The 1,015,841-nt window shown below is 42.5% G+C and overlaps 23 protein-coding genes and 3 long non-coding RNA genes across 49 annotated transcripts in view; 12 read left to right on the plus strand and 14 right to left on the minus strand.

Moving 5' to 3' along the window:
- Positions 1-21,345: 21,345 nt before the first annotated feature.
- On the minus strand, positions 21,346-123,062 carry LOC143148878 (uncharacterized). The gene is made up of 14 exons (XM_076315667.1): positions 122,854-123,062; positions 118,126-118,965; positions 113,786-114,028; positions 44,681-44,830; positions 41,752-41,946; positions 40,155-40,240; positions 39,208-39,404; positions 38,580-38,697; positions 38,089-38,328; positions 34,893-35,050; positions 28,810-28,925; positions 27,907-28,117; positions 25,977-26,474; positions 21,346-24,860 (listed from the first exon to the last, which is right to left on the minus strand). The coding sequence occupies exons 2-14, from the start codon at positions 118,358-118,360 to the stop codon at positions 22,790-22,792; spliced, it is 4,518 nt and encodes a 1,505-aa protein (XP_076171782.1). The 5' UTR covers positions 118,361-118,965; positions 122,854-123,062; the 3' UTR covers positions 21,346-22,789.
- A 24,765-nt stretch (positions 123,063-147,827) lies between these two features.
- On the plus strand, positions 147,828-586,007 carry Nlg3 (Neuroligin 3). The gene is made up of 11 exons (XM_076316451.1): positions 147,828-149,567; positions 521,659-521,817; positions 535,458-535,655; positions 553,533-553,648; positions 559,552-559,784; positions 563,350-563,562; positions 564,147-564,285; positions 579,961-580,112; positions 580,198-580,310; positions 583,135-583,265; positions 583,570-586,007. Exons 1-11 carry the CDS (start codon positions 149,180-149,182, stop codon positions 584,143-584,145), a joined length of 2,418 nt encoding a protein of 805 aa, XP_076172566.1. The 5' UTR covers positions 147,828-149,179; the 3' UTR covers positions 584,146-586,007.
- On the minus strand, positions 558,033-559,539 carry LOC143149249 (uncharacterized). The gene is made up of 2 exons (XR_012992731.1): positions 559,386-559,539; positions 558,033-558,263 (listed from the first exon to the last, which is right to left on the minus strand). It is a non-coding gene; the product is annotated as an uncharacterized LOC143149249 (long non-coding RNA).
- A 1,371-nt stretch (positions 586,008-587,378) lies between the features above and the next one.
- On the minus strand, positions 587,379-598,853 carry Rab6 (RAS oncogene family member Rab6). Of its 2 annotated transcripts, none has more exons than XM_076316001.1 (6): positions 598,645-598,853; positions 597,940-597,998; positions 596,562-596,721; positions 596,278-596,483; positions 596,131-596,197; positions 587,379-593,144 (listed from the first exon to the last, which is right to left on the minus strand). In XM_076316001.1, exons 1-6 carry the CDS (start codon positions 598,712-598,714, stop codon positions 593,071-593,073), a joined length of 636 nt encoding a protein of 211 aa, XP_076172116.1. In that variant the 5' UTR covers positions 598,715-598,853; the 3' UTR covers positions 587,379-593,070. The 2 variants fall into 2 exon arrangements, with proteins under 2 accessions (XP_076172116.1, XP_076172117.1); XM_076316002.1 differs by lacking the exon at positions 587,379-593,144 and adding an exon at positions 593,889-595,164.
- Positions 598,854-599,184: 331 nt separating this feature from the next.
- On the minus strand, positions 599,185-601,447 carry LOC143149529 (protein FAM8A1). Of its 2 annotated transcripts, none has more exons than XM_076316989.1 (6): positions 601,291-601,447; positions 600,711-600,916; positions 600,450-600,596; positions 600,072-600,192; positions 599,881-599,995; positions 599,185-599,822 (listed from the first exon to the last, which is right to left on the minus strand). In XM_076316989.1, the coding sequence occupies exons 2-6, from the start codon at positions 600,910-600,912 to the stop codon at positions 599,484-599,486; spliced, it is 924 nt and encodes a 307-aa protein (XP_076173104.1). In that variant the 5' UTR covers positions 600,913-600,916; positions 601,291-601,447; the 3' UTR covers positions 599,185-599,483. The 2 variants fall into 2 exon arrangements, with proteins under 2 accessions (XP_076173104.1, XP_076173105.1); XM_076316990.1 differs by having other exon boundaries at positions 601,173-601,311.
- Positions 601,448-601,521: 74 nt separating this feature from the next.
- On the plus strand, positions 601,522-661,848 carry Krz (beta-arrestin protein kurtz). 7 transcript variants are annotated; one of them, XM_076316984.1, is made up of 9 exons: positions 601,522-601,750; positions 637,427-637,640; positions 638,901-639,273; positions 640,720-641,013; positions 643,468-643,605; positions 646,202-646,345; positions 653,441-653,527; positions 655,170-655,316; positions 656,164-661,848. In XM_076316984.1, exons 2-9 carry the CDS (start codon positions 637,508-637,510, stop codon positions 656,237-656,239), a joined length of 1,392 nt encoding a protein of 463 aa, XP_076173099.1. In that variant the 5' UTR covers positions 601,522-601,750; positions 637,427-637,507; the 3' UTR covers positions 656,240-661,848. The 7 variants fall into 7 exon arrangements, with proteins under 7 accessions (XP_076173099.1, XP_076173098.1, XP_076173100.1 ...); XM_076316983.1 differs by lacking the exon at positions 601,522-601,750 and adding an exon at positions 632,744-633,772; XM_076316985.1 differs by lacking the exon at positions 601,522-601,750 and adding an exon at positions 636,828-636,969.
- Positions 617,963-623,253, plus strand: LOC143149045 (uncharacterized). Of its 2 annotated transcripts, none has more exons than XM_076316048.1 (2): positions 617,963-620,568; positions 620,878-623,253. In XM_076316048.1, the coding sequence occupies exon 1, from the start codon at positions 619,277-619,279 to the stop codon at positions 619,670-619,672; it is 396 nt and encodes a 131-aa protein (XP_076172163.1). In that variant the 5' UTR covers positions 617,963-619,276; the 3' UTR covers positions 619,673-620,568; positions 620,878-623,253. The 2 variants fall into 2 exon arrangements, with proteins under 2 accessions (XP_076172163.1, XP_076172162.1); XM_076316047.1 differs by having other exon boundaries at positions 617,963-622,703; positions 622,789-622,827.
- An 8,948-nt stretch (positions 661,849-670,796) lies between the features above and the next one.
- On the plus strand, positions 670,797-737,232 carry 5-ht2a (5-hydroxytryptamine receptor 2A). 2 transcript variants are annotated; one of them, XM_076316526.1, is made up of 10 exons: positions 670,797-670,945; positions 672,211-672,638; positions 690,808-691,122; positions 691,535-692,120; positions 693,941-694,235; positions 727,351-727,575; positions 730,638-730,959; positions 733,046-733,261; positions 734,884-735,180; positions 736,056-737,232. In XM_076316526.1, exons 4-10 carry the CDS (start codon positions 691,824-691,826, stop codon positions 736,300-736,302), a joined length of 1,899 nt encoding a protein of 632 aa, XP_076172641.1. In that variant the 5' UTR covers positions 670,797-670,945; positions 672,211-672,638; positions 690,808-691,122; positions 691,535-691,823; the 3' UTR covers positions 736,303-737,232. The 2 variants fall into 2 exon arrangements, with proteins under 2 accessions (XP_076172641.1, XP_076172642.1); XM_076316527.1 differs by having other exon boundaries at positions 670,806-670,945; positions 672,406-672,638.
- LOC143149300 (uncharacterized) lies at positions 730,430-733,014 on the minus strand. The gene is made up of 2 exons (XR_012992746.1): positions 732,734-733,014; positions 730,430-730,989 (listed from the first exon to the last, which is right to left on the minus strand). It is a non-coding gene; the product is annotated as an uncharacterized LOC143149300 (long non-coding RNA).
- A 259-nt stretch (positions 737,233-737,491) lies between the features above and the next one.
- Hnrnp-k (Heterogeneous nuclear ribonucleoprotein K) lies at positions 737,492-934,364 on the minus strand. Its single transcript, XM_076316405.1, has 14 exons — positions 934,266-934,364; positions 869,745-869,800; positions 851,902-851,951; positions 814,138-814,253; positions 809,227-809,283; positions 804,637-804,680; positions 794,566-794,638; positions 793,202-793,312; positions 747,078-747,206; positions 745,662-745,911; positions 745,458-745,619; positions 743,767-743,981; positions 743,411-743,580; positions 737,492-741,412 (listed from the first exon to the last, which is right to left on the minus strand). Exons 4-14 carry the CDS (start codon positions 814,246-814,248, stop codon positions 741,385-741,387), a joined length of 1,350 nt encoding a protein of 449 aa, XP_076172520.1. The 5' UTR covers positions 814,249-814,253; positions 851,902-851,951; positions 869,745-869,800; positions 934,266-934,364; the 3' UTR covers positions 737,492-741,384.
- On the plus strand, positions 751,000-755,155 carry LOC143149216 (cytochrome b5). 4 transcript variants are annotated; one of them, XM_076316400.1, is made up of 4 exons: positions 751,000-751,144; positions 753,290-753,356; positions 753,730-754,001; positions 754,928-755,155. In XM_076316400.1, exons 3-4 carry the CDS (start codon positions 753,734-753,736, stop codon positions 755,059-755,061), a joined length of 402 nt encoding a protein of 133 aa, XP_076172515.1. In that variant the 5' UTR covers positions 751,000-751,144; positions 753,290-753,356; positions 753,730-753,733; the 3' UTR covers positions 755,062-755,155. The 4 variants fall into 4 exon arrangements, with proteins under 4 accessions (XP_076172515.1, XP_076172517.1, XP_076172516.1 ...); XM_076316401.1 differs by lacking the exon at positions 751,000-751,144 and adding an exon at positions 752,592-752,878; XM_076316402.1 differs by lacking the exon at positions 753,290-753,356 and having other exon boundaries at positions 751,017-751,144.
- Positions 759,963-766,241, plus strand: LOC143149217 (cytochrome b5). The gene is made up of 2 exons (XM_076316404.1): positions 759,963-760,203; positions 765,127-766,241. The coding sequence occupies exon 2, from the start codon at positions 765,165-765,167 to the stop codon at positions 765,549-765,551; it is 387 nt and encodes a 128-aa protein (XP_076172519.1). The 5' UTR covers positions 759,963-760,203; positions 765,127-765,164; the 3' UTR covers positions 765,552-766,241.
- LOC143149659 (uncharacterized) lies at positions 865,529-866,535 on the minus strand. Its single transcript, XM_076317229.1, has 4 exons — positions 866,519-866,535; positions 866,428-866,457; positions 866,076-866,379; positions 865,529-866,034 (listed from the first exon to the last, which is right to left on the minus strand). The coding sequence occupies exons 1-4, from the start codon at positions 866,533-866,535 to the stop codon at positions 865,546-865,548; spliced, it is 840 nt and encodes a 279-aa protein (XP_076173344.1). The 3' UTR covers positions 865,529-865,545.
- Positions 934,269-935,325, plus strand: LOC143149661 (uncharacterized). Its single transcript, XM_076317231.1, has 4 exons — positions 934,269-934,424; positions 934,494-934,605; positions 934,708-935,111; positions 935,182-935,325. The coding sequence occupies exons 1-4, from the start codon at positions 934,269-934,271 to the stop codon at positions 935,323-935,325; spliced, it is 816 nt and encodes a 271-aa protein (XP_076173346.1).
- Positions 935,123-940,612, minus strand: LOC143149215 (uncharacterized). 2 transcript variants are annotated; one of them, XM_076316397.1, is made up of 3 exons: positions 940,443-940,612; positions 935,881-936,084; positions 935,123-935,813 (listed from the first exon to the last, which is right to left on the minus strand). In XM_076316397.1, the coding sequence occupies exons 1-3, from the start codon at positions 940,559-940,561 to the stop codon at positions 935,546-935,548; spliced, it is 591 nt and encodes a 196-aa protein (XP_076172512.1). In that variant the 5' UTR covers positions 940,562-940,612; the 3' UTR covers positions 935,123-935,545. The 2 variants fall into 2 exon arrangements, with proteins under 2 accessions (XP_076172512.1, XP_076172513.1); XM_076316398.1 differs by lacking the exon at positions 940,443-940,612 and adding an exon at positions 938,650-938,912 and having other exon boundaries at positions 935,129-935,813.
- Positions 940,613-949,524: 8,912 nt separating this feature from the next.
- LOC143149552 (uncharacterized) lies at positions 949,525-955,584 on the plus strand. The gene is made up of 5 exons (XM_076317062.1): positions 949,525-949,588; positions 951,191-951,500; positions 953,277-953,435; positions 954,691-954,954; positions 955,364-955,584. Exons 1-5 carry the CDS (start codon positions 949,580-949,582, stop codon positions 955,474-955,476), a joined length of 855 nt encoding a protein of 284 aa, XP_076173177.1. The 5' UTR covers positions 949,525-949,579; the 3' UTR covers positions 955,477-955,584.
- A 69-nt stretch (positions 955,585-955,653) lies between these two features.
- LOC143149548 (ATP-binding cassette sub-family A member 17) lies at positions 955,654-963,719 on the minus strand. 3 transcript variants are annotated; one of them, XM_076317055.1, is made up of 25 exons: positions 963,436-963,719; positions 962,613-963,242; positions 962,222-962,520; positions 961,997-962,155; positions 961,677-961,917; positions 961,438-961,605; positions 961,164-961,351; positions 960,925-961,089; positions 960,733-960,841; positions 960,510-960,664; positions 960,287-960,448; positions 960,123-960,194; positions 959,901-960,039; positions 959,559-959,796; positions 959,316-959,475; positions 959,036-959,252; positions 958,440-958,958; positions 958,191-958,316; positions 957,887-958,105; positions 957,515-957,787; positions 957,142-957,428; positions 956,923-957,070; positions 956,642-956,852; positions 956,348-956,561; positions 955,654-956,264 (listed from the first exon to the last, which is right to left on the minus strand). In XM_076317055.1, the coding sequence occupies exons 2-25, from the start codon at positions 962,911-962,913 to the stop codon at positions 956,049-956,051; spliced, it is 4,986 nt and encodes a 1,661-aa protein (XP_076173170.1). In that variant the 5' UTR covers positions 962,914-963,242; positions 963,436-963,719; the 3' UTR covers positions 955,654-956,048. The 3 variants fall into 3 exon arrangements, with proteins under 3 accessions (XP_076173170.1, XP_076173169.1, XP_076173171.1); XM_076317054.1 differs by having other exon boundaries at positions 955,658-956,264; positions 957,142-957,434; positions 963,436-963,717; XM_076317056.1 differs by having other exon boundaries at positions 955,659-956,264; positions 957,142-957,434; positions 962,084-962,155; positions 963,436-963,717.
- A 340-nt stretch (positions 963,720-964,059) lies between these two features.
- Mi (cyclin E-interacting protein minus) lies at positions 964,060-967,266 on the plus strand. Its single transcript, XM_076317061.1, has 5 exons — positions 964,060-964,220; positions 964,928-965,714; positions 965,795-966,070; positions 966,164-966,662; positions 966,747-967,266. Exons 2-5 carry the CDS (start codon positions 964,936-964,938, stop codon positions 966,969-966,971), a joined length of 1,779 nt encoding a protein of 592 aa, XP_076173176.1. The 5' UTR covers positions 964,060-964,220; positions 964,928-964,935; the 3' UTR covers positions 966,972-967,266.
- A 211-nt stretch (positions 967,267-967,477) lies between these two features.
- Positions 967,478-980,122, minus strand: LOC143149550 (uncharacterized). 3 transcript variants are annotated; one of them, XM_076317058.1, is made up of 6 exons: positions 979,711-980,122; positions 968,866-970,606; positions 968,481-968,782; positions 968,178-968,401; positions 967,789-968,100; positions 967,478-967,713 (listed from the first exon to the last, which is right to left on the minus strand). In XM_076317058.1, the coding sequence occupies exons 1-6, from the start codon at positions 980,035-980,037 to the stop codon at positions 967,518-967,520; spliced, it is 3,102 nt and encodes a 1,033-aa protein (XP_076173173.1). In that variant the 5' UTR covers positions 980,038-980,122; the 3' UTR covers positions 967,478-967,517. The 3 variants fall into 3 exon arrangements, with proteins under 3 accessions (XP_076173173.1, XP_076173172.1, XP_076173175.1); XM_076317057.1 differs by having other exon boundaries at positions 968,178-968,407; positions 979,711-980,119; XM_076317060.1 differs by lacking the exon at positions 979,711-980,122 and adding an exon at positions 972,268-972,715 and having other exon boundaries at positions 968,178-968,407.
- On the plus strand, positions 970,773-971,783 carry LOC143149553 (uncharacterized). Its single transcript, XR_012992821.1, has 3 exons — positions 970,773-970,839; positions 970,978-971,181; positions 971,263-971,783. It is a non-coding gene; the product is annotated as an uncharacterized LOC143149553 (long non-coding RNA).
- Positions 980,123-980,552: 430 nt separating the features above from the next.
- Cyce (cyclin E) lies at positions 980,553-984,265 on the minus strand. The gene is made up of 3 exons (XM_076315819.1): positions 983,292-984,265; positions 982,216-982,828; positions 980,553-982,132 (listed from the first exon to the last, which is right to left on the minus strand). The coding sequence occupies exons 1-3, from the start codon at positions 983,303-983,305 to the stop codon at positions 981,386-981,388; spliced, it is 1,374 nt and encodes a 457-aa protein (XP_076171934.1). The 5' UTR covers positions 983,306-984,265; the 3' UTR covers positions 980,553-981,385.
- A 1,999-nt stretch (positions 984,266-986,264) lies between these two features.
- Positions 986,265-989,389, plus strand: Lft (Limb expression 1 family member lowfat). Of its 2 annotated transcripts, none has more exons than XM_076316521.1 (4): positions 986,265-986,568; positions 986,768-986,991; positions 987,059-987,405; positions 987,479-989,389. In XM_076316521.1, the coding sequence occupies exons 2-4, from the start codon at positions 986,835-986,837 to the stop codon at positions 987,881-987,883; spliced, it is 909 nt and encodes a 302-aa protein (XP_076172636.1). In that variant the 5' UTR covers positions 986,265-986,568; positions 986,768-986,834; the 3' UTR covers positions 987,884-989,389. The 2 variants fall into 2 exon arrangements, with proteins under 2 accessions (XP_076172636.1, XP_076172635.1); XM_076316520.1 differs by having other exon boundaries at positions 986,267-986,568; positions 986,804-986,991; positions 987,479-989,386.
- On the minus strand, positions 988,449-990,079 carry Clpp (Caseinolytic protease proteolytic subunit). Its single transcript, XM_076316522.1, has 4 exons — positions 989,582-990,079; positions 989,323-989,457; positions 988,764-989,154; positions 988,449-988,703 (listed from the first exon to the last, which is right to left on the minus strand). Exons 1-4 carry the CDS (start codon positions 989,618-989,620, stop codon positions 988,549-988,551), a joined length of 720 nt encoding a protein of 239 aa, XP_076172637.1. The 5' UTR covers positions 989,621-990,079; the 3' UTR covers positions 988,449-988,548.
- Mrpl36 (mitochondrial ribosomal protein L36) lies at positions 989,974-991,080 on the plus strand. The gene is made up of 2 exons (XM_076316523.1): positions 989,974-990,354; positions 990,613-991,080. Exon 2 carries the CDS (start codon positions 990,618-990,620, stop codon positions 991,011-991,013), a length of 396 nt encoding a protein of 131 aa, XP_076172638.1. The 5' UTR covers positions 989,974-990,354; positions 990,613-990,617; the 3' UTR covers positions 991,014-991,080.
- Positions 991,081-992,186: 1,106 nt separating this feature from the next.
- Positions 992,187-1,002,046, minus strand: LOC143149662 (adenylate cyclase type 10). The gene is made up of 31 exons (XM_076317232.1): positions 1,001,955-1,002,046; positions 1,001,720-1,001,881; positions 1,001,320-1,001,487; positions 1,000,765-1,001,040; positions 1,000,526-1,000,649; positions 1,000,098-1,000,300; positions 999,852-999,983; positions 999,372-999,591; positions 998,947-999,250; positions 998,728-998,855; positions 998,195-998,347; positions 998,016-998,121; positions 997,457-997,984; positions 997,272-997,363; positions 997,040-997,192; positions 996,845-996,926; positions 996,358-996,508; positions 996,135-996,275; positions 995,871-996,020; positions 995,693-995,774; positions 995,395-995,615; positions 995,182-995,334; positions 994,894-995,009; positions 994,437-994,760; positions 994,190-994,326; positions 993,740-994,029; positions 993,467-993,665; positions 993,160-993,299; positions 992,931-993,042; positions 992,722-992,860; positions 992,187-992,619 (listed from the first exon to the last, which is right to left on the minus strand). Exons 2-31 carry the CDS (start codon positions 1,001,790-1,001,792, stop codon positions 992,473-992,475), a joined length of 5,244 nt encoding a protein of 1,747 aa, XP_076173347.1. The 5' UTR covers positions 1,001,793-1,001,881; positions 1,001,955-1,002,046; the 3' UTR covers positions 992,187-992,472.
- A 4,270-nt stretch (positions 1,002,047-1,006,316) lies between these two features.
- Positions 1,006,317-1,015,841, minus strand: part of LOC143149532 (uncharacterized) — a 122,607-nt gene continuing 113,082 nt past the window's right edge. For 4 of the 5 annotated variants that reach the window (XM_076316993.1, XM_076316994.1, XM_076316995.1 and 1 more), the window contains 4 exons: positions 1,015,809-1,015,841; positions 1,015,539-1,015,686; positions 1,015,149-1,015,336; positions 1,006,317-1,015,077 (listed from right to left, as the gene is read on the minus strand). The exon at positions 1,015,809-1,015,841 is cut by the window's right edge and continues 128 nt beyond it. In XM_076316993.1, the coding sequence (XP_076173108.1) occupies positions 1,014,999-1,015,077; positions 1,015,149-1,015,336; positions 1,015,539-1,015,686; positions 1,015,809-1,015,841 (448 nt within the window). In that variant the 3' untranslated portion in view covers positions 1,006,317-1,014,998. The remainder of the gene's footprint in view (positions 1,015,078-1,015,148; positions 1,015,337-1,015,538; positions 1,015,687-1,015,808) is intronic. The other variant, XR_012992813.1, reaches the window with a different exon arrangement.

Below are 1,015,841 nucleotides of genomic sequence, written 5' to 3' on the forward strand. Positions count from 1 at the left end.
GGATAAATAAATAATTTGAAATTTCATAATTAGGGAATCACGTCGATGGGAATAGATCGATTGTCCAGTTGCCCAAAATTTGAATATCAGAACGTTTCCATTTGCGCGGGTCCGGTTCCACGGTTGGTAATCCACTTATAGATTATTTACGACGTACCAGAATTATTATATTTATCTTTGGGAGTGTACTGGGAGCTGCTATATCAAACGAGAGAAGCAAAACTCGTCCTAGAACACTGAAACACCGGCAAAGCTGGCCGAATCTCGGCGCGCAGACTCCAATGGAGGAGGACACCCGCTATCGATTCAGTTTTGCCAACGGAAGGACACTTTTTAGTAACTTCACCGCTACCTAGGGACACGACGGAGCACTAACGCGTCTCCTTGACGTTCACGTTCTCGAGTAAAAAACGAATCGTGTATCATTTCGATGTTTCGCTCGAACAGAGGTCGATTCGATCCCCGTGTTCGATACACCTCGAGGAAACGTTCGTTCTCGTGAAAGAACACACGAAGAGGAAGATCGCGAACCGCTCAAAGTTTGAATGTTCACGGCCGGGTGTACACCGAGACTGCTAATTGGCTCCGATCAGACGGGGAGGGATGTTTCAGCGGGCTTTTAGACACCGTATTGTGGTTAATTGGACCACGAAACGAGTGGTTACCCTATTTCGGAGGTCACTCCTTTGAATCCGAAGGAGCCCAAGGGCCCTTTCGTCGCGTTTGTCTCCCGATTGCCGCCCTTAGAACCCGATGTCCCGTTCCTCCCGCGCGATTTCTTCGACGAATTTCAAGCGTTAAGTGTTCCTCGATGCAAAGAATTATCAGCCCGGGTCCCCGGCTGAAATTAAAGACGGAAACTTTTATTAGTCGAGAACTTCAATGAATGAAACTTACTTGGGAAGTTCGCGTGGAAGTTCCGTTAAATGCGGTCCCTTATCAGGAATTCCTGCGTCGCTCCAAGTTTCGGCTTCAATAAACCCGGACGCCGTCACAATGGACGATTACTTTTTCCACGGGACGATGTGTAACGACCTTTATACGTGTATTTACAAAATCTTGGAGAACGACAAAGGCAGCCAGAAACAGCACAGTAGAAAGTCCCCTTTCCCGCGCGACTCCATTTTCATTAGCTTTCCCGTCTTTGTGTTAAATTGAAATTCCTGAGAATGGAATATTTTATAATATTCCGGAGTGCCCCCACTACCGTCCCTCCGCAACCCTCTCGCGTTTGCATAAAGTTTATATTAGGTTTACAAACGCAGTGCCGGTTAAAATTAAACACCGTCCTTTTTGCAACGGTTCATCGGTCGTTTCGTCGATGTTTCGCGATTTTTCTCTGACTCTGTTTATTTTTCGGAGGGGACCATTTCCAAAATTATTTTCGATGGTGGTCCAGACGATCGGGAAGTTCCCTCGTTAGAATTTAATGATTCTCGCGATAATACGTGTTCCCGGTTGACGATGAAACATCACGGTGCATTTCGATTCGAGACTTCGGATACCGTACGGTCGTCCGTTAATTTATGAAAATAAATTTCCTTGTCATTGAAATGCGCGAGGACGCGTAACGTTTCCAGGTTCGAGGTTTTAACGAGGATTTCGCGGCGAACAGGAAACTTCCGAGCAGCCCGAAGACGTCTTCATGATTTCTCTCAATAGCGCAATAAGGAGCGGAGAGGAAATTTGTTTCCTCGGGGTATCATTATTTTACTATATCTCGAACTGCATCGATTGCAAAACAAAGGACATTTTCATTTTATTCTCAAAGTGAAAGAATTCTCCGGCGAACCGAATTTAACGCAAAAAAGAAAGAAAAAAAGAAAATACCGTTTTAAACTCTTCTTTGACCGGTAACCGGGATCGATACTAGGAACGAAAATACAATAATTATATTCCCACATATATTAACGCAACCTTTACTCGGACCAAAACACATGAAAATCTAAAATTAACAATCGTTTTCGCGCAAGTGGACACACGGGGTACACGTTTTTCGTATTCGTTCGTTTCGTGAATGCAGAAAATCAATCCACGGTCCGTTAATCAGAGCCGACTTCTCCCGCTTCGAAACGATACGCGCGCGATAAACAATCGGAGAATCGAAACGCGTAGTTAAAAATCCAATGCACGGAGCAAACCGTGGTTGCTCCGTATGAAAAATGTTCACCCCGGTTGATACCCGTATGGTGTCCTCCGATCCATGGTGACGGAGAAGCTAAAGATCGGCATCATCCGGATAATATGCTCATCTGCAGCAAACGCGGTCGTCTCCTGTTCGCGGTTCGCTACGTTTGCGGTACTTCGGAAAACCTTTCGATGCGACCTATTTCCTCCTTGCACCGTCTCGGAGAACCCGGTGTGGGGAGGGTGAGGGGTAGAGACGCGGGGCTTCGAAGACGACGACGCTGTACGCCTCTCCGAAGTCAAAGAATCCCTCTAATATACCGAGGCTGGATGGCGCGGCGTGCGTCTCGAACGAAGATACAATACCGCGAAGGAAACACGGACGAGCGCACACCAGTGCGCATCCACCACCTCGGTTAAAGTTATAACGGCTGCGCCGGCATTTGGGGCGCATATCCTATCCGCTTTCAGCGAGTTTCTGTTTCGCCTCGCGCCCTGCCCCGTGGAAGAGGGATTTCTTAATCAGAGTGTCCAGAAAGGAGAGATTGGAGTATCCGATTTTGATCCGCGGACGCGTTTCCCGGGTTTCCCGAGATCCCCGTTTCCTACAGTTGGAACTGAATGAGATCGCGCACGTTGGCGCGCGATTCGATACGAAATTTCCAGACCCGTGAAAAACACTGTAACGTGGTCGAGTTGCGAACCTATCGAGAAACTGAGCAAACGTAGCTCGACTCGATTCTATCGCTGTATTCGAAACACCGGTCGAGCGAATTCTCGGAATCGAGGACCAGGTGTGGCGCCACGCTAATTGTGGTGATACTTTTTGTTGACATCGGAGTTTCGGGGTACGTCGCGACTGTTGACGTTTCCGTCCTTGTATTCGAAACAGTTCGAGCGAGAGTTCCGAGAATCTTCGCGGAATCGAACACCAGCTGCGGCGCGATACTAATTGCGAAACATATTTTTCGTTGCCCTTAGATGTTCGGAGACCGTCGAGAGCCTTCGAGCGACACTGACTTCTGTTATTATTCACCATGGACTGGCACACTGTGTTTCTTGGCCTGTCGCGCGTCACGGCTAGGATCTTTCAGGTTTAGTATAATTTTTGAATATTTAACGCGTGTTTGATCATTTTAAATGTATATAAAATTCTGGTAACGTTCACCGAAGTACTTTCAAGTTAATTTTAAATGAAAATTGAAATTAGTCAGATCTCGATTGTACCTCTTGAATAATAACATCAAAATTTATAGTAATAACACGAATTTTGGAAAACGTATAATACTGTAATTTTAGACGATAATTTTCAATGGTTACTATAATTTTACCGATGAATATACAATTGTTATCTATCGTGCTGAAACTTGAAACGATAATGTATACAATGATCATAAAAAGGTGATCCGTAAATTTAATTTATCCTAAGGTGAGTAATTGATCGAACTGATCTCTTGACGAGAGATCTAGACCGATTTCGACAATTGGAATAGTTTCTCGTTGCAAGGCAATTATTAAACAATAATGCGCTTGGATGGATTTTATCAGGGAACGTTTCGACCCACTTTATATTAATCCGTAACGATATATAGTATAATACCTGAACTAGAACCAGTGGATGCAAGTAGAGGAGTCTACCGCAAGGTGAACACACCGTAATAGCCGAGCGTAAAATACATTTATCGCCTAACTAACCGTGTTACCCACACGTGGATCGATTTTCAAAGTTAACCAATTATAATTTTCACACGGAATTGCCTTCGATTCGTCCATGGTCTAATACGAATGTACGAACACCGAGATAAAGGTGAGCGTGAACCTGACATAATGACGCTACGGAGTTCCAGAAACGCAGCTAACTGTCAGAAACATCTGTGACGCCCTGGCGTGGGATCATTTTGCCTGGCAAAACTACCAAACAGGTCACGTGTCTATGTCAGTTTCTTAAACTCCCCCCTACCCCTTCCCCTCGTTTGATTCTCATCTCCGAATTGCCGGAACATCGGAGACCGGCTTCAACTTCCGATCGGCATCTACGCCATCGTTCTCCCTGGGGATACCTCGAACTTACTAGTTAGTTCTTGGCCATCTGTGAACACCTGTACCCGTCGTATCGTAATTAAACGTGTCATCTATATCTCCGTCCAATCGATAAGCGGCAATTACTCCCTCAGGGGAGAAAGTAACAAGTCCCTTCAACCGTTACCCTATTCTTTTTACCGTGTCGTGTGAACCCACCATTCGCAGGATAAATCTAGTGTGTCGTTGCGAAAGTACAGAGAAACGAGATTGTAAATAATTTTGTCACGACTGGTACTTCGATCAGGTACGAATACACTGTCTGGAAATAGATTTTCCGATGTCGTTGTCGCTGAGAACAAACAAAGCTTTCAATTGAACGATACGATACAACCAAGGTCGATTGTTTATTTTTGACCTTAAGTCACCTTGCGTCGTAAGGGTAGGATCATAGATTTGTATTACGAAAAACATAAGATTTTATTGTACATCCGCGGACATCGAAGGAAATTCAATTGGACGTTTCGTACGAATCGATCTCTGCACGTCCTTTGTAAAAGTTTATTAAATTCATCGTACAGTTTTATTTATCGACCCCTCGCCTCTTCTCGCAATATTCTGTTGGTTTGGTGTCAACAGAACCTTTATTCCAAACATTTGCGCATCGAATGCACGGTGTATCGAATATAACGGAGTCGGATGTAACTGTTTTAACCGGCAATAAATTGTCCGGGAAATATTTGAAAGTCGTTCGAAACCCTTTGCTGTCAAGGCGCCGACACCTATAACGAATCGTGACTTTTATGACGAACTTTAACTTCTTCGTTCTTTAATTCTCCGCGAATCTCGCAAAGTGAACCTTGGTGCAGCGGAATCATCCATCTGTAACTTTCACCGTATTCTTTTCATCAGATATACATACAAGTTTACTCGAAACTTCGTAGAAAATATAGAAACATATTTCTTTTACGTATTACATATTTATATATAAATGTAATTTACCCTGGATTGTTCTCACGCGTCTGTGTCGTACAAATCGTTTCAAAGATTTCACGAGTAATTTACCAAACGTAAAACACCTCGATCCGGTACGATTTACCTATAATTTCAAAAATCGTGTTCGCGTGATCCGCAACACCTCGTTGAGCGAAGAAAATCTCAAGAAGGGCTGCATTTGTCGATAAAGGGCGTCGTGACATTCGTTTGGACGAAACGGACGGAGGAGCTGTTTACCGATTTCGAGGACGTACAACACCCGTCGAATTAACGAGCGCGCGCGGCCATGGGAACAGGTGTTCACGGTTGTTCAGGAATTAACTGACGGCCATGAGTTGCCCGCGGAAGGAATCTCTGTGCCTGGAAGTCGAGGTTCAACCGTCGAACCGGCTCTGGTTTAACGAGAGGAAACCCCGGGAAAGGGTTTGGGATGTGTTCCGACGAGACACGGCCATCGAGCCGCTGGCACGGGATCAGCTGAACGAAGGAGGCTGCGGGGGCGAAGAAAAAGAGGAAGAAGAAGTGCGAAAAGCTGACACGAAAGGAAGACGAGTCACGAGGAGCTTTCGCGCACAGCCAGCCCACAATAATCCCCTCCCGGAAGATGAATCACCCTGTCGACCGTCTCTCAAGACACGCTGATGGCGAGATAGAGGCGGCTGAAAGAAGGTGACCGGCTTCACCAGCAGCTGCTGGCACCAGCCACTGGACTCTCTCTCTCTCTTTCTCTCTCTCACTCGTTGCTTCTTCTCCCTGTTCCGTTCTCTCTCTGCTCTGTTTCTTTCTTCCTCTCTCTATCTCTCTCTCTGTCCGTCCCTCGGCTGAGCTCTCTCCGCTCCGCTCTCTTTGCCGCGCTGTTCTCCTCTGGTCCGCTCTGGTCCGTTCTTTGTGGATCTCTCCGCGTTCGCGCGGATAGAGGGCGTTGCTGGCAATCCTCAAAGCGAACGAAGAAAATGAATGAAAACGCGGCGTGAAATTCAATTTAGAACGGCGAAACAAAACGAAGGACCGCGACGACCGCAGCAGGTGCAACGAGACGAAAGGTAAGGTCGAGAGAATGGTTAACCGAATGCCACCGGTTCCCTGCGACCTGGCGCATTGAAAGCTCGCCGCGAGTGTTCGTGAAATATAATCAAATGGAATACACCCGGGTCCCTGTAAAATTGTTCCTTGGCCCGCGTCGGACCTACCCCCCTCCCTCCTCATGGTCCACGAAAGCTGTCGCGGGATTTTGGCAAGCGACGTGTGGCGAGACACTAAATTCGTGGATCCTCGGGATTCTTAATATAATCGCCAGGATTGCGCGGATCCGAGAGTTCTCAGAATTTTGGACATCGCGGTTCTTCCGTATTTAATTCGACGATCCCTTTTCTTCGATGATGTTGGGAGTCCAGGTTAGATTAAACGATAGCAAAGAAACTGATTTAGATCGCGAGGTATGTGTATATTTAATAGAAACGCGGTTCTTCCGTATTTAATTCGACGATCCTTTTCTTCGACGGTGTTGGGAGTCCAGGTTAGATTAAACGATAGGAAAGAAACCGATTTAGATCGCGAGGTGTGTGTATATTTAATAAAAATGGTTAAGAGTTAATCGAACGTGGGATCCAGATTATCGAAAGTAATTAATTGAAAAAGAATTCTTTATCGCGAAATTTTATATGTCGGGGATAGGGGCAAATATCTGAAAGGAGTTGATCACGACTTTTCAATATCTTAGGTTCGAGTATGTAATTACAGAAGAAGTAATTTCTCTGCTTTTCGTAGATCAATTTCGAATGCAATGTGTTCGAAGAGCACAGTGGCGTTGTAAACGTACCGTATCGATACTCGAAGTTCACGTGTTACGCATTCGTGTAAAAGGAACGATAAATAACAGCAATAATGGCAATGCTCGCAACAAGGAATCTTTTAAGTAACCGTTCGCCTCGCTTTAATTGAAATCACAATTTCTCTTCCAGAGGCACGTTTAATTAGCGATAGACTCTATAACGATACGGTTTGTGATTAATTGTTTCCTCAGGCTTTGTCTTAATATCGTGTAAAAGAGTCCCTGATGGGAAATTTCACGATTATTAATTATTCCTTACCATAATGGGACGAGGTCTGTGGAAAGAGGTCAGACCTCTTCTCACAAGGAAAAATTTCCACCCTGTTGGAGTGGAAAGAACATTGTCGAAAGAAATGGAAACGTGAAAAATGAAGTAGGTCTGAAGATTGTCAAGAATATTGCTACGGTATCTTCGAACGGAATTCAATGTTTTATGAATCGGGAAGCTTCTTTCCAGTGCATTATATTGCACAAGTTCGAGAACTTTTCGAATCGTATTCCTCTGCAATTAATACACCGGTAATTAACTTTCTTCCGACGAGTATTGATAATTCTACCTTTATGTAACAAAAAATGGAAGATACCTTCAGTCCTCTCGTTTAATTGTACATGGAAACTACTCGTGACGAAACAACGAAGAATAATAATACTCACGATGGGAATAAAAATCCAATTCGTCGAGCGTTGCATCCTCGCGATAACAACGCTTTCTCGAAATATTCGTTTCCTCTCTGAATCACTTCTCGTCTGTATCGTACGAAATCTGACCAATAGTTCGCAATAACCATTGCCAAGAATTCTCTGAATCTGGATTCCATTGTCTCGTCTGCGCGTCGGTTCGAAAGTCTTAATAATTTTAGCGAAAAAGCTAACGCGGCTCGATGGGGAACAATGGAACCCGTGGATGTACGTAGATACGCGCGGCAACAAGCTGTAAGGGAGACGGTAACTGTGGTGGTGAATCGTGTTCTCAGTGCATCCGGTTCTCCTATCCGTTGCCAAAGTGGAAATAAAATGAAACGCAGGGTCGGGGTTTCGATTCGGGTCGTACGACGAAATAGAAATCTGTAACGAGCGGGCAGGGTTCGACGCAGCGAACGGGACGAAACGGAAGCGAAAGCGGGCTCGCTGATGATTCAGATACGTAAGCTAGTTTCGGTAACGAGCGACGGAAAAACGTGGCTCGCCCTCTAACAAGCACACCTTTCTCTCTGTCAGCGTTCACCCTGGTATCGGTTTCCTTCGAACCATCTACGTGTTACGTGCTAAATGTACGACGATACGTCTAACTGGAAACGCGTAGCAATCTCTTTATTTATTCGTTCGTGAGAATTTAGTGGCGCTCCGAGTCTGGCGAAGATGCTCGGATTCGCACTCGGAGCAGCTTCAAGAGATAGATCGAACGCTCGCAGCTAGCGAATTTCGGCAATCTGTAACAAGATTTAGGCAAACCTCGCGCAACCTGCAACTACACGGATTTTAAAAGACTATCGAACACAGAGGAGTATTCTTTTTTTTTACGAAACTTTGCGTAACGTGAAACTAAACGGGGTTTTTAAAGTCTATTGAATACAGAGAAGTATTCTTTTTCTACGAAATCACATCGAAATGTGTACGTTTTGAAATTATGGTAAAAAATGACATAATCGTTTAATCAATGATTGAAAGAAAAAATATTTTCCTTTCGTAAATTTCACACGATTGTAAGTAGAGTTCGTTGATTAATCGTCGAGGACCATATTACGTGCATTTAGTCTATCAATCTGTGCTACATTATACGGTTGGCGATCGTAAAAAATGAATTCTTCCATTGTAAATTACACATTTTCGAGGTACGATTATTCATTCTTCTGGAAATGCATAATCTTGCACGGGATTTGAATCGCAAAATACTACCGTGGTGGGTGGTCGCGTTGCAAAATTAACATTAAGTCACCTCCGCGACCGAACCTTATTTTATTAACACTGGAGATCATAAATTCTCCAGTTTGGAATCCATTTAGCGACCTCGTATACGTTACAATGATACGCAATGATCTCGGACTTATTTCTTTTCTTGTGTGAGTTTCACGACTGTAAATCCATTAACAATTATCCGAATGTATAAAATTTTTTAAAACACAATTACTTCCTCAGAGAAGTTTACAATACTTTTTATAGGATCTTCTGTTAAGGTCGTATCCGGATTTGTTACATTTTTCTTTAAGTTGTATCGCTATATATTTAAACCAAGGATTATATCCCGGTTAAACTCCAGCACCAAAGTGATCCAACAATGAACATTCGTCCAACAGTTAGAATCCTCGATAATTGGAATATGGTGATTAGTTACTCCAAGTCGAACCCTCTGCCAGCTCCTAGGGGCTAGATAATTCCACAGTTGGTGATCTCCGATTAATGTGGTCATAAGCGAAAACTTCGGTACCCATGGGGGTAGCTCGCACTCGAGTGGTGTATTCGGGCTCGTTTGTACGATACAGCGTTTAAAAAGTTCGCCAACTAGGGGCGTGTAACACGACCGAATGAACCGCGGAATTTGAACGACGGAGGGTGGACAACCGGGTCAAGAGCACAAAGAATTTTTCCGAACACCGAACCAGCGAATGAACTCGATTATTCCGCGCTGGGTTCTCGTCGGAGTTTCCGGGCTGCTAAGCTGCCGACGAGACAGTGGTGGAAGCTCGCGAAATTCAATTCCTATCGACGCCAAAGAGTATCCAACGACGGGCGAAACTAAACGGAAAGGAAGGAATTTTCCCAGCCGAGTTCGCATCACGGAATGGTAGACGTCACGGTGCAATCAGAAGTTTAGAAAGTGGCTGGATTAGAACCTGGTGGGAACATTAGCTCGATTCACAGTATTCGGACGGTTTTCAGCAACGCCCCGCGGTCCTATGCGAGTCGCCGCGACGAAAATATCGCTGGAGATTTCATTATAGATAGACGACGACCGTGTCCCCGGAATTGCCGCGCTGCGTTCTTTTGCCTCTTTCTTTCTTCCCGACCTCACCCCCCCCCCCCCCACTCCCCCCACTCTCGACACTTTTTGCCCTCGCTCCGCCCCTCGATCTTCGTATGGGGGATTTCCTGCATTCTGTATTAATTACCAACGAAAGAAGCGCTGGAATTCCGTCGCTCTCCGGAAGAAACGACCTCACCCTTACATCACGTGGTATTCTCCCTTACGATAAACCGGACTTTGTTGCACGATTTCGTCTGATTTATGTTTTGCGAGATCGCGACGTTTTATTGCGCCACGGAGGATGGAATATTTTTGCCGGCCAGTTTCGGGACCAGTTGAACAATCGTAATCGTCGGGGTGAAGTGGTAAATAATTGGATGTAACGATCGAATATCGAGCCTTTTACGGTTAATTACAATTCGGTGAATTTGTTTGCGAAAAATCAAACTTGGACTTGGGTTCGAATTGTAGTGGTCGCGTATATGGTGGAAGAAATTGTTTCGATACGTGGATCGTTTCATAGGGATATTCGGGAATGTAGAAGAGAAAATGGAGGCATAGTAACTACAGCTACCGTATTATTCGAAAGTACGCTTTAATTGAATTAACGTCAATCGAATAACTCGACATTCTCCATAGAAGCGTTATTCGGCGAGGGAAATAAATGTTTCGATTTATGTTCCTCTTGATTCTGTGCCGAGTGTACGAAAAATACATCGAGGGTCGTTCTCGATAATCGTTTTACTTTGAAGCATTGTGAAAGAGCATAATTAATATTTTTAATTACATTCCGAAGGTATGCATAGTTCGCGTACCTGCGCGCCGTACATGGTTCGATAGCGCGCGGAAACTCCATCGAACGATGGATAATGAAAAATAAATTACACGGTGGATCGCGTATGCCGATTGATACAATTTTCGTTTCGCGTGGATTCGATAATTAAATTCCGCCAACCGTTTCTACGACGAGCATCTTTGAACACCTAGACTACGGGCGGGGAGGTTCGACGGATCGATTGTCAGCGACAAACGAGATAACATCGTTTCGTAAATTAGCGGTCGTCAAAATTTTATTCGACGCCTGACCTTAGAACACCATTTCCAGATACGATCTCGTATAACTTGGCAGTCAAACGGTACTTACCCTTGGCGAGATAAGACATACTTTTACGAGACGCACCCCCACCCCCCACCGTGCAATGAAATGTAAAGGCACAAAGCCGAGGAAGTGTCCGTTTCCATTTCTCTGGGAAATTTAATTCGAGAATGAAATACATTTTACGCTCAAACATACGAATCGGATGATGGATCATTCGACCGTAAGAGGGGACAAAAATTAGGCGATAAAGTTACGACGAGATGTTCGCTCGAAGGTGTATTCCATTTAATCGCAACGGTCAATATTATGTCACATGGTAACATTCGATTAAATTAGAGAGAAGTGCGATGAACTCAACGCTCTCGGTTATTCCACGATAGAACTATTAAAGCAGAGAGTTTCAGCCGCTGGAAGTCACCTATTCGGTTTCGTTGCCTCTCCACATTCGATTCCAGCAGTTGGGCGGAGCGAGGAGACGAGGGGCGGAGCGTTGAGGTGTCCCCAACCGTAGTGGGGGTAACCGCACGGTGACCTCCGTCGGCCAAAATATTCTACCTGGACTTTAATCCGTGTTTTCGTTCTCTTAGCAGCCGCGTGACTATTTAAACCGTCTCGGTGGCACTAGAATAGGCACACGGTCTTGAATAACCACCCTGCGCGTGTTAGCTGCAGTTAATTGCAGTGCCAAAAGGGTTGATTGGCGTGTACACGCTTCGCAACGTTTGCCCGCTATGTTTCGATCTTCCTGCCCTACGGAGCAAACATCAAGGCGCGAAAGCCCGATCGATCGACCGTGCCACGATTTCGGATTCGCTCGAAGCGACCGACGCCTAATCGGCACCGTCTAATTAAAACCGGGAAAATTACGCGTTCATCGGTATTTTATTGTCCACGGTGGGATAGAAAAAAAAAGAGTGAGAGAGAGAGAGAGAGAGACTCGCTTGAAACGCGGCATTCCATGATTTACGAGTAGACCGGATCGTTTAACATCGAGGCTACGGCCGAAACGTTACGCCCCGCAGATGCATTTAATCACTCGAACATCCGATAATCGATATCGTCTGTGGATATGTCGCTGGAAACACCAGGGCCTCGGTTGGAATGCGATTACGAAAGCGAGCTTTGTTGGTAATCGAGCTGTCGTGTCGCCGCGAACCGCGCGCGTTTCCTTCGTTTACTTCTTCTTGTCGTCCGAGTTTCCCGCGCGAAAATAATGAACTGTGAAAAGACAGCGACGTTGCTCCGCGCGGTAAACCGACGAAAAAAACTCGTCGCGCGGAAACACGGTTGCGTAAAAGTAACGTCGATTATGTTTCGTTTCCGTCTGCTTTGTTCCAAGCGTCCGGTACACGTCCAATTCGTTCACCGCGATTCGAAAACGTAACTACGGTGAACGGGAATTGGGAATTAACTCTAAAGTTTAACGCGTTACGAAGTTTAATACGTTCGGTTGAAAATTCAACGAAATGTCGTTCGACTGTTACAAAAATGAAAATACCAAGGAAAGTAACTTCGTAGGAACCTGAGCAATTGTGATACATTTCCAAAATGTACGAAACGGTAATTGTTAACATCGATAATGGTATCGGTGAAACATATATCGAAATCGGTTGCACTTACCTTGGATATTTTCTCTCACGTGTCACCGGTGCTCCAAACGATTCGAAAGCCAGCTGCGAACGCGTCGAGATCCATACGTATCTTCTGGAAACAATTCGTTCGCTCGAACGCTGAGAAAAATGCTGAAGCGCGACCGAGCCGGCGGAGCTCATCAGCGTTCGGCCGAACGTTCTCAAAGGAGCGTCCTCAAAACAATTCTACGCCTCGTTGCGCACCCGCCTCGCTACCCCCAACTCACCCCTCGCCGCGTCTACCATTTCGCCACGAGCCATCCCTCCCGAATCCATTACACTTTCCTCTTCCTTCCACGAAATTCCGTCTCGGGGAAACACAATCGAGACACGAATGATTAACGACGGAAACGGTAGCCCGGGCGAGCTATCTTGGTTATCTCGTCGATTCACGGAGAAATTGATCGGAAAGCGGGACCGCGGCGTCGTTAATCGATGGACGCGTTCGTCGAAAAGGAATTACGAAATTCTGTCGATAAAAGCTGGCCACCCAATAGGGACAGGGACAGAGAAGAAGAAGGTCCGCGTTTCCTTTTTCCTCGAGTATTTTTCGATTAGTGTCGTGTCCCCGACGTCTCCACCCGCCCGCGGGAGGATTCATGGCTGATTAAGCATGCTGAAACCCGTTGGACGCGTTCGCTTTGAAATCTAATTAATCTGACATCGCGTACGGTCGTTACTGCGGACAGTTAGGTAGTCGAACTGGCAAGTAGCCGGCATTGTCTCGACAACAATGGATACCTCTTGAAGCAGCGACGGAGAGGCGGCCTGTTCTGTGGCCAGCCGAGCGGTACAAATTTATTAATTGGCTCAGCCCGAAGGCAGGGAATTAGGCTGCTGCTAGCAGTTCCCTCCTCCTCTTCCTCTCTCTCCACTGCCAACACTGAACACGATAACAAGAGACGAATGTACGCGCGGTGTTTAGAGGTTGATTAGCACTTCGAGAGCGCTAATTATGCAGCAACGGTGCAATGGGTGCCGACGAAGGAAACTCTCGTGGATCTCTGTTGCGGTGAGAAACAGGCCTCGTGATAGTTCGTTCCGATGTAAGATACTTCGTGCCTGATCCATTTGCCAGCTGAAATCGATCTCTGAAACGAATACGGTACAAATACGGCTAGGGAGTAACCGATGAAGTTTCTCACGGATTTCGAGAGAACTCTACGCGTTTTTAAGGTACGCGAAGAATCCTGAGAAGGTCAAAATCGTATCTGTGCACTCTTTGTTAGTGTACGTCGCGTGACGTAAACATTCACGGTCGATGGTAATTTCGAAGAAGTGGAAATTATCATATATATGGGGGAAATAATGTATGATGTATATTAACATATATATGGGGAATGTACCATACGAGGAGGAAATAGTAGTGTCTTGAGAGTAAATAATCCGTGACGTAGATTATTCTTAATTTTCCTCTTATTTCGAACCGTACCCTCTAATTCTATCTGCACCGTGATTTGGGGACCATCTCGTATTTACTTTGGTGCAACGAAGGGGGAATACGAAACAAGCATTTCGCGTATCAACAAGATCCCTTGTATTTACAACTGCCTGTCAATCCTCTTGTCTCTCGATCGAGACTAGTAGACAAAGAAATATGAAACCCGTGTATTCGCAACTTTGTCATTCCGCTAATGCATCTCTTCCTGCTCCTTATCCTGGTGCATCTAAATTTCAGGCTTCCTTTTCCCTACGTATCCTTTTATTACGACAATTCCCTTCGTCGAGAAATACACGTTGCACCGAAACCACCCGCGAACCTATTTGTAAGTAGAATTCCCGAGAACCGAGTTCAAAACACGGAAGACAGGAATCTGGAACGCGGGGCTTACCCGTTCAAATTAAAACGAGATTTTCGATACTCGCAGGAAGGGGACAAAACACGACCGAGCAGATTTATAGTTTCTTTCCAACGGTGACTCGAGTCGACTACACTGGCCAGCATTTGTTTTCTTATGAATAATTCGCGGAACACCGGGAATAATTCATGATGCGTGCATTCGCGTCAGCCTACGGTCTTCTTGGATTTATAGGAAGATCCTGAAACTTGTTCGTCTAGCGACGGCCGACTTGCGATGTTACTTCTCGCGCGACATGTGCGCTGACCTTTACGGGGTCTAGACAAATTCCTTCAAAATAGAGTCTTGGGAATTAACTCCAAAAGAGACGAGAGTTGTTCCTTTTGCACAATGTTTACTCGTATCGTAACATCGCGACGCAAACGACACTTTTATTTGGGAAAGTTTAGTCGTAAAAAGTGGGGGTGTTTCTTTGTTTGGAAAAAAATTTTGTTCTGCTCATTTTCCATAAATGTACAATATGTAGAGAAAGTAAATCTGTCTTTGAAGAACACACTAGTAGAGTTTCTCTCTAATAATTCTTTCGTTGAAAGAACAATTGTGTACATTTAAAATCTAACTTTCGTCGAGACTGGTTTATTTGATAAAATTGCCCGTACCTTCGATTATCTGAAAAACGCACCACTTAACGAAATGGTTAATTTCGATGCATATACAGTACGCGTTCCATCGTATTTTCCCCACGAAATAAAATCGAGGAAAGGTTCGAAGGACCGTTGGTTCGATGGAAACCGCGTAAAAACGACCGATGGTCTAATGGGCATGCATTACAAGCCCACCGCCGCGTTCGTAGAATTGCGGCTGATATTTCAGAACTAGACGTGAATTGACGCGAACGAAGAGGGTTGAGGTTACGTGTACTAGCCGGAGGGTCAAGTCCTTTCCTCCTAAAAGGATCACAATAATATTCTCTCGTTCTCCAACGTATATATTAAAAGTATCTCATGGGAAAATGGAACGACCTTCCTATCGACGTGTCCACTCGACCTACAAATCGAAGGCTCATCCCCTCGAATTCCTCGGGGTCCCTATACGAGGAGCTGGACGATAGGCTGGCGAGTATCAGGGATAGCCCTTTCGCAAATAACGCCCCGAAATGGCCACTTTCTTCTGCTACCCTCGCACTCTCGGCTTTCAGTTCCATCCCCCGGGTTCAAATTTGATGCCATCGATCCTTTTATGCAGATCGGGCGCCGCCGCTGCTGGTGATCCTCGCATAATTCTATTACTGGAGGACAAAAGATCTACCCATTTTTACGGTAGAAAGCATTCGATGTTCGGTAGAATCGTCTCGCCGAATGACAAATGCATTCGAAAACTTTATGGAACTGTAAATTTCTTTGGAAGAGATAGCCATCTTATCGAAAACTAACAGCTAACCATTTACGCTTACCGACACGGTCAGCGGAACATTGGCACGTAATAAAACATTCTAACAGGTACAACAATGTGCATGAATTCAAATATGTAAATACACTCGTGAATATATAAAATACGCGAGTAAAAACTTGCAGCTCGATTTAACACCAGGTTGAATGCAACGCGTCGGTAGAGTCTCTTATTTTAGAAACAACTTTATCTCTTTCATACGCGATAGATGGTTCTAACTCCTTCGTCGTGACATCGAATGGCCCTGCAATTTTTCTAACGACCCCGCTGTCGAGCCAGGAACGAAAACACGACGCTTCGCGATTCTTCCTTCTTCGTCTTCTTCTTCTTCTTCTTCCTTCCTCGTCTCTGCGAAGCAACGACACTATCGTCCGTTCTCCTCGCTTAATTGTATATCATCCTGGTAACGGATCGCGCGTTCGTCGAGCTGACTGAACTCATGGTGGACGACAGTCTCGCGATGTTGCGTAAGCACTCGTTGCCGCTAATCCGCCTCCATCAACCATAGAACGAGGGGTTGTCTTGCAATTACAGCTTTCCAAACTGCTGCACCCAGAAACTGCGTTTACGCTCAGCCCGTAACTAATGCTTGGTAATCGCTCGGTTCAGTTCTCGCCGTTTCCTGTTCCTCTGTTTCCAGATTCTCCGTCTGGTTTCCGCTCTCTACACCGCCCAGGACTGCCATTTATCTCGATTCCATTGTCGATCAACCGCCAAACACGATCTTGAACTTTATCATTTTAGGGGACTCTTCTCGCGCGGAGTTCTGAATATTCCCGTCGTTATCCAGCCGGTTGTTCGTTCGAACCGTTACAGAGACGACAGCGAGGAAGACGAACGGTTTCTACGGACGAGAATATTACGTTTAATACTCTTTTCAATTTCAAACACGTGCCAAAGGATTCAACGACCATTAGTCTCCTCGTATTTCTATTTCGAGACACTGCTGGTTGAACAACCACTCGTTCCGGATAAATCGCGCAAGTTTGTACAGGGGTTTCCGATAAGTGCGATAGAACTTTAAATCTGACGATAAATTGTCAGCGTCGCGCGAGATATTTGTACTCGATAATACTTTACAAATTATCGAGGATCTACGGACGGTTGCTCGACGCGTTGGAACGATTAAAATTAAATATCGTAATTCCTGTCCGATTCGAACAATCGAGGAACGGAACTTGGAATTCGAATACAGATGGAAAAATTTGATGACAATTTTATGATTGCGTAGTCGACAAATTAACAAGAAGCGAAGAAAATATTTATCGATTTTACAACATTCTCAAGAATTGGGCATTCCTTGGACTTCTTTGGTGTATTTGCTCCATCAGATCCAACCACGGTGGATATTTCAATGATATTGCACTTCGCGTGCAACGTCATCGAATGCACTTCGAAATGAAACACGGAGCACCGCGAAATTATCTTTCATAGTTTTTCTTTCATTTCGGTTGAAAGTTGTACGACACTTATCGGAAAACCATTTACAAATCGATCGTGGTGTATCCACGCGAGTCAACGTTCGTGGATAATTTCGCGGGACACCGATGGAAGTTCCAAAGACGTTTAAAACATTTCCCTTTAAAACTTGCCAACTTCACGCAGGTCCCGAGCCACATGCATATCAGCGAGTGCAAACATTGAAACCGAAGGAGGCAGGAGCGAATCGAATGTGAAACGACGTTTAGCAATGCAAATTGGCTCGACTCTGCCTCTAGATATATTTTCCCGTTTTGCGTTCGCACGTGCGCAACTATCGTAGGGAAGTACCGTAGTGCACGTGTGTGCACATTCACCACGGAGTCGCGCAGACAGATGCACCGTTTCCATTGATTTCGCGTTTTCTTTGACGTTTCCCGAGGACGCGAATATAATTTGAATTAATTTCGAAACGACCAGGACTCGCGGCCACTCTCCAATCGACTCGTTTGATCCCCGAAATAATTAATCGAGTTCCTCCACGGTCGAGGAACAAGTCCGGAGAAGCGAGCGTTTAATTAAACTTCTATATTTTTGCGGTAATTAAGTGCAACGGTTGTATTCGTTGAATAATTCCCCCGTAAGGCCGTGATCTCGTCCTTGGGGCGAAGCGAAACTGTCGTAACCGCGCTATCAGCGGATGGAAACTTGCCTCGTGGATACCACGTGTCCCGTTCCATTAAACGTCGAACAAATTTATCAAATCCGCACCATTACGCCAGCTGGCAAATCGAGAGTTCATCCGACACTCGACAGACGAGACTTCGATTTGGTATTCCGTCGCGGCCACGAACTTTCATCGTTCTACGCTCTGTCTCGCTTGCGAAACGTAACGCGTAAACAATGGATCGCGACGAATCACGGCACCTACTATATTACGCAGGAGGAAAATTCTACTCAATTTAAAAACAATCGAAAGGATTCTTCTATATCCTTTCGGATCGCATCGTGCCTTTATTTACGTTATAGACAACGATGTAGAATTAAAATAACGCGATACCTGACGATCCACCAATCGAATCGAAAAATTCATCTCGAGGTATTGCAACTTTTTCTATTACCTCGAAGTGTTGCAGAACCGTGGAAGTTTGGTGCGTAATAATTTTAAACTCGACTGGAAATTGCGTTCCAAAGTGCCCCGAAGATGTAAAGGAAAATAGAGAAAACGAGCCTGTCCCTTCACCCTTGAGATATTACAGTGTAGCGAGAACGTTGGAACCATGGGGCGAAAATTTTCCGGGACGTCGCTGTTACCGTGTATGATAAATAATAAGAGCTGAGGATTTCCTTCTAGGACAACCGCGTTTCTCGCCAGAATTCTACATATTGGAGCATAAATTGTTGCGGCGTAAGTGAAACCTTACGTTCTTTGTTCAAGTCTTGGGTACGGGCCTTTTTTGAGTCAGGATGTATTGCACGGACGCCAGACACTTGCTATTTTCGAGGAACTTGGCAACGTTTGTATTCTAGTCAGTAAATTGAACGAGGAATTAGAGTCATAGAAATTGTTTTTTCGTTGTAAATTTTTTTTTCCATACACTTCTATCGTCTCACTGTCCTGGACAGAGACACCATAAACGCGGTGCTTAGAGTACTCCTACGTGGGAGTATTCCTTCAAAACATTGCAATTTACCTTGCATCGAAAACTTAGATATACTTAGAAAAAACGATGGATTACAATATTTTTTACAGTGTGTCGAAACACTCGAAACTCCAGACTCGTTCAGTTTCTGGAATTTCTAAATTTCATAAGCTGACGATTGACCTCCCATCCTCGACGATATTATACCATTAAGGATTTTTCTTAATTTCGTACATAAAGTTAAAAAATTGAGCTGTAGCTTTTTCACCGAATTCTTGTTCACTGTACACTTGTAATGAACCATAGTATCACAGTTTGGAGTATTTTACGCGAGTGTTCCTCGCTTTCGGCGTGGCTCTATTGGCTTAATTTATAGCATAGATAATATATGTCGTGTCGACATCACGGTACATTATAATATCCTTCGGCCGTAGTATCTGTTAACCGAAACGAAGCTCAACAGTTTAAGTAACGCTGATTTGTATATTAGATTACTGCTCATCGCCGCGATGTATACATTATCGGGCACAGAACACGAGCTGAGATAAAGTGAGACACTCGACGCGAGCAAGAAACGAGGCTCGAAACGCGACTCTAACGACCGTATCGTTTGATTCGTGAAAATAATCCGTGCGTATTAAATAATAGTGCGAATTCGCATATTGGAATATCGGAGCTGGAAAAAGCGAATCAAGCGAACCAAATAAAAGAGATCACCGTTGATCCAGCTTCGAACATGGCTACAAACCCTCTAAGAAGAAACTAATGTCGCGGTGAGAGACAAAATGGAGCAACACTGTACCTCTTTACATTGAAAACCTCACGAACAGCGCTCTCCAAACAACCAAAGGTCTCTATAAGCTATCGAGGATTCAACAAGTAGGAATATCCAGAGTCAGGATCGGTTATGCGAAAATCACCCACTTGTGTACAATATCTGATTTCGATTGAATGGAATATTTAACGAAGGTGTCAAAAATATTCTCTAAAACAAATTTTTAAGCAGGACATTATACGGTGTACGTAATTCTTTTAAGTTTGTATCGGATAACATTCGCGAGAATATTCGTACGATACTATTGTTTGTTCGCGAGATATTCCGCTGTATCGAGACACACCAAATATACAATATCCGAATCATCTATTTGCACGGTGTGTAACACGACGTTGCAGTAGAACGTTTGCTGCTACACTGCTCGATATTCAAATCCCAGAGCGACCACTTCGAGATCAACGCACCGCTACGAGACAAATTCAACGGAGACAAGATTAAAAAGCTCGTTGCGTTTTTAAAGGATACTACCGACAGAAAATAGTGCAAAGCAATAATCGATGGTCGCTAATAACCGAAGCATTCGATACGAATACAAAGGAAACGAATTTCGTGCATAATTCCCACATTTGAAAATCGGTATCGCGGCTGCATCGGGTTGGAACATTCTCCTTCCCTTTATCGAAGCCTGTATCACCTTCGCGCAAAGCAGATAAATAGGATATAAAGCCGGCATTGTTCATACGGTGTATAAAATCGATCGTAGAGAAATGTCCACGATTTTTACTAAAAACTCGAACGCGTTCTCCGGGTAAATATGACGAAGGGCCGATATTTGCACGCCTCGAGCGATAAAGGACCTTGTAAACGTCACCGATTCACTTGTACCCTATTGTTTCGGCTGCAGTACACGTTTTATGGGAAAATATTCTCGCGTGCGCAACCATGACGATATATCAATCGAGTATCGTTGCTAGTTTGCTCGATCGATTCACAGGCGATAAAAAACTTCCAATGAGAGGGAAAATATTCGTAGAATACGTAAATACGAAACAACGAACGGGGAGGCAATATCGAAACGACCATTATCGGGTTTGATCCCCGTTCGATCGGTAATCGATCCTATCGAACCGTTGGAGATAAATTTTTCTCCCGTTGGATCCATTTAAAGTCCATTCTGTCGTACAATTGGACGGACAAATCGACTCCGTGGGTAATCAAGGAAAGGGCAGGACAAGGTGCCGAGAGAACGAAGTTTTCTTTATCGGCCGGCAGGGAAATCGCATTACTCGACCGGAACTTCGAGAATCAATTCGATTCGCGAGGCGAACGCCGTTAGAACAGGGAGTGGCAAAGTCTACTGGCCGTTTTCACGTCCTACCCTCCTCTCTAGACACCGCCGGCGTTCACACAGCCACCAACGTGACTTATAGACTTTGTTTTACTTAATAATAAAGTTCACCTCGGATAAAGGTAAAGTTGCAAGATAAATGGTACGCCAGCCGCGTACTGAAAAATGATAACCGAAGGCTCGCCGCGACACTTCGCTCGGTTAGCACTCAGCCGTTGGTTATCTACTGGGAAAAGAGTACGAAAAACGTTTATTACAACCTCGTACAAGCTAACAAACGTACAAAACGATCGTCGCCGCGTTAAGTAGCGCCTCGTAATGGAACGAATACAATTCAAATACGCGGCCCATTTAACGACGATTTCAACGATTCTCACGGCTTACAATTAATTTACATCGAGAGCGATACAAGAGTTGAGTAAAAAATGCGCGATACGGGTTAGCCACTAATTCTTAACGCATACTTGAGTACAGTCTTGACGGATCGCGGACGACTAATTGGAAGATTTTTATCCGATATCGGTGGAGAAATCAGTTGAGAGAATTCCTCGAACGTTTCTCCAACTTCTCAAAGTACGAAACGATGGTACTCGAAGGAAATTTCAAGGTCAGCTGCTATCTCGGTATCTGGACAATGTAAAATTTGCATCCGATTCGTTGGTATCCTTCTCTTCTCGAGCACCGATACGTTTGCAATAATCATAGGGTCCGTGAAATTTTCTTCTCGTTCCATCCATGAGTAAATTATTTACACGAGCCGGAACAACGCTTCGTTTATACAAACTATCGCACACCATTGTAAAAACTTTAATATTCTCAATAATTATCTACACGACTGAAAATCGAAATATTTGAAATTGTAGTAACAGGTTTCGAACGAACCTTTCCGACCCGGAATCTCGCGGATACGCGTACCGCGATAGAAATGCGAATGACGAATAGAAGTTTGACAATTAACTTTATTGGACATTTTATCAACGATGTAAATAAATATTAATCGAATATCGAAGGAAAAGCTATCGTTGTAATTGAAAATGAAGTAGCCCGGCCAATTCGTACAAAACCACCCCCTCCTCGGACGTAATGTATACACGTGGTAGGTATATGACGTCCCTGGGATGATTTCCCGAGGAAATTGGATCCATTTTGTTTCTACAAAATGTATTTCCTCGTCACGGGGATACCCGTTACGTTCTCTCAACGATCGGGTACAGCCTAACCGAGAACTTGATATTCACCGTGTCGCGTGCGCCGCGGGAATTAATTGAATAAAAAGCTGATGGTGTTTCATTATTTCGGCCGCGTCCTTCTATCCGACGCATGGAAGTTCATATTACTTAGCCTCTTCATAATTCAAAGGATTCGGACGTCGGGTAATATCGGCCCGCGCCACCGGTGAGCCAATTTTCAGCGTCCTAGAACCTAAATGATCTTCGCCAGATCCCCGCTAAACTCATTTCTCTCGCTCGTCGACTTCGGTCGCCGACACTTGCACGAACCAGGTTCCTTCGTAGCAATCAAACCGAAGGAAAAAAGAAGAGAAGAGTAGAGAGAAAAAAAGAAAAAAAAAAAGAAAAGAGAACCACCATCTCGGCCACTCTCTCCGTTCACTTTCATCGAGCAACCTCTCGGTTCACCTTCGGTCTATAACGTTTCTGAGCTACCAACGAAACGGGCCACTTCGACGGTGTCTACTTCCTGTTGATCGGTTTCTTCTTGATGGTACCGGTATTGGAGTTGCTCGAGTCCGTGCTCGACTTCTCAGCCTCCTTTCTCAGCAACGTCGGGATGCTCGACTTCCCGTCACCGGTCACGGCCATGTTCGTTGCTTTACCGGTCACCGCGTCCACCCTCTGCACGATTTCCGCTTTCTCCGCGTACACTTGGCCCGGAGGCCTCTCGATTCCGCTCGAGGAATCCTCCACGCGCCTGGAAAACGACGGAATCCTCGTGACCTTCGGTTTATCTCTCAGCGGAGGCTTCTCCCTCGGGTCGAGGATTCTGTCCTTCTCGGTACCCTGACAACAGGCCTCTGGTGAAGGAATGGCCGACACTTTCGGTATGTTTCTGTGATCCCTCGTCCTCTGGAGACTGGACGTGGGTTTAATGATGATCTTGGGCTGTTTGAGGTTCGACGAACCTTTAGGCTCCCTGGGCGTGATTATGATCCGTAGTTCCTTCCTTTCTGGGTTCACATTCGGTATCCTGGAGTCCGGAGAAGAGCACACGGTTAAGGATTCGGGCTCCAACTGCTCGGCCGAGCCGGGATTGGATCTACTGGCTCCTCGTGGACCGATGATCGGCGTCGAGTCGGACAGACCACCTGTTCTAGGCTCACGTTCGACTCTGTCATCGGACGATCCACCTGTCAGGTTCATCACGGTTTGACTCAGGTTCTGAACCTGTCCCAGGAGATTCCCTACTCTCGGTGTGATCACTATCCTGGGTTCCATCGTGGGTACCCTGGTGTCCCAGTTGGAGCCACCGAATTGAAGGTGATTGTTATCCCTGCCTATGATCCGTGGCTCCGATAGGGCAGTTGTCATGGACGCCTCGTTACCAGAGGATACCGACTTGTACCAATTTGGATTCCCTATACCTGCTTCCAGCAGAGCTGTTGGATGTCCAACGTTCTTGTCCATGCTCTGAGAGATCGGTTGGCATATACCGTGAACTGGACACATCGGATTCGAGTAGATTGTATCGACACTACCGCCAGCCTGTGCTCTGCTCCTGTCTATCCTCTCGTCGAGAGAGTCGATGATACTAGGATCGGAGTTATTCTTCAGTGAACCGTCCTGTCTTCTTAGCAATGGACCAACGTAGAGATTGGTGGTGACCGGTTCGGTTTCGTCGTGATTCTCGTTTTCCTCCGCGAACTCTAGACTCTTCGAGGGACCGAACATCCTCGGGGGTGGTTGGGGCGGTTGGTGAGCCGACGAGGATGATTGCAACCCGGCTCTGTACTCTCTCAGTGAGTTGGCATGCTGTTTGGGCGCGAATAGACTGCTAGGTGCTGGAAGGGATCGCCTTTTTTCGATGTCTGGGAGAACCTTTGGGTAGTTTCTGCGTTTGATCGTTCGCAGTGCCTCCTCCGGGCTGATGCAGCCCCTCTCCAGGATCGGTTCTCTGCAGGTTACGTTTATGTCGCACGGTGGCTGGTTGCTCGCACCGAACGTGGTCAATTTCGGTCCCGTTTTTATGTAAATGTCCTCTGCCTCGTCTGCAACGGATGCCTCGGGATTTACGCCCAGTTCCGGTCGCGGTAGCCGGGATTTCAATTTCGGGTTAATTTTCGCGTACAGGCTGCTCGCGCTACCGGAATCCGACTCGTAAATCCTTGGCGTGGAGAAGTTAGGTTTCACGTTTCTCAGAACGTTCTCCATTGGTAGCGGGTCGCTCTTGGAGTGATGGTGCTCAATGACGACCACCTGAGGAGCGGTCTGAAAGTCGAAAACTCTATCGTACGGCTCGTCCGACATCTCGATGTCTTTCGCCAGCTCGATCGGCACCTGGTTCAGAATCGATTCGGTTCTGGTCGCGGGTGTGGCGTCGACGGCCACCGAAACCTTCGGGAGCTTTGACTTCTTGCCAGGACGCACGACCATAGCTGGATTCTCGTCGTAAATCGGGTCCTCCCTCTTCTCCTTCAGTATCTCCTCCTCCAGCCGCTTCTTCTCGTCCTCTTCCTGCTTCGTCAGTTTATCCTGGTGCTCCTTCTGCAGGGTTTCTCGCGTCTTGCGGAGAAACCTAGGCGAACACCTTCATTGGACATACGTACAAGTTATCATGGTAAAAAAATTTTTGTCAAGTTAGTTTCAAAATTTCTTTGGACCGTTAAGGTACTATTGGCTACTCCGAATGCTAACAACGACATCTAAATTTTAATTATCTTTAGAACTATTAGAACATTTCTAACTATTAGAAAGATTAGAACTATTTAACAGTTGGAACTAAATACGATTCTTTCTCGCGTAATTAGACAGTTGATAGTGGATCGGGTGTATTCTAAATATTGATAACTAATCAACCCTTCGAGAAACATATTCCATTTCGTGATCGTCGATAACTCGTTTATTACTTCGAACAAGACCCCATCCCAACGTTTAAAAATGTATAATTGGAATTTTAAAGCGCGCGCTCTCTTCGCGGGACCTAATGTGTACAGTTCATCGAACCCAAATCCTCGATTTTCCATCGCGGATTCCGTCTTTGCGTACAGATCGGCCGAAAACTCTCGGTTAAGTAAATTTCCCCGGTTAGGAGAATTCGAAAGACGAGAACGAGCGGAACGCGGAGAACGCTTGGCTTGCGATGAATCAGCTCGCGTCTCAAAGCGCGACGAGTCTTTAAGCGAAACCGCTAATTGGATCAGCAGACTGCGCGACGGCCGAGTTCGTCTACGATCGACGAATTCGTCGGGACTTTGCCCACGAATACGCGCATTTAGGGTGGAAAGACGTCGCGAGGTGGGGGTAATTCAACGCTATCGACTAGGGATGACGGTTCTCGTTCAACGAATCGATTTTTCGAGCGAACACGGAAGGAAAGTTGGAAAATTAATTCACTGTAAAATTGACTGCAAAGAACTCGATCTATCGGGGTGAAAAGATCGAGTCGAGATCTACATCCCTACTGTCGAAAGTTGGAAAATTAATTTGCTAGCGAATCGGCTATAAAAACTCGACCTATCGGTGTAAAGAAAAATCGACTCGAGATCTACATTCCTACTGTCGAAAGAAATTAATTTGCTGGCAAGTCGATTGTAAAAATGTCGCTGTATCGCTGTAAAAAAATCGACCTTTTGAAAAATCGATCCAAGATCGATGTCCCTACCATCGACTCCCGTTTCGATCAGTCGGGAGGACATTTACCGACCTGTGCACAATCTCCTGTTGTATCCATTCCCTGACCTTGATGTGAGTGTCGATGGTGGAGCCAGAGTTCTGTCTGGACAGTTTCGAGCGTCGACCGAAGTTCGAGTTGTTGTCGTACGCCTTGTCGTTTTTTATCACGTCGTTCAGATCCGGCTTGCTATCGCTTTTGTAGCCCAGCTCACCGTAGTGGTTGTCGTGTTTCTCCGATTTCGCGCGCTTCGAGTCGTCCTTTTGGCTCGCCCGTCTCTTCAGCCCGACCTCTTTGTTCTTCGGGTCCTGCTTTCTGCAGTAGAGATAGAGGAATGCGGTGAAGTTTATGAGGAAGAATACCAAACCGAAACCGGTCAGCATGGTGATCACTGAAGAGCTTTTCGGCGTGCTCGGTTGGGGGACACTTTCTTCGTCCGGTTGAGAAGTCGTGGAATCTGGTGTCGTTGCTTTCTCCTCGCTGATCTCCGTTGTGTCAGGAACAAACGGAAGATGATCCTTTCCTGGGTACCTAGAACACGAAAAAGATCGATGTTACGTTAACGATAGATTGCGATTAAAGAAAGGAAGGATTTTGAACGTTGAACAGTTATTATCCCAGCGTCCTCAACTACAGTTTCGACCGTGAATACCGTATCGAACTTGACCAATTACATTTAATATTAAATCGTACAGACGGGACAATGACGATACAAATTTACCATATCCCTCTCCCTCGTGATTAAAATTCCACAGATTTTCGTCGAAGAAGAATAGGAAATTTTTTGGGTAATTTACCTTTTTTTAACGCGAATATATTGCCACGCTTGCACGCATAATGGAAGCCCTAAATTGCTAATCTGTTAACTGATTGTGCGGACGTTTAAATAAATTCCCTTCAACTGCTGCGTGCAGACAGTTAAGCATTCGCGACAGGAAGGGGTTGGATGCAATGGGGTGCAAGTGACATTTCATTAAATATTCTGTCCACGGTGAAAAACAATACCAGCGTGCCTGAATAAAAGCACGCGCAAATGAGTGTATTTAATTTTTCAATTAACGCATCCGTACAGCCTTTTATAATTGAAAATTAAATTGAATGCGTCGAAGACCCGGGCGCCCGGTGAAGCAGTCGGGCGAAATGCAGGATTGGTATTCGTAATAAAGAGGCACTCTTTCCGGGACATTCGTTGTTTAATTAATTATAAGGTACGTCGTCGATTGATGTCCTTCGGCAGGGGGAGTGATATATTTGTTGCGTAAGTAACAGGCTCGAGTCAATTTACTTCGAACAAATAATTATGCGGAAAGCGATTCCGTGTTACGTAGGGCGCGTCGACGATCCAGGGTTGGTTCACCCTTTTGTGAACAATGTCCCTGAAGGAATACGTAATGTCTTCCGAAATATTTTCAATGTTTCTCGGCACAGTTTCCACGAAAGCTAATCTTTGAAAAAGTTATTCGAAAATATACAAAAAACGAACAGACGATTTCTACTTACAGTTGAAACTAAAACTTGTACCTAGGGTTCCCCAAAGTTCCCGACCATCATTTTACCATCTCGAAAGATTCTTTAATCGATTCTATTCAATTTAGAGGGTTACTTATCTTCGACACAGTTCAAAAATACATTAAAGAAATGAAAAGTCATTGTTACCCGTAATTAAAATTAAAACTGGTGTCCAGATGTTCTCGAAGTCTTCAATGATCTTCTCGTCACGATCGCGAAGGATTCTCCGATCGATTTTATTCAATTTCGATTGATAGTTACTTGTCTTTGAACGAATTCGAAAATAGATAAGAAACGATAGTCAACTATTCGTAGTTAAAATTAAAACTCGCAACGTCACCAAAGTTCCTAACGATCATTTTCTCGCGATCTCGAAAGATCCTCGGATCGATTCTAAATCCGTGCACCGTCAAGGAGCCAGAAACGGAAACTGTTCGTCGAACTCGTTACCAACCTGGTGCCGTAGGTCTCGTAGACCCTGTTGGTGCTCGCGTTCGCGTACTTTCCAATCCCGTCCGCTATGTCGAGAATGTTCGGTCGCGGCCCCTTCGGTCGAATCGGCAGCGGAATGTCTTTGTTCGGATGACGGAGCATGTTGGGCAGGTCCTCGTTCCAAAACTGCATCTCCGCCGAGCGATAGTGCGAGCCTGTCGTCGGCGGTATCGCTGCGCCAATAGGAACACCGTGTTTCATTTAAACGTCACCGTCTCGAATGGCTAAGTGATGGCCAAGAAAGTTGGCCGCTCGAGGCCGAACCCTCGAGTTCTCAAGTTACGTAGCAATCGGGCTTCACGCTCGTCTACATCGACAGTACATACTTCAACCACCCTGGTACCTTACCCAGACACCCTGAATCTTTTAAATCGAGCCTACATCTCGCATGCAGAATATTAGAGCGCATTGAATTTTTCACGATCTTAAAATTCGATTTTACTCGCGGAGAGTTTTCGATTTTGAGACTTTTGGAAATACAAATTGTGAGAAAGTGAACCATTCCTGAGAAGATCCAGTGTGTCTGTGAAAGATTTTTAACGACCCGAATCCTTTGATTTTTTCCCCTTTTTAGAAATAAATAATTCATAATGTACAATCAGAAACCTCCCATAATAAATAACAAATAATTACAAATACGTGACGAAACGTGTAATCTATTTTTTGTTCACGAGTATCTTAATAATTGAGAGTTTTCTAAAGTTGATTAGCTTCAAAGGGGACTCAAGTTAGGATTTCAAAAGCACTGTTAAAATATCTACTGTCCAACTGTGTATCGAGTGTTAACGTTTTCAGATTGGGATCCTCGAGCGGCCAATTAATTTGGCGCGCACTTAAGACGCAACGCGGTACACGAGGGACTTACTCAAGTTCAGGTACGTCTGATTATGCTGCTCGTATTCCGGCCATTCGATCTCGTACTGAACCCATTCCTTCGGGCCGTCCGTCAGGTATGGAAACCGCTTCGCGATGTTAGGGTTCCTGGGCTCACGAAGAACACACGCTTGTTGAGACTTCACGAGGATCGAGATTCTGTGAGGGAAGGAGGGAGGAGCGCCGGAGAAGGAAACGTGAAGTTCCTTTGGAATCTGGGTTCGTGTTCCGGAAGTTCGAAGCGACCTGAAGCTTCGAAACTGTGAACTTCGGAGAAATCTTTCTCGTGGTATATCGAAGTGTCCCGTGGCGTGGATGAATTCGAGACTCCTGGATGAATCTTACGAGCCGATCGAGGGAGTTGTATAATTCCGGTAAGTTTTCGAATACTCGAAAATTATAATCGATTGTGCACAGATACAAAATTATTGTAGAATAATTTACAAGAGTGATCGTCTTCATTTTTTCTTTTTTTCATGCGATCGTAATCTAGTCGGATAATCGAAAGCGTTATTATTAACATTCCCCTGATCGTGTCGAGTCACCTGGCTGTATTCTAATTGCAATTACAGCTGTCTTTCTTCATCAACTGCGGGAAATATTGACGGTTGAAAACGCAAAGTGCTGCGCGTAATGAAATCGGTCCGAAATTCACGGTGGAATTTAATTCGCGTTGCGGGTTCGGCGGGCATTTTAATTATTTTAATTAGCGATACTAGAATATTACAGATATCAATGCTCATTTAATTAAATCGCGGACATCGCTTGAAAATAATATATCGCGTTTACTTTCCGCAATTAAAGATCGTCGCTTAACACGAAATAGAATCTTCAAATAGTTGTGTATTTTTCCTTTTTTTTTTCTTTTCGATGTGTTCTCTCTCTCTCGAGAGAGAGATAGATTTTTCAAAGATCGATATATACGGTTCGCTCGTGCTATTGTACATTAACATTTTCAATGCCCTCCTGTACGATCGAACGTTAGAACGTTCCCAATATTGGAAATTCTAACATTCCGTGTATTGTCAATAATATTGGTCTTCCGGACAGGACGATATCCATGGAATTGGCAAACCGAGTTATCGATCGAATCTGTATTAGATAACTTCTCGAGTAAACTGCGGGCTTATAAATAACATTGACTCTCTAATGTCATCGTTCATGATCCAACCAATCCATACCCTTATTGACAATTTTCAACAGGCACGAGTCGCACAATTTACGAAAAATGTAATTGAGGTAAGTACACTGTTTTCGATCGAACAATTACACTTTCGTGACCACGAATGGTCCATAGAAAATGAACCCGATATGGAAATTTTTCATAAAGGGGGTTAACTGTACCTTTCTTCGGTTGCATAGTACACTCGAGATCCGAGAAACTTTCCCGTGCAACGAGTTTCTTAAAGGAAAGGCCATTTTCCCCTGTCGAACGATTCCAACTCTCGAAAATTCATTCGTTCGTGACTCGTTTCGCGATCGAAAAATCGAGTTGGAACACGAGGTAGGCTTTTAAAGGTGGTCGGTGTTAATGGTCGTCTGCCCGGTCGTTTCCGGTTGCTTAGTCGCACCGAGACGCGCCACGCCCTTCGTTTATGCATCGCGCGAGTGCATCGCTGCAACCCCTGGGAGACGTATTCTTACGAGGAGAACACAGTGTCACGCGCAATATCGATCAGACAGCGTCACGGAGCGCGTGGTGCACACGCGGTGTCTGCATTAAACAGCTTTGTTTCGCTTAATTGGATCGACCTAGATCTTTGCGATCCGCCGCGATGCATATGCATTCGTTGCAACGGAAAATCCACGGGAGCTAAGAAGATCGTTGGACCGGCGAAAAGAGTGTAAGATGCTTCGATTGCGCGACACTGCGGGAACGAAAGGTTTATTTAAACAAGAGGATAGTGTCACGCGCGGGCTTGAAACTATTTTCAAACTCAATTCTCTCGAAAACCGAGCTTCGAACTCTAACGTAACCAATCCCGATGAATTAATTCTTGGTAATTGAAGCACTCGAACCGTGATACGTAGTCTCTCGACACGATTCTCACCGTACTGGACGTCGTTGAGAGATCGATCGTGGCGAAAAAGTGATTTTTAATTTATACAGTATACTCAAGAATCTCAGAAGCCCCAAGGTTCGTGATTTTACAATCTCCGTCGAGTTTTATTCGCGGAAGTTCGATTAAATTTGTCAGACGACCAGAAATTTTTATTTCGAAATATCTGGAGCGTTAAAAATATTTCTCAATCCGTCTCGATCTCGTAATGGAGCCGAATCTTAAATCTCAATCACATTTACCGAGACTCCGACGCAGACTTGAATATTAATCCATCCTCGAAGCCAGGATGGATTATCAATCCATCGCTGGTTGGTATATATTTTCATTTTTTTTTAAATGAAATTCCAAATGGAAAGGGCGCGGAGCATCGAATGATAAATCAAACGGGAAAAAGAGGGAGAAATACGATCGTTTTGATACACCGAGGAAATGATTAAATTTGGCTACGTGAAAATGCAACTGCGGACGTCGCGGCGAGATTTACCGCGAATAATCCACAATGTCTAAAGCGCGCGTTATCTCGTCGTTCGATTATTGACACATTTTGAAGTCCGATGTCTGTGCGGCGCATCATCGATTCGATAAAAATTGTAAACGCAGCGTGAATCGACGAGACAAACGAAAACGGGCGAGATTGACAAGCGCAATTGCCGGCGTAGTTTGCTTTCCGAAATTATCTCGTGGCTCGCACACGATGAAAAACCAGAGAATTTTCGTGCTTCCGAAGATAAAACGGGCAAATCGATCGGTACCGATGGTCGGGGGGCGGTCCCCCTTGCGCCCTCGCCATCGAAATGAAATGCGCGAGTAATTCCTGTATATATAGGTAATTTCGCTTGTATCGAGAAAATTAAAATGGCCGACGCATCGGGTCGTTAATTCACCAATACCCTGCGTCAGAATAACAAGCGTCAAATTGCTGGTGGCCTGCTCGATAGCGAAACAGGACCGCTCGTGTTTCGTCCAGCACGAAAAGCTCTCCGGTTTAAAGTAACTTCCTCCAGGGGTTATTCACGGGAGGTGGTGGGCGAAGGCTCCGCCTTTCGACCAGGATTTTTATTTATTTCTTTTTAATTCGACGCGGGAACTGATTCGCGAACGTTGTTTCCAATCGTCTCCTTAACGAACATAAAAATAAACTTCCGCATACGGTATTACGAACCCCTCTTTATCGCCGAATGCGAAAACTTTCGAACACAATCGTTTGGCGGTTCAACGAGCACACTTCGAGTGCGACTCGAGAGTCTGTAAGTTTTTACGAGACAATTTTTTTACATCGAGAACAGCGGATCTAGTTCGAGCAAATTTTAAACGTGTTACACACTCGCTCTTCGTTTATCCGTGGGTCTTTTCGATAGGTTCTTAATTAATTTTTTCCAATTACCAACTACGAACCTACCATTATGCAATATCGTATTATTTCTTTTTTTTTTGGACATGTTAACAAACATCGAGTGCTGCATTTTTTGAACTTATCCAAATTCTAGTATTTGAAGCATAAATAGAGAGTTTGGTTATTATTCTCGAGCGAGTGTTTAATATGCACTTTCGTGCTCTTTCTCTCTCTCATTAATCCTAGACGAAGTTCACTTTTTTCTCCGTTCTTTTTGCGCGCGCAGTTTCAATATCTCTTCAAAAGGTACCGACTCGAAGCGTTTAAAATACGTAAACATTTAACTCGAAGCTCGTTTCGATTCATTCCTCGATCTCGATTTACTCTCTAGAAACATTTATCATAGAATTCTCGATGTTTGACCGTTCTCGGTAAACAACACCGATCGTTACCAATACGAACAATTTATCTCCAACAAAAATTCCGTCCCTCCGTTTGATGTTACGATTCTTTCCTCTAAAAACAAAAAAATCGATTTTCTCAACTTTTCTCAACTTTTCTCAACGGTAGAACGAAACAGCAATTTCCCTGGCGGTTTTCTTTTTTCGAAGTACAATAACCGAGGGTCACAAGTGACGGCGAGGAAAGAGAAAAGAAAAAAAAACATAAATATTCAAAGACGCGGATAATCGAAAATCGCGTTCGAAAACGCGTCGATCTATATTTTCCATTGCCTCGTTGCTAACCCCCCTCCCCCCATCTGCATCCTCGCGAGCCCTCTCTCTCTCGTCAAGTTGATAATGAATTTTCAGCGCCGGTGAAAATTTCCCGGCGGGGCTCGCAACACCGCGAAATTGTTTCTCCGTTGGCACCGGTTGTCACGTGTTCGACCTATTATTCCGGAATTTCTATATAAAACTCCGCGGGATTTATTGTAAACGCGGGAACGTATCGTGGAAAACAAAATGTTACTCGGCGTCGTTCGACGCTCGTTGTTGCAACGCCCCCGTCCCTCCCGCTGGCCGCGCACGCGTTCTCAAATTTATTATTTAATAAGCGAGACAAGCTCCGATTTCGCGAAACCCGATTGGATTTACTAATTTCACGTGGCGCTGGTGTAAACAATGCGTCGACGTGAGTAATAATACACGCGGGCGATATTTCCGCTACATTGTATCGGGCCGTGCGCGTTTTCGTGCGCGTTTCGAAACGCGTCGCTGATGATTGGAGAGTTTTCGAAGCACGAGGTTTTTTAACGTCGTTGGGTGACGTCGGTGACCAAGAATCGCGCGTTAACGTTTCTCTATTGTGCACGACGAGTGTCTTGTTTTTTTTTTTTGTTCAATGTGGTCGTGGGCGATGCTTAATGTCGAAAATGGCAGAGCGAGTGTCGAGAAACGAGCGTTTCCTTTACCAGCGCGGGAAAAATCTTCGAACGGTTGGAGAAACGAACGACCAATTACGGAGAGTAATTTTTGGTCTCCGTGAGAGAACGAGAACTCGATTTCCGAATCGTAAATCCCCTCGACTGAAATGCGTGCATGTTAAATGGCGAGCAATAATTAAAACGTAAGTTAAATTGGGCGGTCGCGAGCCCGGTGCAGTTTGTTCGGTTATTTATTACGGATACGTGTTGTTCTATAAGTTACGGAACGCTATTAAACGGTATCGAACGATAATCGGGGAACATTTCGATCGTGCACGCTGATTCGTTGAATCGTTTAAAGACTTTTTCAGAGTGGGGGGAGTATTCGGGGTAAAAGGGGCGATAGCGAGCGATTTGTTGTTCTCTGTTTTATTTGTCGCAGCATCTTGTCACGTGTGTCGAAAATATTTTATTACAGACGAAGCGAAAGCTTTTAGATAGAATTGGGCGACTGTAACCTTTTTACATTCGGACACTCGTTGCCCTTTGCGACAGTATTGTGTTATTCGACTATATCTTATCTCGCGCGGACTGTGGCGAGAGAATTTATTCGATACTTAAAAAAGTATAGGAGAAATTGAATACTTCCAAACGAAAATGGACGGCTGTAACCTTCTTCTTACGGAACGCGATAAATTTTATTATACATTTCGCCCAATGGAGCGGTTCTACCGTTCTATTTAGAATTTTTCGGGAAATTCGCTTTCCGAATTCGAAGAAATGTATTCCAGAATTTCTTTCCTATCGCAGAGCCCTAAGTTTCCCATATCGAGTAACTCCGCGATTTCCTACAGTATGTTTCCCTTGCTAGAATTTTAGATTTGTACTCTCCGTTATGGCAACGCTTGATCTTAAAGAATTGTATGTATTTCTACTTCTAGGACCTTTCGACGATTTCGTCCAAACTCGTCGTTCATCTCTCTCTCTAAAAGCAGGAAAAGGAACGGGAGGTAAGGGGTGTTACCAACACCGAAGAATCCCTTCAATTCTGTAGAATCCATCTCTGGTTCCTACAATTTTTAAGCAGCTTGAGATTCCCAGGTTACTTTCCCCCTAATCCGAGCGAGTCGAATCGGTTTCAATGTTTATTTTAGTATCGGTTCGAAATGTTCTATTCTCGGAACGTAACGAGTGCAAAGGGACCGTTGTTTCGAATACAATACTCGGCAGTATCGGCAAAGGGACGACAGGTGCTTCTTGCAGTCCTTAGGCAAGGAGTAACGCAAACAGTTGCGCGACAAAGCAGAACTCACCCCACGTAGGCGAAGCTGCTCCACCAGTTCATCATGGCCTCCGAAAAGAGAGTTTCACCAATGTTGAATCGACGACGTAGGTCGTATTTATTCCCGTCGAGTGGCACCCCCAGTACATAGGGAAGCTCTTCGCCGTGCACCGTGCGCTGCCGTTGTTGCTGCAACGATAACGAGGCCACTCGATATACTTTCCCAACGAAACAAAGTTTCGCGCAGCTAGTTTGCCGAAATTTCGCGGTCCATAAGAAGGGCCAAGAGTACTCCTCCGGTTCTCGAAAACCCCCGACCATTGTTATTAACTTTCGGCCTACACTCTGCCCTGATCTTTCGATGCGATCGTAACTTATCGGAAAGGTTCCTACCAACTCGGACCAATCGATACGTTCGATGGGTTTACGTTTCTCCCGTATCACGGTGGAAGGCTTCGGTAATTTCGGTGATACTTGGAGCTCGAGTCTCGGTCCCTTTTGTTTATCTACGTCGATACACGTTGTTTTGGGACAATAACCAGACTTTTGTCGGTATACGGATAACCGGTGTCTGTGGATCTTCTAGCCTCGCGGTGTCGATTCTAGGCAGACGTACAATTCGGTGTCCTAATATTGTCTGTTTACAATAGACTAAGTGTGTACGATCGTAACTAAAAGATAACATTAACTCGGTAGGATGGTTCCGGTGACTAGTCTACTTGGAACCTCGGTCGAGTATTATTCGTAACTCTCTCCTGCTTTCAATTCGGCCTCCTCGCAGATTTACCAATATACCAAGTGCGTACGAAAGTAATTATTAGACAACGTTAATTACGTGACCGTTTCGGTGACCAGTCTCCTTCGAAGCTTAATCGTGCACCATTCGCGAGTCTCTTTTATTTCTAGGGGAAGAACAACTATTTCCGAGTTGTTTCACAGGGCAGAAATAGTAGCTAATGTTTGTAAAATTTACAAAATTACATTTGTCAATTTACTTTCCACGCGAGCTTTTCGGGTACACGAATGGATTTCACAATTCTACCAAAGTATGTACACTTGCTTGAGTACCTTGTACCGTTTACGGTGAACTGGTCGAGAGGAAGAATAATAGATTAGGTGAACCGTTCCAGAGGAAAGAGTCTTTAGTTCGAACGATAGGAACCGTAGATTTGCATCGACGTTCCTCCAGGGTGTTGGATTTTCAACGGTAGTTTCCGCGAGTATACGCACACCGTATCGTATCTCTGTCCCGTTGCTCCCATTATTTTCGCATCCTGAATTCCTCACGAGACATCCGCGGTATTATACTCGTTGAAACAACTTTCCCAATTTGTCGGGGGGTCTTTCGACCTAACCCAGACATCGGCGTGTGCAAGTATCGCCGGTGATCTCGGTTAAACGATACCGAGCCGCAAACTCGACGAACGTCTACGACTCCATCGTTCGTAAATTTCATATCTAATGGTACCGGGAGCCCTCTAACCCCGAGTTGAAAACCAGAAACGTTGTTACATTCGGTTTAACGACACCGCCGGTCACTGTACTCTCCGAGCGTAACAGGCCGGCACGCAGCGACGATAAAAATAGTTGGCATGGGTCCAAATGGGTTCGTAGCTGGGATTTTTCTCCCTCCCTCCCTCCCTCCCTCCCTTGCTCTCCTCGGCCCATCCGCCTCGCCCCGCCTCGCCTCTCTCCCTCTTCCTCTTCCGCGTCGCGCACGAACACAATGAATAGCCAGTAGGTCGCGCTCCCTGTTCCCCCGGCTAAGGAATCCGGCGCGGGGAGAAAATGAATAAAATGCAAAGTACACCGTCTAATCGTACGTGCTCCAGTTTCCTCGCCGAACGGGAAGACCCGCCGCGATTTATGCGCTCCCTTAATATTTTCTGCCGGCTTCCGGGATCCTTGACCCGAATGAATTTGTCAGACCGGGCTAGTAGACTGCAGCGTGCACGAGACACCGGGTGCAGTGTCGTGAAGTTTCTTCGGTGGACCGGGACCGTACCGAGGGAAACCAGTGCGCTGTACCAGAGACGCGAAAAGAAACCGCAGCCTTGGTTCGGTTCCTCTCTTTCGCGTGAACCGTCGAGCGTGGCTTTCTCCAGAGAAAGAGAAAGAGAAACAGAAAGAGGAAGAGAGAGAGAGAGAGAGAGAGCCACTTTCGAAACGAACCGGATGGAACCAAGCTATCCGAATTGGGTACCAACCGAGGCTACGTTAGGTCTAGACCAGGATGTAGTTCTTAAGGTTTTGAATTTAGGACTGCAATGGCTACGTTAAGTCTAGACCAGGATGTAGTTCTTAAGGTTTTGAATTTAGGGCTGCAATGGCTACGTTAAGTCTAGACCAGGGTACGGTTCTCAAGGTTTTCAATTTGAGGCTACAGCGGCTAGGTTAAGTCTAGACCAGGATACGGTTCTCAAGGTTTTCAATTCGAGGCTAGAGCGGGGCTGGGTTAAATCTAGACGTGGTGTCTAAATGGAGTCTCGATTGAACTAGGATATGGTTCTTAAGCTTTTTAATTTGGAGCTACGGTGAGGCTACGTTGGGTCTGGACAGGATTCTTAAGGTTTCTACTTTTGGTTTTGCACACGGATTGCGTTTCGTTGAAGTGCAATTATCGACCGATTGTACGTTGGGAAGATACGGTTCTTAGGCTGAGATGGGTCGCGTTTAGGTTAAATCGTAGAGTGGGTTTACATGAAATACAAACAGGACGTAGACTGTTGTCGAGTTACGTGGAAACAAACTTCAGACCGGAGTCTACTTCAGGTCTGTGTAAGTTGACCGTTCGTGAAGTTCGATTATCGAGGGATCTACGTTGAGTCTGTACGCAATATAAACAGAACATTGATGTTCCTAGGTCGTATCGAAATGAAACTCGAATTCTCATTTATTTAGGTCTCCGGAAATTCGATCTGGTTGAAATTAAATCATCGAACGAGTCTACATTCGGTCTAGCAAGGATACAGTTCCAAGGTTGCGTCGAAAGAAAGCTCCGATAGGAGTGTACCTTCGTCTCGAACAGGTTGGGCTTAGACAAGATTAAATTAGTTCTCGTCCGAGTTGGATCAAGCTTGATATATATTCGTGTCTGTCTAAGGCCGTGGCTTTTGTTTGAAAGTCGCGGTAATCCTTCTTTCGAGATAAAGTTGACTGTCTTCCGCGCGCGATAAATTTTCGAGAGAATAACGGATGGTGCTACGTGTGAACAGAAACGTACTTACGCCAGAGTAGTCCTGCATCGCCTTCGGATGCGAGAAAACGTACATGTAGCTCTGCGGGTTCGCCCTTGAATGTAAATTCGCGGTCATTATTAATGGCGCTACGGTCCCGCTGTCGGATAGCGCTTCCAGGACCAGATCCCGATTCTTCGTCGCGAATTCGTTCGTAAATCCAGCCGAGAAGTCGCCGTATTGTTCCAGAATCTTCGATAGAACGAGTTCTGGTTCCAGTTCGTGCGTTGCCTGGCGACGAAGAAATATCCCATCACTTTCCCGACCGGAATGTCTAGCAAGTTTCGGTGGATTCGATATCGATGCACCAAACTTTATCCGTCGGAATTTATCTCCACGAGCTGTTCGACCGTTCTCCCGAGCAATTCTTAAATTGTTCCATCGTGAAAAAGTGCTACACCACTTCCACGCAGTTTGTAACGTCAGCGTATATACTCTAGTCTCGCGGAAACGGTCCACGAATTACTCTAGTCGACGCGTACCTTAGCATGATCTCTCAGGACCTCATCCTTCTGGCTGTCCGGCATTCCATGCAACAAAGCAACCGGTGGCAGAATATGAAACTTCTCCGACTCCGTGACACCGTACATCAAGTCGAACCTGAACGAACAAAGGACCTCGGTGACACGTCTCGCGAATGTTGGATGGTAATCGACTTCCAAAGTTAAGTTAGCTGATAAAGAAATCACTTTGATGTACGAGTACATCGTGCAGGATACTTGGAAGTATTACCGATCGTATGGTAGTCTAATTTTCAAGTAATTCAACAGTACTCCAATTGTAGTCAAATAGTCGAGTATTTCGATACCATTCAAATTGTACTTGAATAGTCTTCAAATTGCACTCCAACACTCTTTCAACGATACCTAGAATTACACTAGAATAATCTCTTAATGCTACTCAAATTCCCAAATAGTCGATTATTTGACTAACATTCGAATAGCCTCGTATTCAAATAGTATTTCACTTCCCCTCGAACGATATTCGCATACTATATAAATCACCCGAAGATTCGACTATTCGAGGACAGAAATGTTTTACCAGCGATCCAAAGTCTAGTTTCGTGATTAGCCTCTCTACGCTTGTTCTCGTCGCTATTAGCAATCGTACCTGCCGAATAGTTGCGGATTTTTCATTAAATTCAGAGGCTTGTCCGGGATGACGGCGTTGTCGATCAGTGGAGCGAAGGCCGGCACGTATTTCGGCTTGTGAATCTTCACGTCCAGTAGCATGTTCACGTCCTGGCCTCGCAAACAATGCGCCAACTCGCTGTCGGTGGTGGTGGGACAGTTTAAAGCGTGCGCCACCTGAAAAATGATTCGGGCCATTTCTCAGCGGGCCAATGAACGTTCCTACGATCGTAGCTGCTCCTCGACGTGACGAGAACCGATATTTCTTCACGGTGGGCTTGAATCGCGACCGCCTCGTTTCTTCTCCGGCTATTTTTTGCGCCCCGACCGCGAATACAAAGACGATCGAGGGAACGAACTCTGAGGTTCGATGGGAGCTTCTCTTCGTCCGAGTTTCGACGGAGGGACACGGGGCGATTCTTAATTACGCATCGACACTTCGAACAATGAATCCCGATCCCGAAGACCCTAGAGTAACGCGGAACACGTACATCTCTAGCTACTCTGGTCCCTACTCACCGAAACCTACAATAAAATCTCCCAACTTGAACTCGTTGAATACTTAATTCGGAGAGAATAAACAATCTTCCGTTACCCTCTTGAAATATTAGTAAAAAAACGAGGAAAGGGACGGGAAGATATCTTAAACAAAGATCAAAGGATGATTATCTTACGAGGGAAAATAAAGTGGAAAGATGTCCTTTGTGACTCTCTTTCGTCGATCTCTTGAAACATTTTCAAAGAAGGAAGTAAGAAATGAAAAAAAGACTCTAAACAAAGATTAAAGGATGATTATCTCGCAAGGAGAGATTAAGTAAAGAGATATTCCTTGTTTCGTGCGTGCTTCTTATACGATGGAATAAAATTTGTATTCCGTGAAAGGAAATTCGGGAATTTATTCGAATAATCGTTCTGAGAATGATATACCTGTTTGGTGATCTGTAAAGGCGCCTTCCCAATGGCATCTGCGCTCAACGCCGACCCGGACATCAGAATAGCCCGATTAAACAGACCTGCACAGACGGGTAGCGGTGGAACGATTAATAATCCGTGTCCCACGGAATCGGACAGCCGGCTGCCCTAGCGCGTAAAAATATTAAGTCTGGTTATTTTTCATTGCACGATATAATTATTGACCGGACACGGCGGCATCGTGGCCCCAGTCGGATGAGAAAAGATTCCAGCCACGAGCTCCAACGCAGGTGAAAAATGACCGTGGTCCTCCTCCTTCCTTTCTTCCTTATTCCCATCACAATGGTTATTCTTTTCCTTTTCGATCTCTCGGGGGAGCGTGCGAGTCCTCGAAGAAGGTATGTCATCGTCCATGACGCTTCCCGCGGTTACCGTTCTTACGTTCTCTCCCGCGATTATCGAACACCGACGGATAATCGAGTTAGACACGGTGATAAAGACGATTCGAACGTGGAACGCGAAAAATTCTTATTCGAATATAAATTTCGGTCAACGGATAAAAATTGAACGAATCTGACTCGTTTTTCGTCGAATGAAAATTACAATTTCAAATACGAAATACAATTACGTTTCACGCGGGTTCGAAGTTCGATAGATATTAACGAATAAACGTTGAAAATAAATCTTTCCGCGACGTTTTTATTCGAGCGGAAATTGATGCGGTGCTATACGTCTTTAATAAAGAATGTTACTAACAGTGTACACCTACAATAGAAAAATATTAGAATCGATGGTGTGAATTCCGAAGCAAGGATATTTTAGCTATAACTGTCGTTGAAGAATTATTTTCATTATTGTTCAAAATAAATGATTGCCGGTAGCCACCTGCGATCGTTATTAATATCGGTTAGCAAATTCGCGGCTGCTCAGGTGCAGAAGCATCTATTATTTCAAAGCGACGAGGAATTATCGATCGGTAGCGATTTCGTATAATGATTATTCGGTGTAAATTAAATGACGCGAAGTTTCTTGCTCCACCGAGTTACACAGATCGAGAACCGTATCTTAAGATTAATATCCATGCTATGTTTGTAAAACACGTTTGTAAATATCCCTGATACAATTCCACGATTGATCACCGGGTATTACACCTCGCGATATTATTATTATTATATATTATATAATATAACCGTACAATGTAGCCAGAATCCGTACAAGAAGGTCGATGCAGCAGTTTATTGAACATTTCGCGTTGAAAATTGCTCGATTCGGTAATCAATTCGTAGCAGGCAATAGTAAACAGAAACCAGCTCAATTGGGCGGCGTTAAAATCGTTAACCGAAATCTAATTAGGATTCGTTCGCACGAGAGGTTTTCGGATTCGGAGCGATATTCAACGTAAAGTTTGCTTCGAGCCCTTTAACCGGTGGTCGGAATCACCGGTTCCATCCACGCGAGTCGTATTTAAATTTTCCGTTTCTGAAATCGAAGTGTGCGCGCCGCGGTCTTATCAATTTTGCGAAAACGGTGGTTACGTGTTCCCCTGAAAGCGTCCTCTTAATATTCAGGTATCGCAGAAGTCGCAAACACGCGACACAGCAGTAACCGTTACCTTTCTTATTAGCCACGGGGCTGATAAGCAGCAGATTAGCAAAAATGGCGCCGGTACCGTGGCCGACCAAGGTAACGCTGTTCGGATCACCACCAAATTCAGCGATGTTCTCCCTGATCCACAATAGGGCAGCAATTTGATCGAGTAGCCCGAAATTGCTGGCCGTGTCGTCCCTGATACCGGGTCTCAAAAAACCTGCAACGAGATTTACGTTAATTGAACCATAGCTCCGCTCGTTGTGCTTTCTACCACTGTTTCGGGGCAAAATTTAGGGCTGCGAGTGCAAGAAAGGGCGAACAACTTCGTTCGAAGGTTATCGTCTACATTAGGGCCGAGTCGGTTTGTATCGAGGTCTGTGTTGTACGTGGATGAGATCGATAGAGGAAGATTGCAGAAAAAAAAAATTTTTTTTGGTCAATTTATAGGCCTCTAGAAACGGTACAATTATTAATGGAAATGTTAGAAAAGAATTGTATCGACATGTATAAAGTAGAACGTTGCAAAGAGTGGTTTCCCTCTTAAACTCGAAAGCCTAGCAATCTTCCCCTCGAGAATTCGGTTGAATCCGTATTATAATTGGACGATACTCGATTAAGTGTGTATTAGATCCGTGTTGCACGGCTCGACGTGACACGTACGGATTGTGTTTGAGTTAAATTTGAATTACGCTGTCTCAGGGCCGAGTTAGCTTGTATTATGTTGCTGTTAAAATTAAATGGCTATTGGCTCGGCACACGGGAAAATGAAGTCTGGATCAGAGTCGGGTTAAATTCGAGTTAACCTGTATCACGTTGGGTTAGATTTTAATTGGTCCGCGTTATGTCAGGGTCCGTATCGCATCAGGTGCTGTTTACTTGCATTAAATCAGGATACGTTGTGCTCCATTCGCGCGTGTAATTATACCGGACCGTCGTTAGGTCTAAATTCGAGTCGAAACGAAGCAATTGAACCACTCGCGAGCCATACGGAATTTAATATTCTTCCCTGTTTGTTGTTCAACCGTTGAAACGGTCCACACCGAGCTCTCGAGGTTACAATGCAACGGCCTATCCCGCGTACCGAGAAATCAGCCCCGAAACGTGAACCACCCTCGTGCAATTCGAGCGTTTCTTTTTGCTCGAGCCCCTCGCTGGCAGCCATATTTTTCCACCCTTGTTTTGCCAAGGGTTGAAGTTATCCGTGGACTTCTCGCGAGCTAACTGTACCCGACCGCTGCTGGAAACGGGAGGACCGAGTTAACTAAGCGCCTTCCCAGCACTTTAACCTAATTTATGATTATGGTTCCGCGGCGGCCTGGACTTCCTTTTTTTTTTCTCTCTTTCTTCCTCGCCCCACCCTCTCGCGAAAGCCCTCCCCTTCCCTCTTAAAGCAGCCCGGTTGTCGGATGTAGCGCGCCCGGCGACGTCCGTCCATTTGCATTGCGCGCGGCGGTCGCGTTATCATTTTAGGGGAAAGGATAGGCGGAAGTTGGTCGTTAACAGGGGGTCGTGGAACGAGCAACGGGCTGCAGAGAGGTTGGAAAAAATAGAACGGTTCGCGGTGGAAAAAGCGGGCGCGGGGATCGATGGGAAGTTTTCGAGGGCAAAAAGGAAGCCTTTGTCTCGGCCGCGAGCCTCCTTTACCGACGAGAAGTTTCCTTTCGAGCGATATGCGGCTACCCGTGGTTGCATGAAATTTTACGGTCATCCCCCTGCAGTCTCCGTGGTCCCCGTGACTTTTTACCCTTGAGTAATGAATAGGAGTTTTTCTTCCGACGATAAATGTTCAAGCGTGTAATTGGACGGGGGTAAAAATTCCGCGGAGCAGCTTGTGTGTCGCGTGACTTTGAGCGGTTGGTGTTTTGCGAGAGGAATGTGGAATAATAAAGGAGCAAGGGAAACGGTGTTTGCGCTGCAACGACGTTATTTGGAAACCGTCGCCAATCGGGGATTCTTAAGAACGGTGTCGAAATTCGTTGAATTTCGAACATCGGCTCGTTGCGCGCTAACGAACTAAATGATACTCGTTTGGCAACAATTTAAAGCACGGGGCGAAGTATGGACGTTCTGTTCATTGTTTCGAAAGAGAATAACAGACTACGAGGAGGAAAATGAAATTCGAGTAGGGTTTCCTTTGCGAGGTTAAAGGAGATTCGAAAGTTAAGTATTCGCCCAGTTCATCGTACGTTACAAATTTAATTTTCCCGTAAATTTCGAGCTCTTCTGTTAGAAATTGTATTCTCTCTCCAAGGTTCGCTCTTATGTCAGAAATCGATCTTTTTTTAATATTCCGTGTATACGAACATCGGTGCAATTATCATCGGAAAATGTTCAAGGAAGAATGCAAAATTTATCGGTGTAGTTCTCGGAATATTAAGAAAATTACCGGTATTTCTATTCCGTTACAAATTGATGCAAATGTCGACCGAGACCGAAGCACCGGGACGGTAAAAATTTCTTGAAAGTTCTTGGAATTCAGTTTCAAGAAGGAAGGGCTCGAACCCAGTTATTTATACGAGCAGACTGTAAAAGATATGGGGAAAGGCGGTGCTTCTCTTTCTGAACGACGACGGATCGATAGACAGTTCGAGGAGAGAAATAAAAAGAAGCTCGTCGAAGATCAAAAACCGATGGTGCAGCCAAGCACGAACGTTAATGAAGCAGAATTCCTGATTTCATGCAAGGCTGCCGCTGACGGCGTTCGGCAAGATTTCATAAATTCCCATCGAGACTTCGGCGAGGCTTGTTCCACATTTCCCGTTAAAATTTCAAATCCAGAACGATTATCATCGATTTTATTCCCGTTCCGTCGTTAACGTCCCCTGGATTGCTCCGTGATATTTTTTCATCGCGTGTTTCAATACACGAGGCGCACAAATGGTTTACTCGTACCACTAGACATCGAGGTGTACTACTGGAGCGTGTCTGACCGTGACGCTTAATCTACTTACCGAGGATACCCAAGCGAAAGTTGATGGTGACGAAGATGACGTTGCCATAAGCTGCCAATATAGTGCCGTCGTAGGGATTGCCACTGTTCCATTCGAAGCTCTCCCCGTGTATGAACACCATCACGGGGTACTTGCGTAGAATTTTCTGACCTGCGAGCGAAAATACACGAATCGTTAACGGGGAATCTGCTCAACGAGACGGTGAACTTAAAAAACAAAAATAATAATTCCTCGTAAACTTGGCAATATTTCTCTCGGCCCGGACGATCGGGTCTGCCGCGAATTCAAATTATTCGCGATATTCCGTTAATGTAACGTTCGCAATTATTTGCACAAAAGAAAATGATGATTAAATTCGTACTTTGAAGTGCCCGGAATATCTGCTCGTATTATCGATCGGTCAACGGGAACGAATGCAGCACTTAATGTTAATTGAAATTAACCTCGTTCGATTAAATCGTTGAAAATTTTACGTCGCTTATGAGCGATTGGTAAATAGTGAAATAAATTCTTACTCGTTAATTATACGCGGAACGTTCATGGAAATAATTACATACATTTTACCGGGAATCTGGTCGTATAAACGTTCAAATGTATCGGGGAGTAATTATTCGTCTATACTTCGTTGCTCCGTGTTCGTTCAATTTCTATCTAAACGGTAAATCCGTCGATCGGTAAAAATTAACGGGTGAAGGTGTTTCGGTCGATACGAGGAAGTGGTCGAGATCGACTAACCTTCGAAAAATGAAGGAAAAGGTAGCCGCGATATTTCAACGAGGCTCGCCGAAAATGAAACGACGAGCCGACTTTGGTAAACGACAAACAGAATATTTCGAGCAAACTTTCCCCCCTTCGAGTAACAGTTACCGTGTCGGGGGAAGCGTCCCCTTCGCTTATTAGCAACAGTAATACCCCGTTTGAATTATGATTTTCACGAGGGCGTCCTCTCTCCGGCAGGGCTTTTTCACGAGGGCTTTTGATTTACGTCGCTCGAAAAATTATCGGCCGAGTTTGCCTATGGGAGCCGTCGCACGCGTGAAGTCAGGTCAGTCCCAAAATTTATCACTCTCGTTCCCTCGTGCAGCCACCATCGACCGCGCCACTGTTCACCAACTATTCACTGTGAGTTTTCAGCATTAGGGGTATCTATAAATTCTTCTCTCCCATCCTGTAGACGACGTAGTTTCCTTTTAGCGAACGATCCACAAATTAGACTAGAGAGAACCGCCCAGTCACCCCTACGTTTACAACCCTCGAGATTTATCGCGGGATCTGTTTTACACGATTCCGGTTTCCCTAGAGCAACCAACTTCGCGCTGACATTTGAATATCGCGCCGATCGAGCTCGAATTAAACCATACGCTTATTCTTACACACCCCCCGAGCACACTATGCAACCCCTTCTCGAGTATCTCGAGTATCGAGCGAACGGGGTAGTTTTCGATCGAAGGTTTCGTCACGGTGTATCCAATATCGAATTTTTCAACGTACCTTGCCACCTCCAGGAAAAGTAACATATGTTATACCACTTTCTATACATTCTTCCCAAAGAAGAAATACACAAACATCGGTCACCCGTGTACCTTTCATTTGATCGTCCGAAGTGTGACCGAGGATCAATTTTATTTCCGTACTCGGTTCCAGGAACGCTTCGCATTTATTTCAATACTTGCTCGAAAATTCCATCTTTGTAAAGTACACTTTCCAGAACAGCCCGTGAAGTTCACCCCCCTAGGAAAGCAACAAAGAGATCCCGGTATGCATCTCCGTAAACTGTAAACTACTCGGACCGTTACCGAAGAAACGGAACGTCGGAATGTTTCTTTAAAACCGGAGAAGTCCGTTGGTCGGGTAATTTCCGACGGAAATTTCGGTGGTAGTCGTTCCGTTGGGTACTCTGCGCCTTCCTCTTCCCATTTTGTATTTTTTTCTTTTTTTTTCGAAACAGTGGTAATAATGGCGGCGGTGCGCGCGTGCCCAATCTCGAAAACCACCGTACGGCGTTATCGCGTTCATCTGGGAGTCGTGGTGGGGAAAAAGAGGGTGCTTTATTAGCCGCTACCCCTCGCGGCAGATATCAGTAATCCCTCGCTTAATATTTTGCGCGGAGAGTCGAATTTGTTATGCTAATGCGTGACCGTAGATCTTCCCCGGCGGCTGTCCGGGACGTCTGCCGGGGTTGCGAGGAAATATTACAAGTAAACAGGGAAGAAATAAAGGTCGTGACGACGAACAGGGGGAACGATCGGTGTCGTTCACGACGTGTTAACACGTTTATGGACTGTCAGAGAAATATCGCGCCCTCCTAGGGATCAAATTGAATCATTCGACGCCGAGGGGGCGTAACCGTGCGTCGCTTTTACGGGCTTCTTTTTTTTTACACACGGATACGGTCCTTCCTTTATCGCGCGATCTTCCATAATAACTTTTTATCGCGGTAATCGACCACCAGCGGCAGATTCTCGTAGGTTTTATTCGTTGAAATTGCTGTTGGAAAAGGTAGTCGAGAATACTCGGTGTATTCGTATTCAGTCGCACGGGGTAACGATGTCTCGTTTAACGTTCGTAAACCGGAACCACGAATTATCGTCGAAGAAGGTGTACTGTGGAAACTGTAGTCGCTCCGATCGAAGAAAGTTTCGTACTCGTTTGTTCAAAAGGATCTTCGATACGTCTTTTTAAGATATGTATCTATTTATTCACATAGTCGAACCCTTTACCATCTTCCAGTATAAATATTGTTGTAAAGTGCAGATTATAATATCTGGTTTATTATAATATGCAGGGATCTCGCGTATCTATTAGTATAGTTATTGTACATATAAGAATATAAAGTTCGAAGAAATGCGTATACAGTGATACGTCTCGATGCGAACGACAGCAGTGTCGCGTGGTCTTTTTGACTCTGGATTTGGAACTCGACTAAAAAGAAAAACCAAAAGGAAAACGGCCAAACCGTGACAAGTTCTTAAAACTGACATCGACATCTGGCACCCTTGAGATCGTTGTTGCGTTCGTTCCAACAAATATCTTTCAATATTTCGTATAACGAAACTTCTTTATATTCGATCCAAGTAAACGCAAATTGCATACAACCGAATGCAGTTAAAGGTAAATTGGTTTACGTTGGAAAGAATTTGTAAAAATTATTTCACTGCAGAAACGAGACTTCGAAGTGTAGAAGGGAGGATTCTTGATCGTGAATCCGTGCAACGATTTCGATCGATAATCGAGACGATGTAATTCGATTCGGGGACCGTTTCGTCGATAATTTTTATTCGCGATAACGCGATAACGTTGGTCGATCGAGCGAACGATGTCCGGTTAGCGCGACACAACCGAAATGAAATTTTCATTGGACGCAGTCGGTGCCGAGTGCGAGTTAGTTTACCAAGTATCGAACGATTTCGGCCCAGTTGGGTGGATTTTCAAGGCAACCATTTCGCCGAGCAGAGACGTAACGAGAAATAGGTCGATGCGATCATACGAAAGGCACTCCTGCAATAATAAATGCGCCGCGCGGCCGCTTCCATGAGATCGTATCGACCTATTTTCTCTTGCGTTTCCCCGCAAATGGCCGCGTTAAAAAGGGCCTCGTGCGATCCCTCCCCTATTCACGGGATGGTTCATCTTCGTGGTTAATGACGGGGATTCATCACCGCCGAAATGTCAGAAGGATGCTCGGAACGTGCAACGAGCGCGTTAACTCGAGAACCGGCCGGCTTGGACATTTTAATTAACTTTTGTTTTTGGGTCAGGGAAATTGATTTTTCCGCGCGCGTACGATACCGCGCGGGGCGAGGGAATCAGCTGTGACGACGATACTGTCAAGACGATGTGAATTCTTGTTTTTTTTTAATTGAACAACGAATCGGTATCGCGACGGGGATACAAATTTAAACCGAAACGCGGCGATCTCCTTGCTCGTAATTTCGCAGATTAAATGTCGAAAATTTTGCCAATCAGTGGCTAAGAATTGTTTCGAAATTTAGTGGAGACGAAGTATGGAAATTGATCGAGGTATCGGAAACTTTTTCTTGTCAATTACTGTGAATTACGATGCGAAATTCCTGGTATTATTTTTCATTAGTTGACAATATAAGACGGTACGATATTTTATACACAATTTTTTACACGGTTGATCGTACTCAATTTTGTACTTCTGGGAAGTGAACCATCGATGTATAAGTAGTCGACTGTAAGTGTCCCACTGGAGAAACAATTATTTATATAATTGTAACTTATCTCCTTTCGAAAACTCGATTTTAGTGACAATATCCATTTCACCTTCAAAGTATACTATGTGTCACGAAGTACAGTAGTTTCTTCGTCGAAAGATACAATTACTCAAAAAAATGCTATTAAAAATTAAAAAAAAATAAGATGAATTCATCTCGCTCGAAAGGTATCGCTCCAGTTTAAGATAATATTTAAGATAAATTAAAGTATAAGATAAATTCACGAGCAAGTATCGTTCGAGATTAGAAACACGATTCAAATTCCCTCCAGAGAATCCTCGAACAGTTCTCGATCGCTCTGAATTCACCAACGGGTATTTTATAAACGTGCTATCTCCCTCGAAAAATACGAATTATATAATCGCTTGGAGGTAGACTGACCATCGGGTATTTCGATGCTAACGAGGAAAAAAAGGGGGGCCGGAAAAAGCGTGAACTGTATCGCGGAGATAAAAGTAGGAGTATCGCGGTTTTAAGCTCCGGCCGTGAAATTTCCATGAAAATTAAAAGTCGGATCGATAGAGTCCGCTTGGAAAATTGACGCGCGAGTATACACGGTACGTAGATATCCTCGTCTCGGTGGATCGGTCGTGGGCGTGGATCGAAGTTGTAAATCAATCAACGTGGATCTATATCGTAATAAAAAGAAGCGACGTCGCCGGTCGTGTAGCTGTAAAATGATATCGCGCGGTAAACTTTTGCCCGCGACGATATCGAGCTTACCAGACCGTGTACGGGAACATATTTTACGTTTAAACCTCGTATACCGCGGACTACGGCCGCGTTTCGTAATATTACAACACTCGAGCTTCACGAGGCAACGATATCGCTGGCTCGCGTCTAGAAAACGCGAGAACGGGGGAGAACGAAAATCTGCCGAACCGTTGTACATATTTTCGCTATTGCATTCCGCGAGGAGACGGTATTTCGAAGAGTACTCGCGACACGGAGTACCACTACTCCTCGAACGATCGTCTTAAAAACGGATGAATCTCTGTATCCGCGCCGATCGCGGTAGCGTGGTTTCTTCGTGGATGCTTCTGCTCTGAAATTAATTTCACGCGGTGGTTTAGACACCTTTGGAATCCACTGAAGTTGATTTCGTAGTTAGTAGATCGTACATAGTAAACTCGTACGAGTTTCGTTGAAAAAGAAACTCTTGAGAAGATTCACACTTTCGAGGAAGCGCGACTTTTACTTGTCATTGAACTTGAAATCGAAGGAATGAAGGTTCTTGGTATTCCACGACAATGGGTGAAATGAATTCTGAACCACCTTGGAATCTATCGTAGTTTCGTTGAAAGGATCAGCTTCTTGACAAGATTCGTTCACTTTAAGAAGCTTTGGCTCGAGTTCTGTTTTAAACGTAAAACTAACAGTCTATATAGTAGTCGATTATATTGTGTAAATATATAATTTCTCTGTAGATTCCCCATCATTCGTAACATAAGGTGAAATTAATTTCACACAGTCCCCTTGTTAGAATGTACGACAGCTGAAGAAACCTCCGTGAAAGTATTCCTGTCTTCGAATAAGCTCGCACCATACAAGCTTACACTCGAGTTGTATTTACGTTCGACCCTAAAAACGGACAAAAGTCAATATCGTAGCTTATGTCGCGTGCGACAGCATAGTTTCACCGTCCACTCCCACGTCACCACAGCTGAAATTAATTTCAAAGCGTCGTTTCGACCCCTTCTGGAACCTGTAACAGTTTCGTTGAAAAGGGCCGATAAAACGCGTAAAAAGATTCATTTTGTCTCGAAGCTCAAGCTTGCGCTCGAGTTCGACTTATCTTCGGATCTGAAAGCGAACGAAAGACCGCATCGCGCTATGAGCAATGGTATAGTTTCTCCGTACGTATCTCCGTGACAAAATTAATTTCGCACCGTCGTTTCGACCCTCCCTCGGAATCTATAACGTCCCCGGTGAAAACAAACCCCGTGAAAAGATTCATACGCGATTGGTCGAGTGGCTCGGTACCGTTCGGCTGTACTCGGATGGTAAATCAACTTGGACGTCGACCTTAAATTTCCACGCGTAATCGAACGTCCTCCCCCTCCCCATTTCGCGTGGATTCGAAACAATAACGGGGAGAGCGCGAAAACAATAACTCGACATCGACGATACCGAAAAGGTTGGGGGCCGATAAGTAACGGTTCTCGGTGCTCGTAAAATTACAAGTTCCATTCCTCTTATCACACGTGGGCCAGGTTTCGTTACATTGCTCCTAACAGCTCGCGTAACTTACGCTCCCGCGGAATAATTCGCGATACGAATCGACGTAGTCGCCGGCCGTTGCGTTTCTGCATAAAACAAATCAACGTTCGATTTACGAGGCCCCGACCCTTCTGGTCGCTCGACGAGAGGGTAGGGGGGTCAGGTGGCACAGGAGGGAGGCGTTTTTACCGCGGCGTAATCATTTTTATCGGCATCTCCCTCCGCCTCTCGCCCCACCGGGCGCGCCACCCCCGTTTCTGACCGGCGTCGGATAAATATTTATGGCCGGCGTATATACGGCGCTCGGACGTCGATGGCCTCGTAACTCAGTCTCTCGTACGGCCGATTTTCTTTTATGGACGCCGCGAGCGACGCCCTTCGCTCCGGAAATTTACTATCGAACATCGAAGCGACCGGTCTCGAAATCCTGCGATTTTTGAGCATCTCCCGGGTCACCGGGACCGTCGAAAACGCATCAACGTCGTCAACGCGCGGAACGATGCAATCGGGGTTGGGTGGCACTCCCATTGGGTGGCAAACAAGTCAACTAACGCCATCTGGCGGCCGAACGAGCAAACTGGGGCCGACCGGGGTTCCCACGAACGCGGACAGATGTCACCACGTGTCGCGTTTCCGTGTATTCCAAGACTTCCGCTATCGATACCGGCAACTTCGTCCGCGTTGCAAAACGATGATACCTCTACACGCGCAGAACTCGAAACCAATCCATCGAAACGCGAGAAGGTAGCGTTTTGTTTTTTTATTTACGATTTTACTTATCGAGAAATCGTTGGCAAGGAATCTTACACGGAACTCGTTCGAATTTTCCTCGGTTTTCGTAAATATACCATTAGAAATAATTATTAAACTCTATTGTATTTCAACGATGCGATTATTCCGAGTTTGACTCGTTGGTAGCATAAACGAACTTCGATGCTTCGACGTGTGCAACGTGTCGTTGAAAGGGGATCAAGATCGCTCTTCTTCGCGGTGAGAATTCCAAGGGAGAACGAAGCAAAATCGATTCGAAGAGTCGGGGAACTCTGAGATCGAAGAATCGACCACGATTGGACGAATCCGCGCGAGTCTGTCCCTCGAGATTGTCGTCTAATGGATTCGAAAGATGGTGGACGCAGTCTCGCGCGACGATGATTAGGAACTGCTTTGGATTCGGTTCACCGGGAACGGAAATGTTCGGGAACTTTGAACCGACTCTCGATGAAGTTCGACACTGGCTAGGAGCTAGATTTCCTCGAATTCAGGGAACCGGAAACGGTTGGAATCGAGAGAAAGTGATTTTTGCCGAGCAACGAAATCCTACGGTTAGCTTCTCTGGAGGATCGAACACTCGACTCGCGATACGGTCTTTGTTGGGGTCAAATTTCGGAAGCATTTAGGCCACGAGGTGAAACAATTGTTCCCTGTATAGAGAAACTTCTAACGAAAGTGGAGAAGTTTTTTAAAATTATCTTGGTAGATTCTTTTCGCGAGTTATCGATCGGAAATTCGTGGATTTAGAAATCTTGCAATAGTTATCACTGCTCGTGAAATCGAATTCGAAGTATCTTCCAGATGATTTACATCCTCGATGTGAGGCTCTTTCGAATGATTTTTATTGAAATTCCTTCGCAATGGGGTGTATGGAAAATCGTAATTTTACATCGTTCCGCAGCCGAGTGAGTTGAACGAAGCACGGTGGCCGTTATATTATTCTCTCCATCAACGCAAACTGATACCTATTGCACATACGCGTTCATTGTATACCGGCCATTTAACCAGCCGTGTACACCCTTCGGTTAAAGCTAATGAAACGCAAATGGACCTCCTTTCCTATCCGTGGACCGCGTTTCTCTGGAAAATCGGGTAAAGGTTACGGTAATAAGCGGGAAGGGTGGTAGTAAAAGCTCGAGGGTTGTTTTCGACGCGCTGCAGCATCGGAACTGAACTTCATTTGGCTCCGGGCAAAGGTCGTAACGCGACTTGGCACTCCGCGAGGGAACATTTCCTCGAGTTGCGCCCGTCGTCGCGTTTATGAAACCACTTTTTCACTCGGAGAACCAACTTCGAACGGGTCGAAGGTTAAACGATGTTTTCGCGTCGAAATCGTTACTCGAACGATTAACAATCGTCGTTTTGTTCTCTGTATCGAAAGGACGCACTCGTTTCCATCCTCGAGAAACTATTTACAACTTGCCAGTTTCTTCTCCATTCGTACGACCATCCGAAAGTGGACTTTGGTGAACTTTTCAGTGTCCCAGAAACCGTGTCCTTTCGTATCCGAAAGGTATTCTACAATTATTCTACAAAAGTACGAAATCACTTTCGATTCGATACAGAACGGAAGCTTCTACGCTCCTAATTACCACCGCTATTAATTGCTACGTTAAAAGCGTCCAATCTGTATTTGCATTCGTTGAACTCGCTTTACATCCGCTCCTGAATCACCGAGGTACGCGAACGAGCAAACTACCTAATTGAATTGGAACGATGGAACCCAGGTGTGCCCAAGGTTCCACGAACGGTAATTGTAACGCACGGATTATCGTTGCCTCGTACTTGGTGAAGAACTTTGTTCCGCTGTTTAAATGGACTGTGTGCTTTTTCGGTCGTGCTTTTTCGTATCGGATTCGGTCGGTTCGTTTGAAAATGGATTTAAACGCCGGAATTTTTGCCGGTGTAAGGATCGTCCGTGTGGCCGGGTTCTAACCTTAAATTACCCGAGTATGGTCGAGTTGTTCTACCGTGGAAATAATGGAAATTAATCGTACTCCTTGGACGTTCTCTACGGGGCACTTTTACGTCTGGATTTCGTGCTGGAAACTTGTCGTGACATTCATCATATCCCCTCAACCACCCCTCTTGTCACGGTACTAGCGATAACGGAAGATCGAGCCGAGGAACCCGGCTCGTTTAATACACCGACGTCGAAGCGGGCGAGTTTCGATATGAATTTATCGGCGCCACATTTTGCCAGACAACAACCACTTTCGAGAGCTTCCCTCGACCCGGCACCGTTTCGCGCAGGCAAAGTGCGAAGTCGTGTCGTCCGCTTTTTACGAGGTGGCCGTGCCGCGAGAATCCTGAGGAACAGAGACTGCCGAACGCCTGTTGGAAAAATGGCGTAACACCCGGCTGCGAGGAAAAGCCGCGGCGTTTTCCATAGCCGTGGTAGTCAGCCGCGGCGCCGGAAACTCTCGCGGTTCGTTGCCTGTTACTCCGCGAGCTCAGGGCCGTGACACCGAAACGTTAATCGAGCAGATGCTTTCGCGACTGAACCAACTGAATATCAAAACCGTGTTAGTGTAATGTAAATTAACTCCATTGTAGTTCTACTAATACACTACGCTTGCGCAATATCGTACGACCGTTGCGGTAATATTGTGGTGTAGTATTTTACTACAGGTGGTATAAATAATACTACCCCGTTAGTGCGTCACGTAATATTATAGAATTGCGACGTAGTTTTTGTTACTAGTATGTATAGTAATTATATAACATACGCTACTGTAGGATAATACTAACGTAGATAGCAGATAGTAAGTATAAATAGTAGATAGCACTACTACTACACTACCAATAATACTATTAAATTTATACCCTTTACTATACTAAATTCGTTAGTATATTATCTAACTACTTTCTAATACGAGGGATACATACCAGTAACACTAAATATTGCACTACAATTACTTTGTTAATTAACTACTTTTCGCTATATAGTAGAGGACTGACTATTATTATTATTATTATTATTAACAGACTATAATCGTTGGTATATATATAAGTGTAGAGTTAGCACTACTATTCCAACACTAATATGGTAATCAGCCATTAAAGTTTAACCTCGAGTGAGTAAAGAATTCTCGGGAAAAATAATTCTCGACTCGCGAAGGTTTCGAACCAGAGACCTACGCGGTGGCAAGCAAGCACGCTACCGACTACACCAAGAACGCTCGAAGAAACAGTCTCTTCCGGCTCCCACTTGACTATGGCTAACGCTCCTCTCAAAATACAGCTGTCTCATTTTGAATTGCAAAGAACGGTCCAGGCGTATAATAATGTTACATTTTTCTCGACTACGGGAGGGGAGGGTGAGAGGTCGGGAGGGCACAGCGGCGTCAGGGGTAAAAAGAATTTCGTCGTAGCCGTCTACTTTTCCTTCTGCAAGGTTGCACAGACGGCTCCTGTACGGACGCAGCGTCATATTACATTCGTCTCCGCATTTTCATCTCAAAGAATTATGGCTCCTTTGAATGCTCCTCGACCATTCACTTTGGAGGCCCTGGAAATCCGTCGTTATTCGCCTCCCGCGTGCGAGTCGAGCGGATGGTATGCATCTTTTATGCAGAAACGTGTGCACCTACGAGTAACTACCGATTCCGTGGCCTGTCCGATCCTCTACCGGAGAAAGATGCATCCTCGTTTTCGAGCCGAGCTCCTCTCCTCCCTACCCCAATCTCCACTCGGTTGTTCAACGTATTCATTTCGTCGCGAATGCGTATCGGATGAACAACGATTCGACAGAGGACTCGACGAGTGTCTGCATCCTTCCCATTCACCGATTTGCTCATCCGATACTTCCACTTGTCTCTGCAATTATGGGGATCCGTTGGTAATTCGAACATCGAGATACTCCAAAATCTAGTAATGCCAGGAATCGTCACAAGTGCATTTTGTTACGCGAGCAAAGAAACACTACGCAAGTATTTACGATTACCAATCGTTGAGAACGAAACTACGAAATTTAGTACAAACTACGAGAACGAACTAGAAAATCATCCGAATCCTCGAGCTGTTAGCCTTCCGGACTATAAATAACAGAAGAAGCTCAAGAGCATCTCTAATGGCTTAAACACACACTACAAAGTGTAACGCATAGAAGTGCTGCGTATAGAGTTTCCACTTATAGTACATTTGCTCGTAATCTCTCCGAAGTGGATCAGTCGCAAATATTCTCGTCCCTCTGAAAGAAGATCTCTCTCTTCCGTGTAAAGTCTCCACTTATGATACATTTACTGGTAGTCTGTCAACAGTAGATCAGTCGCAAATATTCTCGTTACGCCTAAAGAAAATCACTCTTTCGTATGAACACTCTCCGGTTACGATACATTTGCTCGTAATCTCTCAGGAGTGGATCAGTCGCGACCGTTCTCGTTCGAAAAGGAAATTGTCTCTGTTCCGTCTAGAAACATTTACGAAAATTCGACTCATCCCTCCGGGGTTACGGATTAAAGAGTCGATCGGCCACTGAGCAACCTTCGAGATTCGCTTAGCGTTCCTCTCTTCGCGGATCGTCGTTTCCCTCTAACAGCTGTCCAAACAGAGAAACCGAGCTGCGTCGCGACAAAAGACACCAACGAAAACGAGGCAAGGCGGATGAAAGACAAGCGAGTAAACAACGGGACTCGCTGAAGGACGAATAAATGGCTTCCAGGCTGCATCGACCTGGTTGAATGGAACCGTTGGCTACGGTCGTGGATTCCTATCGTTAAACAAACACGATAGATTCGCCATGTAGATCCCCGGGAAGGGAATTTTCGTCTCGTAAGGACAGAGATGGAAAGGTTTCCTCGAGGCCAGTCGGCTTTCTTCTACGTTTCTTCGATTCTATCCTCCGCCCTCCGTATCCTCCTGGCTCTTTCGTCATCTTCTCTTTATTCTTCTATACCTTTCGCTTCGCCAACGGGGAAACAGAACCGTGAGAGATCCGAATGCTCGATACGAACAGACTGCGGTGTAGATACATGGTCCGGTAAAGCCTTCCATTATCCTGGACGACGCTATTCAATCCAAGCTACACGTATTCCGATGTATTACGCGGAGCGTCTCGAGTAGATAGGGCGTCGCAACGATCGCACCCTCTCACGTGCGCCGTTCTCCATAAACGGATCCGTTTATCAGTGCCCCCGTCCACCCCCGTCGTGATAAACTCGCAACCCGGACACGAGGATACGTCAGCGCCGCGCGAACCTTTCCAGAACTTCTTTCTCCCGCTTTCGGAGATACTCGATCCTACGCTCGTGTTTCTCGCCGGTTTTTGGTAGCAAACGGCCGGAGATCGTTGTTGAAAGACGACACGATCGACTTTGACACGAGATTTTCGAACACCTATCGCGAAGATCCAGGACCTCTTTGGGATGTCTGTGAAGTTTCTTTCAGTTCACAAACTGTGAAGTTTGTTTGGGGATTTTGATTAGGTTCTTCGTTATTGGACGATCCATGAGTTTTGGCTCGTTTATTGGAAATTGGAGTAAACGGTAACGCGAGATTGTACGAGTTGGTATCGTACGGTAGGTAATATTGTCGAAAGAGTATTTTGTAGACTTTGAGGTCCCAGGATCTCGAAAAAGTCCTTCTGAAATTTCTTTAAGATAGAGAATTCTTTTTTTAAGAGATTCTTAGAAATTTTAGTCCCGACTTTTGCACCATCTTTGGACAGTGGGGAAAAATAGTAATCCAGGAACGTAAGAATTAGATTCACACGTTCGATCGAATTATTGCAACTTTCTCCAGAACTTTCACAGAATTCGTAATAGGGACATTGATCGGTTCAGAATGTTCAAGTCTACGTTCCTTAATCTCAATACCAAAGACCAGAATTAATCTCCAACGATCCGAGTATGTTCAAATGTTCTAGTAACTGTCCTAATCACCCTCAACCCTTTTAAAGATATTCCACTTAGCTTCCACTATTTCTTTAATAGATCATAGAAAGAAAAAATAAAATATGTAACTTTCGTCCTTCAGTATTTCCATTCTTTCGTACCACTATGTCGTTCAATATACAATACAAACGCAAAAATAATAACGACACCTCGAATTTAGCTTCGTCCCTGGCTTCCTATTTTTCTTCGTTTCTAGAATAACAACCTTCAAAATTTGCACGCGATCTGTCCAATATGTTCCAATTTCTTCACCTCGAAGCAAAAACACGGTAGTTGCTCGCTTGTTGGAGGTAAACTGCACCAAAGACTATGTCATACCCTTTCCACCTACTTTCGACCTTATTCCTACTCCCACGGTTTTCAATTTCGCGGGTTGGAGTAACGTTTCCAGACATCTTGGCGAGAAAATGAAGGTAACGAGCGAACACAGTCGCCATTTTCTTCGCGTGATCGTCGCCGCGAGCTGAAAAATCGCGCGACGCGTTCCAAGACGAATTTACGCGTAGATGGACGGAGAAAGAAAAAAGAAAAACGACCGGCGGACCTCTAACGATGCGGACGATTAACGTTTATTCCACGGATAATGAGAATCGCATGCATAATGAAGTGACGTATGAAAGAAACCGGGGCTCGCAGCCGTCGTTTTTCTATCGATATTCCGGAACAATGCGAACCGTGGCTTGGAGTATTCGTCGAACGCTGCACCCGCGTAGAAAACTTTTCCGACATTTTATTCCCACTTGTCGATTTCAGGGTCTCCTTCCTCTTCCATCGAACGACAAACTTTTCCCGAACATTTCCACTATGAAAATGTTAATTCAATTTAATTTAATAATAAATTCCTACGTAGGCAGAAATTTTCGACAGGACACGCGAGGTTGCGAGGAAACTTTCAGCAACCAAATATTAAATCGAATCGTTCGTTATCCGATGGGGATAATTGAGGACGGATACCATTGTTCTTCTATTTAATCGAAAATTGAAAAGAGATGACTTCGAACAGCATCGTTATTGAAATTCCAGAATTCCATTGTGGGTCGCTAGGATCGAAAATATGTCTCCGGATGATGAATTGTACAATATTCGTTCTGGAGAATACTGAAATACGAAGGATATTTCGTCAAATTTAAATTGACCCGTAGCTTGACGGTACATTCAAGTATTTTTCAAATATACTTGTGTTTGACGGTTGAGTCAATCTTTCGGTGCTTCAATTTCTGTAGCTGTGTGCAGCGTCTTCGCTCTTGCCTCGACAATATTGTAATTACGACGGTTAAGTGTCAACGAACAATGAATCTAACGAATATTAAATATTATTCTTCATCTCTCCGGAACAGTCGTTCTTTACACACAAATAAAACGTTGGAGAAACCGAGTCTCAGCAGCTGAGATTGTCTCTGCTGAAGCCTGGGAGCCTTTTGTGGAGAGAAATTTGTTCGAGGAACGAGTAAACGTTCTAAATTCTATACGTCGGGGAAAAAAGTATTCAAGGGATCAGCAAACATCCCTTTGAATTCTATTTCTGAGGGTGTTCGCGTACATCTTGGGAAACAAAACAAATCACGATTTGACGTTCTCGCCGGAAACTGTAATGGCGTGTTTGCTCGAAAAAAGGTCGACGAAATCCGATTCTAACGAGTAAACGAATCCGTGAGTTATCCTTCACCCCTATTTATCCCTTGTCACGTCACCAATGCTAAGTTATCGTTCTGTAAACCAACGAATTTTTATTCAAATTGGATGCGGCGTGCTTCTTCGTCTATCGCCCAAGGTGGCTCCAGCACCGATAAATATTACAAAATAAACAATTCTCAGGATGGTGCAAGAGGCGCTGTAGGATATACCGAACGAATGCCTGGAATAACAATTTTTCAATGGCCTACACTCCGAGTTCGTGTATCTTACGTTTTAAATAGAATGGGATTAATAATACGCGTTTCGTTTAGACGAACTTTTCTAAGGTGAATCTTTGGGATAATTTCGTGCAACTTCTAAAATGTAAACAAAATATGATAATTGAAAGTCTTCAAGTTACAATATTTATCGTACATTGATTCCTTTCAATCGAGGAAAGTAAAGTTTCATGATATTTTCTCTTTGAGAAATTTGCTTTCCGCGTTTGATAAAATTACCGACGATTAAATGTCCGTGTTTGAACTTTCGCGTCAATTTTCTCAGTAACGAAGCTTCGCGCGACAATAAAAAAGAAGAAAAAATGTTATTCCGTGTATTTCGTTCGATTCTGCGCGTGGAAAAATTCCACGAATTATTTTTCGCGGCAGCAAGAAAATGTGGAAGAAAATGTTGCGCGCAGAATATTAAAGGGCGCTAACGATCGAGGAGGCGGCAGCTGTAAATATCGCAACGTTCCGTGTAGCGCGAATTTAATTGCACGCGATAAATTATTAGCAATTATGTTCACCGCGGTGACATCAGCTCTCGCGGAGATATAATTTCACAGAGGCCCGGATTTATGTATTCCCTGCAATTTCAGTGTATTTACGTTCCGTCGAGAGTGAACAATAAACGAGGAAAAAACGCTGAACGAAGTTGCAAGCCAGAAGAGAGATCACGGTGCGCGCGATTCGTTTGCGTTTGCGTTTGACGTTAAATAATTTCACCCCGACCGTTCACGGTTCAAACTGCCGCGCGAATCGTTGTTAATGATTTGCGAAAACGAATACGGGAGACCGATGCATCATCGGTGACGTCAATATTTTATTCAATACCGCGATTAGGAAAACGTACAACGAACGAATTGTTCCCGGCTGGGGAATGTTTGTATATTTAATCACGAGACGAGTCTAGAACTGTATCGAATCTTTCGTTCGTTCTTTTTGTTTTCTTTGTATTATTATCGCGAAACGAAAGCATCGAATAAGAGAATGAAAAAGGATCCTCGAAACGATGGACATTGTAGATTTTAGAGAGAAACAAAAGTGGAGTTGGAGTCACGTGAACGGGTTAATTAAATACTCCGTGGAGAATAAAAACAAAAATTTTTGAAGTAATGGATATTGTAAAATTGAGAGTTAATATGGTCGGTCAAGTAATGGGAATAAGTGAATTAAATACTTTGTAGAAATCACTCGATTTACCTTCACATCGAGAGTCTCTTTTTTAATTTCACTCGAGAAAATAATTTCTAATTCGATTTCACAGTGGCTTCGAGTTATAAAAAAATAACCGAGACTACTTGTTGATTATGGTATACTACCTGGTTCGCATCGAAGGTCCACGGACCAGCTTGGTGATATAATTGCAACCGATTTAGAAACGTAAGTAATTGCACTGTACTTGACACTTCAATTTGCTAGATTTTGTATTCATTATTTTTCCCGCGTAAACATTTCCATTCGAATACATAAGACGAACAACGCTCCAGAGGTATCCTCGCTTACAAGTGTAATCAGTTTAAGAGTGCTCGTGTTCGAGCATCCATGATGTTTTGTAAGCGGGAAGCTTTCTTGCTTACCATACATGAATTGTTTATTGCGTTGCTCGAACTAACCGGAGAATTGCTCGCGTGTTTCGCTGCGCAGAATTGCTAAACATCGGGGATTGGAATGCTTCGCGTTAAACGTATTAATCTTTCGCGAAGAAAACCGTGCAACATTTCAAAAACAATACGAAAATCCAAACATCCTTGGAAAATCGCGTTCCACAAATTTTTCTCTCGAATCTCGATATAATTTTCCCGCGATAATTGCGCTAAAAATATTACAGAAACGTGTCTACGTTGATTCGATAAATGCTTGCAATAAATGCACTCATCGTCGTCTAAGTCGTTATTTACAGAAAAACAATTTCTCGAGACCTCTCACTGATCCCATTTCTTCCGCTACGTTTCTAAACTCTAGATTCGATATTTTTCTGTAATTAACCAACGAGTCGTTAAAATCCGACCAGCTGGTAAGAATCTATCGAGAAGCTCATTCGTTACTTCGATCGTACAATAGATGTTTGTATTACCATTGAGAGAAAATTCTATTCTCGAAAAGGACCGAAAAGGTCGAAAGTAATAAACGTGTACCGTTTCTCTCGTTACGCAAGAAAATGAAGGAACATTGCTCGTATAATTTATATCGGGGTTGCTCGGAGCCATCGATCCAAGATTTAATTACAACGGGAGGGCACGGCCTCGGCGCGATAATATAACAACGACGTCGTATCGAACCAATCGTCCCTCGAGCGAACCTAATAATGAGCAGCATTATTAAGCGTAATAACGTTTTTAGGTTGCCCGTTTAAATGCATGACGCGGTGCTCGCAGCCGCGGCCGAGTTATCCGATATTGCGGCGGCAGGAAGCGGCAAGGTTTTGCTCCGCGTCTAGATATATTTACGCGAGCCACGATAACCGGACTGTCCTTTTTAAAGCGGAGCTTAAAAGCTTTTCTGCCGCGTCCGGGAAAAAGCCCGTCGTAAACGCGATGGTGACCACGACTTTCGAGGAATACTAATATCCACGAGAAAATTCTTGCCAGTTCCGTGCCATACTGAATCCCTCCCGCCCCAGACATGACGTATAACGCGTCGATCCTCGGATCTCTTTCTTTGAACGTGATTTCGTGGAACAATGCCGCACAATTCTTATCGAGGGACACGGTTCGACGAACAACGTCAATATTGCGCGGCGTAGAGAAATTAGCGTTCGTGAGAGCACGCGAGCAATAACTTCTCGATTCGATTCAACGATAAAGTCTCGGTCCATGAACGACCTATGACAAGTAATTACAAGTTGCTCGTGTAAACGAGAATCGAGGTTTCGGATGGTACGGGGTTCGAACAGGGATTCGAATTATTGGAATTGGCTCAGCGAGAGTATCGATCATTCTTGGAGTAGATCCACTGGTAGATTTTACACGGTTCGAAGAATAATGTGAACGTTTAGAATTAAGTTTTGGGAAAGTCGGTAACCGTTGAATCTTATGGGTAATCACGGTTTACTCTTATGGGTAATCACGGTTTGGTCGCGTAAACGAGAATTAGGGTTTAAAATTGTCTATTTTGACTCGACTTCGACAAGCGATTACAATTTGGTCGTGCGACAACGTCGATATTGCACCGTACAGATGATGTAGAATTCATGGAAACCTTTGAGCGGTAACGTCTCGAGTGGACTGTACAGGAAGTCCTCGATAAGTAATAACGGCTACTTATGTAAACGAGAATCAAGGTTCGAGACAGTTACACGGTTCGACGAACAACGTCAATATTACGGGGTACAGAGGAATTAGTTTTAGCGGGAGCCAGTGAGCACGAACTTCTGTCTTGGATTGTACAGGGAAGTCTTAGTCCTCGGACGCACTTCGATAAGTAATCACAATCTAGTCGTGTAAACGAGAATTAAGGTTCGAGATAGTTAGAAACACCTGGAACTTCTTGGTATCGAAACACCGGGGCTCCTAACTGTAGATTACAGAACAAAGTTGTATACTCGCAATATTGAAACAGACATCGGTGAGTAATAGAACTGTTGTACAGTGTACGGTACGTTCGATCTAAGGGACCCTTCGTTTGCTTATTCTTTATCAAAACACAAAGAGAATTCTTAATTAGGATATACTTTTGTGCGCCAAGAGTACAAAAGTACATTCAGTGCTTTTGTACAAAAGTATATTCGGTTCTTTTGTACAAAAGAAGAGAAAGAAATCGATGATTAGAAAAATAGCAACACCCTGAAGTTTCAATATCAATCTTTTCGGTTACTTTTAACAGACGAAGAGAAAATAGAAAAATTCATGATTTTCACTTGGTTACGGCACGACCTATAGCGACACGAGTACTCGATACTGCGGGTAGTATAATTGGGTACATAATTCGGGGGTGGAATAATTTTAATCGAGATGAGGTGCATCGAGGAGCAGAAGGGTCCCGTCAGCGTCGATCGTCGCTGAGTGGTTTTTCGTCACCGGATACACGGAGGGTAGGAAGCGGGACGCAATGTCCGACCGTGGCAAATAGTCCGGCAAATTACAGCGGCGATGACTGGCGAGCAACGAGCAACAAAGTGTGACTACGCTGGTAGCTTGTAGTTTACAGGGTAGGTCGACTCCATAATCTGGTACAGAGGAGCCGGCGAATTCGCGCGGCGCGTAGAACACGAAGCCAACGGGGGACGAGGGACACGGGGGTGAGAGAGAAAGGGTGGCGATGCGCTTTTGAACGACAGAAGGAGCCGAGAGAACGACGGAGCGAACAGGTCGGAACAAGGACGAAGGAAGCCACGTTCCTCGAGCGAACAGTGCGAGCGAGAGACTCGAGCGGATTTCGGGTGAGTCGACGATTGAAAAAGTTCACGAGTGGGAGAGAGAAATTGTAACGAGAAGAAGAGAGAGAGAGAGAGAAGAACACGAGAGGAGCGGAAAGAAAAAACGAGGGAATACGAGAGAAAGAGAGAGACAGATCGAGAGAAGATTGGGAGAGTTTTGAGAGAAGGAGAGAAAAGCTCGCGAGAGAAACAAAGAAAAATCGAGAGAGTACGAGAGAAAGAGAGAGAGAGATCGGGAGAAGAACACGAGAGGAGCAGAAAGAAAAAACGAGCGAATACGAGAGAAAGAGAGAGACAGATCGAGAGAAGATTGGGAGAGCTTTGAGAGAAGGAGAGAAAAGCTCGCGAGAGAAACGGAAAGAAAAATCGAGAAAGTGCGGGAGAAAGAGAGAGAGAGTTGTGAGATAGAGAGAGAAGGAGAGAAAGGAACACGAGAGAAAGAGAGAGACAGGTCGAGAGAAGATCGTGAGAGAGTTGCAAGAGAGAGATAAGAAGAGAGTCGTGAGAGAGAGAGAGAGAGTACGAGAGCGTGTCAGCGAGAACGACAAAAGGAAAGTTATGAAAATCGAAGTCGTTATTTACCGGAGGTTAACCGATGAATTTCTTCCCGTTTTTATTTCCCGGTGTCTCTGGAATTTTACGCACGTCCGTTCCGTACGAAATTGCAGCAAGGAATAGCTATTTCACGTCGAACTGTTTCCCGCTTTGCGATTGTCTTCTCCAGCCGTGGGCCAACGTGTCTCGAATTTTCTCCCGGGCGGGTAATTCGTCACAGCTAACACGTGTATACACGCGAACGTGCGGAGAACCGTGAGCGTATGAACGTGTGCGCTTCAACGTTGCCCCGGACAGGACGCAAAGAAGTAAATAAATGTATCGGAGAACGCGTTAACTTCGTGCGTCGATCGTACGAGAGATAGAAACGAACGAACTGTGAGCGTGGAGGGAGCTTTGCAGCAACCACCTATAGAAACGACGAGCTATAAACGTGTAAAAAAAAGAACACGGGGGATCCACGGTGGCTCGTACAAAGAGAAGAAATTAAAATTTCGAACGCAGCGAGGTACGTAATAGAAAACCTTAATCATTTTACCGGACTCTTTACTCACTCTACAATGGAACGTAGACACGCAATTTATGGATCTCGAGGTTACATTTTTGTATGCGTGAGAAAAATTTATTTGATAACTTAAACACATTTACGTGGAGAAAGTAAGAAATCCGAAACGACGTATTGTATTTACTTCTTCAATCGCGCCGTGTAATCTCTCAAGTATGCTTGTACGCTTATCGACACCCTGTACAGGCTAGGGACGATTTTTTTGCGTACAATTATCACCGAAAGATAACCGATCGAAGGCAATTTACCAAAAAAAAAAAAAAATAAAAACAAGTAACAAACCGTGTAATTTTTCAAATACGTTTAAATGCTTATCGACACTCCGCAGACCATTTACCAAAAAAGAAAGTAACAAATCCGAAAAGACGTATTCACTTATACTCATTTAATCGCACCGTGTAATTTCTCAAGTATACTTGTACGCTTATCGACACCCCGTAGAGATACTAGCCTAGGGACGATTTTTTGCGTACAATTATCACCGAAAGATACCCGATCGAGGGCAATTTACCAAAAAAAAAAAAAAATAAAAACAAGTAACAAATCCTGAGAGACGTATAATCGTACCGTGTTTTTCAAACACGTTTAAATGCTTATCGACATCCCGTAGAAAGAGAGAGAAAGAGAGAGAGAGAGAGGTTACGCGTCCAGAACCAGAGGAGGAACGACGATCGTTTTATAGGGACGGAACGAGACGAAGGTCGAAGGGGGCGGGTGGTAGCAGGAAACAGGGGCGAGAGACAGGGAGGGTGGGTTGGCAATTTCGAGCGGCCAAGCATGTACTCGTGTCCCGGTTGTTTGTATTCGCAGCGGCGGCATTGCCTCGAGCGTCGTTTTCCGAAATTACGAGCCGATACCGTTACAATCGGTTGAGCGATGCACCGCCGCGGCACGTCAATCGCTATATATTTTCTGCTAATCGATCGCCGCCACTTCCGGCCGAAATAGATCACCCAGCCTAGACGCCACGGGCGCGTCGCTCGGCGTGGAAATAACGGCAATGAATTTACCGCGGTTTTTGATAGCCCGGATTCAACCAAACCCGTCGCTCGTCACCCTGTCGATCGAATATTGGTCACACTCGAGTCACGAGTCACCCCCTTTCAACGACGGGAGCCGACAAAAGCTCGCGCCGCGTCTTCGAGGGACGTACTAACGCCTAATCGATCATTCCGCCTGGAGGATCGATCCGATCGATTGCAACGAGTTTACGTTACTCGAGGCAACGCGTCGCAATTACCTTTCTTTTTCGGTTTAATCACCGTCGTTTATTAAGCGAAACGCACGCCCGTGGAACGCATCGTGCATCATGTAGCCCTTAATTTGTCAACTGTTTGAAACATTAAATTATGAAAACAGTGGGTACATAAAGATACATTATTCCCGGTCCAATTTCCATTTATACCACCATATAAGGATTACGCGGAGATTTGTCCGCGCGTGAATTTACAATTTGAATTTAATTTCTTCGGCGGGAAGTGCGTTACGTTTAATATATGTATATGTGTATATATATATATATATATATATATATATATATATATATATATATATATATATATATATACGGACATTCGAATAAAATCATGAGTTCCGGCGACGAAATTTCACCGATATACAGCCCACTCGATGGATAATTTTCCACGTTGAACGAGGGGGGAAACGTTCGTGGATTTAAGTACAATTAGACGTACGATGGTGCTTCGTTATATCGAGTAATTAATTTCAGAACGGATGGGAATGTATTTTCTAGTTAGATCGACAGTTTCTAGAGTAGAGAGTGCTGTTCGAATTCAATCTACTTGGTAAGTAATTGTAACTCGTGGATATGAATAATTTATTTCCGATATTCTCACTTCTTTTTGTGTCTGTAGTCGAATCAGTTCGAACGCTTCAGCGATTCGAGTACTCGGGGAGTTTAATTCGAGTACTCGACTATTTAATTATTCGAATAATTCGGCGATTCGAACATTTCGGGAATGTAATTCGAATACTTCGGCGATAGAAATATTCGGGGAATATAAATCGAATACTTGACTACTCAAATATTCAAATACTCTGGTGATTCAAATATTCGAATACTCTGATGATTCAAATATTCAAATACTCTTGTGATTCAAATATTCGAATATCCTTGATTCAAATATTCGAATTCTCAGATGATTCAAATATTCGAATACTCTGGTGATTCAAATATTTGAACACTCTGACGATTCAAATATTCTAATACTCTTGTGATTCAAATATTCGAATACTCTGGTGATTCAAATATTCGAACACTCCGGTGATTCAAATACTCGAAATACCAAGAAATATAATTTGAACCCCTCTCGAGAAATGAACTTCCAGTACTTGGCTATTCAAGAATTCAAATACTTTCGACTCCGACGAACCCAAATTGACCTCTCAGTGCCACCGTGCGTGCCCCACCGCACCGTTCACTTGCCCCACCGATCGCTCTCTTGTCTCTTCGCTCCTCCCACTACAGATTTTCTGCTTCCCGGTGAGGTACACTCGTGAAACGTAACGGTAGAGATTCTAATTGATATGATTCCTGGACAAACGAGTGAACGTGAGCGGGTCCATGATTCGTCTAACCGTGGTACACATAGATTTCCATAGCGGCCCTTCCAAAAATTCACATTACTTACGGAACCCATCCATTTGAGTGACGTTTATAGAGGTCGCCCACGGAGCTACGAATTCCATGCAGCTTCGCAACGCTGAGCAATTCGAGCGTCGTCTCGGTACTTGGTCGAGCACCGCGTCCGGCCTTTCACGCGTCGCTAACCTCTCCGCCCGGTTATTGCGCATCGAGTCGAGTCCCCGCGAACGAATTAACGGAGCAATTAATCAAACGCTTCGGACAATCAACGGCCAGGGTTACAGCGGCTGGCGAGCGGTTCCAGCAATCGTTGCGCGCTGATACCAGCAAGAGTAAGCCCGAAACGGTCCCCGACGCGCATAATGACGTTTCGATGGATCAACGCGTTAATGAGCCTCGACGTTATTTACTTCACCACACCCTACCTTTTTCCAGCTCGTTCCGCGTCTCTTTCAATCGTTTCGCTGAAATTCGTGCGGGTGAAACACGACGAGGAACTCTTAAGTAGAATCGGAAGGCACCGGTCAGACACGAGTTATAATTCTAAACGCTTCCTTGCGAAGAAGAGATCTCTACAATCGATTTACAAAGCACTCGAATATCGTAGCTGGGTTTTTAAATATTTAACAACGATCGCGTGATATTAAAAAAGAAATACCTGCTCTAAAATTTGTAGCGCTTCGTTTATTTTACATTTTGGTAACCGTATTATTCTAGACGCTCGGGTAAAACACTGTGTATTCAAATTCGTTTAATTTGCGTGTATACGTGTGTGTATATATATTTAATATTATTATTCGCGAATAAATCGTAAAATTAATCTGGCAAGAAATAAAATGGAAATCGCAACGGTGTTACGGGAAATTGAAAATTTCCACTCTGGTCGGTTTCAATGTTTCGGCGAAGACTTTTTCTACGACAACGAGTGGCAAGTACCGCACGCGATGCGCAGAAGACAGAATCTTTTCCGTCTGGGAACGGATGGAACCTTTCTCGTTTCGTTTCCCCGAGAAATAAATGCAACTGTTAATACCGTCCGCGCGGGATCCCGCGGAAATGGTGGAAAACGAGCACGACCAAAGGCAGAGCCAAAAAGAAATTACTTCTCGTCCTGATCGTTATCGCGTGCCGCAACAATCGTCCGGGTAAAATTCGCGTCCGTGTCGCCGCGCAATGGTCGCAACGAGATTCGAAATCGATTAGCGAATCGCTGGACAATTTTAGCCCACTCTCCGTCACACATCGCGGCGACTTTCCTCCATTGATCCACGCCTGGTAATATTTCACGAATCTGGATCGCCTATTCGCTCGCGATCATAATTGTTCGAACTCGCACGCACGAGCACCGTTAAAAATTTCTAATGCGATCATTGCCCGCTAATGCCCAATAATTTTCAAGCTTCGACCGTTCTCCCACGGGAATCCCCCGCGTTGCGTATCGACTGGCAATATCGTATTATCGCCGGGATTAGTCGAACCAAGCGTTTACAAGCGAATGGAATATTTTGAACACGAACTGTGGAATTTCTTAACGAACGGAGCAATTCGATTTTGTTGAATTTTTACCCACGAAAATCCTTGAACGGTGTCTTTCGTCTTGGTATTTTCTTTTTTTTTCTTTTTTTTTGCCCTGAAAGATTCACGCGAGGGGACAAAGAACGCAGTGATGGAAGTAAACGCTCGTAAACTTGTTGCAAGTAGAATAATTCGTCGAACTGGATTCCATTGAATTTTTATACCGAGAGTTCCTCTTAAAGAGAAACTTTCTTACTGTTTGTTGCTGCGGATGGTTTACACGAGTGGAGAAGGATCATCGTTGCACAATACACCAGTGCTTTCGTATTCGAAGGAAAGTGATTCTCATTGAACAATGAACGATCGGATCGATTCAATACTTTGTACAAAAAGATGTTAACTGGAGTGGAATTTTTTTCCACAAGGGGAAAGTGTTCCATTCTGTTTCTATATAGAAGAAATTCTTGGAAAGTAACTCTCACCTTGTTATTTTTTTTGGCGAAGAGAATCAAGTGATGGGGGTTACTAAACGATAGGGTGGGGGATGATCTCTGAGAGCCTTGAGCGGCCAAATATTCCTGCCGATACATCATCACTTTTCCTGCCTAAATAGAAATGATTTCCATCGAATCGTATCAATCAATTCGTCGGATAAATACAAAAATTCCGTTTAAAAGAAATCGCTCAGTTTCTCAGCAGAACGTGAAACTTCCTGCCGTAAATCTCCAAATTTTCATCCCCGGCCAATGATTCCAGCCACAATATCTCCACACCCCTTACAGACACACTCTCCCCAGGTGTTTCGCGAATCAAAGTACGGATCGTTCGAAATAAAATCCTCGAAATTCCCTCACCGACCAAAGGCTCCTATCTTCGCGTTTTACTATTCTTCGATAAACCCGGTGCAATTGAAACCCCCGGGTGCGTCCTGATTGAAACCGAAATGTAAACGCAAACGATCGTTGGCGTAAAATAAAGAAGAAAAGAAAAAAAAAATAGAAACTTGGCGTTTCGAGGTACTCCCATTCGAGGAGCGGGTTTTCTCGTAGCCGAGAACGAGCCGACCGATCCTAAACCTCGGCCCTAACCGCGAAAACTTTACAACGTATCGAAATAAAGAACGCGTGGCCGCGAAACGGGGGCGAAAAAAAAGAAAAAAAAAAAAAAAAAGGAAACGTACCCGTGATACCGGACGCGTTCTAGGAACCGTATCTCTCGGTGGATTTCGGTATCCTCGTGTGTATTCTTTAAGTCCCGGTCGCGAAATGAAAAATTGGGTCGCCGAGCCCCGACCCAGCGCCCTAGCTGTTCGCTGACGTCACGGTTCCTCGTAGCCCGATACCGAGGTTTTCCGTGCGAGCACGCCACGCCGCATCCGGATGCAGCTGCGCGCGCCCGTGAGAATTAAACGCATCGTCGGTGACGATGATCATTTCGAAATTATTCGGCAACGAAAATTCCCGCACTCCTCCGCACGGAGTTACTCCGCCGCCAGTTTTCTCGCCACCCGTCTTCGTTCCATTTCTTTCCTCCTTTCGTCCGTTCTATCGATTTTTCCCGGCGTCTGCTCTCGTCGCGCGACGAAGGGGAGGATTTGGGTATTAACCCTCGAACTGGGTCACTGGATACAGGGAATATTTGTTGTCGTCGATTTAAATAATTTCGTCACGCCCAACGACACCCGACGATCGAGACACGAGATCGAACGGGATCGAACCAACGTACAATGGCCGCGGATCGTTCGCGATACAAACGACAGAGATGTTCGCGGAATTGTTTTCTTCTTTTTTTCTTCTTTTTTTTTGGTTTTCTATCGGACGATACGTGTGATCGATTACCGCGTTGCGCGCGAAAAGAATACACGGTGTCTCGTGTACCTGGACAACTCGAATCACCGTGGAGAGGAACAAAGAAAATTTATGGCGCGTAAAGTGGTATGCGATTTCGAATCGCAACGAAACAATGGTGGAACCTAGCGCGTTCGTAAGAAGTAGTGGTTCGCGCGGCTTGAACTTCTCGCGAATTTGTACACGTCTGACGAGAAACGTACGCGGAATTATACACGTGTAACGAGATGTGTACTCCACGCGAATTGCCGGGAAAAGGAGCGGAGAGAATTTACGGTGCGGGACGCGGCGCGATTTTAAATTGTAATCGAATATTGGAAAAATTATACGCGCGACGCGAGAAATGCTCGTACGGTTTGAACTTGTCACGAGACACGTGTAACGAGATGTAGTATACTTTTCATGAAATTTCAACCGGCGCGTGTTCAATTTACGCAAGTTGAACTTGGATACACATAGATCGAAAACTATTCAAACTGTAACGATTGAAACTATACGCAACTATACCGATCCAAGTGTTCCCGTTTCGTCTTCGAACACAGTTGTACATCTTTGCGTGAATAATTCTCCGTTTCCATGAATGTTTGACACGCGACTATTAACTGGAAACGCAACGTTTCTATCAAAATATGCTTGGAAACAGTTCCAAACTGTCGATACGCGACTGCGTCGATTATTTTGAAAAACTAATTGACAATTCGACAGGGAAGTGACCCAATTGTTTGCAATTTTCTAGAGATAGATATGCGCGTTCTAATCCGCGGCGTTTAAATTTCGGTTAATCTCGCCGCGTGTTATGAAAAAGGAACGACGGAAATGTCGCGCGAGAGTCACCGATATCCGCAGCGTGACGGTATTAATGGCTGCGAGTTCGTCACCTAAATTTAATTCCGCGTTAATACGTATCGGATATAAATAAAGCATCGCGCTCGAAATAACACGTTACCAACGAATGCTCGGTGAGTTTGGCCGATCGAAGGAAACCGTGGAAAGCTGCGTGTATATATTTCGCTAGGCTCGGCCAAGTGGAAAACGATTGACGTCACCAGAAGTTGACGCTATCGTCGGAGCCGGGGCGAATCGTTATTCGGGCCGTTACACTGACGAGAAGAGAAAAATGTTTTCTCCGAGAGGGTAGGGACTGAATTCGACGAAAATGATCATCGATTCAACGAGCACCCGCCGCGAACCTCGCGAGAACCACCGACAATTCGTTCATTCACCAACAGGACGATAAGGAAAGATAACGTTCCACCCTTCGAAACGATGACTTTGTCGATTAGTTCGCTCGTGAACTCGCAACAGCCTTCGACGAAAGTAATTAGACCTTCTTTCGGTACAGTTTGCCGCGATAACTTTAGTCAGAATTCGACCATAAACTTTCAGAGTCTCGAACGCGGTGGTCGAGCTCCGTTCGAGCTGAAGAATATTTACATTTACGGGAATTTTTTCCAACGATACGGGATACTTGATACAAATGTTTCGTATCTGTATAAAGAGTAGACACTTCGAACAATATACCCGCCGATTTTCATCAAAAAATACTAACGAACATAGACGATACACACAAGTGTCCTCTTAGCGTGCTACTCGAACATTCAACTCGGATCTCTCCGTTCCTAATGATCAGGTTCGACGAAATTACAATCTTCGGTTGCCGAGTTACGATAGAAAGAATACTACCATGGAAAACTTGTGTATCCCCTTCGGAAAGACAATTAATAATTCTATTCGTCCAAGAGGACACGTACAATGGACGATTCTACGCTAATGGATAAATGAAAAATGCGAAGGAATACTTTCCAGAACGAAGGGAGAATCAATTTACGAAATAGCGACTTTGATGTCCAACCTGGCGGTTAATTTATTTGCAACTCGTCGCGCGAATTGCTCTCGAGGGAAAAAGTTGAATTCCACCATTCGTGGAGAACGGAGGGTGACGTACATCGGCAAACTCTTTTCAATTTCAAACCCGGATGTCGCTTCAATTTAATTCGCCGTGTTGCTATATTGCCGCTAAACAGAAGAAATTTCACAAATCTTTTGTCTCGGCGTGAAACGGGTTCGTTGTTCGAGTCAGTCGCCCGCTAGCTCGCTCCGGCGGATATCTCTAGCTCTATGGACCGTGCCCCTCTCCTCTTCGACCGCTGTCTTGTTCTCAAAGCTTCGCTCGAGAGCGGAACGGGTAACTTAATTTACCGAGGGATTCAACGAACGGTGAGATATCGGGGTAAGAGAGAATAATTAAATGGAAAGCAGCCACTCAGCGAATGGAAATACCATTGAAGAAATGGGTATCGCCGGTCGGGAGGGGATGGACGCGTCTGTCGGATTCTCCGGGTCCACCGTGGTCCTGATTACTCTTCGTTATCTTTGCACACGGATCTCGATCGTGCCTTGACCCAACCCCTTCGAACCCCCCTTCGACCGTAGAAGCCTCTGAAACTCGACGGATGAACCGCGAATATTTGTCGAGCGTCTCGCGTAATGCGGTGCTCTCGTAATACGGGGAGATCCCAGTGTTTAGCTCCGCGTTTCCCTCGGTCTTTAAACGTGCAGCGAATCCTGGAGATTTCATGCACAATTGCATCAACCTATTATGCATTTTTGGTAACAAGTATCGTTGTCGACCCGGTAATCGAATTCTCTTGCTCTGCTTTAGCCTCGTTCGAGCGCATCGCTTTATTGGTTCTCGAGACACGACTTGCGCGTGCAACTTGCACATCACGAGTAATTTTCCTTTTTCCACTTTTTTCTTGCTTATTTTTCTTTACCATTTGCTTGCATCCATCGTATCTGTGTAACCTCTCTTTAGTTTTATTTGATTATTCGTATATACGTGTGCACATACGTACAAATATACTTTTGGAGTATTTGTTGCTTTTTAACGAAAATAGTTTCGTACGAAATGGAGTGCATCGAAAAGGATGCACTGAACGAATGCATTTTTAGTTCGTGTCTCGTGTTTTTCGGGGATAATAGGGTGAGTTTTAATAACATCGTGTATTTTCTTAAGATCGAATCAAGGTCACCTTGTTTCGGTCATTGAATTCGGTTTTTTATCAACTGCAATGCAGTTCTATTGATATATCTGAAAGTGTAGACGTAACAAATTAAAAAGACATTTGTTCGAGGATCCCCTCGAATACAATGTACACGTACGAAACTTTTTTTATCGAATCGATAAATAACGAGATACGTCAGTTCTTATTGACTCGCTCTGTATTATCTCTTTCCGTTTGATCTTGCATCGAACGGAGGTTTACTCTCGCCAGGTAAATAAATAAATTTCTGATTCAATATGGTACTTCGAAGATGGAACTTTCGAGAAATGTTCGAAAGGCGAAGAATTAACTTTTTCTATGTGGTACGTTGTTTTTATCGAAAGAATAAGAAATAAATATTGCAGATACTGACATAGTTGCGATTCTATTTTTCAGGTCGTTTTGCCATTCGTAAAAGTCGGAAGTCTACGTTGGTGGTGACTTCGTTTCCCGAGCGACGGAATAATGTACATTAAACGACGATCCTAACGAGTGACTTTCACGAAACCATAACTCACTGCGCAAGAGCGAAGTACTTGCATTGCGGTAACTGTGCAGCGAGATTAGGAAGGTAAGTGCAGGCCTTTGTACATTAAATTATGCTCCCGTGCGAGACTCTCAGACCGTATTCCGAACTATAACTTCGAATAACGAATATTCGGTTAAAAAATGCTTCAACAAGTTACAATTTCGTTGCTCCATTCTTAATAATTACGGATACAGTATAGTTGATTGCGTTAAGCTTCCCGATTACTGTACCTCTTTCGTATGCCATCGTATTAATGTCGCAGAGACGTTATTTGCAACTGTGAGTAACACACTTTACAGACAAGATCGTAATTAGGACTTCTGAAGGATCTCTGAACGTGTCACGTTGGAAATCGTACTCAAACTTTGCACAAAAACTAGACAATATTCAAAAATAAGTGTCAAAAAAGTCGATAAATTATCTACTACGTGAAATATACCTACGATTAATTCTCTTCGATTTGATACAAAGTGTATCCTTAGAGTTTCCAGAATTTCCACTACCAAAAAATATTTCCAAGCAAACTTAACCAGTTTCCAGACAACTGCATACACACGCATAAAAAAATTTCCAAAATACCTTTCACCTCCATTTCCTTGAACAGCCCCACGCTCTTTACAAAAAATATAAATACATACACGTAAATATAATTCACTCAAACGTACACCTACATTCACCGCGCTTCTACTCTCCGCGATAATACCATTCCCTCGTAAAAGTTAAACAAATTATTCCGCAACGTGCGTCGCATCTCGATTCGTCATTGTTGCGTCAGAGCGATGGAACACGCGAGTGCATCACTTCGGACGACAGTTGTGGATCTCTGTCCGACCGAAACGCGTTTGTTCCACTTGCATCTCCCTGCAGCGTCTTCGTTGTTACGGTACCGGTCTCGCCATTCAATTCTCCCAGAAATATTCTCCGCGGAGGACACAGAGTCGCTTACGCGTCTCGAAACACGCGGAAAGCGTAGACACAGCCGAGGCAGGGGACTGCCACGGGGGAACGTGGAAACTGGTCTCGGAGATTCAAACGCTCGCAGCTACGACTAATTGCCGTACTTGCGGTAGGCTTCGGAACGCGCAATGCGGCCCCGTAACTTCTCTTAACGTTGCACTCTATGGCATCGCGACGCCGTGTACTTCCGTGGAAACCGTGGGCACACTGCTAGCGAAATGAACGTTACACGTACGCTCGTACACGACGCTCGCCAGATTGCGTCCAACTAAAGTCCACCGTGGTCTCTCAAGTGGCGTGTCGCTCTTGAATGGCGTCGATGATGCTGACGATCGCCACGTGGAAAATTCGAGCTAACCCGCCGAACGATCAGGACCACTTGGAACAATGCCTCGCTTGATGAGTCCTTAATTATTGCGTCGACCCGCGGTGTCTCATCGCCCGACGTTTATCAACTTCGATCGACCGGACTTAATCGACGGTTTAGACTTCCGCTCGTTAGGAACGTGGGATCGTATCGACCGGGAGTGTCGAGTCTTGTACTCGTAAGGTATTTGCTGGTTTGACAAATTTTATAGAGAGATACGACAGGGTGTATCTTTTGAAACGGGCTAGCATTTTGTAATCATTTTGAGCCTTTTACACGTAGGGTATTTACTGGTTTGAAAAATTTTATACAGAGATACGACAGGGTGTATCTTTTGAAATGGACCATCATTTTGTAAGCACTTTGAGCCTTTTACACATAGGGTATTTGTAGGTTTGAAAAAATTTGATGCAGAGATACGAGAGGGTATATCTTTTGAAATTGACCACCATGTTTCACATGTTTCCTAGAATTCATCGTGAGTGAATTTTTTGAGGACAAATTTTCTTTCGATCGGTTGCACAATTAGATATCAAGAATACTGGAAAGTATTCTTTTTTTTTCAATAAAGAGTCAAGGTTACTCTGGTATAGTAGGTCGTTGAATTCGTCTTGGCATGGACCACAATTCTGTGAAATCGAAAATATTTGATACCATTTGGAAAACATTTTTGGAAAATTGTAATACTCCAAGCTGTAGCTAAAGCTGTTGAATATTCATCGAAAATGTTTTTTTGACAAATTAGTGGACACGCCTGAAAAATGGTGGTCTAATTTACAAAAGTATTGCGTTCCATGTGATCTACTCTATCTGAAATAATCTAACTCTTATTACAATATACATGGGCTAAGTTTCATCGCGAAATAACAAGCAGAATACTCCGACAATTACAAAATGCAACTTGTATTTTACAGTATTTCGCACTATTTCGCAGTATTTTACAGGTTGCATCCACTCGATAGTGCGGCACGAATCGCGGCCGGCGAACATGGCGCAGAATTTTAATCTACGTCGGAGAACATAAACGTGTAACGTACAATATTTTACGCCACGTCCAACTGCGCGGTGAAATTCCTTCGAACCGCGGTGTTCGAAGCGAAGAATTAAAAGAAAAATGATCCGCGGGCCCCGTGTGACACGGCCACGCGGAAAGAAACACCTGCGCGGCCATTCACAGGTGTGAAAAAGTGACGCGGAACAAACGATAAATAGCTTCATTCGCGCGCAAGTCGCTACGCGTAGCGGGGCTGTTGGCTTCGAGAGCTTTGTTGCGAGGCTTCGCGTCGAGTACGCGCGGGCCGGGATCTTTGTCGTGCTATCGTTGTCAAAGCGATCGGGAAACGGAAACGGCACGAAGCGGTGCTCCGCGATGACTCGAGGTTTTCATCTGGAAACGAGGTAGCTAGGTAGCGAGGTAGCGAGCAAGTTTCGCGGGCGCAATAACTAAGCTGGACTGGAGGTATAGACGCCGCGTTACACGTTCCAACGAATCCGTCGTTTTCCGTTATAAGCGGAGAATTTTCCCGGCCGGTTGCCAGAATGAAATAACGCGGGGGAAGCAGCTGCGGCGGTCACGGATTCGGAAATAGCCGTGAAAACGCTCGAGCGATACCGGCGATCAAATATCGGCGAATTCAAACGATCGACGGTGTAACGCCGCTGCCGATCATTCGCGTTCGAGTGAACACCGAGCGAACGGCTCGTTTATGCCGGCATAGCTGCGTGCGGAAACATGTGCGTCGATCTCGCCGGAAACGTCTACAGTGCCGCGCATACGCAGTGCCCTCGAATATTTCGCGACGCCTCGAACCGAAAAATTCCAGACGAACGTACCTCGAGGTATCCGACTCGAATCTAATTTATATAGATACATTGTACAGATACGTCTAATATATTCGCGTAATCTCGTGCAATTTTAATTCGCGTTTAACTTTTATCGAATTGGATTCAAAGTAAAAGTACACGCGAGAAGAGAGAAAGGAAATGTGAAATCGTCCGATATTTTTTTACAATAAATTATATTTGCAACTGAAAATGACCGTTACGCGACACACGAACCACCAAGTTTCGTTCATAATGGAAATCTACCTCGCGAACGTGTATCGATCGATGTAAGTAGAATAGGTAACAATGGCCAGACACGCTACAGAGAGGAATTTTCGAAGTCGATTTTTTCCCAATGGAAGCCTCGCAGGAGAAAAGTTTACTCTATATTTTTTATACATTTCTACACGCAGAATCGTTCCATCGGGCCATTCCAACCCCCCACTCCGAGCACCTTGTATTTTTACGTTATTTTAAAACTACGACCCACTTCGCTCGGTGGTCCGCGTTACGTTCGATTTTAAATTAGGGCATTGCCATCGAGTAAGTACTTGCAGGAATTGGGGGCTGAAAGAAAGTCCCTAGAATTCGATGCAAGCGGGTAAATAGCCGGTGAAATTTGGTGGTGGGGCGGAGTCTGCGCGACGTTCGTGGAACGCAAAGAAAGGACACGAGCGGCATCCCCCAGCGCCGTAATCCCTCGTGTTTATGGAAGCGAAGGTAGCTGATGTAACCTCGATATTGGCGCAGCGATTGCACCGTTTCGTAGCGCGGAATAGGGACGAATATAACGCCGACAGACTCGCGAACACCGGAGCAATACGGTTGCATGGGAAATAATAAGTTCTTTGGCGATAAAACGCTACCGGAGACTCGTACCCGCGCCACTCGCATTTTAAACCGACATAAATTATTTAACAGCCTCGTTCTTCGCGGTGTCGTCGACTGCAATTCCCCCGATGTATTTGTATCTCTTTTATCACCGTGTTACTGTTTTCTCGCCACTCTTCTTCGCGCCATGCTTCTTCAGTTTTTCTTTTTTTTTTTTTTCTTCTCTCTCTGTCTCTCTTCTTCGTTCGTGCGTTCGCGAAGCCTTTCGCTTCCCGCGCGCCTCTTTCTCGCGCCACAATGTGTTTCAACGAATCGTACGAGAGATATGGACTTTTCTTTCGCGGAGGAATCAATTGTCCGGAAACAATGGTGTTTAGATACAGCGACGTAATCCGAGAACACCGTAAATCAGGGATTCTCAATTGGAGTTACCCGGTTGCAATCTCGTGCATCTATGGGCGGCCATTAATGAAAGATTATCGTACCTCATTGACATATTGTGTATCAATTTACTTTCTTACGTCGTGTTACGTGACATGAATATGAAATTGGTATAGTTTCATTTTTACCCAAAAAATTGCTACGGTAATAAAAGACGATCGTAGAAAGGGAACTACGATTGAAAAATTGATAAAAATTGGGAGTCGCTTCTGAGTGATTGGTGAAAAATAATTGCATATGGTAAATGTAGAATTTGAATAATATTATTTTTACCAAACAAGTGCAATCACCGAGAAGGAGATTAAAGGGCGAATAAAATTCAAAAGAGGGTCACCAGCCACAAATGGTTGAGAAACACTGAGGTGAGCCGGTGTGTATGCCCAGCAACCCCCATAAACACATTTCAGTGCGAAACAGCGCGGCACCCGCAACGAATCACGCGTGTCCGAAATTACGAGCACCACATCCGGCTGGTCGCATCGAAACCTCAACGTAAAATTGCCTGGCCGAGGAAATCGGAATGCCGGGAACCCGTGTCTTCCAGGACCGTTCAACAATTACGCGATTTTTAATCCGAGTCCGTAACTCACGCGAACGCGTATTTCGAAGCTATTTTTACAAAAATTCGGAACGAAAAATGAAACATCCTACGGCAGAGAAATATCGGCTCCGTTAATACCGGCTAATAACCGCGCACTGCACGAGAAACAATACAACTCTTTTATTGTAAAAATATTATACGAACATTTATTTTTGTTCGAAAATACGGAAAGCTTTCACATTTCAGTCGAAAATATCGACAAGTATTAATATCGATACAGTGTTTGATCAGTACCGAGAAACTGTAATAAAGGTTCATCGTGGTACGATTCTAGTCATCGTCCGATCGATGATGATCGATATATAAATCTATCATGAGTTCAAAGAATGTAGATATTTTTATTTATCAAAATATATAATTATACGTATTTACACCACTCGCGTAACAAATGCCTCTCTTATCCTTTGGTAACTGACCTTCGGTCAACACAGTCTGACGTATTACCTCGTTGACGATAAAGCTTCTTTGCGGAGGGATTTTCGAGCACCACTGACGGAAACAACGCATTTTTGAAAAAAAAAAAAAAAATAAATAAACCTACACCACTTTCGTAACGAGCGCACGATATATTCGTATCCGCCTCCGGCGATCGTACTCTATTCAACGTTTCGATTCGTATTACACGCGTCTCTGATTACCGGTATTATTATTTCTGTCTCGAATTAATGGACATCTCCATGAGGCACGTCAGATCGATCTATCGTTCATTAATAAATCAATTATCCCGCACCCAGGCGCGTGTAACGACGAACTTGCGAGCGAGACGTTAGCAAAAATCCCGCCGCGGGATAATTAATTGCAAATTATAAACGGCCAATTAATTGTAGCCAGGGCCCCTGGCGCAATAAACGCGCGCAGATGGATTTGGTGGATCGAATGGAGTCGTTAATCACGACAAATCCAATGGTCGAACGGAAAGAGAACCAACGCGGGACCGGCTGACCAATGACGGTTTGTTCTACTGTCTGTCGCGATATAATTTCGTTCGCCGGTTGATAGGAAAATGAGTGGGAGCCTAGACTGTTAAATTTGTACAAACGCGCCTACTAACGAGATCTTATTGTTCTTTGTTTATCGCTCGCCTTTACCGCGCAAAGATCGTAGAATTATGCAGAAGTAAATATTCATTTTCTGCGAACGCTCTCGAGGAAGTGAACCGCGCAGAGGAGAATTGCAACTGAAATGTTTCTAAACCTAAACCACGTATATAAAACGAACATAGGAATGCATATAATATATAAGAATGATGATATGTCCAAGATAAATAATAGAATCAATTACAAAAATAGAATAGATGAGAAATGTAACAAGTATGAAGTAAATTTGGAGACGATGGTTTAGAATCCAAAAATCGAGTAACTCGAAAAGAGTATTGATTTGAGACTTTGTTGCATCGAAGGGAAGAAGAATGTAGCGATTACACTGAAGAAATAGATTCGAAAATTGAAAGTACGATGAACCGAATAAATATAATAAGAATCGAGTGGAACTATACGAGGGAAGTTTTCTATGTAAATACAGTAGTAAACAAACCAGAGTTGAATATAAAAAAAAACATCAAAGACCGAAAATTCACCCCCGGTGGTTCAAAATGGTTCGATAAACAAGAAAGAAATCGTAGTGGGAACGAAGAGAAACGTTTCGAGCATACGGAAATCGAGACGCGAGGACCGGAGTGCAACGTCGCTGCAATAATCGATCGCGTATGCAACGAGGGATCGAGAGAGATAGGTAGTCCCTAATTAGATCGAAGAAGATACGAGGAACGGTGGATACGCGGCCGTGCACGTGGAACGTAAATTCGGAGAAACGATTAATCGAGCTACGAATCGTGAGACGGGGACCCGTTCGGTGGATAAAGAATTAATGTACAGACGGTTGATAAATCGTGATCGTCGAGTCAACAAACGAGGAGGTCCGTAAAAAGTGCGACGACAAGTAGGAATTCGAGGCTCAAAGGTCGCGAGTCGGTTCTTCCCGGTCGATTTATCGGATGTTTTTCACTCTGGCCCCCTTCTCACCTTCCCCGGCACACCGGCCCTGTTTTTATCCGCTTCGGTTTGCGGAACGTCGATCGTCCGTGAAATCTGTGGAACGTGGTGCATCGTTGCACCGACTCGAACAGTACACGCGTGGCATTTTTCATCGGTCGATCGGTAAATCATCGGCGCAACGCGGTTGCTTGGCTTCTTGCGGGGCTTAATGGGTCGCCGTATATTTCACGGCAATAAGTGGCGAGCCCTTATCTGCGCTTGGTGTACGGCCAAAAGGGGCCTCGTGTTCCACGGTACGGATGGTTTACGCTTTCCGAATAAGGAGCAACGTAAGGCGTCTTGGCACGCGATTGCTTTATTCCTGCGTCTTCGTTCGCCAGCAGCTTTTATTACGCGATACCGGTATTTATTTCTACGAAACCGTGAGTGCTTCGCATTGTACACAAATGTTACTATAAGTGGAGTCCAAGGAGCACAGTTCTGTGAATGGAAAATTTCGATCGTTAATTAGGGAAGATACAGTTATCTGTATGTATAAAAATATATGAACGATTAAATTGGGTTCGATTAATTATTTTACTACGGAAGATTCAAGTATTTATTTATTATTTGGATAAATATTACGATAAGTCCAAAGGAGCAAAGTTTATCGAAAGAAGGATTTTTTCCACGGAAAATTTGCCCATACGTAGGAACATACGAGTAATTAAATCGACAGGGATTAAACGATAACGAACAAACCGATCCGGCTTTTAAAAAATATGTATATTTAATAAAGAAGATACACGTTAATTGGACGTGCGTACAATCTAGACTATCTTCGCACAATATGAATTAATAATACATAAATTAATACGAAATTCTGGCTCCCGACGATCCGTACAGATTAATATTAATTTTTGCATATTGAATAGAACACGAATTAAGAATCACCGGTATATTTTAATTTATATAAAATAAACCAGGCGCGTTCGGGCCACGTTTTTCATAATATTTTATCAGGATACGTAACGGGGAATGTAACGTAAAAACAACGCGATACAACGAAGAACTAATTGCGGACGGTAGAGAACGAACGAATGTACACAATTACCGGGAATACTCAACGTTGACGAATTAACAAATCCAAATGATTGAGTCAACGAAGTTACCGTCTTGTTCTGATTAATACAAAGTCGTTGAAGCTACCTGTTAAATGGTTAATATCTTTGTAAACGTTTCCTGTAACAACCGAACGTCCTTTCCATAGAAGCGTTGCATTCCTGCACAATTGCAGTTTCGCCAAGATGCACTCCGGTGTTCCTCGCACGGTTGAAGATTCGTTATTGGAAAATGATGATTTTCCACGTTCGTACGCGTTACGTTTCCCATTCGTTTCCAAGCTAGTGTCCACTTATTCGCGAGCAACGTGTGTATAAAAGCGATGGTCCGACGACAGCGATGAAAGCCGACGCGCGTCGCAACGCGTCTCGCTCGGGTTAATTTGCAAATGGTTCCGGGATTAATCACGACGCCCATTAAAAATTCCAGCAACGAAATTCTCAGACACGGAGGGGATGACACGCGCGCGGAATACGTAATACAGGGGTGATTTTCTCGTCACACGCTAAAGTCAACTACAAGACTAATTAATTCGTCGATTTAAATTACCGAGGGACTCGCAGGAACACGATCACCATTGGTATCGATTCATCGAGAATCGTTTCGCGCGATACTTGCGGCGAGTGTTCGATCCGCGCAATGGAATTCCATTCTTCGTTTCGATTTCGCGTTAACTTTTATTTCTCGTCGAGAAACATCCCTTTCCGTGTACGGGATATCTGTTTTATCACGATCAGGTGGAATATCTCACGAGCAATCGATTGATATTGAAAAAATGTTCTATCGAATGTTATTTAATGCGGAAGGTAGCGGAAAAATTTATTTATACTGTACAATGTCCCTCTTAGTACGAAATAATTTTTTTAAGAACATTTTTCATATCTTGACTTCTGTGTAAAATATTCCACAGAGGTGTAAGCTATTAAAGATAAAGTTTCCACAAATATTGCTTAACATGGTGATGGATGAAAAACTTACGAGCACCCTTATGAACAACTGTTAATATACAAAGTCTTTTCGTACGATTGTTGTTTAGTACGAAAAGGATAGAATATTATTTATACCATATGGTGTTCTTCTCGATAATTTTTGTTCATAGCTACGATTCTTCGTGAGATATTCTAGAACATTTCAATTATAGGGCACAAGAGATATCTTCGATTAATTCGAAGAATAGCTCGTCGTATCCAACATCGTCGTATCGGATTTATAAGTCGATCGGTCCGAAAGAATCGCGATGTCACGGTACAGTGGGAACGAATTCGATGGAAAGTTTCTTTCAGCGTTACTTTTAATCCTGTCTCTCCGATGATTATGCCAGTTACTCGTGATTCTATCGGTTTGGCCAGGAGATGGCTTTCAGTCGGAGTAAACGCCATTCACCGAGCTCAACTAACCCGCGTCACAGTGGTTCTCGCGTTGCAGATTCCATCGCTTCGAGCTTCCAGATTTCCCACAGAATCATTTCTTCGAAATACTTACCTCGAGATTACTTAAAACCGTGCGACAAACATCAACTCGTAAAATTCCAAATAAAAATATTCCTTTATTAAAAGAAAGCTGAGTCACGATTCAACTTTTAATTTATAATACTCCTGTTCCGCAAAAATAAAAAAAAGTATACCATGACAAAGAACAAGATTCGAAGATGGTAAAGAATACAATACTTTAAAAGTTGTTTCAAATCGCTTAAACTGTACCAAACTACCCCGAAATATTCCAAAAGTGTCTAAACTCTCGATCATCGTTTGATTAACGATTAAAGTATTCCATAACGAAAAATAAGATTCCAAGATAACTTTCGCGACGATTCAAAGTTTGCGCGCAAATTTTTCAATCGGCGTTCTTTCGATATTTCAGCTCGTCTTACGCGAGAGTCGTTGCTTCAGCTCGGTGAGCATTCAAAGGAGCCGGTTAGTCGACGACGATTGGGAACCAGGTCCGCCTAACTCGCATTAAATTAACTATTCTGATGCTGGTTATCCACGGTCTAGCATTCCTAATCGACCGCGGCCGTTTCATGACGATTTACGGAAATTACGCGTTCCTGGAAATTACGGCGACGTGTGTCGGGAAGGGTTCAATTGCGAAAATTACGTCCGTCGACTGGCTTGACTGTTTAATGCAGGTTTGAACGCGAACACGCCCGAACGAGAAGCACATCCCGCAGGATGAACACTTTTCGGACAAACTGACCGTATTCGCTCGATGGGGAATAATATTAATAATTGCTTCTGATAAATTTCGTGGTCGAGGTTGGGTAATCTCCAATGGGTTCCACCGATCTCCAATGTAAATTTAGCAGCCCTAATTGCGCACGGTAAGGAAAATCGCTCTCATCGACGCTTCGAGTCCTCCGGCGCTGTGAAATAGAAGCGTGAAATCTAAAAGGGACAAGGGAGGGTGCCCCTTTTTCCCTTTTTTCTTTTTTCTTTTTTTTTTACCTTCATTAGCTTCCAATTGATTCGACGCGTGGACCAACCCCGAAAAAAGGGACGAAAATCCTCCTGTCTCGAGTCCCACCGAATGAAATTTATCGATTGAAACGGATTCCCCCTGGCTAACGTGGAAAATTACCAGTTACGTTGTCTTCCCGATGCCGGAAGTTATCGAGTAGAAATTGAATTAAACGCTACTTGCACGAACCGATATACCCTGTTCGAACGTCTTGGGATACTTGTCAAGTATTACACACACGCGCAGACACACACGGAGAAAAGATATAGAATTTTTAATTCAAAATTTCAAAGAATCTCACTCGATGTCTTAAATATTTAATGAAGGCTGCGATCTACTGGTAAGAGTTTGATGCAACAGAGCGCTTGAAAGCAACAAATATTTGAATCTTTCCATCGTCTGTATCAATTTTGACAATTTTGAAATTACTCTTTCTACTTTCTACTCTTTTCACTTCCTTTTGTAATATTCCACTCTCGTTTGGAACATTTTTAATCGTCTCGAACGTAATGCTAAACTAATCACTCTCGCGCCAAATAACTGACAACCTACCCGAATGCGCGCAATTTTTTATCGTATCGTGACTCGCGTTTGTGAAACGGATTTTCATGCGTCCAAAATATAACATTTACGCTGCGTAGCTCCATGAAATTCACGTTTAATATTCTTTCGGGATTACAAGGGAATGGGAAATTGCAGAAACTAATTTGAAAGCGTGTATTTCTTAAAATATCTCTCCAAACGGTTTCCAATCGTTTCGACGTAAAACTCCGTTCCATGGACAATTGAAATTTGTTACAATCTGGACGAATTGAAGAAGAAGAAACAAAAAAAGAAATAAAGTAGCGAATCATAAAAATAAGAACCAATCGATTTTAAATTTTCGAACACGACGAACTTGACGTAGCGATTGCAAGCCACGAGGCTAGGAAAATTAAGTCGTTTATGTAAATTGGACTATAAAGTTCAATATACGCGATCGAAGCGAAGTGCCGCGGCTTTGTTAAAAACAGCAGGTGTCTTGAGACTTTTAAGTGGCGGTGTACATACTATGCATGGCTGTACCAACGACGATTTCTTTCGTTGGCGCATAAAAGAAGCCTGACACGGTAATATGACTTTAAATGAAATTTTCCGACTCCCTTCCTTCACTCTGCTCGGCCACTAATCCGCGTCATAAAAATTCATGGCTAACAAAGCGCCAGTGTCGTTACACTCGCGCGGCACGTGCATTAACGATCCCGGTCGGTTTCGATCGATAAATTCTCCTCGTAACGATCTCGAGGGGCGCGTGTTGCGCATTCGGGGGATGACATTTCTTGGATTACTTGACATTCCATTGCCGACGAACGAAAGGATCTCGTAAAGCTTCGAGCTCCGAGAACGTCATCGTGTGCATCATTTCATCGAAAGAAACAAATTTACTCGCGTTACTCGAACCTTGATATGAATTTTGCGTACTCCCCGGTCAAACGCATTGGAACATGTTTGTATTTTTTGTAAAAAAGATGGGAATCGTTTTGAGAAAAATACTATACGCACTATAGGTGTTATATTTCTGTCAATTCGAGCTTTTCAATATTATTTTGAAATTGGCGTTTTACGTGAAAAAAAATTAGTATTCTTATGGAAGTCTTATGGAATTTTTGAGACACCTTCTATTATCGAAATAACGACTGAAAATCAATCGATTATCCTATGTCAGAATTCTGGTCGACGAAGCTCAAAGGAACATTCGATTTCAATTCGTGACTCGGAAAAGGGATTGTGATATTTTCGTGTATCGTTCGATCGTGATTTATTAAAAAATATCTCGAGAAAGGGACGACATTGACGGGTAATACGAAACTCCCTGTCGCGCTGAATAATCCTTCACGATCGACACGTCGAAATATCGTGCCTATTAAACTGCCACTTCCATTAACTTCGATTGAAGTTTCAGACATCTCGATGCGTGCAGATATTCGGCGAAAATTCTACCATCGGGGTGTCTCTAAAATCGTTAATCAATCGGAGAAGTGTTTCGCGTAGAAGTTAGGCTGCCTCGAGATTCGTGATCCAGGACTTTAATTTAATCGATGCGAGTAATTGCTGGCTGTGTAGAACCGTCGTCGCTTCGCGCGAAGTCCAGATTCGAATTTCAATCCGCGACTGCAGTTCCTCCCTAATTACAAGAGAAACAATCGTTCCGCGTCGCGATCGATCTCCGTGAATAAACAGATCTCACGAGGATGGTAAACAACCGTCGCGGAACGCGACATTTTCGATCGAAGCGACAACTATGGAATGTGAAATGTCGCCGAAGATAGACAGGCGTTCCATTTATGATTCAGAACTCCATTTGCAATATCGTTCTCGACTCGAAATCACCTTGACTCTTGGATTTATTCACGGTCGTATTCATTCGCATTCGAGCGGGGTAAATGTCCCGATTCTCGTCACATCTTTTGGTAATCGGCGTTTCGAACGATAATAAAGATTCGAAGATATCTCGTCCGCGTTATAAAGAAAACGTATCATTTTATGGAGCATCAAGAATATTTTATACCTCTTCTGTAAAAATTCTATTCAAATTCTTAAGGATCGAGTATCCACAAGTGTATCGAAAAATATAGTAACTGGTTCAAAATAATTTTCAAAATAATGATTACAATGATAACACCCACGAACTCGAAGTATACAATTTACCAAAAATAAAATCACGATACCTTCATCAAACAGTTAAAATTGCAGTAATAATATTACAGATAACGTACATAAAATATACAATTTACCAAAAATAAGATTATCGTGCTTTCATACATACGCAAAATCCATACGTTAAAAAAGAAAAAACAAAAAACACCGTAACACTTTCCAAGACATTCGCGAATTGTTCGAAATTGATCGCGAAGGAAAAATTGAATTTCCCGGCGACAAATCACGCTCCAGCGTCCATTGAACGCGAAGGGCTCGTTCCGGCGATCCAACGCGTCGAAGACGAATATTTCGTGAACGGTTTGGTTGAATTTCCCTCGGAAGTTTCGCAAGATTTTATCGAGCAAACGCGGGCACAAGGGAGAAAGAAAGGGAGAAAGGGAGTCGAACGATTTTCTCTGGATTTCTGGACCAGTTCATGGAACGGAGGGCGAAACGGTGGGAGAAGGACCGAGAGAACGTAGCCGGAGGTTGGGTGGGACAGAGAACGGCTGCGCTGTTAGTAAAATAATAGGAACTTTATCTGGAAGTCCGCGAGTTCGCTCGGAAACAATTATATGGGGGTTCAGGGCAGAAGTAAGGTTACCCAGAAGGGGAGCGGAAGTGAAATAGGAGGGAAACAAGCGGAACGAAGACGGAGAACGGGACAAAGAGGCGAAAAGAGAGACGGTGAAAGAAAGGGGTTGGATATTTATATTCATTAGAAAGTAAGAAGCCAGGCCAGAGCTAGAGCGCAGTTACAGCTTGGAAATGCTTAATGGGGGTTTGCACCCGCGGCGTTTCGCCCCGGGTGGCTATCTGCGCGAGCAGGGAAGTGTCTGGCCTCGTTTTGGATCAGTTTCGAGGGTTTCTATAAATTCACCGTATTGCATCCTCGCGTTTCAACGAGATCCGCTCGTCGAAACTGGCCGCGTGGCCCCGCCGAGTGGCGAACCTTTTCGTTCTGCCATTTAAAACTTTCACGTGGCTTTCCGGCTGTGTTAATTTTGCTTTTTACTTGTTTCACAATGCTGCGAACAGCGTACGATCGTGCTCCACGGCTAGGCGAACTCGACTCGCCGACCGTGAATGGAACGGGTTTTTAGTACGAGGAGTCTTTGACCCTGAGGTTAACCAACTTAGGGGTGCGTGTAACTGGGTGTAAAGGGACCGAAGAATATTGTTCCGTGAACGATGCGAAACTTCTTTCCCGCGACAGTTCGCTTTACGCAGAGACCCCTTTATGCTACCTACTCGTTGCGAATTATTTCTAAAATGGTTCAAACACTCGCTACTCCATTTCGAGAATTACACATCGGAACAGGGTAGTATTGCAAATTGTACACTGGTCGTAATTAATAGTATCAATTTTCAAATTAGTTCATAAACAGTTTCTTTTACGTTTACAAAATTATCAACGAATACCAGAATGCACACTTAACGTTCCCATCGAATAATTTCCAAAATACCAGCTAGACCACCGAATATCCAAATTTATTTCTACCATACCGATGATCGAACCTACAAATCCGTTTCAACGATCGACGATGGATAAATTATCCGTATCGCTGGTTCGTTTCAACGAAAATTTGTATCCTCTTGCCGCGTGTAAATCACAATGGACGGTTATTAGTCAAACACACGGCTGTATCGTTTTCCACGGAAACGAATGCATCTTCGATCGTTTTCGGCAGAAGGACTGCCAAAATTTCTTTCCGTTCATAAATCATCCCCGTGTTGCTTCGGCCCGTGGACCGTACGCACCCCGGAGGCAGAGGGATGAACGAAGGGTAGGAAGTTTCGAAGTCTCCTCCGCGTCCCGGGAAGAAGTTTCTAGACATCGATTAGCGAGATTGAAAACTTCCGTCTTCTCGTCGTGCATTACGATTCCCCCGCGGAGGAGGAGGGAGGAGGGTGGTGGTGGCTGAAAACGCGGAGAGCTAATGGTTTCCGTTCCAACGCAAAGAGACATCGATTAACATTCTCCGTTTTTCTGTCCATGCACCCATCCTCCCCCTCGTCGCTTTTTACGGCTGTTTCGTTTCGCGAGTTTTTCTACTCGCTTGAACTTCGATTCGACGTTGCACGAGGAATCCCGAGTAACGAAACGGTGGAAGACTTTCGTCGGTAGGAGAGCCTGCATTGATTTTAAGCCGCGTGCTCGAGGACTGTCATCGATAGTCGCGACGCGAGACGTTCGTTAAATCGATACTGTTCGTAAAATTCCGAGGGGGTCGTTACGGTTGATATTCTTTGATAGATCCGTCGATATGTCCGGGATTGTGCGACGCTTTCAGCGAACACGTACCAATGAAAAATTGATGGTATTGTTGCCACGATCCCTTGTCTCCGTGATACACCGGGGCCTCCATTATTCGATCTAACGGCAAGTTGGCCGAAGAATGTTGTCTGATAACTTTAAATAAAAAAAAAAACAATTATTCTTCCAGCTTCGAAGATTCTCGAAAACATTATTTTTGAAAGATTCTAACACTTCCGTTCCGCGGTCGTCCTGTACGAATAGATTCTTAACTTCATTTTCTGTACCAACACGTCGCGTTGAACTTTCTATTTATTTCGTACAATTCTACCGTGCAATTACCAACAGTTTAATATCTACTTCTTCATTTGTCACGTACCGTACAACTATCAATATCGTTTAAGGTAAGTTTATTTATAACCGTCCACACCTAATGGATCATAAATGAATCCCACTATACCAAACGCGTGATCAGAACATCACCGTACAAAAGTACATCGATGTTTGGTTACCAAGACTCCTGGAAATACTCCAAAATTGCAAAGTATCAAAATCGAGGACTCCGAAGAAATAAAATTCCGTTTCCGGTTGCTCGAGGTGATTTCGACAAATTGTGTACGTTCGTCAGGGTAGAATCGAGCGATTCCGGTTGACTCCATCTATCCAAGTGAGACGTCGAATTACAGTGGGGTCTATGGAGGTTTAAACGTTTCGCGAAGCAACGAGAACTCGTTCCTATCGGTACGTTCATTGGTATTCACCGATTCTTGCGTTCACTCTGTCCCGCGCCATTAGGCAACAATACAAGATCGACAACCGTGCCCGTGGTGGAGCACTTCGATGGAAAGAATGGTTCGCGATCCCAATTTAACTCCCTCCCTAATTTCAATTTCAAAATAGGAGAGCCCCCCGTAACCGTAGGAGCTTCCACGGGAAACAGCATTGTTTCGCGCGTCATTTATCGCGACGAACGACCCGCGTCGCGAAGGAACGCCGATCCATAGATCCAACCGCGGTTGGTGATCCGATCTAGCCATCCACCCGGCTCCATCTATCGCCCAAAGCCGCGTCGTTCGTTCTAAATCGATGCTACGTGAATTCACGAGGATCTCACTCCACGAGCGACTCGCGAAACGTCGCGTTACAACCGATCCTCCGCGAATTGCTACGATTTGTAGACGACTCGGGGGACGTGAGGGGCGGCTACGTCCATCCACGTACGTTCTCCGAGGTCCTCTGGACGAAGACGTTCCTCCTAGAATGCCTTTCGTCCTTGCACGCCGTACGACGCGTCTCGATCGATGGACCTCGTGTCTCGAAAAACAGGCAATATTCGGGATTTATTTTCAAAAAATCCGCATCGCCTATCGAGTCGAAATTCTACCCGATGGTCAACGAGCTTACGAAGGTGTTCAATGAATTTTTTTGCGCAATTCCTACCAACGGTGCACGAATTATTAACAACAACCCGGCTCCTCCGCCGAAATGTCAACGACATTGTCGAGTGCGATCGTACTACCCGAATTTGCGTTTCGGTTGGAAGGAATTGAGAAACTTCGGGAACGTTGACGAAATAACGGCACAACGGAGGGACAGTTTGTCACTGTTTCGTTGGAAAAAGAATTTTAATTCCGCGACCGCGACGCAACTCGTTAGGAAATATGCAACGTTCGGTTCGAAAATTGGGGAAAGTCCTGTTTAACGATACTCGGGTATTTTTTCTCTCGTTTTCACGAACTTCCTTAATATCCGTGCAACCGGAAACGTACCGCGTAATTGATATTTTACAACGGAGGATCGAAAACGGGTCCGCGCGACTCCCGCCGGCGATATTAATTTGCACTTTTAGCGACGGAATTAATCCGCGGGAGATCGATGCGTAGAAACTCTAGAGAGGGGGTACAGGGGGTGCACAGGGGGGTGGAATGCTGGAATTGGTAATCGTGTCGGCACGAAAATGTCGAATCCGCCGAATCCGCGCGGCAGCTCGATTTAATTCCCAGAATTTATCCAGCAGAGACCGCGAACGGTTCCATTATTAACGCGTCCATCACGTGCAATTGCTTGTCCGATTTCCGGTGGAGATAGGCGAGCAGAACATTTCAGATCGAATCTTCAAGGAATCGATATCCGACCGCGAGGCGATAGACGAAACACGAGTGAATCGGGGGGCACGGTTCCGAGTCGGTGAAACGACGAAAAAGCTTAAAAACGTTCGATCGACTTGAAATTATTCCAGCGTGAACGATGGCCCCTCGCGACGAGACGAATGCTCGCGTAACGGGGGAACGCCGTCGCGACGCTGCCGCGTCCCTGATTTATCTGTCCATCGAGTGGTGGCAACCTGTGAACACCGAGTGCAATGAAAAAACGCGGTGAATGTACCCTGCTCGGGGAATTTTTCTTAGAATTCGCTGAAAGACGGATGCAAACAAGGTATAGGTTTATATAGAAGGAAAGACTGAAGATGAAATTTTGAAAACTTTGGAGAAGAAGAGCCAAGAGTGAAAGAACGCGGTGAATGTATACTGTTTACTGAATTTTTCGTGGAATCTACCGAAAGATAAATGCATACTACTTATAGGTTTGTGTGGAAGAAATGACCGTAGATGAGATTTTGAAAACTTTGAAAAAAGAGAGTGAACTGGGAGTGAATGCTTGCTGAATTCGTCTCGGAATGTGCTAACAGATTGGTGTAAATATATTGCAGGTTTATTTGGAAATAAAGACTGGAAATGAGATTTCGTAGAGTCCGTGGAATGAAGAATCGACGAAAAAATAGTTACAATCGTTGTACGATTATTGTACGAAGAATGTTTGATTTCGTGGGAGTAGAATAATTTAGGTTGATCACGTTTTTCGATCCATTTTGTAGATAAATTTTTGTACGAGGTTCTTTTTCGTTGTCACAGTCGAGCATTGTTTCGGATAACGAGTTGCAACGACACTCTGTAATGTACCATGCGATGACACGAATACATTATCTCTGTTACAAATTAATGTAAAAGAGCGACGTTGAAAATTCAGGTACACTCACGGGGAAAACTCGTTACTCTGTTCTGGAATTACACCAGACTTTGTAGAATTAGTAGAATAAACAGGTAATGCGCGCTCTATTTTCAAGCGTACGTAACCGCGTAACGATAAACACACAATTATTTTTCCGTTTATTTTAAACATCGAAACGAATTCATTACATTCGGAAATCGATCCGGTTTGCGATATCTAAAATCGTAATTACCAAAACACGATGCTCTCGCTAAGCTGTTAATAATCGTATCGATGGAATAAATTGAAAATATCGATGACTGGATTAGTGTCGTAATTTGGTGTACTCGATCAATATTAACTTCCAATCTCGATGCTAAACGATACACGAGAGCCATTATTTGAGAAACAATACACCGTAATAATTTCTACGACGAAACGTCTATCGAAGAATTTATTTACTCCAAAACTCATTGAACTCGAGAGTAAATTCTTCGAGAAACAATGTAACATTTTCTCTCAGGAAAACTCAATCGAAGGATTTGTTCGTTTTAAAAATCGTTAAACTTGAAGGTCCATTCGTTGATGTTGAACAACAGCGCAACATTTTCTGTAACGAAAAGTCTCTCGAAGAGTTCTTGCTCCAAGAATCGCTAAACACGAAAGACAACGCGATATTTTCAAGGCTCGTGTTCTTCGATGAAGTGGACGTTTATCCGAGAACATCCTCTTCATCGATTCGTCGATCTAGCACGTCAAATACCAAAACTACGCGTAAGGTGGTCCAGGATCGATGAAGTGAAGCCTATTGAAAGGGCTCACGGATAATCAAGAACTGGCTGCATCTAACCGTAGAATTAATTCACAGCGGGTCACGGAGGACAATTATTACAGCGCTCACGTTCCACTTCCTTACGTGGTCTCCGAGCAACGTCTAACCACGGGTAAACACGACCAGCTGAATAGACGGATATTCATACGAGCCAGCGATATCGGAAGGGGTTCTTCGACACGGTACGGTTCGAGACTTCCATAATGATGAACCGAAGTCCGTAGCATGCACGGCCGATATGTTACTGTCCGCCATGACGGCGTCTGGTCGGCTGCAGATAGGCCAGGAGCAGCAGTCGCACGAACCGCCCGTTCCCCTCCATATTAAGTGGCCAAACCATGCTGGAACGCGACTGTTGCTTCGCTAAGAACGTCTTCGCCTCGACTACTATATACCCGCTTGACAATTCTGCTTTTCCACCAGCGAATCGTCCGCATGGGATACCCTCATGAATTAGGGAACTGGATTTAAAGTCACTTTCCGCCTAAAAGAGTCGAGGATCGAGTTGTTGATCCCGAGAGTATGCGCACGAGATGTATACTCGTACAAGTGGCTGCTGGAGCACGGTGGAAAATATACGAAAGTGTGGGGATCATCGAAGAGAACGATAAGAAATTTTTGTATCGAGTATTCGAAGCGTTGCGCGTTATGAAGAGTACTCGTGGGTCACGTGACTGTTCGCTGAGGAGCTGAATAGATTTGTTTAAAGTTACGTTAAGCGGAAAAATTTCCTTGGGATTTGCACGAGAATATGTACCGTGTGAAATCTTGAGGTCGATCGTAAGGTGGTTGAGTGGACGATAAATAAATTAGAGTAAGGTTATGTTAAGGAGAATAACTTCTAATGGGATTTGTACAGGATCAAGTACTACGAGAAATCTTAGTCTTGAATAGATTTGTTTAGAGCTATGTGAAGCAGAAAAATTTCGTTGGAATATCTACAAGAATATGTACCGTGTGAAATCTTGAGGTCGATCGTAAGGTGCTCGAGTATACGATAAATAAATTAAGGTAAAGCTATGTTAAGGAGAATAACTTCTAATAGGATTTGTACGAGAATAAATACTGCAGGAAATCTTAGTCTCGGGGTGTCGAGTGTGCGCTGATGTGTACTCGCACAGGTGTCTGCCATAGAACGGAGAAAAAGTGGGGATAATCGACCAGGTGTTCGCTACGTTGCCTTCTACATCATACACACGTGGTTGACGCGACTGTTCACCAAGGAGTTAGATAGATTAATCTTAAGCTGTGTTGAAGAGAATTAACTTTGATAGGATTTATACAAAAGTATAAGACGGCCTGCATAACTATGTAATTTAGAATCTCTATATATGTAAAGTATTTAAAAATAATACGAAGAAGTTAAGGAAGATGAAAGGGCGAACAAGTGTCAATCGCGGTCTCTTTAAAAATACTTGACCAAACAATACTAAATAATAACAAAAATACTCGATTACAAGTACAATAAATTCGTACATTCTCCATTAACCACCACACGAATATACGACACTTCGATAATCGAGTATTACATCGTTCGTCGATACAGCTTGCGCAAACTCGTTCTCGACGTTTAATCTTCGTTGATAATTTCGTCGCTCGATAAATCACGCTAAAAGTGCCCGAAACGGTAACAATGTCACGTGGAGGGAGTACGATAATTGTGGTAACGAAGAAGTTTTCGCGATTCTGTGTCAGCAGAGCTGTACGTAACACCTCGCCGCTCGCGTTCTTTCGGCGCGATGGTAACTCGGCTCGTTAAGTCGGATTTCAATTAGTCACGGTTAATGGCCGTTCGACGGTGTACGTGTTCGAGGTTAATACGATTTTTAATTTTCCGGGCTGTCTGTAATCCTTTAACGTAATTACGCGTTCCATTGGAAAAACCATTTGAGGTAATTACGCGAAGGCGCGGGCGCGGACGAGCGGACGAGCGAGCGAGCGAGCAAGCACTTGGATACCCTGATGCATTGCCGGCCCGATGCTTTTAATCGAATATTTAATAATTCCCGCGTTTCGTGATTTCGAGGGCCGATGACGGCGCACGTTTTTAATACAAGGGCCCCGCGGATGAATTACGTCGCGCACCAACGCGGCCGACGCTACAATTCAATGAACGCGATTTCTGTTCCGTGTCTGCGACGCTGTCCCAATTTTAATCAACGTGAAAACCTCTGATTAATGCGCCCGATGCTGCGGGGGGTTTATGACCTGTTTAGATGAACCCGGTCGCCGAGCTTTATTATAACGTCTAGCGAAAAGGAGGTCGAAAGATGGCGCACGATGTCTTTCGAGCTTACCAAAACAGTCGACGAGTCTCGAAGGTACTTACCCCTACCTCTAATTAGCTTTATCGAAGATCTTTCCTTCCACTCGCAATCTCTTTGCGCAATTAGACACACGGTGTCTTTCAAATTGTTAAGCAAGCCGTGACAACGTAAAAGTGGATGCTCGCTACGATTCCGGACACGAGCAAATTCGATTCGGTAACGAGAACAGGAGAGGTTCGGAAACAATAATTTCGATCTTTTATCTTCCGTTGCGTTATTCGAAGACGAGATCGATTTATTTAAAATTGTAGGTGTTCTTAGCGAAGAATTCTTGACGAGTGTTTTAAATAACAAAAGTGTTTCGTTATTTGAAAGTGTTATTCAAAATACAGTATTTCGAAACTTTGATCAAAGAACAAGATTAATTCTAAGAGTATCCAACGATTGATTCCTCGAACGTACTTTCGACAGTTCTTCGAATAGGATAAGATAATTGTAAAATGAAATCTTCGCCAAGTAATTTCGGAACGTTTCGAAGCACCGATAGTACTCGAAGAAACGTTGTTTCGAAAACGTTGAAGGGTCAATTCGGTTGAATGCGATCGTAACAGTTGAAACACTCACCGGCCCCGTGTCCACCGGATGGTATCTTCTCGATCGTAGAATCCCCGTGATCGTACGAATCCGAACCTCGAGATGCTGAAAAACTCTATTGTAAACAATTTGGGTTCCACGGAACAGCGTCGCTGATTACATAGCGGTGCGGTGGGGTTAAAGCGGACCACCCTGTATGCGGGCGTTAATCCCGATGGACTGCGCCAGCCAGAACACGGACAGTTGTTTACCGAGTAACGATTAACTACGGAGATAGGGAATGCAAATAGCCGCGAGTCCCGGGAGGCGTTTGGTTTCACCGTGGACGTCGTCCTCGGATATCGTCGTGTGTGCAGCGTCTGAATCCCACCGAAGACATCCGCCTGGTAGCCGTCCGATCTTCGAGGAAATTACTATTAACGGTTAATGAGCTACACGGTAAAGTGCTATTTAGTTAAGAAACGTTTTAAGAAAACCGGCTGTCGGGAGATTGGCTGTTTGCTCTGGCTTCGGTTACATTATCCAGTCTGCGTTCGGAGAGCGGGGCAGAATTGGGACGCGGCATTCTGGAGCACGAACAGACTGTATCCTTAATTACAACGCCAGACAGGGGATTCTGGGACGCCGTGAAGTTACCAGCGAGTCGAAAAATTTCGCTGCCCCGACCGTGCGATGTTTCTCGCGCGAGGGATTTACTCGTTATCGCGACAGGTTAATAACGAACGGTGAATATTTAAGGGGAGCAGAGAGGGAACGGGAGCAGTTTAGAATCGTTGCAGTTGCGTTTAGACGATCGTGATTGCTTCGAGTGGCTCCTGTGGGTTTATCGGTCATTCGTTTACAGTTCTTGGGGAGTTTGAGCAGTTTTGGTACGGTGAGTCCAGCGTAAAGAGACGCGAATGTAAAGGAATTTTCACGCAACGGAATTCTACAGTCGTGTAGTTCAAACGTGAAAGAGTTCTACGGTAATGAAGTTTTAACGCAATGAAATTCTATGGTGAAAGAAATTTTACGATAATAAAAAAAATTGTACAGGAGTTCTATCGAATAGATTCTGTAACGATGAATTTAACAGGTTTATTTTTACTCGAGTGATCCAGTGTGTGTCATGGTCTCGACGTCTTTGCGGTAAACGCTTGGAATTATCTTCCAAACTACCGATCTGCTCACCGTTACGGTTAAAAGAAAAAAAAGTTATTTTTCTGGAAACATTTCGGTTATTGGATCAAGTAATATTAAAATTTGCATATACGCAATACAGTCGAAGTACATTTCGACTATGTAACGCGTACTCTTCGAACAAAAAAAAACGGTAAGAAAGTCTATCGTATAAATTTTCACATAACCTTGTACATTTATCGCGAACTGTAACTTCTTCTGTACGATTCCATCGTAACGTAAAGCTCGTGTTTTCCGCGAGTTGAAATCCTTCGAGGAGGTTCTCGATCGTGCCATAAACTCAGTCGATGGCCAACGCACTCAAACTATCCATCTTAACTCACGACAAAAGCTCCGTTTCGAAGGAGCTCGTCCTTTCGATTGGAACATTTGCCAGGCCATCGGGTTCATCGGGCGCAATAAGGGCCCGCGGAGGAGCGTGGAACGATCGATTATAACGAAAGACGGGGACCAATGGTCGGTAACGATGTGCAGCAAAAACGAATGAGCTTTCGGTCGCTATATATAAAATTTGTCTAATGGTTCGTAGAGCGCGCCGTCACCTGCCCCCACCCCCACGTTCCCCTTCCGTTTCTTTTTTTTATTCTATTTCCAGGACGATACCACCGGTCTCTCGCCCAGCAGCTGACCTTTCTTTCCTTTTCCCCGTCTCTTCCTTTGTACCGCGTTCCTCCTGCCCATCCTTTTCCTCCAAACTCGCCATCCCTCCGCTACTTCGCCACTGACGCCTTCTTCCTTTCTCGTGGAGTGCGCCGCGGAGTTTGAAAGAACTTAAAATAAACGGCGCGCTCCGGCTACCGTTTCTCTCGCCGCTCGACAATACTTTCCGCCCTACCCCTCCGCCACGACTCCACCGTCATTGTTGCTTCTGGAGAACCGAAACTTTTGTCCCCGTCCACGCAACCCGTCTCGAATCGTCGCCAACGCGCGTGCACGCGTACACGCCCCCTAGAGTTAACGGGGTTGCCTTATATCTCGCCTCGAAAAGTAGGAAATACTTGGGAACTTTTTTTTTTTTTTTTGCGAAAAGTACGCGACACATCGAACCGAAACTTTTTTCGTTAGTTGGTACACTTACGGAGATGGTATGTGAATTTTTTTGCGTAGTTTACTTCGATAACAAACGAGCGATAAATAATTTCCCTGATGCACTGCACGTGTCATCGTAATTGGGGTTGCATCGTGGCTTGTCTCGAAAAGTAGACAATACTTGGGAATTTCTTTTGCGAAAAGTACGTGACACATCGAACCAAAACTTTTTTTATTAATTGGTACACTTACGAAGATGGTATTTGAATTTTTTTGCGTAGTTTACTTCGGTAACAAACGAGCAATAAATAATTTCCCTGATGCACTGCACGTGTCATTGTAATTGGGGTTGCATCGTACCTCGTCTCGAAAAGTAGACAATACTCGGGAGTTTCTTTTGTGAAATTTTTTGAATTTTATACACAGATTTCCGTTTAACGAGAAACAATGGAGAAAATCCAGAATTTTTACAAAATGGTGTATCTTCCGAGGAAACGTGTTTCGTTCAAAGTTCTGCACCACGTTCCAGCATTGATAAATTTTTAATATACCCGGACGAGTCTAGTTCGGTACTCGTGTTGCGGATGATGGATATCCGAAGCCTTAAGACCGGTTCTCCGGCGAGAAGGAGTAACTCTTTTCCATTACTTTCGTCAAGACGTATAGTCGAAGCATCTCCTTCCGGTGTTTCGTAAGTATATACGTCACCGAGGACCAATATGTCTCGAGGTACCTCGGTAAACGGGGTAAACAGTTTGCGAGGGAAACAAGTTCTCGCGACACGAACCATTAGACGTTTCTTTTAAGAGGCGCGTGCAGGTATTTCGCGAAGCTCGTCGACGCGAGGAAACGCACCGTTTCGTGTCTTAACAAAGCCAATTTCCCGACTCGATCCCATAACGCCACTAACGGGACCAACTTCTCGACTACCCGACATTTCTCGCGAACATCCACTGTCGCGTAATTCTTTCCCTATTTCCTCTCCTCGTGGAACGCGCGACACTCTAACTCGAGCAGTAGATGATACACGTCCGTGATCAGACACGCTGGTTCACGACTCGCAACTTTTCGGGTTTGCAATTAATTTCTCCCGAGATAATTAATTTTGCACAGTACCGGGACTATCTACCAACAATGTTCAGAATGTTACTCGTTGTTCGATCGATCACTATTCTTCGATACGATCGAAAGAACAGGTGAATGGATTAAAAACGCGTAAGAATATTTTTCAATCAGCTACGACTGACTTTTAACACGGTCGAAATAACACGTTTCGTATCTCTCGAGATAATTAATTTTGCACGATATTAGGATTGTTTACGAACAATGTTTAGAATATTACTCGTTCGATCGATCACTATTTTTTGACACGGTTTAGATAGCAAGTGGAACGATTGTTTTGTTAAGATTGTGGCTCTTGGATCGAATTGTTATTTACATCGTGGGTGATCGATAGTGTCCAAAGGACCGTTAGTAAATAAATATTCCAGATTTCGTAAATTGAAGTATTGCTGGGATCCATTTCTCCCTGGAAAGTGACGGATGACTGTATTATAGGAGTACGAGGATATTATTGAGCGTACTGAAAAATACCGCCTCTCCGGAAAGTGTTTTATCTTCCGGAACGATTTTCATTGCTTCTCCATCGACGTGATATACGACAGTCTGACTAGATTTTCAATTCCCGTTTGAGAAACTCAGGTGGTTCCGATTTTGATCTATTCCAACACGACATTCCCTATCGGAGCTATTTTCGTCGTGCCGAAACGTTGCTCGGGGAACTGTCGCTGAAATTTCCGAGAATCGGGGAACGACGTCGAGATTTTCGCAAATATTTCCCGTCCTTTCGCCGAATTTCGTAAAACTTGATACGTCGAACGCGTATCTCATTACTCCCGCGAATGAAATTAAATTCTCGGTGAGATGCGATACGGGCGAGAATCCCGGCACTACTTCGACGGTGGCATTGTATTCGGTGAAATTTGTTTGAATTTCTCGAAACTCGTTCCCCGAAATAAAAGACGCGATTCGTAAAAGTTTCAATTTAACTCGTTCGGTCGAAAAATAATTCCCCCTGAAACGCTACCCGAAATTCAACGATTCGAATGTTCCACACCACCGTTATTTAATCGCGAACAGCGAAATAATGATTCGATCGAATACCGTGAAACTTTCGAAACGTGTTCTCACAAATTTTGTACAATTCCATCGTTACCGGCGTATCCCCGTCGTAATTCGATGCGATCGCTAAATAAATTTTTCGACCGCCCCCGCGCGAAATATTCGAACGACGAAGCGCGAATTAAACACATCCCCTTCGGAACGTTTTCGAAAGCACACGTCGCCTCGAATTTTCCGATTAAAGAGACGAGAAACTCCGATCGGAGTTCCGCCCGGCGTGGAAATGCAAACGGTGCGCGGTGGTGCACCGTACGTGGAAGAAAAACTCCCCCTGTATTTACGAAACCGTGTAAAGCACGTAGCGCGTGTAAATTTATTTTAGCGACCGTTTCGACCGAAGTAAAAACAGAAGGCGATCGCGAGCGTGAACGGGGGACGACGGGTATCTCGTTGGAAAGTTTTTCAACGGGGTAAGGGAACGGAGGGTGGCCTCTTGTCCCTTCTAAATTTAATATTGACGTTTCAGGCGCGCGCCGAGAATCGCGGCGGAAATCTGAAACGCCTGGCTGTAAAGGATGCGGGTAGGTGGGGTTGGACGTGGGGTTGGGGGGATGCTCGAACGGCCACTATACTCCACTTTCAACGTTCGACCCTCTTCCGAACCTGACCCCCGCCCCCGACATCGCGACTGCGGATATGACAAACGCACGTGGGCCCTGAAACCCGTATGCGCTGATAACGACGTTATCGGGCCGACGTGGAGCACGCCTGTTATTTGCGTGATACGCGCGCTGATGCAACCTGGTAAAACGTCACCCGTTACCCGGCCAGACTGATTTACTATTAATTAGTAGTATCGACGCGGAAAGACAGCCGCGAAATTTCATTCGTTACGCGGCCGGTTACGCGGCAGGGTTTGGGGCAGGGACTCCGTGCGGTGAGAGGGTGGCATCCCCTTTCGACGCGGTTGCACGGTAAATGAATCGGCAAATGATCGTGAAACGTGTCGGCTCGGGTCGGGGTGGTTGGAAACGTGGAGAGGGGACGCTCAATTAGCCGAAGTGCGAAACGAAATTAATATTCCGCCGTGGAGGAATTTCCTACGCGATACGAGACGCGTCGGATGGAAGAAACCGAAATATAAGTGAAATTTGGGCCAGGGGCTATGGGTGGAACGATTCGTTCGGTATGCGAGGAAATTTCGGAATTTATCCGATTCGTTGTTTACCGACGAGAAGACTTCGGAGAAGTTGATCTTGCGAAAGAAGATCTTTCGAGTTTCTTTCCTACGGTGGATATTTTCTATCTTCTTCGTTTTACGATCTGTTCCTTTTTTTTTATTGTTCGTTACCCAAGGTGGCTCGAATTGTACAGGATCGAAGTGTTGAAAACATGCGTACGTTTAAATTTATGCCACACTCGTGTCTGTTATCGAATTCGCGAAATAGCATTCCGATCCTAGTCCGGAACCACGGTAGAATCGATTTAGATTGCACACGCATTTCAATCTATGCACGTGTTGCACTGCATTACTGCATTAGTTAGAACTCTTCGAATAATTCAATTTTCGATTCTATTTTGATCTCAACGGCCAGTCAATGCATTTAGATCACATATGTATTTAAATATACATATGTACTATGCTACGTTACTCCTTGACTTGAATTTACACTTTGCGTTCATCATTAATAAAATCTTGGAATAATTAAACTGACTCTGTTTTGGGCCGAGTCATTGCATCTGGACGATGCACATATTGAAATCTGTGCACGTATCGAGCATGGTTCCCAAATTTAGAATTACGCTTCACCAAAGGTTCTTATCAAACATTCGAAATACTCTGCTCAAACCCTTCGACACTGATTCGAAGCCACGACACAGTATTTAAAATCGTTTAAATACACCCTCGATCTTCGACAATCGTCCTTTTACAAACCGTGTCAATTCTCAATATTTGTACGAACATCGGTTAATAATTACCACTAGTAAGTAAGAACCACTCGAATCCCGGCGAGACGCAAAAAAAAACCGAAAGATCCTCGGATCGACGTGTACCCTCTAACCGAACGTGAAATGCCTCGTTACGAATACCGTGGTATCAAACTTCTGGCGAGAGCTCGGTCAAAGCAGCTGGTTGCCCTTGCGCCTTAGTTCGTAATAACCGGAACGCAAGAAAAAGAAGAACGGAAAGGAATCGACGAGAGAGGAACGCGTTTCGCCGGGTAGCTCTGGCGTCGGATAAAGCGCGGCACAAAAGAAATTGAACCTGCTGGAAGCTCGCGAGGACAAGTCCCGTGCACAAAGGCACCGAGTCGGCCGAGTGCCACTCGAGCGCGCGTTTCCCTCTCGGATCATCCTCAACCTCAAAACCCGAGTTCACCTGCCAGACAGACGATCGTCGTTCGCCTTTGATTAATAATTCGCCGCTCGTGGCGAAACCGGGCGTTGCGTCGCGAGATGCTCGGATCTGTTTTCGATCGATGGGAAAATGAAGCACGAAGCACCAGAGAGAGAGAGAGAGAGAGAAGGAGAGAGACGAATCCGGGTCGAACTCGAGGAATCAACAGAACGTTTCGACGTTCCGTTTCGAGGATCTCCTTTGACCCATTCGGTCCGGTGAAGTGGCCAGGTCCGACTCGAGGCATCCCGTTGATCAGTGATTATAAAGTCTTCTTAACGCGGTCTTGTGTATCGGTTTGTCTTTGATTCTCGAAGCGTTCGCCACCAGAACTTAACTCCCGAAGGGTCCCCGATACGCCGGGGCGAACACTGTTGCGGAGAGGAGCACTCAACTCGCGATCCATAAACTTCCTGCTCGCTGGGCGTTGCTCCTTTTCCCTGTTCCCACTTCCCGACGTGTTTCTTTCTACTTCTGGCTGACGGAACAACCCCTGGGAACCGTAGAGAGGCGAATTTAACGCCGGAGAGCTATCTGCTCGGGCGGAACGCGAGTCGAAAGTTAGCGGGAGAATTCGGCGTCGTTTTGATTTGGGGCAACGACGATCGGGGCTCGGTCGAGCGAATGAACGTCGCTGGTTGGACACCGAAGTTGGCGGGAAGTCACTGAAGATCAGTTGACGGTAGAAAGGGTGGTGAGCATCCGGTGGACGTTGAAGAGCTTCTAGTGGATGTAACTTCTCGCTTCTCGGTCGCGACTCAGGGTTTCTTTGGTACGTCGATATCGTGATCAACCGGAGGTATTAACGGGGAAATATGGATCGGTGGATGTTGAAGTGTTTTTGGTGGATGGAACTTCTCGCTTCTTGGCGGTGCGTGTATTTGCTTGGGTTGAGATATATGGAAATTGTGGTCAGGCGAAGGTACGGAGGGTGTAATTACGATTGGTAGATACAGAGATTCTTTTTTTTAATTAATTTGTCGTGAAGTCGAAATCGTGGTACGAGGAGGATAATAAGGATCTAGAGATGTTGAACGAAGATGGTTTTAGTTGAAGTGAAGTACCGAACTGATGTACAGATCTTTGATGCGAATAATTCTTTTTATTCCTTGGTAACAAGTTCTTTTCCAAATAATACTCTTCTGTGTTAAAACGAAGGTTAGCCGGAGGTAAAATAAAGGTGGTAAAGAGCGAAAAGTACTATAAATATTTCTGTCGCAAGTAACTTCTTATTCCTCGTGAACAAGTGATTTCTCGTTCGGGTAAAGGGTTCGAATAGAAGTTGAAAATAAATTTATGTGTGCACTTGGTGTTACATTTCAAACGAAGCACATTCAGAGCCAGTAGCAACTTCGTGCCCAGGAAATGACTTTATCGCATTTAAGTCGTGACTGGAATTTTGGTAAGCCGCGTGGTAGGTGTGCCTGACCTCTATCAGTGAAGGATTTCTTCTTTTCTATGACTCTGTCAATTGCACTACACGTCTCTCACCTCGTTTCTAAAATGGACCAATAATACTTGTACTCGCATCGAAAATAAAATTACCCTGGAATACATGCACGTGTAGAAAAAAAAAGCAAACGAAATTTATAACCCATTTATCTACATCGATTGTTACACGTCTCAATAATCGCTACAAACTTCTCACATCCTTCAACGCTTAAATACTTTTACCAACAATATCCGTTATAGATCTCTGTAAACTTCTCAACCCAGATTCACATTCATCAACCTGTAAATATCCATTGTAGATATATATAAAAAAAAACGAATTATCATCTACTTTTTCTATAAAATATCTATTTTTGCAAGACCAGGGTACGTTTCGAGCTCGTTCGAAAGCACGAAATCCATAAAATTAAACGCGGTGATGAAAATCTATTTCCGTCTCGGAATACTATATTACCAATCCCTTCGTTCGCTCCTCGTCCCTCGCGTCCTCTGAATTACGATGTTGAATCCCTCTGGTCCATCGAATCCCCGTGTTCGCGATTACCGCGATCTGTTTTTTCAATTTTACGGGAGAAGAAATATCCTCGGCGGGCCGCGAGACCGGAAACAAGACGACAACGCTTCCGTTCACCGGTTAAAAGACCGGCGGAGGGTGCAGAGGGTGCAGAAGGGGGAGTCGTGGGGGAACGGTGAGGCAATAGGCACGATTTCCACGGTAGCTCGGGGATCAAAGTGCACGAAGCGAGGAGGAAACGAATTTACCGAAGCGTCCCGGCCGTCTTAAATTTGTCTCCGGCGGGGGATTACGGGACTCCGATACTCCGATGCCGGACAAAGGGGATCAACGAGCATCCTACGAGGGGCAAGGATTAAGGCCGACGAAGAAATTGAATTCTCTGGAAATCCGTAAACGCGAGCGGACGTGAACGGAGCCAACCGGGCCGACGTGTTTCCGCTCGCGCACCTGACACCGCTTCCTCGCAACTCCTTCGCCACCGTCCCGGTTATTCTTCTCGCAGAGAGGATCTCGCGCGGTAGTTCCACGTCCCTTATCCTTGGCTGGACACCGGCCACTCCACCGTGTGAACCACCACGTCGACAAAGTCCCGGTTTACCAGAACCACTCGGTTCCTCGGTGCTCGAACAATTTTTCGAGCACCCGTTCGAGTTTGAATTAACAGGATGTGTCGTACGTCTCGCTGGATTACGTGCTGGAGCCAACTGTACGGGGTGTCTCGGGCATAGTGGGTACACAGAGGTTGCTTCGATTTTGCGAAAAATCGGCCCGCCGAAGTATCGAATCCGGTTTAGGTCTGTAATTATGGGGATAGGTTGTTCTATTTGGATCTTGCTTTTATCGAGTGTTTTTTCTTTTAATTGCTGAGTGTTGAATCTTGTCGAGTTTGGTACTACTCAGTTGTTCGGTGAGAATTATTTGCTCGGGAATTGTGTTGTTTGGAAGGGGAGAAGTAACTTGGAAAAGTGTAGTCTAGAAGTCTAGTTGGAATTTATTTGCAGAGTAGTTGACTTTTCTAAAGAAAGATAGAATCGACCGAATGTGAGAATAAAAAAAAAAAAGAATGCGTATCGAATTGTTTAACGTTTCACTCGCGGACGTTTTCAGTTCCGAAGAACGGGTACACGTGTTAAATCAAAATTGCGTCTATCGTTCAGACGCCGAGCAATTCGTTATTATTCCGCGTGCGTCGTTCTCCCGTACGCTCGTATAATGCATTTTCATATGCAAAAGAACCCGGGCGCTGTTTCTGCTCCGCGTGATTCGCCCGCCGAGAACGAAGTTACTCGTAAAAATTAGTGCCTTTCGATGCCCGGCGAAATGAAAGCGCGCCAAAAGAACGATAGCCTTTCGAGATTCGAACCGAATTCGGGTACGAGGAAAAAGAGAGGGGGGAGCAAAAAAAAAAGGCGAACCAACGTCGCTGTAAACCGTGTGCAGTTGAAAATTGGTCGTATCGCGATGCGGGCGAAAGCTTGCGCGAAAAATTGAGGAAAAAGGGAATCGGTTTCGCGAAACGCGTTACAAGGAGACAATAATCGTGGAAAAGTTCACGGTTCGATTGTATTTGTACATAGAATGTCATCGTCCATGGTTTTTCGTTATTTGCGCCGACAGGAGGCAACAATTACAGTACTGAATCGTTATGGGTTCGTTTGGGGAACAGGCACGATTTACAACGAATCGATCCTCTATTTTGCAATTCTTCTGTTAAAACAGTGGAGGGGATAGAGTAACTATTTACGAGAAAACACCAACGACGAACTATAAAGAGACACGAGACGGTACTGTAATTTTATCGGTAACGAATATAGGGAGAATCTATCGCAACTCACACCAGGGGTTTGTATTTCGTATTAATTATTCGAGCGCCCGTGGTTTTTCCCGCAAAATTGCTAATTTAACGCGTGCACGCTTTTTAATTTGTTTAATTTGTTACGCTACTAACGTAATATTTCCATGCCGGGGATTGGGGGATTTTCGAATTGAAAATTGTGTACAGAAGGAGGAACAGAATTAATATCGATACGATAACGATTCCTCGGGCTCGATACTTATCGAATCGGAAGATTCTCGACGTCGAGAGACGTTTCGAGATTGCACACGTTCCCTTAAATGATTCTGGATTCAGCGATCGCCTTGGCACGAACGATACACCGCTCTTGCAACGAGGGCAAGAAGCGTATTACGCGTCGAGATTCACGAGCCGGTGTATTTTCGTTGTTTTTATTCAAATTTATCGTGATTTAAGTTACTCGTATTTTTCTACCTTGAAAATTACCTCTCGAGATTGCAGGGCACCCTCCTAGGGGTTCTACTCTGGAAAATACTGCCCTACAGGGCGCCTTGGCCAAAGAAGTATCAACCATGTTTTTAACGACACGTTAAAAACTATTATTAATAGTCTCGATATCCCTCGAAAAAAAGGAAACGTGGAGAAAAATTCTTCTCCACGTAAAAGCATTATTAATAGTTTCGACATCGCTGAAAAAAATAACGAAGAAAACTATTCCTCTCCACGTGAAAATACCGAGCCTCGATACCACTCGAAAATAACATTCGGAAAAATACTTTTCCCATCCGACTTCAAATATTCTTATAATCTTAGCTAAAAACAAAAATTTCTTCTCCACGAAACATCACACGCTCAAACACCAAAGTAAAAATTTCAATCGAACGAAAGTCAACGAAGAAAATCAACGATCGATTACATTCTTACTCCCTCGTCGCGAAACAACTCGCTCCGTAATTTCAATTTTCATTCGACGCATTCAGAGTTGTTCGTTGTTCCGATCTATCGTTAAGACACAATTTTTGCTCCCCTCCGAGCGAAGCAACGACAAAATCGTCGAAGAGCAACGCGCGATCGGCACCGTTGTCCGGTTTCATTTTAGCGCGTCGTTGCGCCGCCGCTGTAAATTTCATCCCAGGGGGAAATTTATTTGACCGGGCCCCACAGATCGACCGTTAATGAATTTCCCGATATTTTACAAGCCCGTGGGGGGCACGCGCCCTATCGCGGCCACGAGCCTGCTGAAAGCAGCTTTCTCCGCGTCTGCCACCCCGAAACCCACCCCCTTACCTCATCCCCACGCGTCCAGCGCGGCTCCAGTATTTAAGAGGGCGCATATATCTTCCGGAGAACAGCCCCTCTAACCCGCGGCCGGACGGTTCCAATTTATTTGCAACGCAGCCGCATCTTTCATCGCTCTTTCGTATTTTCTCCAACGCATCTTACAAACGTATCCGCGCGGACTGGACTCCGGTTTGGAAAAATTGTTACTGGAAGCCACGATCGGAACGAGGCGCGCTAACAAATCTACCTGGACGTAAATCGATGAAATTCAATCAATAGCGCAATTTTTTGCACGGTGTACGTTGTACGCAGGCGTGTTATCGTTTAGTCGATTCGAACAACTACACGTTCGTCGCACCACTGGTTCAATTTCGACGAGTGATTTTATCGAACTGTTAAGTATTCTTTGCGGTGTATTATTGTTTCTTTTTTTTTTAGTCGTGTCGTTATTGTTTTCAATGGAATACGAGGATTTAGATTTTCACCCCTTTTGGGTGAAAGTTGAACGGTTTCTCGAGGAGGATATTTTTGGACGTTGTTAATTTTTAAAGAATTGAATTGTACGTAGGAGAGCGTACAGGTTGAAATATCGTTACGGTGTTTCGTTAAGGATTTTGGTACAGCGTGGAAAATTGCAACTTACTTCGGGAGGAAGTCGATGAACAGATTTGTCTTCTTGCACGATTTGGGGTGTATTCCCAAACCATGGATTATTAGGGTAGATAATGGGACCTTAATTCGGAGGGAGATTAATTTAGGAAATTCGCGAAGCCACGGTACGTGAGCAGCGACTCTTATCATTAACCTACATTGACGGTACATAATTTTCCAATATTGTACGGGTAAATACCTTTTGGTAACGGTACACAGAAGATACATGACAGAAAATCGGTATACAAATAAATGTATCAAATCCAGAAACAAATCGCGACGTGTTCCATCGATCAGGACACACGATCTACACGGTTGTTACCGCCAATCGTGGGATGTGTGACGTCGAATAAACAAGAGGAAACTCCTAAGTGTCATAAATAGAGTGCGAAGTTCAAAAGTTGCACAATTACAGGGGAGACCGTGTAGGTGTTGAAAACTTTCGATACAAATCTCGAGTTAACCGTACTTTAATATAACTAACTAACCACTCGTAAACAGAGCTCTTCGAATGGATAGATTTAATTCGAGTGCTATATTAACTCAATCTATTGCATAATACTTCTAACGAGGAACTCTACCAACAATCTAAACATTGTTAGCACTCTGTTCCAAGATTTCTTTGCAAAAAGAATTAAAATTCCTCCTATACGAATAGAGTCCTCAAAATAGTCATATTTAATTTACACACGATGTTAATTCAATCTGCAGAGTACAACTACAAACGAACCTTACTAACATTCTAAACGCTGTTAACACTCTGCCCAAAGATTTCTTTGCAAAAAGAATTAAAATTCCTCCTGTAAGAACAAAGCCCTCAGAATAGGTATATTTAATTTACACGCGATGTTAATTCAATCCACTGCACAGTACCACTACCAACTTTACCAACATTCTAAACGCTGTTAACACTTCGTTCAAAGATTTCCTTGGAGGAAGAATTCAAGTTCCACGAGGAACGTCGTCGCGTTATTCCCACGCCGTGTTAGCCACTGTGGAACTTCGCTGCGAGCCGACAATAATGTTTACCCCCTCGCCGCAAAACACACCGTCTCTCGGTTAATTTTTATCCTTATCTGCGAAACGGACAAAAAGGAACATCGGTCGCGTCGCGAACGAGGGCGACAGAAGGAGACGGAAGTTACCAGCGGAGTCGGGAAGAAATAAAAGGAGGAAAATCTCTAGTAATCCCCGAGGGGATAATCGACGCGGCGTTCCACAATTTTTTCCCCTTAATTAACGGCTCGTCGCAAAAGCGAGAGATTACGTTTAATTAGCTTCTCGGTAGGGACGGAGAAGAAGAAGAAGAAGGGAAAAAAAGGAAGAGGGAACGGATGAGTTTGTCAAACGCGTTGGTTGAATCAGCCATACGATTCTCACGTGCCGGGGATCGTTTTCCACCGATGAGAAAAAGTTAGACGTCGAGTTTCCACATTTCTAGTTGGAACCCGACTACGTTCACGCATATTTCACGAGTCGAGATACCGGGTCGTCGATATTATTACGCACCGATACCTAATGTACTCGAGCGTCCGGTTATCGAAGTTCTCGAAGACACGATGTATTCGAACTTCGAGACTCCGGAAACGGTCTCTCGGGGTATTTTAGAGTCTCAAGATTACCAGGCCTTCCACGAAACTCCTCTTCGAATCTCGAGAGAGTCCCCCGTTCTCGCGGGTCTACGGAGAATCGAGATTTTTTTAAATAAAATTTCACCGTGCACCGAGATCTTGGAGTCTGTAGATCTTCCGAGCGGGTACGCTAAATTTTTCGATCGTTTCATCGGGATATTCTGACGCGTTCGGGGCACGTGATATTGTTTTTCAAGCCAGTGAATACGCGTCGAACGTCAAATCGCGATCCTTTTGACGCGAGCTACGGGCGATGTTGCATGAAAATTCATCCAGTTCTTCCGCACACGAGGAAAGTGTCCTTCCGCTTGTGTACCTTAACACTTGGACGGATTCAAAGAATCCCGGAGACTTCAAAGACGGATATTCAACTTCGAAGAATTGGAAGTTTTAACGGAAAATTCAACGTAAAGGGATTGCTCCGTTCGCTACTACGCCATTTCGCTATTGAGATTTTATTACTTGTTCCGGTACGTCTGTTGCGTTTGATAACAAACGATACGGAATGCCTCTTTTCGAAAGAATTCCACTGTTTCGTGCGTTCGAGTCATTTCAGGGAAAGCTGCGCGTGCATTTCGTGCATCTGCTGCGTCGCATGCGCTCTCCGCATCCACGAAAGTTCATAACAAAAGGTCTCGTCTGAATGCGTGTTTTCCCTGGAGCCAGACGCGTCCGTTGTGCGGGGAAAATTTAGAAAATTGTCATCTCGCGGGTCGTGGTTCAGACGTTGCTTTCGTATTAGGGACAATCTATACTATTTTTAACGAAACGTATTAAAAATACGAACGTACACCCGCCGCGAGCACGGGAAACGAACTCTCGTCGCGATATTAAGCTCGCCTATAAAGAAGGACCGCCACTCCGCTCCGTGTTCTCGAAACGTAGAAATTTTTGGGAGAATTTATTCATAAAACTGTGGACCGCGGTATTCGAAAAACGCTGAGGCGCCTCGTCGTTGAGACGTGCCATTTTTATGGCAGTGCGAGATTGCTTTTATAACGCGACAAAGGTTACCCGAGAAACGTGCTCTTTGAATATTTAAACGCGATCGAAAACATTTGTCTCTCGGACCGGAATAAATAACCGATACTGAGCGAATAAATAATAGATATTAAGCGTAGGATTTCGTTTCGTACGAAATACATTTCCACTGGGTGTTTCGAAAACCAACCCCATATTTTGTTCACTTATGATCTTTAAAAGGAATAAAAAATGATCGATTTTTTACGAATTTTCTATTTTAATTGCTATATTTTGTCTTTGAATAATCTCGAAAGGAAATAAAAATAAACTATCGATTATTGGTGTATTTTCTATTTCGATTTCTCTACAGTTGTGTGTCTATTAGCGTAGATCTTTCTCTTCGAAGGAACCTCTGAAAAATAATTAAGAGCCGTCGAATCGATCCGTGGAACTGACTTTTCGAACACCCTGTGGATACCTAGCATCTTTGAACGCTGAAATCTTTTCAATTCGAAGAATTGCTCGACCGAGCGCACTAACGAAAGTAAATTAAACGTAGAATCATCCCGGAGTTAATTTAGAATTAAACTCGAGTAAATGAAACGCGAGCAAAGTAATCGTAAAAGCAGATTGAACATGGCTGAAATTGCAGCGGTCTAATTTTCTTTTCGCGGAGCTTTCGGCCTATAAAACTCGCGCCCTTATCTCCCTGACAATGTGTCAAGGATAAAAGGCCACGAATGATTATTTACAGCCAGAAATTCCCTCCGTCGTGCTTTTACAACCCCGAACGTCTACGCGGCCACCACTGCGATATTATTGGTCACGAATCTCCTTTAAGCCGCGATACTGTGTTATCTAACAGCCATAACCGGGACGATCGTAAACAGCAGTAAAGCGAGAAATATATTTCCCAAGATCGTAAGTCGTAAGCCGATCCGGGAAATCGGCGTCTCGGCCTCGATTAATCGTCGGTGACGGGGGTAAATTTTTATGGAAATTCTTTATTCCTGATCATTCGTCGCACCTTAAATTTGACATCCTTTAACTCCTTACACTCGTTTTCTAATAATTTTCTTTCGTTAACGATCTTCTTGGAACATATACTCCTCGAGTCTTCTTAACAGGATTTAAGATTCGAAAAAAAATAATATTCCGGAATTTTTTCTACCGACACGAAATATCTAATACAAACGTTTTGTATATTTATTGAAAATACACACCTTGGAAAATATTTCTGAAAGTTTTCGTAAAGAAATATTAATATTTATAGAAAATATAAGCGTCTTTGTAACATACTACTCGAATCTTCTAGTGGGTGAGTTTCTCCGGTCTTAATGGTCAGAATTGAACAAAATTAGAATTTTTAGAAATTAAATATTCCAGCTAAGAATGTTTAAAAATACCAATTTGTCTGAAAATGTCCACTTTTTCAAAAACAAGTATACGTAAATTTCCCACGAAAAACGTCACCATTACTATTTCGGATATATCTGGAGAGTACTCTTAAAATATAGACTTAAAGAAAATGTGTCATTCCCCTCAAATAAATCTTTAAAATACTCTTTACATTTCAACCGATCGTGAAATATCATTTGATCCTCGTATTGGTTCGAAAGTCGACCGGTTGGGTGTTATTTTATTTTACTTGGTCCATTAGCGAAAAGGGTTCACCGATGGGGTAGAGTATTAACAGTCTGACCGATGGAGCGAACTCTCCTTCCGGACGGTACTCACTGGAAGTACCAAATTGGTCCTCGACCGAGCTGGAACTCGATTTCGAACTGCCATCGAGCTCGAGTATCTTAGAAACAATTAATCTCCATTCGCGAGGTCACTCACCTTCTGGTTGATGGGGCGCGTAGATGTTCAGGTAGAGGCAGTCCTCGCTCTGGTTCTTGAGGTATGGTAACAGCTTCTCCAGGTACTCGTACCGGACCGGTTTCACCTCGTCCCGCAACTTTGGCATCACTTGTGGACACACGGGGGCAAATCCTAGCGATTGTCGCACACCTCGCCATGGTTCCGGTGATCTCGGTGGAGAAAATCTCAAGGATCCAACGGGAGGCTCCGCGTAGGGTACTCCTGGAACATCGAGTGGCAAGGTACAGTGATTGTCCATTGATAATTACTTTCCACGAAACGAACTGTTCGATCGGTGCAACTGCGTTCGATTCGAGCAATCCTCGATCAGAATCGCAACGAGTGTTTCGAATTCGCAACCATTCGATTCGTGATTCTGAACTGTGTGAAATGTAAAACTGCAGCCTGAGGAAACTCGATCGAATCGAGTCAGTATCTCTTGCATCGGGAATAGTGGTTAACAATCGTGTTGATCACCATTTTTTAAGAGCAATAACTCGCAAACCCTTGGGTAGGGATCTAGCAGACCTTCGAATACAATAGTATACTTTTAATCAAATCTGAAAAGACTTATGTTACTTAAATGGCAAGAAACACAATTATTTCTATATTGAAGGAAAGAAACTTTTGGCATTTTATAATGAGATTTGTTGATACATTGGAGAAAGAAAACAAATTGGAAGTCTCGGGACCTTTACGAGCCTCTGATTAAAGATCAAACATTTTCCAGACTCGATGAAAGAAACAACACCCTGATCATTTATTTGAGATTCAAGTCTGGAAAAGTATATTCGAGCAACGTTTAAGTTCCCTTGAACTTTATTAGATTGAGAGATCGCGAGCCGGTGGAAAATCCGTAGATTTTAATTATTTCCTAGATTGTAATTGGAGAGGAGCCAAATTTAATGGGTGACGGTACCGCGAGGGTCCAATACGGGGTCCACGGGATACTCTCTTCGTATTCGCGACGCATTCGCGGTCAATAATCAATATATCAACGCGAGCCCTCACGGGGAACGGAAAGTCCTTATTGTTAGCCAGAGACCAGGTCTCGAGATGATCTCGTGCGAATCCTCGCAGAGGCAATCACCGTAAAGTTTTACTGGACCGCGACCGGATCGATTAAATTGATCGCGTTCGTCCGGTATCCGCGTTAACACGTTCCACGTTGGCGGTAAGGATCACAGCGATCCATTTTATCCGATTCCCGGGTAAATTGGATTCCCGGGCCACCGGTTTCTACGTAAAATATTAAATCGCGGGTAGTCTGAGTGGGCGCTACAAATCGAGAAGCTTGCTTGTGAACGGTTCGGATTAAAAACGTATGGATCGTTCGCGTCGAAATTGGAACGACCTTGAACCTTTGATTGCTCTTCGAGGGACTCGAATACCGTGGTACTCCGTTTCCATCGCGATCCGTTCTCGTTGGATCCGAGAGACCAGCGATAATTGTACACTTCCGCGAACAAGAAGAGTTGGGGACAATTTATCGAAAGGATGTCATTATAACGTAACATTGTTAATTGTTGCGTCGAGGTACTGGTTAAATAATCTACTGAAAAATTGCACATATTGCGTAGAATCGTCGGTTACCGAATCTGGGCGTAGCCGAGTGATTTAGTATTCGAATATTTCGTAGGTACTCGAGTGGTACGAGTAAGCTTTGAACATCCGAGAAACAATCGAGTATCATCGAATATTTACGTACTCGAATATCATTACTCGGATGTTTGAGTAATCGAGTACCATTAATCGAATATTCGGAATATCGTAATTGGACTATTTGAGATTTAAATACAATACGAATATTCGAGTACTCGAGTATTATTATTCGACTTCTGAAGTATTTGACTGCAATTAATCGATCAATGGGAAAAAAGTGTATTCGTTGTTCAAACATGCGAAGATTTGAATATCATTCTTCGTGTACTCGAGTATTCGAATATTTGCAGAACGAAACATCAGCATTCGATCGTCACTATTCAAGTATTAATATCAAAAACTATTACCTACTCTTGAAATATTTAAAAAGAGGTGTATTCTTGCTCGAACGTTTAACCAAAGGAACATCCTTAATCGAATCTTCGAATACCGATTGGATTACCGTTACCGAACTATTCATCCACCTAAACACCCAAGAATTCCCATTAAATTTCCCGAGTGCCCGATACGTGGAAGCGTGTCGAATTTTCCCGAGTATAGAAAAATTCAGTGGGAGTTCCCAAGGCAAACTCGGAACTACTCCGAGCACAGTTGGACATTATTCTCGGTTTCCACCGGAACCGTGTTCCACGCGTGGTGAGCGTACGCGCGTTCGGACGACGGATCGGTGCCAAAGAATGTCACGGGCTCCCGGAGAACTCGAGAAAGTGCATGGCCGCTACGACGAATCCAGCGTGCACGCGCGACAGATGGCGGCCAGCGGGGAAGGGGAAACGTGTACTCCCGAAATAACCTCCTCGGTCCTCGTTCCCGAAGCCTTTTGACGTATCGGGATTCTCGAAGCGCGGATACATCGCAAGCGAGGAAACTTTCGCCCGCTGACCAAAGTTCAGGGTATCGCTGGCCGGAAACTGGAAATCGCGGTGCGTTGTATCGTCGACCCCCACCTCAGCCGAGATTGCGGGCTTCGATTGAGAAAGGGTGGAAGGGGGAGCTCCGATTGGGCCCCGAAGTTCCGAACTCGCCGGAACGTTAACCGATGATTGTAAACGGGCTTCAATAGCCATGATGGACTCTTACGAATGGCAGTGGGGGGAGATCTGAGAATATATTTCCGACTGTCTCTTCGTGTCCACTGATTTGCATTCTCTGGGATAACATTTTCGAATACACGTCTCGCTTTTACGTAAGGTTACTTCACCTGCTTTCGACGTTACCCGGTGAACGACACAGTTTCGTTGAAAGCAACGGGCTACTTTATTTATAGTAATCTATATAATTTGAATTTATCGGTGTTGGCAAGACTGTAATCATTATTTCGGACACGACGCGCGGCTATAAAATCGCTGATAAATAACGCTACCGTACGCGACGAAAGTTTGGAAATTAACTCGCCGATTCTCGAGATTTATACGGTAAACAAATTTTATGAGTAACCGTTATTCGCAATTTCATTTCGAGTTCGTTCGCAACGTCGATTGTTCGGGTATTGGACCGAGTCACCTTTTTATGCGGTTGGATTGTTGAATATCGGTGACCGGTTTTGCGAGAATTTTAATAGGATTGATCATCGTTGGAAGGAAAGTAACAGAGACTTTCGTGTTGTAGCTCGAGAAAAAGAATTGCATTCAGAATTTTCTGTCGTCATTCGGAACGACGATTCTTTATAAATGTACTCGTTGTGTTCGGGAAAATTGTACACTCTCGTTTCGAAGCTAGCACGAAGGTATATCGGAATTTCTGTCAAAATGTAAATATTGTTCATTCAAACGCAATCTATGTTTATTCGTATTGCAACATTCATTGAGAGAACCGTCTAAACGTACAAATTCTTGGTCGACCAGGACGATACAGCATGCGTACGAGCAACGGTGCCAAGTCGTCTCTGATTTGGCCAGGAAAGTACAATGTAATTCGTTGCAGTTTTTCAACCATAATACTGTGCACACGTAAACACAGAGTGTACCATAATCCGTGAAACTCGTTTCGGGATAAATTTCAGCTCTCGATGGCGCTAAATTGAATTCATATTGGACAAAATTCAACGACTCTAAATTCCCCCGACAAAAATGCAATTCGATGCAGTTTTCCAACCATAACATTGTGCACGTATACACAGAGTGCAACATAATCCGTGAAATTCGTTTTAGAGTCAATTTCACGGCACTCGATGGCGCGAAAATACTCCAACTAATAGAAAAGTACAAATCAAGGACATCCAATCGTTCAAACCCGCTAGATCTACTAAAGAGGAAATTTAGCAATTTGTACTGCACTCTCTGATGTCAGAATCGAAGATACCAAAAATATATCCTCACAAAAAAGTGAATAATTCTTCCACCTTCCTCCATAAAGAAAAAACATTCGTAAGAAGATTTCTTTGACACCATCTTCCATATAATATTCCAACGTATACGTAACTAAATACAAAAGTGTGCCACCTGAAGATGTTACATCTCTCTCGTACTACACACCCTACTTAATATCCACCAAAAAAATTCATTAATATATACTACGTAAAGATCTTACTAATCTCTCGTACCATCCACTCTGCTAAATATCCACCCAAAAAATTGCAAGTACAAATTTTCGTACAATAATTTCCCAGAAAGACACCGATCGCTCGACCAAACCGGACTCAACGTCTGGAAACTCACCGAGGAAAACGTCGATCTGTTGTAAATCGTGATTGGTCCTCGGTTGCACCACCATGCCGCGCAGCCGTCCCTGTTTCACTCGCACCTCTCTGGTGACGCGATCCGGGAACTCGTGGTACCTCGAGTGGTAGCCATGTTGGGTCCTGGGCTCGTAGAAGTCACGATGCTCGGTGAGTATCTGGGTGCAGGCCAGCAGCACGAGACCCACCAGTTCCAATCGCAGCATCCTCGACATTTGTTTGGTCGTTCGACGGCTGGAAAACGTGGCAATGAATTCTCCCTGGAACACCTTGGAGCCGCGACTGGGCCGGCGTCACGCGCGTCCAAAATCGTTCGTCGAGTCCGAGGTAAAAATAATTTTTCAACGTTTCAGCTTCCTCCGTTCTCCTGCAGCCGGATGCGAGGGGCACCCGCCCCCACCGATCCCGTGTTATCGTACGGTGTGCCACGAAAGCTTTCACGGGCGACACTATTTCGACTATGGTCGTCGTAGAGGCTCACGATCCTCCTCGAGCCGTGCCAAGATCGTTCGTAGTCAGTTTTTGGCACCACGTGCGCGCGTGGCTCACATTTTCGACGACCGCTTCCTGGTCGCCTTCCCACTGACAGCGATCGATGCACCGTGACTTCGCGATATCACATTGTTGTTCCAACGGAATAACCGATTTTCCACTACGGGGACTACGGTGTTCAGGGAATACCGTAAATCGGAGTTCGACCTTCGAGCGTTTTATTTATTTTTTTTTTTATTTCGATCGTACGGTAGTTTCCGGGGCAAAAATGTCTGGATTGTGCGCGGAATTCGGGTTTCTAATTTTGCAACGCGATGGGATCGACGACCTAGTCGGATGTGTTACGATAGCTTTAATTGTAGAAAGATAATGGAGGGACGAGATGGGTCGAGGAAGACCCGAGATCCGCAGTACGGAATCTGTGGAACTGAGGTTTATAGGTTTATAGGATGTCGAGAGGATGATCTAAATGGATCTGTCGCGGTAGCTTTAATTATGGAAATGTATAATTGCGATGGTGACGGGTCGAGAAAGACCCGAGATCCGCACAAACGGAATGCGTGGAACTCGGGTTCGTAACTTTATAAAACGACGAGGCAACGATCCAGTCGGGTGTCTTGCAATAGCTTTTATGGCGGAAAAGTAATGCGAAGAAACGATGGGTCGGGGAAGACCCGAGATCCGCGGTACGGAATCTGTGGAACTGGGGTTTATAGGTTTGTAGGATGTCGAGAGGATGATCTAAATGGATCTGTCGCGGTAGCTTTAATTATGGAAATGTATAATTGCGATGGTGACGGGTCGAGAAAGACCCGAGATCCGCACAAACGGAATGCGTGGAACTCGGGTTCGTAACTTTATAAAACGACGAGGTAACGATCCAGTCGGGTGTATTGCAATAGCTTTTACGGCGGAAAAATAATGCGAAGAAACGATGGGTCGAGGAAGACCCGAGATCCGCTTTACGGAGTCTGTGGAACTCAGGTTTGTAACTTAGTAACGCGATAAGACGATGCTCTGTACGAACCTATTCCAGGAGCTTTAATTATAGAAAAATAATGTAACGATGATGGGTCGAGAATGACCCGAGATCCTCGCTACGGTATATCGAAGAGCGGAGAAAATAATCCGGTTCGTTCGATTGTCGATTATTTACACACCAGCCCTCGATTCTTAATCGCATCAAGCATCGATCGAAAACGGTCTTGGCACAAACGATACTTCTTATTATAGTACCTATTCTTTTTATACCCTCTATGTATCTATGCTTTCGTTCTAAATTATTTTTGATCTCTCTTTTTCCACACACTTCTGTTTGTTTCTCTTCGCGTCACATTATCCCTTACCTCTCCTCTCTCGTTGCGTCTACTTTTCCTCCGTTATATTCTCCCAGTTTCTATGCACTCCTCTCGTACATTATTTTCATACCTTCGGGCGCGTTCCTCTACACGATTATCACTCTTTACGTTACATTACCCCTCGTTTCCTCTCATTCACCGTATCTGTAAATTCCGTATTCACCGCGCATCCACGCGTTTCTCTCCAGTATTACATTTACTCTCTATTCCACCCGCTTCTGTTCGTTTCTCTCTGTATTATAACGTCTCTTACCGCCTCGAATAGCAAACGTTAATTAAACATTAATAACAATCAACACCTGGTCACCTGGTATACGTTTCTCAACCGTTTGTAAAATTACTCGTATTCACCGTTAATTCTAACCGATACCTTCCGAACCTACGGAAAATTAATTCTCCTCGTCGAGTATCAAACCATATCCGATCCCGAATTGTCTCGAAACACTCGAAAATCATTCGCGAAGATTCTCGTTACCTTCTGAAACCCATCGCGCGACTCTGTCGTTCGTTTCTCGACGATTGGAACGTTCACTCGGTGTCTATACGAGGAGTCTACAATCGAAGTTGAAAAGCGAAACGTAGACACGTAACACCGGGAGGTGCGCGAACTCTTCCACGGGTTGTATCTTGACAGTTCTTCTACGACACTGCACAAGCTTCGACGATGAAACGAGTTCTAGGAGCTCCGTTGTGCGAGTTTCCCCGTTTCGAGCGCGCGCGCTTTAAATATAGTTGACAGGCTTCGAAACCGCGGCGGTTTCGGTTTCGCGCTACGTTGACCGGGCTGATGGCGATTAAGAGGCGAGGGGACCCTCTCTCCGCTGTCCTCCAGCGGGGATATTCTTGGTCCGAACAAGGGTGAACGCACGTAAGCGGAGGGGCGAGAGGGGACGGTGCGTGCACTCTATTTCCGACCCAAATAGAACGGTGCTCCTGTTGGTAAACTTTCGCGCACGTTCGTGCCCAGAACGCGCAGTTCCTCCATCATCGTTGCAAGATTTTCTCCGCCCGGATTTATAGTGTTTTTACGATCTTTGAACGTTTAACCCGCCCGACTTTGCTACGTTGTACCGAGGTTACGTTTTCTTTATCTCCGCCCACCTGGAGGGGTGGCATTATCGCGAGGGAATATTACGAAATTTTTTTTTTTCAGAGTCAGGTTCATCTGGTTAAGTTTCGGAAAAGGTACAGTGTGTTTTCGTTATTTCGTACCGATTTTTTAACGTAGGAATGATAACAAGGAAACAAAGTCAAGAGAAAGTCGAATATATCGGAGCGAACGCGAGGAAACGAGAGTATTCCAAGGTTAAGTTTCTTTTTTAAAAAGGATTGAAGTGAAGAAAATTTTTTTTACAGATCACGCTTCTCTAAATTGAAGAGAAGGTCTACCGGATAATATCTACCGATTTTTTGATTACACGATGAAATTTGTATTATTACGAACGGTTCAAAATATTGCTGAAAATGAATATTAGACAAGAGATCCGTGAAATGAAAAACGGCGATAATTGGAGAAGAAAGTCGTTGTTTCGACACGGGAGTTCTCGTAATTTCTCAGCGCGTTGGATTTTCGACCGCGTAACCGATAGCAATTACTCGGGGCTAATCGCAGAGTCGATTACCCGAACGAAACAAATTTCGAAGTACAAAAGAGATCGCGGCAGGTGGACGCGGTACCTGGGAAGTGTATCTCTCGCGAGGGTAAACACGAAACCGACCCTCGGGGGCCGGGAAATGTTTCCCAAACGGATGTAATTAATTCGAGGAATTAATTGGAAGAAAAAAATCACGCGCCGACTTCGAAAACGAAGCGCGCCGGTTGCACGAACCGAACCGGGAAAGTTTCAATTTACCCCATTCACGCCACTCACAAAGCAGCCATCAAAAGAGCTTCCGTTTCACCGTGAAAATCATTCAACGAAATTTACGAAAAAACCTCTGGCAACGCGCGCGAAACGGCAAACCGGATTACCAGGCGCGAAATAAAACCGGGGGCGGCTTTAACGCGCGTTTAAAAGCGGTCAATAGCGTTAAATTATGAATACCCGTGATTTGCATCGCGACTAATTGTCGCCGACCGGTGGATAAATTCGCCCTTCCGCGTCCTCGCTGCGCGCGAGGTGTGTGCATTTCCCGTTGGTAAATCACGAGAAAGAAAAGAACAGGGACGAAGTCACACGTCAAGACGACGTCTCGCGTTACACGTGACGGGTTTAGCGATATTCGTAACGCGATTCTGCACGAGGGCCACGCGTTAGGTTCGCGCGAACACCACCAGGATTATTCTCCTCCCGAATAATTCCCGTTACCGAATCCCGACGCGAAAGTTTTCGTCCCTGACCGAAGCTAGGCTAACACCATTAACCGTGGTTCGCGGTTTATCGAAAATTTCAGCTATCTTGCACGACGAACGATTCGCTCCGAAGCAACTAGTGGTTCGGATGCGTCTCGTGCCTCTTGAATTTCCAACGATATCGAAAATGTATTTCTTTTTTTTTTTTTTTTTTCTTCTTCTTCTTTTTGTTACACGGTAGAACCTGGACAGAGAGAAGAGTAAACGGTTGCTGTCGTCGAGGATGTTGAACTTTCTCGTGCCCTTGCGAGCTTCGTGCGACGCGGATATTCTTGGAGCACGTTCTACCGGTTCTGTTTCGTCGTCGATCTTTCGATATTTCTCGAGGAATCGGGACCGATGAGAAAGTCCAGGTAGGTAGACGGATTGGATTTATTCGTGGACGCGATTAGTATTCCGAACCGGATCGTAGCCATTTGTGTGTGTTTCGAGAAACGTCGAAGTTTCTAGATCGCGAGGTACATAAGGTATTTTAAGCGGCTGCGAGTTTGTATGTTCGCGTTACCTCGAGTTTCAACGCAGAGATCGCGAACGAGTTGTTTCAAGTATTGGGAACACTTGTACACCGGATGTTTCTTTTTCCCACCGTTGGTCGTTGGTACATCGAGAATGATTCTTTCTTTTTGTTTTTTTTTTTGGAAGAGAGGATTTTGGATTACTCGAAATCGACGCTCGAAAACGTTGAACACCGTACTGCGAGTTATCGCGCACCGCGGGCTCAGTTTCGCCTCGATGGAACTCGCGAGTGAACTGAGTCCGTAAGTGCTAAAATTAAATCGGGAACGTGTCGAGGAGGAAGCGCCGCCGGGCGGCCGCGTCACAAGCTGAAACTTTTATTTTCGGAGAAACATATCGCCATCGTAGAGCAAGTTTTGGCGCACGTGCTCGTGGACCGCGTCTCGCTGAGAAATGGGTCCCGCGGCGGCACTCGCGCCGATGAGTACGTTCACGCGCTCGAAAACGTTGTTGCGCGAACGGTACGACGAGCTCGTAACTTGGAAGCTCCAGGCGTGGAGACACCGACCTCGAGAGTTCAATGTCAGTGCGCGTTCTGCTCGCGACGCTTCCAAGTGCAGATTTCGAAAGCTCGGCGAATACGAGTTCCGGTTCTGAGAACTCAAAGGCAGGGTACTTTGACGGTGGAAGCTCGAGGTCGAGAATTAGATGGAAAAGCACCGATCTCGAAACTTCGATATCGGAACTTTCCGCTCGCGGTACTTTCGAGCACGGACTTGGAAAGCTCGGGGAAAAAGAGTTCGGGATCTGAGAACTCAAAGACGAAATACTTTGACAGTGAAAGCTCGAGGTCGAGAATACTACGAAAAAGTATCGACCTCGATGGTTCAATGTCGAAGCGTTCCAAGGTGTGCTTTACAAGCTAGAGGTCGAAAATTCTGACTTTGACAACTCAAGGTCGGTGGTTCTGGACTTGAAAGCTCGAGGTCGAAAGTTTTGATCTTGGCAACTAAAAGTAAGGTAGAATACTTTGACAGTGGAAGCTCGAGGTCGATACTACGATAACAAAGCACCGACCTCGATACTTCAATGTCAAAACATTCCAATGTGTGCTTTACAAGCTAGAGGTCAAAAATTCTGACTTTGACAACTCAAGGTCGGTGGTTCCGGACTTGCAAGCTCGAGGTCGAAAGTTCTGACTTCGACAATTGAAAATAAGCTAGAATTCTTTGACAGTGGAAGCTCGAGGACGATATTACGATAACAAAGCACCGACCTCGAAAGTTCAATGTCAAAGCTTTCCAATGTGTGCTTCACAAGCTAGTTTTACGAGCTAGAGGTCGAAAATTCGGACTTTGACAACTTAAGGTCGGTGGTTCCGGACTTGCAAGCTCGAGGTCAAAAGTTCTGACTTTGACAGTTGAAAGTAAGCCAGAATACTTTGACAGTGGAAGCTCGAGGACGATATTACGATAACAAAGCACCGACCTCGATAGTTCAATGTCAAAGCGTTCCAATGTGTCCTTCGCAAGCTAGCTTTGCAAGCTAGAGGTCGAAAATTCTGACTTTGACAACTCAAGGTCGAAAGTTCTGACTTTGACAATTGAAAATAAGCTAGAATACTTTGACAGTGGAAGCTCGAGGTCGATACCAGGATGAAAAAGCATCGACCTCGAAAGTTCAATGTCAGAACGTTCTGATCGCGGAACTTCGAGGTGTAGGCTCTGCAAGCTCGAGGTCGAGTACTGCCGGCTTTGACAGCTGAAAATCAAGGAGATCCGACTCTGATAGATTACGTAGAAGTTTCTCGTACGAGGAAAGTTTCTCTACAATTTTCGCGCGTTCCTGAGGAGCGAGCTTCTTCCCTCTGATCAAGCGCAATTTAATTTTCCTTAATCTGCGCAGACCCAGCATACTCCCTTCTTTCGAGTCCCGACGCCCGGACAAAGTTAAACATTTTATCTCTAATGGAATTAGTATAGTCCAGGAGGGTGGGGAAGAGGGGGCGGTGGAAGTGTTTGGATTAAATGAAACACCAGTTACCAGCAACTCTGTTTATTGAGATTAAGGTAATGAGAGTGAGCGGGGAAATTGTGCGAGGGGGAATGTTTAAAAGAGAGTGGTCGTATTAACTCATTGGGTATCAAATTACTGTTTCTCCGATATTCATATTTATTTCCTGTGAATAATATTACCCCGTAAAAGAATCTCTCCTCAAATCTACAGCCTATCTTACGAATAACACAAATCGCTTAAATTATTCCGGAATATAATATTTGTATACTTCCAAATATTAAAAAAGGTTTCGAAACATCGGAGTGCACTTTCGTTCTATCTCGCAAAAAAAAAAAAAAATTGTAAACTTTCGATACCTATAAAGACAATTTGAAGCTTAATCGGAAACGTTGTAATTTAATTCTACTTTAAGGGATTCGTCAAACATTGTTCTCTGTCGAGGTGAGCCGCGGGTAAGCGGAGTTCAAAAAATTTGCGTTAAGGCAAAGACCAAGTCGTCCCAGTTCGTTGGAACGTCGTCTGCTCGATAAAAATCGTCCTCGTGTCCCGCGAGGGCAAGAGGAAGTAGATTAGAAAAGTTCCGTCGCGAATTAGTTTGCACGCCCGCACAGACCTGGGCCATTGTTCGTTGCAGGGAACGACGTGTTAAAGCAACGATAAGAAGGCTTTGAGAGGTCCTCGAGGCACGAGGCGTTCCCCGATGAGTGGCTCCTCTTCAGGAACATCTCATTTACGTTAATGAACTTACTTGTGCCCGGGGGGTGGGCGCGAGACCGACGGAAGCGCATGGCCTCTCCGTGAAAACAAAAGTCTGGATAAATTTCACGAAACGCTTCTCCAAGTGCCGACTCTCTGCCCGTGCAACAACCAGTTGTTATTCTTAACGAATAGTTACTCAACTAGCATCACTCGCGATCGTCCTATTATAAAAATCGATTTCGAGCTGTGATTGTTTCACGTCGTCTGATCGATCACGGAGACAGTGATTCGACATGGAAGTCGATTATATTTTTGAGAATTGATTCACCGTTAATTTAATCGCACGAAATGTATCTTTATTAATATTGACTCTCCGATGAGTAAAAAATACAAACACGAACGATACAAAGAATTACTTTTCGTTCGTACGTGGAAAGGAGAGAAAGTGTAACGGAAAGGATTTGTTTCTCAAAGGAACGGGTGATTTCATTAATTCGTATGAAATTTTAAGTTAATTAACTTTTTAATTAATTTCAGTGCCCGATGTTTTGATGCGGGACATCGCCAAGGTACGCGAAGTGTGCAAACATGTACACACGGTACCGAGGAGGTTCGCGCAACAAAATTTAAGTTCGCGTTGAGAAAAAAAGCACATTAATTTCCATCCGTGAATATTAAAAATGCGATCTCGGCCACGTCTCGATTCTTCTCTTCCGTCCTTTGGCCATCCTGTGCTCGTTTCCTAGGATTCCCATCGCGGCAGCGTGCGTCAATATTTAACAGCGATGTTTATCGTACCGTGAACAACGGGAAACGGATCTGAATATCTGAAACACTTTAGAAATCGAGCTTCGTATCGAATATTTCGAAGAGAGGCTCTCGTTTAACGGTTGCGAGGAACGTTACGGGCTGAGGAGCAAAAGCCAACAATTAATTCGAACTCGGCGTCTCTTCGTCTTAACGATTTTCACCACGGTAGTAGTTCTTCGATATTTTTCCAACCGAGTCTCCGAACCGAAGTATCATCGATACACAGAGACGCGGGATATTGTTCTCCGGGTTATCGATAACAAAACAGACCACTACGAGATGAAGATAAATAACTTGGGGCGTGTAAATAGTCCGCTCGTGATACATGCCAATCCCCCGGGAATTTATCCGTCTTCGAAGCTAGATGGGTCGCTCCTGCTGGAATTCATCCGTCGCGTCTTCTTTCCAGGACAAATATTTTCCTTCCGAGTATGAGATCGGTTCATCGAGAAACATAATTACATTGGCCAGTTATCGGTCGGTCCAGGCTCTCTGGAAATTTAGAAGCTGTCCACCACTCTGCCCGGATCGATTCTCAAGGACGTTGTAATATTACATTTCGTTTGCGTTTACCTTCCATCGAGCACCAAGGATTATAAATAATTCGCGATATCTTCTGGAAATTGGTCACTCGATCGAAATAAAATCTGTACCTTCTATTTTCAATCGAGGATAAGGTGCGACGACACTCTTCCGAAAAATTTCTCACGATTTTTGAAATTCGAATTACAGATCTTGGGGGAAGATTTACAACTGTTCAGAAGGCGACGAATAATGTAAATTTAAGTTTCAATAGTCGTTTCACCACGATATTCTTGCTTCATAGATAACTGAATGTAAATATAATATTAAAAACTTACGGTTGTTCTCGAAGGGAAATATTTTATCAAGTATCCAGTAATTTCATTTCAAATTCGTCGTTTTGAAACGTCTAGGCAACGTACTACATTTTCTACGGGAGAACTTGTACAATTTTAATCCTAAACTCGACTCCATCGTCCAATGGTTTCGACTCTCGGAGAGTCCTTGACATTAGAAAACCGTTTATCCGGTTGGAACACTCTCCGAAGATCTCGGTTCAGCCGCCAACGCGAACGATAAAAAAAATCTTCAAAAATTCTCCCGATGAAATCCAACGACGTCTTTGGAACACCTCGTAGAGCAAAGTAGGATTAGAGAAAAATGCCAGGAAAGGAGTTCACGAGGGATTTTTCATGGATTAGCCCATGCTTCCCTCTCGCGATGTTGAGAGTACGTTTTTCCGCGCAGCTATCGTTTCAACATGCTGGATATACATGTACGTTCTTCGGGGTACGCGATGGTCGGTTGTTCTTCTACGGATAATCCCGGGGGCGTTTTACAGGTGTTACATTATTTCCTGTCACCTGGTGGCACTAGCTTTTTCCCCAACCCCAGTCGCTGTTCGCGCCTTACTCTCGTTTATTTCACTTCCGACGTTGTTTCGCGACTACAGTTTTTGGAAACACTTTACAGACACGTAGGAGCCACTTTTTCCCAATTTTCCACGGTTTAATTGGCTCCTTGAAATCTTACCACACTCCGGAACCTCGTCGAGGTTTCCCACGAATGTTCAACGTGACAGTTTCAGGTAACCAGTGAAGCGAAACTGCACACATAAGTCGCGAGTTGTAGTCGCATCGAGACATTTATTATTTCCGTTCAATGTTTTCGAACGACCGTTTGTGGACACTCTCATGAATTACCGGGAAAATATAATCTGAAGATAAATTTAAATTATAGCGAGAAGGAGTGTCGAAACGAGAAATAAATGTCCAGATAAATTCAAATGTAAGATAAACAGTAAGGCATATAATATACTAAAGTATGGGAGGACGATGTGTGAACACAAAGTTCATATATAATTACACATAATATAATATAACGCGTCATTGATAGATGAATCTAGAAAAGAAAATTATGTAGAAACTTGTAAGAGACACGAGAGATTTCAGAATATTTTGTGCCAAAAATAATCACTGAACTGTTTACCGCCTTCCTGTGTGTAATACGTCAAAGGAAGATCAATCTTTGATCGAAGATGCTGTCACGTCACCTGCGAGTAGAACACAGACAATCGTCCAGATACTTTTTCTCGATCGCAACGTGGTCTGACCAGAACGTCTGACCCAATACGATCCGTAACCCCTTCCTCGCAATAAGATTTATTACTCTGTAGAACAAAGTAAAACAAATCGTAAATCAAAAGGTCGAGCAGCAATAATAAATGGCTCGTCACGGCTACGTCGAGCAACGTTATCGATTTTCACGGAAGCATTGTTTCTAAAAATAAATAATTTTCAAGAAACGACGTACCTCGAACCTCGTATCGTTCGAAAAGTATCTGTATTAAAATTCGTTTCGCTCCAGACCGAAAATATCTATTTAAACGTACATCCAGCGACAATTAATCTCCGTGGGAGTTACGGTAACTAGCATTTGCGATAATTGAACGACCACGAGTCTCGCGATATCATCGTTTAAAGATTCGTCAATCAGACGAACGCGGATCACGTACACGCGCACGCTCGAAGACTTATCGACGCTCGAATTGCGCATAGACTGATCGCGGCTGAACTTCAATCAGCCTCAAAATTCAACTATTCCGATCCTATCGTTCCGTTGGTTCACCGTCGATTGGCTAAATCAAACACGATTACCCATCGCACGCCTCTGTTGCGCTTCCAATCGCGCGAACCTTGAAATTTCATCGGGCGAGTGTTTTTCCACCGATTCGGTCTTTAATTCGATCTTACGGATCGGATCTTCCTTGAACGTGATCGAAAACGTTCCTTTCTTCTTCGTTGGTTTTTATCGCAACTGGACGTCACCTCGTACACGAATTTTATCAAACGGATAATAAAATATTAAATCAAAATGTATTTCATATTTGAAACTCGGAAAATCAATCCCGAGAGATTTATTTTTTCTCTCCTTTCTCCCTCTCCTTCTCTCCTTGTGGAAAAGTTTTCACGTTGTTCGGAATAAAAAATTTTCACGGAGGCCACCATGACGTATCACCGTTTCGTATACTTATTTATGACGATGTTCCATTGTTCTTCGTATCGTTTGTTATTCATTTATAGAATAGGAAACAGGGGTCTGCGCAGCCACCGTGAAATATTCACGGTTTAATTCTGTATGAATTTGTATCGATCGTTGTCTAAATTCTAATACGAGTTCTCAATTGTGTATTATCGGAGCGACTCGCGAAAGCGATTTCTCTCGAGGAGAAAAGTAACCTCGCGAATATCAACGAACGATTTTGCTTTGGGTAATACTTTTAATTCATAAAACAACGATAAACAGACGAATCGACGAATTAACGAGTTTAGACGATCCGGTGGTTGCCCGTGAATTTAATTCGATTCGATCGACTCTAACCGCGAGAAGAAAAGTTTCGTAGTTTATCGACGGGCCGACCGGCCACGTGACGTGCAATTTTCACCGCGAATAACTAGTTAAACGGACAAAATAATTTCCCAACTCGGTGGTTGACGAGCCGTCACGTGTAGTGGGGGAGGGTGCGCAAAATTTCACGAGGAACCCGGGAGACACAGGACCGCAACACGGAAATCTGTGTAATCCACTTTCTCGGTGGATATTAACGTCAAGAGGACCCGTGTAACTTTTGGTATTACGAGTAGATTACATTCTTTATCTCGAACGCGAAACCAGGGATTTAAATGAAATTTAAATGAAATTTCCCGGCAGCCAGAATACACACGCTGGTACCTCTGATAAAATTCCGTATCATCCGCGTCGCTTTAAAATCGCTTAAGGAACGTCAAGCGGCACACTATGCTCGAGGATTTATTAAATCGACAACCGGAGATTTGCCGCGGAAAAATTGTGACACCGTTGTGAAATAATTCCGGAGAGGGCGCGTGACACGCGACACGAAACAGTCACGTAAGCAACAATTCCCTGCACGTCGTGCAACAATTCCCTGCGCGCGAGCGTTTGCATCGTTGATCGTTTACAATGTTATCCATCGCGTGGTAGACACTTCGAGGACCATTGTTCTTAATTTTCGTAGGTGCACTTAAACAGAAAAAAAAGGTGCACTCCACTCTTCCACTCTTCCAAAAATATCGCGATTACTTTCCCCGCGCAACGATAAACAATACAGACATTTAATTGATCATCCACAGCTTCGCATATTCGCTCAACAATGGCACTACTACCGATAATAATAACATTCTTGAACAACACTGTAGCAGAACCCTCGTAATTCCGAATTCCCCAAGTTGTTCGAAGTCCAATTTCGAAAAGCGTCGTTCGGAGGGAAATTTTCCCGGATTAAACGCGAAATATAACCTAACCGTGGTCAGAGTGGAGGGGAGAAAAGGAAGTTCAGCGGCTTTCAGAGAGGACCGAGAAAACCGCGAGCGTGGAAGTAAAGCACGTTCGATCTCGATTTTGTCACGAAGGGGTGCCGTGGCCTCGACCAGCGAGGTAACCGGGGGCGGGGGACGTTGGGGCGGTGGTTATCGGGGCGCCGAATCTTGTAAAGTAGGTAAAGTATAACACTGAAGTCACCACGGGGATCTCCCCTCCTCCCAAACCTCGTCCCAGCTCGGTCGAAGAATCCTGGGCTTTCTTGTCAAGATCTTCCATCGATTCCTCGGATTTGAATGTTCGACAGTCCGGGCACGAACTCCCCGCGTCACACTCCGTCGGCTTTCTTCTCTCGGGGTTGAATCTCTTCCATCCCCTACCACCGACTCTCGTTCGCTATACTCTGCCCCTGACCGAATGTTTCCCGTGTTTCTCCCATCGGGAGGAAATCTCGACCGTATCCGCGGTGTATCAAAATGCTGGGAGTGTCCCGATGAACCCCATCGGCCTTTCATCTGAGATTAATTCGTCCCTTGGTATCGATTAGAAACGAGGCGAGGAAACGACCTCGCGTAGGGTGAGTCCAGTCGGGATCTGTACGTCGCGGTCGGGGAGTTTTCGGTGAATTTTGAGAGGGACGTAGCAGGGGACGTTGATTGGATAGTTGCGTGGAACAGGGGGATGATTCTGGGTAAATAATTATTCGTATAGTTTTGATTAATTTTTTTTCACTCGGAACCTTCTACGCGTCACCGAGATCGACACGCGAAAGGGTGCATCGAAGTGTGGTTTTTGCAATTTTTATTTTACACTTATTAATATTGTATTTGCTATAATAGGACAACGATCGTGAAAATTGACCGGATTATTGTACGAAGTGGTGTCGAATATTGGAGTATACTATGAAAAATATTATTCCTTTTTTTTATTTATTTTCAAACGTAGAATAATCCCTCTATCCGCAGATGCTGTAATTTGGTAACACTCTGGGTAATAGAGGTGGCTCGAAATTTCGACGAATTATCAAATCGCGATTCGGTGTCGAAAAGAATGCGCGTGGAAAACATTCCAGCTGGAACGAGAAAATTACTTCGTTAAAGTCTGACTACAAGTGTGACGAATTAATCGATTGTCCTCGATAAAGTCTCGCGTAAAACGCAGCCAAAATACTCCGAAACGTTATGTCAAGCGTTAACAGGTTAACGTGTCGGCCAACACTGGAGTGTACCGTGTGACGACGTGAATACACCACGCTACGAATTAACGTAATTGAGCGACGTTGAGATCGAGGTTCATTCAAGAGGAATACTCGATACTGTGCCACTATGATTTATTGGAAGAGTATAATGAACAAGAATTTGGTAATGTGTGCAGTAAATTCGTACGTATCTATTGACAGTTAATATTCTATCGAAGACTGACTTTTTAATTTTGTGGACGGAACAAGGAAAAGTCAGAGAGATTAATTGTCAGGATTTCACGTTTAAAAATAAACATAAAAGTTTGAAATTTATGCATCGTATTCGAGATATAAAAATTTCACGAGATATTTATCATTGAATCTTTAAGGTTGCTTCAATCTCGAAGAGTCAGTAGCAATCACAGTTGCCGTGTACGTTTACGTAACCTGTAAAATTATTAAAGAAAATTTGGTAGGTCGGTGTGTTTCTTTTTGTTAATTTTATTCGTATTTCTAACGATTCGGTTTAATAGTCCCGATAGAGTCGAAACTTACTTCGAATCCCCAATAGTTACCGAGATAGCTTCAGAGGCTTAACGCAGAAACGTAGACTCGCGAAGTCATCCACCGCCATCTCGCCGGGAATCCTCCATGCGAACCTAATTTAGATCAGCGCCCGTTTCCTCGGAGACAACGTTCTCTTTGGAGAAAATCAGTCCGAAGGAGAAACCGAAATTCCTCCTACCTAGCCTTGGAAATTGAAAAAAAAAGGAGACGGCAATTAGAGCGTTTTCTTGCCAGACAAACACGACACGTGTCGTTGAACGAGGAACTTAATTGAGATTAGAAATTGCGAAGGAGAGATATATTTTCATTTCGAAGAAATTAAGAATTTCCTCACGAATTAAAGTTTTTAAGGCGCGAGAATGTTTGCAACGAAGTCTTTCAAAGTTACACTGGGCACTAAATTGAAGAGTTTTATTCAGTAATCGATAAAACCACGTGCAGAAGTTAAGGAAACTGCGAGTTATACTTTAGAAGAATTCTCGAAGATCGAGAAGTCGAAGACATTCTTCGAAGCGCTAAAACTAGTGTACACACATTCGTCATCGTGGAAAGGAAGCTTTCAAGAATTTTATTACAAGAAGATCTATCTTACATTTCCAAGGGTGTACCGAATGCTCCTTTATTACACAAAGAACAAGATTATTGCCACTTATCGTACACGATCTTACAATTTCATAACTTCGTCAATTTTCAAGATTTTCTCGTCAAACTTCCACAAAGTATTCTCCATACCGCGTACAGCTGAATCATCGAATAAAAAAGGAGCCTCTAAAAACGCCCTTCAAATACACCCCGCAAGAAACCTAAACGAGTAACTGTAACTTCGTGAATTTTCAAGATTCTCTCATCAAACTTTCGCCAAACATTTTCCATATCGCGCACAATTAAATTATCAAATAAAAGACCCTCAAGATTGCCCGACGAGTACACCCCGAGAAGAAAAGTGAACCGCAAGCCGTAACTACGTAAATTTTCAAGACTTTCGCGTGAAACTTTTCCAAAACATTTTCCATATCACGTACAATTAAGTAAGCCAATAAAACTCCCCTCGGGCAGAGTCCCTGGGAAACATAAACCAGAGACACACAAGTGACGACTTCTGAACCAGTGATTCCCCCTCGAGTTGTAACGCAACCCCAACGACATCAACGCGATCCTCGCCGAGCGAACTTCCCTCGGTTCGAACCTCGCCCGGACACTCGACCTTGTTCACACTCGGGGGGCGTGGGGGCAGCTTTCCTCTCCATGGTCCGTGTAACAGGGCGTCGTAAATAAATAAGTTTCGTGGAATATCTGGTCGGGAGGGTCGTCTGGTCTCCCACCTCCTCGTGTCGAACCAGTGGCGTGGAACTCTCGAAACTAAGATTCGCGAACTTGGCTCGCGTACACGGCCAATAAAGTCAGAAGGAATAAATGGAACAGTGGGTGCAACCCTGATCGACCTCTTGTGCATCCAACGGTGAGCTCCTCCCAGCTCGTGCTCGGCCCAATTTGCGCTTTCGAACTTCCCTACCAACCTTTCTCCATCCTTTGAACTCATCCCCTCCTTTCGACACGAGTCTTTCTCTCTCTCTCTCTCTCTCTCTCTCTCTCTCTCTCTCTCTCTCTCTCTCTCTCTCTTGCGACTTTTCAGTCAGCCATTTTTTTTCTCCACACTTTCGCACGGTCAAACTCGAGAGCTTCGACGATGCAAACGAGTCTCCTTTAATTCCGTTCCCTCGTGTCTGACCCTTTCCCTGACCCCCGCCCCGAGCTCGAATGGTAAACAAGCTTAAAGATTGCGTTCGACGACCGTCAAAGGGGCGTGACGTCCGCAACGAAGATCCAGCGATGGTAATGCCGATGGTAATTTCGCTTTGAGGGGGTGTGAAATGTTTATTCGCGCCATCCCTTACCCCCCGCGTCATCCCGGACCAGCGAGTGCTGTTTGGATACTCGAAAGCAACAGAGGGGGTGGATCCGCGAAGAAGTAGTATGCCACCCTTTCCTGAAAGGTGACGGTTCATCCACGAGCGGTTGAATAAACATTTACTCGCGAATTTGTTAAGCTGATTGCGTCGAGTACGCGTAAACGTAGCGAATTGAGTTTTGAGAAGCGGTTCGTGTCTCAGAACCGGTGGAACTCTTTCGCGAGGGAACGTTTCGCGTTAAGCGAGAAACAATTCGAGGAGTGCACGCTGAGGATACCGCCTCGATTGTTGTGCATTTAATGAGATTACACAACTCTCCATTTAATGGAGAGAACTTTGGCGGAATTTAGTAAAATTAACGAAAGTGGAGGAGAAAGTAAAAGTTCGCGCGTGGTGTGTCGACCGATCGAAAGATCTGACTGTAAATATAAGTATCTTTGTTTAGAATTGAACACTTGGATTTACATCGTGGTACGGGTATCGAAAATTTATACCGTTACTAGTGTGATATTCGACGGTTACTTTCGAGTTCCACGTTTTCGACTATATGTTTCGAGTTTCGAGTTCTTTGACTATAACTTTCAAATTCCACCGGGTTCGACTACATCCTTAAAGTTTCACACTGTTTGACTATAACTTTAGAGTTCTTCACTGTTCGACTATACCTTTAAAGTTTCACAGGGTTTGACCGTACCTTCCAAGTTCCACGGTGTTCGACTATATCCTCCGTGTTCCACGCTGATCATATCTTTCAAGCTCTATACTGTTCGACTATACCTTTCAAGTTTCACAGTGTTTAACCACATCCTTTCAATTTCTACCTTCTCTTCGCACGTTTCTCGTTCAAACGAACGACGACACGATCACCAAATCGATCCCGACTTGCCCAATTCGAGCGCGACCCCTCGAGAAGCATCCCCCGATCGCGATTCCTAAATTTCTACGTGTAATCGCCGTTAAAAATCCCCCGTAGTCCCGCCACCGTGATATTCAAGACGCGAGAAACGAAAATTGGAATATTTTTAAATCGCGGGAAACGAAGCGAGACTTCAATTTTCTGTGAAATTCACGCCGGCCGTGGTACGAAGTTGGCCCCGCGAATAAGATAGTGTGATTTACGAGGGCCTGCGCGAAGCAAGAGCAACGAAAAGAGCGAGCAGTTTCTAATAACCCGACTCGGCGAGTTAAAAGTTCGCGAACCGCTGCGGCGCGTCGTCTTAAAAATGGAGGTTAATTATCCGCCACCCATCGTCCACGGTTCCCCCGTCGCTTTCGCGTGGTCGTATTTTATGCAGGCAGAAACTTGCTGCGACCGGACCACGGGCTTCGCAGTAAGCTCCGAGAGTGTATTATTCAGGGGTAGACGGCGTTCCGCAATTAGACGCACTTAGTACTTCGCTGAGCTGAGTTGGAGAGCCTTTGGTGACACGATTTCTTCCGTGCTTTTGGAATTCCTCCAGTTCTTGTTATTTTCCTTTGACAGTGCCGTGCTCGGTTTTAGGAGCGTGCACCGTTGAACGCGAACATAATAAATTGCTCCGAGTTGAAACAATTAGCATTAATATTAACGGTAACGTAACGTACATACAGAAGTAAGCGCACGGCATACACGTGGAACACGCGAATACAGTTCACGGAGCAACGAATCGTTTTATTCACCGGTCCCCGACGCTACGCGCTCCACCTTTTATTCGGAAATATAAACTTTTTCACCTTCGCCGCGTTAATTTTACGTTTAAAATCGTAAAAAGTTTTATTCGCGCGAGACTATCGTCCCTCTGCTGCGTTACGAGCGCGCAATTTTCTGCGATTTCGGCTTTACGCGATGGTTTCTCATCTTCTCGGTCGCTCTCCTGTTTCTTTCTTTTTTTCTTTTTAAACGTACATCGGCGTTTCTTCGACTCAATGCCAGCGATCGGGACTATGGTTACTCGTAACCGATATTTCGTATTTACAGAGTTTCCGCGAGAGCTCGTATTTAATAAATCCCAAGATCGTTGAGAATACTGTGAGATGATAAATACACTATCCAACCGTTTAGGATATTTTTATATTTCTAGCTACAGATGAAACATCACCTTCAAATTGCCGATAGAAATATTCCATTCGTTTGCAACGAAATGATAACTACTACTACATGGAATATTTCTATGCTACGATTCAACGAAACATCAGAAACATATTTAACAAGGTCGAAATTCGCGTTCGAACTCCCTCGACACGATAACTCGAACGGAACAGCGAGAGGCGTATACGTAACAGGTTGTATTAAACGGTGGATGAAAGGAGGAAGGAAAGCTTTCATTCACGGCGGATTTTTCCAGGATTAGCTGGATCTCCGCGTATTATTCGCCGTAGAACTATCCGCCGGTCCGTTCTCGCGATAATGGTCTCGATATCGACTGTTCTCCGGCTGGAGTTCGAGCTCGCGTGTGCGTCCACTCGCTCCATTTATATTTCTATCGCGATAGGGATCGTCGTCGATACTGAAACAAGCGGAACAAGCATCGATGAATCGTCTGGTGGAGGTACTTCTGGTCAACGGTGGTTTCCTCGATCCACGAGCGTAATTCCAACACGGAACGAACGCTCGAACGCAAACATCGTGAACGGAAGGATACTCGTTCGAGATTGTTCCTTCGGCGAAACTGTCGCCGCTGGGAAATGCACGAAGGGCCCACCGCGAGTGTTTTCATAACTAAAGCGAGCTGTGTAGAAATCGTACGTAGCGTACGGCGTCGCGGGGAACGAGAATATCGTTTTTCTCCGCGATGTAGCGGTTATTGGGGCCGATCGCGCGAACCTCTTCGCGAGACTCTTCCAACGTATCCACGCAAGGGAACGAATATCTTTCTCGAACGTAGTTTCGGTACTTTATGCTATAGATAGCTTCCCTCTCTTCGGTTTTAGCGTAGCATATTCGGGGAAGTGTTCCCGTTCTCCGTTCCGCGGGGTAAGAAAAAAAAAAAGAAAAGAAATCCCGTGCGCGAGCGTCTCGTGTCTGACTCGGCGCTGTCCTCGTTCTACTTGCGCGGAGTACCTCGTTCCCCTTAAATCGAGACTGCTCCTTCTCTCTTCCTACGATCGTGCACCGAGACGTTCGAGAACGCAATTTCAACGATCGGGAAGCTTACGAATTTATTCAATTTTGCAAAGATCCATGGTTTCGATTCCACGAAAAATAAAAGGTATCGTTGCAACGTTCTCGCACCTTTTGGTATGATAGTTTTCTACTTGCAGATTTATCCACCGTTTCGATTTAATGAATAGCAGGAGGTGTTATTACGGTGTAATTTTCTTACAGTTTCCATCGTGATATTATTCTATGTTTTTCGAGATACGAGTTTTCGCATGATCAACGAATCGAAAGAATCGAGCATCGAAATCTACCGTTGCTGTTAATAGAGCGACCGTATCGAACGTGTTCAACGCTTATTGGAGTATCGAAATTACGAAACTTTATCATTCTGCCGCCAAGTAACCAACATTCGCCACATTTACCTGTAATTATATCAGATACCAAAAGTAGGTGCGAATTAGGTCGAACAAATTTTCAACTCGCCGAAGTAACTAAATTATGAAACTAATCGTTCTCCCGCCGAATAACTAACATTGCCTTCGTATCTGTAATTAAATTATCCAACAGAGGTGGATCAGAATTCACGATCCAAGCCGAACGGAAGTTTGATTAAAAACAGCAGGTGTCGAAAGAGTTTCGCGGTGCGGTAGAACGTGCAACGTTCTTTGTATCGCGTAATCTCCAAGGGACGAAAATGATTCCTTCCATAGGAATATTAAATTACGTTATTTCGGTCTCGAGAAAATCATTTAGCCGCTCAAAGCCACGGAACCCGTCTCCCCGGCGTATCGTCGGGCTATCTCGCTATTCTGTCTCCAGGAGAGTATCCACTGGCGCACGTTCACCCATACAAGAAAGTTTAATTAGCTCCTAAACCTTCCAGGCCACCCTTGTAACGCGTAGATTACGCGAAGGGCTACGGGCCAGCTTCGTTCGCGCGTAAATTCGTCAAAGTCGTTAAAGTTGCGAAACGATCGGTACAGAGTTTCGCGTTCTCAGCGATCCCGACCGTTCGAGGTCCGAAAATGAAATTTTCTTTCAAACGAATCGTCTTTGGGCGAGATTTAATCCACCAGCGGAGAGTTTGCGATGTTTCTCGTGCGTAACGGCCCTCAACCGTGACGAATCCTTCTGAATTCATTTCGAAACTCAGCAAAACGCGAAATAGGTCCTCGTGGACGATTCGAGCGTCCCTTCTCCCGCGTTTAATCCCACGGAGGGTGCAGTGGGTGGATGCTTAGAAACGGATTAAGATTTTCGATCGGTGCACCAAATCGAAATGGAAAATGGCCGACCGAGTGACGGTGTACGTTGAGAAAAATCGTGCGTCAAGTGGCAGGGAAATTCGCTTTTGTTCGACGTTTCCATTTTCGTTTCGCGGGCAACGGGACGGCGGTGGACGCCCGGCGTCGCGACGATAAACTACCTTCGGAAGGAGCGACCTGGTCCCTCCGCGGACGCGTTTCCTCCGCGTCCCGCGTTGAATTTCGACGAATTTATGCGACAGCCGAGAGACGTCGTCCGATTGAGCGCACGCGATGAAATTAATTTATGCGCGCGGCATAAAGGACGTCCATCGCGCGGAGAAAAATCGTTGATGGACGAGGTAAGGCCACTCGACGGAGAATAATCGCGAGACGAAACCTCCAGAGACAATGGCGGATGCCGCGAGTTCCGGGAATAAAGAATCGAGGATTCTTCCGCGCTAAAGTCAGGGTCGGTTAATTGTATTCGTTTCTTCTTCTTCTTTTTTTTTTCTTTGTTAAGTTGTTTCGTTGTTCGACCGAAACACAATACCACGGTTTACTCCGATGTTCAGAGATGTTGCGGACACTCCTCGAAAGTTTTTACATTGTCCTGAAAAAATTCTGTTGCACTCCATGGTGTGGAATACTCCACAGCGATATTGTCGACGATATCACGTTACTTTCCGCAATGTTCTTTGATGTTTGATCATTGCTGCGGACACTCCCGGAGAATTTCACGATTTCGGTCCGAGAATTTTTTCATCGAAAGGTATTCATTTTCTACACGTACTTCGCGTAACATTTTTTACAAAAAAATACAGCATCCACTCTCTTGGGTATAGAATTAAACTAATTCGATTAAAATAATTTCCACTTGGATAACTCGCGCAACCGTAACACCTGAAAATTTAAATATCGGTATTCTACATTGCTGAGAAGAATTCTAAACAGTATCGCGCAACGATCTGCAATTCACCACAGCGTTTCGCAAGGTTGAATCGATATTGGAGATGTTTCTGCCGTGTTCCATGGTGTTCCATGAGGTCCAACGACGTTCCATCGGTGACAGTGTAAGACAGATTTGACGAAGCTTTAAATTGTTATCGATCGAAGCCGTCTGCCGCGAAATACGAGACGCCAGGACCAAGAAGGCCTCGTAAAGAACCGTCCGTTTCCAAGACAGGTCCTTTATCCTTATGGAAGGATCCTGGCAGTCTGGAATGAACCTCGTTCGGATAAATTCCACCGTTCCCTCTTTCCTTCTTTTCCTGTGCGACATCCACTGGGCAAGGTACTTTAACGGGAATGAATAAGTCATAACGATTTGAATTCACCGGCGAAACTCACTTCTGACTGCGCGTGCGCCGTGAATCATAATCGCGTCCTCGACGCAGACCTGTCTGTCCAGCTCGTTGGTCCAGCGACCTTTGTCATGCAAAGGAGCGGTTTTAATTTTACCCGAGAATCGTTCCTTCGTTCCCGAGAAACCATGGTGGACGGTGAACCGTGTAATTTATAAATTACTAATAGATCACGTGCTCCGCGACCTCGTTCGAGCTGCAGGATTCTTATCGCGCGTAAACGTGGCTGTCGGAATGATTAATAGAACTCGAAGATCGGAGGAATTGCATCCAAGGTAAAACATTCCATTTCAACGTTACGCTTCGAAGCATCTGCGAACTGCAAAGGAAATATTTTATTTACAAATCAATAACGTCGATTTGGTACCACCCACTGATCGATTTCAACGATAGAAATACATGCAAAAAGAGATACACGCTATACGAAATTCGCGAGTGTGATTAATTCCATAGACATATTAATATCACTTGTCACACAACCTAATTTTTCACGTGTAAAACGTACCCTGTATTACCACCCGTTAATCGATTCCTGCGATATAAATTTATTCAGAATATACTACAATTTTACATTTCATACCCACAGGGTGGACACTCACTGATCGATCCCTGCAATATAAAATCATTCGAAAGCACATCGAGTAATACGTTATAAAATAAACTACTTCCTTACACTTTTATCTATAAAATAAACACTTCAATCAAATTTACCGATCTATCCCTAGGATATAAAATCACTCAAAAACACATCGCTAATACGAAACAAACTACTCTTCTGCATTTCGCAGCTACAACAATAGACACTTTGGTACCTCTCGCTGATCCATTCTTACGATATAAACGCAAGAGCACATCTTAGACAAGATATTCGCACCCACGACCGATTTCAAAATTGTTTCACCCACGAGCCGAGCCAACATAGCTCATCGATCGACGACCGCGAAATTCGTCGCAAAATACGCAGCATCGCGAACTTGCCCATAATCAGCTAAAAGATCGTCCGCGGGTAGCTTGACCCAGGCCCTAAAGGCCATTCGTTGCGATCCCGGTTGAGCCAGGTCGGCGTTGTCGATCGCAATCTCGGAAATGGCGCGCGTCCGCCTCGACGCCGCTGCCTTTATGCGACATTCATTCGCGCCGTATCCATAAAAACCGCGTTCCGGGCTTTGAGTAGTCCCGATGACGGGCCGTTGCCACGCTAATCGGCGTGAAAGGGCCACCCGTTAGACGCACACGCCGGCTTCTGGATTTATTAAAGCGCGACGAACCGAGAGGGGTGGGGAGAGGATTCTCGTCCAAGAGCGGTCAGATTTATCATCCGGCGAGCAGATTCGACGCGACTGGCAAGCTTGCGGACGTTATAAATCGAAGAACCCTTCCAAGGGCGGTGCACGTGTCCCAGGAAACGCGCCACGGGTGGGTTTCGCTTTCCAACGGGACTGTACCGAAGCGTACCGCTACCGGGGGTCGGTTTTATGGAGGACTATGATTTTTACTGGCGCGAAAACTATACGCGCCGCTCCCACGGACGTCGAATGTACGGTATAAAATTTATAGCGGGGCCGGGTGAACGCGTTGGGATCAAGTATTTCTCGGTGACGGTGTTTGGAGAGACGTTTCTCCCACGGCTTCCGGACCCAAGCTTCTTTAACGATTATACGTCTCGAGACTGCAATTAGAGACTTCGTCGGAGCGAGAGAGAAAAAAGGATCTTTGGTCGGGAACGAAACGTGGTATTACCTTGTAAGTGGAACCGGTTCGAATCATTTCCAGTTTCCAGCGTTGAGTGCGATGCTCGATTGCGTGGTCTTCGCACGGTGAGGTAATATTGTAAATTTACCGATTTATGGCACTCGAGGATTCTTTTGCTGCCAATGAATAGGGGTACGAATGAAATCCTTCGAATCGGTACAATTAATTTCCGACCGTAATATTTTCATTTTATGTATACGCGTTTACGTCTTACGAGAGGGTGATATTTAAATTCCAAATTGGAATTTTTCCAAATTGGAAAAGCACGCTGAATTAGGTGGCGACCGAGGGTCTGTATTCGAGTCCAAAGGGTTAAGAGATTGAATAACTTTTTCCTCGGGTTCACGCGAAGTCCCGGTTCCGGTTGAGAACGCGATGTATGTGAAAATAAGCGAAGGCATTTGTAAGCTTCTCGATTGTGCGAAATAGAATTGCACTTTCGAACGCTTCGATGTATCGCGAGAGGGGAAAGAAAGACTTAAGGGGAATGTATTACCGCGCGTAAGTAGAACGAGGACCGTGCCGAGTCAGACTCAGGACGTTCGCACGGAATTACTGTTTCGCTTCGCGGAATATCTACTTGGATTAGGACTGGCAAACACCTAACGTAATAGATTCATGGCATCGGGTCACGGAAGATCAAAGTTAGCTAGAATTGTCCCAGGTCTGAAAGGTGGAGAATTTCGTACATTGATCGGGCGGTGATCGAATCGGGCACGAATTCATTTCGTAAATCTAACGATGGAAAGAAATTATCCGATAACCGGGCAAACGGTGACGAAAGAAGTTTCTAATTATAAGAAGGAAAACTATAGAAGCCTTGAGAATCTCCAATAACTCGCTTATATTAAATTTCTTGGGTACGAGCTCCCCATCTACTCGACCTTCTTAAAATATTTGCCAACACCGAGACTTTTAATCTATTTTGATGTCTCGTATGGTTGCACCGTCTTATTAAAAAGAAACGAAACTTATTTGAAAAAGTAAATTTACTCGTGACGTTCAACTTGAAAATACAATTTAACCCGAAACGTGTTTCGGAATATTTCTCTCCCTTATTGTCTTTGTGCTCGAGAAGAAACTTATCATCGGGATCGGGTTTAATTGGTTTTTCAATTCGGTGTTATTTATTCTCGGTTGAGTGTCACGAGTAAATGTTGATAGTAAATAACACCCGATTGAAAAAACAATTTAACCGGATCCTTGTTTCGCACTATTTCTTCTTTTATTGAATTCATTCTGGAGTAGCAACCTATTATCGAGTTCTCGTTTCGGTTAAATTGTTTTTTCCAATCCGGTGTTGTTTACCATCAATTCTGTAATTTTAAAATAGTATCATTCATTCGTGATACTCAATTACTTTTCCCTTTAAAGGAGTACATTTACTCACAATACTCGATTACTTTTCCCTTCAAAAGTGTACATTCAATCACAACACCCGATCACTTTTCCCTTTAAAAGAATACATTCACTCACATTATTCAATTACTTTTCCCTTCAAAAGAGGGGAATTCGCTCACAATACTCAATTACTATTCCCTTCAAAGGAATACATTCGCTCACAACACTCGATTACTTTTCCCTTCAAAACAGTACATTAACTCTCAACACTCAATTACTTTTCCCTTTAAAAAAATACATTCACTCACAACACTCGATCACTTTTCCCTTCAAAAGAGCAATTCGCTCATAAAGCTCAATATTACCCTCTGAAAGAGTACATTTACTCATAACATTCGATCCATAGTAAATAACCCTCGATTGAAAAAACAATTTAACCGAATCCTCGTTTGGTGCTATTTCCACCCTTATTGGATTCATTCTCGAGGAGCAAGCTATCATCGAGTTCTTATTTCGAAAACGTAGGAAGCCCTTCGCAGCCTTTGTTCCGACAACGACGACGCTATCGCATTTCGTTCGATCCGTTATCACGGATCCCTTCCAGCCGAGGGCGAGTTCTCGCGAGAGGGGGTGCGATTGAATTACGCACTGCTTTCGACGAACGACAACACAGAGGCTTCGGTAGCCCTCGCGATTAGGGGGTGCGCGAAGGGCCTCGCGTTCGCCTTAGGACACCGTTTAATAGCATTGGGAAAGTTGACGCACCGGTACGCCACACCCGGTACGGTGGTTAAACGCGTTGCACCTTCGTGCCCGGAAGAATTAAGTCAGTAATTCATGAAGGGTCGTCCAACAGGCACTCTCGGTCTCGTTATCTCGACGTTAAGTAAACTTCATCGTACAGTACCGGCTATGCTCGACAGCTTTCGCGATAACACCTTTGAGCAACGAGACGATAGAGCGTCTGAATTATACTCCACGATACCCTATTCTCGAGATTACCACGCCTATCGTTCTTGATACAGGTTGCACCGATTTCCGCTTCGTTTCTGCGATCACTTCCCCTCGAAAATCCTGGTCACCCGTTCTTCGTCCACTATGCGTGGAAATTTCGAATTCTTCACATTATGTGTCGCTATGTATAATCATCGACCACTGCTCCCTTCGTTCGTGGTGTCATACGAGCGAGTAGAACAGCGAGATAATTTCAAATAGTGCTTTGTTGCGAATTGTGCTTATTTCATCGTATATTCTCATTTAGGAAAGAAACTTGGGGAAATATCCAACCAGAAAATTTCGTTCAATTTCACTTATCGAAATCATCGCTCATTTTACCTCGGTAGAAATTCTATACCCCTTAAAATCTAAAATACTGAACATCTTCCCTCGGCTTTCGAGCACAACTTAAAAATTCACCGAGCACGTAATCCCGCGTTACACCACATCGGAGGATTCGTTTTCAGCGTCAGCTTTTCATTCGGAAGAAAATCACTCGAAAGCGATGAATAAACGTAGGTTATTCGTAGGGCCATCGTATCCACCGAATTTGCATTCAATTTTTTCTCCCGCTGTACTAATTCAAGTATGGTTCTCCGTGGCGGTCGGTTTCCGTCATGAATAATGATGCGTCGCCGCGAGTAGCTGCGTTCCGCGTCCGCTCGTGCTTAATTCGTCGCTCGCGCCGGTGCAAAAACCGGGCGAAACCCTCTGTTTTTAAAAGGAAGCTTAGCGAGCATCGAAGTTTGTTAACGAGGACAACTACGCGGTAAACTATGGGGACGGGGGCCGAGTACATCGCGAAACTTTGCCCGAAGAAACCTAGACCGCGCTTGTAGTCATTCTTCCCTGAAAATTCTCGTTATAAAGTTTCGCTCGTCGTACGTAGCTGATATTCCAATTTTCCTCCGCGAGTCTCTGTCTATTTTTTTTTTCTTCTTGTTTTTTTTTTCTTTCGTTTTTCTTTTTTTTCCCTCGCATCGTGATCGTCCACGTAACAGCGTGATTGAGAACGATGAATGGGGACGACGGGGACCGGGGCCGTGTACACGTGCGCGAGCATCGAATCTCTTTAATAATGCAGGATGTTCTCAAATCCGGGCACCGAAGTTTCGAAAGCACGGAAGGATGATAGATCGCGCGAAACACACGTTCGACTTATCCATCGCGGAACCCGCGATCTTCAAAAACGATTTATACGAATTTACGAACCCCGTATCACGGGCGTCGATTTCATTTTTACGCGAACGCGAATAAATGACCGTACCCGCGCAGTACGCGCAACGATCGTTCTTTTTTTTTTGTCTCGTGTAGCAAAAATTTAGATCCGAAGCGTCTCGGTGAATTTTATAAAAAATCGTTTCGTACGGAGTACAATAGCTTGCATTCGTGGCGATGAAAGGAAGGTCTTTTAAATCGAATTAAATCCGAGAAATCTTTCGAACGAACAAATTGAATCGGTAAAAATATCGTTGTCGCGGCTCTAAATACTGATTTTCGTTATTTACGAATGAATCTATTCTCGTGTAATTTCGATACGTGCAATTTCATCGGGAGAACGTTCTCCCGTGACCGTGGAAGGAAGGGTCGTTAAAAGAGTTGTTTATTGTATTATTTCGATCGCTCGATATTACAATTACCGGTACAGGGAACATTTTGGAGACGAACCGAGATATTAACGAGAGGAAGGGCAAATTGGCATCGAGATACAATCAATTTGATCCCGTTTCGATATATCTGCTTATCCATCTGTTGCAACGAGTGACCACTTGAATGTCCTTTCGTATCGATATCAAACGACCATCGATACTGTTACTTTTCCCTAGCAACACGGAGTTTAATTCGATATGCGTGCCAGCCATTATCACTTCCAACGGAAAGTATCGCGATATTGCAACAACAAGCTTTAACACGTAACGCTCTTACCGCAGGAGTGAGCCGAAATGGCTCACGGCTCGTAGGATGCAATGAGACAGTGTTTACAAAATAATTAGCGAGAGCATACACGGAATATCAGGCTCTATTTGCAAACAGTTAAATGGATCTAGTTGTGCTAGTCCAGTTCGTTAAAAGGATCGCGGCAATGCAAACACGGTTGTAATTTCGCAACAAGACAAAACCGGACGTGTAAGCTTCTGATCCTGGAGTACTGGCTCTTTTGTTGGTCTTTTGTATTTTCAAACGTTTAAAAAGCTTTCGATTTCGCGCCACGAGTAATCGTCGGCGGACTATAAGGAATAGTTACGTTAACTATTACCTGGAATGGGATCAAGAGAAATATACGATTCGAAATTTATATTCATTGGGTACTTTGCTACACGTAATAGTCTCGAGTGTAAATATGTTTAAATTAGTGAGAAGCTAGACGTAAATTACGAGATTAAATATCTCTTGAATGGATCATTTTGATCATACCCTGTTCATCCATTCGTATTACCTTGGATAAATCTTACGAACTCGATCTCATTTTACTGTGTATAAAACGCGCAAAGTTCTTAATATCTCGGCGGGAAGTTTGTTAACGAATTAATTCGGAAAAGTTGCTCAATTGCTCGGGCAGGAATAACGTCGTTTATTATTCGAATAGGCAAATATTCCAATTAAGCGATATTCGTGTAAATGCGTATATTTGTAACGAGACCTTGGAATGAAATGTAACCAGAGTTCGAAACTGTGAAGTTACGAATAGCCTACCGCGGGAGTTACATTTCAAAGTGTCACGCCATTACACATACGCTCCCGTGCATTTGAATAATCGTAAGTTAATTTGACAACTTTCTCCGTTACACCGTGTCTCTTCCCAACTGCGAGTCGTGTATAATAATTTCTGATATTTCCATTCGATCGACTCAAAAATTCAACCGTAGCACATCTCGATATTATCCCAAACATTCGACCGATTTATTTTCCTTTGACTTTATCGACACCCCTGTGTTACGTCCTCTTTCTTCGTTCGAGGCTTCTCTTTCGAGAAAATCGAGCACGAAGTTACATCAAGCACACCCATACTTGAAAGATCGCACTCGACTACTGTACTAATTATTACCCAATTAACAAATTCTAAACACCGTCAACTATTCAGCACTCCTGTAACTATCATAAATCACTCCTGGATACTTATTACTAAATACCAGAAATGAACTACTATTAAACCCCAGTAACTACCAATCACCGAGAACACAACGATCGAGCTCAAAGAAATCCGTTCTTTCCCAATTCCTTCGTTCCCAATTTCCTCGAAGAGGAACTCTCCAACGGAGAAACTTCGTTCTTGTTTTATTTATAGACGTGGAAGACTTCGGGTGTACCCATCGCGGAAAAATTCGTGTTTCATTATCGACGAGAAGATTCTCTCGCGACCGAATCGGCTCGTATGTCCCGGCGAGTAGATACGGAGGGTGGTGTAGAGACGCGAGCGACGCTGTCCGTCCCTGGACACGAACCATAGTCTCGCGCGGTGGTGGTTGATCGATCCCCCACTGCCGTATCGACGCGTCGCTGGACTTACGCCCATGCCCCGTGCGGAGGTGGGCAGCGTTTGCGCGGAGCATGCGCATCTAGGTGCGAGCGGTGTCGCTTGACGCCAGTCTGCCCGAGGTCGAACTGACGGCAAGATCGGCTCCCCTGGTTTCCAGCGCGTACCCTCGCGGTCGCGTCAACTCGTCCGTTCGTCGATCGTCGAGGTTTCCTCCGTGAGTAATCGCGCATTCCCGTGGACTCAGCTCGACGATAATGCCGGGTCCACGTGACGGTTCACGGCGGACGAGCCGGTAGTGCAGTGCGCGAGAGCATCGGTAAAGTGTATCGGGTTCCAGTGTCCGCGTGTGCCGCCGAGACTGCTCTCTCGCGTTCGGCATCCTCGCGACGAGGGACTACGGTCACGGGTCGAACGTGATCCAGAAACCGGACGAGTAGAACGAAACCAAACGGAAAAGAAAAGTAAAATCGAGTGCGCCCTCCTCACCGAGATGACGGTTCTCCCGTGACGATGATCGCGACACGCAGTGTGACAGTGATTCGGTCTCGACTCGCGACTCTGTGATCGTAGTGTCCTTGGATCCTGTTTCGTCGCGACTGGATTTACCCTCGCTGGTCCTCCCATCGGTGATCTCTCGATCGAAGACTCCGAGAGCGGTGTACTCTTCGCGAAGGGACAAAGGAAACGTCCAACGGAAGCGTCCCACCGATAGGGACGCAAGGGTGCTCGGTGTGTTTTCACAGCCCCGGTGGGCTCGCTGGGCTGACTCGCAAGGATGAAGCGGACCGTTAAGCATCCGAGGGGTGGATTTATCCTGTGCGTGATCCGAGCAGGCGCGTTTTATCTCTACCGACACGTGAAACATGCAATTAGAAATGAGATCGTCTTCCTGTAACTCGGGCCGTAAGTTTCGAGCGATACGATCGTGCGGGGAAGTGGGCCGAAGAAATTGGCGCTAAATATTCCTTTGGTCGTTCGTGAACCGCGAGGACAGAGCAACCCCGATACCCCCACCGTTTCACCGAGAGGGATCGGTATCCCGTTTCCAGGATACGTCCCAACGAACGTGGTAGAATCGCGTATCGGAAGTTGGAGAATCTCGAGGCAGTCTGACGGTGCCAACTTCCCGACTATTTACCTTTCAGAACGCTGACTCGAGGATGTCTACCGCCGCGTGTTGACTCCCCAGTCGAGGTACCGTCAGCACGTTTCCCGTGCCAACGTAGATAGCCAAACACACAGCCTCCGCTCGAAAGGAGACTCGATTCGGGTCGGAGTGCACGACCCCTTTTAGAATACCGTCGGACGTTAACCACGGTCTGGATGAGGATAGGACGACGCGAGAACTGGTCCCGGAACGATCGAAGATCCATCGGTTGAATCGAGCAACTCGAAATCCCACGACGCGTACCGCGATCACTGATGCATCCTGGACGTTCACCGGGTCCTCGCGGCAACGAGGCGGTCGTGTACGGTGGTGTTCCGGGCTACGTGGCCGGCTAGAACCGTGGGATGATAGCCTCGATCCTGATCGATTGATCGCCAGGCGTGGGGACGGGGTTTCAAGGGCGCGAACCAAGATGACGTCGTCGATCCTGGCGCTGCTCGGTCTCGTCCTGGCGTCCGCCAGCGCCGAGCTCAGCTCGAGGATCGTCAGGACCAAGTATGGCGAACTGTCGGGCATTATCGTGACCCTCGATCGTCACCTCGAGAGCGTCGAGGTGTTCCGCGGTGTTCCTTACGCGTCACCGCCCACCGGGTCCCTGCGGTTCATGCCTCCGGTCAGCGGTGCCCTGTGGCACGGCGTCAAGGTTGCGGACAGGTTCGGGCCCGTATGCCCGCAGAAACTGCCCGAGCTCAGCGACAAGATGCCCCGCGGTAGGGTCGAGTACCTGCGGAGGATGCTACCCTACCTGAGGAACCAGAGCGAGGACTGCCTCTACCTGAACATCTACGCGCCGGTTCAAGGTAAGACGTTTGATATTTATTCGGTCTCGATGATTCCACGAGCTTCACAGGCTCCTCGGATTCTGGAATTCCGCCACTGTTCTACCCTTTGTTTAGCGGAGACGCGCGCGCGGAATTCCACGCAGAATTCGTACGGGGATCATCGTGGCGCTCGAGCTACGAATTCTGTGTCGAGTTTCAACCGAAGTGGATATTTTCGTCCACTTATGCGGGGAATGCGCGATCCTTGCCGGGAGATTCGAAACGAATGTGATAAGGAAACGTTCCCAGGGTTACCGGGAAAGTATCGTTAACGGTGGAAATCTTGGACGATGATGGAACCCTGAGCGAAGTAACTTCGATGAGAATTATTAGAAATTATTCTGTGTAAACCATCGAGAACTCGATGGGGGCCCTGCGGGTAATAAAGTTCGAACTATAAACATTACGAATAGGGCGGAGTGAGAAGGTATTGGTATCGGTGGGAAACTTGGGCGATGATAGAATAATGTGTGGAGTAATGTTGAATGGAATTGTCAAGAAAATTTTACGCTAAAGGATGGTCGAGAATTTTGGTTACGTGTATTACATACGCACAGTATATAATTAATGTTAAAGCTATAAACATTCCGAATAGGGCGGAGTGAGAAGGTATTGGTATCGGTGGGAACCTTGGACGATGATAGAATAATGTGTGGAGTAACGTTGAATGGAATTGTCAAGAAAATTTTACGTTAAAGGATGGTCGAGAATTTTGGTCCAGCGTGTATTACATACGCAGAGTATATAATTAATGTTGGAGCTATAAACATTCCGAATAGGGCGGAGTGAGAAGGTATTGGTATCGGTGTGAACCTTGAACGATGATAGAATAATGTGTGGAGTAACGACGAATAGAATTGTCAAGAAAATTTTACGTAAAAGAATGGTCGAGAATTCTGGTCCTGCGTATAATAAAATTGAAACTATAAACATTCCGAATAGAGAGTAATGATAAAGTATTGGTATTAGTAGAAATCGTGAACGATGATAGAATGGTGTGTGAAATAATTGGTAATGAATTGCACAGCGCGAGGTCTTGTATCTTCCATTTGTTTTATTAGTACGAAATCACTCGTCACGTCGGTTGGATGACCGTTGTTTATACACGGTGGTTCAGAAACACAAGTCCATACTTCAGAGAGTACATCTACGTAGTAAAACGAGTAGAAAATGTCCCACGTATAACTTGTACAATTTTGTTTTCGAGTTTTGGATAACAGGTGTATTTCCAAATTACTCTGTATCAAAAGCTACACGTATTAACAACGTAACGTTCGATTTTCTACAAACTATACGAATGAAAGATTCTCGTTTATCTCCCGTTGCGTAACCCATGACCATCTGGTACTCCACAGATCGTTCTGTCGTCATCAAAAGTTTCCAATAATAACACTTCCTCGGACGTATCCTTCTGAGCCCTCTTCTTCGTCGAAATAAATCGTTCTTTCCCCGTGACACGCTTACTTATTTCATCCACACAAGATTAGTATCGCCAACGAGAACCAAAAACTCGAGAAACAATACGCGTGTGCTCGCGAGGTGAACGCTATCCAGCTCAGGTTAAAATTCCATGACTCTCGTGATCAGTTTTAAGGATTGTACTTATTGCACATATATCGCTTTGTACAGATCGACGAGAAACGGTGTATAATCAAGGTCCACGTGAATCAGTCTTAAGAAATGAATCCAGAAACGAATTATTATCGGCACGGTTCGCAAGAAGTAGGTCCAAAGGTCGCGTAGGTGTCGTACGCCCCCTGTTCGACTTTCCGCGTCTCTTTTCGCGTGCTTTTCGCGTTATCATTTCCAATGACACGGCCCTTTGTGTTGAATAGGCGCGCCCGAGTCCTTTCGAACGACAGAAAATGTATGCCGATTCTTCAACAGCTTTTCATCGATGCTCCACCGTTGTCAAAGAAGTCCACGGTGCATTTCCGTCGCGCTCGGATCGTGACGTGGATTAATTTCGATATAAAAAAAATAGGGAGGGGCGTGGTAGGGGGTTAGATAAAGCCGGAGAAGGTTTTTTTTTCGCTCTCGCGTGCACGCCGACGAATGAATACGTCGGAACAGCCGCTCGATGGAGGTAAACGAACGTTATTGCGATCTGCTTGTACGCAGTATCAGCGATCTGTGGCGTTGATCAGTGATTCTCAACCGAGCAACGAACAAACTCGAACCCGTGGCTGTCTTGGTATACCTACCGGACGTATTTCCGCTGGAAATCTTCGACGTGTCCACGATAAAACCCGTATCTTCGCTTCGTGAATATTGCAGCCACCGAGACGTCTGTGCCGCGAGTTACGGGGGAAAAAATCCTATCGATCGATACCTCGGGGAAAATGGAGGGTAAATCGACGGGGTTGAACCTGGAGAGTAGTAGCGTTTGAAATTTTTGGTACTTGGTAGATCAAAGTGGAGACTATCGATGGTAGAATTACGTTCGAAGAAGGTATTTAGGTGATTTTTGTGATTGTAAAGTTCAGTGGTGTGTGAAATTGGTAATAAGTGACACACAGGATTTCGAAGTATGCGAAACTGGTAAAGTAAGTCCATGGGAAAATAGGATCAGATTTAAAGCGATGACATTAATTTCAATAATTGTGAATTTAAGCGATGTACAAAATTACACGCAATGTTAGAACAGTGTTACAAAGTGCTCAAACGTAGAGACTCGCCGTGTTTAATTTTTGCGCAATCTTTGAGGGATGAATGTATAAACCTAGGATTAGATTTAAAGCGACGCCACTAATTTCCGTAATTGCGAATCGAAGCGATAGCCACGCAGCGTAACGAACGACACCGTTACGAAGAGCTCGAGTCTAAAGACTGTTCAACCGTGTTCGACTCTTCGTCCGAACCTTGTACGAATAAATACAAATAATAAACGTACGCTCGGGGTAGGCGTACCGCTAATTTCCATAATTGCGCGTTGAAGCGACGACCGTCTAAACGCGCCGAAGGTTGCACAATGCCCCGAGAAACTAAACGTTGAAATCCTACGAACACCGACCGAACGCTCCAGAATTCGAGCATTGGCAAGTAGGGGTTTAATGCAGCAACACTGGCCCCGATTAGTATAAAATGAAACGCGTCTAGGACGAAATCCCCTCTTTGTAACTCCGGCTTCAGAGTCCCCCGTGGAAAAAAGCACGGGTTGAAAGCTCGACTGCGGATACGTTCCGCGGATTCTGCTCGAACTGGCTCGCCTCTTGGTCGTACTCTCTCTCTCTCTCTCGGAATAATAACCCAGCGGCGAGCTATTGTCGACCGTTGCAAACAAAGAATCCATGAAAACGACCATTAATTTGGCGATTTGAATGGGAAGTGTTATTTTATAGCCGCGTGTTCGCTTCTCATAAATCGCGCCTCGGCCGTGGAATTCACCTGATCGCCCATCCACCCTCTCGCCGTACCGACCCTTACCCCCCTGGTCCCTCGTCGTTCTGGCACGAGCTTCTGTCCCCTTGATGTTAGCGCGTGCGCACGTTCTGTCAATTTGTCCGTATTACACATGGATCCCTCGTGTAATCGAAATCGGAGACAGATTTGTTTAACCGAGAATCGTCATTGAGACGCAACGGAACGATCGATATCACGTCGATTCGATGACTCTGTCAACGTTCGGTGAACATTCGACGTTGACGGTGTACTTCGACGACTGTTTTCTGGACTCTCGAGTCGAAGATCTCGAGAGTCTTCGTTGTGTGTGTTTTTTTGTTTTTTTTTTTTAAGATTCCTAGAGACGGGTACTTGGTTTTCGGTACTCCGCTCATTTAGTTCGCAGCTCGACCCTCGTAACGATTCCGTAACGAGCAACGGTTCAATTGGCCCTTCGTGTACTATTTTTAGGTACCATTGTGATACTGAATGCAACTCCTCGAGAACAGACGAAAGCCGGAACAATCGCGAAGAATGTTCCCGTTGATTTAACGCTACGAGAATTTAACAAATTTTGCGTTTAGATTTTTACCTGGAACATGTGTTTCGTCGTAGGTGAAAATCTATGAACACTTCGAACACCGAACTCGAACGAAATGTTTCTTTTCGTTTGTTATTCAGTCGGGACATTATTTCTCTTCATTTTATATTCTGGTAATTATTTCTCAAAAGAGAGTTCATTGAGCTGGTTGTCCATGGTAGATGTTTATTTATAATCTGTACGAAATACAATGAGCTGGTCCATGAAAGTGTTTTTCGTCGGTTGAGTTCTACTTTTCACTGTGAGTTCCGAGCTCTACTATTCGCTGTGAGTTCCCTTTGAGTTCTACTGTTCCTTGTGAATCAGTGACACATTTTGGTCGTAATATTTAACGAAGTGGAAGCTTTGGTAACCTTTATCTTTAGAAATTAAGCGGTCTGTGGAATTACACATAATTTCGAAGACTCGTCTACTTATCTCGTAAAAGATTAGCCTAATGCATTTTTGTAATAATATTAAACGAAACGTTGGTAACTTCTGTCTTTGGAAATTAGGCGATCTCCAAAATTAGACATAATTTTGGAAACTGATCTATCTCGTAAAAGATCAGTGTAATGCATTTTCGTAATAATATTAAACGAAATATTGGTAACTTCTATCTTTGGAAATTAGCGATCTGCAAAAGTAGACATAGTTAGACGTATTTTCGTGATAATATTAAACGAAACATTGGTAACTTCTATCTTTGGAAATTAGGAAATCTTTGGAATTAGATCTGCAAAATTAGATATAATTTTGTAAACTGATCTATCTAGAAAAAGATTACCGCCACGTATTCTCGTAATAATATTAAACGAAACATTGGTAACTTCTATCTTTGGAAATTAGGAAATCTTTGGAATTAGATCTGTAAAGTAAGATATAATTTTGGAAACTGATCTATCTCGTAAAAAGATTAGTGTAATGCATTTTCGTAATAATATTAAACGAAATATTAGTAACTTCTATCTTTGGAAATTAGCGATCTGCAAAAGTAGACATAGTTAGACGTATTTTCGTGATAATATTAAACGAAACATTGGTAACTTCTATCTTTGGAAATTAGGAAATCTTTGGAATTAGATCTGTAAAGTAAGATATAATTTTGGAAACTGATCTATCTCGTAAAAAGATTAGTGTAATGCATTTTCGTAATAATATTAAACGAAAGATTGGTAACTTCTATCTTTGTAAATTAGGTGGCCTGTGAAATTACGCGAGCCCTCAGACACTCGTCTCTACGGGAATCTGTCGTCCGAAAACAAACGAGCGAGCGTATTCGCATGGAGGCGGTGGACCGATAATCTCGGCGATGTGTCAGTCAGCGAACGAGCACTCTGGCAGACGTTTCCCCGGTCCCATCGAGTTCACGACGCGCTTTGCCGATGGCGTCGAGTTCAATTCCGCCCTAACCGCTTATTCGTACGCCGAGCGATACTCGTACGCAATCCTGGCCGCGATACGTGTTTGCAGATCACTTTAGCCGGCCGAAAATCCATCTATACGTACCTAGGTGGTAACACGTTTCGAGCATTTGTTTCGAAGGATCCAGCAGTCGGTTTCTATCTTCCGTGGTACTCCTCGTCGGCTTCGCTTATCGCTTACCGACTCGAGAGTGAAAAACGACGCGAACCTCTCTCAGGGAAGAAGCTTCCTGACTGCTTCCCGGCCGAGGGACTCCGCGAGCTGTCGGTTTACTTTTTCGAGGTCAACGTCGGACAAACCGGTGGTGAAATTTCCGTCCATGGGACTTTTTGTAAGTTGGTGATCGAGAATCTACCGAGAAACATGAAACGCTATCTCTTTGAACACGTTTCTTGTTGCGACGAATTATATTTTGGGGCCTACTCGTGTTACTTTGTGGATAGTTTTCGAAAAACGAAAGGCATACATTTGTCACCAGAGTGTATTTTAGTCTCTGGAAAGGAATAGAAACGAATATGCATCACAGCTGAAAAGTTAGAGGACACTTCGGAGATCGTTATCGATCTTTGAACTGCTGTAACTTGGAGAGAGATAGTCTCGCGATAATCTTCCTGGAGTGATTTCGAAGATCGATATCTCCACTTTTGTGTCCATAGATTGAATTCTCCTTGAGGATTCCTTTGCACCGGGAAGAGATTAAAAATGTCAAGTTTTCTGAAGCGGAATTGAACAATTTCAAACAGCTCCCAATTGTTCGACCAATTTTTCACGCGGCTCGTAGTACCGTGACATTGAAGGTCGAAGTTGTTTCTTTGCAACAATACCCTAAAAGTTGGTGCATGATTTTTTTCCCATTGTGTTATTTCAATTTGAACGAAAAACTTTCCGTTGACGTTTCGATCCAATTTGATATTGATAATGTAACCGTCCAGCCAGTTGTGAAACGTCTAATAAAAATTGTATCGTAACGATAAGCTTCCAAATTAACAATTGTTAACTTCAAATATTGCCCAAGTCGTGAGAAAATTACAAAGCTTGATTTCACTTAGTATTTCGAATGTTTAATTAACATTTACGCGCCGTTATCGCACAAGTGTGAAAACTGAGCGAACCGTGAAAGAAATTTGAAGAAAAAAAAAAAATAGTTTCGAAAGTGCAGCGATTGTCCATACCGAAGTGCTCCTTTTTTCCAAGGAAATCGCCGGAGTTTCTGGCTAGGGATGTCTGGCTCGGGCGTTCCGTTTCTACTTCTGGGTAAATGCGCGCTTTGGAAACGGTGTACTTAATTCGGAGCAAGCGTTTGTGTTAGAAAGTATTGAAATTGCGCGCCTTCAACTTTTACCGTGCAGTTGTTATCTACGAGAGTTTCTGGATCCGAGCGTCTGACTTTGGTATTCCGGTTCTACTCGCGCGATGTCGCTAACTTTGGTAACGCGAGCACTCGAATCGAGGGGAACGCGTTCGGTATAAAATACCGGGAACGTGGTGGAACGTAGATTTTTAACTTTCCCCGATGCAGGTACTTTACAGAATTTCCAGCTTTGTGTGACCGACACTGACGATCCGTTTCCACTGTCAGGTCGCAGCAAGCCACGGGACGGGTATATTTAAACAAGCATTTACTTCGCAAAATACCGCGAGCACAGATTTTTCACTGTCATTTTATAACCCCCGGGACTCGACGATGTCCCACGACACGAATGTCCGACATAGTCTGTCCGTTTCTACCGCGAACACTCGCTACCGAAACAGTGACAGGTTTGCACGATTCCATAGACGTTCGATTAAATACTCGACCGGGAAAAATCCTGGAAATAAATCGTGCATTCCCATCGTGACTTTTTCACGTGTGCGAGCATCGCAGTCGCAATTTCCATGCGAGTTATTTCTACGGAGACTTAAAGTTACGGTGGGAAGCTTTAATAGATCGGCCACGGTGAACTCGCGCTAATTGCCCGCTGTGGTTCAGCAAATACCCCTCGAAGAATGCAGGCAATAATAAAGTATCGCGAACAGCTTGGAACGATATACACGGGGGAGAGTTACCTTTCTCTTACCGGGGGTTGAAAACCAAACAGAAAAAAGAACGAGGCTTACAGACCGGCCGACCAAAGTTGGAACACGCTCGGTGAACAGACGCTCCGGGCGACGTGAATGGCAGACCGCGATTAATGTACAAACAGAATTAATTAGCAGCGCAAGGGTAAAGCGGAAAGAACGGTAGGGTAGCGTGGCGTTTTTCTTCGAAGGGGCGGCTTTAATGCGAGCCCCTTTAATCCGCCCTCGGTCGAGCCAACACGCGGGAACGCCGAGTCGCGCGGATTGCGTATTCACGTAATTTCTTGATCGAGGTAAAAGAAATTGTATTTAAATGGTCCATGCAAATCCGCACGGAGGGGTGGGGAGGGGGGCAGCGTTGCTGCATTACGTGCACCAGGGAATCTTGTTATGCTAATTCCTGGCAACATTTTGCGTTCTACCGCAGCTACGTGGATCCTTACGAAGGATCCTCGACCCGATCGATCGATCGTATCAGTTTCGTGTTTTCGAAATTTCAAGTCTCTTCTTCCCCGTCAAAGATACTTTCGATGTTTATCTTTTTCCACTGGTAATCGTCCTGGGAAAATTTGCTGCATCAGTGTCGGAATTACGTATTGGGAAGATAGGTGCAGACATTTTTTTTTTATTCCTGGGAGATTCGTTTACGGAGAAATTTATTGTGTATGATTTGTATTCGTTTTTATAGTTCCAGGAAATATTTGCTGTTAGAGATCAGTGTGTTTCGTAGATCTGGATTTTGTTGCGGATTAATATGTTTCTTGGAACGTGTTGTTGATAGATTTTCTTTCATTGGAAACGAGTCACAGCGAGAAAGGTAAATATCGTGTACATTACGAGAGGTGTGTAAATATTAATGGATTCACGAGAGACGTCGGTGTGATTCTTTCTCGCGGAACGAACGGTGACGATTTAATTTTGCGTGGTCGAGCAACGAGTATAAACGTGCCATAATTTACACCGATACAGGCACGATAATACGATAGAGCACGAAAAAATATCGGAAGCCGGGAGCGAGTGCGAGTGACGAGTTAACTAGACTTTCCCCGATCAACAGGTTACAGTTCACAGTGAGTAGAACACGACGGCACGTAGTCAGACACAGCCCCGCGCGTTTTAATGCCCGAGACGAGTAGTATACGACTCTACGTAGTCGGACACAGTTACCTCGTTTTTAAGGTCAAATTTCTGACCATACAACCGCATGTCTACTTGTCTGACCATAGAAGCATAATTGTATATGCACTCGGATTTCCACTTGGCTGACCATAGACGGATGTAATACCACTTGTCGGGCCAAACTGACGAGTAGGGGTCCTACTACTTGTCGGACCATATACGACGACGATACTGATCCCGCCTATGGTCAGACAAGTAGTATTACCCCATCCATGGTCGTACAAGTAGTATAATCCCATCTGTGGACATGCAAGTAGTATAACCTGCCTGTGACTAGACGAGTAGCATTACCCCGCCTGTGGACAGACAAGTAGTATACCCCTGCCTATGGCCACATAAGTAGTATACCCCCTGCCTATGGTCAGACAAGTAGTATACCCCCGTCTATGATCAGGCAAGTGGTATACCCCCTGCCTATGGTCAGACAAGTAGTATACCCCCTGTCTATGACCAGGCAAATCGTATTTCTCCGTCTGTGGTCAGACAAGTAGTATGACTCTGTCAATGGTCAGACGAGTAGTCTCTGCCACTGTAATGGCTACAACATCGTTAAAAAGCATCGCGTTTTAATGCTCTCGCGCTCGTTTGAAAGGCAAATGACTGCGCTATCCGACAATCTGACCAATAATTTACTAACTCTTTTTTTAATGTTCGCGATGAGTAGTATACGACGTTACATATTCAGACACGACCAGCATTGTGTAACCAGCAGCTTGCATAATTTCTCGATCGCGAAGGGCTTTGTTTAAAAACGAATAAAAATGATTTAGACCATCGTGGCTGGTAACGAACACATCATTTATAAAAACACAGACGTTACAATACAGTCAATCCTACATCTACCAGTCAAAATGACTTCCAAATTGCTTACAAGGAAATTTCTGAAAAATTTCATAACACGTTCTTTGTAAACACGACTTTCTCCATTCCACACATGCGATTAATTTTATAAATTCCTCTTTTACCTCTTACGTCAATTTTACCGAGATAAGCATCAAGTACACTTCAACACCGTTAATTCTACTTGCAATTCAACAAAGATCATTGTCAATAATCACCGATGATTCAAACTTACCGTTCTCGATAAATCGACCCCAATTTTGGTCAACTTTGAACAAGAAATCGTATCACATTTTCTAGAAAATCTTCCGACCGTGGAAACTCGACGTCGAGGTGTTAATGACCGAAATTTTCAAGTCGGTGATTCCAAGTAACACGGAAACAGATTCATCAGCTGTAAGTGACTCGCGAGAAAACAAACAATAACGATCTTGTCTGTCGTTCCGTAATCGGTCGTCAAAGTCGTCGAACCTTCGTTCGGTTTGCTGGTCTGATTTACAGACACAATCATCGGGGCGAATGACGGTTGATGAGTGGCGAGATTAAGGAGCGGCCAACCTCGTAAAGGGCCCCGTACACCGCGACTAATTATGAAATTTAATTAAACCGCCACCACGCGTACGTGTGCGGCTTTGAAGGTGCGCGAACCGACGCTGCCGTTTAGCGGTGCACTAATTCAGCGTTCATTTATCCGGCGTGAGGAACGACGAGGGTAGAACGGGGAGGATCGTGTCGTCGTTTCAGCTCGCGTCGTCGAGCTTTGCAGTTTTCCCACGCTCGACATCCGCGCGTTCCTGTCGCGCGTTACACGAGACGAACGGAAACAATCCTCCCGATCCTTCGGCAACACAAGAAGATCGAGAAAACACCAACGCGTCCTGTGGTTTTCCTGCGCGAAGTATCGAGTGGACGACAGCTGCATTCGATGCACCGACTTTCGAGTTGCAACGATAGGTGAAAACGAAATTTTCGCGTCCAGGTTCCCGAGTGACGCGATACTTTCATCTCGGTCCATTCAGTGGAGAATACGTAGCAATAATTTTGAAGGAGTTTCCTTTTTTTTTTTTTAATAATTCTTCATTAAGAAGATCGCACGTAGATTTTTTAGTCACTCGATATTCAGATCTTTGTAGGTTTGTAGTTTGTGGGGAGGACGTGGTAACAATTTTCGAGGATATTTCTTTTTTTTAATAATTCTTCATTAAGAAGACCGCACGTAGATTTTTTAGTTACTCGATATTCAGATCTTTGTAGGTTTGTAGTTTGTGGGGAGGACGTGGTAACAATTTTCGAGGATATTTCTCTTTTTTAATAATTCTTCATTAAGAAGATCGCACGTAGATTTTTTAGTTACTCGATATTCAGATCTTTGTAGGTTTGTAGTTTGTGGGGAGGACGTGGTAACAATTTTCGAGGATATTTCTTTTTTTTAATAATTCTTCATTAAGAAGACCGCGCGTAGATTTTTTAGTCACTCGATATTCAGATCTTTGTAGGTTTGTAGTTTGTGGGGAGGACGTGGTAACAATTTTCGAGGATATTTCTTTTTTTTAATAATTTTTGATTAAGAAGACCACGCGTAGATTTTTTAGTTACTCGATATTCAGATCTTTGTAGGTTTGCAGTTTGTGGGGAGCACGTGGTAACAATTTTCGAGGATATTCCTTCTCTCAAATAATACCAGTTTAAGTTCATTTCGTGCAAGTGGCTCCCACTTCTTACATCTTAACGTTCAAGAATGTTCTACTTCTTTTCACACTTTCACACTGTTTATTATTGCACGTTAATTTATTTCTCACAGAGTCGTGTTATTATACCATCGGTGATTTACCATTACTTTTCACTCAAATACCATAAATGTACTGTACGAAGCTGGAAAGAATGCACTCGATCTTCCCTCCCCCAAAAAAGTCCATCTTTTCTCAATAAATTCCATTACCGTAAAATTTCCATCAACCATGAAACAATCTTTTCAAAAAATACTACCAGCTTGAAACTTTATCTAAATCTAATTTCCATTAGCCAATCTTCGTCCATCGTGCAAAAAAAAAAAACATACAACGAGAAGCTTTCGTCGGTGGACAAAACCGAATACAATTTCTCAATGAATACGCAAACACTATGGTATCGTTGTCGATCGAAATTTTCGATCCGTTTCGTCAAAAGCTGAGGCGTTCCCCATCGCGATCGAATTTTTCGTCGTGAAAATTGGAGTCGTCAACGGTATCAGAATTTCGCGCGAAATTAGCGCGAAGTAATTCGCACGCGGCGTGCCGACAATGGAAGCTGGTTCCTTTGTCACCGTTTCGCGCCACAGGAGGGCAATGTTTCTAGGATATCGCGACACGTCCGTCCATTCGTGTGTTCAAGGGACCGCAGTGGTATTTCAGGGATCACGATCGGATGGAATTCGTGGAATAACATCGAGACAGCGGCGAACGAAAACATGCGCGCGTGGTGAGCCGGCAGGACTTTTCAATTTCGCGAGAGGAACTCGTTCCGAAGGAATAACGTTGCTTCTTTTGACGTCGCCGGGCAAAGTGTTGGGTTACGCCGAGGATCCTGTTGCGCGCGAGTATATATCGGATCATCCGGATAATAGATTTGCCGGTGGTAAACTCGCTTGGAATTTTTGCGCTTCGTTTTACCAAGCCACCGCGAAGAAAATTTAAAGAAAGCAGCCCTCCTTGCCCCTGACCTGCCGCGGGGACGCGTTTCGGCGCAACTTGAACGCGATAACGACAGATCTGTCGGTAAACGGACACCGTGCCAACGAGGAAATAAATTTACAACGTTACGGGGAAACATATCCGGGGTTTCCGCAATACACTGTATATTTTTTCTTTTTTTTTCGAGGAGGATTAAAATATCTCCAAGATTCGTATTTCACCGTGGTTCGTGACACGCAACGCGCGCGAAATTTACTTTCGATCGGTTAATGAATATGGAGAACCGATGCTTCGAAAGCTGAAGGTTAATTTGCGCAAAGACCGTACCTAGTTTGCATTTTTAGAGCGATCGTTGAAACTATATTCCCAAGAAAATTGAAAGATTATTTTTCTTTCTTTTTCGCGCGGTTAGATTTGCGTGCAGTGTACAGAAGCATGAACGAAGCCATTGTAATTCGAAAGGAAACGATATATACCAGATACAGAGGTACATGTAAAATCGGTTGGTTGAAATTCCACGGCATCACGACGTTGAGCGATGCGAGTAGAATAGAGACGTCCCGGGTCAGACCGGTCCCGCTCTCGACACTGCGCGACCGGTTTAGAAAAATTCAAGACTCGGGAATGTTTTAATTCTTCGTTGAATCCGTCGACAGGTTCGCAGTTTTCTTCCCCGGTGTAATCCTGGCGCGAAAAGAGAAGGCGAAAAAAATTAGGCCGCCCCGTGGGCCGGAGTTCAACGTCCACGTCACTTTACACTCTTCGTTAACGAATAGATAAATCCTTCGCAACTCGGATGAAAATTTTTACACACGGCATAAATCGTGCAGCTGAGAGTGGAACGAATTCAAATATTCCTCGTTTCTCGACGAGAGGAAATATTATATATACATATACCATATATATAGTATATATAGTATATATAAAACCCGTCTCGCTTCGCCGTGCGAATGTAAACTCAGTTAACCGTTTCGCGAAATAAGAGATGGCCCTCCGTTTAGAATAAAATCGTGCACGCGAGGAACGAAACGTTCCCCGATCCGCACCGTGGTGCGAAATGGTGACGAAGGGGGATCGATGATCAATTTTCCCGGATACCTTTTCATTCTTTCGGTCGTGAAGGAAGGAAAGGGTTTTCTGTTTACCAAAAGCCAGTAAATTTTATTTCGTCTCTCAATTTTCGTCTTTCGTGGGTTTCGTCGCGCGCGAGGAAACCCGAGAACTGTCCGCGATAGCTTCTCGATAACGAAGTCCCCGATACGAACAATACAGGGTTCGGATGTGAATCGATAGCGTCGTAGGAATGACCGTGTGGCCAGGTGACCCCCAGAAACAATTGAAAAACATGCATTAAACATGGCAAAAAGATGATTTACCGATACCGGGGCGCGGAGAACCTCTCGTCCCTAGCCACCGTCGTTCGGCATTATATTCTATCCAGATATCGAATGGCGAGCGGGTCGCGCGAACACCGTCCCTCGAAATATCGCGTGACACTCGCCCATTGAAACGTTAACCTTAACGCCCCGTCGGGCTACAATTTTCATGGCTTCACGAGGAATGGAAAAGGGATGTCGAAAATTTACCACGAGGGGTGTCCAGACCGTTCGAGACTTTGCTCGTGCCAGACGCCTCTTCGATGGTCGATGAATTTTCATCACGATCGACAACAAGCATCGTTACGAGGTAATTTATCCATGAAGTATCGATCGATAGTTGTACAGAGAGTTGGAGAGTGTACGAGGACGTGTACAGGAAACAAAGAATTATTCACTTTTGTTTCGTGTAAGTTATTCACGAAGTAATCAAAGAAGAGATACGGTTCACCTTTTGTTTAGAGCGTTGATCGTCAGTGATTTTTGTTCAAGTGGTTGAAGAGATAAAGAATATATAATTACTTCTCACTAATTGAGTGCGAATATCTCTTTGGAAAAGAAATGGTAACTTTAACCGAGATATTAAAATAATTCCAGACTGGTTCGAGGGAGTTTGCGCTCAATTACCAAGAGGTGGTGATCATTTGTTCTCGATATGTTTTTTAACGTTTAAAATTTTGCGTAGAGCGATATAATGAATCCATGCAACTCGTCCATCCTAATCAACAGGTTTCGCTGGAAGTAGCATCCGATGGTACGTAGTCAGACACAGTCGGCCTCGTTTGTAACGCTCGCGAGAAGTAGTATACGACGTTACGTAGTCAGACGCAGCCAGTCGTGGCCCTTAAACGACGGACTGTATAATTCGTCGATGATGGGCGTACGTGTGGTCGCTCGTTTAAAAAACAGTTTCGACTTATCGCGGTCTCGCGAACCGGACAAATTTACGCCAACCGCGTAACAATTACGATACGATCGAGGAACTCGGGTTCCCGTTTGTTCGAATTTCATAAAATTAATCGTACGCGTGATAAAATAATTCCCGATGGTATCGTCCGCGCGACAACAGCGTCGTCTGGAAACGGAACGATAACGAAAATTATGCCGCACGAAGTATCATAAATCGTTGTCACTCTGTTAACGAATGTTTGCGATTGTAGGAAATTGAGAGGAGAGAAGTTTATCGCAAAATGTCGTTGAACCGCCTCGCAGTCAGCGGTGGAAGCATTTAGACGACAAGCCAGAGGGGTGGGGGCAGCTCGGGTAGACAATAATAATAACTTCCTTAATTTTCCGCCCATTGTCGGGAAACGTTGCTACTTGTTCGATAACTATTCCGGGGTTTGCATTATCTAACGTTGTCCCAGCCTCTGATGCAGCGGGAGTCTCGAGTTCGGTCTTGTTTCTCCAGGGTTGGGGCTGGCTGGAGTGGGAGGTGTTTCACTCTTCGTGCTGGAACGTTCCTTCCAGCATTCTCGGTTCTCGACGACGTTTTGCCTGCTGAATTGTCTGAGACGTTCGCGAAACGAAGTAGGCGTAATTGGATCGATCGGGTCGAACGAAGTCACGTTGAACTCGAGCGTTTCACGATTTTCAGAACCTTGTCGAAATATTCCTCCTCCAACGAAAATATTTGTGTCTCGATTGGGTACATTTATTCGAAAGCGAAAACACACGAGGAATTTTAATATTTTCATTACACGAAATTATAATCTTCTCGATTTCGACATTTAGATTCCATTTCTAGTTCTTCTGGAGAAATATGGAAAGTGTACTTTATATTTAACGATCTGAAGGAACCATAAATAGAACAACGATTAAAATTAATTATAACGTAAAATTTTATCTACGATTGCATTTGATGCACAAGTAGTATTTAAAAAACAAACATACAGTAACGTAAACTGAATTATTCTATAATTTTCAATTCTGCTCCACTCTTAAGAACTTCAAATTTTTAAATACAAAAATGTTTCGGTTTATTCGAAATTCTGAATTTTAACTCGCAATAAATTTGACTCTTAATTTCAATTTCTTCGTTTTCCTTAGACTTGAATGCTCGAAGCATTTCAAAACGATCGCATAAAATTCTAATCGCGATTAAAAATACAATTACCACTGTCACAACTAATTTCAATTTCTTCGTTTTCCTTAGACTTGCATACTCGAAGCATTTCAAAACGATCGCATAAAATTCTAATCGCGATTAAAAATACCATTACCACTGTCACAACTAATTTCAATTTCTTCGTTTTCCTTAGACTTGCATACTCGAAGCATTTCAAAACGATCGCATAAAATTCTAATCGAGATTAACAGTACGATTACCACTGTCACAACTAATTTCAATTTCTTCATTTTCCTTAGACTTGAATACTCGAAGCATTTCAAAACGATCGCATAAAATTCTAATCGCGATTAAAAATACAATTACCACTGTCACAACTAATTTCAATTTCTTCATTTTCCTTAGACTTGAATACTCGAAGCATTTCAAAACGATCGCATAAAATTCTAATCGCGATTAAAAATACAATTACCACTGTCACAACTAATTTCAATTTCTTCGTTTTCCTTAGACTTGCATACTCGAAGCATTTCAAAACGATCGCACAAAATTCTAATCGCGATTAACAGTACTATTACCACTGTCACAACTAATTTCAATTTCTTCGTTTTCCTTAGACTTGAATACTCGAAGCATTTCAAAACGATCGCATAAAATTCTAATCGCGATTAACAGTACAATCACCACTCTTACTAACGAAACGACGTTGGAAACATTAACCTAACCGAAATTGGTACTCGGGGGACGATCGATCGCGTCTACGAACGAAGGAAATCGATGAAACCGGTGCCATCGATGAAAATGAAATCACCGATCGCGGCCGCGTCTCTGTCGACGCGAGGAATGAATTCGAAGGTATTGTGAACCCCGGTGAATTCCATGTCGAGAAGCTTCTCTTACCAAGCAAGACTCTCCACGGTCCAATCATGCGGCGCGAGCTGATGGAGCTGTCAGCTGCAGAATCGGAGGCGAATGGCCCGTAATGGATTCCTCTGTAAAAGCGGACGCGGCTAAAAGCGTGAAAGGAGTATCGGACAGATAAATATTTAAATTGGCCGAACACCTAGCGAAGGAGCCACCGAGTAGATATCGTATTTTCCGAGAGCGTCCGCGTTTACGGGTTATTTAAAGAAGTCCTCCCTCGCCGAAAGTCAACGTGAATCGATAGAGGCGACACAGAACTGCTCGAAAGACAATATCGGCCCGCAGCGAACTTTCGAGCTGTCGGTCCAACTTGTAGCAAGTCCCTGCTCGTGCTGTACACAATAGCCTCGATCCTTATACTCCTTCACCTGTGTTAATATTCTCCACTCGACACCCACTGACCCCTATTTATACCTTTCGTTCTGCACGTGGCTTTAAATGGTATTATTTTCGTCGAAAGAAAACTTGTTTGCACGGAAAACGATTCGGTCCTACCCTCCTGTATCTGTGCATCTATGCGGATCGGTATTTTATATATTCTGGAGGTAACAGATAGTTTCTGTGTGTCAAAATTGTAAACAAAAATTCCCCTAGTGCACTCTCGATGAAATTTCGTTCACACCGAGGATAATTTTGTATTAGATAGAAGAATCGACTTTTATCGTATTATCGTTGACTGAAGATTGGTAGGAAGATTACTTCTCGTCGTATTAATATTATTAACTCAAGGTGGAGAGAATTTTTACTTTAGTTTCTTTTTAATACAATTACCATTAATTCAAGATAGATGTTAAATTAATTTTCGGGGTATTGATGTTATTCTTATCCCCTCAAGACGAATACAGAAATTAATTCCCACAGTGTCGCTATCGTGAATATTATTATCAGACGAGCATCGAATTGACGCGCGAAAGTTGAAAAATTGAAGGAGCACGGTATTTCGGGAAACAGGAATCGCCATCGATCCCGTACATAGGATATGCAAAACACGCGAGACTACCGGTTGACTAATCGGGTTTAATAGTCGGGATTTTGAAGCCATACCCTTTGAAGGGACGAGTTCGATGGAGCCGTGAGCCCCGGCGTGTAAGCTGACTTCCAAAGCACTTTGAGACGGTAGGGGCTGAAAGACAACAATGGCGCTGTCGGGGTATACCCTAATCTGTCGATAATTTCACGTCGCACTCAATATCGTCTACTAACGAAGTTTGTCTAGCAACGACACGTGCACTCTCTGCCCGGGGATTTACGGGCCGATGAAGAGTCCTCGAGGCACATTATTCCTCGGAGCTTTTTGCACCGCGGGTGATTAATGATCGACCGAATTCTTCGAGAGAGGCTTCCTTATGCAACGAGGGAGAAACATTGACGCGACGACAACGGTTAAGAGCTCTCGATTTCGCGCGAAACGTCGATCCGATAGCCATCGGGTCGTTCCATAAGCGATGTTGTTTTGCATCTTGCATCAATTTCCTTCCCCGAGTTTCTCCGTATTTTTTCACCGATGGAAATATATACGGACATGTTGCAAATATTGATTTTGCATTCCCCTATTTCTGTATACAATTATCGATATTCCTTTCGTTCAAGTCGCTCTATTTTTAAACAGACTCGTTCCATGTCGATTTCAATATTTCTGAATCGTTAACGTACTCGATTGGGATAAAGTCTCTATTTTCGAATAAATACCACCGTACATTTTTTTTGTGTATTTATAGACAGTGTTTTCTTCTCTGTTGAGTGCGAAGAACAATGGAGGAAAGATATCGAGTTTATTGCTGAAATTTATTCGAACGAGTGTTAGAAGACTGAGTATGGAACAGTGATGAACTTTACATAGTTGGATCATGGTTGTGTAAGCTTGTCTTCGGTCAAAAGTTCATTCATATTAAACTACAAAGAAACAGTCACGACGAATCTCGAAAACGTTGAAAAATACGTTTGATGGACAGAAATTTTATCCCGATGAAAGCGCCGAATAATGAATAAAAAGAATGAAACAGTCTTTCGTACGTTACTCGTTGAATAAAAATTAGAGTTCGACGTATACAATGAGCGAACAAAAATTTAACCGACCAATGGAAAAACCACGCGAATAATTCTCTATACGTTGATTTTACTCGTACGAAGAAAATTTCATCCATCGCTGATTCGAAACGATTAACGCTCGAATGACTCGCACGTACGAAACGACTCAATATTTTCAAAACAATTTTCTTTCTTACGTTTTCATTGCACTCTTGGAAAATGCACTTACAAAATATCCTAATATTTTCGAAACAATATTCTTCCTTACATTTCCACTGCACTTTCACAAGTGCACTTACAAAAAGTCTTCACATTATCAAACCAACGTTCTCTCTTGCAATTTCTTTTATACTCCCATTCGATGCACTTTCAAAACGCTCAAAAATTATCAAACTAACATTCTCTCTTACAATTTCTTTTACACTCCCATTCGATGCACTTTCAAAACGTCTCAAAATTATCAAACCAACAATGCACTCGTACACTCCCATTCGATGCACTTTCAAAACGTCTCAAAATTATCAAACCAACGATGCACTGCTGCACTCCCATTCGATGCACTTTCAAAACGTCTTAAAATTATCAAACCAACGATGCACTGCTGCACTCCCATTCGATGCACTTTCAAAACGTCTCAAAATTATCAAACCAACAATGCACTCGTACACTCCCATTCGATGCACTTTCAAAACGTCTCAAAATTATCAAATCAACGATGCACTCCTACACTCCCATTCGATGCACTTTCAAAACTCCTAAAAATCATCAAACCAACGTTCTCTTTTCCAATTCTCCCCTTACACTCTCGTTCGATGCACTTACAAAGCACCTAAAAATGATCGAAACAATCTCGTTCCTTAGGTTTCCATTACCTCTCACGGAAGCAGGGGCACTCGGGGCACTGAAAAACCCGGTTTGTACTTCGCGCGGAATTAAAGGATTACACCTAAGGCGTTGCTATCGTTTCCCGAGAACGCAACACGAGTCGGGCCGGGAAATAATAAACGCAGCCGGAGGAGCACGAAGCGTCGCCGAGAATCGATCGTAACTCGGCGACGATTTGTCACGGGGAGGGTGAAAGATTAACCGGTCCGCTCGCGCGGATTACTCTCGTTACGCGGTTCGAGAACTGATTTGTCGGCAGTTCGATCGGCGAGGAACTCGTCCCGCCGCGTTTTCTGCCCGCTCGCTATTTAATTAAAGCACCCACGGAAGCGGACCGGTTACAGCCAGAAGGACGCACGCAACGAGTAATAAATTATTCGCGATAACGACGCTCGCTTCGCTAAAATTCCAACGAAGAGACTGTCGCGCGCGAGATTTCGCGAGCAGTAAACGAGAGAAAAAAGAAAAGAAAAAAAGAAAAAAAAGAAGAAGAATCCCACCGGGGACTGTGGTTCAAGGTTTCTTGTTTCGCCGCTGGCGGAAGCGTTTTCGTTGCTTCTGTTCGCGTTTCAGGGAACAAGGCGATTCTTTCGCTTAACCGTGAAACAACGGAACATGATCTGAAAAAAGAAATTTTTCTTTTTTTTTTATTCTTTTTCGCTGGTTAATTTCATTCCCAGAGAACTAATTAGAAAAAGATTCGCTCTCGTTTGGGAGCAGCGTTTTTCCATCGGTCCGGTGAAATTTCACAAGAAGTAAACATTGTCGTTACGGTAGGATGAATTTCGGGAAAATATTTTCGTCAAAACGCCCGCGTTACAGAGACGGAACGACCGATCGATAATATCCCTCCCCTTCGATTCTTAGTTTTCGCGCGCGTTTCAGATTCCTTTAACGTCCCCGATATTTTCCACGCTCGGGGTTCGAATTTTTGCGACCACCTTTTTTATCAGCGTCGCGCGAATCCGAGACGGTTCACTTTTTTTCTTTTTTTTTTTTTTTTTTTTCTTCACGAACGTACCGTGAATATTTCCTCGGACAAACGACGCAACGAAAGTCTGCATTTCCCCGCCACGATCCCAAGGAGCCGGTTATTCCTGGGAATTAATACCGCATCGTAATTTACGAGCGGTATCCTTGGCGCAGAAACTATACATTCTCAAGTTCCCGCGGAATTGCTCGGTCTCTCGATCTCCATTACTAATACCAGTTAATTTCCGCTATTAACCACGGCCGATCGAACACGGTGCTCCCGAACTTTTCCTCGTCCGCGCCACCGAACGAAATCCTTCCATTTTCTTTTCAAATCGTCGACGAGCGTTCGCGAATCAACGATCATTTTTCGAATCTCCAACCTTCCCGAATTTCGCAAATCTCGTCCCTCGCGAGTTCGCGATCGATCCACTAGCATCGTGTTTATTATTTAAACGCGTCGGATTCGAATCGCACGAAGTCGAAAGTGCGGGACTGATTTGTGAAAAATTTAACAAATGATTCACGTTGCAGTTTTACATGCGTGTTCACAAAGACCGGTGTAACATCGCGAGTTGCGATCGTTGTACGATTTTATAAATAATTTCACGCATTAGCATACATTATTTATCAATGTACAACAATTATGTACAGATACGGGTCTAATTTGTGTCTCGATACATAAATTTATACACTGACGTACGATTCGTATATTGATTTACAATTACACACATCGATGTACAATTTTATACATTGACATACGATTTTGTACGACGACCTACCGTTTGTATATTAGTATATAATTTTATACGTTGATTTTACCTATTATGTTCACCGGTTCGGCTCTTCGAAACACGCGAACGAGTTAACAGTACAAAATCCGTGCAAGAGCGATCAACAACGAAATTTACATTAAACGTCGTACAATTGGTTTCCCGAACAAACACAATAATCGGTGGCAGCGCTCACGGCGATGTTTATTTGCCCGTTGACATCCTTTGCCGCACATAATCGCGATACCTCGAGCAAACTTTTTAAAGTCCCCCCCTCCGGTCTTATTAAGAAAGTATTTGAATGCTTTCGCAGGTACAAAGGCTTTGAGAATTCTCTATAGCTCCTCGATTCCACGATCGGTGCTGGAGGTATTGTTCCACGGTCCGGGTCCACCATATTTTAATAATCGCAGATTTTTAATTAAGGAAACGGGACGCCTCGTTGGAAATTCTCGTCAATTTAATCTCTCTAACGTTTCGTATCCCAACGAAACATTTCTCGCGACGCGTTCCGCTCGACGATGAATGTAACAGTCTTCGCGACGTTTGAAGCGTCGCCCGCGGCCACCATCGACGAGTTTTACGATTACACGAAACTCACCGCGATATCTACGAGCTTGAAAACCACGATCACCACGCTCCAGGCGATCCAGCCTCGATCCTGGAAGAACCTCCTCGGGATTTATCGCGAACAACGACGCAGAAGCTCGTGATACGTTCTCGTCGTTGCTGGAATCTCGATGATCCGAAAAATGGCGCGTTTCTGATTGCATCTGCATCCTCCGATGCACGCTATAGGTGTAGGTCGTTTCAAGTCTTCGTCGTGTTCGTCGGTTATGTCTTTTGGGATAGTTGTTATCGGTGGAAGCGACTGTGACGAATTGTGAAGTTTTCCTACACGAAAAGTATGATCATTTTATACACTAAAGCTTTCTATTGTTCGTGAGAATTGAAATTATTTTTTGGAGCTCAATATAGTTTCTTTGTTGTAGATATTTGTAACGATGCAACACAGAAAAGTCGGAGACACGACGAATCAGAATTTTGAGATACTTATCATCGAGAAAAGTTCCTCGACTTTTTAATTATGAGTAAAATTTGTTCTTTATCTTCGTATTCTAACTGGTATGTTTAATTCGTTTCAAATTTGATTAAAACGTAGCCAATTTTTATCAAGTAACTTTACATAATGTAGCCCAGTAGGGGTTTAGAAATCTTCTAAAAAGATTTTCTCTGGAAATTTGTTGAAAATACAATTTCCTATTTTCTGTCTAACAAGATGCTATTATATATAATTTGGGACACTACTTCGCGCGGAGATCGATCAGTGTCACTTACTCGTTCCCAACAATGGCGAGTTGGAAGTCTCGACGACGACTTAACAGTGAAAATTAAGGGAAAAAGTACTTCTGCCCTCGAGTGGAGCGTCGCGACGCTCCGAATTTCACCCGACACGGTTCGTCCGCAAACAATAACCCAGATCCAACTTTAAACTTAACTCCGTACAACCCAGAATACCGCGATCCTCTGTTCCGGTAACCCCGAAAAATCTCGATGAGCCGAGAATACTCGGTTTCCAATCGTATCCACCTGGATAGGTTGGTTTTCGTTTCCCTAATTAAATTATTCTTTTTACCATTACCCCAAGAACAACTCCTCTCATCGTTCACCATATCCCATGCGCGCAAATGGAGCTGACTGTCGCGAAAAAATTCCCCGACTCGAGTGTCGGTAAAGCAGCTGACGAAGGGTCTTGCAACGCAGAGAGGGGGGAGGTACGTGGGGGTAGCTCTGTACAAAAGACAGGCAGAAGAACGAAGAAGACAATGACTCAGGGGGGCGAATGCGAACGACCCCTCCACCATGGCGACGGGTCCGGTCACATTTTTAATCCGACAAAACTTTTTGAATTACGGACGGTGGGAACGGAAGAGAAATACGGTGGAGTGAAAGAGAGAGAGAGAGAGAGAGAGAGAGAGAGAGAGAGAGAATATTAGAGACGAGTTTGAGAAAGAAAGGGCATAAGTCGTGGACCGCGAAGGACGGGACACAGAGCGCGCAAAAAAGATTATATTCCTCTCTAATGGTCCCCACTCGCTTTAAGCGAACAAGTCTTATAGCCTGTTCCCTCCCGCCCCTCTCTCTTTCCTCTCTTCGTACCTCTCTCGGCCCTCTGTCCTCACTTGGACCGGGAACAGTCATTAAAAAAGACTTTCCACGGCCAGTGGACCAGCGAATGAAAATGCCGCGGGACAAGGCAGGAAACGGGTGGAAAAAGAACGAGGAGAAGTTCTTTGCCACGCCACGGGCCGCCTTTCTCACCCCACGGTACTTGCTCCAGCCACCCACCCCCCGACACCCCCGCGCAACCCTTCCTGTTCCCGTCTCGTTCGGTCGGGCTTCTTTTTTCTCCGTCTTCTCTGTTTCGACCCTGATCCTTCGCTGGAGGTGACGTTTTATACGAGGCCGGGGTTCATCGCTTAGAACCGCGGTGAAAATAATTCCTGGGACGTTAACCCCTTGCTCTACGATTTAAATTACGATAACTCCTGCCACAATCGATAGCAAGGTCGGCCGCGACTCTCACTGCCCTTGCGAGCGCTAAATTTTCTTTTCGAAGAAACTACGGGGTTTCTTTTCCAATGTTTTTCGTCGAACAATTGAAATTAAATTTGAGAAAAATTCTTTGAAGATAATATTCGAAGAACACCCTTGTAGAGAAATATTAGAAGAAACACTTGGAGCTTCTTCTTTTGTAATATTCTTTTACAAGGGTTTGTATCTTTCTATAAGTGATTTTTTATGAGGTTTGAAAAAATACATTCGAACCTGCGAATATAGTCGACACTCACCTGTGATTCTTACGGATCGATTTTCTTATCAGGAGTCTCACACGATACAGGCGAAGGGGTGATAGCTTCGATAGATAAGAAACAGGTGTGCGTATATAGCAAGATAGTACATAGTATTACTTGCTCCGGTGATCTACGAAATGTATTTATTATCAACGTAAGTCTATTAATATTGGAGGTGTCCAGTATTAAAGGTCAAGCCTGACAGTATAATTAATAAACGTACGACAACTTACCGAGCCTTACCCGAGTTCTTCGCTCGTCTCGACCCTCCCGAGTAATGAATCATCCTCAGAAAATAAATAATAGAACAACCTGCGTATAAAAAAATCGAATTACAATACAATTTTTCGAAGAAAAATGGAAGCAAAGCCCGGTAAGTCGATATAATAGAACGATTATAAATCGAACGAAGCGAAAAAGTAAAGTTTTCTATTTTCACATCCTTCTATTATTTCTATTTCCTATTTGAGAAGCTCAATAGAATCATTATAAATCGAATTAAATAAAGACAGAGTTACACAAACCGAAAGAAACACCTCAGAAGGTAGAGCTTCTCGTCGTTACGTTTTCCTGTTGCCATTATGTCTATTTCTCGAAATAAGTCCCAAAATTGTAAGTCGAAAGGTTATATCTTCCTGTTGCCATTATGTTTGTTTCTCGAAATAAGTTCCAAATCTCTAAGTCTTGCCATTATTTCCGATTTCCGAAATAAGTCCCAAATCTCTAAGTATTACCATTATTTCTCCCGAAATAAGTCCCAAAACTGTAATTCGAAAGGTACCGTCTTCCTGTTGCCACTACTTCTCTAAGTCTTACCATTATTTCTGTTTTCCGAAATAAGTCCCAAAGCTCTAAGTCTTACCATTATTTCTCCCGAAATAAGTCCCAAAACTGTAATTCGAAAGGTTACATCCTCCTGTTGCCACTACTTCTCCCGAAAAAAGTCCCAAAACTGTAAGTCGGAAGGTACCATCTTCCCGTTGCCACTATTTCTCCCGAAATAAGTCCCAAAACTGTAAGTCGAAAGGTTACCATTATTTCTCGAAAGTCTTGCCATTATTTCTCCCGCAATAAGTCCCAAAACTAGAGAGGTCGAAACGTTGCGAAAAAAATCTCGTCCATTCCTAAATCGTGGTACGATTATTAGTGTCACCAGGGACGCAATTCCCAAGACGGTAATTCCCTCGTCTTGATAGCGGTCCGAGCGTGTAAAATTTCCAAGCGGTGTCGAAAGATCAACGTGGAAGTAAATAATGGAGTAACGAAACTTGTCGTTGGATTTCAAGAAGCGGCGATTTCGCGGCAGGTGCCTTGTAATCACCGACGTCGCGAAATTACGGTCGAACGTAGTCCGTGACGGTTGGCGTCATTGCGCGACAAACGAGCAGAGGACAAGGGAACTTCGAAATGATAACAAAGGGCTTAACGATGCAATAATTGCCAGTACGCGCGAGGGCGTAGCCGTCCTCTCGGCTAAGGGCTGCGGCGTGATTCAACAATAGCTCGGTTACCGCCTGGGCTGACGCTCTTTCCCGTTAATCCCGCAAAACGTGCCGCGGCTTAAAAGAAAAGCAATGAAAACCCCCAACCATCCACCCACGGCCTCGGTGCTTCCCCTCTGATGAAATAACAATGACTATTATCGTTTCTTATTACCCGTCCGTTACCTCGACCTGGTTCCTCGCTCGACGATCGAACGAATTCGATCGATAATGATTTTTTCGCGAAGAAACTTCCTCCGCGCTTCGTTTCATCGCGAGAATAATTATCGACTCTCCGCGAGTTTACCAACCCCATAAATTGGTGATTCTCCGAGCGAGCATTCTAATAAAACGCTTTCGACACCACCAACATTATTTGTCCGGTGTTGAACGTATTCTTTTAATCTGAAAAAATATTTCGTTACTGATAGATGTAGCGAACGGGAGTAGTGTGTAGTGAATTTTATAGTAGAATTTCGGAAACGCGTCGAAATTGAAATTCTGTGCGAAATCCTCACCAATATTGCGTTGCATTTATCGAATAAAGAATCATCGAATCGCTGTAATTCTTTGTCAGTTTTAAAGGATATTTAATGTACCCCCGAATGGGTAAATATAGACGTTTCCGCGTCTGTACTTACAACGTATTGCAATTTCTGAACAATGGATCTAGAAAATTTGGCAAAATTGTTCGAGGTGAGAGTAAAAGTAAACGATACATAAAATTTCGAATGCAATTGTTTCATTTTTGTCTACTTTTACACTTCGCGAGTCATAATACTTGAATCTCGAGTAATTTCCCCCACAGAAAATTAAGTGATCCACGGTAAATGGTTGAATTAGCTCCTCTTGGTTTCAACGACAGCGATCCGCGACCAGGATCCGAAGAGTCGCGTCGCGGATCATCGGTGACGCGGAAACGTAAATAGTTGGAGGGGAAGGGCGAGTGAAATCGAGGAAATCCTCGCTGAAAAATTCATTAGAGCGCCTCGCGGAGCAGATCAAACGTCCGCCGATTAATGTTGCATGGAGCCGTCGGAGGAACGAGAAAACAAGGCGGCACCGTTCGGTCACGGCCGTGCTCGACTTCTTGCTTAATGCCTCCACCCTTCCGACCCCTCACCACCCCCGAAGGGACGTCGCCGCATCCACGGCACAGCACTCGGACTTGTCCTTTATCTCACGAATCCCCGAAGGGACGTGACCGCCCACTCTGACAGCGGATTCTTCGGCCAGCTACTTTATCACCGGTCCTTTGTTTACCTGTTTCGTAATCTCCCTTAATTGCCGGTCGAAAGCTCGCAACGGAATGACGATTCGTTATTGCCGAGCCAAACAAATAACGACGACTCTCGGTCGAACCGTTGAACCAACCGCGAGAAACTAGACGCAGTGGGACGAGTTTGTACATTGTTAACCGAAAGCTCCGTTTTGATCGACGTTGAGAGGAGAGTAACAGGAAATTTGCATCGCGGGCGCCGTGTTCTTTTTCGTCCGAACCACGATTGCGTCGACGTTTCCGCGGGGAATTGGACCGTTTACTTTTCATATTTTCCGACCGAGAGCACCGAGCGAGCATCGGCGAAATTAGTTGGCCGCTCGAGGCGGCTCGAGGTCACTTCCCCCACTCTGGCCGCGCGAGGCTCCGCCCACCGTTTGCGCCATCGCTATTCGACTTTCTAATTGAGCGCGCGGAGGGTCTGCAAGCTTCACGGTGACCGAGAAGCGGTGAGGATGGTCTCTAGATGTCTCTGTTTCTTTTAAAATTGTTGAAATCTTCCCGAGAGCCTCCTGATATTTTGAGAGGAGGGGGGTGTAAGATTCTTCGCTCCCTGAAGTATACCAGGTCCCCCTCTTTTTTTTTGAATATTTTCTTTTAAATTATTTGAAACGAACTGAATCTTAGTTATTAGAGGACTTGTTTGAAAATTATTTAAATTATTTGAAACAAACTTAACCCAGAACTTAGTTGAGAATTATTGAAATTATTTCAGACGAACTTGGTCGAGAATTCGTTTGAAAATTATTTAAATTACTCGAGACAAAATTGATCAAAACCTGGCGGAGAAAAATGAAAGTAACTTACAGTGGAGACCTTGGAAAAATTCGAAGAGGTTGTAAGTAGGATCTAAGATTTATAAGATCCACCGAGACGACCGATTCGTCATTGCGTCAGCCTCGACCGGTTGATGATGTATCGACGATGCATTAAAGGACCGGCCGCGAGGGTGACCGGGCAGCACAAACGAATAACGTAGTTCCATTAGAATATTTAGCCGAAATTAGCGAAGCAACCCCCATGGGCATGCGTCGTGTGTTTGATGTTCGGCGGAGCGTGCAACGATGATCGTTCCAGGAAGCCTGAATGTATCCCAGGGTTGCCGGGAGTACCGCTACAACTCTCGCAAGGAAACTTTGCAAAAAGCTATTTTGCTTTAAGCACAATGGCAGTAGCTGAACGGAGCTCTGACGTTAAGTAGCTGCTGGGGCTTTCGTAACTAGCTCACGGTGACGCCATGGCCTGTTCGAATTGTTTCCTCGGAGTTTTACTTCGCCTCTTCCCTTCAGCTGTTTCTCTTTCGTTGTTTGTTGTTTCGCTCTAGAGAAACCGTATATTTTTCTGTCAATTATGTAGCGCGACTGGCGGAATTATTCCGCTGAAAGTCTTTCGGAGATTCCGTGGAAATTTTAAGCAGAAATTAAAAGCGTCTCCGAATCGAGAAGTTGTTTCTAGTTCTCAGCCTCGAATCTACGAAAGTTGTTTAATTCGCGAACCGAGAAACAACGGCGCGACGATTCTCCAATTTGCGAGGCACGTCGAGAATTCTTTTTTTTTCTCAGTGAAAATCGATAGAACGGCTATCCGTAGAATTGTGAAAATTTTCGTGTCCGAGGCTCTACAGTGAAAAGTATTGTCTCTCTCGTCTCGTTCCGCGACTTTTCTCCTTTCGTCTATATAGCAACGCCCGAGGCGCTGATTTCCACTTAATCCATTGATCGAGATTCCATCTCTATACTTTGAAAGACGATTAGAGAGTCTGAGCTCCCACTTTCACGATGCCTCCGGCAGGTTCAGACGCCCGAAGTCTTGTCTTTGTTGTTGTTCTCCCGTCTTAACCGTCTCGCGTCGAGGAGCATCAATTTAAATAATCGCTCTTTTCTATCGGACGAAACCGCGGGGGCTGAATCCTCTTTGTGTCATTGAGAAGAAAATCGCGCCGGTATCGGGGCCGGAGCGTTAAATTGGAGCGGAATTATTTATCGCGGCTACCTGCGACGATCGCGGAGATTATTTACATTTGTTTCGTTCCCGTTGATATTGTTATCTAACACAAGGAACCGTCATTTACCGAGCTCGTGTAAAAATTAATTACCATTCGACGTACTCTCGGGTACTCGTAGTTACGTTGATTAAGTTACATAATTAATTGAAATTAAACACACTACCGGTTACTTTACAGTGTTAACAATGGTGGGATAAAACGTTGCAACGATATTTAGACGGGTACCGGTTCATTTTGAATAAATTAGATACAAATAGCTTGTTTAATCGAGGTTGTATTAATTTTTTCTGGATTAAAATAAGCGAAACGAATGTTTACACTAGGTAAATTAATTTTTCCATTCGAGAATACCCAAGTCGCGAATAATTGTCGTTACTTAATATACGACCATTTCGTAATGTGAACATTCGTTAAAAAAATATTCCTGACATTTGTGAAAGAAGAAAAAGAATTAAACGGTATTAATTCTACTCTCCTGAAAGTATTCGAATCGACACTAAATTGTCATTATTTCATATTTTCTAATTTCAAAAATTTTTTATACGAGAAAACGTATTAATTCTCCTCCCTGGAGAACATAAATGATCTCGATAGATTCGTTAACACTCGCGAACAGATTAATGATAAAGAATCATTGCTCCTCGTACTGAGAACGTTACGTGCAACGTGAACAAAATTAGTTTCCAAACCTACCAGGAGCTCCCAAACTGCCAAATAATCGGAAACTCCTCTCGATCTCGGCGAACACGCCCAATTACCCCCAATTCGTTGACGTCTCGTTTCCCGCGATTGTTAATACCGCGTCCATTAATTACAGCCAGGAGCAGGGTTCCGCGAACGACAAGGGTACCGATCGGTTATTTCCCGCTACACCTAAGAACCCCAGAGTCCCGTTGCAAGCTCTCGGGTTCGTTCTCAGGCGCACTGGGAGACCCGTAGTTTCGCCCAATTTCTCATTCGTTGGCCAGACAACTCGATATTGCAGCGAACGATGCACAACCGCGAACGTTAACCCATTGACGACCGTTATCGCTACGCGTCGACTTGTTCCGATGATTGCGAACACTGCACGTTTAATTGCTCGAGAGACTATAGCTACACGTTGACTTGTTCTGGAGACTGTAAACACTACGTTAACTTACTCTAGAGTCAACAATTACACATTGACGTGTTCGAGAGACTGTAAACACTACGCGTTGAGTTACTCTAGAGACTACAGCTACACATTATCGTGTGCCAGAGACTGTAAACACTACGTTGACTTACTCTAGAGACTACAACTACACATTGACGTGTTCTAGAGACTGTAAACACTACGCGTTGACTTACTCTAGAGACTACAGCTACACATTGACGTGTCTCAGAGACTCTAAACACTACGTTGACTTACTCTAGAGACTACAACTACACATTAACGTGTTCTAGAGTCTGTAAACACTACGTTGACTTACTCTAGAGACTACAGCTACACATTGACGTGTTCTAGAGACTGTAAACACTACGCGTTGACTTACTTTAGAGACTACAACTACACATTGACGTCTTCCAAAGACTGTAAACACTGCGCGTTGACATCCCACTCACTCGCCAGTGTATCGATACACTTAATTCATCGCTACCAACAAACGAGAAAGCCTACCGGTACGCAAGCGGTCGTCAATGGGTCAACCAGCGCGCACCGAACGAACTCGCGACGATCCACGATCTTTGTCCCAGTTTTCCAACGCTACCGGTGCCGGCCCGCGGCACTTTTTTCTCCCCCTTTCGAATTCCACCCCCTTCCGTGTACACCCTCCTATCTCCCGTGGGAGCTTTATCCGAGGAGCAATTATTCAGCGACAAACGCGTAATTGAATAAATTTCTACGCCCGAGCGGCATTCAGCCAGGATACAGGGGGACAATAAACGGTTGTTAATTCCCTCGTAAATCGAATCCTCTGTTTCAGGGGAGGCCAGGCCCGCATAATGGAAAAACAAACGCAGGAATTACAAAGTACCGAGCCCCCGTTCGTTCCCCCTCTTCACCCTCTGTGATACATTATAGCCGGGAGGGTTTCGCTCCAGAGAGGAGGGTTCGCTGGTCGCGATCGCTACGCGAATTAACGCTGCTCGAGGGTCCTTTTCGCTCGAGGAGAGGGCCACCCCCTAGCCACCTCTTCGCTAGGAGGGCAAACACGAAATCATTCGCGCGGGTGCGGCAATCGGTTGATTTTTCGATCAACCCCTTCTCCTCCTTCTCCACCCTTCACCGTACGACCCGATAATTCCCGGGAATAAAAGATGGTCGTAGACCGGCCAGCTCGAACCCAATGACGGACTACTGCTCGCCCCGGGGCTGTCGCTCTCGATATCGCTAATTTCAACCTCGATCGCTTTCGATACCACCCTGACTCTTTGTTTCGTGCCAGTCGTACGTGTCGCTCGTTCGGTATTGGTCGTACGCGGCTACGAAACCCGTGCTCGATGAATTTATAACGTTCAATCGCGACTACCTTATCGATCGACCGGTTCCTGGCTCGATGGATCCCACCGTTTTCAATAGTTTCGCCAAGTCGTATCATTTTCTTCGTTACTAACCGGTACTGCGATCGTCGATCCTCCGAGTTCGGGTATTATCAGGGTAGCTGTCTATGTACGCTTTGAAATATACACGTCTCTTGAACGTTTGGAGCATACTTCGATTTTTGTGGAAACAGAGCCTCGAAGTGAGGGGAGAGTGGGTGGTCGATTTTAATTTGTAGATACGAACGAACGAGAGAATTTATCATTTCCGAAATTCTGCCAGCAAAGAACACGCGAAACGTTGAATAGGTACTGTTTTTCCGATCGCTCTTTGTTATCGCGCAGGAGAGATTACTGTCAGTTTGGAAAATGTGGACGAAGACAGGTGTGTCGATACCACATTGTAATACCGAGATCGAAATATGAAAATGTACAAGTTTGTGAATTATACGCGTAAAAATTGTACACGGTTCGTATTACGAACCCTTCGTTCCCGTTGCAATAAGCGAACGATTGTCACGTGAGGGATTGAACAATAAACTGAACTCTATTATTGCATTCTTCGCGAGAAGAATACCCTCGTCCCTCGAGAAACTATTCGTATTCAAATAACGGTCGTTAGAATTAATTATTCTTTTAGGTGGCCGGTAATTCACAAAAATACGAAATAACAAACTTTCACGTACCTCCACTCGTTCACATTACAATGTAAAATGCATGAAAATGTTACGCGAAAGCAGCGAAATGTATCTCTCTTGACGTTCTCTTTCCATGACAAACAACATGGATGCAATCTAGAAAGGGCGGTAAATTTGAATACGCGCTCGGCTCCGTACCCAATCTCGAACAGTACACCGCACTTTCCCTTTAAGATAATTAGAAAATGGGTTTGCGTACTCTCCTTTGAGGATTATAGAAGGGATTTGTGCACTTTCTCGCCAAGTAGATTATAAAAAGGATTTCTACACTTTCTCTCCAAGATGATTATAAAAAGGGTTTACGTACTTTCGTTTCAAGATGATCGTAAAAAGGATTTACGTACTTCCGTTTCGAGATAATTATAAAAGGGGTTTGCGCACTTGCCCTTCAAGACGATTACAGAAACGGTTCGCGCACTTGCCCTTCAAGATGAAAAAAAAAAAGAAAACGGTTCGCTCATTTTCCCTACAAGATAGTAAAAAGAGTTTGGTAAAATTTCGTCGCGAGTCTCGCGAATCCGAGGTAAAATTCCCGCCCCGCTCGTAAAGAAATACGAGTACTTACGTGCACCCTCCGCGAAACGCTCGAGGTTTATCCTCCCGGTCGAATCTCCCGTGTGGATTTTTCGAGCTCGCGAAGGGCGGGAAAAAAACTGCACGAAACCGTAGCGGAGAGTACGGGGAGCGGGGCGTGGAAGTGGCGCATTATACACAATAAAGGAGAAACAAGAGAGTAACGTCAGACACACTTAACGTCGGAACTTTTTGCCGACGACTCGGCCCGTCCTTCTTCCTGTTGGAGAGACGGGAAGAATGAAAGGGCACGGAGAGGGAAAACTAGTGGGGAAGGGAGACGGTAAATCCAGTGGGAGGATTTAAAACGTAACCGGGGCCCAGCCTGTGAAACGGCCGCGACAACGACGCTCGACGCGTCGCGACGCGAGTGAACCGGTTGGAAATTATTTCTACGCCGAGAAACTTATTCACGCGTATCTTTCGTCCCTGAATGGAAATCCCTCGTCCTCTCGACTTCCTCTCGTACACGTTGTTTGCGTTGTCGGTGCTCGACCAATTGCCCGCCGGTTCGTATCGTTCCGTTGTCCGTTGTCGATAATCCGTGTTCCACGTTTCTCGAGTCCCGCGCCTCGGAAAATTGATTCTGACGTTTCGTTGGATTTGCAGCTGGTGCCGAGTCCGCGTACAACCGAACTTTCCACGGTTTAAACGACTTCGGGGGAGCGCAAGTGACAGCGGACCGTACGTAGTCAGACACGGCCGTATACGCGATGTAATCGCGTGGACGTTTCCTACCCTAACTTCTGACCCTGGAACGATGCACACGCTCGAGTATTCTCATCGACGTCCTTCGACTTTCTTCGAGTCTCTGCAATACGTTCTCACGTGTCCAAGTACTTGTCTGGTTGTGTATTTTGGAAATACAGTTTCCTTAATACCAGATTGTGTAGTGTTTCGAAAGAGGAATATTTTTTGGTCTTTATTTCGTACACATGGCTCGAGTGTATTTGGGGAAAGATATTTTTCAGTGTCGTTAAAACGTTTATCGTACCTTCGAGGTTCGATATACGACGTGCAATTATATTTGTTTAAGTATACTTTCTGATATTTTGGAGAAGAAGTGCCTAGTTTGCTTATAAAAGAACACTTGATTATTCATCAATAAGAATTTTGGTATATTAGTGACACTAATCACGGTACTTGAACACACTAATCTATTTACTATTTCTGCGCAAATTAATCGCGAACGATGTTACCGTTCCAAGTAGAAAATCCTACGCAGAGTACTTTCGTGGTAAGTAGAATGTGCACGTACATGGTCAGACATCTCGGCCCTGCCTGGTTACGAGTAAACCACCGGAGCTCTCGACCTAGAAATTTACCCAATGTTGTGAATCTTCTACGAGTTCTCCAACGTGTCTTAGAATGACCAACGAAGCCTGCAGAAGATATCGATTGTTCTTTTCTTTTTTTTCTTTTAATTTTCATATCCCTGGCGACGCGAAACACGAAACGGAAAGGCTCGGTGACGATACACGGACGAAAACATTCATCGGAGAGCTATCGTTCCGTATTATCGGAGATTCGGAGCTCAAAGTTGAAAATGCCGGTTGGTTGGCAAACTCCGCTGAACAAACAGGCATCGAGTCACCCGATCCCTAGCTCCGGCTCGACCATTAAAATTCACGCGTATCTGCATTCACGATGAGCGTCGCGCTCGTATTGACGGGCAGCATCTCGCGCGTTTCCTCGTTCCCGTCGTCTTTCAGGCTCGCATTAGAGCGTCATTGTGAGGATATCGCGTGACACACGGCCCCACGTTGAATCCTAGGAGAGAACGAACAAACGATTGCCCCGGAACGGCGTGTAACGGTTGCGCGGCTCGTTGAAAATCGTGGTAACGAGTCACATATTCTCCCTGCTTCCCGTCCGACCTCGTTTCTTGCTGGAACGTTGCAGTCGACCCTTTTGGCTTAGATAGCCGCTGGAAACGCGCGGGACAGTGTTTCCGACCCGTCTGAGTACCGAACCAAAAAAGATTGCGCATTGATACATCGTCAACGTAAGAAAGGGTTTATCTTCCCTTCCCTGCTGGCGGAGAGTTGCCACGGGTATTCGAAACAATGTACTTCCTGCGTGCACTTAAACGGTAGATCGTGTTCTTTTATGCTGGAATTTTCATTACGGTGGATTTTTGCAAAATTTGATTCGTTGTGGGTAATTTTATTTCTTAGTTGGAACTGTAGGGTAATATTTTTAATGGATAATTTCCTCTGATTTTTAGTTTCCTGTGAACGAGATTTATCTTCCATTGAGGATGTGGATACTTTTATTTTCAGTTTAAAAGTGTTTGGTTATTATTAGAAATAATTCTATTTACTCGACTTTATATTGTTCTTGTTCGAGGACTTATTTTGTGTTTCCCTTTTGAAGAATTTCCCTAAAGAGGATTCAGAGAGGAAATGAATAATCTGGGTTAGAATAGAGTTAGATTAGAGAAATATATCGTTGGAAAATGTGTAGTTTATTTTGTAATTAAAGGAGGGCAATTCCTTCAACAAGTGTCTTAAAACTGTCGATACCAAAAAAGTAATAAGTGCAACCTTTCGTCGACAAATTACAATTTTTTTTTTTAATTCTATCGCGGTGAACTATTAAATCAGCCACCGTCTACAACTTCTGCAATTCATCGACAAAATAAACTCGTCGCATTCCTTACTTTACAATGATTTCCAGTTTTGAACACAAGGCACGCCGAATATTCGGGAATTCTTCCACGCAAATTTTCTATTTTCCCAAAAGAATAATACCGGAGAATTAATACTCGATCTCAGTCCAGAATTGCTAATTGTTGAATCTGGACGATAGAAATATTCCAACGTCGCGAGAATCGGACGAGGTTGAATTTAAATTACCACCGAACAAAATCGTCTCCTGGCGGTGAAAGCTCCGAGAAACAACTAGAAGCGCTTTCAAACGCAATTAAATCTGCGGGTGAAATTTCAGAAACCTCGTCGGTGTATCGACTAAACTTTCGCGTAATGGTTCGACCGAAATTTCGACCGAGAATGGTCTACGGGTCGTTGTTCGAATACTTCTTGGTCGTTTTCGGTGATTGTTTGTTTCTTGTTATCGAGATTGATCGATCGGTGGCGACTGCTCGATCGAGCCTCGCTCACGAGTCTGGCAACCTTCTCGAGATTGGATTTACCATCTATCGAGGCGCGTTATACGTCGTTCATGTCTTGGCGCGAGTTAACGCGCCAGCAGGCGCGGATCCGCGCCGGCTAAGTGTTTCAACGACCAAAGTTTCGGTCGTTCGCCGCGAAGTGGCTTTTGTTCGTCATCGTGGTCGAATCGATAATCTATAAATGGTCAGCCAACCGGCGTGGACCCTCGAGGCTGGTCGCTTTTCGCGACATCGGCTCACCCATCGTTTGTCGTGACGCAGATCGGACACGATGATCGATTATCTTCCTGCGTAAACCGTCTCCTCCTCCTGCGTTCTTAATCGAATGCTTCCTCGCAAAGTATTATATCCAGTTTGCTTTTTAAGTAAAATTTTTTCCATACTCCTCGACACGTCTCGCGAGGAAAAAATTCGATCTATCTGCCGATTTCTATATTCTTTTGCAGGATAATAGGAAACAGGTGAAAAGTATTAAGTGTATGTAACGAATAATCGTGAAGATAAAAATAATAAAATTTGCGCACGGTGTTACTCGTGTTGTAAACTCAATGCGCGTTAAATATTAATTGCTCGTATCTTTAAAATTATCGAGTATCTATATCTAATATTCCACGTACTCCGATACAGTACTCTATCCCTCAGTAGGATCAAATAAGAAATAAAATATTAATCTTTCTGAAGTACTGAACAGTATTGTAATCTAAAGAATTGATGATACGTCTCTGCAGAATTACAAATATTTTACTAAACTTTCCCCGATACTATATGAAACGATCTCCAAGGTATAGTCACATAGTACCTTTCGTCAAGCATCGTTCATTCGCCGTGGCGTAATAATAATTCTTTCCCATACTCTGCATTTACTTATTAAACTTAAACAAAAGTGAATAAATAAACGTAGAGAGAGTGAAAGTAAATAAGTAAACGTGCAGAGAACGAAGGTAAATAAATGAAGAGAAGAAGAATCGATCGAGTACCGGGCGAGTGCAAGGAGAATGAGGCGCAAGTGAAAACGGACGGTATGTAGTCAGACGGGCCGTATACGCGGCCATGTACATATACGTTTCCCTATATCGTCTCGTACTTTTATTTCGTCGGAAAGTGTATCAAGTGAGAATTATTGGAGTCGATAAGGGCTTCGTATGCAGCCATGTACGGGGAACCATTTAAAATTCTGAGCGGGTGAAATTTGCAATGTTACCGATGAAATTCCGAGCGAGCGCCTCGTTGATACAGATTCGTGTTTACGTAAGAGTAACGGGAGATATTAAACGAAATTCAAGTCGATGGCGCGCGAAGCTTTGTTACGAGCACGGTTAAAGCTCTTGGACGATATACGTTATCCTGGCCGGCCGCTCGCTACGGAAGCCTTATCGCGTCCTGTAAATGCAGTCCTAAAACGGGCTTAAGAGCTCCTACAGACAGTTCGTTAATGTTTAATAATGGCGGAAGGTGTGAATATAATTCCGGGTTATAAAGTCGATACCACGGTAGAAAGAACGATAACGCAGAGGTAATTAACTTCCCAGAACCTGATAATGTTATACCTCCTCGGATGGAAGATTTGCAGTCGTCCCTCGCGGGCTGGAAATTTTATACGCTATTGCGTAAAAAATTGTTCATTTATTCACCGGGCGTCCTGGAAGAATTTAGTATCGCTTAAATTATTCCTTAACGAGCAACAGGATTCCGAGTTCGTTGTTTTCTCTTTCGCGATAGAGTGTTGAAACAACGAAAGTATAGATCGTTTTTCATCCGCGACTCGTTCAAGGAAAAGATAAGAGTTTGGAAATTATATTTCACGCCACGGGAATGAAAACTTATTCGAGTAACGATTCGATCGAATAAACGTCGAGTACAAATGGTCGTGCGTTGCTTTTAGTCTTTTATTCGACGTCTATTGTTCGAATCAAATTGTGCCCATCTCCGATACAAGCATCGGTGTGCAGGACTTGCTACGTGTGGAGAACAGAAGATCGTAGAAGAAAGACAGGCAATAATTTATTTATTTATTTATTTTTTTTTTTATTTATACGTGTATTTCCAAGAACAGTGGTGTCCACGTTTATTCCTTTTACCGCGGTTTCGCGGTTAATTGACGGAGGAGGAAGTTGAGTGGTTCGAGGAGATCGGAATACGAAGGTTGAGAAAAGTTAAAAGACTTCTTAGTATCCTCTCTCGACGCGTAACGAAAGAAGTTTCTTTTACGCGTCTTAGAACTTTGAAGTTGCACTGGTATCTATGTAAATACGATTTATCCTTTAGAGGGTGTCGCATCTCGAAAGGACCCATATCTTCTTTCTTTGTAATAACATGAAAATTTATTATGGAACAATTTGAACGGTGTTGAAGGAGAAATACCGTCCAAGAAGAAACTTCAAACTCTCCTTTTACATCCTGTTCGCACTTTTTTTCGATGTTTCTTCAAGGTTCTTAATATTTTCCACCAGATAGTAGATATATACTTTTTACAGAAGACCTTCTTCGGTTAAGTGACAGTTTACAGAAGTATACAATCGAAAAAATTATTTAGAAACTAAACGAGAGAGTCTAGCCACATGTAAGATAATCGAATAATTTTTTACAAGAGTGGAAAACAATTTTTTTCAAAGGTTCTTGATGTTATTCACTCGAGAAACATATAAATTTAACGTGATTCCGTATATTAACCTATTTACAATTTTAAAAATTTCTCAAGTACTTTCCCAAAGATTGGCCATAGTCGTTAGTAAAAAATTCAAAGGAAGGTTACTCGGGGAGGAGATGAAATCGGACCGGAGCGAGACTGCCGCGCCATTGTATTATTTAAACAAATACACACCGGTTACCGACGCGAGGCGCGGGCACGCGCCGCGTTTGCATTAATCGCTTGTCAGATGGCACAGACGCGAGCCGCTGGATAAACTTTATGGGAGGAATAAAGCTGGGATACGGCCGACAAGGCTGCCCGATAAACAACGTTATAAACAATCTGCGCTCGTTACACGGCCGAGTCTCCCGCGATCGATCCACCGCGCCGGGCGAATTTCGAATGTGTCCGCCCGTATCTGTATTAATACGCGAGCGCGTAATCCGCGAGATATTAAACGCGAGCTTTTAAGCCGAATTTACGAGACTTTCGCGCGCGATCTGCGCCGCGGACCGATTACGAGCACAAGATCGAAACTGCTCCGTGAAACGCGGACCATTCCTCGGAATCCTTTTTATCGTGCACGCGCGCCCTTTCCGAGTAAACTGTGCAGAGTGAATCTCACAAAATCTGGAGAATTCCTTGGAATCTTCTTTTATTAACGAGTAACAGTCTGTGGAACAATTTGAAATTGAGAGTGTACGGAAATTTGTTATGTTCGAGCGCAGAATATGATTAAACATCAACGTTGATCGACCCTTGGCCAGGTCGGGTGAACTCCAATTGAAATTAATTAAAATTCATATTCCACTCAGATTTTTGGAAAGTTGCACGCACTTCAATTCCTACGATAATTTTCTAACCTTGTTTTTTCAATTACTATTAATTTATCGCGACGAGTCGAGCGTTCTCGAATTTTGTTCAGTATCACATTTTTTGTATTCGAAGAGAATACAAAATCTTCCGTCGATGTGTATACTAAAAAGAAATACTTATCGTTACAGGAGATGAATGTTGTTCAAAAATTCATTAATACGCGTTCGGGAGCTTGTTTACCCCGGTCTGTGGGCGGAGGAAAGTTCTCGCGTCCTCGAAACTCGCGCCTCGAGATCGTCCCCCATTTTTCCAGGAAAATTTCGCGAGAGCTTCGGCGATTGTTCGCACGCAGTCGGCAAAAGGAATTGGAAACGTGCCAGTTACACGCGAAATTGAAAATATTTACTCGAAGGACCGTTTTCGGGCGGCGATGTTCTCCGCGAATAATAAGCGTGGATTTGTACGGGGGAGGTTGCTGCGATAACATTTAAATTTCGAGTCGGGTTGTTCGTCGGCGGAGAACAGTTTCCATGGAATAACATCAAAGGTGCGGAGAACAAGACGTAGCGGCCCGACAAATCTGCAAGCTTAACATTCTCGATTGTTTATCGCATTTCTCTCGACCCGTGCCAGCCACGAACCTGCTTGCTTCGCTACTCTAGGAGAATATCCAAGCTTTCGGTGCTCTCGTTTCGAGAGACGTTTGCAAAAATGGAAAACGTCCAATTCATCGCGATCCTCGATTCGAAAGTTACAAACAATTCGATTTAATGTTATTGTCGATCACAATACAAACATATCTTCGTTTACTTAGTAGATTTCTTTGTCTTCTTTACTGCAAGTTAAAATCTATCGAGGAACGATCAAAGTTTCTTAAATTATATATTTCACTCGATATTAATAATATCTTTCATACGAGAGACCAATCATTATGTCCCTTTATTCTATACACAAGAGAAACCTAATGAATTCACATGAAATGAAATCTTTTATCACAGGCCCTTTACTCTCAAAAAATATATAAAAGATATCCTTACATTTTCATATTTATATTTAATAAATTTAAAAGCGAATACTTGCATCCAAGATAACCAAAATATGACAAACGAAAGCTACGATATTGACCATAGTGGTACGTCTAATTATTTCTAGGAAGAAAGCAACTTATATAAAAATCATTTCGAATTCCGTATTAAATTCTATACACTCTGCAATATAGTGTGTCGGTGTCTCGAGGGATATGGTTTCCCAATAAAAAGGCAGTGTGCTGCTCCACTGACGGTTCGTGTCCCATGCGATTGCGATTTTATTGTTGGCGTAGAGTACGCTCCCATCGGACGATGAATTATCAATTTACCTGTCGCTGTCATCGATTACGATCGAGCAACGTTGTTCCGGCTATTTTTTTCCAGGAACATTTATTAATCAGAACCCTGAGGATCGGTGAGTAACGATTTTCTGGATATCTTAAGACAGGAGGATTACTTTCGGTCTGGGACCTTCGTGAAATCTGATTACAGTCTGTTAAATTTAACATATACACTACTTACGTTATATAGTCTACCTTCTCGTACAAAAATTACAATTAAATCACAATTTAATACAGTATTAACAAAACGAGTTCGAAAGAGGTATATAATTTCAAATATCCAACGCAAAAATTCACATCAAACGTGAACAAAATTTAAAAAAAAGTTCAAGGTGCGTTGAAAATTAAATTTTCACTTTGAGAAATAAAAATTCACTGGACCGTGGGTTGTTACGTTTAATCGATCGATCGAATTCAACGAGGATGTCTCGTAGAGCATTTTTCGAGGGTGTGCATCGAACTCTGTGCACAAACGGAGCGTGGGGGCACTTTGAAAGAAGCCTTAAAATTTGGTAATTTCGGTGCCCGGTGATAGGAGTATCGTGAGAGTTTTGCACGATGAAAATCAATCGTTCGTTGCGACGCGAGTGATCGAGTGTTTCTCACGCTCCGTTTGGAAATTGGTTCTCCCCCACCGATAAAGATAATTCCGAATCGATACGAAGCGGACAAATTCGTCGACGTTAATATTCTTCGGTTTTCGTTGGTTTCGTTCCGCAAACGGGGGACCCTTATCCAGGGAGATTTTTACGTTGCGCGATTACGCGATGCTACAAATTCTGCTGGCACAGTAATAACCGTAATAACTCTGCAAATAATCTTCTTCTCGAACCGTTAGAACGGGGAGGCTACGGGAGATATACGAAGCGATTCTGGGATCTGGGACGAGAAACGGTACGCATGGCCCTATAACGTCACGAATAACTCGAGAAATCGTGTCGAAATACTGCTTACATTGTAAATACAATATATCTCCGCGTTTGTTGCAACGAAATAGAGTTTCGATCGATATCGTTAAATATCTCGAATGCATTTCCCCTCGAGTGCAGATGCAACGAACGCGTTTCTCTTTTAACGCGCGAGTATAAGGAGGTTGCGAAACAGAAAATTAAGAAAGGAAAAATTCTGATGCAAATTCTATTAAAAAATTGCACCGAACACGAGTACCGTTTCAATGAAAGGAACCGAAATAACAATAGAAATTATTCTAAACCGGTATTATCATCGAGTGCAACCACAGTGTGCACGTAATCCTACTATATAAGAAATTTTAACTGCCCACTGCAGTTGCATCGTTGCACTCGATACGAAATCCGTGTGCGTTTAATTGCATTCTCTGTACTCTCTTTTTTTATTGAACGACGATATTACTGGAACTCGGATCTCTTTAAAATTATTCAAATTTTTCCCAATGACAATAATCTGCATTTTAGTTAAAGAAAGGATTTGCAAATTATGCTCAATTTTAGAATTCGCCTGTATGGCGACGTGTTGTGTACCAACGTGTTATAATTCACCCGTAGATCATCGAGATGCTCGCCAACGGAATAAATTGTTTTGATATTTTTAATTCGCGGAAAGTAATGGCCGGTGAGATTAGGGCTGAAATACGACGGTCACGGTCGTTGTTTCCGTAATGAGAAAGCGTTCGTTCGCGGACGCAGTTTTACAAAACGCACGTAGCCACGTTGCGATATCCCCTTAAATTTCACGGTGGCTACATAAATTCCACAATCGTCGCGATAGCTTCGCCGAATCTCTAATTTCGACGAGGTTGAATTTCAATTCATTTTGCTCGTAGTTTGTTTGCTTATCGGTCTCCACGGAACGCTATCTCAGCATTTAGAAAGAATAGCGGCGTTAACAAGAAACGTGGCTTATTAATACCGGTGATAACGTGCTAATATACACGGCTCGTTTCACTATTTTTCAAGTATGTAAGTTCAACGAGACTGGAGGATACTTTCAAGGCAGAGAATTTAACGGAAAAAAAAAAAAAACGTAACTAAAGGGACAATCGTGTGCACTGTGTATCTTTGACACGATCTAAAGTGGACGTTGAAAACGTCCACTGACACACGACATTGTATTACATTCATACGTTTACATTATTACGTCGGAGTACGTAAGATTAACGAAGCTCGACGATTTTTCAAAGGGTGGAACACCTTTAACGAAAGTGAGCGCATTTAGCGGAATAATCGATTGTAAAGTGAGCCGGGTATCTTTATTATAATGTAAAGTGGATATCGAAAATGTTCATCGCTGATATTAATACAGTAATTAATATCTCAGTGAGCTGTTAAGGTACGTTACAGCTGTTATGTACCGCTCTCGCGTTATATCGCTTCTTCTTTTTCTTTTCTTCTTTAAGGCAATCTCTCGTATCGGTATCGGCGTTAAAAAAATTTCTTTCGTACTCTCGACACTTTCCACCGATAACGTAGGCTCAATTTACATTTACCCTTAAGCTTAATTCAAGTTTCAATCTTTTCGCTTTTTTCTCGTCCGGCGTGATCACTCGTGTTCGTAATTTATTTCCCAGGGAGAAACGCCACACCAACGCAAAGGACGAACTTAACTTCGTTGTTCATTCCGAAGACACCGACAACGTAGATTGAATCCATATTTATTCTCAGACCTAATTCAGCTTTCGCCCCTTCTCTTGACACAATTTATTTCGTACGTTTACCCTTAGGTCTAAATCAGATTCCATCCCTTCTTTCTTTCCTCTGATATAATCCACATCAGCCCGAAACAATTTATTTCATACGTTATAACGACCCGATGGATAAATTCAACTTCGTTGTTCATTCCGAAGACACCGACAACGTACATTGAATTCATACTCACTCCCAGATCTAATTCGAGATTCACCCTTTCTTATTTCACTCTGACGTAATCTCTAGTATCCATATCATGCTAGAATAATTTATTTCGTACGAAAAATGTTACGTTCACCCAAAGGATCGTCTACTTTGTTGTTCATTTTAAAAACACTTACAAAGTAAATTGAATCACTCTTAGTTCTAATTCACCCTTAGTTCTAATTCGAAATTCACCCCTTCTTATTTCTCTAACATAATCTCTAGTATCCATATCACCCCAAAATAATTAATTTCACACGAAAAATGTTATGTTCACCCAAAGGATTCTCTACTTATTTATTCATCTTAAAAACACCTACAACGTAAATTTAATCAACACTCACTCTTAGCTCTCATTAAATTCATCCCTTTTTATTTTTTTTTAAACATAATTTCTAGTATCCATATCACCCCAAAATAATTTATTTCATAGGAAAACTGTGTTATGTGTTTATACATGTATTTATGTTCACCCAAAGGATGATCTACCTATTTATTAATTTCAAAAACACCTGCAACATAAATTTAACCAACACTCACTCTCACTTCTAATTCAAAATTCACCCCTTCTTATTTCTCTCCCATAGTCCCTAGTATCCACATCGCCCGAAAATAATTCATTTCCCACGAGAAACGTTATACAGACCCAAAGGATGAACTCTCCAGGCGATCGTTGGTCCCGAAGACAGCTGTCCCTTAAGATTTTCCAGCATCCGCGAAGATCGCGCGAGAGTGAAGCGTCGTTCGGCGGTGAGACAATGAAACGTAGCGAGACTCGCCCGGAATCTTGGAACAAAGTTCCCTGTCCCTCGCAATCCATTGTCGATTCCCAGTCGAATACTGGGCTTAGAGTTCCGAGGGTCGCGTGGACGCGGTACACCGCGGCCCGGCTCGGTTGGATTTCGTCGCGTCGATTCGCGGCGAGCGTCGAGTATAAGCCGCGACACAATGCGGAACCACTTTGAATCCCGTCGTTCGAGGAAGTTGGAAGGGTGGCGAGCACCCTTCAGACCTCTTCGACGCGAGCAAAACGGTCCGTCGACGTTTGACGGCCGCCGAGAATGAATTCCTGAAACTCGACGATAAACCGTATTACGATACTGAACCGTCGAACCACTTTTCCGGCCAACTTTCCAAGTATACCGGATACAAGGCCGGTGTAGACGCGAACAATAACACTTATGACGATTCATGCGAGCGAGGAAATAGCAACTTGGTGCACCGAGTGCCACCGGTGCCACACATTTTTCAAACGAGTTTCTCCCCCGGCTCTCGTGCTTTGTCGTCGCGTATGGTTCTCGATTGCTTCGCGATGTTGATTTTCCAAGGTGTCTCGATGATTTTCCAACGATTTCAACGCCACCGTGCGTTCCAGAACGATTTCCCATTTTTTTCTTCTTTAACGTCGTTCGAGGGATCGTTTCGCGATCGGACGAAATTTTTAGCGATGGTCAAACGATGCCACCGAAATTTCCACCGACACACTCGCTGTAAAACCCGCTAATTAATTCTCGAAATTAATTAACCGCCCTTTGACAGAGCCTCGACGAAACACCAATTCGCTCTGGTAATCTCGATGGAAAGTTTAAACTCCGGGCACGAATAATTCTGACGAACCTTCTCGTTCGTGATTCATCGATTTGTCAGAAAAAGAAAGGAAGAGGTTTCCATTCGATCGTTATTTATCAAAGAATGGTAACATTCGTCGATGATCTTCGATTCGTCCGCGTTGTACAATAATTATTTCCAATACTCGTCTAAATTGAATTTCCACGGGCGTCACGTGACGTTCAAAATCGATTCGGTTCGATTCGATCCAGCATCGACGAGGACGACACGAGGATTTTCCCGAACGCTAACCGCGGTTGAAGTTCCGAGTGTACGCCGAACGAAATTTAAGGCGCAAACATTGGACGCATGCGGTTCCATGGGGGCTGGTAGTACCGTAGCCGCGATAAAGGTCAGCCGGTTGCTCCGATCGCCTGTGGCTGGTTTAAGTTTTGAATTTATAGAGTTGCCCGCCCGGTTAAATGTTCCCGGGGTGTTGTTTACTTTGAGGACCACTGCCGTCGCCTCGAGAACACGAGAGTTCCAGGCGTTACCTGTGTCTTAGAGGACCCACGGCTCTTTCGCGGATCACGTTGTTTGTTCGCGTGTTTGACTTGCCGTCAGCTACGCTCTGCGCCGACTCGAGCCATCGAGCAGACGTTCAAACAACGCGTAACGGGATTTCGACTAATTCCAATGTACTCCGAGCGGCGCGTCCCGCGAATAATACACCGCGCCGGAAGCTTTAAGTCCTGATTTTACGACGGTACGTTTTACGAGTGAAAATCAGTTCACGCGGGGAAATTTCACGGCGGCACGTTCAACGGGTAAGAAATTGATCAATTGTAGCGGATGGAGCGAACTTTGGAATCTCAGCGAGCCGGAGAGCTATTTTAACAATTATTTTTACGTTTTATACTTTACTTCGCGCTGAAATTAATACAAAGAATTTGTATATATTTTTGAAGTTATAGTAGAATTCTCTGGATTGTCGAGAAGAAGCGACTGAAGACTGAAAGAACTTGAATAGGAATTGTTTGAAATGTAAAGGGGAATAGGAAGATAGAATTTTTCTCCAGGTGTTAGTAGAGAAGGGATCGTATGTGGTCAGACACATTTTGCACAGAACGTAAGAAAATGATCTTGAACGAAAGAATTTTATTCATGTTTCGAATCGTCTTTGGAGTACGGATATTGTATTGTAATATCGAAATGGAGACGAAAGCAGGAAACACAGTAATAATAAAAATAAGAGAAATAATAAAATATGTACAGCGACTGATAATCGTTCTCTGTTCATTTATTATACACAAAAGCACACTCTTTGGTGAAACAGAGTAGCAGATTGTAAGCAATTAGGAAGATTCATATTGGGCGTACTTTGTGTCTGACTACAGGTGGTCTGTTTTCACTTGTACCTCTCGTCCCATTCCCTCGCTCGTTCTCCTCAAACTCTCCGTACCGTGTTTTATTATATTTCTAATATTACTTAGAAAAGAGTTTCTCGACCCAGTGATATCTCGATCCCTGAAAATTTCTAATCACTTTCCGCACGAGACTCGGCGAGAATGAAATTCACCGTTTCCCGACGTACGATTGCGTGTATTTCGAAGAGCGTGAAAAAGAAAAAATCCGGCGGAGCATAAGCGCGTTTAATGCGACGTTTACACGAACGTGTAGTGTCGTTGATCCAAAATGGGAAAAAAAAGAGGAAGGGAAAAAAACATCACGTCCGTGAATCCGATGCTCGCTGCTGCTCTCAAAATAATGAAACCGCCTCAGCTTTGACGAAATTCGCGCGAAAGCGTTGCAAAGCACGCAGTCCCTGAGGCTCCGTTTGTGTTTCTTCTGACCTTAAGTTCAAACATTTCTCCGGGGTTCTTTGTTCCGTGTTTGGAGTGTGTGTGCAACAGCTTCGGTACGCGCACTCTTTTACGCGCGAAACACGAAACTCGACGCGGACGATTATTTATTTTTTTTTTTCTTTCTGTGTGTTTTTTTTTTTTTTTTTGCTTTTCTTTTCATTTTTCGCCGCGGTTCATAATAATTTCAATGTAATCAGAAACGTTGACCTAAAACGGAGCGGCGCGCCGAGGGGACGCTGGTTTGACTCGCGGCGAAGTGGCACGCTGCTATTTCAAACATAAAGGTCGAGAAAATTAGTGCAGACACGGAACCGTTGATATTCAGGCGCTGTGAGAAACAGCCGCCGCGAGTTTCAGATTCGCGTGATATTCACGGAACATTGAATCGTCTGTAAATATTAGGGGTACGCGAAACTTTCCATCGTTTACACGTAGCTGCCATTATGTCCTATTTCTGACCGATTGTGCGACATATTTTCTTTCCTTGTGCTTTCGTTTCTCAATCTAGTAAACTTTCGTTTCTTAATTAAGGAACGTTTGTGTTTTTAGCTGATGAACTTTTGTTTCTTAACTTATGTGATAAACAACATATATCGAAGTAAAGTAAGCCTCCAATGAAGTAAACGAGTTTTGTAAGTCACGAATTTATCTGTTTCTCTTTCTATGAATATTCAATTATAATTGTTAAAATTGGAAGATTTATTTTACGAAACACTGTTTAAATTCGTCGACCATTTTATTACCTCTGAGATTTTCAATTTTTTGAATCTCTGTATCTATATTTTATCGAAAAGGATGGAAACAAATAGTGGACAATTACGGATAGTATTTCAACCGAAAAATATTATACGGTTTAAATACCGTTAATAAAGGGAACCGGTCCGGAAACGATGGAAACTTTTGCCCCCTAATGGCCCCAAATTTAGCTTTACTTGTCGTAAAGTAACAGCGATGTGAAAAGTGTTTGCGTGAAACGGTAACAACGTTACGAGACACGCGCCATTGTAAAGCAGCTATAAAATCGAACGATAAAGCGTCGTTATAATACGACACGTTAAAACGGAAGAAAATCGAGGCGAAATGTCGCAGATTACCGATACCACGTAACTTTCATACGTTGCACAACAACCACAACAGGCAACAATTGTCAACGCAACAATGTGTGGTTAACTATTAGCGATCAGAGTTGTCGCCCACGGGCTTGTATCGAAAATTGCCTCGTCCGGTTAGTTCCACTCTGTGCAACTTTGGTTCGTACAATAATAATCGCGCTACAGATTTAAACAAATATACATATTTATACGTGTCATATCGTTGATGAGAGAATTTTCGTTTTTCGAAATTTGTGTCTCCCTTTTCACGAACAATTTTTGAAAAAAGTTTCAAATTTCCAGGGACTGAGTTCTCTTGTGATATACAAACGACTTTGTTCCATAAATGTAACGATAACCGCGCTACAGATTTTCGAAACGATATATACGTTTTACGAAAAAAAAAAAAACTCCACCGTCCCTAAAGGTTTGAATTTTCTTCAGAAATTGTTCACAAGGAAAGTGTACGCCAATTTGAAGAAAGATGAATTCTCTCGTTAGCGAGACGAATTTATTCCGAGTCTGGTTAGGTAGATCGAAAGCACTCGTCGCACGGAACTCGGGGAGTGTCTCGTCGATTAGAGTGGTTCGCGGAAGCACGGAAACGGGGATGGAGATAAGGAAAAGGCATATAAAACGAGTTTATGGATTACGGGGACCGATTAACCACAATTAGATACGTAATCGCGGGCGAAAAGTTCGCGAACGACCATCTCGTTGCACCGGCCAATCGACATGCTTTATCTCGTTCCCGTGGCCCGGCTGCCAGATAAGAAAGTTCCTTGAAAAACTGCGAAACTTACTTTTTCCAGCGAGAGAGCCTGTAGCAAGTCGAACGAGGCAGGACGCTCGACGGAACTTTCCCCTTACAAATGGCCAACGCTCCCTACGTCGAATCGTTCCATCGCTGGCTGGAGGTGGGTAAAAGTTTTTATATTTAAATACGGAACGTGGAAATGCAAACGAGACGAGGCACCTTTGAATTAACCGAGAGAGAAAGAGAGAGAGCGAGAGAGAAATTTTTTTTCACGGAGGTGAGAACTCACTGGAGCGTGGAGCAGTTGACGATAGCGTGTTTATTTCTCAAGGAAATCGAAAAGAAACCGAAGCCAGAAACGAGGAGCACGTTGTGCAAGGTGTTACGTCACTTATAGCAGGGAAAGGGGGAACCGTGGAAATAAATATACGGGAAGTTACCTGAAATAACACTCCTGATAAATATTCCTGGATATTTATAGAAGCTTCGCGAACGTTTGCAAGTTATTTATTTTTAAATTTCTTCCATCGGAGACGAACTGTCCACCCTTTGGAGGACAGGTCGAGAATATCCAACTGCGATCAAATTGTACGTAATGTGTGTTTATATTTTCCACGAAACCGTGGTACTCTTATTCGAAACATTGTTCGAAATAATAGAAACGGCGGAAGAATATTGCGGAACGATTGATTCTGCAACTGAAGGGTGAAAATGGGGCAGGAGAGGGTAAGGGGAAGCGAACGGAAATGACTGCATGTTGTCAGACACACGCAATAATCTATATCTTGCGTAAATGTTGTGCTCCACTTGTAACTTCTGTTCCAAATAATGTTAAAAATAACACGATAGAGAAAGAATAAAAATAGTAAGGGAATATTCTCCTCTAATGGATTCTCGATTAAAACTCTCGAGAGGGAAATATTGTTCCACATCTCGGAGAGGATGGAAATACTTCTCCACTGAAACTTCGATTTAATCTTACAATAATATAACAATAATACTCTTTACTGCACAATACTACATACAGTACAAAGATTAGACACAACGATGGACTTCCATCTAAAAAAAACCCCGCACAAAAATTCATTTAATCTCCCAACAATAATAACCTTTATTCCACACTACTATCCATAACATAAAAGCTAGATACACTTTTGTTGAATCTACCCCTGAACGAAGAAAAAAAAACACACAGAAACATTCCCCTCTCCCCAAAAAAAAAAAAAAAAAAATTAACTTCTGCGAATAGTGCACTTGAAAAGCTCAGTAATCAACGGTCCATCGTTTAGGAAAATTGATCTCGAATCGATCGAGGGAATGGAGTCCATTAAGTGCCGGCTGAATTAGGTATACGCGACAGAGCCTGGAATCGTGGAACTGTAACGAAGACACGGAGCATAAATCTGGCCCGCGTGGAGGAAAACTCGACCGAAAAATCGGGTACCGGTGTTCCGCGATTCTGGTGACAGCGGAGACAGGGATTTATTTCGCTTCAAAATGTTCCTTTCGGCGTACGGGTCGATGAAGTAACGGCAGAAACGGCAAAACCCAAGTTCCCTGTTTCCGGCAGGCAAAAGGGGTGAAGAGGAGGGGTGGTGGAGAACGAACGTAACAGAAATTGCTCGTATCCACTCCCTCTTTAAATCACTTTCGGTGGATTGCTTATAATTCCGTCGGTGATAAATTCCACGGCGCTGACGGTTCGGTTAACGAGAAAACGAAGCCGCGCGCAACGCGCAACGCGCCGCAGAATTAATAACAGATTGCAGCTTTTCACTTTGTTTCTCGTTCTCGTCTTCGTGCCTGTTCCTTTTTGCACTTTGACTACTAAAATGAACACCGTCGCTCGACCGATGCTTATCCCGATGCTCTATCGGTTCACGTTCGCGAGAGCGCATTTCGCGATGTTTCCGCTCTCGGGGCGATTCGTTACTTTCCGATCGATTCTCAACAAAATTGCGCTTCCTTTGTCCGAAAGGAAGGTATCTAAGCACTATCGTTCCGCGAATTCTATTTTATCGATATCTTTCTTCTTTTTTTCCGCGTTAAGGATATTTGTTGTATTCGTAGAGAGTTATCGCGTACAAAGGAACCTGATCGCGCGCAAATTGAAATTCATTTCGACGTTCGGAATGGAAATTGTTCCTTCGTTATTTATCCGTCATTGAATCGATTAATGTTCCCGCGCTCGATACCGCGGTATTGTTAAATGTCTTCGTAAAAACGATCGCGCGCAAATTGAATTTTATTTTATCTTTCGAAAAGGAAATCATTCCTTCGTTATTTGCGCGTCGTTAAATTAATTAATAATCAAGCCCAATAGTGAACACGCGGTGGTGTTGTTTTATCGTTCGAAAGGGAAATTATTCATTCATTGCTTACACGTCATTGAATTAATTAAAAGTCAAGCTCGATACCGCCGGCCGTTAAACGTCTCCGTAAGAAACGTTCGCGCAGAGATTGAATTTTATTTTATCTTTCGAGGAGGGAATTGTATCTTCGTTGTTTACGTGTCCGCGAATTAATTAATATCGAAACCCGTGGTCCTGAAACCGAAGCGGTATCGGATGTCTTCGGTTAGGAATCGATGATACGATCCGTGAAATTTTCCCACCGAATTTCCCGTGGATTTCTTTTATCGGATTTTCGATCGATTCGCGTTACGCATTGCGGAGTTAACTAACTGTCCGAAAAAGGTGGATGAAATAATCCTGGTTCGTGCATTGAAGTCCGAAGCACTCGAATACTTTCGAAAACGAGATTCTGCGGGTGATGTTGAGCAGACAGAGACAAATCCTGCGCCAGGCAGATTGCGGGCCGCGATACCCGCGTCTACCAGGAGTTTTCTCCCCGTGCTCGCGGGGTTAATATATTTCCCAGCACGCCACCGGCCAACTTTTTCTTTACACGTGGCAGCCCAGTTTCAGGGCTGAGACGAGCTGCGTTTCGCGTCGCTACGAGTCTGTCGGGATCTTGACGGGTTCCAGGTCCAGAAACATTTTACGACGGCCCTTAAATACAGCGAATAACGAACCCGTTTCTCGTCGGAGTTTTCCGATCGTCGAACGTATTTTCGCGTTTCTATCGGTATCGATAAACGCGTTGTCGAAAGCGTAGAGAAGTATTGTGCTCCTTTGTTGTTTCGAGTGGACCGAACGATTGTTGGATACCGTCGAGATCCTCCTATCGTTACGTACCATTGACAGTCCTTTTTACAATTCTCAAATCTCTCTATTGTGATGTCTGAACATTTTCTAAATTATTTTCTGGTCGAATATGAATCATTTTGAAGGCGATTAGGTTGGAGAGTATCGAAACTTTGGTACTTTGAACTTTCGAAATAAGGTATTTTGAATCTTCAAATCTGCGTTTCGATGTAAGGAATTCTTTGAGACGATTTGTCGATAGATTTCAATTCTTTCGGGACGAATAGTTTCGAGAATAAAGAAAGTTTAGCATTTTGGAGATTCAGTATTTTTCGACGAGTTGTTCATTGATATTCAGGCACCGGTTTGAAATTTATCGATTCGCGTTCACTGATTTGCTCGAGACTTCTCTGCAATTGAATTTCCACGTACGAGTGTGGACTGACTGTAGGATTCTAAAAATACTCGTATCTGTTAATTTCACAGTACTCAGGCTCCGACACTTCGAAGCACTAAGAGTTCTCAGACTTCCAAGTTGACTAATTCCGTCGGCGGTGCTTCCCATTTCCCGAGTTTCCAGATTCTGGCATTCTAGAGTTTTGGAATTTCCAAGGGAATTAATTTTCCAAACACCGCTCCCACTTTCCAGTATTTTGAGAAATCTGTGATTTAGGGCCTGAGAATCTCTAGCTTAATTAATTTTCCGAATAGTATCTCCGGCTCTCGGAAATTTCAGACTCGACTCGGTGGCCCCGGATCTTCATCAAGATTAATTTTCTAAGGAATATTAACCGTCTTGGAAGTTTTCATGTCTCAGGATTTCACTTCAATCGTACCTGCTCCAAAAGAGAGCTCCGAAAGTTCCCTAGCGTTTCCTCCTTTTGCAGCCACGTTCGCTCGACGTGCAAGATATTGAAAAAAGTTGCTGGGAAACTTTCGGCACATACACTACTCATTGAAACAAACAACGCACGAACCCCGAGTCCGAAATATCATTTTCTACGAATTCCATATCAAACTTTCCCGACCGGAATCCCGTGTTCCGGTTCGTCCGAAATCCGTGTCACGAGTGCCAATAAATTATTTATCAGTCGTTCAAAGTGAGAATACTAAATCCATATACAGGGTGGACCACCGTCTAACTCGATTATATTTCGCGACTAGTGAACGAATCGATATTCTTTTATCGTGGATTTAAATACTTGTTTTTTATATCCTCAGATTCGTTTCGATACCTGACAGCTAATAGATCAATGAAACGAACAGTAACATTATTCCCAAAGTCATCGCCGTTAAGCTCCTTCGAAAAGGTATCCACGATAAACAAATTTCGATCCCTCCGTATTTCATGAATGCTAAATTTCTGAAAACCTCTCGGTTAACACTTACTCGCACACTTACGACCTAAAAAAAAATTTCCAAACTATACAATCTTCTCGAATACCACCTACAAACATACTCCTACAAATAACACCGCCGTGTGTAATTAAAAAAATCACCAATTGTTTCTCCATTTGGATAAACACTCTGTGAGAAATTTCAACCCCTAGTTCCTCAGCACCCTGTACACTCTCGTCTCTTACGAGCGCGCGTTCGCTTTTATTTATTCTCATAATTTTAGTCGCCTAAGCCCCCGATATACGACACAGAGGGTGATGGAAACGACCGAGAGAAATCCATATTTTTTTTTCTTTACTCGACGAACGAAATCGCTAATGTCCCCCAACGTTTTCGAGGGGCGTCGTTACCGTATCTGGTCGTAAAATTCCGTCGCATTATTCTTCAGCCACCGGCGTCGATAAATCATCCTTAGCCACGGTCGTCACCTGTGCGTCACTCGTCCAGGTGGGTAGCACTGAATTTCAGGATTCCTCGCCGCTGGGAGACCTCACCCTTCTCCCCTTTTGTCCTTGGATTTCGCGCGATTGTTTTCCCTCCGCTGTCTATGTAAAACACGGTTATCGAGAATCGTGAAATATACGGGGACTCGGCGTCTCTCGTAAAACTCGCAGAATTTTTTCGGCTCCCGGTTTCCTCTTGCAAAAAACGCTTTGATAAAGCGACATACGGATTTGAGTCGCGCGGAAAATTAACTGCTTCCCAGACAGCGTAGACGGTGAAAAAAAAAGAAGAAAAGAAATATTTTCGAGCTGCCTCAACCGTTAATGTATTCTGTTTCGAATCGGTGAAACAACGATGGTGGTCTCTCGGTGTGTGTGTATGTGTGTGTGTACCGAAGATTATACCCAAACCCGTTCAAAAGCGGACGCTTTTAATTTACTGAATTCTTAACGACGCCGAGGGCGTTTCCCATTTGGATGGAAAGTAATTATAGGAATATTCCGAGAGTAATCTGCGCATCGATCAACAACTTGGAGGCAGTGCTTATGACACAGCCGCCAGTATCCATAATTAATTTCGCTGGTAATCGATAAGCACGTAATTAAAATATATAGGTTGAACCGTCGGCGTTTCATTACACGCGGCTCTGTATATTCTTGGGACGTTTGATCGATTCGAAAGTAATGGGACGAGGGGTGTTGTTGGTCGTTGGTTTTCCGTTTTTTGAGCAAATGCAGCGCGAGATACCGGAGTTATCGGGGAAATAGCTATTTTCTTTTTCAGGTTTTTTTGTAATTCGACGAATGTTCGCAAAGCCAAGGGAGGACGACGCGTTCGAAAAAGTTCCGAGGTAAAAAATTACTCGCACGGAATCACGGACGTTCGATTCCGTCCCGGGTTTCCGTTATCCTTAAATAATTTTTGAAAAATTCACGAACGAGAGTCGCGGATTAACTGCAAGTGGAAGCGTAGAGAAAATCGGGGGGATTATAATTACAGAAAGTTTATTTTGTGTTTCGGCTAATGGACGTGTTCCGCGAATATTACGAAGAGTTCCAAGCGGTTCTTACTCGGTGGTATTAGAGCGTTAATTAATTTTTCGTTCGGAAATTGGAAGTGGAGACTCGTTTCGAGTCGCGGAATGTCCGACTTGCGACGGTAATTGCATTTTGTTCTAATATTTATCACGTTCCCATCGGATGCAGTACTTTTACTACGTTCAATTTGTCGTACAATTTTATTTCTATTTTCCTCCTTTCTTCCTTTCTATACTCTCCTTACCGAAACAGAAACCAAACAAATTCATCGAGTGGATCTTCCCTAAAAATTGACTAAAAATAACCGAGAAGATCTCGACTAAATTCTCGAAAAAGATTCCTCTTCTTTCTAAACAATTTTTCTCAACGATCCACAATGTATAATATCTTCTTCTCAAACAAAACTCGAACAAATTAATCGAGTAAATCTTCCCTAAAAATCGAAAGAAACGAATCGAGTAGATCTTCCCTGAAAATCGTCTTAAAATAATCGAGTGAACGATCTCGGTGATACTCTAAAAAAAAAAAAAAGGTTCCAGTTCTCAGGGGGTGAGGACGGTTGGGTTCCCCTGGTCGAGTTAACAGTCGGGTCTAAATTCGTAGTCTGGGAGCGGACGGGTTGTCGGGCATCTCTCGGCACAGTCGGTCGTCAGGTTCCTCGTCCCAGTGGCTCCCAGAAATTCCTCACGAGCACCGGTACCCACGGCGAAGCTAACACTTCCTTTATAGTCGTCCCAGTATCCCGGCACGTTCGCTGGCCGGGTGAGCCGCGTTCGAGACGAGCGCCGGGAATTGTCAGCTTTACGTTTTACCCGGGTATATTCAGCATCGCGCGTTCCGTGCTCGTGGGATCCACGGGTGACGGAAGTCGAGGGTGCCTCGGATGGAGTCGTAAAACCCTCAACCCGTCCCCGTCACGGTGGAGAATTCCCGCGGCATGCTCGTCCGCTCGCATCGCGACGCAGCGCGCCCGAAACCCTACCCTCTCGAGCGTCTAGCTATCCACGTATTCGAGGACTTCGTTTTGAAATTCCACGTGCGACGCGAGCCACGGAAAACCTCCCGATACCGATCATTTCCACGGTATCGGGAGGTATCCGTACGGCCGATGGCCAACGTGCGTGAAATCGTTGCGCGTAATTACGGCGGGAATTCGAGAAGGCTGAGACGCGATCTGGATCGAAGACTGGCTACGTGGCGCGGATTTCTCGAATTATTCGACGTTACGGAACGGGAGCGTTGCCTTTTACGAATAACTCGCGCGGGCCTCGAACTTCCGAGCCCGAGGATCCCTTCGCGCGCGTTCGAACACCGGGGAACGTGAGGAATTTTTTTTTACACGGGAACTCGCGCCCGATGTTTCGAAACGGGAATTACTTGGAGCGATTCGGATAGTTGCGGAGAAGCTGGGGGAATTTTTAGAGAGTGGGGATCATTCGAGGAGAAACCCTCGCGGTTCTTTATCGTAGAGCGATACGGTATGGAAAATTGTAATTGTAATCGACAATGTTGCGATTCACGATCCTGGTTCTCGATCGCGTGTTTTCGTTCAATAACGAACTCTTTCGTCCCGTTCGATAATCCGAAATCAATTTCACGCAGTCTTCGCAAACAGTGAATAGCGCAGCGTAAGCGAAAGACGCTTGAACTTTTTCTGCCTGGACATCGTAACCTACAATTCCATCGACGTCGCGCAATATTCCAACGCCAGACGCACATATACCATTCCGAATGACTAAATAACCACCACCGTTTGTTACCGTTGGCAGCAGATACCGAGGTACGTGATCCATATTCGTTTCTTTTTACCTACACGCTCTACAATAACCTTAAGTATCGAATTCGTTCTCGTTACAAACGAGAACGACGTAATTTACGCGAGGAATAATTTCACGCGAATTATTATCGAATAAACGTCACCGAGACTCGTGACGTTTCTCTTTCTAAAGAATGAAAATTCGGAATAGCGAAACAGTGGAATTCTTCTTTCGATCGGAGAAATATCGTCGATCGTGCGAGCGAATGATTAAATGTTGCGCGAATTTGGTGCATTTCTCGTATAAATCCGCAACAAGTTACAATTTACGCGTCGGTGAATACAACACGCTCGTCCCTGTGTTAGGTCTACGTCACCGAACCGCGGGATTCTGGCAATTTAGTTCGTATTGTCCAAGATGCTTTGCATATTCAGCCAAAGGAAACTCCATATGACTTACATAATTTCAAACACAGAGGGACCCGCTGCGCACGGAGAAGTATTCTTACGCGTGTTCTGACTTCGCAATTTACTGCCGGAGGCGCTCGTGGAATTTGGACGCTGGCGTAGCTAGTAGTGTAGGTCAGGCTTTGAGACGACCTCCGTTAGTTTCCTAACGGTTCAGAAATATCTCTGCCAATAATGTTTCTGTATTTTCGATCATTTTTCACGCAGATCTATAGCATCCTTTGGAATAATTTTTAAACGAATACCGGTCGCGTAACTCTCGGTGAATCTTGCTACTTGCACCGAACATTTTCGATCGTATACTTCTCGTTAATTTTGTGTATATTTTCGACAGCTTTACGTTATGTTTCATTTCAGATTTATTTTAAATTTTCGATGCAAGAAAATGTTAACTTTGTGTACAATTTTCGACAGCTGTACGTTATTCTTCGTTTCAGATTTATTTTAAATTTTCGATGCAAGAAAATGTTAACTTTGTGTACAATTTTCGACAGCTATACGTTATTCTTCGTTTCAGATTTATTTTAAATTTTCGATGCAAGAAAATGTTAACTTTGTGTACAATTTTCGACAGCTGTACGTTATTCTTCGTTTCAGATTTATTTTAAATTTTCGATGCAAGAAAATGTTAACTTTGTGTACAATTTTCGACAGCTGTACGTTATTCTTCGTTTCAGATTTATTTTAAATTTTCGATTAGAGAAAATGTTAACTTTGTGTACAATTTTCGACAGCTGTACGTTATTCTTCGTTTCAGATTTATTTTAAATTTTCGATGCAAGAAAATGTTAACTTTGTGTACAATTTTCGACAGCTGTACGTTATTCTTCGTTTCAGATTTATTTTAAATTTTCGATGCAAGAAAATGTTAACTTTGTGTACAATTTTCGACAGCTGTACGTTATTCTTCGTTTCAGATTTATTTTAAATTTTCGATGCAAGAAAATGTTAATTTTGTGTACAATTTTCGACAGCTGTACGTTATGTTTCATTTCAGATTTATTTTAAATTTTCGATGCGAGAAAATGTTAACTTTGTGTACAATTTTCGACAGCTGTACGTTATTCTTCGTTTCAGATTTATTTTAAATTTTCGATGCAAGAAAATGTTAACTTTGTGTACAATTTTCGACAGCTGTACGTTATTCTTCGTTTCAGATTTATTTTAAATTTTCGATGCAAGATAATGTTAATTTTGTGTACAATTTTCGAGAGCTGTACGTTATTTTTCATTTCAGATTTATTTAAAATTTTCTATGCAAGAAAATGATCGATACAGTGGTATACAAGGGACTATGAGATTACGAGAGAATTGGGTCCGAGAATCGAAGAAATTCACCGCGATCGTTCGAAAACTTCTCGTTTCGCTCGAAGAGAATTCTTTATCTCGTGCTATCCAAACTGTTCTCCGTCTCTAATTTATTTTAAATTCCAAACGGAAGAAAATGGTCGGTGCATTGGTATTCGAGGAACTACCGGACCAAAAATTGAACCAAGAATCTTAAAAATTCACCGTGCGTCGTATTCGTAACTTTGTACGTTCCTCCGGCATATTTGACTTCAAATTCCATCCCGAAACCCGTAAACAGTACACGCTTTACACAAGCGAACTTTATCGTGAAATAAGTCGATCACAGATTGGCGCGTTTGGCGGGTAATATTTTACACGGAACATTATCCTGGAGTAAAACGAACCCGATAATAGGATTTCGATTGTCTATTTTCAACCGGAGGAACAATCGATAGATGGACGCAACTGTCTATTTATACGAGTGAAAATTTTTTCGCGCGTTCCTCCATTTTTCCAGCGACAATAAAAGGATGTCCGATACAGCTAAGCCGAAGAAAAACTCCCAGCTATATTTCACGGCACTTAAAAGCCGTATAAATCATTGAAAGGTATCGATACGGGCCACATTTGTCACGGTTCGACCTCGCGAAATCCTCCCATTGAAATCGCCAGGAATGTTATTAATAACCTTATTATTTCACGCACCGTGCGAGCAATTGGCGTCGATGAATAATTAAAATCCGCGTGTACTCGTATACGATATTATTATCAGAAAGCGATTATCGGCGCGTTCAATCGCAGGAATCGACGTTTCGAGGCACAGCCACGTATATCGGGTCCGGATTACCGAGAACCTCGATCCATTTTGTTCAAACATCCTCGTTGCTCGCGCGGGAGCCAGAAGCAAATATTACGTAGCAGTTTACGTAATACTCGAATCACTTAGTAATGTGCACAAGACGCGGTGAACCTCTTTGAATGTACGATGCGAGTCTCGAATACTATTTGAAAACGGGGAGCTGGAAATCTTGAAAGCGGATACGAAGCTTTCTCGAGTTTTAATCGAGACTTTTAAGACTCTCTTGGTTCGAGATTTCCCGGACGGTCAAAGAGAGACGAATAAGGTTGAAAGAGGGTACAATTTTTCGAGAATTTTCAAGCCGAATATTCGAACTCGGTCGACTATACCATATTTTGAAATTTAAAATTACATTGGTTCTTAACTCAAGATTCAGAAATTTCGTACAATTTCAAATTTTAATTCTATGTTAGAAAGTTTCAACTTTCTCTAGAAAACAGTAATAGTATAGTCCGTGACGAGGACACTGTTCTATAATATTTTTGTTTCTTTTCCATTTTTTTATCCCTTTTTATTCCAATTGTATTAATCTTCGTCGATCTAAGTCTACTCTCCCTCTTCGAACTACTCTGCACACATATTTCCTTATTACGCGGCGTAAGCAAGACCTTGTTCTCGTTCTTTTTGTTACTATCGTTGCCATTGCTATAAATCTGTGTCCACGGTGTGCACTCGGATGCACGAAAACCGCTCCCGAACGCGGAGAAAAATTAAAATCGAACGGTGGGAAATAAGTAAGCGGGAGAACCGCCGCGGAAGCGATACGTTATCATCGAACGAAAATTCCCAGACAGGCGGGAAATGAATTTCCCTCGTACGGTGGAACGAACATAAACAGTTAACAAACGGGCGCCTCGCCGCATCCGGGTTGTTGAAAATTTCACGTAACAGACGCGCGCTGCCTTATTTCCCTCGCGTCCTGCCACGGCCCGAAATCTTTCATTTATAATATCCTTATTCTTTTACGCCCCGTCGTAAATGCGTAAAGGTGCACCCGTCTTCCCTTGGAAATTTATGCGGTCGATCCCTTTCCGTGTCGACTGTGTATTTGTGCCCGGCGATATTGCCTCACTTTCGAGATATAGTTGTATCCCCTGTACCCTGATCCCTGCCCCCACCGATCCACATTCTCCGTACGACGCGTAAGTATCCAGGAAAGATCGTTTCTCTCGAAGAAAGAACACGCCAGCCTCTAACTTATTCACCAATCTAATTACAATCCGCGACTGCTCTACCTCCCCTCCTTCACCCTCCTTGTAACCCCCTCTGTTACCTTCCCTCCACCAACCCAGCACGAATTTCTTCCGTCCAACCGACCGTTCCCGATTCGAACAGACCGGAATCGTGCACCCCTCCAACCGTCCCCGTGTCGGTTAGATTGAACCTGTGACCTCATTTTTCCCGATTACTTGTTGCACGAACAATCGACTGCGACTCTGTGCAACGGTTTTGCAACTGTTCCGGCCTATTTCGAGTAAAATTTCCTCGCGCCGCCGGGAGAGCTTTTATTTTAAGTATTGCGCCCGCGTGTCGTAGACACTCGAATTAAATCGGCCCCGAACTTCTCGTCCCGATACGTTGTTTAATCCGCGAAAGTTGGTCCACGAATTTCGTTCACCGTTCATTCCTACGGGGAAGTACAGCGGTGAGATTAGTTTCGTTTGTTGCAAGGTTGTTCGGTACGGTATTGTAGAAATACTGATCGCTCGAGCGTATGGAAATTTCATTATTCGTAAATAAGCGACGTTTCAATCGTTTCACAGAGAGAAAGAGAGAGTAGGATGTAAAAAGAATATTGTCTTTTTTCTAGCGTCGAAGAATTTACATCGCTGGAATATCGTCTGGATTTTGAAAATTTATACACACTCGAACGATAGAAATGTTTGCATACTTTCTAAAAATTCCAATTCCATTCAATTCTGACCATTAGTACCATAGTTACTCACCCTCGACGCGTTGCTGGGAAATTCTGGTAGCGCGGTACTAGGATACTCGTATTTCCCGTATCCGTTAACGTAGCTCCGTGAAAATTGGTAGAGATATTCTTCAAAGTGTGCACTTTTAACGCATCCGTGTAACATTTATACAGACCGTTCCGCATCGCCGGAAAAAATTCGCAGATATCGGTTCGTTTCGGGCTTCGGTAGGTGGTGTTGCCGTTAATAGAATTTCCCGGATAATTCTATCTTACGGGAGATGGGGGGGGGGGAGAACTATTTTATCGTTGGAGTTCGAAAGAGAACGACTCTCCTTGCTCCAGTAATTCTCCAGCGTTCCACCCATCATTTTCCTGAAACTTCTCGGTGTAACGTTACGGTCCGAGGAATCGTAAAAGTAAACCGTTCGAAACGTTCGATCGTGCCGATAATAGCAACAATTTAATGCCCGTAACAAGCCCATATTCGTCGCGTTTCCCGTCTCTGGTCACTCTTTACGATCACGATTATTGTTTCCGCGTTTCACGTGGTACGCAATCGCTCCGAAATTATCGCCGCCAGGTTGTTTCGTACGCTAGTGGAGCGATCCCGCGATATTCTATTTCCAGGCGACGAATCGTATCCAACGAACCGAACAGAGGGAAGATCTCCCCTCGTGAGCGCGAATTTCTTTCGCGCGTTAATCGACACTTTATTATCGTCGTCGGCGCGATTCTTTTCGTAACTCCATTATCGACGCCCTCGGTCCCGGCCGCGAGCGGAAGACTCGCCGCGTTGAAAGGAACGCCGCGATAAAAACGAACCCGTGGACTTCCTTTTAACCCCGCGAAAATTACATCGGCGCCACCCGGGCTAATCTGAAACGTCTTCGGGTGTGACTTCACTCCGGAGGATTTCGATCCTCGATCGTGGAGCGTCACTCGACGTGGAAAGATTTTTCAACCGGCTTCGGGCCCAAATTACTTACCAGAATACGAATCTCGAGCAACGAACGTGCACACTCGGTCGATAGAATTCGCAATCTTGAGCGTAACGCTGGTTCCAGTTCGTAGAGACAATTGTTCGGTGGAATGATCGCTGAATTTTTATATTTGGAGTGTTCTATGGATTTATTTTTTGCGACGAAATTGAGGAGAGTAGACGACTGTTGATTATTTCGAATGGAATGCTCTTGATTCGGTACGAGAGTTTTTCATTTCATTTATTTCGTAGATATATATATATATATATATATATATATATATATATATATATTTTCTTTTTTTACTAATCTCCTTTATTCATATTTTGGTTATACTCTCTACAGATATTTTAAACGATTTTTGTATTTTTTACCGTTCGTGCATTCCATTCGTTCAATGGATAAATACGTACTTGGCACTACACGCAATATAAATTTAACAATCGAACAATCTTTTCACGTGGAATTGTCCCAGAACGAATCGAGTGCCCTCGAAATTTAGTTCAATAATCGATAGAACCCGTTGAAAGTTTTTCTCGCGATTATGAACGATTTTCGGCTCACGTTTTCGAAGTAACTTACTTGCCAATAAAAGGAACGGTAGGAAGCAAGCGTTTCTCGCGCGATACGCACGCCACGTGCAACTTTTTCTCTTCGAATCCCTCGGAGATTACCTCGCAAACAGTTTCCAAGAAAATCCGCGAATCTCTCGAGGAGTTCGCCGGGCAAATCGCGCGCGCGGCGTGTCAACCGGCGATCACGCGAGCTAGGAACCGCCTGCGTTTTCCGCGTTGTCTTCGTTATCGCGCTACGTGACGACAATGCAAAACCCAGCGAATCTCGGAAGAGTTTGCTGAAACAAAAAATTCGGGGAAGTTGCTGAGTCCACAGCTGCGGGAGAAAATTCAAGGTAACCGAGCATAGAGAATAATTTAATTACGATCCAACGATAATAAAACTGTTAGGATCTTAACGTGTCGAACGTTACATGCGGGATATTTACACTTTATCGCAATAGTGTATCGTATATTTATCGAAATGTTATTATCGGTTTGTAGATTTCAGCGAAAGGAACGAAAAAGTGTAGTAGAAGTTTTGTGTAAAATGAATGTATTTGGAAGAATGTGAAATTCTTTTTTGATATTTAGGAATGACGAGAATTGAGTGACGAGAAAGAGTGACAAAAGTATTTCTGTTCACTTTAATTTGTAATCCATAAAAGAATGTGTAACTTTTAATTCAGGTAGTGATTTATGGGAATGACGAGGATTGAATTTTTTGTTATAAATATTTTCGACAAAAATATCGAAAGATTTCATACTTGTTTTAATCGAGGTTTGTAAGTTCGTTTGCAATCTGTAATTTGATACAACTCGTTCGGATAGCGTCTCCACTCCTGGTCACCTGTAGTGCTTTCTAAGTAGAATGAGTCGCGAGCCGTACTGGGTCAGACATCTCGAACGATTCAACTGCCCGCGATTCTGTCTCAATTCTATTCCACGATAACACCGTATAACCTAACTTTTGCGTAAACCGACTCACTGGAAACCCAATAAAACCCCTCTGAAGTTTGCTAAGAAACTTTCTCAAAATTTAAGAACGTTTACAGAAACTTCTACTCGAATTCTACACTAGGAATATCGATTAACCGAACGTCGTGCGAACGCCCTGAAAATAATTTCTTCCCTCGAAAGTAGCCTCAAAGTTACCAAACAGAAGCTGTACTTCATTCTTTCTTCCTGTAATTCCAAGACTTCGTCTCTGGCCCTGTTTACCCGACTCTTTCCCGACTCTCGCAAAGAAATAACGCGAATCGGTTAATCGGGTGATTCGTACGAGAAAAAAACGCGGACTAAGGAGAGCAATTCTTCGCAGTTGGGGGAACAGATCACGCACGTGGGTGGAAAACAGGGTCCTAATGTCTAGTTAGGCGATGCCCGAGTTCGTCACGCGTGACGCGTAAACTGCTCGTCACGTTGCCCTCTCGGGCCGTTTTTTACGAGCGTCGAAAGGAGCTCGGGTGTTGGAGGGTTCCACGTGGGGTTGTTCCTCGTCGTTCACGGACCAATCGCGCGAACTCGTAAAACTGGAAAGGCCACCTCTTACGATTCGCGGTCGTCTGCACGCCGCCGAAGTTCATCTTTTCAGGCCGGCTGCCGAAGCGACCGTAATTCGAGTTAATGGCCGTCGTCGAAGAAAGCCAACGGCACGAATGATCTCCGCCTGAAATATCGCCCCACACACCCACCCCATGCACCCCGTTGGTCACGGTTCCCCCTCCACCTCCCGTGAAACCGGAGACCGGCCTGATTAATCGTCTTCTCTGCGAAACTTAGACGAAATCAATGGGCCACGCGCGAATCCACCGAACCTGACGATCGTTTACCGGGGAATAAAAGAAAGAAAAGGGGGGGGGGGTGTCTGCACGCGGGGGGAATATTAAGGGCTGCGATAGGGTTTCGCACGTGACTGCCACCCTCTCCACGAAGGGTGGTTTTAATTTACTCGTTCGAGAACGCGGCGGTTCGACGTTCTAATTAGAATACCACGTTTTGGATTAACACACTCGTGAAAATCTATGTGTAATTTTTAGTACGCTCGACAATTTCGAAAGATGGAAAGTTACCCTCTTTGAAGACGAAAGAATAACTTTTGGGTATGTTTCCGGGTGTATAAATTGAAATTGTAAGTGCGACTTGTTTATTGTTTGAATCTATCCTTCGTTTGGATCGTCTCGATAATATGTTCTAATTCTATTTCACCTACTCGGCTTAAACCAGGAGCCAGATTCGTAGTTGCCGATCACAGACAGTTTCTCGAACATGGTTTCTATTTATACGTATAAACTGGAAAATACTACGATTGTAACTGTAATATTATTCTCAGCCAACCCTGTAATATATCGTAAAAAATGTAAAAGAATCGAGTCGGTGGAAAGCGTTGATAACTAACGACAGAACGGTTCGAATAACGAAAGAATAAAATCCCATCTAACGGAAAAGAAAGAAAAAGAAAAACCGAAACGGAGGGTGGAAGCGTTTAATAATGAATTCAGGCTACACTCGCGGAATTGGCGCAACCGTTCGATTTTATTTTTCAATTACAGCAAGAATTACTTATTATTCTCGATACATGTTCGTCGCGGTTATTTCCCCGTAAGACTCCCCAGGTGCCCACGGCCCCTAGGAATTCATTAATCTTCGATGCAATCCACGATCCATCATCCGTAGCTCCGGCATTTTCTCTCCCGGTCGAAACTCCACCCTACCCGCCGATCGTAATTTCACAATCCAAGTACCATCGATTGTTTAACTTCTGCTCGATCGTTGACGTCACGTACGTTCACCGCGGGACGAGATCCCGTAGGTCTGACGATAATTCCGTTTTATCTGTTCCTTATCGGGCAAGATAAGCCGTTCAACCGACCACGTGAATTACTCAAGAACGGAAATAGAAGAATTCGCGCGGAACACGCCGGTGCTTCGTTCGAGGGGTCTTCTTAATGACGCCGCCCTTTGAATTTAAATTACTCTCGAGCACCAACCGGAGAATCACGAGCGGAACTGTTCTCGGAAGAGCAGTAACCCCTTCCCACGCCACCCTTCCACGGTCGCGTTATCGTTACACGTTATTTCACAATAATTCATGCCGGTCTAACACAAAAGTTATCGATCCGTCCGGGAAGTTATCTCGACAACGTACGACGTCGTTCTTCCTGCCGTTTCCTTTAGAATTCCATTCGGACGAGTTCAGTTGGGAGGGAGGACAACAGCGAGAGGGGGGGTGTAGGTGCTCCCCGAAATACGTTTTCGTTCGCTATGAGACGGAAACGGAAACGTGGAATCGTCTGTTCGATGAAATACTAGGTCTAATCTTTGTCCGGGCTGAAAATAATCGGACAGTGTAAGTAGAATAAGTCCAATGGAAGCTAAGTAGTACGAGTCGGTAATGTCTGCGACGGTTCTCCAAGAAGGTTTGTTTCTTTCTCATGGACTTTGAACCCTCCCTGGGAAATATTTCACGTTACACATATTAATTTCAGTATTCTTAAGCGATTGTACGATTTGTTATGGATAAAAAATTTCCATTTTTGAACTTCTTCGTGTAACGGTGCTCGAGATATTACATCACGTTTTCCAATCTCCATTTCGAGAAAACTTCTCTCACGACTTCGGTGTCAATATTTCCCAACACAAATACACTCAATCTTTCGTTTCATTTTTGTTATTTTACGCACATCCGCGAGATTGTAAAAATTATATTCTCGTTCGTAGATTCGCGTTCGAGTTACCTTCGTTCGTAGGCTCTCCTTTGAGATCGATTAACGTGTCCCCGGTGGTATAAAAGTTTCGTACATCGCGCAAGTATTATCGTTGAACATTGTCGGGTGGACAGATTTTTCAAGCATCCACCCTTTCTTTTCTCCAATTCGCCTCGGCAGCAACTTTTGCGCGGCACGCACCTCTCGACACTCCCCGACGCGCAAGAACGCCGATTTGAATAGCAAGCGGGTAGTCCGAAGGTTTCGGTACGAGGACCCTCACCGGTCCAAGTGAAATTGCGTGCTCGAGGAACAAAAGGGGCGAAGGATCGCGTTGCCGTAAAAATCTCGGCTCCCGGCGGTAATCGTCGCGGCGGAAGCCGGTCTAAACAGCGCCTAAAACCGGCCACGGAAGTGCCGTCGCGACGATAATTAGTCCAGCCAACGAGGGGGAAATGTCGCAATTACGCGAGACGAAGGAACGCGAGGCCAACGGTCTACGGGGTCGCGAACGATCATTTTCGACGCTCCGTAACCAACGGAGACTTTCGTCGCGACGCCACCCTCGGACAGAATTCTACGAAAAATTATCGACGTTTCAACAATCGTTGTACCAACGTCGATGGTATTATTTATTATGGAGTTACGATGGGTATTCGAGTGGATATTTTCAAGGAAAGATCAAAATTCCAAAAATCGATTTGTCATAGTAGTAATAGGAATAGTATTATTTATTATGGAGTAACGATGAGTATTCGAGTGGATACTTCCAAGGAAAGATCAAAATTCCAAAAATTGTTCTATCATAGTAGTAATATTGATAGTGTTATTTATTATGGAGTAACGATGGGTATTCGAGTGGATACTTTCAAGAAAAGATTAAAATTCAAAAATCGATCTGTCATAGTAGTAATATGGATAGTGTTATTTATTATGGAGTAACGATGGGTATTCGAGTGGATACTTCCAAGGAAAGATCATAATTCCAAAAATCGATCTGTCATTGTACTAATATGGAAACTATTATTTATTATGAAGTAACGAATATTAACTCGAATGGGTATTCGAGTAGATATTTCCAAAGAAAGATCAAAATTCCAAAAATCGATCTGTCATAGTGCTAATATCGATAGTATTATTTATTTCTGTTGTTCACTTAGATCTCAATAATCATTGTCATAATTAGTTCCAACTCCTTTGGGACATTCTACCAGGGTAATGAAATTTGTTTCTTCTTCGATAATTGTTTTCCTTATTTCTTCTAGTCAATTGAAGAGGTACCTTTGGTTCTTTGAGTGACACTTGGGCTTCGAGCAAAAACTATAATAATAATAATAACTTATTAATAAATTGCCAGAGACTCTTTGCTAATAATATATAGAAAATAGTGAATATAAGCTGTGACGAAATCGGGAGAAATCGACACGTCGATATTAATGAATATTTGTTGCCGAAGATCGTCGCGTGAATATGCTTCACGCGACAGAGATCGTGAAAGAATGTTTTCGTCTTGGGAATTGTTATTTCATAGGAGTTCTTCGTGCGATATTAGGTCTGATAAAACGGAGAATTGTTTTCTCTGTTGGCTAGGTCGTGGCCCAGATAACGACAGGTTGAATGGGGTCTGGACACGAACTGCATACTGATCGATCGATATGAAGAAAATTCCACAGCATATTAGGGGTCTGCGGTGTTGTGTAAAACTCACCCTCGTAAATAATTTCCCGAAGAAATTCTACCGATAGTGCAAATATTTTTCCACGGTGTTCCGTCACCGTACCCTTCCGCCCCACGAACGTTCCGCAACTATTGTTAACTCTCTCCCGTGCAATATATTAAGCTACTTATGACTTTTCCTTATACGTTCGAACACCGTCAGACTGCGACGAAACTTTCCACCGGCTTTATTCTCATTTGCAATTAAACATCGACCCGATTCACTTGCTTCGATTGAAACAACCCTTTCGTTGAAACTTTGCAGGTAACTGTCAACCGGGAGAATGTAAAGTTAAAACAAGAGTTAACGGAATACTTATCGTTCTCAAAAAATCATTTTCAATGTACATCTACCATCGTACCAAAGTTAACAATAAAATTTCGAAGCGATCATTTTCAATGTACATCTACCATCGTACCAAAGTTAACAATAAAATTTCGAAGCGATCATTTTCAATGTACATTTAGCATCGTACCAAAGTTAACAATAAAATTTCGAAGCGATCATTTTCAATGTACATTTAGCATCGTACCAAAGTTAACAATAAAATTTCGAAGCGATCATTTTCAATGTACATCTACCATTGTACCAAAGTTAAGAATAAAATTTCGAAGCGACGAATTCCGAAACGAATTTCCTTCTTTGCTTTCGCAGAGAAGAATCTTCTTTTTTACCGCGCGTAAAGAACGAGCAGTCTTCTCTTTCTGAACGAATGGAGATGGCGAACACGAACTGCGAGTTTAACTTTTATCTGCGTGGGAAACCATTATCCCGTATTATCTGGTTCACGGGGTGTCCGTGACGCGAAAAAGAGCAGAGAGCGCATGTATAAATGAGTCGATTTATCGAGAAACCGTCTCGAATCTCCGTGTTACTGTTTCACGTGCACTTAACGTCTCCGTGTTCGAACAGTGGCCCAAACAACGGTACCTCGAATCTCCATTGAAACGTTAAATTACCGTAATTGCGCTCCAAAAATCTCTCGCTGTAGGCCAGAGAGGAAATTCGAGTCGCGAGACACGTTTGTAAGCCTGTTTCGGCGAAAACGAGCTGCATCTCCTAGACGATCGATCTCTGATTCGAACTTTGAGCATCTGAAATTTCCAAATAATTGATAAATTGCAGAATGAATCGTTGATGTCGGGCTTGGTGATTTATTATGGAACTTTTGTATTTATATTTAGAGACTTTAATGTAGGTTACCTTTCGGTTACATCGTTTTTTCTAGCTAGGAAAATTCAGCCGAGAATAGATGAAAAGTACAACAGTTCTTTTTTCGATGCACTCGAAATGGTCTCGTTTAAAATGCAAAATTTATCGTGGCAACGAGACACAGTCGGTCCATTGTTGGCAGATCGAGTGCATTTACGTCAGGACTGATTGTCATATCTGAACACCGATAGTAATTCAATCGAACTGTGACTCCAAACAGTCTGACCTACTGCGAGGCTGACAACAAAGACAACTCACACTTTGTATCCGTGTGTGGCTAAACCCTTGCAACCTATTGTTATTATTCCCGTAATGTTACGTTCTCAGAATGATCTACGAATATTGCTGCAATTTCTGCAGACTTGTTCCGGTATCTTAAAGCGTTCCATTAAATATTGCACCACTTGGATCAGTCGTTCGTAGTAGATACATATTAGACAATTTTCTCGTCTGACCTGAGCGGGGACATTCTACTTACAAACTTTGAATCGAAATAAAACGAAAACTACGAAAGATAATTCAGTGCTTATTGTTTTATTTGAAAGTATACTCGATGACATTACACAGGAAATACACAATTTCGTTAACTTATTGGAATACGATAATTTCACAAGCGTCTCAATAATTATCGACGTGCACTCCAATGTCTGTGAGACGCTTCTCGTTCAAAGTAGAATAACTCGGTGAAAAAAAATCCATACCAATGTTTAAATCGTCATTCTAAAGAGTAGACTTTGGTCTTCAACCACACTACAATTTTATACAGATAAAAAATTCTTTAAACAATTGGTAGCTGTTTGAAATTTTCAAATTCTTAGGGGTAGAAACCTTCTCTTTTTCAAATCGCTTTCCATTGTAAAAGGATTCTCAAGTAGAGTTCGACCCACGAAAATAAAAGTAGAAGATTCGAGCTTTAAAATGACCCCAAGAAGAGTATCTCGCGATCATTTCACCCGAAGATACACAGCTTCGAAGATTGTCAAGTCTCGAGCGGCGGTGTGCCATCCTCGTTAATAATTTAAATGCGTTGGTATTCGAGGTCGAATGCGCGACGGTGCCAAGGCAACATTCGAGGCTTGGTGCGCGTAAAGTTGCATTCGATTCGGAGCCCACGGTCCGTCCTTTCGCTCGAATGGTCCAGGAACGGTTAAGAACTGGAAGCCACAAAGCTTTCGCGTACCGAGCGAGCCAACGACGCCGATGGAGGGCCACCGTGGCCCCACGGCCATTAACGGGATTCATTTTTATCGAATTGGACGAGGCCCAGAAAGTCGAATCGACGAGTCGCCGGGCGTATAATAAACACGATCGCGAGGAACGATCCTTCCCGTGGAGAAGCTACGCGCGAAAACATAGCGCTCGGTGCTAAGCTCGGTCCACTGTACACGAGAGCGTAGCCATCCTTGATAATTATGCAGCTTGATAACGTTTTATCACTAATTACCAACTGGTGCCCGAGAAATTCGCGATAATTACGCGCTCAAACAATTCCAAGTATGCGCGCGCTTGCTCGCGCGCTAGCCTAGCTCGCTCGCGCTAATTAGATGACGCAGGACGTCAATTTATTCCCTAATACACAGGCCCGTTATGCAATTACACGAAATTGATGATAATACCTGGTCTAGCGAGAGCGCGGCGTGTAACTTCGATCGTTAATTATGGATGCACGTTCCCCGACTAGAAAAGTTTCTATCGCCTCGTTCTTGAATCGGGGACCCCGGCGGCCGACACGGACCGGTTCCGTGGGTTCGACCAGCAACGAAGAAGATCGAATCGATGGACAGCGAGTTATCGAATCGACCGTTCGTTGCCTCATCCCCCTTTGTTACACGATTGATGGACACTGTTTACACCACGATCGGTACACGCCAACGCGGAATAGTACGTCCGAATGATTTAGTTCTACTTGGCCACACCGAGCGGATGATTAGAAACTTAACAAAGCGAAGAAGGACGAGGTTAAATAATAGGAATGTTCGATCGGGGAGGCATAGGTTTGTATAATTTCTTTGTGAAATTAAAAACGATAATTTTGAACGCGGTTTTGTTCGAATTTGTAACCTAGTTATCGTTCTTTCTTTCGTTGCAATGTTTGAGAGTACTTTAGAAGGAATGGAAAAGAAAGACTCAGGGAAAATAAATGTGATCTCAATATACAATGAATAATCGTTCCAATTTTCCACGAATGTTTTATCATTTACGAATTCGAAGAGAGCGAGTTCAATCTTTGTAAAATTGGAATTGAAACATAATAAACTATTCCAAACATTCTTTTTTTCCATAAATTAGTGGAACAAGTGCATTCCAAATGAAATAAGAAAACCTTCGAATACCCATAACACCTGTTCCTGTACCTCGTTGGTCGATCACTTTACCCTTGACTGCGAAACACATCGGTCGTGTTCGTCGCGTGCTTCGAAATGTTTTCCAATGGAAATGTTTCGTCCTGGTTCGCGTCTCCTCGTTCCCTCGAAAACACGATTGAAACGAACGAATCGAGCGATCAATCGGCCCACTCGAAGTGCAACATCTAAGTCGAAAATACACGAACGAGCAGATCCAGCTCGTCCACGGGCTTATGCGTCCAAGAACGAACTCCTATTATTCGGCCGGCTATTCGTCGTGCGTGTGGTTCGTGGTTTGTGTTCAAGCTCCATTGGCTGGTAGCCAAAAGATTTTTGATATTTTTTGGCAACAGCTCATACTGCATATAACCGGCTAAAATGTTTCTCTGGCTCCTTCTCCCTCGGTTCGTGTCCCCCTCTTCGTTCTTCCGGTTCGCTCGTCCAGTTCCTTTTGCCCTGTCCTTTCTATTTCGTTCCTTCCTTCTCCACGGCTACGTATTTTTCTTTGTTCTTTTTGTTGGCCAGTCCTCGTAGAGTTTCCAAACCCTACCACCTCTCACCCCATCATCCCCCCGAGCATTTCTTTCCACGGCCGCCGGGGCAACAGCGTGTCCCTTGTTTGCGGTTTACGGGCACGTATAAATCTCGCGGAACATACGTGTTCGCCCGGGCAATTAATTGCATCGCATTAGGATTTAACTAATGCGACGCTCTGTAGCGTCGTTTGACTCGTTGGCGACTTTCTAACGGCGAATTTTCGCGAGCAGAGCTCGATGCGTGTCGCGAACTCGACACCGGTGCACTTTCCTGGCTTCCATAGGGACGTTTCAGACTTTGCTCGGTGGATTTTAGTACGATCATATTCCTGGGTAAATTTTGAACATTTTTTCCATTTGTTGTATATTATTTTCGTTCGTATTTCAATTTCAATATTTCTCCAGTTCTCGTTTCACACGTACAGGTACAAATATTTGTAAATTTTCTTATCGTGTTTTTTGTCGACGTTAAAATTTGTCGATTTTTCTACTGTTCTTATTCCTATAAAAATTTGTGAACTTTCCTGCTATTATTCGTTTATAACTTTGCGAATTTTCTTGCTACTATTCGTACACAAATTTGAAAATTTTCCTACTGAATTTATTCCTACACAAATTTCAAAATTTTTCTATCTGTATTCTCATACCTAAAAATTTGTAAATTGTCCTAATATTCCTACTCGTGCGTACAATTGGTAAATTTTCCGATCGTTACAATATTTGAAATCAGTGTAAAACAAAACGTGCATTCTTCTCTCAGCTCTCGCGATCAAAGGTGATAGAAGAACGTTGAACTTTTCTCCTCGACCGTAAATTTTCCTCTAATTACGCAGCCGGCCCTTTATTTGTTTCTCGAAGTGGTTCGTTCGGTTGTACGTCGAACGATTAGGAGCATTGCAAACCGAATTTCGTTGTTCTCGAAAGGCAGAAAAAAAAAAAATTCTATTTTATTTACTTGTTGTCCAAAGCTTTAGCTTCCGGTCAAATTAATTATCGGATCGCTCGCTCGTCGAGAAGAATTTTCGTGGAACGGTGAACAAAGGAACGGAAAATTCGGTAGGAAATAAAGCAGGAAGCTTTCCACCCCGGAGCACTTTTCCAACAACGTGCGAGGGTACAGAGCTGGTGGTGGATGGTACAGGGGTGGAAAGAACGAAAAGGAACAAGGGTTTGTCTATTTCTCGCTCCTGCGTGGTTCCCGCGTATTCTTGACACGTGTCACACGACCTCTCGCCGCCTTTCAGATTCGCAATACCCTCGACACCGAAGGATTTCCAATCTCTCCTTTTCATAGCGCGCGAGAGGGCACCGGGAATATAGAAAACGCCGCGAAACAGAGGAATTCCGATGTAATCCGGCCACGGAGACGCGGGGCGTCTACGTGCTCGAGAAACTTTTCACCGTGATGCGTCGCTGCCGCTAGACAGACATGTTCGAGAGTCGGTAATCTTGACGTCGAATCGACCACCGAAACCTAGTCGATGCTGAAGAAAATTCATCCGGACACCGGGTACCGTTAATACGGCCGATTTAAAATTAGCAAGTCGAGACCCTCGAAAAGTTTCTTACGGATTGCATCGATTTTCAATCGGTACGTTTCGGGTCACTTTGCGATGCGATTGTAATTTGAAAACGTGCAACGAAAGTTACTTTTGAAATTCGACATGGAGAAATTTCTCATGGATCGCATCGAATTTCGATTAGAACATTTCGGGTTATTTTTTAACGCGATTGTAATTTAAAATTGTGTAATCGAAGTAACGTGGAAAATTGTAAGTAAAGAAATTTCTGATTGTTGTTCAATGTAATTGTAATTTAAAATCGTGTAACCGAAGTAACGTGGAAAATTGAAAGTCGAGAAACTGCTCATCGATTGCATCGATTTTTAATTCGAACGTTGCAGGTTGTTTTACAAGTGTAATTTTACTGTAAAAATCGTACGAATAATATATCGAAGTCGATAAAGTTTCATCCAACGCGATGTCGAAATACAATTCTTTCGAATTTTGTATCTATCGGTCGACAATAACCGAAAAACGAAATTTCAATTTCACCGTTAAACAACACGATCGTAGGTTCGAGTTAATTAAGCGCGGTGATAATTTTGTTAAAAAATATCGCTTTTACGATACTTTCGCTTCGATTTTCAGTTATCTCGTAGGCCATTCGGTGTTTCATTAATCGCGGGGATTAAAATTTATTTTATACGTCGTGCCGGTGAACACGAACGCGCAGGAGCGATCTTTAATTTAATAACAGTTTGATATACCACGTACGGAGGACTTAATTTTAGACGAACAACGTGCTACTATATCGCGGGTCCGCTTTTACGTCTTTCCATCAAAGGTTAGTTTTATTACTAAATCTGATTAGGTCCGCAGACTCATCAACACACCTCTCCCGGTGGAATTCACCGCGAATAGGGAGGCTTGTATACACAGAACGAGAGCCAAAGTAGTTATTCAGACGGTTTTGACGATGTAGTCAACATCTAACTAGTAGCTGCCTTCGTAGTTCATTATAATGGTCATTAAAAATCCCCACTGAGGTGACTAAGAAGATTGTCCGCTCGACGAAAGGAGGTTATGAAAGTTGAAACGCGTAATACCCGAGAGACTCTACGATATACAGCAGATAGGATACTTTCATCACTGAACTTACACATATATCGATTCTAGATGAGTCTCGATCGATCCGTCCATTTATACACGGTATTATCGATCGAATCGTTGATTGTATTCGTTTGTTCGCCGACTGGTAGCTCCATCGATTCGAGTCGCGTTTCTATTAATTTCTGCATCGGCTTTAACTTCCGGTGACCCGATTGACACGTATCGACTTGACTTCCCATTCTATTGGTTTCGTTAGTACCTCTATTAACTTGTGCATTTCCTCGTTCACATTCGCACGATTAGAGGCTCGATCCATGGTCGATTTGATTTGCAATTCTATTATCTACGCCATTGTCTACTTGCTCGACTGCCCCTTCTCTCTCTAGATTCACTCTAATTGACCAGCATGTACATCGATGTGTACCATTGACCCACAATACCATCGATAAACAATACTCGTCGTATTTAATTCGGTAGCCTCGCGAGGAGTAGCAATTTTCCCTAAATTTCCTCATCTTCCATTCCATTGGTAGCTCTATTAATTTATCCACTCACATTTGCACGACTAGAGGCTCTATCCACAGTTGACTCGCAATTCACCAAGAGCTACATCGACACACACCATTGATCTACAATTTTCTTTCGTATTTAATTTATTAGCTCCACAATGAATGGCAATTTTTGACAGAATCTTGTTCACTTCGTATTTCATCGATAGCTCTATCAACTTCGATCCACAGTGTACTCGCAATTGATTCAAACCCAATCTTCAAATCGGTAACCCAGCGACAAGCGACGATTGGTCTCGCGAACGACGAATCCGTTCACTTTTGACCTTAGAGATAATTTCAATCGTACACTGTCGCAGCTACATTTCACCCGTGATATTATCAACCACAATTTCACGGTTTTGACACAGGAGCGAAGTTTCCGCTCTCAAGGAAAATCAGCATCCCGGAAATCGTTGTTGGATAATTAACGGTCGTGACGAGTGTCGGGGTTTAAAGTAATTCCGAAGATCCGTGGGATTTCGTCGCCAACGAGACCGAAACCGTTTTCGAGGATGAAGAGCGTACAGTTCGGCCAGGAAACATCGGAATTATTCCGTAAAATGAATATATTCCGAGCGGTGTTCGCCTTCCAAAGGGTCACGAACGCGGCATACATTCCCCTTTATTCGATAACATTTACCCGATGGTATATTCACGCGACGGGTACTGAAAAATTGACATTTATGCCTGTGTATTTATCGTCGCGGATTCCAGCGGCGCGATATCTCGCGGAGTTCACGTCCGATATATCCGCGATGGTACGTGGATCATACGAAGCAACGTCAAGACGTTTCGAATAACTCCTCCCCTGCCGCATAATACGATCCGTCTCATGAATACAATTCTCTTCTCTACCCCCTGGTCCTTGTCTCTCTCGTCGCGAGCTCGCCGCCAACCGATTTCCACCCTGAGAGGAATCGACGCGACGCTTTCCAAATCGATTCTTCCAGGGTTCTGCGTGCAAATAAATGCATCCCCCCGGCCGTGATTTTCATTTTTTAATCGTCCCGTCGGCAACCCACACTTCGAAATTGATTCACGCTCGTTCGCGTACGATGGGGTGGATTTTTAAAGTGTCGCGTCGCGATTCTTCACCGAAATAAATTCAAATAAATTACGCTTCTCCGTCGAAGAGAATTCAGCGAAGTACCGAGGTGGAGAACAACGCGGTTCAGTTTCTTTAGAATCGTTTCGATAATTCAACGATCGATTTCCAAGCCGGAGAGAAATCGACGTGACCTGAAATCGGTCCTCGGATCGATTCTGCCAAGTTTTATGCACGTGTGCGAAATAAAATCCATTCCGCGCCATTGATTTTTATCACGTGTAAGCTTTACGATTGTTTTACACTCCACTCGCGTAAACTTCGAAATTGATTTTCAACGTTTGTGTACGGGGGATTTTGAAAGTGTCTCGTTGCGATTGTTCGTTGAAATAAATTATGAGAATCCATAACACACCGAGCGGAGAACACTGTCTCTGAATTTCTTTGGAATCGATTTGACAATTTGGTTGATTTTAACCCTTTGCGCGCTGTCGTCCGAGTTTTCCTTATCGATTTTCACAAGGATCTCGAGAACTCGATCGGAAATCTCGAAATAGAAGACTGGAGTTTGCAAAACTTGTGAAAAAATTTAATATTCTTTTAGTCGACGATACAAGCTGATTCTACATAGAAGAGTCGGTGGGTCTGATTAACGTAACAAATTACAGTGTAATTTTACGACCAGCAATCTATTTGCTCGTATTCTGGTCCTCGGGTAATACTACTGCCGTTTCTTTGAAGAATTTCTCTCGATACAAGCCAATGTTTATTTATCGCTATCTCTCACTGTGCGAAGTTTTTACCAATGGTGATTTTTTACAGGAATCGTTGCTACTTTCTCGTAATTATGTCTTCGCTGCGTATCCTCGAAAATATTTTTAATAGGATTTCGTTGTGTTGTACTTTTTGCGTTAACCTACAATCACGAGATTCGAGAAACGGAATAATTTCTAGAGTAAAAATCACAGCTATAGCAGAACAGTGTGATACATTAAAAAAAAAATCTCGATCTTTGTGCAATAGATAACTGTACAGCAATTCAACAAATAAAATACAATTCCAGCTGTACCTTTTGATGGATAATCTGCGATGCGTGATAATTAACGAAAAATGTTTCAATTTTTATTTCACACGCGTGTCGTAATTACTTTAAAAGTCACCTCGAATGTGTATCGTTTCGCACCAGAGGTGAGTGTTACGTAACATTATCTCTGAAAACAGTGCTTCCACTTGAAAAGAAAAACATCCTGCCGTTCTTCCACGAACGAGAACAGAATTATGGTACAAATCCTCGGGACACTGAAACCCAGCTGTTCGATCCATAACAAAGAGAAACGAATTAACCTTAACATTTACGATTCACCCTGGCTTTTATACCGGCAATTCTTACTTCCGTGGTGGTAATTAACTCGGACATCGAGCGCACTGGCTTCGTTTGCTACTTCGGTTATCTCTCGCTAATAAAAGCAACCAAACCGTGGAAGAACAACAAAAGCAACCTGATGTTAGATTTAAAGAAAATGGGATTACGAGGTGTCGTAACCGGAGTGGTTCTGTTGCCAGATTGTTCCTTATTTCTGATTCTATGGAGACGTTATTAAACATCGGTACGGTAAATTTATCGATACCTGAACATTATTGGTTACAAGAGAATAAAAATAATCGACGAAAGTTTCCGAATAGTTCAGTGCACGAGTCGTTCAATTTATACAATCTACTCGATTCGATTTGGTAAAATTTTTAAGAAAAGAACCATCTTCGAAGAAAATTGAAGCGTCGCAGTATATTAATCGAAAAAATGATCGAACTTCGAACCACTATCATGTTATGAAAAAAATGTCGCGTTATAAAATACTCGGGCCATTTTTAAGGACGAAGTTTCTTCTTTCACTTCGGTAAGTTAGTGTAAAAGCACCATGGAAGGGAATCCACTTACCGAGATGAAAGCAGATACTTCGCTTTTAAAAACGATCTCGGATGTATTCTCGTACGATATTTTTCACCAAGTTGAAACCATTCAAATACGGACAATTATTCGTCAAAAATTTTGCAATCCTCTCTCAAACCTTTATTCCTACGAATCGATAGTGAACGATCCTCCGAGTTCCCATAGTGTCTCGAAAATCTCTCATCGCAATTGTTCGTGTAAAGTCGCCTCTCGATATTAGCAACTCCAACGACGAATTTATTCGGACTCGAAGATCGAGGAATTTTCTTTGAAAATCGAAGAAAAGAAAAATGAATTTCGAGAATTTCGCAATTTCTTAACCCTCTGCTTACAAACTAACAACAAACGCCTCTTCCACTCGCGACGATATTTCCGAAATACATTATCGCGTTCGTTGACGTAAATGAATCGCGTTCCTCGATATCGGAGTCCAGAGAAGCCGGTCGAAAGATACTGTCGTTGAATTTCTTCGGAATCGCTTCGTCAAAGCAACATTAATCAAAATTCCAAGCTTCCACCGTGGTAGGTCCCCGTGGTGGCAATTTATTACCGTTCTTCGTGGCCACTTAATTACTCGCGACACGCGGTTCTCAGCTCGGCGCGTTTTCTTGTTCCACGGGGCGAAGACGCGACGATCCCTTCCACGAAATCGACGATTTTGCACGGTTCGATTTCACCCCGTGGGGGTTGCCAGGGGGGTGGTGTCGATGATCGAGCCCTCGTTCGAGGATAAATCAAATTCCCCGCAAATAAACTGCGCCGCGTCGCGGGATAAACGACTCCGAACGCTCACAATTAGAACACGCCCGGTGAAATATGTATCGATCGGGCAACGAAACGGGCCAGCGAATATTTTTAACCGTGCCCTCGGGCGTAAATCATTCCCGAATAATTTTGAGGGAATATTGTTGTCAGGGGTGTTCGGGAGATTTCCGCGGATCGGTTCGTTTTACGGGTCAGAGACAATTGGCCGCGCGGATTTTTCGTTTCTGCTTGCGCGCTCGATTGCAGCCCGGCTTTACGGACCGTGCGACCCTGGAAATCGCAACAATGTGATAAAGAGGCTTTTTTCAACGAACACTTGGAAACACGGGGCTCGTTCGAGCGAGCCCTAGTCGCGGTGCGAGCCACCCGACAATCGTGGAACGCGTTTAATTAACAATAATAGCGCGAGACTGCGACGAGTGTTGGGGAGATTGCGGTGGAAATTTTGGGGACGATCCTTGATCTTAAAATCGACAGGAGGGACGTACGCGAATGTTTTTTTATAAATATTATTGCAGAGATTATTGTAGAGTTCGATGATAAAGAGGATGTTGCGTAAGAGATTTCTCGATATTGCTGTTCAAAAGTAATCTATCTCCGTACAATGGAATTTAATTTTTGTCAAGTGATACTGTAAACATTAATCTTTATCAACGGTGAAAATTGATTTTTATTCGAACATCGATAATCGTACAAATTAAACTATTATTAAATTTCCAATAAAAATTCTCCGTCACCTTCTCAGAATTATTTCCGAATAAAATTCAGAAAATTTCCCAGTCTGTTACATCAGAATCGAATAAAAGAAAAATTAATTCCCTGCTGCAAAAATTAACACCGCGGCACAGATTCGAAATCAGTGTACCCTGAACGCGTCGTACCTCTCGAGCAATCTTCTACGAATGGTCACAGATTCCCCGAAGAAAATTCATAGAAATTCCACAACGCGAGTCGTCGCGATGAAAATCGGTGGGAAAAGAACTTCACCGGATCCTCGAACTTCAGAATACGGTTTCCAATCGTTGGTCGACTCGGAACGGTCACCGGTACATCTGAAAGAGGGCCGCGGGAGCTCGAAGTTCGAAGGATCGAATGTTTTCCTGTCATCGATCGCGGAGTAGTTGGCGAACTCGGTGGCTCGAGCAGCGACAGAGATATTAACTGTTTAGAATTCCGCGGCCAGACTGCGCGCCAGTTCGGTGTACTTAACCAAGTATTTCCCGAAGATGGGGTCGGGGGTTAGCGTGGCGCAGTCAGCGCGAAGTAAGCCGCAGAAGCTCCGGGCAGCTGCGGACCATCCTCGTCGTCGTTCGTCTTCGCCGGCCCCATCCCATACTTTCTCGAATCTTCGTCCAGGGGCCTTTCGTAGCGTCGATGCTAGCCTCCGAGCGCAATCCCCGGAGGCGGAAATTTCCGCCTCCGGGGGATCCTCCATCCGTGTTCCCTCCGCCGGTGTCTTCGCGCGGGAATTTATTAAGCTCGAGCCGTTTAACGCGCGAGAATAATTCCGCTTTCGGCGATCCGTTAATGCGAAAATCGATCATCGATCCAGCCCGAGATTCGTCTCGAGGAAAAAATCCAACGTCTCGTTACAGCGTTCTCGCTCGATTCTTGCGAATCCTCGCGAAGAATGGAGTACTTAGGCGAGACCAACGACGTATTTAACGCTCGGGATTAGGTCGACCGCGAAGGAAACCCGTTAACCACTCCCGTGGGCCAATTTTTTATTCTTAATCGGCCGGGCTTTCCGCAAACTCGTCCCTCGATTTAAGAGGGAACGCCCTTTTTTCATGGGCAGGCGAACCACTCGACGATTATCGCGGTTCCATCGTGTTATTTACTTGTTGCTCGCGGTTAGATACTTTGGATCGAATCTTTCGAGAAAGGCACGTTGGATGTGTGGGTATTGGGCGTTTGGTTGGATTAAATAACGCGCATTTTATGGCTGTAGATACCTTTAGAGTAGTAGGTGAACGTTTGATAGAATTGTATTCTTCGAAAAAGAAACATTCCAAATATTAGAAAAAACTGAATTTCGGTTCTAAAGATAAGTCTAAGGTTTCCTATAGTTTTATTATACGTACATCACACGCAAACAATTCACACAAATACATTCTTATAGAAAATCTCAAACTATCCTTTAAACAAATAAAATGAACGTCCTACTCGAGAGTTTGTCGTAAATTTCAGGACACCGTTTCGATTAAATTTCCAAGGAAGAATTTTCCTTTAACTTTAACACGAATAACCGTAATCGATAGAAGTGCCGTTACACTGTCACTCGGCAAACCCTGATATATTTTCTTCGAATTATCCCTGCAAAATTAATCCCCGTACGTCGTTGTTCCCTCGCAGAAGATGTTGAGCTTTTGGTCGACCGATGGTAAGACAGACACTCCGTGGCGCAGTCGTGTTATTCCATTTCGAATACGCTATCTCTGTTTGCAAATTAATGCAGAGAAGCCGCATTGAAAATGAATTACGCGTGGCGAATGAATATGGGACTTTAGCCCGGGCTGAGCTGTTTATTCTAACTACAGAGGCTCCGGAGCTGGAGAGTTGTGTATATTCGAGGTGGTTTAAGCGTAACCGATTAATTCACGAAAGCGTCGGTTGGACCGAGTTGGTCTTACGATTAACAGAGAGGTTGTATATTTCTTCGAATTTATCGCGTTGCGAAATATCTTCAACGAGGGTGGTACGCGATAAGTGACCTACTTGTTACGATCATCGATTCGTCCTATCGCGAAAGGAACGAGGAAAACAAGTTCTCTTATACGGTGAACAAGACCCTCGTATTCTATAATAACCACACTTTGCAGTGTTACAGTCCAGATAAATATCTATGCAAAATTTCAACCTTAAGACACGTATTACTGAATTTTGTACAATTTTTAAGAGTCTCAGATTTTTGACTCTCTATAAATCCAATTACTAGACGTTTAACCCTTATTAGTAAATTGATACAAGTAATTCGCACCAGATATTTTCTTCAAAATGTCTACAAATCCTTCAACAATTATACAGAGTACAGACCTTACTATATCCCTATAATACAGACCCTAATTATACAAACTCTATTATATCGCGTGGCAAAATAACCACCGATAAGAATTAAGAATTATTAAAATGCAATTGATTGTTAAAATCTATCCACGATTATTCCTGTTCCTCGTAGAAGACGTTCGTTCGATACCGATGACGGTTTCACGAGTATTAGAGGATCTCAAGTTCCCGAGCAGCGACGAAAACCGAAAACACGTAATGCAGCCGACAAACGATTGCATTTTCAGGGGGCTGGGGCTGCAGGGTGGTAGGTGGTAGAGATACAACGTAGGTCTGAAAGCTCGACTGGCTGGTAGAGACTTAAGACACGTGCACCTGCAGCCAGACGACGAGCGAAATGCACGCGACTCGTATTCCCGGAAGAGGCAGCAGCGCGCGTTGGGATTTCGTCGACGAGAGACGGATGCAGTTCTCATCGCGCCTCGAATCGAGGCGAGGGCTCGCGGGAGCACCAGGTGCATTCGGGTTCTCGGGGGCCTTTTATATTGGAATTCTCGAGATTTTTCTCGCCGAATTCTCGCGCCGAGATTCCACGTCAACCGGCGTCCTTTCCAGCCTTGTTCTCCGCGAATCGAAATCAAGGGAGTGGTCTACCATTCACTGTCCTCCGTGTCGCGAAATTTCAAAACCAGAACCGTTCAACGTCTTTATTCTGCACAGGTGTCGGGGATTAATTTACACTTTAACGAAGTACAAACACCGGCTGTTTACTCGAGAATCGATGAACCCGGGATACAACGATGCTACGGTGTCTATATCGAGAATTTTATTACACAAATAGGAGAAAAATGAATTACATAGCTAAAGACGAAAGAAAATAGAACGAGAAATCGAACTGCACCTGGAAGAGGATATATCGTTGGCTTTAAACTTAATCTTACTCGAGAGTCGATGAACCGATGGTACGGTACTCCTTCGAGGTCTATAATGGGAATTTTATTCTATAAATAAGAGAACAAAGTATATAAATAAAGATAAAAGAAAGTGGAGAAACGAATTAAACTGAGATAGAAATCTAAAGAGGAGGAATTATCGAATGTCTTCGACAGTCTTTGAAATATTTACGAGAAACGTGCATTGTTGCAAAAAATAATTTTTAAGGATCTTTTAAAGTTAGTTTCGAGGCATATCTATGATACCCTATTACAAAAAAAAGGTGTTTATATCTCGAAAAGGAAGAGGTTCCGAATGCACGTATCCTACGATTTGTTTTTATTCTTAGAGAGAGTAGAATGCAATGTTAAAGTTCGACCACTTATTTTTCAAGCACCCTGTATAGGAGGACCGGTGAATTAGTATGCCGGTGACTTTGTAATTTTTGCCGATCATCCCCCGATCGGCGAGCACGACACCCACGGTTCCCCGATAAATAAACTAATAAAATCACCGGATGCAACGTGGCATCGTTTACGTAGCGGTGCCGCGTTGCTGTAATTACGCGAGGCTGAAGATCATTTTAATAAATTTGAAGTTCATGCAATATTCAAGCACCTAATTACGCTTGCGAGCCACTTCAGCATCGGATAGATGGAAATAAGGACGTTCGCAAAAAACGATTCCCTCCCACCCTCCTTAATATGAAAACGCATCCCGCGAAGAGTTGCACGCCTGATGAAAAATTAATTCGCCGCGTTGTACGCGGGTTGCAGATTTTTTTTCGACACGGTCACGTTCGACGCATTTGCATCCCCGATTAGGGCACTTTTGCGCGTTCTCGTAGCGATCGTTCGGTTTATTAACATTTGTCCAACTCGGATAACAGGATCGGTGCTTTATCAACGCGATTCGAGTGGTTGTAAAAAAAAAGTGTTATTCTTTCGAATGAAATAATTCCTAAAATTGAATAGATGGTTTTGTGACGATCATTTCGTTCATTGATATCGTTGACAGTTATTTTTTATCATTGGATAAAAATCACAATGGTATATTTACATATTCAATCCCCAAGAGTGCTTCGTTCTCTTTAATTTCTCCCTGTGAATTTTTTCAAAATTAAAACTGACCCACGTTATCTACACGGTACAGTCCAAGCGCACGTTAAACCGTCTTCGAGCGATAATAGTTGAAAAAAGGAAGAAAAATATATGTGGCATACACGGTACGCCACGCGGTAAGTGGTTAATCGTTCGGCTAATTCGCGGTTGCAAACGAGATGGTCGTGCGACAAAGTTAACGAGAATCACGAGAGAGAGAGAGAGAGAGAGAGAGAGAAAGGAGAAAAGCAAAAGCACGACGAAAGCTCGCGACATCGTGTCGATCCAAATCACAAATCGCAAGTTGTTTTCCATCGTATCGGTCGAATAATCGCTCGCTCCCCTTTAGCCTGGATTAAGATGAAATTAGCTTTCTAATTTTTTTTTTTCTTTCGTCAAGGTATCTCCGTATCCGACGTTAATTGCATCGCGCGTTTCCGGTCTGGTTATTTATTCCTGGATTCGTCGTCGCAAATTATTCAACGTCGCGATGCAGCCAGTGCGAAGGGGCGGGGAGACGCGGCGCGTTAGTATTTTTAAATTTGCGTCGCAGAGAGGGACGCGCTTGTTATTAGAAAAAATAAGGGTGGCTCGAAATTGTGGCGAACCGACGCAGTGACGAATAAAAATTGCACGGGACCGTGATGGACTGCTTTATCCGTTTTGCTTTTGGCCAAATTGGCAGACGCCGCTGGCGCGCCCTTCCTCGGGAGTTATTTCATTTTTATCGGGAATATTGTTTCGCCTAACTTTTAATATTCTCCCATAGGAAGCTCCGAAATTTATCGTATCGAACCCCAGGATACCAAGTTTCACTCTTTGATCGTCGTTCCGCGATATCTTGACTGGAACTTCTCCATAGGGTGACCATACACGTATAACTGATCAGTCGTTTAAGTAGATTCGGTTGGTAGTGGGTCAGACACGTCGGTTGGTTTTTTTCATCATAGTCTGGCATTAATTTTGTATTTTACAAACATGTTTTCCGAAGAGAAATCATCTACCAAGACCAGAAAAATAATTGAGAGAAACGAACAGTCGGAAATATTGAAGATACGAAGGAATTTTCATAACGAAGTGTCGCGTTAAGGTCTGAGATCCAGAATATATTACTCGACATTGTCCACGTTCTACTTACTCGTTGTTCCTCGTTCCCCTTGATCAAGGTAGACCTTTCGTTCTGTCTGTAATACATGTCTGCGTCTCGCCCAAAATTCGAGACAAGTTCACTGAACTCCCGACTCACTGAACTGTCGCTCTCCTTATTCGTCTTTGTAAGCAGTCGCTTAATTTGCTCTGCACTCCCTCCTACTGCAAACACTTCAAATTGGCACTCGCAGTACCATTCTGTCTGTTACATCGCAAACACTTGCCTGGATGGGTGCATTTGTTAATGCTCGAAAGGTTGTTTTTTAAGAACGGAATGGAACTGCGCGGTGCACTTGAAATTCGACAATTTCCTTGCGCCAATCGATGGCCCACTGCTATCATAAATTAAGGGGCCTGCGCTCGACCACGACCATAAATTAGGAGGCATCGCTCGACCACCCTGAAACCTTGCTTGAATTCCTGCAAATACCTTCCGTCCCATTCCGTGACTTCTCGCTTGCATTTCCCTTTGCTTGACCTACCTCGGATGCAATACTGTTTTCACGACCCCTTGTCGCGGTTTCTCCGAGTAAACACACCTAATTTTTCTTCTTCGACCACTGTTCTCCCACTCGTCGAAATGTCAGTTTTGGTATTATCAATGAACCATCGTCAGATATTCATCTTCTACCAAACACGTTAAATATATTCCCTTGTAATCGTTTAAAGTTTTCGTTAAGACTCTCTTTCATTTTTTTTCTTCCAAGTAAATTGATCAATACTTTATCTCGTCGTGTAATATTTATCGTTATCCATTTTTGAACCGGTAACACGCGATTAAATGAAAAATATCTGGCGATCGGAGATGAAAACAAAATAAGAGACGATTTTTGGCACAGTGGCTCAATTCGGAATAGATCGTTGTAAAACTTCGAAGACAGCTGCTTGATCTGTGTTCGTTGCAGGGAGAAGCTTTTAGTGCTCCGAGACCTCAAGAATCGCGAGTCTTTCTCAACTACGTCGTAATCCATGACTCCTTTGAAGCTCAGAGGAAACGGAGTCAAACGGAGAGAAAAAAGAAAAAAAGAAAAAAAAACAAGACTAGGTTCCTTATCATCTGTCCCGACGGAGCTTGTCCTTCGTTGGGGGCGATTCCTTTCCATGGAACCACTTCGCAGCTTAACGTTTTCATCTCCGATCGTGAGGTACTTTTAACCTTGTCACGTTTAAGTTACTCGTGGAACGACGTTGTTCGGTGCAAAAATTTCATTTCTTACGGCCATTTAATCGCGCGTTACTGCTTCAACGATGAACAATGCTAAATATTGCACGACTAGGTACAGTACAGGTCGATTTATTTAAAAAGAAATGGAACATAACTAAATGGATGAATACTATCACACCACAATATATACTATAGATCGATCTACTTAAAAGAAAAAAATGAAAGAAAGTTTCAACGACAAATTTAAACAACTGCAAAGAAATACATCTATGGTCCATTGATAAAATTAAAACTGGAATTTCAACGAGTGGAAGTAAGCCCCCCTTGCCGGAAACGGTCTCTCCTGCAATTCCTCTGTGTTCTAATTTCCTCAAGACGTGGAAGGAAGCAACTTCACGCGTTGCCTAACCATCTCCATGGCCACAATTCGTCCCATCGACCCTCCTCATTCGCCAAACCGACGAACAGTTGACTCGATTCACCGGCCGGCCAATTAACCGCGGATAATACCGAAACGAACTAATTGGCAACCTTCTATTCGCAACAGCTAATAGGGGGCAATTTCCACGACAATAAGGACCATATTTGGAAGCAATTACCCTCAGGGGGTGGAAGCGACGAGTTAAAGGGTCGACAGTCGTTTCCTTCCTCCCTAAGGAAGGTAGGCACGATTGTAACGTTTTCCGTAGGGAGCTCTGGGATAGGCTGGGGGCGGAGAGGCGGTCGGTCGGAGTTTGCCCGCATTATGAAACCCGAACAGACGTAATCCGTTCTAACGAGCCCTTATTGCGAGGGTAAAAGAGCAACGACTGTCCCATTGCAGCGCACTTTATACGACGGTCGTTTCAATCGAGGCTCACCTTCGGGGCTACACCGGAAACCCGAAGCGGTATTTGTCGCACAGGACGTACAATCCGGGCCACGTTCGTGAAAAGTGCGCCAAGCCTGTCTGTGTGCATCTCCTCGCGGCTGCCGCCATTGATAAGGCCTGGCCGGGGTTCGGTGCCTATTCAGCCGAGCTTACGTCTGGATCGCTCATAAGTATTCCCAACCCGTGTTCACACATAGACTTACGCGATCTACCTTGATAATTTCGCGTCCCTCGGACGATAGGGTGCACCCCGAACCTAAACGTGGAGGTTGTACAAATTTTCGGTACTCGATGGATCGTACACTTTGGCTCGATTTTAATACTCGACGAATATTATTGGCTGGATATTGAGAGGTTCGAATGTAGGATTAGGGTATTTTTTAAATCGATCAGGTAACTAGGGTTGGTAATGAGTACTCGGACGCTATTTAACGTACAATTTTGTATCTCTTTGATAACAGAATGCATTTTAAATATAGACGAATATTGTTGGGTGGATATTGCGAGGTTCGAATGCAGGGTTAGGGTGTTTTTTCAACCGATGAGATAATTAGGGTTAGTAATGAGTACTCGGACGCTATTTACCGTACAATTTCGTATCTTTTTGATAACAGGATGCATTTTAAATATGGACGAATATTGTGAGGTTCGAATGTAGGATTAGGATAAGATAATTAGAGTCAGTAACGAGTATTTTAACGTTATTTTTCGTACGCAACAATTTCGCGTCTCGTTGATGGCATAGTGTACTTTAAACGTAGGCAAGGGGGTTGTGTAAATATTCTATATACAAGAAATATAATTGAAATATCGTGGGAACAGATATTGCGAGGTCGGATGAACAATAAGGTTACCAATGAATATTCTGACTTGAAATATTCATGATTATTTCGTAATCTTGCACGTTAATTTTCATAATTAACGTTCCTTGTAAAATATTCTAGCAGTCTTAGCCCTGGACGTCGTGTTTCTGTACGAACGTTCGATAATTGGAACGATTTAACGAACGATCGAAATTGTCGACATCGACGACGATGGTGTCGAATTGCCAGTGATTACAGAACTGTCGGTTAACAAATAACATCTAAATTATCGAAATACGTTGTACCCGAGGAGCGATAGATATCCTAGATCCAATCAGCGTCTCTTGACCTAACCTACACTGTACATCCAACGAGAAGGATAAAATCCTTTGCTCGTCGAGCCGATACCAGCGGGAGAATCGGTTTAATGGTGATTGTGTCGCGCGAGCGAGAAGATCCAGCGAGATGATTCGATGAACTATCGATTCGATGACGACGAACCTGGAAAGTGACGTTGAATGAGCCGAAACAGGTCGAACGTGACGAGGTGGATGCGGCTTACAGTTTCCTCTCGCGGGTGTCGCATCTAAATTCACAGGCGGATTTGACAGAGTGCAAGGAACTTCTCAGGGACCCGTATCCTCCAGGATTAAGTCAGGAGAGCGTCTCTATATCACGGAATTTTCTGTGGAACGAAATTTCCTCCTCCGAGAGTCACGGGATCACGTTGCTCGAATTACGACGACGAACACCAACGTTTCTGTATTTTTTCACCGGGCTGGAAAATGTAACCAGGGGCCATTCGAAGTTCCATTTATTTTCCTCACGGTTAATCGTTTTTCGAGGTTGTAATTAACGGTATAATTTTCGTCACTTTTTAACGGCTGGCGACGCATACAACGATAATTGCCCGCCGGTGTACCCATTTTGTTTTTATATCGCGAGAGAGAGAAAGAAAAGGAGATCCCTTGAATAAAAACGAAAGAGTAGACCGAATTTACAATCCCAAAAGTGAACAAAATATCGCGCATATTTTGATGGCTTTTGCGGTTAATTTTCGATATTCGAAATTTTCCGCTTACTTTAAAATAATATTCATTTTTAACGTCAACGTCCGGATAAACTGCGCAGCTTTTACGAAGCTTTGTGTTAAACCGATTTTATTTAAATTACATTTACACATTAACCGTTCCGCGTCCGTAGACATTCGAAAATAAACGAGATTTTCTCGCCGAACGAAATATGGAAAATGATGAATCCGTTAATACTGTCAGTCGATCAATCGTATTATAGAATTTAACGATATTCCCAGCTTGATTGATCGCTTAATTAAGATGCATGTTTTCTCTGGAACACTGCGCGTGCACGCGTCACTGGCTAAACGAACCAAAACGTGCACTACGAGCGTAATAAACACAGGATACAATAATTGCATCGCAACCTGGAATTTCGCTAGAGGTTGGCTTTCGTAAGATGATTTACAGACTCGTAAATCTTATCGTAACAAAATACTTAGGCACGCAATAATAGAAACTTGTTACTAAATCCTGAGGGTGAGACTTTCTTCGAAACGATTTAAATATACATAATATTTTGCAAAACTGTACTCAATCGGGGTTAACGATATTATTCTGAACGCTAAAATTAAAGGAAAAAGAACCAAAACCAAGTATATAATTTCCAGGTACATTTTTCAGGCAATTCTGTAATATTTGTTACCCTCTTCGTATAATTTTTGTACATTTATTAGACAATTAAGCGACGAGAAGTTTAATTCTTCGACTGTTATCGACTTTTACGCGAAATATACGTTATGTACAAAAGATCTTCTAGCCTACTCAGGGCACATACATTTTGAACGCCTATAGTCGTTATAAAAAATCCAATGGCGACAATTTCTGTTTGAAAAATTCAAATAAAAGATTCCCGAATGATGGATCGTACATATTTTCAACACGTGGGACAACCATAGCGAATTGGGACTCGTGTCGGCGAATCGCTGGGCTTAACGAGAGACTTCCTGGCTTTGGGGCGTTAATCGGTTAAAAACCACGGAATCGAGAACGATACAGAGTAAAAAAAAAAAAAAAAAAAAAAAAAAGGGGGGCGAGCCACAATTGTTTTAATTGCACGACCAACGACGACTAATTGCCATCACCAGAACCGACCTCCTTCCGGCTGGTATTACAGTTTCCTTTGGCTCACGGAAGGCATCGGTGAGGGAGAATTAAATAATTAACCGTGAATCCTACGGATTGCCCCAAGGAAATTAATTGAAACCCTTACGAAACAAGCCGCGCGATAATTAAAAGGAGAACGTTCGAATCGAAAGTTTCGTTCCCCCCCTGCTCTTAGATTCCTGTGGAAATCACGTGGAAAATCGAGGGCCCTTCGCCAGCAAGTGAAACTGCAAAGAATTAATCCATCTCCGTGAGAAAGGGAAACACTCCGTAGGAAAGTGAACAAGGAGATCGGATCGAGCGGTTCATTAAGCACCGTGAATGGATTGGCCGGTGCGTTCGGAATTTTACGAAATTTACGAGTAGACGATTCTTGCGTTCGATCGACACGAACTTATTTTTTTTTTACGATCTTGCAACTTTGCGGGGATCGATGTCGATAGCGAGGTTCGAGAGTGAAACAACTTGGTAGAAGTGGAATTGAGAATTTGAATCTATTCAAACTGGTCTTTGAAAGCAGTGAAATATATTCATTTTGGAGCGTGAATTTTATATTCGAGGAAACTGGCTTTGGCAAGACGATTCGATAATAAACAAATTTCGGTAAGAGTTCCAGGGGAAATTTTCTATTTGGTAATTATGGCGAAAATGTTCAAGTTCCGAATCATTTCTTCTAACGAAAATAAAACGTATCGTATATCTCGAGATATGTTGTAATTAATAATGGATGACGTAGAACTCTTCAAAGATTGTAAAATAATTGGCAATCGGCACTTATCGACACACACGCCCGCACACGTTAGCGTAAATTAACTTTGAATTACCATACATTTGCAATACAGCGATTGCGTCGTAACCGTATGATATTTATAGCAGTGTACATAACACCATTGGTATACCTTTATTATCATTAATAGTGATGGAACTAATACCGTATCGATACTATCGATAAATTACAACCAATACGCCGGAATGAAATTGGCAGTGACCGCGCGTGGAACCACCGACGAGATATAGCTTAGACCAGATATTCAATGGGAGTTTGTGTCTCGTGGACCGGTGTACCGACCTCGTGAAAAATCAGTGCTTTTTTAACTCGTTCTACGTTCGAGGACGTAGACTCTGACCACCGAACCACCAAAGTTACCGCAGTAAACATAGAATACTCGTCCTTGTAATTCGTTCGCGGTTCCATCAAACCTGTCGCTCTCGGAACATGTTCCAACAATAGGTTGCATCCACTCAGAACGATGCAAGAACAGCTGCAACTCGGAATATTTTAGCAAAGTGCCCGAGCACTTTGAACAAAGAATATTTTTCAAGTTACAGCGACCCTGGAAGCTCGTTAAAATTTTCCAAGTCCCATCGATTCTCAGACTTCGGACCTAAAATATCTCACACTCTGAGGAAGGAACGCTCAAAGAACACTTGGAAGTGTTCTTTCGAATAATTTAGAAAGAATATCTCTTTTTGATAATTTAGTGTAGCGTGAATGGGATCGAGAAGGGAAAGAAAATAAGCTGGTCACTACGAACGAACGTATCGAAATACGTCAGAGTTACTTAGGTATACTAACGTTTCGTTAAAAAAATCGAATATTTTCTAATACTAATAAGGTAAATTTAACGTAGTATATTTTTTAATACATGTAAAGAAGATTCAACATAGAATTTTGATAATAGTGAGATTGACTCGAGGCAAAATATTTTCTAACATCGATAGGGTAGATTCAACCTAAGATACCTTTTGGTACTGGTAAGGTAGATTCAATGTGAATTATTTTTAAATTCTCCACTTTCAAAAAATGTTGTACACATATTACGTAGATTTAATGTACGTAGAACAGTTTCTTCTATCGATTGGTTAAACTCAATGTATCGGTTCCTCACACCGACAGGGTAAATCCAACGTAGAACATTTTCCCGTTTAATTTAAATCTCGCCGCTGAGAGCACTTCGATCTTATTCGATTTCGATCGAGAGCACCGACTGCGACACGAAAATTGTAAATGGGCTCTAGTCCTCTCGAATCATGGGACAGTGAGTTCCATTGAATATCCGATCTATCTTACACCATTGCCGTGATGGGACGTTCGACGAAGAGACCCTCGTAACGAGGATATAAGGGCGACTAGAAACGAGAGAACAAGGAGCGAACGTGCCACGTCATCCGCCCACTATGGCTGTTTAATATATTGAGACGGTCACGGGCGTTCCCATCCAAGTAGGTTCTTTCTCGGCTTAAATGAAATTAAGACGTTGTAGCGGTTCGTCGTTAAATTTTTCACCAATTCTCGGTTAAGTGCAGCGCGACGTCTCGTCGACGTTCACGTTCGATCGTTTCAATCTCGAGTGTCTCTTCACCGTTAAAACAGTACAGGCTGATCCACAAATGCATTTCCATATCTCAGAGGGTAAATCTACGCATTAAGAAATAACTAAAAATATGTCAAATGTCAAATTTCATCCAATTGCTTTGAAAGCTACTTAAGAAGCTACTCGAACTTAAAAATCGATCCAAACTCGAACGCGACATTGCTCAACATCTTTTTAATCGGTGAAACGTTTTTTTAGACGTTCAAATTTACAATTTGAAACGAATTCCAGTATCTTTACCATTGTCGTTCGAATGAAAACGATTCTTACGTATCAGCGATTCAATTTGCGTAAGAGATATAAGATGCACAGGATTTACACTCATTCATGAATCACTCTGTATCTGTTCGAAGATCCAAGTGACGAAACGTTACATCGTACGCGAAATTAATTATCGAATCGGAAAATACGTACTCGTTCTCCATTGATCGTCGATTATCGCCGATCGACGCTTGTCCGTTCCCTGTTTACCGATCGCCACTTCAATGGCGATTAATTGCCAACCGAGTGTCGAGTGATAGCCCGGTTGATTGCTAACTAATATTCCATTTCGCTATTGGCAGACTGCCAACTGTCCGTTAGCCGTACAACTAACCCGTGAACGACTTCGAAATCAATTTCTGACGCGATTCTAGGCGTCTGGAAGATAATCCTTTCGTACCTTGCCTCGACGAGGAAAATCACTCTGGTGTGTATCGATTATTAAACGTTCCCTTGCGTTGTTCTCTTCGCGTAGAACGAGACAGAAATTATTTAAACTAATACCGATTATCGTCGAGAAACTCTACGCGATTTCTTCCCTCGCCCCTCGCATCCCCGTTTGTTACAGAAGCGTCGAAGTTCGAACTTTTAGCGGGTTCTGGGTGCGAGCTGAGAGGAGTTCATTCAGTTAGGGTGGGGGGCGGTGGAAGGGATGGTTAAACTGCAACTTTGTTCGGCTGCCGTGCAGCCACGATGGGGCGTTCATTATAATGCGTCGTAACTTCGCGCGAGAAACGAGTTCTCGGATGTTTCTTCATTAGATTCTTCCGCGTTGTTGATCGCACAGTTTTCGTAAACAATCCGGGCGGCGGTCCCGTGAACAGGGGCACGTGTTTCGAACGCGAAAAACGATTACGTCGCGCTGTCCCGGGGTTGTCGACCGAATGGAGTGTCATTCTCGCGTCGTCGAGGGGACGTCTGATAAATGGAGCGGCTATTCTACTTGCGCGCGTGACCGACGCATTTATAAGTCATGATTTTCGCGTATTCCACGACAGGGCTCCTCCGAGAGCGAATCTTCCCTTTCGCGAGGAAAAGGACAATGTTTCGGATTTTATTTTCAACGACTCGGAATATTCGATGACAATATCTCGGATATATTTCGACGCGATAGAGGTATTAGATATTTCGAAGATGTGTCGAAATTTTTAAAACAAATATATAGATACGGATTATTTTAGAATATTTCAAAATTGAAGCTTTTCTTTTACCGATTTGGTGTGTTCGATATGAATATTTTTTATATATATTTCGATGCGTTAGGTCTTGATCAAATATTGCCAACTTGTATATATAGAAATTATAAGCATTCAATGGAACACGTTAATACGGATTAAATTACAATTTTTCGAAATTAGAGTATCCAAAGTAATTCTGTATCAAGACAATTACACAAGTTACGAATTCATCCAAGTAGCTCTAATTTGAAGAAAATTTAAATAAAATAAATTCATCAAAATCGTCACGCATAAGTCGTATATCGACGATCGAGATTGTTTCGAAAGCATTTTGTGCGACATTCTTCCGCTTCTCCCTGGGGTGCATTCTCGCGCTTCTAATTACGCCTTCGGCGTCTACTGTGCAACAATGGCCGAGATTAATACCGATCGTTCCTGACGGTCGACGTTACACGACAATGGTATCGCCGTTGTTAAATATTATCGCGTAGGTGTCGTGGTTTATGCCAGCGGGGTCCGGCGTCGTCGAGGAAACAACGTCCGCGACGTAAGTGGCTTTCACGATACGGTCCACGGAAATTTTACGATTCTCGAGTGGCCAGTGGCGTTACGGTCCAGTTCGAGCCAACGTACCGATAAATCGTTGTATTCGACACGCGGATTCTCATCGAGGCGAGCATCGTGCCGCTGCCAAAAAAGAATTTCAATGCACCGGCGAGCGGCTGTTGTAAAAAGAAAACACGCGACGCGATCCACGTCCGATAACCGTTGTTACGACGATCCGAGCCACCTTTTGTATCTCGCGACGCAATAAAAGGAAGAAAAGAATGGTAACGTCTCGAGTTGCAGCCGGGTCGTAATGGAGCACACCCTTTTGTTAATCCAGTCTACTTGGGCGATTGTTCTAATTCTACTTCCCGCACCGGCATATAATACAGGGTGTATCGTACCGCGTGGGAGAGGGGTGGTCCACTTCAACGGTGTGGGATTGGGGACGCAAAAACAATGAGAAAAGGTCGTACTGACACGTGCCCCATTTCACTTCGTTCACGAGTTATAGTCGTTAATCCAGGAATGCATAATCGTGGCACGGCGCGACTGATTGTAATAAAGTATTCGCCTACAATACGCCCCGACTTGTTTCTCACGATGGGGGGATTCACAGAGGTGATTTTTCTTTCTCGATACGATGCATCGTGTTAGTGCAACGCGATCACACCTTACACGGGAAGCTTCGTAAAGTGGGTCCTGATATATTCACCAGAAACGAAGTAATTTAATTTTCAAGGGCGAAAGGTTGATCGTCGAGTCTTATCAGAGATCTTTCTTTCTCCTTACGATACCTCGTAAATTCGTAATTTGATTTACATGAAAATACTTGGACACATCCTAAGGAATTGATCTCCCGAATCAAGAACACGCACTCTGTACTCACCAGACACGAAACAATCTCGTTTCGTCTTATCCGGGTAATCCTTCTTTCTCTCTGCAACGCAGTTACAGAACTCGATACGACTTGGAAACCCCGATAACGAGTTCCACCCTTGAATGAAATTCTCTCAGCGTTCGCGAGAATCGAAACGATCGCATCGCGTCGCAGTTACGAAATACCCGTATCGCGTTACGCAACTGTTTATTCGCGGCCAGAGCACGAAATTTCCGTCTAGACGTTCCCGCGGCCAAAGTATACGTACACTTTTCCACGGTTGCAACTATGCGTTTACCGTCCACTCTGTACAAATTAATGCAACGGGCGCGTAACAGGGTGCACGCACAAAATGGCCGGCTAATTTCCCAAAGTGGACTCGCGAGTGTAAGTTATAACGAGGGTCGAAATGGATTTGTGAAATGCTATCGTTAACGGTCGGGCATCGCCGCCCCGGACAAGGAGGAACGCGTTAATAAACGCCCCGTTGACGCGACGCTGTTTGCGAACCGGCGTATTCGTTAACGTCCAATATAATTACTTGGAAAATACGTCGCCGCAAACACGCGCGCGGTCGCGATTTCCGCTTGGTCGCCGAATGAATATTTAATATCGCGTACACGTTATTCGCCGTGGGGTGGCCGCTAATTAAGATGGATTTATTTCGACGAACGATTTAACGACACCGGTATCGACGACCGCAGCGACCCTGCTCTTTGTTACACCGCGACATTATACACAGGACGACACCGACATCGAAATTACTTCCACGGTAACACGTATAAGCGATCAATTCGTATTCCTTGTCTCTCGATCGAGAAATATTAATTCATCACTAAGAAGACGACCATTCGAGTCTTTCCAAGTATCGTTCCACGGGCAAACACGGCTACGGTTGATAGGCGACCGGTTCGTCGCCGAATTTAGAATATTCGGCTCGGTTTCGGGTCGAAATCGATAATCGCACACGCGGCTGAATTCATACCTCGTGAAATTTAAATTGGTCGGTATCTCGCCGATCGTCGAGAGTGTTTAGAACGGAGGATTGTGTTCAGGATTTTGGGTGTACGTGGATTTCGAGATAACGTGCGCGCCGAGTTACGAGGAACGTAGTTCTCGCGACGATCAGGGAGTGGATACGGGCGCCATTTCGAATAGGAGAAGAATGTAAGAGGAACGGGACTCTGAATAACTTGAGATTTTATTTCGTAGTCTGTAGAGACGTAATACACTCGTTGACGTAAATTTTGTGGAAGATCGTGAGAGTTAACGCGACGATGATCACTGGAAAATAGTCGATTGAAAATGTAACGAAGGAGTGAAAAATATCGAGGTTACGTATCCAAGATTAACAGGAAGTGTATCTACGTCGTATAGAACGTTCAGTCGAGAGGATGGGTGGGGATGCGAAATGGTAAGTGAACTGTTACAATATTTACGAACCGATAAACTATTTCGTCGAAGAAATGTGACTTTCCTGTACACGCGTTACATATTGCCTCGAACACGCGCGCCGTATACGACGTATATTGCGATGAAATATTGCAGCCTTGTATAGCAGTCAACGGTAATTGACACGAATCCTCTTTTCATCCCCGTGTAGCTCCGGTTTATGGCGTGAAACTACTATCGAAACTTTCACCCCGTTCCGATAACATCTTGAAAGTTCTTAAAAGTAAAAGAACGTTCTACAGACAACTGTTTCACGGTCTTGGACTGAAAACGGCACGAGGTGGCCGGTAAAAAAAAAAAAAAAAAATAGGAAAGGGATGGGGAACGGAAATCGAAGAAATTGATGAAATGATTTTCGAAGCTTTTTATTTCCAAAGTTTCGTGCAAGATCAATTACGACGATCTATTTCCACACCTGTTCGACTCTTCGATGCTTGGGAATTGATTCCCATCGCTGAACCGGGGCTGTTCGCGATGTCCGCCCAGGGACGGTACTATTCCACTTGTCTGGCTAACACCACTCCGGTACCCTCGTTCTCCTCTCGGACGTGCATAATTTCATTCCTACGATCGTCAACTGCTTTTACACTCGCAAAGCATTTTGCAACACCGTGACAACAAATACATCAATGCGCTGGTCACTTTTTTCACGATCCATCTCCCCTCCACAATTCATTCTATTCGGTATATCGAGTTCGAACTCTACCTGGTGGAAAAAGTAATATATTTATATTCGAGTATAGACTCCTTTTAGTCAAAAGAATCTGAAATTCATTCACACTCAGAAAGATGACACGAAAACTGCAGAAAGTAAAATGTTGTATATTGTATAATAATGTTTATATCGCAATTACATTATACATGTATCTTGCTGTCTCCTATTACAATCATTCTCTTCAAGCAGTATTCCAGTTAAGTTTCCCAAAAAATCTCCTAAACTCCTGAATCTCAATTGCATTGCTGGATTCTCGGAGAATAATCCCTCGAGTTACGAAATAACGCACAACGTGAAAATGAAAAAGACATCTTCCCGTTGGCACACCTCGCGAAACCATTCAATACACGCATACCAACCGTACAATTCCCCTGAATCCTCCGCGCTTAGGCGTACCCGTGAACTCGAAGCCAACGCGCACAGTACAATTCGCAGCACTCGTGACGCAATAGCGGCTCGAATATTTCAATGAGCCGGCTGGAACATCAATTTCTACCCCGTGGAACGCTTGCAGGAGGGAGGGAGGGAGGGATGGTCGTCCCCTGAATCTGTCGTTTTCGAAACGGGGCCGACGAAGTCGAAGCAATCTTCGCCGAAACACGCGAGCACCGCGTCATTATCGTTCGCCCGGAGCGCGAACGTCAGACGTGACACACTCGTCAGACCTCACCGGATGTCTCTCGTTCTCTCTCTCTCTCTGCACCAAGAGAGGGAGAGAGAGAGAGAGGGAGGGGACTACACGGTGGCTACGTTTCAGCGAACCGGGTCGTTTCGCTCGACGACGCGTAATTTTACAATACACGCGAGTCGACGAGACCGAAGGAAGCCCAAAGTGCACAAAGCTCCACGGCGGTAAATGTTTACGCACCTGGAGTTCCTGCGTTACGCCTGTTGGAATTACACGACGTAAGTACGAAGAGGGACACGTCGCCGGTATACGTCGACACACGATGTATCAGGAGAATTAAATTTAACGAATCCCCTCGTAACGCCGCTCGCTCGCATTATCCGTGCACGCTTCCTGGCGCACTTTGTCCGGCAAGGCGAGAGCCTCGTGTAATTCGATTCGCCAAATGCACCGGGAACTCTGTTACGGCCTTTGGGATAATTTCTATTTTTCTTTTTTTTTTTTTTTGCTACTGGCGCGCTCGGGCCGCGCTCAAGGGAGGTCAGTTGCACCGGCAATTTGCCGGGTACGGTGGTACGATGTAAGGGAACACCCGTTATTCTTCCCCACTTCGTCGTAAAGCCGAGAATTGAGAGAGAGAAAGAGATGGTAGAATCAAGATTGGTAGAAGGCGAGGAGAAGGGGAAACGTAAAGATTTCATCTGACCATTTTGGTCTTGACGCGTGGAAAAGAGGTATTGGAGGATTGGTGTTCTACCGTAGATCTTTGGTAAGGGTCAATTCTGTATTATATTGAATTCTTTTTAAATTATACGAGGGGATTTTCTACTGTGGGTCTTTAGGAAGTGTGGATTTTGTTTTCTGGTGAATTATTTTCAAATTTTTGGTATGGAGAATATTTCTCTATAGTTCCCGAGCCAAAGAATACATCTGGAGGTTAATCGTATTTAAAATTCCCTTTCTGCCTTTATATTTGCTCCTCTTCGTTCCTAATTATCTTTGATGAATTTTAAAAAATCGACCAATTCTAAGTCACCAGAATTCGTTTCATTCTCCATGAACGTTAAATTACGGTGTAAGAAGTTCTCGCGAAAATTAAGGGGATTCGATACACGAAAATTGTTACAAGATTACTTCGCTACATGCCACGCAATTGCCCCGCGTATTTAGGTTGCAGCGAATGAATAGTTTGGATTGTTCAGAGTTCCTCGAGAGAGTAATTACCATCCATATTGTACATGATATCTGTATCTGAATTTCCATCCTCGATCAGACAAGAGATAACTCGCCTCAATTGGAATTAAACCAAACCCTACCCCTGTATTTCCAACGATTTTGGTCACGTAGCTGTTAAATAGGATAGATACGGATACAGCCGTTCGACGTATACCCGAATCGGTCACAAGTTTTTTCCTCGTGTACTCGAAGCTGGTCCTGGTAAACACAGACGTTGTCGAACGGTGATCCAGGATACAACCGGACAAACAACACGGGGACATCCGAATAACAGACTTTTGCAGTTCGTTACCTGCGAACCTCCAGCGAAAATTATCGCTCTCGCAATTCCACTCTCGGCCACTCCCACGGTACTAATTTACACCGCGAAATAACGAAGGTGATTACGAAAATAACTGTGAAAAATTCGCAACCCCTTCCTCTCCGTATCGGATATTATAAAAATATAATAATGGATATTATTCCAATTATTTTGGAAAATTTATTTTCCAAAATGTCCTCGCAGACGTCCGTAAAAATTCGCGAAAAATAAATAAAACTTTTCCCAGGTAACGTCTATAAATAAATTCTTTCCACGTCTCGTTCGGAGTATCCAGTAATTAATGATCGTTTCCTTTCGATGTTTCAACGATCTTCGAGGACGACGATTCGTGAATTACGGTTGTGTATTTTGAAGTCTTGGTTCCAAGGAGAAGTTAACGCGGTGATTCAACGAATCCGCCCCAGTTTGAGAACCACACCGAGAGGATGGACCCGACCGAAGTAAACAGTGACGTTATCAAAGTTATCGGTCCGCCGCGTCGAGGGAAACTTCATTTTTGGCTCGTAGCGTTTGCGCACTCGATCGAACTTTCTTGTTCCGGGATCCAATATCTCGTGCCTGCTGGGAGTAAATTGCGTAACAACGAACTTCCGTGTAAGTACAACGCTACCACTCGATGATATTCCGTTGATATTCGAGCCGAGCTGGATCTCCGTGACCGCGATCTGTTAAGAACGGTCCCGAGGACGAGACTACTTCGCTCGTTTCCAAGTTTATTCGTTCATAGCCAGAAGGATCGTAGAATCTTTACTTTAACCAGAAAACTTTAAGCAGAACTCGCGAAGATTTAGGAGAACTCTCTCTCTCTCTCTCTCTCTCTCTCTCTTTCTCCTTCTCTCTTTCTCCTTCTCTCTGTCTGTCTTTTTGCAGAGTAACGATTGACCCATTGTAAACAGAAGCGAGCAAACTTGGACGACGTTCTACTCAAGAAATAAACCATCTGATCTTGCTGTGAGATCAACGGCGCGAGAAATGAGTCTCTATTGAATAACCGCCTGTATTATACAACGTGATGTTCACCGAGAGTGATCTCGAAGATCTTGGCGATGTCGAACCGTGTCTTCCACGACGTACGTCTCTCAATGTTCGAGAACACTGTTGGATGTTGTCTGTATACATCCTCGAGGATGTTTGGCTCTGTAGTACACGACTCGCGCTTAAGGATGTGCCACTGTGCCAAGATTTGATCCCCGCGATGTCCGTGTACCGTTGGGTGTGTGATTAAACGTATCGATGCCCCCCCTCGGTGCTCGCGATGTAGATCGTATGATGTCCAATTGGGTTCTCCGTGATGTGTGTGCCGCGATGTCCACTCTGTTCCCCGCAGGGCGGTTAATTCGATACAAACAATTGGAAAACACGACGGTGGGAGTGAACACTTCTGCGGTGGGTACGTTATTAGATTCGTTGGATAAAATTTTCATTACAATCTCCATCGTACAATGAATTTACTTCGATAACTGTGACATACGGAGGATCGAATATCGATCGTTTGAAATGATTAAAACACGTAAATACGGAGACACGGTTTATTACGTCTTTCAAGAAATCAAGGGACAGAGGTGAAACACCGTGATTAAAATTGTAATAAAAAATTACAGTATCATATTCCATCGTTGAGCAAGGAAAAACAGTCATCCGTATTTTCTTTGCACAATCGACTGTACGCATAGTGTGCAGTACTATGTCTACTCAATACGCGAGATATTAGGCAACGTAAATTTCCCATCGAAGTCGTACTTAATCAAAGCTTCTAATTTCTTTACGTTTCTTATTGGAATAAAAAATCGTCCGTCGATAAATTCCACGTTCGAGTATACACGACACGAGTCGTCGCGCGACGCGATTCGCGCGTGAGTACCAGGTTCGCGAACTCGATTAAATCGTTGTCAGCTCGATGACGATGACTCCGTGAACACGCAACGCGAACTCTCGTCGTCGATGCGATCGAAAACAATGGACCGTGTACAGGCCAAGGAGCATCGCGAGAAGGTGAGGTGCGGAGGGCACAGCATACGGGGAATTGGAACGATAGAAAAGGGGGCGAGTCCGCGAATGGAGGAGCAGACTCGAGGTGTGGTAAGCGCCAGGATACAAAGGACATTCCCCTGCGTCTCGCTCTCGATTCCGTTCCTTCGGCGAGCCGACTGTATTCTCCTGGATGCCGCGATGAAGTGATTGCAATGGGAACCACTAGGAATTTCAGCCTGGGAGCCTGCGTATTGCGACCTGGAGCGCATTCGAGCTGAGAAAAGTATTTTGTAGTCTAGGAACGCTCAGATCGGGGAGCTACCGAGATCTTTGGTGTCCTAGAATTTCATCTGAGCTATTCACAACCAATTTCTTCATTTATATATCTTTGTTCGTTAGTAGGTTTCTGTAACAGTTGGATAAAGAGATGTTGAGTACTCTTGGGTGATCAAGAACTTGAACGTATTGCAACGTGGAGTGTGTTTGAGCTGAGAAAAGTATTTTGTAGTCCAAGAATGCTCAGATCGAAGAGCTACCAAGGTCTCTATTATCCTAGAATTTCATCAGATTCTGGTCCATTCCAATTGTTTCATTTATCTGTCTCTGTTCAATATTACCTCTTTGTAACTGTTGCACCGAGAGGTGTTGGATACTCTTGGTTACTTCTTGGATCTCCTTCTTGGTGAATTCTGAGATTTATTTCTCTTTGTCGTAAATAACGAACGGGTCTCTTTTCTTTGTACGTCCATTGTTGCTAATGTTCGTGTTCGTAACTTTTCAACGTTAATGGTATAATAAGATACGCGAATCCGGAACGGGATGGTGCACCACACGAGCTATTCGTTGCAATAGAGGAGGAAGGTATTCGTATCGAATAACATGGGGCATAACGAGGTTGCACGGGGTTGATCAGAGGTCTCATTGTTACGATGAATATGGACGCTGTAATACCGAACTAATGAGCAGTCAAAATGCTACGGGACGCAAAGAAATCCCTCGCTGCCCCCCTTTCTACCACGTTACGATGAAAACGTTTCCGCTCTGCGCACTCCTATCGAATTTTGATTGCAATCGGCCACAGAGTGATATAAACAAGATCCAGCTGTACAAACGACTCTTCAGTTCGGGTGTTCGGGTTGGAACGCAGTTTGGGTACTAGAATCGGTACGATAGGTTCGAGTGGGGATTTTCAAAGCAGGTTTAAACGTTACGCTTTCCAGCGGAACATCGATTTCCGAAATGGTAGTAGTGGAAATCATCGAACGAAAGACGCAAAACGAATATTCCAAAGTGGAAGTAGATTACCAAAGTTGATTCGCATCGGTAACTTAACGTTACGTCATTCTCGCAACAGCGTGTCAGTCGTTTCGACGAGAAAAATTGAAAGATGGGATTGGATTACCGAATTCGATTTACATCGATAACCCAGCGTTACGTAGTCAACGAGAGAAGTGTATCGATCGTTCGACAAAGAGAAGTTAAAACACGGAAGTAGTAGATTTCTGAGCCAGATTTATATCGACAATCTACGATTACATCGTCCTCGAAGGAATTGTGTTTTCCAGAGAGAATGATCTCTCGAAGATCGAAGTGGATTACTAAAGTCGATTTACATCCATAACGTAGCGTTACACATTCCCCGAGAGAAGCGTATCGATCTTTTAAGAAAGAAAAATTCCAAAATAAGGTGGATTTCTGAACTCGATTTACATCGATAAGCGTTACGTTATCCTCGAGAAAAGTGTTTACAAGAGGAAGAAAAAGATTGAAAATTACCAAACTCGATTCACGTCGATGAACGAACGTTGCACGTTCCACGAGGAAAACGTGTCGATTTTTCTAACAAAGAAAGCTCAAAAAATGTGAGTGGATTACCGAACTCGATTTACATCGATAACCTAGCGTTACATTGTCCTCGAGGAAAGCGTGTCGATCGTCTCCGAAAGGAATTGAGTTCGCGAGCCGGTGCAGCTTCGATTCATTCGCAAGTTTTCCACGATTTTTGTCACGATTCCCATTAAGGGGACTTTTCTCCCTTTTTCGATTCGATTGCCTTTGTTTACCTCGACGAGCTCCCGTTAAATGGACGACACGAGTTGGTCTACCAATCGTGTAGATGAACGTCGGATAACGAGCACGGAGACGTTCCCTGTAACTGCGCGATAATAATTCGATGCTGTCTGTAATTGGAACGGTTTTTGTGTCCGGTAACGAGGGGATAGCCGACGTCCAAGCCTCCCCGGATGCTCGTCGGTTTCTCGCAACAACGTCGGGAAAACTTCGGAAAAGTGCTAGATCTCTGGAGATTAATCGAGGTCGGACGTAAGGAGGAAAAATCCAGTGATACAATTAGAAACTGGTCGGACAGCGTAGAGCTCGACGCAACAATCTCGATACCAGCAGTCGCTTGATTGCACGACATCGAGTCTCCGAGGGAGATTCGGTTTCAACTGGATCGCGAGTGAATGTTTCCAGTAAAAGGGTTGAGCTGCTTTTAATTGACAAGCTTTGCTGGATACCGGTAAAAATTAATCCGGACAACCTAGGATTCCATTCTTCGGTTTAGTTTCGTTTTAACTTTTATTTCCCACGAAGGATTTCAAGCTTCGAACCGAACCGAAACTACGTAATTTTTTATTTTATTCGTTTTATTCGTTGCGGAATGTTCCATTTTTCCGTTCAATTTTTCGTACGATCCCTTTATTTTGTCTTTGAGGGTTTAACGCTTTCGAGCGAAAACTATTCTTTTATTTTATTCAGTCTCGAGTGACACTTTCAAAGACACAAACGAAAAGCACTTGTAAAAGTCCAGTTTGGTCAAAATAGAAAGAAAATCGAAAGAAATCAATGGAATTTTATTCCGTGCTCGATGGAACCGAGCATCGTGTCGTATCGTTAATTGAACGTTCAGATTTATATTTTCTTTGTGTAAAAATTTATTAATCAGCGCGTAAAATTAACGAAACTTTTCACAAGTATTTTTCCCGAAGCGAAGAAGCGATATTCTCGTCTCGCGCGTTGGAAGGTGTAAAGTACCGGTTCTCCCGTTAAACAATCGCCGTCTCTGCAATAACAACACGCTATAAACGTCCAACGTGAAAAACTGTTTGCCTCTCTATCACACATACGCGTAAATGTGACGCGTATACCGGATGCTTCGCTGGAATGAGGCCACCTTTATATCTTCGTTATACTAAACAATACGAATGAACGTTCTTTGGAGAAGTTGTATGATTCGCGGAAAGTCCCAATACGGTGACAGTGATTTTCTTGTGAATTTAGAGGTAGAAAATATACAACTTCGACTTGTATTCCATTGTTTCGTGATCCACTCGAAGAATAAAAATTTAACAAATACTAAATACTTCACCATCGAGAAATAAAATCAGATTTGTAATCTGCACAAATTTCGTTCTCTTGTGTAAAATAGCGAGGATATTTAAATTTAAAAAATTCGACAAATTTTATTCGGAATAAAAGACGAGTAACATTTTTGTTCGTCGTTTGTGAAATATTTCGCTCTATAACTCAAATTGTACATTTTATTCTACGATTAACCGGATAAAACGTTCTTTATGTATCGTTCGTTGTTCGAAATTCTTGTCCGGATGAAAATCTCCCCTCTCTCCGATCAAGGTGGACTGCATTTCACCAGTATGAAAATTCGACTACCAGCGAGCTCCAACCTCCGAAATGAGTCCCGACAGAGCGCTCCCATCAAATATGGATTTGATAAATACCGGAAGCGCCCGGAGTAAGTAAACAACGCGCGTGTCCCGGAAAATTGCGAGTAGGATTAAGCGTGGAGAGCTCGGTACGAAAAAAAAAAAAAAAAAAAAAAAAAAAAAAACAGAATTTCGAGCAAGGTGACGATTAATCATCCCGATAACTGCGAGAACGTAACGACTCGCCAATTTTTTTCGCGCCCGCTTCGCTCGAGCGTACGCAGAAACAGAGACAAAATAGAAGTGAAGGAAAGCAACGAGAATTTGATCGTCGTTGCAGAGTTTTCCTTCTGTCTGAAACTCGCAAGCTTCTGCTTGCCATTACGTGGTTTATTTATATTCCTCGTCTCTTATCGTATTCTTCAGCGTAGATAATATATTCCAATCGCAGGATTTTTCTTACGTCTACACTTTATCGGAGAGTAATTATTTTTAATGATTTTTAACACACATTTGACAATAATATATCACATTTTCTCGATCGATCTTCGATGTTCAGCTATTGTTTCTTTCTTACACTTTACTCCAATTTCAACCGACTCTATCATCGACTCCACCTCCCATCAAAGTGTCCATCTAAACCAAACTCTTCTCGTCTTTCTTACACAATAATTTGTTTCAATCGAGTTTAAACACACTCAACTTTAATAACAATATATCTTCCACACTTCGATAATTTTAAAAAAAGAAAATACACCAACGACTCTTGATTCTCGTTCGACTTATACTTTCTCCATTCTTCGCTATTGTCTCTCCCCACACTTTGCTCAAATTTCAACCAACTCCATTATCGTCTCCAACTCTGGACAAAGTCTCCATCCAAACTGAACCCTCCTTGGACCTGCATTCGAGCTTTTGTACGGGAAACAGTGACTAGGGGGTGGTCGTAGACATGGTGAAAACACCGAGACCGAAAACTGAATAAACAAAAATACTGTCGGCAATGAATGTCGGGTAGACAAGGACGTTTGAAGTGTGGCCGACATAATTTAACGCCGACAGGGGAAATTTTCGACTTCTAGCCCCTTTATTTTTTCACACACCGGTCGCGGCTGTTTCCCGGCGCGGCCACTGAATGTAGACGCGAATATTTCCGGAGCGGCAGGCGTAGTTTATTACGAAGAACGGACATCCGGCGTTCTCCACCACCCCCCATTTTTCTCCAAATTTATTCCCGCGAGAAGAGAAGGGGGCGGTTCGTGAAAAAAAGGAAAAAAATTGTCGCCTCGTGACAGTAGTCGCGGGATGACGAGGAGGCCGACACTTTAAAACGTTCCAATGGCTGCTGGCTGTGTCCCTCGTGCCCGAATCTTCCCCACGGCGTTCAAAGAATCGTGTCCGACGGAAACCTGGTTCTCGTTTTACCTCCGAGGAGGGATTCGGGAGTTATCTGAAATCTAAATACCACTCTGCGAATATTTACGCGCGATCTGCGCACACGAGAGTGGTTCGACTGGTCGAACTTTTACGTTACAACCTTTTTCATCCACACCCTGTACACTCGGAGTATATTTTTCCAGTCGTGTGCGAGCATTCGACGAAGAAGAGTTCTCGCGTGAAATTCGATCGGTATCGAGTTTACGATATACGAAGATACAAATTTTCAGAATAGTTTGTTTCTGTAGGGAAATCAAGATCGTCTTAAGTTTTCCAAACAGGAGAAGGTATTATTTTCTGCGTTCTAGGGGATATTGAGTCAAATTCAAATATCACACCACCAAGGTGTACTTGCACTTTGATTGTATATTAATATTTCAATCAATCGAAATAGAGTGTATAAAGTTACGTACGGGTTACTGTCGTGTCGAGTGATTAATAATTAATATTCTCTCGCGATTAATTTCTCGACGCGAACTGCTCCAAAGCAAGTATTATTTTACCCCACCGCGAAACGACAACACAAGTACAAATAGACCCACGAAGTGTACAGTGATCATCACCGTGGAGCCGTGCATCTCGTCCGTAACATTACGGTTTAACTTTCGTTAACATGGCACATTAGCTGGCCGGATTTTTTCGCAGCTCGTTACAGCTGGAAAGAAATACTCGCCGCGCCGCTCGTCCGTCAGCACGAAACCGAAATGTTTTTCGCGGCGGTAACCCTGTACGGGAGGAAAATAAGGGTAGACGTGCGAAACCGACTGCCCGAGGATCAGAAGAAACCCTCGTGGAAGCACTCGGCTGCTTTAGGAACTTGCCAGACAGTTGTGCCACCGGTTTTGCCGCCACGGTGGAATAAAATCCCTTGTAAGAAGCGAAGTGTGCGTTCCCGCGGAGAACGCTCCCGCGTTTTAGTTTCTTGCGCGGGTGCTGAACGAGAAAACGGGGATGTAACTATCCCGGCAAGGATACAGAAGGTAACAGAAGTTTCGCCCTTGGCTGCGAGGGAGCCTTGGAAAATTATTGAAAATCTTCTCGTCCAGGAATCGATTTTTTCGCCCTACCTGAGAATCTTCCGAGAGAAATTCTTTTCTTCTGTTCTACACACCTTGGCAATCTTATAGGGGTCTGTACGTGTTTATACGAGCCGGAACGACTTGTCGTACGATCGGTCGTAATTGTCGTGTAGAACTTTGCGCGAGTTGCAATTGTCTTGTGAACTTTTACAGTGAGTTGCAATTGTCTTGTGAACTTTTACAGCGAGTTGCAATTATCGCGGGGACTTGCATAGCGAGTTGCATTCGTTGCATCGACATGTACCACAGTTTTGTCCACGCTCGTTATTGTTCTAACTGTTAATCATACCAACTACTATTAATTTATTTACATTCAAATGAAATTTAGTAACGGAGATACTTTGATAATTGTCTCCGTAAATTTTCAGTTCAGTTTCCAAGAAGTGTCCCTGACTCGGTAAACAGTTACAAACGTGCGTGTATTCGAATATTGAATCGCGCGAATGACTTGCGAATTAATTTTCCTCGAAGGACGTATAATAACGTAAACATCGACGGGATCGAAGTGGTGGAATTTTTCAGTATAACCGGTTTTCACGAGCAGCCTCGGGGAAGCAACTCATTTCGAGAGTAGCAACATCTGCAGCAGTTTGCTCTCTGCATGAAGCCGTTATCGGAGTTTTCTATGATCTTTCAGTACCCCCCCGTAATAGCGGAACGTTGCAACTAACGGTGGCATTTTTCTTTGTTCCAGGTAAGTGCGAGCGGGGATCGAATTGAATTCGTTCGGGGAAACAACGGTCTCCCGTTCACCGAATGCAAGAGTGCAGGATATTTCAGGTATTTTCTATGGTTATTCCCAGCCAATTTAGGGGCCCCTTCTCTCGAAAACGTGTTCCTTTATTACGAAATATTCCCTCCTTTCAATTCCCGGGAACATTCCCGCGACTTTTACGCGTGGAATGCATCGACAGAATATTTGTTTATGCTTAACGGAGAATTTCGAAAACCCGCAGGTCGATGGAAATCCCGAATACGATCCCAAGCTCCGATGATACAACAATTTCCCGACTTTTACGCGAGGAATGCATTACCAGAAATTCTTCTCGCGCGTAAAATTCAAAAGTCTCGGACCGATGATAATTTTCAACGAAATTTCAGTTACTCGGGAATAGACTTTCGTGACGTTTGCACGTCAAGTGCATCCGCGGGAGATTATTTTATACGTAACCGAGAATTACAAAGCGATGCAGGATGATGAAAATCTCTGACAAAAGATACCTTTTTACACATATTCGAGAATTTTAACGTTTCGCAAGGAGATAAAGATCTCGAACACGAATTCAATTTTTGGAAATACTTTCTCGATTTTTACTAGTCGAATGCATTGATCTTTCGTTTAAATAGTCGAGAATTTCGAGGCAATTTCGACCGATAAAAATTTCGAATCGCTTCGAGCGCTCTAAAAAACGAATTTACAATTTTTCCCCTCGATCTCCTTCATCGTGCAACGACAAAGTGCCGGCAGAAGTATCTCGAACAATAATTATTCCTGACCGAGTGATCCCCAATTTCCGAATGGAAGATCGTGTAATCGAAGTGTCATCCTCCCGTGGTCGAGCCCTCAATTACCCCCCTTGAACATCCACGGTACCAGAGCGTCAGCATCAATTTTTCAACGTTGACAATCGCGCCGATAGCTGGAGCAGCAAATCATGACCGGGCCACGGTTCAATAGCGAGCCGCAGGAAACAGCGATCATGAATATTTTAGTATACTGCATAATGCATCGATGGCGCGTTATTCGTCATTCCGCGTTATTATTGCGGCTCGCGAGCGTATACATGCCGCGATTCGCACGCGTCGACGCACGTCCCGTGCGTGTCGATGCGATGAAACCGAACCGCGAAAGAAACACTCTTGATACAACAACAACCAGCATAATTTTCTTTTTCCTTCCATACAATCCTAATACAGCATCTCTCGATGCTGTTCGAACGAGAACAATGTTTCAAAATGGACATTTTCGATACCCTTGACCAGGGAGAAATACGTGCACGAGTAGCTCGAAGATTTCTCTCGAAAAAACATTTTTAATATATTTCTTTCTTATACCAATGGAAAGAGAAAATTTTGCACAAGTCTCGAAAAATTCTCCTGGCAGACATGTTACGTCAGGGTGTAAATTCAAGATGTATTTTAAAAATAAAAGTCGAGCTTTCGAGAATAGGAATAGAATATGTGTATTTTCAGAAGGAACTAATTTTAATTTTCTACAGTAGAATTTTGTATGTATAATCGAAGGGAATGGAAGAAGGTTAGGAATTGGTGGTACGAATTTTTATATTTCGAGTTTGATAATGGTCGTGGTCATATTTTTTGGAGATATTGAAGCGTTACTTTCCGTTTCGGCGTAGGTCACGTCTACGAGCGTTGTTCCGCGATGCTTTCACCCTTATTGAAATTCCATACGGTTAAAGAGAGCCGTGGTTAGACTAAATCGCGGTATTGCGTGCCCCAGGACGCAAAGCGGGACCGTCGTCTCCCAAGAATTGTTTGTCGGCTGTTTCGCGCGTTCTCGACGCGAATGCACCAGTCTCGTTGGAAAGCTGATGCATAATATATTTATAGAGTCCCCATGATGCGAGAAACATGCATTATTTACCTTGCTCGCGCGCATTATGCGCCCGGTTGTATCTGGCCGCCTGTGCATTATACAGCGTCTCGAAACCGAACCCTGGGACGGGCTGAAAGATATCCAGGAATCCTGGATGTCTGTGCCTCTTTATCAAGGGGGTCGACAACCGCCCAGACTGACAGGAATCCTGCGTTTGGAATTTTAATTCAAGAACCACGACAAACGGAAACCACACCGAAGCTCGCGATACCATCTGTTCAGGGGAAATACACTCGTCGAAAGTTCTTTGGGAATCGTGATAAACATTTTCATGTTTTACAAATAAATTGGATACAATGCATCGCTTAATGCTTTGTAATCTCGATGGAGTGATCTTTGAAAGAAATTGGAGCAGATTCTTGGTACGCGAGACAGATTAGTGTGTTGGGTTTCGAGAATTGTCGAAGAATTCGGTACAATTTGATTGAGGTAAAAATAATTTAGAAAGCGAATCGTTTGTAATTGTAAACTGATCGACTTTGTTGTAGATTTGATTTGGTACGTTTGATGGAATAGGAGGTAATTTCTAGGCAGTGTAGCCGGAGAAGTAAGGTGAATTCTATGTGTAAGGAGTGGGAGAAGTGAAGGGAGTACCTATTGTATTACTATGCTAGATGTAAGGTGTAGCGGTTCAACTAATTACAATATTGGTGTACCAGATGTAAGGTATAACGGTACACCTAAGTACAATATTGGTACACCAGATATAAAGTAGAACGATATGCCTAACTACAATATTGGTACACCAGATATAAAGTAGAACGATATACCTAACTACAATATTGTTACACCAGGTAAGGTATAACGATACAGCTAATTACAATATTGGAGTATCAGATACTAAAAGGTGTAACGATATACCTAACTACGATATAATAGAAACACCCATTACTTCTCCCACTCCGTTCGTACAGCCTTCCCTCATGGTATTTTTCTTACAATGGAGTAAACGACAAAACTTATCGAACGACCCAGTACATTCTCTCGAATTTAACAATTTAATTAAACGTACAAGGACGCGTGACACTTTGCTAAATTTTCCAAGCTCGAAATCGCGTCGTAACGAACCGTGATTACGGAATAATTCTAAAAGACAGAGAAAGAACAACTTACCCGACAGACCGTGAAGGTTTCCCCTAACGACGAATCGTCCGCGAGCGAGTTAAAAAAAAAAAGAAAAGAAAAAAAAAACAACGTCAAAATCGAGACGCAGACACTCGAGACGCCGCCCTTAAATTCTCACGGTTGAACGGGGGTGAGGAGAAGGGGTTGTCAGCCCCTGGTCCAGGCGAGAATCGACTCGCGCGAGCGAACAAAGCACGCGGAGGCTGCTACGAGAGCGTAGGGAAGCACAGGCTTGTCGTTGCTCGCGATAGATGCTCGTGGACCGTCGTTTTCCCAGCGGCCAGATGAGCGGAGCGTCGACCCAGAGGGGTGGAAAAACGAGGCGGCGGCGTCGGTGGCGGCGTCGGTGGCGTCGGCGGCGTGCGACGCAACAAATGCACGCCAGACCCAAAGAGCCCTCTCCTCGGTTTCTTGTTCCCGCGGCGTCGATGAGATATTGTCCCAGCCCGCGAAATAGATACGCTCGCCTCGTCTCGCTTCGTCTCGTCTCGCCTCGCCTCGCCTCGCCTCGCCTCGTCGCGGTATCTCCGCTTCGAGCGTGAATACAGCGTGCGATCGCGCGGCTGTGTACACCGCTGTCTTCCGCCCGTGCCTCACGGGAAATAATAATGAGAGAGTCTACCCTGTGTACCACTCGCCTCTACGCTCTCTGATCGTGCAACTCCGCCTCTACCACTGGATCTTCCGATTTTCTTTCACACTGGTCAATTAATTCTTCGCGTGGGTACTCGATTTCAATTTCGATGGTTCTGGATCTCTCCTGGTAGCATTCGAGAGGGAGAAATTGCTAATATTTTCGGACTGTTTCTTCCTTCGATTGGGTGTTCAGTGTACATTGTTGTTAATTCGGTGTATGGACTTTTGGCGGCTCTATATTTGAAATGTATACGAGGAAGGAAATAGGAAAATGGAGAGCGTTTCATCCCGGGCCTGCTAGTGGACTCGTCGGTAAGGCATCCTAGCAGGCCCTGCCTGATTGGAAGATCGGTAAGGGATCGTATATATACCGATCGGAGCAGGTACGGGAACTTGCGGGAAACGATTGGTGGTGAGTTTCCCTCTGGTGGCAAGCGTGGGTAGCGCCGCCACAGACTTTCCGATCTTTGCGGGGATTATGGTGTTTGTAAGTGTAACGGACCTCTCCGGAGAGTTTCGGCGAAGTATAGCTATGCGTCGAAAACGTAATTTGTCATTTGACACGGCGCCGTGTAACATAAACAGGCGAACTAGCTTATCGTTGCCGGCGGAGGCTTGCACTTGACTAGATGAGTTACCGTTGTCCGAAAGAAGCCGATCGTGAGAATCGGCTTCGAGGACAGCAGAGCGGCGGTCGAAGGACAGTAAGCAGAGGTCGTCCGTAAAATAAAGAACTCAGGCAGATCCTTTCCGTCCGCCGAACTATTCACACAATTTTAACTCGCTTTGCGTCAGTTATTTAATACCTACCTACCGTACAGTCCCCAAATAAGGAACGAGTATATGTTAGGAGCAGATCGATGTAAGTCGAGGTTTAATCGATCTTTTCTTCTGTATCTATTACTCAAATCTTAGAATTTGTTTCTCAATTCTCTTAGAATTCATTTTCGTATTCATTGTTGTGATAAAAGATTCTCGTATCTCCATTGGTGTAGAAAGAAATGCATTTGAAGTCAAAGCGACTCCAGAGGTCGAGAACAATCTACCAATTACGTAACTCCTCGAATCCTACACGTTGAACGATGTACAGAATTCCGTTGAGCATCGTGACGTGTACGCTTCGAACGGTCGTTCCCCAAGAATCGTTTTAACAGTCTGAAAATTTTTTCATTACCAGCAAGCACTGGATGGGAAAGGAACGGGGAAGTAAGACGAACATTTTGTTGGAATAAAAGTCCCTTTCAAACACGCCCGGAGTCTCGTCCCTCCGCAATCTCACGCGACTCCCGTATGAAATACTTTCGCATTCTTCCAGACGTACATTCCCCGAGCCGTGACCCTCGTTTTTGAATCCGTAGTCGAGTCTGCCATTCACGGGGCGGAGGTTTGAAATTACGAATATTCGTATGGGAAGAATGTCACACGGTTGAAACAGGGGTTGATCCCCCTCCGAGGGGTGAGCAACCATCGACTCTATTCGCGGAAATGGTCCCTCCAGTCCCCATTTAAACAAACCGAACCGGAACGAGAAAATTGTTATCGTCTGAATTCGATGTTTGTATCTTTTGGTAATTAGTTTTTGCACCCGGTGGCCCCTGGACGGAAACGGACAAATTATATTCCCGATACTTTTCAATTTGTAAACTCGCTTCACTTGCGGCTTTCGTCGACGGACCGCCATCGGGGACAGTTCCATTAAAATCCATATAATTTAAGTCGTTTAATTACACACTCGGCCAATTCTCGAGTCCAGTGAAAATATTTCATCGACAAAGTTGTCCGTTGGTCCCAGGGTGGACCATTTGCGTGGATTGGCGAGCTCGCGAGTCGGATAAATAAAGAAACATTACGTTGAAGGGCCATCGATCACTTTCCAAGTACCCAACAGGTCTTCGTTTAAGACTGCCTTTCTCTCGCGAAAACTCACTTGGGTGTGTCTCTCTGCGCGCGTGTGTGTGTATTTCTCGAAATTCGAGGACGTTCATCACCTTCCACGAGTACGTCGTAGACAGAATTTCTCCGACGTGCTCGAGGTGCACGCTAAGCAGTATAGCTATCGAACGTTCCGTTGGCGAGACGATGAAAATTATCGAAGTGGCGAGAAAAGAAGGAAACTCATGGTTTTCGATTCGGTTTTTTATGGAACGGATAATGCTGAGTGTTTTGGAATATTTTTCAATTATTAAAAAAAGTCTCAGATCGATGGGTTAAGTGAAAACGAAACACGTGGGTTGATTCAAGTTTTTTTTGAGCAGGTAATGTTGAATCTAAAATAATTTTCAATTATTAAAAAAATCTCTGATCGATAGGTTAGCATTTATTACATCCAATGGTGCTGAATCGGATCGTCGTAGCTTTGAAATTTTAAATTATAACTGAAAGTATTATATTGGAAAAACAAATATTACAAGTAGTATGAGTCGTCACTGGTCAGACATTCATATACTGTATCCATACCAGAGTTGAATGGTAATCGATCGCTTTGCGATTGCTTCTGCAATTAATAAATGAAAATGATCGTTGTCACTGGGATTAATCCGTAATCGTAGAGTGCAAATTGTAATAAAAACTATAATTGTTTTCCGATTAATGATTAACGAGTGAATTATCTCCGATGCTCAATGGTTAATGGGATAAATACACCGATCTTGTTTATTTATGATATTCATTAATCACGATTATCGATCGGCGGGCAATCGGAATTATTAATCACTGGTTTGATTACACGTTAATCATAATTGTCAATCATTAGTCCGAGTACATTTTGCCTAACAATGTTTCGTGCTAGAAGCTACAAAGTTTGGAGGCGGTTATATATTAGTGTCAATTGGTGATTAGTCAGCCGACGCTCGAGATTCGAAATCCTACTCTCAATTAATGAATTCCAGGTGGAATCAGACACCAGCTTGTCAGACCGTGGTATTACAGAATCACAAATTATCATCCAGGAACAGTTTAGTTTGAAGCGAGTGCACGAAGTACTGCCAGTCTGTAATTGGTCAGACCTCGAAGGACCAGGCTACCCTCGCACAAGGAGAAGCGTATTAACGCTACCATAAAGACAATTTTATTACATTTTCGCGTAACTCGAGTGTCTGGAAAACTCTCAAATATCTCACAAAAATTTTAATATCCCACAGAAGAAAAGCATTCCTCTAAGAACTAAACTATGACCCCAAAATTTCAAATACATTTCAACAAACTTAATCTAAATAGACCTACAACCAGAATATTTCTCGTCAAAATAATACAATTCCTCAACTTTGTCTCTATAATTGTCTCAAAAATGTTCTCCCTTTAAAGAAACAAGAGTAAAATTTTCACATCCCATAGAAAAACAGCATTACTCGTTCCAAAGTTTCCAACACCCTTCGACCAACACTGGAATACTTCTCGTCAAAGTAAATCACTTCCACAATTCATCTCTGTAGCGATACGTAATTATCTCCATAAAAAAAAAGCAAAAAACAAAAGATTCTTTCCAAGAAATTACATACACCTCTACGAACGATATTGCCCAGTGTTCGCGCAAGTTTCATCCCACGGTTCAATTATCCCTTCGTGTAAAATTGAAGTGTCCTCGATTTTCGGCCCGAAACGTCTGACTGGCCTCTTATCTTCGAGACAGCTTCCCGAGGCACAATTACAGGACGAGGGTAGGGCTCGACCGCGAACCGGGTCGTGAATAAGCCTGGAAACTTGGTAAGGAAGCGGCTCACGTGCGGTTAATCGCGGCCATGGCTCTCAGCAATTGTCACCTCGAAACGAGCCATCAACGTCGTTGGGTCACCGTTGCCTGTCCGCGATCCACGGGACTTAATGAATTTTTCTCGCTCGAAGGACGGAAAGTTTTCCTATTCCGGGGGCTGGCACGGCGTCGTTAGCCGACAGTTGGCGTCCGCGTCGCTCGTGCAACATTCCACGACCGGCCGACGGCAGCAGTCGCGACGCAAGAAAGGAAAAAGAAAGTTCGGCAAGTAATATAACGTAGCTGGCCGCGTTTCGAAGCGGAACGTCCGAGCGGGCCGATTTATCTCGAAACTTGGAGCCCGGATGCCAGCGGGGTCGAAGCTACGGGGCAGGGGGCAGGTACCATCCGTACAGGGGGTTGACGTTAACCCCTGAGAGCGGGGTGCCGGTCGGTTCGACGGACGACGGTACAACTACAGGGTGTTGAAGAAAAAAATAATAATATGTAACTTACAACTCGTAGGGATGCAAGTTTTGTTGAGTTCACTAACGTTGTCCACATCTGAGAATTTGTAACGTAGGCTCGTTGTTCGTGGAACGTTTCGTGGGTAAAGAAAATTTAATTGTGATCGGTAGAAAGTTTCCATCGATTGTGTTTCGGTCCACTTCGGTGTGCAAGTGAGAATAAAGGGTGAGAATAAAGAATAATCGAGGGTCGCGGGGAATTGGAGAACACAGAGGAATTTAGAAAGAATAATTTCAATTTTTTATATTATCGTACGTTTTACTTTTAGGTGATTGGTAGAATTTTGAATCGTGCCTACAGGAGATACTTCAAACGAATATGTAAGTGTTCTTAATATTCAAGAAAGAGATCCAGTCACGCTTAATTTTCTTTTCATATTTTTTCTTCAATTCTTTTCTATCGATTCTCGCACTTTTTACCGTTTTACAGGTACGTTCCTCCAGCCCTCTCCACACTCAGGAATCGTGCGTGAGATCTCCAGGAAACAAAGTCTCGAACGAAAACACGTTACTCTTTGTTCTCGATTTATTTCCTCCTGTACAATTACCACCCCTTCGACTGTACCATCGAGGCTGGATCACCGTAAATATATACATAGTACACGTACGAATTGTTCGCACAAGTTTGAACATTTTTTCGAAGCACCCTGTATCTCCAAGTCGTCGATGCAATTTTCAGTGCGACGACGCTGGAAACGGAAGGCGTACCGAGTTTCAGAACGAATCGTCCTCGAGGAATTCGGCGAAGTTCGCGGTCCAGGAAGCGAGAGGTCGCCTTCTGCGTTGGTTCTTGGTCATTCTGGACCCTTTTCCACGGATGGTTCGATCGATCTGCTCCGGATTCTGGCTGGTGGGTCATTCGGTCACGGTGAACTTTTCAATTCGAGGGTATGAATTTCAGCTCGTCCCTCTCGGTCCCATTTTCGTCTTCCCTTGGGCTCAACGGTCGAAAATTAATATTCCTCGTTGCGGAACAAAGGGACACCAGCGCAGAAGACGTTCAATTCCCTCTGTTGGCACCGGATGCAAATTTGTTCGGTAATAATATTTAGTAATAATATCGTCGATTTATTCAGGAATAGTATACCCAATTCTCTCGTAATGAATTCCTCTGCTATTTCTGCGTCTCGTCGATTCAGTGAGGACCCTCTTCGGGAAACTGTGCAAAGAACAGAAGTATTATTAACGGTGAAGTCGTTTTATCGCCTCGAGAGGGAAATCGTCGTCTTACGCTCGAATATCATAAATTAAGAATCGTTAACCGTGAGGTAATCACCTGTCTTGGATGCACAACGAATCCCCGAAGTCGTCCGATTCGAATCTGGCTGATCATGCACGGTCTAAACTACTGATCCAATTTCTCTACGGTCCTTCGATGTAGGAATTCTTCGTAAAATCTATATCTTCCTTCGAATACAACAAACGTGAATTTCTTTTTTGAAAAGTAATTTCTTTATCGATAAAGGACACGTTACGAGTGTTTCGATCACGTGAGGAATTTTTTTACGAAGCAAGAATCATCGCGAACTCTGATCGATGACTTTCGAAAGTAATTAGCAGATTCTAGTTGCGTGAAATCGATGCCAGTAGCGATCCGATGAAACCTCTAGACAGGTGTGCTCTAACCGCAACTTTACGATGCATTAATATAGAGTCAAAGAGCGAGAAGTGAACTCTAGGAACTGGGGAATTGAACACGTGTTCGGCAAACTTAGAGCTCGGAGTAATAATCGTAACTGTTCCAGAACATCGAGTCCGTAGTTAACGACACGGGTGAATCTACCGTAGAACGATACCCTGTAAAATAAAAGCTCGCGTTGCGATTCGGTTGGTTAAGAGTTTCTCGTTCGAAAAAAAAGAAAAAGAAAAAAAATGGCAAAGGAGTCCACCTGTGTGTACAAAGAACCCGGAGTATCGATTTTAAATATTCGTGGCGTTTACAGGATTTGAAACGATCGGTCGAAAGCGTGGTTCAACGTTGAGCTTTTCATTTGGAAAAGAGGAGGATCGCCGAGGGCAGAGTACCTTTGTTCCTAGGTACGTCGCGGAAGAAGAGACATGTGACGTCAAACGAGCGTGAAAACGGACGCACATTGTTCTAATAACATAATTTACCGCGAACGTGGTTACTGGAGAAATCACGTTGGAACGGTTTTCAAAGGAATTTAATTAAACTGAACGTCCTCGCGAACTCGCGCCGAAGAAACGAGAGAGCAAAGGCAATTTTCATACACGTAATGACATTCGCTTCTTAACACACTATTCAGAATAATTGGAAAATCATTTACCCAAATGACTTTATCGCTGAGTAGGTTGTTAGACACTCTGGAACCTCCCACGTGAAACGTACGTTCGTAATTTCGCTCGAAAATATTGTCGCGAATGTTATCTTCGAGCAACTCGAATTTTTTCACCGAGATTGCAACGCCCGCCGAGAGAAAATGGTTTCCATTTGTAATAACGAGAAATAACCGCAGATTTGTTTATTCCTCGGTATCAACGGATAAGTGGAATGTTGTTCATTTTTCGCCAATCGTACCAGTAGGGATTCCATTCCAGGAATAGAATATTCTCCGCAATAAAAATACAGATTTCGTAACAGGATACGAGCGAAAGGTAAACAATATATATATAAAATATACTTCCACAGTTGGGAAAAGAAATAGAGGAAAGAGGATTAACGCGAAGAAATTTAATGGATAGAAAGTTATCTGGTTTCGGTTAACGTATAAATTGACAATGATCAATCTTCGTAATTGACAACACTAAAGATTCGATATTATCACGAAAGAAACTCGAATCAATGAGCTTCTTGTTTAAAGAATTTTTTAACATTCAATTCCTTCGAATGGTATCCAATATTGTACAATACGAGATTTTTGTGTCTATATTTCGTTAGCCAGAAAGTAGATAACTTTTTCCCCTGTTGGGAAGTTGTAAGTTCTAGGTAAGTGTCCAGCGTGAAAACACTGTTTCCATGCAAATACAATTGTTTCGCTTACACGCGCCTTGTAATTCCGTTTATTTTATGTGCCGAACGTGCAAATAGACTTCCTGTCGGGGCAGACTTTCGCTCATGTACTGCCCGCGCCTCAGGAACCATATTAAACTTACCGCTCGCTGGATTTCATTTCGACGACGTCATTTTGGAACAGCCCTTGGACGAATATGAAATTAATGAATCGCAGAGTAGCGAAATCTGGATGGCTGGGCAAGTGATTCACACTAATTCAGAATAATTCACAAATCACTGATTTTACCAAACGTTCCTCCATACAAAAGTTACACTACATTCTACTATTCGTCAAAAAAAAAAAAACAAAGATGGATATCTTTCTAGTTCCTTAAGATCACTCAAGATAGTTTCCAAACTATATTCCAAACACATATTCTAATTTTCTACCCTTTTCTATTCCTCCTCTTCCCTTTGCCCCAATTCGATTTCATTCAATTTTTTAAATATTCTTCTCTCAATATATTCTCTTCTGGGTTAAGTAACTAACCAAATATAACCAAGCTTCGTAGGAATCTATAACTCATCTACTAGGAATCTATACTTATTCTCACTTCCGTGCGTTAATCCTCCATATAAAACCTATCCCCCGATGATCTCGCCTACAACAAACGCGCATTATCCACGATCCGTCACCGAAAATTGATCGAATTACGCGACACGTCCACTCGTACGAAAGCGTGAATTTAGTTTGAACGGGATCGATCTCGAAGGAAGTTTCCCTGGCTGGTGAGCGAAACGAGCTCGAAAATTGATCGAGTACGCGGCCACTCGAGGCTCCCGTTGGGAAGTTACCTTTCGTTAATTGGCCGGCTCGCGCGTACCAATTCCGACGGTCAAGGATAAGAATTCCACGAATTCGGTCGTGGATTTTCCCAGCGTGGAACGGTGGGGTACGGGAGTCGTTTGTCGGTCGATCTGGCCGTTACTCGAGCTTAACGAGCGCCTCGTCCTCGAGATTTTAATTTCCGTCCGACATCCGGCTCCATTTGTCTTGACCTTAATCGAAGTAGCGTGGAAACGTGTACTCGTTCTAAGCCGCGCTCCCACCGCGCGAATAATAACAGCACGGTGAAAACGTTTGGTAAAAAGGAGCGAACGGTGCGTCGGTTTCCGGGTCGTTCCTTCGCACGGGCCACGGTGTTCTCGGGTCGCGCGTGACTCCGCGGAACGGAAACCGGACGGAAGTGCATTTCATCGTCGGGTGAAAATTGAATCCGGCGAACGACGCCGGTTTGCTCGACAAATGGAAATAAAGTTCGACGAAGCGCACGGCAATTAGTTTCCACGGGGTTTCCCTACCCCGGAGATGAGTCTGCAATTGGTGCGCGGTACCATATTTTATAACTCGCCCCTCGAAGACTTCTGGCTGCCATTCCACGAGGGTACACGCCGCTGAGAAACGCTCAATTTTCACGGGCTTTTGCACACCGATGGCTTTTCAAATACCGAGGCTAACGACGCGCATGATTTTAAACGGGCCGATCGATTTTTCGGGGGATGTTTCATTAGAATTATTCGGGACTAGGGAAGACTATGTGGACAGGGGTTTGCGACTCTGATGACAGGGACGGCTGCTTTCTTTGTGAAATTTTTTTATTCGCTGATTGTATAAATGTGTAGGTTCGAGTATCTCGGTGATATCGACGTAAATATTTTTAAGTGGACGGAATTGTCGATATCCGTGGATGGAGGAAGGTAATTATTCAAGTTGAAGAAAATGTCAAATGTTTGTATCTGGACGCGATATGATCTTTCGGAGATATTTCGTTTCGATTGTTTAAGGGACTCGTCGGAGCTTAATCGACAGGAGTTTGACGGTCCTGTGATTGGTAATAAATATTGAAATCGATGCGATGGAAGTATTTTTATGGACACCGTCCGAGGTGGATGAACCGTTAACGAAACGCGAAAGAAACGAATACAAATTGGAAAAAGTGTCGAGTGTTTATATTTGAAAACGTTCGTACGGAATACCCAGTCTCGAGCGTTCGACATGAATTTTCGTAACGCGCGGAGAATCGAACCGCAGGTAAAAATAATATTCGGACGGCAATAATTAATCGTCCATGATTCCTGTTTGCGCGTTCAATTATCAACGGAACATCCGGTGGGCACTCGATATGCTTGTCGACGCGCGCCAAAATTCAACTGGGTCGTTGCAATTTCGCGGCGTTTACACGAAACGAGTGGTCCTCGTGTAACGCTCGCGCCAATGTCGGTAGGGACGGGGGGAGGATGGGGAGGATGGGGAGGAGTGAAGGGGGAGGGGGTTAAATGTTCAATTGACGTTTCACCAAGAGTCGAATAAACGACAGTTGTTGACATTTCGTTACGCGGGACAGCCGCGCGAAAGAAAACGCGATCCGTGGATCACAACTGGAAAATTGAATGCAAACAGCAACGTCAACGAGCGCTGTGGTACTTAAACGCAACGCACAGCCGATCGCCCCGTGGCTAACATATTTATTTATATAACGTCTTTATTATGAAACAAATGGGAGAGCAAACACGCGATAACCCGACACGAATGAACGCAACGAATGTACAAATGCACGTAAAAGACAAGGACGCGGCCGAAACGTTGTTATTCGACGTAACACCGCGGGCCGACTTCGTCGTCGAACAATCGTAACGGTGAACAGTCGAAACACTGAATTATTATTCCTGCTTGGAAGCAACTGGGAAATAACATTCGAATTTCGTTGTTGTTTCAGTGTTACTCGATGCGAATCCCCCATTCGAAATTTCGTTCGATAGAAAATATACATCGAGTCCATTCTTAACGATCTCGTAGTCTGTTTCTCCACGTTTCTCTCACTCTCGTGAGAAAATACATTCCAGAGACTCTTGGAAATAGGTAAATTTACGTATAAATTAATGCGTAAGTTTACACATCAATTGATACGTAAGTTTGTATATGAATTAATACGCAAACTAGGGAAATAGGTAAATTTGTATATAAATTTATGTAACATTGTATACGTTAATGCGACATAAATTAATAAATAAATTACAGAAATAGGGAAATTTATATACAAGGAACGAAAGTGTACAATTCAGAAATGAATAATAGCTGGACGAAAATGTTGTGCACGCATTAGTAACGGGTGCATTGGTAGCTTTTCCTACGGTGTGCGGTGCTGGACAATCGAGGAAACTTTGGGAATTATTTCCTCGCAATTAGCAGTCGCGAGAACGTTAATGACGCATTTTGTTCCGAAGGAACGACGGAATCGGAGGAGTGATTACGTCTGGTAATATCGTTACCCTTTGCATACGGGAAATTTTGACGAAGGCCCAAGTTACGGGGGTTGTTCCCGTCACTCCGCTCGACGCCGAGCCAAGACCGATCGCTTTTTAATCAATTTTAAAAAGCAATTACACGCTCGTTAAGGGCAGGGAGAAATGGATCGAGGACGGGTCCGCGAAATGTCGCGCCTGGGACCGACCGTTCCTCGCGGTTATTATTTTTCCTCCCCCTGACGTGTTCTTGCATGACAGCGTTACATGATTAATGCGCTGCCCTAACTGACGCGCCGCTTCGATCTATATCTCCAAGTACAATGTAGAGGCAGCCCGTTCGGAAAATTGTGTACCCTCGTGCTTCGATACCGAATCACCCTCGATTTCATTTTCGAGTCGACGTCATTTTTATGCAAGTTCATGGACTCGTTGAGTAGCCAAAATTTTAATTCTCCAGCTTCGAGGATAATATACCTTCAGACGATAAAGTTACTTGGAAAATTCTCCGGTTTTTTTCTATTCAACAATAAATTACAATACAAAGAAGATTCGATAAAAAATTCATCGTATTATTTTTATCTCGATTTTCAACGCATTTAATGTTCTCCTAATATACTGCGAAAGAAGGATCAAGGCACAGATTTATTCTACTCGTCTGATCCAGTCATATACCTATTCTACTGCTTTTTACCCGAATTGCGGCATATTTTCAATGTTTTTAACCTTCTCGTAAAATACTTTCAAAAAAAAGGAACAAGGCACGGGTCTATTCTACTCGTCTGACCCAGTCGTATACCTATTCTACTTTTCTGACCCGAATTGCGGCATATTCTACTTGTCTGGCCATGGACGGGTCAGATTCCACTTGTTTGCACGTACGCGTCCTGCTCCGCGCGTCTATCCACTAACGATCATATTCTCCTTCCATGGCTGGGATAAAATGCTATTTTGGTCTTCTAACCCAGGATGAAAAATATATATAAAAAGAAACCTACAGAAATACAAATTGGAACGATCCCTCGATTATTGAATATTCGTTCAGTAATCGTTTCATTATAATTTCGACAATGGAGCACATTTTATATTATCCAAGATTACCAAAAAATACGGTCAGACCTAATTTGAATAAATATTCAACGCTCAATGGATTATTCGAATCCACTGGAATTAACTTTAAAATTTTATTTCTTCCACGATAATACCATCGAAAAAAAAACTATTTATTCGACGACACTATGCGATTTTTAATCATGAAATTAGCATTCGAGAAGATCGTTATGGTTACGTTCCAAGAACAGAAAGGATATCTAACTCTCGGAGGATGTATTATTGTCGTTGAAAATCATTATAGTAGCGAGTGGTGGTGAAATGATTCACGAATGTCCTGGATAAGGAGAAGAAGACAGAAGGAGCGAGGAGGATCGTGATAAATCGCAACTAAACGATATTCCATACAAGTTGGTAGATGGCCGAAGACATATTTAAGTGTCGGCTAAGCTCCGTTTCTCGGTTCCTTCTCAGCCTCTCTATCCACTTAATTCCCGTCCCATATCTCTTCCAGGTTCCCTTCGTTTCGTCCCTGCCCCCCTCCTTTCCACGTTTCCCCCTCCAAGTTCCACGGTGTCATCAGTCTTCGTCTGACCACAATCTCGACAGTCGGAGCAGTTTTTACGTTCGATCGACCATCGGGAACAACGTTCGTTCTTCGGATGTTCCTACGGGAGAACGACAGATTTCCTGTGCGACAGGCTTTCCACCCTGGTACAAACGTTTTTCCGCCGTTTTGCGCTGTTCCTTTTTTTTATCCTTTCCTCCCCGGTCGAAATACGTTACGGTTTTATTCGAACCGGTTGAAAAGTATTTTACTTCCGCGAAGAGGGACGAAACGATAGCTCATCGAACGTAGCAATTTTATTTTTATCTATCCGTCGACTGTAACTCACAGCAGAACCGATCTCAATTACAATTATTCGACGGATAACTCTATTCGAGGAATAACTCTTGGATAAATAACCGAGAAAATCTTTCCCTCGTCCACATCGATTCTAAAATACATCTCTTCGAAAACTCTGTAGGAAGTTTAATAAATATTATTTAGTAAATATAATACTTAATGCATCCGAGACAACGATCCATTCTTATTAGTCAACGACAGAGAAATATTTATACATCACGGTATCTACATTTTATCTCTGTGTAAATAAAAATCGTGTACGTTCCAAGTTCTCGCCAGCATTTCGTTTGTATCTCAATTACAAAATTATTCAAGTCCGTCCACTGTTGGTCGCAATACACTTCCACTTTATTACGTTTCGTCCCTCTTTCTCTACCAGACTGACAGTAACTTTATTCACCTAGCCGCGATCAAGTGTCGAGGCCAGGAATATTCCTCGGCTCATATTTCTTCGAAGAATTCCCCGACCGGCGCATTTAGAGGGCGCGAACCCGTATTCAACCCCTCGGGCCCACCCCTTAACGCACGTTCCCCCTGTCAACCCTCACGTGGACGCACATTCTTCATTCCTCCTGCCATATCCGCGGCCCGATTCTTCCCTTTCAACGAGTTGGCCCATCCATTTCCGAACCGGGGGTACACCATTGGGCTAGCAGGGGTTGAAAACGCGACGGCGGGGTTAAGGATTCAAAGCAGTCGTTCACTTTCAATCTGTTCGCGCGATTATATTCGACTCTGCCTTCCTAAATAGCGCTCGAAGTCGCTCGAACGTCTTCCGTCGGATATTTCGCTGTCAATCTTTCGATTTTATCGTCAAGGGGACGGGAATGATGGTCGTTCTCCAATTTACGACTTAATTCGAGGGTACAACGAGGAATTTCTTTTCTTTTTTTTTCTTTTTTTTTCATCTTTGATTACTTCACCAAGTAACATTCATTGAGGTGACTTATGTGATAACTATATATGGTAATACCAGAAACGGTATTAAGAGCAATGGTGTAGTTTGATGTATGCCTTAATTCGATTAATCAAAGTTTCTTTGTTTTTGATTATTTCAGAAAGTAACTTTTATTGGGACAACTCGATGTTAAGAGCGATGCTGTAGCTTTAGTCTTTGCGTACGGCCTAATTTTATGGATAAATGAGGAATTCTTTTCTTTTTTGTCTTTGATTATTTCAGAAAGGAACATCTATCCGGGGTTACTCGCTCTTACAGCAGATGTAGTTTTAACTTTGTTGTAGGCCACATTCAGGGAATTATAAATAATTTTACAAGTAGATAAGATAGGTGGAAAGTATATATATATTTTACTTTATATAACTTCCTGAAAAGGGAATCGACATTGCACCGTTGCAAGTCCAGCTGCATTCGTCGTTGCTTTTAATATCAACCATGCGATACATACATGGATTATTTATTGCTGTAGGAATTCTTTCACGGTTTCCATGGCACACAGAGGCCGCTGTAGGATGAATTGTTCTCTCAATATTTTTCATCAACAAAATTATCCTCGTAACGGAACAATCTCTACGGGTCGACATTCGGATTTGCTTATAATCCAGAGATTGTTTTTTGTCGCAAATCCGGGCTACGAACGCGTTTCTTGAAAAATAGAAAATCATAACAGAGAGCGCAGTTACGCCACGACCGGTTATTTGACCCAAATCGGAATATTGTTCCCCGTTCCTGGTATTTGTTATAAAGGGTGCAACAAAGAAAGGGTTGACCCCGAGGTGATTCGTGAAATATTTTTCCATAATAGTGGCATATTTTATTTCACAATTACTCGCATACACTGGGAAAAACAGTTTTTTACCGTGAAAAGCAATCATTTCGGAATACCATTAACGCGTCAGCAATGTACAGCGATAAAAATGAAAAGCTTTCGTCCCGAGTTCTGTTCAATTCTACTGCCGCTTCGCTTTAGCCGGTAACCAGAATGAATAAAATCCAAACACTCGGGCGAGCAAATTCCCAATGCATTATGAGAAAGCGGAACGGGCCCGCGTCGCTGTAAGGACTACATTAATATTACATCGCCATAATTGCGTGGCACCGTCAAGAAATTAACTTCCATTGTGCGACAAATTGAATGAATTGTAAGGTGTGCTTGCAGAACGAGGGGAATTTAATTGCGGGACGCTCGTTGACACCCTATTGGGAATAACGCCTAAGGAGAATTTAAATGAAAATCATATTAAATACATCCACCGGGGGAAAAAAAAAAACGAAAAAAAAAAAAGAAAAAGAAAAAGAAATTTCAATTTATTCCCTCCCCTTCTCTTATTTCCAGGCGCGAAGTTTGCATAAAAGTTTCCACGGATTTTGACACTGCCCGTGATACTTGATTCCAACCTGAATAACACCCATGCTTTTTCCCTCGTCTTTTACCAAAATAATTTGTTTTCCGCCTGAAACGAAAGCACGTCGATTCGATTACGTCCGTAGGGGAAGAATATACCGGTGCAAACAGTGCATGAATATTTTCAGGAATCACCGGACGGTTATTTCGTTTGTTAGGAGGGAGGGGGAGGGATACGTGTCCTAAACCACCCCACCGAAATCGTGTTAACACGCTCGAAATTTGAACGGTGAGGCGAGACAGAACGTGGACAGCATTTTTTTCAACGCATATTACCAAACGAACGCGATGTTCTGGTGGAAACACACTTCTTTTTTTTTTTTTTTTGTAAAAAAAATCCTATCGGAATTCCTGTTATTTTCCTTTATTTTTTTTTTATATAAATATTATCGAGAAGTCGAGGTTTCACAGATCTTTGATCAAGCGTAGAGGAATGTAAGACAGGGTGTTGCGAAAGAAGAATTGCCGTGTTTAAATTACTTTTAAACGAAACAATATAAATGGAGGACACTGAGAATCGAAAGAATTTTCTTTTCGTAAACATCGTTCCTTGTATCAATCGCGAGTTAAATATCCATTGCTTGTAATTTTTAATATTTTTATCAAAAGATACATTTTAAAGAGCGAAAGAAATATTACCGGTGAAAAACTGAATATTATTCGTGTTTGTTCGTCTGTGTAAATTACAATATTAAACGCATTTGATTTTTTCTTTAAAATCGTACAGGTGCTTGGGATACGAACGAACAGCGAATACGATTTCAATTACACCTTTTGTTTACAAATCGGAAAATTCACGTTTCAAAAATGTCTTAAAATTTACACAGTACATCCGTGTAGTACGCACGTTATAAAAGTGCAATTTTTAATATTGAAATACCCGTAAATTACATTCCTACCGATTCTAACTCTTTTAATCGCGATCTGGCTAAAATTCAGTTTGATTGTAAATAATTTCAGAACGTCAACTTCGCGACATAATTGTACAAATTTATCCAACATTATCCAACATCTTATTAACATTGTCCAATGTTATCTAATATTATCCAATACTCTCTCAATATTCTCTGACGTGACCCTATACTCTAAATATTGCAACGCTAAGTAGCTACCTCATCGAACGTAACAAAATTTAAAAATACAACCAAACACTTACTCTACGGAAAAAACAACACGTTGACATATCCCAAGAATATTTGACACTCGAAATACTAAAGTATTTCTAATACTTTAGTATCCTTCCATCGAACGAAAAGAAAATTTTACGATCTCGTTAAATGTTCACCTGGAAATTCGTCCTAAAAGAAGACTCGCAGATCTCTCGTACCGTATCGAAACGGTACGCGACGTCACTCTGGAAGAAGTCGACTTCACTGTTGAAAGAATGAACCGGAAGTCGCTTCCTGACGGCCGTTAAAAGCACAAGCGGCGAGCAAGCTGCTCGATAATTGACGGTGCTTCTGGGTCATTCGCAGCTAGGGATTCTTTTCCATAAGCGTGCACGTGCTCGACCGGGCCAGGCACAATGAATCTTTTCGCTTCATCGATCTCCACGGGAGAAGATTAACCATTCACAGGGACGATAATATCCGAGGGAATGGCTCCTTCGATTCGTGGAACGTCCTCGCGCGAGGCCTCGACCTCGCTTCAATGGCGAGGGAGGAAGATGACTTCGTGCGAGCGGAAATTTGATGAAAGAACGCGCGAACGGGGAACCTAAGGGGTAGAAACTGGTAAAAGTGACGATTCGAGAAGGGTAGCGGGTCCAGGGGTAGACGAACGAGAATCACCTGGGGAGAAGGGATACTCGATGGCCACACCGAGTGTTTCCATCTTCATTCAACGACTAACAAGTCCCCGCTAGTCAGCGGTTCTTATAATTGGCCGGAAGTAGTTCAATTACGGAAGCGTGACTGCTGCGGACCACCTCGAGAACACCCTCTTACCCCGATCCCTCTCCCCTAACCATCTCCACGTGGCCTTTTAGTCGCCACCCTTTCTACTTTTCCAGTTTTTGCTCACCCCTTCCGCTATCGACGTTGATCGCCTCGATCTCGCGTTTCCGGAGCTACGCGAACTGTAAACAGCTCCTGCTCGAGTAACGTAGCTTGTTTCTTCTTTATGGATAATTGTTCGAAGTAAATTATTACGCGTTTATCAAACTTTTCGATACGGTTTGCTTCGGTGGACAAAGGTCGATTAATTCAAGTAAGTTTTGTGTTATTAAAAATTTATTTTTAGGAAGTTGTATCAAGTCCCTTTGGGTCTTTGATGTTTCTATTGGGGTAAACTATATTCGAGGAAAGTATTTACACATAACATAAATGGTAATCTACGTAGCATAAGTCTTAAATGGAGGAGTGCAATTTGCGTTGAATAAAAGATTTCTCTTCGCGTAATCCTCTTAAACGTATATGTTGTTAATCTCTCTTTCTTTGAATGCATATTATTTTATCGCTTTTACGGATAAATAGATAAAAGAAGACACTTTCTTGACGGTTTTATTTCGCTGTAAAAATGTACAAAATATTTTTACCTCTATTGAATCTCGGTACAATGAAGTCATGTGATTATTATTATTCGCAGAATGGCAAGAATCTTGTTTGATTTATTTCCATTGATAAATTTATGTATCGATTTATTCATTAAAAAAAAAAAAAACAGTTGCTGTATCTTCAGAAGCCGGCTGAATGTTGGATTCAATGTGTCGAAATCGATATTTTCGTGTCTGAAAAAGTTGTTTCGGCATCCAAATGAATGCTACCATTCATTTCGTTGATATTCGCAGCAGCTTGCATCCTCTTTCATCAAATTCGACAAACAGATTGCACACGATACGAATTTATTTACATTTGTAGCTGAAATATCTCGATTGAACAGACTTGAACGCCTTTGTTAAAGGATAACTCATTGTAACGAAGGTAATGACTGCACATTGCTTTTTCTCGTGAATAAGTCACGTTTTCTCGATAATTTAAAATCAAAAGAGACGTTCATTGTGTTAGTTGTCAATGATGCGTCTATACTTACAATATGTACAAAGGTAGAGTAGGTTAATTTATAAAAGAATTCTTCGTTGGCTGAGTTCTACTGTTCCTTATAAGTTCTCTGCAAGTTCTACTATTCGTTTTGAGTTCTTATATTCACTGTCAGTTCTCCATGAGTTTTACTATTCGCTGTAAGCTCTTTGCGAGTTCTACTATTCGTTATAAGTTCTATACAAGTTCTACTATTCATTTTGAGTTCATCTATTCACTGTCAGTTCTCCATGAATTTCACTATTCGCTGTAAGCTCTTTGCGAGTTCTACTATTCGTTATAAGTTCTATACAAGTTCTACTATTCGTTTTGAGTTCATCTATTCACTATGAGTTCTCCATGAATTTCACTATTCGCTGTAAGCTCTTTGCGAGTTCTACTATTCGTTATAAGTTCTATACGAGTTCTACTATTCGCTATGAGTTCTGTACGAGTTCTACTATTCCCTATGACTTCTATACAAGCTCTACAGTTCGATTCGAACTCTACCATTCGCTGTGAGTTCCTTACACTGAACTACGAAGGAAACTCTTATTTCGCTCGACACGGTGAATTCCTAACGGTAGTTCCCCTTGATAATCGCCCTCGGAGTATGAAAATCCGATACCCGGTTTACACACAAGCGAAATGATACAACGTGGCTAGGGAGAGCAATAAGTGACGCCAACTTCCAACGAACTTCTGCAGCGAATTTACGGACAGTATCAACTTGGAGTGTATCTGGATGAAAGACCCTTCTGTTCGTTCAACGACGAAGTAAGCGAAACTTCGTTCACGAATTACATCGAGAGGCATCAGAATCTTTCGCAGAATAAACTCGTCGAGCAACCGACGCCAATGGTCGACGATTCTCGCGCGGACATAAAGAACACGGGGTTGTACATCGGGGCTTGTTCCTTTTATCGGATGAAAATAATCTCGCGGTTCTCTCCTCCTCCTCCTCCTCCTCTTCTCCCTCCTCGGCGTTCTATTTGCTCGGTAACTCCGGGGAACGATGCGCGTTCATGAAATTTTCTTTTCAGTGCTCTTTAGGGAAACCGCGAGAGTCTTGCACGCGGATAAGTGTTTCCTTGGCGGTAATCGGCGTTACGTCGGGTTTCATCCCGAAACGAAGCGCAATTTCCACGCTTTCGGTGAACCGAGCCGGGACACCTTGTTCCGGTACAAATTTTAACACGACCGTGTACTTCGTGGAATATTCACTCGCTCGATTTTCTTTAACAATTTCCTTCGACCAATTTTTGGACGCTCCCTTGCGGTTTCTTTTCTCGATTTTTCTTTCAGCGAGAGACAAGGTAAAAAGTACGTGACGACGCAGATATTCGATAAGGGTAGATTAGGTGTTTCTAAATTAGGGAATTTGAAGAGTTATTTTGTAATCTTTTCGATCCATGTGTCCTCGTCATATATTGTCTCTTTATTTATAATTGTAGCTGTTATAATAGATCCTCTTGTACATTATATCATCGTATTATACAGTTAACATAAGAACCTTAGATTCGGGAGATTTTTACTCAAGGACCTCGAGTGTCTAATGGAAAGAAAGAAGTCTCCAAAATTTTCTTAAAAAATTTCTCTCCAGATATAATATATAGATTGAACCTAAAATTTAGGTTTCTAAATTTCTCTACACCCTAACATTACAAGTAATAAAACGATTTCTACTGGACCATGTTCGTCGACATCTCCATTCCAAAATTCACCACTTCGAGCTGTCACGAGTACAATTTCTCGCTACAAATACTCAATCACCTAGCCGAATCTACTCGACCGTGTGAAAACACACAACGGTTTCTCAGACTCTCGATTAGTTCGCATGGTCGTGAATCGCCATCGAAGCAAAAAACCAGAAAGCAAAACATCTCGAATAGCCATCTCTCCTCTAACCGTGACAGAAAATACGATCTCGCGGGTGAATCCTCGCAATATCAACCCCCCTGAATGCGATCCCTAATGTAGGATTCGAGTAAATCTAATATCACCGTCTGGTCCATCTCCGATACGCCCCAAGAGAGCAAATCTAATATCATCATCTGGTGGTTTCGACGTCACGCAATTATAATTACCCCGGAGGAGTCTCTCGCGGTTTGCATCTGCCTGGATCGGTCTTCCGGAGTGTTTGGAAAGCTCCACGAATTTCACCCCCCCCTGCACCCCTTCAACAAGCGCCACAAAAATCGCGGTTGAAAGGGCGCGTCGTAAATATTCGAGGCGACGAGGACGCCGCGCCTGGTCCGGCAAAAAACCGGCGAAAGATTCATTCTCTCAGGTGGCCGCGCGGAAATAACCGTGAAAAGGGAAATAGCAAAACGAGAGGAAAGAACAGGCGAACGGACCGTCGTCGTTCCTGCGTCCTTTCAGGCGGCGTCGCGCGTGCACCACCCGGCGGATGAGTTATGTGCGGCGTGCATACCGTAAATTTAATATGCCGAGTAGAAAGGCTATCTGAATTGAACCGGGAACGACGCCTCGACGTTGGAACGGGGACTGAATTCTATTCGCTCACGACTTACGAGGGATCGTGTGTGTACGTATACAAGGTGTCTGGAAAGATCGGGACTCGTGCAACGTGTTATCGATGCCGAGAGAAAGGTTCGTGTAAACGTATAATGGAAATCTATAGTGGCGAGAAGTACGGTACGCTTTAAGGAACATTTTCTAATCTGTGTGGTTGATCTTCAACGAAAGTGGGCACGTGTAATTGTGTATATATATATATGGAGCATGTATGAAAAATAGGAACATTTTCTAATCTATATTAGTTTGATCTTGAACGAAAGTGTGCACGTATAATTGTGTATATATATATGGAGCATGTATGAAAAAAAGGAAAATTTTCTAATCTATATGATTAGTTTGATCTTGAACAAAAGTGTGCACGTGTAACGGTATATATTATATATGGAGCATATATGAAAAAATTGTATCGAAATATTATGAAAAAATATTACATTTTCAGGGGCTTGATTTCATCTCCAAATTGTCTCATAGGCAGGCCAATATGCTTTACGTGTACGCTAACTTTGATTAAAATCAGATTTAGGGTAAGTTCCTTAGAATGTAATAGTTATGAGAGCCACTGTACGTTTGTACGAACTTTTTTCATGTACTGGCTTCGGTAAGTGGTTCTGTAAGTACTGACCTCTTTGAACACCCTGTACATGGGGGCCACGTTCCTCCGCGGTTTCGACGCTGCGAATTACCTCCGTAGACGAGGACGTTATGCGTTTCTGCTCGTTGCGTGTAACCCTTTCGTTAATGCATCCCTCCTATGTGACCGGGTTTCACGTAACGGAGCCACACTCGCGGTCCGACGATCATACCGATTGCGAACGTGAGTTTCTGGCATAGCGAGGGCGTCGAGCGTATCGCGAGCACCCCGATGCTGCTTGATCTCGAACCGATAAACAGGTATTAGTGTTTAAGCGTGCTCGTTGAAAGCGTACGCGTAACGTCGACCAGCTTAAAAGTTCGAGAACGCTTGACCGAAATATCAATTTTCGAACACCCGTGATTTCGTGAAAAATCATCGAGCGATAATGTTCATGGGGTTGTTTCGAAGGTAGAATTCTCTACTTTCGTATCTCTATGTTAAATTTCTCTTTACATTTTCTTATAGCGAAAGGGGATTGAAAAAGTGAAGCTTTCTAATTGAAAAAATTGTAAACTTTCAGAGTGTTCTCAATTGTTTAAAAAATTTTCTACGTATCTAGGATTAAGGTACGATTAAAGATCGAAGTCTCCTCTTTACAACGACTGCTTGAAAGTCGGTGTACGATTTTTTCCCACCGAGTTATTCTTCTTTGAACGAAGAGCATTCCGTCGATAGAATATAAATTGGTGTCGATAGGGTAGCTATCCGGATACTTGTGAAATCTCATAAATATTAATTAAACGTCTAAAATAGTAATGAAAATCCGTATTTATAGTGTTTCTACAGTTTAGGGGGCACTTTAGGTAAAAAATTGTTAATTTCTCCCTTCGAATCTAAAAGTTGCATAAAATTCGACCCTGCTAGGCATTCTTTCCTTATTGCTTAAAAGTCAGCATCCAAATTTCTTTGATCGCAAAATTATTTGTTCAATTACACGTTTAACTTATTGTTGGTCCATCACGGCGAATACTGTCCCCTGTCGAAAGTATCTAGTTTCCAATCCGAGTGAGAAATTTACCTAAAACCGACTACGCCGCCTAACGAACTTACACCGCGCCACGGTCACCGCAAAGGGTTAACAAGAATTCCGCATCCACGCGACCATAAATTTCGCGGTCGTTCGCTAGCCGTGACCATAGCCACCGAAACGACGCGACGAGCCTCGCGGCGCGCGAGGATCATCCGTCCCGAGCCAAATTCCACCAGTATGCACGTGCTGGTAACAACGTGCACTTTGGAAAGACGAGCACCTTTAACGAAACAACAGCCATCGACCCTTTTTCACCCTTCTTCGTTGACGCGAAGACAATGACAAAGAGCGACAACGAGAATTCACCGCGAAATTGAAAATATCCTTCAGGACCATTTACGAATACTTACGTATACATAAATAATTTACTATACTTACAAGTAATTATATATTTATTTTCAAAACAGTAGGTAATTTTTGAATTACTATCTGTATTTACAGATTTAGATGTATTGAAAAATTACTATCTGTATTTACAGATTTAGATGTATTTACAAACGACTATATCTATTTACAAAGTAAAAATTAAACCCATTTATAAATAACTATATATTCTTTACAAGACTTGGTCTGATTCGAATATCGTCGTCTCCGCTATCAGTGTGCCTCGTTTCTATCCGATCTCTGTTTTGAATTCTCTTCGGATGCTGCACTCGCACGAGTGCGCTCGTCTGCCTGGCTGGCGAGGACTCGTGGACCGTTCGAGACGAGGCTGATGTAGAATCGAGAGGGTACTGGTGTGAAACGTAACACGAGCTGCTGGTACCTTCAGGGAACGACTGCACTCGATGATTGCCGTAGAACGCGAGACGACGATCGTTCGATTCGATAGCCCTCTTGTCCTATCTTTCCCTTTCACGGTGTGAAAATAAAAATACGAGTAAGGTTCCTCGAGCTCTTTGAACCTCGAGGAGAAAATTATTATCTGGCAACCGGGTATCGCGTACTAATTTCAAATCTTCACATTCGAGATCCTTGGTACCGAAAAAGAGAATCATTATTCTAAACAGAGTATCGTACATTAATTTACAATATTTATATCGAAAATATCGAACAATATTTAAGAAATAATAAGAACCAAGTACCTACTATATTTTCTCCCTGTCAGCCATATATTAACAAAACTACAATAAATTTTCTAGCACACACTCACCTTGCAAATACACAAGCATATATTTTCCCGTTTCTAATTCATAGAAAGCTTCAGCTTGCCACATTCTCTTATAAGATAGTTATCTCATAACATTACGTCAATTTTAGAAGCGTTTGAAACGTTAATATATTTACGCATTTTATGTTATCTCAACATAATTCCCCACCGTATTTCTCTCCCATCTAAAATACTACACCCACTCGGTACATTAATCCCAATCTGTTAATTTTCAATTCCATTCGAAGCTTCGATTCCAAACTCTGATTTCGTCCGGTTCATCGTCACATTCGACCACTACCGCGATCTTGCCGTGTACCATCCCCTGTTTACGTTATTAATGTCCCGTGTTCCAACCTCGTACGAGCCGGTCCTTTTCCACGTTATCGAGCGAGTGCTTCGGTCACGGATCGTGACTGCTCTCGCGGTTCGAAGTTCGCGATGTCTTCGGAACTACGGTATCACAAGGACGGTTCTCCTTCGGTTCTCCTTCGGTTCTCCTCGTCTTGCTCCTTAATTCCTTCGGCCGGGACACCCTCTTTCTCGCCCCCTCCGCACGCGAATCCTAGCCGAACAAGAGCGGCCGTTGCGACGGTTAAAGTGCGGAACCTTGTTGCTCGTCAAACGCTAATGCTTGCACACTCCCGTGACGATTTAATACCCCACCGATACGTGTTCTCGATGCGCAAGAACCGCCGCATCGGATGCACCCGTTTTCCAGAGAATGCTTGTTAGAGGAAACCGAGATCCGGGTGTGCTACCGGTTACGGGGCACTGGTTCAACCGTTTTTCTTTGACGACGGTTGAATCGCTTTCGCGCGAGCAGAGTGCCGTTTTAATGACGATATTCGAAGCGGTGGAACTTAACCGCGACGTGAACGAGTACACGCGCGTTGCGGTGATCGCACGTGAGCGTGAAAACACCGCCAGTGAATACGAGCATTCGAACGTGTAAACGTAGAATAAGCTTGCACGGAAAGTACGATTCCATTGAATAAGTCACTGCGAGCTATTGACGTAGGCACGAGTTGAAATTAATCTGGCCTAATTTATCTAGGTAACTGACGATTCTTAGGGATAAAGACGACCCTCGATTCGTCCAATTCTTCTTCCAATGCGATTTATCAACGAAGATATTTCAGTTATCGACACACGTCGAGTGTTTGTTACCGAAACCAATATTTTGTCTTCTCATGAAATCAGAAGATTTACCATATGAGAATATCTTCGTCGATACTCGTCAAATTAATAAAACAATATATTTACGCATTTAAATAGCGATTCTTGAATTGAGATTTACTTTCTGGAAACACTGGTCGAATTTTTGCTACTGGAAGTGATCGAAAATCTAGTCATCGCTTCCAGACCTTTGTATATTTTTTCCAGATTTATTGTGAGGGGATCGATCCGATATCCAGACGTATTTTCCAACACTTCCGGTCGTATAATACCATTCGAGTTCCACGCAACTCACTGCTGGTCGCTCGAAACTCCTATTCCGAGACGAGACTCCCGGAGTTTCGTCGACGGAGTCGCTTAAAAGTCGAAATTCCTTGTTCAGCGTTTCAAAGGAGACGTCCAGGAATCTTCTTAACGACATCGTTAGCCCAGGGATCCGCTCGTGAGTGCTCTCGATCCTCGTGCTTTCAATTATCGATGCCTTTGATCTTTGGCCCGTGACATCAGACTGCGTTATCCTGTCCGAGCTCGAGTATTTTGTTTGGTCGAACGATTCACGTGGATGAAAAATCGTGAAAGCTTGGATAACCGACGACTGCGAATTCGTGTCTACGTAGATGGATTGTACGATTGTACATTATTGTACGAAGCAAGTCAGAAGAACTTTAAGTTGTCTCTGTTTCAAAGCGATCGAATCAACGCGAAACGCGAAAAATGGCTTCGTTTGCTCGAACGATTCGAATCGCTCTCCCGTTAAAAATCTAATTCGAATAAACTGTTTAAGCATCGTCCGGTCACGCTACGACTCTAGACAGCTGGAATAACACCGATTACGTGCGATTTAAATAGCGGAAACTAGCGCAAAATTCGATAAAAAGCATATGCACGTTATCGCGACGAGTTGAAACGACTTTTTCAATATTTTACTTTATAATGTCCAAAGTAACCCTTCTAACGCTCTCTGAAAATATTATTAAATTAAATACGTAGAATTCTGTCCGTTCCGGTAATTCTCACTTTCGAAGTGTTGGAAAAAGTTGAATCATTATTTTCAGTAGCTTCCAGAAATGTTTCCTAATCGCCTCGACGAAACTGTTTCGATGTTTCGCATTCTATGGGTAATTAATATTCCGCGGAAGCTTAACGTCACGTTAAGCTTTGTTAATGGAAGAGCAGATACATCGGTGATTATAAACGTTGAAAACTAACTCGTGGCAATGGAGAGGCTAGTTTCAAAGAGTACTTTCGGAACTGTCGTTGATGGCCGGCTATTGTCCGTTGTAGAATCGCAACTAGGCATTATCATAACAGTATGACATCATTATTTGTCGATTATGAACCCTTACACGTTAGCTTATTGCCCGATGGGGGCAAGTAACCCTATTGGTGCTCGAATTGCTGGGTAATGCGGATATTAATCGATTGCGTTTAGTACGTGTTCACGATCGCGTTAATAGCCACGAATAATACCGCTGCCTCGTGTGACATCTGTTGTGATCGTTGCACGACGTTCCTCCTTCTCGAGACTGTGATTTCTAATTATCAATTGATCAACAAAGACACTCGGGTCGTCGTGAATCGACGTGAACGGGAACACGACTGAAACTCGTCGAATTGTGTAACAACTTTGCGCCAACAGTCTCGAATCGAGTATTTCTTTTCAATTCTACGCAAGAGACCAAAGAATTATTATTCTCTTTCTTTGCTTGAAAACCTTCTCTTCAATTTCGAGTCGAAGTACATCGGTTGAAAATATGGGATAAATATTCATCGATTCTTCCAGACTTCCTCTACAAAATATCTAATTTCTAAACCGGATGCTCTGTAATCAATACTATATGTCACCGAATTGTTGTGACGCGTCAGGATTCCAGAAATTCGAACCACGAGCTCGGTCGATCAGTTTTGCGTTACGTTATCGAAGCAAGGTCTGCGACGAAATTGAAATCAGCAGGTGTCCCGTGTTAATAAACAAAGTCTCGAGCTGTCGATTCAGAGAACACTCCGTTCCTGGAATTTTCGACGCAGGTGTTCGAGGCCCGACAAAAACTATTATTATCCAAGTTACGATACCCTTGTACGGACGTCCGTGTTGTCAAGCGTCGCGAAAGGTTCTTCAGTCTTCGGGCGACTTTCGAACGGTGTGAGTCTGATTTCTGTAACTCAGTGAATGGATCGAGATCATGAATCACAAGCGTAGCAATCCCTTCGTTCGAGGTTCGCCATTGGTACCGTACAACGAGCGAGTCCACTCCATTGTCCACACCACTACTATATACCAACTGTGCCTCGAGAACGCTCGTGAGTCATGAATTATTATCATTTATACAAGAGCCTCTGGTTAACCAAAATGTTACCGTTGCGATAACGAACAATGGAAAAAGTAAATTGTGTCCGAATTGTACCGAAAAGAAGCTCAGAGGATCTTAATCCTGTACAAAATTAATGTACTTTAATTTCATCGACTGGTATATTTTAATTATAATTTTATTTAGCTATTCGTGGAACGGTCCAAGTAATTTTCTACATTTACTATTTCATTGTTATATATGTTTCTTTCTACTTCGATTTTAATCGTCTTCGAAGATTTTCTTTAAGTTAGTATTTTTTTCAGATAGAATTTATCACGGTATTGTATATTTTCCAACGTTGCGTATTCCGTCCACCGAAATTCTAATCTTTCGTTTAATGCTCCTCTGATGACATTTTCCCATCAAATTATTCGCGGACGGGCTGAATTTCGCGGAAATTCGAAACACAGAACCCCTGAGCAGCTCTCCATTGTTTGCGCTGCGAAATCACACCGACGACGTCAAATGAAATTTAAACGTTATCTCACAATGCTCGTATTATCATCCGTGCCGTGCAAGTTTCTTGGAACAATTTGTCCCCGAGTGTTACACAGCATCGAATTACGTAAATAATGCGCTCCGCGTTTAACATCATCGGATACTCTGCATCCGCGTGCCTCGTTTCCTTCCTTTAACCTGTTCGAGCACTATCGCTAATTAAAGCAACCATGGATCTCCTTGAAACTCGCGTTTCCAATGGATCGGCCCCGCATAGCTATCGAATGATCTCGGTCGAGCTGACTGCTCTCGAAGTTGAACGAAATCAACGATACTACGATGAAAAGTATCGAGTCCAACTCGTCGTCTTTTCTTTTCTTCTCGTGTTCGTTCATTAGACGGGATCGTTCGTTTTAATTCGCGAACCAACGACGCGGATTTCAGCATCGACGTAACGTTAGGAAAATAATGGAAAATAATTTTGTCGCGAGAAAGATATTTCGCTGAGACGGATCTGGACTTTCTGTAATAAATGATTGACGATGCAGGAAAGTGATTTTGTCACGAGAAACAAATTCAACCGAGACAGATCCGGACTTCCTGTAATAAATGATCGACGATATAGGAAAGTAATTTTGTTACGAGAAATAAATTTAACCAAGATGGATTATAGATTTTTTTATAAACTATAGTACACGAAAATTATTTTGTCACCGGGAACAAATTTAACCGAGGTAGATGTGAATCTCTCGTAGTAAATGATCGACGAGATAGGCAAATAACGAAATAAATGCAGGATAGTTGAGATAAATCTAGACCAAGAGTAAATTTTACTTATTGTTGGATAATCTACTCGGGTGTACGAAATATTTGAATTATTCGGAACGAATGTGTCCGATTTCTGTAATAAACGATAAACGGTATAGGAAAATAATGAAAAATGATGTCACCGTGGGATATAAATTCAACCGAATTGGATCCAGGCTAGGAATAGATTTTACTTAGGTGTAGGAGATTTTTGAATTACTTGGAATAAATCTGTCCCATTAGAACTACCTGTAATAAATGATAACTCGCTCGAGAGAAATTCGGTTTCACGTCGCGTTTAAACCCCACGAGGTGTAAGCGGAATTAAATTCGAAAGCTCGAAAAGGTGTGAATACCGGTGGAATTCATTTTACGTTGAATAATAAAACGTGACGTGCGTACGCGTGTAAATGTAATTGCAAATAATACGTGCGTGGATGTTTCCCAGTTGTCGATTTTAAATTAATAGTCGGCCCAGGATTTTTATATTATTTACCCGGTTAGCGGTTTGTACGTCGGTCACGACTCGGCGGAATACAATTTACAAATTGTCCAGCTGTTTGAACATCAATTTTGAAAGTGAACAGCAGAAATTTTTAACGAGCTTCACGGAGAAAATTTCAAAGAGTTTCGTATATACTATCCATTACCAAGGGCAATCGATACCTAAGAATATTAATTAAAAAGGAATACAATAATTTAGAGACAGCATCATAGTGTTTCTTAGAAATACTATATATCAGAAACAACTTTACCAATTCAAATTCTGCTCCACTTTCTCACACTCGAAACACACAAACGCAAAAACTAATTACATTGTCAAAACCTCCAAAAATACACACTCCTCGCGAATGATTCCAATATTATACATTTTGAACGCTCTATTTTCCACACGATATTTATATTTAAAAATTTTTTCATTCGAACAGTGCGCTATAATTATCGGCTAAATATCTGGTTGTACGCGAACACGATTTCGTTTGCTAAATAACTAGGTTCGAGAACTCTCTGTGCGAGAGAAATGGTGGAAGGATGTTTCGATGCAAATTTTCTCGAAATCGAACGAACCGCGTTTCTGGAAGCATTGTTCTCGAGCCGCCTTCTGTCCGTGAACGGGTCGTCGGGTTCTAACAAAATTAAGAAAGTTTCGTAACGCGGTCGTAATCAGCCGTACACGTAATTGCTTAATTTTTGTGCGGCGTCGTTCGCATTGGTAATGCCCGGGTCACCGGTGGCTGTTCCTTTCGCGGTCGGATCGTTAGGTATTCCCACCCCTGCAAATCTCGAGGCTCGCCCATAACCGTGATAATAACAATAATAGTTGACTCGGCCATTAGGAGCGGCGTATTAACCGGATGCTCGCTCCGGCGCGTGTAATCCGAAGCGCGACCGTTTGCGTACTTGTACGTCAGGAATTGTTACACAAAATTGGGCTACTCCCCGTTGCCTGGGAATCGAACGCAAAACTACGATACCCAGCTCTCGTTTCAGAGAAAAGAGTAGTCGAAAGTTATCGCTGTGGAACGACCAACGTTCGTTTTGTCCTTTGGGATACCTCGAGAAGTGGAAAACAATTTATTAGGGTCGATTTTAAATAGAGGGTAATCATAACCGAGTCAAGTAGTCTTCTTAGATCACTGATTATTTGTAGCTCTCGTTTTAGGAAAAGGAATAGTCGAAAGTTATCACTGTGGAACGACCAAGGTTTGTTTTGTCCTTTGGAATACCTCGAGAAGTCGAAAAGAATTTATTAGTAAAAGTAATAGTCGAAAGTTATCACTGTGGAACAACCAAGGTTCGTTTTGTCCTTTGGAATACCTCGAGAAATGAAAAACAATTTATTAGGGTCGATTTTAAATGAAGAGTAATTACAAACGAGTTGAGTAGTCTCCTTAGACCACTGGGGGACGATTCTCCAATTCTTGAAGCAGTATAATGAAATTCAAGTAATCGACATTTTTGGTAAGGAGTTTGGTAAGGAGACAGAGTTTGTATAGAAATTATATATAGGGTATAGCGAAAGAGTTAATGTTTAATTTTTTAAAAAAAGTAATCAGTAGAGATTTGTCAGTGAGTTAATGTCTGATCGTATGTTTCAAAAAGACTCTTGTTGGGTAAGTTGTCGAGACCTATTTATCGATTAAACCATTCGTGAAACTATTACAATACGAAGGCAATTTTCAGAGAGGAAAGCATTCAAAAGTTATCACTGTCGAAAGGCCGAGGTTCATTTTACCCTTTGAGATTCCTTGGGAAGTTAAATCCTCTCGTTCAGGTCGATATTAAGCGAGGGTTAATTACCATCGAGTCGAGTATTGTCCTTGGACCACTATGGGACAATTTTCCAGTTCCTGAAGCAGTCTTGGTTTCACGCTTTGTGTGCTCTAGCGGCGTGTAGAGTACAGCGAATAAATGGATATTTGCGCGTTTCGAAAAATTCCTTTTGGGAAAATTCGCGAGCGCAGAATTATCGATCGAACCGTAGACGATGCGAAATATGAATATCCATTTGTTAACCGAGCCGTGAAATAAAATTAATGGAAATTCGTACAATGATCCGGTTCGATAAAAAGGTATCGATTTAACCGGAACATTGCGTTTACATCGGTTTGTAAATATTGCTAAATTACTAACATGGACGTTCGAATGTTCTCTGGAAAATTACTATAGATTCTGTATAGTTTAATTAATCGCTTTAAAGCGCGCGAAGTTTATTTACAAGCGGCGACAGGGAGATTTCATGGAAGGGTAATTTACCTCGGACTATTTCTAATTAACAATTAATGCTGATTATAGAGATTTATAGCAAGTGCTTCGGCGTTCGTTTACGCGTTATCGCATACCCCCACTATGCGTATACAATAACATTATGGTAGAATCGGATGTAATGGCGGCAGGATTCGTGCCGCTGCATCCACCCCTGCGCTGATGCAATTCTGTGGGTATGCTTTGGCGGCGCCAAATTGATACAGAAATGTAAGTAATTACGGGACGCAGTATATGCCGTTTCGGTTCCAGGCGCGATCATCGAAATTACACGAATTAGCGGTGCAATCAAATTAATATTGAAGACCAGCCATTCAGACAAAATTGAAATATCGCATAATATCGGACACTTGACTAAATTGTTCATTTTCTGCGATCGTCCCCGTGTCGCGTCGAATATTAATTTATTTCTACCCGACGATTGACTCGATCGTCCATATAAACATGACAGAAATCGGTGTTCCATATTATTATTCGGTAAATATTTATACGTTTCCACCTACTTCGTTATATCCGGACAATTTATAGTCATCGGCATGCACTTTCGTCGTTCAATGATGTCGAATAATTAAATATCGATAAAATTGTCCCCCTACGTCTGTTCATTCAAAATAATGTCAATAACTCTCGTGCTCTGAGAGCTTCCCTAACACGAGATGCAAAAAAAGAAAATAGAGACAGCGAGGGTTCTCATTATCGCATGTAACTGTACACAATGTCCCCTAAATCGCGATACAACCGAACATTGGTCGATTCTTCGTACAGAAGTGCATCGAAAAACGTAAAATACAATTTTCTACGAAGCTTCCTTCTCGAGAGAATTAATTTCAAAAATATTTCAGGCTCACGAAAATGAAGCCTCGTTCTTTATTTACTTTTAAACAAGACACAATTCTTACAACAATAACAAACGATTGCACGATTTCTCGGTTCGGTGTTCTTCCGGAACGAAGAATTAATTAAATCGCCCGATTATTCGGTACGGATCTGAACGGAAACATTCGCCCATTGAAAAACCATCATTCCCGAAGAAGGTGTGGGAATACGAAGAAAGGGATCAGGAGATACTCCTCCATTACCTTCTTACGTTTATCGGAATCCGGCGATTCGGAACCCAGCATAATTTCACGAGTGAAATTTCATCGTCCGTATAAAATCAGCAAGCGATGGCGTTATTTCTGAGGGGCGCCGCCCGAAGACACCGTCCCTACACGTACACGTGCACACGCGTCGCGGTTGATTCCATTATGCAAAGATATGATAATTCCTCGGGACCCGGTAGCCGACCAGATAAATGTCCTGCCAAGCCCGTCTGATCAATCCGCTCGAAGCCTGGAAACTCTCTCGCCACCCTCCTCCCCTCTTCTCCTGGCCGCAATCGTGCGGGGTGTAATATATTTCTTACGCTGCTGGACTAAGTACGTCTTCGGACTGAGGCTGCATCTCCTTTGTAACTGTCCTCTCGGACGCTCTATCCTCGAACATTAACGTTCCGAATTTATCGCGTGACAAGCAACCGACCGCTGACGCGTGGTCGGTTAAGTGTCGTCGATATTTTCTCGCGCCAATTCGATTTTACTCGCTCGAGAATCGAACTCTCTTTTTTTCCGAAAATAAACTTCTACCGATCGATTCTTGGAGAGAAGAAAGAAATTGGGTATATTTTTTTTTTTTAATTTTTCAACGATTCTAATTCGAGACGGTTAATAGTAAAGTGGAGGATTTTGAATCGAAGATTCCGGGTTCTCCTTTCTCCCTACAAAATTGGGTATATTTTTTTAAATTTTTCAACGATTGTCACGCTTTTAATTCGAGACAGTAGAAGTGGAGCCTTTGAATCGAAGATTCCGGGTTCTTTCCCCCTACGAAGCTGGGTATATTTTTTTTAATTTTTCGACGATTGTCACGCTTTTAATTCGAGACAGTAGAAGTGGAGGATTTTGAATCAAAGATTCCGGGCTCTCCTTTCCCCCTATAAAATTGGGTATATTTTTTTAAATTTTTCAACGATTATCACGCTTTTAATTCGAGACAGTAGAAATGGACAATTTTGAATCGAAGATTATCGAATCCTGGAAAAGGAGTAAAAATCATTCGGTCGGAATGTTGTATAATTATTTTGTACGATAAGAAACGAAATACTGGTTATTTAAAGTATAAGAATTCTAAGAAAATTACCGTCTTCGATATTATCGAATCGAGTTGATCTCATTCTGTTTCGTTCGAAGCAAGTTTACTCGAACTTCGTTTCGGATTCCCCTTTATCTACGTTCGAAATATTTTATATATGTATATATCCTTTGGTATCCCGATCTTCAGAATTAGACACATTCTTGAAAAGCTTTTGATACGGAATTCCGGGAGCAAAGCAACCACTCTACGCTCCGGCGCGTCAATATTAAACCGAACTGCTTTAGAAAGAGGAGGAACGAACAGAGGAAATTCCACAGAATTTTCATACTCGAGATTTTCTGGTTTCATATTGAAATGCAAGGTATCAGGTATGAACTCCTTTATAAGAGTATTCCGTCGAACAGATGCTCGTGTATTAAGAGGCTGCTGCATCGCGGAAAACGGTACGGTCCGATCAATGATTGGTTACGTTACTGGAACACGATTCGATACGTGTTGCGTAAGTGATTTTGCAATAACGAAACGAATACCAAAAATGAAGACCAAAGCTTTTGTTCTCACGGTGAAATACGGCCATAGAAAGAACTCTGAAATATTTGGTTTGCACGTTTCGGTTCGAATTTTAAATTTCTTACGATGGAACGACTCGAGGTATCGTTACGAATAATTTTATACCATAATTACATTTATCAACACACCGTTCAGTGTATACGACAAGAATCTCTCCACTGTTTCCGAATCTTTCGTACTTTATTTCAGCGAGCATTAAAACCTCGAGTTATGCAATTACGTCCCCAATTATACCCTCGTATAAGTTTTTCATGTATTCTCGCACTCAGTAAAATTTTCTTCAATCCCCCCTACGGAGAAATACATATATTTAACATCGATCAACTTTTCGAACTGAAACCGCGTACCAAAATTATTCGTATTTGTACGATTTAATGGTTCCCATTGTGTGCCGTTGAAATCGGTTAAACACGCGATAACAATGTCCCCGTTGATCATCGATGACCTGGAGAGTCTATGGTTGGGTTTCCAGAATCATCCACGGAAGATCGTTTGGTTGTTTGAGTAGCTCGTCCCGCGTGTTTAGTTGTTTTCTATTCGCGGGAACGTCGCGCACACGAGGACGCATCTCGACACGACCAAAATATCTCGCGGCGGTGCATATTAACGCGAGCACACGCGCGTCCTAGCGAGCAAACGAGCCCGCAAACAAGACAAATGAGCCAGCCGGTGCGTAAGTATGTACGAGTTGCACGGTGCGCCGCTTTGACACTGATTTTCGGTTGAATTAGGAGCAACCGTTTTCCCCGTGTATACATTGTCCCGTTTCGCTCGCGATAACGTTGCACAGAATGCACCCGAGGGCCACCGTTCGGATAAGAAATTGAAACTGTACAACTTGAGCCGCTTCCTTGATTATCTCCGGGTAAAACTGATTGCGATATTTCCTCCAAAGAGTTCGCGCGACGTAAATAATGCGCGTGTATTCACGACGAAATGTATGTAAAATGCTGGTTCATGAACAGAGAAAGAGAGAGAGAGAGAGAATGGTCGACTGATTGTTGCTCGTTACGGAGTTGCTGCTTCGATGATGTAAAATACACGAGAGACGGGAGAAATTATTCTCAGCGTTCTGTTATTTCGTCTGGCGTTAGTTTTGTAAACGAGTGAATTGGGAGAAACTATTTTGTTAAGACTCTCGATGGTTGGTTCAGCCGGCAGAGTTTTAACTTGAAATTAGTTGGTTTAGAAAGCAGAGTTTTCTTTCGGTTTGAAATTAGTTACATTGGGGATTAGAGTTTTCTTTCGGTTCCTTAAATAGTTCCAAGTAGCATTGAGAATTTATCGATACCCATGAATATAGATTTCTCTAATCTCGGATGGAAGATAAGGGTAAGTGTAACGAGCCACCGCGAAACCGTAGTTTTCAAACACGAAGCTGAACCGTAAGCGCTACTCGTTTGAACAAAATCTCAAGTGGGTGTAGTTACTGGATCAAGTTGAACGCAACAGAATATATGAAGGTCCTGAAGTTACTTTCCCTTTGAAGAGCTGAAGCAATACCGGAGCCGACAGACCTAGTTTTGCGCGAAACGGGGCTACGTTTTGAGTAGGCCTGGGATTACTTGTCGAATTTTACTGTATTGGAATGTTCGAGCGCTCGTGTGATTCAAATATTCGACGAGTGTAATTGGAATTCTTGGCTCCTTGAATAGTGCGATAATCGAATACTACTCGAATGTTTGAGCGTCATTCAAATAGTCCGATGTGAACTATAAATAAAAAAAGAAACTTTGAATCGTCGATTTGATCGGATAATCTCCTGATAACAACATGTAATATTAAATAATAGCCTTCGTAGCAGATTCACAGTCCACGTCCATAAGCATGAAAGTTTCTCGATTTTCCTCCTAATATCCTAGTAATTTCCTACTAATTTCTTGTCAATACCCCAAGTAATTCCTCGGTAATTTCTACGTAATATCCCCGCAATTTCTCAGTAATATTCAAGTAATTTCTTAGAAATTTCCTTGCAATTTCCCAGTAATAAATATTCCACTTTCATTTCCGTAACCGACATTATCGTTCCTGGGTTCCACCTACGTTTTCCAGCCGAGTCGAAGTGTACGTCGCTGGGTAGTTTCGTCCCCTGATTGTCCCGGAACAGTCACCGAAAAAAATGGCCAAAGTGTGACAATCGGGTACGATTTGCCTCGGATCGTTCGTCGACTCGGTGCTCCGTAGAAAAGAGTTCAAGTATCCTACATTCTTTTCAGTCTAACGAACCGACCGCTTTCAAACCGCCCCTGCCGTCGACCCAAATGCAGTCGCGGAGACAAACAAAAATGTCGCCCGGGTAGAACGAGCAGACGCCAACCGGTGGGGTCCTCGTTCGAAATGGCAAACAATAAGTGCTGAAAGTGAGCGAGCAGCAACGCCGACAATAACGTCTTAATAGAGATCGAGGGTGGGATCGCAATTAAATCCATTGAAATAACAGGATCGCTCGTCGCGCCTCCGTCTCGTTACCCGGGATAGGCGCGCGAATTAAGGACTCACGGTACGAGTAAGACCCGTTGTCCTCCTCTCGTCAAGGTTCTACATTATTATCCACCGGAATTCCTAGAATTTCGTTGGAACAGTCAAGGAAGTGGATCTTGACGGTAGTCGGTAATTGCTTCCTACGTGCTAGACGCGCTGATTAAACTAGTTGCCAAAAAGTGTGGCTCGACGGGACTCAGTTTACCCCCAGTGTACGGGGTGGTTAGACGCGGAGGTGTTGTAGAGACCCGGTCGGTCCCGAGGATTGTCAAAACAAGTCGTTTCGTGGAAATCCATCTTCCATTCGTTACTCCTCCGCTTGGAAACTCGAAACGGTAGAGTATCCTCTTCGTCGTAATATTTAACTATTGGTCGGTAGTACTCGTATAGTTGACTATTCGAGTATCGTTACTCGAGCATTCGAGTATTGTAATATTGTAATATTGTTCCTCGAGTATCTGAGTATTCTAATATTATTACTCGAGTATCCGAGTAACCTAATATCGTTACTCGAGTATCCGAGTTCTCGAATTTTTCTTTACTCGAATTTTTCATTACTCGAATATCTGAGTATTCGAATTTTTCTTTACTCGAATATCTGAATATTCGAATTTTTCTTTACTCGAATATCTGAGTATTCGAATCTTTCCGTACTCGAATATCTGAACATTCAAATTTTTCTCTACTCGAATTCTGAGTATTCGAATACCTTTACTCGACTATTCGACCATTCGAATATCATTCTACGAATTCTTGAGCGTTCCAATACCACTGTTCGAGCACGTTAACACAATCGACAATGTTCGCGTATTTCTAATATTCGAGTAGTGCAAATACCGACGATCGACTTTCTCGAAGCGGATACAATAATTTTCTAACACTCTCCACAAACTCGAATTTATTCTAGATCGAAGGTGCTCTTAGCCAAGAAGTCCAAACTCCCGTTTTCCCATTGAGTTCCACGGATGGTTTGTACTATGGATTAAAAGCGTACGGAGCATCCCCTTTCGGGACTCCAATGTTTAAACGGTAATTCGCTATCCTTAGTTGCACATCCTTCTTCCAATTACCCGCTGGTCCAACAATCGTCATTCCTCGACCGAAGTTATGTTTGTCGATCGCTCCGTCGACTCCTTTGATCCAACCGCGTTTCACTTCGTCGTTCGTTTTCCTCCGCTTCGACAGTCTTTTCATCCCAGAAAGGGGCTAGGGGGTAGGGATAGGATGTACGAAAACAAACAATTTTCACTGGTCGTCAAAGGATGACTCCCCTACTCCTATCCCGGTCAGCAAACGTTGCGCCGCGGCCCCTTCAACAGTCGGTCGAATTTATTCCGCGAGCAGGGCCGCCTCTTAAAATTCCACCCTCGCCCGGTCTAATAAAGCAGAATCCGCGTTGCTGCCTCCCCGATTGATCTGGCCAAGGTAACCACCGAGGCCGATAAGTTTCCGCCAAAACCGATAAATTCTGTCCGCGTCGCCCTTTTGCCTGGTAATTTCGAAAATTGAATTCTGCGAGTCAGCGTTCCGCGACGAAAAGGTTCCACGTGGATAAGAGCGGGTACGGGGCGCGAGGGTGATCGTATTCGTGACTCGAACGACCCCTGTTTATTTCGCCTTTTTCCACGCGGTGGCTATAAACAGAGGTGATACGATAGAGCCTCCGGTAAATACGACATCCTTCCTCGAGAATACGCAAATCCACCCCTTGTTCCACGTAGATTTAACCGTCCTTCTCGCTCGAGAATTTGACGCCCCTTTTGCGGCTGATTTAACCCTACTCTGGAAGACGGAATAGCGGAAGGATTGGTATTAACAGTTTCGAGAAAATTTATCTCTCTTTCGTGGGCCCCGATCTGAGAGAAGTTCGTTAATCCAGTCTGAAAGTATTTTATTTGTTGTATTTTTTCTTCTTAGTTTGTTTTTCTTTCTCGTGACAAGGATAGAGAAATATGAATTCGAATAAACGAAAGTATAATACGAGGCGATAGGGAAACAAAGGTGAAAGAATGTCGAGGAATTACTCTTTGGTAACCTGAATCCAATTGTACGCAAAATACGGAGTGTATTTATAAGTAGTTTCATATTTTGATTAAGTGAAGCAGTTGTCTGTTATTTTACAGTGCGAAGTGGACACACGGGAGATTTATTTATTACTGATTTATAAATTCTATGATTTATAAATTATATACAGAATATTCACGAATATCGTGCAAAATGCGCTCCACAGTGTTGGAGATTTTTTAACTCTCAGGCTTCGATACACAATACACTCGCACGCATCGGCAGGCTGTAACACTTTTTAGAAATGATTTCAAATAAAAAATACGAGATGTTTAAGACATTTCGTATGGAACGACACGGTCTACTTCTAAGTTAACAATTTATGCCAGATTTTCGTGGGAATAAATCGAACGGAACAGCGAGCGCGCGCGATAAATCTGTTGTTTCCCCAAATTACTTTCGGAGCGTGAAGTTGCTGTCGAATTTTGTTCAGCGACAGAAATGGGACTTTTGTGTTTCCGTAGCGCACTGGGTAGTTTATGAAGCACCCTTCAGAGAATTTACCGGCTAGACACGATCGAAAGCGGCTTCGTTGTTGCGCGCATTCGCTAACTGGCGTGGGAGAACAGCAATTTCAGTTTTGGTTGATTCGATTGTTTTTTTGTTTTTCTTTTTTTTTGCCACGGTAATTGGGGATTCTGTTTCGTCGATTGGTGAAAAAGAGAGACGCCTGTCGGGTGAACACGGACCAGGTTTCCATCGGTACCGATCTGGAGGGAAAATCTGAGAAGCGAATTTATCGGTGAATTTTAAATGTAAAAAAAAATTTCGTTTCGAACAATCACAGTTCCCCGAGTAACGGAGGGTACTTCGAGGAGGATCGAAGTTTCCTTTATCTCAATGGTTCACGGGGGGAGGGGGTTGAAAATGACGATAACTCTCACGGCTAACCCCCATTTTTCTATTATACCTTTGCAAAACTCCGCGAACGTGTGACACGAACGAATAATGTTCCTCGCGTCGCGTGCTTAAAAATCGCATGACAGATGCCTGCATTTTCTTCCCGAACAGATTTCTCTTTCTCAAAATTTATTTTCGCACACGGTGCGGTAAATCACGGTAGCTCTCCGAGTTCCATTCCGCGGACAAATATTTCAAACTTTTGGCGAAGATCTTACCGATCCCACTCAGCCGCGTTTACCATCGAAGGTTTCGCAAAAATGGTATTTGTTTATTGCTATCCACGGGCACGGGGATCTGTCTTGTTATCGAAGTGAGTGTTTCTCGATCCAGTGACAAGCGTTTCTCTCCTTTCGAGCCCGCGTTAAAGTGGATTTTCTCATCCTTCGCGGTGCTCGTGAATTTCGCGAGATAACAGAAGCGTTCGTGATGGATTAGAGGGCGTTACCTCGAATGTGTTTCAAATTTCAGTCCTCGAAGATTTAATCGAGGTACCGAGTCCGCTTTTCCCATAATTTAACGCGAGAGAAACGTGAAATGGTTCCCGATTCGTTAGCTGGTCGTTAACAATTTTATTAAAACACTTCGAGGACGAAGATTATCGAATCTCGGTACCCTTTGAGGTAATCGTTTACAAATCCATCGATAGAACCTGGACGAGAAGAAAATTTTATTTTCCTAGACTTCTCAAAAAATTGTTACTAATCTTTTCCTAAAGATCATGCATCGATACGCCACTCTTTCAACTGTGTCTCGCCACAAACCTTACAAATATACCAAAAATGACAGAATACAAAATCGAAACCTTTATACACCAAACAAAATAAAATTCTAAACTCCACTTACTCGTGAAAAAAATCTTTTATTTAAACTTCCGAGCTTAGGACGAATTGTACACCTCCTCCAATCATTTACTCCTACAATTCCATAAAAGTTCTTCGAAAATATACTCGTCATCGTTCAAGAAACTCTTCAGAACCGCTCCCTCTCAATTTTTTATTACGAGCAAACTCGAAAGAGCACAAAGTCACTATACACACCGGAGTATTCTACCCGACTATTGAATCATCGGATCGATCAAATTATTCTTCAGAAACGAGAAACGTTCTTGGTTGACGAATACGTTAATATTTCGCGGTATCCTAGAACCGAAGGATTCAATCGCGAAAGTGCAAGCTCGGTGCGTTAGGAGTGCACTGTTCGTTGAAAGTGCAACGACGGGCAAATTTCACGGGGCGTTTGTAATTGAAACGTGAGGATGTTATTGACTGTTCCAGGCAGATTGACGTGCCTCCGGGAAATAGTCCGGCGACGTTTAATTATTTCCAGTGGCCCTCGACGATTCCGGGGTGGAGTAATTTTAGCGACGGCCGGTGTATCCCCGGAGTTGGAATTCCAGATGCGAAACTAAAGTTCGCGTTTAAAGCTAGTTAGCGAAGTAATAAAGTCGAGGTGCAGGAAGAGTGGCTAAGTGGCGGAGTCAGTGAGCAATCGTTGGAATAAATGAGCGAGAGGGAACGAGCGAAATGGCAGAAATGGAGTTATAATTATCAACTAAAAGTATAGGTACAAGAATTTTCCGGAATTACTCGGCACTTTTTTCTACCATTGCAACGTGCTCGACGGAATATCGTTTCAAACTGCACTCCAACTCAATTTCATGCCACTTTCCGATAGTAATATTTTTGTTTGTGCCGATCGGGGTTCCGGTGTCTCCGTGAAAGCGTTTCCATTTTTTCGGACTCGAGTCGTTACGCGATAGCGCGCTTACTTTCGTACGTCGATAACTGATCATTTTGACATTTATTTCTTTATTGGACTGTACAAGTGGACAAGTAGAAAAGGATAAGTAGATGTGTGCGGCTGGCTATGAAAATATCCACCGGTAACTAGTCTGAAGTATTAACACGTTCATAGTTCTTGTAAAGCTTGATATCTGTCTAATGTGCAGGAAATCTTATCGATTTTCCATGAGAAGAAATACTCTACTTTGTGTAATATCCATTGTGGATTTTGTAAGTTTTACATTTTCTTCTTTTAATCTCTTCCTCAAAATTCTTTCCACACTGAACCACTTATTTAAAAAAAAAAAAAACACACAAAGTGGATATTATCACTAGTAAAATGACCAATCTTCAAATCTCACGTACATAATTTTTGGAGCAGAACAAATTATAAATCCACAGCCCACAGTATTCTAAAAAAAAATACCTTCATACTTTCACAAATATGCATCAATGCAGAAAATACATATTCGAATAAATACCACACTCTCGTGAAACGATCGATTTGAAGGTATCGGTTCGAAGAAAGGTTAATTCGTCGCTTTGGAATGAAATTCCGACTTGGCCGTAGTATCACGATGCCAAGAAATGTTCTCGCCGCGACCAAGAAAACCTAGAATTTCACCTAGGTCGTTGCACCGCGATACGATGCAAGTTCTTCCCTCGACTCCGTTATTTTCGTCGGTGGTTCGCGCGTCGCGCGACAGAGAACGTGAGAGGAAATGTACCTTCGCGGTTTGTATTTCTTTCGAAAAGGGTTATCGGCCGTTTTATCCACGCCTCGCGTTCCCTTCAACGCTGGTTACTATCGGAGCGGACCGGAAGTCGCGTGTCGGGAAACGCAGGTAATGCGACGCGTACCGAAACACCCCCTCGTCCGCCCTGGTACAATGGAAACTCGCCCCCAGCTCGGAAGTTTTATTACGCTCGGCCTTCGACTCGGGGTTCGTTCCACCGCGGACTATCACGGCCGTTAACCAACGTCGATTTTTCTCAATTATTCGATATAAAGATATAAAAGCTTCCTTCCTCCGTTGGCGTGGTAATTTGATAAACGAATATATATCGAGGCCCGGGTATCATCAGGTTCGGTTAGAGCCCGAGTTAATTGAGACGCGTTGCGGATCCAGGAAGAAGGGAATTAATATGGAAATATCGTTGGGAGCGTTCAGCAGCTGTTGTTCGTTCGTTCGATACACTCTCTTTGAACTTTCGAAGGCGGTTCGCTCGATCGATTTTCATCTGCATTCTGAAAGAGATCGGGGATCTCGTCGGAGACAAGCTGCAGACCCTTTTCGTTTCGAGACAAGATTTTCCAGGTGGTAGTAACAACAGCGTAGATTTTAAAATTAAGGAAGTCGGTCTTTGAGTTTGTAACGTTAAGGAAATTATTGTGATTCTGTGGCGTTAGAGAAGTCACGTTGTGATTCTGTAGCGTTAGAAAAGCCACTGTGTGACTTCGTAACGCTGAAGGTGTCACCCTGTGACTTCGTGACGCTAGAGGTGTCACCCTGTGACTTTGCGACGTCAGAGAAGTCACCTTATGACTTCGTGACGCTACAGAATTCACCCTGCGACTTTGTGACGTTAGAGAAGTCACGTTATGACTTCGTGACGCTACAGAAGCCACGCCTTCACTTTGTGACATCAAAATGTCACCCTTTCGGATGTCTTATTTGGACAATTCCCCGTTTGCAAACGAGACTCGATACCCGATGCAGAACCTTGTACTCCAATCACGCGAACACTTATCCTTAGCATCTCACGTATGCGTAATCGGAGCACTGGGTGTCGGATTATCGCAATCCGTTGTGTCCGAGTTAATTTCGAACAGCTCCGACAAAGGTAAGCAGACACGCCACGTTCGAGAAGACCAAACGAGACATACCTACGCGACACGTCCGAACTTTTCTCTAACTATAATTTCCACGCGCAGAATCCGGTAAACGACTTCCGCTCGCTACGGAACATCCTATCCCGTGTGCAAAAAATTGCACAGGTGATTCCTCGGGAAACAAGTTTCTCCCAATTTATCTCTCACGTGTTCGTGAAATATCCTCGGGGCGGTCGTGTCAACCCGCGATAAAAGTCATCATCCCGGTGACAATGGTGTAACGATTCGCGTCATCGGGAAATTACTCACGTAGCGTGCGAAGCTATCGAAAAGTGTTGGAAAGATTCTCCACAGAATGGACGAGCGTCGACGGAACCATAATACGTCGAATGGGCTGTCGATCGTCGCAGAAAAGGAATAGACTTATCTACGGGGGAGGAAACATGGCCACGATGGGTGGTCGGTGTGGTACGGGTGGTGGGTATCGCGTCACAATGTTATCAGAGAGGCGGGCTTACGCTCGACCGGTGAATAAAACAGGCCTGCGATGCGAATAAAGAACGGGGTTGACGTGAGCGATAAGGGGCCGTCTCCTTGCGGGGCCGGCCATTGGATAAACAGATTTATTCGTGGTACACGCGAGCGAGCTATCGAGCACGAAATTCGGTTGTACACTTGCACGGCCTATCGTGGGACCGAGTTCGTCGAGCACGCGCGCACTTAATCGCGGCTTAACCTCGTACCACGGTCTCAAAAGTCTCGACGGATGAACCGTTGTCTGAGAGCCGAAGACCGAGATCCGAGCTTCCCAGTCGAACCTAATTGCTCGAAACTGCTCGCGGAAATAGCCCCGGGACAAAATGTCGCGGTAATTACTCGGGAACGAGGGCGTGAAATTAATGGAGCTTGATATGGTAAACGAGCCGAGTTTCGACGATGATATGGAAATGAGGAGTCGTACCGCTGCCGGGAAGAATAGTTTTCGAACGGTCCAGCGATATTGAGGAAAATTTCAACGGGATTGGAAGTACACCGATTGGAGCCACGATGGTTGGGAAACTCTCGATATAGGAAATTACGGCTGGAGAACAGTGTTTAGGGTAACCGAAAGAGCTTCTCAGAGATGAGAGAAGTATAATTTTGAATCATTGAGGGATTTTGAGACAATTTTCACCGGATTGTACAAATTGACGTCTTGTTCGCAGTGACGTTTGTTCGTTAAAATACACTCGTTATGATGTAACGACTCGGGAGTTGAATCTTGAAGATTGAAAATTGTATTTCAAGTGCCTTCGATCGAGAACTTAGAATCGCGGTTAAATAAATAATTGGAAATGAAAAAATCGGTCGTGTTTGGAACCATGTTAATACAGTCGCAAATATTCTCGAGAATCAGGTTCATTTCAAGTCTGACTCCAAGTGGCATTTTCTTGTTCACTGAGCGTTCCTATTGCCCCGCAAAAACCTCGTTCAGTTCGAATATCGATTCCACCGTAATTTCACGCTTCGAACGATTATGGTGCGACAGCTGTGGAACGTCACACAGGACGACGATACCGCGTCGACCTCGATATGTGATTCGACACGCTACGAAATTTTTCAGCTCGCCCGTTTCTCATCGTGCTTATCACTTTTTCGAAACGAACCCGGTGTCTCGGTCAAGAAATTATTTTCTTCGAAAACCCGTTTTAATTGCAACGATTTCGATCCCGTGCAACCGATACCAATATCTGCAACAAATTAAACACACGTGTACAAATTATACGTTAAAATTAATATTTAATAAAATTAATAGACCAATTAGTGAATTCGCTCGATGCAACGTTCAAGAACAATTTAATCCGCAACGAATAAATAACTCTGTAATTATTCTCAAAAATACACCTTCGTAGAAAATAAAAGAAAAGGAAACGGTGCGCATAAAACGATAGAAAAATATATAAATATTACCAGGCAGTCTTACTAAATGTCGAGTATTCGGAAACATAATATCCCACCGTGCATTTTACCCGAGCCAGAAACGGAGGGACATTTTCAACCATAAGTCTCCACGTACTTCTTTGCTGTTACCGTGTGCAGAATAGTAGCCGCAAAAAAATTGTCCTCGATTTTTATTAACACGTCGTACGTATCGCGCACGAGTCACGGACCGGCATTTATAACGTCCCAGTGCCCGTTCTTACGTCGTTGAACCACGAACATCTCGCCCGGCGGAATTTTATTATACACTTTCGGCAAAATGTGAATACCGCCGTATGAATACCAATGCGTTTAGACAGGCGACTTCGCGCCCGGTAATATTTATGACCTCGCTCCACGGTTTCCATGACCAGTTTCTTGCCATTCCGCGGTTGTTCTCCTACGAATTGCGATCACGGTTCTGCAGGTACATCGACATATAGGGCTGCAAATAAAAGGAAACGGGAGCGTTGAAACGTGCGAACGAATACCGAGAGAACGACTTTGTTTTCTGGTCGGTTAAGTTATCATAGAAACGCAAGCTTTTGTTATTTTTCTCTTTTTTTCTTTCAGAACGATGGATTAATTTTAGCAGCTGCCATTTTTCAATTACGAGAAGAATAGATTCCGCTTAAGATCCCGATAACTCGATCTAGGTCGTAGTTTATCGTCGAAACTCGATTAGTGGATATTTTTTATCGGTTTCAGGAATTCTGGGTAGGGGCAGATAGCAATCTCGAGAAGGATAAAAAGTCGATGTATCATTGGTATCGTTTTGTCAATTTTGTAGGCAGACGTGCGTAGAATAATAATTTCTATTTTTGTGCTTAGATTTAAAGTAGAATTAATTCGATCTCTAGCGGAGCTTCTACGATTATCTGCCAAGTATAAAATATAAAAGAAGTATTCAAGAGAATATTTTATATTTAGATAATTACTCAAAACAATCTTTTATATTTAGATAATTACCAAAAAACAATATTTCATATTCGGAGAATATTCATTGGAATATTTGATATTCCGTAGACAATTTCGGAAGCCTTAATGGCCGTCGAATGAATTTTCTTCCAAAGACAAGAAACTCGTGCAGAGATTGCTCGGATAACGAGTGGTTCCGACCAAGGCACAGATGTTGCACTATCTGGAAGGATGCGCTTTCGTCGTGAATTTCGCGAGGCTGTCCTCAGCTAGGACAAATTTCATCGCGCTTCATCTTCGAATCGTCTTTCGCGCTTCAATTTCTCCGGCAACACGAAGACGTTGCTCACTCGCGAAAATGTTAACGCTCCGTTTTCCAGGCACCTCCTCCGCCTGTTATTTTCAATTTCCCTCGGGTCTGGCCCGAAATTCCCAGGTCGTATCGCGGTACACGTCGCCTCTTCTAAAAATCACCTGGAGCCAACGTTGCGCACGAGCGCGGCTGGTGTACGGGGGTCGCGGGAAACTTTTCACCGGTACGTGTCGACGCTTTTCCTAAAATTTTCCGCGGCCCGTCGGCGGTTCCTGGATACACGCATATATGTGTTCCGCGAGCGGTCGGAACTTTCACGAACGTGTCGACGAAACATCGCGCGTCACCGCGAGGCGGAAAACGAGCAAGAATCGAGGCCCGTGGCGAACCTCGCTCCGAACGAGCTCGCGAATTTCTGCATTCGTTGCACTTTTAAGTAACCGTTGGAACGAATGCAACAACGATCTCAAGGGTGCCAGATGTCGATGTCAGTTTTAAGAACTTGTCACAGTTTGGCCGTTTTCCTTTTGGTTTTTCTTTTTAGTCGAGTTCCAAGTCCAGAGTCGGAAAGACCACGCGACACTGTCGTCGTACACATCGAGACGTATCACTGTATACGCATTTCTTCGAACTTTATATTCTTATATGTACAATAACTATACTACTAGACACGCGAGATCCCTGCATATTATAATAAACTAGATATTATAATCTGAACTTTACAACACTTTTAAATAACATCTGCCCGTCTGATTACAAACGGATGATCTTTCGGTACGAGAACCTTCTCGAACACTCGTTAAGCGACTCGTGGCTTCTGGTGGAAGAAAACTCGAGTATCGACTGAAAGTTAACCGTTTGAAAAATGAATTTTTACAAAGTGAGTTACTTCGAATCTCGAGCCATGGTATTTTCTTCGACTGGAGCAATTTTAGTGTATTAACTGGGAATCTTCTCTCGCGTGCAAAGGTTAACTCTTTCGATAAGCTTTGATCGTGAATACACTGTCACTGCAAGTATGCAATTTTATATTTGTACATCGATCCAAAGGTGCACACAGTGAACTACGATTCGTTTAAAAGTCACTCGAGCGATCGAAGCTATTCATCGACCAATCGATCTCGAATACAGAAACTAAGGAAAGCAGTTTAAGAAAAGAATCATTCGAAACAATTATTCCCAGAATATTCGTATCGCTTCGTAACCAAACTCTTCCCCCTCTACTCCCCCATTGTTTCAATCGCGACCGGGGAAATTTTTCAAGGAAACAATACTTCGAATAATCTTACTTTCAATTATCGTTCCAGGGTACCGGAATACCGCGCCCTAAAGCCTCCGAGCTTCGAGCTTGTACCGGCCAACGAAGAGTTTAATTTCATTTCTGGAACTATCTTGCGAGAGTAGCGTTTCCGTTATCGTTGTCTCTCGAAGTCCCGAGCTCACTCGGTTGCAGATTCTACGAATTCCCAAAGTCCCAAATGCACGCATTTGTTTCAATATTTCCACTCGCGGAGAATATTCAACGTGGATTTTGGCGGAGAATTCGGGACGCGAGATCTTCCCTAACATGGCCGGCCTATTGTCAACGAAGCCCCATCGGGCTCGCAGCTTTTATTCGTAGATTTGTGACAACGAAACGCTCCAATTCGTGCGACGGTTGTGCACGTTGTCAAAGGGTTCGTCCTACGAGCGCGAGGTTCCCGTGTAGCGACTCTCAGGATTCGGTGGATGCCGAGGGTAGTAGGTGACAAGGGGTGGGTTGCAACACGGGGGTGGGGGACAGGCGTCGGGTGGTAGAATCAGGGCAGAATCGGATGGAGCGTTTCTTGGAGTAAACTTAATTACTGGGTGGCGCTCGGCGCCCTGACATTTGGCAACGAGCCTCTAAATCTCGAAGAGGAACGGCAAACGGGAATGTGCACTGTTCCAGATTGCATTCTCGCTGAAGCAATCATGCGTCGACTGCAACGTTTGTAGCTGGAGTGTGCTTCCATCGTTTCGCGAGGCTTCGTTCGCAATATGCGTTTCCTCGTGGTTTTACGCGACCGACAATCAACCCCCCTTTCCGCGATTTATTTCCAACGATAACGTAAACGGCCGAGTGGATCGCGAACGAAGCTCTCGGAGTCTCGAACGATCGTTAGGTATCGTAAGCTCAGGTTCGCGAACAAGAGGACGACCTTAGAGTTCCCTAGGGAGCTCTTTTTGGAAAACGTTTCCACGAATTGTGGCACGATTCTTACCAGTGGGAATAGATCTCTTTGATTTCTATCAAATATTATGTGTAGTTGATACACAGTTATCTACGTTAAGTGTTATTTTTATTAGATAAACAGTTGTCTAGGTTTAACCAAATCTATTTTAATTCTTTAGAGATCACGAAGTGGTTGCCAAGAAGTTTGGGACAATTCTTACGAAAGGGAATAGATCTTTCTGACTTGTATGAAATATTATTTGTAGTAGATACACAGTTATCTAGGCGTGAAATGTTATTTTTATAAGAGAAACAGTTACCTAAGTTCAACCAAATCTATGTTAATTCTTCAGAAACTATGAAGTGGTTTACAAGAACATCTCATCCGTCGTAAAATATCGTTTTGGTTACCCGGTATCGGGTCCAGGTTTAATCGAATCTCTTCGAATGTTTTAAACACCGTGAACTGGTTAACGAGAACCGTGGAAAAATTCTTACGAACGAAAATAGAACACTGAAATCTCAGCGAAGTATCACGGTCGTTAGTAAGATTTAATAACACAGTAACGAAGAAAACTTTCTCCTTTGTTTGAAAATCTCGTTGAAGTATACATTCCGCGACGTCGATTGGAATAAAAAAAAAAATCTCTACCACTAGCGTAGCGAATATTTTGAAGAAATTTGTCTCACCGGTTGAAAATCTTTCCCGGGTTGCCAACGTCCCACTCGTTTTCGTTTTCATTAAGCTTCTCGCGTATTTTCAGCTCGAAACTGTTTGTTTTCTCGCGCCACGCTGGACGTACGCGCATGGAGCTACTTTAATTAGTACAAGTTCCGGCACCCTGCTTGGAAGGACAATTGGACACTTGTTCCTTGTTACCAGTTGCATAGTGGAAGGTTGCTGTAGAACTCGACATCAGTTTGTAAGTATTAACGCTCACTGTAATCTCGCTGCTCGCAACGATACGAGAAGCTGGAACTCGGAATCGCAGCCTCGCAACTTTTAATTAAATTTTACAGTTGCTGGTCAACTTCCTGTTAAAGCAGGCCACTGTATTTGTGTTTTATAAGCTCTTGGTCGGAAGTTGTAAACATTATTCCATGACGAATGAAAATCGTGCACGGGGAAAATTCTACACTCGATACGACAATAATTAATTATCATTTAACCAACGACCGGAGTCGCGCCTTTGAAATTGCGTATATTTTACTTGAAACTTTTGAAAAATAATAATCGAACTTACGTGAATTAATCGAAAGCGTGATACAACGTTTCTTACTTCTCTTCTTTTTTTTTATTTAACTGTGCAAAAGAGACGAAGGAACTTCTGCACGGTTCAGGCATTGTTTAGGAAAAAATACTTTCCTTCGATCTGGTTTAAAAAGTAAAGCTCGATAAACTTCTCGCTAAGAGTATAAATTCTATAAAAAGGAAAAGAACCTATACCTCGTGATCTGAACCTCAAATAATTACAATTATTCTCTCTACTTGATCAACGACTCGACAATTTTTCATTGCACTCTTATCGTACAGGGTATCTCGTATAAATCTCTCCAAAGGTAAATTCTACACACGACAATAAAAAAAAGACGATTCAAACACTTCCACGATTATTATTCTCCCACTCTTCAATCACCCGACGATTTTTCACCCCATTCTAATCGTACAGCTTATCCCTTACCAAAATCACTTCAAAGAAAAATTCCACGCGCAATAACGCAAACTTCGCATAAAAATATATCCTATTCGAAAAACTCCACAATTATTCTCCCGTTCTTCGTCTCGATGATTCCTGCTGGTAATAATGCTATCTAACAGTGATTTCCAAGAGCCAGAACCCAAGCCTCCTGTTCATTGAACCGTCCACTCTCGTCGCGCAGCCTTAATCCCAGCTCAATTCGTCAACCGGAAGTGGGTCTGGTCTCGTTATCCTCGCACCGGCCGTGGAACCCCATAACACAAGACCGCGTTAATCCGCGCCAGGTTTGCCGAAATCTCTTCTAAGCCGGGAGGGGGCCAGGGAAACGAGGCTGGTCAAAATTTACCAGCCGCTGTCCCAACATTCGGCGACACATTTTTTTTTTTTCCCCCGCCTCCGCCATCCTGGTCCAGGAGAGGAGTAATACCTTTGGACAGCTTTTGCGTTTCCCCGCGAGTGTTCGCTCGGTGATAAGGAAAATCGTTTCGGTCGACAACCCGGCCGTCACTTGTTTCTCTTTTTACGCCACCGCGCCGAAACGAGTTCCCGCGCTGGGATCAAACGATGCTTGTCGGTAGTTTGCGAGACGCCCGGCACCGCAGCGCCTCGAGTTTTACGACGCTCCGCGCCCGATGGGAGGAATATTCGGGCAAGTGTCAGCGAGGAAGTTTGACGTGTTTCCAATGCGCCGCGACGATAAAACGGAAAATTGTCCACCGGACAGTCGAGGCCAGCAGTTTCCGTTATTCGACAGACGGACAGCCTGGAAGACGATCGTTAAGTTTGTCGAAGGCATCGCCAAGGTGGCGATATATAGACGAGAGATGGGCGTCGGTTATCGGTGCACAGTTGTCCGTTGTTTCGTTCGTAAATCATGGACGTCGAGAATTCTCGTCATCGGGGGGAATTTTTCAAAAGGTTTCGAAAACACTGACACGGAGTAACAACGTTTCGCTCGTGAATAATGGACGTTGAAAATTCTTGTCAACTATTTCGATAAGTTTGAGAACCGCTGGTTCGGTGCTACTCTTCGTAAATCACGAACGATCGAAATTCTTTCGTCATTGTGGCGAGTTTTTCGAAGAGTTTGAAGATTTTTTTTATTGCACCGTCACGCACCCTTATTACTCGATTATTTAATTTAATTAATTTCCATCGATAACGCAGCTTCGAGTTGCACGAAAATTGGAATTTTCCCCTCGCTAGTGACGAGTTTCGTGTCTTCCGCGTTCTCGAAGTTTCTCGCAACTCGAATCCTTTCGTCCCCCTCCTAGTCTGCGTTTCTCAACCGTTGGGGAACAGAGTTCGCGAGGAAACTCGTAGAACCGTGTGAAAAGCATTTTACTGCGTGAAGGTGTCGGAAGCGTTGAAACCGCCTCTGGACATCTGGTATTCTGGGTCGTCTCGAGTTACCATAAACTGACCGGTGATTCCTTTCCAGCCCAGGAGGCCAAGGTGAATTTGTTTCACGGATGCAATTGTGCGTTCGTGGGGCAGATCCAACGGATAAAAACTCGTAGGTAACGTAGAATCGACGACCGTAGGGAAGTTTCCAAGGAGAGCACCGTTCCTCGCCACCCCTCCGTTCAAGTTACGTCGTCCGAACGGACAACGAGGAAACAATGACGTGGATGCAAATCGAGGGCACGAGGAACGATATTTCACTCTTTAAAGCACGGAGTCGCGAAGCACCTGCAACTCCAACTGGAACCGTCCCCGCGAAGCTTTTACAATTGTCTCGCGCGGCGAATGTCGTTAAAGTGACACTCCCCGCGGACTATTAATGTTGCCCATTATGGGAACCGTCCCGTACTCCGTGGAGACTTTAATGCCCTTCTCTCGTAACGGAGCCACCTACGTGGGCGTTCTCTACGCGCCGATTTTGTCGTTCGCGCGACAATCGTCGGTTAATTTGTCGCTCTTTCCGTCCACGTATCCTTTCGAACTTCGTTATCCAACTCGCGCGAGAAACCGCGGTTTTACGCGGACACCAACCCCTGTAACGTGGTATATCGATCGACGCACACGCGGGGATATGAAGCAGCCTTAACGAAGGGATTAACGAGACCGGTCCGCAACGCGAGCCCGCATTAACTCGGCGTATCGCTCGCTTCACCATCGGTACACCGAATTTTATAATTCGGATCGATCGAACGATACGCGTTTCCATTTTTACAAAATATCTCGGAATATTTAGGAAATTTTGGAAACCTCTGGGACCCGACCAGAACTAACTCGAATCGAATTAATAATTCGGCCCGAGAGAACGATGTGCGGATTTGTATTTTTCGAAAATTTTTCTTGAAGACTTACTATTGAGTCTCCGTGTCATGGTACCAAAGATATAATTTTTAATGAAAAATACTTTATTTCGAAAGACGTATTCGAAGAACGTGTCCTCGAGAAAGTTCCTACTCCTTGAGAACTGTCGTAAATGTCGCAGAAACTGACTGTCCGATTTATTATCGATCGATACTACTCTTCCTCTGCGCATAGAGTGTTACAAGTTTCGTACGACTCTTTTATCGATGCTACTTCGTATACTTTATTTAAGACTGTATTTGGTCGGGACGGAATTTCACGTTTCGATCGATCGATGTCTGATCCAGAGTCTACCAATACTATTTTTAAGCTTCTTCACGGATTCGCGATGGAAATTTATGTTGGAGGATTGAGTGTCTGATTACGTACTGTCTAGCACTACTTCGAGTCGCGTCCAATTCTTCCGCGTCAAGACACGGCTGAATATAGATACTATCTGCATGTCTGATTGGGTACTGTCGTATTCTACTTGCCAACGATTTTAACCTCGTCAGAAACGAACTATTCTTGTTCGAAGTAAACATTCAAATCCAATAGTGACCCGCGACGTCTACTATTTTAGAAGAATATCGTGAATTATATTTCGTTAAGGAAAACGAATAATCAATTTAACACCGAACGATACACTGTTGAAAGTAATTGGAAAATTGAACTTACGTCTCTCTCGTGATAATTTCTCAACGAATTAGAGCCAGGAAGTAGATAGAGAATAATTAAAAATTATTGAAGTTCCCATAAATTTGTTTCATGAAATTTTCCACATCAAAGATGCTTTCTTCCTCGATTTTTTTCTCCTTTGATTTATTTTCGGTTACAACGCTTCTATAAATATTAAAAGGATCAACGTTGAACTCTGTTTTCCGCATTCATACATTTTTAATAATTTCAACGTGAATTCTAGAAAGTTCTCGCATACTCCGCTTTAAGATCACCTTGTTCTCAAGCCTTTGATTAAACGCGCATCGGATTTTCAAGGAACGCAACCTTCCAATCCTCCCGCAAACCCAAGCATAATTTTATTAAGATATTCGACATACCAACTCGAGCGCAACTTCCCCCGTTAAAAGTAAATAGAATTAAGGAAAAGTTCCGCAACACCCCGCTTCATTGTTATCTCTCGGTATCGCGAGACTTCTGAAATTCATAGCCCACTGCAAAATGAATGACGTCGTCTCTCTGAAACCGAGGTGGGGAATTCTCGGTGAAATATCTACTTTTTGCTTTCTAACCACTGTTCTGTACATCTGTCTTTCACCTTTCGAGACTATTTTTAATATAATTTCAACGAATTACGAGAACTTCATTTTACGAAGAGCGCCGTTGAAATTGGCCGAACAGGTTAAATAAATACAGTACGAGTCACTTGATCGTTCTGACAATGTTTCGTTCGTATAAATATCATTCTCATCGTCATTGTGGCCACTAAAATTTTACTTATACGCAAAATTTCTAAGGAAAAATATAACAATGCGCCATAGAGCACCGCGAATGAAATTGCAGCTCGTATAAAAAAAAAAATGACTCTACACCGTGTTGGCCAACAATTTCGTTCAATAATGGAAATTGTCCATTTTGGTTGGTGAATTCTTGGCGATTCCACGACAGTGAAGGATGGAAATACAGGCGGAGTGTATACAAAACATTTTAATCTCGCGTCGCGAATCATTTCGTTCGTTTAACTGGCGTTTACCGAGTCTCCATTCTCGTCACGTACGAAACGCTGTTGGTTACGGCCGGGCGTGGAAAAAAACGCGCAACAAAGTGTAACAAAATTGCGGGGGACACTATCCGGGAATCGTTGCACGGAATCACAATTGTCCGACAATCTCCGCGCGATCACGCTCGGAGAACGTACGCCGCCTGTCAAGAATCGCTCGGGGACGGTCGGGGTGGGAAACTTCCGTTCGCTGTTCAAAGAGGAAATTTAACAACGACGTAGTGAATTCCAGCCGCTCCCGGTGCTCCCTTCCACCTCGGTGGCATTCATCTCGCGGAGGAACGCGAAAGTGTCGAGGAAGTACTTCGCGAAACTTTAATTGTACCGCGCGAGCTGTACAAGTGGAGACACTTGCCGATAAGAAAAGTCAGATTGCGCCAGGTGTTTGTCCGCTTTGTGTCGCGAACGTTCGTGTAATTGTTGACTGGATCTGAAAATTCTCCGCAGTTCTCCAGCGCGTCCGGAAGGGAGCTCGATGCTCCGCTGGTATGCGCGTCCGATCATCCGTTACCGGACGATACTGATACTTCCAGCGGTTTAAACCGGCCTCTCAAAGGATGTGTCACGCTTGGCTAGTTACACGGGGAGCGTCAGTTCATCTTATTTCGAGCTTCATCGCTTCGCGGAGAGAATTAGAATTTTTTAGTGGAGTTCCGTGTCCGAATAACCGGGCACACCGACCTGTACCACTTAAGAAATTCGTTGGTGAGTTATTCGTTCGAAGTTTCACACCCCGACGATGGACGGGACCGTACTACTTGTCTGACCACGGACGGGGGTCATACTACTTGCCTTACCACGAGCGAGATCATACTACTTGTCTGGCCATGGGCGGGGATTATACTACTTATCTGAGCATAGACAGGGTTATGCTACTTATCTGGCCATAGACGGGGCTATACTACTTGACTGACCACGGACAGGGCCCATAGTACTCGTATTGTCACGAACGGGAGCATACTACCAGTCTGACCACTGGCGGGGGTTATACTACTTATTTGATCATAGGCGGGGCTATTTTACTTGTCTGGTCATGAACAGAGGTCATACTACTTGTCTGGTCATGAACGGAGATCATACTACTTGTCTGGCCATGGACTGATTTTACAGTCGGTCCTTCCAGCGACTCTTGCCCCTGTAATTTTACCGTAAGGCTTTGTTTCACACACCATCGATCTTTTCCCAAGTTTTGGGTGTCCCAATCATCACCGGTCGATTTAATTTTTTACAACATTCAAACGGTTTTAGAGATCTGGACACTTGTTTTTTTTTCCAATTTAAAATTAGAAACTTTCTCTTTACCTTGTAAACACGTGATCGTGAAAGATGGGGAAGAATCAAGCATTGGAAGCGGACTCCAACCAACCCAAAAGAAGTTTCCCGGGTTGTCGCGTCTGGTAGCGACCAGGGACAAGGTAGATTACAACTTCCGGCGGAAACACGTCCGTGCAAGGACACTTTCCAGAAGATTACACGGACGATGAACGGTGATGAGCAACGGGGCGTAGGGGAGGGGGGCGGTGTACAGCAGCGGCCGGGAAGTGTGTTTGAAGTAGGGTCCACGGGCGCGAGGTTGACTTTTCAACTTAAATTAAGTTGGTTCGCGGCAAAAGAGCGTTGGCTGCCGTGGCGAAAGGCAAATTTTATACAAATTAGACGGCAGGGATACTAGCCGGGGACGTCCTTGCCCTCTTTTCGGCCTCTCAGACCGAACCGTTGCCGGGGCAAGATTTACTTAGGATACTTTGCAAATTAAGTCCTTATTAAGACGTACACCGGCTCCACGACCGTGTGGAGAGGTCTCGAGGTTCCTCGGGAAGCTTCTTCTGGCTCCCCCATTCGGTTATCGAAGGTACCTTCTAGTTGGTTGATCGTGTTTCGTCGGTCCCTGGACCCCTAAACGGATTTCGGATACCTCACTGTGCGTATTATAACGGTAAGCGGCGCAAAATATCGGTAAATAATTCCTGGAAAATTTCCAATTAACACCTGGTATTCCAATGCCCTTACACGGAATAAATATTAAAATATCGACCCATTCGGTTATCGAAGGTTCCTTCGTGTTGGTTAATCACGTTTCCTCGGTCCCTGAACCCCTAAACGGATCTCTAATACCTCAGAGTGCGGATTATAGTGCAAACATCGCAAAATATTGATAAACAATTCCCCGAGAATTTCCAATTAACATCTCATATTCCAATGGCCTTACATCGAACAAATATCCGAACATCGATAGCTACACAATAAAATGTATCCGGATGAAATTATTTCCTGGCTCTAGTAAGTACTTTCAATGTACTCGCAAAATTATTCTCTAGCGGTAACAAGTATTTGTAACATATTCGCAACATTATTCCCTGGTGGTAACAAGTAGTTGTAATCTATTCCTAAAATGATTCCCCGGTGGTGAGAAAACATTTGTAATACATTCCTAAATTATTCTCCGGTGCTATTTTCTGTTACATTCAAATGTAATTACAGTAGTTAAAAATAGAAATGGAGTTATTAATGAAGTGATCGAAACGAACGCAAAAATTCACCCTGTATTTTTTTTTCAAGAAATAAAAACCGAGCTCCATGAACAAGTAGTTCAAAGATGATTCGAGGTGACTTGGGGGGTCTTCAAACGTTAACGATCGATTCAATCCATTACGTAGAAGAAGATGCTGAACGTCGATAATCTTGGAAGACAATTCCCAATGCGAAATAACCGGGTGCTCGCGCGAATGGACTTCGTGGCCACCACGAGGACAGAGGATAATGAAACCGCGGTTTACGTGCAGGGATCGTTTCCAAGTTCATCGCCGTTTAAGGTATTTACCGCAACCGGAGTATAAACGTTTCTGGAAGCGCACCGAGCCGGAAGATCTTGAAGCCGGTCTTGAGCAGGCAACGAGCCACGCCTGGAATTAGGTCGGATCCCTTAATTGAGACGTAATTATCGAACGTCTGCTCGGATAAGCCATTACAATATTGATTTGCAATAATTCTTGAACACGGAGGATACATCTCGAAGATATCATTGCTTCGTAAAGCTTTCACCGAATTTCGTGGGCCAATATCGCGTCCCCGATTCAACGACAAAGAATCTTCGACCGACCCTTAAAATTCCTTCTCGGTGGTACCTCGTCGTTTCCCTTTCAGACGGCTCTCTGAAATACTATCGAGGTGTCCCAATTCTTTCGTTGCTGGTAATTTTTTAACGACCTATTCACCGAAGAATGAAATTAAAATCAACCGTCGCGAATCGGGAAACCAAACGAGGCACTGGAAAATGGTACAAGTATATTGTTACTTGTGACGATACACTGTATCGAGGTTGGGTTGGGTTTTCTTTTTAGGGGAAAAATTGATGCTAATTTTGAAACGAATTATTGGAAAGATCGATGAGAATCGTTAACGAAATCTACATTGAAAGGGTTTGGGTTAAAGTATTGGTGTGTAGAATGATTCTATGTATTCTGTATCAGTCTGGTTTAAAAGTCCGAGTAAAATGTATATAGATATCGTGGGGGTTTTGGTTAAATAAAATTATTTTCCTCTCTTGCTTGTCGAATAAATAATATAATAACGTTAAACGAGCTCGTAAAGGTAGAGATGAAAGATTTATTATTACAAATAACAATATTCTCGAGTTAAATATTTTCATTATCCCGGTAAATTAATTACTGGCTTTCTCGTTCCAAGTATTTGATTAATACTTCACCAAATTGTGTTCGAATATCATTCATTTGGCTCGTTTTACAAAATTCCTTTTACCTGCTGAAATTATTTCCCCTGTATTTCCATCTCTAGTGTACAATGTAATCTATTTTACATACCGAATTTAAGGTTACACTTTGTTCCAGCGTGTAATACGAACGAAACGACGAACAGATATTTCGACAAATATTTCTCGTCCGAGCTGGCGTTTAGATTTTCAAAGATTTACACGATAAAGGGAATCGGAAGTTCGTCAAAGTTTTCAAATATTGACAACCAACGAAGTCAAAGCATCTACTCTATTTGACCGTGGATTAATACTCGCTGTTTAGAGTAGGTACACACGTTGATAACGCTTATTGATCAACAAAACAGTCGACCTACTTTCGCTGTCTACCTGCAATACCCTTCCTTTTTCCTTTTTTTTCCCTCCCGCTTTATTTACTGCCCCGTTTCCTCCGTTGCACCCCCGCGACCCCTCTCCCAGCATCTTCCGTCACGAGAGCATTCTTTTCTTCCCATTCCTTTTGCTGTTCCACACGATTAGGTACTATCATTTCCAGTTAGGGTGACGGGTCAATATGCCGCCGGTTCGTCCCTAACAAGCGTTCGTTCTTCCCTTCAACAATTTCTCGTTTCACGAACTCGTAGCCAACCGCTCATGGCAATATTTGTAGAGCAATTCCATCGTCCAGCGTTATCAGAGTCGAGTGTTCGTGAATTTTCGATCGTTGAAACGTGCGCCCGTGTTGTGAAATACCGGGAAATTCATTCTATCGGGTCGTTTCGTAAGTTGTTGCGTGTTTCCTTGCGCGAACTTTTAACACAATACGGTGTATCGATTCGATAGTACGGGCCACCGTTTGAAAAAATGCACAACCTCTTCGTGATATTCCACGAAGGAGAGTACCATACTGTTACGAATATCGACAAAATGTAATACTCGGTACGACGCTGAAGCAAATGACAAATTTTTGAAAACCGAACGCTTCAATTACTTGGACGTATCGAAGTACTCGAGTTTTGTGAAAATAAATCGACCCATTTTGTTAGAAATTAATGTAATGGTAAAATAGGCGAGAAGTAGATTATTCTGTGGTAGATGAACATTTTACGTGAACTTGAATAAAATTTTAATACAATTAACAAAAAAAATGGAAAGATCGATGAACAGAAAATTTTGATTTCGTTTTAACAATTCCAAAGAATTGAATTTGGTCGAAAGAATGCAAATTTTTGCGAATTAAGAGAGGCTTGGTTCTTCGAGTTGAATTTCGAAGAACCAATGACGTCGAAGCACGAGGAATCCTGCACGCGATTACGTGTTTCTTTAATGACTTTAGGGAAGGACAACGAAGGGCTCTAGTGACCGTAAAAGATGTCTGAAATTTTAAACGACGTGCCCGGGGTGCTTTTTCGCATCCAACGGGATCGAGTATCGAACGTCGAACCTTTCGAGTTAGGCAAGTTCTTGTTTCGAGGACGAGGCGGGAAAAGTAACCAGCGTCGCTTGAAATTCGAGACCAGACGCCATTGTAAACGAACAGGGACACCTTGTTGCAGAGAGATTTTGTTAAACTTGACCAAAGAAACTTACACCGAACGTGAAACAAAATTCAAAGAGAAACGTAACGTTGGTCCGACCATGCCTGACCGAATCCACTTGAAAGTATTGAATTTTAAATCCAGGTACAATGAGCAGCTTGAAATTTTTAAAAAAACATTCCTCTACGTGAAATAAAATAATATTTCTCTATCCATTAATCGTCCCACTATTTTTTGAAAAAAAAAAAGGAAAAACAAACTTAAGTAAACACCAATTCAAATAAAACACTTGCCATATTTCCATCCTACGGTATACCAATATTGCTAATATTCAAACATTTTACCATACCGTAACTCTGGATTTTTGTTCGAAGCAAATATTCATTTCATTTTTCATGTTTTCCTTCCATTTCCATTGATTTGAAACCACAATTTTTCTATTTATTTCGTACTATGCTTTCAACGCAGAAACCGAACGATGAAATATTTGAAATAAATCTATTATTAAATCGATATCGATTTTAAATCGTGTAATTCAATTTATGAAGAGCAATCAAAATTTCGTAAATTCAAGTATTCGGGACTGGCGTTTCCGTTTATTGGATACGTTCAAAGAGAAATTTGTTATCGAATTCCTCAAACGTTAGAACGAACGAGAACCGTGCGCGAGAGCAAGCGATACTTCATTGAACGCGAAGTTGTTCTAACCGTGAAACCAACGGAACAAATTCTCCAGTGAAAGTCGTTCTCAAAGTACACGCTTGGATTTCAGTATCCATAATCCAGAGAATAACAGGACGACCAAGTTGTAAGCGATACAGAAAAGTTTGGAAGACATCTACGAACGCCCTCGTTCTCGAAAGTCTCGTAGCAGTAAAAGTGGCGGATCCTCCCAACCTGAACGCTCCGAGTTGGATAATTTGGTAATTCAAAGGATCAAGGGGAAATATATTTTCGTCCTGCCAGCGAAACACCCACAAATCTCCCTGTAAATGAAGCACAAACTGCTTCTTTCACCCTTGCGTTTAAAAAGAGGGTGGTTATATTTCACAAAAATTTATAAACTCTACTAGACAATGTGCACTGCGTTGAGAATTTACACTTGCAATACGTAACGCAGACTGCAAGAGACAGCTGTTACCACGAGGTAACAAACTACGCTCTTAATTGTTTGATTTAAAACACCTTGACACGATCGAGCATTTTGTTTCCTATTTCTCGAATAATTGTATCTTCTTTTCATAATTGGTCAACGAAATACAATTGTCGATTTTTCAATTTTGTGAAAGATTAAGGAGTCTTTGACAAAGATTGCGAAACAAAAGTGAACGACGAGAGGTTTCAAGTATTTTTTTTTTTAATTTCTTTAGAAACTGGAAGGGACATAGGGATTTTTTCTAGATACACAAGTATTTATTTCTTTCATCGAAAAAACTATTTTAACAAACTTGAAGCGAACAAGCTGGTATAAAATATACCAGATAGAGGGACAGAGATTTGTGTTCTGATATTTTCAAACGGTCACTTTTCTCTAGATTGGATGTAATTCAATTTATGAAGAGCCATCAACATTTGGTAAATTCATTTTTAATTAAGATAGAATAAGTGTTCACGGTGCGTGGAGCGGTTTGGAACAATTTGCCGCTGATTATTTACAATTCCATTGATAATGGCCAATCGCGATCTCATTAACGGCGGCGGTTTGTTAGCGCGTGTTATCGCCACCGATCTGTTATCGGTTGTTATTGCGTGCCATCGACGTGGGAATATTTCCCGCTGTAATTGGCTGAATATTAAAACGAAGTTTTAATTATTACCGCGGCTATACGTTCAGTTTCCTAAGAGGCGTCTAATTACGTTAATTTTCTCGCTAGGGGAAATCGAAAGAATCTTTCGAGAGGAAGGTCTATCCGGCTTCTGTAATTAGCGTGCTTTTGTTTCGAAGTTCGAAACTGTCGGTAACACAAGATCCTGCAAAAATAATTGTCTGGCATCTTCGCGTGTTCCCTCGTTTCGCAAACACCGAACGAAACGTCCGTGAAGGTAAAAGCCCGCGTAAGTTCTTTGTACATGGAGTTTCATCGAGTTGGTAGAAATAAACTTCACGGTCGGGGAAGTTCCGCCATTCAGCAGGGATAAATCAAAGTTAAACGATATCGTCGAGAATAACTTTGTCCGTAATCGAGAGGAAAGAGACAGAGAAGGAAACTTCGCTCTTCTGGTAATTATCGATGAAAACATCCATTCAGTTTTTTTTCATGCTCGTACAAACAACCAGACACGTTGAACAACGCTGTAAACGTTGACGTGGAACGGACACTGGCGCGAGAAAATATATATCTATAAAAGAATCTGAGCCAGGACCGATTCAACGTGGACTCCAATAATCTGGTGTTAGAAACTTGTCAGAGTTTCGAAGAAACTTCTCCAACTTGGTGACTCGGAAAATTTTATAAAAATCCCAAAGTATCCTCATAGAATCCAAGGTGTCGCATAAACCTTCGACTGTGGATATTAAGAAAAAATCGAAGAAAAATATCCACTCGACTTATTCGAAGAAATGAAGAGACTACCAAGTTCGTTGAAAAGATACTTTAGATACAACGTGTAGAACATATCTCTGAGTCCCACAAATCTGAGATTAGAAGTCTCAACTAGGTCCTATCCAATATATATTCGAATAGACAAGATTTGAAGACCCACTGAGGAGCTTCTTCCACGTGTACACTTAAAAACACTTATCTCAGGTATCCTGGCACTCTATAATCCAAAATCGTACATAAATCTTCAACTCCAGACTCGATACACAGAGTCCCTGACCGAACTCCACGAACTGAATCAATCCAACTCGAAATTTCAAAGTCTGGACATCCTGTAGAGAAATCCAATGATCATTTCACAGTCATCCTTATCAACGAACCTACCTCTCGAATCCTTCCACTTGAGAGTCCCTCTGTTTCGTCCTGGTCACCGAAATTTTCTTCGCGGTGATAAAAAAAAAAACTAACCTTCGATCGATTAGAGAACAGAGGCACGTCGAGCACTCGTACGATTTACGAATCAAACAACCGGTACCAACGCACGGTACTCGGACCACGAGTGTCCTTCAGTTGGAGCGCACTTTAAGAGATCCCTGGCCTATATTTCATTTGCGCGAACGTTAGAACCGACACCGATACTCCGGGGCTCCGTCCAGCCCGCGTAATGGATCGCCCACGGACGAGGTTTTCAATTTCTTAGTCGTGGAAAGACAGAAACGACGACGGGGCTGGCACTCGAATGCTTTCAGGGAAGCCCGGCCCGTGCATTACGAGATTCCGCGCGACGCAGAGACACGCAAGACGACCTTAACAAATGGACGCTCCATTGTGATGCGACAACGCGACATTACTTCGCGCCCCCGTGGAAGCTTTCTTGCGCCTGTCGCTGGACAACGAGCTCGTTGAATTCGAAATTACTCTCGCACCTGGCGAGGACTGGGAACACCCTCTCGACGTGACCTTGAAATTACCGGCTCCATAATTTTTCAACGAGCGAGTGATCGAAATATAATTTATCCTGAGAAATGGACGAATGGTTTTTTAATTTGTAATAAATACGGAGCGCGCGATATTTGGTGGTTCGAACGGTAGTGTGATTTATCTGTGGGAGAAAATACATCGAAAATGTGGAGTAACTTTTTTTTGTAGGAGGCTTTGTTTTCGAGGAAATCGATTTTGAAAGTTTGAAGGGGAAGTGTGCTTGATCGAGGTGACTGATCATGGCTGAGTTATTCTACTTGCGGTGGGGTTCTTTGAAATTGATTATGGTGTTGTATTCTTATTCTTTTTCGTCGATATTGATGTCTTCTTATTATGTAGATATAGTTGAAATGGATGTTAAGGTACCGTTGTTGAAAATACCAACGTAAGTAGAAACAGCGAGCGGTGGTCAGACAAGTGACATTTAATTGCGCGCGTATCCGTTGAATCTTGAATGGTATTTTTCTCGAGAACCAGGGATCTAATTAAGAAAATTCTATTCTGTAATTTCGATTCATTTTCTCGTGTAGAAAATACCACATTGCTGCTCGTTCTGTCTGTTACCAGACACTCTGTACGTTCAAGCGAAAAGAAACTTAGCGGTGAACAAATTAATTACACGAACCTGATGTATTTATCTCGCGATGTAATAACAATTTTTTTCAGTCTCCTCTTTAATTCCTGGTTAGAAAACAGTTTCGTAGCGTCGAGTCACTATTATTACGAAATTTTTACCGTATCTATTATTATTAATATCTCTTGGTTTCGCGTTGCGAGCGATAAGGGAGTTAAGAATATTTATTTTAAATTTAAATTCACGGTTTTAATTTTTCCGCAAGGTTATCTATGCAATTTGAATTAAAATCGTATTTTTCTTGTAATCTACATAATTTAGTACGCTACTTTGATTTTTTCCCTACAACGATGTGTAAATTTCTTTTCGGTGGAGTTTCTTGTAATTTAAGCCGCGAATTAAAATAAATTTTCGTTTTTACATAATCAGTAATATACAAAAAACGTAGGGACTGTTCGATAAATTCGAAACTCTAGATTTATTCAAAAATAACAATTCTCGATCGATTCTTCTAGATTAGTTCCTTCTTGGTACGAATTGTCCCTTTAGGAGTTACTTCGAAGTTTCCAACGCTTCTTATTGATATTAACAAGTCCCCAAACACCAAGATATATCACGTAAAGTGTGTCTTCTCCTGTTTCAGGTAAGAGCAACAGGATCAACTCGAAGTCGTTGTCGGGTCCGGCCACCGTTTCAGGATTGCGGTCTTTGATCAACGTGGCTCGTGAGTGAGAAACTAAATATTTAATCGACGACAGACCAAGCGTCGGATTCGATAAACCTTTCACAGGGTCGGGTTCATTATTGAGAAACCATTAAACCTAACCGATATACCCAGTCGCCCTGAACGACTGGTTAATTAAAGTAAATTGGACATTAGGAGTGACATCACACGGTGCACATAAGTGTACACCCCTTCCTAGGGTCGTGTTATTTTCAAAACACTTCTCGAACAATCGTTCACGATCTGCTCGGAAGATTACTGAGATGTAGAAATATTGATAAATTAATAATCTTGCAAATTGAATTCTTTTTTACATTTCTCGAACGATCTTCCACGATCTGCTCGAGTCGTAAACATTTCTGGGATGTAGAAGTAGCACTGAATCGATAATCTTGCAAATTGAATTCTTTTTTAAATTTCTCGAACGATCGTCCACGATCTACTTGAATCGTAAACCTTCTTGGGATGTAGAAATAGCACTGAATCGATAATCTTGCAAATTTAATTCCTAGTTTCGCGATAAACGTCAGGAGATTACCGGAACAACATTACAGTATAAAATATGCCCCTGCTGCTTGTTAATACTCGGATACGTTCCTCCATTTCGCAGATAAATCAGAACGGACAGCTTTGTACGATATCATTGTGCATTCGAGTAATCCTTACGTTCATAGAATTCATAGAGGCAGAGCTTATCACCTAATACTACCGTGTTTCGAATATAGAGTACGTTCCCCGTATAACGTTCCCATAATTTTATTTTCGCAGTACTTCCAACGAATCCCATTTAATAAAAAAAAATTCCTCGAAACAATATCATGGAGAAAGCGAACCGATGCAAGGAAATATTTCTTAAATTTCTTTTTTAATTCACTACAGCGTATCGATGCTCTCGAGATTCGAACGTTTGGTTAAAATTTCGTCTAAATTGCCACTCTCGCTCGCTAAATTCAAACAAAATTTTCTCCGTTGCTCTGCTATATAACGTATCGTTGATTCATCAATTTCGTACGATTCTTTGCGAATCGACCGATGAATTTTTTCGAAATTTTTCCATCGTTTCCACTCTGACTTATTACTCGTTCCATCGCGGTCAATCTCGATCCACGCACAATGTAAATTGTAATTAACGAACCGATGGAACCGCGTTAATTCTTTCCATTTATTCACGGGAAATTACCACCGTCTGTGAAATTTGAAAATGAATCCGTTCTTCGAAAAGGGTGTTTTAATATCTGCGAATGAAATTCCGCGAAGAACTACCGCGGTTTAATCGTACAATTCGCTCGACGATGGATCCAAAACGAAAGTGAACGATCGAGCACGTGCGTGTACCCTCGCAACGTTCGCGCGCGATTTTTTTCATTACGTTCCGGTTCGTAAATCACTGGCAAATACGCTCACAAAAGGCAGATCATAACTCTGCGCGATACGTCCACGGTCTTTATCGTCGAACAAACAGCCGGATCATTCGTCATTATCTCGTGGATCGATCGATTACGCGCCGCAACAGAGCGGGTGTGCGGGAGCTGCGAACGAGTCGAATAAATTTCCGTAAGGATTATATACGTTCGAGCCGGAACCGGTGCTATTCATTTCCGGCAGCTGTGACGTTTCATCCGATGCCACCGTGGGAAATCTAGCTGTTTACCTGTCTTGTTCGTTAACCTTAGTAGCGCGGAGCTCTCCAACGGGGAACAAGAAACGTTTCGTTTCTTCGAAGCGTTCAATTTTGAAAAAAATGGAGCGAAGAGTCACAGGACTGGGTAAACAATTTTAAATCGAGTGTCTGGTCGGGCACTGTCCGAATCTACTCGCCCTGTGAGTCAATGAGTGGAAATTTTTCGGCGATGAATTTTTTAATCGAAAATCGACGCGTTTCTGTTTGTTTTGTAAACACGTGATCGCGAGGGACGAGGAAATCAATCATTGAAAGCTGGCTCTAACAAATACGAAAGAAATTCAAAAACACCGGGTAAAATGTTTTTAATATGTATTCTGTCGGGCGCGTAAAAAGTGCGTGAAATATTAAAGAGAAGATTAAAGAAGAATGGAGTCTCGCACACTCTTGATGTACAGGTGTGATGTAAAAGAAAATTGTTCGTTAAAAGTAGACCGTTACACTTGCTGTTTAATTTCTAATTTTGTTCTCTAGTTGCTACGTAACTCTCGTTTAGAGTTTCTTCGACCTAAATGAAAAGGTAGAGAGAACTTTGGTGAAAATAAGAAAGTAGATGGAGTACCAGGTTGAACATTTTAAATATATGCCGTTTGAGGGGAGAGAAGTATGTGAAAAATGAAGAGGAACGGTCGAAATTAACTTTTACGGACACGTACTTTACAGGCGGAATATTAAAAAGTTACTCGGTGTCTGGCTCTTTCGTCCGGTCCGTGTTTATACACACATCTTATGATAATACGTCTTTATCGAACCAAGATTATATACATTCCAAAAAAAAAAAAATAGAAAAACTATACAGTTCATCGTCGAGTAAAGAAGAGAAGACAAAAGTAAAAAGTTAACACAAGTAAAATTAACCCAACCTTGAATAGCCAAGCCCCTGTAACTGTACAAGCTGCAAGAAAAGAAGTATTCCTTTCTGGACGTGCTCCAAAAATTATGAAAATTCATTCTTAATCTTCGCAAGAACGAAAAAGGTGGTTCCACGGTTTATCTCTTCATTGACTCTCCTTTTAACGATTCCATTGAAACCCGAGCCCACTTCCCTCCCTCTGAATTAATAACACGCGATTCCGTGACAGTCATCGCGCGAATCTGCGAGAGATCGAGAGCGCGGTCCGTGACGTCGTTGTCGACACGTAGAAATAACTTTTATCGAGAACGACGATTCGGGGGTTCTCATTTATAGCGGGCCGTCTAAAATATCGAGGGTATGTAAGAACACCGTCTCAATGACCCTACCTCGTCTCGAGACCCACCCCCGGGGACCTGACAGCGGCAAATAACGAGGACAGATCGGGAGGGGTGGGGTTTGGGGGGGGGGGACCACGAGGGCCATAAACGAACAGCAAACCGCGACGATGTTCCCTCTATCGAGAAACGCTTCGTCACCGATTGGCTCCCCTTAATGTTCGGCGCCGAAAATATGTCGCGCGCTCGCCTCGCGGCGACAAAAACCGCGGTTCTGTCTCGAGGATTGATGCGTATGCTAATCAGGCGGCGCCAGAGGATCGCGAAGACAAACCCTCGAGTCTCGCGGAGCCCTGGAAAAAGGTACAAACGGAATGGATGAAGAACGCGAATGGGGAAACTCTCTCGGCGAACAGCTCGTGATGAATGGGCGGGAAAGGAGAAGTGCTGCTGGTGGTGGGGGGAAATGCTCGAGCAACGCTTTGGATACGGGAGGACCGCGTTTAAAGGTTTCCAGCTATCGAATTTCGCCGATAGTCTCGGTCGAACCGTTAACGAGATCCGTGAATCGAAAGCTCGGAATAATTGCTACGAGCTACTTCGCGAAAGTTTCTTTTTTTTCGACTTCAGGATGGAACATTTCTGCGCGCGATTACTTTTTCTCTTCTACGGAGGAGATAGATCGGCCGAGAATAAACGGATCTCGCGCAGAGATGTTTTCCGTACGATCGTTCGTTTATTTTTTACGCGCTCTTAACCGACGCGCGGCCCTGTTTACCGGCAACGCGCTCCAGACTCGATCTTCAACGGTGAATAACTCCGGAACGGAGCGTTTTTTCGGGAAATGTTACTGCGCGAAATTTCTTCGTTTTTTCGCGAATGTTCACCCGGAGTGGCTCAACGTTTCAATCCTTCGAGTGTGAAACTGTCCGGACGATTATGGAAAACATTTGCGCGATCTTTGGGGAATTCTTCGGCAGGAAATTTATAATGAGAATCGATGCTTTCGGTTTCGATGGAATCGGGAAAAAAATTGACAGCTCTATCAGACGATGGGTAACAGGTAATCGATACTTGGCGGTAGATTTTTTAAAAAATTATCTCGCGCGAGATTTGTTCCTTTTTCGACGAATCATCCAATGAAGCGACTGAATTCTTTAATCCTTCGAGTGTGACATTGTCGGGTGGTTATAGAAAATATTTGCACGATTTTGGGGGAATTCTCTGGCAGGAAATTTATAATGAGATCGGTGCGTTGGGTTTGTATGGAATCGGGAAAAAATTGGTAACTCGACGAGGGGTTACAGGTAATCGATACTTGGTCGGGAAAGCCATTCGAGAATTCGTAGCGAATCCATGTTGACGCGCTCGTCTAATAAGTTCGTCCCCGGTGGTGTTTGCACGAAGAACTAAGTAAATTAACGCGGCAGTAAACCAGGGAAAGTAATAACGGGAGACAGAGAGAGAGAGAGAGAGAGAAAGAAAGAGAGAGCGAGTACCAGCGGGGAAGGGAGACCAAGAACGATGATACGACGAAATTTATTCATAAGCAAACTTCGGCAGCGATTATGCGAAAAGGGAATGCTCCCTTAGGGAGCTGGAAAGTTTCAACTGGAAGATCGAAGTTTTATTCAAACCTTCTCAGTTGCCAGTTCCACGATATTACTAGAGGACCACAGTTACTCAACAACCTCCGTTATTAGTCGCGACACGCAAGATTGATGTGTTTATTTAACACGAGAGAACGAACCCACCGATGAAAGCAATTTCGTCAGACTGCGCAATTGGAAGTTACCAACCGTGCATTTCCAAACTACCCTGTTTCCCGTTTACACACGCAGCACACGTTATACAGGGTGGCTCCGAAACATCGACCCTCTCCGTGAACATACAAAGAATAATATTCCGCGTCGTTTCATATTTAATATACAAAAAAATTTAGAAAGAACACGGAGTAGAATTTCTCCACTTCCTTGACCAAAATTCAGATTGGAAAAACCTTGACTTGAGAATTTAACGAAATTCCATACCCGTACTCTGTAAATTCATGATTGTTCGGTCAGTTTAATTCGGTTCTTGTAAATACCGTATGGTTTCTTTCTGGAATTTAATATCCAACTCGGGCCGCGTTTTTCCCGTGAAATCGAACACGCCTATCGAGTTACGAGAAACAAAAATTTAATTAAACTTAACCGGGAGTACGATTAGTAAAAACAGCCAGGAACTCTTTCGAGCAGGTAACACTTTCGTGGAAAACAGCACTCTCGTTATTTACCAAATAATTATTCCGAGCAGAAACGAGGCACAAATTTCTCCGATACGCTTAACGATTTCGAGACAATCTCTCTTGCAAATTACGAGAGAGAGAAATAGAATGAGAGAGAGAGAGAGTGGAAGTTGAGAAAAAGTTTCCCAATGCTGTCGATTTCCACTCCTGGGTAATTGCAACGATCCGGTAGTTCGTACACGACTCGGTTTGGGGTTCAATTAGATGAAATTACTCGTCCCTGAGTACTGTTCGATAATCGCGTCACCGACGTGGACAATGATGAATATTAAGATCGTTGGGAATAAATTTTTCTTGGGACGGAGTGTACGACGATTTTAATAATCGAGAACACATCGCGGAGAAAATGTTCGATAACGTTCCCCGCATGTTTTTCCATTCCCCTGCGGTAATAATTCTCGACAGAATGTAATAAAATACAAGGTAATTTCTTTATTAAGATTCTTCGAGAATTGTTGAATTAAACGATAACAAGAAACGTCGTAATAAAGATTTCAATTAACCTTGCTATCTCGCTCGGTGCAATCAAAGGAGAACCGTAACCTCGGCTAATTAAGAAAATCTAAATGCCCCCGGGATAGAATCTCGGAGAGTTCGAGAAACAAATACTCGTATAAACAAGTTTACGAATGCACCGTGTGTACACCGTTCCAGGCTCCATGGTAGTTATTAAATACCCAGAGTTGTTGCAATTACGCGCGCGATACACCGTCATTCGCGACCCTAATTCATCCCGGCCTCGAACATATTAATTTACACCGAGTAGCAGCGACAGAATCGTGTAAACGTAATTTCGGAGATGTATCGTGCTCGTGATTGGTCCAAATGTCTTTCGAGCTTCGATTAAAAATTTTAATGGTCGAAAGACGAATGGAATCTATAAACTAACTTGAGTGGAATCGAATCGAACACGCCAACTGATATAAATCGAATCGAATATGCCAACTAGTCAGACTCGAATCGAATCGTATCTACCAATTATTGAATGAAGAGTGGAGGACAACGAGTAAATAACAAATCACGTCGAGATACCAGTGTTGACCAAAGGTCCTTTACGATTTGGTCCTAGGATGTCTCACACTGACAAAATGCCCAAAATGCACAGACCTGGTCCAAAAATTCCCAACATCTGGAAAATTCCACAGCAATATCACGTCAGAAATCTCACGTATCTAACCGTGACAAGAATTCACCATGAAGCTAAAGGTCAAGTATTTTATAGCAAGACAATGACAAGTACCTACCATGTGCCCCAAGCTGAACAATATAAAATTTCCTAATTATCCATAACGAGCCCACTCCGTAGCCATTCTAGATTCCCTTGCAGACCCAAAGCACACAGATACACCGGAAAACAACCGATGGAAAGCCTCTACGAGGTAGCTCGAGTGTCGATGATCGAAATTAGAATTACCACGGTTGGCGAAGGTCGGTGGGTTCGAGCCGAAGGGTTAATTACATTAAGATGTAAACAAGGAAGAGAAACCGACGATAAGGGAACGATTACTCCGGATATTCGCGAATGTGTCCACGAAGGGACGTTCGAGGACGAGTTAACGAGGGGATCGGGGCTAATTTCATTTGTAAGCTCTTTCGAGGGGCGTCGAAACTTGGCCGGGTCGCGATATTAAAGCCGAAAACTCGGGGTGCAATTAATTTCGAAGGTCTTGATTACCGGGCAAGGAACGCACGCAATAAAGGATGATTGAAGTTCCGAGTGGAAGCCGTTTAGGCTTTACCGGTGCATGTGGTAGATCGCACTTCGTCGCACCCTAACCAGATATTAAGTAGTATTAGGCACTCAATGTTAACCAAAGTGTTTCTAAGCTGCAGAGTGCCACTTCAAACGTCCGGGACCGCCCCCGGGCATTCAGTGACTAACTCCAGAGGTTACCCCTATTACACGATACCTATTATGACAGCCAATATGCGGCCAGCCTGATGCAACGAGCTGAAAGGCTCGATGTAACAATGCCAACCTTGAGAGGAGGTGGGTGGACGAAGAGTTGCATTATGAAAGTAGCGTCCGTCGAGCGTTTACATTCTCTTGTAATATTCAGTGACAGTGGAAGACTTAAGGCGAACGTAACTTGCGACCTCAAGCTGGACCGGTAACATGGATGTTTTCTATTAAAGGAAATCATTAGAAACATGGTGGGTGCGTTGTTGTATATTTTACGTCTGCGTCTTCAATTTGAGAGACAGAGAGAAGAAGTGGGAAAAATTATGAATCGAGTTTCTTTCGAAGTAGGAATTGCATAATTAAATCTACTTGAGGTTCTTTTGTGAAAGAACTGGGACCGATGTAGATATACCTAAGTGCATTTTCTTAAGTAAAAGTAAAAGGAGAGGTGCTATCGACAACTCTGTGGAGAATATGGGTAGTATGAATTTCAATCGTAATTTTACTAGTACTCTTTATCTTATATTTACTAGTACCTTATATTTCCATGTAATTTATAAGACGAGTGACAATTTTCAACAATGCCTAAATTGATTTTACGAAACAAACACGGATAAACAATGTTTTCCATTTTGCAGTCAACATCGGTTAAAACACCATTTTTACATTTATTTTACCTACCACGATCGACTGAACTTTTTCAAATTCTGCCCTCCGCTTGATATTTCATTGGTCGAAAAAAAAATAAGAATTCAACTGCACCCGATACAGTATACATACGCGCGGTGCGTTCAATGTTGCTCAACGACACAGCAACAATAAAACAAAATAACGCACCGTTCATCCGCTTGCGCAGCATCGTAGATGGTTACGATAGACACGTAAACGGGCAGGAAAAAATCCTCCGATCGCGATATTCAAAGCGCTTGAACAATAGTCCCTGTATTACCCGGAATTCCCTCATCCAATAATGGTCGAACTCGCAATTATTTGCAGCCGTTTGAATGTCTAGTAAATTGCGCGAAAACTGATTTCAGTTCAGAACGTGAGTCGCGGACAAGGCGGCGCGGTGGATCCGGACAGTTTTCACCGCAACAGAATCCCACGCGTAACCAACGAACAATGCTCGACAACGAACGTGACAGTCGAAACTCTATCATCGATAGAGCATGAGAGAAAAAAAGAAGGAACAAAACCAAAGTGACATTCGAGGCCCGAAAAATAATGAACAAAAGAAAAATAACGACGGCATTTTCCAGCAAGGTTGCGGTCCCAGAGATACGTGATTGTCGCGGTGCAATATTTAAACCGGCCACGACTCGAATAAACAAACAAATGGATCGTTCAAATATCGATGCACCGGAAAACTCGCGCTTCCTCTCCCTAGATACGCGGTTTTCGATTCACCTTTTTTTTTTTTGTTTCCCTGTGACGCGTGTCAGGAACAAAAAAAAAAAAAAAAAATCACGGCTCATGCATAAAGCATTCGGATCGTAACTTCGTTTTCGCGGGCCACGACCACAGAGAATATTTTCAGCCACCGCCCCGCCGACTTATATGAACATCTCGCGGAAAAACCGGAAAATTCGCCCGCGCGCCAAACCTTTCGATAATGGGAGAGTATTTTCCATTGTCCATGCAGTGGTGGTTGGGCAACGTTCGTCGCGCCTGGTCGTCCCGACGGGTATGGAGCGGACTCTGGACCGGCACAATAGCGGCGACAATCACGGGGGAAAACGCTCGCGACTGGAAAAATTTCAATACGAATGTCCGACCGTGAAAACCCGACGTCTGGGCTATCGAGCGCGCCGAATTTTCGACGAAACCGTTCGTGGCTAATTCGACGCGAGAGCGAGTCGAGAGGGGCGCGGGTGAGAGCGTTATTCACAATTAAACACGGCTTGCAAACAAGTTACGTCTCACCACGGAGGCTCCCCTTCTGATAAATGAAAGCCAAGTCACGCGAGACGCGACGAGTGAAACGCGTCGTTTATTTCGCCCAATTTATCGCGCGAGCCGCTTATTAAGCCGCGTTCACGAGTGCGAAACACGCTGCGCGGGAGATCGACTACGAGGCTCTGGTTTTCAACGATAACGCGCATCGAGGGGGCGTGGCCAACGGGGCTGCGAGTCTGGCTTTAGGTTATTTGTTTTTCAATTTTTGGAGCATTGTAAGGTAAAAAATATATTTTTGTTTAATACCTTGCATGGATGTTTTCCAACCAACTATGAAAAAGTAGAATTATAAAATAGCTTGAACGGTTAATATCTCGTCTTGTTATCGAATGTCTAATTGTAAGCTATTTTTTAGTTTTGGTCACTTTGTGTCGATTTTTACATCGGTTGGATAAAATAGAGTTTCTTTGATCGGTGATAACGTAAATTGCAAATGTTCGAATGGAAGAGAAAATGAATACAGATAATTTATATCTTTATTTTTAGAATTTGAAACGTCAAAGGACAAACCGGTAGGAATTCTATGTTTTAATCATTCTAATTAAAACTTATTTAGATTTCCTTTTTGACGAATAATTTCTTGTAACCTAGTGTACTTACAGAGCATACTAAATTCGCAGCCAAATAGTGTGGTACGTTGTGCCATTTTCCCTCCAAAATCTGTTTGAGATGTTCTTTTGATGTTATACGGTGCTTTCGCATTCGTTTTTCGAGCTTTCACCATACGTGTTCAATCGGATTTAGGTCCGGTGAACGTGGTAGAGTGTATAATGTACGAGAAGTATTATACAGGAGCCAGTGACGCGTTTTCAAAGCTGTATGCTCTGTACCATGGTCTTTTCGAAAATAAAATGCTGTTTCTATTCATAATTTCTCAGCATTGGTTTGCGATTTTTTTTTTTTTAATATTTAAACATTTACTTTCTCCATAATCCATTTCTTTATAATTTTCAATTTTCTAATACACCTCCATAGCATCGTGCTTCCATATTCTTCCACACTTTTTAGATTCATCCAACTAAAAAACACTAGATTTAAATTCGTTTAAAAGCGTAACAGAATTCCAAAAGTTTATCCAGATTTGAAAAGGTTCTTCGTTCAATTATTCGTCGAGTTGCACAATTTTCCAGGGTACTTCCGAGTTGCCATAACGCGCATCGACGAAAACACTATTTATGTAGACGCCTCCGTGAATGGACTAGCAGCTACGTTCCTTTTTATGTAATGTAAGCGCATTAGTAGGGTTTAAAAGGATTGATCATATAACGAGGTTATGCAAGAACCAGACTCCCGTCTTACATGGCTCGTCCGTTTAAATAATAAGCTTAAGATTTATACGGTCTAGTTGCATGTCCATTAGTCCATTAGAACGATTATGTAGCCTATGGTACAAGATATAATAATTAGCACGGGAAATACGTCTTCTTCTTCTGGGTCAGGTTCAACATGAACTTCGTGTATTTCGGTTCCAACGCGCTTATCGTGCGATTATTTTTGTAGCGGCATACCTTGAGTGTATTATTTGCTTTGTGTAGTGGAGCGAATGGAATATGTGGTTAGTTCCGCGAGACTTGGAGGCACGTAGTCAGAGGGAGGAATTGAATCGTACACACTTTCACGGTGCTTACTCGTCTAGAAGAACCTGTTGTTCTCAAAGCATCGAGAATGCCCTGAAAGTTCCGGTTAACAATTAATTCGCATCGGAAATTCGGATCTTTGATAATCCTAAACACAAAGTGAATACTGCCGAGGAAATTTCATTGGAGTTCAAACAATTCGAATACCTTGTGTTAATACATTTTCAATTAGGAAATATACCAGAAAGGGACTTTGAATCCTCAATACTTTAACATTCCCGGAAAACTTAATATTAAAAAACTTTAAGAAATTAATTATTTTCCCGGTTGGATAATATATTCAGGGTCTTTTTCGTGACTGAAAAATTCAGAAAATTCTGTTGGTATTATTCGGAAAATTAGTTACATCGTAGAAATAGGTATTCGGAGTGTCGCTACTTTCAAAGTATTCAAGAAAATCCAAAGAAAAATGGAATTGGTTACGAGGGGGATTCGAACCCAGGATAATTTTGTGGCAGTTGACGACAGTACGCACTGAGCTATTCATGAGTTGTCGGTATCGTTTCACTTTTACCAGAGAAAAGTCATCTCGTATACGCTTCTAGCGTCGTAGCATATTCTCGATTAGTCTTGAACGAATTATTCATGTCGAGGATGATCCAGGGATCTTTCGTATCAGAAATTCGACCGAGATATCGCTCGAAGGAAATAGACTTCGTGAGCGGCCTTTTATGCGGGAACTCTTCTCGGAAAACTGGAGGATTTGTTGCATCCTGTACTTGGAGAACCTTCTCGAGAATACACTTGTGATTTCAAGTATTTTCAAAATTAATACCGATTTATTTTATATTGGAACTAATTGACCCGTTTCGAGCAAATTCATCTCGTATATTATTTTTTTTTTTTTTACGTAAAAATGTGGGCTACTGGTACGATAGATTTTCAAGAAAATCTAGGTTTTCGTTCACAAATTTTATTTCGCGACACACTCCTGATTATAACGGAACGTTACTTTAAAAGATGCCACGTGATTGGGGTATTCTTCCGGGATCGAAGAAGTTGCCTCGTTGGGAAATTTCGAGTCCCTGACATCTCGTACCGTCGATAAAATTGTCGTCCTATCGATGGGGAGGGCACGTTTCGCGACTATAAAATTCTTCGTCGTTCGACTTATCGATGATCTCGTTGTCCGCCGGTGCTTCGCACGTAGCGCACATGACACCCCCCTATGACCGGGGAAATTGCGCATCAACCTTCGCTAAATCGCGTCGAGAGTAAAGTGCTTCCCACTTTTTGAATTTTCGAAAGGACCTCTCTTCGACCACGCCGATATAAAGGTGCCTCTATGGCACTCGAAAGGGCCACCTTTTAAATAAATTTTTCGAACAGACGCCCTGGAAATTTGCAACTAAAAGAAAGACACTTGGAACGATTTATAGACTCGTGTTTAAGAAAGAGTACTGGACAAGGGATTCTTTCCTTTTTTTTTATGGTTTTATTTTACGTTACATCGATGTGTATTTCTTTTACATTATCCCGGTTAATTATTAAAACTGTAGAAACTTTGATTTATGATACAATTGCCTGACCAATGTTTAAAAATCAGTCGAACCTACTCGATCCTCGGCTCAAGTCCCAGCATTCTTGCACAACGTTATTTTACCCGAGGAAACGAGTCGAAAATATGGATTAAAATTATTTCATTGGAGTCCTGATTTACGAGAAAAAATAACATTCAATGTTCAGCAGGTATATCTGCGATTGGAAACGACTTATCCGACGTGTCTGTCCATTACTCGCTTTTTCTACTTGCGTCGGTATTTCCCAACACCGACGATTCTACGGTATTATATCCGTTTCAATTACCTTCACTTGGTTACAAAACGACGAGTTAACGTAAAGTGGATAATACCGTATTACGATCAATGTCTAAGTACACCGACGCAAGTAGAAATGTCCAGTATTGGTCAGACGTACCGGACAAGTCGTGTAACAAAATCGATCTCGGTGCAAAAAAGTTTCATTTGAACAACTTTTATTCCACATAAAGGAAGTTTTGTTACAAATACAGTCATCTTCGTGATCTTCGAATCAACGGGCAACACGAAACCCATACTCACGTTCGAAAACAGTTTGAAATTCAAAACCTATAGTCGAACATCGTAGAAACAGTAGAGTTTTCAATAACCGTGCTACGACATAGATCGAAGCGTCGAATTTAAACAAAGAGATTTATGGTTTAAACGTAGTAAACGTTCCCCCATTAGTTCACTCGGCGAGGGTGGTTTTTCGATGTACTTTTCGACCTTTTTCCGATTAGTCGGCACACCGCGTGCAAACAACCATTTTCCACGATAAATGGAATTAACATTAGTTGTAGAGATTCGCGTCTGTTCTTGTGCGAGTAATGACTCAGCTAACAATTTATTGTATTTAAACAACGTTCGAACTCTGCTGACCGGTACACACGAGCCGTTAAAAAAATAGAGTATCGAGTAATCGGTTTAAAAAAAGAGCAATTCGATCCCCTTTTCCCCCTTCTCCCCCGAATGATGGATATCGATCCACCTGGGGATCTCAGGGAGTCGAAGGTCGTTCGTTTTCACGGGTGAAATGAGTGTCATTAACGAAGACGGGAATTACATTCTTCGTTACCGCAATGCAGGCGACCAAGGGCCGTGAAAGTGGCGCAAAAAACCGGTTTGAAATAAAACAGGAAAGGACACTGAAGCAGATAATCTCCAAGCGGGACGCGCCGCGGAGTTGCAACCCCGCGGAGGGAGTAGCATCGAGGTTTAGAATGATGGGATTTTAATGGGATTAAAAGCGCTAGGCGAATAACAGTCGCGCAGGTCGCGCCTGTGCCCGCTAACCAGTAGTAATAGTATGGCAAAATCGCCCTTTAATCTGTCGTGAAATCCCTGTTGCAGTCTTCATCGTTTTACGGTAAATAACTGGGAATTGAGCTCTGCTCGTTAATTGATCTACGAATCGCAACACTCCGCTTCAAACCGAACCGATACCCGACAGGGGGAAATAAACGTTCTTCTATTTTATAGAAAAAATTTCTGTGTCGTCCGTGGAGTTACGTTTCGCGAATTTCACAAACTTCGATCAGTTTCGTCGATCTATTATGCATTAAAACTTGTCGAAATTAGTGGTTATTTCTAGTAGATAAATATTCTGTTCGTCGCAGTCGCGTAGAATTTGGGTTTTTTTAAAATTCTCCAACCTTCGAACGGCCCCGATGATATTTTACTATAGATTAGAATTTGTTGAAAACGGCAGTTATTTTTCATTGGTAAATACTCCACTCGTTTCAATCGTTTATAATTTCTTTTCAGAATTCGGCAATTTTCGATAGGATTCACCGATATTAAATTCTAGATTGGAACTGGTCGAAAGTATGTCAATTTTGATCTATAAATATTCCATTCGCCCCTACGTTAACGATTCGTGGTGTTGGGGATCGAACTTGTTAGGAACTGCTCCAAGTATCAACAAAAATTATTAAAATTGTTTCAAACCGTTCTCGATGAATTTTTTCCACCGAACTTGATACGATCAAAGGAAAATTTGTTTCCCAGTTCTTCGAGATCGCGCGAAAGTTACTTTCTGTTGCCGAAATGGAATTACCGCGGGTCGTTTTATTCCGTGGGTCGTCGGTCAGCGGGACCGAGAATCAAGGAACAATTCCGTAAAGTCTTTGAATGGTTTCTGCCAGGTGAAACATTGCAGAGTTCGTTTCGGTCCGCTCCGCGTTTCGGTATTCAAATTTGCCAGAACGAGGAACACGCATTTGCATGCAGTCGCACAGGGACTGCCCAAACTTACGCGAAAAGCTTCGCAAAGGTCCATAATACCTCTTTGTCGTCTATTTAATCGACAATCCCCTCGTACGTTGTTGACTTGACTCTCGATTAAGACGAAGACCGTGATACTCTTTCTAAAAAATTCCACATTCAAAATCGTGGAAGAAATAAAAAAATTTATTCGAATATTTACAAACATTGACTCCAATTCTTCGTCCATCTATATTTCATCGTTTTCACATCCCCAACGATACGACCGAGTCACCCTCGACGACACTCAATTTGTACAATGTATCGAGGAAACTCAATGTTCGTAATTTTTATTTCGAAGAATCAGAAAATTGTTTCACGAGAGGTGAACACTGGAAAATTTCTCGTCGCTTTCACACCCCAAATGACACAACTATTCCGCGAAAAATTTGTTTCGTTTTTTTTTTCTTTTTTTCTCCATTTTCGGGAACGATCAATCCTAGGAACGTGAGGGAAGAGCGCGATTTTTTCAATATCGAAACACACCCACCCCCCGTATCGAATTGTGGTGTAAACTGGTTTCGAAATTTCGGGGGTGTGACGAGTCGAGTTAGTTTCGGGGACGCGCGACTCGCGACGGGACACAGCCAAATTGAAACTGTAACGGGACGCTCGCGTGACTCGCGACGACTCCAGCGTCGAAACGACGATAAAACCAACGAAAACAATACCGGGGACACTTTACAAGTGGACGTGGTATTTTATAACCGGCTCGGGTCGCGTTCCAATATTTTTTAATCGAGCACGTTCTGATTTCGCGTAATACGATCCGCGGTGGGCGAATTTGTTGGCCCAGTCGAGCTATCACTTTCTTCGCGAGGATTGTTCAATTTTATCGATCGATACTATTAACCCCACTGTCTTGTAAATTCAGATACAACAACCGTGTCGCGACAGATTTTAATTCCTTAATTTTTATATGAACGGGTTGCATTCTAGAAACTTTCGTTAGAAACCATTTATGGAATCTTTAAATAATTGTAGTTTTCCCTGGTCTTTTATAATTTATAAAACTATTTATTTCATCGTTCACTTTCTTCGTGTACCGTAATTACTTTGCTTTACTTCTTTGTAAAAATTACATACTTTGTGATCTCGCGAAGAACCGAAGGTATTAAGAATACGTTCTTGGAAAAATTATTTTGTACAGAAAAGAAGATTATACACGGTATAAATAATTTTTCTACTCACTATATACCAAACGTTCCTAAGATTCTTTTAATACCATCAGTTGTTAATATATTTGCATTAAAATTTCTATCGACGTACCACCAACGAAACTACAATTATTCGAAACTTCTCTGAAGAATCGACAGTGAAAGGAAGAAATTTCCACAGGATGGAAAGAGGAGAATTTTTATTTACAAATTGTTTTACTCGAAATAATTCGTACACCTGGTAACTCGTCGGGCAGGTGGAATGGAGGATGGAACGACTAGAATGCACAAGTGGGGGATGGTACGAGGAGTAAGAAGGGGTACGTGGGTGTCGGTGCACTATCGCTAGAAAACACAGCTCCCTCGAAATCTGGAAGGAGGATTTCGAACGAGAGTGCCAGATGGCGAGGAGCTTGTTAAATAATGGATCGATAGACTAATAAGTCTCGAGTTCCCGCCACTTGATACGAAATAATTGCCACTAACGATTCAACCGATGTTCCATCGTTACGCGACCCGATTATTATTCGGAAAAGTGCCCTATACTCGAGCCCACAGCATTGTCGTTCGTTCGGGTTCTGAACGACCCGGGACTGGGTCAAAAGGTACACGTAAGACAACGGGATAAATAGAAGAGGTGGGTTGAATATCTCGAGGGCTCTCGAGTTTTCCATTTTGTTACCAAAATTCTCTGAAATCGATGGAGTTTTATCCGCGGTAGCCGAATACGATTGTTCGAGGGTGGTGTGCAAGATTTTCACATTTTTCGATTGTTCGAAATTCCATTCGTATTTAATCCGTATCTTGTGGACGGTGATAACTCGACTCGATGATCGAGAGAATTAAAACGGGAAACGTGATTCAATTTTTAAACGATCGGACAACTCTCCAATTGATATCAGCATTCCCATTCGGGACTTATAATACGATATATCGCGTACGAACGTTTCCGGAATAATGCAATTAACGTACTCGTTTCTGGCTGAAAAATTTCCAAATGGCAGATTATTTGCCCGTGTTAAGTAGATCCGGAGCACCTCTGTTATTTAAAATCCGAGGGAAGTGCAGCTTGTTTCGCGCGGTCACGGCTCAAAGGGACCGTAATTCGCGTATTTGCAATTTCGCTTCTTCGCCTTTTTTTTTTTTCTTTTTCCAGCGTCGAAGTTTCGCGACGACAGAAGCGGGGCATCGACAAAAGCGAGAAGCGTGGCTTAATGCAATTCCGGTTGGTAACCGGCTTCACTTTGCACGAATCTTTTCTTCTTTCCGGATCAATTTATTTTGCCACGCGTTCCGGCCAAATAAAATTCACCGAAGAATCCGTTGATTGCCTTTTTCGTTCCCCTTTCGAAAAGCGAGCCCGGGACTTTCAATAAATATTTCGATACTCGCGTTGCATTCGTTGCATTCGTTGCATTCCTCATTCCGATATATTTAGACACTTATCTACAGTATTTTACGATATACGAAACCTCGAAAGATGAACGCGTTTGGGTAAAATTTTTCTGATCGAATCTCCTGAAATAGAAATAACATTCATATTTACATTTTACGAAGATTGACTCGAACTCGATTTAATTTATTTATACGGTATTCTATACTGTTCCCTCGATACCCGATATGATCGTCCAAAATTAAAAATCGAGAGGTCTTAATTATTAAAAGTAGATCTTGGATATTATCATGTACCTATTCATTATTTTTTACCTAATAAAATATTCCCAAAAAGTAAATAATCCCGTTTCAAAAATCAGGTCCATCTGTAAATAATCTTCGAAAACCACGTTCTTATTTTAATTTCGCAAAGGTTATTTCGAAATCGACTAAAAGTGATTTTTTTATTTTTCATTTCCCAGTATGTTTTTGTTTGGAGTCATTGTCTTCGAGTTCCACAAGTGTGCGCCCCCGTGCATCCAAATCTCTTTAGAGGAGGGTTCTGTGTCGCTTGTGGGAAAATTATACGCGATTCGGTGTCCAGAATTCCCCGTGAAAGTGCATTCCACGTAACACGGAAGGGGCGCGGAATATTGAGTTCCAGGCTTTCCGTATTATACATTATTTATCTCGACTGGAGCAATTTGTGCCGGGCTGCGGGACGTGATATCGATATTACTAAAAACGAGAACCTTCTTTCTTCCTCTTACCGCGACTTACCATCTCTCCCCCCAGTCCCCCGTTCTTTAATATTTCATCGTCCAATTTCACTCGCGAGAAGTCGATCCGCTTTCGGGCCTTCTTGCCCACGTTTTCCCGCCCGACCGTGTTCCAAATACTTTTTGGCGCGACCCCACCGTTTGACGACCTTAATAACATTCGAAAGGCTGCATTCTTATCGAGCGCATCAAACTTTCGAGCATTCTCCCGCGACAAAATATAAGCTCGTGCGACGATTCTCGATATTATTTTTCCTATTGAGTGAAGTTCAAGGGGAAAAAATTCGAAAGTTCAAGGTAATGTGTTAACGAGTTTCTGCACTCATCGATAATATTACATGGAGATCGTGAACCAAGTACTTTGAGTTCCTTGTACATTTTAAAAATTTATATAACTATATTTATAGCATTCGAATTATGTAAAACATTCAAATAGTGAACCGAGTCTTGTGTCACGAGTATGCAGGTAATCTATTATTTTCAATTCTGTTCAGTTTCCTCTTTTTTTTTTATTCTTGCTCTCTCGATGCCGTAATCTCGCAAATAACGCAACGAAGAAACGCGAAGGCGATCGAAAAATGCGATATTTCATTCGTGGAAGGAGAACGGTGGTTTTGGGTGATTATCGGAAGTATCGAACAGTTGACCATCGATTTAGCGAGATCGCTGCGCATTACGCGTATAGTCTATCCCCGATTCGAGGCCCCCCTTCCAACCATGTGTTTGCAAATTCCATCGAGACGACGCGATTCCGACGATGGAGTGGACTCGAACAGTCGTTAGCCTACGCTGTAACCGGCTCTGTTGTGTCACGTTCCGATAAAACAAAGGCGACTGACCGATCTGGAGAGTGACCAATGGTTTGCGTGTGTAATCAGGCGCCGTCAAGTATCGGGGGTAAATGTCGATCGTAGAACGCGTAGAGGTTCGGTGAAGCGAACGGGGTGTATACGTTACCCCCCAGTTTCGATTCACCGTCGATCGTGTCCCATGGTCTTGAATTTTCGAGAGCGTTAACGGGAGAGACACGCGGTAATTGATAGACCGACCAATCGTTACTTCGAATGATTACTTTCGGTGAAGAAATCGTTGAAAATAGATTTTGCGCGCAGAGACATTTAGAAAATTTTAGAATCGGTACTTTTTCGAAGAAATTCCTTCAAAGGATTCTTGATGAAATAGTTATCGTCGATGGAACGACGAATCTTTGGTGTAAATGGTTCCTTTTGATTAAAAGTAATTTTTGTGGGCAGAGAAATTTAGAAAATTTAAGAGTCGTTACTTTTTCGAAGAAATGCCTTCAAATGATTCTTGATGAAATAGTTATCGTCGATAGAACGACGAATCTTTGGTGTAAATGGTTCCTTTTGATTAAAAGTAATTTTTGTGGGCAGAGAAATTTAGAAAATTTTAGAGACACGTACTCTTTCGAAGAAATGCCTTCGAAGGATTTTTTTACACAATACTCGTTCGAAAAAATTTGCATAAAATATTTCGTGCAAACTAACGCGAGTTATTCCATTTTATACAACCGTCTCCGTTGCTCAATGTTGGCGGTGTTGTACGCACAGTACGAAGATTGATTTACCACGAGGGAGGAGGTGCAACCGAAGTGCCGTTTCTAATCTCGGCCACAAAAGTACCCGCGAAAGAAGATAGAAACGCAAGTATGCAACATCAATAACAGACACGGGCGTAAAACTAGGTCCTACGTCGTTTCACCTACGAGAAACTTCCCTTTTATATTCTCGAAATGTTCCTCGAAATTCATAAATTAAGCTGCATCCGAGATTCCCATTAACCGTCGTGGCCAGCCCCCTCGATTTCCATCATTCACAAAGAGCACCTAATATTCGACGACGAAACGGCGCAATAACAACGTATAAATCTCAGCCAGTAATTTCCATTCTCGTTCCCAGAATTTAATCGCAATAGGACCTCTAGAATTTTCAACATCGACCTCGTAATTCACCCTCTGCGTAAAATTTCTTCCAATGGAATATATACTAACCCCCAAAGGGAATTGAATCGCGATGGAAACTCTGGTATTTCGAACGTCGAGCTCGTAATTCATCTTGTACGTAAAATTTCTTGGACACACTGGACGGAAGAGTGGAATCGAAGTAATGTCCAGCAACAACTATCGGCAAGGGTGTCGTTAAACGAACGGATAGGGCAAAAGGAAACACACCGCTTACTCAGAAACCCCGCAACGAGGAGAGGTTGGCGCGGATATCTCGAAACACAGCAGGTATATCGTCTCGGCTACGGCTGGCCCGTAATTGGGTCAGCCACGATGTTACTTAAGTGAGCATGTACAGCCATTCGGTTACGATTGTCGTTCCTGTGTAGTCCCTGCGGATTGGACAGCGATTCTGGCGCGCGTTAGCGTGCGAACCCTCTGAATACGAACCGTATTACGAGGTGCATCGGTCCCAGAAAACACGACGCACCTCGTTGAATATCGTATTAATTTGTCGAATAATTAGCCGGCGTTCGGGTACCATTAGTTTTGCCCAGCTACAAATTTGTCGACCGTTCAGCTCTTCGGGGAATTTTAACACCTTCCACGGGGGATGCGTCTTCCTTTGTGATAATTAATATCGTCGATCCCAGCGACTGTACGTTTATTGTTTCGATCGACGATTTGCAATCGTCGGAAGCAAGGAATATTGATAATAATAATTCGCGAACGAAGTGAACGAAATAGAGGAACGGGGAACCTTTCTTGTAGTTTTGTACCTTTTAGATTATTTCACTCTGAAACTTTTTTTTTATTTTTTACTTACAGATATATAGTCGAGTACTGTCTACGATCGGTGGTTCCTATGGGGTAATTTATTTCTTTCATTTTTTCAAAATTCAAATTCTACCTCGATACTTTCCTAGATGACTATACAGTTTTTAAGCAATCAATCGTGAAACATTCGTATCTTCGAGGTAACTTCTGATTAGCCTGACATAAGTGTTTCAATTTTTCACAAAGATAGTAAATAGTTCACTATTGCCAACTAATTATTCTAAATATCTACTTACAATTCTACGTAAATATTTAAACATTTCTCTCATGGAATGCAGCAAAAAGCAATTAATCTCCGTGACATTCCCACTATCCTTTAACCAATTTCTACACCAAGGAGTTTAGAAATAACCAATAACCATAGACTCCAAAATTTTGCGAATTTTCCATTCTGAAGAATTAAACACCTCGAACTATAGCTCGTTCGCTTCAATGGGTGTCTACCACCTCTTCCGTGTCGAAGACAGGAGTAAGTGGATCGTGGTTCCCCGGTTCGAGCGACTCGATCGTAAACGGGGTAAAAATCATCCACGATGGTAAAATAGGGGGTTGCTCTAATTGCCAAGTGGTCCGGGAGTCATCCACGACGACACGCAGGCAGTGCCGGATATCGAAAGCATTTCCTGCGAGTTGCTTTATCGAGCAGAACTAATTGCAGGCAAAATACGATTCTTCTGTTCTTCGTCGTAAATGATTCTCTTGGGGTGGAAGAAGGGGGGTGTCGGTGTATCGGGGGGTGTTCGTCCAACGGTGGCTATTCGATATCACTTGACGTCCTTTGAATCTCCGTTCGTTTCGTTCGTTCAGTTTAATTTACGAGGGAAGTCGTACTCTCGACGAAAGCCGAGACCAAAAGAGGAAGGAAGTGTCACTGGATGAGGTCCTTTTCTTCCGTAGCACCACTGTCTCCCTTTGAATGTTGCAGGGGTTCATTTACGGTGCAGATGTTTACCGTTCACTCGCGAGAAAATACGATATTTCGTATTCAGCGAGAGAATAATAATGGGGTAAAAAAAAAAAGAAAAGAAACAGAAAGGTATCGAGGATATAATGTAACAGAGAGAGACTTTCTACAAATGTCGAATTACTCGAGCACTTTGATTACAATGTAACTTAAAGAATTCGATTACTATGTGTCTCAAGAACCTTCATTACTATATATCTATGTTTTCTCGTAAATTTACGATACTGTGAAACATCGCGAGTAACGACGAGGAAGAAACGTCGCCGCGCCATTTTTCCACGCGCGATATCCAATTTTAGCAAACAAACCCCGACGAGGGAAGTTACCATGCTCGAAACTCGCCGAGAACTTCAACGCGAGACGTCAGTTACATAATTCAATGGAACAGGGGTGAGAGAGGGGGTTGAAACAATCCAGAGGTTGACGCGAGTGTTTACCTCGAAGCGCGATCTAGCAGTCGTAGTCGTTCGTTCGTTCGTTCGAATTTCATTAATTAAACCATAAATATCGGAGAAACGGAAACTACGAATCGAGAGACAACGAGGGAAAGGTGACGTCGGAGGGGCAGGGGAACGATTATAGGTAAAATTTCGAACGAACACCGATCGAAGCCACGAGACTTCGGTTAATTTGCAAACAGGACACAACGGTTTATTTAGCCTACCACAGGACATCGATTACACGCCGATTACGCGCGATGGTGAATCTCTCTCTGTCGGTGTCCCTTATTTTTTTTATTTTTCTCTTTTTTCTTTTATTTTTTCTTTTTTTTTTTTTTTGTTTTACTCTTTTATTTCATTTTATTCGGGACGCCCGCGTATTTCACGCGCGCTGGATCGTTCGTTAAACAACGGTTGTAAAATATTCGAGGGACGAGGCGAGCGATCGGCCTGTAATTTCCGTCGAGCGGAACGACCGTCCCGGCGCTGATTAATTGACTGATTTTTCCTCGGTAATGAATTGTATTTTTGAGCCGGACTGGCGGCGGTTGAGAATTTACGCGCGCGTTTCGATAAATGAATCCGCTGGGACACGGTGACCTTGCTCGTGGATCGATAGGAATGTTTCCCTTGGTGGCGGCTGGTTGTGCGTGTATCTGTTTTTTTTTTTTTTTTTTTTTTGTTTTATTTTATTTTATTTTTTTTTTCACCGCGAATGGTTTTCGAAACTGTCCCGGAACACGGAAAAACTTCGTAATTCGGGAAACGTGGGAACATTTTCCGGCAACGGGATTACAATTTTTATTTTTGCTCTTCTCGATTGTAAGTACCCTTTGAGAGCCGACTCACAATATTGTAAAGTAATGTGAAAAAATTCATAGAAAAAACGAATTTTTATCTCCTGGAACGAAAGCGTTACAGTCAACGGAACTATATATTTGTACGTGTATTGCGTACAACGAATTGAACTGTAAATTTTTTTTTCTTTTTTCTTTTTTTGGCGATGGCAGCAGAATTTTTGGTTTTATTCGTTTTATTTTAAAAGTCCCCTTTAAGAGCTGGCTTACAATATTGTAGCGCGATATAAAAAAAATTCATAAAAAGAAGCACATTTTATAGCCTCGAATGAAAACGTTACAGTCGGTGGAACTATAATATATTTTCGTTATACGTAGATTGTGCATAACGTCCCGAACTCTAAATTTTTTTCGGTAATAAGAGAACAATGGTTTCGAGGCGATCAATTTTTATTTTCTACCTAAGGTCCTCTTCAGAAGAGAAGGAGGAAGAATGATAATATAACGAAATTTGTTTAAAAGTGAAAAACATTTTCTACGTGAAAGTATGTAATACCCGTACACGTATATTGTGTAAAGCGACTTGAATTGAAATGCAAACGCATTTCGTTAATACCGAGTAACTACACGATTCTGTTTTTAATTTTATTCAGCGATGATGTATACACTACCGAATTACGGACATTTCCATTTGAACTAATGAGCCGACATACATTGAGTGTATTCAATGTTACCGAAACCCTGTAATTTTGATCCACAAAATTACGTCGTATATATCGCTCGTTTCAACTTGACGCGTGGATATCCTCGAACGTTACGTATTGAATAAAAAAAAATACGTTTCTGGCTCGATTTCAACGGAAATTTTTATTTGTTCGTATCAATTGAGCATCGCTCGCGATTTTACAAACGCTCTTTCATCCATATATTAAACAAATTGATCCGGGTCGAATTAAATGTCAATTGTGCATTTTAATTTCTTCCATCGATCTGTTTCGTTTTGTGTCCATTTTCTAGTTGCACAAAATCGTATTATTTAACACGTTTGAGTGAAATTATCGTATTGTGAAATATCTACACCGTATTCGAGTACGTTTTGTGAATATAGAACACGGTCTTCCTCGTCACGTTCGTACGTTTTATGAATCTAAGAGTTGCAAAGTTTCTCTTTTCGCCAGGCCAGCTAAGCAAGTTCAATTTCGACGAGTTATTTCTGTAATATCATTACGGACGAGCTGGCGCGCAAAATTGAACACTGTGACGATCGATAGGGGATAAAATCGGAACGACGACGATTGTAACGACTCGATTTTCAATAGCTGCATCGTGTCATCTGTTCTCGAGGAATAACGAAACCGGTGCCGGTTCACTTGATTCGCTAACGACTCGAATCGCTTCCGCTCTATGAGTTTTATTTCACGAGACCAGCAATAAAGGCGTGTACGTGAACCGACGTTTCGTCTATATACGTTGCGACGACGTACGAATAATACATCGACCGACACCAAAATGGCGGACGTTTCGAATAATAGAGCAGTACCTCGATGTTTAATCATTCTCGATAGTGCACAATTTTTGGCGCGTGAAAAAAGTGGTTCCCAACTCGTTACGGAAACTATCATGCGTGTGTCGACTATTTACGCAAGAATTAATTAATAATTCTTCGATTCTGGGAAATAATAGTAAAATAATTGATTTTGCGAGAACAACTCGCGTTGGTTCACCGAGTCGAATAATAATCTTTGTACGCGAATATTTCGATTTCGATCGAACGAATCCGCGAATCTCTCCGCGTCCCAGTTACTTCGACCTATCGTTCACCGAATTATTCACTAATCCGCGACTCAGCGAGAGGAACGCACGCGCAACCGAGACTTACAACGGAAACACTCAACGTGCCCCCTCTCTGATTTCAACCTACTTTCCCAGAACGGCAGATTACAGATTCCTGTTGCTACGTGTAAACTCTTGGGTGCAGGAACTCTGTAAACGTAGACACGATTCATTAATTATACCCTCGTAATAAACGTATGGTGTCTCTACGTCTAATAGTTCACACGTGGTAACAGGAGTTAATCGTTCTGTAAAATTCAGTTAGAATCGGAGAGGGACAGGTTGGGTTGTAAACATCAATTATTATGCAATTATGTCTCCAGAATTGGTAAATATCTGCACCTAATATTTTATACGTGACAATAAGAGTCTACGATCTATCATCCTGCAAAGTTAAGTTAAAATCGGAGAGGTACAGATCGAGTAATATCAATATTTGTATCCCTAGAATGATCAAGTATCTACGCTTAATATTTAACACGCGGCAACAATCACCTCTAATTTACCACCGTGCAAAAGTAGATTACAAACGGAGGACAGACGCTTCTCGATTGTATTGTCACTCCTCGAGTGACAGATTCACAGGGCAACAGGAAGGGCGAATCACTGCGAAGAATCAAGTTGATTTCGCGCGACTGGATTAAATTAGTACGAGCTGGTGGGCCGTTTCATTTATCACCTGACTATCCGTCCGCCATATTTAACACCGGTCTCTCTATTTTTCTCTTTCTCTCTCTCTTATACGCACACGTACACACACACGCACGGATCGAAGAAGAACAGAGTCAGAGGTAGTCGCACCCGTTGTACCTGGTCGTCGTGCTAGTTACACGAACGATGAACTTGAATGGGCTCGGCCTATTCTACCGGGAATAGTCGTCGCGTGATAACCGAATAATTAATTAGACGGCGAGGATTAATTTGCGCCGGGAAACGGGTTCGTTTGGATACGACGTAATACGACCGAAGCAGTCGGTTTCGCGGCACCGTATAACACTTAACAAGATTTATCGTCGACTTGATGACTTTATTACGAACGATTTACGAGCGTTAACGACGAAACGTCTTCCAACCTATACCCCTACCTCCACCCCGCCCCCACTCCTTCGATCCACCCACTTTCAGAGGGATGGGATTACCAACGGTGACGAACGAGTCTCAGCTCCCTTTGTTACCTGTTAATCGATCCATCCGACCGATGGATTCGCGATGAAAAATTTCGCGATGGGATTGGACGAGTTCCAGGCTCCGCTGTAATTGAACGAGTCCGGAAATTCGATTTGCCGCTTTATGCTGATGTGAACTATCATCGAGGCGGCCATTCCGTTGGAAGGCGGGATCGTCTTTCTCCTTTTCGGTGTCGGGAAGTGGAATTTTTGGAAAAGATGCAACTCGATGCGATATTCCAGCACGTGGAGGAATTTTTCAAGGGACGATACGTATTAGTATAATACGGAACGATGACTGGGGAGATTTTATCGCTTCGAAACAATGTTTCCTGTTCGATTGTCCCACGAAACAGTAACCCGAAAAAGTGTTACCGAGGGTCTAGGTTTCAGTAAAGAAAAAATGAGAAAGAATTGAACATGGCTGTCACATTTCGACATAGACTAATGTCTCGGTTATTGATCACTTTGTCGTTCGGATTCGTGAGCAGGAGACATCTCTGGTAATTTTACGGGTGTTTCAAGACTATATACCGTATAAAGATACATTTTAGGCACCCATGCCTCGAGTGTCGATAATCGAGTACTCGAGTATTCTCGAGGAGCAATTTCCACGACCACTTTTACAATTTACAATTGCCAACACCCATAATACTTCCTTCTCCGCGACACCAACCCTCTCCAATCACATTCTAATGATTTTCCATCGATGTGAAAATAAACCTCCCTCGTCTGAACACTCCGAGTACCTCCGTTGCTACCAAATACGATTTAATCCCCACCATACCTAACCAGCCGCTTCCGATACGGAGAAAATGATCCCTCGTGAAGGAAAGTATCGGGGAAAATGTGAAAATGGCAAGTGGCTCTCAATACTGGAGAGTCGAACGCACTTACATGCCACGGAATATTCCTGGAGTCGAATCTCAATTTCCAAGTATCCAGAAAGTTCTCTCTCTCTGTGTCTCTTTCGTAGCCTTTTTCTCTCTCGTCTTCCACATGGCGGAACTAGATGCCGCGGTGAAAATCCTAGCAACTTTTGGACGTGGAACTAAATATCGAAATGGTGTACTCGTATCTGAGAGACACACGAGACTAGAATATCGATCGAGTGTTTCAAAGGCTTCCAAAACGCAGAATCGAGTATCGAACCTTACTCCTAGCACCTGAACCGAACAATCCGTGTGCAAGGTCAGCGTAAGGGAGCATCGATGAATTTCAATTTCACGAGAAGGTGTTGGGCATGAAATCAATCACGACCATCCACGGTGAATGCAAACGTTCACGTAGCGAAGTTACCTCCCCTAAAATGAGACAGGGTCGCGTGACGCGATAATACGAAAGTTTGGGGCACCCCTTAGCTCCGTTTTGGGCAAAGGGGGCGACAGAACCGGTACCCTCGATTACCCTCCGCTCGGTCCTCGAGCCATTTGTGTCTCGTCTGTTCGCCTTTCCGAAGTTCTTCCATTGCTCGGTAATTTAATGGCTTATTTCACCCCGAACCGGCGCAATTAGCGGCAGGCAGTGCCAATTAGATCCTGACGAGAGGACCGCGTGACTTAACGAGCGATAATAGTTTCGACCGCGAGGATCAACCCTTGCGGTGGGGGATGCAAGAGCAGGGAGCAACTTGAGCGAACGTTTCGATCGATGGATCGATACTTGTCGATGATTCATCGATAACGTGTATACTAAAATGTCGATTCAATTGAACGAGAAGTTCACACGGATGAAAATACGAACGGACTAACGAAAGTGTAATTACGTGAATAATGAACGAAGTGTGAGTGATTTTAATCAGGTGGAACGTTGAAGATGTCTTTCATTCGCGCGAGTTAACAACGCTATTTTCTGCGTGTGTTTACGTTTGTATATTAAAGATTATATTAGTGGTACTGTGTTGAGAAACAGAGAAATATTGATTCAAAGTCTGAAGACAAAATGGAGAAGAAGAAAGGGAACGAGTGAAAGAAAGCATTCAGAAGCAGTGAAAATTTTGTTAATTTGTTAGTAGGCAGTGCGATATATGTGGTACAAAGTAGAAATGTCTTAAGACTAGAAGTAAATATAATACTACATTCTTTTCTTAATAATAATTCACGTCGATCTTCACACTTACTAATTACAATTGTGCACCAAAACTAACTGCAACCGATCACGAATATTTAATTCGAGGATACAATCATCGAACGCTATTTTCGTTTCACAAACAGGGTTCTCAACCTTCCAACGAACCACACGTCCCTTCTATTCATCACTCGTACCAAAAGTCTCCATACCCTCGGTCCCCTGTAACTCGACCCGACCATTACGCGAAAAAGAAATACATTCATACGTACAAATCGCTCCGAAAAAAAATAACACGTATTCGCAAACGTTGAAAAACCATATTTTTCTTGATCAATTTACAACAAAAAACAAACGAAGGAGCACAGAACCCCCGCGGAACGAGGTCGAGGATGTCGAAACGAGAAATAATAAATCCTCTAACGGTTGGGAGCACGGCTCGCGTTAAAAATAATAATAACAATACCGCGTACCGGTTTTTCGACCCCTATTCCATACAGCCGCGAACCGATTCGAAACCGCGGTGGCAGCGAAATGAAAAAGGAGAAACAAAGAAGAAACGTGGAAAAAGTCGATTCGAGCGGGTCTTCGATACTCGCTTCGGGGGCCAAGAGCGACGACGGAAACACAAGGACGGAAAAAGAACGCGGGACAAAATGTTATCGCGCCCTTGCGGAGAAGCACACGGACGCCCCAACCCCGTTCACCCACCCCCGGAGCGCAAACACGCGCGCGCGGTCCCGCGCGGGTCACAGACAGAGGGAGCGGTACATTTCCATTTTATCTCGAGCCTGGGGCTCTCGTAGCTGCCGCAGGGGCTTTTGTTTCTTGCCGGTGACAGTGGCTAAAACAGGACCGTGTCGCTTGGCCCGTGGTACCCTCCTCCGTGTCCCCCCTCCCCCCTCAAAAACCCCGAAACCCGTGGTCCCTCTGCCAAATCGGCGATCCCTCTCCGAACCGCGCCACTTACGCTTGTTTCGTTGGCTAACGACAGCAGTTGTTACCCCGCTGGTACTTTCGACCGACATTTAAGGCGGCAAGAAACCCCCCACCCTTCCCATTCCCAACCCCCCTGACACGGTGTCCCGAACACAGTGCCATACGTACGAAACGTCTGGCCAGCTTTTTCCCGCTTTATCTCTACGAAATGGCATCCACGTTTTGGCAGTTGCGCCCGGTTAAGGTCGTCCGGACAACCCCACCAGAAGAGGGCGGAAGGGAGATCGCTCGAGGAGTTTTTCTTCCCTCGTGGGACTTGTTCGTTCCCTGTCCTCGCGGAGAGGGACGATCTTCACTCGAAGACCACGGAAACTGGATATCCCTGGGTTTTGTCGGACGTAACATCGATGAGGCGATGTACATCTGTCTGTGTTTGTCGCGGTGTGAGGATTTTACGATTTCAAACTGTGCGTGCAACAACTTTTGACGTTACTTTTGATTATGATTTTCACGAAACACGGTACGTCCTTCTGGGCTGATTTGAATTCGAGGTTAAGAAGGATTCAATGGTTTGACGAAGAAAAGGGTAAATGCTTGGGTGAATTGATCGTTCAGAGTTTTTTTTTTATCTGCGTTTAGAATTTCTCAAACACATACAAATCTTATCGTTGGGAGTGTTTACTGTAACTTTGACTTTGTGTGTGGAAGTTGGGTACATTGAGTATAATCGTGCGAGTGTTGTGATCTAGGGAATTGGGTGCTTTTAATATTGGAGTGAATATTGAGTCTTGTGATTTCTAAGGTTGAGTGCATTTTTCTCTTCATTTGAGTACGAACGTACGATGTAAAATTTATTGGCGATTGATCTTGTAGGAAATTAACGAGGTAAGATTTGGTTCGATGATTGCAACGATCGACGAACAGAGAAAGTACAAGTATTTCGTTTAATCGATAATAGGATTTAATGTAGCGAGTAGTATCGTACAAGAGTTGTAATGCGAAGAATTGGGTGCTTTTAGTATTCGAGTGAATATTGTATTTTACGATTCGAATGTTGGATGAATTTTTTCTCCATTTAAAGTACTGGACCAGGTGTGAAATATTCTCGAAGGTCTCACGAGTTCCCTACCACTGTGCCTCGAGTACATTCTCTCGACGAGGGGTTGTGATTCTTCTTCGAGAAGGGGTGGAAGGTCACCCTCAGGAATTTTTCACACCTGCACTTTCAATCTTGTCTGACCCCTCCTTCCCAACGAACGAAACCGTCCAGCACTAGATTCGTTAAGTAGAAAATTTAATTAAATATTAGACACGCTTCGCTGTACTGTACGTTACGTTATATTGCTCGTTACATCGCGTCATTAATTGTGGGTAGGACAAAATTATCGATACTTGAAAACGAATCAGAAATAAAATCGAACGATAACGGAAGACCAGGTTTCCGTTAATTTTTCACCGTTGAAGAATCGAAATACGTTCACGGAAAGTTTCGCGAGCCCTTCGACGGATATTGCCGGATGAAATTTTAACATCGTAGCGCAAATCGTAAAACACGGAACTTCCGTAATTCGCAGGAGCTGTCGTTAAATTTTTACATCGCCGTTGTAATTAGAGTAATTTTTGCCGGTAACGGCGACCGTGAGCGGCCGGTTCGTTTAACGACGTCTAAATAATGTTTATTACGTTCCGCATCGTTAAAAGAGTATTCAAAAATGTACTCATTGTCGAAACTTTGAATACCCAAAACGATACGCGTGTCCATAAACGATTTACATCAGTGACGCACAATATCGATACAAAGAATTAACAATAATTAACTACGTATGAATGGAAAAAATTTCAAAGTTTCAAAATTCGCCTTTGTCCTTTACTGTCAACTTTCGATCGAAAACAATTCGAAGATATTTAATCCTCCCCGATTAAAATATTCGTTAATCTTCGTTCTGCGTTTCTAACCTTCCGAAAACACCGAAACTTGAAAGATATTCAATCGCTCGCTCTGAACAAAATATTCATTATTATTCTATCCGCGTTTCAAACGTTTCAAAATACTGCCAATCAAACTTGTTCCGCTTGCAACAGAATCGTCCGCGTGTCCAGTGTACCTGTTTCAAACTTCCAAGCTGTGTTTCGCTAATCACGAGTCAACTTTTTGTCCCATAGAAATTCGAACATAGCCGATACGTTATCCCTGTGTGGCAGTGTAGGTATTATTCGCCACACCGTTGGACTTAATTTCGCGCGATCGCTTTCCACGAGCACGACATCGGGATTTCGATGTTGCCCGACATCGTTCGTGCTTCGAGGTCTCACCACCGTTCACCGTGCGTTTCCACGGCTTTCCACGTTCTCTGTTTTCCCGGCCATTTCATCTCTAACCAAGCAGAATACGCGTTTTGGCAGGTGCAGCGGTTTCAGACCCGTTTCCGCGACCCTCTTCTTGTCGATCCACGCTCGCGAGAACGCTTCGAGGTGTCGTCTTTGCGAGATGAATCCCATCGGGGAATGATCGCGAGAGCTTCCGGTGGCTTTTTGCGGGAAACGAGTCGAGAGTCCCGAAATACGTTCCTCTATCTGTGCGAAATCACGTCGAAGATGGAACAATTATAATTCCCGCGTTTCTCGGTGATTCGTAAGTGAAATAACGTTCATCGGAGAGGATCGAATACTTGGAGAGTAATAAAGGAATTTAGGGTGTTAAAGGATATTTGTATATTACATTTTACACGTAAAATACATTCGAAGAGACATATGTATAGTTGGAAAGATAAGTCCTGGATGAAGGGGAGTAAAGTGTGTAAGGGGAATGTGGACAGTGGAACATTTCTTGATCAGACACGGCTGACTAGGACGCCTGATCGAATATTATTCTTTGTAAGTCTCGTAAACCACAACTAACTTTCTTTAGTGTTACATTTACTTAACGTAAATCATTTGTATACATTCTCTGACATGGAGCAATTTATATAATATCTAAAAAAAGAAATATAATTGCAAGTATCTTACTTTCCATAGATCTCGAAGTCTATATCCAACTTTCTCTAACATTATACTTCTATTGTACTAATCTCTATTATACTAATTTACTAAAAAAAATAGTATCCCGTTCTATTCTAAACCGTTCGAAGACCACGTACGATTCACCAGTATCGATGAATTCCTCTCTCGGAAAACCGAGTTCCGCATTTTTCGAAATTGTCAGGATTGGTCTCGGTAAAATTGTCGCGAAGGGCCGGGATCTAATACGCAAACGTGTTTCCAATAGCGAAACGCGATAAATTACCTAGCATCGGGGAGCTACGGCACCGAACTCCGAGGATCGATGAAGCCGCGGTCACCCTCGTCAACTCGACACCATAAAATTACGTATTCCACGCGAGGATCTCCCCATCGTGTCGCATTCTTCGTTCCTCCCTTTCCTCGTCGTGGCGATGATAAAGGGGTTGTTTCGTTGCGGGCGAACAGCCATCTTGTTCGCGTTATCCGACAATTTCGGTTCGAGTTCCTTCGGCTCGAACGATTTCACGGCAGCCATCGATCTCGTTAGCACGTCACCGATTGTGTCGGTCGTGGCACAAAAGTCCTTTCATAAATGTTTCATTATCCGGCACTCGAGCGAACGCGAGCGAAAGAGCAAGCGAGAGAATCGTGGCTCGATAATCTCGACGCTATCCATCATCGCTGAACTCGCGCCCGGCCCGACAATGGCTTATAGTTCGGCCCTCATTAATTATTTTTGCCCGGCCGGTTCCCTCTGTTTCGCGGGCGAGTCCGCGGCGCGCGTTACCGGGCGTTTAACACGCGCGAAAAGGGGAACACGCGTCGTTGTCCACGCCCTCGTCGTCTACGTTCGACGTTTTAATTGGTTTTCCGAGGCAGAGGCCCCGTTGGAAAGAACGTCGATTGCGAATCGATCACGCCACTTGCTACGAGCATCGTCGATCCGCCCGCACAATGCGCCGATATCGGCTGAATATAATGAAACCGATGCCTTTGTCTACTCCCGAATAGCGATCAATCCGATACCTTTGACGCTCGAGTCTTTCATTAGGGTGTCGCGAAGCGTCCCGGTGTTCGCGTTTTTATGTGTCATCGAGGTTTCAATTTCTGGTCGAGAGGAACCCTCTCTCGCGATACACGATCCGATGACCCCGAGTGCCGGTAATATTCTTTCGCCGAGAGAAATTCCAAGTGATTCCCGAAGTGAGAATATTTTCTCTTTTATTCATTTTATTCGCGATACGCGAATCGATCGGTAACTACAAGTGCCGGTTGTATTCTCGCGGAGAGTATCGTTCGATAGTATTCTCGTTGAGAAAATGTCACTCGATGGTATTTTCTCGGAGAGAATATCGTTCGATAGTATTCTCATAGAGAGAATGTCACTTGATAGTATTCTCATAGAGAGAATGTCACTTGATAGTATTCTCATAGAGAGAATGTCACTTGATAGTATTCTCATAGAGAGAATGTCACTTGATAGTATTCTCATAGAGAGAATGTCACTTGATAGTATTCGCATTGAGAGAATGCCACTTGATAGTATTCTCTTAGAGAGAATATCATTCGATAGTATTCTCTTGGAGAATACTCCCCGAATAAGTACATCTTTTTCTATTTATTCTACTCGTCTCTCGAATGAGCTAATTTTTCTTGTTTTTCATTTTATTCTATTCACCACCATCGTACAAATCAAACGAAGAACGTAACAAATTTTCCATTGCATCGGTGTTAACACACCGATACGTGTTCGTCGTCGCTTTGAAGTTACAGTCGAGCTGGGTCGAGTTTCCCATCTCGCTCGTTCTGAATGTTATCCCACTCACTGGCCTCTTCGAGTTCGAGTTGGACTAAGCGCCTCGGTTAAAGAGGTCCTGGGTTAAAGATATCCCATGATCCCGATTCTCGAACTTTAACCCTCGCGTGTGCACTTATTCTCGAACGTTGCCCACAAAATTGAAAAAAGGAAAGATTTACTCGTGACAATCGGTAGACATTAGATACTCGAAATAAATTTAAATTGACAAAGACGTATCGTACAAATGTAACAATAGATGACAGACGCATCGTTGGTATCTAATAACGTTTACGTAAACCAAAGAAAAATACGTTGCAGTTGTGCAACCAAGTGCACTCGAAACTTAAACGAAGCGTCACCGTATCGTGATAACGGACGACGTGAACGAGCGTTTGTCTCCGAAGAGTCGATTTTGTAGCTCGAAAGTGTCGTTTCGAACCTCGAACACTGCGAAACACCAAGAAAACGTCCTTTACGAGACGCTGGACCATTAACTTCTTCGAAAGTTTCGCCTCGAAACATTTCCCGCCAATGTTTGCATTAGATGTGACATATTGGATCAGAGGCGGTGCGCAGAGGCCTAGGACACACCGAGATTGCGAAAACTGGAAATTGCATCACTCGAAAAGAGTTTGTTCCAGCGGAGTCTGAGTGTTTTCAACACGGTATTCTTGAAATTTACATTTTGATGTCCTCGTGTTCGCAAGTTGGCGGCCTGTTCCGGGAAATAGATTTGGAAAAACACCACTCGGGTAACGTCAATTTTCCAACAGCCGTCGCGCAACGGTGGTAACCGAATTATTTTAATGGCATTCATCGACGCGAGAATACTCGGCGTTTAATTTCGCCGCGTGCTCGTGAGAGATGCAAATTCGTTTCTCCTTTATTTCCTTTTTTCGCTTTTTTCATTCGCGAGAGAGAGAGAGAGAGAGAAAGAAAGAAAGAGAGAAGGTGCAGAAGAAATTCTTTTTCGCGTTCACCGTTTCTGTCTCGAGTTTCGCGAAATGTTCACTTAACGAGGGAGTTTACCGGACACGCGTCATTTATCTCGGTTTCTGCGGAAGTTTCTCGGCGATAAAGCATTCGATCGATCCCGGGGGGCAAACAAATGTAGCTTGATTCGCTTTTTCGTCCCGACAGCGGAAAGTTTCTATCGCCTTTCCCGTATCTTCCGTCCCGATACCGAAACGGTATTTTTAAGTTTCAGACGGAATCGTACGGATAAATCCGAGCGACGATAAAAGTCGATCGCTGATTGAAGGAAGCATATTCTCCGGATGGTACCCACCCCCTGTCACCCCCCTCCTTTCCAACCGCCATAGATTTCAAGCTGCCGTCAAATCCAAAGCCGATACGAGCGACGATGCTTTCCTCCATCGTTCAAACACAATTTAATCGGCGTTGCTCGAACGGTTTGCGATTAAATAAACATTTTCAACGTTCGTTATCTATCAGCGTGTTGTCGATAATTCCTCTAAAAACGTGTCCCCGATATCGGTGTAACGTTCGAATATTTACATTGCGCGTATTACCCCCTCCGGGCTACACAAGATATTAATTATGATTCGTTACTAATGGACCGGAGTTACCGGTACTGCGATTAATTACGCGTTCGATGTACCAGTCTTTCGGCTATTAGAACGCAACAAGCGCTCAGTTTAAAGGTATACACTGATTTAATTATAGACAGTCCGGTAGCGGTTCAACAGAAGGGACATTTCGAAACTAACTCGAACTTGGTCTACACCTCGCTCGAGTTTACGAGTCTGGGTTTAATTCGAACGTACGATGCGTTACGATTGAACAATTCGATTGTTTCAAAGCCCGAGTTAAGACTATGTGTCTCCGGATAGCGACATCTCGACAAAAAATATTCTTTTTCATTTCTAATCTAAGAGTTGTACAATTGACCACGATACCAAAAACGGTTTCTCCCTTGAACATGTGGCGGCACTACCCACGCTTGCCACCAGAGGGAAACTCACCACCAACCGTTTCCCGCAAGTTCCCGTACCTGCTCCGATCGCTATATATACGACCTCTTACCGATCTTCCAATGTCCCGGCGTATAAGGTAGGGCCTGCTAGGATGCCTTACTGACGAGTCCACTAGCAGGCCCGGGATGAAACGCTTATCCCCACTCCTTTTCCTATTTCCGTTCTCTCCTACCTTAAACATCTTCAAACCGCCGCCAAAAACACGTTAATGGAAACGACGAGTAAGTCCTTCTTGAGGTTTCAAGTGTTTCGTTAAAGCGTTTGGAAACGGTTCTGTAATTTCGTGAATCGAGAAAGAAACTAGTTTCCACACTCCCGTAACTAAATTTACTTACCGGATGAGTGAACGTAAGGTTCGAGTCGGAGCGCGCACGGAAATAGTGTTCCCAGGTCGCACCGATGAACGTTCGTGCGAAGTTTCATCGAAATCGGGGTCCGACACATCCCAGTGTTCCCTTGTCGGATCAAGGGTCGCAATAATTTAGCCAAAGAGCCGCGGGTTGCCGACCCCTGTTCCAGAGACACGCGAGTTTCCCTCGGAAGGGGCGTTGGTGCACACTCTCCGTGAAACGGAGTTCACAGACCTGAGGAGGACAAAAGAAGAACACCTGGCAGCAGGCAGACACAGCCGTAGCCCCACTGAACGAGCAGCAAGTTTACGGATTACAAATAATGGAGGTTGAGAGCTCTCCACTCGACAGTTCGCGCTGTCTTTATTTCCAGCGCGCCCAACCCTCTCCACCTTCTACCCTTCACACTTTTTCTCATCCCTGTCGGTTGAATCGGTGAGCGTTCTCTCTCGTCGGTGATCGCATCGATCAACGTTCGAGATAAATAATCTCGATCGAGAGTTACGCAATGTACAACCACACCCTCCGACTCGTATCAACTCGTTCGAACGGTCACGTGACTGACACCAGTCGTATCTTCGCGACTGTTGCGAGAACGACGAGTAATTCATTCGATATCGTTGCGTACGTTCAATTGGATTCACTAGGGGTTGAGGGTTGGTGTACTGGGGGTGAAAAATTATCGAAATTTCTTGAGAAACGTGTACCAAAGAATTGGAAGAGAACGTATTGAACGGTGCATTCTCTTCAGCTTGCTCCAGTACTGTGCCTAATTGAGAAACTGACCTTTGGAAGTGATCACGGATAGTACTGGGTTTCGATCGAAAGGCTAACAATTTCTCTACGTGCACTACATTTTTTCAAGAACACCGCACTAGATTTTCCAATGTATGGTAGTTGGTACGATACAGTACCAATGTCAGAATTACGAAAAAATTTCTCCTCTTTCCCCTCACACACGGTATTATATTTCCCTTAATTCTGGTGACATATTTCCAGATCCTCGTATTACGTATAGGTAGTATACAGGAAGATCACTTGTACAAGTAGTCGTGGATCGTTCCAGGTCAGACAGTCACGTGTCTGACTCGACACGGTCCTCATTCCCCTTACGAATTGTACCACGTACTCGCCATGCATAAATATCAAAGTATCCTTGAGTTTCTTAAACAACACCGTATACTACCCTTCACTGCTGCATCACAGTAAAAAACAGACTATTTCGGTGACCAATAAGATAACCTTGAGTCGACCTTACAAAATATACAGTATCGTTAAAAAAACTGAAACTCAATATCTTCAAAAATACAAACGATACAAAATTAAACAATACATAATATATATTCCATACGCAATACTTTTTCATCGAATCGGTAACTTATTAACTCACGCGAGGAAACCTCCGATACGAAACTAACCGCGTAAATAACAAAGAACCCTTCCTGCCAATCTCGACGAAAGTTGTCCCATTCTAACGAACCCTTTCTCGACGCGAACAAACCTCATCGATTCGCCGAAATATCGTCGAAAACAAGTCGTCGCGTACGAAGAGGGACGGTTGATTCGCGCGAGGAAGCGTAGGCCGGTGAATAAAGCGCGCCGCGATTACCAAAATTAAGTCCCATTGTTCACCGATCGAGTAGCAATCCACCGGCTCCGTTCCGCGTACATGTACGCGTGTGTGCGCTGAGAAAACAGCGCCCGCAACGATCCGATTTCGGCGAATAGATTTCAGCCATCGATCGAGAACGTTCTCGGTTGGGTTAGGCGTGGGGTAAAGTAAACGCGAAGAACACTCACGGGCCAGCGTGCGAACCGACTATTACCGCGAATGAAAGTTCGAGCAAGAGGAACGGGGAACCGTGGCGCTGGAGAGGAGGGAATCAATAGGACGGAAGGAATGAAAGAAAATGGAAAGGTTATAAAATCAGAACGACGGTGGTGGAGAGGTGGTGGGGGGTGGTGTACGATCGAGGGGGGATAGTAGGTTTCCGCAACGCGGTTTCAAGACCGATAGAAAGGGAGCACTTAACCCCCCGTTATCTGTAAACCATAAACTTCACACTTGGTGGGCCGTGACTGTTCTACGTTTCCTTTGTACACGTTTCTCTTCCGCGCGTTGCACACGCGGGAACGAGAATCCGATTTGTCGTTGCCACGCCATCGAAATCCTGTTTATCGTGAACCGCGGTCGAGCGAAACTTTACCCGCGAAGGGGAACCTCTCGTTGAATTTTTCCAGTAGCTTCGTATCCCCACCACCACCACCGCTACCACATTGGGGGAAAAAGTTTTATCGGAGGATTACCAAATCTGACAAGAAATAACGCACAACCGACGCAAACGCCCGGAACCAAACGTGTTATTGCTAATATTTTCGAAACACGGATTCATCGAACCGTTTCAGAGGGCGTCTTTCTCGAAATTCTAAACGGTGAGGGTTCTCTTTGTTCTGTGGAAATATACCGAGTGACCTGTTTTAAAGTGTATGCAAATACCTTCCATTCTGATGCTCGAAATGTTTTTCGAATTAAGTTTTACTACTTCGAGGGGGAAGTAATTTAATCAGTTTCGAAGGTCACCGATGGTTTCTCGTGTGAAATTGTATACTTTTTAGCTTATTAATCGATACATGGTGAAAAATTGTTAGTGTATTTTCAATTTCGATAACGGTAGTACCGGTGCACGTGAGTACAGTGTTGAGTAGACGTATCTTGTATCAGCGGTTATCAAATGTGTGTTTTTTATTGTACGTGTGGGTGTTTGGTATTTTTTTTTATACAGAGTGACGAGCTGTATCGATCAGTGAACTCTGTAATATATAATTCCGTTTAACGAGGTTAGGTGATCTCCGTATGTATGTATGAATAAACTGATCACGTTAAATGATTTCCTTCTCGAAATGGAACAGGTTTGTAGCACTTTCAGGTAACGAACAATATAAGGGACTATTACATCGCAGATTAAAACACGTCACCTGTGTATATTTTTCAGCTTTAAACACTTTCAGAAGTACACTCGTACAGAGAATTTACAAACAGCGGCATAACGCCAGTGTATCATCCTTCCCGCGTTAAAATGCGTTATCTACAGCGAAAGATACTGTTTTTCAAATGTAATTTTTAACGCGCCTTCAGAGGGAAATTTCCTTGTCGGAAACGCAACGAGAAATATTTTACCATTTCCGTTTCGTCTGCCAGCGTAACACATTCTGTAGAGCGATATTACCCTATTTTGTATGCAGCTTTCCCGTCGAAATCCTTTCAAAGGGAGTTTTCTCGTCAAAAATGACGTAATGAGCGAAATATCTTCCTCGTGCTCTTTTTTTTGGGAAGGGGATATGCCCGTGAAACGTAGCAACGTGCAGATTTCGTCTACATGTATTAACGTAAACGATCACGGATTAACGTTTCAAAAATTAAATTTACTTTTTGTTTCCGTTTAATCGTCAGGGTGAGTGAAACTTATCCGGTCGAAGAGGAATATTATTTCAGCGAAATGTTTCACAAGGTAGCGGTGAGAATCTTTTGAAAACCAATGACGTCTGAGGGTGTACTATCCGTTACCACTTAAGAGGCATTCGCGAACCCCGAAGGTTTAAAACACCCCCCCGGTTCGATTATAAAGAAACCCCGTCTTATTTCTCCGCCCTTTAACAGCGCACAAATCAGCCACTCGAAATACAAAACACGTTTCTTCGAACTCTCCAGTGGTTCAAAGCGAACGATAGAAAACCAATAAATCGGGCGAACGGGAGGCTTCGAGACTCGACAAACAACGGATTAAATAAACTACCCTCCCGTTTGACTAACTTTTAACTTCCACTCTTTCGAAGAACTTCTTACATCGATTGCTTTATTTAATACTTATCCGCGACTTAAAAAAAAGGAAAGAAACACCCATAAATAACGGCTAGTTTTCAAAAATTAGGAATCACGCGAACACGGAATTTCAAATTAAAAGTTTATCGAGGGATAGGTATCTTCGATGCAAAAGAGGTAAAGAACAGCCATGAACGATGGATGGTTTTCGAAAATCGAGGAATCACGCGGACACGTTGACACGGAATTTAACTTTTCGAGGCTCGGATATCTTCGATGGGGATACATTCGAAGAGAAACAGTCAATGTATCGAAGTTAAACCTTTCGAAAACTATTGTATATCGTCAGCTGCTATTTTTAGGTTCCCGGTCCGCATAGAAAGGAATCTACGACGCAATAAAGAAGAATACGACTGGCCAATATCAGCGACAGTGCGTCGTTGTCCCGTAATCCCGCAATCTTTTTCCGACTCGATCGCCACCCCTCTCTTTGCCCTGTCGCGCCCTCGTACCATCCTTGATAGTCCCTTCGATCTACCGATAAGTCGACGAAACGGCAGAATAAACAAGGTCTTCGTTGCCCCCACCCTGTGATACCACGTATATACGAATTATATTCTGTCGTCTTTCCGAGGGGATGGTTCTCGGGGATGTTACGTGTTTCTGTGCGTCAAGTTCTTTGGTAATACTCGAGAAGATCGAGGGTTACTAATGGCAAATAACTGGCCCTTCGAAGATAGAATCGAGACTATAATTGGAAATAGTATTGGATTTTATATTGAAATATATTCTCCGATACCGTCTTCTACCCTATGTCCGAAAACTGGGTAAAATTTTCAGTCTTGCTGCACTTTCAGATTATTCTTCGATATCGAATAATTAATCTCATCGAGCAACGAATCTCACGCACATACAATGGATCTCCATTGAGAACAAATTATAAATAGTTTAGCTCAGTTTCAGACGAAAACCTTGTATCGACATCCAATACGATTGACTCCAATAGTGTCTCGTTCGATGTTGATTCCGACCGAGACAAAAACGAAGGGAATTGAGAACCCCTGCAACGAGCACTGCGAGTGATTCCAAATAATGAAAACCCATACCTCGAACGTATTTTCGATATTTCCATTGGTACAGAATTTCATTTTACTTTCGTTCGATTTTATGCGCGCTCTGCATCGAATCTCATCTGCGTGAAAGCAATTAACGTTGGTTATTTAAAATGTATTCGGCGATGTATTCGAGTTTCCCGCAGCCCCTGAAAAATTTGTGGCCCTTCCGAATAACCTGTTCGATTAATTGTTCCGCCGATTGAACGCGACCGCCGCCCACCCTGCCCGCTTCTTTCGCTTGTAAACGCCGGTAGGTGGCCGAATTCGAACGAAATCCCCGGCAGTAGCTGGGCTTGGTCGATAAATCATAGGACAGGATTAATCAAATCAGTCGAGGGAACGTTGAACCGAACACCGGGACCGGTTCATCGCATTCCCGCTCGCAGAACATTATTACGCGTCGCTGAAATAAAGTTGGACGGTGTAACGCCGGTGGCGCGAAGCTTCATAATGCTGCAACTTGTTATATTGGCCGCTACAGTTCAATCGAAACCGTTCGATCGTGCGTGGCCACTTCCCCCACTCCGGATAGCTCGGCGCCACGCCTTTCCCGAGAGAAGGGGAGAGTGGGCGGGGCCAAGACGCGAGGCGATACGTGGCGTATGGTGGGGGAGATTGACCTCGAACGACCCACTGATGTTGCTGCGCTTCAATTTTTACAAATTGCCCTTAGAATAACGTTTCTTAACCCTTGTGCCTTAGGTAAGTAGAATTATTTTATATTTTAATCGGTAATTAATCAGTAAATAACTTTCTTTAACTATACTCGGCTATGTTATATCTGATACATTTATTTCGTGATAAGTAGAAATATACACGAAAGTGAATATTTCACAAGGCCATTCGAGAAACACTGTTTTAAAGTGTACAGGAGGATTCTAGAAATTGTGGTAAAAAACGAAATCTTTACATTCGAGGAACAAGTGCTGATTATATTTTTGCGAGTCTCGTACTATAAAAAGAAATCTATGCGATTCCATCGACGATCGAATAGTCTTGCTGGTAGAATACGTGCATGGAATAACGAGGCAGAGAGAATGGCATAAAGAGTTACTCGACTCCACGAACGAGATCAACCCTTTGAAACACGTGACACCCGTTAATCGCGAAGCCATCGTCGACGTTGTATTCAAGATGACGCGAGTGTGTCGCGAGAGGGTGCAGCTTCTCGTTGGAATGAAATTTCACGCGCATTTATGTTCCGACTCCCGACGAAAGTTACAGCTACGTTACTTCGAGCCAATAAGTCGAGACTTCGTCGAACGATCGCGAGCCGTGCACCGATGTTGCGAACAAAACCGAACGATGCACAGCGAAGCAGATGATATATTTGCAGCCTCGTGACGCCCGGTAATTGCGCGCGCGAAATTGACGTGCGAGCGTGTAGGTTTTACTACCCCCTGTAAAAATGGGATCGTATGTCCGAGCGATCGTTTTGATTGTTGGCCGTTTTCACAAAGAACGAAGAGCCCTGTAACGTGTTCCGTTATGACGCGCAGCTTCCACGCTGTCCAGAGATTCCAGCGATAAAGTAAACCGGGCAAAAAACCATAAAATTTTAGAAGCTGCTAACGATTCCTTCCGCGAGGCTCTTTGAACGACCGTGGGATTAATTGCGAAAAGCAACGTCGGGTAATATTGCGCTAATCGTTCGTAAATACTTATCGGATCAAGATCCACTCCCCCTTTGGAAATCTCGAGTTTGTATGAAAATTTAGGAGCTTTGTTCGTTTCGTTGCTGATTCTTTATCGAAAATATAAAGATTAGGTTGCGACCCTTTACAGAACCTCGTGAGATGACCCAGTAGATATTCTTTTCCCTTCGCGTATCATTTTACGAGGAAAGATACGAAAGTCGTTGTAAAAAATGAATAGTATATGAATAAAAAAGTGCACGAAAGTTCAAATGTATAAAAGATACGGTAGCTCGTATCTATGTAAATTGTACTCGAAGTTAAAGCGATGATTGAGTGATAGATTTAATACAAATTAAAAGAAAGGCGACGTAAAGTAGAAAAAATGTTAGTTTCTAACATTCTGGTGGAAAGTTACTGTGGCACAATAATATAATCAATTTCTCGATGATTCTATGTATGTCCATATACGAACTATTTGTCGCGAATAATCGACCGTCTCAGAATTGACTTCTACTCTGAAAAATATTCTCCACCAAATGACTTTTCGTCGAACTTCGAGAATACAAAAAATGTTCGATGAATAACTTCCTCGCGCACAATCGACCTTAAATGTCCGCCAATAATTTTACACGTTCGGTGAAAGGCGATGAAAAAAAGTTTTTTTTTTTTTTTTAAATATGAGAGTCCATCAAAACGTAAAAAGTATTAACCGGTAGCACCGTTCCCGCCAACATCGTTTCACCGCACGCTGACGGCAAAAACGACGATTGATTTGCGTGAAACCATCATCGGTTGCCTGGAGTACGCACGAAACTTCGGCCCTCGTATCCGACAAAAAATCTACGCAGTCGCTAGAATCGACGTCGCGCGATTATTATCGACGAACCGATGAATATCACCAGCTCCGTCGAAATAAGAGAGAGAGAGAGAGAGAAAAATAAAAGAAAAAAAAGGAAAAGCGCAGAACAAGTGAAAAATAAAACGGAAAGACAGACACTGCGAAATAAGGGGAGTTGAATTCGAAACGAAAAGCGACACGCGCGCCAGCAACCCGCTTTCGACACGGGCGCAGTGTCTACGGTGCATCGTTAATCGGTGAGAATTATTCGTAATTAGCTCGGGGCTTCGTTAAAGCATCGCTTGTTCCGGTAAACGATTTAACGGATTCGACGACGAGCAATTATATTTTACAATTTTCCCGGAGAGCCGGATAATGGAATTCTATTGTATTTTCGAGCGATCGTCGCGTGTTCCTGTTGAAAAGCGAACGAAAAAGACGCACCCGCCGATGGAATTGTTTCCCTTACCGTGTCAGAGCTGGGAATTAACCGTGACGTGTTAACGTTTAATCGCCGTTCGACCATCGGTCGATACATGATGTAAAAGTGCACCTGGCGTCGAAAGATAAATTACCTTTTTTACGTACAATCGGATGGGGATGAAAGCTGTTTGTTTGTTTTATTGTTTTTTCTTTTTTTTTCAACTAAAGTCGTTTCGAGAACTGCTTAATTTCGTTCGTTACAGGGTGGCTGCATTATCGATGCATTTCTCGACGATCTGGATTTAATGGGTATTGTTTTGTAGTAATTTTATATTTAAATTGTCGAGGAACGTATGTATACGTGTAATGAGTACTTCAGTTGTGTATGTTTCTGAAATTATTATAGCAGGAAATTGTTCGTATGTTTTCGAAATCACTTTTAACCTTCTGAAAATAAGGGAAACGTAATGCTTCTAGCAAAGTGTTAACAGTTGTACTAATATAATTTGGTGCATTTCCATATCATTCTCTCGAATGAAAAAAGCTCATCTCGTTCGGTGAAAAATGGTTCTTTCGGAATTTTTTTAAAGAAACATATTAAATATATGTCTTTGAAGTTTTCGTTGTGTACAAGTACAAAGTCCGAGGACGGTTTGCAGAAACTTTTGATGAAAAATATTAAAAAATGGCCGCGGAACGTTCATCGTCGCGAGAGTTTGTAATCCTTTACCGTGACAATTGCATCGTGTACAAGAGTTGTCCAAAACAGAGGAAAAGAAAGTTCACTTGAAATACGATAAATTATACAATCATCGTACTTGAGAAATATTGATTCTTTAACAAAATAGCCGACATTTGAACCCAAGAATTATAAATAAATACCACCGATGCGATCGAACGCGTCGAAGCAACGTTGAAAACTCGTCTGGAATATTTTTATCCATTGCGTTACCATCCGCAAGTGTCAATTTTAATTATAGTCGAAACCGTGGATCACGCGCGAAAAGAAAACACGGAAGGCAACATCGACGTTTCACAATATCATGGTGACCCATTCGTGCCGAACAGGGCGCCCCCGTTAACGTGCGCCGATCGATCATTTATGACCGACTTAATGGCCGTGCTGTGGCACAGCGTTAAACAAAATAGCGCGCGATCCTCTCACCGACGCTAAAATATAAAACGCGAGCACTTTAGCGGGCGTTCGACCGATCAAACAGGCAATTTGACGGGAAATTTTCTTCGCGAGGCTGGTTTTAACGCCAGGTGCCCCTCTCCTCTCGCCGCCCATTGATTCGCGCAATTAAATCCCCTCTACAGGTCGTTGCGACCTGGTCGACATATTTGCAGGGAAAACGTGTACAGAGATAGACACTACGAGACCGGAATATACAGAGGTGACAGTATATTTCGAACGAATCAAACAAAGAGGATTAATAATAAATATTCTAACGTTATTTATCGCACTCTGCGCTACAATTATCCCACGATCGCTTTTCGATTGTCTTCTCTCTCTATCTCTCTCTCTTTCTCTCTGCATTCGTATTAAATCCTACATGTACACACAAATACTCTCATCGTTCTTTGAAAAAGGCCACATTCCTTGGAAATAAATATGGGTTCTTCTAGAGACGTAACCATGCGAGAAACTGCGTCTAGATTCTATTATTTTATTACACTTTTCGTAATTTCCACGGAACATTCCACTACTGGCTTCACTCACTCGACTCACTTCTTCGCTGCACTCTACTCGTTCTACTAACCCTACTCACTCCACGCCACTCACCTTATTCGCTCTATTCACTCTACTCAGACTACCAACTCTACCCACTCCACACCACTCACCTTATTCGCTCTATTCACTCTACTCAGACTACTCATTCTACTCACTCCGCACCACTCACCTTATTCGTTCCATTCACTTTACTCAGACTACTAACTCTACTCGCTCTGCTCGCTAACCTCGCTCTACTCTCACATAATACAACATATACGATACAAGCCTCTCTGGGCCCGAAAAAAAGGCATGGAACAACAAGTATTAAATACACACTAGGTGTTTCCCTTCGCATTCGATTTCTCGTCGTTCAGAATAATTTAAACGCACACAGGAGCGGGCAATTCGTTAATCGTTCAATTCAGGAGGACAAGAACGGATCAAACGGTCGACATCGTTGCAAAGTCCCTCGATAGAGCTCGTCGTCGCAAATAACGTCCAGAGATGTGCCATCGATTACGACTTACAAACCTAACCCTACCCCCGTCGATCGGCCGCTTATCTTTCGCAATTTTCCTCGATGAATAGATCGAAAGAGGGGGATGGGGCCGGACCCCTGGAAATAGATGTTTGCACGGTGCTTCTGCCAATTAACGGGAAATTCGATTCGACCTTTTGACGCGACCCCGTGGAACGCGGGCTGGCTCGATTTACAGTCGATCGGCTCTCCCACGGTATACAAAAGTATCGAAGCGGGCGATTCGATACGGTCGCCAGAGTTCCGTGCCACTTCGCGGAACGATTTATGTTACTTTTCTCAACTAGTTATTGGGGCTTTCGTTGAAAATAGGACCGGTGGCCGGCCCCGGGAACCCGATTAACTCCCTTTAAATGGGTTGCTCGATGGACTGATTATTTCGCGAAATTGCACCGGGACGCTTTTTTTCACCCCACTCATCGGCGCCTCATTATCCGATGTTCCCCCGTTGGAAGTTACGTAAGAACGATCGGTCGCGTTTTGGCGTCGATCGCGGAATCTCGCGGCTACTCGAACTTCGAGGCCACTTGGAAAGTTCAACGTTCGGCCGAACGCGAATTTATCGTTGCATCTTCCGTTCTCGAGATTCGTTCGTTAATTTACACGACTAATACGAACCCGAACTGACGACGGTGGAAAAAGTATGGTTTATTTAAGAACAGGTTCGGTGTGTTTCTTTTTGCGGCTTTGTGGGCGAAACGAACAAGGTGGATCGAGAGAGGGAGACGAAATAAGTAGAGTACGCATAAGTGAATAGAAATTGTGAATATTGTTTGTGAACGAAAATAGAATTTATTCGAAATGTGATACGTTGGGTAGGTTTTTAAAAGTATGTGACACGAAAATCGTTTTTGGTAACTGTATATATACGTAGTACATTCGGTATGGAGTATGTGTCTTGTCACATCTGTATACGCATTGAAAGAAAGAAACGAAGTAACAAGTAAAAATATTATCCACGGAAGACATCTTTGTGACCTGGCTGCAGACATCGAAAACGTCTCTATTAATACAGAAGATCGATATTTAACGCTTAAAGCAATACGTGCAACGACATGACCTGACATCATCATATCGCACTTGTCTCGTGTTATCGATTGCTTCCCGCAGCAACTGTCGGCTGCCTCTCATTGGACCTCTTCTACCTCGGCTGGTTGAAAAATATCTCAGCAAAGTAACGACCGTCTTCGTTCTCTTTAAAACGTCATCGAGCTTCCAGGCAGAGATTTTTAATTATTACAACCTGAATGCGATGATCTAACGAGGTCGTGGCAGTCATTCCATGTTGGAGCCTTCTCGAAGAAAAATACTTTTGTCCGGAGGTACGGAATTCTTCCAACGAAGAAAGGAGAACGTACGATGTTTATTCCAATTTCGGTGAGATTTTCCACGTCCGAATAATAATAACGGTAATGTCTTCGGTAGAGCGTACAAAGAGTATCTTAGCCGATATTAATCCAAATTTAGAACAGTATAGAAATTCGAAGACGAAAATGAATAATTTAATTTATAACAAACCTGTGATCTTCGAGCGAGGTCTCTTTCGTTACAAACGGGTTACGTACCTAAGAAGAAAAGATACACAATCGAGATCAAACTCGTTTAAATAATTACACGATTGAATTAATTTCTTCCTCATAGTAGCATCGAGAAACGGAAGACAAGAAAAATGAGTACAGTTATAACAACAAGAAAAGACAAAGGAGAGAAAAGATTGTGGAAATAAGAAAAAAGAAGATTTCAGAATTTTACGAAACGAATTGTCATTTTTTTACGCTATCGCGTATAAATAACTTTGAAAAGTGTTACGTAAAATGAAGTATCGGTGTCTCTTGGACGTCCGAAGACTCTCTCACTGTTTTCACTTTTCTCGTGACGCGGAACGAAGTCGTATTCTTCAACGAATCGATATTCACCTCGTTAGTAAGCGTGTCTGACCATGACGACTTATTCCACTGCGACGAGCGAACACCGCTAAAATCCAAACGAAACCTTCGCCTCGATTTCACACCTCCTGGGCCTACAAAATGGATCGCACCGAACATTATTAACTCTCGAACAGCCCCACGCAATGACCGAACACCCTCTTCAAGTTGTTTCCCCTTAAATTAACACAAAACCTCGGTGCTGAAATTCTCTCGTCAACAGCGAACCGTTCCAAATTCGATAACGCCGCAAACTCAAGTGAACGTTGCCTGGCCAGTTATCGGTCACACACCTACATTACGATCCAACCAGTGTAATGAACACCGGTTCGCGTAAAAAGCCCTCTGTTCGGTAACGAACGACGAGCTGGCTCGTGAAACCGAATACAATGTCGCGGTCCGCGTGGCTAATTTCGAACGTGACGAAAAATCGTTGGGATCGATTAACGACTCCGATGGATTATGATTCGCGTTCGGAGTTTCGACATGCACCGTATAGAACACGACAGAAACAATATTGGCGAAATATGGACAGCGCTTCAGCGATAAATCCATTTAATGATTTTCTACGAACGGGTGTGATATTTCTGCTTCTTGAAAAATTACACGATAGCTTACTCGTAATTTCTACTTTTTATTTCTACCCTTCTATCGTTTCTTCCTTATCGTTGGTGTCTAAATTAGAATTTGATATGTCTGTATCTTTTTGCAATGCTCGTCGTATCATTTGTTCATTCTGTTCTAACAATACGTTAAATGTTCCATAAAGATGTTCGTTAGTTCCGTTTCGAAAATTGTCAGACAAGGTTCTTCAGTTCGGAGAAGCAGCAAAATAGAAATAGAAATTATTCTGTAATCTCGAACAGAAAAATTTCGGTGAAAAAAGAATTATTAACGAGGATCGTGTAATCTCGTGGTACACAGCGTTGATAAATAGTTAACCATCTTCTTTCCGTCCGTTGGAACTGGAACTATTTTACTTCTTACCGATAAGTCTGAACGTAATAACTACCGTGAAAACGGACCCGGTGGACACACGCAGACATTTTGGAACGCGATCGTAACGCGAGAGACTGGCGCAATAGGTCTTCCACGAGTGGAACTTAATTATATTCCAGTGTTTGCGCTCAAGAAGAGCGAGCTCACTGCGGGAAAGAATCACCCGACAGGATTTATTGCGCGTGGCGCGTCCCTGATGCAGAGTTTGCCTCGGAAAAACCAACGGGGGGAGAGAGACGTTGGAAAGAACCGGAGGAGGAAAACGTTTCCCCGAACGCTCGACGGAATCCGAGTAATAATTCTGTCAAGGAGCAATTTTCAACGCAGAACGCAGTTTCGTGTTTCTTCGGCGACGCGTCGAGCGATTATACGACCTGTTCCAAAAATTAGTTCCGTCTTTCGTTCTTAAACTACAGAAAGATTAAAAGACCTCTGATTTCCGTGAATAATATTATGAAATTTATTCTCGAGAGTCGAACGTGTAAATTCGAATTCTTTGGAGTGCATTTTACATAGAAAATGTATCTAATTTTCTAATATTTGTCTACGAATCTAGATTTATAAAACATAGACTACTTTAAAAAATCTCAGGGAACAAACTTGAAGCTGTTCTGTCGAAACTATTCGTTTACCGAATCATACTCGATTATTTTGCGCGATGGAAAATTTTTCAACGTGCCCGGATAACGTACACCAGTAACCGAGTCGATGAATTTTTATTTTCGAAAAAAAAAAGAAAAAAACAGGCCAATGACACCGTCTGTCAAATTTTCTCGCTAAAATTGTCACTTTAAGCGGATACAATGATCGTTGGTGAACTATACACGAATTTGCAACATTTAGGTAACGACTGTTCTACTTGTTGATAAAATCACCGAGACCGACACGATCCCCGTCGCTCGTTACGACTTTTTCACAAAATTCAGGGTCACAGTTAACGACGTTTATTTATCATCGCTTCGTTACACTCTCCTCTGGGTCACTGATAAATTTCCCACGTGTCTGTTTCGCAACTGCGAAATAACAAACGACTGCATCGTATCGCAATGATGGCCAATCAAAGTACGGGACTGATTCTCGTCGTACACTGCACGCGTAAATTATTCATGCATAAAAACACCGACGCAAATTCGTCTAGAACGTGGTCAAAATTCAAACTACCTCTCGATATTCCCAATGCAAATAGAATTAATTATCGAGAGGAAAGTACTGTACTAGATTATGCCGCGTGTATCGCTCTCTGTTCTTTACCGGTTGCAATCTGTTTTCCAATTAAACAGCGGGGAAACACTGGAACTATAAAATTCTGCGATGCAAACTGATTAAAATTTGATGGAAATCTGTTCGTGAAATAACGGGCTTGAAGCGAAACAATATTCAAAAATTGCCTGGACAACGCTCGAAAAGGGTGGCTGCCGTGGTTGTTGTAGAATTCGATACAATTGGAGGCTATTATAATCGAGGGTAAAAAGCAAAAATAGTTTCTGTGTACAGTATCCAAGAATACATAGTGCCGAATAACGAAATAAACGCTATCAAAACATGACTCCAATTTCTTGGCAAGGTTTCCTGGAATCTGGAGCGTGTATTTCTTCCAGGGAGGGAATTTCCACGGGTTTCACCGAATTCGTGGAAACACGTCGATTCGTCGTCGCAAAGAAAACCACGGAACAGTGTTCCACAGCTGCTCTAAATAATCGAACGCTCGAACGAGGACTGTATCGTGGCTGTTTTAGGATTTGATGCAATTAGAGACAATTACAGCCGAGCCTCTCGAACGTCTGGTTTCCGTGTATACACAGAAATGCATGTTCATATTTCAAGGAGTGAATCTATATAGCGAAATAGGCAATAAAGGCCTTAGGAACATCTACTCCATATTCCTTAGTTACGAAGAATTTAAGAATTGGACTAAAGTTACGGTGAATTAAAGAAATGGAGCAAAGTTACGGGGAATTAAAGAAATAAACTAAAGTTACGAAACTATGAAATGAACTGAAGTTATGAAACTACGAAATGAACTAAAGTTATGAAACTATAAAATGAACGAAAGTTATGAAACTATAAAATGAAATAAAGTTACGAACACGATGTGCTCCGGAACACCAAGAAAAAAATTCTAGTTTATACACGATAGTGCTCTCTTCGTAATGCGAGAACATTCTTAAACAACAGCTTCGCAAATCGATGATTAAGGGTGAAATCTGTCGTGTACAGAACGCGAGTGAACAATGTGGAAGGTTCGCGAGAAAGGATACAACGTAAGTTTGAGACTATTGATATTTTTGAACTGATAAATGCAGTAACTCGAAAAATAATGTGCACAGGGTGTAAGTTTGTACGAATATTTTTCATTCATTTTAGCATCTACATTCTCTCCTCGAAGTATAGACATGCGTTTGCGAATCACCCTGTAGATCGTTACCAAGAAGATGGTAACCCAAGTAAATAGGATTCGGTGTAATTAGAAACGATTATAGTCGAGAGTGGAGAAACATCGTCTCTCGATGGTGCAGGTACTGCGTACAAATTGAACAATAAATAGTAACGAAATAAATGCTACACAAATGTGACTGCAATCCCTTGGCACAGTTTCCTGGAATCTGGAGCGCGTAATTCTTCCAGGGAGAGGATTCCCCGCGTTTCGTCGAATTCGTGGAAACACATCGAGCAACTCCTCGTCATCTCGAAGAGAACCGCGGAATGTCTGTCGTTTACGCGTTCACATTTACATACACCGGTCGGCTCGAGAACGACAGTCGCGAGTGCTCGAGCGTCGAGGGAGAAAAAAGGAGGAAGACGAATAAAAAAAAAAGAAGAAAAAAAAAGAAACAGGAAAAAAGGAAGGGTGGAAAAGTAGAAACGAGATGCGCCCTTGACTCTGACGCTGTAGCCCCGGATTCGAACGATGGCCCAGATTCGCCACGGGAGTGTCCCCGTTTTTCGGAAATCCACGTTAACTAAATATAATCGTAGCATTTGCATAACGTCGAGTCTCCAATCTACAACGTTTCCCGGTGTACGAAGAAACTTTGAAGTGCATTCGCGTGCTCGAAATTTTCAGGCAGAATCAACAAACAGCCAGAGGCGCGCGAAAACCTGGATGCGTACGTGCGATTCGCGAGGAAACCTAAATACGAGATACGAACGCGACTTCTCGAGTTTCCAAAGATTAATCGACCAGACGTTTCAATTTATTCGTACAACTGCGTCGGCACGAACGCAGCACCGAGGGAAGTTTTTATTTTTCGGTTGAAATACGAGTCGGAACATTCAATGAAATAGTTGATCATCAGTGTCTAAAAATCGCAATAAATTTCATCCATTAATATATCTTGCGTTATGTATAAATAGAGTTCAATATCATTAAATTCTGGATATTCGTATCTACGGTATTATCAATGGCCAATTGATTTAATTCGAATAAAAATAGCATTTCATAATTGGACGATAAAATATACGGTTTTTAGTATTTTTATTCGCAACTTTAAATCTTATCGTTGTTATATGCACTTCGTTCTAATTTGCATGCAACGAGTCACAGACAAGATGTTTCTCTTTTATTCGAAACTCTTATCTCGGTACAAATTTTGCCCATCTCTGTTATATCGGGCATTAAAGGTTCGATTTACATTTTAATGTACTATGAGGATCTGGAAAGATGTCATCTGGCAGGAGTCGTGGGTCGTATTGGGTCAGACATTCGAAATATTTCTCGAACGAGCTGTCCACATTCTCCTGACTCCAGGTGACATCTCTCCAGCTCCCTACAGTACCTACCACACTGGTAATATACCTACCTGTTGTACAAATAGTCATTCTTTACAAAATGTCAACGTCCACTATAGTCTCACCTATTGCGATTCAAATGACATCTTTCCAGTTTTCCACAGTACCTATCACACTGTTCTACAAATCGTATTTTTACAAAAGTTAGACAATTTCTACTTCCAGTGTTCACGTTCCACCTAATGACAAACTCGTCACCCTGTATTGTGGATTCTCGTCCATAACCACTCCCACCCTCACTCCAAAAACCTCCACCTGTTCCACAAATCGTATCTTTACAAAAATTAAACAATTTCAACCTCCACTGTCCACGTTTCACCAAATAAGAAAATCGTCACCCTGTGTTGTGGATTCTCGTCCATAACCACCCCCACCCTCACTCCAAAAACCTCCACCCGTTCCACAAATTCTATCTTTACAAAAGTTACACAATTTCTACCTCCGTTATCCACCTAATAGCAAAATTGTCGCTCCGTATCGTGAATTTCCATCCACGAACCCCCTCCCCCCTTTGAAATCCTCGTTGGTACCCCCGTCGATGAAACACCGCGAAACCTTCGAAGTGGCCTCGTTAAGGAGGACCCGCTGGCGCACAGGAGATGTATTGCGCGCAACCAGTTCCTGGCACTGCAGCAAAAGCGAACGAAACGAGTGACTCGGTGAGAAAAAAAGGAAGGAACCGACAAGGGAACGAAGTAGGAGGGTACACGCTGGGGATTCCTCCGAGGCACGAATTTCCTTGGCAAAACTCCGCTCACGGGATAGTACTTAGCGCGCGGATACCTCGACGACCCAGTTTCCATCGAGACGCAGGACACCGAGGACGAATGGACCAGGGGAGGAGTTTGGGGGGGACGAAGGGAAGGTCGAGACGGTGGTCCATAGGGAGTACTGCCAGGTCGGCGCGTTAACTTGCCGAATAAATTATCCAAGGAGGTCGTCGTGGTATTTATCGCGTGCGTTCCGGCCGCGTGTCGCAAAATCACGTCAGGCCCGCGCAGACGCTTGCAACCCCTCGTAGTAATTAATTGCCAACCGCTTGACGATCTCCCGAACGTCTCCGAGCTGGAGACGAAGAAGGGAGGAGGTTTCAGACGCCCAACGTTGGCGTTTGGTCGAGCACGGTGTTTCCTAGTACTGGATTATCTACTTAGTAGCGATCGAATTACTCGGCCAGACGATGCAGATGGTTCCTGGAATCCACGATCTCCGAGTATATTCCATTAAAGGGTGGCATATCTGCGTCGATTTAAACCCTGGAGCGTTTTAATTATTTGGGGGTATTGGATGACGAATGATCGATTTATTGGAGAACAATTGGGCGGTCTGGATCTGGGATTGTATTCTCTTCTTCAGGGTAGCCCAATTGTGTTTTGTACATTGTGTGCCTTAACCTTTGCATTGTGGAATTATGTGAAACCCACGGAGAAGAATATTCGAACGCAGTGACGTTTGTAACCACCGATATGGTTATTAGAGAACTCTCGTTATTTGTGGTATAGAGCACAGTAGAAGTATCATCTAATAGAATAGTATTTATGGTAGCACTGCCTTACGTAGTAATATTACCTAGTACAATATTTATACTGGTATTATCTAGTATAATATCATCTCTATTAGTATTATTTAGTTTAATATTACCGATAGTAAGATTATCTGGTATAGTATTACCGATAGTAATATTATCTGGTATAATATTTCCTATAGTAATATCATCTAGTATAATATTTCCTATAGTTCTACCTTACGCAGTAATATCACCTATAACGACACCAGCTCGCGTAATATTATTTTCTTCGATTATTCCATCGACCTGGATCACAGTGGAAAAAGAATTAACGAAAATGCACCGGTTACTTTCGAACCTAGTTTTTTTCTTTTGGCTTCACTCTTTGTTATCCCCTTTTTCGACGAAACAAGCGGATTCTCGTTCGTCTGGCATCCAGGCAATTAATCAGACATCTCGAACGTTCGTTGCACTTTGCTTGGTCGACTGTTGAAATCTCTGAGAAACAGACTTCGTGCAAACCGGCATAGTTATCGGTGCAATGCAGATGTAGCTTCAAGTACCGAGAGTTTAGCTCCCGTTGGGCTGGCGAAACGTTGGAATCGGTCTGCCATCCGTTTTCCATCGTGGAACGCGATCAGTTCCGGGAAGAGCTCATGCGCGATCGCGCTTAAACGTATTCAATAAGGTAAACATCTATCGATTCGAAACGTTCGCGATACGTACGCGGGGAAACGATGGAAAGTCGCAGGAACACCGAGGAGTCGAGTTAATCAAGGGAAATAAGGCCAACTGAATACGCGAACTCGCTTTTTGATCCCGTACAGAGTTACACTCGGGAATTCTCCTCGAAGCGGGAACTACCTGGTGAATTTGCATCGAGCCAGAACGTCGTGCATTTCGTCCACTGTCTTTCGACGCAACGAGTTTCCGAGTTCGTTCGAAAATAAATTTAATCCTGGTACAGTCTCGATAAAAAAAATTGAAACGTAAATGATTCGATGGTGCACGACCCCAGAAATAAATTTTTTGCGGATACAAGGGATGTCTGTACGTTTCTTGTACGGTAGAGTTTTTTTAATGTTGTGTATATTTCGTAAATGGTTTACGAAAGCGAAAAAAATACATCGTGTATTTACCAGTCTTTTTCCATCTCTTTTTATAATAGAATATGGTGTACATTGACGTTGCATTTTTGGATATTTGTTTAGCTTTTCATTGGTACGTAATATCTGTCGTCTTGATATTAAGAAGTGCAAAATAATTAGTGGAAATTATATAGAAATTGATTAGAAACGTGAAGGCACACCAGGGTTAATTAAACAAGGCAGAATATGGAATATGGGGAAACTAGTGGTGGGGATACGAAGGTTAGACTAGCAGGTGTCACCTCATAGCTTTCAGAAGGAGTCAACAGGACGACAAGACCAGACGTAGAGCCGAGGTGTATTGTTTAACTGTGCAACAAATTATGCCGACTCGAAGTTGCAGTGGGAGAAAAAATTTTCATTCAAAGTCCTCAGAAGACAGGTAACCAAAGCAATTTAACACTTTTTCGCACGTAACACACCCCTTTCTGATCCACAAAGAAACGAATCACTTATCGGCCATAACTAACTACAAATTCGGTTCGAAATGGTAAAAATTTCTCCTATACTCACTGAAAAAGCAGAACTTAGTAATAAATAGAATTCCGTGCGTAATCGTAAATAGAATTTCATGTAACTCAAACGCTGTTGCACATTGTAAACCATTTGTATCGTACGATACTCGTAAGGTGTACATTTTTGCTCGATTTTCCCCAACCGTTCTCCTTTCCATTATTATTGCGTTGCTTTACAACCTTGTGCAGCACGAACGGAAACTTTTCATTTTTCTTCGCACAAATATCGAAGCAGAAAATTTCAGTTGCGACGAAACGAGGAAACGAAGAACGTCGAGTTTCGAGAATTGTCGAGATTCGAGTCGTTCGAGTTCACAGCGCGGTCGAGTGCCGTAGGAACGCTCGCGCGCTGGTCAATTAATCGATAATTAAGAACACGGAAATTTATTTCGAGCGTGGGAACACCGAACGCTGAGAGAGGTATTTTCATCCCCCCGAAACTGCCTGATATTTATGAGCTTCATATTTCTTCGCGGCGTATCCGAAACGTAAGCGATTGCGCTAAAACAATTCTTCATCGCGGAGCTATTTTGTTCTATGATAAAGGAGATGCGGAATTTACGAGCGGCGAAAGGTTGCGTGTTGCGAGACAACGTTAACCTCTTCAACGCCGGGTCTCTTCTTTCGAGAATAACCAAAGGGAAACGTTCCTCTCCTCGGGCGTGAATTTACCCAACTTGATTCCTTGAAAATAATATTTTCTCCAAGAATTTCTTCGTAACACCAAAGTTACCACGAGCAAACCGTAGAATACAGTAATATTCAATGTTCACTGTTCGTCGAAGGTCCTTCAAGTTGTTCATTCCTTAAAAATACTTTATCGAGTAGCATCTCCACGACACCATAATTACAACGAACATACCGGGGGTAAAGATATGCCATATTCACAGCTCAGGGACATCGTGGGACATCCAAGTGATTAATTCTTCAAAAATACTTTTCCAAAGAGTAGGTTCATGACATTACAGTCGCCGCGAGAAAACTGAGGATATTCAATATTCACTTCACAGGGCCACGGAACGACCCCCACTGTGACACTTGACGTACCCCCTCCATCTTCCGTCTCTACGCTCCGCCCACTGGCAATCTCCCTCCCTCGTTAAAAATACACAAGGTGGTGGGAGAGGTGGCCCCGAGTAATTTCGTTTCTACCGCAGAACTCATTGCACCGATTGAATTTTAAACTTGTTCCAACTCTGACGAGAGTGTATCGTATTTTTGCAGAAATTCCTTTGTTCGAAATTTCGTGTCTTTCGTAACTTTGACGACCGTGAGAAATTTCGTGACCGGAATCGTTCCGTGGTAGGCTCTGTGTGTCCTTGGAGGTTTAAGAAATAATTAATTCTAAAGTCCGGTTAAAAACGTTTCCAACTTGCGTTATCGCCGTTGAAAAGTGGAGGATGCTCGGCACCATAATAACGCATAAAATTGTGTCGATGCATCAGGTAGGTTCACGGTGCAATAACAAGTGCACACGCGGTTTCGTTTCGAGGTCGCTAATTCCCCGCGGATAAACGAGGCCACGAATCGCCATTGTGCCGGCGATGATCCCGCGCAAACGAATTCCACGGATTAATTAAACGGTAATCCGTCGATGATTGACCACGATAGGATGCTTTTACGCGGGCTTATCTTCGCGTAAACGCTACCGCTTCCCGTCGATTTCGAAACAATCGGAATTTGGATCGTAAAGGAGTAATCCCTGGTCGAACAACCGATCGCCACCGGTGAAAATTCGGGGCTGGTGACTTTTAGAACGACAATAACAATAACATGTTTATCGCTCGCTTTTTACTTTTTCTTCGACCGTTGGATAAAAATTATTAGCCAGGAAGTGACATAAATTCGAGGAAGAATTCTTGAAATATTATTTCCGAGGATAAACGACTCGCACGAAGAGCTAAAGTAAAAATTCTTTAAAATTGGTACATAGAACGATTCCAGAAACTAGGACAAAGTTTTTTGCCAAGGAAAAAGTAAAAGATTGGCGGAAGGAAAAGTTGCAACTTGCAGTTGCACTTATTTTCCAAAGAGGAACTTTAAGATATCGTTAATGAATATTTCAAAGTGATCAGTACTGACACAGTTAATGAATAAAATTTGGAATCAACGCTTTTCTACACAGAGTATTTGGATAACTCGAGTAACGTATAAGAAAGTATATTTTAATTTAAGAAAAGAAAAATCTACATCTTTGGGAGATAGTTCTCCCATTGCAAGATTCAATATTCCCTACCCTCCCTTAGAAAATATCTACACCTCATCTCGAACCTAAAATCATCCATTCTAACATAATTTTAATAATCTGGAATTAATACTTTCGTGTGCAGAATGTTAAGAAAACTCGATTCACGTGAAAAGATACATACTTCCGTTTAAAGAAAAGGAAACGATATCATCGGAACAAGTTCCACCCATTGCAGAAATAAATTCCCCGTACCCACCCTTACGAACTTTCCGCACCCTGTCTCAATCTCTACCCTTTCTTAGAAAATATCTACAACCTGTCCCACTTTCTACCCTTCCCCGGAACATATCCACGTCGTATCTCGGTTTCTACAATCACCCCTAGAAAGTATCCACACCTTCTCTCGGTTTCTACGATCGTCCCCTACGCCATCCACCGAACCATACCCCAGGAAAACCGCGACCATTACGTTTCTTTACACCCGGTGTGTAACCTCATCGCCCGGCCGCACTCGATCGACGTCACAGTGTCCGATTAACTCTGGCTATTTAACCGGTACCTCTGGGATTTTTCATCGGCGGGACGAAAATCTCGCGCGGGAAACGCTGATTGAAACATCAACCCGCCGGCCCCGGCAGCTGGAACTGTAAATAAAAAACACTGAACAGCAAATGAGAAGCGATAAAGCCGGAAGGAACGCGACGGGGGAGGGAAGTTCAATTTTCTAACCGCCCCGCCACCAACCCCCTTGTTCACGATCGGTTACCAGGTCGACGTGTGAAACTCGAAATCGTCCCCGTTGTTTTACGACCGAGCTGATTGAACTTAAAAGCGACTTCGCGTTTGATTGGCTCCGCGGAACACTGTCGCGCGAGATTGAATTTGAATTAAATTGCCCTCCGCTCGAAATACCCTGTGATTATTCCAGGACGGGAAATTTCTTTCTCGCGTTCCGTTTTTTTCTTGTTTTTTCTTTTTTCTTTTTTCTCCTGATTTCAACGCTTATTAAAGAAGACAACGTCGCGAAGCGAGCGCCTCGCGCGACGTAACGACGCGATTCCCGTGGTCGCGTTACGACGACGACGATCACGCGTTATGAAATTTCGTCGCGCGTCCCTCGCTTTTCAGAAATTCATCCGAATCGACCATCTCCACCGGAGAAGGCGATTACCAAGCGGCTTGATCCAAGTGAATCCTGGTCGTGGTTTTGTATCTTTTGTTACAATGTGTCAAATTTTGCTCCAAAAACGATACTCGAGTTTTTAGGTATATATTGGTAGATGAGGCATTTGTCGATGTATTGGTATTCTTCTTAGGGACGAATGATGGAATTAATTAGATGAATTTAGTTTAGTGTTACTGTGACGATTACTGATAGCTTGATCAATTTTTTCTCGATCAATTTTTTCTCGATCAATTTTTTCAAACTATGACCCATTGAGTAGAAAGTAAGAGATTCGATTAACCTAAACACATCTAAATAAGAAAAATAGTATATTCGTAACGGAAGAAGTAGTGTAGCAAAATGATTATAATACATTGCCTGTACTCTCTCGTTACTTTATCAAAAACCACGGATAGAGGTTGCAAAGATAAGACAAATTTGATAATAATCATAAGGTGGTCAATTACTTCTTTGCAATTCGGGTGCACACGGCAGACATCGTCGAGACCCATTAATCCGTTAGGAGGCCGCGCTTCGGGTCGTAAAGTCGATACAAGTAAATTAGAAATTTATCTGGCATGAGATTCGCTCGCGTACTTTGTGACAAGATCGCGAATACCGCGAGATGTCCGCTGTATGCAGTGGTAGATAGCTGGAATTACTGGAGGGAGATGGATCAGCGCGTTCACCGGGATTACCCTCTCCATGTTAGAGCTCGTGTTTCGTTTACGGGGATAAAACAGCGAATTCTCGGACCCCGTCGTTTGAACTCATTTCGTCAACGGGAGTGTCTTTTCGTTTCGAGGCGCTTTATACTGCAAGTGGATGAGAAAATTGTTTAACCTTCAAATGGTAGAAGAGCACTTCACTCGAGATTGGACAAAGTTGCAGTGCAAGCGGAATTAACTGGCCGCTCAAGGTCACCGACTAGCTACCCCCACTACTGTATTTATCGACTCTTGGCACCGCCCACTTGCGCTTTCCACGGTTGAAATTTATTTCATTGCTTCCACCGGGCACTTTTTGAAACTTTCAACAAATTGCAAATATTCCTCTTTCGTTTCATCGATTTCTCTAACATAAATAGATTCTTTTTGCACAATTTACTCGCTCAAACTTCTTCCAGATATTAACATTCGTTTCTCGTGGATCGAAGTAGACCCGAATCAGTAATCGAAAAGTGTTTCGATCGAATAAAAACGAAAAAAATATTTGTTTCTATCGTGCGGTAATTTCTTTCGTAGCTCCCACAATATAGATACGTATACACGGTTATAATATTTCTTGCGAAAAATTAGCTTCACGGTCCACTGAAAAAAATGTGCACGCGTTGCCTTCCCGGGATTCGTTCTCTGAATTCCTTCCTCGCGTCCTCAAGCCCCCATTTCCGCGTCCCGAGCATCATTTCCATCGTAAAAATATTCCGAACTCCCACACGGAAATATTCCACCGGCAGCGACGCAACAAATACACGGGAAATTATTATTCCGATTTTTGAACGTAAAAAGAAGATGCCCACACCGCAGCCGGAATTAAATGGACGAACTATAAAAAAGTCTACCGGTTTACGAGTCCGCCGCCCGCTGAAAACAGCACCGCGGCTCACCCCTATTTTGCTCGCGTAAATTCAACCCCGCTGACGCTTTTATTTTCTTCGTTCTCTCTCTCTCTCTCTGTATCTCTCTCTCTCTTGCTCATTCTCTCGCTCATTCTCTCTCTCCTCGACGCATCTCGACGCTTTCAACCCTCCCCTTCCCCACCCCCACCCTTCTCCGGCAGCCGTTCCGTTTTCATTTCTGCTGGAATTAATTCCCACGCGCCCTTTGACCGTCTACGCACAAATTGGCGTCGCTATTCGCTTGTTTTCTACACGCGTCGAGCGACCCGAAGTGGCCACTCCGCGAGCTTTTTTTTCTTCTCTCCTCCGCGGGTACGCTTTCACCCGAGCTTTCGGTCGATTCACCGCAGGGGGTTGTTTTGGTTCTTGGATCCCACGACCCAGAATGTTCTCCTTCGTTGCCTTCGTCGCGGTTGTTGATTCTTCGCCGCGTTAACAGAGTGGTGGTGGAAATAGTGGTGGGGGACACGCGAGGGAGAATAGTTGGGAACGCTCAACGGTTGAATAGGGGGGTAAAAATTTTTTTTTTTTTTACAGTGAAAACGCGTCGTTGGATAAGTTTCCCCAGCAAGGGTAGCTTGTCCTCGGGTTAGTTCTTCTTTAGCGAAAGAACCTCGATCGCTAATTATTTCGAGGGTTAATTAGACGGTGTTTTTCACCCTCTGATCGTTGGTTGATTACCCAACCGGTTGGCTAGATTCGAAAATTTTCACCTGGCGTCGCGCGAAGCTTTCTGGGTTAGGTGTTTGAATTTTAATTGAAAAATAACGAACAGACGATTCCGAGAGATCACTCCACGGGGGTCACGGGAACACCCTTCTGGCTGTGTCAAGAGTACAGATCCGTTGACACACTCCTTCATGCGTAATAATTCTCGAGCACTGTGTCGAGCTATCGAACGAGCTTCGAAATTAGTTTCCATTGACGTTAATACAATGTGCTTAATATTTCTCGTTCAGTGCGATTCATCGAGTATCGTCGAACGTAATTAAAAGTGTATTACATTCTATCCAATGGATATCTTCGAAAGTCCCAAATCGTTTGAAGACTTCCTCGGGAAGGTTTCGTGGAGGATCGATTTCAAAACGTATCTCAATGTCGTTTAAAAATAAATTACTTCGACAATCGTCGTCTTGAAAAGACGAGGATCTCGAAGACAAGCAACAGCTGGAATTATACAGAGAGGAGGGGACGAAAATAAAATTGTCGGAGATTCTTTCGTCGAAAGTATTCAGCCCCTCCCCCAAATACATCGCGCCCCGAAACTGCCAATTAACGTTCGGCGATAAAAGTTTACTTCCGCAAGGGAGATTAATTCCCGCCCTCCAATTGAAGAAGGGGGAAGGGAGGGTTGATCTTGTCGACCCGTCCCGAGGGAATCCCTCTGAACTGCGGTCTCTGGATGAATAGTACACTCGAAGGCTCACTTTAATCCGTCGTTAATACGCGCGGAGGATCTCCTTGCCGCGCGCTCGGGATGGCCCCGATAAATCGATCAGTGTGCCCCCTGAGTGAAACTCAGCCAGCCTCGCGATAAATTTCCTCGGAAATCGATCTCTGGCAGAGTTACAGTACCGTGCAAAAATCTTCGACTTATTCGTGAAATCTCCCTTAAAAAATACGATAGCGTTTCGACACGAGAGATTCTTCTCTACGACGTTTCATCCTCGTTAGGAAGAGTGTATTTCCCCTAAATCGTGACGTAATTAAGTGTACTTGAGGCGATCCGAGACTCTCGTTGGGTAAACTGGACTACGTCGAATGTACAGCTCCGCGACTTAGAAATAGTCCCCTGGGGGAGTGGCCTCGACACGGCGAAACGAGTGGGCGGGGCTTGGGACGCGGTAGGTGTCGATGCTTGAATGAAATTAGACTGTGGAAGGTTGACAAGGGTCGTTGTATCATCGAAGAACAATTTTTGAGATGAAAACAAGAGTGTATGATTCAGGGTAGGGATTTCTCTTAGTGTAGAGATTTTTTTCAAGTTGTCAAACTGTACATATCGCACGACAGATGATAAAAGAACTCGCCTTCTTCGGATGCAGGAATTTTTTCAGTTGTCAGACTGCATACACGTGATATATGTAACACGTATACACTATGCACAACGCGATACATATTCAATTGCACGCAAGGAATATTTTTCTAAGTCGTTAATCTGTACACACATGCATGAAACCTCGGAAGAGGTTTCTCCCACTGCAAGAACTTTTTCCAAATTCTCAAACTGCGCGTACATATTCAACGGAAATTTTCCTAGCCGAAAAGGAACAATTTGATCTCGCGAATACGCGGCTCTTTCGTGACGGGGGTTGACTTCAAAGCGTCCCGAGACTTTTGCACGTCACTGTACGCCTCGGAGGTTGTACACGCGTGAACCTCGTGAAAATTTCACGAGCTCCCAGGGCTTGCAAATATTATCAGCCGAGTGATCGACGACCGGCGAGAGTTTTTCCACTTAAACGGAATTGCAACTCGGCCCGATGGACGGCACCGGGAAAACTCGGGACCTCCGAGCGCTATAACGATGGCCCCTTTTTTTCTCCACGTTTTCGCACACCGTGCCGTGGAGCGAGTGTCTCCTCTTTTTGCCGATTCGTCTGTCCCGCAGCTCGTCGGTGCATCGTGAAAAATTATTCGTTCGTTAACGTCTCGCGGAGCGCGAGCGCAGGTGCTCTGATTTAATGACAGTTCGATCGACGAATAAATTGCGAACCCGCCTTTCAGCGCACCGCCTCGGGGGAATCGGACTGGTTTTCTGCCAGGGGAGAGGGGAATGGCAGAAATTGATATTCGAGACTTCTTTTCATTCCTGGCGGTCAGTTCCAGACTCGAACACTTCTCATCTCGAACCGAGTCGACAATTCGATAAGGGATTTTGAACGCGATTGATGCGAATACGTGGTTAAAATGTAATTGTATAATATTCATACGCGAAGAGCAGAGTTTTTTTGTTTTTAAATTGTTCCACGATTATCCGTATTGCAGTCGACGACCAGATCGATCACCTCGTACGTGAATTTAACCCGAATTGAAATTGTACGATTTTCATAGCCCGATTGAACTCGCGACGTTATAAAGGAAATGTTAAAATGTATATCGAAGAAGCGATGCCAAATTTGTCGAAATAATATTCATTTTATCGGTATTTACCGTATTAAATCCATTAAAAGGTCCGTTTATTAACCGGTTTGACAAATATTGTGATAATTATTGCTGTTCATTAAATGTTCGCGTACCGCTGCTCGTTGTTTCCGCAATAAAGTTGATTATAAAGTTCGATAAATTCGCCCTATGTCGCGAAGCTAGAAAATTATAACGTTCGTCCGATTCAAAGTTCCTAACACCTTTGAATCTCTGCATCAAATGGCTGCAGCTCGTAACGAGATAAACCGTTAATGCATTGCTCGGACCTCTCGTACGCTAAATATATTATTTAATATGGCAGGGGTATCGTCGTAAAGGACTTTCAAGTTATCTTCGTCCATACTGGGAATTTGCATCGTAAATCCCCTTGTTTTATCAATCCTGAACCCTTACGTTCGGGATTAATATTTTTTACCGATTCTGAACCGAATTAAACTCTACCATAACAGTAGAGAACAATACAAAATTTTTTCTCGACAACTTTACACGACAAAAATAAATATTTTACCAATCCCCGTTCTACCCTAAATTTGAAACTCATCCCTCATTTTTTAAACCACCAATTCTAAGTCAAACCATACCATTGTAAAATCAGAGGATACTTCTAGAATTTCCTTCTGACTAGAATTTCACATCGCAAATCCTAGATGTTTCACTGACCTCTATCATCCCCTAAAGTTGCAACTAATCCCTCATTTTTTAAACCACCAATCCTAACTCAAACTATACCATTGTAAAGTCAGAGAATACTTCCAAAATTCCTCCTGACTGGAATTTCACATCACAAATCCTAGATGTTTCACTAACCTCTATCATCCCCTAAAGTTGCAACTAATCCCTCATTTTTTAAACCACCAATTCTAACTCAAACTATACCGTTGTAAAGTCAGAGGATACTTCCAAAATTTCCTCCCGACTATAATTTCACATCACAAATCCCAAATGTTTCACCAACCTCTATCATCCCCTAAATTTGAACCTTCAGCTCCAATTTTCTAACTCACTCACTCCTAAGAACGAATCGCACCAAGGAAGGATACTTCGAAATTTCCTACAAAATTCATAGAACAGCCTCACGATCTCCCAGCATCTTATGGTCGGTAGGTATGGTATGTGGGTGGGTTATCCGTAGGAAAAAGCTGGTGGTTGGTTCGGAGAACGCGTCCAGCCAGACATTTGGCAAGGAGAAGCGAGCATCCTTGCCGGAGAGGCTCGCAGTGCATCATTGCCGAATAGCCCCGGCACCGGGATATTTATGTAGCGCGGCCAGGGGGGTGGGTGGTGTAGGGGGGCAGTCGATCGTGGGCACAATGTATTGTTTTCGGATATTCTCCGGTTCATTCTCTTTTGTTTCGCGTTCCAGCGGCAGCTATCCACTTGCGAGCGTGGATACACGGGGCGAACAAATAAAGGCGAATTCGGGAGAGCAGAACCGACCGGCATCCCCTGCCCCCCGTACCACCCCCGCGCGACCACGGCCGGCAGAGGCGTATTTACATTTTCCGATATCGGCCCCCCTCTCTACCACCAATCTAACCCCCTCCTCCTCTGGGGATTTTAAAAGCTGTTTTAAGCTGTAGAAAATCACTGCGAGCCAGGTGACTTTATCAGGCACGACGTCGCGAATCGACCCCCTACTCGTGAATGCTAGTAGGGGGGGGAGTTTGTGTCTCTCGCGCGCGATACGACTGGCTAGTTGCTATAGAACCAGGGTGTCCAAGGGGGAAGGGGGTTTTAACGCGAATTCGAGGCTTTCTCTCGAACGATACGCTGGACGGAAAAAAAAGGGGTTGGAGATGTTTGGAAAAATTCGAACCGTATCGCTGAATCGTTGTATTCCTTCCGATCTACCGGAAACGGGATTACTTCGATCGTGAAAAAATTTGAAAACATTTCTCCCGGGGGAAATTATACCGATGGATGATCCGTGAACGTTCGATTGTCGAAAAGAGAAATTCCTTTCTCGATTCTTCACAAGGGGCTACCATTTTTCGAAAATACTAATCAGTGGGTACGCTTGAAGTAGACGTTAAAGTACACGTGGGAAAGTTTTGAACAGATGGAAGATTGTTGAGTGTAGGGTTTCCATGGTTGCAAATTTGGAAAATATTCTCGTGTTTGGACAGTTATCAGTGTCAAGGTATCCGAAGGTAATCGTCTCAGGTGGTTTCTGTTGTATTTCTTCCAAATAAAATAAAATAAGTTGATGTTAAAATTGTAGGAGAATTGAAATTTTAGGAGTCAATTTCATCGTTTGAAATCGTAGAATGGTTCACATTCGAAGAATATAATACACAAGGTATTGTAAGACAGAATGTACGACGAACATCGAAGGAGAACAGCGTACTTTATTTACCGTTAACAATTCATTGTTTCATCGAACACGCTATATTTCTTTCTTTCTTCCCGGGACAGACTCGTTTTCATTAAATACATTGCAGTAGTATCTTATACGCTACAGACACATTATATTGCTTCTTGTCTCCTTCCACGGATACACTTCTGCTCTTCAGTTTTTCCCGCTTTCCTCGTTTTTCTTTCAATACGATCCGCCACTCTCAACCCTCGCGTTCATCCCTCCCCTCCCTCCAACGGCTCGCCTCGTCTCTCTTTTCCATGTTTCCGTATTTCGAAGTTGCGATAATATTTCCAAGCGTATTTTTATGGAAAATCGATTCGAAGCAGCGAGTTGCCGTAATTGTTGTTTCTATCGTATTTATAGCGCACGATTGTGCTTGGTATTTCAATTTCCGGGTAATTTCTGGGGTGGTCGACGTAGTCATTTTGAATTTGTTTATACCGTACGTGAATGCGTCGACGACGTGGTGTAAAACACAGGTGAAAACGAGTGCCTTCTCTGCAGCTGTCTCGTGAATAACGTCCACATTTTCCCAGTTACTTGGTAGCGAGACGAATTTACGCTAAATTAACTTTTTTCTAAACGTATCACCGTGCGCCGGTTTACTTTCTCGAATAAACAGTTTTGTAATTTTGGACGCGCCGTGGAAAATTACCGGTGACGTCGTTGTACAGGGATTCGAGCTTTAATCGAAACAGAACTCGATACTAATGGAAATTTCAGTTGGAATAAATTCGATCAACGTTGTCGGTTGATCTTATCCAAATTTCCAATTAACGTTTCGTATATTTCTGCGTCGATGCTGTTCCTGATTGAACCGTTTCTAGGATCAAAGGAACTCGCGAAATCGTCGTAACGCGATCGCAGAAAACGGCCAATTAGTAACGCGATAACGTATAAATATAAGGAAGATACGTTCTCAGTCGGAATATTCCACGGCATCGAGTATATATATAGCTCAAGTCGAGGCTTTCAAAACTTTATTAATTAAGAAAGTAAGTACTCCATTAGCGTCCAATATTGTGTTAAATTACCTTCATACACGTCGCGTAATAAGCACTTCAACGAAATCCTGTAACATTGTACGTCCGTCGAATGTGTCTAACTAATAGAATTCGATGCCGATCTTCCCTGCAAAGCCAAGTTTCGCATTATCAAAAACATTTACGTCGCGATTCTCGACCTCAGATCTATACGAATGTAATATATAGTATGCGTTGCCTGTCGTACTTGAAAAAAAGAAAAACACTGCAGATGTATGGTTATCGAGCACAGTTTAAACACGTATCAATTTTAACCTGCAGTTTGAAGTCCTGTTCGGTGTAAATCGAAAGCGGAAAATCATCGCGACTGAAAATTAAAAAACAAAATGAAACGTACAGGGAAGGAAAACGAAGTAATTGTAAAAATGTTTCGCGTATTCTCTCTTCTGAATACCGGTAGCGAAACTGAAAAGTAAATTTCATAAAAAAACGTATTTCCCCAATTCCCTCTCCCGAACACGGTAGCAAACCGAAAAAATATTTCATAAAAAAAGGTTTCGCCCATTCCTCCTCCTCAACACGGTAGCAAGCCCGCAAGAATATTTCAGAAAAAAGAGTGTTTCGTCCATTTGTTCTCTTCAACGCGGTAGCAAAACGAGAAATATATATTTCGCGAAAAAGAAAAAGAAGAAAAACATTTCAGCCATCCCTCTCCTCGGCGCGGTAGCAAACCTGAAAGAATATTTCATAAAAAAAAATATTTCACCCGTTCCCACTCCTCGGCGCGGCAACAAAACGAAAAGAATATTTATTTCCTCCCGTTAACATCGAGCAAGTTTCATCGTCGACGATATTTTCCACTTTGTTCGCGAAATCGACAGGAATGATCGTTTCAAGGTTCCTCGGGGCCCGCGGCGTTCTATAAATCAAATTAGAAAACCCGGGCGTTATTGTATCGCGTGTAACGCGCGCAATTCCAACGCGGGACAATTTACGAGTGAGAGCGAGCGAGCGAGCGTGTGCGTGTCGCGCTAGAAAATCTCGGACAATGTGGCTCGGCCGCGAAGCGGAATGAAAGCTCGCGTCAACCGAACGGGGCAACGTCGCGAACCCAGAGCTATTTATCACCGCGGCCAGGGCCTGGGAAAAGTTGCAAAACGTTCCCACGGCCTGAAAGGAAAGTTCCCGCCGCTGGAAGACTGCCGCGAAGCTGTTTAGCCGCTTCGGTTTATTTAAGGCGGGGAGGCTTCAACTTCCGGCCGGAGTTTCAACCCCGGGGATCCGATAACAAGAGATGAAAAGTGTGTAAACAGATGCGAGGTAAGCGGATACAGCATTGACGATAATATTTATCGGGCGTTGTCGGGCGGAAAGTGGAGGGACACAGAAATGATCGTACCACGGCCCGGAGAGATTGATGCAAGCTGCGTTCGAAACTTCGGGCTAGGAGAGGAAATTGGTTATTTAGGGAGCTTCCTACGGGGGAATCTCCGCGACAATTTTGCGCGCGGGGAACGTTTCTGTTCCACGGAGATAAGTTCGAACGCGAAACTCGCTGGACCGATGAACGGATAAACGAGAGGAACGAACCTGATGAAATATTTCTCGTCCTTGGGAATTCTTCAACGATATAGAATCATTTCTCGCGGTTCTATCGAAGGACTTGGTCCGAATCGAGAATTTAGAAATTAGGATATTTCAAGGACTTGTAAAAGGAATAAGAAAAATAGGAGATTTCTCGTCAGTGGGAATTGTTCAACGATATAGAATAATTTCTCACGGTTCTATCGAAGGACTTGGTCCGAATAGAGAATTACGAAATTGGACAACGAGGGTAGATTATTACTTGCTGTTAGTAATTATTTAACTATATAATTTTTCACACGATTGTTGCATCGAGAGAACCTAGTTTGAACCGAGAATTAAAATGTTAAGATACTTTGAAATTAGATTTAAAAAAGTACGGTGCAGAAATAAACGATACACGAAAAAAATAAAGAAATACTTCTCGTCACTGGAAATTGTTTAACATATAATTGTTCACGGTTATCGTACACGGGGAACGTGGTCTGAATTTGTAAACGAAAAAATTAAGATATTTTCAAGATTAGAAGAGTCAGCTTCCACAGAAAACTATTTCAACTTAGAACGCGTAAGAGCAACAAGTGGAACGTGAGCGTCATAGATCAGACAACGTAGCGCGGACAGTTTCGAACCGAATTTTCGAGCAGACTTTCGTCGCTGACATTTTCGTTCATCGTTCAACGATCTATATTTTCGTCGAAACGTATTAAATCCACCGATACAATTTATTTACGATTCCTCACTCTGCGTGTCGCCCGTTACCGATTTAGTGTCATTTCGGCGGATAATTGGAAATATCGCGACATAAGCGATTGTCTGACGGGTTACTGTGCGAAGTATCCGGTTGGTGATACGGCAAATTAGCAATACACACTGCTTGTTATTATGGAAAGTTAATCCAAACAAATCATAGCTATGCAAGCATAGTTTAATGTGTTTATCGAACATATCGAGCGTACGAGGTAATCGAACTCTATACCGAAGAGGATCAAAATATAAATCGGTCGAAAGGTTTAATAAACACGTTAAACTGTATTTGTACGGTCAACATTTATTTATTTAGGTTAATCGATTATACCGGTGATAACGATTCATAGAGATTGGAATCCCTTAAGTAACTTCGTTCGAGCGTTTCTCGAATGGCAAGACGCTATTCGTTACTCGCAACGAGTGAGCAGTCTCGGCCCTATTTTCGTACCCAAGGGGGTCACAGAATCCTGCAATTCAGGGCCGAACTTAGGTGGTGTAAACGACAATCGTAGCACTTTCCACCTACTTACCTCCTCTTAACCTAACGGACATCTCTATAGCCCGTAATCAAGCAGAACTTAAAATCTCTTAGCGGAAAGTAGTTAAGCGGTTAAGTCCTCTCCAGCGTGAGATTAAAGTGTCCTTGAAGAAAAAGTCCGATTGAAAATTTCCGTTCGAACGTTCAACGGTGTTCATACCACTTTGAAAATCCATTTTAACCAACGTTGCACGTTATACTTGGCCTACAGGTTTCGCGAACGAGGAAGCTACAAATTAAGAAACAATTGTTTCGATGATACCACTTGGAGCTGATGGTCACTGTGCTCGTACTTGTCAATTTCAATATATATATATATATATATACTTTACATATAGATTCATACCTTTACCTTTGATTTGAATATCGTTTATCTTGATGAGCATCGATCACCTGTGAAATACTGTTCCGCGTTTATTTAATTTCCGAATTACAATCACGTTCTCGTATTTCGTGGAATAATTTTTCCTTCGAAGCAACGAAACTTAGATTCAGATCACAAACGCATGTTCGTGTTACAAACGACAACACTGTTGTTCCAAATTCGATTCGAAACACCCTCACGTTCGAATACCTAAACAAACATTGTCACCTCGCTTTCACAGTTAATCGTCGCGCATTATTAAGTATCAGAACGATCCGAAATTCCATTTACGCGTTCCATCGAATTCCACGCCTGGATCGGAAAGAAACACGATTCGGTAATCGAACTAACCTTAAATCGAATCCACTTTGGTGAATTTCGCGTTTATTATCCCGGACAATTATTTCTTCCCGGTCGGTACGAAATAAAATTTGCTCGCGGTGATCAATATTTTACCACGTCGTTCGCAGCCATTAAACAGATTTCTCTGTTTCCACCGAAACTCGATATTTCAATATTCAGGTAAGTGAATAAAATTGGCTGCTGCGCGGCCAGCGGTTAAAAGCGGCCGTAATGCGGTCAAATTAAATTGCACACGCAGTGCAGCGTCTCCGGTAATTGCCGTCCCTTCGCCATGAACGTCGAATCGTTCCCCTGATCTACAACCGTGCCCGGACGTCCCCTTAAACGACTTCTGTCCCGGACAGTCCAGTGAATGGTTTCCGGCTGACGAGGCTGTCCTGTCTTCGGGCGCCCCCTACCCTTAACCGACCGTCGGGGTGCACCGCAACGAGCTGGAGGAACTCCCCAACTCGTTCTTCGGGATCATTCTAGTTAGGCGGCGGTCGAAGAACGACCCCCTTTCTCCTTCAATTTTTGGATTCACGGAGTAGAGTTGGATGGAGATTAGAGGAGACTAGAGAGGGCTAGAAAGGTATAGAAGGGGTTGGGAGGAACTAAAAAGGATTGGAAGTGCCTAGAAGAAGCTACAGGGAGCTAAAAAAAGCTAGAGAGGACTAGAAAAGTTCATAAGGAGTCTAGAATAAGCTAGAAATGACTAAAGAGAGCTAGAGGACTTTAGAGGAGTCTAGAAATAGCTAGAGAGAGATTGAATGGGGACTAGAGGGGCTACAGGAGTCTAAAAGGGACTAAAGGGGAATTGGTTGGGACCTAGAGAGTGCTAGAGAGAACTGGAGGGGGATTAGTTGAAAGTTATAGGGAGCTAGCGACTATAGAAGGCTAGAGAGGACTAGAGCGAGTTAGCACGGACTAGAAGGAGCCAGAGAGGGCTAAATGGCGGTAGAGGGTTTACGCGAACCTTAGAAGAGCCTAAAGGGGGACTGGTTCGAAGCTAGAAAGAGCTAGAAGCAACCACAGGGAACTGGAAAGAGCCAGAAGGGGCTAGGAGGGGCCGAAGGGGGCTAGAGAGAGCTAGCAGGAACTAGATAGGACCGGAGAGGCTAGAGGGGGGGTCATCCCGTAAATCCCCGAGTTCCGCGAACGCCGTACTTCCGGAGTTCGCTTTAAGTACAGCTAAGTGGGTGGAAAGTCCTTGGCGCGGTCCTTCCTCGATTCTCGAGACTCTTGGCCGAGGTTTCGCCTGACTTCTGCGGTGCCCGGGAAACTGCCGACGTGGATCGAGGGGTGGAGTCATCGGCACGGATCTTCATCGAGGGGAAGCAACCGTTTACGAGACGAGTACAGGGTGATCCGTAGACAGGACACCTAGACACGGAGCGAGCGAAATAATCACGCTCGTTGGACAAAATTTACCGCCACCGCAAAAATTCGTGCACCCTCGAGTGCATCTTGTTCGCCGAGCGGAGAAATAGTTTCCTTTCGATGGAAAGTTGATTTCCTCGGAGAATCTGCGACTAGCGCGGTGTTCACCCGTGACGGTTGAAAATGCGATTTCACGATTGAAAATAATAGAAATAAAAAAGAAATTGTAGGTAAGGAAATACAAAATATCGTTCGAGCAATTATCGAAGCTACCATCGAAAGCTTCTATTTGAAGTTAATAGAGCTTCGAATCGGTGTACACGTTGATTGCCAATTGGTGACCCATTTCTGTTATCGAAACGCGAAAACTTTACACGATCACGTTGTATATAATGATTCGACGGGTAGTTTCGGTCGATGTGTCGTTTAATTATCAAGGTCACGAATAATTCCCAATTGACTATTTCAACTCGTTCGTTCTCGACCTCCCGTGCTTCTTCCTATCCCGAATCCTAGGAACTTAATCCACGACGCGTAACAAAGCCAAAGTTTTAGTTTGCTGATACACCAAGAGGAGCAGTGTTTGCACGGGAAACGGACCTTTGTTACGTCGTAAATGTGGTAATATTAGTATTCCGTCGGAGCCGGTGTTCTTAACTCGGCCTGTTTACGCTGCTGCTGCGGTCCACGTAACGATGACAAGGTGTGTTTGTTCGATTACAAAGTGTGCCACCGAATGTGTCCATTAATTTGTGTAATGTTCCAACAGCTCCGGAAAACATTGTCGATTCGAGCGCGAAGCATTCACCGACCATGGAAAGAAAGTTATTATTCTAATTAGAGTTTACTCGTTACGAGTTGGTTCCTTTTAGAGAAACTTTCGTTCAATTTTTTTTACGAAGTTACACATTAATTGCAGGAACAAGAATAATCGCCCGCGGTAACGAAAAACGAAAAACGGCCAACGGATGCAAATAAACATCAAACACAGCACGCTGCCAAATAAAATACGCGAGAGATTTACGAAAGAGATTCGTTTAAATAATACATGAAAGAAAGTCAACAACAAGCTGCTCGACAAAGTTAAACAAGCGTGGTGCGCGCTGACACAAATCTACAGCGCAACGCGCGTACTACTCGCAAAATAAATATGCCCGTACCGGAGCAAAAATCAATTCGTCGACAAATTTTAAGGGTGACGCTCCGCGGAACGAAATCACGCTCGAAAGTCGTAAGAGCGACGAGAAGCAATTATCCGTTGCCGATCGTTCACACGGAGAAAATTTTATTAAACGATCGCTAACAGCGAGTACAATATTACGCAAGACGGTCAATTTTTCGACGACGACGTATTTTTCACGCTTAAAGTAACGTTCGATGTTAATAACGAAGCATTTCGCCTCGAAGATGATACCAAGTGGAATGAGACAGTGTCTGGTCGGACAGTGCACATGCACTTCGAGAAGAACTTATTCGATTCGTTCCAAACGTTATGTCATCTTTACGGTTAATAATTTTTTTACGCGTACGTATTAACGATAATTCATTCGGAATTCATGCACTAAAAAATTATGAAATATCTGTATGGATTATTTTCCCACGTAGCTTCTCTGTCTTCGCAATTTGCGGCGGGGTGGATCGAACAAAGGGAGAAGGCAATCGAGAATGGCGACGAAATCCCAGTGGTTATTTGCATGAACTCGTTTCAATGACTCCCCGGGCCAGAAGTAATTTTAAGAAGCGAGGCAAGAACAATCGCGAATAATTAGAATAATTGCACGCGCACCTCGCCGTCTCCGCGGCGAGTACCGAGGCTGTCCCGAGCTGGTAAGCACCGCCAGATAATAGATCTTGAATTATTAATTAGAGACCGGTGAAGCAGAAATCGAGACACTGGATTAGAGGATTACATTGGCAACGCGTGCGCACGAACTGGAGCATGAGAGACCGCTGGGGATCTCGCGTATGAACACATTGCGTTGCTCCTGTCGGATAAATTAACCGAGTTGTTCCTAGGCCGCTGTAGCTAGTGGAACAAACCACCATCACGAAGTAGAAACGTCGCTTGAAAAAAGAGACACGCGATAATCTCGCTGGGAATCCAAAACCTACGATTTCTCAAATTTTTCTTCATTACTGGTTACGATTCTATAAAACATTGAACCATTCTATTTACAAATTGTAACGTACAAAATTATACTTTCGTTTCAGATTTTCAACGAACATTGAACTCGGTGGATCAAATTTTTTTATACTAAAATTGTTTTATTTGTGAATTTCTTTATGCTCGAATTTTCATTGCGAAGATTAGTAGATCGAGACGGTGTCTGGTCAGACGAGTGCACTTTCGATGCAACCAAGTCTTTTCGTTCGATTCTGTGCAGCGATAACTATCCCAAACGGTACATCTATCGCTTTTTACATGTCTCTCGACAGTAGCGATTAACCACTTTACTTACCGACCCACCAATTACCCTGTTGATACCGCTTCAAGTAGTCATCCTTAACCCCGTGTAACCGTACACTTTATCGAACTAGTCGAATACTCGGCCACGTTTCATCCGTTATCGAATTTCATCGACGAAACTCAACCTGCTATTTTCCAATCGCGCGAATCGAAACACGATAGCGGTCGAACGCTTATGGTGTCGCGAGACGAAAACGCGACCGTAAAGAGATGCGACGAAGAGGCCACGTCGACAAGCGTAGAACCACTGTTCCCGTGGGAAGACGCGTAAAAGTGAAAGATTATGATGAATTGATGAGACACGAAAGCAGCTTTCACCGTTCGACCGGCTGGGGAAGCTTTGCTCCGTTTTCAAGGGGCGAGGGTGGGACGAATTTATCAACGACGAAACTTCTCCAGATAACGCATAAACCTTTCGTTATTCGAGCACGAGGTACAAGGGGGATTGGAACGAGGCGACAGCTTCGTGTTTTATGCGTTCCTCCATGCTTTCGCGGAAGGGTTCATTTACAGCTCATCGAGCGCGTTATCGTTAAATATTGAACGACCCCCACCCCTGGATCGCGACGGTGCAAAAGTGGCCAAGGGATGCAACTTCTCTCGAGTTCTCGAGCTACCAATTAAGACGTCGAACCTGATAATATTGTACCCCGTTGCAGTGTGTATTCCTTGGGAGTGGTAGCTGTCTGTAGGAAATACGTTGTCGTTGTCTGTAAAGGCTCGGAGCTTCGATTATATTGCCCTGGGTGAAGAACTTTTTGCAAAAATTGGAACGCATTTGTCTGTAGATATTCTGAGACTCGTATTCCTTTCAAGTCACTTCTCGCGAGCCGTCTATCGTTACAATATTCGACACGGTGGTGAAATACACGATAAATGTGTCTCTGACTACTGTGCAAGTAAAGAAAATTGTGTATGACTTTTCAAAAATTCAATTAGTAGGTATATGAAATATATAAGTCGAAATTTGGTTACTTTAGCATTGAATTATAGTACGCAGCTTACGTAGAAAGCTATCGTCAATCACATTAACGAAATGAATCGAGACGAAAATCGATCATCGTGTTAGGTATTATCGCGACGTAAACACCGTAATCTTTGTTCGCGAATGTTTTGAGTCTCCGGCTGAAAAAAGAAATTTGTGTAAATTCGCGACCACTGAATCAAACAACGGTGAAATGGCGCTCCGTTGTAACAAAAACAGCCGAACAATCGCGAATCATCGTTGCCCGCAAAACGCACCGCTGCAACAGAAACATACGAACAATTGGAAACCACCGCTCACCGCAAAATTCTTCCCAGGATCATCGACCAGAGCGCATAATGCGCAAACGCGCAACAGAGGGAAAATTTGGGAAATCATTGATCACGCACCGGGGGGGTGGGGGAGGGTACGGAGGGGTTAAGGGAGCAGCGGTACGCAATGCGTCACGTCATTTGTCGTTAAAACAATAACGAACCCACCGATACCGATAAACTCAATTTCGGTCGGTGCGACACGGCGCGGTGCGTATCGACCTGCGGCACCGGGATAACGAACAACAACCGAGATCTAAAATCTACGCCGCAATAACGGCGCCAAAATGCGATTAAAAAGGATTGCGTTAATTTCCCGAACGAATTTCCAACGATACCGAATTACAACGCTGCCGTATCGGGACCCTGTACGACCAATTATCGTGTAGTATACTATGACAAAGAACCGCTAAGTTGACGAGTGTAAGAAACATTCTTAGTTTCTTTTTTTTTTTTCATCGAGTTGCACTTGGTAAATAATGATAATTTGAAATTGAACTTTCGATGATTGTAATTTTTAGAAATTATAATTTTCTCCTCTTCTTGTACTGCTCCAATGATGTGTCTGTGCTTTTATCGGAAAGTGAAGCGTTAGAAGTTTCTCATGGTGAATGTTCCAAGAATTCTCAGAGCGAGACACTGGTACTTGACGCAGTTTGTTCAATCTAAATAACGTCGAGAAGGCGTACGCTTTATTCTTAAAACTGGTGACGATATAGCTCCCGAAAATTTCGAGTCGAATTCGTAAGACATATCGTCAAGATCGAGACGAGTCCTGGTTCATCGCAAATATCGACGTATTCTCGAGAGTAGAACTCTGTTACCCAGTTCCTATAATTCGAACGCGAAATAAGTATTCCTCGACAATTTCCCCCACGATGGAAAAACTGCATCACGGTGGGAGCTAATAGAGAAATTCCACCAGGTAGACGAGACTCGAGGGTAGAACGATCGTAGAGAGGGGTTGGGGGGTGAGTGTGGGGCGGGTTAGGTGGTATTTCGATTCTACGTTAATGGACGAAGCGGTTTTCGTAAATACCCGTGATTTCGGTCGCGATCGAGAGCACCTGGTTTCGATTTCAACCGCACTGCGTGGGCTTGGGGGTGGTTCGGGCTAGTAGGGGCCAACAGAATGCTCGATGCGCCTCTCCGTTAATCCACGCGACGAGGATCTGTCGCGGTCATACGAGCACGCATTAATGTCACTGGCGGCGCGCTAATTGACGACGTCATAATTATTATGCACGATTATGTAGCAGAAGCCAGCGGCGGCGACGGCGGAGACATCAAGTTGCGGAGTTCTGACGATATACTGCCCGATGGGATACGTGGGCGCGTGCAACCCTCCCCGCTTGTCCCTCCTCCGCGCATCTGTCCCCCCTCTCCACGTGCCACGAAAGCCAGCTCCTGGTCGGGATTTATAACCGGGGAAATCAAAATTTAGCGCCGACCGGGGGGAACTTAAACGCTCGCTAGCGCGGTCCGTAATTCAGGGGAGACGATAATGTGTATCTTGGTGTGCTACAGGAGGTGGACGGGTGAAGGGGAGGGGGATGAACGAGTTCCGGGTTCAGGAGGCGGGGCACCGCAATAAATCGATCAATCGGTGGCAACCTGTGTGTTTGCTCCACGATGCAGTTTCGGTTGTCGAGTACCGACCGTTGCGGCTTGCGGTTGCGAGATGTTTCGATTCAATTTCTTGGCGCGCGACTCGCGAGATTCGAGATCGCCTTGGCCAACGACCGCTGGTGGCGCTGGCTACCGATCGCTCGATCTTTCGATCGTTTATCGCGCCATCCCCGATCTTCGAGCGCGCGTTTCTCTCGGTTCGATCTTTCGCGTCGAGTCTTTCAGGACCACTCCGATTGGATAGTTTCGAGTGGGATTTTAACACTAGGTTTACGGGACATTTTGACGCATTTCTATCAATGAGGCAAATTACGAATACCGTTTACATTTTTCTTCGGTCACTTGTACCGAATTTTATCCATTTAACGAGACAAATAAGCTTCGAAGCTTTCTAATTTTATAATTCTCTATACGGTATACCTATTTCTTGATACGCGTCAATTTGACGCAAGAAATGTAAGTAAAACTAGTGTTAAATCTGGTACTTTATACGGTGTTGGTTGTGTGGTGACTGTTTGTTGTTGATTAGAATCTTGCGATCATTTTGAGACAGTTGTGGAAAGATCAGTGGGTGTCTGAATTATTATGGTGGGCAGGGGACCGGGTGTGGAGGGAAATGTTTATTTTTGAGGAGTGTGATCTTTTACAAAGTATTACGAGAATGAAGAGACTGTCGAAGAGCAAACGTGAGATTATCAATCATTTTTGTTTGATGTATTTCAAAAAATATTTTCAGCTCTACGTTCCGATCTCGCAATATTTATTTTTACAAGTTATATAATCTTGATATTTAATAGATTATTTGTAATTGACCAATGTGTAGTGTTTTTTATCGCATCGCCGAAAATGATAAGGAAGAAGGTAGTCGATGGAGTGTCTAACGAGCGCACTTCGAGTAGAACCCTTGATATCGGTGGTGCTTGACAAGGGCACACTTGGAGTAGAACGTTGGGTATCGAAGCTGCCTGACAGGCACACTCGAAGTGATAACGATTAATCTATGTGTAAATAAATAGTTCGTACTAAGGACAGTTCGAGTTTCCTACTCGAAGACACGTAGACTTGAAGGACACACATTGATTCATCGTCCAGTGGTGCTAGTGTGCTCGAACGAGGGTAACGTAGTCATTGTAGACTCACGAGTTAAAGAAAACATCGCCTATATAAACTTCTTATCTTTCGTGGACAATCCAGTAAGTCTGTTTTTATTTGTTCAATTTAATTTTAATACGTATTTACAAAGATAATTATTGGGGTAAGAAATTGTGAGGTTCCACCTTCAAGAATGGAGAAAGTTACAATATTTGAGAATTTTTCCTGACGATACAAAATATCCAATATGAATGTTTCATACATGCGTCAAAAGTAGATATTTTGAACAATATTTCTACCAATTTTCGTAAGAAAATCTTGACGCGTATAGAAAATATAAACGTCCACTTACCGCGCTGTCCAAGTTTCCTGGTTGCACTTTGAAATGGATTTCCCTGATTTTAATTATCAAAATTAAATAAACTTGGAACAAAGAAAAAATATGCTTGCTAAGTACGCTTTGTAAAATTTGAAAAAAATTCAAGAAGAAGACTGTACCAAATATTTTTGATATCGAAGATTCAGCGCTCCTCGAAGTAAATAAAAACTAATACTAAACCCCTCCGTATTGATTCTTAATTAACCTCGGAATTTCAAGACAGCCCTCTTGAAACGTAAGATTTTAAGAAACTTCAAAAAAAAAAGAAAAAGAACAGACCAAATATTTTTAGTATCGAAAATCGAGCGCTCCTCGAAGGAAATGACGAGAAACGATGACGGGCAGGCCCGTCGGTGTTCGTTTTATTGTTAATTCAGATCCAGCGGAAAGGTTCGGCTGGATTCCGAGAGCGGTAGCCCGTCGTTAATTGAATTCCCGGGCGTTTCGTTATTTTCCGTGTCGTCCGCGAATTGGGTCATCCGGCGAGTCACGGCAGCCGCTTACGGTCAGTAAACTTTCCGCCTCCTGCTATGTACGCGGTCGACGTGCACCGCTGGCTTTGAACGACGTTTCAAAATTCATTTAGTTTCAATTACCGCGGACCGCGGAGCGGTTTGTTCTTCGCGCGGCCGCCCACTTGACCATGGTAACAGTAATTAGAGTCCCGCGTGCCCCCAAAAGACGCTCTCGGAACGGAGCCGCTGAAACGCTCCCCTGAACCCTTTTGTTCGCCGTAAAGTTTTCATTCGCATTCTTCTACCCGGACAATTATTTTATTCCCAAGGAAAAACCACCGAGCGAGTTCCCCGACGTATTATATTTCGCTTTTTCATTAAGAATCGCGTCCCCGCGAACCGATTTTCGAATCATTGACTCCCTTGTTACGCGACTCTTGGATCCTTTTCTCGATTCTTCGTCCACGGTGAAAGGAAATTTAAATTTCCCGGGGAAAATGCAGAGATGGACGCTCGTTAACGCACGACGGATGTTTCTCAAACTTTTCAAATCAACGATCACACTTTGGTCATTTTTGTACGATTCGCGCGACGATTGATCATTCCTCCAATTGAGATTCTCCAAATCTTCGTAATTACGATCAACGTTGAACAAGAGTTGGTCACTTATCTGACAAAAATTACCAAACGTGGAATAAAATTCTTAATGCGTGGAATATTTCCACGGTACAATATTGATGTACACTGAGAAATATTTGTACAGCGATTAACTGCAAATACGAGATCGTATAATTTTTGTTCAATTACGAAACAATTTGTATATATTCCACAAAGTCTGTAGAGGTATAAAATATTACCCGTTATGAAACTCTAGAGAGAAATTTTGAAACTATCGAAGATGGACGTCCAATGGGTATTATTCAATACTTGTGTAAAAATGTTTCGATACACTTTGCGATATAATCGTCGACGAAGCGGCAGTACTCGTTTATATTAATTATCATTTGGAAGTTCCTCGATCGGGAACAAAATCGTGGAATTATATTTAGCGGGTAGCGCAAGAACATTTCTTTCGGTGAACTTTCTTGATGTATGTGCTGCCTTCGGTGCTTCTTCCGCAAAGTTTAAACCGCCGTGTTCGGGTTCAGGTTAAGAGTAAGTTTCCGCTTCATCCCCTGAAAGCCCCGGCAACTTTTCTATCTAGGCTCCTTTACATTATTAAAGGAGTATAATTTAAACGAGGAAAGTCGTTCCTCTTGTCCGATACCGGGAGAGGGTAGCTCGTCGCAAAGTACGCATAATTTCGCAAATAAAGTCCACGGTGGCGTCCGTGGTACGTCCGACGTGAAAAATGGATATAAATGGAGCCTCCTTGAAACTTTGATAACCCGTCCGTCCATCCGTCAAAATCGAATTTCGAAGCGCAACGTAACGTCCGAGCAGCGACAAAATTCCATTCACGAGTTTCGAAACACACGGAATTGATATAAATCGAGCTCCTCGGAACCTCGAGATCGTCCTCCATCTATCAAAATTACAGAACCGCAATTATAACTCGGACTGGGATCGAAGGCCTGCACCGGACTTAGCTCGGTGAACTTTTCCCCTCGAAATCCATAAAATGCAGCTGGAATTCTTCCAGAGCTTATTCGAGGGCCACGAACTCGCTCGGTCGAATAGCTCGAATAATAAATTTCGAATCCCCAGGTGTTAACTATCGCGCCTAAAGTGTGCCCGAAGGGGCAAATAGCTAAGTAACGCGTGCACCACGGGTGTCGAAGTGCACGTGTTGCTGCATTCCCGTAAAGTCCTAATTGGAACCTGTGTATGCAATTCGGGATTAACCTTCCTTCTAGGTCACAGTCGATCGATTTCAGATCCTGTCTGTCGGCGTAATGCGTCTCTCACGTACGATACCACGACGTGTCGTAGTCACGTTCCACGCGCACCACCCCCAAAACCGCACGTGTCGTGATCGATGTATACGAATGATCCGCGAACCTCGACCTATCGATCTTCCACCGTAACGTTTTCGTCGCGTTGATTGGCTTCTTCCCTTCGGGTTTCTTTTCGTAGAAAACAATCTGCTTTTCAACACTCACGATTAGTGAATTTTTAAGAATTATTTTTCGAGGAGACGAACAAGGGTACGAATATAAGAGGATATTTGTGTAAGGTGTCTGATTATTGATGGTGGAAGGTATATTGGTAATTCTAGGCGAGAAAATACATCGAGAGTGTGAAATAACATTTTTTCGAACGAGATTTTCTTTTCGAGGATCTCTTTTGAATATTTGTGCGGTATATGAACTTGACTAAAGCGTCTGACTATTATCGGATATTTCTACTTGTATCGGTGGTAAACGTTAAATCGTGGTATGGTACTATTCTGTTTTTCGTTGATTTTGGAATCTTCTACTTAGAACCGATTGAAAGAGGTAATGACCCATCGTCGAGACTTAGAAACATCGGTGGAAGTAGAAGAAGCGAGCAATGGTCAGACGTGTCGCGTACCTGTTGAATCTTCAACGTCATTTTTCTCGAAAACCAAGACTCGAATTGAGAAATATTACTCTTGATTTTCGATTCGTTTTCTCATACCTGAACCACAGTATTACTACTATTACCATTAGTTACCGGAAACTCTGCGTATGAATTTTTTTATCCACACACAAGTGCAATCCATGAACAATCGAACTCGAGAAAAATATTCATAGAGTTATTCGTGACGTAGGTCCCAAGTTATGCAAGGATATATTCCACAAATTTCTGTAAGAAACAACTTTACGATTAACAACTTTTCGATAGATTAGAAACTACAAATAATAAGGTTTCAATCTTATCGTTTTCGGAGTATGTTACTCTTATCGAACCAAAGCTGGCGACGTTTCTTTTATTTCTCGCGAATTCGTGTGAATAATTGACCAAAACAGCAGTTTCTCAATTTAACAGTAACGCGCGTTAATGTTTCGAGAGGTGACTGCGCCGAATAAAAGACTGCAGCCGTCGTGGAAATCGCGTTGCAATTCCAGCGAGCTTGAACTGGGTGGGGATAACAACGTTACCGAAAAGGGTGCATTATAGAAAAGTTTCGAGGCGCGAAACAGCCCTCTTCGCTCAAGCGGAACGCCCTCTCTTGTCGTCCTTCCCCAATAACGGAGCACTCCCACGAAATTAAAGAATCCCTCTGTTTCGGCGCTGAACGCCGTAAATTAATACACCCAGAGTCGGTTGCTTGACGCGGAACAATGTTCGCGTCGCCCGGGGGAGGGAGTTGTTACGCGTCCCGACGCTTTGTTGCCGGTAGAAAGCGGGACGGAGAGGGTGAAACCGTGTGAAAAAAAGAGAGAGAGAGAGAGGGAGAAAGTGAGGGAGAGAACGTGACGAAAAAAAAAGAAAAAAAACGAAGGAAGACGAGAGGAGGGGAATGAAAGAGAAAGAGTGGCGCGAGACAGAAAGTGAAAAGGGATTAAAAGGAAGTAGCAAAGGGGTGTCGCAACGAGGGGGAAAAAAAAAGGAGAATGAAAGGGGAGAGGGTGTAGGCGAGAGGTGAGCTCCATCGGAGAAATAAAAGCATTGTTCCGAATTATTATCGCGAAACAGCGCGATACACGCGTCCCTGGACGAGTCCTTGAAACGACAGAAGTGGTTATTAGCTTCATTATTTCGCCACTGTTGTCGCCTGGAATATTCACTTCACCGGCGTGCACCTCTGCTCGAATTTTATCCCCACCTGTACAGGGTGATCTATTTATTTACACGGTAGCAACACGAGCCCTTCTCTTGGTGTAACAGAATACAATTGCAGCGAGGTATAGTTTCTTTTGCATATTGAAATAATAATAGGAAAGTTGAGACGTTTCTCTTCTGGTAAGTTTTCCAGATATTTCGTTTCCCCTAAAAAACTAGTTTCCTCCAGGAAGATAATTCGGGCGATGAAACGGAGTGGGAATGGAACATAATTAATTGTACAAGTGTTACGGTAGATGTTGCGAAACTGTGGTAACTGTGAATAACAATAATGCTAGGAAATTTTTACGTTATCAGTGACACGAGCCTTTTTCGCAATGTAATGGAATACAATTGTAGCGAAGTATAGTCTCTTTTACACGTCGAAATAATAATACGAAGCTTGAGATATTTCGCTCTTGTGAGTTTTCCAGATACAGTGTTCCTCAGAAAAGTGCAGTCTTCTCGAGGATGGTAATTCAAGCGGTGAAGTGGAATGGAAAGACTATAAATGTTGCATGGAAAATGCATAATTAATTATACGAGTAGTATAAAAGGTATCGCGAGACTGTGATAGCTACAATGTCTCCCTCGAGTGTTTAAAAGCGGTAACCGTATAAAAAATTTACCATAATTTCACTCCTCCTTACCATCTGAATCTCCTCCCTCGCAGAGACTACATTTTTCGTGAAACCGTGTACCTTTGCGTTTAGAATTATAAGTTATGCGTCGAGAAGGATCAATCTTCGTTTCTTATTTATAGGCTGGCAATATTCGGTTATTCAAAAATATATAGACCGAAACGTTATTATGCATAGCTTATTTAGTACCGAAAATTTACCGTTACTTATTTACATATGCAAAAATAACGCGGCTGCCGGAAATTTCCCATGAAAGATGCAAAAGCGTCCATCGGTGCACGGATGCATTAGCGATCGGCTACGAGCATTCGTGTGTTTGCGGGTCATGTGACGCCCTTCTGTCGCGCGCGTGTCACGTATCAGGCTCGTTTTTCGTATTTTCGAGCGTCAATTTTTGATGCCGGAATTTATGGAGTGGCTTTCGGGATTTATGGACCGTGCTACCCTTCTGTTTTCAATGCGTTCAGGGTCGTTCGAGACACGGAGTTGCCCGTCGAAGACTCCCAGTCTGCGTTCTTGAACCTTTGCTGGTTTTTTCCATGCGTAGATCGCAATTGGAAAATATATTATTGCAATTCGTTCGCACAATCTACCATTAATTAGAACCTCAACTATGAGAAGAATAACAAAACGAGTTCACAGAATTAAATCGAGAAAGGTAACTCTTCATTTTCGTCATCGTAACGAACCGAATATCCTGCCAGGTAATAAAGTTGTTTAACTGTGACAGGTACTTCTGAAACGATAAGGTCGTACACAGCACGAGTCTATTTCCATTCGTTATAGAGGTAAACGTTTAGTCTTTACATTAAGTCGATCGATATGTTCCAGCTGTTGACATAGAAATGGACTGTCTGTGGATACTCGCGAGAGTATAATAATCGGCACGACAGTCTCGATTTGTCTGTCTACTTTCGTATTCTGATCGATTCTACTTCCATTCATCTTTCAAATTTTTTTTTTTTGGTTGTATGAGTTACAACAGACGAATGTCAGGGCATTGTATCCTTGTCTGTTTACTTCTACGTTTCGACTGGATTCCACTTCTATTCACCTTTCATAAATTCGATATGGAGTTGTAAGTAGTGACAGACAAAGATCTGGGGTTGGATATACGATCCAAGCCCAGAATTGAATTTATATCTGGAGCAGTGTCGAAGTGTCTGACCCTTTCTTTATTCCGACTTATTCCACTTGAATTTATTATACGTCCTTCGTAAATTCTTCATTGATCTGCAAGCAGTAACAGACGAATTCTAAGCACCATATAAATACAATTACCAGCATATATACTTCAGGACAGTGTTAAATTGTCGAACATTTTTTATATTGGAACTCATTTCACTTCTTTTCATCTTTAAAATTATTTTACCGCCGTACAAGTAGTGACAGATAAGTGTCAAAGATTTAAAACTGGATTTGTACTTCAGAATAGTATTCAATTGTCTAACTGTGCACAACTTATTCTACTTCTTTTAACCCCTGAGATCGTTTTCATTGCTCTGCAAGTAAACTACGAAACACTCATAACTGAATTTACACTTCAGAAATTATAGTGTCCAACTGTCTGACTTTGCACGACTCATTCTACTTCTGTTAACCCTTGAGATCGTTTCCATCGCTCTATAAGTAGACTACGAAACACTCATAAGTGAATTTAAACTTCAGAATACGATAGTGTCCAATTGTCTGACTTCGTGCGTCTCGTTCCACTTTGTCCAACACTACAGAAGTAATAACGCACGAACGCCAACGACACGGGACTAAATCTATATTTAACACGAAAGCATCGAATAACCCGACTCGTTCCGGTTCCATTCCCCCCTTGAAATTTCTTGATCGTTCCAGAACTGGTAACAGACGAACGCCAGACATCGCGCACGAACACAACGAACAGTGTCTAATTGCGCCTGGTACTCTCGTACTTCTGTTCGTTCCACTCCTCTCCGTTTCGTATTCTCTTCATCGGTATATATATAATACAACGACAGACGAACTCCAGACATCACGTATCCCCGGTGCCAGAACACGTTGCAGTCCCTCTGTACCTTTTCTTTCTCTCTCTCTCTCTCTCTTTCTCATCTCCCTCCCCGTCTTATCATCGTAACAACGACGAGCAGGGTTTACGGACGGAACAACAGCCGAAAACAACAGGTAATGAACCGAGAAGCCTGACGATTACGCGAAGGCAGTCAGAAGACGCGGAAGTAGCACGGAGCACGAAAGTCGGGGGCAGAATTAATGGCGGGCACAGGATAGAGCGTTCCTTATGCTCTCCCTCTCTGGCTTTCCTACTGACAACAGCCCCGGTAACAGCCTTCCTGTACCTCGTCCTTCGCCAGCTCCAAGGAATTATCGCTCTCCGCTGTTGCAGCCGCACGAACACACTCGTTGTCTCCATCCGCGCGCGTGCTGGTAGTATCCGCGGAACCTACTCGTCCCTGTGTACACCCGCGTCTACACTCGTGCACGTATACCGTTACCGAGTCCGCGTTTATCCGTGTGGACTCGTACATACACGTCGAAGCCTCGCGGCACTATGCGACCGTATATTTAGAGCGGCGTCAGTACTTTGTCTGACCGAATGAATGGCCGTACTACTGGCGGAGTGCTGGATAGCGGACGAGTAAAGCCCGTTGCTGGTATCAGTGGCAATAAAGGACAGACGGGAGTGTCGACTGCCGTGGATACGTACACTCGCGCGAATAACTGGCCACCAGCCGGAGGATTAATATTCATTTCGGGGGGGAAATACGAGGCCGATGACGGCCGTTGATGCATGGTTTCGCTGTTCACGACCATGTAAGGCCGCTGGACGTTTTCACTTTACAAGCACCCCGAGCCGCGGAGGGGACCGGTCACGGGGTAGAGGCATCGAAATTCGTTCGTCAATTTAGGGACGAGGGTGCCGGGAACAGAGGTAGCACGGTGTGAGTACGTTGTTTGTTTTTTTTTTCTTTTTTTCAACCATGATCGGTTAGAATGTCGAAAGTTAGCTTCTCGTTCGAGGGAATCGAACGGTACACGCCAGACGTCCACGAATGAATCGAACGGACTCGCTGCGAGGGATTCCTCTAGCTGCGTTCCGACGTTCGGTGAAACGCTGAGAATCGGACCGAGTTGGTCTGTTTCCTAGGTACAATTCGAGGAACGATGATACGCGATGCGAATGCGTACACGGTGAGTTCTACGAAGTGTTCCGAACTGGTTTCTGGGAGATCGACGATCGGTTTGTTTTTTATTTCGATGGAATGGTTCAAGGGGATTCGAAACTGTTTTGGAAGTTGGAAGTAAATGTTGTGGAGCTTTTCGGAACGCTTTGAGAACACGGAAGTAGATTAACGAAGATGTGGACTTTATTTTGTCTTTCAATCGAATGATTCAAGGGCGTTTGTTCTAAACACTTTTGCAACTCAAAGGTAAATACTACTCCGACTTTCGGTTTGTTCCTCAACTTCCGTTTTGTTCCTCAACTTCCGAATTGTTCCTCAACTTCCGGTTTGGTACCGGACCTTCCGTTTGGTCCTCAACTTCCGGTTTGGTCCTCCACTTCCGGTTTGGTACCCGTCTTCCGGGTTGGTCCTCCACTTCTTGTTTGGTCCTCCACTTTTGGTTTGATCCTCCACCTCCGGTTTGGCCCTCCACTCTTGGTTTGGTACCGGAAGTCCTCAACTTCTTTGTTTGTTTGAAAAATCTAGCTCTCGCGCGGATTGATTGTTGAAAATTTTGTGCACAATTCGATACTCTTCGATCATTTGATTAAAAAGAATATATAAAGTTAAAATTCTGATCAATTTCCAAGGAGATAGCTTGCAACGCTTTATATGGGTCGCGCTGTATTTTAAACCCCTTCGGTAGCAACTGGAACAATTTTCATTCTGTTTAATTCGGAACAGATAAAATAAAACGAAGAATCTTGAATTAAACGGTAGAACTGGCCTACTTATTTAACATTATTAATTTTATTTCTATTTTGGGTAACCTCGTTACCTTCTCATTGGGTAGAGAAATTAGTAACGGGGTCGGTGACTTCTATAAATATATCCACTTCGTCTTCGTGTTCCATAATTACGTTTAGAAATTAGATCATTCTCTCCCTCTTTTTTCTCAGTTTACATTATTGCCGTTCAGAGAAACTCTCTATTTAATCTTCGTCGTTGTATGTTGCATTCGTATTCTTCTTACTCTATCATTCGTTTCGAATAGGTTCGAAATCCTCGTCCAAAGCGTTTGAAAAAAATCTGAACTCGTTCAAAGACAGGAACGTACTCGACGAAAATCTGCTCGAATATCGTGTTAAATGTTCGAACGAAACCTTCATACGTCTCTCGTCGGTACGTTAATTTTCACTCCCCTTGAAACAACAATCTCGCCGCCGTACGGGGTAAACTTTCATCCCTTTCAAGCGTACCGAGGCGACACTCTCGCTTTTCGCTGTTTACCATTCATTTGCCCCGCGTCGAGTTAAAAACGAAGAAACCGTGTTCCACCGCTGAATCACGTAGTCCAACTTTTTTTTCTCAGCGGCGCGCTTCAGCTCGCGATCAAATTGGCCAACTTTCTTCGGGAAAAACAAACGTCCCGGGACGTCCTCGAGACGGAAGCATCCCGTGGATCGCGGGAGAATTATGAACTTCTACTCCCGCGCGTGTAAATTCTCTGCTTAAAAATTAATCCATCCAGTTTCGACTTCTCGACGACCGGAAGTTTCGTAATCCTTTAATCGGTCCGTGTTCACGGCAGTCGGAGCTTTACAAATCTTCCCACCCCTTAACCAACCCCCGTTCTGTTCCTATAGGAACAAAAAGAACACGGCGAATTACGCGTCTCGAATATCCACTCGTAATTCACAGACCCGAGAGGGAAGTTCGCGTTCGAGTTCTCGAGCGGACATCGCCAGCGTTCCAGACGCCGGTGACGTTAGTAGGGCGAACCGTAGATACTGTTCGCGCGAAAATCCGTTGCCAGCAGGTTGGTAAAAGTGGGTGGTGACTCTTTCAACGGAGTCAAGTAGCGGGAACGAACGAAAAGAACGTCAGAAGTAGCGAAACAATGGTAACTTTCGACCGGGGGTGTTATCGTTTCGGAATCCCGGGGAATCGTGGAAACCTCTACACGGTGTTCGAAAAACAAGCATCCAATAACGATCGAAACGATGGAAAAATTACACCCGATGGATGGACAGGTGTAGATACAAATGTAGAACAAATACAGGAAGCAACTCGTTGATACGTGAGTGGAAATCAACATTGAAGAGGGTGCCCGTGGAAGATAACCGAAATATCCACTGAATAAATCATGTTTCGCGTTCCGCTCGAAGGTTTATTCGGTCTTACGTATCGACGCGGGTGGTACAGGTACAAACACCCTGTGTTTGTCGTGCTTGAATATTTATTTGCCCGCGAGAAAAGAATTTTATTTAGTTTTATCACGAGCGTAAACGTGTCGAGTGTACCAGCTTAAACTTAACCGAGTTAACTGCACCTAATCCAATCGCGACCAGGTACATTCCATCGTGTTCTTTCAAACGATGTTTGCACGTTCGATAGTTTATTAGAAAGTTGCAGCGCGTCCGTTAATGTGCGCCTTTTCAATCTGTGAAACTTCAATCGTTCTCCTTGTCTCGTTCCTGTATTCGTTTACGGAAGAATATCCAATTCCGTTCCGTTCTCTTTCGAATTACATACGTGCGCGATTTAATAAGTAATCTTCACCAGCACAGACTCGAGCGTGAACTACATACGTAGATACTTTTCACGAACAAATTTGTCAAGACTTTGAGCTCGTCGCTTGACTCTAACGTTCTTATCGTTGTTCCAAGTCCGACTACCACCGTACACGTTCCACTGTACCTTCCTCTAAATACCAAAAAACGTATACACTTTGCATCATCCTCGACGGTTACATTCCATTGCATCAGAGTTCGATGCGTGTAACTTGAAACGTAACCGTGTACCGTACACCTGTATACGCAATGTTCGCGTATACATAGTCGAATTTCGCTTACGGACGATCCACGAAATTTCCACGAACGTATTCTTCGAGATTCTTAACCTCGCGGTGTCTCCGCGACAACTGAGAGCGTCCGTTAGCTAGCTAGATTTCAATTTCGATTCCACCATCGAGGTTTCAATTTTCCTTAACATCCCTTATCGCCGATATCGCCGCGCGAACGTTCGATCGAACAACAGAAAATTCAGTGGCGTCGTTCCGGATCTCCCTCCGGAAGATTTCAATTTTAATGCCGCACGGAAGACACGGCAGTTATTCTCACCGTCCCCTAACGACGGTATCCTCGAACGGAGTTTCGTTGAAAATTGCCTTCCCCTTTGGGGGAAGGTGTGCATCCAGCCGTTATCTGCATCGAAACAAATCAGCAAGAAGATCACGTACCCCTTTCAACGTCCCTCTCTGTCTGCCTTTATCACGGAAGCGTCGAAGATGTTGATGTTGACGCTCGAAAGACTACCGTCTCTCTCTCTCTCTCTTTCGTGGCTCGGGTGCCTCGGGTGGTATTCTCGATTCTCGAGTCGTCGAAATAAACGCCGGAGGCGACTGACAAATCACCGCGCCTTTTCCCTCGGTCGCTCCTTCATCAGCCTTTAACGTCTTTGCTGTGAAAGCCGGCGTTCGCTTGCGAAGCGCCCCCTAAGAAGAGAAAGAGAGAGACAGAGAGAGAAAGAGAGCCCTGTTACGGAGAGGAGGAGGCAGCAGTCTGGAATGAGCCATCAGCGAAGCTTCATTTAACAGCGGCTCCTTTCGGTAGGGCGGACATTCGGTAATAAAGATCGACTTTCTCCCTCCTGGTGGCTCAAAAATTCTATTTACCTCGTCGACGCTGCGGCCGGACCGCTTCCAAGTATTAGACCAGAGTGGTTATACAGGACGGTCCGCATAAAATGTTACGAGCTGGTTTTCTACGGAGATCGTAGCTAGGGTGGTGACGAAACGGTTTTTTCTTTTTTTTTTTTTACTTCTTTTTAGGGGTTCTTCGAGGACCCTTTGCGCGAAGTGTGCGTTACTAGTAACGAGAAGGGACAAGGAAGTAACGGAGGGGAATGCGTCGAAGCGATCTTTTCGAAGAAAATTTGGAAATTCACCGATCTCGCACGTGTAGGAGAGAATTCGTCCCTGGGTGTGGTTGTGCACGGTGCGCGCGCGAGATGTTGGAATTGGAGCGGTTTCTATTTGTAAAGTAGCTCTTTCAGACTCGCACGGGATATATGTATACACACACATGTGGAGTTACTCCAGGTCCTATTTGCGAAGGGGTCACCTCCTCGAGCACGTGTGAGATGCGTGTTCCGTACGTGTCTAAGTAGGTGGCCACTGAATAAATAGAACCCACCTGAAGCGATAGCCCCTGAATGAATGTGACCCTCTCGAGTTGCCCCTGAGCAAATAGAAGCCGTCCGACTGCTAGCCCCTGAATGTGCACAACCCGTCCGAGTGGCCCCTGAACAAATAGAATCCGTTTGACGAATCACCCCTGAACAAGTAGGACTCGTCCAAACAGCCCCTGAACAAGTAGGACTCGTCCAAACAGCCCCTGAACCAATATAACCTGCCTGATTAGCCTCTGAACGAATACAACCCGTGCAATGTAATCTCTGAACGAGCACAACTCGGTCTAAGTTGCTCCTGAACACTCAGGAAAAAACCCTGAACGACTAGGACCACCTGATCGGCTCCTGAACGATTAGAACAACTCGAAACTAGGTACGTACCCTTTGATACGATTACGTCTAAACGACCGAACGAATTTCAATGAAATTTCATATTTATATTTTACATTGTCCTTCAAAGGTCTGCTTAAATTCTGAACAGAATCAGTCCACGAATAACGATACTTACCCCTTGCGTGTCTTTTTCCTTTTTATTCGTCCAACACGTATGCGTTATTTCTTAGAATTATTTCGAAACGTTCGACTCTCATAGTGATTGAAATTCAAGCGAAAAAAAAGTGTCGAACAAACGTTCCCCCCGTCGACTCTAATTTACGAATCGACGCATCGTGAATATGTATCCCGTTTTCGCTCGCTCCTCTTCAATGTATCGTTGCCCCGTAACGCGGCAAAGGGCCGCGCTGAAATTAATCACAATACCGTTCCTCGTCGAATATTATCGAATGAACATCGTATCGCGCGCGCGACAAAATAAAATTATCCTCCGAGGTTCCATTACACCGATCGGCGAAGGCATCCGTCCACGCTTGATAAAATCGGAGCCGGCCTACGCCTGGAATTCCGATATCGTGTTCGGTGAACCGTGTACAGCGTCGATCCGAGCCCCACGAAGGAAACGAAAATTCTCGAGACTGATTTCTAAAAAATGTTCCATTTATCGTCGATGGGGTGGCCAGCAACCACCCCCCTTACGATTCGTCCTTAACGTGAACGCGGCCGCGGCGCGTTCCGCGATGATACGCGTTGGCTCCGATCCGGATGCAGCTAATCCATTAAGCCTTGTATACGTACAAAAGCCGAGTCTGCAACCCGATTTCCGTTTTCTAACCCATACGTACGGCCAACGACGAGTCCTGTTCGCCTACTGCGTCAATAACGACTTCGCCGATATCGATCGAACCCGAACACGAAAAAGCGAACACGTCTGCAGACTCCGCGCGACGACGACGACGACTACTACCTTCCTCCCTCCCCCACCACTGTCCCCTTGGTCCACCCTCTTCTATTTCATCCCTACCAGCATCCCTCGCCAGCCTGTTTATCTTTTTACGCTTGCTTCCCATCTCGTCTCGCAAGATCCTCGCTGCGTTTACTCTGGCGCTTTTCTTTACGCGTTGCATCCCCCCTACTGATTTTTTTTTTGGGGGGTAAGTTTATCCCTTTATTCTAACGATCGTTACGGTATTATCCGTTAATAGGAAAAAATTTGCGCGGTTTTATACAAGGGATAGAAACAATCGAGGGAGATTTAGTTGTATTTTATTCGCTAAGATCGAGGAATATTCCAGAGTAGGGAAATCGAGTAAATTGTTGCCAGGGATGATATTTTTTATTTCTGATATGTCGTACAATGGGTTACGGAAACATTACGGAACACTTTGCACGGGTTTCTATTACGTGGATTGAAAATTACAGGATATTGGAATAAATTTGTATACCGATACGATAATGTTTCTTCAAACTTTAAATTATTAAAACACTATCGTTTATATAAATCTAGAAAATCATCTACATATTAGAATCTTTGAATATTAATTCCAAGACACTCCGAACTGTGAAGATATATTCCAGTTTCTAATAAAAATTCCATTGCTGTTTTAATTTCGACCTTATTAATTTTTCTATCAATTCCGGTACTATTTGCTTCCATAATTGGAACAAACAGACTCGAACGAGAACGTTCAGACCTTCGTGCATTTAAAGAAGTGGTCCGGAAAAATAAATACGGCACACGACTTCGATAAACAAAGTGCAACAAATTGGTGAACCAAGTACACGAACAACGAATACTTACTTTTGATTATATACTTTTGATTCTTTTGGAGGTGTTCTTTATTATGCAAATCGAAGCACTTACTCGACAATACGGTACAACCTAAACCCTTCTACCAAGAATCTTGCGTACATTTTTCTTACGTTCGATATCTCGAAATCGACGTTCGAGATTGTCTCGAGCGACAGAAGTACTCGTTCCCCTGTTCGAGATCGATTTCTATATTCGCGCAGATATTAAGTTTCCGAGTTTATTTTCTAAATTCGGCGTTATCGAATCCGTATGTCGCTCTAAACCCTGTATAGTATAGCGATCGAGAACGCGATTCAATTCACCTGATCCGTGGTAGATCGTTCCAATCGGTTCGGTGCTGACAGTCCGGTAACGCGGAACCGTGAAAACTCCGGACCAGTGTCAATTTCAATATCGAAAAATCTCTCCGGATGCACACACGATGGTCGGGGCAGTTGCACACATGATCGGCAAATCTGTAGACACTTTGGAACGAGTAGTAGGCCACACCTTTGATTCCAGGGTAGCAGCTGGCGATTTCCGGTCGTCCAACGCGAAATGTACAACTCGAGCTCGTCGAACCACGTACCGAACAGGCGTGTTTATTAATCGAAGATAACACTGCAGAGTCAATTCTCGATCGAGTTCCCTTACCACCGATATCACCATCGATCGTGTCGATGGACCACTTGTATCGGGCTTCGAATGTCACGAATGGTGTATTCGACTCTTTTTTTTTCCGTTTCTATTCTCTTTCTACCGAACAAAATTGTACATATTCCCCGATCGTACCGTTAATACTCTCTGAGAAATTAAGAGAGTTGAAAAATGGAATTTTCACTCCAAGCATTTCCACAGGATCCAATTACGGATTCGTTCGTTAATTAACCTACTAATTGCCGTGCTAGAGTGTACCAGATAGTAAGAATATTATTAAAAATACTCTAAGTTAAACAAAACACCGAGTGTCTAAGACTTTCTAAATTATTTATTCAATTTTCGTATACATTTCTTAGGTACAATTATCAGAGAAATCTGTAATCGATTCAGGAGAGATTCTTTCTAGTAGCGACAATGTTAATTCAATCGTGCTCTTAATAGACAATTTACACCTTTCGTAATTTCATCCAATCTTCTTAAGAGTAAATTAAAATTAACCCCCGCTCTTCCGATCGTTAATTACAATTTTCCACCGTTAGGGAAAATCATACGACGGAGGGTAGTTGAAAATACGTCCGCCTCGTAACGGTTCGATTATTATTATTACTGTTATCATTCTTACCTGGCCCGTCGTCGAAATTCCACGTTATGGATAACCAGGTAGCTCCCCCCTGCGGTGGTCTGCAATATTAAATGACTAATCCGTTCGCGTCCTTCTCAGGAACGGGATAAAGTATCCCGCCGCGAGCTTCCGTGTGATTCATAAATTTCGTTCGTGCTCGTAAATCCCTCCTTTTTTTCCGCGTCGCTCCACCCCCTCCCCACCCACCCGGAGAAAATTAGATCGCGCCGAAATATACCTGCCCGGAGCGCACGGTGAATTTTTTAAAGCCGCAAATGAGCTCCGTTGCTTATCTGCGGCGCGTTGTGCCCGCAGGGAAGGGCCGACCTTCCCTCTTCGTAATGAAGTATTTAACCGTGGGTTAACCCCCACGCCCCCCTATACCCCTCCTCGCGTGAGTACAACGTTAAGTGGCGCGCCTTTCATCGAGCATTCGTCGACGGCCAGTAATAACGTTCGTTACGTCGACGTTGACGGATTACGTCGCTCCGTGAACGGTTTACGGAAACGCGGCATCGTCGTTGCTCGATTCCACGCGACAGTGGTTCTCAAACGATCGTCGAACTAGTTTCCAGACGTGTGCGCCGCCAACGTCTCGGGACCGGTTACATCGTTAAGGTAATTTTATTTTGTACCATTTTTTTTTTTTTGGAATTGGAAATTATTTTAATCCGTGATCTCACTCGTGTATTTTCTCTTTGTTGGGTTTCTGGCCGATTATTAGTGGTGTGTATTTATTATTTTTATTTTTGGAACTGGAAATAATTTTAATCTGTGATTTCACTTATGTATTTTCTCTTTGATGGGTTTCTAGCCGATTATTAGTGGTGTGTATTTATTATTTTTTTTTTTTGGAACTGGATATAATTTTAATCTGTGATTTCACATATGTATTTTCTCTTTGTTGGGTTTCTAGCCGATTATTAGTGGGGTGTATTTATTATTTTTTTTTTTGGAATTGAAAATAATTTTAATCTGTGACTTCACTTGTGTATTTTCACATTGTTGAGTTTCTGACCGATTATTACGGGTGTGTATTTATTATTTTTGTTTGGAACTGAAAATTATTTTAATCTGTGATTTCACTTGTGTATTTTTACATTGTTGAATCCCTCGCCGATTATTAATGGTGTGTATTTATTATTTTTCTTTTTTTGTAATTGGAAACAATTTTGGTAATATATCGAAACATACGTCGTGTTTACGTTTGCATCGCGTTTAAAAGTTAATTGATCAAGTACTTTTTTAAATATTATTTTTTAACTGAGAATTCAGAAGAAACACGGTTTGCAATTTTTACAGCAATAATTATAAAATCTTCTTACTTATACCACCAATGACTCTCTTTCGCAAAAAAACTTTTCCCAAGCAGATTGATTGTTTCGATTTTGGATTATTGTTCTCTCTTAAATGTGCTTCACATCTGTATCGTTATTGTTGGATAAACGTTAATGTGTTTGCAAGAGAGAAAAAAATTAGTTTCCGTGAACTATTCTGTGGAGGTCATCAGCTGCGTCATCGACACTGTCGTAATATTGCGCAAGGTGTGCAAAAAACGGGTGATACAACCGAGCAGGGGAGGAGAGGGGGTATTCTACGTGTAAAAATAAATCTGGGCTCGAATTTCCACGAGAAATCGAGCTGAAATAAAAGCCTCGGGCTGCGTCCAGCGGTCTTTGTCTTCGAGCGGATCGATCGCTCGAACCGCAGACTCTTCCCTTACTTTTCTCTGCGTGTTCAACCCTGTTTCTCTCTGGAAAAAGAATAAAAGAAACGAGATGCATCCACAATAATGGTAATGTGTTGCATTATGTGTGCTACGACGTGCTTTAAAATCTGGTTCAATCGGTAGAAATTCTGATCGTAATGTTTATTATAGAAAGTAATTATTTTGAACGAGTACAGAGAGACGTATACGTTCTCTCTGTACCAACAACGATACAAGTTGTATCACTGAAATTTAAAAGAGAGAAAAACCATCGTACACATACGAAACAATTTCGTGGGAAAAATGAATTCATATTTTGACGGTGAAAGCGAAACAAATATGCGCGTTAAGAGGGTTAAATCGATTGCGCAGGCGGCGACGAAAATTGAAGTTTAAAAATTTTAAACGTTTAGAGCCGCGTTATTGAAAAACACCGAGCAGAGGAGAATACTTGCATTTCAAACTAGTAACGGGAAGCGTGGATGTGTGTCAGTCGCGGATGTTTTCAGTGTTGCGTGTATTTTCCTGGATACAAAAATTTCCATACAAACAAAAAAAAACACACGCACAATTTTTTTATTCTGCTCTCATCGAATCATAAGGTCGCGAGGATTCTGTTATCCTCGAGTATGGGATCAAAGGATACTCGAATAGAATTTTATTTTTGTTTCCTTTTCGTTGCGAAATCGGACAAAGTCGTTATTAAAAATTCTCTTTACAGATCTCTGGATCAGAATCGCGAGTTCCAGCTTAAACGATTCCAAACGAAGTCGGTAAATTTTGAAAACGCGAAAAAAATTGTTCGTATATCACCGAAATTCAATTTTCCTCACCGTGATTGATCGAAATAAAATTCGAAATTCCAACCTCGGGTGAATAACGATTGATTAATTTTCAGAATGACGTATATTGAACACGATATTTACTTACGGTTACGATTTATTCCCCGTCCCTTGAAACGAGCGATGTTTACAAGAAAAAAGGAAAACGTACAATGCAACCAAATGAAGTAAAATCAAATACACCTGTCTGTATTTCATTGACAGCTTCGACGTTAACTTTCGTTCCGTGGACACGAATATAACAAAAATATGCATCGAAAATTTCCCAATGATCTCGATTGTCAATCGATGCACCTGTTAACAATATTCCGTACGGTTTCTTCGTTTCCTTCCGTAAAAATTCCTATTGATTAATTCCTTTCAGTACAGTGCTCGAAATAAATGATCGCTGCGTAAATAAAGGTACCGTTCGATGCGTACCGTTCTAAAAATTGGAAAACCATTCTTCCCGTGTCTATTGAACTTCGTTGCTCGCATTGTGCCGAAAGAAAAAGTATCGTTACTCTGCAACGTGAAATAAAAATTCGCGTACCGTTCTTCTTTCTACAAAATCCATTTTCTTAAAAAAAAAAAAGAAAAAGAAAAAATTGCCAGTGTCCCGGGTGTGCGAAGGGGGATGATTTGGTAATTGGGAGATCAGAAAATGGGGTACAACGTGGTCCGTGTAGATGTCGAGGAATGGAAAGTATTCGCACGAGCGGATTTTACACGCACGAGGAATGGCTGGACGCGAGCGATTGAAATTCAATTTTTAATTCACGCATCGGTGGCTCCCTTTAGAGGAGCAAAAGGGCGGTCGGGGTAGGGTCGAAGCTGTTACCATCGACGCACAATCCCTCTATTCGTCGGCGTAAAGCAAGAAAGGGACAGAGGTGAGACGGAATCGATGAAGCTCCTCTCGTTCGAGCCCGTCCCGTGAGTTATTAAAAGATAAACGCCGGAAGTCGCGAGACCGTGGAGCAGACCGCTTCCGTGGAAAAATGAATTTCGCTCGATTGAATTTTCGTCGGAGGGCCAGCCGCTAGGAAATCGCGCGAATCGCAGTTTAAAAGGGGATGAAGCCCCGGCGACAAATTGAATCGCGCGAGCACGTTTTGATTGATTTTCGGGATCGCGTTGAATATTTCGTGTTAGGTAGGTAGGTACCTACTCTCCGCGCTCGGTGCTTTGAGCGAGGCGTTGGTTTTTTTTTTTCCTTTTTTCTTTTTTTTTTTTTTTTTAACTCTCTTTCAGGGGCAAAAGAGGGAATCGATGCGCGGCGGTAAACGCGCTATTGGAATAATGAATCGGCCGATGTTTCGGGAGCGAAATGTTTTAAACAATATTTCGTTTTCGAGCAAATTGGCACCGACGGAAATAATATATGACGCTGGGGAAATAGGGGAATTCTTGCTCGGGGATTTATATCCGTACGAATTTCGGAGTACGATTGTAGACACGAGTAACGCAAATTCATTCCCGTTTGAAGAAATTTTTAACCGTTTCTACGATCGAACAATGTTCCGAACATGCTATTGGGAACCGTCGATACGTTCTCGGTTACGAGTATTCTTTTAAAAATTCTCTCCCGTTTTTAAATCCGCGTTTTCGCGGTCGGAATTAAAATTTCCGTATAACGAACAATTACTTTGTTTTTATACGAAACGGATATTACTTTAGGAGATCGGTCGCGTATGCCCGACCGGTGTAACTATAATGCTTTCGCGCAAATTGGAATGCGCGGAAAATAAAACGACACTGGGGAAACTCTTGCCGAATATCCATTGGAAATTTATGTAAAATTATTAGCGCGCGTTACGCAAATTTCTTGCCCGTTTCGAGTAATTTTGGGCTTCGACTACGCTGCAAATATTAATGTAAACTTACGATACATTCTCGAGGCAAGAAGTTGTTTTCTTTTGTTTTCAAATACTTTCCTGTCTTCGGATTTGAATTTTCTCGGATGAAAGGAAGTTTAAACAATACTAAACATTAGACACGTCCGTTCGTTCGTTATAGTCCGACCAAAGCAGCTACGTTTCCGCGTTCATGCCTACCAAAGCAAATTCAAACTTCCCCGACACACCTCCGGAGCGGTTTCCGAATGTTTGCACGTGAAACCGAATTGCCTGCGTTTCGCATTAAAGATTCAATTACCATTTGCCCCCAATTAGATTTTGCGTTTAAATATTCATTACGAGCCCCCCCTCCCTCCTCCCTTACCGAAGCAGCGGATGCTCAGCGAGCTAGAAATGAAATTCGATCATTTAATTTCCCGTATTTCCGATGATTCTCGAGTGATTCGACTGTTCGAAACGCGAATACAGTTCGAACTACTGTGTTCGTTCGCAGGCGATATCACTTCGAATGTCTTCTTTTTTCTTTGTCGTTTCTGTATCACAAATGTGACTCTCATTGTCCGATGTCATAATCATTTTTAATTCGAGAAAAACGACACATGGTTTCTCCAAAGAAAAATTGTCACGATAGAAATTCGAATCCAAATTCTCTGGTTCGTTTCAAGGAACCATCGATCTTTCGAAGACGTCGAAAGTAAAAAAAAAACTGAAAATTGTCACCGGTTCTGGGTAAACGAGAAAAATAAATTAATGTTTATTGCACGAAAATTAACTTACGTAATATAGAATTAACATTTCGGAGAAAGTCAGTAGAACTTCAAACCAGAGGAAAATTCACGAGAATCTATTGCGAATGTTACTATAAAAAAAAAAAGAGAACCACCAGGAAAGTAATCAAACTGTCAAACAACATATATTTACATACTCTTTCATCCAGAACTTTGCAAAATTACCAGCGCAGCAACGATCAATTTTGCGGGCGATAAAAAAAATTCCCTCCCGTCTCCTTATTTTCACAGTCGTACCACTTAAATTGATCGAGCAATTTGTCCCCTACTTTTCTCGCACCTTCTGAAAGAGTTACTTCCACCGCAAGAACGACAAGTCGCGTAAATCATTTGCTCGTCCTTTTGGCTACAATCAGTTGCAAACGGAGCACCAGTGGCATGAAAATTTCTTTTGCCAAGGAAACCCAACGCTCGGCTCTCTCTTTTAAGAGCTGTACTACTTAACCCGATCGAATACCGAAGTTCGCTACCAGTGGCTTTTACGCCTCCTAAAAGAAACCCACGTGAAGATCGACAAATTGCAGGAATCATTTACTTACGCTGCTTCACCGTCCCCGTTCATATTTTTCTTTTCTTTCTTTCTTTCTTTACACCTCCATCACTTATCCGTGCCCGTTCCCTCCAGATGTTTCCCCATTGACCACGCACGCCTCGCCAAACCACTCGTTTCACGCAATCGTTCCCTAACTTCCGCAACTTCCTAACTTTTACAGGGTCGTAAAACCAGCCCTCAAACGGTACTAAAATCTCCAGAGTGTATTGAGTGCTCGGAGTGCTCCTCGTCGAAACAGGGCACGGTGCAACCCTTTCCCTCGATCATCGACGTTCCCCGAGACGAATTCGAGGCGAACGGTCGATTTACCGACGAACGCCACGCGAGAACCTGGACTATCGATTTCTCAAGGGACACCGGGTCTCGTGTAACACAGGAAACGTCCAAGGAGAGCACAGAAGCGACACCGAGCCTCTCGAGATTCGATTTCAGATCGACGCTCCGTCGTCTCGTCTGTGCTCCCGTTGCTTGTGAGGAAAAAAAAAATATAAGAAAAATGAAAATCGACCGTTTACGTACCCCCTCCTCTTCCGAAAAGAAAATGAACCGTTCACGTCGCTCTTTCCTTTCCCGTTAGTTATTTCTCGAATCTTGGTAAAATTCACAGCTCGGATCATTTACTCGTAAATTATTTGGACAACCTTTGGAAATATTGGATATTTTATTTTTTGTATTTGAAATCTTTTTGTTAAATTTCCAACGACAGTCGGAGAAAGTGTACCAGGCGATCTACACGTACAATTATCGAGAGTCGAATTACCTGTTGAATTACGCCAAGTGTGAATTAATTATTACCACCGTCTAAGTGGCCAAGTTTGGGAACTGTATTGAATTCTGCAATGGAATATGAGTTTCGCAAATTTGTCGCGTCGACTGTCGCATCGGTGAAATTAACCGATTGAGATTCTCGAAAATCGGGATGAATTTACTTTCCCCGAGTCTTTCGATGCAATAATGAGAAAGCTGGAACACAATTTCCTGCCGAAGATTGAAAAGTTTATTAGAATTTAACCTTCTTCGAAACGGAAATACGTTGCAAAGTATTCCGTAAATCTGTCGGAAGTAATATTAATACCGTAATATCCAGTCGAGGAGATATGAATTTATTTTTTCCCTTCCTCCTATTTTCAACGATTCCCAAATAATTGCGCAAACTATCCACGAATTTCAACCTAAGTGAAACATCTTGAAAATTCATAGACCCTCGTACATTCTCTGCTTTTGGAATAGTCCAAGATTGATTCGGTAAATTTTGTCAACACGAACAACAAATTACATATTTTTCTAAATGGAAATAATCACAAGATACATATTACATAAATGAAACATAAATTTCAATCGAAATCGAACACTTATGTAACCTCTTCAAAATCCGTAATCGCGAACATCCATCGAGATAATTCACCCTCACCTGGACGATTCTTCACCCCTTAAGATCGATCTCAGAGTCCATTACACGTGTTTCCATCACCCTTTACCATCACCGCACCCTGGCCGCAACCTCGAATTCATCTGCAACGAAAAATCTCCAACTGCCACCGAGTTCACACTCCCACCAAAACCCACCCCCTTGTAACCACACATTGAACTCCCTACTCAGTTAACGTCGACTATCGTCTCGACCCTCTACAAACCTGTCCAAGTCGTCGACTTCTCGATCCTCCTTCCCTATCCACAAATTGCTTTTATTATCATTATTATTAAATCGCGTCCAGACTGACAAGAAAGAAATACGCTCTTAATATTTAATATTTTCCATATTCCAATATTCCTGAATAATTTGCCAACAAATGCAATTCTCGCGATTAAGATACCGTTGCAAATACAACTCTTCTCTTCGCGAATTCATAGGTTAACGTAAGAAATTGAAAAATCGCGTTTAGATAAATTGCAAATGTTAACGAGGTGCAACGAAATAAAATAAATTTTATCAATGGTCCAAAATCAGCGATGTTTCTTTACTCTCTTGAAAAAATCATATTCATGATACTCGTATTGTTTTCCACGAAAACCCTTGTTAAAGATACCGTTGCAAATGCAATTCTTCTCTTCGCGAATTTGTACGTTAACGTAAGAAATTGAAGAATCGCGTTTAGGTAAATTGCAAGTGTTAACGACGTGCAACGAAATGAAACAAATTTTATCAATGGTCCAAAGTCAGCAAAAAATTATATTCGTGGTACTCGTATTGTTTTCCACGAAGACCCTTTAATTGTCCAGATATTCCGCAACATTAGCGTTCCCCGAGCCGGAGTTCTCATCAGGAACGAGCGGAACCGCGAGCGTATTGTCGACGCACGCGAGCGTCCAGCGAGCGCGAAACGTTTCCTCGATTTCCAGACAATATCTACGGGCCCACCCCTCGCCCCTCTTGCTCCACCCTACGTCGTTCCACGGTCGGCTTACCGGCTATTTCCTGTTCCGGTCAGTGAAACACTTTTGTTTCGCCTTCATCTCCGGCTCCGCTTTTCCACCCTGTAATGTATTCCAGACTGCCCCGACCGTTCCCTACAATGGAAGAAAGGGTACACAAGCAGGGGGGTGACGTCGGGGGGTGTGCACGATCGCGTCCCGCGCAGTCTCAACCCCTCCACCTCTCCCCGACGCGTCGGTGGTTGAATTAAAGTTCCACAGGGGTTGTGAAATTTCCAGGAGCGACGACATGCGAGTTAATACCGATACTTATCGATTCCACGGTTATTGTGCGGTGGTATCGAGCGAGTATCGATTGTCGTTGGAGAAAAGAGAAGGTGGACTGACCTCGAGTCGGTACCCACGAGTGAAAACCACCTGACACCTAATCAATGTGGAGTTTTCGAACGAGTTAAGGGGGTAGGTTTGAGAATGACGAGAGGAACACACGAGAGAATAACTTAATATTTTTATGGCAGATTGTAGGATAAGTTTTTAATTTTTATTACAGGGGTAGGAGGTAATTGTACACGAGGATGGGAATACGAGCTTTGAGGAAATAGTAAATAAAAGGTTCTTTTATTTCTTACCTGTGTATCCTTGGCAAATGTTTGACTTTCAAAATTTCCCATTTCGGAGTGTATTTCCATGCGGAGTGTAGACCGGTGTGAAAAGGTGTCGATTACATTAAACCTTGCAAACGAGACCTTTTGAAAAAAAAAGGCAAATATTATTTCCTGGACGGTAGATTCTACGGTAAAATAACTCGCGAGAGGTAACAGTTTACCACCGGGATGCATCAAAGAGAACTGCGTAGATTGATCGGGTTAGATTCTAAAAACATCTGTTCCATCTCTTTTCCTTTCTTTTTCCCCCCTCCGCGGTTCCCGGCGAACTTTTCGCCTTTTTCACCGGGCGGAGAAATAAATTCTAAAACAACATTTGCATCCATCTGTATACACGTCCGCGTCGAGAAAAAGAATAAGTGAACGCGAAGGGTATTCACCAGCCGAATTACCCCAAAGACGGAGAGGAGTCCTGGGAAAGCCCTCGGACCTCGCTGGATTAATTAACGCTGCAAACATTCGTGAAACGCGTACGCCAATAGAAGCCACGGCTTCCGGTGGCGAAGTCTCGGTCAAAGAAGAAAAGAACGAAGCCCGTAAAAGGCAAATACGCCGGCCGGGTGGGGGGACGTCGCCGGCCGACCATCGGGTTTAATTAAAATTTTTTAATCGTCGGGACAGGAAGTTTCGGGCAAAAAAGGAAAAACTACGCGATATTTTCCAACCGCGACGTTACCAAACGAAGTTTTCCACCACCTTGCCCCTCGAAGGGACTTCGAAATCTTATCTTCGCAAAGCCCTCGAGCGAAGTTAACCCTCTCCAATTTTATAAATTAGTTTCAACTCTCGAAAATCGATACCGATCGGTTGGAAAATTTCTTGCATCCCTTTTCAAACAGAATTTCACGCGTTATTTACCCATTAACGTGTTCAGAATTTCGAATAATTCACGGAGTCGTGTCCGACTCGTACGAACTTTGCTGCCATGTTCTATTATCAAAGACGAGAATGTTCATATTCGCTTTATTAACGAATATCGACTCTCCGCAGGGGAATAGCGAAATTTTTGAATATCCCGATAAATATTCATCCGCCGGCGTAAACGATGGAGTCATTATTTGGAAATTTATTTGGGATATTTGGTTATTTTAAACGACGGAATAAATTCGTTATTCGAAGTATCCGCCATTTCGAGTAAATCGATGCTTCGGTTATTTATTAAACAACGTTACGGGGGAATAAATGATCGGAATGTTGCGTCGAATGATCATTTTTTCATTCTCGTTGCTGGTAATTGATTTTTGTGAACCTGGTACGTCGAATAGAATCAAAAATATACAATGTAAATACCGAGCTGTTCTTTCACAGTGTAATCTACTTTAATTTATAAATGCAATTATTCCCGATAACGTTGGTTACTCAAATAATGTTCCAAATGAAATTTGTTTCGTTCTAAGTGATATTCCAAAGTAATTGTACGATTCATTTTCACATTCGTTGTAAAATATTTCATCGAGGTGTTCCATTTTCTTCTTGCAAAAATACTTCGAGCCGAATGGATTCGCTACTGGAATTTTCGTTGCGGTTACAGGTTTCGTCCTTCGAATTTTAAAAGATAAGTGTCCAGAATGTTTCGCGATTGTACAGACTTTTAATTTGTGAAACATCAAACACCTCAAACCCCCCTCTCCTGGAAAAGTGGCGCATTTTTTTCGGCCCCGCGACGATGCGATAATTTTATTCGACCGCGAACACCGCCCCGCTCGTGGAACCAGCTCTTTTAATAAAACCCGATGCACCCTTTCCGCGAACGCGATATTTCTCCGAGGGCACGGTGCAGAGATAATGGAATAAAATTCGCGCGTTCTGCGGCTTCTTGCGGGTGTTTCAACGCGTTGAATATTCCCGTCGAGCGATAGGACGAAATGTATAAACTGATTAAGGACGAGGAGCATCTTTTCCAATGGTAGAAATTTTCGTAAATCTCATCTTCGAGGATATTCCTTGGGAATTGGAGATACACGGTGATCCAAGTTGGAAGAATCGAAAAATAAATTGAAAAAAAGAACACTACGACCTGGGGGAGAGTTTGCAATGCTTAGAAACGAACACGACGATTCGTAGGTTTCATATTTTTCGAAAATATTGAATGCTTAATGAAGTTCAATACATTCACAATTCACTGGGTCACAGGTGGACGAAGACACTTTTTACTTAACGAATATTGCGCGTGTAATTACACTGGAAGCTTCCTTGAGACTGCAGAGGGAATAATACGTATCTTTTGCGAAAGATAGAATATTTATTACAATGGAAATTACATCGTCTCTAATTCCGAATACTATCTTGAAACAATGGTAACTTATTCAGTGATCGGATCAGAGATCTCGAAAGACGCTTCCCCCTGTTGCGATAAATTTCGTTATTAATCGAATTAATTCCCCGGGGTTGTCGAGGTTCGTTCTATTTTCGGCCTATTCGTCGAAACAGGGGTTACTCGTTTACTCGACTCACGATGAGTCAAGGAGAACGAGTCGAAAATGAAGGGGAACTTTCGAGATAGAAGACTCCGTTTCCAGGGGAGCGCAACGTTTTAATTAAAATTAACGACAATCCTTGCTCGACGCCCGTTTCTGGTCCAGACTGTTCTAAGGGGGATGCGTTATCTCGTTCCACCCCTCTGAGCCCCGATTCGAAGGGATGAAGCGCAAAAGTAGTGGACCAACCTAGATCGAAGCTTTCGTCGCGCCTGAAGATTTCCGCGAAGTAATTAATCTTCTCGGTCGTCGAAGAACTCGTCGATTTCGACCGATCGATTCGATTTCGTTGACTCTATCGTTTTCCAGGGTCTTCTAGCCCCCACCCCTGATGAAAACCAACCGATCATTCGAGTCGATTAATTCAGTGGATTAAGGCGAAAATTTAATGGTGCTTTCGTCGGTGTATCGGTTGACACGCCACCCAATCGCACTTATGATCCGCGTTAATCACAGCTAGCTTCGTATCGATAATAATAACACGTTCCTCGATGTCTCGTCAGCTTGGTCTGATCGACTCTGGTCTTCTCTACTCGCGGAGCAAACTCTTCCGGTATCCTTCGTGGCAATATTGCATCTCCCGATCGATTAAACGTTCCTCGAATTCCGTGCAAGTCTCGAGGAGTGAAATTATTATATTTTACCATTTTTTCTGAATCGTTATATTTCACTATTTTTTGAAAATTTATATATTTTACCATTTTCTCAAATTTCTATATTTCACTACTTTCTTTCAAATTTGTATATTTATCAACGAAACCGGTAATACGCTAAAAGTCAATTCACGGACCCTTTTCTCGATCCCTTTATAAGCGAGAAACGAAATTATTACAGTTTACAATTTTGCATTAGTTGCGAATAATCGAATAACGAATAATTTACGTTTAGAAATGTCGTAGCTCGTTCGAACAGTCCCACGGCCGTCGATTTGAAACTTGTTGCGTGTTCTTTCGCCGGTGTAGTAAAGACAAACGAAATCAGCGGACTCGAGGGTTCAATTTTATTTATCGCGGTGTGCGCAATAAATGTTCATTAATTGGCTTTCGCGGAGAAATATTTAATCGCGTGCGAAAAACCTTTATTAATTGGCTCGCGTGTAAAAATTCTTCCATCCGAACGTACGATCGGATAAAATTTGCTTTTTATTACATTGAACGAAAGAGAAGAGAAAAGTGAGTATGGTTGGCATTTCGAGGAATATCGATTGAACTCGTTGATTTTCAAACTTTGGAAAATTATTCTACTCAACTTGGAGATGACGAAAGAATTCTATATTAGAACACTCTTGGTGGAGCATTCTAATTTTTAAACACACCCCCTCTACTTTTGATAGCTCCACTTTTCGATAAACAGGAACCGTGAAAATATCGACCGAACTCTTCGATTTTCAAACTTCGGAAAATTATTCCACTCGTCTGGACGAAAGAATCTTACGTTTCGAGGATCGAAGAGGTTCGAACACTCTCGGTGGAGGATTCTAATCTTCGAACATCTCCCCCTGGCCCCTAATTATGGCTCTGCTTCCCGATAAACAGAAACTATGGTAACGAGCACGCGAACACAATCGATCTTAACGGTATAAAGGAGAACTCGTTCCATTTGAAAGGAAACAAAACACCGGGTCGGTGGAGAGGGGTAGAGGACGAAGGGGGAGGGGGTGGGGGAGCCTGAGATTCAATCCTGGTTCGCGTTTTACATCACAAACGTCTTCGTGCGGATGGAGAAAAAGGAAAAGTGAAAAGCAAGGAGGAAAAAAGAGATCCACCCTCTTACTTTCGCAATTGCTACCCATCTGACGGCAACAGGGACTTCTTTCTTTCGCTCTGTCTTTGTCCCCTCCCCCCTCCTCGTCCCTGTCCCCTCTTCGCTACCGTGCCCCCCGCCCATTGTCCTCCCTATGCATTTTTGTTCAACCGGGCAAAAGCATTGCATCAATACGCGCGATAGCGACGACGGCCACGGTGGAGCACGAGACTCGTTGCAAATAATAGTGGTGAATTGCAATTTATCTCTGCAGCCTTATACAGAAACCGAGGTCCTGCGATAAACGTCCTCGAGACAATAACCTTGTCCTCCCGCCCCCTTTTTTGGTACACTTCTGCACAGGACTAGTACGGAGGACATTGAACGCCGAACGGGAAGTTTTAAAACGGTGCAACAATTGCGTGCAATGGAATTTCAGCCATCTTACCGGGTCGTTGAATTTATTGCTACTCGCGATAAATGTTTCCGAGCTTTTAACGAAAATGTCATAAGCTCGCAGAATTTTAAATTGGACAGTGTACCCCATCGAGAACCTGATAAATTTACTTGTGAAGATCGTTTGGGAAAGTCCGAACAATTTCGGCAAATTTCACTGTATGAGTATCTATTATACAGGTTTAATTATTATTTAGCTCGATCGTTAATTCGTGGACTAATTTCCTTTTTTAAAATAATACCTGTGATATTGAGCACGATTTTTAAACATCGATCACAGTATCGTATTATATATTTTTCGTCGATCAGGCACCGTCTTTTAACTAATTAAATCAATGGAAACGGTTAAATTGAATCGTCGCAAGTGCTTGCACTCGCCGACAGTAGAAACGGTCTGTGATAGTCAGACATCTGAAAATCGAATTTCTCGAACTCGGAACCTCGTATAAAGAAATTCCATTCCACGTTTTTTTATACACTTTCTCGCGTAAAATAACCATATCGTCATTTGTACCATATGGTAATCGAGTTACCAGACACCCTACACAAGAGCAGTTCAAAACTGAAAACCGTCGCGAATGAAAAATGTCTGACTATCCCTACGAAGAGAAATATGACTCGAAACAATCGATTCTCTCGTGTTCGAATCATCGAGAACGAGTACAGAGAACTCTTCGATCCAGCCTCAATCATTTCCAAGGATCTTCGTTCTCGACTCGTTCTCGCTGTTGAAATTCAACACCGTTCCATCAGGGATAAGACACTCGCTCACAAACGTACAGAAATCGATATACCTCCAAGTTATTAGGTAGTATCCAACCCTAATGAGATTCCAGATTTGAAGGGGGGTTCCACTCTGTAACGTTCACGGATACCTAGCCAAAGTGGCTCCGCTCAATTGATCAAAGATCACGAACCACAGAAGTATCTAATCCCTGATAGCCATCGGTTTCGAAGTGGTTTCGATCGTTCGCGATACGAATTATCAAAGACGCGTACCAAAGACCGTACGCTACGAGTGTACACCGGTGATTGCAAAAACCGAAGTTCTTAGATGATTTTCACCGCCGTAGGGGAATCCACAAATTAACAAAATTCATGCAGTAGAGAGTACAAGGCGGAGGCGAAACAAAGGATCCTGTGAGGCCATAGTGGAATACCAACGTTCCGTAAACACTCCCTTTAGCATGCCACGAGCACTCAAAGACGATTAAGGCGAATCGTAGGCGGAAAACACGATCCGCGGCGTGCGTGTTCGACGGTGCCATTTGCGTTCTCGTTCGGCGGACAATATTTCGATGAAACGTGCGTGCCCCTTTTCCAACGAAGTATATAGTCGAGATCGGTTATTAATGCAAAGGAACGCGAGTCCTCGACGGTTTCGTAAAACCATAGGGTATCGAGTCGGAGCGGATCGTTTCGTCGTTTGGGAAACCGCGCGCGCAGAATGACGCATCCAGCATCCGGAAGCGGTATATCCGAAAACGAGCGCTCGTAAAATTGAACCACCTCGGCCGGGGCTCGCGATACGTATCCGATCGATCTGCTTCGAGACCTCGAACAGTCTCTCGCGGGGGTCTAACCGGTGGTCCACCGCCCCTCGCCCCTCCACGATAAGTGAATACTCCGCCGAGCTATTTCGCTGGACGATATTCGCCCTCGGGATGTTCCTCGATGGGCTTTAATTTCGAAGCGACGATCCGATCGTGCCACGTTTTCGTCGGAGTTATTTTTCTACCCGATTCGCGTCGCTTCTATCTTATCACGAGTGTATGTGTGTGTGTATATATATAAGTGTGTATGTGTGTATATATTTCTAGCTCCGCAGTTTTCCCGATGGACGATACGCCGAGTTCGAACGTTGAATTTTTCGCTCCATTTAATTTTTCGAGAGGAAAGGGTCCGCTTGTTCCGAGCTGTGGAAGATGTATATCAGCGCGATTCTTTTTAAATAAATCGGGTGTATGTTTATACAAATGGCCAGAGATGGAAAATATTTTTACGCGGAGTACGGCTCCGAGCGGAGAATAATGAGAGATAAAGAGTTTTTCATCCGTTACTCGCGGAAGAGAAATTAAAATTTTTGGCTTACGTAATAGAACGAGATATCTCACGAGTACGTGGGAAATTAATTGCTCGATGGAACGTCACGAATTGGTTGCTCTGTACGTTCGTTTCGGGGGGTGAATGTTTCTTCTCTCCTTGATGCGGAGTTTACACATGGAGGTTTTTAGAAGGTTTCGATGGGAATCGATTGGCGAAAAGTGTATTAAAATATTTCCCCGGGCACCTCCGGTTCGATGCGTTGAGGAGATAATTTTAATCGGCTCGGTGATAGCAGAAATAATTAAGGCGCTCGAGGTGTGTTGTTCGATTACGATTTTCAATTTTCTTCGACAGGAGAGAACATTATGAACGCGAGTAAACAACGAAATCCATCTCGTCGAGATTAGTACTCCAAGGAGAAAAAGAATCAATCTTTAGTCTAGGGGAACATCGTGTTACCATAGGAGAGTACCCCAAAAAAAGTAATCAAAATCGATTTTCTCGAAAACTGTGCATCGTATCCAAACATTTCTTCCCCCCATTTTTTCCTCTCTTTTGAGAAACTCGAATCATCGTTCCAATAATATATAAATAGTTCAATTCGGACACAGTTGAAAATTCGCGTTGGCTATCAGTTTCATTGCCTCCCCGGTCGCACGACCGACTTTCAAGCGTCTATTTTAATTAACAGTGGGAAACAGCGTCGCGTTGCTTTTAATTAGCAAGGTCGGTATTTAATATGTCGGAACGGGGAAATTTAAAGCCCCGAGCGAATAGCATCAACACCAACGGTGAAAAAAATCATCGGGAACGGTCATTGTCGTTTCGAATCTTTTTGTTTCGCGGGCCGCGCGGTTATTAAAAAGCAAACGGGTGGTTATAAATTTGACGCGTTTGCGCGACCGCTTACGAACGTCCACGTTGTCGCGAATAATTGCGACAATCCCATTAAGCGAGTGTTCGCGCTCCTTAATGAAACGAATATATCATATATCAGCAGAACGCGCGAATTGCACCGCGGATGAACCCTCGAGAGTTGATTTATGGAATTTGAGAACAAAGACGCTTCGATGGGTCACCGTGGCACGGAGTGGTCCGATAATTGGTAATAAAGGCGACAATGTTCGCCGAGAAGAATAATATTCAACGTCCACGACAACGTCTTACTTTTCCGGCGTGTCTGATCGTTACTTTCCACTTCTACTCGCCCTCGTGCGTGCGTGCACCGACGTTGGTGCAGCATCGTCCGCTGCAACCGTTAGAGGACTGAAAGTGCAATGAAAAACAGATAATATCGTAACCAATGTTTAAGAGTCCCGACGTGAGTAGAAATAAGGAACAATGGACAGAAGGGTTAGCCAAGTCACTTTCAATTTTCAATACCAATTTTCTCCAAAACACGACTCCATATAAAAAACTATTATTCTACAGTGTTATCGTATTACTACAGTACTGGTACGATAGTAGTACAACTAGTGTAAATTAATTTACTCAGATATTCACCGAATGATTTTTATCCTATTCTCAATCGACTTCTCGTGTAAAATTATATCGTAGTTTTATAGCACTATTGGAGTAATAGTACAACTGATGTGAAATAATTTATTTCAACCAAATGTCACCGACAGAGCTGGAAGAAAATTTACAAAAAGTATCGGCAGTATATATCCGCGAACTCGTAAAATTTGAAGCAAATTCGCCAATTTTCTAATTCCCGAATCCCCTTTCGATCTCGATCGTAATCGATTCCTCCGCCCTTCGTTTCGAGGATCGCGCGATTAAGTACACTGTAAACCCTTCTACGAGTTTCCCTCCAAACGGAACGGAGAAACGAGTTCAATGATCGAGCCAGTCGAGCCGTGTTAGCCCTGTAGCGAGGGAGAAACAATTTCTACCCGCCTTTAATTTTGAATACACTTTTGTCCCACTTGAACGGACGAACTTCGAATTCAATTTCCTCGGTGGGTAACGAGGTCAGATTTTCCAGGGTGGAGAAAAAAAAAATTATTCCAACGGGCTCTCGTCGAGCCACGATAAAGCGCTTCGTCGTAAACTTAAGAAGTTACCTTATGAAAAGACCCAGAAGAACGTTGGCAAAAAGACCGAAGCTCGTGGCTCTATTCCTCTCCGCCCCTCGACCACCACCCCCCTCCCACCCGGACCAAGTATCTTTCAATAAATAACGAAAGGGAGAGGACACCGTGGTGGACCGTGGAAAATCGATTCCACGCGCTTCTTCGACCCGAAACGGTCGCCAATGGAAAAGCTTCGCTTTACCCGCGAATGGACCACTTCCGGGTAGATTCCTCGAGAGTTTCCTCGACTTTCCGTCGTCGTCTTCTCGGTTTCTTTCGCCCTCTGTTTGACGACTGGTATCCTACCCCGCTGTTTGAACAACGATCTGCCGGAAAAATGAGCCATCGACCGGCTGTTTCAATTACGTTTTCTTTACTCTCGTCGAAGACACCGCGATAGATGGCTGCTTCGACGTCGGATAGAATTTTAGACTCTTCGCGCTTTCGGAACGCAATTTACGCTGGAACTCGAACTTGGACGAACGCTCGAGGGCCCCTTCTCGACTATCGTGTTCACCGTGTCGAGAAATTAGGCTCGACGGATGTTTCGTCGAACGCGTTTGTTTCGTTACCTCTGCCAACCGTCTGAATAGAAATTGAGAACTCGACGCGTCGAGTGCTGGTATTTTTACCGTTCTGGGTGAGAGATATCGTCGTGAAATATTTTGTATCGAGATTTCGACGCGTCGAGTGCTACTGGTTTGTTCGTTTCGCGTGGGAAATATTTCACATTGAGAACTCGATCCTTCGAGTGCCGTTACTTTGATAATTCCATACAGAAAATACTCTCGTAAGATATTCGATATCGAGAACTCGATGCATCCGGTGCTCAAATTACACGTTCAGAGTCAAGTACTCCGGAACTCGAAAGACACTCAACTGTCATCTATCTCCCCCGCTCAAGAACGATCAAACACCCTGTAACATTCCTCTCCGCTTCTCCGCTCCCCGCGACGATATCCCACGTTCCGAGAAACAATAATTACGCTAAAAATCTTCAGAAACGGTATTTTATTTTCGATAAGAATCGTTCACGTATTTCCTCGGGATTGCAAAGTGCCCCCCTCGCCGCAGAGATCGCGGCCCATAAATCACCCACGAGCTCGAAATTATATTTCGTTGCAGTTACGGTTTGATGGGACAAACTTCCGAGAAACGCGCAATATTTTCCGGGGCACCCTAATAGATGTCCCTGGGACCCCTGCTCGACCATCGAGCCGGCGAATCCATGACGGAAAAACAATATCCAATATGTCCCGCAGGGGGACAAATATACTTTTTCACCGGCAATATATGGAAACCCAACGACGTGGGGGGTGAAACTTCCAAAGTGGTTTCAGTACCGTGGAATCCCCGCAACTTCTTGCAGGGATATCTTTTCCCTTTCTCTCTCTCTCTCTGTCTCTCTCTTTCTCCCGAGGCTGTCGAAGCTGCTCGTTCCACCTCGAGCAATAAAACCTAATAGCCCCCTCTACTCTCCGTCACGAGCTAAATGCTCGTAAAATCCTACGGTGTTAATGCGGGGGTGTGGTGGAGGAGCTATTATTAAATAGGAGGCCGTAATACCTTTCGCTTCGCGTAACCGACAGGCCGTGGGGGACCGTTTGATCGTTCTCCGCCCCGCGTGACCTAGACGGGGAATTGTTTATGACAATTGTTAAAGCTTTATCGCAACGTCGAGTCGCGCGTCAGACCCGTGAACGAGGAAGGGCGCGAGACCAGACGAGTAACGAGTGACTCGGCACGATTCACGTCGCTCCTGATTGTTTTCAGCTTGATGGATGGCGCGCGAACGTAAAACGTTTGATCGACGGTATCAAGGCGTCGCAGACAACGTTTCGAGCGAGGGGTACGCGACAGGAAGTCGTCGAGACGCCCCGAGAACGGATCACAGATTCTTTTCATTTCTCCGACGCGGCTGTCACCGTGCGATTGCGTCTGCACTTAACCAATTGGGGGACTCGGAGGAAGGGCTCGGTGTCGTTTCGCGGGACGACGAATTAACGAAGGGTCTTTCCCTCGAGAGTGTTCGAGAGAAACGATCATTGTGTCTTCGCCAAGTTTCGATAGAGGGTTGTGGGTCTTGGAAGTGTGTTTTTTAATCGTTGGAAAATTGTGAGCGAGTGGATTTATGGAGATCGATGGATAGAAATAAGATTTTGGGGAAATGTAGTACTGAATAAGGATCGTAGTTTATTTTGAGAGAAAGACTTTGGTTTTGCTTTGTATGAGTTTCTTTTTGTTTTAGAGGCCCGAACTCATTTGGAAAAGTGTTATTTAATTGTTGGAGAATCGAACGAGTAGAGTCGTGGTAGGAAGAAGGTTTTAAATAAATGTGGATACTGGTACTTGTAGTATCTAAGAGAGAAATTCGTTTCGGAAGAACACCTTTTTAACGTTCCAATTTCCAACACGATGAAATCTTATTTGCATAAAAGGAAATTTGTACACTCAACTGTGCAGTTCCTACAGTAATTCGTGTAACCGTGTTTAGTGAAATTTCTGAACGATTTTTCTAACGACCGTGTGATTTACACGTAAAAGTGCAACTTTTTGAACGATTTCTGTGATTTCTATAATTGTGCAGCGTTCGCAGCAATTTCGATGGTTTCCTCGATACTTTAGTCATTTTCTACTGCAATTTCCGGAATGCTTGTATAACTTCGAAATGTTTAAAGCAGTATTATCGTTAACACGTGATTTCGCTCACATGGAAATATCGTTGCACGTGTGTCCTGAATAACGAATACAGAGAATTAAAGCACGGTTTACTTTCGTTCGATAGATCCAATACATATTTATTTAAACTTTTTTACAACTGAGATTACTACCAACTGATTTCATTGAAGAATTTAAAATAAAAGTGTTCCGAGTGTTGCCTTCGCAGGTCTTAATCCAAGTCGGAGCGACTTAACAAAAGGAAAGACACGAATCTAATTAAAGCAAAAGTTTTCGTATATTAAATCCTCGCGAATAATTAAGAATAAATCGTTGCGGGAGTGATAAGAACAATTTCGACCAATTTTGAATATTCATACGTTTTTTCCTTGTATCGTGATGCTTTGATAAAAGTTAAAGGAATTTAAATTATTTTAGAATTAACGAGCCCCTGCAATTAGCACTGTAAAATTTAGATTCGCTTACTTTGCCAAAGAGGAGAACGATTTACATAGATTACCATATATATTACATCACATATACATACGTTAACTTTTTCCACCGATTTTAAATTTTAATTGCCTTCGCGTTTTTCCACTTTTTTAATGCATACGATTTTCATTAATTCTTAACTCGGGCAGGCGCATCTTTAACGTGTGTCTTTGTTCTCGAATAATATTTTAAATTTACCTACGTGCTTTGAAATTTCGATCCGTCGCGATTTATTTAATAACAAAATAACACGAAGACATCGTACATATAGCGCAAGTAAACACGGTAATACATTTCCGTTCGATAATCACCGAAAGAAAGAAAATTTCACCGAACGATGATTATTCGATTCGATTAATGCGTTATAAATTCTTGGCGGTTTGTTGAAAACTGGAAGAACGTTAATAAATACACCCGACCGCACGTTGTGCGTGTCTCCGTGTATACGGTTAGGACAGCTCGAAATTAATTGCAATTAAAATTCACGCTTTTCACTTCTAATTAAAATTCCTTTGCCATTGCGTGTATATCTGTTTGCGACGTGTTAAAACGATTCGATTTGCAATTTCGCGGGAATTCCATCAATTTCGGGCTCAGAAACGTTCGCGTTTCATAGAAACAGTAGACGTTCGACGATATTTTCGTTAATTTCGCTCTTGATTCTTCAACGATCTTAAAATATACATTCCAAATTGCTTTAAATAAATTCCAGTCCTTCCACAGAGTACCCGTATAAAAATAATTCAAAAAGTATCAAAAAAAAAAAAACATTCAACCCTTTCTTACCCTATCTCTTTATTTCTTATTTATTTATCTCTTCTTCAAGAATTTCATACCTACAAACCTGACTCTCGTATCGATCACTTTAACAATCATTCTCCGAAAAGCTACCCCTAAGAAACTTCCATAAAAACTTGCACCATCCCCCAAAAGTCAATCGAACGAAAATCAACTGTCTAAATATAATCGAACGAGGACGTTTTGGTAATTGGATAAGAATTTCTAGCAGAGAACGTTGTCCCAACGTTTCATCCGACGTAGATCCGAGGGATGGTCGACATCCCCTCGAAATGACATGTTTTTGCGCAAGGACCACGCGGTGTTGGGCGGGGGTCGGAGAACTCGAAAGGAAAAAAGCGTTTGATGAATAACCATACGATGACGGACATAGTTCACGGAAGAAAAGAAGCATTACCGTTTGAGAGAGGATCAAGTTTTTTCCAACCCCTAGGAAAGTTTCGCGAGGGGTAGCTCCCGACGATTAATTCGAGTGTTACGCGGATGAAAGACGCCCCCTTTCGAAACCTGCCCCCCTCCTTACTCTACTCGCTTCTTTTTCACCCGTCGAAAAATTGTCTTAGCCGTTTCGCACGCACGCACGAACAATTGCGCGAAAACGCGATTAATCAATTTATTATTAACGACCGCGTTAATTACGCGGCCAGAATTGAACGCATCGGCTTGGTAATTAATACGCTTCGTTCGTCGCGCGTATTGATCGGATCGTTCCGGTTTTATTATTGGCCCCGATGAGCAACGATTCGATTGGGCAGCTTTGGCCACGAGGCGATAACGTTTACTTGGTTTCCTCGTAATTTAATGTCCGTTATTGCGAGAGACATTTCAACAATTTTTTACCAATCGAATCTATCTCAATGGGCAGAGAGAGAGAAGTTGGTTACTTTTCATCGTACGATATTTCGAGCGTTATTTAAGATTCGGAACACTTTGTTCTCTTCGGAAGGAATGTAATAAGCAGTTGTTGCGAAGAAAGATGCATTGTAATAGTTGTAAATAACGCAACGAAGCCCTTTTATTGTAACTCACACCCAGCGAACAATAACGAGCGATTATATTCCGTGTGAATACAGAGAAACTGAATCACGGGATAGTGGTGTACCGTATACGTAAATCCAGACATAATTCTAGCAACCCTATAAAAAGAACGCAATAAACCACCTCGAGGGAGTAAACACGGTCTGAAAAATATATTATAACGCAACTCCGCGGCTAATGATCTTCCAGTCGATACGACGTAAAGCTTACACAAGAAGGAAAGCTTGTAAATAAGTTCGCCTCTTGGCAATATTCTTACGTGGAATTTCTCTCGGGTATTATTTCGAAGAAATTGTAGTTCTTTCTCGTAAATTTTATATTTTCATTTACTCTCCCCATACGCGTGCTTATTTTTCAATTCACGAGAGTTCTTGATCTTGTAATCCAGGACTGGTAATCTTTCCATACTTTATCGCGTAAGTATATTTCCCGAGCATAGTTCATTTTCATAATCCCTCTACCGTATACATTCGCGTAACTACGTCACGTTTATAATATACTCCTCTTTGTGCCACGCTCTTCTTCCAAGGAATTATCGGTAATTCAATAAACATATAGTCATACGGTCTCGTCGAATATAATTTATTTCGTACAAGTACACGGTACAACAATTGATTCGATTACGACGAGCAACACGCGTACACACGCTAGTAATAATTTATTTACACCGAACAATAAATCAAGCTTTTATTCGATATGTTTGATCAGCGGTGCATCAAAGTTTGCAATTATTCAACGCGTTGTTGCGCCGCCAGTTTCCGATCGGTGTACCATTTGAATACGATCTTCATCGAACAATAATTTACTACCAACGTCATCCCCACGATTCTTGGACCGACGCCTTGTGTTCCTGACGCCAATTGCTCTGCTCACGGCTGACAGTTACACCTGCACGTATACCAGACTGTCGTGCGTTGCAGCTTGAGACAGTGGTCCGCTTAATGCGCCGTTCTTCATCGTCTCTGTGGCCACAGTTGTATCAATGGTCTTCCTGTTACAGCTGTTGGACAGTACAATGTGCTTAGGAAAATGTGGCATACGCCCACGGGGAGGGGAGAAGTGGGAGCGAGTTAAATTGCTCAGCTGGCCAATGGAGTACCATTACGGTACGGAGAATCGGTGGCTAAGAGAACAAGTCCACTTAGGAGAGGGACGAGAGCATGAATAAACTGTACCAAGTTTTTAGTCGGGTGTAGAGGTCCGTTCGAAACCAATTACTCTAACGGAATAACACAGTCGTAAAATTTTATCGCTCGTCGGGAGTATTTTCGAAATTTTATCTCGATTTCATTTTCCAATATTTGCTGGCAACCACTGCCCGATTGAAAATTTTGTGTTTTCGTCGAAACTTGGTCGAGAAATGGCCAAATTTACTACCGGTATGGGTACCGATAAGTCCAGCTCGCGATGAAAATTGTAACAATTCATGGAAACATTCCACGAATTAAATATATGGATTTCGAAATTCGAAGAAATTCGGTACCGACTGGATACTGTAATTAATACTAGTACGAGTACGTAGCGAGTATCGAGTGAACACTAAAAGGAGTATTTAAAAAATACCAAGTGAACACTAGTGTGAGTACCTAGTAAGTACCGAATGAATACAAGTGTCGTATCTATAGGTATATATTTTTGTTATTATTAAAATTGATACTAACATCGCGCCATTTTCAAGCTACGAAATCTTTGGTAACATTTTCAATGATACGTATTACGAATAGGAAACATAATATTTAAATCTTAATTAATTCCTCCGTAAAAGAAAACGTATACGTAGAAAGCTTACCTTATTTATCGGACACAATTTTCAAACAAGATTATTCTCCCTTGATCGATTGCTCGCGAACGCAACGTATGCACAATTAGTCGTGAATTTTGGAAAAATAATAATTCGATAATTTAACCGGTTAAAGGACTCGTTTATGAACGCTCGACCGGTCCGAGGATACGGTGTGGGTCGAGTAGTCACGGTAAATGTTTAAATTAACAATTCAACCGGCCGCCGCGTTAATGCACATTTCGGCCGCGTCGCAAACAACGTCGATGTCTCGCGCACACACGGAATAATTTAGCGTTCGATAATTCACCGGTACGTGCAGTAAGGATCATCAAACCCGCGAGAAACGATTTATTTACACGCGTATCGGTGACGTGAAACGCGATCCGTTTGCCTTTGCAGGGAATCGGGCCGCGAGCAGATTAAGGGTGTATTGTCGGCCGCGTTGAAGTCGTTAATTACGTACACAAGAACTGTCAGCCACTTTGGTACGAGTAGAGGGGTGGTGAGACCCCTCTCGAAACGGTGTCGGCGATTAATTCCACGGTCGTCGTCGTCGTATCACGCAGTATTCGAGAAGTCGAGGCAGCGTGAAGGTGATTGCCAGTGATATCCATCGAGGCTCGGCTCGTTGTAAACATTAGTCCGTGAGCAGTCACAAGGGCAGGGTCGCTGCATGGATGGCTATCGAGTCTCCAGCTTGAGACGATCGTTAAGGAAACGTCTACAGTGAGTAGAAATACATTGGTATTTAGAAATTCTTTCAAGAGAAAGTATTAGGTGTAATCTATACACTTCTGGCCTAAAAGTTTCAGTCCACCTTATTCTTTCACGTAACGTAATTGTCAATAATTAATCGTTTGATGTTCCCTGTCCACGCACTCTTTCTTTTATTTGAAAATGTCAGTGTAAGGAGTTAATCCTTTCAACGTCGAAATAACACTCGTAGGAGTTGAAAATTGATTCGAAGAATGCCTAAAGTTGTTCGAATGATTAAAGAACACTGAGCAGAATATTTCAACGAGTAGAAAGTTTGCTAAAATGAAACGAGAAGCTCTAAATAATACATAAAATAACCGTCTATCTATATCTCCGGACTCTCTAGAACAATGTCTCTGAATTGACTCAAGAAATACTCACCAATTCGACAGACTTAAGCATCGACCGTCTCTATACATGAAAATCTACTCTCAGACACTTGCCCTCGAATTTCGTCCTCCAATTGTTCACAATCTCCTCGCCATAAAATCACCAATTGGACAAACTCGTGAGTTAACCGTCACCCTCCGCGCGTTGGAGTCTTCTCTCGAACTTTCTCTCTATTGTCTCAAAATTCGTTCCTCCAATTGTTTACATTAACCGAACATACTGCAAACGCCATGCTCGTCGGCCAAAGAACACGAGGAACAAGAGAGATCGGTAAATTGAATTCCACGACACTGGAAGGGTCGTCTTCGTGCGAGGCGTGTAATTCGATTGGCAGAGGGGGGGTTTCATTGTGTGTAGGAGGAGAGGGGGTGGGTGGGGGCGACACGACGTAGTTGCATTAACAAAACACTGTCGAACTTCCCAGACGATTTGAACGGTCTTGCGATTTTCGCACAATTTCCGCTATTAACGCGGCTCGAGGCCAAGTTCCGGCTCGAGCGGTGTTACGAACTTTCCATGGATTTGCATGAATATCGGCGCGATGCGGTTTGACGCCGGCAGACGCCAATAGAGGCAATGATAATTTGCGAACGGACAGGGTGGTGGTACGGTGCCGGCTGCGAATCGATTCGAGCGTAGTCTGAGAGGAATTAGCGGACAACGTGGGGGTGAACGAAGAAGAAATTGGGGGTGAGGTGAGGGTGGTCACGGTGACGAATTAACTGCTCGGATTCACCGGGTTCGTACCAAGAACGATCGGATAAATTGGTGATCGATCGAATCCGTGCTATCTCGAGCAAGAAAGAGAGAGAAAAAGAGAGAGAAAAAGAGAGAGAGGGAAAGAGAGGGAATGAGAGGGAATCTTTCCGAAGATCGCTCGAATTTGCCGCGAGGAATAATAAGAAATTGGTTTATGGAAATTGCGAGGATCCAGGGATGCTATTCTTTCGGATCGAGGGAGGATTTGGGGACAGCTACACCGAGTCCTGGATAGCGATCTTCCTCGGTATCTGGAAGGCTTAAGAAGCCTGTCTGGGTATTTTCGGGCGATGATCGAAGCTTCTTTTAATTATTTTTCTCGCCCGAGGAACGATCGGAATTAGCGGTAGACACTCCGGTGTAGATCAACCCGTTAGCTGATACCGAGATTAATTAACGATTGGTTTTTCAAGAACGGTTTCTATTATTTTATTCCGAGAAGGAAATCACGGGTGTTTGTTTCCGAAAGTGTCTCTTCGTTTTTCGAATACAGTTCTCTGAAATTTAATACGAAACTTTTTCTAACTCCACTTCTCGGAGAGTTTGAACGACTTGTTAGTAATTTCCCTCTCGCACTGAAATTAAGTTTCCGAGTATTTTACGATATTGACATTATTCTGGGAGATTGTTGGAAAAAAAAATTGAGAAACCGAGTCGAAAATATTCACATCGGACCACTCAAGAATCAGGAATCGCTCCAACCACTGTTTATGTTTCTTTGCGCAAAATTTAAACATTCCAAATTCAAAAAGAACTTCCAAAAATAATATTTGTTCTTTCCTTGATCATAAAAATTCTTTTCTTTTTCCTCTACAAATACTCGAGAGATCCAGCTTGAACGTAATCTGAACCTAACTCATCCTTAGTTTTGAATCCAATATTTTTCCAACATGCAATACTTAAACTTCTCTACAATCTCGAGCTTCTGAAAACTAAACTTTTCTCTCATTTTCTTAATGATACGAATTTAGGGGGAATTATTCTGCAAAAATTACGATAGAATTGTAACTTTGTTACAATGAACACACGTCTGAGATATTGTCCAATTGGGTAGGTTCTGTGTTAAGTCGCAGCTGCGTTAGGTCCGAGTTAGGTCAATAATCGACAGCTCGGTACGGCGAAGGCGTGGCGGAATTGAAAGGTAAACGCAATCCAGGTTTAATCGCCTGGGTAAACAGAAATTATTTTTGACTGGTTGGGTTACGGTGTCGGGGGTACCGAAACGTTTGGGAATACGTGTTGCTACGTGCTACCTGCACACGTACGGGGTTGTTAGCGTACAGCGCCCGCAGAGTATCGATTGACCACGGACGTTAACGAGCGAATATTAATATCTTCTGTTACAGTTCGCCGTACACCTGCTCCGAGGCTTTCGGGTCCTCGCCACACTGGGCATTCACTGTTTCTCTGTAAACAGCGCAGCTCTCTTCCTCTTGGAAATATTCGAAAATAACTTGGTTTGTTCGTAGCTCTGATGAGACCGGAACTAAATCATTCGTTTCGCTCCACGTTGAAAATTTCGGGGTCGTAAACGTCCCAAATGTACGAAACCCTTTTTTCTTGACTGTATAATACTACGAGAGGATTATGAAAATAGAGAACCCATATTTCATTTATTATAATGGCTTTAATATTGAAGAACAGGGTATTGGAATTACGTGACGGGTCAAAGAAGACCCGTGGACGGAACTCTTAACTCTTAACTCTATAATGCAACGAGGAGACTAAATAAATAGAGAAGCATTCGATTGCATTTTAGAATAGTTGTAGTAGTAGAGAAATAATACGTTGCGAGAACACGGAGGGTCAAAAGAGACCCGATGAGTGTACCAGGATCAAGAACATGCAACAGAAATTGCGTCAGATTCGGCGTGAATTCGAATCGTAACGAATGAAATAACAAAAGCGTGTAATAATCATTTGTTAGTCTATTTGGAAATATCGATTCACTCGTAATCACAAGTACTCCGGATACCGGGTTTATATCATTGTTTGAAATAGCAAATATTTCAAAATGACCTTCGATAAATTTCGAATAAATATTTACCGTCGCCGGCAAACGGAGAGTTAATGACTCTTTAATAAAGCATATAACAATTTCGCCCGGTTTGAAAGTTTCCACGGTGACAGGTTGCACGCCCTTTGTATTCGCGATTTGTATAAATTATTAACACGTCGTGTATTGGGAATTACGAATACATGGAACGGCGGTGTGTAAAATATTCACAAAGTGTGTTTACCGTGCCCCTCTTTGAATCATTATCGTTTCATCCGTGTAATCGTGCACAGATCTGACATCGTCTGTCGAAAGGTTTCGTTTCGCGCGAGAACAACGTTGTCTCGTTGCTTCGAATTCTGTATTATATCCAAAAAAAAAGAAAATTATCTCCCGAAACGAGATAACGCACGATCCATCGTACTCGAGGAATTGTTTCCAAAAATCCCCACCATCCATGACAAACAACGTTATCCGAATCGTCGTCCGATCTTTCAGTTTCGAGGAACGAACTTATTATACCCGGAATGATCCGCAAAACAAGATAACGGGCAATCTATCGCGTTCGGGGTATCATTTGAAAAATTCTCGCCACCCTAGCAAGGAGAACGTCGTTATCGAGATCACCGTCGGAGCTTCCGGTTTCGAGCCACGGCTTCAAATATGGGCGAACTTGCCAGGGAGAACAGTGTCGGTGCTGAATGTCGTCGTAAATCCACGCACAAACAACCAGAAAGAATTTATAACCGTTTTCCTGGTACAAGGGGAGGTGAAATTCTGTAAGCCGTAACCGAAAGAGTTTCAAACCGGAGGGGTGAAACGTGAGATTACGCTTCGAAGAAAAGGATCGAGCCTCCCGCTCGATGGTAAGGTACATAAAAGGAGATTAAAATAGGTAAGAGGGGGGAGAGCGAGGGGGCCAAAGAAGAGGGTTAAAGGTTGAGACAGCCGCAGAGAGGATGACATCGAGATTTCAAAGCGAAACATCCACAGGGGGGAGCCTCGCGAAAGCCCATTGTCGAACACCGCTGGCGAAGAAAAGCGACGAGAAGGTAACGATAAAATGGAGGATCACGGGAGGGGGTTCGTGGGTATTAACGCGCGACAACGCGAGCACGTACCTACATAATTTGTCTAACTGTGCCTGTACGCTCCGATGGTCAGCGAGATTGCCGTGGGTGTAATTCGGTAACAGCTTGTAGTGGTTCCGACTCCTATTGCCCGATCGTGTACTACTACTCTACCCCCGTCCCCATCCCCTCCCCACCCTACCTCTGGTGCACCCTTACTATTCGGTTCGTATTACACTGCGGTATAGCTAATAATCGTTAGCGACAGAGACATCGAGCTCGCGTGTCAGGAAGATCGGCTAATTAACGACTCCGCTCGAGCGTGCACCAGCAGGGGGCGGAGGCGGAGGGAAAAAACAGTCTGCTGGCCGATTCCAGGACCGGGAACCGGAAGATTGGTTCCGTGGTTTCATTATGGGACTGTTAACGTTAATCGATTTCGTCAGATCCATTCCCTCGAGGTGATATCCACTGCGGGAATTAATCACAGGGAAACGAAGTCTGGGCTTCTCGAGTAAGATGTTTGATCGTACTTCGAAGGGTAAGAATATTTTTTTCTTTTACGTAGGGTAGTTGGAAAAAATGTTTGGGGAGCTTTTAATGCGAGAGGAACTAACGTCCGATTTATATCGGTCCTTTGATCGATACTTTTGCTGTGAAATTAATTCGTATTTATGAATTTTTTAATCGGTGTCTTTGTGAGCGATCGAGTACGAAGAGGAATTAATTTTTTTAGTGTGTATTATTGTACACGATGCTGAAAAGGAGGTTTAGTACTTCGAGGGATTGTGGTACTTGTTGACAAGACATGTCTGATCAATGTAGGTCGTAGAATTGGTCTCTTTGGTGTAAAAGTAACTTTTGGTAGTTGCAAGTTGTCGAATTGCCGATTCTCTTCGCAGTACGTTGAATTTAAATAGGAATTCATTTGGAGCGCATTGTCCAGGTGACCGAAAACATTTTTCAAAGTTTTATAACTTCGTAATTAAGTTACCACCGTAAAAGAAACCTCGCTCGAAAAAGAGCGACACTTTCGAAGAGTCGAGTGAAAAAAAGAGAATCGTTTTTTCGACTGCCTTTGAGGACACTTGTTTTTGTGTAAATTGAAATCGGTTATTGCTCCTGGGATGGAAAACCCAAATAGACTTTTTTCGGACAATTCGTTACCTTCGCATACATTCATTTTGGAACATTTTCGAGCAACGTTTTTCCATGGCTTGGTTGAACGTTTGGTAAAATTATTTTCGCGACTCGTCGCGATTTTTTCAATTCGAAATACGATTCGTTCGCGAGCCTACGACCGTCATTGTACGTCGTCGTGGTCTTATCGACCAACGAACGCTCTATTCTTCTTTCAACTTTTAAACAATATCGGAACGTTATTACGAGGGTCGTTGAAAAGCGACCCAGTTCCTCCGCGCGGAATTCTAGCGTGGATTCGTGCATAGTTGATAACAGTCCTTGGAAAAGATCCTTTCGCGAGAATACTGCGTTCGATCACCATTCTCCCCGCGCGACGGAGTCAAGAAACAGAGAGTTCTTGGTGGGTGGAAAATGACGCGGAATGGAGATTGGATTCTTTGGAATCGTTCAGGGTGTGCAACCTGACGCCATCGATACGTGAAACTCGAACCTGAGCGAATAAAGTAGGCCGTGTTCTTTCCAAGCAAGCGTTCTTTCTTTCTCAGCTTCGCGCCCAGGACTCTGCCAACAAAACGGTTGCAAACGACTATTGAACGAGATTAAAGGGACTCCATTTTGGTCCTTTAGTAACGTTGGTAAATCACCGATTGATTAAATCACTTTGAGGAAATTATACGAGACTAGGTTGACGTTTAACGATAATGTTCGTTCACCCTTTCGTCGGTGGACACGCGAAACAATTCTAATGCTATATTACGAGTTAGGTCAATGTTCCAGGAGCCTCAAGTTTGTCGAGCGAATTAGACAAAGGTGCCCTGAAAATGTACCTTCGAAGCTCCGTTTTTCTTTCGTACCTTGGACGAAATTATTCTCGAGCTACCGTGGCGAAAATTCGTGTCCTTGAACGTGCGTTTACCCGGAAGGTGATAACGTTACCTTCGACGCGAGATCCCCCAGCGGGTTCTCGGTTTTATTTTATCATCGAGAACGCTTCCCAGGGTCTAGAGTCTGCGCGAGAGTTTTCCAATTCGAAATCTCCCATATCAGCAGGTGTATAAACTGCTGAATAAAGGGTAACACGGCCACCGTGGTAATTGTGAAACTTGGATTGAAATTAGTTTCGAGAAGTTTTACGAGCAAAGTGAGGATCATTTTTTCAGATTTTTTTTTTCGATTTTTCGAGAAATCTTCCATAGGTTTATCGACACGTGTACAAGCTGCTGAACGAAAGGCTAAGTCCTCGATGACAATTGTGAATTTTAGTTCGAGTTACTTTTAATCGTTTGGATCGAGTCATTCTTACGACACTAATTGAAAATAGAAAACTAATTGAATGTAGTAGAAAGCTTCGAGAAACTTTCAAAATATCCACAAAGTGTCTACAAAACTTCCTCCCTTTATTTTCACAAAGTTTATAAAAAACTTCCTCCCTTTGTTTTCACAAAATTTATAAAAAACTTCCTCCCTTTGTTCTCGCAAACTCTAACAAATTCCCTCCTTTGTCCCAAGAGGTTAACAAAACACAAACGTACCTCGTTACTTCCTCGTTCGATTTCCCCTAAAAATTATTTCCATTTTCATGGGTCAAGAATTCCCCTCGAAACATCTCTAGACTGGTCGCGTGGCGCGTCGAAATGTACCGTGAGTAGTGACACGAGCACCGTGGTCCCACCGGTTCTCAGTTTTCTTCGGGCTCGTTCGCAAGCGACGTCGAGCGTATTTCTCTCGCGACGTCTGCGCAATGTGCCGTGAAACGACGCGACCGCGACGGTTTCGCCGATACCGCGAAACTACGCCGTCACTGATACAGTATACCGGGGCCATTGTCATGCAGCGTGTCACGCTGAAAAATGAGTTTTCCATCGAGCCGGGAACTCACCTGCCTCCGATCCCCCTTCGCGCGACCATTGGGGCGGGGGTGAAAAAAGCAAAATCGCCCTGGGAATCGTTACAGAAATTTTTGATTCCCGGGGCGTCGAAAGGGGGCTCTAAATATCGACGAGGACGCGACGACTCGATTGGAAAAATTGTTTGCGCGGCCAGTTTTAATTTGTCGGTGGCTCGATGGAGGCAGAACCGCACAGAGGACGTAGCTACGTGCAAAATTTGACTGTGATACGAGCCACCGTGGTTCGAGGTGTACACGGGACGCCTATCGGTACTTTACACGAGGGTAGCTTTGAATCGACGTCGAGCTGCCCGAGTGCGAGATACTTTCGTCCTGGGTGTCGAATTGCGGCGAATACCATCGAAAAACTGTCGTCGGTCCCTCGTTCGTTATCTCGCGGCCAACACGAAGTCGGTTCCTCGCGAAATCGCGACGACGGGATACGCGTCCCGATTTACGATCGCTTCGCGCTAATCGCGCCACTCGGTTTCATTTATTTTAACGATTGCTCGATTCGAAAATTTCATTGTTCCGAACTGCTGCGTAATATTGTTCGACGTCTCTTTTGTTCGCGTATATCTTTTCGTGCTTTGATAGAATCGATTACCAATCGAAAACGTACAACGAAGTCTGTAATGTTGCACCGTGAATAATGTTGAAGTAGTATCGTTCAATGTTTCGTGATCGTGAAACTTTCACGCGGTAAAATCACGTACAGCGGAGTGGAGATTAATCAATAATCGCGGTATTCGCACAACGAAGACGTTTCGACTCGCTGGAGAGATTATTCTCGACTGGTGGCGTGTCTGACTATGGCTCCCTTATTTCACTTGCGTGTAATTCGTGGCTCGCCGTGCGCACGGGCCGCTTAATTTCGGCGAGAAGCGGCTTTTATTGGCCCTTTAGAATTTCATGCTCTCGATAAAGTCGTCAACATTCCTCCATAGAATCAACCGAGCCCCGCAAGTCTTTTATGGAAATATTCCTCAAACGAAAAATATCAGCCGCCTTCGCCACTCCCATTCTCCGATAACAAAATGCCCGAGTATATCGGATTTTATTCTTCTCTTAACTGTTCCCTGGATCCCAGGAATTCCTCTAACGACCGAGCACCGCCCGTGATAAAGATGTCTGACGGCTGGAAAAGTCCTGACAGAGACTCCAGTGGAAGGAACGATGAAATTAAGGGGGAAACGAGATTCGTCGCTTTATACTGTCAAACAGCGATCAACGAACAATGTTCCCACCATGGTGCTTCCGTAGACAATTTTCGAATATTTTGACACGAGTGACTCGTTAGGTACAGCTTTCAAAACTCTTGAAAAATTACCCGAAACAAGGGACTTTTTCGTGACAGATTTTCAAAAACTTTATTTTCTACTTTGGACATATTTTTCCATGATAAATCACCCTCTATCCACGATATCGTTCCACGGTTCCGGAGACACTTGAATCCCTTTTTTTTTTTATTCAGGCCAATGGAACGAGAGTCGTACGGGATTACATCAGTTTATATTATTAAATTAACTCTAAGATTTCACGATATACGAGATACTTACTACTTTCTATTCCTTTGTATTTTTCTTTAAATTCGTAGGCTACATTCTTTTAAGGAGGGATGCAAATACGAACAATCGTTGCAAATTAGGGTTCTCGTGATCATTGGTAGACAAATTTCACAGTTTTTGAAGCTTTTTATTAGATTGGTTCTCCGAAGATTGCATCGAGGGCATTGCCAAACGTTTCGATCCTCTTTTCTGTCCTCTTCGGTAGACTGCTCGCAATTAAAATAATGAAAGGTCAAGTTACTTAGAGGTACGAAACATCGTTGACGAAAAATAAAGAATACCGTTCCTGGACAATATAATTCGAGGAAACCGAGGAAATCGTGTCAAACGTGACACGCTTGAATTATTTTCTTTCTCTCTAAGCTCGATTACCTTTTTTCTTTTTGCAACCAGTTGAATGAAACTCGCTTCGATAAGAATCGAGATCCAGGAACGTGTCCGCTCGGATTGCTTCGCGGTGTAAACAGAGAACCCGATGCACGGAAGCTAATTTTCGGTGTCAGCAGCAATTTGCGCAAATTAGGTGGCTGGAAACTGCGTGTCTTTGCCCAAAGCTGACAGAAATTACAAGTTTCCACCGGCAGGGGATTCGACTGTGGAACGACAACTCTTAAATAGAAAGAGGGCAACGAGTGTGGACACATACCATGTTTCTCGCAAATAAACGTTACACGGGAACGCAGAGGAAAACGGAAAATTTCTCCCGCGGGAGTTTCTTTCTTCGGTTGTTACGCAAGAAGGGAAAGCTTTTATTCCGAGGACGTAAAAAGCCGTGGCTCTGACCGCGATACTTCTAAGCCACGGGATTATAAATGCATACGAAGGGAAATCTGTTTGGAAAAACTTCCTTTTTTCTCGCATAAAGGTGGAATCTACTTTTGGAAAAAAAATAATACTAAAGAACTTCGCGAAGGAACTCCGTTCAAAAGCCCCGAATGTGGAAAGTTGCTTAAATTTTCGCATTTTTCCAGCAGCTTCCCGGTCGAAACGATTCGATTACTTTTCCACTTTCCTGTTTCGTCTCGTGTTATCTTCTCCTTGCACTGTTTAGTATACCTCTGATAGAAAATTCTTATATCGTACAGCTTAATCGATTACTTTAAAATGGAATTCTTTGCCCCCCATCGTTGACTTGTGTACAGAGACGAGCATAATTTTTTATTTCAATGTTCGATTTATTTTCTACCACAGGATACGAATCCTTCGACGATTTTAATCAAATTTATTTATATTCGTGCAAATACGTTTTGCGCGCACTCGCGACGAGTAAGTGAAAATTAATCGCGGAAACATTACAAATACATATTTGCCGGCACGCTCAAATATTTGTCAATGTTTATTGTCGAAGTTTGTTACACACCGCAAAATTGTGGCTCGTCTGTGTACATTTTCGGTGCGAGAACGAACTCCGAACCGGAAGTGGGATCGAATTCCAGGGTGTCGACACGTGACTGGGGATGTTTTATCGATATATAAAACATCGAGTTACAAGGAGCAGGTGGAAAAAGTTTAGATTGGCAATCTTACCGAACAGCCAACGCACAGTAATTATTTAGAGTACCTTAACGTTCCTGAGGGACTAATTAAAGAACGAATTATCGACTCAACTTCCGGTTTGGTCCTCCACTTCCGGTTTCGTCCACCACTTCCGGTCTGGTCCCCGACTTCCGGTTTGGTCCTCCACTTCCGGTTTGGTCTTCGAGCGTAACACGAAAAAAAAAGGAACACACGACCTACTTCGAACAAGAAGAAAACTAATCGACCGAGATTTCTTATTTTTGACGACTCGACTCGCTCCTTTTGTTGTTTCCCCGGCATGACTGCTGGAAAAACGCGAAACTTGGCTGGAATAATGTTTAACGATCTGCTGGATCGATTTTCCATCGTCCAACGTCGAAACAATTTCGTCGAACGCGTTCAAACATAATACGCTCGCGGAGGATTAATTTCACCAAAGTAAATATCAACAAATGATCAGTCGCGATATTCAACCCTCAATCGTCACACGAAGTGCTACTCGAGGGACCGTTGGGAACCATTTCGCGATGGAATAATTTCGAAAGAACGACTCGTCGTATTTGTTGATTTACCTCCGCTGCCACGGGACACCGTGCAGAACGAGAACATTCATCTCTTCGACGAAATAAAAAGTTCCAGGGCTCGCTTTACCCGCAAAATAATTATCAACGTCTACAGTTTCCTTCGACCCACTTCCTTTGACACTTCAACGACACGAAATCTAACAAAAAGCGGTACACGCAGAATTGTTAAATACACAAACATTGCAATTTACTTTATCCTTTAATAATCTCCGAGGAAATGCTCCAAGTACGAACAGTCGATTATTCCGCCATGTTATAAACTTGTTTCTTATTTTGCATTTCAAATTTACTTCCAGCTGCTCGAACATCATCCCATTCGAAGGGAGCGTAATTATAGAGATTACAGTCGTCGATGGTAAACGATTATATTCTTTATTCCCCCCTCGTCCCTCTTCTATCTCATTCACGCTCGAAGCGTATCCCCCGGGATCATAAATTCCCCGAAAAGTTATAAAAGTTAATAACCAGCCGAATGAATAATGTATTTTTCAAACTCGCGCCGAAAATCCGTATAAAACTAACGATTGGCAGGGGCCATTGTCATGCAGCGTGTCAAAGTGAAAAATGAGCTTTCCATCGACCGCGGCGGCTTGTTACCGGCTGGCACCGGTGCGTTACTGAAAACCCACCCCCTTTCCACCCCCCATCGTTTCGACGTCCTTTTCGTCCCACTTGACATCACTTTGAGCAACTTAACCGAAGAAGATACCGGATAACGCCCGATCATTATGGACTGATTCCTTCGGAGCGTGTCCCGCGTGGGTGATGACTTGATGGATCGGGGATATTTGTCTTCGGAGGGGAGAGGGTGACACTGTCGTTTCAAATGATACCCGCGCTGTTGACGTTCGAGAGTGATCTCTAATTTCATTCGGAGACTCGAGACAGAAGACTGAATGGACCGTGTAAATGTAAATTTGGAAATTCTTCAATGGAAAATGAAATCGTTTCAAACGTACAATTTTTGTTTACGTTGATAGAAAATGTTCTCTTCCTCGATAGAGTATTTCTACACACAGAGAGGGTATAAATTAATCGTTGCACAATCTCGATCTCTGTGCATAAATTAATCGGTATTTAAGTTTTCAGATTGGTTACCTTGGGAGCGATGTACGATTTTGTACAGACACCGTCGAAGAAAGTAATTTTTCGCATCGAGGAAGCGGTAAATTGTTCATCCGTTGTACGATAAATATATCTTGAATATTTTCTCGCCAACGATTGACCAGTCGATGGTCGTTCGAAAAAGAATCGCAAGGGAGATAAGAAATTGAATACAGTTGAATCGTTAAAAAGGCGAGACGACTAACGAGATGAAAGTTATCGAAGATTATAATTACGCATCGCTTGGTTTACGTTAAAAATTTCTCTCCTCCTTTGGATAATTATAGACGATACCGTACACCGTTCCCGTCGCGTTCTCGACGACGCAGTAGCAGCAACTCCGCACTGCGGAATTTTAAGGGGGTGGTCTCGCCACCGCGGCTTGCACGGGCCATCGGTGGCCAAGATAAACAAGATAATTAAAAGATAATTAACGGACCGAAGCCACCGTCTACGTACGTGACCCCACGGACCGAACTGGAGATAATCTCGATTCCCTTCCACGAGTTTGGTAGGGATAGGTTCGGATAAAGCCGGTAGAACAAGACACAGTGATAAAGAGGAGAAGGCGGACAGGTAGATGTAGGGGTGGATAAGGGTGAAATCGAGAGAGGAACGGGCGAGAAACAGATGGAGATTAAAGTGGGGAGCAAGGGAGAGACAGAAGCGAGACGCGATCGGATTGGATGTAAGAGAAACGGGGGTGGACAGGGGCCAGGGGACGAAGGAAGGATCGTTGAAGCACGCGATGAGAACAGATAAGGGATAATTGGGAAGGGGGACGGAGAAAATAGTCAGCGAGGAGGAAAGGAAATTTAAATAGAATTTCAAACGCAAATAAGGGCCTGGGAAATCCTAGGGAAAAGAAACGAGGGAGCTGTTTGAAAGAATAATAGTGATCGAAATGACTGAAGTATGAGCGACGCGTTGAAACGACGGGAGGACCGGCAACATTTCATAAATTGGCGGGAAACGATCTCTGGTGTATCAATAGCGTGTCCCAGCGAGAGATTTTAACGTCTTTGTAAATTATCGAGACTCTTTTCGAGAAACGTCTAATTAATTATAACGAGAGTGTTGAGTAAGTTAGTGTAATTGTCTCGCCAACTTTGGGGATAATTTGTATTTAAAACGAATACTTTAGAACATTCGTTGTTCTACATTTTTAACTTTTAAAATTTCTAATACTCTCCTTTTGTAACAACAGAGCACTTTCGAGGGCCTGGATAAGGTTAGATCTGAAAGTGGAAATTTTCTCTCTCTTTAGAACACTCAACGTTCTACATTTTCAATATTCAACATTTTCAGCACCCTCTTTCAACGACCGGTACCTTCCAAGTTCTAAATTAGGTTAGATCTGAAACTGCTCAAAACTTGCTCCTTTCTCTGAGGCAAAACATTCGACTCATTATTCTCTTCGAAACGCTCAACCTTCTACGTTTTCAATATTCAACACTTCGCACCGCCCTCTTTCAACAACCAGTACCTACCAGGGTGTCTGAATTGGGTTAGATCCGAAACCGTTCGAAACATGCTCGTCTCTCTGTGTAAACCACTCAACGTCCTACGTTTCGGGCCACGTTTCTGCGTTTGAACATTGCGCAATAAAAGAAGAGTCGTTAGGTTAGCAGTAACCTACTCGTTCTCAACTACCGCCGGAAGCGTTCACGAGCACCGGTACCGAGGCTCACGAGCTTACGGAAGTCCGACGTTTTCGCGGGAAAGGCGGATCCCGGCTATTCATTTCCGATCGCGAGAGTGTAGGTAGGAATCGCGGCGATCTGCTACGATGTAAACTGCCGTAAAGAAAATCGCAGAACACACACCGCTGTGGGAGAAGTTCTAGAGAGGGGTAGTCTCGTCCCCTCTATAGCTGTTCGATTAAGCTTATACAGGGAAGCCGGGATTCGATCACGGTTACGTAGCGCCTTTCCACGATATCTTCAGGCGTTGTTGTACGACCAGGAACTTTTCCGCCATTGAACCGGTCCACGATGGCGTGAAAGGCAGTTTCTTTCGCTTTATTCGATTACCTCGAGCACCGTGGCCCCGAGACGAGCTGAATACTTAGCGAGAATCGTTCCACGCGTACTCGTGATTATTCCGGACTAGGGAACATTTTAGGTGTCTATTATAGAGCTAAGTACAAAGAGGTACGTTTGAGATATTTATCACAGAGCTTGGTACATGTACGTTTGAGATATTTATCACAGAGCTAGGTACAAGCGGATACTTTTATTTTTAACGTTCTCTTTCGTTTGAGATATTTCTTACAGAGGTACAACTGGATACTTTTATTTCTAATGCTCTCTTTCGGGGTATTTTTCAGATTTTCTACAAGATAAAAGAAAAACGGTAAGGTCACAATAATTTGCAAACGACACGTACAGGGTAAAAGGTTTGATCAATTTATTCAATTATTAGACAAGTCTCTGTAAGGTTTGTCTGAAATGTTTCCTTTCATTTTTTCAAACGAACGTACACCAGAGGGGCCGGAAGACCCGTATTTATATTTCAAAAAGAAACGCACAAAGTTATTAACTTTCCCTTGCAACGTGTCAACTGTAGCTCTCACGATCGAGGTCTTCTTCTTAGCCGAATGAAAGATCCCCCCGCGAGCGTACAAAATTACAATTCATTCCCTCGCAAAAATGAAAATTACAATCATTAATCGTAATATATATCCTTCCCAAAGTTTTCTTCAGTTTCTTACCTTACCCCCGAATTGTTTCTCGTTTAAATTATCACGCGCTTAACGCTTGTCGTGAAAAAATTCCATCGTCCTCGAAAATGTCTTCGGCTCGCTCTTTTTACGACCGAGTTATTTCTTGCTTAAGTTATCGCGAGCTTAATACTCGACTCTGTCGTTCCAAGAAATTCACCTAAACCTCTCCCCCGTTCTTTTCTTTTTTCTTTTTTTTTTTGCCACAATGAACGATCACGACTCGAGACATTTCGATTCGTTCGTGTCGTGACAGAGGGTTGGCAAATCGTGGACGATTTTCTAGATCGTCACGTTCGATTGGGGCGTAAATCAGAGTTTACAAGTTCACTGGAGGTCCTCTTGCTCGATAAATCGTGGCCCTCCGTCAGATTCAATGTCAGCAAGATGACGCACGGGGGTGGAACCAACATCGCGAAAGATGATGAATTTCGGCAATCAACCCTCCGGCCGTTGGGACACGCCGGGGGTGGATCGAGGGGTGGAGAAAGGAGGAGGACGCGTGTCACCCGCGGCCATTTCGGAAAACACGCTCGCTCGGGCGAGCAAAATATGTATTCAACGCGAAAGTAATCCGTACGTCGACGCTCTCGCGTGGAAAGGATTCGAGAAGGGTTGCTTGGTCTTCTCCATGGTAACTTCATCCCCCTGTCTGCTTAACACGCGATCGAGCACCAATTTTATCGAATTCGGCGAATTTTTGAAAATTCCTCGAAAGTAATTCTTTCGAAGTTTTTTTTTTTAGTCTCGGAATTCATAGAATTGTAATTTTATTCGTAGATTTTACAAACTTTTGAAAGTCTTCTATGGTAATTCGTGTAAGGAATATTCATAGTTTCGAAATTTATAGAAATCGTGTAATTGAAAATTCGTCTCGTATTCGATAGAATGTCAGAGCAACGATCGATATTGTAAAAAACCCGCCGGTTCGTATTCCGCTCGTACAAAATTTTTGGGACGAATTTAATCCCCCCAAAAAAATTGAAACGGAGATGCACATTTAAAATCTATTGCCCGTCGATTTTATTTATAAGCAGTTCTGTCGCACGCTAATATGGAAAACGTATGCAAAATAAATTAAAAATAAACGAATATAATATTAATATTTTATTCCGCATAAATGCATATCTTATGCATACGTTTACCATACGTTTTTCATTTTGGCGGATACGTCGTAGACGCGCGTAATCTACGCGGTTTATTTATGAATTATTTTCTTTGTCCCGTTTCGAAACGATATAAATTTTACACTCCCCGTGATTAAAAAATATTAACCCTTGGACGCGTACGCGCGCGCGTGCTCGCATTTAAATTCGTACAAACCGTCATTTTGAAAAATTGCCCAACGCATGATCGATGCGCGTTACTATCAATAACGGAAAAAGTAATTGCATTTGTGAATTTGTATGACGTTGCACGCCACCTTTTATAAATTTACCGCGCGCTCGGTATACGTATTTATCGCGTATTGCGTATCGGAGCAATATGTAAATGAAACAAATAAAACAGAGTGTCAAAATGCGATCGAGTGATCGCGCAAATATTAAAAGGTACGTGTCAAATTGTCACCGTTATCGGGAGTATAATTTAAACTAAAAATAGGATTCATTGACGGAGCGTCGTAATCCATATATCAATTTGCAAATTATCTGTTTGTCGCGGTAACTTTTTATTCGCAGGTATTTCGTGTACGAAAATTTTTTCTCCCAAAAAATGAAAAAAAGAAGAACAATATCAACGAAAACGCGATAACCTCGAAGGAAGAAAAAAATCGTGTCGCAAATTCCTATTAAAATACATTCCGTGCGGGTATCGTTCAACTACCCTAATCCTTGACAAGCGAGGTCGACGCGCATTTGTCACGCACCCCTGTTGAAACCACAGCCCTCTATTTAAATTTAAACACAGTTTATTAACCTGTTTCGCGGGTGCAGTGGCCGCCGATGGAAACACCGGTAACTTGTCCACTAGTTTCGTCGAATCGATTCGAACTTGTTCGTAGGCGATCAGCAACCCCTGTATTTCCCGCCATTTCCAGACGCACGAATTCGGACGTCTCACTCCCGAGAACCAAGATCGATCGGAATCCAGAGACCCGAAAATTACGAGCAATCGAAACAGTGACAGTGAAATATTATTGAATGTCCGTACCTCAACAACATACGAGGCTGGTTCTCAATAGATAGACCAATCTGAATTAATCTCCTCGACCGGTCTCCCGGATAAAATCTCCCGAAGTTATACATGTGACTTCTTGGTGAGTCGGATTTTGTTTCAACTGAGCTAAACAATAGTATATTTCTAAAAAAAAAGTGATACGTTAAACTATCTTAGAGAAGGTACGTTTCTAGTAATTTTCACACCGATCTAATTACGGTTCTCTTGAAAGAAACAAAAAATGATAAAGTTCCTTAAATTCACTCGTGAGAAATTTTCAAAGAAACTTTCCCTTCGATAAAAATACCCAAGTACCCACGATTACTTTCTTAATACAAATATCTAATCTCTTAAAAATAATACCCAGCATGTCACATTAACGTTCTCATTCCATATACCTATCAAATCGATCACAATTATAAAATTTCCCCACGAAAACTCCTATCGTAAAACTTTCCCATGAAATCTCGAGACACTGTCCTTTCAATAAAAGTACACAATAGCTCTCACCGTGCCCGATTACCTAGCCCGCTTTTAATAATCCACGAGAGGAAATCTTTGGTGATTTTTCACCAGTACCCTCCATCGAGTGTTCATCAAGGAACCCGCGTTATCGAGCATCTCGCACCCCCTTTTTCCGTGCATTTCGGGGTTGGATTGCCAGCACCGTCGTCGCGAGAAAAGAATCGGACGGGTGTTCGACCCTGAAGTTAGGAGCGTTCCCGTGCGAGTCGCCGGGCGCGGACAGGTTCATTTTTCCGGCGCGTTTCTTCCGATTTCCACGAGGACAGTTCCTCTTTCCTCGGGCAAATCCACGTCGCTATCAGTTTCAGTGACGTGGGACGGAACGGGGGAGGGTCGATGGAGGGGGAGGGGGGGGAGCTGGAACGAGAGACCCGGTGATCACTCGACGACCCGACGAGATACGTCGTGGCCGGGTCAACGGGACCCGGATCCCCCAGCTTCGATCTCTTTTTGCGGACGTCGATCGAGATTGGTCCTCGACGTGTCATACGTGAAGAGAACGCAAATGGCGACTTTGCTGGTTGATTTCGCGCGTTGTTAGTGAGTTACGAGCTCGTTGGTAATCGACGTTGGTGAATGAGAACTGAATACCCGAACGGAGTGGCTCGTCCTACGATTGGAGCGATCGAGGAGGAACCGGTGGTATTCGTAATTGTCGGAGGTTTGTTTGTTTTTATAATAAACGGGTGAATTGTAACGTGGTCTTTTATTTTGTATCGTTATTATAGGAGAAAGAAACTTTGGTTACGTTTGTATAGAAGATACTTAGCGAGCGGAAATCGAGGTACGGGTGTAGGAATATTAAGGTTGGAGGTTTGACCTGGATTTTGTTGAGTAACAAGAAATTTCTATGGTACAAGAGGCACGATAAAAGATATTTTACTTTGCATTGTTATTATAGGGTAAAGACACTTTGGTAATGTGTAGAAGGCACTTAGCGAGCAGAAATGGAGGGTACGAGTGTAGGGATATTAAGGTTGGAGGTTTGACCTGGATTTTATTAATTAAAAAGAAATTTCTACGGTACAAGGGGCACAATAAGTGATATTTTACTTTGCATTGTTATTATAGGATAAAGACACCTTGGTAATGTGTCTATAGAAGATACTTGGCGAGTAGAAATCGAGGTACGAGTGTAGGAATATTAAAGTCGAAGTGGGAGTTGGATTTTATTGAATAAAAAGAAATTTCTGTGATAGAAGAAACACGATAAATGAATAAAACTGTAGTTTGGTAGTAATGTAAGTTCAGAGACGGGTCTGAATCGTTTTATTGAATAAAAAGAAACTTCTGTGATAGAAGAAACACAATAAATGAATGAAATTGTAGTTTGGTAATAATGTAAGTTCAGGGACGGGTCTGAATCGTTTTAATTCTTTTTAAAAGTTATAAAGAGAAATTTCCTGTGGTAGAAGGAACACTGAAATACTCTCGAGCGGTAGTGTACGGCTCGAAATGCTCGTCGTTGGAAAAAGTAGCGTCAGGGGAAGCTCGATACATCACCGAATACCGTATCCCTGGCAAAACTAATAATAACGCATTAAAGCCCCGGCGACAAGGGACATTCTCAGCCCTCGACAAACGTTGCTCACCATCGATTTTAAGCGACGCGTCAATCACGGCTTCCATTTCGGGAAACGGCGCGATATCGAGCAACGATCAAGAACGGAGAGGTATTAAATATTTCGCGTTAAATATTTCAAAGGGCCCCGGCCGGACCGACGAACCATCACCGAGAAGTATTAGGTTGTCGCGGTTAAAATGATCGAATCCTCGATGAAACTTTGAACGGCCACCGGCTCTATCGAAACTAATATTTATTTAACAAAGCACGATGCACCGGAGTCAAATGCACTTTGCTCGTACCGGCGTAAGCACATTTATAACTTTATCAATGCGATGTAGATTTCATCGATCGGTTGTTTACAATCGAGACCCATGTAAGTACAAACACGGCTTATATTCCTCTTCATATTTATCACTTTTCTCTTCTTTCTCTTCTTAAGTCTTCTGCTTCCGTTCTTTGTCACCCTTTTCTTCGAAAATGAAGTGTTGAAAAACTATAGATTCGAATTGTAGTTTCGTAGAAAAATGATACAAGTATTATCTATACTAACTCAGATCTAACTTTCCTCCTCGTCTTCATCACGAGAATTGAAAAACTATCAATTCAAATATTTGATAGTTTCACAGAAAAAAAGTATCGTATATTTTCGATCCTGGATAAATATTCATAGACATAGCAACTTAAAAAAAGTGTAAACCCGAATTCGATTTTGGTACATTATTTTCACTGGTCTACTTTGTATCGAAACAATTGTTCTCGCTCTTCCATCGTTTCGTTTTACTTCGAGCTTCAACTCGATACGCAATCTGTGCTTTTTCGAGCAGCATTTTTTTCCCCCTTCGGTCGTTAAATCGCGAGAAATTTATGAAATCTGAAATTTCTTGCGCGACAGCGCGATAGAAAAAGAAAAAAGAAATAAAAAAGAGACACGCGCTCGACTGTTCACGGCGCTCGATTGTTATTTGTTTCGAGAAGTATTAGGTTGTTTCGGGGACGGATCACGCGGAACTGTATTTTTCAGCGATAAAGCGTTCACGGTCCGCGATAACATTCTCCCCGCTTAGACGGTCGATCGGGGTTGAATGGGGTAAAAAGACGGCAGATAGGGCGGTGACAAATTCGGACACTACATTCTCACGGACGTGTAAAGTGGCCTGGCTGCGAGCTGAGCATTGTCGAAGGCGACAAGCTCGCGTGTTGTTGCGTTCAACGCGGTGACGAACAGGTGCAACGTGATTGTATAGGTGACTCGTTGCTTCTCGATAGGTGTGAACTCTATCCCCGGTGGAAACTTCGATACGTGGACTATATTAAAAATAGTTCGAGATAGCGACGCTAACGCTTATGAAAAACGTTCTCAAATTTCTCGATATTAAATTCACGGTACACTTGCACACCCTTCGTTGGTATCACTTCGAATCGATAATTTAAACGTTACGAGAAACTGTATTTCACATTTTCAATGTTTAATTGTGCAACTTGAAACTTTACTCCGCGATCGAGGAAATGAAATACTGTGCTTTTATTTTTTTATTTTTTTTTTAATTTCCGATAACGCGACAGGAAAAAATACACCGCCGTTCGAGAAATTAAACACTGTACTTTTATTATTTTATTTCCCGTAAGCGCTGCTCGAGGATACACTCCGCGATGGACGAAATTAAACAAGGATTGCGACACGTACGGTATTCGATTCAAATTATTTTTCCACCCGGTGTTCCAAATGGGTAAATTTTTCGGAAGAGGGAGGGGGGAACTTAATCGTCGCATACCGTGGTATAGCGTACCGTCAATGATTAAACAAAAGCGTTCAGCTCGGCGAACGAAACAATCTGAAAATGATTTACAGCGCCCCTTTAACAACCATGACTCTTTCTCGCCGGCTTATGAATAATTTACATCTACCGAGCGAGGAAGTTTAATCGTCAGCGTGGAGAATTTTAAACACGGGGACCCCTCTCGCAGGAAAATGAACGCAATTGGCCAATGATGGCGGACCTGGGTGCCCGCTGCAGGGCCGGCTGAGATATATTTCACTTACACGATTCGAGTTCTGTTTGCCTCGCGTAAATTCCACACAACTGTCTGACGCAGTGATAACATTGTTGTACGTCGACGTTTCGAACCACCATCCACCGTTCCCACTGCCCCCGGTCCTTCTTCACGTGGACGTCGTTATCAGAACGTCGATCGAGAACGCACTTCCACCGCAGGAGAGTCGAAGATCATCAACAGCAAAGAATGGAGCGGAAGCTCGAGTCTTCCGTGAACAATTGAGAGGAACGACTCGAATCTTTAAATATAAATTGAGAACGAATGGAACGGTTCAATACGGAAAATTACGTTTCCGTTGCTTCTTAATTCTTCAAAGTTCGCTCCAACTTTGAATCAGTTTCGTCACGGTGGACGAAGACTGTGCGAGGAAACAGAATGTGGAAGTTTCTTCGAAAAATCAAACGAGAACTTTCATCGTGTTCGAAAGTGTAAGTAAATATTGTTTTCGTTTCTTCCAAAATCTTTAAAATTCACTTATCTTCGAGTTTACGGCAAGAGGTAATTATTATGCAAGAAATATTCCTTTCCAAAGGGATGAACTTCACTCCTGAAGTTTCTTCTCGAAATCAAACGAGAACTATTATTATGTTCGGAAGTGTAAGTAAATATTGTTTTCGTTTCTTCCAAAATATTTAAAATTCACTTATCTTCGAGTTTACAGCGAGAGGTAATTATTATGCAAGAAGTATTCCTTTCCAAAGGGATGAACTTCATTCCCAAGTTTTCCTTGGAAATGAAACATCAAGATTATCGTCGCATCCAAAAGTACAAGTACATAATTTTCATTTCTTTGAAAATCTTCACAATCCACTTCTTCTCGATCCTATTACGAGGGTTAATAATCGTGTAAGAATCCATTCCTCCCAAAGGGATGAACTTCATCCCCGAAGGTTCCTTAAAAATTCTTTAAAAAACCACGAGCATCGTTGCATCACCGGAAAGCTTAAGTATATACAGCACGATTCGTTTACTTACACATTTTCAGGTATTAGCAATCAACCTTTCCGTATCGAAGTGGAGGTAAATTAAGGGTCGAAACGTTTATATTAAATAAACTACGCTCCGGTCGTATTTGTTAATATCCTCGAGTCGTTGTATCCACTAAAATCACGAATCTAGCAATCAACGTTTCCCCGTCGAATCTGGCAAACTGTACCCTCGAAACGAACCCCTCGTTCGTCCCTTCAATTCCACTCTACCACCACCACCACCACCCCCTCCCAACCACCCAGTTAGCGTATAATTTTAGTAATCGGAACCGGTCCAGTTCGCGTCGAACGGTATTTGATTATTTGCAAAGATTTCAACGAACCGTGAAACGATGGCTAACGATTCGCCCGGATCGACAGAGGGTTGAAACTCTAGTAGGGGTTGGTAAGAGGGTGTACAAGGTGGGTACAAAGGTCGACTACCTTCTCTCGTGGAGAAAGGTTACAGAGTCTACGGGACCAATTCCAGTACGGCTGTTCCTTTTTGCTCGCAACGTCTTCCGCGAAAGGGTTGAAACAGTGCAGAGGGTGGTGCAAACGGGTGGATATTCCATTCGTGACGTTCCACACCGACCACTGGCTGCGGAACTTCAATATTATTCAATCGAATAATCCCTGGCGCTGGCTCGAACCGTGCCCCTCGGCCAGCTCGTTTCGTTTCCACCCCCCAACCCCAACTCAACCCCCCGACGAAAGAAGAAGACGGAGGGAAATTTCACTGTCGACGCGTAACAAGCCGTGGATATCGTCTGCTCGTACCGACTTCGATACTCGCAGCTCGTTCCCAACCAGAGCCGTCTCTGGGTAATTAACGAAGGAACCCCCTATTAGACCAACCCCTTTTTCCAGTAAAGAAATTACCCTCGGCTATTTAAATATTAACGACGGTGGTCCGTGGATTCGAATCGATGGCGCGTGAAAGTGACGTTTCGGTATTCCTCGCGATCGATCCCTCGAACAATCTCGATCTCTGCCCGATCGAATCTGGAGGGGGCTGAGTTCCTTTGAAGTGGAAATTAACCCTCGTTTGTAGGCAGCTACGGCTCGAGTGGTCGACCGTGTCCGACGTTACGAATCCAACGGAATTCCCGAGGCGAATTTTTTAAACAAAAATCACCGTGAAATTTTCTTATCTCGGATGAGAAACGTTTTTCAAGATTGTATCGTACGAGACGTTGAACGAAAGAATTTTAATGCTATATTTTTAAAGAGTGTCGTTAACCAAGAGGAGAATAGGAATATTTTTAGTCATAAAATTGAAATTTCTGAAAAGAGGTTAGTATAAATTGTGCATTAATATTCTTGTTTCGGTTTAAAGACTTTTTTGAAGATTTTACCATAGGAAACTTTGGATCGGACAGTTTTAATGTAACATTTCCAAAGAGTGTCTTTACCCAGGTGGAGAAATATAGAAATAAAACTGGAGTTTAAAAATAGAATTGAAATTTCTAGGAATATATTTACATAAATTGTACATTGATTCCCTTCACTTGGTTCAAAGACTTTTTTCAAGATTCTATCGTACGAGACTAGATAAGATAATTGTAAACCGTCTGTAACGAGTGTCCTTAACCAGGGCTGAAGAAAAAAAAGGATAAATTCACTTTTGCTCGAATTTGCGAATAAAATTGAAATTGGCAGGAATATCCGCGGGAACGATTTCGAACGCAGCGTTTCGGCCGCGGAATGGAGCATCACGAGGGAATAAAAAATTGTGCAAATTTTACGCACTGCGTTTCGCGATATCGACGATACCGGAAACCTCTCCGGTGCTCGTTACAATCGAACGGAAACGACTCGCCTCGGGAAACGTGTCTAAATTTCGCGTACAATTTCTCCATCGAAAGACGAAAAGGTATCGCGAAACGAACAGGAGCGATCAGGCGCGACGTCGAGCAGTCAGATTTGTAAAAACGGGTAACGCGTTGCGTATTAACACCGGGAAGTGGAAAATTATAATGAGAATTCTAATCCGTCGCCGGGAGCAAAGGCAAATGGGGAAACTTTTGATGAAGTTTCTTGAAATAACCAACGCTAAGCCGTTCTCGGCTTAGCCATAAACTTTACCTCGGATAATGCGCCGGATGTCGCAGCCGATGGCGTCGTGTGCACGACGAAATAACGACGTATAAATAACGAGCGGTTGCACGTCGTGTAAACACATCGATGGCTGCACCGAACGAATTTCTAACTGGGCGAAATTGAACGCCTCCCACGGCCAGGGGATTTGAACGGAAGTAATTACGTTTACGGGAAAGTTGCACGGGTAATTTCTATCTGACCGGATTATGCTCGCTGATGCGAAATGGAATTGAAAAGGAAACAGGTCTCCCGGTGGCCGAAGGCGTATCACGGTGAGAAACTTGAGGTGAAACCACTCGGTGAAAGAAACGGGAATAATTCGTTGTCCATCGGCTGGTTTATCTTTCGCGAATTTTTTCAATAACGAGATAAATATGCCCAGCGGTGTGAAACAGTTACGCGGAAACTATCGGGCGCAATTTACGCCCGGCGAGTAATAAAAGATTGAAACGAGAAGTTGGATCGCCTCGATTAACTCCGCGCTAGTAGAACAAGTCGGTCAGGTGTCAGACGCAGCACTCGTTATTTCGAAAGTTCTTTATAGAATGGTCTATTAAACGAACGCCCCGCACCGCCGCGTTGTGTAAACGCGTTATCGACTGGCTCCTCGGGATTTAATAAGTGAAAATAAAATTAAACCGACGCGACGTTGTGTAATAGAAATGTTTCTTTAAAAGGACACGGATGTTAATGTAATTTATAAGCGCTCCGCCGTGTATCGATCCACCGTGACAATCGCTTAGAATTAATACCGCACCGGAGAGACATGTTTCCACCGTTAGCGATTGTTGAGACTTTCTTTTCCAATTGTCCAATTCGAGGGAAATTTTTTCTATTTGAAATAAATCTTGCGATCGTAATACACGGAAAATAGTTTCTTCGATAGCTAAGTATCTCTCGCGATGTTTCTCTTTACGTAACACTTTACATAAAATGTTTCACTCGAACATACTTAGAACCAAATATCAATTTCGAATAAACAAATTTCGAAAATGCTTCGTTGGTTCCAAAATTGATCAAAAAGATTCTTTTCGCAATATACAAGTGTCTTCTTTTCAAAATACAAGATATACCTACCAAAAGTAAGATTATTTCAATTAATTATTTACAGAACAATCTTTCAAGTGTTTCCAATTCTTTCTCTCGCTACTGTAAATAAACCGATGGCCCTCGACTTAAGAATCGCGCGTCACCTAAATCCCCTTCGGGTTTCAACCCTCCGTACCCTCTCTTGACATCTTATCCAGCTCGAATTATCCCACCCCGAAGATACAACAAAGAGGGTGGCGAATCTCCGCGTCACAGGCCTCCCATAGATCTTTCTCGGTCGTTTCGGGTACGGTCGCACGTCGAAGCTCGCGTTACAAATCTCGAGCACGTACCACCCCCACCATCCACCCCTCCCTGCCCCCTCTGGCGCGACAGGTTAACAGTCAAGATAGCGACAGAGGGGTTGATGCACTCTTCAAACTGGCTACGAACGGGAAAACGAAGCGATCAGATAGCGTACGACCTAATATAATATTCTTAGACGGGATGCAGTTCGGTTCTAAAACCAGCCCGGACCTTCCCCATCGCGAGTTCGAACGCTCTTCAACGTGAGGCGAACGATGAATAGCAATCGCGGTGCGCCGAATTAGGAATTCTGTTCTCAGTTTCGAGCGGGCTGATAGGACTCGCGTGCTCGCTCGTGCCGTAACAATCCTGAAAAACAGCTCGAACTTGCGCCCCGGGATTTTGGCGGGGTGGCCCGATTTTACGTCCGACATTTTCCCCCGCCCCCTCAGGGGGGGTCTACCAGGCGATCCGGGAACTTCGTTTCCAGAGGGTTTTGCAAGCTCGAACGTGCGATAAGCGCGCCCCGAAACTTTTGGCATCGCGCGTAAGAAGTGCACGTAGAATGCATCGGAACAGTTACGGAACACCGGGAAGCTGGGGCCCACCCTTGAAATAATAACAACGCGATGGTTAGAATTTTGCGAGCGTGTTTCGCGACTCGGTACGGAACCAGTTCCGATGAAACTCGAATTTCCACGGCGAAACGTTTCGGCCTTAATTGGGATCAGAAGCGAAGAGGGCCCTTCGAAGAAGTTGCGGGAGCTTTGAAATTAGTTAGAATTTCGAAATTCTGATTAGGCCGGATTACTCGGTGAGAACTGATATTAACGAATACCCTGAACAATGCTTTCGAGGGGTTCTCTGTGACCTTTAGCGGAGGGCGATCGTTGTTCGGGTTCGAACGATCCGGGATGCTAATCTACGATACAAAAGGAGAAGAAAATGTCCTACGGGTCACCTTCGTTCGAGCTTTACCTTCGGAGATACAGCGCATTGAAGAGTGCAGTTCGCGCGTGGTGCATCGGTCATGGGCGGCCATATTGTACTCGCAGCGCGTCGCGAGCACCTATCTTTAATTCCTCGTAGTTCGTAATCCGGAGCTCCGAGAGTCCACCTTTGTATAACATTTTCTTCGCATTTTGTCCCGTAGATTTCAGCTATCGAGTTTCCGGAGCGTTCGAGGACGTCGAGCGTGCGTTCTCGTCCACCAATAGCGGGAATGCGTTTCACGGATCGCGATAAATAAAGCGTTTGCGTTTCACACGTCGCGACGAATCCGGGTTACCCGTTACTCGTCGACGAATCGCGCGAGTGTGGCTCGTTCGGAATGCAAACGACCGGGTTCCTTCGGCTCGATTGTAAATCCTTCAAGCGTATCCAACGTGGTCCCGCGTCGTTCGCAGGCGGACTTTAAATCACGCGTTTCCGACTCGCGGAATTTTCCGTCGGATTTATTTTCGCATTATGTTAAAGCCCCCGCGACGGAAGTTTCGCGAAACTAACGAGTGCCCATTCTTCGGGGGCGTACCGATTACATCACGGGACTCGGTAGCGCCTCCTCTCGGCCACGAATACCATCGCGCGGCGAGTCCGCTCGATGGAAACCGCCTTTCTTCTCGCGTATTATTCACGGCTGATTTGCCAGCCGCGCAATCTTCCCGCACACGCGTCCAAGAAAATTGCCACCGCGGTTCGTTCACGGCTGAAAGAAGCGATTTGCATATAAAACTAACTGATTTATCGCGCTCGATCGGCCCTGGTCATTTTCGTATCCGCGGTTCTCGCACCTCTGTACCCAACCGCGCGGACTCGGCTCGTTCCCTCTGCTCGAGGAAACGCGCGATACGGTCGCCTGGATGTAGATTTTTCAATCTTCGATCACGAAACTCGGAATCTTCGTCACCTTGGAACTTTGTCGAATTTTCAAATTTTCAACTTCGAAACTTGAAACTTTGTATTCGTTTTCAGAAGATCTCGAGAATTCGAAGGCCCAAACGGTTGCGATAAAGAGCCTTAATTAGATCGAATAAATTATCGATTCTTCGTTTGTCGTGGTGAACTCAACGTAGTTCGATCTACAGTTGACTCAGTGAAAGTTATTTACAACCGACCTCGAGTGCGCGTAAAAACCCGCAAGGCCGCAAAAAAATTAAATTCCTCGGGCAACGAAGACGTATTATCGTTCTCTAATTCTCGCACGCTCGTCGCGAAACGTTGTTTACGGCTGCCCGTGATACGCAAAAACACTCGTTCGGGAAAAAAGAAAAAAAAAGAAAAAAAGAAAAAAAAGAGAATCCAATTCCACGTATATTTTCCACCGCGGAATCGTTCCCACCGGGCGTCCCGAAATCCGCGATGGCGAATTTGCATCGCGGAACGTCGAAAACGACGCTCGTTAGGCCGTGTGTTCCCATCGATCCAGGAACAGGGGGAGGGGGATGGTGTCGTTACATCGACGTCATAGATTTTGGAAACCCGCACGACCTCGGATATCACGGCGATCGTTTGTCCATGGAAGAAACGTCGGTTCCGATACGCGTGTAACCCTTTGCGCACGAAAGGCGATTCTCGATCGCCGTGGAACTCGAAACACTCGCTTTATACATCACCGTGGAAAATTCCGAGCTTCTCGTTCGAGTGTTCGGTGTGTTGTAAAATGTAAAAAATACGCGCGAGATATTTAAGTGGAAATTTAGGTCAAAGTATCGCGCGTAACTTTTTTTCTTTGGAGACATTTCGTCAGCCGGTTCTTCATCGCGGGTGAATCTTCGAGCGTAAAGAGTTGTTAATTTTCGTTTTTAACGCGGCGATTGGGATCACCGATCGATTCGCGTCGCGAGACAGAAGTTTGTCTTTCGTCGTTCGCGAGCGACGACAACCACCACCGGGAGGACGCACAGGTGGACCCAAGGGGGACGGCCGAGTTTGGAGGGGGCTCGAGCAGGGGGACGCGCGTCGAAACGCGACGTTTTATCCCGTGCGGTTAGCCTCGACGACCTAGCCAGCGATAAACCAAAATTCCAGGGTAATCCCTGTGGTACCGCGATCCCAGATACGTATCTCTGGCACAGTGGACGGGCCAGGTAATTCGAACTTCGACGCGGGAACAGGAGAGACCGAACACCGACGGCGCGATGGAATTTCGACTGCGACCACGGCCGGTTTGTTTTCCGTGAGCTTGTTAGTTTCCAGGGGGAGTCAAAGAGAGAGAGAGAGAGAGAGAGAGAGAGAGAGAGAGAGAGAAAGAGTGAGTGGAGAGGAGAAGTGAGCGAGCGAAAAAGAGAGCCAAAGACAGAGAGAATGAGAAAACGAGAGCGAGCGAGCGAAAACGAGCCAGAGAGAGAGAGAAAGAGAAAACGAGAGCGAGCGAGCGAAAAAGAGAGCCAGAGGGAGAGGGAAATAGAAAACGAGAGCGAGCGAGTGACAAAGAGAGCCAGAGGGAGAGGGAAAGAGAAAACGAGAGCAAGCGAGCGAAAAAGAAAATTAGAGAGAGAGAGAACGAGAAAACGAGAGCGAGCGAGCTGAAAAGAGAGTCAGCGAGAGAGAGAAAGAGAAAACGAGGCCGAGCGAGTGAATAAGAGAGCCAGAGAGAGATATGAGAGAGTAGGAGAGGAGAGAGAGATAGAGGAGAGTGAGAGAAGGATAGTTGAGGGAAAGAGTGAGAAAGAGAGCCAAAGAGAGGGAAAGAAGAGAGAGAGGTAATCATCGAAACGATACGAGAGAAAAGCGGTGAAGAATTAGGCGCAGTAGAATATGCCCGTCCGTGGTCAGACCAGTAGTATATTCTCTCCTTCGCATTTCTTTGGGTAAAATTGTTCTTTTATTCCTCCGAACCCACAATTCGGTGTTCCACGTAACATTTTACATACTCCCTGGGTCGAGTTAAAGTTTCCACGTGGTTGGAAATATTTTTTATGCCGCGTCCCGTGTTCAAACACATTGGGAGAAAGGGTAGGTTGTAATCGTGTGTAAAATATCGTCTGGACTTCGACGCAGGACGCACCATAAACGATTCGGGTCATGGAATTTTCCACTTTCAATTTCTCGACAAACGACCTTCCACCCCTAACGATTTCTTACCCCCAATGACTCTTCTTCTCTTGTACACCATGCATGAGGTTAGTTACGCTCTGGCTTACCAACTAGTTCATTATACCTGTCACCGAATCCTTGTTCTCCATTATTTTTCAACGATTTTGAAAGAGAAAGGAAGGGTGTACAAGTGGTAATAATTTAGGCTTGGTAGTTCTTCTGTTATTAATTTTCAAAACTCATCTGAAGAAAGATACCATCTAAAGTATAATCTCAATATTTAACCACAAAAGACTCCCTCCAGACCTCAGTATCGATCGAAAAGGGTGAATCATCTTAAAGTAATTCTAATCGTATCTACCAAGCTCTTAAAAACGTTTAACCACGATACACTACCCCCCGACTATTCCGATACCAGAAGACTCTCCGTGGAACTTGGCACGAATCGTGAAGAGCGAATCGAATCGGAGTAATTTTAATCGTACAATACATCGAGTTCTCAGAAAAGTTGCGTGGCTCCCTGATGAAAGAATTCGTCATTTCGTGCACACTTGGATGAATAATAATAATTTGGAAAGTGTAGAAAAATGCGAGGCGCCGGCTGGAATTAGTATGCGCTCGAACATCGAGTAGAAGGGGTCGGAAAGGTTGCACGAAGGAGATTGGGTTGCATGGGTGCGGTCTGCAGGACGTCAGAGAACGCCTGGAGGAGAGGTGGATCCGAACATACGTGTCCAGAGTTGCAAACGCGAGCGGAGGATAAACGGCTTGACATATTAGCTAGTAGTTCGAGCAAAGGCCGAGGTTGGCCGTATCAAACCGGTGTCCCGAACGACTCTGGCCACCGGCTAACTCGACGTTAACTTCGTGCCGAGTGTTTTGTTCGCGTTCGCTATTTCTGAACCACCGAGACAGTGAGTGGACCGTTTACGATCGCGAAACATCGACCATAAGGAGCAATTTCGCTCGAAACCTCTTAAAAACGTTCAACCATGATACACTGCCCTCTGATTATTCCAATACCAGAAGACTATCGGAAGCTCGCGATTGTTCAAAGATTCCAAATCTGTCGAGATACGAACGCTCACGATCGTTCACTAGTCGTAGGTGTTGCAATTTAGAAATTATATATCATTCTTTCAGAGCGTTGTATATATATAGGAACATTTTTCACCGGAAATTTCAACGATCGGTAAAGCGTTCAAATAACGCCCGAAATATCAAGTGGATCGGAACTCATATTTCATTGATAGCAAAACAGCATTCGTATCGCCATTTTGCAACGGTCACGGGTATCAATTTAACGCAGCTCGTACACAGCAACGCACCAAGTAGCATTTCATTGCAACGCGTGGTATTGAACGATTGTTGTACAAAGCACCACTTATTGCAGGAGATACTATTTCAGTCTAAATCTGGACCTCCTTTTTTAGCGCTGCTAATGACAAAATCAGGTGCGATACGGTGTTTGTTTTTTTTTTATTAAACTCGTATCGTGTAACGGAGACAGAATGTTTTCGATACTCGATGTAAGTTCTTTTCGAAATGTAAAAATAAGTATTGGCCCACGTTGCAGAGAAAATTATCGTTGACATTGGAAGAATAATTATTCATTGGCTGTCCAAGCTCCAATTTTTTTACCATAACGTATTAATTTAACTGGAAAGACAAACTTGAAAATTTTGTTCACATTTATTGAATATTCCCCATGCTCCTCCCTACACAGATAGAAAGTTTGTATTAACATTTTTTGAACCTCTCAGCTTCGCTCTTTCTGAATTTCAACGCCACTGAAAAAGTATCGTCAGATTGAGTACCATTCACACATCTTCGTGCATCGAGAGAATCATAATTGACATAATTCACACGGGACTGAGCGACGAGAAGAAGACGATGTTCGTGGCAGACAGATTTCAGCAACGCCATACTGTTCCACTGGGTGTGTTTAGCAGATTCCTTCGCAACAGCTGCGCCCAATGGGCTCTAAACCCTTCGAGTTTAGAGCGGGTACGACACCCGAGGCGCTGCCTAGATATTAAAAACTTGATAAAAGTCGCGCTCCGGGGAGATACTTCGTCACGTTATTGAGAAGCAAGTATTCGAAGAACGTCTGGCGGGCTATCGACTAAATTGCGCTTATTATCCGCTACGGGTTGACGAGGTCGTTTTGCGATTCGTCAACGCGCCTCGTAAAAGCCCCGCTCAGCGTTAAACGCTCGTGTCACCTCGCGCAAATGAAGTAATGCTCGCGATGAACTTACTAAAACGCGCGTAGAATGACAACTTTCCGCCGAGGGATGTATAAAGGCGCATAGTTCATCGTGGCTGGACTACGCGACATTGTAAAACGTGGTTCCTTAAACGCTCGTCGGACCATTGACCGAATAATACCACTTGCCCAGCGTCGACCGAAATCTACCGCATGTCTGACCAGCGGCGGTGCTGCGCTACTTCTCCATTGAATTATTTAGGTGAGCTTAGGAATTACTCCGCGCTCGAATTTTCGAAGTGAAAATCGACTCGAGTGATTCGGAAATTCCGAGCGTACAATTCAAATGTCCGTGTACTCGAATACCACTCGAGTGGTCGAGTATTCGAATACTACTCGAGTAGTCGAATATTCGAATACTATTGAAATGCTTCAATATTCGAATACTACTCGAATAATCGAGCGTTAGAACATTATTCTAATTCTTCAATATTCAAATACCTCTCGAATAGTATTCAATACTGGAGTATTCAAATACTATTAAAATTTCCGTCTTTTCGAATACTGATACATTCAACTTTGTGACTTACCGAATGTTAGTCAAATTAATGATTCTCCGAATACTTGCGTATCAGAATACTGCTCGAGCACTCGACCACTTGAATATTTTGCGCGGTGATTGTTTATAAATTTCGTTCGCGTCGTTTAAATATTCGAACGACGATTTTCGACTACTCGAGCGTACAAATAACGACATTCGCAGCCCCAGATATAGCCAATCGATCAAAGGATAAGTTCGTCCCAATTGTCGAGCAACAGACCGGCTAATACTACTCGTCGGGCAGTATGTCGGGCCATACCACTTGTCAGAGTAACTATTGAGCCATACTCCTTGTCGAGCCAACGACTCGATGTACCAGCCATTCGGGCAGTGTTTGGGCTATGATATTCGTTTGACCAATGACTGGAATACTACTTTTGCAGACCGCTGAGTAGGATACAGACGACCCGGAGCTGCACGCGCGTTAACCTATTCCATTTGTAGCTGAATATTTTGAAACACACCGGCAGCGGCCTCGTTACCGTCGGCCTCCAGAATTTTAGCGCTCGTATCTCGTCTCGCATGAAAATTTTAAACACCCGGTACTAGTCCCGCCATATATTGTACAACACGCCAATGCGTTTACTCGAGGGAGAACGTCGATTCAAGAACATCACGGCTGTCTCTTGAAATTCCGTGAGTCGAGAATATTTAAAAATTTTCGTCAAACATACCATCGCGCCATCGTTCATAATTTACAATCGTCGTACTACCTGCAACCAATTTTCAACCGTAGTTAATATTCTTGTAAAAAATATTTTCGCGTACGTAAGACCACCGAACACTTCCACACCGAAGAGAACACACGTTCGCGTTTGTTCGAAATGTTTAGTAAACGTATAAAAATTCTTTAGATATGGAATTTTTAGTCGAATATTTTTCCTTTATACGCGTATCAATTCTTCCCTAAGAGTATTTGCTAAAAATTCACAAAAATTCGAGAAACGACCTCGTATTTAGATTTTAGATGCCTCGTACCGTTAATAATAATATCGATATCAGATCCACCGATCCTTTCACTGAAACTTCGTACTCTTAATAATAATATTGGTAAAAAATTTTATATACATATTTCCGTACAGTTACAATATTTCAATCCATTAATCTTCCTACCGAAACTTCGTACTGATATTAATAATATTAATAATACATACATCCGTACACTTACAACTTTTCGATCATATGGCTACTGAAGCGTACCAACAATATTACTAAAAATTATACATATATATACACACTTCCGTAAATCCATAATTTTTCGATGCATCAGTCGCTCGAATTTCTCCAAGGATCGCGTCGAATCCTTTAAGGAAAGAGAAATCCGCCTCACGACGATGAAACGGTCCACGATTAAAATCGATGCTCCACGGCGGATCATCGAGCTCCCACGAAGTCGTCTGGACGATTATCGCCGGGTTTACGGGAACGGTTTACCTCGAGCAGCTTCTCCAACGAGTGGGGGACCAATTTCGTAAAAAGTTAATGGCGGATCCTGGGCGAAAGTTTGTCGAGTGCGGGGAGATACTCGGCAGCGATATCGCGTTATTTTCGTAAAAAAATTACCAAACGAATGGAAATTGCACGAGCGAGTGGGCCACGCCGCAAGGGATGACTCGAAGAGGTTCTCGAACGAGATGCGAGTCCGATTTGCGCGCGAGCACCGGGTAACTCGCCGATAAAATAAAAAAAAAAAAAGAAGAAGAAAAAAAAAGGGGGAACCGAATTATCGGACAGAGACGACCGGTATTAAGGCCGACGCAATCAGCGACGGTTTCTTCGGCCCCCGTTTGCCCCTTCTCTTCATTTTTCCTCACCGTTTTTCCACCCGGTCCTTTATCCTCTAGGCCACGTCACCCTCGAAAGTGTAATGTCATCATAAAGAAAAAGGATAGGGTTGATTGACCGAAAGTTTCTTTTCTTTCTGCTCGTCACCTTCGCGTTCACGGTCCGCTTGTCGCACGATTTTCGTCTGAAAACCTAACCCAGCCCCCTACCCCCCTCGTGCACCCCCTGTGTCTTTCGTCGATCGTTACTCGCGGGTGAGAGAGTTACGTAATTCCTACAGGGGGAGGATTGGGGGGTCCACGGAGTTCGAGAGAGGATGGGTAACCGACGAGCCGTTGACTGAGATTTACTTTATCGTTTCGACTCGCGAGGCAACGTCGTCTAATTGACAATCTCCGATTTTAACCCCATCCCCCACCCCTACCCCCCTCGGATCTGAAATTGAGATTTTCCATCGGATTTCTATCGGTGATTCCCTGATTGGTGGACGAATTGCGACTGTACCGGACAGAGTGTCTTGGGACGGGTTTGTTTGTTCGATAAATGTCTCCGTTTGTTTGAGAAATGTACGTGGAGTTTCAATGCACGGGTGTGAACGAATTATTATCGATTCGAAATTATCGAGATAGCGAAAAAAATGATTGCAATTGTTTGGTAACTATGTACGAATTTGTAGCGCACAGGTGCGAATGTGTATTGTAAGTCGTGCAATTGTTATCGACTTTGAAACGTTGTGTAGTGTAGACGTCTGAGAAGAATGCCAGTGGCATTCTTTTCAGGCGCGAACTATACATATATCGGGTTCGAAAGGATTAGTGAGACTTGGCACACGGAACAGTGAAGATATTAAACGCGTACGTTTTTTTTATCGTTCGTACCCAAGGTGCGAAATCCACTCTCTAAGTTATGGATGACCTATTTAAACATTGCAGGAAGTAACGGAGAGAGAAAAAAATGATGCACGCGAGAAAGATTTTGCTTCTCCACGAAGAATTATCGCCAGATCCAAAGTAACATAGTATCTTTCGCAAATCTTCGTGTACTTTTCCGAAACATTGTTCGCGTTCGTACTCATCGTTTATTTATACTCTTGGATAAAATACAATCCACGAATTAATGAACGTAATTAAATAACAAGCGATGTGTAAATCTACAAAGATGTCACTTGATTCAAAGACAATATGGACAACATTCGAACTCGGTCTGACCCAGTACGGTTCGCAACTCCTGCCAGATGACATCTTTCGATCTCGCCATAGTATTATACATCGCCAAGTTTGGAGTACGTCTTCTATTTTCTGTCTCCACTCTTCTCTAAATATAATATCACGTGAAGTTTTCCTCCAATCGTGAGTATCCGAAGGTCCACCAAACCGTCTGACCCAACACGGTCCGTAACCCCTGCGAGTTGACATCTTTCAACTCTTCGTAGTACCAACGACACCAAAAATCGATACTCATCTCCAGCAGTGTACAAAGACTCTGTTCGACAATTAAATGGAAGAAACTAATATTTTCCATCTATCCACGTCTAAACAAGTCTCGATCGGTCGCTAATTCGAACGACATCGGAACGTCGTTCCCGTGGGGGTATCTGGATCGTATTCGAGCGTAAGTTTCATAAGTCAGTAAGGTCTCTGAAGGATCCTCCAGCGACCAGACCATCTCTGGAGCATGTCTTGTCCCCCCTCCTCGAGCCCCGGAAGACGCGATGGGGGAACTGTAATCTTCTTAAGAGCGTGCCGATCGACCGGACCAGGTCCGCATTTTTCCGGCTGCTTGCCTCCTTGAATTTCCACTCGTCTGCAGTCCTGTCGGTTCGCAGTCGTCGCGTTTTCCACGATATGACGTCCACAGCGACGCTCGTCTACCGTCCTTCTTTCCCTTCAGTTTTTTTTTCTTTTCTTTCCTTTTTTGTTTCTTCTCCGTCCGCCCGTCCCCACGTTGTTTCTCGCTCGTTGAAGCTTGACGTTTGAAACTCCCGACTTGAACACGAACCGAACCGTTACCGAGCGAATTGATTTACATCTTCGCGAACATCTCCCGCCTTTTCACCGGTCTCCGTGCGTGTTTATTCGATTAAATGATATTCCGGGAAAATGTGTACACGTACACCGTGAATATTGATCCAACGAGAATATTCAATCGACAGGAGGGAATCGTTCAGATTTTTTTATACGAGTCTAGGGGCTTGCGAAAATATAATCAAAAACTGCTATTGACAGTCGATTTAGAAGCTTGCGTTATTTTTTTTTCTTTCTTTTTTTGGAAAATACTCGGCTTGGAAATTGATTTTAATCCGGGCAAAGAGAACTGCGTCGAATTACCCAGTATATTGCTTTCGACGTTCTTTGTGTGAATTAAAAATATCTCGAATAATATTTTTAATTTCTACAAAAAACTTTCTCGAATTACATTCCGTACAATGCGACTAAGCGAACCGAGAAGGATTATTATTAATCACCCTTGATAGAAATAATGAATAACTAAAATAAACAAGGTAACAAGCTATTGACAATTGATGGCTTCATTTTCGCGAGAAGATATCGGCCGAGATATTTTTAATTCGCACAAAGAACGTCGAAAGCAATATTTTCGTTGACGATTCGCAGGATTAAGTGGAACCAGTAACGAGTATCATTATTATTTACCCTCGATTATCGAGACGTCAAAGAACCACTGTCAGCGTGCTTCTCTCGCCCTCGTATCAGAAACATTTCGTTCGAATCGCGAACGTTGCCACTTAAACTCGATAAACAGAACGATAAACAAATTTCCTTCGCAAAGAAAGCAGCCGTTCCTCGCGTGGTTGTGCGTGGATACAATCCCTGGCCTATTTTCGCGTTCGCTTTTACGTAGTAACGTATACGCTCCGTATCACGTATTCTAATGCGTCGGTAGCGCGCGTATCCGACCCCTAAGGTCTACAAAGAGCGATGTCAAAGTACTTCACAGTAATTAAAAAGTTTCAGTGAAAATCGCTCTCGGCTAGGCAAACACACGATACCCGGGCAAGTGCGGATGTATGAAGTAGCAAGTATTCCAGTCGAGTTGGCCCAAAAGTTTCCCCTCGAATTTGCACCAGCGAGACACTCAACCAGCGCTTCTGTTCGCCAGGGTCTCTGAAACGTTTTCCAACCTCCGCGTGCTCGTTTTCGTGATACACCCCCTCGCCGCCAACCACCCCTCCGAGCCAGGTAGCGCGGTTTCGGGTATTTCGAGGTGAACGACGAAGACGCGTGCTGGTGAAATAAAAAATTAAAAAAAAAAAACAGAAAAAGATTAAAAAATGCGAACGCGATAATTGAGACGAGCTCGAACGATTTTAGACGACGAAACGCACGGAGGCCGCGAACGACCTTCGATGTGCTCGGTTCGTTCGTTGCTCGGCTCTGGTATTGTAAAAAATTCGTTACCCTCTTTTTCCGCCCCGTTCGCCCTCGGTGGGGGGAAAAAAAGAAAAAAGGAAAAAAAATAAAATAAAACTCTATCGACGTTATAACTCAATTTAAATCACTAAATCCCAGCGCCACGAGTCGAACTCGATTCGATGGCCGCGACCGCTCGAATAAGCTTCCCAAACGGCTATCTCTAACGAACTCGTTATTTTTAACGGCCTTCCCTCTCTGTTGTTCTTTTATATATTTTTTTCGTATGTTTCTTTTTTTTTTCTTCCTTTTTATTTTTCATTTTTTTCCACTCTCTTTTACTCTCTGTTCGCGGCCCCCGACGCGAACGCCGGTGGCGCGGCGAACGACGCTTCGGGGAACGAAAGAGGTATCGTTCTCGAGATTCTACAAATTTCTTATTTTTTCATTTCGAAGGTTTTTTTTGTATTCGTCGAGCGTCGTGACGGTAAAATATTCTATTATCCTGGTAACAAATAAACGTAACAGAGAGAGAATTTAGACGGAGGTACCCAAGGAGGACTGAATTCTGATATTCAGTCCTCCTAACCTAACAACTCTTCGTAATACATCTCTTTCTCTTTTCCTTTCTTCCTTTCAATATTCACATTGCACACATCCACGCATGGAACTGCATCCTTCGAATAAATAAACAACCAAAAACCACTTAGAAAGCGGTTCGACGACCCAGAGATACATATGCACCGGAAACCGACACCCAAGTTGCACCATCGTACTTCTACCGACCGATGGTACGGAGGATCGAGAAACACAACCCAACGGTTACGCGGGATCTCCAAACGCGACCAACCAGATGGCTACCGTCCAAAGAAACAATTTCCGGAAACGGAGAAGCTCGAGGACGTTCTCAGAAGCTCGCTCTTCAAGAATCTTCTGAAAGATTTCGTGCAGGACGATCAATCGCTGGGACCTGGACCCGTAATACTAAAAGGGTGCAGACGAAGCGGGGCCCCGAAGCGCGTAGCGTGCGTTTCAGAGTCCATGGAATTGTGCGTGGACTAATACCGATAGCTGAGAGATACCTTAAGCAACGATGCACAGTGGCGAGCAACGACCAAAACCGATGATGCGAAGGCAGTGCCAATTATATCGAAGTGTTATCCAATTACGAATTTCACTACAGCCTGCTGCAGGCGTTGCGGCAATCTCGTGTTTATACGTTGCGCCAGGATGCTCGCGGGTCGAAGAGAGAGGGCCAGAGACGGAGAGAAAGGGAGAGTTAGAGAGAGAAGGGATAATCTAGCCCTGGCCCGGGCTCCTTTGAGCCTCTCCAGAGACGCGGCCCCGGAATTTAATAGGCTTCACTTTGAAACTACGGCGAAATTGATCTCTCCGCGCGTCGTCCCCCTCAACAGCCCCCCCGTAACCCCTTCGTCCGAATTTTCCCTTAGCTGGAAGCAAGAGACGGGCCACACCCCGGGGAGCTGGCCGACTAATTTTGTTTAAGGCTTCTAAGCCCGTAATATGGCCAGCACCGTTTACGGTTTATTGCTCGGTGTCCTTCGATCTTCGCCATTAAATCTCCCAACCTTTGCCGGACCAGGTGGTTCCCGATCCGTGACCGATGTTTCGCTGGAGGTTTTGGGTCCGCCTTCGAATGGGCGATCATGTTCCGGGGAATGTAGCATTCTGTGGGGAACGGAGACCGAGAATTATAGGAACAAGGGTTTTGAGAAACGATGAAGAAAGGGATCGGTGGGTGCCAGAAGTTGTATTGGGGGACGATTATTTATTTTACAAGGATGGAGAAGTTTGGAAGCTTTGGTCAACTCGTGGAGATCCTTGTTCCGAGATGCGTTTAAATATTTATTGTATCAAAGTTCGAAATTTGGCGGTATTGTATACAGAGATAAGTTTATAAATGAAATATTTATTGTAAAAGTTTATTTAAGACTCATATGTATGTATGTATGCTTATATGATTGAATGTACAAATTCAGAATACATTAAGTGTTTGGTTATTTAAGAGGCAACTTTCCTACGCGTAATTACTTGGAAATGACGTCATTTCCAAGAATCTGTGCGATTCGAAAATCACCCCTGGTACCATGGGCTCCTGATACCAAAGTATCAAAACCGGCGAAAAATTGTAGTAAAAGTTCAGAAATTCGTTTAAAGTTTCCGCCGAATTAAAGTTCGCGGAAATTCCTGGAAATAACGTCATTTCCGAGAATCCATGGAGTCGTGCCACCTCCTCCCTCATCATGTTCTCCTGATACCAAAGTCCGAAAATCAACGAAAAATTCCAGCAAAAGTTCAGAAATTCGTTTAAAATTGCCGCCGAATCGAAGTTCGCGGAAATTCCTGGAAATGACGTCATTTCTAAGAATCGTCGAAATCGTGCCACCTCCTCAGGTATCATGTTCTCCTGATACCAAAACTCCAGAAATCTGAAATTTTCTAAAATTTTTGCCCGATTTTCAGACTTTGGTATCAGGAGAACATGATAATCGAGGAGGTATTCGTATCGTGCCACTTCCAGAAAATGACGTCATTTCTGAGAATTTCCGCGAATTGAAACGTGGCACGATATTCGAATGAATTTACGAAGTTTTGCTAGAATTTTTCGCTGATTTCGTGACTTTAGTATCAGGAGAACATGATAATCCGAGAGATAATCCTTTTTCGTGGACTCTCAGAAATGGCGTCATTTAATTGTGGATGAAGCGTTTCATAGCAATGCAGGAAAGAAAGAGGAAAGTTGCAATTAAAAGACACAAGATATTTTAAATATGTCTGGTTTATTTAATGAACATACATATTTTTTCGGGATACAATGATGCTTCTACATTTGTCGTCGTACAAGTATCAAACAATCTTAGACGCCTCAAAAATTTTTCAATCTTACGATATAAAATTTATTCTTATATACTAAGTAACTAGTCTAAATACATAGCCGATTAGGTCGGCGTTATTCGCAACGGACGACCTTTGCAAGTACAAGAAGGTTTCAAACATGTTACTTAAGGTTAGAGAACACGGGAAGTAATGATAGCTTATGCAATAAATTAACTTTACATTTGTTTCATTCTTATAATTCAAACGATAAAACTATTTTAAATTCGCAGCCAATTCGCTCGGTACTACCCGCGACAAAAAATGATTGTTCGTCGCGAGTAATACCGATTACCAGGTCTCACCACGTGGAGGTTGCTGCGAGTGGAGACCCAGAGAGAGATAGATGGAATCAAAGTTCCATCGATCTCCCTCGACGCGCGATACAAACGAAGTTACTAAACCGAAGAGATCGAAGGAATCAATGTTCCTTCGATCTCCTCGTTTAGTTCTGCCAAGCAATTACATTATGGAAAAATTAGGCAAAATTGGGAAAGACGCGACACGAACCGTGCAGTTGGTCCTACTAGGTCTATCCCGTTTCCCCTCCGTGGTTCCGATTCCAGAGAAAACGAACGACGCCTACCACTCCCCTAGAGGAGTGCCCCGTTTCTCCATCTTTACGACGAGAGGGTCTTATTTTGGAGGCTTTCGCAGGGACCGGCAAAAATGCCTGCTCCTGTGCTCGCAACATGCCCCCTCTGGAAGCGGACACACCGGAAGAGACGGCGATAGACCGTTCGGACTACTTACACGGCCGGCCACTTGCTTGCACAAGAAGCAGTGGTGACCGGACCGAGGAACGAGGAAGCGAGCAAAATTAAGCTAAAGATTGGATAATTGCTTGGCAGATCACAGCCTTAAAACTAACTTATTCTAACTGCAGAGATAGAAGGAATCAATGATCCTTCGATCTCCTCGTTTAATTCTGCCGAGCAATTACATTATGGAAAAATTAGGCAAAATTGGAAAATACGCGACGCGAACCGTGGAGTTGTTCCTACTAGGTCGGTCCCGTTTCCCCTCAGTGGGCCCGATTCTCAAGGATATGCGCGACGCCGTCCACTCCTCTAGAGGAGTGCCCCGTTTCTCCCAACTCCGCAGCCAGGAGCCACGCAGAGCGTGGACCTGACTCACGGAGGATGACGAAGAGAGGGTCTTATGATGGATCAAGGGCTTCCGCAGGGACCGGTGCGAACACCTGCCCCTGTGTTCGCAGCATATACTCTCTCAAAGCGGACGCACCAGAAGAGACGGCGATCGAGCGTTCGGTCCACCTCCATGGCCGGTCACTTGCTTATGCAACAAGCAGAGGTGGCCGGACTGAGATACGAGCAAGCGAGCAAAAAGAAGCTAAAAATTGGATAATTGCTCGGCAGATCACAGATATTCGTACATGGTGACCTTAAAACTAACTTAGTCTATACTTAGAATTAACAGTCCCGCGGAAGATGCAATACATTGGTCCTCTTCGTTCTTCATTCCTCGTTTTCCGATATATCTAAGAGAATGTATCTAAATGAAACCTAAGAGAAACCTAAAGTCAAGGCATAATAGAAAATAGAAATGAATTTGGTTAGTGGAAAAAAATAAACATGTAAAAACAAATAGTAATTAAAATCAGAGAACAAATGAAATGAATTAGACAAAGAAACAATTAAAAAAAAAAGAAAGGATTGAGAGAGTGGTCGCCAGTACTGACCACCGCCTACCGGCGGCCAGTACCGGTTACCAAGGTGGGGGGTCCTCCTTCCATAAACCTAAAACGAAGAGATCCGTCCACCTCGGAGGCTCCAGGAACAATGAAATTTTAAACAATCGGCGACTCCTTATATACCCGCCGCAAGGTCACTTACCAGTGACTTACCGTTACTTCCATTGTCTTTGTTCGATCTAATCGAATATTTCAACAAATTGATGGCTTTTTAGCCATTATTCATACTAGAACATTGTTAATAATTGTTTAATCTACGGTCCTACGATGGTTGTTAATAAATATTATAAATAAACATCAAGATATTGCGAAATCTTCGAAAGCGAACGGTTTCGGTGAATGTTTGTACATTTCCGCGATTGTTACTAACATTTATGAATGTTCCCAATATTGATCGAACAATGTGCATCTTATTTATGTATTGCAATTAATTAAGAAACTTATAGAAATTGATTTTGATCGAGACTCGATGTTAAAACGTGTTTCGTAAAGTTTTAAAGTATGGAAAGTAACAATTGTTTATTAGATACATTAATTTAACATTTGTTTAATTCTTATAATTTACACAATACGCGTAGAAGTGGTATTTTTTATATAAAAGTGCCAAAATTCAATTAATCGCTGTTCTGGATAGAAAAATCATCGCGATGAATATTTGTGAATCGATAATCGATACGTGTGGCCTTGAGAATGTCAGTTGGATCTCAGCGAAAAATTCCTTCGCGAACAAAGAATATTTTAACGAAATGATATTTTAAACCATTATTTATACTAGGACATTGTTAATAATTGTCCGAAGTATGGTCCTACGACGGTTGTTAAAAAATATGATAAATAAACATCGAGATATTGCGAAATCTGCGAAGACGAACGGTTTCGGTGAATATTTGTCCATTTTCGCGATTGTTACTAACATTTATACATGTTCCGAACATTTATCTTACAATGTGCATCTTATTTATGCATTAAATATGATTGATTCGCCTTCAGCAATTAATTTTGACCGAGATTCGAGGTATAAACGTGTTTCTTAATGTTTCAAAGCATGGAAAGTAACAATTGTTTATTAGATACATTAATTTAACATTTGTTTAATTCTTATAATTTACACAATACGCGTAGAAGTGGTATTTTTTAAATAAAAATGCCAAAATTCAATTAATCGCTGTTCTGGATAGAAAAATCATCGCGATGAATATTTGTGAATCGATAATCGATACGTGTGGCCTTGAGAATGTCAGTTGGATCTCAGCGAAAAATTCCTTCGCGAACAAAGAATATTTCAACGAAATGATATTTTAAACCATTATTTATACGAGGACATTGTTAATAATTGTCCAAAGTATGGTCCTACGACGGTTGTTAATAAATATGATAAATAAACATCGAGATATTGCGAAATCTGCGAAGACGAACGGTTTCGGTGAATATTTGTCCATTTTCGCGATTGTTACTAACATTTATACATGTTCGGAACATTTATCTTACAATGTGCATCTTATTTATGCATTAAATATGATTTATTCGCCTACAGCAATTAATTTTCACCGAGATTCGAGATATAAACGTGTTTCTTAATGTTTCAAAGCATGGAAAGTAACAATTGTTTATTAGATACATTAATTTAACATTTGTTTCGTTCTTATAATTTTCGGAATACGCGTGGAAGCTGTATTCTTTAAGTAAAAGCGTCGAAATTCAATTAATCGCTTTTCTAGATAGAAAAATCATCGTGATGGACGTTTGTGAATCGATAAACATTTCCAGCCTTGACAATGTCGGTTCCATCTCAATAACAACAATTCCATCGGGAACAAAGAATATTTGAACGAAATGATATATTAAGCCATTATTTATGCTAGGATATTGTTAATAATTGTTCAATCTGCGGTTCTACGACGGTTGTTCATAATTATGATAAACAAACATCAAGATATTGCGATATCTGCGAAGGCGAATTGCTTTACCGAAAGTTTATGTCTCTAGGCGATTGTTATAAACATTTTTGCACGTTCTGAACTTTGATGTTACAGTATGTAAATTAAATTTTATCAGAAAATTTAACCAAGAGTTAGGTATACATATATTTCTCGATTTTTTATGAAAATTAACATTTGTAAACCAATCAATGGTTTGCACTGTAAAAGTTGGGAATATTAATTTTACAAAATGCATTTTCTTTTGCTTTGTAAATGAATAATTTGCTTATGAAGATTAATTTTTGGTTGCAAATCGAGAAATATATGAATACAAATATTTTACCTTCATTTCCGATCACAATTAATTTCTGAAAACTATCTAATGATTTTTGATGCCTAAATAAGATGTACAATGTTCGATCAATATTGGGAACATACGTAAATGTTGATAACAATCGCGGAAATGAACAAACATTCACCGAAACCGTCCGCCTTTGCAAATTTCTCAATTTGCAATCATATCTTGATGTTTATTTATCATAATTATTAACAACCATCGTAGGACCATAGTTTAAAAAATTATTAACAATGTCCTAGTATAAATAATAGCATAGAAGCCATCAATTTCTTGAAATGTCCGCTTAAATCGTACAAATAAAATCGAAGTAACGGTAAGTCACCTTCTCGAGGGTATAAATAGAACTGCCGGGTGCCGAAAATTTCATTCGCCCGGGAGCCTCCGCGGCGGACGGAGCTCCTCCTCTGGGGGACCTCGACCCTCAGGGCCAGGGTGGCCCGCCGAGGAGAAGGGCGGAAACGCCGCGGATCCGCGGCGGGCTCGCGGAGGACGGAGCTCCTCCTCTGGGGGACCTCGACCCTCCGGGGCAAGGAGGCCCGACGCGGACGGGGCTCCTCCTCTGGGGGACCTGGACCCTTCAGGCCAGGATGCACCGACGCGGAGAGGGGCTGTACCGCGGCGTACTCGCGGAGGACTGGCGGCAAATCTGCGCCTACCAGCGCGTAGGAAGTCTGTGAGAAGGTAAATTGATGTAACTCCAATACATTTCAATAAATTTATTAAGTAAAAAATAATGAGCATTTTATCTTTTCCCACTTTACTCCAAAAATTCCGAAAATTCTCAGAAATGACGTCATTTTCGCGAAATTCCGAAAATTCTCAGAAATGACGTCATTTCCAAGAAGTGGCACGATAGGAATACGTCCTCCCACATCATGTTCTCCTGATACCAAAGTCTTGAAAACCGTGAAAAATTTCAGTTAAAGTTCAGAAATTCGTTTAAAATTCGCGCCTCGGGAAAATTCTTGGAAATGACGTCATTTCTAAGAAGTGGCACGATAGGAATACCTCCTCGCACATCATGTTCTCCTGATACCAAAGTCTCGAAAACCGTGAAAAATTCCAGTTAAAGTACAGAAACTCGTTTAAAATTCGCGGCTAGAAGAAATTCTTGGAAATGACGTCATTTCCAAGAAGTGGCACGATTGAAATACCTCCTCGCATATCATGTTCTCCTGATACCAAAGTCTGAATTTCGGACAAAAATATTTGAAAATTTCTGAAGTTTGGCTAAAATTTTAGTCAATTTCGAGACTTTGGTATCAGGAGAACATGATGTGCGAGGAGGTATTCCTATCGTGCCACTTCTTGGAAATGACGTCATTTCCAAGAATTTCCTCTAGGCGCGAATTTTAAACGAGTTTCTGTACTTTAACTAGAATTTTTCACGGTTTTCGAGACTTTGGTATCAGGAGAACATGATGTGCGAGGAGGTATTCCTATCGTGCCACTTCTTAGAAATGACGTCATTTCCAAGAATTTCCCCGTGGCGCGAATTTTAAACGAATTTCTGAACTTTAACTGGAATTTTTCACGGTTTTCGGGACTTTGGTATCAGGAGAACATGATGTGCGAGGAGGTATTCCTATCGTGCCACTTCTTGGAAATGACGTCATTTCTGAGAATTTTCGGAATTTCGCGAAAATGACGTCATTTCTGAGAATTTTCGGAATTTTTGGAGTAGTGGGAGTGTAAATAAAGTGGAAAAAGATAAAGTGCTCATTATTTTTTACTTAATAAATTTATTGAAATGTATTGGAGTTACATCAATCTACCTTCCCACAGACTTCCTCCGCGCTGGTAGGCGCAGATTCGGCGCGGGTCCTCCGCGACTACGCCGCGGTACAGCCCCTCTCCGCGTCGGGGCATCCTGGCCCGGAGGGTCCCGGTCCCCCAGAGGAGGAGCCCCGGCCGCGTCGGGCCTCCGTTCCCCGGAGGTCCGAGGTCCCCCAGAGGAGTAGCTCCGTCCTCCGCGGGTCCTCCGCGAGCCCGCCGCGGATCCGCGGCGTTTCCGCCCTTCTCCTCGGCGGGCCACCCTGGCCCTGAGGGTCGAGGTCCCCCAGAGGAGGAGCTCCGTCCGCCGCGGAGGCTCCCGGGCGAATGAAATTTTCGGCAGCCGGCGGTTCTATTTATACCCTCAGGAAGGTGACTTACCGTTACTTCGATTTTATTTGTACGATTTAAGCGGATATTTCAAGAAATTGATGGCTTTTATGCTATTATTTATACTAGGACATTGTTAATAATTGTTTAAACTATGGTCCTACGATGGTTGTTAATAATTATGATAAATAAACATCAAGATATTGAGAAATCTGCAAAGGCGGACGGTTTCCTCCTCACATATCGTGTTCTCCTGATACCAAAGTTTGAAAATCGGGCAAAAATTTTAGAAAATTTCAGGTTTTTGGAATTTTGGTATCAGGAGAAGATGATAGCCGAAGAAGTATTCGTACTCCACAGATTCTTGGAAATGACATCATTTTAAAGGAAGGGAAATGTTGGAAAATCAATGAGACTGGTTTTGTTCAATTTTGATTTACATTGATTTATTGAATCTTCTTATCTTACAATCAGAAATCTTTGTCTAAGAGGAGTATGCAACATATGGATACATTTGGCTTGTGTGTGCATGGTTTTGTGTATAAATGCATGTGTATAAGGTAGTGGAAGTAACCTCAGCTACTGAACCGATGAAATTCGAAGTCGACGAAAGTTGTTCGAAAATTGTTGGTGTTTGGTGTGTTTGGAAGTTGTCGCTAGTTGCTTGTTCCGGTTAAGAGTCGTACAACGCTGAAGGGAGTGATGAAAACGATGGTTCAGTTTCTGAAACGGTATTTTGAAATCCGCCGTACGATGAAACGTCTGTTGCACCTTAGACACCGTTTGGTTTTCGTCGATTGCAACTCCCTGCAATCCTTCAACCTTCCATCAACGTCTGTCTTATGCCATCAGGGTCCACTGTAAATATAAATACGAACGTATATTAGGCATGGAATGAAATTGTAGATTTGCAAAAGAAATTCCAAGAAATAATTAATTTGCGAGGATAATATTTGCATACGTTTGGTCCGTGTATAAAAAGGAAAAGATTCGTTTATTTTAGGGATCGAAGGATACCATAAATTTACCTTTACCGATCTACCGTGGCAACGTTTCTAATCAGCAAGATGGCGACGTTGGATACGGAGTCTGCAGCCCAAGACACTGTTCCCCACAATGGCGAGACGCAATTCCAGAAGCGTTTTCCACGAGCAGATGACACCATGCTCGAAGGTGGCCACGTTTCGCCAACTATTTCACCCTGTTCCTCTTTCCTCGGGGCTAAAAATCCTGTCTGCTCGCACGGGGACGTAATTCGATTCTCCATGATGCCTGAGAGACGGCGCCGGGAGGAAAAAGGGACGGCTCGCCGCCGAAATTTAATGGCGGACAGAAGAACTTAAAAGCCCACCGCTGCGAGCGAAGTTAGATTCTCTTAAGCGTTTTTACCAGTCGCGTAAACGGCGCGTTTGGCAGCCACGGAAGCACCATTAGAAACGTTTCTCTCCCATTTTCGTCGCTGATGATCGCTGAAAGAAAATGAACAATTGTTGGGTCCGTTGACATTGAGCGCGTAGCGTTTCTGTTGACGAACTATAGAAGAACTTACTCTCTTCTACGCTATAATGCTCATCGATACCTAATACTAACGCTGAGTACCTTTATCCGATTCATCAGAGATCACGGACTACAGAAGTACCTATTCGGTGTACTTCTGTAGTCTTTTGTAGAGGGTAGGTACTTCTGTAGTCTTTTTGACCCTTCGTCGCATTCTAATCGTACAAGACAGATAACCTAGATCCTGGACATCTCCAGCTGAAAGGATGGACATCTTCAGTCTTGGATCATTCGTGCTGCTGGAGATTAACACTAACTCGATGGATCTCTGTAGTTCCTTGCCCCATTGATTATAGATCACGAACCATAGAAATATCTTCACTCATAGAAGTATCTATCGTTAACACGAGGTTTTAATCCAGTCTCCAGGCTCCAGTAAATGGAAGAATGTTCGTTCTCGACTAATTTTTCCCATTGGAGTCCAACAAACAATTTCACCGGAGATATCACCGTTCGATCTTTCCCTGGTACAACGATACCACATTGAAACCACAATTTTCCTTTTCGAAACGTTTATCCGTCAACTATTTGCTATCCAAATTCTGGAACATCCCTCTCAACGAGACCCGTGATCTACCTCAAAGTCTCGTAACTTCCACCGACGCGAATTTCACCGAATCTCGGAAACCCCGAACGACTCAACCATAAATTCCAGCGGTTAACCAGTCTAAACGTGTAACCGCGCGCTAAATCGTCGAAAAGGAGACCAGTACGACAGTCGGCGCTATAAACAGATACTCGTGTTTCTGGGGATCGAGGGGAAACATGTTTAATCAGCACTGCCAGTGAACACTTTTAGATTCGAGCACTTCTCGGATCAAAATTTAATCACGAGACGCGGCAAAGAGAGATTATCCTTCGGGGGAGATTATACGTATTTAATTTAATTTGCGTTTTAAAGATGGTTATCTTTTTCCACCTTTCCTCTGTACACGAGAGGTCAACTACTGCAAGAGAGAAGGTCGAATACGCAATTACGTTATTATCGTACCATTATTACTATTATTGTTATCATTAATAAACTTATTCACTACGTATAGACTGTACAGTGTTTCCTAAACCTTTGCGAACCCATTTTCCACAATCCTCTCATTCCTAACGCATGCTTTAGAAGAAGATCGATCGAAAAATAATAATTTCCATCGAATACACTTAGTTCAGATACAAATCTACCGATAAATCGCAAACCTCGCTGAACATTTAACACTCTATTTTAACATTCGCCCCAATACGTACTTTGCAAACCATCCTTACAAATACTCTCCAAAACGTAACCTCTCGTTCTCTCACCAAATCGTCTAAACAGTCCCTTATCGGACAAATTGTATCCTTTTAAAATTATATAGAACTTGACACGTTTACCGTAAGCTATCACCGCGTTTCCTCGAATACCACGCGATTCCCTCTTCGAGACTCGAAAGAACCGTCGAGAGAAAAATCAAACGAGACATCTGACGAGTTTCCACGTGGAATTATCCCGTGGACGGTCAACCGTCGGTAAATCCAACCCCGTCGAATCGTCGAGACCTTGCGTCTTGAACGGTCGAGACGAAACGAGAGCCACGCAAATCCAATTACAGAGAAAACCGCGCTCTTAATAATTAAATTCCGATGCAACGTCGGGGGGCTTGCGCGTCGAGGATGGTGTCCCCACGTTTCATCGGGCGATACCTCTTCCTTGGCCACGGTGTTTCGAGCCCCCGAGTATTTCGTCGTCGCTTTGAACTGCAGAAACGTCGCAGCGTTAACGGTAATCCCCGAGATCGAGCGAAAGATTATCCCGGGCGTAGAGACGGCAACGACTCGGAAAATGGCAAGGAATCGTCGCGTCCTTGTTCGCAGCCCCGAATAATCTCCATTTGTCGCGTAGCTGGGCTGCATCCCGACCATGCGCCTTTTCCCAAAGGAGGAGTCCGCTTGAAAAGGGACGAGCTCGGTAGGGAGGGTCGGTGGAGTCGGAAATGTAAACAATAAAGCGAAGATGCCGGGGCCAAGAGGACGGTTACCGAGAGAAAGAATCCCGAGAAGCTGGACCGTCGTCTCTCGCGATAGGCTGCCAGGACTTGTGGTAATTGCAATTAGGTGTTCCGGGAGTGTTTGGGTGGGAGACCAGCGGGAAAATTTTACGAACCGAGCTAGAAAATTCTACGAGTTGATTACGAAGTGGTACGGAATTGCTGGCTTTTTTCCCCGAGAGGTTGAGCACCACTGTTTACGCGGTGTGTACGGAGACACTTTTTATCGGTTGGATTGTTTTACGTGGACGAGATATTAGAATTATGATTGCAGTGGGTATTGTATTGCAGGAAGAAAGAAAGTTTTTACTCTACGCGAAGTCGATAAACAATATCGATTCCATAGCGTATATTAATCTTGCGAGATTATTTTACAATTAATGCTGTTATAGTGTATTGAAATGTATCGCAGATTTATAAATATAATTTTTGTATCCTCAGAAGTTGTTGACTCAAAGGAGAATGTATACTCGAATATGTCTGACCATAGGTGGGACATTCTACTTGCACAATATCTCGAGCGAATATTCTCGCACTTGATGCAAGGTTTGCTCAAGAACAAATTTATTAAAATAATGGATAATTTATTACGTACAATAGATACCATAGTGTACATATTGTAAACATCTCGTTTAAATATTGCTCGCGTTTGATAAATTTTCTTTTTGTTTTTTCTGAAAGACGAATAAAACTCCACAAGAATCGGTAGATATTTTCGAAGGTAAGAAGAAATAAATGGTTACTTGGTTAAGAAGAAATAAAAATCCCGAAGAGTCTAAAAATATTTTCGAGAATAAAAATTACCTCTCGTCTAAAGTAGCCTCGCGTTCACCGACTTATCCTCTCTTTCTTCTATCCCCGAGTTTCACCCTCTCTGCGCTCCCATCCCCCGTGAGATCACGTGTGACAAACTCTCCAAGCTCGCGACGCCGGAGTAGCTCGCAATCTGGTCGCTGGAAATCGAATGTCCAGTGGCTCGTACGACCCTCCCCAACCCTCGACCCCCTTCGAATCCCTGGCTCGTGTCTTCGTGCGTGGCTGCCATCAGCAACCGAGGGCTGGCCTACTTTCTTATCATAATTGTCCCGCCTTAGAGGCTTTATGATCCGGTAATACCGTCCAATCTGGCCGCGATTACTCTTGCAGGAGCCACGAAATTGAACGAATCGAGGAACGCGCCCATCCACGACGGGGGGTCGAAGAAAACAGGGGGGCAGGGGGATGGGGGAGGCCTCGTCGTTCGAAACTCCGCGTCTTTCTCATTTGCACGCTCGCGCGTTGCCTGGAAAGCTATACGAGTGGCATAAATTTAATACGGTACACGCCAAGGGAGGTGCCATACGTCCGACCCTGTTAAGGTTGTCTCTCTCCCTTCCTCTTAGCCCTAAACGAGAGAGAGAGAGAGAGAACCGTAGCTGCGCATACTTCAGCCTCGAGCAGCCCCCTCTTGTCCCGAAGTGCCTTATCCTTGGTAGTGTTAAATTAAATAATTTATTGCACGTCGTCCATAGACGACCCTGCACCGTCACACCCCCCACCCTCCACCGCGCTCTCGGCTCGGTATGATTTACGTCGAATTGCAGCCCTGAAAGGACTCTCCGCGTTGAATTTATTTTGTTAAGTAATTACTCGAGCGGTCTCGGATGCGCAATTGAACCAACCTGGGGAGACGGCTGAGCACTTATGGTAGACTGGATTCGTTCGGGGGTTTCCAGAGGAGCGATCATGATGGTAATCGAGCCGGTGAATTTCACCGACTCGGTGCCTGTCATTTCGGGGAGTAGTTTTCTTTCCGAGGAGGGGCGTGACGAGGGGGGAGCACTCGAAGATGGTGGCGCACCAACAGGGAGTTTCAGCAGTTTTCGATAAGGGGAGATTTTATCGAGTGTAATTAATGTTCGATACTCTCTGCGAAATCAAACCCTGTAAGTACGTATTGAACGTGGACAGTTGTCAATGTTTTCCTCGCACAGTGATTTTTGGTACATTTCCTCCAAATTGTCCACAACTTACACAATCTAAATAAAATTTACCTCCATATGTTTCTTCAATTATGCACCCTATTGATAAACTATGTACCTTCTACTTATATATCCCATTGATACATAATCGCATTATACACCCTATTGATACACCGTCTCGATATTTGAAAACGTTCTCCCCTCGAAGAACGACCACAACTCACACGATCGAAATAAAATGTCCCTACACTGGCTCGTACGACCCTCGAAATGTGTTCAGAATCGAAGAACTCCGTTAGAAAAACCCGAACCTATCCCCCGGTCGTTCGCGCTCATCGAGTATATCCCCTCTCGTTCGCTTCAACCACTTTGTACACTTTATCCTCAAGTTTCCCTGGAACTTCCTAGCTCGCGTTTCGCTAATGGCATTAGTTAAACACGGAAAGCGTTGGCCTTTAATTCCACGATAATTTTCAATCGATCCGAGAACTCTCAGGATCGAGGAGTAGCTAGTCTCCCCCTTCTCTCTCTCTCTTTCTCTCTCTCTCTCTCGTTCTCTCTCGCTCTCAAACCCTGTCCCTCGAGCCCGGTCGATATTTCAACCGTCCAGAAAAAGCGTGGAAATTTTCGCGTAATGAAATTAAATTTCCTTGCCGGCACGACCGCGCGAACGCGCTACCAATTGCACGAGTTACCGCCTCCGTTTTCGCTTTCATTTCCACGTGTATTTTAATTCCAGCACGGCGAAAGGAGTCGGGGAATTAAATAGGAAGCCGTGGGCTCCGAACGAGCTGAAATTACAACGCGAAGTTGGCCCCCTCGTATCGCGGTCTCCGGGCAGCGTGCAACGCTCGCTGGCTCGCGTCTGTTCTTTATCACAATTTTCATTGTTCCGATGGCAGTTCATTTCGTGAAACGTTCGTTATTATTCCATACCCCACCGCCCCGTGGAACGTTATCGAACTTCATCCGGTTAAAACGTCGGAATTCGATAAGACGTTCGTTAAATACCCTTCACCGTCCTGTATTTAAACATCCTCTTGGTTCCCAGTTTGTTGAACGTTTACGCGAATTAATCGTACAAACGAAGAGAATATCGGCACGTTCGGATCCACGTAACACGGTTACCGAGTGTATCGAATATTAATGGTAAAGTACACCCTCCACGTGGAACCGCAAAGACGAAACGAACACTCCCGCTAAAAATCAACAAAACGGGATCGCTTAACATCGAAACGATTAATCGTTCCATACCCTGAAAAGTATCGTAGTTTCATCGACACTGGAAAATGACTCACAGGAAAGTACTAAGGGTAGTTAATCTTTCTTCTTTCTCCACTGGTATCTTCTCTTCTCGCATTGGTGATATCTTGTAAAATTTCGACAACGTTCCACGGGAGAAATTCTCAACGTGTATATCTTCGCGCACCGATCGATTCTATCGAGACTCGAAAGTCACCGATCCGATCGATCCGCGTATAATCGTTCGTCGCGCGTCTTACGCTTCCATTGTTCGTAAAAATTGATAAGCCATAAATATATCTCGCTTCTCGCGGCTACGAGCCGAGACAATTTCGCGACAGCCATTAACCACAAAGAGGAGGGGAGGAGAGGGGTGACGACGACGACGACGACGACGCTTCGGGCGTTCCTCTGGCGCCACGTTCGGCGTCGTTCGCGGACAAAATAGGACGACGTATTTCATTTTTCCCCCCGTTTATCCCTTTCAACGTGGTCTCTCGGTTTAATTAGCATAAGTCCGGGGCCGCCTCTGGCGCGCGCGAAAGGCACGGCTCCATCCTCGGGGAAATTACCGCGATTGCCGTGAAAATGCGCACCCTAGAAAACTCTCGTCGTCTCCCCGCCGGCCATCTTCCATTTTCCTGGGGCTGCGAGAAGGCGTTGCCTACGACAATGACACCGCGCTGGAACAACGAGGAAAGGAGAGAGTGAAACACGGCCCGAGACGAGGACGTCTTCGTTTTTCGGACACAACAACCCTAATAATCCTACTTCGATCCGAATCCTGTTCAACATTAGGTGGAAATACACCTCGAGTACGCTTCAATTGTCGAGTCCTCGAACGCAGAGCCATCTCGAAACACACGTTTGATTTTGGACGCGCGAGGAGTGTTGGCAACTCGAAGATCGAGGAACCGGTTGTTCGTTGAATTTTTACGGAGGATTGTTCTTCGCGAATCTTGGCAATACGAAGGTAAAATTTTATTGAAAAAACGATACGACACACAACTGTGGAGAAAGAGAAGTATTTTAGTAAGTAGAAAGAAAAGTATTTTAGTTTCATCGAATCGACTGTTTGTATTTTTCGTCGTAGACACGAAATGTGTAAAGTTGTATATAATAGTGTAATTTTAATGCTCGTAGAACACGATGAATTGGTAATGTAGAAATTAGTTATTCGAGAAATAAATACTTTGGTAATTAACCTACAGACTTTTACTTTCCATCGCTATCCAACCGACTCCATTTCGTGGGAATCTTCTCGAGGAACAGATATACTCTTAGACAAAAAAATTCAAATCCTTCGTGTGTTGAATCTTTCGAGATATGCGCGAGAACGTCCAGCTCGATACACTCGCAAGATGTATTGTATAATTGTGTTTCTGAAATCGATCCGGGGGGGTTCAACGATCCCGAATCAAACAAGTGTTTAATTGCCGATTAAATTAGTACGGAGCGTGGGCCAAGTTTGAACTTGTTCCGTTAACGACAGAGAAAGAGTAGTCAATTCCCCGTCGCACAAAGGGTATAATCCCCAACAGGACACGTTCGTTCGATTTTTATTTAACGTCGCCGCCGATTTGTCAATGCGCCAGCCACGGCGCGCAATTGTAAATCTTTCCGTTTCGTATTTCACCGGATCGTAAATTGGCTTTGATCCAAATTTCAAACTCCATCGATTCCTTTATTCGCGCCGGCCTTTTGTCGCCCCACCCCCCACCCCCCTCCTTTTCGGGGGCGAATTTCAATGTAATAAATCACGATATAATTTCGAGGTGTACATTTCCGGGTTTCTATGGCGCTTCTTGGCGGTTCTTTCCTCTCCTATCCCTCCCACCACCGTGTGTCGAATTTATCGTGACAGCTCAATCGAATGCATTCGAGAGCACGATCAAAGTATTGCTGTTTCCCTCTGCGTTTTGATTTTCACTACCACGAAGAATTAATCACACTGGGCTTTCCCCCTATTGATTTTTCCAACGATAATTATCGGGTTTTCGTCTCGATTAACGCGAAAAGTTAACGTCTCTTGGCTTTTATTCGCCGACTCTGTCGCAATTATAGGTTCTTTTGAATTTCTTTTCCCGTTGCAACGGAAGGCAATACTCTCGTTCGTTCTCTCGACGTTTCTAAGAATCGATCTTCAATTCTGTTACGAATCGAAGAACAAATGATGAAGTACTGCCTGTGAGAAAGTACCACGATCCTCTTATCGTAAAATAAGAATAGAATTTATAATTGTATTTGTGTATCGGGTGTAATGAGTGAAAACTGAACGCAAATGTGAACGAAATTTACTATAGAATAAATACTAAAGTATTAGTTGTGAGAAAACTGTATTCTTCCATATGTGTCGAGTGTAAAAATTAAAAACTGAATACAAATGTAAGCGAAACTTACAGGGAAAATTGCAAAGGTAGACAACTCCTGAGTAAATCCAAATGTTCGTACAGGTAGACAATTAGCGAGGAACCGTCACGAATAAACTCTAAAGGTGATCTCGTGAATGTTTGAGTCTTCGTTTACTACCTGAGCTCTGCTAGCTTCTCGTTGGTGGGAGAATCCAATGAGAAACGAAATTGAAATGATACAAGATCGATTATCTAGGAAGACTGTAAGATAGAATTACGAGAGAAGTGCAAGGTGCGTCTAAAGAGAAAGAAAATACAAGCGAGAAGATGGAGAAGGGCCTGAAACATCTGAAATCAAAAAGGACAAACCCAAACAAGCTTTCAGAAACTATCGAACCTCCTAATTTACGATGGTCGATTGGTAGAATGACCATCGAATTTCCAGTGTCTCTAATCCGACGCAGAGCTAATTCCGTGGCGTGTTAAGCGTTTCTGAATGCGTTCACGCGCCGGTAGTGTGCAACCGAACGATATTTTTACCACTGTAACGACGTTCGCAACAATAAGCGGCCTTATCTCGTCGAACACACCCCCTTGTACACGAGGTGATCGTACAGCCGATAAACGCCCCGTCATCGTCCTTATCCACGGCCCATAATCCTGGCCGTGTCACCGCAAGGCTGCAGCATAAAATACTGCATTACGGCTGCAGCCGACCTTGTTGCTTCGCGGGTCATTATCCGGTTAAACCTACCGTTAACCGTCCTCCTCGACGAGCCTGCGGCCTCGCGAACAAACTGACGAAGTCCCGTGAAGTCGCCACGTTAAAAGGGAATCCCTTCTCAGCCGACCCCAGGTGCTGGAGGAAAAAGGATCTTGTAATGCGAGGGTTAATTAACGGGTTAGAGTGTGCTCGAGTATAAACGAGCTCCTCGAGACCCTTTTGCCGAGGGAACTCTCTCACGGCCCCGAGCTCCGAGGGGATCGATGAGAATGGTTCGAGCTCGATCATTTTTTTCGACAATCATCGCGCTCGAGCGGGTTCCAGTCGATATTTTTGGATCGAGCCGGAGTTATTCGCTGATTCTGGACCAGCGGAGAGATTGAAACGAGCTGAGGGAAGGGGGAATTGAGAACGAATTTTTTTTTTGGAACGTTGGGACTGGCTCGAAGCAAATAGAGAGAAGATTAAGTAAAGGGCGATGTCGCGAGGTTGGGGTAACATTGAGGAGGAATTTTTTTAGAGTATTGGGACTGACAGGAGAGAGTGAATACTGGAAGGAGAGAGTATTGGGACTGCTAGATCCAAGTGAATACTGAGAAAAGGAAATAAAAGGACGACGTCGTGGGTTGGGATGAAATTAAAAAGGAATTTTTGGAGAGTATTGGGACTGTTCTATCGAAGTGAATACTAGGAGGAGAGAGTATTGGGACTGCTCGATCGAAGTGAACACTCAGAAAATAAAATAAATGGGTTCGCGACCAAAGGGACTGTAACATGCGCGAGTGTATTGCAAGAGAACGTATAGAGGAGCAAACTATGGAGGAGGGATAGAGGTCTTGATAAATGAGAAACGGGCGCATAGAAACGGTCGAATGGACGATAGTAGTAATGAAACAAAGAAAAAAGGGATAGAAAGCGTAAATGAGAACGAGTACCGATGCAACCAAGTCCTTACTCTCGGTCCAGTAACGAGCGAAATCAACGTTAATATTTTCGTTGTCTATACTCGATCGAAATAAATACAGAAGACTAAGGGTGGAAAAAAAGTAATAAACGAGAAAAACAAACTCGAATACGTGACCGAACGTGAAAGGGACAGTGGAGCATATGCAAGTGTATTGCATATGTATGTAAAGAGAGAGAAGGAGAGAGAGAGTAGGGGTTCTTGATAAATGAGAAAGGACGCATAGAAACGGTCAAATGGACGAGAGTAGTAATGAAACAAAGAAAAGATGGAAGAAAAGGGAGAAAAGGAACGAGCAAAAGAACGAGAAAGCAAGCAGAATGTAAACCGAGTCTTTGTTCTTGGCAGTTGGCCCGACAATAAGTTAAATCATCTTTACTATTTATTTTTTGTTCATTGTTATTCATTGCTGCGCAATTATACGAACGGAGTGAGGAAAAAAGAAATTCAATGCGACCAGCACACGATCGTTTTCCATATAGTCCGGTCAGTATTCAAGAACTAGGGGGAAAACTTTCCAAAAAATAAAACCATTTCTACGGTGCAATTACTCAATAAAATTGGTCCACCATTTCAGCTTAAATTGTTTCTTTTTCTTCCCAACTTTCCCGTTACTATTATTCTTGTTGTTATTGTTACTATTATTATTCTCATTATTATTCTTGTTGCTACTATTACTATTATTATCATCACTATTCTTGTTACTACCATTACCATTGTTATCATTCCTCTTATTCTTCTCATTATTATTACTCTTGTTGCTACTGTCACTATTACCATCGTTATTATTCTTCTTCTCACTGTTACCCTTGTTCCTACTATCATCGCCATCGCAGATCCCTGCATCTCGTACAATCGCGACAGTTTCACAGCGGAAACGAATCGACTCGCGACTCTTCCGTGGAATAAAAATCGAGACGGTTCTGTCACGAAGAAACACAAAGAGGGGGGTATGGAGAAAAGCGGAGGAGGGGGCGCGTACACGAGGACTCGTTCGGATTTCTTCGAACGACGCGTCGTTAAATCGAAGGCCAGGCGTCGCGACGTCGACGGGGCCGTCTGGCGAGCGTAAGGGCGTCAACGGGAAACTCGATTGACTCGGAGGCCGGGTGAAGAGGGGGAATGAGAACAGGGGTGGGGGATGGGAAGGGGAGGCAACGGATCCAATTCGTTTCGTTTCCCCGTCCGGTTTTCTTGGGCGCCGGTGCGCGAGATATTTAATAAAAAAAGTTGACATTTCCTGCACGGGTGCAGGGACAAGGTACGGGGGCGGGGGCGGGGGGAGAGAGAGAAGGTGCCTTTTCCTCGCTTTTTGTTCCGCCCTTATTTCTCCGGAAGCGTTTGCACCCGGAAAAGAACCCGCCGCGACGTGTACGCAGCGTCGTCGACGTCTATTTTCGTCGACAATCCCGTCTCCGGCTCCCTCCGCCCCTCCCCCAACCCCTATGTCATATAAACAAAATTCCAAGCTCGAGCATTGTTTCCATTCCGTCTCCCTGCAGCCCTTATTCTACCCAGCCAACCCCCTAGAACCTCAGTCGACCATCTGTCGCCTCGTTTCATCTTCTCCGCGAAAGTTGGGAAAAATCGCGGGGAACACTGGGGACTTTGATCGATCGTCAGACAGGGGGGTGGATGAATGGGGGTGGTGGGGTGTGAAAAGCCAAGCTACGTGTCGCGCTCGTCGAGATTTACCCCTAATTTTCGCAACCCCCCTCCGTTTATTTCCCGAGTTTCTTTCGTAAGGATCGACCGAGCTGTTGATCAGCCACCCCTTTTCGAGGGTTGCGCGAAATAGGGAGTTAAAGAGGATATAGAAGATATAATTCTTGCCCGTTTTGATGTTTAGGGTTCGATGGAAGGAGAAGATACGTTTTGCGATGGATAACGGGGTGCAGAAAAATTTTAGAGAGGGAGAAATAGGGCGGTGAGGACAAATTTAAGAATTATAGGGCATTTCGCCCCTAGGGCATCCGGGGTACGAGGACCCCCGTGTATTTTTATACCATTTGTGGCGCATTTTGCTTAAGGTGGTTAGTGACTTTCGTTTTATTTCATCGCATGCTTGTTTGATTGATATAAATTAAAAGGGTATCAATGCTCCACTCTATTCCATTCTTGTACTTTTGTTTATCACGAGTGGGCATGAACCAATATGTTTCATAGAACTTTCGCACAATTATCTTTTCTACACAAATGCTACAAATTGGTCCAACTTGATCAGAAGATTGTCAAATTTCCCAATCTTCTTCGATGTTAATGGGCACACTTGTTAACAATGGACTTGTTCTATTACATCTGACGTAAAAGTAAACTCGTGCAAATCGTTATCCGCGATAAACGCCATTGGAAATATAATTTCAAAGAACTCTGCATCCCCCTAAATTTCCTCCTTCGAAATTTCGAATATTCGTTGCGCAGCGAAAAATCATTTCTACAAGTACCCTCGACAAATAATTCAATTGTTTCGCGCGCAAGCCTGCTATACGGTAACCTTCGCTGCCAGATACAGAGATTTATGTACCGTTTGACAAATTTTCGAAACGAAAAATTGAATTTGGCAACCACCGAGCCGTGTGATGACACATAACATCCACGTTTCCCTTTTTCTCCTCATAGACACTGAATTCTACAAAAGCGTTCAAATTCCCTGCAAACGATCGTTTCTGAACTCGTCTCGGTGCCCGACCATTTTTCATCCGTTCCATTTCCTATATATTCATCCCCGCGTTTCATTTGCGTTTCCAAAAATGTTCACCAATTCCACCCCAGAGGCGAGTTACGCGCGTTTGTGTGCGAACCGCGCGAAACAAAAAGGACTGAGCTCTCTGTGACGATCCTCCGCTGTGTCAACAGCAAAAATGGGGAAAGCCAAAAACACCGTAACACCTCGATTCTTAGAGAAAATTCCTTCGAGCTCCTGGAGCTTTCCCCATAGTTTCGCAGTCCCCGTGAAACGAAATGAAAAAGAAGCCCGGCGAGACGAACAGTCCCTGGGTAAACCAAGAAGCATCGAAATCTTGTTGAACAAACTTTTCGATGCAAATTTTCAGGATCAGTCTCGCACCCACCGAATGGAACAGTAATGTTCATTATTGTCCACGATTATCAGATATCGGGGGCACTACGTGTGGATTGTTTATGGATCATGATTACCGGGTGTCGAGGATATTACGTGTGGATGGTTTACACTGTAAACGAATTAGAAGATTATCAACCGTGGAATGATACGTCCACCTTTACTAAAATTAGTTTCTCTATCTCTACGATAGAGATAGATATCGTATGCGTAGAGGTTAGTTTCTCTCTATCTGCAAATCTATAGTCTTTACGGTTAGTTTCTCTGTATCTATAAATTCCATAAGATAATCTCTACAGAAGTTAACTCTCTATTCGTGTACATTTCCTCTAAGGGTCCACTCAGAGCACAATTGTTTACAATTCCCAGTCTCCTTTCATAATACCTTGATCCAACAATTTAATATTCTTCGTTCTTGCAATCTCGTACCCACAAAAATTGTCAATACTTTATTCTCGATGCACTTAAAATTATTCAAATTTCTTTCACATACTCCCCTTGGTTTCTAAAAACTTATTCACATCTATCATTTTGTTATTTATCGATGAGGGCTCAAACAAAAAATACTTAACGAGTCAAAGAAATAAAAACAAGGGTAGGTGTTGCTCGCGTAATTGAATAACTTGAAAGTTGATATCGGTTATGCTCTCTTGGCGTTTAAAAAAAAAAAAGTCGTGGACCGACCCTTTGTTGACAGAAGAATGATTCCTGTAGGGATTCTTGTTTTCAGTGGATTGTTGAGGGTGGATCGAGGCATAGGGGGTAGAAACGAGTCTATATTTCGGTGTGTGCCGGCGAGCGAACGGAATGTAGGTCGTTTCGCGGAAACCACCCCCGAGGATTCCGGAAAAACAATCGGTCGGATCTTCCCCTGGGCTTGTCGAGTCGGTGATTCCATCGGCGTCGCATCGCAGTCGTCGCTTTTTCCCTTCCGATTGAGAAAATTGAAAGGGTTCGATTTTAACCGCGGATCTGCTCCGCTGGGAAGGAAAGGTGTGTTTTCGCGAATATTTCGGTGGTCGATGATCGCGAAAAGGGAACAACGAGTGACGTCACGTCGCGAAAACGGATGAAAACGATGACAATTGTTTTCCACGCTTAAATCATTCACCGGTGAATTAATCAACGATCGAGGAAACCACGATGGATTAATTTTAGGATTTGTTCTTTAATAATTGTACTTACGAATGTGATGTAAAAATTGGGAGTGGAATGGAGAAGTGTGGTAAGTAAAAATAAAGAGGTGAAGATTGTTGTATAAATGTTAAGAGAAGTAGAGAAGTAAAATGATAGAGAATAGTCCACGAGAATGTGTTTTCTCGGCTCGAAAGTAATATTTTTTGACGGATAATTTTCCACGAATGAAAATTCACGTTAACTGCAGTCGGGGGAACAAATTGATGTGTAATTTAATATTGTAAGGAACGGAGGGAGAAATTCTTCAATGAAAAACGCACCGTTCGATTCTAATCTTCCCGCAGACACTTGCAAATGAAATTCATCGGTGCTCTGTGGTTTCGGTATACCATAAAATTGCAGTGTCAGAGACAGCGAAAAATAAAAACAAAACAACCCGCAGCAGTTCAAACCGGCACAATAACAATACAGCAGGAACAGGAACGTAGGAACAAAAACCATTAACTCGGCATGAGAAACAGGAAGAAAATGAAGAAATGAACGTTTGTTGTTTTTTTTTCCTCTCTTTTTTCTTTTTTTTTTTTTTTTTGTATCTCGCTCGCGGTGGAGCGTGGATGTTTATTTTACGTTTCAAAAATGGCTCGACACAACTATGCAGGTCGGTGAAAAAAAAGGACCTTGCATGTTTCATTGTTACGAAAGGAAACCGCGTATCGAATATTATTTTTAACGACAAAAGGGTGAAACAGGGAACGGGCCGGGTAATTGCATCTCTTTTATAACAATTTACACTGACGTTTAAGCGCTTGGTAACTACATTACTGAAAAAAATGTTTAACGTACAAAGCATCCCGTTGATTCTGGTATACCCTCGGGGCCGTCAAATGATCAAATTATTTGTATGAATAATTTTTGAACAAAGAGTTAATTCACGCGTTATTTATCGCGAGAATCGCGACAGAGATATTTTTCCACGCGTTCCAGAAGCAAGGGGGAAACTACCACTAGATAAACTCCACGGCATCCCCCTCTCCCCCCTCCCCAAAAAGGAGGCACCCTCCGAACGTTAAATCTCTCGTGAACCAGTAAACCAGGACTTCCCCAGGCTATTAAAAACGGCAAGTCGGATAACACGATCTCCCGCAAAAAAGTTCCAGGAGAAAAGAAAACAACTCTGCATCATTTTACATATCTATGAGCATCGAGTTGCGAGAGGGTGGGCACCCCCAGCGACCTATAACGCCGATGAGGAAGAGGGTTGAACAAACAGCGATCGCTGGAAGAAAGGTCAGAAAAATCGAGCCAAGGAAAACTTCGAACCTCTTCGTCTTCCAACCCCCCACCCCCTTACGCGGGAATTCGCAAACACCACGTGGTCATGCTCACCCTTGGTTGCTTCCGATTTTAGAGCAACGAAGCACGCAAGAAAGGGCCAAACTGTTCGAAAGTGGAGCTGAGACTGTTCGAATGCATTCTATTCGGATACTAGAAATAAGTTTCGAATATTTGAGTATTCGAGTGCAATCATCTGAGTATTAACGACTACTCGAGTACCGGTACTTGAGTATCGCTATTCGAATACCATTATTCGAGTACTACCTATTATTCGCACATCGTTACTCCAGTACTACTCTTCAAGTATCACTACACGAATATTATTATTCAAATAAGAGACCATTCTTGCGCTATTCAAATTACTCAGTTACTCGAACTTTGGATCACGAAATTCTCTTTCGAAGATACAAATCTTCCACAAAATTCCGAACAATGTCTAAAAACAAAAACGAAACGATAAATTCGTAGAAACTCGTGCTATTCAAATACCACGAACACCGGTCTACTCGAATATTTTAATCAGACTCCCCGAGTATTCGATTCGCGGTAATATTCGAACACTCGAGTGTATAAAAATTCAACAACCAGCCCCGAAACCCCGTACTGGAAGGTAGTTGCAAGCGACGGTACACGCGGAGCAGTTTCAGATTGTTTCCGGGATAAGGGTGGCCACCCTCCGCTCGGACTTACAACCGAACACGCAGTTAGCATGCTAAGCAGTATTACATCGTGTTAGTCCAGTTTATATCGGGTAATATTCCCGCAGCTACATTGTCGGGGGCCAGCCTGTTCGGCGGAAAGGACGCACCGATGAAAACGCGGCTTGCGGGTTGCATACGAAGCCCGATTGTTACTGGGGATGAAACAGTGCCGGGGCTAGATAGTTTGGTGCCCCGGTGACGAAGTCGGTGGTACCTGGAACCTCCATTCGGAATTGTTGGCGCGATTTGCAACCATAAACGCGGCGAGTCCGAGTCGGACACGAAATAGGGATTAACTGGGGCTGTAGTTGGTCCGGACCGCGTTGCTACCGGGGAACTTTGACAGTTTCAAACATCCCTTAATTATCACGAATATTTACAGACGTTCCGTTAGGTGTTAATAAACTTCCACAGGTCGGAGCTGACGATTCGATCGGCACGCGATTGAATTTTCAATAATGGTGCAGCGATCGACCATGGCTTCAGCGATTCGATACCAAATTAATTAACCCTTTCTAACCCGATGATTTCATATCGCGTCGCTGAACGCGAATTCTCGTCATTTCGCGTGGAAACCTTCCTAATGATTCCCATTTGACACTGAACCGCAAAGGTACGGTTAATTGTCAAATCTCTCGTGTATTGTATTATATTTTATGTTTAATTTAGATTTTTATAGGAAAGATAATGTAGACGGTGTTACGATAACGTGTAGCATAAGAAATTTGCAGCTCAAGAGAATTGTACGTGTCGATGACAAGAGCACGATATTTATTTTGTTCGATTTTGAGACGATTTGGCACGATTTAAATATGAAATATAAACAAAATACGTACTATGCGAAGATAAGAAATTAACCTCTGATAGGAATCACGAACCGTACTGGGTCAGACATTGTAGCCAGCCTTGGTAAACTCTGTGTCTGACCATGACACCAGACACTGTCCTCGTTCCCCTTACGCATGGTACTACATTCCTCTTGATCCAATGTCATCTTTCCAGCTTCCAACTATAAATTTTCAAAACTTTCAAGTGCTTATTTCGACGTTCAAAACAAGCTCACAAACAACGAATATCTCGCAAGTATGATGCATCAACGTTACAACTCGCGAGTGATATTCCAACCCCATGATACGAACTTTGGGTATTGAATTTCGTTTAGTACGTCCAAGTACATTAACTTCGCTGTATAGAAAACGTCTTCTGTGTACACGTATCTATTTTAAAAACAAAACGCAACTTTACGTATTCTGTCGTATAAATCCGACGTCACTAGGGGATACTTCCTCCCCGTGCGAAATCATTGATTAATACTCGAGGAACGAGCTCCACGTTGTAATTGAAAGACCGCCCTAATAAAAAGGCACGTCTCGCACGGAAACGCGTCCGCGAGACAACGATTTCGAGATTTATGAAATTCAATTCGAAAGTTGTAAAAGTTTCGTCGCTGACGACCGTACGTGCATCGTTGCAACCAAAAGGGGTCTCCTTTATCTCGTCCAGCGACCCTCCAAAGAGCGATGGAGGGTTGGGCGAGGGGGTGGCTCGTGGAGACGGACCTTAAAACGGCACAGAAGCTCCAAGTGTCGTCACGTTCGGTGCTTCCGGTACATCGTAAAGAATAACCCCCTTCAGCGATGGCGGTGAAGGAGCCGCCTGCGTGTTATTCGCGCTGGGATATGAGTTCGTAAATACGGTCGCGGTTACATGTTCGAGGAACGCAAGATTCGTACGGTTTCAGCAGTTTTCCTATTGGGAAGGGAACTGGACAAATCTCTTGGCCCGGAAAATGTCCCCTTGGGGCGTCGAATAATATTGTACCGGGTACCCCAAAAATAATTCCCGTATCTTCAACTCTTCGAACCACACGAATCTTTAGAGTAAGACAAGTAGAGAATCTTTGGAGTAAGACAAGTAGAGAATCTTTAGAGTAAGACAAGTAGAGAAATTTGATTTGAAGCATATTCTGGGAACAAGTTACCCCAAAATGTCAAATACACCATATTTTGGTAAGCGATGCACTTTCGCCGAAACACGTGCAACCATTTCCCCTCCTCGAGGAATCTAATATTTTTCTCTCCTGGATTTTTTTTTTCGGTTTCTAGTTTGTAATTTTTCACGAGTTGAAAAACATCTTACCGCGTGTGTCAATGTATTGAAAAGGTACGAAATTTTCAAAGAGTTAAATAATCGATGAACGAGAGTTAGATAATCGTAAGATCGGCGATAACCTGGTAGATGTTTAGCCTATTTCTAGTCGAGGTAAAAATTCTTATTCGTATTTCCGAAGATTGGATAACAACCCGGAAGGAAATTTACTTTATCTTTAAAGACTCTTTGTATCTTTAAATGCAGCCCCGAGTGGTTATTTCCGAATGAAAATGTTCCATTAATAGAAAGAATACTTTACAAAGATACACCGTACGCAAAACACGGTGCGTTTAAGTTAAGAGGGAATTTTCTTCTATTCCACTGTTCCAGGAACTAAGATTGAATGTATGGTAATATTACAGTATCTTTACCGAATGTATTTTCGATGAATCGATTAATTGGGCGCAGAAGCTATTTTATGGTGCGGCATTAAACCACACTGTTTGTTCAATTGATCGTCGGAATTTATATTTATTTGTATTGACAAAGCACATTGACGTTACGCCACGGTTAAATATAATTACATCCCGAATGTCGTTTCGAAACAAGAGAAAGCAACGATATAATATTTTCATTGATTCTGGTCGAGCGAAATGTCAGGCATGTTATTCGTACAAATTATTCACCGATCTGCAAAAGCTTCGAGCAGTAAATTATTCGTCGAGCGACTTTAATATCCTTTTGCTCGTTTTATACTGCATATTCCGTATTAAAATCCATGTAGCATTAAGCAGCAACGTTGCATATCGAAATTAACTTCTGCTCTTGGAACACGAAACTTCGCTCGTTTCGTCCGACATTTTTTACCTTCCTTACTTTCAGACCCTTCCTTTTAAGAAAATCTTCTCGGAGATACATCCCCCCGTTTTATCAGGAAACACGATCCCAAATGAAGTTCGTAAAAGTTTGAAGGGAACTGGAGGGAAATGTTCCTTTTATTTCCTGCAAAATCGCCTTTCCAGGGACGACAGCTTTTGTTTTCAGACACCTCCGAAGAGTACCGTAAATCATTCTCTATTTTTCCTCTACTATTTGCCACGAGACTCCCAAAAAAAAAAAAACGTGGAAACAATGCCTCGATACAGCCGATGCTGAACGAAGAAGTCCGATGCTCGGTCGGATTATCCGTTTACATTTTTATTCTTCGTTTTTAGAATCTGGTACACATCCTCTCGAGGGGAGCAACCGAAAGAAAGGTCGACGATACATTTAGATTCAGGACACGGTATATTTTTTTTTATTTAATACCACCGTCTCTCTGGCCAAGAACCCATTACTCGAAGATGTTGCCACGGAGAAGAGAAAAAATTTTGATTTATTAACCGAGGAGGCGAACGCCGTATTGGTGTACCCCGTGACAAACTTTTATTAGTCTTGTAATAAATTTCACGATCGTATTTTCATGACTGCGACGCATCGAATGTTACTCTCTTTCCTTTTCAATGTGTACACTCTTCGTACGAGAAATACATACTATTATCAATTTTTCAACGCTACATTTAAACACTTACACCACGATCCCTTTCAAAGTCCTATTTACCATTCACCGAATAGATAATAAATAAGAACTTGTACACTAAATAAATCCTAAATTCCAGTTACGCGCAAGAATTATTTCTACGAAGATATAATCCCGACGTTATCCATCGAAAGACATCGTTCGAGACCAGCGAAGCAATACGATCGACCAGAGACACGGAAATAAAGTAATTCGACGGTAGCTTCGCAGTGTAGGGGTTAGGGTCGGAAAAGGTTCGGGTGGAGGGGCGGTTACGTACTTCTCGTTTACCATCTGCGATCAAACTGCGGAGCGCGCGGCTTTATGAATATGTAAAGTCCGTTAGAGGCGTTCCCGGCACACGAAACTGTTTGCACATCGTATCAAATATTGACAGTGCTCCGGCAAATTTATTCACCGGCTGAAATAATGTATCGTGCACGCTCCGATAAAATCGAATGTCCCGCGCCTTAACGCCGCCCCAGACCGGTCGCGTCGAGTCGCGTCGAGTCGCGTCGAGTCGCGTCGGTCCGTTGAATTTATCATCGAGGATCGCCCGCGCCGAAAATATCGATCGTGCAAATTTACCAGCAGATTAAATTCCTTCCAAGCGTCGAACACCATCACCGTTGCCCGCGGGCGTGCGTCTCGCGATAACGCTCCTTGATCCCTAACTTCTGTCTCGCGTCGAGTGGTCCCTGTTGACGAGACTGATGCCCGCTGTTTGACGAAGGATCGCGATCAAACGCGACGTTCATGAATAATCTCGCGGTTAGATTGCGCAACGGTGTTCCTGGGGAGAATCGTCGAATTCGCCGATTCACGGTTTTATTTTCAACCGATCGATCGTAAAAGTTTGTTTGCAACGGTTCCAGCGTGTTTGAGGGAACGTTTATAGAGAACGTTCGAGCCAGAGACGAGAGAACCATCGAACGAAACGTATTGAGTTTGAATTTATTACGAAAATTCGTGTTTGTAGCTGTCTCGGCGAGTTTGCTAGGATGTGTTATATTGGTAGTTTCTTTGGGCGAAAGAGACGAAATGTCCATCGAATAGACACGTTTGAAAAATAAAGAGGCGCGAAAGAACACGGTCGAGAATGTTCTAATGAAAGTTAAACTCCTCGGGGCTATTGTAAATACGAGTTTTTATAATTTTTCGTAAACGAGAAACTGTTATTCTTCGTAATCAACGTACATGCACCAACGCCGACCGTACGACGAAGGTAACGGCTCTGTTCTTACAACGCTTGTTTAATATGAAATATTAATTCCGTCGTCGCTTCCGTTCTATGATCGATTAATCCACTTGCTCGAATTAAATTAGAAATACGACGACGTTAAGCTTCCAAATTCGACGTTGAGATCACCGAAATGATTTTCTCAATACCACTTCCCTTCGTTTCTCTTTACGTACGAAAAAAATCTCGAATCTGTTTAAGTAAAGTGACAATAACATTGATAGCCAAGGGTTACGATTTAATAACACCCCGGAAGAATCTCTTCGAATATTTCCATGCTAAACTCCCACGCGGAAGCACGGTATAAGGATTTTTGCATGTTATCAGACTTTCTTATCATAATTAAACTGTTTTACGACACGTATACCGTGAGTTTCCATTTCTATGCCACTTTCGTACCGACCATCTCGGTAATGGAACACACTGGAAAATTTATTCGATAAAAATTCAAAAGGCGAGTCGCTCGAATACGTTCTCCAACCCCTTGGTTGTTAACAATGAACAATACTTGAAATTTCCTTCGCCGGAGAGATTTAATTTCTACGTTTTCCGTTCGACCGCGGAAGAAACGGTGAAAGAGGGAAGATTCCCTGTAATAAGTGGCGCAAAAATGCTCCTCCTCGGGTCCAATAAAACGCGAGACAAAATTGGGCAAGGGTGTAGTTCCCAAAAAGCCGCGCAGTCTGTTCTGCAAAATATTTCGAGGACGTACACGCGGCTCTGGTGTGTGTGTCGGGACGAGTGTTACCCCGAGAAACACGGCGGAATAAAAGGGAACAACGGGAGCGATTCTGAGTGGGGGGAGACAGCAGGGAACGAGGGAAACTAGATCAAAGGTAAGCTCGAGTAACCGGAGGAAGCAATCAGAAGAAAATGTACGGTCGTGGGAGAGACAGAGACCGAGAGACGGTGGAATAAAAGTGGAAGCTGAGCGAAAGTAACTGAGAGAACTAAGCATTGAGAAATGGCCGAATACAGACACACCAAAGACGGGTTATCACGGAGACTTGTATTTCACGAGGAATTCTTGTTCGTTCGAAAATAGTCCTGCGAAGTGTACACGAAAGTACATACGGTATGTAAAGTCCTCTCTTTATTTTTTCTCATCCGGTCTTCTCTCTTCTTCTCCACTTTCCCTCGTTCCAAGGAAAGGGTCCTGTAAAATCTTCAGAGAAGTGTACAAAGTATGCAAAGTCTTCTCTTTATTTTTTCTCTTCCAGTCTTCTCACTGTTCTCCACTGTCCCTCGTTTCAAGGAAACAGTTCTGTAAAATCTTCAGAAAAGTGTACAAAGTATGCAAAGTCTTCTCTTTATTGTTTCTCTTCCAGTCTTCTCACTGTTCTCCACTGTCCCTCGTTTCAAGGAAACAGTCCTGTAAAATTTATGTAAAAGTATACGAAGCATGTACAGTTTCGTCTCCTTATTTTTTCTCTTCCATTCTTCTCTTTTTCTCCAGCTTCCCTCGTTTCGAGGAAACAGTCCTATAACGTGTATACTAATTGTGTAAGTTCTCTCTTTAGTTTTTCTCTTCCACTTTTCTGTTTTGCTCCCTCTCTCTCTCTCTCTCTCTCTCTCTCTCTCTCTTGCTATCTCTCCATCTTCCGTCTCTTCATGGGCGCCCGAGAAATGATTCGAAAAGTAAATCGTACGGCATCGTATGAACAGTATTGCTCACAGTGGCGGTGGTAGCGCGTGATTTGTTGAATTATGACCTACGCCGCTGCCAGCCGCAGCGATCATGCTCACGTGTGTTCCAGCCCCCGTATTAGCATACTAAATCCGATTGACGTACTCCCCTCGCATCCGTGAGCCCTGTTTTAATTACCTCGGGTCGCGATACGTCGCGTGTCGCTAGATAATGCTCCGCGGGTAACGTTCGAAGGATTCGATCGGCATGGCAGGGATCATTGAAACGTAGGCTCCTCGAATTCAATAGGTGGAAATTGGACTTGAAACCGGGAAATGAGGATTATTAACGTTCGATGAAATACACTTCCGATTAAAACGATAATCACTCGCGTTTTCGGGCGTCCTCGAATCGGAAGTCCTCATTTTTCGGAGACGCGAACCTAAATAGGTGCTTTCGAGTTGCCGTATTGTCTCACTCTCGAAGACACGATTCTATTCACTATAATCGAATCAATAAGCCAAAGAACAATACAAATCTAAAAATTTTGAAATATTCGAAGAGAAAGCTTATGGATCGAATAAAGGACACGGAAACCAAAAACTTTATTCGTGATTATGTTCCCTATAATCCGAGCACCTAGAATAATATTCGTACACTCGAGTGTAATCGGTGTAATTTATTTTGCGATAATTACACCCATAAAAATTACTTAGGTAAAAATTGAATAAAGAATACAGAATTATTCGCGGAAGAAAAAACTTGATACATCCGATGTTTCCTTTAACCGGAGCACCTAGGGTAATGTTGCTACTCGTGCTCGAGTGTACTCGACGGGTTGAAAAAATGAAATACGATCTCGATAATTGGGAAAAAGGAAAATGGAGAAATATTCTCGCAAAAATTTCGCAGACGTATCGGCGCGGAGTACCAGCTCGTTACGAAGATTTAGATGCATCGAAGCATCCTTGAAAATTTTCCTTTCGACGACCTAATGCCGTTCACGGAAGACCAGGCACGATTCAGCTTCGAGCGGCAATCGAGGCGCGGCCATTAATGCAAAATCGTTTCCATTTCGAGGATCCCCGCGACGTTAAAATTGGCGTCGCAATGCCCGGTCAATAATGCGATACGCAATTTAGCTACTTACGCGGGCTTTAACGAGAGTTCGCGAAGCACACCGAGCCGGATCTTTAATGTTTTCCGAGAGTCGGCCATTAAATCGAAACGACCGGGCTAATGCTCCTGTTTTTACTGCGAACAAAAGAGTCCGTGACACGACGTTCCGTTTGGTTCGCGGAACACTTTCATTTACCAAATGCACCCCACGTCACTGGACCGTAGAACCTGTTCGCATCACCGATGCACCATAGAAATACATTAACACCCTCGAGCCATTGTGTGCAGCACCGATGGGGCTGGAACCGTAATACGTGTACGTCATCCCCATCCTTTTTCCAAATTGAGAAACTCTTCGAGAAAGGATCTATAGATCTATGGACCTTCCTTCGATCAAATTTTCTTCCAACATTTTAACAATTTAGAGTGTAGATGGCACTACGTTCCCCTTGATCCAGGAGCCATCTTTCCAAGTGTGTATACTACGTTATTCTTAATTGGTAGAATATTGAAACGAGATTTCTATGAAATCTCCTTTAAGAAATTTTTAAGAAATGCACCCCTCTGCCTGCTCTAGTCCACACTACTTCGATCCGCCCCGCTTCATCCCGCTCCGTCCAATCCCGGTCCGTCCAATCCCGGTCCGCCCTGCCCCGCTCCGCCCTGCCCCGCTCCGCCCCGCCCCGCTCCGCCCCGCCCCGCCCCGCCCCGCTCCGCCCCGCTCCGCCCCGCTCCGACCCGGCCTGGCCCCGCCACGCCCCGCTCCGCCCCGCTCCGGCCCGCCCCGGCCTGCCCGGCCTGGCCCGATCCGCGCCGGTCCAGCGCGGCCTAACCCTGCTCGGCCCGGCGCGCTATGCTCCGCTCCGCTCTGCTACTCAGGCCTAATACTTTTGTATAAAGTTCTTTATCGTACTGAGTAAAATATATGTTCCTATTTAAAAGAAAGGTGGCACTGCAACTTACAGTTATCTGTCTTTGTTTGTTTGTTTGTTTGTTTCTTTCTTTCTTTATTCATCTATTATCTATTATCTATCTATCTATATCTATCTATATCTATCTATATCTATCTATATCTATCTATATCTATCTATATCTATCTATATCTATCTATATCTATCTATATCTATCTATTTATCAATTTATATATTTGACCCACACCATCCCGCCCCTCCCCGCCCCGCCCCGCCCCGCCTCGCCCCGCCTCGCCCGCTTCGCCTCGCCTGGCCCCGTAGAAGCCAATGTACTGGAAATTAAAGTGGTTGTGTAAATATTTCTCAGTCTTTTTTTCGCAACGAGAATATAAATTTTCGAAAGGTAAGTTTATATAATAGTGTATGTAAAACCGTATGGGCGAACAACTTTATTCATGTATTCAACAATACCATGAACACGTATATTTACAGACACGCACATCTTATTATAAGCTAATAATAAGATTATTTTACACAACTACCACTTGAATCGCGTGCCGTTCAGTTTTGGAATGAATCGGTATTGTGTTCTTGTTCACTACAAAGTCATTGTGTAGCAGTAATAACGCAGAGTTATTCTTTCATTGAGAGTAACATCATGAAGTACGACACGCACGTTTTGAATGTCTTGAAAATGAAATCATGAATTCGTTATTCCGATATTTATGTACATATATTATGTATATTTATGTACATTGTGACAAAGTTTCGTGCGGTACGATGTTGTTGCGATAAATGTGAAATTAAAGCCCACGATAAATGTGAAACGCTAACCCCCCACTATTAGGGGGAGGGTCTCTTTTGGAAGCTGTCGAGTGATTAATGTGACATTTCAGGGTACCCGTTGGTTAGCTATGAAACACTAGTCGATAAAATAAATGCTTACGTTGGTGAAACAATATTATTGCAAAAATGAAATTTTTTTTATTATTGGTTTCTTTTTAATGTAAATGTCATTGTTATATTTGTCAGACCTTTTCTATAAAAATGAGACCGAACACGATATAATTTGTTCGGAATTTTTAAGAAATTTTTAAGAAATTTCTATTACCCTAAAATCTCGTTTTAAAGCCACCAATTATGGCTAGTATGGGAGCTGGAAAGATGGCTCCTGAATTAAAAGGAACGTAGTACCATGTGTAAGGAGAATATGGACAATATCGAACAAGTGTTGCTCAAACGTGGGCCTCCAAAGTTCGATTAAAACGTCTGACTCAATACGGTCTGAATCTCCTTCCAAAGATCAATTTCTCAATTCGGCACAGTACTTATCATCGAATCTTGTACATCGACGCTACAATCGATTCTGTCTTCCAAGTAGCATTATTGAATATAATAAATTCATATTTTACAATTCATGAAAGTAGAACATATCTTTTTAATAGTTATTTACAATAGCTATCAATTCGAAGGTAACTGTGTATTTCAAAAAATTGAAACTTCACCGATTCATCTTGAGGGTCCGTTTTCCGAAAAATTCCTCGATTGTTGTCACGGAAAAAGCTGCAGTGAATATTCTCGAGAATTGCAACATACAAAATGGCGTCATTCTACGTACACAGAGCACTAACCGCAATTACGGTCCATTTGCAGAATTACGCTTAATAACTGAGCATCTATTAGCAGCCAGTTTAGTATATTTAATTGGGCAGATGGAAATTCCGGATTTACGTCAGCCCAAGTTTAATTATGCGTATCTGTTCGCAAATCTTCAACTCCTTTCTCCTTATCAATATAGGTTGGGCTTAATAACGACGCAGCCTCGTCTCGTGTTTTGCCTCGCCTTTTTACACCGCTCTTTGCACGTACCTTTCCCTTTACACGGTGCAATAATGACGTTATCATTATTATTATTATTATTATTACCCGCGACTTTATACGCTCGAATAGAAAAAGAAGCAGCAATACGGTCGCCGGTAATGCCGGGTAACCTGAATCTGCAGCGTGCAAGAAAACGTATTTTAAAATATATTAACCAACTCGTATGAATATTTCCGTGCACCGGAATCGACACAGCATTTTTATTAACGCGTATCCCCTGGTTTCGTTGGAAATTGATAAAAATGAAATGTTCCACCGTCAACGACGACGATGCAATATTAATTCATTCCGTCCCACCTTCCTGCCTCTCCATCCCTCCCCACACCCCCACCCGAGTCTTTATTTTATCTCGAGCTCAGATTACGGAACGAAAAATTCTCCATGAATATATTCGTTAGCATAAAATATGTAAGTATCGTCGATTTGTTGATATCGGAATTTTATCAAGGTTTAATAATGCTCCGAGCCTCCATAGGGTGGATATTTCCGTGGGAACGTGGTACCATAGAATTTTTTAGCGTCACTGCATTCTAAAGACTTCCGATCATATGGAAAGTATTTAACGTCGGACTCAGCCAGCGTAAAACGTAGCCAGCCGACCCGTAAAGCTTCGAGGGTTTTTAAATTCATTCGTGCATTGTCCACCGAAATATCGTAAATCGAGACGTAGCCAGTCGCGCGGCTGCGAATCGATATCGCGTTCCATAGATGCGCCACGATCATCGAGTGCCCTTTCCACCAGCATTCAATCGTATCGAATTCTTCAGATTTTAACCCTTTGCCGCGCATGAATTTCTTCCCAAGCACGAGGAAATTTATTAACTGAAAAACGACGACTCACGTACCGGGAGAAATACTTGGGAAATTATACCTGCTTTTATTTGTACGCTTTTTTTTTAAAAAAATCGATCGATCGCGGTCGGTGAAACACGAAGGGCGCAATTGATCAAATATTAACAATGTCTGCTCGACGCGTTCGTGTGTTTAATTTTAAACGGATTTCGTCTAACAGTAGACTCGATTCGTAATACGTGAGATATTTTCAGAGTGTACCTTTCAATTGTGTTTTATATTTGATCGTTGCCGTTTGATAAATAAATCGTTTGCTCGTGAATTAAGTTCCCATTTGCTAAATAATCGACTTGGAGAACTCTGCGGGAGCTGAACAATCAACGAGGGCAAAGCGGGGTCTCTAAATGCTTCTCAATCTCGAAATCCACCGTGAGCACCCTTAATGACCAGTCATGGAAGTGGCGCATAAAGAGACACTCCGTTGAAGAGAAAAATCAAAGAGACTTAATGACCAGTGTCACAATGCCGCCTCTCTGGCTGGGATCTCCGACAGTGCCGCGAAAAGTTAATCGACATTCACGGGTCGATAAATCGACGCTCGCTGAAACGAAGGGTCGAGTCGCGGGCTTCTGGGCGAGAAAAGCCTGACCGATGGTGAAATATTAACCTCGCTCCGGGCCGCGTATCGATGGGGAAATCATCGAACCGCTTGTAAAGTTTCTCGTTTATCGCGCGTCGAAGCTACGCCAATGCACTGCGGAAATCAAAAGTCACAAGTTACGAAGATTCTCTCAAAGAATTTAAAGTATTCGCGCGTATTTTGAGTTTGTCGCTTGATGCGCATTGAAGCTACGCCAATGCGCGATGGAAACGCAAAGTCACAAGTGTGTAGCTTCTTTTGAAGAATTTAGAGCATCGTGGAACGTTCGCGCGCACTTTGAGTTTGTCGCTGGTCGTGTATCGGAGCTACGCGCCAATGTATCGTGGAATTTAAAAGTGGAAAAATGTCTCGAAGCGTTCTTAAAACATTTGAAACAACGTAACACTGATTTCAACTGAAATTTGTCTCGCGCAGAAACTACGCCAATGTACCCTACCGATCGAAATAAAATGTCTCGAGATGTATCTATAAAATTTGAAATATCGTGTCATTGTAGCCACCTGAAGTTCATCCTTTATGGCTCGTAGAAGTTACGCCAATGCTCGCTACCGATCAAACGTCAAAAGTCCGCGGATACGTTCAAGAAATTCGAGATATCGTGATGTTATATACGTACCTGTAAGCGTACAGTACGCGAAATGGATGCGTTATCGCTAGTTGAGGCGCGCGAAACTGTCCATAACTTTTGATAGGCGGTGTAAGTCGCAAAGGCGTCGCAACCGAGGGGCCGCGGTTAAGGTTAACTAGCGACAATTTGTTACCGAATCGGCCAACTATTTCGTCGTCGCTCAAGATCCTCTCGTGGAAGCAAACGACGTGCACGGGAGCCCGCTGATAATCCTTTACGGCGCCGTCAAAACTTTATAGAGCGACGCCTTTGAAAAATGGCCCTTTAAGGATACGCGACGTGAACTATCAAGTGTCAGCGGTGCCGATCGATCACCAGATAATTTTATTGATTACAGCTGGCGCGAGGGACGGGGCCGGAAGGAGATACCCGGTGATCGTGTTCGTGCATGGGGAAAGCTACGAATGGAGCAGCGGCAACCCCTACGATGGCAGCGTCCTGGCGAGCTACGGTAGCGTCGTCGTTGTAACCATAAATTACAGACTCGGCATTTTGGGTGAGTTTCCTTTTCTCTTACTCGTTCGATCGTAAAATATTTCGCGAGGAATCCACTTCCGTCGCAATTCTTAACAAATATCGGGCAATTATTAATTGAACGGACGATTTGAAATATCTCGCGAGGAACCTACTTTCGGTACAATTCTTAACAAATATGGAGCAATTGTTAATTGAACGGAAGATTTGAAATATCTCACGAGCAACCTACTCTCGGTACAGTTCTTAAGAAATATTGAGCAATTATTAATAGAACGGAATATTTTAAGTGCAATACAACGAGCAATAAATTTCCTGTACCGGGTTATCAATTTCGTACAAAGTTTAGAAGTTCTACTCGCGAAATACTGTTAGAAATTGTCAAGGGTGGATATAGGTATGACATTTTATCGCTCTACGTTTCCTTTGGTATTGCCACCGGGAAAATTGATTAACCAAAGGATCCTCTGAAACAGGGGTTGCTGTTTCACAGACGATAAATCCCACTTCGTCCGGGGTCAACATTGACAGCGAGGGCTTCCAAGTCACTCTTTCGTGAAAATATTTTTATCCGTACAAAAAAAATGAGTGTGCAAAATGTGTACGGAAAAGTTGTCTCGATTTCGACCAAAATATCCAAAAACAAAAAAAGAAAAAAGAAACACACACAGAACTACTTCCAAATATTTCAAACCCCCACCACTCGAAAAGATTTCGATCTCGCTTACCATTGCAATCGGAAAAATGTTCACTCGACGTATTCTCTCTTCGCGGATGACGATGGAGTTGATTTCAAACAAAGTCGATCCGTGTGCAACACTCCCAGTAAATTTTCACTCACGAACCTTGAAAGCAACGCAATGAAAATCTGGCGAGCTTCCCTCGTCGCGCTCAAAGTCAATTAATCGGTACGTTCTCAATTCCACCCAGAGTGTGGCACGAAGCTCCGTCAACCGTCTGCCAAGAAATTCCGCGAACCACGCGCTCAACAGTGTCAATTACCACGCGAAGAAGGTGGAAAACCGTCTCAAAGCAAGCTTCAACGAAGAAAATCCTATTTCGTGGCCCCCGAGCCATTTCACTCGCGAGCAACAGACAATGTCTAGGTAGAGGGGTTGAATTAATTTCGATCCCTTGACGAACGCGAGCGAGTTAAACTTTGTCACCCAGTTTCTGGATACTCGTCTCCCCCCGCCCGTTTGCAGGTTGGAAACGACACAGAAGCCGATCGTTAGCGCTGCGAGCGTTGCCTTAATTACGTGCGTAGAGAACTTGGTCGGAGGGGTGCGAACGCAGCCAGAACCTTCGCCGGTGAGACGAGCATAGTCATTAGCGTGGCGACTGTGTATCTCACCGGAGTCAGGTGAAACTAGTTGCTCGTTTCTGGTTTGCTGTTCCTCTCCCCCACATCTGGCCCGAAGAGTGAAAAACACCAGCCAAACACGGGGGCTGTAATATTGCCTCGCGAAATTATTCGACCGTGCCGCGTCGAAAGGAGTCTTTACGGCTCGTTCGGAAACGTATTCTCGTGACGTCGATGGTGGAAAGTTTTATTCGTCGTGTCAAGGTCGTACTTGACAATTTCATCCCTATTCTTTCGCTCGAGATACTCAACGAATGGGGTTCGTTTGAATTATTGGATGGTTTAACGAGTCGGGAGTAACATACCTTCTTGTAAGTTGAGGTATACTTCTAGAATTTATCGATCATTTGTTTTCCTGGGGGTTCTATCAGATTTATTTTTCTCACGTTTTTGTAAGTGTATTTACTTATATTGAGGAGATCGATTATTGCGAGATCGTTTTAGAGAACACCACGGGAGAGTTAACTGTAGCACCTAATTTTTCGATGCACCCTATAGAATGATTCCTGTCTAGAATTTCATTGTAAGTCTTCTGGTGAGCCACGAAGCGTCAAATTTCACTCCCTGACGTGCTCGAGGCTCGATCTTTACACCGTGTGGATTACCGAAACTCAATCTCGACCTCTGTAAAAAGAATTTTTTAAAATACATCCCCCTGTCTCAGAGTCCGTTAACGGTACAAACCTTCGTTTACATGGTTCGGATTATTGAAACTCGACCTCAATCCCCATACAAGTAATTCATCCCTCAGTCTCAGACTCGTCCAATAGCAGAAACTTTCCTTCGAAGAACTCAAAGTTTGATCCTCGCTCCGCTTAAATCTCTCCAAAAAGAATCGCTAAACATCCTCCACCGGTGTAAACCTCCCACCCCAAGGAAGAAATCTCCGTTCGAAGAACTCCGAACGAAGAAGGAACTCGATTTTCCTTCCTCGACACCAACGATCCTGGACCAACCATCGGGCAGACCTAATTACCCAGGCGATTACAACCGTACCGAAAGTCGCGAGGGTTCGAAGTTTGATCTCGATGCATCGACCGGACCCAAAGAGAATAAAGAAGAGGGGGCGGCATGTTTGGCTGCGAGGCCACGCCGAAGGGATTGAAAGTTCCAGTGTGGGGTTGCCAGGCAACCGGGGCAGCCAAATCTAATAGGAAACTCATTACGGCTAGGTCTTCCGTTTCACCAAACTAAATTCTTGACTCTGCCTCCGCTTCCGTGACAGCGGCTGCCGCCTGCTCGCTCGCTCGCTCGCTCGCTCGCTGGTTCGGTTCTCTTGTCTGGTATGGCGATGTACGCGGCTGGCCAGCTTCTTCGGGGGATGATATATTCCAGTGACGTCAGCGCGATTCTTCGACGTCTGTGGCGAGCCGTGGAGTGGGGGTAAAGGGGGCGGAGACCGGACACGTATTCCTGGAAACGAAACGGACGTCCCGCGCGGAGATTAATCGCGATTTTACGCGGAGGCAATTGTCGAACGGAGGTTTAACTTCTTGTAATCAGGGCGCCTGGTGCCCTCGGTACCAGTACGAGGATGCCGGAGGAGAATCGAGCGCCTTGGGAACCCGCGAAGGAGGCTCCCTCTTTTCGGGAGAAACCGCTATCTTCCGGGTTATTAGGAAGACGTTGTTCACGGGGGATTCGATCATCCTCGGAGAATCGTCCAAAGGACTCTTGCCTTTGAGTTCCTTGTAAAAGCGACCTTGGAAAGGGTTATTTACAGTCCGTTCCACGGTGAAAGAGGATCAGCGGAGATTGCTTATTTTTCTCGAGTTTACAAGCTGTTACGTGTATCTACCGTAGAATTTCTTTTTAATAAATTTGTATTTTAAAGAAGGGATTTCGAAACCTCGATTCAACATTTTGGGTTATTCAATCGAAATTAGCGATATTTTTTTACGTAAATTTAAATATATTCTACAAAACAGAAAAGTAATGGAAAGTCCTACCTTTCTAATTTTTATTTCGTGTCGATAATTCTTGTTAACTCCGAAGATAATTCCAAAGTGGAAAATTTGAGTTAAGGCTCTTAAAATTCCCCTTAAAAAGTGACCCCAGTTTTCAAAAATATCACGATCAAATTATCATCCAATCGAACAATCGTGTGCTAACACGATCCCGAAGAACGCGATTTTAATACAGACAAGGTTCGTTTCGGGCGAAACGGTAATAAGAACAATCACTTCGAATGTTCTCCCAATTTTGGCTCGAAGATTTCTCTTCCTTTTTTTCTTTTCGAGTTCGGTCGCGTTCCAGTTACGGGGCGAATAATCAAAGGGAATTCGGCACTTCGAGGGGCCGGATTTCCGTCCTTTAAATGTAATTTCCAGAGAAAACAGCGGGCCGGGCGGGTAAATCCGAAATTTTTAAGCTTGTCCGCCGTTAATTTTACATGGAAATGAAGCGGAATCCAGTTTCACGATGTCACGAATACGTTCCTCTTTTTTCCCCCGCGGTGCATTTTCCTGCCGTCCCTTCGGCCGGCTAAAGTGATGCGGCTGTACGTGTTCCGCGGCATGCGAACGATATAACAAGGTTCCGTTTCTTGAATTACATTCCTGGCGTTTTGTACATCAGCGGGATTCTCGTGCGCTTAACTCTGAATAACGTCCACGGTCGTGAAAACTGGACGGCACGGTCGTTTAAATTTGGACAGAAATTTCGAATACCGTAACGCGTTGTTTCGCCGTGCTCCCATTTCTAAATTAATTACCGAATAAAATGTACTTCAAAATGTCCGCGGCTTACCCGCGAGAAAAAGCGAAAATATTCCGGTGAAAACATTTTTATAATTTTTCGACGAGTCTCTACGAATATTTTCTTACTTAAAAACCTCTCGTTCAACGACAGTGGCAACAAACGTTTCGAAGAATTTTAATGGAAAAAATTCCGTGATTTTTATCACGTGTACGATTCTCCGGATAAATTTTTCTTCTCGACGGGGAAAAATACTTTTCGATCGCGAATTTTTTAATAACTGTTGCGAAAGGATTATTCGTCGATGGTGGAAAGAACTATTCGTGAAACGAGACACAAGAGGGAAAATATTCCGGTAGAAACATTTTTGTAATCTTCGACGAGTTTCCACGGATATTCTCTTACTTAAAAATCACTATTTTGGAATATTTTTTAATCGTAATTTTTTCAATAATGATTCGAAAAAAAGAGTAGCTACTCATCGTGCAATAAGTCACCACGATAAGAAACATAGGAGCATCAAAACCTTACGCATCTCTATAGAGGATTTGTTCCAAAATAACGCACGGTTCCGCGGTAAAGGATACAAGAAAATTACTCCACCCCGGTTACAAGTAACGGTAAAATGACAAGGAATTCAAAAACGAATTTTCCTGCCCCACGGAAGACGAGAAAAAAAAAAATAACCGATCGAAAGCCCACCGGTTAACCTTTGACCAACGAATCGGTCCGCGGAGGCGTCAAAAAGTCACGGTTAGGCAGCAGAAGGAGAAAAAAAAAAGAAGAAACAAGATCAATGGGCGGAGGTGCGAAAAATATCGAAATTTGATTCCATCGTTACTCCGTTCAAACGGAAAGGGCTCGGTTTCGGGAAGCACGTACCTACCTCCCACGGTCGCAATTTTCGCTTGTTCATTTTTCTCGTTTTTACTTCGGCCTGACAAAAGTGACGCGGCGCTTTGTGCCGAACGAAGAGTGGCGAGGTCGTTGAAGAAGGGTTGGAACCGAGAGGGGACGAGTGGGGGGGAGCTATATCCAGCCTCGGTCGTGCACGCCCATGTACCGGAAAATTTAAATCAACGAGTAACGTTCAGCAGTTCCATTGTAACGAGAAGAATAGGGGACACGGAAGCGCAGCGCGACAGATACTCCGGAGGTTGAATATCAAATGGGATATGACCGGTGCTGGTTTATTTCCATTCTAGTTTCGCGCGTGTTCCCCCACTCCGCGCCGTACACTACCCCTACCACTGCGCGAGCTGCGCGTTGCCCCGCCCCGCAACGACGCGACCTCGTCCTTCTCCTTTCCACGATGCTGGCAAATCTGCTCGGGATTGTTTCGAACATCCTCCGATTTTGACAAAAGTATCCAGGTTTCCAGGGTTCTGGATTTTTTTTTTTTAGCTACTGGTCATTCAAATTCGAAAGCTTTCCCCCATCTTGGGGTCCTAGAAACCCCGTGGATTTGTTCTTTCGAACAGAAGTTTTTTAACGAATAATCGTATCGAAAAATAGGCCCTTGGGATGAAATATAATTTTCAAATTTGATCGAATACTGTCGTGGTAAACTTTTAAAAGTTTCTATTGGTCGGTGACTCAAATTTAAATTCCCCCCACTCTCACTGGCTGCTATTGCTATTCCCCGTTACCCCCCTAAGTGAAAAAGATTACCAAAGTGAGTATAAAAAAATTATTCACAAATATTTAAGAAACTTTCTCAGTGAACTTTCAAAGGTTCGTTTCTATTGGTTTCTCAGTGGGTCACGTTACGCAATGGGGGGTTAACAAGAGTAAAAGATAAAGCGATGTGGTAGCTAAATGTTACGATGGAAGGGGGTTAACCGCTCGATGACCTTGACCGACCAATATTTCCTGCCCGAACGCTGTTCAGTCCACGATAAAAGAACTAACAGCATCAGTTCCCGACTCTGCACCGCAACATATCTCTACGCTATTTTGTTTTCGGTATTTTTTTTTCCTTCTTTTTTTTTTTTTTTGACGATGCGTTCGCGTGACGCGATTGCGTGCGCGGGGAATGTTTGTACGCGACTCGTTGGCCACGATAGCGGGCGGAAAAAATTGCAAACGCGATCTTATCGTTAATGTTTTACGCGTATGAGCGAACAGTGCGATAGTCGACGTCGGAAGTGTAATTAGGGGTCCTTCAGATCGCCTAAATCGCGACCTAATCGATCCAGTCGTTCATAATTCGTTGCCTAAGACGTCATAGCGAGAACAGATTTCTAATACGCGAGACTACGTCTTAGAAAATTAAATAACGCGATTAAACAAAGAATAAATATTACTTATTTTGCTCCGATTGTTTTGGCAACTTTGAAAATTGTAGAATTTACTGCGTTCCTCTCCGAAATAAATGTAAAACGAGAGAAGAATTATTCTTCCGAGGTAGAAGCTAATAAATCCAGATAAATAGAAACATTCTCTCGCGTTTCTAAAATTCCTCTCCATAGCTCATAAATAAAATTATAAATTTTATTCACCGTGTAGGTACACAGACGTGCATTTATTCGTGTCAGTTTACCATCTATTATCGGAAAATATTAACAATTTCAATCGTAATATTCTCGTCTAACCCTTGATCCGTTGTTATTCGTTTGGATTCGTATAATTAATTTTGTCAAGAAAGGAACTACGTTGGTGTTTCTTTTTGTAACTTGCAACTCTGTTCGGGTCGTTCCCTCCTACCTAGTTATACGTAAAGTTACATCGATATTTGTTAAATATTCGTGCGCCAGAAATTGCACAAATCAAAATACGGACAAGTTAATGCTCCTTCGCCCTGTATATTTAAATGAAGACTACTCCGAATCGCATTGTAAGCAAGGTATTCCGTGCATCGATGCATTGCAGAGGATGGTACCGAACGTAACGAAGTTTTCCAACGAAAAGCCACGAATACGTTCGGCAATACCTCCGAAAAGATCATCAATCACGCGTTATTCCAAAGCGAACTCCAGAAAATTGCAGGGCAATATATTATCTCGGGAAATTGAGAATCGTGCATGCATATTCAGCGTGCATTGTTTAGAACGTAAGCGTTGCTTTAAACCTCGTTTTCATCGATCATCGCGAAGTGCCCCGAAATTGAGCGCGAGGGGTTCAATGCACGGGAGAACGACAGACAATTTATTAACAATCCCTCTGACGAATAAACGATCGCTTGGTTTTTTTTTTTTTCTTCTCAAAGAACACTTTGATCATATTATCTTTCTCGATCAGAGTCTCGCTTAATAATCTTGAAGGAAAAATCGTATAATTCACGATGAGATTTTTCCAAACGAATCTACTTTGGTTTGTAATTTCTCGTCCAAAATTCTGGATAACCGTCTCGAATGAAAAATGAAAATATTCGATACGATCCGCGCGATCATTTCGACAAAGTGTTCCCAAAAATGTTCACCGGGGAGTTTTTTTTCGAAAAATACTTCCACGTTGCATTGTGAATTTTATTCGAAAAGCTTTCGTAGGGTCCACACTCAACGTTTAAAGTTGACGCGCTACACGGATCAACATCCGTGACTCAAAGTTCCTATTAATTTCAGCGCGAACCTTGCGGTTTTATTCCCTTTTACGATTTCTTTTGTGCGGTTCATTTTCTATGCTTTTTACGGTCCTCTCATTTTTCGCCCACTTGACGGGTGCAAAAAAAAAAAAAAATCTCCGACGACGACGTCTCGTTATTCCATTTTCACGGGGAAAAAATCGTCTTTAAAAGGCAACTTTTGTGCGCCGCGTGGATTTTTACAACTTCGGATTAAAAGCACGAGGGCTTTTACCGCAATCTCGAGTCAAAACAGCGGGGAAATTTTGCACGCTTAAATCGGTGCTCGGTAAATCCTGGATCGTGAATCATGAGCTTTGTATTCCAGATTTCTAGATCCCTGCGATACTCGATGTAATTTCAATAATCTTTTTTGATCTCTTTTTTCTCCTCCCCTACCGAAACACAATCATCGCTCCTTGAACAGGTTTAAAAACGAATTGGTGAAATTTTTCAGATTGATTATTCAAAATTCGAACAATTTGACTTTATTCTCGGCCCCTGGTCAGAAATTTCACGACGAAATAAATTAATCCGGACACACGGGCTCCGCGTGTCTTTGTCCTACGAGTACAATTGATCGATGAAATAATTCACGTAGGCGCGCGTATTACGAAAAACAGCAATAAATCCCCTCCGTTCGACGTTATAATAATTTCAAACGAACTGCGCGCGTGTGCCGACAGATATTAACGATCGATCGTACCCGATCGAATTTTCAAGCTTACGAGACACAGTGATAACGAAAATATGTAATTACGAATCAACCGGGTACAATTCGGGACAAATTGGAAAAATTGCGCGTTTCTCTTTCGTTAAAAATCACAGTAATGGACGGCAGGGCTCGCTCGTTCGACAAAGGGGAGCCAATTTTCGAAAGTTCGAAACCGAGCCGCGAATGGAACAAAAGAATTCATTTCGAGAGGCCGAACGGCCGGTTAATTGGCGTGTTCGTCGGAAAATTAATTTATCGACGATCGTGCAAATGAGAAAATCGTCTGAAAATTCAAACCAAGGGGCGGTCACACCCCCAACGGTTCGCGTGTAAGGGATGCGTTGCACGTTTCGCGTTCTATTCTCCCGCGATTCTTCTTCCAGCCAACCGCTCGCCACCGTTCCGCGAAATTAAATGTAAATTTCTATATTATTCCCGGCAATTTCGCGCAATACCGGCTCCCTGTCTGTGTACTCTCGAATTATTCGCCGGGTTCATACACACCGCGGCGACGACGACGATGCTAAACACGCCGGTATTATTAGGTTAGTTGGGAAATTTCTTTCGATTTCCTCCTTCGTCCGTTTTCATCCGTTCGGGATCTCCGCTGGAAGATGCTCAACAGTCTCGTCTCAGGAATGGAGATTCTTGGAGATCGTTAATTAGAATTACCGAGTGACAGTGTGACTGATCGCTGTAATTTTACAAAGTGAACGATCACTCGAGAGAAACGATACTTGCGAGGGGAGGATCACTCGATCGACAATACCCAGAATTTTACGGAACTTAACGAATGGAGTATTGAAAAAATATTGGTATTCCTTTTCCAGTAATTTATTTTTAAGGGATGAAAACTACCCTCGAAGTTGTAGATGAAGTATTACTTAATGAAATTAGAAAATATCGAATTAAAAATAAAATAAAATTACCCCGATTGGTTTCTTTCGGTAAATCAGTACCGCGCGAGAAAACGACACGACTACGATCTCGACGCAGAAGTCACATCTAATTAAGTCAAAATCATTATTACCTCCCATATTGAAATCCAATATCCTCTTACCTGTAATACCACTAAATGGCCTAATCTGTATCACAATGGCCCCAAACACCAATACTCCGATTGTCCCATATCGAAATACAGCGTACAACAATGCCCCGACGTTTCGGTACACTAATTTCTCTATTCACCGGTGCCGTTATTTCTCATCTCGTGTCAATTTACTTTTTAATTCGAGTTCCTTGGTTGTATCGCACCCGCGGCGTGCAATTTCAAATATTCCGACGATTTTGTATCTTTCAACGACTCGAACCGTGGCGAGAGTGTTACGAGGGGAATAGTGGGCTCGCCACCGAGCTCGTGAATTATCTTTAACGTTTATTTGCCAGCATCGTGAAAGTTCTCAATCTTTCTCGCGCCTTCAGCAGCTAAGAGGATTACGTCCGTTATGTACACTTGCTTTAGCGCGTTAGTCTTAACAAGGAGGGCGTTTCTACCCAACGAAAATGGGTCAACGTCGTTCAGCTATCTGTTCACCGGAACCGTTGCCAAATCGATAATTTGGGAAGCTCGTCGACACTCGTCGAAAAATGCCACCCTCTCGTCTCCTCTCGTCCTACCGCCGCCCAGAACAACCGGGAGCTGCTTGAAAGGAATTTCTAAGCGGCAAGTCGTTTCGTTTATCGTCGCGCAAACGAGCAATTGCCAAAGGCTGAGAACGCCGAGGTGCGAACTGCGAACTACACTATATTCCACGAGGTTTGGAGAATTTTTCGAGCTGCAACTATTTTGCAAGATTTCTTTGTTTATCTTTCGAACCGTTCGTTGCGATATTCTCGTTACAATGGACGCGTAATTTAAGTTTCGGAACCGAAATAATTAAAGTTCTGTCGAGTTCTTGGACTGTAATTACTTTACAGGATTTGTTTCGTTTATCCTTCAAAGAGACTGTTCAAATATTTTAATTATAATACACGTGTAATTTAATTTTTGGCAAGCAAAAATAATTGACGTTCTGAGAAGTTCTTGAGCTGTAATTATTTTACAGGATTTGTTTCGTTTATCCTTCAAAGAGACTGTTCAAATATTTTTATTATAATACACGTGTAATTTAATTTTTGGGATGCAAAAATAATTGACGTTCTGAGAAGTTCTTTGGCGGTAATTATTTTGCTGGATTTTTTCATTCGCGTTTCGAACGGATCGTTACAGTATTTTATTTATAAACAATGCGTACGTAATTTAAGAAGTTTGATTTTTCTTGTGCAAAAAAAAATTGTGATCGTTTTGAGAATTTTTGGCGCTTGCGAACTATTTCGCAAAATTTCTTCGTTTAACTTTCCAAGTCGTCGTTCCAATATTTTACTTATAGCACGTAATTCAAGTTCCTAGAATCTTTAGCTTTGCAACAGTTCTTCGTTTATCTTTCGAACGTTCGAAGACTTCGTTCCTACATTTAACTCGTAGTAGATAATTTAATTATTTTCTTACCTCCCCCCTCCGTGGAACATAAATAGATTCCCTGGTGCAGAATTACTAAGCCACTGATGTAAAAATTTCTTTTCTGTTTCCTTTGTTACGAGAAAAATTATAGCATTTTCTCCCAACGAAATTCTTACTCCTCGATATTTCCAAAGAAACTAAAACGTAAAAAAAATACATATAAATTTCCGGTAATTCCACAAATTCACCAAATCGTATATTTTTCATTTATCAGTCGTGCAAAATACCTTTAAAATATATTTATCCATCGCGCAATAACTGTACCCGAATTAAATTCTAAACGATTAAAGCCTGATCGTTTCAGGCCATCTGTTATGATTTAGAAACTCGCTAAAATACCCAGAGCAAAGGGAACAAAGTTTCTTCTACATTCAACACTTTCGTTCGCAGAAGAAATAAATTTCCTTTCCCGGGTCCAGTAAGCCCGTCTTTGGGGTAGATTTACCTCTCTTGCTACGCGATTACCCTTACCCTTTTATCTCCTCGATGATGTCACCCATTTATTATCCGACAACCGTTCTTCATCAACAGCCCAAAAATTTTGTCAAATTTAAATTTAGAAAATATCGCTAGTTTCCAAGGAAGAGAAACACATAATTTCCATCCTCGAGCAACGTATCGATCGAGACTAACGTGAAAATTTCCTGGAAAAAAATTTCGAAAACGTATCGATGGAGATTGACGTGAAAATTTCCAGGAAAATAATTTCGAAAACGTATTGATCGAGACTGACGTGAAAATTTCCAAAAAAATAATTTCGAAAACGTTTTGATCGAGACTAACGTGAAAATTTCCAGAAAAATAATTTCGAAAACGTATCGATCGAGACCAACGTGAAAATTTCCAAAAAAATAATTTCCAAAACGTATCAATGGAGACCGATGTGAAAATTTCGAGGAAAATAATGTCGAAAATCGTTCGATGCGCGATCAGGTGCGAAGAAACATTTTCGAGCACCGGGGAGGAATACCATCGAGCGCACCAATAACGCGTTCGTTAATATTTGCGAAAGTATTGACATTGGTCGGTGGTGGGGAGAAAAATCGCGGAAAATTCTGGAAACCATCGGGTGCAATTAAACGACAATGAATCTGGGAACGGTGGATTCGCCGATCAAATAATCGGACGATTTATTCGCTGGTAGCATCGACGTGTTCTATTTTGCATATCGTTCCACCGCGCGAGATATCGGTATCAATCGATGCAGCCCATTGAAATAGTATTTATGGCAGACGGAAGCACGGAGAACCGGAAAGGGCCGCAGCTACTCGGTCGAAAGTGTCTCTCGCTTCGTTTCCTTCGCGAAACGAAAAATCTCGGATCGTTCCCACACTTCTCAGCTGGAAGAAGTTCCCGGTAGTCGCGTTTACGCCCGTGTTTACAGGATGTTTCGAAAGAATATGATACGCGGGTGAATTCATACCACTGGCCGGGTCAAGGACGACACGCTGCATTTTCACGTAGCGTTTTATTTTCGCTTCCGGCGGAGATTGAACCGAGAAACTGTTACGCGACGAGAGAAAACCTTTTGACTCTCGACTTTGTTTACGGGCGAGAAAAGATGCTCGAGGAAAATTGCGATATCTCACCCGCGAATCTGTTGCATCGATCTGGGGGAATTTTGTTCATATTTTGGTAGAGTTCTGTGTGGTAAATAATAAATTGGTCGAATCTTCGATCTTTGGTTTCGAGAAGAACGTCGACGTTGAATGACTTTGAATCGTAGCTGATCACACTTATCCCGGATGTTTCTATCGGGGAATAAATAAAAGAGTGCGTAAGCTCCAAATTAGGATAGAAATTACGACCTTTGAACGTCCTTGACAATTTCACGTGGAAAGAAAAAAATGTTCGCACACTCGAGACAGTGTAATTACACCACCGGTTGTAATTTCAGGTGGAAATATATTTTTCCAAAAATTTACAATTCCAATTTAGAAAAGAGTTACGACCTTCGAACGACCCCGACAATTCCACAGAGTAACGAAAAACTAACGGTGCCACATTGTACCTCCCTCGAGACCACATAATTTCCGCGCGAAACGTGTTCCATTATCTTCAAAAAAATAAAATTATCATCAAACGCCTAGACCGTTACGTATCGCGAAATAATATTTTCCTCGAAGAACGAAACAATTATTTCGAACAAAATTATCATCTCCGGCGATTCCTTTTTAAATTTTACATAATTCCCGCCGAAATAACGCGTTGAATAAAATTAATACCTCTGGCGATTCCTTTCGAAATATTTCACAATTCGCGCAGAAATAACTTTAAATATAATTATCATCCCGGGGGATTCCTTTCGGAATTTTCCATAATTTTGCGCAGAAATAATTCCGAACGAAATTATTATCTCCGGCAATTCCTATTAAAAAAATCTTCCACAATTCGCACCGGAACGATTTTAAACAAAATAATTATCTCCGACTACTCGTTCCGAAATATTCCATAATTCGCGGGCAGATATAACATCGAACGAAATCATTAACACCGACGATTCCCTTTGATTCGTTACAGGACCCTCTTTCGCGTTTCTCGAATCGTTCGGATCCGTTTCGTGCGCGCCACTCTGTATACACGTGTACCGATTCGAAACAACAGGGAGGAGGACAATTGTCCCCGATGATACGTACGAAGAAGCTCGTAAAGAATAATTTACAGCCGTGGCACGTAATCCGTGGGCGCATTCGTCGGCTGATCCGACGATTCGAATTAATCCTGATTTCGACGGCGTCCACGGTAATTTCGGCGCGGTTACACGACCGCGCCGATAGCGCCGCAGACGGCCGCAACGACCATAAGCGGGCTTGTTTTAATTACAGGCTTTCTAAATGCTAACACGGATTCGCACTTACGGTCACCGGCGAATTACGGCCTGATGGATCAGATCGCGGCGCTGCACTGGGTGCAGGAGAACATCGGATACTTCGGTGGGGATCCAGGAAACGTGACGTTGGTCGGTCATGGGACTGGTGCCGCCTGTGTCAACTTCCTGATGACCAGCCACGCGGTGCCAGACAGTGAGTGACATTCACGTTTTCGTTCCTCATCAACTTTCGCTAATTTCCCTCCCTTTGAGAATTAGAAACAGAGACAACGATTAGTGGAAGGACCCTTCAACGATAGATTTACCAAAGTGACTGGTTTAAATTGCTTTTGCGAAGAAGTATACTTTAAATTTTACAGCATAGAGAAAAGAGGCAATTAACGATACAAAGATGGTTTAACCCTAGATTTATTATAATAAAGACGGTTTAACGCTAGATTTACCAAAGCGACCGGTTTAAGTTGCTTTTGCGAAGAAATATACTTTAAATTTTTCAGCATAGAAAAAAGAGACAAATAACTAGATTTATTATTACCAATCGAAGTGGTTGATTTAGATTGCTTTTACCAAGAAATTTACTTTAAATATAGCATATTTTCAACATACCTTAAGACCTTTTCTATTATATACTTGAACCATATGTAACAGTAAATTACCAGGAGTTTAACACCTATGGGAGTGTATCTTCCTCGTATTATTTTAACCCCTTCATGAACGAGAATTGCTTTGTATTTAAACAAGACGAGCCTCGGCTCGATTTTTCCAGAGTCGATTATACCTTACACTTTCCTTTCAGCGGAAAAAAATATTTAAACGCTCCGAATACTCGAATAAATCCCCTACGATAAGACACCGAGAATCCCTAGATTCCATTACTCCGGGACAGAAATTCTGTCCCGATGTCCCAGGGGTCACGGTGCTCGAATATCTCGAGTCTCGTTCGATTCCGTGTAAAAAAAGAGGAAATCCTCGTCGACACCTCGCTTAATATTTTTCACCGACGATCGTACACCGATTTCCACGCGGAGCACCCCCAAACGCAAAAATCCAGAAAATTCCACCCCTCGAGCGAAAGTTTCCCTCGAGTCGCCCTTCGAGTCGCGGATTCTTTTAAAATAAGTACCCAGGCGTACTTGTAAAGGGGGTTGGGTGGTTATTCTCCCCCCGATTCGAAGCAAAGGGGCTCGTTTGAACATCGAGAGCGCGAAGACGCGGCGCGATCGTCAAAGCAAATATACGCGAAAAATGGCGAGACACGGTCTCGAAGAGGGGCTGGTCAAAAGAAATTTTCCCAGCCGAACTGGGAGGGGTTGGACCGGTCTCTTTAATCGAGTTACAGGTAATTCACCCCTCTTCGAGCGTGTCGGGGACAGGACGGCGGGTATTTTATTTCTGTCGTGCGCTGGCCCTTGGAATAATTAACGTTGGGTCACGCTAACCCTTTTAACAGCCACGTCTAGAAATAACTGGCGGAATATTCAAGATTAAAGCGTTAGATGTAAACGAGGGGTGAATAGAACCAGGGGTGGAACGACGGACGATGACGAGCCACAAAAACTGTCGCCTGGCTTCCGACAGACGTTCCGAACGCCAGATACTTTGCTCGGATTCCTCGACAAAGGGGTTTCGGCGACAAAAATGCAAAAGGGTTCCCTTTAAGCGCTTTCCACCCTGTTGAGAGGACCGTGCTGGATGTCCCCTTGAAATTATATTGTTTACTCGCAAGCGGCGGTTTTCATCCCCTTAATACGGGCACGCTCGCGATGAGATTTCTGCGGGGGACGATTTGTTTGAAGTTTCAACCCCCTCGCTTTGGGAGAATGACTTCAATTTTCAACGATCGCGGCGCGGTAATAATAAAAAGTAGTCCCGAATACATTTCGGGGAATATTATTTGGGAAATTTGCTCCGCTCGCGAGAAATACGAGCTACTTGAAAATAAGAACACTTAGCGAGAAGATATTTCAAACGAATAATACACGTGAAGATTGTGCTTGCGACGAACGGATAAACAGGAATTATACTCACCGAGTTGAAAATACTTGTGGTTTCGTTCGAGAAGCTTTTCCTCGACGCGAGTCGTCGATTTACCACTTTCTCGTTGTTAATTACAAATATTAATGTACACGATATATTGTTGTTAATTACAAATATTAATATACACGATATATTGTTGTTAATTACAAATATTAATATACACGATATATCGTTGTTAATTAGAAATATTAATATAAACACAATATCACACGAAACCACAAGGATTTCCCTTTCTGCTTTGTTCGTCGTAGTATATTATTCGCTCACATTGTTTATCTTTTGTTCCTGTCTCATCGTTCAATTTTCTTTTTTCTCTATTTCAACGCGGGCTGCAGATTCTCGAGAAATCAAGGGTGATTTTTCTCCATCAAGGTGAAAAGAATTGAAATTATTCCGCCCAAAGTCTTCACCCCATCCCTCATGGTTCATGGTTGCCTGCAAACGCCAATCACAGTGTGCATAAATTTCTTTCGAGCTCAACGCAGGCGTATCGCTCGAGGAAAATTAATAACCAAACCCCGTTGAAAATCATTTCTCAGCTCCTTCCTTCGCGACGATCGCGTGAGCGGAAACTGGTCCGGGGTTGGGAGGAGGGAGGGGTAGGTGTTTCAGCGTATAGAAGACAGATCGATCTTCGAGGGGCGGAGGAGAGGAGGAAGGCAAAGCAACAAAGTAATCTGCCCGAGGGTTCGAGCTTATCGTTAACCCGACCGAACGATAATTCACTACAGCTGGAAACTGTCAATGGGAGTTAGGCCAGCTGATTCCATGGTAATTTATTGCATCTGGAGAACTACACCCGGTTACACGCGACTTCGTACCATTGGGCCGGAATTAAGTTCAATCTCGTCTTCGAATCTGAATTAATTCGATACCGAGTTGTATCTTGTTTACGTGGAAATCCGGTACGATGTTCAGGGATTAAATATTACGGAAGAATATCAACGTGGACGTTTCGAGGGGTTCGCTGGATTTTATCCAGGGATGAATTGTGTCGAAATTGCAGAGATTCTTAATTTTTTAATTTGACAAGATCTCTAAGTCGTATTTTGGAAGGTTTCACGGTCATCAGTCTTTTTAGGGTTATTCTTAAATAGAATTACTTTTCAACAGGACTATTTTTCAAAGATACTTTTTTTAAAAATGGTTATTTTTAAATGGGAGTATTCTTAAATAGAACTATTTTTAACACTACAACTACCAAATTCGATTTGTTTCAAACTTCTTCTTAAAATTACTCAATTATCAACTTTGCCTACAATATTCATGGACAATTATCAAAGTAGACAGCTAATTTTACTCGTAAATTAATTTGTCCTTTCCCCGTCTAACTTCAAACTTACACATACGTTCACCAAGAGTAGTTCTAGTGTCAAATAAAACTACATTTTATTTTAATGCAAACTACATTACCACCAGTACCGAAAATCCAGAAATGTCCAAAACCTATAACACCTCTTCTTTCGTAACAATCGATTACTTCCTCTAAACCGAAAGAAGTAACGAAGAAATCTATTCTTTTCACCATACTTCTGAACCGTGTCGATTTCGAACGTAATCTACCGGATTAGGTGTTTAGGAGCGGTCGCGAGTAAAGGGTTAAGGACACGGATGGTCTCCATCGAGCAAGAAAGATGACCCGGTTTCCTCGCGTTCTAACGAGGTGTCGCCGCTCTTGATCCCACCTAGTTCCCTGGTGGTTTCTATTCTCGTGGAAGTTATCCGCGGGAGCGTGTCTGTCGCCGTTTAAAGAGGACGACACCTCGCGCGACGAGCTGCGCCGAGCTTAATCGTTTCCCGCGTCACGTGTACCAGAAAAGTCGTCCAGACCCGCGGAGCGTTGAGAGGCATTACGAGCGGAAAGCTCGTCTAATGAGGACCGCGGCCGGCAAATGCCACGCAACGCCGCCATTTGTGTCGTAAAATGCGCCGCGTAATTTGCGCCGATGGCATCAGCGTCCCTGGCAGCCGATGAATGACGGTAATTCTCACCGCGGGGGGATCGTTTTAATGGAAAAAGCGAGCTCTAGCGTTCGTTTCGTCCACGATTCCCCGACAGATTTTGCTTCAGAATTTTAAACGCGTTTTTTTCATTTAAATTTCTCATTTGCTTTTTTTCCTTCAATTTTTTCCTTTTTCTTTTTTTCCCCAATGGAAATCCTCCTCCACGTACGAGAGGGGATCGTTCGGGAGTTAGAATGGAATATTGTGTGTTTCTCGTGGGAGATTTGTAACGAAATGTTGTGAACTTTTGTCCCTTTTTCGGTTACCAATTAGAGTGGAAGGACGAGTATTCTTCGTGGAAGAATTGGAAGAGTATTGGGTATTATTTTGGAAGATTTAGAAGGGAACGTTGTGTGTCTTGTGTATTCTTTTTGTATATTTCTTGTTTGGAAGACTTTTTGTTAGTCTTTCGTTGTATTTGCACAATGGTACGATTTGTACGTAATAAATTTCCATTCGTTGGATCTGTATATCGAAATTTATTCTTTCTCCCCGGAGTACACATCGGACAGAAACGTTCAGCGTGGTTAATTGAAAATGTACGGTAATATTCTTACAAATCGGCCGTATCTGTCCGACTGGTTCATTTATTACGAGCTCCTATCGCGGCTGGTCATACATCTTTTCTTTTTAATTTCTCGGTTCTGGAGTTGAATGCGTGCACGGTACGCCTAAAGAGTCGCGCCTTATCACGAGTCGGTTTTTATATCGTTTTTCATGATTTATGCGCAGCTGGAACAAGTATTGATTTAATCTTAATGCGCCGGCTGTTCTGAAAGCATGCCACCTCGACGAATGGCTTGAAAAAAGTATCCTGCACGTTCGCTACGCGACAATTTGAGGCCAGCGGGCGTCGCTTAAGACCATCAGGAAGCAATAAATAAAAGTACACGGAACGTACAAGGTACGACGAGTATTCGATATTAACGCCCGAGAATTTCCCGCGCTGTTAAACATCTCTTCGCTGTCGATTTTCGTATTTACTTCGAAATACGATTCGTTTTTTTTTTTCATTCCGGCTCGATTTCGCGTAAACCTGTTCCGTAGAGTTAAATTCGTCTTCCCGTCGGTTACAGCAATCTGGCAATAAAAATATGTCCCCGCTATGGAAAATAATATCAACGATCTCGAATACAGGGGGGGAAAATGTGTCCTCGAGTAAAAAAGATCGTCGATCATAATATCTGTCCCTTCGAAGCGAACAATTTGTCTCCCCCGATACATTATTTCGCACCTTCGAGAATAACCGAGATCTCGAGGGGACGTAACCGGTCATTTTCGATCGGAGAATGAAATTTTTCTTTCGCGTTCCCATAAACTATAACACACAACCTCAAAACGCATCCTGTACATTTCATCGAAATTAAAACGATCTCGATATCTGTTAAAATTTTCCTTCCACTGTTCCGGTGAAGCAACAAGTTACTTTACATTATTTTATTCGACATCATTTCACCTTACATTGCGACATTTTCCTCTCGGATTATTTCATTGCATCAATCGTGCACCAAGAGGAGAACAAACCCCTTAATAAACACACGAATCTTTCGATGTTTAATCCCTCTTATTTCCCATCAAACTGTAACCTCGTTCACCCACGATACCTTCTATTTCTTACAAACGATACTCCCATAGAATACGCTCGAGAAAATTCCTACAACCTTTCAAAATGTACCCAAATATACACGCACTTCGAAATCAACCTTTTCGATACCACTCGCGGGAAAAATCGTGTAAAATAAATGTTACAGACACGTTCGATACGACAAACGAAACATCGGGTATAAAAATGTTCCCGGTATCGTATTTCGCGGCAGATTGCGAGCAATATCGCTGGCCACCGGTAAACAATTAATCACAGGCCGATCGAGGCCGAAAGTCTTCGCCGAAAAGGTTCCGATAAATCCGGTTCGGTTAATCTTGCCCCCGGGTTCTGGCTCCGGGAGCCACGGAATTTATCAAGAGCTCTCGGCGAAACTTACGTTCGCGAAAGTATCCGTGGCATTCGGTCGCAATTACTAAAATGCCTCCGCGAGACGGTAACGTTGCCCGAACGACCGTTCGAAATCACATCCCAACCCCCGAGTAACTAACCCCCCACCCCCCTGCACCGTCCCTCGCCTCCTCCTTTAACCGACCGTTCTCTGATGGGATCTGATCCGTCGAATTTAATCTACGCGGCACTGTGGATCCGAACGGATAATGCCCGCGGTTAGGAACTCTCTATCACGCGGCAGACCAAACAGAATCGGTATCAGCTGCGATCTGCCAAAGGGTACCGCCCCCTGGCCCCTGGCCCCTGGCCACCCCTCTCGACCCCTCGTTTCCCTCAATCGTGCGCTCGAACCTCCGCGAGCACTCGTTGCCGTCTGGAACCCGCGTTCGTGTGTTTGTTCGCGCGAAATTACTCGAACGATTCGATCCGATTTCGAACCGGGAATGTTAATTATTGTTCCGTGTTCTCCGTTAACTCCAACGAAACGATCTTTATTTATGTGGAAGAACGTTCGAGTTGAAAATGTACCGAGAAGCGCGAGTCCATCGGTGCTCTTTGGAACGTAATGGCCCGAGTGGCCAAGGGAGAGACCGCGCGTGGGTCCGAATGGACCCGTAACTAGACTTTCCTCGAAATAATATTTCGAAAATAGATTCTGGTTTCTTTTTTATCGTGCTTTTTTTTATTTATGCGGAAAGTCGTACCGATGGTATAATTGAGCGATGGAAATGTCTCTCTGGGTCCGAAAAGACCCAGACGTGACGAGGGGAGAGTCAAGGGACGTGTTGAATATGCAGCGATATGGTTGCGTGCAGTCTATGGTGAGATAGAAGGTAACAATCCGCTCGGTGGAGATTCTTTTGTATATTTTATACATGTTGGATGGGTATATGCGATTGTCTCCAAGGGTGGAGAGGAAGAGAGAGAAGGGTGAGAGGGAGATAAAGGCGAAGAAAGGCTGTGGGTTGCTCTGTCCTCCGTATTACCCGATTCAGTGATAAGGATTTGTTTTTAGGCGGCCGAGCGAAGCCGAAGAGACAAGAGTCTAGATTGTACCTGGGTCCAATTAACGCGTATCTCCTTAATTACGGCTATTATTACGTATTTGTAAATTTTTGTATTTTTGCCGTAATATTTGCAATCTATGGTGCACTTAAGAAGCATTTAATTTGTCCAGAAACGTACTTTGCGTACAAAATTCTGTCCGTAAGATTCACACGGATGGAAACAACTCGAGAGGACCAATTTTTGTTCCAAAAGAAGCGTTTAAAAAAAGAAATGTAAACCTTGAGAATATTTTGAAACGACAAAGGAATTTTCTCAGAGTCGATTCTACTCGCACAAGCTTCGATGTTCGAATCGTGGAAAACAGTGGCTCGCTTACCCTAACGCACCTAACCGTTTTAGAGACGACACGGAGATAGTTAAGTACGATTCGCGAGATAGCGCGAATGATTTGGCAGTGCTTGTACAATAAGCTCCAGTGTCGTCCAACTTTTCGATCGAGTTGAAAATTTGTTGCCGACTTCCATTGAAATTCAGTGGTCGAGAACGGGTAGAGTTTGCCGCGAGTTCGTTCGTACGGTTTCTCGAAAATTCGATCGAGCGAATTGCTGTTCTTCCAATAAAATTGAGGGAAATCAGCGGAAAGTTTGCGATTTCGGTCGTAACCTGAGAGACCCTGTCCCGCGAAGGTAGACCGAGCCCCGGCGATTTGTCCCAACGCCTAGACAACAGTTCGAAATGTCGTTCGAGTAAGTGAATAGAAACTACTCGATTGATTTCCAACCCGTATTTTCTTTCCCCTCGTATTACAAGTTATTCAATACACCGTACCCGGTTAGTCAATACACATCGCGATCGTTATCGCGTAACTCGAGCCCCGTTTTCCACGAGCTCCGTACCATTAATCACCCACTTTTATATTTATCATTTCGTTGATTATCGCGACGAAGTTCAATTTGATTAATTATTCGTGAAGTGAGTAGAGTAAAGTAATCGTCGCACGTAAACGTATAAAAATATAACGGAGCACGGTGGAATCGGCACGTCGTCGAATAATCTCGACATCGATGTGCCCGGCCGCGATGTACTCTTATTGGTATTGCACGCCGAGCCAAGGCGGAAATTTAAATTATTCGTATAATTAGTGAGAGAGGGGAAAAAAATACGATTAATTGGACCGCGAGATTTATACCTTTTTTTTCCCCCCGTTTCTTTCTTTTTTTTCCATAAACGAACCCGGGTGGATATTTGTATTTCTCCCGAAACGTGTACAGCCGGCATGTGAAAATTAACGAAACCGAGTAACTGGAACATCTGTCCATTAGCGACCCCGATCAAATTACTATTTTACGATTCGACAATATTACATTGTCTTACGTTTAATGACGTGCTTGTTAAAGCCACGCGGTAAATTCAAACGATGCACACCGTACTGGATATAATAAAATTATTACAATATACCCGTAGAAATTACAATACTTGGCATCGTACACCTCAAAACGCGTACACTACGCGCGTTCGCGAGTAAGAGGGGCGTACGAGTCTTTTTTCATAGGTGTTCGAGGTTTCTCTGGGGGGAATGGGGTTGGTACGCGGGTAAAAATTCCCGCCATTGAAACTTCCTGGGTGCTCTAGGCCACGGTAAAGACGCGCGCGTATCGAATCGTTCCCCTAACGAGGTCGTTCCACGGCTTGCTTTCTGACCGGTGAGAGGTATCCCCTCGCGTCGTCGGCGACGAAACGATTTCTTTCTTGGTCGAGGGCCGACTCAAGTGGAGAGCACTCGCGCCGCGGCCAACGAGCGTATTCAATAAAACATGAGGGCCGCGGAATCGATGTTATCGGCCCAGTTTCGCTTCCCTCGATTAACCCTTCGCCGAGGGAATTGTTCGAGACGAGTGGGCTCCGTATTGGTTGACGTTGCTAAGGTTAGCGCGAATCGGTCCGCGGAATACGCGCGATTAGTTCTACTTTACGCACAGCTTATATATATATATATATTTTTTCGATATAGAATTTCGCGAGTGTGATGCAACAGTACAGAGATCCTTTCAGAGTAGTTTACTTTAATTGGATCGGTACTCGGTGAATATTAACTCGGTAAATGTTCCTTTCGTTTATGGGGAGAGGAGTCCTTTCGAGAATTCTTTTTAAGTTACCACTTGTAAATATTGAGTATATTGGGTTGTTCGGAAAGTCGTTTCGTTTTCCAAAATGGAGAATACGTAGTTTAATAAAATGTTTGTACACTCTAAGAGAATCATATTTCATTTCATTATTAGAGTAATAATTGTGAGCGTGTTAGGAAACGTAACGTTAGGAGTTTTCGTATCGTAAAATATGCGACGATGCGTCGATTATTATTAATTGTAATTGTCAGATCTGATCGTTGTAAGTGTGTCATGGAATACCAGCGTGGAGAATGAATTTCTAGCGGTGTGAATTATCGAGCACGTGGACACACGTCGCGATACACGATCGATATAATTCGCGTGCATGTAAACGAACGTGCCGTGGCGTCCACCGAGTTCAGACACATCCGGTCAATGATCAACTTCAGAGTCGGGACGAGTTTTCCCGAGATTCGGGCACGCGAAACGATCCAGCGTGCTCGTGTAGCGCACGGAGTCGGGTTTTACCGGATTTTCAAAATGCCGGAGCACCCTCAAGAGTTTCGTAACAGTCCTCTGAATTGAAATCGTACAGCCGAACCGCAATTCTCCGGCTTTTTCTACGACCGGTCTGAGCTATGCATCGAGACACACGTGTCTGACTAGTGTCTGGCTGCTTCTACTCGATGGAGAATTTCTCAAGAGTCCCTATTTACGTTGCCAAAATTCTCGGTATCTCGAAAACTGTGAAACGATAAAAAGTGGAACTACGACTACCGCCTGGACACTAAAACTTAATGGAAAATTTCTCAAGAATTCCTGTTTCTGTCGCTATGAATCCAAGCGCCGTAAACTCGAAAATAGTAAAGTTACAATTGGCATTAAAATACAATGCCACGCTTTGCTTGATATTATTGCACACCTTTCTCAAGAAGAGTTATTCACAGTGCTGTGTAAGTATTTCGAAGTGAAAAACAACGAGACAAATAGAATTACCATACACGAAGCCGAACGTGTCTGACTATTTTCCCGCTGATTCTACTTCATCGTATCTCCAACTTCAAGGAACTCTACTCACGTTGTTCAAACTTCCCAGCACCCGTAACTAAGCGCGCACACACATTTCCGAGAAATTCGAAGAATATCTACAATATCTCTCTTACTTACTTCAAAAGAAAGGAAAAAATAAAAACAAACGAACCGTCCCCGTGACTATCACCTTTCGTTCTCTCGTTCGTATTCTCCGAGCGAGTAAGGTACGACCAAGTTCGAAAAATGTCGAACCATTCTGGAATTAATCGCTGGCGAAGGTAGACCGGCTTCTCGAAGGGGATTTGAGAACACAATGAGGAGCTTTCGGACCCAAACGAATCGCAGAGAACCGAAACAAAGTTCCTTCTGTTATTGCAACGAGGAATACGAACAACGAGTGGAGTTTGCAGGGGGTGTGACGCTAGGGGTGAAACGTAGAAAAGGGGACAAGGTGGGAAACAGCGTCGAGTTAACGACGCGGACAGAAGAAAGGCGATTGTTGGAAAAAGTTCGGGGCTCTATCGCGAGACGCCTGCGGGCACTTTTAAACAGGAGGAGGCGGGAGGACGGAAGATGTGGAGGAAACGACGGGATCGATATTGCTCTATAACGTTCGGCTGGCCCATTACCGTACTGCGGAATGACGTATAGCTGCCAGCGCAGCAGCCAGACGCTGCGTACCTGTGAACGCGAGACCCACTCCGCGTACACTGAAACACGGCCGTGACGCGCGCGGAACGCCGCATGCGGCCTGCTACCGCATCGATTGTCACGGCACGGACTCTTCGAGCCTGTTGACGGATCGCACCCGATGCACACCACCGTTCCCTCGACGGATTATACGCGAACTTCCGTACGTCTTCGTGGTCTTCGTGGTCTTCGTGGTCTTCGTGGTCTTCGTGGTCTTCGTGGCAAATGGCGTGAAAAATCTTCGGGAAAGTTCGCCGGTCTGTAAGACGAAGCCGGGACGGCCGTTAGGATGACGACTTGTTCCATTAGAAGCTCCCGAGTCTCTACTTTCGAACGAAAAAAAAAACAAGCGTCCAGGTTCCTGAAACCGTTTGCGTGTTATGGGAAATTAAATCGACCGGCGATGATCGGGACACCCAAAAATTGGGAAAAGTTTCAGGGAGTGTAACCCCTGCCTAGGGTCAGACAAGTAGTATAACCCTCGCCTATGATCAGGCAAGTGGTATACCCCGTATGTGGTCGGACAAGTAGTATCACCCTAGGTGGTCAGACAAGTAGAATTACCCCGTGTGTGGTCAGACAAGTACAATTACCCCGTATGTGGTCAGAAAAGTTTGAAAGACGATTCGTTCCGTTATTATATTGTATACATCGAGTCGATTGTTGTATAAAAGATACAGAAACATTCGCGTGGCACTTGTGCGTAATTTCGAGTGAATCGGTTCATTTATTTCGGAGATATTACGTCACGATCGTTGAAAAATGTTGTTCCGAGGGAAACGGCTTAAAAGTTTTGGCGCGCAATGTTAGAGTATGCAAAGAGTTCCCTGGAAAGTCTTGTAACTTTGCCAATTTTTTCGTATTCGACCGTAACACTTTCCAATTATGTTTCCAAAGTTTCAAACTTTACAAAAATGTAAAACAAATTTTTGAACGAACCCCGTGGAAATTCTTTCTTACCCGGTCAGATGTTTAACAAGGTTCATCGCTCGACGTTAATTTCACAACCGAGTACTTTGTCGCGTATATGCCTCTTTCGATCGATCGTAACATATTCTTCGTCCTAAATTTTCCTCTCCTTATTATTATCCGTTGTACACTGTATCCGAAGACGATTCAAATATACTTCCCATTCGACTTTCGAAGATCCGAATACCGTTCCATTCTTTGTGTATCTCCTCTTCACGCGTATTATATTTCATCGTATTTCACACGAATGTTACGTATTGTTTCCGATGGGTGCTCAATTGCATTCGTTATATAATCGTAATCGTATTCGTATCGATCGTTGGTCGTACGAGCCGGTGACGAAAAATTTGATTCCATTTCGTTTATGGTAATAAGATCGTTTCACACTCGCTCGTTTCCCGTACGTAACGAAAGCGGTGATCTTCCAGCGGCGGTTTCCGCGGACGATTCTTTTCCGCGAGTCACGGCCGGAGAATGGGCACGGTAACGCGAAACGAACGCTTAACGGGCCACGGAACCGCGAATATTCACGCTGGAGATTGTATTTATAACCGCGGACAAAGAGGAAAAACTTGTTCGAGTGCCCGGTTAATTTAAATATCGACCGCATAAACATTCGCGCGAGTGGCCACGCCGAGCAGAGAACGGCAAAGCCGCTTGCAACTTATGAATATTACCAGCGAACGTAAGCTTCCACCGTGTTCCCCTTATCCCCCTGCCCCCTTCCTCCCTGTCCCCGTCTTCTTCCTGTTTCGCTTGCAAGCTCAGCCGGAAAGGCGTCGTCGCTTTCTCGAAGAGTAGAAACGCGAATGCTGGAAACTGTCACGGTTGATAAGTCAATCAGCGCACCACCGAGCGAATGTTACCGAGAAATTTCCAAGGAAAAATTAACCCTCGCGAAACAACAAAATTTGCAAACAGGTTTTTCGTTCAAATAAATCATTTTAAATCGGAGACGAGTAACGCGTCACTCGAGCGAAAACGAGCTCGTGAGGTATTGCGCTCTGTAATTCAAACTCTAATATTTATTCAAAGAGCACCGAACGAAACGTCGCTGAATCGTTGTACGAAAGTTGCTCAACTATCCTGGACTATTCTTTTGCGGTTGCATTCCCTCTCGAAATAGTAGACCATTATTATTAATATTTTCGACGGGTTTCCGGAATAATGCAGTTAAATTCTTAAGTTTATGTACGGGTGAATGCACAACGGTCGCGAGTATTAATGATAACATTTTGTTGTTATCGAAGTAGAATACGAGTAATAAAACTGTCCAATAGGGGTTATGTTTTTGAATCCCAACGGCGCGGAAAAATGTTGCCCTGGATATTTATTAAATATTTATTCGACGAGAAGCTTTGTTTTTGAAAACAATGGAGAAAACAAACAAAAAAAAAAAACAAAAAAAATACGGAGTAACGTTAACATAGTCGTGGCAACGTTTATTGATCGAAAGTGATATGGATAGCGACGAGTAAAATGAGGACATGGCTAGACAGACAGCGATGGCGTTTATATCGTTTCAATTCAATATATGTGTATATATATATACTTCTCAGTAGTTGATATTTAAAGCGACAATAACAGTGACAAGTAGAATTAGAACGTGTTTGATCGAACTTCGTGGTTTTCGCTGCTCGATATCCGAAAGTATCGAAAACAGTGACGAGTAGAATTAGAACGTGCAGATATTAACGTTCGACAGCTTTAGTCATCGCTTTAGGTCAGAATTTATATACGATACCGTTTCGACGATCGTACAGGAGAAACAACACGAAATTGACGATACGTTGCAATTTTGTAAATTCTATGTCTCGTGTCCCGCGTTATCGTAAAGGAATAAGAGGAGTTTGAAGTATGCGTAATAATAGCTGGCATTACATCGTTCATACGTGGACTCGGTCGCATTTCACCGTGTCATGTAGGTTATCAAGATAATGCACGACACGAAAGCTAGTTGTGAAATGTTACGGCTTCCTTTTCTGTGTCTGTGCGGCACGTATAGTAACAATGCATACAAAGGAACACATTAATTTGTACGTAGAACTTAACACACCGCGTATCGTGGCTGAGGGAAAAAAATGCGAGTTACTAACAGAAATTAAAAGAATCGTGTACCATGAATCCTGGCGGATTAACTGGCACGATAACGATATAATTAAAAAAATTTTCGCTCGGTGTTTACATTCAAATTGGAGTAAAAGCAATTCGTCCAATTAAATCCACGAAACTGAAAGACGTGCCTCTTTGTAATCTCTCGAACGGTGAATCTTTGTTTATTCTTATTGCCTCGTTCGTAACAATAACAGATAACGAACCGAATAAAAATTCGTACCAAAGGGTTAGAATAACGTTCGCCCCGGACTTTAACTTTCGATAACGTTATTAAGGTGCACGTTCGAGATGCAAGTGGAACGAGTCAATCACTTCGGAAACATTCTACTCGTAGTACGTGAGGCCACCGCAATTTTAAGGCTTTGCTTACTTACAGTGGATCCAATTTAATTGGTGTACACCCCCAAAGTGCGAGGTACTCTTAAGTAACGGATGTTGCAGTGCGCCATCTTGCCTGTTACCTAACGGGACACATGCATATTAATGGGTGAGCTGACAGGTTAATTTTCCCATGACTGGATATCGAGCAGCTACCGTGCATAGTAGTACCTTGACGTGTGTTGCCCCGACAGAATCATCAACTAGACGAGAAAATGAAAAATGTCACCGTCTTTCGAAGCTATTAGAAAAAAACCGTCGCGCTTGCTCAAGATCGATGAGAAAATCGAGCGAAAATTACCATCGACGCAGCCCGGAAACATTTACTTCGAACGTTTCGCGGGGACGCGACGAAAATTTATTTTTACGAGATCGAATTATTTTTAGGAAAAGTAACCTTCGTACGACCGGTGCGAGCAACTGTCCAGCGAAACGAGTGGTCAACTTACGATATCCAATGGTTGATGTTAATCGTACGAACGTAATCGTAGAGAAAATTTAACACAACATTGTCACGAGGGACGTGCAAATTGCTGAAACGTGTATTAGTTAAGGGAAACCGTCAGTCATCGTCCATCTCTTGACTGACAGGTCCTGGCACCGCAAAGGGACGTCATCTAAACTACTGGACCGCGGACATTGATAGCGACCGGAGCTAATGGCTCGACGCATCTTGGGAGGCGATGAGTATCGTGTTCCTGCAAGATTCTCGACTACGTATCGACAGGCTTCATCGCGACGAAATCGTTCTCAGGGATTCGTATCGATGAATACAATGTCGATATCTGCACCGCATCCAGATCTCTAACCAGGGTCATCCCTATTCAATGATCTCGTCCATTCATCTCGTGCCCCTGTTTAGGGATATTTCTCAACACTTTGCATCCGTCATTGTCTGGCCCCCCCTTTTTCATATTTTCAGAATATCCAACTCTTCTTTCACATTTTTCTCGATTTTCATAATTTTACATTTTTTCAATTTTCCAACTTTCTCGAATTTCCCCATTTTCCTAGTATCCAGCAGTTGTATTCCAATTTTCCTTTTCCCAAGTGTCCTACAATTTTCCAACTTTCTTTATTCTTCGCTCCTACGAGTTGCCCAATCTTTACTCGTCCACAATTTCTACGAGTTTCCCAATTTTCCTAATTTCGAGCTTGCAATTTTCCAATCTTCCTCATTTTAAGCGCCCGACTGTTCGATTTTTCTAATTTCAAGCCCACGATGTTCCAATTTTCCTTATTTCAAGCCCACAAATTTCCAATGTTCCCAAATCGCAGCTACTCTATCCCTGCGTTCAATTTCCCCGGTTAGAAACTCCCGTGAAATTTCCATTCTCGAATTTTCACATTCCCGGTTTTCACTTTCCGTCGCACAATTTTCTTTCGCGGTATCGCGTTCGCAGCGATTACCGCTCTAAACAATCGCAGCATCGTCAGAGTGGCCCACGCTTTTGTCGCACCGAAAATATCCAAGCGACGAAATCTCCCAGGAGGCGAATCCTTCGGCTTCCAATATGAAGATTAACGACACCCAAGTTTCCGATTAAACAAGCAACGGGGGAAAATGGTGGCTGCCGCTTTTGTCTCGTGCCGCGGAACAACGTTATCTCGATCCGCTAACTAAGCCAGCCGAAACCGCGATAACCGCGCGGCCGAAAATACTTGGCGCCGGATATCGAAGCCATCTCGGGGAAAAGCCTTGGAAAATACGTTCACGGAGTACACACCAACCGCTGGAGCCGCTTTCAGTCAGTTAATGATGTATCTTCGTGAACCACCGCGATAGGATTACCCGTCTCCAACGAACACTGTCTTCCCCGATACGAAGATTAACGACTCCCGAGATTTAAGTAACTTCTGGCTGATGGGCGCGGAGCTCGTAACGCGGCGTTGGGAAAAAAAAAGAAGATAAAAATAATACTCGATTCTCTTTTTCCACGGTTCAGATTTAACGCAATTCTACTGGTGTAATCGACTCTGACTTTTCACACCAATTTTTATTACAATACGTTTAGTATATTTCTGTTCGAGACATTAGCACCGTTGATAATAAAACCTGGAATAAATACCTTTTCAATGTACATCGAATATTACCTTACGTTTGATGCAATCGAACGTGTATGCGAGAAAATTAAACGCTTCCGAGAGACACTTTTTTGCTAAATTTTCACGAAAGTCACAGAAATGTTCTATTCGATTCATACGTAACAATACGTCTTTTTACGGTGTCCCGCTAAAAGCCACCTTATAAAAGCAAAACGGAGCGTAGTTTTCATTAAAGTAAAAGTTTCGTCGAAATGTTATCCGAGATTCGGAATGAAATTTATCTCCACATCGGCCGTTCCACATCGGCCGGGAGACACGTTCTCTTAGTAAATAACCGGTATTTTTGTGTTCGGGGATGAAATTCCGTTCTAAAGAGCCAAATAGAATCCGCCCTCCCCCACCCTATCGCCCTATCAACCCTTTGTCTGAGTAACGATATCGCGGAGCGAGCCACGACGAACGAACGAAGACGCGAATTCGGGATTCTTCGAATTCTGGTTTCGTCGCGCATTCGGGATTTATAATCCCGGATGTAGACGTTGTTGGCAACGGGACTCGAGCACCAACGGAGCAACAAATTCCCGTGACCGTTTAGAATTCTCTTCTTAAACTGCGACGTATGCCACTTCCATGCCAACCGGCCGAACGAATTTGCGTTCCGCGAACGAACCGGGCGCACGATGAAACTCTGGTTGGCTGGTGTACTTGATTTCCCGCGATAATGACCCGACCGGGCTCCGGTTTGCCTCGCCACCGATTTATTTCGTCCACCGTGTCTGTTTTTACCGGCTACCGTGGAACAATAACTTGCAGGTAGATACCAGAGTAAGAAATTAATCTTCGTGGAACTTGGCCCCGGACCCGTAACGCGCGTCAAGAGGTCCGAGCTTCAAATTATCCGGAGGGACATTTTACGGAGAATTTGAAAACTCGAAAGAATTGAGCGAGAAAAGAAACGAGCGGTGTTGGTCAAATTGATGTAGAAGAGACACGAGGAACTTGCTATATCCGAGTATAGCTGATCGATGTGCAAAGTAAATAATGTATGAAAATTGCGAATGAAATTGGACTTGGTCGAGGTGAGCACCGGTGTCTGATGTGTAAAGTTTAATGTGTAAAAGTTGCGAATGAAATTGGACCTGGTCGAGGTAAGCACCGGTGTCTGACCAGTGTTGGTTAATACTACTCAAGTGTGCCTAGGTGTACCTTAATATAGCCTGGTATACCTTTTTGGTGTGTAACATTTAATATGTAAGGTTACGAATAAAATTGGAAAGTGTCTAGATAGTTGTAGGTGTCTGATCATTAACTGGTCGATACTACTGGAATTAACTGGTCTTCGATAAATGAATACAAACGAAATACAGGGGAGACTACTCTTACCTTAATCTACTCTGTTGATACGTAAAATTTAATAAATAATAATTACAATTTAAATTGGAGGTAAATAACCACCGATGGCTGATCACTGGCTGGTCAATACCACTTGACTCTTCGTGTGCGACACGTGGATCAATATTTTTGAAATTTCGCGAGGCTGTACAGTATTTATATTACATAGATTATTTTTTACGTTCATGACGAACGAAACCGTGGGAAACTTGAAGTTGTCGCTCCTTGAAACGTTAGTAACCGTGTAACGTTGCACAAGATACACGTTTCCCTTACTACTTTTTAATTGTTCCAGGACTGCTGTTTCATCGCAGCGTTCTAATGTCTGGCAGTGCGCTTTCACCGTGGGCGCTGGTGAGAGGAGCCGCAAATTACGCTCTGCAGGTTGCCAAACATCTAAATTGCTCGTGGGTGAGTAGTGTCTGAACTGCGTTACGTTACGGTCCCCCATTCGATGATAACTTCTCGACGAATAACCCGCCGAACTCCTTTTCCTTTAGAGAGGGTAGAAGACGGACACATCGTTCGTCCTGAAATTTTTACAGAAATTAACGATGAAACTTTCCTCGAACAATTTTACCGGAATACGAGAAAAAATGCAGAACTGAAAGAAAAAAAATAGAAATAAAAACATGGAAAATTCTGTATCCGAGACCACGTGAAATTAGAAAGTTTCTGTTTTTCGAATATCGAGAAACGCGAAGGTAGAGGAAACGCGTGCCGCGAGAGCGAAGCGTGAGTCTTAAAGATTGGGAAACAGGATAATCCGAATACGGGGAGAACGGGAAAGTGGAAAATCGTGAAACTGGAAATATGTGAAATTAGAGAATTGTTGGCTCGGGGAACCGAGAAATTGGGAAAAGTGGTAACGGGGAAATGTGAACGGGGAGAATGGAGAGAGAAGACGCGGCACGGTTACGAAAACGTGTGTGGAACGGTAACGAAAACGTGGAAAATGTGAAACGAAAAGCTGGTGGGGAAAACTGGCGGGCGACATTATGCGATACCGGCTAGGGGCTTATCCAAAAACACGCGTCAGATCGTCGAAAGTCGGACATTATTTTCGTTCCGTATCGCTACCAATTTAATTCTATTCGACGAGAGGAGGATATTTTCGTAACGTGTATTACTCGCGTTAAAACGCGGCAACTCCCAGCGGGCGAGTTTCCCGATGTCCAGAGCGCATATTAGCTTAATTGAAACGCATCGTTAATATAATTGGTAGTGCGTAACTAACGGACGCAAAAACACCGTTTCCGCTCGGTTTAATCTGATAGTTTAATTTATGTCTAGACGCGTCGCGTTTCCGTGTAACCGTTTCGACACTGTCCGCTCGCTGTTTTGTAAATTGTTTGGTCGCAAATGGGAAATTCCCCCGGCGCATAAAAGTCGAGCGTGCGCTGCTCCCCGCCATTTTTTGATGGACATAAAATTTTGTCGCGCTCCCAGTGTCCTATTTGTGTATTTGGAGAAAAAAGAAAAACAGAAAGAAAAATTTACAATACACCACGCGGCAGAAATTTTTATTCAAAAGCGGCTCGAATATTTCGTATTCACCGTACGATGGACTTTCAGATTTCCAAGCTTTACAACTTCGGAACATTGTCGACCGTAACATCCTCTATGGTAAACAATACAACGATCCGAAACGTAATTGACAAGAATCGCACCAACGGTTTCTTCGATTCGAATAATTGAGAAATTAATCACAAGGTTAGACATCGGATGTATAAAATTCATAGAATAAGAAGACAACATTTTTTTGGGCATGAAAGATATTGTACACGTTCGGTAATATTTGAACCGAAAGAGACGTATTTCTGCATAAAATACGAAAAAGAAAACGAACGTTCGGTAGCTATAAAGCATGCGCGCCCTGTTAGATTCCGCGAGTGTTAAATTTTACGAAGCGGGCCATCGTTCAAATTTTTACACCGATTCGAATAACTTCGTCGTGGACGTACGAGTCGGTTGAAACAAGAGTCGCAAACTCTTCTCGAACAATGAAATTCCCTTGAATGGAACCAGAGACCGAGCCACATACAAGATGTTTCCTTAACTACGCTACAAAGTGGCACAAATGGCCTCTTGTGCTGCATAAACACGGAGATTTTATGCTCCTCTTAAAGGGGTAAACAAGGGTGTAACTGAGGAGTCATGAAGTGAGATTGCTAGTAAAATTGTACACGTTTATAAAGATTCCGTTAAAGGGTTCTGAAAGTGATGCGCGCGTAAAAAATTAAAGAAAAATATCCGTCCGCCCCGTCCGACCACCAACGATCCTTTTCCCCTTGCGTGTATCGTCTCTGCTCGAATCCTCGCTCCCTCCTACCATAATCGCGAGAATATCCTCGTTAAATCCTCTCGAAACATTCGATGGACGTATCTCGCTCTAAATATTCTTTCGCGTGCAAGTCCCTCGACCGTGACAGCGTTTCCACTATTCCCGTTTTACAAGTACCGTGGAAACTGGCAAGTAGAATAAGTACACACCCGGGCAGACGTAAACACGCGACAGGTCTTTGTACCACGTTTCGTTGGAAATATACGCTCCGTGCGACTCAATATTTAAAACGTCTGGAAAGCAGTGACGAGTAGAATCAGGCCGTGCATGCGCAGACCACGCGCCCGACCAGTTCGCGTGCGATACCACTCGATGTTTCGTTCCTCGGCCGTGTACTCGACACTTTCGACGAATTTCCGGATTCGTGAAACTGCGTGTCGCGGATGGAACGAGAATACGAACAGTCGTCGAAAGAACGTTATGGAAAACACCGTTGAAATTAAATTTCCCGAGAATCCTCGAATATTCCGGCCACGTTCGACAATTTCAATGATCGAACCCGAAACAGAGACCGTGAGCCACCCGATTCGAGCGAATCGACGTTCAAGATTTATCGAACGATATCGAGAGGCAATATCGATGCGCGTTCGATGCTTACAACCACTCCGCCGTTACCCAGGATACACGTTCCACGTTGGCGAGCCTAAACAGCCCTTCGATTTGCAACCGATTGAAAGTAACGATTAAACGCGAAATCTGGACGAATGTGGCCGATTGTTCACCCCTTTCTCCGATACGTTCGCGCAACCCCTCTAACGTTCCAACCCCTCCGGTGAAGGAGCGAGGAGAATTGGGTTACACGCAGAATGGAAAACCGAACGAGATTATGTGTTATGGTAGTCGCGAGTAACGACCGTGAGGGATAGATTGAATTTGACGCCGGGCAAAAAATGACGAAATTAATCTCGCCACGGAATTCGAAACGGGGTTGCACAGGGTTAGAAAGGGGTGTCACAGTGACGGGAGAGAGAGGGGGAGACCACTGACGTTTCGTTTTGCAACGGTTGCGTTCGATCTCGAACCATGCTCAGGGCGTAGCTCGAATATCGATTTCGCAAGTTCGAGACTCGGGAATATTTTCTATGGTAAACGTTGATTGAATTTTAAACGAAATTAATTTCCAGGGAAAATTTTCACACAAATGTTTCGTTCGATTCTGGAATCATCTCAACCCCTTGAGAGTTCTGGGCAATACGTGTCGGTAATGGAAACGTCTCTGATAGTGAGAACAAGCGTAAAATATATTCAAGTATATTAACGATGACGACTCTTTGGAAAATATTGAACGAGAAATTGAGTAATGCTTAATACGATTGGTATACAAAGATACGAATAAAAACACTTACTAGTTGGCCTAACGTAATCCAGGATGGTTCGTGCAAGCCCTTGTCGGAGATGAACAATCCTGTAAAAAAATACAATACACAGAATATACTTTATTCTCTTCCAAGACGTTCCGAATAAAATATATTCTCTCGAAAAGAAATGCACTCTTCGTTGCATTTACTCTTACCTATTACTAAATTTGTCCACACATCGATAGCATCGTTAGAATAATTCTACAAACATTATTACCCGTAACACCCAATTCACCTACACACCTATATACATCGTATATCAATCTAACTGCAAACAAACCCTTCCTCTTCCATTTTATTACACAATCTCTCTTTCTCCTTCATTAGATAATTTCCCAATCAAACACACCCTTCCTCGCATTTATCACTCCCCATCCCCAAACAAATCAACATCGATACAATCGTCGAAAGAAGTCTCGTTACCCCTAACACCAAATCCACGTACTCGAACATTGTACCTAGATTGAAATCCAGGAAAAAAAACGTTCTTTCTCCTCCGTTTGATAATTTTTCGTTCACCGCGAATCCCTCGCGCGTGAAGGGGTTTAAAATCGTTACGTTAAAATCTACATCGATACAATCTTCGAAAGAAGTCTCGTTACCCCTAACACCAAATCCACGTACTCGGACCATTGTACCTAGATTGAAATCCAGGAAAAAAAACGTTCTTTCTCCTCCGTTTGATAATTTTTCGTTCACCGCGAATCCCTCGCGCGTGAAGGGGTTTAAAATCGTTACGTAACACCCTGTGCGGTACACTCGAGGACCGTTTGCACGGAGGTTAGCTAAAATACCTGGCACGGTAACGCCATCTCGCTCGGTCGGTCGGTCGGTCGGTCGGTCGAACGAAATCCGACCAAACAATGATTCCTCCCGGAATTCCCGGCGGGATCTCCAGCGAAACGAGCGCCCTCGAAAAGGGTTAACGAAGCCCCGGTAAACGGGTGTTCCGCGCAATGGAACGCAGCGACGCCGCACGGACCGACGCGCCGATTGACTTTAATTCGGCTCCACGCAAATGAATTGCTTTAGCATCCGGCCGGCAAATCGCCTTTGGAAATCCCGCCCCGATGTAGACGGAGTCTGGCCGCAATCGAATGTCGAACCCTGCACCCGCGTCCGAGGATATCCCGCGCAGCGGAAACCCCGCCACGACTCTGCAGAATCGTTGCACCGTGGAGGCTTGCAGTGGAGGAGGGCAAGTGCATTCGGTCGTCCGCGCGACGAATCATTCGCTCGACGACTTTAATCGGCGTCCCGATACGGTCCACCGACGCCCAGAAACACTGGACAAGTTCCGATTTCTGACACCAAGTGCTGCGAACTATTGAACAGTTATTATATATATGTAGGAAAATAATTATTGGACGCTTCCTCGATGGGGATAGTTCAACTCGATAGTTTCTTTGGTTACTCGTGTAGATTTTAAATGGAGGTTACTTTTCGCGAAGGTGGTAACAAGGTTTTTTTAAGTTAGATCTGTGTATGGGTGGAAAAGAAAGTCATTGAAATGTTGTGTTATATACGAACGGGGAAAACTTGATCCGGGATGGGATTTTTTGGAGTAGTTTTCTCCTTCGGAGTAGAGGAATAATAAATTTCTTAAACAGAGATCTGTATACTTTTAAACGGTTTCTTTTCACGAAAGTGGTAACAAGGTTTTTTTAAGTTAGATCTGTGTATGGGTGGAAGAGAAAGTTATTGAAATGTTGTGTTATATACGAACGGGGGAAACTTGATCCGGGATTGGACTTTTTGGAGTAGTTTTCTCCTTGGGCGTAGAGGAATAATAAATTTCTTAAGCAGAGATCTGTATGCGTAGGAAGGAAAGTTATTTTGTGTGTATATGGGGAAAATTTTATTTATTTTATATGGAATAATGTTCTTTTGTAGTACTTTTCTCCTTGTGTGTGCAGGAATAGTATATTTCTTAAATATAGATGTGCACGCTCAGAGAGGGAAATTATTTTGTATGTATATTATATATGAGAGAAAGTTGAATCACTGTATATAGAATAAGATCTTTCGCGACACTTTCACTCTTAATGTGTATTTATATTTAAGAAATTTATCACAGACTCAAACAATATTGGTACGTATGCAGCCAGGTGCAATGTCTGACCAATGACATCCCTATGCTACTGCACGCTTCGTTCGTAATGTATCAATATATGAACCACTATTTTGGGAAATTTGATCAGAAATGTATTAAATATTATTCAAATACTGCTTCTACTTCCCAATATCATCTTTCCTTTCGTACTCGAAGTAACAACTTTTGTACGAATAATTTCGATGTTCGTAAACATATCGACAAAAGAGCTAGAAAACTCCTTTACAACACGTCCTATTTTAACATATTTCGAGCGTCCGTTTTCTCGTTACATCGAGTGAAATCGTTGCACGGTATAAAAAAATAAGTAAAGTAAATAAATTCCATCCTCACCTTTGTCCCATTTTGACACACCACTGCCGGAAAAAGAATTCTCGGTCGACTTTCTCGAGTTCCCTCGAACGAATCTCGAGTACGACGTTCTACGTGGGCCTGCATCGTAAGTTCAACCGCGTTCAACATCCTGTCAGATGCAAACTAACGTGTCCTCTTTGTCCAGGCCGCAGGTGATCCTCAGACGTTGCTAAGATGCCTCAGGGACGTGCCACTGAACGCGTTGGTGTCGGTGCCCGTTAAGGGGTTGGAATTCGCCCCGGCGTTCGGTCCCAGCATAGACGGCGTCGTGATTGATCCCGGTGATCCAGAGGATCAGGACTTCACCCTGCAAGTCGACACGATCAATACGCTGAATAACATTTTACTACGGAAGGACGTCGTGGGCAAACTCTCGAGGTATTTTCAACGAACTCTCTCTCTCTCTCTCTTTCTCCGCGCCCTCGTGTTCCCTTCAACCCTTAACACGGTACGTCGTTAGGGTTTCTTTGGTAGCAGGGGATGAAACAGACTTGCAAACTTCGCCATCCGTTGCTTTTTTCCCTTTTTTTCGCGCGCCAAAGAGGCGTGTTTCGAGTTAGGTGCACCAGCTCGGGTGTAAAGTTAAGTATAGTGCACCCTCAAAGTCGATAGGGGAAATTAGCAATCAGGGAGGGGAAGATAGAGGGGATGGAGGTACTCCTAAGGTAACTTCGATCTTGGGATTCTGGATCAATGTCACCTGCGAGAAAGCTTTTCTGGGTTCATTACTCACGGAGAAGGCTACTCGCGGATGGATTTCAATGCGAAGGACTTGTGAAATAAGTCCTTATCATTTTTCAAGAACAGTATTGACATTGACTATTGCTTGTGGAATGACAAAATTATATTCGATTCGAGCAATCCTTATAATTTTCTAAGTATAGTATTGACATTGAGTTGTGGAATGAAAAAATTATATTCGATTCGAGCAATCCTTATAAATTTAAAAGTATAGTATTAAAATTGTCTTCTCGATTTAAGTTTTGTCTACTATATAACAAAGAGAAGACACTGATCTAAGAAAAGAAAGGAAAGAGATACAACCATGCAGATGAAAAAAGAAACAAACTTGTTGCAAGTTTAATGGAGGAGATACCTCCATTAAGGAGATATAAAAACAAATTTCTCGCAAGGTTAACCGAAAAATTCAAGTGTTACTCGAAAATTTCTTAAACAAAAATTGTCGCAGCCAATTGCAATACTTAAAAACGATCGATAGACAAACACGCGATATTTCACCCGAATATTCCCCATCCGTTCGTTTCCTTCTTTCCCTTATTTCGCTAAAAAGGGAAGCTCGTAGGCAACAGACTCGAAAACTTTGAAATATGCAGCCACGTTTAACACTCCGTCCAACCGAGTAACGTTAACGACGAACACGTAGCAGACCACGCCCCGTACGACCACCACCATCGCCCCGTTTCCAATTTACAAAATTCCACCCCGTAAAATTAAACTGCCAAATTCCCGATTCGAGCGCTCCAACGCGATTCTTTTCACCCGTGTGTTTCCGTCCGAGCTCCGTCTTACCGATGCGAAAAGCTCCAAGTGTAGAAAGGAGATCGGTTAACGCGTGCTAGAAACTCATTACTGGACTTCGGTTACGGAGGGCGGGATAAGGGGTTGGTGGGAGGGTAGGGGGATGCTTTCGTTCGACTCTGTGATAAATAGAACGTTTTCGCGAGCCACCCCCACCCCTGGCGCGCGTCATTCTCCGGATTCCTTCTATTTCTTCGTTTCGGCCCCCGACTACCCCCGTTTTATACCTTTCAACCTTTCCAACCCCGTCACCCCCCAGTCGTCGTACACTTTTTCGAATACATTGTCCCGCATCCCCTTTTTTCTCCCTCCGTTCGACCATATCGTTCTTTATCTTCGAACTCTTTCTAATACTTCCCCCGTTTCTCACCCTCGTCCCCATCCTAACGTCCTGGTTAACTCTCTCCCTCGATGGACTCGGTTTCCACTCTTTCAACGTTTCATCTTCGAATTGTTCCCGCTCTCTCCGATCGGTCGCTCGAGTTTCCCTTTCCGGTGGTTTCCTTTCTCGCTCGCCCTGTATGCAAACCGCCACCTTTAATTACCGCTTTTCTGGAGCGCGTTCTCGTCCGGGCCACGCTCTTGTCGCTCAGAAACGAATTTAGCCTCGTCGCTCGTGTTTTTCGAGGCACCGGTGGTCCCGTTTGCAAAAGTAATCTAACAAGTGCCGTTCGCGATTACTCTTATTGTACCAAGGTGGGGATGATCGACGTTCTGTAGCAAGAGGGGTCCTTAAAATATCCGGTAGCTTTTTCATTGTGGTATTAGTTATTATCGTAATATCTTTATCCCAAAGATTGAAAGTTAAAATTGAAAATTAAAATTGAAAATTACACAATTCCAGCAGTTATGGAATGATATGAAAAAGAAAACATATACCGGAGCCTTTGACAAACTCCAATCTATAGATTTTTAATTTTATTGCAAAAATCATTCTGATTGACTTTTCGTTTTTACCGATCGAGATTAATAATAAAACACAATTGAATAATTGCAAATTACATCGTTCAAACAGTTATGGAATTGCATTAAAAAAGAAAAAACATATATCGAAGCTTCTGAGAGACTCCAATCGATAGGTTTTTCATATTGTTACGAAAATTAGTCGATATTGTGCTCTTTCATTTTTACCAATCGAGATTAACGATAAAGCACATTAAAAAATTACAAGCTACACAGCTTCAACAGTCGTAGAATGGAATCGAAAAAGTATATATCGTAGTTCCTGGGCTACCTCACGATAAGAGTTAAATGATTCAACACGAGGAAGAAAAGATTCGAGCGACCACGGAACCACGAACAATCCAAGAATGTTTCCGTGCGAAATTAGAGACGGGCGGGGGGGAAACCCACAAAGCGGCTTTTGTCTATCGTGGAATTTTAAATAACTTCGCGAGTCGTCGTTTCGTCGTTGGATATAATGGCGCGTATTTAGAGAGAGTCCTTTTCCGTGAAAATTAACCGTGTCGTACGCGCAGCAGATTCCAATTACGCACTGACAGTTCCCGCGATAAATCTTGTACGTATCGTATCCCGTAATATACAAAATGGCGAATTTCTACGCTCGTTTCTATTTATTTTATATTATCCCTTAATATATAAAATGACAAATTTCCCTCGTTTCTATTTGCTTCGTATTATCTCGTTATATGTAAATTGATCAATCTTGTTCGTTTCCATTTATTTCGCTCTCGTATCGTATCAAATGACTCTCGTTCAATTCATAATAATAATAATAATAATAATAATAGTAATCCATTTCTCGGTCGCTGGGGGCTTCGTTCCCCAGAATATTGACTTCGAGAATACCGGTTTCGACATCACCCCGCCGCAAATATTTTCGAAAATAATTTTTCCGGAAACGAAATCTCGCGTGAGAAAATTTTATTATTTTTTAAATTTAATCTTCTTCTTTATCGCCGTAAAATCAATTCCTTCACTCGATTCTACCATCGATACAACCGGTGTATCATCGATCGCATTTTTTAAACAACGACGAATCAAGGTCTATGTAAACAATTTTTTCGTTTCCAAATAATTAATCAACGCGAGAACCTCCGAATCGGGGTACGAATATTAGTAGCGCATATTTACCGTGGAATATTTATGAAATATTACCTGCGTCCAGATTCTATATTTAGTTTAGCGCTCGAATTCGAAACGATACGTAAATATGAATGACGTTGACCGTAATGAACGAGAAGTACCTGCTTCGTTATGATTTGTCAACAGTATTTCATTAATATAATAGTCCCTGGTCCGAGCGTAAATGTTATAACGAGTGAACGTATAACGAGGTTTTTACAGTCGTTTACCACGAGATCGAAAATAGCTAAAGTTGAAATACAGAGAAACGAGGAGCGAGGAGTATAATTTTGTTACTAACTCGTGGACGAATTTTCAGGTACGATCTGATGATCGGCGTGGTACGATCGGAAGCGTATTTTTCTCTAACCGCCGACGACGCTCAATACGGAATCGAGGCAGACAGAAGGACGAAAATACTCAGGGAATTTGTTCGGAACACCTACACGTACCATCAAGCGGAGATCCTGGCAACGATAATCAACGAGTACACGGACTGGGAGCGGCCTGTGCAACATCCGGTTAACATCAAGTAAGCGTGAGAAATTAAATTGCGATCTTCTTCGGGAGGAGACCAACCAACCAAGAAATTGACCTCGTTAGAAGAAAATAAACCTGGAATTTAAAAAGAGAATTTCTCATCCGCTGTATCTTCAATGACTAACGTATAGTAAAAAGTAATAATTACATTTCAAATTTAGCAAACTCGTTCTAAAATATTCAACAAATTTTTCTTAAACTATCTATAATATTTCAGGAAAATATTATCCTTTCCTTTCTATCACCTATCTATTCCCTTAGTATATTTTTCCTTTTTATTTTCCAATCGAATTATTATTTCCGTTTCTATTTCCCTTCAAATTTTATTTTTCTTAAATTAATATCTTTTTTGTTCCCCGAAGAAGACCTAAAACTCAATTGTATCAAAGCTGACTAAACTTCTCTCTTTGTTGCGTCGAGAAGTTTAACCTTTAATTAAAAAAAGAAAAAATGAATTATTTATTCTGCAAGTTTCAATAACTGTTTCACGAAGCAGCCTTTATAAGCGACTCGGACCATATCTGAGGCTTCCTAGTGCGAATGGGGTCTCAAAGGAAATTTTTTTTAATTTTTCAGGGATGAAACTCTCGAAGCTTTGGGCGACGCCAACACCGTGGCTCCAGCCACGAGAACAGCTGATCTCCACAGTCAAGCTCATCGAAACTCTTACCTTTATGTGTTCGACTATCAAACGAAATTCGGTGATTATCCCCAGGTACGTGTTAAAAGTTAACGATAAAGTTTCACCCTTGAATACGGAGTGTGTATGGATCCCGCGAGTCGAAGGATACTTGCGTGTAATAACGTTAGCGAAAGCTAATGCAAGGGGGGCAAAGTTCTCCGTAATTTAATCAGGGAGGCAGTCATTAACCGACATCTCGCATATTTTATTACTAACGATGATACATTACGCTGTTTCTTCGCGTATTCACCACGCATCCTTGTCTATTCAAATTTAAATCTCATTCTTCATCCCGCGCATTCGTTCTCACTCTGACGTTTCCTGGTTTATCGAAATAATCTTTCTATTGTCGGAGCGCGAGCCGTGAAATTAAGGAAAAATTGCGAACGCTTTCGTGAACAAAAATGCTGATCGTTTAATTTACATCGTGGATCCATCGATTGTTGTCTGCTTAATAAGGATTCATTGGGGTAATCGGAGAATAATTTATATGGTTGTTCGTCTAATTTTGTGCACGGACTGTATTACGATTTTGATAAAAAGTAGTGATAAATAAACGACAGTGGGATATTATTGATTCTCGAGAGGTGTCGCGTCGATTACATGCATTTATTTTAATTCGTAACATTTGGGGAAGAAATGTTAAGAGGTGTACGTTGTTTCAATGATCAAAATTGTAACGATTGTTGAAAATTTAATTGCGTCAGGCATTCTTGTAAAATAGGTTAGAGAAGGTGGTCGTTTATTTTGCAAGAATACGACTTTTTCGTTATTGTAATTTTAGCCTTCGTTGACACGATGTTCCTCGAATAAATTTGTTCAGCTCGGAGACGATGAAACGAAAATAAATATGACAAATTAACCTCTCACCTGGTCGAAAACAAACTGGACCACTTTGCTCCATTTTCGTACAAAGAGAAAGAGGTACAGCAGGAAGGCGCGGAGTTATTTTTACAAAAATGAATAAGTAACATACACGTGTTCCAATATTGAAAACACAGAACGATTTCTATACAGTCTGCAAACTACCCTGTGAATTTTTAACACCGTTAAATTCGCCATCATCGAATAGAATTAGTATTACAGAATTTAACAATTTACGCTTTCAATTTTTAACGAGGGTAGTCGACCTGCTCCTCCTACCATTAAATATAGTCAATGTTTTCCAACCGACCGAATTGAAATATTATATGAAGAAAAAAAGTCACTCTTTGCGTAGAAAGTTTATAAACTAACAATAATTGTCAACGACTAGTTAACAATAGTCGATCACTTTTTTCATCAGTCGTATTCAAATTTTCTAAAAATCTATCCACAGGAATAAATCACCCTTAATGTTCAAAGCGGGTGATTATTAACGGCCGTATGATTTTCTCATCTGGCGGTAGTAATATTTTGAGAGCGACTCGAAGGTGTATTAAAATCAAATAACATGGAACCAGAAATAGGAGAAAGGGCAGGACAGTAAGTTGGCGAGAGTACGCAATTTTCCAAAGGGGTGGCTGCATCGTTTACGCATCCAATATGCCAGGGGGTGGTTGTTTCCAGAGGAACTGCGACCGCAGAACGAGAATTTTTCGTACAACGGAGTCCCGGTTATTTTCCGTCTAATTACCCCGTTATTGCGGATAAAGCGCGACAGAGGGGTGGACGGTGAATTTTCGGCACCCCTAGGCTAATTTTTCCGCCCTGGCTCGCGGCGAAAACTTCGTAAAATTGCGATAAGTAGCGACAACGATGGAGGACGGAACGATGATAATGGAAAGAATTCCTCTCCCGCACTTGTTTTGTATTTTACCTTTTTTTTTTTATATGGTAAAAGAAAATGCGGAATGTGATAACAGCAGCACGGGGTAGAAAACAAATTCTTGGGTGAAATTTGTTCTCTTGTCTTTCCTTTAACGCGATATATTTATGCGATAATATTATCGGTAATGGTACATAATTATTTTCGATTCTCTTTTTTTTATAAATTTTTGCAACGACAGAAAAAGATACAATTATCGTAAGGGGAGAAATTACTAACGAGAAACAGACCAGCGTATTTTTCCTCGTACTTTAGATTAACCGTGATCGATCATACACCATGCCACAGTAATTAATAAGTTTAAATTGAAATTGCATTTCATTCTACTTTCTACCTCGTACATAAATGATGAAAATAATTTTGAAGACAAGGGTAAACCGATAAATCTTCTTCAATTTAATTTCCTACGAGCAGTTGTGCTGTGAATACCGGGGAAAAAAAGTGTTACATATTGTACTCGTGGCTCAGTGGATAAAACACCTGTCTACCACAACAATGTTTCGAGTTCGAATCCCCCGTGAGACCGATCCCATTTTTCTCGAGAAAATTCCTACATTTTCGAAACCAAAGTATCGAAAGAAGCCTAATACCGTCCAACCTGGATAATTTCAAAATTTTTCCATTACCGAATACACAAAAATTTCGTGAATACACTCTCTCGAAACCCAAAAAAATCATCCAAAATATAGTATTTCGACATTTTTCTCGAGAAAATTTCCAATTTTCGGAAACAAAACTACCGAATCACCTCCTAATACCATTCAAAGTTACACTCTCAATTTTCCCACTATCAAAATCCTCTCTCCCTCCCAGCCCTAGAGTTTCCGAAACTACGCTCCCTGGGAACTCTCCAAATACATCCAAAATGCTAACTTACCAATTTTCGCGCTATCAAATTTCCCAGACACCTGCGGGAAATCTCGTCGAATATGTACAGGCGCCCTGGATATATATATATATATATATATATATACGTATGTTATGTATTATATATACAATCTTCCGAGAAATCCTGACGCATTACGTGTTACGGCCCCCGTCGTCGTCGTATCTGATTTCTGAAACTTGGCTTTCCACCCTTAACCCGCGTCACCATCGCCGCCAGAGGAGCAGTTTCAAACCCGACGGAACGCGGGGAAGGGAGAACTCGGTTGGGATGGATGAATTTCCCTGGGAACGACGACGATTATTATTACCGCGCGCCCAGCGTGTATATTACGCGGTAAATCTTGCGCGCGTCGGTTCGCGCGGGAAACGGATGCGCGAGAGGAAATTGTAAAATTACGGGGGTAAGCGGGAGCGATCGGTTGTGTTGTCACGTTAGAATTCTCCGCGTTACCGTTGGGAGTTTCGGTTCGCCGCGGATGTCCCGGTTATCATCGCCGATAACGTTACGATTTCCTGGGGAGCGCGTCGCACCGACCAACGCTTCGGAAATTGCCGAGATAAGGCTTGTTTAAAACGGTTTCGAAAAAGGAAACGGGAACGGGTACGGGTACGTGACATTAATTGCACGAGGAAACTGCGAGGATTGTTGCAGATAACGCGTGCATCCCCTACCACTAATGGAATTAATTCCGAAACGAAGTTCCCGGATTTTGGAACACGCTCCGAGTTTGTCGAAACGATTTTTGGAGATGTCTCGAAGAAGTTTATTTCTTCGAATAAATTTCAATCCTTTCCTCGCATACGGGGAAAATTTCCCGAGGAAATTTTTCGAACTCCCTTCGGAGTAAAATTTCTCTCGCGCGGAAGACGACGAGGGTAACGAAGGCTGCGTAAACAATTGTAAACGGAGAATTCTGCTCGCTAAGAATCGCACCCGGAGACGACGAAACGTTAAAGAAATTCCCATTAAGTCCGTACAGGCCGAGCTTCGTTTATTCAATCCGTGTTCAACTCGCGGCAAGTAATAAATTCGAAAATTCGTCGCGTGTGTGGCGGTGATGGTTTATCGCGTGCGCTCGTGTCGACCTCCGACCAACGCGAATCCAGGGGATGGGGAAGAAAGAAGAAAAAAAAGAATGGAAAAACCAAGGGAAATTATTTAATATCGGAACCGGAGTACGTTTCGAAGCTCCTCGAACGGCCTTAAAATACTCGGGCGAAAAATAAACAGGGGCGAATAATTACGATTGAGAACGGATTAATATCAAGCGATATCGCTCCGCGCGGGCGTATCGTCGATAAAATTTCACCAACTTGCGAAATGAAATATCGGACGCGACCACTCTGGATAATCGAAGCGGCTCGAGAACGTTTCCGACTGGCAATTTGTTTACACGCGGACGTTCGATTAATTAAAATCGAGGAATCGGTACGATGAAAGAAGAAGGGGGTGAGAATCACGGATGAAGGAGGAGGGGGGAGGGTGAGGCCTCGTAATTAGAAAAAGCCCGTATTTCACGGCCGCAACAACGCCCTACCAAGAAAACTTGGTTCTTCGCAGTCTCGCTTCGTCGCCAAATTAAATTCGCGAAACGATTACGCTCGCAAATGGAGAACCGAGTTTCCCTTGGGGGTGAGGAGAGGGTGCACGGATGGGGGTGGTGGAAAGCTTTGCTCGCTAAACTGCGGCACTTCGCACGCGCGAAAGGGAAGCTCGAGGAAATGGCTGCGAACGCTAAATGACTCCTGCCTGAGTCGAATGCACACGGTGTGTTCGGTGAACTGTACCTATGATTCTTTCTACTTCGAATTGGATCGAGCTCATCGTTGATCGTAATTATGAATTCTCGAAACGCTGAGTGGAATCGGGGGACGTTTTTAGAGAAAATTGTAAATCGGTGACACTGATCGTGACAGTTTATCAGTGTTTGCTTCAAAATATTGAAATACGATTTCAGTGGGAAAATAAATGTTTGCTTATTGCGTACAATTTGCAATCATTTTGTTCTATCGTTTATATTTAAGTTCTGTGTATTAATTCGAAATATTTTCTTCATTTGGATTCCTGGAAAAGTCTACAAAACATAGACGAAACGTTGAGTCTACTTGTTTAATCAAATTATTTTCATCGCGTGACTTTTTTGAATATTATTCTTTCAAAATTGAACTACTACATAATTGAGAGGTGATCTAAGAAAGATGCACGTGTTTACACGAGTCAAAATACAGGAACAAATTATACGTAAATACATCGATACGTAATATTCCATACAGAAGCTAGTCCATCGAATAGCAATTAATCATTCAGGAAAGAGACATGTATGCAAAATTTGTTTACCTCGATAACTAATTGAAATTTGATAAACTACTTTTTATACCGCGTATTGCGAGTCAATGCACGTGGGCGTGTCCAAAATTTGTAATAATTGAAAACGCTCGATTTTACCTTCACAGGAATGGAATGTAACGAGTGATTGAAATATTTTTATATTTCCTGGAAAAATGATCGAGTAATCGTATACTCTCTTTGTGCGATAAAACATCGAAAGAGATAACGTTTCTTTAAATTGTTCAACGATTGCATAATTCGTTTCAAATTTACGCATAACCGTACACTTTCACAGTCCGCACGATCGAATTCAAAGCGTACATTATCCAGAGTCGTTTATTCCTCTTTCTCGTGGGTTTTCCAGGTCGTGGGAGAAAAAATTAGGCAAAGACGGAAGCAAATCTACCGAGAACAGTCTCCGCGTTTCCTTTTCCGCGTGTGCAAAAAATTTCTGTCGGCTCGCGCGTTGAATCCCCAAAGCAACGCGTCACCGTCAAAAGCGGAGCTGCGCAAAGACGGCCTGGAAGCTGAATTTAGATTAAACTTCCGTTTGTCGATTGCGCGTGTACACAGAGAGCTTAAAGGGCCCCGGTAATTGAGCGGAAGTACGCTGAAAAATTCCAAGGGCCGCGGAAAACGCGAAACACACGGAATGATTACGCGGCCGCGTATTAACCGCGCCTGATTCAGACGTAGCGAGCTGGAAATCGCAAGAGTCGACGGGACGTGAGCACACAAGATATAACAGAACTATAAACGACGAAAACAGCCATAACCGACATCCTCAACACTTCGAACAACCGATTACGCGTGTGTTTAAAAATCTACTGTCTCGAATCGAGGACTTTTTACAATTGAAACGAAAGATTTTTACAAAATTGAATATTAAAGAATTATATAAAATCGAAAGAATCTGACTTATAATTTTTCCACTTTCGAAATCGACCGAAAAAAAAACAGGACCTCGATGTGTATACGATTATCGTCTAAGTAAATTTTTATCTCCGAAACTATCGATCTAGCATCTTGTGTTTTATTTTATTTCCTTCAAGAAGGATCGAGCTTTCGAAATAAATTTGATTCTAAAAAAAGATAGAGGCTCTCTTAAAAATAAAAATAATACACTTAGACTCACCGACTTCGATCGATCAACTGTCCTGGATTTCTGTCGTATCGTCGATACCGTCCAAATTCACCCAATAGTCGATTCTCGTTGAATGTCTGGACGATTTTGATTTAGACCAGCATAATGGACGCGAAGAATCGGAAATGATTCTCTTGTTTCCAATGACACCATCCGTGAAACTTCACTGCACCGGTAAAGATAGTAATCCTTTCGATTGCACAGATCACTGCACGGCGATTCACCATCTTGGAAAACGCGCACACGAACTTACGGATAACAAACAGACGCGGTACGAAAGTTTCCTGTAGACTGAACGACTTTCGAACGTGATACCTGCTGGTAATCCAGAGGACTCTACAAGTGTATTGCTATTTTGGGTAAATGTTTGGCTCTGGTGTAATCCCGGGAACCGCGCGACGTATTACTTCTGCGGTCTAGGTGAATAGAAGGACAGTAAAGGAAAACGAAATGTATTCGCGGTAAAGCGGTTTATTATACGGAACGGGCAATTCCGAGAAAAACCTTCCTTAAATTAATATAGGCTGCGAGCACCCGCTGTGTTTGTTTTCATACTAGACAGAGTCGTTGTATACGATATAACGTAAGAACGATACGATGTTCGTGAGTCAACCACCTGAAACGGAGACCCCCCTTGGTGTTTAACGGTTCACCGAAACGTTAATTACGAAATACCAACTCGAGAATTTATCGAGAGAATCTTTCTCAGAATACACGTTCTTTCCAGATTTCTAATCAATGTATTTCTATATGAAATTGACCGATTAAGAATTCGTGTACAATTTTTGCATCGCGAAAATAATTGTTCGATTTAAAATAAAATCTATACTAATTGGGTGATTCTTGTCGATGAGAAGAAAATAAAAACGGACTCGATACGATTTATAGTTTTGGGAGATAAAATCGTTCGTTTATTTTCGTGAAATTTTTTTTATCGTGAAAGTTTAATTTCGTTTAATGGATACTTTAGACATTTCTTTCGAAGTCGAGAGGATATATTTCACTTGTTTAAAAATGTTCAATTCTTTCCGTTGCAAACATTTTGCTAGTAATATTTCCTTGGAAGATCTGTTTCTAAAGACGGAAGAATTCAAGGGGGAATAGGAAGCGGGCGAAAAAAAAAAGGAACAGTAGAATCGTCGAGGAGAGAGAAAAAGAATTGAAACTTCTTCGAGAAGTTTTTAGATCTCGTTGCAAACATTTTGTTATCGAGAAATCTTTAGTGTCTGATCCCCTTGGACGTGTTCTTTAAAGAATTATCTTTAAGTATTGAAGGATCCGATAAGAAACGAGGTAAGGAAAGTTGAGAAGGGGTAGAACAAGAAGATGATCGAGAGGACACGGTCTTTGAAAGTTTTGAAATTTTCTCGTTAAAAGCGCTTTGTCGTCGAGAAGTCTTCGATATTTCTTTTTACCTTTAATAACGTTTTGTAAACGATCGTGGAATTTCCAAAATTAAAGGTTACCCGTACCAGCTTCCAATTTTCAAACTCCGAACTTTCGCGTTAGAAACTTCTGAAATAAACTTTTTTTTTCATTCGAAAAGGCTTTCGAATCACCGAGAGTAATTATAGATCGCAAAGTGTATAATTGTTGAGCGATTCTTGCACATAAAAACGAAATATTAATAAAACCGACGAGACTCCTGCGTATTTCGTATTATCGAGAAAAGTGCAATGAATAATTTAAAACCGATTCTTCGCGATTCGAGTGAATAATTTCAACTTGTTCCGCTAGCGAGGAGGAATCGACAACTTTTTAATATTTAAATTCCACACTTCGATTAATTGATAATACCGGAATAGACTTCGCGAACGAATAATTAACAAATTTAAACGTACACATTTTTAATATTGCCGACGACCACGGTACGACGAACAATTTGAATTGATAACGAAGGACATTAACACTGTACCATGATCGATTGAAAATTTCGGAAGAGGGGACTGCGAAAATAATCTCAGGCTTAATTCCAGTTCAATCGTAATAAATCAATGAATTTGAAAATCCTGCGATCAACGAGATTAAATGTTTCCCGTATTTTGGTAAACTATTATAATCCACGATAGTTTGTACCCGAATACCCGTTAATAAATCAAAATAATTCGTTACAATAGTCCCTTTGCTATTAATTATAATTTCAATTTTAACTTTTCGTACAAAATACACCATAATACGAATATCGTAATTAATCCAAAGTTTGTTCCTTTTTTTAACAAACATTAATCTCCTCTCCCTCGTATTACATTTTACGTAATTTATTTATCGCTTATAATGTCTCCGAAAAGAGCCCTCATAGAGGTCGAGATCATTTTAATAACCCCTAAAGTACCAATTACAATTTCAATTCTAACATTTCGTACAAAATGTCGCGCAACACGAACATTGTAACTGATTCTAAAATTATTCTCTTTTTAAAAAATTCTATACTCCGCTCCCATCGGGTAATGTTATATTTTTTGAAATTCATTATAGGACGAGAGACTCTTACAGAGGCCGAGAAACGTTAAAACCGAAATTACAACTCATCCCCGGTGAATGTTAAAACGATACGCTTCGTAAGATTCGTTTTCGAGAACGATTCGGAATATAATCCGTCGTAAATACGCGTCCGTAGTTTCTCGTTAAGAACTCACGTCGTGAACGCTCGTACGAGTAATGCGTGCACACGTGTACGTGAAATATTGCGTAACGCGGGACAAACATCGCGCGATATTTCGAAACGCACAGGAATACTTCCAGATGGAACGCGTCGGTCGTTCGTGGTTTCATCGCAATATTCTTGAAAATTCTTCGCTGAGAAAAATTTCATTAACCTTTACCGGGGCACAGAAATTAGCCGTACGTTGCGAAACAAATTTTTCCTTCGCGGGGGAGAATTCGTCAAAGTTTCGGAATTTTAAAAAGGAAGCTCGTGACGTCGCCCTCCGTGAAAAGTTTCCCTCCGATCTTCGTCTCGGGTAACTTGGGTCGTTGAAAATGTTCGAAAAAAAAAAGAAAAACAAAACAAAACGCGCTGAAACCGCGATGGGGGGAGATAAAGAAAAAAATCAGAACCACAGACACCGCGAACGATACATTTTAATGGGACTGCGGGACCGAGGGGGAGAACGCGTTCACCATGGTGTACGGGGGCTAGGGGGATTCACGACGGTGAAAATAATGATAACGAGTAACAATAAACTTAATTATCATAACGACCGAGGTATAACGCGAGGCACAACGTAATCAGGAAAAAAATTAACAAGCCTCTCGAGGCTCTGGCGCTGTTCTAACGAGGTCAGAGTACACGACGACGCGAATGTAATCCTTTTAGTCACGTAAATGCAACCTGACGCCTCGCCATTGCGCTCAGAGCGAGGCTTTAATTCCGACCGCTAAAAGGAACTTCATAATTTGGAAAATTCGCCCGTGATCTTCGCGACACACCGTTTCCCGAGTCCTGAAGGAAACGATTCTGAAGAAAAAAAAATTCTAAACGGCGCGATGCGTTTCAATTTTAGACACGAAAAATTCCACTATTTTATCGTCGACCCTCTCGACAACGGTGTATGTAGTATTAATCTAGAATTCGATGGGAAAAAATACAAAGGTTAACTGTAAGGTGAATATGTTGCAATAATTGTGTTTAAAGTGTAATTATAGCATAATGTACGTTGGAAAGGGATGTAAAGTAAGATATATTTGATTATTAGACAGTAGTAATAAATGACTGTCAATTTAGAAGGTAACTCGAGAATTGAAGAAAATACCTGACCAAAGTAATATTTATCAATAGGTTAAATTTGTCTTACTACAATTATAGTACGACAATCTCTAATACAGTATGCATCCTGTCTCCTAAAATGAAGCACAAAGTGTAAGTAAAAGGGTTAAGAAATATCGTAGCGCAATTATTAACAATATTTGTAAAACGAAAGAAAACGTACAATTGCTAAAATTACTTACAAACACATTGAATGGAAACGCGTTTTGCTTCAGTCTGCAACTTGTGTACAGTACGAACCCGTAAAATGTGCATTCGACTGCGTTCGAATTATTTCACGGGGTGTGTGAAATTTTAACGCTTGAAAAAAAAAAAGAACGTGCACCAGGTAACCGGAAAACGAAAGCTCCGGCCGAGGAAAGTGACTCTTTAGAAAATTTTTAGTCGTGCCCGAAGAATCGGCTCGCGTCGAGTAATTATAGGCATAAAGAACTGGCGCGGTTTTTTTTTGCACGCTAGAAAAGGGCAGACGACCGAGAAGAGTGGCGAGAAACGCGCGAGACTGTCGCATTATGCGCGAGAGAACATCAAAGGCAGCCGGCAGCGCGTTTAAATTTAAATTTAGAACATCGATTGCACGTCGTTGGAACTGTCGCGCAATAACCGTGGCGAGGAGCATTAACACCTTCTGATATCGCCTGAGAATCTGTGCTGAAAGTTCAACGTTTCACCAGACCTCTCTATTTTCAACGTTTTTCCCCGCAGAGTCCCAAACATTGTTTCTGATATCCCGTAAAACGATACATTTCGATAGCCGCGGTATCGTACACTCCGCGTAGAGGGAACAATGAGAATTGTTACAGGGAAACGTTTTATGCGCGAGGAGAACCTATGTCGCTCGGTTTAAAGAGAAAATACGGAAGCTTCGAATTGCAAAATATGGGAAAACATTTTGATTCGGATTGTATCCGTTCGTTACGGAAAGATACACGTGTTGCTTAAGCGAGACACGTTTCTGTTGATCTTAAAACACAGCTGGAATTTGTCGCAATTTCTGGAACCGCTGTGTATCAAGGGACAATATTTACCACCAACGAAATACAATTTTCGAAGTGTACGAAATGTTCAGTCTGTGGTAAAGTTGACACTTTGCTAATTGACTAGGTACCGAGTTTTGTATATCTTCAAAATGAACGTGTATTTTCCATCGAGTGAAACTGCTCAATAACAACGAGACACTTGCACGATATCATCTAAATTTTTTCTTCGGTGAAAAATCGTAATAGAATTTCTCGATAAGAATCTACGAATAATCCGGAATAAAAGAATCTACAAATATATTCCAAAGAAGGTGTGTAAAGAACAATGAATTCAAATCTCGACTCATCGAATAGTTTTTATCACAGATAGAAAAATATTTTTCTAAATGTCTACGAAACAGGGTACCGATACTTAATGGATCAACACGCACGATTCGTCGTATCTGGATCTTTATCTCCACAGAAAATCCTTATCGATCTGCGTCACCGATCGTGAGCAGTGTTCAACGCGCGTTCGTTTTGTCGGTCGCGTTGTCGTCGGACTGTAGCTTTTTTCGTTGGAAAAATTGCAAGTTCAGCAATGTCGATCTCCACCGGCAAAGAGGAGGGTATTCGTATGCAAAAGGAAGGAGAAAGGGACGAGCTGGATGAAACCGTTGAAAGGAAGGGTTAGAAAAGAAATGAAAAGGACGAGGGAGCGCGGTACGCATTGAAGGGCTTCCAGCTTGGAAAAGGCTACGGAAGAATGGCGAGAGCGAGGGCTAATACCGTCAGAAAGTTCTCCCGTTTCTTCGAGAATACGACTACATGCCGAAAACAATCACCAGCGCGAACAATTCTCTCGTGAAATTAAGCGTGTTTCAGGAATGAAAGGTGCAATGTGGTCTTAAAGCGAATAAATGGGACAGAGAGGGACTCAAGTCAGTCCAGGGCGACAGCTCAAAGGGGAAAATCCTTAACAATGCCAAATACTCCCGAGAACCCTCGCGGGATGGCCTAATTAACCGAACGACGATTTCTAATTAATTCGAAACGACGCGAACTCTTCGGAAGTGTTCCACATCGCGGTGCCGACATCGAGTGGAAGCTACGGCGAGAGAGATCGTGAAATTTTTGAAGACGACGAACTGCAGACGACGGGAGAAGTGTGCTTCCGAGAACACATTTTGTTTCGCGACGATTGTTCGAACGGTTCCCGAGATACGAGAGTTCAAAGCGTGGAAGCGATCCGGTAACGATTCAGAGCGAATCAATCGGCCGCTCAAGGTCACCGAGCGGCTACTCCCACTCCGTCTGATTTCCCCCTCTCCGCTCCGTGTCTCCTTCCTTCGCGCAGATCTATAGAAAATATCGAAAACAGAGAAAATGTATCTGAACTTAGCGGAAAGTGTGCAAATTTTTTACGATAAAATTAACTAAACAACAGCAAGTATTTTGTTTGTTCTTATCCGGTAAAATTAATTCGAATCTCTGGGAGATTTTCATAGTACATAATCATACCCCCCAGAACCCCACTTTTCTATTATATTCCTTTTCAATCTCACTCTAAAATTAATATCAAAGTATAAAATAATAATATCGAAAGCAGTTCTATGCTATTGCCGGATTATCGACCTTTGGTAAATAAAGTTTGAAACGAGACTACCGCGACACGTATCGCGGCACGAGCAACTGCCCAACAATAACGTGATCGCAAATTAAATCCCAAGGTAAGAACGTTCGAGCTTCCGCTTCGAAAACTCGTGGCAATTCTTTGATATCGGGACCTGGACAAGTTGGTAGCCAGCTTCCGCCCGAAGCTTCGAGTAATACCCCTACAAAACCCGAGAATGTTTCACCAATGGCGTAAATCCCATTTTGAAACGTAAACCCGGAGGTGTCCTCACTGCCTTCGAGCTGTTCTCGGACGTCTGCGAGTGTATTGGCGTGAGGAAATCCGATGTATCGATTGCACCTAGCCAGCCGTCGAGCCAGGACGAAAAGGACCCGGGTCCTGGTGAACTAGTAGGGACAGACGGACAGACAGAGATGGATTGAGATCTCGGTGAAAGAGAGCGACGGTGATAGTGGACGGCGGAGAATAAAATTGAATCCGGTAACTCGCCAAGAGGGGCAAACAACGACGATTCGTAATTAAAACGGACGAAGAAACACAGAGTGGCTGGCGAAGATGGAAGTGGCAAGGTAAATAGAGGGGCAGAGCCGCGTTTCGGGGCATAATTAAACAGTCGGGCTGTGAAAACGCGCGCGGAGAAAGGGAATGTGAAATTATTTGATAACGCGGGACGCCCGCGCGAGAGAAAGTAACCCGGTGAAAAATAACGGGAACACGGAACTTGGCGAGAGGATTCTGAGCAGGTGGATCCAGAAATGGAAGAACGCGTCGAAAAGGCAGACAGGACACGATTCGATCTCTCCTCGGCGGATTGTCAGCTCGCGAAATCGTGGAGCGAGGAACTGCTCGCTGATCGATCTTGATCCTCGTCAAGGGAGGAAAGTTTCCTCGAGCATCCGTGAACTGGCTCGTCGAAGTTCAACGGAGTTTGGCCAAGTATGTAACTGAGTGCGTCAAAAGGTTCCGTGGAAGACGGTTGTGACGGTAGGGATCACTCGGGACACCGATGTCTTCGGGAGAGACATCCGGGATAGGATGTCGAGGAAATATTTGGATGTAACTATTCGCCGAAGATTTGGAAGCTTAATATTGTGAAGGGAGTATGGGTGAGGCGGTAGCCTCTGGAAAGAGAGAGGATAACGCGTTAAAAGTCGAGGAGAGGGATAGTAGAGAGATAAAGGTCAGTGATGCGACGTATCTTCTTTCTAATGATTTCTTACGTTTATGGTTTGTGAGAGGCGATACATCTGAGGGTTGAATTTGGGAAACAAGATTCTGTAGAAGGTCCAGGTAACTGAAGAAGTAACAAGAGTAAGGGTAGAATATATTGGCTGCTCGAGGCCACTGAAGCGTTATACCCCCACCGTTCAGCTTCCTTATCCCCACTACGCTGTCTGTTGTCTCTTCGCGCATTCAATCGAGAGAGGGGGAAGCACGTGCTCGAATTATGAAAGAACCAGAGGAACGCAATGCCCAATTTCTCCTTACGAGGGCCACGTACCGAGTCAATTCCATTTCGTCGAGCAACCCGAAAGTAAGAAGATGCAGCGGGATTCGTTGGAGTGCAACGAGCCACATGATCCTCAAAAGAGGTCGAAGACTTACACGGAGGATCGATAGGAGAAATATTAGGGAGGAAACGCTGGAACCACAAAAGATGCAGAAGGTCTTCATTACCGGCGAGGCTCAAAGGGAACATTGCAGCCTCGGAGGCTCAATCTTGGCGGGACGAATTGGCTCTATTTTTCCCTCTCTCTCTCTCTCTCTCTCTCTCTCTCTCTCTCTCTCTCTCTCTCTCTCTCTCTCCCTCCGGTTCGAAGCATCCGAATATGCGTCCGCGATATTTGATCGTGGGAAAACCACTGTGGAGGGAGGACGAAACAAGACACCAAACCCTGTTCCCTTTGTAAATTGAAAACTTGCAAACAGCGGGTGAAGCTTTTCGGAGGAAAATTATTTTTCCAGCGTAGACAAAACGTAATTTTGATCTCAAAAACGTAACAAAAGGATTACACGGTTCGAGGTACAAAAATTCATTTCTTCCCGAAGAAGAAAACATTTAATTATGGTATTCTTAGAGATTGGTGGTTCCTTCAGAATGTAAATATAAAATGAACTACGAGCTTTATAAAAAAAAAAGTAAAATATACAACTTTTACCCCGTGAAATTCTCTGTTTTCGGGTATTATAATCCAATCGAAAAATGATACTCGGAATTTGTGATTATCGTTCAAAGATCGCTGAGAAATACGGCGATGATGGGTCACTTACCTTACCGATATGTCTCCAGGGTACGCGCAAAGAAAATATGGCGAAACGATATCGAGAATTTCTTTATCGAAAACTTCGTCAACGCTGTCGAGAATCTATTACGCAGAGAGAATACCGTGAATGTTCAATTTCCTTGGATAAGGCGTCCAGAGGCACCAAAATGGCGTCTCGGTCCCTCGACGATCGTTCGTTCGAATTTAACGAAGGGTTTCGTAGGGTCAACCGGTTTTCCCATGGTCAAGTCGAGCGACGAAAGGGCCGAGAGTAATCTCGAAACCGGAGTCGGGCACATATCGCAGCGTGCTCATCCTGCTCTTTCCTCCCTTCAATATCTCCGCACCGCCGGAAGAACCTTTCTCCCGTTTGAAATACGAGCGACGTCCCGCGTCGTTAAAATACCATCAATACTTCAGTCGGCCCGGTCTTTGTGGACGACGGACTCTTTTTCGAAAAGCTGTGAGAAAAAATTATATTCAGACGTACCGCGGAAAAATTGAGACGTTCGGACGCGTAACTCGACTCGAAGCGGACGCTGAGAGTTGTCTCGAAGAGAATTCTGGGAGTTGTCTCGAAGAGGGCGCTGAGAGTTGTCTCGAAAAGAATTCTGAGAGTTGTCTCGAAGAGCATTCTGGGGGTTGTCTCGAAGAGGGCGCTGAGAGTTGTCTCGAAGTAATTCTGAGAGTTGTCTCAAAGAGGTCGCTGAGTGTCGTCTCAGAGAGGACGTTCAGGGTTGTTTCGAAGAGCTTTACAGCGTGTAACATGGGCTCTAAAACACGTGAACTAGTATACATTCAAAGAAATCTATCTTCTCGAGAACCGACACACAGATTTTTATGTATACATATTAATAAGTAGAAATAAATACAGACAAATTAAATATTATACAATTGTTTGATTTCCTCTTACAGAAACCGGGCTGCATCCACGGTGAAGACTTGCCATACTTCTTCGGGGCACCCATAGTAGGCGGCCTGTCCCATTGGCCGAAGAATTACACCAGAGCCGAGATCAGTCTCTCCGAGAGCGTGATTCTCTACTTAACGAACTTTGCGCGTACCGGGTGAGTCGTCGATTCAGCGAACGCAATATTGTTGTCGTGTCGACGAAAAAAAAAGAAATATTAACGAGATCGCATATCGTGATAGGAATCCGAATGAGGGCACACCGGACACCGGACCGATGAGACCGGAGCGAACGAAGCTCAAAAACATCGATTGGATCGCTTACGAGGCGGTGCACAAGAAATACCTGAGCATAGGTAAGTGGTGATGGAAAAGTACAAACTTGGAATTAGTTGGACGGAGTGGAAGGAGAGGGGAGGGGGCAAACCGAGGCAATTACGAGTCCCAAAGTTCTCGAAATCGTGCTCGAAGATCGTCTCGTTAAATTCTCCCGCCAATATCGAAGTAATAAGAAGTAATAATGGAAAAATAATACGGAGCCCGAAAGAGGGAATTTTTCCTCAACGAGAAACGTCTCAAAACTTCGCGGAAAGACGAATGGCGATTAATTGTAAAATATACGGAACCGCGGGATAAGTGACACTACCATCGATGAAACGAAACGTTTCGAAACACTTGCTCGCGTACAAGGGACTCGTTAGGGGGCGCGCGAGCCGCCCCCTCCGGAAGTTAAGCTGCAAGGTTTAAAGCTCGGCGTTCACGAGGCTCTAAACTTCGATGTCGTTGAAAAACTTCCACTTAACCGCGAAACCGAATGTGCTCGTTGAAACGTTCAGCAAGCATTCAACCGTGGAGATCGTCTGTTCGTTACGTGCACACATTTTTGAATTTCCTTCATCCAGGGGGTAGTCTGATTTTTTCTTTTTTTTACGACGACGATCGAGAATTCTTTATGAATTTTTTTCTGTGAACGAACAGTCGAATCGGAACGAAAATTAGGGAATATGTATCTTGGATTATTCGAGAAAATTGGAAAATGGAAAAATCATCAAAATTCCCCCTTAAGATATTCCAGTCTATGTACAAGGGGAAGGATCGGAACATTTTTGGAATTTTTTCACGCGAGAACTGTTCGAGATATTGGTTCAAAATTTTCCATCGTTACTTGTATATATCTTACCCAGTTACGTGAATTTTTTCATGGCAAAATATTTAATAGTTTCAAAGCTATAGCTACGAAGGATACAAAAACGAAATGATACCAAGCTTAGCAAGACAGTTATGTAGCAATTTTTTCGTAATAATTTCTCGGTCACCGTGTTGAAAATTCGAAACGTAAGTGTGGAGGAATAACGATCTATGGCCCGTTCCCAGTCGTGGAAACCGCTCGTTTTTCTCGCGGGATTTGCGGAACGTTTTGAACCGGAACTGCGAATTATTTAATCCGATTACGTTCCAAAGTGAGTATAATGAATCTAGTCTCCAGGCGCTGGCACGCACTTCGCACATGTAACTAAGAGGATCAGCGAAGATTTATTTGCATAATTCTCGTTCCCGGGGTGAAATGAGAGTGGCAGTTCGTCAGGAACAAACCGTAGTCCCGGGGGAGTTCTGTTCCAAGAGCTCTTCAAATTGCATCGCGACTTCGAAACGAAAAGCCAACGACGCCGCGTCACCTGCGCCCCCCTACGAAGCCACGACTTCATTGTTACACCGAGAATCTATTTTTATCGTCGAAATACACAAGAAAATGGGCTCTGAGGGCAACGAGCTCGAATATGTGATTTCATTCGTCTTGCTCGCCGTAACGAGAATATTTTCCTTCTTCTTTCTCTTCTCTCTGAAAATTACGATTTATGGCTAGGACACGTTTCCCTTCTTTTTGCGAGTCTCTTTTCGGGATCGTTCGTATTTCGTCTATGCAGGTTCTTGTATTAAAGATAATCTTTATTTTATACGTTGTACGCACATGCAAATAATAAAAATTAAATTCGATACGAGTAAATGTACAAACGAGGTGAATCTAAATTTTATTAAGTCGGTTAGAAAACTCAAGGTTATCTCTATATCTCAAATTATACAAGACGCACAAAAATCGGAATGCATCGTCGAATGCATCAAATTTTAGTTGAACCATATTTTTCGTTTAATTTAAATTTCCACATTGTTCACTTTATCTGAACAATAACGGTACCAATAGATTGGTAAAATTCTTCCGATTAAAATGAGTCCAAACACGGCGCAAATCGGAGAAACTTTACCGCTGCTCTATTTTTTTCGTTATTTGAGGTACGAAATATCAAATTCGTTAAAAAAAAAAGTTTGTCCGATTTGCGTCGTGTTTGGACTCATTTTGATCGGGAGAACCTCGGCAATTCGTTGCTACCGTTATTCCAAAAACTATTATTCTAACAAGGTGAAGAAATGAAAAAATTTAATTATTCTAAGCGACTCTCGACACTTTCGAAACTGTCGAAAAAAGTCGGCACTCAAACTTCTCCCTAGATAGAAACCACACGCGCGCACGCTCACCGAGACAAAGGATTACAGTTAAGCGGGTTATAAGGGCTGCGTATCGAGTACCTTTCGTCTTCGAAGGCCCTTCGGAACATCTGACCCTCCCGTACCATTCACAATTCCCTTCACAGGTCAATTTCTCGTTCGCGCACAGTATAAAATATTGGGTGTCTCGGGTTTATCCGCGATTCCTCCTCCCGTGAGGAGGAGGGAAACGTCTCGGTGCAGACAACCGCCACGCCTAAGGTTGAAGGGCGAGTCGAGAAACGTCAGTGCGGGAAAGTTCGCCCCGCGCTCGAGTGCAGTGCGGCTCAAACTATACCGCGACTCGGCCGCAAGTAGAAAAGTCCCTGCAAAGCCAACCCGAGGGTTAACCGTGGCCCCTAACCCTCCTCGTGCAGCGACTCGGCAGTTTGGAACTTTGAGGCGCACTGACTAACGAACCCACCTTCTGTGCGAGATTACCGCGCGACAATAATTAATTACTCCGACCGTTAATACGAAAAGGGCTCCTACCGTGGAAAGACAGCCTTTTCTCTATGGTTACCGTGCGAAGCAGGTAGCCTAACCCGGTCTGGTCGTAACCGTGCACCCTCCAAAAAGCTGGAGGACGAACCACTCTTTGCCCCGCTGACCCCACTGAGAAACCATCCATGTTTCCAGAGATCAAGTCGAAGCTGAAGAACCACTACAGGGCGCACCGACTCTCGTTTTGGCTGAACCTCGTGCCAGACCTTCACAAACCAGGCTCGGACGACGTTCCTAGGTCCCATCATCTTCTCGACACTGAACAGGTATCGTTGCGTGAACTCTTTAATCGAATCACGATAGTAGATATTTGTAAATAAAGTGGATACTTTGATCCGGTGCTTGTTCTTTTAAATGAACATGTATACGTAGATACTTGAGTCTAGCAGGTGTTTTTTTTTTAAATAAACATGTGTAATAAGTACGTACGTTACGGTTTCGAAACAGGTGATCAATTTCACTGGTAGACTAGAGTAGAGATGGGACTCGTTTGTCTTCTTCTCACCGAGACATAGTCACCAGTACATAGGAGTCTACGTTCTCTACTAACCGGTATAATTCTATCGTCAGGTGCCGCCTAGGTTCATCCAGAGGATACCAACGACCACCAGGATGACCACGGCGGAAGTGACCCTCGCCGAGAAAACGGTGAACGTCACAACGGCTATACCCAGCGAGCTGGCGTTCGAGGACTCCACCGTGCAACCGGAGGACGGTTTCGCAGCGTACTCCACTGCCCTGAGCGTGACGATAGCAATTGGTTGCAGCCTGTTGATCCTGAACGTTTTGATATTCGCGGGTGTTTACTACCAGCGCGACAAGAGCACACAGCACAACTGCTCGAAGAAGCGCCAGGAGAACGGTCAGATGCCGAACAACATCTGCGGCGACCTGGAGACCAAGACAGCCGAGAGACACCACATCCAGCACATCCCACCGCCAGAGTTCGCCGATCTCCAGAACAACAGCTGCCACGTGCCGATGCCACCGCCACCGCCGAAGAACACCAAACCGGGGAAACCCGGACAGAACCTGATCATCAGTCCCAATCAGCTCCAGCAGGAGAGTATGGCGATGACCGGCACCGGTACCCTGAAAAAGGGACACAATCATCAGCAACAGGTCATGGACGAGCTGAGGGTCTGACTCCACGAGTACGTTGCAGGCGGAGCTGAACAATCGCGAACGATCGACAGCCCCGGCGAAAGACCGAGCAAGGTGTCCCTCGAGTTTCTCAACGAACTGTTTCGCTGGGTATCGGTGATGTTGGAGGAATCGGGCGAAGGTAGTTGGAAGTAGCTCGAGTCCACGTCCCGAGCTGTCGCGGAGGTTGGTTCGAAGGGAGATTAAGTGTTTTGGAAACTGTGAAACGTTCGATCCTGGTCCTCTCAGAGACCAACAACGATCTTGTACAATTGCGAAAACACTCTCTCTGAATTCTTCTTCCGCGAGAGCTACCGAGAACGTTGATCCTGAAACGCACGGTGTCGTGTTAATCGGAGTAAGAGGAATCCGTTCGTTCGAAACTTGCGTGGAATACACCCTTGGCGATTTTCGACGATCCCTGGAAAGATCCTTGAGAATCCTCGAGTGTACGTACCGATCGAGACGAACGTCACTGTCGATGTATCGAGTTTACGAAGTAGCTACGGTCGAACGTGGGACAGGCGACGTACCTAACACCATCGGAGAATGTTATCGTTATCTACCTGCCACGGGACAAAGGAGCGCGGACGAATCGACCGCGACCAACTGCCGAACAAATCGTGTAGTCTTATTAATAGCGAGACGCGAGTAGAGCTCTCGTTAAACCCATCGCGATCGTTCCTTGAGAGTCGTAACGTTCGAGGATGCACCGTTTGCAACCCCCTGCGAATCTACCACTTTGTTCCTTACTTTGCGTTAAGAGTTCGTTTGTGAATCGAGCGCGTACCTCGATCCATCCGCGACTAAACCGATCTTCGACTTTTCCGTTGAGCCGAAGTCGAGTTGGTCTCGACCGCTGTGGGGTGTTGCGTTCGTGAACGGCGGCCATTTTCACGTCAGGGAGAAAGAATCCGTGTACCGGTACGGTCGAGAGTGAACCATCTCGGAAACGAAAGGGTCAGAATCCTCTCGGAGAAGAAACGGTTAGAACCCTCTCGAAAAGAAAAGGATCCCTCCGAAAATAGATAGGGTTCGAAGACTGTGAACCTGTACCGATTCTTCCTCCTCTCAGACGCGAGATCCTTGGAACGAGGTACCCTTTCGTCGTCGACGACACTCGCGACGGTCTGAAAAGTTTTTCTCCCCGGATTTGTTAGTATCAACGATCGACCGTTTCGACGAAAGGGGCTGACCGAGCCAATTATTTTGGTCCACGAAGGACGAGTATCTCGGACGCTGGAAGCAGCGTCCACCGCCTAAACTGCTCAATGAAAACACAGAAGTGACGATTCACCGATTATTAATCACACGGGAAAGAGAAATGGCGAATCCGCGATCTCGAGTCGTGTAGCTCCGCGTAAAAGGGGTTCATTTTTTTACCGAGAAATAATATCGAGAGGAGATACAGAAACGCGAAATCAGCGCAACAATTTACCCGTTTCGAAACTAAACAACAGCATACTGCCATACCGTCGAGAGTGACACTTGGAGGACGCGCGGACGCGATTCGCTGATTGTGTCGCGCGTACAGGACAGTCGATAAGGAAGTGCGTAAGAATGCCGGAACGAAAGTGAAACCGAACGAACCCGTTGTTTTTCGTAAGATTTTTTAGGCTGGGTAAGTCGGAGATGCGTGAGCGAGGCACGGACTCTTTGAACGAGAGAGAACACGAGACAGAGGATGCGAGTTTAGACTGTAAATAATGAATAATTAAATTTAGTGGTTCGTCGAGTCGCTGATATTGTTGTGCCGAATGAAGAGAATAACGGGGTAACCGATTGTAACTGTACGTCGAGTAACAGAGATGATGTGTGAACAGCGTAGAAGCACTGGACGTAATTTTAAATTTGTATATAATTGACATTACAATAAACTATGTAAACAATTACTATCAGACACGGCGTTTACTGAGGTATTGGGCTCAACTTGCGTTTCCCCGAGCCGAGGTTGGACCGTTCTCGATTAAAAGTTGACAGCTTCTGAGATTCGACGATTAATTTCGTACTCTTCGACTCTCAGACCTCAGAGACTCGAGCTGCAAAAGTCTTGAGGGCTGAGACTCTCGGACATTGGAAACTCGAGCTGCGAAAGTCTCGAGCGTCGAGACTCTCGGATTTTGGACACTCGGGCGATGAAAGTCTTCTTAAGGGCTGAGACTCTCAGACATTGGAGACTCAAATTGCGAGAGTCTCGAGCGCTGAGAATGCTGGACTTTGGATGCTCGAACAGTGAAAATCCCAAGAGCTTTGGTTGCTCGAAAGTTTCAAATCCTAAGTCTCTCGATCTTTTGTAATCTCGGACTCTCGGTCTGTCAGACTCTCAGACTCTCGACGACTTGACGCGTTTCAAGTTTCTCGACGGTTTAAAAATGTCCACGCACACTCCGCTCAGTAATCATCATTGCAAACGTTAACGTTTCGAAATATTACCCGACCTTCCTTATAAATTTCAAACCTTGTCTCGCCTCCCCCTTTTTTCTTTTTGTCCATGTTTCTGAAATTTACGAGGCACTAAAATTCTGTCTCTCCACGATTTCCAAAATGTAATTTATTTTACCATCACGATATTATCAAGTTAGAGGAAAATGCTTCCTTGCGCGAATAAGAATTTTATGAAAACCTTGATTGAACCAAATAGGGTAGACGTCGAGGGTTTGCCAAAGGCTCAAGGTAAGTAGGTTATAATAGCAATCCTGTTCCATCCTGTTAAATTACTAATCTTGGACAAATTGCCTTTCTAAAGATCAATTATAGTAATCCGGATAATGATTAATAAATCGAAAGGATGCCGGTACCGGTGTTGCTCTGAAAGATCGTTCGTTTTCCGTCCTCTTCGTTGAATCTGAAAAATGTCAGCGTGCTCGTCTCGAGGCTGCGTTTAACTAAACAAAAAAACGAAGCTCGATCCCTTTGCGTTAACCGTACTTTACCCGGGTTGTGAAACGAAATAATAACAAATTCGATCACGATGAATCGTGCATTCCTTTAATGAGATTCCTCGTCGAGTTTCGATGTACTTCGTCTCGATTCAACGCGCACTTAATCGCAATTCCGGCTACTTTTCGAATTGTCCTCTCGACACTGTAAAACCTCGTTAATTTGGATCCCATTAGTTTGAACATTCTCACTCCAATTAATCCAAACTGGAGGGCCCCTATCGCTGTAGCCCTCGTGACCGCGGTAATCTGCTCTCGGAACGCAAAGCCTCATCAACGTAGATTTTGTTAATTCGAACTTGCATTTTACCCGAGGACGACCTCTCGCGCCAATTAATACACGGATCAGCGGGATTTTCCTTGCCCGCGATCTGTTTTTAATACGATGAAAACCCTCGTCGACCCGGATCCTCTTTAATCCGAATCTCCGTTTACTCTGAAATACTCGGGCCAACCGAACGTTTATCGCTCGTATTTTTCATCGTTCCTTGGAACTTTATTTTTTTTTTCCGTTTCTTCTTTTTCCATCGCTAATATTTTTCGGACTTACCCAGATTGCACGTTCCACTCGACTCAGCATCGTTCACCGTGGAAAAAAGTTCCCGACGAAAAGTTGCTCCCGGTTCGATTGTAGTCCCGTCTCGATTGAAATTACGATCGAAATAAAAGGAGAGTGTTCCATTTGCGCGAAACTCCTTGTTGGCCCTTGTTTCGGAGACTTCAACGACGGGTCGAGAAATTTTTGCAAACAAGTTCAACGCCCGCGAATCGTGAAATAGCTCTCGATGCTTTTCAGGGTTCCCGGACGATTCGAATTTGAAACTCGAAGGAATCTCAGCAGTCGTAATTTCAATCGTTTCGTGAAAACGAAGTTTGCCTTCGACTTCTGACCCTCTTCGTTTCGCGGTCGGAGCAATCGATTTTGAAACGCGCGCCAATGAAAGGGAACACGGCTGGGAAGTCCCTACGATGGTCTTCGGCGATCCAATTGATTTCGCACCGACCTGGTTCCTGAAAGGACAAGGTTCGTGGTTTTTCTTTCTTTTTTTTTTTTTTTTTATTTTCAATTATATTTCTGCAAGATCTCGTTCGATGACGTTTAAACAAAAGCGTACATTATTTCCTATTTTATATAATGTATCGGAAACTTAAAGCCTTGATGCGTAACCCTTCGAGCCTCGAGTCTCGTCGAGAAACAAGATTGGATTTACACAGAAGGCGCTCGACGAACTACACAAACCGTTAGATTGAACGTATAAAAAGTATCGCGGGAATTTCAATCCTATGTTTCACTCGTGATTGTTGATTCTGTGTGTCTGGTTACACGATATATGAATTAGTAAAAAAATGCAAAGATACGACCGTGTTTAAACATTATGAACCGTCGAACAGCGCCGAGGCTCCAAGGGTTAACCTTACAATTAATGAATATCGCACCCTACCGCTACGTTAAGTTTGACAATTTAATTGCAAAGAGACGATACAGCGAATACCTCTATTCAACTAAGAAACATCGGCTACAATAACTTTGACGCAGAACGCGGCTGCCTTGCAAATTACATTCACAAGAATTTCCTTCCGAAATGCTACAAATCATCGTCGCTATCATACTATTAATCTCCATTAATCCCTTCGCTACGAAGAACGACCATTTGATGATAACCGAATTTCGATAAAAAATTATGATCTACCCGCTAGAACAATCGGACAAAAATCGGAATCGTCGAGATATCACAATGACTATCCGGCCAATTTTATAAAAAATTTTCCTACACCGTTGATCATTATTTGCCTCTTCTTTTACTCGTTTTTTCTTGTTTTTTTTTTTTTTATTTTTTTTTATATTTTTTTTTTGGCCGCAACGAATCGATCGTTCGCACCCGAGAGGATTCGCAACGTCTCGAGGCGGCGGTGACGATCGCGACACTTGAAATTGAAATATTATCGTCTCGTGGGGTGCAAAAATACACGAAAACATTGAAACGAAACAGTATACGCTCGACAACGATACGTAATCATCGGTGTGAAAAATATTCCTCGAGGTACGCCCGTTGAGAAGGGTCTCTCTCGCGTGCAAACGATCGACTCGAATAGATTACGCTTAAATTTAAATCTGATTTAACGTTTCAACAAAATCCTACCTAGAGACTCTACCGACATCTCGATCTCTCTCTCTCTCTTTCTCCATCTCTCTATCTCTCTCGGATCCTCGCCATAGCGAAGGGGTTAAACCGCAACGAAATATATCAATCCCACTGCGCCCCGAAAAGCAAGCACCGTGGATCACTGAACGATCAACGCGTCGATCGTTTCGACTAGATCGGCGTACTTCGGTCCGTTTGCTTCGCTGGCACGCGAAACGGACAACCTTGTCCGACCCCTCCTCGACTGGAACCGGAAGTGTGCCTCTGGCCGTGCGAAAAGTGACGCGTCCTCTTAGGCGTGAGTCTTACAATAGGCGTAGATTAAACATTAGCGATTTACCGGTCGGTATGGAAAGTCGTAAAAGATCCTATCCTACGTCGAACTACGAGCGCGTTTCCGGTATCGAGGAGTCCGTGGATCGACGAGCGTTGTCCCCTAAGCGGGCGCGCGCGCGCGCACGATGCCGAATTATCGATTCATCGCCGAACAAATAATCCATCAGATACCATCGCTTCTGTAAATCAATAGATTAATTTTTACGAAGGAAACGAGACTCGTCCCGTCGAAATGGTTCGTTGCCGATCACGGAACGTAAATTCGGCGAAGATACGGAAAACTTGCGTCGACGGAGGTTAGGTTCGCCGATAGGTGAACCTTGAACGTAACCGTCGATCTTACCGATCCACCAGCCTGGACGAATTTTCCTCCGGTCTGTTTCGAATTGAAATCGCAAACCCAGCGAGGAACGAACAATTTCGAGGAACGCTCCAAGACGAACCCTTCTTACGTAATAAATAGTTCTCGGGGCCGCGGATACAAGTGGAGAGGATCCGGGCGCCGGAAGTGGTACGAGTCCATCGGTCCTGGATTCTTTACGAGATTCGTATCGACGATTAGTTCGTACGAACGGGCACGCGTGCCAACAAGCTTTCCATCCGAACGCGAAGAATCATTCGTTGTCCGTGAATAATAAACATTGTAAACTTGAAGAACGCTCGTTCGAATGGAAATTCATCGCCACGGATTCGTACGAACGATCGAAGCGTACAATTCTGCGCTCGTCGAACAGTCCGTACAGTGTCGTCTATTCGTTGAGAGCTCGGCCGGGGGTGAGAGCTCTTAACGCGGAGGAGGCACGTTTCTCGTTTTCGGTCCCTCCGGGGCCCGTTCCCGCCACCGGGGAGCGGGAACCGGCCGGAAACGATGGACAGTCACTCTCTTATCGAGTAGGTCGGAACCGAGCTCTCAACGAACGAATAACCGTTCCCTCAACCCCTTACAGCGTGCACGAACCGCTCGAAGTCTTCTATTTTGTCATCGCGAACCACTATGGTATTGTACTCTCAACGTCGACGTCGCTGTTCCAAATACACACACGTGATTAAAATTAACCAGCGTTGATTCGTTCAACGCTTGTCGCGTCGTTCGCGTTTCATTCCCGGCCGTATGTCTCCACGATGAAATAGAGAAGAATTCGCGCGGCAAGGGATCATAATTACGAACTCGGTGGACTGGTACCAGCAGGCCTCGAGGATCTTCACACTTAGCGACACATTACGGTGCGAATCGACGCTAAACGACACGTTATTGCACAGTGGCTGACGCTAGAGAGACAGTTTAACGTTCGGAAAAAACGGTGCTAGGGCACGCAGAGTTCGCGTAAAGCACGGCGGATTAATGAGTTTACAACGTGCGTCTTGTTCCGTGTTCAGCTCTCGTTATCGTCGGTATCGTTTCCCCCGAAAAGAAGCCTTATCACATCAATGTACAACGACGACACCGGGGAAATCCACGCTTGCTCGTGATGTTCACGAGCAAACGGAGATATTCCCATCACCTCGCGTTTCACCACCATTCTCGACGCGTCTACTGGTTCACTAACTTCTAATTAGCAGGTGCGAAATTGGCCCGCGTCACGTGGCTCCCTGGGAATGCCAATTGTTCCAATCCAAACTCCCCCGACCACTCTCTGGCCCTCTTTTTATTCTTTCTTTTTTTCCTTTTTTTTTTTCTTTCTTTCTCCACCCCCAAGGCGTTCCTCGTTGCATCCCCGCTCGCTACGATTCTTTACGGATCGCTAGAGTATTTTTGCCACTCGGTTCGTTCAGTTAATTAAATACCGGGCGCGCTAGGAGCGTTCAGTCTCAAACGATGAAACACAAGAGTGTTTCTCGACGCTCTCTGCGCGTCGCGTCGCACGTGACACGTTCGTGAATTGTCGACGATGCGAGCGTTTCTGAAAATGGTTCCCGCGTTCGCGTGTGCGTGTAGCTCGCGGAAAGAAGACGCTGTCTTTTTTTCTTTTTTTTTTTGCTTTCTCGAGCTTCGCCGCTACGTTCTACCTGGTAGCTGAACGACGACAAGCGAACGACGAACGTGGCGCGAAACACCGTTACAAAAATCGTGAATGGCGAGTGTGCGTGTGTACGCATGCATGCACGTATGTGTGTGTGTGTATGTACGTGTACATTACCGGTGCAGAAATGAGAGATCGTAGCTACCAGGTGTTCACTTAATCGAAAACGCGCTAAGAGAAAAAAAAAGAAAAAAAATAGAAGGAAACGTTCGTAAAAACGGCGTAGTAAAAGCGATCCGCGAGGCGAAGTTCGCGCGTCTTCTTTCCTCAATTTACGAACGGGTCGCGTGTCGAGAGTCGCTCGACTTATTACCAAGAAATATCGAAAAAACGTCTATAAAGATTGTGTGATTACAATTACATTATAAACCTCGAACAGTTCGCCGGTGAGTAAGCCCACCGTTGAACGACGCTCTACGAATTACAATGTCCCGCGATCGATGAACAGGGATCGCTCGATCGTTCGATTCCTCTCGACTACCTGGGCGCGCGCGCGTTGGGGCTATGAAATCGTATTTATTTTATTTAATTCTTCTTCTTCTTCTTCGTCTTTCTTTTTTTTTTTTGTAATTTTTTCCTTTTTTCATTACTTTCAGTCGTTTTCTTCGCGATCGTCGCGTGTGCCTATTGAGACTCGTTTTAAGCTTCTCGGTCTATGCGATGTGTGTACGTTTGCATGTGTGTGTGTGTATGTATGTGTGTACGTGTGTGGCTATGCGTCTTGTGCGTGTCGAGGTACATCTCGCCTTACGAAATCGCGATCGAAGCGAAACGACGACCAGACGAGCGCTTAATGGGTAAGATTAACCATCGCGACTTCCGGCCGAGCATCCGGAGAGTATTTGGAAAGGTAACTGGTCTAAACGCGATTCACAGTATCGAAAGATCGTGATATGTACGAGTCGTGGAAAGCAGTTTCGTTACGTATTGCTTACGATCGTTTGACAACGCGTACAACGGTGTTGCATACGAGTTACGGAAGAGCCACCCATTATCATCATCATCATCATCGTCTGTGACGCAGCTTTACATCGATGTAATCGGTTACAGGTCGACGCCACGTTTCCGGTTCACGGGCGTGGCGCGAGTACGCATCTTCTCTCTCTCTCTCTCTTTCTATTTCTTTCTGTCTCTCTTTCTCTCTTTTGTCGAAGAGTGATCGCGGATTACACAACAACGTAACGCGCACTATAACCGCACGAAGCTGTCCTCGGTATAACATGAATAGCAATGAATCCCGCTAGTAACGACTTAAATGATTAGGGCAGAAGTAGTTGGTAAGAACGGTGTTTAATAAAACGTTTTCTTTTTTTTTTTCGGTTTTTTTTTTCTGTGCGCCCTCGTCGCGCGAATGTTACGGGCCACGATGTAGACATCAGAAGAAGCCAGGCATCTTGTTAAATAGTATGTGGATGAATTGTTTGGTTCGTGTCTGAATGTCACAAAAAGGCGCTAGCATTATTAGCTGCACACTGAGAAACCACCTCCCTAGCAAATGCAGCCGCTCTCCCCCTCGGATTCGGAGCCGTTCTGCATCGGTGATTGATTCTGCAAGTCGACAGCTGCTTTCGTGTGTTAAGGCGTTATCACAGTTAAGTGCGACGGATAAAAGTTGATTTTCATTTGGGGCCGCGTTACAATTGTGTACAGTACAAGCTGTCTCTAGCCATTCCCTTGTTTCTCTGTCCCTTTCGTCGAAAGAGTATCGCATAAAATTATACACAATTGGAAATTTGGCAATCTTAGAAAATACGTGATGCAAAAAGAACTTCAGGCCTTAAGATCGATACTTGTGGACTGGTGGATTATTATTCCTTGCGTTCAGCCAGCGTAATGTATGGTATAACCGTACTCGAGTGAAATGTTATTACAAATTCTTTGAAATACACACGGTCTTTGACTCTTAATGTTAATCATAGAATTAGTCCCATTAGATTCACGTCATTAAGTATGTAATTTTCTCTCGTTTCTTTCTTTCTTTTCGAAGCTAGAGTAGCTGTAATTAAATGGCGTATAAAATTTAAATAGTTCAAAAACGGGACGGAGCATTCCCTAACATTAATTGTAGTGAAATTTACAGCCGCGAAGCACCTTAATTAAAATTATACATCGAATGCCTGTACTCTTACGATACAAAGTATTGCATACGTATAGTGCACGTATTACCTACTTAGAATATTACGCGGATAAAAAATGAATCTTACAATAATCTTGAAACAAGGAAATGTATACAAGAAGGAGTAATGGCAAAAAATAAAAAATTATGATCCTTATGAAATTAATAGAAAAGAAAAGAAAAAAAATAATACTATTTGAGGTTTTTTATATAAATTAAAATATTACAATAATTATTAACAAAAATGTTATAATATTAGGTATAATAGCATTCTATCTATCCATATCCCAATTTTAAGTTATTATTTACAAATCCGAATATGTCAGTATCTTTTTGCTAATTACTTTCGCTATCTATACGTGTCTTCTTTTTTTTTTTTTTGTTTATGTCATTTATATATGTATATATAATATACATGAATCGAATTCAGTTTAAAATGTATAGTAATACTCCAGCAAGAAATGCAATATGTTAATTTATGCAGCGATCGTTCCAAAACGAGGAAAACCTTCGCGCGTGAGCAATGTATTCTTAAAAAAGTATTTATAAAAACTCGGATAGCGTTAGCTGCCAGTTCTGCATCGTTGCAACTCTTTTCTTAAATTTTTTTCTCTTTATATGCGTTTGTAGCACGCACGCAGCTGTGCACGATATTGTGTACGAACTTTCTTCTCTGTGTCAGATCCAATTTAAATAGAATGGATGCATGAACTTTACAAGACTCCTATTGCTGATTTTTGCAATCACTTTGAATCTACGAACAATTGTACTCGTCTAACTTTTTGACTGCATTTACGCAATACATAATTTTACGGTTTTACTGTCAGTTAAATTTCCATGTTACTGCGACTTATATGTACAGAACTATATAAGTGCACCACATCATGCAACTGCAACACTTATCATGCACACGACTAGTATCTCGTTAAAGTACTTTTTTTTCCAGAATGCAAAACATGAAGATTCATTACTTAACGTTAAATTCATAAGTACACGTGGCACACAAAATATCGATTAAAAAATTTATTGTTTCGATTAAAAAAAGAAAAATATTGATGCGGTACCAAGATATGAAAATCATCAACCATTAACGCGTTTAAAAAAGCAAGCAGCTTCAATGATGAGTTTGAAAGTTTAAATAAATTAGATTATGTTGATGCTATGATGTTCTAACACACACAAACACGTTATTGTGTAAAAGCAGTCTGCTTAAGCTATCGTGTAATATTTATAAATTCATGAACAATAAATTATAGCTATTCAATACAGTGCTATTACTTTCCACATTTTAAACTGTGAAAAGGACACAGACCGAATGTCACTGCCCTAGCGTTGAGAGTTTAATTTATTAATTTAACTTAAATCAGTGTCTTGTCTATCGTTAGGCTGATCGGTGGTTTAACATGCACAACTGCTCTCCGATGCTTTCAGTTCAATTGGTGTATCCTTGAGAACTACTTCTTGCACTACAGGTATCGCAACATATTAAGGAAAACAGAAACAACTGAAATCGTTAATAATGTTAAATAATATTAAAAAATAATAGACGTGAAATTATGTTGAATAGGTATTTTGCCCACTATTGATGGGCAATAGTGATGGAAGACTTTAAAAATGATACGTGAAAATATATAAAAATATGAAAAAAATGGGCAATAGTGACGAAAGATTTTAAAATTGATAAATAAATATATGTAAAAATTATATTGTACTATCGCGAAATTGAAATACGTCTTTGCTTTAAAGAAACCTGAAACTTAAATAATTAATATAGCTCTAATAAAATATCCAGAGTAGCTGGCAAGATATAAGACTAAAAAGTAAAAGGTGATTTCTCATGACAAAATGTAGAATAAAATGTTAATGCGCAAGGTTTCATTTATGCAAAAAACAATTTTGCAAATCCGTCAGGAATACGAACACTCGACTAAGTCTTGACTTCGCGCATCTACTTCTTTTCGTTCTTGTGTTTGTAAATATTAACAAGATTATTAAAAATACACGTGCAAATAACCACACTCTAAGAACGTGTTCTATTCTCTGAATAATTTTTCTTTCCTATTCATGTCAATAGTAAGATTACCTGACGAATTTTTAAGCTTAATTTTTTCGAAAACAAGCCTTGCATACAAAAACTTTGTTCTACTTTGTTGTTCCATTCTTTTATAAAAAATCACCCTCTCATAGACTAGTATTACATCGCGCGGAACACCTTGCGAAATAAGTGATTATGATGGACTCAAATGTGACAAACCTAAAAATAAATAATATTAAGTTTAAAAACGTGTAACAAACATAATCATTACAGTAAAAATTGAGGACATGGGATATGCTTCTTATTGCTATGTTTGAAGAAAGAAAAAATTCCTGAAATACGATTATGTCATTGTACCATGCAAGTATAAATATTACGTATCTTACGGAAAGGATACTGTCTTCAGGAGGCTTATTTTCAGTGGAATCCATGCCTGGAAGAGCTGCTGCTACTCTTCTAAACAACTGAAAAATAAATAAAATATGCTTAATATTTTATAATATTAGTTGGTACAAAAGTTAAAACTAATATTACAAAGACATACTTGTTTTACATTGTACCCAGCTTTAGCACTAGTTTCGATAAACATTACATTCAATTCTTTAGCTTTTCGTTCGCCTTCTTCCGTTGAAACTTGTCTCTTATCGCTCAGGTCCGTCTTATTACCCACTAGCATAATAATTACATCGCTTCCCCTCTCAGCCCGAACATCATCAATCCACTTTGACGTTTGGTGAAATGAGTTTGCATCTGTATAAATAGTGCACTTGAGCAAATGCATTAAAATTAGATTGATAATATTTGACTCTTCTGGCAAACTGTACTTACTGGTAATATCATATACAACAACTGCAACTGTAGAATCTCTGATATAACTAGGTATCAAAGATCTAAACCGTTCTTGACCTGCAGTGTCCCACAGCTGTAATCTTACAGTTCTATCCTCCAGATACATAGTTTTGCTTAAAAAATCTATACCTATTGTAGCCTGCAACAAATAACAATTGTACCTCACTATTACTTTGTGTACAACATAAGCTCCAGATTATCTTGGTACCTCTACTATATTTATAAAATTTTGATGTTAACTTCTTTTTAGTTCTTAATGTGTGCATACACATTGGAAAGAAAAAAATTAATTTTCATTAAATGATTTACCTATTCACAAAAGAATATATATGATAAAATTAAAATTTGATCAAAAACTTGTAATAATCTTATAAATTTGTTTCTTTGAATCTGTCTATTAGAAAAAGTCAATATCTTGGTCTCTCTACTGTCCCTCCTACTAGCATTTGCCCCTGACATATGATATTAATAATTCTGTGAAATTGAAAAAGTATTTTACTTTAAACTTTTTGTCAAACTTAATTAATTTGTGCAGGAAACAGGATAAATTTAAAGGCTTGTTACATTCTTATAAGGTAATTGGAAAGTGTGCCACTAGAATACAGATGATCTCAGATGTTTTGAGTGTGGGTTGTACGATACAGAGAAGAACCAAGAAGCTGTTAAAGTCAAATTATTGTGGATTAACAATTTTAAGAAATTCCATGAAACAAGGTGCAATATACATTAATAATGAAATACCTAAATAAAGTCTTAAGTATACATATAAATGAATATATATGTGTGTGTGTGTGTGCATATAATTTATATATATGCACACACATATATATACATACACATGTTTGTAGCAGATTAATTGCTTCTTTCCAACATTTTATATTTTCTTGCTTCTACATTAATAATTAAAAATTATATAAAAAAGAATAAAACCATTAATGTATTAATATTTAATATTTCTTTTGCCATTATTAAGAATTTACCTTTGGCTATACAACTATGTTAATATGTTGAAATTTTTGAATACCTCAACCGTTAACAGTAATCATAAATAAGCTAAAGCTCTGTAAAATCTTATCAAAGTTCGTCAAGGATAAAATATATTCCCTCTCAAAATAGCATAATGCTTATTGCTATCATAAATTGGTACAAAACGTATAAATATATTAAACTACTATTTCATTGTCTTTCTTTTAAATTATATAACATTTAACAACCATAATAAGTATTTACAGAAGCAGAGATACATTTTTCTTAATAGAACAGTTGCACAATTATTCTTGAAAGTATTAAAAATATTAGTAAGGTTTACAAGTACATATTACAATATATATATACCATGAAACCTTTAGTTTCATACCTGATACGTGCTGTCAAAGCTGTCATACATAAACCGTGTGATAAGAGACGTTTTTCCAACTGCAACATCAAATCACACGATTAATGCAAAAAGTTGATTGTGCTATTAAAATACTTAAAAATTCAGAATCAATCATTCTCTTGGAATATAAAATTAAAACCTTTACAATAACTTCATAAAATTTATATTGTAGTAACTGAAATAAACATAAATTATTAACGAAGTCATAGTTGCTTTTTATACGAAGCACGAATTATTTAAACATGTTTATTATCACTAAATAATACAATTATACACCAAATGCAATATTCCGATGGGTTCTGAGATTATTTAAAGGGAAACAATTATACCGCATAACCGTACGAAGTTGGGTGCATAAATTATGAATTTCAATGACTAGTAGATATTTCTGTAAATACGGGCGAGGGCAAGACATTTCTTACGGTCTAGTATACATAAAATTACAAATATTATTAAAATTGAATATAACATTGGAAAGGTAACAACAAGAACGACGCCGAATTCGATCGCTACGATTATGTTGCAAAGCGGTCAGAAATATTGATCTATAACCTAGAACAGTCATCAGAATTCGACTAAAATTCCCGTTTATGGTACACGAGAAATCATCAACAGGGAAAAACGTTCAGGTACATTGGCAATATTGATCGAAAATCAACGGAAGTATGCGCGGAAAATACTTACCGCTCTGTTCACCGAGAAAGACGAGCTTAAATTTACGCAACGGGTTTCCAAAATCACCCGAAGACGACATTTTCTTTGTATATCAGAACTACCGCACGATGAGTTATCAGTACTAAGCACACGGAAACAACTTAATCGATGCGACGAGTCATTAAGTTTCACGAAAAATCATTTAACTTGACAGATCGCAAAGCCACTCCTTCCTTCAATCGTGGGGCAGCCACGTTTAACTGGGAAGTGACGTCATTGGTTAGTTGCCAGTCTTCTTAGTTTCTAACCTTGTACGTTTAGATGGCGCTCAGAGTTCTAAAAAGGGAGGTTAAAATTTAAAATATTATTTTAAATTGTATACGTCAATGTAAATGCAAATTTCATGGTACTTTAAACATAACATAAAAACATTTTATGTAAAGTCAATCTATTTCAATATTCAAGAAATTAAATTCTGATTAATAATATATAAATATTTCATAAATAAATTCAATAAGTGGTGTACATTCAAATTTTCTTTTTAAGGATAAATCAAGAATAAGTCATGGGTAAATTATAAAATGTTTTATTAATAACTGCAGTAGTTGAAATCTGTACAATTTGTGCAGATATTAAAGCAATTGAGTATCCCTCCTTAAATAAATTGTAAGTATCTGTTTTGAAGATATTATGTACTCTTACATTACATTAGTACATATACAAATCATCTTTCACTTTAGAAAAATACTTCTTAACATTGCTATGTTTGGTTTATACACTTATTTACATAATACATTTGCCCACACACACATACAGCATATACAAGTTAAATATATTTTATGTTTCTCAGATTCATTTCAAGCATATATTTACTGCTGATGAAGTCTGTTATTATTTAAGTTTCTGTAGGGATCTTCAACGACGATAGAGTTGCAAAGTAGATCGTAAACGGTTCTGTTAAATCTGAAGAAAAATAGAACAAAGCATACTGGGAAATAGAATGCTAAGATCATATTTTTCACTATCGATCGTCCAAGTGCAAGCGATAAACCTAAATCTGTTCCAGGTGAAACAAGTACAACATCGGGGTCGTTGGGTCGATCGGCAGGTGTAACACTGCGACATTGAACAACCCGCAATCCCATCATAAATTTACCAGGTGTTGCACCACCTATGCGGCCATTCACACCATATTGCAGCCAGACTGCCTAAAACATTTCTCGATTAAAGTAACGTTTATACTGCTTCCAATATTAATGCCCTTACCTCAAAAATGCACACTATTACACGATGAATCATTTCCAACACTAACATTCCATACGTCATTTCTAAAGCCATTTTATAATCAATTCGCAAGTTCAATCGCAAATCATCTATATCTCTGGAAAGAGATATAAATTATGTATAAATAAATGCAAAGAGCAGAACCATTATCATAGTCTATCAATTTTACATACATAAAATCAAAAACATCAATGGCGATAAAAGCAATAGAAAACTTCAAGAGAAACAACATTATCAAATCTATAAACTCTGCTGCAAATCGTTTCCATATTGGTGGTATACGATATTCAAAACCTGAAAGAATTCCTTCCTCAAATTTCAATAGATACAATTATTCTTGAACCAAATGATAATGATGAAGATGTACGTTTCAAAAATACTGTATTTAGCAAAAAATGATGTGCTACTATTTGAAAATATATATACAGTAACTTGGTATTGGAAAAGTAACTATATAAAATGCAGTATTTTTGTATCAAAAGCACATATAGTACTAGCTGAACCTCTGTTGGAATGTGATGAACTCAGGAGTTATCGTTATGACCTTCTACCTTCAGCTCCAGGAGGTTGGAACGGAGGTCCTATAGGGTCTTGCGCCCTTCTTTGTCTTAGTGGATCATTCTGTTGATCATTTGTGCCAATTATTAATCTTTGCGTACTTGCTACATTTGGTGTTAGAGATGGAAATGGTGGAACACCTATAATTATTCTATTTTATAGAATAATTGTTACGATTAAGAACATACGATGAGCAATTTATAAATTACACATAGTTCAAAAGTACGAAACAAAAGCTTTATCTACAATCATACCAGAAGCTGGATTTAATATTTGACCAGACATCAGATAATAAGGGAACATTGCAGCTGCACTCTGCCAAGCGTACGCTTCGTATAACCATTTCTGTAACTCTTTAAAATATTCTGAGCGTTCTTCCGCAGCTGTTACCATTTGCTGATCTTTACTTTCCCTAGATTTATCCTCTTTTGTGTCCTCATTTTTGTCGTCCGCCATTTTGCTATTGTTTAAAATTTTACAAATGTAAGCATTGTAAACTTTTTAGTCCAAAACTTATATCTTAAAAGAGCACATTTATTAAACAATTTTATAGCATAGCTGGGTAAAATATGCCGTTCAAGTAGCGAGCAGTGAATAGGTTATTTTATCGTCAAGTGCAATGTATCGTAATTAAATTAAACATTATTTTATTTGTATCGAATGTCTAAAACGATATGCGACAGTACTATTTTATTTGCATTCACTTTGGCACCCACCGTTAGAAAAGTTTCTTAAATGATTCCGTTACAAATTTCACCCAGCTGTTTTGTGGCCTCAATTGGCTCATTAAACAAATCTACAATTCGAACACAAAAGAATTTTCAATGAACGCACCAATTTTGTTCAGCGTTTAAAACGCGAGACGAAGTTAACCAGGAAATATACGGACAGCTCGATCATGAACGCCCGACTCGAAACGTAGTAAGTACGAGAAGGAAAGATTCGAACGTAAACAAAAAATTACTGTTTACTGGCTGGACTGAACGGTTATAGCAAAAAACCCTAGCGCCTAGCGTTTCCTAACCAAGAGGTGGCGTGCGGCAGTTCGCACTGCGGCGCTAGCTTCTCAGGACATGACGTACTCGGGGCATTCGTGCAGTAATCACAGTCAGTGTACGTTTCTGACGACTCGCTCCTTTGTACTTTTCGCGTTTTCGAAATAAATAAGAGCAAAGCGGTGGGTGTCGTGAAGCGGCGTGTCTTAGCGAGGACCCGTGTGCGACTGTGGGCGTCACGCGTGACAGTTGGTCTAATTCTTGAATAGGGTGTGGGCCACAACGCTAGGAAACGTTAGGTAAGATCTTATTACACCGTTCCTGCGACAACGTTTTCGTCGCTCGTGCTTCGGAGAGTGCGACCGAAGTTCAAAAGATCGTGGTGCGGGTCCCTGTAAAAGGTAGCGTTTTTTTTTTTTTACGCGCGAAAATTGTACAGTCACGGTGTTCCTTCGGTCGCACGCGTCAATTCGATGGAATGTCGCGCTCGAATTCCGAGAATACGGGCGATGCGTTGCGCTCAAAAATCGAATCTCCCTCTTTTGCCGTCACTTGTAAACAATCGCCTAACACGGTACGGTGTTTTTAATCGCCGCGAATACACGCGAAACTGACAATCGGTTGCGTATTCGCCGACGATAGACTGCGACAAGATCGACGAGCGCGAAATCGAAGGTTGAAGGAACTCTTCGTTGCAATTTCCAAAACTTAGGTTAAGTATTTGTCAGCTTTCAAAACATTCATCGTACACCTTTGCTTTCCCAATCGTATCGCCCCGTTACGGACACGCGTTTACGAAAGCGTGTTAAAACGTACGCAGTAAGCGTATTCTTTTGAAATACTCCCTAAACACAATCGATCCGGGCGGTGCAATTATGAAAAGTAATTCATAATCCGCGTACCACCCGATACGTGAGTATACTTCGAAAGAAGAATAAAACGGCCGTGTACGAGACGAGCCAGTTTGACGCGTGTTCAACGTGCGACGAACGTGCGACGATGCGTCACATTTTCGAGGGAAGTCGCTACTTCAACGAGATTCAGCCGGTGTTACGGATCGTTCGAATCAATCCCCTCGTGAGCAGCAATGAATGCACAGTCTCTGCCATTCCATCGATCCGTGTTTCGGTACCTAAACAGTGTGTCTGCGAGTCTTTCGATTATCTCGGGAACGTGCGACCGACGGACTGTCCCACGCAAAATCGGCGGGAGGGGAGGGGGAAAAAAAAGGACGAAACGAAGCGTAACGTGAAAAACGTGCACACGGGAGGATGAATACGAATAAAAGCTAGGCCTTTGGCCAAATCGCCGAAGGTGAATGGCCGCGATCGTGCAGAGTCCCATTCACACGTTAAAGGCGCCTCTACGTTTTCGGAACCGGTTGCACGAAATCCATGGGAAAATGGCCGAGCACCGTGGGAGCCCGGGTGTGCGTGTGTGCGTCAGTGCGTGCGTCTTACGTCGCTTTTTCTCAGCTAGCTATTTCGTTCTCTTAATTTGACGTGGTCGAACGCGGACGTAACGACAACGAACGCCGTTGCACACTGCGTCGCATACTAATTTCGCGGCGGCCGGGCGAATTAAATGTGCCTCTACACGCGAAACGTTTCCGGTTCCGTCGCTCGTCGATATTTCGATGGTCACATCGCGAAACATCCTCGCATCGGTTTTTATCGTTTCTCGCATTACAAATTTATTCCCCCTATGATTCTATTATTTTTCTTTTTTTTCTCTCTCTCTCTCTCTCTCTCTCTTCGACGGTCAGTCGCGTTTCCGTTTACTTCAATCGGAGCGCGGCAACGGGGAACCCCACGATAATGCAAATTGCTACGAGGATGTATCGTGCCGGCACTGTTATCGAGATTACGCGCCTCCTAATCCCGTTTGCGTGGCGAAACATAAATAGATACCGATTAGTCGCGAAACTGTACGCGATAACTCGAATCACGATTCGTTTAATCGGTGAGTGACGGCGATTCGCTATTCCGTTGGAGGATTTCGTTCGTTTCGCGAAATTCTTACGGGTTAACCGGCAATGAAATTACGTATTTTTTCGATACTTTATCGTTATTACCGTTTAACCAAATTTTCCCTCACCGTATGGAATTTAATCACGTACGTTACACACGGACAAAAACGTTGCCGCGAGCAACTGCACGTTCTCTGTCGCGGTATCGGCAGTTATTTTCGATCATCGATTATTAATAATTGCCGGGTAGGATGAGTGACAGTTCCCCATTATATCTGCGCGATCGGATCGCGAATTAATATTTCCATCGTTCCGGCCGACTTGTAAACAGACACTGGGCACCGGCGTACGCGATAATTAATTGTGCATCGTTAATTTATACGAACCGATCGCGGAATCGTCGCGCGCGTAGGCGGTTTTAAACCGTGTCGCGAATCTACGTTTTTGCGTCATAAATTCTCGCGGAATTACGTACGCGTTGCTTGGGAAATATGTATACAGACGGTCGCACAGGTCTACGTACACCCATCCAGCACGGTATGAAATACCTACGCGAGCCAAGAATCCACGCCATTATGGTACCAAACGCGTCTACGAAACAACAACATTTTTTTAAAACGAACCTCGTAAAAACTACGCGCTGTTTGGCGCGGTTTAAACACATTTATCGAAACCTTTTCGATTCGCTTCGGTAACAATTAGAACAGAAAATTCTACAAAAGAATAAAAGAAAATGAAACATACAATAAACAAGAGATTACAATCTTTCGTCACGAACTCAAATTACCAACTTTCTCCTTTCCCGCGTCCCTAAGAAACGAAAAATATTCCCCAAGAAAAGTATTTTCCGCGAGAAGAGTGATATTTCCCGATATTTTCTCTTTTTCGCGGAGAATGAGAAATCGGGAATTTCAGATTTACGAAAGCGCGTAGATTTCCACGATCAACCGTGGAAAATCGGAAAATAGATGTGCTCGTGGGTACGTTGGGAGTCCACGTGCTTCGTAAATGGAAAAGTCGTTCGACTGAAATCGATCCGTGATATTTGATGAAATTACAATAATCGAATGGCGGGTCTCTCTCTCTCTCTCTCTCTCTCTCTCTCTCTCTCTCTCTCTCTCTCCGGGTTTTCATTTCCACGTTGCAGTCGGAGATACGATCGAGCGAAACGTAGGTAGCTAGCAACCAACACACACCGGGTTGCCTCGCAATAATCGAAGAGGGAATTCTGGTTCTACGTTGCGCATTCCCCCGTTGCAATCGCGTCTCGTGAAAGCCGCGTTGTTTCCCGTTTCGAGTAACAAAGGCAAGCCACGGGGATCGGTGGTCTTTTCTGACAGGAATTCCGTACATTCCGTTCTTGATTTTCAACGCTGCCACGTTCCCGCCAATTTCAACGGGGACTCGATAGAGGGGTGGGGGGATCGCGATCGATTCCACGTTGGAAAACGTCGCGGGATCGTTCGACCGCGATCGATGCCAGATCCCGGCCCAACGAACGAAACGGGCGGTTTGCGTTCGCGGACTTCCGGACCGAGCCACGTACACCGGGGGAATTACAATTGGCGGCGAAAACGTTATCAGACGATCAAGATTTGCAAATGGGGTTTCTCTTTGTTACGATCGGTGCATCGTACGCTCGGAAGATCCCCTCGGAATATTCCGAGTTGGTGGTAACGGGCGAAAAAAATGAAATATTCGGTGTAACCGAACTGTATATAACAATACAGTACGTAAATATTCGGTGTGGCAACGATATCCACCCGAAAGGAAAGTTGTAAAGTGGAATCGAATCGCGTGAAATTAATAGCCAACGATAGAACGGCGAGCACCGGAATAGACGAAATTAATAACAACGGACGAAGACGCGATAAGAGCGAGACAGAAACGCCGCTTGCGGAAGGAAAATTATAATATTAACACGGTCGGTTGCCAACGATGGTTTCTTTTTATATTTAAGAACGGCCGCGATATTAATAGAACTTTCTCGCGCGGAATGAAAAATCGTTATCGGGACGATAATTTGACGAATCTCTCGACGCGAACGTTACAGTCGCTGGTCACCGATTCGTTAAAATTAAGTTTCTTTAACCCTCGTTTTATCACACCTGGCTCTTCTCAAGCTCGAAGAGTTTGTATCATTGTTTGCATCATTGCGAGAAGTTTCTTTAGAAATTAAGAAAGGTACGGTAGAACGATCGAATGTTTCTTCCAAGTGTTCGTCCGAGGTCAAAGTACGGGTCTGTTCGGACCCGCATGTGGTCTCCCTCGTGTCGTCGCGAACGTTAACGAGCGACGGATAGACTCGAAACTCTTGGAGATTCTTCGAAAGTTCGAAATTTCGTTATCTGGGTGGGTCTTCGAGACTCGAAAGCGGGGTAACGGCTGCATTGTGGCGTTATCGCGGCCCGCTCGGTGAAAGCGGGCGAGGACGAGGTACGGTGAGAGAAGTTTTGTGCTCGGCCGAGGGAATATCGGCGACAGAACCAGCTCGAAATCGAACTTGCGAGTATTCGTGCGGGAAGCTGGCCGGTGGAGGAGATACCGTTAACTCGCGACCGGTCTCCGTTTTCCATCCGATCGGACGGAAAGTTCGGCAAGTGGTGTCTCGCGGGTTCCCCCGGCGCGAAAAGGGGAGGATTTTCCGCGAATCGCCGACGCAATTTCGTAAACGGTAGCGCGGCATAAACGGATTCCATTGAAATTCCATGCTGGTGAATCGTGACGGCACAGACGAGCCTCGTCAAGCGAGCTCCCTCGATAAATTGCGTCGAATGAATTCTCATTTAGGTACAGAAATTCAGCTCCAATTTCTCGCCGGCTTCCACGGAATTATTCATTTTAGGATTATTGTACCGGCGCTGGTCGTCGATGTGTGCTCCGCGCGCGGAAACTGTCGCGTTTGTTCGTTCAGATCGCGCGAAATCGAATTCGAAAAATCGGGCGAAGAGTTTTTTTTAAATCGTCGCTCTTTTGTATGCACGGTTGTCGTTGGTTATCCCGATTGTTTGAGTATAAATGGGACACGAAGTCACGATGGTCGATCTTCGCAACGAAAAGTCGGATCGACCTTTGCGAGCCCTCTTGTGGAATTTTTGAAGTTACTTTGATAACAGAGCAATGGGCAGATTGTATAATAACATATTATCGACAGGGGACAAACGTCTAACTAATTTCTTTTGTTCACGGTTTTTTGTACTCGAAGTGTCGTCTTCCGTTGATAATTCTTTGCAGTCGAGGTAATTCTAGGCAGCCAACGCACTGGAATATTTCCAAGTTTTCGAATTTCCAAGGGAAGCTTCAGGGTTTCGTGTAATGTAAAATATACGGAGATATTGCAAAATATATGAAATATTCCCATGGAAGATCCGAATTAATTCTACGATTTATTTCTACTTTCTCGCGTGAAAGAATTCTTCGAGTGCAAAGGGTTAATAGCAACGAAACTATCAAAGGTCGTGGAGACTGTCTCTCGACTGGGGTGGCTTGCTAAAATGTATTCTAATTATAACCCTAAGCCCTTTAACTGGAATGTACGATCCTGGAAACTTTTATCGGCGTGAATTGTTATTTAAGCTAATGCGAATCGCGAAAGAAGATTCGATTCGTTGCTCAATTACTCGATTCGAAATTCCCGATAATCGATTTCAAAGTCCCCATGGAATCACCGTTAAATAAATAAAGCTATTTTCGGTTATCACGGTTATTGCTGTCCGTGTATCATCGCTGGCCGTACAAAATAACTTTAGCTATATAAATAACGTAATCTGTTCCACGCCAGTGTTATCTACGCGATATAGTCTTTGGTAATATCGTTCGACAAATTTCTGTTGTTTCTGATTAGAAGTAAAGAATTTTCTTCCCGACGAAGAAACACTTTCGATCGTATCGGTGAAAGGTTACGATGAGTCGTCGATAATTCTTTCCCCTTTGGAATTTTCAATCGGTTTGCGGATCGAATCGCGCATTTTCCCGTGATTTTCAGCCGCGAAGGAAAATTGGTAATGCATGGTCGCGAGGAGAGCCTCGCTCGGAACGTTGCTGCTCCAGGTTGAAAATTGGCGTTCGATGTTTCGGCTAGAACGTTGGGAGCGGTATCGATTTTAGGAAGAACACTTTACCTCTCGTCTCGTAAAGGGACCTCTATTCCACGAAAGCTCGGAGACGTATTTTCTTCTGGTTTACGATCAATAAAACGGCGCGGGGAAATTTGCATTTTAATGCATAGAAGAGAGACGTCTTTTCGCATATTGCAGCTGCACGGCCAAGATAAGCCAGTTCGAAAATTGCGTTCGCACGGTGCCTGCTAACGTTTCCACGTTCCGTTTGACGGGTATTATCTTTGAAACGCATAAAGGGTCGTAATTCGGTCGCGAGCAGCCTAGCCGGAAAAATAAGTTAATTCCCACGTGTGAGGAGTGGGGGAACCTTGTACGGCCGAGTGGGGGAAGTAACGGGGCGTTCCTGTTGTATCGTGACTGGTTATACCGTTCTACTTTATATTTGGTATACCTATTGTATTGTACTTGGGTATATCGTTATCCTTTATACTCGGTATACCGCTATACTTGCAAGTAACTGGTGCTCCTGTTGCATTACAGTCGGCTGTATCGTCGTAATCTCGGTACTCGGTACACCGGTGCGATAGATACACCCGTTACTTCTCCCGCTCCGCCCGTGCAATCTTCCCCCACTCGTTGCACCGTTCGATTCGATTTGTTCGTTCGACTACACGGATTTCTTACCAAAAAATGGTACTTCTCCGGCTTCTCCGGGGCGCTTGTTTCGCGCGAGTAATTAAATTCGGGGGAAAATCCGCGTAACCGTAACAGAAATAATAATAATTCACGCTGGCCGATCAGCGTGGCCAACGAAGCGCATTACCGACTCCCGTGCGTTACGCAAGCGCCGATAAATTTCGTTATCGCGGCGTACGTTGCGTACACGTTTGAAATTAAATAGAAAATTTCTAATTCGGCACGACTCCGGGTTCAAAGGCCGCGTACGGCGTCACTTTCGAGATAAGCGTGGCGATTCCGCGATCGTAATCGATAACGCGCGTTACGAACCGCTCGCGGATCGTTAATTCGCGACGTGAATCGCTCGCGGGAGTACAACGATGATACGTGGAACGAATTTATTCGGTACCTGCACGCACTGCGATATTATTTGATCAATACGCCGGTGACGAAGATAAAACTCGTATCTATTTTATTTTATCTTCGGAAGTACAGTCCTCGCTGTTTCAGCGAAGCGAAACAGGCTCTCATACGACCAACGCGTGCGTGAATAATCTAGCACCGATAAGAAACGAAATAAAATTTCACGCGATGCCGTACGTGTGTACGAAATATCGATAGAAAGACGTCAACAGACTCGCGGCTCTACCGTGGACCGAAATGAATTACGAGTCCCGTTTTCCACGTGCGAGATCGCTGTTTACTTAAGCTTGTATAAACCTCGCCCGTCTTTCGCGAACGCATTTCGAATTTAATTCTCATTACGGTAGTTACCAGGGTCATTTTTCACGTTGAATTATTTCGGGGAACGATGTCGAAATCGGGTTAGTCACGGAACACGCCCTCGCGACGAGTCTCCGAACCTCGTTGAAATTCATTTTGTTTTCTTTCGTTAAATTTTCACGTTTGCTACAGAATCGGAGACTCTGTACTTTGCGTCAATTGCAAGCATAGGTATACGTTTCGCGTCGAATTATTTACGACAATAATATAAAAAATATACTTACAGCTAGTACATTCAAACACTATGATAATTCTTTTTTTTTTTTTTCTTTCACGGAAGGTGCATCTTTCAGTAGACACAGAACTCGAGTCTCTTCGCAGCATTTACAAACGTACGCCACGTTTCCCGTTGAATTATTTAAGGCAATAATATCGAAAGGGGATTACTCGTTGGATGTCCTCGTGGCTGGTGTACAAACACTACGTGAATTCTTTTGCTTTTTTTCATAGAAGGTGCATCTTTCAGTAGACGCAGAACTCTCGAGTCCCTTCGCAGCATTTACAAACGTACGCCACTTTTCGCGTTGAATTATTTAAGGCAATAATATCGAAAGGGAATTGCTCGTGAAATGTTCTCGTGGATAGCGTTCGAGTGCTACAAAAATTCTTCTTCCTACGGAAGAACTTAATTCCATGCACAATACTTGCAAACGTAAACCATCCAAGAGAATCTCGAAAAAAGAATTTCTTTCTCTTCTCTTCTCTTCTTTTCTTTTTCCATCAAATTTGCACCTTTTCGAAAGGTCGAAGGACCAAACGCAACTCCATTATGCATACTCCTCAATACCGTCTGTCCTTGATTCCATCGGTGATCGATGATGGCCCGTCGCGAATGTATCACGATCGAACAATGGGATCGGGAATTCATTGTACGCATAATCGGCGATCCGTATATCCTTCGAGACGCGTCGATTCCGAGATACTGTTCCGCAGACACCAGAGCGGCGATCTGCATCGCGGAGCGTGTGATTCATTCGTTAATTGATGGGTATTTCAGGAATGCCAGTCGCTTAGAACAATAAAAAGAAAAGAAAAGGAAAAAAAAAGAAAGAAAAACTCCGATCTCCGCAATTAGGTCCGCCTTCCCTTCGAGCGTCTTTCGACGGAAAACTTCGCACCGTTTGCAAACGGGGAATATTAATTTACGAGCGGCCCGTTATACGAAATTAATTCGGCGGTAATAAACACGAGCCGTGAAAGGGTTACTTTGTTCGAAAAACTTCACTTTTTATCAGAGAGAACTGAAACAAGATAATTGCAGTAATAAAGAGAGAGGATGACTTTATTAAAAAGTTTCTGCCCGTCTTGCGGGCCCTCTTCGGTGTATAATTACTTAATTATGATTGTACACCGAAGAGAACACAAAATACGTTTAGCACGGTTCAACGATACGATCACGTTGGATTCATTTTCCGTTGTAACGAGCATTGCGCAACGTTAACTTCCACGTGTAAATTCGTAGGGATGTCGAAAGCATTAGGCGACGAGGGCTTAAATTATAGTTGAAATATTCTATTTCTTCGTCTCGAGAATTTCGAAAATTCGACAACGAAAGAATTTTTTAGAAAGTATCGACGCAACGGTGGAACGGTATCAACGATTTCGAATTTCTTATTTTTAATTACAATCGTTCGTCGTCTCGCTCGTCGAGCGTACATTCGACGACAAAGTACGATGATCTCGCACGTAAAAGCAGCGAGAGAGAGAAAGAGAGAGAGAGAGAGAGAAGCGAACACCAGTCGTGTAATATATTTTTCCTCTCGCGAATCACCTGTGTTCCGTTTGAAGCGAAACTTTCATTCAGCGAGGTTTGAAAACCCTCGGAAATCACTTCGCGGGATTCACAAAGTCGTTATCTCTTAATGTTTAATCTCTCTCTTTTCCCCCGAATCGTGCCCGGAATCCCTTTGAAGTGAAATTTTTCATTCGAGGTCCGAGGAATGCTCGTCTATCGCTACGAAATTACAAAAGTTCCGTGGAAATAAAGATGGCGGGAAGTAAAACGGGGGATGGCCCGACGAAAAAGTGATTCCCCACACCGGAGCTCGAAGCGATCGATGAGCAACACCGATGATAAAGGTGATCAGAGATCTCGATCGATTTAAAATCCCAGCAAAGAGGAGAGCGAATTAGAGGAAGCCATGGACAACGAAGGAAACGTTTCCGCTTCACGGACTACTTATCAATTAACCCTCGGCGATCGATACACCGAGCATTCCCGATTAGCGGACGCGAGAACGCTGCTTTAGCCCTCGAGTTCAATTTTCGTTACGTTTTAAACAATTTTCGAATTATTCCACGATCGACCAGAGCCTACGTTCGAGGGAAGGGTGTCTCGACGAGCGGAACGAGAGTTTATCGCGAAAATAACACCGACGCGTTGCATCGACGATGTTGTTACGTCTTAGGAAAATATTTCCAACGCTTTTCTTGAAGAAAAAAAAAATATCCCAAAAATCATCCACTCTACTCAAGAATTCGACTCTTCTGTAAGAACCTCGGTGCAATTTAAATAAACGTACAAATCGAGGGTTATTTTCGCTTGGTGGACATCAATATTCCATCGACGATGTTATCGTATCGTAGGAAAATATATTTCGCGCGGGAATCATGACCGGGGGGGAACGACACATGGCTGAGAACGAAACTTCGATCCTTCTTGGAGGGTTCGCGCGGAGGTATACGCTACGATGAAAAACATTTAACCAGCGAGCAATTCGATCGCGGCAGCACCACCGGGGCAATCGGCGTTATTTTGTCTCGATGGATGGCTAGATTGAATCGTGGAGAGCGATTCCAGCCTCCGGGGGTAGTTGTTTGTTTTCGAGGATCCTTCGAAGGGATGCTGCTGCTGGTGGTGGTGGTACCCGATGCGCATGCTCACGGTACCACGGATGAGCGCCACGAAACGTCGTAAACTGGGGCAGATAACGAGGCGGTTCTCTTATCGTGCCACGGCTCGAAGACGCCCGGCTGCGAGATAAGGCTCATTCATTGGCTCGAATATGTTTCACGACGTCGTGGACCGTGCATTTCGCTGATAGGGGCCGAGATCGATCGCGACTCGTCGATTTATGAATTGCTTATTCAGCACGGACCGCATTATGGTACGTCCGATCGGGCTCCGGTTTATTTTCGAATCCCGGTGGACCGTCGCCGGAATCTGTTTATCCCGAGCAACTTATTTACGAGTCGATTGTTATTCCCTCGGATCGCCGTCTACTTTCATTTTTCACTCCATTAATAACGCTTCGCGCCGCCTCCATTGTGATTCCATTACGGTAATAGTTACGTTATTGATATTTATTACGTATTATGTGTACATAGTAACGTGATTTATTTCACGACTCGTACGTACGTGCAATTCATTTTATTCGGCCGTCCGTGTATATTAAGTTCTTACTTTTCTCGCCAGATTGTTGAAGCACGGTGCACGAGTACGAACAGGAAAAGAATATTGCAGGAAATTCGTCCTGAGAATTGTCACGAAAAATGCAAGATCGATGGTAGATATTGAACGCAAAGTATCAGCCCGTGGACCGATTCTGCGTTGTAGAGTTGCAGATGCGCGTGTCGGCAGATTTTGTGTCGTAGAATACGAGAGATCGATCGAAATGGACACAAACGATATACAGTGCAGAAGTAATTGCGCGCGAAGTACGAGTAATCAATAACTGGCGACTATCGGAAATTAAGAACGTCCTGTAGGTACGAACAAATCGAACACGATCGACTTTCGCATTCTTCGTTCGACGTTTGTCCGTAACTTTCTAACAAAGTTTTTACAAACCTTTTATGATGCTTTCGTCTTATTCTCGCCTGTAAATGACGCGTCTACAGTCTGCTCGAAAATATAGAAAACACCCAGTATACGTAATGTAATTCGTTTCATCGGATGCATCATTCTTTTACAACGTATTGCATTTCAGTATACGTGTCCATAATTCGTTTCGTTGAACGCGTGTATAATTTGTTTCAGCCCGGCTGTAACCGTATTGTTTAAAATTTATCGCAAACACTTCACGTTCGGGCTGTATCTTTTTTAATATCGTCCCCCTGTATTTTCTCACGAATGTCGCGGATATGGCCGTGAATTCTTTCCGCAAAAATTCTACTGTATTTATTTTCCCCGGTATCGTGAAAAGTGTTGATGTACACCGAACGAGCGCACGGGAAAATTTCATTTCGGTCCGTGGATTCGTAAAAAAAAAAGTTGAACTCCTCGCAACGAAGTTCGATCGCCCCGGGTATAAAAACTGTACTACACTATTAAAATGCAAATGAAATCGAGGTCGCGCGAAATGCAAATTGAACCGAACGAAGGTTGGCGACAGCAGCCGCGCGGCGAAAAAAAATTGGATCGAACAGGTTTTCGCGACACGACATTAGCAATTTTGCGAATATTATTGGTCTCATTAAGCGCCGTTTAATTTAACGACCGCCTACCTTTGTACAACCCTGGACGGAGAACAATGTATTAAATCGTCCGTGTTGAGGAATTTTTTTTTTTTTTTTTTGCCACCGGTGGCGGCTATCGTAACAGTTTACACGGCGCAACGTTAATATGCAAGAGAGTAGAGCGTAATTAGTTTTTTCTCGCGTTGTGCTCGTTATCCGCCATTACCTCGTATTCATTCTCGGAAATCTATCGAGAAGATTCACCGCTGCAAAGTGACACGCACGCGGAGCGAGTGAAACCCCCGGGGAGACGATTTTGTCGCTTAGCTTTATTAATTGAATCAATTTGTGCCTTTATTTCGTGGAACGAACCTTGCCATTACTCCTCGAAACGTCCAACAAAGTCCCCGTAACGATTCCACTTTGTCAATACCAATAACCGACTAGCCGAGCGTTCCTTATCAATATGTATTGTACCCGCGTAAAAGTTTGGAATCCATTGGACGAAATTACACCGCGGCGGGGACCGAGCACTCCGCGGCTTAATTGAGATTAAAATAAAAACGGTTTTCGAAACATCAATTCGCGTATTGCCGAGTCGATTTCATGGAATTTCCCCCGGGTTCATCGTAGGTCAGAAACATCGATCTAAATTAAAATCTCTACATTTTAAAATACAGAACCCGCGGGTATTAAAATTCCCGCGTCATTTACATACTCGAATTAAAATACAAATTAATAATGCAAATCTTCCATTGATTATTCGAGCCATGAATTTTAATACCCTTCTCCCCGAATAAACGATACATATATATACACAAACAGTAGATTCAATATTTCCGATCACGAGCTGATCATGTTCGGAATGGTATGAATAACGCGTCCGTTACAAAAAAAAGTAACGAATAACGAGACGTTACATAAAACCAAAAGAAAAAAGAATGTATCCAAAATGAATTTTACCGCTTAAAAGCGATTGGTAATTTTCTTTTAAATTAAAAAGAGATTCGTAAATCAATCCGACGACGTGTTTCGTTCGGAGTCCTGGCGCGTCTCCGCTCAAACGTCAAAGGAAGACGAACGAAGGATCCTCAGCTTTGTTCGACACCTTAAGTTCTACAAAGTTGTTCCTTTTTGTTTCTCGTCGTCACTCGTAGCCACGAAAAGAGAAAAAGGGAGACAAAGATGGCCGCCGAGGTTACATACATTTTGCTCGAACGAAGGAGAAATCTTGGCTGTGTTGCTTCGGCCACGGTTCGTCATCCTCTCTGTCGGAGCACAGCGTATTTCCTCGGTGTGCTTTATTCAAGGAGTCACTAGACCGAAAGGCGATCGTCAATCTGACCGGAAGGCTCGTCAGCGCCGGAAGATCGTGAAAGGCGGCGCAATTAATTAAGATGGAATTATTCTGTCGCGCTGTACGCGCCGGGGGAACAGAAAAACGCGAAAGAATGCCTCGACGGAATTGAATTATTCGCGCCAAGAAGGGGGCGGAGTGTTCGAGGGGTGGGGGTCAGTCACTGAGCGGCCCTGGCCGGCCAGTTGATTTCGAGCCGACAATACCAACGTAATGCCGTGGTTTGTTTTCAGAAAAATAAATAAGGGAGGAACAATGCTGAATTAACTCGACCATTTGACTCCGGGGGTATTTTTTTTTTTTTTTTTTTTTTTTTTAGATCCACGGTATATTTAATATTTAATTTACCAATAAACCCGACACGGAGATTCTTTTTCACGAGTAAGGAAGAAGACGACACGATGTTTTGCTCTTAAATATTTTATGATTGCCGTTAGACGTGGTCAGCATCGAGATCGCTAAAAAAAGTAACATAAAGTAAAATAATACGGCAAAGTGCGAAAATATATTTGAAAAGGAAGTTCCTCGGTCGAAAAGTCAATAAACCTCTGACTACATACGTGTGTGTATTTTTTTTTTTTTTTTTTAAATAAATTTTATCAATACGTTGAACCGAGATATATTATTGGTTATTCTTACACTTCACCGTACCGTTTCGCTTTATTATTTTTTTGTAGCTTCGAAGATGATCGCGGTTGTTCGAAAACGTCCGACGAAAATAATAAATAATTCGTCGCGCGCTAGACGAAACGTTATCGATTTGAACAGTGCGAGCTCTCTTTCCAATAATTTCGTTTCACCGTTTAGTTACAATCGAGGAAGTGAAAAATCTTTCTAAATTGACATCATTGATTTCCTCTCATTTTCAACCCCTCGCCGGTATTGAAGCTTAATTACTCCGAGATAAAATAACCTATCTTGGGGTCGTTTTCGCATCGCAGTTTCCTGCGGACAGTGTTATTCAACCCTGTTGAGACCGATCCGCGATACCACAGCGATGAGGAAACTTCCGTTCTTCAAATTCTAACGTGGAATAAAATAAAATACTCGTAAAACGAGACTTGACGATGGAAGGGGGCTCGTTCGTTTCCCCGTGGAATCCAGGGGGGCAAAATGGAAGTCAACTCGTCGTTTCTTTCGAATCGCGACGAGAGATCCCCTTTCATTAAAACTTTAAGACGTCGGGGCAAAGAACAACGTAATATCCGCGGAATATTCTTCACGCGCGGAAACTTTCCGCCGTGTTTCTCATCCGCGAGATCCTTATGAATACCATCCGTGCTTGATTAAAACTACGAGTCTCACCTTCGCGAGCACCGTGTTCACCGGATAACCGAAACGATTCGTTCCCGGATAACCGGGACGAAATTACGACGATCCACGTACGTCGAACGAAAATCACAATGCATTCGGTTGTTCGGAAGGTCGTTTCGTTTTCCAAAATGGAGAATATATAATTTAGTAAAATGTTTATATACTCTAAAGAAATCGTGTTCCATTTTCACCGAAAAAAAAAATGAAATGACTTTCCGAACAACCCAATACTTTGGCAGAATATAAATAATACGTTTACGCAATATCTGAGAAATATACACGCGCACATATATGTATGTTTGATTATTTATCGTGATGATTTTCTAAACAACACTTTCTTTACCGTAACCCATTCATTATTGTGTATTTATACAATATACACTCTACTACATTATTACACTATTATTATTCTACGAATGTACACGTGTATCATTACTACCATTCTAAGAATGTACACCCACGTTATTATCATTCTACAAATATATACGTACATTATTATTTCCCTACCAACGGTATGCAATTATGTACCTAATAATGGTTGAAAAAACTGGAGAGAGCCTATAAATTACGTGGATTTTTAATTATCGCGGTAGGTCGATTATTCCAAGAATATATACGTGCATTATTATTACTCGAACACCGGTATGCATCCGTGTACCTAATAATGGTTCAAAGGACTGAAGAGAGTCTAAAAATTACGCGTATTTTCAAGCATCGTGGTACGTCGTCGATTTTCCAAACGTTCCGCGTGTTTGGAGAAACAATTATAGTTTGAAGTTAGGACTGGCTTCAATGGGAGCGTATTTTTCCTTCGTCGTTGAATCTCGTCGTTAATGTTTCTCCGTGGTAACGTTGCGAAATACAGCCCCGTGCTTTTATCAATATTGCTCGCTCCAGTTTCCCCGGTTAACACGAAACACCGGGAAAATCTTTCGTGACTCGACGACCGCCGCCTCTTATTTGTAATGTAAATATATCAGTCTGTCCACCGTGCTGGAAAAACCGTCGGTTGGGGGGAGAAAAAAAAAAAAAAAAATCTCGCGATTTTTCATACGGTTCGTGATCCCTTCTTTCGCGGAGCGGTTACCGGGCGCGCGGCAGTTCCGCAGTTCGCGTTGCGGACTGGTCGCGGAACGAGCACTGTGTTCGTCTCGCGTGGAGCGAATCACGAGATCGCATTAATTAACCTAATTTCTTTCTCGCGCGGGGAAAGAACGATGCAATGTTCGCACGAGACGCGAGCTTCGGGGAAAAATAATAACGCCGTCACGAATTTCCCGTAGAATTTAATTAACCGAATCCGAGGATCGTGGGGGCTCACTTAACGTACGTTCGAATCGATTGGACCGGTATTTCTGGCCACTCGATGCCTCCTCGTGTTAATCGATGCACACGATCGATCCATTGAACAAACTCGCCCGTAATGGATTACCGATAAGAAAACTATTATTCACAGCCGACTCCACTGTTCCGGAATACTCGATTTTGTGATCGTGGAAATTCTATCCCGAGTCGCGGGCATTTTTCACCGAGAACGTTTGCAAAGCTCACAGTACCCTGTGGTTTGTGGTTTTGTGTGCACCGTACGCGATACGAGTGCGTCGATATTATTAGATGAATTTAAATGCAAGTGTTCTATTTACGACGCGCCGTGATACCAAGAACAAAATATATTCTTCTCCGTCTAAAAGAATTCTCTATCCAAATCGTTAAGTATTTTTGAGTACCGTGTAATTCGATATCGGACGAAGATTCACATTTTTGGACAAGTTGCGAATGACTCGAAAATGGATGAAAGGGAAACGATGGTTTATTTTTTCTAAAGGAATCCCCCCTCTCTCTCTCTCTCTCTCTCTCTCTCTCTTTCTCTTTCTCTTTCTCTCTCGTTCTGTAGCACGTATTTCGAGACACCGTGTACACGGTTGAATGAATCGTCACGATTGAGTTTCGATCGTGGCAGACCCGACCAGGACACGCTGGTTATCCGTGAAAAAGCATCTGGTGCACGAATTCGCTTTCGCGGATACGCGCGGGTATCATTGCGAAACCGATCAAGGACCTCTGGCTGTGCTAACCGGCCGGCCTTGAATCAGTAGGTATTCGATGACTGACGAACATATCGTACCGGTGCACACATCCGGATTGCTCGTGATCGTGACACAGAAATCAGCTCCCAGCGATCGCGGGATCGTGCGACTGTCCCTGGAAAACCGCTGTCACGGATATCGTTGTTATCGAAACTCGAGTCACAATTGTCACTCGACCTCTCGAATTTACGTTTTCGTGGATTCATCGGACACGAATCCATCTTCCGATCGCGCAATCTAAATCTTCGTGATTCGTGAACGAGGATCGCTCGAAGAACAAGACGAGCGGGGAAAGAAAAGAATCGGTCCGCGCGAGGAAAGAGGTATCGTTGTTTTTAAACGATAAGATTCGATCGGTAAACACAGAAATGTATTCAAAATAAAACAGTGTCGTCATCGTGCTTGAAAATCAACAAGGTGATTTAAATAAATTACGCGTCACGGTCCTGGCGTGGACCGCCTGTAAAGTCGAGAAGGTAAACAAAAATTAATCTCGTCATTTTTTACCGCCTGTAAATCTTGGTATTGTATTTTATCGTCCGGCTACGTTCTATGAATAGTTCTAAGAACACGAGCGCGTGGTCTACGTAATCTATATCAATTGTTCGACTTCTCGACAAGGACCTGAATAAACCACCGCTATTACGACAATCTCGCGTTCCGGAAAGTTGAAATAAAATAAACGCGATAAATAATCAATATTGCTGCACGGAGATTGTATTCTTAGAACACGAATGCAGAGTCTACGTAATCCGTATCAGTGGTTCAACTTCCCGACGAGGATCTAAACAAACCGCCGCTGTTACGGTAATCTCGTTCTGGAAAGTCCAAGTAAAACAAGGCGCAATGCGTAACAATCGGTATCGAAGTGTACAGACCGTGTTCTTGGAACGCGAACGTGTTTTCCACGCAACCTGTATCGATTGTTTAATTTCGTGAAGAGTACCCGAATAAAAAAAGAGAAAAAAAAAGAATAAAAAGCCCCTCGGTATAATCTCGCACCGGAAAGTCGAAATAAAACAAAAACGCAATGAATGCGCTCCAAAGAGTCGAAGTAAAATAAGCATAATGAATACGCTACGGAGAGTTGAAGCGAAATAAGTACGGAATGAATACGCTGTGAAAAGTCCAAGTAAAATAAATACAATGAACAATCGGTATTGAACGTGGACCGTATTATGCGGTTTCTGAACGTTCGACGCGTCAATATCGAAACGAAAAGCGGGTGTCGGGGCGTCAATAAGCGGTCCCAATTACGTCCCGAAAGTCCTTTTGTTCGATCATTGACACAGACGTCATACGTCACATGGTCCATGGAACACGTGATTAAATTCCACGGTTTCGCGCGCTCTTTCTTCGTGACGCACGCAGAGGTGCTCGTTCTGCCCGTGGTGGGAATACTTCCAGGAATCTTAACCGCGGATTTGAACGTCAAACACGCCGCGGCTGGAATACCGGGCTCGTTATGCCGAGTTATTTTCGGTCGTCTATTAAGATTTTCATCCACGATTCCCGTCCAGGATTCGCGCGCCTCCGAGTACACACAACCAACGGGATTCGTTCCCTCTGAGTAAACATTTCTTTCGTTTGGTCGACGATGACCAATGCGAAGTCTCCGCGACGAGTCGAGTTCGAATCGTTTCGTGGACGTCTCGCGGGAATATTTGATAACGAATCGAGCGTTTAGATCGACGTTTACGCGTTGAATATTCATCGGCGTTATTGTGCTGCATCAGTGTCGCGAAGACCTTCGCTCGCTTGTCGATTTATCGCCAACAACGTCATAACCCGAGACTCTTGAACGGTCGCACCTGCACGCGTGCACCTGAGCCTGCTCGAAAATAGTTTGATCGTCGAGCAAACCCCGATTTCGACGAATCGCCGAACTCGGCGGGGAAAGTTGGACACCTTTCCTACCAGTCGTCCAGCGTTCCCCGTAAACGGGTGGTATACCCTTGTCAGAAACCTGAGAAACTACAACAACGGAGCCACGAAGTTCTCCGTCCGCTTTACTATTTAATCAGACTTTTCCCTCGTGTATTGCCATCTACTTTAAAGGCTGGTGCGACCGTCTAAAAGAAAGACAGTTGGTTAACCCTTCGGTACATTGGCTGAAACTTGTAACACGGTTGCTCCGGTGGGAGCTACCCGACCCCGCACGTAACTTAGGTAAATACAAACGATGTGGGTTCTCCTTCTTACACCGTGGAATTTTTCTGACCGATATACGGGCTTTCGCGAACACATACCGCGTGTTTACGAGTTTCTCAAAACCTCATTTTACGGCTGGAATGTGCTAGATTCCACCGGCATTGCACTGCACTGTTTCGATTCCTGGTAGTTCTTTCCGCCATAACGAAGTGGATGAAACAAACTCTCGATCGATGTACCACAGCGTTCAAATCACTGTCGAGAAGTATGAAATAATTAAGATAGAAGATTCGAAAATGTACCATATCTGTAGCACAGAGTACGAAATAAATATTTTTATATTTATCACGTTTCCGTAATAGAAAGTAACGGGCTGTTTTCTCACAAAATTTTGATATAGAACACTGTACCAGAATAACAATGACTGTTCGAACGGAAAAAGAACACCGAAGTTACTCGAGCTGTTAACGAAAACTTCGATACAAGCAATATGGCGGCTATGTAAATACGTAAAGTGGTGGCAAATGGTTCCGCGCCATTATCAAATTGCAGCTATTATACACGGGGTAGGGTAGCAATCGCGTTAAAGAGTTTGTCCAGTCGAAAAGCTAATACTACCTTGCAATAGCGTTTGACAAGGGCCTCGACGACTGGTTGTTGTGTGTCGGAAGTGTGTAGAAGCTAATGGAGAAACCCACAAGAATAACCGCAACAGTCCAACGCTATACATCCGGCACTTTCCACATTTGATCCTCCCCTCCCCTCCTGCGATCGATCCAACGATAGCGTGCAACCTTCCGTACAGACAAGGTAGTGCTCCACGGTTTCTGGGTTATGGCGAAATAAATTTCTAACGAGAGAAATTCGAAATTTGCCATCGTGGAATGGACGCTCGCGCGGGGCAACAGCCTCGGAAAAAGCTCGTTTAACGACCGACTGTAAAAGTTCTCAACCGAGGGTCGCTCCGGTACGGTTTCGCATCGAATCGCGTCGCCATCGTCGCGTGTGTTCGTCTCTCCATTGCGAGGTAGACGGTAACCTTTCGAGCGAGGAAAGGTCCTCTTTGGAATCCGTTATGGCCGCCGCCGATGTGTCGAAGATTAAAAGGGTGATCGCACCGGTGAACGATTCAACCGCGTGACGCGATCGTTGATAAATTTCTGATAAACGAATCCGGGGGATCGGTCGGTTTTTTTTTTTTACCGCGATCGGCGATAACGACAATTCGCACGATTTCACGGCACACCTTGTCGCTTCCTCGATCGAGGGAGAGAGCATCTACCTCGTGGTTCGCGCGCAGTGTCGCGAGTGGGGGTAGCCAGACAGCGTGGTGGGGGAACGACCTCCGAGTAGCCTCGCGCGGCCAATTAATTTAGCCCCGACTGAAATATGTACGCGATCAGCGTCGATGCTACCGCAGTTTCGCGGGTAATACGCGTACATTTCTCAATTCTGCGCGCAGTTGTGCGCGGTTTCGCGGGCTAGAATAAAGAACCGTGTACAGTGCAAAGGAATTAATCCGTTGTCGGGGTGTAACCGTGTACTAATGGAACTGTGAACGAAATTGATACACTTGTCGTACCGTCGCACGGGATAACGGATCGTTCGAATTTCACGGAACTTGCCGGCGGCCGGCTTTCTGATTTACAATTTGGCGTTATTGGGTCGCCGGACTTCGTTCTGGAAACGTTCGAGCGAAAATAAAAGGGGAACGTTCGCAACCATTGACACACCGCTCCCCTCGTTCCCTTGCATTTGCAATTTTAAATCGTAACCACCTAGACCGCGGAAATCCGTTTTTAAGGGGTTTCCTGTCCATTATTAATGCACACGGATTTCTACGCCACGGTGGAAAGAAATTTTTTAACGCGTTTTGGACGATAAACGCTGTCAGCGAGATTCCCGCGTCGCTTTTCTCACGCGGAATCGGAAACATTTTATCGGCGGAATCGGGCTTAATACGCGGGCCGGGGTAATTAACAGAATTAATAATTCATCCGTACGTAAAGCGCGTACGATTTTATCGCGCCGTTTCCTTTTTGCGCCTGTCGCGTTTCTCGTTAATAATTCAATTGTACGTTTAGCAAAACGAAGAGCGCCCGGACTATGGATAGTCGTGGACGCCGGGTTGCCCGCTTCAAGTTTCTGCGATCCTTTGTTTTAAAACTTTCGAAGCTTTAAGCTTTTCAACGGGTGCATCTTTGGAGAGGGGGGAAAATATTGTAATCGTAGAAAACTTGAAACGGAACAACAGATTTTATTTATTGAATATATCACGTTTTAATTATTGAAGAAGAATTGAACTTGGATGAAACTTTTTATTTGTATCGATGTCTCAAGATGCGATTACATTTTGAGAAAAATTCATTCGTGAGTGAAACCATCTATTGCGAATTTGTAAAGAAATTTTTGAACGTTTTAAATAAATCTTAAAGGCAATTTTGTACAGGAAAGGTGAGTAAAGCTTCTTCTCTATCTTCTCTACTAAAGCAAAAATTAATTGGAAAATGAATCACATTTTTCCTTCACGTGCTTTCAGGTAATCGCCGATTGCATCGAACGTAGGATATGAAATTGCTTTTATTTATTGCTCTCGTTACGTTATCTCGTCGCGTTATCGAGTTGAGGCGATCAATTACGGTACGACAAATAATAAATTACTATGTAGATAAACCGAACGAAGATACGCGAAGGTGTATAAATGTCCGTGGCCGATGCGAAGCGAAACGAATGAAAGTAATGCGAAACAGAAGTGTAAAATGAGAAAGTATACTGGCGAGAGTGCAAAAAAGGTCACTAGGTTTTAAACCCTTTTAAATTTAGCCCCACACGAATAGGGTTGGGTAATTGGTCGCACGAACGTTGTTCTAATTAATGCAACACCCTTGATGACATTAGTGGAAATTACCGAGAAACCTAATGGGTGGAAAACTATAATTTAAAACGATCGAGCTTAAGTATTTCGAATAATGACTCTTTGTAACGGTTACAAATTATTATTTCGTATTACGATGTCGGGTTACGTATTTGAAATAAATATTCCCACGACACTCGTGTTCATTATTTTGGCATAAAATCAATTTCCGATACGAGTTCGTTTCGTTTAAGGAATTAAATAAATATTCAAGGAGCGTTGTTGGAAAGTTAAGCTGTTACATTATCTTTTCCAATTAGGGCCGTATAAAATAAAATCGAAATTACCGGACTACGAATACGTTTATGAGTCATTAATTGTTTTCAGAATTACCGAGCTCGTAAAATCTTCCGAGCGATATATTACAGTCTCGGGAAATGAAATAACATTTCTGCACAATAAACCTCGCCCCTGAGAAGATTAATATTCCAATACGTCCGAAACATTTAATTCATTCATAAAACTCGGCCGTTCGTTTATCACGAGCCCCGGTTCAACTTCCTTGTTATACGTTTCATAAAGCACGTAAATTGTACATTGCCACGTTTAATTACACTTGACTCGAAATTCGTAACAGTAAGAAAACCAAACAGGCATCGTCTCCAAAAGTCACTTTATTTAAAATTTTCTTCGAGTCGGAACGCTCCGACCTCGATTTTTTGTCACCGTTAAGAAGCAAGAATATTTTAAAGTTATTATTAACCAGAAATAAATACACCGAAGCGCAAGGTAACAATACCTATTATTCCAAACGTTCAAATTAAGAAAACCGCCGAGTGTAAAAATTTCCCGAGGTTTTCTGCGCAATTCTATAAAATTGTACACTTCTTTGTTCAATTTTTATACAAATATCTATGATTATAATTAATAAAATAAAATACATCGACCCACGTTAAATAAAACGAACTCAACCCCGAGGCTGTTCCCACCGGTAATTAATTCAGTGTGTGTTACTTCGACAAAATTAATTATTCGTATTCGAAAAAAATCCGATACCCTGGATAAATATAATTAAATTTACGCGTATAATTTGAAGTCGACACGTTTGATCATTTTCTCGGCGAAAAATCGCGAATACTCGATAACTCGTGTTTCGAGTTAGGCAATAGCAGTTGCGTGTCGATGGAAATATTCGGTTTAATTAAACCTTTGTAGTCCTTAGAACACACGTGTTTCAAATACGTCCTGCGACCCTTTAAAAGCTAACGAACATTGTCCAAGCGGGAGTCTTAATTAATTTGCTGAAACGAACACGGCAGAATATCTCTATTTTTTTATTAAATTCCATTCGTTCGGGGGTTGGAACATTTCTTTTCTCCGAACGAGATAGATTTTCGTCGTGGATTTTATTATTTGTTGTTTGTTTTTCGTGTTTGTCGATCGGTGATGGCGGCGAACAATTGTTTCCGTGGCACGGGAAAATTATACACCTAAATATTGACGGACACGAAAGTCGGTCAAAGTTCAGCAGGTATAATGAGGTTTGTTGGGACGATATAGGTTGAAGCAAGTTTGGCCAAGCGTATACAGATGTTTACGAGGCGGGCACCGGATATTTAATTACCGAAGATGGATCGATACCACTATCGATCTGTCCACGGGGCTCGCTCTCCTCCGCGGCCGCGCATCATCGATTCAAGTATCGTCGAATTTTGTCAAAAATAAACAAATGCAACGACGAAAATAACAAACAACCGTACCCGGTTTAATCTCCGGGGATTAAAATTCGTTGCGAAACACGTTTCGGGAATTTCGCAAGGAAATTTATGCATTTTGCGTGCATCAATAAAGTCCCCGTTGACGTTGATTCTCTTCCATTTTTTCCAATGAAAATCTGGTCACAATATTATTATTATTATCATTATTATAGTTCTCGTACGAGTATCTCGTTCTCCCGTGTCCACTGGAAACAAATTTTAATGTTATCACCGCGGGGGGTTTAACAGTTACGATCATAATGAATATTTATCTTTATTACTCCGCTTTCGAATTCCGTTTCGAGACGCTCGAACTTCTGTTGCGAAATTCCTCAAATTATTGTCCATCGAAGGTATACAATACGAAATTGATAATATATTTTCTCCGGCCTCGAGGCCGGTGTTTATTTCGCGCTGTATGTAAAATCTCTGCCAAATTGAAGGAATTTGCGTAATTGATACACAAGGAAATCGTACGAAAAATTAATCGTAAACGAAACAGAATTCGTATTTGTAACGTTCCACCATTGTTACAATTTTTAACGTTATTTTTTACACGGATCGATGATTCAATACAATATTTACAAAGACCTGGAAACACGGTGTAATTTCTTTCTTTCTTTCGAAACTCGTAATTTACGTCGTTTTGAAATCTTGAGCGAGTCAATTTACTTATATAAGAATACAAGCCCAACTTTCGACCGATTTTATCGTTTCTAGACGTCCCGCTTGTTATCTTGATTTTCATTAACCGAACCCAAACGCGAGTCGGGTGTCAATCAAATATTTTTCGTTTTACGAAACCCGATGGCAGCGAAAATACGTGTTTCTCGTATGCACAAAAACTGTTCGACGATTGGAAAAGTTCGACTCCGATCCGAGTAACCTCTGATATGGAAGTTAATCGATGTTAATTGTTTTTCTCCACACCCGTTCCCTCTTCGGTGGGTTTTGCTCGACACACGGGCAAGCAGCGGTTAAAATTAAAGCGGTCGCCGGTTAAAAGGTGGTGGAAATAACCGACGATGCACCGACCGTCCGAATTTCTTAATAGAGTGGTCGATTCCATCATTTTCCAATTCGTCGTCCATTGAAAAGCTTTTCATTCAATCTGAAACGGATGTTCTGGCGCGACGCCTGGAAGATTCGTCGTTTACCGAGCAATTTAAACGATCTCGTTGACGTTTTACGCTCGGTGCACCGTGCACAGTACGAACGACACACGCAACCGCGCGCATGTTCCTGATAATAACTAATAAATTCTGCAATTTAGTACAGTGGGACGTCCATTACCTCTGTGCACCCTCGTTCCGTGCACGTGTACAAAGCGATCGACGTAACCGTCGTGTATAAACTCCGCCCGCGTCAAAGCTGTGGAAAACTCGCCTCTTTCGTTGGGAAATTGCAACGTTAACGCTGCAATTTTCTTGCCCCCTTGAAACGCAATTGAGTGGCTCCACGAACACACTCGCCCGTTGTTTCGAACATTTCGTCTGTGTGGCCGCGGCCGCGTTGAAAGGCACGCTCCAACTTTGTCTTTCGCTTGGCCGTAAATGTCAGCTCTCGATATCAGAATATGCCCGCGCGAGAGAAAGAGAGAGAGAGAGACCTTATTAAACTCCGATTGGGTACACAAAAAAAAAATTTAATTTTCAACCAATTCTCAAACGCATCCCTGGAAATTATCTCTTTGCCAATTAGTGCAACGATACACGTAACGTTGTTACGTTTATTGGTTCGTTTCATCGTGTGATTTTGGTACTCTTTTTTTTTTTTTAATATATTGAGTTTCAATGCGTTCATTCTTGCTTATTGTATTTATTGGTTTGATATTCGATCGTGTGATTTTGGTATTTTATTTTCTCTCTTTTCTTTTTTTTTTCATTTAAATGTGTCAATCCTTGGCTCGAACTCGTTCTCAGACCATTGCGTATCTTCGATTCTGTTATAATTTTTAATTCGTTACACAACAAGTATCGTTTGAAATTAATCGGGATCATTAACTCGGTTTCATCTTGCGTTGAATTTATTTTTCTACCTGTTCTCCACTTAACGCTATATACTTTTTACATCCACGTGTTTCGTGTATTCGTTTCAAGAAAATTTCATTCCCGAGGAGGACCCAAACCAACCAATTAGGGCAGTAACGTTACATACGCTGTTGCCTTAATTGGGAAAGCAAAAAATAAAGAACACACCTCTCGACAATTATCCGATATTAAGTAACAAGCAAATCTTCAATTACTCTTGTTATTTCGTATACAACACCGACTCCAGATTTTTCGTAATAATCCAGCCCACGTGTATCAAGATCGATGAACCAAACCTACTGCTGTCATAATCCTCGATCGTCTTATCAGAGGTTGTTGATCTTTCGAGTGCTTTAATTAAACGAATAAATTTCATTTACTCTCTTCGCGACACAAGCGTCAAGCGAATCGATATTTTCGTATACCGGGACTCTTTTCTTTCGCGACGTGCAAAAACTAAACAAAATAAACAAATTAGTTCTCGTGCAAGAACTAAATAAAATATACAAATTAGTTCTCGTGCAAGAACTAAATAAAATATACAAATTAGTTCTGATGCAAGAACTAAATAAAATATACAAATTAGTTCCGAAGCAAGAACTAAATAAAATATACAAATTAGTTCTGATGCAAGAACTAAATAAAATATACAAATTAGTTCCGAAGCAAGAACTAAATAAAATATACATTACGCTCAAATGTTAGTCTCCTTGTTTCGTTCCAATCTCCGCGACACTCGTGTCGAGCGAATCGAAGTTTTCGTACACTTTCGGTAGACTTTTTCCAAACTCGTGATCATCGTTTCTTGGACTGGGTTGCGCGTAAGAACGCGCGAGGATCATCTCCCGAGTTTTATTAGCGTTTACGTGGTTCGGTTTGACGACCACGAATGCTGACTCGTGTCCCGTTTCGCGCGTTTTCCCACGTGAGCCGAGCCGAAGTCGATTGCTCAGACGACGTTGCGCGCCCGGTCGCGTTTACGAGTGTACGCTTCAGGTACGAAATTACAGTCGTGACGTAATTAGTACGAACTCGTACGAGCGTGTCCCGTGAAAATGACGCCCCCACCCCATCCCCGGCAAGCGGATTCCCATGATTTATGCGAATCGAGCCGACCGCGATTGCATCGGTCGTAATTAGTCACGGTTAGCTGCCGCGGTTTCGTTGCGAGTTCGCGGGATCGTGTGTCGCGTGTGAATATTTTAAAACCGAAAGAAAAAAGAAGGGGAACGGCCGGCAGAGGGGGATGGCTGAGTTAATTGTGACGTAAATTAAAGAAATTCGTGTAATTTTCGTCGGCGAATTCGTACCCGCGAACGATCTATCATTTGCACGAAAAGAAAGACGGACTGGTCACGAAAGTCTCGCGAAATTTATACTCGGTACTGATAAAAAAGTTCCTCCCTATGAAACGTCTACGTGTATAAATTCGACAATACCGAGAACGGTAACAGTGGAAGGTAATTTAACGATAGTTAAATACGTACCGGCATTGGTGTAAATTGAAAATAAAGAAAAATAATTCCTTAGAAATTTTAGATTTCTAACGTATTGATTTTTAAGTTGCAGAACGAAGAGAGAGAGTGTTCGATGTATTCGCAAGCTGGATATTCTATCGTTTTCATTCTAGGATTCTGTTTAGATTTAAAGAACGAATAAAAGAAGAAAGATTAACCGTTTTCCTTCCCTAGAAAATAGTACAAGTCAGAGGCTGCGTGAAGAAATATCCGTGATTTAATTCTTCCCGTCCAGTGTGACCAGATGGGAAGCAATTTGTCACAATGGTTACACTTGTTGCGAGAAAATCGTAGCTCTTCCGGCGGGTTGCGTAAATTCGTCGTCTATCATTGGCCGATTCAAAGTCACCGGTGTAATCGAAATAATCCCCAGCCTTCCGACTCGATATGTTTTCGAAGCCCAATGAGCTATTTCTGAAACCGCGTCGAAGTGCATTTTCCTCGGAAATGGTGGCTAAGAATAGACAATTTATTGTCGCTTCGCGCGAAGAACTTACTTCTTCGATTCTGTCTTCGTGCAAACTTCGAGTTACGTCTCGGGGAAAGATTTTCCGTTCGGTTTCCCGAGGAATCGTCAATTCCGTAATATTTTCCCAGGGAAAGACGAAAGAGAGCATCGTCGAGGGAAATCGATTTCTCCTCGTATTGGTAATCGAGTCAAATCGACGGCTTATCAATTTTACTGATTTTTCCATTCCCCGTGGCGTTTCGTTCCGTGCCGATTTAATTTCTGCCCCGAGTTCTGGACTATTGAATTATACCGCGACGTCGAAGGTGAAGTGACTTTCATCTGCGAAGCTTTTTCGCTCCGATTCGCCCGAACGACGTTTCGTTACAGCGACATGCGCAATCGTTCACGACTCCGCGAGATCGATCTTCGACGAGGATGAAGACGTTCCAGCGTCGTGGAAATCGCCATCGCGATCCAACGATCAACGATCGACCTCCGCGAGGATTTTTATTCTTGTAAAAATAACTCCCATCCGGCGAGAGCGATGCCTTAACCTCTAATTACGTTAGGAACGGCCCGACGACTCCAAAAAAAAATCTGCCGTACAAAATCAACGGAGATAAGAGGTCTGTTGTGTCAGTAAATACACACAGAGTTATCTGAGCTGATATATCGAGCTCGTTTCCTAAGCCCTTGTTTATTACTTATTTCTTTTTCGCGTAGATCGTAGAATCGTTCACAAATAGGAAATACTCGCTCGGTAATTTCCAGCAGTATCGTTCGATAAAGATATATCGAGGAAACTTCTGGGCGAGAGCCTTGTAACTATAATAGAACTCGGACGAGAATCACCGACCTTGACATTTTGATTTCTGTCGGATAAGTTCTATGGGAGTAAGTTTTCAATTTAATAATATTGAAATGAATAGGTAACTTTTGATCCGTTCGGATCCCACCAAGAAAATCAGGTGTCCCTGACATTTCTACATCGTAAAATCGGTTATTTTGGTGTTATTTCGTATCGTAACTTATCTCTAAATCTGTCCACCGCAAGGTTATGGATCAATTCTACGATTCAACGTGTTTTACAGTAACTATTCCGTCAACTATTTTCTCCGTAACCATTTCGATCTATTCGGATCCTATTTAAAAAATTAGACGATTTATCAACGGTAACTCTGTCTTGTAACACCGGTAATTTTTATATCATTTCGTATTGTAACTTATCTTTGGACCATACTTCAAAACTAGTAACGATCGGTTGGAAATCGATCAAATTTTTTTTGTAACAATTCCATTGTATTTTTGTCGTCGTAAAATCGTTGCTAGATCTCGCTGCATCTCCTTGCTAGGTAAATTCTCGCGTGGAAAGTGATGCTGGCCGAATAAAATTGATTCCGAGCGTACGTTCTCGTGTAAAGCAACACGATTTAAAATAAATGGTTGCAACGTCGTCAATGCCAGGGTCTGACGGAAATGTCACCCGGGGAGCACCATCACACGGACGTTCGTATTCTCCCGCGTTGACTGTCGATGCTAGAACACCGTCGTTTCATTTTCTGACCCGTTGCGTCAGGAACACGTAACGCGCGCACAGTCTCGCAGTAGGTCTCTTTACGTTGCTCACGTGCCGCAGAATGTGTTCGAACCGACAGCCGTTTAATCCTAGCCAGCTTTAAATCTGTCGCACCATTGTACCGTAATAATCCGATGACGAGTCAGGACAACGCGTAAAATAACGACCAATAACATTTCCGATGAGATTGGACAGTATTCGATCTTGGTCGTTTATAGTATACTGGAGAACTTTGAAGAAAATACACCTGGACGATTTCAAGATTCGATTCCAATATTCGGAATTTTTGTAAAAGGATTTTTCGCGTAAAATAACGACCAATAATATTTCCGATGAGATTGGACAGTATTCGATCTTGGTCGTTTGCAGTATACTGGAGAACTTTGAAGAAAATACACCTGGACGATTTCAAGATTCGATTCAAAGATTCTGTCATCTTGGAATTTTCGTAAAAGGATTTTTCGCGTAAAATAACGACCAATTATATTTCCAATGAGATTGAACAGTATTCGATCTTGGTCGTTTACAGTATACTGGAGAACTCTGAAGAAAATACACCTGGACGATTCGAAGATTCGGTCGTCTTAAAATTTTTGTAAAAGAATTTTCCGCTCTTGGAGTATCGCGTAAAATAACGACTAATAACACTACTACGATAAAAATATAATTTACAGGGCGAACAATATTACTCGAAAGCATTCTTTATAGCTCCTCGCAGAGTATTTCGTTCTTAGGATATCGTATAAAATAATGACTAATAGCGCTGCCGTCGTAAAAAAAGTTATTCATGGGCAGACAAACGCGAGAAGGTATTACTTAAGAGTGTTTTTTTATAGCTCCTCGTAGTAGTTGAAGTGTCTCGTCTCGAAGATTATTTCCCGCGGTAATTTTACAAGGTACGAAGGAAACCGAAGCAAGATCGAAGTCTTTGTTTCCGATACGATAAAAAACGAACAGTATTCGAACTCGTTGCTCGTTCACGGTGTACCGAAGAACTCTCGAAAGAATGCACTTCGAATGCAACGATGAAAAGTTTCGAAAAAGAGTACTCGCTGATATCGCGAAGGATTGAATCACTGTTTCGCAACGTACGAGGGTAGGGAACAATGCGAACAATGTTACTCGAGTGCATTCTTTCCGTCTCCGTGCAGTAGTCGGTGGAAAAAAATGTCCGTCTCGCGGTTCCGTTCGCTGGATCTTAATGGCCGTGTCGTGGTACAGGGATCTCGAGAGAGTGAATGTCGAACGCGTGCATCTTTGATTCCGTGGTATTCCCCCTGCTATTCGTTGACCTATTACCGTGGCTGAACAGGTGGCACTCTATAGGGCGCCCCTCGCGATGTAGCTTGCATCATTCGCGTGTTCCAGAATGCGCGTTCGATCGAACACGCTCGGATGCGTCTCGGATGCGTGCGTATCCAGTTTCCGAACAAGGACGCCCGAAATCCCTTCCGAAAAGTTTCTCGAACGACGACCACCTCGCGAATCTACTACGGCGTTCAAATATTTTCAAATCACACGAGCTAGGAATTAATAACGCGAATGTATGTCGGTCAGTCGTGAATCTCGATACCCTTTTTGAAATGTAAAATATTTCAACCGTAAGTTCAACCTTTTCCACCACGATCTGGTTATCTTTTGGGTAAGAATATAAGAAAGACACTGTACATCGTGCAAGTGAAACGAAAACGAGACAGAATAAAATAAAAGGTACGTCTACCGTAGTGTATTTAAATTCGTGAAAATATTAGTGTTAACGACCGAAGAAATTTTCTTCGTTTCTGAACGAATTTGACGTCGTCGTGGACAGTAAGAGGCTACCGTGTTTTGGTATCGCTTTTGTTAATATTAATTATTGTACACACGGTTCGTATAATTTCCAATTTTCAATTTTCGAGAAATTACATCCTCGTGTATACTCGTCGTTGAAATTCAGCCGAGAATATTTCGCGATGTACTTTTGCCAATGTTACTGAATAATTTTCGTTCCATTTTCGAACGATTTGCAACCGGTGCAAAATAAAAAAAAAATTGGTACGATAATTTCATCGAGAAACATCGATCTCTCGGTTGCGAATTTATTTTTATCGATCGAACAGCGACGGGGAGAACTGTCAGCCACCCTGGAAGAGCTTTTTTTTTCTTTTTTTAATCGTTGACAGTATCCTTACGCGATCGCGATCCGCAACCGATACGGAACCTGTCCGCGTGCTTGCACGCTCCGGCGAGCACAAATCATTCCATAGATCGCATTAAGAATTACACGAGCGTCGATTGAAATTGACATCCATTTGTCAAGGCCTGTTTAGTCTGCAGTCGACACTCGCGAGGGTTGCGCTTTGTTGCTGAAAAGCTCCGCCAGTGCTCTCGCGATCGCGCCGCGACCAGTTTCTTCCTTCGACCTTTTCCATCGACTCGTATCGTTGTTTCTTCGTACACGTCGTGGCGTTCGTGCCCATTAATCATTCCCTGGAACGCTGTCGTCGTTCGAGAAATTGTACGCGGAAAAAGGAAAGAAAAACGAAAAAAAAAAGAAAGGAATCGTAACGTTCTCGATCGAGAAAAGTAGAATCTCCGGCGGTGAGAAAAGTGTCGATGGAGGATGAACTCGAGGCATGCCACGAACGCGATAGAATTCTACGCCGCGAGTCGCGCACTTTTATCAAAGATCGTATCGAACGTGAAACGTATCGCCAAGTTTCGCGCACGCGGATGATTTGCGGGCAAAAAATCGTTCGCGAGCCGATAACGAGAGTCTTGATTTTCTTTTTTTATTAAAATGAACATATGTATACCGTGAACGCGTTTGAGTGAGAATTGTACGCGTTTGAGTCTCTGTTTAGATCAATTTTTCGCAAACAGACATATGTAGATTGTGAACGTGTTCGAGTGAGAATTGTACGCTTTCGAGTCTATTTCTAAACGTTCAATTTTTCACCAACAGACGTATATGTATATTGTGAACGCGTAGATCGAGAATTGTACGCGTTGCGATTCTTCAATCGTGGTTCCACCAGATCGGAGAAATTCGAATCGATTTCGCGAAATCGTAACAGAGGATGACGATGTCCCATCTTGGTTCGACAAACGAAAAAATGTCCACGCTGACACGATTACACGTTCGCGGAACGTAAAATCAGCGTTTCGCGAAAAGGAGATCTGATATAACCGGATTATTGGACGATTTCGACGAACTACGAGCTTTAAAACCGCGATTACTCGACGGTGCTACCGCGATTAGATTATTTATCGCGCCAACTCAGCGAATTTACGGATAAGAGGAAAATAAAGAAATATCTGTGTCGATAGAGAATCGTCGTGCATCGAGTATGGCAAAGGTGAAGACGCGAACAACTTCGTGATTCCTTCTGCCCCCTGCCCCCCTTGAATTCACGTATGCGTGGATCGTTAAAAATTTACGATCGAGTTTTTGCAATCGATATTGAAGAGTCCATGGTTAAAACGATCGGAGTATCGATCGGTATCGCGTGTTCGAGCTTGGAGGAAAGTTATCAAACTGTGATATAATAAGAGGAAAAAAGAAGAACGATCAATATCGCGTTTCTCCGATTGAAGATCGATCAAAGTCCAACTGGATGATTTTCAAGGAAATTCCTCTTGCGATAGACGTTAGTTTTCTTTCCTCGAGGAAAAATGATAAGATACCACGGCTTTCGTTTCGATTAAAATAACGTTAGAATCGAAGTTAACGAAGTTCGGACTATGAAAAGAAATTTTATTATCGCGAAGTGTATATTTTCGGAACATTTACACTTTTGAAAAAAACTTTTGATAGTTTTGGTCTTTGCGGCTACGATCGTGTTTCCTTCGGACTCTTCGATTATTCGTCGATTCGACGAGAATATTTGCTGCCCGCCCAATTCGTCGCATTGTTCCTTTTCTTCGTGTTTTACGTGTAGCAATTGGGTCACTTAGAGTTAAATCTATTCATAAATGTTAACTGCGGAGCGCACCATATGGTGCGATTGTAGTATCAAAAGCTATTACGGAAACCATATGGTGCGCGACTTGCAAAAATAAATTGAAAAGGTAGAGTAAGATTTTTATCCACAAGGATTCCTTTCCGAGAAGAACGATTTTGGAAAACGCGCGATCCACGAATGCGTTAGAATCCTGAAAATTAAAAGAATCGAGTTTTCGCTTACGTGTACTGGGGGGATCTCGAAAGAACGCGTTTGTAATTTCTCCAAGACGAGATCCTCATCTTTGTAGATGATCTTTTAAAAATTTCGATCGTTAAATTTGCATTACATCCAAGAGTAATCTTTCTTAACCTCTGGTATACCCAAACAGAGGGCGATACGTCATCAAGTTCTCAAGAACGCTATCGATCTATTCGATAAGAGATCATCATCGTTACAGTCGATCTTTCTTCGAATATTCCGGTGGTTAAATTTGAATTTCATCTAAGAGTAACCTTTCTAAACCCCTGGTACACCCAAACAGAGAACGACAAATCTTCGAATTCTCAAGAACGCTATCGATCTATTCGATAAGAGATCCTAACCGTTAGAATCGATTCTTCTCCAGAAATTCCAATCGTTAAATTTGAATTTCATCCAAGAATAACCTTTCCAAACCCCTGGTACACCCAAACAGAGAACGACAAATCTTCGAATTCTCAAAAACGCTACCGATCTATTCGATAAGAGATCCTAACCGTTACGATCGATCTTTCTCCAGAAATTCCAATCGTTAAATTTGAATTTCATCCAAGTGTAACCTTACCAGGCCTTCGATGTATCGAGTGCGTGGCAAACGTAGCGTGAAATGTCTCCGAGTTCTCGAAAACGAACCCTCGAAGAAAACCTTCGGCGAAATAGAGTGTAGTACTCCTTGCAGCTTTGACCGGCGTACTGTCGTCGAAAGGGAGGGAAACGAACGTATCGCTGGCATCCCCTTTTCTGATACTGTTTCTGCCTCTCACTTTGCCCGTTCTTTGACGGCGTGGCGATCAAAGGCACGTTTTACGGCTGCGCCGTTCTCAAAGAACGACGACGAACGTCCCTTTTGGCGTGCATTACGTGCACGGTATGCAACGGCTCTCGATTCACAATGCGTACGAGTTGCGTGCTTGGCCAGGCGAGAATGCCAGTGTCGCACGGGAGGCTCGATGGAACGTAAACGTCGAAAAATCGACGACGTCGTTTGAAAATTTCCGAACGCCGGATACATTCTCGGTGCTATTTCGAGATGAAATTTGTTTACGAACCACAGAGACGTCACCGGGGTGAATAATAAGGGACACTGGAAGAGAATTTCGGGACAAGCTCGAAGGAAATTTTAACAGTTTGGGAAAAGTAGAGGGGGAATTTTTTTAAAATTCGTCACGTATCGTCGGTACGGTTTCTTTTTGGAAATAGGGGGGAATGGTTTCGGTCAAGAGAATTTCAAGACAAGCTCGAAGGATATTTTAACAGTTTGGAAAAAGTAGAGGGGGAATTTTTTAAAAATTCGTCACGTATCGTCGGTACGGTTTCTTTTTGGAAATAGGGGGGAATGGTTTCGGGCAAGAGAATTTCAAGACAAGCTCGAAGGAAATTTTAACAGTTTGGAAAAAGTAGAGGAGCAATTTAAAAAAAAATCGTCACGTCGGTACGATATTTTTTGGAAATAGAGAGGCACCGTTTCGCGCGAGAGAATTTCAAGACGAGCTCGAGGAATATTTTAACAACCGAGAAAAATTAGAGGGGGAACCAAAAGAAGAAAAAAAATTATAGCGCATCGGAGAAACTATTGTAACGTGAGAACGATGTCTCAGAGGTAGGGGGCACCGTTTCGCGCGCAAAAGTGATCTTTTGTCATTGAGTATCGCCACGGAGCATCCGATCGACCGTGACTAAAGGAGGCTCGGGGCACGTCAGCACTATAGAAGTGCTCGTAACGAGAACGGTTGTATTTTATTCGCGGTCGATTCGCTTCGCGACTCTTGTCGCCGTGCAACCTGTCGTATCAGTTTCGTTGGTTGTTTTCACGGTTTCCGAAAATCGCGGTGGAGGAAAAATGGTTACGGCCCCGGGATCGTTAAAAAGTAATAAGGTTGCTTGGAAACGAAAAGCGGTCCGGTGCGTGACGAATGAAATATTAAAACAAACTGGGGAACGTGGCTCGTGGAAAGAAAAGGAGCTCGGGCATGGATCCCCCGGCAAATGGAAGGAAAATATTGAGTCACGAGAGTTAAGAAAGCGTGGAGAAGTTTAATTTGTACGACGGACCGCCAACGGAGGAACTTCCCTCCTGAAAAATTCAAAGAAACTTCAAACTAGCCACAAGTTGCGGAACTTCGAATTTACAACGACTTTGCTCGAGCGTTGCTTCTCCCGGGCCGGTGTTTTCCAGGGAGATGTTACGCAACACAGCTATAAAGAGAAGGAAAACGTTGTCGTTCGAGAGTTTCGATGTTGTCCTTCGAATCTCCAACCGGACTCTGACACAATTCCGTTCGTTTTGATAAAATAAGGGAGGGCGTATATTTTTGCTGCCTCGATCGATATTCCGGTTTATAATTAGTACGGTAATTTGATCCTATTTATGTTTAATCGAATTGTATCTAATCGTCTGTTCGTCGATGTAAAAAAGATACGTCGCAGTGGTTTCACATCCTGTACGAAGTTATCCTAAAGGGTCTTCGTATCGCGATAAAAATTTCTCAATTAAAAAAATATTTTCAAATTTTCAAAGCTTTACATTGTGCGAGTCAAATGTATATTTCTTCTCGTTCCGAATGGAAGGAAGAAACTAGTTTTTCTAACCGGTATACGTAGGCGGCAGACATTTGAAATGTTGACCTCGGTAAGAGTTCATCGACGACTCGGATGACCTAATTAGTCGAAGCAATCGTCGAACGAACGATCACTGATCGAAACTCCGTTTCTGATCTATCGGAGTACCGAGTAGTCTCCTTCGTTTGCAATTATCCTCGTGGTTTAATTTAAACGCAGTAATCGTTTTTTTTTTCTTCTTCTGCGCAGCGGGACAGTTCGGAATCAGAGTGTTCGGAGGCTGAGGACTCAAATAACTTAGGGGCCATCTTCAGCCCCGAGATCTGCGCGATGGACACCGTGGACGGTGCCAGCAAGCGGCAAGCTACTCGTGTCTTCAAGAAGTCCTGCCTAGATGGAAAGATCACGGTGTACCTTGGGAAGAGAGATTTCGTCGATCACATAACCCACGTCGACCCTATCGGTAAGACCACGATCTTCGCGAACCATACTTTCGAGTTGATTTTACAGAGTTACGTTTTCGTCGGGCGATTCCAAGTACAATTAACACCGAGAGCGATTCAGGAACGATCGCGGTTAAGACTTCTTGGACGAATCCTCGACGATTCACCGCGTCGAACAATCCAAACAGTAGTGTCACTTTCCTTGGATCGTCCCGAGGAATAATATTTACACTCGCTGTATCTGTCCGACCATGTGCTACCGTGTTTAATTCTCTGTATTGTAAATAACTCGAGCGACCCGTTTCCCCTTTCTTACATCGGTCTATGGTTCAACAGCTCCTGTTAGTCACGTAACCAATACTTTACCGTACTGGTTAAAAGGTTGCATACGTTGTAACGAGCTTCTTTCGCTCAGTGCATTTCCTCGACCGTGTGCTACCTAGTTCAATACTCTGTATTTAAATAACCCGAGCGATCCGTTTCCCTCTTCTTAGATCCCCTTACAGTTCAACTCTGGTTTAACCTCCGGTTTAACGTTTCAAAGAACCGAATACATTATAACGAGTAATAACTTTCTTACACTCGCTGTATTTGCCCAACCATGTGTTACCTAGTTCAATACTCTGTATTTAAATAACCGAAGCGATCCATTCCCCTTTTCTTAGATACCTCTGTAGTTCAACTATGGTTTAATCTCCGGTTTAACCTCTCGAAAGACCGACTACGTTACAACGAGGAATATTTCTTACACTCACTGTACCATATTCGCCCAACCATGTGCTACCTAGTTCAATACTCTGTATTTAAATAACCGAAGCGATCCATATAACCGTTCCCCTTTTCTTAGACACCTCTGTAGTTCAACTCCGGTTTAATCTCCGGTTTAACCTCTCGAAAGGCCGTACTACGTTACAACGAGGAATATTTCTTACACCCACTGTACGATATTCGCCGAACCATGTGCTACCTAGTCCAATTCTCCGCACTCGAGCAACTCGAGCCATCAATTTCCCGTTTCTCGGATCGTTCCACGGTCCAAACGTCCCTACCGGTCACGTGATCGATATTTCATCGTCTGTTTAAAAATCTCACGATCAATTCGCCCGTCGAACATAACGATCCATTCAACCGTATTCACTTGACGCCTAAAGTATCAATGACGGCCCGAAGGTCCCAGCTCCCGTGGATTGGAAAATTCGATTTGCTCGACGGGCCAGTTAATCCCGACGCGTCAAGGCCACTTAAAGCCATCTTCATCGACCGCTGTTCGATCGTTACAGACGGGGTCGTGCTGATTGACCCGGACTGCTTGAAGAATGGCAAGGTCTTCGGCCATGTTCTGGCCGCGTTCAAGTACGGCCGTGAGGACCTGGACGTTCTCGGATTGTCGTTCCGCAAGGACCTCTACCTGGCGGTCGACCAGATCTACCCGGTGGAGCCTGGCTCTCAGCAGAGGGAGCTGACACGGTTACAGGAGAGGCTGATCAGGAAACTGGGCAGCAACGCTTACCCCTTTTACTTCGAGCTGCCTCCCCATTGTCCAGCCTCGGTGACGCTGCAACCTGCACCAGGTGACACCGGCAAACCCTGCGGCATCGACTACGAATTTAAAGCGTTCGTAGGTGAGACGAAGGACGAGAGACCGCTGAGACGGTACGAGCCACGATTATTTCGATCGACAGAGTAACGTCTACCCTCGTCTTTCCAATACTCCGAACCGAGCGATCGATAGACGAAGAGCAACCGGTTGGTTATTGCGACAGCTTCTCTTCCTTTTTTTACTTTGGTCAGCTGTACAATTTAAGATTAAAGTCGACCGATTGGTAGATGAAGAGCACTCGGTTGATTATTGCGATAGCTTCTATTTTTTACTTCGATCAGATGTATATCTCGAGGATAGGTTAATGTCGACCGATTGATAGATGAAGAGCACCCGGTTGATTATTGCGATAGCTTCTATTTTTTACTTCGATCAAATGTATATCTCGAGGATAGCTTAATGTCGACCGATTGATAGACGCAGAGCACCCGGTTGGTTATTACGACGGCTTCTATTCTTTTTTTACTTTGGTCAAGCGTATAATTTAGAGATAGGCTAAACTCGACCGATTGATAAACGAAGAACACCCGGTTGGTTATTGCGACAGCTTCTGTTCCTTTTTTTAATTTGGTCAGCTGTATAATTTAAGGGTAAAGTCGACCGATTGATAGATGAAGAGCACTCGGTTGATTATTGCGATAGCTTCTATTTTTTATTTCGATCAGATATATATCTCGAGGATAGGTTAATGTCGACCGATAGATAGACGTAGAACACCCGGTTGGTTATTGCGACAGCTTCTGTTCCTTTTTTTACTTTGGTCAGCTGTAGAATTTAGGGGTAGGCTAAAGTCGACCAATTGATAGGTGAAGAGCACTCGGTTGATTATTGCGATAGCTTCTATTTCTTTTTACTTTGATCCAGTTTACAGCTTAAGGATAGCGATAGACTATCGAATCAAGGACTCTTCTATTTTATTTCTTCTCTTTCGGTGCCACAACGAGCCTTGACCGTCTTCTCTGGTCCGATAAACGAACCAGGAACTATAAACAAAAGATTCGATGCTGTGACTATAGCCAAATGATGGTCAATTGTCGAGAATCGTGTGCATTTGTTTATAAATCCTGACTCGTTTTCTCGAACCGACTATATCAACGTCGCTATCGATTACTCCTAGTTTTCATAGATACGTGTATATTAAATTATCCAGAGGGAAATGATTCGTGAATATTTCAACGTTCGAACTCATATTTTTAGAATTCTCTCGGGGAACACGTCGCGTGTACAAGTTAGACCAACGCGTAGGTTTCGATTCCAGCAAAGCAACTTCTTGCGATAAAAGAATAACGTAAAGCAAGTAAGAAACTACATTTCGTTTTCGCAACATAAAGTTTCCAAGTACACGTGCTCTATCTGTCAACTGTGACGCGTTGCGAGCTGTTCGGTTTGCTGGTGAAGGTTCATAGTAAAAAGTATTCCAAGGGGCACGTGCTCCAAGTGTCAACTGTGACAGCGAGCCAGCTGTCAAAAGGTTCAACCCTGTGAATTGTACGTTACAGGGATCTGGTTGCCCTGGCGATACGAAAGATCATGTACGCGCCCTCGAAGCAGGGCGAGCAGCCATCCGTCGAGGTTAGCAAAGAGTTCATGATGTCGCCCAACAAGCTCTATCTGGAGGCGTCCCTCGACAAGGAACTGTACCATCATGGCGAGAACATCGCCGTGAACGTGCACATAGCGAACAATAGCAACCGGAGTGTTAAAAAGATCAAAGTGTCCGTGAGGCAGTTCGCGGACATCTGTCTGTTCTCCACGGCACAGTACAAGTGCACGGTCGCCGAGGTGGAGAGCGAGTGAGTATCATTCGATTCACCATTTCGTCATCCAAACTCGCGATAAACGAACACGAATCACGGTCCCTGCGAACACACGGCAGCAAATGGAAACGCTACCAACGATTGTCACGTTTCTCATTTGGTGATCAATGACACTCGTCCCCCAATTAACATTTCGATTCGGACCCTTTACAATTACGCGAGTTTTAAGAACTTTTTTTTTGAACGAAACGAACCGAGGTACAAATACAAAACTTTGTCATTTACATTATCGAGCTGTACGTAAGTTTTCAATACTTTTTTCGTTGAGGTGATTTCAGTTATTATTGTCGTTGGAAATATTACAGAGGAAAAATGATATTAAATTGTAAGAGTTACTCTATCACTGGAATCTCAAAGTTAGAGAAAATATCGAAACTTATCAAATTGGATTTGTCGAAGTAGAATTACATTTCTCATGTTTACATTCCCATTTGTTTTCTTAATATAACGATCGTAGTCAATATTTCCGGTAACGAAGAAACATTCGCCGAATACGCATGCCAAATTTCAAATCCAATAGAAGGTCTCGTGGTACTCTGCCAACTCGGTGAAGAAATGCAGTTTAGAGAAAAACGCGTACGAAGTTTTCATCGGTCGCGGTACTGCAACTGCACAGAGTTGCAGTTTACCTCTTCTATCTCTTGGAACTTGTCTTTCGTTTATCTGCAGTACCATCCCGACGAATTTCGTTCAAGGAACAATACAATATGTTCCCGAGACGTTATTTTATTTGTCCTTTTCGTAAAATGCCTCTTTTATTCCGCAATTTTTCCACAAAATGTTCCGCGTTCGTATTTCCAAGCGTTTCGAGACCACTTCGCGAAAACGGGAAAAGAGAATCTCTATTTTCGTTTTCAAGGCGAGAAATCAAAATTCCAAACTTACGTTACTTACTAGAATCGTACACGAGTCGGACACTCGTACGAAAATTTTTCCCTCTCGAACGAAATTTGCATTTTCAATTCGGTCGCGCGAGTAGCTTCCCTTCGTTGTTAACGTGTTCCACGTAAATTTCGAATACCCGAACGATACATTTTCCACCAGATGAAAATCTTCGACAACTCGTTGAGTCCATTTGCCGCCAGACGCTCGCACGACCCAGTTCCACGAGTTGCAAACATTCGGGCGTCGCGACGCTAACCAGTTCCCCATCGTCGACGCGATCGAAACCCCTATTTCAACGTTAGAGGAGCAACGAGTCGCGTGCCTGATCACGGTGATTCGTCGATGAGAAATAATCCTCTTGGGAATACAGCGGGGTCAACCGGAAGTCTGCGTCGTCGATGAAAATCTCATCGTTCGAATTGCTCGATCTTGTCAAACGAGTGTTTGGTAAATACACACACACACACACACACCACTCTTGCCTCCAAAGAGTGGCACAGTGTAAAATTTACGAGTAATAGATCCACCACCGTGACCAGGCAACGGACACTCGAGATCTATCGGCGTTGGCGCGGGAAGACGTAAATCGCGGTGCCCTGTAATAAATTTCGATCCAGCACGGGAAAATCTGCATTGTACCGAGTAGTTTGTATACCAACAATCGCCTTGTACTGGTTTCTGCGCTTCGAGAACATAGCGAAGAAAACTCGGCGAGTGTTCGACTTTGTAATCCGTCTTCCAAGGGGACCAATCTCCTCACGAGAGGGGGGACGAGGGTTTTACTGTTCTCCACTCGCGAGACACTTAAATTCGATGACTCTTTTATCGCACGAGTGCCCGTCGGTACGATAGTATTGCAACGAACGTCATCGTTCCGTCTCTTACGAATATTATCAAACTCGATGGAGGGTTCTCTTGTTAATATTCCGAGAAGGAGCTTCGTATTGTTCTTTCGTAGTCGGGGAATATTTAATCGAACGTTTAGACTTTTCAATCTTTTCGAATAATTTATCGAGACACTCTAGATCGTACATAATATTCATGAAGTTAGATAGAAGTCTTTTTTTGAATTTGTACTGTTCTTTCGTAGCTGGAGAACATTTAATTGGACGGTATTATTTAATTTGCAATAAGTTTTTCAGACACTAAATTTTCGTTTCGGGTAATTTTTCACGAAATTCTTAATCGAATATTACCGAAATCTACGACGAGACAATCGGCAGGGTCCCCTTGTTGGTATTCCATGAAAAACGAGATTCTTTCCAACGGAGAATACTCGACGATTGTTTCGAACGTTTCGAGAACACTCGCCACGTTTTTCCTCGCGATTTCCCGACCCGTGGCATCGAACTCGAGGCACAGTTTTGTACTCGAACACGATCGTAGAGTAGCACGCAGAAAAGTCAGCGAACGAAGGTGGCGCACCACGCAAGAAACCGTCCCAAATTGAGTATTAACGCTAGGTGTACAATGATAGAGCGCGATAAATGCCGAAAAGGATATTACGACATGACGAAACGGAAAATAAGATGATTGTACTGGCAGTGTAGGGGTAGCGCCAGGATTCACCCTGAGCAAGGTCTTTTCTCTAAGGCCAACGCTTGCCGACAACAAAGACAAGCGAGGTCTTGCTCTAGACGGTCAGCTTAAGCACGAGGACACCAATCTCGCATCTAGCACAATGTGAGTGCTCAAACATTGACCGATCGTACTCTTGTTTTTCCTTTTTTTTGTTTACCTTTTTTTTTATTTTCTTCCTTTGCCAAACGTTTCGGAGACCGAAGACTGGAAACGGGCCAAACGATCCTGGAAGAAACGATCCATCCGTGGTTCTCCAGGATTCGTTTTTCGATCTTTTTCTATTTTTTATTTCAAATATAGCTGAAACGTCATCGTCGGTGATTATTCGCCGGTCTCGAGAAGGGTGTATCGATACTCGTGGAAAAGATTCTCCCTTTTTCCATCGCGCTTGCAAATAGCTACGATTTCATCGCGTATAAATCTTCTATTTCGAGTCCATCGGAAAACAGTATCACATTTGTCGAAACGAAGAAAAGAAGAAGGAGCGATCGACTTCCCTCGGTAAAAGTATTTTTATCTCGTCGATCGAAACACCGACGTCGTCCCAGACTCTGCTCGATCTTGGATCTTCGATGCCAGTGAACGAAGTGAACGACACCTGGGTCAATATTTACCCGATAAATCAACGGTCGCGCCGTACGAAACAATGCACCCTTCGTCGGATCGTTGCGTTTCGCTATTTGTCCAGCGCACGACAATGGGACAACTATATCGCTTTATGGGTCTGTTTTGCGCGGGAGAAAGCATTCAATTACGGTTTACGGTAGGAGTTAGGGGACTAGAGGGATTCTCGTTGAAACCCGTTTGCAGTCTTCGCGGACGACCATCGCTGAAACGAAGTACGATATTGTATGGGAACGCCGTTCCAACGTGGAATGCCAGTATTTTTCTTGATGGTTTTTTTGCTGGGGACTTTTTATGGATATGGAACTCCATCGGTGGTGGTCTACCTTTTTCCTGTACAAAGGTCACGTCCCCCGTCTGACCCTCCCGAACCACCCCCGTCCACGAGTTCACTTTATTTTTCTATTACCTCCACTGTCTGTGTCTTTCCACGATTGATATGCTGATCGATGAAACGCCCCGATATATCCCCCCCCCCCCATGTTTCTTTCACTCTTTCACCTCCGTTCTCTGTCCCTAGACCCCCCTCCCCTCTCCATTTGTATATCCGTAGTTTGTATTGCAGTGTGACGCACAAGCTGAAGTTCCGTGTATACACGCATAAACGCGCGTGGGTGTATTTTACGATCGCCACAGTCCGTGTTCACGTAGCTTTATCATCGCTCTGTATACATCGAGATTCGAGCCGGGTCGCCGAGATTTCGGCGCGCGAGACACACTCGCGTGATTTCGGGGTGGTTCGATCTCACGAATCGACAGGAACGCACGATTTCTTTCTTTTCTATAATCGAGAGTGCTTCCGAGAGAAGTATCCAATCTTCGAGGATGAAAATTTGATAAAAAACTAAAGAAAAAAAAATCGAATCGCCCCCAAAAGATCTCCGTCCTTCGTACCGAGCGCAACACCTCGAGCATCGTATTTCAATATTGATCGATCGACGATTTTAACGAGATTCTCTCTCTTTCGAGGATTTTTTTTTTTGTTTTTTAACTTCATCGTCGCGGTATTGATCGACGTTGTTATTTTAGGGGGTTTAATTTCACGGGCAGCGTCAAATTTCCAGCGAGTTTACGTTGGCGGGCGGATAGCTCGCATGCCCCGAACGAACGCTTTAGTCCAGCGTGACCGGATTGAAATTTCGAACGCGATTATTGCGCATCGTGAACGCGAGGAGAAAACGGTGGCCTTGAGAAGTATCGGTGCATCGTGTAATCTCATTATCGACCGCGACGGATCGCTTTGTTTCGATACGAAAAATCGACGTTGCAACGATCGTTGAACCTTGTTCGTAAATTCCATCGTTGCGTCGTTCGATAACTAACGTGGAAGACAGGTTCGTGGACATTTAAAATCAATCGTGACACTCCCGCAATTCCAAGTACGATGTTCAAGTGCGCGCAGAATCGATTGGCCGCTCAAGGTCACCGAGAAGCTGTCCCCCCCACCTCGCGGACAGGCCACTCCCACCGCTCCGCCTCGTCGTCCCCCTCCGAACCTACCGGCCCGCGCCGTCCAATCTCGCAAGAGAGAGGGTCGAGCCACCGTGGGGTCGAAAGTGGGGAGGCCTCGAGGAGCCGCTTGATTTTCGCCCGATTCTAATATTCGAAACGATCAAACAATTACCAAAACGATCGCGGTAAATTCGACGGTACCAGGCTTGCCGCGTTCGCATCCCCGAGCTGACGTTATCGACGATATCGAACTGCGAACGATATTGTACACCGCGTTGTTCAACAAATGGCAACGATCTCGTAAACGAGAACACTCGCTGCTCGAGATTATCGACCGTCCCCGGTATATAGTACATATTCGGCTCGAGATTAACCAAGAACTCGCGTAGGGAAAGACAACAAACGTCTGTACAGTCCGCTTCCAAAGAAGTCAACACACCGTACCCGAGACACGAACCGTATCGACGTAAACGTAGCCGGTGTTTTGAAAGAAATACGCAGAAACCAATTTCAATGTGTGTCTAACCTGGTGATCGGATGAGCCGGATGAACCGGAGTTCCGAGACCCGGATATTAGGCCCGTGGCACGTTTACCTTCACCCTTGTGCTACATGTTTGCCAGGGAGGGGTGCCCGGTGGGGCCAGGTTTCACGCTGAGCAAAGTGTTCTCTCTGACACCGCTTCTCGCCAACAACAGAAATAAATGGGGGCTTGCCCTCGACGGCCAGCTCAAAGACGAGGACACCAATCTGGCGTCCAGCACCCTGTAAGGAAACCGCCGCTTCTCGATGGAAGTCAACAACACGCCTGGATATATTGACACCCTCGCCGCAACGAAAGTTTGGGTGCGCGGCTCGCGGTCCTACTTCCAGTCGTCACGAACAGACTTTTCGCGAGACGAAAACGCTTATTCGGCGACCACGTTCTCACCCCATCCGTCCACTCGCTCTTGTTTACCCCCAGGGATTTATATTTCAAGGGAAATTTCTGCTTCGAGACGTCCCACCTTATCGATTTGGCTAGTATTCATAATTTGGACTCGGATAGGACACTGGTTGGAAATAGAGGTTTAAATTATTGCAAGGGAAAAGTTGTTCCACGTATGATTTTTTTTTTTTTTTCATTTTCAACCATTTCGTTCGGGTCTACTTCGAGAGTATACGAAATTCGAAAGAACAGAGTCGGGTAACATTGAAAGGAATTTTATGGAGAAAGTATTAGTACGTTTGTGTAAATGTACGCGAAGGAACAATTCTGCTAGAATTTCTCGCACAATTTACACGCCTCGATATCGTTTAGAACGTTCAGTTACGCATTTTGTGTTCTCTTCGACGCTTGTTTTTTATCCACGACCGATAGTTCTCTATACTTAGTTACGTAAGTGTATTTTGCGCGATTGTAGGTACGTTTTATCATTTCTTTTATCACACTTGTACAAATACGTTTTACTTTCCTCGTACAGGTTTCTTTACGTTGTACCGCGCTGCTCTTTTCGGTGCAGTTCTTTTCTTTTTAATTATTCCCGAGGAAACTTTACCTTATAATAATTTATTCGTCTCGAGCAATAACTTGAAGTTTTAATTAGAGGCTTGCTCGAATAAACTTCTCGCCGGTAAGTTATTCGGTGTTTTTAAAGGTTTCGGTGCGCTGTAATTGAGTACGTAATATTCGAGAAAATTTTTTATCGGTCGTTAAGTAATGCGCGCCGGTGTCGACGAACATTTTGATCCCGATTTAAAGTCGACTGTTCCTTTCATTGGAATATTCACCTGTCTTCGCGAGTGGCGAAGAATACAAGCGCGTATAGCGTTGGTCTAGATCCATTCATTCCGAAATAACTTCGATAAATGTTATTCTGATTTGGAAAACGTCGTTTCGGCGTCTCTGTTTAATTTATACCGAGGATCCCGGTGATGATAACCATAATTGTTTATGCAGACGTTGTACCCAAACTTTCGATCGGTACTGTGTGTACGTGCCTCTGTTTCTCTCTCTCTCTCTCTCTCTCTCTCTCTCTCTCTCTCTCTTCTTCTCTCTTTCGCTATTTATACGAGCACGGTTGATCACGCGTGCAATCACGATTTCTCTGTTTGCGAAGCTGCGTGTGCCCCGAAATTGCGGTCACGTGTGCCAAGGAACCTGTAGCTCGCGAGCTGACTTCGATGGTTATCGATCGGCTGTCGAGCGTCACTGGGTTGCCTTCTGACGCCAGAGAGCTTGTTGCCGAAAATTCAACACGGTTCCAATTATTTATTTCGACGAACAAAACGATGCGTTTCGCCTTTGTGTTCCACCCGAAATATCGAAAGCGAACGAATTTGCGAATTTCACGAGGAGGAGGAGGATGTTCGAAAAATACACATTTTTCGCACCATTTGAGAACGAACGATTCGCAGAGACTCTTTAAGGGAATCGAAGAACGAAAATTAATATCGAATGAAAAATTTAATGGTGAACCTTTGAGGGAATTTTTCGAGGAACAAAAAATATTTTTACTTTTCTGATAGTCGATGGAAAAATTGTTCAAAATTCATCCAAACGCGCGAATGTGAATCGAACTCGAACAAGGGTTGTTTCGTTTTGCAATTTTTTTAATATTGTCGTTTTTTAACATCCTCCTTCTCTTTATCCGTGTTCAAGCTCAAGCACAACGAGTGTCTCGAGTCGAGATTTTCGACCGTAGATTTTCAAGATTCTCTTAGATGCTCCGAATCCGTGAATTAGTATCTTCCTGGTCGGTGTAAACTGTGTTCATTATTCATAAATCAACGTCTCGTGGATTAACTTCATTAGCGTCGAAGGAGACGTTGACAGAGCTGGCGGATAATGGACGTCGCTTGCAATTTTAATATATTCGTTACTTTCGTTCGAAAATGTACTCTATGTAAACGTCAATTTTTCACTAGCGACGTTACACGAAACATGATAGAACTGTGGTCATTCTTTAAGAAATACTGATTTTTTTTTTCAATTCTATCACGTTGAAGAAGTCAATCGATAAATTGCAATTTTCGTTGATAAATATTACTCCTTTCTGAAAGAAAAATTAGTTTGTTTCGTGCTATCGTTTGATCTAAATGCTATGTTCTTTTTTTCTCGAAGTAGTATTGCAATAACAAAATGACGGGCGTAACGAGCCTTGGTTGATGGGAACCTTGTACATAGCGATGAGACTGATACGATTAAGTATGGGCGGTACTCGAGCAATTTTATACTAAAGAAGTTGGTAAAAAGTATCGAAAAGTATCGTACGATATCGTATAATAATCGATGTGAAACAACTGCGCGGGAGAAAAACTTTGGCAATTAAAATATAAAATTATCTGGTGCACAACATTGTGACATAATGATTCTGTAGAAGTATCCACAAGGTGTCAATACCTTTACAGAAGTATCAACAATGTGATACTTTCACAGAAGAATCAACAATGTGATACTTTCACAGAAGAATCAACAATGTGATACTTTCACAGAAGAATCAACAATGTGATACTTTTACAGAAGTATGAACAGTATGTCGATACTTTTACAGAAGAATCTACAATGTGATACTTTTACAAAAATACCAACAGTGCACTAATATTTGTTTGTGGAAATATAAATTACAGAGATACTTTGTAAAAGTATCACGTATGCACCGATACTTCTGTAGAAGAATCACATACCCACCGATACTTCCATAGAAGTATCAAACGAGTATCCGTCCTCTTCGATACTGTTCGACGCCGTTGCAACTTACGTTAGCATCGATTCGGTATCATTCTCATCACTATCCGAAACCAGTCGCGTAAGCTACTTCCTCCACCCAGTGGGACCAACCTTTTCGATCACACGCACGCTTCCACGGCATTAATCTCACGTAACGAGCTCCATCGAGATCTTTTTTCCCTCGTTGCCGGACGGAAGAACTGTCCGCGACACGGTAGGGGCTGGGCGAGAGCTTTGAAACGTTACCCAGTATGGAGTATATAACTGAAAATGGAAGAGACGCGTGAAAGCGATCGGGGTTCTTTTACCTTCGACCTTGCTTCCTTCTTTCGATCGTAAATTTACACACCGTGCGCGATCAAAGGCGACCGAACACCGTACAATGTGCAATTACATCTAGAAACTATTGGAAACGTAAACGAATTTACGATTCGAAACTCGATCACAATAAACACCAGAATATAATCATCGAACAGCCGTCTTATCGGTCACGACCTATATTTTTGTTTATTTCCAATAACTTGGTAAAAAAGGAGATAAATTTAAAAAGAACAAAGTAAACATCGAAGTAGGGAAATATTCTCGTGGATGCAAGTATCGCTGCATTCCATGTACACGGTGCATTCGTTGCACCCCGATCCTCCAGAAGCGCGAACCATTAATTGTTTCGAGCGGTATATCCCGCTCGATCGAAAATAGCGACTGTCTGCTAGCTTTCATCGCGTGAGCGCGGTTCTTCCGCTTGCGGTGCTATATTCGGAACCGAAACGCCGCGGTTTTTCTTTCGTTCGTCGAGTCGGGTCGATTCGATCGCGTTGCACTCTCCTCCTGTTCGTCCGTAACGTTTCGTTGCCTCGCTCAGACCGGACTTTGTTGCCGAACACTCGCAGAATTATGCCACCGTTGCTCGTTCGAGACGAGACGTTTGTGGAGGGAGACCTCGAATTGTTTAGTTGCAGACGTACGAGTTCGTTGTCTCGAAAAATTCAATCCGCCGATTTTCGAGCTGCAAAGTTATCGATTGTATTTTATTCAGACGACTGGAAATGTTTTTAAATCATTTTCTACTTCTTTAGAGAAACTCGATTTCGAAGATCGAATCTCCCGATTTTCAAACTACAAAGTTATCAATTGTATTCGATTCAGACGGCTGGAAATGCTTTTAATTAATTTTCTACTTCTTTAGAGAAACTCGATTTCGAAGACCGAATTTCCCGATATGAAACCATTACAACGTTATCGATTCCATTCGATTCAGACGGCTGAAAATGTTTTTAAATATTGTTCACTTCTTTAAAGAAACACGATTTCGAAGATCGAATCTCCCGAGCTTGAAACTACACCAATTCCATTCAATCCGGATGGCTGAAAACGTTTTTAAATAATTTTTTACTTCTTTAGAGACACTGCAATGTTATCGATTCTATCCAATCCAGATGGCTGGGAATGTTTTCGAATAACTTTTTACGTCTGTGGACAAATTGTATCTGGAAAATGGAATCCCTGGTCTTTTCGAATCACGAACTTGTCGATTCGATTGAATCGAGATCGTTGAAAATAATTCTGAACAATTTCGTCGTTTCTCAAATTTTAAAAGGACGTTTAAATTCTCGCGGGTACTCCGCCCTCTTTTATCCCCTCTCCCTTCGGCTCGACGTAATTTTCGTTCCGCTCGAAGCAAACGAACTCGAAATTTTATTACTCCCTCCGCAACACCGTAGGAAAAAGATTGCCAAGAAGTCGAGCAACTAAAAATGGTATCGAATTCAATTCTCTCGAATATTTTCCAGGCCCGTCGGGGCTTCCATTTGTTTCCAAGCTCCGCGTCGAAAAAAAGTAATATTCACTTTTTCAACGTTGCCAGTGATCCAAACTCGCACCGAAGTTTCCAACCAGTTCGTGCCGCTCTGCGGAATATTGCAAAATTGGCAAACGAGGTCGAATCCGCTACGGTCGACGGTTCCGAACGTTCGTGAACTTCGGTTTCTACGTAACAAACAAATAAATCGAACGATTTATCGCCGAAAATTACAATGTATCGCTCCGAACGCTCGCGCGGGCGCACCGAAAGTGACGAGCGTGTTACGCTTTTACGCGCGTTATCGAGCGATCGTTGGGTTGTTTTCGATACAGCAATAAAGATACAACCGGGATGGTAATTACCGCGCAATTATGCAAATAATCGCGGGTCCAATCCGCGATAACGACGACCATAATTCTACGGGTGTGACAGGCGAGAGAAGTCGTGAAAAAGCAACGCGCGCGTTCCACCGTGCTCTGCGGCAAATTTCTTATTATTTCGAAACGTTTCTCTCTTCTTTTTTTTTTTTTTTATATATATATATATATACATATTTTCTCTTTCTCTCTTTCTCTATCTCTTTCTCTCTCTCTCTCTCCCTTTTTGGGAGAAAATGGCTGACGATCTCCAGCGGACTGGCACGTTTTAGCACCGATAATCGGGAAGCGAGACTCCTCTAGGCCGTCGCGTTGGCTGCTTGATAGAACCCACTAGTGCGTATTTCTGGACACGATTTCTTCTGCACTGCGCCGAGAACGGGATTGTGCGTCTCCTGATTGGATCACGGGGCGTAGATTCGGAGAGTTTTATCGAGTTGTTCTTCCTTCTTTTTTTTTTTCTTTACTTTGCGCGCGCGCGTTCGCGCGACGTGGAAAGTTACGTCGAAGAATGAATCGGTTCCGCTTCGTCGACACTGCTACGAAAAACCCGAACCGCTGTTCATCCGTGGAGAGATACGACGAAAAATGAACCATCGTCGCGTTTCAATCGCCGTGGCGGAGGAGGGGCTTGCCGAATAATCGCAACTCGAATCACAAACGAACGATAATATCCTACTTGCGTAACTTCGAGCTCGGTTTCAACGTTTTCAAACGAAATTCGATCGGTACTCCGTACGCGTGTAATTTCTTGTACGTTAAGTTTCGTCGTTCGATGAAACTTATCGAGCAATTTGGTACTATACTGTTCGATATGGTTTATCGAACGACGAAAGTCATCGTACGATTTAGCACACACCTCGGTTAGAAGTCATAGGACACCTACTGGGATATCGTAAAGATTCAATAAAGAATAATCGTTGAAGGAGAAGACTCGTTTTTTTTTTTATATATTTTATACCATTAGCTATGTGTAGAACAAAAGAATACACGATTTGCGCAAAATTTCGATAATTTACACCGTACGATAAAAATTTATCAAAACGGTGCCCTGTGATTTTCGAACGGAGCATTTCTATGAACAACGATCCACGTGGAAGTTCCAGATTATTAAAGTGATTTATGCAACGCATTTTCCATTACACGCGACACGTACTGGAGCAAAAGAAAATAATTAGGTGGACGATTTTACAGCGAAGAAAATAAAATGCTTTTTACAACCCGTGTGAACACTTTCTACTCGCAAATTACTGGTTTTATTTTCTCCGGAGACGACAAAGTAGGAAATTGGGACGAGAATATTATTGTTCAATTCGTAACAAACTCTCAAATTACCCTTTTTATTTTTTTCAGAGATAACAAAGTACAAAAATAACGCGAGAATATTATTGTTCAATTCGTACTCCCAAATTACCCTTTTTCTTTTCTCCAGAGATAACAAAGTACAAAAGTGACGCAAGAATATTATCGTTCAATACGTAACGAACGTTTCGACGTTGATTGATGTATAAAATCCTGTTGCTCGTATTTATTTGACACCCCTTTTTCGCCTATGCGGCGGTCACTCGCGAGAACATCGAATCGTACGAATTCCAAAGCGTGTAAGCTTGGACAGAATCGATATCATCCTACCCCTCCGCTTCTTCTCGTTCGAATGGTCGCTTTGTACTTGTTGCTTCGAAACTGCATGATTCCGCTTGTACGTTCGCTTTGAAGCCTACTCCTGCAACCCAACAAAGCTGCGATACACTTTTTTTTTTCTCTCTCTCCCTCGATTACTATCTGCAATCTCGGCTTACCGGTAGAAATCTTTTTGCTCTCGACGTTCCGGCCACTGTAACTATGATTTCACCGCCGAGTGTGTTTTTCGTGGGTGGTTATTGTCCGTGTAGCGCTAACACACGTGCATGCGCCGCTTGGAAATTAGAAGATTACAAGGAAATCAGACGTCGATGGTAATTGTACTGTTTCGCAGTGTGGTGGATCCCTCGCAACGTGAGAACCTCGGGATTATCGTCCAGTACAAAGTGAAAGTGAAACTTTGCCTTAGCCCACTTGCAGGGTAAGTTCAAACCAAAGAATATTTATTTTAACAACTTCGTTTCGTATACGGTCGAGCATTAAATATTGCGCCGGTTGACGATAGGTTGGGTTAATTCCGACGAATGGAAAAAAAAGGAAAGAAAAAAAAATTGAAATTGCATCCTTAATTACGGACCCCGTAAAAAAAAAAAAGAAAAAGAAAGAAATGCAACCTTGTGATCGAAAACTGAATTCTCGCGTTATCGAGCAGAATTTTAATGGCGTACTATCGGAATCGGATCCCTTTCAAATTTTGGCGTAATTCGAATATACGATGTTCGAACGCGACTCGTGGGATTTTTGAAAATCTCGAAAACCGAAATTCCACGCTGTCCGTGAAATATTTTACAGCGCGCGGGTCATTCCGACGCGAAATCGGACGCTAAGTGGAACACCGTTTCGGATTTTACTTTAATTCGAGTGCACGGTTTTTGAACGCTATCTCGAGGGATTTTTTCCAAATTTCGAAAACCGGAACTCCACGCTACCGAGCCATACGTCACGGTGTACGATCGTTCCGCGCGAATTCGAGCGTTAAATGGAGTGCCATTTGTAATTTTACCGTGATTCGAGTCTACGATGTTTAAATGCATCGCGAAAGATTTAAAAAAAAATGGTAAAATTACGGATTTCCCGGTCGTTTATCGGACATTGTAACCGTTGAATTGGAAATCGAACGAGAATAAGTTTTCAGGTGCTTATAACGAAAACGTTGGAGTACCAAAAAAAGAACTCAGCTTTAGAAATAATGTAGAAATTAAAAAAATATGAAACACAGTCCCGTTTGATGTCTTTAATTGGCAATCTTCGTAAATACTTTACCTCGTAATAAAGAAAAATCAAACTTACTCGACCTTAACTTTCAGAAGTTCGCTAATATTTTCATTCCAATAATCCCTCAAAGTAGTACGCACACTTTTTCCGGTATTAAAATTAATAAAGAGAAATCGTAATTACCCAACCTTGTTAACTCTCAGAAGACCGGTATTATTTTCAAGCCGATATCACTACCGCATAGAACATACCTATGATCTCTCAAAGCAGCAGAGATACTTTTTCTTGCATTAAAACTAATAAAGAGAAGTCGTAATTACCCAACCTTATAGACTTGCACGACCCCGGTATTATTTTTAAGCCAATACCACTACCACATAGAACACACCTACGTTCCACACGGTACCTATCTTTCAAAGTAGTGCACATACCGTCTTGTATTAAAACTAATAAAGAGAAGTCGTAATTGCCCAACCTTGTTGACCTAACCCAGACCAGTATTGTTTTCGAGCCAATATCGCTACCACGTGGAACATATCTAAATCTCTCCGAGTATCTGAAATACATTTTCTTGTACGGAAAGCAATAAAGTAAAATCGTAATTACCCAATCTTATCGTCTTCCAGAAGACCAGTAATATTTTCGAGTCGATATAACGCAGCCACGAGCTCTTAAAGCAGTACAGACACTTTTCCTTGTATCGAGAACGATGAAGAAAAGTCGGAATTGGCCAAGCTTGTTAACCTTTAATCGCGATTAGCCATTCGTGTCGGGGCGAAGCAAACGTGTCGTAGACGCAAACCATGTTTCTCTTTTTTTTTAACGTTCGCCCTGTATATCGTTTACAGTGAATTGGTCGCGGAGCTGCCGTTCATCCTGATGCACCCGAAGCCGGAAGAGGAGGAACCGGGGCCATCCACCGCGCGTCCAAGCCCTACGCAAAAAGCAGACAGCGGTAAAACATCGCTCGACACGAACCTCATCCAATTGGACACGTACGTGGTCAATATTTAAGTACCGCTGTCGGGCTATTCTCGTCGGCGAGGAACGTGTCGATCGCTTCCACGAAATCATTCATCGCTGACGTCTATACTGCTGACAATGTGTCCCTTATTCGGCGCTCTAATATTATTAGGAAACGCTTGGAACGTTTTCTCGGAAGACGGGAGTTCTGCTTCTTGTCGATCCGGCGCGTTAATCGCCAACCGAGAGACTGCTCGTCGGTCAGAGATCACCGTATGCGCAAACATCGTCATATTGTCCGGAGTATAGATCCCGAATGTGTGTGCTCGAATTATTTCGGTAATTTACAAAGACGAAACGGAATGTGTGTATGTATATATGTGTGAGAAAGAGAGAAGGAGAGAGATAATACTCGATTTCTCAAGTGTGCGCCTGACGATTGGCATCATGGCCAATGGATGTTCTTACATATCGAAATCGAATTTTTCAAGGTCTGATCGAAGGAAGTTCGTACCGCGAGCAATCACGTTAGGTAATTCCTATTAATTTGAGACGATCGTCGATGTTTTCTACCTATGTTGAAACTATCTCTACGCGCGATTCTGTAGTTCTGCCGAGCGATTCTTGACGGTTGAAAGACCGTTTGCTGGTATGCGTTTTGCACACACTATTAGAGCTATTACTCGCCAGTAGAACTATATTTACTTCCTTCGCTTTCGTTGTGTGTGTATATATAAAATTACTTCAACTTCTTCACCGGTTCACGGAGATTCATTGTGCTCGTCCTTTCGTATCACCAAATGCAGCTACGGGTGTTCGGTGTTTGTTGTTGCGCGTCGCTTCTCGTTTTACATTTCCGTCGTTTCTTTCTGTTTCCAGAGAGGCATCCGGCGACGACGACATAATCTTCGAAGACTTCGCCCGCCTCAGGCTGAAAGGCGAGGCGGAGGCCTGACCAAGTAGTTCAGACACCATTCGCTTGTACGAAACAGCAAAACGTCCAATGTTCCGAAACGCTGCATCGCTGACGAAGCTAATCTCATAAAAGAAAGAGAAAAAAATGAAAATGAAAAAAAGGAGAAAAAAAAAACAAACAAAACAAAAACAAAAACACATGCACACAACACAATTCGATTCGATTGCCTCGCGAGAAAAGAGTTCGGTAAACCGGAGCCAACGCGATACAAACACCGCCCATAACGCGTACCGCCGCCGTGAACGATCGATGATCGTTCGGGATCCACGTATCGCGTGTGTTCGTTCGGAAAGAAATGGAAAAAGAAAAAAAAAGGAAAATAAATAAAACGAAAAAGTAAAACACAGCTCACTCGAGCCACAAAGTAACGAAAACGGTTGTATCGTTCGACGAGTCTATTATCGTCGGGGAATTTCGTTTCCAATCTGTCGCCCGGTTCGTCGATCGTCCATCGACAAACGCACATCCTCAGAATGGTACTAATTGCTGCACAAAATGGTAAACGCGTTCTCAAGGGTAGCGGGAACAACAACGCACATCGGACGAACGATACGCTGCCCTCGTCGTGACGGAGCGTTTACACTTTGACGCGTTTTATTCGTGACGAGTATAACGAGGCATCAAAAACCCGAACGCGTCGTTCGATATGGAGGATATCATGGGGGAGAAAAAGGAAAAAGAAAAAACAGAGAAAAATTTGAAAAAGAAAAAAAAAGATAACGAACCTTAGCCAATGACGTATTTATTAATAGCTCTATCGATTACGAGTGACGAAATTCGTCTTTCGGGGAAGGACTACTTGGCGAACTACGTCGAAGACTATTTCAAAAGGCGAAACAGAGTCTCTGGATGGGACTATAAATGGACAGATGTTTCTGTAACTTTAATTACATGGCCAGTATATATAATGTAATGCAGCCAGTGTTACACGTTGATTCGCGCAAAATTACTCCTGTCAGTCGCGGACCTGTAGGTGCACGTTTGTGTCCAAGTCGGAGGAAACTCGCGCTTGTTTACCGAGTACCCGGGGAAGAGAAAATGGTCGTCTTTGTTCAGCCAGACTACTACACGGACTACTATTTATTCGTTTCCGTAGAATTATGATAGATTACTTTTTCGTAGACCATTTCTGGTCATCCTACGAAGTATGTTCCCCTTTTGTTTCACCGTCTTGAACGATTCGAATCACTGTGGAAAAATTTTGAACAGTAGACTTAGGGATAAAGAATCCGTAAATGACCTGGACAGCTGAATGGTAGAGCAGCGGTCGAGCATGCCGTAGGTCTGGATACTGGATTCTGATCCAACGGTCTGATCGATCGGGTATTGTTCTCCGTACAGTCTTCGGACATGGGATTCAGTGCATTTAACGTTTTGTTTTTACGTTACTTTGAACGTTGAGTTATTGTTGGCGACAGAGGACGGCCACGTTTGTCAGAACGGTGATCAAGTTGCAGCCTTTTCGAACGTTGGGTAAATGGAGCGATGGGAGCCACGAGCTGACTGACCCGATTTGACTCTCCGTACCCTACGTTTGACAATGTCGCAACGCAGGATTTATCGTTAATACGTTGTATACCTTTAAAAACGACCTAGTAGTCAGATCCGATAGAGGTTTCTGAGCGTGGAACGTGATTCCAATGTCTTGCTGCCGTATCAACTGGTTTTATCGGAGATTCGTATCGAGAATCCAGGGTTATGCTTCGATATGACCGCGTCGTTAGATTTTTAAGAATTATATTAATGTCATCGTTGGGTGTCTGGACGATATTAACGGAATCATCGGGATTATAATCATCACGGGTGTGTTGTCGAGTAATTGAGAGCCGCGCTACGATAAATCACAGTATCAGGAGCCTGATCCCTCGGCACTACCATAGCGTAACGCAGTTTTAACGTATCGACGAGGATCCGAGACCATACTGCGGCCTACTCTGCAGTATCGATGGAAATTGGAGGCCTTGATAAAGTCAATTGCAATGTTGGCAAACAGTTGGAATCATTATCCAAGAAACAACTTACACGCGGAAGTCTCTAACAATCTTATCTGTGTGCAAGCACGAAAAGGCTGTGAAAGCACGAAGGATCTTAAACGAATTTCGGTTTGGAAACATTGTCCGAACGATACGATTGTAATTTCTGATCTTTCGAAACGGTGTTTACGACTAATTCGACTAATGAGAAATCCACGAAACAGTTGTACCCAGCTAGGAAGCTCTAACATCGTTGAACGGACAACAAATGATCGTCGCGAACAATTATTGAAAGAATGCGTTACATTTACCGTAGATATATCTTTGTATTTGGCGTCTTACAACAAATTCAACGAATCCTACTTAAACGTTATATATACGTGACTATATACACACATATATATGTATAGATGTATGTAAACCTTGCGTCACATGCTTAACGATAAATTACGCAACGCTGGTTATAAAAAGGAATTAGATGAAATTGCAGCGGTTTTAGCTTTTACACGTTTATACCGAGGTCGAGAATTGGGTTTCTTGCGACGCTACTAATCGTACGATTTTGTATTCCTTTTTTATGTATCACGCTTTTGTACCGAACGAAACATTTATGGTGCCATCCTTGTTACTTGGATTACCATTGGACATTTTTTTTCGAGGAGATTTCGATTGACGCGGACGATAATCGATCCAGTCCGTTACGATCTACGAAGACTGTTTGTCAAACTGAATCACCTGTATTCTACACGGAGCATCAATTCCACATGAGTTTCTCTGGATCGTTTACGATTTACGTTCAATGTTCGTCGATGTAATAGTGATTCTCTTGTCAAGAGACGGCACGAAACGAATCGAAGCAGAATTCACCGAGCAATTCCAAGCGCAATCGAGAGGAAGGGATCATTCCAGGTGTACGTGTTTAATGTATATGCCTTTAGAAACAAACGTGAAATATTAAAGTAGACTCCGAGTAGCAGATCAAACCGGCTCGATGACTTGCGTTCAAATAAACGTGCGAAAGATGCTCCAACAATTTTTGAGCAATTTTCGGGTCACGTGACGTTGCTTCTTCGACCGATAGGAGTCCGAATGTCGTGAAAATATAAAAATCGATCGTAAAACCGAAACGTTTTTCTCTTTACTCGTGGTACAACTTCGGTTAGCCTCCTACACGATAAGAGCAACGACACGAATACCTTTATTTCGTATCTCAGGTTCGACCGCGTGTCACTCTTTGAATCGTGAACTATGAAAGTTTTGGTCGACAGAGTTAAAAGGGAAGAAATTTTCCTTTTACAAATTTAAATTGCATCGAAAGCAAGCTGTTCCATGGGAATTGGTCCCAAGAGCGTTGCATCGTTGAATAATATAATTTTTCTTTCGTGTCGATCGCACTTCACGAGTCACCGGTCTGCGGCTTAGGAACACTATATTTGTTGTATTAGCACGATTCAAGCGTTAAGGCGTCCGCTGTCAATTAATCGTTACTTTATCGAAATTAATGTCAGTTTTTGCGAGGGCACTGCAGCGACAGCGAGCGTGTTAATTAAACGAGTGTAACTTACAATTAATAACGTGATTATACGTCTTGAGGGGAATGATTTGTTGGCTCAAAACTGAAGAGACAATAGCCTGGCAAGGTGTTATTTTTAAGGACGCCCACCTTCAAGATGAAGAACAAGTTCGCTTAGATTCTCGTAGGAGCTCCGTGGCGAACCGGTTGCCACTTTTTTCTGTTGCGATGAACGAACGAAAAGTCAATTGAACAGACCAAACGAACGGTAGTTAACTTGTCATTCTCTTCAATTTTGACCAACAGAGATCAGCCGGAGCAACGTCGACCGTGCTCCTGGCGTTTTAACGTGCGCATGTATATACAGGAGGCAAGGAAGAATAGTATTTTTTATCGATTTAGCATTTACAGAGTGTTATTAGGAGAGATTACCGATTATACCAAAGCCAGCATCTCTCTCTTCGATGTTTCGTAAGCGAAGAAGCTTCTGGGAGATTTTCGGGGGAAGAAGCGTGCGTGTTTGCGCAGCAACGAACATAGTTTTTTTTCTCTAGGAATTATTGATCGAACCATCCCCAGAATTAACTGCGAATGTTCACTTAATGTTTAAACTATCTCGTAGGTCGAAGTGCGTCGCTGTCCGTAAGTTTGGGGTCGTTTCGAAATCGTCGGGAAAAAGGAGAACGAGCTGTATCACGAATCTTCGCGTACCACTTTCCGCAACGTTGAATCGATATTGCAGCTTCGATCGATCGGTTACCCGAGATCCATTTCCCCCGCCACGAATCGCATCAAGCGCGACTCACTCTCACTTTCACTTCGAGACGACGCACGGCGCGCGCCTGCGCGGGAAACGAGTAAACGCGGTAGTGGGAGCTGCGCGACAGCCTAACGCCACGGTGGTGGGGATGGGTCTCGAGTGACCTTGAACGGCCAATCGACTCCGGTCGCGAACGCGCGCGATTTGAACCGTCTTTGTAACCCGAAAGGCCACGGGCATTGTAAAAATAATTGTACCGCGATGCATATACGATCGTTCGACGTGTCTCGCTTCGGGGGAAGCGACCCTAAGCTTAACGGTGCTACGTGGAGAGGAAAAGACGAAGGAACGCGGGCATGTACAATACGCGCGAGAGTATATTTTATATTCGAGCGAATATTTTTTGTACGATAACCGAAATCCTGGCGGAGCGGAGAAAGAGGAACTCGGTGGACCTTGGACGAGTACAAGCTTGGAAATTGAAGGGAGGAGGTCGTCTTGACCGCAAAAATACGCGACACGGACCTGTCGTTGTCACTGAATCGATAAATGTTGCGCTTAACCAATCGTTTCAACGAGTGTTGATCGAGTGCCGGCTCGATGCAACGAGAAACAAATTCATTCGTGGCGCTTCGAAAAACGAGATGATTCCGTGTCGAGTGTTTCGGCTCTGCCCATCCTCGAGATTCTCTTCCTTTCCGTGTGAAACGCGAGTCGACTGTAATCGTTGGACTCTGTTTATGTCGCCGACACGTCTAACAACCCCTGCCGGGGATATGAAAAGATACGCGTTATTCGTAGTATATTGTACATTATGTATGGAGTACGTTGAACGCGTAGGTCACGCAGGGCATAATAGTTAGTTAAGTTTAAAGAAGCGATATCGGTTAAGTGGGAAAAAAATTGTTTCGTCCAGCAAAACCAATGTGTATTGTACGACCGTATTACGCGTCGTGATAAACGGGATGAGAGTCACAAATGGGCCACAAGCAGTGCTATTCTTACGTGTAAATTGCGTTTCGAGCGGTCATAATTTATTCTCGACGGTTCAGTAACGAAGGAAAATAAAGAGAAACAAAAAACAAAAAAAAGAAACACGAAGAAAGAAAAAAAGAAAGAAAGAGAGGAAAAACGGCGTCGTTCCAACGACCGAATAATTCATTTTTGTATGAGAACAAAGTATTGCGAGAGAAACGAACATATTAATTAAGAGTGTGTATAAAAGAGAAATGGAAGAAGAGAGTAAATAGCGAGATACGTAATATATTATAATATACATGTAAAAATTGTGTATTCTCATATAATAATAGCTGTAATAATTTAATAAATCCTGTATATCGGACCATCTGGTATTTCTTGTGCTGGTTTACGTTATCGCGTCCAATAATCGAAAACGTTGGTAACACTCGAGTCGTGTATTTTGGCCAGAGCTTATTGAGAGAGACGGCTGCGAATATTTTTGGCAATTTCGAACATAGTTGCAAAGTTATACGTTTAAACGGGCGTACACGGAGTCATACTAGAAAAGACCGTTTAATTACTGAAATTTCCGACGCACTTAACTCGCCGACAAGTTCGAAACGCGGGACCCGTAATTAAAATTAAACCGGCAGGTTGCACGTGTGGTGCAACCTGCTTTCAACTTATTCTCGTTTACTTTCATCGTCGAGCAACAAGTATTTGACTTTGCGCCAAAGGGATTACCGATACCAAGCTTTCTATGATCCCAGTAGTTCGTAATACGGTTTGCAAGCATCGTCACAGTGGCAGTCTTTAATCAATAACGCTCGGCGAGTAGACAGTTTGCAATTAACTCGAGTATGCAACAGAGAGATTTTAATCGAGGCATCGATCTCTTCGTTTCGTTATTTGGTTTTGATTTATGCGAGTACTGTTTTCCTTTTGCGAACAAAGTTGTACAAGAAATATTTCTTGATTTTCGAACGATCATATCGACCTATACGATTAAATTATTTCTTCGATCCAAGCTCCGATTATCGAATGATACTTCGATGCGAACGATGCACGATTAATAGTATTAAACAAGTTCTGCATTGAGTACGAATTGCAAATATTAATCATCCGCTGGATTAAGAGACGACGGAACATATTGGCCGTTCACGGTCACTGAGTACCCTCACCACTTCATTTTCTCCTCTGGCTCCGCCCACTTAAGAGTGGGGGGGTTCACGCACAGGGAGACTCGGTGGGGGAATACTTCCTGTCACAGATTACCGTAACTCGACGATCTTGAAGCAATCCAGACTTCTCTGATTTAAAAATAATTACGTTTCTGCTACGAAAACCGCTCCAAAAATTAAGTTAACCCCACCAGTGACAGAAGAAAAATTAACAAGCAGTTTCTCGACAACCGAATCTTTCTATTCGTATTCTTCGATGCGAATCCTTGACTATTATGCGACTTCCTCCGATACGTTACGTTTTATCACCCATTTCGTCGCATCCTTTAATAACGAGCTTGATAAACACTTTTTATCGCGTTCTATATGCTCGTACCTCGTTTCCCGGTTCGCGTAAATAGGAACCGTTATGGCAACCGAGTCGTTAAAATTCACAATGATGGGTCTATCACAAGAGCAAACGACGAAAGTTTCGCCAACGGACTTAATAAATCGGGGATGGATGGAATACGTTTAATCAGCATTAGATGGAGAGGGTGAAGGCCAAGAATAATTCACAAACTAGCGGAGAGTCTGCAGCCTGTACTCGCGGTGAATACTCACAAAGAGAGGCATTACGTCGTAACGATGCATTTTCACGATTTAGTGGAGAGCCGTGTAGGAACTTTCTGTCCGTAAAATGAAAACTTTCCCGCGTGTTCCACATAACGTGGTGGTACGAGAATTAGGGAGAACAATAACGATAATAAGAACTCCAACCGAGGATGGAAACTTTCTTACTGGAGTATGGTGCATCGTTCGGTAACTTTATCGAATTTTTCACGTGCAATGGCAATTGGTGGATGACGGTTTTTTGCATTCGTTTTCTTACGTCGTTTCTCGAAACGACCTCGAGACAAAGTCGTCCGAAAATTGTTACGCCCTCGAAGGAAACAACGCGTGTCCGCCATAGTAATTCGTTTCGTTCGTTCTTTATCTCGTTCGAGCGATCCCGTAATTATTTTCTACGGCGTGCATCGCATGAAACGAGTCCCACGGAGTCGAACGACAAGCCGTGACTGCGAAATCGAGGATCGGTATCGAGGACGACGATTTCGCTGACTCTTATCCGTGGACGAGCTCGAACTTTCAATCCGGGGGCTCGAAGAGGGTGATGAAAAAGAACACCTTGAAACTTGTCGACAGAAGTTCGGACAGTTTCAATTATACCGGATGACAGCACCGTGGCTCGTGTTTCGTAGATTAAACAACCAACTTTGGAAATCGAACTCGCTCCTGTATTTCTTTCCCCTTATTTCGATAATTGTATCAGGGGCGATCCTCCCCCGATTTCGATCACCTCGGAATAGGTTGTCACGGTCAACGTATTGAACCAGTTCTCGATTCGATACTCGAATGTACATTTCGCTGATTGTAATGCAAACGTTGTGACAAAATCGTGTCGATTGTTTAGCAGAATTTTTTTATTTCGAAAGCAATAGTAGAATAAACGGTTTCTTCGATATTACGGCTGAATTATTCCCAATGTTGAATAACGATAATACGATGCAAAACTCGGTACAAGTCGTCTTAGACGTTTTCGCGGTTCTGACACTTTAGAATTTTTCTGCATTTAACGCGCACGCCAAACCTATCAGAGATCATTCGTGCGTGGAGACACATCACACGCTCGATTTCGCGTTCAGTCGCGTGTGCGTTTTGAAATCACATTGCAGGGTTGCAATGTTCATATCTCTACGTTAATTCGAAAGAGGTCGAGAATTCGAAGTGTCGAGTGACGTGGGCACGTATGAGCATCGTGAGAGTTCTTTTTTTTTTCCGTACTTCTTTTGAGTTCCATCTTTCCTGACCGAATTTCGTGCGTCGAATCTTTGAAACATTTTTTTTTTCTTTTTTTATCGCGATTGCCACGTTGAAACTTTAATTGCAATCGACTCTGGGTCGAAACTAGAGCTGCGACTACTCGTTGAACTTTTTGTCGATAATACTTCTGGAATCGAATCAAGAAAAGCACTCTTTCAGCTCGGTAATATTGGACAATAATAGTGTAAGAGTGCTTTCTGTGTTTGGCCAGCGAGAGGATTCAATTGCATTTGAAATGTATTTATTCATAAACACGCTACCTTTCGACCATTGTTTTCGACCCTCTTCGCACCTACCGCAAAAAGGAAAAATGCTTGGTTATTTACATTTTTCGACTGTAAACACTTTCTTTCTAGAGTCACTGTGTTTCCAAACCATGGAAAATAATCTTTCAACGAAAGAATAATATTCCGGTAATCATATTTGGGATCAAATTAAATTATTCCAATAGTTCGAATAATTCCAATCGAAAAAGTATACACGTTATCGACGTACGCAAATATTTTCGATTTTTTTTCTCACTGCAATTGCATCTTGCAACACTCAAAGTATTCCAAATTTATTCGAACGTAAAATAATTCGAATAGTTCCAATCGAAAGAGTATACGCGCTATCGATATACGCATATACTTAAAATTTTTCCTCGCCGAAATTGCATCTTGCAACACTCGAAGTATTCCAAATTTATTCGAACGTAAAATAATTCGAATAGTTCCAATTGGATGAATACACACGCTATCGACGTACCCGAATATTTTCGATTTTTTTTCTCTCACTGTAATTACAATTCGCAACACTCACAATGGTGTATCATTTATCACCCAACTAAAATTCTTGACACGGTTAATGAGCTGTGGGGCGTTCCGACGCGTCCAAATTCCAACGAGAATTTATCGCGCTCGACAAAGCGAGAACGCGAAACCTGTGTTCCTGTTTCCGCGCGATATTCACGGACAGGTGGTCCAAAAAGCTTCGATGCTCTCTCGCGATACGTGTTGTCGCTGAAATACGCGAATTTGCGATGCGGTTTAATTGGCAGTGATCTGCGCAAATGGAATATGAAGAGGTTTTGAGTGATTGTAAATGTTGAATCGGATGGTCTGACCAAAGGTAGAATAATTTTATTATCGATGAAACGGTTTTGCCCCGATTTATTTATTGTTTCGAAAATTTGTCAATAAATTTCAATATTATACGTATCGCGGAACGATAAAAAGAAAAATTGATCGCGGTACAAGGAGAACCTGGTACCACGAATAAGGGGAACGAGGACGAAGTAATTTTTTATCAGACACGCGCCTTGCGGATGCTGGCTGAAGTGTCTGACCCAATACGTTTCCTAACTCCTTAGAGAAGTGATCTTTCTCTCTCTCATCAATACGTACATGTATTCTTTTTGTCAGCTTGAAAATCAATGGAACATCCTCGAGCTAGTAGTTACCCAGTCTCCTTATGTAGGTAGACTTTGATTTAAATAATAGATAAATAAAATCAACCTATAGATTTATCGACGAAGTTTACTCGACAGGGACAGTGAAATTTTTATGTGCTTCTTTCGAAGTGTTTAATACCACAGCATTGTAATTTTTACGTAACGACGATCTTTGGGTCTTGTATTTTTTCACCGATTTTTATTCACGATTCCAATTTTATTTCCAGGCATGAAAAATTGTTCATCTTCGTTACTCGATATTTTTATCTAGACGCAGATTTTATCCATTTCTGTAGCCAACGGAGACTATTACTCATTTTCAATGATCCAACCTGATACGTAATGGTTGCATAAAATTTATCTCGAACAACGAAAGAATGTGTGTATTTCTCGATACGTAGATTAAATCTGGAATGGCTGCCACCGAAGAAAAAAAAAGAAGAAGCGAGACTCGTATTATTCGGATGTCTCGTGTACAGTATACTAAGTACCTCTCGACCGTTTTACCTCTTGGAAAAGATTCTCAATCCCCAAAACGAAATCAATGGACCCTCTACTAAGATCACCGAAAGATTGCGTGTCCCGCATCGTCGCGCGTCAACCTTCCAAAAATATATTGCAACTCTCCCTATCTCTGAAATTCGCTTCCAACTTAATCTCGTCCACAACTTATGATTGAAACTAGTCGAATACTTTGTACGCTTAAAAAATAAGGAACAATCTTCCGAAATACTTTTAATTTTAACAACACACCCTTACAAGATAAAATCATAACTTTCTTACTCTCTAGTGTCACCATTATGTGACACTCTATTGTACTATATTTTTTTTTATATAAACTGAAGGAACTCTGAATGAAAGTAACATGGCGTTACTTTACTTTCTACAGAAAATAGCCCATTCTTTTACAATATTTACAATTACCAAATGGACTCTGCCTCCAATACCGATATTTGTACGTTCTCGAGCCACATTGTTACTCCAAACAACTTTTCACTTATCTCCACTCGTTCCAACGCTTTTTCTTTCGATAAATCAACGAATTCGGACGCCAAAGGAGAAGTACTTTCAAATTCGCCACGTGAGAAAAACAACGAAAGAAATTTTCACGAGGATACTTTGCACCAACCGTGGAGCGACGATGGAGCGCGAAGAGTTCGCAATTCATCGAAGACACCGACGGTGTGTACAAGGTCCAAGGAAGCGTAATTAACCGTGAACAAACGTTCTCCGATCCGTGGCGGGAACTCATTTTCGCAGGAGCAGTTCGTTGAATCGAGTCGTCGAGTCCACTCGTGAAGCACCAACCGAATGTAATTCCAGCAGGCTGTTCAAGAAGTCGAGGAAACGATCGCGATGCGCTTTTCGACTCGGTGAATTTTACGACGCCCCGCTTTAATGACCAGACGGGTCGCTTAGAGGTTCGCGAGCCTAGTTTTAACGCGGTGAAAATATTGGCGGAACGAGCTCCGTTTCTCATCGCGTACATCTTTCTACTAATGAGAAACTTTCGCGAACCGATTGTAAAAATTCATTCTCGGCTGGTAATCGCGAGTTTCTCGCATTCGTATTCGAGTTGCGAGATATTTCGTATTCGAGTTGCAGAGAATCGGTACAACCTACGAACGAAAGTAACTTTCCATCGACACATTTCTATTGTGTCTTCTCTTTGTTTCTGATACTTATTTTCGATCTATCGAGGAATAAAAAGTCTTTCTTTTTCATGAGTCATCACCCTTGAGAAATTTCGTATTCGAGTTGCAGAGAATCGGTGCGATCTTCGAACGAAAGCAACTTTCAATGTTTGTTCGTTCTATAATTTAAATAGTAATTTTTATTCCACCGGACTAACGGATAAAAGATTGTTTATCTTTTCTTGTAATTTTTGTATCCGGACGAGCTCCTCGCGCGATAAAAATAAACAGTGATTTGTTCAACGACAACTGCGATTTGAATTGTGAAACGAAATTATAGTCCACGTTCAACGAACGAAAAGTCGAATAAACATTGCGGATAGAGTTCTTATATCTCATCTATTATTGTCCGTCGAGTAAAGTAAAGTAAACGAACCGAAGTGAACGAAGACTATAAGGTTATTTGTTCGAAGGAATCATTTATCGTGGAGAGAAGTATAAACGAGTGGAAAAAGTGGAAGGAGATGGGGCATAAATGAGAATGAATTTTCACAAATGTATCAATTTCTATCGCGAAATTTCTGCAACAATGGCACGTAGCACGAGGAAGAAAAGAAATCCAAGACAGGAAGCAAGGTTCCGGATATTGGAGAAGTTCTTCGTTCGTGATATCGCTTTTCTGAATAACGTCAGAGAAAGGATGTCGCTAGAAGAAACCGAAATCTCTACGGAAAATGATGGATTAATGGATCGTCCGAATGAAAGAAGCGACAGATGAAAGACAAACAATTGGAGCTAACTTACGAGAGAATATTTCAACGGTAGTCACGAAATTCATCGAATAATATTCCGTAGAAACGATAGAATCCTCAATAGTATTGGATTCGTGTCTCTAAAGTATCAAACAGTCGTTGCTAATATTCATCTACTAATTTCCCAAAGATATATTTTAAAAATAGTACGTTCGTAGAGGATAGCTACGACAATAGCGAAATACTGAATTAAAAAGGAAACTATTCTTTTAAGTAAATAATTAACAATTGATTTCGTAGAGTACATATTCACCCCGTGTTTATATTCTTTTTCCAGTGAAGACGAAGATTTCCAATGTAATAATAGAGGGAATTATTTTTGGTCAGTTTTCATCTCGGGCTTGAAATTTCCAGCGTTCAAAGATTTCTCGGAGATGGGAGGAAAATATGTCGAGAAAAACCAGCAAGAGGGAATATCGTGGCAGGTTCGAAAATTAAATGTAATTAAAACTAACGCAGTTGAAGAAAGAACAACTACGGAGATAAGGAAACGTATTAGAAGTACGGTAAAGGGGAACAGGAAGAATAAACCGGGACACCAACGAAGGAAAGAAGGTAATAGACTATCGTATAAAAGGGTTAAAAAAAGACCAGAAAATAGGGACAAAGTAAAAGCGAGAGGGGTTGGATAAATAGACAAATCTTTTACTTTCTTATTCGGTGGGGAACTCGGTGGAAGGCGTAACAATTTGTTCGTCGTTCTTGACACTTTTATCGGTTACCTTCTTTGGGAGAATTGGTTTTTTATATTTCTAAATTAAACGATAAGATTAAGAACTTCGTTTACATAGGATTTTGAGGGCCAGTTCGTGGTTTTGGGAGCACACAAAATCAGTGGCTTCGTGGATCCAAGAAACAATCTTTTAATTGCTCTGTACGACTATTATTTGTTAAAAATGAGCACCATTTTGTAGTAATTGTAGTAAAAATAAGCACGAGTTGTAATCATTTTTGTATTACTGTAATTCTTAATCAGAAATCCCTACTGAATAGTTTGTTTACGATCCTCGATAAGTCCTTGGTATCTCTGAATTTTCTCGATCATTCTACAAGAATTATTCAATCTCAAACTAAATATAAAAAGTAATCTTTTTCTGTTCATCGATCTCAGTTTGAAAATATGTTTCAAATATTTTCTAATTTACATTTACAAATTATAAGGACTTGGTACCAAAATCTTCCATTTGTTCGCCCTTAAATTTATTCTGAATTAAAATCGTGTTACCATTCTTTCCATGATGCTATCATCGCGGGTATTGGTGTAGCAATTTAGGTTTACCCTCGTCGGTAATCCTTAAACATTATTTACCACGTTTCGACTTAACAGAATTAATCAAACATCCCCCGAAACGTCACCTCCAATCTCCCTCAGACTCTTATCCGAGCAACGTCGAATTGTTCGCGCACGGTTTATCCGAATTTTATTAATTGTCTTTGTGGCCTCGATTCATCGTCAAAGCAGATACCGTGTCGCAGATACCATTGCTCAATACCGCCTCCAGAGATTGCGGAGTCCATTATTTCTACTCCGATACAATTAAAAAGTTTTCACGCGTTCACCGCCACGGTGTACTTTAAAAACCTATATTTTCACAGAAAACTACATTTTACGGCACATCTCGATTCTACCGATACAATTTCCAATTTATATTTAACACGAGAACAGTACAGTTCGATACGGAACAAAAGCATACAAAATTTCTCCCTAAAGTACTCCGCGAGTGAACTAAAAATTTTCCCAAACTCGAATAATCAAAACAGTAAGTTTCACAAGTTCGATGAATATTTCCTTCGCTCTACGAGCATTCAGAAAACACACAACACCGTCTAGAAAAATATAAACGACCTTAAATTCTAAAAAACTGACCTTGGAAAAATAATAATATAACTATCACACCTACACCTTCAAACGGTGCAACTTCGTTCCGAGTCATTTCTAATTTCCTCACGAAACTATAAATAACAGAAATATTTAAAAACCTTTCCATTTAAATATCTCTCCTTGCGTAGTTTAAAAAAGAAATATCCGTTGGTACTTTCTCTTCATTTCGCATAATTACAATACGAGGTCCGAGTCAAGTGTTTCGTTCGAGTAGCACGTTTCGAATGTAACCGAATCGTCGGGTGTGTTTCGATCGGTTCAACAAAGCTTTGTTTTGATTCTCGACAGACTCGGCTCGACACGATGCTTTGGATTCCAGTTAAGTTATTTCGAGGAAACGTCGAATGACCGATAAATACTTTTATCTACGAAGGTGTCGCACGAACGTCGGGTAGGACGAAGCAAAGTGATCGTTCGAATCACCAAAGGGAAACATGTTTTGGCGCGCGTCGCAGGCTGACTCTGCCCTCTCTTTCGCTCACCCGGCATCCCGTCGCGAGCACCGCCGTGCCGTACGGTCCTCAGTATGATCCACGCGGCCCAACCGCGAGGATGTGTGTCCGGAAGGGTAGATTTCGAGCGTGTTTCCATTGGTAGCGTCACCAGCTACGCAAATCACCATCAATTGGTCTTGTGATTGAAGAAGAACGCTACCCGGAATTGACCGAATCGTTTGTACGATCGCTCGCGGAATATTCCAAGCGAGAGTCGAACTCGTGCGAACTCGTTGACGATTAAAGAGAATCGAATTCAAAAAAAAAGAAAAAAAACTTTTTGAATGGATACAACGAGAGACGATAAATTCTCGTTTACGATCTCGCGAGAAAATTTGTGAAATCGAGTCGCGAACGTTCGAACGGGTTCGTGAATTTTCTCGTATCACGGTCGATCGCACACCCTTGCGATTGTGTCGATTTTTTTCTTTTTTTTTCGCGATTAACGATCCCTGCAATTGTTGTGAGACGTTCGAGGATTCTACGCGAGGAACTTCGGATTATTCGAAACGTTCTGGAACGATATTTCGATGCATCTCGAGGTGGTCGTTGAAGTTAACGCTTCGAACCGGTCGGGAATCTCGATGATCGATGAATTTCGAAAAATCGCGACACGCGTAGAACGCACGGAGTTTCCGAAACGGTTGAAATCGCGACGTCTCGGAATTTGCACGGTGTTCCCCACGGAAATCGAGGAATTTTTGAATTTTCAAATTTCCAAAACTTCCAAATTTCAGACACCGAATCGTAAAATAGTATAGTGAGCAGGTAGTTCGATCCGAGAACAATTGACGTTGGAATTCCAAGCGTTTCGAAATTCCAAATTTCCCGTCGGTTGGAACCTCGGACGTACACACCGAGATCTTCGAGCAGGGCTGGCTGTAATTCGAACGTTCGAAGCTCTTCGAAACCGCGTAATGGGTTTCCTCTTGCGCGAACGAAGCGGTGAACCCGACCGATCGAGATTCGTCGTTCGTACGTACGGAAGAAAAGCGTGGAAAATTACCCTCGTAACGACTCTATCCGATCGTAACGAACGTAGAATTTCGCGGTCGAGTGGTTCGCACCTCGTTCTCGGTTGAACGTAAACACAGTGGTCGCAACGTGGTGGTCGCAGCAGCTGCGCGCCACGAGAGAAAGAGAGAACAAAAAAAAAAAAGAGAAAAAAAAACACACGCAACCAGACACCGTCGAAAGAATGGGAAACCTTCGAGACGACCTCTCGCGGTTAATTTCGCGCGCGAAGTAGCTGCGACGAATTTCTTGCCCATTGGTCTCGTAACCGTAGTGTCATCCATCGATTCGTGGAACTTCTTGGGATTGTTGACGATCGATTCGTTTACCGAAAGTCAACTCGTTCGAGTCGAAACGAAGCCAGCCCGTCCCGTACACCAGTGCCGACCACTCGAGAATCTAACGAACCCGCTCCAACGATCCGATTCGCAGATTCGTATCTTTCAACGAGGAGTCGATCACGTTTCGCGCGGGTAGACTCGACGTCGAGAGAGACCACGGCGAATCGATCGTTATTGTATCCGTTGAATCGTTTCGCGGCGATTCGAAATCTCGATCGTTCGTCGACGTTTCTTCGTCGCGAAATTGTGGTCCAGGCGTGACGTTGTCACCGCGAATGTCTCAAAGGCGCCACACCGGTGACCGCAATTTTCCGTGACTCTCGATTATCGGAGATCGTTCGATCGCTTCGACCGTGGCGTCGTTGTGGTGCTGTGATTCGTGATTGACGTTTCTCGTCGTTGACACTCGAACGACCCGGGCAACGAAGAAAGAATTGTGCGTCGTAGGATTCAACGACGTAAGATTCGCGAGAAGATTCCAAGTCGTGGGATCGCGAGACGAGCTCAACCGAGAAGAATGTAAGTGAAACGTCGATTGAACGTCGTAGGTTAAGAGAACTTGAAATTGTACGACGATTCGAACTCGTTCACGCGATACCGTTTTCGTATGCACGCGAAGTTAGTCGTGGCTGCTACTGTTATTTAGAAACTGTTTAATGGAGACCTTTTCGCGCACGGGACGGTAGAATTATCGTGAAGTTTGAAATTGCTTGGGAAACGAATTGTCGAGCGACGGCTCGAGTTAAATTGTTGGCAATTTCGAGGTAATAATTTTTACTCGCCCGATCGAACCGAACGAGTACAAGAGGCACAAAAATACGTAGGTATAAATATCTTTTTAAGCGCGGTAATCTTTATCCCTGAATTGGAGATAGTTAGCTCGATACGGTCGAGGTTTCAGATATCGCACGAAACGACAAAGTGTTACTTTAGTTCTTTTTATTATCGATATTATGCGACGAGTTTCTAGAGAAATAATTTAAGAAAAAAACATTGCCAACGGGCAATATTTTTCTTACGAGCGTCTAAACAAAATACGCACGATAGAGGCCGATTACGTATAGAAACACGTTAAGGTGTAAACATCTTTTTAAACGCAATAAGTTTTACACTGTACTCTCGAGACCGTAAACTTGGAACACAATCGAGTTTTTAGAACCGATGCGGAGTGATGAGGCATCTTGTTGGTTTTTTTCTTTTTCGTTATATATTAATATTCCGCAATTATATCCTAAACTATCGGCAATAACGAGTAATAAATATTCCACGTGTGGCTCGATAAAACTGGATAAAAACCGCAACTATGTATAAAGTTATATACATTTAATCGTCGTTTGTATGCGGTGATAAATATTCTTCAGTCGTGGAATAAATTAATTCGATTACGGTCGAGGTTCTGCAAATGATTCAGAATGATAAGGCATTCTTTATTTTAATTCCGCTGTGATTAACATTCTACTTTGATTTCCCAAACTGTTTGCAATCTCAAAGAACCATCTTCTGCCTTACCTGATCAATTTTATTCATTACCCGAACAATTGTATTTATAGTACAATAAAGAATATAAATAAGAGGTATAAAAATTTGTTCAGGTGCGGTCATTTTTATTCTGCAGTCGAGATATAAAATTCTAATATAGTCGAGGTTTTAGGATCGGTGCAATGATAAAATATTTTTCAGTTTCTACATCGTTAACACTCGACGATGATTTTTCCCTTAAATTTTATTTGGAGAAAACGCAACGCTAGGAAAATTGGATTGGCTTATTTGTTTAGGTGTTTAGACAGGCTGAATGGACTTCCTGTTAATTTGAATTTACGTTCGTTTCTCTCAAAATAAAATCTCCATGAACGAATCGTGTTCCGTTACCTGAGAAAATTCGAATTCATATTTTCAGTCGAAATTCGTCGCGTTTCGAATGTCTTTCCATTCATCGTCCCATAATGGCGCGGATTCTATCATAACGAAGTGCACTACCGCGAAAACGAATCTGTTGCCCCTTTATAACTTAATCTGGCCCGGAAGTGCAGCCAATTTATATCGTCCCATCGTTCATTCCTTTTTTGTGCCGTGGTTATCGATAGAAAAAACAAGACAGCGCATCGCCTCGACAATTTCCCGAAATCGCGTTCTTTAATTTGCCCCTTAGAATTTTGTTATTAATATCTGTCCACCAGCAGATAAGAATCTCTCGAAATTCAATTTCGTATCTAATAAACCCTAGAAAATTGTTCGAATGGTCGAGACTCTCAAAAATATCAAAATATTCTTTCGAAAACGACGCTCGACGAAAGAAAAAAAATTCTTCTCAAACATCTCTGTAATTTCTGCGGGGTTCTTAACCATTAATCTCACTGAATAGTCCACCTGGTAATTGACATTCCAATAATTATCCTCTTGGTAATTGTTCTGTCAATAATCAATAATTATCAACGCCCGTTTTCCCCGTACTTGTTTCCCTGACCGAATAATGAAATGGTTCGCGAACAATAATGTATCCAGAAGGAAATTAATACCAATTAGTATTAATCTACGTGCAATTTTGGCTTAATTTGTTCGAATATTTGATTGTTTAGTAATCGTGAAAATTAAATAAATTCTTCAAAATTCGAGAGATCCTTTTGACGAAAAATTTCTGAACGTTTAAATCGTGATAGAAAAAGAAATGAGAATAATCGTAAAGGTAGAAGTGTAATAGATTGTTAAGAATTCGACGCAAGAGTTCGAACCAAATAAGTTGGCCGCTCAAGGCCACTGACGAGCTCCCCCCACCACTATTATTCGACCCATTCTTTGAAGAATGAAATTATTTCGATGCACCCTGTCCGTTATAATTAATTTCCGGCGTCGCGTTGGGTCGCCGAGAATTGCTACGATGTTATGAAAAATAACTGAAAAACAACAAACAAGAAATTGTGCACTTCAATCGGGAATGGAATTCCATCCAATTGTCAATATTTTACCGATCGCGACGCATTTCCGCGTACAGTTCTCGTTGCGTCCGTGTCAGTTTGATCACGCGACTGCCAAAGGGCTAATTAATTTGTAACGGTTAAAAACAATGTTTCGAGTACCGCAAAAAATGTGACAAACGATGAAAATTTTCATATTTACCCAGCGAGCAACGTCGTACGTTTCAAACCGTCGTGTGTTCGTAGCATAAATTTAATTTAGGCCTGCGGTTAAAATTTATTCGAATATCGTATACACGTACTGTCCGCATACGTATAATTTGATCTACCGGTTACACGGAATTTAAAATTGCACGCGTTCATTAATTAATTAATTTCACCGCGAACGTGTTAAATGTGTGCCACTGCGAAAAGACGAAACTCTGTTAACAATTGCAAATTAAAATTCATGCGTACGGGAGAATCTTCTACACTGTTGGAATTTCGTTAATAATTTTTTTAACATTCGAAATAGTAGTTTTTTTCTTTAATGTACAGTATCGTGTTATGGAAAACTAATTTCTTGCGTATCGGAGCTTGTGTTTGATTTCAACTAACGGGAGAATAGGCACTTTATACGAATAGGTACGTTTTGAAAATTACCAAAATTGCAAATAGTACTCCAAAAATAATATTACTAAGGTTGTTTTTAAGTACTACCTATTAACTTCTTTTAATTGCTCTAGAGTTGTAGATATTTATTAACGTGGACCTTGCTCTTTAAGAAACCTCGAGAAAGAAATAAGGGATAGGGCAAAGATGCTGAAAAAGTAAAGCTACTCGTGTTGGAAATGCGAGCTTTCTTAAATCAATATAAAAACTGCTCTTTTGACGTTAAAAGCAATTTGATACCGTTGTTTCCACCCAGTAAATCGCGAATAACGGTTAATTTAATATTTTCACAGGGCCCATTAGAAGCAGACTTTTATCATTTACAAATTGTACCTAGCGAGCAAATTATACATATAAAAGAGTAATCCAATAAAGAGGATAACAGAAACGGAGAATTTTTCGTATTTGTTAACAGGCATAAAAACACAATGTGTTGGTAAATATTTTTTCGACTGGAAAACGACGTTAATAAACATCATTAAGGGTTCGGATTTATTTACACACGCGTGGTTCATTTTCTCGCGGCTGATTTATCCGGCTGGTTCGGCGTCTGATTTATCAACGCGTTATTAATTGTTAAATATTTTATGGTAACGTGCTCGATGAGTCGTGTAATCGTCGTAAACGAAAACTGGTACGAAATTAATCCAGGAGCGGTGCTGTTAACCGTGGCTTCCCGGACCCTCTAAATAAAATTAAAGTTGCAGCACGCCGAAATCTGTGATTTTACGACGGTGGGTTTTATGCACAATTTTACGAGCTTTACGTGGCCGTTATACCACAACGAAATCTCTTTCTCCTTTGGGCCGAGATTTTCCCGCGCAAAGTGTACCGCCACGCTCGAACCGTGAATGTTAAATCGTGCAACGAGCGATCGGTCACGGCTCGACAAAATTACGCTCGGTTAAATTTGTTTAGAAAGTACTCTTTAAATCGTGATCCCTACCGGCGACCGAGTATCTCGATAAACTAATCAATTTGGGTGAACTCGTTCGTTTCTTTTCCACGTTTATAGCTCCGAAACGAAAGTAAAAGCACGAGGGACTGAATATCTTGACTCGTCTGTATACGACCACCCTCGAAATACCAACGACCTGATTTTCCTCCTCCAGATTATCAATGGACTGTACCACGTACACGTATGTAATCCGATAAGCCTACGGTTTAATAGAAATAAATAATCAAAGGGATAAATTCGGTGAGATTTACCCGATTTCTATGCGAAAGGCCCGTACTCGATTTATGAATTTTTAATTATTCACCGGAGAGTGTTGATACCGTATCGTCTGTTTCGTAAATACGTAACGAATCTAGTTTCGTAAATAAATTAATGGTAAACTCTTGTAATGTATGCAACCAGGTGGTAACCGAGAAAAAGGAGATGTTTTTTGTATAGATATTTTCGTTTAGAAGAAACTTTCCAGGCGGGGTGCGATATTATTAAAAGTTTCTGTTCAACGTGACAATCTTAATTGCCCAATAATGCACATGGTAGCTCGAGTAATAATTATTCGTTAGGAAGTTCCTAAGCTTCCGTAGGACTCGAACTTCGAAACAGCCAACGTCCGCCGGAAGTATAAATTGTTCGCGCGACCCTGAAACCCTTTTTAAGATTATCTTTACACGGTGCAACGAAGTACGTGCTTACAAATCACCGATCTCTTAGAAGTGAATAATCACTGTACTTGGTAGTATTTAAAAATGAAATATTTGTCATTTTGAATAGTATTTAAAACGTACCTAATCGTAGATGGTAAAGTAGTTAGAAGTAGGGACCATAACGTCACGCAGCACTATCTTTTATTAATGAGTACCGATCTCAGTGATATTTAAAAATAAAATATGGAACTATTGGGTTGTTCGAAAAGTGATTTCGTCTCCCAAAATGGAGAATATATAATTTGATAAAATGTTTATACACTCTAAAAAAATCGTGTTTCATTTTCACCAAAAATAACAAAAAACGAAATAACTTTCCGTACAACTTAATAATTTTTGGAGCACTATTTTCAATTTTGACGCTATTTGAAACGTACCTACTCGTAAATGGTAAAGCGGTTAGAAATAGGAACCATAACGACACGCAGCGCTGTCATTGGCCTTAGTAACCTCCGCTGGTGTGTCATATATCGTTATCGAGTCGTATTATTTTCCGCGCGGGCCCGTTAACAAATTACATCCGTATCCCGCTCCCATCAGTCGATGTCCAATCAGCTAAATCCAAGCTTTGCTCCCCATAGCACCGACGGAACGGCCGATGCACTTTGCCCGTGATAACGCGTGTACTCATCCAGACGCATAAAAGTGCATCCGATGGTCACGATCTCGCGCATATTCCACTTATTGTCAGCCGTCTGCTCGTCGAAAATATCAATACTTTACCAGCCCGATAAAAACGCGGCAGAGCGTATCATTAGAATGTATTATATATTACGAACGATCGGATTCCCATCGCGAGTGTGACAAATGTTTCCCTCTTTCGACAGTTAATATTCCACCGCTAAGTAATCTGGGACTTTACCGGTGCATCGATTTAATTTATGGCCAGAATCGATCGCTCCCCAATGGAGATACTCAATCTTGATACTCCCGTATGGTAGGTATACGGGGCTATCGGATTTCTCGGGAATTTTCGGGTGTACCGGGAGGCAGCTTGGATTTTTTGGTTCTCGGGCACGTGGATTTGTTACGTTGGTAACTTTGGATATATCTTTGCGAACTGGCTCGGATAGAAACGAACGAGAACCGGATCCCAGCGACTCGGAAGCGATAGTTTTCTTTCTATGTGTATCTTTACTACCTTCTTTTTCTTGGAGAATCATTAGTGACTCAGAAGTGATACTTTAATACTACCGTTCTATCTTTACTACCTTTTTTTTCTTAAAGTATCGTTAGTGCGAGAGAATCATCGCTGTGATTCTTTTCTTTTGGAGAATCGTTAGTAAAAAAGGTACTTCTCCAAGAAGAGAGCAAAATGTTTAGAATTTACATACGTGTTTAAATATATGCTCGCGTTAGATTATATCGTTTTTTATTCTCAAAAAAAAAGAGATCAAAATGAGATTCAAAATATACACACATATCCTCGTGTTAGATTACAACGTTATTTAAATTCTATTTACTCTGGAATAAAATTTTGACATTTTTTTAAGCCTAGACAAGGCTCTGAATATTTCGATTGTAGACTAAACGTTTCAGAATTAATTAAACATACCCTTAAAACTCTCGTTCGCCCTCGAACAAAACTCATATCCTCGTGTTGAATTACATCGTTATTTAAATTCTATTTACTCTGGAATAAAGTTTCGACATTTTTTCAAACTTAGACAAGGCTCTGAATATTTCGATTGTAGACTAAACGTTTCAGAATTAATTAAACACACCCTCGAAACCCTCGTTCGCTCTCGAACTCTCAGCTGACCAGCATCGAACAGAAAAGTAACAATATCTCGAATCCGCTATAACAAGATACACACCGTGAGTCTGCTCACCTAACACGGTCTCGTGCTTGTTAGTCCATCCTCTAACTTGCAAATGTCTTCGGAGCACGGAAATGGGAATCTCGTTTACGCGATGTCGGTCTTCATCGTCCCGCTAATTGCGTGGGTAATTAAACAACGCGCAAGACGCTCGAGCGTTTAAACTTGCACCTGGCTAACGGGGCGGCTGGAAAGGTGGCCCTTAATTAGAAATCCGCGAGATGAAACGTTTAAAAACGTTCCACGGCTCCCGGCGATCTCTAAACCGTGTGAAACCGCGCCGCTGAAAAGCCGAGTCTGACAATTTGTTTTTTTCATTGGTGAATTATGCCCGCGGTTGAATCGTAAAATTACGGAAAATTAGAAGGGTGCGATAACAAGACCGAAAGTTTTCTCGAGAAATTAAACAGTAAAATGGAAATTTACCCTCGTGTTGATTTAACAATTAGAGGTAGTACGAACCGCGAACCAACTCGACTACAAACTTAGTGATTTTATATTTATATCTTTAGCGCAATAATATTCTAAGCATTCCATTCGTTTATTGTATATGACAATATTCTAATTATTCTGTTCATTTATTTTACTGAATACTTCTTTGATAGTTCTGTTGCTTTTCAATTTTACTAAATACCTTTCTGATCGTTTTATTTATTTACCTTTTAGTCATTTTTCTACGTTCTTCCTTTACATTTTTTAATCCACGGTACACCAGCGATCTACTTACAATCTATCGTTTCAATTTACGCTGGATTAACATTGTACAGCGTTTGCCTATATTTTTATTATATAGACACTGTTTTTTACAACGAACATGCGTTTCTCGCTTAGATTTAAAAAATCCAAAAACACTTCCCCCGATAGAGGTAATAATTTTCAAATAATTCTGTTTGGTTATTCTCGTTCGACGATGAACAGTATTAAAATTCAATTTACTCTGTATCGCGTTTTCGTTCATTCTTATTACGAATGGATGAAAATCGACGTACAATTTTTTTTTCACAAATACCTTGCGTTTTATCCTGCGTTAAATTTTTAGCGCTCAATGACGCTCCCCCTACAAAGATGATACCCTTGCAAAGTAGACCAATTTGTCGTCGAAGAAAACCATGAGTCTTCCGACGTTTGTCCGTGACTATATGCGGGATTGAAAAATGACAGAAATGTAGGAGGAATGAGAAGAGGAATGAGAAGAGGAATGGGGACGGCGTGTACTTTTCCGGTGTTATCGATAAGACGGTGTGAGGGAAAACGGTCGTAAGGTTAAACTCGTTCAATCGTGAAAAACGATCAGTCAACTTTGAATACATTCGAAAATACCCAACTTTTTATTCCATCGTTTATCTTCGAGAAAGAAAGAAAAAGAAAAGGGAAACGTTTAAAATCGTCCTTTTTAACGGCCTTTTGAAAGAACAAATAACGTTGAAAGACCTTACGTATAAGAAGATACTGATTGCAACAGGTTAGAAGTTCTTTCGGTCGACTGAATGAAGAGTAATTGCAAATGTTAATTGCAATTTTACGAAAATGGTGACTCGTTTAGTTCGGCCCCATTTTAATTCCAATTTACGCAATTATATTCGTACACATTTATATCGTTTCTTTTTTTATATTTTGTATATTGTCTGATCCCGTGCCTCTGTCCCTGAACTTTCATATTCGTTAATATTCGTTCGTATTTGTATTTAAAAAAATCTCGACGATTCTAAATCTGCGAGCTACTCTATTTTCCGTTTCCCTCGAATTCTATGTTTATCCATTTCCCGTGTATTTATTTGCTCGTGTCGTTTCTTTGTAACTACGTTTGCACACGTTTCCGGTTCCTTGAACATCGTGTTTGTTGCATTCTCGTATATCCAAATTAGAGTGTTCCTATATCTCCGCGTCCATATATTTTTGGATCTCGGTGCACGTAGAGATGCATTGCATCTCGACACGACGGCTCAACAGTTTTCAATCTCGAGGTAGCCGTGGCGCACGTGTTTTCCTTTACATTTCCGCACTTTTTAATTTCCATAATTCGTATTTCTATACCTTCGTATCGTTTGCGTTCGCTGCCTGTATATTCCTCTCTACAGTTTTATTTGCGGATCGCTGCAGCCTCCTATCGATGTGTTTCAATTTTGCTATATTTTCCTATCCCCGTATCACCATATCCCGGTATCTCAATATTCCCGTGCCCCTGTATCGACCTATTTCGGAATTTCGTTACTTCTCTTTGGTAACGATAATGCTACATGTTATCCATTACAAATGTAATTTCCAATTCTGTGCCCCATTGACCGTTAAAAATATCAATATCGGTGTAACGGATGTGAAGGGTTGCAATGAAATATAAATTATTGTTCCAACCAATCTACAGGATTGTTTCAGACTATAAATTATCGATGTAACGTATTTGGTTAGAACAATTTACATTAGAAGTTAAATGCAAGGGAAATAGTTAAAAATACAAGGGAATATTGATGTAACGAACGTGGAGGGTTGCAATGGAATATAAATTATTGTCGCAACGAATACGGAGAATTTTGTTAAAATATAAATTATTGCTGTAGCGAACGTAGATTTTCTTAGGATAACATAAATTAGAGTATAATATAATAATTTATATCGAAATGAAAATGATTCCGATACAATCTTGTACATTTGTTACACTGATATTTTCTTTCTTTTTTTTAATAACCAACGCAACACGTGCAACTGAAAATTAATATACGGACATTAACGAGCGATGCGCAGAGTCTTAATGAATTCTGATTTTATTAACTCGCGCGTTGTTTTTTCCCTTGAGTTGAAACGCAATCGATCGGAGTTTATTTATTTTAATTGATAACCCGTGAAAGTTCCACAGTCCGCGAGGTTATATCGTACGAGCTTCTTGCGCAAGAGGTCCAGGGTGTTTGCGTTCCATCGATCTATAATAGAATGAAATATGCATCCAGGTGTACCTTCGTGGCAGTGGAAATGTCGTGGAAATGTCGTGGAAATGCAAGCCTCGGTTTCCAAGGAAATGGAGTTTGGATTTTTAACGAAGCCGGTAATCCGATGCTTTAAGCTTTAATTTCATTGGTTTGGTGCTCGGTAAACACGACTTTGCGTCGATCCTTGCGTTATCGGGTATCCATTGTTCCTGGACGCGCGCATTTTCAATACTTTTTTATTGCAATCAGCGACGATCGAACTCTTCGACAATCCGATTACCGATGGAATTGAAATTTCCTCCGTAAGAAGAATGACGAACGTGTGTTGCACGGGGTTCGAAAAAAAATTTGAATATTGTTCCAGTGTGCAAGCGACCGTTTGGAGGTCGAGCAGAATTATCGACTCTGGAAGGTGGAAGGTTGTTAGGTAGGTTCGGTTCAAGCTGGAGAAGCTTCCAGGGCATTTGTGGCCGTAAGTATATTAAACGATGCAGCGGAAAAATCAATAAGTAAATGAACAGCGATGAACGAATTGAAGCGTGGAAAATATATATATAAATATATTTGTACCTAGTGGAAAAGAGTGAAAATCAAAAACTCGTGAACGCGAAGACGCGAAGTCGTCTTAAATCTTAAAGTTCAGCGATTGAACATGACTGGAGACTCGGTATATTTTTCGATCAGGTTCATGTGATTGGACTGGACAATTTTTTCAAATTTTCTCAACGATTCGTACAATGTCGTACCAATCGAAGATCTCGAAATTTTTTATCGAATTTTCCCGATAATTTTCCACGAATACAACTATGTATCATCAACAAGGTATAACATCTAACCAAAGGTCTCAAAATTAAATTATTCAATTTTCTCGACGATTCACAACGAACAGAACTCTCCGTTATCGTTCAAAGACCTGATCAGTTCCAGCTACGAATCGAACTCGGATATAATTATTGAACAAAACGAGAGAGACACAGAACACCGATCCAACGCGTGGAAAAATCGAGGAACATGATTATCCATCGAACGTAATCGCGATCGATGGCAATTCTAACATTGATCGATCCGTTTAGGAGCACAATTTAACCGTGAAACAGGTCGACTGGGATTTAGAGCTACTTTCCGTTGAATCTGATCGCATTAATTGCAAGAGGGTACAGCAGGTACTAATTTACGTAGCGAAATGGCCATGGTGTAGCGAACTGAGGCTGCACGGGAACACATTCTACGTTCCAACGAAAACCGAAGTCACGTCGAGCGTGAAAATTTCCAACGGGGATAAATATTTCAGTGGAATTCGGTGGGCGGATCATAGATCGCGTAGTTAATTCAACGTTCGAGTAACGTGATTCCTGGAGGAGAAATACACGTTGAAAGGTTTACAAGGGCGGGGGTAACGAACGACTCGCGTGAAATTAACGAGACGAGACGAGACGAGACGACTGTCAGCCACGGATCTTTTGCATTTAAAATAAGACCCTTTTAATTAGGCGGTCCTGATTAGCAGCAACCGAAAGCGCAGAACCCGAACGGAGCCGAGGAAACGTAAAGGACGAGGCCGCTATTCGTTCCGATTTCTTGGCCCGTTAAGGAAAAGGTCAAAGGATTTTTCATTTGCACGGAGAAAAAAGACGCGAGAACCTCGTACTTGAATGCTCCGTGATCGTGAGCGAACTGAAAATCTTTGATCTCGAGGAAATAATTGGAAACTGTAACGAGGATCGATCTAAATTGCCCGAACATTGTACGAATCGTTCAAGATAACTATTGTAGCATATATAATTTGAACAAGCATCGTTAATACAGTCTCGAGTATCGTTCGAGGCCCTCTTCGACTTGCAAAAGTATACAAAATGAACACTGTAACTTGCACAGTCTGAACGAAGACTGTTCGAGTCGTCCTCGACATAGAAAAGTGTGCGAAATAAATATTATAACATCCAAGGTCTTAGATGAGTCTATTTCGAGATACAAAATTACAGAAAATAAATATTACACAACACTTGTTCAAATTATACGTATTTCTTCGAAACAAATTTTCTACACAGTGTACATAAATATCCAGTATCGTTCGAGAGTTATTCTTTAATTTATCCGACAATGTACCTACAACATCCAATTACCACCAAGGAATAATTTCTATTTCCAAAGCCGCTCGCGATCTACGTTCATCTGCATTTGTTTCGCGTAAACTCGCTCACAAGTTTCCATATTCAGCGCCCATTTGTTCGCTCTCTCGCTGTTGGAGCGCACCGACAATTAAGTAGTGTCCAGTTTGAAATTATTATGACGTCTAGCGAGACTGTGTGTTCTCATTAGGTACGGTGTCCCTTCTTTGACGACAAACGAATTCTCGTTTCGACTCGTCCTTGACGGGGACAATGAATTTTGCGCGTCCGGTTTCGAGAGAATAACGGAGTCGGTCGTTTCTGTGCGATAAAGACCGAGAAAACGAAACAACTGACCGATAAACGTGGAATTCGACCGCGAAGCTTCAACGAGTACGAAATTAGGCCGGTTTAATTTCTGTTTCGCGATGTCTTTCGGTGAACGTTGTCGATGATTCGCCTCGGGACGAAATGGAAACGGGGACAACAACAAGGACGCTGGAAGAATGCTCGATATTGCACGGTGCATCTTCCACGAGGAGATTTCAATGTACAAATTTCCGCGAGATTCTCGGCATTCGCGGTACATGTAATCGAGGCTACGTTCGTTGTCGAAAGAGTGTCCCGTATACTGCACACGGTGATATTAACATTCTACCCCAATGGAAAAGAATTCCACGTTGATAACGCGACACCGAGAAAAACATCGTTTCTTTAACGAATTGACCATTTTTTACGTCGAATTCGTAAAAATGGAAAGAGTTAACTTCGATGTTAACTTACGCCTGGGAGTAATTTTGATATTCCCTTAAAAGTGCATCTTGCACTTCTCGTGCAATTTATCTGCTTGTGCATTTCTGGGTATTAGCTAGGAACTTTTTATACCGGAGAGAACCCAAACGATACTTGTTTTCATACTACACGTGTTATGTAATATTTATTTTTTTTACCTCGAATCGCGAGAATCCGTTCGTGTCGCGAGTCATCGAAACTGAACGCCGATGATTGTGGGAATGGTTCAATAGAGATCCACGTGGGTAGAAATGTTAACATTGCGTAGGATTGCGATCTCGAAAGGTCACCTTTGGATACTTCTTTTTTCTCTTTATGCGACGCGAGTCCAACGCGAGAACTGGGTTATCAAAAAATCCTTTTATACGAAATAATTTGTATTCAAAGGGGTACGTTGAATAAATGTATTTTGAATTTTTCACCTCCCGTACTTTCGGTGATAAACTTCGTGGTTTTTAAACGACGATGAATTTTTTCCCCAATGAATCAATTCACGGTCACTATATAATTGCAAGTGTCGTATATTTTCGGGGATAATAACCTTGAGATTTTTTTAAACGATACAGGAGTTTTCGAAAAACTTCGACGTCACTTTGACATCTCGGAATGTATAATACACAAGAGATTAAAAATCCAATTCGTTCAATGGGACCCCCTGAATACGATACATTTCGTATCGAAACGTTTCTCGATCGACTCAATGGACAACCAGCTACTCCAGATTGGTAGCCTGAATAATGAAACTGAAATAAAAATATCCGATTTCAACGAAGAATCAAATATGATCGAAAATCGACGAAATGTCTATCGTATTATAAACGATAGCAATTTCGAGCTTGAAATCGATACACCGTAAATACAATTTCCCGTTCGCGAAACCAGTCATTTCGTACCGAATGACCTAATTACTTCTGTCCTGATTAAGTCTCGGACTTCTTCTTTTTTTTCTTTTGGAGTTCAAATTCCCGAAATCCAGTCGACGATACTCGATTCCTTCGAGAAGTGGAAAAACCGTGTCGAAGCGGGCGAACTTGCCACGAAATGAGAAAACTTGTCGGGGTGTCGTTAATTGAATTAGGTGAATTCCAGGATCGAAGTCTCGCGCGAAACTGTCCTCGAAATGATCGTGCAACGAGACTTCTCTATAAACAACGTAACGTTTTCGCCCATAAATAAAACGATCTTGCGGATATTAATCCAGGGACACGAAGCGAAGCCGCCATTGAGGAGCGACTCGCATCGAAAGGCTGGATGGCGACTGTGACTTTTGATATTTTGATCGGCCCCGATGCTTGATAAAGCCAAGGAGAAACGGAACGTGGAATGGGTATCGAATCGGGATTGTTCGCGAAAAACAAGATCAGAGGCTCTGCTACTCGGTGCGACGCTTCGAGCAACCACGAAAAACAATTCGAATCGGAAAACGTCGATCGATTGCCAAATATTTGCGAGTTTCTTCGACAAATATTGCTATTTGGACGGTTTAACTTGCCGGCTGGCTTTCTGATAAATATCGTCTGTATTCCGTGGGTTGAGAGTAACGCTGGCAAACATCGTTTGAATCTCTACCGTGGCTCTATCTGTTATTTATCGTTCCTATGGGGGTGAGCACCTTCGGTTACGGAATGAAAAGAAGAGAAGAGAGAAGTGTTTAAAAAAAGGAAAAAATACACGAGTGAACGAAAGTGTAACGCGTAAGTAATTATTGAGCGGAGAAAAAACGAAGGGAGGAGAAAGTACAACGAGAGTATAACGCATGGAAGATTATTAAGTTCGAATAGGGTGAAATATGAAAAGGAGAAAGAGTGCCCGAGTATACGAAAGTGTAACGTATGAATTAAGGGAGAAAGGAGAGGGAAATTAAGAGGAGAAAAAATATACGAGGGAACGAATGTGTAAGGTACGAATAATTATTTTAGAAAAAAAAAGGAAACGAAATTATACTTCCTGGAAGTTAGTGTCGTATATTACCGTACCGCATTAGTGTTCCACGTTTGGTTTCGAGTACCATTACTCTCGTGATCAAGCTCGCGTAATGTATCTAAATAAATGGCGTACTCTTCAGAGGGGTCGGGGTGCAATTCAACCATACTCGACGCAAAAACTTTCCCGATACGCTATTTTCTACCGTGTGCGCGTTCCCCGTTGACTAACCACGGGAGTAATTTATTAACCGCGGTGGAAAAATTGTTATCGAACTTGTACGAATTTTTCACTCGAAATCGATACATTTTCCTGGAAAATCCCCTTTCGACGGGGGCACGGGGATTCTCGTAATATTCCCGTGGAGAGGGAGTGTATCAATTACCAGGGGTTAGGTTTCAAACTTTTTCCGCGGACTACGTTTCGCAAAAGTTCGCCAAAGTATCGACATCGAGCCACGAGGCCACGGGGTGTGTAACGTGTACGCGCCACGTGAAATATTATTGGTTTTCGAAAGGTCGCATTTATGAGCCCGCCGAAGTTGCACTTTATCGCGGCAACGCGTTCCGGTCTGTCGTTATTAAAATCCGTACACGGGACGTTTTCGAGGTCGTGCTCATCTTTTACGCCCGGGTTACGTCTTGTCGCGATATACACAGGGTGTTATCGGAAGAATGATACCATTGAACAGGTGGCGATTCTACGCGCGCAAATGAGTGGAAAATAAGGGAATAATATTTCTCCGTTTGAAGCTTCGTTTACGAGGGAATCGAGTTCGAGTGTGTGAACAATACGTTTGTTATTATTAGGTAATACTTAACCGTCGAGTTTGTAAATTTGTGGTTAATAGATTGTTAATTATTGTCAGGTAACACGAAGCTACCTAGTTTGAAAATTTGTGGATAATACATTTCTTTTGTCTTCGTATACGTAGTTGATCGAATCTTTGACCTTCTTAATTTTAATTAATAAAGGAGAAAGTTTTCTTACGCGAAACGACACTTTTTCCTTTAAAACCATTGGGTAATTGTATCAATTTTTCGAAATTTAAAAATCCACTTTGACAGGACTGCGATGAAATTTAATAAAATTCCATCAATTTTCACATCGGGCCACTGTGGGAATCCGAATCGTGCAGACAGTGCAGCCACGTTCGCCCTGCACTCGTGCACGGAATTTAATTCGACGACCGTATTTGCTCGTGTACGATTTCAATAGTTTTTTTAAATAATCTACGATGCACCCCCTTTCTAATGGAAGAAAAATCGAATCGATTCGCCGAATGGTTCCTCTTGAATAAATTCTTGAAAACGATTGAACAATTTTATTCCTCCTACATCAACGATACGTATCTGTTAAGACGGTAATGGAATTCCAAAATTCGGAGCGCGATTAATACGCAATATAATTCGACGACAATTTGTTTAAATAATCTACAGCGCATCCCCCTTCTAACGAAAAAAAATCGAATCGATTCGCCGAATGGTTTCTCTTGAATAAATTCTTGGAAACGATGTTATTGCTCCTAGATCAACGATATGTATCTGCTTAAGACGACACTGGAATTTCGAAATTCGGAGCGCGATTATATGCGGTTTGTAAACACCGAATATTACACCGCGAGTTAATTTCAATCCAGTTACGCAACGGAGTTCAGGGGGTTGATTCATTGTGAGCGCAATATCCTGGAGTTAATAGAAGCGATGCGGGCTTCTGTAGCTTTTGATGAAGTTTCGAGCTGTTTACCCGCCTACCGTGGATGTTTATCAGTTTCTTTAACGATGGAAAGTCGAATTTAATTTACGATATTGGTTAAGGGTCGAAGGGTCCAGGCTTAACGGTTGTCCTTAGTCGTAGGAACGCTTCGTTTGACTTTCTGGAGAAAATATTTACACGGGGAATCAAATTCAGCGTGAGTTGAGATTTCTTTAAAAATTCTATTAAACGATCACCGATCGTTCGGACCTAGGTTAAAAACGGCATTTTACAAATCGTATTAATGAAATTATTCCATAAGTATCGTTCAGAATTTATCGTTCACAAGGTCTCAGATTTTACGGTATTACAGATTCTTTTAATCTAATTGAAAATTCCAAAGATACTCGAAGAAAAACGACTAAGGTTGCGCGGGAGTTTATTTTTCTTGGGTACAGCGACGCATTTTCGTGCGAGGTCACTGCAGTCGTGTAAACACCGAAGCGAATGCAATTTTGGTCGCCAGCTTACCGAGCACGGCTAGACGATATATGGGGTGTCCCGATAATCGCGGTAGAATCAAACGGAGGTCTACTCTGTCGTCGAGAAACAAAATGAAAATTCAAAATAAATTTTCATTCCACGATCTTCCATTATTAAGCACTTTGAAAGTCTCCCAGATACCTATGCACTTGACTAATTGCACTTAATTAAAACACTACCGTGTATCACCTTTTCGAACAAGTTAATTCTGTACTAACCCGTCTTTAACAAATTCTCAAACGTACACAAAGAGGAATCGAGCCCTAAGTAAAGAATTACTATCATTATACTTTCGAGAATAAAAATAAGACAGTTTCTAAAATTAACTTTACTCGAGAAATTATTCCAACCTCACACATTGTAATCTAAGATAGTTTCAAAATTATAATTATCTTCTAAAATAAAGTACATTAAAAAAAAAATGTAATCTTCCTTTTGCATACTGTACCAAAGATTTACGACTAATCAAGTGCATCTGATTCGACATGTTCGAGGTTGTTCTTCTCAACGAAGAAAGGTCGTGAATTCTTTTATTTATTTGTGAACGAAAGATCACCTCTTTCCAGATTCTACGGACACCTTGTATGCATCGAAAAGGGAAATAATTTTTTTTCTGCACATGCCCGTCGAAAGTTTTGCGAAATCCATAAATGGGACGGCTTATCGCGGCTGTCAGCATGTTTTACCCGCGACCGTGATTTATCGAGCGGATTCACCGAGATACGCATCGGCAGTGGTGTCACCTTAAGCTCGCTTTATTCCTGATCGATGCAATATTATTATATCAGGCTGGATCCTTGGCCGACGCTTCTTGAATAAAATATAAGCCACGGAATGTAGAAAGTATCCCTCCCGCTTTCAGATTTCGCCTACGGTTCCTCGACTTTGTTTCTCGGCTCGGCATTAGTATCGATTCCTCGAACTCTCAACCGTTTTATAATCCTCGATAAATATTCCATTCGAACCATCAAAGGTGACTTCGTTGTCTCGATAAAGTGACGAGCCGATGAAAAACCGAAAGTGATCGATCGATTATGCATTGTCTACCCTTATCCGCGTAATTCTCGTTTCTGGCAATTTTTATCGCACGATTCGAACATTTTTTCGAGACTATCGGGCCCATTGTATCTGCGTGGATAATTTGCATAACTGTGTGAACACGCGAACGGAATCTTTTAACGAACGACTCGACTCTACGTTTCTCTCTCGAACAACTTAAAAGGGCCAATACTGAAATACTCTAACGCTAATTCTGTAGATTGAGTCGATTCTTGCCTGAATATTTACGAATCTGTGGAACCTTCAAATCGCAGAAGCTTCGGAGAAAGATTCGAGAGAAAACTTGGAAGCAAAGTTTTTTTATTCAAATGATGTTAATTGAAAATCCACAACAAAAAATTAAAAAGAAGAGTAACCCACGAAAAGACACATCCTAGGGCTCAGGTTTACTTCGAGGAGGAAGTACGTCGTTCGATTTCCACATTGAAACTAGCCCTATCCAATCGTCACTTTTATCCGAATATACTTTTACAATTTCTCGTGCAACTGATCCACCGTTGTAGGTAACTCCCAGAAACGCGTAATGGGGATCGACTAATAATACCATGGGGCGTGATAAATCGATCCCTCCGGGGAGAAGTTGAAACTGTCATCGTTTGTTCCAGATGAAGGAGAGGGCCGAATAATACACCGACCGGTCCCTGGAACGCGAGTAGTACAGCCAGTTGTAAAGTCGAACCCGAAGAATCCATAAACCGCTCGGTGGAAACGAGGATCGCCACTGCCTGAATAAACGCAGCCTCGCTCTTCCCTCCCGTTCCGTTTTCACGCGCGTGATCGTCTATCCAGTTGGTTTCCTGGTCCGAGGTCAATTTGGAACCGATGCCAGGAATGGGGCGCCTTTTACGAGGGAGCGTGCGCCGCCTAACAGAAGGGGGCTTCGTCGATCCACGTCGTGTTCGCCTTACGAAGTCGAAGAGGTAAGGCAGGGAGCTGGAAAGATCAGTCCAACGTTACAGGGAACGCGGTACCATGAATAAAAGGGGGAATGTGAACCGTCGTCGAATAATTTTTTTTGGGGGGGAGGTGCCTCGGTAGGATCAGTGTCGAAGAGATCGTGGTGAATAAAGGAGGGATAAGGTGGAATAATTTTTGCTTGGGCGAAGAGTAGCTCGATAACGTCAGATCTAACAGTGCAGATTCCTTTCAAGACCGATCTTTCGTTGTCACCTGCATACCTATCGTTCTATGACCACTTGACGAGCCTTTAAATTTACCCGGTGACTAACTCAAGCAAAAATTCTTATTCCTCCAAGGGAGAATATTCTTACATAGCCTCGAGCAAAGTTTGTATCGAGAACTTTAGCTCTAACTGCTCGTGATTGCTTCCAGGAGCGATCTTTCGTGGTCACCTGCTCGCGTATCGTCCCGTGGCCAGCTGGAGTGTCTCTGAATCCACCCGGTGACTCGCGTTCGATCGGTGACTATGCGGAGCGAAGGACAAACACGAGGCTCGGTATCCGTGGACGTGAACAGGCATTGTTCTTACGTGGAGAAAGTGCCCTGGCGACGGGGATGTCCCGTCGCCGATGAACGAGCTACACTCGGCGGACGAGTCGCGTCCCGGTGAAATAGTACCGATGTAGGCTACGGAGGAGACGGAACAACGGACGAGGACACCATGGACGGGAACCTGACCACCTGGACGAGCAATCTGACGGCGATTCTCCACCAGGTGCCGTGCAACGACAGCTTCCTGGGCTGCGCGGACGAGTGCGGGACCGGTCTGTTGGGGTTCGATCATCTCTGTACCACGGAGAGGGCCACCTCGTCGATGACGCTGCTCTGTACACCGTGCGACTACACATGCGACGTGAACGTGTCGTTGGTCCTCAGTGGCCTGGAGAGCGTCGAGGGTGTGTTTCTCTCGAGGATACCGAGGTTCAGGGAGTGCAACGAGACAACGTTCGAGAACGAGGTAAGGATTCTTATGGCTCCTACCGGTCCTGACGATTAGGATCTTTATCGGGAACCCTTGTTACGTTCCTCTGGTCCTTTTTTATCCATCCTGGTACCCTGATACTAGGTAGTCCCTCGATTTGCCGATATAATAGAGGTTGGTTGGGTAATCGAGAAGGCTGGGAAATCGAGGGATTTTTTCCCTTAGAACAACCGATAGGTATGAATACATATATTAGGGTAATGCGTGCCTTTTCTTTAAGGGTATAATACACGTCTTGTTTAGCGTACATTAAACTCTGATTGAATATTAGATTCATCTTCGTGTATAGCTCGACGAAGTAGAAAAGATCCCTGCGGTGGGAGAAGACTGGCCCAGCCCCTTCTTCCACCAGGTACCTCCATGAACTTAGTTTCGTTTGCTAGAATCTTACTATCTTATTTTTTAACTTTTCTATTTCATTGCATTACTTGCAAAACACCTGTCTCCTAGTTTAAACAATAGTCGAGATATTAAACTGTACTTCGTTCCCCTACCACGTTCCAGCCACTCCCTCGAGGACCTTTTCCATTTCGTCGAACTGTACGCTCTTCGAAATTTCAATTCGGACAAGCTATAGCCCCATTCTAAATTTCAAAATCATCTTTTCAATCATATTCGTTACCACTAACTCTCAACCGAAACCGACACTCTTCTATTCGAAACGCTGATCCGCTTATTAAAAAGCTATTAAAGTCGTCCAAGTATTAAAAGCGACGAAAACGACGTTCACGAGTTGCTCGAAACGCTGTTACTTAAATTTCAAGACAATTTGATCCGGCGTGGTGTCTTTTTCTCGGGAATTCTCCATTTTCGTCGTATCGCCGTTGAAAGACCACTAACAACGTTCCGAACTTGCAAATCCATTTACGCGGATGATTAACATTCGTAAGTTCTCCTCCGACGTTCGCGGAAAGTTCTATAATTCCGCTGTGGAAACGTCTGGACTGTTTCGAACGTTTAGTCGCCGCAGAAATGAAAATTCATTAATAGAAACGCGATGCTCGCCGCTTTGCTGGCTCGCGAGGGAATTGCGTTAATTAATGCGAGCTCGAGATTCGTTTCTCGCGACGCTTCCCAGTCGTTCAACAATCGAGGACACTCGGGGAGAAAAAAAAAAGAACTTCTCGCGACCATAACGCAACGAGAAAGTCGATTGTTCGAATCAACAGGGAAACATTTTCAAACTTTTAAATTTTCCGACGATTCGATGGCAGAAAATTAAAAAAAAAAACAATATTCCACGGAACAAAAGTAACCTTTCGATGAAAATTAAGGTAATTGGTAATTACATAAGAACTAAACTCCTTTTCTACTAATCCTAAAATACTATATACAATCGAGTACTATATCTCCCAATTATGTTTCACGATAGATTATAAATTACAAAACCGTGTTATTCTTGTTGAAAAATTTCCCTTAATTTAAGTACGCTCTTCGAATCGTCTCCTTTACTTACTCCAATAGAATATTATTACTATATTACTTATATTAGAATATTCTACAGTATCACAAACGATTCCCCTATAGTATCTCAAACGATTCCTCTATGGTATCTCCCTCGGTGATTCCCTCGGTAGTTCGATTATCCAAACACACTCGAACCGATCGTTGTTGTCCAAGAAAATTCCCCATCGAGAACGACAGTTCACGATCCAACAGTTCCGATCGATGTCCCCGTCGAGGCTCGAGAATTCGTCTAAACGTTCGGTAAAAGTCTTGGCGAGTAGAAATTGTACCCTCGTTTGCGTCAGGAACGTGTCTCGATGAAACTCGCCACGACCTCGTTACGCTCGTAGATTCTGGAATGCACGCCAACCGAGAATGCGACGAGTACAGCGGATCTAGCCATCTCCTGCTCGCACCGGACGAAATTAAGTTCGTCGACGAGGAGCCGCCGTTTCGACTGGAGCTTCCTCTTTGTGGCAGTGTTCATCGTGGCGGGTGGGCTGGGCAATATACTGGTCTGCCTGGCCGTGGGTCTCGACAGGAGGCTGCACAACGTCACGAATTACTTTCTTTTGTCTCTCGCCGTCGCCGATCTCCTCGTCAGCCTGTTCGTGATGCCTCTGGGCGCGATACAAGGATTCCTGGGTGAGTCTCGCAGAACGATAAGTTAATCTTAACACTGGAACTACGAAGGTGTCGCATCGTGTACGAATATCTTCGAAGTTGGACCAGGAAGAGGTCGATATTAATTTACGAGTACCTTATAGGTGTCTGTTTCGATAATTGTCCACGAATATCGGAGACAGAGACACCGTTAACCATCGAGTCGTTTTAAAAAGAAGTTTCAAACGAGTCGAATCCGAACACTTTGGTAGTTCTCGTGTTGAGTCGTGTTTACATCGAGGAACGTTTCGTCAGTGTTTCACGTTTCTTGGAAAAGTTACTTATTGTTGAAAAAATGTAGGTTGAAAAATGTAGATAACACGGAGAAGTAGAAACAAATTGCTCTTGTAGCTTGAATAGACGAACGTTCCTCGAATTGTGTTGCTTAAATGTGGATGAAATGTTTTTTCGTAGCATTAGAGTGGAATGTTTGGCTGCTCGAGATAATTAAACACTATATTTATTGAACGTGCACAGTGTGCAAATCAATTTTTGAGAAACGCTCTAATTGATTTCAGCAACGTGGTTAATTCTTCCGACCGTTACGTAAGGATGATAAATGATAGAGGAGTAGTCCGATGTTTCAGAGGGGGTAACATGTTTTCACGCTGCCACGTAGATGATTAACCGGATGAGAAGCGTTGATTAGAGACTCTTTGGAAAAGAAGACGCCAGTGTTTGGCTCTGGTAGACACAAACGATGGAAAGTTAATTCGATGAAAGAGTATTTTTAGCGTCCGACTAACGTAGAGAAGTTTTTAGGGGAAAGTTGATAGGGTAGAATTACAGGAGAGGGTTTTAGAAAGTTTGAAATTCAATATTAGGGAATGTTTCCTGGGAGGGAAAGAGAGGAACTAATTTTCCGATCTATCCAATAATATAAAATAGTATAATAGTATATAATATATAATATATTATATTATTTAATATATAATAAGTATAAAATTGGTAGCGTAGAGTTATAAGAGAAGATTCTGTAGGGTTCGGTATACAATACTGGTGAATTTACAATTTTCTGATTTTCTCAATAATTGCTACTTTAACGAGAGAAAATTAATTTAAGAAAATACTATTTTTATGGCTCAACTACTGTAAAAGAATTCTCAGTAGGAAACGATAGATTAGAATTACGAGGAAATATTTTCTATAATTTGGAATTCAATATCGGTGAACACTATGTGGGAAAGAAACGTATTAATTTTCCGATATAACCGATGGTTTGCGTCATCCACTTCGTATCAAACATTTAAAGGCCTGAAATCGTACACGATTGCGCAATTCTCTTCTGGCTTTATCCTCTGGCACGCGACAGAATTCGTAGCCGCAGACACCGACAATTTGGAGGAACGCCAACTCGGTGAAAACAAAAGAAACTCGATCGGTCGATGAAATCGAACTAATTAGAGAAATTTGGCATTGTTTCGCGGTAACCTGCTGACCACGTCGGTAGCAAAATTTTCCACCGATCAGCGGTCGTTTTATTCCAAAAATGTTTCGACCGTGTGCCAAAAAAAAATGAAAGAAGAAAACGGAGCAATTCGTTCATCGGTTCGAAGTGTAACGAAAAAATGCTTCTCTCCGTGGGATTAAGTTTCAGGAGTTTCTCCTCGATCACACTCTCGAGATCCTCGACTTTAATTTATTCGTCAATCACGGTGCTGAAGTTCTTAAGAACCGTAATTTTTCATTATACGATGAAACTCTTTCACGAGGTCAGTTTCCAGTTTCAGTTCGCTCAGTTGTTGCACTTCTGACTCAAATAACCCGGATCTTTGGAACCCGACTGGTTCTTCAAACATCCGAATACTCGTGTCCCGAGTTATACGTGTCAACGTTATATTTGTTTCGTTAACACTCGCGCGATTCACGACTTTGACTATTATATCCTCGACAGTTTCGTGACTGGCAAAGCAGACGCACTATTGTGCAAACGTGTTTGCGCTCTCGTGGCAGCTCTTGGGATTCGTTCAATCCTATTCAATAATAAATAAATTCTTCGTTACCTACCGCTCTCGCGATTCACCACTTTGAGCATTATATTCTCGCCCGCTTTGTTACTTGCAAAGTAGATACACCGTTGCGCGTAAATGTTTGCTCTGTGCCTCCACTTGGGATTCATTTAACCCTGTTTAATAATAAATAAATTCTTATCGAACGTCACGTGTGTTACACGCTTTCCGGATAAATATCTCTTATTTATCGCTTCTAAGACAGTTATCCTTTACCGCTTTTTTCCTCACTTTTAACATAACCGTCTCTCGCCACTTCCAAAATAATAAAAAGAAAAAAAAATTTGTACAAGTCTAAATTTGATAAAATGCAGCTGGTCGTAGATTAAGTAGAGTACTCAAACGTCGACGACCCTCGCGAAGAAAAATCTCGTACAATAACGCGGTGGAAAATGTCGTTGAAGTTTTAAATGCCTACGATGGAGAACACCCTTTTATTCCGCTACACGGTACAGCTTGGTTTCTTCTTCTCGAGGGCTACGTCCCTTCCTTCATGTGGCACTAAACCGCCCCGTAAAAGATTCCCAGAATCCCGTACCACCGCGCGTATGCATCGACGCGTCCGCGTGAACGCGAACGAGTTGCCCGTGAAATAAATAAATATCCCGGGGAAATTCCCGGGAGTAGCCCGCGACGACGTCAGGAATTCAAATTTCGGAACAGCGGGAAACTTCAATCGAGTTGGACGTAATTGCACGGGAACGCGCTCAAGTTGGATAAACTCGGGGAGGATTCTCTAGATTTTACCGAGGCGAGCAAGTCTTTCGTTCTCCGTCGCTCCGAGCGGATTTAAACATATTTCTTTCTTTCTTTTTTGCTTTTTTTTTTTCTTCTTTTCTCATCCCTCGACTGCTCGAAAGTTTTTCGTCTGCGTGTTACGCCGGACCGGAGGGAACTTCCCGTGCCGGCGCGAGGAATTAGAAAGCGACAAAGCCGATAACTCGAACCACCGGCGAGGAAACCGGCTGGAGAACTTCCCCCGAAGAAATCCAAACTTTTCGGAATTTTCCCCGCGAGAGTGCTCGACCGTGTGTGTACGCGAAACGACGTGTATCCGTTTTAATTTTGCTTCCGATGATCGGAAAGGGAGCACGAAAAGGAATGTTCGCGAGACACGAGGCAGAACGCTTCCCTTCCGAGACTCCGTTCACCGATTTTAGCTACGACGCGCGTGGAAAATATTCCGCGAGTACGCGTTCCTTGAATTTTTTCGCGCGTGAAAAATCGAAGATCGTTGGAACGTTGTTTTCTCGGGCTGTTCGATCATCGAGGTATCGTTACGAGTGTTATTAGATGCTATTAGGGAATTGTTTTTAGAGTTTTATCAGGTTCGAAGTTCTATTTTTAGTATTATCGGGTCACCGAAGTATTATTTTTAGACTTTTAGAGCGTTATTACTTCATCGAAGTATCATTTTTAGAGCGCTATTACCTTGTCGAAGTATTATTTTTAGAGCGTTGTTACCTCATCGAGGTATTATTTTTAGAGCGTTATTACTTTATCGAAGTATTATTTTTAGAGCGTTCTCAGGCCATCGAAGTATTTTTCAACGTTATTAGCTTCAAGGGGTATCGCGTTTAGTGTTATTAGATTTTTGGAGTATTGTTTTTAGAGCGTCGTAAGATTCAATCGAAATGAAAAAATAACTATCATCGATGTGAGAAATTATCGAAATGGGAAGAAAATTTAAATCGAATCACGTACATTAGAATGTAACGTAAAGTTGCGATCTGTTCGTTGATTTGTGCGACGATTCAAGTAAATAGACGAAAACAATCGTTCGTCGATTTCAAAGAAATTGTATCGATCTCCCTGCGTCCACAACCCCCGTGAAATCAATCGCTGTGCGTCACTCGATCGCAAAGTGCACGCGGCTGGGAATTTCGGTAATGTTGAAAACGCGAGGGGGCCAATATTTGTTTTACTCGTTACCGTTCTCTGCTTCGAGACGACAATTTAGTTTTACGCTCGTCGCTCGATCAAACAGAGGGAGAATCAATAAAGTTAAGAAGACCGGGACCGAGGAATCCTTTCACGAACCTTAGGGTTGATTTAAATCAACACGGTTTCAAGTTAAATATTATTCGACGTACCTTAAGCCCGGGTACTTCGAGAACAGACTTAGAATCCATATTTATCAGAATCTTCTCGTCAATTTCGTAACGCGAAACACTCGTCTGAATTTCGTTCGAGGACCTCGTACTCACCCTGTGTACGAAATGAACGAGCACGTGCTACAATTAGCGTTGAAAAATCTTATATTCGCGCAAACGAAATTCTTTCAACACGTTGGCGATAAAGATCGACAAATTCGTTAAAATCGTCAACGAAATGGAACTCCGTTCGCACAATTTCTTCGAACGAGGTTCGATCCTTGAAAAATGTACCAGTGTCTCCGAATTGAACGGTATTTGACCCAGATCGCAAATCGAGGCTCGTTCGTTTGTACAATTGATCCATCTGATTATCCTCTTATGTAAGCTCGTCGCTCGTGTATCGTAGATTTATCGTGGAACTGCTCAGTCTATTGCAATTTCTTCGAATCGAGTGACGCTAGATTTATTACGGATACAGTGCAGTGGGTCTCTTGAATCGTGGCCAAACCTCGGCATAAAATTCAGAATCCGATTGAATTGTTACTGGAATTGTTATCATCCGCTCAGCGATCGCGCCGAGTGTGTACCGTGATTTGACAAAGGATCGATGGATTCTCTCCGGTTAGAGTATTTCTTAAAAAGAAAGATGCAACTCCGATAGCATTCGATCGTCCGAAAGATTCCATCTCCCATGACGAAGTTTTCAGCTTCGTAGATTCAACATTCTCCACGGTTTCGAGATCGGAAAAGTAGATCGAAAGTATCCCGACTGTTCGAGAGGAAAATTGTTGAAATCGTTCGATAACATTGGCCAGTTATTTCAAAGAACACGGAAAAATTCACGAATATATTTGTCGTTAATTATACTTTTCATGGACACGTACTTGAAAACGACACTTTGCAAATTTCGTAAACATTGGCTGCTCGAACAAGTTTTCGATTATTCGTGAAAACGTGGTGTACACTACGATCGAATAGTATACTTTGTAATTGGCGAAAGAATATTTTCATCGAGTTTGTAAATCGTTAAAAATGCATCGAAGCTCTGGAGATAATATTTTCTCATCGAGTTCGTAAATTGTACAAAAATATATCGTAGCTCTCGAAACATACAATCCTCTCGTCTCGTTGAGAAGTATAATTGTCTTTTGTACTTTGGAGATTTTTTCTCGTGATTGCGAGATGTCTCCGATCGCGAGGGGGGTTTAAGATTCGAACAGTCAGCCTCGTTGAGCAATTATAACCTACGGGGAGGATCGTGCTCGAGGAAGATTAGAGCTTCGAGAAACGCTTTTGTGGGCAACATTAATTAGCGACTAATCGGATCGAAATTTAACCGGCAAAGCGACACGAGAATCTTGATAAGGTCTGAGCAACGTGGCCGAGAAAAATCAACGAAAATTAGAACGTCGAAAGTATCCCGAAAATATCGACGTTAAATCGACGAGCTTACCCGTTTCGAGGAGTCGAACTGCTGACAAACGATTCCCGATGAAGACGATCCTCGTACAAAGAATGGGGTAAAAATGTGATTGGACTCGAAACGAAGTCAGTCGGCAATAATACGTTCTCGAGAATCGGTGTAACAAGTGAACGAGTGAAAATTGTAGAATACCCTTTTTTCGTCGGAGTCTTCGTTCTTGAGAAAATCGACTTTGAAAACAGTTGGGGGCGCGCGCGACTGATGGTGCCCCAAAGAAGATTCGAAGTGAATTTTCTAAAAAAGGAAGCGTCGTGCGAGAAAAATGTACTCTACGATTTCGACCTGGAATGTTTCCTTGAAAAGGATTCGCGCTTCAAATTATACATTCCTTCTCCATTTTTCAAACAAAATGTGTTCTACGAAAGAAGTCCACGTTTCGAATTACACATTTCTTGTGTTCAGTTAGTCAAACTTTTACAATTGCAAGATATTCGGCGCCACGGTATTTATTCGTTGAAAATTAATATCCAAACGAATCGTAACTCGCATTCATCGGGTATTTGTTCGTTGAAAATTAATCTCGAAACGAATCGAGTAATTTGCGTTCATCGGGTACGTTTACTCGTTGAGAATCAGTCTCGAAACGAATAGTAACTCGCATTCTTCGGTTATCTGTTCGTTGAGAATTAATTTCCAAACGAATCGCGTGACTTCCGTTCTTGAAGTGTGTTTATCCACTTTCCTCTATCAGCGAGGAAAGTAAGTTCGTTCGTCGAAATCAAATCTCAGCTCGGCGAGCCCAAAGGGGGGAACACCTTCTCGTTTCCTTAACAAGGATTGAAACGCGTACCTCTTCAGGGCTGTCTGAGAGGTTTCGCGCGGAACCAGGGCAAGACCAGTTGCGAAGATACCGTACGCGATTCCAACGAAACGTGGGAGCACACGCGGCCGTGGAAACACCTCCAGCGCGACGAAAACGGAAGACGAACTGGAACAGCTTGCGTTACGACGCGGCTTGCGTACTCGCTCGGGACACCGGCGTTTTCTCAGATTACCTTCGTAACGCGATCCGTCGGACAGCGTGCTCGACGATGACAGAGAATTCCGGAAACGAGAGACATCACGCGCGCCAAGACGAAGCGGAGAAGGAAACCCTCTAAGCCAGCCCCGGACTGTTTCGCGTTAAGCGATCAAGGTCAATATTTGTGCGTGACCAGAATCGTGATTCTGGAGAGACATTTCACTTTCACGATCCACGGTTTGTACAATAAATTTAGATAGCTGCAATTAACGCATTGAACTTTCGTTTGAACCGCGTCAATCGTCGAACAGTGTCCATTCCTGACAAATATTTCCCGATTAGAATTCTACGTTTACCAAACGTTACATTAAAGAGAAACTTTCCCCCCAGTCGGATTCTAACAAGAATTTATATCGAAATGTGATTCCATTCGGAACGATTGTTCAATTCGAGTAATCTTTCGTGAAATAGTCTCTATTCAAACGTATGTATATATTTTCGGATTATTGACATCCGGTGGAATATCTTCGCATCGCAGCTTCGTAGCTCACAGGAGATCCATTCAATCGTTTCTTTTAGATTCTTCCTCGCATCTTGCAAACCAGTTCTCGTACATTTAATACACTTTCCTTCGTGAAAATCTTTTCCGTGCCCGTTTTTAATACAGGAGGCACGCAACGCGAGAACGCGTGCTTCGAACGCGTTAGGAATCGATTGAAGAAAAATGTTTCGAATAAGTCGATTTCGAGCATACGTCGTCGTGCCTCTTTCCTTTAGATCGAACGCAAGAAGTAGCTCGCGCGAAGAGCGGCGCGCTCGCTTTGAAAAATTTCCCTCGGTCCGAACAAGGTGCTCGAAACGCGTCGCATTCCGGGATAGTTCCTTTCACGTACGTCTGGAAAATTTACTTGGAGGAGCACGAGGGATACCCCGTGAATTATACGTTTCCCCGAGGTATTCGTGCACGTGAGATACGACGGAAAGTTTGCGTAGTCGGTGCTCGATAAACGTTGAAACGAATTGGTGCGCCACACCGTGTCACGGAGCTCGCGGTATTATTCCCTATAATTGAGAGCCGGAACCACCGACCGGTGTATTTTTCCAAAAATACGAAACTCAACCTACCATGGAAAATATAACGATAATACACGGTAACGTAATCGTTGGATCTAGCGCGTTACAGTTGAATCCATTGACACCGAAACTATCAAAGTTGCTCCAACTTGTCTCGAGTTTCACTTTAATATCGCTCGATAGTTAACTATACTCTTTCCGAAGTATCCGGTTAATTTTCCTTTCCTGATTTCAAAGATACAATACACGTGACTCTGGTACAAAATACATTCGTCACCGATAGTTCCATCGCTACGAAATGTAATTCGTTCTTGAAAATGTGTATTCAAATTCAATCTACAGAGTGCAACTGTCGATCGACGCAACAATCTACAGGTTCTCGATTATGGAAACACACCACTCCCTTTAAAGAGACCAGAAAACCCTAATTCGATACCTTCACAGGACGAGAAATAAAAAAGAAACGCCTAGTTACCAATTGTTACGTTATTCCAGTCGGCTATTATCGAGACAAAGTACACAGAGCTCGTTAGACTCCGGGTTAGGTGAACAAAGTTTTCCAAATTATGGCGGCGGTCGTGTTCGGCAGAGTAAACTGCCGGGGTCACTTAATTAAACCGAACTAATGCCACTTTGATACGAACTTTAATTTTCGTTAACTAGTACGAAGCAATTACGCCGAAAGCTTGACGGAATCGGGGAACGATAGTAATTTACAACGTCTCGTGTCTTTCGGGGAGGCGCGAATCTTCGATGCACAGACAAATAGAGCGCCATCGTGATTTCGAACATTAATTGGCGTCTATTATCGTGCAGTCGCTTGTGAACGCGCCCATCGTCCCCGTTACTGTAAATTCTCCCCAGTCTCACGGTAGAAAGCGGTACCGCGAACTTCTCCTCCGTGAACACCATAATGACCCGGCTGGAGGGATAAAATGTTCAGTGGAAATTCGGGTCACGGGGTACTTTAGCTTCACCTGTAGTGTCGAGTAAATCGCAATTAACCGGGCGTGCACCAGTCGCGTTGTATTTACCGTCGAAACGCATAAATATGGCCGACTTCCTTCGTTCCCGTCGCGGCTAGTTGGCTGCTCGCCGGAGCAAACCGGATTAAATGCACACCCCGCGTATAAAAAACGTGCGCAATTTTTCGACGGATTTTACCGGCCCGAAACGCGAGACCGACCTGCCAATTGCTTCAATTTTCACGCGAAAAACGAGCAAACTGACGGGACGGAGATTTATGATCGTAACCGTGTACACACAATGTCGCGTAAAAGCCTTGGGAAAACTTGCCGTATTTCGAAAGAATTCACGTGGATTGGATTTCATCGCGTTGGGATTTCTTTTTTTTTTTTTTAAGTTTCCAAGTGGAAGTATTTCCCAAGATAAATGGGAATAGAGTTTGATGGGAATGCGCGAGATACTTTTTTCGGGGAGTTGAGCAGAGCGGAGAAGTTTTCGGAGGTATTTCGTGTATAGATATGTATTTCAGTCGATCGAAGTATTTTGACGAGCACAATCGATCTTGTTGATTTCGGTAGAAATGTGCAAAATATTTTTTGGGAGTGTTAAATATCGTGGAGAAGTTTTCGAAAATATTTGACATAAGATGTACCTTAATCGCCCTAAATTTTCAACGAGGAAACATTCACCTTGTAAATTGAAATCTTGCGCAAAATCTGTTCAGTATCGAGGAAAATGAAGAAAAAAACCCACACGCACAATTTTTAAGAGAAAACCATAATCTACGCTGTACAAGTATTCAAATCTCCAAAAGTCACCGATCACGATTATCGTTCGACGAATCGAACCGCAACGGTTGCAATATTCTCCGGAACAACTCGATAGAATCAACTCGCAACAATACCAAGAAAATATTCGATTCGAAACAATTTTGTTCTCGTACGAGGGAAATTGAATTCGTTGGTAAATAATGTACGGTCTGGAGAAACGGTCTTGGGAAAACGAAATCTGTCGGTTTCGCGACGGAATAAATTTTCAAACGCGATGGGTCAGTCGGGTGCGTCGAGCATGTGCGCCGCGTTGCGTTTCCGCGGAAAAAGGGCCGCGTTGTCGGGGGAGCTCGAGGTGAAACGCTCAGAATTTATTGTTTCCGCGAGATTCGAGGATCCGCGAGAAGGTCCGCCGGAACTTGATAAATGGGGTTGTCGAAAAAAACAGAAAAAAAAAACACCAAAAAAAAAAGGAGGAGGAAGAAAAAAAACTGCGGCTGCAACGATGGAAACGGCAGCTGCGCCGGCCGCAATTGAGATATATTTCGTTTTTATAGGCAGCCGGCCGACCGATACTCCGCGGTTCGGTTTTTGTGCTTGTCAAAAATGGAAATTCGGCCAGCTTTCGAAACGATAAAAACGACAGTTTACGGACCACATGGAACTTGGTATCCGTTCGTGCGAACTCGGTACGGTCGTTAGCGGTTAATTTTTCATCCCGATTCTTGCCTTTGCAACACCCCGATAAGAACATTGTCCCGTCCTTGGACGAAATTATTTTCCAGAGGAAAATTCACCGTTCGAGACATCCACCCGACAGACCCGGACACTTTTCTTTGGGCGCGATACATTTTTTAGGCGCGCGATTCTTTCGAGTTTTCAGTCTCGTTAACTTGCCTGAGAGGAGAAAAATATAAATTTCTACGACTAATGTAGAATAATTCCTTGCAAACAACACAGAGTATCTGGGTACAAATAGAGTTAAATATAATTGAACTGAGATAATTACTAATTAGTAACTGGAAATCAAAATTGGATTGAACTTATTTATCCGGTACAATAGAACCTTTGTTGTGAGAATGGTGATATCAGAAATGAAGATATATTCGTGAATGGTTCGATTTTCTATAAAAAAAAGTTATCTAGAAATATTCTATTTGAACGAAATTGAGTGTACTTGTCCGGTGACTTGGAAATTTTCTCAAGCGAACACTTTTGTCTCTCGATTAATTCGTACAACGTAGGTTCCACCATAGATCGATCGACCGAGGAGTTCGAGACTCGAAAAATCGAAAAGGTAAGAAGGTCGAAGAACCAAGTGGCTGAGAAACGGTAAAACGATAAAACTGAACTGTACAGTGAGCCACCCTGTGTACACCTCCAACCTGTTAAGTCTCGCTTTCCGCGATTCTATTTCTTTTTCCATTTTATCGGCACTATTTCGATAACGACGCCGCCGTTACGTTACGCACGTCTCCGTGAAAAGCTGTTTTCCTTTTCCTCTCTACCGGAACACGTGAACTTTAAATGCACATTTTATCGAACACACATACGAGCGTACACTCGCACGAATGCACCACAAATGTCTGCGTTTCCACGATCGTCACTCGTGATACGATTTTTCTCAGGAAACCGGTCGGAAAATTTTTACCTCGAGCACGGCAATTTCGAGGAAAAACTGAACACAACGATGGCACACGGGACGGTGGTATTTTACGATTAGTTTCTGGAATTACTTAATTAATTAATTTCGGTGTACCGGCTCGTGCAGCGGGCACACAGATGTCTTTAAACACGCTGGTTATTCCGGTAACGCCAGTTCCGGTGCTTCTGCGTATTAAGCGAAGTTCGAGCAAATGTTTAACTTTTGACGATCCTACGCGACATCATATTTCGCGCTGCACCCGCACTTACTCTCAAACTGGTCCCGACACGGTTGTATTTACCGTTGGTCGTGTCTAGACACAAAATTTAAATTCGAATTATAGTTGGAAAACCGTTGCAGAGACTGATTTCTACGTTACTGACTCGTTAATAGAAAGATGTACAAAATAAAAAATGACCAACAGTTGTATTTAGACGCAAATTTAAACTCGAACTGTAATTAAAAACTTACCAAACGAACGATTTCCTACGTACCGATTAATAGAAAAATACACAAAGCTCAAAGTTGTCGATAGTTGTACATCTAGATCCAAATTTGAACTCGGAACTATAATGAAAAAGTTATCGAACGAACGATTTCGCTACGCTGTGTACTCGTTGGTACAAAGATACACGAAACCCGAAATTGTCGATAGTTGTATCTAGATTCAAATTTAAACTCGAACTATAATTAGAAACTCACCGGACAAACGATTTTCAACGCTGTGTGCTCGTTAATAGAAAGACACACAAAAGGCGAAGTCGTCGATAGTTGTGGTACAAACACGTTCGAACTTCAACTCGAACTCTAGTTGGAAATCTATTAGAGAAACTAACCGGTGTCTTACTTACTCGTTAGAAAGGTACATAAGCGCAACACAAATACGTCCACCATTTTGTTACCTATTTAGCTCGGGTGGTGGTCTTCGCAGTTGCTCGACTAATCATGACTTTGGTGGGAAATTTCTATTCGGTTGGGTTTCAGGATCGCCACAGATCGCTGCTCTCTGTCCTCGTTCGTCGGCCTCCACGGTTTCTGGGATTTGAATAGGATAAACGGCTTTGAGCGCGCATCGTACGACGGGCAACGGACGAAAATGGTTTGGATTAGGTCCGGGTTAAGTCCAGAGGAGAATCGAATCGTCTGTGACACGTGGAAGCTCTCCCGAATACGCCAATCCCCGGGCACTGTTTCTGAGCGCTCGGGTTCGAGCCACTTGTAGCGTATTAACGCGAAATTTCGCGATGGACAGACGTCACTTCGTTTCGCTCGACAATCCGTGTCTCCGACCGGTTGTCATGATGTATATTGGATGTTCAGGGCTCGATGATAACGAGAATTGGGCTCCTCTCGGGCCAATTTCAGTTCCGGAGCACGACGCGACGCGCCTACCTCGCAAAGAATGATCGCATCGAGCTTGCAAATTAGAATTAATTATTTTGGGCCCATGGAAATCTAACGGACACGCGAATAGATTTTCCGATCTGGAACAGTATCCCTGAACAGTTACCAGCGTGTACACAGTGGGAACAATGATGGTTCCTTGAAACTTGTTTCAGTAGCCTGTAAACTTTCGAATAGGTGCCCCCTAGAGAAAATGAGAAACTTTTACCTACGAGATAGGTGAAAATATTTCAATACAAAGGAATAATTAACGAGATTGAAATTTAATTTTTCAAGATTGAAAATTACCTTTCGTGCCCTCCTCGCCGATTTACCATTCCCCCTAAGAGTCATGCCACCTTAAAAAAAAAAAAATACTACCACGCACGAGATGAAGAGCGAGTAGAATACCGTAACAGAAAGGTACAATTATCCACATTTTTTTAAATTAAAAATTCTCATCTACGCCTCTCTAACAAGACACCCCCTCTTGGGGATCGTGTCTCCCACTTTGGAAAACCGATGTGTACAAAATATTTCATCTCCTCTGGTCTATATTTTCCTATTATTTCACCATCATTTTTTCTAACATCCTCTGAGTTAATAAGTAATTAAAAAGTAAATTGAATTCCGGTTGTGGAAATGTGGCTCGAGTGACAGGGTGGAGGATAGTCGAAAGCAGGAAGAAATTTGCATCGAGGATGAAAGAGCTCGCGTCGGTTTCGAAACTGCGGGTGCGCCATTGACGTATCTTCGATCGGGTATTAATTGCCATGGTATCGCCATAGCAAAGTGACACGATCAACCGTTCCCCCGCAGCAACATCGAAATACCCGGCCAAACCAACGCATCGCGTGTAACCGCATTAAAATGCACGATACCGGGGGACGGTTCGGGAACGTGTTTCATCAAGTATGTATAGGGGAATGGCGACGTGCTCGTGCACATTTTGTTTCGAGGTGGTTTTAACGGGGCGTTTCATCGTATGATGAAATGACCCAGTTTGAAAAAAAAAGTTACACCCCCGCATTTCGTATGCATTCTTTCTGACCTGGAACTGTCTCATAATAACAGCCCCCATTCGTACTTTTCATAGCCTTCGCGAACGGTACGTGTTCGAGTACGCCGCGTACTTTCATCGAAAATTATGCGAACAGAATTTAAAGAGTATCCTCTTCGGCCCGATCGAGAGCATTTTCGTTCGAACGCCTCGATTTATTCGTCAATTGTTCGACATACCCGATTTAAACTTCGCTACTATCCGACTCGACGAGTGCAGATCGAGAATCTTGTTCCTCGATCACGTTACTTGTAACATCCGAAGGGTGGGGACATCGATGAGAGTCTCGAGGTATACATACATTTCAAACGGAAAAATGAATGGAAAGAATACCTTTTATTCTGAACTTTCCACGAATGAAGAATAAGAAGAGTGGTTAAGTCAAATAAGTGGTTTAAGTATGCGATAAATTTCATTGAATTCTCTCTTTATCGAAGAAGATAGAGAAAAAGTCTCCGTAATCTTTTCAAACAGAATTTAATTCCCCTGAAGATTCTTTCCAGAGCCTCTTTACTATTTTCACGAATAACAAATACGTACCAAAAGAATAAAAAGGTCCGTATAAAAATGTCTATTTATGGACCGACTTTCCTCGATATTGAATTAGGTCTTTAGATAAGAAAGCGAATACAAAGTTTCGCGGAGATACGTTCAACCGTTTGTATGCAATCGCGTTAACGTGCGCGTGCACTTTTCTCGATTACAATGCATTCCTTTCTCGTGAATTAGAGAGTGAAAACTGATCGTTCCTCGAACTGTATTTCACCGCTACATTGAACAGCGAAACGGTTCGAACTCTCTGGGAAAATACGAGACATCATTGTCGAACATCCGAATAATAGATGTCAGTATCCGATATTCGGCCGATTGAATTCGAGGCTGGATCGTTTCGAGCCGATCGGGAATTCCTGGCGAGAGAAGACGAATCGAGACGAGGCATTCGATCCGCGCGAGCGTGGATGCACGTACGCGTGTCACATACGATTACGTGTGCACGCGGGCACGTGCCCTGGGAACGTTGGTTACGTGCAAGCACCGTCCTAGGTAAATAAACGGGTAAATAGGAATTCTGCTCGCGCCATCCATATTTTCGCCCCCGTGGTTCTCGTGGCTCGCGAGACTTCCGTGAAAACCTATCGAGCGGAGAAATTTTTCAACGCTTCGAACAGTATCGTCGCAAGCTCCAAATACCATCATCGAGGAATGCTCGATCGAGAGCCGACCATATGGGATAAACTGTATTAAATGGAGACGGATTATCGCGTTATCGGATCACCCCCGTAAATACGCCCGAGAAACATCGACCAAAGAAGTACATTATTCGCGAATTGATCTTCTCAAGAAACGGGCCACAAGTTGCACTTTGAAATAAATAATCGATGACCGCTCGATTGATCGAGTTCTTGTTACTTCAACCCGACAGAGGTAATGAATTCGTGGTTCGATCGTCATTATTTGTAGAGTCACGCGAAAAATTTAAGCTACTGTAGGAAACTGTACAAAATATATTCAAACGATTGGGAGAGTGACGATATCGGTCTTTAATTGTCGAACTGTACAAAAATTCAACGATATTTTTGTAAATATCAATCGCGATATATTGAAAGGCAGAAAAAAATTTTCAATTTATTCGACAACGTTATTAGTTAGAAAGAAAAGGATATATTAAAGCATTAACGTTCTTCCGGTGCATTGTACGCGTTTCAAATCGCGAGGAAAATTTCTCGACATTTTGTCACCTTGGTTGAAAAATCTCTGTTCTTTCTCGCCTCGGTCCCCCCTTGACGAAGCTTTTTCTCCACGCTCGCTCGAGCAGATTCGGGCAGAGAGACTGGCCTGGACCTGTTGCCCGTATGGCTGGCAAAGGACTTCTACCGGTGTAAGTTTATCGCAGGATGCATCTCGCTGCTGGAGCGGTTTATTTAGGGTAGACAATAGGACGACCGCGTAATGCGACGGTAATTACTGTATCATACCCGGTTACGTATTGTTGCGTTCGCTATAATAACGTCCTGGTCTGGGCGTAGTTGAATTATGAACCTGTGGTTTCATTAGTGCGTTTGTCGACACTCGATTCCCTTATGTTTATCTCGACTTGGTTTTTCGAACTATTCTTGGTTGCTTTGTCGTGGGTTTCCGGTCGTCTGGTTCTGCGGTCGCTCCTATGCATTTCTCATCCCTCGTGATTAAGTTAATTCCTCCACCTTTGACGGAGAATACTCGAGGACAGATCCGAGTATCGGTGTCTCTGTTAATTTCAAACGAAGGATTAATTTATAACCAGCACGAGCTCGAGTCTGTATCCGTTGACATCCTCTGAAAAACGTAACGAACGAAACTTGAAATTATAACAAGAAGAACAAAAATTTTCGTTTGAAAGATTGATTAGAGAGAACTTCGAAGTTGGAATATCTCGAAAGTAGAAGTACATAAGATAGAACGAGTATACATTTTTCACTTTGAAACGATCAACGTCAGAATAACGAATGAATGTTTTATCACTCGGATGTTCGTTGGAACAGTCTTCTCGATTAATACGGATAACGTTCGATTGTAATTCCTTGGTTGTTTATGCGTGGAGAAACTCCGTATAAATCGGCCATTGTAATTTAAACGGGTCGTTGTACGGTTGGAAAAATAAATCATTGTAGAATGTTTATCGAGTACGTTTATCGAAACGCCCGTATGTTGAAATGGCAGTGCGGAATCAAGACACGCAAGGGTTGGTTCAGTGCGATCTGAGTTCGACTATAATTGGATCTATCAAAGCCAGGGACCATTCTGTATCCTCTGGAGAGCCGAGAAGGGTCCATGCAGGGAAAGGGTCGCTCAAAAGCCGGATGTTTAGGGATCTGTGCCAGGGCTGGCTCCATTAAAGTTAACGATGCTGTTCTTTTCAGTTGTCTTCAATTCTTTCACGTAGTTTCTTACGAAGATACAGTTACACTGATCTCTCAGAAAAGTCTATATATCCACCTCGTTGTGTTAGATTTTTCGAAAACTCTTTTTACCCTCTTGACTCTGTTAACCTATAAGTGCATACGGTTGCAAAACTGCAACGCGTTCATTTTTCGTCTTCATAAATATTACTAGACACTAACCATGCGTTTCTCGTCCACTGTTGCATCTCTACGATGTATTTTTCTAAATTTTAATTCATCTACCAGCCTGTATCCATATATTACGAGTAAACTCGATTCGAGTTACACAATGAGAATTCTTCTCAGGGATCCAATTTTCATAAAAAATCTTGCACTTTGTTTTAATCTTTCTACCGTAATTTTTTGTTCAATCTCAAGACGATACGCTCCAGTAATTCCACAGGGATAAAAATAACAGTACGGTGAGACTTTTCCAACCAAAAAGAGAAGTTACAAGTGAAGAAATAAATTATTTCAGCATCTATTATTCAAAGGAAATCGGTTCGTTCTCGAAGGAATTTTTCTTTCGGAGAAACGCCACTATCTTGTTCGTTAAATTTTGACGCCCAATGATTTCACCGAATTAATTAAGACAACAATACCGTGCTTTCGGTAAACGTTCCGCGATGCACGATAGTACTCGGCTCGCTACATTCGTGTTCGCATAGCGTGAGAGCCAACACGGCTTCGTTAATTGAGACATTTTCAAGGGTTCACCGTTATTGCGTAAAAGAGCCCATAGTCCTCCTTGACAAAGGATCTCTGGCCCTGTGGAGGAATCCGTGGAATTATTCTAATCTACTTCGACAGTTTCATTTTTCAATGCATAGAACTGATACTATTATTAAAGATTTTCTACCTGAATTAATATTTCGTACAACACTTCGAAAATAAGGGAAGATAGAACCAACATTTAGGCAAGTTCCTTTCATTATTTTAACACGCTGAATTCACCCTCGAACGCCGCTAACAACGAAACGTTATCCTTTCGAAGAAGAAAATTATTATTCCTTGTGAAATATTATTATTAAGTATCTATATCTTGGAACGACTTCGCGAAAATCGTCTCTCGTTTATCAAACAGTTCTCACTCGTCATCGATTCTCCGTTCGGGGAAGAGATGCAATTAAAAGTAACCGTGATCACGAAAGCGAAACTGCGCGACTCCGGCAGCGTCAACCGCGAGCATAATCTTCCCAGTTCGAATCGATAGATTACACGATACACGATGAACGAGTGGAATTCACACGATGGAACTTCCCCTCTAGGACGTGGAAACTCGATTTCCACGACTCTTAAGGGCCGAGCAAAACCTCTTCCGGGCCGTCCTTGTCGTTATACTCAAGATAATTGCATCCTCTTATTCGCGAGTGTGTACACACTCGAGGCTTTTGAAAAAGTCTGGATCGTTGCCGGGCATTAATTGAAAACTCGCGGCCAGGCTGCTGCGATCATCCTTTCGTTCAAGGGAATTTCCAACCCCCGTTAGGGGACCTTCGGATGGTCGTCCTTCGCTGATGGAAACCCGCTATAAAATAAAACGGCGCGCTCCCTGAACGATGTTTCGTTATCAAAAGGGATCTGGATAGCGTCTAATCCCCGATGGGGGACGCGCCGGGCGGTTTTAATTTAACCTCGATGTTATTTTACCAATAACAGGATTTTTCATTGAGATTTATCGAGTATTATTCGCAGAACATTATTTAATAATAAATCGCGAAGAGTGAGTCCAGCATACACGTGTTACACAACGACAGTGTACAGGTGACCCAATCCGGGGTCCACGCGCAAGGATTTGCCCTGCTCCATGGACGACACGTGGATTTTCTCTTAAATTTTTCGTATACTGTTGTACAGAATAGTCCATAACGTTAATTAATAATATATCGCAAACAGTGAATCAGGCACACATGCGTTACACTGCGAGAATATACAAATGACTTAATCTGGGGTTCACACGCAAGGATTCCGCTGCTCTGTAGGCGACGCGTGGACGCGTATAAATCATGCTTTTCCAACAGTTGGTGACAATCCAGCGATTATACAGCAAGGAAGGTATTTACAGAGCAACCCTCTCAGATTATTACAAATTAATTCATTCTACGATAAAGTCACTAGATAATAATACATTTTCGTAGAGTTCGATTCCATTTTCCACGACCCATATTTCTGCAATTATTACTCGTCTATCCCTCGTCCCTTTTTAACAAAAGATAACCCTTTTGTTTCGCGAATTTTCACGCAATTTTTTTTTTCCATACTAATTCAACGTTCGAAACGTTCGCTTCTTTGTCAATGGGAATCCTGCTGTGCCGTCCCACTCGAAAGCAGACGTCGATCGTTGAAGATCTTTCGGAACATCATTTTCCTTCGCCGCGAACTTTCAGATTGCCACGCTTGCACGTGAGATTCGTCGGTATATTTTCACGTCACGTCTTCGGTATTCCCAATCGTCGTTTCCAGCACTCGACTGGAGGAGAACGACTATGAGACCCGAAGCATTAACGTCGATACTCGTAGCTTTCTCCCGTTCGTCACCGAAATCCAACCACCTGGGTGTTTAATACCGCAAAAGAGGCTTTGCAAAGTCGAGAATCCTTTGTGAAACGTTTCGAATGCTTCCTGCGGTTTGATATTTCTTTTTTTTATCCGATCGTAGCTTACACGGACCCCGTTTTGGTCTTTTTCGTTCCATTTTAATCCCCCGTTGGTTTCATTGAGTGGCGAGAGCTTGGCTCCGTGTTTGATAACATTATTTCGTGCGCTAATAAAGTCGGAAAATAAACGTTCTGCCTAACATCACAATCCACGATATCGTTCTGGTACGAGATACACAACAAACAATTCCAACGTACAAGTACTACTCGTTGGAGCTACGTTAAATTTATGCTTATCGACTAATTACGAATTAAAAAAAAAAAATTCACGAGACTTTCACGAACAACACATAACATTAACAAGAGAATAAAATATAAGTAAAGTATCTTCCATGCAGACAATCTTTCGATACAATATTCGTACAAAGAATTTCAAATAGCATCTCGAGCAACGCCTCGAAGAAACATATAATTCCACAGGTAATCGAGAAAATTCGCAAGAATTTTCACGCTTTCGTAGCAAATTTTAACAACATCGGAACCACGCTCCTCGAAACTGTTTCGTACGAAACATTTTTCACCGATAACGAATCGAAATGGCGGTACCAGGTCAGCTTGTACAATCTGTTAAAAGATTCGAATAATGATCGACCCATCGTGATGTCTCTCCCCAACGATGATCTATTTTTAAGGCGACTGCACTTGTTGGAGCACCTCTCCGTCCGCTCGTAGACTTTCGTCGAATGTAACGACAATATGGAGTAGCGAGGTAATGGGCACGGTTAATGGGGTTACGGAAGGAAGAACGCCAAGGTGGTTCGAAACTCGCGACTTCGAGGACCGATCGAATCATTCTCGCGGAAAGAACTGTTCTCGATATCGTTGGAGATGCGCCCCAAGGAAAATCGCGCGCCTCGATTGAACACGATTTTTTAACAAGCGAACGTCCTATTTCCACGAACCGTGACCCGTTTGGTGGATGGCCCTTAACCGAGTTCAGCCTTGTTTACCTTATCGGGGAGGGCTCGAGTGCAGAAGCGAAGATGTTTCTTTTCGCGCGATATTCAACGTTTTCGACGTTAAGTGCTCGACGGAGGCGAGAGTGCTCCAATCAGAATCGTTGCACGATTTATCCCGCTTCGTATCACTTTGCAACGCCATTAGAGACTTGTCGCGAAACAATACCATCGAGATGTTTATTTTTTAAGTCACGCGCGTGTAACAACAATGCTTTTTTTTTATTTCGCGAAAAGAATATTTTTCTATTTTACGTACAGAGAAGACCAGCGTTAACACGAGATTTCGAATATTTCGGTGGGTATACTTGTACACTTTATTCGCGCACAATGAGAATTAGGTTGAGTAAAATTATTGTAAATATTGCGCGCGGTTGCTACAGGAGTCTTTGCGATGTCACGTAACGGGATAATTGATCTGGAATTAAAATTATTCTTCGATAATTTCGTGGAATTGACCGGGAAGTATCCGAGAGAAATATTTTAAGATACCTGTTGATCGTCGAATTAATAAATACGAATTGTGTAACGAATACGATGCAGATAACTCTTAAAGAATATTCCGCGCGAATACTGATCAAACCTTCGGGACTTTCGAGACCTTTGTTCGCTGCATCGTGAATTTTTCCGTCACAAAGGAAACACGAAGACGCTTCGTGGTTTCAAAAACATCAAGTTTCCAGTCTTCGGTTTTTCCTATTTTTCCTACATCCTGGTGGTGCCCTGGGGATTCTTCTCGATGATCATGCGAAGTTACGCGCAACAAAGAACGTGGAAAATTTCATTGCGGATCCGCCCGGTACGCGCTCCAACTTCGCCCACGAAGTTTCTTTCGCGCGTGGGTCCGGAATTATGTCACTTTTGAAGTACGCGAGAGACAACACGGCCCATTTCGTCGATGTAAACGATTACTACGATTCCATCGTCGGAATTTTCGTGTTTCATTGCCTCGAAACAGACAGGAATGAACATAGCCGAGCAGAGAACATCCCTAAGGGGAAATCTTCCTTCTGTTTTATTCAAATTAAATTTGCAGAGTATTAAAGAGTATTAGGCACGTACCTTCTTGTATTCTCTGGTAAAAAGTTTCAGGAGGCGAAACATTTCTCGAAGATTTCGACGATCGAAATGGATCTTTGCGATACAATTGATTTTAAGTTTAAAAGTGGGACTGATCTGGGCTTCTTTCTTCCTCGTGAAAGAAATACAGAAGATATTTCATTTATATATACTTTGGTTTAAGATGGAAGCTCTTTTTAACTTACAAATTAAACAATCCTTAATTGACGATCGACAATTTTAACAGCAGATTTTCATAATATTCTGAATCATCGTATCACGTCTGCACAAAAGATTCAAATTGTCAAATTGTACATTTTCGAAGTATCGATTCAATTACGCCAACTATTTTCTTTCCGATTAAAAATATTTCTCACTCTCAATATCGGAGGTGAATGATCAAATATAAAAAAAATACTCGTCGAATCTTACAAAATCAACGATTAACAATTCAAGGATGGTTGAAAAGAGGGATTTCTTTGGTGTACCTCTTTTGAATCGTAATTACGAGTCACAGGGTATCGACGTGTCTGTTTTCTCTCGATTCTAAGATCACCCACGATAGAAAAAAATATCTACTTGCGGAACGACTCGATAATTTATTCTTCGACGACGTCGATAGCTGACTCGGCACGATCGGGGGCACGGATTCCCTCTATTAAAAACTGTAGTCTCGTTGGTGGATAGAGGGTAGTAGGTGGATGTTGGTTTCTATCGGCCAGAGAGGCAAGGCTCGAAGATAAACTCGGGCTCGAGGTAGATAATTTTTCTCGAATTACGGTCACGGGTATGCGAGAAACTCGAAGGGGAACGAACCAGGCGTTGTAGCTTTATTCGCGAAAAAGAAACTTCACCCGTTTTTCCTCGTGTCTTCTCTCCAGCTAGATAAGACGGATTCCGACGCAGAGCCGCCCGAATATTGCGTCGTGTTCACCGTCGTTTTAACATCGAACATGCGATTTATCCGGCGCGAAACCTTCGTAAAATTCCTGTCACGCCCCTACCACCACCCACCACACCTCACCTCGTACGAAGCTGTTTATTTCGTGTTCCGAACGGGTATCAAATATTATAACCGCTCGACGCGACGAATTTGTCTCGCGTTTTCTCATCCGGTGGAAACCGCGGGAGAGAATACGTTCCTCTCGTGAAAAAGTGAGTCGAAAACGCGATATGAAATTTCTTGCCACCAGGCTTCCTTTACGAGATTTTCGCGTTAGAGTGACCACGGTTCGTACATCCCCGCGATCCGATTTTTACACGAACTCGTAGCAACCGCACACGAGCGTGCATTTCGTTAAAATTTTCGTACACCTCGTGAAATTAATCGTCCGAGAAACTTATTTCTCGGCGTACGAAAACAAGAACACGAGCACCAATTCTTACCACTTCCAATAACGAAACTTCGATCTTTCGTACTTTCCAATTTCGTTACACGAATCGATTCCTTTCAGTTTCGATACGAAAATAATCGGTTCAGTTTTTCCGCAGTTTTTCACTTCGTTACGTAGATCAACTTTCTGTCCAACTTTCAAATTGGTTTAGTATAATTGGTTTCGTTTTCCACGCGTTTCAATTTCGTTGAACCGACCAACTTTTCCTGCTTTCAACACCGAAAATTGGTGTTTAATTTTCCACACGCTACAATTTTATTACACGAATCAATTTTTCCTACTCTCGACACCGAAGATCGGTTTGATTTTCCGCATCGATATCCCTGGTGTATATTCGTATAAGTTATCGATACACGTGTATTAAACCACGAATTACTCCCAACCCTCTGTAACTGTGTACAGTGAAGGGAGGCCAGCACCGAGAGCAACCGGCAGTCGATGAAAAATTTCTTTCCAAGGTGTTCAGCAAGACGTTACATCATTGGATTCCAACGAAGCGCGGAACGAATTCCATTAACCAATTTAATCCCCGATTGCCAAGTTCGCTGGTCTGCTTACAGGGAAGATTGAATTTCACTGGAAGTTCGTGCCTCGGATAGAAATTGTTCGCTCCACTTAAAGTTTTAGGCTGCGGTTTCGTATTCGTATTAAATCAACTGGTCGCTCAAGGTCACGGGTTTACCCCCACCGTGCACACCTGCGACTCGTCGCGAGAGTGGGGAGAATCAGATGCGATTTATGAACGAGTCACGTGACTCTGAGGGACGACCGATCGACTTTGATCCGATCGTGAGCAACATTCGAAGCTTCGACATCAATCGAGGGATAAAATCCGCTAAAGTCCACTGAAGTCCACTGAAGTCCACTAAAGTCCACTAAAGTCCACTGAAGTTCACTAGAGTCCACTAGAGTCCACTAGAGTCCACTAGAGTCCACTAGAGTCCACTAGAGTCCACTAGAGTCCACTAGAGTCCACTAGAGTCCACTAGAGTCCACTAGAGTCCACTAGAGTCCACTAGAGTCCACTAGAGTCCACTAGAGTCCACTAGAGTCCACTAGAGTCCCCTGAAGTCCACTAAAGTCCACTAAAGTCCACTAAAGTCCACTAAAGTCCACCAAAGTCCACCAAAGTCCACTAAAATCCACTTATTTGGCTATCTTGCCCCACCTCGCCCTCTCTGTTTCCATCTCGACCCCTCGATCGACCCCCCGAGGCCCCGAGAATCTCGTTTATTCGTCACCGAAACGCTTCGCGCGTGAGGAACGTGCAACAACGACACTGGTATGCATTATTTATAGTGCCGACGATCACGAGTGTTTTGCGTAAAAAAAGATTCCGTTTCGTGGAACGATCTCTCTCGCGTTTCGTAACACGCCCCGGGACGATTCCGAGGGTACGGTACACACGAATCGACGAGGGTCCAGGTGTTCGTGACCGTGGATGGTTGCTTCGGAATTTGTTCAACCCCCTCCACTCCTGAACAGAGTGGTTTTTTCTTTTTTTCTCCCCGAATGGAGATCGAAAGGTTACTCTCGGTTTATTGCACAGGTTGTAAGTACTTCGTAGGGGGCAGAAGAACGTTGAAACGTTCTATCGGGGGTTTGGGAATTCGTCGAAGGAAGGGGTACGTGTGTTTGTGCACGTGTATGTATCTTTGCACGGGGATTTTCATCGCGAAGAAGATCTTTATCGTCGAGTACACATTTAAAAGCACTCGACGCGCTCACGGTGTACTAGATCTATTCCGAAGAATCTAAATTCCAAATAGTTTCGAAAAATGTTTCGACGCACCGTGGAAAAAAATATATATACATACACGGGGCGCTCTTGTTTCGATGAAACTTCCGTTGAATTTTCATATCGCGATGAGAGCTCATTATTTCGAAAAATCGGCGGGAATCTTCCGTTTTTTTCCAAATTTTTCTCGCATTTCGAGAGTCCCTCGAAAAGGATAGTAATTTTACTAAAATATTCGCTCGTAGCTCGCCCCTACGAGATTGCTTCGATTTCCATTAGAAGGAAAAATTTGAAAGAAAAGTGATGGACGAAGGAAGAAACACGGGAGGAAAAATTTGAAAAAGAAGATCGCTAGATGGTGGAAAAATCACAGGGACGCGTGAATTCGTTCCAATGGTCGTGGAATTCAAATCGCGACGTATTCGTCCGTCTCGAATCGGAAGAATTTCGCCATTGACCCGTTTCACTTGGCTCGGATAGATTAGAGGGGGGAAACTCGTCATCGTTGCTCGAAATTCGTATTGCAATTTTCGTTGTACGCGTGTTCACGAGCCTGTCTCAAACGTGGCGTGTCGTTCCCTTAAAAGGTTCGCGACACGGTGAAGAGAAATCGAAGCGGCCACGCGATCGTCGACTCGTACTACTTAACTCTTGCCTCTCGATTCGAAGCAACTTTGTGCTTCGATACGTCGGAGGAATCTCTCTGGGAAACTTAAGAACGATCACCTTTGTAGGATTATTTCTCTAGTTTTTTTTTTTTTTCGTTTTTTATTATCCAAACAAGAATTTCCAGCGATACGTGTCCCTTTGTGCTTGGATTACTTAACCGTTTTAAAATTCCAATATACAGATTCAGGGAATACCACTTCTATCGATGTCCGTGAACCATTTGCCCCGGGTAATGTAATTCTATAGCGTTGTTAGTTCAAAGTGTACTGTACATTTTATTCGGAGGGTATTCAAATCGAATAAACTCAACGATTTTAATAATCATTGGATAAAATTACTCGTGGACAAACCGAAGGGTATTATTTATCAATTCCCAGAATATCCTATTATGATCGTTATCGCAGCGAATAACGAGGAACAATTTTATCTTTCATCGTGAACTTTCCCTCGATCGATGTGTCTTACACTTTTTTATTGTTCCACAATCTTCGACTACATACAACACACAGTATACAGTATATGCAATATACATTGTACCCTGTAATATTTTCCACGTACAAATAAATAAATATTGAACGCGTTAGAACGTTAATGTATACCGAACGACTAAGTATATTTTCCAAATCGTTTGAAAATTTCCATATAAGAATATAAGAAACAGAAATATTAAACAAGAATATTAAGCGGAATGGATCATCGTACAACTTTGATCAAATTTAACCAAATTTGACCAATTTGTTCGATAATGGTGAGCAGATAGTTTTTCGTTGCGTGAAGCCTGTTATTATTTCCGAAACACGGTTTCGAACGAGAAGAGCGGGCAACAGTGACACACCATGGAATGGCAGAGCGCGTGTAATTTCTGCGTGAATGGCGTACCGAACGAAGTGACGAAATGGCATTTCTGGTCGGGGAACACGATGTCGACGTGGATATACATACCACTCCCGTCGACAGAATAGTTTCACCGACGCGATACTCGACACCGAAACGTAGAATAACCTTCTGGAACACGTCGATCTTCGTCGTCTCCGAGAAGGTACTCGTTGTCTGACCATGCACGCTCGATACTACTGATCACTGATCGCTCCGCTCTTGAGTACTCTTTCTCGAGACTCGAAATACCAAAGCTCATGATTTGATTATACGATTTTATATTCGTATTTTTGCACAGTTTCACATGGACGTGTATTTTTCCCTATTATTTTGTTACAACTTTCGAAAATATTTAAGTAAGTACAAGAGGTTAAATAATGTACAGTTGTAATATATAATACGAGTTGGGGTAGATTAAACAGTAACTAATACAGCTCTCGTTACAAATAATAGCTGTTGAAACGATAATTGAAATATGCTTCTTATTTGTTTTAATACTCTGTAAATCGATAGAAAGAGATTCGTAGAAGAAACGAAGCATCGGAGAGAAAAATAATGCGATTGCAGCGGCTGAATATTTGCATTAACATACGTGTATAAATTACACTAGATTTTAGTCGATACTAGACACAATTTATTTGTTTATTAAATTGTAAAAGAATTCGATTACGTACGATATTAATTGATAATTAATACGATTGTAATTACTGCTTTTATTGCCAATCTGGAAATCGATATTTATTATCAAGATTTCATTTTAACGTTTTCGTTATGAAAATTTGTACGGGAAGAAGTGTAAATTAAATTACGATCGTTGTATATTCTTCATATAGAAGAATTTCGGTATTTAATTCGAACGAACCTCGCCCCTCGACGTTTACGCAACGTTCTTTAATCGTTTGTTATCGGTGGCATAGTCGACGAGGGAACTTCCTTCTACTTGCCACGTTCGTTTAACGAGGTCTCGAACAGTCGTTGTTCTTCGAACGTTTATCGAGCGAGAAGCAGCGTTTCGTTTCCAGGCCGCAATTAGTCCGAGGTTGCCGGTTAGCTGGCAGCAAAAATTTCCATGGAGGCGTTATTAATTCGAGGCAGACGTGACACCAGTGGGAGTCTGCTCCCGAGGAATTTCATTAGATACAAAATTATGCGAACAAGTGTGCCTCACGACTCCGCGGAAATGGTTACACGCGTCACCTGTCGATCCGGAGTATCATGAAACCAGGGTTGGAAGGGTAGGCCTTCGTGCATCCATTTTCGCGATGAATCGCAGAAATAGCGGAGAAAATTGCACGAAGGTCGAGTAGAACTTTGAAAAAAAAAAAAAAAAAAGAATAGAGTCCCTTATGGTTAAGAGGGCGTTAATACGTAGACGATTTGCACCAATGGTTTCCAAACGTGGATATTTTTATTTCGATCGTTCGCGAGGCCCTCTCTGCTTTATCATAAACGATATACATTTTTCTACACGGTGTACTCTGGAACGTAATTATCGTGTAAAAAAACTAAATGTATACAACTTCTGAATTGATTGAAAATATCGAATACCATTTTTGTGAAAATCATCATTCACGTGTATCCTTCGATTGTTGTCTGTTTATGTACGGGTGGCAAGTCTAATAGATACGCGTCCCGAGTAATCGACTTTACGCGTTACTTGCGCCCCATTTCCAGCTGGAAGCGAGTAAATCAAAGACCTTTTAATCGTCGAACGAAATCCCGATAATTCTCTTGGCTCGAGCTCGCTCGATCTACCAGGAGCCGAACGAAACAGTCGGATTCGGAAGTACGTAAAATACCATTGATGTAAACGAACTGTTGACTTTGACGTCCTTTGATGTTGTTTGTTTGCTACGCGAGTTAAAAGTGACAGATCTATCCGCGTTACGTTTCGAAACCCCGCGACGGAAATTCTCGCAAATGCAACTTGTGTACCATCGAACAGAGGAAATTTCAAATTAAATTCGAAACTTGCAAAGAATTTTACTTACACGTGTAACTACGAAATTGATCTGTATAGGAAATCTGTATTGTTTGTAATAAACATTTGAACCTTGGATTTGGTTCTTCTTTGATACAGATAATTACAGTATAACAAAGGAAATTATTCAAAAATTAACATCGAATAAGTATGCTAGGAAAAACGTGCATAATTGTGAATAAAAAATCAGAAATAATTACAAGTGACCTTAAGAACTTAAGAAAAAAAAATACTATATAATATCTTCATTTTGGACTTTCAGAAGCAGGTCGTACACGACAAGAAAAATTCACACCTTTGCCCTAACAATGAAAATTATAGGGCTGGATGTATCATGTGGTTAAGCCTGTATTATTGTTATCCTTATGAGTGAACGTAAAACGTATTACAATTATATTGTACCGGTGGAGTTTCTAAAATTAATGAAACACGGGTAGCCTTCCCGTTTTCTAGTTTCACAATGATTCGTGAAACAGTGCACGTGTGATGCAGACAAACCGGCAGCAGGCTTCTGAATTCGCTATTGAAATGGTGTTTGCAGCTTCTCTCCCGATTCGTAAACAATTCGCCATGTGCCCGATTCACGCAACGTTCGAGCTGTGTAAATATAAAACAATAAAACATTATCAAAGCGTTACCTATAAAGCTAGACGAAGATCCGAACGAATAAATTTGAGACCGTGGTAACAGACGAGACATAGAATAGGCACAACGCGTACATAATCATCAACTGCAGGAAAATAATTATTACCAACAAATGAAAGTTATACAAATATTTAGTATTAGTTTAATATATTATTTGAATATAAGTTAAGGAAATAATGATACTATTGTACGAATTTCTTATATGTATCTATCTATTATTGTACAAATATTTATACAACACATTTGTTATTAATATAAGTGAAATGTATATATATATATATTAATAAACAATATATGTTCAGAGTATTTTATGCGTTTTTAATTGATTTTATGCTTCTACCTTCCTTACATCAATGACGTCATTTCCATCGTGTTTATCACGATGATTTTTCTATATAGAAAAGCGATTAATTGAATTTCGGCGCTTTCAAGTTAAAAATACAACTTCTATGAGTAGTGTGAAAATTACAAGAATTAAATACATCTTAAATTAATGTTCCAAATAGACAATTATTACTTTTCACGCTTTCAAACTTTTCGAAACACGTTTTTACTTCGAATCTCGATCAAAATCACTTTCTATTAGTTAGTTAATCATTCGCAATGCATAAATACGATGCAAATTGTTCGATTAATATTGGGAACATACGTAAATGTTGATAAAAATCGCGAAAATGAACAAAGATTCACCGAAACCGTCCGCCTTTGCAAATTTCTCAATATCTTGATGTTTATTTATCATAATTATTAACAACTATCGTAGGACCATAGTTTAAACAATTATTAACAATGTCCTAGTATAAATAATAGCTTAAAAGCCATCAATTTCTTGAAATATCCGCTTAAATCGTACAAATAAAATCGAAGTAATGGTAAGTCACCTTCTCGAGGGTATAAATAGAACCACCGGCTGCCGAAAATTTCATTCGCCCGGGAGCTTCCGCGGCGGACGGAGCTCCTCCTCTGGGGGAGCTGGACCCTTCGGGCCACGGTGGCCCGACGCGGACCCGCGGCGGACGGGGCTCCTCCTCTGGGGGACCTCGACCCTCAGGGAGAGGGTGGCTCGACGCGGGTCCGCGTTGGACGGAGCTCCTCCTTTGGGGGACCTCGACCCTCAGGTGGAGGGTGGTCCCACGCGGAGAGGTGCGGCACCGGGGCGGACTATCGGAGGACCCGCGGCGGATCCGCGCCGACCAGCGCGAAGAAAGTCTGTGGGAAGATAGATCGATGTAATTTCAATAAATTCATTGAGTAAAAAATAATGAGAATTTTTTTCTTTTCCCACTTTATTTACACTCCCTCTACTCCAAAAATTCCGAAAATTCTCAGAAATGACGTCATTTTCGCGAAATTCCGAAAATTCTCAGAAATGACGTCATTTCCAAGAAGTGGCACGATAGGAATACCTCCTCGCACATCATGTTCTCCTGATACCAAAGTCTCGAAAACCGTGAAAAATTCCAGTTAAAGTACAGAAACTCGTTTAAAATTCGCGCCTAGAGGAAATTCTTGGAAATGACGTCATTTCCAAGAAGTGGCACGATTGGAATACCTCCTCGCACATCATGTTCTCCTGATACCAAAGTCCCGAAAACCGTGAAAAATTCCAGTTAAAGTTCAGAAATTCGTTTAAAATTCGCGCCTCGGGGAAATTCTTGGAAATGACGTCATTTCCAAGAAGTGGCACGATTGGAATACCTCCTCACACATCATGTTCTCCTGATACCAAAGTCTGAATTTCGGACAAAAATTTTAGAAAATTTCCGAATTTGGCTAAAATTTTCGGCGATTTCGGGACTTTGGTATCAGGAGAACATGAGGTGCGAGGAGGTATTCCTATCGTGCCACTTCTTGGAAATGACGTCATTTCTGAGAATTTCCCCGAGGCGCGAATTTTAAACGAATTTCTGAACTTTAACTGGAATTTTTCACGGTTTTCGAGACTTTGGTATCAGGAGAACATGATGTGCGAGGAGGTATTCCTATCGTGCCACTTCTAGGAAATGACGTCATTTCTGAGAATTTTCGGAATTCCGCGAAAATGACGTCATTTCTGAGAATTTTCGGAATTTCGCGAAAATGACGTCATTTCTGAGAATTTTCGGAATTTTTGGAGTAGAGGGAGTGTAAATAAAGTGGGAAAAGAAAAAATGCCTATTATTTTTTACTTAATTAATTTATTAAAATGTATTGGAGTTACATCGATCTACCTTCCCACAGACTTTCTTCGCGCTGGTCGGCGCGGATCCTCCGCCGGTCCTCCGAGAGTCCGCCGCGGTGACGCACCTCTCCGCGTTGGACCACCCTCCCCGTGAGAGTCGAGGTCCCCCAGAGGAGGAGCACCGTGCGACGCGGACCCGCGTCGGACCACCCTCCCCCTGAATGCCGAGGTCCCCCAGAAGAGGAGCTCCATCCGCCGCGGGTCCGCGTCGGGCCACCATGGCCCGAAGGGTCCAGCTCCCCCAGAGGGGGAGCTCCGTCCGCCGCGGAGGCTCCCGGGCGAATGAAATTTTCGGCAGCCGGTGGTTCTATTTATACCCTCGAGAAGGTGACTTACCATTACTTCGATTTTATTTGTACGATTTAAGCGGATATTTCAAGAAATTGATGGCTTTTAAGCTATTATTTATACTAGGACATTATTAATAATTGTTTAAACTATGGTCCTACGATGGTTGTTAATAATTATGATTAATAAACATCAAGATATTGAGAAATTTGCAAAGACGGACGGTTTTCTCCTCGCATATCATGTTCTCCTGATACCAAAGTCTCGAAAATAGACGAGAAATTTTAGCAAATGTTCAGAAATTCATTCGAAAATCCCGCAAAATCTCAATTCGCGGAAATTCTTGTAATTTGTCGTCATTTCCAAGAATCCACGGAATAGGAATACCTCCTCGCACATCGTGTTCTCCTGATACTAATATTCCAAAATCGGTGGACAATTTTATTTGAAAGTATCGCAATTGCAAGAACCCTCGACATTTTCCAAGGATGAAGGATGGTGGAAAACGTGGGAAAATAAATAAGATTCATTCAGTTTAACTTTCAATAATTTTTTATTTATTAAAACATATTATCTTACAAACATAAATCTTAATTTCAACAATATTGTATGAGTGCTGCAGTTAATACGATCTCTCTGATGCGACTCGTGACGCCCTGCACTTACACAGTATTTTTTCGATGAAGTTTCCATCATCTCGAAAAACAGGTCTTGCCGTTATAATCTCGGCAGGAAAACTGAGTAACGCATCCCGATCGTGATACAATTCGTTCCTTAATTCGTCGAAGCTCCCCTCGTAGGCTGCAATTATCGAAAATAATTATACATCGACTGGAACTGAATTTTTAAAAGGAAAACATTTTTCAAACATTTGGCTAAACTTTTTAAGCTTAAACATTGAGAGTACCGATATCTTTTACCAGGAATCCGGGGCGAGAATGAAATGGGGTTGTGCGTAAATATTCTGGTCAAGTAGAGCGTTTTTATCGCGTACATTTGAATATGAGAATGGAACAGTGTCGGACCACGTACTGAAATATAATATTAATAAATGGTAAAAACACTATAAGTAATGTAATATAGTATAACTAATACAACATGCTATAACTAATATAATACTATGATTAATATAGTATTTTACAATGCCATAAATAATATAATATTCTAACACAATAAACCCTTTTTTGCTTCGTGAATGAATTCAAGGACCCTACGTGTTATTCACCACCCTTCGGAATTTTTTAAGCGAGACTTATAAATTTTCCTCGCAGAAATTTGTTTTTATTTTACTTTCGAAGAACGCTTACCCAAAATGTTTGGAAACCCCTAATTTATTCCAAGGGCTAGTAAACAAACACCTCGAGGAGCTATCGACGATATCATTATTTTTTGTAAATCCCGTACCAACATCAGTGAGCCAAGACTCTTGTACGGTACTGTATACGAATGTTCTCGATGCTATTTTCACGCAGATATGTAGCCAGCTCGAAATTTGGAATTCAGTTGCTCGTGGTTCGGGGAGAATTATATCCCAGATAGCAGCAAGTTATCCCCGGTACGGTGAACAGTGTTTCCTGAAGAAAAATTATCTTCTGCGATCGAAAATATAATTAACAAAAAAATCCAATATATAGAAAAAGTACAAGAAGACTTTCGTGTAAACATATCGCTGCGCAATAAAAGCGAAATGCAATAAGTGATATATAATCGACCAGTATAATTAATAATAAGTCTCGATAATGGATACACTCGTTATTTTCGTTACACTACACTCCCAATTATTTTCTCTCTAACTGTAACAGAGAGGACAGGGTGGCTGGGAAAACATGCAATTGCACCCATTCCATCGAACGAGAGAGATAAAAATAAAGATACGCTCTCTATCTTCGATACATCCCTCCCAATTTACATCACAATTTTTTCCCTCGTCGCCATTTGCATCTATTTTTCTTACTCTTCTTTTTTTTGTGCCCTACCATCTATACGGGTTCCAATAAAAATCCAGTATCTCTCCCCGACGAAAGGAAACACTGATACACCTCTGAATCCACGAACTTTTTCGAAGAGAGAGAACTTTTCGATTTCATTCGTACCGGATCGTCTCCGTAGTTTCCTCGTTGCTTTCGCAAAGAGGAATACAGCTCGCTACGCGACGATCGTGTCCGCGAGAGGGAAGATCACGTGGATCGATTTACGAGCACTGTTCCAAGGTGTCTCAGCAGGATCGTCCCGCTTTCTGTTCCAGGCTACTGGCCGTTCGGCGTGCACTGGTGCAACGTTTACGTCACGTGCGACGTGCTGGCGTGCTCTGCGAGCATAATGCATATGTGTTTCATCTCGCTGGGCCGTTATCTGGGCATCCGGAACCCGCTGAGGACACGACACACGTCCACCAAGCGGATGGTCGGTTTCAAGATCGCGGCCGTGTGGCTGCTCGCCATGTTGGTCTCTAGTTCCATTACAGTATTAGGTAAACGCTCGCTGAAACGAGTACAGTACGGTAGCTCTCGAGATCGTATCCTTTACCCCGCTTTCAAGATCGGAAATGTTGCCTCGTTTTGTGGAACGAATCTTTACCCTTTGCTTTCGAAATCGTATCTTTACTCTTGCTTTCGAAATCGAATCTGTGGCCCGCTTTCGAGATCGTATCCTTTACCCCGCTTTCAAGATCGGAAATGTTGCCTCGTTTCGAGGAACGAATCTTTACCCTTTGCTTTCGAAATCGTATCTTTACTCTTGCTTTCGAAATCGAATCTGTGGCTCGCTTTCGAGATCGTATCCTTTACCCCGCTTTCAAGATCGGAAATGTTGCCTCGTTTTGTGGAACGAATCTTTACCCTTTGCTTTCGAAATCGTATCTTATTCTTGCTTTCAAAATAGAATCTGTAGCCCGCTTTCAAGATCGAGTCTCTACCCCGCGTTCAAGTAACCGAGTCACTCCCCAAAATCATGCATGTTTCTTCGGTGCGAGTGATCCCTGTCCCGCCTCTATAACGAAAATGATATTTCTTACGCTTATAATTATAGCTTCGAGTTTTAAAAATTTGCGAATTCGTTTATACAATTTTTGTTCCAATATTTGAGAACCTTTTAAAGAAAACTATACGAAACGTCAATTCTAATCTCTGCACAATACATTGATTTATATTTCCCTAAGCTACGGAAACTTCTTCGACTGTAAATCACTGATTTCATTGGACCGGTATTTACGAACCGAACTAGCTCGTTATTTTATTTAATCCCCCTTCTCGTTGTATTATATTCAAGCTTACGTTAATTATCTTCTCGCACCCGATACCACCTTGGTTCTACACGCAACGAAAATTAACCCTATGGAAACTAACGCTGCATACACGCGTTCTGCGTGAACCATAAATTTGGCCGAGAAACTCACGTACACACGTTCGACGAGAACACTTTATGGATCCATATCTCACGTATGTATACCACGTAAGCACGCTTGGCTCCAAACCGTCCCATTGACAAAGAGTTAATATCGAATTTCGAACACAGTCGATACCCCAATCGCCTTTACTTTCCGAATACACGGCAAGTAGATTCGGACGGACGCGGTCGACCGGGCTCTCGCGCCGCAAGTAGTATCGAACCGTGTGTGGTCAGACGCGGACGAAATAAACGAAAAAGTAACTCGTGCACGTTTTTCTTTTTTTTTTTCTCGAATCGGTGGCGCGCTCGATGTTTCGCGCACGTCCGAAAATATCGAAGAAGAATCGTTCCGCCTGGAACGAAACCGGATCCTCGAGCAACGTTCGACAAATAAAAGTTTGGCTAAGTGGTCGGTCGAGTGTGACGGTAAACGAAAAAGTTCGTCGTACGGGGCTCGACTTGTCGCGTTTCCTCACGGTGTGGTGTCCACGATGTTCGACGTCGGTCCGTATATTGCGGACCGTATGCAACCCGGCGGTGGGTCGATAAGCGATTACGTTTTTGCGCGATTCGACGGATAACTGCAATTGTTTTCGGAATACAGTAATCTGGCGGAGAGAAACGGTGCCGTGGCAGCCCACTTTCGTTGGGAAAACGTTCAATTTCGTTTCTTTTTCGCCGTGCCGCCGATATCCGCGTGTCCGCGTGTGTGTTTTTTTATCGCTCGCGCGCCAACCTTTCGGAGAATTCCCGATTCACTTCCAGGAAACGTAGGACGATAAATAATTCTTTGTGCGTTACGAACGTCCACGATAGAGCTAGACACCCGCTGATATCGACGGGCCGGACCTTCGCGAGCTTTAATTATTTTCGATGCGTATTCCCGACAGGTACCGGTTAAATTGGAAGAAATTCACTTGGAAATAAAACCGTCCACTTTAATGAAAATATTATTTCCTTCTTTTTACGGAAGCATCCGGACGATCAAAATTTCGGTTATCTTCGGGATAACCGAGCGGGGGTTTTAATTAAATTTTTCTTTCGAACGTTTCTTCGATTGCACGAGATAAGATACGTGGACGAAAGTCTGGTGCGCAGTATTTATTTTTACAATCGTTTCGCTCTCGACCGATCGAGTGACGTACAGATTGGTATAATTTACGTGTATAGTGGTTTTACTTTTACCAAATAAATTCCAACTCCATACGACTCTCACAACGGATTACTTCTGCAAGAATAAATATACCCCGTTCATTTTTCATTTTCTCTTCTAGAATTCATATTAAATTATATATTTTTATATATTGCATAATTCCAAAGAGGGCTCGGATTAAGATTCACGCAACAATTTTTCGTTCCCAGCACCACCGTCCGAATTGAACGTTCATCTTTCATAATTTACACAGCGTTGTACATTTTTGCGTACTGTATCATTCCGAAGGGGAATTAAATTAAGAGGTATGCGTTCATTTTTCATTTACAATATTATCTTCCGGGGCAAGGGTCCCTCTTCTATAATTCACGTCGCAGTGTGCATTTTTATAATTGTATAATTCTAAATGGGATCGAAAACTTTCTCAATATTGATCTTTACGCGAGATGCAACGATCCTCGTTACGTTTATACAATACATATGTATGTAACGATACACTTATACACAATACATACGTTTACACAATACATATGTATGTAACGATACACCTATACACAATACATACGTTTACACAATACACCTATACACAATACATACGTTTACACAATACACCTATACACAATGCATACGTTTACACAATACACCTATACACAATACATACGTTTACACAATACATATGTATGTAACGATACACCTATACACAATACATACGTTTACACAATACATACGTTTACACAATACATACGTTTACACAATACATACGTTTACACAATACATACGTTTACACAATACACCTATACACAATACATACATTTACACAATACACCTATACACAATACATACGTTTACACAATACACCTATACACAATGCATACGTTTACACAATACACATGTATGCAGCTACAATCGAAGTGCATCGTTTCTTCTTTCCACGGTGATACCCACCGTGACACTCGCGCTCGATTGGTGGGTTTCACGCGTTTCCGTTCCAGGTATAATCAATCCCGTGAATATCGTGCCGCGGCCAAACACGTGCATGATCAACAACAGAGCGTTCTTCGTGTTCGGTTCGTTGATCGCTTTCTACATCCCCATGATCGTGATGGTGGCCACGTACGTGTTGACCGTGCCTTTGCTCAGGCAGCAGGCGCGTTTCGTCGCGGAACACCCCGAGAGGGACCAGTTCCGTCGACTGGGGGGCGGATACTCCTCGACGAAGACGTCCTCGACGACCTCGAGCACCGGTACCACCACCACCGCCTCGCTGGCCACGCGACACGCGTGGAGGACTTCCGGTGGCACCGGAAGCGACAGGTAGGTTACTCCCTCTCTATCTTTGTGTCGCTGCAAAGGTGAGAAGAAAATTATTACGTATGGAAAATACTGCTTTTAAAAATTAACGAAAAAGGGAGTTTGAGTATTCTAACGAAGAAGATTTATTTCGTTCTCTGTTAGAAGAAGTAATGTATTATATATTGTATGGATAAGGAACAACTTGTACGTATGGAAAATACTGCTTTTAAAAATTAACGAAAAAGGGAGTTTGAGTATTCTAGTGAAGAAGATTTATTTCGTTCGTTATTAGAAGCAATGTATTGTAAAGGTAAGGAACAATTTGTACGTATGGAAAATACTGTTTTTAAAAATTAACGAAAACGTGAGTTTGAGTATTCTAGTAAAGAAGTATTATTTTAATCACCGTTGAAAGAAGTAAAGACAAATTTCTCTTTCGAGTTAACGGAAATTGGGGTTTAAATATTGCAATGCAAAAGATTTTCTTCCGTTCTCACTCTAAGTAAAACTAGAGAAGTTTGCTTAACTTTACCATGTAAAATCTAATCTTCTTTAGAACTTGTTAAAAGTTTCTTTTGTATAATATATTAAATCGGAAAAGCCACAAAAATACAAAGAGATAACCATCGAAGTATAATACCTCGTCTTTCAAATATGAGCGTGTCTACTTAAAAATCGTTATTTTTTCCATTACACCCAATTATACTCCTCGAAGATCATTTACACTTCTGTAATAATGGCACACACTTCGACAGTTTCCAACACGAAACCCACACTTGCTCAATGTAGATTAATTAAAAAAACCTTCCGAACCTGAACTTTCGTTTCACGCGGCGATTTAAATTGAAAAATCTTCTGAACCGTAACTTCCGCTTTACGTGGCCGTTTTAAATTGAAAAAAGCTATTATGATAATCGATCGTCTCGATAATGGTCCCTGTGGACCTCCACTTCTCGTGAAACATCACGATCAAAGAGACAGAGAGGGGGGGGAGGGGGGCGTAATTTTAAATTTGAAAGGCAACGACCACCGTCAACGGTGTTCGATAAACTTCGTCGTTGCTCCGGAATCGTGATTATTATTCGACGAATGTAGTCGATTTCGCGGTCCCCTCGTAGATCGCGGTAATTAATTTACCAACGAGGCGGGGTAGCGTCCGTACGCTCGGCGTCTTCGCTGTTGACGCCGGTGAATGCAATTTAACTCCCACGGGGGAACGTGGACGCGACTCGTCCAGAAGAGGAGCATTAATGGAATTAAAAATTTTTTTCGTCGCGTCGTCGCCCTTTCTTCGCTAATGGCACCGACGTACCCCTAAATTGCCGCGATGGGCTGCGACGAGCGTTGTAGAACGAATCAAAAAGAGAAAGAGATCATTGTCACGCGACGAAATAACACTCGGGGAACCCCAGCCGTCGAAGAGAGCGCGTAACGTGAAGGGGAAACGAAAATTTGCGAAAATCTTTTTCAAGTATTCGGGTTTATCGAAATATGGAAAAGCGTTGCTCGCGACTAGGGGTTCGCGTCGATAACTCTGTAAATATTGACTCGGAACGCAGATTCCGGGTATGCGAGAATTTTCTGGACCGGGTGAATAAGTTTTCGGGAGCGTTTAACGGGGGTAATGGAATGAGAATAATTTTTTTTTGTAATTTTCTTACAGCTTTTGCAATTGTATAGTATGTTTTTGATATAGACTCTAGGAATGTATACTTTATCGATTTTAAACGGAAGAAGAATCTATTAAAAAGAAGCAATCGTTGGTAATTATTAGAAATTTAAATTATCTACTTACGTTTCAATGTACAGCTCCGTCTGTTTATTAATCGTTCTTCCAAACTTCGTAGAACTCGTTACCATTGAAAATGATCGAAACCAAGGTCTCATGCGTCTCGATGACGAATAAATATTCTCCTTCGAGTACCAAGATATTGTCGAGGTAATCGCAGGTTCGATAGCGTGTTTGTACAATGTTTGTGCAACTAGAACAAACAGACAAGCCACGAAAATCAAAAGGGCGTGAGCCGACATCCCGATCTCCCCGAGAACAACGGTTTCCGATTTAACCGAGTTACAGCCTCCTCTTCTCTGTAAAAAAACAAACCAGGTGCAAGAGCGCGAGACCGGGCAAACCTCGACCGCAGCTGAATTTCGCTGTGAACGGGGCTGGTAGTCCGACCGGAAGCACCGCTGGGACGAAACTGACGTCCAAAGTGGATCAAGCCACTCAAACACCGGAGAACATAGCCCGCGAAACAAGAAACTTCACTCTGAGGGCCCTGAAGCTGCAACTGAACGTCACGCCTAACACCCTCAATCTCAGGTAAATTCTCCTTGGGTACCCTAATTAGAACGCCACTGATCTATGAAACATGCGTGCAATTACCTCGAGGTAACCGATTGTACTCTATATAGAACTCTATAGAGAATACTGTACTTTATAGAGAATATTATAGTCTGTAGAGGCTTGCAGCTGCGTTTTATGGCGGGACCGTGCTTCGAGTTTGTTAGAGAAATTGTCCACATGGCTACGGCACGGGCCTGTCACCGAAGGTCAGTTTATTTGTTGTTCGACTCGAGGCACGGAGCAAGTGATAGCTATTTCCCGTCATAAAACACTGCAGGCACTTGGACAGGGACCCTCTGCATCGCCTGGCACGCGAGGCCCTAGCGCCGTTTGTTGCGTCATTCGGGATGCTGGAAAATTCCAGCCCAGGCCTGCAGGGGTTTGGACACCCTGTCTACGTCGCGACGCCCCCACCTAAGCCCCATAGCGATGGGCATGTCCTAGATTCGGCGGGACTAGGACCCGTCGTAATTGGTCAGGCATATTCGTCGCCACCCACCCTTAATTCAAGGGAGTAGGGCGAACCGAGGCGACGTTTGCACTGACCCAAGAAATCTTAGATTAGTTGCACAGAATACCACCAAGACAATAGAACCAAGGGTCGACGACTAGAGTGTACAGAGTATCGCCAAGGGCTTACAACCAAGGCGTACAGAGTACAGCTAAGAGATCACGGTTAGAGTTTTGGCCTGAACGCACGGATTGACGTGTGAAGCTTCCGGCGTTAGTTCCCACAAAGAACTTGCACTCCTCGAGGGAATTACCAGCAATCCCTCGAGCCTCCACGGAATCTTGGACCTTCGAGGAAGTTCGGCAGCCGACTTGTGCATCCAGTGAGGCGCCGTGTGTGAGGACAACGCTCAACACCCCCCTGGACGTGAGAGCAGCAAGCGGCGGAGACCTCGAAGGCGGCATTACAACCTCCATCGGTCCAGCCTAGTGGACAACGATCAACAACAGTTAGTCCTTCCAACGGGAAGGTGGTCCTTCGAGTCATCTATAGTCGGCACCCATCGTGCAAACACATTCAATGCTCGAAAGATCCTCGAGATCTACCACGAGCAGCTACATAGTCTATAGAGAACCCTATGTAGAATATTGTAGTCTATAGAGAACTCTATATAGAATATTATAGGCTCTAGGGAGCTCTATATAGAATATTGTAGTCTATAGAGAACTCTATACAGAATATTGTAGTCTCTAGAGAGCTCTATGTAGAATATTGTAGTCTATAGAGAACTCTATATAGAATATTGTAGTCTATAGAGAACTCTATGTAGAATATTGTAGTCTATAGAGAACTCTATACAGAATATTATAGTTTCTAGAGAGCTCTATATAGAATATTATAGTCTATAGAGAACTCTACACAGAATATTATAGTCTCTAGAGAGCTCTGTATAGAATATTATAGTCTATAGAGAACTCTATATAAAATATTGTACTCTATAGAGAACTGTATAGAATATGGTACTCTCTAGAGGACTCTACAGAATATTGTACTCTATAGAAAACTCTACATAAAACATCAGAGCATGATCTATCTTCTAAACACTCTATCGAGCGAAGACTAGATACTAACGTGTCCATTTGATCAGGTTTCTAGCGAGACGAACGAAAAGAACGTCTCTGGCAGCGAACGCTGTGGCGACGGAACAAAAGGCCAGCAAAGTGTTGGGTCTGGTTTTCTTCACGTTCGTTCTATGCTGGGCACCATTCTTCCTCCTGAACATCTTTTTCGCTGCCTGTCCAGAGTGTCCAGTGCCGGGTCACGTGGTAGACACCTGCCTCTGGCTCGGATACGTGTCCTCCACGATTAATCCAGTTATTTATACCATCTTCAATAGGACGTTCAGGGCCGCGTTTATTCGGCTGTTGAAGTGCAAGTGTTCCAGGTAAGTCGATAGAATAAGACACGATAATTTTTAAATAGAAACGTCGTCGTGAACATTGTGCCCCTTTCGAAAAACTGTAACAGTAATTTTGTTCGAGAGTTCTAGATTCACCCCCAAAGTATTGCCGTACAATTTAGAATCATTCTGGATATTCCTGTTGCTCGTTGTTCCATATCTCAATGTATATTTAAATAGTAAAATGTAATCCAATCGAATCACTGCACTCGGGGCAAAAAGAATTGGCCGCTCAAGGCCAGTACACGCTAACCCCCCACCACACCGTCTCTCGTCTCCGCCCCTTGGACTCCCACCCTCCTCTTTCTTCCACCGAAGCTTCCAATGAACATTTCGTACTGCCTCCGAACTCGACACTCGTCTAAAAACAAACAAAATCTATGTTAGAACGTAGAAACTCAAAACTAGAAAAAGAAAATAATCAACCATCGATATAAATTAATAATCCTCTATAAGAGAAGAAAAACCTTGCACCCTTGTTTCACTTAAGAATAATCAAATCTAAATGAATTAAAAAAGCGAAGAAACAGTACCTAATATTTACATAAAATTTTACGAGAGAACTATCCAGTACGTCACCATCGCGAAGAGATTCCCCCATCCCGATTTCCTCAATGTTCTCGCGATAACGTTACCAAGTATTTAGCAGAGAACAAACTCGGATGAAAATCTACGCGAAAGTATTACGAGGATATCGCAAAACACGAACGCGCGGAATAACTCGATGGCGAAAAGGAAGAAGGTTGAATTGTTTCGGCACGTTACGCGTTACTGTTCCACGATAGAGAAGCCCCGTGGGACACTCGACGATGTTATTATTCGTCCATAATGCAACTTCCTGCAGAGAGAACGTTTTCCAGGTCGGCGAGGCCACCGAGATATCGTTCGGTTACCGAGGGTGGACGCAACGCGATGAGCCTCTGCACCCCAACCGCCCTACCACTGGCCATTAGTCTTCAGGGTACACCGTTGTTGACGCCGACGCCAACGCCGAACCCGACTGCGACGCCGGCGTCGGGAAGTTCGTACGTGACGATGATGCATCGCACGCCCAGCTCCCTTTACCGTGACACCTTCCACCAGCACGAACACGATCAGAATTGTTGAGTGTAACCGGTGTGAAATAATAAAATGGTGAAATACCCAAATGCTTTTCCCTCGTTCCGTACGGAATAAAGTATTCAAAGGAACTCGGAGCGGGTTCGAGACACCAGGTCTAATGGATATTAATTTTTGAGTCTTTCGAGTTGGATCCGTTTCACGTGTACCGAAACAACGGGAGGATTCGCCTAAATTGCCGCGGTGGATTTAAAAAACGGACTGTGAACAATGAGAATGATTTAAGAACGTAACCGTTGACCGCTCGAAGCGACGAGAATTTTAAAAAATTGGTAACAAGCAAGATTTCGAAATAAGTATTGTTAAGTTTTAGTGCGAGACCAGCCCCTGTCCCGAAGATGTAGTTTTTTATCTGTCACCTCACCCACGATGTTCAGAAGCCTCTCTCGAGACTCGATGTACGTACGAATTCCCAATTTATGAACAGACCCACGAACATTGTATATCTAAGGCTCGTTGATTAGAAGTGTCGAGTAATGTGTTAAAAATTATTGCGAATATAATTCCAATAATCGTAGGACAAAAGCGAGACAATTTTGGGTATTCTGCCATAGCTCGATAGAAGGGATGAAAGAATGAAACAAAATGTTTAAGAAAGTGCGACGTTGCTAGGCGTAACATTGATATAATAGTTGTCACACGAGTCTCTACCCTTCTCCCCCCCCCCCCCCTGTGTCTTAATGCTCAATTGTGGTAGAAAATCAGCGAAGAACTGTGTAACCCCGAAGTACGAAGAATATATCTGGATGTGATCGAAATACGTATTACTTTATTGAGTGTCATCTTCGAGTTACGGGGACGATTGTTTGAAAAATACGAAAAAGAATTGGTCTCGTTGAACCAAAGATTACCGTTAAGTTAATCTGTACCTCGTAGGAAAATTGTAAAAATTTATTTAAATAAAATGTAAGTTTAATTACCGTACCTCGTCTTTCCAATCGTAGTGTATAAAATTATAGACTCGACGTTATTTTTGCTCCTCGTGATTTTTATTATCGAAAACCATCTAAATGAACATTGAAAAAATTCAATTTAACGCTCATTCGGTGTAAGAACAATAATTTTAAAGACGATAAATCCACAACTACGACAAGAGGATATTGCAAAAAAAGAAACAATTCAAGCCTACGAATAAGAATAAACAACAATTATAGGAAGAAGCATCCCCCACGTCACCTTCATTTGTACTAACTTTTATTTGACAAATAAAAAGTATCCATTACAAATAATTGTAAACTGTATATCTTATATAGTACACACATCGTGATACGAGCGAGTTTATGGCTCTCTCTTTCTTTCTCTCTCTCTCTCTCCCTCTCTTTCACCCATATATTTTCATATTACTTGTACACTTTCTCACTCTCTCTCTCCCTCGTTCAATCCTTCACGGATCACAATTACAAGCTTCCCTTTTCCTCTCCCGTTGGGAGAGGAGTTTCCCGTCTCCACGCACACGCACACAAAAACGCATCTAATTCTCTCCCTCTCACGCAATTTCGTGTGTGTGTGGGTTAGGTGTGTGTATGTTCGTTTCACCTGTATCGTGTGTAATCCTTATCGTGCGAATTGGTGGGCGGAACGATCGAAAAATATTTTCTCCTTCACACTTTCGACTACCTCAAATTCGTACATAATAAAAGAAAAGAAAAAAAGAAAAACACAAGAAACGCGCCAATAGCTGCAAGGCTAATTTCAAATCACGCTCAAGTATACCTAAACAATATGGAAAAATAGGTAATGAATATTTATCGCTCTCCCGATCGTTTATAAAATATTAAGAAATCGAGGCAACGCAAAGGTGAAGATAGTGTTTAAAGAAAAAAGAAAAAAGAAAAAAAGAAACAATCGTCGCATTGGATCGAACGCCTCGGTAAAAGAAACTTTCTCTTTGTAAATTTCACCTGGTTGCATCTTCCTGCAAGCATTGAAGTCTCCAGAAAATATTCCCCTAATCGTCCCGCCGCCGGGTAAACGGTACAAATTGATCGTCGAGACGAACGAAAATGCGCGCGCTCGTGATCCACGCGGACGTAAATTTTCGTTTTATTATTTTCTTTTTTTTTCAAATTTTTTATTTTATTTTCGCACTCGCGACGGAGAAACAAAAGCTGCGGGACTGGACCGTCGTTAGGAGGAGGAAGAGGGGGTTCGGGGGGTTTCTCTCGTTAAATTTAAGAGAGGGAGGGGGGTTGAAACGTGTTTAAAAAAATGCCCTTTTTAAAGTCACCCCGACGAGAAGGAGCGGGGAGTTTTCCCTACTGTTTCCTTTTCTTTCTTTTTCTGTTAATATGTATATATATATAGATATTTATATATATATATATATTTATATATATATTTATATATACATATATATATTTATTATTACCGCGTCGAGGGATGGAGGAGAGAGAGGTAGGGGTGCTGCGAGTATTCCTCGGGGCACGGCGTTGGTCACGAGGAAAGGAAAGAGGACGAGTTCGTTCGAACTTTAGGTCGGCTTTTCGACTTCTTCTGCGGCGTATCTGTTTCGAGAATCCGCGCTTGACGTGCAAACACCCCGAAAGGGAACACCGTAACATCTCACGGGGTCACGCGGGGGAGCGTTTCACGGTTCGACGAGCCCCGTAACGGCGGGTAATGATTACTCTTGGATCGACTTCTCGCGACGATTTATTTATTTATTTTTTTTTCCTTTTCTTTCTTTTCTTTGAAGTATGAAAGAGACCGTCTGGAATAATAAAAATACCAAAAATGAGCTTAGTATAGTACTTAAGCGCTAGGGGGATACACTTCGAGAGTCTCTTACGATAAATGGAACTCCTTAAACAATCTCTTTAAAAATCCTCGCGTCACCGATCCGACAAAGACGATCCAATGTAACGTAATTGTTCACCGACCGGTGTTCAAACCCCTCCTCGGTCGAATCTGTGTTCAAAAGCAACGGGACGGTCGAGGTGTTCCCTTTCGGATATTCGACACCCGGTATTCGATGTTCGATACGTTAAACTTTAATAACACTGAATCGTGGATATTCCGTGTGACGTTGAGATCAGCCGAAATTGTTAAAATTACTGTTCCTTGCTTACTGTAACCGGATCGTTCGTTAAATACAAATTGGACTTTGTACGCTGCAGCGAGCGGCAATGCGATCGTGTTTCTTCACTGTTCTTAAAGTTTAACATTCCCAGTAGCTTCTTAAACGTGTATCTATACGTTCTAAACACAGTATCAGACTTCGTTGCAAATGATTCTTTTTTTTCCGCTTCTTTTTTTCTTCCCTTTTTTCTTTTTTGATTCCATCACACCGCGATTCGTCATCCCGATGGTGCCCCGTTTGTTTTTTTTTTCTCTTTTTTTTTCTTTTATCGCTTTTATACGCTTCCTTACATAATCCTAGACACTTAACAATTATACCGCGTAAAATTAAGAACGCCCGTTACGCGCTCGATCTACGAATGAGGGTATCATTAGTACAAGAGACTTGGGGGAGGGAGTGGAATATAATTAATGCAAAATTATTCTTATCGATAATCGTACAGTAATAATAATAATAATTATAATAATAATAATAATATAATAATAATAATAATAATAATAATAATCATGATGCAACAGCAGAAACGTGGGTACGTGGCGATTAAGGAAAGGGAAAGGATATTTGTTAGTAGTTTTACTTTTCCGTATTTTTTGTAGCAGCTTCTCGTTTCTTCTTTTTTATATATGTATGTACAAAATTCCTTCCGCGTACTAGAATAATATTATCCCGTTTCGTTTCCTTGTCTTTCTCTTCTCTCGCTCTGCGGATTTTTTTTTTTTTATCGTCTGTCCCTTCCTTTGATCTTACCGCTACATTTTCCACTGATTCTTAGCTTATCGGCCTTTAACCATTTCGCTACGAGAACCCGTTATTAAGGTGGTCTTACGGTAGTTTTTTGCAATGGTCGTTGGACCATTTTGTAGAACAGTTTCAACGTTTCGAACACGTTTCCCACGAGCGAAGTGTATCCCGAGTACAATGACGAAATCCGCGATAAAATTGACTAGGGTGTTTCAAACTCGTGAAATACTGTGTTTTCCTTTTTTATCTACTACTCGAAATTACTTTTCCTTGGAAACGTATACTCCATTGTTTCGCACGTGAATGAACACAGTTGCTATTGTATTATACTTTCCATCGCTACGTGTGTGTGTATATGAGACTCTTCGTAGAAATGCCATTTCGCAGAGAGTTTATGGTAATTCGACCACCCGGTAAGAATTCTGTAGCGAGAAGGCGAAGGAAAAAAAATAGACAATGATGTATGTGTGTGTGCGCTTAAAATTCGATGCTCGGAAGGATTGCGCACGCGCGCGATCCAACGACCTCGAATCCTTTGATTGCTGATCGTATTAAAAGGAGAAAAAAAAAAAAAAATAAACAGGGGAAGAGTAAACGAAAAAAAATGATTATCAAAGCTCATCCGGAGCTGTCGACAAAAATCATGCGGTACAAAACGATCAAAAAAAAAAAAAGAAAAAAGAAAAATATTCAATAATAATAATATTATTAATAATAATAATAATAATAATAATAATAATAATAATAATAATAATAATAAAGGGAGGGGGGAATGAAACGCGTACGCGGGAACGATTTTTCGGCGTACGGAACAATGCTTTTTCTTTGGCCTTTCTTGGGACGAGGACGTGGCTCGTTCCTCGAGCGAAATCGATTCGAAATTTCTGATTCTTGTGACAGAGGCAGGTGTAGAACGGATATACAGTTTTTTGTTTGTTTCATCGTAGGCTGATCCATTGAATCGAATGAAAATTATCAATTCTCTCCTTGTCGAGTCCGGCTGATCGAGGTTTCTTTTTTTTTTTTCTTCTTATTTTTCTTCCTGAGAGAGGCTTTGTTCGTCTGGCAACGCACAAGGAGAAACCTGTGTGTTTCCGTGCGTGTGGGTTCCTTTATGCGGGTGAAGTCCGTGGGTTATTATGTTTCCAGTTTCCACTTTTCGCGTGAATATGCTTGCCCGTTTGCGAAGTATCCCTAAAAAAATTACAAACGCATCTTTGGCTCCCCCCGAATGCTTCCTTCACCGCGTCCTAATATTGCTCTCCATACTCGTGTACGCTGCAACAGAGGAAACAAGGTTGATGAGAGGAACAGATTTCTTTTTCTCTACTTGCTCTAGTTAGTGTGTAAAGATTATGCGATAGTGTGTAAAAAATTATTAGAAAGTAAAGTCTTTCTTTTGTACATTCTTCCATTGCTTGGCATTCTTATTAAAGATAATGCTCGGAATGACTTTAGTTTGTAATAATTTAATTAGCGTATGCTTGGTATTCGTGTTCAACTTTAATGGAACTTTGATGACGGAATGGATGCTTTCAGAATTCTATGTTTAATTGCTGTTCGTAGATGCATTGAGTAAAAAAATAATAGTCGATAAGTAGATTATCTATGGTTGCTCTTACCAAGTAAAGGTTACTAACCAATATTTAATGACCAATGAATGAATACTTATAGAACTCTATGATAACTTCACAGTATTATATTTCTGGTACCTAGAACGAATCATTTAATGTGTTCGGATCAGATCATCGGATTGACACTATCAAAGACCATTGTTTCAACAATTTTTAAAGCACTCTGATAAGAAAATTGCTACTGCAAAGTATTGAAACAACAGTAAAGCAAACAGATCGCAATTGCACTAACAGTTTCTTATAAAATACTCATTCCAAGTACTCTGACCTCCCCTCGTTCATTCCAATACACTATTCTCTTATTCGAAAACTTAAATAAGAGTAACAATGATCATTGTACCAAAAAGGTTCACAAATTTCATTCGATTCGACAGTCCTCTTTAGAATAGAAATTCCTGCTCGTGAATAACACTTACATAATAACCAACTAAGCTTCCTAATCTACCATAATCTACGTTCGTTCCCACGTAGTGTACACAAGAGATTACCAAGCGAGAAAACAAGGGTTTCGCTTCGTTATAGCGCGAAGATTGTGTCGCACGTGTTCGACGAGCAAAACAGAGCCGCAGCGGGGTTGATGTTAGTTCCAAAAGCAGGTCTCGGAAGCCGACGATCGCGAGTGCCTTCGTAGGATGATTAGTGATTCCTTGTTACATCGAAAGTAGAACAACAAAATCACTAGTCTTCCATACAACGGCACTCGATTAAGTCCCCCATTAGGTTGAGCAGACCTTCGGTTCACTATAGCGTTCTCCTTCGTCTCAACGGTCCACTTTTGAGTTCTCCTCCACCTTCGCGGGGGTTACATCCTCCTCCCTCTCCCCTCTCCTTCGTTTTGGTTAGTTTTTGTTAGTTCCTCGTGCAGGATGAGGAGAACACGATGCGACGCGGCGATGAGTGAAGCGGAATTAATTGCTTGGCTGGCATGAACTTGAGAATATTGCGCTTGTTATACTTTGTCGGTTGTGATGATAAGCGGATGTTAATAATGTGATATCAGCATGATGACGCGAAACTGGCAATGTTACCCAAGCTGTGTTACAATCTGTTGCAATGGTAACTATTGGTTGCAGTACTAGCCTATTAACTATGGATCGGTACAAAATCTCCTGACCTGGCCTACCGTTTCGAAAACTATTCATATAATCTTAATTTACACAAACGAGATTGTAGTTTTAACATCAAATATAGGATATATTTGATCCAATTTGTCAAATCTCTGGAACGTATTGACTAGATTGTTAGATACTCGAACACACTTTTCTTCAAAGAGTTCTACTTTCCAATTTATGTTTAATTTTTTCCATTTGAATTATGTCAAACATTTTTCATACACTCCAGGAAACATACAATACAAAAGAGCCATTGGATACTTCACAGAACATTCATAGATTAAATACACACTTCAATGTAAAGTTAAGAAACGCAAGAAGCTAAATGGAAACATGATATCATAGTGTACAAGCAGGTATTTCATTGTAGTTAAATAAATGTTAATTGTTGACCATGACTAGAGTTTATATCTTATTTTCTAAATGACCTTCGCGCAGTTAGAGTTTGTCGTTAAAATGGATGAGTGAAGAGTGTACGTGAATTGAAAACATGACTTATAAAACGATGCTAGAATGACGCAAACAATTACCTCTGCTGAAGCAGGTACTGGGCCATTTGTATTTGACTGGGCATTCCGGTAATGGTGATGATGCGATCGTTGCTACCGGGCAACGGCTCATCTATAGTGATTCCAGCGCCACTGTCCGATCTTATTTTACGGATTCTGGCGCCTCCCTTGCCGATAATGGCCCCAGCGAACTGTCGAGAGAAGAAGAATTGACAATTAGCAACTTATATTTGGAAACAAAGTTTTGAATGTGCAATTATTTGCAGAAAAAATAATGCAACGCAAAAGAGACTTGTGATAATGAGATAACCGAATGAATTATCAAGACTAGTGTCGTACACTGTTTATTCGTTGATATCGTTTGAACGTAGACTTACGTCTTTGGGAATGGTGACTTGAGTGCTGGTCTTGCTACTACCCATGTTGCCCTGGTTGCCTTGATTGTTACCGCCACCCATGGGAGGGCCACTCATTCCAGAATTACCCCCGCCGCCGCCACCTCCTCCACCCAAACCGTTTGGTGCTCCTCCTCCTCCACCTCCGCCTCCACCACCTCCGCCACCTCCTCCTCCTTGCATACCCCATCCATCACCTACACAAAATAACAATCGTATGACGACGGGTGATCAAGTTATTTGCTATCCCCTGATACTCTATCACCCCATCCTTTCAGCATAATTCACAAGAATATACTATTTATTAAACTGTCCGCTTTAGAACTCCCTGATAAGTCGAGTCTCTGAAGATTGTGAGACCAATTCTAAACAAGTAATTAATACACAAAAGGAGACTATGGAGACGTTTCAACGCACGATACACTTTTCATTGTCTCTTCGTCAGAGACCCTTTAGTAAATGATCCGTATACCCTTAATGTGTCTCAAGAATATTTTCTAAAGTCTCACAATCATCATTATAATAGTCTTTGCAACCATTACAGCTTTATAATTTAGGATATAATAAACTATATTACAAGTGTATACAAATTAAACAAGAAATATAAAGTTTCGACCTTTATCAATATATTTCTCTTCGGTTGAAAATATTAGGTGTTGAATTATAATTAAACTTACCATAAAGGAAATTTGATATACGTTTAGATATACATAGTATAAAAAACGGGTGAACGTCTGTGCACAGAAGTTATAATTAGCTTTCGTAATTCTCCTATACGAGTATAATGACCGAAGTTAAAAGACAGAGCCAACGAAAGTAGAGAAATAATTAAATAGAAAGAATAAGATCACGAACAATCAAATTGTGCGAATGATTTTCTTCACGTTGTACAAATTACAGACAATCTTTATGTAAAAAATATAAACGCGACACATGGTTAAAAGACAGATGCATAGAAGAGAAAAACGCGATGCATCGTACGGATAATGAAAGATCAGCCCTGGAAGTAATTACGGGTCGTGTTGCGGCAGACATTTTAATCGCCCTTCGTGGAACATGTGACTAAGCAAAAATTACGCCACACGATCTACCGAATATTTCTACACGCTCGTGGCACCACGTTACCCCTTATCCCGAGACTGATCTTTCTTTCTCCCAACAATACATAACATATCCAACGTGTTACGTCCGAAATCGGATATAACCCCTTCGTGCACCCCACACGAACATTATTCCTGTCTTCGATCTACATCAGTTAGGCTTAATCGCGAATAAAAAGAATTGCAAAGAAATATACAATTCAGATTAGTTTCACGATTATTTCATAATTGTGGATGTTTAATTCATAATACAAATTGTAAAAACTTGCGCGTCGCCGTTATAAAAGGCACGGTACAGCGAACACGAAGGGGTCAATTGTAAACAGATCCTCGAACGTTTCCTTTTTCTTCTCTTTACCGAAAAAAATGTATGACAACAGTCGTGTTTTATATTCCTTGTTTAATGTGTATACAATTATCTTGTACATTGTTATACAATTTACTGAGAATAATGCTCGGGAACGTTTACAAGCAGGAATGATGTACAGAGACCGTTACAATGATGAATACGAATCGTTGGCAGGCGAATCATCGGTTACGCTAATTCTTATTTCTCAAACCCACACTCCTCACCGTTATAATTACCACCCCCGTACGGTGGCGGGCCACCTCTGTTGCCACCGTAGCCACCGCCTCGGCCACCCTCGTAGCCACCACCTCCACCGCCTCCGCTACCGCGATTCCCTCCGTAGCCGCGATTGGGTGGTCCACCGGACATTCCACCGCCGCCACCACCTCCACCGCCTCCACCGCCTCCACCGCCTCCACCGCCTTCACCGGGAAGTCCTCCTCTTGGCGGTATCGGAAAAGGTCGGTTCATGTCGGTGCGAGGGTCGCGTCTAGGTATCATTCCTACACCCACGCGACCACTGCCACCTCCACCCCCGCCGCGACCACCCGGACCACCCCCGAAACCGCCCCCCTTGCCTTGGCCTCCCTCTCCGCTTCCATAACCGCCGTAGTCCTCGGCGTAAAAATCGTCAAAGTTGTGCGGATCGTAGGGGTTGTTCACACCCTTCAGCGGCGACTGAAACAGAAGAGGATCGTTAGAAATAAATTAACACAATCGAGATACGACGAGGGAACACTCTTGTTCCGATTTTTCAACGCCGATGCGATCGTTTACCTATCAGTTTCGAGACTCGACAATACTATATATCGTCCCCTTTGTTGCTGAACCGTGAATGTCAAATTTGGTCACTTTTTAACGAAGAAACGTCGAATGTCCTTTGTTTTTTAATTTTGCACCGAAATGAGAAACGTGTTATTTTCAGCGGAATTCGATACATTGAAAACATTTACTCGAGTACTGTCGAGATACGTGGTTAATTACTTTCTGAACCTTGGAATCGTGAGTCAGGGTCAGGTGGTGTTCCTACTCTATCGGGTCGAGCAACTGGTAAACAAGTGTGTCTCATTCTTTATGCAAGGTCAGTTAGAGACAATGGTCTACTCGTCGCTGATAAATAATGCGCTGGATTCAGGACAATTGAAACAGAAGACGTATCGGACGTCCACTATGATAAATACGAAGTATCGTAACCACGTTGCGTTGATATCACTTGCTTGTGTTTGTAAACAACACGAGTTAGTTTCACATCGCAAGAATTACACTGCTACAATTTATAAACACGTGACACTACCCTCTTTTTATACTACTCTCTATAGAAATCGCAAAAGAAAAGCTTCGTTATTCAAAATCATCAAGACTACTCATAGTCTCAACGACGAACACTATGTTTATACTAGAGTATATTTTTTAAATTATCCTCCCTTTATGTTACTCTATATGGTAAAAAAGACAATTCCATTCCTTCCTGAAAATTTCCCACAAAAGGACACTCACGGTCCCGAGAACAACCATCGCAAAAACCCTTAACACTAGAACTACCAAAGTGATCAATTTCACCTGTTTCAAACTTCTTCAAACTTCTTGAAACGACTCGATTACGGTGTCTTTGCCTACAATATTCGCGGACAATTATGAAAATAGAAAACTAAAGGTACTCGTAAATTAATTTACCCTTTCTCCATTTAACTTCCAACGTACCTATACATTCCGATACAAATAGGAATACGTTCACCATCGATAGTTCTAGCGTTAAAGCTACCCTCTTTCATCGCTCCGTACGCAGCTCTCCGAAGGGTAAAACACACGCTGCTCGAAATCGGTCACAAAAGAAATACACTCACGGTCTTAATGGTGGCGATCAGCTCGCGGATGCACTCGATGCACGTGTTCGGTTTCCCACAGATGCTGATCAAGCGGTCCGTGCTGTGGGGGCAGCAATGAGAGTAGATCTTGATCCTCGCTCCGGTTTTCTGCAACACGAAAGTCACCGGGAGAAATAAATACAAGTGGTGATCTAATTGGAGAAACGACGACTGTTCGCGATAATTAACCCTCTCGAAACACCAAGTCTGAATATCTCCCGAGTTATTTTACCGCGGTCCCCAGCCGGCTCGCTCTTATCGGCGAGAACCAACGAAGAAAGTGAAACCTCCTCTTGGAGTCGCGCGATCGACTCACGTTGCGTTTCACTCGGCTCGATAACTCGACGCCGAGCGATTCTTAGGCGCCAATGGGGGGATCGCGTGCCGCGAGTTGGTTAACGGCCGACCCTTCTTGTTCGCGAGATTGTGCTTTCAGAGACAGGGTCGGTTTAAAAGCGGCAAACCTGGCCATTCGGTCACCTTTTAATCTCTCCTACCTCTCGAGCGCACCGACTTCACGACGTTCTCGTTTCTCCGTGGAAACGACGTTGCAAGGTGATTATCGTGCCGGAGACCATTGGGTGCCCCCCTCGCTGCTTTGAAAAAAGAATTATCGTTCTTTCCTACCGACCGATGGTAATTAAAATTAGCGTAACGTCTCGTGTTGGAAAGAGAGAGAGAGAGAGAGAGTGAGTAAACTTCGTCGTTTCGAAGTCGAACGTCGATTAGACGTTTCCCCCCTGAAATTTTATTTTTCAACGTAAAGGGGAGGGAGTGAAAAAAGAAGGAGGGGGGGTGTCGAGACGAACCTCGTCGAGTACACGTCGCGTGCGAACGATTTTCGGGGCGGAATTAGCGTAATTATTCGTAGACGATAAGGGGTAAGATCGCAGGCCCTCGTGTGGCTGAGGAGTGAGACGCGGGGGTGACGGCGGGCTGGGGGGTGGAGGAGGAGGTGTGGGGTTTGATGTAGAGATAACAAGCACACCCTTGTCGTTAGGCGGCTAATGATATGTTTCGTACCGCGGACTTTGACTGTTCAACTTCGCGAGTTTTGCGGTCGGTCGACTACAAAGTGGGCGCGTTTGAGAACGTTTGCGAACGTTTGAGCGCGTTTGGGAGCGTTTGTGTGTGAGAAAAAGTTCACCGGTGGCATTGGACGCGTCTCGTAACGCAATAAATAAACTCGGGAGATCTCTTCCACGGTGTTCGGGGCACCTGTTATCGTTTTCGCGAATTCTGATTTATTGAAGTAGATAAGAAGTTTTGCGACGCCCAACGCTCGAGAATGAATCGAAGGCATTCTTCACGTAAGCGTAATAAAGTCTCGAACCACGAGCTTCGGTGGCGAAATCGGGGGAACGATATCGAGCTCGCGAACTAGAATTTTTTTTTTTTTTTTTTATTAATTCGGGTTGCGAACGAGAAGTAACAGGTTCGACGATCGAATAGGAATTTCGAGTTCACTGTTGGCTCGTGACGGAAATTCTTCTCGAAGAGTAGAAATCGCTCGAACTTGGGAGCTCTCCTCTCTTTTTCGAAAAGCGTGGAAAGAGAATCCTTGAACGAAATTCTCCCACCGCGTTCTTTCGTAACGCACGTTGTACAGCGTTCTTTGCTTTAACGGAACAACGATTAACTTTCTTTACCCGTGACTCCGTTCGCAATCTTACCGAGAAACCGAGAACCACTTCTCCGCTCGCGAGAAACTTCTTCAACAACTGCTGAAAGACACTTGGCACGTTTTCTTTTTTTTTCTTTCTTGAACAATTGGCAGAAAAATTCTCTCTACATCGTTCGTAAGAAGATTCCACAGTAATCGTTTTACAAAAGGAACCGTTTTGTACGTAAAATTCAACGGACAAATAAATATTTAGCGACTTCAATTTCGATACGAGAAAGAATTAAGTTACTACCGATAAGTACACCACTGTTTGTAATTCAAAATATACATCTGGTTCATCGCTGTAGGATAATGTTTAGTGCTTCCACGTTGTTTGTATCAATGGAAGAAAAATACTACTATTTGCAAACAGTACTACTGTTTATCAAATCCGATCGAATTCGCTCGAAGTTTATGCCGTCCCCAGTTCAGAGCACTAATTCACTTTTCGACTGTTTATTTACGAAATTCTTACTACGACGATTGCAAATTCATATTTCCAGAACGTGAAATGTTTATACCGAGAACGAGTCGTAAAACGAGTCGAAACGTAAATGAAAATAGCCCGAGATAGAATTATTCGATATCGAGATTATCAAATGGTATTAAAGTAACTGAATTACGTTAATTCTGAGATACCCCAATTAAGTCCCGAAGATTCGGTTCGCTGACAACCAGATTATGCAACTACAAGCCGCTGGAACTCGATTATAATCGACCGGGGAAAGTAGCTTCGACATTCACCCCAATTTGTCGTGGCAACAATGACCGTTTATAGTTCGATAATTAATCAACGAGCCATGGAAGAAACGAGAACGGGGGCTCCTCCGTTTTGCGCGAGAACTCCCTACGGAGTCACGTGGGAAGTTTGAGTATCTTTCGATCCAAGTATTTCAAACTGGAGGAACGCTCGTGAGATTCCGGAAGGGTTCGTGTCTCGACCTTGAGGGTGGTATCGCGAGGACCGACAAGTCGGAAAAAGTTGGACGAGTTTTCAAAGAGCGAAGTTTCATGGTATACTATATGCGCGCCCGGTGTTTGAGTTGGCTACAGAACGGTTCAAAAGAAAATGAACCCTTTCAGAAATTTATTACTCGGCAAGTAGGTTATATAAACATCTACCGGGCGCCATATTGTGGAATTACCCTCGAAATTCTCGAACTTTTCTCTTCGATTTTCACGATTTTCGTTCAAATTTTAATCTTTTCGTATTGGTTCGACCGAGTATGTTACACGTGTGTTATACACAATTTTCCTTGTGATTTTAACCTTCTCGAATTAGTGAGGTTTGGAATAGGTATACAAAAGAATTGCATTTCTACTCTTCACAATTTTCCTTCTGATGAATTAGGTCTTAGTTAAGCACATTATCTAATTACACTCACAATCTCTCTGGAATAGATATACCAAAGAATTACACCCTTGGTTTTCACAATTTTCCTCCGGATGAATTATGCCTGGATCAAACATACTGTCCAATTACGCTCACAATTATTCCTCAAGTACTCATATACAACCTACTTCCCGAGCGATAAATTTTCAAAACTCTTTCTTCTAATCGTAACAAAACTATACAAATTCCTTCTGAAACTTTCCTCGTCGATCTCCTCACCGCTAGAAAAACTTAACAATCGAATTCCACAAAAGCTACAGACACTTTGAAATTCAAAGTCCCGTTGTAGCAAACGTAACACGTTACAAATACCGACAACATTGTACGCGAAGGAATGAAAAAGAATAACGATGTATCGGTAACTCGATAAATTATGAAACCGGTTCACATCGATGTACCAAACGGAAATTTGTTATTCAGATCAGTGGAGCAACGGACAATTAAAAGAGGATGATCGTGGGTATTCAGAAAAACGGTACACCGGACGAATTAATACGTCGGTCGCGGCACTTGAAAGAATTGGCTCGTCAGCGGATTAAATCGGGCTCGCGTTACTCGCATAATTGCCTAATAGAGTGACGCGTTTGACACGTAAAATGTTACAACGCGCGCATTCCGAAATGTACGTTAAAACAATTGGCCCGGTTTATTACCTTCAATTTCCTCCGGAGAAATTTAAACGCTCGCCCGGGGCATCAACGTTAACAAATTGAATACCGCGGTCCCCGATAGTTTAATCAGGGATTCATTGATCGGCTGGCGCAATACCATTCTGTGCAAATGACCGTTCGTACTCGCGGTTCTCCGGTGCCTATGCATTTTCATGATATCGTTATTATTCATACGGCTACCAAAAAAAAAAAAATAACGTTAGGCTCAGTCGATTTCAAGCTTCGACGCGAACCGCCTGAAATTCTTCGCGTCATTTCTCACGAAGAGAGACGCGCGAACGGATCAGAACTCGCCTAACCGTGAACTCGAAAACCCAAGGTGAGTGAAATTAAAAAAAAAAAACATTTTTCGAAAACTATCGCCAATTCTTCGTCTCGAGTTCTAATTTTTATCTCGAATAAAATTTGAAAGTTTCTTACGAACTTCTACCTTTCTGGAGCTTCTCGAATTTTCATCTCCAAGAGTGAAGTTGCACGATTTTCCTTGAAATCGAAGATAATTTTTACAAGATTGTTAGTGTTGCGAAAACTTCACATTTTCAACCTTCGCGTTAGAGTTTCCAATATCGAGTAAAATTCACGAATTTAGAAAATTAAATTTTTTCTTCTATACGAGGTCATAAGTACTTCTTCGGAATTTTACTAAATCTACGAATTTTACGAGTTCGTTACAAATTGAGAATTTTGATCGATTTTTACCAAACCGTTACATTTCGAAGATCTATCGTTTTCACTCTTCGAGTTCAAAATTCTGATCTTGAATAGAATTCGTGGATTCGGTGGAAGTAATTTTGTTCTTTCGTGAACTCTACAAGTTTGAAGATTTTCTTAGAGATTGGTAAACGTTCGCGGTACAGTTACAATACTTCGAAACACTAGTCTCGATTTACCGTTGTCTCTGTTCAGTCCTCGAACGCTAGAATTTCGTGGAAATAAAATCGAATTCCCCGAGAAAAGAAATGTAAAATCCAGAGAGTGTGTCTAAGCGAACATCCGGAATTCCGATTCGTTGAAAACGATGGTCACGATGACACGGCATTAACTTCTACGCAGTATTTCCTACTTCTTCGTTGACTGCATAAAATCGACTGGATTTTATACGTGAACAATTTATTCTCGAAAAGGAATGCGTAATTATTTCGCCTACCAATATTTAAATCGAAACCAAACGGAGCCAACAGTGTCGTGTACGGTGTCCATAAATCAATTACGTTAAATTAATATAAAAAATTAACGAACCCAACACCTCTCGAAAATTCGATTCGTCGTTTCGTAAACACAAATTTCTCCAATCGTAAAATCGGTTCGATAAATCCTATCGCTAAAATTACTTCCTCGATCGCTCTTAGAAAAATCATTTTACTTAAAAAAAAAAAAGAACCCATCGAATAACGATATCAAAATCGAAACGAATATCGATACAACCGACCCAGTGTTCTTCATAAAATTCCAAAAGCAGAGTGCGGAAAAATGTTGAATTCTACGCGTTTGTTTTTCGACTGGAAAAGTTTTACCAACGCGCACACACGCACAAAAAAAAACGAGAAAAAACTGAATGTAAATCAGCGGTTACACTTGAACCGATGGTACTGTCCTCGACATTTACATTGTACCAACAATCTGCATTGACAGTTGCAAAGACTGGTTGAAACGATATTAATATTACGAGCAATCCGGTCAACGGTACTTCCTTTTTCTTGAAATTCTCGCCAAGGGGGGAACGAGTGCTCGAGACTTCAAAAGAGTGGCTTCCACGCGGAGCAAAGCGGAGAACGAAACGTCGAAGCGAACCATCGACTTCGTTCGAGCAATCGATTGGCCCCAACGGAGTTGGCTGCCTTCTTCCGGTGTCAGATGCTCCGCGATACACCAGTGACTGTTTTCCCTTTCAAAGAGTGTCGGCCATTTTATCAAGATCGAAACTAGAATAGATTTCGTGATTCTAGAAATTTCGAGTACATTCGTCGAATCGAGGTGCTCCACTTTTCGATGTGTCGATTTTCAACCAACGATTTCTGCCGATACGAGAAATTCGAGCCTTCGTCGCCGCGAGGTGAACAAATATTTAACAAGAATGGAAATTCGTTTTTTTTTTTCTTTTCTTCCAAACGATGTTTAGTCGTTCGTTAATCGCAGTGTTAAATATCGTTCGAGTATTCAATACATAATCGTCGAGCATATGAATATTCATCGACGTTTCGACTCGGTTCTTTTGTTTTTGAACTCTTTTCAGAAAACTGGATATACGTGTGATAAAAATGACGAGAAAAAGTTCTATTTACGGGCGAGAAATTAGCATTGTTTGTAACGCAGTATGCGTCGATTCGGTGACGATTTCTATTGGAAATATCCTCGTCCAATCCAGTGCTGCTCAACCTATCTATGGGAAAATGTTTTCTATTGTTGGAATTTTAACTTGAAAAAAGTGTACTACGATTGTAATTTGAAAAATTGTGTGTCGCAGGAACGTTATTCGAAAGTGTGTCACTGGTTCGAAACGGTTGGGAAACACCGGTCTGAATAATCGACGAGTAAGTTTACGAGAAACGTTTACGCAAACATTTTTCATTCGCGACAATTGTGTCGCAGGAATGTTATTAAATTCGAAGTGTGATTGGATTATCGAAATCGAAGAGAAAGTTAAGAAACACCGATTCAAATTATCAACGATTAATTACGATCGTCGTAAATTTATTTATTTATTTGTTCAAGAAAGACCCGGGTCGAAACGTCGATAAATATTCAATTTTTTCTTTTCCCCCCACCTTTCGGCGCAACTAACACCGCGAACGATTTCATTCTTTGTTTTTGTAATTCAAATAGGCTTCGGGTCCCTTGATTTTCATTAATTTTAATCAGCGTTTGGAACCTCGGTGAATTAATTCTCGCAATAAATCAATTCAGAAAGATGTCGACTGTCTACTCGGCGGAGGAGGTAGTGCAACACAATCACGAACGGGATCTATGGATCGTGTACAACAACGGTGTGTACGATGTCACGAAATTTCTCAAGGAGCATCCTGGTGGCGAGGAAGTGTTGCTGAGCACGGCTGGAAAAGATGCCACCAAGTGTTTCGACGAGATAGGGCACACAACCGAGGCTGTGGTACTCAGGGAAACGTATAAAATTGGCACAGTCGATGGCCCCGTTCCTGTAGGATCATCGATGACCATCGGTACGTTGTGAATTACATTTTCTTCCTTCCGATGGAATTGAACGGATCTTCCATTTTTTTTTTTCTTTTTTTTCTTCCGGACATTGCACGAAAATCGAACCAAAGTGATGTTAGAGAGAGAGAAAGAAAAAATATATATATACACGACGCTGGATCGACACGTTAATAAATAAAGACAGACGGATTGAACGTTTCGGTGCTGTTCTTCGAGCAAATTACGTTAAGCGAATCGTATTATACTTTGCACTTTTGTTACATAATAACGAAGCGAAGGTCAAAGTCCTTTACCATTTTACAATCGATGAATAATAATGCCACTACCTGGAACGGTCAGCTGCAATTACCTCGATATTGAAAGTTTTAAAATGCAAAACAGATTCTCTATATCGATACAAAGAAATGACCTTCGAGTCTTGTAGTTTAATGATGGCGTAACATTTTTTTTTTTTTATTTTTTTATCGAGGTTTAACCCTTTCGGAACGACGATTTCGCGTATACGCCCCTACGAGGGAATTTAAAGCGCGAATTTTGAATTGAAACGTTGACTCAACACCGATTCTCGTATTGTTGTTTACAGAGTGAACGTGGCGAAAGATAAATCGGTTGACAAATGGATGAAAATCGATGAGCGTGCAAAATAAATTGATTACAGTCGTAAAACGGTATAAAATTTTAACACGTGATTATAATTACCGGTAAGACACGAGTGCGATCGTAGTCATCGTTTATAGCGAAAGGGTTAAGCATCACTCTATAAGTCCAAGATCGTTTTTGTTCTCTACGATGAGAGTTTAGAGTACGTACAATAGTTAAATTTGAATAAATCGGTGTTAATGTTGAAATTAATCGCGGAGCAATAATCGATGAAGAGTTTTGCCAAATGTTGGAGAACCTCGATCGAAAATGGTTTTTTTGTCTGGTACAGATACTTCAACGGCAAACAACGACAATTTGGAGAAAAAAACGGAAAATATACAACTGTCACGCTATGTCCCGATGTTAATCGTAGGTGGAGTTGCTATCTTCCTTTATTATACTTCATGGTTCGCCACAACATAATACTACGATACTCGAAGCCCTCTACGAATATTTGTCGAACCGACAGACACAATGTACAGTAGTAAAGAATAAAATTCCTATTTTCAGCGACAAACGTTTTCCACTGCTTGTCAAATTTTTTGGAGAACAAAACGGAGCCAGGTACGTCGATATCGAAGGATCAAACGATAAACAAAAGCCGAGAAACGGATTTTTATCGAAGCGCAATACCAGATTATGTATAATAGCATATCGTTTTTCTCTGGAGGTACAACACACTTCCAGATCGCTTATCGAATTTTATTTAATCCCTCGAGATTAGCGCAATTATTTAGCTTCGAATTAAGCCACACGTGGTACTGTTTCATTTCACGAAACACTCCATCTGGAATGCATTTTAAACGCACTTAGGAACGAGCTCAAATTTATTCCAGACAATTTATTCAACTTGAACGAATAGTATAAAAAGAGATTACTTTTTTTTTTCTTTTTTTCTTTCTTTGATAAAAATTCTAAAAGTCGATCTCAGAGTTGCATAATCGAGTATCTGTATATTTTATTTCATCGATCAGAGAAACACGTGGACGAAACCAAAACTATTGAAATTATTTTCACACCGAAAGTGGAGAGCCTCGTTGCGGTATAATTTACAAAATTACAAAATTATTTTTGTATACAATTTTGTGCAATGACTCCGAATGTAAATAAAATATCGATCGTGACGTGGAATCGAATGGACACGAACTAACCGATGTTAAAAAGATTCCGAAGTCGTTAAAGATTAGGGTGATTTGGGTCAAAGTTCGCCGTAGGAATTATCTCGGCCCAACTATAATCACGGTCTGGCGTAGAACTTTCCTCGCAGAACGAGATCTTCGTTGAACACCGAACGAAGAAAAAAAAAAGTGTCATCGTCACTGATAATTTCCATCTAGCGACAGCTAGAAACAGACAGAACGAAACGTTCGAAACTATTTCGTTCTTCGCGCGTTGATTACAAAACTTCGTGCAATTAATCGAATGAATTCCACGATACCCTTAACCTCTGACGCACTTCCGTTCACCATTTCCTGGAATTAGAATCGAAATTGTGAACTTTGTCAGTTTCTATTAAAAACAGAAATATCTAAAATTTCGTCACTGTTGCGAACAATAAAGAAATATCGTCACAAATTTAATTGAAACTTTATCGAGAAATCTAGACCTGAACGAAACTGAAAAAGAAAATCATTTACCAAAGAAAAAAAAAGAACGTTTCATTTAACATTCTACTGTACGACACCATCTACCTAAAGACAACAAAATAAACAATAAATACGAGACACCAAATTCCTCCAATTTGCATTTACCATCGACTCCACGATTTGCGATTGACGTTGTTAATTTTATCGGTCCGTGTCGAAAGAGGTTGGCGAATTTTCTATTTTTAAATTTCACGGAAAATCGAGTTTCCCCATTTTCACGGGTTTTCGTCATCGGTAGACCAATCCTGGTCTTCCTATTATCGCCTTCGTGACGAGAGAACAGTGTCAGCATCTGTGTGCATAATAAAGCCGCATTCACATTGAATGCGGTCGTAGCACGCGGTATAGCGTTCGCGTTGAGAATGCAGTTGCATGCGGCTGATGCAGGTCCGCATGCGATGATGCAGCCCTTGCGATCAATACCGAGCGTTCGAATTCTGGCTGATTTCGTGGCCTTAAATTCGTCATTAACCCATTGACGCTCAACGTGCACCGTTTATTTACGCGTCAATTTTTTTCAATCGATATTTAACAATTTTTCCAATCCAATGGGTAACCGAACGTGTTCAGGATATTTTAAAATCGATAATTCCCTTTTACGCGAGCATTTACAGAATTTTTAACGATTCTTTGCAATACTTTTCACACGCTTTGTAATTTGTCCGAAAGTGCTTCGATAAAATAATCAATAGTGCCAAATTTCTTTCAATCTTGCGATCGAAAAATTAATATTTATTCACTTCTATTCGATATTTCGAATTCTATTCGGGTCTTCTTCGACCCGTCGCGTCTTCGTAACATACTATTACTTTATAATCAAAGTTATTACAAAAGATACACTGCACACTTCTGGATATCCTCGTTTCTCTCATTGTATTACAAAGTTAAAAACACATATATTTACCATATAATTGACACATTTCCAATCCAAAATTCTCGAGGGTGGAGTCAGAGTTCTTTAAGTTTAAAGAAGATTATTTAAAGAAGACTAATTAAATAAATATCCTCCCTCCTCACATTGTATCACAAACTCGATCCAAAGATCTCGAGTGTAGAGTAAAAGTCCTTTAACTTTAAAGAAAACCATTTACAGAAGACCGATTTAAATAAAATCCGACTCGTTAGTATTTTACTTCCAAGTATCCGGAACAAACGGTTTCTCCGTTGCAACAGTTACGTTGAAAATGAACAAAACCTATTTCCACAACGAACCGTTACTCCCATAAGTCGGTTTCATCGCGAAGAAAATTACAACAGTTTCTTCCGCGAGAATACCTCGGCGAAAAAAAGAGAAAAAAACGGTAACAGCGTAAAGGAATTTATTTTTGTAATTCATTGAAATTCCAACTGCTACGGTATGCTTCGAAAGCAATAAATAGATAAACTTAATGAGACATATTAGACAACGTACAGTACTTAATTTTGAGCTGTTGGCTGCTAACGTGACGTAATCATCGACGGTTTGTAATCTTATCGAAGACACGTTGGCCTTATTTATAGCTGTAACGGTCGTTCGCTGTGAACGAGGTTTAATCCGCTACGCAACGAAATTCCGTGCGCAAACCCGACTCGTTAAAGGGTTAAAGAAGTATTTACTCGCGGAACGAAAAATTGCGGCACGATCCGTGGCCGAGATTACCAGAGGAATTTTCTTTACCGCTCGTCGTAAATTTTGATGAAGAATCTACGAAGATAAAAATTGGTTCCTCGAGGGCTGGACGACGTAACGAAACAACCCGAGGGAGGAGAGAGCGAGCGACGGTGATAAGAAACGTGGAACGATAACGCGTAAACTTTCACCTGACGACACTTGGAAAATCCCTGGCTACGTAAGTTTTCGTAGAATTTTCGAAAAGAGATTACGGATAGTTCGGTCCCCGATTTTGGAAAATTCGACTCGCGAGAGATACTCGTGTGTTTATCGATCGACAAATAGTTCTGTCTGTACGGTGGAACAAACGTGTGTACGTGAACGTTGTTCGGGAATAAATATTAGCATATATAGTTCGACGAAGGATAGTTTTATTTTGTATAAATTGAGCATTATTTACGGAGAAACATTGATCCTTCGCGTCGCGATTGAATTAATTTAATTCGTACGGTTCTTCTTGCGGAATTTAAACGTTTATGTATCTCTGAGTATAAAAAGTGTACACTGAAAGGAATCTGAATCGGGACTCGAAATATTCGTATTAATTAATTCGTGTTCTCGTTTGGTGTATAGTGTAATATAATATTTGTCGAGTATCTTTTTTTGGTCGAAGTGTATTCTTCGAAACGAAACACTTTTAGTTTCTTTTCGATCGATACAAATTATTGAAATTTACGTCTCGTTCTACAATCGGTTGACTTCTTTCTTTCGAGTGACTATATTTTCGGAAAATACTGTTTGACAGAAAAAAAAAATACGAGTTTTGATTCCCCCAAACTGTAGCGAACGACCAACCGGGTCAAGCACTGTCCAAACCCATCATAAATTCTGAAACAGAGGCTCCACGATCAGTTCGTTGACCCCTTCTAGCCGCCATTGTTCTACGTCCTCTACAATTACCATGGAAAACAATTATTCTGCAAAACAGAACACTCGTGCTTCGCCCAACTACGGTAAACGACCCACTGTCCACGATTGGTTGACTTTTATTCTCGAAAATACTTTTCGAAAAATAAATACATAAATAAACGAATAAATATATATATAAAAAAAAATGCGGAGTTTCGTATTCTCCAAACTGGAATGAACGACCAACGGGGTCAAGCACTGCTCAAACCTGCCATAAATTCTGAAACAGAGGCACGATCAGCTCGTTGGCCTCTTCCTTTGTTCTATGCCCTCTACAATTACCAGGGAAAACAATTATTCTTCAAAACAGAACACTCGTGTTTCGTCCAACTACTGCAAACCCAAGTCTAACAGCGTCCTAAATCCACGATCAGTTTTTTGACTTTATCTTCTCTACGTGATACCATATGAAACCATAACCCTCCACAAAAAGAAAAAAAAGCAAACCAACACTTTCACATCACCCTAAAGCAAGTATCTTATCCAATCTAAATTTTTAAAGTATCTCAAGTCGGATCATGAAGAAGTCCTTCATTCCATCCTATCAATGTTCCATATTATTTACATTAGAAGATACTACATAGACTGCTCTAAAAAAAAACCAATACTTTCGTATCATTTCAAAGCAAGTATCCCACCCAATCCAAATTCCTAAAGTGCCTCAAACAAAAAAAAAACCCCCAATACTTTCGTATCGTTCCAAAACAAGTATCCCACACAATCCAAGTGCCTCAAGTCGGAAATTATTCTTCGAAAGAAGTCCTTCGTCCCACCGCGAACCGTCCTATCGACGTTCCATACTATTTACTCTGGTAGATACCACATGGACAGCTCGCCAAAAAAAAGACCAACACTTCGAAATCCTCCCAAACCGTGCGTGTCTCGCCCAAAGCCGTAAACAGTGTCTATAGAAGTTCTTGGATCAATTTCTCGAGGTCCCATCGCACCCAAACGGTTCTCATTCCGTCACGCGGTCGCGTCGAGATCGTGCACGAGTGGGAGCCGAAGATGATAAGCTTGGTCCGTGGTGGGGCAGCATCTAGAGGGGGCAAGGATAAAGCTAGTACGAGCTGAGCTGGATCGTGCAGTGTTTGTGCCAGCGCAGCCTCGCGAGGATAACGTTTTACAGATCTCGTGTCGCGGATAGAGAGAGAAAGAGAAAGAGAGAAAGAGAGAGACGCATACACATACACAGAGAGAGAGAGGGAGAGAGAAAAAAAGACAGAGAGTGGTTTCGTCTCTCTCGCGTTCGTTTCGTTGTTCCACACCCTTCCTCTTCGGAGAGCCGAGCTAGAAACGGAACAAAGGAACCGGTGGATTCGGGAGCAACGTATTTTCGAGGCGTAGCGAGGCAACAAGGTACCTACCATGCGGGCCAGTCGGTGTCGTGGTATAGTTCTCGGTTCGTCGCTGGTAAACGAATAAATAAATAATGCTCGTCGATCGTGTGCCCCGTGGAACACGTAACGCATAAATTCCAACCACGAGAACATACAACCGCATCGGCTGACGACACCAAAGCGGCGCTTCGATCGCTCGGAGCATCACAACGATACACCACCATCACTCGGACGATGCTTCTCGTTCCCTCTAGCTTCGATACGGAGAACACCATACGAGATAACCAACCGTCTCGAGGTCGATGTGCCCTCCTATCACGACTGGATAATATTTAGCTACTCGGCTGCTACCCACCTCTGGAAACTAGTTCATGGAATCTTCCACGTAGCTCCGTGCGATCTATACTTCGCAGTACCACGAAAGCTACTTAGGCTAGAACCTAGCGAGATTTTACCAGTTCGCGTCCCACGAGTAATAATGGACACCGTTTTCGAACCTTCATCCGCGAGTTGTACATAGTTAAGTGTGTTCTCTATTTTCTTTTTCTTTTTTTTCTTTTTTTTTTCATTCGTCGTGTGACAATCCAATCGCCCGTGTTTCTCTTGGTTGTTATTCTTGTGATTATACGTGATCGGTGTACTCCGCCTAACCTTGGACCCAACCCAGTGGGTCTTCTTAGATCCTTATCGGGTTTGGGTCGAGAACGGAGCCTCTTTCGAACAATTCTTCGCCGAGTGATTGTTACCAGTTCAATGTTTCCTCCGCCGTGTTCTTTTCCGTGCTGCGTCGTATCTGCGCTGTATTGTCCGAGATTCTTGGTTATTTTTAACGCGCCGGCGTTTGAAAATTCTCGCGGAATGAATTCTTCTTTGGGAAAGATACCGAAGCTACACAATAGAGTTACGTAACTCCGGCGATAAAAGAGTCACGCGGATTATTCACGCGATGTAAAAACACTTTGCAAGTTAAGGTCGGGAGTAGGTATTGCTCTATTGTAAACAACCGTTCCACTTCTTGCGCGGCGATCGTTGCTAGCTACAGTCGATTAAAAAACATTCTCCGAGAAGCTTCTCCTTTGCCCCGAGAACCACCGTGATATTCAATTACCGGCTGATTAAATTGCACGGTAATTAACGCTCGTGAATTGAAGACTCTTTTGCTCCCCAGGTGGTAAAGGAACTGTCGCTGTTTCTTATTTTTTTTTTCTCTTTTTTTTTTTTTTTTCGTTTCACGGAGCAGCTCCGAACGCGAGCTCTAGCTACGGCACTGGGGCTGGAAAAGCGAAATCATCGTTGAACGCGTACGAACGGTGATTGTGCAATCTCGGTGACCTTCGCGTGATCGCGATCGATGTCGTTAGGATCGTTCGCGTTGAAAATTTTCGCTTTCGAATGTGAAATTCAAGACGCAGAAACCGGTCGAATGTTAGTTTCGTAAATACGCGGAGCGGAAAAATTATTCGCTCCGGGTTACTTCGACGCGTTCGAGAACGTTTGTTAGAGTTGATGGAGTTTGTTTCTCTCGAGTGTTGTCTCGCTAATAAATTTCGTATCCAGCAGCGGGGAAACTAAATTGTTCGTGCTCTCGACTGCGGCCTTGCGCGCAAGATTCAGTCTCGAGGCTTTGCGAACAAGGAGACGCTTGGAAAAAAGAAAAGAAAAAAAAACAACAACACGGCGTTAATTAAATTCTCATTGCGACGTAGGATGAACGGTGGTTTTTTCTTCGTTTCTTGCGTAAACGCAAGCACGTCTCGACGAAATAATCATTTCAACGGAATACCAACGGACACGGTTCTCCGTTTGTTCGCGTGGCCGGTCAATGTTTAACAAATCGAGATCTTTTACGGTACACGAGGTGGAAAGTATCTCGTACCGACTCGATCGTATTTACGTTTGCCAGAAAACTTTCGATTTATGAATATTTATGCGAGACATTTCCCTCCACGCGAAGTGAAAACATAACTTTGCATTCTCCTTGCGCTCTCCTGCTGATTAATTCATAGTGTTTTCACTCGTCGAAAACTTGCGAAACCATTGTTCCGAAATAATTATCACCCGACTCGTGGAACGTGTACATAGGTTCGGCAAAAATTGCTAACAACGAGAATCGAGGAGAATCGTTGCTAATTTCATTTTCACGGACTGCTTTGCGAAACTTCTGACTCGTTGATTGCTTTCGATTTTAATTCGCACGTCTTCGTTGGAATTTTAAATCCGCACTCGTCGTTTATCCGTCGATAGATTTGAATGTTCAAAAACATTTGTACAAAGGTCAGACGAGAATTGGTAATCGGGAGAATCGTTGCTAATTTTTGCGGACTGCTTGATAACTTTTGACTGGTTAATTGCTTTCGATTTCAATTCATTGTTGAAATTTTAAATCCATTCGTCGTTTATCCGTCGATCGATTCGATGTTTAAAAACGGAGTAGTTTCTCTCCTTGGGGAGCTCGATACGAATGAATTTTTTATCATCGATAAATCCGCTACGGGGTTCGATATTGTATCGTCATTATTTTTCTGCGCCGTAGTTACATAATAAAACCCACGTGGACGTTTATCGCAGCGAGTACATCTTGAAAACACAAACAATGATCCGAGCAAATAGTTGACAAGCAAGAGCGCGATAAAATTGTGCGCGTATCTGTTGTTTATCCTAAGAAACCTTCCACTGACTAACTGACCGAATAAACAAGATATCGAAACCCCCCAAATAAATAAATAAATAAATAAATAAATATATATATCGATTTAAGGCTACGTCGTTGAACATTCCAATGGATACACGTGCCTAGTCATTCGATGATCTCATCAGTTTCGAAATACGCGGAGAATCTAAGAGCCCAAAGAAACGATAATAATGAAAAACCATGGAACGAGAACGGTATCGATACTGATCTTCGATAACCACGTTCGTCGATCGTATATTACCAATACAACCAGTTACCGTCAAAACAATGAAATTTACGATCGCGCAGAGAAGTTCTATTCGCAACGAAACGAAATACGAAATTTCGTTCGAAAGAAGCGAATAAAATTTACCAGATGCAATTGTCGAGAGAATCGATCGATAAATCGAATCCGAGTTATTTTCAACGTTTCGCAAATTCTTGATACATTTATCAGCGGAAAGAGATAAAGTTGTGCTAAATCATTCTCAAAACACTCACTATAAATAATCAAAAATCGATCTTCGATACGAATTGAAAATAGCGTTTGCAACGAAACAAAGAATTTTCGTTCGAGGAATACATTTATAGGATACAATTGTCGCCAAGAATGTCGATTATGATCGATTGAGAGAAATCTGAATTGATATTCGTCACGTGTTGTAAATTCGTAATCCATTTATCGACGATGTAAGGATAAAATTGTTTCGTTGAAACGTTTTCGAGAGACTCGCTATAAATAATCAAGGACCAATTCGTGACACGATTCCCCTCCTTCTCCCTTTAGTTCAAGGATGACTTTTTATTCTGTTCGTAGTTGAGAAAATGACTATTATTCGCATCAAGGATCACAGCTTGTTACAATCCGTTTTTCTTCTCAAACGTTCCGCCCCCAGAGGGGTTTACAACTTTTTAACCTCGTTTCAATTTTCCCCGTGGGAAACACGCGCACCGTGATCGCGTCTTTCAGTCACGTTGTTATAATTAACCGACTAGTTATGTAACAAAATAATTGAATTTCACAGTGCCAAGAATAAAGAGCGAACAATTTTCCAACGAACGGAAATTGAATTTTTTTTCTTTCTTTCTTTTTTATTTTTCGCGACTGCTCCAGAAACGCGATACAAAGTTCGATCAAGTGCGCAACAAAATAATGAAATTTCACAGAGGCGAAATTCCCTGTCAAATGGACTTTCGGGCGGCATAAATTTTTTTGTCGAAAAAGGAAAAATTCACCATTTTTTCCCAGCTCGTTCCCTCGATACCCCATTTGAAAATCTATCGCGGCCACTTTAACGAGAAAACAAATTCAATTGCATCCTGAAAGTACACAAGGGGAGAGGTTCATCGTGGAATAAAATATTGTAAAAAGACAGACGAGCGTATCGTTCTGATAAGCGTTGATAAGAAATTATCGCGGGTACGAGTGTGATATTTCAACAGCTTCTCGCTGTAATATTTGTGCGAAGATATTCAGTTCGATGATTGGCAATATTTCAATTTACACGTGAATGTAACTATCTATAAAAGGTATTGATTTCTTCGAGCATTTATCTTCTCGATGGATAATGTTTTCGTGAATCTTTCGTGAGATAATGTTTTCGGGAATTAATTTCATACATTGAATACCAGAACGAACTGTGCAGAACGTTAAAAATACATAATCATTTATAATAGTTACATCGTGGAATATTTGAAACTTTGATCGTTTGGTGCTGTTCGAAAGAAGTAAGATTATAAGAGATAGACAAGGGCGATGAACTGAGCCCCGGGGGTCTTCCTCGATCAGATAATACATCCTTGACGCGACAATTAATTTAGCACTCGTAGCTCGAACATCAGAGACACGTGGAATTTAATTCAAATAAAAGACGACGAACGAAACCAACGTTTAACGATTTATCACCAACGTCTGACGAACGAATACAAAAACTTCTCTTTCTTCTATACAATATCTAACTCCTCCATCTATACACGATACCAAACAAAACGCATTTTCATCACTGTAAAATCTATCATCTCCTTTGTATAGACCCTTTCATACCCACTACTGGACAGAGAATTCCTTTTATTGCAAAATCTGTTTCGGTTGAAATCTACCATAGAAATTTACTCACCGTTTCAAGTAACAATTCAGTATATAGCAAAACACAATCCCCGGATCTAAACTCTACTTAACCAAATGTACTACTATACACGAAAATTTTTCTAAATACCCCCTCTCTTCAAAACACCAAAAACCATTCTCTAAATTCTGTTCTCTGTCTCCAGATTTCGTCGAAACAACGCCCGGCACTTCAGAAACAACAATGAAGCAGTTTTCGAAGGAAGAGGTCGCGACCAATGGCAAGACCAAGGAGAACACCCTGATCATCCTCCACGACAAGGTGTACAACGTCAACAGCTTCCTGAACGAGCACCCTGGCGGTGAGGAGATCCTCCTGGACCACGCTGGCAAGGACAGCTCCGAGGACTTCAACGACGTCGGTCATTCCAAGGACGCTTTCGAGATGATGGACAAATTCCTAGTCGGAGAGATCCAAGAGTCCGAAAGATCCAACCAAAAACCGAAACAGGGCTGGGAGACAAATTTGACGAAAACCACCAACAAGAAGGATGACCAAGGAACGTCGCTTATGGTGCTGATTGCCGTGATCGCGGCGTTCGTCGCCATCTTGTATTTCGTGTACTTGTAGCTTCGCGAGAAACCGAGATTTTGCGGCACAGAGTCGAACGAGAGTCCATGATCGTACGCGAGAAATTTTTGTACACTCGAGTCTCTGTTTTGAACGTTGTTCTTTTTCTTTTTAGTTTTCTTCTTCTTTTTTTCGTCTTCTCATGGGCGTCGAGTGCTGCTGCGATCGAGCTTCACCTAGCATAATTCTCGCGTATCGACGTCGACGACCGTTCTAGCCCTTGCACGCGAACCACGACGACAAAATGTACTACGCAGAGATCGTAAATTGTCGACCAATCGAATCGTCCCATCTCGAGTTACGCGCATCGTTATAAGCCGGAGATATCGAGAGGCGTCGAAACAGAGCGAGACCAAGCGATACGAGGGGAACCCATTGGCGTAGACACACACGTGGAATATTAACCATCTTCGGCGACACAATTCCGATAGACTCTGCGCAATAGTTATTATTTTCAAGAATATTACGAAATTATCGAGCAAAAATTGTCTCGTCTACTTTCTTCGATAACTTTTCCCGTCGTATTTGCGATAAATCGTGGATTTCGAACACTTTCGAACCATTGGAACAACGTCTCAATATTTTCGCGTTTCTATGCACAATTTGATCGCTTTGTAACTTCAATTTTGTCCAGAATTGTATTAACGATACTTGTACTTTTATAAATATAGACATAATTTTTTAATACAGCGAGAACACTTTTTTTTTATGCGATGAGATTTCTTTGTACACGGTTTCGTGGGATATGCGCCGATATGGTGATTCTACTTCTGTACAATGTCACTATTTGACACGTAGACGTCAAAAGACTGTCGTTCAGTTTGTAAGGATTTGGTAACTTACGATCTCTGAACAGTACGCTGCGTGCGGAACACCTTCTCACATACTGAACGCGCACAGATAACGAACGCTCATAGGCGTTTACCGCACAGGATTTACCGAGCGCCCATAGGCGTTTATAACAGTCGAAAAGTTAAACCGACGGGGATCGTGAATATTCTGTGTTCTTGGAAGAATGATTTTTTGTGTTTCTTATATTGTTACTTTGTAAAACTGAGCGGGATGACTGTGCTCGAAAGCGTAAATACAGTATTGCCTCGTTACGAGTCGTCATTCGTGCCTTGTTATAAGTAGTTTCTTTGTCTCCTTTGTTGCCTTTGTACTGCGTTCGAAAATACACAAAAAATTTGAACGTTGCGAGCTTTCGGTGAAAAATAATTGTACCGTTTGTCCTGCATAGGTGTCCAACGACAAAAAAAAGAAGCAACAAAGACACAATTGTTACAAATTTCTACGTATTGTAATATTCGACGCGAAATACTGATCTTCGAGTGTCTCGTAAGAATACCAACCTCTGTCATTTTTATCGGATTTCTAAGGATAGAATAAGTTTCTTTTATTCGCAATAGTTTGTTATAAAAATGTCTCGCGGTGGATGTATTAGACCAGATTGATTTAGAACGAATAATATCTTGCGTATCCTTCGTAAAAACTATTTCACTCGCACGATCTAAGAAAGAAACAAAATTTTAGCCCAGTATCTGATCCACGTCGGTTTAAGTATTTTTCTAAGATTAACATTTCCTTATAGAGTAGAGTAGATCGCTAGAGAAAGCGAGCTATCAAGGAGAATAAATTAACAAAAGTCCTCGGAGGAACTCCAAATTTCTCCGCTAGATTTCAACACCAATTTGCGTATTTCTCCAGGGCTAATATTTCTCTATAAAATAAATGAGTCACAAAAGACAGAAAAGACTAATCGAGGAAAATACTTTCGGTAAAATTCTTCGGGGAAAGTCTGGTTTCTCCGCAAGATTTAAACGTTGGTTTACATGTTTATCCGGAACTAGCGTTTCTTTATTAAAATAGGGACCGCAAGAAAGAAGAGCACCGAGGAAAATAAATTAGCACAAGTCCTCGGGAGGACTCTAATTTCTTCGCTGAATTTAAATGCCAATTTGCGTGTTTTTTTTTCAGGGCTAGTATTTTCCTTGTAAAATAGAGAGGTCACGGAATAAAGAAGGCTACCTTAGCTCGGTCATTGAACGTAAAAAGGAAGAGTAGAGATTAATTCATCTCGTCGAAGCGAGCTGAAGAATAGCGAAGCGATTGACCTGTGTTCGAACCACAGACTCCCCTCGTCGAATTTAATCGTTAAATCAGTCGTTCCTAAGCGAATTGTCAAGAAGAAACCCGAGGGGGCATTTGCATCCGAATGGCTCGCATTACAAAAGCCTCGTTACAAGTTTTCAATGAGCGGAAGAGTCGGGAAAGCAACGCGATTCGATCGATCGAATTCCGGTGAAGCATCTACTCTCGTTCCTCCAAGTTAACCAACTCGGAGAAGACGTTTCCCTCGAAATTGTCCGTGAAAATTTCACCAACCTAAAAGCATTCACGGTAATCGGTGATAACGAATTACACTGCGCGCTTCGTACTTCACGATTGGAATTAACCCCAAATATCCAAAGAAAATTATTTTTTTTTTTTTTTACTCCATTCATCGTATCGGTAAATAGACGATTACAAATAATTGCAATTATAAAATATTATATCTCGTTGGTAAATTTGTGGAAATATTTTTTCTTTTGCAAGTACCTCGCGCGATAATTTTCATTTGCGTGTCGACCATGATAGCAAAAAATGTAATTTAATCGCTTTGATAAATTTTTGGAAATATTTTTTCTTTGCAAATACCTCGCGTGATAATTTCCATCTTAAGCTTCGACCACGATGCCAAAGAATGTAGTTTAATCTCTTGGGTAAATTTTTGGAAATATTTTACCTTTTGCAAATACACTGCACGATCATTTTCATTTCACCTCGAAAATATTTAATTTCCGACTATTCGCTAAACAAGTGTACTGGGCTAGAGGAGTTAGAAAACGTCGATGGTCCTTTTAAGAAGAATTAGAACCTTTCTGCTCTGTCACGCCCGGGGAAACTGGGAACACGGGCGGCGAGATAATCGGAGCCGACTAATTGGGAAAAAATCAAAGTGTATTAACAAAGCAGACCGACTGTTGGCGTCAACTGGAGCGCGAGAATTTAATAACGCGCGTAAAGTTGAAAAGGGCTACGGAAAATTGGAGGATAAGAATCATGGGCGACCAAACTAGTTTTTCTCGCGGTGGTTTCACCGGAACGATTACACCGAAAACAAACAATTTCGAGCCATATTTGGAACAAAATATCCAAAGTATAAACACCTGTGTAATTTAAAAATGAAAGAGAGAAAAAGAAAGTACGAAAATCTCTAACTTTGAAGTAGCGTCAAATTTTTATCTTGAATATTTTCTCACAATTTTCCGTGGCAACTATAGTCATATTCGTATCGAATAAAATGGTTCTCAAGTTTTTCATTTCGGATAAGAACCGACAGGAATTATGGCAAACCTAAAGGTACTGTACTAAAGTGACCGTAACTCTTGTAATTTAGATTATTTTTACGCGAAAAAAAATTGTTCATACTCGTGAAACATGCACGAAAGATATACGTACAGATTCGATACGGAGATATGTTACCGGTTTGTTTGAAAAAAATCTCTAAAAGACGTCTTAAAAAATTGCAGTGCAAGCTAGAGTACCTTGTTGAACACCGGTAACAAATGCTTCTCGATGAAGATATTTCTTTTAAATCTTTGATTAAACACCAATCAAATATTCCCTTCGATGGAATCGTTTCTTTTAAATCTTTGATAAGACACAGGTAACAAATGCTCTTGTATGAAATCGTTTCTTTTAAATCTTTGATAAGACACCGGTAACAAACGCTCCCGGATGAAGTCGTTTCTTTTAAATCTTTGATAAGACACCGGTAACAAATGTTCTTCGATGAAATTGTGTTCTTTTAAAACTTGGATAAAACACCGACAACGAATGCTCCTGGATGAAATCGTTTCTTTTAAATCTTTGATGAAAAAAGAAAGTAACAAACGCTCTTCGATGAAATAGTTTCTTTCAAATCTTGGATTAAACATTGGCGATCAATGCTCTTAAGAGATTCTTTCTTTCAAATCTTTGACCAAAAAAAAAAAGAAGAAAAGCAACAAACGCATTTCGATGAAATCGTTTCTTCTAAATCTTGGATTAAACACTGGCGACCAATGCTCTTAAGAGATTCTTTCTTTCAAATCTTTGACCAAAAAAAAAGAAGGAAAGCAAGAAACGCACTTCGATGAAATCGTTTCTTCTAAATCTTAGATTAAACACTGGGAGATTCTTTCTTTCAAATCTTTGATAAAAAAAAAAAAAGAAGAAAAGCAAGAAACGCATTTCGATGAAATCGTTTCTTCTAAATCTTGGATTAAAGACTGAGAGATTCTTTCTTTCAAATCTTTGATAAAAAAGAAAAGCAAGAAACGCAATTCGATGAAATCGTTTCTTCGAAATCTTGGATGAAACACCGGCGACGAACGCTCTTCGAAAAATCGTTCCTCTTAAATATTGGATTAAACAAGATCTTGCAAACAAGTAGGAGGCAGTCCGACGTGCAGTCGAGCCGAACGACGCTAACAATGGCGTAATGTCTTTGTCGGAAGCTCGCCGCTCGCGGAACCGGAAGACCGTACACGTGGCAGTAAGTAATTGAGTTTCCTCGAATAAATAGAGCCGCTCGGTGGATCGTGAACGTAAACAGGTTCGATCTCTCCCTTTTTCGCGAAACAGACGAGGAGGGACACCGGAGCGACAGAGCCACGATGCCTCGAGGAAAAATAAGGATAATTGAGAAACGAGAGGAGCGGCCTGCGTCTAGACGCCAGAGCACGCTCCGAAAGCGACGAAAACCGATTGGAAGACGCATCGATTCGCCTCTCTTATCGAATCAATGACCCCTCCTACACCTCCTACACCTCCCCCTCCTCCTCCTCTCTTTCCCTGTTCCTGGTACCGAGCGGAATGTTTAATAATGCTTTTCAACCCTTTGCGACACAAAGAATCCTACCGCTCGGCTCCGTTGATTAAGAACAAGTATTCTCCTCAGTTGTCGATCGCATGCTTGACATCGATCCAGAAGAAAGGAAGTGGCTTTTACCTCGTGAACTTCGTTTCCGAGGATAAAGAAACTATTAAAAGGACGACGCATTTTTTTAACGGTCCCACGGACAAGAGAATACCGGTTGAGATTCGGTGATTTTATGGGGGAATCGATACTGGTCGAATTTATTTTTTCGTTTATCGTTTACTCGAAACGCAATGTACGTTTATTATACGATATCTGCGGGACCCGAACCGTGGAATCGGAAAGAAACTCGCTATGGAAATTTCATTTTACTTTCTACGAGCACGAGTGCAATTTCTACGATTCGTCGACGATGCACACAGACCACGGAATACGTTGTAAATGTAAACAAATATTACGGAATGGAACGAAGTCAATAGATTTTCGAAAGTATTTTCTTTTTTTTTGTGTGTTAAATCTTATCGAAGAGGGTCGTAGAAAAGAAATTAGTTGTTTGTTTGTATTTTTCTTTTTATTCGAGAAATTTTTAAGTAGAAGTTTTATTTACTTTTACTTCGTAGCGGTCGTCGTATAACCGTCGAGTAAATTTATTCGAAACTCCATCGGTGTTCGTTTGTATTTTTTATTTCCACTCGAGAGAGAAATTTTTAAGTATAAATTTCGTTTAATTTTACTTCGTAGCGGTCGTAGAACTGTCTAATAAATTTCTTCGAAACTCGGCGAAAAGCGAAACGACGAAATTCGCGATTCGAAGTTTAATAAACGTCGAAGTGGAAGAAACAACTTTTCTTTTCTTTTTCTTTTTTTTTCCTCTCCTGATCGTAAATTCCTGGAGCTTATGCTCCGTAAAACTCTGCGCCTTATCGCGTGCAAGAAAAAAATCACCCGAGTCCACGGATTTCCGCATTCGCCGTTCTTCGTGGAGTAATTAGCCAAGCTGAGGCTGAGAGAATTACGCAACTCGACTCGGTTTCCTTTTCGTTCGCGAAGAAAAGAATCGAGCCACCGTGAAACTTCGGGGGAAAGACAATACCGAACGCCCAAAGTTTCGCAAAACAATGGCGGTATCAATTCCGAGACGACCGCGACGATCGCAACAGGATGAAGTGAAGGAAAAAAAAAAGAAAAGAAAAAATTGTATATTTGTAAATACGAAATATTCGGTCTTGGAAAAGTGAATGTCCTCGAAAATTTCCTTACTCTGAAATTACCTTAAAGTCGGTCAAGTACCTATCAAACATTCGAATATAAAATTATGAAATATTTAACGGCGCAATTTTTTGAAAACCGATAGAATTATACTTGAGAACTTAGCAAATATTCGAGAACCTATAAAGTATTCTAGAACCTGTAAAATATTGGAATACCAAATTATTTGAGTAAAAAATTATTCGAATTCAAAATTATTCGAATATAAAATTATTCGAGTACCAAATTATTCGAATTCAAAATTATTTAAATACAAAATTAGTCCAATACAAAATTATTCGAATTCAAAATTATTTAAATACAAAATTATTCGAGTACCAAATTATTCGAATACAAAATTATTCGAGTACGTATGAAATACTACAAATATTGTACAAACCTTGGAGAACTCGTAGAATTATTCGAGAAGCTATGAAATATTCGCAAACCTGTAAAATATTCGAGTATAAAATTCCTCGAACAGTTCCAGCGTCAATTAAGAAGAAACGGAAGAAGGAAAAGCCAAAGAGAAGAGAGAATACGAGATGGGGTGACTCGAAGAGTCCGGTCGACCGGCGGCCGGAAGTGGGCGCCACGAAGGGCAGATGGTGGACGCTCGGCAGGAAGGATATGTGGTTTTCCACATGTGTCACTCGTCTGTGCAGAACCCCTCGGTTGGCTGGTAAACCGCGCCCGCGATAGAAGAAAGCCGGATCGTCGAAACGGTCGGGAAGTCGCGCGCTCGCGACGATTAAACGGGGACCCACTTTCTACAGGAAGAAGAGGACACAGACGGGCTGTGTAAGCGCGCGGATCGGTCAACAATGACGCGGACAACGCGGCAATTAGCGCCGTTAATGTGCACCGTTGCCACAGGTGTCGAGAAATCTACGTGTATGCACTATTGTTCACGCAACATGGGCCACCGTAATTGGGCGAAAGCCGCGGATGGTCTTTCGCGCTCCCGCTCGCGACCATACCGACCCTTTCACTCGTTGTGACGCGTTCCACGCGCCGATTCCTCGCGCCCTACCGCACTGTGTGACAATTACTTTTCTCATTTTTCAACTGTTCACAGCTGCGATCGTTTTAACGAACTCGACGCGATCAGTTCTCGCGCTTGGTAATCGCGTGAGAATTACTTTTGTCATTTTTTAACTCGTCACAGTTGCGATCATTGTAACGAACTCGACGCGACCATTTCTCACGCTTGGTGATTTTGTGAGAATTAATATTGTAATTTTTTAACTCTCCATAATTGTGATCATTGTAACGAATTTGACGCGACCATTTTTCACGCTTGGTAATTTTGTGACAATTACTTTTCTAATTTTGCAATCCACCAAAATTTCTACACAATAGAAAGTAAACTTCGTAATCTATTACTTGCTCTCAAAGCTAAAATATTACAGTTAAATTTCAACGAGAGACGAGACTCTAAAAGTGTAATCGAAAAATAAAGACTACTTCCGTTACCCATATTTTCACGTATTACAAAAAAATCTATTTTTCAATTCGAATCTCCCCGAGTTACTTAATCATCGATCCCCTAATTCAATACCAGCCTGATAACAATTTAAAAAATCACAACCACCTGTCCGCTACCACAAGTCCTACCCAAACACCCGTTTCCCCGAAAGGAAGACATTTCTTAAAATTAATCGACCCTTCGCGGAACCCCTCGAAACGCATCCAGGCCCACGGAAGAGAACCGCGAACCTTCCGGAACACAAATCTCCCTTCCTCGTTTCTCAAGCTCGCTCAGAAACGGCCGTAACTTTTCAACGTCGTCGAACGTCTCGAACTTCGTCCGGTACAAACCAACCCCCTCGCACCCCGTTCACCCGCGGGAAGTCTCCACGGGGCCGATGTTCGAACATTTATCATCGAGGAACGAAAGAACGACTTATTAGCCGCGGTGTTTCCTTTCTTTTCTTCGTTCGTTCGAATTAATTTGAAATTCCTTTTACCGATGGACGTCTCCGGCTCCGATTTCAATGAGGACCCGACGAGAGACTCCGTAGACCCCGACAAACGGAACTCGAGTGTTTCCCGGCAAACGAAGCACGATGGGGCTTGGGGAGGGGGTGGTTCGTAACCGAGTATCCCTGTCGTCCCGACCAAACCCCCAACCGTCGCGAAATTGAGCAAAAAACGAGGAACACGCGAAAAAAAGAAGAAAGAAAAAGAAGGAACACGCCCGAGAGACTGGATGTAACGAGTCTTCCGAGTTTCGTTGCTTTTTATCGTGCAACCCCCTTCCAAACTGAGTCCGTGTCACTCGTGTCACGAGGTTTCTATTTCCCCCTTGGTTGGAATACAAGCATTTTTCCGATTCTTTTCCGATAGTATCCTTTAATGGAGCGTTGTAACCAGTCGACATTCTCTCGCACGGTGACGGAAAATAAACTCGAACGCAACCAGGGCTGGATTGGTGACGGGGGTGGGGGTAACAGGTGTACGAAAAAGGGTTGCGAAATATTTCTACGTTACCACTCGTGGAAATTGGGGGCCGATGTTGCCGATACGTAGGGTGATATTTCGACTGGAGGTTTCAGAAGGCTGGAGATACGATTCGTTGGCACTCGAACGTGATTTTACAATGGTTGGGAATTATTTTCGGAAACCATGGATCGTTGGAATAATTTCAACACGATTAAGAAGGTTTCGAGCGGAGCTGCGTTAATGGCTTTGCGAATTGACTTTCTGTGGTTCACCACAGATATGGGGAATAAAAGAGGAAATATTCGGCGCTAATTTTCACCGACTCGATTATTTCAAGGTATTGGACTCTATCAGGGAGGATGTTATTAATTTCTTTTTTTTAAATGTCACTGTACACTTCTTCTCTCGTAGAGTCGAAACGTTTTATTATTAAGGAGAATTCTACCTTTCGAGAATGATTTTGATCGTTGCAATTTTCTCTCCAAGTTACCTCCAAATTGGTGTTCGTTTCAAGATTCGGAGTATTGAACAACCAACAGACAAATATCGACAAAATTTGTGGTTTAACTTTCTAGACGTACTTTTCGTCAAGCAAATCGTTTTTCAACTAAATCTCTCGTCACTCTTACTTTCCAGCGTGCTAAATTTTCAAGTCGTTCGATTTCACGATATTAAATTTTCAATTTTAATTCATCCATGGAAATTGATGCTTCGGGAATTAAAATAGGGGAAAAATTCAATTTTAAACGTACCTCGATGCCCAAGTTCGCCTAAACACCCCTTTTCCACCTACAGAGCTCGGAATAACTCGAGATAGTGTTGATCGTCAACGACAAGTTCCAATTATGGTTTCGAATCGTTCGATCGATCGGAAATAGTCGCGAATTTCACTTTTTCACGAGCCACCCTCGGGGGCCGATCGGTGGCGGTTAGGGGATGGAAGTCTCCGTGAAATTCCTCGGCGTCTTCGCGACGGAAGGAAACTTCCTCGTGGACAGTCTAATATCGCTAAAAGCTTTTTAATAAACAGTCTTTGAGCACATCGGTGCGGCTGGCTGGTTGCGTAAGAATGCGGCCCTGTGCACGCGTGCAAGGGGTTGAAGGGGGTGTCTTCTCGCGAGAATCTCTCCCTACTTCGAGCGTAACGTGGAAGAGGGAAGATTGAATGGGAAAAGCGTCGCTAGTGGCACGGTTGGGAAGAATTGAAAAGTGAAAAGAAATAAAGAAGAAAAAAAAAAGGAAAAAAAACGAAGGGGAAACAGAAGGAAGGAAAATTCGGGGAGAACAGGAAGCGAAGGGATCGCGGACGAAGTGGGAGGGTACGTGGAAAGAAATGGAATTAAAACGGGGGTGGATACCGAAAAACGTGGTGAAAGGAGGGGGTAGGTATCGCGGATGGTTCGATAGGTGGAGAAAGAAGGAAAGAGTGCGAGGACAAGTGTCGCGGGCTGGGCGGACGAGAGCCGCCGAAGACTCTCGTTTTACAGAAATCCGTTTACCGTACGCGACACCCTAAAGTGGGATTCGGCTTCCGATCGTGGATCGTTGAAACGGTAAAATTCGAGAGAGATTGCAAATTTACGCGCAATGCACGCGAATATACGGAGAAATTGTATATTCGTTGGTGTGATAAAAAGAAAAGTTTTTTTTTTAGTAGGGATAATGAAAGTTCCAGGTATCTTTAAATATATTTCACGCGTCCTTTCCCTTTTGTATTTTAGAAATTTAATAAGAAACGATCCCTACTCTGGAATAACGCTTGAGAAATTAATTTTGAAGGAGTAAAATTTTCCTATACGTTAGCTATACTTTATAGAAACGAAAGAAAATTTCAATTTTTACGTATTCTAGAAATTCGACAAGTACACTGATCCACGATACGAAACTCTTTTTCTGAAATTAATTTGTCCGTATCATTGAACAAAATATACACGATTCTTTGTTTCACGGAAATAAATAATAATACGATATATATTCGTCTATTAGAAATTCGATAAATACACTAATCCACCGCGTGGAATTTGTTCCGAAGCTTCCCACACCCTTGTACAAACTGTACGAGATCCTTTCCACGCTTAATAAACTCGACAAACACACCGGTTCGTCTTCCGGCACAATTTCCAGGTACATTAATTGAATTCTTTCGCGTTCGAATATCCACCGAAATTAAATACCGCGTTCTGTCCACGCCGAGTTACAAAATAAATATCCTCCCCCGAACGGGTTAATTTAACGCCGGAATGGTCGAAAAATGGAATCTGGAAGGAAAAGGGAGCGAGTGTAAACCAGGAAAGAAGACGAATGCACGGAAGACCACCGGAAGAACACGACAGGACAAGGGAAAACGCGCGAGAGATAGAAAGAGAGAGAGAAAGATAGATAAAGAGAGAAAAAGAAAGAGAGAGAACACGCCGAGAGTTTACCTTACGCGAGCCGCCGCCAGAGGGGTTGAAGAGGAGGGGGTGGAAGGTTGAAACGCATGAAAATGTAGCCTCCGCTGGGGTGGACGAGGGGTGTACGAGGGGGTAAAGAGAAAGAGGGTCGCTGTTTATTTTACGAAGTAGCTAAGACATACGATATTGTCCCCGGTAAAGTGGTCCGGGGGTTCGCGTCTCTCCCCGTTCGTTCCACCCCTTTCGTCGCCCTCCACCACCCCCGTTCTCTTTTTAGCTCGCCAGCCACGGTTCCAGCAGCTTTTCTGCGAAAAGCATAAATTGCTGTCGAGAATTATGGCGAAATGACACGCGAGATCTCGTTCGCTTACCTCCATCTCTCTTTTTCTATTTCTCTCTCTCTCTCTCTCTCTCTCTTTCTTTCTCACGTTTTCACCGCGCCACCCCTATGAAGAACCGTGGGTGCAGAGGGGGCGAGAGATCCAGGGTCCGACGCGAGCATTTTTACGTTCGTTGCCGCGCGAGCGACCTTCCGTCGCGGCCGCGTATTACGTAATTACGAGAGGGTAAACGCCGACCACCGGGCGATCACGAGAGGAGATATATATCTCGAGATTATGGTCGTGGACTGTTATTTCGCGTTGTTTCGTGCTTCGAACGCGAGACTATGCGGAGAGAGAGAAACGTAGAGAGGGAGAGGGAGATGGAGAAACTTAGAGAGAGAGAAGTTTAGGGAGAGAAATAGTTAGAGAAATCTAGAGAGACAGAGAGAAGTTTAGGGAGAGAAATTCGGAAAGAAATACATGGAGAAACCTAGAGAGACAGAGAGAGAAGTCTAGGGGGAGAAATTCTGAGATAAATACTTGGAGAGACCTAGAGAGACAGAGAGAGAAGTTTAGGGGGAGAAATTCGGAGAGAAATACTTGGAGAAACCTAGAGAGACAGAGAGAGAAGTTTAGGGAGAGAAATTCGGAGAGAAATACTTGGAGAAACCTAAAGAGACAGAGAGAGAAGACTAGAGAGAGAGAAATACCTACAGAGGGGAACCTAGATAGAGACAGAAAGAAAAAGGCCTAGAGGGAGAAACAAAAAGAGAGAGACATTTAGAGAAAGCAAAAGAAATTCAAGATGGAAAAGCTCAGAAGAGACACCTAAAGAGCGAGAGAGAAATTTAGAGAGAAATAGCTAAAGAAATCTGGATAGACAGAGAGAGAGAAACATAAAGAGAGAGGTATACCTAAGAGAGAAATCTAGACAGAGATGAAGAGAAAGAGGCCTAGAGAGAGAAACAAAGAGAGAAAAATTTAGATAGAGATATCTAGAAAGAGGGGAAAACCTAGATGAGAAACATACAGAGAGAAAGAGTAATTGCGAAGCCCCCCCCCCAGCGATGAATTGTCCTAATTTCAGGGCAATTTGGTACCGTCGATGGCGAATTTCGAGTTTGCCGACAACAGTGTAATAGGACTTCCGGGTAATGTTCACGATCGTAAGTGATTTTTAAGCAATCGTAATAAGCCCGTCTTCGAGTGGAAATAATTTTCCAACTCGAGCCATTTCAATCGGGATTCCCTTCTCGCAATTTTCCACTGTGGAAAAATCGTATTTTTCGACAAAAGTGCACGAGAGTCGCAAGCCCCTGAGTAATTACAAAATTACGTTCCACGATGCTCTTCGAACGAACGGTAATAATTAATCGTTACGAAGATGAAAATAATTTTCCAATGGAATCATTTCGAAATATATAATATGACGTCGTGTTCCACGAGTCATCGTTGCGACAAGAATACCCACGATGTATACAAATCGTTGTAGAAATAACATTCGTTCGATCCAGGCGTAACAATTCCTGGATACCTCGAAATTTTTAACCACAATTTCCGCTTCGAGCGTTAATAATTCTCAAAACGATGGACACACAACTTATCCGTTACTTTATCGGGTCCCATTAACCGTTGCGCATAACTTTTACATAGACCGGTGAACGAATTTATTACCTTCTCCCTGTCGGGTCCATCGGGGTCAATTAGATTTCGACGGAAGATATTAATAGCTCGTAAATCGATGGGAATCTGTTCTAAATAGAGGATTTAATCCACTCGATATCCTTTCTTCTGTCACATCCGTGGAATTCGAACATTCCACCACCTGATATCCATTCACGAATTTCGTGGAAAATCGCCAACGATGCGTCGAGATCGTTTTCCCTCGAAAGAGGAAAACCGATAAAAGACCCCTGTGGAGTACGATCGTTAAAGAACCGATGATTCCCCTCGTTTTCTCGACACCTCGTGCGAAAACAACGAGAATCCGTGGTTGGTCACTTCGATCTTCGTTCTCGTTCGTTTTGTCCGCGAACTTGACCACCTACACGCTTCCGATTCATTCGAATACTTGGACGAAGTCATTTTAATTCTCGACGACGAACCGTGAACCAAAACGAGACAAGATTCGTTCGAAGAACAACCGTCGTCGTTTGATTCGCGAAACTGTCCACCATTGCGAGAAACAACCACGTGGCAGGGGCCGAGAGGTTGAAAAACATTCGTAAAAGAAGCAAGAGGGAAAACCAGCGACAAAATAGAACGAACGGCTCCCCCAATTACAACGTGTTCCCCGAAACTTTTACCGGTCGGAGTCGCTTCGATAACAAGGGAAACAAAACGAGTAAGAAAGAAATCACTTAAGAACTCTCCGCCCCTTTTATCCGCAAACTTTCAACTACGTAACTTCCAAAGCAACCGAGAAACAAAAATAAAAACGGACTATAGCGGCAATGACGCCGATAGAGAGGGGGAGGAGTGGAAAATTCTGAGTAAAATCGAATCGTTGCAATCCACAGGGAACGCACGTGTTTCGCGCGAGTTTTCATCCTCGAATCGTGAAAATCGCGCGATACACGACTAGACCAAGTTTACCAAATGTCGCGAACTTAACCTACTTACGAGTAAAATCGCTCGTGTCGACGATCCTCGCGATCGTGAATCACTCGAAGCTGTATTCACCTTCACCGATCCCGGAGCACTGGCCGGTAAACATTTCTAAATCGCGTTCGACTCCTCGTTCGTTGAACGATTCGAGCGTACACGAACCTGCCTGCCCGACGAGATACGAAAACGAAGGTCGTTAAACCGATCCTCGTAAACATCCAAGAGAATATAATACCGAGGAATCGTTTCTTGGAACGTGAAACGTCAATAACGTAGCTCGTGTAGATATTTTTCGTAACCGTACCGACAACTACAAGGTACCGAGATTTTCGACGATTGTAAATACATACTCTACTTTATCAATACTTTACTCATCAATGGTTTACTTTTCTCTGGATACTTTACGATCAGATGCTCCGTTTCGTCCACCATTGGAATCGGTGATCTTTATTTATAAATGTCCAGCGTCGTATGTACCAAAGAGAGCTATAAATACTATTCTCTATTCCATAGTTCCGCTAAATTCTCTGGGAGATGTCCGTTATTAACTTTCGCGTTTCCTACTTTCCCCCGTAATTCTACAACTAATTACCGTTTCGTCAATCTCTGGAAACAGGTGTTCTTTAAATCACAAATCTCTAACATCGCGAATAATAATATATATATACTCTATTCCAATTCTCTGTTCCATAGTTCCACTAAACTCCATTCCGTTCCTCCTCTCTTATTAACTCTCGTGTCTTCTACTCTCCCCGTATTTTACAACTAAAATTCCCTTTTCGTCCATCTCTGAAATCCGCGCACTTTGTTTCTCTATTTATACATCGAACTCGATTATTACCAACCCCGATGCTTCCTTAACAAACTTACCGTTCAGAGAAAACGGAGAGAACCCATGATCGTGTAGAGTTCCCGGGAACACGAAAATCCGGTCCATCGTCGATAGGTGGCACAATAAACCGAAAATGTCGCGATTCGCGATGGTCACGAACGATCGGGTAGCGAGAGAACAGGAAGACGAGAGCCCGGAAGACAACAAGCCGAAGACCCTCTCGCGCGGACGACCGACCGAGAACTGAAAAGGCAGAGGGTTCGAAGGACTGTCATGCGTCCCTGATTCCGTTTCGGTCGCTGTTCAGACTCCACCCACCTTCATTCATCCACGAAGGGAATTACCAGCCGCTGGTTTTCATTATTCGGGTCTTAACGTGCAGCTTTGCATCGCCTGCCCGAACCCTTCCCCCCCTCTTCGTACCACCCCCACACGGGAAAAGGGAAAGTTGCACGACCCGAGTCGAGGGGAAACCCGAGTCGTGTTTTCGACTCGGTTCCAACTTTCCGCGAAACTTCTCGCCTTGCGTTAAGGGTTAAGCTTGAGGAATAAAGAAACACGAACGGTGCGAAAGATCCATCGATCCGAGATTGTTATTGGAACGATTCTATAGGGATTTCGGGTTGTTGAATACGAATGAAATTAAGGACGAAAGTGTGGTAATTGTTTCGAGGAGAAACGAGAGCTATGTGTAACGATGGCCACGATAATAATGAGTTTTGGGTCGTTTGTGGAAAGTGAAGGAGATTAAGGACGAAAGTATGGAAATTGTTTAGAGAAACGAAAGAGAGAGAGAGAGAGAGAGTGATAATGAGTTTTGGGTCATTGGTGGAAAATGAACGAGATTATGGACGAAAGTGTAGAAATTGTTTAGAGGAGGAACGAGAGAGAGTGATAACGAGGTTTGGGTCATTGGTGGAAAATGAACGAGATTATGGACGAAAGTGTAGAAATTGTTTAGAGGAGAAACGAGAGAGAGTGATAACGAGTTTTGGGTCATTGGTGGAAAATGAACGAGATCAAGGACGAAAGTATGAAAATTGTTTAGAAAAGAAACGGGAGTGAGAAACAATAATTTGAAGCTTGGAGAAAGAATTTGAGATTGAAAATATAGAGAAATCTTTTTTATAATTAGTACAATATAGGTAGCGAATCCGAACTAAATTTTGGTGTATATTTTCTGCTCCAGAGAAGAAAGTCCAGATAAAATAGCGCAACGACGAGAATTTCGACGAAGAAAAAATGCAATCCTCAAAAATCGCCAGAAAACCTTGAAACTTTCGATAGATAAAACACGGTCGGATTTCTTCGAAGTACAATCCTCTAAGTTTCTAAATTTCGCAAAATTTCAGTCCTACAGGGGGGAACAATTGACAAAGGAACGAGAGGTTCTCCGAAAGGGTGGTTCACGGGTGGAGATAGCGAACCTTTCGTAGAAAGAGGAAACGATGGAAAAAAAGAAAAAAAAAAACAAGAAAAAAAGAAAAGGAGAAAGCACGAGGAGGGAAAAATTTGTCGAGCGACTCTTCGATAAGCTACACGCTTCCCAGGGCAGAAAGCCACGAGGGGAAATCGGAAAGAGAAGGTGCGGGCACGTGAAAAGCTTCTGTTGCCGCGTGTCACGACGTCCGGAGAGGCAGCTGCACCTGGCGTGGCAGCTGTTGGGAACCGTCCGTTACCTGGTTCGCCAGCACCTGTTCGGATTGCGTGCCGCGTGGACCTTCCAGAACTGCCCATAGCAACACATGTTGCCGGAGAGGACGAGGAGAGGCCCCGACGACCCGGATATTAAGAAGAACGCGAGCAACGCATGTTCCAAGGTATCGTTTCCCGGTGCCTTACCAGGAAGAGGAGGATCGACTGCCCCTCTGATAACGAGGGAACCGTCTGGGCTGGGTTTCGTCAATTGCGGTGGTTCTTCTTCGTCATTGGAATCGAGAAAACGTCCCGAGACTCTTCGTTGTCGATTAACCTCTTCGCGAGAACACACTGGACGTCTTACAAGGAACTAACCTCGAACACCCCAAGGATGTAACATTTTGTGGAGTCTCGAGGAACTCTGAAGAATTCGACCTATTTTGGAGCACCGAATTGACAAAGATGGAATAGAGATTCTGGAGGGTTTGGTTTGTTTCAGGTAAGGGGATCAATCGAGGTGTTTGGGGAGGATTGGTTGAACGTTACGAGGTCTCCAGTTACGAAGACGAAGGCTTACTATAGTTTCCAACAAATGTGTATTGGGATTCGATGGATGCTTGAAAATTTGTATTACTAAAATGGCAATAAAGATACTACTGTGTTGAGCCTAGGTTTCTTACTCTCGCAGCAACCCCTGAAGATTAGTCTCGATAAACCAGCAACAAAGATACAATCAACTTGCGTCTGGACCATCGCTAAGACTCCTCTCTTTGTTCGATGAATTTTTAAAAAATTAGCCTCGATGAAGCCAGCGTTAAAAATACCGCTAAATTGTGTCTACATCGGACCCAAGAAAGCCCATAAATTATACCTACTACTATACATCGGACCCGAGAAACCCTATATAAACTGTATCTATAACGGACACTCGTTGTCGCTCGATCAGCTCCAAAAAAACACTTGTTCTCGATAAACCAACGAGGAAACACCACCATCGAATTATACCCATCCACGTTAACCGAAAGGGCTGAAATGATAATTCGTTGCCGGTGCATCGTCGGTAGAGTCACGTTTATCGAAAGAGCCATCGATATATCGCGGTCGAAGAGGAACCAAGCGCCTTTGAGCGTCATTTCCACGCCTCTCGAAGCGCCCGGCGTTTTACCTACGAGGGTTAAAGAGAAATTAGCGATAGAATCGAGGGGCTACGTGTCGTTTCGTGCCTCTCCCGCACTTTTTTCGCGGCCGCTCTCGTCGCGTCTGCATCGGGCGCGGACAAAACGCCGGCGCCGGATAATAAAGGCATCGCGTGTGCATAATTATCTGGCGTACTTTCCTGGAATTAATTTCAAGCTACCCTGGAAAAGCTTTTTTCTTTTTTTTTCTTTTTTTTCTCTCTCTCTCCCTCCCCTCTCCCCCCTCTTTCTTTCTTTCTTTTCTTTTCTTTCCTTTTTGCCCTCTGTCCACGATCCAGGGCCACCCCCGGCGAGTCCGTGACGCGCGATTATTTAGCAGCGCGAGGAACTTCGTCGTCGTTGACGGAACCGGGGAAAGAAATGCATCGCGACGCGGAATGCGACGCTTTTTGCGGGGACGCGCGACCACGACACGCTCCTCTTCGTGGAATTTCTTGCCAAACCGTTCGTCGACGAACGGTCCCTACGATGCAGAAAATAGGATCCCGATTTCGCTGACCGCCGTTAAGTTCCTCGGGCCATTGGCCTCCGCGTCCGGCAAATTGTAAATTCTTCGTTACAAACAGCAGAGAAGGAACTTCGTTTATTCTCTATTTCCTCTGTTTTTCTTCTCGGAGTGTCCCTTCTTCGTTGACAGTGAAATTATCGTTTCACGTTTAGTTTCTCTATTCCTTGTATTCTTTTCTTTTTAGAACGTTTCATCTCCGTTAATAGAGAAACTATTATTTCTTTCTCGTTTATTCTCTATTTCTTCTATGGTTTCTCTCCTTTTGGAACGTTCCTCCGTTAATAGAGAAATTATTATCCCAACTTCGTATATTTATTTTCGGAATATCCGTTAACAAGGGAATCGTTAGACGGGGAGATTGTTATTCTCGCGAAGATTTCAGATTCGAAATGTTCACTTTTCTTCGCTGCTCGAACGAAAACTGCGAACGCGAATCTACGGTGCTCTCCGACGTGAAATTACTTGAAAATTTGATCGGAGGGGGGCGGTGAAAAAAAAAAAACAAATTTTCAGCCTGGGCTCGTTCCGAGCGCGTACGAACGCAACCGCGTGCACCGCGCACGCACTCGTGCGTGTGAAAACGCACTTTCCTGATGAAACACGCGGCCGGCCTGTCCCTCGGGTGCATGCACGCTTAATGATTGGCTGCGTGCCTCCGAATCGACCGGGTTCCGCTCGTTTCGATGAGTACGGGCACCGGTTCTCGGGCTAGAACTACGCAGCCATGGGAAAAAAATATATAATCCAGAATTCGAAATGAAAAGAAAATTGAACCGCGGCCTTTCGTGATCAACGCGTCCACGATACCTGGATGCATTTGAATACGCGACGACGCGTTTCCGAGGATCTCGATCCATTCGAGAATCGGGATACGTAATCGATAAATGTGACGATTGTTTTTGAAAAGTTACAAATTTTGGAAGAAATAGACGCGAAGATCGATACGCAGGTGATTGACTATCGATCGAAGTTTAAGTGTGGCTGAGAACACGGTGGGTAGGGATTATTATCATAACAATGGATACATAGACACACTTCTAGGGATCTTAACTCTTTCGAGCAAGATACTCGATAAATGTGAAAATAGTAACTTCGTATTCGATAAATGTGGAAATAGTCACGTCGTACTCGATAAATGTGGAAATAGTCACGTCGTACTCGATAAATGTGGAAATAGTCACTTCGTACTCGATAAATGTGAAAAATGTTCGTGGTGGTGTGCGATAAATGTTAAAATTGTTCGATCGTGCTCGATGAGCGTGAAAATAGTTCGATCGTGATCGGTAAATGCGAAAATGGTTTGGTCGTACTCGATAAATGTGATGACACGAGTAAACTACGAGGAACGCTATTCTAAGTGATCATTTATCTATCGAACTCCTTCTAAGTGCAGTTGAAATATCGCACAGTGATATTCAAACTCTTAAAAACGATACACAATTCTGGTTATTTTAATCCCTTCAAGACTTGGTAAATTACGAAGTTTTTCAAAGAAATAGATCGGAAGAAACTACGAGGTGCGGCACTATTGTTTGTAAAATTACAAATTTAGCTCTCAGACAGATGGATAAAACTAGGAACAAGTAATCGACCATCGAAATTAATCGTAGACCGTGGTTGAAAGCGTATTCATCGAAGCTGTAGTATTCTACGATTAAATCGAAACCACCGGAATTTTCGATCGAGAGTAAACAAATGTAACTTTAAGCGAACCGAAAACAGCAACAATGTTCCATCGACTCGGTGCAAAGTTCCACTCGCTCCTTTCATCGTATTAATTTTCCTAGCAAGTGGCACGGCTATTGATCAACCAGGTTAATCGATAGACCGTATTAATAGCCGTAAAAGCAGCTAGGCGAGTTCACGAAATCCGCTTAGGCAAGGATCGACGAGCTTACCGACGAAAATTCGCGACCATGTTGACAATTTCTTACGTGTAGATGCTCGCCACGCGTGAACAAGAAGAACAAAACATCGAAGACACCTGTTTTCCCCTACACGTGCTCATTCGATTCGTTGATTCACCATTTACGAAAGACACCCGTGTATGGTAAAAGTACAGGTAGTTTAAACGTGTACCTGTACAGTCGATGATACTTTTAAGGGGGAAAAAAACGAAAACGAGCGTCTCGATTCACGGTAGAAACACATCGTCGCGATAAATGTGACTGTTTCAAAAATTGCACCATTATTCTTGGTGGAATTATAACGCATTCGAAAATATACGTTTGTATCGGTGAAAGAAGACACTGTTTCGAGAAGAATTATTCCACGAATTGATTTCATTTTTGTGTCATTCTACGAGGAATTGTAGATTGTTCTAATACATTGTAATTGCACGATTTGAGCGGGAAACCTTAATTCGATTCTTCGTGGATCGAGTGTGTGTGACGTTCGATACCTTCTCGCGTGTAAATTATTGTTTCGTTCGAGTTGTATCGTATACGTATACACAGAGACTCGTAAACGGGTGTCGGAGTAATCAAATTTAATAGATCGTTTAATAATATAATTCTCGGTGGAAAATTACGATACGTCGCTTGAAAGATTCGCGATAAGCGACTACAGTCCCGGATGGTATCCGAAGATCGTGTATCGTTTTAAATTTTATAATTTCCTCGTCAATATCACACCGTTCCAACGACCGATGTCTACTTATCGCGGTATAATTTCGTTCGATTTTATTGGCCGTAATTTTCGAACGAGAGAAAAAAAAGAGAGGCCTGCACACTCGAGGGTTACGTATCGTTTTAAAATTCATAATTTTCTCAACGAAATTCAGGCGACACCGTTTGGCACGTGTTTATCACACGCGACGCGATCGTTCCGGCAAGAGATAAAGGAGACGTACAACTTCTTCTTGGGATCGTTTTCTCTTAAACGCTCAATTACCAAACGCACTCACCTCGCGTACTACGTGCTTTTTACAGCTTCGCGTAAAAGTAGTCGTGGGCGTGGATCGCGGGACAACGGGTGATTTACCGCGCGTTAAACGTTAATAATTGTCGGTGAGTATTAATTAGGAGCGATCGAAGGTGTCGCGGTGTTCGTTAAATCGAGACTTCTGAATCGAGCCGGACCGGTTCTCGAGTGTTGCACAGTTTTCTCTCTCGTCGAGTAACGCGAGTCGAAGAGGTCGAGGATGATGTATCGATGTTTCGATCGGTATTAAATATGGAAACGACACCCTCGAGCATCTCGTCGCACCAGAGAATCGAGACGAGTTCCGGCGAGTTTACACGCTCGAGTCGCCCCGTTTGTAAAATCGCGCGTTCTCGTAAAAATTCTCTTACTTCGAGCCTCTCTATTAATAATCGTTACGTTCTCGATTCCAGTCGTACCGACCTCGAGTGGCCACGTTTACAGGTATTTCCCAGGTACCGCTCTCCTTTATGGAAAACCGATCGCATTTTCCGTAGACAAGGATCATTTTCTGGGTCACGCGGCGTCTTTCGATAGCTTACGGTCGCCTTCGCTCGAACTGCGGAGACCGTTGAGAAACGTGGCGAGACTTGTTCCAACTCTTAACCGATTATCGCGAAACGGTGACTTTCCAAATATTTCTACCACGAAGATAACGTACCCGTCCTTTTCGATCGAATATCCGAAAATAGTATAGGTACTGAGTTGTTCGATAAATGTTATCGTTCGATAAAACTTCTCCAAGAACCTATTACAGAAGACAAAATCATATTGGAGCAATATTGAAAGAATAATTCGGAATGATCGGAAAGATTGTAAGAATTAAATAAAATATACAAAAAAAAAATAGATCGATAGATGCTGAGAAATTTGTCCAAATTTGAATATTCCGATGCAATTCTCCTCCGCGGATGATATAATCGTTGAACACGAATCGTTAGGGTATTATCGTCTTAAAAAAGAAAAAATTCCATTATCTCGACAGGGATCGGTTCGGTTAATCGAGATCACACGGTGCTCGAAGAACGCAAGATTCCCCCTCGGGGCGCGAAACAACCAATTCCCATCGTGTTCCGTATCAAGGAAACGACGAGTTTTATTGCTTCCAACCGAGGAGACGAGATCTCGACCAGGGATTCCGGAAGGTATCACAATAAACGAGACGCGTCTCTCTTTCTCTCTCTCTCTCTCTCTCTTTCTTTCTTTCTCTGTTTCTCTCTCTCTCTCTGTCTCTCTCGAGCCGAAATACTCGAAATATTGCACGCGTTAAGGGCGCTCGAGAGCGTCGAAATAGCGCCGGTTATTGTTGACAGTGTACGCGCGAGACAGAGAGAGCAGAGACTACGATCGACGACAGTGGCGAACACAAAGGGGGAATGCACAGATACGCCGGAAAACGAGGAAAACGGATCGGAGAACCACGAGACCATTAAAGTTGGGATTAAGTTCACAGCCAGGCTGACACGTCACCTCCACCCTTCCACCGAACACTTCTTCTTCGAGTCTCCTTTGTTTGCCGCGGAATTCCGTGAATTCGCCGAAACCATCGTGCCGCGACCTTAATCGTGGAAACACCGGACCGGAAACCTTGCAACGAGGGGGGGACCTCGTTCCTACGGATGTTCATTTGCCGTGTGTTTTCATCCCTTTCGACGGGATACGAAATTCTCGAGGAACGAGATCGATCGAACCGCGTTTCGATATTTCATCGCACGTGTTTGAAAATTAAAATGAAAATGAAAATGTACCATTGGAAGAGTAATTTGTTATATTTATTATTGTGTGTATTTCTTGTATTTGATCATTTGGGTAGGTATTGTTGGACGAACAGCGAGAGTTTATTATTTTTAGGGAATTGATAATGTGTGTAATTTGTCCGGTTACGTGAAAGTAGACATTATTTATTGTAGATAATTTTGAACGACAGAGTGATTTTATTATTTTCAGGAAAAGAATAGTATTGGAATGAGAATAAATACAGTGTTAAAATCTTGTACCTTGGAAGAGTTATTCGTTGTATTTATTATTGCGTATTTTTATATTCGATTATTTGTAGATATCGTTGAACGAACGAGAGAGAGTTTAGTATTTTTGGAGAGCGAATATCACGTTATTGAAACCAGAGCGAGCAAATTGAAATATAGGATAGAAATGTTTGCGATTAAAGTTCTATCGAATATAAATAAATTGTTGTTTCATCGGTGGGGTACGTCGTTTTATTTTCGAATCGTTTCCTGCCGAGCAAATTTCATGGAAACTTTACGATCGTCTCTGTGATCCTACCAGGATCTAGAATTTACCTTGGGACCTATCTCAGAATCTACTACTGTCAAGTTATGCAAATTTCCATAACTTACGTCATTCTGCTCGGTGACTACAGGTGTGTCGTCTGGAAACTACTGTACCCTAGTGTTTATGAATACACTATTAAACCTCCATTTTACTCGCTCCCCAATAACCCTGCGATAACAATGCGCTATTCGACCAAACAATAACATTCAATTACAAACAGCCCATCAAGAAACACAGGTGTCACTTACACACGAACTACGTGCATTAAAAATAGAAATTCCAAGTGTTTTATCACGTTTCTATCTGAACGTCACATGTCTCGTTCAATATCATTCGTGTAATATCAAGTGACGTCCAGGAAAGTGAACCAATAAATCAACGGACAAAGAAATCTCATATTCCAAACATAACTCAAAGACCCTCTTTATTGTTACCTCGTCCAAGTGTCAATGATACTGTTTACGTAGATACCTATCGAACAATTACCAAAAAAATCTATCTCACCCAGTAGTATGATTAATCGATACTAGAAAAATAGACAAATAAACAACAAACCCATTTCAAAGACCCTTCTCGTTGTTATTTCGTCCAAGTGTCAACTGTTTGCTACTGTTTGCATTGGTACTTATCGAACAATTCCAAAAAAAAAAAAAAACTATATCTATTCGATACTAGAAAAATGGACAAATAAACAACGAACAAAGAAACCTCACATTCCAAATCCATCTCAAAGACCCTCTTCGTTGTTACCTCGTCCAAGTGTCAATGCTACTGTTTGCGTACCTATCGAACACTTGCCAAAAAAAAAATCAATCTACTGGTACGTTTATTCGATACTCTGGGTACCGTAACACCAAGAAATCGATACGTATCGTTGTTAATAGACGCGACATTGGATCTACCCCCTCAATGGATCGGATTGCGAAGGGGTTCGCGAAGATGACGCTAATTAGAGAAATACTCCGCTGGTGGATCAACGAAGACGCTCGAGGTAGGTGGGTAGGACTGGGCCGAGATGTTCGGTTTACGGTAAAAAGAAAAACCACCAGTTTGGAATCAATAAAAGCATCCCCATTCGAGTCGAAATAAAACGACTCGGCGACGTCGCCGAGTGGCGGTGCCGCGTCTTCGTCCCCCTTTTACTTCTGAGCTTGTCCAAGACGAGAAAGGGGGTTGCGGTGGCATCGTTTGCAACTGCTGCTTTCATTATCTCCCGGCGCGTGGGTTTTTCCGCTCGTTCGACTCGATGCGGACGTCCGACTTCTCCGAGAATCGGGACAGAAGAGGAAATCGATGTTAATTCGAATCGAATATTTCACCACTCTGTGAATTAATCTCGCGACAGGGTGAAAGACACATGGAAGTGTTCACCGAGAAGAATGTGACAGGATGAAAGACACGTATGAGTGTTCTCTGAAAAGAATGAAAGATGTGGAGGGAATATTTACGAGCGACATCACGAAATTGTTTATTTACGGTTCGTGAATTTTACAAAGAGCGTAATTTTTGCTCGAAATATTTTTCAATATATTTAATAATTTATATAAGGTTGAATAGAATAGCTCTAATTTTATGGGAGATGGTTTACGAGCGAATGCTTCGACCTTTGGGGAATTAATCGTGCGACAAGACGAAAGACACACGGAAGTGTTCACCGAGAAGAACGCGACAGGATGAAAGACACGTGGAAGTGTTCTCCAAGAAAAATGTGACACACGTCGAGGATAGATTTAAGAAATGCCTTCCGCTACCGAAAACAATTCCTCTCCTACTGCTTTGCAACTTCGCTCGAACATTGTTCAATATCTTCGATAATTTATACGTTCGCGAATAAAATCGAGGAGCCTGATATAAGAAGGTGACGGTTTACGAATGAATATTTCACCTGAAAAATTTACATCGAATTCCGAACGAGACACCACCTCGCGAATATTCCTTATTCGTCTCCTTTTTAGGCGATGTTTGAGAATGTTTACGTAACCTCGTTCAACGAAGGTTTTACCCAGGGATTCGGGAAGATTTCGATCGTGGAATCGATTTTCGCGAATCTAGAATCGAAGTTTCGTAGGGAGTGCCTTGGTGAAGAGTGAAATTATGCAACGAGTCTTTCTCTCGATGCGATTGTTGTCTAAAAACGTGTCGAGGGAGATTGTATTCGTTTCTTTCGACGATGTTCTACCATCGCGTCGATGGATAAACGTTTCTCTCCGATAAGAGCAACAATAATGAGCCCTAAACTTCTCGGCGTTTGTTCTGACCCGAAAGACACACGAGTGTGTCAAGATCGACGGAAGGGTGAAGAAAACGGGGCGGAGGGGAGCCGAGAAAGCTCGTAAGAAAAGTCGCGGACGGTCGAGTGGCGTGCTGCGAGAGACTCGAGCCACGACAAAAGGTCTACATCGTTCGGTTTTGCCTCTTCTGAACGCGAAAACGTAACGAGCCACTTGGCCACGTTGCATATTCCAGCGTGACCTAGCCCCGTTGTTACGAGAAATCTGGCCGCGATGAGAGATCGCTAATTAAAAACGACTTAATTGTCAGTTTCAGCTACTTCGCTCGTCGAGGCCCCCTCTGCGTCTTCTCGTTGGGAGTTTAACCTATTTCGTAATTCTTTCGTAGACGTACGGGACAAGCCGAGGATCGTTACCCTCGTTTAACGCGTTAAGCGACGTGTCGGTCACCGGTGACCGATTACGAATTTTTCTTTAGAGATCAATGGAATACCTTTCATCGTACAAAATGTAAAGAAGGATATGTTTCGATTCGTGAAACGTAAGAATATATGTAATATGTTTCGATTGGTAAGATGTAAGGATATATAAAAATGAAAATTTCTTTCAAGATTACGAAGGAAGAAAAATACAACCGAACAGCACACTCGATATTAATAAATACAATTTAATTGTGATAATTTCGTGATTTTCCATAGCGACTGTTTCAAAATTTGGTGAATTGCAAATATTGCAGAACACTTTCGCGATATTTTCTTGGTGATATTTTTCACAAAATTGTCCAACCACGAGTATTCTTCCAGTGTTTCGCAATTTGTGATGGAAATAGGTAAACGGAAGGAACTCGATGTTGAACGTGTTACGTCGGTTGTTCTAAACCGAGCAAAGAATCTAAAAAGTTGATTTTTCTCGGGTTGCGATTAATTCACGATCGGTCTCGCGCACCCTCTACCCCTGCCTATTGTTTTTCTCGCGCGAAAGGCGTGGCTTCGCGAAGAAGAAGGAAAACGACAGGAAGAACGGAATAATTTCCTCATTGTCCTCGTGGACGTTGAATTCCAGATTTATTAACCGCGTTTGCGCGACGAGTTGCGCGTGCTGAGGCGGACCAGCGACGGATCGGTAGCTAGATTAACGATTTAATAGCGGCGATTTAGATTTTAATCCACTTGCCACGGCCGACGTTTAGGCAGAAATGTCTTCCAAGGCTTCCACGAGCTTCGTCTGGCTCGATCGTTTCGATTACGAAATTTTCAACGTTAATTCAACCACAGAGATCGTTCGACAACATTTAATTTCTCCTTTGGCTAAATTTATCTGTGAATTTCTAGATTTTTGTTTCAACTCATTGTAAAAGAAAATATATAACCGACCACGAACCTTACGCAAAATACTCCGCGGACTAATTTCGTGTCCTTCAACCATCGCGAAGATTAACCTAAATGCACCGATTGAAAAGCTTACAGATTTTTCCGGTCTTCGAGTCTCCCTTACTTTCGAATTTAATCACAGTGATCCGATCACCGGAATCGGTAATACAGTCCGCGCTCTTGACACAAAAATGGAACTTTTAACAAATCACTGTCATCGTATCGATCGGAGCTACCCACTTCGACAACCAATTACCGTACACGAGCTCATATTTATTGCATTACAATTTATACGGTGTATCTCCTACAAACTGTTATAGAATTAATTAAATTCACGTCGAAACTTAACACTTGTTTAAGAAACACATTCAATTCCTGAACAATGTTCCTCTTGATACATGAAATATCCACTGCATATCTAAGAGCTTACATTTTTTTCTAAATCTGAAGCTCGATCAAAAAAAATGTTTCATGGATCGAGAAAGCATACACGCATATTAGACACCTGTCTGAGAAAAAAAAATCCACGGGAAACTTCGATTAAAAAAAAAAACGGAAATCTAACCGCAGGAAAAAGTGGCGCGTAGATCGAGAAGAAACTGGCGTAAATCTCGAGAACTAAATTCGCGGGATGAATCTCAATCTTCGGGCCGGGAGGCCTTGGCACGCGTGGTACATGACAATCGCGCAAGTTACGTCGTCTCGTGACTAGCGTTAGTGGCATGCTGCGAATATGACTCACCTCTCGTAGCTCCTTGATCTTTAAGCCTCCTTTGCCGATGATGCATCCAGCTTGGCTCTGGTGCACCAGCATGCGCACGTCGATCTCGTCGCTGCCGTGTCGAGATCCATTCTGAAATCATTTCGTGCGTTCACCATGGAGAGTCTCGTCACTGGACATCTAACTGATCCTTTCAAATTTCCACCGCTATTCTGGCGTCCCTCGTTCGTTATACCAGAGTTCTTTTTTTTCCACCGATATATCAGGGTGTTTCGCAAAAGGGGTGAATTGAGCGCTCAAAAATAACGACGAGGCGGAGGGGTGAGTTCGTGCAAACATACGTTTGATTTTATCGTTGCGCATTTCGTTCGTTGGCCAATTTAATCGATCGCGTTTCACAGGTCGGGAATTCCGGCCGAAACGTTCAATTCCTTTTCGACTTTTCATCGTTGAATACGGTCGATCGTTGAATACGATCGTACGATACGGTACCGAGCGACGATCGTTTCCCGGATTTGTTTTCGGGTGTTTTTTTTTCGTCTCGAAACCGAGCGAGATTCGTCGCGTTGCGTCTCAGCGAGCGCGTGGACTCGTACTAAGCGAGACGCGAGAGTGAACGCGCCGAGTGGTGGGGGTAGCCGCTCGAGGTAGTGGGGGGCACCCCGTGGGCGACCTTGGGCGGCCAACCGATGCTGCCTCTACTCGCGGTACATACGATCGACGTTATCTCGCGTGTAACCTGCGTTAATTGCACGCGAATGGTCGCAAAATGTTTGACGAATTGCTTGTGTACAATCTCGGGTACGAATACTCATATTAAACAGTTTCAAATTACGATATCCAAGAAGTCAACGGAAAGAATATTTACGTAAACTTTTTCATTATTATTATTATTATTATTATTATTAAGTTTGAGCGCTCAATCGACGCCCGAAGTTCTGCTCCCATTTCACGGAACACACTGTACGCACAGTATTTATAATTCGATTCTCCTTGCTTGCTATTTCCAGGGGCGAGATACTTGGAGTCATTTCGTCGGAAATGAACATTCGGTATCAAGCTTCGCTTTCCAATTAAACTTCTTAGGTACCTCTGAACCAGAAGACCACGAGGGAAACAATTTTCCAATCACGACTAGCAACGAAGTTGCGAAAATCGTGGACTTTTCACCGTTTCGTTACTCGTCTCTCGGAGACACAATCTCGAACGTTCGTTTGGAATTGTGAGATACGAAAATTAAAGAAACTGAAAAATTAAGCAAACGAAGAAAAGGCATGGTCGAGCCCAAATACTTGTAAGATCGAACGAAGTAAGAAACACGTGAAAAGTTTCACGATCTAGTTTGTTCTTTTCCCGTGTGATCCTCTTCTGGTGGCAACACTCACCTCCTCGAGATTAGGTACGACCTCGTTCAACACCTGAAGAACGGTGGTCAGATCCGAGCTGATGGTAAGCACCCTAAAATCAGAAAGACTCCAACAATTACTCAGGTTCTCGATGGCCGTGCGATTACGTGCTACAGGTTGCTCCTTTTATTTTTTTTTTTCTCTATTTTTTTTTCTCTCGCGAAATTAATCCACGGAGCCCTCTCCTTCGTGGAAAATTAGCCACGAGCCGGCGGAAATTGCGTTTGCCTGGCTCTGAGTACCTGGTGCGAGTTGCGGTCGAAGGAACGTCGATCGGAAGAGGCTCTTCCACGAATTTACCCAACTTGAGATCACGAGGGATATCGAGAGCCATTTACGTTCGGTGTACGGGCTATTTACGCTTCGAAACGATTTTAATATTTTTCTTTCCCTTTGCACGGAGCTAATCGGAGTCGAGGGACACAGTAATTGAATCCAGATCGAAAAGAAAGTCAAAGCCACGGAATAAAATTTCTTCGTTACGATTCATTTCCATTTACCCCAAAAGTACTTAAATTTTCAGGGTGAAATATTACGAATAAAATATACACAAAAGTGTACAAAAATCAACGAATGAAAGTAACACCACTGCGTTAGTATTTTTATAAATATCTAATTGATAAATTCTTTCACTTATAAATATCTTTTATTTTCATAAATATCTACTCGGTAAATTCTTTATACAAACCTAGTAATTGTCTCCAAGAAGACCAAAGATTTTTTCTTAATTTGATTACATTTTGAAACGTTTGACCAAGAAGGTTCTAATTCACGAAATTGGGGATCTCGATGACTTATCGTCCCGCGAATTATTAATTTCGAAGGGTAACCGGCGAAACGGTTGACGTTGCGTAAACTTTTTCGCAAACGGCTCGTCGAAATCCTTCGTAACCTGAAACTTATTAAAGTATTGCGGAGAGGCCGCAATCTCGTCTGTAATTTCGCTCTCTATCTTCTTCCCTTTCTGTTTCGCGGCTCGGTCGTCCCGCGCGTGTTTCCAGACCCAAGAATTTCGTCATTCCGAGCTCACGGGATCCACCGGTCGGTTCCCTCGATCGCAAGTGGCACTAATTTCGCCTCGCGACCGAATTTCGCGCGTCGCGACTCGCACCGTTCCAGTTACAAACGATCGGCCCCCGCCTCTCCGCCCCCGCCTCCTCATCGAGGTCTCCACAGCACCACGAATGAAATGTGAACGGAGCTCCACGACGGGAAATATCGCTCGTGAGAGCCACGAGGAAACTTCCAGGGTGCGTCGAAAGATAAACAGGAAAGTTTTCGCTCCGTGGAGAGGGGGGAGCACGAATCAACTAAGAGGGCGACTCTCCGTCTGGCTCCATCCGTTATTTTTCTGCTCGTTACTTTCTTTGCTTTTGTTGTTATTATTATTATTATTTTTTTTTAATAAACGACCACGTATCGAAACTGCAGGGAACACGAGGTCTCGTTTCACCTTTTCACCTGTCGCGAAGGGGGTAACCGAGACAGAGGGGGACCTCGAGGACGGTTCGATACTCGTGAAATTCGAGACGAACGACCCTCGAGGAATTAGAGACCCTCTTCGAGAACCGAAACTACGGGGTGGCCCGCTGGAAACAGGTCACTTTGATACTTTTGCAACCGCTGATGCAACATCGTGACTATTCACGGCCTGATGCAATTTATCTTTTCCCAAATTGTAATCGCTGACGCACTATCGAGTTTTCTCGAGAATTATCCAACCCCTTCGTGGACGCTATATTATTTTTTTTTGTACATATTAATTTCAGAGAATTTATTCTATTACAAGTTCATTACGAGTGTATTTTCCTCGGATGAATTTTCCTACGAATGGTATTTAAAATAATTATTCATCTCATATTTTACTCGTTACTTTTTACATTTCAGATTACTTTCATATTTCATTGCAATTCAGATTAGTGTTACATCTCGCTTTATTTCGGATTGATACTGGATACCAATTCTGAGAGTTGTTATATTTTGATATTGTTATATTTGCGTCAAAGAAGATTGAAAAAAGAAACGATACTGTATCCAAGTGCGAGAACGAAGGAGTTGATCGCGCGAAAACCACCGATTGTATAAATACGATTGTCTTCGTGGTTCGAAACGATAGGATCGTTCGTTTCGAGCGGAAAAATGTTTACGAAACACGCGTCGGTAAATAAATTACGACCAAGGTTGGCTTCGTTCGACCATTCCTCGAACATCGAGAGAAATGAAACGTACTCTCGCATTTTCCATGCAATTTCGAGCTACGCGTTCGAGCAGAACCGGACGATCGCACCGGACGGTATTTCTTCGCAAGTTCTCGGACCGAGTTGCACTCGATCGATCGTTGAGAACTCGAACGATATCGAGGAGGAACGGAGAGACTTGCGACAGTAGCCAGAAACATCTTACCGGGCTTTGTTTCTCGTTAATTGTTTCTTTTTCTTTTTTTTTCTTTTTTTTACCTCGAAGGAGAGAATATACAATTCGTTCGAAATAATTTCCAATTTCGATCGAGACTCCGTGAGATCGCGAGAGTGCTCAAAGGAAACCGGAAACCGAGTATCGACCACGAGGCCAACTCCCTACCCCCCACACGTTTCCTTGGAGTCGGAATTACCAGGGTGGCCGATAAATTCTCCAACGATCCATCAAGCTACGTTTCGAAGACCGAATAATATTCCAATCGCAATTCAGAATTCTCACCTAATTTTACACGACGGGATATAACTTTGAGTTTAATGAATTTTTGAAATAGAAGTATTGCGAAAACTTGGAAATCTTGTGGAACACTCTCGGAAGAGATTTAATTTTCGATCTTCGATTTTCGAGGTTACAGAATTCTTGGCATTGAATTTTTTACTTGCGTAATTCGAGTACAATCGGTGAAACAGATTGGTTAATATTGGAAGAGAAATTTTCCATGATTTCGTACATACGTTCCAAGTTTCGAATGGGATGGAAAATCGTAGAAGGAACTTATCGGCCACTCCGAAACTGAAAGAAGAAACTCTGCAAACACTCATCGTACGAATCGAGCATCGATAATTTCCGCTCCGTGAATCTCTTCCGTTATCATCCTCCCTCTCCGACGCATTATTTTCGAATTTCTGCTCACCGAAATCGGTCGAGAACCGTTTTCGTGAACGATCTCCACGCCGAGTGAACGGAAACCGCGGCGGGAGATCGTCGAGTCGCGATTTCGAACGACTACGCGCTAAGAGCTCCTCTCCGATCAGAGCTCGGTTACCGTGAAACTCGACCACCTCGATTGGTAGCGCGAGCGTCGAGATATCGCTCGCGATTGTTCTTCCAAAGAAACGCGAAACGGAGAGCCACCGACAACTCGAGCGATCCATCGAGCGCCGAAAACAATTAATCGAGTTTATCTCGTCCGTTGGCGATCTCTTACGTGGATCGAGCGACGAACGGTTTCGTAACGAGTTAATCAAGCGTTAACACGAGGACGGTGGTCACGTGTCACGGTTAGAACGACGTGTACGTTCCACCTGTTTCGTTGACGTCAGATTGATCCCCAACCGTTGGAAGAACACCTCGCCCCCTCTACCAACCGAAGGTCGCTCGAATCACGCGTTTTCCATCTCCTAAACGATCATTGGCTCTGTCCAATGATGCTACGCCCGCGAGGGAACAGTTTGTTAGTCGGCGACTTCTATAAAAAAAAAAAAAAAAAAAAAAAAAAAAAACTGTGAAAGCGGCCATCACCAGAACTACTCCTCGTTATTTTGCCCAGTTTTTTTTTTTTTTTTTTTTTTTTTTTTTTTTAATTTTCTTTTTTTAAGGAATCACACAAGCTGAAACGAACGGCCGGACGTTGTATTTCTGCCGGACGATACGGTCGAAAGTCATCGCCTCGTGAACGAAGCTGACCCATTTCTCGGTTTGCAACAAACGAACGGAAAATAGTTTGGAAAAAAAAAGTAAAATAAATAACGACGTTTGTTTCGGGCAATGTTTCGTTCGCGTGGACTCTCTACCTGGAGAGAGATCGGGGGGCACCTGGTGGACGTTTCCACAGTCGTTCAGGCGCGTCGATTTTCGCCTCGAAAATTCTATTAATTCGTCCCTTGTCGGAGACCTAACAGGAAGTACTGACACGCGCTGGGGCGACAACTAGGAAAACCGTTCCCTTTCTCTTGGGTTTCGTCCGTAATGAACGTGGGCAGGTGTAGACAGTCGCTTGGTCGAAGACGGGTCTTGGTTCTGCTTTTCTTTTCTTTTTTTTTCTTTTTCTTTTTTCTTAGAGACATTTTCGATCGTCCTGCGAAGCGAGAAAGTGTTTCGAGATCGGTGGGAGACTCTCGTTTTATTGGAATCGAGTGTACCTTCGACGATGGAATATTTCTCGCGTTAGAAATAATTATTCTATTCTTTAATCCTCGAGATGGTCAATTTTTGAATTTACCTTCGACGATGGAATATTTCTCGCGTTAGAAATAATTATTCTATTCTTTAATCTTCAAGATGGACAATTTTCGAGCGTACCTTGGACGATTTCTCGCGTTAGAAACAATCATTTTGTTCTTTAATACTCGAGATGGTCAATTTTTTAATTTACCTTCGACGATGGAATATTTCTCACGTTAGAAATAATTATTTTGTTCTTTAATCCTCGAGATGGATGATTTTTGAATTTACCTTCGACGATGGAATATTTCTCGCGTTAGAAACAATTATTCTATTCTTTAATCTTCAAGCTGGACAATTTTCGAGTGTACCTTCGATGATGGAATACTTCTCGCGTTAAAAATAATCATTGTATTCTTCGATTCTCAAGAATTAGGTTGATTTTCGAATACAAGTAATCGCAACAAAGTTATCGTTCCGATTCTTCAACGTTGAACGAATAATAGAAGATAGTTATTCTCGAACGTGTATTCGTCCACACCGATAGATTCCTCCGGTTGCATATACGCGTCCACGGCCCTCGAAGGGTTAATCCCCGAGAACCAAATGGACTTTCAAATATACGAGGATTCCCGGCTCGAAATTAATTTAACCTAACGCGAATCGGTGTCAATATTTCGATTGCTTCGCAAAATCGATATCGGCCCGGTATCGTGAATAATCAAAGGAGCGAATTATTCAGGAAATTAACCGAGAATTTTCAACGAACCGCGAGACCACGTACGCGACACCAGAAGGTCCCAACGAAAACTTTCCCGATTAAATTCTAGAAACGTCCGTTCGCTCGCGAATAGAAATCGCATTAAGGGCACAGCCCCGAGGACTTTTATAGTCGGTGATAAAAAAATTTACGGCCGCGGCACGTGACGTCCCAGAACGAAGATAAATTTCTTGTTAGCATCCTGGCGCGCGTGTGTCGCGCGCTCGAGAGGGATAAGGGTCTCGAATTGCCCGAGAGATATCCTAATTGCTCGAGTTCCCGAGCCAGAGAAGAAAAAATATATATATATATATACATCGAATCCTCCGCGAGTTCCGAGTACGCAACCGCCCGCGGAATTACTCATTTTCCGTAACTATTTCCTGCAAATCCGTATCCAACTTTCGTATCTTCCAAGTTTCGAGATCCCTTCAACCCCTTCGAACCTGAATCTCCGGTGTAACTTTACCTCGTGTCTCGCCACATTGTAATGTTTCTTTACGATTTGCCCGATTTCATCGTTTTCGAAACCATGCACGCGTACAAGATGCTCCACGCGATGGAATGTCTCATAAGTCGATGACGATAAAAAATTGTTCTTACTAAAACTATTTACACCGTATAACGGTTCTCTTCTGTAGCGAATAATTTTTTCAGAATATATTTTTCGTGGGATATTCCATCGAGACAGGACACGTGTAATTAAAGTTAGGTTCGAAGGGATTGGTACAAGAAAATTAGAAACTTACGTGCAATTGATCCCCTCGACCGATCGAACGAGTCTCATACCTCCACCGATCTCGCAAATTCCCTCGGACTTCGCACGTAACCCTTTCGATGCAACGAATGTTCGACGAGTCACCCGGCACGCGTGCGGGAAACGCTCACGGGCGTTCGACGAGTGCAGCGAATGGTGCATCGGTGCAAGTGTTCCGCACGCGGCGATGCGCGCACGGTATCGAAAGGGTTAGATACTCGATCCCATGTCCGCCACGTTCATCGATATAAGAACGCGAGCAGGGAGTAGCGTGCAATTGGACCCTTTCATTGCCGAGAGGACGGTGTTCGATTGAATCGATCGTTCCTCGCTCGATAAAACACGAGGAGTAAGTGCGTACAGAGAAGAAGATTCACACGTGTCGAGAAATGAAACTTCTTCGCTGAAAATATACACATTTTCGAGCACGTACTCGTTTCTAAGCTGCGTCGTCTCGCGATTCGGGATCAAAGTCTTTTAGTTACTAAAAATAAAATAATATCTAATTAGAAATAAAACGAGACGAAAAATATACACATTTTCATACTCGTTTCGAAGCTACGTCGTCTCGCGATTCGGGATGAAAATTCTCTAATTGTTAAAAAGAAAACGAAATGGAAAATATAGACATTTTCAAACACATACTCGTTTCTAAGCTGCACCGTCTCGCGATTCGTAATCACAATCTTCTAATTATTAAAAAGAAAACGAGATGGAAAATACACACATTTTCATACTAAGTTTCTAAGCTACGTCGTCTCGCGATTCGAGATGAAAATCTTTCAGTTAACAAAAAGAAGATAATATTCAATTAGCAACAAAACGAGACGAAAAATATAGTCGACATTCCGAATGGCGTACCGGTTTGTAAGCTACGTCGATTCGACGATTCGAAATTACCATCCCATAAGCACTTATGATCGACTCGTTGAACCGGTCCGCCACGCGCTCTGCAATATCCACGGATCGTTGAAAAGCAGCTTCTCGTAGCGGCCAACAGAGATGGCCGCGAGTTCGTCGGGCCCAAACCTCCCTCCCAGCCCTCCCACCCTCCCTCCCAGCCCACCGTCCCTCTCCTTAAGCGCCCGTAGCAATGAAAGGGTCAAACGAAACCGCGACACGCGTGCACAAAACAGGTCGGTAATGACTTTCGACTTGCGGACAGTTCGTTAATCACGTGGACGGGTCTCTGCAGAGACCGAGACAGTCGGGCCTTGACCGGGACGTACCTAGAAAGTAAGCGTGATAATATTTTCGACGTTAAGCGTGGAATCGGCATCGCCGCCTCGTTCCACGGATTAGCATCCGTGTTAGCCACAACATAATTAGAGAGACACAACGGTGTACATATCCCCGACATAAAACGTGAGTGTGGTTTACTGCGAGTGAGTGTGGTGTCGGGCGTGTCGTCCGCGCGCGCGCGACGATCCGAGGTGAAACGAAAAACAGAGACAGAGAGACAGAAAAGAAATTTTGCTCGAGAGAAACGTAGAAAACAGAGGAGGAGGAAGAGGAGGAGAGGGAGTTTAAGTGAGGGAGGAGGAGAAGGAGGAGGAGGAGGAGGTAGGCTAAGTGAAGGAGAAGGAGGCGAAAGATGTGTGATTTATATCGGGCGAGCAAGGACGTAGAGGATCGAGACGCGTGCCAAAGTTCGCGAAACCTGAACGAAACAGCGGGACGAAGACTTGGAGAGGACGAGGGGGGGTGAAGACGAGGTCAGAGTGTCCTCGTACCTCCCTCTCTACGATTGGACCGAAGAACTGGTCGAGAAGATACCGTCGACGTATATTGGAACGAGGAGACTTCGACGATACGAATTCACCCGGTGGGAGTATTTCTATCTACTGTGCGCAGCTACGAAGAATGCATCCGAATGTTCATCATGAGTTCATCTTCGAGCGATCGAGAATTGTGCATTTGCATTGTTCGTATTGGTCGTTTTCAATGAGAGTAGCCGTTTAACTCGAGTATGCGAACCTACTGTGCGTGGTTGCAAAGAATGCACTTGGTCATAATGTTCGAAATTAATTCTATTCCCAACGATTTGTGCGACAGTATCGGTTGTTATTCGTGCGAAGGAACCGTGCACCTCGATTCTTCGCATCTACTGTACGTGATTGCAAAGAATGCACTTGGTCATAATATTCGAAACTAATTCTATTTCCAACGATTTGTGCGACAGTATCGGTTGTTATTCGTGCAACGAAACCGTGCACCTCGAGTTTTCGCATGTACTGTACGCAGTTGGAAAGAAAGCACTCGAAAAATATTCCACGACGCGAGAGAAACAAATCCTTTCCATCCCTCTGACAATTGTGCTTTCGTGGTCGATCCTTACTAGGAGTCCCTAGCGAGAAAAATAACTCTTCGATTAAATTCCGATCGGCGAACCGAAATTCCATCCGATGGCACTCTTCCCAACTTCCGTCGCTATAAAGTCGATTTTCTCGAGGCTCGTGGTCCCGGGGCGTTTAAACGGGACAAATGCTGTTGCGTTCCGGTGTCCGAGCACCGCTGCTTCCTTCGTTGCCGGGGTGTAGAACAAAAACTGCGATCGACTTTCCTCGTTCGTTCGCCGCAGGAAGTCCGAGAAGTGTCGAGAGGAGTGTTCCTTCGCGGTGCAATTAGAAAGGGGACAAGAAGCCTCCGCGCGAGTTTTGCCAACTGGAGAAAAGTTTCGGAGAGCGTTTCTTCGCTCGACACTCACGACGACTGCCAGGAAGCGGTGTTGCGTTCACCGAACGTCCATGGAAGAAGCCGGTGAAACAAGATTCGGACACTTGTACGCGAAAAACACGCGCACAGTGGACTAGCGAAGGCGTATCCGCCGAGAAAGCTGTTTCGATCGATCGGACGAATTCGAGAGAAGCGAGTCCCACCTCGAAAGGAAAAAAAAAGGTTTCGCTGCTAGAGATTGCTCGAAAGAAGATCGTCCGAGTTCGGGGATATCATCGAATTCGTTAATTCGTCCCCGGAGAAGATTCATCGAATTAAAATCCTCTCCACACACCTACACATCCCCCACCATGACCCCCTATCGAGTAATTACACTTGCTGGCTCCCGGCTACGTCTTCTCTATCCTCGACACTAGCTTCGACTTCGAAAGCAATCTCCAGCAGAGTCCCCATCCGTCATAATCATTCTTCACCGGGACCCCCCGGGACTAGACATTCTTCCTCGACGCCAGCGTTCTCTGGCCGGTCTCAATCTGCGCGCAATCCCTTTCGCGGGTATTCCTAGAAGGACAGTGACGGAAAGAGGCACCCGGGGAGACAAAGAAACAAGCGCAAGGAGGATGAGAGAGACCCGTGGACCTCCTCCCCGATCCGTCCACTTTGCAGCAACAGCGAAAGCATTTGGTACCGTGGATGCGAAGCCGGATAAAGAGACGTACACAACGTGGTCCAGGACTATGGGAGATTGTGCGCGAGCGTGAGTGAGAGAGAAAGATAGATAGAGAGAGAGAAAGATAGAGAGACAGATAGAGAGAGAGAGAGAGAGAGAGAAAGAGAGAAACGCAAAGGACACAGAGCGGTGATGTACACTCCGACCAAAGGAGGAACGGAGTCACGGAGAGCAACGAGATAGGACATGCAACCGCGTTCTGGGGCAGGTGTAGTTCACGGGATACAACCGGCTACCGGGGCTAGAAACGCGACGCCGCGTGTTTTCTCGCTTAAAAGCTCGCGTACGCCCGGTTCTCGCGATGAATCATCGCGCAACCACGCGCCAGAGACTGGTGGTCGAGGACACGTACAGGGTTGAGAGAGGCTGGTGAGAGAGACGAACGTACAGACACAGGCGATTAAGACAAGGCAGAGACAGAGACAGAGACAGGTACAAAAGTGAACGGTGAAACAGAGATAGAGAGATATAGATAGATAGATAGATAGAAAGAGAGAGAGAGAGAGAGAGAGAGAGAGAGAGAAAGAGAGAGAAAGAGAGAGCAAAACAGAATATACAAAGAATATATAAGAGAAAGAAATAGTGAAAGATATACAGAGAGAGAAAAAAAAACGTCGCTGTCGTTTTTTTTCTTTCTTTCTTTTTTCTTTTTTTTTCTTTTTTTTTTGGTTAAAAACAGCACAGCGACCCGTAATATCGCCGCCTTAGGTATTCTTGTAATTAGAGACAAAGAAAAATAAGACATTAAGTAGTGGTGTTGGTCATTACCGTTCGGGTCCGGGGCAATCGGGTACAATGATTGAGGCTTTGTACTGTCGGGCCGTGGTGGTTGGTGGTTGGTTCATTGGTGGTTGGTTGGTGGTTGTTGTCGATTGTTGGTAGGGTGGTCCATTTGCCGATCGAGTCAGGGTCCGTCGTTCCGGGCAGGGCAACGGCAGGGCAACGGCAGGGCAACACCAGGGGGGCAACGCCGGGGTTGGGGCGGGGCCAGGGCACAAACCATCAACCAAGTTAGACATCGCGTCTCTCACGGCTGGATTAATTCGCGGCTTAATCGTCTAACCCCTCTCCACCCGCTCCGTTCTTCACAGAATCATCTTCCGTCGAGGCCATCCCACCCGCCCCTAGCGTCATCCCACCCCTTATTTCTCATTCGTTTCGAGTTAACGCGATCGGTTGGAGAAATGTTTGCAACACGACCGATAGTTCGCGTTCAGGATTTGTAAGGTGATCGCGATTATTGGACGGATTAAAAGCTCGACGATGATTTGTCCTCTAGAGCGTGGCTAATTTCTGACAAGGTTCCAAGCTAATTTCACGATGAAACAAACTCACGATTCTCGTGAGAATGGTTCTGCAGTGACGCGATGTTCGAGCTCGACTGACCGAGTAGTTGACCCCCCACTCCAGAGATTGGCTCTGTCCCCGCTACTCCGTCAGAGGCAAGCTGCCGCGGCGACGGAGTGGGGGACAAGATTCACGGAGGAGGGGGCGACCTTGAGCGGCCAATCGAGCTGGCTCCGACCACGATTCGTGGAATCTTCGCGAGTCGTTCGTTTTCCAACCGTACTCCGTTCTCAAATTCGCTCGAAACTTCGTACATTTTTCTTTTCGTTTCGCGTGTACTAATCTCGTCGCTGAAACAATTCCGAACAATTTTTTTTTGGCAAGAGACTGCAATCAATAAACGAAACTTCTAACTATTTCTGTCTCGGCGCGTATCATCGGAGAGATTCTTAGGACTCGCGAGGAAATTTCAATCGGTCTGCTATGTCGGGGAGAACCGTAATTAATTAATTCGACGAACGCAACAGCAAACAGAATTGCATTCTCCGCGACTAATCCGACCCCATTATTTCCACGTTGTGGTAAATAATCTGAAAACGCTTTTCAAGACAGCCGCCCCTCCCCCACGAATCTGAAGTTAATTGACGCCAACTGAACCTTAACGGCGATTCGAGCCGCATTTCAATTGCTAACGAAGTCTCTTAAGCGTGGCTAATTAAAGGAAGTTTTAATAAGTAACGCGCAATTCGAATCTTCCTCTGAATTCGTCTACGTGCTCGAATTATGAATCGCTCGGCGGATCAATAATTCTCTCAATTAACGCGGTTTCGTACAATTTCACCGCGAGAGACACCCCAAAGGATGGAAAATTAAACGTTACGGACCCTGTCGCGTGGAGGGGGAAACGGAGCAACAATTTAACGGAAAATTAAATCAGGCGTTAATTGCGCGTTGAAAATTCGGGAGGACGATCCGTGGCACGAAACAAGAAAAATACGTTACACAAAAATAAGACGTTCAACAGATATTTTCCGAGTTTCGACGAGTCAAAGAGAATCGCGCGCGAGGCAACAAGATGGCCGCGCTCCGCGGCGCTACTTAAAATGGCGGACTCTTACGGCGCACCGAAATCTTCCATTCGCTACAACTTGAAAAATAACGCTCGGACAATATACATTCGTGTAACAAGTTTCTCCTATTTTGTACCGTGGATTCGTCTCCAGAAATACCAAACCGCGAAATTAAATATTACGATACGTTTTTAGTATAAAAGAAAATCGAGCTTTTATATAATTATCCCGCGACGAAATCCCCGATTGGTGAAAATTCGTAATCTTTCCGTGCGATTTGCGAAGAACTCGTGTCCGCGAGGAAGAAAAAAAATAAGGAAATGTCGTTACGCGTCGTTTGCAAATATTTCTCCGACCTCGCGATTTTTCCCCGCGAAATACCGCTTGAACGGCCATCGCCTGACGACAAACTCTCGGCCATGAGATTCCCCAAAGCGGCGCACGATTCCCCGTTCATTTAACGACGGACTCGTTGCAGGGAGCTCGCTGCAAAGGGGACAGCGGACGGCAAAAATGTTCCTCGGAGAAATTCGATTTTCCCTAGAGGCTTTCTCTATCTCTCGGGTACCTGGCCTTCCACCTTGGGGTCACGCAGGTGCGTTACCTACGAATCTCAGCAGCGACGCGGCGAAAGTCTCGGGCAAACGAATGGCCAGCCACTCGGGCCGATTATTTACGACCGGGGACAAGATCGAGGGAGTATCACTGGTTTCGCGTTCGGTTAATTTCGCGTCACGTGATTGGCCGATCGCGACGTTTACGGCCCATCATCGTTGGTACGCGTGGCTCGTTTGCAATTGCATTCGTGGCCGTAAACGGTGTGTTCGACACGCTTGAACCTTTCTCGGGTTTTTTCGTGAAACGAGACAGACGACTCGCCTCGACGCGAAACGTATTTTCCATCGATACTCGACGAGAAATTAATCGAACTTCGAGTCAGGTTCCGCCTCTATGTTGTCCCAGTGTCCGCGGATTCTCGCCTGTGTTTTGTCGTGTGAAACTCTGCGATGTGTCCCGGGCATTGAAAATGAAAAAAAAAAATGATAAATAAATAAAAGCAAATATCAAACTGGTTGTGTATAACGAGACGAAGGCGTGTATGATCGATGCGTATGATCTATCTATTTTTTTTCTTTTTTTTTTCTTTTTGTAAATGGCTCGCTAGAAAGAAGGCGGCCACGCTCTTTGCGAGCTCGTTCTCGCAGCTTTCGGTGCATCGACGATCGAAACGAAACGTGAGCTTAAGCGGAAACGAAACGAGCCTCCGGTGATTGCTCAAGCTCACGTTTGCTTGTTCGTTGTAACTGCGAAACGTGCCAAGGCAACGAAAATCGTCGTCTTCGTCGTCGTCGTCGTCGTCGTTGTCGACTTTTCGTTGTTTGCACGCTCGAACGGTATAATAGTATCCCGTGACCGTGAAGCCGTTCGCGAGCGCAACCGCTCGCGAATCAAGGCTCAGCTTCCTTATTTACCGCGCGGACGAGCGTTACACGCCTTACGGGTCTACCTCTCCGGCGTTATCTCGATCATTTGGTTCCTGCGGGGTGAGTCTCGTCGGCGTTTCAAGGCCGGTGAACAAGATATGAAAAACAAAAAGAAAAAAGTAAAATTTGAAAGGAAAACATCGCCGTGGAAAACAATCGACAATGCGCAACGGATTCGAGCGAGAACTACGCGAGCGTAAAGCCTGTTACGCGCCTACCGGGATCGAACGATCTCGAAAATATATTTTTTTTTTTAATACAACTTCCAATTACTCGGAAAGAAGAGCTTGCGAACGGAGGTTCGATTTGGACGAGTTTGGTAAAAATTATTTACTCGAAGACAATAGTCGTGCGTGTATAATAATAATTGTAGAAAGTACGAAAGTGTCTGGTTAGTATAGAAAGTATAGAAGAATAGAAATTTCTAAAAAGTACTCTAGAAGTGTCTTATCTTATTTCTGTAAGAATTTCGTCTCAGTGTTGTGTGAATCTTTTTTTTTCCACGAGTGTGCGGATCGACAAGGTGCGAAACAGGCTTAAGCCTCAAGGTGTACAACTCGTCCAAATCGAGTTACCTCAGATTCGGTTTCACTTCTCCTCTATTTTGCATCGAGCGAAATTAACATCGAGATTCGTGGCTCGGTTGTAGACGAATTTTCAAGCGAAATCGAAAACGTTCGGTTCGCTCGTGTGCGAAACAGGCTTTACTTGTCGAGACTCGAGCCTCGTCTATCGACGAAACGTTCGATATCGGATGCTGGCTCGACGTTCGCGCGTTCCCTCGTAATCAAGATCGTTTATCGAGCGCGTTACGCACGCGTACGAACGATTCCACGATCGAGTCACCGAATGCGAACAAATTACGGGAAATCTGTAAATCGAAGGAAACTACGTCCCACTTCAAGAACCAAATGCGCGATGACGGTATTTTCGTACGTGCGTGGAACACATTTAGCCAAACGTGTGCGGTGGATGTGCAACAACGGATCTCACGAAACGTCAAATTTCTTCGGTTCGTTTGATTCCTTTCGTGTACGAGAGGAAAGAGAAGGTGTGTGTATGCGTGTGTTGGGAGGTGGGTCGAGGATCGTTTACGAATCCACGCACGTTCCAGAAATACGAGCATCGTCGTAACTTCCCTAAAATTCCAGCTAAATGGATCACGATCGAACGATCACGTGGTACGCCGTACGTGTCAGATCGGAACTGCTCGGCTCTAAAATTCGCACGAGATTAGCTCGAGAACGGTGTTAAGAAGCTCGTGAAAGTGAATCTTCCGATGATCGTCGAATTGTAAAGGACCGTCGGTAGAACATCTGACGACACGTGTCCAACGTTCGCCGTTCCAACATTCATTCTCACGACCTTCTTTCGGCCTAATCGCTTCGTAACGTCGCTCTCACGCATACTAGTACTGTCGTCCCGTGTGTGCCATCGACCGGGCAACACGAACCAAGCGGAGAGAACGAGACGATCGACAGATACAGAATCGACCAACGGAGGATGCAACTGCTTACCTGACTCCTGAGTTTGGTGATATTCTGGCCACCCTTGCCGATTATCGAACCGGCTACCTGCAACAGAAAGATAGCAGTTTTGTGATTAGAGCTGGTGTCGAAGATCGAACGATTCGGACGACGAGGTCACGAGGTACTCTTAACAGGGATATCGATCTTGAATCGTTTTTTTTTTTTTCCGAAAGATATTTTTGCATAGGTGAATGGACAGATGTGTAGTACAGAATTTGTAATAAATCGACTTTACAAAACCGATTTTTGTCCACTCGAATTTTTTCCCCGAGATATTTCAATACATCCGAACAGTGTGAACGAATCTTTACAAAAAAGATGTAACCGTGTAAATCAATCGAAAGTTGGATCCTTTTTTGAATATATAACTATGCAAATCAATCGAAAGTTACATCCTTCGTCGAAGATGTAACTATGTAAATCAATCGAGTTACATCCTCTTTTAAGGTATAACTATAAATCAATCGGAGCTCGAATCTTTTTAAAGGCACAATCTGTGCAACGCACACGTACTTCGTTTTTTTACTATGTTTCTAAGCCGACTTGTTCCATTACTATTTCGAATATTCGGATTGTCCGGATAATTGAATAATTCGAACATCCGCCCAGCCCTAATTTCCATTCGTTAGAAGCTGAAACGAGTCTGGGACGAGTCAGAGCCCGAACCCGAGAATCTCGCGGCCAAAGTACGCGAGACGTACTTTATGTTAATTGCACCAGGTGCGTATATTTATTCGATAGAATGAAACTTTGCTCAAGGATGCACACACTTTTCTGCGGTGAAAGTCACCGTCAACGCTCGTGGTTCAAAGACGATGCAATTTTACGATCGGTGCGAATTCAACGCGAAGCAAACACGGGTGTGTCGTTGGATACACGAGAATGAAAACCGTGTCGATTTTGTTTGGAAATAATTTTTCATTAATTCGTCGAGTATCGAGCCGTGACAACGATTCAACACACGGATCGTTTAAGTGTGTCACGTTGGAATGAATATCAACAGCATCGTTGCACTTTCGAAGCATTTATCTCGTTGTCTACTTTGGGATCTCTTCGGGAGCCTGTAGACCGTGGTACAGACAAGTATGCGATTTCCAAAGACAACTCGTGTTATTGATCATTGAATAAATACTAAGAAAGTCGAATAAATATACAATACGCGAGTGATTTCCAATTTTATTCTATTACCTTTCTCGATTACTTAGTCAATGCGTACTATAATCCGTAGGCTCTCGAAGAGGTTCTAAAGTAGGGAATGAAACGTTGGCTTGTGTTTCTGACCGATAAGTAAATGCTCCGAAAGTCCAATGAATATATAATACACGAGCGAGTGGTTTCCAATTTCACTGTATTATTTTTCTCAGTACCTTGGTCAACGTATACTGTAATCTACAGACCACCGAAGAGGTTCTAAAGTAGAGGGTAAACCGTTCTGAGCAATAAGTAAACGCTTCAATATTTCAACGTATAATTCTCTTCTAAATAACTGTAATAAGTCTGAAAATATATACGATCGAGAATAAAAACTACCGATTCTGGTATCGTTCGATTCGTTTTCGTTCAGAATGCGTCTTCTCGCGTAAAAAATATCGTTCGTAGTAAATTAACTTCCATATTCTTCCATTACAAATTCCCTATTTGCGTTTCTCCGAATCGATTATCGGAAATGTTTCGTCCCTCTATTATTTCCGATAATAGACGTTCCGGGAGCGCTTCTATTGGGGGAAAAAACCTGGCTACTGATTGGAAGAAATAAATAAAACGAGGGAACGAGTTCGACGAAACGCAATTTCGAGTCATCCTCGACAACCGACCGCTCGAAGGGGTTAATTCCAGCCAGCGTCCCTTTTTAACCCTTTCGAACCTCGATCGTAGACGTCGTTTTCGGTTTTCGCATCCTCGTGATTTTTCTCCCCCGAGCAATTTCGAACGAATTGTAAATATACGGTATAAAATATATCGAGAAGAATCGTTGATAAAAAACATCATTTCTTTGTTTATCTGTATATCCTCAGTGTGCATTAAATACAGTTTCGTACCTTCTCGATCGATACTTTGGCCATTTCTTTTTCGATAGTTGAAAGACGTTTATTTAAAACATTTGAACGACCAAATTACTAGTTTTTAATATTCAACTAACACCAAATGTATCCATAAATGCTACAATTTCGATATTGTACAATTTCACGATCAAAATTTATTAAAGTACTTATGTTAACTATTCAGTTGAGCGATCGTTTACTTAGTCGTACAAATAAATTTCATTGTGCTAGATAATTATCGAGAGACGATCGATTTACGCGAGAAAAAAAGAAATACACGCCCATTGTGGGCGGAGGATCTCGACTGGAGAACTCTCGAGAAGGTCGATCGATTCTCGAATAAGCACCGCAGCGACGTTTCAGCGATTAGCGTCGATAAGTTGCGCGAGTTGTTGCAAGACGTACGCAACGTTCACCATTGCGATAATTACGATCCCGTGGTCGTCGAGAGTAAATGAGTTCACTCTCGAAAGGAGCGATTCCATTGTCGATTTCCAGCTCGACCCTGACACCGGCGGTTATTTTTCGCGTGGATCTCGATCGAGACAACAACGATCGACATTGTGCCCGATCGCTGGTGCAAGACGAACGAGAATCGAACGGAGATGACATCGAACAAAGACGAAATTGAACGAAGATGACATCGAACAAAGACGAAATCGAACGTAAATGACATCGAACGATCGAGAAGACTGAAAGAAAAAAAAGGAAACAGTGAACAAATGACTTCCATTTTGAAATTATCGAAAGACGCTTTGTGCGTTTCTCTTCTTTTGTTTGCATTTTTTTTTTTATCGTTCGTCCTTTATGAGAGCACGATGACGTTGGTGCACGCTCGATGAGAAACGATCGATCGAGTATCTCGATCGATCGGAGAATTTTGATCGCATTGAGAGTGCATTGTGCATCGCGAAGAGAGATACATATTTTTGATTTTCGATAGAACGATTCTTTTCGATTTCGATCGAGTGCAGAGGTTGACTCGTTTCGAGTATTCGACAGACGATGATCGAGATAAACGAGGAGGATCGTGAATCGCGAGATCGTTCTCGAGGATTCGGTTTTTTTTTCATTTTTATACATTTTTCGATGACTGGAAATTTTGAAATAATCTATAGTATCGAATATCATTTTTGTAATCTTAATATCGAACTAATCTAACGAATGGTCTTTTACTCAAAAATTCGTTAATATCTTACAAATATTCTAACCCTCAATCGACTTTATTTTCATCTTCGAGAAAAATTCCTCGTAGAATATTTTAGATTCAAACCAACTGAAAATAATCCTAATAATATCGAATATAATTTTTGTAATCCGATATCGAACTAATCTAACGAATGGTCTTTTACTCAAAAATTCGTTAACATCTTGTAAATATTCTAACCCTCAATCGACTTTATTTTCATCTTCGAGAAAAATTCCTCGCAGAATATTTCAGATTCAAACCAACTGAAAATAATCCTATACGAATTTGTGCCAAAGACTTGAGAACAGAAGATCTTTAAAAAGAATCAATCTCGATTGTTATCCAAGAAATAAGAGTAATGAAAATTCGGTTTCGAAAGACGATCAACTCCTCGCAGAATATTTCAGATTCAAACCAACTGAAACTAATCCTATACGAATTTGTAGCAAAGACTTGAGAAGAGAAGATCTTTAAAAAGAATCAATCTCGATTGTTATCCAGGAAATAAGAGTAATGGAAATTCGGTTTCGAAAGGCGATCAACTCCTCGCAGAATATTTTGAATTCAAAGCAACTGAAAATAATCCTGTACGAATTTGTACAAAATACTTGAGAACAGAAGATCTTTAAAAAGAATCAATCTCGATTGTTATCCAGGAAATAAGAGTAATGGAAATTCGGTTTCGAAAGGCGATCAAACTCTGTTCGTTCGCCAGTGGAGCTGGCTCGGTCGATTTCAGGGAATTTCCCTGGCGAAAGAAAGTCGAAGGAAACCCGATAACAGTCCACGGTGACAATAACCGGAAGAGAACGCGATACACCGCGAGGTTTCGCGAACAGAGGCCAGCTTTTGCCGCGACAACAACGCGTGTACGTTCTGGAAGGAAAAAAACCGAGTGAAAAACAACGAGTACCATAGCTGGGAAACGGGACGCGACTACAAGAAGCACGTGAATTGTTTTCGAGTCTTATCTGGCCAGGAAAAACGGCTGAGAAGGTTCTTTCGCGATCTCGTTTCGATATTAAAGCAATAAAAATCTAGCGTAAAAATGAACGTTTGCAAACGCGTTATCTCTACCGATTGCATCGACGAACGTCTCGTTTCCTCGGTGATCCAATTGGTCCGAGTTTCGAGAAAAAGCTACGATAAAATCGATCCGATCTTTCACGGAGTAACAATTTCAACACACTGGGTTCTTCGATAAGTTTTGTCTTTAAAAAAAAAAGACCAACGTTTGAACAACTGCGAATACACGAATTAGTCGACAGATCTACGCGAAACTTCACACGCGTTCAAGGAAACATGGCGGTGTAATTTCTAGAAAAATAAAACGACGAACGTAACAGCTTCGTTTCTACATCGAACGACGAAATTTATCTATCAACGAAATTTATCTATCAAATTTAAAAAGATACGATCGATCATCGAGAGGTATTATACCAGAAGGTTTCGTTGGTAAAATACTAAAAGTCGCTAGAAATGGGAAAGTAATCGAGGTAGTTTCTCCCAGAAGTTAGAAAGTGTTCTAACGTAGTTTCTCCTGCTGGTAGTTGCGAAAAAAATTTGCATAACGCACGGTCGAATATTGATTTTCTTCCACGAGTGACTCGAGCTTCCGTTTGTCGATTCCTTTCGCGATACTTTGGTGAAACGAACGTGCGGTCTCACCTTGCTGGGGATCAGAAGACGAAGTTCATCGTCACCCTGTCTGTAACGCTTGTGAGGACTTGTTGGTCCTCCGGAACCTGTCATCGCGCCTGCATCAGCTTCTCTCTTCATTATTCCTGGAACAGAAGAATCGTTCGATCAGTCACTCCGAAAAACGATGTTTCGAAACAATATTTAACATTCGTCCCTTTGATCCTATTCAATCTCTACGTTACGAGGTAAAATGCCAGCAAGCCGGTTGGTTGCTTTAAATTTCACCGATAAGAACGATTGTATTATACCATTAAGCACCAGTGACCTATTTACTGGACATTCGGACAATAAAAACGTATCTTTACTGGTATAAAAAATTTTATAGAACGTTATCTACCGCTTCGCCACCGCGTACCGTACAAGTGTCTCGATGTTGGATAGGGGTGATCAAACAAAATAAAAAAAGAAAGAAATTTGTATTATTACATCATTTCCAATATCGAAATTCTCCTTGCAAAACATTCTTACCGCGTTAAATTATTTTCTCCTCGATACCACGTACCCCTTTCACCTGATACAGTATTTTCTTAAGAAATTCCTACATAAAAACTTCCACAGATTCAAATTTACAAGACTCACCCTGTATATTAAACACTCTTAATCGTGTAAAATTCGTTCCAAACATTTTCACATAATACAACACATAAAAAAATTTCAAAGATGCTCAAAAGATTAAATAACTAACTCCACAAATACATAGTCAATCGCTACTTCGAAACATTACTCGATTCCAAGAGAAAAGAAAATATTCTCAAGCCCAAATCACGAAAAATAACGATCAATTTTCAGTAAACAATGATCCCAGCGTGTAGGAAATTGGACTGGTGAGAAGTCGGTTGAAAATCCGTCGCGACCGGAAGTGGCACGGGCGTTAAGGGAAACCCGTGTTTCCCCTCGATTTCGTAGCCGCGGAGAGACAACACGCTCCCCGGAAACGGTGCCGCGCGTAGCGCTTCGTAATAAACCTATAAACTTGTTTCGCGTTCGTGTAACTGTCTGTTCGCGACAGTGGCGGCGGTTCGCGATCCATTGTCCGTTAAATCGGCTTGTTGGGTTTAACGACGCGGGGTACCATGGGAAACTGATGAAACGCGACGCTCTCCGTTGCTACGTGTTTAGCAGACGGAACCAAAATACGGATCGGTGTTCGACAACGACGACCTTCCCGAAAACAATTCGGAAACGATCCACGCGCTCGCGCAACGTACATAAACATTGCCCCACCTTGGCCACGGTGCGAGAAAGGAGACCGCCGCGGATTTACGAAACCGCCGAAAATAAGGGATATTTATTTTTCTTCGGCCGGCTGAGATTCAACCCCCGTACCCGGTCTGAGAATTACGAGGGATGAGGGAGATACTTTTTCTTCTGGTAGTGATTTTTAGAGAATTAGTGCTACGTGAAAAAAATTAAGGTTTGTTATATTTCATCCTCGTGATGCAATTTTAATCGACTTTTCAATCGAGTTATATTTTTCTTCTGGTAGTGATTCTTAGAAACTTAGAGCTACGTTAAAAAAATACAAGTACATTGTACTTTATCCTCGCGATGCAATTTTAATCAACTTTTCAATCGAGTTATATTTTTCTTCTGGTAGTGATTTCTAGAAAATTAGAGCTACGTTAAAAAAATAAAGGTTTCTTATATTTCATCCTCGTGGTGCAATTTTAATCGACTTTTCAATCGAGTTACATTTTTCTTCTGGTAGTGATTTCTAGAGAATTAGAGCTACGTTAAAAAAATAAAAGTTTTTTATATTTCATCCTCGTGATGTAATTTTAATCAACTTTTCGGTAAATTCTACATTTTTTGTCCCAATAATTGCATCCAGAAATTGAGGGAGTTTTTAAATAATTTACGGAAGGTTCTTTTTTTTTCTTTTTGTAATGGAGAAACAATTTTGTACGCGAAACACGAACGCGAGATCGTTGTTTCAACGATACCGATCGCGATGTTTTCGGAAAGATTGCACGGTTGTAACTATTTTTATTTCGTATTTACAATTCGATCGATGTATAAGAGTGTTTTGTTAATAATTGCTCGAAGGAAAACGTACCGTTGTAATTGAAATTTTGAATTTACAATTCAATCGACAGATAAGAGTAACTATTTCGTCTCTTACTTCGAAGTTTCGATTTAGTGGATAAGAGTTTGCTAATTGTGGAACGAGAAGTTACGTACGAAGTTGAGCTATCGTTATTTTTGAATTTAGAATTTAATCGAGTGATAAGAACTTGGCGAAGTTCTTTGCAATAGCAGTACAGTAATAATTAATACGGCGTATTAAGTATTGATAATTAATCGTAGAATTGCGATGTATTATAATTTTGGTACTACCACTTGGTTTCGTAATGAAATTTAATTTAAATTCCATAGTGTGGAATTTAATAATTATTTTTCTTTTCTAATAACGTTACCATTTTTCTATTCTACACGTGTGATCAATTTTATAAATTCCTCTTTGTATACCTTTACTTTACTATTTTTTTGTTTATACATATACACACATGAGATGTATCTTAATATTCCAAAATCTGTATCTAGTTCTAGCGTTAAGAGAGAAATCAAAGTGGCCAGTAAACCGAAATGGTGGAAACGTCTCTACGAGGATTTGGGAAAATCCTATCGGTCGAAAATTGATCGCGGAAGAAACGTGAGTTTTATGGGGCGGGGACTCGATTACTTCCTGTGCTTTTATCGCGACCCGATTAAACAGAGCCAACTATCAATTCCGTCGAAGTGGCGGTATTTCTTTCGCGCGTGCGTGCAATCCTTGAAACTCGCGGTTCGAGGCGAGGATTCATGGTGCAATTAGAGCCACGGAATTGCCCCGGTTAGAGTACCACGAGCGTGACACCAGAGACGTGGACAACTTAATGCGATCGCGCGAGCAAAATCACATTTCTTTACAGAAAATTGTTTCTTATTTCGCGAACCTACGTTCCAACGCGTACGGGATTCTCCTTAGTTCTTTCTGAACATTCTGTCGCGATTAGGCGTGTTTTTTTTTGTTCTTTTTTCTTTTTTTTTATTCGTCTATTTTTCGATTAGATGCACGCTTCTCTTCGATAACGATTTTTGTACGATTTTAATCGACTTTTCGGTGAGTTCTATTTTGATTCCGATAGTGAGTTTTAGGGAGTTAAGGCTGCTTGAAAAAATTGAGGTATGTTATAGTTCATCCTCGTGATGAAGTCATTTAATCGACTTTTCAACAATTTATATTTTTCTCCTGGTAGTGATTTTTAGAAAATTAGAGCTACGTTAAAAAAATTAAAGTACGTTGTACTTCATCCTCGTGATGTAATTTTAATCAAATTTTCAACAATTTATATTTTTCTTCTGGTAGCAATTTTCAGAAAATTAGAGCTACGTTAAAAAAGTAAAAGTTTCTTATATTTCATCCTCGTGATGTAATTTTAATCAACTTTTCAATAAATTCTACACTTTTCGTCCCAATAAGTGCATCCAAAAATTAAAACTATATTTACACACTTCTCTTACGAAAACTTCGTCTATTGTAACTCACAATGGAAATACATCGCACTCGTTTTTCGCCAGGTTACAAGAATCGTTTCCCGACGAAACGATTTCGTGTAAAATTCGTGGAATTAGCCGCACGTCGAACCGCGAGCTTAAAATGTCAACCGGCGTGTTCGTGTCTGCTCCGATCACGAGACCGTGAAACGGAAAAATCTCGCGAATTCTGGCGATCGGGGAAACGAGTCGGGAGATTTCCGTGGCCGGAGGAAATTCGCGTTCCGATGAAACGAGCTTCGTGGAGCTGGCTGTGTCCGGAACCGGTGAACCGTGGAAGCTACGTTAATTAGGCAAATTAGCGGCGCGCTGAAGAAGAATGCGGGGTTAAACGTTCGACGAGCAACGTCGGTGTGATTTTTTTTTTTTTTTTTCCGAAAAACGTGAAACAATCAATTTCGCGTTCGTGAACTTCAAACGTTCGAGAGAACAGTGGTACACTTTTTCTTTAGAAATCCAACCGATATCGCCCAGTGCCCTATCGATATTATTCAATATTTATCCGATGTATCGGAATAACATTCTTGCAAATATTGCGTAAATTTTATCGAATAGATATTAAAGGAATTGCATCGATCCATTTCACGAATTTTTCCGTTAACATCACCGCGAAATAATTTCCAACGTAACGCCATCGATACTAATAGATTGGTAATTTTCTCGGTTACGTAATCACGGTTCTTCGAGTTCCATTCCTCGTTGTATTTTTCATCGAGTCGTCGTGGTGTATACCGTTTTGTCGCGAGTAACGCGAGTTTCAATGCTCCGCTGTTTTTCAACGCTTCGTGGCGTCTACGTCGCCATAACGTCACTCTCGTAATCTTATCGCGTTCGGGGCCGGCTGCTTCGTCGTTCGGAACACGGGCTTTACGACTCCTTTAGTACGCGCTTTATTGCCAAATGAGTTCTTGCGTAAGCTTTTTATTGAGAGCTCCCGGACCGCCGCGATATTAGAATACAGAGGATGGTTCCCGCCCGCCCGGTGATGTAAACCCGACGGATTTTAGTATTTGGCCCACAAATCGACTTTCCATCGATTTTCGTCGAATAGCTCTTGCGTAACTGCGTCAAAATTTTGCTCGATGAAGATCGATGCACGATCGATTAATGGAAAATAATCCAAAATAAAAGAATCCACGGTAAAATAATCTAGAACTAAAATAATCCGAAATAGAGTAATCTAAAATAAAATGATCCAAGTTAAAATAATCCAAAATAACGTAATCCAAAATGAAATAATCGAAAATAAAATAATTTAAAACTAAAGTAATTTGAAATAAAGTAATCCAAAATAAAATAATCTAAAACTAAAGTAATTTGAAATAAAGTAATCCAAAATAAAATAATCTAAAACTAAAGTAATTTGAAATAAAGTAATCGAAAATAAAATAATCTAAAACTAAAGTAATTTGAAATAAAGTAATCCAAAATAAAATAATCTAAGTTAAAGTAATTTGAAACAAAAATAATCTAAAACTAAAGTAATCCAAAATAAAATAATTCAAAATAAAATAATCCAAAATAAAATAATTCAAGATAAAATAATCAAAAATAAACTACTCCTCGTTAAAATAATCCCCAAGAAAATAAACGAAACGGTTGTAATACCGGGCGTCACCTCCTTCGTTTCCTAAATCGATAATACGGTAATACCCCGCTTTCAAGACCAGATTCTCTCCCTCCGATTCGAAGATAGGAATCGCGTCTCCGCTGTTTACGTTTATCCGGCACGAGCGACTCGTTAACTTTTATCGGCCACGACGCGAGATCCAAATCGCCACGTACCCCGCTTTCAAGACAACCGAAGCGTTCCAGATTTTATCTTTCGCAACGGAATCGTGTTCAGTTCGCTCCGCAACGTTTCTTCCGCGGTAACGATTTTTTCATCGAACCCTTTAACGTGTCGAATCGTCGTCCAGAATGGTCAAAGATCGCGCGCCGCTCGATTCCGCGCGGAAAAATCGCTCAACTCTCGCGAGTGAGTAATTCACATGCCCCGATCGAACGACGGGTGGCACGCGCTCGAAAAAAAATTCCTGGCCGTGCTCGCTTCGTCGTCGGCTCGCAAACGACGCGGAACGTGACGACGACGCTCGTTCTCGCGCGGCTGTAACGCGATAATACGCGTTTCGCATAGAAATCGGGGCCGCCACGGTCAGCATACGAAGTCCAGAGTCAACAATGAGAACGCACAGTGCCACGACACAACGTTCGACGTTAATTGGCGTTCGCGACGGGCCCGATTATTTCGCGAACCGTTGTCCCTACTTAAGAGCGACGCAACTTGAGAACTATACCGAGAGCGTGTTGGCGAATCGAAGACGCGAAGTAACGTTATTTTTATTTATTTTTTTTTTATACAGCGTGGACCAAAATGCTTCGAACGAGGTTGGCTAGATTTTACAGCTCGAAACGAGACAATTATCAAGTGCGACAAAATTAAATCGGAGCCTTCGTTTTGAAGATAAATGCATTCGAATGCATTTATCGTGAATGTATGTAACTAGGTTAAAATTTTGCTCGTTTCTTCTCATCGAGAGACTTCAACTCGGCGAATGTAACGGAATAAAACATCTATATCGAAAAGTTGACAAAGATCAATATTACCAAATAGAAATAGATTCATTTTACGTATTCGTGGAATGGTAGGTGCGAAATCTATTGAACAAAATCTTGATGCACCTCGAACGTTTTCGAATGCAATTTTCTCCGGAAGGGAATCTCGTAGGGATAAATTTCCCTTCTCGTCTTACTTTTGCGCGTCGATCGAGGGAGCGTTTCTTTCACGATTTGTACCATTTATTCCTAGACACCGTGTACATTTTATAACTGTTCAGCTGTTCAAATACACTCTCGATGCACTACCCGCGCTGTTGTAGCTACGAGACGATCTACGACAAACGCTTTGTCGATTGTCAGTTTCTAGATAAGAACACGGCGTGGCACGATTACCGAGGGTGTATTCTTCTAGAATGATACGAATAAAGTGATAAAAAAAAAAAATTCCTTCTCCCTCCGACTGAATCCTGAACCTCGGTCCAAACGACTGAATATCGAGCAGCAAATCGGTCTCCAATTGCGAAGTGGCGTAAGCAGCAGCTTTCAAAGTGGCTGCAAACGCAAATCACGCTTCACGGCGAGCATACTAATCTATCGGTAATTGTATTCCTTCGACGCGCGAACAAACGGAACGCAACGCCCTAAAAATGCAAAGTGCAACAACGCTTCGAGACCACGGACGAAATTCGTTTCGGTGACCGCAATGTTTTGTTCGCCAGCTACGACATCCGGTTCGAGGCTCGCATTCTTTAAATACTCGGAACGAGTAATATATTTTATCGGTTCGATACAATTTTCAAATAAGACAGATTCGATCGCGATGGCTGCAATAATTCGCGAAAATCACTTTCGATTGTCTGATCTATATTTTCCGAACCCTCTTTGAAAGTTTGGGTGAATTATCTAATATCCATGGATAAACTGAAATTAGCGAGTATGCATTGCAATAAAGAAGATTCAATTTTATCGGTTTGGAAATCTATTTTTCGAACATTCTTTGGAAGCTTCAGTAAAATATCTAATATCCACAGATAAACTGAAATTAGCGAAATTGCAATAAAGAAGATTCAATTTTATCTATAGAAATCTATTTTTCGAACCCTCTTTGGAAGCTTGAATAAAATATTTAATATCCACCGATTAACCAAAATTAGTAAGCACTCATTGTAACGAAGAGGGTACAATTTTATCGGTATAGAGATCTATGTTTCGGACCCTCTTTGGAAGCTTGTGCAAAACATTCAATATCCATCGAGATTTCATCTGAATAAAATATCCAGATTGACGAAAATTAGTGAACACACATCGTAATAAATAGAATTGAATTTTATCGATATAGAGATCCAGCTGGGTAGAATTTTTTATCAACGTGGAATGAAAGCCAGGTATAAATTGAAACGTAGCTTTCGTCGAGATTTCTAATCGCGATTAGAAATTCATTTTTCGAAGGTGTTCGCGCGCGAAGCAGAATAAGCGAAGATATGCATCCAAGTGATAACGGGGAGATTTTAATTTTATAAATACGCGAAATCTGTATCCGGGTGGAGTTTGTTTTGCACAGAAGGCGTGGATCGTTCAGAAAAAATTTCCAATCGAGAAATACGCGGTGCGGGAACTTATAGTATATATAATAACACGTATAGCGAATTTCTAAATTCAAAACGGTACACCGAGTGAGTTTTTCCGCGATGCTTGGTGCGTGAATCATTCCGGTGCGCGGCGATCTTGATGTTCAATGGGCAAACGGGACGTGATTCAACTTTAATTCGTTTGAAATTGTCTTGCATGATAATTTTTCAAGCAACAAAGCCCGCGGCACGTCAGAAACGGTAGGCGACTTTTCGAAGCGGAAACGTCCGGTTTCGACGCGGTAAAATTCTCCGATACGTCATCGAGCAAGGACGAATGGCTGCTTCCATGCGAACGATTTTCCAATGGACGAAACGACCGACGACCGCTTGGAAATTGAAACGACGAAGCGGAGAGGCGTTCGAAAAAAGAAAAAAAAAAAGAAGAAGAAAAGGGGGGGAAAAAAAAGTAACGCGCGGACGAGACGAATCGATACTCGAGACTGGTCGTTGGGCACGCGACGCTAATAATTTACCACGGGCGATTCGGAAGCGAATAGGGTGGACCCCCGCGCGATTCGTCGTTTCGATTTCATTGCGGTCACGGCGAGAAAAAGGGCGCAAGAAAAACGCCCGGTGGGAAGCCGCGTTCGTTCGCGGCTCGTTAAAGAATCACGAGCCACGAACCCGCGTCACGGAAACCGCTGAACGGGCTGTCTATAGTACAGGCAAAATGTAGTGGCCGCTCAAGGTCACTGTACCCCCTCTACTCTACTGTGAGCTGTATCGATTATAGGAAGAATCGTACTTTTAATTTTTCGTGAATATTTGTTGAAAAAAGTGTAGAACGGAGTGTCTACAGTTGGAGCAGAATCTAGTGGCCACTTAAGGCCACTATCCCCACCCTCACACTCCATCGTGAGTCGCATCAGTCATAGAAATAATCGTACTTTTAAAATTTTCGTGAATGTTTGTCGAGAAATATGTAGAACGAAGTATCTATAGTTGGAGCAGAATCTAGTGACCACTTAAGGTCACTATATCCCCTCTACTCCACTGTGAGCTGTATCGATTATAGGAAGAATCGTACTTTTAATTTTTCGTGAATATTTGTCGAGAAAAGTGTAGAACGGAGTGTCTACGGTTGGAGCAGAATCTAGTGGCCGCTCAAAGTCACTATCCCCACCCTCACACTCCACTGTGAGCCGTATCAATTATAGGAAGAATTGTACTTTTAATTTTTCGTGAATGTTTCTCAAGAGATATGTAGAACGGAGTGTCTATAGTTGGAGCAGAATCTAGTGGCCGCTCAAAGTCACTATCCCCACTCTCAAATTTCACCGTGAACCGTATAAGTCCTAGGAATAATCGTATTTTTAAATTTTTATAAATGTTTCTCGAGAAAAGTGTAGAACGGAGTGTCGATAGTTGGAGCAGAATCTATTGGCCGCTCAAGGTCACTAGCTCACCCCCTCTACCGTGAATCGTAGCAAGCATTGGAATAATCGTACCTTCAAAATTGTAAATAGGGAAAAAATACATGGTTATATAAGAAAAATAATATTTGTCGCGAGAAGGAAATTGTTTTTGCAAAGTTACAACACCTGTCGTAAATAGAACACTGAGAACGAATGGCGAAGGGTATTTAATAATATTAAAACGCTTGTACTGCAAGCTTCTGGGTATATATTTGTTAGTGAAAAAATCTAGTAACGTAAGACATTCGTACTCGAAAGAGCAAATTCTAGAAGCAATTTATCGCAAGTTACCATTTAATACCGAGGAAATAAAATTAACCCAGTAAACGAAACCTCGTATTTATTAATTTGTGCAGTCGACTACAATTTCCTTTCCCGCTCCGCGATGTAATTACTTTTCCTCCGTGCTTGTACCCAAGATTGTCGTTTCATCATAATAAATAACAACCTCTTGCGATAATTTACCGGAACGAAATTTTGAGGACGTCTTAATCTTCGCCGTTCAAACACGAAAATTTCGCTGACACGTTTCTTAACGGAGTTACAAAAACAGAAGGAGAAAAAAAAAAATATGGAAGCACGGAAAATTTTCAACGAAGCTGCCGCGCGGAATACTTTTCCGAACAGCAAACCCATTTATTTATTTATTTTTTCTCCCATCGTGTTTGAGAAACGATGAATATTAATATCGCCGGCTCTTTCGCGGTGAATTCGTTCGCTTTGACAACGTTGTTTATCCGCTGCGCTCGCGTTGCCTCGATTATCGACTTTTCGTTAAATAACGCGAAAGCAATTCCCCAGGCAAAGGACACCGTCGAACAAGAAGAAACTTTTTCGTCCTGACGATATTTCTACGCGATAACTCGACGAATTCTCGCCTTACGATCGATCGGAGAACGATGCACAACTGACTGCACCGACTGCACCGACTGCACCGACTGCAACCCCATCGTAAGAACAATCGATCGTTGAGACGACAATCGTGGAAAGAACGCGCGAATACGAAGTACCTAAGTATCGAGTAATTTCTAAAGTTTTTTTTTTACGAGTCGTTATTAAATTTAATCTTTTTTTAAGTTATCGTGAATTTTAATCTTTTAAAAAGAAAAAAACTATTAATTTCAGTCCTTCTATTAACAGAATACCGATTAATTTTAATTTTTCTTTTTCAAAGTGTTACGATTAATTGTAATTTTCTTTTTTTTTATGACTTACCAGGAATTTTAATTTTTTTCTTAAAGACCTATCTGAAAGTCCTTTCCTTAAATAGTTACGATAAATTAATCTCGAAATAAGAAAAATCGTACGAAGTGCACACTGTACTTTGTAATATTTATATTGTTTGTACTTTGTAATATTTATATACAACATGCCGTTCCAACGGCAAGTATAATAAACGCATTTCGTCGGCACATATTTTTGTTTCCCCGAGAAAATAAATTCGCTCGCCGGAGAATTAATCGACAAATAAATGTACACGGTATTTCGCGAAACGTAACGGTGTAATTGATGGGGTACCCTTTTTCATGGTTAGCCATCAGCGTCTGCCATCGTCATCAAAAAAAAATGATTTAGTTTTACTACCTCCCCGCCATGTTTTCAACAAACAAGCCAGCCTGCGTGACCAGGCTGTGTCGTGACACGAACTCGAAAGGACCTCCTACGTTTCCTGGCTGTCCCGCCATTACTCGGGGGGTTGAAACGGGGGTTGAACAGTCGAGCTCTGTGCTCGTGGGTGGGAAACGAATGATACAATAATGGAGTACGGATGGTTTTCTGCGTAGTAGATCAATCGACTTGACGAGACTCGAAAAGTCCTTTTTATTTTCCTTCGGATGAGATCTCGAGGGGAAAAAATTCAAAAGTGCTTAGAATTTTCATTCGATCACCCATTTCTTGCGAAACGCGCGTTTTGATAGTTTATCCGAACGGAAAGAAAATTATGGAAAAGAAACCGCAACCAAGTACCTCGATCCACATATTCCTATATAAAGATTCTTCTCTGGTACATAAAAATTGAATACAGGATATAAACTATCGAGTTAGAGAACAATACTGAAAGATTCCCTGTACCCTATCGAATTGTTTCAAAGGAATATTTCGATACAAAGGATACCAGAAACTGGAGGAGTTCGGAAATTTAAACATGGAAAAATCGTATTTCGAAACACGAGAGGACCATCTATGTGTGCGCGCGCGCGTGTGCGCACGTAATACGTAAAGGTAAAGAGACTCGAGAAACGGAGGGCTTGGAAATGTTTAATTCCGAACAGGTGTTCGGAGAATCGAGTTTTCATCTTGGGAAAATCCTATTTTTCTGTCCAGCGGACAGAAAAGGTCTTTTTCGGAGCGAGCCGATATTATATTCGCCGAAAACCGTATCCGTCTGCTTCGTTTTTCCAACACGCGCGGGCATTCGAGCGTGAAACCTGGGGGTTGGGCGCCGCCGTAGAAAGGGTAAGAGAGACACTGCGGAGAGCAAGGGGTGAAAAGGGGCGCCGCAGAGTCTGCAATGGGAGTAGCGTGAGGCGCCGAGGAGTCCACCGCCGCCAGCAGTGCATCGACTAACCAGTCCATAACCAGTCCGCACGCCACTCATAAGGGTCGCTGGGCCGATATATACGGGGAGACACGGATAGAGGGCATCGCGGAGAACCCTGTAGGGGTTGTTGCAATTAGGAGCGGCGACCAGCTTGAACTCACTGAACTTGAGCCGGGAATTTGAACTTGACGAACTTTACACGCTCGTACGAGAGACACCGATGGTTCGCGGTATCAACGACGGAACGAACGACCGGGGCCTCGGACGATGCAATTTTCAGAGATTAGGTGGCTCGTTGTGGAACACGCTGTACCAGGAACAATCTTTATACGAGTATTTACTTGTGCAACGATCGAATACTTGGAAAGTTTGATCGTGATCGTGGAATAATTTGTTTTCGTCAGTTTTCTAGGGTGAAATAAATTTCGGCGATAGAGCACCACCGAGAGAGAATTTTTATTCGGGTCGCTGGTGTGCAACGTGTAACACATAGGCGTAGTCCTTGTAAAATTTGCTCGAGATCGAAAAATAATTTCTCTTTGTCATTTTTCTAGAACGAAATAAATTCTTACAATGGTGCACTACCGAGAGAGAATTTTTATTCGAGTTTGTAATGTATAACGTGTACCACATAGGCGTAGTCCTTGTAAAATTTGCTCGAGATCGAAAAATAATTTCTCTTTGTCATTTTTCTAGAACGAAATAAATTCTTACAATGGAGCACTACCGAGAGAGAATTTTTATTCGAGTTTCTGGTGTATGATGTGTAACACATAGGCGTAATCATTGTAAAGTTTGCTCGTGATCGAAAAATAATTTCTCTTTGACATTTTTCTAGAACGAAATAAATTCTTACAATAGAGCACTATCACGAACAAATTTTTATTCGAGCCTCTGCTTGTACAAGCGTAACCCATAGGCGTAGTCCATATAAAATTTGCTCACGGCGAAGAAATAATTGTTTCAATTTTGACAAAAATGCAACGAATATGTAAATCTACAATGCCACGAGTAGATCGGAGGATTATTACTATTCCTAGAATTTTTGTCTCTGTCGATTGTGCAAATTCTCACCCTCTTCCTATTATAGTTGTAACTGTGTCAAATTCTACAGTTTCCTGCTCGATAAAAAGAGGAAATGTTTCGATAAAAAGCGCTAAACTTTTCAAGAATCGTATCATTAATCAAAATCAACGGGGCTGGGAGTTTAATGCGCTTAGGTCTCGCGCAATAATTTGAAGAAACGACTTTTATCCTTGGCAATTTCACGATCCCCTCGGGATGCTCTAAAACGTTCTTTCTGGCGCGTCAGCGAGCTGGATTTCAATATTTGCCGGGGAAGATCCAACGCCGTGATAAATTCTAATCCGCAGCCCGTGTCGCGTGATCTGCATCTCCCATCGCGTTCGCAAAATTCCGTGTTTCACGCTTCTTTTCATTCCGCCAGAACGTCGGCTCTGTCCCGCTCCGAAGAGATGCGTGCCAGATAACCGGGGTCCTAATCGCGCCTGCCGTGACAGTTACAATTACCTTATCGACGACCGTAATCATGCAAATTCGAGCTGCCATTCGCCCCGAATCGTGATCCAACGACAACGCGATCATTCTGTAATAACTTGGAAACAACGCGTACAAAGTAACGTGGCAAAAAAAAAGAAGAAAAAAGGCATTCCACCGTAATAACGTCTTTTTCGTTGAAACCGTTCTCACGGCAAACGTTCAACGGAGAGGATTGACTAGACGACGAGAGCTCACGGATAGTAATTAATCAGCCGTGTGGAGCGATTGGAAAATAACCTTGTCGATTTTCAACGTTAGAAAATTCCAAAATAATTTTTAGAACTCTTCGCTCGCGGGTCGGTTCGTTGCAAGATACGCTTGTTTCTTTGTTTCGAGCAAAGTTTTAATCTCTCTTGAGATTGTTAACTCGAAGTAACCGCGATGTCACGCGAATCGGTAAAAACACGCTCGCATTGGCATTCTTTGCGCAAGGAATTCATTTTCCTCGTGGTAGGAATGCCAGTGTACGATTAGGTGGAAGACGAACCGGTGAAAATTACAGATTCGAGACCGGGCTCGAACTTTTTCGCTCAAGTTCGACGCGAATGCATCGCGAACGAACACCGGGGAACGAACTCGAGTGTATCGAGGGACAACGATAGCGAAGAGAAACGGGGGTGGACGAGAGTAAGGAGCAATGTTGCTCGGCCAGAAGTGCCGAACTATTCCAATTTTCCTGGAAGTTCGATGAAAGAGGATCGCGAATAGAATCCGTGGTACGCGCGGATCACGAGGGGTCGTCGGCTGTTGTCGCGATAATTGTGCCTCCGTAGTTATACAGTCCAAGTAATTATTTCGACGCAGAGTAGACGACGGATACCCGGGATAATTGCGGTGAGCGTGACAATGATGCCCGTCCCCGAAATTACTCGACGCCGGCGAAATATGAAGTTTGCGTGTCGTTGTGGTCTCCCTCTCTCTCTCTTTCTCTCTCCTCGAGACCCCCTGCATCATGAGACCATCCTCCTGTCGGAGATGTCATGATCCAGATAACTGGCTGCCTTTTTCGCTACAACTTCGAGCAAACCTTTGCACGTTCATTGTTGCGCAACCAAACCGTAAAACACACCGTTTCCTTTGTACACTGCTGGTTAAAAATGTGGTATCTCTTTATTACATTTGACGAGATAATTGCTCCAAGTAAATACTGTTACTTTAATCCGCGACCAGATTGCTTTTTAGTGGATTTTACAGGGCAATTACTGGAAGGAGGTTATTTAAAATGTTGAATAACTTAATATTATAGTGGGGAGAAAAATCGAAAATTTGGAACTTGTTTGGAAGGAGGCTATTTAAAATTATATTATTTTATAGTGGGACAAATCGAAAATTTGGAACCTCTTTGGAAAATGGTGTTTAAAATTATATTATTTTATAGTGGGACAAATAAAAAATTTGGAACTTCTTTGAAAAGTGGTGTTTAAAATTATATTATTTTCTAGTGAGACAAATCGAAAATTTGGAACTTCTTTGGAAGGAGGTGTTTAAAATTATATTATTTTATAGTTGGACAAATAAAAAATTTGGAACTTCTGTGGAAGGAGGTAGTAAAATTATATTATTTTATAGTGGGACAAATCGAAAATCTGGAACTTCTTTGGAAGGAGGCTATTTAAAATTATATTATTTTATAGTGGGACAAATCGAAAATTTAGAATCTCTTTGGAAGGTGGTGTTTAAAATTATATCATTCTATAATGGGACAAATCGAAAATTTGGAACTTCTTTGAAAGGAGGTAGTAAAATTATATTATTTTATAATGGGACGAATCGAAAGTTTGGAACATCACTGATTTATATTTTACGACGTAATTACTGGAAGAAGACACCGATAATGATATTTTAATCCCTAACAGATCAAAAGTTTTGGAACCTCTTTATTATATTTTACGACACAATTAACGGAAGGTGACTCTAACGGGTGTTATTTTAATCTGGGACGGATCAAAAGTTTGGGACCACCTTGTTTTTTCTTACATTTTACAACATAATTACTGCGAGGTGTTGACTTTTGAAGATACTCGAGAGATAGATCGCTTTCACACCTCGATTTAAATCTTTTTATTCGCCCGACACCTTTATTTTGCAACATGCAACCGTACCAGTACGCGATACACGGTGTCGACTGCCAAACGGTGATTATTCGCGAAAAAGTGCATCGAAAGTGTGGAATACAATTTTTTGTACAAAGTTTCGTTTTTTCGAAGAAGTAAATTTTGAAAATTCTCAGGGCACACGACTTTCATCGACGTCTGTGCATTACTCGCTGTTTCTACTTCCATCGCTGCGTGTGAACACCACCATTGGCACGGTATTATCTATTTTACGCCAATCTGACTATCTTTCAACTAGTTAGAACCAGTTAAAACTGATAAAACCACCGTCGATGTTTATTACCACCAACACAAGTAGAAGCAACGACTAACGAACAGACATGGAAGTCGTATATCAATCTCGCGCGTGTCAGAATTGTTCGAATCGATATCGAACCGAGCGTCGTATAAGAAGAAAAAAAAGGAAGAAGAAAAATAATCGCGTTTCATATTTTTTTATTTATTCCTAAATCGAAGAATCGCTCCCTTTCCGGTCGAGCAGCGAATTCCGCCGCACCCTGTATACAATGAATATATAAATACGCAAGAAGCGAGGTGCAGCTAAAGTGCTGTTATCGAACCTAACCTCAATTCGACGACCCCCTTTTCTCTACAGTGAAACTTCTGTTCGACAAATTCTTCTGTCACACCCACGGTCTCCTAGATATTAATGGTGTTAATTGTTATCGGTTCGCTCGCTGTAAGAGTAACGGTGGCAATATTGCGCAATGTCGATCGGAAAGTTGCTGAACTGTCAAAAGAAAACGACCCTTTTCATGATTCCGGGCGGCCTAATTGGGTCAACGAACAATAAGCGGCGAACATCGCGTTAATTCCAATTAAACGGACAGACGTAATTGACACCGTTACGTCGACCTGTTACGTTGTTCGTGTAACGAGACGAAAGTTAATTCGTATTTTTACGCAGCGAAACGACGATACCCTCCTCCTCGTCGAGCTCCAAAGTTTAACTTAAAAGCGACGAGTTTCAAATTCACTGCGATAAATTGCCCCGGATCCGCTCTAACACCGGTCACGAAATTTCCAAACAAATAGTCACAATTCTTGTACACTTTTTACACGCTTCTTTTATGTACGCTTTTATCTACGGGGTGTTCCAATAACTCCCCTTCGAACTATTTTACACAAGAGTCGGTTGCGTAAGTTTCCTCAAGGACGACCACGATCTCAATACCACCCACGCGTTCGAAACAATCCGTTCGATCGACCATAATTCGGTAGTTCCCGCTTTCAAGAAAATCAGAACCGCCAATTTACTTGAAAGCGGGGTAACGTTATCTCTCTGGAATCCAGGCCGGTAATAGTCGCTCCGAAGTCTTATCGAGCACTCACGTTGGGTAGAAATAAACGGGGTGATGTTCGCGTTGCTTGAATCCGGGGCAAAAAATTCCTCTCGAGGAGGGAAATCGTTGCAGAGCGTGGAAACGCGCGCAACGATCTTCCAATGGATAGAAATGAACTATGTTCGATGTGTTGACGGATCATTGGGAAGGAAATCCACGTAAAAGGAGAATAATGTTGGCGGAAAAAGTCGAAGTCGTGACGAACGATGGGAGTGCACTGAACGCGAACGAAATCATAAATCCAAGTCGCGGTGGCGACGAAAGAAGCTTGTTTACCGTTTTTACCACGTTCTCTGGTCCGACTATTTCTCCGGTTCACCCTCGTTCACCCTGGTCAACCCCTAACGACGTTTCCCACGGGGGTTTTCCTCGAAATTTCGTAAGCCACTTCGCTCGCGTCCATTATACCCGCAATTGATTTATCCTTGGTTTACAAGCGGATTACAGAATCCCGCACGCATCGCGAGATTCCTTGGAGCGTTTCGCCATAGATCGGCCAATATGGTTGCGAAAAGTGGAACAAATATTTGGGTGGAACACACGGGTTTCGAGATCGTGGAAAGAACGTTGCGATTAAACTTCGTTCGAGTGGAAAATTCTGAAGTAGAAGTACTTAATGTAACAAATAATGGACTGTGCCGAATCCCACCATACTCGATTGCAATTAAACTCCGTCGAAGAGAAAATTCTAAACTACATCTTAATGTAATAAATAATGAATCGTACCAAATACCACCATATTCGATTGCAATTAAATTCCGAATAGAAAATTCTGAACTAGACCATAATGTAGTAAATACCGAACTACACCGAATCTCACCATATTGAAATGCTTCAAAGGACTCCCTGAAATTAAAAGGATGATAAGACATCCACTGAACTATCCTTCTACAACTTCTTCATCATCCCACTAACTGAGCTTAGTTTCTCTCTTTTTGAAATTTTGAACGCTGGTAAAATAAAATGGAACAGTAATAAATACAAGGCAAATAATTTCAGGAAGTTATAGTTACGAAAAAGTGGAACTGGGGGAAATTGTGGACTAGGGTAAATCTTCTATAAATCGAGCAAGCTTTTAAATTCTTTGCTACGACCGAGTAATATTAGAAATAATTTACGAACACCGTGATAATCAATTCGGTGAAACACTTTAACGGTCTGCGCAACATTTTCGAAAATAATTCCGACAATCTGGAACAATTGCGACGGTTTGGTGCAACCTCGAGTCTTTCGTTTCCAACGACGCAGATCGAGATACTTCGTCGATTATTTCGTCGAAGAAAATTCGCCTCCGCTCGAACGTCGCGCGTAGCATCATAAATCTGCTGTCCAGGAAAGAAGCTAGTTTACCGTTTTTCCCAGTAAGCTTTCGTGGTTTCGTTCCACTCGTCGCTTTCTTCTGTTCTCGTTCGTCTTTTATGGTCTCCTCGATGCTTGTTCGTGCGTCTAATAAATAATTTATGGTCACAATATGTTTCGTAACTATTTCACTTCTTCTCTTCTACTTTCCTTCCTTTTCTTTCGTCGACGATTACAAACCAATCTCCGAACGAACCGGGATAAAATCCTTGTTTGCTCGCCTTTCCGACAAAGTACACACACGCGCGATCGAATTAATACGATCGCACAACCACCAGCACTTTTCTCGACCGAATAAATTACGATTTCGCGTACCTGCGTTATAACGATCCAATTAATATTTTTTACGCTCGACCTTAATCTTCGTTCAACATTTTACAGCGTTGCTCACCTCTCGTTGCTCTCGTACGACACGTTTTAAAACTATTTCCATGCTCGTGTTACACAATTTTATTCTCTTTTCGATCAATTTTGCTTTTATTCCAATAGTAATTTTCCATCCGTACTCATCGCTAAACATTCTCCAAGGTCCGGCGGGCTTTTTATTACCCTTTTACGTATTTAAAAAATATTCTCATCTACCAGAACTTTAATTCTCTTTTCAATAACCTGTGCTTTTATTCCAATAGTAATTTTCCACCCGTACTTTTCGCTAAACATTCCTTACGGTCCGGCACGCTTTTTATTACCTCTATATACATACACATTTAAAAAATATTTCCATCTCCTGCTATAATTTTAATTATCTTCTCAATAGTTTTTCCTTTCGTTCTAATAGTAATTTTTCCAGCATTCCGTTCTCTTCGTTGAACATTCTCTACGGTTCCGGCACGCTTTTCATTAACTCTCTCTGTACCTAATTTAAAAAATATTTCCATCTCTTGCTACAATTTCAATCGTTCTTTCGATAAGTTTTACCTCTCCTCCGCTAGAATAAGAACAAAAATACGATAAGTCCTCGATGTTGTTTCTTTAAATATTTTTCAAATATTTCCCTCTCCGTTATCACGATTCCCATCGATTTCTCGTTAATTTCTACCTCTCCCTCGCGGCGTTATTTTTCGTTAGTTTCGCGTGGAATAAAATTGTTCCTTCGAGAGGAATCCGGTCTCCATTGGCGTGTTTAAAGCTGGTCGGTCGGTGGCGCACAGATTCTCCCAGGGTATGCGAAACACTCGCTGGTGGTGCCCGTCGTGAAATGTTCATGCGAATATGGATGGACGCACGCGCGTCTGCGTTTGACGCGAGCGTGTAATATACGCGCTGGCAGACGGGGATCGAAGGGACTGGCAGCCGAGCAGCGAGATTATTGGCTTCGTCTGGGACTAAACGGAGTTGGCTTGGAAATTCGACGCTTGACGTCACGGTGCACGGCTTTCCATCGGCTTCTTTAAATAGAGTGATCAATGATATTGCTGATTGGACACTCGAGAGCTTCGCTCCGAACGAGCCTCTGGGCGCCTTGGTGGTCGAACCAACCCGCGAATCGCGAGAACGATCGAAATTCGGATCGCTTCGATACACGCCACAGAGAGAGAGAGAGAGAGAGAGAGAGAGAGAGAGAGAGAGAGAGAGAGAGAGAGAGAGAGAAATACAGGGATCGAAAGAAAGACACACGAAGGGTTTGAAAAAAATTAGGATAATGTTCGTTTTTGAAAATAATTCACGATTTTGAATATTCTCGTAATTTTGGCGGATATTTAGAAACTCGCGGAACGTGAAACTATTTATCGAGAGATTGGGTTAGTTTGTTGGTTTTGAGAGGAGAAACATTACTCGAAATTTGATCAAGAAGGAGAATATTGTGAAAACTTGTAGGCTTCAGTGGCCATCTTGTACGATACGAAATTTGATATAGGAGAAGAATATTTCGAAAATTCTAGGCTTTCAGTGGCCATTTTGTACGATACGAAATTTGATAAAGAAGGAGAAGAATATCGTGAAAACTCTAGCTTTTTAGTAGCCATCTTGTACGATACGAAATTTGATAAAGAAGGAAAAGAATATTTCGAGAATTCTAGCCTTTCAGTGGCCATTTTGTACGATACGAAATTTAATAAAGAAGGAGAAGCATAATGTGAAAACTCTAGTCTTTCAGTAGCCATTTTGTACAATACGAAATTAGATAAAGAAGGAAAATATTGTGAAAACTCTAGGCTTGCAGTGGCCATCTTGTACGATACGAAATTTGATAAAGAAGGAGAAGAATACTGTGAAAACTCTAGCTTTTCAGTGGCCATTTTGTACAATACGAAATTAGATAAAGAAAGAGAATATTATGAAAGCTCTAGACTTTCAGTGGCCATCTCGTACGATACGAAATTACATAAAGAAGGAGAATATTGTGAAAACTGTAGCCTTTCAGTGTCCATCTTGCGCGATAGGAAATTTGATCAGGAAGGAGAATATTGTGAAAGCTCTAGACTTTCAGTGGCCATCTTACACAAACGTCAAATTCCTCTTTCAACGTTATCCACCGGATCCTCACGTTTCGCGTTACTAATGACCGGTCCACCTGTTCGTCAATCGTGTCTTCTACATTGTTGTACGTTCGAATACCAGACTATTGTAAATTCACAGAAATACGTGCTCTTTCGACCTACTTTTCCTACATACGCGCTGCCAGATGTCCATCGACGCTTTGTTCGAGCTTTTTTCTAAGCTTTTCGCAGCTTTGGTCTTGGATTAGGGAGTTGCATCGCGGTTAGCTGTGCATAGCACACTGTACTTTCAAGTTACGCAACCGGACCGAACACTCCAGTGTTGTAGCGTGTACAACGCACACTTTCTCCGCGTAGTGCGCGCAACGAAGACGTTATATCGTTAAGAGTAACAACACGACGAGAAATCGTTACACAGGGACTCGGTGTGTGTGTACCTGTGCGAAGAAATGCGGACGATCTTCGAGCGAGTACACGATACGTAACGAGGCGTTTCTTGGCTCGATAAACGGGAGAGAAAACAGTGTGCGATATTTGACGATACTTCGCGTCACGGTATTGGCAATGCGATTTAAACCGTTACGAAAACGAAAGAACGAGAAATAGTAACGAAACATCTCTCTCTCTTTGGCATTGTAGGTTTATCAACTAAGTGGAACTACATCCACTTGTATTTTTTTCACGATGCAAGAAAGATGTTTGCCTCCTTGTCAATACTACCGTCATTATTATTACTTTCGTATCTTCTTCACTGTACGACAGAGATCTCAACATCGTCGTTATTATCCATATCATAAAACAACTATTTTTGCACTTACGCGATAAAGATATTTTCTCGACACCATCGACGTTACTATTATTAGCATCAAAAAGTAACTATTTTTGCACAGTGTAATAAAGATACTTTCCTAACATTATCATCGTTCTCGTTATTATTAGTAGAAAATAACCAACTATTTATACACAATCGAGTAAACTATCTCTAGACACTATCGTCTACTTGTTATCAATATTATAAAATAACCGATTATTTTTCGTTTACAGTGCAATAAAACTTTCATCGATACTGTAATCGTTATTATCGTAAAACGACAAACTCTATCCTCGGTAAGAAAGATGTGGTTCGTTGTTATCGGTGTTATTGTTGTTCGAAAACGAGAAAGAAAAGTGCTCGGAACGAGAGGAGGTTGAAACGGAGATATCGACGAGCGGGTACGGCTAACAGTTGAAATCGGTCGTGCAAACAGGCCCTATGCTCGTTCCCTTGTTCGCGATGCTCGCGATGCTCGCGATGCTCGATCCTTTAAAACTGGCCGTCGAAGCACCGGGACTCGCGCTTTCCGAGCAAATAAGACAGTTATGTCCACAACGGGCCGCGTTAGCGCGTTGTACTCGTTAAATGTTTGACGACGTTTATGCAGCACGGTAATGAAACGAGAAACCGGCCGGAGCGATGCATACGCGATGATAACGTTGCCCCCCCACAAGGAGCTCCCCCGAAAGACGAGTTCACGGCCCCGGGAACATAAATTCCCCGGAATTTCAACACGGCCAAGTACGACCTGTTCCTCGAGACGAATCAACAACGAGAAAACCCAAGAACCTCGGTAATTCGAGCCGGTTGCACCAAGGATCCACTACAATCCTGGAGCGCTGTTTGATTATCGCTCGACGTTCTTGTACAATGGACCCGGTGTTGGTCAACACCGAACAATTGGCATTGTTCGAGATCTTTGATTATTTACAACCGAGTTCTCCAGGCTGTGTTCCGGTGAAAAATTGGAGTTGGTTATTGGGAAGGCGAAACGGGGAAATTTTACCGTGTACAGTTTCGCGTAGTTGGAATTTTTAGTATTTCTTTTGGTTTATCGTTTGGGTAGAATGGAATTGAAAAGTTTTTTGGAGTGTGTTGCGTGGAAGATTGTAGTTAGTTATTGGGAGGGCGAAACGAAGAAATTTTTCCACGTACACATTCTTATCGTAATTTTTATTATTTTCTTTTTTATTTTATTGATCAGAATTGAATGGAATGAAAGAATTTCCGAAATTGTGTTTCTTGAATAATTGCAATTAATTATTGAGAAGACGAAAGAAAGAAATTTTGCGCGTACACTTTCGTATCGTAATTATTATTATATTTTTTTATTTTATTGATAAGAATAGAATGGAATGAAAGAATTTCCAAAACTGTGTTCCTTGAAAAATTGCAATTAATTATGGAGAAGATGAAACGAAGAAATTTTGTGCATATACTTTCGTATCGTTGTAATTATTTTTTTTTTATTTTATTGATAAGAATAGAATGGAATGAAAGAATTTCCGAAATTTTGTTCCTTGGAAAATTGCAATTAACTATGGAGAAGATGAAACGAAGAAATTTTGCGCGTACACTTTCGTATCGTAATTTTTATTCTTTTCTTTTTTATTTTATTGATAAGAATAGAATGGAATGAAAGAATTTCCGAAACTGTGTTCCTTGAAAAATTGCAATTAGTTATCGAAAAGACGAAACGACGAAATTTTACGTACTTGTAGAGTACACTCGAAGATTTACTCGAAAAGGGAAACACGAGATTATTCAATTTACAACGTCCAACCTTTTTCCATCGTATAGATGATATAACCTGCGTGAATTTGCATGACTCATACGGTACACACCTATTCTCGTAATAGATAATAGCATTATATATATCCTGTTCTTCGATCCTCCAATGTTGCTGGGACGTTTAGCATTCCCAAGGCTTCTGTAGCACATTTCATTGAGTAGACTCTCTATTTATTCAAGAGATATTTGAACACTAACGAACTCTCTCTTTTCCAATCCCCTTCGAGACTCGAAGAATTAGACGTGAATAATATTTCATCCGCTAAACCGATTCCAAACTAATCACTATTCCTCAAAATCAAACATTAAAATCACAAGAACAAAAAATACCAACTAGTTCAACTGCATTTCGAATTCGTCAAAATTTCAGAAATATATATATCGAATTTGTTAATTATTTCGGTAATATTCTTGGTCCTTGAACGTTCTCCCAACCAACGATCCAAAGTATAATAATAAGTTACTCGATAAGTTTCATCGTTCGATGAAACTCATTGAACAGTACCATATCGAACAGTACCGTTCAATAAGTTCCATCGAACTTAAAAACTTATCGAACGACCTATTACTTCGTCCCTTGGACGTGTTCCTCGTTCTCTGTGAACCGTCTCTTCGCCAGCGTGTTATCTTCCAAGCACCTGGTGAAGATATCTACACGTACACTCGAGGAAGATTAGTGTCCCTTTTTAAACAGATCTCCGTGTGTTCGAATCCAACGTTCAGGTGGTCCTCGTTGGAGAGAAGGTCTATCGCTTCGGCATTGTTTACCGCGTCCCTTCGGTCTCCCCATTCGACGTGATAACGAGAACTGGTCGAACGACTACAAGATTCGAGCAACTATGCGCGAAACTCGCTTTGTGTCGGTCGGTGCTAATTTGCAACGAAAGACGTTTCAACGAGCAATCGTCCATTTGTCGTGGTCGTGTACAGAGACGTTCACTGAATCGTCCCTTGTCCCTTGTGCTCCGAAATTAGCCTCTGGCCTCTCTGAAAAAGCGTTTCGACACTTTGGAACGTCGTTCGTCCGAAGATTCGCTGGTCATCGAACGAATCGTTGATTAATCGTTACGGGGTGTCCTTTGTACTGCGATTTTTCCGCAACTCTGGCTCAGAATCCCATAAATAGAGATTACGTCGGCTGGTCAATATTTACGTGGAAATATAAATCGAACGCACGGAAATTCAGCATCGATTTGACCGAGTGAAGCTCGAAACGAGACCGAGTCGAGTTGAAATCAAACACAAATGTTTATCGACTTCCATCTGTCCTCTGGGATTAATGTTTTCCGTTTGAATTGCTCGGTAGTTGCTCCATCGAGGAAAAAGTCATTCTAACGGATAATTACGAGCCGGAGAATCTTTGGAAAAAATTGTTTTTCAGTGTTTTAAATTTGCGGCTATTCGCGTGGATCGATGCGGGAATTTTTGTAAATTTTCCCATATCTGATCGTTTTCCTGGTAAAGCGAGGCTCGTTATTTCCTTGGAAATATTGGAGAACTGTTCTCTTATCGATATAAATTTACGGAATTGTTAACGTTAGGTTAATGAATTATTTTCCTAAGAATATAAAACCGAAGAATTATTTTTTTAAGAATTACAAAACTAAACATTTTCCGAGGAATATTAAATTGAAGAATTATTTTCCTAGGAACATTAAACTAAAGAATTATTTTCCTAGGAATATTAAACTAAAGAATTATTTTCCTAGGAAGATTAAACTAAAGAATTATGTTCCTAGGAATATTAAACTAAAGAATTATTCTCCTAGGAATATTAAACTAAAGTATTATTTTCCTACGAATATTAAACCAAAGAATTATTTTCCTAGGAATATTAAACTAAAGAATTATTCTCCTAGGAATATTAAACTGAAGAATTATTTTCCTAGGAACATTAAACTGAAGAATTATTTAGAAAAAAAAATTTCTAGGAATATTAAACTAAAGAATTATGTTCCTAGGAATATTAAACTAAAGAATTATGTTCCTACGAATATAAATTTACAAAATTATTTTCCTAAGAATATAAAATTAAAGAAAAATTTTCATTTACCACCCCTCTTCTCAAATACCACATTATACACCTTGTTTACCTCCATCGCAATGAAAAAAAAAAAAAAATACACATCAGTACTTGATAATCTCCCTACACTCGCGATCCTAAACGTCCGATGCAACGCGCTACGACAAACATACCCCGGGCTAAAGTGCAATAAATTCCACTTCTCGTTAAAAAAAACGAGTATCACCTGACCGATGAATCCTCTCCGGTGACGATTGTTAAATCTGTGCAACCTGTTCCCCGTTAGAATCGCATTGGCCCCGTATTCATCGCGCGTTTCTCTGCAACAACGCGTACTACCACGGTGTATTTTTATCGCGCGATGTAACGATCATCCAGGAGCCTAAAACAGGCAAAAGCCTCACTCTGATTATTCGTGTAAATGGGATTGCTCAGCGAGCCAGCAATTCACGGCCGAGCGAGCAAGTAATACGGCCGATTCTTCCCGCGCTCCTTCGTATATTCCCTGGCTTACGTTTCTCAGCCTGGAACTGCCAGGATTACTTCGTACTTTTGTCCGTTCTACCACGAGGATCGATCCGTTTTCAAGAAAGATTGCCGGATAAGGGACACCCAACGTGCCTCGGCTCTGTTTCGTTCGACCAAGTGGGAGGTAAACTTCTAAATGGGATTCGTCAAACTGTGAAACAACCTCGAGTAAAGCCCCGTCCACACTGACGCAATATTTCGTCTCTTGTACGAAACGTTTTCAACGTACGACACTTACAGAGATTCGTAGATATTGTACAGGGGATCGTTGATTATTGAAGTTATTAGTATTGTAAAATAACCAACTATATTTATAGAGTATAATAAAGTTGTTTTCTTAATATTATCAATATTGTTGTTATTATAGTTAGTATTATAAAATAACCAAGTATTTATATAGAGTGTAATAAAGTTATTTTTTTAATATTATCATCATTGTTGTTATTAGTATTACAAAATAACCATCTATTTTTATAGAGCGTAATAACAATATTTTTTTAATATTATCAATATTGTTGTTATTAGTATTATAAAATAACCAACTATTTTTATAGAGCGTAATAACGATATTTTCTTAATATTATCAATATTGTGATTGCTGATATTATAAAATAACCAAGTATTTTTACAGAATGTAACAAAGTTGTTTTCCCAATATTATCATCATTGTTATTAGTAATATAAAACAATCAACTGTTTCTATACGGTGTAACAAAGATGTTTTCCCAATATTATCGTCGTCTTTTCATTATTATTTTAAAACAAGTCCACATTCGAGTCGGGCAAGAAGAAGAAATGAAAAAATATGGAATCGAGTCTAGAGAGAAATTCTTTTTCCAAATTTCGTACTCGACGTTTTTGCATACAAAGCGGTGAAATAATTACGTACACTTTGAAACCACCAGGTGAAACTCGATCGAGAACAGAATTGAAAATTCACTTGAAACGATGCTTTGGTATTTTAAAAAATGTTCCGTTATAATAATAACGTCGTGCAAAATATTTCAAAACATTTACAACAAAATATGTATATTCATATATAGTAGTATAAATTTTAAATTTAATTCTCGACCGAACTTCGAACGAATACTTCCACACTTTTCCTAATAATTAAAAATCACCCACTGTGCTTCCATCCCCATTAATGTTAACGCGTTTCCAAACCGGATAACAAACCATCCACACCGTAAGAGCATTCGTTTCTATTGTCTATTTTTCCACGATCTTCACCGATTCGAGCGTAACGGTACAAGCAGCAACGTAAACACGAAGGAACCTGGAACAACAATCGACAACAAGCGAGTTTTTTCAAGAAACATCGAGAAAATGTTACCCGATGTAAACGCGGCTTAAACCCCCCGTGTATTGTTCCAGTGGTCGTTCCAGCACCGTGGCAACTGTCTACGCGAAGTGCTCGCATCCGAAACGTTTAAATTCCCTCTTTCGACTCGTTGGACACGTGCATACTATATGTACGCTCACCGAGCGTATGCACATTCTCTTTCGTAGTTGAACCCCGTTAATGACACACCGTCCACCCGGTAACCGTAGTTTGGATTCTGATTATAGTTGTCACGAGTGAAATGTCGCCCGCGAGAAGCTACGCAAACAGAATTATCGTACCTCTAATCGTATTGGTACAAGGACAGCGCGAGCAAATAGTTGCGCAGACCGCTATCTCGAACTAATGGTGACACGGGAGAAAACGAGTGAACGGTGTAACTGTATCGGGAGTAACATCATTGAAGAACCAACGATGAAGATAATATCGCCGCGCTCGAGAGGATTCAGGGCTTTTCGACGTCAATTGGTGCACGATCACCACGCGCCATCCCCAACCTTGTTACGAGCAATCGGTTACCCCCCAGTCCCGGATAATTAACCAACTTTTTGCAATCTTCGTTCTAACTTCACGCGCACTTGTCCCTCTGGCGCATTTTCCCTTACTTTCTTCGTTTTCATCAATTTTTATCAAGATTTTTGCAACTTTTTGCATTTGGCAAGTTTTACAATGTTTCTTGTAATTTTATTTTCATTTCGTAGGTTTTTCAATGTTTTTTGTAGTTTTATTTTCATTTGGTAGGCATTCCAATGCTTCTTGTAACTTTATTTTCATTTGATAAGTTTTCCAATGTTTCTTATAACTTTCTTTTCATTTGGTAGGTTTTTCAATGTTTTTTGTAATTTTATTTTCATTTGGTAGGTTTTCCAAGATTTTTGGTCATTTTATTTTCATTTGATAAGTTTTCCAATGTTTCTTGTAACTTTATTTTTATTTGGTAAGTTTTCCAATGTTTCTTGTAACTTTATTTTCATTTGGTACGTTTTCCAATGTTTCTTGTAACTTTATTTACTCTAGGTAAGTTTTCCAATGTTTCTTGTGACTTTATTTTCATTTGGTAGGTTTTTCAATGTTTCTTGTAACTTTATTTTCATTAGGTAGGTTTTTCAATGTTTTTTGTAATTTTATTTACACTTGGTAAGTTTTCCAATGTTTTTTCTAACATTACTTACACTTGGTGAATTTTTCAATGTTTTTTCTAACATTACTTACGCTTGCCAAATTTTTCAATATTTTTTGTAACTTTACTTGCACTACCTTCCTCTCCCATCTTCCAACAGAATATTAAATTTAACCCAGACAGCCCACTCCCAAAAATCAACTTTAATCTTTCCATCCGTCGTGAGCTTTAAAAAATTCCATATACACATTTTAACCCCACGACAAAATTATACTAATTCTTCATCGTCTCCCTCTCTTCTATTTTTCTCCATTCCATTATTCACTACCAACTTTCACCAACCGAAAATAATACCCACGTTAAAATTCGAAATATTTCCATTGAAACTATAACCCACAATACACTGTTTTCGATCACAGATTGTGCATTTCAAATTGCACGATTCTTTCCCCACGAATAATCCAGCGAGTTCCAGCTACCATCGTCGAAAACAAATCAACGAAAGGCCACGAGAGGGACACCTCTATCCCCTCCATCTCGCTCCGAAATATTCCAAATTGTTCCTCCGGAGTAACAGCGCGCTACTGCGAAACAATAGGATTCTCAAGTGAAGCGAGAAATGTGGACGAGAGAGGAATTCGTTTAAAAAATTCGCCGCTCGGCTAATTTCGACGATGGTCTCGAAATTGGGCTAGGGTTAGATCGATCGTTCGGGGAGTCACGTGTTTTCTGCGTCTGATGGTTCAATTATTTCCATAAGACGAGCATCTAACGAGCTCTCTTGTCAGCGTCCGTCCGTTCGTTCGGTTGGCCGAGCTTAAAATTAGATTCTATGAAACGAACAAGCCGGAAGCGAAACGACGAGGGAGCCAGCACGAAATTTATTTAGCGCCGCGCGAATTCCAACGACCGCGCGAATTCATTCATTCCCGTCCAGCGAGTAAACCGAACGCTCGAGATTCGCGAGTAGGATGATATCGTCGAGAAAAGAATTCGTTGGCCGAAGTGTTTTCGCCACGAGCGAGGAAAAAAAAAATTTTCTTCCCTCGTGGAACAGTGTTTCTCTTGGATTCACACCGCGGAATGATTAACCGTTGAGAAACGTTAAAATTGTTGCAATTCCAGCTAACTCGTAAGCAAGTGAATTCGATTGAAACTCAACTGGTGTTCGATCTCAAATTTTAAATGGATTTCATTCGAATTCGAGCGGTATCTGATCTCGAATTTTAATCTCTTCACTGAGGTTAGTCTACTTTCCACGAGTAATATTTTTTAATTTATACGTTTATCAGTATGTGTTTCGGCATAGTATTTTTTCTCTTCTCGTGTAGAATAGAAATATTTAAAACGTGAACACCGACGAACAAAACAAATTTTTCGTTATTCCGGATCGTGACAAGTAGGTTGAATTAAAATTCGACCAACGTCGAATCTCGAACTCAAATTTCTTCTCTTAGAATGGTCTACTTTCCACGAAATTTGTCTTATCCGTGTTATTGCATAGAATTTTTCTCCTCTTTATATTTTAGCGTAGAATCGAAACGCTTGAAACCTACGTGCGAGAACGATTGCTGGAGAATTGAAAAATTGTTCTAATCGTTTTAGATCGTAACAAGTGGGTTGAATTGAAATTCGACCGGCGTCTAATCTCTAAACTAAATAATAATTTTTCTTTCTTGCTCCCTTACTTTCTGCACAATTTTTTCTTTTACGTCCGCGTAACTATACAGCATCTTCGTACGATCTGTTACTCTTGTCCCGGATACTATGATCCTTCTAATTAATACCGAAGGAAATACGATCAAAACGAGGTCGAAACGTTTAAAATGTACATATATTTAAACACGCGCTTGCATCAGACCACATCATTTCGTAATTCTCGCGGTATATAAATGCAGAACGGTGATATCCGGGGGGGGAATTAGAACAGCACCGTTTTTATATCTACTAAACCACGTAGAAGTAATTATCGAAGCATCGGTGTGTTTCGAAAAGCTACCGCCAACTCTTCAAGTCTATTAAAAAAAAAAAAAAATACATTCATTGTATACTAATAAGGATGATAGATCGGGTGAACGGACCCGTTGGAAAACTTTTGCATCTTTTTAAATAAAATATTGTTGCAGAGCTTTCTCGCTATAAATAGCGCTGTGAAAATTACCGTACCGGAAAATGTGATCACTTCCTGCAATATTTATCGCATCGTCCTTCCATCGATTTAATATTAGAATATTATAATTTCCTAAGATCGATTCTAAGACTATTTTTGTAGCAGCGGATGTGAATGAAATGCGGAATTTTGACGGGTGATTAAAGTCACCGCCAATGAACATTGAGTGACAATTGACATTGAGTGACCGTAGTCACCAGTTAAGCTACTATATGCATCAGATATCGAGTGACTAGAGTCACCTGTAGGCCACTATATGCATCAGATATCGAGTAACTAGAGTCACTATTAGAACACTATATGCGTCAGGTATTGAGTGATTAGAGTCACCGGTAGGCCACTATATGGGTCAGATATTTGGTGACTAGAGTTACCATCAGAACATTATATGCGTCGGATATTGGGTGATTAGAGTCACCATTAAGATACTATATGCATAAGGCACTAGGTGACTAGAGTCACCATCAGGCCACTGTATGAGACAAACTTTAGTGACTAGAGTTACCAGGTCACTATATGCGTCAGGCATTGGGTGACTATTGTCAGTGTTAGGACACTATACAAGCTAAACAATGGGTGATTATAGTCACCGCTGGAACGTTATATGCGTGAAACGTTAGGTCAGGTCTGCGTTAGGTGTTGAGTAACCAGAGTTACAGTTAAGACACTACATGCGTCAAACGTCACCGTCTACAGTCACCGTCTACCGTCACCGTTAGCAGGGAAATGGTTAAAGAAGAACGCTTTTGGGAATTACACGACGCGTAGAACTCGTCCCCCGAGGAAAATTTCCAGCGTCGCGACGAATACCCCGCGTCTCGAGTCAGCGCTGGCTGAGATTACCTGTAACGGTACGATAGACTCGCGTAAACATCGCGAAACCGTCGAGAGCGCTATCAGTCGCGTTCCTTGACCCTGCGACGAGGACCCTCGAGCAAAACCCGTACACCACGAAAGGGTCTCCGTTCGTACACCTTAACCCTTCTCCCCCTCCGTGTGGAATTCCGCGCTTAGAACTTAGCTTCCCGAGCAGCCAGCGAACCAAGAGGACCGAAAGAGACGGAGCAATAATACACAAGCCTGCCCTTGCCAGTCGAGGAGTAACGTCCTGTTACACCAGTCTGACCACTCTCGCCCTCCCTGCGCCCACCGTGTATCCTTACTCCCTTCCTCCTCGAAGCGTCCTTTTATTTCGCCTCCGAAGGCGAAAGCCTTCTCTTCGTACCCGCGACGCTCGAACACGGTTCTACCGGTTGCAAACTTCCTACAGTCAAAGTGACTTCGGAGATGTTGATGCTAGCAATATATACAGAGCCCTGTCCAACGAGTTCACGGTTGTTCCTCGCCAAGGAGTCGCTTGATTAAGTGGAAACTCACTAGCGTTATTATTATTACGATGGACTCGACTCTTGTTCGTCCATGGAGGTCGCCAGATTGAAATTCTTCTTTGGATTGGTGAAAAATAACTGTTGAATATTTTCTTCTTTTACGCGGAATTCGATAATAGAGAATCGATCGGTTTGAATCTTTTTAATAGTTGCTCTTTCTCGCGAAGGAGTAGTGGAAACTCACTAGTGTTATTATTATTACGATGAACTCGACTCTTGTTCTTCCACGGAGGTCTCCAGATTGAAATTCTTCTTTGGATTGGTGAAAAATAACTGTTGAATATTTTCTTCTTTTACGCGGAATTCGATAATAGAGAATCGATCGGTTTGAATCTTATTAATAGTTGCTGTTTGTCGCGAAGGATTAATAGAAACTCACTAGAGTTATTATTATTACGATGGACTCGACTCTTGTTCGTCCACGGAGGTCTCCAGATTGAAATTCTTCTTTGGATTGGTGAAAAATAACTGTTGAATATTTTCTTCTTTTACACGGAATTCGATAATAGAGAATCGATCGGTTGAATCTTTTTAACAGTTGCTCTTTCTCGCGAAGGAATCTTTTGATCAAATGGGAACTCACTATGGTTAGTATTTTAATGGATCTGTTATTCTATAGGTGTCTCGAGATTGTTAAACAGTAAACGTGTAATTTTTTCTCTTGTTAGAATTTGGAACTGGACGATTGGTTCTGCTACGAATCGTTTCAGCCATCAAACTGGAACTTACAGTCACTGTTCCAATGGATTTATTCTTCTACAGAGATCTCAAGATGGCGATTCTTCTTCGGATTAGTCTCGTTGAGAAATAACTGTAGAATATTTTCTCCTTTCGCGGGGAATTCGATAGGAGAAAATCAATTGCATCGCGACGAATATTTGCGTAACCGAGTCTCGAGTTCAATCTTTCAATTTCTCGAGTTATAAGTTCTCGCGATACTCGTACTTTCTTTTCCCCTATACGTTTAAAGCTCGATATTACGAATTCCGTTTCGCTCGGGAACTTTTCCACGTATTTTACAAAGTGTCTCTCCATCGAAATCTATTCCTGTATGTTTCCTTTCTTTTTCTCTTTTTTTCTTTTCTTTTTTTTTTTTTCGTCGTTTTCCCGCGCACGAATAACTCCTACGCAATCTCGTCTCCGTCGCGCCTAATTTAAGCGATTTTAATTCGCGAAAGAGGGTAACGTTTCTTGGCGCGCGTTCGAAACGAACGGAAAGATCGCGGCGGAGCCAAGAATTGACACGAAAGTTACGGGTGAAACACAGATAACGCGAGAATGAAATTGTCAAGATGTCGAATAAAGTGCACGTAGAGTGCAGCTGTTTACAAGCGGGCAAAGAGGTTTTCGAGAAGAACGAGACGACGTCGAAGATGATTGACGATAACGCTCCGATGCACTCGGCGCTACTTGGTCGCGAGTTTATCGGGAAAAAACTCGATGACGGTATCGGAACACAGGCCCTGTTTGCCGGATTTACGACCGGGTGATTTTTTTTTTCTTTTTTCTTTTTTTTTTTTTCTCCACGCCAAATTGAAACGAGCAGCAAGGGGGGAGCGTCGTTTCGGGGATACCAAAGACCCTTAAAAAAGAATCGAACCGTGTTCCAAAGGTAACCGTCCTCGAGGGAAGTTACAGAAATATTTCCAGCTACGTGTCTCAAGGCGCTGGAATAAACGTCCAGCTTGGAGATAATACGTTTTCCAGCCCTCTTTATACCGTCCGAAGTTATTCGAACTGTGGACGTATTTTTTCTACATAATAAACAGTATTGTCTACGTTCTATACAAAAACATCCCGATAATTAAACTCTGCAATTTACTCCGTAAAAATGTACTCGGTAAATCCACCGAGAGAACGAGAAACGAATAAACTCGATACAATCTGAATTGTTATAATTCTTTTTTTACAAAATTAAATTACTTCGTGCGCGATAAAAATCACGAGATTACGCCTTTTTAAGATTCCCAATCGCTCGTTACAAATCCACTCGTATTTTCTCCAATTCGTTCTCAAGAAACTACAAATATATTACTTCGAAGGAAATTTTCCATTCCATTTTTTGTTTCCTTTCTCAAATCGCTCGGTAACTCCTTTAGATGCGAGACAAAGAACCTTGTAACCTTATCGTCCGCGAACTTTTCAACGAAGCTCGTGGACGTGAAATCTGCCAGCGTGTTACGGTCTACTTTGAGATTCGATGGACAGACAGGTATATATACACGACCGCGGTATATGTTATTGATCGTTGCCTTGGCGGGGTTCGAGAACCAGAGAGAGTCCGGTCTTTTCTCGTCCACGGAGCGATTTTCGAGCCTAAGAGAGGCAACAGGAGAACGTATCGTTCTTTCGAGAGGGTGTGGAATTTATTTCGCGTGTCCATCGGCCGAGTTTCGATATAGAAACAGATAGAAAGATCGCACCGCGAACAAGTTGCGGAAAAACGACGACTTTTCGCCAGGGAAACTGCGCTCGTGTTCGCGTGCAAGGAAGTCGCAAGGACGTGACTTTCCTTCCTGGAGATTTAATCTCGGTCCACAGACGTAATAATTCATCGTTTCACGGTCACCGTCGTCGTATCGGGCTTCCACGTACACCGCTATCGCGAGCTACAGTCCGCAGTTGGAAAGATGACTCCCGGATTAAGGTAAATATAGTACCGTGTATAAAAAGAACCAAGTAATTTTTCCTAGAGAGAGAGCGCGAAACCCTCGATTTTAGTCACGAATTTCGTTGAAAATTTCCACAGATGGATTTGCGTGCAATTAAAAATTTGTTCACAGTGGAAAATACCGGATTTTAAGTCTTCTATTTAAATATTTATAATCAGTGTCCTCGTGGATAGATAAAATTTGTACTTTTTATGTTTACAATGATAAATACTATTTCCAGGTTTTTCGTACAGCGAATGAAGTTGAAGTCTCCCGGTAAATGAAGATATTTTAGTCGAAAATCGATACACCTTTTCGCGTATAAAATCTGACTAATTCGATTAACTAGATTAATTAAATTCTGGTCTAAAAATGTAAAGAGGATCTATGATAAATATCTTAGAGAGAAAGAACTATAAACTATCTACTCTACTCTATTTTCTACGATATTTTCTAAATCGAACGACCGAATCAATACGTAAAGTTTCGACCAACCCGGAGGTCAACTTCTCAACTGCGGACAGTACATACACTTCGTGGTGTTCATCGAACGTGAAAGAATCGTTTCAGGGGAAATAACACTGGCTTTTTCTCGAACGATCATGCGCGTTGAACCGGCCAGCCAATCGGGATCGAATCGAAAACCACCGGGTTACAAAAATACCGTTTTTCCCAATTTGAATTTCATTCAACTGGGTCTCGATCGCGTTTGTTTGCTTTCGAGTAGAATTGGAGAGAGAAAGAAATAAAGAACGAGAGAAAGAGAGAGATCTGCGTAATAGAAGCGTCGACGAGAAACGAGTTTCTACGTCGAATCACCAAGAGCCAACCCTTTGCGGTCGAATGTCTGATTCCAACACCAGAGTCTACGATGCTCGACTTTATCTCGCATTAAACGAGAAAATAAATTATGGTCCGCGTAGAATTGATATCTGTGGGTTGGCTTTACAACCACCTGCCAGAGAATTATCCCTTCGGTAGGCAGTGGCCCTTCAACACCTCGGATTTAAATCGTGGAAAAATATTTCCCTTTCGCTGTCCCTCGAAAGATTTTCCTAGATCCTGTGTCACTAAGTTAACTGGTGTTCCATATATTTAGAAACACTTTTTTATCCTGAAACACTTGTATCGAACGGGGACAAAATTCCAAGATAAATCCAACGTTTCGACCCTTGAAAAATTATAAATCTTTGAATAAATATTCCGTGGTTTTCATCGCCGAAATAGAAAATACGTTTTCTCTAACGAGTATCTGTATTGGAACAAAAGAAGAAAGGAAAGTTTGATCGTTGCTCAAATTGTACGTAACTGTATTCCACGTTGTGCAATTCTATATTTTTTTTCTTTTTTTACTTTATTTTAAATTCGAGTAAAAAAAAGCCCTTGAAAGACAGTCCGTTAGATTATGTTCGCTCCTTGTAAATCGACGGAAGAAATTAAGGAAACTGGTCTTTAATGAGGCGGTTTGTATGTTTACGAGCTATTAGAGACCACGACTAATGTATAGCTAATCTTCCGATTCTGAGATTGTGATTTCCTGCTTTCTCGAAACCCTGAACGTCCCAAAGTATCGAGCACGGCTCCAATCATCGACTAATGATGTTGCAAAGGAAACTCCATTACCATGGTCGGTCGAATTGTACCGCAACCGTAATTGACGTTACTCCATCGGATCTGTTGCGTTCGCACGACTACGACTGACACTAATTTTACTCGCGGTTGCAAATTACGTCGATCTCTTTTCTCGATCAATTTCTTCGCACTCTGCTTGCTCGTCTCGAAACGTCGCTTTCGGGACAAAGTATTATTCTAACACGGTCGTAAATCCTACTCGAAGAGATTAAAGATAAACGTGTCATAGGTGGTGGCAATTAGAACGACAATACCGGTTAAATTAACATACAGTCGAACTCGGTTCGTAACGAGCACAGATATAGCGAGATCTTATAATAATGATTTTAATTGGCGCTGGTTCTCATACAATCGTCCGCTGTTGCAAGCCAGTGCACAGATACGAGAGACAAATTCGAGAAAACTTTACAAACATCCAAGGCGAAATCGTCAAAGGCGGATATCGAGTCTTCCGTAATAAAAACTCTGATTAAATATCGTATTATTAATTAATATCGTCCGTAATAAATCGTGTTTAACGTCGAGCGTAATTCCTACGAGCACGCTGCCCCGAACAATATTTACCCGTGTAATCGTCTTGCTTTCTTCCTTTCAGATATTTTATCGAGTTATCGAGCACGAACAAAAAGTAGATTTCGATTCGTTACCGAACGCTACGAACAGGGTTTAAGTTCGATTTCTCGAGTAGATTTTCTTTAAAAATCGATTCAAGTAACGAGTCGTGATACACAACACGCCCAGAGAATAAAGTTTTATTATTATATTATATCTAAAAATAGTAAATATTCGATTCGTTAATAACGTAAGAATTGAATTTCGATTTTTCGAGTAAATCGTTTCAAAAGACCCAAGTAACACACGAGACGCGATAGATAATACAAAAAGTTAATTACATTATATCCAAAAATAGTAAACATTCGATTCATCGATAATACAAGAATTGAATTTCAATTTTTCGAGTAAATCGTTCCAAAAAAACCCAAGTAACACACGAGACGCGATACATAATACAAAAAGTTAATTATGTATCGATAATACAAGAATTGAATTTCAATTTTTCGAATAAATCGTTCCAAAAATACTCAAGTAACACGCGAGACGCGACACACAACACGCTCGAAGCAAAAAGTTCGTTATATTAAATCCAAAAACAGTAAACATCCGATTCATCGATAATACAGGAATTGAATTTCGATTTTTCGAGTAAATCGTTCCAAAAAAAACCGCAAGTAACACACGAGACACGAGACGCGATACGCAACACACTCGAGGCAAAATGTTAATTGTATTCGTACTCTCGGCTTTCGAAGCGTGGTGTCGTTTTCGTATCGCGATATGCGTGTGTGTACCCCACACCCCCCACCGTACAACGATAATCCAACCTTCGACCGCGGAGAATTAATTCCCATTCACCGAGCGAGCGTTTCAACGCGTCGTTCCTTCAACGGAACGCGAGTCCCGCCACGAAGAAGAAAACGAAAACGAAGAAGAAGAACAAGAACAAGAAGAAGAAGAAAACGAGTATTCTATTCGGTTCGAGAGCAAGGAACAAATAAATAAACGAAACGACGATAAATCCACGGGGCTAGGGGGCGCTTCCACGCGGGCACGATTCGTAAACGCGCGTAAATTGTTCCCGAGGACGACTTCGAATGGTACCGAGAGCGTTCCACGCGGATTGTCGCCGACTGAATTCCTCGGCCCGCGTGTCTTGCATGCGGAATGAAGCGCGGTTGCATTCTCGTCGCGTCAATGCGAAACTGTTACTCACCGATAATGGTGATCGCCGCTGCAGCCTCCGGGATGGATCGGCAGTGAACCCTGCACAGACAAAAATAACCGTCGTTTTAAATCCTCTTCCATCGTAACCCACTCGCGAACCGAACCGTAACACTGTACACTAATTAGGAGACCACTTTCGGATAACGATCACGCGGTACGCGGTCGATGGCATCTCGAGGAAAAACGATTTTTCGTGCACACGCGGGATCGTTACATCGAATACTGTTTCAAGGAACGAGACGGCCGAGAGAGGTGTACCGGAAGTGTTTCTTTGAACAATTTGAGGGAGATACTTTGAAAAATACGAGGTTATCGAAATTGTTGAATAAGGTGATTGAATTCGAATATTGTTTAAGTGTACGAGAGCTTGGAGAGTTATAGGTGCTTCTTTAGAAATCTGTTTAAGGAATGAGATGGTAGAGAAAAGTATAGAGTAGTTTGTGGGATGTTTGAGAGGAATATTTTGAAAAATTTTGAGGGGATGATTATTGAAATTATGTGGCGTTAATGTGGCGTCTGTTAGAGCACTGTTTAAGGAATGAATAGAGTGTAGAGTAGAGTTGCTCCTTTGAAAAATCTATATGGAAAGCGAGGATGCGTTTTCGTTGAATCTCAAATGCACTTCGTTGCATTTCGAGTGACCGTCTTTAACCACTCGAAGATTCACAAATGGTACTGTTAATCCACGTTCTGCTTCACGCGAGGAAGGAATTGATACTAAAATTGCAACTTTTTACGAATAACTCGGACATACCGAAATTCACAAACGACAATTGGGTTTCGTTCCACACGGGAACAGGTAGTCGCTTTTAAGTAACTCTGGAAATATTAAAGTACCCCGAGAACATCTTCAGAGACACTGACACCGAAACCCCCTTTTCGTCGATCGTACGAAACGATAAACGACGAATCCCGAGCAACCGAAACGCACCGAGTTTTCGATACGTCCTCGAATCTCGGAGGTAACCCAACCTCGTGAACTTTTCTCCAAAAAAAAAAAACGTGTAACCTCGATCGTTCGTCGATAGTGTAGTACCGCGTAGTACTACGTTCTTTCGGGACTAATCGGTAAGTCCACGAGTTGAACCGTTCGAAACGCGATGAAACGTAAAAATTCACCGATCGAACAAGTGTCGATTTCGATTCACGTCGTTGTTGCACTGGTTGACTGGTCTAACCGGGCCTTCGAGTTGCAACGGAGTAGTGCACCGTCTATTTGCAACACCACCGTGTCGATGACGTAGCACTACGTTCACTCGCGAGTCAAATCTCGTTAACGTGGTAGTACGTCTTCCGTGTACATCGGTTTGTCATCGCGGACATTTACAATTCCCCGCGGTTATTTATCGTTACTCAAGGGCTACGTTGATCCGGTTTCGTAATACTCTTCGTCGTTCCTCTGGGCCTAATAAATATCCCCCGTGGCGTGTTTTACGATTCAGGATACCAGACTACTCGAGTCACAATGAACGGAATCATCGAGTCCCCCGGTATTGTCAACATTTGCCGTCAACATTGTTCCCCTGGTTCTTCGGCAACGTCGTCCCGACCTACTTGCTATCCATCATTATCATTATCGTAGACTTTTCCCTGCGTGCGCTTCCAAAGGCCCCCCGATCGCCACGGACGCAAGACTACTGACGCGAGCAACGTGGATCTCGCCTTTGAACCAATCCCACGCGGTTGCACGGCCGTTTTAAACGCTCGGTGCATTTCTCGCGACTTTACCCGGTGTTACGCAATTGTGCCCGCCGCGATCAAGGCTCCGTGTGTAGTAAACCCTATGTACAATAGACCCAATACGCAATAGACCCTGTGTACAGTAGACTCTGTGTGTAGTAGACCCTGTGTACAGTAGACCCTGTGCGTAGTTAATCATGTGTGTAGTAGATCCTGTGACTATTGTAGATCCTGTGTACAATAGGTCCCATGTATAATAGATCCGATTTATAATAGATTCGATTTATAATAGATTCGATTTATAATAGATCCGATTTATAATAGGTCCGATGTACAATACGTTCGATGTACAATAGATCCAATGTACAGTAGGTTCAATGTACAGTAAGTCCAATGTACAGTAAGTCCAATATACAGTAAGTCCAATGTACAGTAAGTCCAATGTAGAGTAAATCCAATGTACAGTAGGCCCAATGTATAATAGGTCCAATGTACAGTAGGTCTAATGTACAGTAGGGCCAATGTACAATAGGTCCAATGTACAGTAGGCCCAATATACAGTAGGTCCAATGTACAGTAGGTCCAATGTTCAGTAGGTCTAATGTACAGTAGGTCCAATGGTACTGTAGATCCAATGTACAGTAGACCCCATGTATAGTAGTCCCCATGTACAGTAGGCTCCATGTACAGTAGGCCTGATATATAGTAGATCCGATGTACAGTAGGTTCGATGCACAGTAAACCCTATGCGGAACAGGCCTAGTGTACAATAGGTCCCGTGTATATCAAGGCCCGGTGTACACTAGGCCCCGACGATTCCCGGCGAATTCGAAGCACACTTCACCGGTCGAGGATACTCCGCGTACCACGTGGCTGATCCCAATTAACCGAAGACGCGTTTCGATCCGAACGACGCTTCTCTCTCTCTCTCTCTCCGTCTCTCTCTCTCGAGGTCGAAATTCCCTAGGTCAGGGCCGCCGTACCTCGAGTGTCTCTCTCCTCCTGCCCCGCGACGTGTGTTATCCTGCGCGACCAAGGATCCGGGACCAGGGACGCGGGAGAATGGAGTTGCTACGGGCCAGAACCGACACTAGACGTCGCAGAACACGAGTAACTTCGTCGAAGCGGTGAGCCCCTGCCTTCTTCCAACGAGTAGTCTCGGTCTACTCCTCCGCGCGTCCCCCTCCACGCGCCCGTGGGGGCCTCCTTCTACCTCTTCGCCCGCGAAGAGGAGCGAGAGTACCGAGGGTGGGGGTAACGCCGAGATTCGCGGGAGTGGGGAGAGAGCACCGCGAACAGACAGAGATACGGACCACCGAGGAGTGGGGATGGAAGCCGCCGATGGTGGGGAGAGGATGGAACGCAAGCACGCACGCACGCACGCATGCACGCATGCACGCAAGCACGCACGCAAGCAAGCACGTGTGTGTACGTAAGTGCACTCGGCCGCGAGCTGCAACGTGAACGAATAATCCGGATGCATCCGCGAGGAGGGGAGGGGACGCTCGATGCTCGAAAGAGAGAGAGAGAGGGGGGAAGAGAAGTCAATGAACGACTTCACCGCAATCGCCACGCGGCGAACGAATTTCACGGTTGCGGGGGCTTCTCCTGTCCCTCTTCCTACCCCCTCCAACCGTTCCTGCTTCTTCGCGATGTTTTTCGGTACCGATTAGATAAACGAGGGCCTCGCCCAGAATGTTTGCTCGCTTCCGAAAATTGTTTTGCTCCGTGGTTGTCAAGCACGGGGGTTATTCCCCTCGGGGATGGACGAGCATCGAGACATTTCGTTCGAACGAACCGGGCTTTGTTACCAAAATAACCGAATTATTTTCGTTTCGAGAATTCGGTTTAACAAATTTCCGATTAAGAGCGCATCGAACAACCGAGTACTAAAATCGTGTTTCGAGATACTCGGAGGGGAGAAGTTGCCACGTAGTTACACTCGGAGAGACTACAAGATATTGGACACTTCTTTTGCGTTGCTCTTGATCTCGATGTTCTATGGATTTTACGCACAGTCTCGAGATTACTTGAATAAAGTTAATTTCGAACTCGTTCTTTTACTCGTCGATTCGACTATACTCGAAACAAAGTGTCTTGAAACGAAGACGAATAGTCTGAGCAACGATCGAACCGCTGGAAATTTTCAAATGAAAATCGTTCACGAATCGTCTAAACCGGCCACGTGTCCGAGGGTATCGTTAAACGAATACTCCTCGGTAACGTTTCGCGATGTTAAAAGTTCACCGAGCCGCGTTCCTCGCCGGTATCAGCGAAATAGTTCGTTCCGCGGCTCGAATTAAAATTTTTATTCGCCCGAGTAACGAGATACGTATCTTTCAGAAATGAAAACCCAACGAGTGATAATTTCCTTCCGGCGTGGTATACACATTTTCCGTGCGCGTTTAATTTTCCATTCGACGCGGAACGAGATATCTTTCGAAAAATTAAACTTCCCGAGCGATAATTTTCCCCGCGCCGTGGAACACGCGCTCGGTGCTCGCGTTCGTGTATTTTCACGTGTAGCGATCTCGAAGTAGCGTGAATCGTCGTTGAAGTTGCCCCGTACAAGACAGCGTGTCGAGTATGCGGCTAATTAACCCGATAGCGGCGATAGTACGCGCAAATAACGTCCGCGCGGATAGTACGCGTTCGCGATCATTGTGGAGAGTTCCGTAAGCGAACTACGAGAATGCCAAACGTTTCTCGTGTAAATAACCCGCGAACGTGATCGATCGAACTGTGCGCGCTGTCCACCGAATCAAATGTCGCCGTATTTAGAATCAAAGAGTTTCTTTTTTTTTTCTCGACTCGCGGGACGAAACCTCCTTCCTCCTCTTCCTCTGCTCCTTTTTCCTCTTTTCTTTCGCGAAGAAAAAAGCTTCAGAAACCGACGATGTTCCGCGAGGCGAGCTCACAGAAAAGTCATTCCTAACATCAAAAGCGTACGAAAGAGGAGAGCCGAGAACGGGCACGGCAAACGGTTTTGGATCCTATTCATCGACTGGAATTCGTGTTCCTCGCGAACTACCCAAGAACTCGTTGCATTCGCTTGAAAGCGTATCTCCGCCCCGCGAGTGTGTATCGTTGAAATGCAAACTTTCGGCTAGAGAGAGAGGAGAGAAAAAGAGAGAGGGGAGAAAAAGAAGAGGAAAAAAAATCCACTCGTGCTCGATCCTAATTCAAACGAACCGCAACATTTCCCGATAATGTTCGCGTCGGTCTAATTTCCACGAGAGACGCCCAACAGAAAAGCTGCTCGTTTCGAAGGAACTGAGAAAGAAAGAGAGAGAGAGAGAGAGAGAGAGAGAGAGAGAAAAAGAAAGAAAAAAAACATCTCTCGTCACGTCGAATGAACCACCGGTTCGAAATTTCGGGATTAAATTTAAATCCCATTCAAGTTTATCGTGCGCGGACCGAGTTGGATGTTGCACCGTGAGTTCCGAAAATACACGTTCTCTCTCTCTGGCGGCTACTCGCCGTGAAAACGTTAATGCCGGTACGAGTTCAAAAATTATCCCGGACGCGTTTAAGGGATCAACGAGTAATTCGCCCCTGACGGTGTATCGACGCTACGACGAACTTTTAATCCCGCGTGAATAACGTGCTTTCTATTACTTTTCGGATACACAAAGTGGCACGCGATAATGGATACGTTTCCCCGGCTGGAAACTGGTACAGGGTTCCGAGGCAGTTGAGAATTTCACTCGAATGAATAATCCCCCCGTGTGTCTGTACGGACGAACGTTCTATCAAATTTGGCGAGCTTTTACGGTGAAACACACTCCGTATAATACACGGACTTATTTCGATACACGCGTTACACGTACTTCTTTTTCTCCTGGCCACTGAACGGGGATTTACACGACCCCGTTCGTTTTAATTTCTATAATTCCAACACGGTGTTTGAAGTAACGCGCTTCTTTAAATTCTTTAACTGGATCCCCGAATCGATACGAAATTACCGGTATGTTTCTCAAATTGATAAGACAACGCGAACGAAATTCAAACTTTCGAGATCACTGCGTCGCTTCGCGAGAAATGCGAGAAGACTGTGTCGATTGACGTTAAATGAATTAAAGTTACTTAAAATTCTATCGAAACATTTTCCAGTATCCTTTTAAATAAATTCGATAACGATCTCTAGGTTCGATCGGTGTGTTTCTCGGTGTTGTTTGCTCCGAAAAGGATTCTATTCCATGTTCGTTAATTTGTTCGAGTTTCCCGCGCGCAATCGCGTACAAGCGGTTGTTTATAGATTTTCGACGACAATCTCGCCGCGAGATTCTATTCGAGGAGCGTAAATCGGCAACCAGATCGCGACAATATCCGATAGCGAGTCGGAAAACTATCCAGCTGCGGTGCTGCGGTGACGAACGCGATCGATGAAGAAAAATAGTCCCCGCAACGGTGTCGCTGCTCGCTCGACAGGTCGTCGCAAAATTCAAGAACCGATGCTCGGTCAGGGTAGATCGAAACGTGACTCGTGTGGAGTTCCACGGAACCACCAGTGTCAGTAGTATGTGTACTCGTCCCGCGAGTTCTCTTTAATAAAGAAACGATGACGGATCGAACGCTGACGAACAGGACGAGGAGGACGCGTGACGCATCGACGAAAACCGTGGCATTGATGTCACTAGCGCCGATACCACGTTTCAACGTTTGCATACCGAGAAAAACGTTAGAAATTTTTCCAAACGTGTCTCGCTAACGATGACCTTTGGAGGAAATTTTACGCTTGCGATTGGAAAATTGTTTTCTCGGTATCCGTGTGTACTTTTTCAATTTACGAAAGGACGTTTCATTGACGCGAACAATGATTTTTTGAGGAATTTTTACGCTTGCAATTGGAAAATTGCTTTCTTGGAAAATTGTTTCCTTGAAAAATTGTTATGCGTGTGTATTTCTCTAATTTATGAAAAAGCGTTTCGGTAACACGAACAATGATTGTTAGAGGAATTTTTACGCTTGTGATTGGAAAATTACTTTCTTGGAAAATTGTTATCCGTGTGTATTTCTCCGAGTGGTAAAAGAGCGTTTTATTAACACGAACAATGATTTTTAGAGGAATTTTTACGCTTGTGATTGGAAAATTACTTTCTTGGAAAATTGTTTCCTTGAAAAATTGTTATGCGTGTGTATTTCTCTAATAAATGAAAAAGCGTTTCGTTAATACGAACAATGATTTTCATAGGAATTTTTACGCTTGTAATTGGAAAATTGCTTTCTTGGAAAATTGTTATCCGTGTGTATTTCTCTGTGTGTCAAAAGAGCGTTTGATTAACACGAACAATGATTTTTATAGACAATTTTACGCTTGTGATTGGAGAATTGCTTTCATACACTATAATTATAATCATTTATTTTTCAAAGTAGAAGGGAATATTTTTACATCCAAATCGGGGTAATCAGAATGAACGAACTACTTTGTCGTAATTATTACCTATATTTCAAATTGTAAGAAGAGCGTATTTTGCACCAGTTGTCTCGTTAATAGCTACAGAGAGCAACGAATTGTTTCTTAATTTTCCTCTACATTTCGTCAAATGTAACGCACGCCCTTCCAGACGGCCATTCATTTGTCGTTACACTGAACACGAGGGATAGGGGAGGTCCCCCAGTACCGACTAAAACTAATTCTCACCTCCGCCATCAGACAAAAACAGACAAGTAAAAAAGAAAAACAAGAGAGGGAGGTCGGTAGGAAATACACAAAAGTCAACGAGTGACGGAAAAATCGTTAAATTTTTCGCGCGAAATATGAAATTCGAACACATGTTCCATCCACGAACCAAGAAGATATTTTATTTCTCGCATTTGTAAAAATAAATTTTAAATAACGCTTCGCCAACGTTTCCTGGCATTATCGAACTTGACGAACCTAACGATACCGAAAATTTGGACAATTTTTCGTTCGTTATTGATTTCTATGTATTATCGATCGTTGCTATTAAATTTCGAGAAATAAATTTTCCATCGATTACGCGAACACGTTCGCTAGAGAAACTGACACGATTCGAGCACAGAGAACAGTCGTTGCGTCGTGCCGGGACTGTACCCAATAAAACACACAAACAGCAATCGAAAACCCTGGTTAAATTTTGTGCATCAATTAATCGCGTAACCCGAGTCGAGATGTCTTTCCAAGCCATCCCCTCACAGCCCACCTCCGCACAGCTATAAGTATTCGCGCGCACCTGGCAACGAAATTGCCAGAAGCAGTGTTCATCGAAATTTCAGGCAAAGTCTCTTTTACTCGGAAATATAACCGTCTACGAAATCATGGTACACTGCATCGTTTCGAAATAGAGACACCCGGAGGCAGTCAAATTGCTCAACGAAGAACACAAACAGAGCAAACACTTCGCAGAGAATTTTCAAACCGGAGTGGTACCCTGGACGCGAATAGACGCGAATAGACTCGATGAAATAACGTTCCTTTCGAATATACGTTAAAAAGTGAACCATTGTTTATTGCAACGATCCAAGATCCTTGCAATTGTCGGAGAATGGAGTCGAGAATCTTCATTTTTCGACGATTGGAATACAATTAGAGAATTGGTTACTCCAAATCGGACCAGGGGATAATAATGGACACTAGACGGTAGCTTTCGTAGTTCGTGATCAATGGAGTCATAAACGAAATCCTTGACAATCGTGAATAACTCTCACTTGAATAAAAAAAGACACCAAAGATCCACACTCGTGTTTCAAACACCACGAACACGGGACCCTGAACACCACAACGAACCGGTCACTGTGTCGTTGAGAAACAAATCCACGAAGTCGATTGTTCAGGAATCACACAATCGTTGAAGAAAGGCACTCGTAAAAACACCACTGACGGACATGGAGATTCGCATAATCGATCGAAGTAACCGTGAGATCGTAGAGGATAAGAAACACGTCTGTGTCGGATCACGAGCCGCTCAACGATCATCGTCCAACCGAACACTGCGGGAACAAATCTACCTAGAACGACTTAACGAGAGTCCGAAAGTCTCGTATCGACTTGTCGATGTGGAGAAAATAGCAAATCCTTTCGTAAAAGTATCAAATCCTCTTATAGGCGCGTCGTCTAGACCTCGTGGCGAGCTACACCAACGAGAGGCAAAGCTACCAATACACGGAGCACGGTTTCAGTGTGCGCGTAGATTGGAACCAGAGACGAAAAAAAAGAGATGCTTAAAAAGATGACCGTGTTGGCTCGAAAATGACCCCTGGGACGAGCATTCGCGGATTGGACGATCATCCAACTATACTACCGATCGGAATGGTAACAAATTCTTCTAGAGATCGCGAAGAATCCAAGTCCAAGAGCAATCGTTGAAATGAATTGGTCGATACAGAGCAAATGTGAAATTCTTTCGATCAGACCTCGTGACGAGGTGTTCAGCGATCGAAGGTCCCTGAGAAGGCTCCAAAGGACCCCCGAAATCTCACCAATATGCGCGTAAACCTTCAGAATCGACAGTACCGGAGGATGAAATACGAAGGGATAGGTAGATAACCGTACAACCCCGGAAACATAACCCCTGGGAGGTTCACGAGCACAATCACCTCGTACCGTAGTAACAGCATCCTCCCTGAGTAACCTAATGAACGATCTCGGTCCAGAAGCGTCGAATCGATCGATCGATACAAAGCGAACGTCGAATCCTATTACAAACGCCTCGTCTAGGCCTCGTGGCAAACTGTTCGATGAACGCTCGTGAAACGGTTTCGATGTTGAAAAGATGATTGGTACATCCTAGGAAACATTGCTGTTGAGGATGTTCACGAGGTGTTTCACGGTTACGATCACCTAGCACCGTAGTAACCACATCCTCTCTAAGTAACCTAACGAAGAACGTCGTTCAGACCTCGTGGCGAGTTATCCACTGACCGAATGTTTCTGAGAAAGCTTCCAGAGTTCAGAAAAGGGATTTAATGTAGTCTAATAGACTCGACCGAACCGGAGATGAAAAAGTGTCGGTTAAGAAGATGATTGTCCATCCTAGATAACCTCTGGAATGTTCACCAGTAGTGAAGTACAATCCTCTGTAAGTAACCTAACCAACAATCTCGATCGAAAAACGTCGAACAAAGTTCTCGATACAGAGTGAGCATCAAATCCTCTTACGAGCACGTAGTCTAGACCTCGTGGTGAGTTGTCCACCGATCGAATGCCTCCGAGAAAGCTTCGAAAGCTCGGAAAAGGGTTTCGATGTAACCTCACGGAACAGACCGAGCCGAAGATAAAAGCTACATTATCGATAGCTCCTGGAACGTTCACTAGCACGATCTACCAGCATGGTAATAACATCAGAACCAGCACTACCTCCCTAAGTAACTTAACCAACAATCTCTATCCAAAAGCATCGAACGAAGTTCTCGATACAGAGTGAGCATCGAATCTTCCTACAAGCACGTAGTCTAGACCTCGTGGCGAACTGTTCACCGATAAACGCTTCCGAGAAAGCTTCAAAAGCTCGGAACATAGTCTCTATGTAGCCCCATCACCGAGTGTATTAAAGTCTCTAAAAAGAATGATCGTACATCCTCTGGAACGTAACCTCTGGAATGTTCACCAGCACTGAAGTATAATCCTAAGTAACCCAACTGACAATCTCGATCGAAAAACGTCGAACAAAGTTCTCGATACAGAGTGAGGATCAAATCCTCTTACAAGCACGTAGTCTAGACCTCGTGGCGAGCTGTCCACCGATCGAATGCTTCCAAGAAAGCCTCAAAAGCTAGGAACATAGTCTCTACGTAGCCCCATCACCGAGTGTATTAAAGTCTCTAAAAAGAATGATCGTACATCCTCTGGAAGGTAACCTCAGGAATGTTCACCAGCACGTTAACCGAGAACAATCCTCTCAAAGTGACCTAACGAACCCTATCCGAAAGAGTCGAATGCTCGCGGGTCACATCTCCGTTGCGAAGTGAAGATCGAATCCTCCAGCAGACGTTTCGTCTAGACCTCGTGGTTATCTATCCACCGATGATCCTAGATCCACGGACAATTCTCTGATGGTTCGTCGAATCTCTCCAAGCGAACCTATCCGAATCCACGGTGGGTAGTCAGTGACGCAAAAGAGGAACGCTACAAGGACCTCCTGGAACGTACCTCCTGGCACTCCTCCACCGTCGGGCTAATGGAGGACTGGCGTTCCTGGTGGTCTCTCGGGCCGGATAACCGCGTGCACAGAGTTTCGTGCACGTTCACAGAGTGTCGCACGCGTAACGGTTCGCACGATGCGTGACATGCGTGTCGCGCGTATGACGTGGCGTGTGTGCGGAAGTATATTGATCAGCTGATGGTCGGGTGGATACTGGGCTGCTTCGGAGAATTCACCATATTGTTGCGTCAGCGCGCATGCGCCGGAGCCCGCGTCGTCCCTTCGTCGTTCTCCCTTTTTCTGCGCTTCGACCCCTCGCGCCACCGGACCCCCGTCCGCGCCACGGTGCGCGCTTCGTGCCTCTATTGTTCAATGAAAAATTGTCGCGAGGAAGAGAGACCGCTTGCGACGATGGAGTGCGGTGTGGTGGGGGGGAACGCGGTGGAAAATAAATTCGCGATCTCGGGACCGCGAACATGCGCCCGGCCGGTCAACAACGCGATGCGGAATCGCTGCCCGGAATACGGAACGAACCGCGGCCAGCTTGTTACGTAATTCTCGTCGGTGCGTTTTTGCGCGACGAGGTGAGGCCTCTCCTCGAGGCTCGCACTTTCCTTTTCCTTTCACGGAGTTTTGAGGATTCTTGCGAAGTATTTTTCTTTCTTTTCTCGCTCTCGTGTGCGCCATCCGTGCGTTTCTCTCTCGTACAGAGAGATGATAATTCGTAAATGTTTCTTCTTGTTTTTTTTTTATTTATCATCGCCTAGTGGAAGTAGACGCACATCGGTGATCGGTGTTTTTTTCTTTTTCTTTCTTTCTTTTTTTCTCGAAATTATTAAAATAGTTGGACCTCGACAGGTTGGAATGCACTTAAGGGGATTGGTCGAGATTCAACGTTTAAAGGCCAAGATATTCCGAATAACACGCTCGTATCGTCGCTTGCAGAATCACGGGCCACGAGTACCGGTGTTGTATAGAAACTGGCTCGCTGATAGCGTTTTACGTGGCCCCGAACACGCGTATCGCGCTTCTGAATAATTCATACCGAATCAAATACTGTGTACTATTACACGGGCGGGTGTCAGGCTTAAGGGCCGGACTCGTGTAACGCGCTGGGGCTCTTAAAATGGTCCAGTAATTGTATCGCAAAATTAGCAACGCGTGGCAAATTACCGGCTACGTTGCTTCACGGATTAACAATAGACGTAACACTGTACAATTAATACGTCGATGCTACTTCTTCGTTTCTCGGGAAATAATTCCGATAGAAAAATACGAAGATGTTAGAGACCATTTTTTTCCTCCTCGTGGCAATATCACGGAACAATCTATCGTAAATACGTCAAGGAGATGGTAAAGATAGAGAATTTTCCTTCGTCGAAAATTATCGTTCGATGTTCCTTTAAAAAAGTTTCGATCTCCCTTTGCTCGAAGAATATTTAGATTTCGTACCGCGCAGATGCTCGAAATATTCAAAGTAGAAGTTTCGTTTCCTCGTAAGAATATTTCTGAATAACGTAAACACGATACCACGAGGAAGAGAGAGGAAACAACGTTGGAGAATTCACCTCTTTGAAAAAATTATCGTTCGATGTTCTCTATTAAAGAAGTCACGGTGAGCGTTCGGTGAAACGCTAGGCGCGCGGATGCTAAAAATATCGAAATAATTTTTTTCCGCCTTGTAACAATATCACGGAGCAACGTAAACAAGGTTTTCGTACCGCGGAGAGAACGAGTAGGAAACGTAGGAAAATTCTCGTTCGATATTCTATTAAAGAAGTTTCGGTCGTTCGAAGGACATTCCGCGTTCTCGCGATCGGTTTCCAGCCATCGTGGAAAAGTCGAACTCGAGCGAGTGAAATTCATCCCATCGGATGGAGAAACGGGAGTTTTCGTTCGGTTGGCGGTGCTCTTCGATACCAGTTGAAAACTAGTTTCGCTGTGTCCGTGGCGAATCGCATTATGAACTTAACGCGACCGTTCCTCGAGAGGCTATCGGTTACTTCTCTCTCGTTTCTCGCGATTATGCGTTCGTGAGCTACCGAGTGAATTTTTCGCTACGGGTACGACTCGTGTCTCGCGTGCCAGCACCACCGTCTCGGTTTAATTCCTTAACGGTTGAAAACCCGTGGGCCTTGGTAATTTTGTAAATTAACTCGGTTCGAATTCGCCGTCGGCTGTATTATTTCAGCGAGAACAAATATAGAAGCCGGTGGACGCGAGCCGCGAATCGCGTATACCGCGCGAGCGCGACTTTGCTACTGTTTCCTTTCGGCGAACTTGTTAATCAGTCTTCGCTGTTTCAGAAATAAATATCTCTCGCGCGGGGAAAGCGTGTCTTAGCTGTGGTGTACAGCTCGATGGGGATACGGGGGGGTTGGGTGTCGGTATTTCGCGTCGCGAAATTCCAAAATTGTAACGCGGGGGGATCGTGAAACGCGGCGGCGGGACGGTATTAAACCCGGCGAACCGTGAAACGTGTTTCTTACGAAGAGCGGAGTTGTTTGAAATATTGCGACTACTCGTTTGCCGGAAAATATGCGAGGATGTTGTGACACAAATCCGCGATCAAAGAACCTCGTTAACGACAAATGTACATGTGAGCGACTTACTGAATATTCGGAATCCAAGGATCGGAACTATGTTAACTATCGGCTGTTTTCCTTTCACATGCAAATTGCCCTGGCAAGGCTTCGTTACCAGAAGCGTTTCGACGTCGAGACGCCGCGAATAATGGCCGTTGAGTGGTCTTTGAAATCGAGGCGACTGAAACAACGGAAGAAACAATTTCTAAATTCGAACGGTGGCCAAGTATAAAATGGCTGACGCGAAGTGTCAACGAGATTGGGTTACATTCGGTGAAGTGGCGTTAAGAACGAGGCCTGCTGGGTTGGGTTACGTTGAGTTGAATCGTGTAGAGTTGGACCGTGTAGAGTTAAGTCGCGTAGAGTTGGGTCGTGTAGAGTTGTGTCGCGAGGAGTTGAGTCGCGTAGAGTTGGGTCGCGTAGAGTTGGGTCGCGTAGAGTTGGGTCGCGTAGAGTTGGGTCGCGTAGAGTTGGGTCGCGTAGAGTTGGGTCGCGTAGAGTTGGGTCGCGTAGAGTTTGATCGCGTAGAGTTTGGTCGCGTAGAGTTTGGTCGTGTAGAGTTTGGTCGTGTAGAGTTGGGTCGCGTAGAGTTTGGTCGTGTAGAGTTTGGTCGTGTAGAGTTTGGTCGTGTAGAGTTGGGTCACGTAGAGTTGAGTCGCGTAGAGTTGAATCGCGTAGAGTTGAATCGCGTAGAGTTGGCTCGCGTAGAGTTGGCTCGCGTAGAGTTGGCTCGCGTAGAGTTGGGTCGCGTAGAGTTTGGTAGCGTAGAGTTTGGTAGCGTAGAGTTTGGTAGCGTAGAGTTTAGTAGCGTAGAGTTTAGTAGCGTAGAGTTTAGTAGCGTAGAGTTTAGTAGCGTAGAGTTTGGTAGCGTAGAATTTGATCGCGTAGAGTTGGGTTGCGTAGAGTTGGTCGCGAGGAGTTGAGTCACGTAGAGTTGTGGTTTTGTCAATTTGAGTCACATAGAGTTGTAGTTGTGTCAATTTGGGTGACGTAAAATTAGCTCGCACAGAGTTATGGTCACGTAGAGTTGTAGTTGCGTAGAATTGAGTCGTGTAGAATTGAGTCGCGTAGAGTTGTAGTTTTGTCAATTTAAGTCGCCTAGAGTTGTAGTTGGGTCAATTTGAGTAGCGTAAAATTAGCTCGCACAGAGTTGTGGTCACGTAGAGTTGTAGTTGCCTAGAATTGAGTCGTGTAGAATTGAGTCACGTAGAATTGAGACGCGTAGAGTTATAGTCACGTAGAATGTGGTCGCATAGATTTGTAGTCGCGTCGTGTAAAGTTACCTCGAATTGACTTAAGAATCGAATTAAACTCTCTTCCAGTCAAACTAAGTAGAGTCAAACTACACCGACTCGCATTGAGTCAAACACAGTCGAATCACGATCTAAATCAAGTCCCGTTCGTAACTCGATTGCATTTCGTGATTAATCTCGGATACGAATTAAGTCCACGCTGCTTCCGGGCAAAGTTTCGTCGCAATTGTCGTCACGGAACGAAAAACTAAATAACCGAACGCAATCGTATAAATTCCATCCCTCGTTTATGTTCCGAATACAACGACTGGGCGACACGATGGTCATGACGAATGGTCGGTAATTTTCCCTCTGTGAATCCACGTTAGCGACAAATCTGTGTTGTTATAAGATTCAGGGAAAATGAAGGGGCACGGGGCGAGAAAACGAAGCGAACCTAACACACTCGTAAAACAGAAGGAGAAAAGGTAGTAGCCATCGTAGACTGTTATTTCATGGTTGGAACGCGCGCTAGGATTCACAGTCACGCACCGTGATTCGACTCTTGATCCACGGGGAAAGAAACGGAAAGCTTTATTTCACTCTCGCGACGAAACTGGTTTGCCCGGGTTCGAGTTACAGCGAATTACGGCGAGCCGCGTCACACGACTCGCTCCAACTCCCTGAATATGTTTATTTGTTAATTGGCTGCATCGGCGAAACGGTCGAAGCGTTTAATTTTTAGTCCGACGATGAAAGTTTAGGAGGCAACCAACCCCGCCCGGTCCAACTTTCCGCGATGGAAAGCTCGTTGAAATTTCAGTTTACCTAAAATTAATTAAAATTTTCGAAAGTTTACCCTACCCCTTTTACTTTGACGAAGCTGCGCGCGTAAACAACGCTGAATAAATTATACGACTGCAAAGAATTACTGGGTCGATCTTTCCTACGAAGGCGAACGAATCGGTATTGTTTGTCGAGCAATATTGACGATAAGAATCAATCAAACGGACGAAACACAAACTCTTTATTTTTCCACTGAGACGAAAATTAATTTCATTCACTATTTACCTAACCCTGAAATCCTTACCCGTAACATTCGAATCACAATCCGTACAATTTTTACCGCAATCTTGTAACAATTAAATTAATCGATCACCAACAATCATTTCTATTCATTTTGCAACCGATACTTTTACAATAATTCTAAATTCTAGTCGATTCTCGATTTTTCAGTGAGAGTGAGCGTTCCAGCAGGTTCGAACGGAAAAATTGGAAACAGAACGGTGGTGGGGGGTCCTGTGCGGTGACCTTGAGCGGCCAATTCATTTAGTTCGAACTCTCCATCGCGGAGACTTGCACGTATCGCAATCGTGCAACGCGTTAACGATTCCATCCTAAATAAACCGTCGTTAATTCGATTAAAAGATTACCTCGGTCGCGTATAGAGGTCAGATGCAATTACCAGGCTGAAAAACTGACCCCCACCAAATGCGTACGTCGATGAACTCACGTATTACAATACGTAATAACGAGTTAACGATTCTACACTAAACGAATCGTTAATTCGACTCAAGGATTTCCCCACCCACGTATCGAGGCCGTAGATTCGATCTCATAGATATTCCGTGTATCCTTTTTTTCACGAGTATTCATCCTACTGTATCGAATCCGTACCCGGTTGAACCGAGATCGAACGAAAGGAAAAATCGTGAACGATCACCGAGGATGGAAAATCGAAAAGGAAAAACGATCGATCGTGGTAACAGAAGAAAGCGGTGGAAACGACGAGGGACTACTCGGCACGGTTAAGAGGGGCCGGTGCTGTTTAAAAGATGCAAAAGTTGCAAATGAACTTTCTAACCGTTCCATTCATCCGCCGCTACCGTGAGAATACGTTATTGCACGCGAAAAAGAAAAGAAGAAAAAAAGAAAAGAAAAGAAAAGAGGAACAACGCACGGAGAGGAGGCGGCCGTTATCTCTCGACGCGGCTCTCATTTTTCTGTTCATTCGAATGCAGGCCGCGAGGCACGAGTAACGGACACGTTATCTTTACGTGATCGGCAAACGAGCATTTCGAAACGTGGCTTTCGCGCGTGGAAACCACTGCGAGGGAAAAACGCGAAAACGTGGAAACGCGCGGACCGGACCGACACACTGGCTAAAGTTCATCACTGGTGAGTACTGTCGACTCGGTTAAAAAAAGTCTCCTTTGGAACTAGCATGTTTCGAAATCGTCACTGAGATTTCTTCTTTTTTTTTTATTCTATTTATACGTCGAATTTATTCTATCATCGAATTTATCAACGAACGCTACATTCTTTCTCGCGGACACTCTTAAAGTATCGCGAGTTATTACGTGTTTATTCACTCCGATATTTACATCTTCATGTTTTATTGATAGGATCGATTTTTGATTGAATTTTTCTCCGCGTTGTTATTATTATTCTTTGCTTTCTTCTTCTACGGAGTATCACCGAGCTCGTATTCGAGGAAGGTTTATTTTCTTCTCGCGGAGTGTATGGAAAATGTTTGTGTATTTTTTTCTTTTTCTTTTCTTTTTTGGATAATTTAAGTTACGAGTTTGGAGTTTACGAGGCGCGAGGTGGACGATATGTAAAAGTTTCCGGGTATGGTAATTTAAATGGAGGATCTAACGACGGAAAAGTTGAAAACCTCTGCTCCGGACAATGGAGATGTTAATCGTTCTTAACGAGAGATCACTATAAACGGGGGAAGAGTGCGAAACCGGTGTGCAATTAACAATTAAAGAGATACTTGTCTGGTATCGTTGCAACTGGCACTCATTTGCAATCCGCGAAGGACTTAAGAGACAGTCTTTCGCGCGTCGTTTTGAAAGAGAAGTTTAATTAGCGACTACAAAGACACTCTCTTACAATTCCCGCGATTTCCGTTTCAAATGAGCCGGAATAATTTAGATCCCTTCGGATCGATTCGAAAAGAACGGACTATTTGTTTTCGGCATTTATCTCGATCCACCTCGTTAAGCTTTTACGACTCGCTGCAATTTCTTAATGGAACGTAAAGAAAAAAAGAATATTTCAATACGTATTTTCCCAAGAAATTGAACAAGATTCAATTTCAAAGGAACAAAATAAATCTCCTCTGAAGATGTTCTTCGTTCTCGTAGAACGAAACGTGGAAAATTCGATTGCTCTTAATACCTTAGAGCGGACAATGAAAGATAACGATTAATTTTCGCGACTCACCTTCGGAGTTACCACCTATTTCGCAGCTGCGTCGTTCTCCTTGCAATTAAAGCTTCCTGAAACAAACGGAACGACGGAAAATTAAACACCGTGGTCTATATTTTCTTACGAGACATCGATAAACAAAATTAGCCAGATTCTACGGAAAGTACATTCAAAATTTACACAATTATCCCTTGTGTGTACTCAAAGTTACTAACTGGACGATCTACGAAAATGTTAATCCACGTGAATGTAACTATCGTTTGTACTGAAATGATTGAACAACTATTAAAGATACATCTACGTTCGTGAACAATAATTGAATACCTCCCAAAGTTACAATATCGATATTTCTTTACACAGTTTTCGACTTTTAAGTAAATTGATAGACTTAATTTTTTCTTTCTTCTGTTTTTTTTTTCATTCATAAAATAAAAATTTCTACTCGTTGCTGGTTCGTTGCTCCTATCAGAATACTGTTGCGAATCACGTGCAAAGACACGAATGTTCTTTTTTGTCCAGTCGGGGAAGAATCTTGGCGCCAAAACAGCGACGTATACGCGCGGTCGGCGTTCGATAATGAAATAACTTAATTTCCCATCGGCAAACACATAGATCAGCGTGTCGCGGGGCAGCAGTCGCTGTAAAATATGCGCCCAGCCGGTGAAAAGCGTGTTAAACCCCCGAGAGCACGGTGTAATCCACTTTGCAGGGGTTCTGATCCCGGCACTCTTTCCACGAGCGGAACGCGCGGCTCGCGTGCTCGCCGAAACGACGATGAATAGTTAATCAGAGCCAACTTCCGGCGAACTTTCGGTTTGCATAATATCTTACGTCCGCGAGTAGTTTTTTCCAATGGAAAATCTCGACGTGAAAACCGACCGATCGCTAGTGGCAGCGAGTGATTCGAAGATACCTGTTTAACGTGGGTTCTCGAGGTTACGGGGATTCTTGAAGTCAGGTGTGCTTGAAGTTAGAGGGTTCTCGAGGTTAAAGGGTTCGTGAGGTTAGAGAATTCGTGAGGTTAGAGAATTCGTGAGGTTAGAGAATTCGTGAGGTTAGAGAATTCGTGAGGTTAGAGAATTCGTGAGGTTAGAGAATTCGTGAGGTTAGAGAATTCGTGAGGTTAGAGAATTCGTGAGGTTAGAGAATTCGTGAGGTTAGAGAATTCGTGAGGTTAGAGAATTCGTGAGGTTAGAGAATTCGTGAGGTTAGAGAATTCGTGAGGTTAGAGAATTCGTGAGGTTAGAGAATTCGTGAGGTTAGAGAATTCGTGAGGTTAGAGAATTCGTGAGGTTAGAGAATTCGTGAGGTTAGAGGGTTCGTGAGGTTAGAGGATTCGTGAGGTTAGAGGTTCTCGAGGTTAAAGGATTCTCGAGGTTAAAGGATTCTCGAGGTTAAAGGATTCTCGAGGTTAAAGGATTCTCGAGGTTAAAGGATTCTCGAGGTTAAAGGATTCTCGAGGTTAGAGGATTCTCGAGGTTAAAGGATTCTCGAGGTTAGAGGATTCTCGAGGTTAGAGGGTTCTTGAAGTCAAGAGTTCCAGAAATTAGAGAATTCACGAAGTTAGAAGGTTCTTGAAGTCAGAGGTTCTCAAAGTTAGAGGATTCTTGAGGTTAGAGGGTTCTTGAGGTTAGAGGGTTCTTGAAGTCAGAGGTTCTCAAAGTTAGAGGATTCTCGAGGTTAAAGAATTCTTGTAGTCAACAGTTCTCGAGGTTAGAGGGTTCTTGAAGTCAGAGGTTCTCAAAGATATAAAGGATTCTCGAGGTTAGAAGGTTCTTGAAGTCACAGATTCTCAAAGTTAAGGAATTCTCGAGGTTAGGGAAGACGAACGTACTCTTTTAGTATCCTTCTATCGTTTCTACGAACACAAAGCAGTTCTCGATTCTCCATTAATTAATTTTCTTTTACCGTCAAAGTGGCAACCCCGTTTCTTCGAAACGATACAAACGTTTTTAATCGAATTGATAACCGTATCCGCGTAAACGAGGGGATTCCCTCGAACATCGTAAGCCATGGAACTGAAACGTACTAGGTAAACTAGTACAATACCGTTTCAATTTTTCACAACCGCGAAGAAAACATAATTGCACGAAAATATGATACACGAGACGCGTTGAATATCTCGAGAACGATCAACTTCGAGATACGTGACACGGATAGTCTCGATACTTTAATACCTTCGAAGCCGGGTCAACGCGAGTCAGGAGACGTCACCGAGGGAACTCTACTCAATTTATGCGGAAAGCGAAAGGCTAAGAGACTACACGTTATAGTCGAGTATGGCTTAAATTCGGATTCGTGTACGACTTCTACATCGATCGAACGATACTCGGGTATTTCCAAGTCGGTGTTAATATTTCGCGACAGAGTTCAACGAATCGAAGACCAGGTACACCCGAATGTCTCGAGAACTTGTACGAAATGGAATTAATTGCGACTATACGGTATCGTCACTATACCACATAACTGGGCCACCGTTTCCTGTCGATTGTTTCGTAGCGTTTACGCTGCGCGTATCGATCAATCACCACCGAAATACATACAATTCTACCTGTTCGAATATATCGTTTGTTCGAAGTAGTGATCCTTTGATCGTAAATTGTTCCTCAAGCCGCAGACGCGAGAATTGATTACAATAATTATGCGTACGTGGTCACTGTTACGATTCACGGAAAACTTTTCGTAGAATGGTTTCTTTTTTTTTTTTTTTTTTTTTTATTTTATTTAACAGATTTCGTGTAAACGATTTTTCGCGTTTACATACACGAACGTCTACGAATATACTACACGGTGTGCAGAACGTTTTGATAAATGGAAGAGAAATGAGAAGCGAGAGAAGGCAGACTGATTTGATTGCGTCGAGTTATCGACGGATTCGCGCTGTTTGATCGATTGAGCTTCTATTCGATAGGATGCCGACCGTTTCGTTCGAAAGTAGAAATCTTTCGCAGGTGGATAAATCTGACTCGAAAATATTCCACATATTGGGAATATTTTTCAACGTTTCTCGATCGGGAACGAACGCTCCTGGGACAAGCAACTACGAACCGATTTAACCGAGAACGAAAGAAAGAACAAGAATTGCCGCGTCTAAGGTATTACTTTGACAGAATGAATTATTTACGGTTGAAAAAATTCCTACAGTTCGGAAAACGCTGAAAGGAATACACGTACGAAGTTTAAAATTGCTACGTTCGATAGGTTTCGAAAGAAACAAATTTCAAGTATGAAACTTTTGGAGCACCAGACCTCTCAAACTTGCCCCACTTCGTGCCCCAACAACCGTTCTTAGTGTGAACCGAGATACTCGAAAAAATTTCTACAGTTTGAGAAAACTTTGACAAATAATCGTGCAAAGTTTGAAATAACTACGTTGTATAATTTTCTTCCAAAAAAAATCTCGAATATCCTGGCTTTAAAAGCTACAAAATCCTCCGAACTTTCCCCACAGTGTCCCCTAACATTCACTCCCGATGTGAACCGAGATACTCGAAAAAATTCCTACAGTTTGAGAAAACTTTGACAAACAATCGTGCAAAGTTCGAAATGGCCACGTTGGATACTTTCCTCCCCAAAAAATCTCAAATATCCTGCCTTTGAAAGCTTTAAACCCTCCGAACTTTTCCCACATTGTACCCTACATTCACCCCCGGTGTGAACCGAGATACTCGAAAAAATTCCTACAGTTTGAGAAAACTTTGACAAACAATCGTGCAAAGTTCGAAATGGCCACGTTGGATACTTTCCTCCGAAAAAAAATCTGGAATCCCCGGCTTTGAAAGCCACAAAGCCCTTGAACTTTCCCCACTTGGTGCCCCGAACCCCCGGGGCGAAGGGTCTCGGAGCAATCCAACCCCGACCGAGAAAAGGAACCCCCGTCCGTGTTGCTCCGTGTACCCGCGAGCCACGAAATTAGACATCTCGAGAAATTCGTCAGAGACGGCGGAACAATCCTGAGGTCGAGACCCCCGTGTGCCGTAGTGGAAACACAACGGGGAACAATGGTCGCGGGGCAACAAAGAAGCCTAGACAAAGCTGCCGGTGAGATTCCCGGAGAGCCGGTAGGTGTGTGCCTTGCGGAGGATCGGGTGGTTCCGGTCGAAAGATAGAGCAGAGACGAGACAGAAGAACGAAGAAGAGGAAGAAGAAGTAGTAGAAGAAGAAGAAGAAGAAGAAGAAAAGAAAATTGTGTGGATCTCGGAGTGCAGATATACGAGAAACACGGTCAGCTGGTGGTGCGACTGTCGGTGCCGATGAGGAACAATGCGTGAAAGAGAGCCTTACACAGGACAGACACAGAGAATCCAAATCCAAAGGTGTCGAAGAAGAAGAAGAAGAAGAAGGACATCGATGGACGAAGTTCTCTTCCACTTGGCAGCAGCAACAGCAGTAGCGACGACGACGACGACGACGACGACCACGACGATCGACGACGGCGACGACGACGACGACGACGACGACGGCGACGACGACGACGACGACGACGACGACGACGGTGTCCGCTCGATGTGTCTCGACGTCCGTTTGTGGGTCTCGGCGGCCTCGAACTGGCCCTCTTATCCCCGGTATCGCCCAATCAAAAAACCGGCAGCACACCGTGCGCCGATTGGTCGGGTACGGCCACCGTGAACACCGCAATTGGTCAATCGGCCCCGTGTCACCCATGGTTACCGTTTGCACCAACAACATCCACGGTCGATATCACCACCTTGGGCTGCCTTGCCGCGCGGTTACCTTTCGTCTCTCCCTTCCCTTGCCACGCACACGCCGCGATTAGCGGCTATAACCTCGGGCCGGAATTCTCGAGGGCAACCGCTTCTTCCTTTACCACCACTATCGACCCCTAACACCAGCCCCCTAAGACCAACCAAGGGGCACCAACTCTAACGGCGAGCCGCGTCGAATCATGGGGGAACCTTCGCGACGGTATACTACACCCCGCTCTTCGGCTTCTTCGGGGAACCGAACGAGGGGATAGTACACTCGCCTTGGTGTCTTCGAATATTCTGGGGAGGGTTGTGACCGGCCACCGGTGATTTCGAATATTGTGGGAGGAGCTACGGTGGTCCAACAACGATTTCGAATATTATGGGAGGGGCTACAATGGTCCAGGGACGATTTCGAATATTTGTGGGAGGGGCTACAATGGTCCAGGGACGATTTCGAATATTTGGGGGAGGGGCTGGAACGGTCCAGGTCGATTTCAAATATTGTGGAAGAGATTGTGACGGTTCATGAGTGATCTGGAATATTGTGGGAGAGATTGTGTCGGTCCATGAGCATTTAGAATACTGTGGAAGAGTCTATGACGGTCCATGAGCTATTTGGAATATTGTGGAAGGGGCTAGAATGGTCCAGGTTCGATTTGAAATATTGTGGCAGAGATTGTGACGGTTCATGAGTAATCTGGAATATTGTGGGAGAGATTGTGATGGTTCATGAGCTATTTGGAATATTGTGGGAGGGAATGGAATGGTCCAGAGTCCGTTTGAACTATTGTGGGAGGGCTTTTGACGGTCCATGAGTGATCTGGAATATTATGGGAGAGATTGTGTCGTCCATGAGTGATCTGGAATATTGTGGGAGAGATTGTGACGGTCCACGAATGATTCGAAATATCGTAAAAGAGGTTGTAACGATCCATGGGTGATTTGGAATATTACGAAAAGGTTTGTAATGATCCAAGGGTAATTTGGAACATTGTGGGAAGGCTTGTGACAGTCCACTGTTCACTCGTCTTGGTTCGAATCCTTAAAAACAATTTTAGGAGAGACCGTTGTTCTCCCAACAATTTAGGAGAGACCGAGTATAATGTTCTTTGGTGTCGGATGACTTAGTATTCGAGAAGATTTGTAACGGTTTTGAAAAAATTTAGAAGAAAGCAAATATACTGCTCTCCAGTGCCAGGTGATTTAGATAGTGTTCCAGGTCCACGATCGACTGAAAAGAATTTAGAAGAGAAATACTGTTCCTCGATTGCAGGTAGCTTAAAGTTCCGAAAATCTGTATCAGAACACTCACGATCGGTTCGAAAAAATTCAGAAGAACTTAAATGTACTCTCCCTCGGTGTCAGACGACTCGAAAAGTGATCTAGAAGATCCGTGATCGACTCGAGAAAATTTACAAAAAAGCACTTCGAACAACCTCTAATTCCAAACAACCTCAATATCGCACACTTCCAAAGTCTCTACCGATCTCTGTACCAACCGTGTTCAACGTCATTAGACAATTCCTCCGGTTTGTCCTCTTTAAACATCGCGAAAAATCCAACAGCCACGAGCACATTCGTATCTCGTGCGTTCGAAACACAACGAACGGTTGTATCTCGCGACGAAGAAAAAGTATAATCCAAAAATACCCGAGTTGCTTCGCATCGAATTGAACGTAATAGAGAAGCTTTGTTTCGCGAAACTTTCCATTCGCTTTGGCTACGAATAACATTTTCCACTTTGGTCAGTGCCGGTAACAGTGACGCGTACCAACGACAACAAACCTTAATTCTGCGAATTCGTTTGTCCGTTCGTACGCAACGAACCGTTCGCAAATTGGGAACGAAACCGCAACGAAAAGCTCCGAAGACGAAGAAACGTTGAAACTGGTACCGCGCGTAAATAAATAAAATGGTGGTAAACGCGTAAAGTGTTACCCCGGTCCGGATCGATTTACACCAGACAGGCGCATTGGAATTCACCCGTGATCGCGTGATAAATCTCACGATGCTAGTCACCTAAATCCATGACCATGAACCATCCTCGAGGCACTATATCTGGATCTGGCTATTCTCGAACGACTTTCCGAGCGATCTTCTTCAACGTACGATGGCAGATTCACGCGACTCGCTAAACGCTTCCGAATATCCCTAGGGTACCATTCCTAGAGTTGAGAACCACTTTCCTAACTGAACTTCGCTCGAAACCACGGTGAAAAACTTCGCGAAGTTACCGATCGGCCAACCTTCCCGTTACACAATTATTTCACTATCGCTTTCGAGTGTCCCATCGATCGAGATTATTCGTCGAAAGTGGAGCAGCACTTCGGTTTAAGTAAACCTCATAAAACGGAAGTTTGGAGAAGTTAACGTACTTCCGTAACCACTTTTACCATTTTCGAACCTCCCGGAGGAGAACAGAACCACGTGTACTCGCCAATGAAAAGTTTTAACATTCCACGTGGTAGGAAATACTTGGTGGATTAATTTCTTTCTTTCTTTCTTTATTTTTTTTAAGTTTCAAATCCTGTGAGTTTTCACGAGGTGTGAACCTCGGTAATTTGATCTGAAAAGACTCTTTGAGAAAATTCAAAGTGGAAAATTTCTAAATGGAAAGAATACGATCGAAGATAAGAATTGAGTACAGTTTCGTTCTTAGAAGAAAGCTTCCGACCTTGAGACAACGGGGGCGTCGATTTCTTTAAATTCTTCGAGTTTTCCTTCTCGATGTAAGTGTATTTTCGACACGGGCCGCGAAAGAATTAGGAAAAGTTCAACGATTCTGGCGAACGCCAGAAGAAACGATCCCTGGTAATTAAATACGTTAACTGTCTAAGTTGGACGGTTTCTCGGGGCTCGTTAACCCAGTTGAGGCTGACACGATCTTTTCGTAAGTTCTTCGATCAAGTTTTTAAATACATTCCCACGGTTTGTGTCCCGTGTGTTCTCTAGTTAACTTTCTTTCGAGACACTGTCATTTCGGGACACCCTTTAATCGTTACACAATCGAAAACATCGCTACGAGTACGATTGGTCGACTCGGTGAACAAATTCATGTTCATAAATTCATGTTCACAAATTCATGCTCACAAATTCATGCTCACAAATTCATGCTCACAGATTCATGCTCACAAATTCATGCTCACAAATTCATGCTCACAAATTCATGCTCACAAATTCATGCTCACAAATTTATGTTCACAAATTCATGCTCACAAATTCATGCTCACAAATTCGTGCTCACAAATTCGTGCTCACAAATTCGTGCTCACAAATTCGTGTTCACAAATTCGTGCTCACAAATTCGTGTTCACAAATTCGTGTTGACAAATTCGTGTTGACAAATTCACGTTCACAAATTCATGTTCACAAATTCATGTTCACAAATTCACATTCACGAATTCACGTTCACAAATTCAGTGAAGTTTTCGTTAGTGAAAAAACGACGAAAGAAAACCGACCACGAGCAACGACTCCGAGTTCTCGTTTCAGCAGTAATTCTGTATCCACCGGTGTCGAAGTTCGCGATGGCGCGAACATTGAAATCTCCGCCGCAAATTCCATTTGCGCGGCTCAAATTTGCCCCGGCGATTGAATTCCCAATTACGAGAGAATGAGATTCCGATTACCAATAAGTGAGGTGTACGGAAACTCGATATCGCGATGAAACAAGATTCCAGGTCAGACGGTGAAAACTACAAACGGAACTGAAGGAGAAAACACGTTCGGGACGATTAATGGACGATGAAAACTTATCGATCGTGCACATTTCACGGTAACTATTTAACAGATCTCGTGTACACGCGTCGATCATTATTTTGAGTACGACGCGCTCGAGGATGGAACGAGACGGCTCGAAATTGAGAATATTGAGCGCATCGAGTTGTTTCGATGATTTCAGGCACCGTGAGAGCATCTTCACGAGCGATTCATTGTTACTTCACGGATACCAGGATCGATTGTGTACGTTCGAAGGTGTTTTACAAACGTTTATCGAGACAGAGGACGAATCTTTTATTTTCTATAGATCTTCCGCGTTGATCGAATTAAATAAGAACTCTGTACGATTCTATCGGTTAACGAGATACGCGTTAATTCGGATACTGTGCAATTTAGGAGCAAGGTACAAAAGTCTCTGTACCTTGTTTTAGTATCCAAGATATCTTGTTGTGTACCCAAAGATTCTGTACGGTGTTTGTTTGTTTCATTCGATAGTTACTTCGAGCGGTTGAGAAACTTGTGACAATTAAATTCGTGGCGTTTCTTTTATTCGTTTTGATGTTCTTTTATTTTCAGAAATAAAATTCACGATACTTTGGAAATCACACAGTGCCCGAAACCTGAATCGTGGAATTCGTGGACGTTTTACCCACAGCATCCGGTGACACGTAAACACTATCCATCGACGCGTTGGCTGTCGCGAGATCTGACTATTTTTGGACCAGAAACGCGCAAAATTGTGTCAATGATTCGTCGATAGACGCGCGAAATAAATGGAAAAAGTTTAAACACGCTTATAGCTGAACAATAATCCGTATCGAACCGAAGAGTAAAATTAAGACAGCTTTCCACTTGGTACTTCGTTGCAATCTTCAGAGTGCACTTTTTTATGCTAAATTTTTTTACAATAGAATTCTTTTTCGCTAGAATTTTTCTTCCCTCGAATTTTCGTATATTAAAATGTTCCACGCTGGAATTGTTCACGTTGGAACGTCTTTATTGAAAATTTGTGCGCTAGAGTATTCTGCACTGGAATTTTAAAACACTAGGATTGCTTACGTTGGAATTTTTTTACACTAGATTGTTTCTAGTGTAAATTTTCGTCTACACGGAAATTTTTTACATTAGAAACATACTGCACTAAAATTTTGCACTAGAATTTTCCTATACCAAAATTTTGTTGTGCTGGAATTTGTTCACACTAGAATGTTCTACGTTAGAGTTTAATTACAGTAGAAAGTTCTACGCTAGAATGTTCCACACGAGAATTCTTTTACATTGGAATTTTCCACGCTAGAATTTTCCATGCTAGACTTCAATTATACTATTGGATTGTTCGGAAAGTTATTTCATTTTTTTGGTGAAAATGAAACACGATGTTTTTAGAGTGTATCAACATTTTATTAAATTATATATTCTCCATTTTGGAGAACAAAATGACTTTCCAAACAACCCAATAGAATCTTCCACGCTTTTTATAATCGCACTATGACTCTCCATTTTCTAACTCCACATCCAAGTTCCTTTTAATTACTCCCCCAAGAAAGTTACCCAAATATCGTTTCAAAGTGTTCGAGATCCACCAAGGAACGATCCTACGGTAAGTTTCCATTTCAATTCGATGGTTAAAAGCGGGCAGAAATGTTCGAGGAAAGTTAACGGAAATACCAACGTCAACCGTGGCTGTTTTCAACGATGCACTTTTCAACGATGAAACGATCCTGAGAAGAAATCACGGAAGTTCTACGCTAGAATATTCCACACGAGAATTCTTTTACATTAGTATTTTTCACACTACAATTTTTCACGCTAGAATTTTTCACATTAGACTTCAATTATATTGGGTTATTCAGAAAGTTATATCATTTTTTTTTTGGTGAAAATGAAACACGATTTTTTGAGACTGTATCAACATTTTATTAAATTATATATTCTCCATTTTGGAGAACAAAATGACTTTCGGAGGGAAAGTAATTATCTTACTCCCCCAAGAAAGTTACCCAAATGTAGTTCCAAAGTGTTCGAGATCCACCAAGGAACGATCCTACGGTAAGTTTCCATTTCAATTCGATGGTTAAAACCGGGCAGAAATGTTCGAGGAAAGTTAACGGAAATACCAACGTCAACCGTGGCTGTTTTCAACGATGCACTTTTCAACGATGAAACGATCCTGAGAAGAAATCACGGAAGTGAACCCGCGAAGGGACAACAATGCGACGGAGCGGGAGACCGAGAGGCTGATGACCGGAAAAGGGTGAACGAACGGAAATCGCGAGTAAGTCCTCGGAGAAAGGGAGAGTGAAGGGAGAGATAGAGAGGCGCCCAAGAGGTGAGAAGAGGAGGAAACCAGCCCAGGAAGAATTTATCTTTACCTCGGTTGCTTTGCTCCGTAGGCGTGAAACGTCCAAGGAAACGTCATCAACGCGCTTTATCGTACCTGATGAGGGAACCGGCAATGATCTCGCGGCGTTCAGAAGTCGTAAACTAAACGTGCCTCTAACACCGACACGACTCACGAATCGAGAAATTTATAACGATTTCCGGAACCATTTATTGGAACCACCGTTCGAAAGTTTCCTGCAATCTTCGATCCTCCAAACGAACGAAACTATAATACTTTCCTTAGTTTTTTCGAATATTTCATTGAAATTATTGACAAACTGATCGAGCACCGTTTATGTATACTTTGAAACGAACGGTATAATTTTTGTAATTATATAAGACACTTTAAACAAGGAAAAGATCGTTGATACAGTGAAATATAATTTATACGCTATAAATGTAGGAAGGAAATGTGATTAATATTACGGAAAAATAAACACAAGGTAGTAGTATCTGTGAAAAATGAGATTTTGCAATTGTGGAAACTGTAATTAAATTGGAAATTGAAACGCTACTTGAGTATTTTGTCCAAGTATTTTTCTGTTTTCGATTCGTTGGCCAAGGATTCTAATCGAGACTAGAGACTTCGCAAATTGTTGGTTCTAGCGGTGAATTACAATAAGAGACGAGTAGGAACAAAACGATTTATTCGCGTCGTTTATCCGATCGAACTGTGCAACCTAAGCTTCCATTCGTTCCATATATATTTCTATCCGTAATTGAAATTTTTATTCGACACGTTCCAAGTAAATTTATTCAACGAACGATGTATTCGTTCGGTACACGTACGAACAAATTGTATTAAATAGGCCAACCGAATAATGCGTCGCGAATAATGTGACACTGGCCTATAGTTCATATTTCATTTGTTTATATGGACGTTGGTCTCTCGCCAGAATCGGCTTGTCGCACATTCGCGATCCGTGGTAACGAAAACGTGTTAACGAGCAACGAATACAAAGTTGTTTATCGTTCGTTCGTTGCTCGACAATTTTTGACCGACAATAAACGTAAGACTCGACGATGCTAAATAATGCACGCTAAGCGACCAGAACAAGAAAGACAAGAATTATTTGCAACGATAATTCACATTCTCTATCTCGAGAGATACCTAATTCTCGTTTTCTCTCTCGAAAGATACCTAATTCTCATTTTCTCTCTCGAGGGAAACCTAATTCTTGTTTTCTATCTCGAAAGATACCTAATTCACATTATCTCTCTCGAAAGATCCCCCGATTCGCATTGTTCCTCTCGAAAGATCTCTAATTCACATTTTCTCTCTCACGAGAGAGAAAGATTTCTAATTCTTATTTTCTGCGAAGAACGCGTGAAAATAGGCTTCCCGGAAAAATGGATGGCACAGCTCGTCGAGCTAATTACCGATCTCGCATCAGCGAGTTTCAACGTTTCTCCACCATGGGACCCTTTTCCGACTTATGTGTTTCGTAACCGTCTCACAACGAAAGCCGCCTCAATCACGATGAAAGCTGGCTTGTATCGAGCTTTCGATAAGACAAACGAATCAATTTGTAGAACGACTGTTCAGGAGAACGAACAAAGACCTTGGAGAATTCTGATGGGAGGAGTAGGATTTTTCGAAAATATATCATAGAGGATCCTGTTCTGGAGTAAATACTGAGATGTGTCGAGCGTTACCATAGTAATAAACGTGGCTGAAACTATTCGAATAGTTTGATATTCTAATATTTGAAGAATTGAATATTTGAAGATTCGAAAATTTGAATATTTAAAAATTTGAATATTTGAAAATTTGAATATTTGAAAATTTGAATATTTGAAAATTTGAATATTTGAAATTTTGAATATTTGAAAATTCGAATATAATCAAGCTCACCTTAAGTACCTCATCTTTGCTAAGTAATTGAATAACCAAAGTACTCGAGCATCCTTCTACAAAAAACTCAACAACCTCCTCTACCTCAACACTGAACGAACTCTCACTCGTTAAGGTGACTTCAAGGGCCTCATCTTCTTCGAATGATCGAACAACCAAAGTATTCGAACCTCCCTAAATAAAACAATTAACAACCCTCCCCGACTCTACTCCGAATCAACACTGATCAAGTTCACCTAAGTACCTCATCTTTGCTAAGTAATTGAATAACCAAAGTACTCGAGCATCCCTCTACAAAAAAACTCAACAACCTCCTGCCTCAACACTGAACGAACTCTCACCCGTCAAGGTGACTTCAAGGGCCTCATCTTCTTCGAATGATCGAACAACCAAATCATTCGAACCTCCCTAAATAAAATAATTAACAACCCTCCCCGACTCTACTCCGAATCAACACTGATCAAGTTCACCTGAGTACCTCATCTTCGCTAAGTAATTGAATAACCAAAGTACTCGGAGAGCATCCCTCTACAAAGAACTCAACAACCTTCTGTCTCAACACCGTACGAACTCACGCTCGTCGAGCTCACCGAAAAGATCCCCCATTATTCAGCGTTCTCCAATTTCTCTCCATAGCCGTGCATTATTTCCGTCCAGGTTCCATCGACAGGATCCTCGATTCTTTCGAGTCAAGGACCCGACGAGTAGACCGCTGGATCGCGGGCGCCGTGAACACTCGCTCGTAAAATTCATTCATCCCGATAGAGAAACACAATGGCGGTGGTGTACGCCGCGCGGGACAGTGGTTTTCGCACGGAGCGTGAAGTTGCGCCAGCAGGAAGACGAACAGGTCCATTGTCCTGCGCAGGAGAGTACAGCGGCGTCGTGGTCCCAACCGAGCCGGTTTCCAATACCGACAAAAATATACTTCTAGCGGGACAGGGCTGGGGGGAATGGTAAAGGGAAAGAATCGACGAGCGAAGAAACGACACGCTCCGCGGTTAGCCAGCTTCGTTCGCGGCTGCTCGAAGGAAAACCGTCCGTGGAATCTTTCTCACGGCCCGAGGGCATCATCCTGCGACCACAGAGTCCAAGGATCCCTGAACGAGACCTGCACGGTGTAACTTTGTCTCTCTCGGTTCGATTGGCACACCTATCGCCCGGACGTTTATCGCATTTATCGAATTTATCGAATTTATCGAATTTATCGCATTTATCGAATTTATCGCATTTATCGAATTTATCGCATTTATCGAATTTATCGAATTTATCGAATTTGTCGCATTTATCGAATTTGTCGCATTTATCGAATTTATTACATTTATCGAATTTATCACATTTATCGAATTTATCACATTTATCGAATTTGTCGCATTTTTTGCATTTATTGCATTTATCGAATTTATTGCATTTATCGAATTTATTGCATTTATCGAATTTATTGCATTTATCGAATTTATTGCATTTATTGCTTTTATTTGCATCACGAATAGGCTTTTCCACGGTGAAACTTCTCGAACATGGAATAGAGTACTGTGAAAATTTTCCATTTGTGGTACTTGGAGCCGAATATCGAGTTTTTGTACACGCCTAATCGTCGCTTAGAAGTATCAGAGTTCCATGATTTGTGTAAGTGAAGATCCTTTTTTCTTTTGGAACTCGTTAAGGGTGAAAATTTCACTCCTTTTTGTTAAATTTAGACACTTGGATATGTGAGGTATTTTATCTTTATTTCTTTAATACTTGTTGCATTGAAAATTTCACTCTTCTCCGTTAAATTAAGTTACTCCAAATGTAAGATATACACATGATATTTGAATGATCGTTTCGTTGAAAAAATTTCACTCTTTCCTATTGAAATTGGTTACTCTGGTGCGAGAGACAGAATAGTTTCTTTTTCTGTTAACTCGCTTTGCTGAAAATGTTCACTCTTATTAAAATCGGATCCTCGGATACACGAGACGTTTACTTTTTTTTACCCTGCCCACTGAGAACACCTCGTTACACGTTCCTACGTTGCACAGGAAAGCAATTTGCAAGTACAGAAAGTAAATTACGACCGGTGGTGTGGACAAAACGAACAAAATCGATTCCCTCGCAAATTTTTCAGCGACAATGTACGTACGCGACACGAGGGAAGACACGGACCGTACGCGATGTCGCGATAATCGAAGAGAGAGATCACGAGAGACCGGGCCAAGAGGTGTTCCTCGAGAACGGATAGAAGATGAAACGAGCAAAGTATACGAAGATAGTATACCAGATTAGCGACACGGTGTTCAGAATTCCAAGCCGGTTCTAAACGAAGGCCAAGACTTCTTAATTAAGACCTCCGTAACGTGAATGGCAACGGAATTGATAAAGATGGAGATAACAGGGATCTTATCTAATAGTGGACTAGAACCAAAAGGAGGGGGGTATTTTCCACGAATACAATTGTAAAACACTTTAAAAGTCTCCACGAGTGATTATTTTGTCGAATTCTGAATTATTTTTGTTTCTTTCTTTTTTTAACAATTTTCTATGCTGTTCGAAGACCGTACCGGTCTTCTATCGTGAAATACACGGGCCCGTAGCTTGTATCAGCGTTCTCGTTGCTCGGTGGACTGTTTATCGGTCCGCGAATTTATCATATTTATTGCGTGCCGGAATGCCTTATCGTTCCACGCTGCGCAGACATAAAAAGTCGATATATCGTCTGAACGTCTAATCTATTTTCTGTTTACACTCCGACAGGGATGCGAAACGTACAAAACCCAAGGCGAAATAACTCGTAACGAGCATGCGCAAAAGAATATACACACCGACACGATCGCGGCTCGCGCGAAATAATATTTTTTCTTTTTTCTTTTCTTTTTTTCTTTCGGACGAGAGGAGTACCACTTTTTCCCCCGTGCCTTTTTAGATAATGAAACGCTCAACCGTGTTTCGATATTTAATACACGGACGTTGAAAAAAAAGAGAGCGTAACGGATTGAAACGAGACGCGTGGAATTAAACGAATTACCGGCTAATTTGAAAACCTTTTAATCCAACGAGGAGGAATTTCAATTTCTCGTATAGTTTTTACTTAGCTGTGTTTTACGCGATTGCACGGATTAAGAAAAATTTGTATCCGGTGTACGCGTATTTCGGTAGAACGAAAAATTAACATTGTTACAATAATCTATGTAATACGGTTTCTTTTTTTTTCTAAAGATATCTTATCATTGGTATATATTTACATATACTTTCCACGCTAACGTCCACCGTGAATGAGTGCCAATTAACATTATTATATTGGTCTGTCTAATGTAATACATTCTTAGGTGATATCTTGGCATTGGTATACATTTCCATATACTTTCCACACTGAGGTACACGATAAATGTACAACAACACTATTATATAATATTAATCTATCCAATATAATACGTTCTTAGTAAATATTTCCATATACTTTTCACAGTAATGTACAAGGTAATTGCTCGACAATTAACATTACCATATCAATCTGTCTAATATAATACGTTCTTAGTAAATACCTAGTCATCAATATATACTTCCATATACTTTCCACACTAACGTACAAGGTAATTGCTCGACAATTAACATTACTATATCAATCTGTCTAATATAATACGTTTCTAATAAATATCTAGTCATCAATATATATTAGGGGGACCGGAAAGTAATGTCGTTTCCTTACATTAAATTCAAACACATAAATTTTTAACGAGTTTTTATTTTTAATCAATGATATAATCACCCTCATTATCAACAACCTTTTGCCATCTAGTGTGCAAATTTTCAATGCCGGATCTATAAAAATCAATTGGTTTTTGAGCAAAATATACAGAGTGGCATTTTGAATATCATCCAAATTTGCAAATCTTTTGCCACTTAGAAAGTGTTGAAGCGATCGGAATAAATGGAAATCCGATGGTGCAACATCGGGCGAGTATGGTGGGTGAGGCAGTACCTCCCACCCCAATTCATTAATTTTTGCCAAGGTTCGTCTTGCGCAGTGCGGTCTTGCATTATCGTGTTGCAGAATAACGCCTTTTCTGTTGACAATCGCTGGTCACTTTTCAATTAAAGATTTATTTACACGATCTAATTGTTCACAGTAAAGGTCTGCATTCACAGTCTGTCCAGGTTTCAGCACCTCAAAATGAACAACGCCGCGAATACTCCACCAAACACACAAAAGGGCCTTTTTGGGGTGTAAACCTGGCTTAGCAGTACTTTGTGGCGATTCATTTGGAGAGAGCCACTGCCTTTTGCGTTTTGGATTATCATAAAGAACCCACTTTTCATCTCCGGTGATCAAGCGATGAAAAAACGCTTCTGTATTGTGCCGTTGAAGCAATAAGTTGCATGTGGTGGATCGGTTAGCCTTGTTCTCTTCGGACAGATTATGCGGGACCCAAACACCTGCTCTGCTTACTTTCCCAATCTGCTGCAAATGTTCTTGGATGGTCGACCAAGGTTGGTTAAGACTGTTTGACAATTCCTCGATTGTCTGACACGGATTTGCTTCCACTTCCGCACTTAACACGTCATTGTCTAACGTTGTTGGTCTTCCTGATCGATACGAGTCGGAAAGATCAAAATTACCGGATTTGAACTTGGAAAACCACCTTTAGCATTTACGAACGTCTAATGCATTTGGATAAACATCGCAAATGTTTTTGGTAGCAACTGTTGCGTTACTACCCTTGCGAAACTCAAAAAGCATGCAATGCCGGATATGTACCTCTTCTGGTATTTGGCTGGCCATTTCACCCAAAATTGTAAAGAAAAATTTTAAATTTAATTATTTACAACTAAACAAGTCACTATAACCTCAGAATGTCTTTGCTACGACTTTAATGTACACAATGAGCTGACAAATGACAATCAAATAGTGACATGCGCAGAAACGACATTACTTTCCGGTCCACCTAATATATTTCCATATAATTTCCACACTAACGTACAAGGTAATTGCTCTACAATTAACATTACTATATCAATCTGTCTAATATAATACGTTCTTAGTAAATATCTAGTCATCAATATATATATTTCCATATAATTTCCACACTAACGTACAAGGTAATTGCACGACAATTAACATTACCATATCAATCTGTCCAATTTCTAGTAAATATCTAGTCATCGGTATAAATATTTCCTACCCAATAAATTTTAAATAAACGTACCACACGTTAAACGTTCGCCAACGAAACCCCCGAAAAACTCACCCACGCGGTACACACCTATCCTTTTTCTCCAATTCTAATCGATAAAAATACACGGTATCGAGGACAGTTAACGCGCGAACAAGTTGAACGAAAACTATGCGAAAAGCCAACAGCAGCAGCAGCAGCAGCAGCAGCAGCAACTCCCCCATTTTCCATCCCCCAATCGTTTCACGATCATTAAGCAAATCTCATCGGGCTCCAAAATATACCCAACCGAAGAAAAACACTCCCTTCGGACTTGGACTCGGTTCCTCCGCCACCTCGCACCCTCCTCCCTCACCCACCCTCCCTCCACTCCTCTTCGAATCGACTCGCGACAAAGCACCGATCATTAAGCGAATTCTCATCGATCGTGGCTCCTATTTTTCCCTCCTCCTCGTCGAAACGAAGTCGCTCGTAGAATAATCCAGAGTCTCTGCACACGTACGCGTTCAACACCCCCCACCACCGCCCCTGCCACCCCCGAAGCGAAATAGCACAGCCGTAGTTGTCGGATCGAGGGTGGAGAATAGAGAACGGTTATGGTGGTAGAGTCTGTTCGTGGTATCAATATTTTACGGGGGCACGTTCCGCCATCGATCGCAGCTTTTCTGCATAATTAATCGCGCCTCGTCCCTACGCTCGCTCGCGCGCTCTCCAACCCCCTGCTTCTTTCCTCTTTTCTCTTTTATTTTCTTTTCCTTTCTTTTCTTCCACGAGCCACGCGCCGCGAATCTTACAGAATCGAATCCTCGCTACCGAGCGAGTTAAATGGATTTCGATCGAATCTGGCCACCCCCCTGAATCTTCTCTGCACCCTTCTCCTTCGACGTCACAGTGGGCTGAGGGTGGTGTTGGTGGTGGTGGTTTGTAGAAACTAAGAAAGCAGAGGGTGGTGTTTTCCGTGGAACTTAATCTGCTCCGTGTCGTTATGAATGCATAAGTTATTGTGCTCAGGCATTGGGAAACTTCGTGTTCGCCAACAGCTTTCTGTTGGTTGACTTTTCTTTCTTTTTTCTTTGGGAAAGAAGGGGTGTGTTGCTAAACGCGACGAAGGAAAGAACGGATGATGGAGAACGAGGAGTTTGTACGTGTTGAGAAGCATAGGGTGTTTCTCGATTAAACGTTTCGGTGATGTCTGTTGGTTGACTTTTCTTTCTTTTTTTTTTTGGAAAAGAAGGGGTGTGTAGCTAAACGCTACGAAGAAAAGAACAGATGATGGAGAACGAAGAGTTTGTACGTCTTGAGAAGCATAGATAGGGTGTTTCTCGATTAAACGTTTCGGTAATGTTTTATTTGTGAGGGTGTTCGCGTGATTTTTAAACGAATGTTTTATACAGCGTTGAGAGCAACAGATTTGAATTTTTGTGTGATTTTTTAATTGGAAAAATATCGAGACGAGTACGAAACGAAGACAAGGACCATTGTTCATCAACGTATCCAAAATTGTCTACCATGGGATAGTATTAATCTTTCGAGGGAAAATAATCGCGAGATTTTCAACTGAGAAATACAATTATCGAATTGCTAAGATGTTTAACTATTGAATCTCCAAATGACGTAACCACAGGTATTATATTTCGATGATAAATATCTACGAGTAATTTACAAAGATTCCAAACCGAGAAATGTAACTATTAAAATGTTAAAATATTTGATTATTCCCTAGAGATGCGAACTATCGTCACTGTAAGTATTGTAGAATATTTATATAATAAATATGTACGATTAATTTACAAAGATTCAAAACTAAGAAACGTAGCCATTAAATTGCTAAAAATATTGTACAATATTTGTGTAATAAATATGTACGATTAATTTACAAAGATTCTAAACTAAGAAACGTAGCCATTAAATTGCAAAAATACTCGATTATCCCCTAAGAGACACGAACTATCGTCACTGTACGTATCGTACAATATTTATGTAATAAATATCTACGATTAATTTACAAAGATTCAAAACTAAGAAACGTAGCCATTAAATTGCTAAAATACTTGATTATCCCCTAGAGACACGAACTATCGTCACTGTAAATATCGTACAAAATTTATGTAATAAATATGTACGAATAATTTACAAAGATACCAAATTAACGTGACACGTGAATTAACGATCGAGTCGATATTTACTCGATCCTCCGCTATCGAGGTCTAGTTACGAAATAATCGGTGTGTGTGTGTTGGAATTATTTGCATAATTGATCCAGCGGACAAGTGGCTGGAACGGAGCACGAGGAGAGATCAATATCCGCCGAAATTAGAGGAGAAGTCGTAAGTCGGCGGGAAACGTGCCGCAGGAAGAAAGTGCTGATCGAAAGGATGTAGGAAGACGTTTCACCAAAGCCCAAGTTCAATATTTAAAGGCGGATAACCCGAAGGGGATGCACAGACTCTAAAGGTCTTCCTGGAGGAGCAATGCCTCGAACGAAATGCAATGAATAAATTGGATTCTCGGCTTCGATCATTCGCGGATTCGAGCCGGGGTTACCCCCGATCGATCAAACAACAGCAATTCCATTTTACACAACGCCCATTTCTCGTCTCGAACGTCCCGGAAGTTCACCAACGTCGTTCCTATCGATCCACGATGTTCGTTTGTACAGAATTCTTCGGTTACGTTCCGTTATTTTTTTCAATAATTCTCTGGACCGTCTGCTCTGAACCGTCCGAAGAAACGTCGAGATGTTTCGTTGAATTCGAATCGAGTCGATAAATCGAAGCTACGGGTCGTAAATTAGTTAATTTTAAATTGTGCGTGAAATGTAAGAAACTACGGGATCGAGAATAGTAAGAAGTGTGTCAGATAGTTATCTATGTTTAACGAGTGCGAGAAGGTGTCTTCTTTTTCTTCAGATATCTCGAAATGTTGTTTTTCGACTCGGAGTGTCTTTCGACTTGTCGATGCAATTTTTAATAATGTATTTTCCATAGGAAAACTACTGGAGAAAAATTACGAGAGATAAATGTGACAAAATTGTATAAAAGTGTTGCAATTTCTACGTTTACGATTGCTTCGACCGGACAGCAATTTATTCTTTGTTAAATATTTGACGTTGAACCGTGTGAATTTATAAACGAATCTCTCTGTTCGTTTATGCGTGTTGCACGACCGATCGAATTTGTATTGGATTTTAAACACCGATTTACGTTTCGTTACAGCGAAGGATGGTCGTGACTTGGACACCGGCCCGGGCAGATTTAAATCTTCACCGATATAGTGAGTAATGGTTGCAACGAGGAAATTTTGTCGATCCCTTGGTGCTCGTTACAACAAACTTCGACTGTATAACACTTCCTTCCCTTTTTCTATTTCTATCCGCGGAGTAACGAGTGGCCAGCCCAACGGTTCGTTCTCTTTTCTCGCGCAACTTTATTTCCAAAGCGATCCAACAATGTTGAAATTTTCTTTCCGCTTTATTTCGTTCCCTAGGGCTGCGATAAATCTGTCGCTCGACCGTCCGTATTATAATAAATAAATCACGTTTTCACCGTGATCTCCTCGACTTTAAGTACAATTTATACAGACATAATAATGCGTACACTTTGATACACTGCGTTTTCATTTTTACTCGATTGAACGAAAATTTATATCTTCGAACGATCCACGAGGTTCGAATCGTATTTCAAATTTCGATAAATAATCAAAAGATCGTCCATCGAGCGAACCAAGCCGTTAAATTTTATTTACACGGCTACTGCTGCAACTTGACCGTATAATTTCGAAACACCCCCCTTCACCCATCAACCACCCCATCGTCGTTTCGTTTACGAACCCGGTTATTAGCTAACGCGTACCCAGCAACCCTCTCCTCTTTCCCTCGTGCGAACGCACGTGGCTAAAAATATTTAAAAAGAAGAAAGAAATATACATATAATATATACACAATAAGTTGAGTACTCGATAAGTTTGTTGGAGTACTTAATAATTGGTTACTCGATTAGTTTTATCGTTCGATAAGAAACGAAGCTAGCAGGTTCGTCGTTTGATTTTTCTAAAGATGGTGCTACTCTTTGACAAACACGTGTGAAGTTTCACGTAAAGATCTCGACTCGTTCGTGTATTTACAGTTGTTCAAACGTTCAAGTGTCATAGTATATTTTTACAGTGGAAAAAACGAGAAAGTTGAAGTGTCATAGTATATATTTTACAGTGGAAAAAACGAGAAGGTTGAAGTTTTATAGTATTTTTTTACAATGGAAGAAACGACAAAGTGTCATAGTATTTTTTTACAATGGAAGAAACGACAAAGTGTCATAGTATTTTTTACAATGGAAGAAACGACAAAGTGTCATAGTATTTTTTTACAATGGAAGAAACGACAGTTTCATAGTATTTTTTTATAATGGAAGAAACGACAAAGTTTTATATTATTTTTTTACAATGGAAAAACGACAGTCTCATAGTATTTTTTCACAATGGAAAAACGACAAAGTTTCATAGTATTTTTTTACAATGGAAGAAACGACAGTTTCATAGTATTTTTTTATAATGGAAGAAACGACAAAGTTTCATATTATTTTTTTACAATGGAAAAACGACAGTCTCATAGTATTTTTTCACAATGGAAAAACGACAAAGTTTCATAGTATTTTTTTATAATGGAAGAAACGACAAAGTTTCATATTATTTTTTTACAATGGAAAAACGACAGTCTCATAGTATTTTTTCACAATGGAAAAACGACAAAGTTTCATAGTATTTTTTTACAATGGAAAAACGACAAAGTTTCATAGTATTTTTTACAATGGACAAAACTTATCTTAGAACCTAGTATCTAACAAACTATCCCCAATTATCGAGCGAAAGAAACGAAAAAGAATGGTCCGAGGAGGTCGTCGAGTGACGTTAGCTCATCGCCTTGTTTCGGGCCTAATTCAGGCGTCGCGACGCTCAGGTGTGCGTCTCTTTCTCTCCCTCTCCCTCTCCTTCTCTCTCCCTCTTTCATTCTCTCTAGAGAGAAAGAGAGTACGTGAACTCTTCTTCCATCGAGCATGCAACGCACGCTGAAAACTGTAATTACACGGCGGGAAAAAATGCAGAAAGAGCCAGCAGGTCCGGACACGTGGTCCGAGGGGGGATAGACTTGAAAACGAAGCGAGGCAGGACAAGCAGCCGGCGGGGTGGGGGACAGGGGAAAAACAGGGAAACGCGATCAAAGGAGAAAAGGAAAAAGCGAAACGGACGAGGAAGAATGGCAAACTACTGTGGGACGACGCATCTGTCCGAGCATATTTGATATCCACCCTCTCTCCTTCGACCGACGACGCCAAACCCACCCAACCACCCCCACACACGACACCGAACCCAACCCCCGTGCCTCGAACAGTACTCTCTGGCTTTCTCCTCCGTATCCACGATATATCCGCGGTCTTGAGTCCGTGACACGACGCCTCGAAAATCCACCCTGAGGCTTGTACACGGGGTGTCTCGGTATTCGTGGTGGAGTCGAGAAGGGGAAGTACGAAAATGGAAAAAATTAGTCGGAAATTTAGAGTCGAATTTCTCGAGAGAGCTTTTTTCTAGAGAAAATCGACTTTGGATGTTCAATGAGTAGACCTTCACTTCATAGTGAAGTGTTAAGAGATGTTAAGAATGCGAAAGAAGAAACAAATTGAAATTTTAGAGTCGAATTTCTAGAGAGAGCTTTTTTTCTAGAGAAATCGACTTTGAATGTTCATTGAGTACACTTGCACTGAACAGTGAGGTGTTAAGAATGCGAAAGAAGAAACAAATTGAAATTTTAGAGTCGAATTTCTAGAGAGAGCTTTTTTTTCTAGAGAAATCGACTTTGAATGTTCATTGAGTACACTTGCACTGAACAGTGAGGTGTTAAGAATGCAAAAGAAGAAACAAATTGAAAATTTAGAGTCGCATTTCTCGAGAGAGCTTTTTTCTAGAGAAAATCGACTTTGGTTGTTCACTGAGTACACCTCCACTTAACAGTGAGGTGTTGAGAGGTGTTAAGAATACGAAAAAAGAAACAAATTGAAAATTTAGAATCGAATTTCTCGAGAGAGCTTTTTCCTAGAGAAAATCGACTTTGGATGTTCAATGAGTAGACCTGCACTTAACAGTGAGGTGTTAAGAGGTGTTAAGAATGCGAAAGAAGAAACAAATTGAAATTTTAGAGTCGAATTTCTAGAGAGAGCTTTTTTTCTAGAGAAAATCGTCTTTAGATGTTCACTGAGTACACTTGCACTTAACAGTGAATGTAATTATGAAAATGATTGCAAGTTAAGAATTTTCATTGATCGAATTCATCGCTTATTTCGAATTAGGTCGAGAAAGAGAAGATAAGTCAAAAATGTAAAGTTTTGAATTACTTCTCGAGAGACTCTTCTCTAAAAAAAATCGACTTTGAATATTCCCTGAGTACACCTGCACATACCAATAACGACAATTATAAAAGTGTAAATTATAAGTAAAAAATATAAATTGATCGAATCGATCGTTCATTTCGCGCTAGATTGATTTATATCGCTAAAATATGAACGCTTTTCTCTCGTTTCTTTTCCGACACCATTTTCATAATCACTGTCACAATTACGTCATAGTTGAACGGATCTCTGTGCAGACCACTATAATAAATTCCCATTTGCGTATAATCGTTACCAGTTTCCTTTAGAATAATATTTCGAAGAAAAATTGTATTTCTATACATTTCTTCACAGAGAATCTCTTTCTTTTTCAGGAACATCGCTTTCTCGGTTGCACCGCAGGTACTGGGACACCCTGTATAACGGGTGTAATTTTAGACAGGACCACGAATAGGGTGAGGAGGGAGGAGAGATGCGACAGAACGTGGGTGGACGAGAGTAATGCCAGAATAGTGTAATTGGAACACGCGGAAAATGATTCGGCCGGTGGGGTACGGCCTCGATCGCACAATTTTTCTTTTCGATTTGGTGGTGCTCGAGAGGCTTGAAATTGAATCTTGTTAAGCATAAAATTACGCGCTTTGCCTGTTGCGTTTACCGTACAAACGGTTGGCCAAATTGGATCTATTTTGCGGGTCGTTCGAGAGAACCGATGATGAAGCAAATTAGGGGTGGTTGAAGGGTAAACGTTCAACGGACGCTCGACCGAGACGAAGAGATCTTAACCCGTGAAAATTGATATAAAATAATGTATATTCAATATGTATGAATTATATATATATATATTAAATATGTATAAATATTTTTTGTTTCGATCCAGTATATAGAACTTCGATGTAAAACACACTAGATCGAGTATTAAAAGTTGAAGATATTTTTAAACACAGCAACGTGTCTCTCGTTTATTCTTTCGCATCTCTGCAACCTACTTTTGTCGATCTTAATTCGTTTCCCACTCGATAAGTCGAATAATTCTTTTCAATTGAATTATTACGAGTTAAATTGAGACAGATGAAACAAGTCGTAAGTTAGATTGAAAAGTACCATTTCACAATTTTTATTTCCACCAGGGTGAAATTTTCATTTTTGAAAAATCTTCTATAGGTTAAATTAGCCTAGATTATAGTAAACCTTGAATTCGGTTGAAAAACACCGTTTCTCGAACCACAGCGAAGACGTGAATTGTTCAACAGTTATTTCCAACGAGTGAATTTTTCCACGTCGATTGACTCGCTTCGATCCCATTATTTAACAATGTCTCCCTGTATTATCTTACTCCAGCATATATTGACCTACTATCCAACGTATAGTATCCTTCAAAGTACGTGCAACCTTGGTGATAATTAACCACCGAAGGATACGAGTGTCGTACGAGTTCGAAAGTATTCAACTTGGGAATTTACTAGTCGAGATTTCACTGAATAGCAACTGCGTTAAAAGACACGGGCCTGTGTATGGCTCGTGTTCGATTAAACCGACCGATGACGCGAGTCGAGTATGTTTACGTTGAATTGGAATACTCGAGGAACTCTCAAGGGCTCTAACGGTGTGTTGAGATATAATTAACACTAGACACGGTAGTTGTTTACCGTGTGGAAGTTGCATTATAACAGGGCACGGAGTAATTTGACTTTGAAAATTTCTTCAGCATAAGAGCTTCCAGGAGAGCAACACTACAATGTGAATCATCGTTCGAGAAAACTATTTTTTTTTCTCTTTGGTGAAAATGAAACGGGATTTTTTCAGAACGTATAAACATTTTATCAAATTACATATTTTTAATTTTGGAAAACGAAATCACTTTTCGAACAAGCCAATAGAACTCGAAGATTTTATTATTTGTTCTCGATCACGTAAATTAATTCCCCTGTTAGAAATAGTATACCGATCGCGACATCTCCAGTCGCAGACGAGCAATATACTCTACCGTAATGTGTAATTTATGCGACATCTAACGTTATGTTCGACTAATGAGAGTAATCAGAGCCTCGGTCATCGTGAGCGTTCACACGTGTTGAACTAGATTCGTTAAATTAATTCGACTACGAAATTTCCGCTCGGATTTTCTAAACGTTCCACCAACGCACCTGGGTAAATAATTTTTATGATACAAGATTGTTCGCGAATCGTCGTGCAAACAGTTTCTTTCCTCAAACACCATTGTAATCTTTTTCTATAATAAAACTTCTTTCATATTCTTACATTACACATTTCTTAAATTCTCAACGCTAGAATTACCAAAAGTGTAAATTAGATTTTTCAAACTTCCTTTTCAAAATTCCTCCAGATGATTAACCGTGTCATCGCCTACAATATTCGTGCCCAATTATCAAAACACACGAGTAACAATACTCGTGAATTAATTTACCCTGTCCTCGTCGAATTACAAAGGTACGTATCCGATGCAAATAGTAATACGGTACACCGTTGATGATACCAGTGTTAATTAAACGCACTGGTTGGTCGGTACCCAATTTTCGAACTCGTCTCAAAAACAATACCGTCTGATTTCGTTCGAGCAGATTTTCGTCTCGTTTCGCGCCATAAAATCTCCCTGACCTCGTTTTCACCGCGTATTACGAACCACACCCCGTATATTATTTCCGTGGCGCTTCGATGGTGCGGGTTCGGGGATCGTTCGAATGTAAACGCGTTAAATTCGCGGGAAATATTAATTTTCCATCGGTCGCGAAAATTATTCACCGGCTATCGTTTCGGAGCAGGTATTCGGCCGTTGTACGTGCTAAACCGGTGATATTTAATTCGACGTCGAACGGAGCGGAGCGGAGCGGCGCGCGTCTAATTCGAATTCGCGAGAACGAACAGCGAACGATCCATTATCGATGGCCAGCAACCCGTAATTAGGAAAGTACGGTGGCAAAAGTACTGTACAGGTTCGAATTGTCGGCTAAGTGTTCCGCGGCATGATCGATCGATAGAAACCGACGACGCGAGGATGCCGCGCGCGTAATAACGTCGGTTTACGCGTTTATGGCATAATATAGCGAGCTCGCGCTCGCTCACGCGGCCGTCCACCAACGGTACATCACGATGGACAAATTACGCCAGCACAGAAATATTCGATTCTGTGCCGTTTGCTCCAACTACGGCCAAGAGTGTTCAATAATGAATTGGACGAAGCAACGAAAGGTTGCCACCATCCACCACCCAACCGTACACCCTCAACCCCCTTTACGATCACGAAAAACAAGGTACGATGGGCGGTGGACGATCACCGGGGGAAACAACCACCGCACGAAATGGAGAAAATTTACTACCGGTCGTTTGATAACCCTTATTGATGCAGATCTTCTATTTTTTTCTTTCTTGAAAAAAAGAAATGAATAAGGAATTAAATAGAGGACACGAGATCGTGGAGAAATACTTTTGGATTCTCCAGCTGACAGATCGATGCAAGATCTTGCATTTTTCTTTAAAAAAAAAAAAATAATTAATTAAATAGAGGACATGAGAGCGTGGAAAAATACTTTTAGATGCTCCAGTTTGACAAATCGATGCAAGATCTCGCATTTTTTCTTTCTTGAATAAAATAAATAATTAAATAGAGGACACGAGATCGTGGAAAAATAGTTTTGGATTCCCCAGCTGAGAGATCGATGCAAGATCTTGCATTTTTTTCTTTCTTGATTAAAATAAATAAATAAATAATTAAATAGAGGACACGAAATCGTGGAAAAATACTTTTAGATGCTCCAGTTTGACAAATCGATGCAAGATCTCGAATTTTTTTCTTTCTTGATTAAAATAAATAATTAAATAGAGGACACGAGATCGTGGAAAAATAGTTTTGGATTCTCCAGCTGACAGATCGATGCAAGATCACGGATTTTTTCTTTCTTGATTAAAATAAATAATTAAATAGAGGACACGAGATCGTGGAAAAATACTTTTAGATTCCACAGCTGACAATTTAAACTTGCGCAAATATTTCTAATTGAAATTTCATCACTTTATCGTACCGTTCCTAATTTCTCCGGTATAATTACTTTCTATACTTTGCTTTGCTTCATATAGTTTACTTAAGTACACTTTGTATACTTTACCGAGGGTATAATTGAGCGATGTGAGGGTCTCTCTGGGTCAGAAAAGACCCCAGAGCGTGACAAGGCAAAGATTATCGTACTTTCTTGTAATTTCTAAGAAAAATTGTATATCGGTACAATTACGAAAATGTCACCTTGGGTCAAAAAAGACCCCAGCGCGTGGCAAGGCAAAGATTATTACACCTTTTCGTAATCTCTAGAGAAAATTGTATATCGGTATAATTTTGTGGTCTCTCCGGGTCAGAGAAGACCCGCAGGTGTGCTAAACCAAGGATCAATCGTGTTTCAGTTCCCGTTATCGTTTTTCGTTTTAGTGACGGAAAGATCGATAACCGTAGAGTCGAAAAACTTTGCTCGGTAGGTTTTTTTTCTTTTAAATAATTACGATAACACGAAACGCGGATACGCGTGGTTTTTCGCGTAGGAAGAATCAGCAGTTGCAGAGGAATGCAATCGCTTGATGGAACGAGGGCTATAGATCATCGTTCTCGAAATTACGTTTTGTCGTGTATTTTCTGGGTCAGCGTAATACATCAATTTCGTAGCTCCTACATCGATCATGGAACGAAACGGGCGGTCTGGTCTGGTCTGGTCTGTTCTGGTCTTTTGGAGCCCGGTGGCATCGGGAAGACCGGAGATACCCGATTATTGCACCTGTCTATCTTCCTTCCGGGTGGCGTAATATTTTCCCCCCGTTCGGCTTTTCGTTAGCACGGTGAACAAAGTTAAATAAACGAGAACGAAATAAAACCACGTTTCTCTGTCAGGGTGAGCAGATGTCCCTTATTCTCTTACGATAAGAGCGCCGGGGTAAAAATTATATACACCGACGTGCAAAAGTTTCGAGGCAACGTTCGATCTTTACGAAAGTATACAATACACGCTCGTTGTACGGTAAACTTGACGTTCTCGTATTAAAATTATGTTGCACGACGAGAAGAAAATTATGCATCGCAAATGTTCTTTGGAAAAACGAGAGACGTTCAGAAGTTACTATTTTAAAAAGAAACGAAGCCATAGTCATTTTGTTGAATATTTTAATACGTTGCGCTATCGTTTGAACTTTCATACCGTTTTACGGATAAGTGACAGCAATTTTCCTCTATTAATAATCGCTTCTTCGGAGAAGTTCGAGTACGATTATCGTTCTCGTCTTTAGAGACAAATTACGCTAAATTGCGCCCGGTGAATGCCAATTTCATACGCAAGGATAATAGTGTATTTTTTAAAGGATGCTGGAAACTTTCCAACGACACTGTACACGCTCCTGCGGATTTGAATTTTTTTAAAACTTCCCTCTCTCGAGACCTTCCCTCGCGAGTAACATTGTCCAGTCGCTCCAGGCAAAACATACACGCTCGGAAGAAAATCTCACAAGTCCAGTAAAAACACGCGAAAGAGCATAACTCGCGACTCGGAGGTAGATTTATGAATGTGAATCGATGAGTCGAAGAACAATTTCAAAGTCCGCGAAGCATGTTTGTAAAAATCACGGTGAAAAATACGCTGGCGAAAATTAAAGGTCAACGTTCTTTACAAAATCGATCGCATCGACGAGGTGAAAATGCATCGTGAAACATACTTTCCCAAAAAATATAAATTTAAAAAATATTGTACACTACGTTTAAAATACTACAACCAAATTATCAGAAGTCTCTGTATACTGTTCCTGTACAAAATCAAGATCACATCAAGAAGGTGAAAATGCACCGTGAAACATACTTTCCCAAAAAATATAAATTTAAAAAATATTATACACTACGTTTAAAATACTACAACCAAATTATCAGAAGCCTCTGTATACTGTTCCTCTAAAAAATCAAAGATCACATCGACAAGGTAAAAATGCACCGTGAAACGTACTTTCCCAAAAAATGCAAACTTAACAAATATTACACAGTACAGCACCCAAAGTCAGAAACTTTCAATCGCCTCGAGACCCGAACAGAGGGTCCCCGAATCTCTAGGAACGTTCCTGGAGCCATAGTGGAATATTTACCATCCTCGAGGAAGAAAAGAAAAGAAAAGTCTCCGTTCCGCGTTCGCGCGCTGCGCGGCGTGGCGCGGCGTTGCGCGGCGCCATCGCAGAGCGGCAATCTGTAAACGTCTTGCAAATCAAACGCGCGTCATCGTCGACGATTACTCAAGAGATCACGGTGCTCCAGTCAAACGATTTATTCCTACCGGCGGTTCACTTTTTACCCATTACGAAACACGTAGCGCGCCTCGTACATTCTTTCTCGCGGCGCGTTCGCGGGGTACCGCCATTTTTATACGGGCTCGCGGTGCACCGGGATTACCTAACGCGACGCATTCGAACGCGAGACGTCCCCGACGATTTCCTTTTATTTTTCTTCTTCCAATGATTTTCTTTTCTTTTCACGCGTAATATTTTACCACCGCCCAGTCGTCGCGCACACCTATCTATGCAACGCGAGCGAGCGAGAGAGCGCGTTCGCGCCTCCCGCGTCGCGATGCACTCGTCGTCGACGTCGCGTATCTGGGCGTCCCACATGTGCGACGACTCTTTTGCCCCGCACTCGCGCCAAAGAGGCTCTGAAAAACGCGGCCGGGTTAAATTCCGTCGCGTAAGCGAGCTCTCTCGCGTGCTCTTCGCGCGCGTTCGCGCGTTTTCAACCGGTTGCACAGACCCTGACGTGTAGCCAGACGTCGAGAGAATCGTCGGTGAACGGTGCTGGGGGAAAAAAAAAGAAACAGGAGAGAAAAAAAAAGAAAAAGAAACGCGGTGCACGGACACACGAGGCTCAGCGACGAGAAAATCTTTTCTATTGGGTATACGACCGGGTGGATCTTCCCTCGCCAAGGCACGTCGGGACGCTTTTGTCCAGATTCCGTAACACCTCCGTGGAACAATGCTTGTCCTCGAGGTTTTGAAACCCACTTTTCAAACCTGAAATCCAGGCGACGTACGCGCGCGCGCGCGTTCTCGGACGCGGTGCGCTATCGCGAGCTGTGGAACGTTTCCATCGCGGACCGATGCGACTGGGATATTAGTTTGAATTTTATTGAAAATATTCCATAATGAGTACTTACTATATGCGACCACGTGTGTGTTTTTCAAGGTTTGCAGTATGGGAACGTAGCGTTCGTTTTGCGATTAACGCGGGTTTGCAACGCGGACCGATGCGACTGATCGAAACCGACGCGACCGGGACATTAGTTTGAATTTTAGTGAAAAAATTCCGTAAGGAGTACTTATGCCACACGCGTGGATTTATCAAGGTTTTCAGTATGAGAACGTAGCGTTCGTTTTGCGATTAACGCGGGTTTGCGACGCGGCCCGATGCGACTGATCGAAACCGACGCGACCGGGATATTAGTTTGAATGTTATTGAAAATATTCCGTAATGAGTACTTATGCGACACACGCGCGTTTCTTAATGTTTCCAGTATGGGAGCGTAACGTTCGTTTTGCGATTAAAACGATTTCGCGTCCCGGAACGATGCAACTGACCGAACCGACGTAACTCGAACCGTATTTCTAATTTTCTCGGAAAAATCCCGCGCGCTCGAGCAACGCAGATGTGTTCCCTCTGATCTCGGCTGGCGTAATACGACGTTGATTTCGCGATTAAAGCGACTTTACGACCCGAACCGATGCGACCGTCGGAACCGACGTGACCCACATACTAATTCGAATTTTCTCGAAAAATTTTGCAACGAACATGTGCATGTGCGACGCACGTGTGTTCTCAATGGTCCGAGATAAGAGAACACACAACGTTGGTTTTACGATTAACGCGACAATCTGGCGCGGACCGATGCGACCGACGGAAACCGACACGACCGGGATATTATTTCGAATATTCTCGGAAAAATTCCAGTGATACGCACACGCGTGGTTCTCAAAGGCCACCGCCGAGGGAATAGAACGTTGGTTTTGCGAATAAAGCGACTTTGTGTCGCGGAGCGATGTAACTGAACCATTTTTTTTTTTTTTTTCCTTTAACTGGGCGCGGTAACCTACCACCTATACGCGCACGTGTCTTCCACAGCCTCGTTCAACGTTGGTATCGCGATTAAAGCGACTTTCTGTCGCGAACCGACGCGACTGAAACACTATTTTGCATCAGCTCGTGAAAATTCCGCGATAACCTACATCCCACCGCGACGCGATCCTCCGTAATAATATAAACCGAGTTATTCCGAAACGCAGAGATCCCCGGATCCATTTACCGGAATTGCAGCCGGTCAGTATCGATTTTCTTATTCGAAACTGGTCGCGACGCAACCCTTTCGACGAAATTGATCCAAGTTCCCCCTCGAGTTCCTGGACGCGTTCAACCGATACGCACCCGTATTAACCAGATTAAACGACGAACCGCGCCACGGCAATCCTTATCTCGCGCAACATAGCCAAACAGATGCGTCGTTGGCCAAATCCCCGGAGCTTCTAACACTTAGCCCCCGCGATTAGGGGTGGAATTAAGACCACCTGTAAGTAAGCCTGATGGAATACGCGCGAATCCCAAATGAGAAGTTTTAAAGTAGGATTACTCCGTAAGTAGAATGGAAACTTGACAGGAGGCGTTACGAAAGAAGGATCCGGAACTCCTGGTACATCTTGTGCCGTTAAACGTTCCAAGACGAACGACGAACACCTAGACTAGACGCGGACTAGCGAATCGACCCTTGATTCGTACGTTGCGCGTTATCTTCACCGGTGGGGTAATCCCAGACATCCGGTGCGGTGTGTGTCGTCCTCCGTGGTGAGATATTTCACCAGAGGAACGAACCACGCGAGATCGTCGAGAGTGTATCCCGTCGCAAGATCAAAAGTCGCGTCTTCCGCTCTCTCCCTTTTCTCTCCCCGCGATCGTTGTGCCGGAGAAAATAAAAATACAACCCGATGAAAGAAAACCTGAATGAACGACGAACGCGCGAACGAAAAAACTCCGCGCAGAGATGGAGGAGGAGAAGGTGGAGGAGGAGGAGAGGGCGCGGCTAAAATTTTAACAAGCACGTACCCGTTAACGAGCGCCTCAATTAAAGCCGATACGAGTGCAAGATGACCTGAAATCGTACAGCTCGCCCACTCGACGACGAAACGGGGCACCCACACGTCCTTCGACGATCCACACTCGTGTCTACGACGATTCACCGCGTCTCGAGATCTAGACACTGCCTAGAAAACCCCTGGATTCTATTCAACCCTCGCGGTATCATCGGTTATGGGGTTTACCGTGCATTGTGACCCGTGATTTGACAGCGCACAAATATTTCGTACGAGAGTCTATTGTTTTCTGACAACTTTCTCAATTCGACGAACAGCTGTACCGATTGTATAATCGAACTGTGTAAAAGTTTCTCTGGATTTAAAAAGATCCAAACGAAGTACGAAGCAATGTTTCGAAAGAATTCGTAACATTGTGCAGAAGGTAAAGAATGATTATTGTAGAACTGAATTTGTCGCCTCGATCGTTCGTCTGCTGGTTTAGAAAAGGTGCAACGAATCGAAAAAGGTATTAACCGTACTGAACGCGTGTCATAGTTAACGACTTCGTATCGAGGTGATGTAGGTGGAACGAGAGAAGCTCTGTAAGCTCCGCAGCTTAGTTCGTGCAAGTCTCTTTTAGGTACACGTTACTGTATTTTCTGTCTGCTTTTAAATACCCAATCCGGTACACTTCCAGTTTTGTTTTATTTGAAATTGTGTTTTAGCGAAATTTGAAGAGAAAAGGAACGTACATTGGAGGGGAATAGAAATTGAAGACTGCTCCCTAAGTGACAAGAAAATGACGAGCATTGAAACGACGTCAGGTGTTTAAAAAAAAAAGAAAAGAAATTGTCCAACGCAAGGTGGTCAGCAGCAGAGGAGGAGTCGATACGGCAGGGTGGGTCGTAGGTTCGATTCGTTTCGCATGGAACCGATCGTTTGATGTAACATTAAGGCATTGCTGGAAACAATTGGACGGACGGGAAGGCGGTTCGGTTTGCGAGGACAGCAACGAGTCGCACGCCATCCTCAATAATTCAGAGACGGTTCTATCTTTCACGGCGAGCCGCTGCCACCGTGGCCTCTCTCGGGGAGGATCGCCGAGGGCTCGTGTCCTGGAGAAAATACGTGGCGCGGTTATGATCGCTTGGCGACCCGGAAGTCCCCCGAAAGCCACGTGAAACGCGACACCGTCGGATGAAGTGTCCTTTCATGGTGAGAAACTTCGGGGGAGTAAGATAAAGATAGATTGATGATCAGATAGAAAAATGGGTAGATAGATGGATAGATAGGTAGATAGAAAGATAGGTAGGTAGAAAGATAGGTAAGTAGAAAGATAGGTGGGTAGAAAGATAGGTAGGTAGAAAGATAGGTAGGTAGAAAGATAAGTAGGTAAATAGGTATACAGGTAGATAGGTAGATAGGTAGATAGGTAGATAGGTAGATAGGTAGATAGGTAGATAGGTAGATAGGTAGATAGGTAGATAGGTAACAGGTAGATAAGTAGATAGGTAGATAAGTAGATAGGTAGATAAGTAGATAGGTAGATAAGTAGATAGGTAGATAAGTAGATAGGTAGATAAGTAGATAGGTAGATAAGTAGATAGGTAGATAAGTAGATAGGTAGACAGATAGGTAGATAAATAGATAGATAGATAGGTAGGTAGGTAGGTATATAAGTGGATAGATAGATGAATAGCTAGGTAGCTAAATAGCTAGGTAGATAGGTAAATAGATAGATAAATAGATAGATAAATAGATAGATAGGTATACAGATAGGTAGCTAGGTAGCTAGGTAGCTAGATAGCTAGATAGCTAGATAAGTAGATAGGTGGATAGGTGGATAGGTGGATAGGTGGATAGGTGGATAGGTGGATAGGTGGATAGGTGGATAGGTGGATAGGTGGATAGGTGGATATGTGGTTAGGTGGTTAGATGGAGAGATGGATAGATGTAAAGGTAGGTAGATATATAGACGACTGGGGTCAGAGCAGGAAAAAAACATGGCCGATTGGAACAGGCAACTATTGTTCGTTTCGAATTGGCTGCTTCCAGGTTCAGATTTATTGATCTAGCAGCTAGAATAGCGAATTTAACGAGCGCGGATTGTTACGTTGGATGCTTTAACATCGTTTCCATTGAATCTGCGAACCGGCATTGCCTTGGATGATAATGGACTTTAATAGAATATTGTCGTTCGTGTAACTTCGTTATTGCGAATTGCGGGATAAATTTGTTCGCCGGACTCGCAGTTGTTGCGATAAATTTGAAGAAACAGCGATTGTATCGCGATTGGAGCCAATTAGCACCGACTTACAGGTGGTGGAAAGATTTGTGGAATACTTTGAGATCGTTAAACGTCCTTACTCGCAAACAGGAATTTAAACGAGAAAATGGCGATGTTGCGATTGGGTTAAAATTAATTGTAAACGGTCTGTTTAATGCACGGTAAAACCTCTTGTGAGAGAAACGTTGTTAACAAAGAATCGTAAAGAAGAAATTGTAGCGTTACGCGTAAAGAAAAGTTGAGGAGTTACATTAAAAAATACAAAACACAAAGTGTCACCATCCCGAAGGTCCTTCTTCCTGTTTGTCCTTTAGTTACGAATAAAATTGAGTCGGTTCGGGTTAGGCGGTCCACCGTGTGCATTAAAAGTGCATACGCCGAAGAACAACCCTGACAATTCTATACTCGCATGGTGCATTTCTCGCTCTCCAATATCCAACGTTCCATCTTTAATATTTCACGTGTCGCCTTAACGTTTCAGGACCGTGTTCCTACTACGTCCAACTTTAAGGAAACGCGTCAAACAAAATTTCTATTCCATAACGCATCGATGAAATTCAAACTGTCGTTTCAAATTTTTCGATTCGATTCGAATTATTTTTCCAAGTGAAAAGAAACGTAGTTTCAATTCCACAGAATCTTTCCTAAAGATGCAATTTTTCCTATCCTCTATACATACTATCAATTTTATATATTCTCATTTTTATTGTCCATCGGTGTTATAAATACAACTTGTGCCCTAATGCACCGAAATCTGTCTAATCCAAACCTAAGTATAAATGTCACTCGTTAAATCTTCCATACAACTAAATTTCGGAAAGTGTTGAAATAAAAAAAAAAATAAAAAATCGTATCCCTTTCGTCGAGTCGTCCCTCGAGAAAGAAGGTCCACCGCCATTGGCGCAAAAGTTTCCCGCCACGGGATCGTTTCACGAAAAACCAACAGTTACCCTTACGAGGTCTGTTCGGGAATTCAGGTCGCCTGTATCGCGAAGTGTCTGCCTTTTAAGCCCTTCCGTGCCACTTTTCGGATCGTCGATCTCACTTGAACGCCTCGACGGCGCATCCCGCCAGAAGTATCCTGACTTCGCAATAATTCCGCCATCCCCCTCCCCTCACCATTGGGGCTTGGTGTTATCGATCTGACCGCGATAGAACATCCCCTACTCCTTCTACCCCTCCATGTAGATGTGTACACTACTGTACATAGATTTGCTGTTTCTCCCCCACCCCAGGTCCACTTTGTTGCGTTTTTAGAAAAAGATTTTCTCTCGTGATGAAGGATGATAGAACACTCTCTATTCCTTCCATCCTTCCATGTAGGTATATATATATTACTGTGCATAGATTTGCTGTTTCACTACCCAGGTCCACTTTGTTGCGTTTTTAGAAAAAGATCTCTCGTGATGAAGGATGATAGAACACTCTCTATTCCTTCCATCTTTTCATGTAGGTATATATATTACTGTGCATAGATTTGCTGTTTCACTGCCCAGGTCCACTTTGTTGCGTTTTTAGAAAAAGATCTTCTCTCGTGATGAAGGATGATAGAACACTCTCTATTTCTTCCATGTAGGTATATATATTACTGTGCATAAATTTGCTGTTTCACTACCCAGGTCCACTTTGTTGCATTTTTAGAAAAAGATCTTCTCTCGTGATGAAGGATGATAGAACACTCTCTATTCCTTCCATCCTTCCATGTAGGTATATATATTACTGTACATAGATTTGCTGTTTCATTCCTCAGATCCACTTTGTTGCATTTTTAAAGAAAGATCTCTCATGATGAAGGATGATAGAACACTCTCTACTCCTTCCACCTTTCCATGTAGATATACATATTACTGTACATAGATTTGCTGTTTCACTCTTCTCCTCAGGTCTACTTTTGTTTGCATTTTTATAAAAAGATGTTCCCTCATGATAGGAAATGATAGAATATCCCCTACTCCTTCCACCTCTTCATATAGGTATTATAGTATCGTAATTTTAGCACAGCATAGTTTTAGGAAAAAGTAGCTTTAAGAGAAAATAGGGGTCGATAGGGGTTGGAGCAGGCCCAGCGAAATTTGGCGAGCAACGAGGGTGGCTATAAGAGAATGTGTGGTGGGTGTGAGGGAAAGCGAGTGAAGAGCTTTCCTTTTTTCAGGAGAAAAGACAGTGTTCACCCGAACAGTATTGAACCAAGAAGTGTTGAACTGAACAGTGTTGAGTCTAGAAGTATTGAGCCGAAAAGTATTGCACCAAGAAGTGTTGAACTGAACAGTGGTGAGTCGAGAAGTATTGAGCCGAAAAGTATTGAACCAAGAAGTGTTAAACTGAACGGTGTTGAACTGAACAGTGTTGAGTCAAGAAGTATTGAGCTGAAAATTATTGAGCCGAAAAGTGTTGAGACAAGAGTCGCGAAGAGTTGTAGAAAGTTTTATCATAGTCACGTTATTTACTGTTACCTAGCTATTGTCAAAATATTAATTATACAAAATTCAATAAGTCATACCACAGTAATACGCTACTACTTAGAGATTTTACCATTTCTCCCTCTCCCTAAATCCATTTTTTTTTTTTTACATTTTTAAAAAAAGATCTTCCCTCTTCTTTCCATCCTCTTTGATCCCTCTCACTCTCTTTCTCTCGACAAAGCGCGACACCTCGACGCAGGTTCGTTCTTCCTTCCATCGGCCATCGATTAAAGCCGTGAGTCGGCCACGACGTGAAAGTGGCCCCATAAATCCACGGCTAAGCCTGATTCAAGACTCCCGGTGTTTGTTTCTATCATCGAGATCGCGGAGCTCGCTCGTCCGGCTCGCGATCCTTCCGGCCGCGCCGCGATTATTTATCGTTATCGTCGGATCCTCGGCCCATGGAATATCCAGCCGCTGTGTTGCATTCTTTATTGTTACCGGCTGATACGAAGTTATCGTCGTGAACGCAGACTCTGCAGCAGCCGTGGTCCTCTCACCGTCTAATCGACCAAACGAGAACGATTTTCGAATATTTTCTCCGAGAGGGACGAACGAAATTGTTGCAAGCTACGAACAGATCGATCGAGAGGATCTGGTTGAGATCTTGTGTAATTACTTAAGTAGACACATGGGAGAAATTTAACAATTTCTGTTCTTCGATCGAATAAATTCGTAGGACGACAAGGAGAAATATTGTAGTATTTATTAATAAAGGAAAAAGGAAACAAATTTGAGAAATACAAGAAGTGGATACTTAGGAGTTAAGAATCGATCGTTGAGGTAGAATTTAAAAAAGAAGCGATGACTGGTACTTGTTCAGGGAAATGTTATCTCGATACCGTATATTTCGAACCGAATAATAAAAGAAAATTTGCATCGGTGGGTGGAACGAAACCAGTGGCTACTAATGGAAATACGTAGAAATGTATGGCAGAAAAATATGAATATAGAATTCTGTGCTCGCACAAAATTCAGGTTATAGTATTCACGCTGGTTGTACTACTGGAAGTATGCAGAAAAACGCGAACACAGTCACGTACACCTGTGTAAAAATGTTATTAAGGTTATATTACTTTGGTTGTATTGAAAATACTTATAAAAATGTAAATACAGAGTTCTGTGCTCCTCGAATGTAAATAATGATTAAATCGATAGTACGCTCAACCCTCTCGTGACACGGTACTCTGAAAACACGGTTTCGAGGTAACGCAATGGAAAAAATTGCGACAACTCTCCTATAACGCGGCTTAACGAACTTGGACGACCGTCGTACAACACGAATACTCCTATTGCAATGTACTCCTAGGCTTATAGAGTACATTAGTACATTACAGTATCGTATTATAGAGGGGTTGAGTGTGTTTCAAAATTGAAATATTAATAGGACACTGTTCGAAAAACAGAATAAAGAAACTGTACAGAAAAGTTGTACAGTGTTAGAGAAGGATTGGGTGTGTTTTAGAATTGAAATATTAATACAGGGACACTGTTCGCCAAACCGAGTGGAAACTGTATAATGGAGTTATGTAGTGTTATAGGGGAGAATTAGTGTATTCCAAAATGGAAATACTAATAGGTCACTGCTGACCAAAAATTATATAGAATTGAAACTATATAGAAATTGGAAAACTATATAGAAGAGTTGTATAGTATTATAGGGGCAATTAGTGTATTTCAAAGTGAAAATACTAATAGGTCACTGCTGGTCAAAAATTATATAGAATTGGAACTATATAGAAATTGGAAAACTATATAGAAAGTTTGTATAGTATTATAGAGGCAATTAGTGTATTTCAAAGTGAAAATACTAATAGGTCACTGCTCGCCAAAAATTATACAGAATTGAAACTATATAGAAATTGGAAAACTATATAGAAGAGTTGTATAGTATTATAGGGGCAATTAGTGTATTTCAAAGTGAAAATACTAATAGGTCACTGCTGGTCAAAAACTATATAGAATTGGAACTATATAAAAATTGAAAAACTATATAGAAGGGTTCTATAGTATTACAAGGACAATTAGTGTATTTTAAACTGGAAATACTAATAGGTTACTGCTCGCCAAAAATTATATAAAATTGGAACCATATAAAAATTGGAAAACTATACAGAAGAGTTGTATAGCAATTAGTGTATTTAAAAATGGAAATATTAATAGGCCACTACTCGCCAAACAAACTGGAAAACTATAAAAGGAAGTTGTACACTGTTATAAGAAGAATTAGTGTATTTTAAACTAAAAATACTAATACAAGGACACTGTTCGCGAAACCTAGTGTAAAACTATGGGCACAGGTGTCCGAAAGGCCACGTGAAAATTAAAACGTACCAAGACGTTAAACACGCATGCTAATTCGCGGCCTCATTCCCGTCGATCGACTCTGGCATTTAAATGGAAATCCCGCGTTGTACGCGAGAGGATCCTTTCGCGCTCAAAGAGTTTCCGCGTGTACGCAATATGTCGAAGTTCCACGAGAATGAATGAAGAATTCTACGCGGGTACGAACGTGAGAAAACGTGGCTCCTTTGTTCGGCCGGCTTCTGTTTTCGACGATGGAATTTTTCTTTCACGTTTCCAACTTACTCGACCGTTCACAATTTCTACACGCTTTGTTCGTTCTTTTGACAAGGTACCTGTTGCCGTTTAAGAGTCTCGAACAAGTTCGTAAGAATGCTAAGTTGGTGAAAACAAGGTAAGGGGAACAGTACAAACGCGATTACGAAACTTAATCCTCTCCCGATGGTGACGATCTTGTACCGCGTGCGGAAATCCGATAGCCACGTTTATCGATCAGGCTCTTTGAACGCCCAAGGGCGTTCACCGCACGGACGTGAATAATAAAATGGAGCAAGGGAAATGAAATATAAAAACCTGCCACGGATAATTAGGGTTAAGGTTACGAAACGGTGATTCGCCTCGCCCTTTCACCTTGCCCTCATTAATACCTCGTGTTTTCGTGTACAGTTTTTGTTTTGTTTTTTTTTTTGCTTCGTTACAAACGTTTCTTCGCTCCAAAATGTGGAACGAATATTTCGGAAATTAAACAGAAAAATCTCTAAATGAATCTAACCGATACGAAACAACGTAATTGGGTAAACTAGCTCACGGTGTGATTGCAAATCCGTGTAAGATTCCTTTTCTGAATCTACTGAAAAATTTAATATAAAAAAAAAACATTTATTCGTACTTGTGAAAATTATACTATGTTCGTATCATTATAATTATTGTGTAACCTCTTTGGTAAATATTTTGAAATATATTACAGATATATTTACGAATTATAAATATTGGAATGTGTAAGAAGAATAATCACAGTGGAAGAATAATAATCGTACCAAAAGATACTAGTAGAGTGATTAAATACAGGGGAACAGTCGAGAAAAAAAAATTCCCAAAAAACTATATTCGATCGAAATAGTACTTAAACCCTCCAGAAAAGTGGAAAATTATCTACGACCGTAACAATGAATGAAAATTTTACAAAAGTGTATTCCAATGTGATTGTACAAACGAATTGAATCACCCGGAAGAAGAAACCGGAAAAAACGCAGGAGATATTTGCCTTTTTAATCGCGGAGAGTCACGTACCACCGAGAAAATTGTTTTAACGACATTAATCCCTTGTTTCGTAAGGAACACGCTTCTGTAGAGCACGGAGAGAAATTTAAACAAGCGTCCAGGAATTTTTATTTGGAAGCTACAGCGAGGAGGACTCTCTCTGCTCGGTTATTTACCCGCTCGAGACAACAACTAAAAACCAAGGGGTAAACTAACCCCTGGCAGAGCTTGTACGCTTACTCGTTAAATTTTCCGGAAAAACTGCTTCAATTAGGAAGTTTCTCATCAGAGTTGTTGATTCTCGGTCTCGCCAAAAATCGAGAGATCGATCCGACCAATTCTTTCTCATCTCTGTTGCGCAACGAACGAAAAAGCTCGATTTTGTTACAGACGACCGAAAATCAGGTCGATCTGATTATTCGGTGAGCATAGTGCAACATAGTAACTTGCTCGATAAGAAATGGAGTTATTAGATTCGTCGTTTAATTTTTCTAAAGATGATACTGCTCTTTGATGAACACGTGTGAAGTTTCACGTAGATCTGTCGAGTCGTTCGTATATTTACAGTTCTTCAAAATTTAAGTGTCATAGTATTTTTTTACAATGGAAAAACGACAAAACTTATCGAACAACCTGCAAGACCCCAAATACTCTTATCCAACGAGTAAATAGAAAATTACAAAGGAATAGATCCCCAAACGAAATTTATTTTCGATTACATATTCTGCGAATAAACACCGACTTCCAAAAGCGTCCAATATTACCGAGACACTCGTACATCGTACGATATGAAATAACAAATAGCACTCCAAGCAGGTAGAAATATTTCCTCGCCGAAAATTCTACGATAAATCTTTCTGCGAAGAACCAAGTATCGCGGAACACTGTTTCGTGCTCGTGGTACATTGTAAAGAAGCTTACGAAAGTGTTGGGCAACTCGGTAGCTCGAAAATTGCACCGCGTGCGTATAAATGTTCAAGCCTGGGAAAAAATAGTTTCCAGAACGCAGTCGAAATGCAACGTTGGGCGATGCATCGGGTGGTCCACGTTCGGTAGACGTTGCACACCGTTAAACGTGCGCGAAATAAATAATGCTCGCGAGTCAGATTGCACGCGCGCGAGAAGAAAGAAACGTGGAAACCACGGAGCAGCTTCGTCGAAGACGTAACGCGATAAAAGTAATCCCGTTTTGCACCGTTTGCGAGACGTTAAGCGCATAACGAACGAATAAGACGAGAATGCACCCCGAACGAGGAACATTCTTCCGATACGGCGAGCCAACGAGCGAACGAAACCTCGCGAACGCCCGCGGGAATTTTCGTGCGGGATCTGAATGAAAGTATTTGATTCATAATGAGCCGGCGTCGACGTCCCGTAGTTTCCAAGCGGTGCCAAAGTCTCTTTGAAATGTTAATTCTAGCCATTACGTGCGATCTTGGCACACTGACCACTTTAGTTTCGCCCGTGAATGGGAGAACCCGACGCCGATTCTCATTTTCATACTCGTAGGGACGAGAACACCGCGCTCCTTCGCATTATCCGACATAAAAGAGTACTCGAGAGGAGCTCGTGGGGGGGAGAAGAGAAAAAAAGAAAAAAGAGGGAAAAAAAAAGAAACACCGCGCGCAAAGGAGACGCGCTTTGAAGTTTCGTTCTCCTCGGAGGCAAATAAACTTTACGTCGATCGTGTCTATCGCGTGGAAGGAAAAAAAAAAGAAAAACTACACGGAGATCCCTCGAGAAAGATTCAAGCGTCCGGGGGAAAGAATTTGATAAATGCAACCCTTCTGGCAGCCACTGACTGTTTAGAACTATACTACAATCGTAGGACACTTACTTGTTTGAATACAAAGTTTGTTAATACGTAAGGTGAAGCAATGTACGATACGGTGCGAATTAGTGAAATTATTTTAATTCGTTACTGGGTATATTTAGGGACGTGTGTTCGGTATTGATAGGGTGTAAGATTTATATTTGGTTCGAGTGTTTTAAATAGTGAAATACTGTTTGAAAGGAATCGTTCAAAGTGGCGCTTCGAGTAATGTTCGAACTCGAAACCGACGGTTATCAATATCTGAAGCATGGAACCGATCGAACTTATGGGACAACGTATGGGGTACAGTGTGATGGAGTTTGGTTAGCAGAGTTGTACGTTTATGTATCTTGGAAGTGACGGTTAGCAGTGGGGATGATTCTTGGTTCGCGAATCCGAGCAACTAATTTGGTCAATACTCGAGACATTACTGTATAAGGAATTACTCAGAGTGATGCGAGAGTCATCCGTTTTAATGTCCATGAATTGCGTTTCCATTACAGTGAAACAAAGTAACGGTCGTTAATACGAAATTGTAGGCAGTATGGAAACTATTTAAAAAATTCTGGAAGCTAAATTTGAAGTCCATCTGAGGACACTCTCTCCAGGTCTTCGGTATTAATTAAAAAAAAAAATTTACCCGATTCTGTAAATTTTCAAAATTCTACTCGCTAAACCCAAATTCCATCTAAGAACACTCCAGTGTAATATAGTCGACAAAAAAACAAAATTTGTTACTCACGAAATCTAAGCTCCATCTAAGAATACTCCAGTATAGTATAGTCAACTTAAAAAAAATTTGTATTCACGAAATCTAAGCTCCATCTAAGAACACTCCAGTATAATATAGTCAACTTAAACAAATTTTCTACTCACGAAATCTAAGCTCCATCTAAGAAGAATACTCCATCTGAAGAATACTCCAGTATAATATAGTCAACTTAAACAAATTTTCTACTCACGAAATCTAAGAACACTCCAGTATAATATGGTCAACTTACAAAAATTTTCTACTCGCGAAATCTAAGCTCCATCTAATATCCACTCCAATATAATATAGTCAACCTAAACAAATTTTCTACTCACGAAATCTAAGCTCCATCTAAGAACACACCAGCTCCAACCAGTACAATATACTCAAAAATCGAGAAATATATATTCGAATTCAGTCGATTTTCAAAATCCTACCCAGAGAACCTAAATTCCACTCGAGCGTATTTTTCCCCCTCTCGAGCCTTACGCTAAGCATCCCCCATTTTTCTCTCGCCCGGTCCCCGTCAAAGGCAAGATTATTTTCCAGTAAGCACAGGGCTGGAAAGAATCGTTTGGAAGTACAAGTGTGGAGGCAACTGCCACTGGAGAATCTCCCCTGGTGGCTGGTGTCGAAACGACTCTCGTTCCTTCGATAGCGTCTCTCAAGAGTTGCACCTCTCGAATAGGTGCAGCTAACGCGAGTCTAATGGCGGTCTGAGCCTCGACGCGAACACGAGCACGCTTACTCGCTCGCTAGCGCACGTACACGATCCATTTATTTATTTTTTTTTTTTGTTTCATTCCTTAAGGACACGTGGTCAGGAACACGACTGCAAGTGAAAGCGAAAGTTTCGTACCCGCGAAAGCGAGAGGATCCGCCGGTTGACAAGGTCGTGGAATGGCAGGTTCAAGGTCATCGGAAGATGGAGAACGATTGCGAAACGAGGACGGCTGCAGCTGTCCTCGCGCGCGGGACGACGCTGCACCTGCACGCGTCGCGACACTCGCGCCGCCCACGTTCTCGATCGTTGTTGCGAAACGCGAATGCGCTCGATCGCTCGACGAGATCGCGAGCCGTGCCCGAGCCTTGAAAACGAGAAGAGACTTCGTCGACGTTCGATGGGAACAATCGACGATGGTGTGGTACCACACGGAGAGGGACGAGGCTCGAGAAGAAAAAAAAAGGAAAAAAAACTAGGCCAAGAATTTGGATAAATTCCAGATTCCTCGAGCGTAGGCGACTTCGGCCATCTTGGATACGAGGCTCGAGGATGGAAAAAGAATTCGCGATACGGGAGCCTCGTTTCGCATCGAACGCAACGTTTCTCGAACTTCTCTCGCCGTGACTAGCATCGAGAAACAGGCTGGGTACTGTTAGGCGACTTTGAGTCTAGTTATTGGATAATAATAGTAAGATTCTGGGGAATGTGGAATACCGATTGTGGTGTTCTTTTTTTAAGAAGAATTAAGATCGGTTATAAGTACGAGTTAAATGTTTTGAGAAGAAGTAACTGGGGGTTTGAATTGTCCTTTGATAGTTTTCAGTTTTAATTACTCTTCTGGTAATCTGCTTTTTGGAAAATTACTTGGTAGAGTAAGTAATGAAAATAATATTCCGGATGTTTCGGTGATACTCGATTCAGAATATTTCACGAAAGGTTGAGAAATGTACTTTAGAAGACTTTAATTTGTTTTACAAAAAGTGTATTGGACAACTGATAATAAATTATGGATTCAGATTCCTCTTTTATACTTTCAAATTCATCTACTCCGCTATCATTCCTTTTTGTAAAATTACTCGACAGAATAAACAATAAAAATAATACTCCAGATCTTCCAAAGCTACTCAATCTCCTATCCTCACCCTCCTTGATATTTTTTCAAATCCAACTACTCCTGTATCATTCTCCTTTGTGTAAAATTACTCGACAGACTAAGCAATAAAAATAATACTCCAGATCTTCCAAAGCTACTCAATCTCCTAGTATTTCTCAAATCCAACTACTCTGTCATTCTCCTTCTTATCAAATTACTCAACAGACTAAGCAATAAAAACAATACTCCAGATCTTCCAAAGTTACTGAATCTCCTATCCTCACCCTCCTTGATATTTTTCAAATCCAACTACTCCACTATCACTCCTTTTTATCAAATTACTCAACAGACTAAGCAATAAAAACAATACTCCAGATCTTCCAAAGCTACTGAATCTCCTATCCTCACCCTCCTTAATATTTTTCAAATCCAACTACTCTGTCATTCTCCTTCTTGTAAAATTACTCAACAGAATAAGTAAGTAAAATAATATTCCACAATGTTTGTACTCCACTCGCGCAACACTCGAACCCATCGCTGTAAACTTCTGCTGCAGGTAGCTGCAGAGACCGACTGGAAACGCACGATCGATTCCGCAGCCGCGGATCGAGATAGATCGCGGAACGCGTGCCGATTATTCAGGGCTGTTCTTTTTCAGTCCATTCATCGGTTCGGTAAACATCGCCAGACAGTCATTAATGTCGGAAGCCTTTAATTGAAGCACGCCGACGAGAAGCCCACGAAAGCGCGGGTATTTGCGGGACCTCGCAATTTCTTGCGACTTTTCCGCAAAAAGCTCGCGCGCCTGTCCGCTAATTAGCGTTAATTACTCGCGCCGGATAAGAAGGCCCCTGTCCCATTGAATCGTTCGAATCGCTTGTTGCGAGCGTTCGATTGTCTCGTCTTATTATTTCACTCCCCCCTCTCCTCCGCGCACGGATGAAATTGTTTTTACCGTGATTATGATAATCGTCGGCGAATTAATTATAATTACGTCCGTGTTTTCTTTTTCTTTTTTTTTTTTTCTTTTTATTTCATTAGAATAGCTCATCCCCACGACGATTCATCCAAGACTCGAATTACGAGGAAACACGACGTACGGTGTTTGCAATCGGAACGGGAGCGTTTAATGATACAACAACGGAATGAAATTACATCTATAATAGTTTCTGGCCGCGACAAGATCCAATTTCACCAACTCGTAAATTATTTCGTCGATCGAAGACTCGAGTGTTCGACTACAATGGGAATTTCGTTGAATTTGGTTTTCGTTTTCGAATAGATTTGCATTTTCAAATCGAGGCGAACTATCGCAACAAGAATATTTGTATTTTGTATTATCGGGCACGAATAACACTTGGTGGGGAGAATTTATTGGATTCGATTAATTTAACTCGATGAAAATGGTGAAACGGAACGAGTCGACTTCGTTCGACAAAATCAAAACACAATCGACTATAGAAATCGCGATTCTGCGCGTCGATTGTTCAAATTCGTTTTCGTGTTTATTTAAACGTTCGAAAACAAAATCAACGAATCGTCTCTGTTCGACACACCTCGCGCGGAAACGAATCTAACCTGGTTAATTCGGTAAAGAAAAAATTAACATTCAGATTTTTCCCTCCTTTGATCTCGGCCAGTCAAACGATTTAACGGTTGAAAGGGGTTCCACGAGCTGGCCATAATTATACGAAATACCGGGTAAAAAGTGACACTTGAAATAATGAATCGTTTGTATTATTATTATTATTATTATTATTATTACTATTATCGTGGAAACGAATAGGAACGAAAAAGCAGAGGGAAATCATTCATTATTGAAATTAGAACCGAAAACGATGAAAAATAAGGAAGATTCTTTCTCAAAATTTATGCACAATATTTTATTCTCGATTAAATATAGTCTTATTGTTCTTCCTTGTGACGTATCCCCTCCCAAGAGATCCATTTGGAATACTATTGTAAACGACGACAGTTGCAACGTTAACTTGTATTAATGGTATATAATAACAACAGTAACAGCAGTAGCCCGTGCACGCGTAACGGTAATTTATAATTGTAACAACAATAACGACGGTAAGTGAACAAGGACGGTGATAATAAATACAGGTATCTATTCTCACGCGTAAATCCCCTACCCCCTACCCCCCTCCGCATCAGCGTAATTTCAATCTACGAGGATCTAACCGGCCGTGTGAAATTTTATTAATTATTTCGCGTTTATCTCGCATAAACGATGAATGCGTTCCGTAGGCGATTCAACGCTAATGATGCGGTGATTCAGGATGAAAAGAGACTCGTCCAGTGGTGAAACGTGATTACACGTATGTATGAAACGAGGGAAGCATCGCGATGATTCAAAACAAATTTCAAGCGTTTCGTCGTATGGGAACGTTCAATGATCAAACGGTGAAGAGTGATATCCCCGAGGGAAACTACTTAATTGGAAAATGACTTAAATTACCGGACAAATTGCGATAATTGCCCAACCGTAAAATATTAACGATCGTTCGAACTTGACGCGTATCGATCCTTGTGCACGCGGTGCATTGACACCGTTCGGCTCAATTTCCTTCGAAATGGAAATTTCACATTGAATGATTGTTCCAGTAAACGTTCGAGTTGTAATTTGCACGAAAAACATACCAAGGAATAATGTATTTAGATGTTTGGTCGGTGCTGTATCGGGTCAATCCGGAGGAGGAAGTATTAAATTTTAATGGTCAGACAGAGAAAGTTATTAGTCACCAAAAAGAAAAAAAAAGGCTCTGGAATCTTAACTGGAAACGTTCACTCGCTATATAGTAGTATTCATCCACTGGGCCTTTACGATCTCGAGGTATATCTTTTATCTAACGTGAGATCGTGCACAGGGTGAGGCAAAAGTTAAGTAACTAAAAGATGTCAACTGTGGAAGTAAACATTTTTAATGTTTCTTTTCAGATAAGTTGTTTCTTACTGTATATTATGCACAAATATACTGCTGTTACTATATGCAAATATAGTTTTTCTACTGTTACCATATGCAAATACAGATTTTGCTACTGTTACCATATGCAAATATAGGTTTTGCTACTGTTATTATATCCATATATAATTATTGTTACCCTATTACTATAGACAAATATTATTTTTCCTACTGTCACCATCATATATTCATACATAATCTTTCCTACTGCTACTATACATGTACACTCTTCCTCCTACCATTACTTACTACAAACAAACATACTTCCACTTCCATTACTATTTACATACACACCTCTCACCACCCATTACATTAATCATCGATACCTCTAAAACTGAAATTTCAACATCAAAGAATCTACACCCACCAAAGACCTACAATCTACCCTCCCACGAGACTAAATCAAAATCCAACAATCAAAGCTCCCCCTCCCAAGAGATTACTACAAACAAACATACTTCCATTTCCATTTCCACACATACACCTCTCACTACCCATTACATTACATTACATTACTCATCGATACCTCTAAAACTGAAATTTCAACATCAAAGAATCTACACCCACCAAAGACCTACAATCTACCCTCCCACGAGACTAAATCAAAATCCAAGAATCAAAGCCATCCCTCCCAAGAGATTACTACAAACAAACATACTTCCACTTCGCTACGAACAATTCCAGATTACTACAAACAAACATACTTCCATTACAATACATTGATCATCGATACCTCTAAAACTGAATTTTCAAAATCAAAGAATCTACACCCACCAAAGACCTACAATCCACCCTCCCACGAGACTAAATCAAAATGCAACAATCAAAGCTCCCCCTCTCAAGAGATTACTACAAACAAACATACTTCCACTTCGCTACGAACAATTCCAAATTACTACAAACAAACATACATCCATTACAATACATTGATCATCGATACCTCTAAAACTGAAATTTCAAAATCAAAGAATCTACACCCACCAAAGACCTACAGAATCAACCCTCCCCCAAGACAGAATCAAAATGCAAGAACGAAACCTCTCCCTCTTCTCGGTTACTTTCGCGCAACCCCGTACACACCGTCATCTCTCCGCGGATCGCCCCGCGCGGCATCGATGCGTACGTCGCGAGAGTCCGTGGTCATCTGAAAAAATGATCCGTCCGGTCCATGGTGCGCACGCGCAGTACGACGATACACGTACTCGCGCACGTATCGTGGGAATTCGCGTCGGGCGTTCCACGTACCGGCGAGTCGCAATTTGCAAAGAGAGAACGCGCGCGTTAACCGCGTAGCGTTTCAGCCGCGTTTCGCGGCGGCTGGATGCGATCCGCCAGCGGTTCGAGAGACCTAGATCAACAACGAACGACAACGGCAATCGCTGCATTCCATCGTTGTAAAAGTACACGCCGGCGCGCTTCCAAGGACTACGAGTCGCCGAGGGAAGAGGTGGCGAGATTCAAAAAGGGAAACTCCGCGCGCCGGCAGAGGGACCCGACCGCGAGGAATGCCGCGCTGTCGTAATTTTCTTGAGCAACCTAGCACCAGCAACACCAACAGCAACTCCCGCTGCGAACCAGCTGAATATTCACGGGCACGATATACTTGCTCTCGCGAGAGAAGACGGAGGACAAGGAGCAAGAGTTCTTTTCTTTTGGCGGTGGCTCGACGACGGCGGGAGCGCCGCGAGGCCTCGCGTCGCGACGAGCACACCTCGCGGATAAGCAGTTTCTGCACGGGGGTCGATGAACGGGAAATTCTGGTTGTTGTAACGTTCAGATTATAATATCTAGTTTATTATAATATACAAGGATCTCGCGTATGTAGTAGTATAGTTATTGTATATATAAGAATATAAAGTTCGAAGAAATGCGTATACAGTGATATGTCTTGATGTGAACGACAGTGTCGTGTGGTCTTTCTGACACTGGACTTGGAACTCGACTAAAAAGAAAAGCCGAAAATAGAAAACGGCCAAAGCATTGACCGCGTGGCGGACGACATCGACATCTGGCACCCTTAAGATCATTGTTGCATTCACTCCAACAGTGGTAAAAATGTACCTATCGTGAATGAAAGTTAGAAAATCTCCAGTTTTAACACTGAAATTAAGAATTCTTAGGGAATCTTTTACAGTGGTTTTCAAGGGACCAGAAGGGAAGAGAACTGTTGATTTTCTCTGGAAACGATTGGAAAATTGTCTAAAATGTGTTCGTAGAGTTAAGTTGCTTTTTAGTTGTTTTCTATCGTTTCACAGGTTTCGCAAGTGTAACTCGAAGAGTTACTGTTAATACAATGGAGGCAGGTGTTAAAGATTGCCTATTTTTGGCATCGATTGGAAATGAAAATTCACGCGGGAACTTTCAAAGTGTCGAGGAAGAAAATATGTCCTCACCTTATCGAGAAACGATGGGAAAATTGTCACGATAGTAACGTTCGTACTTTGAACGCATTTTTGGACAATTTCGTCGTTTCGTCATTGCCAACCGAGACGAAGAATATTAGAAAATTTGTATTTTTATATTTCCAGCGAAAAGTATACTTGTCAATGTGACGAATTGTGAAAGAAATTTCGGAGTTATCGATAAAAGTTGAATCATCGATCTATAGATACGAGAGAGTTAGATACAACAAATTTTTCGAGGGAACAATTAAGAATATCTTTCTTAATTTAAGGGTGTAAATAAAATGAATGGCTACGAGGGATGATTCCTCCCTTGAAGTAAAACGGTTACGACCGATATTTCCTCCTGAGTATCGAATTACCAGGAACCAGAGTCAAGAAACTCGATTCCAGAAGAAAAAAATCCTTATTCGAACCATATCTTCTCGCCCCTTCCTCTTATAGCAAGTTTAACACAATCGGTAATAAGTGCAGCAATTGATCGATCATTACTTCGCTGGATTTGCTTTCTCCCCGTCTATTATTTAAAATACACCGCTGATAACATGTTCACCTTCGACGAAACTGCACGAAACCTTTCTCCTCTCGTTTCCTTCTGTTTTCGTCGACACCTTTTAAAAGAGAACAACTTCGTTCGTCACCGACGCGATTTCAAATACTCGAGTAAGACGCGCGGGAAAAAAAAAGCGTTACCTTGGACCAACGCCAAAACGACAAATCACGGGTCTTATTTTTATCCGAAAATTGACTCGTGCAAGAAGAAAAAAAAAAAGAAAAAAAATATCGTACGCCTCTAAACGCTTCGTTGCACGTATGCACACGATTATCCCGTAATCTTGAAAGTCAAGCGGACACAATTGAACGTATCGTTAGTTTGTTAGAAATCTATCTTTAAACCTTCACGGATGTGTTGTAATCTACCGAATCTCCAACTCTAAAATCGGTCTATTCTCTCGGTCGATGTAGCGCGATGAAGAATATGTCTAATTTTTCAAGAACCTTGGATATATGGTTAAACATACTCTTCAATTTTAAGATTAGGGAGTACTTGAGATGTTGGAAAAATTTAAAGAAAGCTAACAAGAAATTGAATATTTCTTAAATGTTTCTAAGAATTTTTGCGTCTGCAAAGAGTTAATAACCTCGTGGTTTTCGAACATCGTATCGTCGATAGAATATTTTGTGAATATTCTACGAATATTTTATGAATATTCTACAAATATTTTACGAATATTCTACGAATATTTTGTGAATATTCTACAAATATTTTATGAATATTCTACGAATATTTTATGAATATTCTACGAATATTTTATGAATATTCTACGAATATTTACGAATATTCTACAAATATTTTATGAATATTCTACAAATACTTTATGAATATTCTACGAACATTTTACGAATATTCTACGAATATTTGATAAAATATAAATCGTTACGAAGAAATTGTAAAGTCTCGTTTCGTTGAAGGAAATAATTTCCCTCAACGAGTCAGTCATCCGTACAAACCGATTCGGACTATTAACATTTCTCGAGATTTTTAATCGCCTTCCAGCGACTTATCGAGCAAGACAATGGCGCTAAACTCCGCCCGATGATTCCCGCTCCATTAGCGACGCAAGTTCTAATTTGAAGTATTTAGTGGCACAAGTTGCATAAAACATTATTACTCTCGGAAGTTTACTGCCGGGCCGCATTATCGGTAATAACACGGGTTGTAATTAGTTTCGCGGGTTAAGACCGACGTGGTGGCTCGTTACGGAATTGCAAATTAAACGCAGTCGTCGACAATGCATTTTTACACCCCGCGTACAAAGCTGTAAAGGTAGCTTGTTACAAAGTCGACGAAATATCCAAAGAGACCGTTTCCAATATCGTTGATCTCCCTCGAATTGAACAAATTTTATTTCATATAAAAAAACGACCAAAAAAATTTCACCAGGTAGAGAAGTTTTTATTCTCGTTCGTATCGCGATTCATCCGAACGAGATTCCAGTTGGTTTGTTTTCTAAATTTTATCTCGAGTATGTAAACGAGTGTGCTGTCTTTTATAACGTGGTTTGCGGGGTTCGATGTGCGTGGATAGTGAAAAATAACGACGAAACGACGAGTGTGCACTTTATTCGCCAACTTGAACAATATTTAGCCGAATGAAAATCGTTGGAACAAAAATCGCCCGAAGAAATATTTTCCAAGTAAAAGTTATTCGTGTAAAAATTGCTGGTGCGAAAATTACAAAAATTCCCGGAACGAGAACCGTTGAAATAAAAATTGCTCGAATGAACATCGCTCGGATCAAAATTTACAATAAATTTGAAATGGAATTGAAGATTTCGCGGTTCGGCTCACTCGGATGCATAATAATGGTGGATGTAAAATATAGGTAGAACTTTCAGGGAAGTTTCGTCCCCGAAAGTTACCCAGTACGAAGAATATTGGTAACTTTCCCGTATATATAAATAGACGTAAATCTGCATACGCGATGAATACTAAAAAGTTCCCATAAGCGAACCAACCGGTTCTAGGCGTTGCAAAACTCGCGTTACCTAAACACCATCTAAATTTCGTTTTATTGCGCCGTTAGACACGACACTCGAGAATGTGTGGTGCCGTGAGGAACATCGGGTTACACAACACACATGCCATTTCGTCGATCACAGCCATGATATTGAAAAAACACCTGTTACTATTACACAATCACGCCGCTGGAACTCTTCGTTCTTTTTCTCGATTACCTCCTCTTCCTAGTGTTACAAAACAGCAATCTCGGGAACACTCGCGGCAAACAAATGACTCGTTCAAATCGATGAACCAAAGCTAACGTTGGAATTCCACGGTCAGTCTGGGAGATTCTCACGCTGCTGAGTTGAATCGAATTGTAAAAAAAAAATGAAAAAGAAAAATAGCGATCGAAAGCTCTGTGGGCGTGTATCTTGTCGAAAATTAACGTATTCTGAATGCATTTGTAATGCATTTCGATGCGTAAGTTTACTCGAATTTCAAAATGCAATCAATTGAGAACGGTGAGTGCAATTGTGTCGATAGTGCAATTGCATCGATAGTGCAATTGTATCGATAGTGCAATTGTATCGATAGTGCAATTGCATCGATAGTGCAATTGTATCGATAGTGCAATTGTATCGATAGTGCAATTGCATCGATAGTGCAATTGTATAGATAGTGCAATTGTGTCGATAGTGCAATTGTATAGATAGTGCAATTGTATCGATAGTGCAATTGTATCGATAGTGCAATTGTATAGATAGTGCAATTGTGTCGATAGTGCAATTGCATCGATAGTGCAATTGCATCGATAGTGCAATTCTATAGATAGTGCAATTGTATAGATAGTGCAATTCTATAGATAGTGCAATTGTATAGATAGTGCAATTGTATAGATAGTGCAATTGTATAGATAGTGCAATTGTATAGATAGTGCAATTCTATAGATAGTGCAATTCTATAGATAGTGCAATTCTATCGACAAACGTGTTACAAATTACCAGGTAAGACAAGATTCTTCGTAAAAGAGAATTGAACTAGACAAAAAAGTAAACTTCGTCATTTTTAACAAAGAAACGATCAAATGAAATCTTACTCATCGAACCTATTCAACCCCTTGCACTCGAAAAGCGACCGAGACTCGCCGACCGATGCACTGAGATTTTTACTAATTTTTCATAGTTCATATTTTCAAAATTTTTATTTTTCAAGAGGAAAAATTTCCTTCGTGGCTCGAGATAAATAAAGTATCTTCTATACGAAGTATCTCGACGAGGTAACACCAAGTTTATTCTACGATTTATTTTCACATCCGATGTAAAAGATTTCTTTGAGGTTCCTTGCCCTGTAGAAAAATGCCTCGAGCGCAAAATATTAAACCACGCTATTCCCCCATTGAAATATTATTACTCGTTCGAGAGCATCCGAAGACGGTAGAATTCTACGATCATCGATCGTCGAAATTGATCAAGAAATTTATAAATACAACTATAAATTACTCAACCGCGAATTGCTTAACTAGAAATTGACAAATCGTGTACGTTTCAATGTTTCGAGACAGTGTTCGCGTGAACGTCGACGTATAGCGGCGTTCTCGCTCAACGAGGAGATACACCGGGGCCAAAGTGAGAGAAGAAACGTCGGTTTAATTCGATTACGCAAAGAATGCGCGCTCGAAGCGACCGAGCGGAATAGAATTTTCCTTTCGGGTTGACGCGCTCGCCAATGAGAGTATACGTACGCGAGGCAGCTCCGTGCGAGCAGAAAAATGTGTCATCGATTCGCCAACTTTCGTGACGTTCCAGTTGGCCACGTGGCTTCGAGGAAAACACTCTCCCAGGTGAAGTGAAACTCACGCGTCGAACACCGACCGCGGCGCGCAAATGACACCGATACGAAACGACGTACACCGATATGGAAAACGGCTCTCGTTTCCTGATAAGGCGTCCGGGGAACGATTTCCCGCGCGTTTCTGCTCTATTCCTCCCTCGTCCTTTCCAACCCTTCCCCCGAACGTTCGATTCGGCACATCGAATTTCGTAAGCTTCGAAACGTATCAGGAAACAATTTTACCCGTTATTCGACACTTTCTTGTATATGTTTTACGCGTGGAATAAATTAATACGTACGTGTACCGATACATGTTGTATATTATGGAGTAATGTAAATATATTTTAATGGACAGTTTCTGAGTAGAATTGTATCATTTGTGAGCTCTGGTGAAGATAGTGAAAATTATTGTATATTTTCACGGAGGACACTTTTTGAGCAGAATTGTATCATTTGTAAGTTCTGGTGAAGATATTGAAAAATTATTGTATATTTTAATGGACAGTTTCTGAGTAGAATTGTATCATTTGTGAGCTCTGGTGAAGATAGTGAAAATTATTGTATATTTTCACGGAGGACACTTTTTGAGCAGAATCGTTTGTGAACTCTGGTGAAGATATTGAAAAATTATTGTATATTTTAACGGAGGACACTTTTTGAGTAGAATTGTATAATTTGTGAGCTCTGGTGAAGATATTGAAAAATTATTTTATATTTTCACGGAGGACACTTTTTGAGCAGAATCGTTTGTGAACTCTGGTGAAGATATTGAAAAATTATTTTATATTTTAACGGAGGACACTTTTTGAGTAGAATTGTATCATTTGTGAGCTCTGATAAAGATATTGAAAAATTATTTTATATTTTAACGGAGGACATTTTTTGAGCAGAATTGAATCATTAGCTTTGATGAAGATATTGAAAAATTATTGTATATTTTGACAGAGGACACTTTTTGAGCAGAATCATTTGTGAACTCTGATGAAGATATTGAAAAATTATTGTATATTTTAACGGAGGACACTTTTTGAGCAAAATCATTTGTGAGGTCTGGTGAAGATATTAAAAAATTATTGTTGGAACAGAAACGAAGATACTAGTTTGGATATTATTGAACGATCTCTAATGAGTCTTGTGAAGAATAACAAATCAGTTGTAATTATCTAAATCTCCGATAGAGTGTAATTATGGATCTAAAGAAGACACTTCGAGAGTAGATTTGAATCACTCGTAACCTGTAAATAAAATATGTCACGCAATTTGTCGTGAAACGTAATATTCTCGTTTAAATGGTACTTTTTGTACGAATGTTAGCCGATCTTTGAAAAAAAATACTTCCAATCGGTCGCGCTTTCGGCAAAGAGAAGCGTTCTGTATTCGTGTGCAACAACGCCAAAAATACAGCGTCGTTTGTCAAAGCGAAACGACCGTATAAATTATACACGCGGAGACAGTGAAATATTTCGCAAGGGAGTTTCCAGAAGGAACAAAAAAAAAAAAAAAATACAAGGAAGAATAAATAAATGATTCATCGGTGCGTCGATAAAAGACGAAATACAATATATAAATTTATATTTTTTTTATTTCCATCTCGAATCGGACGAAAATTGCGGACGAATTACAATCAACATCGAAGTAAAATTTAACGTTAATTACGACAAGAAACGTATCACCGTATTGAATCGCGAAATTACTCCGTAAATAAACTGATCGATATCGGTTACTCGTAATTGAATGTTGCGAAAATTTTTTGGAACTGTGCGCTTTTTTTTCTTCCTTTTTTCTTTTTCTTTTAATTTAACGTTTATCGCGTTCGTTCGTATCCAGATACCGTTCCCTTCGTACGGGTAAGAAGTAAATACGTTACGAAACAACGTGAGCGTATCTGGCATTGCAACTTTAGGATGCAGCAAAAAGTAGAAAGCATTGAGGCCAAAGTAACCCGCATTTTATGCAAATCGAGAGTCAGGTGGGATAATTAATTCATCGGAGCACGCGCTCAATCTGTATTCATACTATTATTTCGTTATTATTCCGATTCGTGTATCCCCCATTTATGAACACTCTGCCGCGTTTCCAATAACCTATACTCACCGAACGATTAACCGAGTGTGCGCGTCAATTACGTGCATTTCTTTGCGCGGGACATTATTGGCAACGTTCACGCGAAAATATTCGACGATAAAATTAATATACCTGGCGCAAGATCGCACGAACGAAACTTTGAACGAACGAACGAAAATTACATTCGAGGAAGCGGTATAAATTCGTACGAAAAACACGGGAAGACCGAGTTAATTGCCAGGAGAGAGAAAAAAAAAAAATCTAAAAACGAAACACCGTGCGCGATTCGTGAAAATTAATATTTCAATTTGTACAAATTAATAACTCCGTCGACGCAACTGCTCGACGGTTGATTGTAAATATATTCGTTCGAAATGTTTTCGATTTCTCGGTTTTCTTTTTTTTTTTTGTAGAATTTTCAACGATGTACGGAATACGTAAATTTACGTTTAACAAAAAGGACGATGAACGAATCGACGAAAGGGAGAGTATATTTCGAGTCGAAGAATTGCACGAATCGATTGAAACGATTATTAGAAAGGCAAATAATTACAGTTCCAGATCGACAGAATGCAAGGTATGCTTGTCAATGAACAAGGAATTTACAAGTGGCTTCGAACAACTCGTATATTAACCTTCTGTAGAAATATCTACAGATACGTTTAACGCGTGTCTTGTGAAACAGTCGCGTTCGCGTTTTCGTTTAAATTTTTTAAATTCTTGCATATTTCATTACGACCGTTACACGTACACTTTGTACCCTTTGTATATGATTTTTATCAATTTATTCTAAATCCTAATCTCGATATCTATAAATTTCCAGCGTCCCGATGACTCGACAAGCCCGCAGCTCGAAACGTTGTAACAAATAGGTCGCTCGAGTCCGACGTAGCGTCATTTCTTATTAATTTTTATTCCATTATCGTTAGGGGGGGCGATTGAAATCGCACGTTATACCGGGTGGAATGCGTGAAACGTTTGCCCCCGGGCGCTGTTCCAGTAACGCGAGCCATTTCTTCGGAAAAAACTATCAGGAATGGAATCCTCTTTCGAAATTCCAACTCCGCGAAGAACACGATCGACTCCCCTTCTAGGCCATCTCGAGTTGCATTTTGTTTTTCACGAAACCACTCTCGTTACTGACCTTGGCCAACACCGCCGTTACGCCATCCGTCGCGCTGATGTAATTACAGACACAGTGAGCTTTTTGTGCATCGCGATGATATTCGAATTATTGCACCGATGCACCGATGCACCGATGCACCGCCCGTATTTTCGCCCGTTACGCGGATCCCTCGCGTGTTTAATTGTCAACGATCGATCGTCGTGACCGGATGAACTGGCTTCGTGGCGGTGCGCTAAAAACTTTATACAGCACGATTTCGCTACGGTTTGTCAATACCGAATTAATACAATGGGGATTCAAATTGGAGCAACGCGACTTTCAACCTCCCCGCGAACACCGACACATTTGTATTTTAATCTAGAGGGGTCGTGTTATTTTTTTCTAATCGTCGTTAGTTTGGAATGGGAACTTGACCAAGAATTGGTATTTCGTAACAGTTAAGTAACGCGTAGACAATTGCACGGGATGTGTAAGATTAGCTAGTATTTTCAATTTGATACGCAACGTAAAGCATACCGTGAATTGTCGAAATAATTTTAAAAATATTCTAATTGTTGTCACTACCCGTGTTATTTACATATATTTGTTTCTCGGGTTACAATATAGAACGATTGGGTGAAAGTAATTAATAAATTAGAACTAACAATAGTTCAAACTCTTATTAGAGGACAATATCGAAATATCAAAATTGACAAAAGTTACCCTGCCCCTCCGTAAAAGTAACTCCAAAGGATTCGTTGAGCAAAGAAAACTATATCTTCGTACAACCAAAGATTAATTATCAATGAATTCTTAATTTAAAATACTCCTCTCGAACTGAGCCATTGAAATAATATCTTTCGTCCTACCAAGAATAACAAAAATCGACAAAAATTATCCTGCACCTCCATAAAAGTAACCCCAAAGTATTCGTCAATCAAAGAAAACTATATCTTCACACAACCAAAGATTAATTATCAATGAATCCTTAATTTATAACACTCCTCTTAAACTGACCCACTAAAATAATACTTTTGGCCCTACCAAGTATACCAAAACCACCCTGCACCCCCATAAAAGTAACCCCAAAGTATTCGTCAATCAAAGAAAACTATATCTTCACACATCCAAAAATTAATTATCAATGAATCCCTAATTTAAAACACTCTTCTCGAACTGACCCACTAAAATAATATTTTTCGTCCTACCAAGTGTGCCAAAACCACCGTGCACCTCCATAAAAGTAACCCCAAAGTATTCGTCAATCAAAGAAAACTATATCTTCACACATCCAAAGATTAATTATCAATGAATCCCTAATTTAAAATACTCCTCTCAAACTGACCCACTGAAATAATATTTTTGGCCCTACCAAGTGTACCAAAACCACCCTGCACCTCCATAAAAGTAACCCCAAAGTACTCGTCAATCAAAGAAAACTATATCTTCATCCAACCAAAGATTATTTATCAATGAATCCTTAATTTAAAATACTTCTCTTAAACTGACCCACTAAAATAATATTTGTCATACTACCAAGTGTACCAAAACCACCCTGCACCTCGATAAAAGTAACTCCAAAGTATTCACCGAGATAGGAAGCTCGCCTAAGAAAGAAAAATCGACTCGCGGTGGAAGGTGGTCGCATTAAAAAATGAAACACCTCCGAAAATAATGAAAGAGGGTTCGGTACCGAGGCATCCTGCCCCCTCGGCCCCGTTTCCATTGTTTTCCGCGCGAGGACACGATGGTGCGTGCCCTAAGCACGCGTGCTCGCGTGACGATGGGCGTGCGTGTGAACTTACGCGTTCCCCCACCCCTCCCGTGGCCAACCCCCCACCCAAGCCAACGGGTTTCTCTCTCAACGGAGCGTGTGCCAGCGGTAATGTTTGCAGTCACAAGTTGGAAAGTTTTGTGATGGCAACCCCGAACGACCAGTTACCCTGGTAACGCTTTGTTGTGCCATTGTGTCGAACGGTGGATCCACCCCACCAATTCCACCCCCGTCCCTGCACCTTACCCCGTCGACGATCCCCCTACCTGGACTCGACCTAACCCAGCTTGACCTAGCCCAAACTGTCCTTCCAACTACCCGCGCCAACCCACTGATCATCCAGGACAGAATGACGGGGGTTGCATTTCCCCTGGAGCAATCCGCTCGTTTCCCGTAGGATGTTCGATCGCGCGAATTATGAATGACGACCGGGTTGTACGCCGACGTGGAACAGGGTAGGAGTAACCGTAGACGAAATAGGCGAGGAAAACGGTGAGAACTATAATACTACGAGGAAGCTGACAATGTTGGAGAAAGTGATCGAAGAGGGGGTATCCTTTGACGAGAAATGGAAAAAGAATGGGCGGAGATGCTGGAAGAAGTTAAGAGTATTCGACCGGGTAGGTAGGGAACGTGGGGTAAGAAGCTAGAGGAGGTACGGTAGGTGAAGGTAGAAGCAGTCGTTAATAAGAATCCGAGGGAGTGAAAGTGAAGAAGAAGGTAGAGATGGACGAGATAGCGAAAGTGGAGGAGCTGGAAGGATCGTGTAAAGTAGTTGGATACCTCGAAGCAGGTACTGGAGGTACCTGAGAGGACGCGGTCGGGACAAATGGCGGAAGTGAGCCAGGTACGTTGCCAGGTCGGATGACAAAAATTATTTGTGTCGAGCGTACGTTAAATGTGAAAAAAAAAAAATAACCGTTCCAGTGTCCCGAGGACTTTCCGTTCCGTGGAGGATACATCATCGTGCCTCTTAATTGCACGATTAATAAATCTATTTATTTCTCGTTCGCGTGAACATTCGCGGCGTTGTTAAGAGGGAACGAATCGAAATTAATTGCCTCGAGACCACACGAGTAAGAACCGAATTCAATGGCACAATGGAAGAACGTCCGACAACGTAATTAGCGATTTAATTGCAACGGGCAAAGCAAAACCATACGCTGTCGGGTATGGTTATCGTTTCGTAGGGAATAATACACGCGTCAGAGTCGAAGTTCACGGCGAGACGATCGGAGGATACTACGGGTACACCGCCGAAGGACAAGGAAATCATTAATACACGTGGGATAGTCCGATAATGAACCGACTTGGAATTATAGAAATTAGCGATGCCCGGCTCGGCTTGCGCTAATGACTATCAGGGTTACTTACTGCCCGATGAAACGGTCTGGACCAATTATCCGATGGGAATGATAATATTAATATCCGCAATTACGGATCACCGAATTATTCTCACTTTCGATATCGACGAGCGAAAAGAAATTATCGATCTCTTCTTAATTAATTAATACCGAACGAACGGCGAAGGGTACACCGCACCGACAATTAGGAAATCGTTGATTCGACGTAGCTTTATCGGTCGATAAAATATCGTAAGTTGAAGAATATATATATATATATATATTTGAAAAAGAATACCGAGTTGAATAATATCGAATACGCGCGGTGTGAATGTGAAAATATCGTAGACGACGGACAAAGGTTGGGAGAGTATTAAAGGCATTCGGAAACACGAGTGACCTTGAAATGTGCGATAACTTTTGATCGAAGCTGACCCTCGCGATCTTCCTTTCAGATGTCCTCTGAACGATCTTCAGAGTTTTGGTAGCGTCGGGAACGTACTTATCGATTAAAATGTGCGACTGTAACCTTTGAGTCGTATCGGTTCGTTTATAATCTGTAAATATTCCGTGGGACGCACGAAAACGTGTAAATACTCGTGTAATCGTTAAAAGTTGAATGTAATGTTTTTAATAAATAACGTAAAGATAACGCTTTTATCGCTCGCTTTACAATACCGTTTAAGTACCAAAATATTATGAATTAATTGTGGGCATAATATTTTTGGACAGTCGGAAAAATATTTCAGATAAAATTCACTTATGAATCAACGGTGCGTCTAAAATAATCGCTCAAGGTAATTCTGAAATAACATCGCAATCTAGATCGATAAGGAAGAGCCTCGCCTTTATAGATGGCTACGTCTACATCGATTCTCGAAATGGGACATGTCTACCACGAAGCACGAAGTGCTTTATCTTCCGGATTGGCGGACAGTATTCACAATATTACCGGCGACAAAACACTGAGACAAATCACGTATATTCCAACGTGTACGTAAACAATATTTATTGAAAAATTTCATCGACGATAATAATCAATTACGGTGCCACTTTTCGTAACTCCCCGATAGAAAACGCGATTGCTACGGCACTGTCTACTTCGAAGATTAAGTAAATTAAATAAGTTCAACCGTATCGGCGCCGAGAAAAACACGAAGAGATACTTCTGCATTGTAATACGATATCTTAAACTTTAGAACGTGCAATTGTTAAATTAACGATACCGAAAAATTTATTACCAATTTTCACCGTGACGATTCTACGCGTTGCGTTTCAAAAATAAAACAAATGGCCGCCTAGCCTTTATTTGCGCTTACTGTCTATAAGTCTAATTCCAGCAGGTATATTTTCAACCTTCGATCGAATGAATTTCCATCGGGAACTTTCCCCGTCCAATCATAATACGAACGAACTCGTTGTCGCAACTCAAGGTCACGTTCGTTAACACGTAAAAACGCTTACCCTCGAGCTTAATAGATTACACAGCTTTCGATTCACAGAGAGTGTATTTTGTCGCAAAAGCTGGTTATAAGCCATTCAAATTGTGTAACCACTGCCCCGTACAATAAATCGATCGCTTTCGGCGTACTTCGAAACGTTATCGTATCGTACGAGTTACCTCGAGACGCTATTCCATCGTGGCTCGTGTACCGCCTAACGATAATACGAAATATTCTATCGAGCAACGTATAGAAAAAACATTATGCAAGTGAACACGTGATACGCGGCTATTGTGTCACTTGTTACGGAACAGTTTTTTCATACATTTATGCGTCCTGTGTCAAATAACAAGTTAAATAACAAAGAATCGTTGAAAAGATGTTAAAATTTCTTTGTAAATGTTCGAATTACCGATAAAAACGAGCACAGACGGTCAATGGTTTCTCGGTAATATTAACCTAAATAGTAACGCGTCAGTGTCATCATTAACGCATTGCGGGGAGCGTAGATACGCGCGGCGTATAGCAGCCAACGCGGTATGTAAATCCTGCTCTTATCGAGCAAGATAACACTTATAAAAATATCAGTGAGTCGTTCCGTTCCGTACACTCCATTTGTCGTTCGCACGATGCTGAATAGCGGAAAAATTGATCGACTAGAACCGGTACGCGGATGCCGCGTGCACGCACGTTGACGCGAACACGAGATACGTATATTCGTACGGGCAATTTACGCCTCATTGCATGGCCGAAATTATTGACTTAGATGTCGGCTCGGGCCGTCTAAAAATGCACGGCGTAGTATCGCTGCTGGAAAAGCAGCGAGCTCGTTATCGTGCTCTACGTATAACCTCAACGATTCCGCCGACACTTCGGATGCGACTATTGTTGCTAAGTACTTGTCGATGGAAGAAAACGTCGCTAAAACATGACGGAAAAAAGATTCGAATGATTGGCACACGGCTTGACCACGCGCACGAAAGAGGGCTGACTCGACGCGCGAGGGTCAGAAACTAACCCCCAAAAAATGTCGTCCCACCGGGACGACCACTTTGCCGGCATAATCGCACAAAGCATGATAAACACGAAGATCGTACTCGAATCGGGTTGGAATATAATGTGATTTTGAACTTACCCGATGCGTGGAAGGATTCCAGAACTCGGTAAACTGGATCAATTCTCACTCACAAACACGAAACTTTACAGCAATCACGATACAATGGCGAACAGCGGGTGCGTAGCGGGGACTGAGCTAACGCTCTTGCCATCTACCGGCCATTACGGCAAGTTAGCGGTACAAAGAACCTACCTCATTGGTCTACCTCGACCAATGAGGAAGCAACGCCCATTTACGCGGGAATAGCTTGGCGCGACATCGGCCATGTTGATTGTTCGTTCAAACCGTGTAAATCGAAAAGTTGTATCGCGAAAGAAAATGGAACGTGACGACGGAAACGATGCCGAGTCCAAAACGGGTATCAGACGTGGAAAATTAGTTTATATTTTCTTCCTACGATAAGTATCGATACAACAAATTATTCTAACTGTAACGAAAATATTAAATGTTTTCTGAATAGCATCGACATGTGACATGTTAGCAACCTTGAATTCGTATGAATTATATCGAATAGATGAAGAAATTCAACACTCCAAGTCTGAGCTAATAGATTGTCGTAAAGAATGTGAATCCACAGAGATGGAGATGATTACCGTGAACCAATTGGAAGATAAAGGAATATTTATATTGAAAGATATGGAAAGAAAATATAAAGAGCTCGATGACGAATTGGAAAAAGTTCATCATGATTATATAAAATGCGCCAATAACGTAAATCGTTACGAAGAGGCCGTTTCCCAAAAAGTTAGTTCTTTAACACAAGAAAGAGATAACCTGAGAAAAGAACTGTCGGACTTACGAAAAGTTGCAGACGAAAATAGCAAGAAATTGATAGAAATAAAAAAGATGATCACGATTCAAGAAGTACGCACATATTTTAAAATTGATATTATTCCAACACACTTGATTACACTTTTTCAAATTTTGTTTTCAGAAGAAGAACATCGCGTTGATACAAAAATTGAAAAAACTGGTGGAAAGGAGAAACATAACGCAAGATTTGAAGGAAAGAGTAAATGCAGTTCTGTCCGACCCTAGAATTACTAATGTAAATGTTTTTACCCAAAAAATTGAATAAAAAGAATACAGTACAATAACAATACTTTTTACTACTGAGTTATTATATAAAATCTTAAGTAAATACGAATATCGTAATCGTTTATGAATATTATGTTCTATGTACATAATTATGGAATAATTTCCTTTTCTTTTGTCCTAATTTCTATTCAGAATATTTCAAATAATTAGAAATATTCTTCATCCGTTTAACATTTACAATTGTCATACGTAATTCGTACTTAATTGTGACATAGTAACTTTTGACATTTTTCTAACTGTTCCAATCTATTTTCTAGTAATTCTATCGCAATTGGTGCCTTTCTTAACAACTGTGATATAGAATCTTCCAGAGCGAATATTTTCGATCTTTTCTCTGTAATGTTTTCCACTAAAAGTGCATTTTCTTTTTCCAGTTCATTCACTTGTTTCGTCAATTGCTCGGTATGTTCCTTGATCACATGTGCGTCCAAAGATCGTAAATGTAAAGTTACATTTCCAGGTGGTCTCCTGAAATGAGATATTAACAAAAGCTTAACAAAAATTTTCCTAAATATCGATCAATATTTTAACTCACCAAGCGTCCTCGTATATGGAAGAATTTTCATCGGACAATATAAATACTTTTTTCAACGCCTCCTCTAAATTACCTTCTTTCAATATGTCTTCTAAATCGTCAATCATGCTATCGTAAAGTTCCTTGACCATGGCTTTGTGCAACTTTTTGCCAGTCTTCGGTTTTGCTCTCAATATCGTGAGAATGTCGAGAAAGTCTTCTTCGCTGAAAGAAAAATTTACACAACGATACAAATATTTTCAAAAACATGAATCTAACCTCTCTTTCAACTTAATACGCCGCAACGTAAACAGGGTGATGACAGTTATGCATAAAAAAGATAAATTTTAAGATTTGAAAAACTCCTATCTTTTACCATATATATTATCGATTCGACAATCCTACATCTTTATCGCTAAATGTTGATGTTATTGTATGTTATTTGTAAAGTTTGAAACCTCCAGGCGAGAACCAGGGGTGTAGCAGTTCTAATTGGTGGTAAAAGACCAAAATCGGAACTCCCCGTTGAAAACCGGAGAAGTGGGAACCTATCTCATAAATACAAACATGCTAAAATACAATACTACTTGCTCATTTCGTGTATTTCATTTCATAAGCGATTTCATTAACGTGAGATCGATGCACGACAAACAAACACGTATGTACGTGCTATTTCATGCGCAGCAACTCGAGCGAAAAACGTTCCTTTTATACTAACACTTGGCCGGATAAATATGTACTTCCGTGAATGATGCAGATTCAATGATTGGTGTGCATGTGGTGGCTCTGCTATCGCCGGAATCAAATTTTTCTTTGTTTACCGCACACAAAGCCCTCGTGCAGCTGAATGGGGAGAACCAGTATCCAAGCAACCCAATCCAGTTTTGTAGTATTACAATAAGCATACAATGGCAAGACGTAATCGTGTTGCACAATTTCCGGAATTTTTTTCGTATGTTAAGGATGATTAATAAGTATTACCAAGCTTCCTTTCATAATCGTGAAAGGGTTATAAAATAAATAATTGTTATTTATTGACATACAAATATTCATTAACACGACGTACAAACATTCATTAATACTGTTATAAAAGTACGATAAGAAAACAAAATTATACATTAGTGTTTTATATATTACACAATAATACAATAGTATGCATTAGTATTCTACATAAACCACTAGTGTACTATACATCATAATTCTCGTGGGAAGCGCTTGAAATTATGAGGATAAAGCCACACCTTCAATTCTTCTTCCGTCGTTTCACGCGTACTCAATCAGGCCGGGACTGGTGCAATTTGATATCGATGCTACATATTTGCATTAGTCCAGACCTAGTTGAGTATGCTTCGTTCAATTCCACTTCCGATGCGTTTTGATCCGACTGAGATTTCCTATGGGAATGAAAGACAAATTTTCAACGGCTGACACGTAACGTTAACTCCCGTCTCCGTGACGTCATTGTGAAAAAATGTTATTGGAAATTACGCTATTCCGGGCAAGAAATAAATTAAAATGGAAAAAAAAATCGTTAGACTGTCAAAGAACACGAGTAAAATACTACAAGTTAGTCGAGGCGACGCGACGTTCATCGAAGTGTTCCGTTTGTCACTAAATTATTCTAACGTGAGAATAACGGAGAGCAGAGGCACGCGCGATCTCTGCGACACGCACTGCACGAATGATGGAGCCAGCCGAACGATGGTGACCGCACCAGGGGCCCTTTGTTTCCTCGAACACTTCGTGGAATTCCTCGAAGGTCAACTGGTGTGTTGGGTTTCAAAGACCGGCAGTTTCTGGGAAGCGGAAATTAAAGGAACCGATTTCGCAGATCGACCGCGCGTCGCGCTGATACAACCACAGTCGAACGATAGCTGACAATTGCTCGGCCACGTGAACACCAACAAATTAACATGCGAGTCACAGAGGCCAATGACATCGAGTAACACCACCGGTCGTTTGGGTCATTAACGACCCAAGTCCCTCCCCTCGTGGCGTTTTACCGCCGACAAACGAGGTATCGAGATACTCTAAAACGTATTACAAGAGCGTTTCAACGGCCCTCTGTACGCTGTATGTTCGCGCTCCCTTGGGCTTTCATTCTTAATTAAAGCAGTATTCTTGACCGCGGCCCGTACTTGACACACTTTACGTTGGCAGTACTGTTATCGTACGAACGTACGCAAACATAACATAACCTGAAACGTGGCTGCGCCCTGGCCAAGGCGAACAAATTTTTAGCGACTAATAAAGCGTATAAATCTCATTGACTTTGTTCGGATTGACCATTCAGACCACGATCTTTGCAATTAGACTTCATTTTTATTTGTTTTAGTATCATCTTAATGGTCTTTTATACATATTCTCTGTTTTAATTTAACTCATTAAGAACTTGTATCTGGACATTACAGTCGTATACAGATTTTGTTCTTTCTGTTATTTCTTCAGATTATATGATTAAAATTTATTGTTAATAAGAAAAGTTCTGTAATATGTTCACAGTTAGTTCTTAAGTTCTCCTGTGTTGAATTAAAAAATTTTGAGTAATGCACGATATTGAAAAATCATGATTGTATATTAATTTATCGCGCATGCGTTTATCGCATCCAAAAGAATCGCGAGCACCAGCAACACGAATGACAGTTTTCATAACCTCTAAAAATAGCTTCATTGCACAAAAGTTAACCTAGCACGATGCTAAGAATAATATATTTCATATAAAGTATAACATACTATTTTAAGAAACATCGCGATTTACCAAAAACATAGCACATTCGAAATGTTACTCACCTAACCGATTCCGCGATGTGTTTGAAATTATTTGAAACGGCTAATCGAAATAGATGAACATTGTTTGGGGACTCGGACTCTTGTTGCTTCTCCATTCTCGACTGCGATACGCGATAAACGCGTAATTACTGGATCCTCGAATTTCGGTAACCGAATACTTCAACGAAAGCTGGCCATAACGGTTCTTGCATTCTATAGAACTCGAACTTCTACTTTCGCGTCTCGAAACTGTTGGAAACAATTCGAAGCGTTTGAAAGTGTGCCTGATGCTTCGAGATAGTTCGAAACGCTACCCGAAGGTGGCAGGTCTGTAGTCAAAATCGTTCGAATAAAATGTTGCCAACCTTCTCACGCGTAAAACGATACATTGGACAGCCTGTGATTTGAATTCAACGGAGAAAACAAATCTTCTAATTTTAAATCAGATTAATGAAAAAAAAAATTTAAGAATAAAATTGTAAATTAAAGTATGAAATATAAACGACCTATTATATAGATCTATTGTATAGATCGTTTATATCATAAGCCGAGTACAGTATTTGAAACACGACAAATTTAATATCGTATTTGAAAAATGCGATTGTACCGGCAAAGAGTAACAAAGAATGCGTTACTCAACTAAAGAGAAAACGATTTCACATGCACAAAATTAGCAGATGGTAATAAACATTGGAATTGAAGATATTGTAACTCGCAGTAAAAACAGTCGCAATTACCAGTCGCGCAATAACTTCTATCTAATTAACATTCTTCTCAGAATATGCACAAGTACTACCTGTCTACCCTAATCACCTGTATCTCTATTAATTAGATGCAACGTCGCGTCGATTCTAATTAGAATGTGTCTCTTAAAGGAGAAATCTGTCGAACATGTATTGTATCGAGTTTCAAAATCGTTAATATAGATTTTCAATGACAAGTGAAATCAATAAAGACGAACCATAGCGAATTGAAACGAGTAAAATGCTGGCAAATTAGATATCGAAATAGATACGTAACTAGGTAGTACACCTCTGTTATAACTTCGTGTGTGTACATTGTATATACATTTACCCTATTATCGTTTAGTCACGTTTTTTAAGATTTATTATAAACGATTGATGTAATCACTCATCGATCGGTAAAAAAATAATACTTTTCCAAGCCGTGTGATGTTGAACTTTGCAACATTAATTATCGTCTACCATTTTACCAAATTTTCATTTTACAAGCCTTGTTGCAAAATAAGCAACGAATTTTTACATCGCGTTACACATCGCTTGTCAAGAAAATCTTATACAAAAACTGAAGAATCGACCAACTTTGTTTCCATACGTGGCTAGGATTCCTCGATCTTCGTACGTCGAATTGAATAAAAAAAGAAACTCTGATTAGTTCGTCATTTCTACGCACTATTCAATTGCAACAAATACTCAATACCCAAAGGGCAGCTTCTAAATTACTTCGAATATTAAGTATTCGCCGCAATCTCGAATCGTATCGAATAAATAACGAGAGAAGAAACGATTAGATCGTTATCTTTTAAAATTCGATTTGAAGCAATATTCAACAACCGAGGTATACCTTTCGACTATTAAGCGTTCGCTATCTCGAGTCGCATCGCAGTTGATCGTGGTACAACGTGCGAATCTAAATCAATCTTTCCACACGGTAATTAATCTCGCATCATAATGTCAAGCCTGTCCCGCATATGCTTGGGAATCCTAAGTGAAAACGATCGATCGGTGGCCGACTAATAAACGTCGCGCGCGCGACGAGTCTATTTAATTCAAGATGTCGGCGGTCGCGCGTACCTCTGCGCCGTTGACTCGCGAGGATCTGCCCTTATATTCACCCGGCGTCCAAGGCGAGCAGGTCGAGTCCGGGTACCTCGTGTACGCGGACAGCTAGACTGGGAAATTGGATCAACCATCCACCTCCACGTAGCCTGGGGCTACCGTCACGATGGTGCACCGTATCCACGTTACAGCACCCCCTACTCCCCCGTTACAAAGCGTTTCTGCGCCTTCGGCTCGCAAAGGTCACACCGTTGACGGTGGAAGAAGAAACGCGTTCGCTGTTACCCGTGGATTCTCAAAGTAGCTCGCGTCGAGCTCGAGCTCGAGCTCGATGCGCCTCCGTTCCATTATGCAACCTGGGCTCTGAACTATTTTCTTTCCTCGGTTCACCTAAGCCCCGCATGCGCGGGAGCGCGAGCGAGCGCGCACGGTAGAGAGAGATATAGATAGATAGATAGAGATAGATAGATAGAGAAAGAGAGAGAGAACGCTCTGAACGCTACCGTGGGCACCCATTCACTCGCTCCTCGACGCGAGTCGATCCTCTTAAATCGCGAAACGTTTGCTCGTTGGCGCGCCGGAGCTTGCTCTCCGACGATCGTATTGATCGCTATCGTCGTGCATCCCGGTTGGAAATATCGCGATACCATTTTCGAATTCCAACGGTGGCCCCCAGTGTGGCGTTCCAATATCCCCTCTCTTGATCTTGCGGGACCTTTGACAAAAGACGAGCGCGCGGCGGCGGCAACGGTGACGCGCCGGTTACGTTTCTTTGTTCTCTTGGCGCTCTTCTCGTGGGGACCTCGCCTTCCACGATTTAACACCGTCGTGTGTACACCCCGGGGCACTCGGTGGGATGTTTAAATTTTACACGCCGTTACCACGTTGAACCCGAGGAGGACGATTATCCCCCCGACGTGGCGGCGTGCGGTTGGCATCCGGGATGAAAGTACCGTGCACGTATTTAGGAATTCCGATGCACGAGAATCTCACGTTGCGTCAGGGCTGGATGGAATTGCGAGAAGACGACCGGCTGGTCTCGGTCCACTCTGCCGTCGTCCTCCCTGTTATCATCGTCCACGTCGGCGTACGTTGCGTCAGGGCGAGCCTAGAACCGCCGAGAGACCGCAGAATTTTTCTTTTTCTTTTTTTTCTCTCTATCCTCATCTCTCCCTTCCTAGCCCGACCTCCGGCGTGGCGTCTCTTTCGAAATGGTACACGATCATCCGTACCACGACGAGGTCGTAACAAAGAAAGGTACCACAGAAGCCGAACCAGGGAGGAGGAAGGAGGGCAACGGTGCGTGTACCCCCGTCGGGCAGGGGAAGGGAGATCATTATTCAATAACGACGCGCGATCCGCTTCCGCGACTCGTTTGTTTCGTCTACTTGTTGCGCCCAAGGAATATTTGTACCAAGGAGAAAGTTGATTGGAATTGTCCTCTGATTATTCTGATTACGGGAATGCGTCGAGGCACACCGGGGGCACGAAATCATTTCTCTTTACACGTACACGTAACTCGCCGCGCGCATAACAGCAATTAGCCAGGCCATCAGCCAGTAGACGAGAGTGTTTCTTAATCCATTATAGCTCAACCTTCTCCGGACAGGTACGATGGAATATTTTCTCGCACGGAGTGGATACGAGGTATCGAATGTTACCTCTTAAGTTATATTTAATTTCACGTTTCAATGAACACCGGTCCCGCTGGTTTGTTCGCAGCGTCTGTATCGCAAGCCGGAGAGTATCATTTTAAAAGTGTACCAACGAGATGGTTGAGGATTCAAAGTTCAAGACTCGGATACACGGGTCAAAGAATCGTACTTCGGAGCTTATTGCGCTCGGCGTGAAAGGTATTGGAATTCTGGTGAGCTCCTCGGGTCTCCTTTGACCCGTCGCCACCTGAAATTATATTATTTTTCGATTACCAAAATTATTGCGGCAGATGGGAGCGAACGATCCAATTAGTCGTCTCATCGTGTTGGAATGTATAATCCAAATTTCATACGCTTGGAACATTTATGGGTCAGAGACCGCGCGAATAGTCGGTTTGAAGAAACCGTCTCGAAGGTTAACTGCCTCGGTAAAGAGAATAGTTTCACATTTCGATAACAACGATCGATACTCACGACAATCTAACGTAATTACGTGCAAGGGGTCCAAATGGTTCAGCAAGTGCAAACACGACCAACTTCCAAGTTACTCCTTCCTCGAGTCCTAGTTCTGCATCGACCTCCGACTTGTTTAACCCATTCTCTGTCCATGCGCTATATATGGTAGCCCGAGCGGGACGGAAGTGCCCGGGGTTTTCCGCGGGAAAAGATCTACCATAAATTAATATTCGTATTAACAGCAATATTAACACGAGCTTGCAGTATTAGTTTTCAAGAATAACAATTGTAATATAACATCGAAATGAAACCATTGATATTAAAAATTCCCAAGTTTTTTCAAAAGAAAAAACACATTTTTTTCACAAAAGTGGAAATCATAAGAGTGTAATATAAAATTTTATTTCATCTCTAAACGTTTAAGTTTAGTATCTTTAAGAGATACATTCAAGAGGAAGGATATGTATTGTCCAATAGAAAGGAAATCCTTCGGGTTCGTAAATTTAATACTGACAAAAAGCAATAGAAATCCTATACCTGGCAGACAAAGGTTTTGTCATAAACTAGGAAATTTTCAATCAGGTAACACCTTCTGCAATCCTCAATTACAAGTAAATGTTAATTAGTCGCTTCTTATTTGCTTCGTTAGGAACGGTAGCATCGATCTTAGGCAAACTGATCGAGAAAGTGATCACTCCGTTGCTTTCTCGATTGTTTCAATGAAACTGAACATTTTTTTATTTATCAATTTTTATCGTTTCGGAATAAAATCCTTGTCTATGAAACAATTATAAAATCTATACGAACTTATGGGATATGCCGGCCCATCCAACTCGGTCAAAAATTCAACAGAACCCTTTACGAAGATTTTACCGCTCCGTTGGTCGCAAATGTTATCCAAGAACGAAGCGTCAAACATCAAAGTAAACTAATAGCTGGTACCAACCCACTTGTGCAACTCTCCAACAACAGGACAATAGATGACTCAAAAGACTCTGGCCAATCGACCTCGTGCGAGGTAAAAGAGGTCTCTTCGTTGCAAGAGTCCTCATCCTGTCACTGTGTGGACATCGCCAGATCCTATAACAGTACATTAGCTCAGAGAATGTCGATTTCGATCGCTTGCATAAATAAATAAACAGTGAAATATAAAAGAACGACTTTATCAATTTCGCACCCAACGTAAATTTTCATACACACTCCTCGTAACTTCGGAGGATAGTGAGCCGATAAATAAAATATATATTCGACAGATATTTGAAATCTATTACCTATAACATCGACTGAACGCCCTTCACCGTGAAGAACATACTGCTGCACGTGTCTCTATCGAAAGCACTTTATGGCGACTGTTAGGGTAAACGAGTCTCGCCATTTGTCCGAACTAGGGTCGCAAAATTCAATACCTTTCGCGCGGCTGTTAACGCAGAAAAATAAAACGAAGTAATAATAGTAAAAAAAATGTGGTCGAAGAGAAAAATAAAACGACGAGATCCACCCTAGATGTAAACACATCGTGTATTCAAGTTAAACATAAATACGTATTGTAACGAATTGCATTGTACACTAATATATAACACACGTGGTTGCTAATGACTTGTGCAAGTTGATGCGACCTTAAGTAAATCAATTAAAAAAAAAAAAAAAACCAATGAGAATCTACATAATACCGATAACAGGAACTAACAATCCCGTAACAAAGACTCAATACGAGTACAATTGCAACAAAATCAATCTCTATTACACACGAGTCCTTTGCACCTACGACACCCGATGTACCCACCTTCGTGAACTACACGCAATCCGTAAACTCAGTACCGTTCCAATAATCACGAGCGTGTTCGATCCACCGTAGAAAAATAGAATCGTCCTTGTTTATCAATTTTCGTCGACCGTGTGAGCGGAACCCGAGCCTCGAGCTACGGAACAGGTAAAAGGGTTAATGTCTAACGTTCCCAGAGCGGAGCGGAGGGAAACTCCGTGGTCTAACTCTGTGTACTTTTTCCCAGCCATAAATAACGGAAACTTGAAAATGCCAAAGCAAAAGTGCAAGTATACCCGAGCGGTCTCTCGTTGTCCCAAAGACGCCTGGAAACAATAAAAGGTGGTAGAGAAGTGTCCGAAGCGTCCACGGACCGGTGAGACTTAATTCCGCGAAATATCGCGACTCCTTATTCGGCCTTTACCGCGGGGATCGGGTGTCTCTACGTTTGGAAGGATGGAACGGAACGTGGACGGCTTATTACCCGGCTAGGTTGTTTCATCGCTTCTTCCACGAGCCTTTTTTGGCGACAGCGCCCGCCGCGCCGCCTAGAACCGGCATCAAGAGCATGGCGGAGGTGCATCATGAAGAACTGTTCCACCGTTGAACCTCACCTCTGGCATAACACGAGCAGCAAGATAGATGAATGCGCGGATAGCGCGCCAAAAGGGCTGGGTCTTCTCAAAGCGTATCGGTGCATTCGGTGACTCGATCCGTTTAGAAAGCATCGCTGTACACTCGAGCCGGGTACATTGTCTCGAACCAGCCGCGGTATATCCTATTATCGAGGCACCGGCTCACGATCGCCCCGTTTTTTACGCGGGCCGCACCCCTCGATCGGCTAATTCGAATGGCTCGCAAGCGAGCCGTTCCTATCGATCATCGGATCACGCCGGTTTCTGTATCCTGTCCGTCGACGTTTCACCCGATCCTCCTCGGTTCTGACTGTCCAATCGTACCGGAGAAATCTGCAATGGAACACAGACTGAATCCATTACCGTCGATGCCACGGGATAAGTGTATTTACACTCGGGATTGAAAACAGTGTCGTCGCGGGGATTTTATAAATAATTATTAACCCTCCTTGTACCACGTCTGAATTTTTTTTTGGTAGTTAAGAGTATACGGTATAATTGTGGGATTTTTGTTCGAAATATTTACGGTCCCACGGTTCTCTAGATGGATGGTATTCAGAAGATTAATAACGAGGTTTTCAATTTTGGAAAAAATCTCACGGATAGATTTGGAGTTATTTAAGTTACGAAAGAATGTTACAAGTGTTCAGGGTATAACGGTTTTCAATAGATACGTTATTTATGAACATTCGTATCTTAGATTTTAGAGTGATGTTCGAGCCGATGGATAATATAAACTGAGTTAAGACTCGAGCCCCAACATTTTCGGGCGACTACTGTCCGTCGACGAGAAGAAGGTCGAGTGTTTGCATCCCCACTGTAGTTTAGTCTACCAGTTCCCCCACCATTGCACGCAATCGATAGCCACCAATAGCGACAAAGACTGTAAACCGAAGTGTGAATGTAAACACCCAACCTTCTCGCGGACGGACAGTAGACGAGGGCTGGAGAAAATCAATTTTTCGAATCGTTACGAATCGGAAATTAGAAGGACAATTCGTTGAAGAAACGATCGCGAAAAATCGATAGAAGATTGACGTCCCTAGTGTTCATACGTTACGTGCAACGGACAGCATATGTATGCAGAAGAGAAACCAAAGTCATGGAGTATCGACTCGATCGTAAATCTGTCAAATTCTGAGATACAGGGTTCGAGTTTCCAGTCTTGAAAGATGTAATCAGTCGATGCCACGGTATCGATCGGTGGCGCCGTGTCGATCGGGTCACCGCTCTCGTCAAAACCATTTCGATGGTTACCAATGTACCGCATCGATAGCTATCCACGATGGGTTGCCACACGATCGAACGAAACTGTGAAAATTTTACCATTTCGAAACAACCGCACGGAACGTGTCAAACGAAACGAGGTTGCCGTAGTCTTCGAAACTTCTCCGAAGCTGCAAAATTGCGGATGTGTTACCGATAGTTGAGACTCGTCACAGGGAGGGGGAGGTGTGGTGCACCATTTTTCGCTTGAACTGTACCTCGTGCTCGCGACGACAGCAGTTCCACCAGCACGTAGCAATGAGAAATCCTCGTCTCGCTGCCATAAATCGATTCTAGAAATTAAAGGGTTTACATAACCGTGAAGAGCACTACGAGATAACTCGTTGGGGGAGTGAGATGGATTACCTCATCGACCGAGGCACTTTCTTCCACAAACGGTTATTATGAACCACATAGAAAGAAAGTATGACCGATTACGTAAGGCGCCATCGCTCGCCCTTTAGGCGAAACGCTAGACACGGTGTCAAAGCAATTGTGTCGGTGGCTTTCAATGCAGATTATGAGCATCAATGATGGCGCTACTCGACGAACTCTCGCAACCTTTGTTTCGTTATTAGCGGTTGGACTTCCAAGTGATACTTTATTCGATCGACCCTCACCGATGAGCGTCGTTTAACAGGTTATGGGTATCGTCGAACAACCGAGAACAGAAGGGAAAATAACAAGAAAAAATAATATCAAGACACTTGCACACGACATAAAACAACTTTATCGTATACCGGTCATAAAAATTGCACCATCTTAATTAGCATAGCCATTATATTTGCAACGTACACGCAAGTTCGACAAACCGTATTCTTCAGAGATGGTGTGATTCGTATGACCTGCTATTACACATGAAAAATATTACGTCGTAACGACCATTTATGACCCAATTGAATACACCTACTCGAAAATCAAATTTTCAAGTGTTGTTGCTTCCATGATTACGTTCCCATCGAAATCTCCTTGCTCCAAGCGCGGAATAGCGTAATATCCACGCAAGCCCGACTTCGATCACTCGAGCGTCTCTACACCTTGGCAGGTAACATATTTAGAGAAAAAAGAACCGAGGAGAGTGTGCCTAAAAGAGCAGTAGGCCTCTGCTTTCCCATTAGAAAAGGTGCAATCAGCGGTCGAAAATGAAGTCGTTCGGTGGACAGCACAATGAGTTACAGAGGGTTAATCGCGGCGGTCGCATCGGTCCGCGCGGATCTCCGAGATCTCTGCCTCTCCCTCTCTCTTTCTCTCTCTTTCTCCCTCTCTGTCTCTTTCTCCGCCTAGCGAGCGTGTACGCCGCCGAATCGACTCGGGTAAAAGTGAACAACACGGTCTGAATAAGGAACTGAACTTCGCTCAGAGGCAAAATCTCGGCCGCGAGAGGCGAACAGACGGGTATTGGGAAGCGATCGGCGATCGGTTGAGGCGTCTGCCCCGGAGCATCGAGTACGGTGACCCCGGGGGGGAATCGTTAAAGCGGCGAGTTACGTGCCGATCGGTAACGCTAGAGACGATTTGGAGCGGCCCCATCGCGTGCACGTACACGCTCGCACACCTACGCGTTCCGCGTGCGCTCGGGTACGGTCGATACGCAACGCATCTCGTTGCGCAATGATCGCGAGCTGTTGCGGAGCACGCGTTGTGCTCTCCATAAGCCATCCTCCCGTCCATCCAGCGGACGACGACGACGACGACGACGAACACGACCCCGTGGCTGTCGGACTCCATCGAACGACCGATATAATTACAAGGAGGAACGAGCGTCGCAATCGACGGTATCACAGAGACGCGCCGCGCCGCGTCTCTCCCTGTAGTGTTAGGTTCTCCCTCCCGCTCCTCCGGTTTTTTTACTCTCGCGGATGCGTCCTTTCCCGACGCCGAGCGTGACCCGACTTTTTCTTTACGGACGACCCACGTTCGTCCCTTCGCTAGGGATGTTCGAGCCTGAGACGATTTCCGTTACGATCGAGGCCCTCGATCGACAAATAGTGATGTAAACCTAAAATTATAAATAATGAATTTATTACTGAAACGGTAATTGAGAATACTTGCTTCATTCGCCGGCTTAACTCGCGTTTACTTTCTCTTGGGTTCCAAATTACGATGAATTAGTTTATTATAGAAATTATAGACACTCTGAAAAATCTCTGGCTGGACGGGAATAGAGTGGATTCGTTTTTCGCCGAAGGAGGTCATCTAAATATTTTCCTTGTACAATTTGAATTAATCGGATAGTTTGATTTTTTCAAGCAACAAGTACTTACACAGCGTATCGCGATTAAAATTCACGCTTCCTGGGAACAATGAAAAGAAGAGTTTATCCCCGGTCGGTGCACCAATTAAAAAGAACAAACAAAAGTATTTTCTCGATTATATTTTGAACAGTTTAGACAGTTAACGAGTTCACTGTTTTTATACGTACCAGATTCCTTGAAACAACACAACCTTGGTGTAATTTTCATTAAGGTCCCACGATTGCTCCTCGGGGACCGAACTTCTTTCGTATCCACCCCTGTTAATTTTACATATTCGACATTCTGTTCAACCTACGTTAATTCTTCATACTAGTTGTCCCATCTCCGTTAACTTTCCATACTCGACGTTCCCTTCCATCGTACATTTCTCGCACTCGGTATTTCAAATATATGTATCTCGTCCAAAAACTTTCACCCCTCGAACGCGAACATCAGCCTCCAGAAAAGAATCCTCGTCGATCCTCTGCGTACCGAGTTTCCTGAAAGACTGAAAGATTCAAAATTAGAAGTCTCGCAGGAGTGTTCTCAGCTCAGCCAGACCTAACCCGAGCATCGATACCGGTCATGTATCCCCCGAGTGGGGAAATCGTCGTGGAAATTTTTCCCCAGAATCGAACAGTACCCTCGGTTCGCTCGTCCACGCTTCTGTACGCGACTCGGTTCACTTTCATGTCGACCCGATTAGCCGACCTTCAGGTCCGACGAGAGATGCCCGCCGATCTGTATCACCCCGCTTGCGCAATCGCCCCCTCGATCCGCGAGGTCTCATCACCTAGAGAGCTCATCTTCGAACCGTCATAGTCCTCTCCCTCGGTTTCCTCCATGCTCGATCCACCGTGCGACTCTTTCTCCGTCGCTCCCTCCGTCGCTGCGCGGGTTCGCGAACTTCGCCGAGGGACGCGGGCACCGGGTGTTCACCGTTCCCGATGAGACTCTTCTTTCGGTGTGACTGGTGGGAGGAAGACGATCCACGGGCACGGATCGGTATATAAGCACGGTTGCTCCGACCTGAATCTGCACAGACCAATTATTGCCATCGTTTGGCGATAGATCGTCCCGCTGTGCGACGAGTAGCATCGGGGAGGCTCGCTCTCAGACAGAACCGAATTTCTTCACCGGCGAGATGAGATCGGTACGAGTAACACACGCAGTAACGTTTCCTACGATTCCGGTTCTGAGAACGCGTGACAGTGACGTCGGGACTCCCGCGGTTTCTCGCGACGAGGTTCTTCGTATACAGTTGGTGGAACGAATACGTATACTGTACACAAAGCCGCGACAGTTTCGAGTGGTCCGTTCAGGGGCGACGACAGGATGACAGGCTGAAACGTAAGATAGTACTTTGGAGATCTCGAACTGAGCTATGCAATTCGATGATATATTTGTCCATGTCTCGAAGAGTATATATCGAACGAATCGAGTGAATTTTCATTGAAACGATAATTAAACAAAGAAATGATTTGTGCAACGGTTTATGAACGATCACGTGGACCCGACTCGGTTGACGGATCTAGGGAACGTTTCAAATCGGAGAACAACATTTTCTCTACTTTCCTTCATTTTCGTCTTTTCCTTCGGAGAGTCGAATATTGGATATTTTTTATATCGTGATTATTATAAGTTTTTTATAAAAGGATCCGTGGGTGGTTCCGTGCGATCGACCATAACTTTTGCACGAATTGAAATTTTTTCATAAAATTTGACTGATTTGTAGTTCGATGTATGTACTTTTGGACGGTGGATAAATACTTTGGTAAAATTGTATACTCGCGTTCGAAGGAAAATTTCCAAATCTTATTTTTCAGTCAGTCACGTGTCGTAATCTCTTGAGCGACACACTTGTTGGTTACAAACTGTTAAATAGGGTTTTCTCCCTGTACACATTGGGATTCCCAGGTTGTCGAAGTTCTAGCATAACAAAGATTCTCTCAAGCGGGTTTTGAATGTTTGCACTCTGCAATCGAGGGCTTCGCTTCCTTGTCCTAGAGTTTCTAAACGATCGCTGTATTGGTTCTTTTGTCTGAAAAGAAATTGGTTTTAATTTCTTGGGGATCGATCGAAATTAGTGAATTGAAAACGAAGTGCGATCGGGAAATTCCATCGGTGAGGAGTCGGTGGAATAAATACAGCGATCTCGTAAAAATTACAGCGGTACCAAGAGGGTAGTTGACCGCCAGGGTGACAAATCAGATCCAAAGGAATTCTTTTTGAAGGGCTAGAACTTGGAGGTCTGTACAATTCAAAACGAGCAGCCCTTGGGAACAACGAACGCGAGTAGCCTGAAAATCTATCATCGATTGACCTTTTCACCTTTTAATTTCTTTCTTTTACTATTGGAAACTCGATTTTTGAACCAAAAGAGAAAATAAATCGCTCGATTAATTTTGAACTTTCTTATTTCAATATTTCGCCCATATTTACATTTTACAAGACAAAATAATCGAGTCTCGAGCGGTTTAAAAATTTCCAAAATTATCAAAAGTAATCCGAGACTCTCTTATTTCAACATTTCGTTCATCTTTACATTTTACGATTACATTCGAATCTCCAGTCGTTCGCAAGTTTCCCTACCAAACAAAATCATTAATTGACCGAGATATCGAACCGAGTGCAAAGGATTTACAGCGTTTGGATCGCTGTATTTGTTCCATCAACTGTACCAGAAACTCTGCCTCGATTTCCAAGATCAAGTAACCGAAATACGACCAAAGAACTGACAAAAACATTTTAACAGCTCGCTGTGGTACTGCTGGCAATCGCCGGCACGTGTTACGCGGCTCGACTGGACAACACTTACCTTCCACCCGGTAACGCGGGCAGCGCGGGTGGAGCGGGATTGATTCAAGCTCCGAATCGAGGAGGAGGAGGTCCTGGGGGCCGTGGACCTGGAGGACCTGGTGGTCCCGGTGGTCCCGGTGGTCCTGGTAGACCAGGTGGAGGCGGTGGATACGGGCCTGGAGGTGGAGGCGGTGGATTCGGACCCGGAGGTGGAGGTGGAGGCGGTGGATTCGGCCCTGGAGGTGGTGGAGGCGGTGGATTCGGACGTAAGTATCGATTTCATTATTTTTTTCCTCCATGTTCGATATTCACTCCCTCCGAAGAATTGTACCGATTGTTTACATTTGCGACACCACCGGGTCGATCGAGCTAGAGAAGGACGTTAAACATCTGTGTTAGAGGATATTTTGTTATAAAAATGGTAAAAATTGTTTCGAGATTGTTTGGATGTTCTTTGTATTTCGTCGACGTTCCTGTCTAATTGTTTATCCGTAAACGTACCAGTGACAACATGGATTTTCACGAAACGCTTGACACAGTTTCAAATAAATGAATTGCGGGTTTCGATCGTTAAACAGGCTTGTTGACTCCTAACCGATTGGGTTCTCTTTCACGTTCTACGTGGAACGTGTACTCGGCAAGAGGTCCAAGAATAATGGTCGAAACGTAGTAGATTTACGAGTAAATAAATTTCAAAAGTAACTCGTACCGAGCGACTACGGTACACACCCTTGTGCTGTTATCATCTGCCGTTACAGAGCTGAAAAAAAAAAGGAAAAATAGAAAGCTTAAAATAGATATCGTTTCGTTCGCGAAGAACCCACAGAGAGCAACGCGCCTAGCCCGCGGAAGTCTCGGTACAGCTTCGACCGATAGAGTCCTCGAATAATCCTGAACCGTCGAGAAAGTATCGGTAGGAGGGAACGACAGAAATTACCTATGGACCTAATATGTCTTGATGCAACGGTGACTACACGGTGAATTAGATAACATGGCAACAGGTGAAATTACAGAACAAAGTAGCGTTGTGATGTCACCGTGCGCTCCCTCTGTGAGACGGTGTCAGTCTCAGTCAGACAGAGGGAGAAATCTCGCAACGAGAGACACTTGTCGGCTGAATTACATCAAGTATGTAAAGTATGCCGTGGAATTAGGGCCCCCGGACGGAGGCGAAAGAAAAGTGAAAACCGCTAACGCGAAACGCCTAATCACTTTATCCCCCTCGAGGCGCTCTCCTCTAATGAAGACGCATCCGAGGACGGCTGTATCTTAAGTACGATTCGAAGTCGGTGAGAATGCGCGCGGTTGCGAAAATAAGAACGCATCGGAACATCTCGTGTCGTTCCCTTTGTACGGCGTCGCGACGTACCGAGTAATTAGGCCCCACATTCAATTACGAATTAATCTCAGGTACATTCGCGGATTTCTCCGCGTGTGGCGCAACGTGTGTATCGTACAGATAGGCCAATCGATAAAAAAAAGAGTCGATTATACGAATATCCGAGCAATTAGAAAGGCTCGTGGTGGTTCGAGCCGGTGATTTTTGGAAAGGACCACCTCTTCGCGTCGATCGTCCTCTCGGCACGGCTTCGCTCGGTAATTACCTGAAAAGGAGACAAAGGTCAGAAGATGGTCTCGTTTAAATAACCTCGAATCAACGATCAAACGATTACAACGATACCGTGCCCTGAGGGCTATTTGCGTTCTCCGTTCTTCCATACCGTGATTGACTTTTAGGTAACGCTGTGAAACTCCGGCCGCGCCTGCGCATATTAAAATCTATCAAACTGTGAAAATAGATTTACGTGTACGAACATCTTGCGTAAATACTTACGTTACAAAGTACTCGCCGGGTTGCATCCTACGCGGGGTGAACCGTACTCGAGACACCGTTGAGTGTACCACTCTTGTAAAGCGTTAGGCAAACCCGTTGTGCAACGCTCGTGAAAAACCAAGATGGACTTTTCCCGCGAATCGGGATTGCGATACGTCGAACACGTGGACCGCGTGACACCGACGCTGAGAGGAATTTTATGTTTCAGCCGGTGGTGGCGGTGGCGGCGGTGGTCCAAGAGGAGGACCCGGTGGCCAGGAGATACCCATCGTCTCGTTCAACAACGAGAACGGCGGCGACGGCAACTACCAATTCAGCTACGAAACAGGAAATGGTATCAGTGCGCAGGAAACGGGTCATCAGCAAGGTGAGATCAGGGCCACTCTCGTTTCCCAACAACGATATCCCTAGTTCCTTCTCTTCGCGGTCCGTCGGTGCCATGTCTCGGTGTTATGAATTCCTATCCATCATCGCGTTCGACCTCGAATCCTGCTGCCTTACAATGGAACTGGTGAACGCAATAAGTCTGCAACTCCTAACAAGTAGCTTCCACCTACAGCTTGGAAACGGACTTGCCGGTTTCGTTAAGGGCTAGTTTGGTTAGTATTTCCGAACCGATAAATTACTTGCACAATATATTTCGCGAGGAGATAAATACCTGGGAACTGAATATTGTTGTAACGTGTAGCTTCGCCCAGGATCCAGGTTCAGCTTTCTTTGATTCAATTCATACTTTCGTAGGGAGCACGTTGACACTGTCTCTTTCGGTAATATCAATAACATACACAGATCGTAGCGGCAGGATTAATACGTTACATATTGACGATATTCGAAAAATTCGATAGGAAAATACTTGAGAAATATCGCAAAGGATCGAAATCTCAGTAATAAGTTTCGATATCGATACTTTTAGAATGATCGAATACCGTTCGATATCAATCCGTTACGATGCATCTTTTAATACGCGACTTTTATCGATCTATGAAACGAACTTACAAGTGTCGGTAATATAGGACTGCGTATGCTAGGTTATTCGATTAATGCATTTAAACATTCTCGTTCGTTTGTTGAAATTAAGTTTTGTACCTTATTTGAACACTGATAGTTCAAAAGTCGTTTAAAATTTTAGCTCTCGAAATACAAGGCTCATTGGTTAATGCCAGTTACCCTCTTCGGGATACCGACGCGCACGCGTTATTTTGAATACGTAGTACGAAAGTACCCGCTAAAATTACATTGGAAATATATACGATTAAATTTCTGTTTATTGTATCACGGTAAGATCAAAATTGACAGTTCGAGTTTTTGTTTACTTCGACCGAGATAATTCGTTCTCGAAGAGGTTAAGATCGAGAACGATCAAACCTAGGCTAAACGCGAGAAACGATCCCCCAAAACCGCAACCTCCTTCCCCTCTTTTCGAGAGACCGCGCAGAAAGGCCGGAGGCAACTCCGCGTCTTTATTTCGACCACCGACTCCATTCGTGATGAGTGATTACCCGAACAATGATCGCTCTCCTAACAAGCTGGAAAGCCACAAAAATGCCCGATACAACGCGATGGCGCAATTTGCCCGAGCACGCCTGTTGCGTAAAACATCCACGTGTTGTACTTTGTTATAGGTAACGGCGAAGCGGTGAGCGGATCGTACTCGTACACCGGACCCGATGGCGTGCAATATAGCGTTACTTACACCGCGGACGAAGAAGGTTTCCATCCCCAAGGTGCTCATCTTCCGACCCCGCCTCCGATCCCACCAGAAATTCAACGAGGCGTCGAGTTAGCGCTCGCTGCCGAAGCCAGAGGCGAAAATCAAGATACATCCGGAGGCGGTGGCGGTGGCGGTAGTGGTGGCGGTGGCGGATACTCTCCAGGGGGTGGTTACGGTGGGTTTCATTAATACAATGTATTTCAAAACAATTTGTAATGAGAATTTTACTTTCACCGATCGGTAAGAGCATTCGAGTGGCATATCAGTGCGTTTACAATCCGCCGACTTATAAGCGAACCATAACAGTTGTAATTTGACTACAGATTTTATGCATTCGTGTTTATACGGGTATAAAAGAAAAGGTATCCATATATATGCTACTTATGAGAAATTACACATTAATATTATTATTCTACATACATTTTGTATATGTTTCTCAACTTATACATTAGTAATAAATGCATAAAATCCGTAATCTAGTTATGATTTAAGAGTCCATCGAATAGATAACAAATGTCGATTAATTCTTTACATAATTTCATTCTAAAGATTTTTTATCATATACTTTTACTTTCTCAAAACAGGAAATGGTGGTGGAGGTGGAGGCGGCGGTGGTCGAGGAGGCGGCGGCGGTGGTGGTGGCTCTTATCAAGGTCCAAATTCATACCAATCAAGTTCGGGCGGATACCATTACTAAACAACGGCACCGTAAAAGTCATTGCGTATTACACGGTCAATTTTGTTCCATTACAATAATCATATTTAAAGGCGACCTTATGTACATAAGAATATATCGTTTATGTAACTTTTTTATTTATACAAAACACGAGTATTTTATTTAGATCGTTTCCCTTTCTTGTTATATTACTTAAAAATATCACAATTACTCGAATGAAATTTATTTGCCTAATAATAATGTTGTTTTCCAGACTATCTCTATAGAAAGAATTGAGTCAAATCCGAGCTTTATATATTGTGCGTGTATGTGTACACATATATGTATATATATATACACACACACACACGCGTATATATTTTTTTAATAAATTATATTTCATTTACATGTATAGTACATTTTTAAAAGTTAGAAATGTAGGTATACAATTCTCGACACAACTAAACATTAATTTACATAAATATATCGTACAACAAAGTATGCACATTTAATACTTTTATAAATGAACGTATCGAAAGCCTGCGCGAAGATGGCTCAAAAAGCATGATCATAATTTCGCAATAATTTTAACAAGTCCATCGTTATAGTATAATTTATACAATTACTGGCTGATCAGTAGAATTTACTACAAGCTCTTCGCGGTTCGTTAATTCGTTTCCCCTGGCAAACTGAATGAATAGCTGCTCTAACGTAGCCGACAAAACGGCGTAATCCTCGATGCAATTGAATCGATGTTTCAAATTGTTCATCGTATTGTACATTTTCTCCCACGTTGTTCCAATATCGTTTACGTGATACGCGATTAATCCCTGTGAAACAAAGAACGAAATGTTATCGGTGAGAACTTTAATTATGCATCTGCAAACGTTTCTCAACTATCATGAATGGTTACCAAATTCTCATCTCTGATTTCACACGTTAAAGAAGTCTCCATGATCCTTTTTATAGTGCTGATATCATCATCCGATCGACTCGGATTCAATTTAATGTGAATATCGTAACCGGCGCCAAATCGTTGCTTCAATTCCTGACTAGCACCGATACAAACCAATTGACCTTTCACCATAATGACTAGTCTATTGCACAAAGCTTCGCATTCTTCCATGCTGTATAATTTTTATTTTATACAAATCAGGATACAACAATACCCTTCTAATAATATGTATTACCGAGTCAAGTGAAATACCTGTGAGAAGTAAGTATAATAGATTGTCCCATTGCTTGGCAAGACTGAAGTATATTCCATAGAGATCTCCTAGCTGCAGGATCAACGCCTGTCGTTGGTTCATCCAACAAAACAAGAGTTGGATTTCCGATAAGCGCCATCGCAATATTTAAACGTCTTTTATTACCTCCACTGTAAACACCGCTTGGTTGGAACATATAAGAGTTTAAATCTGAAAGAACGTGTTTGTAGATTCTCTGCCATCATTTTTCGAGGTAAATCAAACACATGTTATAGCTTACTGAGTCGATTGATCCATTTATTAACTTCCAAATCCACTTTTGACTTGGGTATGCCACGCAGCAAAGCGAACAATCGCAGGTGATCGAATGAATTCAAAGAACTAAGCAATGCGTCAGTTTGTGGACAGTATCCCATCTGAGCAAGGTACTGTGGGAAAGATTGTTTGTATAGAAGAGTGCTATATAGTTGGTACATATTTAAAAATAATCATGTATTACATTCTTCCTGTCAGTGCAAATGTCTGATTTTCCCAAGTACATGGTACCACTGTTCGGTAGTTCTTCTCCAGTCAACATCCTGAATGTGGTACTCTTTCCAGCACCGTTGACGCCAAGCAATCCGAAACATTCGCGTTGCTTCACCCGGAAATTGATTTCCTGTACCGCCATTAACTTCCCATAGTATTTGCTCAGTTCGTAAACCAAAAACAAATTGTCGTTGTTCTCTGAGTTTTCTAGAAAATTTACGTCAACAGGATCTGTCTTGGTATTTTCTTTTTTGTTGACTATACCTAAACATTGTATTATGTTTGTATTAAATTTTTTCCCAACATGTTTGAAGAAATAAATCTGATTTTGAATGATTTTTCACCACGATTGTTTAGTTTTCTGATCTCTAGTGCCACAGCACGCTTTTCCTTCTCTACTTGCTCATCCTTCATATCACACGCGTTCCTTAAATTTTGGCCAGACATCTTGATGTATAACTTATCAAATAATCCCTCTTCTAAAATTATAAGTAAAGCAAAATATATTAATGGTGTAATGGATAAATATATAACACATTCCATCAAGTTCATGTCGTAATTATCGTTAGAAAAATAAGGAAGTTGCTTCTTACAGACTCCATCTGCACATTCCATACCTACAAAAAGAATTATTGTACCAAGATTATTTCTTGTGTAATATTCAAACACTGAATCTAATACTCTCTAAAAAATGTGTATTATCAATGTACTCGTACCACAACAAACATCCCGCAAGCCAAGGCAAACTACATCCATTAGTCGATTAGGTAATCGACGACATCTCGCATTTTGTACAGCCACATTAAAAAAAGACAGTTGACCATGGAATAAGCTCACGTGTGGTATTAACCGAAATAATCTCTTTTGAATTATGTATAGAACGTGTAAATTTTGAAAGCTATGAATTACCTCGTGCAGGAGATATTGCAGTAGAACTAAAATACAATAAAAAACCATTATTATTAAGAATTTTTCAAATAATCCGAATATATGAAATAATAACAAGTAAATATAGCTTACCAAATCCAACAGGCACAAGACTCAAAATAGTTACTACAGAATTTCTTGATTTGTTTATAAAACTAAAGATGTATGTTATCAATAAAGAGTTGATGCCAAAGAGTAACAGCAATAATATCATTGTTACTGAAAACAAAACAAGAATGTAGACAATTTGCAAATTTCATACTATACATGTTACATCTTATATGATGTATAGAAAAGATTAATTAATCAATTTATTCATATTTATGTTGTATTTAGCCTTACATATTTCTATTCTGTAGTACAAGCGAATATCCAAGATAATATCCATAATATAAAATCCTAGTACAATAATAAGTACAGATGCTGTAAGTATCATGAAATCAAATGTGAACATAGTGCACCAATACGATGTAGACGTAACTCCTGTCATTCTTTGGAGTTGTTTCAGTTTAGATTCTGTTTCTTGAAAAGGATGCACAATAAAAAGTGCTACAGTAGGGAAGAAAAAGCAACAAAATATCAATACTCTTGTCAACGATTCTGTTTCTGGCTCGTTTAATGTCGTTGAGGACAGACTATTTGGTAACTGTTGTCTTGAAACACGAATGGAATAGTCGTTACCAGCAACGCCTTTGATCAATACATTTGATAAAAGATTGACAGTTAATGGTATACTATGAATTGCAATGCCAGAATAAAAACCATTAGCGTACAAAACTCCGTCAGAAATATTGAATTCTGCAGAGACGATATAATTATTACGATACTTCGCAATATTTTGAAGAGAGTGATCCAATAATGCTAAAAACAGTTGTATTTCATTTTAATTTTTAATAATTTTACCACAATTTGCAATAGATATTAATTACTATATTTACCATGTGTAACACTGATATTTCCTGTTACTTCTTCTGAAGATCCACCAAAATTTTCTACTACATTGTTATAATGTGTACCAAAGGTTTTGTTTTTACTTGAATACAGAGCTTGGGAATATCTATACATATCAAGTTCTAATGGAAATACATCTGTTGAGTCACTGGGTATATTGTAACTTAAGCCCATTAGTACGATTGATAAAATTGGAAGAAATATCTAAAGGAATTATTATCATAGTTAAAACTACAAAATCTTCAACCTAAGAGTAGTAATACTTACTGTTAGTAATGTGGTGAGTAAGTTTTTCTTAGTGTAGGTAAATTTCTTATGGTATAGTGCCAAAATTGCCTGTATACATAAATTCCACCCTACTACTCTTTGCGATGGTGGAGATAATAGTTCATTTAAATGTTGTCCACCATTTTCTTTTTTGATAACTCTAAACAGTAAAGTAATTAATTAATTATTTTTTTTTATGAGCTATGTTAATTAATAATGAAGTAGATTTAAAGAGTAATGTACTTTAAGAATACTTCTTCCAAGGTAATAAGAGATACACTGATCCCTGTAACTCCTAATATCTGTTTTTGATTTTCCACTGTATCCAGAGATTGTGGTAAACTTTCAGTATTTGGTACACTTAAAATAATCTTCTCACTATCCACACTTACTTGCTGCGTTCTAGGATCAAACTTACATATAACTTTGTCTGAATTACACCATGATTTAGTTGATAACGTAACTTCTATGTGCCCGTAACCTAAAGATAAAAATTAAATCATTTTATTCAATACAACAGAATTACATAATTTACAATTTACATGTTAATGTTACACTTTATATTTAAGTAATGATATCACTAACCATATTGCTTCTTTAAAAACATTGATGTGCCATAACATTTTAATCTGCCTCCATGTAGAATAGCAATCCAATCTCCAAGTATATCAGCCTCCTCCATACTGTGTGTACTAATTAAAATTGTTTTCTTTCCTCTGATTTTCTGTAAACAGTTTATTAACATTACCGAAAAATCTCACATAAATTTGTATTGTCTATTCTAAATACATATAGTATACTTCTTACTAGTATGATATCCCATATGTCTCTTCTAGTTTCGGGATCCATTCCTGATGTTGGCTCATCCAAGATTATAGTCTAGATAAAATATTATTAAAATAAATCATCTCTTGATGAATTTTTCTTGTATGAAAAATATTGAATTTACATTAACATTAATAAACCCTTACATTTGCACCACCAATAAGAGCCATTCCAAGACACAGTCTTCTTTTTTGTCCTCCAGACAATGTATGTGGAAGAGCATTGCTTTTTTCGAGTAATTTTAATTTGTCGAGCAAAACATGAACATCTTGTTTAATTTCTTTCTTTGTTTTATTTTTACCTTTCAACTAAAATGCCATATGTATTCTTCTATTATTTATGTGCAATGTTATTTATTAAGTTACTTACTAGACCAAAGAATTCTAATTGCTCAGATACATTCAGATCTGGGAATATCATGTTTTCCTGAGGACACAATCCCAAATCATTTTTAATGAATTCTAAGTGCTTTTTAATATTTTTACCATCTATAAGGACTTTTCCTTCAGTTGCACTTATAACACCTATTGGAAAGTATATAATAAAAAATACAGAAGTACATGCATTTTTTTAATGGTCAATGAATCTGTACCTGTTAAAATAGACATAAGTGTAGTTTTCCCAGCACCATTATGACCCAATAAGGCTGTTATTTGTCCTTTATATAAATCCATTGAAATTCCTTTTAAAGCTTGGACACTCTATTATAAGATAATTATAATAGGTATAGTAATAAAGGTTTAAAGACTTATGTTAGTTAGTGAAATAAATATTTGACACTTACAGATTTCCGTAAACAACCAGTTTTGTATGTTTTTTTAAGATTACGTATCTGAATTCCCGAAGTAAGTACTCCCTTTGATACCAATTCAAAATTGTCATTATCTATTTCATCGTAATCAAAATCTTCCACATCTTCGTCGAGATTCACTTTATTCTTCCTAATATACTGCAAAAATTTTTATTACATAATCATTCCTATTAGATACTCAACGAAATACTGTGTAATGTTATAAAATTTACCTTCAAAAAATAAAGTGGATCTTTACGTACTCCATACTTTCCTGGGTGTATATCATTTATATAAATTGCAAGAGCAAAATGTAACAAACTACCCAAAATTGAAAAAATAAATATAAAGCCAATAGATCCTGCAGTGTTATACTGTGCATCTCCAACAATGAACATGTTCGACCATTGAATACCAGTTACTAAAAATTTAGCACATATTATACGAGTACTATACTCATTACAATTAACAAATACCAATATAGCTACTAAAAGCGTTGTTACATACATCGACCTTCGTATATGTTCACCTCTTCTAGAAATCTATACAATAACATATTTGGAAACAATATTCCCAAAAATGGTATTATAGAAAAGACTTGCTCTTTTATTAAATTTACATGAAGTGAAAAAGAAGCAGTGTAAATAACTGATAATGTTATTGTCACGAAACGTGCTGTAAAACAATTGCATTATAAATCATGGTTATTTAATAATTTTTATATTCTACGTAGAAATAAAACTTACGTTTTGAAAAATTTGCAGCAATATGCATACCAAATGATATCAAATGAGCAATATGAGCTGTAAGTATTAGCCAAAATATAAAAGTATTACTATAATACAAGTATGGATCAACATTTCCAGAGAAAGTATTTTTAAATAACACTATTATGGGTACAATATAAAAAATACTAAACAGTACACCAGTAATTAACCAACTCAATACATTCTGGTACTGTTTTACTCCATTCATTGCCATTAATACCTGCATATAATTAAAGTATGAGTGCTCCTTATATATAATTTTAATGCTATAATAGTACTTTATAGTCTAAGCTACTAACATTGATACCAATATATTTTTCCTTTGTTGCATAATTTGTTTCTAAACAAAGTGGAATTAAAAAAGTTATTACTGCAAATGTACATACTACCAGTCTTAATAGTGTATCAGAATCATCTATTTTAACGTATGGTGGATAAGGCATTCTTTGTATTGAAACCTAAAATAAATATCAGAAATACTGTAAACTAAACAATAATTGAATTTAATATTTTGTAAATTATACCTTTGCATCAAGCGTAGAATGTGGTGCTGTGCGATTTATAAAAGATTCATCGACACACATTTGTAATTGTACAAACGGTACAGTATTAAAATATAAAGTATGTGGAGTATATGACGAGTGGTCAAACATAGTTTGGTACAATACATTTGGAATATTAAAAGTGTGTCTAATTTTGTACCTTATATCACTTGTATTATATTGTTCAAACACAAGAGCTAAAACCATAACGAGTGGAGATTTAGCTTGTAAAACTGTATAAGCCTTTATCATATCATCTTCAGATGAAGTTCCGTGAACCCCTGTGAAACATGAAAAACAGAAACAGCGTGAAGATATTGATAAAGTAAAATTATATAAAATTTCATACTGTTAAATATTATATAATACTTACTTTCGGATGGCAGTTGCAAACATATTCGTACATTTTCCATAATATTTTGTGTGATCTCATTCTGAGGTACATAATATAGAAATGTAAACTCTGTATTTATCTCTATCAACTCTTTTTTGGTTTCTATTGGATAGTATGTACTTTCGTTAATTATACGTGGTGGCTGAACACTAAAATCTCTTACAGCCTGTATTAGTACAAACAAGGCAATAGGTACCAAACATTGTAAGAATATTGCTGTTTTCCAATGCCTTAATCGCACTATAAGATCCTTATATAGAAGCAAACTAAGAACTGCCATTTTGATTTCTAATTGACTAGTTTCTCTTAAAAACTCATTAGCATCGAAGAATCAATAACACAATATACATGTTTCAAGTATATAAACCAACATGTTATATGCTGCTCTTGAAAGTTCATAAAAGTACAACAAATAAATTATGAGAATTGATGTATGAATCAGCACATATCTGACAGAATACAATAGATATCAATCTTATGACCTTGGCTAAAAAATTATCACATGAGGTCAGTTGAAATCAAATTTAGACAAAAACTGTGGTTAAATTTAATATAAATTTCTTTGAGGTTTTTCACTTTACTTTTCGATGATTGTCATATTGAGTTTACCTATAAAAAAATGAATTTTTTAAAATTTACATTAAATATATAGTGTTTCCAAATAATACATTTTCAATATATGTAATTGTATAAATAAATTTTCAATATTTTAATTCAAAAGCATATAAAAATGATTTAATCTGATCATTTTATTACAATTGAAAATCAAAAAGAGAGAAATAAGACATAAATGTATACTCACTTGACAGGTAGGTTACATTTTCCCAATCAATCACAAGTCCGATAAAAGTAAACATTTATCTTTTCCAGGAAACACTTTATAAAAGGACTGTGTTATCACTTCGCATATTTTTACAAGATTGCATTCTTGCGATAAAACATGATTCTAAGCCATATTCATGTCAATTATGTGCAATTATTAATCATCGTTCTGTAGCGTACTCCACGGTACCAACACAAAATATATTGATCTATGATTTTATATATGACACTATTTAGCTACGTTTCAAATCATCGACAATTTTCTGATCTAGATGATTGTTCGAATACTTTTATCTCTTTAGATAATAAATGTCGAACAAGTAACGGACGATTTCACATAACGGGATTTTAGAATTGTCAGTGAATGTGTAAATGAAAATACATATTATATTGAATCACATTAAATATTTTAAACTATAATGTTTACCATAAACTTCACCACATCTTCGTATTATTAGAGCAATGAAGTTAATTGATACAAGTATAACAAGTTATACAACTATTTCGATTGAACATTCAGTATATAAAAGGTAACTGTCTTAAAAGGTTACTTGTAAAACAACATTAATTTCATACATGTCACCAATATACATGACACGAAAATCAGCCTTAAAGATGGGATGTCTGTCGTCAGTATATGACATACAGATCAGTGCTACATATCGAGAGATGTTTCTTGCTTCTGAAAAAGAAAACAGATGAATTTGGCTTTTAGCCAGTGAATTATTGAGTGAAAAATATACGAATGTTGATAAACTAAAAGACGTAAGTACATTTAAATTTATGCGCGTTGTATACGCGCGAGTAATTTTTCCACTTACTTGGTTTTAAAATGCAATCTACATTTCAATACTTACACAGTAGGTGTAACAAAGTAACAGACCAGTCGTATTTTATAACAGGTGCCAAATATTATTTAAATACCGAATAATGTGTAAGCGAGATATAAATAATTTAGACACTTGTGGTACGTTCTTTTCCATAAATTGCTTTTTTTACATGTAATTATGTGCAAGGTTAGATAACGTTCTCCTCGTAGTAGTTCGCATCGTGTGTAAGGTCATATTTGAAAATGAGTATTACTTAAAATAAAAATATTTAAAGTACTGCTTACTGGATACTAAAGGACATGCAGATAAAGCAGTACTTTTAAAATGACAAAAAAAACTTAAAAAATTAGTTTCATTTGAATAGTTAAATAATAAAAGAAAAAGATTTTGTTTACAGTTAAATATATTTGAGCATTGTATTGTATTTATTCTCAAGTTGCATTGTTAATGAGAGTAATACTTCTCTTTATTAATAAGTTCCTCAAGTGTTCTATCTTATTTGTACATATAATGCATTAAGCACTATTATAAGACTAAAATATGTTATAGCCACAATTGTGGGATCTTGATAATTGATATTGTATATCATCAGTATCATGAGATTTTCCCAATTATTTTATTTATTATCTTTATATTTTATAGACAATGCCATGGATTTCTGTTATTTTAACAGAAATGGAAGTCTTGCAACTGAGACAGAACTTCCAAATGTCTCTAGTCCAGAAATGTTTGATAGTGATAATGAAGATAACAAACAGTTTAACGAAACACTAAGAAAAGAAACAGTGACATTAGAAGCTAGTCCTGAAAAACTTTCTCAAGCTGACTTGGTTGCTAAATCTGATCAAAATTTATTAGTTAAAATTAATAAACTTTTAAGCGGTGTACCTCCACCACCTAAACATACAATTTGCAGAACTGACTGTGCAGAATTGCTATTGCGTATTTATGAAAATGGCCACTTGTTTTGGACACCAAATATGTTACCAGGGAAACAATTACGGGAAGATATAAATGAAGAATATCCGGAGCAACAGAAAGAAAACATTGGTACAAACAATTCTTACCAACGCGCCAAAAGCACATCTAGAAATTTATCTACTGCTTTTGATGCTTGTGATCCACAATATCCAAATAATGTTAGTAACAGTATAGATACAGCAGATGTTAAAAATAATATTTGCAACGATAATTTTAGAATAGAACAAGTAGTTTCTAATGATAAAAATGATGCACTAAATGATAATAAAAGTACAACAAAAGTTTTGAGCACTGAACAAATACAAATACCTACAAATGAAAATGAAACAACACATGTATCTTTTACTCCCATACAAGAACGATTGCTTTTTCATTACACTGTTGACGAGAAAGAAGTTTCCACTTTGACATGGCCTGAAGCATATCATCATAAATTTCATGGTATACAGTGAGTACATTAATATTCAATGTTATTCAACTTATATCTTTTTAAAAATATTTTAATGTACATGTGTTATAAAATTTTAGTTACAATAGAAATAAAGCAGTAGAAGAGTTTGAAAACCTTACAATAAAATTATGTGAAAGATATATAGGGGCTGAGACTCAATCTACTTGTACTGTTTGGTTTTCTAAGCCAGCCCCAGGAAGTGCCAAAAAAAGAAGTCTTTTAGCTAAACGCGATAATGGTCAAAGTCCAGGAAAGAGATTAAGTCACTTGACGCGAAGGCGAAGAACATTTTCTAGCGCGAATTTACAAGGATTAGCGTTGAATAATAAAAAACTTCTAGTGTTAAATATTAAGTATGTAATTAAGTTTGAAACACTCTTTTTTAAGGCGATTTTATTAATATGAAAAGTGAAAACGTTTTCTTTTTTCTTTCTCTTTTAATCAAGGAAACCCACTATTAAGAAAGGAAAAAGTCCAAGGGGGAAAAGTCCACGTTGTAAAAGCCCAAGAGGAACTCCCAGGAGTTCGACAAAGAAAAAAGTAGCTCGTAGGCTTGTTTTAGATGGACCTAGTCCGTTAAAGTCAAAGATAGAAACATCAAAACGTGCTCTCTTTCAAAGTCCTCCTGACCGAGCTGGGCCGAGCAAATTGTTCACATCTGCGTCGAATCCTCAGAGCATTAAACGTGCGCTATTTACACAAATGACGAAAGAGAATGATTATGAAGTAATACAAAAAGTCGACGAAACAAGGAAAAGAAAAAATGAAGATGAGTTAGAGGGCCCACGAATGAAGTGGCCAAAAAGTTTGTCGTTTGATTGCTCTCACGAATTGCATAACAATACGATATCTTCATGGAACAGGCACTCGTCTAGTAATATAATTGAAAAAAATAAACAATCTTTAACCGAAGGAAGAAACGAACTCAGTGACACTCATAGAAAAGTAAATATTTTTCTAAATATTTAAAACTTTTTATTTTAATAATCGTCTTTCATCACATGGTATAATGCAAATGGAAATTTTCAGAAATTGCTATGGGCAGTAGCAGAGGCTTTACGAAGTAAAGGAATTGGTATGACTCATCCACAATTCAAGCACTACGCTACGAACTTAGCGCGGACCATAAAGAAATATATGCCTGATCTTGAGAATAGAAATATTCCCCGCAAGCCAGGGAGTACAAGCGATCGTATGTTAAAACTAGCGAAAAGTCACGTTTTATTCGTAATTGAGGCAGGACCAATGGACTGACAGTACTCATTACTGCTAGAACAAAAATTGACTCAACTTTGCGCAAAGTTTGTTATTTATCAGCAAAACATAAATAATCGAACACTGGCATGTGTGTATGTTAAGATAGTATTACATACAAACAGTGAATTTTATTTAACTGAATATAGTGAGATGTATTTGAAATGTATTATAACAAATTGCATACAATTTGTTGGCGCATAACGCGTGACTGTTAAGAACTATTTGTGGAGTCAATACTCCAATATTCGATTATATTTTTTATTGCATAAATATAAACGAAAGGTTGTTTTAAGTATGCCTATTTTTTATTAGCGGTAAAATAGTATATATATATATATATTTCACAACTTATAAATAATTAATAAAAGGTGCTTCTTTGAAACAAAAACGTAATTTGCAATTAATAATTTTAGAAACAACGCATATATACTTATATATCAATCATACCTAGTATATGGTTGTATCTAAAACGTTAAGGGGGCGAGTAAAAAAATAAAGACTAATCGCATTGCAGTCGCGATACTCGTTTATTCGTCCGCTTTTTTATTCCGCGTTTTGATGACCCACCCTGGCAATTACTTCATCCAATATTTGGGTCAGTTCCTTGTTCTCTTTAGTTTTCTGCTCCACCAGTTCAGCTAGTGAATTACTTTTAAGCTCTGCTTTTCTGACCATGGCATGAAGTTTGACTGTTTCATCTTCGTGCTGTTTTCGTATGGCATCCAATTCGAAGTTAGCCCTGAAATATTTATTGAAAGATATATAAAGGGTCATATTTTAGTTAATTACAATTACATTCCATTTGGTCACATACTTCTCGAGCTGAATCATTGCATGATTTTTCAGCTGATCGTATCGCATTTCTAAACTCTTTATAGTTTCCATATTTTCTTGGATACTTTCTTTTAGAACTGTTTCATTGTTCTTATATGCGGATACGACTCCTTTGAGTCTCTCGTATTTCTGATGAACGTCGTTGAAAGCAGCCTCAGTGTTCGCCAAATGAACATTCGTGGTTTGCAGTTCCTCTTGTAGCTTCGCCTTTTCTTGCTCGAAATTCGTACGATCCCTTTCTCTCTCTGTGAGCAGTCGACTAATCGATTTTTCATATTCCTCGACTACGACCCTGTAAACAATTTCTATTAATCCTCCTACTCCTATTCCATTTGAAAAGCAATATTTTACAGGTAACAAGAGTCTTACGTCATCTGCAATTTACTCTTCACTTCTTGCGCCATTTGTGCTTGTACCTTGTTAATCTTTTCTTGGAAAGAGTTCTTTTGTCTTTCCAATTCTGCTTCATATTCTTTCTTTTGCTTCTCCAGTTCTTCCTCCAGTTGTAGTACGGTCGCCCTTACTAATTCTAATTCTTTACTCATATTAATATCATTAACAAGTGGAGTGTCTGATTTTGGTTCTTCCGTAGACTGTTCCTACAACATAATCGTTTCACATATTAATAAATGCATACAAAATTTATGAAAACACTTAACAATATATATTCACAATTTTCTCTCGAGGCTCTTCCGTTTTCTGCGTCATACTGGTAGAAAGAGGACTGTAAAAAAGTAGCCTGTCTATAGCCGCTATGGCAGGATTACGTTTTGGCGTATTTATAGATGGCGGTGTGCTTTCAGTTTTGCCATTTTGCTCTTCGTTTATTGGTGAAGTATTCCCTTGGGGTAGCATACTGATATTCGCCACCAATGGGTCGAACTTTACATACAAAGATTCGGTCCTTAGGCGGTTTGTAGTCTTCGCGTTGCCGTGGTTTATCAGAAAATCGAAGCTTGTGGGATCTTGGAATACTGCAAATATAATATTGTCATTACTGAATGTGTATTAACAATTCAACAATCGAATTTAAGATTGGAGGGCGGCGTGTACTCACTTTCGGATGTGGCGCTAATAAAACCGTCGCTTTCTTCTGAGAATTCCAATGTAGTTTTAAAAATATCATCGGCCACCTGTTCAGCAGCAGATTTCAATTCATCGAAATTTGGCTGCTTTGTGGGTAAAGCTAACGTGGTACTCTGCCGTTGAGGCTTGAATTCCGTATACTGTTCTATTTCTTGTACAGTTTCTGTATTCAAAGAAGTATCCTCGAAAGTGAGAGTCCTATCTAACCTTTCTTCGAACGATTCTTCTTCCTTCTTTTCAATCTGTATTTCCTTTACTACATTTATAAGGTCTGACTCGTCCAAGACGTCTGTTCCTTTTGAATCCAGAAATCCGTCTGATTTATTATCGTCTACTTCTGTCCTAACCAAAAGAGAAACATCTGCCTCCTGGCTCTCTACTTTTGGAGAAAGTTTAACGTTATTAGATGTATTATTACTTTCAATTTCTTTGTGAATATTGGTTTCTAAATTTTCCTCAATCTCGGGTGTTTGTGGTATTATATCGTTTAATAGGATAATACTACTTTCAATTTCCTTGTGAATATCGGTCTCCAAATTTTCCTCAGTTTCGGGCGTTTTCGGTATTAGAAAAGAAGCCTCGTTTAACAGAACAATACAACTTTCTCCGTCGTTTGTAACATTATAAAAACTTGGCGAAATTGACTCTGCTTGACCGCTATGTTTATCTTCAATCTCCTGACCAGGACTCTTTAATGCATCCTGAAAAGGAACGATTAAAGCCTCGTACGTATCATTAAGAGGAGACGATGATCTGATCAATGGACTTTTTACATTGTCCCGGACTTCCTGAGTGTCGCTTTCGCTCAATTTTACACAGTCTGTAAGATTCAATAAAGATGTCGTGGATATAGTAGGCAACGGTGGCTCTTCCACATGGTCTACTAGTACAGACACTGAGGTTGCAGAGTCTGCAATAGAAAAAGGTATATCTTCTACTATCAAAGATTCGATTTCAATCCGAGTGTTCTCTAGTAAAGGATGTTCCTCCGGCTGGGAATCCTTCAGCTCCTCTTTGCTAGTCGACAAATAGATTGTAGGGTTTAAATTCGAGTCCTCCACGATACTGTGCGGCAGTAGAAGCTCTTCAACATTCGTGGGACTACAGTTTTGGGAATTACTGGTCAGATCAACATTGCTCCTATTAGGAGAAACCGGTCTTTCTGTCGGTTCTTCTGTCTCTACCGCGTTGTGAACAACTGGAATAGGTTGATCTTGAATGTCCTGTGTGCGTTTCAACGGCGAACACGATCTCGGAGGGCTATCCGCGACGATTTGGGGGACGTTCTCGGGGTTCTCCGACGAGATATCGTTGATAATGTCTCTGGTGATGTCAGTGATTGGCCCGTCGTCGGTGGCTGACGCGAACGTCTGATCCGGACTGAGCTCGTGGCTGATTTGAAGCGCGTTGTACGAGTCCTCGCTGCTCAGATGTATGTCTGCGCAGCCAAGGATCAGGTCTTCGACACCTGGTATACTGGAATTCGTATAGGAGACGTCCGCGACCTCGTTGGGACTTTGAGGTACGGAGTCTGGGCATATGCCGCTGCTGCTCTTAGTGCTGAGGCTGCTGCTGAGACTCTGGAAGCTGCTGGCCGAGGAGAGAGACTCTGGGGCCGAGTAGGTGATCGATCCAACGTCGGCGAACTCCCGGGCGAATCGGACCTTCACCTCATGCTCTGCTGTCTTTTGCAGTGAACCGTCGTTGCCGCTCTGTTGGACAGGAAATGATGTATCAGTTCGAATTGAAGGAAATTTTTGCTTGGAAATACGAGTGGAAGGATCTACAATTGGGAAACTGGGATGAATCTACGAGATTGGTTGTCGAAAATGATATTTTCTGTTCAAGACCAGGAGGGCAACCTTCTCCAGTGTTCGTAGCTGAACTTGAGTAGCTCCAAAGGAGTTTTACCGGAATGAATCTTCAGGATTGGTTATCGAAAAAGGTACTCTCTCCTCAAGACTAGGAGGACAACCATCCCTAGTGTTCGTAACTGAACTTAAGTAGCTCCAAAGGAGTTTTACTCGGTTCTCTGTCTACCACGAGCTGGAGAATGCTGATATCTTTTACTCTTCCGCGATAGATACTACGAGCCACCAAATGCGGCCTTAATCGACATAAAAAAAAACTCTGTAGCCGTCCTACTTCGTTGGAAACGGGGTCCAAACCCTTCAACCTCGATTCACAAGATTCTCAAGTGGACTATAAATCTCTACCAGCCACTGCTGATAGAGAAACATCTCTTAATCCACGAGTCTTGGAAGTATAACAGCGTCACTGGAAATCGGTTCGTCCAACCATCGGTTACAACTATCCGTGTATTATCCTTAACCTACAAAAGTTATATGCATTCCTTCTGAATCCATAGACTTGGAGATTGGCGATAAATACAGGAGTTTCAACGATCCTGACTAACTATCTTCGAAGACCAACCGTTGAACACCTCTGTGAATCCAAACGATTCTCAAACGCGACAAACTGACGACAAAGCTCCCGAAGAAGCACTTGGCAACTCCCTCTCGAACATTATACTAACGTGATCGCATCGAACGCATCTGGAATCTCAAATGGAGCTCCGAAAAACCCATCAGACTATCGGTTCAAACGACTTCCTTCGTAGCAAGACCTGCCAATAGAGACCAAGTAATTCTAGACAGGATCCAGAACGACAGGAAAATCACACAAGAGCACCTCTCGAAGAAGACACTTTACTGCGACGAGTGTCGACACTCTCTAATCTTTAACTTTGAGAATATTCTTCTACAATTTAACCGTAACGAAGACTCGATCTACGAATCTATTTCAATACCGTTAAATAATCTACGTCGTCGATGACCCTGTTCTCGTTGCAAACTTGAGTTCTCGATAAAAAAAAATAGATCCGAGTGTGGCGACAAATTAAGAATATTCTTTTCCAATCTATCCGTAACAAAAACTCGATCTACGAATCTATTTGAACACCGTTGAACAATCTACGTCGTCGATGACCCTATTCTCGTTGCAAACTTGAGTTCTCGATTAAAAAAAATAGATCCAAGTGTGGCGACAAACTTTGAGAATATTCTTTTCCAATCTATCCGTAACAAAGACTCGATCTACGAATCTATTTGAACACCGTTGAACAATCTATGTCGTTGATGACCCTGTTCTCGTTGCAAACTTGAGTTCTCGATTAAAAAAAATAGATCCGAGTGTGGCGACAAATTAAGAATATTCTTTTCCAATCTATCCGTAACGAAGATTCGATTTACGAATCTATTTCAACACCGTTGAACAATCTACGTCGTCGATGACCCTGTTGTCGTTGCAACGTTGAGTTCTCGATTAAAAAAAAAAAAAAGAAACAAATAGATTCGAGTCTGTCGCAAAATACCGGTGGCGTGGGCGACAACGTCCTTGTTGGGATCGCGGCAGCGCGATGCAGCAGCTTATTGATATATTCCATTTCGCGTGAACACGGTTAAGTTCACTGTGCGCGGCCAGTTCTTCGTCGTTCACTGAGACGAATCAGCTGACGCCTAAGCGAACCTCGCGGATTTCTTTCAGGAATTGCGCAACTATTCGCCTCTTCGCTGCGACTAATAATAAAATATAGGGGCGGAGAGAGAAGGATTTTGTTTTGCTGGATCTCGCGCCAGTCTCGGCCGCGTATCGATGCCAAGAACAGTTATGAGCGGACCGGTGCTCGCATAGTCGAGACGGAAAAAAGTCGCACAGGGAACCATCGACACTGTTCCACGGTCCGATCGTCACGCGAGAACGAAACCGTGGTATATCGAAGGACGGTCCTCCGAAGATCCAGTCGCTCGGTATAATCCTCTTTCAATTTTATTTCTTAATCCTTTCTGATCATTTCTAACCGTTTTTAACCATTATTAACCGTTTTCGATCGTTTCTAACCGTTTTTAACTATTATTAACCGTTTTCGATCGTTTTTAACCATTATTAACCGTTTTTGGTCTTTTTAACTATTATTAACCGTTTTCGATCGTTTCTAACCGTTATTAACCGTTTTCGATCGTTTTTAATTAAAATTCGCGGCGAATTCGTCCGCAATGGTCGACGATTCGTGCGAGTCGAAAGAAGAAACGATTTCATCGTTCCCGCGAACAACCGAGACGAAAGTGCGCGATGTTTTCGAGAAAACTCCGAATTTGAAAGTTCGTCGTGGGGGAGGCGCGCACTCGACTGTGCCTCGATTAATCTCTCTGCGATTCATTATTTCTTGCCGCGCTTTCGTTTGCAAATATCGACGATTAATTCCCTTTCCGTTTCTATCGCGTTGGTTACAAGCGTGCACTATTTCGTGCACTTTCGAAAGAGACGCGCGAAACCGAGTTTCTAAATGGGGATCTCTATCTTACAAAATTGAGTTTCGAAACTCAAGTGACCTTTACTCTCGCGTCGAAGATTCGCGTCTCTAGCACGATTCGATCGCTCGTCGCGAGAAACACCACAGTTTCGAAATCATCGACGCTCGATCATCGAGGAGCTTTAGGTATTTTCACGGTGCGGTTCGAAACGATCTCGCATTCTCTTTCAATGTTCGATCGCGAGTGCACGCTCGAGAAACGACGATTCTCTGTATACGTTTATTGAACAACGACCGATACCGTTTAAAAAAGGCTCAGTCGCTCGACTCGAAGATATTAATAAAGAAATTCTCACGTATAAATAGCCCGATCGAAGAACGAACAACACGAGTCTCTTCATTGGTTACTCAAAATCTTATCCAACCGAATACATAACAAAGAATTAAATACCGTTTGTTTCTCTCTATCGCATACGACGTAAAAATTACCGCAATTAAAATTCCATTTTCCAAAGATTGTCGAAGAGACACTTTTCTCTCTAAATTTACCTCGTGTTTGATTACTCAACTTGCATCGTTCACATTATTTTTCTTTTCTTTTCAAGATAAAAGACACGTACCACCGTCTATGACGAACAACGTGAGTCACAGTTGGTTACTCAAAATCTTACGCAATCGAAATACACAACAATACCGTTTTTCTACCGTAAAAACGATTGCAATCGAAATTCTTTTCCCCGTCGATTATCATTGACACGCTTTTCTCCCCTTTAAATTTACCTCGCTTTTTTTTTATTTTTATTTTTTTTTTTTATTACTCAACACATTCTTCTCTTCTTTCGCGGTAAAATACACGCGTTACGATTTACATTGTTCCGTAAGCGTGTTAAACGTCGAAAACGTTAAGTGTACGGTTTTTAAATAATTCGTTTACCCGAGGACGATACGAGTATTCGCAACGATATTAATATACGCGAAGGCTCGTTTCGAGCGCCGTGTAATTATTTCACGCGGAGAACACTCTGCTCGAAATTCGGAGTGCAGCGCGGGGGCACCTTACGTAAAGCTTTGATTTCCAACGAATCTTTGGTCTATCGATCGCGGGAGACCCGACGCTCGGTAAGCGCGAATGTAAAACGAACTAAAACGAAGTAAAACGAAGTAAAACGAAGCTTTTCGCCGCGATCCGGTACCGTCTGTCGCGAAGTTTACCTTGCGGACGAAATTCCCCATGACTAACCAAAGGACCTCCACTTTCGGCTGTCACTGACGACCGATACGAGCCCATATTTACACGCGGGTCACGGAACCCCACGTAGTGAACTTTCTCACTTCCCCACCTATGCATCCTCGCCCCTGACACGCTTATTTTCGACGACACGAAACATCTTTCGTCTGTCATTCACCCCTTTCCGCTTTTGTATATTTTTTTTTCCTCCCCACCCCCACCCCCACCCTTTCCTCTTCGTCGCACCCGCTTTTCATTTTTACAACCGTGTCAAGCTTGCTCCAGTTTCCACGTCTGCTAAACAAGCTCCCCCGGACGGAATCAATTGTTTTCTTTTTTTTTTTTTCTTCAAAGAGCCATTGTTCGCATTATCGCAATGTATATAAAAAGCTTTTCACTCGTGGAATGTCTCGTTTCTAGTCAGTCTTCCAACGACTGTTAAAAAAATCTGAGATTACTTGGAAGAGTTTGTACACGAGTACAATTTAATGGTACGCGTTGGTCGTTAAACTGTGCTCTACGTTTTCCTATCGACTCCACTTAATTATTATTTCGAACCGCGTACGAAGAGAAATTAACGAAGTTACTTTTTAATCTCGCGGCCGTGTTCGCGACTCACCGACTCCGAAGAATTTGCTCATTTAAATCGTACAAATGTATTTCGAAATTAATTACCAATTCGATTAATTCCAACGTGGACGTTGGAAGACGTTCGGTTTATTACACGTGGCGTAAGAGAAGTCCCGTTTTTATTTATTTTTCGTATTTTTGTATTTAATTGCGCTACTGAATCTTATCGTTTCAATTGCACGGGAGGAGCCTATCTCGGCCCGATTAATGGCGCAAAAATAAAAAAGGAACGAAAAACCTCGCCGCGATGCGACAAATTGGTCGACCACCGACCGACGAGAGGACAAATCTCGATCGCAAAAATCGATCAGTGCGCTCGTACTTGTTAAATAACGGTTAACGGCTCGCGCCCAATCCAATTACAAATCGTCTTATTCCCATGGACGCGATAAATTCTAATTAAGACGCCGAGGTTCCGTATGATATTCGATCGAATCTATCGCGTGAATTCTAGGCGGTTTTTTTTCCCTCCTCTTTTTCTTTTTTGCTCCTTTTACAGGAAACAAACGCATTTAGAAAGTAGAACATGTAAACCACGCGGTAATCCTGCACGCTAACCGCTGTGCGCACGCATACTAGTATTTGCGTTTCAGTCCACGTTTCACGGAACTAAATATTGTCGCGTGAATAATAATTCAATCTTGAAACGGGTTTTCTTTCAATCGTTTTACAGCAAATGAGATTGCATACATTTTTTTTTAATACATTATTCGTATCGGAACATTGAATCGAGCAATTGAACACTCGCGCTAATCTATTGCTAATAAATCGCCATTCGTGACCACTGCTAATAACAATTATCTTATTTTGACTCGGTTAATAATTTTTTAGTTTATTATAATTTACAATGAAAAATCAAAAGCACTTGGTGCGTGAGCTGAATAGATAGTGTGATCCGTTAGAATCGTATCGCTTTACCACACGCATGTGAATGCACGCGCGCGCGCGCGCGCACGCACGCACGGAACGAGAGACAAGGAGTGGGGGGGTATTCTCTTCTCAGATTCGTTTAAATCGAAAGAAGGTGATCTACGCTATCGTTGGAAATAATAATCGAAGCGCATAACATCGAACTCAGGCTAGCGCGCAACAAGGCAATTAACACGTTAATGACTGTTTTATCTCTGCATACCAATTAGAGGGGCTTTCAAGAGCACGCAGCAGATTGACATCATAATGTAAACAGACTGACGCGAATAAAATACGAACCGTAACAATGCAACGAAACAAGAAAAATAAGTTATTTAAACGGGTGTACATTGTTCGCGTGCGATAATATTCAATTGCGAAATGCAGCTGGCAACAGAAGCGACCGATACGCGTTCGTCGTATTCTTGCACGAACGAGCAACGGAGCAACTTCGATTAGTAGAGTCGCGGGAAATCGATTGAAAGAGGTATAGAAACATCCACGAACGGTGCACTAGAAACGTTCGTGACCGCTGGAAATTTTTCGACATTTAAAGACCCCGATTCCGATCGATCGACGACAAAAAAAATATTCCTGTAGAATTTTAAAAAATATCCATGACCTCGATTACCCCGACGAACAGTGACTATCGAACAAAAAATATCTCTACACCTGATAATACAAAAGTGTATTAAATTTTGTTTTCTGCGACACTCGTTCTTATCTTTATAGATAAATGGAAAAATGTTCTTTGCTCCTTATTCCTTCGCGCCATCCCCCCATACTAGATGCTGCGTACTAATTAATTTCCAAGTACGAAGTATTCCCACTCGTGACTGCGGCAGAATTCCCCCGTGTGTCAATATACGACTCCCTAACCGCTTCGTGTTATAAGGACATTTCCTTGAACCGTGACGAATTATAGTACACCGTGCGCTTTTACTTGTTAATCTACGGTATAAACTGAACGCGTTCACTCGAGCACACCGTATCCGAGGCATTCAAGCGAACGAAGCGATGCAATCAGAAGCAATTCCCTTCGAAACTCGAGAAGCTCGCGCTCTCCTTATTCGGCGCGTTCTTGACATCATCGAGACCACAACACACCATTGGCATGAGTCATTCCCATCTGGTCGCGATGACAGGGAAAAAGAGAAAGAGTGGGCGAAATGACACCTCTCGAAGGGGTGTGTCTCTCTCATCCCCCGTGCTTGGCTCTCTTGAGCTGACTTTAAACATCGCGAACAGAATTCATATAGATATCGAACGGACCCAATTCGGTTGTATTCGATCCGGCGACATTAAAACGAAACGAAAGAAACCTATGCATCTGCGCCGACAGGAATCACCCACGCAGTCTGGTTGTCTCCTCTGCGACAGATTCGCCGGAAGACCACGCACTCACCGAACGTGACGATCAACGGAAGATATCTCTGGTCGAAATTCTAATATTAGCGCAACGCATTCTCCAGTCGATACTCTAGACATCCACCACTACCACTGACTGGCACGCGCGACAGAGACGAAACTTACACGTATACATGTACGTGTGTGCACGCGACGAAGCTTGAGCTACTGGCAAAACGCTACAGCGTCTCGCCTCACCTTTCGAAACAACGATTTCGCAATCCGTGACCAGCTTCACAGCTAGATAGCGTTTAACGTGGACCGTGCTTTTATGTCGCGTAAAGTAAAACCACCGGCGACGAGAGAGTCATCGCCACCGTTCTGCTACGATAATACGCGTACTAACACTTGCTATGCCCTGCTGTTCTAACGCCGAACCGCGCACACGCCGCACAGGCATTATGCTACAAAGATCACCAACTATGGAAGTGGTGGGATACGATTCGAGGCACGCGAGAGGTGCGACCGGCGTGGCGCTATCTGGAGTGACACATGAACACTCGTTAATCTCAGGCTCCAGTACTCCGTTGGTAAATTAAGCTTCGATCGATGAAGGAGATCAAATTTTAACCCGTTTATGCCCCAAAAAATGGCACGATGGTATTTGAAAACGCTTCGAAATTACACGTATTGAGTTTACAATGTAAATAGATCGTACACGATGCTTAAAATCAGTTTTCAAAATAAACGTAATTCTTTTTTACGCGTTAAAGCATCGCTGGACAATACCTGTTGATATCTGAATGCATGCGACACCTGACGCAAATTCATAGGTGGAAACAGGTGCAACGAAATTGTGCGATAACGAATCAAGTTTCATGGAATGACATTTCGTTTAACAGATCTGTACACAGTATTGAATCGAAGATATTAAAGCCCTTCGAATTTGTCGAAAATTTCAGATAAATATTTAAAATTTGAAAGAAAAAAATCGTTAGATTTATCATGCTATGTATCTTGTAAATCATGAATACAGAATATAATATTTTTAAAATCATCCTTATTAATCGACACTTTCTCTCGAGTGGAGATAGTAACGCGTTAAGTGTAATTCGAGCGCAATGGAGTCCTATGTATGGTAGATTAAATTGACGCGATAAAGAAGATACCATACACTTGTAGTTTAATACATTTTAAGTCATCTTTTGTAAGCGGCCGTTGAAAATGATTTTTAACGGGCTTTCTCCGAACTTCTTTATAGTAAATAATCCATTTTGTCGCGATCGAAACTTAAATCTACTAAACAGAACAGATATTTTAAGCACGACGTTTTTACGGTCAAGTATAAAATAATATGATCAAACTAAAACAGTTGAATTGCAATTTTGAATTCGATAAAAAAAATTTTCACACTATCGACTAATTACATAATTTTTTTTATAGAAATAAAGAATAAAATTCATAGACGTAGATGTCAATGTAACATCGCAATAAAAAATATAACTTGTAAATAAAAAATTCAATATAAATAGATTATGCCTTTCATTCAATATATACTATACCATTTCCGTAAACAGAAACGCGCATGCGGGAATGCAACGTTTTTTTTTTTACAGCACCGAGCAGAACCGGTTTAAGGGATAAACCAGTTTTTGTTTCATGCGCGCGAAAAATGCGAACATTTTTCACGAACGAGTTATAAATGGTCTGTAGCCCTGCGTATCAAGTGTTAACTGTACTTTTCTTAGTTTATTATTCCGTACGCGTAATTGATATTAGAATATTTACGAACATGCGAATGATCTACAGTTATACAGGGTGTCTCACATAAGGTATTATAAACTACTTCCTCGATAACTGATATCGACAACTAGAAACTGAAGAAATATTTCAATAAAATGTAAAAGAAAATGACCCCATCCTTTTCTAGAATAAAGTAGATAGTCCAGTGAGCCTTAAAACGATAAAAAAAAAAAATATTGTTGCTATAACGGTCTTCGAGAAACCAGTTTATAACACTCTGTCTGAGATATCTTATATAAAATGCAATAGTACATGCATACGATCGTTGTTCTTTCCACGCAAAATAATTCCGTGAATTCTACACAAGTGTGCGTATCCCTTTCGGACGTCAAAGAAATGCTCCCGCGCGAGAAGCGAAACTTATTTTGGTTTCAAGGTGCTCCTGGAGATTCAAGGTTTATTTATAGGGATTCTCCGGCCGTTAGCGACTGTTAGCAATACAAACAGAGGAAAAAACACAACGGGGAGAAAAAAAAACAGACGATGGAAGGAGATAAGAACGTTGAACATACAAATAACATCGGGTTCGTATTCGAATGCGTAGAAATGAGTAATCAAATACAGGGAAAAAAGGAATGTATGAATACCTTGCAACGAGGCGGTGGCATCGGAGGCGAATTCTGAAGGGATGCCGTGATTTCTCGAAGCACCACCCGGGTGCCTTCGCGAACTGAACCACCAATGCTCCTTGGACTTGACATCCCGACGATAGAATTTAAATTTTTCCTAGACACGTTGTCTGTTTCATCAATTGTATTCGTTGCTGCACCGCCAACAAATATAGATCCACAGGGAATCACTTTATATCGTGAAACGTTTTGCAACACAAATCGAGAACACTTGAAATTATCGGCGTTGGCATTCACACTCTCTTCCACGACGCTACGAACAAAGAGAAGACTTGCTTCGACCATGCATTCATGGCAAGTTTCACGATCATTTCACGTCACGTTTAATCGTGCAAGTTTGATGCAATATTAGAGCACTTAAATAACTGAAACACGTAGAAATTGAACAAACAGGTTCCTCGATTCCGCCACCGTTACAATGTTTAGCACGCAACCGCTTTCTTAACGGCCGTCTGGCGTTTGACAACTTGAATGTGAACGAGGCAACCAATCGCAGCGCGTTATTGCGTTTCTCGGCGAAACGTCGTGGCGCTGTAATGCTGTTTTCGCGGTTGGTAATATCGATTCCAACTTTCGATTCTTTATCGAGCAGCGCGCATAGTCTCGCGAGTCCCCGAAATTATTTAACGAATCTCGTAGGCCTATCGTACGAATTTTATCTTTTTATCGTACAGATCCAGTTAAGCATTATGGTATGTGTTACAATAGTTTCACAATACAAATCCCAGATTTAATTTTGAGATTTACAAATATTTATTGTCAAATTTTTCATACAAATGTGTATAAACCACCGCGTCACTACATGCATGGCAGTGTATATCGTTCACGAAGTTTCATTCTTATCCAATAATTAGTAGTCTTATACTTCACGTTCGCATTCATTCCCTCGCACCCTCCCCACTACTTTTTTTTTTTTATTATTACTTATTATTAGTACCTCACAATGTACATATACATAAAAATACATTCACCCGGCTCGTTAACGCATTGTTATAATACGTTGCGTTAAAATAAAGCAAATTATATAAAAGAATACTATTCACAAAATTCTCCTTTATCTCAGACCTAATAAAAACAGTTGCTTTAAGGACACTTTTTGCAGGCACTAATGTTATCTAGATTTGTGGTAATAGTAATGATTATTAATTTACCCTAACATATTAATATAATGCAACAAGTTTCACTGCAGGGGTATAATCACAGAACTTAGCCATAGGCTTCCATGTATGTTTACATTTCTTCACACAAGACACTTTTTTTTTAACATCTATAATAAAACAAGTAATATTAAATTAATTTTGTGTCACTTTGGACACTATAGAAAATGGTTAACACCTTGTACTGTAAGTCTTACTATTACAAATAGAAGTGCCATTGCACGTAACAATGGATTTAAATGGGAAGCACCGTATTATTTACGATAACACACAGCGTATGCTGTCATTATCGTGCACTAATGCAATCCCGTACTTAGTAGCGCGTGTGCGATTTTACACAAGGCAGGACTGTTTGAAGCACTTAATTCATATCTCCTAATAGACATATACACTACTGTGTCTAGTTAAAATCATTCACCAACAGTTAGTAAACAAAACACTTCATATTAAAGTATGAAGTGTTTGTGGATATTTAATTATGTATATGGATGTAATTGTGGTGGAGGATGTGATGGTGTGGTTGAATTTTTTTGACTACTAGATGGCGGAGTTAGGAGACCACTTTCGTTTGGGCTCTGTCTGCCAGATTCGGTATTTGAATCAGATTCGTTTGCATCAACAGAAGGGATTTCATCCCCTAATCGTTGCTGTGCCCTTTCTAACATGTTTAAATCGACTACATGAGTTTGTATACGATGTGATTCATCCATCACTATATTGGGCACTGCTGCCCTAAGTCCAGATCCAGAATGAGACTCCACAGGTGGTACTGTGGATCTTAAAAGGAACTGAGAATCTTCTTCTGCCACTGTTATTGCAAATGGTGTAAGCCATTTGACACAAGGTGTAAGTTGCTCCCATGGAATACGTGATACCCTCAAGGCACATTCCCTTCCTTGTGTGTGATAGATGGCTGCTGCTGCAATCTGGCTATAGGGGAACTTCAAACTTCCTTCGTCTAAGGTGGCTAGATCTATCAGTTGAGCTGCTTGGGAATATTGTAGACCTCCATATTGAGGGTAAATAAAAGCATTTGGTCTTGACCAATCACCAGATTCTATTTGCATATAAATATTAAGCCAGCCAGGAGCAGTAATAGGTGATAAATTCCACCCAAGACCTTTCAAAATTACTAATTCCTTCCCCAAGATTTCTTCTTCTGTGCATGCTCCATCAGTGACATATGCAAACTCTGCTATTTTAGGTGGATATACTTCTTCAACCTATAAAAGAAAAAGTTAATTTCATTAAATTGGTTGATTAATTTAAATACAAAATAAAAAAAAAAAGTAAAAAAAATGCGAACCTTGGCAGCTATAAAGAGACAGGTGATACCTATTAATTGCAATTGATTCTTGGGTACATTTTGATGAATAGACAAATATCTATCTATATAATCCATTGCAAGATAATAAGTTTCTCTATGTAGCTTATATACTTCACAAACTTCAATTAACCAGTCCAATAAAATTGCCCGCATTCGTGGTTGTAATGTTGGATGCCTTTGAAACATTTGTGGATTTCTCTGGGTAATGGTTTTTTGATCTCCCAAGCACATGAGAGACCAAACCTGAGAACCATCAGCCCAAGGAAATGAAGGCAATGGACTAGGTCTGTTTGATACATTGGTAGAAGATGATGGTGTTAAAAAACAAGTAGCACTTCGTAATTCAGACCATGTGGCTGGCTCTTGTTGCTCCTTCAATGGTGAAACTTGATGTGGTGTACATGAATTTTCTAATGAATGCACTGCATGACAAGACTCTGTGTATGATACATTTGACAATGCCGGTACTTTACTGGGTGGATACACATTTTCTGAATCCTCAGATATTTCTGTTGTACGTCTTTTACGTTTTAAAGATTGTGTTACTACTTTGCCCCCTTGTAAATAAGTTTGTGATTTCTTTCCCTGTAAACTGGATAGACCAAAAAAAGTGGTTTTTTATTTTTATTATCACAGTACTTATAAATATTAATTTACATTGAATAAACAAAGTTTAACACCACTACATAATGGAGCAAAGCATTTTTGGAATGCAATTGAGAATTACGTTATAGAACGCATAATATTTTTTTGAAACTATACACATCGCATATATATATTACAAAGTAGTGTAGCTACTCATGAATACTTTATAAAACAATAAATTAAATTTTTTGTTGCATATTATTCATATAATGTAACTAAAGCATCTAAGAAACGAATGCCAATTAAAAAAGGTTATACACGCATATTTCTGCATTTTTTTCCTTATTCAAGAATCGCAGGAACTTTCTTAAATTAATTAAATTCATTCTAAATAAACTGGTAATGTTCACAATAAAATATCAAGCGAAATGAACAAAATATCAAGACCAAATGGAAAGTCGTTCACTCACCTCGTCTGTGGCATCTTGCTGCAGAATTGTCGACGTGTTCAGAAAATATTTCAACCGGGAATGGGCTTTTTTAATTTGAACACAAATTGGCCGATGCTTCGATCGAACGTCCGCTGAATTTCTAACGTGTACGCTCAAAGATTTTCCCAGGAAAATGTCGAAAAGTAAAAGAGCGCGCGAAGCTTACACGCACCCGATCGCCATCATGCACGTATACTTGGCTGCCTTTGATTCAATATTTTATATTATAACTTCTCATTCGCGACGAGTTGCGTAGCACGAAAATTTATCCGAGTTCTTTCTGAAATTATTTCAAGCCACGAGACATCACAGAACGGTAATTCTTGAGAAAAATAAGGGACGTGGAAGTCGAAGCGCGGGAGACCAGCGCGCGAAACGATGACCAACCCCTGCTTGCAATCTGGCACTGTCACGCCCTCTATATGTATACCATAACCTCAAAGGGGGAAAAAAATTCCAAATTTCCGTAGGAGAGCTTCCTTAAAGTCCAATTATTTAATTCCGATGCATAAACATCATTGCTTTTGCGTACGTGAGTCGAATTTAAGGACTATGCAAACATGGTGCAGCATTGGCGTCCTTTGACAGACGCCTGGTTGTCGCGACGCTTTTACGTGGTAAAATATCGTAGAAATTCGTATAAATCACAGCCCGTTAACCAGGGGAATCGTGTTTTACCGTGGCAATGTGATACATTCGCGTTAAAACACGAAATACTCCGTTTAGACGATGCATAAATCCGAGGAGTTGTGGCACCCACGCGTACTGCGCATCTATATTTCCCGCTCGATTATACCGCGACTTTTTCACGAAACACAAGCAAATACTGTCACACTTTAACACACTGTGCACAGATCAGATAGAACAGGTGTAAGAACGTCTTGAAACAGTTACATGCACACAGAATAATGCTTTTAAATCGCGAACTCTTGTTTATGAATTACTTTCGCGGGAACGCCAAACCAGTGGGCACCGGCCGTGTATTCGCGGCGCTGCTGTGCAATCGTACGCGCGTTTCCTATTGGCCGTTACGAGGAACACAGCTGGCGCTCAGCTGATCCGTCGTAACACACACAAACGCATTACTATGCACGCATGCACTTACGCCCAGGCCACGCGGGAAATGTGCGCGCGTAAATTGTTAGCCGCGATCGTGAGCCATGGAAATAAGAAAAAGGCCGCCCTGCCACGTATCTTGCCTACCTGGTGTCTTGCAAGTTAGAAGTTATGTTTCTTTAGATTGTTTGCTTATTTAATAGCAAGCAACGTAATTAATCAATTAATTAATCTAATGTGACCAAATTTAATAGACTATTATACACTGCAACACAAAACGGAGCATCCCTCCTTCCTGAAAAAAGTACTATCCATAAAATCAATTATTCGTGTTCCTAAAAATTAGTTTCCTCGTTTAACGAACTTAAACTATGAACTTTGTATAATAACCAAGGAAATAATTTCATTAAATAACATCAATTTAATGTTTTTTTTAAGCGATTGATACAAACCAAAGAAGATATTTACCTTGACATTATAGAACAAAATTGAAAATTTATACGTTTTAATCGTAGAATTGATATTATTATAATTAGAATGTAGTTTATATTTAAAACGGTGAAATTTTCGAACTATGTTAATAAGAACACTAAAACAAATCTATTTTCAATGTTACCTTAATAAAGGATAAAGTTTGATACTTACATTCTAATATGTATTATATAATATTCTTTAAAATAAAGGTATATCCTTAAATTTAAAAATGAAAAAAAAATCTCTTAATGTTAATATTATTATTAGGAATACATAACATTTAATTTCTTTTTCAATTTGAAAATATAATAATTACGAACAAAACTTGTTATGTTATTATCTTTTATAATATTTACGAATAAAACTTGTTATGTTAGGTATCTATATTACAATTTTTATTAGTGAATGTTACCATCAAATAGGAGAATGGTAAGTGCGGTTACTACTTTCTATACAGTCCTATTTTATCAACCGGTTGTTGCAGTTTTAAAAGTGGTTCATATGTGGCGCCTTATTCGCAATTACACTTTTGAGGAAGATTCAACTGTCTACTTTAAACATTTCTCATGCCGTTTCTATTGGTTCATAAATTACTTTATTTGCTTTGAACATGACGTAACATGTGTAATATTACTAGAATTTCAAATATATTTTAACTCACTACAAAATTTCATAAATATAAACTTTTAGACAAAACTGATTAAAAAATTATATAAGCCTGACTATATGGCATAATTTGGAGTAAATTAAATTATAGATGTATCGACTTTTTGTGAATAAATAGCATTGTCAATGAAATAACTTTTACTTAGAATAATATGACGTTTATGTATACACATTTATCGTCATTCCAAATATAACATTGATCAAACGTAAATGCGATGTATCCCAAAAATGTATTGTTTAATGAAATAAAGTAAAATAAATATAAAATATCTTGACATAACTGTATTTAAAAACTTACAAAAATTTTTCGGATTTTTGCTTAATTGTATACATAATTTCGTTGTATGAAGATGAAACAAGGTAATTTATGATGAATGAGAGTTCACGATATTTAACTTCGCTTTTATCTGGTTAACGTACATGCTAAAATACAACTTTCGACAAAAATGTCCATAAAAATTATACTGATCATCCAATAGCGAAACACAAAACCAAACATTTCAGGAAATATTTTTTAAACTGACTCTCTTTAGTTTTCCTTCCTATACATTGCGTTGCATTTAAACGCAAAATTTTGTCGTTGTGTCGTTACGTTTAATTTTTTATCTTTAAAAAAAGAAGGAGAATTAGGACACCCTGTATAATCAAAGCACAGGTTCCACATAAAAGGAATCCGATACTGCTTTTAGTAGAAAGCGTTACGTTCAGTTGGTAAGCCTCGATGACAATGCTGCATCGAAGTAATACGGGGTGCCTGACTGACACAGACAGCCCTGGTTTTCTGGAAATCGTCAGCGGTCCGGGGCCATTAAACGCGTTATATGTATCTTGCAATTTGATCCCGTAGCGCTCGGTGCGCCGATCGGAGAGTAATTTACGCGAATTCCTGGGCATCTGAGTCTCTGCAGGTGGGCCTCCTGGGTTTCTTCTCACGTCTGATGCCTTCGGTGTCGCAGCAATTGCTGCACCGTCTCGTTACTCGCACGACAATCGGGACCCGTCAGACCGAACATTTCAGAAAGACAGCCCTCGCTAACATTGTTACACTGATTTTAGCTACGTACGTAGATATCTTCCTCGTACTTTGTTCATTTGCTTTTTATATTGTATTGTTCATCTCATCTCAATTATAGTATTGATTGAAGAACTTTATTTATGCGCTGTCAATTATCTTTCTTTTTTATTTTAAGTCACACTTGTTTCATTCCTTTGGTTTGTCCGATATTGATGTTATCAAGAGATGAATTTTAAATATTTAGGTGTCAATTGTTTCTTTGAAACGATTATACTTCTAGGACGTAAATGTACATGAGCTTATAAAAGGTGATGCAGGGCATGATGCCGGTTAAAACAAAATCCCGTGTTCCTGAAAATATGGGTATCACTGGTGGACTGGTAGATGCCAGGGACAAACAAGTGTTGAAGGAAGCGGTGGAAGCTGTAGTTAATAGCTTTGCGAAACATACTCAAGGCTATGGAAGAGGTATAATTAAAGTTTTCATCTGAAATCAGCTAAGACTTTTGTAAGTTACTAATATTTATATTTATAGTAAATGTAGTAGAGGCTCTACAAGAATTTTGGCAAATGAAACAAAGCAGAGGAACAGAGCTAAGAAATGGAGCTTTAGTTATTTATGAGTCTGTTCCTGGTACCAGTCAGCCTTATGTTTGTTATGTGACCCTTCCTGGAGGATCTTGTTTTGGTAGCTTTCAGAATTGTCCTACTAAAGCAGAAGCTCGTAGATCAGCAGCAAAAATTGCTTTGATGAATTCTGTTTTTAACGAACATCCTGCAAGAAAAATAACAGATGACTTTATAGAAAAAGCTGTTGCAGAAGCAAGAGCTAGCTTTGCCAAGCCTTCTGCACCATCTAACAGTGTTGGTAACCAAGCGCAAGTATGTTATTTACTTGTATATTTATTCCTGTTGATAACATAAGTATTATATTTACATTACTTTTTGTTTGCAGGGAAGTGTAGACGAGAAAGAGGATCCAAATACAGGTATAGGTGCATTTCGTTTTATGTTAGAATGCAATCGTGGAAGAACAATGCTAGAATTTCAAGAGTTAATGACAGTCTTTCAATTGCTTCATTGGAATGGATCTTTGAAAGCTATGAGAGAAAGACAATGCAGCAGACAAGAAGTTGTTGCTCATTACAGTCATCGAGCTTTGGATGATGATATGCGTAGCCAAATGGCATTAGATTGGGTAGCAAGAGAGCATGAAAGTGGCGGTGGCGTTGTTGCTATGGAACTGGCATTAGCTGAAAGGGAGCTTGAGGCAGCACGTTTAGCTGGCAGAGAACTCAGATTTCCTAAAGAAAAAAAAGATATATTGATGCTTGCCCATGCTCAAGTATGCCCTCAGTGATTTTAATAGAAAGATCATGCGATTCAAAAACATATATAAAACTGGTTTTGCAAAAGCTGGTATTAAGGGAATATATGTTTTTTTTAATGACATATAATGTCGCTATAATGTGAAGTGCTTTATCGTTGTTTAGCATCGAAACACGTAAACAATTCCGTCCTTTCTACGAAGTATTTTTGGTGATAATAGACTATTAATGGGATTATAAACTCGACGTATTTTTAAGAATACTTTAAGCGAGTAACTGCCAATTTTTAAATCAAAATTATTCATAATTTGTATATACATACGTTTTGATACAAAATCTCGTCTTCCATTACTATTTTATGCAGTCTTTCCTATAATCATAGCATTATATATTCTTATCATATAGCAAGAAATGCTTGGTGATATATTGTGCTTGCCTGAGGAATAATATCAAAGTGATTTGAATGGTTTGTTATCAAAACCATATGTTTATTATGTATGAAGTCATAATTCCATATTTTATACACACATGAAGTTTACAAAATATGGGCACAATGATTGCACTTCTGTGCAGTCACATATACGATATAGATTGTAATTGTTTTAAAAATATTTTATTACTATTTTTAAATATTGATAAATACATGTTTTAATAAAATTTTACAAGTTTAAATTAGGCCTGTCTCCTAATCCTAATCTCAAGGTTGTAAAGTAGCTTCAACAGCAGCTTCTGTCAAGTTTGTGGTGCTTGTTTCTTCTTCCTCTTGCATAGGATGTGTTAGTACTTTGTCTATTATTCCAAATTCCTTTGCTTGTGTTGGACTCATAAAATTATCCCTTTCCATTGAACTTTCTGTAAAATTATAATATATTGAAGAAAGCTATACCAACATAGTTCTATAACTTTATATACCTATTTTTTCTATATTCAGCCCTGTATGTTTAACGTATAAGTTATTAATCTGTTTCTTGAGCTTTAATATTTCTACAGCTTGTATTTGTATATCTGTAGCCTGACCAGATACTCCTCCTGATGGTTGATGTGTCATAATTCTTGCATTGGGCAATGAATGACGCATGCCCTTTGCTCCTGCAGCTAATAATAAACTTGCCATTGAACATGCTTGCCCTACACACCACGTTGCAACTGGTGGAAGAACATACTGCATAGTGTCATATATACCAAGACCTGCTGTTACGCTTCCACCAGGCGAATTAATGTACATATGAATTGGATTTTTACTACTTTCTGACTGAAGAAACAGCAGTTGAGCAATCACTACAGAAGATACATTATCTGTGATCTATAAAATAATATATTTCTTTTTATTTTATTGTGTTCAGACATCTACTTGTTGAGTACATAAAAATTAAATTATAATATTCTAGTTTTACTACTATTTTGAAATCTAAAATACTTTAAATTTGAATACAACTGGTTAGATATATATATGACATGTTCTAATTTGTACCGGTCCCATAAGACAAATAATCCGTTCTTTTAAGAGACGTGAGTAGATATCATACGCACGTTCACCTCGTCCACTTTGTTCCACCACAACTGGTACAAAATTTAAATATCGGCTACTTATTTTTTGAGTAGTAACCTACAATATTGGAAATACTTTCTATTAATATTTAAAATAATTTTTCTATTATATTTTTAAAACTTTAAATAGATGATGTATTATTAGATGATTAAAACATATATTCATTCTATAATGTACTTACAGAAATTTGTAATAAATTGTTTATTCTTCGTAATAACATGTTGATAATTTAAAATTTATTAATTTTATAAAACACGAATATGTGTCAATGGAAGACAATATTTTATATAAAAACTTTATAAAAGAAATAGGAAATAAAACATAACCTAAATCAAAAGAATTATTACCATAATAAACTGTTAATCAAATGATATCAACAAAAACCTTTCTGATGATAAGTCGATGAGAGTTGTATCATGACTAACAAAAAGTCTGGGAAATAATTTCTTTTTGGTTTTAAATAATTTATCTTTTGTAGGTTATATTTTATTTCCCTTTAACTTATGTTTTTCTTCTTTTTTTAATATACGAATGTATGCAACCTATTTTATTTTCGATGTAAAACTTTTCACTAAAGCAAGTCGGAATATTCAAGTGTAGATACTTTGTCGTATGTGGGTCGAAACTAACTTGTTTTAAATACTACATAAATAGTGAACTTATTCTTATACAAGTTATTTTTATTTATGTGTGACAGTTAACCTATTTAATTAGTCATTTTTATACACTGAATACTATTCTCATAATACGTGAATACATAAAATAGTTTTTCATTTATAAAACGGTACATGTGAACTGTGCTTTAATATTTTCATTGCAAGTTTAGTATTAACTGACTATACTTTCTATTATGAAATAAATATAGTTTTTTAATTATAAAGAAATTTAAGTGTGCATTTTATATTTTATGTAACTGATATACTTTGGAGATACAAGTGTTATCAACAATTATTGGTTAGTAAAATAAATTTTATTACTTATGTTAACTTAACCTTTAAATTTTATTACTTTGAAATTTCACACTCGTAACATCTAGCTGTATTTCTTTAAATGATAAATAAAACAAGTTTTATTTATGCACTTTCTTTCACATATTCAATATTGTTTGTTATGATTATTATAAATTATATTAAGTAAAATCTAATCAGTACCGAAATTTATAATAATTTTAGGGACTTCATTTACAATAATTGTATAAAAATGTATTTACAGGAATAATGTATATACCTTCGGTATTTAAAACCATATGTCGAACCATAAGTTCTGTAGATACAAAAATACTATCTGTAAAACCATTACCAAATATTGCAAATCGTACAATGCATATGTGTCATAGACAATATTTAAATGATGCAGCAAGTATACATACAAATAAAATTTCTTCAATGCATATACTTCAGCCATTTGTACCCTTATATAACCATATATGTGGTTTGAAAATGAAAACTGTTTTACATCGTCGTTGTAAATCTTGCATTGAAATGTGGAAAAATGACAGAAAATACATAAAGTGTAAAGCACATCCAAGGCACAATCAAGTGCAAAGGAAAAAGCAGCCATACAATACATGGATCTTAACATTCGCTTCACAAAAACCACAACGTGATTGGTAGAAACATGATATATTTCATAAATGTTATTTGTACTATAATATATTGAAATAAAATTATCTGCAGACAATTTGATACCAATTATTCTTTACATATCATAATAAAACAATTGCCGATAAATACTTTTTACACACTTTATATATGCATAAGGTAATAATGTTATAATGCAACATTTGAATTTTACATCATTATATATATGCAAGTATTTGATTATTTATATAGGAAGATAGTGCTTTGTCATAAATTTTTTTGAGAATGTAGTTTAACATCTATATGTGCTAGATGCTGTAAATGAAACAAATTTAATTTTTAGTTATGTAAGAACATGTATTTTTAAAAGAATATAAATAAAAACTATATATCTTACTATATGGAGGACAGGTAAAACCAGTGTAAATATTGCGTAATGTTGTAATTGGACAATATTTGTCATAATATAACATGTAAGATGAGCAGCTACTGTAAGGAGCTCGAGGAAAATTAGACAGAACAGCATAGGGGGAGCATGTTGCAGAAAAACAAACCTGTAAGAACATATGTCAATTATTAATTTATGATAATGAAAAGTAAAGTCTTTGAAGAAATCCTTATAGAATTTGATACAGAATTTCTTACTATATTTGCATCAATTTCAATTCATGCTTAGTTCAATTGAAATATTTTGTAACATTGACAATAATTTGTGCATGTTTATTTCTAAAAATTTACCGTACAAGAATTAATCGAAGGATTTATAAAAATTGTAGGAGAAATTATTGGTGGTTGACAACAAGGTGCACAGTTTGTATCTGAGTCAATTGGTTTCATATTAATCAACAGATATAATTTCTAATTAAAGATTAATAAACCTTTTTTACAAACAATATTATAACATTTATTTATGACATGTTCAAATTATATACGTTTTTTATACTAGAAATTTACTTTACAATAATTTTTGTATACATTATTTTATAAGGTATGTAGAATAGAATCTGAAAAAAAGGTGATGATCGAATCGTAATATCGTCATTTGTTACGCTTTTTTACTGAATCTGTAATTAAATATATAAGTATAGAAAAACGTTATTTTATAAATAGATTTATTCAAAATATGAAAATGCAATTTTTACGATTACCGTAAAAATGATAAAAATTAAATAATGTTAGATACTTTGAGTAATGTTTATTTTTTAGTCCGAAGCACAAACAAAATTTATTTATACGGATTAATTTTGAGAATGGATTCTTATACATGTAATTAATATTTTGTCCTTTTTTATTTAAATGATATGGAGTGTGATATCCGCGTGATCTTGAAGTGTATTGTACAATAAATACAGGATAGCGGGACTCGATGACTCACGTAGCACGAACCTGTGTCACCAAGTGTTTATATACGTTCATACGTTTAAAACGAATATAAAATGCAACGCTCTAGAACTATTATATCTTAGTAATTATGTTTAATCGTATGTAAATATTATTGAGGATGCTTTGGTAAGGGGAAAGTAAAGACCACCATGTTAGAGTCATTTACATTAATTTCATTCCATTCAGATTTCAATTTGTTGTCCGAGACTTCCCTCCATATATCTTCTTGTACAGAAGATATGCCACTTGACCAAACCTGTAAATAAGCACATAATTATTGTTTTTGGGGTAGTTAATAATATATATAACGTACTTAACATTAGTTTTACATTAGCTTAATGATATCGTAAAGGCAAACCTTTTCATAATAAACTGCCCAGGTGTAAAACATTTTGTTCTCTTCTTTCATGCAGACTTTTTTCAATTGCTTCAACAACTTCATTGCTGTACCTTTTCGAAATTTGATCATACAGTAATACGCTCTCAACAACATGTATCTGCAATAAATTACAAATTTTTGAAATCTTTTTTTTATCGTATAGTCGCAACGATCGATAATCATTTCACCTGGGAATTACGAGTCGAACAATTTTAATCATTTTCTTGGTCTCCCTGAAAACTTCTTGTATTTGCGCCATTAGAAGGATTGCATCAATATTTCGGCTATTTAGCTTGTGTACTGCATGTACACAAATATTAGACATTATCGTAATATATGATTATAGATACGAAATAATTCCAATTAGGTGGAATTCGTTTAGATTTGGTTATAAGTTTTTATCTTAAAATTGTCTACCATAAAGAATGAGGAGGCCCTCGAGTCTCTTCAAAGCGGTAGTTGTTGCTGCTACTATATGCTCATCCATAATAGGTCCTTTGTACACATTTTTACTTTCCCACACTTGGATAGCCTCCCACTGCTCGGTTCTGATGCACCTTAGAAACAAATTAGCGCAGATAGTACTCGTTAAACAGAGCGGGAAAGTCCTATTAAACATGGGTCGAGAAACTAATATTTATCACCCTGTATATCTCTACAAAATTATATACCTCATTACGCTCATTGGTCAATTTAAAATGTTCTTCGATAAAAATATTATTACCACAGCCACATAGAAGTAAAGTAACGTCTTTCCGCTTCCGGATCGCGTAGACTGATTATTGTCTCGCCTTCTCGAAGAAAGTATTGCTCGCATGATTGAAAAGAGAGGATCGTAATACCGGTGTCTAAATGCACGTCGGCGCAGAGTGCATAGTACCAGGTTTGTCCAGATTTGTCCAGATCGTTCTGAGATACGAATTCTACAATTTTGTAAAATACATTCGACTGACTAAAGAAAAAATAAAATCGTACTGGTTGCAAAATATTTCGTTACCCAATTCTCTTAATTGTGACACCACCTCCGAGTGGTGACACGACAGCATGAGAAGGTGAATCAGCCTGGGGAGTATCAGCAGCTTTAAGAACGTGGACCCAATAGTGTTGGCTATTCTATAGCAGATGAAGCCAATACTCATCGTCTTCACAATCTGACCTCTCACCCATCGCGAGAAAAAGATTCCCGCATACATCTCAGCGATTATAGTTAACTCTTGGTACTCGAGATACTCTTTATTCTTGCTGCAAATGTCAATGGCCCTCTCCTCCAAGAACGGAATGATAGTCCTGTAGGAATTACGTGGATAGATCCTCAATTTGATACTTTGGAAAATATTGTTAATTCAATGATTCAATTGTCTGACGATTGTTAGTCGAGTTTTTTTCCTTCAACTAGTGTCCACCGATAGCAATGCTAAAAGCGACACCATTAAAAATTTTAACTTACCTATCTCGATACATGTGTGCAGTGATTAGCATGTTTGTATAGGAGGTGCAGAGAATGGATAAATTTCTGGTGGAATTCAGGACTGTGTTCAAACCCCAAAGTGCTGCTAATCGTGCATGCTTCCTCATGCCATTAATCTAATAAGAAGAAGAATCTTTTAAATGCGGATAAGTATTATATCGATATATCTTGTAGTAAATAGATCTTTTCGTAGTAGTTTAAGAAAGAAAAGAATTGTCACGATTACCCTGAAAAGATTGAACATTTGTGCCAGACAGTCGGCCAATAGTTTGGTGTATTCTATAGTGATTTCTTCGTATTCAGTATTGAGCTTCCACTTTTTCGAGAAAATGAGTTTGCATTTCAACGATTTCAATTGTGCAAACGACTTCAAATCGATCATCATCTCCATTCTTGGGAACTTGTAGCCCAAATTGTTCAACGCCGAAACGAGGCTTTGCTCTGCCTCAAACATAGAACCGCTTTCCAGGAAACACTGACCTTGAAGGGTTTGAATTTTGGCAGTGAGATAGGCCAGAAGGATCTGCTCGTCTTCGCCCGCTTTGAGTAGCTGAAAATGTAGCAATTTGAAAAATGATCGAAGCAGATTTATATTTAAAGAAGATCTTTTTAAATCGATTAAAAAATCTTTCAGACAACTTTATTTCACATATAATAAAAATATTTTTATTTGCAAGTCATACCTCCTCGAGGATCACTTCACCTTCCTTTAAGAGCTTTCGAGCCTTTGGTATGTTAAAATTCATCGCGCAAATTTCTGCAAACTCTAAAATGGCGATCATCGTCATTGCGCTGTTTCCTAATAAGATAAAATTGTTATCGAGACATAAGTATTCTAGTAAAGAAATTTTCAGATAATAAAACGATCACTTCTTTTATATTAAAATTTATTTACTCAAAGAAGAGTTCAACAAGATCAATAGTGTGTTTAAATATTTAAGGATTTCTTATCTTTTTAGCAGTAGACATACCAATACCGCGACAATGATCCAAGATCTGATTGTAGATAGTCATCAATATCAACGTACACTGACAGTTGCTAAAATCCATGTCCGAAAATGTAACCGTTGGCTTTCTTTCGACGTGGCGAAATATGTTGAAGCAGGAAAAATATCTTTCGCTTTCTGTTTATTTGTAACAAATCAAAATTGAAGAAAATATTTCGTAGAAGCTTTCCACCTTACCGTCATTGAACTCTTCGACAACGTTTATTTCCTCGAAATCCATGTTGTCCAATGACAAATGTAGATTCGTGATCTTTCTCTTTCTCTGCTCTTTCTTCGCCACTTGATCCAACAATTTTGCGAACTCACCTTGTCCGCAAGATACGCAACGTCTCGCGTATTTTTTTAGGTACTTCAATGCTTGGTTGTGCAGGTCCATTTTCTGGTTTTCCGTGAGCAATCTGAACGTACACGATGCTCGAGTCATACACTATCCGGCATTTTTATAAGGATTCTATAGTTGCACATAATTACTAACTGATAGGTCGTGACACGAAACATTGTCATTTTGAATCTCATTAAACCGCACGAGGCGTACCTTGGCAGATCGCTTAATTCATCTACGAAAAAACAGATCCTGTCAGTAGTCTAAATCAATGAAAATAATTTGTCCATTTAGTCGAAAATAAAAAAAATATTCTAACTGTAACCAATACTTGAAATAGTAAGATTGATGCAGCTGCAGAACACATCTATCTCTGTTGCGGGATTTTGTACATTCCTGATAAATATTATCGGTCCTTCGTTTCTGGAGAAGTCTCCGATGGCGCATCCGAAGACTCGTATTTCGAACAACTTCATAATCGCTGAAAAATGAAGCAGATTTCAGAGAAATACTCCATTTTGGATGTTCTTTAGTTATAGCTTCTAGTGTTCCTTATTAATGTCATTGCACACGAATAAAACGTGGAAAGTCTTACCGAGTCCAATCTCTCTTTTAGCAGAGATGTTCATCAAGCTTTCCAGCATGTGTCTGTTGACAGTTTCCCCAATTACAGAAGCGCATTTCAAAAGTAATTGATCGAGCGATGTCAACGAATCGAAAAGCTTCAAGATCATAACTGACGCAATGAAACAGTAATTTTTATATTTGAATATTTATTCGAGCGACTTCATCGATAAAGGAATTTATTAGTGTTTTACCGTCCATCGTAATTTTGGTGTCGACGTCTTCATACGTAAAATTGTCCAAGATGTTGCAAACAGCGATCATCGCTTCTTGAGTGTCAATGGTCATTATCGATTTGGCCCTTTTCTGTCCGTTACTTCTGTGCAACAAAAGCGCGTCGCTATCCTAGCGTAAAATGTGAATAAATATAGCTGTCGATTGTATGCAGGGTATCCCAGGAGGAATGAGAGGGAAGGTCGAAATTCTGAATACCTCCTTTACTCGTACATCTGCCTGTACGAGTAAAAAAAAGAATGAGAAACACATGAAAAATAAAAAATATTATTCTATTCCAATCACATACAAGTAAAATCTATTTTTTGAAACGAATGAAAAACAAGTGGACCAAATTCCATAGTGCGTACGACTGTTTCGATTCAAAACGATCTACCAAATATATTGCTAAAGTTATTCCTCTTAGAACATCCTGTATAATTGAATCGAGCAGAAAATTAAACGAACTTTGAAGCTTGTTCCGTACATCTGCCACTTGTCTGTGCGTTCTTCGTTATTAGTATTCAAATGCGGTGTACTCGGCACGAATCTAATTGGAAATAAGTGTAATAAGTGTTTTGATGGCAACGAATAATTTAGCGAATTTAAAAGTTTCGTTTAGAAACGAGTGGTCAAGGTAAAACAAATACCCTGTATGCAAACCTTTTCAACATGGACATGGGGGGTAACACGTAGCCCTTCTCGATAGCTTCCTTTTTACTGATCATTCTTATTTCCAGCCCCCCGGCTTGCAGAAGACTCACTAAGTAGCTCTCGATCCAGCCGGGGTTGCCGAAGCTCTTTTCTTGTATGAGTCTGGAAGAAAAATCGACGTTCAGAAGTTGAAAGAAATTTATCATCGAACAATATTGTTGAAAATTTTTGCGTAACTTACTTCTCGAGCTCTGCAGGTAGTCCCTTCACGCTGAGTACTTGACAAGCGAGGCCAGCGTGGTACCATTTGTCTATTCCAACGAGTTCAATGACCTTTTAACAAGAAAAGTTTAATTCGAGTAGAATTGCAATCACATGCAACGATTGTGATTTATATATAATATAGCTGATACAACAATTGGTTACCTTTGCTCTGACTAAAAAATTTGAATACACCTGGAACTCGGTATTGAACTTGCGACCGATGCTCAGGACGAAGAACACTGTGTCCCTCTTTGTTAGAACATCGAAAAGATCGATCGACTCTTGATCACTGCACTCGGTGTCGTCGACGATAACCACCCATAGTTCCTTGAAGCAGCTTTTCATCAGTTTCAAAAGAAACTTTCGCAACACTTTCAACTTGTTCGTGCTTGTCAACGCGTTATAGTTGTGATTGATCGCGAAGCGCACGTTGAAGGGTTGATTAAGGGCGCACAGGAAATGGGCATGATGCATCTTGCCAAGATGAAGGATCAGCTTGTCCTCGCGCTCTTTGCGCGTCGATGTGACGGTGAAGCCAAGTGGTATCGAGAATATCAGGAAAATCAGGTTGTACGGGGACTGCACTGAGGAACACAGAATATCTTTCAATATTTCGTCGATGACAATGTTCTTCGGAATACATTGAAGTCGCAGAGTGTTAAAAAGTATGAAATTCGGTACGAGAGTACAGTAAAAGAATTCATATGTATGAAGTGTGAACCTTGGTATCGCTCGTGCGCAGATGAATGTAGTTCAAACGAATTTTGATCGGAATGATTTGCGTGAATTCGTGCAGTAGTCTCGTCTTTCCTATTCTTGGTTCGCCCCTGCAAGAATAGGATAAATTTTGTTCAACTAGACTGAACAGTTCAGCTCCAATTATGAAGTAAAAATAGATACTTTATGATTAACGTATTATACGCCGGTCTTGGTTTTTCTTCGTCCATATTCGAATAGTCCAACAACGCTTTTAACATTTCTTCGAACAGTTCCATTTCTTTTTTTCGATCGAGCAATGGAGTGTTGTCTGATACTAAATTCAATTCGCTGTACCTAACGGGTTAAACGTTAAGGTAAATGGAGATGGTGACGAGAGGGATGGACACAAAATTGATAAAATTTATCAATATAAAACTTTCGATATTGTGCATTGAATTCTGCCTGTACAGACGTTAGTAACACAATCCTCTTAATGCAGTAGCGATACAGTCTCGATATTTATAGGATGTCTCATCTAAAATGTAGTACTTCTACATAGAACTATTAGTAAATTAAAATTTTATATTTTGGATTCATCAGTCATCACCCTCAAATTTCGTACTGATAGATCACCGATGTCTCTCGAATATTCTAATATCCAAAATTAGAATGTAACTTGAAATAAGATTTAGACTCTCCATTTTTTTCATCCCTCGGATGCAAAGGAAACTCACTTTGGTGTTTCTTGAAATTCGTATATGGGTCCAACGTTCGTGATTCCTTTCAAGTATGTAGGTTCCTGCAAGATGAAATGTCTCGCTTCGAGATGAGAATGGAGAAAAGTCTCTCGATCGCAAACGACCTGAAAATTCACCGTATTATAATAACATTTGCTTAAATGTAAGTAAATCGGGGGTTGGTAGCATGTTAAAATTTTGTCTCCCAAGTCCTACCCTGTCATTGTACGCGACCATAAGTCTCGCAGCTTTGTTCACCGGCATTCCGATCACTGTGTACTCCCTTCTCAAAATGTGACCCACCACTCCGCAATGCGTCATTCCCGTTGTCACAGCCACGGAAACTGATTTCACATTCTTCAAATTAATGAGGCCCGATCGTACCTTCGATGCGCACCTCAGGCCAATTTGTGACTCCAGCTCGTGTTTGTCGCCTCGTAGACCAAAAATACAGAGAAACAGTAGGTCCTTGTCGAAGAGGGAAATCTTGTTCACGCATCCGTGCATTTCACCGACGATACTTCATCGATAAAGTGTGATATCATTACGTGGTAAATGGTACTTACAGTTGTAGTGTCAAATATCGAGAAGAGAATTTTCAATCGGTTTTAAAACGTTCGATTGGAGGAACGTGGACTTACTTGCAAACTAGTTTGTAAGACGAGTCGACCAAGGAAATTAACATTGCTTTGTCCACGAACATGGTGATAACATTAACGAAGAGAATCACCACTTGTCTCATTTCGCTCAGATACTCCAAAGGTTCGTCCATTTCCACGGATCGTATAACCGGTCTTAACATGTAGCTCCTTAGAATGTCTTTCAGATGAGCTTTCGCTATTTCTTCGATTTTAGGGCGCACTGAAAAATAGAGGTGAGAATCAATTTCATATTTAGATTAGCTGCTATTTAGATTAGATGTAGTCATTTGTTATTTTATAATCGAGAAGCAGAGTGAGATTACACGTTACACGATTGTGCATTTATCGTGGAGGGTTACACGATCGAAGAACGTGCATTTATCGTAGAGATTGATATCTCGTTTCTAAGTTTCTACGCTTTCAATTACTGAGAATTATTAGACCAATGCACTTGAATATTTCCAATTAGACTTCACTTACAACTGTAATCGATTTGTTTAAAATCTTGCCCAGTAAAAGGGTGGCCAGCTAGGCTCCTCATCACCGCTTCGGTTTCTAAATCGCTGAGCGTCTTCAATTTCGAGTCGTAAGTTGGTGCGGTTGATACAGTGGCTTCGTTTGTATAAATCAGATTGAATAAAAATTATTTTACAATCTTTGTATCGATCATAGATAACGAGGTATTAGAATAGCGATTTTTATCGTACACTTCGTGCACATACGTACACACTGAGTTGGTTCTCCTGTCCCTTTCGTTGTCGTCATCATCGTTCTCATCGTCCTCATCGTCGCTATCGTCCCTCGACTGAAACCACGCGCTTGTACAGCCTATGATAAGGGTGTGTATACCATCTGAAAGCTTTTCGTGCACGTATTCGTTTGGATTCACCCATTGCCAGCTGCTGGGAGCTACCAGAATATCACCGCCCCTGATCGAGGACATGTAACGTCGGTGATTAAACGTTAATAAATGTTATCAACTCCTTCAACCGTTAAATGTACATATACAAAATTATAGACGACGTCTGTCATTATTTCATAACGTACAGACTACAAATGTGTAGCGTCGATTGTAGAAAAAAGTGAAAAAAAAGGAATCAATCTCGAAAATTTCTTAACGTCATTGTATTGACAAAATTTTCTTTCATCATTACCTACAGAGGCGTTCGGCGAATTTTACATCCCACACCGGTTTTCCAGTGATGATATAGTGAGACATGGTTTCTGGGTCTCCGATCGATGTGAAGTACGTTTTTCCAGAAGCTATCGCTAATTTTACTGCGACAAAAAATTTCTTAAATTAATTACAAATTTCCCCGAATCAAGAACTTCGAATTCTATGTACATAGGGTGTTGATGTGATTTTTAACGAAGAGATTCATAGAGCACGTACCTTTAAGAGTTACCCCAACCTCGGTTTTGTACGTTCCGAAGTGTTTTTGAATGATGCAAGCGGTTTGCATCGCTTCTATCGCCAAATCGTGCATCACCAGGTCCGCGCTTAGCTTCCACATTACGATAAATCCGTCCCCGGAGAACTTGAGCACGTCTCCGTTATGCGATAATATTTCTTGTACCATTGCACCGATATAGCTGTTCAAAGTGTTCGTCAACTTGGACGGACCACCTTTGCCCGCTTTCGTGTACTTCTCAGCGAGATCCGTGAACCCTGTTACCGAAAACTTATTATCGAATATTTCGCTAAGAGCTCGAGCGCTCTTATCGAATTTTTCAATTTTTACCTAGGTCGATCCATGTCGTATTCAAACGTCCCGTGGTAACCCTAATGGAAAAATTTAAATACTCCACGGAAAATCAAAAGTGGACACGGATTTTTGACAAAAATTAGTCGAACATTTTGTAACATCGAGAGTTGCGGACGTTGGACGATTTTAAGGCCTTTCGTATCGTAGAAAAATAATTCTTTTTCTCAAAATGCTACTCGTACCTGATATATCGCAAAGCATCAAAGTGGTGTAGTACATTCGTGTCTGATAATCGTCGTAATGGTCCAGAATTTCATCCGGGCACATCGAGGCAAATATTTTCGTGCGCTGCTCCATTTTCCTTTGGATACTGCCCGACTTGAGTTCCACACAGCTCTTTCGAATGTACTCTGACGAACAATATCCACTTATTGCAACGATTAAAGTAATCGTTTTCAATTCTGTCCTCAACTTTCGAAAAAAGAACTACGCTTTTAAAAACGAATCCAAGATTAAAAAAATGCATCGTTTTCTCAGGATAAAAGTAATAAAAAATCGTTACAATTTTCACATTTATTACAAATGTGATAAATTACAAACGCAGGTTACCTCGACGATATTTTGTTAACGTTCGTCACTCACCTTCGTCTTTTATTCGATTCTGTATGATTTCCCGTAAATTTCTAACGGAACTGAAGTTAGTAGGATGGTTCATGGTTCACTTTCGGGGAGAATCTGGTCTCTGTTTAAATCTTCTCAGGAAATCCGATCGAGTCTAACCGCGACATGCAAAACAGCGTTCTTCTGAAAATTGAATCACAGATGTGCATGCTTCAGAGTGTACGTTCCGTTGTTAACGTTACAAAACGTTACTTACCGAATTACCACCCCGCGCGTAGGGATCGTTTCGTACGAATACGAAATCGTTTTCGTGGGATCGATCGGGTTCAAGGGTAGACGTTGTTCTTGGTTTCGTTAATCGTGTTTATTCAACTGAACGCCGTATATCTATAATCGAAGTCTTGGAGAAGGGGTCGGCGTTTAACAATGAATACACTTCTCGTGACAATAGACAATATGTGTTTATTTAATAGTCTCGCTATATAGATACTTATATGACTTGTCGCTCTAACAGATCGCTGCCTACAACGTGACGGCCGAATTTTATTGTGCCTGGCCCTACTATAGTTCCTTATTGTGCTTGAATCTATGATGGATCGACGTCATCTTTGGTTTTTTTTTATTTTTATTTTTTATACTCTTAATTACTCGTGTGTGTATGTGTGTGTTTTGTGTATGTGTTGTTTTCTTTTTTCTATCTCTCTCTCACTGTTTTCCTCACACCACCGTCAGCTAAACAATTGGATTATACTTCGACATCGTATCTCAGACTTCGCGACACGTGGAAACATGAGTTCTCGCGAAACGCAGGAATTCGTTCTTACTCTCTCTACGAAAGTAATGAACCGTTTTCTTCTCTTTTCATTTCTTTTTTTTTTGCCGTTTTTCTCGTTTCTCATTCGTCTGTGTGTGTATGTTTGTATGTGTGTGTATCGTTAAACCGGACACCACGGTACCGGTTAACTGTAACAGGATCGATGAACACATTTGTCTCGCGTCGTGTGTGTAAGTGTGTACGTGTTTGCGTTTACGTATGTGTCTATCTGTGTGTGTTTGTGTGTGTGTAGCTTGATCGTCGACGGAAAAAAAAAATATGAAAAAAAAAAAAAAACTTACACACCTGATCGATCATCGTATACGAGCGATTTCACGAGTGACGATTCGTGTACATAAAGCGAGATAATACAATTATTATTATTATTAGTATTTTACAACAGTTCTCGATCGTTTTCAACCGGCAACCACACGCCCCTCTCGCCGCGGGACAAACGAGCGAAATAATAATATGTACAAGACTTTTTCTTCCATTCCAATGCGTTCATCGAACAATCCACGCTAATCGAACAACGAACCTTCTTACGGGGGGATATATCAAAAATCTTGAGAGAACTTGTCAGACGGTTTTTCCAATTTTTTCTTTTCTTTCTTCTTTTTTTTTTGTCGTTCGTGGTGCGTGGTTACCGGTGAAGAAAACGATCGTTTTCACCTTAAACGATACAAGAATCAGACGAAAGTGTACGCCGTGACGATTTTCGAAAAATTGCTTTTTTTTTCTGCAATCGATCTTCCCGCAATGTGTGTCTCGTTTACGCTTCCGCTCGGAGGGGGGTGTGGGGTTCGGGATTTTTGGGGGTGAGGGGGTGCATCGACTTCGATGGAAGATACTCGAGATTGCGAAAAAAAATTGCCGCAACACGGTCTCTCGATCAAAGTTCGATCGTGTTTGATCAAACATCGTAATGTTTGCACGCGATCGATCGTTACAATGTAAAAGAAAAAAAGAAAAAAAAGTTTTGTCTCTTTCCGCGCTCTTCTAACGAACGAATATCCTCGCACCGTAACAAATTGGAATTAGTTTAAAAAAATTAACCTTTTTCGCCGTGGTTCGTGGCACGAGCACCTTCGTCCGCGGCCGAACCCCATCGGGAAGAAACTCTATGGGGGAATCGTCGATACAGGTGCTCGATCGCGTTTACACATATGTATATGTATACATTAATCGTTATATTTATATACGGTGGTTCGATCGCCGCCATAATGTATGTACATGCTGGTTCGCGCGAGCAGGTGTACCACGATTCTCACGAGTGTTAATATCGCGGATCATTTCATCTGGAAAATCATTTTCACGCATTCTCTCGATCTACAAGTATGAATTCCATGATATGGTAACGCAATCACGATCGTTCGAATCGAGATTGCTTTTATTAAGCGAAATTGAGAATTTAATTTCAGTTTTCTCTTTAATTTTCCATTGATATTATACCGTTGGAAATTTTATACAGACACTTGAGAAACAATTGCGCGATAATTGAATTTAATAGATACAAGCTTCGATGTATCAAAAATTATGTAACTCGTTGAAAAATTAATCGCAAGACTTCAACGATAACGCTTCGAGGCACGGTCGAGAATGTAAAATGATGCACACTGAGCCGAACCGAGAAATCGATTAGACATTTAATCAGCACAGTGAAATGTTAACTAATCCATTCCGTATAATTTACGTTAATTTAATTAACAATGATCGTTCGAAAAATATCTCACCGATTTATTCCAAACGTGGGTCGTTCTTAACCCATAATTTTCAAAAGTAGAACGCGTAAAATAATACGCAATGATTATAAAAAGGTAAAAAATATATCAATTAGATATTTAATTACGAAGTGGGGACATTGACAATACTAGCTAGGTAAAAATCGAAGAGTAGAATATTTTTTAATCATCTGTGCCTCGAAAGAGTGAAATCGCGATCATGGTCGACGTGTTTCCCTTCTAGACTCTAATTACACGTTTCGTATTATTTATTTATTATACTAAATCGGCGAGAATGCGCGAAAACCGTGTCCAGCACGCAGAACGAAGTCGCCGGGCGTCCAGACGCCTCCCCCGCGGGCGTCGTTTTCAATAAACCAACAAGTTCAGACAGACGGGAACGCGCGCAAGAGATTTTTCGTTTCGCAATATTATTACTTAAATTTTTTTTTTTCCATTTTGCTTTTTACGACAAACGTGACTCGTTATATAATGGCACACAGCATGGCAGTTGCAACAATGTACTTCGATAAACTGTTTACTTGTTTTTTTTTTTTTTTTTCTTTCTTTATACCTTATCCTTAGCTTACTCGTTAAACTTATCGTCTAGCATTTCCTCTCCTGTCCGCTCCTACGACGAGATAATCGTGGACGATCGAGGGATTCGTGCGAGCTGGACCGTAACGATGGAAGAAGAAGTGAAAAAAAGAAGAAAAAAAAATAGAAAAAAAACCACGAGAGAATACAAATCGCTCCCGGTGGATCCCTCGATCGCCTCGATACACGCTCGATCCATCGAGGAGCGAGAACCGAATCGCTCCCGATTCGTATTCGTGTCTCTCTCTCTCTCTTTCGCGCGCGAGTATCTCTCGGCGCGCATGCGCGTTATCGTCGGTTCCATTAGGTATGTACACGCGATCGAAGAGTCGTTATCGATCAACGATCGTAACCCCGAAACACTAATCGCGCGATCGGCGAACACACAAATCCTCTTCGCACCGTTTCGCGTCAATCTCTTCTTCCTTCCGCTCGTTTCTCTTTCTCCGAGTTACTGTCTGTCTCGTACCCTCTCTCGTTATTTATTTATTTATTTATTAATTTTTTTTTTCTTTTTTTTGTTCGCTTAAATCCTCTGGTTTTTTCGCTTAACGATTAAACACGTAGAAATTGGAGAATAAAAAAAGGGGGCGGGAGGAGCCAACGTCGTCGCGGCGTCCGTTCCTCGCAGGACTCGCGGCCATATTGGATTCGATCGTTTGTTTTTTTTTTTCATTTTTTTTTCATCGTTTTCGTCGATCGTTCAGCCGACAGTGATCGTCGCGATCGTTTCGATTACCTTCCCGTTTTATTCGCTTTGTATACCTCGTCGCCATTTTTTTTTCTCTTCCCTTTGCCCCATTTCTTTTCTTTTCTTTTTCTGTTCTACAACGCCGCGATTCCGGCGCAGGATCGTCGCGAACGCCGCCACGGCTTTCCTTACGCAATACTTCACATAAAAACGTTTTTTTTTTTTTTCGTCGTTAGATTACTAAACAGTCGAGTCGAAAAATAATATCGAGACGGCCTCGTTCACGCGCTCTCACCGACTATACTCGCTCTCTCCACGCTTTTCGCATTTTCACTCGTGTTCCACGGAACAGTCTCAACTTAGGATCACTCGAGTGCGGACCGAGCGTTTGAATATTCCATTGGGGCCGGGTGTGTGGTGGGGGTAAGAGGGGCGGGACCAACCCTGTTCTGCGTTCGTTTGTTCCGTTTTAGTGTAATTGGAGGGCAGTCGATCGACCCTTTATTCGTTCGGAAGGTCGAAGTATTTCGTTCGAGCGAAATTATCATTCGGAGCACTCGAAGTTTCGTCCAGTCGTTTTCTCGTCGTGTTTCGACCCTCGTGTTTCCGAATAAAGGGTCGATTTTCTATTCTTTGTTCTGTTTTTTTTCCCTTTCTTTTTTTCTCTCTCTACGCGATTCAAGTTCGAAGACCGCGAAGAACTCTTCGGTTCGTTCGGGACCATTTTTGGGGTTCGTTGATCCCGGAGAATAATCCCTTACCGGTGTCGACACGGGCATTGGGCTGAAATTCACGGCACCGTTAATAAAATTATCCGACGTTAAACAATTAACCGCCCCGTCGCGCACGTCGCTCGTTTTCACCCTTGTATCTCGATTCTCTTATTTTTTTCTTTTATTTGTCTTCGCGCACGCATTCGACATAATAATCCTTTTGGAGAACAGACTATGTTTTTCTTTTTTTTGTGTTTTTTAAATAGAACGACGCAACATCGAAGCATTATCGTCACACATTTTCGCTTTGATAATTTATTCGTTAAACAGTCTTAAAATTGAAGATAAAGTTAATCAATCATTTAAAGCGATTACACCCTATGGTTACAACCTTTTTTTTCCTCTTTTTTTATTCTTCTAATAAAGACGGGACGATGATAAGTGTCGGAATGATTGTTTTATTACTGATTGAAGTGGATACTTAATAGTTCGGACAATAAAGAGTGCCGGTAGAAGATTTGTAAGATTCGAAAACTTGCTCTCAGGCCATTTCAATCCTCGAGCGATCGAAAGAAAGACTTTTTTTTTTTTAATGTATTCACCAACAGACACGCACACGAAACACAGTCACACCTCGTTAACAATTGTGTCGATTAACGATAATATTAATTTTTTTCTGCTTAGCTATATATATATACATGTATATGTATATGTATATATGCATATATATATACACACATATATATATATATATTTATATATTTATATAATGTAACACGATGATATAGGCTTGATATGGCGGTGGCACACGTTTACTAAACCGTTTTTCTTTTCATTTATTCCTCTCTACTTTCTCCTGTTGCTCCCCCTTCGTCTCTGTCCCGACTCAGCCATCGTCGAAACAAAACTCGTTGTCATTGTAACTGGCAAATTGTAGCCGCGGGAACGAAAGCTCTCCGAAATGATTAATTTCGAGTCTCTTGCAAAGGTAGACATTTTTTCCATTTCGGTTTCGTGCTCTCCGAATTTGTAATTCAAGTCTCCGCGGAACCGAAGATTCGTGCAAAAAAAAAACGAAGCAAGGATCACTTCGATTATCGTCTCTGGTATCTGGCTTTGAACCAGCCTCGTTCGATTGTCTGGATTCGTCCCTCGTTAAAGGATTTCCAACTCTCGGAGAGTCTTCGCGCTCGGCTTCCTTTAGCACCTTTAAACGTCCCTCTTCTGTTTCGTTTAAACAGCTTTCAACGAGGTATCGAGACGCTCCTCCGCCATTTATTTACCTTTCCGTGTACTCGAAGATAAATAACGGTTTCGAAAGAGGTAGAAGAAGATTTCGATATTATCGCGAAGCCGTGATCGCGATAATTGCAACACGGCGTTAAAATCACCGATTTTCCACCGATCTCGATTTGTTTTCCCGAATCTCCTCATCGAAACATCCCTCTGAAAACTGGCCAATGGACATCTCGAATCTCCGATCGCAATAATTAGAATATCGCTTCTATCAACGTTCTCGATTCTTATCCTCACATCTCCTTATCTTGTTACAAAGCGAACAGTGAACTCTCGAACCTCTGGAACCACTCTACACACGTTCACTGGTAATTACAATAATTGCAATCTCGTGTTCTCTAACCATCTCGATTCTTATTCCCACATCTCTTCATCTTGTTACAAAGCGAACCTCTCGAACCTCTAGAACGACTCTACACACGTTCACTGGTAATTACAACAATAATAGCAACCTCGCGTTCTCCAACGATCTGCGATTCTAATTCCCACACCTCCTAATCGAAACATCCCTCTACGAAGTGGCCAGTGGAGGGTCTCGAATCTCGAATGTATCTACACGCTACATTTATCCTATTGTGTCCGAGTCGGGGCCAAGAGATGCCAGAGGAAGGTATTTTTCTCCGACTGAACGCAGTCGTTTGGTCGTTCGCACAGTGTAGACAAGCGAACGAGGTGTAATCGACCCTCGATGGTCGTCTACACTGCGCACGATTCGATTGCCCCTTCGATTCCGGCGTAATCTGGTATTTCGTTAAATCGTTAGAGTTCCCAAGTGATGATAAGTCTTCAAGAGGGTTGAGTTACTTTTTTTTTCTCTCTCTCTCTCTCTCTTTTGTTTTTCTCTCGCGACAGGGGCTCGCGTTGTCCGCGCACAGAGACCGAACAGGGAGAAAAGTGTCTCGCGTACCAGCAACGAGAAAGAACGCATTATCGACAAAATTTAAAGAGGGCATCTTCATCTTTCCATTTTAAGTATTAACGATAAAATTTTACACTTTCAACATGTCACTTAACTCTCCGTACGGCAGACACGACATATATATGTATAGTTTCATTTTTGTTTATGTATATATATATATAATATGTATACAGCGAGCGAGAGGCGGTCGAGGAGCGCGTCGTTCAATTTTTTTTTTCCAATTCCCATTCGCGAGAGGCTGCGATACGGATATCCTGCGGTGAAAATCGTGTGGTTCTCCACGGAGTTACAAGTGTGTGTGTGTGTGTGTGTGTGTGTGTGTATATATATACATACAGATAATTATATATTCTTTAAAATCATTTATAAATACTAATTGTATTAATAAATAATTTACGTATATAGATAATTATACATTCTTTAGAATTATTTATAAATACTCATGTATTCACAAATAATTTACATATATAAATAATTGTATATACTTTAGAATTATTCATAAATACCTACGTATTCACAAATGATTTACATATATAGATAATTATGTATTCTTTAGAATTATTTACAAATACTTGTGTACTCATAAATAATTCATATATATTTATATACACACACACGCATACTTCGTTCTTGTTTCGTTTCAACTCGCAAGCACGAGTGAACGACGCGCTTCGTCCGCGTCGCTCCGCGAATTGCTTCGAATTCGCGAAAAATCTTTGCGGCCCAGGACGTTCGACCGGAAGTAAACGAAAATAACTCGCGACGAAAACGATTCGCGCGTCGTTCCCCACCGACGACTGGACGCGTCCCCCCAGGGTTCGCGGGCACGGTTCCCCCCTATTGGTTCGAGATCCCGGGCCTAATTTTGCAACGAATCGTGCACCGGGGACGTTCTAGCGTTCGGTACGGTTTAGACTTGATGGGTTTGCTCGAGAAAAATTCGTGTTGCGATAATTATTATACCTATGTTATACACGTATTACAGGGTGTATTATTTCGCTCTAGAACTACTAGTCGTTACGCGGGATAGAAATGGGTGCGGAACCAGAGCGGGCACAGGTGTGTGTTGTAGCGGGGGACCACGACTAGCAGGGCCATCGAAGAAACGTCGACTTAATTTACAAAAACGACTCGTTTCCCTCTGTTTTTCGCTTCGTTCTTCGGCGTCGTGCTTTTCAACGCACAGCTAGCTCCACGGTGGCGTTCTTTCCGCGAGGAACACGGATCACACGTGGAAGGAATGATTTCCAATGTTTCGTGTACTGTGGCGAGTTGGAAAGATGTCATCTGGCAGGGATCGCGGACCGTACTGGGTCAGACATTGCTCCAGGTTGTCCACGCTCTCCTTACGTAGGTGGTACCACATCCCCTTCGTTCGGATGACATCTTTCCAGCTCCCTACAGTACACAGAAAGAAATTTTTCGTTAGTGGCTGAGTAAGGGATTACGTTTCTCTCGTATACACTAGCTTCTGCCCACGAGGAGAACGGATTCTGCGTGGAAAGAATACGTAGCGCGGTACGAAAAGATTTTGAATGTTTCGTGTACTGTGGCGAGTTGGAAAGATGTCATCTGGCAGGAATCGCGGACCGTACTGGGTCAGACGTTTTATTTGAAGGCAAACATTGCTCCAGGCTGTCTACATTCTCCTTGATCCAAATTACATCTTTCCAACTATCTACAGTACATACAAACAAATTCTCTATTAATGGAAAAAGGAGTTATATTCGTACATCTAGAGGATAGAAAAACAGGAATACCTTTACCAAAGGAAAGAAACGAAGGAAGGGACGATATACTTTCCTCCTAGAAAGAATGCCAAAGTATAGCTAGCCAGACTGCCACAACGTTGGATGATTCCTAGCGTAAATCTCACAGACGCCAGCTACGAGGTAACCTCTCGTTTCTTTCATTTCTTACCAAATAGTTCCACTTAATTTCCTTCTTCTTCCAAAGTGTCCGCTACAATAGTTATTTACTCGTAGATGGAGCCTGCTGGCGGATCGTCGGCCACGAGTCAATCCTTCGAAGCACAGTTAAACATCTAAAATCGATGGAAAACGATGAAAAGCAAAGAACAGATCGATCCATACGCTTAATTACCAGACGGGATACATTGACAGTCCTACCATGAAAACTTGCGTCGTGTTATTTTTCATTCTTTCACGGTGGTTCGAAAGGATATCCCACCGTGCGCGTTAAAAAGGGTGGGACATTTTTTTTTAATCCACCATGCTCCGAAGAGTTAACTCGTACTTGGCAGTCAACGTGTCAACGATCCTGTAATCCCCTGCTGTTCCGATGTCGACCATTTTCGTTGCTGGTCATCTCACGTTACGATCCTCCGTAACAGGAACGACCACGTGAGATAAATATCCCATGGGGAGGCTGGCTCTCGTCTAAGGGAGAGTATTATAGTCTTCTCGAGGCAACTGGTCAGGCAACCGATACAACAACGATGTCTCTACGTCCTCGCGCGTCCATCCTCGTCGGAAGAACTGTCCTCCCGTCGATTGTCGCTCCTCCTCCGGGACAATCGTTCCCTGGTCGCTGTCCTGGACGCGTTCTCGAAGACGCACGAAGAAAACGCTTCGGTGAGGGAGGATTTCGTACGAATCGGTTATAACTGTGTTCTCGCGACCACGATCGGGATGGGAGATCATTGGACACGATGATCGATAAACATCGAGTGAGTTTCCTGGAGATAGAGGAACTGAAATTTCCCTTCTGTTTTTTTTTCTTTTTTTTTTTCTTTTTTTTCGTTAACAACCTGCTCTGCTCGCTCGAAACGCACAGTGTGTGTTTAACCCGATATCACCACCTCGATGCATCCGTCCTTGTTATTGTACCTAGCAAAAATATTTTCGGATGAAAATTAAACGGTTCGAAGACGAAATTAAGCGTTGTTAATTTTTCTACAGATAGAGACGCAAAGGACGCACCAAGGTCAACTTTGTTCTTTCAAATCGTACGTTTTTCGAGCGCGATGTCGAGGAACGGTCACCTCGGGAGACATTTTAATTCGAGTATTTCTAAAAGAGTAACGTTGGCTCCGTTTTGTTTCTCTCTCGAGATCGAAACAACGATTCTCTTCCATCGTGTAACGTATCGTCAGCCATTGTAGTCGCTTTGGATAGTTTCTTGGCAATATTCTGAACTGAACTATCACTCGAACCAACGATTCTTCGACGTTGTTGCTTTCTTGGAGAGAGTCTCGAGTTACGTGGAATAATGCGATAAAAAATGTACGATTCTTTAAAAAGAAACCAAATTGATCTTCGCGAGTTATTTAAGTCTCTGTCTACGTAAAGATCGATAACGATCTGAATACGTTTCACTCGAAATCGTTCAACTTGTATCCGAAATGTTTTTCGCTACAGTCAAAAGTAGACGATGCAATTCGAGATTGAGTATCGAGCAGAACACTCTGCGTATCGTTATCGAAAATTCCCAAAACGATAAAGGTAATATCTAGCCAACGGAGATTACGAGCTACTCCTAGCTGCAGAATCCTCGATGTCCTCGCAGCAAAAATCCTTACAATTACTGTACACGAGCGCGTGTAATTGAAAACGAAACGTGCCTCGAATCTCAATCATCGAACGGTCCGGACGAATATTTTCGTAACCGTATCCGAGTCTCGGCTACCTATATGATGTATACATATATATATACGTACGTATGCTTGGCTATGTACACGGATAAAGATTTCGCAACAGTTTCAACAAATCTTCGATATCTATATCGTTATCAGTCGACGAACAAAAGCTTCGTAACAATCTCCATAAACATCTGCACGGCTGTCAACGTAAAATAGACACGTACCAAGGTGATCCAGGCTGAGAAACTATATGGAACTCGTTCCCATGGGTCAACAGTCTCTATACGTTTCGTGATTAATCGTAGGCTCGGGTAAATACCAATCGCGATCGTAAATCACTAATAATAATTATGCTACAACTGTGTACACGTGTTTTTTCGCTTTTCTTTTTTCGTCCGCGTTACGTTTATATACACGACGATCGCACGTAACAACGATCACGCGATCGTTAACGAAACGAAACGACGACGAATCGTCTCGAATCGACACGGGCGTCATTTCACGCCACACGGTTACGCGCGAGTACGTTCTACCATCGTTATTTAGTAATTTTCATCCACGAATTCGTCGCTTCTACGTTACGGGATAATTCTATAAAACGACGTAACAAGTCCGCGATCAAAATTCACAACGCGACGAACACTTCCCGACCCTTGAATGCACACTTTATTTATTTTAATTTTTTCTTACGTACGAACGTTGTCGTGTGTTTTTAATTTATTCTGAAAATTGTAATCGGTGGTGTCCACTCGTTCGTAACGGGTAAAACGATTATTCTTTCTTTGTAATTTTCGAGTGCAAAAAAAAAAAAAGAAAAGAAGAGAAAAATGTCTGCATTCAAGGGTCGGTAGGGCCTCGAGGAAAATAGCTCGCCGACGTTCCCTTCGTGCGTCCCCCTTTTATTAACGCATCGCAAGCACATCGAGCGACGCGCCGGTTGCGCGAATTCGTTCGTTTTTTTTATTGTCATCTTGAAAGCTAATCGACACCACGACTCCCGAAAGCTTCCTCCTTCGAATACCGAAACCACCCTGGCCTTGTTGTTCGCGCACGCGACATTCCGTGGGTTGTTCACAGGGGTAGCGTTTATCATCCTACGGGATTCAATCATCTACGAAACGATCACCTACACCGTATCGATTTCTCTCGTTCTCCTTTTGTTCTCGGTTCCCTTCGATCGGAGCTCTAACGCTCGTCAGTTACAACGACGATCATTTGGACCCGGTGACGAAAAATCCAATATAAAAAAAAAAAAAAAAAAAAAAAAAAACATTGGTAAATTGGGAGGAGGTGGGAAAAAAAAAATAGTACGTGCTCGTCGTCGTCTCCTTCCATTTTGTCGTCACGAGGACGATGGATGTGGATCGACGATTGGAGGGAGTTAACGACGTTGTTGGACTCGATGGTGACTTTCTGGAGCTTTTTCCTGGATCGTGGAACGCGAAGAAAGAAATCGGTCCTCCGGTTTTGCTTATTTTTTTTTTTTCCAAAGAATACGACTATCGTAAGAATACGACTATCGTAAGAATACGACTATCGTAAGAATACGACTATCGTAAGTATACGACTATCGTAAAAATACGACTATCGTAAGTATACGACTATCGTACTACGACTACGTTCGTTCCAAGCGTAAGTTGATTCGACACTCTCCCTCGATTCGTGGAAAGATCACGGAGGAACGATTTATTTCCCCGTCGACTTGATCGTCACGTTCGTCGAGAACGATCGTTCTCAACGAACGCGACGAATTTGGCCATACCACGATTAAAATCCCCGTATAACCTGGACGAAGAACAAACTGCCACCCTTACGTCGTGTTTCACCATCTACCACGTGTTCTCGCGTCGACCAACGATCGTCTTTAGTATATTTTCTTCTTCTTCGGCGTTGCTCCGCGAATAGACAACGAAAGGAAATCCGCTGGTACGAAACTCGACGTCACGAAGATCGATTAACATTGATTTCCATTGATCGTATAATATTCCATTGATCGTTGATCAACAACGTCGACGCGTCGTCCTCCACGTTTGTTGGAAACGGAGCATCCCCGTTGGATTCTGAGACATGCAACCAACTGGTCTACCGAAAAAAAACTACCTAGATTCTAGTCGTAACAATTGTACCTGATCCCCCACGGACGCTCCGTTTCGATTGTTTCTGGTTAATTGAACCGACGCGCGCATCGTGGATCGTCGAGTTTCGTGGAATCACACCGATCGTTTTCGATCGAATTCGCGAACGACTTCGAACACGGACGGTTCACGAAGTTTTCTCACGTGCATGCATCGCCCGAAGACGCCATTGTTCGCAGTTTACGCGAAACCACGGAAAATACGTCTTCACGGACACCAGTCGCCGCTGATGGCGCTCTACAACGATCAAAGTAATCATTCTGTCCGTCCCCCGAGGAAGATTCCATTGACGTGTCCTCGGAACAATCCCCTCGGTGATAACGGTCAGCCTCGTTTATTGTACGATAATTCTTTAAACGAGGCTAACCACAGTGTCACACTGAACGATCCTCCTTCGGGCCGATTCCGTTGGGATTTTCGCAAGGGCGACGTGCTTGGATGATGATACCGTGATGGATATGATGAATGACGAAGAGATGATGGTAAAATGGACGACGATGAATAATCGCGACGATTCCGATGGATTGTTTTTTTTTTGCGAATGATGGATGAACGACACAGGGGGATGCTGTCTGTCGGTATTGTCGCTGTTGGAATCGATGAGGTATTCTCTGTTGACTGTTGGTTGGTTGGTTGGTTGTTTTTTTTTTTTGTTTTGTTCACTCTCTCTCTAAGACTCTAGAAATGCTCTAGACTGCCTCTACGGTTGCGTGTGTTTGTGTGTGTGCACATGACAACATCGAAGAAACGAAGAGAGACCGAATTTTTCTTTCTTTCTACACCGTAATTAACCGTAGGCGGTCCTCGAGGTACTTATCTGCTATCCCGTTGTTGGGGCTTCGGCTGGTCTCGTTTACTTCGCGATTCCGTTCCGTTCGGTGTCTTCGTTCTCCTGGAGAATGAAAGAAGATCGATTTGCGGTTACCGTTGTAACGTATATTGATCGCGATCGATCCGACTTACGAATGAGCGCAGCTGTCACCGTTCGTTGTCGCTGGCCGCGGGGAACTCGAATCGCTGCAACGATCGTTCATTGTTGCTTCTTCGTCGTCGTCGTCGTCGGATGTTTCCAAAACTTTCGTGAGCAGCTGCGGTGTTCCCTCCGAGCCCGTCGAACCGGACTCTATCGTCAACTCGATGCTCTTTTCATCCTGCGGCATAACATTTCCGTTAGATAGAACGACACAAAACAATTCGAAGCTGAGAAATAGATGGGATATTTTATTTTATCCAATTCCGTGAACAGAACGACACGAAACGGATATACGGATATAATTTATTTTAATTTTTCACGGTGGTCAATGAGAAACAAAAGGAATTTTCTTCTTTCTCTCTTCGCCACGAATCGATTACCTCTTTCTTCAGCTTCTCCAGTAGCCTCTTCCTATCTGCCTTCAACTGATCCGCTTGTACAGATTGGGCGCTGGTTTTTATCCCGGAATGTTCCAGCAAAGCTAGATGCGCGTCCTTCTCGGAGACTGCAGCTTTTAAAGCTTCCCGTCTGTCATCGAAATGAAACTTTACTAACGAATTCTCAACGAACTTGTAACAATCGTCGAGCGTATGAAATATGATTAATAAGGTCCTCGATCGAATACGGTTGTCAAATTCTTTTCTACTCACTTCACTTGACGGAGATCCTCGAGCTGTACGGTT

The sequence above is a fragment of the Ptiloglossa arizonensis genome, chromosome 7, assembly GCF_051014685.1.
Source record: "Ptiloglossa arizonensis isolate GNS036 chromosome 7, iyPtiAriz1_principal, whole genome shotgun sequence".
Classification (NCBI taxonomy): domain Eukaryota; kingdom Metazoa; phylum Arthropoda; class Insecta; order Hymenoptera; family Colletidae; genus Ptiloglossa; species Ptiloglossa arizonensis.

What these genes read in the sequence shown, in the direction of transcription:
- LOC143149215 (XM_076316397.1), bottom strand. Translation starts at nt 940,561, where the DNA reads ATGGTTGATCCAATTTCCCAGTCTAGCTGTCCGCGTACACGAGGTACC. An exon ending in CGCGAGTCAACGGCGCAGAG is followed by an intron (nt 936,085 to 940,442) that starts GTACGCGCGACC and finishes TTTTTCTTTCAG; the next exon opens with CGAAGAAGACTTTCTCGACA. An exon ending in TCCATATACGAGGACGCTTG is followed by an intron (nt 935,814 to 935,880) that starts GTGAGTTAAAAT and finishes ATCTCATTTCAG; the next exon opens with GAGACCACCTGGAAATGTAA.
- LOC143149529 (XM_076316989.1), bottom strand. Translation starts at nt 600,912, where the DNA reads ATGGCGGACGACAAAAATGAGGACACAAAAGAGGATAAATCTAGGGAA. An exon ending in AATATTAAATCCAGCTTCTG is followed by an intron (nt 600,597 to 600,710) that starts GTATGATTGTAG and finishes GAATAATTATAG; the next exon opens with GTGTTCCACCATTTCCATCT. An exon ending in ATTGATGTTTTTGATTTTAT is followed by an intron (nt 599,996 to 600,071) that starts GTATGTAAAATT and finishes ATCTCTTTCCAG; the next exon opens with AGATATAGATGATTTGCGAT.
- LOC143149661 (XM_076317231.1), top strand. Translation starts at nt 934,269, where the DNA reads ATGCGTGGAAGGATTCCAGAACTCGGTAAACTGGATCAATTCTCACTC. An exon ending in GCCATTACGGCAAGTTAGCG is followed by an intron (nt 934,425 to 934,493) that starts GTACAAAGAACC and finishes ACGCGGGAATAG; the next exon opens with CTTGGCGCGACATCGGCCAT. An exon ending in AGATGATCACGATTCAAGAA is followed by an intron (nt 935,112 to 935,181) that starts GTACGCACATAT and finishes TTTTGTTTTCAG; the next exon opens with AAGAAGAACATCGCGTTGAT.
- LOC143149217 (XM_076316404.1), top strand. Translation starts at nt 765,165, where the DNA reads ATGAAGCAGTTTTCGAAGGAAGAGGTCGCGACCAATGGCAAGACCAAG.
- LOC143149659 (XM_076317229.1), bottom strand. An exon ending in CTCTACGTGACCACAACTCT is followed by an intron (nt 866,380 to 866,427) that starts GTGCGAGCTAAT and finishes CTACAACTCTAG; the next exon opens with GCGACTTAAATTGACAAAAC. An exon ending in TCTACGCTACTAAACTCTAC is followed by an intron (nt 866,035 to 866,075) that starts GCTACCAAACTC and finishes CGCTACCAAACT; the next exon opens with CTACGCGACCCAACTCTACG.
- 5-ht2a (XM_076316526.1), top strand. Translation starts at nt 691,824, where the DNA reads ATGGACGGGAACCTGACCACCTGGACGAGCAATCTGACGGCGATTCTC. An exon ending in TAGTTCCATTACAGTATTAG is followed by an intron (nt 727,576 to 730,637) that starts GTAAACGCTCGC and finishes TTTCCGTTCCAG; the next exon opens with GTATAATCAATCCCGTGAAT. An exon ending in TTGAAGTGCAAGTGTTCCAG is followed by an intron (nt 735,181 to 736,055) that starts GTAAGTCGATAG and finishes AACGTTTTCCAG; the next exon opens with GTCGGCGAGGCCACCGAGAT.
- Mi (XM_076317061.1), top strand. Translation starts at nt 964,936, where the DNA reads ATGGATTTCTGTTATTTTAACAGAAATGGAAGTCTTGCAACTGAGACA. An exon ending in CATAAATTTCATGGTATACA is followed by an intron (nt 965,715 to 965,794) that starts GTGAGTACATTA and finishes ATAAAATTTTAG; the next exon opens with TTACAATAGAAATAAAGCAG. An exon ending in CTTCTAGTGTTAAATATTAA is followed by an intron (nt 966,071 to 966,163) that starts GTATGTAATTAA and finishes CTTTTAATCAAG; the next exon opens with GAAACCCACTATTAAGAAAG.
- LOC143149216 (XM_076316400.1), top strand. Translation starts at nt 753,734, where the DNA reads ATGTCGACTGTCTACTCGGCGGAGGAGGTAGTGCAACACAATCACGAA. An exon ending in AGGATCATCGATGACCATCG is followed by an intron (nt 754,002 to 754,927) that starts GTACGTTGTGAA and finishes TGTCTGGTACAG; the next exon opens with ATACTTCAACGGCAAACAAC.
- LOC143149550 (XM_076317057.1), bottom strand. Translation starts at nt 980,037, where the DNA reads ATGGTCGAAGCAAGTCTTCTCTTTGTTCGTAGCGTCGTGGAAGAGAGT. An exon ending in TGCCACCGCCTCGTTGCAAG is followed by an intron (nt 970,607 to 979,710) that starts GTATTCATACAT and finishes CCTGTCCAACAG; the next exon opens with AGCGGCAACGACGGTTCACT. An exon ending in TATTAGCGCCACATCCGAAA is followed by an intron (nt 968,783 to 968,865) that starts GTGAGTACACGC and finishes TTATATTTGCAG; the next exon opens with TATTCCAAGATCCCACAAGC.
- Nlg3 (XM_076316451.1), top strand. Translation starts at nt 149,180, where the DNA reads ATGACGTCGTCGATCCTGGCGCTGCTCGGTCTCGTCCTGGCGTCCGCC. An exon ending in AACATCTAAATTGCTCGTGG is followed by an intron (nt 553,649 to 559,551) that starts GTGAGTAGTGTC and finishes CTCTTTGTCCAG; the next exon opens with GCCGCAGGTGATCCTCAGAC. An exon ending in GTCGTGGGCAAACTCTCGAG is followed by an intron (nt 559,785 to 563,349) that starts GTATTTTCAACG and finishes ACGAATTTTCAG; the next exon opens with GTACGATCTGATGATCGGCG.
- LOC143149045 (XM_076316048.1), top strand. Translation starts at nt 619,277, where the DNA reads ATGCGGTTTCTGAACGTTCGACGCGTCAATATCGAAACGAAAAGCGGG.
- LOC143149662 (XM_076317232.1), bottom strand. Translation starts at nt 1,001,792, where the DNA reads ATGAACCATCCTACTAACTTCAGTTCCGTTAGAAATTTACGGGAAATC. An exon ending in CAGGAGAACCAACTCAGTGT is followed by an intron (nt 999,984 to 1,000,097) that starts GTACGTATGTGC and finishes ATACAAACGAAG; the next exon opens with CCACTGTATCAACCGCACCA. An exon ending in GGGCAGTTTATTATGAAAAG is followed by an intron (nt 992,620 to 992,721) that starts GTTTGCCTTTAC and finishes GCTTATTTACAG; the next exon opens with GTTTGGTCAAGTGGCATATC.
- Hnrnp-k (XM_076316405.1), bottom strand. Translation starts at nt 814,248, where the DNA reads ATGAAGAGAGAAGCTGATGCAGGCGCGATGACAGGTTCCGGAGGACCA. An exon ending in AAGTCACCATTCCCAAAGAC is followed by an intron (nt 743,581 to 743,766) that starts GTAAGTCTACGT and finishes TTCTCTCGACAG; the next exon opens with TTCGCTGGGGCCATTATCGG. An exon ending in CAGTACCTGCTTCAGCAGAG is followed by an intron (nt 741,413 to 743,410) that starts GTAATTGTTTGC and finishes CCTCTGTTGCAG; the next exon opens with CGTACACGAGTATGGAGAGC.
- Rab6 (XM_076316001.1), bottom strand. Translation starts at nt 598,714, where the DNA reads ATGTCGTCTTCGGGTGATTTTGGAAACCCGTTGCGTAAATTTAAGCTC. An exon ending in TGTTGTATATGATATTACCA is followed by an intron (nt 596,484 to 596,561) that starts GTAAGTACAGTT and finishes CTATTTATACAG; the next exon opens with ATGCAAACTCATTTCACCAA. An exon ending in AAATAAGCCTCCTGAAGACA is followed by an intron (nt 593,145 to 596,130) that starts GTATCCTTTCCG and finishes ACACGAAAGCAG; the next exon opens with CTGTCGACTTGCAGAATCAA.
- Krz (XM_076316982.1), top strand. An exon ending in AATCTCGCATCTAGCACAAT is followed by an intron (nt 643,606 to 646,201) that starts GTGAGTGCTCAA and finishes CATGTTTGCCAG; the next exon opens with GGAGGGGTGCCCGGTGGGGC. An exon ending in AACCTCATCCAATTGGACAC is followed by an intron (nt 655,317 to 656,163) that starts GTACGTGGTCAA and finishes TTCTGTTTCCAG; the next exon opens with AGAGGCATCCGGCGACGACG.
- Mrpl36 (XM_076316523.1), top strand. Translation starts at nt 990,618, where the DNA reads ATGTATATACCTTCGGTATTTAAAACCATATGTCGAACCATAAGTTCT.
- LOC143148878 (XM_076315667.1), bottom strand. Translation starts at nt 118,360, where the DNA reads ATGTCGAGGATGCTGCGATTGGAACTGGTGGGTCTCGTGCTGCTGGCC. An exon ending in ACAGATCGACGTTTTCCTCG is followed by an intron (nt 114,029 to 118,125) that starts GTGAGTTTCCAG and finishes TCGATGTTCCAG; the next exon opens with GAGTACCCTACGCGGAGCCT. An exon ending in CTTTCGCTTGGGTATCCTCG is followed by an intron (nt 41,947 to 44,680) that starts GTAAGTAGATTA and finishes ATCTCGTTGCAG; the next exon opens with GTTTTTTGAGACCCGGTATC.
- Lft (XM_076316521.1), top strand. Translation starts at nt 986,835, where the DNA reads ATGCAGGGCATGATGCCGGTTAAAACAAAATCCCGTGTTCCTGAAAAT. An exon ending in TACTCAAGGCTATGGAAGAG is followed by an intron (nt 986,992 to 987,058) that starts GTATAATTAAAG and finishes TTATATTTATAG; the next exon opens with TAAATGTAGTAGAGGCTCTA. An exon ending in GTGTTGGTAACCAAGCGCAA is followed by an intron (nt 987,406 to 987,478) that starts GTATGTTATTTA and finishes TTTTGTTTGCAG; the next exon opens with GGAAGTGTAGACGAGAAAGA.
- Clpp (XM_076316522.1), bottom strand. Translation starts at nt 989,620, where the DNA reads ATGTTATTACGAAGAATAAACAATTTATTACAAATTTCT. An exon ending in ACAATTTATTACAAATTTCT is followed by an intron (nt 989,458 to 989,581) that starts GTAAGTACATTA and finishes CCAATATTGTAG; the next exon opens with GTTACTACTCAAAAAATAAG. An exon ending in TTATTTGTCTTATGGGACCG is followed by an intron (nt 989,155 to 989,322) that starts GTACAAATTAGA and finishes ATTATTTTATAG; the next exon opens with ATCACAGATAATGTATCTTC.
- LOC143149548 (XM_076317054.1), bottom strand. Translation starts at nt 962,913, where the DNA reads ATGGCAGTTCTTAGTTTGCTTCTATATAAGGATCTTATAGTGCGATTA. An exon ending in ACATATGGGATATCATACTA is followed by an intron (nt 960,040 to 960,122) that starts GTAAGAAGTATA and finishes AACTGTTTACAG; the next exon opens with AAAATCAGAGGAAAGAAAAC. An exon ending in GTACTACAGAATAGAAATAT is followed by an intron (nt 958,317 to 958,439) that starts GTAAGGCTAAAT and finishes TTTTGTTTTCAG; the next exon opens with TAACAATGATATTATTGCTG.
- Cyce (XM_076315819.1), bottom strand. An exon ending in GTCTCTTTATAGCTGCCAAG is followed by an intron (nt 982,133 to 982,215) that starts GTTCGCATTTTT and finishes TTTCTTTTATAG; the next exon opens with GTTGAAGAAGTATATCCACC.
- LOC143149552 (XM_076317062.1), top strand. An exon ending in GGAAACGGGTCATCAGCAAG is followed by an intron (nt 953,436 to 954,690) that starts GTGAGATCAGGG and finishes ACTTTGTTATAG; the next exon opens with GTAACGGCGAAGCGGTGAGC. An exon ending in CTCTCCAGGGGGTGGTTACG is followed by an intron (nt 954,955 to 955,363) that starts GTGGGTTTCATT and finishes TTCTCAAAACAG; the next exon opens with GAAATGGTGGTGGAGGTGGA.